The sequence below is a fragment of the Ranitomeya imitator genome, chromosome 2 (assembly GCF_032444005.1).
Source record: "Ranitomeya imitator isolate aRanImi1 chromosome 2, aRanImi1.pri, whole genome shotgun sequence".
NCBI classification, from domain to species: domain Eukaryota; kingdom Metazoa; phylum Chordata; class Amphibia; order Anura; family Dendrobatidae; genus Ranitomeya; species Ranitomeya imitator.
The window spans coordinates 829,639,069-830,792,501 of NC_091283.1; the positions used below are offsets into that span (position 1 = coordinate 829,639,069).

The 1,153,433-nt window shown below is 44.5% G+C and overlaps 11 protein-coding genes across 14 annotated transcripts; 9 read left to right on the forward strand and 2 right to left on the reverse strand.

The window, feature by feature from the left end:
• The first annotated feature begins 19,317 nt into the window (after positions 1-19,317).
• LOC138666010 (uncharacterized) lies at positions 19,318-21,898 on the forward strand. The gene is made up of 2 exons (XM_069754061.1): positions 19,318-20,882; positions 21,358-21,898. Exons 1-2 carry the CDS (start codon positions 20,463-20,465, stop codon positions 21,883-21,885), a joined length of 948 nt encoding a protein of 315 aa, XP_069610162.1. The 5' UTR covers positions 19,318-20,462; the 3' UTR covers positions 21,886-21,898.
• A 5,084-nt stretch (positions 21,899-26,982) lies between these two features.
• LOC138667820 (uncharacterized) lies at positions 26,983-29,127 on the reverse strand. The gene is made up of 3 exons (XM_069755908.1): positions 29,116-29,127; positions 28,408-28,856; positions 26,983-27,928 (listed from the first exon to the last, which is right to left on the reverse strand). Exons 2-3 carry the CDS (start codon positions 28,849-28,851, stop codon positions 27,176-27,178), a joined length of 1,197 nt encoding a protein of 398 aa, XP_069612009.1. The 5' UTR covers positions 28,852-28,856; positions 29,116-29,127; the 3' UTR covers positions 26,983-27,175.
• A 36,704-nt stretch (positions 29,128-65,831) lies between these two features.
• On the forward strand, positions 65,832-560,753 carry KCNIP2 (potassium voltage-gated channel interacting protein 2). Of its 4 annotated transcripts, XM_069754063.1 has the most exons (10): positions 489,204-489,414; positions 508,970-509,001; positions 512,048-512,143; positions 527,821-527,945; positions 542,260-542,329; positions 542,788-542,858; positions 543,722-543,829; positions 549,470-549,574; positions 552,561-552,623; positions 559,940-560,753. In XM_069754063.1, the coding sequence occupies exons 1-10, from the start codon at positions 489,287-489,289 to the stop codon at positions 559,985-559,987; spliced, it is 846 nt and encodes a 281-aa protein (XP_069610164.1). In that variant the 5' UTR covers positions 489,204-489,286; the 3' UTR covers positions 559,988-560,753. The 4 variants fall into 4 exon arrangements, with proteins under 4 accessions (XP_069610165.1, XP_069610163.1, XP_069610164.1 ...); XM_069754064.1 differs by lacking the exons at positions 489,204-489,414; positions 508,970-509,001 and adding an exon at positions 65,832-66,225; XM_069754065.1 differs by lacking the exon at positions 512,048-512,143 and having other exon boundaries at positions 489,205-489,414.
• Positions 560,754-581,300: 20,547 nt separating this feature from the next.
• On the forward strand, positions 581,301-627,786 carry OGA (O-GlcNAcase). Its single transcript, XM_069754066.1, has 16 exons — positions 581,301-581,774; positions 589,655-589,706; positions 591,387-591,484; positions 592,691-592,821; positions 593,124-593,295; positions 593,378-593,476; positions 594,283-594,567; positions 594,779-594,937; positions 595,973-596,583; positions 603,778-603,952; positions 609,508-609,593; positions 610,434-610,538; positions 616,803-616,891; positions 626,105-626,297; positions 626,576-626,735; positions 626,938-627,786. The coding sequence occupies exons 1-16, from the start codon at positions 581,603-581,605 to the stop codon at positions 627,072-627,074; spliced, it is 2,724 nt and encodes a 907-aa protein (XP_069610167.1). The 5' UTR covers positions 581,301-581,602; the 3' UTR covers positions 627,075-627,786.
• Positions 627,787-630,965: 3,179 nt separating this feature from the next.
• Positions 630,966-636,950, forward strand: NPM3 (nucleophosmin/nucleoplasmin 3). The gene is made up of 5 exons (XM_069754067.1): positions 630,966-631,149; positions 632,542-632,633; positions 633,682-633,801; positions 634,912-635,005; positions 635,471-636,950. Exons 1-5 carry the CDS (start codon positions 631,083-631,085, stop codon positions 635,596-635,598), a joined length of 501 nt encoding a protein of 166 aa, XP_069610168.1. The 5' UTR covers positions 630,966-631,082; the 3' UTR covers positions 635,599-636,950.
• An 11,472-nt stretch (positions 636,951-648,422) lies between these two features.
• LOC138666850 (olfactory receptor 8B3-like) lies at positions 648,423-649,416 on the forward strand. Its single transcript, XM_069755028.1, has one exon. The coding sequence runs from the start codon at positions 648,423-648,425 to the stop codon at positions 649,350-649,352; it is 930 nt and encodes a 309-aa protein (XP_069611129.1). The 3' UTR covers positions 649,353-649,416.
• A 7,831-nt stretch (positions 649,417-657,247) lies between these two features.
• Positions 657,248-658,021, forward strand: LOC138666851 (olfactory receptor 6C75-like). The gene has a single exon (XM_069755030.1). It carries the CDS (start codon positions 657,248-657,250, stop codon positions 658,019-658,021), a length of 774 nt encoding a protein of 257 aa, XP_069611131.1.
• Positions 658,022-665,030: 7,009 nt separating this feature from the next.
• LOC138666852 (olfactory receptor 5AR1-like) lies at positions 665,031-665,960 on the forward strand. The gene has a single exon (XM_069755031.1). The coding sequence runs from the start codon at positions 665,031-665,033 to the stop codon at positions 665,958-665,960; it is 930 nt and encodes a 309-aa protein (XP_069611132.1).
• Positions 665,961-817,371: 151,411 nt separating this feature from the next.
• Positions 817,372-818,322, reverse strand: LOC138666853 (olfactory receptor 5AR1-like). Its single transcript, XM_069755032.1, has one exon. The coding sequence runs from the start codon at positions 818,320-818,322 to the stop codon at positions 817,372-817,374; it is 951 nt and encodes a 316-aa protein (XP_069611133.1).
• Positions 818,323-954,741: 136,419 nt separating this feature from the next.
• On the forward strand, positions 954,742-1,070,124 carry LOC138666854 (ovostatin-like). Its single transcript, XM_069755033.1, has 31 exons — positions 954,742-954,809; positions 956,390-956,573; positions 957,829-957,985; positions 958,493-958,545; positions 964,065-964,178; positions 967,698-967,812; positions 976,161-976,276; positions 979,619-979,780; positions 994,192-994,422; positions 995,140-995,197; positions 997,135-997,277; positions 998,668-998,817; positions 999,592-999,759; positions 1,001,133-1,001,214; positions 1,004,396-1,004,525; positions 1,014,158-1,014,389; positions 1,015,863-1,015,986; positions 1,018,772-1,018,890; positions 1,020,519-1,020,570; positions 1,026,281-1,026,457; positions 1,027,415-1,027,496; positions 1,028,014-1,028,167; positions 1,031,816-1,031,893; positions 1,042,471-1,042,639; positions 1,042,783-1,043,006; positions 1,044,916-1,045,116; positions 1,062,264-1,062,388; positions 1,062,464-1,062,554; positions 1,063,196-1,063,264; positions 1,065,175-1,065,277; positions 1,070,078-1,070,124. The coding sequence occupies exons 1-31, from the start codon at positions 954,742-954,744 to the stop codon at positions 1,070,122-1,070,124; spliced, it is 3,978 nt and encodes a 1,325-aa protein (XP_069611134.1).
• Positions 1,070,125-1,122,500: 52,376 nt separating this feature from the next.
• LOC138666014 (ovostatin-like) lies at positions 1,122,501-1,149,194 on the forward strand. Its single transcript, XM_069754068.1, has 36 exons — positions 1,122,501-1,122,639; positions 1,128,537-1,128,720; positions 1,129,495-1,129,651; positions 1,130,818-1,130,870; positions 1,131,878-1,131,898; positions 1,132,256-1,132,424; positions 1,132,783-1,132,867; positions 1,132,949-1,133,075; positions 1,133,892-1,134,003; positions 1,134,134-1,134,249; positions 1,134,646-1,134,804; positions 1,134,894-1,135,124; positions 1,135,636-1,135,693; positions 1,136,247-1,136,389; positions 1,136,677-1,136,826; positions 1,137,354-1,137,521; positions 1,137,640-1,137,739; positions 1,137,823-1,137,955; positions 1,138,175-1,138,406; positions 1,138,492-1,138,615; positions 1,138,700-1,138,818; positions 1,139,612-1,139,663; positions 1,140,263-1,140,346; positions 1,140,469-1,140,645; positions 1,140,946-1,141,024; positions 1,142,717-1,142,870; positions 1,143,069-1,143,146; positions 1,143,707-1,143,869; positions 1,143,962-1,144,182; positions 1,144,261-1,144,476; positions 1,145,099-1,145,223; positions 1,145,568-1,145,658; positions 1,145,929-1,146,000; positions 1,146,115-1,146,220; positions 1,146,577-1,146,627; positions 1,149,036-1,149,194. The coding sequence occupies exons 1-36, from the start codon at positions 1,122,578-1,122,580 to the stop codon at positions 1,149,038-1,149,040; spliced, it is 4,377 nt and encodes a 1,458-aa protein (XP_069610169.1). The 5' UTR covers positions 1,122,501-1,122,577; the 3' UTR covers positions 1,149,041-1,149,194.
• The last annotated feature ends 4,239 nt before the right edge of the window (positions 1,149,195-1,153,433 follow it).

Genomic DNA, 1,153,433 nt, shown 5'->3' on the forward strand with positions numbered 1-1,153,433 from the left:
ACACTTCCACCAGCTTTACAGAAAGGGGTCATCCACCCAGAATTTCCAAAGAAAACATTCCAAACCATTACTGTGCATCCATGAGCTTAATGTCAAAGGTTCATCCATCCACAATTATCATTGGGACCAGGAGGTGCCATGACCACCATTACAAAAGCTCCTCCAACCTGAACTGTTATCTCCTAAGAGGAAGGGTTCATTGTTTCAGGCTGCCAAATTCTGAACCTTCAGCTCAGTACAACCGATATCTGGACTGATTTTACTAGGCAATGTTCTTCCACTGCTCAGCGATCCAACATTTGCTCTGTTTTGCTGAAGGCTTCAGGCAACCGCAGTCTAGGGCACTAGATCACAGGTACAGGCAGGATCCGGCTGGCTTGGAAGCAAGTTCTGAGTCCCCTTTACCAGGTGGAGTTGAAAGCCTTTCTACTAGAGCGGTGATGTAGTCCCTTGCTTCCTGTGGCTTCTGACAAGGTCCTCACAGTCCTCTCCATCCTCCATAAAGGTGGGACACTAACCCATATGACAGGTAGCTCAAGCCTTTTTACAAGGTCTCTATCATGACCAGGGCTCTATGTGCCACTGTGTCTCCTGGGTATTGGGGCAGACAGGTGACGTGAAGTCCAACTGTCCTGCCGGTTTCAGCTGTAAGTGTTGGAGTCCCTCACAACCTCGGTCTTCCAGCTACCGGTGCCTGTGCTCTGCAGGGAGGTAATCGCAGCTGTCCTCCCCAGGTGTCACTCGCTGTGCTTTGTTCTCCTGCACGTTCACTACAAATCTGTTCATATTTCTGTATTATCTCTGTCCAGGAGCTGCAGCTGTTTCTCGTGGCTGCAAGGCCCCTCAGTCCTTTATCACTCTTTCTGCCAGGAGCTGCAGACTCTCACGTTTGCTCAGCTATACTTCATTCTTACCAGCTCTGCCTAGCTGATGTTCCTCGACAAGCTCCCTCCTGGCAATCTCTCTCTAGCTCCCTCTGACAGGGAGCTCCCACTTAGCACATCTTTCTGCTTCATTGTCCTCTCACCAACTGACTTTCCCTCCAGACCAGAATGTATATCTTCGGAAGCTCCCCTTAAACCGGGTTTAGAGCTCCCCCTTCTGGCCTGGAGTGTGAATGTGTTGTATGCTTGTGTTTACCTGGTGAAAGAGATCTTTCGGCGCTTCCAAGCATGACATCCCTCTCCCCGTGAGGAAAGCAATGCCACTGTGACAACCAGGACCCTCATCACATATCCATAAGATGGATAATAACTTGCTGATCGCTGGGGACACCACCTCTGGAAGTTCACTGATTCCAAGATCAGGGCTCCCAAGTGGCTCATTTAAATGGAGAGATGGTCCAAAATGTGTAAAACCACTCCATCTCCATTCATTCTCCATGGGACTACTGGAGAGGGGCGTGCTCTATAACATGAATGAAGTGATGATGTGCATGCGCCATCTTGTGTCATGATCTTATGCCATCTTGCGTCATGTTCTTTACCATGGTCACTTTTATTAAACGTCCAAACCTAAATACCGTAAATCCTGCTTTTTATCCACATATCTCCTGCAGACGTCGGCAACAAAATATGTGTTTTTTTATGCATTTTCCTCTTTATTTGATGCTTTTTTGGATTTGATTTTAATGTTTTTTTTAAATTAGAAAATCTTTGATCTTGCACTTTAACGCAATTGCATTTTTTACATGCCCCTTTTTGGACTTGCCATACAATCCTACAGAGAGAAAAAATGCACCGAAAAACACACCCAGTTCAACAGTGTCTTAAAGTGGTTGTTCCTTAGCACGTAGCATGCTGTGAGGATTCTCTGGTGCCTGTGCTGGTCGCAGCTCAAACGTGACCTCAAATATGTGATTTGTATATATCTGGTCACATGCCGACTAGACGTGTGCTGCCTCGCTCTATGCAAGTGTAGTGAGCTACGCCAGACACGTCTAGTTGGAATGTGGCCAGAAGTCTCCATATTGTATACTTGCAGTCACCTGACAACCCGCTCCTGGTGCTGCGTCTGTAGAATCCTCACAGTGTGCAGTGCGAGCGGTGAGAATTCACAAGTCTGCAGTCACATAGCGTGACTGCAGACTTGTACCCCAAGACAGCGATCAGAGATCACATCCGCTTTATTTGAACAGTTAAATACAGCAGATTTTCTGCACGAAAAAAAAAAATCCGAGGCTTCTACATGGTAACACTTCTATCTTATAACTATCAGTATAAGAAGGGAGACAATATAGAAGCGAAGATTGTTAATAATAATTATTATAATTTTAATATATAATATATAAAATAAATATTAAATATAATATAACATTACAATTATTATAATTATATTGTGTTACAACCCTGGAAACATATCGTCACATACGAGAAACCCTTTTAAATCATGACTGAAGGCGGAGAAGCCGGAGCAAATACGTCTGCTCAATATATCATTTCCAAGTGTGTCATCTTTCATAATAAAAGAATATGCAAGCCGAAATTTCTGAGAAGCAGCATAAAGCATTTCATATCGACGCTCCTAACTCAAACCCCCGACAAGACAAATAATGGAGGAATTCGTTTTTGTATCAGCCCTGGAATTACGCTAAAAAAAAAACTTTTTGTAAACCTTCCCGTCTTTTACAACCAGCTACTCACATATTCAGATGGAAGGTATTGATTCTCATGAGATCCGGGAAGGGGGAGATTTGGTGCAAAAAAAAAAAAAAGACTATGGAAAGTAGTCAAAGTCCCCCCTAAGGGGAAATAATAATAATAATTTTTATTTATATAGCGCCAACATATTCTTTACATTATAGAGGGGAAACTGTTGTGTTGCTCTTTTGGAGCAGTTGTCCCCCTTCTTTAGCTCAGTTCCTCATTGATTGTTGGGAGGTCTTCTTCTTAGACTCGAGGCGATCAGGTATAATTTAATTTGAGCTGTTAATTTCCCCCGCAGTGCCTCCGCAGGCAATATGAAGCATTACAATGTGTCACCCTCAAAAATATAGATAAATAGGCCATGTGTAGAACACAAGGTCCTCCACAATAAGGCTGGCCATACACAATAGATGGCTGCTGGCCGGCAGCTTATCACAGGGAGGACAATGGGATGGACAGTCCGAAATCGAACATATCTGCTCATCATCTCTCCCTGTTAGCTGGTGCTCCCCATACACATAGAGCATCAGCCGACATCAGTCTAATATGTATGGGAACCCCTCTATTAAAGTGGTTATCCTTCTATTAAAGGGGTTATCTCGCCATTAAATATCATTTTCATTTAGGTTATACAAATAAATAAGATCCGCCCTTTACATTCATCCAGTGAAGAGTTATGATAGTTCCTTACATACTATGGCCACACATGTTATTCACAGTGTACAGCAATGAGCTGAGAAGACTCCCTCTGCAGTGAAAGTAGGAAGGGATTATATTGTCAACTGCCAGATGGAGAAGGAGACCAATTCTGTCCAAAACAGTCTCCAGCAGCACCAAGGGGAAGCAAAATATATTTAGACACTTTAAATTACTTTAGAAAAGCTATTATCAGACTTTTGGTATGGAAATGATTCACACGACAAACTGATTAACTGATAGTTACTGAAGCTTGTGGACAGTGACCAAACTCACAGAATTCACATGGATGGGACATAATTCCAATACTAGACACAGCCCAAGGACACGAGTGGTGCTGTTGTGAAGGTAAATGAAAGTCTTTAAAACCTTAAAACTTTTTCTAAAATGTTTCACATTTTTCAAGATTTAGAATCTATCAAGGTCTATTCACACTGTTTGCCCAAATAACAAATGTTTCAACAGCTTCCTATCCAATGCCAGAATATTATAAACAAATGAAACAAATGCACTTTATTACACAAAACCATGCAGTAAATAATTAGATCATGTTGTATATGGTACGGTGCCACTTGTAGGCTTATCCCAACAGATCCCATTGTAAGTCTACAGGATCCATCAGGATTTGTTGGGATCCACTTGATTGCAGACCCAACAAAGCTGTCATTGCTTCATGATGTTGCCACCAGGTTCCATGACTGCTCTCATCACTATTATAAAGTTGTGTGTTGTTGCAATGTCTGTGTAGTGGAGCTGTGAAGAAATCTTGGGCTATATTTTCTGTGAAAAATACACCGATCAGTCAAAGAAATATGATGGGTGTGAAATGTGTCAGAAGCTTCAGGACTAATTTTTGTCAATGATTGATCTCATAAAATATGATAGTTGGAGTGTAGACATATCCCAGAAAGGCAGATTCACATTCATCCGTTTCCGTCGGTGCCAATGGACATGAGGACTTCTTATTCTTGGTATCAGACTCCTACCCATAATTCTTTTTTAGAACTTACCGTAATTATTTTATAGGTCGTAAAAGTTAAAATAGGATTTTTGTGAACACAGCAGGGCAACCGAAATAAGGGTTGGCGTTATCAGCAAAATATCCGAAGTACCTGTGCCAACTACGTCCAAAGTATCTTTATTTATTTTCTATCTGGACCTTTTCATTTTTCTGCTCTGATATAATGATTGTCGCATTGTCAGTGCGCCAGGTCTGTGGTCTCATCTAAGACACGGGGACAATTGAACCAGCTTCTGTTTGTGTTTTATGTGTTGACTTCTCACTGAGATCCTGGGAGAGGAATCCTCAGATTGTAACATTCATGTCTAAAAACGCTTCTTGTAGGCAGCGCCGCACTGATATTGCCGAGGCCGCAAGGCAACAGTAGCGTGTTTCAATGTCTCTTTCATATTATTATTTATTATTTAATGTACTTTGACTTGATTTTGAGCCATGACGACTTGATGGATGAACCCTCTTGTATGAAGATCGATCTTATACAAGCCTAGATAGGTCCACCAGGTCTTCTCCACCATTACCTTGATTGTATCAAGCCATCGGGTTGCCGGTCTTCCTCTTTGCCTTGTTTATTCCATTCTTCCGACCATGATGTCCTTCTCCAGTGATTGCTCTCTTGGTGTGTGTCCACAATAGGCAAATCATAGCTTGGTGATTATTGCTTCCAGTGACATGTCTGGCTTTATTTGTTCTAACATTGGTTTGTTTGTTCTTCTTGCCATCCATGTTATTGATAACATCCTTCTTCAGCTCCACATGTCAAAGACATTGATTGCTCTTCTGCCTTGTTTCATTATCATATAGGTTACGTATCTATAGCTGGGACCTATAGTCTTTCTCCCAATACATCTGTGTTTTGTGGTAGAGGACTGATTAGGTTATCACTGTAATTAGGTCCCTGCTGGGAACCATGGACAGGGCTCCTCTATTTAAAGGGAACCTGTCACCCCGTTTTTTCAGTAGGAGATAAAAATACCGTTAAATAGGGCCTGAGCTGTGCTTTACAATAGGGTATTTTTTGTCCCCTGATTCCCTACCTATGCTGCCGAAATACCTTACAAAAGTGGCCTTATTCGCCTGTCAATCAGGCTCGAATCTCGGCTTCAGGAAAATGGCCGCCGCGATGTCCATCTGCGCACGCGCGGCATCCCGCGGCCATTTTCCTGAAGCCCCGGGAAGCAGGAGACTCCATCTGTGCACGCGTGGCCTCAGGAAGATGGCCGCACCCACCGAGAAACCGCTGAATAGCGGCGAGCGCGCTCTTTTTCTACAGCTGTGCAGTGCATTCGGCACTTGCGCATGCGAGAAGCACTACGCCACCAACGGGAACATAAGCAAAATGTAGGGGAAGAAACAGCACTGTGACCACACCCATCTGACCTGACCAGCCTGATTGACAGGCGAAAAAGGCCACTTTTGTAAGGTATTTCGGCAGCATAGGTAGGGAATCAGGGGACAAAAAATACCCTATTGTAAAGCACAGCTCAGGCCCTATTTAACGGTATTTTTATCTCCTACTGAAAAAACGGGGTGACAGGTTCCCTTTAATGCCCAAGCAGTCAGTCTCTGGCTGTCAGTTATAGGTTATACTTATTCTGGTTCACACCAACATCTTAGCTCAGATTCAGCCTCTTTATTCCCATCCTTGACTACACAACTGTCTCTAAACGTCACCCTTTACCTTGACACCCTGATTCTGACCTGACTCTGTAAGCCAGCATCACTGGCCAGCAGCCACTCCATAGATACAACCCAGGGGGCCCTAAGTGCAGATTCCTGTAGAGCGGTTTAAGGATGAAGCCCAGGGTTCCCCTACGACCTGCAAAAAAGAGAGGTTTTTGCAGAGCCTGCTCGAGGAAACCCTATAAAGAGCTGCCAGCCATCCACAATGCAAATAATACCTGTATTGTAAAAATAAATGCAGTTTAACCCCTTCATGACCCAGCCTATTTTGACCTTAAAGACCTTGCCGTTTTTTGCAATTCTGACCAGTGTCCCTTTATGAGGTAATAACTCAGGAACGCTTCAACGGATCCTAGCGGTTCTGAGATTGTTTTTTCGTGACATATTGGGCTTCATGTTAGTGGTAAATTTAGGTCAATAAATTCTGCGTTTATTTGTGATAAAAACGGAAATTTGGCGAAAATTTGGAAAATTTCGCAATTTTCACATTTTGAATTTTTATTCTGTTAAACCAGAGAGATATGTGACACAAAATAGTTAATAAATAACATTTCCCACATGTTTACTTTACATCAGCACAATTTTGGAGACAAAATTTTTTTTTGTTAGGAAGTTATAAGGGTTAAAATTTGACCAGCGATTTCTCATTTTTACAACGAAATTTACAAAACCATTTTTTTTAGAGACCACCTCACATTTGAAGTCAGTTTGAGGGGTCTATATGGCTGAAAATACCCAAAAGTGACACCATTCTAAAAACTGCACCCCTCAAGGTGCTCAAAACCACATTCCAGAAGTTTATTAACCCTTCAGGTGCTTCACAGCAGCAGAAGCAACATGGAAGGAAAAAATGAACATTTAACTTTTTAGTCACAAAAATTATCTTTTAGCAACAATTTTTTTATTTTCCCAATGGTAAAAGAAGAAACTGAACCACGAAAGTTGTTGTCCAATTTGTCCTGAGTACGCTGATACCTCATATGTGGGGGTAAACCACTGTTTGGGCGCACGGCAGGGCTTGGAAGGGAAGGAGCGCCATTTGACTTTTTGAATCAAAAATTGGCTCCACTCTTTAGCGGACACCATGTCACGTTTGGAGAGCCCCCGTGTGCCTAAAAATTGGAGCTCCCCCACAAGTGACCCCATTTTGGAAACTAGACGCCCCAAGGAACTTATCTAGATGCATAGTGAGCACTTTGAACCCCCAGGTGCTTCACAAATTGATCCGTAAAAATGAAAAAGTACTTTTTTTTCACAAAAAAATTCTTTTTGCCTCAATTTTTTCATTTTCACATGGGCAACAGGATAAAATGGATCCTAAAATGTGTTGGGCAATTTCTCCTGAGTACACCAATACCTCACATGTGGGGGTAAACCACTGTTTGGGCACATGGTAAGGCTCGGAAGGGAAGGAGCGCCATTTGACTTTTTGAATGAAAAATTATTTCCATCGTTAGCGGACACCATGTCGCGTTTGGATAGCTCCTGCGTGCCTAAACATTGGCGCTCCCCCACAAGTGACCCCATTTTGGAAACTAGACCCCCCAAGGAACTTATTTAGATGCCTAGTGAGCACTTTAAACCCTCAGGTGCTTCACAAATTGATCTGTAAAAATGAAAAAGTACTTTTTTTTTCACAAAAAAATTCTTTTCGCCTCAATTTTTTCATTTTCACATGGGCAGTAGGATAAAATGGATCATAAAATTTGTTGGGCAATTTCTCCCGAGTACGTCGATACCTCATATTTGGGGGTAAACCACTGTTTGGGCACTCGGCAGGGCTCGGAAGGGAAGGCGCGCCATTTGACTTTTTGAATGGAAAATTAGCTCCAATTGTTAGCGGACACCATGTCGCATTTGGAGAGCCCCTGTGTGCCTAAACATTGGAGCAACCCCACAAGTGACCCCATTTTGGAAACTAGACCCCCCAAGGAACTTATCTAGATACATATTGAGCACTTTAAATCCCCAGGTGCTTCACAGAAGTTTATAACGCAGAGCCATGAAAATAAAAAATAATTTTTCTTTTCTCAAAAATGATTTTTTAGCCTGGAATTTCCTATTTTGCCAAGGATAATAGGAGAAATTGGACCCCAAATATTGTTGTCCAGTTTGTCCTGAGTACGCTGATACCCCATATGTGGGGGTAAACCACTGTTTGGGCGCACGGCAGGGCTCGGAAGGGATGGCACGCCATTTGGCTTTTTAAATGGAAAATTAGCTCCAATCATTAGCGGACACCATGTCACGTTTGGAGAGCCCCTGTGTGCCTAAACATTGGAGATCCCCCAGAAATGACACCATTTTGGAAACTAGACCCCCAAAGGAACTAATCTAGATGTGTGGTGAGGACTTTGAACCCCCAAGTGCTTCACATAAGTTTATAACGCAGAGCCATGAAAATAAAAAAAAAAAATTATTTTCTCAAAAATGATCTTTTAGCCTGCAATTTTTTATTTTCCCAAGGGTAACAGGAGAAATTTGACCACAAAAGTTGTTGTCCAGTTTCTCCTGAGTACGCTGATACCCCATATGTGGGGGTAAACTACTGTTTGGGCACATGCCGGGGCTTGGAATTGAAGTAGTGACGTTTTGAAATGCAGACTTTGATGGAATGCTCTGCGGGCGTCACGTTGCGTTTGCAGAGCCCCTGATGTGCCTAAACAGTAGAAACCCCCCACAAGTGACCCCATTTTGGAAACTAGACCCCGAAAGGAACTTATCTAGATGTGTGGTGAGCACTTTGAACCCCCAAGTGCTTCATAGAAGTTTATAATGCAGAGCCGTGAAAATAATAAATACGTTTTCTTTCCTCAAAAATAATTATTTACCCCAGAATTTTTTATTTTCCCAAGGGTTACAGGAGAAATTGGATCCCAAAAGTTGTTGTCCAGTTTCTCCTGAGTACGCTGATACCCCATGAGTGGGGGTAAACCACTGTTTGGGCACACGTCGGGGCTCAGAAGGGAAGTAGTGACTTTTGAAATGCAGACTTTGATGGAATGGTCTGCGGGTGTCATGTTGCGTTTGCAGAGCCCCTGATGTGCCTAAACAGTAGAAACCCCCACAAGTGACCCCATTTTAGAAACTAGACCCCCCAAGGAACTTATCTAGATATGTGGTGAGCACTTTGAACCCCCAAGTGCTTCACAGACGTTTACAACGCAGAGCCGTGAAAATAAAAAATCATTTTTCTTTCCTCAAAAATTATGTTTTAGCAAGCATTTTTTTAGATTCACAAGGGTAACAGGAGAAATTGGACCCCAGTAATTGTTGCGCAGTTTGTCCTGAGTATGCTGGTACCCCATATGTGGGGGTAAACCACTGTTTGGGCACACGTCAGGGCTCGGAAGTGAGGGAGCACCATTTGACTTTTTGAATACGAGATTGGCTGGAATCAATGGTGGCGCCATGTTGCGTTTGGAGACCCCTGATGCGCCTAAACAGTGGTAACCCCTCAATTTTAACTCCAACACTAACCCCCCCACACCCCTAACCCTAATCCCAACTGTAGCCACAACCCTAATTCCAACCCTAACCACAACCCTAATTCCAACCCTAACCCTAAGGCTATGTGCCCACGTTGCGGATTCGTGTGAGATATTTCCGCACCATTTTTGAAAAATCCGCGGGTAAAAGGCACTGCGTTTTACCTGCGGATTTACAGCGGATTTCCAGTGTTTTTTGTGCGGATTTCACCTGCGGATTCCTATTGAGGAACAGGTGTAAAACGCTGCGGAATCCGCACAAAGAATTGACATGCTGCGGAAAATACAACGCAGCGTTTCCGCGCGGTATTTTCCGCACCATGGGCACAGCGGATTTGGTTTTTCATATGTTTACATGGTACTGTAAACCTGATGGAACACTGCTGCGAATCCGCAGCGGCCAATCCACTGCGGATCCGCAGCCAAATCCGCACCGTGTGCACATAGCCTAATTCTAAAGGTATGTGCACACGCTGCGGAAAACGCTGCGGATCCGCAGCAGTTTCCCATGAGTTTACAGTTCAATGTAAACCTACGGGAAACAAAAATCGCTGTACACATGCTGCGGAAAAACTGCACGGAAACGCAGCGGTTTACATTCCGCAGCATGTCACTTCTTTGTGCGGATTCCGCAGCGGTTTTACAACTGCTCCAATAGAAAATCGCAGTTGTAAAACCGCAGTGAAATGCGCAGAAAAAACGCGGTAAATCCGCCATAAATCCGCAGCGGTTTAGCACTGCGGATTTATCAAATCCGCAGCGGCAAAATCCGCAGAGGACCAGAATACGTGTGCACATACCGAAACCCTAACCCTAGCCCTAACCCTAGCCCTAACCCTAGCCCTAACCCTAGCCCTAACCCTAACCCTAGCTCTAACCCTAACCCTAACCCTACCCCTAACCCTACCCCTAACCCTACCCCTAACCCTACCCCTAACCCTAACCCTACCCCTAACCCTAACCCTATTCTAACATTAGTGGAAAAAAAAAATTTATTTATTTTTTTATTGTCCCTACCTATGGGGGTGACAAAGGGGGGGGTCATTTATTATTTTTTTTATTTTGATCACTGAGATATAATCTATCTCAGTGATCAAAATGCACTTTGGAACGAATCTGCCGGCCGGCAGATTCGGCGGGCGCACTGCGCATGCGCCCGCCATTTTGGAAGATGGCGGCGCCCAGGGAGAAGACGGACGGGACCCCGGCTGGATCGGTAAGTATGATGGGGTGGGGGGGGACCACGGGGGGGGGGGATCGGAGCACGGGGGGGGAATCGGAGCGCGGGAGGGGTGGAACGGAGCACGGGGGGGCTGGAATGGAGCACGGGGGGGTGGAACGGAGCACCGGGGGGGGGTGGATCGGAGTGCAGGGGGGGTGATTGGAGCACGGGGGGGTGATTGGAGCACGGGGGGAGCGGACAAGAGCACGGGGGGGAGCGGAGCCCTGTACTGAGGGAAGCCGGAGCAGTGTACCGGCCAGATCGAGGGGCTGGGGGGGCGATCGGAGGGGTGGGGTGGGGGCACATTAGTATTTCCAGCCATGGCCGATGATATTGCAGCATCGGCCATGGCTGGATTGTAATATTTCACCCGTTATAATAGGTGAAATATTACAAATCGCTCTGATTGGCAGTTTCACTTTCAACAGCCAATCAGAGCGATCGTAGCCACGAGGGGGTGAAGCCACCCCCCCTGGGCTAAACTACCATTCCCCCTGTCCCTGCAGATCGGGTGAAATGGGAGTTAACCCTTTCACCCGGCCTGCAGGGACGCGATCTTTCCATGACGCCACATAGGCGTCATGGGTCGGATTGGCACCGACTTTCATGACGCCTACGTGGCGTCATGGGTCGGGAAGGGGTTAAAGTTTTCTCCATGACAACTGATTATACAGGAAATACAAGAGCGGATGGTTTTGCTTTTGAATCCATTTTTAGATCTCATTAGGTTGAAAAACAGTGATCAAAGGCTTCATTAAAGAAGATTTGTCACCAGCGTTCACAATATAATCTGCATATATTAATAAATAACTAAATATTTTAGACCTGAGTGATAGATGACGTGATAAATGGACAATGTGCAAATCGCTTTATTTAATAATGATGTCTTACCTCCGAAAGATCCCGCCAGATAGCTGGCCACTTTTCTGTGTAACTCGCTGTCCACTGCCTGATGTCATTTGTAATCCATCTGTAGAGACCCTAAGATAAACTACAGAAAGTAGAGGTCTTTATCTCTCTACAGGAAGTGGGGATGGGCCTTTGTCTCTCTACAGGAAGTAGAGGTCTTTATCTCTCTACAGGAAGTGGGGATGGGCCTTTGTCTCTCTACAGGAAGTAGAGGTCTTTGTCTCTCTACAGGAAGTGGGGATGGGCCTTTGTCTCTCTACAGGAAGTAGAGGTCTTTGTCTCTCTACAGGAAGTGGGGATGGACCTTTGTCTTTCTACTAAAAGTGGGGAATGGCCTTTGTCTTTCCACTAGAAGTGGGGACAGGCCTTTGTCTTTCTACTAAAAGTGGGGACGGGCCTTTGTCTTTCTACTAAAAGTGGGGACGGGCCTTTGTCTTTCTACTAAAAGTGGGGACGGGCCTTTGTCTTTCTTCTAGATGTGGGGATGGGCCTTTGTCTTTCTACTAAAAGTAGGGAATGGCCTTTGTCTTTCGACTAGAAGTGAAGACGGGCCTTTGTCTTTCTTCTAGATGTGGGGATGGGCCTTTGTCTTTCTACTAAAAGTAGGGAATGGCCTTTGTCTTTCGACTAGAAGTAGGGACAGGCCTTTGTCTTTCTACTAGAAGTGGGGATGGGTATTTGTCTCGTTACAGCAAGTGGGGTCATGTATTTGTCTCTCTAGAGGAAATTGGGACACATCTTTATCGCTACAGAACATGGAATGGATCATTGTCTTTTTACAGGAAGCTACAAGAGTCTTTGTCTCTCCACAGGAAGTTGGATGGTTGTTTTTCTCTTTACAGTAAGTAGGGGTGGGTCTTTGTCGCTTTACAGTAAGCAGGGGTGGGTGTTTGTCACTTTACAGTATGCAGGGGAGGGTCTTTGCCTCTTTACAGTAAGCAGGGGAGGGTCTTTGTCGCTTTACAGTAAGCAGGGGTGGGTGTTTGTCACTTTACAGTAAGCAGGGGAGGGTCTTTGTCGCTTTACAGTAAGCAGGGGAGGGTCTTTGTCGCTTTACAGTAAGCAGGGGTGGGTCTTTGTCTCTTTACAGTAAGCAGGGGAAGGTCTTTGTCTCATTACAATAAGCAGGGGAGGGTCTTTGTCTCTTTACAGTAAGCAGGGGTGGATCTTTGTCTTTTTAAAGTAAGCAGGGGAGGGTCTTTTTCTCTTTACAGTAAGCGGGGTGGGTCTTTGTCTCTTTACAGTAAGCAGGGGAGGGTCTTTTTCTTTTTACAGTAAGCAGGGGAGGGTCTTTTTCTCTTTACAGTAAGCCGGGGAGGGTCTTTGTCTTTTTACAGTAAGCAGGGGAGGGTCTTTTTCTCTTTACAGTAAGCGGGGTGGGTCTTTGTCTCTTTACAGTAAGCAGGGGAGGGTCTTTTTCTTTTTACAGTAAGCAGGGGAGGGTCTTTTTCTCTTTACAGTAAGCAGGGGAGGGTCTTTGTCTTTTTACAGTAAGCAGGGGAGGGTCTTTTTCTCTTTACAGTAAGCGGGGTGGGTGTTTGTCACTTTACAGTAAGCAGGGGAGGGTCTTTGTCGCTTTACAGTAAGCAGGGGAGGGTCTTTGTCGCTTTACAGTAAGCAGGGGTGGGTCTTTGTCTCTTTACAGTAAGCAGGGGATGGTCTTTGTCTCATTACAATAAGCAGGGGAGGGTCTTTGTCTCTTTACAGTAAGCAGGGGTGGATCTTTGTCTCTTTACAGTAAGCAGGGGAGGGTCTTTGTCTTTTTACTGTAAGCAGGGGAGGGTCTTTTTCTCTTTACAGTAAGCGGGGTGGGTCTTTGTCTCTTTACAGTAAGCAGGGGAGGGTCATTTTCTTTTTACAGTAAGCAGGGGAGGGTCTTTTTCTCTTTACAGTAAGCAGGGGAGGGTCTTTTTCTCTTTACAGTAAGCAGGGGTGGGTCTTTGTCTCTTTACAGTAAGCAGGGGTGGGTCTTTGTCTCATTACAGTAAGCAGGGGAGGGTCTTTGTTTACAGTAAGCAGGGGTGGGTCTTTGTCTCTTTACAGTAAGCAGGGGAGGGTCTTTGTCTCTTTACAGTAAGCAGGGGAGGGTCTTTTTCTCTTTACAGTATGCAGGGGTGGGTCTTTGTCTTGTTACAGTAAGCAAGGGTGGGTCGTTGTCTCTTTACAGTAAGCAGGGGAGGGTCTTTTTCTCTTTACAGTAAGCAGGGGAGGGTCTTTGTCTCTTTACAGTAAGCAGGAGTGGGTCTTTGTCTCGTTACAGTAAGCAGGGGTGGGTCTTTGTCTCTACATCGGCGGCAGGTTTTTGTCTTTTCTCCTTCTCTCTGGTTTGTCAAACAACATAGAGGCATAACAGAAAGATCGGCTGTCAGTTCATTGTAGGTTAGCTACAGAACAATGATAGATGAAATACTTGTGAAGTAAGAGAAAGAAAGTTTCAGCATTTAGAGTGCCAGCATAATGCTGATGAGGAGAATCTGCCATGTAAGAAAGAGTGGATGGCAAGTTTCAGAGCATGAAGATATAAACACACTGCTCAAAAAAGTAAAGGGAACACTAGAATCCCACATCCTAGATATCGCTGAATGAAATATTCCAGTTGTAAATCTTTATTCATTACATAGTGGAATGTGTTGAGAAAAATAAAACCTAAAAATGATCAACGTAAATCACAACTAATATCCCACTGAGGTCTGGAGTTGGAATGATGCTCAAAATCAAAGTGGAAAATGAAGTTACAGGCTGATCCAACTTCAGTGGAAATGCCTCAAGACAAGGAAATGATGCTCAGTAGTGTGTGTGACTTCCACGGGCCTGTATGATCTCCCTACAAAGCCTGGGCATACTCCTGATGAGGCAGCAGATGATCTACAGAGGGATCTCCTCCCAGACCTGGACTAAAGCATCCGACAACTCCTGGACAGTCTGTGGTGCAACGTGACATTGCTGGATGGAGCGAGACACGATGTCCCAGATGTGCTCAATCAGATTCATGTCTGGGGAACGGGCGTAGCTTCAATGCCTTCATCTTGCAGGAACTGCTGACACACTCCAGCCACATGAGGTCTGGCATTGTCCTGCATTAGGAGGAAACCAGGGCCAACCGCACCAGCATATGGTCTCACAAGGGGTCTGAGGATCTCATCTCGGTACCTAATGGCAGTCAGGCTACCTCTGGCGAGCACATGGAGGGCTGTGCGGCCCTCCAAAAAAAAGCCACCCCACACCATTACTGACCCACTGCCAAACCGGTCATGCTGAAGGATGTTACAGGCAGCAGATTGCTCTCCACAGAATCTCCAGACTCTGTCACATCTGTCACACGTGCTCAGTGTGAACGCGCTTTCATCTGTGAAGAGCACTGGGCGCCAGTGGCGAATTTGCCAATCCTGGTGTTCTGTGGTAAATGCCAAGCGTCTTGCACAGTGTTGGGCTGTGAGCACAACCCCCATCTGTGAATGTCAGGCACTCAGACCATCCTCATGGAGTCGGTTTCTAACTATTTGTGCAGACACATGCGCATTTGTGGCCTGCTGGAGGTCATTTTGCAGGACTCTGGCAGTGCTCCTCCTGTTCCTCCTTTCACAAAGGCTGAGGTAGCGTTCCTGCTGCTGGGTTGTTGCCCTCATACGGCCCCCTCCATGTCTCCTAGTGTACTGGCCTGTCTCCTGGTAGCGTCTCCAGCCTATGGACACTACGCTGACAGAAACAGCAAACCTTCTTGCCACAGCTCGCATTGATGTGCCATCCTTGAGGAGCTGCACTACCTGAGCCACTTGTGTGGGTTCTAGAGTCTGTCTCATGTTACCACGAGTTTGAAAGCACAACCAACATTCAAAAGTGACCAAAACATCAGCCAGAAAACATTGGTACTGAGATGTGGTCTGTGGTCCCCACGTGCAGAACCACTCCTTTATTGAGGGGGTAATTGCCAATAATTTCCATCTGTTGTCTATTCCATTTGCACAACAGCATGTGAAATTGATTGTCAATCAGTGTTGCTTCCTAAGTGGACAGTTTGATTTCACAGAAGTTTGATTTACTTGGCGTTATATTCTCTTGTTTAAGTGTTCCCTTTATTTTTTTGAGCAAGGTAGTTCCTTGATATATTTGATTGGTCTGTGCACCAAAAGCAGATTTACATTGTTGGGAATGAGGGCAGCAATACTGGGCATGTCTATGTGTTTTATCTGTAGGCTGTAGTGACAGCCATGCAGAGTGCGCAGAGACATTTCCCTTTATACATTTCATTACTTGTCGGTGTTCTCCTTATAATACGGAGACGAGGAGAGAAAGAAAATGTAAGGACTTGTGCAGCGAGTGGCGGGACTGAGCCCTCCGGCCGCCGGCTGTGGCTGCACACAATGTTTAGTTCCATGTCAGGAATGAGAATTGAAGGCGGCATGGTTATTTATATCTCACGCCGTCCTGGTCTGCGGGACTCTCACTAACAAGACGAAGAATGGATAGTGGCATGGCGGAATAGTGGTGTGACGGGGAGGATTATTGCCTAATGGGTGCAGGTGGCACAGAGGCTTTCCAATGAGAAATGTTACCTGTTGGCTATACGGAATCTTCAGCTACAGGTTAACGAGACTTGGAAATGACACGTCCATGTATGAAGGTGAAAAACCACAGATGTCACACGAGTGGGAAAGGGTTTTATTATGAGCGGAGACAGCTCAACGCTCGTGGATGGGGGCGCAACAACTTCTGCACGAAAGGTGGAAGGAAATCTGCTCAGCAATCACGGGGAAAATCCTGGGCAGAATATTTCCAGTATATGTGGCATTACATCGGCCGCTGTGTGGTCATGCCCCTGGGGTAGCGATGGCCGCCTGCTGCTCGTGGCCACCCAGTCATTTCATGCGCAGGGTGCATATCGATATAATCAGAGCTTTACGTGCAGAAAATGAATCCGTAGAATCTGCGATGATTGATCATCTTTACTGCTGCACACAAGAACCCGTAAATGATCTCAATTTAGAAATGTTTTCACTCCGGGGATGAATATGAGATTCATTATTGAAATAGCAATCAGCACAAATCAACATGATTGATCACCCAGAATTCCCACTGCAACCGTCAATTCCCATTTCATTGAATGGGAAATGATGCAGGTATATACTATGTATAGCAGATAAATACACCTAGGGGCCAAACAGATGGATCCAGAGAAGGAGGGGGTCTAATAATAATATTCTTTTCATTCACATATTTATTATGAATGTGAAATAAAACAGGCACAGATGAGATTATGGGAGGACAATAAACAGAGATCCACAATTCTGTGCTAAATAATTCCATAATGTATCTTCATACAACGATCAGAGCTTGTTTATATATCAGAGCTCCAAATCCTATGTATAGAGAAAAAAGTCTGGCCACCAGCTGCCACCACTAGAGGGAGCTAATGGCATAAATAATACCAATTATGTGTTAGTTATTTTGTTTTGTTTTTTGTTTTATCACAAATGCTGTGTTTTGAGTGACGAAACGGATTTTAGTGATTTGTGTGCACTTTTTTGTGTGTATTTTACATGTTTTATTTGACCTTTTTTCACTTTTTTTACTTAGTCCCACTGTGGGACATGTATAATTTTTATTTTGATCACTTGTCTCATACATTGCTGTACTCATGTACTCATTTTAGAGGATGAGTGATGTCCTGTATTTGAGCACCTCCTCTACATAACCAGTGGCGTAATGCCAATGGTGGCTGACCAAGCGCCTGTCTTGTGCCCATGATATTGTATGGAATATTATAGAAGGACAATGGCTTTGCAAGGGCTGCAAAGTTGTGAGATATGATCTTCTGTGACCTTGCCAAATACTGAGTTTTTTTTTGGGTGGGGGCAAATTGAACTTCTGCTATGGGGCCCCATGATTTCTATGTATGCCCCTGTACATAACAATATCTATTGCACACAGCCATGGTATCTTTATGGAGAAATAATAAAAAAACCCTCTGTTTTGAGCCCAGTAAATTTTGCGCAATCAAACGATGTCACCTTCCTAACAAGTCAAACAACAAAAGTAGGTGAAAGCCATTGTCACGATACAGTAGCATCATTTCCCCTTGGCAGTTGACTCTTTCCAGGTCGCTCAAGCAAGAGGACCCCAGGCTATCCCTGTACCCGAGATTACTCCAGAAGGTGGTGATGCTGGGGTCCTACCTTGCTATGCTCCTATATGCACGCTCATCTGTTTCCTCCCCAACCCAGGGAGGTATGGAACAGAAGAGTATAAGAAAACAGAAACCTAAGAGACAGGGATAAAAGAAAAGTACAATCATACAAATGCACTCACCAAACAACCGAGTGGAAATCAAGAGAAGTAGGAGAGAAAAAACAGATGAGAGCGGTCTAGGATAAACCCAAAAGACCAAATTCAATCAGATCTCTGCTGTAAGCTACACCAACTGACTGTTACTAATTCAGAACTTTTCTTTAGCATCAAACCAGGAAGTTGTAACTTTCACTGGCAACTCCCAAGTGCCAGTGGAGAGCATAGATACCTGAGAGGAGTGGCCAACACAGAACAGCTGAGACCATTCAGGATGGAGAGCTCAAGGAGCTCAATTGAACCGATTAACCCTTTCAATGACAGAGCAAGAAAATCCTGCACTGTTTAATATGATGGTGAAGCATTTCTAATCACTGCAGAAGTTCGTGTAACCAGACCCCGTGATCTAATGGCCCCTCTCTCGCACGGTATCCCTGTCACAGCCATATAGAGCTTTATGGAGTTTCTGTGGCTTGAAATGGAAACATAAGGATTCAAATCACTGTTTTACTTGTCTTCTAAATAGTCTATGGCTTTATATTACACCTCCATGGAGGCACACAAAAAATGAATTTTTATGAATGATGTAAATTGTGGCATGTACCACCATGTGTCACATTATAGAATCATTCTCCTTCATTCTCGCAACATTGCTTCCAAGGGAGAATACAGTGTAACGTGGAGGTGCCATATGTGAGGAAATAGAATGTCCATGACTTTTTACAGAGCCATAGAGATTCCAAATTGTGACAATGCCCAGTGCCAACAGCGCCCAGTGCCAATCTACTGGAAATGCCGAGCTATCAATGGAAATTCTACTAAAAATTAAAGGTCCTGGAACAATTTTGACTACTGTAATTAAAAGACACTTGTAGTTTGCATTGATCAAGCAGCAGTCAGTAATCAGCTGCAAATTCAGGTCAAAAGAAAATGTCATCACAAAAGGGTTCAACTAACATCCGCAATAAGGGTAGTCTGAGCTCCTGATACAAATGTCGCGGGTGTCCTCTGACCCCTCTCAGCTGCCATGCTGTGATATGTTAATGTCACGCTTCTCTCTCCTCTGATCTGCCTCTTTCTTAGACTGCGGTCACACTACACGATGCACGACGCTGAAGCGATAAATTCATGACGTATTTGCGATGTAGAAGTCGTATGGGACAGTCGTACGGTCGTGTCACACACAACGATTCAGAGCAAATTTTGCATAATCTGTGCGTGACGTTGTTCACAAGGGGCGTGTTGTGCCACTAGTTAGTGTGGTGATAGGCCAAAGGTTCTGTGCACACAATTGGTTGGAAAATTTGTCACCTGAGCGCTATTGTTCCCAATGCCACTTCACTGCTTTCAAAATTTCCTTTCTTCACTTCGTACTTGGACACTTGGTTGACCTGGACATCGGAATTTTGTACCTCGCTGAATATACCACGCTTTGCACCGCTGCTTCGAGGTATGTAAACCGCTTGGGCGTGGTGGATGGAACGCTGTATGGACGGCATGAGTGCTTCGTTCCACCGCTGAAGCGAAGTGGATGGTACACTGTTGTGACTGGAGGGCTACAATGTGGCAGATGGTACGCTGTTGTGCTTGGTTGTGACTGGTGGGCTACAGCGTGGTAGATGGAACTCAGTTTGTTCGGCATGACCGCTTCGTTCCGCCGCTGAAGCGATGCGGATGGTACGCTGGTGTGACTGCTTATGACCGGTTGTGTCTGTTGAGCTAGAGCGTGGCAGATGGCACAATGTATGGTCACCATGAGCGCTTTGTGTGGCTGCTGTAGGGAAGCGGGCGGTAGTGGCCTATGGCGCGGCAGATGGAAGAAGCGATGCGGATGGTACGCTGTTGTGACTGGTCGTGACTGGTCGTGACTGGTGGGCTACAGCGTGGTAGATGGAACTCAGTTTGTTCGGCATGACCGCTTCGTTCCGCCGCTGAAACGATGCGGATGGTACGCTGTTGTGACTGCTTATGACCGGTTGTGTCTGTTGCGCTACAGCGTGGCAGATGGTACAATGTATGGTCACCATGAGCGCTTTGTGTGGCTGCTGTAGGGAAGCGGGCGGTACACTGTTTTGGGTTATGGTGGCCTATGGCGCGGCAGATGGAAGAAGCGATGCGGATGGTACGCTGTTGTGACTGGTCGTGACTGGTCGTGACTGGTGGGCTACAGCGTGGTAGATGGAACTCAGTTTGTTCGGCATGACCGCTTCGTTCCGCCGCTGAAGCGATGCGGATGGTACGCTGTTGTGACTGCTTATGACCGGTTGTGTCTGTTGAGCTAGAGCGTGGCAGATGGTACAATGTATGGTCACCATGAGCGCTTTGTGTGGCTGCTGTAGGGAAGCGGGCGGTACACTGTTTTGGGTTATGGTGGCCTATGGCGTGGCAGATGGAAGAAGCGATGGTAGGCATGAGCGCTTTGTGTGGCTGCTGTTGTTAAGCGTTTGGCACACTGGCAAAAGTATTGTTAATAGGACTCTTTGTCAACCATGTAATTTTTTTTTATAATTACTTTTTAGATGTCAAATCGTGTGGAGTTCATCAGGGATTTCATCGAGATTTATCAGTCTTTTCCCTGCCTCTGGAAAATAAAATCTCCTGAGTATTGTAACAGGGAAAAGAGGAGGGAGGGTTACTTACAGCTCATTGAGCTTTACAATCGTCAGGCACCAGATGAGGCAGCTAACGAAGCAGTTATTAAAAAGAAAATCCAGGCGCTCCGCACGGTGTGGAGGAAGGAGCTGAACAAGGTTCTTCAGACTACAAGGTCCGGAGCTTCCACTGAAGAAGTTTATGTGCCAAAACTGTGGTATTTTGAGCATCTTAATTTTCTGAGGGACCAAGAGGTGCCACGGACTTCCACGTGTCTTCGGTTGTTGTCACCTGTGGAACCAATAGTTTCGGAGAACCACGCCGAGCAGGAGTCACAAGGGCAACAAGTAAGTAGCTCTTTGGACGAAAGTTCACCAATGTGTCCTATAATTACATAATTTTTCTCTGCATTTTAGGTTTTATACTTCTGATTATCACATCAGTTTGAAGTTGTTACAAAAACATGTACACATAAGTAACCCTGTCGCAGTCAAGTATTATATGGGGAACTTAATATGTATGAAATGGCGATATATCTAAACCATACCATCTAAGCAATATAGAAAATAGTATCGCTTCAAGCTGCCGATGTACTCTTGTTGAGACTATTTAGACTATAAAATATTGGTCAGGTTCCCATAGCAGTCAGAACAGTGTAGTTCAAAGTATTCAATAAAAGGGAGGGTTAAAGAATATTACTAAGCATCAAATATATTATAATCTTTTTGTTACCTACTACAAATATATAGTTTGGATGCGGTTATGGTGGTACTACTTTATGTTGCCGGGTTCATAACTTGTTTTTTTTCCCCCCCCCCCCAGGATGACAGTGCGCAGGAGAGTACACTAGACTGTTCACAGGACTGCACAACAACAGATTTAGTGGAGGCTGCACCTGCCAGGACTCAATCGAGGCAAGGTCCAAGAAAACGGAAAGCCACCTCAGACGCCTCAAATGAACTATTGAGCCTGGCAAAGAAGGTGTTGACAAGAAATGTTAGCCCTGCGTTAGAGGGGTTTGGACACTATGTGGTTGACAAACTGGCCAAAATGGACGACAACCAAAGAATACTAGCAGAGCGTCTGATTCTGGAAGCAGTAAACAAGGGTACTGATGGCGATTTGGACAAGAACACTTGTTTGGTCTCTTCCCGGCCAATACAGCGGACAGAGCCATCAAATTTCAATGGTTGGTCACAGGGTCAGACATCGATGCGACACAATCCTCACGTTTCCCACTTCGGCCAGCCACCCCCTAATAACTCCTACACGCCAATACCTTTACATATGGCTTCGCCCATCAGGCACCAAAATTTTCAGCCGGAACAATCGTCGTATCATAATTTGTGATTTCCTAACTACTTTTACATTACTTTTTTTTTATTGTCTTGTTAAAATAATGTTTCAAATAAAAGCTTTTATTAGAAATTCTATCACTACTTTTTGATTGGTGTGTCTCAATCACAGCACTGTATGAGGGAACAAATTAACGTAACAAATTCATGTACAGTTAACTAAAAAAAAAAAATCGAATGAAAGTTTAACAAAATCTTTTAATTGGAACAACAAAAAATGGATTATTGGCCCGCCTACAACTGCTGGCACATGTCCCGCAGCTTCTGCAGCTCCTCCATTGCCACATTGTGCTGCTCCTGAATATGTGCCATAGTGTGGAGTAACTTGTCTATGCCGGCTTCAATATCCTCCTTGTTGACAGTGACGACAGCTGTGGGTCAAAAAACATAACATTAATAACACAGTAGTCTCCCGATGTGTCTTTGCTTCTGTGAATGAAAATAAAAAAAAAAAAGTTAGCAAAACTGACTTGGGGGGGAAGGGGGGGGGGGTGGGGGTTTGGGTTGGGGGTGAAAGAGTGGGCCTGCAACAAAATCAAAATAACTTAATTGTGGGAACCTACTAGGATGTTGAGGCACGGAGGGCACTTCGGGATCTGAGTCGCTGTTGAATGCCTCGTGCTGTCGGCGGCGGCGCTGTCTCTTTGCCTCTGTGAAGGAAAAAAAAAAAACAAGGTCTGTCAGCATATATGGCAACAGTGGCTGCCGGGGGAGGGGGGGGGGTGTTAAGAGGGGACCTGCAACTTAATCCAAATCACATAATTGTGGGAACCTACTAGTATCTGGAGGAGTTGACCCGGAGGGCACAGATCCAGGAGAGGCTGGGCGGGATGCCTCGTGGCGGCGGCGGTGCTGTGTCTTTGACTCTGTGAAGAAAAAAAAAATAAAATTTTTTTAAAAAAGGTCTGTTAGCATATATGGCAACACTGGCTGCCGGGGGGGGAAGGGGACCTGAAACAAAATCCAAATCACATTATTGTGGGAACCTACTAGGATCTGGAGGAGTTGACCCGGAGGGCTCCGGGACATTTGACCCTGAGGGCACAGAGCCAGAAGAGGCTGGGCGGGATGCCTCGTGGCGGCGGCGGTGCTGTGTCTTTGCCTCTGTGAAGAAAAAAAAAAAAAAAAATTTTTTTAAAAAAGGTCTGTTAGCATATATGGCAACACTGGCTGCCGGGGGGGGGGGGGAGGGGACCTGAAACAAAATCCAAATCACATTATTGTGGGAACCTACTAGGATCTGGAGGAGTTGACCCGGAGGGCTCCGGGACATTTGACCCTGAGGGCACAGAGCCAGAAGAGGCTGGGCGGGATGCCTTGTGGCGGCGGCGGTGCTGTGTCTTTGCCTCTGTGAAGGAAAAAAAAAAAAAATAAAAAAAAAAAAAAAAAAAAAGGTTGGTAAGCATATATGGCAACACTGGCTGCCGGGGGGGGAAGGGGACCTGAAACAAAATCCAAATCACATTATTGTGGGAACCTACTAGGATCTGGAGGAGTTGACCCGGAGGGCTCCGGGACATTTGACCCTGAGGGCACAGATCCAGGAGAGGCTGGGCGGGATGCCTCGTGGCAGCGGTGGTGATGTGTCTTTGCCTCTGTGAAGGAAAAAAATTAAAAAAAAAAAAGTTTGTTAAGCATATATGGCAACACTGGCTGCCGGGGCGGGAAGGGAACCTGAAACCAAATCCAAATAACATTATTGTGGGAACCTACTAGGATCTGGAGGAGTTGACCCGGAGGGCTCCGGGACATTTGACCCTGAGGGCACAGAGCCAGAAGAGGCTGGGCGGGATGCCTCGTGGCGGCGGCGGTGCTGTGTCTTTGCCTCTGTGAAGAAAAAAAAAATATATATATTTTTAAAAAAAAGGTCTGTTAGCATATATGGCAACACTGGCTGCCGGGGGGGGGAAGGGGACCTGAAACAAAATCCAAATCACATTATTGTGGGAACCTACTAGGATCTGGAGGAGTTGACCCGGAGGGCTCCGGGACATTTGACCCTGAGGGCCCATAGCTGTGGCACATAGTGGCTCTGCAACGTTCAAACTGTCCCATAGCTGTGGCACATAGTGGCTCTGCAACGTTCAAACTGTCCCATAGCTGTGGCACATAGTGGCTCTGCAACGTTCAAACTGTCCCATAGCTGTGGCACATAGTGGCTCTGCAACGTTCAAACTGTCCCATAGCTGTGGCACATAGTGGCTCTGCAACGTTCAAACTGTCCCATAGCTGTGACACATAGTGGCTCTGCAACGTTGAAACTGTCCCATAGCTGTGGCACATAGTGGCTCTGCAACGTTCAAACTGTCCCATAGCTGTGGCACATAGTGGCTCTGCAACATTCAAACTGTCCCATAGCAGTGGCACATAGTGGCTCTGCAACGTTGAAACTGTCCCATAGCAGTGGCACATAGTGGCTCTGCAACGTAGAAACTGTCCCATAGCTGTGGCACATAGTGGCTCTGCAACGTTCAAACTGTCCCATAGCTGTGGCACATAGTGGCTCTGCAACGTTGAAACTGTCCCATAGCAGTGGCACATAGTGGCTCTGCAACGTTCAAACTGTCCCATAGCTGTCCAACATACTTTTGGGTACCTGAGTACTAACCTCTGCGAATCTCCTGGCGAAGCTCCTGCAGGCGCTCTGGCCTTTTCGACTTGAGATCGCCCCATTTTTTAACAATCTGGGCCTTGGTCCGAGTTATCCCAAACCGCTTCCTGAGGCCCTCAGACACCACACGGACAACTTCCTCCTTGTGCTGGTTGCGGTGCAGCACCATCCCTGTGGTTTCATACTGCATCCTATCCATTGTTCCAATAAGGAACTTGAGCTCTGGGATGCCCATAGGTGGACCACGGCGACTGGCAGCCATTATCACGATGTCAGGGGACAAAAACAAGCTAGGGCAGGCACGCAGGAACGCTGTAACGTCATCACGCCGTCATAGACTACGAGCGTACATTACGTGCCGCTCCGGCGTTATATAACGATACTTCGAACGGCATTTACTATGTGCGTTCCTTTCTTAACGCTCAGTCGTCACAAATGTGACGCTGTTCATAAACGGCAACGCTATTGCGATGCCAATCGCGCGGCAGGACGGCGGAGCGCTGCTCCTCCTCTGGGCGTTGCTCTTCAGGGTCATTCCATCTAAAATGGCGGCGAGAATGCGTTTTGCTCCTCTGGGGCAGCCAGAGCTCCTTTTTTTTATTAGTCAGATGGATGCCCTGGATTATGAGGGTCTGGAGAGCCGCCCTGCCCACCCACACATCCACAAGCGAGAAGTGCTTGGACAAATAACAAGAATGATGGAGAGGAGGTTTGGTGTCTGCCGCAGTCAGCTTCAGCTGCGTAAAAAATGGGCTGACCTCCGCTATAAAACGCCACAAATGTTTGCGGAGTTGCGTGCGGAGGCAAGGCGAGGCAAGTACTAGTATGGGGGGATTGGGAGATGCACGCTGTCAGGAGGGGGGGGGGTTTGGGAGGGAGGCTTGCGCTCATGGTTGCCAACGTGACCTCAAATGCATTAAAACACATGCCCCGTTTTTGTACAATTTAGTTATTCTCCAAGCAGAATATGCGTTGTCCGTGAGAAAACTTGTCGGGTTCCCTAATCTCAACCTCCATCTTGAAATTATTAAGATGTCCATAATTTTTACTTTCTCAATTTCCCATAAATATTAACGGAGGAGGTTGGCCTACAGATGAAATAATACGTTTTCCAAAGACAGGAAGACCATTGAACCCCAGAGCCCACAGACATGTCAGAGTATCGCACCCCTGTAAAGTGTGATCTCGATTTTATGTTTGAGTATATTGTAAGCTTTGATCTGCAGCACTCAACATTTGTGTGTAAACATTGTGATTCTTTACTTTAGGTGTAGAGAGACAGCGGCGGCAAGTCAGACACACCATTGCCACCAGTACCCCATCTTCAGGCACCAGTGGGAGCCCACAGTCCGGGACATCACGTAAGTTCACAATCATTTATTGCATTTTTTTTAACATCACACGGGACATAACAGGGTACCTGAAATATTTGAAGACATTACAGACGCAGTAATGACCCAGCGGCCTAACACGCCTCCACCATCTGTTGCGACCATGCACCCTCGCACCCCTGTGAAGTGTGATATAAATTTTATGTTTCAGTATATTGTTAGCTTTGATCTGCAGCACTCTACATGTGTTTTTAAAGATTGCGTTTGTTAACTTTATGTGTAGAGAGACAGCGGCGGCAACAGGTACCTGCCATTGCCAGCAGCACCACAGCATCCACCACCAGCGGGAGCCCACAGTCCGTGACGTCACGTAAGTTAACAATCATAGATTACAGTTTTTCAACTGCATACGGGACATAAGAGGGTAGCGGAAATATTTGAATACATTACAGACGCAGTAATGACCCAGCGGCCTACCACGCCTCCACCAGACAGCAGACGGCCTCGCACCCCTACACCACCCTCAACACCTCCCTTTCGACACTCCTCTTCCTCCCCCGGGTCCGCGGCATTCTCCCCAGAAGCTAACATACGTAAGTGACCAAAACTGCGAGCGCTTCCCAACGGCGTGTTCCATAGTTAACCAGATCTGTTATTATTTGCTTTTAGGTGCTGCAGCAGTGGCCAGATCGCTGGGATGGGACATTAGCAGCTCTGGTTCTGGCAATGAGGAACCGGCGTCCCTTCTCCGTAAGTATCAACATAATACGAGTGGTTTTCTGCTGGATGTCACCATAGACAACCAAAACTGTAAAATTTAATAAAATTTACATCGCCCTGTGGTGCCAGACCAAATAGAAATTTACAACAGAGAAAATTCGGTCCTGCCCCAGAGGTCGAGATGTATTTTCAGAGGAATCAACGTTGGTTCTCCAACCTCTTCTATCCACAGAAACGGCCACCGTAAGAGAGCTCCTGGCGAGACAATTGCGACTGGAGCGGACAGCAGCGCTCCTGCAGCAGACAGCAGCGCTCCTCCAGAGTCAAGTGGAGCAGCAGGGCGTGACGCTGCGACACCTCTTGGGCAGGAGATAATATTTTTTTTGGTGGGGGGGTTATGTTATATTTTGTTGTAAAATAATTTAAAACCAAGAAAGTGTTACAAAAAAAACCATAAATCTTCGCATTCTTTCTTTAATGTTTACCAAGCTATAAGGGTTAACAGCACCATTGTATAGGCATCACATTTAAAGTTATTTAGAGAGGTTTATATGACAGCAAAGCAAAAAAACTAATTTTTATGTTATACGGCGCGATCCTGCCACGGTACAGCTCCAGAACCATTAAAGTACTGACAGTATTTTTCGCGACAGTCCCTTGCATCGTCTGCCAGATCCAAGAGCTTGAAGAGCTGTAAAATTTTCAGGTTGTGTACGCCATTCCCCGGGCACAATATCTCCGGTTCTTGCGTCCACTGCATCAATAAACGAAGGAGGAGAATAGGAGTTCGTATCATGACGTCTCAGGAAATTATGGAGCACACAGCATGCCAAAACCACAATGTCTATAGACGGCAGCTTCAAGTTGATAGCTGTGTGGAACACTCTAAACCGATTTGCCATTATCCCAAAGGCATTTTCAACCACACGACGGGCCCTCGACAACCGGTAATTAAAGATTCTGCGCTCCGGTGTGAGTGTTCTCTGTGCAAATGGCTTCAGCAAATGTGGATGAAGAGGGAAAGCTTCATCAGCGATGAAGACAAAATTTAGGTTTGCTTTTGTGTCTTCATTTAGTGGCAACAGCAGTTCATTGTTCCTCAAGCTTTCCCCAAATGAAGTGTGTTCAAAAACACCACCGTCGGAGACTCGACCATTCATGCCAACATCCACATCGACAAACTCATAGTTTGCATTGACAAGGGCCATGAGGATCACACTGAAATATCCTTTGTAGTTGAAAAAAAATGATCCAGAGTTGGCTGGTTGCGTGATGCGCACATGCTTTCCATCTAATGCACCACCGCAGTTTGGAAACTGCCACAGCTCATCAAAATCGGAACCAATCCTCTTCCAGTCATCCGCCGTCTTGGGAAACTGCAAGATGAGAAGGAAACATGTACAAATTAGGTCAAATATATTATGCACATACACTCTCATGTGGACATCCTACAGTGATTGAGGCGCAGTATGGATTAGTATAACAAAGTCAACAACCCTGAGTATGCAGGCAGCCATTTTATCAGATGGCTTCGGTGACTCAGAGGGGGTGCTAAACAATATATCTAAATAATAGAATCAATAAAATTACGTTGGGAGCAGCAAATAAAAAAGGGTGGCGCAGGGTTGGAGCAGCACATATCAGAATGGAGCCGCAAAATGGTAGCAGCACATGTCAGAATGGAGGCGCAGGATCACAGCAGCACATGTCTGAATGGGGGCGCAGGATGGGAGCAGCACATGATAGGATGTAGAACATATACCTATAGAAATGCTCGCCATCAGGGCGTAGAACGGGTTCAATAGCTAGTATAATATATCGACATAACACAGCAGCCAAAAAAAAATAGTAGTACCTCCATATAATGCCTTAAGCTGTGCACAATGGCCTCGCATGTCTCCGGAATCACAACGCTCAGGAAAGGTCTGGAAACAGCTGCGGAAAACTGCAAATCCTGAAGAGACCTTCCTGTTGCCAGGAAGCGCAGTGTCACCGCCAACCTTTCCTCCACGGGCACGGCTGCACGCATCGGCGTATCACACCTTTGTATGAGTGGCGTAACAGCAGACAGTATTATTTTGAAGGATTCCTCGGACATCCGAAGGTAGTTTCGGAAATCTTGAGGGTTATTGTCACGTAACTCTCTTATGAGACCCATGTGTGACAATGTGGATCTTTTCTGCAGCCAGCTCCGGGTCCACATGCGACGTTTTCGTTTAGGACGTCTCTCCTCTTGGAGACGTGCTGCCTCAAACACCAGGGCAGCAGCAACAACAGAACTCTCATCGGAAGTGAGCATAGTTCCTAAAAAGAAAACAAACGTACAATAAATACACGTGCTTACAAAACAATGTTCTGACCATTGATCTAATAACTATATATGTTACTACTGGTATTAAATGGGGCAGTCAACCATCTCGATCTGTAAAAGGATTAATTAATTGGGCCACGCTACAGCTGTGTACCTGAGGTTCTCAGGCCTACTCAAAGGAACAATCAACCACACTCCAACGTTTATCCCCGTTGAAGCGCAACATATGCTACGCTGTAGCGTTATACATACCTTTAGCGGTAAAAGTCTGTATAGTAGTTAAAAGTCCAGGGAATCCAGCGAATTTAGTTCTGTTTACAGCACGTGCTAGAGAGAAATGAATAGCGCGCTCGAGAGCTCCGGTTTTATCCGCTGGGAACAATAGTCCTTTGTCGAATGAGCGCACAGTATTGTACCGCCCAATCAGCACACGGGAGGTGGAGAATTCAGCACTCCTACGTAGCCAGCTCCTCCGCCCTTTACATCGTATACAATATCGTGCACACCTTTGTCACACCATGCAATCATGCCGCCACAGCGGGACACTAGACGACGAAAGAAAGTTTCAAACGATGTGCTACGACGTACGATTCACAGCGGGGTCCCTGATCGCAGGAGCGTGTCACACGCTGCGATATCGTACCTATATCGCTCGAACGTCACAAATCGTGCCGTCGTAGCGATCTAAATTGCACTGTGTGACGGTACCTTTACTCATAGAGTGATCTGTTACCTGATGTTCTGTGCTATCACTTTACAATCATGTCAAGACGTCCCATGCAAAATCTTACTTTTCTAGAGTCCACACGTGGAGATCGGGGGGGTTCCTGTGGTCTTATAGGCAAAGCATGCTCATTACCAGAAGAAATATGAAGGCCATGGATGCTGCCTGATGGTGCAGCATTATAGTAGTTATATTCCTGTACATAGGGGGCAGTATTATAGTAGTTATATTCTTGTATATAGGAGCAGTATTATAGTAGTTATATTCTTGTACATAGGAGCAGTATTATAGTAGTTATATTCTTGTACATAGGGGCAGTATTATAGTAGTTATATTCTTGTATATAGGGGCAGTATTATAGTAGTTATATTCTTGTACATAGGGGCAGTATTATAGTAGTTATATTCTTGTACATAGAGGCAGTATTATAGTAGTTATATTCTTGTACATAGGGGCAGTATTATAGTAGTTATATTCTTGTACATAGGGGCAGTATTATAGTAGTTATATTCTTGTACATAGGAGCAGTATTATAGTAGTTATATTCTTGTACATAGGAGCAGTATTATAGTAGTTATATTCTTGTACATAGGGGCAGTATTATAGTAGTTATATTCTTGTACATAGGGGCAGTATTATAGTAGTTATATTCTTGTACATAGGGGCAGTATTATAGTAGTTATATTCTTGTACATAGGGGCAGTATTATAGTAGTTATATTCTTGTATATAGGGGCAGTATTATAGTAGTTATATTCTTGTACATAGGGGACAGTATTATAGTAGTTATATTCTTGTACATAGGAGCAGTATTATAGTAGTTATATTCTTGTATATAGTGGCAGTATTATAGTAGTTATATTCTTGTACATAGGGGCAGTATTATAGTAGTTATATTCTTGTACATAGGGGGCAGTATTAGGCCATGTTCACACAGTGCGTTTTTTACTGCGGAACGCAGCGTTTTTGCCGCTGCGGTTCCGCAGCTGTTTTCCATGCAGGGTACAGTACAATGTACCCTATGGAAAACAGGAACCGCTGTGCACATGTTCCTGAATTTCAAAAAAAAACCGCGCTGAATAGCTGCGGGAAAAAAGAAGTACAATGTCACTTCTTTTTTCGGAGCCGCAGCGGTTCTGTACCCATAGACCTCCATTGTGAGGTCAAACCCGCAGTAAAACCCGCAGATCAAAAATATATCTGCGGGTTTTATTGCGGTTTGTGGTGCCGAACCGCTGCAGCAGGAAGTGCGGGGAAGCGGGCGGAAGTGCGTGGGCGGAGTGTGGCTGCCCCGATCCCACCCCCCCATGCTCCGATGCCCCACCCCCGTGCTCCGATGCCCCGCCCCCGTGCTCCGATGCCCCCCCCCGTGCTCCGATGCCCCCCCCGTGCCCTAATCTCCCCCCCTTATACTTACCCGGCCTCCCGATGTCCGTCCGGCCGTCTTCTCCCTGGGCGCTGCCATCTTGCAAAATGGCGGGCGCATGCGCAGTGCACCCGCCGAATCTGCCGGCCGGCAGATTCGTTCCAAAGTGCATTTTGATCACTGAGATATAACCTATCTCAGTGATCAAAATAAAAAAATAGTAAATGACACCCCCCCCCCTCCTTTGTCACCCCCATAGGTAGGGACAATAAAAAAATTAAGAATTTTTTTTTTTTTCCCACTAAGGTTAGAATAGGGTTAGGGGTAGGGTTAGGGGTAGGGTTAGGGGTAGGGTTAGGGGTAGGGGTAGGGTTAGGGGTAGGGTTAGGGTTAGGGGTAGGGTTAGGGTATTTTCAGCCATTTTAACCCTAAAAAACTTCCTAGAAAACACACAGACTCTGCATAGAAAACTGCATAAAAAAAAGGATCAAAAAACGCATCAAAAAACGCACCAAAAAAAGGACCAAAAAAAGGACCTGCGTTTTCTGCCAAGAGCTGCGGTTTCAGTCCTGAAAAAAAAAGGATGGAAATCAGGAACGTGTGAACATACCCTTATAGTAGTTATATTCTTGAACATACAAGCAGTATTATAGTAGTTATATTCTTGTACATAGGAGCAGCATTATAGTAGTTATATTCTTGTACATAGGAGCAGCATTATAGTAGTTATATTCTTGTACATAGGAGCAGTATTATAGTAGATATATTCTTGTACATAGGAGCAGTATTATAGTAGTTATATTCTTGTACATAGGGAGCAGTATTATAGCAGTTATATTCTTGTACATAGGGACAGCATTATAGTAGTTATATTCTTGTACATAGGGGACAGTATTATAGTAGTTATATTCTTGTACATAGGGGCAGTATTATAGTAGTTATATTCTTGTACATAGGAGCAGTATTATAGTAGTTATATTCTTGAACATACGAGCAGTATTATAGTAGTTATATTCTTGAACATACGAGCAGTATTATAGTAGTTATATTCTTGAACATACGAACAGTATTACAGTAATTATATTCTTGTACATGGGGCAGTATTATAGTAATTATATTCTTGTACATGGGGCAGTATTATAGTAGTTATATTCTTGTACATAGGGGCAGTATTATAGTTGTTATATTCTTGTACACAGGGAGCAGTATTATAATAGTTATAGTCTTGTAAATAGGGGTAGTATTGTAGTAGTTATATTCTTGTACATAGGAGCAGTATTATAGTAGTTATATTCTTGTATATTTAGGTAGTATTATAGTAGTTACAGTATATTATTGTACATATTCAGTAATAAAGTCATTATTGTTTGTCTTTTGGGGTAATATTTGGGTAGGATGACAGTTTTATGTTTTATTTGTACATTTTTGTAGATATTGGATGATCACATAGCATGAGGTATCAAATATAATGGGAAAATATCCTCCCAATATAACATGATTTTGATATATTTTCACTATCTTCTTCACTATATCATATACTGAATATCTTTCCAGTGTATCCTGAATCCCCTTTAGTTTAGCCATCACTGGACTCCTGATCACCTTTTTCAGTCTCTTTCTCTTCATTCTCAATAGCCTTCTGTTCTCTGACAGCGCTTTATAAGTCATTGGACAGGGCATGCAACCAACCAAGAAGCAAATGGATACCAGACAATGCTGTCGCTTGGCTTGTCTCTTGAGCTGCTCACTTGGCTCCGTTTATTTCGGGAGGCCAGATGGCGGAGGTGGTATTAAAATTTAACACAGGTGTCATAACAACTCAAGCAAAATAGAGATCACTACAATGCCAGCGAAATCTGCCCGGGTAATTCAAGCTCCGCATCATCATGTATGGCAAAATAGACTTTCCATCACTTGCTACAAGTGAACCTGAACTATGTGTTCTGCCCGGGCGCAAGGCTTCCTATCCAATGATTGCTGCATGCCAAGATGATGGTTGGCTCAGAAAATTACATAACTTAGTAATGACGGGTCACGCCGGAGAGAAGCCAGAAGAGCAAGGGCAGCAATGGGAATGTCCAGACATGCAAAAAATAAAATTTAAGGGGGATGTCTAGTCTTACATAAATAAAGCATCAATGGGTTGTCTAATGGGATAAAAGAAAAGTCAACCATTGGAAAATAACTTCAGGAGAACTGTAGTATGTGGGGCAGTTACGTATCGTGGGGTGGAGCATTACAGTACAGTCTGTGGATTTGCAAAATGTCACCTCTGGCATCTTCCTCACATTGCATGCACTGTAAAGTCACCGGCATCTGCAAGCACCGCAGTTAGTGCCCGCTGGCGCTGCTTATGAAAACAACAGAAACAAATTGAGTTTGACATCAGCTGCGCTCTGCATAGGCAACAATGTATGGAGGGGAAAAATGTTTCCCAACCTCCCCTTCCCCACATTGCTCTACCTTCTCTAGCTATGCTGGATCTCTGCAGACACAACGGTGTGCTCTACCTCCTCTGTACCCTCTCTAGATATGCTGGGTCCCTGCAGACACGAGGGTGTGTGTTACCTCTGTACCCTCTCCAGCTATGCTGGGTCCTTGCAGACACGATGGTGCGTGCTACCTCTGTATCATCTCTAGCTATGCTGGGTCCCTGCAGACATGAGGGTGCTTGCTACCTCTGTATTATCTCTAGCTATGCTGGGTTGCTGCAGACACGAGAGTGCGTGCTACCTCTGTACCCTCTCTAGCTATGCTGGGTCCCTGCAGACACAAGGGTGTGTGCTAACTCTGTAGCCTCTCTTGCTATGCTGGGCTACTGCAGACAAGAGGGTGTGTACTACCTCTGTAACCTCTCTAGATTAGCTGGGTCCCTGCAGACATGAGGGTGCATTCTCCCTCTGTACCCTCTCTAGCTTAGCTGGGTCCCTGCAGAAACAAAGGTTTGTGCTACCTCCTCTCTACCCTCTCCAGCTATGCTGGGTCCTTGCAGACACGATGGTGCGTGCTACCTCTGTATCATCCCTAGCTATGCTGAGTCCCTGCAGACACGAGGGTGCTTGCTACCTCTGTATTATCTCTAGCTATACAGGGTTCTTGCAGACATGAGGGTGCGTGCTACCTCTGTACCCTCTCTAGCTATGCTGGGTCCCTGCAGACACAAGGGTGCGTGCTACCTCTGTAGCCTCTCTAGCTATGCTGGGCTACTGCAGACAAGAGGGTGTGTGCTACCTCTGTAACCTCTCTAGCTTAGCTGGGTTCCTGCAGACATGAGGGTGCATGCTCCCTCTGTACCTTCTTTAGCTTAGCTGGGTCCCTGCAGACATGAAGGTTTGTGCTACCTACTACCTTCTCTAGCTATGCTGGATCCCTGCAGACACAATGGTGTGTGCTACCTCCTCTGTACCCTCTCTAGCTATGCTGGGTCCCTGCAGACAGGAGGGTGTGTGTTACCTCTCTACCCTCTCTAGCTATGCTGGGTCCTTGCAGACACGATGGTGCATGCTACCTCTGTATCTTCTCTAGCTTTGCTGGGTCCCTGCAGACATGAGGGTGATTGCTACCTCTGTAATATCTCTAGCTATCCTGGGTCCATGCAGATGCGAGGGTGTGTGCTACCTCTGTATCATCTCTAGCTATGCTGGGTCCCTGCAGACATGAGGGTGCATGCTCCCTCTGTATCTTCTCTAGCTTTGCTGGGTCCCTGCAGACACGAGGGTGCTTGCTACCTCTGTAATATCTCTAGCTATTCTGGGTCCCTGCAGACATGAGGGTGTGAGCTACCTCTGTACCCTCTCTAGCTTAGCTGGGTCACTACAGATACGAAGGTTTGTGCTACCTCCTCTCTACCTTCTCTAGCTACGCTGGTTCCCTGCAGACACAATGGTGTGTGCTACCTCCTCTGTTCCCTCTCTATGCTGGGTTCCTGCAGACATGAGGGTGTGTGTTAACTCTGTACCCTCTCTAGCTGTGCTGGGTCCTTGCAGACACGATTGTGCATGCTACCTCTGTACCCTTTCTAGCTATGCTCAGTCCCTGCAGACATGAGGGTGCCTGCTACCTCTGTACCCTCTCTAGCTTTCCTGGGTCTCTGCAGACACAAGGGTGTGTGCTACCTCTGTATCATTTCTAGCTATGCTGGGTTCCTGCAGACATGAGGGTGCATGCTCCCTCTGTACCTTCTCTAGCTTAGCTGGGTCCCTGCAGACACAATGGAGTGTGCTACCTCCTCTGTACCCTCTCTAGCTATGCTGGGTCCTTGCAGATACAATGGTGCGTGCTACATCTGTATCATCTCTAGCTATGCTGGGTCCCTGCAGACACGAGGGTGCTTGCTACCTCTGTACCCTCTCTAGCTATGCTGGGTCCCTGCAGACACGAGGGTGCTTGCTACCTCTGTACCCTCTCTAGCTATGCTGGGTTCCTGCAGACACGAGAGTGTGTGCTACCTCTGTAACCTCTCTAGCTTAGCTGGGTCCCTGCAGACATGAGGGTGCATGCTACCTCTGTATTATCTCTAGCTATGCTTGGTCCCTGCAGACACGAGGGTGCTTGCTACCTTTGTATTATCTCTAGGTATGCTGGGTCCCTGCAGATGGGAGGGTGTGTGCTACCTCTGTATCATCTCTAGCTATGCTGGGTGCCTGCAGACACGAGGGTGGATGCTCCCTCTGTATTTTCTCTATCTTAGCTTGGTCCCTGTGGACACGAGGGTGTGTGCTACCTCTGTAACCTCTCTAGATTATCTGGGTCTCAGCAGACAGGAGGGTGCATGCTCCCTCTGTATCCTCTCTAGCTTAGCTGGGTCCCTGCAGACACGAAGGTACATGCTACTTCCTCTGTACCCTCTCTAGCTATGCTGGGTCCCTGCAGACATGATGGTGTGTGCTACCTTTGTGTCATCTCTAGCTATGCTGGGTCCCTGCAGACACGATGGTGCGTGCTACCTCTGTAACCTCTCTAGATAAGCTGGGTCCCTGCAGACACCAGGGTGCATGCTCCCTCTGTATCCTTTCTAGCTATGCTGGGTACCTGCACAAGAGAGGGTGCATGCTACCTCTGTACCTCTCTAGCTATGCTGAGTCCCTGCAGACAGGAGGGTGCATGCTACCTCTGTAACCTCTCTAGGTATGCTGGGTCCCTGCAGACACGAGGGTGCATGCTACCTCTGTATCCTCTCTAGCTTAGCTGGGTCCCTGCAGGCATGAGGGTGTGTGCCACCTCTGTCCATCTGTAGCTTAGCTGGGTCCCTGCAGACACGAGGGTGCATGCTACCTCTGTATCCTCTCTAGCTTAGCTGGGTCCCTGCAGACATGAGGGTGTGTGCCACCTCTGTCCATCTCTAGTTTAGCTGGGTCCCTGCAGACATGAGGGTGCATGCTACCTCCTCTTTACCCTCTCTAGCTATGCTGGGTCCCTGCAGACACGAGGGTGCATGCTCCCTCTGTACTATCTCTAGCTTAGCTGGGTCCCTGCAGACATGAGGGTGCTGCCACCTCTGTACCCTCTCTTGCTATGCTGGGTCCCTGCAGACACGAGGGTGCGTGCTACCTCTGTACCCTCTCTAGCTATGCTCAGTGGTGGAATCTCATCAGGGCTGGATGGTTATATGCAATTGTAACCTATAAGGGTCCGCATATACCCAGTCTTACAGGTCCTTATTACTTCATGTGCCGCCATATGTTATGTTTTTCTTTCTCTTTGCAGCACAGTGGTTTAGAAATTGACCTTTCTGTATATAAATGACCACAATGGGAAGTTTGTTAATCTCTGAGATTCATTTGTTTCCCACAGATATAAGATTTGGTGGTGCAGGATCTTCACGCTTGAATGGCTAAATGCGCAGATTTCTCTGACGTAGGAAGAACTTGTCAGAAGATCGTTGAGTCTTCACCAGATGTTTCGTGTGACGCCTCACAGCTGCAAGGTACCTTGATTGAACATTCATTAGGATTGTGCATGATCGCACTTCCATCACCGATCACCTCAGGGACCCGAGAGAAAAACAAATTTAGCAGATTTGTGAGGAAATAAAGTTAATTCTAAAAAGAAAACTTAAAGAATTTATGAGTCGAAATAAATACGTGTATGGATCCCCCCTAGTTTTTGTGCCCATGGGGATGAGCCCTACTTTAAGTTGCACAATTGAAAAATTGCATCAGAAGATGCTGTTGGGTCCCAGAAGATTCTCTGCTTGCAAGTAAGAACCAGCAATGGTTGACATAATAGATTTTCTGAATCAGAAAATTCCTTTAAGCAGCTTTTTTGTTATATAATCTGAAAGCATCTGCTGTAGGGGCTGGGATCCTAATTCCAGACGTGTCACTTACCGGGCTTCTTGGTACAGTTTTGATAGACTCCCTGTTTTCTCTGCTGTAGATGCAGCAGTGCTTAGAATTCTGATCTATGTATAACTCCGCCCACTCCACTGATTGGCAGCTTCGTGTGTACACAGTGGAAGCTGCCAATCAGTGGAGAGGGCGGGGTTACACAGATTAGCCTGACCGGTCTGTATGTGAGACCTGGTCCTGTAATAATAATCTCCTGCTAATAAAATACTGATTGTATCAAAATTAAAATACACAGCCCAGAAATGAAGATCTCTTGCTCTATATTATGCTACTCTCAAATTAAATAGCAGAATACTGCTGACAAACTCCCTTTAAATAAAGATAAACCACAAATAAAAACAGTGCAGACAACTCAGATTTTTTTTTTTGCTTGATTTCTTCAATATTTAAGACAGGAGATCAAGCAGTGTGTAATTTCAAGTTTATGGATCCTATCACAGACAGAGAAGTGGGAGAAGCACCTGCTGCAGCCGGTTGCCTTACAGACGCGGGACTATGAGGGGAGCTTTCAACCTCTTCTGGGGTCCAAACTCAACATTTGTAATTTTTTTTCCTTTGTGAATTGTGCTTTTGCTGATGTTTTCGGTACAGTCATGAATTTTGTGTAAAGTCAAACTTTTTTTTTTGTCTGAAATGGTTTGCGACCGCACGTTTTGCAAAATACCACAAAAAAAATAAGCCACAATGACTGGCGTCCATAAAACAACTACAGAGCGCCTGGAGTAGTAGTAGTAGTGTTACACCAAATTTTGTGTTTTTTGTTTGTTTTGCTTTTTAAAGTTGCTTTCTATGAATCTGTCGAAAACTTCTGGAGAAGCCACAAAGAAAAAAAAAAAAATCAGAAAATTAACTAAACTAGAAAAGACAACTTGTAAAAAAAAAAAAAAAGGAGCAAGTCGTTTGATAAAATTGTCCTAAAGTCACTAATTGAGAGGTTTTTACGCCAAAAAACTGGCGGACATGCAATGATGAATCAGGACCGGTGACTTCTTTATATACAGATATTCATTAGTTCTGATGAGTCAAAATAGAATCAAAGAAGAAGAGGAAATAAATGAAGAATTATTGGCATTTTTCATTTTTTTTTCTGTACTTTCTAACACCTTGGCTATGGAATGGTTAATTTTCCAGAACAAAAACTAAGCAGATATGGACAGATCTTTAATGAATGACTTGACTTGATGATCGCGGTAACACATGGGGATCTATTCCAGCTCTCGGCAGTTTGTCTCTATGAGTGATGCACCTTTGATTTGGGAGACGTTCCAATTACTCACTCCGCGGTCACTCACTGCCGCTGACCGGTGATGTTCACAGACCGGGGGTTTTTACATTTCTAGTAAGTTGGCTCTGTCGGGAAGAAATCCCATCAGTAACACTATCTGCGATCCGTGATTCATCATCGCCCTTTATCTTAACTCTGCAGCTGATCACCACAGTGCTAATCAGGTGCACTGTCCCCTGTGAGCTCCACCTGGAAGGGCATGTGCGCCACCCCTCTATTATTTATGTGACGGCCAGTGAAAGCCAAGCACAGCACTCGGGTATCTCCGGTAGACCCGTAGGCATTTTATTGAGAGGTAGTGCACATGAACGGCCAATGCTCCATCTAAGGGAGATAATTCCAAGCTCCATTACCCAGATTGGTCGGACCACCTGCAATCAAGAAATATTTATTACCTTATCCTCCAGATATATAATAATTTACTAAGTTGGGACATCCCCTTTAAGTTGACCATCACCTCAGCGACCATGACTGATTAGCACAATGTGAGTGGGGCTGGATGGCCGGAGCTGCAGTACCAGGCACAGCCATACACGTATGCACATAGCAATGACTGATAAATAATGAAGGGTCCGTGGCTCTTCAGTGTTCTACAGGCACGTTGCTCTTATCACTCCTCCTCCCTTAATTCTTATTGTGACACTAGGATGTCACGCTCCCATGGAAGATCTGGAGCTAGACGGTCACGTCGTCTGGTGCTGAAGAGGTTACTGACCTTTTCTATGCTGGTCAGAATCATGCAGCTCCATTTCAGCTGCTTCTGATCTGGTCATTACCTCTTCCTATATAAACTGGTCAGACCTTCTTGTCCTTGCTGGTGAAAGATTTGTCTTCCTGTGCTGAGTGCTAAAGATAAGTGGTTGGAGAAGAGTTGTAGTAGTGTTCTGTGGTTTGCTGTAGTACATGTGTGTTTGACTCCTGGTCCCTGTTTCCATTTAGTTTATTCCTCCCTGTCCCTATCCTCCTCCCTATTGATGGTTAGTGCTTTTGAATGATAGAGGTTTTCTTATAAGGGTTTGCCTTATTTTTTTTTGTCCCATGCCTCATGGGGTGGAAGAGGGGACAGATCAGGGTTTAACAGGATCACAGTAATGTTGGAGACTCAGGCCTCTCTACTTTGAAGAGTGCTCCCGGGACAGAGATAGTTAAGGTCCCAGTTTCAGGGACAGTTTGAGGCCCCCCTTTCTTACCGGAGACCATCACAGAGTTACATATTACTATAGTTTTTTCTATTTACTTCAGGTCTTTTCATCACTTCACAGGTGCTTCTGCTACTCTACATGTTTTTTTTTTAATTTATTTTTTATCTAATGCTCTTCCTCAACTATTGCTGAATCAGGACACTCCCCATATACATTCAATCAGTGGGTTCGGATGTGTACGAAATCTGTCAGTGGGTTTTTACTATGTAATCTAAGCATGATGTAGGGGCAGAGACGCTGATTCCGGCAATGTGTCACTTACTGGACTGCTTAGTTTTGATAGAATCTCTGTGTTTTCTGATGTCGATGCAGCAGTACTCAGAATGCTGAGCTGTCCAAAACCCCGCCCCCACCTCTGACTGGCAGATTCCAATGTACACTGTCAGCAAGCTGCCAATCAGTGGTGGGGGTGGGGTTACACAGATTAGCTGGACTCGCTGACACATGAGACTTAGTCCTGTAGCGATAATCACCTGCTGATAAAACACTGATTGTATTGAAACTACAGCAAAAAACAGCCTAATAAGTAACAAATCGCTTGAATCAGTCTTTGTCAATACACTGTGCTGCTCTTGGATTACATAGCAAAAACATGCTAACAGATTCCCTTTAACATTTTTGCTAAATAAAGAGATATTTACTGTTGTGGAAAAATATCCAGTATGTTATGAATATTTGGCTAAAAACTGCTACAATGTAGACGCAATACTGTAAACAACTAATAGAGGGGATACAAAACATTACAGTTATCGGGTCGGAACCCACAGTATTATGGACCAGGTCAATCATATTTTCTAAACATTTCCTTTAAATTTTATGATAGGGTGATGCATTGTGTTAAAATTGCCAGAAGAACTGTCATATATATGGCCCGAACCTCGTACTGATCTGCACTTATCTGTTCTCTATTCTTTAATGACTTCGGACAATAGCATAAGAAGGGATGAACTATACATAGTCCTCTTCCTCCCATTACCACTGCATTGACGATGGACACAATCTATCATGTAGAATTTCCTCGGTGACAATGACTTTGCTCTTTTGGAGAAGACAGAAGTTATTTGTCCCATTTTTCAGCATTGGGAAGGCAGTGAGTCCAGATAATGATGGTGGAGTCATGTCTCGTCCTGTCCGTTCAGGAATAATATTGGATTTTTATTATAAAGGAGAATTACTTAAACATTTCTGGGTTTTTAGTTTGCAAGTGAAGTAAGTGAAGGAGGACGAAGATTTTCGGATGGAGACGAGACTTGATGATTCTGGTCCCTGATGGGACCTCGAGCCATTCTGTGGCCTAATAGAACTGTTTGTGAACGGGTGCTACAGGTGCCAAGTTAAGGTGTTTCTCGTTTCCAGGACCTAAGCAATGCCTTTCCTCTCTTAGAATAAAGTCTTCATCTGTATGGGAACATGAATCCTCTCTTAAACTAAAATCTATATCTCTGTGGAGGGGTAGTGGTCTTGCTGGGATTAAAAACACCTGTGGCTAAAAGCCGGAGTGCTCAGTCAGAAGGCTAATGAATACAAATTTCAAAAAAACTGACCGTCACATCCAAAACATAGACTAAGTATGAACAGGTGCTGAACCTACTGTAGGCATCACTGAGTTATTGCCGTGCTTCACTATAGAAGAATGTTTCATTCTAATTTTTCCTCTTCAAGACATACCATTGGTCCATAGGTTTAAAACAGTTGCTGATTTCTGTGGCTTATTTGTGCAGGCTGCCTCATACTTGAGGAGACTTTTTTGGACTTTTGGGTCATTAAAGGTATACATCTTGGAGATCGGCCATTGAGACCTTAAGCGTTTAGAATGTATCTTACTGTGCAAGCTGAAAGCTCAATGCCTGCTGCCACCAAATCTTGCTGCAGGTCTTCTGCGATGGTTTTCTTTCGCCTGCCTCTTCGAGGAACCAAAAGCTTCCATCTAAAAGCTTCCGTCTATGCCATATACTAGTCCTGTAGACATTGTTACATGCGCCATTGTTAATCAGCTTTACCAGTCACAAGCCTCTAGGAATAAAATATGCTTGACAGAAAATGTTCCTGAGGGTCTCTGAGTTTCGGTCTTTATTTTTACGCACCTTATTTAAAGGGTCATCAAGTGTCAGTCTGTTGGGAAACTCATTGGTGGAGCACAAGGGCACCTGTATAGCGAGTGATTTATACCAAGGTGATTACATAGCCAGGAGCGGCGGCCGCAGAGCAGCAGACTCAGCCTGGTTGTGAGGTCCGGACATATATCTTCTGATAAATTATTAACAAAAAAGGGAAGGCTAACCTGAAGCTCCAGAGTAATAGCCGCCAGGACACAGCTTTTTAATACTCCCGTCAAGACCAGTAACATTATGAACTATGTTTTATAGAAATTAATGGACACTTCATGCTGATATATGGCTGCAATACCGTTATGCAACGTCCTTTCCTATTTCTATTGCTACCCTGTTTATTACACTATTATATTCATAGCAGGTAGAGAAGTCAGTAGCTTCTCCATTGATAATTCTTGGCTATGTTCCTCACTACTGCTGACAGGTAAAATCCTGGATGATCAGCAAAATCCTGATCAAAATGTTAATTTTCTCTACAGCACCCCCGCAGGAGAACTGGAGTATAACAGAGTTCCCAATAAAATCAATATGTGGCTCCTATAAAGCAGGATATGTCTGGTCCTCCAGTGCATGCGGGATAGTAGACGATACTAAATTATAGGATATCTTTTTTTTCCCAATTGGCTTTTCAACTTCATCTTTCAATTTATGTGAACTTGCATTATTATAAATGTTACGTAAGTGGTGTATTAGGCCAAATGACAATGTGACTCTTTCCTAACAAGCTGCCTCTGGGGAATTAATCAAGAGCGGATGATTGACAGATGACCTGAGGAAGAGGAATGACACTGAGCGAAGGATAGAGATGTATTATATGGATTCATTAGAGACATATGCCAATAATTCATGTAAATCCTGGCGTCCGGACTAGTTGTACCATTTATGTAACTTTTTAATAAAGAAGGGGGCAAGTGATTGGATCACCGGTAGCCAAAAATATTCACACTGTCGAAAGCAACAACACTGGAGGGAACATGTGATCTAAAATAACTTTTCCAACCTTGTAGACAACCCAATGTGCCCCCCCATTGGTGTCGGCATTTCTGGACTCGGTATCCCAAAACATACTATAACCTGGAGTTAGAAAACATTTCCGAACAGATACATGTCAGGAATCACAGCGTGCTGCCAACAATATGTTACGGATCACGGGGAAAACACCTTTGTCATCCTCACCACTCACACCAATTTGTCATGAACCGGCGTTGTTTGGTTGCCCCTGGTTCCTTCTGAAGGGGATATATCTATATCCCACTTCCCAGTTCCGGTTTGGAACTTGCAGCTCTCTGGTGCCCCCTTTACCCTCAGGTCAGATTAGGTACTGCATCTAGGGTAATTAGTCACCAGAAGGGCTGCCTGCTATGTACTGGCTATTGGGCACGCTATAGCGAGGGTGATATAACTACTCCCACACAGGCGGGCACAATAATTATCAACGCCACCCGTTGCTGCAAAGATGCCGATTGCACAGGACAGTGTATGCTGCCACCAGCTCCGATTAACAGGTCCGGAGCCAACCCAAATCAGTAGTGTAATTCACTTCAGAGGAAGCGACAGTTCATTTATAGAGCAGGGTGAGACAAGCTAGTAAATTATATATTTTACTCCAGAAAAAGGTAGGCAGTGTTTATAAAGTATTAAAAAGATATTATAAAGAAGACAATTCATATGTACATTGCAATTACAAATAAAAAGGGATTAAAATTGAATAGAACACTTACAGGTTGTTCAGATCATTTCATCTCCTGGTCGCCCATGTGCTCAGGAGATACATCAAGATGCATAAAGACAGCTTTGAAGAGCTGTTGCTAGCTTGCTTCCTGGACCAACAACTCAGCAGGGGTAAAGATATGTCCTCCGGTCGTGACATTACTGAGTGGGCTGACATAGTGGATGCTTTCCTGAAACGGAAAGTACTTGCAAGCAGCATAATACAAAGAATAGCAGGTTTACCCAGAATCCTTTGCAGTAGGCGGAGCTATGCAAATCATCTCTTTCCACCCCTGTCTAATCCACAGCGCTTGGAACCGCCAAGCGTGCAATGCTGCGGATTAGTTTCTAAATTTACACAGCCAACCAATTCCTACCTGTGGACACGTGTTTCGGGCTTTAGGCCCTCATCAGCACAGGGCTGGAATTGGTTGGCTGTATGGAGTGGGGCTCGGTGAGCAAGCGATACATATATGCTAGCCACCTTAGGGAGAGACCCAAGTTGGGCTAAATGTAGCGGGATGAAAGAGACCGAAAAGCCCTCTACTTAAAGGAAATACATAGTGGATGCTTTCCTGAAACGGAAAGTACTTGCACGCAGCATAATACAAAGAATAGCAGGTTTACCCAGAATCCTTTGCAGTAGGCGGAGCTATGCAAATCATCTCTTTCCACCCCTGTCTAATCCACAGCGCTTGGAACCGCCAAGCGTGCAATGCTGCGGATTAGTTTCTAAATTTACACAGCCAACCAATTCCTACCTGTGGACACGTGTTTCGGGCTTTAGGCCCTCATCAGCACAGGGCTGGAATTGGTTGGCTGTATGGCTGTATGGTTCCAAACGCTGTGGATTAGACAGGGGTGGAAAGAGATGATTTGCATAGCTCCGCCTACTGCAAAGGATTCTGGGTAAACCTGCTATTCTTTGTATTATGCTGCTTGCAAGTACTTTCCGTTTCAGGAAAGCATCCACTATGTATTTCCTTTAAGTAGAGGGCTTTTCGGTCTCTTTCATCCCGCTACATTTAGCCCAACTTGGGTCTCTCCCTAAGGTGGCTAGCATATATGAGTGGGCTGAGTAATGACTTGCACTCCTCGTTCTATTATTAACGTTTTTGAGTCCCCAAACAAAGACATTCCTTGGGTTGGTAAGGGGAGGGGGAACGGGGGCTTTATGAGATTGGTCTTGTGTAGTTACAAGCCATAAATTGCTCACACATTGGTTCATGCAGCTTTACATGAACACCCGAGCCTTACACTATAGCTGGTCCGAATAACTAAAGCAATTGTTACCATCCACCTCTCGTGTCTCCCCTTTTCCCCATAGTTTGTAAGCTTGCGAGCAGCAGGGCCCTCATTCCTCCTGGTATCTGTTTTGAACTGTATTTCTGTTATGCTGTAATGTCTATTGTCTGTACAAGTCCCCTCTATAATTTGTAAAGCGCTGCGGAATATGTTGGCGCTATATAAATAAAAATTATTATTATTATTATTATAAGTTGCACAGTATCTGCCATAGGGCTTTGTTTGTTGTATGAGCGAATGCAGAGGGGGAAAAAGGGGGTGGTCGAAACAGCAGCGTGTCTGTCTGTGCCATGATACCTTCTAGAACTAATCTCAAATTATGACATTTTTTACATTATCGTGACAATACACAAAAGAAAAATGTGTAACTTCCAAAGGGGAAAAAAATCTCTCGCATGGAGTGTGCCAACCAAATCTTGGGATTGGAAGTATATGGAAGCAGAAGGGTCCTGTAGGCTGAGTGTTGTATTTTGGGGTTGTGCACATGGGTAATTATTATTATTATTATTTATTGTTATAGCGCCATTTATTCCATGGCGCTTTACATGTGAGGAGGGGTATACATAATAAAAACAAGTACAATAATCTTAATACAAGTCATAACTGGTACAGGAGGAGAGAGGACCCTGCCCGCGAGGGCCCACAATCTACAAGGGATGGGTGAGGATATAGTAGGTGAGGATAGGGTTGGTCGTGCAGCGGTTTGGTCGATCGGTGGTTACTGCAGGTTGTAGGCTTGTCGGAAGAGGTAGGTCTTCAGGTTCTTTTTGAAGGTTTCGATGGTAGGCGACAGTCTGATGTGTTGTGGTAGAGGGTTCCAGAGTAGGGGTGATACGCAAGAGAAATCTTGTATACGATTGTGGGAAGAGGAGATAAGAGGGGAGTAGAGTAGGAGATCTTGTGAGGATCAGAGGTTGCATGCAGGAAAGTACCGGGAGACGAGGTCACAGATGTATGGAGGAGACAGGTTGTGGATGGCTTTGTACGTCATGGTTAGGGTTTTGTACTGGAGTCTCTGGGCAATGGGGAGTCAGTGAAGGGAGAGGCCGGGGAATAGCGGGGGGACAGGTGGATTAGTCGGGCAGCAGAGTTTAGAATAGATTGGAGGGGTGCGAGAGTGTTAGAGGGGAGGCCACAGAGCAGGAGGTTGCAGTAGTCAAGGCAAGAGATGATGAGGGCATGGACTAGGGTTTTTGTAGATTCTTGGTTGAGGAATGAACGGATTCGTGAAATATTTTTGAGTTGAAGTCGGCAGGAAGTGGAAAGGGCTTGGATTGCATTGGTAATGCAATGATTATATGAGAGGTGTAGTCCCCCATTTCTCTAAGGACAGGAGGCACCTCATCCCCATCCCACTAAGCAAGATGGCGTCATCCAACCACAAACGGAATGGAAATGTGGTCACCATTGTGCACAGCTATTTCCATTTTCTAGTCTTGGAGTCGGCTTGGGATCTATCAGAGACGTATGGCGTATCTTCTGGCCATAGGAGACTCAAGTGGAAAAATCCACTGAATAAATCATCAGATGAGCGAAGCTATGTTTTATTTTGATGACATATGTGTTAATAACTTTACAGAAAAGTTAAAGTATGGAGCATCACAGTAGCTGACGTCTTCACGAAGATGAGGTTCAAACTTCCGGAGGTCAGACAACAAAAATCGGTCCAGGAACGACCAACTTACAGTTTACGGAGCTGTGGTGTCCCAGCTGAGTACACCCAAAGCATCCTTGGCCATGATACCAGGTGTCCGTGGATGGGTGGGTGTTGGATCCCCACCAATTCGATATGAATGACTTATGTTAAGAATCCCCATCCTGATGATACTTCCAGATGCATGGTCCCCTTGGAATATATCTCTACTGCGTGGGCATGTTCACACATTGCATCTCTTCTCCGTAGACTGGGATAAGATACATTTAGAGAACAAGGATCTAAACGAGTTTAGGGGTCTAATGTGTGATGAATTTAGGGGTCTAGATTCTGAAGGTCTGGGGTCTGTAACTTGGAGGTCTGATGAATTTAGAGGTCGGATTTGGGTTGAAGGCAGCTTCTAGCGTTTTGGTTACGTATTCCTTTTTATGTATTGGTATCCCGTACTACTTCTAACGTTTTAAGAATCCTGAAAATCCCTTTAAGGTCCTTATCACTATATCGGTGTAATTGTGTTAAAGGGACTCTGTCACCTGAATTTGGCGGGACTGGTTTTGGGTCATATGGGCGGAGTTTTCGGGTGTTTGATTCACCCTTTCCTTACCCGCTGGCTGCATGCTGGCTGCAGTATTGGATTGAAGTTCATTCTTTGTCCTCCATAGTACACGCCTGCGCAAAGCAATCTTGCCTTGTGCAGGCATGTACTACAGAGGACAGAGAATGAACTTCAATCCAATATTGCAGCCAGCATGCAGCCAGCGGGTAAGGAAAGGGTGAATCAAACACCCCAAAACTCCGCCCATATGACCCAAAACCAGTCCCGCCAAATTCAGGTGACAGGTTCCCTTTAAATGACAATCTCAGCTCTGCTGCGCATTATGTTTTTGATTCTGTGCCTAATATAATAAATCAAGGGAAGGTTATCAAACACTTCACTTCTCCGACAGCCAGCAAATAAATGGACAGTGCCCTTCTTAACATACAGATTGAAGCCAAGATCGCTTGCGGCAGCTCGGCATTAATCAGCGCTGATATGTTAGGGGGAAGAATACACAGTCATGTGTGACAATTGAAAACTTTGGTGTTTTTTGGCCGCCCAATTGAAGGTGACACGTCTCAAGCAGACGCGGAGCCTGGAAGCGACAAGGTAACATTTGGTGACAAATTCATAAAGTAAAGTTGAAAGCGAGGACAAAAGCGGAGTTAGAAGACGTAATTGACTAATTGCTATGGGAAAGTAGGACGTGGACTAACGAGCCTAATATCACAAGATGTCCCACTGCTGCAATAACCTGCATGAGATAGGCTCAATCATCCTACCATTGTTTGTTGGTTTATATACGGTAGAACCCCTTTTAAAAATATATGAAGGATAAAATGCCCTCTAGAGGGTTTATAGACTTTTAGAAAAGTGGACCCCAAACATTTCCTATCCATAGAGTCTTTGTCGCTGTTTTGGTCTCAGTGTTCTGGCTGCAAATCAACAGCTCTGCAACCAGTCACTGCGCTCAGTGACTCATGCCGTCTACCTAAACCGAGACGCTGTGATTGGCTGCAGCGGTAATGTGCACTGTCGACGTCACGTCACAGCTGCAGGCAAATCATTGAGTGCAGCAGTTTGAAAGGCGGCGCTGCACCCTGAGAGGGTGAGTACTAAAAAATGGAAAACCCCTTTAATTATTTTAAGGTGTGGTGGTCATTTGGTGGCAGAGTGGCTGCCCGTTCAGGCATTGTGGAAGGATGCGGGTGTACAATGGAGTGGAGCATGTGAAGAAGGAAAGGTGAGTTCTTAAATATTTGGGCAGTCAGATTTTCCTTTGCAAATGCTCTACTCCATTGTCTAGGCCATAAACAAGGTGCTGGAATAAAAAAAACATTTGCTATTTCTTTTCTTGGAGTTATTTGTGCTGATGTATTTGCTTGTTTTTTGTCCTAGTTCCTGACACACAGGCACCAAAGGAATTACTCTCCATCACTTTTTGGATTCCTCTCCTGCACACAGTTGGTTATCTGTTTGTCTATATTGTCAGGTGCACTCTTGACATTCTTCACAGACAAGAATACGTCTCCCTGCTCACTTCGAACTCTACTAATGGCAATTTACCTTGTAAAGTTGTTGAACTTGTCTCCTCCATCCAGTAAAGACCTCGCATGCTGCAGTTTCTCACTTGGCTTACTCACCCCCACTAATAGCTAACTAGGATGCTGTCTTTTCTCCAGCAGAACCACAACCCATGGCTGTCACCATTATGAGATTCTGAGCCCTTTTAGTGGGATAGTCTTGGCTTTTGTGTTATCTGACATGGAAGTGAGGACAATGGCTGTACTGATCCAATGCTGAGACATGACCCAGCCGTCTTACCAACAACTCCAGTGCACAATAATATAAAAGGACACAATAAAAAACCTTCATCCTTGCAGTCAGGGCCGGACTGGGCCATTTGGCAATTCTGGCAAATGCCAGAAGGGCTGGTCTGGTTGTGGGATGCCTTGTGTGCTACATTGTTAACAGAATCAATGTTCTCAAGACACCCATGCTGTAACAGTTGTGACGGAGCACTTACCTCAGCATGCCGTGGGCATAATTAGAAATATTGGTCTTGTAGTAAATCTTTCTTTCCTCCATCCAGGGTAATATTAGTAATATATCCCATCTGGTTATTGGGGACGGGAACACCAAGGGCCTGTGTGATTTCAAATGCCAGGACTGAATTTCATCTCCAGTCCGTACCTGCTTGCAGTTTCTACTTGTTATATAATTTAAAGCCCACCATACATATGAGATGGCACTTGGCCATAGATGCTTCAGCAAATCGCCTGTCACGCTGCAGCTATGCAGGTAAATGCAAACTCCACTAGGTGGCAGCAGAGCAGAGAGAGGGCAGAAATCCCGTTCAGAGCAGACCAGCAGAACTGCCATAAGGCTACCACCAGGTGGCAGCAGAATAGTCAAACAAGCTGGGTCGATGCTAAAGAGTAGCGTAGTATCAAAGGAAAAATCATGCACAGAGTCAGAGGAAAGCCAAGAGGTCAGTACCAGTCTGAAGCAGAAATGCTAGAAGGAAAAGACAGTCAGGTCAGAATCAAAGCCGAGTCGAGTAACGGGGAATCCAGACACGAAGGGAAAACACAGTCGGGGCGAGAAGAAAAGAATGAACACACGGGCAAGGTTAGCTAAACACAGCAGGACAAATCAGGGTTTCACCAGAGTCAGCTACTCACGCCGAAGGCAGGAAGTATATGTAGACTGAATTGTTGGTAAAAATGTATCCATACCCTGCTGATTGTGATTGGTCAGGGTAGTATTTTATGCCCCCACCTTATTAAAAAAAAGCTTACTTAATTATCCATCCCAATTGTATCCTCGATAATTAGGCTGTGGCCCTCACTTGCCCTGAATCTCCATTTCACAGACATTCCCATAGATATGATTCACTGCTGTGCAAGAAGAGCGAGAGAAACAGGGAGAAGTACGGGAAGATAAAAATAGCTCTGGACATGTAAAAAGACAGATTTGCTGTGGCAGGAGCTCCTCCAGGAGAGGCTTTGTCTACAATTCTATTATATAAGAGCTGGCGAGAATTAGTAATATCACTGATACAAGAATCGAGGACGCCTGCGACTGTGACCTGCAACAATCCAGCTGCAATAATGACCCCCGATATGTCAGGAGGGTATTTCATGAAGTTAAACAATGGGGGGTTGTGCATCAATGTTGCTGCAAGTCACTAAAGAAGTCACGGCCATAGTCCTGCTACAAAGTAACAGCCAGGACAATTTACAGGGAACCTTGTACCATAAAAACGCAGCCTAATCTGTGATAGAGAAGAAGTAGCTGAGCAGATCGATATATAGGTTTGTGAGAAAAGAATCAGTATAAGCAGAGTTTCATCATTTAATTCTCTGCTCTTTCTGGGATTTTGAGTCCAGTGGGCGGTCCTCATCAGTGACTGACAGCTCTCTGTAACAATGTGCATACGGAAGTAGCTGTCAGTCACTGATAGGACCGCCCACTTTGACCAAAAATCCCCCAAAAGAGCAAAGGTTTAGATGATGAAAGCTCAGGTTATACTGGATCTTTTATTACAAAACTGTATATCAATCTGCTCTGCGTCTCCGGCTCTATAACGTAATGCCTGAGTTTTCATGGTGACAGGTTAACTTTAAATTGGTACATAACCAGAAAGAAGGTCTCTCAGGACCACAGGCTGTGTCTGGTGTTGACCTCATGATCCTCATTTGGTCTGACATGCACTGTGAGCTGTGAGGTCTTATATAGACAGGTGTGCACCTTCCCAAATCAAGTCCTATCAGTTTAATTACACACAGCTGGACTCCAATGAAGAAGAACCATCTCAAGGAGGATCACAAGGAAATGGACAGCGTGTGACTTACATATGAGAGTCTGAGAAAACGGTCTGAATACTTATGACCACGTGATATTTCAGTTTTCCTTTTTTACTAAATTTGCAAAAATTACTACATTGCTGTATTTTTCAGTCAAGATGGGGTGCGGAGTGTACATTATTGAGAAAAAAAATGAACTTATTTGAATTTATCAAATGGCTGCAATGAAACAAAGAGTGAAAAAGTTAAAGGGGTCTGAATACTTCCTGTACGCACTGTATATAATATAACATTATAGCCGGACGAGTCCTGGATAGCAGATGTGTGTCACTGAGGTGGCTAGCATCGGTGATGTAGGACCCTGATAACCTTTTTGTTAATGGTCTCAAATTTTGGGTCCATGCTTTAGGAACGGCCAGACGAGCTGGGTGGGACTGGCTGTTCCCATATCTCCAGTTCCAGGCCTCGGGATGGCCTATTTATCGCAGTTCAGCTGCCTCATTCATTGTGAGTGAAGGTGGAAAGACTTGTGATCCTGTGCAAATTTGTGTCAAGAACTTTGTAAACGGGTAAGCCCATACACCTGTGGGACTGTTTATTTTTGTTATACCTTTGTGCTGGAGAAGCGCTACTTGTTTTTCCTTTATGCTGAAGGCTTATGGACTTTAATAAACCTTCATGTTTGAGCAAGATATTGCTTTAACGCTACTGACTACCAGAGCGAATAAACCCTTAGAAGATATATATGGCGACCACTGACCTGGCAGGTCTTGTGTGCAGGATCTACAAGAAGATGCTGGCCAATGCTAGAGAGGGCTAACATTGGGTGTGCAGGGAATGAACACTATAATAAGTCAGCAGGACTGGATACTGGATATTCCCAGCTAGTTCACTCGCTGTACAGTATGTACCACTGGTTACTCCATAACTCCAGACCACCAGGGATTAGATAAAGCTCACACTACGTTTGTATCAGGGAATGGAAACATTGAATTGTAGCTCAGTACAGTAAACCCCAGGGGTAAATACTGATCACTGATTACTATACACACTGCAGGCAAGATTAAATATGTTCTGAGAAGTGGCAAGGAAGAGAAACACATAAATCACTATATATAGAAGATGTTTCCTACCATTCATACTCGGTGCGCTGACGTCTGTGAGCCATGACAAGAGATCTGCAGGTCACCCTCTTAGATATTTCAGTAGCGGGCATCATTTAATTGGCTCAGCGTGACCCGGCGGGCAACTACACAGAGCCCAATAAGAGTTCATGGAGAAGAACGCTCGCAGGATCCGTCCAGCTATTTTGGGTTCAGCAAACAATAAAATCAATTGACGCGAATCTAATTGATGTTCTGCAGATCTGTGCCGCTCAGCCCCATAATCATTCAGTGCACTTATCACAATCACAGTTCTGCGAAGACCACGAGGTTCTGAATGTACTAACATGTAGCTCATGTACAGCACCGTGGAATTAATGGCGCTATATAAATAATAATAATCATATAATAAACCTTGTAGCAAAAATGAGGATTTTCTATAAAAATCGATTGTCTACAATTCTTTCTATCGTTGTGCCAGTTTAATGCAAATTACTGATCGGATGGAATTTTGGGGAGACAGAATTTTGGGGTGATTAAAATATGTGTACACATCAGCCGCACAGAGATCCAGACGATGCTCACAGGTACTGCAATCTAGGAGACTCACTTGTGGTGATGTAGCAGAACCCAACGATGTAGCAGAACTAGTTTTCAAGGAAAATCACAGAATGGCAGAGTGGAGCAGTATACAGAGCCCAGCAATGTAGCAGAGCTGGGTATGTAAGATGGCCACTGACGCAGGGAAGCAGTCCACAGTAGTGGCATGGATGTCAAACACCTGATTACTCAGGCATTGTCCAGCTGCCTGAGTTCACCTGTAAGACCTAAGAGCGTGACCGCGGAGTTGCATGCACCATGTTAGCTGCAGGAAGAAAGACACTGGAATAGGTAAATAACACTAAAATGCATGGGGTATGTGGTCGGCTCTTCTGGGTATCTTGCAAGTTTAAGGCTCAGCATTCAATGCTTAAGCTTCTCCTGCAATAGCACATGCGCCATCACAGCAAGGCGGAGGAGGATGGAGAGTCTAGAACTGGAGCTGGGACAGCTAAAAATACAATATATCCTGTATGTATCTCATGCATCTTACTAGGGACAGGTGACATCTTCCTTACTTTCCAGAGACCTGCAGTTCCCCTTTTACCTCTCTGTCTCTATATTTTTTAGAAACCTCCTTTAGTCACTAAATAATCCACTTAGACTAAACTGGCTGAGAGAAGGGGAGGAGGGGGATGCAGCTGCAGATTTTCAAAAATTTGTTTCCAGGGAAATCGCATGAATGGTGAGAAGGTAAAAAAGGAAGAATGGGGGGATATCTGTTCAGAGCACAAAGTGCAGCTCTGATATTACGCCAAATAAACCCTCCACTAGGTAATGGATGATTTTTATTTGAGCAGAATACAAATGGTGAAAAAATGGTCCAGCACAATGATGAAAAATAATCCATATTTTTTGCTAAAGCAAAATTGAAAAATAATATGAATAAAGCCTTGAAAATATTATTTTAGTTTGGATGATCCCACAGATGGAACTTGGGAGTAAGGGGTTAATTGCGCTATAGTGCTTCCAATGGGGAGGTAAGGCACTACATGACTATTACAATAAAAGAGCAGCCAATGTACGGCACAGATAGGAAAGGTTTTGAGTCTTCAGGTTACAGGAAATTTTAGAGAATCTCTGGATTTCAAGACGTTCCAATGGATTTCACAAATGTTATGGGAATCCAGGAGGTGTCTCCTTTTTCCAAGAGCTGTCTGGATATTGGGGGAGAATTGATACGTATGCTTTATCTAATCAGTCTGCTTTCATGATAGGGGAATAACGAAGGGCAAGTCAACGATGAAGTCACTGGACAATGTCTTCAAATGGAGGAACATTTCACTGACGATGAAGACACGGCTTTTACGTAGTTTGGTAATTTCTGTGGTAACATACGGATGAGAAACCTGGACGATAAAGAAACAAGACAGCAGAAGAATCGACGCATTCGAAATGTGGAGCTGGAGAAGGATGTTCTCAATACCATGGATGGCAAGAAGAACAAACAAATCAAGCCAGACATGTCACTGGAAGCAAGGATCACCAAGCTACGACTTGTCTACTTTGGACACATCCTACGAAGAGAGCGATCACTGGAGAAGGACATCATGGATGGAATAACAGAAGAAATATGGCGAAGAGAAAGACCAACAACCTGATGGCTTGATACAATTAAGGCAACGGTGGAGAAGACCCTGGTGGACCCATCTAGGCTTGTACAAGATTGATTTTCCTACACATCGTTCATCCACCAAATCGCCATGGCTTGAGATCGAGCAGAAGGATGTTAACTAATAATAATTTCATCATAGTGTCCTTTGTGGAGTGTGATGCCGTTTTTGTTTCATGGACTCCTGTGGAATTCAGGTTTTACGTAAGAACAGGCTTTTTTACATCAATACAGGAAGGCTCATAAAGAAAAATGTTTATATTTGGAAAAGAGACACTAGATAATCCTGGATAATCTGGATCATAAAGTCTGGCTGTATATTTATGTGCGGGAGATAAAATTTTTCCATATGGACAGATAATTCCCTGTATATCCTGGTGGAATCCCTGATGCATGCGCCATTCACTTTTTTGATGACCATGAGATGATCTGATCCATCCGAGAAGAGGTGGTGAGGTGGCTGTGCCTTCATGGGGCTTCCTCTTTGGAAGTCTAAGGGAGTAGTTGGCCCTGTTATTAGGGGCCACATATTTTCTTTATACTCTATGTTGCTACAATAAAGAATCAGATGGTGACCGGGTCACAGAGGTGGAATAAGAGGACCATAGACTTCCGTACCCTTTATTTTGGCTTTGGCTAGTGATGTCATAACATTTGACCAATGATATCACTGGGAAATCCTGCTGATACTTAGACGAGTTAGCAACTCCATTAATTTGTTATAGTGATCATTCCACAATGTAAACCTCAATTGCACATCTGAAAAAAAAAAGAAGGTTTGGTGGATGGATGTTTTCTCCAACAGTGTCTTAGAAATGGAGAGAAATACAGGAACAGGGAGAGATATCTGCATGTTAAGCCTGGGGTCTATACGTTCTTAGGTTTTCTGGTCTGTTGTTGGATTTAAGGGATGGTCTTAGAAGGGTTGTCCAGGTCTGTGATATTGATAACCTTTCTATAGTATAGGTCATCAATATCAGATCAGTGGGGGTTCATCACTTGGCGCCTGACACCCCCCACTGATCGTCTGTTTTCGTCTCTAGTGGTGGAATGTAAACAGTTTATATAGCTATACAGTACAGCGCCGTACACCATATAGTGGCCGAATAGAGAACTGCACCTCAGCCCCTATTCATTTCAATAGAAGCTGAAACAGCAGTATCTGAGAATGGCCGCTCACCAATGAACGGAGCTGCACTATTTCTGCTTCGTTCAACCACCGGGGCTGATCAGATGATCAGTGGGGTGTTGAATGATGAACAACCACCAATTTGATATTGATGACCTATATTAATTAGAAATAATGTGCCTCTATGCACTTTGCCACAAGTCTTACTCCAGTCCCGTGCCACGCAATATAATGCCCCCACACACAGGTATTTTGATGCTCTACAGTCCCCCACACAGTATGATGGCCCAAACATGTATTTTGATGCTCTACACAAAGTATTATGCCCCGAGTACCCCCTACACACAGCATGATGCACTACTGCCCCCGTATTCACTGGAGGACGCCCCCATACAAGAATCTCACCTGACCGTGTGTCCCGCTTCCAGCTGAGCTGCTCTCTTCACCTGCGAAGGTTGTGTGACCCGAAGGTCCTTGCAGGTCATTCAGTTTCTACCCAGATAGACTGGTGTAACAGGAATCCATCCGTTCCTTGCTCCACCATTGTATTTAACCGTGATGTGTCCCAAGCCTACAGATAAATATTCAGATATAGATCCCCAAATTCGGGACTGCAGTACCAGCAATGTGGATGAGATTTTTTTCAAAATGAACATTGCTGTGGATTTTCATTTTATGCCGGTGAATTTTTTTCAGCAGATTTCACCTTTTGTAATGCAGAGAGTAAAATCTGCCCTGTGTCCTGTACACACACTAAGGTGAAAATTCCCATTAGGCACATATAAATAATGTGCACACATTCATTGTGTTCACATGTTCACATTACACACATGTACGGTACATTTTAGCCACTCATATATGTACAGAACAGTGAATACAATCATTTTTTTAAACCAAAAACACAATAATCCCCCATGTCTGGGCCCTCTCAAAGTTTGCAATTTAGAGGTGTTATATGGGACTATTTAATTTTTTTCTTCTGAGTTTAGGAACTTACTGGCAGGTGTTAGTTGCCTGTAGCTGCATAGAGTGGTCACGGACCGCTCCTGACAGCGACTCTGCAGCTTCCGGTGACATCACGTTGTAAAAGCAGAGGCTGGTCTTCCTCTTCCAGGCTGCTCTGTTGATGGGGTGTGAATGCTGCTGACATGCAGGAAATCGGATGTCTATCAACTTGACATTGGCAGTCACGCCCCATCAACAGAGCAGCTTGGAAGAGGAAGTGCTGCTCTGTTGATCTGAAGCAGCAGAATAGCCGGCAGGAGCGGTCAGTGATTGCTCAGAAACAGCGCCGGACAGAACAGGCAGGTAAGCAAAAACTACCAGCCTGTCAGTTCTCGGAACAATATGAAAAAATAAAATAGTCCTGGAAAACCCTTTTGTTCTTTTTCTGATGAAAATATTGAAGATGCACTTGTTTAGCAGGCCAGAAGATGTATTTTTTTATTTGAACTTCACATTCATAGCAATAAGCATTAAAACTTTCACATTTTTACATAAGATTCACATATAATGTCTTGCTGTTTTGTAAAATGAGCTGTAGTTTTTCCATCGCCATTACATTTGTCAGTTACCGATGACAAAATCATTTCACAGCACCTGGTCCAATGGCCACGTCAGTGATCCATGGTCACCGAACAGGAACCACCTCCTACCTACCATAATCCCTGGCATCCTTCTACTTAAAGAGGACCTTTGACCAAATTTTTCATGCTGAACTGGACGCAGGGTATAATAGTGGCTGCAGAGTGAAATAAAGCTTTTTTTTATTTTTGCAATAAAAATACTAATTAGAGGCCAAATACTTTAAATCCAAGTGGGTGTTAGACAGTTTTCAATGGCTGCGTGTACTTTTTCTCTCTGTAGGACATTGACCAATCATAAGGAGGAAGCAACACTCAAAGAAAAGAAGTACAAGCCCCATCGGTGTATAACATCAGGCCCAATTTCTCCCTGGCAGAGGCGTAGTTGGGGGTTCAGCTCAGGGGTGGACAGCTTCTGAGTGGGCCCTTAACCAGGTAAGCATGTGTACAACTATGGTGGTGTAGCCAAATTAGGGGTACAGGGGATCCTCAGCGGATGACCAAGCTGCTACTATAAAAAAGCCCAACACTGACATTACCACCACATAGTGACCATATAGTGGTAGATATCAGTCATGCAGAACATTTAACAGATTACAGTACAGTTATGAATAATTTTGACAACCAGCCAATCTAAAGCAGACTGCGTGTGGCTGTTATTATCAGGCTGATAAGGGGCCCTGGATATTGGTCCTCCCCACCCTAAAAATAACAGCCCAAAGTCAGCCCAGAAAAGGTGCAACTATTAGATACACCAATTCTGGAGCTTTGCCTGACTCTTCCCACTCACTTGTGGGGTTGATGTCGGCCGTTGACAGCAAGCCCACAGGTTAATAATGGAGAGGCAGCTATAAGACATCCCCATTACTAACCCCATAATAAGGTTGTAAAAAAGACATCAAGAAAAAAATCCTTTATTTGAAAGAAAGACACAGACTGCTATATTTGAGATAAAAATTAAAAAAATCACAGCTAGCGCATAAACCAAAGTATGCCAACAAACGATGTAATTCAGACACAAAGCCTCGCTTCATCACCAACTTTAATTCCAACTGGACCCAAACTAAAACATTTTTTCTAGACATTGGCCCATTTTACTAACAGATAAAGAATTGAGACATCAACTTACTCAAGGCCCATTAGTGACATGGCATAGATCATGTAATCTGGGTGATATATAGCAAGAAAGTCTAGCACTCAACTTCAGTAACCGTAGAAACGATTTATTGGTAGCACAAGAAACGTTTCAGTCCCTTGGGACTTTCATCAGTCACTACAATATCATAAATAAAAAAAAGTGAAATAAAAAAAATACATCTGTACAAAAATAACTAAAGTATATACAAAGAAATACAAATAAACAGACAAGGTAATCATGAAGCAGGCCAAAAATAGAGGAAACATATACTTCACTTATAAATCGGAAAAAGAGGAAACAGTAGCAAATAGCCAGGCTAGGTGTCAATATAATAAGAGAACGTGACTCCGCCAGCGGACGGGACAAAGAAAGTAGATTGAAAAAATGGACACACGTACCGTGCCTATGAAGGCCGATATGGCCATGGGAACCTGGTCATAAGTGTCTCAAGAGGAAAATAATATATATTCATTAGTAGAGCGGCCGTGGCCAATCAAACAGCCCGCAATTATGATATTAACCTGAGGGGCCGGTCTAGAAACCTGACCTCAGACCAAAGTTATAAATTTAGGCTGCAGACAGAGAATTGTGTTCACATGATGGGGGCAGCCTGAGAAGCTGGTGTGGTCCAATCTACATTCGTCCTTCCCTCAGGGAGCAGAAAGCAACTACCAGGTAGATAATTTCTGTAAGTTTCTCCTGTTTATTTTGATACTGTTTTGCATAGTTGTATGTCTTTTTATTATATTTCTATACCTTTTCCTTATTGTAAGCATTGAACCTTTTGTTATTAAAGTATAAAACTTTAACAAGTTGAAGCTTGAATGTTCTAAAAGAATCCATAGCCTAAGGTGTGTGAGCCTTATGAGTGATAGACATATTTTTATTAGTATTATTATTATTTTCCGGGACTCATCGCCCGTGTATTCGCTGAGTGGTGGCAGCGTGCATGAACAGGTGTGGGGCCTGGGTCGGTGTGTGATTTATGCTCCCATTACAGCATAGGACAGAGGTTGAATGCTGGACTGAGAGTGGGGAGATAGATTAACCCTTGCAGGCACAACCCCAAGTCACGTGTGAGAGCAGGCACGTGACGAATAAGTGACACCAGGGTAGAGTAGGGATCCGTGACAATTGATATCTGACACTTCATGCTGCTGGAATCATTTGGACTCTCATGGAAAATGGAAGAAGAAGAACTCTGTACCTTATCTAGATGCTATTATCCAGTAGATCTCTATTTTACATAACTTCGTAACTGTTTTTTATTATAAACTGCCTGGTCACATAAGACTAGATTGCCTTAATCTCTATGATATATATTATTTATAAATATGGTAATCACAGTACTTTCTTAAATTTTCTAATATTGCCCTATGTTCTTCATTTTTTATTTACGGATTGGCTCTTATATTCTCCATATGATTATACGAATATCCAGATTGTTCATTAATATGTTTATTATTTAATTGTTCAATTCATTGATTTATTGGTTTGTTACTAATTCAATGGTTTGCTCTGTGATATTTGGATCAACTGTGTGCGGAATGTCTATCCGTGGACAAAGTTTGATGGATCTCCATCATATTATTGAGGATCTTTCAGTTGGGATCTAATATTTAGTGTGAAAAAAAAGACAAGGTACTTGTGGAAAATAGGTGGTCCACAAGTAGGATACCAAATCTGTCATCAATATTGTGAAAACTCTTGACACTCATTTCAATGCATTCAACAGAAATATTTATTAATATTTAACTATTAATCCAGAAAAAATTATATAATGACATTTCGGTCACTACAAGAACTTCATCAGTCTAATAAAAAAAATAATAAACATATATACAATAAGATAAAATCCAGAATAAACACCATTTAACATATGTATCATAAAGTGCAAAGCAAAACATATACAATACAGCACATAGTTATGTATTATTAATATTGTACGCTGCTGGGCGTGCCTCACTATCACACAGGACACGTCACACAGCAAATTACATTTTTGTCTACTTACACAAAACTATTTCAAGAACCAGGTTTTTTTTAATAGGCAACGCTTTCTGATGAAGCCCATAGGGTGAAACGCGCGTCGAGGTGCCGCAGGTCTCCCGTTGTGTTGATTCCTGTCGCAGATACACCCAATAACATGACTTTAGGCATTAATTATTTATTTTAGATACTGCTTTGATTTCTGACACCACAATTGATATGTTGCATTGTTCTTATAATTTCCTATTAAGGTGTAGTATTACTATCAGGCTTATATCATTATTGGTGACTGTCAGTACAATATATTCCCCTTTCATGTTGGTGGTCACGACTATGCGTGGATAGGGAATTTTTTGACGACATTGATACTCTGCTGCTAATACAGTGCAGTTGAATGGTGGCAATTATAATTCTAAGGTCAGCTATTCCAAACCTTCCTAATATGTAGCCCAGTTATTGGACTGTAGTCAAAATCATTTTTTGCTCCCCTTCTTCCCTGAGCCTTTTTTTTTTTTTTTAAATGGCCATGTGAGGGCTTGTTTGTGCTTTTGAATGACACCATTGGTTTTAACATATCTTATACTGGGAAATGGGAAAAAAATCGGTGAAATTGCAAAATAAGTGCAATCCCAAAGTTGTTGTTTTATTTTTTTACCATGTTTACTAAATGCTACAACTGACCTTCCAATATGATTCTCCAGGTCATTACGAGTTCATAGACACCAAACATGTCTAGGTTTTTTTTTTTACTTAAGTGGTGAAAAAAATTCCAAACCAAAATTCCCAAAAATTCCAAACCAAAATTCCAAACTAAAGAAAAAAAAAAATTGCGTCATTTTCCGATACCCGTAGCATCTCCATTTTTCATGACATGATCTGGGGTCGGGTGAGGGCTTATTTTTTGCGTGCCGAGCTGATGTTTTTAATGATAGCATTTTGGTGCAGATATGTTCTTTTGATCGCCCGTTATTGCATCTTAATGCAATGTTGTGGTGACCAAAAAAAACGTAATTCTGGCGTTTTTACTTTTTTTTCTCGTTACGCTGTTTAACTATCAGGTTAATTCTTTTTTTATCTTGATAGATCGGGTGATACCAAATATGTTTATAATTTTTTTTTATTGTTTTATTTTGGCGCAAAAGGGGGGTGATTTGAATTTTGACATATTTTTTATTTTTTAAATATTTTTAAAAACATTTTTTTTACTTTTTGCATGCTTCAATAGTCTCTATGGGAGACTAGAAGCTGTAGTTATCTGATCACGTCCGCTACATACAGGCGATGATTGGATGCTCTCTTGCTATGAGTACTGACGACCGGGCGGCGCTCATAGCAATCCGGCAATGACAACCATAGAGGTCTGCTGGATACCTCTGGTTGTCATGCCAACCCATCGGTGACCCGTGATCACATGACGGGGGCACCGATAGGGCGAGTTAAATGCCGCTGTCAGAGATTGACAGCGGCATTTAACTAGTTAACAGCCACGGGTGGATCATGATTCCACCTGTGGCTGTTGTGGGTAAGTCAGTTGTACAGATCAGGGGGAGTCCAACATCGACAGACAATTATGTTGAAAAGGGGTTAAATCTACTTATTACGGTGTTTTCAGACCACTTGTCTTAAAGGGATATACCACTATTTTCTATCTCATTTTTTATGTAAAGATACAGGTTGCACTGTGACAGGGATAGGTCCAGTGCCTGTTCTATCTGGAGGTTCCGTATAGTGCTTCGTTGGGGACGGCCAAGTCACTAGAGGTGCCTGACTCCTATACGTCCAGTTCAGCCATCAGTGTCGCCCTCTTTTCCACCAGGTCTGCTAGTCGCTGACTTGCTGTGTGCTGGCATCTCCGGAGGGGAGGGGAAGTGGAGGAGCTTGAGAAAGAGGGGGCATAAGAGGGGGTACTATTACACTAATGCTGGCACCCTTGCATGGTACCCCTTCCTCCTCCATGCAGGGACGCCGACATACACACCGCCGTGGCTGCATTGTCACGTACCTGTCTCTCAGCACGTCCTCGGCGGGCTCCCTGCATCTTGCCACTGTGCACGCCATGCTGTGTAATGCGCGCGAGCTCTCCTCTGTTCTTAGAGGGGCAGCACGCACTGTGTAAATGCCCCCAGCCAATATTTCGGAGGCATCAAGTATAAAAGGCTCCCTCTCCAGTAGAGAGGTGCCGAAGCAACGTTAATTCATTAGTCTGTTGGTGTCCTAATAGTCAGTTGTTAGTACCCTGGTCCTTTTGTGGCCTGTACCCTGAACCGAACCCTTGGTCTTTGTGTGGCCAGTGCGTGGACCCGAACCCTTAGTCTTTGTGTGGCCAGTGCCTGGACCCGAACCCTTGGTCTTTTTGTGCCCAGTGCCTGGACCCGAACCCCTGGTCTTTGTGTGGCCAGTGCCTGGACCCGAACCCCTGGTCTTTTTGTGCCCAGTGCCTGGACCCGAACCCCTGGTCTTTGTGTGGCCAGTGCCTGGACCCGAACCCCTGGTCTTTGTGTGCCCAGTGCCTGGACCCGAACCCTTAGTCTTTGTGTGGCCAGTGCCTGGACCCGAACCCTTGGTCTTTGTGTGGCCAGTGCCTGGACCCGAACCCTTGGTCTTTGTGTGGCCAGTGCCTGGACCCGAACCCTTGGTCTTTTTGTGCCCAGTGCCTGGACCCGAACCCCTGGTCTTTGTGTGGCCAGTGCCTGGACCCGAACCCCTGGTCTTTTTGTGCCCAGTGCCTGGACCCGAACCCCTGGTCTTTGTGTGGCCAGTGCCTGGACCCGAAACCGTGGTCTTTGTGTGCCCAGTGCCTGGACCCGAAACCGTGGTCTTTGTGTGGCCAGTGCATGGACCCGAACCCCTGGTCTTTGTGTGGCCAGTGCGTGGACCCGAGCCCCTGGTCTTTGTGTGGCCAGTGCATGGACCCGAACCCCTGGTTCAGGACCTGAATCCTGTAACCGCATCTGGTGATACGTGAATCCGAAACAGCATCGGTGGCACCTGAACCAGTTTTCGAGACCCGTGTGTCTGAACGTGTACCTATCCCTGCAATTCATGTTGTCCGGACTTGTATACCAGTCTCAATGTCCTGCCTAAGGAGTAGTCTGAACAGAGTCCGAGTCCGTGTCTGTGCAGTGGCCACACAGTGCCTAGCAGTGGTACCTGATGGCTACCTGCAGCTCAAGCCTGACTCCGCCATCAGGATCTCCAGTGAGCACCAGGTAGCTGCTACGCCCCTCTAGGTTAGCCCGACACCGTGGCACAGTTGGTCCACGAACCATGTACACCACCCACGTGCATGACACAGAGCTCACTTATACCTGCACTGTCCTGTAACAGGAGCCAAAGGGGGAACAACATTCCTTTCCTCCTAACATTTCCCCCATCAACTGTGAGTGATATTATTGAGAAGTAGAAGGAACTGCAACTAAACGATAGAGTGGAGACCCCGTAATGTTACAGAGGCGGGTCCGAGTGCTTTGGAAGATAGGGCAGATATGTCATCAATGCTCTGGAGACCTTAAGACTGCAGAGTTCAAACCATTCCTGTTATTAATGTCAGCCCAAACACTGCGCCCCGCCGGGAGCTTCATGGCCGAGCAGCTGCATGCAGCCGTACATCACCAAGCACAATGCCGAGCGTCGGATGGAGTGGTGTAAAGCCGCCACCACTGGACTCTGGAGAACACGTGTCCTGTGCAGTGACGGATCGCACTTCTCTGCGTCTGATGGAGGAGTCTGGGTTTGGTGATTCCAGGAGGACGTTACCCCCTGACTGCATTGTGCCCCCTGTACAGATGGTGGAGGATGACGCTATGGGCTGTTATCAGGGGGCGGCCTCGGCCCTTAGTTCTGGGGAAGGGAATCTTAATGCTTCAGCACCAGACATTGTGGACAATTGTAGCTTCCATGGTTGTGGGAACAGTTTGGGGAAGACTCTTTTCTGTTCCTCATGACTGTGTCCAGTACACAAGCTCCATACAGACATGGAGGGGGGAACAGGAGCACAGAGCCCGGACCTCAGCCGCATCCAACACCAAGACCAGAAATTGTGAGCCCGGACCACCCAACATCAGGGTCTGACCCCACAAATGCTCTACTAGATGAAGGGGCAAAAATTCCCTCAGGCATCTCCAAAATGTTGTAGAAATCCTTCCAGAAGAGCGGGAGCCGTTATATCTGTCGAGATGTATAGATAGATAGATAGATAGATAGATAGATAGATAGATAGATAGATAGATAGATAGATAGATAGATAGAGAGAGATAATAAATACCGTAGATAATAGATAGATGATAGAGAGGTAGATAATAGATAGATGATGGATAGATAATAAATAATATATAGATAGATAGATAGATAACAGATAGTTATAGATAATAGATAGATGATAGATATGGCAAACAACATACTTAACTCTGCTACATCTAAAATTAAAGGCAAATACTTTATACTTACATGTATTTCACCCTTTAACATATTTAAATCCTCAGTCTCCAGCAATGAGCTACGGAATAGGCAGAATACAAGCTGGAGCTCCGCTACCGCCTCCCACTGACCGGCCCCCACTGTTCAGGAGCCCCTTCTGCCTCCTGTCACATTACCTATAACATATGTCTGAGCTCCTGGACGCTCCCAATTGGTTTCCTTATAAAATAGAAATGTCCATCCTGCACAATAAATGGAATCTGCTGTTTTATGGGCCTGGTGTGTACTGATAGCACAAAGTATCTATTATATCAGTGTGAGAGAAGGGATTTATCATAGAGCACACGAAGTATACAGCCCCAGAGAGCTAATACAGCTCTGCTACATCTGCAAAAAGGAAACAGATACATTATATATATAGATATTAAACAGATGATAGACAGATACAGAAGACAGAGAGAGGGGTGGACAGTGGATGGATAGATAGATAGATAGATAATAGATAGATAATAGATAGATAGATAGATAGATAGATAGATAATAGATAGATAGATAGATAGATAGATAGATAGATAGATAATAGGCAGATAATAGATTAATAGATAGATGATAGATAATAGATAGATAGATAATAGATAGATAGATAATAGATAGATAGATAATACATAGATAATAAATAGATGATAGATAGAAAATAGATAGATAGATAATAGATAGATACATAGATAATTCATACATAATAGATAGATGATAGATAGATAGATAGATAGATAGATAGATAATAGGATGATAGATAGATGATAGATAATAGATGATAGATAATAGGATGATAGATAGATGATAGATAGATAGATAGATAGATAAATAGATAGATAGATAGATAGATAGATAGATAGATAGTCACTACCTACACATAATCCCTTCCATTCAGCACACAAGCAGTTACTTCTGCCTGCAGCCTTTGGAGCCTTGCTGTCACTGTTGCTGTCACTGTTGCTGTCACTGTTGCTGTCGCTGTCACTGTTGCTGTCGCTGTCGCTGTTGCTGTCGCTGTCACTGTCGCTGTCGCTGTCACTGTTCCTGTCGCTGTCGCCGGTGGTCGCAGGTCCGGGTCTGGCTGCGCAGTGGGGCAGGAGCAGTCGGATGAGGGTCCTCTCTGGGGGGCGCCGCCATCGGTCCTTGGATCTGACTCTGAGCGAAGACAGAAAGAAGGAAGGAAAGTTATTCGGAGACAAAGCAAAGATCATCGGAAGAAGAAGGAGTGAGCGAACTCTCCGTGGAAACCGCGAGCGCCGGGGGTCTGCTGCTCCTCCTCCTCATCATCACAAGGAGAGGAATACGAGAAGGGGCTGACACTGGGGCTGATCAGCAGGAAGGGCTGGAGTGAAGCCCCCCACCCTCCTCCAGCATCTCTCTCCTCCTCCAGCCGCCCTGGACCACAGCAGATCCCGACACCAACCAGCACCGGGCGTCCATGCGATTAACCCCTCGTCTCCTGGAGTCACTTCTTGGTTCCTTTTTTTTGGGGGGGACGAAAGGATTTTTTTATATGTTTTTTCTTCTCTATAACCCAGTTATACATTTTGAGAACCTGAGGATTCCTAAGGGTTTGGGAGGTGAGAGACTTTCTCTGATCCCAGGTGTGCACATTTACCTCTGGTTGAAGATGAGGAGTAAAGGTAGGAAAGATAACCTTTCAGATTCAAGAGATCTGGATGGATCGTACGATCAACTCACTGGTAAGTCAGATCTTCCCCCCTTCGCTCGGTGTGGGGAGATAGGAGCAGCATCCCTTTAAGAGGGCACAGATCACACACACACATCCTGGATACATTGTTGCACTGAGGATGGACTGTGTTTCATTTCTTGGGCATTGGTAAGATTTTATTTTTTTTAGATGACAGTGGTGGCATGGAGAATACTGAGCAATGATGGGCAGAGATGGCAGAAAGTTGGGGAGAGGAGTCAGTGAGAGGAGAGGGTGAAGTTCCAGCCTGAGATTATGTAACAGCAGCTGGTGATCCCTACACATAGGGATTCCTACAAGGAAAGTCTTAGCAGGGTAAGGAATAGACAACTTCATATAATCCAATGGGATTAGGTGAATTATGCTGCACTACAAGTGACAGCATGCCAGTTGCTAATAATAGTGCATGATGGGAGTTGTAGTTCTGCAGCAAGCTGGGCAGCCACCAGCCGCCTGTCACCCATCATCAGCACAGTGGCATCAGGGCTGCTGGGTGCTGTGTGTTCTGTGCATACACCTACAGCCTGGATGGCAGGGCTGGATTATACTCATCATGTGCACCAGATTATTTCTTTGACCTTTTCAGAAAATCATGGAGAAAGTTAATTGTGGCTGAGTCCAGCTAGAAATAATCCTCTTTTTTTTAGCTTCATACTCTCATATATCTTAAAAACCCTGCTACCATCTATATAAAAGCTCAATTACAAAGATGGGGGGCTTCAAATAAACAAGTTTAATGTACAATAATCTCCAGACCGGCCCAGGGATTCACGGTCACTGGATGGGGATGTTCCATTTTATTAGCATATTGTGTAATCCAGATACAAACGTAAATAAATAAATACTCAACATTTAAAGGGGCGGTGCACATTTTAATTCCTAATGTAAAAAAAAAAACAATTTTTGGTAAGGAAATGGATCAAATTAAGTTGATTAGTGATTACAACTGAACTTTGCTTTAACTTGTTGCAATGATGTGGAAACATTTTTAAGGCTACGTTCCCGCGATGAGGTTTTGGTGAGTATTCGGCGCTGTGTACTTTAGAAAAAAAAAAAATGCAAGGAACCTATTTTAGTTAAGGGGTGCCGAAAATCTGCACTATCAAAAATTCACCAAAAGTTTATCGTGGGAACTTGGCCTTACATGGAGGAAGGAATAAGTTATAATAAGAAGTTCCATTGGTAATTATTGTAGGGTGCATTTTTTTTAACGTTTTTTAGATCAGAGTTAAAAGGACTTTTTTTTCCATACCAAAAAAAGGAAATAAGACACCTCATAATAATCATCAGGACTCGTCCGCTTCTATTTACATAACTGGTATAACAGATCACTTATTCCATATGTCTATGCCTAAAACCAGAGAAAAAAAAAACCTGATGATCTGAACAGAGCCGCAGACTGAAGTTACTGCAGACTCTGAATGGACATTACTATAGGGATTAATAATTCCTATGGAAATTAGAGATGCAAATTGCACCTTGGTTGTGTACAGCCTGGCTGCGGGGGATGGGAGTTTTCCCATTCATTTACAACCACATCTGCATGGAGTTTGCATGTTCTCCTGTGTTTATTTGGGTTTTCCTCCAGATTCTCTGGTTTCCTCCCACACTCCGAGAACTTACTGGTAGGTTCATTGGCTTCCTATAAAATTGACCATATAATACAGATATGAGATTGAGATTCCCATTGGTGCAGAGACAGGAAAACTGCGCCCAGTGCCAGGAATATGCAAATATTACCTGTCATTAAGTGGACAGGTGCTAAGTGGAATCCACTAGTAACGATCCAGTAATTCTTGTAACACTTTGAGGCTACATGCGCACGTCCTTGTGAATTCTTACATCCATAAGAAATGTGACGCTTTTTTACTGCTGCCATGATATGGTTGCACAGCATAAAGGGAACCTATTATGTCAGAGAATGCGATTAACCTGCAGAAAAAGGTTAATCTGCAGGTTAATAGCGTTAGAACGGTGCCGCTGTACTGAAAATGCGGCATCTGGGAGAAAATCAACTTTCTTTTTCCCTGCAGCCGCCGGCTTTCAATCACACAGGCGTAGCGGCACACAGCACTGAGAGCAGTAAGCTCGCCCCGGAACAGTGACTGACGGTGGAGGTAACATTCTCTCCAGTGCCACGCTTTCAGTACTAATGTTAATAACCTGCTGATTAAAGGGGTTGTCCACTACTCAGACAACCTCTTCTGAATGCCTATGTTTCCCCCCTGCCCCTGTAAAATAACAGCACCTGTACTCACCTCCAGAGCTTGCGTCGATCCAGTGCTGGACATCACTAGAGCAGCGTTGGTTTCGCTCTCCCCTCCTTCGGACAAATCAAGACATCCAGTCGAAATGAGAGCAGTCAATTTCTCCGGATGTCAAGTCCATAGGACATTGCCCGCAGTGATTGCTTGACATAAGATGTCACGCAATCACTGGGAGGGCAACTTCCGATACTGTTAGAATGGCACCAGTACTGAAAGTGAGTATAGGTGTTATTATTTTACTGGGAGGAAACATAAGGGTTAGGAAGGAGTTGTCTCAGTAGTGGACAACCCCTTTAACGCTATATATGAAGGTTAATAGCAATATCGGGCACGACAAGTTCCCTTTAAAGTTAATACAAATGCATACAATTCTAGATGGGTTATCATATTCTTCGTGATCTTTCAGACACTGACAACCAGTTTGTCTAATGGTATGTGCACACGTTGCGGATTCAATTACGGATTTTTCCGCGCAGATTCTACAGAATCTGTAGATAAAAGGACCTGCGGATTCCCTGCGGGTTTTCTGCAGATTTTGTGCAGATTTCGCCTGTGTTTTTACACCTGCGGATTCCTATAATGGAATAGGTGTAAACCGCTGTGGATTCCGCACAAAGAATTGACATGCTGCAGAAAATAAACCGCTGCGTTACCGAGCGGAATTTTCCGCAGCATGTGCACTGCGGATTTGGTTTTCCATAGGTTTACATGGTACTGTACAATGCATAGAAAACTGCTGCAGATCCACAGTGCCAAATCCGGAACGTGTGCACATACCCTAAATATCTTTCCAACATGCGACCCTCCTGCTGCTAAGTGTGGGTCTGAGCAGTATCCATTAACAAGAACTAGTGGATCGTTACAAGTGGATTCCCATTGGGATCAGATAATATTTGTATAATCCTAGCACTGTTCAGAGTTTACTAATCTCTGTTCCTATGAAACCCACAATCTCATACCTATAACTCTTAATCCAATTTCATAGGAAGCCAATTATCAGTAAATTGTGAAAGTTTGGGAGGAAACAAGAGAATCTGCAGGAAACCCAAATGAACACACGAGCACATGCAAAGTGCGTGCAGATGTGTAACATTTACCTCCCGTTCTGTTTTTCCTCTAATCAATATTCCTGGTTTATTTAAGGTGAGTAGCAAATTAGATAAAATACGGTACATACATTATAGTGAGATGATATCATACCAAATCTGTAGGAGGCAATTACATCTAAATGGTTTCTGCAAGTGTTCAAAAAAAGTTCAATGAATAAAGCCCAAGAAAGCCAGTATATTCTATATAGGATATGAGTTACCGCTTTCTCCAAAGTGCAGAGGACAGATATAGCTGTGTAAGGCGAAAGAAGCTGTATTACTGTAAAGTATGCCTCCTCAAGAATGTAGGTAACTACTGTGATACTGCTCCTTTGTATAGAAATATCAATTAAAATACTGCCCCCTATCTACAGGAATATAACTACAATAATACTACCCCTATGTACAAGAATATAACTACTATAATACTGCTTCTATGTACAAGAATATAACTACTATAATACTGCTCCTATGTACAAGAATATAACTACTATAATACTGCTCCTATGTACAAGAATATAACTACTATAATACTGCTCCTAGGTACAAGAATATAGCTACTATAATACTGCTCCTATGTACAAGAATATAACTACTATAATACTGCCCCTATGTACAAGAATATAACTACTATAATACTGCCCCTATGTACAAGAATATAACTATTATAATACTGCCCCTATGTACAAGAATATAACTACTATAATACTGCCCCTATGTACAAGATTATAACTACTATAATACTGCCCCCTATGTACAAGAATATAACTATTATAATACTGCCCCTATGTACAAGAATATAACTACTATAATACTGCCCCTATGTACAAGATTATAACTACTATAATACTGCCCCCTATGTACAAGAATATAACTATTATAATACTGCCCCTATGTACAAGAATATAACTACTATAATACTGCCCCTATGTACAAGAATATAACTATTATAATACTGCCCCTATGTACAAGAATATAACTACTATAATACTGCTCCTATGTACAAGATTATAACTACTATAATACTGCCCCTATGTACAAGAATATAACTACTATAATACTGCCCCTATGTACAAGAATATAACTACTATAATACTGCCCCCTATGTACAAGAATATAACTACTATAATACTGCTCCTATGTACAAGAATATAACTACTATAATACTGCTCCTATGTACAAGAATATAACTACTATAATACTGCTCCTATGTACAAGAATATAACTACTATAATACTGCCCCTATGTACAAGAATATAACTACTATAATACTGCTCCCTATGTACAAGAATAAAACTACTATAATACTGCCCCCATGTACAAGAATATAACTACTATAATACTGTTCCCCTGTACAAGAATATAACTACTATAATACTGCTCCTATGTACAAGAATATAACTACTATAATACTGCTCCTATGTACAAGAATATAACTACTATAATACTGCTCCTATGTACAAGAATATAACTACTATAATGCTACCTCCTATGTGCAAGAATATAACTACTATAATACTGCCCCCTATGTACAAGAATATAACTACTATAATACTGCTCCTATGTACAAGAATATAACTACTATAATACTGCTCCTATGTACAAGAATATAACTACTATAATACTGACACCTATGTACAAGAATATAACTACTATAATACTGCTCCTATGTACAAGAATATAACTACTATAATACTGCTCCTATGTACAAGAATATAACTACTATAATACTGCTCCTATGTACAAGAATATAACTACTATAATACTGCTCCTATGTACAAGAATATAACTACTATAATACTGCTCCTATGTACAAGAATATAACTACTATAATACTGACACCTATGTACAAGAATATAACTACTATAATACTGCTCCTATGTACAAGAATATAACTACTATAATACTGCTCCTATGTGCAAGAATATAACTACTATAATACTACCTCCTATGTGCAAGAATATAACTACTATAATACTGCCCCTATGTACAAGAATATATCTACTATAATACTGCCCCTATGTACAAGAATATATCTACTATAATACTGCCCCCTATGTACAAGAATATAACTACTATAATACTGCCCCTATGTACAAGAATATAACTACTATAATACTGCTCCTATGTACAAGTATATAACTACTATAATACTGTTCCCCTGTACAAGAATATAACTACTATAATACCGCCCCTATGTACAAGAACATAACTACTATAATACTGCTCCTATGTACAAGAATATAACTGCTATAATACTGCTGCTATGTACAAGAATATAACTACTATAATACTGCTCCTATGTACAAGAATATAACTGCTATAATACTGCCCCTATGTACAAGAATATAACTACTATAATACTACCTCCTATGTGCAAGAATATCTATATATATAATTGTCTAAGGGTTTTTCCGTCTGTCTGTTTGTCTGTCTGTCTGTCCTGGAAATCCTGGCTCTCTGATTGGTCGAGGCCGCCAGGCCTCGACCAATCAGCAACGGGCACAACGACGATGATGTCATAATGGTTGCCATGGTGACGATGATGTCATAAAGGTCGCCTCGACCAATCAGCGACGGGCACAATCTGCCGCGAATTCTGGAATCATCATTGTCCATATACTACTGGGACATGCATATTCTAGATTACCCGATGCGTTAGAATCGGGCCACAATCTAGTAACTACTATAATACTGCCCCTATGTACAAGAATATATCTACTATAATACTGTCCCTATGTACAAGAATATAACTACTATAATACTGCCCCTATGTACAAGAATATAACTACTATAATACTGCCCCTATGTACAAGAATATATCTACTATAATACTGCCCCCTATGTACAAGAATATAACTACTATAATACTGCCCCTATGTACAAGAATATAACTACTATAATACTGCCCCTATGCACAAGAATATATCTACTATAATACTGCCTCCTATGTACAAGAATATAACTACTATATTACTGCCCCTATGTACAAGAATATATCTACTATAATACTGCCCCCTATGTACAAGAATATAACTACTATAATACTGCCCCTATGTACAAGAATATAACTACTATAATACTGCCCTATGTACAAGAATATAACTACTATAATACTGCCCCTATGTACAAGAATATATCTACTATAATACTGCCCCCTATGTACAAGAATATAACTACTATAATACTGCGCCTATGTACAAGAATATAACTACTATAATACTGCCCCTATGTACAAGAATATATCTACTATAATACTGCCCCCTATGTAAAAGAATATAACTACTATAATACTGCCCCTATGTACAAGAATATATCTACTATAATACTGCTCCCTATGTACAAGAATATAACTACTATAATACTGCTCCTATGTACAAGAATATAACTACTATAATACTGCCCCTATGTACAAGAATATAACTACTATAATACTACCCCTATGTACAAGAATATAACTACTATAATACTGCCCCTATGTACAAGAATATAACTACTATAATACTGCCCCTATGTACAAGAATATAGCTACTATAATACTGCTCCTATGTACAAGAATATAACTACTATAATACTGCTCCTATGTACAAGAATATAACTACTATAATACTGCCCCTATGTACAAGAATATAGCTACTATAATACTGCTCCTATGTACAAGAATATAACTACTATAATACTGCCCCTATGTACAAGAATATAACTACTATAATACTGCCCCTATGTACAAGAATATAACTACTATAATACTGCCCCTATGTACAAGAATATATCTACTATAATACTGCCCCCTATGTACAAGAATATAACTACTATAATACTGCTCCTATATATAAGGATATATTACCATGTAATGCTGCACTTCCCCCGGACACTATAGAGAAATTAAACCCTTTTTTGCTGGTTTCCACAGATTAAACCAGTTTGAGTCACAGCAGCAGGACACCTTCTAATCATCTAATATTTGACAGACCCTTGTACCATAAAAGCTGACCCCCATTTATGCTGTAATTATTTATTCCTCTACACTAGAACCTTTATGATAAATCTATATAAGTATACAGCTATAACTGCAGGGTCAGGCTTGGAGAAATTTTGGATTAATAGCAAGAATATGCAGCAAATCTAAAGTCTGTATATGTCTGCCGCCTCCCCTCCCCCACCATGCACGCACCCAGTATGTATACGACGGAGGCAATTTTTTTAAAAACTGAATGGGATAAAACAATACAGTCAATCAAAATCTTTTTCCACCTGCAGTAGGCGGTGAATGGCGGCTTTGTGGATATACAGTCTATTTTAAGAATCATACATTAATCTTTTATTTTTGTATAAAGCAAGCATAGGACAGGATATGGAATCTTCTGTTCTGAAGCCAATGCTTATTAAAGGGGTTGTGCGATATACATTTATCAGCTATCCACGGGATAGAGGATAAATGTGTGATGGCTGAGGACCTGGCTGTGAAGAATGGGGGCAATATCCCCTGTGTGAATGAAGCTGTAATGAGCATGTGTGACCACCACTCCTATACACAGCGAATGGAGCAGCGTTCGCACATGCTCACTACCGCTCCTCTTAGACAAAGGGCTTTCGAGCTATGTTCTCAGCAGCCAGATTGCCCATTCTCAGCTACTAGACCCTCAGTGAGCGCCGTTTATTGGGCAACCCCTTTAACCACTTGATGACACAAGTGGACATACAGTGGGTGAAAAAAGTATTGAACACGTCACGTAGTTTCTACGGAAAACTATTCCTAAAGGTTCTATTGAAATGAAATTCTCACCAGATGTCGGTAATAATAATAATAATTTTTATTTTTATATAGCGCTAACATATTCCGCAGCGCTTTACAGTTTGCACACATTATCATCACTGTCCCCGATGGGGTTCACAATCTAAATTCCCTATCAGTATGTCTTTGGAATGTGGGAGGAAACCGGAGTGCCCGGAGGAAACCCATGCAAACACGGAGAGAACATACAAACTCTTTGCAGATGTTGTCCTGGGTGGGATTAGAACCCAGGACCCCAGCGCTGCAAGGCTGCAGTGCTATCCACCGTCGGTAACAATCCACCCATTCCACACCAGCAAAGAAATCAAACCACAGATGTCCATAAATTAATTTATGTGTAATAGTGGGAGACAACACAGAAAAAAATGCATTGAACACAAGAAGAAAGATGTGAAAAAAAAGCCATGGAAAGTCCTGACACCAGCTGAAATCTATCAGTAATTAGAAAGCAGTCCTGCCACTTAGTGAAAAATATTATTACCTGGTTGAACTGATGGCTTAAAAAAAGGTGACTCATTACCAAGGTGCCACACAAGAAACATCTCATGATGGGTAAAACCAGTGAGCTGTCTCAAGACCTTCACAACCTTATTGTTACAAAATATACTAATGGGATTGGCTACAGAAAAATGTCTAAACTAGTGAGGGCTCTAGTGAGCCCTGATGGAGCCATAATCCAGAAGTGGAAAGAACATAATTTCACCATAAACTGGCCACGACCAGGTGCTCACCGCAAAATTTCAGAGAAAAAGATTTATCAGATGAATTGTCCAACAACTAATGACCCCCTGTGGAGAGCTACAGAAAGACCTGGAATCATCACACCTGAGCAATGCCTGCGACTAGTTTCTCCATACAGAAGGCGTCTTGAAGCTTCATCACCAACAAAGGCTTTTGTATGAAGTGCTAAATACATTTCAGTAAGCGTGTTCAATTCTTTTACCCTGTGTAATTTCTCATTATATCTTAGTTTATGGACAGCTATGGCTTGATATCTTTGCCTGTGTGGATTAGATGGGTTGTTACCAACATCTGGTGAGAATTTCATGTCAACAGTACCTTTAGATATATTTACTTAGACAATTGGTGATGTGTTCAATACTTATTTCACCCGCTGCAACTGTACATCTTGGCTAGGACCCACGTGTATGCAGCAGGCTCCGGAAATGCCAAAATTGCCATTTTTCGATCCCCATGGCTCCCCAAAAAATGCTATACAACATTCAAAACATTCCATGGACCTAATGGCTCACCATGCAAAAACAAGCCCTCACTCGGCAGAAAAATAAAAAAAAAGTAAAGTAAGAGGTCTTAGAAAATGGTGACACTAAGTCAATTTTTTTGTTCTGATTTTTTTTTTTTTACAGCTAAAATAATAAACTATATGAAAAACTAATAAACTAATAAATAATAATAAAAAAAAAGATAAGTTTGGTATCGGCATAATCCTACTGACTTGGAGAGTCACGCTGCCAGATTAGTTTTACTGCACTATTAACGCCATAAACCCCCCCCCCCCAAAACTTTTTTTCTCTATGTCTCCATACTTGTATTTTTTTTTCTTCACAATATTATATGGTAAAATTAATGGTGTCATTCAAAAATGCAACTCGTGGCACAAAACAAAAAGAGTTGAAATGGCTATGCCAACAAAAATCTAAAAAGTTATGGCTCTTGGAAGAAGGGGAGAAAAAAACCCAAAAGCAGTAAAAATGGAAAATGGCCTGAAGAGTTAATGGTAGGAGGTAACGAGCGGCACAGAGAAGGTTTCCTGATCTTCAGGCTCCAAGGATCGGCTAACATAATAGGTGTCAGCAGTCCCGATTCGGCAAATTGGTGGTGTCCTGATCTGAAAAGTTGTGGCGTCTACACAAAAAAGCTCACTCTCATAGGGCATTTTTAGATGTGGATTCTAGATTTCCTTGCAGAATCGGCGAGGACTATGGGGCTCCCGATTTTCCGACACCAATGTGGGTCACCATGTTTCATACCAAGTGGTTGACCCAATGTAATTAAAAAAAAATTACTAAAAGTGACAATTCATCACTTATGTGTTAAAGTATAAGTATCCCAGGAACCTTCCAGGGTGGACCGTCTGTGGTCTGGATGTTGGGCACGGAGTACGTACTGCTCTGGCTTCCAATAGTAAAAAATAGATGTTCTTCAGCACCAATGGAAGGTGGTTAAAACTCAGACTTTAATCATATAGATTTTAAGAAAAGCTTAATTCCAACGCGTTTCGGGTAGAAAAATTCTTGGGTTTTTCTACCCGAAACGCGTAAACATTATGGATTTTGGACGTTCTGTCACTTTTTTTATCCTACACGATTAAAGGCTAAGTTGTAACCACCTTCCTAGAGAACATCCTCTTTCGAGCCATTGAGAAGTTGATGTGATTGGAGCTGTGAGTTTTTTGCTGTGATAGAGGGAGCTGGAGCTGCTTCATTCACAGTCTGGACATGGAACTGTTTAGGAAACGACTGCCAGAAATATTAGTAAACATTGAAGAACAGAAGTCCCAAGAAGGAATCATAGTGCAGGGGAGAACTCGGCAGACGACCCGTGTTATTAATGGCCCTGGATTGGACAGGATTCCATAAAACACGCGGATACTTAGAGGGATCATAAATCAAGGTGCGCGCTGGCTCCGAAGGAAGCGATCGTTTGGCCTATTATTTAAAAATAGAAGACGAAGGAGAATTTTAATTGTAGCGCATTCAGAGCCGGAATTCCCCAGCTGATAGATGAATGCCGCCGTCACAGTTAATTATGACTTTATAACTGGGAGCATAATTCCATTTTCCATGGGGACACTAATTACATCATAATCAATTTACTTTCGGCACCTAAATCTAGCGATGGTAACAGTTTGTGCGTCTCTTCCCCCTCGCTGGTAATAAGCGTTATTACAGGCACTAATGACGGTTCACAGAGCATCGTTCAATAGATTGTGCTGACGGAGCAGAGCCGAGGGCGCCAATATCCTAAGTCACTGCCATGAACTCAATGACAAGGTCAGCTCTGCTGCATGTAGAGTAGGAGGACAGGTCAGATCAGGTCACATGGAAATCTTAACCTTTTATCATTGTGTCCCATGTTCTGCACTGGAAAATTTCTGCATAAATCTTTAATTCCTTAAGGAAGGCCTTTTTTATGACTACATTACTTTCCAGGACTAAGATATTGATGACCTATCCCTAGAATAGTTGATCAATATCAGATCAGTTGTGGTCCGATCCCAGTAACTTCAACGTTAAGCTGTATAGAGTATACCGAGCGGCACAGCTCCATACACCATGTAGTGGCCATTCTCAGTACTGCAACTCTGATCACATTCACTTCAATGGGAGCTGAGCTGCAGTACCTGAAACGACCACTAAACAATATATGGCGCTGTTCTATTCTGGCTATATACACTCTATATAGCCGATCAACGCTGAAGCTGCAAACAGTTCATTGGTGGGTTATTGCAAGTTGTGCCCCCCGCTCATCAATGACCTAAGAATGGGCCATCAATTTCTAAGTCCTATACAACCCAGTTAATGATTCTGTCAATGTAACCATATGAGGGCTGGATTTTTGCAGGATTAGTTGCAATTTTTTTTACTTTTTAAAAGGTACATAAAAAATATTTAAATAATTTCAGTATTTTTTAAGAAGAGGATAAAAGACACTTTTTAGTTTAGTTCCTTGGGTTTCAATTTTACAACATTTTTTGTGCAGTATTAGCCACTTTTTAACTTTTTTTCTGCAGGTCAGTATTATTATGGCCATCCACCATGTATACAGCTTTTTTTACATTTTGCTACTTTCGTACAATAAAAGCCTGTTTTTTTGTGTTGTTACATTCTAAGATACTATTATTTATTAATTTATACTACGTTCAGACTTTTTATATTTTTCTGTCTGCTGAGCCGTTTTGTTTTTTTTTTTTTTTTTACATATTCTTTGTTTTTCTATTTTATTTTATGGGAGGCAAAGTGGCAAAAAAAATGAACTATTATCATAGTTTTATTTATGGCGTCTATAATGCTGAATAAATAATGCATTTGTTAAACAGTGTGGGACATTTTCTATGCAGCATTTCCAATTATTTGTACATTTTTTGGGGTGTTTTCACACTTAATATTTTTTTAAATCTTATTCAATACTTTTTACACTTTTTTGTGTTACACAATACACCACTGCAATTACTACAATTATACAATTGATACCTACTGAGCACCTGAGGATGCTCGATCCTTACACTATGCATTTACATGACATATCATTAACTACCTAGAATCAGGGATGTAAAAGTTCCAAGGGGTTAAACAGTTCAAGCTCCTTTACAAGGCTCCAGATCCACTTCACAGACATAATTTTAGTCACCACTAGGGGGAGCTCACTCTATAGAGTTAAATGGAATAAGTATGCATCTAACTCTAAAGCTCCCCCTAGTGGCGGTAAAAGGAAACAGGTTGCCAGAATGTTATCTTTTCAGGAGATAAGAAGCTGTCTATTTAAAAAACAAAAACAAAAAAAAAAAAACACTGGGTTCTATTCTCAAAAAATGTATATTAGATATTGAAAAAAAATAGAGCAGATTTTTGTTATATCAATAAGTTTACTTTTTGTATGTAGATAGACTTTTCTATCTATCCTCACCGATACATACGTTGTGGCTGGGGAGCTCAGGATCAGAGATTGGGGCGAGAGATAGGAAATCTGATCTGTCGGAAAATCAGAAGTCGGTAGATTTATATTCTATATAACTATGTCAGATTATAACTGGAAATATTATAACATATTAGTAAATAGAGTATATTACATTAGTATAGTTAAAGGGTATGTATATTTTTGCGACCATTTCATTACTCTAAGGGCTCGCGTACATGATCGTATTATCGGTCCGAGTGTGATCCAACAAAACATCGGTTTTCATTCGGACCAATGCTATTCTATGGGACTGTGCACATGTTTGACTTTTCCTCGAATATGCAAGTCAGTGGAAACCATCGGACTGCACTCTGATGACATTTGAGTGCAGTTCCATTTTCATGGACTGACACAGTGGAGAAGATGGAGACTTTTTTTTCCATCTTCTCATCCAAGAGAATCAGATCACACGACAATCACCCTGATCAAACTCTGATCAGTGTGTGTTTGCATATTCGCCCCAGATTATAATATACACTGGCGTGCCACTAGCCTAACACCTAGTTTCTAAACCTGTGTAAGCGGCCACATTTCTTAGAGGGATGTGATCATAGCCTTTAGGGGATTCTGGATTAATTTTAAAATTTATAAAAATTTGAAAAAAAGTCAACTTATTTTTTTAATTATGGAATAGTTTGGGTCACATGACTGACTATATCTGGCAAAAAGTTGATTGGACATGTGAAAGGTGATTGTGATGTGTTCTATCATTGGTGACCCCTGGAAATGCGTGTTATGCTCTACATATCAGTTGGCTCTCTTATAGGAACCTGACCCTCCCAAAGGTGAACTGTCTGTGATGGGGAAAGTCAGACGACCGTATAATTCGGAGGGGATTGCAACATATTGCTGGACTGACCAGTGGCTCTCCCAACCCAAGCGTGACAGCTGCACGGGTCTCCTGTCGGGACAGCCACCAGCCAGGAATCGCAAAGCAATGCTCAGACTGGCTGGCAGCTCTCCCGACAGGAAACCCGTGCAGCTGTCACGCTTAGATCGGGAGAGCCGCCAGCCAGTCCGAGCATTGCTTTACGATTCCCGGCTGGCTGGCGGCTCTCCCGACAGGAAACCCGTGCAGCTGTCACGCTTGGATCGGGAGAGCCGCCAGCCAGTCCGAGCATTGCTTTACGATTCCCGGCTGGCTGGCGGCTCTTCCGACAGGAAACCCGTGCAGCTGTCACGCTTGGATTGGGAGAGCCGCCAGCCAGTCCGAGCATTGCTTTACGTTCCCCGGCTGGCTGGCGGCTCTTCCAACAGGAAACCCGTGCAGCTGTCACGCTTGGATCGGGAGAGCCGCCAGCCAGTCCGAGTATTGCTTTACATTCCCCGGCTGGCTGGCGGCTCTCCTGATAGGAAACCCGTGCAGCTGTCACGCTTGGATCGGGACAGCTGCCAGCCAGTCCGAACATTGCTTTATGATCCCCAGCTGGCTGGTGGCTCTCCCGACAGGAAACCCGTGCAGCTGTCACGCTTGGATTGGGAGAGCCACCAGCCAGTCCGAGCATTGCTTTACGTTCCCCGGCTGGCTGGCGGCTCTTCTGACAGGAAACCCGTGCAGCTGTCACGCTTGGGTCGGGAGAGCCACCAGCCAGTCCAAGCATTGCTTTGCGATCCCCGGCTGGCTGGCGGCTCTCCTGACAGGAAACCCGTGCAGCTGTCATGCTTGGATCTGGAGAGCCACCAGCCATTCCAAGCATTGCTTTGCGATCCCCGGCTGGCTGGCGGCTCTCCTGATAGGAAACCCGTGCAGCTGTCACGCTTGGGTCGGGAGAGCCACTAGCCAGTCCAAGCATTGCTTTGCGATCCCCGGCTGGCTGGCGGCTCTCCTGATAGGAAACCCATGCAGCTGTCACGCTTGGGTCGGGAGAGCCACTAGCCAGTCCAAGCATTGCTTTGCTATCCCTGGCTGGCTGGCGGCTCTCCTGATAGGAAACCCATGCAGCTGTCACGCTTGGGTCGGGAGAGCCACTAGCCAGTCCAAGCATTGCTTTGCGATCCCCGGCTGGCTGGCGGCTCTCCTGATAGGAAACCCATGCAGCTGTCACGCTTGGGTCGGGAGAGCCACTAGCCAGTCCAAGCATTGCTTTGCTATCCCTGGCTGGCTGGCGGCTCTCCTGATAGGAAACCCGTGCAGCTGTCACGCTTGGGTCGGGAGAGCCACTAGCCAGTCCAAGCATTGCTTTGCGATCCCCGGCTGGCTGGCGGCTCTCCTGATAGGAAACCCATGCAGCTGTCACGCTTGGGTCAGGAGAGCCACTAGCCAGTCCCAGCATTGCTTTGCTATCCCTGGCTGGCGGCTCTCCTGACAGGAAACCCGTGCAGCTGTCACGCTTGGGTCAGGAGAGCCACCAGCCATTCCAAGCATTTGTTTGAGATCCCTGTCTGAGTTATACAATGGTCTGACTCTTCCCATATAATGAGATACTGATGGGGTTCATTCTTAATTGTAGACTTTAGCAATTGATTCTCAGATCCGCTATGTTTAGTCAGGTTGAGGCAGAATCATATATATGATATATACTGTAGAATTATCAACATCTGTCCTTACATGAACGATAACCCAAAATTAGTGCTTGTAGGAGTATTAGTTCTACTTGGTGCAGGAAGTCTTACACGCAATGCTTCTTGGGAAAAAAAAGTATGCAAATGATCTCTCCTTAATGAAAAAGAAACGTGTCTCTCTACCTTCCCTGTTATATACACCTCTATGTGCTTGGCGATCATTTCACTGGCGAGTGCTTTAAAATTATATTCTGGGTCATTGACTCCTAAACGCTCCTCGTTTTCACGGATCTCTTTTGCTGCTGCACAGAGAAAAAATGTCTTATCAATGTCCAATAATATGACGACTACGTCCATCTTCTAACCAATTTCCATCTTAAAGGGATGCTGCAAATTATCCATCTTACTAGCATGTCGAATTAACCACAATGCTTTATTAAACGGAAATGCAAATGAGGTTTATAATTTGCTGTCCGGGCTTAATTCTATAATATTGATTGAATCGAGGTCAAGATGAGAAATCCGTGCTCGTCTATTGTTCTTCCGACTCAGATCTTAACATTCCTTGCTCCATTGTGATAGGATACCATGTCTGCTGATAGGGAATTGATGGCCATCTATTTATGCATGCATAGTTGCAGAATTAATTTTCGATGCAGAGCTGAGTTTGTCATTTGCCATGTTTCTGACATCCCAATGTAGCAACAGTGCAGCTGCAAAGAGATTAACGTCAAATCAGCTCTGCTGCATGCGGAGTCATGGTTCGGAACTCGTCTTTTCCTGATATTTAAGTCGCCATGGTAATATTCAGTTAAGTCTTTTGCTATACGGCTTTTTAATATGGTAGCATTGACTTGTCTGAGCTCTTTGGCAGATATTGTCCGGCTTTTGTGACGGTGAAAACAGGTCTTGGAATGATTCGGAGGTCTGCCTAATCCTCTTACTATTGAATGGCAACGTTTAATACGCACATGGATTCAGCGCACAATATTGACAGCAATTTAGTTGATGGCTTTTGACATCACCGCACTGTGGTGCTTCTAGATGGAGACAAACGCTGGGGTTAGCCAGATGATAAAAATAGCCGAGCCTCTGTAGTTTGCTGGTGGAGAATAATGTTTGAGATTTCTGGGGATGGGACCACTGATTTTCCAACATAGGTCATGGACGAAGAACAAAAAGATACATTGTTGTATTTGTAAACATAAGGATACATTGTATTTGTGACATAACGAATCGGATACGTCGTTTCTGTGACAGAAGGAGTCGAATATTTTGCATTGGTGGTGACATAATAAATCGCCACATAGTATTTATGACATAAAAGAATCTGTCGTGGAAACTTTAGGGAGAGCTTTTAGAGGAGACACAAGGGAACTCACACAGGTTGCCAGCGTTGATTAAATCAAGGGTTGATCGATCGGAGACGAGAACATGCACAACAGCATCAGTTGATGCACAGGGCGAGTGAGTTTTAAGATCAAAGGCCATAAATCATGGATTCTGCTAACTCTCCTTAGCTTCGGTTTTAAACAAAGCCAACACCTTCTGTCAATGTTTTTATACAGAAGATTTCTAAAGCTAATACGAACACTCAAGTTATTAATTGTTTAAATGATAATCAAAGCAACATATTTAGTTTTAACCATAACAAGATAAAACGTAAGCCATAGCAAGTCAAATACATTGTATTTGTGACTTCTCATGTAAAACCAGTGCAGGCAAGACGCTGAGGGTTAGTCCATACTGGCCAGCCAGATTACAGCCCAGTAACGCCTAATGGAGAAGGTTTTGGCGGTGTGAGACATGTCCTGTCCTGTGCTAGGAACATTTGGCGACTTCGGACATCCTTGATCATCGGTGGTTTTAAACCGATGTCCAGATATTCCGATATCTTCTTCAAGTTCCTATGTCTTCTTCTCCTTCCTATATCGTCTTTAGTTTCTACCTTTACTATTCCTTTTTCTTCTTATGGTCCACCTGTTATCGTATTTAACGTATGTGTTATCAAGCTTCCCGTTTTTTCTCATGGAACCAACTGTATATGTTCTTAGTTCCTAGATGTTCTCGTGGGTTATAGATGACTTTATAGTTGCTTCCTTGTTCCTATGTCTGAAGATGTGATTAAGATGTCCTAGATGTCCTCTCATCGACTTTTCAAGGTTCTAATGTCTAGCCTGTCATGGTTGATTGTAGACCTTACTGTGTGCAGATGTCATCATGGATCCCATTTGATAAGATATAGAGATAAGCAACATAATCCAGAGAAACATAAAAAAAAATGCTATTGCAAAGTGATCCTGTCCAGTGACAAAGAACTGTAAAGGTCAAAACATAGCATTCACAAGAGGTGAAATAGAACCCCACAATAGGATCATATATGATGGGATCTCATGGTTCTTATGACTTTTGATTGCTATCATTTCTTATGCTACCTAGAAAACCTCATAATTTCTAGACGTCTTCATAATTCCTACAGTTTCATGGTTTTCTGCTATGTTTTGTTCTTCCCTTGTCTTCTCATGTTTCCAAGATGTCCTCCTGAAATCTATATCTCCTCATAGTGGATCAAACTATGACTTCCCATGTCTTTAATGTCTTCTCATGATTGCTGTATGCTTCCTAGTAGTGCCTACACTTTCTACAGTATATGACATCATGGTTCCTATATGGTGCCATTGTTCTTAAGACTTGCTCTTATTTTTATCTTCTAGTTTCTAAACCTTCTATTCATTTCCATCACTCCTCATTATTTTATGGTCCATATGTTGACTGAATGATCTCTTAATGATGACCTATCCTAAGAATGGGCTATCAATTTAAAAGTAGTGGACCACTTTTTTAAGTATTCTCTTAGATTTTTCAAGCTTTCTAGGTCCTCTCAATTTTGCTACATCTCCTCATCGTTTCTGGATGTTCTCAATATCTATAAATTTCCTCTATAGTCTGATTTGCTATGTTTACTATTGCATCATATGTCATCTCATGGATCCTTAGTTTTCTCAAAGACCTCTCATCCCATGCATCCGACATCTCTTTATGGTTACAATGTATTATCTTTCTAGAAATCTCATGGTTCCTAGGTTCCCTTCACAAGTGCCACAAGGTCTCCTTTTTCCGATAACTTTTCATTGTTCCTATGTCTTCTCATGGTTCCTAGATGTCCTCATGCTTTCTAGATGCCTTCATAGTTCCAACATCATTTCATGGTTCCTGTGACTTCTTTTTTTCATATTTGTTTAAATAAGGTAAAAGACGTCTCTGTTTGCTTCCTCTTTGGACTAAACACTTTAGGAGGCACAATTCAAAATTCTGATGGACCATAAAGTCCATATACAGTGCCCGAGATATAGGTTTTGTCGTTAACTCAAGGGACTAAATGAGTTAAAGTGAACTTGTCATCAGGATATTTTCTGAGTCTTAGAGGAGTTCAGACCCATTCCCTTACTGCTCCAAACCTTGAGAGCGCATCTAGATAGATATTTCTCTATTAAGAGATCATGCCCACCCCGTACAACTATTTCATGCTTGCGGTAAAATTGACAGTTTTTATAATTTTCGGGGAGGAACCTTAGTCTTTTCTGAACCCTAAACATTGCTCCAGGTTCCGCTGAATGGACTGGATCAGTACTTGTATCATTTTGCTCTATCATATCCTAATCAGATGTATCATGCGTTTCACAATCAATCCAACATAAAGTGAATGTTTGATGCAGATACATAGTAGACAAGTCTTCTGGATCCCCCTCTAATCCCCCTGTGTGCATTATACCAATGTTTTGCTCCTGAAAGCTGTTTGAGTATTCGCATTGTTTAAGTATTTAGAGCAGAGTTACGTCTGATCTGACTCCTGAATATTTATAGCTGCTGTATATGAGCGACTTATTATATCGTCCTCAGGAGAGCTTTATAACGTTAAATAAGTGTTGTCATTTCGGTTCTTTGCTTTGAAAAACTATTTTTGCGATAAAAGCGTTCATCAAAAAAATACATTGATCACGTGAAATCCGACTGCTGGGACCATCAGTGATTAGCTGCAGGGAAATCTAGCAGTTAGGTCACTGTTCTGCAGCGCCCCCAGAGGCAAAGTGAAGCATTACACAATTCACAAAGGAAACAATTGTGAAATGTACTTGTGTTGGGCACTTGCAATAATCTGAGAATACCTAGAGAAAGATCCAACCAGGTGGAACAATTTCACCTTTAGTGCCTAATATTCCACAAGTCAGGCAGGGACAGTTTTGTTACAGGGGTGAGATGCAATAAGTGAGCAAGGGGTTTGGGTCTGTGAGGCAGTAGAGCCAGGTACAGTAGGTACAGTAGGTACAGTATTGGTAATCAGGAGGGTAGGCAGATAAAACGGGGTTCAACAATGGCGATATAGCAGATGCGGGTATGTGGCCAGTAATGGTAGTCAGGAAGCTAATCAGAGAGGTAGGCTTCAGTAGCAGTGATGTAGCAGAGCCAGATATGCAGTACAGTAATGGTTGTCGAGAGAGTAGTCAGATGAGCCAAGATTTAGCAATAGAGATATAGCAGAGCCATGTTTGCGATCAGTAGTAGTGGTCAGCAGGGTAGTCAGACAGGCAGGTGATGCAGCAGGATCAGCTAGGTGGGACAATAGTGGTTGTCTGGAGGTTGGTCAGATGAGCGATGGCTCAGTAGTGGTCATGTAGCAGAGCTGGCTATGCGTTACAACCAGTAGATAGTACTTGTCAGATGGTTTAGTTTATGTGATGTAACAAAACTGAGCATTCCGTACAATGAGGAAAAAACAAGAATAATCAAAGTAGCGGGAAAATAGAGGATATGGCTCTCTGCTTCATTATTCACCGGGTAGATGCTCATTTTGCGCATGTGCCGCCCCTACTAATTCTCACAGACCCTCTTTAAACCTCATGGTAGTGGCAGTTAGAAGAAAGGAGGATGGTTTTGAAATGATCATGGATGAGTAAATAACAATCCAACAGGGAAATTAGTCGGCCCCATTGGTCAATACTGCAGTAAGGCCCGGTCCCGGCTTTGTGCATCAGTCTGAGGACTAGTAAGGCCCATTGGTCAATACTGCAGTAAGGCCCGGTCCCGGCTTTGTGCATCAGTCTGAGGACTAGTAAGGCCCATTGGTCAATACTGCAGTAAGGCCCGGTCCCAGCTATGTGCATCAGTCTGGGGATTAGTAAGGCCCATTGGTCAATACTGCAGTAAGGCCCGGTCCCGGCTATGTGGGTCAGTCTGAGGACTAGTAAGGCCCATTGGTCAATACTGCAGTAAGGCCCGTTCCCGGCTTTGTGCATCAGTCTGGGGATTAGTAAGGCTCATTGATCAATACTGCAGTAAGGCCTGGTCCCGGCCTTGTGCATCAGTCTGGGGATTAGTAAGGCTCATTGATCAATACTGCAGTAAGGCCCGGTCCCGGCTTTGTGCATCAGTCTGGGGATTAGTAAGGCCCATTGGTCAATACTGCAGTAAGGCCTGGTCCCGGCCTTGTGCATCAGTCTGAGGACTAGTAAGGCCCATTGGTCAATACTGCAGTAAGGCCCAGTCCCGGCTATGTGCATCAGTCTGGGGATTAGAAAGGCCCATTGGTCAATACTGCAGTAAGGCCCGGTCCCGGCTATGTGCATCAGTCTGGGGATTAGAAAGGCCCATTGGTCAATACTGCAGTAAGGCCCAGTCCCGGCTATGTGCATCAGTCTGGGGATTAGTAAGGCCCATTGGTCAATACTGCAGTAAGGCCCGGTCCCGGCTATGTGCATCAGTCTGGGGATTAGTAAGGCCCATTGGTCAATACTGCACTAAGGCCCGGTCCCGGCTATGTGGGTCAGTCTGGGGATTAGTAAGGCCCATTGATCAATACTGCAGTAAGGCCCAGTCCCAGCTATGTGGGTCAGTCTGAGGATTAGTAAGGCCCATTGGTCAATACTGCAGTAAGGCCCGGTCCCGGCTTTGTGCATCAGTCTCGGGATTAGTAAGTCCCATTGGTCAATACTGCAGTAAGGCCCGGTCCCGGCTATGTGGGTCAGTCGGGGGATTAGTAAGGCCCATTGGTCAATACTGCAGTAAGGCCCTATCCCGGCTTTGTGCATCAGTCTGGGGATTAGTAAGGCCAATTGGTCAATACTGCAGTAAGGCCCGATCCCGGCTATGTGCATCAGTCTGGGGATTAGTAAGGCCCATTGGTCAATACTGCAGTAAGGCCCGGTCCCGGCCTTGTGCATCAGTCTGAGGACTAGTAAGGCCCATTGGTCAATACTGCAGTAAGGCCCGGTCCCGGCTATGTGCATCAGTCTGGGGATTAGTAAGGCCCATTGGTCAATACTGCAGTAAGGCCCGGTCCCGGCTATGTGCATCAGTCTGGGGATTAGTAAGGCCCATTGGTCAATACTGCAGTAAGGCCCGGTCCCGGCTATGTGCATCAGTCTGGGGATTAGTAAGGCCCATTGGTCAATACTGCACTAAGGCCCGGTCCCGGGTATGTGGGTCAGTCTGGGGATTAGTAAGTCCCATTGGTCAATACTGCAGTAAGGCCCGGTCCCAGCTATGTGCATCAGTCTGAGGACTAGTAAGGCCCATTGATCAATACTGCAGTAAGGCCCAGTCCCAGCTATGTGGGTCAGTCTGAGGATTAGTAAGGCCCATTGGTCAATACTGCAGTAAGGCCCGGTCCCGGCTTTGTGCATCAGTCGGGGGATTAGTAAGGCCCATTGGTCAATACTGCAGTAAGGCCCGGTCCCGGCTATGTGCATCAGTCTGAGGACTAGTAAGGCCCATTGGTCAATACTGCAGTAAGGCCCGGTCCCAGCTATGTGCATCAGTCTGGGGATTAGTAAGGCCCATTGGTCAGTACTGCAGCAAGGCCCGGTTCCAGCTATGTGGGTCAGTCTGAGGACTAGTAAGGCCCATTGGTCAATACTGCAGTAAGGCCCGGTCCCGGCTTTGTGCATCAGTCTGGGGATTAGTAAGGCTCATTGATCAATACTGCAGTAAGGCCCGGTCCCGGCTTTGTGCATCAGTCTGGGGATTAGTAAGGCCCATTGGTCAATACTGCAGTAAGGCCCGGTCCCGGCTATGTGCATCAGTCTGGGGATTAGTAAGGCCCATTGGTCAATACTGCAGTAAGGCCCGGTCCCGGCTATGTGCATCAGTCTGGGGATTAGTAAGGCCCATTGGTCAGTACTGCACTAAGGCCCGGTCCCGGCTATGTGGGTCAGTCTGGGGATTAGTAAGTCCCATTGGTCAATACTGCAGTAAGGCCCGGTCCCAGCTATGTGCATCAGTCTGAGGACTAGTAAGGCCCATTGATCAATACTGCAGTAAGGCCCAGTCCCAGCTATGTGGGTCAGTCTGAGGATTAGTAAGGCCCATTGGTCAATACTGCAGTAAGGCCCGGTCCCGGCTTTGTGCATCAGTCGGGGGATTAGTAAGGCCCATTGGTCAATACTGCAGTAAGGCCCGGTCCCGGCTTTGTGCATCAGTCGGGGGATTAGTAAGGCCCATTGGTCAATACTGCAGTAAGGCCCGGTCCCGGCTATGTGCATCAGTCTGAGGACTAGTAAGGCCCATTGGTCAATACTGCAGTAAGGCCCGGTCCCAGCTATGTGCATCAGTCTGGGGATTAGTAAGGCCCATTGGTCAGTACTGCAGCAAGGCCCGGTTCCAGCTATGTGGGTCAGTCTGAGGACTAGTAAGGCCCATTGGTCAATACTGCAGTAAGGCCCGGTCCCGGCTTTGTGCATCAGTCTGGGGATTAGTAAGGCTCATTGATCAATACTGCAGTAAGGCCCGGTCCCGGCTTTGTGCATCAGTCTGGGGATTAGTAAGGCCCATTGGTCAATACTGCAGTAAGGCCCGGTCCCGGCCTTGTGCATCAGTCTGAGGACTAGTAAGGCCCATTGGTCAATACTGCAGTAAGGCCCGGTCCCGGCTTTGTGCATCAGTCTGGGGATTAGTAAGGCCCATTGGTCAATACTGCAGTAAGGACCGGTCCCGGCTTTGTGCATCAGTCTGGGGATTAGTAAGGCTCATTGATCAATACTGCAGTAAGGCCCGGTCCCGGCTATGTGCATCAGTCTGGGGATTAGTAAGGCCCATTGGTCAATACTGCAGTAAGGCCCGGTCCCGGCTATGTGCATCAGTCTGGGGATTAGTAAGGCCCATTGGTCAATACTGCAGTAAGGCCCGGTCCCGGCTTTGTGCATCAGTCTGGGGATTAGTAAGGCCCATTGGTCAATACTGCAGTAAGGCCCGGTCCCGGCTATTTGCATCAGTCTGGGGATTAGTAAGGCCCATTGGTCAATACTGCACTAAGGCCCGGTCCCGGCTATGTGCATCAGTCTGGGGATTAGTAAGGCCCATTGGTCAATACTGCAGTAAGGCCCGGTCCCGGCTATGTGGGTCAGTCTGGGGATTAGTAAGTCCCATTGGTCAATACTGCAGTAAGGCCCGGTCCCGGCTATGTGGGTCAGTCTGGGGATTAGTAAGGCCCATTGGTCAATACTGCAGTAAGGCCCGGTCCCAGCTATGTGCATCAGTCTGAGGATTAGTAAGGCCCATTGATCAATACTGCACTAAGGCCCGGTCCCGGCTTTGTGCATCAGTCGGGGGATTAGTAAGGCCCATTGGTCAATACTGCAGTAAGGCCCGGTCCCGGCTATGTGTATCAGTCTGGGGATTAGTAAAGCCCATTGGTCAATACTGCAGTAAGGCCCGGTCCCGGCTATGTGCATCAGTCTGGGGATTAGTAAAGCCTATTGGTCAATACTGCACTAAGGCCCGGTCCCGGCTTTGTGCATCAGTCGGGGGATTAGTAAGGCCCATTGGTCAATACTGCAGTAAGGCCCGGTCCCGGCTATGTGGGTCAGTCTGGGGATTAGTAAAGCCCATTGGTCAATACTGCAGTAAGGCCCGGTCCCGGCTATGTGTATCAGTCTGGGGATTAGTAAAGCCTATTGGTCAGTACTGCAGTAAGGCCCGGTCCCGGCTATGTGTATCAGTCTGGGGATTAGTAAAGCCTATTGGTCAGTACTGCAGTAAGGCCCGGTCCCGGCTATGTGTATCAGTCTGGGGATTAGTAAAGCCCATTGGTCAATACTGCAGTAAGGCCCGGTCCCTGCTATGTACATCAGTCTGAGGACTAGTAAGGCTCATTGGTCAATACTGCAGTAAGGCCCGGTCTCGGCTATGAGCATCAGTCTGAGGACTAGTAAGGCTCATTGATCAATACTGCAGTAAGGCCCGGTCCCGGCTATGTGCATCAGTCTGAGGACTAGTAAGGCTCATTGATCAATACTGCAGTAAGGCCCGGTCCCGGCTATGTGCATCAGTCTGAGGACTAGTAAGGCTCATTGGTCAATACTGCAGTAAGGCCCGGTCCCAGCTATGTGCATCAGTCTGAGGATTAGTAAGGCCCATTGATCAATACTGCACTAAGGCCCGGTCCCGGCTTTGTGCATCAGTCGGGGGATTAGTAAGGCCCATTGGTCAATACTGCAGTAAGGCCCGGTCCCGGCTATGTGTATCAGTCTGGGGATTAGTAAAGCCCATTGGTCAATACTGCAGTAAGGCCCGGTCCCGGCTATGTGCATCAGTCTGGGGATTAGTAAAGCCTATTGGTCAATACTGCACTAAGGCCCGGTCCCGGCTTTGTGCATCAGTCGGGGGATTAGTAAGGCCCATTGGTCAATACTGCAGTAAGGCCCGGTCCCGGCTATGTGGGTCAGTCTGGGGATTAGTAAAGCCCATTGGTCAATACTGCAGTAAGGCCCGGTCCCGGCTATGTGTATCAGTCTGGGGATTAGTAAAGCCTATTGGTCAGTACTGCAGTAAGGCCCGGTCCCGGCTATGTGTATCAGTCTGGGGATTAGTAAAGCCCATTGGTCAATACTGCAGTAAGGCCCGGTCCCGGCTATGTGTATCAGTCTGGGGATTAGTAAAGCCTATTGGTCAGTACTGCAGTAAGGCCCGGTCCCGGCTATGTACATCAGTCTGAGGACTAGTAAGGCTCATTGGTCAATACTGCAGTAAGGCCCGGTCTCGGCTATGAGCATCAGTCTGAGGACTAGTAAGGCTCATTGATCAATACTGCAGTAAGGCCCGGTCCCGGCTATGTGCATCAGTCTGAGGACTAGTAAGGCTCATTGATCAATACTGCAGTAAGGCCCGGTCCCGGCTATGTGCATCAGTCTGAGGACTAGTAAGGCTCATTGGTCAATACTGCAGTAAGGCCCGGTCCCGGCTTTGTGCATCAGTCTGAGGACTAGTAAGGCTCATTGATCAATACTGCAGTAAGGCCCGGTCCCGGCTATGTGCATCAGTCTGAGGACTAGTAAGGCCCATTGGTCAATACTGCAGTAAGGCCCGGTCTCGGCTATGAGCATCAGTCTGAGGACTAGTAAGGCCCATTGGTCAATACTGCAGTAAGGCCCGGTCCCGGCTATGTGCATCAGTCTGAGGACTAGTAAGGCCCATTGGTCAATACTGCAGTAAGGCCCGGTCCCGGCTATGTGCATCAGTCTGAGGACTAGTAAGGCCCATTGGTCAATACTGCAGTAAGGCCCGGTCTCGGCTATGAGCATCAGTCTGAGGACTAGTAAGGCCCATTGGTCAATACTGCAGTAAGGCCCGGTCTCGGCTATGTGCATCAGTCTGAGGACTAGTAAGGCCCATTGGTCAATACTGCAGTAAGGCCCGGTCCCGGCTATGTGCATCAGTCTGGGGATTAGTAGAGCCCATTGGTCAATACTGCACTAAGGCCCGGTCCCGGCTATGTGTATCAGTCTGGGGATTAGTAGAGCCCATTGGTCAATACTGCAGTAAGGCCCGGTCCCGGCTATGTGCATCAGTCTGAGGACTAGTAAGGCTCATTGATCAATACTGCAGTAAGGCCCGGTCCCGGCTATGTGTATCAGTCTGGGGATTAGTAGAGCCCATTGGTCAATACTGCAGTAAGGCCCGGTCCCGGCTATGTGTATCAGTCTGAGGACTAGTAAGGCCCATTGGTCAATACTGCAGTAAGGCCCGGTCCCGGCTTTGTGCATCAGTCTGGGGATTAGTAAGAGGCTATTGGGAAATTTTCTATCTATTACAAGCCTAGTATAGCGGCACTATTAATTCTGAATTAGCAGAAGTCAGTAATGATGGGCGTCTTCTCAATCACAACTTTTAATTCCATTGTATCAGAATTTCTTCTTCTCACCGCCACAATTGCATTCATTTAGGCAATTACATTAATGGGAGCGTCTGTACATCAGGTCGTCGGACTTTAATAGCATTTTACATTGAAGCTGAATTGTATTTGCTCATTTGAAGACAAGCTGCCAATCTTAGATCCATCATTTCTAATGGCCAGTACAGAGTGGAGATGAATATATTCTACGTCTCACGGAATATATGGAATTGTTTCCTTTATTTTATTTCGGCTTCTAGATTAAGCACTCCATGTACAGAAAACCGATGAGGAACCTCTTCTGATAAAAACACAAGTATATATTTTATGTTAACAGCTTGCCCATATATTGTCCTATGCATGCCTAGTAATCCAGAATATTTGGTAATCCAGCATTCTGGATTATATTATTTTATGCCTATTAATTTATATTATTTTGTGCTATGTTAAATTATTCTCCTTTTATTACCTAATATGATATTATAGCTATGTTATATTGTATTGTCACATTATATTACATCGCTTCAAATAAATTGCTATTAGATTATATTGTTACATTATAAATATTATATTATATATTATAAATTATGTCATATTATGTTACAATGATAATATTATGCTATATTACGCTATTATAATATTATATGATATAATTCACTATATCGATAAAAGTACGTGCTCCTTCCACATTTCCACATCTCCAGGAACTTTTCTGACCCCCATCCTACATCCATAGACAGTAATATGGAGTCGCCCCTCTGCAGATATAACGGCTCCTGCTCTTCTGGGAAGGATTTCTACAGGATTTTGGAGGAGTCTGAACATTTTTGCCCCTTGATCCAGAAAAGCATTTGTGGGGTCAGATCTTGATGTTGGGGGTCCGGGCTCACAACCTGTGGTCTAAGTGTTGGATGGGGCTGAGGTCCGGGCTCTGTGCGGCCGCTCATGTTCTTCTCCCTCTATGACTGTATGGAGCTTGGTGCACTGGGTACAGCTATGGGGAACAGAAAAGGGCGAACCCCAGACTGTTCCCACAAAGATAGAAGCTAAAATTGTCCACAATGTTTTGTGCTGAAGGATTAAGATTTCCCTTCACTGGTACCAAGGAGCCGAGGCCGCCCATGATCTCATCCCATACCATTATCCTCCTCCACCATCTGTACGGGGGGCACAATGCAGTCAGGGGGTAACGTCCTCCTGGAATCACCAAACCCAGACTCCTCCATCAGACGCAGATACAGAAGTGTGATCCGTCACTGCACAGAACACGTCTCCTCCAGAATCCAGTGATGGCGGCTTTACACCACTCCATACGACGCTTGTGCTTGGTGATGTACGGCTACATACAGCTGCTCGGCCATGAAGATCTAGGCGGGGGTGCAGTGTTTGTGCTGCTGTTAATAACAGTGGAGGTTTGGACTCTACAGTTATGAGGGTGACTTTTTCTGCCCTCTGCTCCTTAGCACTCGGCCCTCCGCTCTGTAACGTTACGGGGTCTCCACTTTGTGGCGGAGTTGCTGCAGTTCCTTCCACTTTTCAATAATATCATTCACAGGTGATGGGGGAAGATTCAGGAGGAAGAAAAGTCATGATCAGATTTGGCCCCCGGTGGCTCCTATTACAGGACAGCGCTCGTATCAGTGACCTCTGCACCACCGGCCATTCTGTCACATGTTAGTAAAGGCAGACGTTACGGCATCCCCAGATCAACACCTGGTCGTCTAATGGTTAGACGGAGACCTGGAGAGGCGTACAAGCCACAGTGTCTTGCACCCAATGTGAAATTTGGTGGAGGATCAGTGATGATCTGGGGAGGCTTCAGCAAGGCTGGAATTGGGCAGTTTAATCTTTGCGAAGGACGTATGAATCAAGCTACATACCAGGTTATCCTTGAAAAACAGTTGATTCCTTCTGCTCAGGCAATGTTCCCCAACTCTGAGGACTTGTTTTTCCAGCAGGACCATGCGCCATGCCACACAGCTAGGTCAATCAAGGTGTGGATGAAGGACCACCACATCAAATCCCTGTCATGGCGGCCCAATCTCCAGACCTGAACCCCATTGAAAACCTCTGGAATGTAATCAGGAGGATGATGGATAGTCACAAGCCATCAAACAAAGAAGAACTGCTTAAATGTTTGTACCAGGAGAGGCATAAGGTCACCCAAAAAGCAGTGTGAAAGACTGGTGGAAAGAATGCCAAGACGCATGGAAGCTGTGATTAAAAATCATGGTTATTCCACAAAATATTGATTTCTGAACTCATCCTGAGTTAAAACATTAGTATTGTTGTTTCTAAATCATTATGAACTCTTTTTTTTTTTTTGCATTATTTGAGGTCTGCAAGCACTGAATTTTTTGTTATTTTCACCATTTCTCATTTTCAGAAAATAAATACAAAATGTATTGTTTGGAACTTCAGAGACATGTTGTCAGAAGTTTATAGAACAAAAGAACAATTTACATTTTACTCAAAAATATACCTCTAAAGAGAAAAATCAGACTAACTGAACATTTTGCAGTGGTCTCTTTATTTTTGCCAGAGCTGTATGTTCTTGTATTGAGAATGGGTCAAAACTCTGAGATGACTATATATTGATTAGACTGTGATAAATGATTGATTGTCCTCTCCACATCGTAGTGATTAATGCTCCTTGTTCTTACGGAATTAATAACTGGAACATGGAGGTGATAGAATAAGGGAAAGTGCCTCGCTGGCACAATAAGCACCATGGTATAGATTGCTGATAATTATTTTAAGTCCTCACTTGCCGAGATACAACAGCAACACCAAGTTAATTTCATCGATTTATTTTCTAGTAAAATGCATGTTGCAATGTTTAGTAGGAGGAGGAAACTCCTGCATGTTAGTAATATCGATATTTAAAATGTAACAGTCTCTTCAGGAGAACTTGCAGTGGAATGTCTGTGTGTTCCACTAGCTCCTCCCTCCTTCTGTGTGTTCCACTCGCTCCTCCCTCCTTCCGTGTGTTCCACTAGCTCCTCCCTCCTTCCGTGTGTTCCACTAGCTCCTCCCTCCTTGCGTGTGTTCCACTCGCTCCTCCCTCCTTCCGTGTGTTCCACTAGCTCCTCCCTCCTTCCTTGTCTCCTCCTCTTCCTATAGACTTTTAAAAGCTCCAACTGTCATCTCTGATCTCGGTAATGGGAAAATCTGTTTTCTCTGAATTTTACCCCTGAATTAAGAATGTAAGATGAGAATAGAAAGAAGCAGGTTTCTCTGATAAGACACATTACAAAGTTTCCTATCTACATGTTGTGAGGCTGTGGCCTCTGATACAGCTAGGGGGCACTGTTTGTTCTCCCCAGAATGTGCATGCAGACGGATGAAGTCCATAGGTGTGCATGAGAGTCACGGATCTCCGGTCCGGGTTTTCCATGTGGCTGGAGGCCACAGGTTTGTGTGTGTTTAAAAGCCCTGCAGTAAGGGGTATGGGTGTGTCAGGTGTCTGGCCAGGAGAGGCCAGGTGTGTGTCAGTGTCAGTCTGGTGTGTGCTGGTCTGCCGAGTGCATGGAGGCAGAGGCCAGCAGAGCCAGCACCCAGGGCAGCTGAATAGCCTGGCACCCGCAGCGTACACAGAGATGCAAGTCATCCATGTTACTGGTCTCGGATGTGGACAGTCCTGTGCCCGGAGGTGGATGTCCTGTACCCGAAGGAGTCGGATGTGGACAGTCATGTGCCCGGAGGTGGATGTCCTGTACCCAAAAGAGGACTAGCATGTGCAACGATTGCAAACAGGTGAATATGGTGCCCGGCTGCTATCCGGAGGATATCCTGAACTGTGTACGACTGTGTGAGTAAAGAGTCTGTAAAGAGACTGTGATACAGCGATGCAGGACACCCACGAGAACTAGTCAGAGGAGGGCTGGCATGTGTAGTGTCTGCAACATATGAGGCTGTGTGTATGGAGACGTATAGAAACTGTGAGATGGCGTGCGGTCGCCCAGGGAAACTGGACAAGGGAAGTCTGGCCTGTTTAGGGACCGCAAATCTAAAGCCATGTGATATGTATTGCTTTGAACTGGTGTAAACTGGTCACTGATATTATCCACTGAAGTTATATGCATTTATGTGAAGTGGACTTTAATGCTGTGAAGAAACACATTAAAAGAGACTTTTGTGTTTGAAATTGTGGGTCACTGCTTCTTCACTGCGTACGATGCTACTGCAGCTTTACATAGTACACTCTTGATTTATGAAATAAAATTAATCTAACATTTGCACTTTAGCCATACCCCCTGTGTTTTATTCTCTGTATATAAGCTTTTGCTTTTTTGTAGTCTACACTGTTCGTAATCATACATGCAGAAAAGGGGAAAGAACCTACTTGCCAATTTCTAAGACAAGTAACCGAGAAGAGGCACTGTTTGCCGTAAATTTTGTATGTAGCCACACCCATTTACATAAGACACACCCATATTTGATTCCCCTCCTTTCAATTTGAAAAAACTCTTTGTAATTGCTGGTTTCTGGTTTTCCTCCCGACGAGGAATTGTTTTTTTAAATTGATATTAAAGAGGGCGAGGCTTGTGCACATGTTCCTTTAAATGGGCAGTTGGGAGGTCACCTAATGTATTAGGGTCACACTTTATGAAAATGTTTGTTTCTCTACATTCCTCACTCTACCTCAGATAAAAATGGAGAAAAAGTCATACCTGGTCCTGTAGAAATAGGTGTGAGGGGACTTTAATTTTCGGCATGTGTGAACCGTGCGTTTTTCCTTACTCTGGAGTGTTATCTCTGGCAGGTTTTCCTCTGGTCCCGCACGTTGTCCTTGTACGGCCTGTAACTGCATGTGCCTGTCACGTTTACTGGGAAGTTAGATGGATGGCCTGTTGTTTCCACTGGATCAAAGCCAGGAAAAGGTCTCACAAGTTAGCAGCGTGCATCCCAGGAGAAGCACTACTTAGCCTGGGCATCCTTACCAGATAAATAGCCGTACTGGATACAGTGGATTTCAGTATTTGTGAGCGTACAAGTTCCCGCTGTGAGGGAGCGGCGGCTTACCGGCTCCTGCTGGGCAAATGCATGTAAATAAGAGGGAGGCTAAAGAAACGAAGCAGGTAGTAAAAGGACTAACACAGAGTTTATGGCAGGGAACCACTTTCCTTTTTTACCTATAATGAGGCAAAAATGGGAAGATCCTGGGCACCAATGCAAAATCTGTATCAGAGACGCCGCATATGTGCAAGGTGCCCAGGATGGTAGCTATGGGCGAGCTGCTGCTCCATAACGCCCTGGCACTTTACAAATAAATTGTGTCCTCGTCCATTAGCGTCATACTGTGTACATTGCATTGTACTCACTTGCAGACTGTAGGCCTTCGCCGTCTCCATGCCCTCAGTTCCAGGAGCAGCCGCACAGACATTTTAACAAGTTCAACTTTACTTAACAGTTCAAGTACATTAGTCTTTAACAAGCAGTATCGAGCACAGAACCTTCCATTTCTTGTTAAATCAACACAGTACATTTCAAGCTTTTCCTTATGTTCAGCTCAAACTATCCGTACTTTAACAGGTCCTGTTAGCCCTAGGGATTTGCCATCTGGCACCGGAGTATTTCTGAGATCCGCTATGTTTCCCTCACGGTTCTCTGTCCGGTTTCTCCTGTATGAAAGGGATTAAGGCACACTCCTAAGTGCCTAGTTCGGGCCGTAGGCCCTGGACATTGCAAGAAGATTAAGAACTTTGTTCGAAATGCGTTAGGCGTTTAGGGGCTGATGTTTTCTTCTTGACATGAAAATAAAATATTGAAGATTTTTATGAAGAGACGCCTGGGGCTGGAACTTTTTTCTCCTTCTTTTGACATTGCAAGAAGGTCTGCAGTAAATTTGGTACGTCCTCATGCTGCCAAGTGCCTCCAATCCACTACATCTTGAACTTGATCTTCACACTTACTCTCACTAATTAAACCAGGAAGTGTTTACCGTCTTTACTTTACCCTTTACCCTCCCATGCTAGGCTGGTCCCAAACATTTAACAGTATTGTACACTAGTCTTATCACTTAAACACTAACAAGGCCCACCACTACCTACCTTGCTCTATCTATCACTGTTCAGGGCCCTAAATGCTAACCTACTGTATATCTATAGTCACTCTCTCTATCTTAAGCACTAAAATATGTCCTATGCTTTTTGTATACCTGAGTGTACCAGAGTTATCTCACCATTATCTTGTAGGACCCACGCAGCAGCATCAGTACCTACCACATTTTGCATTAGTTACAACAGACTCTATACATTTTACGTGTCATCATAAAACACAATAAAACCGCGTGTCAATTTTCACATTACGTAGAAGCTGGAGAAATAGTGGAGATAAATCAGCGTTGCCAAAGGTATCAAATGCAGATAGAGAACGTAGAAATTGAAATGAGGTTTTATTCAACGCATTTCGAGGCACACCTGCTTCTTCTTCAGGACAAATCACAGAGATAAGAGTACAGCTCACAATATGCCAGTATAAGTAGACAAATTATTTAAAAAAGGCGCTCAAATAACGGCCCTTAACAATCATATGACCGGGTTACCATGTCATCCAGTTAAAACAATGTGTGTAGGAGTATATGAGCTCAAACAAAGGGAAATTCAGTGTATAGGACTAAAAAAGAAAGGGAAGAAGCGAATAAAAGAAATTAAATTTATGAGAAAAGTTTTATTTCTATTAAACATCCATTTCTAAGAAACAGGTGTGTCTCGAAACGCGTTGAATAAAAACCATATTTGAATTTCTTAGTTCTCTATCTGCATTTGATACCGTTGGCAGCGAGGATTTACCCCCACTCTGTCCCATCTTCTACATGATATACCATTGTGGATCTGGATCAGCCTATAACCCATAGAGTTGAATGGGCAATGGCCATCAGATTCTCATGTCTGCTGCAAATTTTTTTCTCGAACCACTCGGCCCAAGAAAAAGTCAAACATGTGCACGGCCCCATAGAATAACATGGGTATGAGTACTATGAAAAAATCACGGATAGCCCTCATCCAATTTATACGGTTTGGTGCCCGAGCCCTATGATTGATGATTTATGATACTGGGTTCTTGCCTGATCTACAATCCCCAAATCAGACCATGAACTAATACAGATCCGAGCAAAGACTCTGATTTTGTGTCATGATCAGTTCCATCTGTTCCCTAATCCCTACTAACATGCATTGGGTGACTGAGTAGGAAGCAGGGGGCAGATCGGAGGCAATGTTACTTCAGCATCAGACTACACATTATTTGTTTGTAGTCTGTAACCATAGAAACACATTAATCTGCATAGGAGCATTACGTACTATGGCAAGGTGTTTCTAGTGCTTCATTTTTCACATTAAAGTTATTGTTATTGAAGACAAAGCGTTGCAATTTTTACTAGTGATGAGTGAATATACTTTTTAGGCCGGCGTCACACTAGACGTAAGTAAATACGGTCTGTTTTTTACGGCCGTACTACGCAGTAATTGTCCAAAAACACTGTTCCGTATTCAATGCGAGGATGCGATTTTTTACGCAGAAATTTATCCGTGTGTCATCCGTATGGCATCCGTATGGCTTCCGTACGGCGATTTTTTTCTCGCAGGCTTGCAAAATGAACATATCATGGATCCATCGGCTCAAATATTCTTAAAAACATATATACAGTCTATATATATACATACTGTATATATATATATATATATGTCAGTGAGATATATATATATATATATATTTATATTTAATGCAGCGCTAGATAGCAGAAATGCCGGTAATTCAATTGCCGGCTTTTCATATCTCCTTCACAAACCTGACAGGATATGAGACATGGTTTACATACAGTAAAAGATCTCATATCCCTTCTTTTATTACATATTCCTCTTTAGTAATGAAAGAAGTGTCTTTGTGTCAAATTTGGGGTCTCTAGCTATTAAATTAAAGGGTTAAATGCTGGAAAAAATTGCCGTGGGCTCCTGCGCAATTTTCTCTGCCAGAGTGGGAAAGCCAGTGACTGAGGGCAGATATTAATAGCCTGGAGAGGGTCCATGGAAATTGGACCCCCCCGGCTAAAAACATCTGCCCCAGCCATCCTAGAAAAGGCACATCTGTAAGATTCCCCTGTAGCAGTGGGATATGGGGTAATAAAGGGTTAATGTCACCTTGCTATTGTAAGGTGACATTAAGCCAGGTTAATAATGGAGAGGCGTCAATTATGACAACTATCCATTATTAATCCAATAGTACGAAATGGTTAATAAAACACACACACATTATTAAAAACTATTTTAATGAAATAAAGACACAGGGTGTTTTAATATTTTATTATACTCTTAATCCACCTGAAGACCCTTGTCACCTGAAACAAAGTTAAAAAAACAAACAACAATATTCCATACCTTCCGTCGTTGCAGTCTTGTCCCACGCTGAAAATCCATCTGAAGGGGTTAAATCGTTTTACACCCAGGAGCTCTGCTAATGCAGCTGTGCTCCTGACTGTAAAACTTGGTGAATGAATGGAATGCAGAGGAATGTACTGTAGTTACCTCGAGTCACGGTGATGCGCCCTCTGCTGGATGAACTCATATGAACTCGAGCGTGGGAAAATATTCTGAAAAGTTCCCAGGCTCGAGTTCGAGCTAGTGAGCCTCCACAGTGGTACCCACTGAGCTACCATACAGTACTAACCACTGAGCCACCATACAGTGCTTACCACTCAGCCACCATACAGTGCTAACCACTGAACCACTATACAGTGCTAACCACTGAGCCACCATACAGTGATAATCACTGAGCCACTATACTATGCTAACCATTCAACCACCATACATTGATAACCACTGAGCCACCAAACAGTGCTAACCACTCAGTGACGCTGCTACCATTAGGCGATTTGAGCTCTTTGACTCAGGCGGCAGAAGAGAGGGGGCGGCAGATTCTGTAGTACCCGGCCCCTAGGGGCCCCCAGCCAGGAGTGGACATACCGCCAATGCCACTGCTCTGGGGCCGAGAGGTGGAGGGTGGCCCCTGCAGGCAGGCCCCGTATCAAAACCACTGACACATACAGTGCTAACTAGGCCTCATTCACACGTTCAGTATTTGGTCAATATTTTTCATCCGTATTTGGTAAGCCAAAACCAGGAGAGGAACAATCACAGGAAAAGTATCATAGAAACACTGGTTTTGGCTTACAAATACTGGTGTAACATACTGAACGTGGCTTTAATGTGATTTCCATATAGATTTTTTTATACGTTGGAGCGATAGCGTGATACTTTCATGTAGACATAATTTAGAGAAAATGGAAAAAGGCCGAAGTGTCGTATATAATATCTGATATGGAATGTCACAGAGGACTGAGTCACAGATTGTTTCTTTATTGAACTGTTTGTCAATGACGAGAAACCATAGAATATTGTGGAATAAGTGATCCGGGACATCGGCTCCTCTGTACAAACAAATGCAAATGCCAACGTTTTTATTTCTATTCCTCTCCGGCTCACAGTTGCTGCGCGGCGCGAGATGCGCGATTTCTGGTAAAATATTGATGAGAGGATAATATTCCAATAATGGCCCCCAGGTTTATTCCAAGCGCCGTCACTTCTCATTTCATCTTCTAAATTATTTCCTATTACCAAGGATATTAAATAAAAATATTGTAATGCACTCGCTTCACACGGAAGCCGGCGCTGTGATAAAAAAAAAAGGATGTGTCTATATCAGTTTCTATGGAAAGTTCGGTGACAGCCGGGATGGCTTAATACGGTTTTCTTATTTATGGCAGAGTTGAAGCTGCTGACTCTGGAAAAGCTGGGTTGATTGCAGTCACATTGGTGGTCACCCAGCTTTCCCAGTATCAGATATACAGTAAGCAGATGGTTAAAATGTAATAAAACGACTTTATATTTGAAAGTTTGGATTTCGCATCAGCTTACCTCCGTATCCCTCATCCATGGGTCAAACGCACCCTACAGGTGTAATCAATGGTCAGAGACCTTCATCAGGCTCAGTGCTTAAGAGCAATTCTTCACAGACCACACACCAACCCCCTAAATAAAATATGGCCCTAGAAACTATGCAGTTAATATAGTCAGATGCTCAGACCCCCTAAATAATTTCAGAGGCCTAACCCCCTACGATTTTGCAAAAAATTTCCTTGAAGTTTATTGCACCAAATTCTTCAAAACGGAGCACGCAAATTCACAAATCTTTTGCACAATTTATTTTTGTCTTTTACCTTATTTTTTGGCATCGTTTAGAGCAGTGTTTTTCAACCAGTGTGCCGCGGCACACTAGTGTGCCGCGACACATGGTCGGGTGTGCCGCGGGGAACGGGAGTCAGCTGTTCTCTGTGCCGACTGTCAAGCTGACAGCCGGCACAGAGAAGCTGCAGCGCGCCGGCTCCCGGAGATCAATTGTACTCGCAGACATCTACCAGCTGCGAGTACAATTGAGGCTCTGACCGCTGGGTCAGAGCGACGCCAGCAGCGTGATCAAGTCATGTGATCACGCTGCTGACGTCACTATCCGGCGCGCAGGAGAAAGAAGAGACTTGGTGGTAAGTGCAAAAACGCTAGTGCATGCCCTTATCATCTCCCGCCTCGACTACTGCAACCTCCTACTCTCTGGACTCCCCTCTAGCACTCTGGCACCACTCCAATCCATCCTACACTCTGCTGCCCGACTAATCCACCTGTCCCCCCGCTATTCCCCAGCCTCTCCCCTGTGTCAAGCCCTTCACTGGCTTCCTATCGCCCAGAGACTCCAGTTCAATACCCTCACACTGACGTACAAAGCCATCCACAACCTGTCTCCTCCATACATCTGTGACATGGTCTCCCGGTACCTACCTACACGCGACCTCCGATCCTCCCAAGATCTCCTTCTCTACTCCCCTCTCATCTCCTCTTCCCATAACCGCATCCAAGACTTCTCCCGTGCTTCCCCCATACTCTGGAACTCTCTACCCCAACACATCAGACTCTCGCCTACCATAGAAACCTTCAAAAAGAACCTGAAGACTCATCTCTTCCGACAAGCCTACAGCCTGCAGTGATCCTGAACCTACTGAACAGCCGCACAGCCAGCTCTTCCCTCTCCTAGTGTATCCTCACCCACCCCCTGCAGACTGTGAGCCCTCGCGGGCAGGGTCCTCCCTCTTTATGTACTCGTGTGCCTTGTTATCTGCTCATGTTTAATGTATTTGTCTATATTTGCCCCGTATTCACATGTAAAGCGCCATGGAATAAATGGCGCTATAAAAATGTATAATAATAAAAAAAATAAAAAGTGCTCCTGTGCTGTGGAGCTGAAGACACCGAAGATTCAGCGTGGGGCGGGTTTATGGGGAGTATGTGAGGGGATTTATTAAGTGTGTGGGGGGATTTATTCAGTGTGTGGGGGGGATTTATTCAGTGTGTGGGGGGATTTATTCAGTGTGTGGGGGGGATTTATTCAGTGTGTGGGGGGATTTATTCAGTGTGTGGGGGGGATTTATTCAGTGTGTGGGGGGGATTTATTCAGTGTGTGGGGGGGATTTATTCAGTGTGTGTGGGGATTTATTCAGTGTGTGGGGGGGATTTATTCAGTGTGTGTGGGGATTTATTCAGTGTGTGGGGGGGATTTATTCAGTGTGTCGGGGGGGTTTATTCAGTGTGTACGTGGGGGGGGGGGCTGGAATTTATTTAGCATGTGTGGGGCAGGGTGCATTTATTCTGTGGAAGGGCAGTGGATATATTCTGTGGGGGTGAGTGGGGAGATGGGGGTGGACACAGTAGCGAGGGGAAAAATGTGTGCTGACAGTACTGGGAGCAACGGTGATGGGATGTGTGAGGACAGTATGGGGAGTCGGGGGAATGTGTGAGGAGGAAATATGGAGAGAGCAAAGGGGTATGTTAGCAGGGGGGGATGTACAGGAGGAGGCTATTAGAAATGTGTGCAGACAGTATGGGGGGATGAAAGTGTGAGTGGACACATAATAGATACTGAGTAGTGTGAGGGTAACAGCCAGGAGGAGACAGTATGCCAAGTAGGAGGAGTGTAATGAAGGGGCACAGTAGAGAGACTGGGCTCTCTATGAGGGACACCGTATGAGAAGGCAGTGTGAAGTATGGAAAAGAGAGAGAGGGCAGTGTGGATGGCATGTACCATAAGAGGGACAGTGAGGGTCATATGTGCTGGGAATAAAGTGAGGGGCAATTATTTACTCAGGGGCTCAGCCTAGGGCAGATATTGTTATTCTGGAGCATTATAATAACACTGCTATCTTTAAGGGTGTTGTGTCGGGATGTGCTGCAGAAGACAGGAGAAGATGGAAGTCTGCAGAAACGAGCTCTGCCGGTGGATGAGAAGAGTCATCATCATGGCATCTGGACAAGGTGAAGATGAAAAGAAAGAGGTGACTCCACAAACAACGTCATCTATCAGGTACCTGGATGTAAATGTGTTTTTTTTGTGATACTAATTCTCATTTTTATTTGTTAGGAACATTAAAGGGGATGTCCAAGGTTGTGATGAGTCTGCAGTCATACTATGTGACTGCAGACTTCTGAATTCTCACAGTGCACACTGCTATCATAATTCTCTGATGTTGGTGATTTACATACATGCGGTCACGTGCTGACTAGACATGTGTGGCCTCATTCAATGAAAATGAATTGACTGAGGCCGGACACGTCTAGTTAGAATGTGGCCAGAAGTATCCAAATCACATACTTGTGCTGTCATGACCGTCCACTCTGGCCACCGGCAAGGGAGAATCCTGAAAGTGTGCAGTGCTTGCGCTGTGAGAATTCAGAAGCCTGCAGTCACATAGAATGACTGCAGACTTTCATCTCAAACCTGGACGCACCATTTTGTGCCATTTTGGTTGGTGGTGTGCCTCGGGATTTATTAAGTATAAAAAGTGTGCCGCGGCTCAAAAAAGGTTGAAAATCACTGGTTTAGAGCAAAAAGTCGCAGGTTTTACTTTAAAGGAAACCTGTCACCTGAATTTGGCGGGACCGGTTTTCGGTCATATGGGCTGAGTTTTCGGGTGTTTGATTCCCCCTTTCCTTACCCGCTGGCTGCATGCTGGCTGCAATATTGGATTGAAGTTCATTCTCTGTCCTCCGTAGTACATGCCTGCGCAAGGCAAGGCACGCGCAGTATGCTTTGCCCAACTGCGGGCAAAGCCAAAAAGTATTAGTGCGCATGCGCCGGCGCACTATGTCTCGGAAGTATTTCGCTGTGTTCTGGTGCATGCGCACTAATGCTTTTCGGTTTTTCCCGCAGTTGGGCAAAGCATACTGCGCGTGCCTTGCCTTGCGCAGGCGTGTACTATGGAGGACAGAGAATGAACTTCAATCCAATATTGCGGCCAGCATGCAGCCAGCGGGTAAGGAAAGGGTGAATCAAACACCGGAAAACTCCGCCCATATGACCGAAAACCGGTCCCGCCAAATTCAGGTGACAGGTTCCCTTTAAGAATTGCAAGATTTGAGCACACAGAAAAAATAAGAACTACAGAAAATCATTCCAGGTTGGGACTGGAGTACTTTTGCGTGACCGATGAGAATTGAGTCACAATTTATGTATGAGAGAAAACATATGGAAACCCCAAACCTTGCCCATAAAGACGAGCATAAAAAACGAACAAACAGGGAACACCTACAAAATAAACTTGTAAAAAGGCGCAAATTTAAAAAAAAGCGCAAATGAGAAACTGTGAAAAAGCATAAAAAACTAGACCAAAAAAAATCATTAAAAAAATGCAAAAATGAATCTGGACCCAAGACTTATAAAAAATTGAGCACTGAAAGTCTCACACATGACAGATGGAGATACTCTGGAGTAGGGGATTGTTGGCTTAGATACTAGCTTAGATACAAGAGCTGAAAACTCAGTACGTCGGTTGACATCACTGAGGATCCAGATCCGGATGGCACTATGTGCTGTATCCCCCATTTTCACTCCCTCCAGTGCTGCTCAGAATATGGGTCACAGGAAAAGATCTCGTTACTACAGGACACAATTACTAAAAATCCGGTCCCAAAACCGATGAAAAGATCTCGTTACTACAGGACACAATTACTAAAAATCCGGTCCCAAAACCGATCCCCCGTATCAATACTGTAATATGAGCTACTCTTCATCCATGGAAATAATTGCTAAGACTCCATGAAATCTATTGATTCTGTAGCACTTGTGGCAATTATTCCGGACGTGCACCGACTTGGCGTCACATCACGTGGCCTCGAAAAGTCTTTACACTGAGATATTAGGAGCTCGGTTATGTCTCCAGAAAGTGGAGCTGTCTTGACCGCAAATGACAGAGGATGGTAATTATTCCATTGTGGGCCTCGTGCCAGCTCTCTCATCTTTACCCAAAGTCTAGGAAGGAGCTCACGCTGTGACTGCCGAAATAATCTCCAGGTTTTGTCTTCTTGCAATTAGTCCTAAAAAGGTAAATAAATAATCAGGAGGCGGCTAACGAGAAGCACATATGCCACTCGTTGTCCCAGGGTCGGTCTAACCATTAATTAACCAAAACAAATCCTTTTAAAATGTATCAAATACAACAAAGGGTATTTACACCCATATTGGGAAATTCGTTTGCTTAAAGGGTCTGTATCTACTAGGGGGCTTAGAGTCTGCTTTTATATATAGGGTATTGTCTGGAGTCTGCATTAGTTTACGGGGCTGATCTAGGTTCTGTATTAGGTTATGACGGTGGTCTGGGGTTTAAATTAGTTTATGGGGGCTGGTCTGGGGTCTGCATTAGTTTAATGAGCTGGTCTAAGATCTGTGTAAGGTTACAGGGTCCGGTGTAGAGTCTATCCTAGTTAAATGGGTCTTTCCTGAATTCTGTATTACTCTACAGGGTATGTATTAGTTGCTCTGGCCTGGAGTCTCTATTAGTGTAGGGGGCTGGTCTCGGATCCGTATTATGTTATAGGGTCAGGGATCTGTATTAGTTTATGAAGCCTATATTACTTTAGGGCCCCAGTTTAGGGTCTGTATTAGTTTAGGGAGTCTAGTCCGGAGTCTGTGTTATTATAAGAGGTTTAGTCTAGAGTCTGTATGTGGGGACTGATCAAGGGTATGTATTAGTTTATGGGGTCTGTTCTGGGGTTGTCTTACATAAGGGGGCTGTTCGTGGGTCTATATTAGTTTGGCGGTCTAGACTGATGACTGTATGAGTTTTCGGAGTGATCTGGGGTCTGTATTAGCTTAGATGGTCAAAGTTGGGGTCTGTATGAGCTTTGGGGGCTGGTCTAAGGTCTGTATTAGTTTAGATGATTTAATCGGGGGTCTTTATGAGTTTTGGGGGCTGGTCTGGGGTCTGTGTTAGTTCAGATGGTCTAAGCTGAGGTCTGCATGAATTTTGGGGTCTGGTCTGGGGTCTGTATTAGTTCAGATAGTCTTACCTGGGGTCTTTATGAGTTTTGGGGGCTGGTCTGGGGTCTGAGTTAGTTCAGATGGTCTAAGCTGGGGTCCGTATGAGTTTTAGGGTCTGGTCTGGGGTCTGTATTAGCTAAAGTGGTCTAGACTGGGGTCTGGGATCTGTATTATTTTGGGATGTGATGATGAATGTCATGTTCCCTATTTGTGCTTCAGATGCCTCCCTTTTCGGACTCTCCCTCTTGTCTCTTCCCGCAGGTATGGGTGATGCATACACAGATTTTGATGTATTGTTTCCCTCCCTTTGGACATATACCGGCTGCACATTTTAGCGGGGCTTTGGCTTGAGCAGCACATAATGCTGAATGCAGGGGGATTACAGATTTAATGGTCTATTCTTGTCGTGTCGCCGCTCTGGAGTCTGTGATTACTTTCCCTTTTGTAATATGGTGATTGGCAGACAGCGCAAGGTCGAGGGCAGATCCATCAGCGCCGCTTTGTTTAGGCCGCCACTGATTGTAGGTACGGTCACTGCCCTGAGATTGTAATTTCCCTGAGAAGAAGGAAAATTCTAATTCTCCAAACCCTGATTCTTATTCGGGGAGATATTGAGCACAGACCGTATCTCTACATGTAATATTCACCGAAAGCAGACGAGCTCTACGAAGCCGCGTAACACAATGGCGTCTGCTTATCACACTAGACAACTTGGCTCATGCCTATGTCAGAATCCAGGGGGCGCTGAGAGGCGCTCACTTATCTGTAAATGAAGTTTATTCTGGTCTTAAAGTCATAAATACTGTATGTTTTAAATTAGTAGTGCATGATTTATTCACTTTGATTTAGTTTTCTGTGCGATAGAGAAACATTTACCAACTTCTAGCTGGAAACCGTCAGCAAGCTGCCTTTGATAGATCCGTGATTTGTATTAGATGCATGAACACAGACATTACTATTTTTTTTTCTGCAAATGTGTCTGCTCATTTCAAAATGACTGTAAGAAATGAAATGTTATGGATGCCCTCCACGGAGGATACTAATTGTGGCTGGCAATCTTTTCTCCACAGCCGCAGCCTCTTTTTCAGCCATGCGCTCTTCCATATCACCTTACGGTGCAATTGGGCGTCGAGGCTTCGTCATCTGCTGGAGCATCCTTAATTCCCGGCTAGTAATCTTCTCTGCCTTTTTAAAGGTTTCCAGAGACTACAGCAACGACTAGAGATTTGCCAATTCTTCTATGTATTCCATTCCATACTTACTCATAAGGATGGTGTGAGATACTTTGTCAAATGCTTTGCTGAAGTCAAGATATACTATATCTACAGCATTTCCCTGATCCACCCAGTCAGTGATTCTGTCATAGAAGGAAATTAAGTTAGTCTGACATGACTTATTAGTTACAAACCCATGCTGACTCTGATTAATTACTTCATTCTTATCCAGGTACTTAAAGCCATGTTGTTTAATAATTTGTTCAAAGATCTTTCCTGGTATAGAAGTCAGACTCACCGGCCCATAGTTCCCTGGGTCCACCTTCTTCCCCTTTTTCCCCCTTATAAAACTGATGCACAACCAAGAAACTACCACTCTAAAATAACAAGATATATCTGTTACATACAATCAACATAACTCCATAAAGTGGCAAGTTATTATTGATATATACCAAACATAATGATATAGTGCCAATATATTACTAATATATTAAGGCAATATAATACCACCAAACAGTGCCAAGATAGTAACATAGTAACATAGTTAGTAAGGCCGAAAAAAGACATTTGTCCATCCAGTTCAGCCTATATTCCATCATAATAAATCCCCAGATCTACGTCCTTCTACAGAACCTAATAATTGTATGATACAATATTGTTCTGCTCCAGGAAGACATCCAGGCCTCTCTTGAACCCCTCGACTGAGTTCGCCATCACCACCTCCTCAGGCAAGCAATTCCAGATTCTCACTGCCCTAACAGTAAAGAATCCTCTTCTATGTTGGTGGAAAAACCTTCTCTCCTCCAGACGCAAAGAATGCCCCCTTGTGCCCGTCACCCGATACCACTGATATAAATACAATATAATATCACCCCACCAAAGAGTGCCAAGATTTTTCTGATATATGCAACCAGCATACTAACTGCATATAGAACCAATATATTACTGATCTATACACCAGCCTTCTTTTCTATTTCTCATTCTATGATCTCCTGTAACATCATCATATTCCTGAAATACTCTGTGCTACTGCGAAGTCTATACTGCCTTTAGGGAGGGTTTGTATGGGTGTATTAAAAAAACATCACCCAAAAACCAATGGCCCCCCAAAAATTTTATCCTCAAAACTGTGCAGTCATTGGGTGCGATTTCGTCTAACCACCGCAGAGTGAAGACCCAGCCTTATTGTAAGCGGGAGATGTCATGGACTCCCTAACTCGCCGCAGCATTACGTTCTGATATATGATTTCTGCCCGTCCATGAGAAACCTTTGTTGAAGGAGAATCTGTCCTTTGTATTTCCTGAATATCGCATTCTAAGGAAGGACCGAGGTCTATTTCCCAGGAGTAGCGATCAATAAATGAACAATGGCGATATAATATTATGGATGCAGCTACACCAGCGCCTACTCTCATCCATCAGAGCTGTAGCACGTGTGGAGCGGTGCAATCTTAGGACTGTGGCTGCTGCAGGACCCTGTATAGGGACAAAATCATTGCATAGCGAGAGGCACTATATGGCGGTAGAATATGATGGCAGGAGAATTGGACACTACAACTATAAAAAGGTCAAGCGGTATAATTATAGGGGTATAGAAGTGGCTGTCTCACCCAGGCACTATCACATTATGTGCCCACTTGTATACAATAAGTTCAAGACTTATCAGAACTGGGAATGTCATCGCTATTAGGTCCGAGCAGATTTTGCATTGGATTCCTGCTAGCGCCATTAAATGAGTCCTCACTGTCTTGACTGGGCTGGTTTTAAACAGTTTTATACAGCTAACATAAGATAGTCCGAAAACATTACAGATACGAGTGCTTCTCACAAAATTAGAAGATCATCAAAAAGTTAATTTACTTCAGTTCTTCAATGCAAAAAGTGAAACTCATATATTATGAAGAGTCATTACACAAAGAGTGATCTACTGTATTTCAAGTGTTTATTTCTGTTAATGTTGATGATTACGGCTTACAGCCAATGAAAACCCAGAAGTCATTAGCTCAGTAAATTAGAATAATTAACAAAAAACATCTGCAAAGGCTTCCTAAGTGTTTAAAAAGGTCCCTTATTTTGTTTCAGTAGCTCCACAATCATGGGGAAGACTGCTGACCTGACAGAAGTCCAGAAGGCGTCACTGACACACTCCACAAGGAGGGGAAGCCACAAAAGGTCATTGCTAAAGAAGCCGGCTGTTCACAGAGTGCTGGATCCAAGCAGATTAATGGAAAGTTGAGTGGAAGGAAAAAGTGTGGTAGAAAAAGGTGCACAAGCAACCGGGATAACTGCAGCCTGGAAAGGATTGTTAAGAAAAGGCCATTCAAAAATTTGGGGGAGATTCACAAGGAGTGGACTGCTGCTGGAGTCATTGCTTCACCACACACAGACGTCTCCAGGACATGGGCTACAAGTGTCACATTCCTTGTGTCAGCCACTCATGACCAATAGACCACGCCAGAAGCATCTTACCTGGACCAAGGAGAAAAAGAACTGGACTGTTCTCAGTGGTCCAAGGTGTTGTTTTCAGATGAAAGTAAATTTTGCATTTCAATTGGAAATCAAGGTCCCAGAGTCTGGAGGAAGAGTGGAGAGGCCACAATCCAAGCTGCTGGAGGTCTAGTGTGAGGTCTCCACAATCATTGATGGTTTCGGGAGCCATGTCATCTGCTGGTGTAGGTCCACTGTGTTTTATCAAGACCAAAGTCAGCACAGCTGTCTACCACGACACTTTACAGAAATACTCTGTGCTGCTGAGAACCCAGTGATTTTCCAGCAATCTTATTGTCTCATTGAAATATTTCTACATGATTTAGATCGGATTCCATCTACTATTTTTGTACCTTTGACAGTTACATAACATGCTCAGTTCTGCTACATCAGTAAACTTTAGCATTGGAACGTTTTCCGGAGGACCCGTGATGTCAGGCGGGCGACTCCGGAGCACGAAAGTGCCCTCATTTTCATTCAGTTATTCTGATTTATTCTCCGTCTGTGTTCTTTCTGGTGATTCTTTGTCCGCCTTCATGAAAGGCTAATGGGGAAGATTATCAAGGCGTACCTAATTCCTGCGCACATCATTTCTGCTATTGTCATCTAGTTTCTTCTTTTGTGGAACAGTCCATTTCCTTACATTTAAATCCGTCTGGAGACAGGGGAAGTAAAGCTTTCAGCGTTCATTACCTCCCACTTGTGTCTGGGACGTCTCAGGAGAAAATAGATGAACAAAATGCTTTGTATTCAAAGTTTTGGAGTCCACAAATAACTCTTATTAACCCCTGACGGGCAGAGACGTAACTTTTCTGTATCGTTCTGTTCACTGGGATATGTGAGGGATTCTGATTTACAGGGTTCTGCACGATTGTGGAGGACAGAGAATTTATTGTTGGACTTTTACTAATTTTCTTGTTTATTGAAAGAACGGGACAGAACAACAATGGCGAATTTATTTTTTTTTTTAATTACGGTATCTTCTTATTTTTTACTACTAATCTGCCTTCTTTTAACTCTTCTCAAGCAAATTCAACACTTGATTCACTAAATACGTGTCAGGAGTGAAACTATGAGGCTAAGTTCCCACAATGAGTTTTTGGTGACCTATTTTATTTCATGGGTGCAGAAATGATGCCTAAAATCTGCAACATCAAAAAGTCATCCAGTTCTCTCTAGATAGGTAGACAGGTACCTATGTCATTTCTTTTTCTTATCTTTATGCAGGGCCAGACTGGCCATCGGGCACTTCTGGCAAATGCCAGAAGGGCCAGTGGCAGTAGTGGGCCGCTTGCCAGCGCCAACTCCCCCCAGCGCCGACTCACCCCTCCGCCAGCACCGCCGCATTCAACTATACCGGCGTCTATGATGCCACTACAGTTGAATGCATTGATGGAGGAGAGAGCGTCCGCTGTCGCTCCCTCTCCCATCATTCCCCGCTCTGCCTCTGACACTGCGGGTGCGCGATGATGTCATATCATCGCCCACCTGCTGTGTGTCGGGCAGGCAGGCTGCAGCTGCTGTGACCGGAGGCGGGAGCAGCGCGGGGCACGAGGAGAGGTGAGGAGAGTGGTTTTTTTTAAAATATATCAATGAGTGATAACTGGATTGTGGGGCTATTGGGGGGGGGGGCTGTATTACATTCTATGGGGGGGATTTATTACATTCTACTGGGGCTAGCTGCATTATATTCTATGGGGGCTGGCTGCATTACATTCTATGGGGGCTGGCTGCATTACATTCTATGGGGGGCTGGCTGCATTACATTCTATGGGGGGCTGGCTGCATTACATTCTATGGGGGCTGGCTGCATTACATTCTATGGGGGGCTGGCTGCATTACATTCTATGGGGGCTGGCTGCATTACATTCTATGGGGGGCTGTATTACATTCTATGGGGGCTGGCTGCATTACATTCTATGGGGGGTTGTATTACATTCTATGGGGGCTGTGCTGTATTACATTCTATGGGAAAGGGCTGTATTACATTCTATGGGGGCTGGCTGCATTACATTCTATGCGGGCTGTGCTGTATTACATTCTATGGGGGCTGTGCTGCATTACATTCTATGGGGCTGTGCTGCATTATATTCTATGGGGCTGGCTGCATTACATTCTATGGGGGCTGTGCTGTGTTACATTCTATGGCGGCTGGCTGCATTACATCCTATGGGGGCTGGCTGCATTACATTCTATGGGGGCTGGCTGCATTACATTCTATGGGGGGCTGGCTGCATTACATTCTATGGGGGCTGGCTGCATTACATTCTATGGGGGCTGGCTGCATTGCATTCTTTGGGGGCTGGCTGTATTGCATTCTATGGGGGCTGGCTGCATTGCATTCTATGGGGGCTGTGCTGCATTACATTCTATGGGGGCTGGCTGCATTGCATTCTATGGGGGCTGGCTGCATTGCATTCTATGGGGGACTGGCTGCATTATATTCTATGAGGGGCTGGCTGCATTACATTCTATGGGGGCTGGCTGCATTACATTCTATGGGGGGCTGTATTACATTCTCTGGGGAGGTTGTATTACATTCTATGGGGGGCTGTATTACATTCTCTGGGGGCTACATTATATTCTATGGGGGACTGTATTATATTCTATGGGGGGTGGGCTGTATTACATTCTATGGGGGCTGTATTACATTCTATGGGGTGCTGTATTATATTCTATGGAGGGGCTACATTATATTCTATGGGGTGCTGCATTATGCTCTATGAGGTGGCTACCATATATTATATATGTAGGGGCTGCATTATACTATATGAGGGGGCTGCATTATATTCTCTGGGGGATTACATTATACTCAGGGGGCTACAATATATTCTGTGGGGTGGCTGCATTATACTCTGGGGTGGCATCATTATACTATATGTGGGCTGCATTATACTGTATCGAGGACTATGGGGAATACATTATACTATATGAAGAACTATGGGGTGCATTATACTATGGAAAGTGAATTGTACTACATGGATGACAATGGCGGGGCATTATACTATATGCAGCACTATGAGGAATGTATTATTCTATTTGGAGGACTGTGGCAGTACATTATACTATATGGAGGACTGAGGAGTCTATTATACTATATGGAGGAATTGCAGTGTATTTTAATATATGGAGGACTATGAGGAATGTATTTACTATATGGAGGACTGAGGAGTGTATTATACTATATGGAGGACTGAGGAGTACATTATACTATATGAAGGACTATGAGGAGTGTATTATACTATATGGAGGACTGAGGAGTGTATTATACTATATGGAGGACTGTGGTGCACATTATAATATATGGAGGACTATGAGGTGTATTATACTAAACAAGCAAAATGCTGCCTATTCATTGAGTGATTGGATTGTTTATGTGGGATCAGAAATCCTTGTTCTCAGCAGCACATCGCCGGTGTAAACTGTAGATGTGCTGCTGCTAACATGATACTGTATGGGGACAGATTGATCTAATTGTGATTGTTCTGTTCCCTTCATTCTTTCTCAGTTGGTGTAAAGAGGTCGGGAAACAAGCGAACGATTTCAGTATTGTCGATCACATTTGTTTAGCGTCCTGAGATCAGCGCATGTAAATACAGCAGAAATGCTTCGCAGGGAGACCAGGCAAGGATGATGACAATTGTAGTTCGCACCCGGCGCCTGGGAATAGCGCTAACTCTACTGCTTTTCCCAGCTGCCAAAGCATTTATTTCTGGTATGTGTAATGATTTTTAGGGTTAATGTCAACTGCTATCAATCCCTGGTGTAAGTAATGGAGAGGTGTTTATCAGACACCCCCACTACTAGCTCAGACCAGGCGAGACACAGCGACTCTGAAGAGCGGTGACTGTAGTAACAATATCGCTCTTCACAGTCGCCGAGCTCAGCGCAAGACCCGGAATATCTGAAGAGCGGTGACGTTACTGAGTTACTGATGTCACCGCTCTTCAGAGTCACCGGGTCTCATGCTGCGCAGCAGAATCAAAAGTGGCTGCAGGCAACGTTTATGGAGCATCAGAATGAGGTTCCATGGCCTTTGGTCATCTCATCCCTTCATTATCTACGAGATGCAGTTATGTAGGTAAAGTAGCGGCTTTTCTTTTTAATGCAACTAAAAGCAATAAATAGGACTGAGCTTCTTGTAACCTACAAGTGTACAAAGATATTTTACAGTCACCATATGACAAGTGGGCCTGTGTAACTTCAAATGCCAGGGCTGAATTTTAGTCCCAGTCCGGCCCTGCTTTTATGCGTCCCAAAGTCCCTAAATCCCAGAGTCCCAAAGTCCCAGAATGTTGTGTAGTGGATAAAACATACTATCACAATCTAAATTTCCTATCATTATGTCTTTGGAATTCGGGAGGAAACTGGAGTACCCAGAGGAAACCCACGCAAACATGGGGAGAACATACAAACTCCTTGCAGATGTTGTCCTTGTTGGGATTTGAACCCAGGACCCCAGCGCTGCAAGGCTGCTGTGCTAACCACTGAGCCACCGTGCTGCCCTGGCATTATGTGAATGGTGGTATAGTAATACTTGCATGTGGCTGAACAATGGGTCCCCAAAGTCAATGTTAATGGTGGGCTCTTGGCACTGGGTAGGGATCTTGATAGAACTAGCCCAGTGGGTGGGGACTAGTGGTAGTGAACAGTGGGCACTTCCTGGTAGTGGGTCAGAAGGGGAAGTACCGTCAAAAGGTCAAGTTCGGGTGCATTGGACTTCTAGGGCCAGCATGTCAATGCAGTGGAAGGACGTACTGAGATCCCTTGTGGACATACTACATGCCACGTCCGAAGCCTAGGGCTTGGTCCAAGTACTAGAGAGAGCACCTGGTCTTCTGACATCTCGAGGTGGGTGGACGTGGAATTGCGTGACCGGACCATTCTATCAGCCTCCTACAATTGATTTCTATCACTTTATCTAACTTTTTTGGACTTCTTCTCAGCTAATTTACAACCACAGACCAAAGTTGAATGTACAGGAGTCTGTAAAAGCCAAAAGGTGCCAAATCTGTAACGAAGCCTAATTGCAAAAATGATTTTTAGCCCAAAATTTGTGCGTTTAAGTGAAAAAAGTTGTCCACAAAATTATGTTTTTTTGGTAATCAACTAATTCCCAGGGCTCAGTTTTTCAGACCTCTGAGTTTGCTTCTCCTGCAGTTTTCTTCAAAGTTCTTCTCTTGGACACTGTCATGTAAAGTCGGGAGAGATTTCTGCAGCTTGAGGAGAACATCGGAAGCCATCAGGGAGGGATCAGCGCTGATGGGGAGATTCTATCTGCTTATTAACACTCATTGATTTTACTGCTGTATTTGCAGGATACAATCCCCTCTGCGCTCTGTGCGCGGGTGACCCGACATCCCGACTGGTAGTTGGTGATTATGGTTCATTTGCAATAGTGATTAAGCAGAAAACCTTAAAGGAAACATACCCAGGGGGCGATTCATCAAACTGCAATAAAAATGACATAATTTTTCATTTGAATAGATTATTGTGTGCAGCGATCCCTGAAGACTGTTACAACTCTACAGTATATACAGCAGGTGCAGCAAAGCTGGAGATCTCGTGGTGTAGAAGATATGGAATAGTAGAGTTGTGTCATATCACACAGCTCTGCTACATCTACACCTACATGGGAGCTCAGCTTTATTTTATAAGCTCAGCTCTACCACATCAAAGACCTTCACAGTCTGATACGTTTCTGAGCCCAACTAAAAAGGACACTTGCTCATATAAGCACAAACGTGATAGCAGGATCCATCAGGCGTTTATCTGAATACCATTGTGTGAGGGAGTGCCAGGGCCGCAGTCATGGCTGAGTATATCTGGTTAAGCGCGCCCTGGCCTCCCGCCACATAAAGACAATGTCCCTTTTCTTGCATACCTTCTGCTGCACCGTCGGCACCATCAGGGTCCCATCGGGGCTGCTGAAGTTCGGCTGCTGGTATTGTTGAGCACAAAGAGACAGACTCCATTTCAAACTTTAAACAAAGAACTTTACTGGATTCTAATTGCAGCACATCCACATCAGTTACAGCATCAGCACAGAGTATGACATCCAATACAGTCCAGAAAGAAAAGAAATGAGCGGCACTGCCCCCACAACTCGGGTCCACACTGGACCAGCTTCAGGTGGTAACACAATATATTGCTCGATGTCACTCTCCACAAACCGTGATAGCATGGGACTTCGGGTGCTCTTCAGAAATAACAGTCTATAGTCCACAAATTCTTAAAAGGAGAAAATGAAGGCACTCACCAGTCTTCCAAAAGATTCCTTTATTAACACCAACTCCAGATAAAATTCATGGCCGGGGAAGAAGGAGCCGAAGCTCGTGTGAGCAGAGGGGGACGACGGCCGTTTCGCGCTGTGCCTGCGCTTCTACGGGTACTGGACCTTGGTGGCCATTCAACTGGCCCATGACGACCAATCCACTTTCCAGGAAACTATTCATGTAGGAATGCTTGGACCTGACACCCATAATGCGGTGGTGCACCATCTTGCTGGAAAAACTCAGGAAATGAGCCATGAACAGTTTCTTGGAAAGTAGATTGGTCGTCGTGGGCCAGTTGAATGGCCACCAAGGTCTCCCGATTTGACCCCCTTAGACTTTTATCTTTGGGGTCATCTGAAGGCAATTTTCTATGCTGTGAACATAGATGTGCAGCATCTGAAACAACGGATACTGGAAGCCTGTGCTAGCATTTATTCTGCGGTGTTGCTATCAGTGTGTCAAGAGTGGGAGAAGAGGGTTGCATTGACAATCCAACACAATGGGCAGCGCTTTGAACACATTTTATAAGTGGTCATAAACTTGTAAATAACTCATGAAAGAATAAAGTTACGTTAAAACCAAGCACACATTGTTTTTATGGTGGAATTCTCAATCATTTTGATGTGTCACATGACCCTCTTCCCATTGGAAAAAATAAAGTTCGATCCAAAATAGCCGACTTCAAAATGGCCGCCATGGTCACCACTCATCTTGAAAAGTTTTCCCCCTCCCACATACTAATGGTCCACAAACAGGAAGTTGATATCACCAACCATTCCCATTATATTTAGGTGCATCCATATAAATGGACCACCCTGTATATTAACAGAAAGATGCTACTTTGTGATAGGGGTGTGGTTGGACCAGGAGGCACGAGACGTCTGTAGTGATAATCTCTTGGTGATAAACACTGGTCTAGTAAGTGACCCATCATTGGAATAATGGTCTCTACCCCTACATCATGCTGCTTTCAGATTACACAATCAAAATCTGCTGACAGATTCTGTTTAATAGGAACAGATTGATAACTGTAGTTTTAGACGGCATTTAAGTGCTTTGAAATAGAGGAGCATCCAGTGTTCGTTTGGGCATCCATCGCCTCCCTTCCCCCAGTGGAGCAATCATAGATTGCTGAAAATCCTGATTTTCTGCAGTCTTGATGCTCTTTTAAAGCCCAACCTGTGGCTTGGCTTCGTAGACGATCATCATTTTTACTATATATTGCAATGCTCAAGCATCACTTTACAAAATACGTGTGATTAAACAATCATAGTCCTCTGAGGGGACAAAAAAAATATTGAAAAAATGCATTTAAATTTGTAAATGATATAAAAAATTTAAATAACAATTTTAATCACTCTTTTAGCTATCTGAAAATAAATTAAACAAATGAACTTCCTTAAAAATAAAATAAAAAATTAATTCACTTACCATAAGAAAAGGAAAAAGAAAAAAGAAAATCCAAACAAAAAAATATTTAGGGTATGTGCACACGTCAGGATTTTTTCCTGACATAATCCTGAGAATTCTGCCAGAAATCCGCGTTCTTTTTTCGCGCGGATTTCTCGCGGAATTTGTGCGTTTTTTGCGCGGATTTTTTGCGGAATTTTTGCGGATTTTTTTTTAATTTTCCGGAATGTCCTTTTTGATAGGAAATCCGCAAAAAATCCGCAAAAAGATAGAGCATGTCCGGATTTTTTGCGGAATGCGTTCTTTTTGCGGAAAAAAACGCTAACATCTGCACAAAAAATGCGGAATGCATTCTAAATGATAGGATGCATAATGTTAGCGTTTTTTTAGCGGATTTATAGCGTTTTTATAGCGAAATTCCGCAAAAAAAACGCTAAAAATCCGGACGTGTGCACATACCCTTAGAATTGAGAGTCCTCAGTGGTTGACACCTTTACCAAGATATATTTCTTTCCTGAAACAAAAAAAATAGCATTTTACATCATTGCACAGAAACTACAGCTCTCTACGTAAAAAAAAGGGCTACACACGAATCCACTCATGAAAAAATAAGAATGTTCTGTTTCACAGAAAAATTTCAACACAAAACAAAGTTTTATGAAAACAAATTCTGAATTTTTAAAAAGCAGTAAAATTAAAATAAACGGTGTATATGCAATGTCACCTTCATCAGGGGCTATTTTATGGTAAAATGAATGACGTCATCCAAAACAGCAACTTATTTAGAAAAAAAAGGTTATGTGGACAGAAAAATAAGAAAAAAAGTTATGGCTCTTGGAAGAAGGGAAAGAAAAAATAAACGAACATTTCGCCATCTGTCCATACACTTACAATGTATTCTAGGCACAACGAGAACAATTAATAATTCCCGATGTGACAACTTCTCTTTTCTCCGGCCTTTCAGATACGATTGATCTTTCAGATTCTGTCACTTTGTATCTCGCAGATGCTAAAACATTTTGATAGGCAAGGAGGCCACATCTCCGGTCTGTGCCGATCTCTCAACCTGCCAGTAATCTCGCCAAATACTGTCTGCCCTTTGTCTGCACTTCTCAGCCTCCATCTATGTCTTGTCTATCACTGAGAAGACGCTGTAGACACCAGGAAGCTCTGAAGAAGCATTTTTTACTTCTACCTTTGAGATGTACATTAATCAAAATATCAATTTTTTTTACTGCTTTTTTACTTTTCTGTTATGTGTATTTTAGATCTTTCAAAACTAAAAAAGCCAAACCTCGCCAACAAAAAAATGGTATAGTATACAATGTATCTTTATTACTTATTAGATTGTTATTTATTAAGTACTTATAACTATTCGCATTCTTTGAACTCTTTTTTGATAGAAATGGCCTCCATTTAAATGTTGAACACAGAGCTCATGGATTGTCCCGCAGATGAGACAATTAGTAATGAGCGAGTATACTCGTTGCTCGGGTTTTCCAGAGCACGCTCGGGTGGTCTCCGAGTATTTGTGACTGCTCGGAGATTGTTTTCTTTGCCGCAGCTGAATGATTTACAGCTACTAGCCAGCTTGAACATGTCAACCAGGCAACCCCCATATGTACTCAGCCTGGCAAGTAGCTGTAAATCATTCAGCTGCTGTGATGAAATCTAAATCTCCGAACACTAACAAATACTCGGAGACCACCTGAGCGTGCTCGGGAAAACCTGAGCAACGAGTATACTCGCTCATCACTTGAGACAACCAATGATCAGCTATGACCTGTGAGAGAACCTAAGAGCAAGACATCATTTCCTGCAGTGCCACCACAAGATAAAATGAAACATTACACTGTTTTCATTATGTACAATAACAAATTGTATTGTGGTACCGTGTTAGCCAGAAAAATCGATGTGAATACTTTTCTGCCCAATTATGACAGAAGTATTCTGGGGGTGATACCTTTATTGGCTAACCAGAAAATAATATGTTTGCAAGCTTTCAGAGCACAGAGGCTCCTTCTTCAGGCAAGATTAAATAATATGTTTGCAAGCTTTCAGAGCACAGAGGCTCCTTCTTCAGGCATGATTAATCTTGCCTGAAGAAGGAGCCTCTGTGCTCTGAAAGCTTGCAAACATATTATTTTCTGGTTAGCCAATAATGGTATCACTCCCAGAATACTTCTGTCATCATTGGGCAGAAAAGTATTCACACTGTTTTCATTAAAATAAGTGTGCAATCCATGTAATGCATGGTCATATTGGGTCCTCCAAAGAAGAGTCACTCTTTAAAGCTCATTTTTATAGGTAATAGATGAAAAAAATTGGAATTTGCTAATAGGATGTTAATTTGATTTTAACTCATGTGAATGTATGAGTTGTGTTCTTCTCAGAACATTCCTTTTATTTTCCTCATTCCTCAGAAGGTAATACTGCTTTTGATACACATACAGGTCTAATATATCCAAGAACTGTCCCGATTTTCCAGCTCTGTAAAATACAATCAACTTTTTCTTTTCTTTTTTTCAATGACCGGTTCCTCTTCACCAGCATTCTGTTAGTACTATAAGCGCTGGAACTTCCTTCCTCTCACTTCCAAGCAGTCATTGTCCCAGTCAAGGTCCGATGGCATGTCTGTCCTGAACTGAAAGCCCACCTATCTTTTATTCCTGTATGCAGTTGGACAGATAGGAGAAAGGTAGCAAAGGTTTGAACTCATTTTCTGCAGCGAGTCAAAGACCCACTCACTTTCTGTACAGAGACAAAGACCTTCTCCCATCTAACAGAGAAACAAAGACCCACCCTATTTCTTTAAAAGAACAAAGACCCGCCCCCACTTTCTCTAGAGAGACAAAGACTGACTTCCACCTCCTGTAGGAAAAAAAGGTTTGCACAACTTCCTTAGATTGACAAAGATTCCTCTCCGCTTCCTATAGAGACACAAAGATCCACCCACACTTCATGTAGAGAAACTAAGACTCACTTCCTGTAAAGACAAAGACCCCCTTCCACTTGCTGTAGAGCAGTGTTCCCCAACTCCGGTCCTCATGAGCCACCAACAGGTCAAGTTTTCAGGATGTCCTTAGTATTGCACAGGTGACGGAATTATTGCCTGTGAAGGTGATGCAATTATCACCTGTGCAATACTAAGGAAATCCTGAAAACATGACCTGTTGGTGGCTCTTGAGGACCAGAGTTGGGGAACACTGCTGTAGAGAGAAAGACACTAACTCCCACCTCCTATAGAAAAACAAAGACCACCCTCACTTCCTGTTGAGAGACAAAGACCCACACTTGCTTACTGTAGAGACAAAGACCCACCCTCACTTCCTGTAGAGAAACAATGACCCACCCACACTTACTGTAGAGAGACAAAGACCCACCCTCACTTCCTGTAGAGAGACAATGACCCACCCACACTTACTGTAGAGAGACAAAGACCCACCCTCACTTCCTGTAGAGAGACAAAGATCCACCCTTGCTTACTGGAGAGAGACAAAGACCCCCTCACTTCCTTTAGAGAAACAAAGACCCACCATCACTTCTTTTAGAGACACAAAGATCTGCCACTACTATCATTAGAGATGCAAAGACCCACCCTCACTTCATTTAGAGAGACAAAGAAGACCCCACCCCACCTCTTTTAGAGAAACAAAGACCTGCACCACTTTGTTGAAGGGACAAAGACCCAACTGCACTTCCTGTAGAAAGACAAAGATCTGCTCTCACTTCCTGTAGAGAAACAAAGACCCACCCTCACTTCCTGTAATGCAAGTCTCTGCTGCTAGATGTGGATTATACTTAACAACAGGCAGTGGACAGAAAATTATACAACCAGTAGACGGCATTTTGAAAGGATCTTTCCGGGATAAGACAAGATTATTTTTAAAGTGATTTGCAGATTATCATTAGATTCCATAATGCAGATTTGTATAAATATATACAGAATTGTTTTAAAGAGACATATCTAGGCATTTTTTAGGTTTTTAGAGAACCTCTTTGTGGACCTGGCACTGTTTGGGCTCAAATGTTTGGAGTATTGCATGTGCAGTTGCATAGGTAAATGACAAGTAATCAGGGCTCATTAGGTATGTATTAACTATAGTAGTTGCAACTACAATTGGTAAACAAACATGAAAGTCGTCATTGCCTGCCAAGAAATCTGTGTAAAATATATGTTATGGGCAAGAGCTGAATGCTAATTTCTTGCCGGAGGTAAAACATTTCCTTCAAAGCTTCATTGTCATCTCTGCCTTAGAAAATTTGAAAGACCGTGTTGTTGACAATTCGTTTTTTTTCCCTAATTATGCAAAAATCTCATTAGAATTTACAGTTTATTTTGCAACTTACAAGCAGCTGGAATGTGTCAGTTTTCCATGTGTGATGCACTCAAATTGTGTAAATAGCTGAGGGAGGCTGCAATATAGTGCATGGCATCTGCTTGTACAACATCGTCAGACCAACTACTGATTCCCTGGTGTTTTTGTGCTTACTTCAGTTACATAATCCACTTCTCAATATATTTTTAGTAAATAAAGTGAGGAAGGGTCTGTCAATCAAAGCAGGTATCTGCACATTACACTGAGTGCTCATTAATTTCAATGAGTAGTGTGCGATACTTTATTTCTCCTGCGGAGGCACTGTAAGAAAATGTAACACCGTCTGCTATACTTTGCCAAAAGTTACTGCTGATCATCTGTGGCAGTTGAACACTGAAACACAGTGATTAGCTTATTTTAAGGGGAACTTTCATATGAAAAGGGTTCAAGGGGAAGAAACCCAAATAGAAAAATGTAACACTTATAGAAAATGTGGACAAATTTACCTTTAAGACACAGTGCATTTTCTGTTAATACACATTTAGGTAAAGGCTAGTAGATCATTTTGTAAAGAGTACACTCCTTGGAAAAAAACATAAAAAAAAGTTCTGTCCAGAAGAAACTACATGCTGCAGAATATGTTGGTGCTATAGAAAAAAAAACATATTATTCTTCTTCTTCTTATTATTATTATTATTACTACTAAGTCTCCAAAATGGCCAAAAGGCCTACAAAAATCTGAAATCTAGGGCTTGTAATTGAAAATGTGCCTAATTATGCTGTCATAAAAGAGAGCGCACCGTAACGCAGTGGGGATAATGTTTGATAACTTTAAAGTACAGTATTGCTCACCCACATTCTACCCAAAGCCAGTGCTCTTGTGTCTCGTCTATCCATGATCCCATCCGCTTTGGATCACTTGATAAAAAATATCCATAGATCGAGGAACACTCTCACATTTTTTATTAGCCATGCATTCTCTCCTGACTAGTGCATGTGCCTAGGCATGCCTCATTGCCACCTTCATCAGCTTTGTTTTGAGCATGCACCAATTTCCCCTCTGGCTTACGTTATATATGCTATCATAAAAGCAAATTAACTTTTATTTATGTCAACAGCACGCCACAGCTGTGAAAAAATGTTACATCTGTGCTGTGCATGTGCTAGGCGAAGGATGCGGTTCGGGAAAGTAGGCAAGAAACCCCAGGATGGAAGCTGGCATAATGTCATAGTTGTGAAGGCCAGATGAACTTTCAGGGCATGGTGGCTCATGGTTAGGAAGCGACGCATGACTAGTAGAGATGAACAAATCGATTCACAGCACCCAGGTTCAGTGGCGTGTCGGTAGTCCATAGTTGCCAGATGAGAGCCCTGCGAACCACCACTCTTCGGGATAGTAGACGAGAACCCAAGGATGAAAGCTGACATAAGGTCATAGTTGTAAAGGCCAGATGAACTTTCAGGGCATGGTTGCTCATGGTTGGGAAGCGATGCATGACTAGTAGAGATGAACAAATCGATTCACATGACCCTGGTCCAGTGGCGTGTCGGTAGTGCATAGTTGCCAGATGAGAGCCCTGCAAACCACCACTCTTTGGGATAGTAGACGAGAACCCAAGGATGAGAGCTGACATAAGGTCATGGTTGTGAAGGCCAGATGAACTTTCCGGGTATAGTGGCTCATGGTTAGGAAGCGATGCATGACTAGTAGAGATGAACAAATCGATTCACATGACCGTGGTCCAGTGGCGTGTTGGTAGTGCATAGTTGCCAGATGAGAGCCCTGCGAACCACCACTCTTCGGGATAGTAGGCAAAAACCCAAGGATGAGAGCTGACATAAGGTCATGATTGTGAAGGCAAATTAACTTTCCGGGTATAGTGGTTCATGGTTAGGAAGCGATGCATGACTAGTAGAGGTGAACAAATCGATTCACATGACCCTGGTTCAGTGGCACGTCGGTAGTCCACAGTTGCCAGATGAGAGCCCTGCGAACCACCACTCTTCGGGATAGTAGGCAAAAACCCAAGGATGAGAGCTGACATAAGGTCATGGTTGTGAAGGCCAGATGAACTTTCAACATGAGTGGCTGCAGACTTATGACTTTGGAATGGACAACGGTTTTAAGGGAGTGTTTCAGTATCCAAAAGGCAGGGAGCGGGACCCTTCTAATGATTGATTATGAAAATAAACCTTGAAATGGTGAAGATTTACTTATAGTGACTGAAGTTTTCATATGGATGACTGAGGCTGTGTTCACACATAGTGTAAATGCTGCGTTTTTCCTGCATGTTTTCTGTAGGTGTCCACACGAAACTACGTAATACCAATCTTGGTTATTGCATTTTTGCTGCATTTTTTAAAAACTTTCCCCCCTAATTTGATGCATTTTTGGTGCAGATTCGAAGCAGCATTATGAATGTGTTTTTTTGTGATGCTGAAAAGCATTGATTCTGCACATAAAATGTCATCCTGTTGGTTTAACATGCATCAGAAATGCACAGTGCAACAGTATCTTTAGGTGCACAATGGGCAGGAGTTTTCATGAAATCTCATCCACTTTGTTAAACACAAAAAACACAATCGATAAAAAAAACAGCATTTACGACTAATGTTGACAGATATATATATTTTTTTAATTTTGTTTAATTTTTATGTATTTTATTTTATTACTTTATGTACTTTATGCCCTATTATACCATCTCAGGGTATAATTAGTGAGCAATGATTTTGGTTTGGACTTGTCGCACTGGGATAATAAATGGAGAGGAAAATGGAGCACAATGTACAGTACGGGCCGATAACAGTAATTCAGGAAGCATTTAATCTTTATGGCCAGCATGTAATGTATCCTATTCATTGTTATTTATCTGATCCTTAAGCAGTCTCATAGCATTGTGCACAATGGGCCCGCCAGAGATGGATTCAATTAGGGCACAGTGATGGCGCTCGGTAAGAGGATTGCTTAGTTAATGAGAGTGGATGTTAATGAGATATTTGCAGACAAATAAGATTCTTTTACTGTTTTTACCCGGAGATTAAAGCAATCATTAAATCTGTGCAATTTCAATATGTTTAGATTGAATGGAGTAAAGGGGAATTGTGGATTCATCTATAAAGCAATTATAGGATTTGTTTTTTTTTTCCTTTTGCATTCTTCTTTTTGTAAATCTTAGGATATAACTGTAGCATTAAAAAACAGGTGAAAGAAAAAATTCAAAATGTTTTTGAAAAAATAAAATCATTCTTATTGTCTTTTTCCACACTAGAGAGAATATGACGAGTTAAACCCGGGCTGCACTTTGACAAATTTTTGGACGATTTTAAACAGCCACCCTATTGAGACCCCAAAGAAAAAAAATGTAAGAAATGATGCAAAATTTAACACACAGCAGTCACTGCATTAAATCCAAGAATATAGGTACAACAGTGTTTTTGTATTTGATACCGGTGACCAAGACCAAAAATGGTTGATTATTAACTATTTGAGACAAAAGACAGCAAAAGAAATGTGACCAGTAACAGCACAGACCCCAAAGCTCAATGTATCTAATGGGAAATTAGATTGCAAGTCTTACTTGAGAAAAAAAATCAATATAAGGCTATGTTCACACTTTACGTTTTTGATGCGTTTTTTTTTTCCCGCAGGTAAAACCTGCTCTCTTGGCAGTAAGAAACTAAGCAGGTTTTTGCTTAGTTTTTGCTGCGTTTTTTTTTTCCTGTCATGCTACATTTGTCTCTTGTGCATAAAAGAAAATCTGACTCGACTTCATCAGGTTTTGGCACCAAAACTGCTACCTGCGTTTTTGCAGTGTTTTTTTTCAGCGTTTTTTTACCCCACTCATTGCTTTCAATGTGTGAAAAATGCTGAAAAAATGCCGAAAAAAGTGCTGCATTTTGCAAAAGCCAAGATATTGCACAAAATGCTGAGGCCAAAAGAAAAACAATGTGTGTGCATGAGAGTTCTGAAATCTCATAGACTTTACTGGTACTGTAAAACGCAGCTGAAAATTTGCATTAAAAAAAGCTGAAAAACGCAACGTGTGATCGTAGCCTAACAGCATCCTACAGAATGGATTGCATCGGTGCCATAAATACAGGTGGAAACAAGTGCAATCTGGCTCCAACACCTAAGGGTCCATATGTGATGCAAACACAGGGGAATATGTAGTAACTCTGTTCAGTATTATTTCACTACACAAATAAATACATTTTGCAATGTTTGGATTCTAAATCCTTAAATACGGTGCCTTGTGCTGTCTGTCATTGGCGACAAGGCGGGTTTACTTTTCCTGCACCAGAAAGTAAGATAAAGTTAGGTGGTTGCAGAGACCAGGCTGCAGCAATAAACAAATCCTACGTCTATTATTCCCACTGTCCTGGTACGCGCACCATGATTACAGTGACTATTACACAGAATATTAGATCTTGCCTCACTTGGCAAACTCTGCTCTGTATGAAAGTTCATCAAAAATCTATTTGATTCCTTTTTGAACAATGCTCTAGAAAAGAGAAGAGGAGGAGGAAGCGCAGCTCCGCGGGTGACTGCAGCATTGTATACTTGGCGGCATCGGAACTTGATTAAAGAACTTAATTTATACAGACACTGCATTAATCTGCTTTATATGAAGAATATAAATAAAATATCCTTGTACTTAGGAAGTAGCATTGCTTATTCTGTATAGGTGTATTGTAATAATTAGAGTACTGATATAGTGCTGAAAGAATGCTGCTATACGGTGCCTATGTGGCGCCCCAGGGTCCTGGTCATCACAGTAATGTCGCTTTCCTCACGGGGAGAGTGATGCTACGTTTGGAGGCAAGAAAGGATAACTGTAACCAGGTAACATATTCACACTCCAGGCCACCAGGGGGAGCTTTTGATCCTATTTACTAGGTGACTCCCCATATATATATAACTGGCAGTAGGTAGGGAGAGTGAGAAAGTTCCAGACATCCGCCTGAGGAGGACAGAGGGTTTACGGAGCTGTGCATGCCCTCAGAGCTGCAGCTCCCAGAAAGAGACATTTTAGAAAGCCGACTTGATTGCAGTGAGCGTGCAGGAGAGGAAGCACAGGAGAGAATACCTTCTGAGGTGCAGAACACCGTTAGCCGGAACACCAAGGTTGTAAGGACCTCCACGCCTTACATTAGAGACCGTCAGGACAGCTAATTTCACGTTACCGGTCTTCATCCACACCCAGGAGGCACGGTGACACCCCACAGAGCCGGGTCATCTAAGAGACCCTATAAACAGGCTCAAGTCACCAGTCATACGGGTTTTGTCCTATCCGAACTGGGGGACAGAGAGAGAGAGATAACATCTGTGAGGACCTTATGTGAAGCTTAGCAGTAAGGGACTATACTACTACAGCGCAAAGGAAGGCTTTTACTTTCCACCTGGATAAGGGGACTCTGGACTTGCCTCCAAACCGGCCAGACCCTACCTGCCCTGTGATCCAGTGCCCTGGACTGTGGCTGCTGAAGTCTTCAGTAAACGAGGTAAAGAGACTGCAAACCTGTGTCTTCATTCCTTACTGCACTTCTCACCATTCTACCATCTACACACTGGGAAGCCCTGGGGATATACTTCACCTGTGGGAAGGTATACCATCTAGCTGCCATAACATCACCCCAGCGGACGCCTTAAAGCAGCGTCGGTCACCTTGACCGAATACCACAGGTGGCGTCATGAACATAAACTTTATTCCTTTTAAAGACCTTTCCCTTTTACATGGGCGCCCTGGGCCACGGACTGGGTCGCCACCGTGACATTCCCCTGTGAACACCGGACCTGGTACCGAGTATCCCACGGCCCTGGCAGGGCAACTCACCTACGTGATGCACAACTGTGGTGTATAATGACAACCTAACACACCACATCCAAATAATAGTACTATATGGTGCCACAATAATAGCACCGGGCAGTTGATGTTACTCATATATTTGTTGTGTACCACATAACAGTACCCAAATAGTGCCGAGATACTGCTGCCATAGAAAGCCGACAATACACAACAATGTGCCATATAGTGAAAAAATAACATATCATGTCCAAATAATAGTACTACAGTGTCCCAAAATACCACTATACAGTTCCTGTCACTTGTATATATAGTATGTTGTATATTAAATAATGAAAGTGTCTTGTAGGTCTACAGGATGGAGAGTGCTGGGGTAGGGAACTGATGGCTCTCTGCTCCACTGGACCCAACTGTATCGGTATCATGGTGACGCCAAAGTGGCGCCTACCTGTAGACCTGGGGCGCATAGATGTGCTCTGCCCCAGATCTTCAGCACTAGTGACACCAATGCTTTTTTTTCTGCTTTGAAAGTTTGCGCCCCTAAGAGTTTTATATCAAGGGCAAGTGCCCTTGTGCCCTCCGCTATACTATACCCCCAGTGCATTTCCTGCCTGATTTGTATAGGACTTCGAAACTAGATTTCTCATGACTGGCACTTTGGATCTCTGCAAAAAAAAAACTAATTTTTTTTGAAGGACAAGACCCTATAGAGCCTTTCCATTACTTCCATATTGTCAATCTTTAAATATTATTAATCTAAACAGGACCACAACTGTGTGCTGATTGTGAAGGGAGTACAGGGCCGGTTACCGTGGGACGGAACTGCGGGTTTCTTTGCCTTAAAATTCCTATTCTAAACAGGAATCATAGTTGAGTGTGAAGTCCGTTGGGGTGCTTTCTTTGCTCAATTGTTATTCGGGAGTCCATGTTACCTCCCCGTCCATAGGACCGGTTACACCTATAAATATAGGTCCGGTTCAACAGGTTTAGCTTTACTGTGCAATTTAGATACTTTTGGTTGCGGCACACAGAGTGAGACAGAACCCCCTCTGGATAATGTTCCCCTTTGTCCAGTGTACTAACAGTCCTTAACTCCATTCTGCCTGACCGTGTCCCCACCTCAACAACTCCTGTTGGCACCAGGGACCTTCTGTGTGGCATAGCAGCTTTCCTGAGGCCCACCATCCTTCTATGTCAGTATCTAGCACTTCCTCAGAAACCCACTCACACACTGACTCTGACTGTCAACCTGACTCCACCCCCCTACAGCATGAAGTGCTTGATTAATAATCACTGACAACCTCTCCCAACTAGTGGGCTAATCCCAAACTGTTAACTGTATACTACCCTGTGTGATGCAAACTATACCCCTATCCTTTGTAATGGTTACCCTGGTGGACAGACCTCCCCAATCCCTGGGAACAGCCTTGAAGCAGACCCTCACTGAGAACCGAGAGACAAAGCGGTCATAAGGAAAAAATGCAGCACTCTTTATCAAATGTATAACATAGCCCATTGTCATATAGCGCTATTCACACTAACTCCTTCTTGACACGACGTCTTCATCTACCCCCCTATAATTGTTAATATGTATAGTTGTCAGTGATCTGCTTTTCTGGTACAAAGCTCCAAATTCCCTGCCGTTTTTATTAATACTTGAAGGGGTTATCCCTGAGGAATTATAACCTATATGATCACTCTGCTGAGACCCAAACTGAGCATATAAACAGGGTTCCCACCCATGCATGGGTGGCGGCACTACTCCATGGGATGGATGGAAATAGGCGCATAGAGCCTTCAGGGGTCTCTGTCAGTCTCACTAACATACATGTTATTGGGGCCAGAAAACTGGTGTAGAGAAATGCTAAATTTCCCCCCACAGGATAATCCCGGTGTTACACTCCGGCCCCTTGAGGCCTACATCAGGCTTTACACACTGTTTAAAAGAAAAACATGTCTTTGTTGCCCATAGCAACCAATCACAGCCCCGCTTTTATTTTTCAAACTGCCTTGGCAAAATGAAAGCTGAGTTCTGATTGGTTACTATGGGTAACAAGGAAATATTTCCTTTTACTCGCGTTGTATAATTGAGGCCTAGTTGTTTCCCAGTTTCGCCTGGAGTGCTCCTTTAAGAACAAACACTTGACTTGATTCCCTGACATTGTTTTATGAGGATACTTAGTGTAATCTATATTTTACTCCTGGCAGCCAAAGCGGGATATAGACATCAAGGAGGATCATTAAAAACACATAAGGAGGATAATTCAATAAAATACATCCGACATTAGAATTTAATGCGAGAAATTCTGTGGCCGTTATTAATTCAATATATAAATCAATGCTCAGCTTTCCATCTGCGATGTACTACTACTCCTAGCATGGCTTGATAACATAATGTTTGTGTTAACCCCCTCTTCGCCTATTGAAAACATTAACATCGCGCTAATTATGAGTTACAGCGCCTCTTTAGTAGGTATGGTGTCTTTCTTCCCTTTGTGTCGGGTTATTAAGTCAATGTTCTGTCACTTCATTAGGTAGAGGAGAGTCCCCACTGAATAATGGCGGAGAGCAGCACTTGATATTATCCCCGGATCTGATCACAGGGAACATTTGCACTGTACACAATCGTTATGTCATTAGAATAAATTAAGAAACATTTTAAGGCTGATTTAGTGTATGCAAATGTTATAATATGTGTTCAGCAGCTGCTACAATTAGTACACCACAAATACAAATTAGCGGGCGGATTTAACCTCGTTACATCTGAAAGCTGCTAAAAGTTTTTTGGAGATACCGTACTTTCTGAGCGAGCTGGAAATTCACATCTGTCTTCAGGATTTATGCCTGGTTGACAGTCAGGTAATTACATATTGATATTTGCTATTTTATGGCTTTCAAAAGAGTACAGGAGAACATTTGTAGAGTTGCAAACAAAATTACTCACCCCTCATTGCAAATTTGGTTAATTTGTAACATTTACAAACTTTCTGCTGTTTTGAATAAACCAATGAATGTAAAAAGCTCAAAACAAATAGAACCAAGGGTTTCTCTAAATTCATCAAAAAGCCCAACTTTATGGACCACTGCAGTCTCAGAATTATTCATGTTCTTTATGACAAGCATCTTTAGTACTTAGTAGAGCACCGATGCCTGTTATGACTTGTTGCACCCCTGGCTGTTATGACTTGCTGCACCCCTGGCTGTTATGACTTGCTGTACCCCTGGCTGTTATGACTTGCTGCAACCCTGACTCTTTCTGACCTGCTGCAGATGTGATACATAATAAGAGACCAGATTCTGCTAGCGTTCCTAAGAAATATTTAGCTCAGTAAACATGGCTAATGGCCTCTATTTCACTAATATTCTTCAGTTTGCACACTGCATCTGCTTTCGTTTTTTTGCGTATGTGCACACGCTGCGGATTTTACTGCAGATCTGCAGCGGATTGGCCGCTGCAGATTCGCAGCAGTTTTCCATGTGTTTACAGTACCATGTAAACCTACAAAACAAAATCCGCAGTGCACGTGCTGCGGAAAAAAAATGAGCGGAAACATAGCGTTGTTTATTCCGCAGCATGTCAATTCTTTGTGCGGATTCCGCAGCGGTTTACACCTGCTCCATAATAGGAATCTGCAGGTGTAAAACCGCATGTGAAATCAGCACAAAAAACACAAAAAACCCTGCGGTAAATCCGTGGTAATTCCGCAGGTAATCCGCAGTGCGGTTTACCTGCGGATTTACCAAAATCAGTCTGGAAAAATCCGCAGGACTTTCCACAACATGTGCACGTAGCCTTAAGATCCCAACAACGATTTCTCTGGGGTTCAGGTCAAGACATGTGATGAAGACTTCTTCTGAAACTACATCTTGGTTCCAGGTGGACTTTGTGATATATTTGAGATGAATGTACTGTTGGAATTTCCAGTATCTCCTAAGTTTCAGCTTGCTCAGAGAAGGCATGATATTTCTTCTAGGATTTCTTGATGCTTAACTGAATCCATCTTGCCCTCCACCTCCACATGTTGCAAATTTTCAGAGCAGGAAGAAGCCAAGTATCTCCAGAGCATCACTGAGCAACTGCAGTGCTTCACTGTAAGCCACATCTTGCTTTACTGTGCTCATCAGCAAGCCACTGCCATACTTCACTGTATGTGTAATAGTATGCAGGTACTGAGTATGTCACCACGGAATAGACAGACCAACAGTTTAGGGGTTTAATAACAGGAATCAGGTTCTCCTCGCAGGGAGGAAGCAATGGAATATAACTAGCAATAAAACAGTGCAAAAATATGGGAGTCAAACACTGTAACAGGAGTAAGCAGGATTTCTTGAGAAAAGAACACTTATAAATCTGATGAGGACTTGCTTGGAGGCTCGTCTTCTCCAACGTAGGCGCCGAGAAACAGCGGCACTTGTCGTCCTTCTGTTGTCCGTTGGCTGAGTAGTCTCAGCGCAAAAATATCGGAGTCAAACCGTGGGTACCAGGGGTCACAGTCTCTGTACTGATACCGCGGGTACCAGGGGGTCGCAGTCTCTACACTGGCCAAAGTCTCTACATGGGTCTCAAAGCGCCCCTCTCCAGTCACAGCTGAGTCCGCTTTCATGTACTCACAAGATGCAGTCTTTCTGGGCAATCTCCCTGTATTTGTCCTCTGATCGGGAGCTCTCTCTCTCTCTCTCTCACCCTGCTCTGACCGCTGCTCACGCTGCTCTGTCCGTGTCCCTTGCTCGTGTGCCTTTCCCGCTCTCTGACCGGCTTCCTTCCTGTCCCAGTCTCTAAGTCTGCCCCCTGGGGAACCTGTAACACAGCTCAATGGTTCCAGGCACAGAGCCGAGAAGGTAACCGCCCCCGGACTCTTCTTGTGCTTCACCTATCCACCACCACGCTTCACTGTTGGCATCCCCAAGCCACCACCATGCTTCACTGTTGGTATCCCCTAGCCACTGCCATGCTTCACTGTATGCATCACCAAGCTACCACCATGCTTCACTGTACTTATCACCAAGTTACTATCATGTTTCACTATATACATCACTAAGCAATCACATTGCTTCAGTGTAACTATCACTGAGGAATAGTGATGAGCGAGTGTACTCATTGCTCGGGTTTTCCCGAGCATGCTCGGGTGACCTCCGAGTATTTATGACTGCTCAGAGATTTCGTTTTCATCGACGAATACACTCGCTCATCACTACTGAGCAACTACCATGCTTCACTGCAGGCAGGGTGTTCTTTTCAGTATACTTTGTAAGAAATCATCATTTTGGTATATAGTTTCAAGCTGATAACTAAGAAGGTTGAGGCAAAAATATTCTACATGATCAATTTTCAGGCAAAGATAATTAATAACAAAATAAGTTGAGATTGATCTGACTACCATGTCTACCTACAAAACCCTCCTACAATTTACAAAAACTTTAATTAATCAATCAATATTAAAAGGGAGGGCTTATATGTAGAAGTTGGTCAAAAAAGATGGGTCGATAGGGATACCAACCCTAATTGAGGTCTGAAGGTTTCCCTATCTGACTGCAGAGGTTGGCACCCTAGAAGACAATATGGCACCCCTGCTCGACGTCGGCTCACCCTCACTGACCCTGTTAAACCCTGTAAGAAAATAGCACCACTGTGAATATTAAACAGCAAGTACACAGACAGACATACATAAGAGCTGTGATGAAGACACAAAAATTGTCAACCAGATCACATAAGTTCTTGATAGAAAGTACACATGCATCTTATCAAATGAATAAACAAAGACATATGTGCTAACATGCTAGTTCCAAAGGAGTATTAGGATAGACAAGCAAGATATATCACATACATGGGCACGAGGGGTCTTGACCCCATTATTGGCCTAGAGGCTTCCCTGCTCGATGTTGGCTACCCCTTAATGACCCGAAGTCTACCTAACAAGAAGCATTAAGGCTCCGTGGCGACTTTTGGTCACACAGTGAAAGGTCACTGAAAAATCACCTAACAATAATCAAAATTATGACCAACATGGAATGATAAACTTCCTTTCCTTATTATTACCAACCAAAGCCAAAGACTCACCCGCACAATATTACAATCTAGGCTAATCCTAGGGTATCCCTGCTAGGTCAGTTTGGGTAGGACAGAGCTACCTAACCTTTGCCAAAAAGAACAAAAAGGCTAATATATTTTCAACAATGTCCAAGTCTTATAACCAAGGAATCCAATTATTTGGAGAATTTATAAAATTTTAGAGCTACATGGTAGGTTTTTCAGGCAGGACAGGTGTCCATTGTAATACTCAGAAGAAATTTTCCTCATCAGAGAAAAAAAACCATGGTTGGTACTCCTAAAGGGAACACAAATTTTGACCAGAAAAAGTAGAAATTCTTGCAATTAGAATGTGGACCACCGAGATTCACTTGCAATGCCTTAGCAACGGTCCAGTCATTTTTTGCGTGATCTTTTGATATCAGTTTAAAACTTCTAGAGTTACATTCCTTGTGTTGATGAGAACCAAAAGGCTGAAATTGAACTGCTCACTGGTGGATGTTCTCTACCAGCAAGGCCCTAGTCCTATGATGTCTAGTAATTGAGATGTTTAAAGGATACTTTCTCTGAAACTCCAGTGTTTCAGAGAAAATTATACACGGCTGCAATCTTATTCATGTTGCCCATGGTTCCGGCACTATGAATCAGTAGACAGGCTCCCTTTAAAGGGGTCAAATGTTTAAGGCCAGAGACCCAAGATGACTTTTGGTCACAGGATTGCTGGTCAATGTAAAATGGTCAGGCAACTTCAGTGCTTCCTCCAGGGTAAAAAGCAAAACAGGCGAACTATAATGAGCAGTAATGTGGGAGTTGCTGATGAGAAGCAAAAGGTACTTGTGAAAATGTTTCTGGGTATGGTAATTTAGATATGTACTAATGAAGTTAATACACGTAAGATTACACTTGGATATAAAATCCTCTGGTGAACCAATATCTTCCTCTTCAGAAGTGTTGTTTTGTTCTTGGAACCTCTGGCATCCATCACTTGGACAGTTAGGAAACTAAAGCTTGTAAAGTCATCTATAATAATTAGAAGTGTTTGTAAGGTCCTGGCCATGAAATAAGGGTCAAACAGCGTTTACTTTAAGTCCCATATTGAAACACATTAGCCCTATAACTAAAGTCTTCATTTTGTAGAGAAGCATAAATATTACTTGGATGCATTATAAAAAATGGAAATTTGCTACAAAGCGTAAGATGAAAAAAGTTGTTTGCCACTATTTACACATGGTGACAACATGGACCCCAACTATGACAGCGTAGGACAATAACATGCGTGGTTCCACTCTACCAAGCATAGATCATAAAAGCGCTTTAGAGTCGTCTGTCACATCTACACCTGGACCTATTCCAGCGACTTCTGCATCTGGAGGCGCTGCCGTTTTCCCTCTGCTGAAGACAAGTGTCTGTAGGCGGTACAGGCGACACACTCCTGCCAGAGATAATGGTGGGGCTGGGACCTGTGGTTCAGCTCAGCCACAGTAAGGGTACGTGCTCATGATCAGAAATAGCAGTGTTCTACATTACAAGCATAGTGAGTGGGATTTATAGAAATCCTAAGCCGACTGGGCTTCTATTTGACACTGCGTAAACTCACCCCTGCTGTGCAAGTTTACGAGCCACAGCATGTCAATTTCTGTTGAGGAGACGCTAATCTCCGCAATAGAAATTTCCACAATAGAAATGTAATGGACGCGGTAAATCCGCTTTGTTCAGTGGACACCTTTGGAGATTTACCTGCGTGATTGAACGCAGCGTTTTGGACACGGCATAAATACATTGCATCCAAAGCGCTGCTATTTCCTAATCATGGACACGCTCCTTAATAGGTGTGTGTGTTGTCCAGCAGCCCAGTATGGCTGATGTCACACTTGTGTGTGCAATGCGGGACCGGAGTGTACGGCTGCATGTATTTCTATGCAGTTGAACGATCCGGTCCGAACCGCCGCCAGCAGTGCCGGGTATTGATTCGAGAGACTTGCGTGAATTTATCGCATTGCACACACAAGTGTGACACCGGCCCCTGTGTAATCATCTCCCAGCTATGACCTATGAGGCAGCACCACACCCTACTTAAACTCCTAGCATTCTGCTGGGAATTGCCAGATATTGTTCCTGTATATCTTTCTGATTGCTCGTGTTATTTGGATTCTAAGTTCCTGATTCTGATCCAGCTAGTGACCTTGACCACTTCTGTTGTGATAACCCATCTGTTTTTTGCTGTGACTTCTCTTACTCAACTCTTGTCTAACCTCCTTGTATTTAACCTTGTTTTTTTCTTTGGCTTTGTTTCTTAAATGTATCCCTGGTTCTGACCAGGCTATTAAGACTGCTTGTGCCTCAGACTCGCTCTCCTGGCCAGGAGCCACTACGTGGATGCAACCCAGTAAGTCCAGATCTCTGTATAGGGGGTTAAATGATGAAGGCCAGTGTTCCTCTAGCATTAGACAGATGGAGTGGCATTATGTCTGTCCAAGGTAACTTTTTACAGTTGACACCATTTGATAGATTTCACATTCTGAAAGTTTGGTTCTTGAAACATGAGTTCCAGGTCTATTGCAATCTAATTTTCTTTTTATTTCACTTTGAGGTCACCTTGTCACTTAGACATCCTCCGGCTAACCACTTTTTTCATCTTTGCTAATTTTTTATAATTAACTTCCTTATCAACAAGAGGCTGGAAAATTCTCAATAACAATTTGTACCATCTGTTCAGTGTTCGATGGGGCGGTGCACTGCGTAAATATAAAGCTTCCCTCCGATGGGACGTAAATTATTCTCTTTCTTTGTTTTTTTTTCTTTAGATTCCTGTCTCGGATTATTTTTGGATCATAGTCACTTTGGGCTATTATCACTTTTCTCCTACAGCCTTTGCTATTGGTATCTGAGAATTTCCGGTTGCTGGGCCCCTATGGGGACCCATTAATGACTATAGAGTAGAGAGGAGACCATGCGTTGACCTCGGGATTGCAGTCTACAGACTGTGGGTATAAAAGCCAGTGAGACTTTGTATTTCCTTTGTGTTTACAAAAAAGCTCAGTCGTTTTTTTTCTGTTCTCTGAATTGTCTCCGGAGCCCCATTTCCACTGATTGCGGAAAGTCACAGACATTATCGCCCTCGAATCATCTGCAGGAAATCAGGAGCGCCCTGTACAATAGACCACCGGTATAGATAAAGAACGTCAGCAGATTCGCAGGTTTATAACTTGTCAGAAGCCGTCCTGATAAAGGATAAAGCCATATTGAATATATATTGAATATATACATATACATATTGAATTTATATTCAGCTGGTGGCATCCGCTTATCTGGAAAGAGCGTTATCTCCTGTAAATAGAGGCGCCATCGCGGCTGATCACTAATGTGCCACTTTGCAAGAAATATATTAGGCTTCTATAGGTGACAGCACCATGTTTGATTTTCTGTAATCTTTATAAATTATCCTTAAAAGGCCAAAAATTATCCTCCCTTGGAATAGATGCAACCGGTCTTATAAGCCCTATTAGCACACATCATAAAAAGTGCATAGCCCTAGATCTGATAGATAACGGGCTGTCTACTAAGTTGACTGTATATGACATATTTTTCTATAACAAGGTGAGGTTTAATCCCTTGGATCGCAGATCTTTCCAATTTTTTTGTGTTTTTTTTTTTACCTCCTCGCCTTCTAAGAGCCATAACTTTTTTTTTCTTATCATCATAACCATATGGCAGCTTGTTGCTTGAAAGGTCTAAATGTAGTATTGGATGATAATATTCATTTTAACATGTAGCGTTTTGTAAAGTGGGCAAAAAAAGATAAATTCCAAATGGGATGGGATTGAAAGCAAAAAAACTCCAAGAAACTCTGCTGTTGTTTTTTTTTTCATGTTTTGCCTTTATAACTGACCTGGTAACCTCATTTTACAGGTTAGTATGATTATCAGAATACCAAATCTGGATAGGGTTCATTTTTTGGTTTTAATTTTAACACATAAAAAGATAAAATAAACTTGTAAAAAAATGATGCTTCAGTCGCCGCATTCTAAGCCATAACTTTTATTTTCTTCCTACAGAGTTGTACAAGTATTGCTTTTTTGCAGGGTGATCTGTGGTTTTTATTGGTTCCATTTTGGGGGCTTGGTCTCCATTATTTTGGGGGAAGTGATGTGACCAAAATAACAGCATTTCAAGCCATATGGGATCAATATCTTTAAATGTTATTCGTTCGGATAATTACGAAAGTGGCAAAGCACTTGGACTGATGAGTTTTCCCGTTCTTTAGCTGGACTAAAAAATGATTATATTTATAGTAGGATTATACAGCTCTACTAACATGGATTTTCAAAGTAAGTACACCAGTCTCGTTAGGTCTAAGAGATCTGTTTATCTGTAAATGAAGGTTGGGCAGATCCGGGCTGTTGGACCTCATTGCCATTCTTAACTATACTGGAAAACATACTTTAGGGCATCAGAAGAGAATTTATTGGGCACTTTGGAAACCACTAACCATCACTTCTCTTGTTTTTAAGACACAGGTTAATGAAAATAGAGTTTTATCTTGAGATATCTTCCTTTTAATGATGTATCATGGACACGGTCTGTTCTGGTAGCCAGATCTATAGCAAATAGTTGAAAAGTCTCACTGCTGCAAACTTTAAAGAAATGTCAGTAATTTTTTTTTCTAAACCCTCCTAATTATGCATGTAATATAGTACAATTGTATGAAAATACATATCCGATCTCCATCTTCCAAAATTTCCAGTGCCACTTCGGTCCTCTACTGCAGAGGACCCCAACTCCAGTCCTCAAGGCCCACCAACAGGTCATGTTTTCAGGATTTCCTTTGCATTGCACAGGTGATGCAATTATTACCTGGGCAAGACTAAGGAAATCCTGAAAACATGACATGTTGGTGGGCCTTGAGGACTGGAGTTGGGGACCCCTGCTCTACTGGACCAACTGACCTGAGCAGGGCTGCCACTAGGAATTTTGGGGCCCCATACTGGTGACATTTTTGGGGCCCCCTTGCGACTCCGCCCAGGCTCCACCCATCGAACTGTCCACAGCCCCACCGCTCTCTCTTGGAAAAACTCCACTTCTCACCAATCACACATTAAGGCCGGGGTCACACTTGCGAGTTCAATGCGGGAAACTCGTGCGAGTCTCTAGCATCAAATCCTGGCACTGCCGCCGGCACTCAGGACCGGAGTGTGCGGCTGCATGTATTTCTATGCACTAAACTCCGGTCCAGAGTGCCAGCGGCAGTGTCGGGACACGAAGTGAGTTTCTCGCATTGAATTCGCAAGTGTGACCCCGGCCTAACAGTTCCCATCACCAGATCAGACACATATAGCCAGCAGCTTTTGTTTAGGCCAAAATATTTTTTAAGCCTCCACCACGACAAGGTAGACTCTTTTGGCCCAGCTCTACTCTACTCTAACCTATTAATCATTTGTTATAATATCCAACACAATTTAGGTATATTTTTATTTATTTTTCAATTTTTAAAATGAACAATAATATCACATACAAGGGACAAATACCACCGCACCATGCCCAGACACCATATTATCACGACATAGTGACCTATAATACCACATACAAGGAACAAATACCACCACACCATGCCCAGACACCATATTAGAACCTCCAAGTGACCTATAATACCACATACAAGGAACAAATACCACCACACCATGCCCAGACACCATACTACCACCACATATTGACCTATAATACCACATACAAGGAACAAATACCACCACACCATGCCCAGACACCATATTACCACCACATAGTGACCTATAATACCACATACAAGTAACCAATATCACCGCACCATGTCCAGTCCACATATTACCACAACATAGTGACCTATAATACCACATACAAGGAACAAATACCTCTGCACCATGTCCAGATCATCTGTCCCATGATCCTCCCCCATCTGTCCCATGACATTGCCCCATTGTATCCATCCTGCCCCATGATTCTGTACCATGTGTCTTCATCCTGCCCCATGATCCTGCACCATCTGTCTCCATTCTTGCCCCCTGTGTCTCCATTCTTGCCCCCTGTGTCTCCATTCTTGCCCGTGTCTCCATTCTTCCCCCTGTGTCTCCATTCTTGCCCCTGTGTCTCCATTCTTGCCCGTGTCTCCATTCTTGCCCCGAGTCTCCATTCTTGCCCCTGTGTCTCCATTCTTGCCCCTGTGTCTCCATTCTTGCCCCCTGGGTCTCCATTCTTGCCCCCTAGGTCTCCATTTTTCCCCCTGTGTCTCCAATCCTGCCCCCCGTACCGCTTTCAATAAAAATTTTAAAAAAACTTTCTCCTTACCTTGCCGTGCTCCTGCGGCAAAGTTCTGTCCTCACAGTTCATCCTAATCAGGATGGAGGATGTGGATGGGGATTACTAATTCTTCTTTAAAGGAGCACTACTCCTCCCATCAAATTTTTTATCCTCTTAATATATTGCAGTCACCATATTATACTGCACTGTGTACTTATAATGACTCATTTATTTTGCCTTTCTACCCGGCTAATTCTTATTTTCTCTGCTCTATGTAGAAACAGGAAGTCTCTTGTCCCTGCAAATTAAGCACCTCCTTACCCAGCTGCCCCCTACTCCCCCTGAAAGGGACTTTTGCAGTGACTCATGACTCACACAGGGAAAATTGTCCTCCTGTTTCTACACAGAGTTTAGAAGGATTCAGCTAGTCATTTAATCATGTGACGTCATAGACCTAATGGAAAACAGAACAAGTAGCTGGATAGAAGAAAAAAAATGAGCAATTGTGAGTACACAATACTATATAATATGATGACTGCAATATATTAAGAGAATGAGGCTTTATAAGACCCCCGCTCCCTTGGGTTGTATATTGCTGCACATTTGTGGTGCGGAAACTGCACTTTTGGGTTATGGTGTGCAATTAACCCCTTCAAACAGGGACAGAACAGGGTCTCTAATGTCATTTATTGAAGCTAGCAAGTCAATATTGACCCTTTAAAGAGCCATGTTATGTCACTTAGGATATCAAGCCAAAACAGAATCTTCTCCATAAGGAAAATAGCTCCATTTGCAGATCCTTGTTTGGAAGTTTATGCCCCTCATCAGTGCAAAGTAGGAGACTACTTGATCTGGAGGCTTTTGATCTGTTTAGTCTCCTACTCCGCACTGAAGAAGCTGCCTACAAATGCGCATCTTTTCATTACGGAGAAGTTTATATTTTAGCTGTATATCCGAAATTATTCGACTAGGCTCTTTAAATGGAACCTGTCAGCAGGATTGTGCTGAGTAACCTACAGGCAGTGTCAGGTTGGCGCCGTTATCCTGCTGACAGGTTCTCTTTAAAGGGTCAATATTGAGTTATAGGATTGCTACTTCCCATAGGGAGCTCTATAGACCCTGTTCTCTTCCTCTGTGAAGAGGTTATATGCATACCTTTTTCCGTGAAGCATTGCATTGCCTATAAGTCTCCATACACTGGCTTGGAACTCTCCTCAAGGAAAGACTTTACCCCTAGACTTGGGTTACAATATTCAATATGTCTCCTAATAATCCCCCAGATATCTGTGCTCCTCTTTGATAAAAGCTTTGAAACAGAGAGCAGCTTGTACTTCCCAAGTCTTTTTTTTTTATTTACATTTCTGATATTTTTTTTAACTTTTATTTATTCCGTAACATAATGTGATTTTACATTACTCATGCTGTTCACACATTAATCTTAGTGACTTAGAGCAGCCATATGCATCTGCTTTCTTTTTGTTCGTTTTATTCGTGTTTTAGTTTATTTTTTTCTTAAAGAGAAATTACACAACTAAATTTTACACAAACTACGAAAAGTGCAATGTAGTCCCAAAGAGTCCGTCCACCTCTGGTGCCGGGCAATTAATTCCCCACTTGGAAGTTTTAATAGGACGCTGGCTGTGTACTAGATCCCTGTGAGCACTAGATCCCTGTGAGTACTAGATCCCTGTGATGGACAGCCTGCCTTTGTCCTTAGCTCTAAGTTGTAATTAGCCATTATGAGCCTCTTGTTGTGTGTGTGGCCCCAGACTTAAAGGGATTGTCCGGGTTTTATATATTGAAGACCTATCCTCAGGATAGCATAATGAGGGTCTGACACTGTGCACCCCCCACTAATCAGCTGTTAGACGCCCCCTCCTCCGCGTCTGGATATACGCCACAGCGCCATTCAATATGTAGTGGCCAATCTGTGGTACTGCAGATCACAATGGAAGCTGAGAGCTACTCACTGTACCGAGCCATGCTCTACATCCAAGTCATCTACAACCCCTTTACAGAAATTTTTACTGTGTGCATTCATCTAATCGATTAAGCGGGAGGAGAAGATTAAGCGCTGCCGTTGTACCCAGCTGTGCCACGATACATGTATACAACAAATGCACCTAACGCTAATGGGATTTGCCCGCACGCTACTTCTCCTTACAGAACAAAACCTCACAATGTCCTCAGGTAAAAACTTCAATAAGTGACAAGCTTTTTACTGGAATGAATAGAAGAATTGTTAAAAATCCCCCCTGAGTGGCATCTGTACATGCAGAACAATGGGCGTCACGTAACGTAATGCTCCTCCGCGCTTTTAATGTATTAACCCTATATGCTGCTGCTTCAATGGCTTCCCCAATCCAGATCCTCTGTCAGTTCACTAGCGGGACTCCGACTATGTCTACGGTTCCATCGGCCGGTCATAAAATGATGGGTAAAAGGGCTCATTAAAGGGTGATTGAAGGAGATGTGCTATGGCGTCACCCTATGGTCTCTGGACACCTGGGACTCCTTCTGACTCTGAAAAGGGGCACACACTGGTGTAGGGGAGTATTTCAAAAGGCTGATAGCTACCCGCCTGGCATGGATTGACAATGTGCCCTATTCAGGTGAATGGGACCACAATACCCTGCACACCCAGATGTGAGAGTGTAAGGATGGACCACCACCCACCATTTTCTATGAGACATCACAGAATCCTGTCCCAGCGGACACAGTAGTCCACGGTGGCTGGACCGTAGCCCTCCAAGCCTCCTCCTACCTGTCGGCACCCGCAGCACTTTTTCTGATTAGTAGGCTCATCATAATGTCATGAAAATTCAAAAAAGCACAGTAAAACAAAAAACACTCTGTTGCAAAAAAAATCACAGTGGACAGCAAGTGCTAGTAAAAAGACCTTGGCGTTTGGTAGAGCGGCTTAATATACATTTTTTGCAAAAATGCTGAAAAAATGCAAAAAGCACTTGCTGTCCACTGTGATTTTTTTGCAACAGTGTGTTTTTGGTTTTACTGTGCTTTTTTGTATTTTCAAGTCTCTTGGTGGTGTGAACATGTCTCTACAGGCTTGTTCACTGTGCGCGCAGCTCATGTGTTCTGGTTTCTCATCATAATGTCATGTTGCAATGATGGCGTCATGTTGGGCGCACTAATCGGAAGAGGCACAGGGGATGCCGGAATGTAGGAAGAGGATCGCGGGGCTGATGTCTTAATTTCCTAGCCAAATGTCATTACTTCAAATGATGGGAATTGGTAAACATTGGATATTCCTACATTTTTGGACACTGTATAGTGTTCATATGGTAGTATTATAATGGCATTGAATGGTGGCATTATGAGGGCTTGATATGGCAATATTAGCCTGGCATTATATAATGGTATTACTTGGGCTTTATATATTTGCAATATACTGGCACTATGTAGTGATATTATGTGGACTTTATATGGCAATATTATCCTAACATTATGTAGTGGTATTATGTGGACATTATATAGCAGTATTAGCCTGACATAATAGAGTGGTAGTACGTGGACTTTATATGGCAGTATTATGCTGGCATTATACAGTGGTATTATATAGACATTATATGGCAGTATTATCCTGGTATTATACATTGGCATCATTTAGACATTATACAAAAGTATTGTGCTGGCATTATGTAGTAGCATTATAAGGACATTTTATGTCACAACGTGACTATAGGATAGCAAGGACTGTGGGCTGTAGTTTAGTCCCTCAAACTAAAGAGACCCTAGGATAGCCGTGTCCCCAAGAATACCCCTGATCGTGGGGATGCCTGTTGTGAATTCTGTTGTCGGGCTCCCTCCTGTGGTCATGAATGGTACTTCGGCTGGTTCTGTCCATGGACTTCCTCTGGTGGGTGTTTTTGAGTTTCCTTCCACAGGTGACGAGGTTAATTCGTTAGCTGGCTGCTCTATTTAACTCCACTTAGATCTTTGCTCCATGCCACCTGTCAATGTTCCAGTATTGGTCTAGTTCACTCCTGGATCGTTCTTGTGACCTGTCTTCCCAGCAGAAGCTAAGTTCCTGCTAGTTTTTCTTTGGTTTGCTATTTTTCTGTCCAGCTTGCTATTTTTATTGTTGTCTTGCTTGCTGGAAGCTCTGGGACGCAGAGGGAGCGCCTCCGCACCGTGAGTCGGTGCGGAGGGTCTTTTTGCGCCCTCTGCGTGGTCTTTTTGTAGGTTTTTGTGCTGACCGCAAAACAACCTTTCCTATCCTCAGTCTGTTCAGTAAGTCGGGCCTCACTTTGCTAAATCTATTTCATCTCTGTGTTTGTATTTTCATCTTTACTCACAGTCATTATATGTGGGGGGCTGCCTTTTCCTTTGGGGAATTTCTCTGAGGCAAGGTAGGCTTTATTTTTCTATCTTCAGGGCTAGCTAGTTCCTTAGGCTGTGCCGAGTTGCATAGGGAGCGTTAGGAGCAATCCACGGCTATTTCTAGTGTGTGATAGGATTAGGGATTGCAGTCAGCAGAGTTCCCACGTCCCAGAGCTCGTCCTTTATTATCAGTAACTATCAGGTCATTCCTTGTGCTCTTAACCACCAGGTCCATTATTGTCCTGACCACCAGGTCATAACAGATGCCTGGGTCTCGTAGCTCCCTATTCTTCTGCAGCAAACTACTCTGATCCTCTGCCCAACCCAGAGAAAAAGGGGCAGAAGTGAGTTAACACAGAAAAGACAGGGAGAAATAGAAGCTCAGTCACACAGGACTCACACCAGAATAAACACTAGGTAACAAGAAGGAAAAGGTTTTCACCAAAAACCACCCACAGCTATCTCAGAGCAACTACCAAAAATGCCTGGACATCTCCACCTCTCCAGACCAGGTTATACAAGCTATGACTGGCACTCCCTGAATAGTCCAGCACACAAATGTAGGGGAAGAAAAGATAATAATAATAATAATAATAATAATAATTTTTATTTATATAGCGCCAACATATTCCGCAGCGCTTTACAAATTATAGAGGGAACTTGTACAGACAATAGACAATACAGCATAACAGAAATACAGTTCAAAACAGATACCAGGAGGAGTGAGGGCCCTGCTCGCAAGCTTACAGACTATGAGGAAAAGGGGAGACACGAGAGGTGGATGGTAACAATTGCTTTTAGTTATTCGGACCAGCCATAGTGTAAGGCTCGGGTGTTCATGTAAAGCTGCATGAACCAGTTAACTGCCTAAGTATGTAGCAGTACAGACACAGAGGGCTAATACTGCATAAAGTGAATTAGAACATGATGCGAGGAACCTGTTTTGTTTTTTTTAATATAAATAGGCCACACAGGGATCGTTAGGTTAATGCATTGAGGCGGTAGGCCAGTCTGAACAAGTGAGTTTTTAGGGTACGCTTAAAACTGTGGGGATTGGGGATTAATCGTATTAACCTAGGTAGTGCATTCCAAAGAATCGGCGCAGCACGTGTAAAGTCTTAGAGACGGGAGTGGGAGGTTCTGATTATTGAGGATGCTAACCTGAGGCCATTAGCGGAGCGGAGGGCACGGGTAGGGTGGTAGACTGAGACCAGAGAGGAGATGTAGGGTGGTGCAGAGCCATGGAGTGCTTTGTGGATGAGGGTAGTAGTTTTGTACTGGATTCTGGAGTGGATGGGTAACCAGTGTAATGACTGGCACAGGGTAGAGGCATCGGTGTAACGGTTGGTGAGGAATATGATCCTGGCAGCAGCATTCAGGACAGATTGGAGTGGGGAAAGTTTGGTAAGAGGGAGGCCGATTAGTAGAGAGTTACAATAGTCCAGATAAGACTGATTCTCCAACAGCATGTGACCAAGATGTATTAACAACCTAGCCCAGCAGAGATTTAACTCTTCGTAACCTGTCTAAGAGCCAGCAGAGTTTGTGTCGACGCCAGAGTCTCCCCGCGCTGATTACAGCTGTTAGTGAAGTTACAGGGAATAGTGCCAGAACCTAGAGATTCCACAGACCCTGACGCCGCCATGACAGTCAGCGATGTTTGCAAAAACCTCCTTGTGACATAATATGGCAGAATGATCCTGGCATCATACAGTGGTGTTACGTGGATGCTATATGGCAGTTTTGTCTTGGCACTCACTATGTGGTGGTATAACATGGACTGACAGTTTAATCCTGTCATTATTTAGTGGTAATACGTGGAATTATTGCTGATCCCAGTTGTACAGAGGCACCTGAAGAAATATTTGGGCCTGAACTTTGCCTACAATATCTTATCACATCACGTGGACACGTGTGGCATTAGGACCAGATGTGACCGGTCTAAACATCGCGGTCCGTACTCTGAAATGTGGTCTCCGTGCCGTTAAATGCATCAATCCTGCCTTACTGAGGTACGCACAATATCCATTTATGTTATATAACCCGCAATTCCTAAACGTCTTATTGCAGGGTTGACGACACGGACCAGACTCTCTGATAAAGGGTTCAGTGAATCCTGCGGAAAATTAGGCAGCAGCCCAGAAACTAAAGCAAAATTCCCCACTTTACTCCTCTCCGCACCTGGAAACGTCTTCCCTTTGAACAGTAATGACCTAATTCTGCCTTTTTTTATATAGCCTGGCCTACTTATACCAGAGCTGTGCAAATGTTTTGGAAAAAAAATCACACATTTTAGCAGGTTTTCTTTGCCGGTAATTCCAAAAATCAATAGTTTTAACAGTGTCCTAACTTTGTGCTTAGAAAGGTACTGCAGGTATTCACTAAGTTGTCCCTGAAAGAGACATCAGTTCTGAACTGGGATATTATAGCCTGCCCATAAAGAGTGGGGGGGTATTAATGATAACCTCCTTAAAATTCTGATTTCCAAAGTACAGAATTTGGAAATCTCCACATGGGTGGAGTCTATTGAGAAAGGGTGTGGCCAGTAAGATTTGCATATATTTTATACCCCACCATCACTATACCCTAAAATATGACTTCAGTTAATTCTGACCCCCTGATCTTCCCAAATTATATTCGGCTGGGGAACGTGAAGCTGAAAGATGTGTTTCAAGCTCAAAATGTTTCCAACTGGCAAACAACTTTAAAAGGGGGATTTTCACTGAGGACAATCCTATGATTCTAAAAAATTCCTACTGTTGTGATCCTCGGCGACCTGCTGGAATCTGCGGGGGAACATTTCAACAAGTAGTACAATTCTCTGCAGCACTACCACAGGCAGACTGAGGCATTACACATTTCTCTTTCAAATTAATGGGCCTTCAGTCCTCCATCAGAAGATGCTCTTTGTGGCTGCTGTCCTCCATGGCCTGGATGAGGGAACCCCGTCTATTAAAGGTGTTTACTGAATCTTCATTATTGCTGGCCTATCTTGAGACCTCCAGTGCGCTTGATGGTTACTTTTGTAAATATCAAGCATTTGAATAGTGTAACCAGCAAGTTTGTTGTCTCTTCGTAACTAAACCAGCGTGAACTGTTACCATGTAACACCATTCGTGAGTGGGAAAAAAAACCCAGAAATTATACAATGTCCATTGTATGCTAAAGAATATTTAAAGATGCACACCGCATCCTAATATAAGAATCTGCTTTATATGTCTTTTCATATGCCTTATTTGGATATGTGAAGGAAGCATCCTCTAGGGTAGAGAGCTACCAAGTAAGAGCAGCTCATATTATGGGGCATGTAATGATTTCCACTGGCCATAGCAGCTCAGTGATTTAGAAAGGGATGTTATAAGGAGACTGCCCCTTTAAGATTGGGACGGTATCTCGAGAATCAGAGCTGAAAGGTTGATCTCCAGTGGGTGAAAAAAGTTTTCAGCATGTCACCAATTTTCTAAGTAAATATATTTCTAAAGCCTTTTTTTTTGGTGATGACATCTTCAAGACACCTCCTGTGTAGAGAAACTAGTTGCAGGCATTGCTCAGGTGTGATTTTGGCCCATTCTTCCGCACAAACAATAAAACCATAGATGTTCATAAATTAAGTTATGTGTAATAATGAGAAATGACACGGAAAAAAATTACTGAACACATGAAGAAAGAGAGATGCAAAAAAGCCATGGAAAGTCACGACACCAGCTGAAATCCATCAGTAATTAGAAAGCAATCCTGCTACTTAGTGAAAAATAATATCAGCTGTTGGCCTATCAAAAGGCATCGCATTGCCAAGGTGCCACGTAACCACACAAGAATAATCTCATGATTGGTAAAACCAGTGAGCTGTCTGAAGACCTTTGCAACCTTATTGCTGCAAAGCATATTAATGGCATTGGTTACAGAAGAATTTCTTGTTCAAATATTTATATTGTTTTTTTAAGTATATTAAGGGAAGAAAAGGTATGAATGAGGAAACATAGGGAAAAAATAGGATAGTGAGGGGTAGCGGCCAATTGTTTACCTGTGTGGATTGTATGGGTTGTTACCGACATCTGGTGAGAATTTCATGTCAATAGCACCTTTAGAAATAGATTAACTTAGAAAATTGGTGATGTCTTCAATAATTTTTTTACCCGCTGTATTTATTACTTCTGCTGATTGGCTGAGAGCACATAAAAGAGAATGTCATACGACAACCCACGTTTTGGCCCCTGATTGGCACTTTTCGGAGGTCTGTTATTCAGTGTATTCAGTATTGCAGAAATATTAGGGAATCTGGAAAATCTGATGATCATTTCTGGGACATTTAAATTTTAACGCCCTGTAGATTTTCTACAATGGAACCGCACACGACTCGGATCTTATTGAGATATACTGCTTATATTTTTTTTTTTTACTTGATTGCCTTTTGTGTTATTCATTTTCAGCACAACTTTGAACATACGCATTTTTTCAGAGATGAAAGGAAAAAGGAAATGAAGATCGTCTGTACGTTTGATGGCAGGGAGGTTGGGGGGGAACATTCACATAAAATCCTTTGGGGAAAAGGTGGTGAAGATAATTAAAGCAGTAGAAGTTAAAGAAAGGATTTTAACGACTTCCTCCAGGATAACGACACAAATTTGTCACTAATTGGACAAGATAAGGCGCATGCGAAGACTAATATTTGCTTTCCTCTTATTATATAATGACTTAGTCTGTTACAGGCTAAGGAGCTGCATAGACCTCTGATGTGGATACAAGATCACTGCATAGGTGATTTTTTTGTCAAGTATAGGAAAAACTACGACTCCAAGCATTCGCACATTATAGCTGGAGCCACCCTGCACCACCTTCTGGAAACCAGAGCATTGGTCCAGAGAACCATCGGGTTCAGAAGAGCTTCTATCTCCAATTTGAATCCTCATCTAAAAGATATTTTAAGCTCCACTTGATTCGCCCAGAAGCGTCCACTTTTGAGAGGGACTAATTTCTCCCTTTTTTGAGGTGTCTTTTGGGAGACAGCCCTACAAACTGCACACTCAACCAGTTGATCTTGTACTAAGCAAAATTCTTCTGTAAATAGTAGAGTTGATCAAAATAAAAGATTTGTAGGAACCTGGTCCAGAGGCCATATCTGTAGTCAATGGCTGCCGAACCGGAACCCTATAACTTTGTGAGCCTCCTTCTACCTGCTGCCATCCCCGATGCTTCTTCTCATAAGTAGAACAATGCAACATCCTCATTTTTGACTGTGACGCTAGTCTCTACTCATGGATCAAGAGATCAAAGGTCAAAAGCCAGGAAGGTACATCAAAGACAGAGGGATAAAACAAACTGGTAACTGAAGTCAGAATACGTCAAAGGCAAAAGGGGTTATAGAAGCGGTTAATCGAAAGGCAAATCAAAGGTCCAGCAAGAAAAGATCAGAATATCAAAATACGGAACACAGAGTAATCACACCACTGAGCTGAAGCTACAATTGGCAATGATTTGACTTTGACAACCAGTTAAATAGCCTGGCAACTATCTGAAAAGGAAAACGCCTGGAGGAAATCCAAACACAACACTGTCAGCCCATCATCCACCTGCCATCCATAGGGCGGCTGAGCTGTCACTCACAGCACTGACTGCTTGACAATCCCCTGCTATTCATAGGGCGGTAAGCTGTCATTCATAGCATCCCTAGGACACAGCGAGTGGTGGAATCATGACAGTGGCATGACGTAGCACTTGGCCAAGTAATCAGAGGATGTCGGCCAGTAGGGTCCAGTGTCCACATACTATTGGAGAAAACTTTCTTATCTACTCTCATAAATAGAATAATTGTGAATGTAGTTTTAGATGTAACTAGAAAAGACAATGTGAAAAGTATGCAGACTGGTATCTCGGACGACACACCGTCTTGTGCGCCAACCAACATGATTAAATAAATGTTAAAGGAATTCATCCAGAGCAGTGCCCTTTATACCAAGGTTGCAAATCTTGACCACCTTGAAAGTTACCATCAAGATGAGTTTTTACGGAGCAATTGTAGGCTTTGCAGTTCAATTATACCCTGCAACTATAGGTCACTGAGGGACAACTCTGTACCACACTGTTTATCTGCCATGCCATGCTGATGCTTGCCATCTACTGCACGCAGCTGTGCCTCAATGAGTTGTAGCTCTCCAAGCAGAGCAATCAAGGGGGCAGCTGGCAGACATATAAGGAGCACCGATAGGCACAAGGACATCAACAGCCTAAATGATATAGCAGTTGGCATCCTCCTTCCTAGAGACCATGCCCATTCCCCCATGACCTCCATGTCCCATTGCCACCTTCCACAATGTGCAAATGGATGCCAGGGCAAAAGAAACTTTCCAAAATGTATGAGTTTACGAGAGGTTTTTGGTGGTTTTGGTAGGACCTTCAAGATTTTCCGACTTTCTTGGAGTCCATTAGGTTTCACATTTTAATGGGAGCATTTCATATATTCTGTCAAGATACAGACTACAAGAAGATAAGCACTACACTTACGAGAAGGTGGCCTGCTTCGCCTTCATACTTGAAGGTCACTTGCCCTTTAACAAGCAAACTAGCTGCAGTACCGAATTTACCTGGACAGTCCTCGAACCTAACTGCAAAAATTGTAGGGTTTATGGAAAACTTCACCAAAAGAGAGCATTTTATGGGCAGTGGTAGGGCTTAAATTTCCCAATTTTGGGCACTAAAATGTTGATAAGGGAGTCACAAGTAACTAAAAAAACTGTACAAGCTTTGAAAAGGAAATGTTTAAATGCAACATCTTGCCAATGCAGGATTGTAAATGCAGCTTTAGAAGTGATTGGAGTATAAAATGTCAGCGGACAGTAAACTAAATGGGGCAGAATATTTACGAAGATATTTAACGCACTATGTAGATTTTAGAATTGTTCAAAAGCAGAAATTGTTTCCTATAACTAGAATCTGTGCATACGACGACAATAGCTTTTTAGATTACCGTGCACTGGAATATAAATGTATAATTCCTTTGGCTGAACTCTCATTATTTAATGCAGTTACAATAGCTTGGAGACAGATGGTTATGCATTTTTGACCAGGGGCCAACACTAGCGGAAAACCACGCGGCCAGTGCTGAAATATTCTGACCGTTATTCCTGTCCCCACAAACCAAAATGTCCCTTATTTATTGCCCCCATTATAATAAAAGTATCAATACCCATGGCTCATAGGCCAGAAAGGCTTTGGAAAGGCACAGTAACAACATCCATATATGCCACTTACCCCATGACCGGGTGAATCCGGGACAGGTGCCAAATACTCAATTTCCCACCAGTTCAACTTTCTGCCAAGTTTAGACTTCAGATAAGACAAAACTGAATGTTAACTTCTCATGCGCTGCGTCCATAAAAGACAACTAAATGGAAAATTTACAAAGGAATTCATTGGCTGATAGTATCAAACCTGAGATAATGAAGAAGAGCTTCAGGGGAATTTGATTTCTGCAAAAATTGGAATTCACCAGGATCAATTTTTTTGTTTGCGAAACACAGAAAAATGCACCCAGATGGATGCCATTTTGCTTGATTCAAGAGGGTTGGGAAGGGGTTCCATTTGCCTGGCACTTGCCTGTCTTTTTCAGTCTGGTTGCTGGTGTGGTCTACATTGGGTCATCTTCTGGCATCAAGCATCTTAGGACATCAGGACATTGCAGGACTAGTCAGTGCAGGAGACGTCAAAGATTCCTGGAGCTGGAAGACCCTAAAGATGTCCTGTTAAAGGCCGTACCGGTGACTAGGATGAAGAAGATGACCAGACCACAGCAGGGCTACATGGCATGCCATGTAAAGGCCATAGATGTAGATGTCAATGTAGCTAAATTTACCCAGTTGTCTTCCAGGACATGGACAGTTTTCCTGGAAATTTTTAGTCACACGCTTGCCCTCTTTAGTGATCATGTCCATCCTGTTCATTCCCCACCATTTATACGTTTTGCTTCATGGCTCCCCGAGACCCTAAGGTACAAGAAACCTTCCTGAATTGCTGATATTACACTGTTTCAGCAGGACTTGGGGAATTTGCTGACTCTTTGAAGAGTCACGTAGTCCTCAACTTCTTACGGGACCCTATAGAGTTGGCAAGTGTAGAAGACGCCAGTATTTTAATATAGTGCATGTTGATTGTGGATCAGGGCCTTGTTATAAATTTTCTATTGGGGGCCAAGTGCCCAGTGGCCCAGCTCACACTTCGTCCATCTTGCTCTTGCAACTCATCAAGGTTAACACAAATGGGCAGCATCGCCTGCGTTGCTTTCAACGAAAGTTGTAATCTGCAGTCCAAATGTCATTACATCAGCGTCATCACATCCCAGCCTCACCATAAACTAGAAAAAAAGAGAATATACACAATATATATAGAATAATAGAACTGATAAAATGTCTCCTCTACATCGAGGCAGAAACAGGTTTGTAAAGCAATGATCTGATCTCAGTTAGTTATTTGTGGAATCAATGGCACATTTGATTCAAGGACCATTAAGTGTAAAGTACGCGCCGACTTCTATAAAAGAGCCGCTAATAGCAGAGAGAAAACTAACGACGGCCAAGATTATCCTGATATGAAATGATTTATCTGGAGCCGCTATGCTCTAATTCCATCAGGCGCCTTAGTGAGCGGCTTCAATGTCACCTACTCTGGGGGAGACGCTGACGTTTATGCAATGAAACCCCTTACGTCTGTTATAATAGAGGCTCAAGGGGGTGAAAGTAGCATATGACGGCCTTTGGGGATAAATGTCTATGTGTATTAACCACTTCAAATAGTGATGGACGCTAATTGTGACAAGTTCACACTGTCAGGATTAAGTTGTATTTCTCTTTGCTGACCACTAGTGGCTGCTGTTTCACTGTGAAGGATTTGAGCTGCACTTTTACACTTGACCACCGGGGTTGCTATTTTACTCACTCTATACTAAGATGGTCAACGTTGCTGGTAGAAGCCATCTTGTTTCCTGTCTGACTGCATGGAAATCCAAGCACTGCTTAAATATTTTGACTTATTCCAGGCCTTTTAAGAAATGTCTCTTCTCCAAAGTATAACTTGGTTTAATTTGAGATTCCATTGGATATAGGTTTTCTACGAAGACACAGGAAGACCAAACTTGAAAGCATTCAGACGAGTTTTTCTGAGAGGTGAGTGATTCCCAATTGAACCATGCTCCCTTTTCGTCTCTAAACCTGGTCCACGGTAGAGACCGTCCAGGATTGCTGCTTTCCTGAGGGTTATGGGAGGAATTAGTATACTTCTAGGAGATTTACCAATGCTTTCAAGAGTCTGGAAGTTCTCCTTTTTGTTTTCTTGGAGCCTTCTGGACATCCTGGGAGAGTAGGAGAGTACGAGTCTTGACCAATTCGGTGGCAAGATCTGAAGTTCATTTTGTTTTTAATAAGGAGAAGGAAATTGGTAGCAATGTATCTCTCGTAAGAACAGTAGATTGACCACATTAGATATCAACATGCTCTATCATCCTTTCTTCTGTTATATGTCATCAGGGAAGAGTTGGGAGGCCCTCATACACATTATATGGGCGATAACTCCAGCTAAACTCATACAGCTGATGTGTATGCCCACCTTTACTGTTGGATATCTCCTGGAAATAGACAACTCGTGGCTCGACAAGGGTCTATAGGTTGTAGATGGTGTTGGTTTGCTTATTAATGTCTACTGATGAGGACATGTACAGTATATGGTGCATGTAAGGGGCAATCATTATTTTCCCCCAAAAAACCTGGTTGGATGAGTTATCATCAATCCACTATAGTTGATTATGGTTTGTAACTAGTGATTAAAGGAGTTGTATATACCGTAGATAAAGTCAAGATGGAAGCGACGATGTGTTGTGTCCATCTTCCATGTGGTCAGTGGATCTCCTGTATCGCTCACTTATCACATTCTTCATGGGATTGTCTAGGGAAAAACCCCAGAGAGGGCCGAGCTTTTGCAAATATACCCCAAAGTGTACTTTTCTGAAAGGCTTTATGAAGCTTCTTCAGTATAGAGGAGTGGATTAAATGTTTGGGGGGAGAAGGGGATGAGGTATTCACAGGAACCAGAGAAAAGTAGGAGAAATCAGAAAGACCTCTGCAAATAAAAGAGCCCCAGACTCATGCTACCAGTATGGTGAGGTGGCATAAAGGGGGTCACGGGAAGGTCTCCTTTGAGTCATATGATGGGCTTTCTCACTTTTTCTCTTTTTTAGTTTTGCCATAGATGATAAGAAACATCGTACAATAGATTGTCTATGTCCGGGACGATATATATAACAGAGCAAAGATGGGTTTTGCAGTAAAAAATAAAACTCCAGGGAAGCAAACAAACATGCCAGAGCGCTCTAAAATAGACCATTTATTATCCCAGCGGGCAGCAGTGACAAGGAGGGCAGCTCCTGTTAGAAATGAAATTCTGTCATTCGAGGAAAGCAGCAGGAGGTCTTCACGAAAGAACAGACGAAGCCAACCAAAGTAAGGGCAAAATCGGTCCTAAACTCCTGAACAAAATCTTCCATTTCAACCTTGAATACCGAAGATTAAATGGACGTCAGATGCAGGGAGCTGGAAATATTCAAAGTGTCCGTTCAGACTGACCCGAATCTCCAGCTTAGTGGACGCTACTGAACTTTTTAGTGGGAAGGTCCTTCATTGTAACTAAAGTTTTAGCGCTCCAATGGATTGAAAAAAAAAAAAACAAATTAAGCAATTTTGCAAATAATCTTGATTAATAATCTCATCATTTTGTGTCTACAGCTACAATACAGAACTGTGGTACAAAAAAGGAGGAAAAACAGCTTGCATCCCAAAAACATAGTGACTCCTAGTTCTGCTAAGGACTGGAGCTGTATGCACAAAATGCTGGGAAAACCTATCCATAAATGTCTGATATCTGGGGTCTAACGGTTGGGACCCCCACCAGTCTTAAGGATAAAGTAAGAATAGGGCACGGTTTATGTTATTAGACCAACAGCTCAGCTAACTCTGGAAAAAGTGAAGACGTCCTGAATGGCTTCACCAATCTCTGTGCTGACCTAATCTTTGCAGTAACCTCCCCTGCCCGATGCCAGGATGCTCCGTCGTTAGGTAGGCTGCCAACTTCCATCATCAGTGGAGGGGAATGTATGGTGTGCAAATAAGGGTGATTCGGGAGATCCTTTGCATCTCACAGAAGCCATCGTGGTTAGCACTGCATGGTGGATCAGTAGTTAGCACTGCATGGTGGCTCAGTGGTTAGCACTGCATGGTGGATCAGTAGTTAGCACTGCATGGTGGCTCAGTGGTTAGCACTGCATGGTGGATCAGTAGTTAGCACTGCATGGTGGTTCAGTGGTTAGCACTGCATGGTGGCTCTGTGGTTAGCACTGCATGGTGGCTCAGTGGTTAACACTGCATGGTGGCTCTGTGGTTAGCACTGCATGGTGGTTCAGTGGTTAGCACTGCATGGTGGCTCAGTGGTTAGCACTGTATGGTGGCTCAGTGGTTAACACTGCATGGTGGCTCTGTGGTTAGCACTGTATGGTGGCTCAGTGGTTAGCACTGTATGATGGCTCAGTGGTTAACACTGCATGGTGGTTCAGTGGTTAGCACTGCATGGTGGCTCAGTGGTTAGCACTGTATGATGGCTCAGTGGTTAGCACTGCATGGTGGTTCAGTGGTTAGCACTGTATGGTGGCTCAGTGGTTAGCACTGCATGGTGGCTCAGTGGTTAGCACTTCATGGTGGCTCAGTGGTTAGCACTGTATGGTGGCTTAGTGGTTAGCACTGTATGGTGGTTCAGTGGTTAGCACTGCATGGTGGCTCAGTGGTTAGCACTGTATGGTGGCTCAGTGGTTAGCACTAGTGATGAGCGAGTGTACTCGTTGCTCGGGTTTTCCCGAGCATGCTCAGGTAGTCTCCGAGTATTTGTTAGTATTCGGAGATTTAGTTTTCATCGCCTGAATGATTTACAGCTACTAGACAGCTTGATTACATGTGGGGATTCCCTAGCAACCAGGCAACCCCCACATGCACTCAGGCTGGCTAGTAGCTGTAAATCATTCAGCTACCGCAATGAAAACTAAATCTCTGAACACTAACAAATACTTGGAGATCACCCGAGCGTGCTCGGGAAGACTGGAGCAATGAGTACATTCGCTCATCACTAATTAGCACTGTATGGTGGCTCAGTGGTTAGCACTGTATGGTGACTCAGTGGTTAGCACTGTATGGTGGCTCAGTGGTTAGCACTGCATGGTGGCTCAGTGGTTAGCACTGTATTGTGACTCAGTGGTTAGCACTGTATGGTGGCTCAGTGGTTAGCACTGTATGGTGGCTCAGTGGTTAGCACTGTATGGTGGCTCAGTGGTTAGCACTGTATGGTGGCTCAGTGGTTAGCACTGTATGGTGGCTCAGTGGTTAGCACTGTATGGTGGCTCAGTGGTTAGCACTGTATGGTGACTCAGTGGTTAGCACTGTATGGTGGCTCAGTGGTTAGCACTGTATGGTGGCTCAGTGGTTAGCACTGTATGGTGGGTCAGTGGTTAGCACTGTATGGTGGCTCAGTGGTTAGCACTGTATGGTGGCTCAGTGGTTAGCACTGTATTGTGACTCAGTGGTTAGCACTGTTACTTTAAAGCGCTAAGGTCCTGGGTTCAAATCCCACCAAAGACAACATCTGTAAGGAGTTTGTATGTTCTCCCAGTGTTTGTGTGGGTTTCCCTGGTTTCCTCCCACATTCCAAATACATACTGATAGAGAATCTAGATTGTGAGCCCCAATGGGGACAGTAATGAGAATGTCTGTAAAGTGCTGCAGAATATGATGGCGCTACTTAAAGAATTCATAATAAATAATGCTGAGCGAACGTGCTTGGATAAGGGGTTATTCGAGCTTGCTTGTGTGCTAACAAAGTGTCTTTGAGATGCTCGGAAAATATGTTCACGTCCCTGCGGCTGCATTTCCGACAAACAGGCCAATCCTTGTATGTTTTTCGGCTGTCGAACAGCCGCGTGACATGCAGCCGCGGGTCAAATAACCATCTCTATTACATTCTTGCTTCCTGACTATATTATGCCATACCCATGGTACATGCCAATGCCAACCATTGCTATTACTTGTCCTCACTTCAGCTCCCATCTATCTGCTGCCCCTTTAGGATAGGACTATTTGGCAACTTTGGTCATACAACATAAGCATCTCAATGCCTCCTTGTGATATTACATCTAAGGGCTCTTTTCCATTTGCGAGAAACACAGCCGAGTCTCGTATGTGAAAACCAAGCTCTGGCGCCGGCACTTGGGAGCGGAGCGTGCGGCTCCATGTGTTGCTATGTGGCCGCTCGCTCCGCTCTGGAGTGCCGGTGCCAAAGCTTGGTTTTCACATGCGAGACACGGACGTGTTTCTCGCAAATGGAAACGAGACCTTATGATTGTCAACGTGTTTGCAGCAAAAAGAGATTGAGGCACAAATGTCAACAGTTGGAGTTTTGGTCACAAGACCATGCCACTTTGCCATCATAGGCCACATTATTAGGCTGCCGTCACACTAGCAGTATTTGGTCAGTATTTTACATCAGTATTTGTAGCCAAAACCAGGAGTGGGTGATAAATACAGAAGTGGTGCAGATGTTTCTATTATACTTTTCCTCTAATTGTTCCACTCCTGGTTTTGGCTACAAATACTGATGTAAAATACTGACCAAATACTGATAGTGTGACGGCAGCCTAACTTGCATGCAAATGCGACTTTTACAGCCTCTCTAATAGTCTGGGATAATGAACAACCAAAGATGCCGTGTGTCCCTAACCTTACATAGATTTTTATTTTTGCTATTTCCAGAAACAACGGTTCAGATCTCCTATCAAGCTGGTACATTGTGTGCACTGACCACAGAAATAGCTGCAGGCACTTAAAGCTACGGACACTTTTGACATAGAACAAAAGTCCTCACCTCTGGTTAATAACATTCCCCTAAGTTTTAGTCTGCAATCTTCATCCCTTCACTCATTTTCAGACCCCACGATGTGCAGTTTGTGTGGGATCCAAGTTTTACATTTTTCTTTTGAGGGAGTGTTTCTCCTTGTAATATAGGCTGGATGTAATCACTGTGTGTCTCCCCCAGTAATATAGGCTGGATGTAATCACTGTGTGTCTCTCCCAGTAATATAGGCTGGATGTAATCACTGTGTTTCTCTTCCAGTAATATAGGCTGGATGTAATCACTGTGTTTCTCTTCCAGTAATATAGGATATATGTTTCTCCCAGTAATACAGTGTAGATATGAGGTCTGCTTATATCCAGTGTGCTGCTTTCTTCATTAGCTCATATATCAGCACAGCTTCTATCCTGCACTTTCTTCCTGCTTTCATCCTTATCTATAACCTGTTTTCTCTGCCCTCCCTAAGACTGTACATGCTTTCTAGTGATGCACCCACAGGGCAGTGGGATGCTTGGTACCGGGTCTGGTTACAAAGGGGGATGTCACGGTGGCTGCAACCCGGTCCGTGGCCCTGGACATCAACGTTAAAGGGGGTTAAATGTTCAAAGTTTGTTGTGACACCACCTGTGGAGTTCAGTCAATAGGGGGACCGATGCTGCATTAGAGGGGTCCCCTGGGGGATGTTCTGGCAGCCCAGATGTTACACTTCTCACAGGTGAAGCGGAGTCCCCAGGGGTCCTATGGTGTGTGGCGTAGATGGTACAGCCGGTGAATAAATGCAGGAGACAGGTTGTAAGTCTTTACATGGTTTACTTGTGGGTGACAGGCCACAGTCCAGGGCACCGGCAACAGGTGAATTAGAAGTCCGGGTAGTCCAGAGACAAGTGGAATCCTCTTAGCAGGTCAGGTAGGAGCCTTCCACTCTGCACATACTGTCTCTGAGGTTCCTGCTGCCACTAAGTATTCCCAGCAAAGTCCTTAATCATTCCCCTGTCCTGAGACAGGTACCTGTATGGTACGCAGCTTGAGCCGTGGCTACTGGAGTCCTTTCACAGTGACTCCAGGCTACAAGGTGTTGTTGTGCCACAGGTAGATACGGGCAAAGTCCATGTAATTCAATGCCCTTCAGTTCTGCTCTGTGTCTTATAGTCCACAAAAGCCTCGCGCTCCCGGTACTCGGCTACTGCGCTCTGACTCCCTGGATGCCTTCCTAGTCCCCTCCTGGAGTCCTGTATTTCCACTGTGCTCCATCCCTGTCTGTCCTCGCACACAGACTGTCTGTAGAGACTAAACTAACTCTGCCTCCAAACCAGGATCTTTATCCAGGGAAGCTGCCCTAAAACAGGGTTTTGAGCTCCCCCTCCTGTCCTGGATTTGGAAGGTGTTGTGTGTGTGATAACCTGCCAAAGGGAATCTCACTTGTCTCCAGGCATAGCACTACCCTATACAAAGAGTAAATGTTCCAGCTCCTTAAAAAAAATTTTTTCTTTATTGTCCAATGGTTAAAATATCATAGTAGGCATAATCCCTTGTGGATAACAGTATGGACAGAGCAGGCACTAATGATCCAGCTACGCGTTTCGATCCTACATGGATCTTTTTCACAGCTGTGTCATTATTTGTGCCTGCTCTGTGCATACTGTTATCCACAAGGGATTGTGCCTACTATGATATTTTAACCATTGGACAATAAAGAAAAATTATTTTAAGGAGCTGGAACATTTACTCTTTGTATGCTGTGGATCACGCCTAGTCCTGACGGAGTTCCAAGCACCTGCGGCGGTCGGTGAGCTGTCTAGGGCTTTATGCCCAAATTTGACTTTTTTGTGATAGCACTACCCTCCCCGAGAGGAAGACAGCACTACTATGCTACCCGAACTCCTGGGGTGCCACATTAGCCTATATACACTATGGAGATCTGTATTCAACCTCCTCCTTGCTACTTATTTTAAGGCTGCTGTCACACTATCAGTATTTCGTCAGTATTTTACATCAGTATTTGTAGCCAAAACCAGGAGTGGGTGATAAATGCAGAAGTGGTGCATATGTTTCTATTATACTTTTCCTCTATTTGTTCCACTCCTGGTTTTGGCTTACAAATACTGATGTAAAATACTGACCAAACACTGCTAGTGTGACGGCAGCCTAATACTGAGAGATGGGGGAGGTAGAGAAAGCAGTCAGGAGCAGGAATTCTGATCTGACAAATTTCAATCAATTTTCCAAAAGCAGTCATCTACATAAAGGGCTTTACTTTTTTTTATAAATACTATTTAGGGCAGTCCCACACGTCCAGATAATTCCGGTACCGGAAAAATCGGTACCGGAATTATCCGTGTCCGTGTGCCCGTACGTTTCTGTGGCACATCAGTGTGGCACACGTGTGCCGCCCGTGTGCTGACTGGGTACCACACGGAGCGTGCAGGAGACAGCGCTAGAGATAAGCGCTGTCCCCTGCATCTGGTGCTGAAGCCGCCATTCCTATCTTCTCTCCAGCAGCGTTTGCTGTAGAGAAGATATGAATAATCATTTTTTTTTTGTTTCTCATGTTTAAAATAAAAATCCCTGTCCCCACCCCCCTCCCACCCCCTGTGCGCCCTCCCGCTCTTATTAAAATACTCACCCGGCTCCCTCGCAGCGTCCTGTCCTCGCCACACCTTCTCCTGTATGCGGTCACGTGGGGCCGCTCATTTACAGTAATGAATATGTGGCTCCACCCCTATGGGAGGTGGAGCCGCATATTCATGACTGTAATGGGCGGCCGCACGTGACCGCTGACAGGAGAAGCTGCGGCAAGGAGAGGACGCTGCGAGGGAGCCGGGTGAGTATTTTAATAACAGCGGGAGATCTTTATTTTAAACACGAGAAAAACAACAAAAAAAAGGATTATTCATATATTCTCTACAGCGAACGCTGCTGGAAAGAAGATATGAATCGCGGCTTCAGCACCATGTGGGGGGGACAGCGCTTACTGTAGCGCTGTCTCCTGCACGGCACATGGACTGCACACAGACAACGTCCGTGTGCGGTACGTGTTTTACACGGACCCATTGACTTTAATGGGTCCGTGTAATACGTGCGCTCCCACGAACACTGACATGTCTCCGTGTTTTGCACACAGACACACGGTCTGTGAAAACACGCTGACATGTGCAGAGACACATTGATTTTAATGTGTCTACGTGAGTCAGTGTCTCCGGTATGTGAGGAAACTGTCACCTCACGTACCGGAGCCACTGACGTGTGAAACCGGCCTTAGAACGTTTTTTAACTTTACATTTAGGAAGCAAATGAAGAATTGAAAAAAAAACTATTTTATTGTGGTGCATGGAATGGGATATGGGACATAGAAAAAGTGACTTATAACTGTACAATAAATGTCTAATTCCTAATAGGAATCTACATTCATCCTGGCGGCCGGACCGGATTTCTTCAGCTCTGATACTTGGTGAGTACAATGTATCCTTTACTTCTTAGCACACTTTTAAGGATAATATACAGCAGCAGGGAAATCACAATGAAGTGGAGACAGGTCAGCAGGACCCACAATCCAATTAAAGCCAAGTGGTGGTGATGGCGACGCGTTGACCTCCTTCACCTCCTGCGGTTTCCTCCATGCTCCATGTAGAATTCTGAGGCTGTGAATTTCTTATCAGGCTTTCTCAGACTATGAGCCATATTCCGTGCGTACGGCTGGCATTACAGCCCGGTATCCTCATTGTTCTAAAACTTCAAGCATTTGCCAGGGAAATCTGTGACCTAGTTCCGCACAGAAGAGCAGAGCCCATTATACCACGAGAAATGGCTGAACCCTGCGCCCCCGATATCAGCGCCATTAGTCACAGGAGTCTAGGGCTTACCCAGTACAGGGAAAGTTTGCAAAACTTTCTCAATTCTATAGTTCACAGCTTGATTTCCAGTGTATATTTTATGTATTTTTTGGGTTATTGCCACCAGTGGAATTATCTCTCCATTGTAGGTACAGGGAGCACATCGCAGCACTCCTGTGTCATGATCCCAATGGCAGGGGATCACAAAAGGACAAGCACAAAAAACAAAACAAGCTCTAGGGTGATGGAAACTGAGCTGACCGCGATCCTGAACCTCAACACACAACTAGCTGTAGCCGGGGAACGTGCCTACGATGATTCTAGACGTCTCGCGCCAGCCGAAGAACTAACTTTCCCTATTAGAAGAAACACAGACCTCTCTTGCCTCCAGAGAAACACCCCACAGAAATAGCAGCCCCCCACATGTAATGACGGTGAAATGAGAGGAAAGCACATACGTAGTTATGAAAACAGATTCAGCAAAATGAGGCCCGCTAAAGCTAGATAGCAGAGGATACAAAAGTGAACTGCGCGGTCAGCGAAAAACCCTACAAAAAACCATCCTGAAATTACTTGAACTCATGTTCCAACTCATGGAACATGAGGAGTATTATCAGCCCACTAGAGCAACCAGCAAAAAGGAATCACATATCTGCAAGCTGGACTAAGACAAAAATTAAGCAAAACGTGGAACAGGAAAATCAAAAACTTAGCTTGTCCTGAAGAATACAGAAGCGGGAAGCAGAGGTAACAAGACACACTGATTACATTGATAGCCGGCGAGGAAATGACAAGAAAGCCAGGTTAAATAGGAAACTCCCATATCCTGATAGAACAGGTGGACACCAGAGACCGCAGAGAACACAAGTCACCCAGTACCATCTGTAACCACCAGAGGGAGCCCAAAAACAGAATCCACAACAGTACCCCCCCCTTGAGGAGGGGTCACCGAACCCTCACGAGAACCACCAGGGTGACCAGGATGAGCCCTATGAAATGCACGGACCAAATCAGCAGCATGAACATCAGAGGCAACCACCCAAGAATTATCCTCCTGACCACAACCCTTCCACTTGACCAAATATTGGAGTTTCCGTCTGGAAACACGAGAATCCAAGATCTTCTCCACAACATACTCCAATTCTCCCTCCACCAGCACCGGAGCAGGAGGCTCAAGCGAAGGAACAACAGGTACCTCATACTTCCGCAACAACGACCGATGGAACACATTATGAATAGCAAACGATGCCGGGAGATCCAAACGAAACAACACAGGGTTAAGAATTTCCAAGATCCTATAGGGACCGATGATCCGAGGCTTGAACTTAGGAGAAGAGACCTTCATAGGAACAAAACGAGAAGACAACCACACCAAGTCCCCAACACGAAGTCGAGGACCCACGCGGCGACGGCGATTAGCAAACTGCTGAGCCCTCTCCTGGGACAACTTCAAATTGTCCACCACATGACTCCAAATCTGATGCAACCTATCCACCACCATGTCCACTCCAGGACAATCAGAAGGCTCCACCTGACCAGAGGAAAAACGAGGATGAAACCCCGAATTACAAAAGAAAGGAGAAACCAAGGTAGCAGAACTAGCCCGATTATTAAGGGCAAATTCGGCAAGCGGCAAAAAGGTAACCCAGTCATCTTGATCAGCAGAAACAAAACACCTTAAATAAGTTTCCAAGGTCTGATTAGTTCGTTCCGTCTGGCCATTCGTCTGAGGATGGAATGCAGACGAAAAGGACAAATCAATGCCCATCTTAGCACAGAACGTCCGCCAAAATCTAGACACAAACTGGGATCCCCTGTCAGAAACGATGTTCTCCGGAATCCCATGCAAACGAACCACGTTCTGAAAAAACAGAGGGACCAACTCAGAGGAGGAAGGCAACTTAGGCAAGGGTACCAGATGAACCATCTTAGAAAAGCGGTCACACACAACCCAGATGACGGACATTTTTTGAGAGACAGGGAGATCCGAAATAAAGTCCATGGAAATGTGCGTCCAAGGCCTCTTCAGAATAGGCAAAGGTGACAACAATCCACTGGCCCGAGAACAGCAAGGCTTAGCCCGAGCGCAAACTTCACAAGACTGCACAAAAGAACGCACATCCCTCGACAAGGAAGGCCACCAAAAAGACCTGGCCACCAAGTCTCTAGTACCAAATATTCCAGGATGACCTGCCAACGCAGAAGAATGGACCTCGGAGATGACTCTACTTGTCCAATTATCCGGAACAAACAGTCTTTCAGGCGGACAACGATCAGGTTTATCCGCCTGAAACTCCTGCAAAGCACGTCGCAAGTCTGGGGAGACAGCCGACAAAATCACCCCATCCCTAAGGATACCAGTGGGCTCAGAATTTCCAGGGGAGTCAGGCACAAAACTCCAAGAAAGAGCATCCGCCTTCACATTCTTTGAACCTGGCAGGTATGAAACCACAAAATCGAAACGGGAGAAAAACAGTGACCAACGAGCCTGTCTAGGATTCAGACGCTTGGCAGACTCAAGGTAAATCAGATTTTTGTGATCAGTCAAGACCACCACACGATGTCTAGCACCCTCAAGCCAATGACGCCACTCCTCAAATGCCCACTTCATGGCCAAAAGCTCCCGATTACCAACATCATAATTCCGCTCAGTGGGCGAAAACTTTCTAGAAAAGAACGCACATGGCTTCATCACTGAGCAATCGGAGCTTCTCTGTGACAAAACCGCCCCCGCTCCAATCTCGGAAGCATCAACCTCAACCTGAAAAGGAAGCGAAACATCTGGCTGACGCAACACAGGAGCAGAAGAAAACCGGCGCTTAAGTTCCTGAAAGGCCTCCACAGCCGCAGGAGACCAATCAGCAACATCAGCACCCTTCTTAGTCAAATCCGTCAAAGGCTTAACAACACTAGAAAAATTAGTTATGAAACGACGATAAAAATTAGCAAAGCCCAAGAACTTCTGTAGACTCTTAAGAGATGTAGGCTGCGTCCAGTCACAAATAGCCTGAACCTTGACGGGATCCATCTCATTAGTAGAAGGGGAAAAAATATACCCCAAAAAAGAAATCTTCTGGACTCCAAAGAGACACTTTGAACCTTTTACAAACAAAGAATTGGCCCGCAGGACCTGAAACACCTTCCTGACCTGCTGAACATGGGACTCCCAGTCATCCGAAAAAACCAAAACATCATCCAAATACACAATCATAAATTTATCCAGATATTCACGGAAAATATCGTGCATAAAGGACTGGAAGACAGAAGGAGCATTAGAAAGTCCAAAAGGCATCACCAAATACTCAAAATGGCCCTCAGGCGTATTAAATGCGGTTTTCCACTCATCACCCTGCTTTCTCCGCACAAGATTATACGCACCCCGAAGATCAATCTTAGTGAACCATTTAGCCCCCTTAATGCGAGCGAACAAATCAGTCAACAATGGCAAAGGATACTGATATTTAACTGTAATCTTATTCAAAAGACGGTAATCTATACAAGGCCTCAAGGAACCATCTTTTTTGGCCACAAAAAAAAAACCTGCTCCCAAAGGGGACGAAGATGGACGGATATGTCCCTTTTCCAAGGACTCCTTAACATAATCCCGCATAGCAGTATGCTCTGGCACTGACAGATTGAACAAACGACCTTTAGGAAATTTACTGCCAGGAATCAAATCTATAGCACAATCGCAATCCCTGTGAGGAGGAAGCGAATTGAGCTTAGGCTCCTCAAAAACATCCCGATAATCAGACAAAAATACCGGAACCTCAGAAGGAGTAGATGAAGCGATAGAAATCGGAGGTGCATCATCATGAACCCCCTGACATCCCCAGCTTAACACAGACATCGATTTCCAGTCCAAGACTGGGTTATGAGTTTGTAACCATGGCAGACCAAGCACTAAGATATCATGTAAATTATACAGTACCAGGAAGCGAATCACCTCCTGATGAACGGGAGTCATACGCATGGTCACTTGTGTCCAGTACTGAGGTTTATTCATAGCCAAAGGTGTAGAGTCAATTCCTTTCAAAGGAATAGGGACTTCCAGAGGCTCCAGACTAAACCCACAGCGGTTGGCAAATGACCAATCCATAAGACTCAGGGCAGCGCCTGAATCCACATAGGCATCGACGGAAATGGCTGATAATGAACAAATCAGAGTCACAGACAGAATGAACTTAGACTGTAAAGTACTAATGGCAACAGACTTATCAACCTTTTTTGTGCGTTTAGAGCATGCTGATATAACATGAGCTGAATCACCACAATAAAAACACAACCCATTTTTCCGCCTATAGTTTTGCCGTTCACTTCTGGACTGAATTCTATCACATTGCATTGTCTCAGGTGCCTGTTCAGAAGACACCGCCAAATGGTGCACAGGTTTGCGCTCCCGTAAACGCCGATCAATCTGAATAGCCATAGTCATAGACTCATTCAGACCTGTAGGCGCAGGGAACCCCACCATGACATCTTTAATGGCCTCAGAAAGGCCATCTCTGAATCTTGCAGCCAGAGCGCACTCATTCCACTGAGTAAGCACCGACCATTTCCGAAATTTCTGACAATATATTTCTGCTTCATCTTGCCCCTGAGAGAGAGCCAATAAAGCTTTTTCAGCCTGAATCTCTAGGTTAGGTTCCTCATAGAGCAAACCCAATGCCAGAAAAAACGCATCCACATTGAGCAACGCAGGATCCCCTGGTGCCAATGCAAATGCCCAATTCTGAGGGTCACCCCGCAGGAAAGATATAACAATCTTGACTTGCTGAGCAGGGTCTCCAGAAGAGCGAGATTTCAAAGAAAGAAACAACTTGCAATTGTTCCTAAAATTCAGAAAACTAGATCTATCTCCAGAAAAAAACTCTGGGATAGGAATTCTAGGTTCAGACATAGGCGTATGTACAACAAAATCTTGTATATTTTGAACCTTAGCAGCAAGATTATTCAGGCTGGAAGCCAAACTCTGGACGTCCATGATAAACAGCTGAGGTCAGAGCCATTCAAGGATTAAGAGGAGGTAAGACGCAGCCAGGCTGCAATTAAGGCTATGCAGCAAACTCTGAGGGGAAAAAAAAAAAAAAAAAAAAAAAAAAAACTTCCTCAGACTACTTTTCCTCCTACTTCAGCCAATATGATTACCACTTTTTGGCCGGCTATACTGTCATGATCCCAATGGCAGGGGACAGTGGCGTAACTACAAAGTTATGGGCCCCGGTGCGAACTTTCAAATGGGGCCCCCCACCATGCCAAAATATTTTCCACCCAAATTCACATTTTCCCTATTAATATTGCACACTATAGCTTTATTGCAAAGTTGTATAGTGTGACCTCAGTTGCATAACTATCCAGTGCCCCATCCTGGCATATATTTGTCCCCCGTACTGCCATTGTTATGTAATGTATAAAAGAAAATAAACCATTATACTCATCAGGGGTTAACATAGAAGTCATGGGGATCCATATGAGAACTATAATGTACTCCTTATAGTATAATACACTCCCCATAGTCCCCCATATAGTATTGTACACTCCTCAGTCCTCCATATAGCATAATACACTCTTCGTAGTGCTCCATATAGTATAATACACTGCTCAGTCCTCCATATAGTATAATACACCCCTCATAGTCTTCCATATAGTATAATACACTCCTCAGTCCTCCATTTAGTATTATACACTCCACATAGTCCTCCACATATTAAAATACACTGCTCAGTCCTCCATATAGTATAATCCACTGCTCATAGTGCTCCATATAGTATAATGCACCCCTCATAGTCCTCCATATAGTATAATACACTCCTCAGTCCCCCATTTAGTATTATACACTCCACATAGTCCTCCATATATTAAAATACACTGCTCAGTCCTCCATATAGTATAATACACTCCTCATAGTGCTCCATATAGTATAATGAACCCCTCATAGTCCTCCATATAGTATAATACACTCCTCAGTCCTCTATTTAGTATTATACACTCCACATAGTCCTCCATATATTAAAATACACTGCTCAGTCCTCCATATAGTATAATATACTCCTCATAGTGCTCCATATAGTATAATGCACCGCCATCGTCATCCATGTTGTACAATTCACTTCCCATAGTATGATGGACCATAGTTCTTCATATAGTATAATATATTCCCCATAGTCCTCGATTCAGTATAATGCAGCCCACATATAGTATAATACAGCCACCCCACAGAGTATACTGCAGCCCGGCCATACAATACAATGTAACCCCCATAGAATATAATGCAGCCCCCCTCACAGTATAATGCAGCCCCTCATACAAGGGCAGTGAGAAAGACATGGGCAAATGGTGACTAGGGGGCAGGGGACAAGGACACAAGGGGAGTAGGGGAGACAGGCACAATAGTAATATAGGGGGGCTAGGGAGCAAGGAAGACAGGCACAAGGGGACACTTGGGGGCTAGGGGGCAGGGGAGAAGGTTAAAAGGGGACTAGTGGGCAAGGGAGACTGACACAAGGGGACAAGGGAGACTGGCACAAGGGGACACACAGGGACTAGTTGGCCATGGAGACTTAGAAGGGGACACACAGGGACTAATGGGCAAGGAAGACTGGCACACGGGGACAAGGGACACAAGCATAAGGGGACAAGGGAGACAGGCGCAAGGCGACACACAGGGACTAGTTGGCAAGGGACACTGACACACGGCTACACACGGGGACAAGGGATAGAAGCACAAGGGGACTCATAAGGACTAAGAGGAAGGGGAGAAGGGCACAATGGGACACACGGGGACTAGGGTGCAATGGAGACAGGCACAAGAGGACACAAGGGGACTCCGAGGGCAGAGGAAGATGGGGGGGGGAAACTTGGGAGGAGGGAAGAAGGGGCACAGGGATTACAAGGACAGGGTAGATGGAGAACACACGGTGAGAAAGGTGACAGGGGAGACTTGAGAGGAGGGCAGACGAGTCACACGGGGACAAGGGGCAGGGAATGCATGGGGGGTGCAGGAGGACTCTGGGCATGGGAGATGAGGAGCATTGGGAGACCAGGGGAGGAGGAACAAGGTGTGTACGGGGAGCCCAGAGGAGCACCATGACCTGAACCTGGGGACCTACTAAGACATGGGGCACGGGACAGCAGGGAGGAAACGGGGCTGGTGTCACAGGGGGCCAGGGACGCTGGGGGCCGAGACGGCGACACACGGGCAGCAGACACACCTCACTTCCGCCGGTCCCGTACACCTCCATGTTCATCCCCGGATCCTCCATATGGCTGAGCCGCTGCGGCATCCCCCTCCTGGGCGGCTTGGTCCACGTGCCCCCCACTAGCTCCGGCACTACCTGTTCCCGGTCCCAGCAGCCGCCTCAGGCTTTGCCAATATGGCGGCCACCATCACCAGAACCTGCAGAGCTGAATCCTGACATTGCAGCTTCTGAATTCTCACAACGCATGCACTGCACACTACTAGGATTCTCCCTTGCCGGTGGACGGTCATGTCAGCACAAGTATGCGATTTATATACCTCTGGCCACATTCCAACTAGACATGCCCGGCCTCGCTCAGTTCATTTTCACTGACGGAGGCTACACATGTCTAGTCAGCATGTGACCGCACGTATGTAAATCGCCAGCACGACAGAATCCTGACAGCGTGCAGGGCGCACTGTGAGAAGTCAGAAGTCTGCAGTCACAAAGAATGACTGCAGACTCATTACAAACCTGGACAACCCCTTTAAAGCTCCTAACATAAATAAAAACATGAGAGTTAGTCAGTATCACAAATAACATTTAGATCCAGGTACCTTATAGATGACGTCGTCTCTGGAGCCATTCTTCTTTTCTTCATCTTGTCCAGATCCCATGATGAGTTTTCTCATCCACAGCCGTCTCTGCAGACTTCCATCTTTTCCGCTCTTTTGCAGAAAGTCTCCACAAGATGCTCTTAAAGATACAAGTGTCATTATAATGCTCTGGAATAAAAAATTGCCCCTCACTATATTGTCTGCACAAAATATGACCCCCACACTGTCCCTCTTATGGTACATACTCTTCACACTGACCTCTCCTTTCTATACCGGCCCCCTCTTCACACTGTCCTCTCACACTGTGTCCCCCCTATAGGGCCCAGTATTTATACTCCATATTTATACTCCATCCTCCCACCCTGTGTGCATGGCTCCCCCATCCTTCTCCCCTGCGTTCACGGCTCCCCCATCCTTCTCCCCTGCGTGCTGGGCTCCCCCATCCTTCTCCCCTGCGTTCACGGCTCCGCCATCCTTCTCCCCTGCGTTCATGGCTCCCCCATCCTCCCCTGCGTTCACGGCTCCCCCATCCTTCTCCCCTGCGTTCACGGCTCCCCCATCCTTCTCCCCTGCATTCATGGCTCCCCCATCCTTCTCCCCTGCGTTCACGGCTCCGCCATCCTTCTCCCCTGCGTTCATGGCTCCCCATCCTTCTCCCCTGCGTTCACGGCTCCCCCATCCTTCTCCCCTGCATTCACGGCTCCCCCATCCTTCTCCCCTGCGTTCACGGCTCCGCCATCCTTCTCCCCTGCGTTCACGGCTCCCCCATCCTTCTCCCCTGCGTTCACGGCTCCCCCATCCTTCTCCCCTGCGTTCACGGCTCCCCCATCCTTCTCCCCTGCGTTAACGGCTCCCCCATCCTTCTCCCCTGCATTCATGGCTCCCCCATCCTTCTCCCCTGTGTGCTGGGCTCCCCCATCCTTCTCCCCTGCGTTCACGGCTCCCCCATCCTTCTCCCCTGCGTTCACGGCTCCCCATCCTTCTCCCCTGCGTGCTGGGCTCCCCCATCCTTCTCCCCTGCGTTCACGGCTCCCCCATCCTTCTCCCCTGTGTTCACGGCTCCCCCATCCTTCTCCCCTGCGTTCACGGCTCCCCCATCATTCTCCCCTGCGTTCACGGCTCCCCCATCCTTCTCCCCTGCGTTCACGGCTCCCCCATCCTTCTCCCCTGCGTTCACGGCTCCCCATCCTTCTCCCCTGCGTGCTGGGCTCCCCCATCCTTCTCCCCTGCGTTCACGGCTCCCCCATCCTTCTCCCCTGCGTTCACGGCTCCCCCATCCTTCTCCCCTGCGTTCACGGCTCCCCCATCATTCTCCCCTGCGTTCACGGCTCCCCCATCCTTCTCCCCTGCGTTCACGGCTCCCCCATCATTCTCCCCTGCGCTCACGGCTCCCCCATCCTTCTCCCCTGCGTTCACGGCTCCCCCATCATTCTCCCCTGCGTTCACGGCTCCCCCATCCTTCTCCCCTGCGTTCACGGCTCCCCCATCCTTCTCCCCTGCATTCATGGCTCCACCATCCTTCTCCCCTGTGTGCTGGGCTCCCCCATCCTTCTCCCCTGCGTTCACGGCTCCCCCATCCTTCTCCCCTGCGTTCACGGCTCCCCCATCCTTCTCCCCTGCGTTCACGGCTCCCCATCCTTCTCCCCTGCGTGCTGGGCTCCCCCATCCTTCTCCCCTGCGTTCACGGCTCCCCCATCCTTCTCCCCTGTGTTCACGGCTCCCCCATCCTTCTCCCCTGCGTTCACGGCTCCCCCATCCTTCTCCCCTGCGTTCACGGCTCCCCCATCATTCTCCCCTGCGTTCACGGCTCCCCCATCCTTCTCCCCTGCGTTCACGGCTCCCCATCCTTCTCCCCTGCGTTCACGGCTCCCCCATCCTTCTCCCCTGCGTTCACGGCTCCCCCATCATTCTCCCCTGCGTTCACGGCTCCCCCATCCTTCTCCCCTGCGTTCATGGCTCCCCATCCTTCTCCCCTGCGTTCACGGCTCCCCCATTCTTCTCCCCTGCGTTCACGGCTCCCCATCCTTCTCCCCTGCGTTCACGGCTCCCCCATTCTTCTCCCCTGCGTTCACGGCTCCCCCATCCTTCTCCCCTGCGTGCATGCCTCCCCTATCCTCCCACCCTGCATGCATGGCTCCCCATCCTTTTTCCTTGTGTGCATGGCTCCCCATCCTTTTTCCCTGTGTGCATGGCTCCCCGTCCTTTTTCCCTGTCATACTTACCTCTTACCGCGCAGCACAGAACAGAACTTCCTTCCTGGCATCTCTTCTGCAGCGTCTTCCTTCCTGTCTTCAGCGGTCACATGATAGCGCTAATTAAGGTCATGAATATGCGCATATTCATGATCTTAAATTAGCGGTACCATGTGACCGCTGAAGACAGGACGCGCTGCCGGCGCTGAGATGCAGTTGCAGCCACCGCTGGAGGAAGGTGAGTATTACGTCTTCAGGGAGGGGGAGCGGGAAGGAGGGAGGAGGGGGGGCGGGAAGGAGGGAGGTGGGAAGGAGGGAGGGAGGAGGGGGGGCGGGCACTTGACCCCAGAGTTTTATAAAAAAAAAAAAAAAAACTAGCAGCGCAAATCCAGTTCTGCCGCCCTCTCTTCTGCCGCTAGTAGCGTCCCTGGCCGCACTGCAGGGGCCCCCCAGAGCTGCACCGGTTGAACCGGCGGTATGTCCGCCCATGAACATGGTGTCGGCCGGTGCCTCTGATCTGCCGGGGGGAGGGCCCCTGACCAGCCCGGGCCCCGTCGCAATGGCGACCGCTGCGACCGCGGTAGTTACGCCACTGGCAGGGGATCACAAAAGGACAAGCACAAAAAACAAAACAAGCTCTAGGGTGATGGAAACTGAGCTGACCGCGATCCTGAACCTCAACACACAACTAGCTGTAGCCGGGGAACGTGCCTACGATGATTCTAGACGTCTCGCGCCAGCCGAAGAACTAACTTTCCCTATTAGAAGAAACACAGACCTCTCTTGCCTCCAGAGAAACACCCCACAGAAATAGCAGCCCCCCACATGTAATGACGGTGAAATGAGAGGAAAGCACATACGTAGTTATGAAAACAGATTCAGCAAAATGAGGCCCGCTAAAGCTAGATAGCAGAGGATACAAAAGTGAACTGCGCGGTCAGCGAAAAACCCTACAAAAAACCATCCTGAAATTACTTGAACTCATGTTCCAACTCATGGAACATGAGGAGTAATATCATCCCACTAGAGCAACCAGCAAAAAGGAATCACATATCTGCAAGCTGGACTAAGACAAAAATTAAGCAAAACGTGGAACAGGAAAATCAAAAACTTAGCTTGTCCTGAAGAATACAGAAGCGGGAAGCAGAGGTAACAAGACACACTGATTACATTGATAGCCGGCGAGGAAATGACAAGAAAGCCAGGTTAAATAGGAAACTCCCATATCCTGATAGAACAGGTGGACACCAGAGACCGCAGAGAACACAAGTCACCCAGTACCATCTGTAACCACCAGAGGGAGCCCAAAAACAGAATCCACAACACTCCTGTGTGAAGCCTTAATGATAATGTTGGCACTTGAACTCCTAAATAAATCTCAAAATCTGTTTATCAATTTCATATTTTATCGCTATGGCGATTAAACTCTGTTTTATAGATACAGAGCTTGAAAACTAGTGCATAAATTTACAGAAAATACATTTTTTTTTATTCACACTGCCACCACTAGAGGGAGCTCAAATGCATACTTCATACCATCATGCACTGAAATTAAAGGGAATTGGCATGTAGGTCATAGGAAGCTAAATAAAGTGATAACTTCATATCTGTGATCTGATGTCTTATTACAGTAAAATACACAGGTGCCATTTTATTCTTTTCTCTATGACCTACATGCTCATACACACGGTTTGGGAGGGTTGATGACACTGACAGATTTGATGACACTGACAGATTCCTTTTAATGACATAACTGTATGTAGTAAGCTCCTACTAATGGTGGCTGCAGGCAGAAAAAAGTTTTATAATTTACCTATTATTTTAGGTGACTTTTCCTGTGTGTATACATGAGTAATAAACCTATTTCAGACCATTTTTGACTTGTATCCTGCATTTGTCACCATTTTTACCATTTGTAGGCTGTATTTCTATATTTCAGTTGTCACAGCTAATGAGTGGAGATTAGCTGCTGTGATGTTGCCCATATACAGCTCACATAAACATGAGGAATTCCTGCTTGTCTGTCACTAAGCAGAACAAGTCCAGAAGCAGCAGCATTGTGGACATTATATAGCAGTACTGAGCAGTGTAGCTGTAAATCCTGCACTCCTGGGTGAGATAAAATATTAGAAAGCAGCAACATGGGGGACATTATACAGTAGTACTGAGCAATATAGCCGGAAATCTTGCTCTGGGGTGAATTGGTCATCTAAAGTAGGGCGAAAGAAATTGTACAGTAGTACTGAGCAGTGTAGCTGTGAATCCAGCTCGGGGATTATATAAAACATTGACTAAGAAGCAGTAGCAGGAATCTGTGTGTCTGAGCTTCTCCCTTTCATGCTGATCATCCTCCTTCCTCCACTAGACTTTAATAAGCAACTAGAATGTCATCTATCTATATATATATAACTAGATTGTGGCCCGATTCTAATGCATCGGGTATTCTAGAATATGCATGTCCACGTAGTATATGAACAATGATGATTCCAGAATTTGCGGCAGACAGTGCCTGTCGCTGATTGTTCAAGGCAACCTTTATGACATAATCGTCGCCATGGCAACCATTATGACATCTACGTCGATACTGTGCCCGTCGCTGATTGGTTGAGGCGAATTCGCGGCAGACTGTGCCCGTCGCTGATTGGTCGAGGCAACCTTTATGACATCATCGTCGCCATGCTGTGCCCGTCGCTGCCTGGCGGCCTCGACCAATCAGAGACGCGGGATTTCCAGGACAGGCAGACAGACAGAAAAACCCTTAGACAATTATATATATAGATTGTCTAAGGGTTTTTCTGTCTGTCTGTCCTGGAAATCCCGCGTCTCTGATTGGTCGAGGCCGCCAGGACTCGAACAATCAGCGACGGGCACAGCATGGCGACGATGATGTCATAAAGGTTGCCTCGACCAATCAGCGACGGGCACAGCCTGCCGCGAATTCGCCTCGACCAATCAGCGACGGGCACAGTATCGACGTAGATGTCATAATGGTTGCCATGGCGATGATGATGTCATAAAGGTTGCCTCCACCAATCAGCGACGGGCACAGTCTGCCGCGAATTCTGGAATCATCATTGTCCATATACTACGGGGACATGCATATTCTAGAATACCCGATGCGTTAGAATCTGGCCACAATCTAGTCTATATATAATTGTCTAAGGGTTTGTCTGTCTGTCCTGGAAATCCCGCGTCGCTGATTGGTCGAGGCCGCCAGGCCTCGACCAATCAGCGACGCGCACAGTCTCTGATTGGCCGAGGCCAGCTGGCCTGTGCGAGTCGATGATTGGTCGAGGCCGCCAGGCCTCGACCAATCAGCGATGGGCACAGTCTGCCGTGAATTCTGGAATCATCATGGTCCTCCACTGCTGTCAAGTGCCGCCATTGTGTTGTCTAAGGGTCTAATTGTCTGTCTGTCTTGGATATCAGCCAATCAGCGATATTAGTGCGGGATTTAAACACCACTGACAGCGCAACATACATACATACATACATACATATTCTAGAATACCCGATGCGTTTGAATTGGGCCACCATCTAGTCCTTTAATAAACTGGCAGTCTGCCTTGTACAGTTTTTTTTATGGTAGGTTTTGGATAAGTTCAGAAGGTGGGAGGAGAAAAGAAGTGGCTCATAGGTGGGGATAGAAGATGTTTCTGAAAAGAAGTATTACAAACCTTCTTATATTCACACTAGCTATTGAACCCGTTCTACGCCCGGGTGGCGAGCATTTATATTGGTATATGGTCTCCATCCTGGTATGTGCTGCTCCATCCTGCACCCTAATCTTGTCATATGCTGCTCCCATCCTGCGTCCCCATCCTGTCATGTGCTGCTCCCATCCTGCGCCCCCGTTCTGTCATGTGCTGCTCCCATCCTGCGCCCCCGTTCTGACATGTGCTGCTCCCATCCTGCGCCCCCATTCTGACATGTGCTGCTCCCATCCTGCGCCCCCATTCTGACATGTGCTGCACCCATCCTGCATCCCCATCCTGTCATGTGCTGCTCCCATCCTGCGTCCCCATCTTGTCATGTGCTGCACCCATCCTGCGTCCCCATCCTGTCATGTGCTGCTCCCATCCTGCGTCCCCATCCTGTCATGTGCTGCTCCCATCCTGCTTCCCCATTCTGACATGTGCTGCTCCCATCCTGCGCCCCCATTCTGACATGTGCTGCTCCCATCCTGTGCCTCCATTCTGTCATGTGCTGCACCCATCCTGCGTCCCCATCCTGTCATGTGCTGCACCCATCCTGCGTCCCCATCCTGTCATGTGCTGCTCCCATCCTGCGTCCCCATTCTGACATGTGCTGCTCCCATCCTGCACCTCCATTCTGTCATGTGCTGCACCCATCCTGCGTCCCCATCCTGTCATGTGCTGCTCCCATCCTGCGCCTCCATTCTGACATGTGCTGCTCCCATCCTGCGACCCCGTTCTGTCATGTGCTGCTTCCATCCTGCGTCCCCATCCTGTCATGTGCTGCACCCATCCTGCGTCCCCATCCTGTCATGTGCTGCTCCCATCCTGCGTCCCCATCCTGTCATGTGCTGCTCCCATCCTGCGTCCCCATCCTGTCATGTGCTGCTCCCATCCTGCGTCCCCATCCTGTCATGTGCTGCTCCCATCCTGCGTCCCCATCCTGTCATGTGCTGCTCCCATCCTGTGCCCCCATTCTGACATGTGCTGCTCCCATCCTGCGCCCCCGTTCTGTCATGTGCTGCTCCCATCCTGCACCCCCGTTCTGTCATGTGCTGCTCCCATCCTGCACCCCCATCCTGTCATGTGCTGCTGCCATCTTGCGCCTCCATTCTGACATGTGCTGCTCCCATCCTGCGCCCCCGTTGTGTCATGTGCTGCTCCCATCCTGCGCCACCGTTCTTTAATTTGCTGCTCCCATCCATATGCCCCATACGCTGCTCCATAAAGGTTTATGGCCCCCATAAAATGCTCCATAGTATATGCCCCCGTACACTGCTCCATTATGGTTTATGGCCCCATAATGCTCCATTGTATATGCCCTGTATGCTGCTGCAATATATATAAAAAAAAATACCATACTCACCTATGGTCGCTGGGCACTGAGTGCTGGGGGGCCTGAGCAGGCGGGGACACTGGCGCGCTGTGGGGGTCAGGTGTCGGTATCGCCGCCAGCTCAGGCCCCCCAGCACTTACTATATTCACCTGGCCCCGTTCCACCGCTGCGCGCCACCATCTTCCCGGTCCTCTGGCTGTGACTGGTCAGTCAGAGGGCGGCGCCGGCGCGCATTAAGCGCGTCATCGTGCCCTCTGAACTGAAGGTCACAGGCCGAGGACCGGGAAGATGGCGGCGCGCAGCGGTGGAACGGGACAGGTGAATATAATACTCACCCTCCTGGCGCGTCCACGGTCCCTGCCTCTCCAGTGGAGATCGCGGTGTGCATTCAGTGCTTACGCATACCGTGATCTCTTGGGAGCGTCACTCTGTGAGGCCCAGACTGCGCCGGCGCTTGCGCTTGCGCAGTCTATAAAGGCTTCGGACAGAGTGACGCTCCCAGCGTTATATTATAGATGTAGGATTGATCTACTCATTATACAATTCTTCCTGCTTTTAGCCACTATTAGCGGAGTTTAGGAGCTTTACTGCTTAATTATCCCCTGGCGGTGGTTTCAAACAGTAAGAATTTTATATTTTAAAGGGATTGTTCATTGAATAATTAAAAAAAATCTTTAAGAAAAAGCTCTGTATGCTAAGGAAAATAATTGATGATCGACCTGACCAATTCCCAGTAGCTCCTGTTCCATGAAAACCCAGGGCAAAATATACCAACAAAACTGACACCACGTTACGCAGGATCGGAGGGAGCAGGGAGTGACACTGGGGCCACATATGCAGGAATAACATTGAAGAATTGCACCATTTTATAATGTGTCATTTTTCATTTGAATTTTTTTTTTAAAAATACAATGAAATATAGACATCGAAATATCATTATACACTCCAAAAAGTGCACTGTAGTAATATAACAAAAAATGTAATTATTCATAAAGTTGCAAAAAATTACACAGTGAAAATCTATTAATTAAAAGTTAATATACAAAATACCCAGAAAGTTTTTAGGTATGAATCTGGTTTTATTTAGTTTGACAAAAATGCAAATTTCCTCACGTTATCTGTATACTCTCACATGTAGGTGATCTAAATATCAAGTACCTAATATCTTAATAAATCTACATAGTTTACTAATTAAGTGTTATTGTGTGTTAATTAGATCCCTTGCACCCTAAGGCCGGCGTCACACTTGCGAGTTTTACGGACGTATGAGCGCAGAAACTACGTCCGTAAAACTCGCAAAACATACGGCACAATTATTCTCTATGCCCCTGCTCCTATCTGCGGTATTAAACTGATCAGTATTATACGGCTTTCTACGGCCGTAGAAAATCGCAGCATGCTGCGTTTGTCACCGTATTGCGCAAATAAAACGTCAATGAAAGTCTATGGAAGCCCCAAAAATACGGATCACACACGGACCAGCAGTGTGACTTGCGAGGAATACGCAGCGGTGTTAGCGAGAAAAGCCGGTAATTCAGTGCGGTGTACAGTAAAATCACACTGACAGGTTACATTAGAATAGGTAGAATAAATGTGTACACATATATATATATATATATATATATATATATATATACCTATTCTATGTCATTAGACACATATATGTATATATATTAATATTTCTTCCAGCGCGATATAGCAGAAAGCCGGTAATTCAATTACCGGCTTTTGCTATCTCCTTCCTAAACCCGACATGATTTGAGACCTGGTTTACATACAGTAAACCATGTCTTCTCCCCATTTTTTTGCATATTCCACACTACTAATGTTAGTAGTGTGTATCTGCAAAATTTGGCCGTTCTAGCTAGTAAATTAAGGGGTTAAATGGCGGAAAAAATTGGCGTGGGCTCCCGCACAATTTTCTCCGCCAGAGTAGTAAAGCCAGTGACTGAGGGCAGATATTAATAGCCTGGAGAGGGTCCATGGTTATTGCGCCCCCCCCCACCCCCCCCCGACTAAAAAAATCTGCCCCCAGCCACCCCAGAAAAGGCACATCTGGAAGATGCGCCTATTCTGGCACTTGGCCACTCTCTTCCCATTCCCGTGTAGCGGTGGGATATGGGGTAATGAAGGGTTAATGTCACCTTGCTATTGTAAGGTGACATTAAGCCTAATTAATAATGGAGAGGCGTCAATTATGACACCTATCCATTATTAATCCAATACTAGGAAAGGGTTAAAAAAAATACACAAACACATTATTAAAAATTATTTTAATGAAATAATAACAAAGATTGTTGTAATATTTTATTGAACGCCCATTCCAATCACTGAAGACCCTCGTTCTGTTACAAAAAAAAAAAAAACAACAATATCCTTACCTTCCGCAGATCTGTAAAGTCCAACGATGTAAATCCATCTGAAGGGGTTAAAATATTTTGCAGCCACGAGCTTTGCTAATGCATTTATGCTGTGGCTGCAAAACCCCAGGGAATGAAGGTAAAGTAGGTCATTGACCTATATTTACCTGCATTTGCGGTGAGGCGCCCTCTGCTGGCTGTTCCTAGATCGTGGGAACTTTCCTAGAAAGCTCCCTGGCTCGAATTCATATGAGGACAACCAGCAGAGGGCGCCCTCTTATGATCTCGAGCCAGCCAGCAGAGGGCGCCTCACCGCAAATGCAGGTAAATATAGGTCAATGACCTACTTTACCTTCATTCCCCGGGGTTTTTGCAGCCATGAGCATCAATGCATTAGCACAGCTCGTGGCTGCAAAATATTTTAACCCCTTCAGATGGATTTACATCGTTGGACTTTACAGATCTGCGGAAGGTAAGGATATTGTTGTTTTTTTTTTTTTTGTAACAGAACGAGGGTCTTCAGTGATTGGAATGGGCGTTCAATAAAATATTACAACAATCTTTGTTATTATTTCATTAAAATAATTTGTAATAATGTGTTTGTGTATTTTTTTAACCCTTTCCTAGTATTGGATTAATAATGGATAGGTGTCATAATTGACGCCTCTCCATTATTAATTTGGCTTAATGTCACCTTACAATAGCAAGGTGGCATTAACCCTTCATTACCCCATATCCCACCGCTACACGGGAATGGGAAGAGAGTGGCCAAGTGCCAGAATAGGCGCATCTTCCAGATGTGCCTTTTCTGGGGTGGCTGGGGGCAGGTGTTTTTAGTCAGGGGGGGGCCAATAACCGTGGACCCTCTCCAGGCTATTAATATCTGCCCTCAGTCACTGGCTTTACTACTCTGGCGGAGAAAATTGTGCGGAGCCCACGCCAATTTTTTCCACCATTTAACCCCTTAATTTACTAGCTAGAATGGCCAAATTTTGCATAGACACACTACTAACATTAGTAGTGTGGGATATGCAAAAACAATGGTGATATGAGATGGTTTACTGTATGTAAACCAGGTCTCATATCATGTCGGGTTTAGGAAGGAGAAAGCAAAAGCTGGTAATTGAATTACCGGCTTTCTGCTATATCGCGCTGGATGAAATATTAATATATATACATATATGTGTCTACTGACATATATATATATAGACAGTATATACAGTATGTTTTTTTTTTTTTTTTTACACATGGATCCCTTGTATAGCCATGTGTTGGTTTTGCAAGCCTGCGATAAAAACACGCAGTACGGATGACATACGGATTACATACGGAGGATGCCATGCGCAAAAAACGCTGACACACCCTGCCTACGGAGGAGCTACGGACCACTATTTTCGGGACTTTTCAGCGTATTACGGTCGTAATATACGGACCGTATTTTCATACGCTGTGTGTGACGCCGGCCTAATAGAAAAAGTATCTGTACCTTTGACACGTTGTAAACGCAATAGCCTTGTTTGTTTAAATCCAAACTAAATTGATACACTTTTTTTTAGAAAATAAGTAAACAAAAAATAGATAATATATATATATATATATATATATATATATATATACACACACACAGACACACATTTTCTTTTTTAGAATGTAGTCATCACAAAAGATGACGTTTATTTTTAGTCGTGGTCATGGACGCGGTAAAAAAAAAAAATAGTGCAGCTGCACAGAAAGTTTCTTAGTTGGATAAAGTTACTATTTCATGATAATTTCAGATTTCGGAACTCATCCAAATAAGAAGGTATCATAGAGATCATCTGACCACCTCTACCCCCAGCTGAAATCTATTAAGGGCTGTGTTTCATTTTGGTGGAAAAGACTCCAGAGTCCCATTATCTCGGAAAATATAGATATCACTGAGAACTTGGTTCCTGTCAATGCATGGAAGAAAATCTAAATTGTGCTTAGAACTGTCGCAGTGTCCTGAGGGCAGTGTCAGAGCATAGAGGGGGGATGGGTGATCTATGTGATGAGACGCTGGAGGAGATCATATGGCCTTTGGATCATTACTGTAAACCACACATGGATTGGTGATGTGACCCCCAAACATCTTCACCACAACACGATAGATATTCTTTTCTAAATATAGTCCTGTACACAAGAATGTTACTTTTTAGTTATTTGTGGGGTGTATTTCACTTTTAGTGTATATTCCATTATAATTAAAATAATGGGAAAAAACTTTTTTGGATACAAAAAATAAAGATTTTTAGTATTATTTTTTTGTATTATTTTTACTTAGATGTTATATCCAATACTGTTATAAACGTTATTTCTACCTTTTTAGATTTAATTGGAGGTATTGAAAAATAAATTTGAAAATAAATATTTGGTTAAATCAGGAATGATACATTTTTTTAAAAATAAAACAAATATGATGCAATTACAATTCTAAAAATCAGTATACGGTGATCATTTTAAATCAAAGTAATTAAAAATTACACATGTTAAAATTAAAATCTAAAACATTCTAAATATAAAATGTGTTGCTAGAATTTAGAACTCTGCTTAAATGACCGTAAAATAAACAAACTGACAAAGTTTCAAGGATCTTTAGAATTTAGTAATAAACCTATATTGAGAGATACATTGAGTGATGCCAAGTTCTCTGCCAGAACTGATGGTAGATGTAAATGGTTAAAAGGGTGTGCGCATTTTCCTCTCATTTTAGAGTCCTCTAATTAATTGTCCTATCATAGCCCACAGAGAATTCACCATTAGCTATATTGCCAACAGAACATAATGATATTATTCCCAATGTGACAGAAGAAAAATAACACGGCACCACTACCTATACTTCCCCGAAATGCCTACTGCTATGTGCCGCTGCAGGGTCCATAAACACCAAAAACGGACATTCGGGTGCACCATAAGAATTCAAATACGAACGACGGCCGTTTCGTGCCGCTGCACTTCTTCGGACCCGTAGAAGTGCAGCGGCACGAAACGGCCGTCGGCCGTTCCTTTTACGTTCTCCCTTAGAATTACCTGCATGTATTTTCAATAAAGGCTCGTAATTCATAAGGACTGGTGAGTGCACTTCTATTTTTTCTGCTTGGATGTTCATAATGATATTATTCCTGGTAGTCTAGGGGAGTCAAATGTAAAAACTTTGCAAATAATTTTCTTTATTAAAGGGACTCTGTCACCTGAATTTGGCGGGACTGGTTTTGGGTCATATGGGCGGAGTTTTCGGGTGTTTGATTCACCCTTTCCTTACCCGCTGGCTGCATGCTGGCTGCAATATTGGATTGAAGTTCATTCTCTGTCCTCCGTAGTAGACGCCTGCGCAAAGCAATCTTGCCTTGTGCAGGCGTGTACTATGGAGGACAGAGAATGAACTTCAATCCAATATTGCAGCCAGCATGCAGCCAGCGGGTAAGGAAAGGGTGAATCAAACACCCGAAAACTCCGCCCATATGACCCAAAACCAGTCCCGCCAAATTCAGGTGACAGGTTCCCTTTAAATAGGTACAAACTCCTGTGTTTGTAATATGTAGCCCCTAATCCCTTACATAGACATAGGTACATTATAACATTCCTGCTACCTGTAGCCACCTGTTATGACCTGGTGGTCAGGACAATAATGGACCTGGTGGTTAAGAGCACACGGAATGACCTGATAGTTACTGATAATAAGGACGAGCTCTGGGACGTGGGAACTCTGCTGACCGCAATCCCTAAACCTATCAAACACACTAGAAATAGCCGTGGATTGCGCCTAACGCTCCCTATGCAACTCGGCACAGCCTAAGGAACTAGCTAGCCCTGAAGATAGAAAAATAAAGCCTACCTTGCCTCAGAGAAATTCCCCAAAGGAAAAGGCAGCCCCCCACATATAATGACTGTGAGTAAAGATGAAAATACAAACACAGAGATGAAATAGATTTAGCAAAGTGAGGCCCGACTTACTGAACAGACCGAGGATAGGAAAGGTTACTTTGCGGTCAGCACAAAAACCTACAAAAAGACCACGCAGAGGGCGCAAAGAGACCCTCCGCACCGACTCACGGTGCGGAGGCGCTCCCTCTGCGTCCCAGAGCTTCCAGCAAGCAAGACAACAAATTAAATAGCAAGCTGGACAGAAAAATAGCAAACCAAAGAAATACAAGCTGGAACTTAGCTTCTGATGGGAAGACAGGTCACAAGAACGATCCAGGAGTGAACAGACCAATACTGGAACATTGACAGGTGGCATGGAGCAAAGATCTAAGTGGAGTTAAATAGAGCAGCAGCTAACGAATTAACCTCGTCACCTGTGAAACTCAGAAACACCCACCAGAGGAAATCCATGGACAGAACCAGCCGAAGTACCATTCATGACCACAGGAGGGAGCCCGACAACAGAATTCACAACAGCCACCACTAGAGGGAGCTCACTGCATAGAGAAGGACTATAACATTGTAATACATGTGTGTTGAGCTCTCTCTAGTGGTAGATGTGGGAATTACTGTTAATTTCTCAGTGACACTGACAAAGACCTCCTGGTTCTACTGCTGAGTTCACTACAATACCAGGTCAAGTTTACACTTTTTCTAGTCCCATCTGTATTAATATCCTACAGGTGTCTATCATTGGACATTCCTTTAACCCCTTGGTGCTGGACATCATACACGTATGATGGCTTTGTTACATAGCTGGCACCCAAGAGCATGGCTGCGACCAGGAATTTCAGGGCCCCATACTGGCAAAGTTTTTGGTCCCCCTTGAGACTCCACCCAGCCTCCACCCCGGCTCTGCCCCAAAACCTTCCACAGTCCCAGCGCCTATTCTTGTAAAAACTCCACTTCTGCACCACGTCCTCACCAATCACACATTCACAGTTCCCATAAATCACCATCACATACCTAGCCAGCAGCTTTTGCTTTGGATGAGGAGGGAGGGGGCACAAAAAGAGTAGCCGGTGGGTGGGCAAATGGGAGGTCGGATGGGGGAATGGGAGGTCAGATGGGTGAGTGGGCAGTTGAGCGTATCTCATCACTTTTGGGTCCTCAACTCCTGCATATAATATGTCGTAAGGATCTGGGTGCGCCGGCAGCTAGGAACAGAGGGTGAGCGTCTGATGTCACTGATTTTGATGCGGCCGGACCCTCTGCTGCAGCCATACAATGTAATCAGCTGTGTCTGTGAGTGACTGGGCCCCAGGGCTTAATTAAGCAAAGTAAAACAATTAGTCCGGGCTCCAGTGTGCCACACATTCTGCCAAGCCGTTTATTCAGTGGCTCAGCAGTGCGGCCTCAACGCAGACTGCGCAGCATCTCTCACACAGTCTGGGCCACTCATCTTTACTTCTGCTCTCCGGGCCCCATACACAAGTACTGGCAGTAATGCCCTGATGGCGGCCCTACCCAAGAGTAACTGATACGTTGAAGAACGGGAGGAGAAAGCTAAAGTGCAAAAATGAAAAGTCTTCAAGTTCTTAAAGAGGACCTTTCACCAGTTTGAGCATGTTAAATTGGTCGCATCATGGAATAGTGGCTGCAGAGCTTAATAAAACATAGCTTTTTGTGTGCTTTTATATTTCTCATCTCCATTTCAAATAATTAGCTTGTAAAGTTTAGAACTGAATTTATAACTCAAGCGGGCGTTAACAGATTTCTCTCCTGGGGTGTGTGCTTTTTCCTCTGTATGATGTTAACCAATCATAAACAAAGTGTCATTCTGGGAAAAAAGAACAAATTCCAGAGAATGTCAAAACAGGCTTTCGACTGTGACACGTGACATGTAATTCTACAAAGTCCGCCTCTCCTCTGTGATCTGCTGGCATCCTCTGTATAAAGAACAGCAGAGCTGTGTGTCATTACAAACACTTCTTTCAGCTTTTATCTCAGGGCAGTCTGTGTGGGGGAAATGGGGAGTAAAGCAGAGCTGTGTGTCATTACAAACACCTCTTCCAGCTTTTATCTCAGTGCAATCTATGTGGGGGAATGGGGAGAAAAGCAGAGCTGTGTGTCATTACAAACATCTCTTGCAGCTTTTATCTCAGTGCAGTCAGTGCGGGGGGGGGGAGGGGAATGGGGAGTAAAACAGAGCTGTGTGTCATTACAAACACCTCTTCCAGCTTTTATCTCAGTGCAGTTGGTGTGGGGGGAATGGGGAGTAAAGCAGAGCTGTGTGTCATTACAAAAACCTCTTCCAGCTTTTATCTCAGTGCAGTCTGTGTGGGGGGAATGGGGAGTAAAGCAGAGCTGTGTGTCATTACAAACACCTCTTCCAGCTTTTATCTCAGTGCAGTCTGTGTGGGGGTGAATGGGGAGTAAAGCAGAGCTGTGTGTCATTACAAACATCTCTTGCAGCTTTAATCTCAGTGCAGTCTATGTGGGGGAAATGGGGAGTAAAGCAGAGCTGTGTGTCATTACAAACACCTCTTCCAGCTTTTATCTCAGTGCAATCTATGTGGGGGGAATGGGGAGAAAAGCAGAGCTGTAGGTCATTGCAAACACCTCTCCCAGCTTTTATCTCAGTGCAGTCTATGTGGGGGAAATGGGGAGTAAAGCAGAGCTGTGTGTCATTACAAACACCTCTTCCAGCTTATATCTCAGTGCAGTCTATGTGGGGGGAATGGGGAGAAAAGCAGAGCTGTAGGTCATTACAAACACCTCTCCCAGCTTTTATCTCAGTGCAGTCTGTGTGGGGGGAATGGGGAGTAAAGCAGAGCTGTGTGTCATTACAAACACCTCTCCCAGTTTTTATCTCAGTGCAGTCGGTGTGGGGGGAATGGCGAGTAAACAAGATCTGTGTATCATTACAAACACATCTTCCAGCTTTTATCTCAGTGCAGTCTATGTGGGGGAAATGGGGAGTAAAGCAGAGCTGTGTGTCATTACAAACACTTCTTCCAGCTTTTATCTCAGTGCAGTTGGTGTGGGGGGAATGGGGAGTAAAGCAGAGCTATAGGTCATTACAAACACCTCTCCCAGCTTTTATCTCAGTGCAGTCGGTGTGGGGGGAATGGGGAGTAAAGCAGAGTTGTGTGTCATTACAAACACCTCTTCCAGCTTTTATCTCAGTGCAGTCGGTGTGGGGGGAATGGGGAGTAAAACAGAGCTGTGTGTCATTACAAACACCTCTTCCAGCTTTTATCTCAGTGCAGTCGGTGTGGGGGGAATGGGGAGTAAAGCAGAGCTGTGTGTCATTACAAACACCTCTTCCAGCTTTTATCCCAGTACAGTATGTGTGGGGGGAATGGGGTGTAAAGCAGAGCTGTGTGTCATTACAAACACCTCTTCCAGTTTTTATCCCAGTGCAGTCTATATGTGGGGGAGAATGGGGAGTAAAGCAGAGCTATGTGTCATTTCAAACACCTCTTCCAGCTTTTATCCCAGTGCAGTCTATGTGGGGGGAATGGGGAGTAAAGCAGAGCTGTAGGTCATTACAAACACCTCTTACAGCTTTTATCTTAGTGCAATTAGTGTAGGTGAGATGAGGAGTAAAGCAGAGCTGTGTGCTATTACAAACACTTTCATGGCAGGCAGTCTGTGTGCGTGGATGGGGAGTAAAGCAGAGCTGTGTGGCATAGCAAACACCTTTTTCATCTCATGACACTTTCTCTTCTGCTCAACCCCCCCCCCCCACACACACACACACTGAATGCTATGAGTGTATGAAGTGTTTGCATTGACACACAGCTCTGCTGTACTACTCTTGGTCTTACCATCAATTACAGTGTAAACATTACAAGCTAACAATTCCACAATACAGAAAGGAATTTAAAACAATTCAAAACTAACTATGTTTTATTCTGCTCTGCAGCCATGATGTCTCCAGTTTAACATGCTACAACTGATGAAAATTTCTTTTTAAGAGGGTTAAATACAAATTTTTGGCATCACCTGCTCACATCCATGGTCAGTTGCATAAATATAGTTTATTTCATAGTTCCAGAAAAATGCAGAACCATTTGCCTTTTGTGAATATTTCTGCACCTGATGCCAACCATTGCAGCCTAATGTTGAGTGCCAAGATGGTAGAACTGGCCCAACTACTGCCATCTGGGACAGCAGCTGGTGACGGCACATGTGAGAATGCTGGAATGCAAATATTACTTAACTTGGAGCTAAACAGACCAACACATCAAGTGCGGAAACATGACCCTGTTATGTCTGATAGGAAATCTAATTAGGTGCTGTAACTTCCCGTCAGCTATCGGTGAAGAGGGAATTCTCAAAACTTGGAATATAAAAAGGCGAATGTGATACATAGAGGTTGTCTAAGATTAAACATTACTGCTTCCTTGCAGAAGCAGCACCACACCTATCCACAGGTTGTATCTGGTATTGCAGCTCAGCTCCTTTGAAGTGAATGGGACGGAGTTCCAATACAACACATATCCAGTGGACAGGTGCAAGGTGCAGGAGGAAGCTATGGGGGAATGGGGAAGTTCAAATTTGCAACAAAGTGAAAAAATTTTATTTCAAAGACTCTGTACAGCTTACCCTCCTGGGATAACAACCTGTTCAATGTGATCGCTGCACACAGTCATAGACTGCAGGAGGCACCTGGGAGGAAACATCTCAGGAGACCGGACAAAAAGACCAGCGCAGGGCCAGGCAGAGGTGGCACCGAAAAACCAAAGTGCCACGAAAGGTCAGTATAGTGTGTTTAGTGTAAATCCTGCTCTATTCCTCAAGAAATATAATACAGGATCAGTAAAGAAAGGCCGTACTGGGGGCCCACGGCACGTAAAGGGAGGCCGCCATGACGGGGTTACGTGGGACCTGGGGAGCTGGAGCAGTTAGAAGGGATACGGTGGTAAGGGGTTAACTGGGAACTTGAGGGGTGGCTTTAGGGGCATTTTTTGAAAATAAGGGGTGGAACTAGGGGACTGTGGGGAGGGGGCACATAAAAAGGGGCACGCTCCTCACGCAGGCATCCATTTTAGGTGCCTGCGTGACAAGTGAGGAATCTCTGTCACACTTACCAGAATGGACGTTGAAGCGATCCTCCAGCGTCTCCGGACGGCAGCCAGCTCCCAGGGGACAGATTGGCTGAATGCATCCGTTAACAGCCTTCTCCAGGGGACATCGGGAGCACCATCGCAGGCACCGCAGGACGGGCGCCGGCCGCGGAGGACTAGGCCTCCGGCGCGCCTAAGCCCGGACATCATCCCCAGGGCCCGGCGCCGAAATAGGAGCCCCTCTGCGGACCCTCCGGTAAGCAGCGCTGTTCCCTCCACCTCACAGCGCGGCGCCGGGAGGAATCCTCCAGTGCGGCGGGGCCTACAACGGGGGGTGGATCCTTCCTCCCCTCCTTCAGTGTCCGGGCGACGTGGGGCGGCAGGAGCAGGAGCCGGTACGGCGGCCGCCAGCATGCCCGCTGGCGCCGCTCAGCGTGGGAGGCAGCGACAGCCGAGGAGACGGGGGTCAGGTGCGGTGGCCCCTCAGCGCCGAGGATTATGCGGGCGGCAGTCGGCTGGCCCTGGCATCAGCGTGCGGCCTTCTGCAGTGCACAGCTCTGGAGTCTTCAACGCAGCAGCGCCCTCTGCTGGTGGTGGCCTGGATATTGCAAGTTCTGCGCCCTCTGCTGGTGTTGGCCGGGATTTTCCTGCAGCTGCGCCCTCTGCTGGTGATGGCCGGGATTTTCCTGGATCTGCGCCCTCTGCTGGTGATGGCCGGAACTTTCCTGGATCTGCGTCCTCTGCTGGTGGTGGCGGAAATTTTCCGGATTCCGGCAGGCGACATTCCGTCGCTTCGGTACGCAGTGCCGGGGACGTATCCGTGGCAAGGAGCCGCACATCTTCCATCGGGCGGCAGGATGCTGGCTTGGCCTTTTCCCTTTCCGCAGCACCAGGGCAGTCGACGGCATCACCGAGTCGCCAGGACACGGATACGGCCGCCAGGAGTTCGGCGGGCAACATCGCGGATCAAGCCGGTCGGGATGCAGGACACCTTCGGCTGGGAGCTGGATCTTCGGCTGCTGGGCTCACAGCACCCAGGCAGCTAGGTGAGAACATTTTCCCTATCTTTAATTTGCCAGGCATAGTTTCCCCTGAAGCTAGGAATAGTGACATTACTTCGGGAGTTGCTAGCGGGGGTATGGGTTTAATCCTTAGAGGTTTAGGTGAGCTAGCGGACTTGTGCGGGTCCGGTCTTAGCAGGGGGTCTTTGCCGTCAGCTGCTTGGTTGGGAAATACGGGGTCGTTTGAGGGGTCTAGACAGTTGTCTGAAGTTACGGGTACATCCAGCAGTGCGGGTCCTGCGGCAGACACGGGGAGCTCATCAAGGGAGAAGGACGGAACAGCACCAGGGCCTGGGTCAGGAATTGATGCACCAGGTGAGGGAGCTTTGCAGGATAAGGAAAAGGAGGATGTACCGCAACTAGACGATGCGGCTAGGGGGGAGGTCTATGTCTGCTTCGAGGGCCCGTTAGGGGCACATTTAAAACAAGAGGTTAGGGAAAAAATCTGGAAAGGGGAGTACATAGAAATATTTTCTCTTTTACCCCTAGAGAGATTTAATTTGGATAGACCTAGAAGGGAGGACTCTAAAAAAGAAGATGAGGAGAAACGGAGATATAGGCTGATTCCCAGATCATTTTCAAATTGGCTGCAAGCTTTCGCTATTATGGCTAGCGTAATCGGGGAGAAGGCCCCGGAAAATTGCTCGGCATTATTTTGTTACTTAGATGCCATAGGGGAGGCTTACAGGACCTATGGGGGACAGGGTTGCTTACGCTATGACGAACAGTTTCGTCAGCGTAAGGCTTTTAGGCCAAGTATCAGGTGGGATCACAAGGACATAGCGTTGTGGATGAGAGTTATGGTCCCGTCCCGTTTAGGTCAGACTAGCCAGCCTTTTCACGGGGGCGCCGGGAGTTCAGGGCAGTCAGGACACTCGGCGGCTTTGCAGAAGGGACTGTGTTTCGCCTTCAATGATGGCATATGCAGATTCGGGAGCAAGTGTAAATATAGGCACGAGTGTTCAACCTGCGGGGGGGTGCATAGCGCTTCAAAATGTTTCAGGGGTAACAGGCAAAAAGTTGGAGATTCAGCTGACAAAAGGGGTGACTCCGGTGCAGTGGGTCGTGATGGAGGCCTTTCTAAGTAGATACCCTTGTAGGTCAGCTGCAGTTTTATTGCGCGACGGTTTTAAGGAGGGTTTCAAAATCCCTTATGTTGAGCAGGATGTTAGTTTAAAAAGAAAAAATTTGAAATCGGCGTTACAATTCCCGGAGGTCGTGTCGGAGAAGTTGAATAAGGAAGTTGCTCTGGGAAGAATGGCAGGCCCGTTTGTCGCCCCTCCGATTGCAAATCTGAGGGTGTCACCTCTTGGCGTGGTCCCTAAGAAAGAACCTAATAAATTTAGGTTAATCCATCACCTGTCATTTCCGAAGGGATCTTCGGTTAATGATGGTATTGATCCCGAGTTGAGTTCGGTGTCGTACTTATCATTCGATTCAGCGATGGAGTGGGTTAGAGCATGTGGAAAGGGGGCTAAGCTGACTAAGACCGACATCGAAGCGGCCTTTCGTTTGTTGCCAGTTCATCCTGACAGTTTGCATTTATTGGGTTGTTTTTGGGATGGCGGCTTCTTTGTTGATCGTTGTCTTCCCATGGGTTGCTCGATTTCATGTGCTTACTTTGAGGCCTTCAGCACGTTCCTAGAATGGGTGGTGAAAGATGTGTCTGGGATACGCTCATGTTCGCACTATCTGGATGACTTTCTGTTTATAGGGCCAGCGGAATCAGCAGATTGTTCGATTTTGTTGCATACAATGGAGAGTGTGACAAAAAACTTCGGGGTGCCTTTGGCGGAGGATAAAACAGTTGGTCCGGTGACAGTGTTGAGCTTCCTAGGCATTGAAATCGACACGGTAGCAATGGAATGTAGGCTACCTGCAGACAAGGTTACCGCGTTGCGCCAAGATGTGGTTAATACGATTGGTTTGAAGAAGATAAATTTGCGCAGTTTGCAATCGTTGTTAGGGAAACTGAACTTTGCATGTAGGATCATGCCGATGGGTCGAGCGTTCTGCCGCCGCCTATCCTTGGCAACAGTAGGGGTAAAGTCCCCTTTGCATTTCATCAGGATAAAGAAAGAGTTTCGGGACGATTTGAAGATGTGGGCGGATTTTCTGGACGAGTACAATGGCAGATCTCTGTGGATTCAGCCGGTGGCAGATGCTACCTCCTTGGGCATTTTGGTGCATGTCGTTGAAATGAGTGGCTTTGGTCTTTTCTTTCATGGTAGCTGGTCAGCAGCGGCTTGGCCGGAAGAATGGAAGGAGGAGGGGTTAACAAACAACCGGCTACTGTTGCATTTGTTCCCCAGGGTAGTTGCGTTGGCCCTGTGCGGTGACAAATTGAGGAATTTGAAGATTTCTTTTCATTGTGAGCATGTTGGAACGGTGACGGCGGTAAACTCGTTGTCAGCGGCTACGCCTGCAGTAGTGAAGGTCTTGCAGCACTTGGTTTTCCTGGGTCTTAAGTTTAACTTATGGATTGTATCTGAAGTTAGCTTGTCAGCGCCTGATCCAATAGTTGCTCTTTCTCAATTTCAGTGGCAGCTTTTCCGGGATTTGGCACCACAGGCGGAGAGCGCGGGCCGGGATTGTCCAGTGGAGTTGTGGAACCTGCCGCGAGGGCCGTAACAGAGTTATTTACCAAATCGCTCGCGGATTCATCTTGGTCTCATTATAATCAGGCTTGGAGCTTGTGGGAATCCTGGATGTCAAGTATGGACCAGGATATGGAGGAGGAGTATGGTTTGTTGTTGTTCTTAGGTCATCATTGGGAGGCAGGTTGGTCTGTGACACGTTTGAATAAGTTTCTGGCGGGGCTAGCCTTCAACCTTAAATGGAGGGGGGGTAAGGATATAACGAAATCCTTCTTGGTTCGGCAAGTTGTTCGGGGTTGGAAGAAAGGCTGGAAGGCTTCGGACGGTCGCCGACCCGTATCTTATGAGGTGCTCTCAGCCATTGAGCGGAAGTTGCAAGAGGTGTGTTTTTCCGAATGGGAAGTGGTTCTGTTCTGTGCAGCCTTTTCTTTGGCCTTCTTTGGGGCATTTCGGTTAGGTGAGTTGGTTAGCCCGTCCGTTAGTAAAAAAGGTATTTTGTTAAGAGAAAACGTGGATGTCGAAGGGAATAAGGTGGTAGTGTTTATTAAGGCTTCCAAAACGGACGTGTATGGGAAAGGGTGCAAAGTGGTGTTGTTCAATGTTGAAGGATCCCCGGTGTGCCCGGTGGCATCCGTGAAGAAGTACATGGCAAAGGGCGGGGTGTTAGACGAGCCATTCTTGGTGCACGAAAATGGGTCTTTCTTGTCCCGTTTTCAGTTTATTTCTGTTTTTAGGAAATGTTTGGCGGCAGCGGGCTTACCTGCAACACAATATAGTGGTCACTCCTTCAGGATCGGGGCAGCGACTGAGGCCGCTAGGTGGGGCCTTGGTGAGGATGTGGTTCGGAGAATTGGGAGGTGGGAATCTTCAAGATTCCAGTCGTATGTTCGCCCAAACCTATTGTGAGTTAGAAGCTGTGTTAAGTTAATTGTTTGTTGCCTTTCTTTCTGTGTTGCAGGGCCTGATCCGATGCTCGTCTGGATCATGGGGCATTCGTATGTTGTATGGGCTGCGTTGCGTGCTGCGGTTCGTCCGGACGGTCGTCAGTTGGGTCTTTCTCGAGAGACAGTGACTTTACGATGGATCGGTAAAAGGGGGATGGTGTGGAAGGAATGGTTACCTGAATTTCATCGTTTTGTTAGACTGGATAGAGTGCCGGAGATCGTGGTGATACATTTAGGGGGGAATGATTTGGCTAAACGGTCTTGTAGGGAGCTGATTAAGGATATCAAATTCGATATCCTGAGGTTCTGGGTCATGTTTCCAAAAGTGTTGTTGGTGTGGTCCGACATCATTCCCCGTAAAAGATGGAGAGGTGCTAGATCACACGAGGGGGTGAACAGGGCCCGGATTAAAATAAACAGGGCCATATCTCGGTTTATGGTGAGGAATGGTGCGTTGGCCGTGAGACATGTGGACTTGGAATCGGGTCAAGGAGCTTACTGGAGAGCTGATGGCGTGCACCTGAACGCGGTGGGTAATGATATGTGGTGTTTGGCTATCCGTAGTGGCATTGAATTAAGCTTGAAGGTGTGGAGGGACATGAATGGCTAAGGTGTCAGGCCATTCGTGTTCGTGGCGGGGGTGGAGGTCCTCGAAGTCGGTGGAAATGGTAAATCGTGGTTCAATGGGGTGGGGATCTTGAGAGGTCCTGGACACCCCATGAGAGAATTTAACAAGGCGCGGTACGGTTATTCCGCGTGAGGTGGATTTATGGACCCCTGGCATGGGGGTGGGTTCGGTGGACCAGGATTGGTTGTTATCTATCCCTGAGCTGGTGCTTTACGGCTGGGGGTAAGACTCATCCTGGGCTGAACATTGTGGAGTTTTTGGGATACTGAGTTTTTTATAACTTTGGGGCTTCGAGGACCGCCCCTCCTATTCTGGGTTGTCATAAAAGTTCTGTTATCTTTTATTTAATAAAATGGCTGCTGTGGCCAATTAAATCCAACATATGTCTCCGTCTGCTGTTTTGAGTACGTTAGAAGTTTATTCTTTAGATTGTTAAGAGATCTGTTTAAGGGGGTTGGGGTAATTTTTTCCAGGTCACGGAACTCACGTATACCCTATGTCATGTAATGTATGTACACAGTGACTGCACCAGCAGAATAGTGAGTGCAGCTCTGGGGTATAATACAGGATGTAACTCAGGATCAGTAATGTAATGTATGTACACAGTAACTGCACCAGCAGAATAGTGAGCGCAGCTCTGGGGTATAATACAGGATGTAACTCAGGATCAGTAATGTAATGTATGTACACAGTGACTGCACCAGCAGAATAGTGAGTGCAGCTCTGGGGTATAATACAGGATGTAAATCAGGATCAGTAATGTAATGTATGTACACAGTGACTGCACCAGCAGAACAGTGAGTGCAGCTCTGGGGTATAATACAGGATGTAACTCAGGATCAGTAATGTAATGTATGTACACAGTAACTGCACCAGCAGAATAGTGAGTGCAGCTCTGGGGTATAATGCAGGATGTAACTCAGGATCAGTAATGTAATGTATGTACACAGTGACTGCACCAGCAGAACAGTGAGTGCAGCTCTGGGGTATAATACAGGAGGTAACTCAGGATCAGTAATGTAATGTATGTACACAGTAACTGCACCAGCAGAATAGTGAGTGCAGCTCTGGAGGATAATACAGGAGGTAACTCAGGATCAGTAATGTAATGTATGTACACAGGGACTGCGCCAGCAGAATAGTGAGTGCAGCTCTGGGGTATAATACAGGATGTAACTCAGGATCAGTAATGTAATGTATGTACACAGTGACTGCACCAGAAGAATAATGAGTGCAGCTCTGGAGTATAATACAGGATGTAACTCAGGATCAGTAATGTAATGTATGTACACAGTGACTGCACCAGCAGAATAGTGAGTGCAGCTCTGGGGTATAATACAGGATGTTAGGCCATGTTCACACCATCCTTTTTTTAATGCGGAATCGCCGCGATTTTCCCGCTGCGGGTCCGCAGCTGTTTTCCATGCAGGGTACATTACAATGTACCCTATGGAAAACAGGAACTGCTGTGCCCACATTGCGGAAAATCGCGAAAAAAGCCGCGCTGAATAGCCGCGGTAAAAAATAAGTACCATGTCACTTCTTTTTGCGGAACTGCAGCGGTTCTGCACCCATAGACCTCCATTGTGAGGTCAAACCCGCAGTAAAACCCGCAGATGAAAAAAATATCTGCGGGTTTTCTGCGGTTTGTGGTGCAGAACCGCTGCAGTGTGGCTGCCCCCCCGTGCCCCAATCCCACCCCCCAATGCTCCGATGCCACCCCCCGTGCTCCGACGCCCCCCCCCCCGTGCCCTCATCTCCCCCCCTTATACTTACCCGGCCTCCCGGTGTCCGTCCGGCCGTCTTCTCCCTGGGCGCCGCCATCTTGCAAAATGGCGGGCGCATGCGCAGTGCGCCCGCCGAATCTGCCGGCCGGCAGATTCGTTCCAAAGTGCATTTTGATCACTGAGATATAACCTATCTCAGTGATCAAAATAAAAAAAATAGTAAATGACCCCCCCCCCCCCCCCTTTGTCACCCCCATAGGTAGGGACAATAAAAAAATTAAGAATTTTTTTTTTTTTCCACTAAGGTTAGAATAGGGTTAGGGGTAGGGTTAGGGGTAGGGTTAGGGGTAGGGTTAGGGTATTTTCAGCCATTTTAACCCTAAAAAACTTCCTAGAAAACACACAGACTCTGCATAGAAAACTGCATAAAAAAACGCATAAAAAAAACGCACCAAAAAAGCACCAAAAAAAGGACCTGCGTTTTCTGCCAAGAGCTGCGGTTTTTAGTCCTGAAAAAAAAGGAGGGAAATCAGGAACGTGTGAACATAGCCTAACTCAGGATCAGTAATGTAATGTATGTACACAGTAACTGCACCAGCAGAATAGTGAGTGCAGCTCTGAAGTATGATACAGGATGTAACTCAGGATCAGTAATGTAATGTATGTACACAGTAACTGCACCAGCAGAATAGTGAGTGCAGCTCTGAAGTATAATACAGGATGTAACTCAGGATCAGTAATGTAATGTATGTACACAGTGACTGCTCAAGCAGAATAGTGAGTGCAGCTCTGGAGTATAATACAGGATGTAACTCAGGATCGGTAATGTAATGTATGTACACAGTGACTGCACCAGCAGAATAGTGAGTGCAGCTCTGGAGTATAATACAGGATGTAACTCAGGATCAGTAATGTAAGGTATGTACACAGTGACTGCACCAGCAGAATAGTGAGTGCAGCTCTGGAGTATAATACAGGACGTAACTCAGGATCAGTAATGTAATGTATGTACACAGTGACTGCACCAGCAGAATAGTGAGTGCAGCTCTGGGGTATAATACAGGATGTAACTCAGGATCAGTAATGTAATGTATGTACACAGTGACTGCACCAGCAGAATAGTGAGTGCAGCTCTGGGGTATAATACAGGATGTAACTCGGGATCAGTAATGTAATGTATGTACACAGTGACTGCACCAGCAGAATAGTGAGTGCAGCTCTGGGGTATAATACAGGATGTAACTCAGGATCAGTAATGTAATGTATGTACACAGTGACTGCACCAGCAGAATAGTGAGTGCAGCTCTGGGGTATAATACAGGATGTAACTCGGGATCAGTAATGTAATGTATGTACACAGTGACTGCACCAGCAGAATAGTGAGTGCAGCTCTGGGGTATAATACAGGATGTAACTCAGGATCAGTAATGTAATGTATGTACACAGTGACTGCACCAGCAGAATAGTGAGTGCAGCTCTGGGGAATAATACAGGATGTAACTCGGGATCAGTAATGTAATGTATGTACACAGTGACTGCACCAGCAAAATAGTGAGTGCAGCTCTGGAGTATAAAACAGGATGTAGCTCAGAATCAGTACAGGATCAGTAGTGTAATGTATGTACACAGTAACTGCACCAGCAGAATAGTGAGTGCAGCTCTGGGGTATAATACAGGATGTAACTCTGGATCAGTAATGTAATGTATGTACACAGTGACTGCACCAGCAGAATAGTGAGTGCAGCTCTGGAGTATAATAGAGGATATACCGTATATACTCGAGTATAAGCCGAGATTTTCAGCCCAAATTTTTGGGCTGAAAGTGCCCCTCTCGGCTTATATTCGAGTCACGGTCAGTGGCAGGGTCGGCGGGTGAGGGGGAGAGAGGGCTGAGGCATACTCACCTAGTCCCGGCGATCCTGGTGCTGTCCCTGCAGTCCCATGGTCTTCGGGTGCTGCAGTTCCTCCCCTGTTCAGCGGTCACGTGGGACCGCTCATTAGAGAAATGAATATGGACTCCACTCCCATAGGGGTGGAGCCGCATATTCATTTCTCTAATGAGCGGTAACGGTGACCGCTGATAGAGGAAGAGGCTGCGGCACCCGAAGACCAGCTGTCCGGGAGAAGGAGCGGGACGCCGGGAGCAGGTAAGTATTACATATTCACCTGTCCGCGTTCCACACGCCGGGCGCCGCTCCATCTTCCCAGCGTCTCTCCGCTCTGACTGTGCAGGTCAGAGGGCGCGATGACGCATATAGTGTGCGCGGCGCCCTCTGCCTAATCAGTCAGAGCGGAGAGACTTCGGGACGAGACGCCGGGAGCTGCAAGCAAGAGAGGTGAGTATGGCATTTTTTTTTATTGCAGCATTATATATACCGGTAGCACAGCTTTATAAGGAGCATCTATGGGGCACAAATGAACGGTGCAGAGCACTATATGGCAGAGCTTTATAAGGAGCATCTATGGGGCACAAATGAACGGTTCAGAGCATTATATGGCAGAGCTTTATAAGGAGCATCTATGGGGCACAAATGAACGGTGCAGAGCACTGTATAGCAGAGCTTTATAAGGAGCATCTATGGGGCAATAATGAACGGTGCAGAGCACTATATGGCAGAGCTTTATAAGGAGCATCTATGGGGCAATAATGAACGGTGCAGAGCACTATATGGCAGAGCTTTATAAGGAGCATCTATGGGGCAATAATGAACGGTGCAGAGCACTATATGGCAGAGCTTTATAAGGAGCATCTATGGGGCAATAATGAACGGTGCAGAGCACTGTATAGCAGAGCTTTATAAGGAGCATCTATGGGGCACAAATGAACGGTGCAGAGCACTGTATAGCAGAGCTTTATAAGGAGCATCTATGGGGCAATAATGAACGGTGCAGAGCACTGTATAGCAGAGCTTTATAAGGAGCATCTATGGGGCAATAATGAACGGTGCAGAGCACTATATGGCAGAGCTTTATAAGGAGCATCTATGGGGCAATAATGAACGGTGCAGAGCACTATATGGCAGAGCTTTATAAGGAGCATCTATGGGGCAATAATGAACGGTGCAGAGCATATATGGCACAGCTTTATGTGGAGCATCTATGGGGCAATAATGAACGGTATGGAGCATCTATTTTTATTCTTGAAATTCACCGGTAGCTGCTGCATTTTCCACCCTAGGCTTATACTCGAGTCAATAAGTTTTCCCAGTTTTTTGTGGCAAAAGTAGGGGGGTCGGCTTATACTCGGGTCTGCTTATACTCGAGTATATACGGTAAGTCAGGATCAGTACAGGATGGATAATTTAATGAGTTAATTAAAATCCTAAAAGGCAACTGTAAAATGTCTTTTTGTCATATGCTCTTCCTGTGTTTTCACATGTAAGCATTTCATTTATCCAGACTTAGTAAAAGCATATTGCAAACTACTGAACATCATTATGAATTTCTCCAGTGTCTCCATCTCTATTATTCACCTATGCATACTGTCGGGCTCCTGTGTAGAACAATCAATGATAACCAATGATAATTATTCCTGGCAGATAATCAAAATGCAATTTCATCTAGATTTTTTTTCCATCTAATAGTCATAATCTGTAGTTCATGGTGTGATCAACTATACAGGAGTTGTGATCCATGTACTCAGTGCCATAGCATAGTTTCTACATTATAGTACCTGATTTATTTGCCATACACATTTTATTCCAAAGCTAGAAAATGTGTCAGCTGTAGGATAAAGATGGGGGCTGGAACAAAGCGCAGCTGGGAGGAGGCCCCCCATGACTGCTTTGAGCCGGCGGTCTTTTTGAATAATGCTCCGGCTGGGGATAGGAGAATGGAAAGGGGGGAGGGGTTTAGAAGGGGGAGGTAGTAGGGAAAGTGCGGGAAAACCGCCATTCCCTACCTTAATCCAGGAGAAGGAAGAAGTGCAGGATGGCGTCAGCGGAGTCCATGCTGGCCCAGCTCCAAGAGATGGCCAGATCCAGAAGAGGGGGCTGGCTTGAGGCACAGCTGGCCTCCATCATTGGTGCCGCAGGAGGATCCGGGCAGAGCTCACGGGGCAGGAGGACCAGGCCCCCGGAGAGACTATCTCCGGATCTCCCGGCGCGTGGCAGGCGCAGGCTCCGGAGCCCCTCCAGGGACCCTGCGGGCGGTGAGTCCAGCGGCGCTTCCCCCCCTGGTCGCTCCCGCTCCGGCAGGAATCCATGCACCCGGCCTGCGCGCGCCGGGCGGCAGACCCAGGACACCGCCGCTGCCGCCGGGAGCGTCGGACCGGAAGTGCGGCCTGCGCGATCCAGGCAGAGCGCGGCCGCAGCTTCCTCCGCTCCTGGCAGGTCCACAGCTAGCGGCGGGCGTGCGGCCGCCGCTACACCGGCTCCATCAGCTGTCCCAGCATCCAGGAGCAGAGCGGCCGTCGCTTCCCCTGTCCCCGCTTCTCCTGCCACCACCAGATCCACAGCCCCCAGGGGGCGCGCGGCGGCAGGACGAGGGAGAACAGCGCCACCAGGAAGACCAGCCCAGCCAGGCAGGGGGACACAGCCAGGAGGAGCAGCAAGAGGAGCAGCAAGTCCAGGAAGAGCAGCACGGCCAGGACGAGCAGCGGCAGCAACACCCAGGAATCCGGCCCCTTTGCCTGCGGCAGGCACCCACAGCCCATCGCCTCCCAGGGTGCCTGCTGGGATGTCCACGAGGAGTACACAGGCGGCGGACGGTCAGCGGTCAGGAGATCTGCTACGTCCTGCCTACACGGAACGGCGCAGCGGAGGGAGAGATGCAGGCAGCAGTGTCGAGCTGCCTGCTAGGGAGCGAAGATCGTTACACGACCGGGCGGGCTCGCCCGAGTTGGAACGCGGGGATCGGTCGCGGTCGCCCAGGAGATCTCCGGAACATAGAGCAGCGTTTACCCGTTGCCCATCGGACGGTGAGGTGGCGGGGAATACTGACGGCGGACGGAGGAGTGGATCGGTACAGCAGCTACAGCACGCTCGGGTCCCCCCTGGTGACGAGGAGGCCAGGGGCGCGGGCCTGGGGCAGAGAGGGCTAGCAGCGCAGCAGTTCCAGCACGCTCGGGTCCCCCCTGGTGACGAGGAGGCCAGGGGCGCGGGCCCAGGGCATCGACGCGGTGAGGAGGTGTCGGAGTCCAGAGGTGATCGACAAGGGAGATCGGAGCGACAGGGATCCGGAGGTCCGGCTGGCGGGGACACAGCACCCGCGCAGCGTTGTGAGTATGATTCTACGTCTGGTTTGTCGCCCGCAGGGGCCGGGTTGCAGGAAGCTAGGGGAAGTCGGGTGGCGGTGTGTGAGGAGCGGCAGAGGAGTGGGCCGATTGTGGCAGAGGTGCCAGGCATGCAGGACTTATTGCAGGGTATGTCGCAAATTTTGCGTAGATTGGAAGGGGGGTCGGCAAATGGGGTTGCTGCATCGCCGGTGGAGGCGTGGCTGGCTGGGCGAGGGGTGGCACCCCCGTCGGGAAGTGGGTTGGTAAGCCCTAGTCGAGTATTGGAGGAAGCATCGGCAGGAGTATCAGTTTCGGTTCAGACAGAGAAGGAAAAAGGCGATTCGGTAAAATTAGATGACAGAGCAAAAGGGGAAGTTTATGTGTGCTTTGAAGGGCCGTTGGGAGCGCATTTAAAAAAGGAGGTGAAGGAGAAGATTTGGAGAGACGAGTATGTGGAAATTTTTTCCTTGCTCCCGTTGGAGAAGTTTAATTTGGATAAAGGGAAAAAAGACGATAGCAAAAAGGAGGAGGAGGAAAAGCGGAGGTGGCGTTTAATTCCGCAGACATTTGTGAATTGGTTACAGGCATTCGCAATATTGGCGAGCGTAGTGGGGGAGAAGGCGCCCGAGAATTGCTCGGGTTTGTTTTGCTATCTAGACTCAATTGGGGAGGCGCATCGTACATACGGCGGTCAAACGTGGCTGCGGTACGATGAACAGTTTAGACAGAGAAAGGCGGTTAGGCCAGAAATTAGGTGGGACCAGAAGGATATAGGCCTTTGGCTGAAGGTTATGGCCCCAGCCAGACATGGGCAGTCCTTTCATGGGTCCGGGGGTGGTGGCAGCCAGCAGGCGGGACACGGAAGCAGTAGTCAGGGTGCACAGGGAGCAAAGGAGAAATCTGGAACCTGCTGGCAGTTTAATGACGGGCAGTGTAAATACGGTAGCACCTGTAAATTTAAACATGTGTGTTCCCACTGTAACGGAAGTTCACACGGGGCTTCAAAGTGTTTCAGGAAGGGAAAAGGAAAGCCAGTTGTGGGTGCCGGTCAAGGGGGAGAGCCCGGTGAGGCTTCACGAGATGGCCCCCTTTCTAAATAGGTACCCTGATCAGGTGAAGGCAGGTATTATTTTTAATGGCTTTGCGGATGGTTTTAGGATTCCTCCTCCGAGTCATGAGGTTCCTTTTTCAATTAAGAATTTGCGGTCGGCAATGTTGCATGCCGAGGTGGTTGATGTTAAAATTAGGAAAGAAGTAGAGTTGGGAAGGATGTCGGGGCCGTTTGCGAACCCGCCGACGGAGGGTATGGTGGTTTCCCCTTTGGGGGTGGTGCCTAAGAAAGAGCCGAATAAGTTTCGGCTGATTCAACATTTGTCGTATCCAAAGGGTCGGTCGGTAAATGATGGCATCGCCCAAGAGCTGTGCTCTGTGGAGTATACATCATTCGATGCAGCGGTGCAGTGGGTGAGAAGGCATGGCCCGGGGGCGCTGTTGGCAAAGACGGATATTGAATCGGCCTTCCGTTTGCTTCCGGTGCATCCGGACAGTGTTCCGTTATTAGGTTGTTTTTGGAATGGTGGTTACTATCTGGACAGATGTTTGCCAATGGGCTGCGCCATTTCTTGTTCGTTGTTTGAGACATTTAGTACGTTTCTGGAGTGGGTGGTTAGGGACGTGGCGGGAGTTCAGTCGGTTATCCATTATTTGGATGATTTTTTGTTTATTGGGCCGCCTGATTCCGCAGTGTGTCGTAATACGCTAACGGCTATGTTTTGGGTCGCAGAGCTTTTTGGAGTTCCATTAGCGGCAGATAAAACAGAAGGTCCCAGCACGGCGTTGAGTTTTTTAGGAATTTTAATTGACTCCGAAAAAATGGAGTGTCGGTTGCCGGAGGATAAGTTGGCCATTCTGCAGCAGGAGGTTGAAAGGGCTAGAAGAAAGCGGAAGTTGACTTTGAAAGAGTTGCAGTCTCTTTTGGGTAGATTGAATTTTGCATGTCGGATCATGCCCATGGGCAGGATATTTTGTCGCAGGTTGTCGGTGGCGACGGCAGGCGTGAAGGAGCCGCACCATTTTATTCGCCTGAACAAAGAGCACAAAGATGACTTGCTAGTGTGGCAACGTTTCCTGGGCAATTACAATGGGCGGTCATTGATTCAGCAGGAGGTCTTGACAAACTTTGATTGCGAGATATTCACGGATGCAGCCGGTTCGGCTGGTTACGGGGCCTATTGTGGTGGTCGTTGGTGTGCCGGACGGTGGCCAAGCCAGTGGAGAGACTTGGGCCTTACAAAAAACCTGGTCCTGTTGGAATTGTTTCCTATTGTGGTAGCGGTTTTCATTTGGGGGGAAATGTTTGCTAATAGAAGGATTCGTTTTCATTGCGATAACATGGGCGTTGTGTCGGTGATTAACAGCTTGTCGGCCTCATCTCCCCCGGTGATTAAGTTGGTGAGGGAGTTGGTTTTTCAGTGCTTGGAGCTGAACGCTTGTATTTCGGCGGTGCATGTGCCGGGTGTGCAAAACTCAATAGCGGATGCATTGTCTCGTTTCCAGTGGGACCGTTTTCGGGAATTAGCGCCGGACGCGGAGATCTCGGGAGAGGAATGCCCTTTGCATCTCTGGAGCGTGATTATGGACGAGCGGGCCGGTTGATTCAGGAGTCTGTGACGAGCCAAACATGGGCATCATATGAAGCATCTTGGCGGGTATGGCAAAGTTGGGTGTCGGTGTGGGGCCAGTTGGTGTCTGAAGAAGACAGGATGTTGGCAGTATTATTCTTGATCGGGAAGGCGGCCGAAGAAGGTTGGTCAGTTTCGAAGGTTAATAAATTTGTTGCTGGATTGGCGTTTGCTTTTAAGTTGCAGGGGTTGGTGGACGTGACAAAACAATTTTTGGTCAGACAGGCACTTAGGGGTTTTAGGAGAGGTAATCACACTATTGATCGTCGCCGCCCCATTTCGTTTAGCCTTTTAGAACGGTTGGGTGGAGTCTTGGAGATTATTTGTGGTTCGGGTTTCGAATTGGCGTTGTTCCGCCTTGCCTTTTCATTAGCATTTTTTGGGGCCATGCGCGTTGGGGAACTGGTGTCTGCGTCCAAAGTTAGAGCCGGGGGTTTATTGGCGGAGGATGTGGAAGTTTGGACAGGGGGTGTTGTTTTTTGGATTCGGCGTTCAAAGACTGACCAAATTGGGAGAGGGAGACGTGTCGTGCTGGGGAGGGTTAACGGGTCTCTGATGTGTCCTAGAGGTTGTCTGGAAGCATACTGGCAGTTATGGTCAGGCAGATCTGGCCCTTTGTTATGTCACGCAGAGGGGTCATTTTTGTCACGCTTTCAGTTCATTGCAGTGTTAAGAAGGGGCTTGCAGGAGTTGGGTCTTTCTCCGGATATGTTTGGGTCGCATTCATTTCGTATCGGGGCGGCATCAGAAGCTGATAGTTTGGGTTTGGGCGCGGAAGACATTCGTAGAATTGGCAGGTGGACTTCAAATCGTTACTTAAGTTACGTCCGTCATTAATTTAACGGTGCGATTATGATTTTGTATTTGACCCCAGTGTTTTTTCTTCATGCATCTTGTTGCAGGTATGTCCCCTTACTTAGCCTGGATCTTCGGACATTCGTTCGTTCATTGGGGGGCGCTGCGGGCCGAGGTCAGGCCGGACGGTAGGCAACTGGGCTTTAGTAGGCGTCAAGTTGTCATTCGGTGGTTGGGATATAGGGGGATGGTGTGGGGCAGGGCCCTTCCTGAATTTTCTAAGGCGGTTCGGTTAGATAGACAACCTGACATTTTAATCGTGCATTTGGGGGGGAATGACTTGGGTGTGCGGCCTGTCAGGGAATTGATTAGGGACATACGGTTCGATTTGTTGAGGTTGCAGGTATCATTTCCTGGGGTGTTGATAGTGTGGTCAGATATTGTGCCCAGAAAACGGTGGAGGGGGGCTAGATCGTTGAAGGGTATTAATAGGGCTAGGGTCAAGTTGAATAGGGCAATAGCGGGTTTTGTTTCCAGGAATGGGGGGATTAGTGTTAGACATTTTGAATTGGAGGCAGGGACTGGTAACTACTGGTTGGAAGACGGAGTTCACTTGAACGCGATTGGGATTGATTTGTGGACTTTAGCATTGCAAGAAGGAGTTGAGCGGGCGTTGGTGGCATTGGGGCACTCACGAGCCTGAGGTGGTCAGGGCTGTTCGTGTGTGGTGGGGGGGTGGGGGTTCTTGGAGTTGACGCTGATTGGTTGGGGGAAGGAATTGGAGCATAATTACAGTTAATTTAAAATTTGTTGGGGTTGGATCTGGCATTTTGGTATGGGCTCTGGACGGGGTTTTTACCCTGGGAGCTGTTGGTGGTTTTTTCTCTTCCCGGAACGGGATGTACGGTGCCCTCGAGCTGGTTTTCACGGCTGAGGGTAATATGGTGGTCGAGCTTATCTTGTGGGGTTTTTGCCAGATCTTTTTAGCTCCAAGAACCCTCCCCTCGAATTTATACTGTTGTATTTATGTTATGTTATTTTGTTAATAAAGTTGGCCGCTGTGGCCAAAATATCCAAAAAGAATAAGTGGTTATGTTTTATTTAAGGAAAGGTGGGTCGGTGGGCAGTAGTTTGGTGGTTAGGCTACATACGTAAGAAAGACCGTACTCGGCATACGCGGTCAAGATGGGGGCTGGAACAAAGCGCAGCTGGGAGGAGGCCCCCCATGACTGCTTTGAGCCGGCGGTCTTTTTGAATAATGCTCCGGCTGGGGATAGGAGAATGGAAAGGGGGGAGGGGTTTAGAAGGGGGAGGTAGTAGGGAAAGTGCGGGAAAACCGCCATTCCCTACCTTAATCCAGGAGAAGGAAGACCCACCCACCCTCCCTTGTTGTTGTGTGCTTGGGGGTTTTTGTTATTGAGGGGGGGAATTGCGGGGCAGAGTTTATATGTGGATATGGCGAGGGAAGTTATTTATATATATATATAAAAAAAAAAAAAAAAAAAGGAGGACATTTGTGGGTTTACACTTTGTATGCGGGTGTTTGGTCATTATTTGCATTTTATTCATGTATTGTCACAGTGGCAGTGGGGGGGTGGGGGTTCTTGGAGTTGACGCTGATTGGTTGGGGGAAGGAATTGGAGCATAATTACAGTTAATTTAAAATTTGTTGGGGTTGGATCTGGCATTTTGGTATGGGCTCTGGACGGGGTTTTTACCCTGGGAGCTGTTGGTGGTTTTTTCTCTTCCCGGAACGGGATGTACGGTGCCCTCGAGCTGGTTTTCACGGCTGAGGGTAATATGGTGGTCGAGCTTATCTTGTGGGGTTTTTGCCAGATCTTTTTAGCTCCAAGAACCCTCCCCTCGAATTTATACTGTTGTATTTATGTTATGTTATTTTGTTAATAAAGTTGGCCGCTGTGGCCAAAATATCCAAAAAGAATAAGTGGTTATGTTTTATTTAAGGAAAGGTGGGTCGGTGGGCAGTAGTTTGGTGGTTAGGCTACATACGTAAGAAAGACCGTACTCGGCATACGCGGTCATGATCTTCTCCTGCACATATAGAGAATAACACAGGCACAGAGACAAAGGCAGGTGAAAATGCTGCATAATGTGCCATAATAATACTAATAAGGCACTTATACGTTTACTGCACATTAGAGTGTTTTCAGGAAGGATCATCACTGGTTCCTAAAGGGGTATTATCGAAGTAGAATTGGCATGAACTTAGAGGATTTTCCTTAAAGATCCAGATTTTATTGTGTTGTAGAATCTTGGAATCTATTTTCTGTTTAGATGCGTAAGATGAATTTATAAAAAATAATTGGACAAATTCTACAATACTACATGCTTTTGACAACAATATAGAAACTAAATATTTCACCCCCTCTCCTTATATACAAGAATATAACTACTAAAATACTGACCCTATGTACAAGAATATAACTACTATAATACTGCTCCTATATACAAGAATATAACTGCTGTAATACTGCTCCTATATACAAGAATATAACTACTATAATACTGCCCCTATGTACAAGAATATAACTACTATAATACTGCCCCTATGTACAAGAATATAACTACTATAATACTGCCCCTATGTACAAGAATATAACTACTATAATACTGCTCCTATGTACCAGAATATAACTACTATAATACTGCTCCTATATACAAGAATATAACTGCTGTAATACTGCTCCTATATACAAGAATATAACTGCTGTAATACTGCTCCTATATACAAGAATATAACTACTATAATACTGCTCCTATATACAAGAATATAACTACTATAATACTGCCCCTATGTACAAGAATATAACTACTATAATACTGCTCCTATATACAAGAATATAACTGCTGTAATACTGCTCCTATATACAAGAATATAACTACTATAACACTGCCCCTATGTACAAGAATATAACTACTATAATACTGCCCCTATGTACAAGAATATAACTACTATAATACTGCCCCTATGTACAAGAATATAACTACTATAATACTGCTCCTATGTACAAGAATATAACTACTATAATACTGCCCCTATGTACAAGAATATAACTACTATAATACTGCCCCTATGTACAAGAATATAACTACTATAATACTGCCCCTATGTACAAGAATATAACTGCTGTAATACTGCTCCTATATACAAGAATATAACTGCTGTAATACTGCTCCTATATACAAGAATATAACTACTATAATACTGCCCCTATGTACAAGAATATAACTACTATAATACTGCCCCTATGTACAAGAATATAACTACTATAATACTGCCCCTATGTACAAGAATATAACTACTATAATACTGCCCCTATGTACAAGAATATAACTACTATAATACTGCTTCTATGTACAAGAATATAACTACTATAATACTGCCCCTATGTACAAGAATATAACTACTATAATACTGCCCCTATGTACAAGAATATAACTACTATAATACTGCCCCTATGTACAAGAATATAACTACTATAATACTGCTTCTATGTACAAGAATATAACTGCTATAATACTGCCCCTATGTACAAGAATATAACTACTATAATACTGCCCCTATGTACAAGAATATAACTACTATAATACTGCCCCTATGTACAAGAATATAACTACTATAATACTGCTCCTATGTACAAGAATATAATTATTATAATACTGCTCCTATGTACAAGAATATAACTACTATAATACTGCCCCTATGTACAATAATATAACTACTATAATACTGCTTCTATGTACAAGAATATAACTACTATAATACTGCCCCTATGTACAAGAATATAACTACTATAATACTGCTCCTATGTACAAGAATATAATTATTATAATACTGCTCCTATGTACAAGAATATCATTATTATAATACTGCTCCTATGTACAAAAATATAACTACTATAATACTGCTCCTATGTACAAGAATATAATTACTATAATACTGCTCCTATGTACAAGAATATAACTACTATAATACTGACACCTATGTACAAGAATATAACTACTATAATACTGCTCCTATGTACAAGAATATAACTACTATAATACTGCTCCTATGTACAAGAATATAACTACTATAATACTGCTCCTATGTGCAAGAATATAACTACTATAATACTACCTCCTATGTGCAAGAATATAACTACTATAATACTGCCCCTATGTACAAGAATATAACTACTATAATACTGCTCCTATGTACAAGAATATAACTACTATAGTACTGCTCCTATGTACAGGAATATAACTACTATAATACTGCTCCTATGTACAAGAATATAACTACTATAGTACTGCTCCTATGTACAAGAATATAACTACTATAGTACTGCTCCTATGTACAAGAATATAAGTACTATAATACTGCTCCTATGTACAAGAATATAACTAGTATAGTACTGCTCCTATGTACAAGAATATAACTACTATAGTACTGCTCCTATGTACAGGAATATAACTACTATAATACTGCCCCTATGTACAAGAATATAACTACTATAATACTGCTCCTATGTACAAGAATATAACTACTATAATACTGCCCCCTATGAAAAAGAATATAACTACTATAATACTGCTCCTATGTACAAGAATATAACTACTATAATACTGCCTCTATGTACAAGAATATAACTACTATAATACTGCTCCTATGAAAAAGAATATAACTACTATAATACTGCTCCTATGTACAAGAATATAACTACTATAATATTGCCCCTATGTACAAGAATATAACTACTATAATACTGCCCCTATGTACAGAATATAACTACTATAATACTACCCCTATGTACAAGAATATAACTACTATAATACTGCCCCTATGTACAAGAATATAACTACTATAATACTGCCCCTATGTACAAGAACATAACTACTATAATACTGCCCCCTATGTACAAGAATATAACTACTATATACTGACCGTATGTAGAGAACCTAATAGCCTTAGTCCCTATATGATCACCGTGTGGCGACACTATATAAACAGTGGCGTAACTACTGCGGTCGCAGCGGTCGCCAGTGCGACCGGGCCCGGCAGGTCAGGGGCCCGGGCCCGGCAGGCAGGCTCGGACTAGCAGTGCCTCCCCCCGCTCCAGGGCCCCCCCGCTGCCTTGAATACTCACCCTGCTCCAGCGATGGTCTCGGCGTCTGCACTGCAGTTCGTTCCTGCTTGAGCGGTCACGTGACACCGCTCATTAAGATCATGAATATGCGCATATTCATGATCTTAATGAACGGTGTCACATGACCGCTCAAGCAGGAAGAAGGTGCTGCGCCGGCGCCGCCGCCTGGAGTCGGGACAGAGCGCGAGGGATGTCGGCACGGCCGTGCAGTGGGAAGACAGGTGAGTATGAGGGCCGGGGGGACGGGGGATGAAGGAGGACATAAGCCGGCGCGCCGAGCAGGAGTGGAGAGATAAGCCTGCATACAGGGGGGAATATAAGCCATGCAGGGGGGAATATAATCCATGCAGGGGGGATATGAGCCATGCAGGGGGGAATATAAGCCATGCAGGGGGGAATATGAGCCATGCAGGGGGGAATATAAGCCATGCAGGGGGGGATATGAGCCATGCAGGGGGGAATATGAGCCATGCAGGGGGGAATATGAGCCATACAGGGGGGAATATAAGCCATGCATACAGGAGGGGGGAATATAAGCCATGCATACAGGAGGGGGGAATATAAGCCATGCATACAGGGGCGGAATATGAGCCATGCATACAGGGGGGGAATATGAGCCATGCATACAGGGGGGGAGATATGAGTCATGCATGCAGGAGGGGTAATATGAGCTATGTATATGGGATAGGAGGGAGATGAGCCATGCATACAGGAGGGGGGTCATTATACAGTATGGAGCATCATGTGTGGCCGTTATACAGTATGGAGCATCATTTGTGGTCATTATACAGTATTGAGCATTATGTGGGATCATTATACAGTATGGAGAACTGTGTGGCCGTTATACAGTATGGAGCAATGTGTGGCCATTATACACTATGGAGCATCATGTGTGGCCATTATACAGTATGGAGCAATGTGTGGCCATTATACACTATGGAGCATCATGTGTGGCCATTATACAGTATGCAGCATCATGTGTGGCCATTATACAGTATGCAGCATCATGTGTGGTGGCCGTTATACAGTATTGAGCATCATGTGTGGCCATTATTCTATGGGGGTTACATTGAGTTGTATGGCAGGGCTGCAGGGGGGGGCCCCATTTGGAAGTTCGCACCGGGGCCCCTAACTTTGTAGTTACTCCACTGTATATAAATCTATAATACACCACACTGCGCTGTTTCTGTTGTCTGTACATATTTTACCCATGGAGATGACAGTGTAACCTGATAACCTTGGCGCAGAATTCGGTTTGCAGGCGCCACCTGATGCTCCGTTGTTTAGTTCACCTTCTTGCTGTCAGTCCACGTGTCGGCACGGTGCGCTGCTGGCAGCTGAGCCTTATCACCGTAACATTGCAGCGAGTCTTGAACGCTCTCAGTGTTTTCATCGCCCTCATTAAAATGCCTCAGCTGGAACATTAGTCAGAGTGGCATCCGCGCTGATTTCCTGCGAATCCGGAGATGCGGAGCGTTACCTATTGTCATGTATCTCGCCGTGAAGCCTTCGCCCCTGAGAGCGCTGGATCCTAACTTCTAATTCATTCCAAATCACCTTGTTACAGAGAATCCTCATCGCTGAATCTCATTCAGTCGTCATCAACTAAACTCCTCATTCAGCCCAACAAAGGCTTCCCGACATACGTTCCTGTAGAAGTGCTGCCACAAGAAATCTAATTTTAGTAAAGATTCATCTTAAGATCTAAAATTAGACCTCAAATAAGAATTGTAGGCTTGTTTTTAATTAAATTGATGTGCAGGTAAAAATACGGTGGACATAAGATAGCAAGAAGTAGCCCCATAGTGAAGATCAACATGTGCGTGTAATAAGGTGCCAGACAGAAGGAGCTGGTGCTTCTTTCCCCAATCACCCCATTCAATGGCTTTACTCTATGTACCAAATATACAACCCCTGACAAAAATTATGGAATCACCGGCCTTGGAGGATGTTCATTCAGTTGCTTAATTTTGTAGAAAAAAAGCAGATCACTGACATGGCACAAAACTAAAGTAATTTCAAATGGCTTTAAGAAACACTAAAAAAAACCAAGAACAAAAAATGTGGTAGTCAGTAATGGTAACTTTTTTTAACCAAGCATAGGGGAAAAATTATGGACTCACTCAATTCTGAGGAAAAAATTATGGAATCACCCCACAGATTTTCATACCCAAAGACAACACCTGCATCAAATTAGATCTGCTCGTTTTCTGCATCTACGAAGGAGTGATCACACCTTGGAGAGCTGTTGCACCAAGTGGACTGACATGAATCATGGCTCCAACACGAGAGATGTCAATTGAAACAAAGGAGAGGATTATCAAACTCTTAAAAGAGGGTAAATCATTAAGCAGTGTTGCATAAGATGTTTGTTGTTAACAGTCACCTGTGTGTAAAATCTGGACCAAACACAAACAACATGGGATGTTAAAGGCAAACATACTGGTAGACCAAGGAAGACATCAAAGCGTCAAGACCAGAAACTTAAAGCAACATGTCTCCAAAACAGGAAATGCACAACAAAACAAATGAGGAACGAATGGGTGGAAACTGGAGTCAACGTCTGTTACCGAACTGTAAGAAACCGCCTAAAGAAAATGGGATTTATATACAGAAAAGTTAAACGAAAGCCATTATTAACACCTAAACAGAAGAAAACAAGGTTACAATGGGCTAAGGAAAAGCAATCGTGGACTGTGGATGACTGGATGAAAGTCATATTCAGTGATGAATCGCGGATCTGCATTGGGCAAGATGATGATACTAGAACTTTTGATTGCTTTCGTTCCAACGAGATTTATAAAGATGACTGCCTGAAGAGAACATGCGAATTTCCACAGGCATTGATGATATGGGCTGGATGTCAGGTAAAGGCACTGGGGAGATGGCTGTCATTACATCTTCAGTAAATGCACAAGTTTATGTTGATATTTTGGTCACTTTTCTTATCCCATCAATTGAAAGGATGTTTGGGGATCATGAAATCATTTTTCAAGATGATAATGCATCCTGCCATAGAGCAAAAACTGTGCAACATTCCTGGAAAAAAGACACATAAGGTCAATGTCATGGCCTGCAAATAGTCCGGATCTCAATCCAATAGAAAATCTTTGGTGGAAGTTGAAGAAAATGGTCCATGACAAGGCTCCAACCTGCAACGCTGATCTGGTCACAGCAATCCGAGAAAGTTGGAGCCAGATTGATGAAGAGACACTCATTAAGTCCATGCCCCAGAGACTGCAAGCTGTAATAAAAGCCAGATGTGGTGCAACAAAATATTAGTGAGGTTTTGGAGGTTTTTTGTTTGCTTGTTTTTCATGATTCCATAATTTTTTCCCCTATGCTTGGTTAAAAAAATTAACCATTACTGACTACCACATTTTTTGGGCCACGCCTCTGACCACACCCATTTCACAACTCATCACACCCATATCCAAGTCCCAACCACACCCATTCAGCACTGCTGATCACACTGTTTCATATACAATAATTAAAACCAAAAAAATATAGCCACGCAGTGCTCCATACTGTATAATGGCTACGCAGTGCTCCACATACTGTATAATGGCCCTACATGATGCTCCATACTGTATAATGACCGCACATGATGCTCAATACTGTATAATGACCACACATGATGCTCAATACTGTATAATGACCGCACATGATGCTCCATACTGTATAATGACCCCACATGATGCTCCATACTGTATAATAGCTACGCAGTGCTCCACATACTGTATAATGGCCCTACATGATGCTCCATACTGTATAATCGCCACACATGATGCTCCATACTGTATAATGGTCCCACATGATGCTCCATACTGTATAATGGTCACACATGCTCCATACTGTATAATGACCACACATGATACTCAATACTGTATAATGGCCATACATGATGCTCCACACTTTATAATGGCCCCACATGATGCTCAATACTGTATAATGACCGCACATGATGCTCCATACTGTATAATGGCCACACATGATGCTCCATACTGTATAATGGCCCCACATGATGCTCTATACTGTATAATGGCCCCACATGATGCTCCATACTGTATAATGGTCACACATGATGCTCCATACTGTATAATGACCACACATGATACTCAGTACTGTATAATGGCCATACATGGTGCTCCACACTTTATAATGGCCCCACATGATGCTCAATACTGTATAATGACCGCACATGATGCTCCATACTGTATAATGGCCACACATGATGCTCCATACTGTATAATGGCCCCACATGATGCTCTATACTGTATAATGGCCCCACATGATGCTCCATACTGTATAATGGTCACACATGATGCTCCATACTGTATAATGGCCATACATGATGCTCAATACTGTATAATGACCACACATGATACTCAATCTATATATATAATTGTCTAAGGGTTTTTCTGTCTGTCTGTCTTTCTGTCTGTCTGTCTGTCTTTCTGTCTGTCTGTCTGTCCTGGAAATCCCGCGTCTCTGATTGGTCGAGGCCTCCAGGCCTCGACCAATCAGCAATGGGCACAGCGACGATGATGTCATAAAGGACGTAGACATCCCGCGTCTCTGATTGGCGGCCTCGACCAATCAGCAACGGGCACAGCGACGATGATGTCATAAAGGACGTAGACATCTCACGTTTCTGATTCAGCGACGGGCACAGTATCGACGTAGATGTCATAATGGTTGCCATGGCGACGATGATGTCATAAAGGTTGCCTCGACCAATCAGCGACGGGCACAGTCTGCCGCGAATTCTGGAATCATCATTGTCCATATACTACGGGGACATGCATATTCTAGAATACCCGATGTGTTAGAATCGGGCCACAATCTAGTACTGTATAATGGCCATACATGATGCTCAATACTGTATAATGACCACACATGATACTCAATACTGTATAATGGCCATACATGATGCTCAATACTGTATAATGACCGCACATGATGCTCCATACTTTATAATGGCCCCACATGATGCTCAATACTTTATAATGACCTCACATGATGCTCAATACTGTACAATGACCTCACATGATGCTCCATACTGTATAATGACTGCACATGATGCTCCATAGTTTATAATGACCGCACATGATGCTCCATACTTTATAATGGCCGCACATGATGCTCAATACTGTATAATGACCTCACATGATGCTCAATACTGTATAATGACCGCACATGATGCTCCATACTTTATAATGGCCGCACATGATGCTCAATACTGTATAATGACCTCACATGATGCTCCATACTTTATAATGGCCGCACATGATGCTCAATACTGTATAATGACCTCACATGATGCTCAATACTGTACAATGACCTCACATGATGCTCCATACTGTATAATGACTGCACATGATGCTCCATAGTTTATAATGGCCGCACATGATGCTCAATACTGTATAATATCTGCACATGATGCTCCATACTGTATAATGACCTCACATGATGCTCCATACTTTATAATGACTGCACATGATGCTCCATACTGTATAATGGCCACACATGATGCTCCATACTGTATAATGGCCCCACATGATGCTCCATATTGTATAATGGCCCCACATGATGCTCCATATTGTATAATGGCCATGGCTCATATCCCCCCCCCCCCTCCTCCTGTATGCATGGCTGATGGCTCATAATTCCCCCCCCCGTATGCATGGCTGATGGCTCATAATTCCCACCTGTATGCATGGCTGATGGCTCATAATTCCCCCCCCTGTATGCATGGCTGATGGCTCACAATTCCCCCCCTCCCTCCCTATGCATGGCTGATGGCGCTCATAATTTCCCCCCCCCCCTATGCATGGCTGATGGCGCTCATAATTCCCCCCTGTATGCATGGCTGATGGCTCATAATTCACCCCCTGTATGCATGGCTGATGGCTCATAAATCCCCCCCCCCCTGTATGCATGGCTGATGGCTCATAATTCCCCCCCCTGTATGCATGGCTGATGGCTCATAATTCCCCCCCCTGTATGCATGGCTGATGGCTCACAATTCCCCCTCCCTCCCTATGCATGGCTGATGGCGCTCATAATTTCCCCCCCTATGCATGGCTGATGGCGCTCATAATTCCCCCCCCCTCCCTATGCATGGCTGATGGCTCACAATTCCCCCCCTCCCTCCCTATGCATGGCTGATGGCGCTCATAATTTCCCCCCCTCCCTATGCATGGCTCATCTCTCCACCCCCTCCCCCGCTCCTTCTCCCGGGCCATCTTGCATGGCGCGGGTGGCTTACCATCCTCCCTATTCTGAATTCTGTTGTCGGGCTCCCTCCTGTGGTCATGAATGGTACTTCGGCTGGTTCTGTCCATGGACTTCCTCTGGTGGGTGTTTCTGAGTTTCCTTCCTCAGGTGACGAGGTTAATTCGTTAGCTGGCTGCTCTATTTAACTCCACTTAGATCTTTGCTCCATTCCACCTGTCAATGTTCCAGTATTGGTCTAGTTCACTCCTGGATCGTTCTTGTGACCTGTCTTCCCAGCAGAAGCTAAGTTCCAGCTTGTATTTCTTTGGTTTGCTATTTTTCTGTCCAGCTCGCTATTTTTATTGTTGTCTTGCTTGCTGGAAGCTCTGGGACGCAGAGGGAGTGCCTCTGCACCGTGAGTCGGTGCGGAGGGTCTCTTTGCGCCCTCTGCGTGGTCTTTTTGTAGGTTTTTGTGCTGACCGCAAAGTAACCTTTCCTATCCTCGGTCTGTTCAGTAAGTCGGGCCTCACTTTGCTAAATCTATTTCATCTCTGTGTTTGTATTTTCATCTTTACTCACAGTCATTATATGTGGGGGGCTGCCTTTTCCTTTGGGGAATTTCTCTGAGGCAAGGTAGGCTTTATTTTTCTATCTTCAGGGCTAGCTAGTTCCTTAGGCTGTGCCGAGTTGCATAGGGAGCGTTAGGCGCAATCCACGGCTATTTCTAGTGTGTTTGATAGGATTAGGGATTGCGGTCAGTAGAGTTCCCACGTCCCAGAGCTCGTCCTTTATTATCAGAAACTATCAGGTCATTCCGTGTGCTCTTAACCACCAGGTCCATTATTGTCCTGACCACCAGGTCATAACACCTCCCCCCGCCCACCCCTCATCCCTCATACTCACCTGTCAGTTGCCTGTCCCACACGCCGCGCCGACATCCCTCCGGCTCCGGCTCTGTCCCGCCGCAGCGCCTTCTTCCTGGGTGAGCGGTCATGTGGTACCGCTAGTTAAGGTAATGAATATGCGCATATTCATGACCTTAATTAGCGGTACCACATGACCGCTCACTCAGAACGCGCTACAGACGCTGAGACCAGGCATCGCTGGAGCAGGTGAGTATCGTCTTCAAGGACGGTGGGTGGGACTCAGAGGCGGGGGGACTCGGAGGTGGGGGGACTCGGAGGCGGGGGGACTCGGAGGCGGGGGGGATGGGGCCGTCGGTCGCGTTTTTGACCCGGGCCGGGACTTATAAAAAAAAAAAAAAACACACCTTGCTCAGGTGCCGCCCCCCGCAATGTCGCCGCCCTAGGCACGTGCCCTCGCGTGCCTAGTGGCAAATATGGCCCTGACTATAATACTGCCCCTATGTACAAGAATATAACTACTATTATACTGCCCCCTATGTACAAGAATATAACTACTATAATACTGCCCCTATGTACAAGAATATAACTACTATAATACTGCCCCTATATACAAGAATATAACTACTATAATACTGCCCCTATGTACAAGAATATAACTACTATAATACTGCCCCTATGTACAAGAATATAACTACTATAATACTGCCCCTATGTACAAGAATATAACTACTATTATACTGCCCCCTATGTACAAGAATATAACTACTATAATACTGCCCCTATGTACAAGAATATAACTACTATAATACTGCCCCTATGTACAAGAATATAACTACTATAATACTGCTCCTATGTACAAGAATATAACTACTATAATACTGCCCCATATACAATAATACAACTACTATAATACTGCCCCTATATACAAGAATATAACTACTATAATATTGTCTCCTATGTACAAGAATATAACTACTATAATACTGCCCCATGTATAAGAATATAACTACTATAATACTGTTCCTATGTACAAGAATATAACTACTATAATACTGCCCCTATGTACAAGAATATAACTACTATAATACTTCCCCATGTACAAGAATATAACTACTATAATACTGCCCCTATATACAAGAATACAACTACTATAATGCTGCCCCTATATACAAGAATATAACTACTATAATATTGTCTCCTATGTACAAGAATATCACTACTATAATACTGCCCCCTATGTACAAGAATATAACTACTATAATACTGCCCCTATGTACAAGAATATAACTACTATAATACTGGCCCTATATACAAGAATATAACTACTATAATACTGCTCCTATGTACAAGAATATAACTACTATAATACTGGTCCTATGTACAAGAATATAACTACTATAATACTGGACCTATATACAAGAATATAACTACTATAATACTGCTCCTATATACAAGCATATAACTACTATAATACTGCCCCTATATACAAGAATATAACTACTATAATACTGCTCCTATGTAAAAGAATATAACTGCTGTAATATTGTCTCCTATGTACAAGAATATAACTACTATAATACTGCCCCTATGTATTAGAATATAACTACTATAATACTGCTCCTATGTACAAGAATATAACTACTATAATACTGCCTCTATATACAAGAATATAACTACTATAATACTGCTTCTATGTACAAGAATATAACTACTATAATACTGCTCCTATGTACAAGAATATAACTACTATAATACTACTCCTATGTACAAGAATATAACTACTATAATACTGTTCATATGTACAAGAATATAACTGCTATAATACTGCCCCTATGTGCAAGAATATAACTACTATAATACTGCTCCTATGTACCAGAATATAACTACTATAATACTGCTCCTATGTACAAGAATATAACTACTATAATACTGCCCCTATGTACAAGAATATAACTACTATAATACTGCTCCTATATACAAGAATATAACTACTATAATACTGCCCCCTATGTACAAGAATATAACTACTATAATACTGCCCCCTATGTACAAGAATATAACTACTATAATACTGCTCCTATGTTCAAGAATATAACTACTATAATACTGTTCCTATGTACAAGAATATAACTACTATAATACTGCTCCTATGTACAAGAATATAACTACTATAATACTGCCCCTATGTACAAGAATATAACTACTATAATACTGCCCCCTATGTACAAGAATACAAACTACTATAATACTGCCCCCTATGTACAAGAATATAACTACTATAATACAGCTCCTATATACAAGAATATAACTACTATAATACTGTCCATATGTACAAGAATATAACTACTATAATACTGCCCCTATGTACAAGAATATAACTACTATAATACTGCCCCTATGTACAAGAATATAACTACTATAATACTGTCCCTATGTACAAGAATATAACTACTATAATACTGCCCCTATGTACAAGAATATAACTACTATAATACTGCCCCCTATGTACAAGAATATAACTACTATAATACTGCTCCTATGTACAAGAATATAACTACTATAATACTGCTCCTATGTACAAGAATATAACTACTATAATACTGCCCTATGTACAAGAATATAACTACTATAATACTGTCCCCTATGTACAAGAATATAACTACTATAATACTGTCCCTATGTACAAGAATATAACTACTATAATACTGCCCCTATGTACAAGAATATAACTACTATAATACTGCCCCCTATGTACAAGAATATAACTACTATAATACTGCTCCTATGTACAAGAATATAACTACTATAATACTGCTCCTATGTACAAGAATGTTGTTAGGCTGGAGTCATAGCTGTGAAGGAAAAATCAACAATATCAGGTTAGCAATACCCAACTGGGAAATTCTGAAAAGGAAGCAATATCTTCGGTTAACCAATAAGACAGGTTAGTGGATTTAGCCCGCACAGTCGCCTCCGTTACAAGCCTGTGAAATGATGATCACATTATCTTTCATGTGCAATGCAAAGGTTTGTTCTCTTCCACAATAGCAGCAGCAATTAATCTGTGCGCTCTGCACATGTCAGGCATTTGTAGCTGAGTGCAAAGACAGGGAGGCCGGCGAATTGTCTTAACGACTCGCCTCTTGTGCGTTTATACTCGTTATCAGCCGGAGAATAGGAACATAGCAGGCACCAGCTAATAAGTAAATTCATTGTGACTGGCACATAGGAAGGCAGTGGAGGAGAAGAGAGATGTTGCTGTAGGGTGTATGCAGAAAGCTTCCATGCCTGCTATAAATAGCGCAGATGTATAAGAGACATCATATCGCGGCACCGCTGGCTTGGTGGCTGCGGATGAGAAATCGCTGCTAAAGTTTGTAAACTGGGATTTAGAGAAGACACAGAATCAAGATGCCGAGGCATAATAAAAATGTATAGGCCATGAAAAGCCTCAAAAAAAAAAAAAAAAAAGACCCATCATCTACATATCTAAAGTTATAAAGGGTCTCTCCTAGGAGGTGCCCTCATAAGCCCAAAATGTAATGTAAAGACTTAAAAAATTTACTATGGAAGGGAAAGATGGAGGCCCGTGGTGAAAAAAAATAGTAGCACCACACAATTCACAAATTAATGCCACCGTAATACATAAACGACTGATGTACTGTGTATAATTCTTCCAAAATATTGCCAAACCGTGGACTAATAATGTGCTATACAATGCAGAAATTAATGCCGCCATAAGACATAAACGACTGATATACTGTGTATAATTCTTCCAAAATATTGCCAAACCGTGGACTAATAATGTGCTATACAATGCAGAAATTAATGCCGCCATAAAACATAAACGACCGATATGATGTGTATAATTCTTCCAAAATATTGCCAGACAATGCACTAATAATGTGCTATACAACAGAAATTACTGCAGCCATAATACATAAGCGATCGATATACTGTGTATAATTCTTCCAAAATATTGCCAAACAGTGGACTAATAATGTGCTATACAATACAAAAATTAATGCCGCCATAATACATAAACGACCGATATACTGTGCATAATTCTTCTAAAATATTGCCAAGCAGTGCACTAATAATGTGCTATACAATGCACCAGCTAATGCCGCCCAATACACATGTATAGAGCATAAAAAAAGAAATATTTGAGCTGAGGGCTTGTGTTTTTAGCCTAGGAGGAGAGGAGGCCAATATCAGTGGCTCCTCCTCAGCTGTTTATTTAGCCTTTGCTGGTTATTGAATAGAGGTGAGGGACCCCACTTCATTTTTTGGGAGGTCCTCCCCATTTTAATAACCATTAAAAACTACACAGACAGCTGTGAGAGTTGATATTAATAGGCTGGGAACCTTTATAGATATTGGCCCCTTCCCAGAATAAAAAACTAGCCTCTAGCTGTCCACTTTCTCTCAGCTGGTTAGTAAAATTAAGGGGGACCCCACGCCACTTTTTATTTTATTTATTAGCTAAATACATGTACAGTAAAATACACAGACAGACGTCGGCTGGTGAATAATCTCAGGAGTCACGGTGTATGCTGATGAGAGTAGAACTCATCAGCTGATGCCTGACTGGCTGTAACCTTTTCACCACCAGCTGCTGGTTCCCACGCTGTCATCTGTGTGACAGCGTGGGAACCGTAGAGTTCGATCGACAGTAACGTGTAAACTTTCTGCTGATCAGAGCCGGTGTTTCCCACGATTTCACACAGATGAAAGTGTGGAAATCGCCTGATGTTCGAGCCCCCAATGGGATCCGGGTTCAGGTTCGGATACCATTATGATAACCAATTTAAAAAAAAAAAAAAAGTTTGGCCTAAGCTGACAGACCCGAATATCCACAGGCCCCCCATCCCTAGTTATGACATTTCCTTGCCAATTGTGGCGCCACCTGGTTGTCAAAGTTTAAGGCAATGTGCAGGTCCATCCAATGAGCTGTTTGCTGCTGGTCAAACATGTTCATTAGCTCTCCTTATTGTCACAGATCAGCCAATAGAAATCATTTATGGGCAAAACCCTGCTTCTATTGGCTGCTTTGCAGTAAACCGTTAGCGACATTTAGCTCATTAGATGGACCTGCACATCGCTGAAGAACTCTTCACAGGGTCAGTATTTTAACACCATGTTAATTGCAAATATTATTAAATTTTTATGGTCTATACAACGGATGTGCTATATTTAATAGTGGATCAACCCCTTTAATAAGGTAAAAGGTCATATGTAAAGTAACTGTTAGGCCGGTGTCACACTTAGCGTAGGGAAATACGGTCAGTTTCTTACAGGCGCAATACGCAGAAATGTTCCTGAACAGTGATCCGTATTCAGTGCGAGGATGCAATTTTTTCTCATAAAATTATCCGTGTGTCATGCGTACGGCGAGCTTGCGTGGGAATTTTTCTGAATATTTTCCCACTACAGTTCATATGACTTTATACCAGCAGGGGGCGCATCACCGCAAGTCTACGATGCTACGTTCCCCTGCATTCCATTCATTCTCCAGTTTTTACAACCAGGAGCAATAGCTGCATTAGCAGTGCTCCTGGCTATAAATGTATTTAACCCTTCAGATGGATTTACAGCGTGGAACGTGACTGCACTGGTGGAGAGGTATGGGATATTGTTGCGTTTTTATGTTTTTTGGTTTTTTTTACAGAATGAGGGTCTTCAGGTGGATTAAGCGTACAATAAAGATTTTAAAACACCATGGGTATTTATTTCATTAAAATACTTTACTCATAATGTGTGTGTTTTATTAACCCTTTACTACTATTAGATTAATAAAGAATAGGTGTCTTATTAACATCTCTCCATTATTCACCAGGCTTAATGTCACCTTACATTAGCAAGGTGACATTAACCCTTTATTACCCCATATCCCACCGCTACACGGAATTTACATGTTTATGATGAAAACTGGCACAAAACAAACATGGTCGTGTATTATTGACCATTTTATAAGCCTCAGGAAAAAAATTGTCAGCTTTTATTTTATTTTACCTGTATAATACAGTATGCTTTTCAAAGCTCCGTGTCCTCCTGACCATAATTATCTCTCTCCTCCCTATTCAAGAAGTCAGTCTGCGCAATCTGCAAACTCCCAGTGACTAACTGGCAACTAAAGGTCACTCAATCAGCTGCATACAACTTAATGTATGTTTTTCTGTGTGATTCTGAAACCAGGAAACTCCCCTCACCATCATCCAAAAATGCAAGCGATTATAAGAGTATACATATTCATGAGGCAGTATCACAGCAGTAATGTTTTTGCACATATGGGCAGTATTATAGTAGTTATATTCTTGTACATATGGGCAGTATTAGGCCACATTCACACGTTGCGTCCTGTCCTGCGGGTTTTCCCGCAGCGGATTTGATAAATCTGCAGGGCAAACCCGCTGCGGTTATCCCTGCAGATTTATCGCGGTTTGTCCTGCGGGTTCCGCTGCAGGATTTTACCCCTACTATTGATGCTGCATATGCAGCAATATGCAGCATCAATAGTAGTGTTAAAAATAATAAAATAATTATATACTTACCCTCTGACGTCCCGATCTCCTCGGTGCTGCAGGCGGCGGTTCGGTTCCAAAGATGCTGTGCGACCAGGACCTTCGTGACGTCACGGTCATGTGACCACGACGTCACCGCAGGTCCTGGTCGCATAGCAAACCTGAGACCGGACGGCCGCCTGCAGCGCTGAGACTTCAGAGGTGAGTATAGCATTATTTTTTATTTTAATTCTTTTTTTTTTACTCAAATATGGTTCCCGGGGCCTGGAGGAGAATCTCCTCTCCTCCACCCCGGGTATAACCCGCACATTATCCCATGCGGGAAGTAAGCGGATCAATGCATTTCTATGGGTGCAGAATCGCTGCGATTCTGCACAAAGAAGTGACATGCTCCTTTTTTCCGCAGCAATTCCGCGCGTTTTTTTCCGTGATTTTCCGCAATGTGGGCACAGCGGTTTTTGTTTTCCATAGGGTAACATTGTACTGTACCCTGCATGGAAAACTGCTGCGGACCCGCAGCGGAAAAATCGCGGCGGTTCCGCGGTAAAAACCGCATAGTGTGAACATACCCTTATAGTAGTTATATTCTTGTACATATGGGCAGTATTATAGAAGTTATATTCTTGTACATAGGAGCAGTATTATAGCAGTTATATTCTTGTACATAGGAGCAGTATTATAGCAGTTATATTCTTGTACATAGGAGCAGTATTATAGTAGTTATATTCTTGTATATAGGGACAGTATTATAGTAGTTATATTCTTGTACATATGGGCAGTATTATAGAAGTTATATTCTTGTACATAGGAGCAGTATTATAGCAGTTATATTCTTGTACACAAGGGACAGTATTATAATAGTTATATTCTTACAAATAGGTGCAGTATTATAGTAGTTATACGAACTCCAACTTTAGCACACCAATTCCAGCAAGCCAGGAAGCAAAACTTTCACAGGTGAGGATGAGAAGGTCTGGCCAGGTTTTATAGAGAGAGTAAATGAGCAGGTCAGGAGCAGTTACAGAATCAGATGGAGCTGCATGTCTCTACGCTCCTTCTCCCATCATCACCCTGTCAGTGCCGGCGTCTGACGTCGCTGACACTGACAGCGGGCGTGATGACGTCACTGCCCGATGCCCGGAGATCAGAGGGAGCAGCGCAGGAACCAGGAAGAAGAGAGGTGAGTATTTATTTATTTATTTTATGGGTGCTGCCTTATTACAGGGTTTGACTGTGGGGTGCTGCCTTATTACAGGGTCTGAGTATGGGGGCTGCCTTATATAAGGGTCTGACTATGGGGGTGCTGCCTTAGTACAGGGTCTGACTAAGGGTGCTGCCTTATTACAGGGTCTGACTATGGGGGTGCTGCCTTATTACAGGGTCTGACTATGGGTATTCTGCCTTATTACAGGGTCTGCCTATATGGGGGTGCTGCCTTATTACAGTGTCTGCCTATGGGGGCTGCCGTATGCTATAGAGTCTGCCTATGGGGAGTGCATTATACTATATTGTGGACTATTTGGTGCATTATGCTACTGTATATGGAGGCTATCTAGGGGGCCATCATACAGTGTGGAGATTACAGTGTGGAGGTCATTATATATTGTTGGAGCCATCAAACAGTTTGGAGGCTACAAAGGGATTAGTATACTGTGTAAAAGAGAGCATCATGCTGTGTATAGGGGAGATGTACAGGGGGAAACTCGGGACATTACATTTAATAAAGTGGGCACTTATTGTTATAGGGGAACTCAGGTTACTGTAGCTATCAAAGGGGCACACAGGGCATGATTACTTTCTAGGGGCAAAATATGGGCACTGTTTTCTAGAGCACTTGCACCCGGCATTACTATATTGTAGAGGGGTGCTTTAGAATTTAGAGGGCACAGAGAACCACACAGCAGGTGCAGTAATAGGGACACATACGGCAGCAGCGGCTCAGTATTGGGGTATCAGGTGCAGTAATAGGGACACATACGGCAGCAGCGGCTCAGTATTGGGGTATCAGGTGCAGTAATAGGGACACATACGGCAGCAGCGGCTCAGTATTGGGGTATCAGGTGCAGTAATAGGGACACATACGGCAGCAGCGGCTCAGTATTGGGGTATCAGGTGCAGTAATAGGGACACATGGCAGCAGAGGCTCAGTATTGGGGTATCAGGTGCAGTAATAGGGTCACATACGGCAGCAGCGGCTCAGTATTGGGGTATCAGGTGCAGTAATAGGGACACATGGCAGCAGAGGCTCAGTATTGGGGTATCAGGTGCAGTAATAGGGACACATACGGCAGCAGCGGCTCAGTATTGGGGTATCAGGTGCAGTAATAGGGTCACATACGGCAGCAGCGGCTCAGTATTGGGGTATCAGGAGCAGTAATAGGGACACATATGGCAGCAGCGGCTCAGTATCGGGGTATCAGGTGCAGTAATAGGGACACATACGGCAGCAGCGGCTCAGTATTGGGGTATCAGGTGCAGTAATAGGGACACATATGGCAGCAGCGGCTCAGTATCGGGGTATCAGGTACAGTAATAGGGACACATACGGCAGCAGAGGTTCAGTATTGGGGTATCAGGTGCAGTAATAAGGACACATACGGCAGCAGTGGCTCAGTATTGGGGTATCAGGTGCAGTAATAGGGACACATGCGGCAGCAGCGGCTCAGTATTGCGGTATCAGGTACAGTAATAGGGACACATACGGCAGCAGCGGCTCAGTATTGGGGTATCAGGTGCAGTAATAGGGACACATACAGCAGCAGCGGCTCAGTATTGGGGTATCAGGTGCAGTAATAGGGACACATATGGCAGCAGCGGCTCAGTATCGGGGTATCAGGTACAGTAATAGGGACACATACGGCAGCAGAGGTTCAGTATTGGGGTATCAGGTGCAGTAATAGGAACACATACGGCAGCAGCGGCTCAGTGTTGGGGTATCAGGGGCAGTAATAGGGACACATACGGCAGCAGCGACTCAGTATTGTGGTATCAGGTGCAGTAATAGGGACACATATGGCAGCAGCGGCTCAGTATCGGGGTATCAGGTACAGTAATAGGGACACATACGGCAGCAGCGGCTCAGTATTGGGGTATCAGGTGCAGTAATAGGGACACATATAGCAGCAGCGGCTCAGTATTGGGGTATCAGGTGCAGTAATAGGGACACATACAGCAGCAGCGGCTCAGTATTGGGGTATCAGGTGCAGTAATAGGGACACATATGGCAGCAGCGGCTCAGTATCGGGGTATCAGGTACAGTAATAGGGACACATACGGCAGCAGAGGTTCAGTATTGGGGTATCAGGTGCAGTAATAGGGACACATATGGCAACAGCGGCTCAGTATTGTGGTATCAGGTGCAGTAATAGGGACACATACGGCAGCAGCGGCTCAGTGTTGGGGTATCAGGGGCAGTAATAGGGACACATACGGCAGCAGCGACTCAGTATTGGGGTATCAGGTGCAGTAATAGGGACACATATGGCAGCAGCGGCTCAGTATTGTGGTATCAGGTGCAGTAATAGGGACACATATGGCAACAGCGGCTCAGTATTGTGGTATCAGGTGCAGTAATAGGGACACATACGGCAGCAGCGGCTCAGTATTGGGGTATCAGGTGCAGTAATAGGGACACATATGGCAGCAGCGGCTCAGTATTGTGGTATCAGGTGCAGTAATAGGGACACATACGGCAGCAGCGGCTCAGTGTTGGGGTATCAGGGGCAGTAATAGGGACACATACGGCAGCAGCGGCTCAGTATTGGGGTATCAGGTGCAGTAATAGGGACACATACGGCAGCAGCGGCTCAGTATTGGGGTATCAGGTGCAGTAATAGGGACACATACGGCAGCAGCGGCTCAGTATTGTGGTATCAGGTGCAGTAATAGGGACACATACGGCAGCAGCGGCTCAGTATTGGGGTATCAGGTGCAGTAATAGGGACACATACGGCAGCAGCGGTTCAGTATTGTGGTATCAGGTGCAGTAATAGGGACACATACGGCAGCAGCGGTTCAGTATTGGGGTATCAGGTGCAGTAATAGGGGCACATACGGCAGCAGCGGCTCAGTATTGGGATATCAGGTGCAGTAATAGGAACACATACGGCAGCAGCGGCTCAGTATTGGGGTATCAGGTGCAGTAATAGGGAAACATACGGCAGCAGCGGCTCAGTATTGGGGTATCAGGTGCAGTAATAGGGACACATACGGCAGCAGCGGCTCAGTATTGGGGTATCAGCAGGATGAGGGGTTTGTGCAGGTTGGGAATAGATGGTGATGGGGCTGGAATGTGAGAAGTGAAACGTGTCTTTGTTGTATTCTCTGCTAGTGAGTCGTTGCTGGAAGAAGTTGTCATGTCGGTCTGGGCCAGATGGAAAAGATGGGAAAAATGAACGATTCCATCATAAAGAACGTCAGCGGTAAGTCATCATCTGTAACTGTGCAGTGATCTGTTATATGTTCTGTAGGGCTGGTATCTACCACTGACCATATGGCGGTAATATCCATGTTGGTCGTTATATAGAGATTATCTTCAGTAACAGCGCGGTCATCTGCTGAGGTTCTCCTACACTATTAGGGCGCGTCACCGAGTTGTAATGAAGGTCACCTGGTTAGGGCCCACTCAGAAGCTTCGCCCCCCCTGACCAAAACCCTAGCTACGCCTCTAAGCAGATGTATAGGTTTTTATGGTCAATTTATAATGTCAAGGAAATGTTAACCAAGGATGGACAATGGTATGGTCCATGGTAGGTTATTACATAATATTACCGTAACTACATTATTAAAAAGCCTCTAGGACTTGGTGATGCATCATGCCAGGGACGGAGACTAGACTGCACTTGGTGGAAACATCTTTAGTATTGATTGTGAACATTTCTGAACATGGTCTTGGATTAATAGGCACCTGAGGACTATCGGCAGGCTCCATGCGTACAACATTTATGAACGTCTGTAAGGTTTATATTCGCATGTTTTATAGAGAAAAAAAATGGGATATGTGACATAAATCTGTCCTGATTGTTCACAGTGGTATGATCTATTTCTATATGGACCATATGTGGCGTGATCCAGATATGATACATGATACATGTTTGTTGAGTGAAGTTATGAAGATTTATTATAGGACTTTTCTTCCGAATATACTTGTAATGGGACATTAGATACAACCTAGTTCTGATGGAGGTCTTGGGAAGCTGGGGAATCTTATAGGCCAGGCAATGCTTCCTATTCAAATTAGCTCTTCACCAGAAGGACACAAGCGATATCTCTAGTGCCATCATTTACAAACAGCTGTTCCTATATTCTTGCCTCTCATCAGTGCAGAACAAGAGACTGTTTGGCTGGTGCTGTTTTCTTCTTTTGGAGACCAACATTATGCATAGGGCGATAATAGGCCAGGCAGTGCTTCCAGGGGAAATTTTACCTCCAGAATTTAGAAAACTGTCTCTTGAGTACTGGCTATAGCTAGCGTACAAGTCAACATTCGACCATTGCAACATAACTAAGGAGATGCCCAAGCAGACTCTCCTCCATATGCGTGGTTCAACATTTCAGATGAGACTTTGGTTTGGCTTCTTACCATACTCTTAACCGAAAAAAAATGAACTGGAGTATAAGTTGTTATGCATGCAGATGTTCACACTGTCCATTAAACAGACAAAACCCAAGACACAACACCAGCGTCAAGGTGTACCACAATTGGGATGGTCCTAACCTCTAGTATGGTACACCTTGACGCTGGTGGAATGGCTTTTAAATTTTTATTTTTTTTTATGAAAAGCAGTGTTTATTAAGTACACTATATTATCTTTATGCTTCTACTTACAGCAGGGTATATGTTCATTTTGTTTCGGTTTTGGGTTTCATCACCATATTCTTTTTGCAAGTCTGATTAAAAGGTCAGACATTGACTTATAGGGTAGCTATGTCCAATAATTGGTACTAAAAATACAATTCTTCCGTCTGGAGGAGAGCGAGCCAAGGGTCGTTGGGTGGTGATGTAGGAGTGACCCTCGGTGTGAGAGCAGTTTCCTTACTCAGGTTGACTGAAAGAGTGCAAACACAGACAGGAAGGGATAAAGGGGGTGATTGGTGGGGATTCTGAGGGTCGGAGTCTCCGATCTGATCTTGATGACCTATACCAAGGACAGGTCATTAAGTCCTGGACAACCTCGTTAAGGGTAAATTTCCTCATGTAATTTGCAATGGCGGACTTTCCTTTTAAGCTAAGCTTTTCTAATTTTTTTGCCATGCAAACTTTCAAGCTTGAGAAATGTAACTGTAAGCAAACGGTGAAATGTCGCTTGGCTCTCACGGTAGAAATGAACTTTATGGAGCCGCTTTCTTGACACAATAAGAATTTAAATAGGAGAAGTGACATTATACCGTCTGAAAAACATTAATCATTGAAGAGCATCGCTCGCATTTCTCCCACTTATCAGCCTTTTAACAGATGGAGAAAGGCTTCTGCTCAAAATGAAACAATTTAGCGGCTCGTCTCATCATGGCAATTGATGATAAATCCCATCATGTCGGTCATTTACAACCCGCTTTTACCAAACGTCACCACTAAGTTCACTTCTGTGATCTTGTAAAGGAGAGGAAGATGACTGGAACCCCTGAAGATGTTGTTATTGCTGTGATGTGTTATATTAATATCTTCTCTCTGTGCTGATCTTTGATTCAACTATTTGCAGTGCTATCTATGCACCTTAGATTAAATAATAGTCAGAAAAAGTAAAGGTGACATTACCGAGACAGGGAACAGAGGGGTTAACAATTTAACAATTAGCCGAGCCCTGTACTTTGGAGAAGTTTAAGAAGCAAAAAGAGAGTTTTGCAAGTTCTAGCAATTGTAGTAGAGACAGAGAGAGTCGGTGAGGTGCGTGAAGTCCGTGTGTGTGAAGTGCATGGAGAATAAGATAGCAAGCCTGCAACGGATACAGTTGTGGTCATTTTGGTCTGGATACAGCAGGCCAGTTCTTAACAGAGTAAAATCGGAGAACTGGGGCACCAGCCAACAATTTGCCACACATATATAACCGTTTCCCTTTATTAGAGCTTTTGCAAACAAGTAAGGCTACTTTCACACTTCTGTCTTTCGCCATCAGGCATAATCCGGCGGCGGGACGGATTTCCAGATCTGGCGAAATTATTGAAAAAACTGATGCGAATCCGACAAGAGAGAGCCCCCAGAATGGCAATTACACATTCTGGGCATGTGCTGTTAAAAAAAAACGGAATCTGTCGCCGGATCAGGCGCTGTCCAGTTTTTCGCCGAATACAAAAAACGTTCCGCTGTCCGTTTTGTGGGGCCGCCGGATCGGCAATTTCTGCCGGATCCGGCGATAACCGGATGAAACATAAGGCCATCCGCCGTAATCCAGCGCTAATACGAGTCGGCGGCATCATTCACCAGATCCGTTTTTTTCAACATACGCTAGATTGTGCCAGACGGCGAAAAACAGATGTGTGAAAGTAGCCTAAGGAAGATGGTTGTGCTAGCTCACAAGCATAATGCAACAGTCATTGGAAGAAACAGAAAGAGCGGCACTCACCACTACTTTTCAAATGGAAAGTCCATTATTTTTCAATGCATCGGGACATTCATAGAGTATGCAGGAGATTGCAGGGTGCAGGAGAGATTGTGGACTATGGCTGTTTCTCACCCATCTGATGCTTTTACGCGTCCAAGTGTGTGAGGAAGGGGGGCCTAAAACTATCCCTGGAACTGGGACCCTAACTATCCCTGTCCCTGGGGTACTCTTCGAGGTAGAGAGGCCCAAGTCTCTGACATTTCTATGCTCCTGTTAAACCCTGATCGGTCTCCTCCCCTGCCCCATGAGGCCTGGGACAGAAGTGTAAGGTAAACAAGACCCAAAGACAAAACAAGGATAACAGAAAACCTCAATCATACAAAAGTACTAACCAACCATAGGGAGGAGGATAGGGACAGGGATGAATAAACTAAATGGGAATAGGGGCCTGAAGATAAACACACACGTACTACAGCAAACTACAGAACACTACTACATCAACTGTAATCCAACCACCTAGATTTAGCACACAGCACAGGAAGACAAATCTTTCACCAGCAGGGACAAGAAGGTCTGACCAGTTTTTGTATGAAGAGGTAATGAACAGATCCCTGGTCTCAGCCTACCACCCTACCCGTGCCCTCCCCTCTGCTAATGACCTGAGGTTAACATCCTCAATAATCAGAACCTCCCATTCCCGTCTCCAAGACTTTTCACGTGCTGCGCCAATTCTTTGGAATGCACTACCCAGGTTAATACGATTAATCCCCAATCCCCACAGTTTTAAGCGTGCCCTAAAAACTCATTTGTTCAGACTGGCCTACCGCCTCAACGCATTAACCTAACTATCCCTGTGTGGCCCATTCAAAAAACAAACCATAATCAGGTTCCTCGCATCATGTTCTCATACACTTTATACAGTTAATAGCCCACTGTACTGTTACATATTTAGGCAAGGGTGGATAAAGGGTAGCCAGGGCCCCGGGCTGTTCAGACACTGTGGGCCCCCCGGTCATGTGATGGGGTCATGTGACGAGGTCATCATATAGCTGAACCAGATTATTCCAGAAAAATAGTTGCTGTGTGAAACTATAACCTGTCAAACATCCATTGATCTAGTCATTTTACCCTTCAGTTAGGAAGAAAAAAAACAAAAAAAACCCCCCACGATACTATTACCATAAGTGCCAGTATTCACAGGAGATCTGTACTTAGTATGCAGTGTCTGTGTAGAGGTAATACAGGGATTACCGGTGACATTATACACAGGAGCTCTGTATATAGTATACAGTGTATAGTGTCAGTGTATAGGTAGCACACTTACTCACCAGTGACGTCTCTAGGTGAAGTCCTTCATCTTTCATCCAGCACAGACCGCCATCACTTCATCCAGCCAGGACTCGTCTCTGCAGGAAATAACACAGTTATCTCGAGCTCCGCTTGCAGAACACATTACTTAATTTTTCCCAACTTCTACATTACACCACATGAAGAAAAAGAGGCGACATAGTGTCACTCTACACCAGTGTTCCCCAACCCCGGTCCTCAAGAGCCACCAACAGGTCAGGTTTTCAGCATTTCCTTAGTATTGCACAGGTGAATGAATGTTTGCCTGTCCAGGTAATGCAATTATCACCTGTGCAATACTAAGGAAATCCTGAAAACATGACCTGTTGGTGGCTCTTGAGGACCGGAGTTGGGGAACACTGCTCTACACAGTAACAGGACCGCCCCCCTCCCCATTTAAAACAGTGTCCTCAAAAAATAAAATAAATACATCACTGCAGTAATAATATCCCTTAATTAGCCCCTATGGTAATAATAATATTCCCCATCCTGGCCCCGTCTATCTCATTCCTGGCATCAGCCATATGTTCTCCCATCCTGCCCTCATGAGTATCCATCCTGCCCCATATGATCTCCCCATCCTGCCCCATCAGTCTCCATCATATCCATCCTGCTCCATGATCCTGCATGATCGGTCTCTAATCCTGTCCCATGTCTCCAATCATGCCCCATCTGTCTCCAGTCCTGCCCCCAGTGTGTCCAGCATCTCTGCCCCCCAGTGTACAGCATCTCTGCCCCCAATGTGTCCAGCATTGTGCCCCAGTGTGTCCAGCATATTGCCTCTAGTGTATCCAGCAATCTGCCCCTAGTGTGTCCAGCAATCTGCCCCCAGTGTGTCCAGCAATCTGCCCCCAGTGTGTCCAGCAATCTGCTCCTAGTGTGTCCAGCAATCTGTCCCAGTGTCTTCAGCATTCTGCCTCCAGTGTGTCCAGCATTCTGCCCCCAGTGTGTCCAGCATTCTGCCCCCATGTGTCCAGCATTCTGCCCCCGTGTGTCCAGCATATTGCCCCCAGTGTGTCCAGCATATTGCCCCCAGTGTGTCCAGCATATTGCCCCCAGTGTGTCCAGCATTCTGCCCCCAGTGTGTCCAGCATTCTGCCCCCAGATGTGTCCAGCATTCTGCCCCCAGTGTGTCCAGCATTCTGCCTCCAGTGTGTCCAGCATTCTGCCCCCAGTGTGTCCAGCATTCTGCCCCTGTGTGTCCAGCATTCTGCCCCCATTGTGTCCAGCATATTGCCCCCAGTGTGTCCAGCAATCTGCCCCAGTGTGTCCAACATATTGCCCCCAGTGTGTCCAACATATTGCCCCCAGTGTGTCCAGCATTCTGCCCCAGTGTGTCCAGCATATTGCCCCCAGTGTGTCCAGCATATTGCCCCCAGTGTGTCCAGCATATTGCCCCCAGTGTGTCCAGCATCTCTGTCCCCAGTGTGTCCAGCATTCTGGCCCGGGCCCCCCGGATTGCCGTTCTCCTCACCTGTCCGGGCTCCTTCGGCGAAGCAGCTCCCTCCAGCAGCGTGCACTCGCCGGCGACTGACAATGACATCAGACGCCGGCAATGTGCGCGCTGCGGCTGATGTCAGCTGCCAGCCTCCGATTGGCTGGCGGCTGTTAACTATTGACGTGCGGGCGCGCGCCTGCACATCAATAGCGTTTAACTGCCGCAGCGCCGGTAGGGGCCCGGTGAGCAGAAGAGACGGGGCCCGATGCAGGCCCCCTCTGCCCACCGAGCCCATACGCCAGTCCGGGCAGTAATGCCCTGATGGCGGCGGGCAATCTGAGCGGTAGCCCAGGTCCCTCCTACACCACTGGGCCCTGGGCTACTGCCCAGATTGACCCTATTGTAATCCGCCCCTGTATTTAGGCTGATAACTGGTTTATGCAGCATTACATGAACACCCGATCCTTACACTATGGCCGGTCCGAACAACGAAAGCAATTGTTACCATCCACCTCTCCTGTCTCCGTTTTTCCTCATAGGCTGTAATCTTGCGAGCAGGGCCCTCATTCCTCTTGGTATCTGTTTTGATCTGTGTTTATTGTTATGCTGTAATGTCTATTATCTGTACAAATCCCCTCTATAAATGTAAAGCACTGTGGAATATGTTGGCGCTATATAAATAAAATTATTATTATTATCAGAAGCAGCTGAAATGGAGCTGCATGTTTATGAACAGCATAGAAAGGGTCATTAACCTTTCCAGCACCAGATAAAACTAAAATCCATTTAATATGGGAGACAAATCACACCATCTTTAAAGATGTCTTGCGATTCATTACCTGACGTAACCCTCTAACTTCAAGTCTTATTGTGACTTATTGTAAAGCGAATGTTCTCTATAGTCAAGTTTGAAAGCTGTCTTTCTTTTGTAATCTAAAATTATGTAATTCCTTTATAAATGTATCTATATTCTTATACAGGGCTCCAAATTCCTCTAATACAGTTAGGTTCATATATATTTGGACAGAGACAACATTTTTCTAATTTTGGTTATAGACATTACCACAATGAATTTTAAACAAAACAATTCAGATGAAGTTGAAGTTCAGACTTTCAGCTTTCATTTGAGGTTATTCACATTAAAATTGGATGAAGGGTTTAGGAGTTCAGATATCCCAACCCAAAAAGATAACTGATATGCGATCGTTAGGCTCACTAATATTCAATTTTCAGTCTCAGTTCAGTTTTACATATCTGGCATTCACAGTCCAAGAATAGACCAGGATATCCAGGATGGGCATGAATCTCTTGACCCGAACGCAAGAGTCTGTCGTGCATATATAAGGATCTGAAGACCTGAAGCCGGACTGGACATCATGGTCCACACTGAGATCATGAATGTTGGATGTGTGACCCTAGCCTTAAAGAGGACCTGTCACCAGGGAGTAATGCCTCTCCTTGTAATGAGTGACTTGCCTGATGTGCTATCATAAGGAGTCTTATAGGCTGTGCAATGCTCCTCTGGGATATTAAATATGAACATAGTCTCTTCATAGAAGAAGAGACCTAGGACTTGAATGCCACCTATTGAAAGTAGCAATGGAAAAGGTCAATATTAACCATTTATGGAGCCTTCAACCATTTATCGAGCCTTGCCACATGATTTTAATTTCCCAGAGGAGCAGTATGGCCTGTAAGACTCCTCACAGCGGTATGTCAGACATGTCACTCAGCAGAAGGAGAACTGATACCCCTCAGATCTCAATCAGAGGCCTCTCATCCAGCCTTCATACCAATACATTTGGCTTTCATACTATGTCATGGGGCAAAGGCTTCTTAAAGGGTCCATATTGACTTTTAGGATTGCTTCTTCCGGTGAGACTATTTCTTCTGGTGAGACTATTTCTTCTGGTGAGACTATTTCTTCTGGTGAGACTATTTGCATATGAGATGAGGTTATATACATTTTCCATGAGCGTGTCTCCTTTTTCAGGTGACATACACTCCATTACCTTTCCCCCCTGAATAGTGTGTTTAATAACCGTCTAATGTCGGAGAATCTGAGTTGCCTGTGCAAGAATCCTTCTGGAAGTTTCCTTGAGGATTTTGTGGCACCTGAGAAATTGGAGAACACTTCCCAGTGTCTGGAAATTCCAGAAAAGTTAACAAGTATATCTTTAAAAATAGTTGGCAGCTGTCTCAGATTTACTGTGGTATCTAGAGTGAAAGGGATGGGATTTATGTAAACTCCATCCAAAAGTGGGTTTCCTGGGGTGGGTCAGAGGCATTAGCGGGATAGGTGAGGGCGTTCCCAGGAAAGCAAAGGAGGGATTGGGGGCAAGAATAAACTACTCCAAAACTGGTATGAGCATGGTGCATCTGGCCAAGTAGTAGATAGATTATGTACCGTACATAGTGGATCCTCCCAGGGGTCAGTATGATGAAGCTCAATGCATAGGCCCACACTAAGAAGGATAGAAAGTAGACCTCACTTATCACAACGGTCTTATCTGAGCTCGGATTGGTCGCTACGGGCAACAGACACACTTTATGTTTTTCATTTTAGCAGAATTGTTTAAAAAATAAACACAGAATTCAAACTGGTTACTATGGGCAACAGTGGCAGTTTTTTGCTTTTCACTTTACCAGAGCGGTTTAAAAATATCTGCGGAGTTCTGATTGGTTGCTAGGGGCAACAATGACAGTTTGTCTCCTAAACAGATTGTTACGCTCGCCGTCTCCTCGGTGACTTTGTTCCTTGCCGTTTTCCAGCATTCACTCCTCAGACATTTCGACAGGATGAGATGTTCTCACATATTTCTCCTTTAATAAATGTCTGTTTTTCCTCTATTTGTTTTTTTTTTTGCTTCGTTCTCTCCTTTCATGTCTGCAGCATAGCATTCTCAGATTATAGTTTGTAAACGGGTTTTTTTTTTTTTTTTAGGTTTTCTTCCCTATCCCTCATAAATATAAAATCTGTTCCGTGACACCTCGCGGAGAAGCTGGCAAGGTCTATGTCAGAAACCAATATTTACATCACCTAACATTCTGAGTGTATTTTATGTCGGAGCAGTGAGGGGACTAATGCAGATTTGGCAGGGAGAATCGTGGCTGATTTGAGATCCCAGCTGTGCTGCTGGCGGGGCCCTCCGAATATAATCTAAACTGTCAGGGGAAGAGAACGTTCACACGTATAAAGGCTGGCATCCAGAATAATTGAATTATTTATGTTTCTTTTCTTCTTCCCGTTACGTTACCTGACTGACGCGTAGAAGGACGGATTCTGCAGAAAGTGGTTCGCAGCCAGGCTTTAAATAAAATTAAATATTTAGTGTAGGTACCATGTTCGGAAGCGACCGGGAGGTATGATAGGAAGCGTGCGGTGTAACACGCCCTATATATTCCAGGTGTCATAATGTGGCGACTGGAGGCTAAACGTGGACTGACAATGTAAAGAAAGGATATGGAAAGTGAATTATGGACGGGGCTGGAACAAAGTGTGAAACGTGTGGGAATGGAAACTAAAGTAAAATGCACAAAACTAATCGCAAATTGCTCCTACAAATTCTATAAGACTTCAACGCGCACATCAAATGGTCTTGCTCTTTTTTCTAGTAGGCATAAAGCATGTGACTCTTGAAAGTCTTAAATAAAAAAACATATAACTGATTTTTCTTTTTATGGGGTCGACTATTTTTCCACCCCTTTGCACAAAGTTTGTCGCACAATAAGGCGCGATCGCCGTCTGATCTCTTGTTACTTGTACACGACTTACGTTAAATCCACAGCATTCATTTACTTTGTGTTTCCCATGAAAGAGTCTCGTTTTCTCTAAACACCGCCTGCTTAATTAGCTACCGACAGAACATTACAAACAAGCGTGCCTACTAATTACTATGTAAATTAGTAAATACAGTATTTTTTTCCTCTCAATTAATTTCTTAATAATTAGGTCTTTTTGAACAAACCGACGATGCACGAGTGCAAATTAATCATTTTGATGGGAAAAAAAAAAATCGAAGTTCTTACCGAGAGAAAACTTTCTTTATAGAGGTAGAAGTTGACTACATGCAACATTCTGATGCAGCTATCCCCATTACTCACGTGTGGATTCTTGCTTTAGCCTTAAGCAAACCTAGAATCAGCTGGCCGATATTTGTATGCATTTACTAAACTGGTGGCTGACATTTTTAGACAAGTGAAATGATAATCACAGAGAGCAACGAGAATGAAAGCTTGCAACATCACAGGACTAGAACTTCACATGATATTAATTACTGTACGTAATTTCAATGCTACATGGTTCAAAAATGATGCTCACGCTCCAGGACGATGGACAGGGGTCAGCATGGCCCTTTGACTAGTCTGCAGTAAAAAAGTAATCCCCACATATTCTGATAACTTTCTATCATAGCTGGGAATATCCAAGCTATGATACTGGGCGCACTCCACAAGACCTGCTATATACTCGGAACATCCCACAAGACCTGACATATACCGAGAACACCCCACAAGACCTGCCGTATACCAAGAATACCACACAAGACCTGCCGTATACCAAGAATACCACACAAGACCTGCCGTATACCAAGAACACCACACAAGATGACCTTATATTGGGAACACCTCAAAATACGTACCGAGAACACCACACAAAACTGGCCATATACTGGGAATAGCCTGCAAGACCTACCGTATACCAGGGACACCCCACAAGACCTGCTATATACTGGTAACCCTTCACAAGGCCTGACACATACTGGCAACACCCTGCAAGACCTGTTGTAGACTATGAACTCCTCACAAGACCTGCCGTATACTGAGAGCACTCCACAAGGCCCGCTGTATAAAGAGAACACCACACAAGACCTGCCATATATTAGGAAAACGCTACAAGGCCTGCCGTATACCGGGAACACCACACACCACTTGTCACATACCGGAAACGCTCAACAAGAGCCGCCTCTAGCAAGGAACACCCTACAAGACTTTCGGTATATTATGAATGCTTCACAAGACCTGCCATTTACAGGGAACACCCCACAAGACCTGCCATATACAGGGAACACCTCACAAAACCTGCTGTATACAGTAAACACCCCACCAGACCTGCCGTATTGTGGGAAAACTTCACAAGACCTCCCGTTTACATGGAACAGCCCACAAGACCTGCCATATATTAAGAACACCCGAGAAGACCTATCATATACAGGGAACACCTCACAAAGCCTTCTGTATACAGTAAACACCCCACAAGATCTGCCGTATAGAGGGAACACCCCACAAGACTTGCCGTATAGAGGGAACACCCCATAAGACCTGCCATATAGAGGGAACACCCCACAAGACTTGCCGTATAGAGGGAACACCCCATAAGACCTGCCATATAGAGGGAACACCCCACAAGACTTGCCGTATAGAGGGAACACCCCATAAGACCTGCCATATGGAGGGAACACCCCACAAGACTTGCCATATACTGGCAACACCCCACAAGACCTGTTGTATAGGGGGAACACCCCACAAGACCTGCCATATACCTGAAACAACCCACAAGGCCTGCCATATACAAAGAACACCCCACAAGACTTGCAATATGCTGGGAACACCCCACAAGACCTACTGTATAGAGGGAACACCTACAAGACCTGCAATATCCTGGGAACATCCCACAAGACTTTCCTTTTTTCGTGAACACCCCACAACACCAGCCGTACATGAGGAACACCCCACAAAATCTGTTGTATACCTGGAACACCCAACAAGACCTATATACCAGTGACACCCCATAAGGACTGCTGTATACCAAGTACACCCATAAGACCTGCCATATATCGGGAACACCCCACAAGACCTGTTGTATACCGGGAACACCCCACAAGACTTGTATATCGGGAACATCCCACAAGACCTGTCGTATAGTGGGACACCCAACAAGACCTGCCGTATACTGGAAACACCCCATAAAACCTGCCGTATACAGGGAACACCCACAAGACCTGCAATATATCTTGAACACCCAAGAGCTGCCGAATAGAAGGAACACCCCATAAGAATTGCCGTATACTGGGAACACATCACTGGTGACATCACACATTATTTGTGAGGCTGATTCGATGTGTGACACATCTGACATCCTTGACACAGAGTGAACATTCCACTATTGGTGTAACACCCCCAGAAAATCCATGTAACAACCCAATATTCTCTCCATATTGGCCCGGCCTGAATCATTAAGTCCACTCATCAGTGAAAAGATTTCTATTGAATCAATTCTCCCCCATACAAAATTCATAAGATTCCTGCACCGGGCGGAGAATCTCCTTACATCCAGAGTAGACGCAGAACATCACAGCCATCCTATTGTCACATCCTATGTATTATACATGCGCATTCCGAGGCGACCGCTCACATCGGAAGAAATTGGGAGTTTTGATGAAGTGCTCCCAGAAAAACAGGAGCCTTCTTGGAGGAGAGCTCTTAAGAGCTGCTAAAATCTCCTCCAAAACTTCCCACAAATCAAAACTTCTGGGAGATTTACTATCGGTGACGTTGAGATTCTTCTTCATTTAATGCTTAGGCCAAAGCACATTAAATGGGTGGGTAAAGAGGTATGGAAATAAGGGAGGTCTATAAAAAAGGGGTGCAGTTTTGCAATGATCTGTCGTTACACTGCAAATTATCCTGCACAGTTTTCCAAAAAGTTGGCAAGTATGACCCGAGCCCCTATTACATAAGAGCTACTAAAGGCCGCCATCATACTATGGACCCATAATACGGCACCGATAGGAGTCTGTGAGTGCGTGCTCTCCAGGATAACACTGGGCACTTGGCGAGGCTCGTCAGATGCCAAATTATGAAACTAAGAAGAAGAAACAACGGAGAGATGGGGAAGATGCCAGTAGATGAAACCAGGAGACCGAGGATATTTCTATGCAGTTTATTGTCAAAGTTAATAAGCTTCTTTATCAGAAAACAAAACTCAAATCAAATGTTTTTTTCCTGATGGAGAAGTTTAACTCTGACGCACGTTGGCAATAAACCGCATGGAAATATCCTTGGTCTCCTGGTTTCATCTACCGGCATATTCCCCATCTCTCCATTGTTTCTTTTCCTCCCATTAAATTGCTGTTTTCCCAATTTTTCGGACTGACAGACCTTTATTTCTTAAAGTAATGATGGCCACTCGTTTTTCTTTACTTAGCTGCTTTTTTCTTGCCATAATACAAATCCTAACAGTCTATTCAGTAGGACTATCAGCTGTGTATCCACCAGACTTCTGCTCAACACAACCGATGGTCCAACACCATTTATAAGGTGAGAAATCCCACTTATTAAACCTGACAGGGCACAGCTGTGAAGTGAAAACCATTCCTCTAGAAGCTCATCAAGAGAATGCCAAGAGTGTGCAAAGCAGTCATCAAAGCAAAAGGTGGCTACTTTGAAGAACCTAGAATATAAGACATATTTTCAGTTGTTTCACACTTTTTTGTTAACTATATAATTCCACATGTGTAAATTCATAGTTTTGATGCCTTCAGTGTGAATGTACAATTTTCATAGTCATGAAAATACAGAAAAATCTTTAAATGAGAAGGTGTGTCCAAACTTTTGGTCTGTACTGTATATTCCAAACGTTGGTCCCGTCCATCATTCGTCAGTCAATTGCGTAATTGTCCTGTCGATTGGAGGCAGGGAGCATTGTCTGTACACATGTAGGGGAGAAGGAGAACAAGACATTTGATGAGAGCACACTGGAAAAATCTTACATCCCCCCAAAAGTGAAAACGAACGTGTATATCAAACATTTAATGCACATTTATGACCATTTGTACAGTCTTACATGAGGGGTCCTATATAGAATATTTCATGAGGAGCATTAGGATATTAAAGCACTTGACTCGCTGTCATGAAGGTAACATTTTTTTTTTATCCAGTAATGATTGTTTGGAGATCTGAGGTCGCTCTATCCGTCCGTAATGCTCGTGACTCCACCGTTATGTGTTCACAGCAATTACTGAACGATCGCCCAGGGATTGGAGCCGAAATTAAGTTACTGACGCCCGCCTGCTCTGAAGCTAAAGGTTATTAAACAGACCTTGACTGAGCGGAGGAATCGCACCCTCCTGGGGCGACGGAGCGCAGAAAATATCTTCTGACACTAGATCCCTTCATCTTCTCACAATGAACAGTTTAAGATGTTTATAAATTTATTTTTCAGGCAGTTTTTGATAACATTGCCAAGAAGCCTATGCACCCACCCCATCCCCCCACTAAAAAAAAAAATAGCCGAAATCACTCGTAAACAGCGCAGAATATAGAAGAGAGGGATCTGATATTGAATCTGAAATTAACCCCCACCCCCCCCAAGTATTTCATTACTGTCCAAGACAGAAGGGCTAAGGTGTTTATCTCTTGCTTTCTCCTGACTCATGGGCTCCAGCTATTGCAATCAAGATCCTCAGGAACAGATCCTTGTACGGGTCGTTACCAAAAAATGGGACCACCTAGGGCGTTGGCCCTCTTTCCAAGGTTCCCCTAACAGTATGACTTTATGGTATCCAGTTTTGGAAGCCTCTTCAATGACATATCTTCCAAATCGATGTAACTATAAATGGATGTTTAGGAACATTTGGTGTTTGGAAAAAAAATTGTGACAACTCATTTTAGGAGCTATAGTGACAGTAATAGTTATCGTTCAGCTTTCCCAGCCACCACTAGAGGGAGCTCCTATTATTGAGATAAATGTAGAAACTGTATGCAATGAGCTAATGGGCTCCCTCTAGTGGTGGTTACATGCTACAAAAAGTCTATTATCTAACACTGCTGTATGTTTTTGGAGACATTTTAGAATTGCTTCATATATAAAACTAGCTATTGAACCCGTTCTACGCCCGGGTGGCTAGCATCTATATTGGTATATGGTCTCCATCCTGGTATTTGCTGCTCCATCCTGCGCCCCCATCCTGTCATGTGTTGCTCCCATCCTCTCATGTGCTGCTCCCATCCTGCGCCCCCGTTCTGACATGTGCTGCTCTCATCCTGCGTCCCCATCCTGTCATGAGCTGCTCCGTCCTGCGTCCCCATCCAGTCATGTGCTGCACCCATCCTGCACCCCCATTCTGACATGTGCTGCTCCCGTCCTGCACCCCCATTCTGACATGTGCTGCTCCATCCTGCGCCCCCATCCTGCCATGTGTTGCACCCATCCTGCGCCACCATTGTGACATGTGCTGCTCCCATCCTGCACCCCCATTCTGACATGTGCTGCTCCCATCCTGCGCCTCCATTCTGACATGTTCTGCTCCCATCCTGCGCCCCCATCCTGTCATGTGCTGCTCCCATCCTGCACCTCCATTCTCCATTCTGACATGTGCTGCTCCCATCCTGCACCCCCATTCTGACATGTGCTGCTCCATCCTGCGCCCCATCCTGCCATGTGTTGCACCCATCTTGCTCCCCCATTCTGTCATGTGTTGCACCCATTCTGCGCCCCCATTCTGTCATGTGCTGCTTCCATCCTGCGCCCCCATTGTGACATGTGCTGCTCCCATCCTGCGCCTCCATTCTGACATGTTCTGCACCCATCCTGCGCCCGTTCTGTCATGTGCTGCTCCCATCCTGCGCCCCCGTTCTGTCATGTGCTGCTGCCATCCTGCGCCCGTTCTGTCATGTGCTGCTGCCATCCTGCGCCCGTTCTGTCATGTGCTGCTGCCATCCTGCGCCCGTTCTGTCATGTGCTGCTGCCATCCTGCGCCACCATTGTATTATATGCCCCCCATAAGATGCTCCATAATATATGCCCCGTATGCTGCTGCCATATATATAAAAAAAAAAAAAAACCATACTCACCTATCGTCGCTGGGCACCGAGTGCTGGGGGCCTGAGCAGGCGGGGACACCGGCGCGCTGTGGGGGTCAGGTGCCGGTATCGCCGCTAGTTCAGGCCCCCAGCACTTACTATATTCACCTGGCCCCGTTCCAGTGCTGCGTGCCGCCATCTTCTGGCTCCTCTGGCTGTGACTGTTCAGTCAGAGGGCGGCGCCGGCGCGCATTAAGCGCGTCATCGCGCCCTCTGAACTGGGAACGTCACAGCAGAGGACCCGGGAGACGGAGCCGCATGCAGCGCTGGAACGGGGGACAGGTGAATATACTCACCCTCCTGGCGGTCCCTGACTCTCCGGTGGAGAGCGCGGTGTGCGTTCAGTGCTTACGCATACCGCGATCTCCTGGGAGCGTCACTCTGTGAGGCCCAGACTGCGTCGGCGCTTGCGCAGTCTATAAAGGCTTCGGACAGAGTGACGCTCCCAGCGTTATAGATACTGGTGTAAATATATGGATTAATCTGCCCTCGTCCGACATCTGCTTACTACCAGCAAATATCTGACTGCTACAACTGCCACCACTATTATCTATCTATCATCTATCTATCTAGTCTGTGCAACCACATGCAGATTACAGTAATCTCCAGAGAACACAGACTTAAATAATAAAATTCTGGAATATTGCAGATTGCATTTGCCGTTTGCTTTGTTGCTGTGGGCTGTTACTATGCAATCAAAATTACACGTTATATATGAAATATTAGATTGTTAGAATAGAATCTACCATGAATGACATCTGATGCAGTAACGAAGACCCCGCTCTAATAGCGGCGGCACATACAGCAGCGCGGGGCGGAGGGAGATCCTGCAATGAGCTCTGGGTTAAAGAGACATTACATTCTTAAAAAAAAAAAAAAAAAAGAAAAACTGCTTTTAGACGTTCTGCATCTTTCACAATGGAAACATTGTGGTTTATAACCACGGAATGCGCAGGTTTACAGCGGTGATAATTCTCATAATTAAGGTTTTGTTACAACTGTATCAGGTTTGAACAACTAAAATGTCTAATCCCAACTGATTCATTTTACCTGTAGACACCTTGTGGAAGAGATCAGGAACGGAAAGACGATTGTATCCAGACTACAGAATCCTCTGCACTCCGACTGTTAGGGCCCCTTTCCATTTGTGAGGAAAACGGACGAGTGCAATCCGATAAAAAATCGGATTGCACTCAGACCAATGTTAATCAATATGTGACACTCCATTTGCGATTTTTTTCCCAGCCGAAATCGGACTAAGAAAAATCTGTGTCGGCTGAGAAAAAAATCGCAGCATGCTGCGTATTGCTGAGATTCTCGGACGAGACTCGCCAATGCAAGTCAATGGGTGCGAGAAAAAAAACGCACAGCACTCACACCATGCGAGTGCTGTCCGATTTTTACGCACCCGTGTCCTTAGAAAAGCCGGCAATTCAGCGCAGAGTACAGTAAAATCACACTGACAGGTTAGATGAGAGTAGATATATACACATAGAATAGGTATATATACATATATATATGTCAGGGAGACACCTATATATATATATTTATATTTAATGCAGCGCTAGATAGCTTTAAAGCTGGTAATTCAATTACCGGCTTTTGCTTTCTCCTTCACAAACCTGACATGATATGAGACATGGTTACATACAGTAAACCATCTCATATCACCATTTTTTTTGCATATTCTACACTACTAATGTTAGTAGTGTGTATCTGCAAAATTTGGGCGTTCTAGCTATTATATTTAAGGGTTAAATGGCGGAAAAAATTGGCGTGGGCTCCCGCACAATTTTCTCCGCCAGAGTAGTAAAGCCAGTGACTGAGGGCAAATATTAATAGCCTGGAGAGGGTCCATGGTTATTGGCCCCCCCCCTGGCTAAAAATATCTGCCCCCAGCCACCCCAGAAAAGGCACATCTGTAAGATGCGCCTATTCTGGCACTTGGCCACTCTCTTCCCATTCCCGTGTAGCGGTGGGATATGGGGTAATGAAGGGTTAATGCCACCTTGCTATTGTAAGGTGACATTAAGCCTAATTAATAATGGAGAGGCGTCAATTATGACACCTATCCATTATTAATCCAATTGAATGAAAGGGTTAAATAAAACACAAACACATTATTTAAAATTATTTTAATGAAATAAAAACAATGGTTGTTGGAGTATTTTATTCTACGCCCAATCCAATCACTGAAGACCCTCGTTCTGTGAAAGAAAAAACATAATAAACCAACAATATACATACCTTCCGCAGATCTGTAACGTCCAACGATGTAAATCCTTCTGAAGGGGTTAAAACATTTTGCGGCAAGGAGGTTTGCTAATGCAATGCTGCTCCTCCTCGCTGCAAAACCCCTGGGAATGAGTCTAAATATAGATCAATGAGCTATATTTAGCTTCATTTGCGGTGAGGCGCCCTCTGCTGGATGTTTATAGATCGTGGGAACTTGCCTAGAAAGCCTGGGAGCTTTCTAGGAAATTTCCCACGATCTATGAACAGCCAGCAGAGGGCGCCTCACCGCAAATGAAGCTAAATATAGCTCATTGATCTATATTTAGACTCATTCCCAGGGGTTTTGCAGCGAGGCGTAGCATTGCATTAGCAAAGCTCCTGGCTGCAAAATGTTTTAACCCCTTCAGAAGGATTTACATCGTTGGACTTTACAGATCTGTGGAAGGTAAGTATATTGTTGGTTTATTATTTTTTTTTTGTCACAGAACGAGGGTCTTCACTGAGTGGATTTGGCGTTAAATAAAAAATTACAACAACCTTTGTTTTTATTTCATTAAAATAATTTTTAACGACACTTTTTATGGATATCTTTGAGAAATGGCTTTCTTCTTGCCACTCTTCCATAAAGGCCAGATTTGTGCAGTGTACGACTGATTGTTGTCCTATATACCAGGATGGGGACATATATACCAGGATGGGGGACATATATACCAGGATAAGGACATATATACCAGGATAAGGACATATATACCAGGATGGGACATACAGTATATACCAGAATGGGGGACATATATACCAGGATAAGGACATATATACCAGGATAAGGACATATATACCAGGATAAGGACATATATACCAGGATGGGACATATATACCAGGATGGGACATACAGTATATACCAGAATGGGGGACATATATACCAGGATAAGGACATATATACCAGGATAAGGACATATATACCAGGATAAGGACATATATACCAGGATGGGACATGTATACCAGGATGGGACATACAGTATATACCAGAATGGGGGACATATATACCAGGATAAGGACATATATACCAGGATGGGGGACATATATACCAGGATAAGGACATATATACCAGGATAAGGACATATATACCAGGATGGGACATATATACCAGGATGGGACATACAGTATATACCAGAATGGGGGACATATATACCAGGATGGGGGACATATATACCAGGATAAGGACATATATACCAGGATAAGGACATATATACCAGGATGGGGGACATATATACCAGGATAAGGACATATATACCAGGATAAGGACATATATACCAGGATAGGACATATATACCAGGATGGGACATACAGTATATACCAGAATGGGGGACATATATACCAGGATAAGGACATATATACCAGGATGGGACATATATACCAGGATGGGACATACAGTATATACCAGAATGGGGGACATGTATACCAGGATGGGGGACATATATACTAGGATGGGGACATATATACCAGGATAAGGACATATATACCAGGATGGGACATATATACCAGGATAAGGACATATATACCAGGATGGGACATACAGTATATACCAGGATGGGGACATATATACCAGGATGGGGGACATATATACCAGGATGGGGGACATATATACCAGGATGAGGACATATATACCAGGATGGGACATACCGTATATACCAGAATGGGGGACATATATACCAGGATGGGGATATATATACCAGGATGAGGGATATATATACCAGGATGGGGATATATATATCAGGATGGGGACATATATACCAGGATGGGGGACATATATACCAGGATGGGGGACATATATACCAGGATGGGACATATATACCAGGATGGGACATACCGTATATACCAGAATGGGGGACATATATACCAGGATGGGGATATATATACCAGGATGAGGGACATATATACCAGGATGGGGATATATATATCAGGATGGGGACATATATACCAGGATGGGACATACCGTATATACCAGAATGGGGGACATATATACCAGGATGGGATCAGGATGGTGGCCGTATATATGTATTTCAGGATGGGGGGGTCCATATCTTGCACTGGGTCCCCTCTAGTTACACCAGTGTGTACGGATGCACAGGGCTGGAGAGATCACTGTATCAGTCCTAAATACTCCACTGTGAGTTGAATTGTGTGGATGAAATCATTGGTCTCTGGTCCATTGCTCAGTAATCTCTGACTGCTGGATGGGAGACTCACGAATCTCTTCTTTTTCGGAATCCCCTGCGCGGCTTTTTATTAGTCCGGTTTGGCGCGATGTCTTCCTTGTGGCAGGACGTACAGATAAGATTGCACCTAAAGTTGTGCTGCGGATCCTGGGAAATAAGAGATTATCGGGAATGCCATCCTGCAGCCATAGACCACTGACCTGGTCAACGGACCGGAATCCCATGAATTGATCCATCCAACTTGAAGGTTTGGTGCAGACGATTATTTTCTCTCCATCTGAGAAATTTGGTCCGATTATGCTAATCTGACTCGGATTAGAGAGGGATCTGATTTTCTAAGAGGTGGAAAGGAAAAAAAAGTTTCTTCACTTTCTCCATTATGTCAGTCTGTGAAAAGCAGACTGCACTCTGATGTCATCCAAGTGCGGTCCAATTTTTCTCACTGACCCAGAAAGTTCATTGGGCGAGTGACATCCAATAATTGTATCCAGAATTCCTTTAATGGATAGTTTTTTGAATATCTGCCATATATACAAAAACTATCCATTAAAGGGAATTTGCCACCAGATTCTACACCCAGTAAACCCAGAGTTTTTCCTCTGCTGTAGACGTGGCGGAGCTCAGAAGGCTAACCCCTCCAACACCACTGATTGGCAGCTTTCTGCGTATATTTTGTACATTGACACGGGGCTGCTAATCCATGGTGGGGGGCTTGGTTGGACTAGGAGGCACTTGGGCATCTAGTCTGGCAGTGATAATCTCCTGCAGATAAAGCACCGATTGTATTGAAATAACATCACACAGCCCAGTAAGTGACACATCGCTGCAATCAGTGTCTCTGCCCCTACATCTTGCTGCCTTCAGATTACATAGCAAAAAACTGCTGACAGTTTCCTTTTAAAGGAATAATAAACCTAATATGATGATACAAGAAGTGCAGCAATGTATAGAGACCAGGGACGTCGCACATGACGTCTGATGTGCATTTCCCGGGCTTGATAACGATCCATGAACAGTTATGATTAGCACCTATAGATAGGGATTATTGATGCACCAGTAATGTCGCATTATATTATGCACTCGCACATTATTTTCTGCTCTCTGGTAAAATGCGGAAGAATCGTATTTACATAATTTAATCATTCGTGAATTCTACCTGTATAAGTAATAGCCACTTGGGGTATATCAGCCCTCGTTTGTGTGTACGCAGGTTTTACTTCTGCTAATCGTCTATTAATTATTTGCTGATCACATGAATGTGTGAGGATGCAGATGACAGTTTTCCATGTGATTATTATTATTACTTTGGGACCGTTGTTTGCTGCTTGTTTTCTTCATCGGTGTGATGAGCAATAATCTCCTGGATCTGATAGAATTTTACTTTAATGATTCTTTTGATAATTCTATTGGTATATTTTATTGGTAATGCGATTGTATCTAGCGCAGACCGTTCTCCGTGAGATGAACTCTCTGCACTTCAGAGTAATAGAGTTACCTGTACTGATACACGGACACTTATCTATAATGGTGAATGATCCTCTGCTGTAAATAAAGAGTAATATGTGTAAATAACCGGAAACAGTCCGACCGTGACACGGTGTAACCAGTCGGGAAAAAGATCAGACGAGTACCGTGTGTTATTTCCATGTATCAGTATAATTCATTGACTGCAGTGCATCTATTCACTGTTCTTGAGGTTCTATACATTACACTTGTTCCATCTTTGTGCTGATCCGTCGGTTTTGCTTTGTTTCTTTGTATATTTTATATATTTTGAGGTCTGCTGCCACATAGTGAGATAAGTCACTAGAATTAGGGACCTTCCTGAGGGTACAGCTTGTCCTGGTGGGACGGCTTTTACGCTTTTTTATTTTAAAATAATGTCAAAGTCCCGTATGTTTTTTACATGTACTACACAGGTAATAATGGTTATAATGGTCGCAGTGTGAACGCGCCCCTAAAGATTACATTTATACTATCACATGTGCCTGTCCATGATTTTTAGGGCAGGAAGTCAATTGTGTCAAGTCTAAAGAATCCTGTGTGAGCTGTCTGCCCTACAAACCATTACATGTAAGGCTACTTTCACACTAGCGTCGGAATCTCCCCGTCGCAATGCGTCGGGCCGAGATTCCGACGCTAGTGTTTGACGCGCCGCACATTGGGTGCAGCGGATGCATTTCTCCAGCACATCCGCTGCCCCATTGTGAGGTGCGGGGAGGTGGGGACGGAGTTCCGGCAGCGAATGTGCAGTCGGAAAAAGCTGTCCGTCGGCAGCAAAAAACTTTACATTTAACGTTTTTTGCTCCCGGCGGTCCGCCACAACATGACGCAACCGTCGCAAGATGGTTGCGACGTGTGTCAATACGTCGCAATGCGTCGGTAATGTAACTCTATGGGGCAAAAACGCATCCTGCAAACAACTTTGCAGGATGCGGTTTTTACCCTAAACGACGCATTGCAACGTATTCAAAAAAACGCCAGTGTGAAAGTAGCCTTATCTACACTGATACATTGTAACAATGGGACAGGAAAGACGACTGTCTCCAGTGTAGGATCTCCTCATTGACCAAAAGACGCCCAAATCTCTGCCCAACACCAAGGCCCCGATTCACGAAGAGCGCTAATTGTCACGCTGGTCTTTATGAAGGAGCGTACTGATGTCAGACGCCTCTGATGAGTGTCGTGCGCCTCCACCAGAAGTATTACTCCGCTCAGGGACTAGAATAAGATTTCTGGCCTCTTATGTTGGAGGAGCCGGGAGAAAGTGGCTTAATAACACCAAAAGCCGCAACACTTTATAAATGGTGCCATTGATACAAAAAAGGAAAACTTTGTGTAAAATGACGTTATCTTTACAGAAAAGCAGCATCACTGAAAACACAACAAATCATAGAGTCAGGAGTGCGGGAAGCGGAGACAGGGGGCTGTGACATGGGGCTGTGACATGGGGCTGACCATTGCGAGTCTGCTTTATCTGCCCTTGTAAAGGGGGCGCTATCACTTATGGAGAGAGCCGTGGGGGTTCACAGCAATCACAGACAGATTTACAAGTTTAATATCTCTCAGTCTTTATATTTTTCTTTCTCTTTCCTGTCCCCTCTCTCTTTCTCTCTCTTTGTCTGTTTCTATCATTCTTTCACTCGCTCTTTCTGTCTCTCTGGTTTTCTCCCTTTTTTTTGTTTTTTTCTCACCTTCTTTCTCTTTCTCTATTTTTGTCTAGTTCTTTCTTCTTTCTATTTTTCTCTTTCTTTCATAATTTCTTTTTCTCCTTTTATCTCTGTTTCTTTTTCTCTCTTTCGTTCTATTTCTTTCTTTCGCTCTCTTTCTATTACTCTTTCTACCTCACTTTCTCTCTCTTTATATCTCTCTTCCTTTTTCTCTCTCGCTTTCTCTCTCTTTCCTGTCTCTTCTCTTTTTCTCTCTCTCTCTCTGTTTCTATCATTCTTTCACTCGCTCTCTGTCTCTCTCTGGTTTTCTCCCTTTTTTTTGTTTTTTTCTCACCTTCTTTCTCTTTCTCTTTATTTCTCTATTTTTGTCTAGTTCTTTCTTTTTTTCTTACTTTCTTTTTCTCTTTCTTTTATCTCTCAGTTTCTTTTTCTCTCTTTCGCTCTATTTCTTTCTTTCGCGCTCTCTCTCTTACTCTTTCTACCTCGCTTTCTCTCTCTTTATATCTCTCTTCCTTTTTCTCTCTTCCTGTCTCGCTGTCTCTCTTTTTCTCTTTTTTTCTCTCTTTCTCACTTTTTTTCTCTCTTGCTCTCTTTCTCTCTCTTCCTTTTTCTTTCTCGCTTTCTCTCTCTCTCTCTTCCTTTTTCTTTCTCGCTTTCTCTCTCTCTCTCTTCCTTTTTCTTTCTCTCTTTCTCTCATTGGCTGTCATGTGAACTTTCCTAATTTATTGAGTCACATCAAAAATACAGATTTGATAACAAAAAGACACAATTTACTCCATCTATACAGTATGAATCCCATTGTAGAAGGGCTGTCACCCAGCTTTCCCAGGCTTCAGAATGACAAACCTGATGTCTCTGGTCTGACAGCCGACCTGATGGACATCACCCAGCTTTTCCAGGACCAGACAGGTGACATGAAATGTACGAACACGTCACGTATTAATAAGAACATGGACCATTTAATCCTTTACTATAGGAGATAATTAATTAACATTCGCCATGTTCTAATCATGCGCCCTGCTCATGTGTCTACCTGTCGCCATGGAAACACATCAGTGCGATCTTCCGCAACCGCTGTACAGTAATGTCTTAAGACGCTGTTATGACAGGATCTTCTCCCCGGGCTCCGTCATGACAGAAATGCTCCATTTGAGCTATAAAATCATTTGGGACAGATCCGAGGTAGCAGAGACGAGTGCGTGCGCCGACAGGGGGCTGATTGTAGCAACAGGCGCAGTCACGATGTACAATGTCTGCCTATAACGCGCATCCAGGCCGCCGGTGGGACGACGTGTCGTGTCTGTCAGGGCTGAGGAGCAGATTGTGGGAGCACAATGCATGTAGCAGAGCTGAGTTTGCCATGTATACATCTGTGCTTGCAAAGTGATGAAACCGCTGCAGATCACTCCACCAAATATCACAGTGGGACACATTAAGTTCTGCTACTTTTTGGCTGAATTATTAAAGTGGTTAAAACCATTTGGAAAACTTTTCTTAAAGTGAATCTGTCCCTGTGTTTTTGCTGTGGAATTTGAGCGCATTATGATGTAGGAACAGAGAGCCTGATTCCAGCGATGTGTCACACATTGCTTTGAGTACTTTTCATACAATCCCTGTTTTCTCTGTGGTAGATGTAGCAGAGCTCAGAATGCTGTATAACCCCGCCCCACAGCACTGATTGGCCGTACATGGTAAACAAGCTACCAATCACTGGTGGGGGCGGGGTTACACAGCTGGATTTGGGAGCACTTGACACCTAGTCCTGCCGCGATCATCTGCCGCTCAGAAAACACTGATTGTATTGAAACTATACCAATAAGGACAACATCTGCAAGGAGTTTGTATGTTCTCCCCGTGTTTGGGTGGGTTTCCTCTGGGTTTTCCAGTTTCCTCCTACACTCCAAAGACATACTGGGGAATCTAGATTGTGAGCCCCAATGGGGACATTGATGATAATGTCTGTAAAGCGCTGTGGTATATGATGGCGCTATATAAGCAAAACTTGATACATAAATATAAAACAAAGCCTAGTAACACATCACAGGAATCAGGGTCTCTGTATTATTAGTAACACATCACAGGAATCAGGGTCTCTGTATTATTCTGTATATATTCTAAAGAAAAATGATCAGGAACTGAAACATGATCCTTAAGATCTCTGCTTGCTGTCAGTGAACATTTCATCCATAGTTTACACCCAGGAGGTGAAAATTTGTATGGACCCAATATCGCTCACAGTCGAGGGTACCAAAACTACCCAATACTCTTGAGACAACAGGCGGACACACGTTACCTGCTGCTGGTGACGGACGACTTATCCGGATGCGTTATTTCTGCACGGTATAAATTGTATCAAATATTGAAAAATAAAGACGGCGATGAAAGGTTCCATTCACAACAGCAAGCAGAGAACTTTACAATAGTGAGCACATTTCCCCTCCTGTTCCCCTTTTCCCCTTCCCCCCTTCTCCCAACCACTTCCTTTTCTTTAATGTAGATGCATACTAATATTTCACAAATGCATTATATTGGTTTTGTTTAAAAAAAAAATAAAAAAAATTGTTAATAAAAATTATTTGAAAACAATAGTGAGCACATAAAGCACAACGTATAATAGAAAGCTGCCAAACTTCTTCTTATACAATAAAAGATAAGTTTTGTTATATAAGATGGGGGAAGATGGAGACATTATTGAAGTTAGTTACATGGTAATAACAAAGGGCCCTTGTATGTAATGCACTGGACGAGTGGCGCCATCTGCTGGATGAATGCGATACTGGCATGAATAATCGAAGATGTCCATGGATCTAAACTTTATCAAGCATTTATCGTCACTCATGGGGTGAAACAAACTGTCCGCCCCTGAGTTTACAGCTTTCCTGCCATAATCTTCTTTCTCGGGGACAGTTTTGGGATATGGGAATCTGGATCATTTCCACTTTTCTAAGCTATTTTTGCAATGGAGAAATGATTTGGAATTGTTGAGATTGGAATTGGAAAATTGGAATTGGAAAATTGGAAAACCATTTTTATTTATTTTTATGGGGGGACATGGCCGTGTTATGCGGTCTCTGTATAGGAGTGACATTTGGCTGCTATTGTCTAATCACTTATTATCGTTAGTATTATTTTTGAACTATTTGGCACTATTCTATGTGTTGAGCATGTCACTACATTTTGGCAATATTATGTGTATTGAAGCCGTGTTCTCATGGCACTAAATGAGGGTTGTGCATAGAAAGCCGTACACTGCAAAAAAAAAAAGTATATTGTAAAAAGATCAAATATAATGCAATAGAGGATAATATGAATAAACCACAACTAAAACAAATCAAATAATAAAAATAGAAAATTTATATACAAAAAGTTTGTTGGGGCCAAAAAACAAAAACAAACAAACAAATACAAAAAGTCTCAAAAAATATGTAAAAGAAAAAAGAAGCGTGAGGGGAGGTTACTGGGACACCATTGTTATTAAGTTAACAAAGTTTTATAAAGTTACTGTAAATAAATAACTTTGAACAAAAATGTATGAATATTATAATGTACACATAATAACATAGTTTGCATTCCCGTAATAAAAAAATAAAGATTTAGAATGTTTGGTGCAATGTAAAAAAAAAAAAAAGAAGACATTATCCTTCTGCAAATTCTGTATAAAAATATAACAAATTATTATGGTTTAAAATGTTGACGCTTTAGATCAGGATAATCTTCATGTACAAATGAATCCGGTTATTATTTTTCTAATTAATTATATATTTGTAACTGGTTTTATATTTTCTTTTTTTGACTATAAATATGAAATTTTGGAAATTGTAATCAAATGTGCGAAGAAAAAAAAAAAATAGGAAAAATAATTTCAATCCTGCAGCTCCATCTAGTGGTAAAGACAGATATGGACGAGCAATAGGTGCCATTTAACTGTTTCTTGTCTGCGGAGTGAACGTGCAGTAGTTTTACTTGCAGTCCTAAGGAAAAAACTTATACAAATATTTTAGTATATCACGGCAAAAGACTATATTGGCACTGCTACATTCGGTTCTTGGGAAAAGTTATAGGACAACTTTTAAGAAATGTTTTCAAGGAAAATCTAGATGTGTTAAACAGAGCTAAGTCCACCGAGGATTAATGGAGAAGCCTCAGTAAGATTATTTTTAAGACCACCAGAGCCCCATACTGATACCTTTATTATAAAGTTCCCTGCCTTGGCTGAGTTATATTAAAGTTCATTATATGCCCATATAGAGTCCTGTATATAAGGAAATATAAAAAAAAAGCAAAGTAGCTTTATTTAACTCATGACATACCAAAAAGAGACAGAAATAAAAAAAACACACTAAAAGAATGCAATAAAAAAACATTAACTTGATTTGCATAAATTGTGCCGAAAATCTGAAACATTAAAAACTCACAAAAAACTCAAAACGAAACCTTAAAGGGGTGGATCGATATCTATAATCTACTATATAATTGTCTAAGGGTCACTTCTGTCCGTCCTTCTGTCTGTCTGTCACGGATATTCATTGGTCGCGGCCTCTGTCTGTCATGGAAATCCAAGTCGCTGATTGGTCGTGGCAAAACGCCCACGACCATTGCCACGACCAATCAGCGACTACGTGACTGGGCAATATACTACAAAGGCACAGATGATTGGCCTCGGGTAGACCAAAACATCCAACACCGCGGAGACACCATCACGTGTTTCTCAACGCAGTGATCCAGAACACTGCCCCCATCCCTTATGGGAAATATGCAGATGCAGGTAAAGAAGCTGCGGAGACACCATCACGTGTTTCTCAACGCAAGCAGTGAATAGCCAGGTCTTTCCCCGGGAAGGGGGAAATATACTATGTCACTAGGCAATATACTACGTGGCTGGGCAATATACTACGTGGCTGGGCAATATACTACGTGGCTGGGCAATATACTACGTGGCTGGGCAATATACTACGTGGCTGGGCAATATACTACGTGACTGGGCAATATACTACGTGGCTGGGCAATATACTACGTGGCTGGGCAATATACTACGTGACTGGGCAATATACTACGTGACTGGGCAATATACTACGTGACTGGGCAATATACTACGTGGCTGGGCAATATACTACGTGGCTGGGCAATATACTACGTGACTGGGCAAAATACTATGTGACTGGGCAAAATACTATGTGACTGGGCAATATACTACGTGGCTGGGCAATATACTACGTGACTGGGCAATATACTACGTGGCTGGGCAATATACTACGTGGCTGGGCAATATACTACGTGACTGGGCAAAATACTATGTGACTGGGCAAAATACTATGTGACTGGGCAATATACTACGTGGCTGGGCAATATACTACATGACTGGGCAATATACTACGTGGCTGGGCAATATACTACGTGACTGGGCAATATACTACGTGGCTGGGCAATATACTACGTGGCTGGGCAATATACTACGTGGCTGGGCAATATACTACGTGACTGGGCAATATACTACGTGGCTGGGCAATATACTACGTGGCTGGGCAATATACTACGTGACTGGGCAATATACTACGTGACTGGGCAATATACTACGTGACTGGGCAATATACTACGTGGCTGGGCAATATACTACGTGGCTGGGCAATATACTACGTGACTGGGCAAAATACTATGTGACTGGGCAAAATACTATGTGACTGGGCAATATACTACGTGGCTGGGCAATATACTACGTGACTGGGCAATATACTACGTGGCTGGGCAATATACTACGTGGCTGGGCAATATACTACGTGACTGGGCAAAATACTATGTGACTGGGCAAAATACTATGTGACTGGGCAATATACTACGTGGCTGGGCAATATACTACATGACTGGGCAATATACTACGTGACTGGGCAATATACTACGTGACTGGGCAATATACTACGTCACTGAGCAATATACTACGTGACTGGGCAATATACTACGTGACTGGCCAATATACTACGTGACTGTGCAATATACTACGTGGCTGGGCAATATACTACGTGACTGGGCAATATACTACGTGACTGGGCAATATACTACGTCACTAGGCAATATACTACGTGACTGGGCAATATACTACGTGGCTGGGCAATATACTACGTCACTAGGCAATATACTACGTGACTGGGCAATATACTACGTAACTGGGCAATATACTACGTGACTGTGCAATATACTACGTGACTGGGCAATATATTACGTAACTGGGCAATATACTACATGTCTGGGCAATATACTACGTGGCTGGGCAATATACTACGTAACTGGGCAATATACTACGTGGCTGGGCAATATACTACGTGGCTGGGCAATATACTACGTGACTGGGCAATATACTACGTGGCTGGGCAATATACTACGTGACTGGGCAATATACTACGTGGCTGGGCAATATACTACGTGACTGGGCAATATACTACATGACTGGGCAATATACTACATGACTGGGCAATATACTACATGACTGGGCAATATACTACATGACTGGGCAATATACTACGTGACTGGGCAATATACTACATGACTAGGCAATATACTACGTGGCTGGGCAATATACTACGTGACTGGGCAATATACTACGTGGCTGGGCAATATACTACGTCACTAGGCAATATACTACGTGGCTGGGCAATATACTACGTGGCTGGGCAATATACTACATGACTGGGCAATATATTACGTAACTGGGCAATATACTACGTAACTGTGCAATATACTACGTGGCTGGGCAATATACTACGTGGCTGGGCAATATACTACGTGGCTGGGCAATATACTACGTGGCTGGGCCACCATCTAGTACCCTTTACAAATATCTTTCTCCAAGCCCTATATATTTTTATCAGTTGCTTTATAATAAAGTTACCTATAATTCTCCGTATCCTGCCATTCTATGTATTTGACTTTTTTTCTTTCATTTCTGTGGCATTTCATTCGAGGAGTCTCATGTGGGAAGTCATGGGAGATTGCAGTCACTTCCCCGCAGCTCTTATCGCTCCTCAGAAGCAAGACGTCATCAGGAAACATGGGGGGGAAAAAACTATTTTTTGCAGACTGAATCAAACCTGCCAATCAAATTGAGAAACAAAACAAATTTAGGGAGATTAAGGCTATGTGCACACATTGCGGATTAGGCTTAGGAATTTCTGGTGCGGATTCTGCATCTCTTGGCAGAAAACGCAGGTGCAAATTTGTGCGGTTTTTGCTGCAGATTTTGTGTGGATTTTTTGCGGATTGACTGCGTTTTTTACCCCTGCATATTTCTATAGTGGAATGGGTACAAAAACGCTGCAGATCTGCAAAAAAAGAAGTGACATGCTCCTTCTTTTAATCCGCAGTGTTTCCGCATGGAATTTTCCGCACCATTAGCACAGCATTTTTTTTTTTTTTTTTGCCATTGATTTACATTGTACTGGAAATCACTTGCGGATCTGCAGCGTTTCTGCACCGCAAAAAACGCTGCGGATCCGCAGGAAATCTGCAACGTGTGCACATACCCTCAGGGTATGTGCACATGTATTTTGAAGCTCTGCGGATTTTTCCGCACTGTTTTTGAGAAATCCGCAGGTAAAACGCACTGCGTTTTACCTGCGGATTTACCGCGGTTTTTATGCGGATTTTGTACGGATTCCACCTGCAGTTTTACACCTGCGGATTCCTATTATGGAGCAGGTGTAAACCGCTGCGGAATCCGCACAAAGGTATGTGTACACAATGCGGATTTTGCTGCAGGTCCGCAGCGTTTCCCATGCGTTTACAGTTCAATGTAAACCTATGGGAAACAAAAAAAGCTGTGCACATGCGGAAAAAAACCGTGCGGAAACACAGCGGTTTACATTCCGCAGCATGTCACTTCTTTCTGCGGACTCCGCAGCGGTTTTACAACTGCTCCAATAGAAATCTGCAGTTGTAAACTGCAGAAAAACCGCGGTAAATCCGCAGCGGTTTTCCACTGCGGATTTATCAAATCTGCTGAAATCCGGTGCAGAAAAATCCACAGTGGACCCAGAATACGTGTGCACATACCCAAACAATTGACATGCTGCGGAATATAACCCGCAGTGTTTCCGCGCGTTTTTTTCCGCAGCGTGGGCACTGCGGATTGCGGTTTCCATTGTACTGTAAACGCATGGAAAGCTGCTGCGTATCCGCAGCAAAAATCCGCAGCGTGTGCACATAGCCGTAATCCTCTCTAATCGGAGGCCATGATCAGCTGTGATCGTCAGGGGAACCTCACGCTTCTCAACCTTTTTTTACTACAGCGGCCACTACAGGGGTATTGTGGTACTGCAGTTTAGCTTTTCAAATTAAAAAGGTTGTTCAGTAGAAAAAAAAAGAATTATGTTCCTATTCTAAAGATATATAACTTGAAATATGCTAATATTTAGACACTGCCCTTGGTATCTACTCTTTTAGCATGATCAGTGCATAAAGCCCCGTGGTTAGTAATGGAGAGGCGTCTATCAGACACCCCCATGACTGATCCAGTTATCAAAAATAAAAACACACACAGAGAACAAAAACCACTTTATTTGAATAAAGACTTCCCAACAAAGCCCCACCGACTCCACCAAAGCTCCGACTTAGTCCAGCGTTCCTCGAATCCGGCTCCTGTGACTGTGAACAGCGGTAAAGTTACCGCTGTTCACAGTCACCGGGTACTGAAGACCAGGATCGTCTGTGTCACCGGCTCACGCTGGGCACTGCAAGACCCAATGACGCTGATGAGAGTGTGAAAAAAAACAAAAAAAGGACATCTTAATGCAGTCTTACCCTGCAAAACCCTTTTACTCATGATTTTTCTTTTCACAGTATTTCTGCCTGCGGACAATGGGATAGTGATGGGCTTATAACATGTGCTGCATGATTTGCCAGGCAATCCTAGTAAATATGTATTAATACGATAATTTATGGCCACATTTGATGGGTGGACGTGTGACCCACTGGTGAGAAAACAACCCCACGTGGCTTTCAGTAGTCACCCTCTTCAGGACTTACGACTTTCCTAACGCACCTCATGTTTTCGGACTCTAAATTTAAGAATTGATGTCACTGTTATAATACCTTATTGCTCTTATGTGTTATTTATAGCGATAATATATTGGTCATATATATCTATAATTATTCTTTAATACCGATGCACAACTTATATTCTGTAATACTTTACTGCCACCATGTGTCCATTTTGGTAACTGCAGGATCTCGAAGGCTTGTTTTTGGATTATATTCACTAAACTCCACAAGATAACATAGTAACATAGTAACATAGTTAGTAAGGCCGAAAAAAGACATTTGTCCATCCAGTTCAGCCTATATTCCATCATAATAAATACCCAGATCTACGTCCTTCTACAGAACCTAATAATTGTATGATACAATATTGTTCTGCTCCAGGAAGACATCCAGGCCTCTCTTGAACCCCTCGACTGAGTTCGCCATCACCACCTCCTCAGGCAAGCAATTCCAGATTCTCACTGCCCTAACAGTAAAGAATCCTCTTCTATGTTGGTGGAAAAACCTTCTCTCCTCCAGACGCAAAGAATGCCCCCTTGTGCCCGTCACCTTCCTTGGTATAAACAGATCCTCAGCGAGATATTTGTAGTGTCCCCTTATATACTTATACATGGTTATTAGATCGCCCCTCAGTCGTCTTTTTTCTAGACTAAATAATCCTAATTTCGCTAATCTATCTGGGTATTGTAGTTCTCCCATCCCCTTTATTAATTTTGTTGCCCTCCTTTGTACTCTCTCTAGTTCCATTATATCCTTCCTGAGCACCGGTGCCCAAAACTGGACACAGTACTCCATGTGCGGTCTAACTAGGGATTTGTACAGAGGCAGTATAATGCTCTCATCATGTGTATCCAGACCTCTTTTAATGCACCCCATGATCCTGTTTGCCTTGGCAGCTGCTGCCTGGCACTGGCTGCTCCAGGTAAGTTTATCATTAACTAGGATCCCCAAGTCCTTCTCCCTGTCAGATTTACCCAGTGGTTTCCCGTTCAGTGTGTAATGGTGATATTGATTCCCTCTTCCCATGTGTATAACCTTACATTTATCATTGTTAAACCTCATCTGCCACCTTTCAGCCCAAGTTTCCAACTTATCCAGATCCATCTGTAGCAGAATACTATCTTCTCTTGTATTAACTGCTTTACATAGTTTTGTATCATCTGCAAATATCGATATTTTACTGTGTAAACCTTCTACCAGATCATTAATGAATATGTTGAAGAGAACAGGTCCCAATACTGACCCCTGCGGTACCCCACTGGTCACAGCGACCCAGTTAGAGACTATACCATTTATAACCACCCTCTGCTTTCTATCACTAAGCCAGTTACTAACCCATTTACACACATTTTCCCCCAGACCAAGCATTCTCATTTTGTGTACCAACCTCTTGTGCGGCACGGTATCAAACGCTTTGGAAAAATCGAGATATACCACGTCCAATGACTCACCGTGGTCCAGTCTATAGCTTACCTCTTCATAAAAACTGATTAGATTGGTTTGACAGGAGCGATTTCTCATAAACCCATGCTGATATGGAGTTAAACAGTTATTCTCATTGAGATAATCCAGAATAACATCCCTCAGAAACCCTTCAAATATTTTACCAACAATAGAGGTTAGACTTACTGGCCTATAATTTCCAGGTTTACTTTTAGAGCCCTTTTTGAATATTGGCACCACATTTGCTATGCGCCAGTCCTGCGGAACAGACCCTGTCGCTATAGAGTCCCTAAAAATAAGAAATAATGGTTTATCTATTACATTACTTAGTTCTCTTAGTACTCGTGGGTGTATGCCATCCGGACCCGGAGATTTATCTATTTTAATCTTATTTAGCCGGTTTCGCACCTCTTCTTGGGTTAGATTGGTGACCCTTAATATAGGGTTTTCATTGTTTCTTGGGATTTCACCTAGCATTTCATTTTCCACCGTGAATACCGTGGAGAAGAAGGTGTTTAATATGTTAGCTTTTTCCTCGTCATCTACAACCATTCTTTCCTTACTATTTTTTAAGGGGCCTACATTTTCAGTTTTTATTCTTTTACTATTGATATAGTTGAAGAACAGTTTGGGATTAGTTTTACTCTCCTTAGCAATGTGCTTCTCTGTTTCCTTTTTGGCAGCTTTAATTAGTTTTTTAGATAAAGTATTTTTCTCCCTATAGTTTTTTAGAGCTTCAATGGTGCCATCCTGCTTTAGTAGTGCAAATGCTTTCTTTTTACTGTTAATTGCCTGTCTTACTTCTTTGTTTAGCCACATTGGGTTTTTCCTATTTCTAGTCCTTTTATTCCCACAAGGTATAAACCGCTTACACTGCCTATTTAGGATGTTCTTAAACATTTCCCATTTATTATCTGTATTCTCATTTCTGAGGATATTGTCCCAGTCTACCAGATTAAGGGCATCTCTAAGCTGGTCAAACTTTGCCTTCCTAAAGTTCAATGTTTTTGTGACTCCCTGACAAGTCCCCCTAGTGAAAGACAGGTGAAACTGCACAATATTGTGGTCGCTATTTCCTAAATGCCCAACCACCTGCAGATTTGTTATTCTGTCAGGTCTATTAGATAGTATTAGGTCTAAAAGTGCTGCTCCTCTGGTTGGATTCTGCACCAATTGTAAAAGATAATTTTTCTTGGTTATTAGCAGAAACCTGTTGCCTTTATGGGTTTCACAGGTTTCTGTTTCCCAGTTAATATCCGGGTAGTTAAAGTCCCCCATAACCAGGACCTCATTATGGGTTGCAGCTTCATCTATCTGCTTTAGAAGTAGACTTTCCATGCTTTCTGTTATATTTGGGGGTTTGTAACAGACCCCAATGAGAATTTTGTTACCATTTTTCCCTCCATGAATTTCAACCCATATGGACTCGACATCCTCATTCCCTTCACTAATATCCTCCCTTAAAGTGGACTTTAGACAAGACTTTACATAGAGACAAACCCCTCCTCCTCTCCGATTTTTACGATCCTTTCTAAACAGACTGTAACCCTGTAAGTTAACTGCCCAGTCATAGCTTTCATCTAACCATGTCTCGGTTATTCCCACTATGTCAAAGTTACCTGTAGATATTTCTGCTTCTAGTTCTTCCATCTTGTTTGTCAGGCTTCTGGCGTTTGCGAGCATGCAGTTTAGAGGATTTTGTTTTGTTCCAATCTCCTCACTGTGGATTGTTTTAGAAATGTTCTTACCTCCCTTCTGAGTATGTTTTCCTGGATCTTCTTTGTTCGAGTCTAATGTTTTTCTTCCCGTCCCCTCTTCTTCTAGTTTAACGCCCTCCTGATGAGTGTAGCGAGTCTTCTGGCGAATGTGTGTTTCCCAGGTTTGTTGAGGTGTAGTCCGTCTCTGGCGAGGAGTCCATCATACCAGTAATTCACACCGTGGTCCAGGAATCCAAATCCAAATCTTCCAACAGAAGTGCTGCAAAATTAATGAAATGTTATATCTGCAAGTATCATCTTTAAGCCCCCCACCCAAAAAAATATTATAGATTAAAATGCTAAATATTTACAGTTTCGATGTCTAGCATAAAAGTAGAAATAAAAATACTAATGCTACTACAGGGGTTCATGGGTGAACACAAAATACACTTACTTATTGGCTGCAAGTCTAATTTGGTGTTTCCAAGGGGTCTCATGCTCCCTAAAATCCCGTGTCAATTGTATCAGTCACAGAAGGCTGACATGACCTCCAGGCGCAGCTGCTTGGGCTCACCCGCTATCACATCACTGATATAGAATAGCCAATCAGGCCCTATAAAAGCCAAGACAGGGAATGAAGCAGCCTAGTAGAGGTTCAGTTGACAGAAGGATAGGGAGATAAAGAGCGGTGCCAGCAGCATTGCTAGACTCCGTGTGTTTGATCAGTGGCATGATGTAGCTGGCAGCTGTCCCGGTGCCTTCGAATTATAACGTAATTTTTTCATGGCATAAAATAAGAAAGCAGCAGCAAGACAGCACAATATTTCTTAGGAAATTAAAATCTAAACTCAGTGTCTGCTAGAGAAAGTATGCTTGTCTCAAGTGAGTTTTTGCAACTTTTTCTCAATCCTTTTGGGGAATAAGAGAATAGTTGTATTTTAAAAAAATGAATACAAATCCAGATATTGAGACTTTCAGCTCTCTACCTCAAAAAGTGTGTGTCCGACAAAATATTGCATTTTTTTTAACTAAAAATACTCAAATTTGCATCCGTATATATCACACCAATACTGCGGCTTGTCGTCATGTTTAGCTTTTCTGATGTATACCTAACATTTTTGGGGGAAATTAGGGGAATAATTGTTGTAAAAATGTATATTTTTTTAAACAAATTCCGACATTCAACATTGACTGAGTATTAGGCCGGGGACACACACAACGTATAAAAAAACGGTCCGTTTTTGACGGAGGAGAATCGCAAAAATTTTTAGAAAACAGTGATCCGAGTGCAGTGCGAGGATGCGATTTTCTCGCATCAAATGATCCGTGTGACATCCGTATGGCATCCGTACTGCGTGTTTTTATCGCAGGCTTGCAAAACCAACATACGCCAATACAAGGGATCCATGTGTCAAAAAAAACAAACATATATACTGTCTATATATATATATATATATATATATATATATATATATATATATATATATATGTCAGTAGACACATATATGTATATATATTAATATTTCATCCAGCGCGATATAGCAGAAAGCCGGTAATTCAATTGCCGGCTTCTGCTTTCTTCTTCCTAAGACCCGACATGATTTGAGACCCCAGGCTTTCTAGGAAAGTTCCCACGATCTATGAACAGCCAGCAGAGGGCGCCCCACCGCAAATGAAGCAAAATATAGATCATTGATCTATATTTAGCCTCATTCCCCGGGGTTTTGCAGCAAGGAGCAGCCTGCATTAGCGGAACTCCTTGCTGCAAAATATTTTAACCCCTTCAGATGGATTTACATCGTTGGACGTTACAGATCTGCGGAGGGTAAGGATATTGGTGGTTTATTATGTTTTTTTACTTACAGAACGAGGGTCTTCAGTGACTGGATTGGGCGTAGAATAAAATACTCCAACAACCATTGTTTTTATTTCATTAAAATAATTTTAAATAAAGGTGTTTGTCTTTTATTTAACCCTTTCATTCAATTGGATTAATAATGGATAGGTGTCATAATTGACGCCTCTCCATTATTAATTAGGCTTAATGTCACCTTACAATAGCAAGGTGGCATTAACCCTTCATTACCCCATATCCCACCGCTACACGGGAATGGGAAGAGAGTGGCCAAGTGCCAGAATAGGCGCATCTTCCAGATGTGCCTTTTCTGGGGTGGCTGTGGGCAGGTGTATTTAGCCAGGGGGGGGCCAATAACCATGGACCCTCTCCAGGCTATTAATATCTGCCCTCAGTCACTGGCTTTACTACTCTGGCGGAGAAAATTGTGCGGGAGCCCACGCCAATTTTTTCCGCCATTTAACCTCTTAATTTAATAGCTAGAACGGCCAAATTTTGCATAGACACACTACTGACATTAGTAGTGTGGAATATGCAAAAAAAATGGGGAGAAGACATGGTTTACTGTATGTAAACCAGGTCTCAAATCATGTCGGGTTTTAGGAAGGAGAAAGAAAAAGCCGGTAATTGAATTACCGGCTTTAAAGCTGTCTAGCGCTGGAAGAAATATTAATATATATATATATATATATATATATATATATATATGTGTCTCACTGACATATATATATATATATATATATATATATATACCTATTCTATGTGTACACATTTATTCGACCTATTCTATTGTAAGCTGTCAGTGTGATTTTACTGTACACCGCACTGAATTGCCGGCTTTTCTCTCTAACAGCGCTGCGTATTCCTCGCAAGTCACACTGCTGGTCCGTATGTGATCCGTATTTTTGGGGCTTCCATAGACTTTCATTGGCGATTCTCGGCCGCGAAACGCTGACAATCGCAGCATGCTGCGATTTCACTCGGATCCTGAATACGGCCGAGAAAATATCGGATGATGGGAGCTGCCCCATAGATTAACATTGGGACGAGTGCTATGCGATTTTTTATCGCATTGCACTCGTCCGTATTACGGTCTAGTGTGACCCAGGCCTTATGTGCATTTTCTTAAGGCTATGTGCGCACGTAGTTGGAAGCTCTGCGGATTTTTCCACACCTGTCTTGAGAAATCTGCAGGTAAAAAGCACTGCGGATTTACTGCAGATTTACTGCGGATTTTATGCGGTTTTTGTACGGATTCCACCTGCGGTTTTACACCTGCGGATTCCTATTATGGAGCAGGTGTAAACCGCTGCGGAATCCGCACAAAGAATGAACATGCTGCGAAATAAACAACGCTACGTTTCCGCGCGGTATTTTCCGCAGCATGTGCACTGTGGATTTTGTTTTCCATAGGTTTACATGGTACTGTAAATGCATGGAAAACCGCTGCGGATCCGCAGCAAAATCCGCAACGTGTGCACATAGCCTTAGAAGTCAAATTTGACACCAGTCCATTCTACACCAATACTCTGGTCTAATGCTGCATTTGGCTCCTACTCACTTGCGAGCAACTCAGATGAGTCTCGCACGGCAATACCCGGCTCTGCTGCCGGCACTCAGATCGGAGCGTGCGGCCGCATAGGAATACATGCAGCTCCGCTCCTCTGTGCCAGGTGCAGTGCCGGGTATTGCCGTGCGAGACTCATCCGAGTCTCGCGCAAGTGAGTAGGAGCCCTAACTAGCAGTTCTTGTCCTTGTTCCTTTTTTGGAAAGGGTGTATTATTTGGATGCAAATAGTGACAAAAGTCAATTATAGTGTAGTAAAAAATGCATTGTAAAAGAAAAAGTGTCAACGGCAACAGATCATGGGACTGTAAAAGAAGAATAAATCTGTACCACGGCCAAGAATGTGGGAGCCACAAGCAGCGGCAAGATCACCTCTGGCACCAGGGCCATTAGTACTACCAAACACAGAACATAACTGGCCTTCTTTGCATCCAGCAACCGTTTTAATAGGGAGGAAGTGAGGGACATTTTGCAATTTATGGCATATCACTCGTCTCAGTTCCAAGCAGATAATGTTACCTCTGACAGAGACACCATCAGTTTGAGTCAGTTTTCTGCACATAATCCTAGCATTGGAAGGGTATGTGCACACGTTGCGGATTCTCTGCGGATCCGCAGCGTTTTTTGCGGTGCAGAAACGCTGCAGATCCGCAATTGATTTAGAGTACAATGTAAATCAATGAGAAAAAAAAAAGCTGTGCACACTTTGCGGAAAATCCTCTGCGGAATCGCTGCGGTTTAAAAGAAATAGCATGTCACTTCTTTTTTGTGAATCTGCAGCGTTTTTGTACCCATTCCATTATAGAAAACCGCAGGGGTAAAAACACAGCAAATCCGCAAGAAAAACGCAGCAAAAACGCACAAAAAACGCTGCGGAACCGCACAAAAAACGCAACAAATCCGCAGGTGCGTTTTCTGCTAGGAGAGGCAGAATCTGCACCAGAAATTCCTAAGCCTAATCTGCAATGTGTGCACATAGCCTGAGAAGATATTTCACAACATTATCTTTTCCAGTTGATTTATTGCATGAGATAAACAGACAGCGTTTGTGTAGAGGTGTGGACTGGAATGTCACGTTCCTACCCCTGAAGACACCAATCGCATCATGTGAATAATAAGGTCACATGGTTTTATATATATATATATATATATATATATATATATATGTAAACCAATTTTGATAACAATGCACAGTCAGCCTACATATAATGCCTGTGCCCATACGGGAAATTACCATTTAGCAAGTCCCATGCAAAAAATATATGATAACCCCTACATAGAAAAAATTGCATAAAAAGGATCAAAATAGAAAATAATTATTTTTATTGAGCATAATCACATAAAAATACATATCATAACACTACTATGGGATTCTATGATGGGTACAACTACAGAGGAGCCACAGGTCAAAGGAAAATGCCATGCAATCTAATCATACTTACACCCTGAGATAACCATAAAACATACACACAACAGGTCCACTATGTAATAGGACACAATATCACTATACTGGTAAATAGTAGCATCCCGCAAAAGAGCATCATAAAGTTTAGAGGGGGAACAACCAAGTAATTTGCAGCATGTTTACCTCAGACCTGCAGCTTCACCACCCCTACGCGCGTTTTGGCATGCGTGCCTTCTTCCGGGGGAGTATATATATATATATATATATATATATGCACACACTGCTCAAAAAAATAAAGAGAACACTTAAACAACAGACTATAACACCAAGTAAATCAAACTTCTGTGAAACCAAACTGTCCACTTAGGAAACAACACTGATTGACAATCAATTTCACATGCTGTTGTGCAAATGGAATAGACAAAAGATGGAAATTATTGACAATTTTCAAGACACCTCAATAACGGAGAGGTTCTGCAGACCACAGTTCGCACTCTCTGTCCCCCATATAGAATAGGACAAAACCCGTATGACTGGTGACTTGAGCCTGATTATAGGGTCTCTTAGATAACCCGGCTCTGTGTGGTGTCACCGTGCCTCCTGGGTGTAGGTGCGGACAGGTAACCTGCAATTAGCTGTTTTGCTGGTCTGTGAAATAAGGCGTAGAGGTCCTTACTCCCTCAGTGTTCCGGCAACCGGGATTCTGCGCCTCAGAAGGAGACAGCCTGTTCGGGGCTGGTCCCCTTCTGGTATCCTCTCCTTTGCTTCAACTTCCTTCATGCTTGCTGCAATACAATTCTGCCTTTCAATGTCTTTCTGGGAGCTGCAGCTCTGAGGGCATGCACAGCTCCGTTGACCCTCTGTCCTCCTCAGACTACTGTCTGGAACTCACTAACTCTCCGTACAGACTACCAGTTATATATATATGGGGAGTGACCTAATATATAGGAGCAGAAGCTCCCCCTGGTGGTCTGGAGTGTGAATGTGTTCGATGTGTGTGATACCTGGATGCAGTTATCCTTTCTTGCCTCCAAACGTAGCATCACTCTCCCCAAGGGGAAAGCAATACCACTGTGATGACCAGGACCCTGGGGCACCACACATACTGTATGGGGTGCTCTGTGAGGAGCATCGTACTGTATGGGGTGCTCTGTGGGGAGAATCATACTGTATGGGGTGCTCTGTGGGGGGCATCATACTGTATGGGGTGCTCTGTAGGTGGGGTCTGTGGGGAGCATCATACTGTATGGGGTACTCTCTGGGTGGGGTCTGTGGGGGGCATAATACTGTATGGGGTACTCTGTGGGGGCATCATACTGTATGGGGTGCTCTCTGGGTGGGGTCTCTGGGGGCATCATACTGTATGGGGTGCTCTGTGGGTGGGGTCATCATACTTTTTGGGGTGTGAGTCACCCTCCAGGGTCGTGGGGTACCCGGTATTGGGTCCGGTATTCACAGGGGGATGCCACAGTGGCGACCCGGTCCGTGGCCCTGGGCGCCCATGTAAAAGGGGAAATTAAATAAAGTTTATGTTCGTGACGCCACCTGTGGTATTTGGTCAGTGGGGACCGACGCTGCTTTAAGGGGTCCTCTGGGATGATGTTATGGCATCTAGATGTTATAACTTCCCACAAGTGAAGTATATCCCCAGGGCTTCCCAGTGTCTAGATGGAAGATGATGAATAGCACACTAAAGAACAAGGACACAGGTTTGCAGTCTCTTTACCTGGTTTACTGAAGACTTCAGGCAGCCACAGTCCAGGTTACCAGATCACAGGGCAGGCAGGGTCCAGCCAGCTTGGAAGCGAATCCAAAGTTCCCCTTTACCAGGTGGAGATGAAAGCCTTCCTCTAGCGCAGTGGTGTTGTAGTCCCTTACTGACTATGGCTTCAGATAAGGTCTTCAAAGTTCTTCTCTCTGTCCCCCATATAGGATAGGACAATACCTGTATGACAGGTAACTCGAGCCTTTTTAAAGGGACTCTATCACGCCCCGGGCTCTATATGTTATTTTGTCTCAGGTGTGTGTGGCGGACAGGTAACTTGCAATTCAGCTGTCCTGCCGGTCTCTGCTGTAATTCGTCCCTTACAACCTCAGTGTTCTGGCTATCGGTTATCTGTGCTTCAGAAGGAGGCAGCCTATTCGCAGCTGGTCTCCCCTGAAATCACTCTCCTGTGCTTCGCTCTCCTGCATGCTCACTGAACGATGTCCTTTCCTTCTGTATATCTCTTTCCAGGGGCTGCAGAACTTTCTCGTGGCTGCACGGCTCCTCATACGTTCTTCCTGCTTCAGACAGCTCCAGTCTGCTTTCTGGCACTATCTGACTAACTTTCCCTCGAGAAATACAATACTGTATATCTGCATATGCAGGGGAGCCACCTAGAAATAGGATCAAAAGCTTCCCCTTGTGGCCTGGAGTGTGAACATGTGTGCATTGTGATTACCTGATGATAGTTATCCTTCATCGCTTCCAAGCGTAACATCACTCTCCCCGTGAGGAAAGCAATGCTACTGTGACAACCAGGACTCTGGGGCGCCACATGTGCTCTATGGGTGGGGTCTGTGGGGAGCATCATACTGTATGGGGTCCTCTGTAGGTGGGGTCTGTGGGGGGCATCATACTGTATGGGGTGCTCTCTGAGTGGGGTCTGTGGGGGGCATCATACTGTATGGGGTGCTCTGTGGGTAGGGTCTCTGGAGGCTTCATACTGTATGGGTTGCTCTGTGGGGTGGGGTATGTTGGGGGCATCATACTGTGTGGCGTGCTCTGTGGGTGGGTTCTGTGGGGGGAATTATACTGTATGGGGTGCTCTGTGGGGGGAATTATACTGTATGGGGTGCTCAGTGGGTGGGGTCTGTGGAGGGCATCATACTGTGTGGGGTGCTGTGTAGGTGGGGTCTGTGTGGAGCATCATACTGTATGGGGTGCTCTGTGGTTGAGGTCTGTGGAGGGCATCATACTGTGTGGTGTGCTCTGTAGGTGGGGTCTGTGTGGGGCATCATACTGTATGGGGTGCTCTGTGGATAGGGTCTCTAGAGGCTTCATTCTGTATGGGTTGCTCTGTGGGTTGGGTATGTTGGGAGCATCATACTGTGTGGGGTGCTCTGTGGCTGGGGTCTGTGGTGGGCATCATACTGTATGGGGTGCTCTGTGAGTGGGGTCTGTGGAGGGCATCATGCTGTATGGGGTGCTCTGTGGGTGGGGTCTGTGGGGAGCATCATTCTGTATGGGGTGCTGTGTAGGTTGGGTCTGTGGGGAGCATCATACTGTATGGGGTGCTCTGTAGGTGGGGTCTGTGGGGGGCATCATACTGTATGGGGTGCTCTGTGGGCAGGGTCTCTGGAGGCTTCATACTGTATGGGTTGCTCTGTGGGTGGGGTTTGTTAGGGGCATCATACTGTATGGGGTGCTCTGTGGTTGGGGTCTGTGGGGAGCATCATACTGTGTGGGGTGCTCTGTAGGAGGGGTCTGTGTGGGGCATCATACTGTATGGGGTGCTCTGTGGGTGGGGTCTGTGAGGGGCATCTTACAGTATTGGGTGCTCTGTGGGTGGAGTATGTGGGGGCATCATACTGTATGGGGTGCTCTGTAGGTGGGGTCTGTGGGGGAGTATCTTTCTGTATGGAGTGCTCTGTGGGTGGGGTCTGTGGGGGGCATCATACTGTATGGGGTGCTCTGTAGGGGCATCATACTGTATGGGGTGCTTTGTGGGTGGGGTCTGTGGGGGGCATCATACTGTATGGGGTGCTCTGTGGTTAGGGTCTGTGCGGGGCATCTTACAGTATTGGGTGCTCTGTGAATGGAGTCTGTAGGGGGCATCATACTGTATGGGGTGCTCTGTGTGTGGGGTATGTGGGGGCATCATACTGTATGGGGTGCTCTGTGGTTAGGGTCTGTGCGGGGCATCTTACAGTATTGGGTGCTCTGTGGATGGAGTCTGTATGGGGCATCATACTGTATGGGGTGCTCTGTAGGTGGGTCTACGGGGAGCATCTTACTGTATGGGGTGCTCTGTAGGTGGGGTCTACGGGGAGCATCTTACTGTATGGGGTGCTCTGTGGGTGGGGTCTGTGGGGAGCATCATTCTGTATGGGGTGCTGTGTAGGTTGGGTCTGTGGGGAGCATCATACTGTATGGGGTGCTCTGTAGGTGGGGTCTCTGGGGGGCATCATACTGTGTTGGGTGCTCTGTAGGGGCATCATATCGTATGGGGTGCTTTGTGGGTGGGGTCTGTGGGGGGCATCTTACAGTATTGGGTGCTCTGTAGGTGGGGTCTGAGGGGAGCATCTTACGGTATGGGGTGCTCTTTGGGTGGGGTCTGAGGGGAGCATCTTACTGTATGGGGTGCTCTGTGGGTGGGGTCTGTGGGGCATCACACTGTATGGGGTGCTCTGTAGGGACATCATACTGTATGGGGTGCTCTGTGGGTGGGGTCTCTGGGGGGCATCATACTGTGTTGGGTGCTCTGTAGGGGCATCATATCGTATGGGGTGCTTTGTGGGTGGGGTCTGTGGGGGGCATCTTACAGTATTGGGTGCTCTGTAGGTGGGGTCTGAGGGGAGCATCTTACGGTATGGGGTGCTCTGTGGGTGGGGTCTGAGGGGAGCATCTTACGGTATGGGGTGCTCTGTGGGTGGGGTCTGTGGGGGCATCAAACTGTATGGGGTGTTCTGCTGGTGGGGTCTGTGGGGGGCATCATACTGTATGGGGTGCTCTGTGGGTGGGGTATGTTGGGGGCATCTTACTGTATGGGGTGCTCTGTGGGTGGGGTATGTGGGGGCATCATACTGTATCGAGTACTCTGTGGGTGGGGTATGTGGGGGGCATCTTGCTGTATGGGGTACTCTGTGGGTGGGGTCTGTGGGGGGCATCATACTGTATGGGGTGCTCTGTGGTTGAGGTCTGTGGAGGGCATCATACTGTGTGGGGTGCTCTGTAGGTGGGGTCTGTGTGGGGCATCATACTGTATGGGGTGCTCTGTGGATAGGGTCTCTAGAGGCTTCACTCTGTATGGGTTGCTCTGTGGGTTGGGTATGTTGGGGGCATCATACTGTGTGGGGTGCTCTGTGGGTGGGGTCTGTGGGGGGCATCATACTGTGTGGGGTACTCTGTGGGTGGGGTCTGTGGGGGGCATCATACTGTGTGGGGTGCTCTGTGGCTGGGGTCTGTGGTGGGCATCATACTGTATGGGGTGCCCTGGGGGTGGGGTCTGTGGGGAGCATCATTCTGTATGGGGTGCTGTGTAGGTTGGGTCTGTGGGGAGCATCATACTGTATGGGGTGCTCTGTAGGTGGGGTCTGTGGGGGGCATCATACTGTATGGGGTGCTCTGTGGGTAGGGTCTCTGGAGGCTTCATACTGTATGGGTTGCTCTGTGGGTGGGGTTTGTTAGGGGCATCATACTGTATGGGGTGCTCTGTGGTTGGGGTCTGTGGGGAGCATCATACTGTGTGGGGTTCTCTGTAGGAGGGGTCTGTGTGGGGCATCATACTGTATGGGGTGCTCTGTGGGTGGGGTCTGTGAGGGGAATTATACTGTATGGGGTGCTCTGTGGGTAGGGTCTCTGGAGGCTTCATACTGAATGGGTTGCTCTGTGGGTGGGGTTTGTTAGGGGCATCATACTGTATGGGGTGCTCTGTGGTTGGGGTCTGTGGGGAGCATCATACTGTATGGGGTCCTCTGTAGGTGGGGTCTGTGGGGGGCATCATACTGTATGGGGTGCTCTCTGAGTGGGGTCTGTGGGGGGCATCATACTGTATGGGGTGCTCTGTGGGTAGGGTCTCTGGAGGCTTCATACTGTATGGGTTGCTCTGTGGGGTGGGGTATGTTGGGGGCATCATACTGTGTGGCGTGCTCTGTGGGTGGGTTCTGTGGGGGGAATTATACTGTATGGGGTGCTCTGTGGGGGGAATTATACTGTATGGGGTGCTCAGTGCGTGGGGTCTGTGGAGGGCATCATACTGTGTGGGGTGCTTTGTAGGTGGGGTCTGTGTGGAGCATCATACTGTATGGGGTGCTCTGTGGTTGAGGTCTGTGGAGGGCATCATACTGTGTGGTGTGCTCTGTAGGTGGGGTCTGTGTGGGGCATCATACTGTATGGGGTGCTCTGTGGATAGGGTCTCTAGAGGCTTCATTCTGTATGGGTTGCTCTGTGGGTTGGGTATGTTGGGAGCATCATACTGTGTGGGGTGCTCTGTGGCTGGGGTCTGTGGAGGGCATCATACTGTATGGGGTGCTCTGTGGGGAGCATCATTCTGTATGGGGTGCTGTGTAGGTTGGGTCTGTGGGGAGCATCATACTGTATGGGGTGCTCTTTAGGTGGGGTCTGTGGGGGGCATCATACTGTATGGGGTGCTCTGTGGGTAGGGTCTCTGGAGGCTTCATACTGTATGGGTTGCTCTGTGGGTGGGGTTTGTTAGGGGCATCATACTGTATGGGGTGCTCTGTGGTTGGGGTCTGTGGGGAGCATCATACTGTGTGGGGTGCTCTGTAGGAGGTGTCTGTGTGGGGCATCATACTGTATGGGGTGTTCTGTGGGTGGGGTCTGTGGGGGGCATCTTACAGTATTGGGTGCTCTGTGGGTGGAGTATGTGGGGGCATCATACTGTATGGGGTGCTCTGTAGGTGGGGTCTGTGGGGGAGTATCTTTCTGTATGGAGTGCTCTGTGGGTGGGGTCTGTGGGGGGCATCATACTGTATGGGGTGCTCTGTAGGGGCATCATACTGTATGGGGTGCTTTGTGGGTGGGGTCTGTGGGGGGCATCATACTGTATGGGGTGCTCTGTGGTTAGGGTCTGTGCGGGGCATCTTACAGTATTGGGTGCCCTGTGGATGGAGTCTGTGGGGGGCATCATACTGTATGGGGTGCTCTGTGGGTGGGGTATGTGGGGGCATCATACTGTATGGGGTGCTCTGTGGTTAGGGTCTGTGCGGGGCATCTTACAGTATTGGGTGCTCTGTGGATGGAGTCTGTAGGGGGCATCATACTGTATGGGGTGCTCTGTAGGTGGGGTCTACGGGGAGCATCTTACTGTATGGGGTGCTCTGTGGGTGGGGTCTGTGGGGCATCACACTGTATGGGGTGCTCTGTAGGGACATCATACTGTATGGGGTGCTCTGTGGGTGTGGTCTTTGGGGGGCATCATACTGTGTTGGGTGCTCTGTAGGGGCATCATATCGTATGGGGTGCTTTGTGGGTGGGGTCTGTGGGGGGCATCTTACAGTATTGGGTGCTCTGTAGGTGGGGTCTGAGGGGAACATCTTACAGTATGGGGTGCTCTGTGGGTGGGGTCTGAGGGGAGCATCTTACGGTATGGGGTGCTCTGTGGGTGGGGTCTGTGGGGGCATCAAACTGTATGGGGTGTTCTGCTGGTGGGGTCTGTGGGGGCATCATACTGTATGGGGTGCTCTGTGGGTGGGGTATGTTGGGGGCATCTTACTGTATGGGGTGCTCTGTGGGTGGGGTATGTGGGGGCATCATACTGTATCGAGTACTCTGTGGGTGGGGTATGTGGGGGGCATCATGCTGTATGGGGTACTCTGTGGGGGGCATCTTGCTGTATGGGGTACTCTGTGGGTGGGGTCTGTGGGGGGCATCATACTGTATGGGGTGCTCTGTGGTTGAGGTCTGTGGAGGGCATCATACTGTGTGGGGTGCTCTGTAGGTGGGGTCTGTGTGGGGCATCATACTGTATGGGGTGCTCTGTGGATAGGGTCTCTAGAGGCTTCATTCTGTATGGGTTGCTCTGTGGGTTGGGTATGTTGGGGGCATCATACTGTGTGGGGTGCTCTGTGGGTGGGGTCTGTGGGGGGCATCATACTGTGTGGGGTACTCTGTGGGTGGGGTCTGTGGGGGGCATCATACTGTGTGGGGTGCTCTGGGGGTGGGGTCTGTGGGGAGCATCATTCTGTATGGGGTGCTGTGTAGGTTGGGTCTGTGGGGAGCATCATACTGTATGGGGTGCTCTGTAGGTGGGGTCTGTGGGGGGCATCATACTGTATGGGGTGCTCTGTGGGTAGGGTCTCTGGAGGCTTCATACTGTATGGGTTGCTCTGTGGGTGGGGTTTGTTAGGGGCATCATACTGTATGGGGTGCTCTGTGGTTGGGGTCTGTGGGGAGCATCATACTGTGTGGGGTTCTCTGTAGGAGGGGTCTGTGTGGGGCATCATACTGTATGGGGTGCTCTGTGGGTGGGGTCTGTGAGGGGAATTATACTGTATAGGGTGTTTTGTGGGTGGGGTCTGTGGGGGGCATCATACTGTATGGGGTGCTCTGTGGGTGGGGTCTGTGGGGGGCATCTTACAGTATTGGGTGCTCTGTGGGTGGAGTATGTGGGGGCATCATACTGTATGGGGTGCTCTGTAGGTGGGGTCTGTGGGGGAGTATCTTTCTGTATGGAGTGCTCTGTGGGTGGGGTCTGTGGGGGGCATCATACTGTATGGGGTGCTCTGTAGGGGCATCATACTGTATAGGGTGCTTTGTGGGTGGGGTCTGTGGGGGGCATCATACTGTATGGGGTGCTCTGTGGTTAGGGTCTGTGCGGGGCATCTTACAGTATTGGGTGCTCTGTGGATGGAGTCTGTGGGGGGCATCATACTGTATGGGGTGCTCTGTGGGTGGGGTATGTGGGGGCATCATACTGTATGGGGTGCTCTGTGGGTGGGGTATGTGGGGGCATCTTACTGTATGGGGTGCTCTGTGGGTGGGGTCTGTGGGGCATCACACTGTATGGGGTGCTCTGTAGGGACATCATACTGTATGGGGTGCTCTGTGGGTGGGGTCTCTGGGGGGCATCATACTGTGTTGGGTGCTCTGTAGGGGCATCATATCGTATGGGGTGCTTTGTGGGTGGGGTCTGTGGGGGGCATCTTACAGTATTGGGTGCTCTGTAGGTGGGGTCTGAGGGGAGCATCTTACGGTATGGGGTGCTCTGTGGGTGGGGTCTGAGGGGAGCATCTTACGGTATGGGGTGCTCTGTGGGTGGGGTCTGTGGGGGCATCAAACTGTATGGGGTGTTCTGCTGGTGGGGTCTGTGGGGGGCATCATACTGTATGGGGTGCTCTGTGGGTGGGGTATGTTGGGGGCATCTTTCTGTATGGGGTGCTCTGTGGGTGGGGTATGTGGGGGCATCATACTGTATCGAGTACTCTGTGGGTGGGGTATGTGGGGGGCATCATGCTGTATGGGGTACTCTGTGGGGGGCATCATGCTGTATGGGGTACTCTGTGGGTGGGGTCTGTGGGGGGCATCATACTGTATGGGGTGCTCTGTGGGTGGAGTCTGTGGGGGGCATCATACTGTATGGGGTGCTCTGTGGGTGGGGTATGTGGTGGCATCATACTGTATCGAGTACTCTGTGGGTGGGGTATGTGGGGGGTATCATGCTGTATGGGGTACTCTGTGGGGGGCATCATGCTGTTTGGGGTGCTCTGTGGGTGGGGTGTGTGGGGGCATCAGACTGTGGAAGGAATGTACTTTGGGGCAGTATAATGTAAGGGGTGCACTGTGGGGACCATGGAGTGAATATTATACTGTATGGGAACACTAATGCACTTCCCTAGGAGAATATTTCTGGGTGGGCACATATAAAGACGGGGCGAAGATAGAAAAGAAAGAAAAATAGCCGTGGCACCGCTAAGTGTGCTGAGCTTTGTCTTCTTCCTTCTTATTACTCAGAGTTGGGATGAATGACTTACAGGCAGCAGCAGAGCGCTGTGCATGAGCAGAAATGACTAAGACATATGTGGACATTTTCTAATCAGTCTGTCAGTGCAGTGTGGAACCAAAGTGAATGTGTGGAAAGTTTTATCAGCAGCAGATTATCACTAGTAGACTAGTAAACCTGCTTCCAGATAGTCAAGCATATTCATGAGCTCTGTGTAACCACACCCCTACCACTGATTGGCAGTTTTCTGCCTATGCACAGCATACATATAAAGCTGCCAATCAGCGGTGTGGGCGGGGTTATAGAGAGCTCTGTATTCAAAGAACTGATAGATCTGCACAGAGAAAACAGGCATTTTAACAAAACAGCAACAATCAGCCCAGTAAGTGACAAATCGCTGAAATCAGGGTCTCTGCTCCTAAATGATGCTTCTCTCAGATGGGTGAGCAAAAACCTTTTGGTTATCATCTGCTTCCATGATGAGGTTACTTTGACATGATCAAAGTTGCGGACTGAGTGGTCAGAGCAAAATCTGGGAGACGCGTCCGATATTGATACGAGATTCGGATGACAATCAGCAATGAAACTTGTTTAGGTCAGTAAAAAAATCAGGCTGCACTCGAATGCCATCTGAGTGCTTCCTGCTTTTCATAGACTGCTGGATAGGAGAAGGTGCAGACATTTTTTTTTCTTTTTGTCATCTGACAAAAACTGATGAAACTCTGACTAAACTTTAATGAAACGTGGGTCGTTTTTCTTGTATGTGAAAAACAGAAGTCTGAATGGGCCCTAAGGAGCCAAACATGAAAACTCCACTGCAGAAAACAGCAGTTACATACAACTCTGACTCAAATAAGAAAACATCAGTAATACAATTTGCACTTGGCTCCAAAAATAGACGGAAATCTTTATAAATACAGATTATACTCTTTGTGCTAAACTGACAACTCTTGGCTGTGAGAACGTGCAAGAAATAATGACCAAACGCTATTGTGCGCCAGATAAATTTGATTCTTCCCACTGCTTCGAACCTCTGTGGAGACAACCTGCAGTTCCTCACTTCAGCCACCAGATGTCCCCCTTTGATTCCAGATAGAAATTTTCCACCTTTATTGCTGGCTTGTTTTTCTATCACAGAGCAACATTTGCTTTCATTGTATAATTCTAGTAATCAGGCTAACTTTTAAAAAGTATTTAGGACAGAATTAATTTTTAGACATGTTAATAAGAAGTCACTCAATGTGTTATAGTCTGGATGTGAGGTCTGTGTGTCTCTCCCAGTAATATAGGCTGCATGTGAGATCTGCGTGTCTCTCCCAGTAATATAGGCTGGATGTGAGGTCTGTGTGTCTCTCCCAGTAATATAGGCTGGATGTGAGGTCTGTGTGTCGCTCCCAGTAATATAGGCTGGATGTGAGGTCTGTGTGTCTCTCCCAGTAATATAGGCTGGATGTGAGGTCTGTGTGTCTCTCCCAGTAATATAGGCTGGATGTGAGGTCTGTGTGTCGCTCCCAGTAATATAGGCTGGATGTGAGGTCTGTGTGTCTCTCCCAGTAATATAGGCTGGATGTGAGGTCTGTGTGTCTCTCCCATTAATATAGGCTGTATGTGAGCTTTGTGTATTTCTCTAATCAATATAGACTGAATGTGAGGTCTGTGTGAATTTCACAGTAATATAGGCTGGATGTGAGGTCTGTGTGTCTATCTCTGTAACATAGGCTGGATGTGAGGTCTGTGTTTCTCTCTTAGTAATATAGGCTGGATGTGAGCTCTGTGTGTCTCTCCCAGTAATATAGGCTGGATGTGAGCTCTGTGTGTCTCTCTCAGTAATATAGGCTGGATGTGAGCTCTGTGTGTCTCTCCCAGTAATATAGGCTGGATGTGAGGTCTGTGTGTCTCTCCCAGTAATATAGGCTGGATGTGTCTCTGTACGTCTCTCCCAGTAATATAGGCTGGATGTGAGCTCTGTGTGTCTCTCCCAGTAATATAGACTGGATGTGAGGTCTGTGTGTCTCTCCCAGTAATATAGGCTGGATGTGAGGTCTGTGTGTCTCCCAGTAATATAGGCTGGATGTGAGCTCTGTGTGTCTCTCCCAGTAATATAGGCTGGATGTGAGCTCTGTGTGTCTCTCCCAGTAATATAGACTGGATGTGAGGTCTGTGTGTCGCTCCCAGTAATATAGGCTGGATATGAGGTCTGTGTGTCTCCCATTAATATAGGCTGTATGTGAGGATTGTGTATTTCTCTGATTAATATAGACTGGATGTGAGGTCTGTGTGAATTTCACAGAAATATAGGCTGGATGTGAGGTCTGTGTGTCTCTCCCAGTAATATAGGCTGGATGTGAAGTCTGTGTGTCTCTCCTAGTAATATAGGCTGGATGTGAGCTCTATGTGTCTCTCCCAGTAATATAGGCTGGATGTGAGCTCTGTGTATCTCTCCCAGTAATATAGGTTGGATGTGAGGTCTGTGTGTCTCTCCCAGTAATATAGACTGGATGTGAGGTCTGTGTGTCTCTCCCAGTAATATAGGCTGGATGTGAGGTCTGTGTGTCTCCCAGTAATATAGGCTGGATGTGAGGTTTGTGTGTCTCTCCCAGTAATATAGGCTGGATGTGAGGTCTGTGTATCTCTCCTAGTAATATAGTTTGGATGTGAGCTCTGTGTGTCTCTCCCAGTAATATAGGCTGGATGTGAGCTCTGTGTATCTCTCCCAGTAATATAGGCTGGATGTGAGGTCTGTGTTTCTCTCTTAGTAATATAGGCGGGATGTGAGCTCTGTGTGTCTCTCCCAGAAATATAAGCTGGATGTGAGGTCTGTGTGTCTCTCACAGTAATATAGGCTGGATGTGAGCTCTGTGTGTCTCTCTCAGTAATATAGGCGGGATGTGAGCTCTGTGTGTCTCTCCCAGAAATATAGGCTGGATGTGAGGTCTGTGTGTCTCTCACAGTAATATAGGCTGGATGTGAGCTCTGTGTGTCTCTCTCAGTAATATAGGCTGGATGTGAGCTCTGTGTGTCTCTCCCAGTAATATAGGCTGGATGTGAGGTCTGTGTGTCTCTCCCAGTAATATAGGCTGGATGTGTCTCTGTACGTCTCTCCCAGTAATATAGGCTGGATGTGAGCTCTGTGTGTCTCTCCCAGTAATATAGGCTGGATGTGAGCTCTGTGTGTCTCTCCCAGTAATATAGGCTGGATGTGAGGTCTATGTGTCTCTCCCAGTAATATAGGCTGGATGTGAGCGCTGTGTGTCTCTCCCAGTAATATAGACTGGATGTGAGGTCTGTGTGTCTCTCCCAGTAATATAGGCTGGATGTGAGGTCTGTGTGTCTCCCAGTAATATAGGCTGGATGTGAGCTCTGTGTGTCTCTCCCAGTAATATAGGCTGGATGTGAGCTCTGTGTGTCTCTCCCAGTAATATAGACTGGATGTGAGGTCTGTGTGTCGCTCCCAGTAATATAGGCTGGATATGAGGTCTGTGTGTCTCCCATTAATATAGGCTGTATGTGAGGATTGTGTATTTCTCTGATTAATATAGACTGGATGTGAGGTCTGTGTGAATTTCACAGAAATATAGGCTGGATGTGAGGTCTGTGTGTCTCTCCCAGTAATATAGGCTGGATGTGAGGTCTGTGTGTCTCTCCTAGTAATATAGGCTGGATGTGAACTCTATGTGTCTCTCCCAGTAATATAGGCTGGATGTGAGCTCTGTGTATCTCTCCCAGTAATATAGGTTGGATGTGAGGTCTGTGTGTCTCTCCCAGTAATATAGACTGGATGTGAGGTCTGTGTGTCTCTCCCAGTAATATAGGCTGGATGTGAGGTCTGTGTGTCTCCCAGTAATATAGGCTGGATGTGAGGTCTGTGTGTCTCTCCCAGTAATATAGGCTGGATGTGAGGTCTGTGTGTCTCTCCTAGTAATATAGTTTGGATGTGAGCTCTGTGTGTCTCTCCCAGTAATATAGGCTGGATGTGAGCTCTGTGTATCTCTCCCAGTAATATAGGCTGGATGTGAGGTCTGTGTCTCTCCCAGTAATATAGGCTGGATGTGAGCTCTGTGTGTCTCCCATTAATATAGGCTGGATGTGAGGTCTGTGTTTCTCTCTTAGTAATATAGGCGGGATGTGAGCTCTGTGTGTCTCTCCCAGAAATATAAGCTGGATGTGAGGTCTGTGTGTCTCTCACAGTAATATAGGCTGGATGTGAGCTCTGTGTGTCTCTCTCAGTAATATAGGCGGGATGTGAGCTCTGTGTGTCTCTCCCAGAAATATAGGCTGGATGTGAGGTCTGTGTGTCTCTCACAGTAATATAGGCTGGATGTGAGCTCTGTGTGTCTCTCTCAGTAATATAGGCTGGATGTGAGCTCTGTGTGTCTCTCCCAGTAATATAGGCTGGATGTGAGGTCTGTGTGTCTCTCCCAGTAATATAGGCTGGATGTGTCTCTGTACGTCTCTCCCAGTAATATAGGCTGGATGTGAGCTCTGTGTGTCTCTCCCAGTAATATAGGCTGGATGTGAGCTCTGTGTGTCTCTCCCAGTAATATAGGCTGGATGTGAGGTCTATGTGTCTCTCCCAGTAATATAGGCTGGATGTGAGCGCTGTGTGTCTCTCCCAGTAATATAGACTGGATGTGAGGTCTGTGTGTCTCTCCCAGTAATATAGGCTGGATGTGAGGTCTGTGTGTCTCCCAGTAATATAGGCTGGATGTGAGCTCTGTGTGTCTCTCCCAGTAATATAGGCTGGATGTGAGCTCTGTGTGTCTCTCCCAGTAATATAGACTGGATGTGAGGTCTGTGTGTCGCTCCCAGTAATATAGGCTGGATATGAGGTCTGTGTGTCTCCCATTAATATAGGCTGTATGTGAGGATTGTGTATTTCTCTGATTAATATAGACTGGATGTGAGGTCTGTGTGAATTTCACAGAAATATAGGCTGGATGTGAGGTCTGTGTGTCTCTCCCAGTAATATAGGCTGGATGTGAGGTCTGTGTGTCTCTCCTAGTAATATAGGCTGGATGTGAACTCTATGTGTCTCTCCCAGTAATATAGGCTGGATGTGAGCTCTGTGTATCTCTCCCAGTAATATAGGTTGGATGTGAGGTCTGTGTGTCTCTCCCAGTAATATAGACTGGATGTGAGGTCTGTGTGTCTCTCCCAGTAATATAGGCTGGATGTGAGGTCTGTGTGTCTCCCAGTAATATAGGCTGGATGTGAGGTCTGTGTGTCTCTCCCAGTAATATAGGCTGGATGTGAGGTCTGTGTGTCTCTCCTAGTAATATAGTTTGGATGTGAGCTCTGTGTGTCTCTCCCAGTAATATAGGCTGGATGTGAGCTCTGTGTATCTCTCCCAGTAATATAGGCTGGATGTGAGGTCTGTGTCTCTCCCAGTAATATAGGCTGGATGTGAGCTCTGTGTGTCTCCCATTAATATAGGCTGGATGTGAGGTCTGTGTGTCTCTCACAGTAATATAGGCTGGATGTGAAGTATGTGTGTCTCTCCCTGTAATATAGGCTGGATGTGAGCTATGTGTGTCTCTCCCTGTAATATAGGCTGGATGTGAGGTATGTGTGTCTCTCCCTGTAATATAGGCTGGATGTGAGCTCTGTGTATCTCTCCCAGTAATATAGGCTGGATGTGAGGTCTGTGTGTCTCTCCCAGTAATATAGGCTGGATGTGAGGTCTGTGTCCCTCCCAGTAATATAGGCTGGATGTGAGCTCTGTGTGTCTCTCCCTGTAATATAGGCTGGATGTGAGGTCTGTGTGTCTCTCCCTATAATATAGGCTGGATGTGAGCTCTGTGTATCTCTCCCAGTAATATAGGCTGGATGTGAGGTCTGTGTGTCTCTCCCAGTAATATAGGCTGGATGTGAGGTCTGTGTGTCTCCCATTAATATAGGCTGGATGTGATGTCTGTGTGTCTCTCCCAGTAATATAGGCTGGATGTGAGGTCTGTGTGTCTCTCCTAGTAATATAGGCTGGATGTGAGCTCTGTGTGTCTCTCCCAGTAATATAGGCTGGATGTGAGCTCTGTGTGTCTCTCCCAGTAATATAGGCTGGATGTGAGGTCTGTGTGTCTCTCCCAGTAATATAGGCTGGATGTGAGGTCTGTGTCTCTCCCAGTAATATAGGCTGGATGTGAGGTCTGTGTGTCTCTCCCAGTAATATAGGCTGGATGTGAGGTATGTGTATCTCTCCCTGTAATATAGGCTGGATGTGAGGTCTGTGTGTCTCTCCCTGTAATATAGGCTGGATATGAGCTCTATGTGTCTCTCCCTGTAATATAGGCTGGATGTGAGGTCTGTGTGTCTCTCCCAGTAATATAGGCTGGATGTGAGTTCTGTGTGTCTCCCAGTAATATAGGCTGGATATGAGGTCAGTGTGTCTCTCCCAGTAATATAGGCTGGATGTGAGGTCTGTGTGTCTCTCCCAGTATTATAGGCTGGATGTGAGGTCTGTGTGTCTCTCCCACTAATATAGATTGAATGTGAGGTCTGTGTGTCTCTCCCAGTAATATATGGGCTGGATGTGAGCTGTGTGTCTCCCAGTAATATAGGCTGGATGCGAGGTCTGTGTCTCTCCCAGTAATATAGACTGGATGTGAGCTCTGTGTGTCTTCCAGTAATATAGGCTGGATGTGAGGTCTGTGTGTCTCTCTTAGTAATATAGGCTGGATGTGAGGTCTGTGTGTCTCTCCCAGTAATATAGGCTGGATGTGAGGTCTGTGTATCTCTCCCAGTAATATAGACTGGATGTGAGGTCTGTGTGTCTCTCCCAGTAATATAGGCTGGATGTGAGCTGTGTGTCTCTCCCAGTAATATAGACTGGATGTGAGGTCTGTGTGTCTTCCAGTAATATAGGCTGGATGTGAGGTCTGTTTGTCTCTCCCAGTAATATAGGTTGGATGTGAGCTGTGTGTCTCTCCCAGTAATATAGGCTGGATGTGAGGTCTGTGTCTCTCCAAGTAATATAGGCTGGATGTGAGGTCTGTGTGTCTCTCCCAGTAATACAGGCTGGATGTGAGCTCTGTGTGTCTCTCCTAGTAATATAGGCTGGATGTGAGCTCTGTGTGTCTCTCCCAGTAATATAGGCTGGATGTGAGCTCTATGTGTCTCCCAGTAATATAGGCTGGATGTGAGGTCTGTGTGTCTCTCCCAGTAATATAGGCTGGATGTGAGCTCTATGTGTCTCCCAGTAATATAGGCTGGATGTGAGGTCTATGTGTCTCCCAGTAATATAGGCTGGATGTGAGGTCTGTGTGTCTCTCCCAGTAATATAGGCTGGATGTAAGCTCTATGTGTCTCCCAGTAATATAGGCTGGATGTGAGCTCTGTGTGTCTCTCCCAGTAATATAGGCTGGATGTGAGCTCTATGTGTCTCCCAGTAATATAGGCTGGTTGTGAGGTCTGTGTGTCTCTCCCAGTAATATAGGCTGGATGTGAGCTCTGTGTGTCTTCCAGTAATATAGGCTGGATGTGAGGTCTGTTTGTCTCTCCCAGTAATATAGGCTGGATGTGAGCTCTGTGTGTCTCCCAGTAATATAGGCTGGATGTGAGGTCTGTGTGTCTCTCCCAGTAATATAGGCTGGATGTGAGCTCTGTGTGTCTTCCAGTAATATAGGTTGGATGTGAGGTCTGTGTGTCTCTCCCAGTAATATAGGCTGGATGTGAGCTCTGTGTGTCTCCCAGTAATATAGGCTGGTTGTGAGGTCTGTGTGTCTCTCCCAGTAATATAGGCTGGATGTGAGCTCTGTGTGTCTTCCAGTAATATAGGCTGGATGTGAGGTCTGTGTGTCTCTCCCAGTAATATAGGCTGGATGTGAGCTCTATGTGTCTCCCAGTAATATAGGCTGGATGTGAGCTCTGTGTGTCTCTCCCAGTAATATAGGCTGGATGTGAGCTCTATGTGTCTCCCAGTAATATAGGCTGGATGTGAGGTCTGTGTGTCTCTCCCAGTAATATAGGCTGGATGTGAGCTCTATGTGTCTCCCAGTAATATAGGCTGGATGTGAGCTCTGTGTGTCTCTCCCAGTAATATAGGCTGGATGTGAGCTCTATGTGTCTCCCAGTAATATAGGCTGGTTGTGAGGTCTGTGTGTCTCTCCCAGTAATATAGGCTGGATGTCAGCTCTGTGTGTCTTCCAGTAATATAGGCTGGATGTGAGGTCTGTGTGTCTCTCCCAGTAATATAGGTTGGATGTGAGCTGTGTGTCTCTCCCAGTAATATAGGCTGGATGTGAGGTCTGTGTCTCTCCAAGTAATATAGGCTGGATGTGAGGTCTGTGTGTCTCTCCCAGTAATACAGGCTGGATGTGAGCTCTGTGTGTCTCTCCTAGTAATATAGGCTGGATGTGAGCTCTGTGTGTCTCTCCCAGTAATATAGGCTGGATGTGAGCTCTATGTGTCTCCCAGTAATATAGGCTGGATGTGAGGTCTGTGTGTCTCTCCCAGTAATATAGGCTGGATGTGAGCTCTATGTGTCTCCCAGTAATATAGGCTGGATGTGAGGTCTATGTGTCTCCCAGTAATATAGGCTGGATGTGAGGTCTGTGTGTCTCTCCCAGTAATATAGGCTGGATGTAAGCTCTATGTGTCTCCCAGTAATATAGGCTGGATGTGAGCTCTGTGTGTCTCTCCCAGTAATATAGGCTGGATGTGAGCTCTATGTGTCTCCCAGTAATATAGGCTGGTTGTGAGGTCTGTGTGTCTCTCCCAGTAATATAGGCTGGATGTGAGCTCTGTGTGTCTTCCAGTAATATAGGCTGGATGTGAGGTCTGTTTGTCTCTCCCAGTAATATAGGCTGGATGTGAGCTCTGTGTGTCTCCCAGTAATATAGACTGGATGTGAGGTCTGTGTGTCTTCCAGTAATATAGGCTGGATGTGAGGTCTGTGTGTCTCTCCCAGTAATATAGGTTGGATGTGAGCTGTGTGTCTCTCCCAGTAATATAGGCTGGATGTGAGGTCTGTGTCTCTCCAAGTAATATAGGCTGGATGTGAGGTCTGTGTGTCTCTCCCAGTAATACAGGCTGGATGTGAGCTCTGTGTGTCTCTCCTAGTAATATAGGCTGGATGTGAGCTCTGTGTGTCTCTCCCAGTAATATAGGCTGGATGTGAGCTCTATGTGTCTCCCAGTAATATAGGCTGGATGTGAGGTCTGTGTGTCTCTCCCAGTAATATAGGCTGGATGTGAGCTCTATGTGTCTCCCAGTAATATAGGCTGGATGTGAGGTCTATGTGTCTCCCAGTAATATAGGCTGGATGTGAGGTCTGTGTGTCTCTCCCAGTAATATAGGCTGGATGTAAGCTCTATGTGTCTCCCAGTAATATAGGCTGGATGTGAGCTCTGTGTGTCTCTCCCAGTAATATAGGCTGGATGTGAGCTCTATGTGTCTCCCAGTAATATAGGCTGGTTATGAGGTCTGTGTGTCTCTCCCAGTAATATAGGCTGGATGTGAGCTCTGTGTGTCTTCCAGTAATATAGGCTGGATGTGAGGTCTGTTTGTCTCTCCCAGTAATATAGGCTGGATGTGAGCTCTGTGTGTCTCCCAGTAATATAGGCTGGATGTGAGGTCTGTGTGTCTCTCCCAGTAATATAGGCTGGATGTGAGCTCTGTGTGTCTTCCAGTAATATAGGTTGGATGTGAGGTCTGTGTGTCTCTCCCAGTAATATAGGCTGGATGTGAGCTCTGTGTGTCTCCCAGTAATATAGGCTGGTTGTGAGGTCTGTGTGTCTCTCCCAGTAATATAGGCTGGATGTGAGCTCTGTGTGTCTTCCAGTAATATAGGCTGGATGTGAGGTCTGTGTGTCTCTCCCAGTAATATAGGCTGGATGTGAGCTCTATGTGTCTCCCAGTAATATAGGCTGGATGTGAGCTCTGTGTGTCTCTCCCAGTACTATAGGCTGGATGTGAGCTCTATGTGTCTCCCAGTAATATAGGCTGGATGTGAGGTCTGTGTGTCTCTCCCAGTAATATAGGCTGGATGTGAGCTCTATGTGTCTCCCAGTAATATAGGCTGGATGTGAGCTCTGTGTGTCTCTCCCAGTAATATAGGCTGGATGTGAGCTCTATGTGTCTCCCAGTAATATAGGCTGGTTGTGAGGTCTGTGTGTCTCTCCCAGTAATATAGGCTGGATGTGAGCTCTGTGTGTCTTCCAGTAATATAGGCTGGATGTGAGGTCTGTGTGTCTCTCCCAGTAATATAGGTTGGATGTGAGCTGTGTGTCTCTCCCAGTAATATAGGCTGGATGTGAGGTCTGTGTCTCTCCAAGTAATATAGGCTGGATGTGAGGTCTGTGTGTCTCTCCCAGTTATACAGGCTGGATGTGAGCTCTGTGTGTCTCTCCTAGTAATATAGGCTGGATGTGAGCTCTGTGTGTCTCTCCCAGTAATATAGGCTGGATGTGAGCTCTATGTGTCTCCCAGTAATATAGGCTGGATGTGAGGTCTGTGTGTCTCTCCCAGTAATATAGGCTGGATGTGAGCTCTATGTGTCTCCCAGTAATATAGGCTGGATGTGAGGTCTATGTGTCTCCCAGTAATATAGGCTGGATGTGAGGTCTGTGTGTCTCTCCCAGTAATATAGGCTGGATGTAAGCTCTATGTGTCTCCCAGTAATATAGGCTGGATGTGAGCTCTGTGTGTCTCTCCCAGTAATATAGGCTGGATGTGAGCTCTATGTGTCTCCCAGTAATATAGGCTGGTTGTGAGGTCTGTGTGTCTCTCCCAGTAATATAGGCTGGATGTGAGCTCTGTGTGTCTTCCAGTAATATAGGCTGGATGTGAGGTCTGTTTGTCTCTCCCAGTAATATAGGCTGGATGTGAGCTCTGTGTGTCTCCCAGTAATATAGGCTGGATGTGAGGTCTGTGTGTCTCTCCCAGTAATATAGGCTGGATGTGAGCTCTGTGTGTCTTCCAGTAATATAGGTTGGATGTGAGGTCTGTGTGTCTCTCCCAGTAATATAGGCTGGATGTGAGCTCTGTGTGTCTCCCAGTAATATAGGCTGGTTGTGAGGTCTGTGTGTCTCTCCCAGTAATATAGGCTGGATGTGAGCTCTGTGTGTCTTCCAGTAATATAGGCTGGATGTGAGGTCTGTGTGTCTCTCCTAGTAATATAGGCTGGATGTGAGCTCTATGTGTCTCTCCCAGTAATATAGGCTGGATGTGAGCTCTGTGTATCTCTCCCAGTAATATAGGTTGGATGTGAGGTCTGTGTGTCTCTCCCAGTAATATAGACTGGATGTGAGGTCTGTGTGTCTCTCCCAGTAATATAGGCTGGATGTGAGGTCTGTGTGTCTCCCAGTAATATAGGCTGGATGTGAGGTCTGTGTGTCTCTCCCAGTAATATAGGCTGGATGTGAGGTCTGTGTATCTCTCCTAGTAATATAGTTTGGATGTGAGCTCTGTGTGTCTCTCCCAGTAATATAGGCTGGATGTGAGCTCTGTGTATCTCTCCCAGTAATATAGGCTGGATGTGAGGTCTGTGTTTCTCTCTTAGTAATATAGGCGGGATGTGAGCTCTGTGTGTCTCTCCCATAAATATAGGCTGGATGTGAGGTCTGTGTGTCTCTCACAGTAATATAGGCTGGATGTGAGCTCTGTGTGTCTCTTTCAGTAATATAGGCGGGATGTGAGCTCTGTGTGTCTCTCCCAGAAATATAGGCTGGATGTGAGGTCTGTGTGTCTCTCACAGTAATATAGGCTGGATGTGAGCTCTGTGTGTCTCTCTCAGTAATATAGGCTGGATGTGAGCTCTGTGTGTCTCTCCCAGTAATATAGGCTGGATGTGAGGTCTGTGTGTCTCTCCCAGTAATATAGGCTGGATGTGTCTCTGTACGTCTCTCCCAGTAATATAGGCTGGATGTGAGCTCTGTGTGTCTCTCCCAGTAATATAGGCTGGATGTGAGCTCTGTGTGTCTCTCCCAGTAATATAGGCTGGATGTGAGGTCTATGTGTCTCTCCCAGTAATATAGGCTGGATGTGAGCGCTGTGTGTCTCTCCCAGTAATATAGACTGGATGTGAGGTCTGTGTGTCTCTCCCAGTAATATAGGCTGGATGTGAGGTCTGTGTGTCTCCCAGTAATATAGGCTGGATGTGAGCTCTGTGTGTCTCTCCCAGTAATATAGGCTGGATGTGAGCTCTGTGTGTCTCTCCCAGTAATATAGACTGGATGTGAGGTCTGTGTGTCGCTCCCAGTAATATAGGCTGGATATGAGGTCTGTGTGTCTCCCATTAATATAGGCTGTATGTGAGGATTGTGTATTTCTCTGATTAATATAGACTGGATGTGAGGTCTGTGTGAATTTCACAGAAATATAGGCTGGATGTGAGGTCTGTGTGTCTCTCCCAGTAATATAGGCTGGATGTGAGGTCTGTGTGTCTCTCCTAGTAATATAGGCTGGATGTGAACTCTATGTGTCTCTCCCAGTAATATAGGCTGGATGTGAGCTCTGTGTATCTCTCCCAGTAATATAGGTTGGATGTGAGGTCTGTGTGTCTCTCCCAGTAATATAGACTGGATGTGAGGTCTGTGTGTCTCTCCCAGTAATATAGGCTGGATGTGAGGTCTGTGTGTCTCCCAGTAATATAGGCTGGATGTGAGGTCTGTGTGTCTCTCCCAGTAATATAGGCTGGATGTGAGGTCTGTGTATCTCTCCTAGTAATATAGTTTGGATGTGAGCTCTGTGTGTCTCTCCCAGTAATATAGGCTGGATGTGAGCTCTGTGTATCTCTCCCAGTAATATAGGCTGGATGTGAGGTCTGTGTCTCTCCCAGTAATATAGGCTGGATGTGAGCTCTGTGTGTCTCCCATTAATATAGGCTGGATGTGAGGTCTGTGTGTCTCTCACAGTAATATAGGCTGGATGTGAAGTATGTGTGTCTCTCCCTGTAATATAGGCTGGATGTGAGGTATGTGTGTCTCTCCCTGTAATATAGGCTGGATGTGAGGTATGTGTGTCTCTCCCTGTAATATAGGCTGGATGTGAGCTCTGTGTATCTCTCCCAGTAATATAGGCTGGATGTGAGGTCTGTGTCCCTCCCAGTAATATAGGCTGGATGTGAGCTCTGTGTGTCTCTCCCTGTAATATAGGCTGGATGTGAGGTCTGTGTGTCTCTCCCTATAATATAGGCTGGATGTGAGCTCTGTGTATCTCTCCCAGTAATATAGGCTGGATGTGAGGTCTGTGTGTCTCTCCCAGTAATATAGGCTGGATGTGAGGTCTGTGTGTCTCCCATTAATATAGGCTGGATGTAATGTCTGTGTGTCTCTCCCAGTAATATAGGCTGGATGTGAGGTCTGTGTGTCTCTCCTAGTAATATAGGCTGGATGTGAGCTCTGTGTGTCTCTCCCAGTAATATAGGCTGGATGTGAGCTCTGTGTGTCTCTCCCAGTAATATAGGCTGGATGTGAGGTCTGTGTGTCTCTCCCAGTAATATAGGCTGGATGTGAGGTCTGTGTCTCTCCCAGTAATATAGGCTGGATGTGAGGTCTGTGTGTCTCTCCCAGTAATATAGGCTGGATGTGAGGTATGTGTATCTCTCCCTGTAATATAGGCTGGATGTGAGGTCTGTGTGTCTCTCCCTGTAATATAGGCTGGATATGAGCTCTATGTGTCTCTCCCTGTAATATAGGCTGGATGTGAGGTCTGTGTGTCTCTCCCAGTAATATAGGCTGGATGTGAGTTCTGTGTGTCTCCCAGTAATATAGGCTGGATATGAGGTCAGTGTGTCTCTCCCAGTAATATAGGCTGGATGTGAGGTCTGTGTGTCTCTCCCAGTATTATAGGCTGGATGTGAGGTCTGTGTGTCTCTCCCACTAATATATAATATATATAGCTTTTTTGCGACATATTCCCAGTCTATGTCTATTGACATCACGGTATATTATTTTATCCTATATATTTTGTTGTGTGATGTTGGTTTTCATAAGGCCTGTTATAATGGATGTGAGGTCTGTGTGTCTCTCCCAGTAATATAGGTTGGATGTGAGCTGTGTGTCTCTCCCAGTAATATAGGCTGGATGTGAGGTCTGTGTCTCTCCAAGTAATATAGGCTGGATGTGAGGTCTGTGTGTCTCTCCCAGTAATACAGGCTGGATGTGAGCTCTGTGTGTCTCTCCTAGTAATATAGGCTGGATGTGAGCTCTGTGTGTCTCTCCCAGTAATATAGGCTGGATGTGAGCTCTATGTGTCTCCCAGTAATATAGGCTGGATGTGAGCTCTATGTGTCTCCCAGTAATATAGGCTGGATGTGAGGTCTGTGTGTCTCTCCCAGTAATATAGGCTGGATGTGAGCTCTATGTGTCTCCCAGTAATATAGGCTGGATGTGAAGTCTATGTGTCTCCCAGTAATATAGGCTGGATGTAAGCTCTATGTGTCTCCCAGTAATATAGGCTGGATGTGAGCTCTGTGTGTCTCTCCCAGTAATATAGGCTGGATGTGAGCTCTGTGTGTCTCTCCCAGTAATATAGGCTGGATGTGAGCTCTATGTGTCTCCCAGTAATATAGGCTGGTTGTGAGGTCTGTGTGTCTCTCCCAGTAATATAGGCTGGATGTGAGCTCTGTGTGTCTTCCAGTAATATAGGCTGGATGTGAGGTCTGTTTGTCTCTCCCAGTAATATAGGCTGGATGTGAGCTCTGTGTGTCTCCCAGTAATATAGGCTGGATGTGAGGTCTGTGTGTCTCTCCCAGTAATATAGGCTGGATGTGAGCTCTGTGTGTCTTCCAGTAATATAGGTTGGATGTGAGGTCTGTGTGTCTCTCCCAGTAATATAGGCTGGATGTGAGCTCTGTGTGTCTCCCAGTAATATAGGCTGGTTGTGAGGTCTGTGTGTCTCTCCCAGTAATATAGGCTGGATGTGAGCTCTGTGTGTCTTCCAGTAATATAGGCTGGATGTGAGGTCTGTGTGTCTCTCCCAGTAATATAGGCTGGATGTGAGCTCTATGTGTCTCCCAGTAATATAGGCTGGATGTGAGCTCTGTGTGTCTCTCCCAGTAATATAGGCTGGATGTGAGCTCTATGTGTCTCCCAGTAATATAGGCTGGATGTGAGGTCTGTGTGTCTCTCCCAGTAATATAGGCTGGATGTGAGCTCTATGTGTCTCCCAGTAATATAGGCTGGATGTGAGCTCTGTGTGTCTCTCCCAGTAATATAGGCTGGATGTGAGCTCTATGTGTCTCCCAGTAATATAGGCTGGTTGTGAGGTCTGTGTGTCTCTCCCAGTAATATAGGCTGGATGTGAGCTCTGTGTGTCTTCCAGTAATATAGGCTGGATGTGAGGTCTGTGTGTCTCTCCCAGTAATATAGGTTGGATGTGAGCTGTGTGTCTCTCCCAGTAATATAGGCTGGATGTGAGGTCTGTGTCTCTCCAAGTAATATAGGCTGGATGTGAGGTCTGTGTGTCTCTCCCAGTAATACAGGCTGGATGTGAGCTCTGTGTGTCTCTCCTAGTAATATAGGCTGGATGTGAGCTCTGTGTGTCTCTCCCAGTAATATAGGCTGGATGTGAGCTCTATGTGTCTCCCAGTAATATAGGCTGGATGTGAGGTCTGTGTGTCTCTCCCAGTAATATAGGCTGGATGTGAGCTCTATGTGTCTCCCAGTAATATAGGCTGGATGTGAGCTCTGTGTGTCTCTCCCAGTAATATAGGCTGGATGTGAGCTCTATGTGTCTCCCAGTAATATAGGCTGGTTGTGAGGTCTGTGTGTCTCTCCCAGTAATATAGGCTGGATGTGAGCTCTGTGTGTCTTCCAGTAATATAGGCTGGATGTGAGGTCTGTGTGTCTCTCCCAGTAATATAGGTTGGATGTGAGCTGTGTGTCTCTCCCAGTAATATAGGCTGGATGTGAGGTCTGTGTCTCTCCAAGTAATATAGGCTGGATGTGAGGTCTGTGTGTCTCTCCCAGTAATACAGGCTGGATGTGAGCTCTGTGTGTCTCTCCTAGTAATATAGGCTGGATGTGAGCTCTGTGTGTCTCTCCCAGTAATATAGGCTGGATGTGAGCTCTATGTGTCTCCCAGTAATATAGGCTGGATGTGAGGTCTGTGTGTCTCTCCCAGTAATATAGGCTGGATGTGAGCTCTATGTGTCTCCCAGTAATATAGGCTGGATGTGAGGTCTATGTGTCTCCCAGTAATATAGGCTGGATGTGAGGTCTGTGTGTCTCTCCCAGTAATATAGGCTGGATGTAAGCTCTATGTGTCTCCCAGTAATATAGGCTGGATGTGAGCTCTGTGTGTCTCTCCCAGTAATATAGGCTGGATGTGAGCTCTATGTGTCTCCCAGTAATATAGGCTGGTTGTGAGGTCTGTGTGTCTCTCCCAGTAATATAGGCTGGATGTGAGCTCTGTGTGTCTTCCAGTAATATAGGCTGGATGTGAGGTCTGTTTGTCTCTCCCAGTAATATAGGCTGGATGTGAGCTCTGTGTGTCTCCCAGTAATATAGACTGGATGTGAGGTCTGTGTGTCTTCCAGTAATATAGGCTGGATGTGAGGTCTGTGTGTCTCTCCCAGTAATATAGGTTGGATGTGAGCTGTGTGTCTCTCCCAGTAATATAGGCTGGATGTGAGGTCTGTGTCTCTCCAAGTAATATAGGCTGGATGTGAGGTCTGTGTGTCTCTCCCAGTAATACAGGCTGGATGTGAGCTCTGTGTGTCTCTCCTAGTAATATAGGCTGGATGTGAGCTCTGTGTGTCTCTCCCAGTAATATAGGCTGGATGTGAGCTCTATGTGTCTCCCAGTAATATAGGCTGGATGTGAGGTCTGTGTGTCTCTCCCAGTAATATAGGCTGGATGTGAGCTCTATGTGTCTCCCAGTAATATAGGCTGGATGTGAGGTCTATGTGTCTCCCAGTAATATAGGCTGGATGTGAGGTCTGTGTGTCTCTCCCAGTAATATAGGCTGGATGTAAGCTCTATGTGTCTCCCAGTAATATAGGCTGGATGTGAGCTCTGTGTGTCTCTCCCAGTAATATAGGCTGGATGTGAGCTCTATGTGTCTCCCAGTAATATAGGCTGGTTATGAGGTCTGTGTGTCTCTCCCAGTAATATAGGCTGGATGTGAGCTCTGTGTGTCTTCCAGTAATATAGGCTGGATGTGAGGTCTGTTTGTCTCTCCCAGTAATATAGGCTGGATGTGAGCTCTGTGTGTCTCCCAGTAATATAGGCTGGATGTGAGGTCTGTGTGTCTCTCCCAGTAATATAGGCTGGATGTGAGCTCTGTGTGTCTTCCAGTAATATAGGTTGGATGTGAGGTCTGTGTGTCTCTCCCAGTAATATAGGCTGGATGTGAGCTCTGTGTGTCTCCCAGTAATATAGGCTGGTTGTGAGGTCTGTGTGTCTCTCCCAGTAATATAGGCTGGATGTGAGCTCTGTGTGTCTTCCAGTAATATAGGCTGGATGTGAGGTCTGTGTGTCTCTCCCAGTAATATAGGCTGGATGTGAGCTCTATGTGTCTCCCAGTAATATAGGCTGGATGTGAGCTCTGTGTGTCTCTCCCAGTACTATAGGCTGGATGTGAGCTCTATGTGTCTCCCAGTAATATAGGCTGGATGTGAGGTCTGTGTGTCTCTCCCAGTAATATAGGCTGGATGTGAGCTCTATGTGTCTCCCAGTAATATAGGCTGGATGTGAGCTCTGTGTGTCTCTCCCAGTAATATAGGCTGGATGTGAGCTCTATGTGTCTCCCAGTAATATAGGCTGGTTGTGAGGTCTGTGTGTCTCTCCCAGTAATATAGGCTGGATGTGAGCTCTGTGTGTCTTCCAGTAATATAGGCTGGATGTGAGGTCTGTGTGTCTCTCCCAGTAATATAGGTTGGATGTGAGCTGTGTGTCTCTCCCAGTAATATAGGCTGGATGTGAGGTCTGTGTCTCTCCAAGTAATATAGGCTGGATGTGAGGTCTGTGTGTCTCTCCCAGTAATACAGGCTGGATGTGAGCTCTGTGTGTCTCTCCTAGTAATATAGGCTGGATGTGAGCTCTGTGTGTCTCTCCCAGTAATATAGGCTGGATGTGAGCTCTATGTGTCTCCCAGTAATATAGGCTGGATGTGAGGTCTGTGTGTCTCTCCCAGTAATATAGGCTGGATGTGAGCTCTATGTGTCTCCCAGTAATATAGGCTGGATGTGAGGTCTATGTGTCTCCCAGTAATATAGGCTGGATGTGAGGTCTGTGTGTCTCTCCCAGTAATATAGGCTGGATGTAAGCTCTATGTGTCTCCCAGTAATATAGGCTGGATGTGAGCTCTGTGTGTCTCCCAGTAATATAGGCTGGATGTGAGGTCTGTGTGTCTCTCCCAGTAATATAGGCTGGATGTGAGCTCTGTGTGTCTTCCAGTAATATAGGTTGGATGTGAGGTCTGTGTGTCTCTCCCAGTAATATAGGCTGGATGTGAGCTCTGTGTGTCTCCCAGTAATATAGGCTGGTTGTGAGGTCTGTGTGTCTCTCCCAGTAATATAGGCTGGATGTGAGCTCTGTGTGTCTTCCAGTAATATAGGCTGGATGTGAGGTCTGTGTGTCTCTCCTAGTAATATAGGCTGGATGTGAGCTCTATGTGTCTCTCCCAGTAATATAGGCTGGATGTGAGCTCTGTGTATCTCTCCCAGTAATATAGGTTGGATGTGAGGTCTGTGTGTCTCTCCCAGTAATATAGACTGGATGTGAGGTCTGTGTGTCTCTCCCAGTAATATAGGCTGGATGTGAGGTCTGTGTGTCTCCCAGTAATATAGGCTGGATGTGAGGTCTGTGTGTCTCTCCCAGTAATATAGGCTGGATGTGAGGTCTGTGTATCTCTCCTAGTAATATAGTTTGGATGTGAGCTCTGTGTGTCTCTCCCAGTAATATAGGCTGGATGTGAGCTCTGTGTATCTCTCCCAGTAATATAGGCTGGATGTGAGGTCTGTGTTTCTCTCTTAGTAATATAGGCGGGATGTGAGCTCTGTGTGTCTCTCCCAGAAATATAGGCTGGATGTGAGGTCTGTGTGTCTCTCACAGTAATATAGGCTGGATGTGAGCTCTGTGTGTCTCTTTCAGTAATATAGGCGGGATGTGAGCTCTGTGTGTCTCTCCCAGAAATATAGGCTGGATGTGAGGTCTGTGTGTCTCTCACAGTAATATAGGCTGGATGTGAGCTCTGTGTGTCTCTCTCAGTAATATAGGCTGGATGTGAGCTCTGTGTGTCTCTCCCAGTAATATAGGCTGGATGTGAGGTCTGTGTGTCTCTCCCAGTAATATAGGCTGGATGTGTCTCTGTACGTCTCTCCCAGTAATATAGGCTGGATGTGAGCTCTGTGTGTCTCTCCCAGTAATATAGGCTGGATGTGAGCTCTGTGTGTCTCTCCCAGTAATATAGGCTGGATGTGAGGTCTATGTGTCTCTCCCAGTAATATAGGCTGGATGTGAGCGCTGTGTGTCTCTCCCAGTAATATAGACTGGATGTGAGGTCTGTGTGTCTCTCCCAGTAATATAGGCTGGATGTGAGCTCTGTGTGTCTCTCCCAGTAATATAGACTGGATGTGAGGTCTGTGTGTCGCTCCCAGTAATATAGGCTGGATATGAGGTCTGTGTGTCTCCCATTAATATAGGCTGTATGTGAGGATTGTGTATTTCTCTGATTAATATAGACTGGATGTGAGGTCTGTGTGAATTTCACAGAAATATAGGCTGGATGTGAGGTCTGTGTGTCTCTCCCAGTAATATAGGCTGGATGTGAGGTCTGTGTGTCTCTCCTAGTAATATAGGCTGGATGTGAACTCTATGTGTCTCTCCCAGTAATATAGGCTGGATGTGAGCTCTGTGTATCTCTCCCAGTAATATAGGTTGGATGTGAGGTCTGTGTGTCTCTCCCAGTAATATAGACTGGATGTGAGGTCTGTGTGTCTCTCCCAGTAATATAGGCTGGATGTGAGGTCTGTGTGTCTCCCAGTAATATAGGCTGGATGTGAGGTCTGTGTGTCTCTCCCAGTAATATAGGCTGGATGTGAGGTCTGTGTATCTCTCCTAGTAATATAGTTTGGATGTGAGCTCTGTGTGTCTCTCCCAGTAATATAGGCTGGATGTGAGCTCTGTGTATCTCTCCCAGTAATATAGGCTGGATGTGAGGTCTGTGTCTCTCCCAGTAATATAGGCTGGATGTGAGCTCTGTGTGTCTCCCATTAATATAGGCTGGATGTGAGGTCTGTGTGTCTCTCACAGTAATATAGGCTGGATGTGAAGTATGTGTGTCTCTCCCTGTAATATAGGCTGGATGTGAGGTATGTGTGTCTCTCCCTGTAATATAGGCTGGATGTGAGGTATGTGTGTCTCTCCCTGTAATATAGGCTGGATGTGAGCTCTGTGTATCTCTCCCAGTAATATAGGCTGGATGTGAGGTCTGTGTCCCTCCCAGTAATATAGGCTGGATGTGAGCTCTGTGTGTCTCTCCCTGTAATATAGGCTGGATGTGAGGTCTGTGTGTCTCTCCCTATAATATAGGCTGGATGTGAGCTCTGTGTATCTCTCCCAGTAATATAGGCTGGATGTGAGGTCTGTGTGTCTCTCCCAGTAATATAGGCTGGATGTGAGGTCTGTGTGTCTCCCATTAATATAGGCTGGATGTAATGTCTGTGTGTCTCTCCCAGTAATATAGGCTGGATGTGAGGTCTGTGTGTCTCTCCTAGTAATATAGGCTGGATGTGAGCTCTGTGTGTCTCTCCCAGTAATATAGGCTGGATGTGAGCTCTGTGTGTCTCTCCCAGTAATATAGGCTGGATGTGAGGTCTGTGTGTCTCTCCCAGTAATATAGGCTGGATGTGAGGTCTGTGTCTCTCCCAGTAATATAGGCTGGATGTGAGGTCTGTGTGTCTCTCCCAGTAATATAGGCTGGATGTGAGGTATGTGTATCTCTCCCTGTAATATAGGCTGGATGTGAGGTCTGTGTGTCTCTCCCTGTAATATAGGCTGGATATGAGCTCTATGTGTCTCTCCCTGTAATATAGGCTGGATGTGAGGTCTGTGTGTCTCTCCCAGTAATATAGGCTGGATGTGAGTTCTGTGTGTCTCCCAGTAATATAGGCTGGATATGAGGTCAGTGTGTCTCTCCCAGTAATATAGGCTGGATGTGAGGTCTGTGTGTCTCTCCCAGTATTATAGGCTGGATGTGAGGTCTGTGTGTCTCTCCCACTAATATAGATTGAATGTGAGGTCTGTGTGTCTCTCCCAGTAATATATGGGCTGGATGTGAGCTGTGTGTCTCCCAGTAATATAGGCTGGATGCGAGGTCTGTGTCTCTCCCAGTAATATAGACTGGATGTGAGCTCTGTGTGTCTTACAGTAATATAGGCTGGATGTGAGGTCTGTGTGTCTCTCTTAGTAATATAGGCTGGATGTGAGGTCTGTGTGTCTCTCCCAGTAATATAGGCTGGATGTGAGGTCTGTGTATCTCTCCCAGTAATATAGACTGGATGTGAGGTCTGTGTGTCTCTCCCAGTAATATAGGCTGGATGTGAGCTGTGTGTCTCTCCCAGTAATATAGACTGGATGTGAGGTCTGTGTGTCTTCCAGTAATATAGGCTGGATGTGAGGTCTGTGTGTCTCTCCCAGTAATATAGGTTGGATGTGAGCTGTGTGTCTCTCCCAGTAATATAGGCTGGATGTGAGGTCTGTGTCTCTCCAAGTAATATAGGCTGGATGTGAGGTCTGTGTGTCTCTCCCAGTAATACAGGCTGGATGTGAGCTCTGTGTGTCTCTCCTAGTAATATAGGCTGGATGTGAGCTCTGTGTGTCTCTCCCAGTAATATAGGCTGGATGTGAGCTCTATGTGTCTCCCAGTAATATAGGCTGGATGTGAGCTCTATGTGTCTCCCAGTAATATAGGCTGGATGTGAGGTCTGTGTGTCTCTCCCAGTAATATAGGCTGGATGTGAGCTCTATGTGTCTCCCAGTAATATAGGCTGGATGTGAAGTCTATGTGTCTCCCAGTAATATAGGCTGGATGTAAGCTCTATGTGTCTCCCAGTAATATAGGCTGGATGTGAGCTCTGTGTGTCTCTCCCAGTAATATAGGCTGGATGTGAGCTCTGTGTGTCTCTCCCAGTAATATAGGCTGGATGTGAGCTCTATGTGTCTCCCAGTAATATAGGCTGGTTGTGAGGTCTGTGTGTCTCTCCCAGTAATATAGGCTGGATGTGAGCTCTGTGTGTCTTCCAGTAATATAGGCTGGATGTGAGGTCTGTTTGTCTCTCCCAGTAATATAGGCTGGATGTGAGCTCTGTGTGTCTCCCAGTAATATAGGCTGGATGTGAGGTCTGTGTGTCTCTCCCAGTAATATAGGCTGGATGTGAGCTCTGTGTGTCTTCCAGTAATATAGGTTGGATGTGAGGTCTGTGTGTCTCTCCCAGTAATATAGGCTGGATGTGAGCTCTGTGTGTCTCCCAGTAATATAGGCTGGTTGTGAGGTCTGTGTGTCTCTCCCAGTAATATAGGCTGGATGTGAGCTCTGTGTGTCTTCCAGTAATATAGGCTGGATGTGAGGTCTGTGTGTCTCTCCCAGTAATATAGGCTGGATGTGAGCTCTATGTGTCTCCCAGTAATATAGGCTGGATGTGAGCTCTGTGTGTCTCTCCCAGTAATATAGGCTGGATGTGAGCTCTATGTGTCTCCCAGTAATATAGGCTGGATGTGAGGTCTGTGTGTCTCTCCCAGTAATATAGGCTGGATGTGAGCTCTATGTGTCTCCCAGTAATATAGGCTGGATGTGAGCTCTGTGTGTCTCTCCCAGTAATATAGGCTGGATGTGAGCTCTATGTGTCTCCCAGTAATATAGGCTGGTTGTGAGGTCTGTGTGTCTCTCCCAGTAATATAGGCTGGATGTGAGCTCTGTGTGTCTTCCAGTAATATAGGCTGGATGTGAGGTCTGTGTGTCTCTCCCAGTAATATAGGTTGGATGTGAGCTGTGTGTCTCTCCCAGTAATATAGGCTGGATGTGAGGTCTGTGTCTCTCCAAGTAATATAGGCTGGATGTGAGGTCTGTGTGTCTCTCCCAGTAATACAGGCTGGATGTGAGCTCTGTGTGTCTCTCCTAGTAATATAGGCTGGATGTGAGCTCTGTGTGTCTCTCCCAGTAATATAGGCTGGATGTGAGCTCTATGTGTCTCCCAGTAATATAGGCTGGATGTGAGGTCTGTGTGTCTCTCCCAGTAATATAGGCTGGATGTGAGCTCTATGTGTCTCCCAGTAATATAGGCTGGATGTGAGGTCTATGTGTCTCCCAGTAATATAGGCTGGATGTGAGGTCTGTGTGTCTCTCCCAGTAATATAGGCTGGATGTGAGCTCTATGTGTCTCCCAGTAATATAGGCTGGTTGTGAGGTCTGTGTGTCTCTCCCAGTAATATAGGCTGGATGTGAGCTCTGTGTGTCTTCCAGTAATATAGGCTGGATGTGAGCTCTGTGTGTCTCTCCCAGTAATATAGGTTGGATGTGAGCTCTGTGTGTCTCTCCCAGTAATATAGGTTGGATGTGAGGTCTGTATGTCTCTCCCAGTAATATAGGCTGGATGTGAGGTCTGTGTGTCTCTCCCAGTAATATAGGCTGGATGTGAGCTCTGTGTGTCTCCCAGTAATATAGGCTGGATGTGAGGTCTGTGTTTCTCTCCCAGTAATATAGGCTGGATGTGAGCTCTGTGTGTCTTCCAGTAATATAGGTTGGATGTGAGGTCTGTGTGTCTCTCCCAGTAATATAGGCTGGATGTGAGCTCTGTGTGTCTTCCAGTAATATAGGCTGGATGTGAGCTCTGTGTGTCTCTCCCAGTAATATAGGCTGGATGTGAGCTCTGTGTGTCTTCCAGTAATATAGGTTGGATGTGAGGTCTGTGTGTCTCTCCCAGTAATATAGGCTGGATGTGAGCTCTGTGTGTCTTCCAGTAATATAGGCTGGATGTGAGCTCTGTGTGTCTCTCCCAGTAATATAGGTTGGATGTGAGCTCTGTGTGTCTCTCCCAGTAATATAGGTTGGATGTGAGGTCTGTATGTCTCTCCCAGTAATATTGGCTGGATGTGAACTCTGTTTGCCTTCTAGAAATATATGCTGGATATCAGGTTTGTGTCTATCCAGATTGTTGTCTTCACTTATTTTCATGTTTCCGCATGGCTCCAACACTGCACTTATTTCCCGCATGTGCATTCCTCCTTGTCTATAGTCTTTTTTTTCCAGTGTATTTCAAGATACATTTCTCCCCTTTCACCTGCAGATCTGGGTACAACCAGTTCCCTCCTGCTATGTGTAACACTGGGAGAATTGGGGGAGCAGAGAGATTCGGCAGGATGAATTTCTAACATTTTTGCAGATCATTAAGTTAAAGAATTTACAGACTCTGCAGTAGAAAATGCTGTTTTGAAAGCTGTTTAATTTCATAATAATAAACAATGCAAACAATTGGGCAGAGGTGTACCTAGACTTTAGAGATTCTAATTTCTCCAATATTCAACACATTACTGTGCCATGCCAACATAACCATTACCAGGCTGCAATTTACACCAAAACCACTAGGAGGCAATATATAGACACATGTAGCATAAGCGTCTCCCAGCAGAGTATCTCTAGATACAGAGATGGAACCCAGGGCATGGGAGTGTGGAGCACAGACAGGGTTGGACTGGGGTGTCTGGGGCCCACCGGGTATTTTACCGGTCTCCCGATGGACCAGTCCGACCCTGAGCACAGATATTGGTTTGCACTCAGCTTTCCCGGATACTTGAGTTTCCCACGTAGAAGGCTGCGGAGCTTTAAGAGCGAGGCTGATAGAATATGTGCATGTAACGTATGGGCGGCTGAGTCGTCTGCACCCCGCGTCCGCCCGGGCGAGAATGCCGCCATTCATCTGTTCCTGACGCTAATCTTGTTTCAATTGCAGTTCATCAGAAAGCGGCAGGCGGGAACCCGAGACAGCGCGGCGATGATTGCCTGTCCGCTCTAGTGTTACCAGAACGTAATTGAAATCCATCTACCCGATGACTGAGCTCATCTGTAGACGGCACGGTCAGTGCAAACCTGAGCCTGGAAAACAGGACGACCGGAGAGGCCAAGCACACCACCGAGACATGAAATCATCCCGACTCACGTCCGCGGGGTTACACGAGACTGGAAACTAGGGTCGGATTTCTTTTTCCTGGAAGCAGCGCCACCTTTATCAAATGGCCATGTCTGGTATTGCAGCATGAGATTAGCTGAGCTGCAATACCTGATACAACCATGAATGAAGGTGGCGCTGTACCTAGAAAAATCTGATGCAAACCCTTTATCATCGCTCTCCTCTTCATTTAAAGACCATGGAGTCTCTACTCTCACAACGTGGGACAATGTCCCCTTTTCTCTCTGCTTGGAATTAAAGGGTTTCAGTGACTGGTTTTATTTGTAGGGGTGTAACTGGTTGTACTATTAGGGCGCCCCATGATGGTTTCATGTGAGCAAACATCATATAGCGGTTGTATCATAGTTACCATGTGGCAGTAATACGTAGGTACTGCCTGCACTGCTATGTATATGTTGTGTAGCAGTATTATGCAAGCACCATGTGGCAGTAATACGTATGTAGGTACTGCATATACCGTATATATTGGATAGCAGTATTATGCAAGCACCACGTGGCAATAATATGTAGGTACTGCATATACCGTATATATTGGATAGCAGTATTATGCAAGCACCACGTGGCAATAATATGTAGGTACTGCATATGCCGTAGATATTGGATAGCAGTATTATACAAGCACCATGTGGCAATAATATGTAGGTACTGCATATACCGTATATATTGGATAGCAGTATTATACAAGCACCATGTGGCAATAATATGTAGGTACTGCATATGCCGTATATATTGGATAGCAGTATTATACAAGCACCATGTGGCAATAATATGTAGGTACTGCATATACTGTATATATTGGATAGCAGTGTTATACAAGCACCATGTGGCAATAATATGTAGGTACTGCATATACCGTATATATTGGATAGCAGTGTTATACAAGCACCATATGGCAATAATATGTAGGTACTGCATATGCCGTAGATATTGGATAGCAGTGTTATACAAGCACCATGTGGCAGTAATATGTAGGTACTGCATATACTGTATATATTGGATAGCAGTATTATACAAGCACCATGTGGCAATAATATGTAGGTACTGCATATACCGTATATATTGGATAGCAGTGTTATACAAGCACCACGTGGCAGTAATATGTAGGTACTGCATATACCGTATATATTGGATAGCAGTGTTATACAAGCACCATGTGGCAGTAATATGTAGGTACTGCATATACTGTATATATTGGATAGCAGTATTATACAAGCACCATGTGGCAATAACATGTAGGTACTGCATATGCCGTATATATTGGATAGCAGTGTTATACAAGCACCATGTGGCAATAATATGTAGGTACTGCATATGCCGTATATATTGGATAGCAGTATTATACAAGCACCATGTGGCAATAATATGTAGGTACTGCATATGCCGTATATATTGGATAGCAGTATTATACAAGCACCATGTGGCAATAACATGTAGGTACTGCATATGCCGTATATATTGGATAGCAGTGTTATACAAGCACCATGTGGCAATAATATGTAGGTACTGCATATGCCGTATATATTGGATAGCAGTATTATACAAGCACCATGTGGCAATAATATGTAGGTACTGCATATGCCGTATATATTGGATAGCAGTATTATACAAGCACCATGTGGCAATAATATGTAGGTACTGCATATGCCGTATATATTGGATAGCAGTATTATACAAGCACCATGTGGCAATAATATGTAGGTACTGCATATGCCGTATATATTGGATAGCAGTGTTATACAAGCACCATGTGGCAATAATATGTAGGTACTGCATATGCCGAAGATATTGGATAGCAGTGTTATACAAGCACCATATGGCAATAATATGTAGGTACTGCATATACTGTATATATTGGATAGCAGTGTTATACAAGCACCATGTGGCAATAATATGTAGGTACTGCATATACCGTATATATTGGATAGCAGTGTTATACAAGCACCATATGGCAATAATATGTAGGTACTGCATATGCCGTAGATATTGGATAGCAGTGTTATACAAGCACCATGTGGCAGTAATATGTAGGTACTGCATATACTGTATATATTGGATAGCAGTATTATACAAGCACCATGTGGCAATAATATGTAGGTACTGCATATACCGTATATATTGGATAGCAGTGTTATACAAGCACCACGTGGCAGTAATATGTAGGTACTGCATATACCGTATATATTGGATAGCAGTGTTATACAAGCACCATGTGGCAGTAATATGTAGGTACTGCATATACTGTATATATTGGATAGCAGTATTATACAAGCACCATGTGGCAATAATATGTAGGTACTACATATACCGTATATATTGGATAGCAGTGTTATACAAGCACCACGTGGCAGTAATATGTAAGTACTGCATATACCGTATATATTGGATAGCAGTGTTATACAAGCACCATGTAGCAGTAATATGTAGGTACTGCATATACCGTAGATATTGGATAGCAGTGTTATACAAGCACCATGTGGCAGTAATACGTAGGTACTGCATATTCCGTATATATTGGATAGTAGTGTTATGCAAGCACCATGTGGCAGTAATATGTATGTACTGCATATACTGTATATATTGGATAGCAGTGTTATACAAGCACCATGTGGCAGTAATACGTAGGTACTGCATATTCCGTATATATTGGATAGCAGTGTTATACAAGCACCATGTGGCAGTAATATGTAGGTACTGCATATACCGTATATATTGGATAGCAGTGTTATACAAGCACCATGTGGCAGTAATATGTAGGTACTGCATATACCGTATATATTGGATAGCAGTGTTATACAAGCACCATGTGGCAGTAATACGTAGGTACTGCATATACCGTATATATTGGATAGCAGTATTATGCAAGCACCATGTTGCAGTAATACGTAGGTACTGCATATACCGTATATATTGGATAGCAGTGTTATACAAGCACCATGTGGCAATAATATGTAGGTACTGCATATACCGTATATATTGGATAGCAGTGCTATACAAGTACCACGTGGCAGTAATATGTAGGTACTGCATATACCGTATATATTGGATAGCAGTGTTATACAAGCACCATGTGGCAGTAATATGTAGGTACTGCATATACTGTATATATTGGATAGCAGTGTTATACAAGCACCATGTGGCAATAATATGTAGGTACTGCATATACCGAATATATTGGTTAGCAGTGTTATACAAGCACCAAGTGGCAGTATTTTGAGGGTATTGCATGGCACTGATATGTCTATGCTGTAACGCTCCGGCATCTTAAATATATTCTATGTAAGCGACTGCTATGTATATTCTGTGTGGAACTACTGTTGCCCTGTGTTATGTGGGCAACGTGTGGTGGTATTACGTGGGCACTGTATGGCAACATTATGCAGGCATTATGTGGCAGTATTATGTAGGCATTGTATGGCAGAATTACATAGACACTTAATGACAGTGCAATCTGGGCTCCGTATGGCAGTATTATTCTGTAAGACTATAGAATGGTTTTGCAATCAAAACATGTCAGAGTAATGTAGACACTACATGGCAGTATTATGTGGGTATTGTTTCACAGTATTGTGTTGGCAACATTACATAGGCAGTGTTATGTAGGCACTGTATTACGTAGGCGCTGTATGGCAGTACTATGTAGTCATTATATGATAGTATGTGGGTACTGAATGGCCTCATTATGTACTGTAGGTATTGTGTCACACCATTATGTGGGCACTGTGTGGTGGCATTATGTAGGCACTGTATAGCAGCATTATGTAGGCATTCTGTCACAGAGTTATGTGGACACCATATGGCAGTATTCTGTAGGCATTGTGTCGCGTTGTTATGTTTGCATTGTAGAACAGCATTATGCAGACACTTATTGACAGTGATATCTGGGCTGTGGGTGTCAGTATTATGTAGGCATTGTATCACGGTGTTGTGTAGGCATCAGGTGACAACATTATGTAGGCAGTGCAATGTGGGCACTGTATGATAGTGATATCTGGGTACTATATGGCAGCATTATGCCATAGTGTTATGTGGGCACCGTGTGGTGGTATTATATAGGCACTGTATTGCATTATATATGTATTGTGTCACAGTGTTATAAAAGCATCATTTGGCAGTAGTATGTAAGCATTTATATGGCAACATTATGTAGACATTGTGTGGGCGCTATATGAGTGTATTATGTAGGTGCTGTATGGCAGTACTACGTAAGCATTGTATGGTAGAATTATGTAGGCACTGTATAGCAGAATTATGTAGGCATTGTGTCACATTGTTATGTGGGCACCATATGGCAGTATTACAGAGGCCTTGTATGGCAGTATTATGTAGACACTTAATGACAGTGCTGACTGGGCTTTGTATGACAGTATTATGTAGTTATTGTGTATCGGTATTATGTAAGCACCATATGCAGTATTATGATACCACTGTATGTCAGTATTATATAGATGTTATGTGAGCACTGTATGACAGTATTATGTAGGCACCATGTGGTGCCATTATATAGACATGTAATGGCAATGCTATGTGGCCACTATATGGCAGTGTTATGGGGGCACTATATGGCGGTGTTATGTGGGCCCTATATGACGATGTTATGTGGGCACTATATGGCGGTGTTATGTGGGCCCTTTATAGCAGTGTTATGGGGGCACTATATGACGGTGTTATGCGGGCACTATATGGTGGTGTTATGTGGGCCCTATATGGCAGTGTTCTGTGGGCACTATATGGCAGTGTTATGTGGGCACTTTATGATGGTGTTATGTGGACACTATATGGCAGTGTCATGGAGCACTATATGGCAGTGTCATGGGGGCACTATATGACGGTGTTATGTTCGCACTATATGGTGGTGTTATGGGAGCACTATATGGCGGTGTTGTGTGGGCACTTTGTGACGGTGTTATGTGGGCACTTTGTCACGGTTTTATGGGGCACTATGTGGCAGTGTTGTGTGGGCACTCTATGGCAGAGTTATGGGGGAACTATACGATGGTGTTATATAGAAGTTATGTGAGCACTGTTTGACAGTATTATGTAGGCACCATGTGGTGCCATTATATAGACATGTAATGGCAATGCAATGTGGCCACTATATGGCAGTGTTATGGGGGCACTATATGGCGGTGTTATGTGGGCCCTATATGACGATGTTATGTGGGCACTATATGGCGGTGTTATGTGGGCCCTATATAGCAGTGTTATGGGGGCACTATATGACGGTGTTATGCGGGCACTATATGGTGGTGTTATGTGGGCCCTACATGGCAGTGTTCTGTGGGCACTATATGGCAGTGTTATGTGGGCACTTTATGATGGTGTTATGTGGACACTATATGGCAGTGTTATGGAGCACTATATGGCAGTGTCATGGGGGCACTATATGACGGTGTTATGTTCGCACTATATGGTGGTGTTATGGGAGCACTATATGGCGGTGTTGTGTGGGCACTTTGTGACGGTGTTATGTGGGCACTTTGTCACGGTTTTATGGGGCACTATGTGGCAGTGTTATGTGGGCACTCTATGGCAGTGTTATGGGGGAACTATACGATGGTGTTATATAGAAGTTATGTGAGCACTGTTTGACAGTATTATGTAGGCACCATGTGGTGCCATTATATAGACATGTAATGGCAATGCTATGTGGCCACTATATGGCAGTGTTATGGGGGCACTATATGGCGGTGTTATGTGGGTCCTATATGACGATGTTATGTGTGCACTATATGGCGGTGTTATGTGGGCCCTATATGGCAGTGTTATGGGGGCACTATATGACAGTGTTATGCGGGCACTATATGGTGGTGTTATGTGGGTCCTATATGGCAGTGTTCTGTGGGCACTATATGGCATTGTTATGTGGGCACTTTATGATGGTGTTATGTGGACACTATATGGCAGTGTTATGGAGCACTATATGGCAGTGTCAAGGGGCACTATATGACGGTGTTATGTTTGCACTATATGGTGGTGTTATGGGAGCACTATATGGCGGTGTTATGTGGGCACTTTGTGACGGTGTTATGGGGCACTATATGGTGGTGTTATGGGAGCACTATATGATGGTGTTATGTGAGCACTATATGGCGGTGTTATGGGGTCACTATATGATGGTGTTATGGGGGCACTATATGGTGGTGTTATGGGAGCACTATATGATGGTGTTATGTGAGCACTAGATGGCGGTGTTATGGGGGCACTATATGATGTTATGTGGGCACTATATGGTGGTGTTATGGGGGCACTATATAATGGTGTTATGTGAGCACTATATGATGGTGTTATGTGAGCACTATATGATGGTGTTATGGGGGCACTATATAATGGTGTTATGTGAGCACTATATGATGGTGTTATGGGGCACTATATGGTGGTGTTTTGGGGCACTATATGATGGTGTTATGTGAGCACTATATGATGGTGTTATGGGGCACTATATGGTGGTGTTATGGGGCACTGTATGGTGGTGTTATGGGGGCACTATATGGCGGTGTTATGGGAGCACTATATAGCGGTGTTATGGGGGCACCGTGTAGTCCTATTATTTGAGCAATGTCACACTGATATTACAGTGTATTTTCCTTATGAATTGCACCCATTATCCTCGGGGCAGGTCACACACAGTCGGCCTGTATCGTTAGACCTCCATTACCCGCTCCTCACCACTACAGCTGTGCACATTTCAGCCCTTTGTGTTCCTTCCTGTTGTTTGCAGCCTCTCGCCCCATCCGCTGCCGCACACGGTGCGCTCCGCCGGGCCGGAGACGTGACTGTTACTGCTGCCGCTTTATAAAGTCCCAGAACATGCATTTTTCATGGATCTCGGCCCAGTCAATGTGTCCTAATCCCTCCCTGGGAGCCGGATAGTCTCCACATTCAGAGAATATGTGAGCTTAGATGTAGCAGAGCCAACATTGCGGAGTTTGTAAACTGGCACAACTCACCCTGATAATGCAATTTGCTACCTGCTTTTCCATGATGAGAAATGACATTGCACAATGTAAGCTCTGCTACATCAGTATATGCCGTTTGCACATTGATAGCAGCATTATAATCACACTTGATGGTTGTCTGTACACATTTCTCAGGGGATTCTGATCAGAACCAATAGTTTCCTCTAAGTCTTGGCAATCCTTACAATGACAGATTGCAAACACATTACCACTAGATCTGCATTGACATTAATGGAGCATGTCACTATGCGGCATACAGAAGCAGAAGTGTAGATCGCCAGCACCCAGCTATGCACCGCTGCAGATTGCAAATCTGTACATCATGTACATCACCATGGAATTAATGGTGCTATATAAATAATAATAATAATAATAGCGTGCAGCATACCCCTTTAATTACATCTGTTTCTGCATGAACAGGAGGAGAAGACCCTCCATCCACAGCTGCAGACGTGCACAGACATTGCCTGCTGCCCTATAATGCGCAGTTCTTCACCTATAGATGGAAACCTCTGTAGGGGTCTCTGCACTGCGCCGGTCATGGGGGGACATTGAGGCTTCTGGACTTTGATTAACCTTTCCATTGAAGAACAGAGCCTGCCTGGTGGCTGATACCATAGAACAGTAGCTTGCACCCTCCAACAGAGCAAACAAAGGTAAGATAGACTCTTGGTTTACAGTATATTAACCATTTAATCACCACTTTTTTTTTTGCACAAGTTATAGTTAAACAGCCCTAAGTTTTTTTTTTCCTTTTTAGGGCTTTTATTAAAGATTTTTTAGTACATTTTACTATTTTCTGTTAGTTTTGTCATGGATAAAATGTACAAGAAAAAGAAAGAAAATAATTAATAAACAAGAAAATGATCAGCCATTAAATAGCTAGATTGTAATACCACACTTGCCCTGCAGTGGCCGCTGCAGGATAAATATATGAGCAGCCACAACTTCCCACTGATTTCCTTAACCAAACCCTGATTTCTACCAGTTGCAACTAAAATGGGTTTTCATGAAAATATAATAAAGTTAATTATAGGTTGTTGTTTTTAGCTGCAGTAGATCAAGTTGTAGCTTATTTTTAACTTCCACCTGTTCTTTCAGGTGACTTTTTAGAATAAGCTGTCCCATATGTATACATGAGGATTACCAATATTTCTGGCCATTATGTGACTTGTATGCTGCACTTTTCAACAGTTTACCCCTATGCAGGCTCGGTCTCTCATTTTAAGCTGTCTCTGAGCTAGTGGATGGAGACTAAAGGATATGTGTCTCCTATACACAGCACACACACACAGGAGGAATTCCTGTCCTGTCTCTATGTAGCACATATTCAGAAGCTGTAGCAGCATGGCTGGCATTATGAAGCAGAACTGAACAGTTTAGCAGGGAATCCAGCTATGTATTGAAAGGAAAGCACTTACTAGAAAACAACAGCAGCATGGATGACACTATAAAGCAGAAGTGAGTAGGGTAGCTGTGAATCCAGCTCTGATGTGAAATAACACAATTACTAGAAAACAGCAGCAGCAGCAGCATGGATGAGACTATACAGCAAAAGTGAGCAGTGTAGCTGTGAATTCAGCTCTGAGGTGACAACACAATTACTAGAAAGCAGCAGCAGCATGGAGGACACTATGCAGCAGCAGTGAGCATGGTAGCTGTAAATCCAGTTCTGAAGTGAAATAAAAGCACTTAATAGAAAGCAGCAGCATGGAGGACACTATACAGCAGAAGTGAGCAGGTTAACTGTAAATCCAGGTCTGGGACTAAATAGCTTACTTACTAGAAAGCAGCAGCAGTATGGAGGACACTATACAGCAGAAGGGAGTAGGGTAGTTGTAAATCCAGTTCTTGGGTGAAATAACACACTGACTAGAAAGCAGCAGCATGGATGACACTATACAGCACAAGTGAGCAGGGCAGCTGTAAATCCAGTTTTGGGGTGAAATAACCAACTTACTAGAAAGCAGAAGCATGGAGGACAATAGACAGCAGAAGTGAGCAGGATAGCTGTAAATCAAATTCTGGGGTCAAATACAAGTACTTACTAAAAAACACCAACAGCATGGAGGACATTATACAGCAGAAGTGAGAAGAGTAGCTGTAAATCCAGTTCTGAGGTGAATTAACCCACTAGAAAGCAGCAGAAGTGAGCAGATTAGCTGTAAACCCAGTTCTGGGGTGAAATAAAAGTACTTACTAGAAAGCAACAGCATCATGAGGGACACTATGTAGCAGAAGTAAGCAGGGTAACTGTAAATCCAGTTCTGGAGTTAAATAACAGGCTTACTAGAAAGCAGCAGCATGAATGACTTTATACAGCAGTACAGAGCTGTGTAGCTCTGTGATGGGATACAACACTTACTAGGAATCACTAGCATAGAGGACATTATAAGCAGCATTGAATAATGTAGCTGTGAGTCTAGCTTTGAAGTTAAATAAAACACTTAGTAAGAAGCTGCAGCATGAAGGACATTAAACACCAGTAGTGAGCAGGGTAGCTGTGAATCTACCTCTGGTTGAGACAAATCACTTACAACGGAGCAATAGCATGGATGACATTATACGCATTATTGAGAAAAGGTAGATGTGAATCCAGATATGGGGTTAATTAAAGCGTTTACTACAAAGCAAGCAGCATGGAGGACAATATACAGCAGTACTGAGCAGTGTATCTGCGAGTCCAGCTTTAGGGTGATATAAAATACTGTAAACCAGCAGCACTGTTAGCCTGTATCTGCTTGCACCACCTTCTCCCTCACCCCTTTGCTTGTACTGTTAATTCAATGTAAACTTTGTTGAAACTACAGTTACTATATTTAGGGGGTCACAAATCCATCTGTAAGCCAGAATACTAAATACCTATATAAAGATACACATCTAAATTTTTTAAAAAATATATAAATTAACAAAATATATATAAAAAAATATAACAACATGAATAAAATCTTGAAGAACACAAAAATAAAATAATAAAATACATAAATTAAAAAAATCTAATTACTATTTTAAAAATATATCATTATATTTAATGCAAAAAGACCATTTTTAAATAAAATATGTAAAAAAAAAATGGATAAATCACTACGGTAAAAAAAAATTAAAAAAAATTGCTTGCAGTCAATGCAGCGGCTCTTCAAGCTCTCACGGGAGATGACTCTATTATTTCCAACAACCGCCAGTACAAGCATTTACCTACATCACTGTCGATCAAGTGCCACTCATTCCTCTGCTGAGATTTTTTTTTTTTTTACGTATTGTATTGCACGTTCGCCTGAGCAATCGCCATGGAGCTTTTGAGGCTTTTGCGTAAGTCTTCACGCCCTCCCTTTTTTTTTTTTTTCCTCTTTCCTTAAAAACTTTGCCCATCCTTCATAATTTGCAAGGGACGAGACACCCTTTCCTGTTTCCCACGGAGCGGCGACGCTATTGGCTAGCCGTGCCCATAGAGTCTGCGGTTGTCAGGACGACCGTAATCACCTCCAGTTCACAGAAGCGGCGGCATGAACTGGTGGTGTTTTTTTTTTTTAGCTCTCAGCCTGTTTGAGCATCACATGTGATGACTTATATTCCGCGCACATTGATCTCCGCTGCTGCGCTTGCAGCTCCAGCAAATTGCAATTTTTTTTTTTTTCCCTTTGGATTTGCTTTTAAAACCCGTTTGCCGCCTTTTTTTTTTATTTCCGGCTACATAACTTTTATTTAAAGAAAAAAAAATCCAACCCTGCAATTGCAACATTTTTTTTTACCCAAGGTGAAAAGTGTGAAGTTGCCTGGAAATAGGTGCGATTTCTCTTTCGAATGAATTTCTGCTGAAACGCGTGGGAGGGCGGACATTGCATTTGGCCAGGACTTGGTATCTTCCTTGGTTCCTTTGAGCTTTCCCTGGGTTCTGATTCCTTCCTCCAGCCCAGGAGATAATTACAGCTCTCGCCAGGGAAACGGAGAACGCTCGCCATTGTCCTCTGCAGTCGCCGCTTACAAGGAGCGAAATGAGTCGGTGCCAGAAGAGGTGCAAGAGGCAGATCGGCAAAGTTGCTCGATATTTTTACCATTTTGTCACCGGGACCCTGCCACAAGGTAGGATGCAGAATCCTAGAAACAAACCTGTGGTGTAGATCTGCTGCATCGGCTCAGCAGATGTAGCAGAGCCGGCTTTGTCATTTGTTTACAATTACTGCTTCCTGTGTTGATACAATATACAATCTGTTACATTGTATCATTTTTTTTTCAATTGCATTAACTAAGTCAACCGAGGGATAAAGGGAAAGCGTGTCGATCTCTGAGCCTTTTTTTTTTTTTGTAAGGAAGCAACCTGTGGCATACTAAATAAGTAGGACTACAAGTACCAGCATTCTCAGAGAGGTTCACTTTAAAAACTAGTGATTGACTTTTTGGTCTAGCGAATGGTTTCCACAGCGGAACCGATCAGTATCTGCGCTGAAATATGGAATTACACGGATGTCACACAGTGTTTGGTTCACGGTTATCGACATAAAACAGATGTAGCAGGGCTGAGTTTGTAAATAATAATAATAATCTTTATTTATATAGCGCCTACATATTCCGCAGCGCTTTACAGTTTAACAGTTTTTTCCAACACAACAGTCGTAAGTAACAACGTTAACAATACAGTAATTAAAGCGAACTAAAACGCCCCTGCTCGTGAGAGCTTACAATCTACAAATGGACTAGTTTACCATTATAGTCTTTAATCGTTGGTTTTACATGGGACTGCAGGAGAGAAAACGATCCTATATATGAAGCAGCTCCCTAGGAAAGTAATGATGAATTCCTTCGTTTTACAAGTGTCTATGTATAGATGTAGCAGAGCTGAATTTGTATTTGTCATATTTTTTTATATTTTTTACCTTTTCTTCCATAGTCATTGAATGGATGTTATTAATGTCTTCTCGGTGGGAGTTTAGTCACCAATATTAAAGGCATTGAGGTTGCAGCAAAAGGACTCTAAATAATTGGCCTGATTTACAGTCAGTGCACCAAGTGACAATCTCAGCTCTGCTACATCTCTACCTGTAGTGAAGGAAAGGCATTGCTGGGATAAAGCAGAAGTCGGCGGATTTACACCGTAGGGTTAAACTTCCAGTGTTACATTTCTTTCTTCATTAAGTACATAAGCAAACACCGCTGACACGGACACTTGGCGCGCGGCGCGGCGAATGATGGACGCGCGGGTTCAAATATTAATTTGCATCAACGTTTTTCAAAAGTGTCTTGTATATTTCTCAGGGGGGTTATGAATTCCACGTGGCGCCATATGCAAAAGTGCTGCTACAGCAAGGTCAAGAGGATAAAATGTATGAAAACACAGTGTGTGTGTGTATATATATATATATATATATTTATATATATATATATATATATGTATGTAGCAGAGCTGAGAATGTCAGAGGATGAGATGTTGCAGAACTGAGAATGTCAGAGGATGAGGTGTAGCAGAGCTGAGAATGTCAGAGGATGAGATGTAGCAGAGCTGAGAATGTCAGGATGAGATACAGAGCTGAGAATATCAGAGGATGAGATGTAGCAGAACTGAGAATGTCAGAGGATGAGGTGTAGCAGTGCTGAGAATGTCAGAGGATGAGATGTAGCAGAGCTGAGAATGTCAGAGGATGAGGTGTAGCAGTGCTGAGAATGTCAGAGGATGAGATGTAGCAGAGCTGAGAATGTCAGGATGAGATACAGAGCTGAGAATATCAGAGGATGAGAGGTAGCAGCGCTGAGAATGTCTGAGGATGAGGTGTAGCAGAGCTGAGAATGTCAGAGGATGAGGTGTAGCAGAGCTGAGAATGTCAGAAGATGAGGTGTAGCAGAGCTGAGAATGTCAGAGGATGAGAGTTAGCAGAGCTGGGAATGTCAGAGGATGAGGTGTAGCAGAGTTGAGAATGTCAGATGATGAGAGGTAGCAGAGCTGAGAATGTCAGAGGATGAGAGGTAGCAGAGCTGAGAATGTCAGAGGATGAGACATACAGAGCTGAGAATATCAGAGGATGAGAGGTAGCAGAGCTGAGAATGTCAGAGGATGAGGTGTAGCTGAGCTGAGAATGTCAGAGGATGAGATGTAGCACAGCTAAGAATGTCAGAGGATAAGGTGTAGCAGAGCTGAGAATGTCAGAGGATGAGATGTAGCAGAGCTGAGAATGTCAGAGGATGAGAGTTAGCAGAGCTGAAATGTCAGAGGATGAGATGTAGCAGAGATGAAATGTTAGAGGATGAGAGACAGCAGAAATGAGAATGTCAGAGGATGAGATGTAGCAGAGCTGAGAATGTCAGAGGATGAGAGACAGCAGAGCTGAGAATGTCAGAGGATGAGATGTAGCAGAGCTGAGAATGTCAGACGATGAGAGTTAGCAGAGCTGAAATGTTAGAGGATGAGGTGTAGCAGAGCTGAGAATATCAGAGGATGAGATGTGGCAGAGCTGAGAATGTCAGAGGATGAGATGTAGCAGAGCTGAGAATGTCAGAGGATGAGATGTAGCAGAGATGAAATGTCAGAGGATGAGTGACAGCAGAGCTGAGAATGTCAGAGGATGAGAGACAGCAGAGCTGAGAATGTCAGAGGATGAGAGATACAGAGCTGAGAATGTCAGAGGATGAGAGGTAGCAGAGCTGAGAATGTCAGAGGATGAGAGGTAGCAGAGCTGAGAATGTCAGAGGATGAGAGGTAGCAGAGCTGAGAATGTCAGAGGATGAGAGGTAGCAGAGCTGAGAATGTCAGAGGATGAGAGGTAGCAGAGCTGAGAATGTCAGAGGATGAGAGGTAGCAGAGCTGAGAATGTCAGAGGATGAGAGGTAGCAGAGCTGAGAATGTCAGAGGATGAGAGGTATCAGAGTTGAAAATGTCAGAGGATGAGGTGTAGCAGAGCTTAGAATGTCTGAGGATGAGAGATACAGAGCTGAGAACGTCAGGATGAGAGGTAGCAGAGCTGAGAATGTCAGAGGATGAGAGGTAGCAGAGCTGAGAATGTCAGAGGATGAGAGGTAGCAGAGCTGAGAATGTCAGAGGATGAGAGGTAGCAGAGCTGAGAATGTCAGAGGATGAGAGGTAGCAGAGCTGAGAATATCAGAGGATGAGATGTAGCAGGGTTGAGAATGTCAGAAGATGATAGGGAGCAGAGCTGAGAATGTCAGAGGATGAGATGTAGCAGACCTGAGAATGTCAGAGGATGAGAGGTAGCAGAGCTGAGAATGTCAGAGGATGAGATGTAGCAGACCTGAGAATGTCAGAGGATGAGGTGTAGCAGAGCTGAGAATGTCAGAGGATGAGAGGTAGCAAAGCTGGGAATGTCAGAGGATGAGATGTAGCAGAGCTGAGGATGTCAGAGGATAAGGTGTAGCAAAGCTGAGAATGTCAGAGGATGAGATGTAGCAGAGCTGAGAATGTCAGAGGATGAGATGTAGTAGAGCTGAGAATGTCAGAGGATGAGAGGTAGCAGAGCTGAGAATGTCAGAGGATGAGGTGTAGCAAAGCTGAGAACGTCAGAGGATGAGAGGTAGCAGAGGTGAGAATGTCAGAGGATGAGAGGTAGCAGAGCTGAGAATGTCTGAGGATGAGAGATACAGAGCTGAGAACGTCAGGATGAGAGGTAGCAGAGCTGAGAATGTCAGAGGATGAGAGGTAGCAGAGCTGAGAATGTCAGAGGATGAGAGGTAGCAGAGCTGAGAATGTCAGAGGATGAGAGGTAGCAGAGCTGAGAATATCAGAGGATGAGATGTAGCGGGGTTGAGAATGTCAGAAGATGATAGGTAGCAGAGCTGAGAATGTCAGAGGATGAGATGTAGCAGAGCTGAGAATGTCAGAGGATGAGAGGTAGCAGAGCTGAGAATGTCAGAGGATGAGAGGTAGCAGAGCTGAGAATATCAGAGGATGAGATGTAGCAGGGTTGAGAATGTCAGAAGATGATAGGTAGCAGAGCTGAGAATGTCAGAGGATGAGATGTAGCAGACCTGAGAATGTCAGAGGATGAGGTGTAGCAGAGCTGAGAATGTCAGAGGATGAGATGTAGCAGAGCTGAGGATGTCAGAGGATGAGGTGTAGCAGAGCTGAGAATGTCAGAGGATGAGATGTAGTAGAGCTGAGAATGTCAGAGGATGAGAGGTAGCAGAGCTGAGAATGTCAGAGGATGAGGTGTAGCAAAGCTGAGAATGTCAGAGGATGAGATGTAGCAGAGCTGAGAATGTCAGAGGATGAGATGTAGTAGAGCTGAGAATGTCAGAGGATGAGAGGTAGGAGAACTGAATGTCATTTGGCACAAGAAACAGAAAACGTAGTAGCGCCATATGCCGATCATACATAGTGCAGCAATGGAGTAATATAGTAGGATATATATATATATATATATATATATATATATATATATATATATACTGTATATACAGTACATGTTATGGGGAAGGTATTGTGCCCCCTCCACATTGTCACATTTCTCCTCGTGGAGCTTTTCTGACCTCCCTCCATCCGTTAATATGGAGTCGCCCTCTGCAGATATCACGGCTCCCGCTCTTCTACATTTTGGAGGCGTCTGTGGGAATTTTTGCCCCTCCATCCAGCAGAGCATTTGTGGGGTCAGACCCTGATGTGGGGGTCCGGGCTCACAATCTCCGGTCTAGGTGTTGGATGGGGCTGAGGTCCGGGCTCTGTGCGGCCGCTCATGTTCCCCCTCCATGTCTGTATGAAGCCTGTGCACAGTCATGGGGAACAGAAAAGGGCGAACCCCAACCTGTTCCCACAAAGCTGAAGATACAATTGTCCATAATGTCTTGCGCTGAAGAAATAGAAGGAATTGATCAGTAGGATGAAGCGACCTCGGCCGTCTATATGAGCATAAAAGTCACAGAATGTTGAATAAAATGACACCTTGATATCGGCAATCCAATGTCTTATTCCCAAAAAATCCATGATTTTAAGAGATGTTAAGATCTCTGGGCCGGACATAGATCTAGCTGAGACTCCGCCTCCAGAGCTTATTTTAAATGAAAGTGGGCGTTACCAGTGTGAGACATGTAATGACTGACAGTCTGCTCTCGTGATCTACATGTCTCACACTGGTAATGCCCCCTTTCATTTAAGATACGCTCTGGAGGCGGAGTCTCAGATCTATGTCCGGCCCACAGATCTTAACAGCTCATTTACATATTAATAAAAATGTTGATTTCTTAAGAAGAAAACATCGGATCACTGACATCAAGATATCGTTTTATTCAACTATCTATGACCTGCATGTCCATATAGATGGCTGACGAGGGTTGATCCTACTGACAAATTCCCTTCACAGTAACTAAGGGGCCGCCACCTGATAACAGCCCAGAGCATTATCCTCCTCCACCATCTGTACGGGGGGCACAATGCAGTCAGGGGGTAACATCCTCCTGGAATCACCAAACCCAGACTCCTCCATCAGACGCAGACAGAGAAGTGCGATCCGTCACTGCACAGAACACGTCTCCTCCAGAGTCCAGTGGTGGCGGCTTTACACCACTCCATCCGACGCTCGGCATTGTGCTTGGTGATGTACGGCTGTGTGCAGCTGCTCGGCCATGAAGCTCCAGGAGGGGGCGCAGTGTTTGTGCTGATGTTATACCAGAGGAGATCTGGACTCTGCGGTTATGGGGTCAGCAGAGCGATGGTGACTTTTCTGCCCTCTGCTCATCGGCTTTCGTCCCCCCGCTCTGTAACATAACGGGGTCTCCACTTTGTCGCTGAGTTGCTGCGGTTTCTTCCACTTCTCAATAATATCACTCAGGTAATGGGGGAAGAAATGTCATGGACGGACTTGTTACCCCGGAGGTTCCTATTAGAGGATCGCGCTGCTATCAGGGAGCTCTGCACCATGTTAATAACAGCATGGCGGGGGCCATTGATTATACAGCGGGGGGCTGGATGTTATACATCGGGGAGTGAAGGGACGAATGTTATGTACTGGGGAATGAACTGGATGTTATACACCGGGGGGGCGGGATGTTATACACTGGGGGGCTGGATGTTATACACTGGGGGGCTGGATGTTATACACTGGGGGGCTGGATGTTATACACTGGGGGGCTGGATGTTATACACTGGGGAGCTGGATGTTATACACCGAACAGCACACGGTGTCTGCGGCCCCCATACACTGCAGATAGTGCTGTATTGTGCGCACAGAACGGGCACACGGTGTCTGCGGCCCCCATACACTGCAGATAGTGCTGTATTGTGCGCACAGAACAGCACACGGTGTCTGCGGCCCTCATACACTGCAGATAGTGCCGTATGGTGCGCACAGAACAGTACACGGTGTCTGCCGCCCCCATACACTGCATATAGTGCCGTATGGTGCGCACAGAACAGCACACGGTGTCTGCGGCCCCCATACACTGCAGATAGTGCCGTATTGTGCGCACAGAACAGCACACGGTGTCTGCGGCCCCCATACACTGCAGATAGTGCCGTATTGTGCGCACAGAACAGCACACGGTGTCTGCGGCCCCCATACACTGCAGATAGTGCCGTATGGTGCGCACAGAACAGCACACGGTGTCTGCGGCCCCCATACACTGCAGATAGTGCCGTATGGTGCGCACAGAACAGCACACGGTGTCTGCGGCCCCCATACACTGCAGATAGTGCCGTATTGTGCGCACAGAACAGCACACGGTGTCTGCGGCCCCCATACACTGCAGATAGTGCACACAGAACAGCACACGGTGTCTGCGGCCCCCATACACGGCAGATAGTGCACACAGAACAGCACACGGTGTCTGCCGCCCCCATACACTGCAGATAGTGGTGTATGGTGCGCACAGAACAGCACACGGTGTCTGCGGCCCCCATACACTGCAGATAGTGCCGTATAGTGCACACAGAACAGCACACGGTGTCTGCGGCCCCCATACACTGCAGATAGTGCACACAGAACAGCACACGGTGTCTGCGGCCCCCATACACTGCAGATAGTGCCGTATAGTGCACACAGAACAGCACACGGTGTCTGCGGCCCCCATACACTGCAGATAGTGGCGTATGGTGCACACAGAACAGCACACGGTGTCTGCCGCCCCCATACACTGCAGATAGTGGTGTATGGTGTGCACAGAACAGCACACGGTGTCTGCGGCCCCCATACACTGCAGATAGTGCCGTATAGTGCACACAGAACAGCACACGGTGTCTGTGGCCCCCATACACTGCAGATAGTGCCGTATAGTGCACACAGAACAGCACACGGTGTCTGCGGCCCGCATACACTGCAGATAGTGCCGTATAGTGCACACAGAACAGCACACGGTGTCTGCGGCCCGCATACACTGCAGATAGTGCCGTATAGTGCACACAGAACAGCATACGGTGTCTGCGGCCCCCATACACTGCAGATAGTGCCGTATAGTGCACACAGAACAGCACACGGTGTCTGCGGCCCCCATACACTGCAGATAGTGCCGTATGGTGCACACAGAACAGCACACGGTGTCTGCCGCCCCCATACACTGCAGATAGTGGTGTATGGTGTGCACAGAACAGCACACGGTGTCTGTGGCCCGCATACACTGCAGATAGTGCCGTATAGTGCACACAGAACAGCACACGGTGTCTGCGGCCCGCATACACTGCAGATAGTGCCGTATAGTGCACACAAAACAGCACACGGTGTCTGCGGCCCCCATACACTGCAGATAGTGCCGTATGGTGCACACAGAACAGCACACGGTGTCTGCGGCCCCCATACACTGCAGATAGTGCCGTATGGTGCACACAGAACAGCACACGGTGTCTGCGGCCCCCATACACTGCAGATAGTGCCGTATGGTGCACACAGAACAGCACACGGTGTCTGCCGCCCCCATACACTGCAGATAGTGCCGTATGGTGCACACAGAACAGCACACGGTGTCTGCGGCCCGCATACACTGCAGATAGTGCCGTATAGTGCACACAGAACAGCACACGGTGTCTGCGGCCCGCATACACTGCAGATAGTGCCGTATAGTGCACACAGAACAGCATACGGTGTCTGCGGCCCCCATACACTGCAGATAGTGCCGTATAGTGCACACAGAACAGCACACGGTGTCTGTGGCCCCCATACACTGCAGATAGTGCCGTATGGTGCACACAGAACAGCACACGGTGTCTGTGGCCCCCATACACTGCAGATAGTGCCGTATAGTGCACACAGAACAGCACACGGTGTCTGCGGCCCGCATACACTGCAGATAGTGCCGTATAGTGCACACAGAACAGCATACGGTGTCTGCGGCCCCCATACACTGCAGATAGTGCCGTATAGTGCACACAGAACAGCACACGGTGTCTGTGGCCCCCATACACTGCAGATAGTGCCGTATAGTGCACACAGAACAGCACACGGTGTCTGCGGCCCGTATACACTGCAGATAGTGCCGTATAGTGCACACAGAACAGCACACGGTGTCTGCGGCCCGCATACACTGCAGATAGTGCCGTATAGTGCACACAGAACAGCATACGGTGTCTGCGGCCCCCATACACTGCAGATAGTGGCGTATGGTGCACACAGAACAGCACACGGTGTCTGCGGCCCCCATACACTGCAGATAGTGCCGTATAGTGCACACAGAACAGCACACGGTGTCTGCGGCCCCCATACACTGCAGATAGTGCCGTATGGTGCACACAGAACAGCACACGGTGTCTGCCGCCCCCATACACTGCAGATAGTGCCGTATGGTGCACACAGAACAGCACACGCTGTCTGCGGCCCCCATACACTGCAGATAGTGGCGTATGGTGTGCACAGAACAGCACACGGTGTCTGCGGCCCCCATACACTGCAGATAGTGCTGTATGGTGTGCACAGAACAGCACACGGTGTCTGCGGCTCTCATACACTGCAGATAGTGCCGTATGGTGTGCACAGAACAGCACACGGTGTCTGCGGCCCCCATACACTGCAGATAGTGCCGTATGGTGTGCACAGAACAGCACACGGTGTCTGCGGCTCTCATACACTGCAGATAGTGCCGTATGGTGCACACAGAACAGCACACGGTGTCTGCGGCCCCCATACACTGCAGATAGTGCCGTATGGTGTGCACAGAACAGCACACGGTGTCTGCGGCTCTCATACACTGCAGATAGTGCCGTATGGTGTGCACAGAACAGCACACGGTGTCTGCGGCCCCCATACACTGCAGATAGTGCTGTATGGTGTGCACAGAACAGCACACGGTGTCTGCGGCTCTCATACACTGCAGATAGTGCCGTATGGTGTGCACAGAACAGCACACGGTGTCTGCGGCCCCCATACACTGCAGATAGTGCCGTATGGTGTGCACAGAACAGCACACGGTGTCTGCGGCCCCCATACACTGCAGTGCACTACTTCAGTAGTGCCATATTCTACCCTTGTGCTCTCTCTGAGCGGTCTGGCAATGGAGGTACGTTGTGGTCTGTGCCCACCGCCGGCATCGTTCGTGCACAGATGTCACAGATATCGGCGGCGGGGCAGAGACCATGAACAGATTTGTGGCTCCGGCGGTTGTGCCCCAAGCCAACAACGAGCAGCATCGCTGATAGCAGGACGCTCCGGAGCGACATCGGTTTTATTCTGCGCCCAGATGACAAATATATTAGAAGTCGAGATAAATAGCGCCATACGGTGCTCAGACGAGGCGCTGATCGCGGGCTCAGAGTGCCGCACATTGCGGAGGTAGCTCCATATACTGCACAGATAAATAGCGCATACGTCACCCACATCGTCATACAGAATCAGTCAGGCTGTCTACATTGTATCCAGATGCATAGAGCAGACAGTGACAAATCATAAATGCTATATCGCTGTGTGTGTGTATTTTTACATGGGACTGCAGCTTAATCTCCTCCACAGTCTATCACTATGATCCAGGCCACAGTTTCAGCTCTGCTACATCTAGATGCCGTCAGTCCATTTCTCGTTTATGTTCCTCGTTGGCAGGATTTCATCTGTCGCCATTTTCACCTCCTTCTCATCTTGGCACTAAATGTAAATTATCTGCTCTCCAGCATGGCAGCCAGTTTACATAGCGAGCTGGCATAGGGGTGGCAGGGACCTGGCAAAAGCCAATTTTCACTCTATGAATTTGCCAGCACAGCTCTCTGTATAGATTTGTGCTTTTTATAGCCCCGTTTCGATGGCAGGGACGTGGGGGGGGGGAGTAGTTGACCGTTCTTATTTACATTAGAATTGATATAAAGTCTTAATAATGTATCAGCATTTATTCCCTATTTCTTAAAGGGCCAGTCCTGGAGCGTCCCATTTAAATTGCAGACACAGAAAGTGTTAGAAAATATATTCATTTCACCATTTCACCATTCACAGTCACTATGTAAGTACATTTGCTCATCCTGAGCTGTCTGTTTCATCAATACTTAACCAGAGTTTCAATGTGATGTTCTCAGTGTCCTCACACAATTCAATGTGTGGGTGGGACTTGAGACAGTTACCATTATATCCATCTTATATGGCCCACCCATTTCACCCTATGGGTGGGCCATATGTCACTGTTCATCCTGTGCTACCTGGTTCATGAATTAAATGCTAGAAGCAGTGAAGACCGACTCATAGCAGAGCTGTAGATGGCAATGAACAGAGAGGGGTGGTAAACCTCAAACAAAATTCAATTGTGTTCATTGCAAAGCGGACGGACAAGTTCTAATAGCTGCGTACAGTACAATTCATGGGCTCCCCTTTAAAGAGCCCCTTTTAAAACTTTGGAGAATTGATAATTAGGTGGATATACAGTGGGGCAAAAAAGTATTTAGTCAGTCAGCAATAGTGCAAGTTCCACCACTTAAAAAGATGAGAGGCGTCTGTAATTTACATCATAGGTAGACCTCAACTATGGGAGACAAACTGAGAAAAAAAATCCAGAAAATCACATTGTCTGTTTTTTTAACATTTTATTTGCATATTATGGTGGAAAATAAGTATTTGGTCAGAAACAAAATTTCATCTCAATACTTTGTAATATATCCTTTGTTGGCAATGACAGAGGTCAAACGTTTTCTGTAAGTCTTCACAAGGTTGCCACACACTGTTGTTGGTATGTTGGCCCATTCCTCCATGCAGATCTCCTCTAGAGCAGTGATGTTTTTGGCTTTTCGCTTGGCAACACGGATTTTCAACTCCCTCCAAAGGTTTTCTATAGGGTTGAGATCTGGAGACTGGCTAGGCCACTCCAGGACCTTGAAATGCTTCTTACGAAGCCACTCCTTCGTTGCCCTGGCGGTGTGCTTTGGATCATTGTCATGTTGAAAGACCCAGCCACGTTTCATCTTCAATGCCCTTGCTGATGGAAGGAGGTTTGCACTCAAAATCTCACGATACATGCCCCCATTCATTCTTTCATGTACCCGGATCAGTCGTCCTGGCCCCTTTGCAGAGAAACAGCCCCAAAGCATGATGTTTCCACCACCATGCTTTACAGTAGGTATGGTGTTTGATGGATGCAACTCAGTATTCTTTTTCCTCCAAACACGACAAGTTGTGTTTCTACCAAACAGTTCCAGTTTGGTTTCATCAGACCATAGGACATTCTCCCAAAACTCCTCTGGATCATCCAAATGCTCTCTAGCAAACTTCAGACGGGACCGGACATGTACTGGCTTAAGCAGTGGGACACGTCTGGCACTGCAGGATCTGAGTCCATGGTGGCGTAGTATGTTACTCATGGTAGGCCTTGTTACATTGGTCCCAGCTCTCTGCAGTTCATTCACTAGGTCCCCCTGCGTGGTTCTGGGATTTTTGCTCACCGTTCTTGTGATCATTCTGACCCCACGGGGTGGGATTTTGCGTGGAGCCCCAGATCGAGGGAGATTATCAGTGGTCTTGTATGTCTTCCATTTTCTAATTATTGCTCCCACTGTTGATTTCTTCACTCCAAGCTGGTTGGCTATTGCAGATTCAGTCTTCCCAGCCTGGTGCAGGGCTACAATTTTGTTTCTGGTGTCCTTTGACAGCTCTTTGGTCTTCACCATAGTGGAATTTGGAGTCAGACTGTTTGAGGGTGTGCACAGGTGTCTTTTTATACTGATAACAAGTTTAAACAGGTGCCATTACTACAGGTAATGAGTGGAGGAAAGAGGAGACTCTTAAAGAAGAAGTTACAGGTCTGAGAGCCAGAAATCTTGATTGTTTGTTTCTGACCAAATACTTATTTTCCACCACAAAATGCAAAAAAAATGATAAAAAAACAGACAATGTGATTTTCTGGATTTTTTTTTCTCAGTTTGTCTCCCATAGTTGAGGTCTACCTATGATGTAAATTACAGACGCCTCTCATCTTTTTAAGTGGTGGAACTTGCACTATTGCTGACTGACTAAATACTTTTTTGCCCCACTGTATACAGTGGTATGAAAAGGTGTTTGCCCCTTCCTGAATTCCGATTCTTTTGTCACACTTAAATGCTTCAGACCAGCAAAAAAAATGTAAATATTGGACAAAGATAACAGAAGGAATGACAAAAACTAGGGAAAAAGAAATCCAAACCTACAGGGTCCTGTGTGAAAAAGTGATTGTCCTTGAAAACAGAAATTAACTGTGGTTTATCACATCTTTGGGAAGCGGAGTTCAAATTCTCTAGCCACACCCAGGCCTGATTGCCTGTTCTCAATCAAGAAATCACTTAAATAGGACATTCCTGACATTCCTGACAAAGTGCAGTAGACCAAAAGTTCCTCAAAAACAAGACATCTTGTCATGATCCAAAGAGATTCTGGAGCAAATCAGAAACCAAGTAATTGACATCTATCAGTGTGGAAAAGGTTATAAAGCCATTTCTAAAGCTTTGGGACTCCACTAAACCACAGTGAGAGCCATTATCCACAAATGGTGAAAACATTGAACAGTGGTGAACCTTCCCAGGATTGGCCGGCCTACCAAAATTACCTCAAGAGCAGAGCAACAACTTATCCAAGAGGTCACAAAAGACCCCACAACAACATCCAGAGAAGTGCCTCACTTGCTTCAGTTAAGGTCAGTGTTCATGACTCCACCATAAGAAAGAGACTGAGCAAAAATGGCCTGCACGGCAGAGTTCCAAGACGAAAACCACTGCTGCGCAATAAGAACATAAAGGCTCATCTCGGTTTTGCAAGAAAACATCTTGATGATCCTCAAGACTTTTGGGAGAATACTCAGTGGTCTGACGAGACAAAAGTTGAACTTCTTGGAAGGTGAATGTCCTATTAGATCTGATGTAGAAGTAACACAGCATTTCAGAAATGGAACATCATACCAACAGTAAAATATGGTGGTGGTAGTGTGATGGTCTGGGGCTGTTTGCTGCTTCAGGACCTGGAAGACTTGCTGTAGTAAATGGAACCCTGAAGTCTGCTGTCTGCCAAAATATCCTGAAGGAGAATGTCCGGCCATCTGTTCGTGACCTCAAGCTGAAGTAGACTTGGGTTATGCATCAGGGTAATGATCCAAACACACCAGCAAGCCCACCTCTGCATGGCTTAAGAAAAACAAAAGTAAGACTTTGGAGTGGCCTAGTCAAAATCCCGACCTTAATCCAATTGAGATGCTGTGATATGACCTTACACATGCGATTCATGCTTGGAAACCCTCCAATGTGGCTGAATTACACCAATTCTGCAAAGATGAGTGGTCAATATCCCTCCAGAGCGTTGTAAAAGACTCATTACCAGTTATTGCAAACGCTTGATTGCAATTGTTGCTGCTAAGGGCGGCCCAACCAGTTATTAGGTTTAGGAGGCAATCACTTTTTCAAACAGGAAGTTGTAGGTTTGGATTTCTTTTTTCCTGAATAATAAAGACCTTCATTTATAAACATTTTGTGATTACTTGTGTCATCTTTGTCTAATCTGTTTGGTGATCTGAAAAAGTGTGACAAACATGCTAAAGAATAGGAAATCAGGAAGGGGGAAAATACTTTTTACTCCACTGAGTTTTCTGGTTTAGATATAATTGTTTTGTATGAATCTGTAATAAAGGTAGATACAAGAAACTTAAATTATATTGGGTGTGGGGAGGGAGAAACATGTAAGAACCACCCACATCTTTCAGCAGCCTGTGGTTCCCCCTTGATATTCCAAAACCTCACCTATCACCAAAAATTCAATCTAGTGTAAAAACTGCAAATGCAAGAGATGGAGGAGGGGGATGCAGCTGCAGCAGAATTTTTCACTGGGTGTCTATGTGAGACTTAAGGTGTAAAAAGGAAGAACTGGAAGAGAGCAATCATCTTAGTATCACTGTTCTTCAGCCGATTTGTGAGAGTCATGCTGTGAGAATGGAGAGGGGGAAGTGTTATCAAGTTAAACAGGACCTTTCAGCAGGTCAGAAGCGTCCAGTTTTCACTTTTATCCCCGCTGTCCCCTTAGCACTCTAATTTTTTTCTAAAATACACCATACGGACTTTCGTTTAGTTCTATGATCTTTACAAGTGGATGATGCTCATAGGATCCTCTGGGGCGTGTCTCTAGATCCTCTGGGGCGTGTCTCTAGATCCTCTGGTGCGTGTCTCTGGATCCTCTGGGGCGTGTCTCTAGATAATTTTGCATAATTGCTCAGTGTGCCACGCCCTCTTAGTAAAGACCACAAAAGTAGGACTAAGCATATAAAGCTCATATCTCTGGAACCGTATGACAAATTTTTAAAAAGCAAAAAAAACACATGTTCAAGGGGAACAGGGGGGCTAAAATAAGAGCACAATCTGGCCACTTTTGACCTGGAGACAGGTCCTATTTAAAGTACGGTATCTCTTAGGCTATGTCTATGTTCAGATAGGTTTGGGGATTTTTTTTTTGTTTCTTTTAAAACTACAAGTTTTCCAGTGGAAGCCGCATCCTGAAACTCCTATTTGGGGACGTTTTTGGACAAGGTTTTATTTTCCTGAAGGGTTTTCGAGGAGTTTTTCATTTCGTGAAACATTTTTTTGCAGCTTTCTGATTGGACAGGGAGGGTTTAGATCAGATTCCTTATTAAAGAAGAAACATGCACTTTATATTTTGTCACCAGGAATCTTTCAAAGTTACTACAAAAAACTCCTCAGAAGAACATCAAAGAGGATTGACATCAAAGGGAATAGGATGAGTTTTTTGGTGATTTTTGCAGCTTTTTTTTTGGAATGGATCTGTGAAAGCCAAACTGTAAAACCTCTGTCTGCACATAGCCTTATTTACCATGTGTGCTGTTTAAATGGGGGGCACGTGATTGCTCGGGGGACATTGCACAGCTCTGACCTCACAACTGCAAGACCATCTATATTCCACTAATGTGAAAAAATATGGAAACCAATGGGGAATATAAAGACCCAAATTAGGCACAGCATTATACTTATAATACATTTACAGCAAGCTGGGGAAGGATTGGATTTTTTTCTTATTTTGTGGGGTCTGTCTCTTTAAATAAATCCTGAGTGCATTCCTGCATTATGCAAACATTCTATTTCACCACAATTGAATTCCGATCTCCTTTATGACGAATACAAATGAAATAAATATCCAGTTATAAATGGCCGACCCGATGACCCGGCCCCACAGCGCTACAGGGGAACATGTCCGATCCACTGCTCGTAGGAATTTTTCCCACTGAGTCCTGTGACTGTCAGTCGTCTGCGGCAATGACATTGTCCAAGGTCACCGCTCCGTCTCTTCCTGGTGTTTTGTACATTGATGTTTTTCATTTAAATAAGATTATGGCCATTTACCAAACACAAGTGAAAGACCAGACGTGCACCATTAGGCGGAATATCATGGAGGGAGCTGACGTGCCGCACATATATGAGGTACACGGGAGCCACAGCGCAGATACAGATCCGCCAGACCTCGGATTGTGAAACTCAGTAGAAAAAAAGATTATTTTATCAGAAGCCGACAACAGATATCACAGGAGGCAGCGGTTTAATGATGCTGCGTTCCTGATCCGTGACAAAACCAAATCCTGCTGTCAAAATAGTCTGCGAAATGCTAGACTAATTTCATAAAGTTTTTGAGAAACTGGCAAATTAAAGAACATTGTCACCATTTACATATAGATTATACAGAAAACAGAGGGGAATATATTATGTTACTTGTCCTGCACTTATCCTGAGATACATACTCCATTATACTCCAGAGCTGCACTCACTATTCTGCTGGTGCAGTCACTGTGTGCATACATTACATTACTGATCCTAAGTTACCTCCTGTATTATACCCCAGAGCTGCACTCACTATTCTGCTGGTGCAGTCACTGTGTACATACATTACATTACTGATCCTGAGTTACATCCTGTACTATACCCCAGAGCTGCACTCACTATTCTGCTGGTGCAGTCACTGTGTACATACATTACATTACTGACCCTGAGTTACCTCCTGTATTATACCCCCACAGCTGCACTCACTATTCTGCTGGTGCAGTCACCGTGTACATACATTACATTACTGATCCTGAGTTACATCCTGTATTATACCCCCACAGCTGCACTCACTATTTTGCTGGTGCAGTCACTGTGTACATACATTACTGATCCTGTACTGATCCTGAGTTACCTCCTGTATTATACTCCAGAGCTGCACTCACTATTCTGCTGGTGCAGTCACTGTGTACATACATTACATTACTGATCCGGAGTTACATCCTGTATTATACCCCAGAGCTGCACTCACTATTCTGCTGGTGCAGTTACTGAGGATCAGTAATGTAATGTATGTACAGAGTTACACCCTGTATTATACCCCAGAGCTGCACTCACTATTCTGCTGCTGCAGTCACTGTGTACATACATTACATCACTGATCCTGAGTTACCTCCTGTATTATACTCCAGAGCTGCACTCACTATTCTGCTGGTGCAGTCACTGTGTGCATACATTACATTACTGATCCTGAGTTACATCCTGTATTATACCCCAGAGCTGCACTCACTATTCTGCTGGTGCAGTTACTGTGTACATACATTACTGATCCTGAGTTACATCCTGTATTATACTCCAGAGCTGCACTCACTTTTCTGCTGGTGGAGTCACTGTGTACATACATTACATTACTGATCCTGAGTTACATCTTGTATTATACTCCAGAGCTGCACTCACTATTCTGCTGGTGCAGTCACTGTGTACATACATTACATTACTGATCCTGAGTTACATCCTGTATTATACTCCAGAGCTGCACTCACTATTCTGCTGGTGCAGTCACTGTGTACATACATTACATTACTGATCCTGAGTTACATCTTGTATTATACTCCAGAGCTGCACTCACTATTCTGCTGGTGCAGTCACTGTGTACATACATTACATTACTGATCCTGAGTTACATCTTGTATTATACTCCAGAGCTGCACTCACTATTCTGCTGGTGCAGTCACTGTGTACATACATTACATTACTGATCCTGAGTTACATCCTGTATTATACTCCAGAGCTGCACTCACTATTCTGCTGGTGCAGTCACTGTGTACATACATTACATTACTGATCCTGAGTTACATCTTGTATTATACTCCAGAGCTGCACTCACTATTCTGCTGGTGCAGTCACTGTGTACATACATTACATTACTAATCCTGAGTTACATCCTGTATTATACTCCAGAGCTGCACTCACTTTTCTGCTGGTGCAGTCACTGAGGATCAGTAATGTAATGTATGTACAGAGTTACACCCTGTATTATACCCCAGAGCTGCACTCACTATTCTGCTGCTGCAGTCACTGTGTACATACATTACATCACTGATCCTGAGTTACCTCCTGTATTATACTCCAGAGCTGCGCTCACTATTCTGCTGGTGCAGTCACTGTGTACATACATTACATTACTGATCCTGAGTTACATCCTGTATTATACTTCAGAGCTGCACTCACTTTTCTGCTGGTGGAGTCACTGTGTACATACATTACATTACTGATCCTGAGTTACCTCCTGTATTATACTCCAGAGCTGCACTCACTATTCTGCTGGTGCAGTCACTGTGTACATACATTACATTACTGATCCTGAGTTACATCCTGTATTATACCCCAGAGCTGCACTCACTATTCTGCTGGTGCAGTCACTGTGTACATACATTACATTACTGATCCTGAGTTACATCCTGTATTATACCCCAGAGCTGCACTCACTATTCTGCTGGTGCAGTCACTGTGTACATTTGCCCTCCCCCCACCTCGCAGTCACATGTTCACAGCAGAATACGACTCCAACTTCATCTTAATTCTTTGTAATATCGCCTTTATTCCAAGGAAAACATTATCTGTTGCCATGGAGAGGGTGCGTGTGATAAATAGAAGCAGTACATTGAAGCATTGTCTCCTGACACCGCGGCGGCCTTATATAGAGAGAAAAAACGAAACATCCCGATAATGTATATTGTGTAGTAAGCAAATATCGTGCGACCGTCACACACATGAAACTGTTCATTTACCAACCGCAAAAGGTGCACATGTGCGCCAGACTGTATGCTCCTGCACTCCAGGGAGGACACATGCGACCATAGGGGTGAAGTCAGGGGTGAGCTATAAACTTAATTTATTATTATAGTACTTAGAATTTTGTTAGGGAGCAGTATTATAGTAGTTATATTCTTGTACATAGGGGCAGTATTATAGTAGTTATATTCTTGTACCTAGGGGGCAGTATTATAGTAGTTATATTCTTGTATATAGGGGCAGTATTATAGTAGTTATATTCTTGTACTTAGGGGGCAGTATTATAGTAGTTATATTCTTGTACATTGGAGCAGTATTATAGTAGTTATATTCTTGTACATAGGGGCAGTATTATAGTAGTTATATTCTTGTACCTAGGGGGCAGTATTATAGTAGTTATATTCTTGTACATAGGGGCAGTATTATAGTAGTTATATTCTTGTACATAGGAGCAGTGTTATAGTAGTTATATTCTTGTACTTAGGGGGCAGTATTATAGTAGTTATATTCTTGTACATAGGGGCAGTATTATAGTAGTTATATTCTTGTACATAGGAGCAGTGTTATAGTAGTTATATTCTTGTACATAGGGGCAGTATTATAGTAGATATATTCTTGTACCTAGGGGGCAGTATTATAGTAGTTATATTCTTGTACATTGGAGCAGTATTATAGTAGTTATATTCTTGTACATATGAGCAGTATTATAGTAGTTATATTCTTGTACCTAGGGGGCAGTATTATAGTAGTTATATTCTTGTACATAGGGGCAGTATTATAGTAGTTATATTCTTGTACATAGGAGCAGTGTTATAGTAGTTATATTCTTGTACATAGGGGCAGTATTATAGTAGTTATATTCTTATACATAGGGGCAGTATTATAGTAGATATATTCTTGTACCTAGGGGGCAGTATTATAGTAGTTATATTCTTGTACATAGGGGCAGTATTATAGTAGTTATATTCTTGTACATAGGAGCAGTGTTATAGTAGTTATATTCTTGTACATAGGGGCAGTATTATAGTAGTTATATTCTTGTACATAGGGGCAGTATTATAGTAGTTATATTCTTGTACATAGGGGCAGTATTATAATAGTTATATTCTTGTACATAGGGGCAGTATTATAGTAGTTATATTCTTGTACATAGGAGCAGTATTATAGTAGTTATATTCTTGTACATAGGGGGCAGTATTATAGTAGATATATTCTTGTACATAGGAGCAGTATTATAGTAGTTATATTCTTGTACATAGGAGCAGTGTTATAGTAGTTATATTCTTGTACATAGGGGCAGTATTATAGTAGTTATATTCTTGTACATAGGGGCAGTATTATAGTAGTTATATTCTTGTACATGGGGAGCAGTATTATAGTAGTTATATTATTGTACATAGGGGCAGTATTATAGCAGTTATATTCTTGTACATAGGGGCAGTATTATAGTAGTTATATTCTTGTACATAGCAGCAGTGTTATAGTAGTTATATTCTTGTACATAGGGGCAGTATTATAGTAGTTATATTCTTGTACATAGGGGCAGTATTATAATAGTTATATTCTTGTACATATGTGCAGTATTATAGTAGTTATATTCTTGTACATAGGAGAAGTATTATAGTAGTTATATTCTTGTACATAGGGCAGTATTATAGTAGTTATAGTCTTGTACATAGGGGCAGTATTATAGTAGTTATATTCTTGTACAAAGGGGCAGTATTATAGTAGTTATATTCTTGTACATAGGGGCAGTATTATAGTAGTTATATTCTTGTACATAGGAGCAGTATTATAGTAGTTATATTCTTGTACATAGGGGCAGTATTATAGTAGTTATATTCTTGTACATAGGGGCAGTATTATAGTAGTTATATTCTTGTACATAGGGGCAGTATTATAGTAGTTATATTCTTGTACAATAGGGCAGTATTATAGTAGTTATATTCTTGTACATGGGGAGCAGTATTATAGTAGTTATATTCTTGTACATAGGGGCAGTATTATAGTAGTTATATTCTTGTACATAGGGGCAGTATTATAGTAGTTATATTCTTGTACATGGGGAGCAGTATTATAGTAGTTATATTCTTGTACATAGGGGCAGTATTATAGTAGTTATATTCTTGTACATAGGGGCAGTATTATAGTATTTATATTCTTGTACATAGCGGGCAGTATTATAGTAGTTATATTCTTGTACATAGGAGCAGTATTATAATAGTTATATTCTTGTACATAGGGGCAGTATTATAGTAGTTATATTCTTGTACATAGGAGCAGTATTATAGTAGTTATATTCTTGTACATAGGAGCAGTATTATAGTAGTTATATTCTTGTACATAGAAGCAGTATTATAGTAGTTATATTCTTGTACATAGGAGCAGTATTATAGTAGTTATATTCTTGTACATAGGAGCAGTATTATAGTAGTTATATTCTTGTACATAGGGGCAGTATTATAGTAGTTATATTCTTGTACACAGGGGCAGTATTATAGTAGTTATATTCTTGTACATAGGAGCAGTATTATAGTAGTTATATTCTTGTACATAGGAGCAGTATTATAGTAGTTATATTCTTGTACATAGGAGCAGTATTATAGTAGTTATATTCTTGTACATAGGAGCAGTATTATAGTAGTTATATTCTTGTACATAGGGGCAGTATTATAATAGTTATATTCTTGTACATATGTGCAGTATTATGGTAGTTATATTCTTGTACATAGGAGAAGTATTATAGTAGTTATATTCTTGTACATAGGGCAGTATTATAGTAGTTATAGTCTTGTACATAGGGTCAGTATTATAGTAGTTATATTCTTGTACATAGGGGCAGTATTATAGTAGTTATATTCTTGTACATAGGGGCAGTATTATAGTAGTTATATTCTTGTACATAGGAGCAGTATTATAGTAGTTATATTCTTGTACATAGGGGCAGTATTATAGTAGTTATATTCTTGTACATAGGGGCAGTATTATAGTAGTTATATTCTTGTACATAGGGGCAGTATTATAGTAGTTATATTCATGTACATAGGGGCAGTATTATAGTAGTTATATTCTTGTACATGGGGAGCAGTATTATAGTAGTTATATTCTTGTACATAGGGGCAGTATTATAGTAGTTATATTCTTGTACATAGGGGCAGTATTATAGTAGTTATATTCTTGTACATGGGGAGCAGTATTATAGTAGTTATATTCTTGTACATAGGGGCAGTATTATAGTAGTTATATTCTTGTACATAGCGGGCAGTATTATAGTAGTTATATTCTTGTACATAGGAGCAGTATTATAATAGTTATATTCTTGTACATAGGGGCAGTATTATAGTAGTTATATTCTTGTACATAGGAGCAGTATTATAGTAGTTATATTCTTGTACATAGGAGCAGTATTATAGTAGTTATATTCTTGTACATAGAAGCAGTATTATAGTAGTTATATTCTTGTACATAGGAGCAGTATTATAGTAGTTATATTCTTGTACATAGGAGCAGTATTATAGTAGTTATATTCTTGTACATAGGGGCAGTATTATAGTAGTTATATTCTTGTACACAGGGGCAGTATTATAGTAGTTATATTCTTGTACATAGGAGCAGTATTATAGTAGTTATATTCTTTTACATAGGAGCAGTATTATAGTAGTTATATTCTTGTACATAGGAGCAGTATTATAGTAGTTATATTCTTGTACATAGGAGCAGTATTATAGTAGTTATATTCTTGTACATAGGAGCAGTATTATAGTAGTTATATTCTTGTACATAGGAGCAGTATTATAGTAGTTATATTCTTGTACATAGGAGCAGTATTATAGTAGTTATATTCTTGTACATAGGGGCAGTATTATAGTAGTTATATTCTTGTACATAGGAGCAGTATTATAGTAGTTATATTCTTGTAGATAGGAGCAGTGTATAGGAGAAGCGTTAGAATTGTTATATGGTTACTTCAGAGAAGTATTAAGGGGGTGTTTTGAAGTTGTCTGTTGAGCAGCTTAGAGCTATACAGTCTCCTTACAGTTCCCATACTTCCTGCATTCTAGCAGCCTCCTATGATGAGTTTTAGAACTGTGGGATTAGTAGAACTATAAAGCTCAGCACAAGTGCTTCTGTAATACATTCACATGTCAATTGTTTGTTCTGGAGTGTAGACTGTTACCATTGTATATACACAAAGATATAAAAGGGGATTTGAGCAAGCACACAGCTGCGGGACAGGTACAAAAGGACAGGAAGAACAGAGAGCTAAGGCATCTCTTCAGAAGATGAGAGGGAAAGGTTAGCAGCTAACTGCTGTACTGCTGTAAGTGACTGGGATGTTAAGAGTTAACTTCCTTCAGGAATGAAACTACCTGGCACTCTTGCCAGGGTCTGTAGTCGGGATCCTTGGATCCAGCTGTGCACTATCAAAGATAAAAGCTCTCATTGAATGGGAATGATGGCAGATAGAAAAAGCAAGTCAATTGCAAACTTGCTTGTTTTTATGCTGTTGAATGTGAGAATATCCCTTTAAATGAGACATTCATTTTCATATAGAGTCAATTATTTGAGGTATGTTGTTTGTGAAAAGCAATTACTAAATGTGTTACTGTGAGGCGATAAATCACTTTATGCCATCACACTTATTGTCAGCTGTCCACTCTGATGCCAACATGTCTTGAGCGCAGTAGACCATCCCATGTATTATAGGACTACAGGACTCTCCTGAAAACCACAAAGTCTCACTTCAGAGTTCAGCTTCCTGTAATAGCTCCACTTTCTTTATTCATTTATGTGTTTCTGTTTTTCCAGAAGCTATGCATGGTTTAACCTCATTATGTCATACATTAATAATAAGCAACGGATGAGCAAACGAGAACTGTTCCTCCCCGTAAAAGGCCAACTAAGGTGTAAAATGTGTCTCCTTGAAAATAGGGGATAAGGCAAGATCCATTCCACTTTTGGGACAGGGGGGAGACAAACCCCTTTGAGTATTCTTTATGAGTCTCAGTAAAGCAGCTGTCAAGTATCTTATCTAAGGGTGACATGGGACAGAGACAGATTTTTATTCAGTATTTTGATATAAAAATCTGTGTAGAGAAAGCCTGTCAGTCCTGCGCTCAGTCACTCCTCGAGAAAGCCTGTGAGTCCTGCTTCTCCCACCCACTCATAGAGAAAGCCTGTGAGTCCTGATTCTCCCACCCACTCATAGAGAAAGCCTGTGAGTCCTGATTCTCCGGCCCATTTATAGAGAAAGCCTGTGAGTCCTGCTTCTCCCACCCACTAATAGAGAAAGCCTGTGAGTCCTGATTCTCCCACCCACTCATAGAGAAAGCCTGTGAGTCCTGATTCTCCGGCCCATTTATAGAGAAAGCCTGTGAGTCCTGCTTCTCCCACCCACTAATAGAGAAAGCCTGTGAGTCCTGTTTCTCCCACCCACTAATAGAGAAAGCCTGTGAGTCCTGATTCTCCCACCCACTCATAGAGAAAGCTTGTGAGTCCTGATTCTCCCGCCCACTCATAGAGAAAGCTTGTCAGTCCTGATTCTCCCGCCCACTCATAGAGAAAGCATGTGAGTCCTGATTCTCCCGCCCACTCATAGAGAAAGCCTGCGAGTCCTGATTCTCCGGCCCACTCATAGAGAAAGCCTATGAGTCCTGATTCTCCCGCCCACTCATAGAGAAAGCATGTGAGTCCTGATTCTCCCGCCCACTCATAGAGAAAGCTTGTGAGTCCTGATTCTCCCGCCCACTCATAGAGAAAGCTTGTGAGTCCTGATTCTCCCGCCCACTCATAGAGAAAGCCTGTGAGTCCTGATTCTCCCGCCCACTCATAGAGAAAGCTTGTCAGTCCTGATTCTCCCGCCCGCTCATAGAGAAAGCCTGTGAGTCCTGATTCTCCCGCCCACTCATAGAGAAAGCCTGTGAGTCCTGATTCTCCCGCCCACTCATAGAGAAAGCATGTGAGTCCTGATTCTCCCGCCCACTCATAGAGAAAGCTTGTGAGTCCTGATTCTCCCGCCCACTCATAGAGAAAGCCTGTGAGTCCTGATTCTCCCGCCCACTCATAGAGAAAGCCTGTGAGTCCTGATTCTCCCGCCCACTCATAGAGAAAGCCTGTGAGTCCTGATTCTCCCGCCCACTCATAGAGAAAGCCTGTGAGTCCTGATTCTCCCGCCCACTCATAGAGAAAGCCTGTGAGTCCTGATTCTCCCGCCCACTCATAGAGAAAACCTGTGAGTCCTGATTCTCCCGCCCACTCATAGAGAAAGCCTGTGAGTCCTGATTCTCCCGCCCACTCATAGAGAAAACCTGTGAGTCCTGATTCTCCCGCCCACTCATAGAGAAAACCTGCAAGTCCTGCTTATCCCACTCACTCATAAAGACAGTCTATGAGTCCAAGACTCTTATCTTGCCTCATGGCAGAGGCGACCCTGGACTATTATTACCATCTAGAAAGAAAGAAACAAGGAACAAAGCAGCACAATACCAAGGAAATTGTGACTGGAAGACTCCAACTTTCAAACTTCAAACCAGCATTATCCATTTCCAAAAAAGAGATACAGCCTTCCACAGCCGCTTTTCAAGGGTATGGAGACCTTCCGCAATTGTCATTACAAAGTTTGCGCCGTTTGACTTTTAAGACTGTTTTCCTGCTCATTGTTACCTGCAGAATTAGATTACCTGATACTTTATCAGTGAGCCATAAGTTGTGAGGCTTATCTGCCTTTTTTTCTGGGTGCTTCACAGCTGACTTATGACCATCAACCACCACAACGTTGAGCTGAGCGTTCATGTAACCAGCTGAAAGGAGTTTAGGAAAAAGAAACAGATAAAAGAGTAACAACTCTGTCTGAAGGAGCTCACTTATGGATTCTCTTTTAACTCACTCTGCAGCCAGCAATAGACAGTGCAACTGTCACAAAATGCCATGGGACTATGGGCGCTAACAAGTGGCACCCATCTATCCCTGTCCCCCAAATTACTCCTAAAGGTGGAGAAGCCGGGTCCACATACCTGGCTATGCTCCTAAATCAACCCTCCAACCAAAGAGGTGGGAAGCAGAAATGTATAGGATAACACTAACCAGATAAACAAAGGAAGACAGACAGGGATAAATAAAAATGCCAACCATGCAAAATACACACATCAAACAACAAAGTGGAACATAGGGGAGTTGAAGGAGAAACCAAATAGGAGAGGATGAGGATGTGTACACAAACAAAACTCCAAGCAGCAATCTCCTGAACAATCTCCAAGCGCCTATTCCCACCATAAACTACACCTCCAACTCCAGGACCAGGCAGTAAGAACTAACACTGGCAATTCCTAAATGCCAGAGGCCAGCATATATTGCAAAGGGGAGTGGCCAGGAAGCTTCAACTGAACAGATGAACCCTTGCATTGCCAGCTATGAAAAATGCACTGTTTAATAAGATTGTGACGTATTTATAAGCAGTCCAGGAGTTTGTGATACTGGAAGCTGCGATCTTCTGGCTGCTCTCTGTTGCGGTTTCCCAGTGACAGCAGCATATTGGCTATAGGAGGCAAACGATGCAAAAATTTTAATGATACCCTATTACAAAAGTTATTTTTGCCTCCCCCAATATGGTGCATTTTTTTTTTAACTTAAATATACTATGGAGAGTTACTTCCTTTTAGAGAATGTATCTACAGTGAGGAAAATAAGTATTTAATAAACGGTAATTTGTATCGGAGGTAAACTTGAACTGTGAGAGACAAAATCTTTAAAAAAATCCAGGAAATCACATTGTATGATTTTTACATAATTCATTTTAATATTATTGCATGAAATAAGTGTTTGATACAATAGAAAAACAGAACTTAATATTTGGAACATAAACCTTTATTTGTAATTACAGAGGTCATACGTTTCCTGTAGCTCTTGACCAAGTTTGCAGACACTGCAGCAGGGATTTTGGCCCCCTCCTCCATACAGATCTTCTCCAGATCTTTTAGATTTCGGGGCTGTCGCTGGGCAACATTGAGTTAAAGCTCCTTCAAAAGATTTTCTATTGGGCTGAGGTCTGGAGACTGGCTAGGACACTCCGGGACCCTGAAATGCTTCTTATGGAGCCCCTTCTTAGTTGTCCTGGCTGCTTGTTTCTGGTCATTGTCATGTTGGAAGACCCCGCCACGACCCATCTCCAATGCTCTTACTGAGTGAAGGAGGTTGTTGGCCAAAATCTCGGGATATATGACCCCATCCATCCTGCCTTCAATATGGTGCAGTCGTCCTGTGTCCTTTGCAGAAAAGCACCCCAAAGTATGATGTTTCCCCCACCATGCTTCACAGTTGGCACGTGTTCTTGGGGTTTCACTAATCCATTTTATTCCTCCAAATACGGCTAGTGGAATTGATACCAAAATTTTTTAAATTGGTCTCATCTGACCACATGACCTTCTCCCATGCCTCCTCTGGATTATCTAGATGGTCATTGGCGAACTTCAAACGGGCCTGGACATGTGCTGGTGTGAGCAGGGGACCTTGCGTGCTCTGCAGAATTGTAATCAATGATGGCGTAGTATGCTACTAACGGTAATGTTTGAGACTGTGGTCCCAGCTCTCTTTAGGACATTGACCAGGTCCTCCCACGTAGTTCTGGGCTGATTCCTGACCTTTGTCAGAATCATCCCAGGAGAAGAGATCTTGCATGGAGCCCCAGAATGAGGAAGATTGACCGTCATCTTGTGTTTCTTCCATTTTCTTATAATTGTGCCAACAGTTGTTGCCTTCTCACCAAGCTGCTTTCCTATTGTCCTGTAGCCCATCCCAGCCTTCTGCAGGTCTACAATTTTGCCCCTGATGTCCTTAGACAGTTCTTTGGTCTTGGCCATGGTGGAGAGGTTGGCCTGTGATTGATTGAGTGTGTAGATGGTGTCTTTTATACAGGTAATCAGATGCAATTAATACAGGTAATGAGTGCAGAGTAGGAGGCTTCTTACAGAAAAACTAACAGGTCTGTGAGAGCCAGAATTCTTACTGGTTGGTCGGTGATCAAATATTTATTTCATGCAATAAAATGCAAATTAATTATGTAAAAATCATAGAATGTGATTTTCTGGATTTTATTATCATATTCGGTCCCTCACAGGTGAAGTACAATAAAAATTACAGACCCTCCATTCTGTGTAGGTGGGAAAACTTGCAAAATCAGCAGTGTATCAAATACTTATTTTCCCCTATGTATTATCTATCTATCTATCTATCTATCTATCTATCTATCTATCTATCTATCTATTATCTATCTATTATCTATCTATCTATCTATCTATCTATCTAGTATATATTATCTATTATCCATCTATCTATTATCTACCTATTATCTATCTATCTATCTATCTATCTATTATCTATCTATTTATCTATCTATCTATCTATCTATCTATCTAGTATATATTATCTATTATCCATCTATCTATTATCTACCTATTATCTATCTATCTATATATCTATTATCTATCATCTATCTGTTATCTATCTATTTTCTATCTCTCTATTATCTACCTATTATCTATCTATTATATCGATCTATCATCTATCTATTTATTTTCTATCTACCTATTATCTATTATCTACCTATTATCTATCTATCTTCTATCTAATATATAAAGCTGAATGTATGTGTGTATGTATGTATGTCCGGGATTGGCATCTGCACAGTCGCAGCTACAGCCACAATATTTTGCACAGTCACACGTCTGGACCCCGAGAGCGTCATAGGCTATATTGTGAGGTGAAATTTTAACCCCGCACTTTCCAATTCACCAAACAATTTTGCCCCTATCTACATAATGGGGAAAAAGTGAAAGGAAAAGTGTTGGAGGCAAATTGACAGCTGCCAGATGTGAACAAGGGGGACTTAAAGAATGAGAGCGATGGCGCCAAAGAGTATATACCGTACAGTTGCTAAGGTGGGGCCTCGACATGGGATACTCACCACACACGGGGATATGAACACACACAAAATGCGCCACAAACTACCACGTGCTTGAACACATATACCACCCTCAGCACACATTTCACCACACATACACCAACCTCACCACATAAAAGTCGAAACACAAAAGTCACCGCTCAAAACTCGCCACGCGCAAAACTCGCTACATGCAAAACTAGGCTCACGCAAAACTGGCCACACGTTCAAAACTCACCTCATGGAAAACTCGCCACACGCAAAACTTGCACACGCGGAAAAATTGCCACATGCACAAAAGTTGCAACACATGCAAAAGTTGGCTCACACAAAACTTGCACATACTCAAAACGCACCACACAAAACTCGCCATGCGCAAAACTCGCCATGCGCAAAACTTGCTGCATACAACTTTGTACACTAACCTGTCACATGCAACTCGACACACAAAAAATTGCTACACGCATGTCGCCACACACAACTCAACACACACAACTTGACAAACAAAACTTGCCCTAAAACACACACAAGTCTGGTATTATCCTTCAAAAATAAAAATCTGATTATTAAGCAGACAAACTACAAGAGCAACAAATGTACCATATGGTAAATACGGCAGCTGTCAGTCACATGAACTGTATATTATGTGTATGTGTGAGCTAATATATACTGCCAGGGGGAGGGCTTCCTGTTGGCTGGGGATTTATCAGGCTGCCAATTTAGCTTACAAATACTGAGGTAAAAATACTGAGCAAATAACATGTGAACGAGGTCTAATACAGGAGGAGATGACACACAGGTATATACTATATACAGGGGAGATGACACACAGGTATATACTATATACAGGAAGAGATGACACACAGATACAGTATATACTATATACAGGAGAGATGACACACAGGTATATACTATATACAGGAGGAGATGACACACAGGTATATACTATATACAGGAGCAGATGACACACAGGTATATACTATATACAGGGGGAGATGACACAGACATATATACTATATACAGGGGAGATGACACACAGGTATATACTATATACAGGGGAGATGACACACAGGTAACTATATACAGGAGGAAATTACACACAGGTATATACTATATACAGGAGGAGAAGACACACAGGTATATACTATATACAGGGGGAGATGACACAGACATATATACTATATACAGGGGAGATGACACACAGGTATATACTATATACAGGGGAGATGACACACATATATACTATATACAGTGGAGAGGACACTCAGGTATATACTATATACAGGAGATGACATACAGGTATACACTATATACAGGGGAGATGACACACACATATATACTATATACAGGGGAGATGACACACACATATATACTATATACAGGGGAGATGACACACAGGTATATAATATATACAGGAGGAGATGACATACAGGTATATACTATATACAGGAGGAGATGACACACACATATATACTATATACAGGGGAGATGACACACAGGTATATACTATATACAGGAGGAGATGACACACTGGTATATACTATATACAGGGGAGATGACACACAGGTATATACTATATACAGGAGGAGATGACACACTGGTATATACTATATACAGGGGAGATGACATACAGCAGTTATATACTATTTACAGGGGAGATGACATACAGGCATATACTATATACAGGAGATGACATACAGGTATATACTATATACAGGAGATGACATACAGGTGTATACTATATATAAGGGAGATGATAAACATGTATATACTGAGGGGAAAATGAGGGGTGTAAGGTGAAAATGAAAAGGTGTGAGTGCAAAATGAGAGGAGTCAGGGAAAATAGTGGAGTGATCGGAAAATGACAGATGTGAGGTCGAAATGACAAGTGTTAGGGGGGAATGAGAGGCATGATGGGAAAATAAGAGAAGTGACGTGCTATAACTAACCACAGATATTTACTATGCCCAGGCAACGCCAGGCTCTTCAGCTAGTCTATTATATATCTATCTATTATCTATTAATCTATCTATTATCTATCTATTATCTATCTATCTATTATCTATCTATCTATAATTATCTATCTATCTATAATTATCTATCTATTATCTATTAATCTATCTATTATCTATCTATTATCTATCTATTATCTATCTATCTATCTATAATTATCTATCTATCTATCTATCTATCTATCTATCTATCTATTATCTATCTATTATCTATTTATCTATCTATTTATCTATTATCTATCTATCTATCTATCTATCTATCTATTATTTATCTATTATCTATCTATCTATTATCTATGTATTATCTATCTATCTATCTATCTATCTATCTATCTATCTATCTATCTATCTATCTATCTATCTGTTATCTATCTATTATCTATCTATTTATCTATTATCTATCTATCTATCTATCTATTATCTATCTATCTATCTATCTATAATTATCTATCTTTCTATCTATAATTATCTATCTATTATCTATTAATCTATCTATTATCTATCTATTATCTATCTATCTATCTATAATTATCTATCTATCTATCTATCTATCTATCTATCTATTATCTATCTATTATCTATTTATCTATCTATTTATCTATTATCTATCTATCTATCTATCTATCTATCTATCTATCTATTATTTATCTATTATCTATCTATCTATCTATTATCTATGTATTATCTATCTATCTATCTATCTATCTATCTATCTGTTATCTATCTATTATCTATCTATTTATCTATTATCTATCTATCTATCTATCTATCTATTATCTATCTATCTATCTATCTATCTATCTATAATTATCTATCTATCTATCTATAATTATCTATCTATCTATCTATTATCTATCTATTATCTATCTATCTATTAATCTATCTATCTATCTATCTATGTATCCATCTTTCTTGTTACAAGCTTTCTAGATTCCCTTCACCCCATGGGTCGGACTCTTTGTACAACTGTAATGATTTGTTCTCCAGGACTTAACGTCTAATAACAGTTACGAGGAAATTGATTAAAAAAGCGCTGACAAAGAAAAAGAGCAAAGCAAAGTCTCCATTGTAAACATATTATCCCGGGGCTGATGGGAGTAGTTGTATTACCAAATCCCTGTATAATCAGCACTATTCCGGGGATGTGCAGATACCTGGCCGCCGCCGCTGCTGCTGAACACGTGTAATTCAGGACCCGATGCAGTTCTAACTTATAGTCACAGCGGGACCCGAGTTTGTGTTTCTTAAAGGAGAACTCTGCCCTAATTATTGCCAGCATTGGTAGAATATGCCGTCAGTTCTAGTCTGTGTGACTGCTGATCCCTCACAAGCCTCAGAATGAAGGATGAAGTGTGTGTACATCTCCTAGGTCGGGTGAAAATCAGTGGACATTGCTTTATTATATTTCATTTTGTGTTTCCTAAAATGCTTTTGTCACATAGTTTCCTAAGTTGCCCCCGGCCCCGGCAGCTGCTCAGCAGTGATAGATACATGGGTCGTATTGTGTCGCTGGAGGCGTAAAACATTCAAACATGAGGATTCTGTAAAGTAGCAACATAGGGCCGGTCACAGGGACCTCATGGAAGAAGCCATTATTCAGCAAAGTGACAGCACTGATTTCTATACACAGGAGTAGTGCCATAGATGCCAAATTGTGGGAAACATTGCAGGTTGGCGGAAAGATGGGGTCCTGTTATACAGGGTGGGAATTGATGGGTCATCTCAGGCGCTAATTACAAAACACAACTATGCCAAAGTAAAGAGATGAAAAACACAGTGATGTCACAGTACAGGAATAATGCACACAGTGATGTCATGGTACAGGGATAATACACACAGTGATGTCACAGTACAGAGATAATAAACACAGTGATGTCACAGTACAGAGATAATACACACAGTGATGTCACAGTACAGGGATAATACACACAGTGATGTCACAGTACAGGGATAATACACACAGTGATGTCACAGTACAGAGATAATACACACAGTGATGTCACAGTACAGGGATAATACACACAGTGATGTCACAGTACAGAGATAATACACACAGTGATGTCACAGTACAGAGATAATACACACAGTGATGTCACAGTACAGGGATAATACACACAGTGATGTCACAGTACAGGGATAATACACACAGTGATGTCACAGTACAGAGATAATAAACACAGTGATGTCACAGTACAGCAATAATACACACAGGGATGTCACAGTACAGGGATAATACACACAATGATGTCACAGTACAGGGATAATACACACAGTGATGTCACAGTACAGAGATAATACACACAGTGATGTCACAGTACAGAGATAATAAACACAGTGATGTCACAGTACAGCAATAATACACAGTGATGTCACAGTACAGGGATAATGCACACAGTGATGTCACAGTACAGGGATAATGCACACAGTGATGTCACAGTACAGGGATAATACACAGTGATGTCACAGTACAGAGATAATAAACACAGTGATGTCACAGTACAGCAATAATACACAGTGATGTCACAGTACAGGGATAATGCACACAGTGATGTCACAGTACAGGGATAATGCACACAGTGATGTCACAGTACAGGGATAATAAACACAGCGATGTCACAGTACAGGGGTAATACACACAGCAATGTCACAGTACAGATATAATATACACAGTGATGTCACAGTACAGCAATAATACACACAGTGATGTCACTGTACAGGGATAATGCACACAGTGATGTCACAGTACAGGGATAATGCACACAGTGATGTCACAGTACAGGGATAATACACACAGTGATGTCACAGTACAGGGATAATACACACAGTGATGTCACAGTACAGATATAATATACACAGTGATGTCACAGTACAGCAATAATACACACAGTGATGTCACAGTACAGGGATAATGCACACAGTGATGTCACAGTACAGGGATAATGCACACAGTGATGTCACAGTACAGGGATAATAAACACAGCGATGTCACAGTACAGGGATAATACACACAGTGATGTCACAGTACAGGGATAATACACACAGTGATGTCACAGTACAGGGATAATACACACAGTGATGTCACAGTACAGGGATAATAAACACAGCGATGTCACGGTAAAGGGATAATACACACAGTGATGTCACAGTACAGAGATAATACACACAGTGATGTCACAGTACAGAAGTAATAAACACAGTGATGTCACAGTACAGAGATAATACACACAGTGATGTCACAGTACAGAGGTAATAAACACAGTGATGTCACAGTACAGGGATAATACACACAGTGATGTCACAGTACAGGGATAATACACACAGTGATGTCACAGTACAGAGGTAATACACACAGTGATGTCACAGTACAGGGATAATACACACAGTGATGTCACAGTAAAGGGATAATACACACAGTGATGTCACAGTACAGGGATAATACACACAGTGATGTCACAGTACAGAGGTAATAAACACAGTGATGTCACAGTACAGGGATAATACACACAGTGATGTCACAGTACAGGGATAATAAACACAGTGATGACACAGTACAGGGATAATACACACAGTGATGTCACAGTACAGGGATAATACACACAGTGATGTCACAGTACAGGGATAATACACAGTGATGTCACAGTACAGGGATAATACACACAGTGATGTCACAGTACAGGGATAATACACACAGTGATGTCACAGTACAGGGATAGTATACACAGTGATGTCACAGTACAGGGATAATGCACAGTAATGTCAAAGTACAGGGATAATACACAGTGATGTCACAGTACAGGGATAATACACAGTGATGTCACAGTACAGGGATAATGCACACAGTGATGTCACAGTACAGGGATAATACACACAGTGATGTCACAGTACAGGGATAATACACACAGTGATGTCACAGTACAGGGATAATACACACAGTGATGTCACAGTACAGATATAATATACACAGTGATGTCAAAGTACAACAATAATACACACAGTGATGTCACAGTACAGGGATAATGCACACAGTGATGTCACAGTACAGGGATAATGCACACAGTGATGTCACAGTACAGATATAATATACACAGTGATGTCACAGTACAGGGATAATACAGTGATGTCACAGTACAGATATAATATACACAGTGATGTCACAGTACAGCAATAATACACAGTGATGTCACAGTACAGGGATAATGCACACAGTGATGTCACAGTACAGGGATAATGCACACAGTGATGTCACAGTACAGGGATAATAAACAGCGATGTCACAGTACAGGGATAATACACACAGCGATGTCACAGTACAGGGATAATACAGTGATGTCACAGTACAGGGATAATACACACAGTGATGTCACAGTACAGGGATAATACACAGTGATGTCACAGTACAGGGATAATGCACACAGTGATGTCACGGTACAGAGGTAATAAACACAGTGATGTCACAGTACAGAGATAATACACACAGTGATGTCACAGTACAGGGATGATACACACAGTGATGTCACAGTACAGGGATAATACACACAGTGATGTCACAGTACAGGGATAATAAACACAGTGATGACACAGTACAGGGATAATACACACAGTGATGTCACAGTACAGGGATGATACACACAGTGATGTCACAGTACAGGGATAATACACACAGTGATGTCACAGTACAGGGATAATAAACACAGTGATGACACAGTACAGGGATAATACACACAGTGATGTCACAGTACAGGGATAATACACACAGTGATGTCACAGTACAGGGATAATACACAGTGATGTCACAGTACAGGGATAATACACACAGTGATGTCACAGTACAGGGATAATACACACAGTGATGTCACAGTACAGGGATAGTATACACAGTGATGTCACAGTACAGGGATAATGCACAGTAATGTCAAAGTACAGGGATAATACACAGTGATGTCACAGTACAGGGATAATACACAGTGATGTCACAGTACAGGGATAATGCACACAGTGATGTCACAGTACAGGGATAATACACACAGTGATGTCACAGTACAGGGATAATACACACAGTGATGTCACAGTACAGGGATAATACACACAGTGATGTCACAGTACAGATATAATATACACAGTGATGTCAAAGTACAGCAATAATACACACAGTGATGTCACAGTACAGGGATAATGCACACAGTGATGTCACAGTACAGGGATAATGCACACAGTGATGTCACAGTACAGATATAATATACACAGTGATGTCACAGTACAGGGATAATACAGTGATGTCACAGTACAGATATAATATACACAGTGATGTCACAGTACAGCAATAATACACAGTGATGTCACAGTACAGGGATAATGCACACAGTGATGTCACAGTACAGGGATAATGCACACAGTGATGTCACAGTACAGGGATAATAAACAGCGATGTCACAGTACAGGGATAATACACACAGCGATGTCACAGTACAGGGATAATACAGTGATGTCACAGTACAGGGATAATACACACAGTGATGTCACAGTACAGGGATAATACACACAGTGATGTCACAGTACAGGGATAATAAACACAGCGATGTCACGGTACAGAGGTAATAAACACAGTGATGTCACAGTACAGAGATAATACACACAGTGATGTCACAGTACAGGGATGATACACACAGTGATGTCACAGTACAGGGATAATACACACAGTGATGTCACAGTACAGAGGTAATAAACACAGTGATGTCACAGTAAAGGGATAATACACACAGTGATGTCACAGTACAGGGATAATACACACAGTGATGTCACAGTACAGAGGTAATAAACACAGTGATGTCACAGTAAAGGGATAATACACACAGTGATGTCACAGTACAGGGATAATACACACAGTGATGTCACAGTACAGGGATACACACAGAGATGTCACAGTACAGGGATAATACACACAGTGATGTCACAGTACAGGGATAATACACACAGTGATGTCACAGTACAGGGATAATACACACAGTGATGTCACAGTACAGGGATAATAAACACAGTGATGTCACAGTACAGGGATAATACACACAGTGATGTCACAGTACAGGGATAATACACACAGTGATGTCACAGTACAGGGATAATACACACAGGGATGTCACAGTACAGGGATAATAAACACAGTGATGTCACAGTACAGGGATAATACACACAGTGATGTCACAGTACAGGGATAATACACACAGTGATGTCACAGTACAGGGATAATACACACAGTGATGTCACAGTACAGGGATAATAAACACAGTGATGTCACAGTACAGGGATAATACACACAGTGATGTCACAGTACAGGGATAATACACACAGTGATGTCACAGTACAGGGATAATACACACAGTGATATCACAGTACAGGGATAATACACACAGTGATGTCACAGTACAGGGATAATAAACACAGTGATGTCACAGTACAGGGATAATACACACAGTGATGTCACAGTACAGGGATAATACACACAGTGATGTCACAGTACAGGGATAATACACACAGTGATGTCACAGTACAGGGATAATACACACAGGGATTACTTTCTCCAAGTGGCGGCTGTTATGAATATCCTCTACATTCCACACTTGTGCCTTTATCCTGCATTATCTCTATGTGTCCGTTTTCCCTGCAGCCATTTATTATATTCACGAGCACATTCTCGGTGTTTGATATGTGTCCATAATCTAATCTCTTATACTTCAATCTACGGGGACCTTTAGAATTGACGAAGAATTAGATTTTCAGGAAAATCAATCCTGCTACTTTCCAGCGTTCATAGCCCGGCATTAGAATAAAGTGAAGGTCGCACAGTGAAGAGTTTACAGAAGAGGAGGCTTGGAAGCCACAATAGTGTGAAGCCCGTCTATTAATACACCTGGGAGCAGCGCTCGCCCGGATGGGATTCGATTTTAGCTGAATGTGTCGTGTTAATAGCATCAGTGCGGAGCGGCGTGATGGCGGCATCTTTACAAAGCATGGCGAGAAAATGAAAACTGGGACATAAGCCGCTGATTAGCCTCTGTAGGACGGAGGCCCACCGGATCAGGAGAGTATATACAGTTAGGGCCAGAAATATTTGGACAGTGACACAAGTTTTGTTATTTTAGCTGTTTACAAAAACATGTTCAGAAATACAATTATATATATAATATGGGCTGAAAGTGCACACTCCCAGCTGCAATATGATAGTTTCCACATCCAAATCGGAGAAAGGGTTTAGGAATCATAGCTCTGTAATGCATAGCGTCCTCTTTTTCAAGGGACCAAAAGTAATTGGACAATGGACTCTAAGGGCTGCAATTAACTCTGAAGGCGTCTCCCTCGTTAACCTGTAATCAATGAAGTAGTTAAAAGGTCAGGGGTGGATTCCAGGTGTGTGGTTTTGCATTTGGAAGCTGTTGCTGTGAGCAGACAACATGCGGTCAAAGGAACTCTCAATTGAGGTGAAGCAGAACATCCTGAGGCTGAAAAAAAAGAAAAAATCCATCAGAGAGATAGCAGACATGCTTGGAGTAGCAAAATCAACAGTTGGGTACATTCTGAGAAAAAAGGAATTGACTGATGAGCTTGGGAACTCAAAAAGGCCTGGGCGTCCACGGATGACAACAGTGGTGGATGATCGCCGCATACTTAATTTGGTGAAGAAGAACCCGTTCACAACATCAACTGAAGTCCAGAACACTCTCAGTGAAGTAGGTGTATCTGTCTCTAAGTCAACAGTAAAGAGAAGACTCCATGACAGTAAATACAAAGGGTTCACATCTAGATGCAAACCATTCATCAATACCAAAAATAGACAGAAAAACACCTCAAGAAGCCAGCTCAGTTCTGGAAAAGTATTCTATGGACAGATGAGACAAAGATCAACCTGTACCAGAATGATGGGAAGAAAAAAGTTTGGAGAAGAAAGGGAACGGCACATGATCCAAGGCACACCACATCCTCTGTAAAACATGGTGGAGGCAACGTGATGGCATGGGCATGCATGGCTTTCAATGGCACTGGGTCACTTGTGTTTATTGATGACATAAGAGCAGACAAGAGTAGCCGGATGAATTCTGAAGTGTACCGGGATATACTTTCAGCCCAGATTCAGCCAAATGCTGCAAAGTTGATTGGACGGCGCTTCATAGTACAGATGGACAATGACCCCAAGCATACAGCCAAAGCTACCAAGGAGTTCATGAGTGCCAAAAAGTGGAACATTCTGCAATGGCCAAGTCAATCTCCAGATCTAAACCCAATTGAGCATGCATTTCACTTGCTCAAATCCAGACTTAAGACGGAAAGACTCACAAACAAGCAAGACCTGAAGGCTGCGGCTGTAAAGGCCTGGCAAAGCATTAAGAAGGAGGAAACCCAGCGTTTGGTGATGTCCATGGGTTCCAGACTTAAGGCAGTGATTGCCTCCAAAGGATTTGCAACAAAATATTGAAAATAAAAATATTTTGTTTGGGTTATGTTTATTTGTCCAATTACTTTTGACCTCCTAAAATGTGGAGTGTTTGTAAAGAAATGTGTACAATTCCTACATTTTCTATCAGATATTTTTGTTCAACCCTTCAAATTAAACGTTACAATCTGCACTTGAATTCTGTTGTAGAGGTTTCATTTCAAATCCAATGTGGTGGCATGCAGAGCCCAACTCGCGAAAATTGTGTCACTGTCCAAATATTTCTGGCCCTAACTGCATATATATATATACAGTGCAGAGCAAAAGTTTGGACACACCTTCTCATTTAAAGATTTTTCTGTATTTTTATGACTATACAAATTGTACATTCACCCTGAAGGCATCAAAACTATGAATTAACACATGTGGAATTATAAACTTAACAAAAAAGTGTGAAAACTGAAATATGTCTTATATTCTAGGTTCTTCAAAGTAGCCACCTTTTGCTTTGATGACTGCTTTGCACACTCTTGGCATTCTCTTGATGAGCTTCAAGAGGTAGTCACTGGGAATGGTTTTCACTTCACAGGTGTGCCCTGTCAGGTTTAATAAGTGGGATTTCTTGCCTTATAAATGGGATTGGGACCATCAGTTGTGTTGTGCAGAAGTCTGGTGGATGCACAGCTGATAGTCCTACTGAATAGACTGTTAGAATTTGCATCATGGCAAGAAAAAAGCAGCTAAGTAAAGAAAAACGAGTGGCCATCATTACTTTAAGAAATGAAGGTCTGTCAGTCCGAAAAATTGGGAAAACTTTGAAAGTGTCCCCAAGTGCAGTGGCAAAAACCATCAAGCGCTACAAAGAAACTGGTTCACATGAGGACCGCCCCAGGAAAGAAAGACCAAGAGTCACCTCTGCTTCTGAGGATTAGTTTATCGAGTCACCAGCCTCAGAAATCGCAGGTTAACAGCAGCTCAGATTAGAGACCAGGTCAATGCCACACTGAGTTCTAGCAGCAGACACATCTCTACAACAACTGTTAAGAGGAGACTTTGTGCAGCAGGCCTTCATGGTAAAATAGCTGCTAGGAAACCACTGCTAAGGACAGGCAACAAGCAGAAGAGACTTGTTTGGGACAAAGAACACAAGGGATGGACATTAGACCAGGGGAAATCTGTGCTTTGGTCTGATGAGTCCAAATTTGAGATCTTTGGTTCCAACCACCGTGTCTTTGTGCGACGCAGAATAGGTGAAGGGATGGACACTACATGCCTGGTTCCCACCGTGAAGCATGGAGGAGGAGGTGTGATGGTGTGGGGGGGCTTTGCTGGTGACACTGTTGGGGATTTATTCAAAATTGAAGGCATACTGAACCAGCATGGCTACCACAGCATCTTGCAGCGGCATGCTATTCCATCCGGTTTGCGTTTAGTTGGACCATCATTTATTTTTCAACAGGACAATGACCCCAAACACACCTCCAGGCTGTCTAAGGGCTATTTGACCAAGAAGGAGAGTGATGGGGTGCTACGCCAGATGACCTGGCCTCCACAGTCACCAGACCTGAACCCAATCGAGATGGTTTGGGGTGAGCTGTGTTGTGAATTCTGTGGCAGCGTTCACTCCTGTGGTCACAAGTGGTACTTCGGCTGATTCTCTCTGGGAGCTTCCGTTTGTGGAGAAAGGTGGTACTGCAGCTTCTGAGTTTCCTCCCTCAGGTGATCTGGTGAGGTCGTTAGCTGCTTCTCTACTTAACTCCACCTGATGCTTTGATCTATGCTTCCTGTCAATGTTCCAGTGTTGGACTTGTGTTTCTCTGGATCATTCCTGTGGCCTGCTGCTCTGCATAGCTAAGTGCTTCTTTGCTATTTGTTGCTATTTTTTCTGTCCAGCTTGTCTATTTGTTTTGCTGGAAGCTCTGGGACGCAAAGGGTGTACCTCCGTGCCGTTAGTTCGGTACGGAGGGTCTTTTTGCCCCCTTTGCGTGGTTTTCTTTAGGGTTTTGTGTAGACCGCAAAGTTATCTTTCCTATCCTCGTTCTGTCTAGAATATCGGGCCTCACTTTGCTGAATCTATTTCATCCCTACGTTTGTCTTTTCATCTTACTCACAGTCATTATATGTGGGGGGCTGCCTTTTCCTTTGGGGTATTTCTCTGAGGCAAGGTAGGCTTATTTTTCTATCTTCAGGCTAGTTAGTTTCTCAAGCTGTGCCGAGTTGCATAGGGAGCGTTAGGCGCAATCCACAGCTGCCTCTAGTTGTGTTTGGAGAGGATCAGGAATTGCGGTCTACAGAGTTCCCACGTCTCAGAGCTCGTTCTATTATTTTGGGTTATTGTCAGATCACTGTATGTGCTCTGATCCCTATGTACATTGTGTTACTGAATTGCCTAGCATAACAGTACAGGAAGCCAAAAGTACTAATGATTCTCAATAGAGGGAAAAAAGAAGTTCTGAGACCATTTTTTTTCCTTTGCACTGTGATTTGCCTTTTTTTTCCCCTAGACATTTGGGTGGTTCAGGACACAGGTGTAGCAATGGACATTAAAGGTCTGTCTTCATGTGTAGATCAGCTCACGGCAAGAGTTCAAGATATTCAAAATTTTGTGGTTCAGAATTCTTTGTTAGAACCGAGAATTCCTATTCCAGATTTGTTTTTTGGAGATAGAACTAAATTTCTGAGTTTCAAGAATAATTGTAAACTGTTTCTGGCTTTGAAACCTCGTTCCTCTGGTGACCCAGCGCAACAGGTTTTGATCATTATTTCTTTTTTGCGTGGCGACCCTCAGGACTGGGCATTTTCTCTTGCGTCAGGAGATCCTGCATTGAGTGATATCGATGCGTTTTTCCTGGCGCTTGGATTGCTGTACGATGAGCCTAATTCAGTAGATCAGGCAGAAAAAAATTTGCTGGCTCTTTGTCAGGCTCAGGATGAGATAGAGCTATATTGCCAGAAATTTAGAAAATGGTCCGTGCTCACTCAATGGAATGAATCTGCGCTGGCAGCTATGTTCAGAAAAGGTCTCTCTGAAGCCCTTAAGGATGTCATGGTGGGATTTCCTATGCCTGCTGGTCTGAATGAGTCTATGTCTTTGGCCATTCAGATCGGTCGACGCTTGCGTGAGCGTAAATCTGTGTACCATTTGGCGGTATTACCTGAGATTAAACCAGAGCCTATGCAGTGCGATAGGACTATGACCAGAGTTGAATGGCAAGAACACAGACGTCTGAATGGGCTGTGTTTCTACTGTGGTGATTCCACTCATGCTATCTCTGATTGTCCTAAGCGCACTAAGCGGTTCGCTAGGTCTGCCACCATTGGTACTGTACAGTCAAAATTTCTTCTGTCCGTTACCTTGATCTGCTCTTTGTCATCGTATTCTGTCATGGCATTTGTGGATTCAGGCGCTGCCCTGAATTTGATGGACTTGGAATATGCTAAGCGTTGTGGGTTTTTCTTGGAGCCCTTGCAGTGTCCTATTCCATTGAGAGGAATTGATGCTACGCCTTTGGCCAAGAATAAACCTCAGTACTGGACCCAGCTGACCATGTGCATGACTCCTGCACATCAGGAGGTTATTCGCTTTCTGGTGTTGCATAATCTGCATGATGTGGTCGTGTTGGGGTTGCCATGGCTACAAGCCCATAATCCAGTATTGGATTGGAATTCCATGTCGGTGTCCAGCTGGGGTTGTCAGGGGGTACATGGTGATGTTCCATTTCTGTCAATTTCGTCATCCACCCCTTCTGAGGTCCCAGAGTTCTTGTCTGATTACCGGGATGTATTTGATGAGCCCAAGTCCGATACCCTACCTCCGCATAGGGATTGTGATTGTGCTATCAATTTGATTCCTGGTAGTAAATTCCCAAAAGGTCGACTGTTTAATTTATCCGTGCCTGAGCACACCGCTATGCGCAGTTATGTGAAGGAATCCCTGGAGAAGGGGCATATTCGCCCGTCGTCGTCGCCATTGGGAGCAGGGTTCTTTTTTGTGGCCAAGAAGGATGGTTCGCTGAGACCTTGTATAGATTACCGCCTTCTTAATAAGATCACGGTTAAATTTCAGTACCCCTTGCCATTGTTATCTGATTTGTTTGCTCGGATTAAGGGGGCTAGTTGGTTCACTAAGATAGATCTTCGTGGTGCGTATAATCTGGTGAGAATCAGGCAAGGCGATGAATGGAAAACTGCATTTAATACGCCCGAGGGTCATTTTGAGTATCTAGTGATGCCGTTCGGACTTGCCAATGCTCCATCAATGCTTTATGCATGACATCTTCCGTGAGTACCTGGATAAATTCCTGATTGTGTACTTGGATGACATTTTGATCTTCTCGGATGATTGGGAGTCTCATGTGAAGCAGGTCAGAACGGTTTTTCAGGTCCTGCATGCTAATTCTTTGTTTGTGAAGGGATCAAAGTGTCTCTTTGGTGTGCAGAAGGTTTCATTTTTGGGGTTCATCTTTTCCCCTTCTACTATCGAGATGGATCCGGTTAAGGTCCAAGCCATCCATGATTGGACTCAGCCGACATCTCTGAAAAGTCTGCAAAAGTTCCTGGGCTTTGCTAATTTTTATCGTCGCTTCATCTGCAATTTTTCTAGTGTTGCCAAACCATTGACCGATTTGACCAAGAAGGGTGCTGATTTGGTCAATTGGTCTTCTGCTGCTGTGGAAGCTTTTCAAGAGTTGAAGCGTCGTTTTTCTTCTGCCCCTGTGTTGTGTCAACCAGATGTTTCTCTTCCGTTCCAGGTCGAGGTTGATGCTTCTGAGATTGGAGCAGGGGCTGTTTTGTCGCAGAGAGGTTCTGATTGCTCAGTGATGAAACCATGCGCTTTCTTTTCCAGGAAGTTTTCGCCTGCTGAGCGAAATTATGATGTGGGCAACCGAGAGTTGCTGGCCATGAAGTGGGCATTCGAGGAGTGGCGTCATTGGCTTGAAGGAGCTAAGCATCGCGTGGTGGTATTGACTGATCATAAGAACTTGACTTATCTCGAGTCTGCCAAGCGCTTGAATCCTAGACAAGCTCGTTGGTCGTTTTTTTTTTGCCCGTTTTGACTTTGTGATTTCGTACCTTCCGGGCTCTAAAAATGTGAAGGCGGATGCTCTGTCTAGGAGTTTTGTGGCCGACTCTCCGGGTTTGTCTGAGCCGGCGGGTATCCTCAAGGAAGGAGTAATTGTGTCTGCCATCTCCCCTGATTTGCGGCAGGTGCTGCAAAAATTTCAGGCTAATAAACCTGATCGTTGCCCAGTGGAGAAACTGTTTGTCCCTGATAGGTGGACGAATAAAGTTATCTCTGAACTTCATTGTTCGGTGTTGGCTGGTCATCCTGGAATCTTTGATACCAGAGAGTTAGTGGCTAGATCCTTTTGGTGGCCCTCTCTGTCGCGGGATGTGCGTACTTTTGTGCAGTCCTGTGGGATTTGTGCTCGGGCTAAGCCCTGCTGTTCTCGTGCCAGTGGGTTGCTTTTGCCCTTGCCGGTCCCGAAGAGGCCTTGGACACATATCTCTATGGATTTTATTTCTGACCTTCCCGTTTCTCAAAGGATGTCAGTCATTTGGGTGGTCTGTGATCGCTTTTCTAAGATGGTCCATCTGGTACCCTTGTCTAAATTGCCTTCCTCTTCTGATTTGGTGCCTTTATTCTTCCAGCATGTGGTTCGTTTGCATGGCATTCCAGAGAATATTGTTTCTGACAGAGGTTCCCAGTTTGTTTCGAGGTTTTGGCGAGCCTTTTGTGGTAGGATGGGCATTGACCTATCCTTTTCCTCGGCTTTCCATCCTCAGACTAATGGCCAGACCGAACGAACCAATCAGACCTTGGAAACATATCTGAGATGCTTTGTTTCTGCTGATCAGGATGACTGGGTGTCCTTTTTGCCTTTGGCTGAGTTCGCCCTTAATAATCGGGCCAGCTCGGCTACCTTGGTTTCGCCATTTTTCTGCAATTCTGGGTTCCATCCTCATTTCTCTTCAGGACAGGTTGAGTCTTCGGACTGTCCTGGTGTGGATACTGTGGTGGACAGGTTGCAGCAGATTTGGACTCAGGTAGTGGACAATTTGACCTTGTCCCAGGAGAAGGCTCAACTTTTCGCTAATCGCAGACGCCGTGTGGGTCCCCGACTTCGTGTTGGGGATCTGGTTTGGTTAACTTCTCGTCATATTCCTATGAAGGTTTCCTCTCCTAAGTTTAAACCTCGTTTTATTGGTCCGTATAGGATTTCTGAGGTTCTTAATCCTGTGTCTTTTCATCTGACCCTTCCAGATTCTTTTTCCATACATAACGTATTCCATAGGTCATTGTTGCGGAGATACGTGGCACCTATGGTCCCATCTGTTGAGCCTCCTGCCCCGGTTTTGGTGGAGGGGGAATTGGAGTATATTGTGGAGAAGATTTTGGATTCTCGTGTCTCTAGACGGAAACTTCAGTATCTGGTTAAATGGAAGGGTTATGCTCAGGAAGATAATTCCTGGGTTTTTGCCTCTGATGTCCATGCTCCCGATCTTGTTTGTGCCTTTCATGTGGCTCATCCTGGTCGGCCTGGGGGCTCTGGTGAGGGTTCGGTGACCCCTCCTCAAGGGGGGGGGGTACTGTTGTGAATTCTGTGGCAGAGTTCACTCCTGTGGTCACAAGTGGTACTTCGGCTGATTCTCTCTGGGAGCTTCCGTTTGTGGAGAAAGGTGGTACTGCAGCTTCTGAGTTTCCTCCCTCAGGTGATCTGGTGAGGTCGTTAGCTGCTTCTCTACTTAACTCCAGCTGATGCTTTGATCCATGCTTCCTGTCAATGTTCCAGTGTTGGACTTGTGTTTCTCTGGATCATTCCTGTGGCCTGCTGCTCTGCATAGCTAAGTGCTTCTTTGCTATTTGTTGCTATTTTTTCTGTCCAGCTTGTCTATTTGTTTTGCTGGAAGCTCTGGGACGCAAAGGGTGTACCTCCGTGCCGTTAGTTCGGTACGGAGGGTCTTTTTGCCCCCTTTGCGTGGTTTTCTTTAGGGTTTTGTGTAGACCGCAAAGTTATCTTTCCTATCCTCGTTCTGTCTAGAATATCGGGCCTCACTTTGCTGAATCTATTTCATCCCTATGTTTGTCTTTTCATCTTACTCACAGTCATTATATGTGGGGGGCTGCCTTTTCCTTTGGGGTATTTCTCTGAGGCAAGGTAGGCTTATTTTTCTATTTTCAGGCTAGTTAGTTTCTCAGGCTGTGCCGAGTTGCATAGGGAGCTTTAGGCGCAATCCACAGCTGCCTCTAGTTGTGTTTGGAGAGGATCAGGAATTGCGGTCTACAGAGTTTCCACGTCTCAGAGCTCGTTCTATTATTTTGGGTTATTGTCAGATCACTGTATGTGCTCTGATCGCTATGTACAGTGGGGCAAAAAAGTATTTAGTCAGTCAGCAATAGTGCAAGTTCCACCACTTAAAAAGATGAGAGGCGTCTGTAATTTACATCATAGGTAGACCTCAACTATGGGAGACAAACTGAGAAAAAAATTCCAGAAAATCACATTGTCTGTTTTTTTAACATTTTATTTGCATATTATGGTGGAAAATAAGTATTTGGTCAGAAACAAAATTTCATCTCAATACTTTGTAATATATCCTTTGTTGGCAATGACAGAGGTCAAACGTTTTCTGTAAGTCTTCACAAGGTTGCCACACACTGTTGTTGCTATGTTGGCCCATTCCTCCATGCAGATCTCCTCTAGAGCAGTGATGTTTTTGGCTTTTCGCTTGGCAACACGGACTTTCAACTCCCTCCAAAGGTTTTCTATAGGGTTGAGATCTGGAGACTGGCTAGGCCACTCCAGGACCTTGAAATGCTTCTTACGAAGCCACTCCTTCGTTGCCCTGGCGGTGTGCTTTGGATCATTGTCATGTTGAAAGACCCAGCCACGTTTCATCTTCAATGCCCTTGCTGATGGAAGGAGGTTTGCACTCAAAATCTCACGATACATGGCCCCATTCATTCTTTCATGTACCCGGATCAGTCGTCCTGGCCCCTTTGTAGAGAAACAGCCCCAAAGCATGATGTTTCCACCACCATGCTTTACAGTAGGTATGGTGTTTGATGGATGCAACTCAGTATTCTTTTTCCTCCAAACACGACAAGTTGTGTTTCTACCAAACAGTTCCAGTTTGGTTTCATCAGACCATAGGACATTCTCCCAAAACTCCTCTGGATCATCCAAATGCTCTCTAGCAAACTTCAGACGGGCCCGGACATGTAGTGGCTTAAGCAGTGGGACACGTCTGGCACTGCAGGATCTGAGTCCATGGTGGCGTAGTGTGTTACTTATGGTAGGCCTTGTTACATTGGTCCCAGCTCTCTGCAGTTCATTCACTAGGTCCCCCCGCGTGGTTCTGGGATTTTTGCTCACCGTTCTTGTGATCATTCTGACCCCGCAGGGTGGGATTTTGCGTGGAGCCCCAGATCGAGGGAGATTATCAGTGGTCTTGTATGTCTTCCGTTTTCTAATTATTGCTCCCACTTTTGATTTCTTCAGTCCAAGCTGGTTGACTATTGCAGATTCAGTCTTCCCAGCCTGGTGCAGGGCTACAATTTTGTTTCTGGTGTCCTTTGACAGCTCTTTGGTCTTCACCATAGTGGAGTTTGGAGTCAGACTGTTTGAGGGTGTGCACAGGTGTCTTTTTATACTGATAACAAGTTTAAACAGGTGCCATTACTACAGGTAATGAGTGGAGGAAAGAGGAGACTCTTAAAGAAGAAGTTACAGGTCTGTGAGAGCCAGAAATCTTGATTGTTTCTGACCAAATACTTATTTTCCACCATAATATGCAAATAAAATGTTAAAAAAACAGACAATGTGATTTTCTGGATTTTTTTTTCTCAGTTTGTCTCCCATAGTTGAGGTCTACCTATGATGTAAATTACAGACGCCTCTCATCTTTTTAAGTGGTGGAACTTGCACTATTGCTGACTGACTAAATACTTTTTTGCCCCACTGTACATTGTGTTACTGAATTGCCTAGCATAACAGAGCTGGACCGCAGAGTGAAGGCAAAAGGGCCAACAAGTGCTAAGCATCTCTGGGAACTCCTTCAAGATTGTTGGAAGACCATTCCCGGTGACTACCTCTTGAAGCTCATCAAGAGAATGCCAAGAGTGTGCAAAGCAGTCATCAAAGCAAAAGGTGGCTACTTTGAAGAACCTAGAATATAAGACATATTTTCAGTTGTTTCACACTTTTTTGTTAAGTGTATAATTCCACATGTGTTAATTCATAGTTTTGATGCCTTCAGTGTGAATGTACAATTTTCATAGTCATGAAAACACAGAAAAATCTTTAAATGAGAAGGTGTTTCCAAACTTTTGCTCTGTACTGTATACATGTATATACTCTGTCTGTGTGTCTCCAGGGGAGCCTGGACTGACAGACGCCGAACCTCGTAAGAAGATTTCTTTTCAATTACCTCTAACAGGTTTCTTATTCCCCAGAGATGTGATAGTCCAGAAGTAAAAATAGTCATGTCAGTCCGACAGTCACCAACCGGAGCGCCTCCGCCGAGCGAGGACACGTCTCATCTTCTATATAGGGACATCGAAAACTTTACCGCTAGGACACGAGTTATAAGAGGGACACACATTAATATATTTTCTGCTTCAAGACCTCTGCTTGCTGTCACTGAATGGAATTTGGTCATGCAGTGATCACGCCAGTGTGTGATTTGATATAGTTATCAGAGCCTCTAGCAGATGCTTGTGGCTTCATGATGATCTCATGACCGGGGCTGAATTTTATCCCATGCCAGCCATATTCAATGACTGCAAGCTATTGATCAAAATTAGGAATTTATACACAAAAAAATTAAATAAATTAAATAATCAAGTATTTTTTTTTGTCCAGAAGGGTCACATGGGAGTGTGAAACCAAGTAGAAAAAAATAAAATAATAATAAAAATAATAATAATAATAATAATAAAAGTAGGTTCTTTTATAAAAAAAATTTAAATTATATTATTTATGTAAATACATGTGTATATATATATATATATATATAATATAATTTTTCTACATTAAAAAAACCTATATATATATATACACATCTATATATACATACTCATATATGGGGTTTTTCACTAAAAAAATAAAAATATAATATTTATACATTGTGATATATATATATATATATATATATATATAAATAATGTAATTTTTATTTTTTTAATGAAAAAAGATATGTACAGTATATATAAACATATATATTTTTTGTCATTAAAAAAATAAAAAAATATATATATATATCCGTATATAATGTATATATATTTTTTTTATATGAAATAAAAATCCTATACATATAATTTTTCTTTGTCATTTGAGATTCAGCAATTTCTACACAGGGGGTAACCAGGAAAGATGCTGTGCAAGAGAAATACATATATCCCAAGACATCTGTTCCCAGAATTAGATGGGTCCAATCAATCAGACTTTGGTGTGATAAGTCAATACATTTATTGGATTTTTTTAAACACAGCGTTCACAAAATGGCCATTAAAGAAACTTTAGGGAAGGGAATGGAAGGCTGTGTTTTTCTGACTCGATAAATAAGACAATTCTGGATGCCTACAGCCACCACTAGAGGGAGCCCACGACATAGGAAAGTGTATGGGAATTGTATACATCTGTATACAGTGGGCTCCCCCTAGTAGTGGCCACAAGTGGTTGTTATATTTCCCAATAAGCAGGTGAAAGCTATTCATGGCTGATGAATCCTATCTATGCCTCTATGGAAGAGATGTCACGCAGTCTCATATACTCTGGCAGGAATGAATGCATAATGAAATGTTATATTGCGTATTATAATATATTATCTCCCGCAGTGTTGCAGTCCTCTAACGTGACGTCAGGGTCTATAGATTCCCCCCAGGGATGTAAAAGTCCAGTTACAACCACTTATGCATCCCCTATAGTTACAGCCCTCACTCCCCCTATACACTGGTGTCCCTAGACCGCTGCCTAGCTTGCCCTGCAGGGACAAACCTTACCCTAGAAAGCGTTCTGAGAAACGAAAAGCAGAATGAGCCTCCTCCGCGGCGTATTTCTAGATAAACTGCTTGGTTCTGAGACGCTGAGAATCCAGAGGTTCGTGTAGCGGGTGCGCTATCCATTACACCGCCTGAAGGTTTACTACGAAAGAGAGAAGTAGGTCAGTCCTGCTGATTATTGTGCGGAGAGGAGCAGCGGCTCTGGCTTTCCATAGAGGGACATTCGTGTGAGCATCATCCTGCAACACCGAGAGGCTCGGCATGAATTGTACATTTAGTGCGAATATTTGCACAGCAGCACAGAGTATTTCAGACGGGAGTATCATGATTACGTCATGTACAACCATGAGTTGGTTGCACAAGATGTCGACGCGTGATGTAAAGGCGAAAATGGTGACTGTATCAGGATTAGGGGGTGAGAATGGGGGCAAATTGGGGAGAGAGGTGTCAATTCTATATGTCTGCCAGCAGCACAAAGTATTTAAGGGTAAGTGGTAGTTTGTGAGCGGACGTATTGGGTGACATCAGCTAGGATCAGTCCTAACATTTATTAAAGGGATAGTCTGGGCTTTCCTGATCCCGCGGCCTCTCTTGGCTTCTTGTTACACTCTTGTAAATATTACTTCCTAAAAACGTGATGTTTTATTGATCCGCGGCCCCTGAGGACCCAACAGTAAAATAAAACCGCCCCGTGGCGTCTGAGCGTACAGGAGGACTGCGGACCCTGCGAGGAATAATGCATGAGCCGCCGATGCATAATAAATACCGCACTAGTGTGCTTACGCCACTTCGGAGCGCACTATTGTGTCCCCGCAGCTTGTGTTGAAACGGATCCCCGCAGGATGAATATTTCATACACAGGCCTAGTTAAAGGTGAGGTCGCCTTTATGTGCGGCGCTCACCGATTAGGCCGTGTTTACGCTCGCCCTTTGTCTATAGGCGGTGAGGCATCGCCGCTGTTTTCATTGCCTGTCCGCTTTCACTCAGCAGATAGTCTATAGCAAGTGCTCTCCAAACAAAGCGCCATATAGCGGAAATGTATACACAGGTGCGCGCTCCGGCATCGTACGGCCATACACTGTAATGAGGAGAAGGGATTAAGGGATTTCGGAGGATTTCAGTGCAGCAACCCCCAATTATCTGTTACGGGACATCACATCATCTGCTCATTAATCTACCCTTTATGTTCTCTTAAAGGGAATGTCATGTGCGGACGGCTACTTTTTTTTTTGACAGGTCCCAGCTGAAGAAGCGTTACATTGTCTCTCATTCAAGTCAATGGTGCCCTATATTCTACTTTCTATTAGTGTCGGACCTCCATACCATCTAATGTACTGTCATATGGTATAAAAAATAGTCATACAATACATTGCCTATCTACAAGCGCCATGCAGTATAGTGCATAAATAATAGCGCCATACATTGGCCAAATAGTATTCTTATACCAAATAAGACTGCCATACTGTGCTGCCACTGACATACACTGCAAAGAAGTATAACCATGCATTAGTGAATACCACCATAGAGTGCTCAATAAATACCATCATACAGTGTCCACATAATCATGCCAAGTAGCACTCTTATACTAAATAAGACTGCCATACAGTGCTGCATATGACATACACTGCAAAAAAAAAAAAGTATAACAGTGCTTATATTAAGTAAGAATGCCATTGGAGCCTTTGGGAAGCACTGTATGGCAGCATTAATTCATCACTATATCGTAGTACCCGGCACTGTGTGGCTGCATGCATTGAGCACTGTATTGTCATGTTTAGTGGGTACTGTATGGCAGCATTAATTCATCACTATATCGTAGTACCTGGCACTGTGTGGCTGCATGCATTGAGCACTGTATTGTCATGTTTAGTAGGTACTGTATGGCAGCATTGATTCCTCATTTAATTGTAGCCCTCGGGACGCTGTGGCGGTATTAATTGAGCGTAGTGTTGGAGTTCTCAGCAGACACTGCGTGGCGGTATGAATTGAGCATTGTATTGGAGCCTATGGTAGGCACTATATGGCAGCATTCATTGAACACTGGGATGTAGTCCTCAGTAGTCACTGTGCGGCACTATTACTTGAGCATTATATGGCGATATTCATTATGCACTTTATTGTATTCCTCAGCAGACAATCTGTGACAATATTAGCTGAGCCCTGTTTTGAGAGACTAAGAGTGAACTATCTGGCAGTATTTTTTTTTTTTAGAAAATTTCTTACTTACAGGGTGATTGTCCGTAAGAAAATAACCAGTGTTCGCAATGTCAGTGCGTGTACTAACAAAAATTTTTGTTTTTTCACACATTTTGCTTCTTCGGTGTTTTAGATCTTTAAGTCAAATGTTTCTCCAGATGGTGAAAGTCTATAAACTTTTATTGACAAATACATGAAGTTTATGTAAACACTCCACATTCTCAGCGCCGATCCTTATGGCTACTTTCACACTAGCGTTTTTTTAAATCCATCACAATGCGTCGTTTTGCAGAAAAAACGCATCCTGCAAAAGTGCTTGCAGGATGCGTTTTTTCCCCATACACTTCTATTGACGACGCATTTGCGACGGATTTGCACACTTCGCATCCGTCTTGCGACGAATGCGTCGTGCTTTGGCGGACCGTCGGGAGACAAAAATATTTCTCCAGACGTCTTCTCTCCTCTCAGGCTGCTGGGTTTCATCTTCTGGGTAAAATCTTGACTGATGACCGTCCGTTCTTGACTCATCAGTGCTCGGAGTTTTTCCTAAATTCTCTGTTTTTGTTTCTCCAGTCACTTTTTTGAGACTCGACCACAGGTTCCCAATGGGATTGTGATCTGGGGAATATCCTGACCATGGACCCAGGTTTTACCACATTGCTCCGGGATCCTTGGGAGAAGTTGATCTTGGAGGAGGTTTAGATCCCGTTCTTTTATTCATTGCCGTGTTCTTAGAGAAGAAACTTGTGAGTGAGACCCTTCCGTAGATGAGAAGACCCCAAACATGCATGATCTCAGGAGGCTTTACTGTTGGATGTCTCAGGACTCATGTTAGCGCTCACCTATTTTCACCGGACAGTCATTCTTCAAGAGGTCCCAGTCTATGGGGGCTTCATCAGAGAAATTAACTCTACCCAATCCAATCCTTGTACCTCCAGCAAAGTTGTTTTTTCTGATGAAGCCCACTGTAGACTCTTTTGGACTTCATTGTTCGGAGAAGACAAGGTAACGCTGCCACCAGTCCTGCGTCCTGAGATCATTCATGTTTGGGGCTTTTCCTCCAAAATTTCTGTTGAAAGCCCATGCCAAACCGAGTGTCTGTGTGTGTGGCCAGGAGTAAGGGGCTAGGTCCCCTTAAAGATCTGAAGCCTATTTATTGGAGATGAATTCATTGATTTGATACAAATAAAATTTGTGTTGAATTCTTTAGAATTCATTGAACTTGGCAAAATTGAAAAATGTGAAAATTCGCTTTGTCCTAAAATGGCCAACGTCATATTACACATTGCAGACAATTGCATCAGCCACAATAGGTTAACGTGACCTCTGGTGGCTTCCCCATAACACCTTGGTGTATCACATCACATGGCATAGAACAGCCAATCAGGAGGGACTATCATAGCCTGTATTAAAGCCGAGGCAGGGAATGCAGCGTCCATTGTGGGGTGAATCAGGATAATGAGCGGACGTCACAGGTCACAGCTTAGCTATAACGATAGGACCATAAAACTCTATAGATAGTGTATGACAGCACAGAAGATAGGTCTGCGAGGACTAGAGAATAGCGTTATACCTATTTTCCTTTAAGTAGTATTGATTTGCTGCAAAGATAATACCATTTAAAAATTCTGCAAATTTGAAATGTAAAAGAGCGTCTCATCTCAATATGTGCAGTCTGATGAAAGGGGGCCCCACCTATGGGGAGAGCGAGCCACAGAGCGGGGCGGCTCACAGCAGCTGCATCCAAGTATTGGAGAAAGCCGGACCCCATGCACATCCTCCCCTCTATTCAGTCTGTCCGGAGGCTGCTCCCCCATTTTGCAGGCTGGGGGTCTCCTTTTTTTCCTAACCCGTGGGGATATCCATTTATTAGACGTCAGTGGTATATTTAGGGGGCGACATAGGAAACCCCCTTTAAGGGTTGTGAGTATGGTTGTCCCCTATGGGAGGTCTGAGGATGTCTTTATAGGGGGCGCTCAGATTAGCTGTATTTTATTTATGTACTTATGATTCTAAAGAGCAAAACATGAGTGGGCACATCCTGCAGTCATTATGGGCGCCCTTTGGGAGCCATCGGACCCTATGAAATGACTAGGTCATTTTGGCCTTGCCCCCTGGGCAGTGTGAAGGCCACCCCGATGTCCCCCCATATACACTCACTGGCTGACCCAAGGGTTATGGCACCCTACAGGGTGATGGGGTCAGGTTGCACATTATACAGTAAATTAACCTCCTTCCCCCCAGGACCGCTCCTGTAAGACGTGAGCGGTGTTCAGTAATTTGTGCCTAATTATAGCCCCAATCTGCAGCCTAAATATACCCCGGCGCCATCCTCAGGTGTTATTACCAGGTGTGATATAAATGCTCTGCTTGGCAAACACAGGTGCTGCTGTCAGATGGTGTCTAGCGGGCGTCATCCGGGAGGCAGCGCCCCATGATTGAACGCTCTCATCCATTCTCCTAAATTGCGCACTCGGATGCTTATCTTTCAGATGTCAGGAAACATCTATAAATAGTGAGGAGCCGCACGAGGTACTCAGGAGCATTGCTGATTTATGGCGGCTTCGCAGGTCTGAGCCGCTGTCAGCCGCGCACATTTCACATGATGTTATGTAATTATTAACATGAAATTGGACGGAAGAGAAGCCGGAGAATAAATCCTTAAAGTAACAAATTTTTGCACATATAATGGTAAATCATCTGCAAAATTCCCAGGTCTGTTCCTTCTGTATATTCCCACTCCTCCTTTATTATGGGCAGCTGTGTCATGTGACTTCGTGTGTGACCACCAGATCAGTACGTGCTCTCCTCTGGAAACAGGAAGTCAGTTCCTAACTTCCTGTAAACTACAGAATTGCATCATGGCCTATGTGGAGACACGAGGGTCAGTGGGTGCTCTCATTAGAAAAACCACTCATCCCACTAAATGCTCCTACTCCTTCCCTGTGGGTAGAATACTACTCAGACAACAGGGTGAGGATACTACAATCCAGTAAGACTTTTTGGGGGTCACCAATAGTTATAAACATATATTACATTCCCAATAAGGATACAAAATGGTGTATGTGACAGTCTCACCCTTACGCTAGCTCGCCAGGGATTAGAACCTCTGTGACTTTGGGGCATCCAAGGCCAACTACCCCAGCCAGCGGCACCCCGATTGTGGTGGGCCTCCACTGAGAGGAGGTAGTGGCAAGCTTAGGAAGCTGACCGAAGTTTGTGGTCAGGTGATTGTCCCAACCTGGGTTATCCAAATGAATTCATGAGTTCAGTGTTGGCCAGTGAAGCAGTTCTGTAATCCCTCAAATGGAGCCATGGTCCCTGGGCTGAAGTCCCATAGAATCACCCCAGTAACGTGAGCAGGCCCCTTTTATATCCAATAGATCCCATCTGGAGTGAGATAATCATGGTTGTTCCCTCATTGTTCTCTAGTTCAATTAGGCTACATAATTGTCCTCCAAGTGATGCAGACTAGTACACTGTAGTAGGCTGAATTGATCCATAATTAGGAAGCATTCCACATATTTGCATACAAAAAGGGGCATCAGACAGTCTCACATGAAACAACGCCTCAAGTCCGTACTAATACGTCTGACATAATTAAAAATAATTCAACCCCGCACAAGTGGCCAGATTGATGCTGACTCATTGTAGCCTATCAATCCCTATAGACAGCTGCCAGACCTTTTCCAACCAAGCTTTGCTCTCCTTGCTCTTCTGTATGTCCATCCATGTAGCTGAAGATATACGGTAGTTTCCGTTCTAAGAGAGCAGTGATATAATAGTACATTCAATAATTAAAGGGGCTTTCCACTAAACTGATACCGATGACCTATACTTAGGAGGAGTTTTCAGTATTACATCTGTGGGGGTCCTATTTGAATTAATAGAAGCTGATCTGCAATGACCTGGCACCGCTCTTGAGTGCTGCATATAAGCTTTTATTTCTTTTTATAGGTCCTTCTTGACAGCGTGACGGAGTGAGGGTGAACCGCTGCACACACTGCTTTTATCCAATAGATGCATCATCAGTATTTGGCCGGTGTCACACTTGCATGTGCAATGTGAGAAACTCGCACGAGTATTTCGCCTCAATACCCAGCACTGCCGCCGGCACTCGGGACCAGAGCATTCAGCTGCATGTATTTCTATGCAGCCGCACGCTCAGGTCCCGAGTTCCAGGAGCAGCAGTGCCGGGTATTGATGCTAGAGACTCGTGCGAGTTTCTCGCACTGCACACACACGTGTGACCCCGGCCTTAGTGCAATGGCCAAACCCTTTTATCTTCAGTTATAAAACTCCCTTGGCTAAACTGCCATTCTACACTACGTGTATTTTTATAGTATATCCTACGCAATGCGGCTTTTACCTACAGTATCTCCCCTGCCATCTGCTTGTAAGAGCTGACATGGTGAAACCTATCACATGCAGGAGGCAGTGAATGCAGACTGAAACTGCCCTGCACAGGGGTTAAAAGACAGCAGTTTTATCCATGTCAATGATCTGTTATTGCTGCAGTAGTATCAGAATGAGAACAGGGCAAAATCAGTGTGATGAGACTCCATCAAATAATAGCATATGCTGCACTATAAAACAATAAATAAATACCTGGTTGGAATGCAAATGTAAAATTCCTACTCCAAAATCTAATATTTGTCACCCAGTTTTTTATATGCTCAGGAATGGTATATTACAATAGATGGAATCAGGATCTTGGGAAAGCTGGATGTCAAATGGATGTCAGCTTTCTCTGGAACATTACTAGGAAACTTCTCAAACATCAAGTTTCTGTTATTGAATCCTGCAGAGGAGGGACATTAATAAAATGTGACATTCAGCATAAAACTCTTCTCTGCAGATTTCCGGGATCTGGGAAAGCTGGATATCAGAGATTTAGTAATGACTATATTGTTTGTCACTAAACTTTTCTGAGACATAAGATAATCAAAAAACAGCTGGAGAAGGTTTAAAGGGGTATTCACACCATGATCACCCGGATCAGGTTAGTGAACAGCCATATAATTACAACCATATCATTTATTAATTAGTTTGGACACTGACTTATGCGGTTTTCTTCCATCCCTGAAATCTAATGGGAACAAATCCCCTTTGAACATCTTGTACAAGGAAAAGATTTTGATACATTTATGTCATGTCCTCTTTTATTTCCATCCGTATACACTTCGCCCCCTCTCTATGCCTTTAGGGGGTCTCCTAATAATATCACCTGCCTAGAAATGTATCAATATCTGATTAAATAGAATTCCACGTCTCTAAGAATAGAACCCTGTGATACATTGTTGCGATCGACACTACACAGGGAATAAGGTTGGCTCTCATCAGCCCACATGGTGTGCACTGATTGGCACGCTTGGCGCTCCGGCTTCTACTTGTCACAGGTAACGAACGCTCGTCATTTGTCTCTCTTTGTGGCCGATGATTTCACGGCTGATAGAAATTCTCCTGCGCGTCCGGCCGCTATGTAATCTCTTCTCATTCTCTGATGGTCGGTGACTTTTATTAGCGATGATGACTTTGCCGCCGCATTGTTCCCGGTTTTTCGTCGGGGAGGTGACAGCTGTTACTCGCAGCCGCCAAAGGAACCGTTAGACGAATGGCGGCCGTGAAGGACAGGGCACATCAGGATCTGTGTCGGGGACATCTGGGCGCCGACATTCACCAAATTGGAATTCAAATGAGGTGACATTGGAATAATCGCGCCTGTAGGACCATCAAGTCCTCACATCTACCGGTGCCCCAAATGATGCCGATACCGACCCTGATCCTTCACGTTTAATGAAGAAGAATATCACAAAAGTTGTGTCTTTTAATGATAGCACCTGGCAGACTGTTACCATGCGAACAGCTCCCTCTCCCTAAGATACAGTTTAATTTTATCCCCCCCTTGTGCAGGTTGTGAGCCGCAATTTATCCTTGTCAAGCCTTCCCTTTGTCTGCTGGAAGCTCCTGGTCTCCGTCTTATTCAATAATTCCCCAACTTTCTGTTTGTTTGCGCTTATCTAGTTGAGCAGCGCTCCATCCGCCCGGCGCGTCCGCCATCATTAATTCTTTCAGTGCAGAAGGTATGGAGACCAACGATAACATAGAAGCACCATTGATGAATGGAGATGTAGCAGAAGACTCTCATCTTACCGTGCGCTCGTTCGTCACCCTGCGCTACATCTGATGTGTATGTTATCCCTATGAAAGGCAACATTTCCAAGTATCAGACGCACGACACCATCTCTGTATTTGGGGTTGGTTTCGGGTACCAAACAGTTTGGTACCCGACACCAACCCCCAATACAGAGATGGTGTCGTGCGTCGATGATATTTGGAAATGTTGCCTTCCATAGGGATAACATACACATCACATGTAGCGCAGGGTGACCTAAACCTCAATCCAAGAAGGTGACGTGGTAGATCCAGCCACAATGCCTTCTGAAGTCACCACCTAGTTGATCACAAGAGGTCCAGGATTACTAACCCACAAAGCCCACAACACAAGTGTCTTATAAAATGTGATCTCGTCCTATTGATCACAAGTGAAGATCGGCAGCATCGACCTTCCAGACTACGGGACGTCAGCGATACAGAAGTCATGGCATTACTGGGTGGGTACGCCATGCAGACGTCTGCCTACCAATGTATAGGATCTCCTGGAGCAATGAACCCAAGAGGTTGTGTTCTTTTACCTCTGGAACGTCCATGATACTCATCAATTATCCCTTCATCTCTTTTGTCAATGCGCCAATATTCTCCTTTCATCTGCAAGAATTCTGAATTACAGATTCACAGTGAAAAAAGACTGGGAGATTATTCAGGAAAAAAACTCTTCATATTCCCATTCACTTTCCAAATGATGGCAGTATTATAGTAGTTATATTCTTGTACATAGGATCAGTATTATAGTAGTTATATTCTTGTACATAGGAGCAGTATTATAGTAGTTATATTATTGTACATAGGGGCAGTATTATAGTAGTTATATTCTTGTACATAGGGGCAGTATTATAGTAGTTATATTCTTGTACATAGGAGCAGTATTATAGTAGTTATATTCTTGTACATAGGAGCAGTATTATAGTAGATATATTCTTGTACATAGGAGCAGTATTATAGTAGTTATATTCTTGTACATAGGAGCAGTATTATAGTAGTTATATTCTTGTACATAGGAGCAGTATTATAGTAGTTATATTCTTGTACATAGGAGCAGTATTATAGTAGTTATATTCTTGTACATAGGATCAGTATTATAGTAGTTATATTCTTGTACATAGGAGCAGTATTATAGTAGTTATATTCTTGTACATAGGAGCAGTATTATAGTAGTTATATTCTTGTACATAGGATCAGTATTATAGTAGTTATATTCTTGTACATAGGAGCAGTATTATAGTAGTTATATTCTTGTACATAGGGACAGTATTATAGTAGTTATATTCTTGTACATAGGAGCAGTATTATAGTAGTTATATTCTTGTACATAGGAGCAGTATTATAGTAGTTATATTCTTGTACATAGGAGCAGTATTATAGTAGTTATATTCTTGTACATAGGAGCAGTATTATAGTAGTTATATTCTTGTACATAGGAGCAGTACTATAGTAGTTATATTCTTGTACATAGGGGCAGTATTATAGTAGTTATATTCTTGTATATATGGACAGTATTATAGTAGTTATATTCTTGTACATAGGAGCAGTACTATAGTAGTTATATTCTTGTACATAGGGGCAGTATTATAGTAGTTATATTCGTGTACATAGGGGGCAGTATTATAGTAGTTCTATTCTTGTACATAGGGGGCAGTATTATAGTAGTTATATTCTTGTACATAGGAGCAGTATTATAGTAGTTATATTCTTGTATATAGGAGCAGTATTATGGTAGTTATATTCTTGTACATAGGAGCAGTATTATAGTAGTTATATTCTTGTACATAGGAGCAGTATTATAGTAGTTATATTCTTGTACATAGGAGCAGTATTATAGTAGTTATATTCTTGTACATAGGAGCAGTATTATAGTCGTTATATTCTTGTACATAGGGGCAGTATTATAGTCGTTATATTCTTGTACATAGGGGCAGTATTATAGTCGTTATATTCTTGTACATAGGGGGCAGTATTATAAATGTGCATGCCCCATTATGGCATCACTGACTATTCTATACCTGTGTATTCGTCCTTGGTATATGACATTGTGTATTTTATAGCCATATATTCCGCATGTTGCGTTTACAGACCACTCATTAAATGCTAAGTGTGTCCATTTAGACGAGCTCAGATTAATGATACTACCAGTATTTTCAATTCACTTCTTGCCTCCCGCTGCCGCCCTCATTTATTACATTAACAGAGCAGTCAGATCACGGAGTATTACAGTGATGTAGATGTGAGTCATTGGGCGCTCATATTTATGCACTCCAGGTACCACATTTCATAATTGATGCTGCAGCTTGGAAGATGTTTTTTATAATTGCTCCGGTCTCATTGCTCCCTTTCTTAATTGTTTTGGATGGAGATTGGTACAATAAAATCTCATATGATTCACATCTAATTGAGAACTCAGTAATTTAATTTAATTATTCCAATAGGTAAAATTATTATCTTTTCATTGCATGGGAGTTCTTTTCAATATCCATTAATGTATCTACATCTTTGCCTGTTTTCTTGATATGAACGGCTCACCTTGTTCATCCTGAGCCTGCTAGTTCATGAATATACTGCCAGAGATAAACTTGCCTAAAAGAGGAATGCAGAGTTATATACCATCCAAGAAAGCTGTATGACAACCTATAAAACTTTGTGCTTCACCGAAATTACTCAATGAGTTCAGTAATGCAAAACCTCGCGCTACCAGATCTCACAGACATTACATGTAGGGATAGCCACCGTACCTAAGATTTGCTCCTAGGCAGACATTGCACATTACATGAGATCTAGTCATGTGTTGCAAGTTTTATTCTTCACTGCATAAATCTTATATCACGTAATGATGACAATTAATTAATAAGTGTAGTAATGAGATTTTTCCACTGGAGGGCGCAGTGGCTGCAGCAAGTTATACAAAGACCTGCAGAATTAAAAAAAAAAAACCTTGTAATATATGGGAAAGTTATTTGCTGGTAATATTACTTATGGCAGAGGTCACCAACAATTTGAACTTTGATCCATGTTTAAGTAAATACATATTATTATTGATGTTATTATTTTATTTATTATTATTATTATTATTATCATTATTTAAAGAAATCATGATATTGTAAACAGATGCAGATACTTTACCAAATAAACACTTTTAGGAAATTTGCAAATACATCAGTGTGGATGGTACTTTACAACCAATCCATATGGCTAAAATCCACTCAGGGACAATTCATTGTTGCATTTGTGCCTTTTTTTCCTTCTTTTTTTGGTGTTTTTCTCCTTTTTTTTTCTTATTTGCGTCACAGTCTTCTTATGTTTCGCGCTTTTTTGCTTCTTTTTTGGCGTTTTTCTCCTTTTTTTTTCCTATTTGCGTCATAGTAGTTTTTTATTTTGCGTCTTTTTTAAAGTCTGTTTTATGTAGTGCTTTGCGAAAGTATTCGGCCCCCCCTGGAACTTTTCCACCTTTTCTCACATATCATGCTTCAAACATAAAGGCACCAAATGTAAATTTTTGGTGACGAATCAACAACAAGTGGAACACAATTGTGAAGTTGAACGAAATCTATTGGTTATTTTAAATTTTTGTGGAAATTCAAAAACTGAAAAGTGGGGCGTGCAATATTATTCGGCCCCTTTACGTTCAGTGCAGAAGTTCATTGTGGATCTCTGAATGATCCAATGTTGTCCTAAATGATTAATGATGATAAATATAATCCACCTGTGTGTGATCAAGTCTCCGTATAAATGCACCTGCTCTGTGATAGTCTCAGGGTTCTGTTTGAAGCACAGAGAGTATCATGAAGACCAAGGGACACAACAGGCAGGTCCGTGATACTGTTGTGGAGACGTTTAAAGCCGGATTTGGATACAAAATGATTTCCAAAACTTTAAACATCCCAAGGAGCACTGTGCAAGCGATCATATTGAAATGGAAGGAGTATCATACCACTGCAAATCTACCAAGACCCGGCCGTCCTCTAAACTTTCATCTCAAACAAGGAGAAGACTGATCAGAGATGCAGCCAAGAGGTCCATGATCACTCTGGATGAACTGCAGAGATCTACAGCTGAGGTGGGACAGTCTGTCCATAGGAAAACAATCAGTCGTACACTGCACCAATCTGGCCTTTATGGAAGAGGGGCAAGAAGAAAGCCATTTCTCAAAGATATCCATAAAAAGTGTTGTTTAAAGTTTGCAACAAGCCACCTGGGAGACATCAAACATGTGGAAGAAGCTGCTCTGGTCAGATGAAACCAAAATCGAACTTGTTGGCAACAATGCCAAATGATATGTTTGGCGTAAAGGCAACACAGCCCATCACCCCGAACACACCATCCCCACTGTCAAACATGGTGGTGGCAGCATCATGGTTTGGGCCTGCTTTTCTTCAGCCGGGACAGTGAAGAAGGTTAAAATTGATGGGAAGATGGATGGAGCCAAATACAGGACCATTCTTGAAGAAAACCTGTTGGAGTCTGCAAAAAACCTGAGACTGGGACGGAGATTTGTTTTAGCAGAATATTCAACTTTTGTTTGCTAAAAACTTGCTCAAAAGCTAAAATAAAAAGTCTGATTTATTTATTTTTTGTCTCTTTTTATTTTGTGGTTCGCACTGACTTTTTTTTGCTCCCAATTAAAGTTGAGCAAATTTTTCAAAATTTGGTCCCCATTATGATCGGCGTTAAATATTATTTTTGCAATATTCGCTGAACACAGCCGAACGTCATTGGAGTCAATGGGAGTAGAAATGAACTAATATGTTCAGGAACCGATCATCATACATAAATTTGGCAGGAATAGGGAACCAATATGGCAAATTCAGATTTGGCGACCGATTCCGAACCTATTCGCTCAACTCTACTCTCAATTCATCAAAATGATGTCTGTGGTTCATGAATTTTGTGCAAAATAAAAAATGCTTTTTAGTTTCGTCTTTAACTTTTTTTTTTTTTTACTTTACGAAATCGCAAAAAATGTTGCACAGTTTGCGCCAAAATATCTGTCATATATAAAATCATTCCATGGGGGAGGTGGACTGGAATGTATTTGCACCAAAATGTTTTTTCAGCTTTTTGAAACGTTGCAAATAAGGAATTGGCCAAAAATATCACGAATTCCTGATCAGCGTTCACAATGGTGAAGAAAATCCAGGAGAACACATAAAAGAGACTTTTAAAAAAGGCGCAAATTAAAATAATAATGTGGAAATTTAAAGACAGGCGAAAAACACAAAAAAAAAAACGAGACATAAAATGCAATAATGAATCGGATACAAAGAACATTTTTAATTTAATGGAACATTTGATTATTCACTCCAAGAATTTGGTGCAAAAAAACATCAACTATCACAAGACAAAAAAAAAATAACATTACATATAAAAAATAAAAATGATGAATCAGACCTTTATGTATTGACTTTGCCTTACCTCCCTGCAAACTGCCTGTTGTCAAGTGTAATCTGTCTCCAGCAGCACGGCTGTGATTGCAGAAAGTGAGAGAACGTCGTTGTGTCTCTTTCTAGGAAGTTAGGGCAATGCTTTGATTTTGTTTTTTTCTGCTTCTGTGAGGGAATGGAAGTTCCAGCACCTTTAGTGCTGGTAGAATGTTGTTAAAGAGAAACAGATCACCGGGATAAAAAGTGCATGGCAGAATATGAAAATCAGGACAGTTCCTAGAGATATTGGACTGATATTAGCAAATGAGGGCTGCAAGACCACAGATTACTTGGGAAAGAACAGGTAGTGCTCATAGAACAAGACAAAAAAAATGGAGGCTTCCGACCCTTTAGCCACTGATTTACGTCCTGTGCAGAGATCCTCCCTGACTTTTTAGATGGCCAAACACGGACACTTATGGTTCATTGTATGACAATGTGACTTTTTTCTTGCACCCTTGGGTGGTTTGTTGGTGCCCGTAGGCGACGCGCGGATTACAGTCATATCCTGATGGTGGCGCTATATGACTGCATTGCAATTAGTTTACACGCATGCGTGCAGTGTTTACCATCCAGGCATGCAGCATACATGTATACTAATGGCAGTGCGGTGTAATTCACAATCACAGGCTGGAGGTTGGGCGCGGGGGGCGAACGGCTCCCACCTAAAAATCCACTAAAGTCTCCAAACCCCAAATCTCCGGTGGCTCCACATCAAGACTCCGGATCGGAGCAGAGCGTGGTCACTGCGCCAACGTCTAGGTGTCATCGCTCACACTTGTGTTCCTAGCGTTACGATTTAACCCTTTCACGTAAGGGAACTTATATAGACGTCCTGCGTCCTGACGCCGGCCACCCGCGTGGCCACGAGCATCCATTACTGAAGGCCAAGTGTAAGTAGGGAGAAAGCAGAGAACGAGTCGCGGCTCCTTCGTTAGTGGAAGGGCGCGGATCTACTTTACCTTTTCACAAGAGACGATCACGTGATTTAAGGGTACGTTCACACAGGACTTTTTGGTGCGTTTTTTTGCTGCATTTTTTTTCATGCTGATTTTCAGCTGCTTTTTACAGTACCAGCAAAGCCTATGAGAATTCAGAAATCTCATGCACACACTTTGGTTTTTTGTGTGATCAGTATTTTGTGCTTTGCTGCGTGTTTTTTTTTGGACACAGAGCATGTCACTTTTTCAGCGTTTTTTCACCCATTGACTTGAATGGGTGTTGAAAAAAATACAGCAAAAACGCAGGTATTATTATTTGCTGCGCTTTTGCTGCTGAAAATCCAAGGACATTAGCCTGGAAAAAGAGAAAAAAAAAACGCAGCAAAAATATGCAGCAAAAAAAAACGCACCAAAAACGCACCTAAATTAGCATTAAAAACGCAGCAAAAATGTGCAGCAAAAAATTCCTGTGTGAACTTACCCTAATACTGAGCAAATCTGACACGTTACCTGCACTGATACATTGTAACAAACTATCCGCTTCGGCTCTATCCTTAACCCAACCTCTCCAAGAAGCCCCATGTAAACACATTTTCCTAAACCCTGCCCCAGTTTTTGAATAATTCACTCTTCCTCTTGTTTCTGCTCTGTCCGTGGTGCTGAAAACCAGAACTCAGAATTAAGAGTTACATTGTTATTATTATTATACATTTTCATAGCGTCATTTATTCCATGGCGCTTTACAAATGTTACATAAAGTTATATAGTTGGGTTTTTGTTTTTTTTTTGTTTCAAACAGCGCCACCCGCATCCATGGCTGTGTCTGGTATTGCATGTCAGCCAGATTCGCTCCTGGGCCCTAATACAAAAGCTACAATGGGGCCACATTCTTCCTACTGACATCTGCAAAATTGGATTATGGCTAAATCTACACCCCCCCCTAAAGCGAGCACCATTGAAATAAATCCTGCAATGCCAGACGCAACCTATAAACAAAAGTGGCGCTGTTTGTTTTTGTCTTTTTTATCTTTTCCCCTACACCTTCAATCTTAGCCGTCCATGTGTTGGGAAACCACAATGCCCAGCATGCCCTGACATGGTTGGGGAGCCCAGACGGAAGGTTCTCCTCCACCCCCATGTATTGGGGACCCCTCTATTCCGGCAGCTCCTGCCTCCCTCGTCCTGTTACGGAGGGGGATGACTTGTTCTGCCGTCATTTCCTGATGCTGATTTGGACTCCAGTTAATATTTTATGTCGGGTGAATCGATAGGAGGAGAGAGCGGATGAAAGTCTCCGTTATCTCCACCAGCTAAAAACACAGAAGGAAAAGCTGGAGAAATCGGATGAGACCAATGTTCCTCTTGGGCGTCTGCGTCCGACGCTCGTTACTGGTCTGTGATTAATAAGTGAATGGCGGAAACATTTATCATAAGGAATGTAACGCCAGGTGCGGCGGACGCGGAGCGCCATCACCAGCGAGTCCTGCCCGTGATCGCCGCGGAGTCCGGCTCCTGTGGCCACGATTAATGGACATGTCCATCTGAAGCTACACAAGACCTCAGCAGAAACCCAACATCACCGCTGTCCTCAGTTATATCTGGGCAAAAAAAGAAAAAATATGCAGCACTCACCCGTCTTTATGCTGAGCATTCGTGTTCTTTATTGGGATAAAGTAGTAGAATAATTATACATCCATTAAAACATCAGGTACATGTGAGGGTGCGGTATTGGAGAAAGGACGACGGCCGTTTCGCACACTGCTTCAACGGGTCCAGGTGAAGCACTCAGTGTGTGAAACGGCCGTCGTCCTTTCTCCAATACCGCACCCTCACATGTACCTGATGTTTTAATGGATGTATAATTATTCTACTACTTTATCCCAATAAAGAACACGAATGCTCAGCATAAAGACGGGTGAGTGCCGCATATTTTTCCTTTTTTTGCTTGGATTTATACTCAGCTATATGCTTGCTATGCATAGCACCTTATACCCATCAGCTTCGTGACACCTGCAGTTCGGATTTTCATTAGAGTCTTATTCCATGAGAACTAGTTTGTCTCTAGTGCCGTTCATTTCATTCTTCGTTTATCTGCATCAGTTATATCTGGGTCTAGGAAAGCTGAGTGACAACCAGTATGGAAGTTCTAAAGGAAGGGGCGAGGGGGGGATCCAGAGCTATTGATACAATTACACATATAATAAATATGCAGCATTGTCATAAATAATAATCTTTATATAGCGCTAACATTCCGTAGCGCTTTACGGTTTGCACACATCATCATCACAATGTAGAATCCCTATCAGGATGTTTTTGGAATGTGGGAGGAAACCGGAGAACCCCCACGCAAACACGGAGAGAATATACAAACTCCTTGCAGATGTTGTCCTTGGTGGGATTTGAACCCAGGACCCCAGCGCTGCAAGGCTACAGTGCTAACCACCGAGCCACCGTGCTGCCCGTCATCTGCGTAATTCATTACCTGCTTGTTATTCTGTTTCATGGGAAAATTGGGACTTTCCTTCTTTTTTCCCGCCATTATTGTTTTTTCAATGTTTTACTTTTTTCTCTTCTAACTTACGTTCCTTCTCCACTTTCCTTCCCCCACTTATCCATCTTCTTTTCTCACTTCTGCCTTTATTTCCTTGCTTCTTTTTTTATCCTCCTCTCATTTCCTACATTTATTTACTTTACATTCCTCCTTAATATTTTCCTTCTTTATTACTTCCTTCTAATCTTCCTTTCTTTTTCAATTTTGATTTTTTTTTATCTTTTCTTTCTCTCTTTCTTTCTCCATGTTATTCCATCCTTCATTCCTTCTTTCCTTCCTACTTACATCACATCCTTCCTTACTTACCTTTTTCCTTCCTCCCTCACTATCCTCCTTTCCTTCTTCCTTCCTTTCTCCTTTCTTATTGCCTTCCTTCCTTCATACTTTACTCCTCCCTTACTTCCTTCCCTTCTTATTTTTTTCCTTTCTTCCTCCCTCCTACCTTATTCTCTTCTTGCTTCCTTTCTCCCTCACTTCCTTCCCTTCTTGCTTCCTTTCTTCATCCCTCCATTCTTCACGCCTTCACTTCCTTCCTCCTTCCTTCTTTCCTCCCTCATGTTCTTCCTTCCTCCCTCACTTAATTCCTTCCCTTCTTCCTTTCTTCCTCCTTTTTTCCTCCTTATTGCTCTCTTTCTTGTTCTATTTCCCTATTTCTATCTATTAGGTGAGGAGCAGTCGAGCCGCCCTTACAGTTCTCACCCTGCTTTTCCAGACTCCTGAATGGCTGAGATATGAAGGATATGAGGTTTTGCCATTTTGGGGGTTCCGCCATACTAATATTTGGCAGAATACATGTTCTGGTCCCCCGCCCCCTGATAAAGTATTATAAGTGATGAGATGATGGGAAATCGTTCTGGGAGTTCTAATATCGCTCGTTACTTTCTAATATCGCTCGTTACAACGCTGCGTCTGACAAATATTGATGTGAATGAGTTTTTCATGAAGTGACATGGCCTCCAATCATCCGCTGTGCCAGCCATCATTTAATATGCTAATAGTCCCCACCCCCAGTGTCACCGTCAGTGACCCCCATCATGTATTTCTGGTGGGTCAGGTGACGGACAGACAACTTTACATGTTTCTATTAAATACCCAATTGGTTAGTAATGGAGAGAACTGTGTCAGCAGAAACAAGTGAGGAAGAGGAGGAGGAGGAGGAATGGCGGTGAGTTCAGGGCGACGTATCTCCAGATATCGCATCATCACAATATTGTATGGAATAAGGATGGTGCATCGTTATCCGGTCATACCTGCCATATTACATGTGCACCATTGTATAAGTAATGATCAGTCACATTTGTAGAATAATCACATACAAAGATCAATACCCCAAAATACAAAGATAGGTAAGATACTGAGCTTTCTACAGACCCTGAATGGCATATAGTCTGTACCTGGAATATGCAACGAGCTGAGAAAAATGTCCCAGCTCCATGTAGGAGAAGGGAGGGAGGGAGGAAGAAAAGGAGGAAGGGAGGGAGGGAGGGAGGAAGAAAAGGAGGAAGGGAGGGAGGGAGGAAGAAAAGGAGGAAGGGAGGGAGGAAGGGAGGGGAGGGAGGAAGAAAGGGAGGAAGGGAGGGAGGGAGGGAGGAAGAAAAGGAGGAAGGGAGGAGGAAGGGAGGAAGAAAAGGAGGAAGGGAGGGAGGGAGGAAAAAAAGGAGGAAGGGAGGGAGGGAGGAAGAAAAGGAGGAAGGGAGGGAGGGAGGGAGGAAGAAAAGGAGGAAGGGAGGGAGGGAGGAAGAAAAGGAGGAAGGGAGGGAGGGAGGAAGAAAAGGAGGAAGGGAGGGAGGGAGGGAGGAAGAAAAGGAGGAAGGGAGGGAGGGAGGAAGAAAAGAAGGAAGGGAGGGAGGGAGGAAGAAAAGGAGGAAGGGAGGGAGGGAGGAAGAAAAGGAGGAAGGGAGGGAGGGAGGAAGAAAAGGAGGAAGGGAGGGAGGGAGGAAGGAAGTGAGGAAGGGAAGAGAGGAAGGATCGGAGGGAGGAAGGAAGGGAAGGGAGGAAGAAAAGGAGGAAGGGAGGAGGGAAGGAGGAAGGGAGGGAGGGAGGAAGGAAGTGAGGAAGGGAAGAGAGGAAAGGAGGGAGGAAGGGAGGAAGAAAAGGAGGAAGGGAGGAGGAAGGGAGGGAGGAAGGGAAGGAGGGAGGAAGGCAAGGAGGAAGGAAGGGAGGAAAGAAGGAAGGGAGGAAGAAAAAGAGGAAGGGAGGAGGGAGGAAGGAAGGGAAGGAGGAAGGGAGGGAGGAAGGAAGGGAAGGAGGAAGGGATGAAGGAAGCGAAGGAAGGGATTAAGGGAGGAAGGGAGGAAGGAAGGAAGGGAAGGAAGGAGGAAGGAAGGAAGGGAGGGAGTAAGGAAGGAAGGGAGAAAGGAAAGAAGGGAAGGGAGGAAGGGAGATAGAAAAGAAGGTAGGAAGGTAGGAAGGAAGGGAGAAAGGTAGGAAGGAAGGGAGGGAGGAAGGAAGGAAAGAAGGGAGGAAGGAAGGAAGGAGAGAAGGGAGGGAGGGAGGAAGGAAGGGAGGTGAGAGAATAGGTGTCAGTGGGAGCTCTGTAGAGAGCTGTGAAAAATGCCCTAGAATCCTAGATGCATGAACTCTGGGAAAGGGAGGATGATAAAAAGTAGGTGATGGAGCAAAAAAGGAAGTAGAAAGGAAAAGGCACAGAAGAGAAATTAGTAGGTAAAGAAAAACAGATTGAAGGAGCTAAGGAAAGGAAAGAGGAAAGAAGTGGATAAAAAAGGGAAAGAAGAAAAAAACAGAAGATAGTAAAAACGGAAGGAAGGACGATAACAAAATCACAAAATAAAAGGAATACATGAGAAAGGAGGTAAGAAGAAATGAAGAATGGAAAATAGAAAGGAAGAAAGAAAGGAAAACGAGGGAAGGAAAAAAGAAAGGAAAATGAGGGAAGGAAAAAGGAAGTAATGGAAAAAAGGAATGGAAGAGAAAGGAGGCAAGAAGGTGGAAAAGTAGAATAAAAAAGTGGTCAGAGGAAGGAAATTAGAAGAGGGAAGGAAAGAAACAGGTGGGAAAAATGAATGGAGAATTGTAGAAACTGAAATAAGGAAAATGGGAAATGGGAAATTGCAGGAAGGAAAAAAGAAGAGAAGGAAAGTAAAAAAAGGAAGGAATAAAATGTGATGCAGAGAAATAGAAAGAAGAAACGTCTGAGGCTGCTGGGCGATGGCTGATGTGGGAGCTGTGAGGATGGTGGTCGTCACGCAGCTTTCCCGGGGGGACGGTTGCTTGCATTGTGCGCTGTGTTACATTGTATCACTCATCTTCTACATTCTACTTTCCGCTTTAGTTGCTTCCTGCCCTTGAATCTCCTCCTCTGCACTTTACGGCTTCGCTTCCAGTCTCTCTCGTAGGGTGAATGGGGCGATTTATAAATAACACTTTCTGTCTCCCGGGATTTGTCAGACTGTTTTATATCAGATGTCCAGATATCTCTTATATCAGAGGATGAAATGCAGCAGTTTTCATGCAGCTTTTCAGAACAGGTTTTGATCGGCCCCTCATTGTGTGAAGGCCTCACAGCCGCTGGGCGACCACCACTAGAGGGCGCTCTTCCCGTCCTCACACTGACGGCTCTCTGGTCTGCACCTCTACACAGTATTGGACAGAAATGGATGAACAGGTCTTCACATGGTTACCTAAGATTAGAAGAAGACAGCGCCATCCCTCTCCACAGGTGGTGTCTGGTATTACAACTTGGCCACATTCACTTTAACGGAGCTGCAATACCAGACACATCCTATAGACATCTGTGGCGCTGTGTCTGAAGGACAATTCCTCCAAAGTCACTATCATAGAAGTCAGTGTCGCAGTGCTGGGATCTCTAGGGTCTCTGGGGTCTCATTTCTTTGACCATTAGTGTCGTATTCAGACAGGAGGAGTAAAATGCCTGGACTTAGCGCAATAGGAAATATCGGCTGGTCATTCTCAAATTTGAGCGCCACCTCTGTCTACAGGTTGCGTGCGGTATTGCAGCCCAGTTCTTTCCACTTCCATGGAGCTGAGCTACATTTCCAGACACAAATTGTTGAGCTATTTTGGCGAGAAGCTGTTTTTCTATCCCTCAAAGGGGTTTTCTGGTTTTGGAAATCCTTTCTTCCCCATTTGTGGTTTGTTTTTTTAAATAATCAAAATAAGCTTTACTCACCCTCCCCAGGTCCAGTGCCGAGTCTGCCCATGGTGACAGCACTGCAGCCAATCAGCGATATCAGTGACTGTGGAGAAGCTGCTAATTGGCTGTAAGGTAACATCACTGCTGCAGACAATAACAGACACCAGGAGGAGCAGCGGTGTCTCGGTGCTGGACCTGGGGAGGGTGAATAAAGCTCTTAAAAACTTCAGCCTGAGAAGAGTCTGAAAAAACCTTTTAAAGAGAGAAGGGTATCATGCCGCCCTCCTGAAATGGGTTCACGAGTGGGACAGCCGCTCTCTATTCGCCCCTGCATGGGGGGAGTTAATCCGCTCGTACCCCCCTGGTTTCATTTTTCTCCTCCTTCATGTGTTTCTGTGTCTTTAATGGAATCTCCGGAGTTACATTGTTACTGTTCACAATAATATTGAACGCCTCCGACTATTCCAAGGCTGCAGTGTTTAATTTTACTCCGTTCTTCTTCTGGGGGCGGCATTGCGGCATCTCCAGTCTAACGTCGCGGTGTTATTCAGCCGCTCCAATCAATCTTAAGTTACCTCCGGCAAAGCAGCAGGCGCCTCCGATCTGCAGCAAATGTATTTCTAATGGGCTTGTGGTCTGCCGGTCGCTGCGCCGCCGGGTGCTGGAACCGAACAATACACCGCTGCCTCTGCAGAGCACGCGCCGTCTGGGGGCGAATTATTACACGTCGGGTGCCCCGACATCGGACCTCCATGTAGACCCCGCAGGGGCTTCTACAGTTTTCTGTCCATAATGTTTTTCAAAGTAAACATCAGGGTCAACGGATCGTAGAACGGCATCTTTTCCTTTAGTGATTTCCTCTTTTTTTTTTTTTTTTTTTGCTATTATTTCTTTTGCGCCTTTTGCTCCTTAATCTTTCCCCCCTTTTAATCTTTCCCCCCTTTTTTTAAATCTTTGCTGTGAGCGCGGATCGACAACTCCAGATGTTTTCTCTTAATTCATCATTTGCTACTTTTCGAAAAGTCGCGCAGTTAAAATCCCACTTAGCTCCCATAGCGGATTATTTGTCGTGTGATTTAAAAAGGCGCAAAAGAGCAATAAAAAAAAAAAGGCCGGTGGATCATCGCGTTTACTCGTTTTGTTTAGTTTTGCAAACGGTTTGAAGATAGAAATGAAAGAACATTTTTGATTTTGTGCAAAGTTCATGAATGATGATGACCTTGGCACGAAGCTTCTTCTCGCTGTCAGTGAATGGAAACATTCTAGTATCGGATGTGGGCATTATATAATATAGAAATATAAACCCGTCCTAATGACCCGAGTGTACGCCTCCTGTAGGAAGTCATGCACCTGCCGTAGAACAGCTCATGTCTTCGTTCGCTGACTGCAAGCAGAGATTTTAAAAGTGGTGAAGAATTAATTTAAATAAAAATGAGGAACAAAGGAAACAAGTGAAAAAGCCAACAGAGTCCTAAAAAGGCAGCAATCTTAGCGGGTGGTAGCGGTAGCGTAACTAAAATCTGATGGGCCCGGCGCAAAATTTTGACCTGGGCCAATACTTGCATGCTAATCTGTAGCCCTTGTAGCATTCTAGATCCTATAAAGACATACGTGTTTCTATAATTTTCCCATCCTGGCACCTTCCTGGTATAATGTCCCTCATCCTCGACCCCCTTCCTGTAATAATATCCCACATCCTGTGTTACTTCCATTAATAATGTCAGCATCCTGGTGTAATTTTTCCATATTGTCTCCTTCCAGAAATATATGTCCCCCATACTGGGCCCCTTCATACTATAATATTCACCATCCTGAGCCCCTTCAGGGTATAATGTCCCTCATGCTCGACCCCTTCCTGTAATAATGTGCCACATCCTGGGTCACTTCCATTAATAATGTCAGCATCCTGGTGTCATTTTCCATATTGCCTCCTTCCAGGAATATATGTCCCCCATACGGGGCCCCTTCATACTATAATATTCCCCATCCTGGCCCCTTCCTGGTATAATGTCCCTCATCCTCGACCCCTTCCTATAATAATGCCCCACATCCTGGGTCACTTCCATTAATAATGTCAGCATCTTGGTGTAATTTTTCCATATTCTCTCCTTTCAGTAATATATGTTTCCCATACTGGGCCCCTTCCTACTATAATATTCTCCATCCTGAGCCCCTTCCTGGTATAATGTCCCTCATGCTCGACCCCTTCCTGTAATAATGTGCCACATCCTGGGTCACTCAAATTAATAATGTCAGCATCCTGGTGTAATTTTTCCATATTCTCTCCTTCCAGTAATATATGTTTCCCATACTGGGCCCCTTCCTACTATAATATTCTCCATCCTGAGCCCCTTCCTGGTATAATGTCCCTCATACTCGACCCCTTCCTGTAATAATATCCCACATCCTGTGTCACTACCATTAATAATGTCAGCATCCTGGTGTAATTTTTCCATATTGTCTCCTTCTAGAAATATATGTCCCCCATACTGGGCCCCTTCATACTATAATATTCACCATCCTGAGCCCCTTCAGGGTATAATGTCCCTCATGCTCGACCCCTTCCTGTAATAATGTGCCACATCCTGGGTCACTCAAATTAATAATGTCAGCATCTTGGTGTCATTTTTCCATATTGCCTCCTTCCAGGAATATATGTCCCCCATACGGGGCCCCTTCATACTATAATATTCTCCATCCTGAGCCCCTTCCTGGTATAATGTCCCTCATACTCGACCCCTTCCTGTAATAATGTCCCACATCCTGGGTCACTTCCATTAATAATGTCAGCATCCTGGTGTAATTTTTCCATATTCTCTCCTTCCAGTAATATATGTTTCCCATACTGGGCCCCTTCCTACTATAATATTCTCCATCCTGAGCCCCTTCCTGGTATAATGTCCCTCATGCTCGACCCCTTCCTGTAATAATGTCCCACATCCTGGGTCACTTCCATTAATAATGTCAGCATCCTGGTGTAAATTCTTTCATATCATATTCATATTTTTTCATATATCTAATATCCTCCATCCAGTCTCCTTCCAGTAATATACGTCCCCCCTCCCGGGCCCCTTAATAATATAATGTTGTCCATCCTCGACTCCTTCCTGTAATAATGTCCCCATCCTGGGCTCATCCTGTTCTGCCGCTGTTCTCCAATACTATTAAAATATATATATATATATATTCTTCTCACCGTCTCCCGCGACGTGCGGCTTCCTCTTCTATAGCCGGCGCAGCATGCAGCATCCTCAGACGCACATCACGCTGAAATAGGCATTGTCGGCGGCGGGACCTTCTACCTCACCGGCCCAGTTGCGGTCGCACCTTCTTGAGCCACTGTCGTTACACCCGTGGGCGATACCTATGTAACTGCTCTTAAATTTTTTTATTGGTTTTATTGGTAACCCCCCCAACCCTCCACTCTTTTGAAGTACTGTCCCTTTAAATGTATTTCTAGCTTCATGCATTTTGTGACTTTTGAGTAAAATTATAATAATGCACATTTTTTTCCTGACTTGGTGCAGAAATATTCACGTCCTATCAGCTCAGGGACAATCACTTATACATGCGCTCTCCGGGGTTCGCCGATAAATCTGTACAATTGCCGGCGGCATTACGCACCGCTGATTAGGAAGTGGTGGCGCTCCTGGATTCCTGCTTCCTGCAGAAGATTATTAAAATGTTTCTTATCCGTAATTATTGAGTAAATACGTTCGCGTTATCATTAACGTCCTGTCTGATCCCCTGTACTGAGCAGCAGTCATTCCATGGCATTAATTAGTAATAGGTTCCATATGTGAACATTCTAGAGTCTACTGTATCATCTCCGTCGTCTCCGCTCGTGGACCTGCCACCGGGATCAAACGCTGTCTATTAAAATGACTTATTTATGTTACATTTATTACAGTTGGCTCAGATGGGAATCCGGACTCGATCTGTGGTAGAGGATGGAGTGAGGACATGTGTTATGGTCACTTATCACTGTTTTAGCCTTTATTTGATTTTTTATTGTCGTTCCGATGGGGACTGTCAGGGCACGAGGATGGTGCAGGCACAGGCGCCGAGAATGGTGCAGGCACAGGCGCCGAGGATGGTGCAGGCACAGGCGCCGAGGATGGTGCAGGCACAGGCGCCGAGGATGGTGCAGGCACAGGCGTTGAGGATGGTGCAGGCACAGGTGCAGAGGATGGTGCAGGCACAGACGCCGAGGATGGTGCAGGCACAGGCGCCGAGGATGGTGCAGGCACAGGCGCCGAGGATGGTGCAGGCACAGGCGGTGAGGATGGTGCAGGCACAGGTGCAGAGGATGGTGCAGGCACAGACGCCGAGGATGGTGCATGCACAGGCGCCGAGGATGGTGCAGGCACAGGCGCCGAGGATGGTGCAGGCACAGGCGGTGAGGATGGTGCAGGCACAGGTGCAGAGGATGGTGCAGGCACAGGCGCCGAGGATGGTGCAGGCACAGGCGCAGAGGATGGTGCAGGCACAGGCGCAGAGGATGGTGCAGGCACAGGCGCAGAGGATGGTGCAGGCACAGGCGCAGAGGATGGTGCAGGCACAGGCGCAGAGGATGGTGCAGGCACAGGCGCCGAGGATGGTGCAGGCACAGGTGAAGAGGATGGTGCAGGCACAGGCGCCGAGGATGGTGCAGGCACAGGCGAAGAGGATGGTGCAGGCACAGGCACCAAGGATGGTGCAGGCACAGGCACCGAGGATGGTGCAGGCAGAGGCATTGAGGATGGTGCAGGCACAGGTGCAGAGGATGGTGCAGGCACAGGCGCCGAGGATGGTGCAGGCACAGGCGCAGAGGATGGTGCAGGCACAGGCGCAGAGGATGGTGCATGCACAGGCGCCGAGGATGGTGCATGCACAGGCGCAGAGGATGGTGCAGGCACAAGCGCCGAGGATGGTGCAGGCACAGGCGCAGAGGATGGTGCAGGCACAGGCGCAGAGGATGGTGCAGGCACAGGCGCAGAGGATGGTGCAGGCACAGGCGCCGAGGATGGTGCAGGCACAGGTGAAGAGGATGGTGCAGGCACAGGCGCCGAGGATGGTGCAGGCACAGGCGAAGAGGATGGTGCAGGCACAGGCACCGAGGATGGTGCAGGCACAGGCACCGAGGAGGGTGCAGGCACAGGCGAAAAGGATGGTGCAGGCACAGGTGCCGAGGATGGTGCAGGCACAGGCGAAAAGGATGATGCAGGCACAGGCGCTGAGGATGGTGCAGGCACAGGCACTGGGGATGGTGCAAGCACAGGCGCTGAGGATGGTGCAGGCTCAGGCTCCGAGGATGGTGCAGGCACAGGCGCCGAGGATGGTGCAGGCACAGGCGCCGAGGATGGTGCAGGCACAGGCACCGAGGAGGGTGCAGGCTCAGGCGAAAAGGATGGTGCAGGCACAGGCGCCGAGGATGGTGCAGGCACAGGCGAAAAGGATGGTGCAGGCACAGGCGCCGAGGATGGTGCACGCACAGGTGCCGAGGATGGTGCAGGCACAGGCGCCAAGGATGGTGCAGGCACAAGCGCCAAGGATTGTGCAGGTACAGGCGCTGAGGATGGTGCAGGCACAGATGCCGAGGATCGTGCAGGCACAGACGCCGAGGATGGTGCAGTCACAGGAGCTGAGGATGGTGCAGGCACAGGCGCCGAGGATGGTGCAGGCACAGACGCCGAGGATGGTGTAGGCACAGGCGCCGAGGATGGTGCAGGCACAGGTGCCGAAGATGGTGCAAGCACAGGCGAAGAGGATGGTGCAGGCACAGGCGCCGAGGATGGTGCAGGCACAGGCAAAGAGGATGGTGCAGGCACAGGCGCCGAGGATGGTGCAGGCACAGGCAAAGAGGATGGTGCAGGCACAGGCAAAGAGGATGGTGCAGGCACAGGCGCTGAGGATGGTGCAGGCACAGGCGCCGAGGATGGTGCAGGCACAGGCGCCGAGGATGGTGCAGGCACAGGCAAAGAGGATGGTGCAGGCACAGGCAAAGAGGATGGTGCAGGCACAGGCGCCGAGGATGGTGCAGGCACAGGCGCCGAGGATGGTGCAGGCACAGGCAAAGAGGATGGTGCAGGCACAGGCGCCGAGGATGGTGCAGGCACAGGCGCCGAGGATGGTGCAGGCACAGGCGCCGAGGATGGTGCAGGCACAGGCGCCGAGGATGGTGCAGGCACAGGCGCCGAGGATGGTGCAGGCACAGGCGCCGAGGATGGTGTAGGCACAGGTGCTGAGGATGGTGCAGGCACATGCGCTGAGGATGGTGCAGGCACAGGCGAAGAGGATGGTGCAGGCACAGGCGCCGAGGATGGTGCAGGCACATGCAGAGAGGATGGTGCAGGCACAGGCGCCGAGGATGGTGCAGGCACAGGTGCCGTGGATGGTGCAGGCACAGGCGCCGAGGATGGTGCAAGCACAGGCGCTGAGGATGGTGCAGGCACAGGCGCCGAGGATGGTGCAGGCACAGGCGCCGAGGATGGTGTAGGCACAGGTGCTGAGGATGGTGCAGGCACATGCGCTGAGTCTGCGGCTTCCTTGGCAGTTGCCAGCCTTATATTACAGCTTTCTCTTATTTGTAATCACTGGGATCAGTGATAACGTCAATATTTGAGGCATACCTGTCATTCCAGGTGACTTCAGAATAAGATGTCTCTTGTGTAAATGAAGAATAACTCTATTTCTGGCCATTATATGACTGGTATCCTGGATTTTTTTCACCAGTTTTCCCATCAGCAGACTCTATGTCTAATTTCCAATTGACTCTGAGCTAGTGGATGGAGATTAGCTGCTATGATGTCTCCAATACAAAGACATGAGAGATTCCTGCTCTTCTGTCTCTATTTAGCACATGCCTACACACAGAATTAGCATGGAAGACTTTAGGCAGCAGTACTGAGCAGTGCAGCTGTAAATCCAGGGCTGCAGATAAAAAAAAAATTACTAGAAAGCTGCAGCATATGGAAATGACATAGCAGTATTGAGCAGTGCAGCTGTGAATCCATGGCAGGGATCAGATAAAACACTAACTAGAAAGCAGCCCCAACTATGTGTTTCTCTCTCTGCTCTCTTTATAATGCTAAGAGAGTCATGGCCAAGGTTAGAACTCTCTGAAAGCGGCAATGTAAGATTTTTTTCTTTCTGTTATACTCTTACTGTGCATATGTAGACAAATATAATACAATTGATATATCTGGTATGGGTATAACTAAGGCTACGTTCAGACTAGCGTTGTGCTAGTGTGCGTCGGGTTAGCGTCGGGCGACGCAGCGGTGACGCACGCGTCATGCGCCCCTATGTTTAACATGGGGGACGCATGCGTTTTTGTTTGTTGCGTTTTGCGACGCGTCTTTTTTGCCGCAAGCGTCGGACCAAGAAAACGCAACAAGTTGCATTTTTCTTGCGTCCGATTTTCGGCAAAAAACGATGCACGCGTCGCAAAACGCAGCGTTTTTGCGTGCGTTTTGCCGCGTTTTTGCGTGCGTTGTGCGTTGCGTCGCCGACGCAGCGGCGCACAACGCTAGTCTGCACGTAGCTAGCCTTAGTGATCTTTAGGTTACATTTGAGTGGCCGCTGTGGTTTAACTAACATGTCAAAGTCAATAGAACAAGTGAGCAACTTTGTAATATATCTTATCAGAGAAATCTGCTTTTTTCTCAATTTATTGGCCAGTTTTTTTTCTCCCTCATTCATCTCCTGAACTCATAATTAACTCTGAAATACAACTAAAATCAAAGACTGCCAGCTCACTGAGAGATCAGATTATAATTGCCCATTGAATTCTATGGGAAAAGGTGGAAGGAGCAGCCGCATAATAGTAGCTTTTTAGTAAGTGTTTATCTCACCCAGATCTGGAGTCACAGCTACACTGCTCAATACTGCTGTATAATATCTTCCATACTGTTGTTGCTTCTGAACATGTGCTGCATAATGACCGGAGTGTGGGAGTCTATTATGTCTATGATTGCAGTTTATGGGAGACATCATAGCAGCTAGTCTACATCCACTAGCTCAGGGACAACTGAAAATTATAACTAGAGTATACAGATAAGAAAAATTCAGAAAAAAAAAGTCATATATTTGCCTGGAATAGTGTTTTTCATCATACAAAGAAAGAGTATGTGTGTGGAGGGGGAGCTGAGTCTTGGAGGCCAAAATAGGTTCAAAGGGGTTAAAGTCTGGAATTGATATGATTATTTGTATTTTTCTGTGTATATAGAAATGGTGGCGGCCGTTCTGTCTCTTACTGTATATTTCGTTCTCCTCTCTGCTAGATGACTTCATGTCCTCACAAGGTTATCTGATCTCAGTGACTACATAGATCTCAGTGCTATTGACCTTCCTCTTGTGTCCTTCTGTGTCTGCACATGCAGTCCCACATGCTGCCATTCCTCAGCTCAATTCCCCTTTAAGTACAAATCAGATCTTAGACTATACAGATAAAAATTAATTCATAGACTGTTTGGAAAAGGGCTTATTCTGATGAAGACTTTACATTTTAATTCTAAGTGCCCTTTATGTAAATATTAGGCATGCAGAATTAAAGCTAAGTTACTGTTCCTTTAAATATGTTGGCTTTTCCCTTTAATTAAGGTAAGCAGGCAGCTCACATCAATCAAGGCTAAACTATTGGACATTTGGGAATGGTCCCCTTTAAATTTTATTGAAATAAAAAAAATATTTTCACTTGCAATACCAGCTTTCACCATTTTCATGGCATTCATTTTCCATAGACCATAATGCAACAGCGCCCCCTTCAACACGTTTCGTTAATCTTTATTAGTTTTAGAACGAAGCATCCTATCGAAATTAGAACAATTCTACTTTTTTATGAGAATGAGATAAAAAACAGCATACTGAAAGGCTTATGTAGTAGTTGTATGAGAAGTTGGCATTTTCATTTCACAGAAACAGCGCCGTTCTTGTACAGTGGCTATGTTTGGTATTGCAACTCAACTTTTTCACTTTAATGGGATAAACCTACGAAAACCCAGCACAACTTGTACTTATAAATGTGCAGCATTCTGATGTGTAAAGTATTAAAAGCTGGAGCTCTCGCCCCAGCACAATAGCCCGTAGAAACAGCGGAGACCCTGACCAATGTAGTGTTAATGGCTATCCTGAAAAATGGCTATCCATTTACATTTACTAACATTCTACTCGGCTTTTGATGGTGGATTTGTACTTGTACAGAGCAGCTTAACTGCATAAGAAGAGCTGCAGTATAAAGTACGGAGGAGAGACTTATGGATCAAGAAGCAATCAGAGCTTAAAATAACGTAAGAACTTAAACAAGGATCAGTACCTAAAATGGCATAAATGGGAGGCACCACTGTGGGATGTAATGATTCAGGTGACTTGACCCATGAATATAGAGCTAGGCCACATCAGGACCAGCCATCGGGGTGTGCCACCTCAGTGGTTGGACAATATATTTGCCATCAGTCCTGATTTTACTGGGGTGATCCATAGTTGCCAACTGTCCTGATTTTCTCTAGTCTCCTAGGCTCTAAGAAGGGAGGATTTACATAAACAAACCCAAAAGTGATAATTCTATAGAAGCCGGGGCATTTCCAGGAGGCTCCGGGTTGGAGGTGTCTTAACCATGCCCGGAAATGTTGGTAAGTATGGTGATCCCTTGAAACAGAGCAAAGATGGTTGGATTTAAATGTTCTGGGTCTCAATTTTGACTCTTAGAAAGTTGCTAGGGGGGTATCTAATGAACACACCCCTGAAGCCACATTTTTGCCTAAGGGTGTGGCGAAACTGCTGCATTGATTTGGTACTGCTATTTAGGTAACTGTCTGGCGGTATTATTTTTCCACCTTTCCGTAATGTTATTTCGATGACACATGGGGAACTTTATTCTAAACCATGTGGGTGGGGATCGTTGGTAGACACTGGCTAACCCTGAGCAGGCCATACCTACCAGTCTTTTTCGGGAGATGGAGGATTGCAGTGTTTGAAATGTTCCACTATTCTATTTGTGTAACAGGACACGGCCCCTTGAACGTGCCGCTCAACAACGTGGCCAATCTCAGCAAAGAAAACAATGGAAAGGTCTTTCCCGGAAATTTGCTAACACTTCCAGGAGTCCAGAACATCTCCTTTTTTATGTTTAGAGAAGTTGGCAAATATGGCAGTCCCACAAAACTTACCATAAAGGTTTAGCATTCCCATTTTTAACAGGTCACGGCCCCCTGGATTCTCCTCTGGACAACGTTGACTGTCTCAAAAAAGATATTTGTGAAGGTTTCTCCAGGAAATTTGCCAACTCTTCCAGGAGTCCTCTTGCTTTTCAACAGTTGTCAAGTACACAGTGGATCCACACTTTTTACATATGGATACAATGTATCTGCACGTAACACGCAGACACACACAACACATGCCTCATCAGACCCCATGCTTCCATAGGATGGTCCCGTTAACCTAAAAAATTTAGAATCACTGATTTTTTTTTTCCAAACACCCCAATGTAAAAAAAAAGAACCTAGAACTTGATGTCACCAAACGTGGAGAGAGGACACCTAATATCTATCATTAGTATCCATAGTAACTGCATTAAGCAAATCAATGTTGATGATGGTGTCACCGGCATGGGAGGGTACACCTCCCTTCACTCTATCCCACTCTCGCTTTGTTTCTTCCTCGGCTTCTTCTATTTTATTTTTTCACTCTTCTCCTCCTTACTTTTTCTGTTCCCATTGATTTCCCTTCACCTTATTTTTTTCCCTTTCCCTTTGTCCCTCTTCTCGACCCACAAGGTGAACTCTAGACGTTGACTCCATTTACGGTACCTCCGGACCATCAACTGTAGCTTTTTAAGTGCGTGGTTTTGGCAAACGACCTTTCTTTTCTCTTGCCAGAGTCAATTTTTTTCTTTAATCTCTGATGGAGCAGGACATGAGCAGAAGAGAAGACTTTTATGAAGGCTTCTCCGTGCTTCCTTCCTTCTCTTCGCAACGTACTTCATGGGGGATTCCACAGGACAAGATGTGATTGCCTCCAGCTGAAGATGTTCGGATAACCTCTCGAAGGGGCTTGGAGGAGGATTTGAGGGACGGAGGAAGGAAGGCGCTACTTTGTGTTTGGGGCTACTTGTAGGTGCGTGCCATGCTACCGGACCACCATGAATCTGGATGGACTTGAGATGATAGCAGTCCTGGTGGTCTTAGCCTTGTTTGTGAAAGTTCTGGAGCAGTTTGGCCTTTTCGAACCGGTTGGAGCCGAAGGTAAAGTATAAAATACACTTTATTCTTCAGATCTTTTCAGATTGATTCCCGGTAAATGATCCCTGATCGGATCAGCTGCTACGGAAAAGGTTAAGTGATTCTATTTTACAATTTGATTTAATGAGTAAATTAAATTAAAATTGATTGTAGGAAAGTTACGGATTGGAGAAGTGGATGAATCTGCAGATGCAGCAGGGTTGGGTTTGTCAGATGTAGCAGAGCTGATTGCAGCATTTGACTTAACCCGTGATGATATTGAGAATTTCATAAATTATAAATGAACCAACCTTTGTAATATTCTAAATTCTTTTAATGTTTTTTTTGCCACATTTGTGTAAATCCCAACTAATTCCAGGACTAGAGCTACTTGATTGTTTGCGCTTACTGTGGCTTAGGGGATAAAGTTATGGTCAATTCGTGACGATAGACAAAATTTGGACCATAGGAGACCCCTGGAAATTAGACTACACATGATTTGTTGGAAAAAAAATTACAAGATGTAGATCTGGAAATTCCACGTGGGGAGGCAAGTTTTGAGTAACCGTCTGACCCTCAGTGATAACTTTTTTTTTTCTCGTAGGAAACAAAGTTACTAACATTGGAAGTTGGCAACTTAGTGCCGCTTTAGTTCCTCCCCTAGGACTTTGAGGGGCGGTTCAGTCCAGCCCAGATATGCCCACTGGTGGGCAGGGGTTGACTAAAGTTTGATGCTTTTCCCTGCAAAATTTTGAGGATTATTTCGCAAAAAATCGACACAATCGGAAATTATTAAGAAACAGCGAAGTTGCGTCATTGTTGTTTGTTTTCTCTGTTTTTACCAAGGGACGTAAAGTTTCCACGTAGCCTTAGTTTATATGGAGGCTCTCGGTGTACTGCTCAGTGTTAAACACTCTGTGTGCCGCCATATGGTGCCATAAGAGAATAGCGTAAAAACATGTTCATCCAATGGATTTTATTCTGTCCTTGAATTGCATATAACGGTACAGTCGGACCCCGGAGAGGTCTATCGACGACATTTTTTTGAACCCATGATCACAGAAACATACATTACATATGTTTATAAATGGCCATCATACCGTAATGCCAATGCCAGTAGATCCACCGTAAAGGCTGTGAGTGAAATATCTTACACTTATGGGAGAGAATGTTGAAGGATTACATGATACGACGCGTTTCGGTGCGAGGAGCATCCACTCTTATCTTCTCTCCCTTACTTCTTAAGTATTAATGACCAGAGAGGCCACAAACAGAATAGATTACACAGAGAGAGAGGCCAGGAGACTCACTGCTGTCTGAACGAGAGTAAGCATTGATTTTCTAACCTTTTTTTATACATTACATTCTTGCCTCATTTTTACACTGCGGCAATCCGTATAATTTTTTAACTTAAGTCAGTAGAACACGTGACTACAGGAATCTTTCAAATATGTCATTAGAGAGCAATGTCATTTTCCTGCCTATAGACCCATTTGCCTAACTGGTAGACTCTGTATATGTTAAGAAATCTCCTCAGTCCCTAAAAAAGACAACTTCTGGGGTAAAACAGTGAAGAGAAAACTGAAAGGGGGATAGGAGGGAGATGCAGCTGCAGGATGTCAGTTAGTGTCTCAGCATGACATGCAGAGCTGATGCAGATTTCTGCTTAAAGGAACAGAAGCAAAATGGAGAAAGAGATTTCTTAGAAACCTACCAGGAATGTAATTCAAGTGTACTACTTTTAGATTACGTCAGTCCTCTTTAAAGTTTATATATGCCATGTGATTTGCATCTTTCAGTTCATAGTGATGTGGATCATGTTGGTATAACTTGGGCATCCTCATTATAAATACACAGTGCCTTGAAAAAGTATTCATACCCCGTGAACCTTTCCACATTTTTTCACATTTTATTGAATTTTTTTTTTTTTAATTGAAATTTTTGTGATATACTGACATAAATTTGAAAGAATTTGTGAAGGGTAAAGGAAACAATGCATGATTTTCTAATTATTTAAAATTAATAAATCTGAAAATTGGGAGGTGGATGTCTTTCTTCTTGCCACTCTTCAATAAAGGCCAGATCTGTGGAGTATACGATTAGTTGTCCTGTGGATAGATTCTCCCACCTGAGCTGTGGGTCTCTGCAGATCCTCCAGAGTGACCATGGACCTTTTGGCTGCTTCTCTGATTAGTGCTCACCTTGCTTGGGATGTCAGTTTAGGTGGACGGCCATGTCTTGGTAGGTTTGCAGTTGTACCATACTCCTTCCATTTTTGGATGATGGATTGAACGGTGCTCCGTGAGATGTTCAGAGCTTGAACTATTTTTTTTAATAACCTAACCCTGCTTTACTCTTCTCCACAACTTTATCCCTGACCTGTCTGGTGAGCTCCTTCATTCTCATCATGCTATTTGATCCCTAATGTTCTTGAATAAACCTCTGAGGCCTTCACAGAAAAGCTATAGGTATACAGAGAAGAAATCACACACCCACAATGTACTAATTATGTGACTTCTGCAGGCAACTGGCCACTCAGGATTTTATTTAGGGGCATCAGACTACAGGGGGCGGAATATAAATGCAGCTCACAATTTTCAGATTTAGATTTTTTAAATAATTAGAAAAACCTGTATAATTTACTTTGCACTGTACAATTACTTGTTGGTTTGTGTTGGTATCACATAAAACATAAATGAAATACATTTAAGTTTGTGGGTGCAACGTGATAAAATGTGGAAAGGTTCGCGGGATATGAATTCTTTTTCAAGGCACTGTATATCTACACATAGTGTTGTTTTCTATGCTGCTGTGGAGCTTGGCAGCAGAACCTAAACCTGAGTATACTATTCTTTTTTCTTTGTCCAGTGTTTGTCTGTATCCATATGTTTTACCATCTGCAGTGGTGAGGCTAGCGTCCTTGCCGGCCAGTGCACTCGCCAGGGTACATTGAGAAGAAAATCTTGGACTAGGCATGTGACGGCGTTGGGGGGAAGGACCCGCATAGGGCGTTAGGAGAGTTTAGGGACAAGCACAGGTTGGTGTCAGGAGATGTCCAACATCTCGCTCCCTACCTTTAGGTCCTTCTTCTCCCTTGTTCCATCCCTTCGTTATTGTATGCTGTGTGAGCCACGGGACTTACCCATGTCTGAGCGTGACACATGAGCTGGGCACAATATACTGGTCACTACAATGTACTGGTCACAACAATGTACTGGTCACAACAATGGCAGTTTGCAATGTTCACTCAGCAACATCCAATGCTGTTTGTTTCTGGAAAACATCCATGGAATAAAAATCATCAATAAACCTGTGGATATATTCTCAAAGGGGTATAATTTCCAAAATGTTGTCACTTGAAGGGAACGTCTGCTCTTCTAGCAATTAGGGGCTCTGTATATGGAGTCTGAAAACGTCTAGAAAAATCTGCTCTCCTAGAGGCAAATAGCGTTCCGTCCCTCCCGAGTCTCGCCATGTAGCTGAGCAGTACTATACAGCCACATATGGGGTATGTTCGCATTCAGCAGAAATTGTGGGACAAATTTTGGCGCCATTTTTACTCATTTTCCAGTATAAAATCTGGGGTTGAAACAAAATTTTGGTGATAAAAAAGTTATTTTTTTTTATTCACAGGCCAATCATATAAATTTCTATGACCCACCTGTGGTGTTGATGATTTCAGTACCCCTAGATGAAATCATTGAGAGGTGTAGTTTGTAAAATGGGGGCCACTTATGGGGGTTTCTGCTTTTTTGGCACTTTAGGGGCTCTGCCAATGTGACATGGCACCCGCAAACCAGTACAGCAAAATCTGAACTCCAATATGACCATTCTTACTTTCTGAGCTGTGCACTGTGCTGCAAAAGTATTTTTCGACCACATATGGGGTATCGGCGTACTCAGGAGAAATTTCGCAACAAGTTTTTGGGTCCATCTTCTCCTGCTATCCTTGTGAAAATTGAAAACTTTGGGGCCAAAACAAAAATTTGGGGTGAAATTTTATCTTCATTTCCACATATCAACGTTGTAAACTTCTGTGAAGCACTTGTGGGTTCAAGGTGCTCACAATACATCTAGATAGATTCCTTGAGGGGTCTAGTTTCCAAAATGGGGTCACTTGCGGGGGTTTTCCACTGTTTAGGCACATAAGCGGCTCTCCAAATGCGACATAACAAGGCAGGCGATACCATCAAAGTTTACATTCAAAACATCACTCCTTTTTTTAGCCCTTTCATGCACCCAAACAGTAATTTCCGTCTACATATAGGGTATCTGCATACTCAGGAGAAATTGCACAACAAAATGTGCGTTGCATTTTCTCCTGTTACCTTGTGAAAATAAAAAATTTGGAACTAAAAGAAAATTTTTGCGGTAAAAATTCGATTTTTTTTTTAGCGGCTCTACGTTATAAACATCTGTGAAGAACCTGGAGGATCGAGGTGCTCAGCACACATCTAGATAAGTTCCCTGAGGGGTCTAGTTTCCAAAATGGTGTCACTTTTGAGGGGTTCTACTATTTAGGTACATCAGGGGCTCTCCAAACATAACATGGCGTTATCTAGTTATTCTAGCAAATTTTGCTTTCAGAAAGCTAAATGGCGCTCCTTCCCTTCCAAACCCTGCCGTGCACCCAAAGATTAGTTTTTCTCCACATATTGGGTATCGGTGTACAAATTGTATGGTTCAATTTGTCCTGTTACCTTTATTAAACATACAAACTTTGGGGATACAAAACATTTTTGTGGGAAAAATTTGATTTTTTTATTTTCACGGCTCAATGTTTTAAACTTCTGAGAAGTATCTGGGGGTTCAAGGTGCTCATCAAACATCTAGATGCTTTCAATGAGGGGTTTAGTTTCAAAAATGGTGAACGCATGTGGGGGGTTTCCACTGTTTAGGCACATCAGGGGCTCTCCAAATGCGACATGGCATCTGCTAATTATTCCTGCAAAATTTACATTCAAAAAAGTCAAATGGCGCTCCTTCCCTTCCAAGCTTTGCTGTGCACCCAAACAGTAGTTTTCCTCCACATATTGGTGATCAGCATACTCAGGAGACATTCCACAACAAAGTGTATGGCACAGTTTTTCCTGTTATCTTGTGAAAATGCTAAATTTGGGGAGAAAAAACATTTTTGTAGGAAAAATGTGATTTTTAAAATTTTCTCGGCTCAATATTATAAACTTCTGTGAACCACCTAGGGGTTAAGTGTGCTCAATACACATCTAGATAAGTTCCATGTAGATCTACTTTCCAAAATGGTGAACACATGTGGGAGGTTTCTACTGTTTAGGCATATCAGGGGCTCTCCAAATTTGACATGGCATCTGCTAATTATTCCTGCAAAATTTGCATTCAAAAAGTCAAATGGTGCTCCTTTCCTACTGAGCCCTGCCATGTCCCCAAACAGTTGTTTCCCCCCACATATGGGTTATTTGCATGTTCAGGAGAAATTGCACAACGAATTTAGGGGTCCAGTTTTTCCTGTTACTCTTGTAAAAATAAAAAAATTGTGTCTAAAGTAAAATTTTTGAGAAAAAAAATTAAATCTTAATTTTTTTCCTTCCACATTCTAAAAATTCCTGAGAAGCATCTGAAGGGTTAATAAACTTCTTGAATGTGGTTTTGAGCACCTTGGGTGGTGCAGTTTTTAGACTGGTGTCACTTTGGGGCATTTTCTGTCATATAGACCCCTCAAAGTGACTTCAAATGTAATATGGTCCCTACAAAAAATGGTTTTGTTGAAAAAGTGAGAAATTGCTGGTCAACTTTTAACCCTAACAAAAAAGATTTGTTTCAGTAACTGTGCTGATGTAAAGTAGATATGTGGGAAATGTTATTTAAAAATTAAGTTTGAAAATTGCAAAATTTTAAAACTTTTCACCAAATTTCCATTTTCTTCCATAAATAAACGCAAGTCATATTGAAGACATTTACCATTATCATAAAGTACAATATGTCATGAAATCCATAATCATCAACATTAACAGAAATACATATGTGAAATAGATCACTATGTTTGTAACGACTCTATATAATATATTAGATTCACTTTTTTGTATTGAAAAACTGAAATAAATGAACTTTTTGATGATCTTGTAATTTAATGAGAAGCACTTGTACATCACGCATACAGATACTGTTCATCTTAAGTATAAATACATCAGGGCCGGCGTCAGCACCCGGCGCACCTGGGCAAATGCCGGGGCCCTGGGGAGAGAGGGGGGCCCACTCATGCTGTCATAGATACAGCTGGGAGAGCAGAGCAGGAGAACTCTCCGCCCGCAAAGTCACTGCTGGCTGTGTTCTCTTAACTCCTATGTGCCAGCTCTGACACAAGCATCTTCTCACTCAGTCAGTGCAGCCAGGCAGGCGCACATAGGGGTTAAGAGAAGGCAGCCAGTGTGACATTGTTTGTGGGCGGAGAGAGCACATTCTCTGCTCTGATCTCCGCCCCTGGCTGGTTGCAATGCTGCTGAAGTTATGAGGCAGATTCAGGAGGAGCTCCTAGTCCTACCAGTGCCTGAGTGAGTGGCGCTGCTATATACTACGTGGGCTGCGCTGCTATATACTACGTGGGCTGCGCTGCTATATACTTCGTGGGCAGTGTTATATACTACACGGCTGTGTTTATATGCGATCATGAATCGGGGTATGTGTTAAAGGGGGGGCCCACTGAGACTCTTTCGCCCGGGGCCCTCAAAAACCTGGAGCCGGCCCTGAAATACATCATACATACACATCATTTATAAACATACTGTACAATACATCATACATCATATGTACTCATACATCCCAAATGGACATACATACATTATACATCATACATATGCATTCATAATATGTATACATATATCACAAATAGATATAATGAACATCACACAAACACATACATCATACATACACTTCTGATGTACACAAGCATCATGCATAGACATACATTATACCTACACATCACATATACACATACATCACACATACGTAGGGGCTTATACACACTTGCATAAAAATGGGCAGAACTAAGCATTTTGGGGTCTTTTCTGTGCAAAACTACTGGGGTTTAATGTTTGGAGGCATTCACACATGTGTGCACATGGGATACTTGCCCTAAACACTGGGAGGCCAAGGAAAGATTTACAGTAAGAAAGTTGACACAGTTCCTACATTATTGATAAGGAACCGCACATCTCTTTGAAGCTTTCAGAGGATAATTTCATAGCAGCTCTGGAGCCTTTTCAAATGCCGATATTTCATGTCTGTTCACTTCATCGATCAATCTCTTGGCCGTCTGAATAAATGGCTGATCTGAGGAAGCGATATAACTATTGGGATCTTGGGATGGAACTGACCTGTTATCTGTAAATAAGGACCTTAAGAGAAAAATAAAAAACATGTAGACGGTACATGGAATGAGAGGACAATGAGGAATCCAAAGCGGAGGGCTCTGTCATCTTGCTTTATTTATATCTTTATAAACTAAGTATAACTACTATAATACTGCCCCTATGTACAAGAATATAACGACTATAATATTGCCCCTATATACAAGAATATAACTACTATAATACTGCTCCTCTGTACAATAATATAACTACTATAATACTGCCCCTATGTACAAGAATATAACTATTATAATACTGCTCCTATGTACAAGAATATAACTACTATAATACTGACCCTATGTAAAAGAATATAACTACTATAATACTGCCCCTATGTACAAGAATATAACTACTATAATACTGCTCCTATGTACAAGAATATAACTACTATAATACTGCCCCTATGTACAAGAATATATCTACTATAATACTGCTCCTATGTACAAGAATATAACTACTATAATACTGCCCCTATGTAAAAGAATATAACTACTATAATACTGCCCCTATGTACAAGAATATAACTACTATAATACTGCTCCTATGTACAAGAATATAACTACTATAATACTGCCCCTATGTACAAGAATATAACTACTATAATACTGCCTCTATGTACAAGAATATAACTACTATAATACTGCCCCTATGTACAAGAATATAACTACTATAATACTGCTCCTATGTACAAGAATATAACTACTATAATACTGCCCCTATGTACAAGAATATATCTACTATAATACTGCTCCTATGTACAAGAATATAACTACTATAATACTGCCCCTATGTAAAAGAATATAACTACTATAATACTGCCCCTATGTACAAGAATATAACTACTATAATACTGCTCCTATGTACAAGAATATAACTACTATAATACTGCTCCTATGTACAAGAATATAACTACTATAATACTGCCCCTATGTAAAAGAATATAACTACTATAATACTGCCCCTATGTACAAGAATATAACTACTATAATACTGCTCCTATGTACAAGAATATAACTACTATAATACTGCCCCTATGTACAAGAATATAACTACTATAATACTGCCTCTATGTACAAGAATATAACTACTATAATACTGCCCCTATGTACAAGAATATAACTACTATAATACTGCTCCTATGTACAAGAATATAACTACTATAATACTGCCCCTATGTACAAGAATATAACTACTATAATACTGCTCCTATATACAAGAATATAACTACTATAATACTGTCCCCTATGTACAAGAATATAACTACTATAATACTGCCCCCTATGTACAAGAATAAAACTGCTAAAACTGCTATAATACTGCTCCCATGTACAAGAATATAACTACTATAATACTGCCCCTATGTACAAGAATATAACTACTATAATACTGCCCCCTATGTACAAGAATATAACTACTATAATACTGCTCCTATGTACAAGAATATAACTACTATAATACTGCCCCTATGTACAAGAATATAACTGCTATAATACTGCCATATATACAAGAATATAACTACTATAATACTGCTCCAATGTACAAGAATATAACTACTATAATACTGCCATATATGTTGTGAATTCTGCTTTTGGGCTCCCTCCGGTGGTTGTAAATGGTAATACAGTTGTACCTGGGCTGCAGTCTTGTACAGGTGTATCTGCTGATTGCAGTTCTGACTGGGATATTTAGGTTTGCAGGACTCTTTACTCCTTGCCAGTTGTCAATGTTTCTAGGGAAGTGTTGGATCTCTCCTGGCCTCTCCTGCTTAGCTGCCAATTCAGCAAAGATAAGTGTATGTTTCTTTTTCTGTGGCACACATGCAGTGTGCTTATTTTCAGTGCTGTTCGTTTGTTTTTCTATTGTCCAGCTTAGACTGTGTCAGTGTTTTCTCAGTCTGGTTGGATTCTCTGGAGTTGCAGATATACGCTCCACATCTTTAGTTAGGTGGTGGAGTTTATTTTTGTATTTTCTGCTGTGGATATTTTGGAAGGATTTTAATGCTGACCGCTTAGTGTCCTGTCCTGTCCTTTCCTATTTAGCTAGAAGTGGCCTCTTTTGCTAATCCTGTTTTCTGCCTGAGTGTGTCTTTTCCTCTACTACTCACAGTCATTATTTGTGGGGGGCTGCCTATCCTTTGGGGTTCTGCTCTGAGGCAAGATAGTATTCCTGTTTCCATCTTTAGGGGTATTTAGTTCTCTGGCTGTGTCAAGGTGTCTAGGTTTTGTTAGGCACACCCCTAACGGCTACTTCTAGTTGCGGTATTAAGATCAGGGTTTGCGGTCAGTATAGTTACCACCTTCTCCAGAGAAAGTTCCATGCGGCTCCAAGGCCACCAGAACATAACACATATATACAAGAATATAACTACTATAATACTGCTCCTATGTACAAGAATATAACTGCTATAATACTGCCCCTATATACAAGAATATAACTACTATAATACTGCTCCTATGTACAAGAATATAACTACTATAATGCTGCTCCTATGTACAAGAATATAACTGCTATAATGCTGCTCCTATGTACAAGAATATAACTGCTATAATACTGCTCCTATGTACAAGAATATAACTACTATAATACTGCCCCCTATGTACAAGAATATAACTACTATAATACTGCTCCTATGTACAAGAATATAACTACTATAATACTGCCCCTATATACAAGAATATAACTACTATAATGCTGCCCCTATGTACAAGAATATAACTACTATAATACTGCTCCTATGTACAAGAATATAACTACTATAATACTGCCCCTATATACAAGAATATAACTACTATAATGCTGCTCCTATGTACAAGAATATAACTGCTATAATACTGCCATATATACAAGAATATAACTACTATAATACTGCCCCTATGTACAAGAATATAACTACTATAATACTGCTCCTATGTACAAGAATATAACTACTATAATACTGCCCCTATGTACAAGAATATAACTACTATAATACTGCCCCTATGTACAAGAATATAACTACTATAATACTGCTCCTATGTACAAGAATATAACTACTATAATACTGCCCCTATGTACAAGAATATAACTACTATAATACTGCCCCTATGTACAAGAATATAACTGCTATAATACTGCCATATATACAAGAATATAACTGCTATAATACTGCTCCTATACTCAAGCATTCAGTACAGTGACTATATCTGGAATTGGCAGGAACATTTTGAAGAATGGATATCAGGGCTGAATATTTATCTTGTGATTCTCCCATCGGACAGTCGCTTACTTCGGAATTGCTGCCAAATGCGTCTGTCGGTAAGTAAACCCTCACAGTGTGATGTGAGCCGTGTGGATTTTATGCTGCTCCGGCATCTTTTTTCGGTGAGTTTCCTTCCCCGCTCGCTCCGGGGCAGTTCACGATCTGTTCTCCAAGCCCATGTGGGGATCTCAGTTTTAGTCCATACATAATTGATGGGCGCAGCCTGACCCAGATCTGCTTACTGCTTGGTCTGAGGGGACGGTGTAGACGAAACATTAGTCTTCTCAGTGACCCTCCGGTGGAGGCTGACGTGGGGGTGGAAACAGCATCAAAGACCGGTGAAAAATTAACAAAATAAGGCAAGGCCATCATTAAGTGTCCTGGGGCCGGGGCCAAGTTTATTGGAATCACCCAATAGAGCAATGGCTTCTGGCTAATTCATAGCCCAAACGACCATCCGCCATCTATCGTACCTGCAGCATTATCCTCCAGCGCGAACCTGTCCCATGGAGTCACCTGGATTGTTCAATACTTGGCCAACATTGTCAAGAGAAACGAGTCCATGGTGGCGCTATTAATGGCGGTGCGCATTTATGTGATGTCTCCCGGAGGATAAACCTCTTATATGCAGAGACTGAGATAAATGTGAGCTGTCTTTAGTGTAGCTGCGGGCGAGCGGCGGCGGCGGTATTCTTATATCATCTGATGTGTCCAGGAGAAGAGATGAACTCCGGGATGTGCAATTAACCTCATCGAAACCAACGCTCCCTTCATCACCAACTGGGGCCTTATCTAATGTAAAAAGTGCACCGCCCCACCACACACTTGCCCAATTAGTTTTCTTCATCATTTTAATACTATCACATATGTCATATAGTGTCAAAATAAATCTGCCATGTACGACCGTCATAATACCGCTCTATATTTCCCAAATAATGCACAGCTTCTAAGTATTGCTCCCATGGAGAGAACACTGCCATATAGTTTTCATATAGAAGTAATACTACAATTCAGTGCTATATAATATGACCATAATGTGCTAAATAATACCACCGTTATGTGCTAAATAGAACCACTATAAAGGGCAAAATAATACTAATGCATAGTACTAAATACTACCATATAGCGCTAAATAATATTACTGTACGGAGCTAAATATTACCACCATACACTGCTAAATAATGCCATTGAACAGTGCTAAATATTATTGCTGTCAAATAATATTACTGTGCAGTTATAAATAATACCGCCATACAGTGTTAAATATTTATACTGTACTGTTTGGAATAATATTAATATGCAGTGCAAAATAATACCATCAGAGTGCTCAATGTCACCGCTATACACTGTTAAATAATATTATTGTGCAGTGATAAATAATACCACCATATATTGCTAAGTAGAACCATCGTACAGTGCTAAATATTACTTCTGTACAGTGTTAAATAATGTTACTGTGGAGTGATAAATTATACTACCGTCTGGTGATAAAGGACACTACCGTATATAGCTGTAATACTGCATATAAATAATACTGTGCAGATTTTGCTCCTCCTTGGAAATAGCGGCAAAATGAAGCACAGGTTTTATATTTGCTGTTCCTCAGGGGAGGAGCTTTCTCCACAGCTCAACGTCGCCCCCTGCTGTCATATCTCACATATTTTTCAAGTCGAATTAATTCCCTTACTATTGGGCGGTTCTGTCATTTTGAGTTTTCCAGAAATACAAATAAATGGTTAATCACCGCTGGTCTGTCCCCTGGGACACCTGCCACGCAAGTGAGTGCAGCCTCACCAGGCTCGTAAAAACACACTGATGGACTTGGTAAAACAATCTGAGCTCGGTCACTATCCCATCCCTTCCCCTGCTGCTCCGGTGGTCCTCACACCTCTTTATACATCCACATTGCTGCTGCCAATCATTGGCTTCAGTGGCCATTAGCTGTACATGGTGACATCACTGCGGAGGCGAGTGATTGGCTGCAGTGGTCATGAGGATGTTTGTGATATCATCACTGCAGTAAACTCAAGATCGGCAGGGACTACTGGGAATAATGGCTACTTAATGTCACGTTTATTTTTGCACATGCGTCCTGCGTCAAGGACCTCTCAGGGTGCGATGCGTCCTGCGTCAAGGACCTCTCAGGGTGCAATGTGTCCTGCGTCAAGGACCTCTCAGGGTGCGATGCGTCCTGCGTCAAGGACCTCTAAGGGTGCGATGCGTCCTGCGTCAAGGACCTCTAAGGGTGCGATGCGTCCTGCGTCAAGGACCTCTAAGGGTGCGATGCGTCCTGCGTCAAGGACCTCTAAGGGTGCGATGCGTCCTGCGTCAATGACCTCTCAGGGTGCGATGCGTCCTGTGTCAAGGACCTCTAAGGGTGCGATGCGTCCTGCGTCAAGGACCTCTAAGGGTGCGATGCGTCCTGCGTCAATGACCTCTCAGGGTGCGATGCGTCCTGTGTCAAGGACCTCTAAGGGTGCGATGCGTCCTGCGTCAATGACCTCTCAGGGTGCGATGCGTCCTGTGTCAAGGACCTCTAAGGGTGCGATGCGTCCTGCGTCAAGGACCTCTCAGGGTGCGATGCGTCCTGCGTCAAGGACCTCTAAGGGTGCGATGCGTCCTGCGTCAATGACCTCTCAGGGTGCGATGCGTCCTGTGTCAAGGACCTCTAAGGGTGCGATGCGTCCTGCGTCAATGACCTCTCAGGGTGCGATGCGTCCTGTGTCAAGGACCTCTAAGGGTGCGATGCGTCCTGCGTCAATGACCTCTCAGGGTGCGATGCGTCCTGCGTCAAGGACCTCTCAGGGTGTGGATCCCTCCTGAATGGTCTAGGGTAGGGGGGAGCATGCGGCCTTCAGGTTCCGCTCTTCCATGCACAACCTTCGAGAGAGGAGGCCGGCTAAATTGCCTCCTGGCTTCGCTTGGATGCCGGAAGCAAAATTTGGGCTTTCCATGATCTTCGACAAAAGGGAACCATTAGTCCCTATCCCTCGGTGGCTTGGAGTGATAGAGAATTATTTTGGGCGGGTCCTCCTCTTTTCTAATGACCTGTCCCAAGGGGATGGACCCTTGTATCGCCCGCCCTGTACAGGTCCTGAGTGTTATGACCACACAAGTTCTGAAGAAGGAACCGCAGATCACATCAGTCTTCACCAGGCGAGAAGTTAAGCGTGTCTCTAATCAATAATAGCTTTCAGGCGAGGCTGCCTCCGCTCTCGTTAGCCTCCTCGTCAGACGCTTACACAGCGTACTCACCGCAAGTCACTTTCTCTGATTGTCAGAGCGTTGGCCATGGAAATCTGAAGGTCGTCTGCATTCTGGTTCTGAGCATGTTTTTCAATAAAAGACGGTTAATAAGCAACATGGCTGCTCTCTCATCCACCACAAGTCACACGTTTGGACAATAGATTATTCCTGTAGACCCAGGCTGAGCTTCCGTGTAGAAAAGGGGGAATAAAGCTGCAGCCGGACACCGCCAGAGGCGGCTTATTTCTCTTGAGAATTAAAGTTTTGGACATTTTGAGATGCAACAACGTTCACGCTTATCCGTTTGATGTCCCCAGTTTACCGATAAAGTCTCCTCTTGTGCTGCACCTGTCATGGTTTCTACTTAGGATCATCCTTGAAGTTACTTTTTGCATTCATAGTTTAATAAAGTCTTTCTGAAACTCAACTGCCATTTGCATTTTTTCCAACTTTTACATTTAATACGAGGCAAAAAGGTCTTTTTGATCTCATGCAGACTTCGAAATTATTGCATATGTAGTGGGAATGTGGGACTAAACCAGGGGATGAAAAAAATATCTGCATAGATTAATAATTGGGCCATTATACCATCTGTGCTGCCATCGGGTACCAACTGATGGTTCTTTGGACCTTTGGATAAGGGTCGGTGATATCATCCACATCATCGGTATTTATTGCCATCAGGTGTCAACTAATGGGTCTTTGGACCTTGGATAAGGGTCGGTGATGTCATTCAACATCATCGATATTTATTGCCATAAGGTACCGACTGATGAGTCTTTGGACCTTTGGATAAGGGTCGGTGATGTCATCCTCATCATTGATATTTATTGCCATCATGTACCAACTGATAAGTCTTTAGACCTTGGATAAAGGTCAGTGATGTCATTCAACATCATCGATATTTATTGCCATAAGGTACCGACTGATGGGTCTTTGGACCGTGGATAAAGGTCGGTGATATCATCCACATCATCAGTATTTATTGCCATCATGTACCAACTGATGAATCTTTAGACCTTGGAAAAGGGTCAATGATGTCATTCAACAGCATTGATATTTATTGCCATAAGGTACCGACTGATGGGTCTTTGGACCTTGGATAAGGGTCAGTGATATAATTCATATCATCAGTATTTAATGCCATCAACTACTGACTGATGGGTCTTTGGACCTTGGATAAGGGTCGGTGACGTCATTCAATACCATCGATATTTATTGCCATCAGGTGCCGACTGATGGGTCTTTGGACCTTGGAGAAGATTTGGTGATGTCATTCAACAGCATTGATATTTATTGCCATAAGGTACCGACTGATGGGTCTTTGGACCTTGGATAAGGGTCGGTGACGTCATTCAATACCATCGATATTTATTGCCATCAGGTGCTGACTGATGGGTCTTTGGACCTTGGAGAAGATTTGGTGATGTCATTCAACAGCATTGATATTTATTGCCATAAGGTACCGACTGATGGGTCTTTGGACCTTGGATAAGGGTCGGTGACGTCATTCAATACCATCGATATTTATTGCCATCAGGTGCCGACTGATGGGTCTTTGGACCTTGGAGAAGATTTGGTGATGTCATTCAATACCATCGATATTTATTGCCATAAGGTACCGACTGATGGGTCTTTGGACCTTGGAGAAGATTTGGTGATGTCATTCAACAGCATTGATATTTATTGCCATAAGGTACCGACTGATGGGTCTTTGGACCTTGGATAAGGGTCGGTGACGTCATTCAATACCATCGATATTTATTGCCATCAGGTGCCGACTGATGGGTCTTTGGACCTTGGAGAAGATTTGGTGATGTCATCCACAACCATAGTGACATCATACGTATTTATTGTGACTAGTTTATGTTCTTCTTTGTACAGGTTTAAAACATGAATTGAGTGTTGGGTGACATAACCAGTGTCAGGTAATAGTAGGTCTTGTAGGACGCCCAAGTTACCAGCTGATTGCCCAAACCTTCCGTCCTCCTCTGCTGGCAACAGAATGGAGGACTGAAACAATGTGCAAAGTTGTGAAACCTTTGTAATTGACTAAGTCAGGGAAATATACATTTTGGAAGAACCTTTTTGATGAGTGTCTGAACTGTTTCTTCATTTTGGCCACAAATGGACAAATTATAGTTGGTGAGAAATCCCTTCAGCTGATGGGCAGCACGAGTCTGTCAAAAAATGTGAATTTAGAACACTAGATGGATTGCAAAAGTTTTTAAAAAGTTTAAAAAATGTGACATCATATGAATATAGACTCCTACCCAGAAGGTTTTTGTAACTCTCATTCACTTCAATGCACTAAGGACCATTTTTCCGCTGCTTCCTAGAACCAGTCTGTGCTCGGTCCCATCAATCACACATTTATGACAAAGTGATTTCCAATAGCGAAGAAATGAAACGCTAAATATAACCTTGCGTTCCCCTTCAGATGCCCTTTCTCCTCACTTATTTGCTTTTGGTAAGTCGATTATCATTGGAGATCAGCTTTCGAGGGAAAGAGCGCAGTCAGCTTCTATGAATTCTAGTGACGGGAACTAGAAACCTTGTATCCTGTAAGACAGAAGATAAATGGACGACACAGAATAATTTATCGATGGATCTTTAGTATCTTTATGCAGTGGTTATACAAACACAAGGACATATATTGGTACAAGATGTAATTTATGGACAAAAGTAGGTTTTTATTTTATTATTTAACAGCCTTCGACTCTGTCTCTAACCATGGCGACTTGATGGATGAATGTTCTCTAGGAAGATCGATCTTATACAAGCCTAGATCTCTCCACCAGGGTCTTCTCCACCGTTATCTTCATTGTATCAAGCCATCGGGTTGCAGGTCTTCCTCTTCGCCTTGCTCCTTCTATTCTTCCGACCATCATGTCCTTCTCCAGTGATTTCTTTCTCCGTATGATGTGCACAAACTAGGCAAGTCGTAGCCTGATGATAGACTCCCCAAATTTACGAGTAATGCCAGATTTGCCATGAACTGGTAGATGACAGAAATCTCAGAGAAACTATGAAATATTGAAGAACTTGAGCCATTAAAAGTGTCCATAAAAATGTATGAATCACCGCTCACTATCACTCGGCTGTCCAGATAGCACTGCCTACTGTAAAACATGGTGGAGGAGCAAAGGTATTTTAGACAACGGTTAGGGAAGATCCTTAAGTATTAAAGTGTGACTCTGCTAAACTCAAGGTCCATAAGGACATGAGTGGCTCCACACAGCCCAGACCTCAACTCCATCCAACACCTTAGGTATGAATGGGACCTCACAAATGTAGCACAAATTCACGCACATATTCCAAAATTTCCCGGAAGAGCAAAGGCTGGTCTATCTGCAAAAGTGGAGACCAACTCCATGTTAATGACGTCCAACAAGGTGATAAAGGTGATGGTCAGGCGTCCACGTACGTTTGGCCATATAATGTATCTCTCCAAATTCTCAGCCATCTAAATGTTTGTATTCAGCTCATTCAATGAAAACGGAGGAGCCAAAATGGTCTCATGCTCTGATTTGATGATACGGTGGCCATGCCCAAAGTTGTACTTCCTGACAATGCTGTAAACCCTCTGTGCACTTGATAAAGGGGCTGCAGACGCAGGGGTCCCCCTTTCTGTGTGGGGGCCCTAGGCATTCGCATTGTTTGCCTGCCCCTAACGGCACTTCTGCCTCCTGTCCTTATCACATTGTCAGGGGAAACTTCCATATATGCTCATGATGTAATGCCACAGTCTTTACTCCTTACAGTCTGTTGATCTGTTGATTTGATCTTGGGAACCAGCTTTATCAACATATGCATCCATGGCCAATTGAGCTTACAATCTAGCTTCCCTTCCTGCAGAAGTGTTCTTCCTCGCCTTTCCTCGTGGCTTGAGATATATGTGCTGTAAAGATACAAATCCATTAGAGCTCCTGCTCATTGTTCTGATGGCTTTCTGTGCTCTTACTGTCCCTTTTCTAAGTGTTAGAGATAACAGGAGGGATGGTGTAGTACACAGACCTCTACAGTCCAGCGAAGGGAGAAAGCATCTACAGTCTCAGGGAGTGCAGAGAAAACAGACTACCGGATAAGCAGGAAAGCAGATGGACAGGAAATAATGCAGTATAGAAACTGTGCTAATAAAGAAGATAAAATAGACAGCAGCACTCTGGTTACATCCAGCATGTATTACTGGGAGAGATCACACAGAGGTCACATTCAGCCTGTATTACTGGAAGAGGCACTCCCAAAAGCGAAATATTTGCAACTGGGATCATGCTGTAAATGTAAACTTTTGTTAACTAAATTTCATTAAAGGTAACTACTAATATATACAAAAAATGTTTTGTAATGTGTATGTCTTTAAAATTTTCAGAGTGGAGAATAAGACAAAAAGAAGACAAAAACCAAGTGCAAGTAAATGTTAATTGGATTCTGGAACTGACTTGAGGGTTATTAGAGTTGTACAGGCACCCTATGTGATACCATGGGGTGACTATGGGTACCATGATCCCTATATGCTTCCATAGAATCAATGATGTGATGCCCCCTAGATAATATGCCTTATTTATATTGCTGTATGCAATAAGTGCCCACAAGACTTTGGTTCGTGTATTTTGATCTATGAAGTCTGGGGTTCTCCTCCTCTTTAACCCCTTCCCGACCCATGACGCCACGTAGGCGTCATGAAAGTCGGTGCCATTCCGACCCATGACGCCTATGCGGCGTCATGGAAAGATCGCGTCCCTGCAGATCGGGTGAAAGGGTTAACTCCCATTTCACCCGATCTGCAGGGACAGGGGGAGTGGTAGTTTAGCCCAGGGGGGGTGGCTTCACCCCCTCGTGGCTACGATCGCTCTGATTGGCTGTTGAAAGTGAAACTGCCAATCAGAGCGATTTGTAATATTTCATCTATTATAACGGGTGAAATATTACAATCCAGCCATGGCCGATGCTGAAATATCATCGGCCATGGCTGGAAATACTAGTGTGCCCCCACCCCTCCGATCTGGCCGGTACACTGCTCCGTCTCCCCTCCGTCCAGTGCTCCGCTCCCCCCGTGCTCCAATCACCCCCCCGTGCTCCAATCACCCCCCCTGCACTCCGATCCACCCCCCCCGGTGCTCCGTTCCACCCCCCCGTGCTCCATTCCAGCCCCCCCGTGCTCCGTTCCACGCCCCCGTGCTCCGTTCCACCCCTCCCGCACTCCGATTCCCCCCCCCCCGTGCTCCGATCCCCCCCCTCGTGGTCCCCCCCCACCCCCATCATACTTACCGATCCAGCCGGGGTCCCGTCCGTCTTCTCCCTGGGCGCCGCCATCTTCCAAAATGGCGGGCGCATGCGCAGTGCGCCCGCCGAATCTGCCGGCCGGCAGATTCGTTCCAAAGTGCATTTTGATCACTGAGATAGATTATATCTCAGTGATCAAAATAAAAAAAATAATAAATGACCCCCCCCCTTTGTCACCCCCATAGGTAGGGACAATAAAAAAATAAAGAAATTTTTTTTTTCCACTAATGTTAGAATAGGGTTAGGGTTAGGGTTAGGGGTAGGGGTAGGGGTAGGGTTAGGGCTAGGGGTAGGGGTAGGGTTAGGGCTAGGGTTAGGGTTTCGGTATGTGCACACGTATTCTGGTCCTCTGCGGATTTTTCCGCTGCGGATTTGATAAATCCGCAGTGCTAAACCGCTGCGGATTTATGGCGGATTTACCGCGGTTTTTCTGCGCATTTCACTGCGGTTTTACAACTGCGATTTTCTATTTGAGCAGTTGTAAAACCGCTGCGGAATCCACACAAAGAAGTGACATGCTGCGGAATGTAAACCGCTGCGTTTCCGTGCAGTTTTTCTGCAGCATGGGCACAACGATTTTTGTTTCCCGTAGGTTTACATTGAACTGTAAACTCATGGGAAACTGCTGCGGATCCGCAGCGTTTTCCGCAGCGTGTGCACATACCTTTAGAATTAGGCTATGTGCACACGGTGCGGATTTGGCTGCGGATCCGCAGCAGTGTTCAATCAGGTTTACAGTACCATGTAAACATATGAAAAACCAAATCCGCTGTGCCCATGGTGCAGAAAATACCGCGCGGAAACGCTGCGTTGTATTTTCCGCAGCATGTCAATTCTTTGTGCGGATTCCGCAGCGAATTACACCTGTTCCTCAATAGGAATCCGCAGGTGAAATCCGCACAAAAAACACTGGAAATCCGTGGAAAATCCGCAGGTAAAACGCAGTGCCTTTTACCCGCGGATTTTTCAAAAATGGTGCGAAAATATCTCACACGAATCCGCAACGTGGGCACATAGCCTTAGGGTTAGGGTTGGAATTAGGGTTGTGGTTAGGGGTGTGTTGGGGTTAGGGTTGTGGTTAGGGTTATGGCTACAGTTGGGATTAGGGTTAGGGGTGTGTTGGGGTTAGGGTTGTGGTTAGGGGTGTGTTGGGGTTAGGGTTGTGATTAGGGTTAAGGCTACAGTTGGGATTAGGGTTAGGGGTGTGTTGGGGTTAGTGTTGGAGGTAGAATTGAGGGGTTACCACTGTTTAGGCACATCAGGGGTCTCCAAACGCAACATGGCGCCACCATTGATTCCAGCCAATCTCGTATTCAAAAAGTCAAATGGTGCTCCCTCACTTCCGAGCCCCGACGTGTGCCCAAACAGTGGTTTACCCCCACATATGGGGTACCAGCATACTCAGGACAAACTGCGCAACAATTACTGGGGTCCAATTTCTCCTGTTACCCTTGTGAATCTAAAAAAATGCTTGCTAAAACATCATTTTTGAGGAAAGAAAAATGATTTTTTATTTTCACGGCTCTGCGTTGTAAACGTCTGTGAAGCACTTGGGGGTTCAAAGTGCTCACCACATATCTAGATAAGTTCCTTGGGGGGTCTAATTTCTAAAATGGGGTCACTTGTGGGGGTTTCTACTGTTCAGGCACACCAGGGGCTCTGCAAACGCAACGTGACACCCGCAGACCATTCCATCAAAGTCTGCATTTCAAAAGTCACTACTTCCCTTCTGAGCCCCGACGTGTGCCCAAACAGTGGTTTACCCCCACTCATGGGGTATCAGCGTACTCAGGAGAAACTGGACAACAACTTTTGGGGTCCAATTTCTCCTGTAACCCTTGGGAAAATAAAAAATTCTGGGCTAAATAATTATTTTTGAGGAAAGAAAACGTATTTATTATTTTCACGGCTCTGCATTATAAACTTCTATGAAGCACTTGGGGGTTCAAAGTGCTCACCACACATCTAGATAAGTTCCTTTCGGGGTCTAGTTTCCAAAATGGGGTCACTTGTGGGGGGTTTCTACTGTTTAGGCACATCAGGGGCTCTGCAAACGCAACGTGACGCCCGCAGAGCATTCCATCAAAGTCTGCATTTCAAAAGTCACTACTTCAATTCCATGCCCCGGCATGTGCCCAAACAGTGGTTTACCCCCACATATGGGGTATCAGCGTACTCAGGAGAAACTGGACAACAACTTTTGGGGTCAAATTTCTCCTGTTACCCTTGGGAAAATAAAAAATTGCAGGCTAAAAGATCATTTTTGAGAAAATAATTTTTTTTTTTTTTTCATGGCTCTGCGTTATAAACTTCTGTGAAGCACTTGGGGGTTCAAAGTGCTCACCACACATCTAGATTAGTTCCTTTGGGGGTCTAGTTTCCAAAATGGTGTCATTTCTGGGGGATCTCCAATGTTTAGGCACACAGGGGCTCTCCAAACGTGACATGGTGTCCGCTAATGATTGGAGCTAATTTTCCATTTAAAAAGCCAAATGGCGTGCCATCCCTTCCGAGCCCTGCCGTGCGCCCAAACAGTGGTTTACCCCCACATATGGGGTATCTGCGTACTCAGGACAAACAGGACAACAATATTTGGGGTCCAATTTCTCCTATTATCCTTGGCAAAATAGGAAATTCCAGGCTAAAAAATCATTTTTGAGGAAAGAAAAATTATTTTTTATTTTCATGGCTCTGCGTTATAAACTTCTGTGAAGCACTTGGGGGTTTAAAGTGCTCAATATGCATCTAGATAAGTTCCTTGGGGGGTCTAGTTTCCAAAATGGGGTCATTTGTGGGGGAGCTCCAATGTTTAGGCACACAGGGGCTCTCCAAACGCGACATGGTGTCCGCTAACAATTGGAGCTAATTTTCCATTCAAAAAGTCAAATGGCGCGCCTTCCCTTCCGAGCCCTGCCGAGTGCCCAAACAGTGGTTTACCCCCACATATGAGGTATCGACGTACTCGGGAGAAATTGCCCAACAAATTTTATGATCCATTTTACCCTACTGCCCATGTAAAAATGAAAAAATTGAGGCGAAAAGAATTTTTTTGTGAAAAAAAAGTACTTTTTCATTTTTACAGATCAATTTGTGAAGCACCTGAGGGTTTAAAGTGCTCACTAGGCATCTAAATAAGTTCCTTGGGGGGTCTAGTTTCCAAAATGGGGTCACTTGTGGGGGAGCTCCAATTTTTAGGCACACGGGGGCTCTCCAAACGTGACATGGTGTCCGCTAAAGAGTGGAGCCAATTTTTGATTCAAAAAGTCAAATGGCGCTCCTTCCCTTCCAAGCCCTGCCGTGCGCCCAAACAGTGGTTTACCCCCACATATGAGGTATCAGCGTACTCAGGACAAATTGGACAACAACTTTCGTGGTTCAGTTTCTCCTTTTACCATTGGGAAAATAAAAAAATTGTTGCTAAAAGATAATTTTTGTGACTAAAAAGTTAAATGTTCATTTTTTCCTTCCATGTTGCTTCTGCTGCTGTGAAGCACCTGAAGGGTTAATAAACTTCTTGAATGTGGTTTTGAGTACCTTGAGGGGTGCAGTTTTTAGAATGGTGTCACTTTTGGGTATTTTCAGCCATATAGACCCCTCAAACTGACTTCAAATGTGAGGTGGTCCCTAAAAAAAATGGTTTTGTAAATTTCGTTGTAAAAATGAGAAATCGCTGGTCAAATTTTAACCCTTATAACTTCCTAACAAAAAAAAATTTTGTTTCCAAAATTGTGCTGATGTAAAGTAAACATGTGGGAAATGTTATTTATTAACTATTTTGTGTCACATAACTCTCTGGTTTAACAGAATAAAAATTCAAAATGTGAAAATTGCGAAATTTTCAAAATTTTCGCCAAATTTCCGTTTTTATCACAAATAAACGCAGAATTTATTGACCTAAATTTACCACTAACATGAAGCCCAATATGTCACGAAAAAACAATCTCAGAACCGCTAGGATCCGTTGAAGCGTTCCTGAGTTATTACCTCATAAAGGGACACTGGTCAGAATTGCAAAAAATGGCCAGGTCTTTAAGGTCAAAATAGGCTGGGTCATGAAGGGGTTAATTAAAGGGATGAATGGATAGACCATTCTTCTTCCTCTAGATCATTGCACTAGACCATTTTACACCTAAGCAAATTGTTTTCTTCTGATTTACTTGTTTTCCATCGTTCACGATGGCGGCATTCAATAAAATCCTGGTTCTATGGAGGAAACATAAAGAGATGTGAAAATCCATAGAACTGTTACACCCCCTCCAGGAATGTCAGAGCTCAATGCTAAAACCAGCGCTGGAAACCTGATCCTGAATGATCTGTTATTGATTGGGGGAGCGGGGCTGTGTATCGGGGGGGGAGAGGTCCATTGGGATCCATTGACCCAATACATGCTGAGAAGCATAATCCTGGCTTGTGTTGGGGAGGTAATGTGTGTATACGTGTACTTTACTGTATGGAATAACATAGTACAGTCATGGCCAAAATTTTTGAGAATGACACCAAAATTATATTTTCACATGATCTGCTGCCCTCTGGTTTTTATTAGTGTTTGTCTGATGTTTATATCACATACAGAAATATAATTGCAATCATATTATGAGTACCAATAGGTTATATTGACAGTTAGAATGAGTTAATGCAGCAAGTCAATATTTGCAGTGTTGACTAGTGTTGAGCGATACCGTCCGATACTTGAAAGTATCGGTATCGGATAGTATCGGCCGATACCCGAAAAATATCGGATATCGCCGATACCGATATCCGATACCAATACAAGTCAATGGGACATCAAGTATCGGAATGTATCCTCATGGATCCCAGGGTCTGAAGGAGAGGAAACTCTCCTTCAGGCCCTGGGATCCATATTAAAGTGTAAAATAAAGAATTAAAATAAAAAATATTGTTATATTCACCTCTCCGGCGGCCCCTGGACATCAGCGGGAGGATCCGGCGTCCGGCACGGCTTCTTTCTTCAAAATGCGCGCCTTCAGGACCTGTGGAATGACGTCCCGGCTTCTGATTGGTCGCGTGCCGCCCATGTGACCGCCACGCGACCAATCAGAAGCCGCGACGTCATTCCTCAGGTCCTAGAAGGCGCTCATTCTAGGACTTTAGCTGAGGAATGACGTCGCGGCTTCTGATTGGTCGCGTGGCGGTCACATGGGCGGCACGCGACCAATCAGAAGCCGGGACGTCATTCCACAGGTCCTGAAGGCGCGCATTTTGAAGAAAGAAGCCGTGCCGGACGCCGGATCCTCCCGCTGATGTCCAGGGGCCGCCGGAGAGGTGAATATAACAATATTTTTTATTTTAATTCTTTATTTTACACTTCCGATACCGATACCCGATATCACAAAAATATCGGATCTCGGTATCGGAATTCCGATACCGCAAGTATCGGCCGATACCCGATACTTGCGGTATCGGAATGCTCAACACTAGTGTTGACCCTTCTTCTTCAAGACCTCTGCAATTCTCCCTGGCATGCTCTCAATCAACTTCTAGACCAAATCCTGACTGATAGCAGTCCATTCTTGCATAATCAATGCTTGCATTTTGCCAGAATTTGTTGGTTTTTGCTTGTCCACCCGTCTCTTGATGATTGACCACAAGTTCTCAATGGGATTAAGATCTGGGGAGTTTCCAGGCCATGGACCCAAAATCTCTATGTTTTGTTCCATGAGCCATTTAGTTATCACCTTTGCTTCATGGCAAGGTGCTCCATCATGCTGGAAAAGGCATTGTTGGGAGCCAAACTGCTCTTGGACGGTTGGGAGAAGTTGCTCTTGGGGGACATTCTGGTACCATTCTTTATTCATGGCTGTGTTTTTAGGCAAGACTGTGAGTGAGCCGATTCCCTTGGCTGAGAAGCAACCCCACACATGAATGGTTTCAGGATGCTTTACAGTTGGCATGAGACAAGACTGGTGGTAGCGCTCACCTCTTCTTCTCCAAATAAGCTGTTTTCCAGATGTCCCAAACAATCGAAAAGGGGATTCATCAGAGAAAATGACTTTGCCCCAGTCCTCAGCAGTCCACTCCCTGTACCTTTTGCAGAATATCAGTCGGTCCCTGATGTTTTTTCTGGAGAGAAGTGGCTTCTTTGCTGCCCTCCTTGAAACCAGGCCTTGCTCAAAGAGTCTCCGCAGTCTCACAGTGCGTGCAGAAGCACTCACACCAGCCTGCTGCCATTCCTGAGCAAGCTCGGCACTGCTGCTAGTCCGATCCCGCAGCTGAAACAGTTTTAAGATACGGTCCTGGCGCTTGCTGGTCTTTCTTGGGCGCCCTGGAGCCTTTTTGACAACAATGGAAGCTCTCTCCTTGAAGTTCTTGATGATGCGATAGATTGTTGACTGAGGTGCAATCTTTGTAGCTGCGATACTCTTCCCTGTTAGGCCATTTTTGTGCAGTGCAATGATGGCTGCACGTGTTTCTTTAGAGATAACCATGGTTAACTGAAGAGAAACAATGATACCAAGCACCAGCCTCCTTTTAAAGTGTCCAGTGATGTCATTCTTACTTAATCATGACTGATTGATCGCCAGCCCTGTCCTCATCAACACCCACACCTGTGTTAATGGATCAATCACTAAAACGATGTTAGCTGCTCCTTTTAAGGCAGGACTGCAATGATGTTGAAATGTGTTTTGGGGGTTAAAGTTCATTTTCTGGGCAAATATTGACTTTGCAAGTACAGTAATTGCTGTTAAGCTGATCACTCTGACATTCAGGAGTATATGCAAATTGCCATTAGAAAAAATGAAGCAGTAGACTTTGGAAAAATTAATATTTGTCTCATTCTCAAAACTTTTGTCCATGACTGTAGACTGCGCCATGCCGTACAGAGACATGGACTAGTCATAGGATGGAAACGCTGATGTGTTGGGGGTCAGGTCTACGCCGGTGATGTCCAAATTGTTGGGTGGTCTAAGGCAGGGGTCCCCAACTCCAGTCCTCAAGGCCCACCAACAGGTCATGTTTTCAGGATTTCCTTAGTATTGCCCAGGTGATAATTGCATTACCTGTGCAAAACAAAGGAAAACCTGAAAACATGATCTGTTGGTGGGCCTTGAGGACTGGAGTTGGGGAACACTGGTCTAAGGCAGCACTGAAAGGGTTAATGTTAATATATCTGGTGTTTTATGGCAGTGAAGAGTTAATGTCAGAATCCTTGGTGATCTAGAGAACCCCGGTGTTCTACTGCAGTGAAGGGGTTAATTTTATTAATTCTTTTGTGGTCTAAGACAATGAAAAAGTTAACGTCAGGATCCCTGGTGGTCTATGGAAGTGAAGGGGTTAATTTCAGTATCCCTGGTGGTCTGTGGAAGTGAATGGTTAATTTCAGGATCCTTGGTGATCTATGGAAGTGAATGGTTAATTTCAGGTTCCCTGGTGGTCTATGCAACTGAATACTTAATTTCAGGATCCTTGGTGATCTATAGAACTAAATGGTTAATTTCAGGATCCCTGGTGGTCTATAGAACTAAATAGTTAATTTCAGGATCCCTGGTGGTCTGTGGAAGTGAATGGTTAATTTCAGGCTCCTTCGTGGTCTATGGAAATAATGGTTAATTTCAGGATCCCTGGTGGTCTATGGAAGTGAATGATAATTTCAGGATCCCTGGTGGTGTAGGACCGTGATGAAATTGATGGCAGGATCCCCAGTGGTCTATAACAGTGATCAGGATTAATTTTTGGATTTACGGTGTTCAGGGGAAGAGAAGAGTTAATGTCAGAATGTCAGAATAGTGGTGAAAGGAAGTGAAGTGGTTAATTTTATGATCCCTGATGTTCTAGAGAAGAGAAGGGTTAATGTCAGAATTCCTGGTGATCAAACAAATGATTAGGTTATTTTCAGGAAAGAGTTAATGTCAGAATTTCTACTGGAATAAGGCAGTGATGGGGTTAATTTTGGGATCCTTTGTGAAGGGAAGGAAAGCGTTACTACTTTATTTCATTCCTGGGTCCCAGTGGTTGACTACAAAGAGCTTCTCTCTTTTGAGGACCTGACACATTCATGATTTTAAAGGTCTCTTTCCAAAAACAGCGCCACGCCTAGGTTGTATCTGGTATTGCAGTCTAGCCCCAATAACGTAATTAGGGCTGAGTTGCATTTCTACCTATAACCTCTGGGTCGGATTGTCCAAACTCAACCGCGCACGTTGTAGGGGCATAGTAGGGGGGCATTTGGGGGTCAAAATAATTTTATTAGATCATATTTATCGTATCTTATCCTGATGTGTAGATTCTAGTGTAATATTGTAAGTCAAGTCTGGGATCGTAAACCTTGACATTAGATTTCACCATGAGAATAAATAATACCGCCATCAAGTCATGTCAATATATACCACAATACAAGGTAAAATCAGGCGTGGATCCACTTTGATCACATCGGATCACTAAATGGATAATGGATGGGGGAGGGGTTGTCATAATTATAGGAATGTGGTTTATAGGGTGTAGCTGCTGGGAGTAGTAGTTCTTGTGATACTTGATGTGTATAGGGAACAGTAGGGATTGCAACGGAACCAGAATGCGATGCCGGCATGTACTGATGTAGCAGTGCCGAGGTTGCTGTTCAGCACAGTTAGTTGCAGTTTGGACCTTTCTGGGTGAATTCTGCCACGTTTCGCCGTCTTTGCTGCGGGTTGAATATTTATAAGTGAAGCAGAATTATCTGGAAGTAATAAAATGCCAGAAATTTTCCCGCTGGGGGCGGCTTTAATGGGGAAGAGCCAACCTTTCAGCCGGATTATAATGGGGAATGTCAATTAGATTACTGTGAATAATAGATTTCGTGGTGCTGGTAATTATAACACTCCGTCACTTTACAGGCTCATTAGTATCGGAGTGCATTTTAATTGTTATATGGAAATTATACGGTGGCGTGTCAAACAAACATCTCTTAAAGGGCCAGCATCCTATTAACTCAACCCAGCGCGTTTCTGTTGTTTAAATTACCAGTAGTCTCCAACTGTTGCAAAACTGCAATCCCGGCATTTCCTGAGGCTGACAAAGCATGGCCAGAGTTGTAGTTTTGCAACATCTGCAAAGCCATAGTCCATAGAACAAATGAAATTCAGTTGTCCGTGGCAGGATGGGGTGTTAAAGGGTCACTATTGGTTGATTTCCACTAATGCATTTGCTATATTACGTCAAGATGCTAAAAGTGCAATATCCCTTTAAGACTGGAGCAGAGGAGGGTATTGTACAGTAATCACTGAGTGCAACATTGTATCTACAAACAAAATGAACACAAATCTTTATTGCGTGTTCAAAAGTATCGGTTTATGCCAAAATATAGCAAAGCTGAATTTGCCACTTGACACAACTGTTTGTGCTTTTACATAGGACTGCATGTATAGATACTGTGTTATTTAACAGAGTCTACTTTTTGGAAAAGGGAACTCAGAGATACAAAAAAATGAATGCAAAACAACGAGTTAAAGGGTTTGTCCACGATTAGAAAAACATGACTTCCTGTTTCCAGCCAAAACCAGCGCCACCCCTGTCTACAGGTCGTGTGTGGTATTGCAGCTTAGCTCCATTGAAGTGAATGGTGCAGGGCTACAACCTTTGGACGGGTGGTGCTGGTTTTGGATGAAAACTGCCATTTTTTTTTCCAATGCTAGACAATCCCTTTAAATAATTAACTATGTGGTTTATGTTGTTTGGGGAAAGGGAAGTAGATGGAGGAAAAACACCCGGAGAAACGTCCCCGTCAGCCTTGTTTTCCCATGACTCATGCAGGGCAAAGCAGTTGACAACTAAATGGTTTTTGCAGAAAATATTTCTTTTTTCTAAACATTTCCCCCGAGACGTGATGATGAGGGAAATCCAAACGTTATGGAACATTAAGAAAAACTTCCAGTCCATTACATCTCATTCAAATCACTGCAGAGATAAAAGCCCTATTACTTCCTAACAACCTTTTACCTCCCCCGTAGACGGTGCAGCGCGCTCAGATCTGGAGGAGGGCGATGCCATCAGGAGCGCAGCACTCCATAGTCACACATGTAGAAAAGAAAGCACAAGCATCTGCAGGTCAGCTCCTCTGGGGCATAATGTTCTCAACAAGACAACCAGACCTGGGGGTTTCCTCCGTGGGAGGCTCATAGCCGTCACTGGATCTGCCCCTCTGTAAAGTATGACCTTATTCCATTACTATGGTTTAAAAATGTGCCATATGTATTCAGTCTCCAGCCTTGCCTTATTATAGTGATCTCCAAACTTATCCTAGGGCTATGACACCCAACCTTATCCTAAGCAGTGATCTCCAACCTTGTCCTAAGCAGTGATCTCCAACCGTGTCCTAAGCAGTGATCTCCAACCTTGTCCTAAGCATTGATCTTCAACCTTGTCCTAAGCAGTGATCTTCAATGTTGTTCTAAGCAGTGATCTTCAGCTTTGTTCTAAGCAGTGATCTTCAACCTTGTTCTAAGCAGTGATCTCCAATCTTTCCCTAAGCAGTGATCTTCAGCCTTGTTCTAAGCACTGATCTCCAACCTTGTCCTAAGCAGTGATCTTCAACCTTGTTGTAAGCAGTGATCTCCAACGTTCAACGTTATCCTGAGCAGTGATCCCCAACCTTGTCCTAAACAGTGATCTTCAACCTGTCCAATGCCAGTGACCTCCAATTTTGACCTATGACAGAGGCCTCCTCCCCCCTCCCCCCATGGCACTAGTGTCCAACCTTGCCCCATTTCAGTGGTCTCTAGCCTTTCTCTACAATAGTGATCTCTAACCTTTCCCTTTTACAGTGATCTCTATCTTTCTCCTAGGGCAGTGCCCTTTCACCATTCCATTTGGCAGTAGTGTCTAACTTTGGCCTGATCCAGTAACCTCCAGCTTTCCTCTACAATTGTGGTCTCCAGCCTTGCCCTAGCACTATGGTTTTCAATATTGTTTTATACCAGTGATCTCCAAACTTGTTATAGTGCAGCGGTCACCAATTCGTTGCCAGGACTCTTGTCTTCAAGCTTGCCCTAGTGCAGTGGTCTCAAATTGTTCCCCAGGGCTTCAGATCCCAACCTGGCTTGTGTCCATGTCTCTGTGCCTTGCCTCGTTCCTGACTCTGTCTTAGTCTAGTCCTGTTCCTATGTTCATATATATCCCTGTCTTGGTTTGTTTTCTCTGCTGAGTGTACTCTGTGTCTTGCTCTGCTCTGCACTCTGTGTCTTGCTTTGCTCCTTGCTCTGCACTCTGTAGCTTTGCTCTACTTTCAGCTCTGCACTCTGTGTCTTGCTTTTATCTGCTTTCGGCTCTGCTCTCTGCGACCTTGCTTTGCTCCTTGCTCTGCATTCTGTGACCTTGCTCTGCACTCTATGGTTTTGCACTCAGCTCTGAACTCTGACTTTGCTCAGCATTAAGCCCTGCAATCTGTGGCTTTGCTCTCGGCTCTGCTCTCTGTAGCTTTGCTCTGTACTCTGACTTTGCTCTGCTCTGAGCACTGCTCTGTGGCTCCGCTCCTTGCAGTTCTACCTTGCTCCGCTTCTTGCGGTTCTTCCCTGCTCCGCCTCCTGCGTTTCTGCACTTGGCTCCGCCTCCTGCTCTTGGCTCCGACCTCCTGCGTTTCCGCACTTGGCTCCTGCTTTTGGCTCTGCCTCCTGCGCTCTTGTTTATTCACCTCAATTTTTCTCTGACCCGGTGGAGGTGTTGTTCTCCACACTCATCTCCAATGACTTTTCCTGTGTTCAGTATCCAAGAACTTCTCTGCAACCTTTGGGCAAAAGTTGAACCTCGTGGGAGGGTTTCCAGTTTCCAAGTGTCCGGCTGGTGAAGATGTTAAGACAGCAGCATTCAAGTCCCTGTTACCTATCTACCTGGAGGAGGTGGTCCAGCTCATTGTGGAAGCTAACCCTGTTGAGCACAAAGAGACTTTGCTTTCTGTGACTCCTGATAAATCGCCTGCCCTATTCTACCCTGAAGATGTCTTGCTGGCCTGGTCTTTGTGTGGACCTATTCTTCTTCTGCAAATCATCCTGGTGAGCTTGAAGAAGAGGGGCCGTAAAAAGGGGGGGGGGTACTGTAACAACCCTGCTGGCATCACTGCATGGCCTCCCATCCCCCACCTGCATTACACTCAAACTCACTCACTTCTCTGGGCCATGTTGTGACTTCTCTCTGCCAGCTCCATGCTGTGTGCCTCATGTCTGCTGCTTGCCTCATACAATATAAAGTGACTAGCACACTTCAGGGTGTTGTGATGCAAAAAAAGTGGGGATTTATTACATACAGTAAATCACAAACGTTTCGGTCGATACTGGACCTTCATCAGTGTGCTAGGTATAATTGTATACTTGTATGGCCCCAAAAACAATAGAATACTCGGATTTGCATCAATCAGACATGCTGGAAAAAAAAGGGCAACAAGCCGGGAGGAAACAGAACCAGGCTGGTCAACTGATGGTGAGTCAGAATAATAGGTGGCGCTGAGGCTTAAAAGAGCTGTCAGTACGCCGGGACACTAGGGATAAATGCGGTATCCACCGCTAATAGAGTGACACGTTTGTGATTTACTGTATGTAATAAATCCCCACTTTTTTTGCATCACAACACCCTGAAGTGTGCTAGTCACTTTATATTGTATACATTCAGGTTTGGGCACCTATGACTGTGCACCTCCCCTATTTAGGCTGTGCTTAGCATCTTCTATATCACTGCTGCTTGCCTCATGTCTGCTGCTTGCTCTGTGCATGCTCTGTCTGTGTGCATAAGGGGGACGGCGCCGGCAACTTCTGTGTCTTATTGAGACTGTGTGCACCTTGCTAAGGTTTCCTTGGCCAATTGCCATGAGGCTTCCTGTATTTAACACTTCGGGCCTGTGCAACTTACTCCCTCAGTCAGTCCTTAGCTGCTAAAGTGCCAGGCCCTGTCTGTGTGACTCTTGTGTCTGCCACCCAGGGGGGCGTTGTACCCTGGTCTGTGTCCTGTGTAGCCACCCAGTGGGGCGTCGTACCCTGGCCTGTGTCCTGTGTAGCCACCCAGTGGGGCGTAGTACCCTGGCTTGTGTCCGTGTCTCTGTGCCTTGTCTCGTTCCTGACTCTGTCTTAGTCTAGTCCTGTTCCTGTGTTCTGTTTATATCCCTGTCTTGGTTTGCTTTCTCTGCTGAGCGTACTCTGTGTCTTGCTTTGCTCTGCTTTCGGCTCTGCGACCTTGCTTTGCTCCTTGCTCTGCACTCTGTGGCTTTGCTCTGCTTTCAGCTCTGCACTCTGTCCTGCTTTGCTCTGCTTTCAGCTCTGCTCTCTGCGACCTTGCTTTGCTCCTTGCTCTGCATTCTGTGACCTTGCTCTGCACTCTGTGGTTTTGCACTCACCTCTGCACTCTGTGGTTTTGCACTCACCTCTGCACTCTGTGGTTTTGCACTCGGCTCTGCTCTCTGTAGCTTTGCTTTGCACTCTGACTTTGCTCTGCTCTCAGCTCTGCACTCTGTCGCTTTGCTCTGTGGCTCCGCTCCTTGCGGTTCTACCTGGCTCCGCTTCCTGCGGTTCTTCCCTGCTCCGCCTGTGTTTCTGCACTTGGCTCCGCCTCCTGCATTTCCACACTTGGCCCCGCCTTCTGCTCTTGGCTCTGCCTCCTGCATTTCCGCTCTTGGCTCCTCCTCCTGCTATTGGCTCTGCCTCCTGCATTTCTGTTCTTGGCTCTAGCTCCTGTGCTTCCGCTTTGCATCTGCTCTTGCGGTCTTTCTCTACCTTTTCATAAGTCCTCCTGTCTGAACAGGTGCTTACCTGTTTTTCATACCTGCCTGCAGACCGGTCCCTACCGGTTCTTCCAGTGTACCAGCCTTGTCCGCCAGGTGTTTCTCGACGCAAGCAGTGAATAGCCAGGCCTTTCCCCGGGAAGGAACAACCACGGGAAGGGCAGCATCCTATGAAGGAAAGCCACCTATGCCAAGCATGGTATCCATCCACAGACAGCTGTTTCGGGGTTTTTGCCCCTCATCAGTGTGGAGTAGGAATCTGGCTATTAGGAGTAGTGCCTAGTAAAAAGGCTATAAAGGCACAGATGATTGGCCTCGGGGAGACCAAAACATCCAACACCGCGGAGACACCATCACGTGTTTCTCAACGCAGTGATTCCAGAACACTGCCCCCATCCCTTATGGGAAATATGCAGATGCAGGTAAAGAAGCTGCGGAGACACCATCACGTGTTTCTCGACGCAAGCAGTGAATAGCCAGGCCTTTCCCCGGGAAGGAACAACCACGGGAAGGGCAGCATCCTATGAAGGAAAGCCACCTATGCCAAGCATGGTATCCATCCACAGACAGCTGTTTCGGGGTTTTTGCCCCTCATCAGTGTGGAGTAGGAATCTGGCTATTAGGAGTAGTGCCTAGTAAAAAGGCTATAAAGGCACAGATGATTGGCCTCGGGGAGACCAAAACATCCAACACCGCGGAGACACCATCACGTGTTTCTCAACGCAGTGATTCCAGAACACTGCCCCCATCCCTTATGGGAAATATGCAGATGCAGGTAAAGAAGCTGCGGAGACACCATCACGTGTTTCTCGACGCAAGCAGTGAATAGCCAGGCCTTTCCCCGGGAAGGAACAACCACGGGAAGGGCAGCATCCTATGAAGGAAAGCCACCTATGCCAAGCATGGTATCCATCCACAGACAGCTGTTTCGGGGTTTTTGCCCCTCATCAGTGTGGAGTAGGAATCTGGCTATTAGGAGCAGTGCCTAGTAAAAAGGCTATAAAGGCACAGATGATTGGCCTCGGGGAGACCAAAACATCCAACACCGCGGAGACACCATCACGTGTTTCTCAGCGCAGTGATTCCAGAACACTGCCCCCATCCCTTATGGGAAATATGCAGATGCAGGTAAAGAAGCTGCGGAGACACCATCACGTGTTTCTCGACGCAAGCAGTGAATAGCCAGGCCTTTCCCCGGGAAGGAACAACCACGGGAAGGGCAGCATCCTATGAAGGAAAGCCACCTATGCCAAGCATGGTATCCATCCACAGACAGCTGTTTCGGGGTTTATGCCCCTCATCAGTGTGGAGTAGGAATCTGGCTATTAGGAGCAGTGCCTAGTAAAAAGGCTATAAAGGCACAGATGATTGGCCTCGGGGAGACCAAAACATCCAACACCGCGGAGACACCATCACGTGTTTCTCAACGCAGTGATTCCAGAACACTGCCCCCATCCCTTATGGGAAATATGCAGATGCAGGTAAAGAAGCTGCGGAGACACCATCACGTGTTTCTTGACGCAAGCAGTGAATAGCCAGGCCTTTCCCCGGGAAGGAACAACCACGGGAAGGGCAGCATCCTATGAAGGAAAGCCACCTATGCCAAGCATGGTATCCATCCACAGACAGCTGTTTCTGTTCCTTCCCGGGGAAAGGCCTGGCTATTCACTGCTTGCGTCGAGAAACACGTGATGGTGTCTCCGCAGCTTCTTTACCTGCATCTGCATATTTCCCATAAGGGATGGGGGCAGTGTTCTGGAATCACTGCGTTGAGAAACACGTGATGGTGTCTCCGCGGTGTTGGATGTTTTGGTCTCCCCGAGGCCAATCATCTGTGCCTTTATAGCCTTGTCCGCCAGTCCTGCTAGAGCCAGCCGTACCTGCCTGCCAATCAGAGAGCCAGCCGTGCCCGCCTGCCAGTGTCTCTGTTGTACCTGTCCACCTGCCTGTGTCCCAGCCGTGCCCGCCTGTCAGCCAGAGTGCCAGCCGTGCCCGCTTGCCTATGTTCCACCCTGGAGTGGTACCTGGTAGCTTCCTGCCGCACAAGTCTGACCTCACCATCAGAGGCTCCAGCGAAGACCAAGGAAGCTACTTAGTTACGTCCCTTCCAGGGTAGTCTGGTCTGTGGCCCAGTGGGCCCACACCCCCGCACGCCAGCACCAACCAGTCTGGCGAGCGTGACACCAATCTTGTGCTAGCTCAGGGGTCTCAAACTTTGCTGGAGGACAGAAGTTTTCAACCTTGACCTATGGTAGTGGTCTCCAAACCTGTCCTGGTGCAGTGCTGTGGTCTCCATCATTTCCATAGGAATGTGGTCTCCAAGCTTACCTTAGTGCAGTGGTCTCCAATATTGCCCGAGGACTGTGGACTCCGACCTTCCCATGGGACAGTGGTTTCCAAACCTGCACTTGGGAAGAGGTTTCTAATTCTGCCCTAGTGCAGTAGTCTCCAAACTTGCCCAGTGCAGTGTTCTTTAAACTTGCCCCGTTTCCAATCATGATCTTACCCTAGCACAGTGGTCTCCTACCTTTCCCTAGAGCTGTGGTTTTCATTTTTGTCTTATAGCAGTGGTCTCCAATCTTGCCGTAGCTCAATGGTCTCCAACTTTGTCAGAGGACAGTATTGTCGAACCTTGACCTATGGCCATGGTCTCCAGACTTGTCTCAGTGTAAAAGTCTTCAACCTTGCCATATTGTTGTGGTCTCCAATCTTGCGCTAGCGCAGTGGTCTCCAGCTTTGTCGGAGTATAGTAATCTCCAAACTTGACCTATGGCCGTTGTCTCCAAACTTGGACAGGGGCAGTGGTCTCCACCCTTGCCATAAAGATGTAGTCTCCAGTCTTTGGATATAGGTGGTTATAGGTATCAGGCCAGACGTATGTGCTAAAACCTCACCCAGCTGGTCTTCCATATGCAACACTGACTGTATGACGCAACTGAAGGAACTTGTCTTCCTGGTCTGGGGAGTCATTGCTAAGTGTAGACTCTTCATCCAACCAAGAGGTTAATCTTCAGGTCATCGAGAACGGAAATCCGCCATAACAGATACAACTGAGAAGCATGAAATTGCGATAGATACAATTAAAGGTAAAAGGAATCATTAATCATCCCATTGTCTTGTCTTGGAAACACTTGACCCTCGCGATCCATTTATAGGTAAATGCACAATGGCGGCGCCTTAGCCGTGGGCTTAGGAGCTGCGGGTGTTCTGCTCCGATAGACACCCCTGATATAAGCGATTTATGTACTTGACAGTGTCACTGGTTCGTTAGGGGTCTGTGAACATTCATTTTGAGTTAAATTGCTGTTCATTACTCGCCATTGTAGCATGTAATTAGATGCCAATAATGCAGGTTCATGTGCTGCATACATTATACAGGTCTGCAAAACATTCATCGTAGGACACCAGGCCCCCAACGAAAGCAATGTGATCACTGTGCACCCCCCCTGAACTTCGCGCTTCAGTCTTGGTTATGGATATGCATTTGACAACATGAAGAACGTCACATCTCATTACGAGTCTCCGTGTGATCGCCATATAGCGCAATATAAGCAAAAGATTTCCATATGATCGATGGAAGGAACAGTGAGGTCCACATTATAGGATGTCACACTGGATTACTGCCCTGAGATCCCGCTTCCTACGGGGCCTCCGAAAAGAGGATGGCCAGGAGCACAGTATTATTAAGAGGTGAATGGTAGATAATGCTATAAATCAATTTCTAAATATTGTCATGTTCTACAGTATATAGCAGTAATATGGGCCCCATGAGGCAGTATGATTTAATTACGGTACTACATATTAATTATGCATTACATGGTAATATGTATACGTGCAAGGCAGTATTACTGTGGAGCTATATGGTGGTACTATTTGAGCTTTCTAAGGCAGAATTATTTGGCCACTACATGGTGGTATTATTTGTACTGTAAGTGGCAGTATTACATTGGTACTGTATGATGGTATAATTTGGGCTGTATATGGCAGAATTACCTTGCCTCTTTGACGGTATTATTTGGGCTGTACATGGCAGAATTACCTTGCCACTATTTGACAGTATTATTTGGACTGTATATGGCAGTATTATGTTGGCACTATGACACTATTATTTGGACTATATATGGAAGTATTACATCCACACTATATGGTGGTATTATTTGGGCTGTATATATCTGAATTATCTTGCCATTATGTGGCAATATTATTGTCACTGTATATGGCAGTATGACATTCACACAATAAGTTGGTATTATTTGGGCTTTTTATGACTTAATTATCTTGCCACGTTATGCTTTTATTAAAATACTAGCTGAAGAGCCCGGCGTTGCCCGAGCATAGTAACTAGCTGTGGTTAGTTATAGCAAATTATAATGATGATATTGCACATAAAAACATTTCACATCATACATTCAACACTACAGATTTGGAGCACAAAATTAACTAATTGATTACCCAAGTATTGAGAGTGTTTTATTTTCAACTCATTCAAGAGCCTTTTGATAAACAACATTTTTGGCTTTTCCTTCCGATGCAATGATGAACAGATTTTTGGTATTTCCATTAGAAAAGCGTGGAGATCGCAAATCGATTCCAACCTTGTGGGAGTGTAATACCGTTTAGTTAGAAATTTTAAAGAAGGACTAATCTAGAGTGGCATTAGTTGTAGCTGTCTAAATAATTTTAAAGGGAACCTGTCATCAGGATTTTGCTAAGTAAACTACAGGCATTGTTAGGGTTGGAGAAATCCGTCTTATGTTTCTTTTTTTAATCTGTGTTTGAAGTGTTAAGTTAATGAGATGCTGGTGCTCCGGGGCGTGCCGGTATGTGGATCTTTTTTTGGTGCTCTGGCCTCATCATGATCATTCTGGGCTTAAATGACCGGTCACTGAACCTTTGACTCTTCAGTGACGTGCCTCCTATTTTAAATATTGTGCCTTCGCATTTAATATTGTGGTCTTCAAAAAAAAGAAAAATTTTGCTACAGCAAAACGGTGCTGGCGCATGCGCAATAGCATCTATCTGCAAGCAATGCTCTCAATCTGCACATGCGTATATACATGGTAGGCCTCTTTTCCACTTACTTACAAATACTGAGGTAAAATACTGACCAAATACTCAACGTATGAATGTGGCCTTATAGACAGCCTCCACCTGCAGCGCCTCACTCTTCTCTATACACAACCTCATACTGCAGCAGTGTAAGACCCCAGGTTCCTGGTTGTTACAGTGGCATTGCTTTCCTCACAGGGAGAGGGATGTCATGCTTGGAAGCGAGGAAGGATCCCTCTATCAGGTATTCAGCACATGCAACACTGTTCTGACTCCAGGCCAGAAGGGGGAGCTCGAGACCCGGATTCAGGGTGGCTTCCCTATATATTCTGACTGGAGGAGGAAGTTAGTTAGTCTGTCAGAAGAATCTGTCAGAGGAGAGTGGAGTGAGAGGAAGCAGACAGAGAGGTCTGAGAGGAAAGCTGGGGCCGTGCAGCTACGCGAGGTGCTGCAGCTCCTGGAAGGAAAGAACAGCAGAGCAGTCTGTAAAGAGACTGAGTTGGGAAGTGGAGCACAGGAGAGTGAAGAGCTGGAGAGGGAACCTGTGACTGAGCTTCCTCCACGCTGAGCGCAGATTCCGGTAACCGAAAGACTGAGGTTGTGCAGTATTTTATGTCTCACAGCAGAAACCGGCGGACAGCTGGACTTCAAGCCACCTGTCCACCATTGACACCCGAGGACACAGTAGCAGATAGAGCCCGGGTCGTGATAGAGATCCTGTAAAAAGGCTTGAGTTACCTGTTGTACGGGTAGTGTCCTACCGACAAGTGGTACAGAGAGAACGTGAGGACCTTGTGTGAGGCCAAAGGCAGCAAGGGACTACATCACTGCGCTAGAAGGAAGGCTTCCAACCCCACCTGGTTAGGGGGATTCCAGATTCGCTTCCAAGCCGGCCGGACCACCACCAGTACCTGTGATCCGTTACCCTCGACTGTGGCTGCCTGAACTCTACAGTAAAGAGGTAAAGAGACTACAACCCTGTGTCCTCCGTTTATTTCTGGCACCACACCATCCTTACCAAACACACCGGGAGCCCTAGGGCCCCAGCTTCACCCGTGGGAAGCCATACCAGCCCTGCTGCCATAACATCACCCCAGAGTACCCCTTTAAGCATCGTCAGTCACCCCTGACCGAATACCACAGGTGGCTTCACAAACTTTTATGGCTTGACAAACCCCTTTAAAGACCTTCCCTTTAACATGGGCGCCCACGGCCACGGATCAGGTCACTGCCGCTGTGACACATCCCTTTAAGTACCGGACCCGGTACTGAGTACCCCACGGTCTTGGCGGGCGTTCCAGCAGCACCTCACTTCTCTCATTTTCTCATCACGCCACTCATTTTCCCCCTCACATCTCTCATTTTCAGCCTCACACCTCTCACTTTCCCCCTCACACCTGTCATTTTGACCTCACACCTCTTATTTTCCAACAACTCCAATATTTTCCCCTCACTCCACTCATTTCATCCTCACTGACACCTCTCATTTTTACCTCACACCTCTCATTTTCCTCTCATTTCATCCTCACTGACACCTCTTAATTTTCACCTCACACCTCTCATTTTCACCTCACTCCTCTCATTTTCCCCTCACTCCACTATTTTCCCCTCACTCCTCTCATTTTCACCTCACACCTCTCATTTTCTTCTCATTTCATCCTCACTGACACCTCTTCATTTTCACCTCACTCCACTATTTTCCCCTCACTCCTCTCATTTTCACCTCATTCCTCTCATTTTTCCTTCATTCCTCTCTTCCCCTCACACATTGACAGCAATTTCCTGTTATGAGCACAGCGGTGTAATCCGTGAGTCTCCTCCCTTTTCCGTGCCTCACAGGAGCAACTCCATTCTAGACACGACGGAGCTAGATGTGGCCTGTGCCTGCCGCGCACTGATACTCTGAAGGTGGCGGCCCTGATTGTAGCTTGCAGCAGCTGGAACGTCACAGCCGGTGAGTTTTGCAGGGTAGCTTTCGAGGTGAATGTGTCTCCACCCGTGTGCGCTAACAACGTGGGCCGTGTGGGTGGGGCTTTGCATGTGGTGTGAGTGTGGCTATGCCGAGTGGGTGGGGCTATGTGGAGTGGGCGTGGCTTGATACATACACACACACATACACACACTCAGCTTTCTATATAAATATAGATTAGGTTCTGTTCACCTCTTGCCTCCATTTAATGTACAGTTTCCCATACAGTCAAATAATTTCATTTTTTAAGGGGAAAAAATCTGTTTATTAGGCATATATTGGCATCACTTGGGATTTGCATTGCAGTTTTATGTTTGTAGTAGATGGCAGTATAATGTGGCTCTTTATGAGAGCTTTAATTGGATGCAGCATAAAATTTGAGCACTACATGGTGGTATTGTGTTGCCTAAAATGATAAGAGAAAACTATCTAAAAGTGGAAAGCAGATGGGTTACAATAAGACTGAACCTACAGATAGTTGCATCAGGGTCTCTATTGCTTCCGGGGCCAATCATCATCACGTCTAACCTCTATAACCCTCCTGTACCATCATATGTTCGAGGCATGGTGTTATGTATAGGCACTGTATAGCAGCTTTATCTGGGCTCAATATATTATTATTTGGCTAATGTTTGTTCTCTGTATGCCACTGTTACATGTTTTCTGTAAGGTAGTATTATATAAGCCCTGTATAGTGGTGTTATATAAGCTGTGTATGGTCGTTTTATATAAGCCCTGTATGGTGGTGTTATATACAGTTGTGATCAAAAGTTTACATACCCCAGCAGAATTTTTGCTTTCTTGGCCTTTTTCAGAGAATATGAATGATAACACCAAAACAGTTTCTCCACTCATGGTTAGTGGTTGGGTGAAGCCATTTATTGTCAAACTACCGTGCTTTCTCTTTTTAAACCATAATGAGAATCCAAAACATCCAAATGTCCCTGATCAAATGTTCACACACCCCATTTCTTAATACCGTGTATTGCCACCTCTAACATCAATGACAGCTTGAAGTCTTTTTGTGGCAGTTGTGGATGAGGTTCTTTATTTTCTCAGATGGTGAAGCTGCCCACTCTTCTTAGCAAAAAGCCTCCAGTTCCTGTAAATTCCTGGGCTGTCTAGCATGAACTGCGCGCTTGAGATCTCCCCAGAGTGGCTCAATGATATTGAGGTCAGGAGACTGAGATGGCCACTCTAGAACCTTAGCTGTGTTTTGCTGTAACTAATGACAGGTCGACTTGGCCTTGTGTTTTGGATTGTTGTCATGTTGGAACGTTAGCCCTGTATGGCGGTGTTACATAAGCTCTGTATAATAATGTTATATAAGCCCTGTATGGTGGTGTTATATAAGCCCTGTATGGCAGTGTTATATAAGCTCTGTATAATGATGTTATACAAGCCCTGTATGGAGGTGTTATACAGTATAAGCCCTGTATAGCGGTGTTATGTAAGCCCTGTATAATGATGTTATATAAGCCCTGTATGGTGGTGTTATATAAGCCCTGATGGTGGTGTTATATAATCCTTGTATGGTGGTGTTATATAATCCCTGTATGGTGGTGTTATAATCCTTGTATGGTGGTGTTATATAATCCCTGTATGGTGGTGTTATAATCCTTGTATGGTGGTGTTATATAAACCCTGTATGGTGGTGTTATATGAACCCTGTATAGCGATGTTATATAAGCCTTGTATGGAGATGTTATGTAAGTCCTGTATGGGGATCTACTATATAATTGTCTAAGGGTCACTTCCGTCTTTCTGTCTGTCTGTCTGTCACAGATATTCATTGGTCGCGGCCTCTGTCTGTCATGGAAATCCAAGTCGCTGATTGGTTGCGGCAAAACAGCCACGACCAATCAGCGATGGGCACAGTCCGGAAGAAAATGGACACTCCCTACTGCCCTGCAGTCAGTGCCCGGCGCCCGCATACTCCCCTCCAGTCACCGCTCACACAGGGTTAATGCCGGCGGTTACGGACCGCGTTATGCCGCGGGTAAGGCACTCCGTAACCGCTGCTATTAACCCTGTGTGACCAACGTTTTAGTATTGATGCTGCCTATGCGGCAATATACTACGTTGGCTGTGCAATATACTACGTGGGCTGTGCAATATACTACATGGGCTGCGCAATGTACTGCGTGGGCTGCGCAATGTACTGCGTGGGCTGCACAATGTACTACGTGGGCTGCGCAATGTACTACGTGGGCTGCACAATGTACTACCGTGGGCTGGGTAATATACTACGTGGGCTGTGCAATATACTATGTGGGCTGTGCAATAAACTACGTGGGCTGTGCAATGTACTACGTGGCTGTGCTATATACTACATGGGCTGTGCAATACATTACGTGGGCTGTGCAATATACTATGTGGGCTGTGCAATAAACTATGTGGGCTGTGCAATGTACTACGTGGCTGTGCTATATACTACATGGGCTGTGCAATACACTACGTGGGCTGTGCAATATACTACGTGGGCTGCGCAATATACTACGTGGGCTGTGCAATATACTACGTGGCTGTGCAATATACTACGTGGGCTTTTACACACTACGCATACATATTCTAGAATACCCAATGCATTAGAATCGGGCTACCATCTAGTATTATATAAGCCCGGTATAGTGGTTATATAGGCCTTGTATGGGGATGTTATATATCCCTGTATAGTGGTCTTATATTAGCCATGTATGGTGGTGTTATATAAGCCCTGTATGGCGGTGGTTTAGAAGCAATGTATGGCACTCTTATATCTTGTCTGTATGCTACTTTTATAGTTTCTGTCTAGGAGTGTTATAGAAGCTGTGCATGGTTCGGTTATGTGCCGTCCATACACTACTATGCGTGTTTTCTGTATGGTAGTGTTGTGTGCTCTTCTCATGTTATTGTTGCATGGTTTTATATTATGGTGTATGGTAAACGTATACAGTATGTTCTCTGTTGTTCCTTTTCTGTATGGTAGTGTTGTTTGAGCGCTGCATGGCGCTGTTGTGTGTTCTCTGCAGGCTGCTACGCTGTTATTCAGGTTCTTCACACAAAACTAGAATATGAAAAAGTTAATTTATTTCAGTTCTTCAATACAAAAAGTGAATCTAATATATTCTATAGAGTCATTAGATCAGAGATGAGCGAATCTGATCGGGTCGGGGCTTATTCGGCACCCTATAGTGCTTACCGAGTAAACTGCAGGGGGAACCCGGATACCTGGAGCGCTCCAGCTGTTCGGCTCCGCAGGTGCGTGTGTCTCGGCCCAACACACAGGCTGTACCAGTGCCATTTAGGAGTGTCGTGTGAGCGTTTCTGGCACTACTATGTGTTCTCCATGTGTTACTATGTGTTTTCTGTAAGATAATTGTCATGATTTCATTGTATGAGATTGTTTTTTTCTGTACGTCACTGTGATTAGGACACCATATAGCACTACAATGTGTGTTGTGTGAGCACTGCATGGTACTGCCATGTGCTCTCTGTTTAGTAGTAGTATGTATACACTGCATGGCACTGTTATGATGGCACTGCATGGAACTACCTGTCCTCTGTACTCTAAGGCTATGTGCCCACGTTGCGGATTTGTGTGCGGATTTTTCCCCACCGTTTTTGCAAAATCCTTAGGTAAAATGCACTGCGTTTTACCTGTGGTTTTACCGCGGATTTCCTGCGGTTTTTGTGCGGAATCCACCTGCGGTTTTACACCTGCGGATTCCTATTATGGAGCAGGTGTAAACTTCTGCGGAATCCGCACAAAAGATTGACATGCTGCGGAAAATACAACGCAGCGTTTCCGCACGGTACTGTACAACGCATGGAAAACTGCTGAGGATCCGCAGCGTCCAATCCACAGCAAAATCCGCAACGTGTGCACATACCCTAAGGCCATGTTCACACGATCCTTTTTTTCATGCGGAATTGCCGCGATTTTCCCGCTGCGGGTCCGCAGCTGTTTTCCATGCAGGGTACATTACATTGTACCCTATGGAAAACAGGAACTGCTGTGCCCACAATGCGGAAAATAAAAAAAAAAACCGCGCTGAATAGCTGCGGGAAAAAAGAAGTACCATGTCACTTATTTTTTCGGAGCCGCAGCGGTTCTGCACCCATTGACCTCCATTGTGAGGTCAAACCCGCAGTAAAACCCGCAGATGAAAAAAATATCTGCGGGTTTTACTGCGGTTTGTGGTGCAGAACCGCTGCAGCAGGAAGTGCGGGGAAGCGGGCGGAAGTGCGTGGGCGGAGTGTGGCTGCCCCCCCGTGCTCCGATCCCGCCCCCCCCGTGCTCCAATCCCACCGCCCCGTGCTCCGATGCCCCCCCCAGTGCTCCGATGCCCCCCCCGTGCCCTAATCTTCCCCCCTTATACTTACCCGGCGTCCCGGTGTCCGTCCGGCCGTCTTCTCCCTGGGCGCCGCCATCTTGCAAAATGGCGGGCGCATGCGCAGTGCGCCCGCCGAATCTGCCGGCCGGCAGATTCGTTCCAAAGTGCATTTTGATCACTGAGATAGGTTATATCTCAGTGATCAAAATAAAAAAAAATAGTAAATGACACCCCCCCCTTTGTCACCCCCCCCCCCCCCCACCACCTTTGTCACCCCCATAGGTAGGGGCAATAAAAAAAAAATAAGAATTTTTTTTTTTTTCCACTAAGGTTAGAATAGGGTTAGGGGTAGGGTTAGGGGTAGGGTTAGGGTTAGGGTTAGGGGTAGGGTTAGGGGTAGGGCTAGGGTTAGGGGTACGGTTAGGGGTAGGGTTAGGGTATTTTCAGCCATTTTAACTGCATAGAAAACTGCATAAAAAAAAGGATCAAAAAAAGGATCAAAAAAAGGATCAAAAAAAGGACAAAAAAAGGACCAAAAAAAGGACCTGCGTTTTCTGCCAAGAGCTGCAGTTTTTTAAAAAACAGTCCTGAAAAAAAAAGGATGGAAATCAGGAACGTGTGAACATACCCTAACTGTAATGGCTTTTCCATATGGCACTGCTGTGTCTTTTTGTAAAGTAGTGTAATGACATCGCTGTTATGCATTTTCTTTATGGCTCTGTGATTTTGACACCATATGGTGCTATAATGTGTTTTCTGAATTTGACTGTTTGAGCACTATATGGTACTGTTATATGTTATCATTATAGTATTATTATATGTCCATTATATGGCACTATTCTGTTTTCTCATTATAGTAGTATTATATCTACATTATATGGCATTGTTGTGTTCTCTCATTATAGTATTATTACATGTCCATTATATGGCACTATTCTGTTTTCTCATTATAGCAATATTATATGTCCATTATATGGCACTGTTGTGTTTTCTCATTATAGCAGTATTATATGTCCATTATATGGCACTATTCTGTTTTCTCATTATAGCAATATTATAGTGCCATTATATGGCACTATTCTGTTTTCTCATTATAGCAGTATTATATGTACATTATATGGCACTATTCTGTTTTCTCATTATAGCAGTATTATATGTCCATTATATGGCACTATTCTGTTTTCTCATGATAGTAGTATTATATGTCCATTGTATGGCACTGTTGTGTTTTCTCATTATAGTAGTATTATATGGCACTGGTTGATGCACTGTTTGGCAGTTGTCACTGTTATTTGTAACTAGTGTAGTCTTGTGATTTGACACTCTATGTCGGTATTATTTGTAGGCGCTGACACCCTCCGCCTCGTGCCATCACAGGATAATCTCCTCGTCTACCTTGATTTTGCTGCTGCACATTCAGACTTCAGAATTATTTCTGTTTATCTCCATAAAACAGACGGTGGCTTCACTCAAATCCCGTCTTGTTTACACTGGTTAATAGGCATCCGCAGCCGCATGTGGGCAAATGACAAAAAGGAAGGGATAAAAGCCGGCGGCTGCTGATTACACAGAGCTAAAGTAACTAGGCAAAGCTGGATGGCATCAACAGTCAGAGCAGAGGTGTGAGCTGGAGGTTTCTACACCCCAATGCCGCACAGGGGCCCATCTCTTATACCGCAGCCTTCTTCTGTAGCAGAGAGGCCTTTGTCCTAAGCCTGTCCCACACCTCAAGTACACAACTGCCTCTGCACATCTGCCTCCAGAGAAGAGGAGCCTTTGTCCTCTGCCTGCCCCAGACCTCAGGTGCACAACTGCCTCTGCACATCTGCCTCCAGAGAAGAGGAGCCTTTGTCCTCTGCCTGCCCTAGACCTCAGGTGCACAACTGCCTCTGCACATCTGCCTCCAGAGAAGAGGAGCCTTTGTCCTCTGCCTGCCCTAGACCTCAGGTGCACAACTGCCTCTGCACATCTGCCTCCAGAGAAGAGGAGCCTTTGTCCTCTGCCTGCCCTAGACCTCAGGTGCATTACTACCTCTGCACATCTGCCTCCAGAGAAGAGGAGCCTTTGTCCTCTGCTTCCCTCAGACCTCAGGTACACAACTGCCTCTGCACATCTGCCTCCAGAGAAGAGGAGCCTTTGTCCTCTGCCTGCCCCAGACCTCAGGTGCACAACTGCCTCTGCACATCTGCCTCCAGAGAAGAGGAGCCTTTGTCCTCTGCCTGCCCTAGACCTCAGGTGCATAACTACCTCTGCACATCTGCCTCCAGAGAAGAGGAGCCTTTGTCCTCTGCTTCCCTCAGACCTCAGGTACACAACTACCTCAGCATATCTGCCCCCAGAGAAGAGGAGCCTTTGTCCTCTGCCTGCTCTAGACCTCAGGTGCACCATTATCTCTGCACATCTGCGACCCAAAAAGACAAAACTTTGTTCTCCGCTTAAGCGAGGCCTCAGATGCTCCACTACCTCTGCACCTCTGCTACCTCCATCTCCCTCCGGCCTCAGGTGCACCGTTACTTCTGTACCTGTGCTACCAGACAAGAGGTCTCTGCTTGCCCTGTGCCCAATGTGCACCACTAACTTTGATCCTCTGCTATCTGACCAGAGGAGCCTTTGACCTCTGCCTCCCCAGGCATCAGTTACACTGCTACCTCTGCACCTTTGCTACCCAAGAAAAGGAGCCTTAGTCCTCCACCTCACCCAGGCCCCAGATATATCACTACATCTGCAGCTCTGCTATCAGACCAGAGGAAACTTTTTCCTCCACTTTTTAGTTTTTAGTGGTTCACCACTACCTCTGCACCTCTGCTACCTGAGAAGAGTAGCCTTTGTCCTCCGCTTGCCCCATGTACACTGCTACCTCTGCACCTCTGCTACCAGACAAGTAGAGTCTTCTTTCTCTGCCGGCCCTGTGCCCTATGTGTACCACTACATCTACTTCCTGAGCAGTTGAAGCTTTGTCCTCCGCCTGTCCCACGTATACTACTACCTCTCCTACTTGAGCAGAAGAGCTTTTGTCCTCCGCCTGCCCTATGTGCACCACTACTTCTGCACCTCTACTTCCAGACAAGTAGAGTCTTCTTTCTCTGCCGGCCCCGTGCCTTATGTGTTCCACTACATCTGCACCTCTGCTGCCTGAGCAGAGGAGCCTTTGTTCTCCACCTTCTCCAGTCCTCAGGTGCCCACTACCTTTGCACCTTTGCTACCCAAGCAGAGGAGCCTTAGTCGTCCGCCTCACCCATGTCTCAGATACACCGCTATTTCAGTAGCTCAGCAGATACTTTTCCCTCTACCTGCTCCAAGTCTCAGGTTCACCACTACCTCTGAGAAGAACCTTTGTCCTCCGCCTGCCCCAGATGTCACCGTTACCTCTGCACCTTGTATATATACCCAGGTTTCTCAATAGATATGGTGCCAGGCATTTGGCATTTCAGACCCAACATAAAATTGTTATAGTTTTTTTTAAAGTTATGCAACTTTTTTACCTCCCATGGAAGTCATTAAAAAGTTATGCCACGGCGGCGCCAATACTATAACTGTACTTGATTGTGTGATGGCGCCGCTCTGCATGTGTCACCACATGTAAAGTAACCTGTGCCGCTTGCTCCAATCCCTGCTACGGTACGGCGCGCCCTGCTCACTAGGTGCGCCCCATCGGATTTAGGCTGTGCCGCCATTCTCCTGTCTCGTATTCCTCCGTCTGTCCAGAGAATGGCGCTCACGATGACACGCGAAGGTCAGATACAGAGACGGTAATATCATTTCCCCCCCACCCTCTCGGTTCTCATAGCAACAGTGTTTGACATTCCTGCGTCAGGGGGGGTAAATGATAGTTAACCCTTTAAGTGCCATACTTGGGCAGAGGATGCGGTGGGATATGAAGAGCGACGCATTTTTTGTGCAGGTTGTTACTGATGACGCCCGGAACCAAAAAAGTTTAAAAAAAATGGCTTCTAGTTGGGTTCTAGAGACAGGACGCAACTGTAACAAACCCTCAGCTGCGAACATCGGACCAGGTTTTCAGGTTATGCAGGCAAAAATTATTATTATTTTTTTTTATTTACCGACAACAAGCAGAGATCTTGAAATGTTGAGAAATTGACCAAGGGAACTTTATCTAGAAAGAAATGCAACAAAATGACTTTGTTGGAAAGGCGGTAATGTGGGAATGTATCATAGGGGTGCCGACCGAGCTAGTGGCGCCCCCTTTAGTCGAGGCAGATGATGCGCTACGAACAATTTCGGCTACTCACTAACATTTATTAAACACCAGACGCAGGATGGCGGCCGCAGGCTACCGGTTATGATGTTAGCGGCTCATCATATGGCGTGATGGCTCGGTCATGGCTTGGGGGAGGGGTAGAATCCAGCGGTTAATTACCAGTAACCATTGGAAGCGGATATGTCATCATGTTATAAATAAGCGCTAATATTTATAGTTTGGGCTCCGCTATGAGTGCAGATTTAGATCAGGTCTGATCCCTGTGCAGGTGCTGCCCTCTAGTGCTCAGAAGAGGGAACTGTTTGTGGAGAGTTCTGCCACATTTAAAACAAGTTTTTATTATTATTATTATTATTATTATTATTATTATTATTATTATTATTATGTAACCATTTAAGAACTTGTCCTAGTTTAGCTCCTCAAAGGGATGTTCTTGTCTTAGACATTTATTGCATATCCATATGTCTACTTGGACATGTAACATATATACAGGGGTCAGAAGACCGATCGTTTCTGAGAACTCCCATAAACTCAATGGAAAGAGTTAGGCATGGGTGGAACCCTGGGATCTTGCTCATTCAGGTTCCAGAAGTTGGACCCAAATTTCCTAGACTTTTATGGAATATCCAATGGATACAATAAAGTAGCAGCACCGACTGAACGCCAGCAGACGTATGAAGAAAACAATGTATCAAAAAAAGAAAGTCACGTACATATAAAGAAGGCGGCACATCCACTTATATGTAACAAAGGATCAACACTTTATTATCCAAACACACAAAATAGGAGTCAGATACAAGTATAAAAGTACTAAGAAGTTCAGGTCCAGAGGCGTCACAAGATCACAGAAAGGTCCATGAGGACGGAGTGTGAATATGACGAGTGTGAATATGACGAGCGTGAATATGACGAGTGTGAATATGACGAGCGTGAATATGACGAGTGTGAATATGACATGCTGCCTGCAAACGTCTCCTAATCCAATAATATACGGCATATAATGCGCAAAACAATATCTGCAGATAAACAGACACAACGGCTCCCTCAGGGTGAACAGTTTGGGACCGACTGAAGCCCTTCTGTTTACACAAATGGAAACATCCCAGAGGCAAAAAATAATAAAAATATAATTTATTTAAACAATCAATTGTTATTATTATTTATTGTTATATCACAAAGTAAATATAATATGGTGGAAAACCCACGGACCTATACGCTGCCCTACCACATTTTGGTCTCTGTATATCTCAGACTTTTTTCAATTGTGACCAACAGGCTTTATGGTAACGTAACTTATCCAAAGCATGGCGGCTTTTTTTTTTAGATCTGAGCACGATCCTCGCATTAATGTTCCGTCACCTGCTCTTCTGATTCCTACAGAGGCTGGGCAGTGTACAGTACAGACCAAAGATTGGACACCTTCTCATTTACAGATTTTTCTGTATTTTCATGACTATGATATTGTACATTCACACTGAAGGCATCAAAACTATGAATTAACACATGTGGAATTATATACTTAACAAAAAAGTGTGAAACAACTGAAATTATGTCTTATATTCTAGGTTCTTCAAAGTAGCCACCTTTTGTTTGATGACTGTTTTGCACACTCTTGGCATTCTCTTGATGAGCTTTAAGAGGTAGTCACCGGGAATGGTCTTCCAACAATCTTGAAGGAGTTCCCAGAGATGCTTAGCACTTGTTGGCCCTTTTGCCTTCACTCTGCGGTCCAGCTCACCCCAAACCATCTCGATTGGGCTCAGGTCTGGTGACTGTGGAGGCCAGGTCATCTGGCGTAGCACCCCATCACTCTCCTTCTTGGTCAAATAGCCCTTACACAGCCTGGAGGGGTGTTTGGGGTCATTGTCCTGTTGAAAAACAAATGATGGTCCAACTAAACGCAAACTGGATGGAATAGCATGCCGCTGCAAGATGCTGTGGTATCCATGCTGGTTCAGTATGCCTTCAATTTTGAATAAATCCCCAACAGTGTCACCAGCAAAGCACCCCCACACCATCACACCTCCTCCTCCATGCTTCACGGTGGGAACCAGGCATGTAGCGTCCATCCGTTCACCTTTTCTGCGTCGCACAAAGACACGATGGTTGGAACCAAAGATCTCAAATTTGGACTCATCAGACCAAAGCACAGATTTCCACTGGTCTAATGTCCATTCCTTGTGTTCTTTAGCCCAAACAAGTCTCTCCTGCTTGTTGCCGGTCCTTAGCAGTGGTTTCCTAGCAGCTATTTTACCATGAAGGCCTGCTGCACAAAGTCTCCTCTTAACAGTTGTTGGAGAGATGTGTCTGCTGCTAGAACTCTGTGTGGCATTGACCTGGTCTCTAATCTGAGCTGCTGTTAACCTGCGATTTCTGAGGCTGGTGACTCGGATAAACTTATCCTCAGAAGCAGAGGTGACTCTTGGTCTTCCTTTCCTGGGGCGGTCCTCATCTGAGCCAGTTTCTTTGTAGCGCTTGATGGTTTTTGCCACTGCACTTGGGGACACTTTCAAAGTTTTCCCAATTTTTCGGACTGACTGACCTTCATTTCTTAAAGTAATGATGGCCACTCGTTTTTCTTTATTTAGCTGCTTTTTTCTTGCCATAATATAAATTCTAACAGTCTATTCAGTAGGACTATCAGCTGTGTATCCACCAGACTTCTGCACAACACAACTGATGGTCCCAACCCTATTTATAAGGCAAGAAATCCCACTTATTAAACCTGACAGGGCACACCTGTGAAGTGAAAACCATTCCCGGTGACTACCTCTTGAAGCTCATCAAGAGAATGCCAAGAGTGTGCAAAGCAGCCATCAAAGCAAAAGGTGGCTACTTTAATGAACCTATAATATAAGACATATTCTTAGTTGTTTCACACTTTTTTGTTAAGTATATAATTCCACATGTGTTATTTTTGCCTTTGGGTTCTTTCATATAGGTTTGCACATTATTCCCTGGGGGGCTTTGAACATATGTTTTACTTTTAACAATTTGTCTAAAGTGAGAATAACTCATTGTTTACTTTTTTTCAGAGGAAATATTTTATTTATTTATTTATTCAACAATTTACACATACAGTGATGTGAAAAAGGGTTTCCCCCTTCCTGATTTCCTATTCTTTTGCACGTTTGTCACACATAAGTGTTTCACATCACCAGACAAATGTAAATATTAGACAAAGATAACACAAGTAATCACAAAATACAGTTTATAAATGAAGGTCTTTATTATTAGGAGAAAAAGAAATCCAAACCTACAGGGCCCTGTGTGAAAAAGTGATTGATTCCCCGTTAAAACATAAATTAATAATTCATCACATCTTTTGGAAGCGGAGTTCAAATTCCTTAGCCACACCCAGGCCTAATTACTGCCATACCTGGTCTCAATCAAGAAATCACTTGAATAGGACCTGCCTGACAAAGTGGTGTAGACCAAAAGATCCTCAAAAGCTAGACATCATGTCGTGATTCCAAGAAAGTCTGAAACAAATGAGAAACAAAGTAAATTAGATATATCAGTCTGGACAAGGTTATAAAGCCATTTCACGAGCTTTTGGACTCCATCAAACCACAGGGAGCGCCATTATCCACAAATGGTGAAAAAATGAAACAGTGGTGAACTTTCCCAGAAATGGCCGGCCGACCAACATTACCCCAAGAGGGTACTGACGACTCATCCAAGAGGTCGCAAAAGACCACACAACAACATCCAAAGAACCGCAGGCCTCACTTGCCTCAGTTAAGGTCTGTGTTCATGACTCCACCATCAGAAAGAGGCTGGGCACAAATGGCCTGCATGTCAGAGTTCCAAGATGAAACCCACTTGTGAGCATTAAGAACATAAAGGCTCGTCTCAGGTTTTTCCAGAAAATTTATTGTTGATTCTCAAGACTTTTGGGAGAATACTCCGTATACTGACGAGACAAAAGTTGAACCTTTTGGAAGGCGTGTGTCCCATTACATCTGGTGTGGAAGTAACACAGCATTTCAGACAAGGAACATCATACCAACAGTAAAATATGGTGGTGGTATTGTGATTATCTGAGACTGTTTTGCTGCCTCATGACCTGGAAGGCTTGCTGTGGTAAATGGAACCATGAATTCTGAGGTCTACTAAAAAATCCTGAATGAGAATGTCCGGCCATCTGTTCGTGACCTCAAGCTGAAGAGCACTTGGGTTATGCAGCGGGACAATGGTCCATAACACACAAGCAAGTCCTCCTCTGAATGGCTTAAGGCAAAGTTAAAACTTTGGTGTGGTGTCCTGACCTTAATCTGATTAAAATGCTGTGGCATAATCTTATAAAGGCGGTTCACGCTCGGAAACCCTCCATTGTGGCTGATTTACAACAATTCTGCAAAGATGAGTGGCCAAAATTCCTCCAGACGTTGTAAAAGACTCGTTTCCAGTTATCACAAAAACTTGATTGCAGTTGTTGCTGCTAAGGGCGACCCGACCAGTTATTAGTTTTAGGGGGCAATCACTTTTTCACACAGGGCCCTGTAGGTTTAGATTTCTTTTTCCCTTAATAATAAAGACCTTCGTGATCTATTTCATGTGTTTGTTTCTGTTAATGTTGATGATTATGGCTTACAGCCAATGAATTGATGATATTGTGAGCAGCACTTGTTTATATATTGATTTCCGCTCTTATTTTGCGCCATTATTTTTTTCACCTGATCACAAGTTGTAGAGACTTTCCGTCTTCTCGCACTTCTGCGCGTTCTCACCATTATTAGGACTCGCGGGGCCGCGGACAATGAAGGATGTAGATATACGCTGGATCGGGCAGGATGATACTAATTATATGGAAGCCATTATTTCATTATAAGGCTTGGGATAATCACTGTGACCGACCCCGGAGGAGGAAAATCTGATTAATTTCTCTTCTCCTCTTTTATCGGAGGATAATCTTCGCTATGTAAATTCCAGTATGAGGAGATCCATTAATCACTGATCTCCCATCTGTCTCCATTGTATCTGCTCGGCTCATTGTCTTAGGTAGTCGGCTGACTCACGTCAGTATGACGGGGGCCGCACCAGCCCATTATTTGTATCCAGTACATGCAGACGACGTGGAACTAAAGGCTCCTGGACCCCAATGTAAAACCTGTGACAAGGGGCCCCCCGCTGTCATGTGCTTTCTATAGTGTCTTCTCATAGTAGGGCGGCCCCTCTAAGGCAAAAACTGCACCCCCTATAACTACACCCTTGGATTGCAGCTCACTTCCGGGGCATGGAGTGCATAAATAGCACTTGCATAATATAATATTCTTCTTTTCCCCATGTGCCCACTCCCAGAATACCCTATAATACACTATCAGGGCTCCTATATTTAAAGGGGCGTAATATCAATATTGAAGAACTATACTTAGGATTGTTAAGGACCCGACAATAAGGACCCCCCTTCCAATCACCCACAATGCACTAGAAATAGCACAGCACCATAATTATGCAGTGGCCATGAGTGGTACTGCAAGCTCTGCCCCATCCAAATGAATAGAAGACTACTTGCAGTCCACTGCGTAATAGAGGGTGCTGTGCCATTTTGGTGACATTTGATCCCTTCAATGAGCTGATCTTGGAGTTGTCAGGATTCGGACACTCAGTAATAATTGATGGCTAATCATGAGGACAGATAATCAATTTTTCAAAGAACAGAGCCACACCTGTCTACAGGTTGTGAGTGGTATTGCAGCTACAGGGTCATAACGCACAGCTTTTGTTTGTTGTCTGTTACCATAGAGACACATAAGTTTGCATCGGAGCTGTGTACACAAAACGATTGCCATATTTATTTTTTTAATTAAAACCTGCTGCAAAGTTGCTTTATGTTAAAGTTTACATACAGTGAGAGGTCTCCGTCCCCTTGTCCTGCACATGACCCAGCACCGCCAATTAATGAAGATTAAATGCAGATTTAATGCGACAGGGTGCTCGGGACGGCCCACACTGCACCGAATACCTAATTAACATATTCTATGAAGAGTAGGTTTTTTTGGATCTAGCCCAATGGCTTTATGGGCATCATAACGAGTTTAGCCCATAAAGTCATTTTTGCCCCCAACAAACTCCCTTTAAGCTAATGCCAGAACTGATTTGATTGGCTGCAGGGGTCGGGGGTTGCCACATTTTATTGCACCATTTGATTTAATAATCGCCGATCCAGATGATTATTGCTCCATTATTGCTGCAGGGTCTTGATCACATTAGAGACCCCCAGGACTATTTAGGGAAACGCAATGGTAAATATGTTTTTGCAGCATTTCCATTTATCCTGCACTCCCCGGTGTGGTCACCGCTCACATCTGGGTGCGTCTCACGGTTCTGAATATGCAGCAAAAAGCAATTTATTGCCCAAATCAATCGAGAGACAAAATCAGCAGATTTATCATTTACATTATAGGAGTCTATGTAACGGCACACAGGGTGGGATATATTAATACTGGAAAAATGCTGCTCGGATTGGGGTTTAATTAATAACTTATGCTCTAGTCACCACCAGAGCTGCATTCATAGTCCTGTTACATCAGGCTCTGCTGCTTCTTGGTAGATGTCGATTTTATACCAACATGCATAAACTACATCTCTCACAATGCCATAAAGGCAGAGCGCGGCCGCGGTGGTTAATATTAGATCAGGTAGGACACGATTGAACTGATGAAACACAGAAGAATTGTGATTGCAGCTCTGGATATGAAATGAAAATTTGGCCTTTATTGAATGAAACAGGAAAAAAGTTATAAAAGTTCTAAGAGACTTGAAAAAGTTGTGGAAGGTGCCACCTAGTGTTTGCCAAGAGCACTGCAGGTGGAAAAAATGTAAAACACCTTTTCGCCCCCCCACCTCAAATTCCACAATACATAGGAGGATAAGAAGTGGTGCCCAAAAATGAAAGAGGGGAAGCCAGGATTTGTAATGTTTTTTTTTTTTTATGTGGTCTGTATTAAAGGGGCTCATCCTGTATACATTTAGGGGGGTCTGCATTTTTCTATGGGGTCTGGTCTGAGGTCTACCTTTATTTTGGTGGTCTGCTGTATGGTTGATATGTGGAGGTCTTAACTGGATTTATTTAGGGGGGTTGTATGGAATCATATTTTCCTATTGGGTCTGATCTGGGGTCTTCATAAAATGGGTCTTACATGGGGGGGGGGGTCTACATTTATTTCAAAGGTCTAGTATCTATTCAGAGGGTCTCGGGAGGGGTCTCTAACTTGAGGTCAATAAGACCCCTGTCCATTTATTGCCCACCTTCCCAATGTTCCTGTTTTCATGGCCGATCTCTAGAGAACCCGGACTCCATGATCTCATATATTCAGTAATAGACTCCAAAACAATCCGGCAGGAAATGAAGGCTTCCATTATTCTAATGATTCCCCGCATCCCCCTCATGTCGCTGCATTCATCACCATCTTCTCCGCTCAGACACTCAGACAACTGGAAGATGGGGCTTTTTTCCTGTGGCAAAATGCATTAAGGATTTTTACGGTCAAAACATGTTTTTTCAATTATTCCATTTTAAGACTGTAATCAGCCAGCAGGCAATTGTGGGCTACAATGATGACATCTCCTGCTGACGCGGGTCCTGGAAACGCAAATCATCTGCTTTCTAGCAATACATTTGAAGACAATTGGTAAAGAGATATCATATAGGGGGGTCCTGGTCAATGAAGCTCACCTATTATCATATAGGGGGGTCCTGGTCAATGAAGCTCACCTATTATCATATAGGGGGGTCCTGGTCAATGAAGCTCACCTATTATCATATAGGGGGGTCCTGGTCAATGAAGCTCACCTATTATCATATAGGGGGGTCCTGGTCAATGAAGCTCACCTATTATCATATAGGGGGGTCCTGGTCAATGAAGCTCACCTATTATCATATAGGGGGGTCCTGGTCAATGAAGCTCACCTCTGAGCCAGAGTGGAGAACTTTCCTTCTGCTGGGCCAAACGCATCCATATATTACATGGTTCTCAATTATTGTCTATAATTGTACATCACCATGGAATTAATGATGCTATATGAATAAATAATAATAATGGGCATGTAATACCACACTTTACCTATAGAGGCTGCTGCAGAATAAATGTTTGGCTGAATGAACCTTTCTTTTGGCGATCACTAGTGGTCACAAGGGATTTCAGGAGTCAGGCTGATAATTAATAAGTCCAGTTTCCAGATATAGGTTTGCCCTTGCAAGAAAACTCTTTCAAATAGAATGATTCCCCCCCATATTTATGTCATTACTCCCAACATTTAGGAGGAGTCACAGTGGTTGATGTTTATGTTTAAGAAGCACTGAGTTGAGCAGCTAAGTAAAGGAAAACGAGTGGCCATCATTACTTTAACCCCTTAAGCCCCAAGGGTGGTTTGCACGTAAATGACCGGGCCAATTTTTACAATTCTGACCACTGTCCCTTTATGAGGTTATAACTCTGGAACGCTTCAACGGATCTTGGCGTTTCTGACATTGTTTTCTCGTGACATATTTTACTTCTTGATAGTGGTAAAATTTCTTTGATATAACTTGCGCTTATTTGTGAAAAAAATGAACATTTGGCGAAAATTTTAGCAATTTTCCAACTTTGAATTTTTATGCCCTTAAATCACAGAGATATGCCACACAAAATAATTAATAAGTAACATTTTCCACATGTCTATTTTACATCAGCACAATTTTGGAACCAACATTTTTTTTGGGGGGGAGTTATAAGGGTTAAAAGTTGACCAGCAATTTCTCATTTTTACAACACCAGGGACTATATGATAGAAAATGAGGGGTCTATATGATAGAAAATAACCAAGTGTGACACCATTCTAAAAACTGCACCCCTCAAGGTGCTCAAAACGACATTCAAGAAATTTATTAACCCTTCAGGTGTTTTACAGGAATGTTTGGAATGTTTAAAAATAAAATTAACATTTAACTTTTTTTCACAAAAAATTTAATTCAGCTCCATTTTGTTTTATTTTCCCAAGGGTAACAGGAGAAATTGGACCACAAAAGTTGTTGTACAATTTTTTCTGAGTACACCCATACCCCATATGTGGGGGTAAACTACTGTTTGGACGCATGGCAGAGCTTGGAAGGGAAGGAGTGCCATTTGACCTTTCAATGCAAAATTGACAGGAATTGAGATGGGACGCCATGTTGCGTTTGGAGAGCCACTGATGTGCCTAAACATTGAAACCCCCCACAAGTGACACCATTTTGGAAAGTAGACCCCCTGAGGAACTTATCTAGATGTGTTTTGACAGCTTTGAACCCCCAAGTGTTTCACTACAGTTTATAATGCAGAGCAGTGAAAATAAAAATTATTTTTGTTTTTCAGAAAAATTATGTTTTAGCCCCCAGTTTTGTATTTTGCCAAGGGTAACAGGAGAAATTCGACCCCAAAAGTTGTTATCCAATTTGTCCTGAGTACCCTCATACCCCATATGTGGGGGGAAACCACTGTTTGGGCGCATGGCAGAGCTCGGAATGGAAGGAGCGCCATTTGGAATGCAGACTTAGATGGATTGGTCTGCGGGCGTCACTTTGGATTTGCAGAGCCCCTGATGCACCTAGACAGTAGAAACCCCCCATAAGTGACACCATTTTGGAAACTAGACCCCCCAAGGAACATATCTAGATGTGTTTTGACAGCTTTGAACCCCCAAGTGTTTCACAACAGTTTATAACGCAGAGTCGTGAAAATAAAAATTATTTTCCCACAAAAATGTTTTTTTAGCTCCCCAAATTTTTATTTTCCCAAGGGTAACAAGAGAAACTGGACCCCGATAGTTGTTGTCCAATTTGTCCTGAGTACGCTGATACCCCATATTTTGGGGTAAACCCCTGTTTGGGCGCACGGGAGAGCTCGGAAGGGAAGGAGCACTGTTTTACTTATTCAACGCAAAATTGGCTGGAATTGAGATCGGACGCCATGTCGCGTTTGGAGAGCCCTGATGTGCCTAAACAGTGGAAACCCCCAATTCTAACTGAAACCCTTTCCCAAACACACCCCTAACCCTAATCCCAACCATAACCCTAACAACACCCCTAACCCTGACACACCCCTAACCCTAATCCCAACCATAAATGTAATCCAAACCCTAACCCTAACTTTAGCCCCCAACCCTAACCCTAACTTTAGCCCCAACCCTAAACCTAACTTTAGCCCCAACCCTAACCTTAACTTTAGCCCCAACCCTAACTTTAGCCCCAACCCTAACTCTAGCCCTAACCTTACCTTTAGCCCCAGCCCTAACTTTAGCCCTAACCCTAACTGTAGCCCTAGCCCCAACCCTAACCCTAGCCCCAACCCTAACCCTAGCCCCAACCCTAGCCGTAACCCCAACCCTAACCCTAACCCTAACCCCAACCCTAGCCCTAACCCTAACCCTAGCCCTAACGGGAAAATGGAAATAAATACATTTTTTTAATTTTTTTATGTTTCCCTAACTAAGGGGGTGATGAAAGGGGGTTTGATTTACTTTTATAGCGGGTTTTTTAGTGGATTTTTATGATTGGCAGCTGTCACACACTAGAAGATGCTTTTTATTACAAAAAATATTTTTTGCGTTACCACATTTTGAGACCTATAATTTTTCAATATTTTGGTCCACAGAGTCATGTGAGGTCTTGTTTTTGCGGGACGAGTTGGCGTTTTTATTGGTAACATTTTTGGGCATGTGACATTTTTTGATCGCTTTCTATTCTGATTTTTGTGAGGCAGAGTGACCAAAAACCAGCTATTCATGAATTTCTCTTGTGGGGGGGCGTTTATACTGTTCCACGTTTGGTAAAATTGATAAAGCAGTTTTATTTTTCGGGTCAGTATGATTACAGCGATACCTCATTTACATCATTTTTTATGTTTTGGCGCTTTTATACGATAAAAACTATTTTATAGAAAAAATAATTGTTTTTTGCATCGCTTTATTCTGAGGACTGTAACTTTTTTATTTTGTCGCTGATGATGCTGTATGGCGGCTCGTTTTTTGCGGGACAAGATGACGTTTTCAGCGGTACCAGGTATATTTATATCTGTCTTTTTGATTGCGTGTTATTTCACTTTTTGTTCGGCGGTATGATAATAAAGCGTTGTTTTTTGCCTCGTTTTTTTTTTTTTACGGTGGGACAGTTTTATAGGTCGGGTCGTTACGGACGCGGCGATACTAAATATGTGTACTTTTATTTTTTTATTATTTAGATAAAGAAATGTATTTATGGGAACAATATATATATTTTTTCTTTATTTAGGATTTTTTTTTTTTTTTACACATCTACAAATTTTTGTTTTCTACTATTTTACTTTGTCCCAGGGGGGACATCACTGTATAGTGACCAGCAATCTGACACTTTGCAGAGCACTGTGTCAGATCAGTGATCTAACGTGCCCTGCTCCTGGCTTACCAGCGCCGGCTCTGAGCACGCGCTTGGTAAGCCACCTCCCTGCAGGAACCTGATGCAGCCCCGCGGCCATTTTGGATCCGGGGCCTGCAGGGAGGAGACGCTCGGTACAAGGTGAGCATATTCGCCTTGTACCGATCGTCTCAGGGAGGCACGCAGGGAGCCCCCTCCCTGCGCGATGCTGCCTTATGCCCCCGGAACACTGCGATCATGTTTGATCGCAGTGTGCCGGGGGTTAATGTGCCAGGTGCGGTCCATGACCGCTCCTGGCACATAGTGCCGGCTGTCAGCTGCGATAGTCAGCTGACACTCGGCCACGCTCCCCCCGTGAGCGCGGCCGATCACATATGACGTACTATCCCGTCCCTGGAAATTAAGTCTCAGGTCACCTTGACGGGATAGTACGTCATATGGGATTAAGGGGTTAAGAAATGAAGGTCAGTCAGTCCAAAAAATTGGGAAAACTTTGAAAGTGTCTCCAAGTGCAGTGGCAAAAACCATCAAGCGCTACAAAGAAACTGGTTCACAAGAGGACTGCCCCAGGAAAGGAAGACCAAGAGTCACCTCTGCTTCTGAGGATAAGTTTATCCGAGTCACCAACCTCAGAAATCGCAGGTTAACAGCAGCTCAGATTAGAGACCAGGTCAATGCCACACAGAGTTCTAGCAGCAGACACATCTCTACAACAACTGTAAAGAGGAGACTTTGTGCAGCAGACCTTCGTGGTAAAATTGCTGCTAGGAAACCACTGCTAAGGACAGGCAACAAGCAGAAGAGACTTGTTTGGGCTAAAGAACACAAGGAATGGACATTAAACCAGTGGAAATCTGTGCTTTGGCCTGATGAGTCCAAATTTGAGATCTTTGGTTCCAACCACCGTGTCTTTGTGTGACACAGAAAAGGTGAATGGATGGACTCTACATGCCTGGTTTCCACCGTGAAGCATGGAGGAGGAGGTGTGATGGTGTGGGGGGGCTTTACTGGTGACACTGTTGGGGATTTATTCAAAAATTGAAGGCATACTGAACCAGCATGGCTACCACAGCATCTTGCAGCGGCATGCTATTCCATCCGGTTTGCGTTTAGTTGGACCATAATTTATTTTTCAACAGGACAATGACCCCAAACACATCTCCAGGCTGTGTAAGGGCTATTTGACCAAGAAGGAGAGTGATGGGGGGCTACGCCAGATGACCTGGCCTCCACAGTCACCAGACCTGAACCCAATCGAGATGGTTTGGGGTGAGCTGGACCGCAGAGTGAAGGCAAAAGGGCCAACAAGTGCTAAGCATCTCTGGGAACTCCTTCAAGATTGTTGGAAGATCATTCCCGGTGACTACCTCTTGAAGCTCATCAAGAGAATGCCAAGAGTGAGCAAAACCGTCATCAAAGCAAAAGGTGGCTACTTTGAAGAACCTAGAATATAAGACATAATTTCAGTTGTTTCACACTTTTTTGTTAAGTATATAATTCCACATGTGTTAATCCATAGTTTTGATGCTTTCAGTGTGAATGTACAATTTTCATAGTCATGAAAATACAGGAAAAACTTTAAATGAGAAGGTGTGTCCAAGCTTTTGGTCTGTACTGTGTATATATATATATATATATATATATATATATATATATATTATATACACACACGCACACACAATGTGAATTCCATATGCTACAGGGCTTTTAAAATGAACTAAGAATTGTAGCAACTTTTCCAGTGTTGTGAAAATATCGCGATTAGTAAACTGGTCCTCTTAGATCCTAGTAGAGAAGCTCAGCGCTCTGGACAGGGACCTTGACTTATAGATATTACATTTAAAGGGGTTGCCCAAGCCTTTTACATTGATGGTCTGTCTGATTGATGGGGGTGCGCTGATCAGTTGTTCCCTGTGCTGGCGGTGGCCCGATGAGCTGCACAGCACAGCGCCACCAACTGTGCAGCCAGGTACTGCACATCTGTCCCCTATTGATCCGTGGTCATTCTATATATTGATGGGGCTCTCACTGGGGACAGCTGATCATCAGGGCTACTGGATGTCAGACCCCCACAGATCAGATGATGATCAATATAAAAGTTCTTTACCACTCCTTTATTCCGGAATTTATCATGAAGGACACATTTAAAGTCATTATTCCGGCTGCAAATTTGTTAAAGTTCCGGACAATGTTTTATAACTTTTGTGCATCTGCAGATATCGCATTTTATCTAAAGTTGCTTTTTTTTCATACTTCTTCCCCCCCCCCCAACGGAGTGAGAATCACAACTTTTATGTGTTTTGGCAGATATAGTGACCTTCCTAATTATTCCATTATGTTAATGAGGACTGGGTGTCACACTTATTGGATTTATGTGTCAGAATAGATAACCTTATATCGAATGTGATTGTGAGATTAAGGATGAGCCGAGGATAAGTGTTCTGATTTTGTGGGGTGGAAGTGCCCTGTCCACCATGACTATATTAATTACTTGATAGCATAATAATTTTAGAAGCGGAATAGAGCCGAGACTCGTATGAAATAGTATAATTGGTAACAATTCCCAGAAGAATTTCAGTACTTTGGGAGATTAACATGTTGATCTTGAGGGAGACAGTGACCGGTCCTCTTGCGTGGTGATATGTTATGGCATGGTTGTGGGTTGGCCGATTTATCTCCATTGATTCCCACATCATCACTTACACACTGAATATTATTGAACAGCGCATGGTACCTCGGGAGATGGATGTTCTGACCTTTTGGAGGACAGTGACCTGTCCACCTATGGTATATTGGTTCTGAGTACAGGGTTGAACATGATATAACCACTGTCATACAGTTGCCTCATTAGGAAATCCGGTACCAAAACAAATCATGAAAACCATAGCTTCATGACAATGAGAGTAGGTTGATTTTGTAAGAGAAAGTGACCTGTCCACTGATTAGTATCAAAAAGTCTTATAAGAGAAATTCTTCCCCAAATTAGATACTGGGACTAAGTATAGCAGCACAAGAAGAGTATGTTCATCTCATGGGGGAAAGTAACCAATTAATGTGAGTAAAGTGTTGAAAACCAGACTGAAAATGTCAAAGATAGCATCATAAAACTGAGACCAAATGAGACTGTAAATTCACACAGCAGCAGAAGAAGAGTATGTTGGTTGAATTATAGAAAGTGATCTAAATATTTGTGAGATTATGGAGGTCAAAGCTTCACATGTCAGGTAGCATCATGAACAGGTCTTTATAAACCACACTGCAGCAAATCATACTATGAGAGTGATGACAGCAGCACAAGAATAGTATGTTAATCTTACGGGGGAAAGTGACCAACTCCTGTGCTTAAGATATTAAAAATCGAACTGCCCATGTGAGCGATTACAACATAAAACTGAGAACTTTGCACCAAACCAGACTGTGTAAAATGAAAGAGCAGCAGAAGACAAGTATGTTGATCTAATTACAGAAAGTGACTTGACCATTTGTGAGATTATGGAGGCAGAGCTTCTTACTACAAGAATAATGGTATGAAGAAGCCTTTATATACCACCCTATAGAGCATCATACCACAAGAGTGAGGCCGGCGTCACACTTGCGAGTTTTACGGACGTAAGAGCGCAGAAACTACGTCCGTAAAACTCGCAAAAAATACAGCACAATTATTCTCTATGCCCCTGCTCCTATCTGCCGTATTTTACTGATCCGTATTATACGGCTTTCTACGGCCGTAGAAAATCGCAGCATGCTGCGTTTGTCACCGTATTGCGCAAATAAAACGCCAATGAAAGTCGATGGAAGCCCCAAAAATACGGATTACACACGGACCAGCAGTGTGACTTGCGATAAATACGCAGCGGTGTTAGAGAGAAAAGCCGGCAATTCAGTGCGGTGTACAGTAAAATCACACTGACAGCTTACAATAGAATAGGTAGAATAAATATGTACACATAGAATAGGTATATATATATATATATATATATATGTCAGTAGACACATATATGTATATATATTATTCCTTCATACAGCCGCGATATAGCAAAAAGCCGGTAATTCAATTACCGGCTTTTGCTTTCTCCTTCCTAAAACCCGACATGATATGAGACATGGTTTACATACAGTAAACCATGTCTTCTCTCCATTTTTTTTGCAGATTCCACACTACTAATGTCAGTAGTGTGTATCTGCAAAATTTGGCCGTTCTAGCTCTTAAAATAAAGGGTTAAATGGCGGAAAAAATTGGCGTGGGCTCCCGCGCAATTTTCTCCGCCAGAGTAGTAAAGCCAGTGACTGAGGGCAGATATTAATAGCCTGGAGAGGGTCCATGGTTATTGGCCCCCCCCTGGCTAAAAACATCTGCCCCCAGCCACCCCAGAAAAGGCACATCTGGAAGATGCGCCTATTCTGGCACTTGGCCACTCTCTTCCCATTCCCGTGTAGCGGTGGGATATGGGGTAATGAAGGGTTAATGCCACCTTGCTATTGTAAGGTGACATTAAGCCAAATTAATAATGGAGAGGCGTCAATTATGACACCTATCCATTATTAATCCAATTGAATGAAAGGGTTAAAAAAAACACACACACATTATTAAAAATTATTTTAATGAAATAAAACCAAAGGTTGTTGTAATATTTTATTTAACGCCCAATCCAATCACTGAAGACCCTCGTTCTGTGAAAGAAAAAACATAATAAACCAACAATATACTTACCCTCCGCAGATCTGTAAAGTCCAACGATGTAATATGTAAAGTCCTATTAATATCTGCCCTCAGTCACTGGCTTTACTACTCTGGCGGAGAAAATTGCGCGGGAGCCCACGCCAATTTTTTCCGCCATTTAACTCTTTATTTTAAGAGCTAGAACGGCCAAATTTTGCAGATACACTCTACTGATATTAGTAGTGTGGAATCTGCAAAAAAAATGGAGAGAAGACATGGTTTACTGTATGTAAACCATGTCTCAAATCATGTCGGGTTTAGGAAGGAGAAAGCAAAAGCTGGTAATTGAATTACCGGCTTTTTGCTATCTCGCGCTGTATGAAGGAATTATATATATATATATATATATATATATATATATATATATATATATACAGTATATATGTTTTTTGTTTTTTTTAACACATGGATCCCTTGTATATCCGTATGTCGGTTTGGCAAGCCTGCGATAAAAACACGCAGTACGGATGCCATACGGATTACATACGGAGGATGCCATGCGCAAAAAACGCTGACACACCCTGCCTACTGAGGAGCTACGGACCACTATTTTCGGGACTTTTCAGCGTATTACAGCCATAATATACGGACCGTATTTGCATACGCTGAGTGTGACGCCGGCCTGATGAGGAGCAGTACAAGAAGAGCGTGTTGATAATACGGGAGAAAGTGACCTCTATTTTTTTTTTTTAGATGTTACAATATAATTTAGGTGTGTGGGTTTGGAGCGGATATTTTTTTTTTTTTAGAAATCACAAGCAGACAATGAGTATTTGATTTGTGCAGAAGCAGAATAGTCATTTTACCCTCTAAAATACTAATATTTACTAGGCTATTTTTTGGGGAACGGGGAAATGGTAATTTTTTTTCAGCATTGCTCCCCTAAGACCCAACAGAAAATAAATAGTTTTTATAGAAGTGCAGACACGTCCAAGAAAAAAATGTAAATGAATACCCCGCTGATTTCCACCTATGGCTTTTGCTTTGAAAGCATAATACAAATACCCCCTGGGCTTCAGACAGATTGTATGTGGGAACGCAGCTCCGAGTCCTGAAAATCTCTGCGGCCACAGATCTGTTTGCAGCCCTGTTTTACTTTAGACCTTGTTTCTCCATTTAGAGCCTCTTTACACAGTAATGGCCTCTCAATGAACTCATTAACGTAACCCTTCAAAGGCAGAAACGTTTGCTCCTAGGATGGTTTACCTTGTTATATTATCGTTCCGTTCATCATGTGCATTTATTATCCCCGTAATGGGAAGACAAAGGAAACTAATTCATTATTCTCCATTTAGATGGAATATGGAGCTCCGTCCTGGTGGAGGCTGGAGGAGATGTCTTGTTAAGAGGCCATTTGATCCTGATGAGTTTTGCTTGGATCTGTCATTACCTTATTAGATGTCTGGGGTTGCGAGGGAAGTCTCCGTATACAGCAGACGAGACCTGCTTATGTTCTATCTATGACACAGACTCGTGGACTGCTGGTGGACCAGAGTTGCCAACCGTTTAGAACTTCAAGGACAAGCTGTAAAAAAAAATTGATGGCGTCCGTGTTTTTTTTTGTTAAACTGAAGAAACTTATATAGATAATTTTGACTGTAATTATGCCAGGTTTTGATGGTCTTCGGTAAGGAACTGTCCCTGGAACTCTATCTATGTTGTGAATTCCGCTCTTGGGCTCCCTCCGGTGGCTGTAAGTGGCACTTTTGTGAGTTCTGCTCTTGGGCTCCCTCTTGTGGTTTCAAGTGGTATGGCTGCTCCTTGGAGTTAGCTGTCATCAGCTGCCTCCACTTATCTTCTCTTCTGCTCGGCTATTTAGGTCTGGCTGTTCCTTCAGCCAGTGCCACTTGTAAATGGTTTCTGGTTGGATTCACATCTCTTTGGATTTCCCTGTTTTCCTGACCAGTTCAGCAAAGCTAAGTTCTTACTTGCTCTGTTCTGTTCACAGATTGTGGACTTATCCGTTCAGTGTTTTCTATGTTTGTCCAGCTTATCAGTATGAATTAATTCTGTCTTGCTGGAAGCTCTGGGATGCAGATTTACCCTCCACACCTTTAGTCAGGTGTGGAGATTTTTAGTAAACTCTGCGTGGATTTTTGTAGTGTTTTATACTGACCGCACAGTATTCCATCCTGTCCTATCTATCAAGCTAGACTGGCCTCCTGTGCTCATCCTGGTTTCATTCTGTGTATGTCTTTTCCCTCTCCACTCACAGTCATTATTTGTGGGGGGCTAATCTATCCTTTGGGGATTTTCTCTGAGGCAAGATAGTTTTCCTGCTTCTGTCTTTAGGGGTAGTTAGCTCTTAGGCTGTGACGAGATGCATAGGGAGAGTTAGGAGCATTCCACGGCTGCTTCTAGTGTTGTGTTGAGCTTAGGGACTGCGGTCAGTACAGGTACCATCTCCTTCAGAGCTCGTTCCATGTTGCTTCTAGACCACCGCATCATAACAATCTATCCCTGTCCCGGAGGTACTCTTGATGGTAGAGACGCCTGAGTCTCTGACCTTACTATGCTCCTGTTAATGTCCTAAGCTGTCCTCTCCTCGAGGAAGCCTGGGACAGATATGTTAGTGTATAAACATGCAAGATAAACAGGGATAACAAAATGTAACTTACATACAAAAACACTCAGGAAGGGTAGAGAGGAATAAAGGGAAGGATAGGGAGGAACAAACCAAATGGGAATAGGATAATGGAGAAAGCATACACCCAAAATCAGCATACAACAATCACCAGCAGCAACTACAAACTCCAACTCCAGCACACCAAGCTAGGAAGTATACTTTCACAGATGGGCATGAGTAGATCAGGCCAGGTTTTATAGAGAGAGGAAATGAGCAGGTCAGGAGCAGCTGTGAGGAGCTGCATGTCTCTATTCAGCATGCAAAAAGTCGTTAACCTCTTCAGGGCCAAAGGAAACAAAGTCTAATTAATATGAGGAACAAACCATACAGCTAAATGGAAGATCTGCGATTCACGTTACTTAAATATCGCCTAAGCCCAAATCTCCCAGGAGGACGTGACACACTCATGACAAATTATCATCATTTTGCAATTTACAATAAATACAGCTAATGTCCACATATCAGAATTATGGTTTGTAGACATGGATCGTATAGTATAATCATAATGATTTCATATCGTTTTCCAATGTGTCCATCAAAAATATTGTTTGTGATTTTTTGATAAGCTGTCGAGAAAAAATAACAAGTCAAGTTAACAAACCTTGGTGGGACTGACCAGTGAGGGTCTACCAACTGGTCCATTGGGTGCAATGTAGACCATCAGGTCACATTTAGAACTTCCGAAGAGGCCCACCTCTGCTCCCGTGAGCCACACCGTCCAGACTGTACACCCTACAGACCTGATGTCACCGCTGAAGGTTTGCTGCAATTTTATCCAATCTGTGAAATTGTCTATGTCAAGAGTGTTGGTAGAATCTGAAGATACCGGGGGCCATTAGGGTAGGAGAGGAAGCAGACGCAATTCAACAAGGTGCTAAGAAACCCAATAATTTGCTACAGGGTGTAAGTGTGAGCAAAATATATCAACCTGGAGTTTAAAGGGGTTTGTCCGGGACTTTAACATTGATGGCCTATCTTTAGGACAGGTGATGAATATCTGATCGGTGGGGGATACAACACCCAGCAACCCCCGCCGATCAGCTGCTCCCGGTATCGGGGGCCGGAACTGCTCAGTTACCTGTCAACGGAATAGTGGCTGCGGCCGGGTACTGCACATTCGCCCTCTGTTGATTTCAAGCAGACAGATGTGTAGTACAGGCCTTGGCCACAGCTATGCAGCTCCGTAACTGAGCAGTTCTGGCCGGCGGCGGCATTGGGGACAACTGACCTGCGGGGGTGCCGGGTGTTGCATCCCCACCACTCAGACGTCAATGACCTATCCTAAGGATAGCCCATCAATGTTAAAGTCCTGGACAATGCTTTCATTTTTTTTTTTTCAGCTTATAGAGGGTTGTTTACACTGGATGCAATTGTAACAAACCCAAACTAAAGCGCGAAACATTTAAGAAAGTTGTAAAATGAAGTGGTTAAGATTTAGGCTAGGATTGACGAATTATCCGGCAGTTCGGTCTATTGGTTCTATCTGACCGATTTCTCCTGCTCGTTTAGGGTTGCGTTTGTGACCTTTCCTTCGGGGCCTTCGCTCTTCTACGTATACTGCCATACATTAATATATGGTCATCTATATCATTCCTGGATACACTTAAGGCATTTAATTTAGACAAACCCTCAACACCAAAAGTAGGATGAGCTCCGGGAATAAAAGGGGTGAAAGCGTCAGTCTTTATCTAAATTTAGCAATTCTACTCAAAACTTACCCAATTGTGCAGAATTTTCTTTAAGTAAATGGCTCTTCTAATGGCCAATCATAAAAAGAGAACTTATCCCTGACTCCTTAGACCTAAAAAAAAGTGTCCTGGAGGCAGGGCTACAGATCGACTTGTCATGTGACCACTGTCGGCTCTGCTGATTGGTGAAGAAGTTTTAAAGAAACAATGGAATTTGAATATGTAACAAGTTGTGAAATAATGACTGCACTTTCCAAATACTTTTGACATGTCAGAATTTTGGATGGGTGGTGGTCCTCATGCTGAAACCCCCACAGATTGCTGAAGTGAAGGTATGGCAGCACTCCGCTGATATATGATCTCCGGGTGGGCTCTTCTTCAGCTAAGGGAGGACCACCCGACACTTCACTTCAGTAATCGGTGGTGGTCTCAGTACTGTGACTGCACCCATCCAAATTTTTTACATGGTACCATAACTAGTTTTTAAACAATATAAATCACCTATTTATAGATGATAACACATTTATGCTATCTGGGTGTCAAACGGTTGATGACGAGAACGAGGGTCCCGGGTGAGTATGGTAGGTGGTGAACATGTGCGACCACTGCTCCATTCACTATTTATTATGGTGGTGGTCGCACATGCCCTGTACTCCTCCACCCACACAGACTACTTTATAAATCTGCGTGGATCGTAGAAGACCCCTAGCAATCAATCCTTTATCCTGTGGATAGGTGATAACTTCTATGAGACAATTCCTTAAATACTTAAGTACTTTTTGCCTTAGGTATAAAAAAAAGTCATAGTTCCATTAAAAAGAAGCTTTGCCTTTTTTTTCCCCAGAAATGGCATCATCCCTGTCTGGGGATGATTCCTAGAAGGAAAATTGGGTGAACTGCAGTACCAGACACGGCCACAGACGAGAGTGGCGCTGTTTCTAATAAGAAAAATGTTGATGCTTTTTCTATTCATGTTTGCTGTACATCTACACTTGTACAAGGGTGGACAACAAGTGCTTAGCTTTGTGATCCTCCCTATGGTGCTCATGCAGAAGACTCCTTAGTCTTTATTTAGAAGGGCAATTAGCACCGCATCTCTTTACGCTCCTTGCTAGAGTGCAGGTGTGATGTCGAACAATTGCATGCACAGTTAGCTTGTGCATGGTGTGAAAAAAGCTAAATAAGCAGTGAGTGAGGGAGCTGTGAGGAAGAAGAAGGAGAAGACTGGAATTAAAGGGACTACTAGGTTTGCATATCAGTTACAGCAGAAAGCCGGCACTAAGAGGAGGGAGGAGAGGCTGGGCGCTCTCCACAGGCTGACTGACTAGCAACCTACATAAAGTGATGTACCAGGAATTACCTAGTCCTCTCCTACCTTAAGTCTCCGCATGGAAGAGAAGGAATAGCTAAGGAAGCCGGCTACTGTGAAGAGCACTCAATGGGTTGACCTGTAACCTGGTGATCCCACCAGTTAAGACTTATCGTAGAGAAAAGGAAGAACCTTGGGAGAAAAGTTGGATATACTCTATACACAGGGCTATATCAGACTTGGAGTTAACTTTGAAAGAACAAAGAGGACCCCAAAGACCTTGGAGAGCATGGAAAGTTCTTCCATAATGATCTGGAGACACCTACTTGGCCATCTAAACTGTTGATTTTCACCTTGGTGACCTCCTAGGCTGGAATCCGAGTCTATGGCGTCAGAAGCCTCAAAGACCCCAGAGGAAGGCGATCCCTTCATTGTGAGTGTCAGTAAGGTGGGGAACAGATAATTGCTTACTTGTGGACATTGGATGGTGAGGGTATCTGTATCCACCCTCCACCCTCTTTGTCATGGTGCTACCCAGGATGTTTCTCGAAGAGGAGTGGCAGTCAGAAGGACTACAGACATTGGGCATTGTCTTCTTACTCTTCAGTTCCCTAAAATTATTGCATTTTTTGGGGGTCATTGACTTTTCTGAAGAAGGTAAGAGAAGACCTGGGTGATGATTTGGGTGTGGGATTCATTGTGTACAGTAAGTGATCTCAATAGTCCCTCAAGTTCTTAGTTATATCGGTTTCTAGGAAAGCTGAATCACAAAAGATTCACTTAATTACTCAATTATCCTAGTCCCGGCCACCATATTGGTCCATAATTTGGCAGATGTGCTGTTCAGATGCCTAGACAAGTTGAGTGACAGCTGTGAAATTGGCCATATTAGCAATCACCCAACCATGATACATTAAGACCTTACATTTGCTGTTTTTATGGATTCTTTATGGGATTTCTGTGTTTTTGTTTGTAATGTAAACCGAAGAAATGCTGAAACTTTAGAAGAGACAGGTGTCAGCTGAAGTTCTGTGCTAAAACTCCGGTAGAGTAATGCTCGCTTGGAGTGATTATCTTTTCATGAGTCAGGAGGATGGTGCTCACCTCCAGTGACCACTCCCAAATACGTATTATTATGAAAGCAAGTGATGCTTCCTCATTATTATTCCCCATTATTCACAGAAAGAACCATGAAGCCAGTGCCACAGTTCATCCACATCCCCAGCGCTGCTCTAAATAATTAATTCTTAGCCATGTTTGCTGTACATCTAAGTGCTACAAATGCATGTTTGACAATGCTACACGTAATGGGGGGTTACCTCACGCTGAGCCTAGAAGATAAGCAAAACTGATGGCTGCTGTGTTAATGTGTCAGTGGTGTTACAGTGAGAAAAGTTATAGTTAAGATACAGCACCTCAAGGTCTTGACTAGCATATCCCATCCTGGATCTTGGGACCAGTAGCCACCAAACATCTTGAAGGGCTGAAAGTCCATCAGGCACCTCGGTTGCCTTTAGTCCACACAGCACCTTGCAGCTCACCCATAATGTTGGAGGACCATAGTCCTTCTAGCACCTTGAGAAACTTCATTCAACACTTTGAGGGTCTATAGTCCACTCAGCCTCTTCAGAACCTTGGTTATTATCCATCACCTTGCAGGTCCACAGTGCATCTAACACTCTGCAGTTCCATAGTTGACTGAGCACATTGAAGGTTCATAGCGCACCAAGAACTTAGGGAGTCCATAGTCAGTTCGGTATATTGGTGGTATACAATCCATCCAGTAACCTGCAGGTTTAGATTCTACCCAGCATCTTGTGGCTCCATAGTTTACTCAGTACTTTGAGGTTTTAGAGAACCTTGGAAATCCATATTTCATCAAGTACCTTTCAGGCCAAAAATTAATCCAGTCTAATCCTAGTACCCAGGGGATCCATTGTCCACATAGGACCTACAGATTCTTATTACATTAACTCTACCATTGCACTTTTGGGGGCTGTAGTCCACCATGATGCTCAAAGTCCACTCAACTAATCTAATAAATTTAAGTTGAACTCTATCAAGTTCTTTTTAAGAACGTTTATGGACCTCCTTGGGGGGAGGAGTATTGACTTGTTAAAACAAGGAACCTTTCCCACGCTTTTCTTTATGAAAGAGTGCAAAACTGCCCAATATTTCCACCAAACTTCACACCTGGCAATATACAGTCAGTCTCAACATGTCCTAGAAAATGCCAAACAAACAGGTGTATACTCCTCCAGATGGTGGAATATGATGTTACTACATTTTCAGAGAACAATAGCTGTGTCCTGTCCACCACTCCTACCAACATTTCACATTATACATGTTGGTGGTGACTTCAGGCTTTTGAGTTTCTACTTGACCATAGAGATCCAATCCATAAAGCTTCTGATGTTCTTGTGTTGATGTGGCCTGGTCCGTCTTTCCATTGACCTAATTTGTTGAAGGAAGAGTTAGGAGGCTCCCATATACATAAGAGGTCCGGGCCATCAAACTAAAGTCAGCAGCTTTAGAAGACTTTTCTATAAAGTTCATTGTGGCTTTTACAACTCTTATTGGAAAGATAGCCTCCTATTGTTTATTGAAATTTATTGTACTCTTTATGCCTGTCTCGGGCTTAGGGATGGCTCCATACTTGATTTTAAGAAATTGGTGTGGCTGAGATGGCCAAATTCACTAATAAGGAAAGGTGCACATACTTTGTGTATTTTAGGACTTGAGACTCAATGGTGCAACAATGGTCAACTTGAAGCTTGTGGGCACCGATGAAAAATCTCCAACAGGGTCCCCCCAACAATCAAGGGTTGTTAATAAAATTGGTCTTCTTATATGGGCTAAAGGGACCTTCATGGCCGGGATACAACTACCATCTCTGTGCCCACCACCATAGTTACTCCATTGGTCTCCAACTTGTGGCTTGTAGGTGATGCAAAACTACAACTCCCAGCGTGCTCTGATGAACCAGCATGAGTACTGCTTACACTGAAGAAACGATCATCCCCTCTTCTCCTCGTCCTGTGATTCCTCGTTGCGAATTCTCAGCCTTTGTGGTTTATGAATTATTTACAAGAAACTCAAAATTGCTTTTGTCCTTGTAACTCCATCTGTGAATGGAGGATCATGTAGTGAACACGTCTTCCGTCACTGGCCATAAAAAGAAAAAAAAAAATCTTCTTGAGGATCCAAATGTAACCTTTTGTGAAGATGATCATCTCCATCCAATGTCCACGAGGGTTATCAGTATATATGGACACCTGTAGCCAGACCTGTAGGGGTTTGAGGTTTCACTGCATTTTGAATTATGAAATTTGGGACCATAACACACTGAGGTGGGGCACTGCGTTATTTGTGTCGGGGAGGGGAAGTGACAACCACTTGGTACAATAGATTTGTATTTTCTATGTCTTATGTAGCAGCTTCATATGGACCATACCAAGCGGTAGAACAGGGGGAGGTCTGATTTAATGCTGATGAGCCGTGTTCTTCAGCTTGGTGCTATCATACTTTTTATAGATTCCTATAACATAAAACAGAAAGGAAAAAAAAGCAGTTTTGCAAACATTTCTCTTGACATTTCCGTTTTTTTAATGCCAATGTCATAACATTCAACCTATTAATACTCTCAGACATTTGACATCTACTATATAAAGCTGAATGTGTGTGTGTGTGTATGTCCGGGATTGGCATCTGCACCGTCGCAGCTACAGCCACAAAATTTTGCACAGTCACACGTCTGGACCCTGAGAGCGTCATAGGCTACGTTGTGAGGTGAAATTTTAACCCCGCACGTTCCAATTCACCAAACAATTTTGCCCCTATCTACATAATGGGGAAAAAGTGAAAGGAAAAGTGTTGGAGGCGTCGCAGCTACAGCAACAAAATTTTGCACAGTCACACGTCTGGACCCTGAGAGCGTCATAGGCTATGTTGTGAGGCGAAATTTTAACCCCGCGCTTTCCAATTCACCAATTTTGCCCCTATCTACATAATGGGAAAAAATGAAAGGAAAAGTGTAGGAGGCAAATTGACAACTGCCAGATGTGAACAAGGAGGACTTAAAGAATGAGAGCGATGGCGCCAAAGAGTATATACCGTACAGTTGCTAAGGTGGGGCCTCGACATGGGATACTCACCACACACGGGGATATGAACACACACAAAATGCGCCACACACTACCACGTGCTTGAACACATATACCACCCTCAGCACACATTTCACCACACATACACCAACCTCACCACATAAAAGTCTAAACACAAAAGTCGCCACTCAAAACTCGCCACGCGCAGAACTCGCCACATGCAAAAACTAGGCTCTTGCAAAACTCGCCACAAGTGCAAAATTCTCCTCATGAAAAACTCGCCACACGCAAAACTTGCACACGCGGAAAAATTGCCACATGCACAAAAGTTGCAACACATGCAAAAGTTGCCTCACACAAAACTTGCACATACTCAAAAGGCACCACACATAATACTCGCAACGCGCAAAACTCGCCATGCGCAAAACTTGCTGCACACAACTTGCTACACTAACCTGTCACATGCAACTCGACACACAAAAAGTTGCTACACGCATGTTGCTACACAAAACTCATCTCACAAAAGTCGCTACATGCATGTCGCCACACGCAACTCAACACACACAACTTGACAAACGAAACTCGCCCTAAAACACACACAAGTCTGGTATTATCCTTCAAAAATAAAAATCTGATTAATAAGCAGACAAACTACAACAATTGCACCATATAGGAAATACGGCAGCTGTCAGTCACATGACCTGTCTATTATGTGTATGTGTGAGCTAATATATACTGCCAGGGGGAGGGCTTTCTGTTGGCTGGGGATTTATCAGGCTGACAATTTAGCTTACAAATACTGAGGTAAAAATACTGAGCAAATAACGTGTGAACGAGGTCTAATACAGGAGGAGATGACACACAGGTATATACTATATACAGGGGAGATGACACACAGATATATACTATATACAGGAGAGATGACACACAGGTATATACTATATAGAGGAGGAGATGACATATAGGTACATATATATACAGGAGGAGATGACATACAGGTATATACTATATACAGGAGGAGATGACATACAGGTATATGCTATATATAGAAGATGACATGCAGGTATATACTATATGCAGGAGGAGATGACACTCAGATATATACTATATACAGGGGAGATGACACACAGGTATATACTATATACAGGAGGAGATGACATACAGGTATATGCTATATATAGAAGATGACATGCAGGTATATACTATATGCAGGAGGAGATGACACTCAGATATATACTATATACAGGGGAGATGACACACAGGTATATACTATATACAGGAGGAGATGACATACAGGTATATACTATATATAGAAGGAGATGACATTCAGGTATATACTATATATAGGGGAGATGACACACAGCAGGTATATACTATATACAGGGGAGATGACATACAGGTATATACTATATACAGGAGATGACATACAGATGTATTCTATATATAAGGGAGATGACAAACATGTATATACTGAGGTGATGAAGTGAAAATGAAAGGTGTGAGGTGAAAATGAAAAGGTGTGAGTGCAAAATGAGAGGAGTGAGGAAAAATAGTGGAGTGATCAGAAAATGACAGATGTGAGGTTAAAATGACAAGTGTTAGGGGGGAATGAGAGGAGTGAGGGAGAAAATGAGAGGCATGATGGGAAAATAAGAGAAGTGAGGTGCTATAACTAACCACAGATATTTACTATGCCCAGGCAACGCCGGGCTCTTCAGCTAGTCTAATCTATAAAGCTGACTGTCTGTGTGTGTGTGTATGTATGTATGTATGTATGTCCGGGATTGGCATCTGCACTGTCGCAGCTACAGCCACAACATTTTGCACAGTCACACGTCTGGACTCCGAGAGCGTCATAGACTATGTTGTGAGGCGAAATTTTAACCCTGCGCTTTCCAATTCACCAAACAATTTTGCCCCTATCTACATAATGGGGAAAATGTGAAAGGAAAAGTGTTGGAGGCAAATTGACAGCTGCCAGATGTGAACAAGGGGGACTTAAAGAATGAGAGCGATGGCGCCAAAGAGTATATACCGTACAGCTGCTAAGGTGGGGCCCAGACATGGGATACTCACCACACTCGGGAATATGAACACACACACAAAATGCGCCACACACTACCACGTGCTTGAACACATATACCACCCTCAGCACACATTTCACCACACATACACCAACCTCGCCACATAAAAGTCGAAACACAAAAGTCGCCACTCAAAACTCACAACGGCCAAAATTCGCCACATGCAAAACTAGGCTCACGCAAAACTCGCCACAAGTGCAAAACTCACCTCATGGTAAACTCGCCACACGCAAAACTTGCACACGCGGAAAAATTGCCACATGCACAAAAGTTGCAACACATGCAAAAGTTGCCTCACACAAAACTTGCACATACTCAAAACGTACCACACATAAAACTCGCCATGCGCAAAACTCGCCATGCGCAAAACTTGCTGCACACAACTTGGTACACTAACCTGTCACATGCAACTCGACACATAAAAAGTTGCTACACGCATGTCGTCACACAAAACTCATCTCACAAAAGTCGCTACATGCATGTCGCCACACGCAACTCAACACACACAACTTGACACATGAAACTCGCCCTAAAACACACACAAGTCTGGTATTATCCTTCAAAAATAAAAATCTGATTAATAAGCAGACAAACTACAAGAGCAACAACTGTACCATATAGGAAATACGGCAGCTGTCAGTCACATGACCTGTCTATTATGTGTATGTGTCAGCTAATATATACTGCCAGGGGGAGGGCTTCCTGTTGGCTGGGGATTTATCAGGCTGCCAATTTAGCTTACAAATACTGAGGTAAAAATACTGAGCAAATAACGTGTGAAGAAGGTCTAATACAGGGGAGATGACACACAGATATATACTATATACAGGGGAGATGACACACAGGTATATACTATATACAGGAGCAGATGACACACATGTATATACTATACACAGGAGGAGATGACACACAGGTATATACTATATAAAGGAGCAGATGACACACAGGTATATACTATATACAAGAGGAGATGACTTACAGGTATGTACAATATACAGGAGGAGATGACATACAGGTATATACTATATACAGGAGGAGATGACACACAGGTATATACTATATACAGGAGGAGATGACACACATGTATATACTATATACAGGAGCAGATGACACACAGGTATATACTATATACAGGAGGAGATGACTTACAGGTATATAGAATATGCAGGAGGAGATGACATACAGATATATACTATATACAGGAGGAGATGACTTACAGGTATATACAATATACAGGAGGAGTTGACACACGTATATACTATATACAGGAGGAGATGACATACAGGTATATACTATATAAAAGAGGAGATGACACATAGGTATATAGAGGAGAAGATGACATACAGCAGGTATATACTATATACAGGGGAGATGACATACAGGTATATGCTATATACAGGAGATGACATACAGGTATATACTATATGTAGGAGGAGATGACATACAGGTATATACTATATACAGAAGAGATGACATACAGGTATATAGAATATACAGGAGGAGATGACATACAGCAGGTATATGCTATATACAGGAAATGACATACAGATATATACTATATATAGGAGGAGATGACATACAGGTATATCCTATATACAGGGGAGATGACACACAAGTATATCCTATATACAGGAGATGACATACAGGTATATGCTATATATAGGAGGAGATGGCATACAGGTATATACTATATACAGAAGAGATGACATACAGGTATATACTATTTACAGGGGAGATGGCATACAGGTATATACTATATACAGGGGAGATGGCATACAGGTATATACTATATACAGGAGATGACATACAGGTGTATACTATATATAAGGGAGATGACAAACATGTATATACTGAGGGGAAAATGAGAGGTGTGAGGTGAAAATGAAAAGGTGTGAGTGCAAAATAAGAGGAGTGAGGGAAAATAGTGGAGTGATCGGAAAATGACAGATGTGAGGTCGAAATGACAAGTGTTAGTGGGGAATGAGAAGAGTGAGGGGGGAATGAGAGGAGTGAGGGGGAAATAAGAGGAGTGAGGGGGAAAATGAGAGGTGTGAGGGAGAAAATTAGAGATGTGAGGGGGAAAATGAAAGATGTGAGGGGGAAAATGAAAGATGTAAGGGGGAAAAAGAGAGGCGTGATAGGAAATTAAGAGGAGTCAGGGGGAAAATGAGAGATGTGAGGGGGAAAATGAGAGGCGTGATGGGAAAATAAGAGAAGTGAGGTGCTATAGCTAACCACAGATATTAACTATGCCCAGGCAACGCCGGGCTCTTCAGCTTGTACCATATAAAAATGGGAAATTAAAAATGCAGCTTAGCAGGCATCGCATCACTACATTTGTTGCTGTATTAACCAGATTTTTCTTAAATAGCTGTAAAGTGTAACTGTCATTTCTGGAGAGCTTGCAGCAGAATGTGTCACCAGTATGTCGCGCCCTCCTAGGAAATCTCGGGTTAGAAGATCACTATGTGAAACACAGATCTTCCATTTAGCCTGAGTGTTTGTGTCCCTTATTAAATTGAGTTGGTTTCGTTTGGCGCTGAAGATCCTTTCTATGCTTGTCAGAAACTTGCAGCTCCATTTTCAGCTGCTTCTGATCTGGTCATTACCTCTCCCTATAAAACCTGGCCAGACCTTCTCTTCCTTGCCAGTGAAAGCTTTGCTTCCTAGCTGCTTGGAAACACTGTGCTAAATAGGAGACCGTAGTTGCTACTGGAGATTGTGGTGCTCTGTTTTGGGGTGTATGCTTTCCTCATTGTCCTATTCCCATTTGGTTGGTGCATTCCTATCCTTCCCTATATACCTCTCTACATTTTGGTGTTTGTATGTTTGTTGCTTTCTGTTATCCTTGTTTTGTCTTTGTGTCTTGTTTACTGTATATTTCTGTCCCAGGCCTCATGGACAGATCAGGGTTTTACAGGAGTGATCTAAAGATCGTATCTACACCAAAATGGTATCAATAAAAACGTCAGCTCAGCACACAAAAAATAAGACTGCACCCAGCCCCATATCATGAAAAATGGAGACTCTAAGGGTCTCAGAAAATGACAATCTTCTTTTTTTTAAAGAAATTTAGATTTGTTTTTTCACCACTTAAATAAAAAAGAACCTAGACATGTTTGGGGACTACGAACTCGTAATGACCTAGAGAATCATAATGGCAGGTCAGTTATAGCATTTAGTAAACATGGTAAAATAGCAAAGCAAAAAAAAACAATTGTGGAATTGCACTTTTTTGCAATTTCACAGCACTTTGATTTTTTTTCTCATTTTTCAGTACACGATATGGCAAAACCAATGATGTCGTTCAAAAGTATAACTCATCCTGCAAAAAACAAGCCCTCACATGGCCATATTGACGTAAAAATAAGAGTTATGGCTCTGGGAAGAAGGGGAGCAAAAAACGAAAACTCAAAAATGGAATGGAAAGTTCGCGAAGTGGTTAAAATGTACCTATTAACATTTTAGAAGACAATATTATAGCCCTCAGCATAATTTTATGCACTAGATATTCTACATACTATATGATATTTTGCAGCATGCAATCTCAGGACACAGAGGGAGAAGCTGTCACCTGCAACTGCATCCCCCTCCTCCCCTCCTATCTACTCTTTTCTGTATGAGAAACTTTCTCAATATTTGCAGGGGTCCCGAAGTTAGGAAAATGGTAATTTACAGGCTACTTCAAGGTGAAAAACATAAAATATATTACAAAGTTTTACATATTTAGGTTCCCCAATGGCAGTGAAGAGAGTTGCAGAAAAGGTCAGCGACTGAGACTGTGGTAGGATTGGGGTCCTCCGGCAGAACTTTTTCTTTTTAGTTGCGAGGGGCTATTGCTTTTTTCATAGACTATTAGAGCAGAGGATTCCTGTAATCAAATTTTCCTTTGTTCTCTGCAAGTACAGCGCAATATCCCCGATGCAGCGAAGCATGACGGCAGCGTGGCGGCAGAAAAGGCTGAGATTGTGGAACTGATACCTGGTGCACATTTATCACCTTCCAGGGAATGGACAGAACCTCTTAATTCTAGTATGTTACTGACAATCCTTAATATGTAAGATCCCGGATTGGTCATTTCTCGTTCACCTTTATAACCCACATTTGTTTTTAGTTTTTTTTCTTTTTTAGCGCTTGCAGATTTCTTGATCATTATCGACTTTTATGTCTCTGGTGTCTCCACTTTCGGGTTTGTGCTTCCTCCTGAACTCTGTTACACACTTTGACGGATTCCTCTACCTTTGTTAAAATGCGGCGCAACTGGGTTTGTGGCACCGCCTGCACCGGGCCATCTTTGTCACACCAATCTTAGTGAGGCCAAATTCTCTCATAAATTGTATCTTCAGTGGCCACTACTGCTCTCCGTCCCACAGGCCCACCATAGTGTTGGTTCCTCCAGGACAAATCCAACAGATGTCGATCCACTCTTCCCAGCTGTATCCTTGCTTCTCTAGCCTCAATAATAAGCCTGGAACGTTTATCTTGCTGCACCCTTTAGCTCTATACATCATCCATAGCTCTGCAATTAATATCACTTTCTGCCATGCGGCGGGCTAGCACTCAACAAGCTTTGGCTATGATAGCTATTTCAGGTGGCACACATTTGCCCTCCCTCTTGTTGTGCTCTGCGTCACCAGACTGGCTGTTACAGCTACTTCAGGCTGCTGCATGCATTTGCATTCCTTCACTTGCTCCTATCTCCTCTTAACGGGACACTATCAGGGTGGTCTCTTACTACTCTGGTTTACAGGTAGACGGTACCCGGTGTCCAAAACAGTCAGAGAGGCAGCTCAACTTGGTAAACTGGTGCAGCACATAGTTCAGGATGCTTCCACTATTCATCTACTACTGCTATGCACTACTCAGTAAATAGATGTGTACTCACTATACAGGCAACTGACACAGACCCTCTACAACTGACGTAGACCCTCTACAACTGATGCAGGCCCTCTGCAACTGATGCAGGCCCTCTGCAACTGATGCAGGCTCTCTGCAACTGATACAGGCCCTCTACAACTGACGCAGACCTTCAACAACTGACGCAGACCCTCTACAACTGATACAGGCCCTCTGCAATTGACAGACCCTCTACAACTGACGTAGACCCTCTACAACTGATGCAGGCCCTCTGCAACTGATGCAGGCTCTCTGCAACTGATACAGGCCCTCTACAACGGACGCAGACCTTCTACAACTGATACAGGCCCTCTGCAACTGACGCAGACCCTCTACAACTGATGCAGGCCCTCTGCAACTGATGCAGGCTCTCTGCAACTGATACAGGCCCTCTACAACGGACGCAGACCTTCTACAACTGATACAGGCCCTCTGCAACTGACGCAGACCCTCTACAACTGATGCAGGCCCTCTGCAACTGACGCAGACCCTCTACAACTGATGCAGGCCCTCTTCAACTGACGCAGACCCTCTACAACTGATGCAGGCCCTCTTCAACTGACGTAGACCCTCTACAACTGATGCAGGCCCTCTTCAGCTGACACAGACCCTCTACAACTGACGTAGACCCTCTACAACTGATGCAGGCCCTCTGCAACTGATGCAGGCTCTCTGCAACTGATACAGGCCCTCTACAACTGACGCAGACCTTCAACAACTGACGCAGACCCTGTACAACTGATACAGGCCCTCTGCAATTGACAGACCCTCTACAACTGACGTAGACCCTCTACAACTGATGCAGGCCCTCTGCAACTGATGCAGGCTCTCTGCAACTGATACAGGCCCTCTATAACGGACGCAGACCCTCTACAACTGATACAGGCCCTCTGCAACTGACACAGACCCTCTACAACTGATGCAGGCCCTCTGCAACTGACGCAGACCTTCTACAACTGATGCAGGCCCTCTTCAACTGACGCAGACCCTCTACAACTGATGCAGGCCCTCTTCAACTGACGTAGACCCTCTATAACTGATGCAGGCCCTCTTCAACTGACACAGGCCCTCCGCAACTGACAGACCCTCTACAACTGACATGCATTCTGCAAATGACACAGTCCCATTACAAATGACAGGCGCCTCCTTCAACTGACATGGGCCTTCTACAATTGACACAGGCCCACTGCACCTGATACAGCCCTTCGGCTATAGATACATCTGATGCATCTGTAGTTACATCGAGTTATTCGGCCACTTCTGGGGAAAGGGTGTGAGCAGGTTGCGAGACGCAGTGACGGACAGGAGGCAGAGCAAGGGTTAACAATTTTACTTTCACAGGGAGATATTCCACACAGGGAGGCAAACAGTTAAACGGGGAAATAAACAGTTAAATGGCAGAATGAACGGGTCAATGGCAAAAAGATATACAGGGTTGAAAAACAGTAGATTCAGTAACGGCAGTTCCTTTGTACACTTGTGTCAGAAGTTTCACTGACTGTAGATGCTGCTTGAAAGTCAGTATCGCCGACAACAGCTGGCGCGGTGCTTGTCCAAGAAGGTCCTGCTGATAACGGCGGTCTGTCTTCTGGCGGCAGTGGTCGGTGTCCGGTACCTTCCACTGAGCCCCTAGTCCATATACTGCAGTGGCTGACAAGGGTGCGGCCCACGGTGCTATACGAGCCCAACGTGGCTCGGCGAATATACACTGGCAGAATCACTCTCTGCCAGCTACCGGGCGCGCTGCACTTTTCTCTCTATGCTGCGCGCTGCCTGTTCCCGCCAAGACTGAAGCGCCGACAACCACTGGCGCGCTGCTTCTCCGGCGGGGTCCTGCAGACCACGGTCCGACAACAAGGGCAGCAGCGAACACTCCTGAACTCTGCCCTGGCTCTCATGCTGGCGTGCGGCACTTAGGTGAACAGGGCTCCCAGCTCTTTCCTTATTAGGCTACGTTCACATTTGCGTTGTGCGGTGCGCAAACCAAAACGCATGCAAAACGCATTGTTTTGTGACGCATGCGTCCTTTTTTGGCATGATTTTGGATGCAAAAACAATGCAACTTGAGGCGACCTCTGCACCCTGACGCGTGCGCCAAAAAAGACGCATGCGTCACAAAACGCAATGAAACGCATGTCCATGCGCCCCCATGTTAAATATAGGGGCGCATGACGCATGCGTCGCCGCGGCTGCGCCCGACGCAGCCCGGCAGAACGCAAATGTGAACGTAGCCTTACTGTGGGGAGCTCCAGCAGCGTCCCGGCATTGGATCGGCCCCGTTTCACTGCGGCCCTTGGATCTCCCTGCCTCTGTCACCGCTGGCGGGAAACCGTCCAACGCTGTGCGCGCTTTCACTTGTAACCGCTCCCCCCACCTTCCAGGTCAGAGCCCCGGTCCGGCACTTTTTGCCTTCCCCCGGGAAATAGGGATGCAGCCTCAGCAGTTTCGGACCTGGCTCAATGCAGGTACTTGCAGCCTGGTCTTCCTCCTTACATGGGCACTAAGCAGTTTGGGCCCAGGACCTGATAATTACTCTTCTGCTGCCGCCTTCTGCTTCATTACTGATGTGTGAACAGACATGTATGAAATTCCGTTTGCAGATTTGTAGTTTATTAATTTCACTAACGAGGTTTAACTCCACAATTCCCAAAGCCAGAATCTGGTATTAAGCCTTGGATAGACACTTTTATCTAGCGGATTTCATTAGAAAGGATGCTCGATGCGCACATTGTGGATACACAGTCTTCTGCTTGTGGTCTTCAGTGATGAACTATAAGACTTTCTGGACTATTGGATGCCAGATTAAAGGAGGAGTAAAGTTTACTGCGTTTCCTATGTCCTCAAGGTTTAGTCTGGTTCCTCAGGGGAGGGGAATCCTGTACATGATCCCACCCCTTATTATCAATGGACCAATCACAGCTTGGGCTGTCACTATGAATGTGCTTCATGCTTTGATGACCTGGAGGAAGAATAGAGGAAAGTGCTTTCCTGGCCGCCTCTCTCCGCTCACCCCCATTACATCCTGGTCCTGACCGTAATCTAATGACAGCTGCCCCCCAGTCGTTTCGTTGAATCTCCATTCTAGGAACAGCGACTGCTGTCTTCTGATTACAGGGATACGTTTTCTTCCTGTATTATTTACCGACATTGACAAGAGCATCTGCTGTGAACAACACGACTTCTACTGTTTCCAGATGTAAATGAAACATTTAACTAGAGAGCGGGTGGCGGGCCGAGCTCCGGTGTCTGCGCTGCCTGGCGCACGAAGATGTATTGCTGCAGTCATCCAAGTCATTGAGGAACACATGAGGCTAATAAATGAGGATTACCAAAAGATTTACATTTATGACAGTTTTAAAATGTAATTTTTGTTTAAATATCCCTATGACAACACTTCCGGATGAATAAAGCAGTAGTGCACATATTGACCACTACTCCGTTCACCTATCTGGATCCATAGGAGAGAAGGTGTACCTGCTTGATTTAAACAGAATATACAGCAAAAGCCAGCTCACCGATCATTGCAAGAAGCCCGGAACTTCGTCCTGACAAGACGCAGTAGGATTCCATAAACGAAAAGAAAATGGTTCCAGCTTCAGTAAAATCATGAACATTTATTCCAACTTTTAAAATGGAGAAACAACTCCTGGGACAGCACCATAGCACATGCGAGGTAGGCTATGCGTTTCGACCGACACAGTGGTCTTTATCACAGCTGTGTCGGTCGAAACGCGTAGCCTACCTCGCATGTGCTATGGTGCTGTCCCAGGAGTTGTTTCTCCATTTTAAAAGTTGGAATAAATGTTCATGATTTTACTGAAGCTGGAACCATTTTCTTTTCATTTATGGTACCTGCTTGATTACTGCTCCATGTACATCTATGGGTCCCTAGGTTTGGTAAGGCACACATGTGATTACTGCTCCATTCACCTTTATGTGTCTGCAGGAGAGGTAGTGTGCATACATGATTACCGCTCCATACACTTCTATGGATCTGCAGGAGAGGTAGTGTGCAAACATGATTACCGCTCCATACACTTCTATGGATCTGCAGGAGAGGTAGTGTGCATACATGATTACCGCTCCATACACTTCTATGGATCTGCAGGAGAGGTAGTGTGCATACATGATTACCGCTCCATACACTTCTATGGATCTGCAGGAGAGGTAGTGTGCATACATGATTACCGCTCCATACACTTCTATGGATCTGCAGGAGAGGTAGTGTGCATACATGATTACCGCTCCATACACTTCTATGGATCTGCAGGAGAGGTAGTGTGCATACATGATTACCGCTCCATACACTTCTATGGATCTGCAGGAGAGGTAGTGTGCATACATGATTACCGCTCCATACACTTCTATGGATCTGCAGGAGAGGTAGTGTGCAAACATGATTACCGCTCCATACACTTCTATGGATCTGCAGGAGAGGTAGTGTGCATACATGATTACCGCTCCATACACTTCTATGGATCTGCAGGAGAGGTAGTGTGCAAACATGATTACTGCTCCATTCACTTCTATGGGTCTCTAGGTGAGGAAAGGTGCATGTGTGATTACTGCTTCGTTAACTTCTATAGGTCTGAAGGAGAGGTAGTGTGTGTAAATGATTATTGCACCTTTCACTTCTATGGGTCTGTAGGACAAGTAGTGTGCATATATGATAACTGCTCTATTCACTTCTATGGATCAGTAGAGGAGAAGTATGTGTATATGATAACTGCTCTATTCACTTCTATGGATCAGTAGAGGAGAAGTATGTGTATGTGATTACTGCTCTATTCACTTCTATGGATCTGTAAGAGATGATGTGTGCTTATGTGTATATTGCTCCATTCACTTCTATGGATTTGTAAAGGAGATAGTATGCACGTTATTACTGCTCCATTCACTTCTATGGGGCTGTAGGAGAGGTTGTGTGGACTTTTTTTGTTGCTCCATTCACTTCTCAGGGTCTAAAATATACTGTAGGTTGTGAACCTACATGATAACTTCTCCATTCACTTCTAAGGGTCTGAAGTAGAGGATATGTGCATATGTGATAACTGCTCCGGGATTCACCACTTCCATAGACACGCATGTGCACCAACGCTTCACACAGAGGACACAGGACCCTCCTTCTCAGCATTGGTGGTGGTCCCAGTAGTGAGCCTGCCCCCGCTGTTTGTGAGGAGACCCTTTTATAGTAAGGCTCCGTTTCATTACTACACTGTGTTACGCTTAGTGCGGGGCTGGAGGAGGTGGACAGCATACAGAAGTAAATCCCTGTGTTATGTGCGGCCCCCTCCTGCTCGGCACTAAGTGCCTATGTAATCCAGGAGGTATCTCACTTTTCACACTGGAAACTGAGCCCTCACTATAGTCTAACCTTTCCTGACAGTTTTTGGCTGCGCACATGGGGGTGCAGGGTCGGCCCTCAATATCATCAAAGGGAAAAAGAAAATTGTAACAACTGTATTACAAACCTGGAAGCAGATCCAGCCGGATCCCAGAAGATGGGGCAGCTCCTCCGCACTCCTCCCTCTCACAGCAGAGCAATCACAGCAGATACAGGGGTTTCTCACAAAATTAGAATATCATCAAAAAGTTCATTTATTTCCTTTTAATACAAAAAGTGAATCTCATATATTCTATAGAGTCATTACACACAGAGTGATCTATTTCACGTGTTTATTTCTGTTAATGTTGATAATTATGGCTTACAGCCAATGAAAACCAAAAGTCATTATCTCAGTAAATTAGAATACTTTAGAACACCAGCTTGAAAAATGATTTTAACCCCTTCATGACCTCGGGATTTTTCGTTTTTCCGTGTTCGTTTTTCACTCCCCTCCTTCCCAGAGCCATAACTTTTTTATTTTTCCGTCAATTTGGCCATGTGAGGGCTTATTTTTTGCGGGACGAGTTGTACTTTTGAACGACATCATTGGTTTTAGCATGTCGTGTACTAGAAAACGGGAAAAAAATTCCAAGTGCGGTGAAATTGCAAAAAAAGTGCAATCCCACACTTGTTTTTTGTTTGGCTTTTCTGCTAGGTTCACTAAATGCTAAAAATGACCTGCCATTATGATTCTCCAGGTCAGTACGAGTTCATAGACACCTAACATGACTAGGTTATTTTTTATCTAAGTGGTGAAAAAAAATTCCAAACTTTGCTAAAAAAAAAAAAAAAAAATTGTGCCATTTTCCGATACCCGTAGCGTCTCCATTTTTCGTGATCTGGGGTCGGTTGAGGGCTTATTTTTTGCGTGCCGAGATGACGTTTTTAATGATAGCATTTCGGTGCAGATACGTTCTTTTGATCGCCCGTTATTGCATTTTAATGCAATGTTGCGGCGACCAAAAAAACGTAATTCTGGCGTTTTGAATTTTTTTCCCGCTACGCTGTTTAGCGATCAGGTTAATGCTTTTTTTTAGTTGATAGATCGGGCGACTCTGAGCGCGGAGATACCAAATATGCGTAGATTTTATATTTTTTTTATTGATTTATTTTGATTGGGGCGAAAGGGGGGTGATTTAAACTTTTATATTTTTTTTATTTTTTTAACATTTTTTTCAACTTTTTTTTTTAACTTTTGCCATGCTTCAATAGCCTCCATGGGAGGCTAGAAGCAGGCACAACGCGATCGCCTCTGCTACATAGCAGCGATCTGCTGATCGCTGCTATGTAGCAGAAATGGAGGTGTGCTGTGAGCGCCGACCACAGGGTGGCGCTCACAGCCACCGGTGATCAGTAACCATAGAGGTCTCAAGGACCTCTATGGTTACAATGGAGACGCATCGCCGACCCCCGATCATGTGACGGGGGTCGGCGATAACGTAATTTCCGGCCGCCCGGCCGGATGCGGTAGTTAAATGCCGCTGTCTGCGTTTGACAGCGGCATTTAACTAGTTAATAGGTGCGGGCAGATCGCGATTCTGCCCGCGCCTATTACGGGCACATGTCAGCTGTTCAAAACAGCTGACATGTCCCGGCTTTGGTGCGGGCTCACCGCGGAGCCCTGCATCAAAGCAGGGGATCTGACCTCGGACGTACTATCCCGTCCGAGGTCAGATAGGGGTTAAGATCCGAAATATTGGCCTACTGAAATGTATGTTCAGCAAATGCACCCAATACTTGGTCGGGCTCCTTTTGCATCAATTATTGCATCAATGCAGAGTGGCATGGAGGCGATCAGCCTGTGGCACTGCTGAGGGGTTATGGAAGCCCAGGTTGCTTTGATAGCAGCCTTCAGCTCCTCTGCATTGTTGGGTCTGGTGTCTCATCTTCCTCTTGACAATACTCTATAGATTCCCAATGGGGTTAAGGTCAGGCGAGTTTGCTGCCAATCAAGCCCAGTGATACTGTTGTGTGTAAACCAGGTATTGGTACTTTTGACAGTGTGGACAGGGGCCAAGCCCTTCTGGAGAATGACATTTCCATCTCCATAAAGCTTGTCGGCAGAGGGAACCATAAAGTGCTCTAAAATTTCCTGGTAGACGGCTGCGCTGACTTTGGTCTTGATAAAACACAGTGGACCTACACCAGCAGATGACATGGCTCCCCAAACCATCAATGATTGTGGAGACTTCACACTAGACCTCCAGCAGCTTGGATTGTGGCCTCTCCACTCTTCCTCCAGACTCTGACTCTGGGATCTTGGTTTCCAAATGAAATGCAAAATTTACTTTCATCTGAACACAACACCTTGGACCACTGACCACAGTCCAGTTCTTTTTCTCCGTGGCCCAGGTAAGACACTTCTGGCGTTGTCTAATGGTCATGAGTGGCTTGACACAAGGAATGTGACACTTGTAGCCCATGTCCTGGATACGTCTGTGTGTGGTGAAGCAATGACTCCAGCAGCAGTCCACTCCTTGTAAATCTCACCCACATTTTCTGAATGGCCTTTTCTTAACAATCCTTTCCAGGCTGCGGTTATCCCGGTTGCTTGTGCTCCTTTTTCTACCACACATTTTCCTTCCACTCAACGTTCCATTAATATTCTTGGATACAGCACTAGGTGAACAGCCGGCTTCTTTAGCAATGACCTTTTGTGGCTTCCCCTCCTTGTGGAGTGTGTCAGTGACGCCTTCTGGACATCTGTCAGGTCAGCAGTCTTCCCCATGATTGTGGAGCTACTGAAACAGACTAATGGACCTTTTTAGGCCGGTTTCACACGTCAGTGGCTCCGGTACGTGAGGTGACAGTTTCCTCAATTACCGGCTTTTGCTTTCTCCTTCCTAAACCCGACATGATATGAGACATGGTTACATACAGTAAACCATCTCATATCCCCATTTTTTTTTGCATATTCCACACTACTAATGTTAGTAGTGTGTATATGAAAAATTTGGGCTCTGTAGCTATTGAATTAAAGGGTTAAATCGCGAAAAAAATTGGCGTTGGCTCCCGTGCAATTTTCTCCGCCAGAGCAGTAAAGCCAGTGACTGAGGGCAGATAATAACAGCCTGGAGAGGGTCCACGGTTATTGCCCCCCCCCCTGGCTAAAAACACCTGCCCCCAGCCACCCCAGAAAAGGCACATCTGGAAGATGCGCCTATTCTGGCACTTGGCCACTCTCTTCCTATTCCCGTGTAGAGGTGGGATATGGGGTAATGAAGGGTTAATGCCACCTTGCTATTGTAAGGTGACATTAAGCCAGATTAATAATGGAGAGGCGTCAATTGTGACACCTATCCATTATTAATCCAATAGTCTGAAATGGTTAAAAAAAACACACACACATTATTACAAAGCATTTTAATGAAATAAATACACAGGTTGTTGTAATATTTTATTATAATGGTAATCCACCTGAAGACCCTTGTCACCTGGAACAAATGTAAAAAAAGCAAACAACAATATTCCATACCTTCCGACGATCAGTCACGTCCCACGCTGTAAATCCATCTGAAAGGGTTAACTAATTTTACAAGCAGAAGCCTGCTAATGCAGGCGCCCCTGCCTGTAAAAACCCGGCGAATGCATGGAATGTAGGTGAATGACCTGCAGTTACCTCGAGTTGTGGTGATGCGCCCTCTGCTGGATGTCCTCATATGAACTCGAGCCTGGGAAAATATTGGGAAATACGGTGACAAATGCAGCATGCTGCGATTTTCTACGGCCGTAGAAGACCGTATAATACGGATCAGTAAAATACAGCTGATAGGAGCTGGGCCATAGAGAATCATTGTACCGTATGCAATCCGTATTTTCAGCACCTGTCATACGTCCGTAAAACTCGCTAGTGTGAGGCCGGCCTAAATCAGACAAGCACAAACATCATGTGCACAATTATCCCTGTACAACCACATCATGAACAAGTCAGTCCCACTACTAGGAATACTTGCACCCTCCCGGGCTCATCTCCAATGAGCGCAATTTAGAAGTTCCCATGCTCGGACCATCAGTTATACTCTGCCCACGAGCAACACTAAGCTCTGTCCGCGTTCAACCCACACTGCAAGATTGTGTTTCCTTTCCTGGGACAAATACATGTGGGACACAGGTCAGGGCCCTAATATAGATGTGGGCCCCCTTATTCCCTTCTGGGCCCCTGTGCAGTTGCACCACCAGTTCATCAACACCTGTTTCGTAACGTCAAAAAGTTTCAAATTTCAAATAAAGGTGTAATTGTGCGGTGCTTTGGCGCAAAACTGCAGCTGTGCAGCCACGAGCAAAACCGACCCCAAAAATCCCTCCTGTTATGAATCTCTTCCCTTGTATCAAAGTAAAAGTTTAATGGGAAACTGTTCAGAGAGATTTACAAAGCAAAAAATACGGCAAAATTCTGGATCGAATTGCACCAAGAAAAAAAAAGAGGCATTATAAAATGTGGCAGATTTATTTAGTGCATGTGCTGGACAAAATATCGGTGCAAAGTCATCCAGCAAATAGAAGTGACAAGATCCGTCAGATCTACAGCGTGCGCCCCTGTTATATACTTATTGCAGATCCCACCGTCTCATCGACTTTAGGGTAAGTTCACACTGGGAGTTTTTGCAGCGTTTTTTTTTTTTCTGCAGCAAAACCTGATCTCTTGGCAGGAAAGAAGCTGCAGAAAAAAAGCAAGTTTTCCTTGGTTTTTCTTGCGTTTTTTTATGCGTTTTTTGCTATAGTTTTGGCATGCTAGATGTTTCTCTTGTGCATACTGATAAAGTTTAGCGTTGACACAGTGGCGTAGGAAGGGGAGTGCGGGGGGGGGGGGGGCGGGCCGCCCCGGGCGGCACAATGTGGGGGCGGCTATCAGCACGGCTGCGCGCACTCATTCTCTGCTCCTTCCTCCCAGCATTATGAGGACTGGAGCAGAGCGCTGGCTGCAGTGTAGCAGGGGCACACAGTCACACACACTGCCTGCAGTCAGCAGCAGAAGCTCCGATCCCGCCCCTCCAGCAGCGTCACAGCTCTCACAATGTGAAGAGCCATGGAGGGGCGGGGCTAAATGTCGGGGGCGGAGCCACGGACAAGCAGGAAGAAGAGGCAGAAGGAATTAGGAAATATGAAAATCAGAGCGGGAGACAGAAAAGATGTGAGAACAGAGACAGAAAACAACAGAGAGGCAAGACACAGGTGAGAAGTATATATGTATATATATATATATATATATATATATATATATATTACATCATTGTCTAAGGGTCACACTTCCGTCTTTCTGTCTGTCCTTCTGTCTTTCTTTCTTTCACGGATATTCATTGGTCGCGGCCTCTGTCTGTCGTCGCTGATTGGTCTCGGCAGCTGCCTGTCATGGCTGCTGTGACCAATCAGCGACTGGCACAGTCCGATTAGTCCCTCCGCTGCAGTCAGTGCCCAGCGCCTGCTCTATACTCCCCACAATCAGCGCCCGCTCCATAATCCCCTCCAGTCACCACTCACACAGGGTTAATAGCAGCGGTAACGGGCCGCGGTGTAACGCACTCCGTTACCGCTGCTATTAACCCTGTGTGTCCCCAACTATTTACTATTGATGCTGCCTATGCAGCATCAATAGTAAAAATATGTCATGTTAAAAACAATAAAAAAATGAAAAAACCTGCTATACTCACCCTCCATCGCCTTTCCCGCTCCTCGCAACGCTCCAGTGCCCGCTCCATGCAAGCGGCAGCTTCCGGTGCCAAGAATGGTATGTGAGAAGGACCTGACATGACGTCACGGTCATGTGACCGCAACGTCATCACAGGTCCTGCGCTCATACCAACCCTGGGACTGGAAGCTGCCTCATGCGATACAGGGCCAGAATTCATCGGAGGGTGAGTATATGTTTATTTTTTATTTTAAGTCTGTATACTACGTGGCTCTGTGCTGTATACTCCATCACTGGGCAATATACTACGTGGCTGGGCAATATGCTACGTGGGCTGTGCAATATACTACATGGCTGTGTTATATACTACGTGGCTGGGCAATATGCTACGTGGGCTGTGCAATATACTACATGGCTGTGTTATATACTACGTGGCTGTGTTATATACTACGTGGCTGTGCTATACGCTATGTGGGCTGTGCTATATACTGCGTGGGCTGTGTTATACACTACGTGGCTGTGCTATATGCTACGTGGGCTGTGTTATATGCTATGTGGCTATGCTATATTTCTCTGCTGTATCTGCATCATGAATCATGCTATGTGTTAAAGGGGGGGCCCACTGAGACTCTTTCGCCCGGGGCCCTCTAAAACCGCGGCCGGCGCTGCAGCTGTTTAACGCTATTGACGTGCGGGCCCGCGCCCGTACGTCAATAGTTAACAACAGCCACCAGCCATTTGGAGGCTGGCAGCTGAAGTCGGCCGCAGCGCACACGTCGACGGCTTCTGACCTCATTGTCAGTCGCCGGCGAGTGCACGCTTCAGCTGCGTGGAGAGAGCAGGAGCGCGGTCAGGTAAGCAGAACTTTTTTTTTTTTTTTTGCAGACCCTATCATGTGTGCTGCCCTATTTTTGGTAACCTTTGTGTGTATTCAGCTTTTTTTTTTTCACCTCCCATTTAAGTCAATGGGTGAAAAAAGCTGTAAAAACGCTGGAAGAAGCGACATTCTCCTTTGTGCAAAAAAAAAAAACCATGCAAAGCACAAAATCCTGATAACAAAAAAAAAACTGTGTTCTGAAATCTCATAGACTTTGCTGGTACTGTAAAACGCAGCTGAAAATTTGCATAAAAAAGCCGCCTAGTGTGAATTTAGTCTGAAGGTCTGGATTTAGGAGAATATTAACGACTGCCCCCCCGTTGTGTCACGGTGATGCCGGTGAGAGCCTTTGTGGTCGACCCCCTGATTTACAATGAAGGTCTCTGCGTCTACAACATCTGCAGTGATTAAAAAAAAAACAAACCAGCGTCCATTACCTCCACCGTCCCTGCCGCAGCGAGCGCCGGAGCCGTCTGTGACTTGACTGCAGGATTCGCTGCTGCTGTAGGACAGATCCGTCTGCATAAATCCCAACACACAGTCCGCTGAAATCCCCAGAATCGCTCCTCCGGAATGGCGTTCATCCCTCAGACGGCCGGCTGCATGCTGAAGTCAGTGAAAGTGCTGATTCCCATAACATTCAGGAGGAAGAAGAGTAAGTTTACCGTCTCTGATCAATTCTTATATCATCAGCTCAGAAATAACCACTTACTACCGACACTGCACAGATGTAGCAGAGCTGGAGTTGTCAGATGCAACAAAGCTAGGGTTGTCAGATGGCTTTGATCTGAAGTTGTTATAAATATTAACCCCTTCCTGTTGCGGCCCTTTTTCATTTTTGCGTTTTCGTTTTTCGCCCCCCCCCCCCCTTCCTTCCCAGAGCCATAACTTTTTTTTTTATTTTTCCGTCAATATGGCCATGTGAGGGCTTATTTTTTGCGGGACGAGTTGTACTTTTGAACGACACCGTTGGTTTTACCATGTCTTGTACTAGAAAACGGGAAAAAATTCCAAGTGTGGTGAAATTGTAAAAAAAAGTGCAATCCCACACTTGTTTTTTGTTTGGATTTTTTTTGTAGCTTCACTAAATGCTAATACCGACCTGATATTATGATTCTCCAGGTCATTACGAGTTCATAGACACCAAACATGTCTAGGTTCTTTTTTATCTAAGTGGTGAAAAAAATTTCAAAACTTTGTTAAAAAAAACAAAGCGCCATTTTCCGATACCCGTAGCGTCTCCATTTTTCGTGATCTGGGGTCGGGTGAGGGCTTATATTTTGCGTGCCGAGCTGACGTTTTTAATGATGCCACATTTGTGCAGATACGTTCTTTTGATCGTCCGTTATTGCATTTTAATGCGATGTCACGGCGACCAAAAAAAACATAATTCTGGCGTTTTGAATTTTTTTTCTCTCTAGCGATCAGGTTAATGCTTTTTTTGATTGATAGATCGGGCGATTCTGAATGCGGCGATACCAAATACGTGTAGGTTTTTTTTTTTTAATTGTTTTATTTAGGATGGGGCGAAAGGGGGGTGATTTAAACGTTTATATTTTTTTTAATTTTTTTCATATTTTTAAAAACATTTTTTTTTAAACTTGTGCCATGCTTCAATAGCCTCCATGGGAGACTAGACGCTGGCACCACTCGGATCGGCTCAGCTACATAGCAGCGATCATCAGATCGCTGCTATGTAGCTGAAATGCAGGTGTGCTATGAGCGCTGACCACAGGGGGGCGCTCACAGCAGGCCTGCATCAGTAACCATAGAGGTCTCAAAGACCTCTATGGTTACTGTCCTGACACATCGCCGACCCAAGATCATGTGACGGGGGCGGTGATGCGCTCATTTCCGGCCGCGCGGCCGGAAGCGGTAGTTAAATGCCGCTGTCAACGTTTGATAGCAGCATTTAACAGGTTAATAGCGGCGGGTGAATCGCGATTTCACCCGTCGCTATTGCGCGCACATGTCAGCTGTACAAAACAGCTGACATGTCGCGACTGATGTGGGCTCAGCGCGGAGCCCACATCAAAGGGGGAGACACGGCATGCGCCGTACTAGTACGGCGCATGTCGTGAAGGGGTTAAATGTAGGATGTCAGATGTAACAGAGGAAGGAAAGCTGAGGTTGTCAGAGCAAAGGTGAGGTTGTCAGAAGTAGTTAAGCTCAGGTTATCGTATGTGGATGGGGTTGTCAGAAGCAGTAAGGAAGTCGGATGTAGCAGAGCTGAGGTTGTCAGATATTGTCCTCCTAACACTGTCAGAGCAAAGGTGAGGTTGTCAGAAGTAGGTAAGTTTAGGTTATCATATGCGGAGGATGAACTGCGGTTGTCAGATCTAGAAGCAGTAAGGTAGTCGGATGTAGCAGAGCTGAGGTTGTCAGATATGTCCTCCTAAGACTGTGAGGTTGTCAGATGTAGCAGAGCTGCGGTTATCATGTACCGATGAGCTGGAGTTTCAGATATAAAGGGGAGCGATAGTAGTGACAGAGGGTGTCAGACAGAGCAGAATGGTGTCAAGTAAAAAAAAAAGGGGTTGTTAAATCTCGCAGAGCTGAGGATGTGAAATTTAGATGTGAGGCTTGTAAGCTGCAGAGCTGAAGGTGTAAAATGCAGCAGAGCTCAGGCTGTCACCTGCAATGACCCCATAATGTAGATCAAATCTTCACTGTTTTTTTAAGGTGGCCAGATACCAGTGGCGTAACTAGAGCCTGATGGGCCCCGGTGCAAGATTGGGCCTGAGTCCACCCTGAATTATATGTATATATGTCCCTCATCCTGGCTCCATCCTGGTATATATATATCCCCTGTTCTGACGTTGTTCTTTAATGTAAACCCCCCCCCCAAAAAAAAATGGTATATTAACCAGGGGCGCACATATAAGTCATGGGGCTCTATAAAAGAAATATAATGCACAGCCCATAGTCCTCCCTATAACATAATGCACCCTATAGTCCTTCATACAGTATAATGCACCCCCCATAGTCCTCCATACAGTATAATGCACTCCTCATAATACTCCAATTAGTATAATGCACCCCCATAGTCCCTCATACAGTATAGTGCACCCCCATAGTCCTCCATATAGTATAAAGCACCCCATAGTCCTCTATATAATGCACCCCATAGTCCTCCATATATAATGCACAACTCATAGCCCTCCATATAGTATAATGCATCACAGTCCTCCATATAATAAAATGTACCGTTCCATAGTCCTCCATAATGCACTCCCATATTCCTCTATATAGTATAATGCACCTCTATATATACTGAACCCCCCATAGGTCTCCATATTAGTATAATACACAGCCTGTATCCTCCATATATTATAATGCAAAGCCGATAGTCTTCCATATAGTATAATGCACCTCTGTATTAGTATAATACACAGCCCATAGTCCTCCACACACAATATAATGCTTCACCATAGTCCTCCATACATTATAATGCACTCCCCATAGTCCTCCATACAGTATAATGCACTCCCCATAGTACTTCATATGATATAATGCACAGCCCATAGTCCTCCATACAGTATAATGCACTCCACATAGTCCTTCATATGATATAATGCACTCCCCATAGTCCTCCATACAGTATAATGCACAGCCCATAGTACTTCATATGATATAATGCACCCCATAGTCCTCCATACAGTATTTGTGCACAGCCCATAGTCCTCCATACAGTATAATGCACAGCCCATAGTCCTTCATATGATATAATGCACCCCATAGTCCTCCATACAGCATAATGCACAGCCCATAGTACTTCATATGATATAATGCACCCCATAGTCCTCCATACACTATTTGTGCACAGCCCATAGTCCTCCATACAGTATAATGCACAGCCCATAGTCCTTCATATGATATAATGCACCCCATAGTCCTCCATACAGCATAATGTACAGCCCATAGTACTTCATATGATATAATGCACCCCATAGTCCTCCATACAGTATTTGTGCACAGCCCACAGTCCTCCATACAGTATAATGCACCCCACAGTCCTCCATACAGTATAATGCACTCCCCATAGTCCTTCATATGATATGATGCACTCCCCACAGTCCTCCATACAGTATAATGCACAGCCCATAGTACTTCATACGATATAATGCACCCCACAGTCCTCCATACAGTATAATGCACCCCATAGTCCTCCATACAGTATAATGCACCCCCATAGTCCTCCATACAGTATTTGTGCACAGCCCATAGTCCTCCATACAGTATAAAGCACTCCCATAGTCCTCCATACAGTATTTGTGCACAGCCCACAGTCCTCCATACAGTATAATGCACCCCCATAGTCCTCCATACAGTATTTGTGCACAGCCCACAGTCCTCCATACAGTATAATGCACTCCCAATAGTCAACCATGTAGTAGTATGTCCACCATGTACCCTCTAATTTTCCCATTCGCTCCTTCACCGGGCAGCATCCTCTGACTTCAGCATGCAAGTGGCGGGAGCGCGTAATGTCACTGCCTTGCGCCCCCAGTTACGTGCACACCAGCATCAGCTACTTGCCGATTGTCCAGCAGCGTGTTCTGCTGCACAACGACCTGAAAGGTCTGAGCACAAATCTAGCTGAAGTATTTGCTGGTGGCGGCCGGCCCCTCACCCTCCGGGCACGGCTGTATTGGCGACAGCAGTTGTAGTTGGTGGTCACTTAATAGCCCGTTTAGATTGGAATAATCGCGCTATCCGTGCGCACAGAACACTCTTGGCAGCACATGTTCTCGGCAGCACGTGTTCAGTTTGCACAGGGCAATGAACCATTCTATACAAACGGTAGAAGAGATTGATTTACCGCTCATTGAAATTCTGCTCGGCAGGTCACTATACGCTGCAGATTTTCTCCGCAGTGTGAGGATGAGATTTTGTAAAACTGCAGTCTTCCCTACGGGACGTTACCCGTAATCATTTCACTGCACAATATAGACGTAGTGTAACCTAGGATGTCAGATGTAGCAGAGCTGAGGTTGTCAGAAGAACTGACTGTCGCTTTTAGCATAGAATTACAGATTCATATATTATAACAGTTAAGTTCTAATTTACATTACTTGTTTTGGTAAATTATAGTAGGACCTTTTAGGTGTGTTTGTGTCTCCAGAGGTGCTGATAACAGAGAACAATTGCTTTTATTCTCCTGCAGAGCCAATACTTTGGGTTTAATCTCTAGCGCCTATCTTCTATTCTGATGTAATAACATTACTGCAAATAACTATATTAATCTAGGAGAACTTGTCAGAGCATGCTGAGAGTTGTAGTTTCCCAGGCGATCAATGTCTTGCAGTACTTCATTCTGTATCAAGCGTCTGTGCAGGAAGTCCCTCCCCCGAAGAGCTGAACTGTAGGGGGTGAGATTTTTGATAAGGTTCGTGGTAAAGGTGGAGGGGAAAACAAACAGTTAGTGCTTTGCTTTGGGGATTTCTGCCACTGATTAGATATTACAAAAAAAAACCCCAGTGAATATTGACATAATTTATATCAAAACCGGACATTGCTACACTTCAGATGCTGTATTTTGTGTATTTTCTTGTATGCTATAGTCCTACATCCTACAAATCAGTCAGCGCTCTGACATCTCTCCCTCTCTGCATTCCCCCTATATTCTCTATAGAGGTAACAGCAGAGAAAGGAGAGAGGGGGCAAAGCATTCAAGGTATTAGAGATGGCAGCTTACTCAAGCCATAGGTAGGGAGGCAAGCACATGAGTTTTTGTGATCTGTAGGAGGGTAAATCATTCCAAAAATGGAGCTGTGCTTATGCATGAGCGCTAGTGGAGACAACAGCATCCCGGACACACAGATCACTGGTGGGTTCTCGCTTAGAAGGGTTTTCCATAACCAATGGGTTCCGGGCCGATTTTTTTTTTGAGGAGTGATGAGGAGGATTTAGTGGTGGGACTCATCACTCCCACTCCCTCTTCAGTACAAGTAGCACTGGGAGCTTAACCAGCCCAGCTGAGAGAGGTCGCCTCATTACAGACAGGGACACAGCCTCCGGACTGATGGGGTGGATTTCTGAGACGGATATGCACAGTGGTTAAATATGCTAAACGCTGAGTTGCTGGACAGCCGTGACCTGGACATCCCTGGTAGCGCGAGTCAGAGGTATGGTGTATTAGTAAGCGCCTAGCCGGGCAAGTCTGTTGTTTATCCGTTTATTTATTGCTTTCTGCATTTTGGGTGAAAATAAATGCACCATGTTTCCGTCTGGGTCATGGCTATGCCGCCCTACAACGTTATCATATATATCTAGGGGTTCCTCCCTGTCTAACCCTTTTAATTAAAGTAACAGTTTGGCAGATTCCAACTCCTATTAGGACACAATGTAAAAGATGATCAAGGATCATTATCTATTTTGCTGTGAACTTAAGAGATTTTTTTTTTTCAGCTCATCTAATTCTAACATGTAATTAAAAAATTCAATTACATTTCTATAAAGCAAAATGTACCATAATTTTATTGGAAAAAGCCCGGACAGCAAATGTGACCTCTCACCTGTGTATTCTGTGCTGCTGACCTGTTTCCATTGTTGACGTTGCATGATAATGTGTGTTCTCTATGTATCAATATGGAAAGAGCTGTGTAATAGAAGACAACATGCAATTTATTAATCCGTGCTCCATGTCTGTTCCGATGTCACGTTCTCTCCTCTGTGCGTATCGTCCTCTGATTCCTACTTTGTGTCTTTCCGCATATTTGTGTCCTGCCGATTCTGTGCTATTATTTTCCTGTCATTTTTCATCACCTTTTTCAAGTGCTATAAAGTTAGAATTTTAAATTTTAGAATGAAGGAAACACAATATTTTAAGAGGACTATTAAAACAGCCCTCCCCCCTAAAAAAAAAAAAAATAAAAAAAATAATTCTTAAGTGTAATTTACTGTTGAATCAATACCTATTTCATATGTCCTTATGATAGGCTCCCTATTCTTGATTCAGAACTCCCAATTTCCCTACATTGACATAGAACATTTTTCTGGCTGCCTGCAACCACCACTAGAGGGAGCTAAGTGCATACTGCGTTACTATTGAGTTCAATGGCTACGTTGTATGCAAGCAAGCTCACAAGCTCCCTCTAGTGGTAGCTGTGTGCAAACAAAATGTTATCATCTAACTCTATGCAGGGGATTTGGAGCTCTGTATCAGGGTAACAAAGCTTCAACTGCTATAAATATTTATTTAAAAAATGATCAGTACAAATTTTTGGTTGTTTTTAGATTAAACAATAATGGTCTCTAGCAATGGACTTTCCGTTCTAAGTGGATTATGTGATCATTTAGGATAGGTCCAACTCCCAGCACTCAGATACTTAAAGGGAATGTGGTGCACAACCGTTAAAAAAAAAAAAAGGCAATGGAGCCACTGGATCTCATATTGATGATCTATCCTATGGATAACATAAGTCCTGGAAAATATTTTAAAATTGAAGAAGGCTAATGTGATAAGTGGGTTTTCAGCAAAGACTTTTAGATTATGAACATATGACACAGAAGATTTTTTGGGGTCTGGCCCCTGAGAGATATAGGAACATTCAAGGTAAAAGACACTAAGAAGACAGGAATTTCTGTAGATATTCTCCTGTGTTCTACTGACCATGGATTCCTGCCTATCTAGTCTCCAGCAATAGTTGTCTTTAAGTCGTCCACTCCACTTCTAGCCCTAATATTGGGACCACCCTTGTCATATATTCCATATTCAATTTGCTCCCCCTAGTGGTAGTCTGCAGAAATGCGTATAGAAACAATGGACTCCACAATCTAAGGGTATGCGCACACTGAGTGTTTGCAGAAAATGTTTCTACACAAACATCCCGAGTGTTAACAGGAAAAATGCAGCGTAAAATATGTAAGTTTTTTGTTTGCATTTTTTTTCTCATTCATATGAATGGGTGAAAATGCTGCAAAAATGCTGAAAGAATTGACGTGAGGCTTTAAAAAAAAAAAATGCGTTGTGCAAATCTGCAAGAGAACAATAAGCAGCGTGTGCGGGAGATTTCAGAAATCTGTCACTTTGCTGTTAATGTAAAGTGCAAAAAAAAAGTGACAAAAACGCAGCATGTGAACAAACCATTTTTGTGAAACTACAAATACCAACATGCCCAGCAGCCACTTAGGATGGACACACTTACTGTCTTCACATGCTGGGAGTTGTTGTTTCACAATAGTTGTAGTGCAAAACTCAGTGAGGAAGAATTATCACTGACTTTATTAAATTGAGTATGTGAATGTTTTGACAATTGACAAAAATCAATTTCATACAATTATAGCAACGCTGCCCGAGGACAGGAGAATAAACACTACCATACTATAACACTGTCCACTATATACACCAAATTATAACTACAATAATGATGCCATAAATGAGCAATCATATAACTGATCTAACATTACTCTAATGTACAGGAATTTAACTACTATAATACTGCCACTATGTACAGGAATTTAACTACTATAATACTGCCACTATGTACAGGAATTTAACTACTATAATACTGCCACTATGTACAAGAATATAACAACTATAATACTGCTCCTATGTACAAGAATATAATTACTATAATACTGCCCCTATGTACAAGAATATAATTACTATAATACTGCCCCTATGTACAAGAATATAATTACTATAATACTGCCCCTATGTACAAGAATATAATTACTATAATACTGCCCCTATGTACAAGAATATAACTACTATAATACTGTCCCTATGTACAAGAATATAACTACTATAATACTGCTCCTATATACAAGAATATAACTACTATAACACTGCTCCTATGTACAAGAATATAACTACTATAATACTGCCCCTATGTACAAGAATATAACTACTATAATACTGCTCCTATGTACAAGAATATAACTACTATAATACTGCCCCTATGTACAAGAATATAACAACTATAATACTGCCCCTATGTACAAGAATATAATTACTATAATACTGCCCCTATGTACAAGAATATAATTACTATAATACTGCCCCTATGTACAAGAATATAACTACTATAATACTGTCCCTATGTACAGGAATATAACTACTATAATACTGCTCCTATATACAAGAATATAACTACTATAACACTGCTCCTATGTACAAGAATATAACTACTATAATACTGCCCCTATGTACAAGAATATAACTACTATAATACTGCTCCTATGTACAAGAATGTAACTACTATAATACTGCTCCTATGTACAAGAATATAACTACTATAATACTGCCACTATGTACAAGAATATAACAACTATAATACTGCCCCTATGTACAAGAATATAATTACTATAATACTGCCCCTATGTACAAGAATATAATTACTATAATACTGCTCCTATGTATAAGAATATAACTACTATAATACTGCCCCCTATGTACAGGAATATAACTACTATAATACTGCTCCTATGTACAAGAATATAACTACTATAATACTGCCCCCTATGTACAAGAATATAACTGCTATAATACTGCTCCTATGTACAGGAATATAACTACTATAATACTGCTCCTATGTACAGGAATATAACTACTATAATACTGCCCCCTATGTACAAGAATATAACTACTATAATACTGCTCCTATGTACAGGAATATAACTACTATAATACTGCTCCTATGTACAGGAATATAACTACTATAATACTGCCCCCTATGTACAAGAATATAACTACTATAATACTGCCCCTATGTACAAGAATATAACTACTATAATACTGCTCCTATATACAAGAATATAACTACTATAATACTGCCCCTATGTACAAGAATATATCTACTATAATACTGCTCCTATGTACAAGAATATAACTGGTATAATACCGCTCCTATGTACAATAAATAATTTTCACATCTGACAGGCGTTTCCCCCTAATTTTAGAATAGTGTCACTGTTGTGCTGGTGATAGATCCTTCCGTACATAGGTGCCAATGTAAAGATGCCGTTATAATGCCTGTACAGAGCTTCAGACGATTTCCTTGCTGTGCACATTTCTAAGATGCTGACCCTTAGCAAATATGAAAAGCTGAGAATTTATCCGTCTGATCGCAGTTTATCACCAGATGCTACATTGTGGATGAGCTCATTGTGTTTGGGAATATTTATCACAAATATGTCTAAAAATAAAAGCGTTTTGCTATTGAAAGTAACAATAAAATTCACAGCGGCCATAACTAGTTATATATTGCTACAGGCACAAAGAACATAAGACACTTGGATGTATCGGCGCGAGCTCAGATCAGAAAGTCATTAGGGAGAAAAGCAATAAATAAGTGAGAATGCAATATATAATAAATAACAGGAAATGGAGCTGCCGAGGATCAGATGCGGCCCCTAAGAGCTTACACTTTATGAATACGGAAGTATAGGGGGATCATTAGGGCGCAATGACTCCCTCAAAAATGGAATATAGCTGCAGTCAGGGGCCACGAGGGTTAAAATGTGGGTTCTACTAAAAGCGCCCCCTTCCCCCCCCCCCCTGGAAAGAGGAGATGGACTTTCTTGCTCAGCCCTTATACCCCATATCTGAACCCTTGACACTAAGGGAGACCAAAAACCCGTTTGCCATGTAAGAAGACGCTCATATTACTAATGGAGGATAGTTGCTTGGGCCGTTACCTATGTTGTACGGGGACTTGGGCTCAGATTAGGCTTTCGCCAGCCTATTAAAGGGATAGTGACAATCTTAGTTTGGCCCCTCGTCTAATGCGTCTTTAACATCATCTTTTGCATACTGTAATTCTCTATGGATTTTATAGCTCGTTTACAAACTAATAAATCAATCTAAGCATAGATAGAATAAATAGGATAGCTGTCCTGTAGGTATTTAATGTCACAAGCCCTCCCCCCCCCCCTACATATAATAAACTAGCACCCTTTCGAGCGGCACTAAAGGGTGTTTAGCCCTATTTAACCTAGTAAATAAATAATTTAAAAAAGGGTGTTGGTTTCTTCTTATTTTTAATAACCAGCTGAGGGAAAGCTGGGGGCTTGTGTTATTATTTTGGGAAGGGGACAATATCTATGCACCTTACCAGTCTTTTAATAACAGCTCGCAGCTGTCTGCGTAGCATTTACTGGTTATTATAAAGGGGGACCCCAAAACAAACAAAAAAAATAACGTGTGGTCTCTCCTATTTTTAAATAACCAGCAAAGGCTAAGCAGACAGCTCGGGGCTGATATTAATAGTTTAGGAAAGGCCACAGATATTGGCCCCTTCCTAGACTTAATAATCAGCTGTCTGCTTTCCCTCAGCTGCGACACACGAGACCCTCACTTATCCGTAGGTCAGTGACCTGAATCCAAAAGACAAAATAAAATCTATTCCCATAAAACATCATCATATGTCAGGGTTAAAGTGGTGGTGCGGTCATTTACATTCAAGCTACGGCACTCCAGCTCTTGGAAACCACAATTCCCAGCATTTCTTGACAGCGCGCTGGGAGTGGAGTGCTCCATGATGGCGACTCCCGATTTATCACATCTCCTCATGATCGGAATTGAATGCATGACATATACGGAGACCATCACTGTGACCCGTAACTTTCTGAAGGCCAGGCACCCGTCATGGTCGTACATGCGCAGCTCTGTTTCCAAATATTGCGGAACAAGCAGTGAGATCTTCTATTCTACTGTGGATATGGCACAAATGGACGAGATAAGAATGTGGAGATGAGCACTGGGAGTTTTTTAAAGTTTTTTTTTTTTTAGATCCTTTTCAAAACCCTCCTCTAAAACGGCTTCCAAAATTCGTAGAAATCTTTTCCAATGAATTTCTATGGAAATATATTTTGCTCATTGTACGCGGATTTTTTTTGGATTTTATTTTTTTTTTTTTTAGAAAAATAAAAGTGCGTGTCACTTCTTTGCTTGGGTACCTAATGGAAACCTCCAAAGTAGGCACTGTCCAATCACTGGCATCTTTTTCTGCCAAATTCCGCTAAAAAGCGCCATAAAATGATCATGGAGCATGGCAATGTCAAAGCAATACAACTGCACATGTTCAGCCTAATGTCACTTCTTGTATTCACTTCAGGGTTCTGAAATTAAACAAGTGACATTCTCATTTTTCAGCTGCCGACTCTATACTTAGGCTGTGTGCACACGTTCCGGATTTTTCACTTTTTTTTTTGCTATAAAAACACGATAAAACCGCATCTATTAAGCATCCTATTTAATAGAATGCAATCCGCAGTTTTTGTGCACATGTTGCATTTATTTCACGAAAAAAACGTATCGCAGTAAAAAATGCAGCATGTTCATTAATTTTGCAGATTTTTCACGGATTTCCAGATATTTAATGCATTGGGAAGCTCCGGAAAAAAAAACGCGAAAAATCCGCACAAAAAAACACGCAAAAACCGCAAGTAAAACGCGAGGAAAACTCATGCAGATTTTCTGCAGAAAATCTCCGGTTTTGTTCAGAAAATTTCTGCATAAAATCCTGACGTGTGCACATAGCCTTAGGCCATAGAAAATTCCTGTGGAAATCCGGACATTTCTGCCAGATTTCCGCATGAAATCCGCATGCGTTTTTTTTGCGTGGTTTTGACACGGTTTTTGCGCGTTTTTCCCCAGACACTTCCCAATGCATTAGACAGTGGGAAAACCGCGAAAAAAACGCAAAAATAATGAGCAGGTCATTATTTTTCCGCAATGCGTTTTTCATGCAGAAAAACGCACATCATATGCACAGAAATTGCGGATTTCATTAAAAATGATAGGATGCTTAATGTATGCAGATTATTTGCGGTTTTATAGCGCAAAAACGCTAAAAAACTGCAAATAATCTGCAACGTGTGCACATAGCCTTAAAGTATAGAGTAAAAGATGCTGTTCCCCTGAAGCAGCTTCACCTGGGGAAACTTGGTGTCTTCGCTTTTTGATGCACAAACTCTCAAAATCCGCCTCAAACTCAAACCTCTTCAAAAACATTGGAGTTTGTGCTCTGATAACTCTGCAAAAAAGACTTTGTGCGCACAAAATTAAAAGATGTATGCGTACAGTATCCCTTGGATGCCGTCAGTACTGCAGAAATTTTAAAGGTGAAAATGCTGAAGTGGTTAAAAGAAGTGACATAAGACGGAACATTATGCTCCTTTTTAGAATACAGGTCCTTCTCAAAAAATTTGCATATAGTGTTAAATTTCATTATTTACCATAATGTAATGATTACAATTAAACTTTCATATATTATAGATTCATTATCCACCAACTGAAATTTGTCAGGTCTTTTATTGTTTTAATACTGATGATTTTGGCATACAACTCCTGATAACCCAAAAAACCTGTCTCAATAAATTAGCATATCAAGAAAAGGTTCTCTAAACGACCTATTACCCTAATCTTCTGAATCAACTAATTAACTCTAAACACATGCAAAAGATACCTGAGGCTTTTATAAACTCCCTGCCGGGTTCATTACTCAAAACCCCCATCATGGGTAAGACTAGCGACCTGACAGATGTCAAGAAGGCCATCATTGACACCCTCAAGCAAGAGGGTAAGACCCAGAAAGAAATTTCTCAACAAATAGGCTGTTCCCAGAGTGCTGTATCAAGGCACCTCAATGGTAAGTCTGTTGGAAGGAAACAATGTGGCAGAAAACGCTGTACAACGAGAAGAGGAGACCGGACCCTGAGGAAGATTGTGGAGAAGGACCGATTCCAAACCTTGGGGAACCTGAGGAAGCAGTGGACTGAGTCTGGTGTGGAAACATCCAGAGCCACCGTGCACAGGCGTGTGCAGGAAATGGGCTACAGGTGCCGCATTCCCCAGGTAAAGCCACTTTTGAACCATAAACAGCGGCAGAGGCGCCTGACCTGGGCTACAGAGAAGCAGCACTGGACTGGTGCTAAGTGGTCCCAAGTACTTTTTTCTGATGAAAGCAAATTTTGCATGTCATTCGGAAATCAAGGTGCCAGAGTCTGGAGGAAGACTGGGGAGAAGGAAATGCCAAAATGCCTGAAGTCCAGTGTCAAGTACCCACAGTCAGTGATGGTGTGGGGTGCCATGTCAGCTGCTGGTGTTGGTCCACTGTATTTCATCAAGGGCAGGGTCAATGTTTTATGGTGATGAAGATTTCATTTTTTCAGCACGACCTGGCACCTGCTCACAGTGCCAAAACCACTGGTAAATGGTTTACTGACCATGGTATTACTGTGCTCAATTGGCCTGCCAACTCTCCTGACCTGAACCCCATAGAGAATCTGTGGGATATTGTGAAGAGAAAGTTGAGAGACGCAAGACCCAACACTCTGGTTGAGCTTAAGGCCGCTATTGAAGCATCCTGGGCCTCCATAACATCTCAGCAGTGTCACAGGCTGATTGCCTCCATGCCACGCCGCATTGAAGCAGTCATTTCTGCCAAAGGATTCCCGACCAAGTATTGAGTGCATAACTGAACATTATTATTTGATGGTTTTTTTGTTTGTTATTAAAAAACACTTTTATTTGATTGGATGGGTGAAATATGCTAATTTATTGAGACAGCTTTTTTGGGTTATCAGGAGTTGTATGCCAAAATCATCAGTATTAAAACAATAAAAGACCTGACAAATTTCAGTTGGTGGATAATGAATCTATAATATATGAAAGTTTAATTGTAATCATTACATTATGGTAAATAATGAAATTTAACACTATATGCTAATTTTTTGAGAAGGACCTGTATGTGCACACAACGTATTTTTCAGGTGGATTCCGCCTGCAATCCACCTGAAAAAGCATGGCGAAACGCCCCCCAAAAATGAACATAATGCACAGCAAATAATGTAAAAACGATATCGCCGTGCTCATGCTCAGTCTTTTATTACTTCTTTTAAAACTGTTTAATTAAGTAGCATGTTTCTTTTTTGGGCAACGTCCTAGTGGATATGACCAATATAGTGGAGAGTGCAGAGAAATGATGCCTGCGAAAAAGCCACCAGCGAAGCGGTTTCAGGAACAGACCACCGGTGTTATACTGAAGTGGTTTCATCTAGAAAAGCTCGGTGACTAAAGCCTCGATAAAGTGGTCAAAAAAGTGCACCTTGCCCTCAGGGAATGTAAACACCGAGTCTTTTCGCTAAGTTTTTGCTGCAGAATCTGAGCAGAACTTCTAAGTTTTTGAGTTTTTTCAGGAGGATTGAGACTTTTTGCTCCAAAATTTCAAAAAAAACAACAAAAAACCTCAGTGTGCACCTAGCCTCATCTGTCAACGCTTTGGGAGTATTTACCCCTCCTGGTATATTGTTGGGGAACGCCTTGCAATTGAGTTGGTGTTAGAAGGCTGGAAAGTTCATTTACAATCGGGTGTTTTTGCTTGAGGATCAACATCCGAAATTGGGTAGTCCAAAGCAAATGGGTCCTCAAAGGGTTTGGGAAACTTCTGACATCCTCAATATACAGCTTATAATCTTCGGTCCTATGTTGTTCCCTCTAATTCTATGACTGTCCCATCCTTGTGGAATAACTGCTTCTTCTTGCCTAATGAGCCAATGTCTTCTTCACCACCATGGCCGCTTTGTTCGCTCTTTCCCTTTGTCGTCTGCCCCCCCGTCTGTCTTTGTATTAATAAATTGCATGTTGGACTTGATTTGCCTGCTGACCATTTTGCTTCTTTTTTTTTTTTTGCCTCCGCTTCTCACATTTTTATTATTTTAGTCTTCGAGTTCGTGGAAGAGGAACACAACACAACTTGTCATGAGCGCCCGTCCATCCATACCTTTCATTAGATCCCCCAATGCCTCACCTGCGCTGTAAAACGAGACATATCTGGGCCACATAAATGGAATAAATCTGAAAATTTTATGTAAAAGGTCATTGGTTGTTCAATATTTAGAAAATAATAAGACAGGTCTAAAAATACAGGAAGCGGGGTTCACCGGGGGTCTACAGAGAGAAAACTCCAGGACTTTTTTTTTTTTTACAGAATATCCATCTGATCTCATTCTGTTCTTCCCGTAGCAACAGTTTATTTTTGAGATTCTGTAGGGAAATCATCCTTTCCTTTCTCGTGACCATTCGAGACGGTCACAATAAGTAAAAGCCCCCTGTGGGAAGTACGTAAAGAGAATTCTCTACCAGCCCAAAGCTGCTAATTGCAAGGGAACGCCGCCATTCGCTTCTCTTCTACATCCGCTTTGAGGGTAATTCTACCAGGAAAACACAGGACCGAAAGCGGAAACTTCATGTCTCGATTTTCCAAAAATATATAAATAAATTTGTAGACGTTTTGATACTTTCAAAATACATGTAAAAGGTGGCAAAAGTTGAGTTGATCCAGAAATGTGTCAATGATTGTGCTGGTTTGTTGCAGTGAAAAAGTAAACAAGTGCAACAAAGTTTCACGTACTCATCAAGGGCAAGTGAGTAAATAAAAACAGTGATGTGATTAGAAAAAAATTTAAATGGTAAGAGAAAATATGAAAAAAAGTAAATAAACACAGCTTTAGGCCGGTTTCACACGTCCGTGGCTCTGGTACGTGAGGTGACAGTTTCCTCACGTACCGGAGACACTGACTCACGTAGACACATTGAAATCATTGTGTCACTGCACATGTCAGCGTGTTTTCACGGACCGTGTGTCCGTTTGAAAAACACGGAGACATGTCAGTGTTCGTGGGAGCGCACGGATTACACGGACCCATTAAAGTCAATGGGTCCGTGTAAAACACGTACCGCACACGGATGCTGTGCAGTCCGTGTGCCATGCAGGAGACAGCGCTACAGTAAGCGCTGTCCCCCCAGCGTGGTGCTGAAGCCGCCATTAATTTCTTCTCTCCAGCAGCGTTCGCTGGAAAGAAGATATGAAAAATCTATTTTTTTTTTTTTGGTGTTTAAAAAAAAAGATCCCTATCCCCAACCCCCTCCCACCCCTGTGCGCCCCCCACTGTTAATAAAATACCTACCCGGCTCCCTCGCTGCTTCCTCTCCATAGGGGTGGAGCCACATATTCATCACTGTAATGAGTGGTACCACGTGACCGCTCATACAGGAGAAGCTGCGGCAAGGAGAGGAAGCAGTGAGGGAGCCGGGTAAGTATTTTATTAACGGGGGGGGGGGGGGGGGGGGGCAGGAGTGGGTGATAAATGCAGAAGTGGTGCATATGTTTCTATTATACTTTTCCTCTATTTGTTCCACTCCTGGTTTTGGCTACAAATACTGATGTAAAATACTGACCAAATACTGATAGTGTGACAGCAGCCATAGGCTATATTCCCACAATGAGTTTTTGATACGTTTTTTTTCTATTTTTGAACCTGCATGGTTTTTAAAAAAGTGCAGATAACCCATAGTAATTAATTGGTGCAGAAGAAAATCTGCAACATCAAAAACTCACCAAAAAACTCATTGTGGGAACGTAGCCTTACCCTCTGAGTTCTCTCCAGACCAAATAATCAGAAGGGATGGAAGGGGTTAAAAAAAATAAAGAACAGATTATACTGACCCCTCCTCAGTCCTCACATCTCCTTATATCCTTACTCCGCCACCACAGCGCCCCAATCCTCCATGCCGGTCTTTGGTACTTCCAGCGATGAGGCCCGTGCGATCACATGGGGGGGTGCGTTGCCCCCCACATGAAGTTGTGAGTTTTGGCAGTGGGAGAACTGGAGACCGGCACAGAGGATCAAGCAAGTGGCGGAGGTGGTGTGAAGAATCAGCTGAAGACCTAGTACAGGTGAGTTTAGTTTTTTAACCCCTTTCTGGCCTTCAAAAGAATTCAGCAAAATTGCAGCCAGGATGGACAAGATTTGCCTGATTTGTAATAAATTAAATTGTGAAAATTTGAGATTTGCCAGAATCCAAAATTTTGGGGAGATTTATAATCTATTCTATTCATTCATCTAAAATTGGATTTTTTTGCACGGATTGTCACTGTCTTGGTTGTTTATCTGACCCCATTCTCTGCAATGAGACATGGTGCCAAAATCAGCAACTGGCCAACTGCAGGATTCCATAGCCGCCATTTACATGTACAGGTGAGAGAATAATGCATGGTCGAGGCAAGCCCACCGGAGGGTGAGGGGACCCCACTATCTGCCGTCCTTACGCCCTAATAGCGCACCTACTGCCCATTATTATTCCCCAGCTATAAACTCTTACAATCAAAAGAACAACAAATCACATTCTTCGCTCATGACAAGTTGTTTTGTGTGTGTTTGTTTTTTTCTTTCATGTGTTTTTCTTTTCTTTTTCTTCGCATGATCCGCTGAAGATGGCGCTTGTCGAGAAGCATGATGGTTATTTGTGAGTAAATACAAGCTGTTTCCATGTAGAAGAAAATGAAAAGTTGAAAAATGAATTAACGTGAATCTCCACGACCGCTCTCTGGCTCTGTGCAATCCAGTATTTTTCTAATAGATTCATTACTTCTTATGTTTTTTTTATGCAATTTCTATTTAAACTGATGCTTATTTGGTAGGATAATATATATTGCCACCTGGAGCCCATCAGCAAGTAGGCTAGCTGCTAATGTAAAATTTGATTCAATGTCTTTATCTGTTGTGGGTTTATCCCTTGTTTAGAATTTTTTTTTTTACTTAACTGCATTTCTTTTGGGCTAAAAATCGTTTTTGCACTTTGGCTTCATTAATAATTTTGCATGGTTCGTCTTCTATAGCCTCCATGTCGCTGGCTGCAGAATGAGTAAACTAATAATCCGTCAGCGAGCTCCTTCTGAAAAAAGTTTATAACTTTTATCTGTGTTTTACGGAGTTTTTCTTAGGCCGGTTTCACACGTCAGTGGCTCCGGTACGTGAGGTGACAGTTTTCTCACGCACCGGAGACACTGACTCACGTAGACACATTGAAATCAATGTGTTTCTGCACATGTCAGCGTGTTTTCACGGACTGTGTGTCCATGTGCAAAACACGGAGACATGTCAGTGTTCGTCGGAGCGCACGGATTACACGGACCGATTAAAGTCAATGGGTCCGTGTAAAACACATACCGCACACGGACGCTGTCCGTGTGCAGTCCGTGTGCCGTGCAGGAGACCGCTCTAAGCGCTGTCCCCCCACGTGGTGCTGAAGCTGCCATTCATATCATCTTTCCAGCAGCGTTCGCTGGAAAGAAGATATGAAAAATCCTTTTTTTTTGTCCTCGTGTTTAAAATAAAGATCCCTTGTCACTGCTCATCAGGCACAGCCCTGCAGATTTTTTAGGAGTCCCTTTCAGTTTAATAGTGAAACAGCCGCAGTACCAGGAACGGCCACTAGTAAATGGATGGCGCCACTTATCAGAGAGTGACCATAAGCTATTATTTCTAACGTCTAATAAAAGTTGTAATTTTTCACTTAGGGAAAAAAAATGTAATGAAGATAAATTAAAAAAGTGCTGGATTTGTTTACTATAGAGACGCGGAGCCACATATTTAAATGCGTGGAAACAGCTTATATGCTCTTATATGTTGTGGATTATCTAATAAATTGGAGAGAAAAAAACACCACATTTGGAATCCTCTAATGGAAACATCAAAATTGTTCCGTTTTGAATGGCCGTACAGGACTGGTACGGAGATTACCATTCTGAAAGGCAGTTCCAAAAAAATTCCTTTAATCCGGCATAAGTGTAATGATTTCAGATGTTCTGGATTATCGGACAGCTGAAGAATGGAACATAAATGATCCCCTCCAACTACCTAAAGGGGTATTCCCAACACTGACAGTTATCGCCTATTTTTGATCGGTGGGGGTCCGACGGTGGAACCAGTCCCAATGAGCCCCTCTATGGGATAAATATTATGATATATTACTAGTTTTGGACAGTTACACTCCTGGTGGTACCAAATAGTTATACCCTAGGACTAATAGAAAAAAATATCTATCTATCTATCTATCTATCTATCTATCTATCTATCTATCTATCTATCTATCTATCTATCTATCCATTATGTATTTATCATCTATCTATCTATCTATCTATTATGTATTTATCATCTATCTATTATCTATCTATCTATCTATTATGTATTTATCATCTATCTATCTATCTATCTATCTATTATGTATTTATCATCTATCTATCTATCTATTATGTATTTATCATCTATCTATCTATTATGTATTTATCATCTATCTATCTATCTATCTATCTATCTATCTATCTATCTATCTATCTATCTATCTATCATGTATTTATCATCTATCTATCTATCTATCTATTATGTATTTATCATCTATCTATCTATCTATCTATCTATCTATCTATCTATCTATCTATCATGTATTTATCATCTATCTATCTATCTATTATGTATTTATCATCTATCTAGCTTTCTATACATATATTTTTTTTTTCTCCCATTGTTTTCTTACATGCTCTCTTTTATTCTCTTAGCCCTCCGTAGGGTATACATATTTGGTGCAGCCTCGAGCGTAACTGTTATGTTTGTATAGATGCCGTAGATATCAGCTACATAGATTTAACAAAATAGTCTAAAAGGAAAACCATCTTTGTTTCCCCTAGCAACCAATCACAGCACAGCATTCATTTTACCACAGCAGTTTATAAATTGTAAGCTGTGCTGTGATTGGTTGCTATGGGCAACAAGGCCGGTTTTTCTCTCTGACACTTTTGATAAATGAGGCCTGTAGTTTTCTTACCCCCCATTGTTTTTTTTTGTTTTTTTTTAACCTTTTTTCATTAGCCCTCTCATGTACAATGCAAATTAATTCTACAGAATTACTGGGCTTCATAGGCATACAGACACAGGGGCCTCGTGTCGGCCATTGGCAACCTGTTTCCAATCTTGTAAACGCCGTGGTCACGATTGCCTGCGGTATCTATGGAGTTGAGCCGCTGAGATCGGAGTTAGTTCCAATCCCGGCCGTTAGACTCGGGTGCCGGTGGTGCGAGCAGATGGCGCCTCGCTGTATAGAACAGGCTCATGTAATGTGCACGGGGAAGAGACGACCCCACCGATCCTGACAGGAAACAATTCCCCATTACTTTCGGACCGTTGCCTTTTCCTTCCCCCCCATAAACAATGAATGGAGGGGTCGCATGCGCAGCCACTGCTCGATTCCCATGCGGGTTCTTGGGATCGTTGGGGGTCTCAGCGGTTGAACTCCACCAATCAGAGAGGAGTCCTGTGATAGACGATCACTCTCCCCATTGGGAATACCCCTTCACCCCATTACACTGCGGTGTCAGAGGAGCAGGAGGACGCTGAGTTTCCGGAACTTTCATTAGATAATCCCTGCCGTTCCCCAGCGTTCCTTGTCCCGCTCTTCCGTCCCATGCTGTGCTATGTCCTCATTTAACACTTTGCTTTGTTCTGGTGACTTTCAGGGAATGTTCCCAACCAAAATAAAAAAGCTTTTAAGCAGCGAATCCTCAAACTGTTACCCTGCTGCGGTCCCACGGACACCCCCTCAGTCAGTGAAAGCAAGTGACCACTTTCTCATTTATTTTGTGTGTTTGTGACTCGTGTTACGCGCCGGGGTTTTGTGAGAAATTTGCAAAACTGCGTCTTAAAGGGAAATTTCTCTGACTGGTGATATTAATGTCTGTGAATCTACAGCCGTCCCTGAGACACATGGGAAAGACATTTTGAAAATAATCACTACGAAAAATATCATAAATTAAATCTGAAGTTTGCGCCAATCTACTGTTAAGCAGGGCAGGAGCTTCCTACTGAGCTCACTGCTGCCCCCTGCTGACTGCGAAGAGGGAACGTCACAATGGCTCTCGGCACACTTCTGGTGATAAATGAAAGGGTCTTTTGCAGCTTGAGATGGATGGATGATAAATAGATAATAAATAGATAATAGATATATAGATAATAGATATATAGATAATAGAGTGCTGCTGTTTTTTTCAGGTAATACATAGGAGGATAAGGAGTCGGTAAGCTGAGGCTTGATCCCTGTTTGCACCTTTCTAATAACAGTGCTGCTTTCTTTTCTTCATAGCTACATACACTATATGGAGAAAAGTAATGGACCCCACATCTTAATCATTGAATTTAAGTTTTTCATCTAGCCCCGTTGCCCCCATTGTATAACACCTGTCTCAGTGTCCAAGTAGTAAACATCTGTCCCCATTGCCCCCGTGTATAACATTTAGATCTATCGCCCCCGGTGTATAACATTCAGCCCCCCTCTCCTGGTGTTATATCCGGCCTCTCGCCCCCCCCCCCCCCCCCGGTGTATAACATCTAGCCTCATTTCCCCCACTGTATAGCATCTAGCCCCTCAACCTCAGTGTATAACATCCAATTCCAATGCCTCTCACCTCCGGCCCCCCGCCGTGCTGTCTGATATTGCAAACATATGACAGAACGGCTGGCGGTGCAGAGCTCCTGATACCAGCACGGTCCTGTAATTGGAACCACCGGGGTAACAAGTCCGTCCATGACATTTCCTCCTAAATCTTCCCCATCACCTGTGAGTGATATTATTAAGAAGTGGAAGGAATTGCAGCAACTCAGCCGTGTCATGGAGACCCTGTAATGTTTCAGAGCGGGGGGCCAAGTGCTGAGGAGCAGAAGGCAGAAAAGCCCGAACACTCTGCGGACCCCATAACTGCAAAGTCCAAACCTCCTCTGGTATAACATCAGCATAAAAACTGCGCCCCGCCAGGAGCTTCATGGCCGAGCAGCTGCATGCAGCCGTACATCACCAAGCACAATGCCGACTGTGTCTGTTGTGCCCTTGCTTAGCTCATCCCCCTTGGGTTAGTCTTAACTATTAACTCCACCTATTCCTGACAACTACCTAGTGCTGGGTAGAGAACAACTCTATTCAAATTGTTATGTCCCAGGGTATTAGAAAAAATCATAAAGAAAAAAACCCATTAAAAAGATATAACTTATTCCACTAAAAACACCTAAGGCCTGTCCCACACATCCAGATAATTCCGGTACCGGAATTATCCGTGTTCATGTGCTCACGTGGCACATCAGTGTGGCACACGTGCGGCAGCCGCAGCCATGTACCGTCCGTGTGCCGACTGGGTACCACACGCACCATGCAAGAGACAGCGCTACAGTTAAGCGCTGTCCCCTGCTTTGGGTGCTGAATCCAGAATTCATTCCTTCTTCCCAGCAGCGTTCGCTGGAGAGAAGGAATGAAATTTTTGTTTCTCTTGTTAAAATAAAGTTCCCGGTAATCTCCCCCCTCTCTCCCCCTGTGCGCCCGCCCGCTGGCATTAAAATACTTACCCAGCTCCCGCGGCGCTTCCTCTCAGCGTCGCAACTCTTCCTGTATGAGGGGTCACGTGGTGCCGCTTATTACAGTGATGAATATGCGGCTCCACCCCTATGGGAGGTGGAGCCGCATATTCATCACTGTAATGTGCGGCACCACGTGACTGCTCATACAGGACAAGCAGCGACGCTGAGTGGAAGCATCGAGGGAGCTGGGTAAGTATTTTAATGCCGCTTTTCAGCAGCAGAGAGATTCTTTTTCTTTCCCATGTTACTTGAAACCTGTGGCCTGCTTAATAATGTGGAACATCATTTGTAAGTAGTTTTCCTTTAATTAGAATCACCTGGAAAACTAATTATCACGTGTTTAACCCCTTTACCCCCAAGGGTGGTTTGCACGTTAATGACCGGGCCAATTTTTACAATTCTGACCACTGTCCCTTTGTGAGGTTATAACTCTGGAACGCTTCAACGGATCCCAGTGATTCTGACATTGTTTTCTCGTGACATATTGTACTTCATGACAATGGTAAAATTTCTTTGATATTACCTGCGTTTATTTGTGAAAAAAAGGAAATATGACGAAAACTTCGCAATTTTCCAACTTTGAATTTTTATGCAATTAAATCACAGAGATATGTCACACAAAATACTTAATAAGTAACATTTCCCACATGTCTACTTTACATCAGCACAATTTTGGAACCAAAATTTTTTTTTGTTAGGGAGTTATAAGGGTTAAAAGTTGACCAGCAATTTCTCATTTCTACAACACCATTTTATTTTAGGGACCACATCTCATTTGAAGTCATTTTGAGGGGTCTATATGATAGAAAATACCCAAGTGTGACACCATTCTAAAAACTACACCCCTCAAGGTGCTCAAAACCATATTCAAGCAGTTTATTAACCCTTCTGGTGCTTCACAGGAATTTTTTGAATGTTTAAATAAAAATGAACATTTAACTTTTTTTCACAAAAAATTTAATTCAGCTCCAATTTGTTTAATTTTACCAAGGGTAACAGGAGAAAATAGACCCCAAACATTGTTGTACAATTTGTCCTGAGCACGACAATACCCCACATGTGGGGGTAAACCACTGTTTGGGCGCATGGCAGAGCTCGGAAGCGAAGGAGCGCCATTTGACTTTTCAATGCAAACTTGACTGGAATTGAGATGGGACGCCATGTTTCGTTTGGAGAGCCCCTGATGTGCCTAAACATTGAAACCCCCCACAAGTGACACCATTTTGGAAAGTAGACCCCTTAAGGAACTTATCTAGATGTGTGGTGAGCACTTTGACTCACCAAGTGCTTCACAGAAGTTTATAATGTAGAACTGTAAAAATAAAAAATCATATTTTTTCACAAAAATTAACTTTCCGCCCCCAATTTTTTATTTTCCCAAGGGTAAGAGAAGAAATTGGACCCCAAAAGTTGTTATACAATTTGTCCTGAGTACGCTGATACCCCATATGTGGGGGTAAACCACTGTTTGGGCGGATGGGAGAGCTCGGAAGGGAAGGAGCGCCGTTTGACTTTTCAATGCAAAATTGACAGGAATTGAGATGGGACGCCATGTTGCGTTTGGAGAGCCACTGATGTGCCTAAACATTGAAACCCCCCACAAGTGACACCATTTTGGAAAGTAGACCCCCTAAGGAACTTATCTAGATGTGTGGTGAGCACTTTGACCCACCAAGTGCTTCACAGAAGTTTATAATGCAGAGCCGTAAAAATAAAACAAAAATTTTTTCCCACAAAAATTATTTTTTTAGCCCCCAGTTTTGTATTTTCCCGAGGGTAACAGGAGAAAGTGGACCCCAAAATTTGTTGCCCAATTTGTCCTGAGTGCGATGATACACCATATGTGGGGGGAACCACTGTTTGGGCGCATGGGAGGGTTCGGAAGGGAAGGAGCGCCATTTGAATGCAGACTTAGATGGAATGGTCTGCAGGCGTCACATTGCATTTGCAGAACCCCTAATGTACCTAAACAGTAGATATCCCCCACAAGTGACCCCATATTGGAAACTAGACCCCCATGGAACTAATCTAGATGTGTTGTGAGAACTTTGAACCCCCAAGTGTTTCACTACAGTTTATAACGCAGAGCCATGAAAATAAAAAAATCTTTTTTTTTTCCCACAAAAATTATTTTTTAGCCCCCAGTTTTGTATTTTCCCAAGGGTAACAGGAGAAATTGGACCCCAAAAGTTGTTGTCCTATTTGTCCTGAGTACGCTGATACCCCATATGTTGGGGTAAACCCCTGTTTGGGCACACAGGAGAGCTCGGAAGGGAAGGAGCACTGTTTTACTTTTTCAACGCAGAATTGGCTGGAATTGAGATCGGACACCATGTCGCGTTTGGAGAGCCCCTGATGTGCTGTGATTGGAAATCCCCAATTATAACTGAAACCCTAATCCAAACACACCCCTAACCCTAATCCCAACAGTAACCCTAACCACACCTCTAACCCTGACACACACCTAACCCTAATCCCAACCCTATTCCCAACTGTAAATGTAATCTAAACCCTAACCGTAACTTTAGCCCCAACCCTAACCCTAGCCCTAGCCCTAACCCTAGCCCTAACCCTAGCCCTAACCCTAGCCCTAACCCAAACTGTAGCCCTAGCCCCAACCCAAACTGTAGCCCTAACCCTAGCCCTAACCATAGCCCTAACCCTAACTTTAGCCCCAACCCTAACTGTAGCCTTAACCCTAGCCTTAACCCTAGCCCTAACCCTAACCCTAGCCCTAACCCTAGCCCTAATGGAAAAATGGAAATAAATACATTTTTTTTAATTTTTCCCTAACTAAGGGGGTGATGAAGGGGGGTTTGAGTTACTTTTATAGCGAGTTTTTTAGCGGATTTTTATGATTGGCAGCCGTCACACACTGAAAGACGCTTTTTATTGCAAAAAATATTTTTTGCGTTACCACATTTTGAGAGCTATAATTTTTCCATATTTTGGTTCACAGAGTCATGTGAGGTCTTGTTTTTTGCGGGACGAGTTGACGTTTTTATTGGTATCATTTTCGGGCACGTTACATTTTTTGATCGCTTTTTATTCCGATTTTTGCGAGGCAGAATGACCAAAAACCAGCTATTCATGAATTTCTTTTGGGGGAGGCGTTTATACCGTTCCGCGTTTGGTAAAATTGATAAAGCAGTTTTATTCTTCGGGTCAGTACGATTAGAGCGATACCTCATTTATATCATTTTTTTATGTTTTGGCGCTTTTATACGATAAAAACTATTTTATAGAAAAAATAATTATTTTTGCATCGCTTTATTCTCAGGACTATAACTTTTTTATTTTTTTGCTGATGATGCTGTATGGCGGCTCGTTTTTTGCGGGACAAGATGACGCTTTCAGCGGTATCATGGTTATTTATATCTGTCTTTTTGATCGCGTGTTATTCCACTTTTTGTTCGGCGGTATGATAATAAAGCGTTGTTTTTTGCCTCGTTTTTTTTTCTTTTCTTACGGTGTTTACTGAAGGGGTTAACTAGTGGGCCAGTTTTATAGGTCGGGCCGTTACGGACGCGGCGATACTAAATATGTGTACTTTTATTGTTTTTTTTTTTATTTAGATAAAGAAATGTATTTAGGGGAATAATTTTTTTTTTTTTTCATTATTTAGGAATATTTTTTTTTATATATTTTTTTTTTTTTACACATTTTGAAAATTTTTTTTTTACTTTTTTACATTGTCCCAGGGGGGGACATCACAGATCAGTGATCTGACAGTGTGCACAGCACTCTGTCAGATCACTGATCTGACATGCAGCGCTGCAGCCTTCACAGTGCCTGCTCTGAGCAGGCTCTGTGAAGCCACCTCCCTCCCTGCAGGACCCGGATCCGCGGCCATCTTGGATCCGGGGCTGGAGGAAGCAGGGAGGGAGGTGAGACCCTCGCAGCAACGTGATCACATCGCGTTGCTGCGGGGGGCTCAGGGAAGCCCGCAGGGAGCCCCCTCCCTGCGGGAAGCTTCCCTATACCGCCGGCACATCGCGATCATCTTTGATCGCGGTGTGCCAGGGGTTAATGTGCTGGGGGCGGTCCGTGACCGCTCCTGGCACATAGTGCCGGATGTCAGCTGCGATAAGCAGCTGACACCCGGCCGCGATCGGCGGCGCTCCCCCCGTGAGCGCCGCCGATCGCGCTGGACGTACTATCCCGTCCGTGGTCATGGGGGCCCACCCCACCTCGACGGGATAGTACGTCCCATGTCAGAAAGGGGTTAAGATTGATTTCAGTGATCCACTGAGCCCTGAGACACAATACCATCCATGAGTTTATTTGAAAAACAAAACAATCAAATCTTTGACACTTAAATCCAATGTGCATAATAATTTGGAACACGATGTACAGAGCTCACTCCTATTGATAAGTGGAGCCTATAGCCAAAAAACCCATAAAAAAACAAATTGAGGCTTTTTTTTTGGCTTACAGAGAGTAAGTTATTTGATAATAACAATTATCACTTTATTATTATTATTATTATTATTATTATACATTTTTATAGCGCCATTTATTCCATGGCGCTTTACATGTGAATACGGGGCAAATATAGACAAATACATTAAACATGAGCAGATAACAAGGCACATGAGTACATAAGGAGGGAGGACCCTGCCCGCGAGGGCTCACAGTCTGCAGGGGGTGGGTGAGGATACACTAGGAGAGGGAAGAGCTGGCTGTGCGGCTGTTCAGTAGGTTGAGGATCACTGCAGGCTGTAGGCTTGTCGGAAGAGGTGGGTCTTCAGGTTCTTTTTGAAGGTTTCTATGTTAGGCGAGAGTCTGATGTGTTGGGGTAGAGAGTTCCAGAGTATGGGGGAAGCACGGGAGAAGTCTTGGATGCGGTTACTTTAGAGCCACAATACTGATAGAGCCCTTATACATATAGTTCCATTTACTTTGATAGGTCCCTAAGGCTGCCGTCACACTATCAGTATTTGGTCAGTATTTTACATCAGTATTTGTAGCCAAAACCAGGAGTGGGTAATAAATACAGAAGTGGTGCATATGTTTCTATTATACTTTTCCTCTAATTGTTTCTCTCCTGGTTTTGGCTACAAATACTGATGTAAAATACTGACCAAACACTGAACGTGTGACGGCAGCCTGAGACTGCATGTGCTGAATCCTATTACCAACAGCAATCAGGTGCATCTCTGATACATAGTCAATGCACAACCGGCTGACCAATTTAAGGCTACTCATGGGACAGATGAGTAGATATATCTAATATCTTTCCTCATTGCTTTCCAACGCAATGAGATTCATGATTGACCCACAATCTTTAAATTGGTCAGCCGGTTGTGCATTGACTATGTATCAGAGATGCACCTGATTGCTGCTGGTAATAGGATTCAGCACATGCAGTCTTAGGGACCTATCAAAGTAAAGGACTGAGTCATAATAGAGCCCTTATACATATAATTCCATCAGTATTGTGGCTCTAAAGTGATAATTGTTATTATCAAATAACTTACTCTCTGTAAGCTAACAACCCGCCTCAATTGTTTTTTTTTATGGGTTTTTCGACTATAGGGTCCCCTTAGCAATAGGAGTGAGCTCTGTATAGCTATAGTGGTCCCCTATTGAGGGTACTTTTTTTTTTTTGTAGTATTAGGGTGCATCTAGAGATTATCAGGGGCAGCCGTCGGTGAGCAGGAGCACCACAACGCTACTCCCCTGGGGGCCAACCTCCGCAGTCAGGCAGGGCATCGCATAGGAACAAATAGGGGCCTGTAGTTTTTTTTTTTTTTTAAGGGTGTTTTTGGTGTGTTTATTATGTTTGGTGTGCACTTATCACCTCCTCAGGTGTTTTTAGTGGAATAAAATAAAAGTTATATCTTTTTAATGGGTTTTTTCTTAATGATTTTTTCAGAGAACAACTCTGTCACTAAACTATATACAGGTTCTGGACGGCCATCGGTAAAGAAGGGGAAAATGGAAGGAAGTAGAAGTGCTGCTCCGTGTAACTCATTAAACATTTCAAACACCATAATGCATTACATCATTTTACATATTTTCCAGGGGGAATGTAGGCAACATTTCCACTTCCTTACATTTTCCCCTTCTTTACAGATGGTCGTCCTCGACCATCCAGAACCTGTAAAACGCCAAACAATTTCACCACCATGCACATATAACACATTTTAAACAACTCTGGGTCTTTTTTTTTTCCTGTAGAACAGCATCGACCCGATCCTTCTCAGTAAGGACCCCGGAGCGATAGCAACCAAGTCCTCTGATCTGGAGTCATCCACTTCCTCACAAGGTCCACACAGACATGGCAGGTGGAATGTGGAGGCATCTCAGCACTTTTCTCCATATAGTGTAGATACAAGATACATATCATATGTTTCCGCTCGTTCTTTCTCTGCTATTGTTCATTCATGATATCTACGTTGTTTTTCTTGATTGATCTGGATTTTGCTTTGAGCCGGTTACGCTACAAATTAGCCGACATGAATTAGAGCGGCTTCAATCCCATTTAATGAGAGATTAATCCTCTATCAGCGGCAGGAGCGGTGTAATGTTCTGGGTCAGACCGCTCGAGTTACCGTGTAGCTTGTTCATATCACACTCTCTGGCACAGAATTCAGAAGGTTCAGGCTGGTGTTATGTTCTCCGCACATAGAAATGGTTCTTACACCAGGAGGATCACAATATATCAAAAAGTGATTGAATAAATAGACTTTTTAATGCTTTTTTTATATAAGAATATTGCTGCATTTTTTTTTTTTTACAATTTAATATATCTCTTTTTAATTACAGATTCTAATATTACACAGGTCATTTCTACTTTTTTTGTAAAAAAAAAAAGTGCGCATTTATACCTGTATAATTCCATACATCTCTACACTGAAAATATGGCACAAATAGCAGCTGATAGGGCCAATAGCAGAGAATCTCTATTATACAGTACTGAATAGAGACATTACTGAGCCATACTTCCCACTAGACATCATAGGCAAGAACCTAGGGTGGCAGAAATTAGATGGCAGCATTTCAATTTTTTTTAGATTAGCAGAAATTTGTCACATTTCTTTTATATTTGAAGAGAGGGGTCCTAGGCAGAGGAAGCTTGCACCAAGTTCTGGGTGGACAATCTATACCGCAAATCTGAGCCAGAAATTGGTGGGCAAAAGCATTGTGTGTCACAGCCAGACAAGTCATACTAGTGTAGTATGTTATGCTGCCACCTAGTGACCTGCACTCGCATAAATAAACTGTTGGCTATACCACATGCTACCAGTATGGATCCACACAGAGTACCTAATGTAAGAAAGTGCTTAGTGTACGTTGTCTAAAAGACTCAGCCCAGAAAGAGCTAAGCAACAAAAAAGGCTGAAAAGGTGCTCTTCTGAGGAGGGAGTAGGGAAAGAAAATCCAACAAAACACCATACACTAAATAGATATCTTAAATGTGTACAAATAGCTCAATCAGCCTGCTGCTACCAGGTCCGGACATCCTAATCAGGTGCCATATTGTAAGACAGCTGAAAAAAACAAACAAAAAAAGGAGCGCCTGCCGAAGAGCACAGCATACCTCCCAACTGTCCCGCATCCAGCGGGACTGTCCCGATTTTGACAGTCAGCCCCGCGATCCCGGGCGGGACATTAGTTGTCCCGCAGTGGTTGGGAGGTGTGCTGCAATATCAGGCGGTCAGCCTCATCCCGCACCCGCAGAGCAGCCTGAGCACAGCGCACCACATATTTGGCTGCTCTGTGCGCACAGGACTTGTGAGAAGGTCACAGGGGGGAGGAGTCGGGGGTCACATGATCGGGACCTCCGTGGATTGCAGGACTCGGCTGTGCTGGTTGCCAACTTGCCATGGTGCTGCTGGATGAGGTAAGTAAGCTGCCTTATGTGTGGGGTCAGGAGGTGTTTACAGTGTGGATGTAGCAGAGCCGTGTGTACGAGGTGTATGGAGCGGAGCCGTGTGTGTACGAGGTGTATTGAGCAGAGCCGTGTGTGTACAAGGTGTATGGAGCGAAGCCGATTGTGTACGAGGTGTTTGGAGCGGAGCCGAGTGTGTATGGAGCGGAGCCGAATGTGTACGAGGTGTATAGAGCGGAGCGCTTGTCTACGGATCGGAGCCGTGTGTGCAAAGTGTACGGAGCGCAGCCTCGTGTGTAGGAGTAGCTATGTGTGGCCATTATACGGTACGCAGTATCATGTGCGGCCAATATACAGTATGGAGCATCATGTGCGGCCATTATACAGTATGGAGCATCATGCGTGGTCTTTGTACAGTATGGAGCATCATGTATGGTCTTTGTACAGTATGGAGCATCATGTGTGGTCATTATACAGTATGGAGCATCATGTGCGGTCATTATACAGTATGGAGCATCATGCGTGGTCTTTGTACAGTATGGAGCATCATGTGCGGCCAATATACAGTATGGAGCATCATGTGCGGCCATTATACAGTATGGAGCATCATGCGTGGTCTTTGTACAGTATGGAGCATCATGTGCGGTCATTATACAGTATGGAGCATCATGTGCGGTCATTATACAGTATTGAGCATCATGTGCGGCCATTATACAGTATGGAGCATCATGTGCGGTCATTATACAGTATGGAGCATCATGTGCGGTCATTATACAGTATGGAGCATCATGTGCGGTCATTATACAGTATGGAGCATCATGTGCGGTCATTATACAGTATGGAGCATCATGTGCGGTCATTATACAGTATGGAGCATCATGTGAGGTCATTATACAGTATGGAGCATCATGTGCGGTCATTATACAGTATGGAGCATCATGTGTGGTCATTATACAGTATGGAGCATCATGTGCGGTCATTATACAGTATGGAGCATCATGTGCGGTCATTATACAGTATGGAGCATCATGTGCGGCCATTATACAGTATGGAGCATCATGTGCGGTCATTATACAGTATTGAGCATCATGTGCGGCCATTATACAGTATGGAGCATCATGTGCGGTCATTATACAGTATGGAGCATCATGTGCGGTCATTATACAGTATGGAGCATCATGTGCGGTCATTATACAGTATGGAGCATCATGTGCGGTCATTATACAGTATGGAGCATCATGTGCGGTCATTATACAGTATGGAGCATCATGTGAGGTCATTATACAGTATGGAGCATCATGTGCGGTCATTATACAGTATGGAGCATCATGTGTGGTCATTATACAGTATGGAGCATCATGTGCGGTCATTATACAGTATGGAGCATCATGTGCGGTCATTATACAGTATGGAGCATCATGTGCGGCCATTATACAGTATGGAGCATCATGTGTGGTCATTATACAGTATGGAGCATCATGTGCGGTCATTATACAGTATGGAGCATCATGTGCGGTCATTATACAGTATGGAGCATCATGTGCGGTCATTATACAGTATGGAGCATCATGTGAGGTCATTATACAGTATGGAGCATCATGTGCGGTCATTATACAGTATGGAGCATCATGTGTGGTCATTATACAGTATGGAGCATCATGTGCGGTCATTATACAGTATGGAGCATCATGTGGGATCATTATACAGTATGGAGCATCATGTGCGGCCATTATACAGTATGGAGCATCATGTGTGGCCATTATACAGTATGGAGCATCATGTGGGATCATTATACAGTATGGAGCATCATGTGCGGCCATTATACAGTATGGAGCATCATGTGTGGCCATTATACAGTATGGAGCATCATGTGTGGTCATTATACAGTATGGAGCATCATGTGCTGTCATTATACAGTATGGATTATGATAACATACCAGAATGGATAATATAAAATGACCATATTTTTGAGGAACAGTCAGAGCTATAGAAAACACATAAAAGAAACAAGAGCTTTTAAATTCCTAAATGTAACCAAGTAAAGATGAAATAATCACTAATGTCAAGCCGATAGCCGTAGAAAATACATATAGCTTTATTAATATTTCAAAATACAAGCCAGACAAACAAGTGCACATGATAAAATCAGAAAAGAACTGGATAGGTCTAATGAGCAATAATGCAACCTGGCAGAGGTAGGCAATCCATATGAAAAAGGCACTCAAAAGTATATACCCAGTACAAAATTTGTTAGGCTGGGTGACATGACATCACATGCATATACAGTAAGAAAAAGAGTAGCCTAGTACAAACCTACTGTTTTAGATGGTTAACAAATATACCGCATGTCACAGGAACATACTCACTATGAGGTATAGCATATAGCAAAATTACCATGTTCCCATGGAACTAAGGATAAAGTGCCAAAAGTGCATAAGTATCAAAATATAGGTATATCTTACCCATGGATGCCAAGGACCCACTGCATAGATGCCCCAACGTACATTTCGCTGTTGCTTCTTCGGGGGGCAATATTAGGCCGGCGTCACACTAGGCGTAAGTAAATACGGTCCGTTTTTTTATGGCCGTAATACGCAGGAATTGTCCCAAAACACTGCTCCGTATTCAATGCGAGGATGCGATTTTTACACACAAATTTATCCGTGTGCCATCCGTATGGCTTCCGTACGGCGATTTTTATTTTTTATTTTTTTTCTCGCAGGCTTGCAAAATGGACATATCATGGATCCATCGGCTCAAATATTCTTAAAAACATATGTACAGTGTGTGTGTGTGTATATATATATATATATATATATATATATATACATACATACAGTTAGGGCCAGAAATATTTGGACAGTGACACAATTTTCGCGAGTTGGGCTCTGCATGCCACCACATTGGATTTGAAATGAAACCTCTACAACAGAATTCAAGTGCAGATTGTAACGTTTAATTTGAAGGGTTGAACAAAAATATCTGATAGAAAATGTAGGAATTGTACACATTTCTTTACAAACACTCCACATTTTAGGAGGTCAAAAGTAATTGGACAAATAAACATAACCCAAACAAAATATTTTTATTTTCAATATTTTGTTGCAAATCCTTTGGAGGCAATCACTGCCTTAAGTCTGGAACCCATGGACATCACCAAACGCTGGGTTTCCTCCTTCTTAATGCTTTGCCAGACCTTTACAGCCGCAGCCTTCAGGTCTTGCTTGTTTGTGGGTCTTTCCGTCTTAAGTCTGGATTTGAGCAAGTGAAATGCATGCTCAATTGGGTTTAGATCTGGAGATTGACTTGGCCATTGCAGAATGTTCCACTTTTTGGCACTCATGAACTCCTGGGTAGCTTTGGCTGTATGCTTGGGGTCATTGTCCATCTGTACTATGAAGCGCCGTCCAATCAACTTTGCAGCATTTGGCTGAATCTGGGCTGAAAGTATATCCCGGTCCACTTCAGAATTCATCCGGCTACTCTTGTCTGCTCTTATGTCATCAATAAACACAAGTGACCCAGTGCCATTGAAAGCCATGCATGCCCATGCCATCACGTTGCCTCCACCATGTTTTACAGAGGATGTGGTGTGCCTTGGATCATGTGCCGTTCCCTTTCTTCTCCAAACTTTTTTCTTCCCATCATTCTGGTACAGGTTGATCTTTGTCTCATCTGTCCATAGAATACTTTTCCAGAACTGAGCTGGCTTCTTGAGGTGTTTTTCTGTCTATTTTTGGTATTGATGAATGGTTTGCATCTAGATGTGAACCCTTTGTATTTACTGTCATGGAGTCTTCTCTTTACTGTTGACTTAGAGACAGATACACCTACTTCACTGAGAGTGTTCTGGACTTCAGTTGATGTTGTGAACGGGTTCTTCTTCACCAAATTAAGTATGCGGCGATCATCCACCACTGTTGTCATCCGTGGACGCCCAGGCCTTTTTGAGTTCCCAAGCTCACCAGTCAATTCCTTTTTTCTCAGAATGTACCCAACTGTTGATTTTGCTACTCCAAGCATGTCTGCTATCTCTCTGATGGATTTTTTCTTTTTTTTTTCAGCCTCAGGATGTTCTGCTTCACCTCAATTGAGAGTTCCTTTGACCGCATGTTGTCTGCTCACAGCAACAGCTTCCAAATGCAAAACCACACACCTGGAATCCACCCCTGACCTTTTAACTACTTCATTGATTACAGGTTAACGAGGGAGACGCCTTCAGAGTTAATTGCAGCCCTTAGAGTCCATTGTCCAATTACTTTTGGTCCCTTGAAAAAGAGGACGCTATGCATTACAGAGCTATGATTCCTAAACCCTTTCTCCGATTTGGATGTGGAAACTATCATATTGCAGCTGGGAGTGTGCACTTTCAGCCCATATTATATATATAATTGTATTTCTGAACATGTTTTTGTAAACAGCTAAAATAACAAAACTTGTGTCACTGTCCAAATATTTCTGGCCCTAACTGTGTATATATATATATGTGTTAGTGCGACACACATGTATATATAATTTATTTAATTCAGCGCTAGATAGCAGAAAAGCTGGTAATTCAATTGCCGGCTTTTCCTTTCTCCTTCACAAACCCGACATGATATGAGACATGATTACATACAGTAAACCATCTAATATCCCTTCTTTTATTACATATTCCTCTTTAGTAATGTAAGAAGTGTCTTTGTGTCAAACTTGGGGTCTCTAGCTATCAAAGGGTTAAATCCTCGAAAAAATTGGCGTGGGCTCCCGCGCAATTTTATCCACCAGAGTGGGAAAGCCAGTGACTGAGGGCAGATATTAATAGCCTAGAGAGGGACCATGGTTATTGGCCCCCCCTGGCTAAAAACATCTGCCCCCAGCCACCCCAGAAAAGGCACATCTGGAAGATGCGCCTATTCTGGCACTTGGCCACTCTCTTCCCAATCCTGTGTAGCGGTGGGATATGGGGTAACGAAGGGTTAATGCCACCTTGCTATTGTAAGGTGACATTAAGCCAGGTTAATAATGGAGAGGCGTAAATTATGACACCTATCCATTATTAATACAGTAGCATGAAAGGGTTAAAAAACACACATTATTAAAACGTATTTTAATGAAATAAAAACACAGGGTGTTTTAATATTTTATTATACTCTTAATCCACCTGAAGACCCTTGTCACCTGAAACAAAGTAAAAAAAAAAAAACAACAATATCCCATACCTTCCATCGTTACAGTCTTGTCCCACGCTGTAAATCCATCTGGAGGGGTTAAATCATTTTACACCCAGGAGCTCTGCTAATGCAGCTGTGCTCCTGAGTGTAAAACTTAGTGAATGAATGGAATGCAGGGGAATGTACTGTAGTTACCTCGAGTCGCGGAGATGCGCCCTCTGCTGGATGAACTCATATGAACTTCGAGCCTGGGAACTTTTCTGAATATTTTCCCACGCTCGAGTTCATATGAGTGGCCATATTTTTTTGTTTAGAATTATTCTTTATGAAACAGTTTAATCAGCAGTGCTAAATGGGTGTGGTTTGGATGTGGATATGGGTGTGACTAGTTATGAATGGGTGTGGTCAGAGGCGTGGCCTAAAATTTGCGGCGCCACAAACTTTGTCCCTCTTTCCCATCTTCAAAAGTTGGGAGGTATGGAGCACAGTGAGTCCACACGGCGAGATGGGGAGTTGGATTGAAGCTGCACTTGCTTCGTAGAGGGGAGAGGGATTCCTTCTTTCATCTCTCCATGTCGACTCGTTGTGCTCTTCGGCTGGCGCTCCTTTTTTTGTTTGCTTTTTCAGCTGTCATCCCAGAAAGTAGAAATGTATGCCAAAGTGATGGGTGTTTCTGTGATGTCTTCTGGCCGTTCCTGGGGAGTCCCTAAATGTCCGGCGCATGGGATTTGACTCGTCGTGCAGCTGCAGGGAGTTCATAATTTATGTAAATGTGTTTACGGATCAGGACTGGTTAAGCGGGATTCTGTGGAAGCGGAATTCGACATAATGTAGATGTAAGTCATGTCCGGCCTCGTCCGCATCTTCTAATGTCTCGTGTCTTCTCTGTGTCCTGCAGACAGTGTGGAGGATGACTTTGAGTTGTCCACCGTGTGTCATCGCCCGGAGGGACTGGAGCAGCTACAAGAACAATCCAAATTTACCAAAAAAGAACTTCAGGTTCTGTACAGAGGCTTTAAAAATGTGAGTATGTGACCGAGGGGTCCGCAGTGTACGACCAATCATGTAATGCCCAGCGACAGTCTGTCTTGTGTGATACTGTCTGCTGAGCCATTGTTCTGTATCTAAGCCTAGTGTGTGTGATACTGTCTGCTGAGCCATTGTGATGTATCTAAGCCTAGTGTGTGTGATACTGTCTGCTGAGCCATTGTGATGTATCTAAGCCTAATGTGTGTGATACTGTCTGCTGAGCCATTGTACTGTATCTAAGCCTAGTGTGTGTGATACTGTCTGCTGAGCCATTGTACTGTATCTAAGCCTAGTATGTGTGATACTGTCTGCTGAGCCATTGTGATGTATCTAAGCCTAGTGTGTGATACTGTCTGCTGAGCCATTGTGATGTATCTAAGCCTAATGTGTGTGATACTGTCTGCTGAGCCATTGTACTGTATCTAAGCCTAGTGTGTGTGATACTGTCTGCTGAGCCATTGTGCTGTATCTAAGCCTAATGTGTGTGATACTGTCTGCTGAGCCATTGGTCTGTATCTAAGCTTAGTGTGTGTGTGACACTGCCACTGAGCTATTTGTTCTGTCCCCACATGAGGCGAATGAAGGTGTCACAGACTAATAAGTGTTGTGAGAGAGATAATCGTACCTTCGCATTTCCTCGATATGAGGCAGACAGGACCAATGCTGCTCAGCGTCCAGAGAGATGATGCACTCCAGGGATTGTGTAATCCAGACTTGTTTATTTTGTAGATCTGGACATACAGCGTATAACTGGTAATACAGAACTTCTCCAGAAATGCAGGGTAGACAGGGTACAGTAAGATGTAGCACCAAATGTGTCTGCAAGTGTGAGCAGCATGAGAGAGTGGTCGAAAGACTGATGCCTTCCTAAGCCCAGTTCAAAAGCACGTCCTCTCACAACAGAAAGTAAACTGGAAATGGCTGCCAGAGGAAGAGAAGATTTGACCCCTGAACCGGATGTAAGACATGCCCACAAGAAATACATGAAAAACAAGCTGCCATACAGAAAAAGGCCATTGGGTGGCAGCAGAGTAAAATATAACAACATACATGGAAACTGAGGAATATACATGGAACAGCACACTCCCCGTCTGAAATTCCGAAAGGGATTTCACTATATTAATGTCCTTAAAAAGTCCAACAACCTAGAAAATGAAACCAAACATGCATGTAATGCAATAATAACTTTAAACAAGACATTAAGTCAGTTCCTGAGATAGTCCAAAGGAAAACCCATCTTCGGATCAGAGAAGCCGCACTGGGCCAAACTATCTCTGACCCACTGTAATCCAATGGGTAAAGTACTAGTGCAGTGTTCTGTTAGTAGTTTATCCTACCGGAATGTCCTCGATAGTGAGTATTTTTTGGCAGACGTGCCAACCATGACAGTCTTTGTCTCCATGTGGCTTGTGATAAGATCTCGCAATGTGGACTAACCTTGCAATAGTCTTAATGAGTTTCATCCAATTGGAGAAGCGTTTGAAGCACTGACAACCGAGGGTGGAGGTTCGTTTAGCGTTCGTGGCCAGAGCACTGACCTCGGAGCGGACTTCTGGATCATCGTCCGGATCCTGGATGCTGAAGACTTCCTGAACACATTCACTTCCCTTCTGTTCCAGCAGAAACTTTGGACCTGAAAGCCAAGAAGAGTTAGCAAAGGAATTTATAGACATAGGTCTAGTGGCATGGTCGGCTGGATTAAGTTCAGATGGGATATAGTGCCACTGTTCAGGTTTGGAAGACCTTCTTATTCTCTCAATACGGTTACTGACGTACACGTAGAAGCGCCTTGTTTGGTTGTAGATGTAACCTAAGACAACTTTACTGTCACTGTAGTATTGTACGTCATCTATGTGAGTGTCCAGCTCATGCTGAATAAAGTCTGCGAGTTCTACTGCAAGCACAGCCCCACAGAGTTCCAGCCTGGGAATAGTGTGGTCGGGCTTGGGAGCCAACTTAGCTTTGCCGAAAACGAACCCAACATGATCTTGATTGTCAGATCCCGTTACCTTCAGGTAGACAACAGCTGCAATGGCCTCCGTGGATGCATCCGAGAACACATGGAGTTCCGTCCTAGTGCTAGCAGCAAGTGAGATTCCAGCGTAGCATCTCGTTATATGGATTTTATCCAAGGCACACAAAGACTGCTTCCAGGTTTCCCATTTTGGTTCCTTATCAGGAGGTAGAGGGGTATCCCAGTCCTTGACAGTTTCGGACAGCTGTCTCAGAAGGGATTTACCTTGTATGGTAATTGGTGCTACGAATCCCAGTGGGTCATACAGGCTATTTACCACTGACAGGACACCACGTTTAGTGAATGGTTTGTCTGCACAGTTGATTTGGAATCCGAAGGTGTCGGCTGACAGGTTCCACCTCAGGCCTAAGCTTCTCTGCACAGGCGGACGGTCTGGTCCCAGGTCTATGTCCTTGAATTCAGGTGCGTGGTCGCTTGACTCAAAGGCTCTCATGACAGCTGGGCTGTTTGAAGCAATTTTGTGCAGTCTAAGCTTAGCTCGGTACAGCATATGTTGGGTCCTTTTGAGTAGGTCGATTGCAGCTTCTTCTGTAGGTAGAGATTTTAGTCCATCATCTACGTAGAAGTCTTTCTCTACAAAGTCTCTGGCGTCTGTTCCATACTCGGACTCTCCTTCTTGTGCGGTTCTCCGCAGGCCATATGTTGCCACAGCGGGTGAAGGGCTGTTCCCGAATACGTGCACCCGCATGCGATACTCCACCATCTCTTTGCTGGGGTCATTGTCCTTGTACCACAGGAACCTGAGGAAATTCCTGTGGTCCTCTCGGACTATGAAACAGTGGAACATCTGTTCAATGTCGGCGGTGATGGCAATGGGCTCTTTCCTGAACCTCATCAACACTCCTACTAAGTTCTTTGTCAGATTAGGACCTGTGAGGAGGACATCATTGAGAGATACGCCTTGATGTTTGGCGCTTGAATCAAAGACAACTCTAATTTGTTTAGGTTTCTTCGGGTGATATACTCCAAATGAGGGTAGGTACCAGCACTCCTCATTTTCCTTTAAGGGAGACGCTGGCTCCGCATGGTTGTTATGGAATATTTTGCCCATAAAGGTGACAATGTGTTCTTTCATCTCCGGTTTATTGCTTAGCGTGCGCTGGAGAGAGTTAAATCTGGACAAGGCTTGTTCACGATTGTTCGGGAGCCTTACCCTGGTAGCTCGGAAGGGTAAGGGGAAAACCCAGTGATTGGTTTCGTCCTTAAGGAACTCATTGTCCATTATCCTGACAAATTCCTTGTCTTCCATAGATGGGGCTACTTTGTTGTCATCCTTAGTGGTATGAAACACCAATTTTCCCAAGTCGTCTGCATAGGGAGAAGGGATAACATCAGGCAGCTGTACAGAATCTGGAAGCTTTTCCTTCACCTCATAGTGATGAGGACATGGTTTGCAGAAGGTAGTGCGCCCGTCTCGGCGTACGTACGTCTTAAAGGAATGGACTCCTGTTTGGTCCAAGCATACATTTCCTATGACTACCCACCCCAAGTCAAGTCTCTGGGCGTAGGGGGCGTAGTCAGGACCATTACACTGTTGGCGGACCTTATGTATCCTCAAATTGTCTCTGCCGAGCAGAAGTAGGATTTCAGCATCTGTGTCCAAAGGTGGGATAACGCTGGCTAGGTGCCTTAAGTGTGGTTGGTGGAAAGCAGCTTCCGGGGTAGGGATCTCATCCCTTTGGTCTGGTATTTGATCGCATTCAATTAGCGTAGGTAGGGGTATTTCTACGTCTTCATTGACAGGAGAAGCGATGAAACCTTGTGCTCTTCTGCCGCTAGTCTCTATGCGCCCCGAGCAAGTATTCAGAGTGTAGGGCGTTGCTGGTCCCTTGATTCTAAAGGCTTCAAAGAACTTAGGTCCAGCTAGGGATCGATTGCTCTGATCGTCAATGATGGCATACATTTTTACAGCCTTCTCTGGTTGCCCTTCTGGATAGACTCTGATTAGGCATATCCTGGCACAGCATTTAGCACTTTGATTCTCCCCACATACCTCTGAGCATGAGCAGGACACAGCTGTGGTGGACTTGGCGTGATTCTGTGGCTCCCCGCCATGGTTTGTAGCGGGACCAGAGGTAACTGCGACTGCTGGATCGCTGGTGACTGAGCCTGGGTGCAAGGCTGATGGGTGTCTGTCGCTATGACACTCTTCACACTTAATGGCAGATTTACAGTCCTTGGCCATGTGTTCTGATGAAGCGCAGCATTTGAAACATATCCCAAGTTCGCTGAGGATTTTCTTGCGCTCCTGCATGGTTTTGGACCTGAAGCCTCTACATTTGTTCAGTGAGTGTGGTCTTTTATGAATGGGACACTCACGATTGAAAGACTTATCCCTCGACGGAATAGTGTACTGCTTGTCGGCAGGTACTGCAGGCGATGGCAGGTTAGTCTTTCTGACGCTTACACTGTTCCTTGAGTCCTTGCGTCTATGTGCGACGCTTTCATACCTTGATGAAGGTGTTGCTGGAGCTGCAGTGTTAGACTCCAGGAAGTCGAGGCTAGGGTCGTTCCTCATTTGGGCTTGTTCGTCAATGAACTTGCAGAACTGAATGAACGGAGGAAAGGTGACGTCATGTGACCTTTTATACCTGGAGACGCACACTGCCCAGTTCTCTTGCAGACTGTGTGGCAGCTTTGAGATGATCGGGTTCACCCCTTGGGCAGTGTCCAGGTAGCACAGTCCAGACAGACGAGGGTCTCTTTTAGCAAGTTCCAGCTCCATAAGCAGGTCACTTAAATCCAGAAGCTTGTGGACTTCCTTAAGGTTGATCCTTGGAACGTTCTGCAGTCTCTTGAATAGGGACTTTTCTATGGCTTCAGCGCTGCCGTAGGTTCTTTCAAGTCTCTGCCAGGCCGCAGCGAGACCTGCTTCAGCTTGCCCCACATAGACGGTCCTAAGACTCTTGATACGGTTTGTGGATTCAGGACCCAACCATTTTACCATGAGGTCGAGCTCCTGCTCCGCGGATAGGTTGAGATCAGCAATGGCGGCCTTGAAGGTTGCTTTCCAGGCTCTGTAGTTCTCTGCACGGTCGTCGAATTTTGAGAGGCTAGTGCTGATTAGCTCCCTGCTCACCATGAACCTGGCAAACTCGGACATGTCTGATCCTTCACTCCTTGTTACCATATTAGCTTGTGGTGCCCCTCGGGCGTATAAGCTGTGTGGCGTGGAAGGGTGAATTGTTCCCGGGTAGAATGATGTCGCTGCAGGGTTGAGCTGTGGTTTAACCTCTAGAGATTCCGATGACCGCTGCTTGAACTGTGGAGGCGGGCTGGAGTGTGCCTTGTGGTCGTCTTGCGATGATGATTGCTCCTGAGGGGGTACATCACGGCGTTGGTCTTGGGTCTCTGTAGGGGCTGTGGGCGATACTGGCACCATAGGTTGGGCTGACTTGGACGTTTCCGCAATGTTGGGTTGAACGTCACTGGAGAAGGTGTGCGCTGCAGGTATCTGTTTCTGCACGTAATCTCTGGTACGAACAGCTGGGTCGTCTTCTTCCTGTGGTGGCAGGCAAATTGGGTCGAGGTTTTGCTTCAATGCTTGCTCGAGTATTTTTACTTCGGCTAATGCAATTTCTTCCTCCATTTCTGTTTGAAGAATCTTTGCTCTAGCCTCTGCTTCTGCTCTCTTCGCTTCTGCTTGAAGAATCTTTGCTCGAGCCTCTGCTTCTGCTTTCTTTTCGGTGTATGAACGTCTTAGTTTGGACCGCTCTGCATTTAAACGGGCCTCTAGGATTCTGTCGCTGAGGGCTGAAGTTCTTGAGCAGGATGATTTTTTGTATGACCGAGCAGAGTGTTTAGACGAGGCTGACCTGTGCGATCTAGTTTCTTGCAGATGGGTGATACGAAGCTCCGCTTTATCTTTGGCGTCTTGCACGGCGGCGTCCCTTTCTCTGTCTGTGGAATCTGCCTTGCTTAACTCTGATAGGGCTTCGTCGATTTTAGATTCTTTTAGGAAGGCAGCATACTTCGCGGACAGTCTCTTGTATCTGCCGTGGGCCACGTCTAGCTGTCTTATAGTGTCCTGTAAACCCGCTGCATCATTTTTATGGCGTTGGACGCTTGACATAAGGGAGGCGACTCGTTCCCATAGGTCGTCCAAGTTGTCATTGAACTCATCCCTTGTGGAACAGTAATTCTCGAGGACCTTTAATGTTGGCTTGATGGAACGTACTGGTCGTGCATCTGGGTCTGCTGTGGAAGCGGGCTCCGCTTCCTGGTCTTCATAATGGACAGTATCAGGTTGTATTTGCTCTGTTTCAGCATTGGGGAACTGTGGAAGGTCCTTTTCGGCCATTTTGATTTAAGGTGCGCTGTCCCTTTAAGAAACTGAACCTTTGAATTGGGGGCTGGAAATTGCGGTGCAGCTTAGTTGCGACCCCCTGATAAGATTCCCAAGGTGTTGTTGGAGAATTGTGGGGTTCTGCGGTCCGACGATCTGCAGCAGTGTGGTATAATACACAGAGAGTCTTTATGTACAATGCAGTCTGAGGTGATGCTGCAGGAGATTTCTTAGCAGAGCAGGGCTGCAGTATGTGAGCGGGCAGAGAGCGGGCACGTGAATAGTGATATAAGGGTGATTCTGGCCGGGCTTCAAGGCAGTCTTTCGACTGTTCTGTCCCCACATGAGGCGAATGAAGGTGTCGCAGACTAATAAGTGTTGTGAGAGAGATAATCGTACCTTCGTATTTCCTCGATATGAGGCAGACAGGACCAATGCTGCTCAGCGTCCGAAGAGATGATGCACTCCAGGGATTGTGTAATCCAGACTTGTTTATTTTGTAGATCTGGACATACAGCGTATAACTGGTAATACAGAACTTCTCCAGAAATGCAGGGTAGACAGGGTACAGTAAGATGTAGCACCAAGTGTGTCTGCAAGTGTGAGCAGCATGAGAGAGTGGTCGAAAGACTGCTGCCTTCCTAAGCCCAGTTCAAAAGCACGTCCTCTCACAACAGAAAGTAAACTGGAAATGGCTGCCAGAGGAAGAGAAGATTTGACCCCTGAACCGGATGTAAGACATGCCCACAAGAAATACATGAAAAACAAGCTGCCATACAGAAAAAGGCCATTGGGTGGCAGCAGAGTAAAATATAACAACATACATGGAAACTGAGGAATATACATGGAACAGCACACTATTGCCGCGGTCACGCAGGCTGAGGGTACTCGGTAGCCAGGCAGGCAGTCTATCAGGGATGTCTCAGTAGCGATGTCCAGCACCATGGCCCTGACTGGGCAAATGGAATATTGAGGGGGATAATAGTTTATGGTTGTATGGTGACGCCAGCTGAGGTGTCTGGCCAGGGATGGCCAGCCTGTAAGTGGGGTTCCCAGGGGATTGATGGTAATGCAGCAAGATGGATCACTCCTCTCAGCAGGAGCGTGTCCCTGGGGCAATGATGGGAGTTGTAGTGAGCAGTGCAGCAGAAAGAAGGAGGAGAAGGAATTCAGTCTTTACCTTTACTGATGGATGCAGGTTGAATCCAGGGGTACTGGTCACTAACTACAAGCTCCGGCCTGCTGGAAGCCACTGGAGACGTCCACTCCACCAAGTGGGTAGAATGAGCCTTCCGTCCTGTGTCTGTCTGGAGATTCAGCAGCTTATGAGCTTGTGTCCTCCCTGCTTGTGTCCTGTAGCAGCTACAGCCAGCAGACATTGCCTCTTCAGACAAGCCTACAACCTGCAGTAACCACCGATCGACCAAACCGCTGCATGACCAGCTCTATCCTCACCTACTGTATCTTCACCCATCCCTTGTAGATTGTGAGCCTTCGCGGGCAGGGTCCTCTCTCCTCCTGTATTCTCACCCATCCCTTGTAGATTGTGAGCCCTCGCGGGTAGGGTCCTCTCTCCTCCTGTATTCTCACCTATCCCTTGTAGATTGTGAGCCCTCGCGGGTAGGGTCCTCTCTCCTCCTGTATTCTCACCTATCCCTTGTAGATTGTGAGCCCTCGCGGGCAGGGTCCTCTCTCCTCCTGTATTCTCACCCATCCCTTGTAGATTGTGAGCCCTCGCGGGCAGGATCCTCTCTCCTCCTGTATTCTTACCCATCCCTTGTAGATTGTGGGCCCTCGCGGGCAGGATCCTCTCTCCTCCTGTATTCTCACCCATCCCTTGTAGATTGTGAGCCTTCGCGGGCAGGGTCCTCTCTCCTCCTGTATTCTCACCCATCCCTTGTAGATTGTGAGCCTTCGCGGGCAGGGTCCTCTCTCCTCCTGTATTCTTACCCATCCCTTGTAGATTGTGAGCCCTCGCGGGCAGGGTCCTCTCTCCTCCTGTATTCTCACCCATCCCTTGTAGATTGTGAGCCCTCGCGGGCAGGGTCCTCTCTCCTCCTGTATCCTCACCCATCCCTTGTAGATTGTAAGCCCTCGCGGGCAGGGTCCTCTCTCCTCCTGTATTCTCACCCATCCCTTGTAGATTGTGAGCCCTCGCGGGCAGGGTCCTCTCTCCTCCTGTATCCTCACCCATCCCTTGTAGATTGTGAGCCTTCGCGGGCAGGGTCCTCTCTCCTCCTGTATTCTCACCCATCCCTTGTAGATTGTGAGCCCTCGCGGGCAGGGTCCTCTCTCCTCCTGTATCCTCACCCATCCCTTGTAGATTGTGAGCCCTCGCGGGTAGGGTCCTCTCTCCTCCTGTATTCTCACCCATCCCTTGTAGATTGTGAGCCCTCGCGGGCAGGGTCCTCTCTCCTCCTGTATCCTCACCCATCCCTTGTAGATTGTGAGCCTTCGCGGGCAGGGTCCTCACTCCTGCTGTATTCTCACCCATCCCTTGTAGATTGTGAGCCCTCGCGGGCAGGGTCCTCTCTCCTCCTGTATCCTCACCCATCCCTTGTAGATTGTGAGCCCTCGCGGGCAGGGTCCTCTCTCCTCCTGTATCCTCACCCATCCCTTGTAGATTGTGAGCCCTCGCGGGCAGGGTCCTCACTCCTCCTGTATCCTCACCCATCCCTTGTAGATTGTGAGCCCTCGCGGGCAGGGTCCTCTCTCCTCCTGTATCCTCACCCATCCCTTGTAGATTGTGAGCCCTCGCGGGCAGGGTCCTCACTCCTCCTGTATCCTCACCCATCCCTTGTAGATTGTGAGCCCTCGCGGGCAGGGTCCTCTCTCCTCCTGTATTCTCACCCATCCCTTGTAGATTGTCAGCCCTCGCGGGCAGGATCCTCTCTCCTCCTGTACCAGTTATGACTTGTATTGTTTAAGATTATTGTACCTGTTGTTATTATGTATACCCCTCCTCACATGTAAAGCGCCATGGAATAAATGGCGCTATAACAATAAATAATAATAATAATAATAATTGCGAGCCCCTTTTGGAAGCTGTCCTCTCAGTCCCAGCTCTGAACTCTCTATAATGTGGTGCTTCTGGTGCTGCAGGGGTGGCCAGAGATCCTGCAGTCCCCCAGTCTCCAGATTCCGCTCCCAGGATTTGCAATCTCTGGTAGCCAAGGACTCTGGTGCCCTGTTCTCTTCTTATCCTAGGGTGAGCCTTCCATAGCTCCAAACCTGGGAAACTCCCCGTGCTTCTTCTTCCCTTCCTCACACTACACTGCACTACTCTGCCAGAAAGGTCAGTCTCCCTACAATCTAGGGGCTTGTGCTCCCCCTTCTGGTCAGGAATCAGACTTGTGTGTGAATGTGTGGTTTACTGAGTGTAGGGAGCTCCATTTACTTCCAGACATGATACCACCGCCAGTTAGGGAGGCGATACCATTGTGGCAACCAAACCGCAGGGGTTCCACACTAGTGTACTGTATCTAAGTCTGATACTGTCTGCAGAGCCATTGTGCTGTATCTAAGCCTGTCATGCATGATGATGTCTACTGAGTCTCTGTATCTAAGCCTGGGCTGCCTTCTGAGTTTGTGTATAATGAGTGGTCCTGTGTTGCTGAGCGGATGTTTGTAAGCATATTGTGTGTGATACTGTGTGCTGAGCTACTGCATCTAATCCTATGATGTCTAATCCTATTAAGATTAAATTAACTTTTATAGTACTGTGTTACTGAGCTGTGTATCTAAGTCGATTGTGCACGATACTGTCTATGCAGTTAAGTGATACTGTTCTGCTGACCAGTATTACTATACTTATCAAGTTTGATAGGCTTAGATACAACTCATCAATATCATGTTTAATACTGCCTACTTAGCTTTGTATCTAAACCTGTCATGTGGGATTCTATCTGCTGAGCCATGTATCTAAGCCTGTCATGTGTGATACTTTCTGCTGTCATGTATCTCAGATTATCATGTGTGATACTCTTTGTTGAGCATTGTAGCTAAGCTTTTAATGTGTCATACTCTGCCGAGTCATCCATCCAAGCCATTTATGTGTGAAACTGTCTGTTGTCATGAATCTAAGCCTGCCATTTGTGATACCGCTTGCTGAGTTATGTATCTAAACCTGTCATGTGTGATGCTGTCTGCTGAGTTATGTATCTAAACCTGTCATGTGTGATGCTGTCTGCTGAATCATGCATCTAAGCCTGTCATGTGTAATACTGAGCTGGTGTATCTAAGCCTATGATGTATCCCACTTTGTGCATGTAAACCTCTTAGGTTCTGCTTAGCTCGTCCTCCATATTGTCCCTGGATGTAACAAGCAGAAAAGCAGCTTAGATACAGTGACGGAACGTGGAGCCGGAGTATTGTGCAGCAGCGCAGCGTCCACATCTGTTTTTTTCCTAGGAAAGCTGCAGATAACGAGTCCTGAGCGAAACAGAGCGGACGTTAATATTAATCAGCTAATCTACTAATGGGGAGGGGGATAAACGGCGGAGCAGCGCGGCGCCATCTATTGGGACATACAGGAGCTGCAGCGTGACATAATGCGGCTGACAAAGATACATCCATCAAATACAACCGAGTGATGAGAAAGAATAAAGGGAAGGGGCACAACCACAAGCCTTGGGCCAACCTGCCCTATGTCTTCCCCTCCTGATCCCCAGTGTCGATCGACCGGATCAACATCTACAAGAACTTTACACATTTACATAATTATTTGTAATTTTTCTAAAAAGAAAAGCATCTAAACCTTTTTGATACCAAAGAAGGTTCTCTCTGTTATCGGCGCCTGAGGTCGACTATTCCATGGATTTACTGCTCTTTCAGACATCTGTAATCATCGGTCCGATCTCGGATCACAATGCATGGACTGAACGCATCCCCTGAATGTTTCAGCCTCATAGAAATATATGCGGTTGGGAGACGCTAGGACAGTCCGTGCCTGGCAATCTGAGATCGGACCGATGATCGCAGACATCTGAAAGAGCCATGATAGTCCTCATGGTAAAGAAGCCTCGTATCCTCTGGAGATTGAACTTCTTTCTCCAGCAGGAGGGAATGCATCATTGTATTTTACGTGATCCAGCTCTTCACTATACTTTTTGTATGCGCCATTTATGTTAAATTTATCCTGTCGCCCCTTAGACGTCTCTTCTCAAGGCTAAATCAATGTAATTCTTTTTATCGTTCCTCACAACCAAGATCCCCCAGGCCTCTTATCAGTTTTGTAGCTCTTATTTGTAATTTTTCTAGCTCCAAGGAATCTTTTCTATGAACTAGTCGACAAAACTGAACTGGACATTCCACTAACACTTTGTAAAGTGGTCATATTACATCCCTGTCTGGCAAGTCCATACCTCTTCTATTACATGACAATTTCCTGCTCGCCGTAGAAGCTGCTGATTGACTTTACACGTTATTATTTAGTCTGTGATCTACAGGTGCACCCCAATCCTTCTCTACAAGTGACTCTCCTAGTTTTACTCCCCCTAGAACATATGATGCCCTCAGTTTATTACACCCAGATCCTTCTCTACAAGTGACTCTCCTAGTTTTACTCCCCCTAGAACATATGATGCCCTCAGTTTATTACACCCAGATCCTTCTCTACAAGTGACTCTCCTAGTTTTACTCCCCCTAGAACATATGATGCCCTCAGTTTATTACACCCAGATCCTTCTCTACAAGTGACTCTCCTAGTTTTACTCCCCCTAGAACATATGTTGCACTCAGGTTATTACACCCAGATCCTTCTCTACAAGTGACTCTCCTAGTTTTACTCCCCCTAGAACATATGTTGCACTCAGGTTATTACACCCAGATCCTTCTCTACAAGTCACTCTCCTAGTTTTACTCCCCCTGGAACATATGATGCCCTCAGGATATTACACCCCAATCCTTCTCTACAAGTGACTCTCCTAGTTTTACTCCCCCTAGAACATGTGATGCCCTCAGGATATTACACCCAGATCCTTCTCTACAAGTGACTCTCCTAATTTTGCTCCCCTATTAACATATAATTCTCTCAGGTTATTACACCCAGATCCTTCTGGAGTGCCCCCATGGGCAGCGGAGTATTCGGTACCGGGTCTTTCGGTTCTCAAGGGGGATGTCATGGTGGCTGACCTGGTCCGTGGCCCTCGGGAGGCCCATGTAAAAGGGAAAGGTCTTTAAAGGGGAAATGTTCGTGACGCCACCTTTGGTATTCGGTCAGAGTGACTGACGCTGCTTTAAAGGGTCCGCTGGGGTGATGTTATGGCAGCTAGATGGTATACCTTCCCACAGGTGAAGTATGTCCTCAGGGCTTCCCAGTGTGTAGATGGTGGATGGTGTGAGGCGCAGTGAAGAATGAAGACACAAGGTTGCAGTCTCTTTACCTTTACTGAAGGCTTCAGCGTCCACAGTCCAGGGGACCAGACCACAGGGCAGGCAGAGTCCGGCCGGTCTGAAGGCAAATCCAAAGTCTCCTTATCCAGGTAGAAATCAGTAGCCTTCCTCTAGCGCCGTGGAGTTGTAGCACCTCACTGCTAAGCGTCTCATAAGGTCCTCACAACTGTTGAAGATGTTATATCTCTCTCTTTCCCCCAGATGGATAGGACAAACCCGTATGACCGGTGGCTTGAGGCGTTTTACAGGGACTCTGTCATGCCCCAGCCTGTAAGCGGTGCCACCTTGCCTCCTGGGTGTAGGGGAGGACAGATAACGTGAAATGAGCTGTCCTGCCAGTCTCTGGAGCAAGGCATAAAGGACTGTTGCTCCCTCGATGTTCCGGCTACCGGGATCCTGCACCTCAGAAGGAGGCAGCCTGTGTAGGGCAGAACTCCTCTGATATCCACTCCTTTGCTACGACTTCTTCACCCTCTCTACAATATAGTTCTCCTTCAGTGTCTCTTTCTAGAAGCTGCCACACTCAGGGCAGGCGCAGCTCCGTGTCCTTCTGTCTCGGGCTCTGACAGGATCCCACCCCTGTCAGAGACCAACTAACTGAGTGAAGTTCAGCCAGAAACTAACTAACTTCCTATCCAGGCAACCAGTTTTTCCTAAGTGTGAGGAGTGCCCTAATAAATAGGAACATAGCTCCCCCTGGTGGCCTGGAGTGCGAAATGTGTTGCATGTTTGTGATACCTGGATTCAGTTGTCCTTCTTTGCCTCCAAACGTAACATCACTTTTCCCTAGAGGAGAATGATATTACTGCAACGACCAGGACCTTGGGGCGCTGCACTTCCCTTACGGCCGGAGTCACACTTGTGAGTGTGATGCGATAAACTTGCACGAGTCTCTCGCATCAATACCCGGCACTGCCGCTGGCACTCGGACCGGAGCGAGCAGCTGCATAGAAATACTCCGATCTGAGTGCTGGCGGCAGTGCCGGGTAATGATGCGAGAGACTCGTGTGAGTTTCTCACATCACACTTACAGTGTGACTCTCCTAGTTTTACTCCCCCTAGTATCATGCTGCCTGCAAGTTACTGGTGCCCATGTGCATAACTTTACATTTCTTTACATGGAACCTCATCTACCACTTTGATGCCCAAACATTCAGTTTGTCCCAATCATCCTGTAACTTATGAACATCCTCCATAGACTGCACTATACATAGTGTGGTGACATCTGCAAAAATAGAAACACTAATTTTCCCATCTTCTATATCATTAAAGCACCATTGTATCGTTTTGTCATTTTTCACTGCTGGAGTGGTGATTTAAGCGCGAGTCCACTGCCCCCGGCCAAATACAGGGCATGAACTAGATCACATTACACTGTGGAAATAATATTGCCATACAGTGCTCAAATAAAACCGCCCTGAATAAATTACATAGAATTTTAGGAAAATGTAGAAATACATGGGGCACATATGAAATTGCCAAGGTTTTTAGGGAAACACTAACGACAGCCGGGTGTGTGGATTTATGGGGGGTCAGGGGAAACGTGGGTGACGTGACCGGTCTGAGATTGTGATGTGATCTCGTCTCACCCCCAGGAATGTCCGAGCGGCATCGTCAATGAAGAAAATTTCAAGCAGATTTACTCCCAGTTTTTCCCCCAAGGAGGTGAGTTATATAATGAAGAGAGCATGAGCCTTACGATGGCGCATGATCCTAGTGCAGAGGGGGCACGCAGCCAATCACGGTATATATAAAAAAAAAAAGTTTTCCACATTTTAGACTCAGGTTTATCATTTCCGATTTTTCACCTTTTGCAATATCTCTGCTTGATGTCAGTCAATGGAAACCCATCCTGATCATTAACCCGTTCACAGCATTGCTTCCATGTATGTATAAGTCAGGTTAAGATATTTTCAAAATGTTTCCATTCACTGACATCAAGCAGTTTTATCTGAAGGAAAAACCACCTGAACCTGGAATGTCTTCTCGGCATGCGGATCTGTTGTGGAGTGGCAGCCATGCGTACCCCTGATTGGCGCAGCCAGGAGCGAAGATTCTTCTGCATCTCGGCCCCCCAGTGTCGGGGGGGCTTCGGTGTCACTTATTGTTCTCTTCTGTTCCAGATTCCAGCATGTACGCACATTTTCTATTCAACGCTTTTGACACCGATCACAACGGTTCCGTCAGCTTTGAGGTGAGTAGAAGCCACATTAGATTCTCCGTTCTGCCAGCAGACGACCAATGACGGCATTTAAAGGGATATTCCCATCAATAATAATAAGCTCATGCATGACTCCGAAAAGTGTGTGGGTACAATACTCCTTAAAATGGGCATTCCAGCTGCCGAAAATTACTGTTCGTCTTTGAAAAATAAAAATGTCCTTGTGTTTTCTCCAGATCTCTGCTTGCTGTCATTCAGTAGGAGCCTTAAAGGAATTGTCCACTTATTACTATTTCAAAAAATATCCCCATAATGGTCTTAAGATTACAAAAAAAAAGCGTACTCCTCTTTCAGACTCCCTGCTGTTCCTACCTGTTGCTGCTTGTGTTCCTTGCCGCTGCCATAGCTGCTTCTTCAGGTATCATCAGTAGTGATGAGCGAGTGTACTCATTGCTCGGGTGACCTCTGAGTATTTAGGACTGCTCGGAGATTTAGTTTTCATCACGGCAGCTGAATGATTTACAGCTATTAGCCAGCTTGATTACATGTTGGGGTTCCCTAGCAACCAGACAACCCCCACGTGTACTCAGGCTGGCTAGTAGCTGTAAACTTAATCTCCGAACACTAACAAATACTCGGAGGTCACCCGAGCGGGCACGGGAAAACCCGAGCAATGAGTATATTCGCTCTCCCTGTAGATGAGTGTATGCGCTGGTCATGAGATGGCCACACTGGCTGCCATACTGTTGTCAGAGCCCCTTTTGTGGCCAGATTTACCAATGGCAATCCTCTCCGATAAGCCGCTGTCCATCCCCTCCCACTTCTCATAAAATTGATAAATCTGCCTGCTAATTATTTTCTAAACGTTCCCTGTGAAACTTACTTCTCTTCCATAGGATTTTGTAGCCGGATTGTCTATTATCCTAAGAGGGACCATAGACGACAAACTCAACTGGGCCTTTAACTTGTACGACTTAAACAAAGATGGCTGTATCACTAAAGAGGTAATGCTACCAAAAACTGTCCCACACCTTTAATTTTGTATTTTATTTTTTTTACTAATTTTGGCGTGTATGTAAAGTTGGAAAACTTTGGAAATCATTTTATTAAGGGATTTGTCTTAACTCCTCTAAAAAATTAATATATATACTCATTTGGAGTACAGATGCTGGCAGTAAAAGAGTCAGCACCTCCGTCTCACTAACTGATAAATATATATCCTACATGAGAAAGGGGAGCTCCAGACCCATAGAACAACTGAGATCTAATAACCACATATAGAGTGAGATCAGATCAAACATAATTTTATTACATCTATCACAAAACTCAGGTACACTCAATGTACAGAAAATAACGGTTGGACGAGTATGCAAATTGGAGAGAGAGAGCAAAAAGGCAAAATACACGGTGAATGTATACAGATCATCCCTACAAAGGCAGGTCAGGAAAAATCTTGGCCACTTGAGTGCGTTGGCCCAGAACCTGTCACACCAAACCAAGAGGCAGAGGTCAAACTAATGTCACAGGCCGGGACAAATAGATCCGGATACCTGCAGACCCCAAGCCACTGCTGCTTATACACCACGTATATCATACGGATCAAAAAAGGTGCCAGTGCAAAAAAAGTGCAAAAAGGCAGCGATGGGTTCGGATCGTAACTTACCCATGTGGGGAGGTAATGACGCTGTCACCGTGTATCCGCACTGCCCCGACGCGCGTTTCGCGTTGCGGGCTTCTTCGGGGGGGACGTGTGGATCCACATAGTTTCCAATAGTTTTTGGGACCCTTTAACTCTAAGTTTTTCTGACCAATGTTATTTAATGCATGGCAAACAGCGAATCACGTTAATAATAGAACGACTTGTCAATTTCGCTTTAGTTTGACGTTCCTTGCAGAGGGCTCTGGCTCCTCAGGGTACAATGAATGAGTGATGTGTCTGGGGTAATGCACGCTCATTATTTCATTACACAATAACCGCTGACCACACAACTTGTCAGCAAATATGTAATAGCACTCAGTGCTCAAAATTACTTCTGATGTTTAAAAGGAACTGCAAAATTTCTTGTATTGTATTTTTTTCATTTATGGATGTTAACATATTTATCACATAGGCTAGGTTCCTAGGCTTTTAATATCAGCCCATAGGTGTCTGCATAGCCTTTGCTGGTTATTAATTATAGAGGGACCCTACGTCATTTTTTTATTTTTTAAGGGTCCCCCATTTTAAGTATACAGTTGTGACCTGATATTAATATCCTGGGAAGCTCCATGGGTATTACCCCTTCCCATGCTATAAACATCTGCCTCCAGCCGTCGGCTTTCCCTCTGCTGGTAAAGAAAATTTATGCAGGAGCCCACGCCATACACTACGAGGCGGATGAGTTACCGGCTTTACTTCTATCTATCAATGCTATATATATATATATATATATATATATATATATATATATATATATATATATATATGTGTGTGTCACTGACATCCATATATCTATGTGTATATATCCTAACCTGTCAGTGTGATTTCACTGTATGCGGCACATGAACTGCCAGCTTTTCAAAGGACATCGGTGCGTAAAAATCAAACAGCACTCGCATGGTCCAAGTGCTGTGCTTGGCAGTCTGAAACCCAGCACTCCCATTAATCAGTTGTTGGAGGTAAACAGTATATGGAGTGAAACAGCACAGCGCCGTACACTGTATAGTGGTCAGTCTCTTGTACTGCGACTAAGATCACATTTACATCAATAGGAGCTGAGCTGCAGTACTGAGAACGGCCACTGCGCAGTGTTCGGCGCTGCGCTCTTCTGGCTCTATATGCTGTTAACATCCAGTGGGAGCTACAAAAATCAGCTGAGTGGCAGTGACGAGCGAACGGCAGCACAGATTTGAGCTTTAGGACATATCCTAAAATAATGGATAATTGCCTTAATATTAACAGGACTAGCTATATACATATATTATTATTTATTTTTTTTATTAGTGCTCACATTTTGATTTTTGCAGCATTTTTTCTATACTCCAAATACTTGAGTTTTTTTTCTGAAAAGAAATGATGCGTTTTCATGCATTCATTTTAATGGGTGAAATGAAAAATGCTGAAAAAATGCAAATGCTGCAGATTTGAAAAAAAAAAAAAAAATCCATTGATGGTTAAAATAATAACCTCATCCATTTTACTAGTATTGTAAAATGCGGAGGTTTTTTTTACATAAAGAAAAAAACAGTGGAAAAAATGCAGCATGTGAACATGCCCGAAATCACAAAAAGTAACTCCCCAAAAAATGTATCCACCAGACTTTTTTCTTTTCAGTCATTAACTGAATATCAGAACCATAATTTTTTATTTAATGGGTTTTTATGTCCATCATTATAAGATTATCTAATATATAAAGCTGTATGTGTGTGTGTATGTATGTCCGGGATTGGCATCTGCACCGTCGCAGCTACAGCCACAAAATTTTGCACAGTCACACGTCTGGACCCCGAGAGCGTCATAGGCTATGTTGTGAGGCGAAATTTTAACCCCGTGCGTTCCAATTCACCAAACAATTTTGCCCCTATCTACATAATGGGGAAAAAAGTGAAAGGAAAAGTGTTGGAGGCGTCGCAGCTACAGCCACAACATTTTGCACAGTCACACGTCTGGACCCCGAGAGCGTCATAGTCTATGTTGTGAGGCGAAATTTTATCCCCGCGCTTTCCAATTCACCAAACAATTTTGCCCCCATCTACATAATGGAGAAAAAGTGAAAGGAAAAGTGTTGGAGGCAAATTGACAGCTGCCAGATGTGAACAAGGGGGACTTAAAGAATGAGAGCGATGGCGCCAAAGAGTATATACCGTACAGTTGCTAAGGTGGGGCCCCGACATGGGATACTCACCACACACGGGGATATGAACACACACAATATGCGCCACACACTACCACGTGCTTGAACACATATACCACCCTCAGCACACATTTCACCACACATACACCAACCTCGCCACATAAAAGTCGAAACACAAAAGTCGCCGCTCAAAACTCGCCACGCGCAAAACTTGCCACATGCAAAACTAGGCTCACGCAAAACTCACCTCATGGAAAACTCGCCACACGCAAAACTTGCACACGCAGAATAATTGCCACATGCACAAAAGTTGCAACACATGCAAAAGTTGCCTCACACAAAACTTGCACATACTCAAAAGGCACCACACATAAAACTCGCCACGCGCAAAACTCACCATGTGCAAAACTTTCTGCACACAACTTGCTACACTAACCTGTCACATGCAACTCGACACACAAAACTCATCTCACAAAAGTCGCTACATGCATGTCGCCACACGCAACTCAACACACACAACTTGACACCTGAAACTCGCCCTAAAACACACACAATTCTGGTATTATCCTTCAAAAATAAAAATCTGATTAATAAGCAGACAAACTACAAGAGCAACAAATGTACCATATAGGAAATACGGCAGCTGTCAGTCACATGACCTGTCTATTATGTGTATGTGTGAGCTAATATATACTGCCAGGGGGAGGGCTTCCTGTTGGCTGGGGATTTATCAGGCTGCCAATTTAGCTTACAAATACTGAGGTAAAAATACTGAGCAAATAACGTGTGAACGAGGTCTAATACAGGAGGAGATGACACACAGATATATACTATATACAGGAGAAGATGACACATATACACTATATACAGGAGAGATGACACACAGATATATACTATACACAGGGGAGATGACGCACAGGTATATGCTATATACAGGAGGAGGTGACACACACATATATACTATACACAGGGGAGATGACACACAGGTATATACTATATACAGGAGATGACACACAAGTATATACTATATGCAGGAGGAGATGACACACAGGTATATACTATATACAGGGTAGATGACACAGAGGTATATACTATATACAGGAGGAGATGACACACAGGTATATACTATATACAGGGGAGATGACGCACAGGTATATACTATATAGGGAGATGACACACACGTATATACTATATTCAGGAGGAGATGACACCGGTATATACTATATGACACACAGGTATATTCAGGGGAGATGACATTCAAGTATATACTATATACAGGGGAGATGACACAGGTATATACTATATACAGGAGGAGATGACACACAGGTATATACTATATACAGGAGGAGATGACACACAGGTATATACTATATACAGGGGAGATGACATACAGGTATATACTATATACAGGAGGAGATGACACACAGGTATATACTATATACAGGAGATGACACAGGTATATACTATATAGAGGAGCAGATGACACACAGGTATATACTATATATGAAGACCTCTATGGTTGTTGATGACTGATTGCTATGAGCGCCACCCTGTGGTCAGCGGTCATAGCAAGCCTGTAATTCAGCTACATAGAGGCGATCTGTGCATCATGTAGCAGAGACGATCGAGTCGCGCATACTTCTAGCCTCCCATGGAAGCTATTGAAGCATGCCAAAATTAAAAAAAATTGTGTTTAAAAATATAACAAAAATGATAAAAGTTCAAATCACCCCCTTTCACCCCTTTCAAAATAAAACAATAAAAAAAAAAATCAAACCTACACATATTTGGTATCGCCGAGTTCAGAATCGCCCGATCTATGAATAAAAAAAAAAAGGATTAACCTGATCGCTAAATGGTGTAGCGAGGAAAAAAATGAAAATGCCAAAATTACATTTTTTTGGTCTCTGCGACATTGCATTAAAATGCAATAACGGGTGGTCAAAAGAACGTATCCGTACAGAAGTGATATAATTAAAAACGTCAGCTAGGCGAGCAAAAAATAACCTTAGATCACGAAAAATGGAGACACTATCGGTATTGGAAAATTGTGCAAATTTTTTTTTTTTTTACGTTTTTTTTTTTTACCACTTAGATAAGAGAACCTTTGGTGTCTATGAACTTGTACTGACCTGGAGAATCATAATGGCAGCTCAGCATTAGCATTTAATGAACCTAGAAAAAAAACCAAACAAAAAATAACTGTGGGATTGCACTTTTTTTGCAGTTTCATCGCACTTGGAATTTTTTTCCCATCTTCTGTTACACGACATGGTAAAACCAATGGTATCGTTCAATAGTACAACCTGTCCCGCAAAAAGTAAGCCATCATATGGCCATATTGACGGAAAAATAAAAAAGTTATGGCTCTGGAAAGAAGGGGAGCGAAAAACGAAAAAAGCTTCGGGGGTTAATTGGAGTGTTGAAACCTTTAAAAAATAACTCTTACTATAGACACACGAACAAAAATAAATAAAGATGAACGATTTGTTTAAATTTAATGAAGAAATTTGATTTGCATTAAAATTAATCAATGCATCCATTTAAGAGATGTTTGTTATACCATGAGATTTCTCCAGGCCCCAGAAAATAATAAACGTAGGGTTAAAAGTGATATAATATACCCCTCTCTTCGGCCCTCAGCTGTTTCGCCGCACGGCTCCCTCCAGCTCTGCTCACTCTTCAGGGCTCTTTGGAATGTTGAGCGCGACTATGTGTTTTACATTGAAAAACGTTATGTTTTATTAAAAAAAAAGAAAAAAAAAAAGAATTTTGGATTATTTCACGTTTCTCTTCTTGCTGTTTCCACAGGAAATGATGGACATCATGAAATCTATATATGACATGATGGGCAAGTATACATATCCAAACATGAGAGAGGAGGCTCCGAGGGAACACGTGGAGAATTTTTTTCAGGTGAAATCCTAAACTTTGTCCCCATTCCTGTACAGTCTTGCATACATTCTTCAAAAGTGTGATAACTCTGCAAAAAAAAATCTATCCTTTTTGGTCTACATCTCCTAGCTAGATCAATGTGTTTCCATGGTTACAGACTACAAACAAATGCTGTGTAGTCTGATCGTTTCCTTCATGTTATCGCTCTTCCATTTAAAACTTAGCAAGAAGTAGAAGGGAGCAGAAGGAAGCGGCCTCCGGTAGGCGGCAGATTTAGCCTCTTCTGGACATCCGGCGCGCATGTACAGCATGCCCGCTCTATACATAGCAGGCTCTGATTGTGCTATACAGCCGGCACCGGGCTCTCCCAGCAGTAACCAGAGCTAGTTTCAGTTGCTCCTATTTCACCACTTTTGTGCCTATTAAAATAAATGGAGAGCCAGTGCGCATGATCGACCACCACTCCATTCACATGGGGTTCCTCAGAGCCCTGGTTCAGGGAAACACTGGTGGACCAAGAAGGCAGACCCCAAACAATCAGAAAATCACCTCCTATCCCGTGAATAGGTGATAACCTTCATACTTGAAAATACCCCTTTAAGCATCGTGATCTGGTGAAAGGTCCCATTGCAGCACCCACGGTAGTGGCGGGCCCACTGAACACCCCTTTCGCTGCCATCTTGGCCTTACTATGCAGCACAGTCCATGAACGTGTATGAGAAGTCATTATTTTCAGTGCACACCGTTATTATTGGGGTTTTATATTATGTAGTGTAAGAGATCAAACAAGCACAGGTTCAAGTCTCCTACAGGGTGTAAAAAGTAAGTGAAAAAGTCATTTTAAAAAGTAAAAAAATAAATAAAATAATATACACTACCGTTCAAAAGTTTCGGGTCACCAAGACAATTTTGTGTTTTCCATGAAGACTCATACTTCTATTAATCAAATGAGTTGCCAAATGAATGTAAAATCTAGTCCAGACATTAACAAGGATCGGAAATTTTTTATTTTTTATTTGAAATAATAATTTTCTCCTTCAAACTTTGCTCCCTTTGCAGCAGTTACAGCATTGCAGACCTGTGGCATTCTAGCAGTTAATTTGCAGAGGTAATCTGGAGAAGTTTCCCCCCATGCTTCCAGAAGCCCCTTCACAAGTTGGTTTGGCTTGATGGGCCCTTTTCGCACCATACGGTCAAGCTGCTCCCACAACAGCTCAATGGGGCTGAGATCTGGTGACTGTGCTGGCCGCTCCATTACAGATAGATACCAGCTGCTGACTTATTCCCTAAATAGTTCTTGTGTAATTTGGAGACGCTTTGGGTCATTGTCCTGTTGTAGGATGAAATTGGCTCCAATCAAGCGCAGTCCACAGGGTACGGCATGGCTCCGCAACATGGAGTGATAGCCTTCCTTATTCAAAATCCCTTTTACCTTGTACAAATCTCCCACTTTACCAGCACCAAAGCAACCCCAGACCATCACATTACCTCCACCATGCTTGACAGATGGCGTCACACTCTTCCAGCATCTTTCCAGTTGTTCTACGTCTCACAAATCTTCTTCTGTGTGATCCAAACACCTCAAAGTTGGATTCGTCTGTCCAAAACACTTTTTTCCAATCTTCCTCTGTCCAATGTCTGTGTTCTTTTTCCCATATTAATCTTTTCCTTTTATTAGCCAGTCTCAGATATGGTTTTTTCTTTGCCTTTCTGCCCTGAAGGCCAGCATCCCGGAGTCGCCTCTTCACTGTAGATGTTGACACCGGCGTTTTGCGTGTACTATGTAATGAAGCTGCCAGTTGAGGACCTGTGAGGCCTCGATTTCTCAAACTACAGACTCTAATGTACTTGTCTTGTTGCTCAGTTGTGCAGCGCGGCCTCCCACTTCTCCTTCTACTCTGGTTAGAGCCTGTTTGTGCTCTCCTCTGAAGGGAGTAGTACACACTGTTGTAAGAAATCTTTAGTTTCTTGGCAATTTCTCACATGGAATAGCCTTCATTTCTAAGAACAAGAATAGACTGTCGAGCTTCACATGAAAGTTCTTTTTTTCTGGCCATTTTGAGAGTTTAATGGAACCAACAAATGTAATGCTCCATATTCTCAACTAGCTCAAAGGAAGGTCAGGTTTGTAGGTTCTCTAATCAGCCAAACTGTTTTCAGCTGTGCTAACATACTTGCATAAGGGTTTTCAAGGGTATTCTAACCATCCATTAGCCTTCTTACACAGTTGGCAAACACAAAGTACCATAAGAACACTGGAGTGATGGTTGTTGGAAATGGGCCTCTATACACCTATGAAGATATTGTATTACAAACCAGACGTTTGCAGCTAGAATAGTCATTTACCACATTAACACATTAACAATGTATAGAGTGTATTTCTGAATCATTTAATGTTGGCTTCATTGGAAAAAACTGTTTTTCTTTCAAAAATAAGGAAATTTCTAAGTAACCCTAAACTTTGGAACGGTAGTGTGTGTGTATATATATATATATATATATATATATATATATATATATATCTCAAAATAGTAAATGGAACTCACTGAAACTACAACTTGTCCTGCAAACAACAGGAATCCATTATTTGCGTATATCAATAGAAAATGGATCTTTGGGCCAATTTTTCTTTTTGCATTCATTTCTTATCCTGTTATTCAAACAGGAGGAAGACTGAATATTAAGTGGTATACATTCTGAATGCAGCTCTGAGTGTGAACAGTGTATAGAATATAATGGAACTCACAGTCTAACTCCTATTTTTCTGAAGGGAAAAAAAACAGCAACGTACAAGTCACCACTAGAGGGAGCTCACTACAGGCCATTGTATGCAGTAAGCTCTTAGGCTCCCTCTGGTGGTGGCTGCAGGCAGTCCAAATGTCCTCATTCCATCATTTAGATTTGGAGCTCTGCATCAGAAAAGCCGAATTCAGCCAACTAAAATAATATAGTAAGAAAACCTTCACTGCAGTGTTTTTATACAGTCGTATTTTTTTTTTGCCTTTAGAAAATGGATAGAAATAAGGACGGCGTCGTTACCATTGATGAATTCATTGAGTCGTGTCAGAAGGTAAGAGCAGCTGAGGACGAAGGATCTATATGGATGCAGCAGGAACCTGTCATGACTCTGTATTGCAGGCAGTAACCCTTGAAGCAGATTATACAAGTACATTGTATACGGCAATGTGTTTCTTTGTATCTGTATACTTAAGTGAATAAATCGGTCAGATTTTTTTGTCCCTATAAAAATAAGAAGCAATTACAAAAATGTCATCACATGACAGGCCGAAGCTAAAGCTGCTGAGCCACAGGCTCTGGTGATGTAATGGGGAGAATTATGTGCACTTGATCTGTATTGCAGGCCCTGGCTCCACAGGCAGATTGTACTGATACATTGTACACAGCAGTGGATTTCTATGTCCCTGGATTCTAGGGGGAGAATAAAAGATTTTTTTTTTCTTCCTATAAAATTACTAAAAAAATAATGAAAAACACTTAAATTATTTTTTTTTAATACCACAGAAAAGCTTTGATTCTGCACTTAAAAATTATTTTTTTCATGCGTTTTTTTTTTTTTCAGAAGAGGCCTATAAAGAAAAAAAAATAAACAAAAATCGCAGAGTACAGCAGCGTTTTTAGACACACACAGAGAGCGAAGATTTCATGAAATCGCATCCACTTTCTTTAGACATTTGGACCATGTTCACATGTAAAGTAAATGCTGTTTTTTTTTCTGCTGTTTTTTTTTTTTTACATAGAAATTCAACTGCGCCTCCCGTGGTCTAAAGACGCTGCCGGACTGTGTAGTTTTGGTGTTTTTTTTTCTTCTTTACTCTGGAGGCATTTATGTGGAGCCTTAAAAAAAAAAAAAAAAAAAAACGTGTGTAAAATACTGCAGATACTTTATTAAGCGCTGAATCAAAACTTGTCTGTACTATAAAAAGCACATTAAAAATGCGGCTTCGTATCTGCACCAGAAAGGCATCAAATAAGGGGGAAAAGGCCTAGAAATGCAGCAATAACCGGAGAAGATTATTGATATTGTGTAGTTTGGTGCAGAAAACAAAAAACACAATTTTTATGCTGTGTGTGAACACGGCCTTAGGCCGGTTTCACACGTCAGTGGCTCCGGTACGTGAGGTGACAGTTTCCTCACGTACCGGAGACACTGACTCACGTAGACACATTGAAATCAATGTGTCTCTGCACATGTCAGCGTGTTTTCACGGACCGTGTGTCCGTGTGCAAAACACGGAGACATGTCAGTGTTCGTGGGAGTGCACATATTACATGGACCCATTAAAGTCAATGGGTCCGTGTAAAACACGTACCGCACATGGATGTTGTCCGTGTACAGTCCGTGTGCCGTGCAGGAGACAGCGCTACTGTAAGCACTGTCCCCCCCACGTGGTGCTGAAGCCGCCATTCATATCTTCTCTCCAGCAGCGTTCGCTGGATAGAAGATATGATAAATCCTTTTTTTTTTTTTTTTTTGTTTCTCTTGTTTAAAATAAAGATCCCTGTCCCCAACCCCCTCCGACCCCCTGTGTGCCCCCCCGCTGTTATTTAAATACTCACCCAGCTCCCTCGCAGCGTCCTGTCCTCGCCGCAGCTTCTCCTGTATGAGCGGTCACGTGGTGCCGCCCATTATAGTCATGAATATGTGGCTCCACCCCTATGGGAGGTGGAGCCGCATATTCATGACTGTAATGGGTGGCACCACGTGACCGCTCATACAGGAGAAGCTGCGGCGAGGACAGGACTCTGCGAGGGAGCCGGGTGAGAATTTTATTAACAGTGGCCGGGCGCACAGGGGTGGGGACAGGGATCTTTATTTTAAACACGAAAAAAAAAGGATTTTTCATATCTTCTATCCAGCAAACGCTGCTGGAGAGAAGATATGAATGGCGGCTTCAGCACCAGATGCAGGGGACAGCGCTTATCTCTAGCGCTGTCTCCTGCACGCTCCGTGTGGTACCCAGTCGGCACACGGGCGGCACATGTGTGGCCTACGTGAGCTCACGGACACGGATAATTCCGGTACCGGAATTATCTGGACGTGTGAGACTGGCCTTACAGACACAAACGCCCGGATGTCGTATAGTGACGCTACATAAAGATGAGAAAGTTCTGGAGGCTCCGACTGTGAATGAAGGAACAAAAAATAAATCCCCAGGTCCCAACTAGAGATGGGCGGGACGCACAGATGACGTCGCCCCGGCCCTGGGTGATCAAACGCCACAAAGGGGATGGTTAGAGATTCGCGCCCTCCCGTCCAGCCGCCGATGGTACCGATCAGGACACTGGACCGTGAATCGATCCGCTCATCTCTAGTCTCAGCCGGTCCGGATACAGCGGACAGTCCTTAACCCCTTTCTGCCATTAGACGTACTATTGCGTCCATGTGGGGTGGGCTTTACTTCCCAAGGACGCAATAGTACGTCATATGCGATCGGCAGCGCTCACGGGGGGAGCGCCGCCGATCGCGGCCGGGTGTCAGCTGTTTATCGCAGCTGACATCCGGCACTATGTGCCAGGAGCGGTCACGGACCGCCCCCGGCACATTAACCCCCGGCACACCGCGATCAAAGATGATCGCGATGTGCCGGCGGTACAGGGAAGCACCGCGCAGGGAGGGGGTTCCCTGCAGGCTTCCCTGAGCCCCCCGCAGCAACGCGATGTGATCGCGTTGCTGCGAGGGTCTCACCTCCCTCCCTGCTCCCTCCAGCCCCGGATCCAAGATGGCCACGGATCCCGGTCCTGCAGGGAGGGAGGTGGCTTCACAGAGCCTGCTCAGAGCAGGCACTGTGAAGGCTGCAGCGCTGCATGTCAGATCAGTGATCTGACAGAGTGCTGTGCAAACTGTCAGATCACTGATCTGTGATGTCCCCCCCTGGGACAAAGTAAAAAAGTTAAAAAAAAAAAATTTCAAATGTGTAAAAAAAAAAAAATATTCCAAAATAATGAAAAAAAAAATAAAAATATTATTCCCATAAATACATTTCTTTATCTAAATAAAAAAAAACAAACAATAAAAGTACACATATTTAGTATCGCCGCGTCCGTAACGGCCCGACCTATAAAACTGGCCCACTAGTTAACCCCTTCAGTAAACACCGTAAGAAAAAAAAAAAAAACGAGGCAAAAAACAACGCTTTATTATCATACCGCCGAACAAAAAGTGGAATAACACGCGATCAAAAAGACAGATATAACTAACCATGGTACCACTGAAAACGTAATCTTGTCCCGCAAAAAACGAGCCGCCATACAGCATCATCAGCAAAAAAATAAAAAAGTTATAGTCCTGAGAATAAAGCGATGCAAAAATAATTATTTTTTCTATAAAATAGTTTTTATCGTATAAAAGCGCCAAAACATAAAAAAATGATATAAATGAGGTGTCGCTGTAATCGTACTGACCCGAAGAATAAAACTGCTTCATCAATTTTACCAAACGCGGAACGGTATAAACGCCTCCCCCAAAAGAAATTCATGAATAGCTGGTTTTTGGTCATTCTGCCTCACAAAAATCGGAATAAAAAGCGATCACAAAATGTCACGTGGCCGAAAATGTTACCAATAAAAACATCAACTCGTCCCGCAAAAAACAAGACCTCACATGACTCTGTGGACCAAAATATAGAAAAATTATAGCTCTCAAAATGTGGTAATGCAAAAAATATTTTTTGCAATAAAAAGCGTCTTTCAGTGTGTGACGGCTGCCAATCATAAAAATCCGCTAAAAAACCCGCTATAAAAGTAAATCAAACCCCCCTTCATCACCCCCTTAGTTAGGGAAAAATAAAAAAATGTATTTATTTCCATTTTCCCGTTAGGGCTAGGGTTAGGGCTAGGGTTAGGGCTAGGGTTAGGGCTAGGGCTAGGGCTAGGGCTAGGGCTAGGGCTAGGGTTAGGGCTAGGGTTAGGGCTAGGGTTAGGGCTAGGGTTAGGGCTAGGGTTAGGATTAGGGTTAGGGCTAGGGCTAGGGTTAAGGCTACAGTTAGGGTTGGGGCTAAAGTTACGGTTAGGGTTTAGATTACATTTACGGTTGGGAATAGGGTTGGGATTAGGGTTAGGGGTGTGTCAGGGTTAGAGGTGTGGTTAGGGTTACTGTTGGGATTAGGGTTAGGGATGTGTTTGGATTAGGGTTTCAGTTATAATTGGGGGGTTTCCACTGTTTAGGCACATCAGGGGCTCTCCAAACGCGACATGGCGTCCGATCTCAATTCCAGCCAATTCTGCGTTGAAAAAGTAAAACAGTGCTTCTTCCCTTCCGAGCTCTCCCGTGTGCCCAAACAGGGGTTTACCCCAACATATGGGGTATCGGCGTACTCAGGACAAATAGGACAACAACTTTTGGGGTCCAATTTCTCCTGCTACCCTTGGGAAAATACAAAACTCGGGGCTAAAACATATTTTTTGTGGGAAAAAAAAAGATTTTTTATTTTCACGGCTCTGCGTTATAAACTGTAGTGAAACACTTGGGGGTTCAAAGTTCTCACAACACATCTAGATTAGTTCCCTGGGGGGTCTAGTTTCCAATATGGGGTCACTTGTGGGGGGTTTCTACTGTTTAGGTACATTAGGGGTTCTGCAAACGCAATGTGACGTCTGCAGACCATTCCATCTAAGTCTGCATTCCAAATGGCGCTCCTTCCCTTCCGAGCTCTGCCATGCGCTCAAACAGTGGTTTCCCCCAACATACGGGGTATCAGCGTACTCAGGACAAATTGGACAACAACTTTTGGGGTCGAATTTCTCCTCTTACCCTCGGGAAAATACAAAACTGGGGGCTAAAAAATATTTTTGGGGGGAAAGATTTTTTTTTTTAATTTTCACGGCTCTGCGTTACAAACTGTAGTGAAACACTTGGGGGTTCAAAGCTATCACAACACATCTAGATGAGTTCCTTAGGGGGTCTAGTTTCCAAAATGGTGTCACTTGTGGGAGGTTTCTACTGTTTAGGTATATTAGGGGCTCTGCAAATGCAATGTGACACCTGCAGACCATTCCATCTAAGTCCTCATTCCAAATGGAGCTCCTTCCCTTCCGAGCCCTCCCATGCGCCCAAACAGTGGTTCCCCCCCACATATGGGGTATCAGCGCACTCAGGACAAATTGGACAACAAATTGTGGGGTCGAATTTCTCCTGTTACCCTCGGGAAAATACAAAACTGGGGGCTAAAAAATAATTTTTGTGGGAAAAAAATTTTGTTTTATTTTTACGGCTCTCCATTATAAACTTCTGTGAAGCCCTTGGTGGGTCAAAGCGCTCAGCACACATCTAGATAAGTTCCTAAGGGGGTCTACTTTCCAAAATGGTGTCACTTGTGGGGGGTTTCTACTGTTTAGGTACATTAGGGGCTCTGCAAACGCAATGTGACACCTGCAGACCATTCCATCTAAGTTTGCATTCAAATGGCACTCCTTCCCTTCTGAGCCCTCCCATGTGCCCAAACAGTGGTTCCCCCCACATATGGTGTATCATCGCACTCAGGACAAATTGGGCAACAAATTTTGGGGTCCAATTTCTCCTGTTACCCTCAGGAAAATACAAAACTGGGGGCTAAAAAAATAATTTTTGTGGGAAAAAAATTTTGTTTTATTTTTACGGCTCTGCATTATAAACTTCTGTGAAGCACTTGGTGGGTCAAAGTGCTCACCACACCTCTAGATAAGTTCCTTAGGGGGTCTACTTTCCAAAATGGTGTAATTTGTGGGGGGTTTCAATGTTTAGGCACATCAGTGGCTCTTCAAACGCAACATGACGTCCCATCTCAATTCCTGTCAATTTTGCATTGAAAAGTCAAACGGCGCTCCTTCCCTTCCGAGCTCTCCCATCCGCCCAAACAGTGGTTTACCCCCACATATGGGCTATCAGCGTACTCAGGACAAATTGTACAACAACTTTTGGGGTCCAATTTCTTCTCTTACCCTTGGGGAAAATAAAAAATTGGGGGCGAAAAGATAATTTTTGTGAAAAAATATGATTTTTTATTTTTACAGTTCTACATTATAAACTTCTGTGAAGCACTTGTTGGGTCAAAGTGCTCACCACACCTCTAGATAAGTTCCTTAGGGGGTCTACTTTCCAAAATGGTGTCACTTGTGGGGGGTTTCAATGTTTAGCCACATCAGGGGCTCTCCAAACGAAACATGGCGTCCCATCTCAATTCCAGTCAATTTTGCATTGAAAAGTCAAATGGCACTCCTTCGCTTCCGAGCTCTGCCATGCGCCCAAACAGTGGTTTACCCCCACATGTGGGGTATTGGCATACTCAGGACAAATTGTACAACAATGTTTGGGGTCCATTTTCTCCTGTTACCCTTGGTAAAATAAAACAAATTGGAGCTGAATTAAATTTTTTGTGAAAAAAAGTTAAATGTTCATTTTTATTTAAACATTCAAAAAATTCCTGTGAAGCACCAGAAGGGTTAATAAACTTCTTGAATATGGTTTTGAGCACCTTGAGGGGTGTAGTTTTTAGAATGGTGTCACACTTGGGTATTTTCTATCATATAGACCCCTCAAAATGACTTCAAATGAGATGTGGTCCCTAAAATAAAATGGTGTTGTAGAAATGAGAAATTGCTGGTCAACTTTTAACCCTTATAACTCCCTAACAAAAAAAAATTTTGGTTCCAAAATTGTGCTGATGTAAAGTAGACATGTGGGAAATGTTACTTATTAAGTATTTTGTGTGACATATCTCTGTGATTTAATTGCATAAAAATTCAAAGTTGGAAAATTGCGAAATTTTCATAATTTTCGCCAAATTTCCGTTTTTTTCACAAATAAACGCAGGTACTATCAAATAATTTTTACCATTGTCATGAAGTACAATATGTCACGAGAAAACAATGTCAGAATCACCAGGATCCATTGAAGCGTTCCAGAGTTATAACCTCATAAAGGGACAGTGGTCAGAATTGTAAAAATTGGCCCGGTCATTAACGTGCAAACCACCCTTGGGGGTAAAGGGGTTAATTTGGGTCTAGGCCCCGCAATCTCGGGCGTCCGCTGAATGTTCCTCACTGCCAGCGCCCCTCTGACAACTCCTCCTGCCAGGGAAGAAGGAAATGGTAAATGGGTGTGGTTTGGGGTGTGGCCAAAATTTGCCGCGGCGCGCTATGCCTCTTTCTATTCTTCAAAAGGTGGGAGGTATGTAATTAAGTTTATTAATTAATACTAACGATGATGTAAGACACATTTTGGAGGCAGTTAGTCATTGGCATGGAGTCTCCGTACTGTGGGGTGGGCACTCGGGGCCTCCTGATTTTCAAGGTCTTTGTTAAAAAATCTTTTGGAAAGTTTTTTTCTTTTTTTATGACCAACTAAATGTGACAATGAGACGACCTCTGTGACCTCTTTTTCTTCCGCAGGATGAAAACATCATGAGATCGATGCAACTCTTCGACAACGTCATTTAACGAGACCCACGACCTTCAAGATTTCCTTTTTTCTTTCTTTTTTTTTTTTTTTTTTTTTTTGTTTCTCCCAAGGTCACAGTTTTTACATAGACTATGTGGACGCACGACCACTGGAGAAGTAAAAAAAAATGCAAAAAGTCATCTCGGTACTCTGTCCTGGCTGTTAACACAGGAGCCCAGGCCTCTGCTGAGGATCCAAAGGTGTCGCCCAATATCGCTCCCCTCCACGATGGGAGTAGTAGTCTCCAGGGAGGACGTTTGTGGAGATCTTGAACGGTCTTAAGTAACTTCCGAAAAACCAGGAAAACCTTAGTAACTTCTTCCGGATGATGATAGTAGTAGCGGATGGCATCGATGGTCACTTATCACACGATCCTTAAAGGGGAAGTGACATAATCCAGCCCTAGTTTCTTATCAATTTATGAGAACTGATCACATCACGAGCTCCTCCCCTGTAGTAATAGAGCGTAATTACCCAGGTCAGAATCGTAATTAATGATTCATTTTAGGGACAGAAACTTTTTGGGGGCAAATATGCTATAGTAATGTTCTTTTAGCCACCTGCTGCTATTGGGGTACTACAAATTTCAGCATGCTCATGTAACTTTTTTTATTTGAATTTTTAAACGGGGGTATCCACCTTGAGTCATCTGATCTGTCTTATAAATCCCCCAAATGAAGATGAGCCCCTACATAGAAAATCCCAGACACAAACTTTTCAAACTTCGCACAGCCCCCCATTAAAGCTAGATAATTAAAGGGTTAATCTCATCTTCTACATTTCTGGTAAATTCACAGAGTATTCCATAACTGATGCGGTTCCCACCTCGTCTTGAAAACTGGGATCCCTGACCCCCATCTTGGGAAGGTGCGAATCATGCACAAGTTTTCTCCATTCACTTCTATGGGGGTTTATCAGTCAGGCAAATGTGCATGCACAGCCTCCTCCCTGTCCATAGAGGTCAGGGACCCCCACACTCACAATATAGGGGGCCTGCAACTGTTAAAAATGTATGCAACATCATATTGTCCAAGATAGGAATGCCCCTTTAAGAGGTTAAAATAAAAACCCTTAAAGGGTCCCTATGGCTGTACTGACTGATACCCTGGTAGGAGAAAAAAAATCTACGCTGTCCTGATCCAGTCCTCCATGGCAGCCGGTCTTCACCAAGGAGGAGCAGATAGAGGACGCCGAGCGCAGGAGTGAAGACCGTCGCCTCTACATTAAAGGGGCTTCATGGAGATCGTTACATGAAATAAGTTCTACCAGTTTTTATATATAATTTCTCAGCATTTTCAAGATCTCTGCATGCAGGCAGTGAATGGAAACATCCAGGTAAAACCATCTCACCCTGAGAGAAAAAGGACCAGCACATCTAGACTAGTGTGAACAGACGCCAACCAAAAAACAGCTCACCCTGATCGCCTCCGATTGCACATTTTGTTAGGCCAGTCTCACACGTCCAGATAATTCCGGTACTGGAAAAATCGGTACCGGAATTATCCGTGTCCATGTTCTTACGTTGAACATCAGTGTGGCACACGTGCGGCAGCCGTGTGCCACCCGTGTGCCGACTGAGGACCACACTGACCGTGCAGGAGACATCGCTAGAGTTAAGTGCTGTCCCCTGCGTGCGGTGCTGAAGCTGGTATTCATCCCTTCTTCCCAGCAGCGTTCGCTGGAAAGAAGGAATGAATAAACTTTTTTTTTTTTTTTTTTTTTTTTTTTTTTAAAATAAAGTTGCCGGTAATCTGCATCCTCCTACCCCCTGTGCGCCCCCCCGCTGGCATTAAAATACTTACCCAGCTCCCTCGGCGCTTACATCCTTTCAGCATCGCTGCTTGTCCTGTATGAGCGGTCACGTGGTGCCGCACATTACAGTGATGAATATGCGGCTCCACCCCTATGGGAGGTGGAGCCGCATATTCATCACTGTAATGTGCAGCACCACGTGACCGCTCATACAGGACAAGCAGCGACGCTGAAAGGATGTAAGCGCCGAGGGAGCAGGGGACAGCGCTTAACTCTAGCGCTGTCTCCTGCACGGCACACAGACTGCGCACGGACAACATCCGTGTGCGGTTCGTGTTTTACACGGACCCATTGACTTTAATGGGTCCGTGTAATCCGTGCGCTCCCCCGAACACTGACATGTCTCCGTGTTTTCCAAACGGACACACGGTCCGTGAAAACACGCTGACATATGCAGAGACACATTGATTTTAATGTGTCTACGTGAGTCATTGTCTCCGGTACGTGAGGAAACTGTCACCTCACGTACCGGAGACACTGACGTGTGAAACCGGCCTTACAGTGTATCACGCTCCAAGTTGTATCCATATGACATGATTAGTAGATTGTCTTTATTCACTAATGGCACAAATCATGAATCTCCAAGAATTATATTAGAAAGTTTCAGAACTTTTTCTTTTTATTAGACTCTGGAGTTATGATTGGCATCTACAATGCACCAAAGAAGATTGAGCGCTGAAAAGAGCCTGAACCGCAAGGGGGCGGCAATATGAAGCCTGCAGAATTTAGAATGTAGTTAGAAGAGCTTAAAGGGGTTGTCTGGAACTTTAATATCAATGGACTAGCCTTGGGATAGGTCATTCATGTCTGATCGGTGGAGGGGCGACACACGGTGCCCCCGCTGATCAGCTGTTCCCGGTGTCAACGGCGGCCAGAACTGTTCTGTTACGGAGCTGCACTGCTGTTACGGTGCTGTACTGCTCTGCTACGGTGCTGCACTGCTCTGCTATGGAGCTGCACTGCTCTGCTACGGTGCTGCACTGCTCTGCTATGGAGCTGAACTGCTCTGCTACGGTGCTGCACTGCTCTGCTATGGAGCTGCACTGCTCTGCTATGGAGCTGCACTGCTCTGTTACGGAGCTGCACTGCTCTGCTATGGAGCTGCACTGCTCTGTTACGGAGCTGCACTGCTCTGCTATGGAGCTGCACTGCTCTGCTATGGAGCTGCACTGCTCTGCTACGGTGCTGCACTGCTCTGTTACGGAGCTGCACTGCTCTGCTATGGATCTGCACTGCTCTGTTACGGTGCTGCACTGCTCTGCTACGGTGCTGCACTGCTCTGCTATGGAGCTGCACTGCTCTGCTATGGAGCTGCACTGCTCTGTTACGGTGCTGCACTGCTCTGCTACGGTGCTGCACTGCTCTGCTACAGTGCTGCACTGCTCTGCTATGGAGCTGCACTGCTCTGTTACGGTGCTGCACTGCTCTGCTAGGGTGTTGCACTGCTCTGTTACGGTGCTGCACTGCTCTGCTATGGAGCTGCACTGCTCTGTTACGGTGCTGCACTGCTCTGCTACGGTGCTGCACTGCTCTGTTACGGTGCTGCACTGCTCTGCTACGGTGCTGCACTGCTCTGTTACGGTGCTGCACTGCTCTGTTACGGTGCTGCACTGCTCTGCTACGGTGCTGCACTGCTCTGTTATGGTGCTGCACTGCTCTGCTACGGTGCTGCACTGCTCTGCTACGGGGCTGAACTGCTCTGCTACGGGGCTGAACTCTGTTACGGTGCTGCACTGGTCTGCTTCGGAGCTGCACTGCTCTGTTACGGGCTGCTCTGCTCTGCTCTGGAGCTGCACTGCTCCATTGACTGTATAGTGGCCGTGTACTGCACTATTCTAATCATTAGGGGCGGATGTGCAGCACTCGGTCACAACTGCTATCCTGTTCACAGAACTGTGCTGTGCAGCTCCATATCTAAGCAGTATCGGCCACCACCAACCCCGGGATTAGCAGTGGGGTGCCAGGTTAAGTTTTCCCACCGATCAGACATTGATGACCTATCCTAAGGAAAGTAAAAAAAACCACATGGCTGGTTTCTTTCACCTGAACACAGGTAGTGTCTGTTACTGCAATCAGCCCAATTGACGTGAATAGCGCTGAACTGCAATACTACACACAACCCATGGTCAGGGGTGGTGTTCTTTCTGCAATAAAGTTAAAGTGTGTTGTTCTTTTTTATTATTATTATTTAATCCAGGACATCCCCTTTAAAATATACCATGGTTGCTACCATGAGCCACCACTAGAGGGAGCTCAAGCTCATACTGCATATGCAATAACCTCCAGCGCTCCCCCTAGTGGTGGCTTCATGTTCTATTTTTATTATGCTTCAATGCAGGGGATTTGGTGCTTTGTATCAGAAATACAAAGCTCTGAAAATGATAAGAATAAAGAAGCGAAGAGGTTTGGACATTTGGAAATTCACTGTAAGATCTATACGATCACTTAAAAACCTTTAATTGTCTACATAAATATGAGATAACTTAATATGGAACCAGATGACAAATATAAGAGTCCAGCAAGCTACAATTTATTATAAGCATCCATATACAGCCCACATCATATACTTTATGCTCCTATATGACCCAAAGCTTCATTACCCCAGGGGTAGTGATGTATGCCCTAACCGCATGTCCATAGATAACACTGTATGGACTTATGATCAGATGTAGCAGAGCTGACTTGGCCATTTATTACCCATTTGATATTATGTTGTGCCAAATGACATACCCATCTGGACGACATCTGTACAAACATGAAGTGCATCTAAACACCCGTACTCTGGATGTCCTGTCATTTCCCATTAAAGGGTAATGGCCCCATCTTCACGGATGGATATTATCGGATAGAGTTTGTAAAAACGAGCACTTTTGCAATTTGCTGCTTATTAAAATTTGCAGCCGTTCTTGAGATATTAACACTTTGCTTTTGTTTATAGCTCGTTTCCTAGGAAACCGACCACCGCTGATGTCTAGCCTGAAGCTGGCCGGGATTAGGAGGTAACAGCGCACTCCAGAGATCCTGGCCAGCTTTAGAGCAGTGCTTACAAGCTCAATAGATAAAAGCTTGTAAGCGCTGAGTATATTCTGCTGTGTAGCAGCGGTGGTCGGTCTCCAAGGAAAAACAAAAGTAATAATATCTCAAAAACGGCTGAACACTTTAATAATCAGCAAATTGCAAAATTGTTCGTTTTTACAAGACCTATCTGACAATATCCATACATGAAGATGGGAATAGCTCTTTAAATGTTGCCGTAATGGCCATGCATGGGGTGAGCATTAGGGAATTGTCTTCCTAGCATTCATAGCAGACATTGGTCCCTTATAGACGGAACATATAAATCTCAGTATTCTCTATTTTTGGATTCCCTGCCTATAAACTGATCACAAAGTGATCACCTGTACAATGACTTGGCAGCAAGCGTTCAGTTCTCCTGCAGCACCCCCGCAGGGGAGGTAAGGCATTGCAGTTCTATTGAAATCAATGCAGGACAAGCTGAGTCCTCCAGTGTTGGAAGCCATCTTGCTTTTTGGCTAAACAGATGAGAGTCCTGACAACCCAAATACAGGGGATGTTTTTCCTTAAAGGGAAAGTTTGCCTAAATATAGGACATCATCAGTGAGACGTTATGAACTTGGTCTTCTGCCAGTGTCATACATGAAGGAGTAACAGGAGACAATTGCCTCAACATAGAGACTGACAAGGACCTGTCTGAGGATGTCCACTGTTGGCTGCTACTTATATAGCACCAACATATTGTGCGGCGTTGTACAGAGATTGTCGTGGCTCATGTGGTCTGATCCTTAAAGGGGTTGTACGGCCTTGGGCTACGAGTCTGTAGTCACTCTATGGGGGAAATACGTGGTGTGAGGATTCTTCAATCCCACCGCCGGGATTGAGCTGTCGTGTGACGTCAAGTAGGTGATTTGCCACATTCCTACTAGACGTGTCCGGCATAGAGTGACTGTAGGATTGTACCCTAAGGCTGGACAACCCCTTTAACGACGCTCACAATTTGATTTCCAAATGAACCTCTTAGGCCCTCATTTATCAAAACAGTCTGGGTTGCCCGTAGCAACCAATCAGAGCTCGGCTTTCATTTTTAAATCAGCTCTCTTAGAATGAAAGCTGCGCTATGATTGGTTGCTATGGGCAACACCGACAGCAGCCTCTGAACTCGATGGGATCTGTAGGCGTCCACATGTGTGAGCGCCCCCAGGTGGTCGACATTTTGCAGAGGATTGTAAGGAGCCCCCGACTCTTTTTGCCCGGGGCCCATGCAGTTCTCAGTCCACATGTGACCCCTGATGTATGCGCCTGAGCGGGAGGACTCCGAGGGTCCTTGTGCCAGTGTTTTTCCCGTGGAATGTTCTCTATTTCAGCCTGGCTTCCTGTGATTATGGGCACAGCTGGCATCGCCCTTTGGTTTTTCTACTGTAAATACATTGATTTTCTAGTTTCAAAGAGAAGGACACAGGGAGTGTTTAAAAGAGGTAGACAAAATGTATTGAAGACTAGAAAAATCAATAAAAAACATGAGTATAAGATGCAAAATAAGGACACCATGTACTATGCCAATGACAATCACACATAAATAATATGGAAAAGAGGGTCTGCCGCCTCAATCCCTAGAACCATGTTGCCTGTTAGTTTAACCCTATAATACTCATGCCTATTCTGGCTACTCTAAAGGGCCTGGCTTAAGTTCACAATAAGGTTTGGACCAACCCATGGAAAATCCCATGTAAAGCATCAAAATTGTGGCCTCTAAGACCCACATAGGAATATCACAGTGATCCTCTTACCCAGTACTGGAATCCAATGAACTGAGAAATGCCACCCCGACGCGCGTTTCGCTGCAATACTGCACGCTTTCTCAAGGGGAAAGTATAGTCATGGCAGTATCAGCCTCTTCTTTATTGCTCTGTTTTACAGTTCAGGTTACATTTTTGGGTTTTGTTTTATGGATTAATATAAAATATGACCTCAGAACGAGTCCTGTAGGCTTCCATATTGTCTAATAATAAATCACTTAAAGGGGCTCTCCGGGACCATTAATATTTAATATTTATTCTCCCGTTACCATGGCTACTCAGCACAATAAAAAAGCTGCGGCGCTCCTGCATCATCACCTTCATTGTAGGGGCAGCATTGCTTGCTTCTCCCGCTTGTCCCCTCGCTGATGAGTGTGAGGATCCATAGTTCCCCTCCCTCCAAACATTGTTCCCCAATCCTAAAAATGATAATTATCAAATAATGAGATAGACAAATTACATTGCTGGGAGCTGTAGTTTATTGACCGGTAGTAAACCAACACTCAGTCATTTACTTATATAAATCCTATCCTAATTAATTTCTTAACATATCTTGATAGCAATCAAGGACTGTTTTTCTAATGCAGAGCTCTAAATCCTCTGCATAAACCTAGAATTAAATTATTGTGACTACCTACATCCACCACTAGAGGGAGTGCACTGTAGACAATTTATATATTGAACTCAATGATAAAAATGTATGCAGTGAGCTCCCTCTAGTGGTGATAATACAATTGTGACTAACTGCATCCACCACTAGAGGGAACACACTATATACAATTTATATAGTGAACTCAATGATAAAAATGTATGCAGTGAGCTCCCTCTAGTGGTGATAATACAATTTTTACTATCTACAGCCACCACTAGAGGGAACACACTATATACAATTTATATATTGAACTCAATGATAAAACTGCATGCAGTGAGCTCCCTCTAGTGGTGATAATACAATTGTGACTACCTACAGCCACCACTAGAGGGAGCACACTATATACAATTTATATATTGAACTCAATGATAAAACTGCATGCAGTGAGCTCCCTCTAGTGGTGATAATACAATTGTGACTACCTACATCCACCACTAGAGGGAACACACTATATACAATTTATATAGTGAACTCAATGATAAAAATGTATGCAGTGAGCTCCCTCTAGTGGTGATAATACAATTGTTACTATCTACAGCCACCACTAGAGGGAACACACTATATACAATTTATATATTGAACTCAATGATAAAACTGCATGCAGTGAGCTCCCTCTAGTGGTGATAATACAATTGTGACTACCTACAGCCACCACTAGAGGGAGCACACTATATACAATTTATATATTGAACTCAATGATAAAACTGCATGCAGTGAGCTCCCTCTAGTGGTGATAATACAATTGTGACTATCTACAGCCACCACTAGAGGGAACACACTATGTAGAGGGCAGCACGGTGGCTCAGTGGTTAGCACAGCAGCCTTGCTGCACTGGAGACCTGGGTTCAAACCCCACGAAGGACAACATCTGCAAAGAGTTTGTATGTTCTCCCCATGTTTGCGTGGGTTTCCTTCGGGTTCTCCGGTTTCCTTCCACATTCCAAAGACATACTGATAGGGAATTTAGATTGTGAGCCCCATTGGGGACAGTGATGATAATGTGTGCAAAACTGTAAAGCGCTGCGGAATATGTTAGCGCTATATAAAAATTATTATTATATACAATTTATATATTGAACACAATGATAAAATTATATGCAGTGAGCTCCCTCTAGTGGTGATAATACAATTGTGACTAACTACATCCACCACTAGAGGGAGCACACTGTATACAATTTATATACGGAACTCAATGATAAAAATATATGCAGTGAGCTCCCTCTAGTGGTGACATTCAGAACTGTATGATTTAACTATGCAGAGGATTTGGAGCTTTATTGGGGGAATAATTCTACTTTAATTAAAATACATTCACAAATTTATCAGTCAGGATTTACTTTTAGACCACGCTGGATGTGATGCATTTATCAAAGGGTGCAGCGGGGCTACTAGGTGGCAACACTTTTCACCCATTGAGCAGCAATGTAACTTTAGACCTTTGTATCTGAGAATGTATGCAATGTGTAATAATAACCTCGGACGTTAGGATGATAGATGAGCATTAATAGAAATTCTATGCACATTATTTTGTTTTTGGAAAGTGCAATAATCTTCCAATAAGTGAGAATTTTGAGGGACACCCTTTGTGCTTTTTTTTATATGGTGGGTTGGTGGGGGGAAGGAAAAAGAATATTATAAAGAAAATTAAAAAAAAAATAAAGTATTTAATAGCATGCTCTAGGTATACAGAGATTATGTATTGGCTGCTTCGACCTCAGCCGGCGTATAGAAGCTGAGAAACACAATTAGCAATATCCTGCAGCTGGAACTGAGAAGAATCCCTCCAGCTTCTCCGCTGGCGCCAATGACTGGACATAAGAACCCGTCTCTCCGGAATGTCAAGTCTCCCAGCATGACAGTGATGGACTGAAAGTTTGTATTAATCCCATATTTCTACAAGACTCGGAGGAACGCTTCATCGGCGCGTTCTTCCTCGTGTTTCGTTGACTGGATGCCTGTTTCATCTTAATGATTGGGGAGGGAGGGGTTAAAAAGCACTGATTTCTACACTAGGGATTTGCGATGAACCTCACATATTGACGCATGAGCTGTGTATATAGGTAACTCACCCGCTGTATTCAGACGTGTCCGGTTTGGTAGCCGACTATAGCTGCTTTGCAATTCAGAAATGTATATTTTGTATAAAAATAAAAATCAAGACTGCTATGCACAGGACGCGCTCTCCGGGGCTTCTTATTTGGAATCAGTGACTTTTTCAGCTTTATTTACAGATTACGGACCACCCATAGTAAGAACACTTCGTCCGGGGCTGAGTCGACATGCGGCGGTCGCAATGATGTTGCGGTGGCTCAGTAGTGTGTCTGTATGCACTTCTAACATTGTATGAGTATGCTACCGACGAGACGACAAAGGGGGTCCTGGGGGTCCCCTTCCCAGTCCTGTGTAAGGAAGTGAAGGTGCCGCTCACATCCCCCCACAGATATGTGCTGCGATATAATGCATTGTACTGTTTTAAATATGATTTTATCTGTTTAGTAATTAACATGTTGGTCATAAAGTTAATAGTTGGGGCAAACCCAGAATGGGAGGGGACTTCCTGATAGTGAGCGAGTGAGAGTCCAGTGTTCAGTAGCGACAGACCTTAAGGTCTGACAGTTGGCAGCCTGACATGTTATAGTGTGTTGTGTGTGAAGAGGGGAAACCAACGGACATCAGATAATACATCCTAAGGACAAAAGAAACGTGAAGAGATATCTGGCAGATTGGATCTCAGGCCAGAAAGGCCACCTAAACGGTACAGGACTTAACCCAGGGGTGGTAGAAAGCCCACTTAAGGCTACTTTCACACATCAGGTTTTCGCCATCAGGCTCAATCCGGCTAATTTTGCCACCGAATCCGTTTTTTTCCCCATAGACTTGTATTAGTGCCGGATTGCTCTGGACGACCTTGCGTTTTGTCCGGTTTTCACCAGATCCGGCAAATCTGCTGTTTCAAGTTTCTGGAAAAAACGTCCATAGCAATGTTTTTTTGTCTCCGGCGCTTCCGGCTGTTTGCTAGAATGGAATCCTATAGGAGGCAGAAGGTGTCGGATCTGGAAAATGATGGATTCCGGCGCTGGATTCCGTTTTTTTTAGACTGAGCATGCTCCAAATTTTTTTAATCCAATTATCTGGATATGCTAGTCGGATCCGTCGTATCAGTTTTCCATAGTCTGCGCCGGATCCTTTTTTTCCAACATTCGCCAGATTGTGCCTGATGCAAAAAACCTGATGTGTCAAAGTAGCCCAAAGGAGATTAAATGTGAAGGGATTGTACCAGCAAGATGTTACCAGTTGTCTACAGTGCAAGGAAGCTCGAGAAGTGTCCATGTCTGCTCAAAGCAAGAAAAACCTTTTGTGAAGAAACGTGCCTATTATCTGACGTATAGGTTTTTTTATCAAGTTCATGCTCAGTAAAAATTAGTTTAATGTTGGACTTTGGTCTACCTCCATTCGTCCCCTAACATCTGGTCTTGGCCTGCCCAGTATAGCGGCACCATGCATTCTGCAGAGCCGTTTCGCCCCGGTCACAAGAGCACACGCAGCCAGGACCCCATTTTCATGTAGCCCGTTGGGACGTGAAACACGAGTACCTCTCCCAGAGCTAGCGCCCTGCGCCACGTTACCCCTGGATAAGGGAATCAGCGGCCTCTGGACAGTCTGGGATGGTGTCAGATGCACAGTCTGAGGAACGTAAGGTACAGTCTGAGGAACGTAAGGTACAGTCTGAGGAACATAAGGTACACTCTGAGGAACGTACGGTACAGTCTGAGGAACGTAAGGTACAGTCGAGATGATTTTGCATGGCTCTGCCAGTGATCCTCCTCAGGTTCCCCTTTGCAAATCGGAGCAGACACCGGTCCTAAGTCTTGGTTCATAAAATAATAATAATAGTAACGTACTATAATAATAATGAAGTACAGCAGAATTACCGTTTTTTTATGTTAATTTGAATCCCCTAAAAGCGAAAGAAGTAATCAAAAAAATCGCCTCTACAGAACATCAACTCATTCTGCCCAAGAAAAAACCTCACAAGATCTCACCTAACTTTATCAACGACAAAAAATATAAATAAAAGTCATAATGGGTCATTCAGGACCTGAACAGGCGGTAACGAATTACACCGTTCAACACAAGTTTTCTAACGTAGACTTGATTAAATCAGTTCTCCAGCTTTTAAAGGAAAGGTGCCATAAAAAAACATTTTTTAACAATTGATAAAAATGTAAAGTATTAATGTTTTATTTATTTATTATCATTTGTTTCTAATAATGTAAAAAGGTTTGGTATTTCCACTTTGAAACACTAGGGGGAGCAGCTACTGAAATTTGCCATGAAAACTTAGCGCACAACCAGCTCACATTACGACTGCAGTAAATGTGGGCGGGGTCTGGTCACATGTGTGTGATGTCACCCCCTCTCCTCCCCTTCTAGGCGTTTGTAAAAAGATGACAGAGGATGAAGTTTAGGATCACAGCGAGGAGACATTTTGTTGGTGACTGCCGGTGATACTGACAAGTAGACAATGTCACCAAGGACGGCCGCAGCGCTGATTTTGTTAGTTGGTGCTGTTCGCTGTATCATAAGCTGGAGTTAGATGCGCAGAGTGTATCACGAGCGCTATTAGATACGCTTTGAGTGACAGGCTGGGATTAGATACGGGGCTAAGTGTAGTTTATCACATGATGCCCCTGTAACGGGGACCAGGGCTGTAGTCGTCGCTTTCAATGGTGGCTGCTTCAGCGCCCCCTGGCCCTCCGCCACGTGCACACAATGTCCCAGCAGTAGCGCACCTTTTTGTTCGCTTTCCTGTCCATCTGGATCCTCCCTGATTCAATGGGGGTTTCTTTCTTGAGATTCCACATAAAGAGAGACAGAGTCAAGTTGCAACTTAAAACAAACGATTTTACTCAGTTCCTTTCTCGGCTCGTCCAGTTCACATTTAGGTACAGCACAAGATTCTTCACAAGACTTGACATTTTCTGTCCCTGTGCTGTCTGTTGTGAATTCTGTGGCAGAGCTCCCTCCTGTGGTCACAAGTGGTACTTCGGCTGATTCTCTCTGGGAGCTTCCGTTTGTGGAGGAAACTGGTACTGCGGCTTCTGAGTTTCCTCCCTCAGGTGATCTGGTGAGGTCGTTAGCTGCTTCTCTACTTAACTCCACCTGATGCTTTGATCCATGCTTCCTGTCAGTGTTCCAGTGTTGGACTTGTGTTTCTCTGGATCATTCCTGTGGCCTGCTGCTCTGCATAGCTAAGTGCTTCTTTGCTATTTGTTGCTATTTTTTCTGTCCAGCTTGTCTATTTGTTTTGCTGGAAGCTCTGGGACGCAAAGGGTGTACCTCCGTGCCGTTAGTTCGGTACGGAGGGTCTTTTTGCCCCTTTGCGTGGTTTTCTTTAGGGTTTTGTGTAGACCGCAAAGTTATCTTTCCTATCCTCGTTCTGTCTAGAATATCGGGCCTCACTTTGCTGAATCTATTTCATCCCTACGTTTGTCTTTTCATCTTACTCACAGTCATTATATGTGGGGGACTGCCTTTTCCTTTGGGGTAGTTCTCTGAGGCAAGGTAGGCTTATTTTTCTATCTTCAGGCTAGTTAGTTTCTCAGGCTGTGCCGAGTTGCATAGGGAGCGTTAGGCGCAATCCACGGCTGCCTCTAGTTGTGTTTGGAGAGGATCAGGGATTGCGGTCTGCAGAGTTTCCACATCTCAGAGCTCGTTCTGTTATTTTGGGTTATTGTCAGATCACTGTGTGTGCTCTGACCTCCATGTCCATTGTGATACTGAATTGCCTTTCATAACAGTCATAACAGTACAGGAAGCCAAAAGTACTAATGATTCTCAATAGAGGGAAAAAAGAAGTTCTGAGACCATTTTTTTTTCTCTGCACTGTGTTTTGCCTTTTTTTTCCCCTAGACATTTGGGTGGTTCAGTACACAGGTGTAGCGATCGACATTAAAGGTCTGTCTTCATGTCTCGGCAAGAGTACAAAAGATTCAAGACACTATTGATCAGAAATCTATGTTAGAACCGAGAATTCCTATTCCTGATTTGTTTTTTGGAGATAGAACTAAGTTTCTGAGTTTCAAAAATAATTGTAAGTTATTTCTGGCCTTGAAACCTCGTTCCTCTGGTGATCCAGTTCAACAGGTTTTGATTATTATTTCTTTTTTGCGTAGCGACCCTCAGGACTGGGCATTTTCTCTTGCGCCAGGAGATCCTGCATTAAGTAATATCAATGCGTTTTTCCTGGCGCTCGGATTGCTGTACGATGAGCCTAATTCAGTGGATCAGGCAGAAAAGAATTTGCTGGCTCTTTGTCAGGGTCAGGATGAGATAGAGGTATATTGCCAGAAATTTAGAAAATGGTCCGTGCTCACTCAATGGAATGAATCTGCGCTGGCAGCAATGTTCAGAAAGGGTCTCTCTGAAGCCCTTAAGGATGTCATGGTGGGATTTCCTATGCCTGCTGGTCTGAATGAGTCTATGTCTTTGGCTATTCAGATTGGTCGACGCTTGCGTGAGCGTAAATCTGTGCACCATTTGGCGGTATAACCTGAGCTTAAACCTGAGCCTATGCAGTGCGATAGGACTTTGACCAGAGTTGAACGGCAAGAACATAGACGTCTGAATGGTCTGTGTTTCTACTGTGGTGATTCCACTCATGCTATTTCTGATTGTCCTAAGCGCACTAAGCGGTCCGCTAGGTCTGCCGTCATTGGTACTGTACAGTCCAAATTCCTTCTGTCCATTACCTTGATATGCTCTTTGTCGTCGTATTCTGTCATGGCGTTTGTGGATTCAGGCGCTGCCCTGAATTTGATGGACTTGGAGTATGCTAGGCGTTGTGGGTTTCTCTTAGAGCCCTTGCAGTGTCCTATTCCATTGAGAGGAATTGATGCCACGCCTTTGGCCAAGAATAAGCCTCAATACTGGACCCAGCTGACCATGTGCATGGCTCCTGCACATCAGGAGGTTATTCGCTTTCTGGTGTTGCATAATCTGCATGATGTGGTCGTGTTGGGGTTGCCATGGCTACAAGCCCATAATCCAGTATTGGATTGGAAATCCATGTCGGTATCCAGCTGGGGTTGTCAGGGGGTACATGGTGATGTTCCATTTTTGTCAATTTCGTCATCCACCCCTTCTGAGGTTCCAGAGTTCTTGTCTGATTACCGGGATGTATTTGATGAGCCCAAGTCCGATGCCCTACCTCCGCATAGGGATTGTGATTGTGCTATCAATTTGATTCCTGGTGGTAAATTCCCAAAAGGTCGACTGTTTAATTTATCCGTGCCTGAGCACACCGCTATGCAGAGTTATGTGAAGGAATCCCTGGAGAAGGGGCATATTCGCCCGTCATCGTCGCCATTAGGAGCAGGGTTCTTTTTTGTAGCCAAAAATGATGGTTCGCTGAGACCTTGTATAGATTATCGCCTTCTTAATAAGATCACTGTTAAATTTCAGTACCCCTTGCCTTTGTTGTCTAATTTGTTTGCTCGGATTAAGGGGGCTAGTTGGTTCACCAAGATAGATCTTCGTGGTGCGTATAATCTGGTGCGAATCAGGCGAGGCGATGAATGGAAAACTGCATTTAATATGCCCGAGGGCCATTTTGAGTATCTAGTGATGCCATTCGGACTTGCCAACGCTCCATCAGTGTTTCAGTCCTTTATGCATGACATCTTCCGAGAGTACCTGGATAAATTCCTGATTGTGTACTTGGATGACATTTTGATCTTCTCGGATGATTGGGAGTTTCATGTGAAGCAGGTCAGAACGGTGTTTCAGGTCCTGCGTGCTAATTCTTTGTTTGTGAAGGGATCAAAGTGTCTCTTTGGTGTGCAGAAGGTTTCATTTTTGGGGTTCATCTTTTCCCCTTCTACTATCGAGATGGATCCTGTTAAGGTCCAAGCCATCCATGATTGGACTCAGCCGACATCTCTGAAAAGTCTGCAAAAGTTCCTGGGCTTTGCTAATTTTTATCGTCGCTTCATCTGCAATTTTTCTAGTATTGCCAAACCATTGACCGATTTGACCAAGAAGGGTGCTGATTTGGTCAATTGGTCTTCTGCTGCTGTGGAAGCTTTTCAAGAGTTGAAGCGTCGTTTTTCTTCTGCCCCTGTGTTGTGTCAACCAGATGTTTCTCTTCCGTTCCAGGTCGAGGTTGATGCTTCTGAGATTGGAGCAGGGGCGGTTTTGTCGCAGAGAGGTTCTGATTGTTCAGTGATGAAACCATGTGCTTTTTTTTCCAGGAAGTTTTCGCCTGCTGAGCGGAATTATGATGTGGGCAACCGAGAGTTGCTGGCCATGAAGTGGGCATTCGAGGAGTGGCGTCATTGGCTTGAAGGAGCTAAGCATCGCGTGGTGGTATTGACTGATCATAAGAACCTGACTTATCTCGAGTCTGCTAAGCGTTTGAATCCTAGACAGGCTCGTTGGTCGCTGTTTTTCGCCCGTTTTGACTTTGATTTCGTACCTTCCGGGCTCTAAAAATGTGAAGGCGGATGCCCTGTCTAGGAGTTTTGTGCCCGACTCTCCGGGTTTATCTGAGCCGGCGGGTATCCTCAAAGAGGGAGTAATTGTGTCTGCCATCTCCCCTGATTTGTGGCGGGTGCTGCAAAAATTTCAGGCTAATAAACCTGATCGTTGTCCAGCGGAGAAACTGTTTGTCCCGGATAGGTGGACAAATAAAGTGATCTCTGAGGTTCATTGTTCGGTGTTGGCTGGTCATCCTGGAATCTTTGGTACCAGAGAGTTAGTGGCTAGATCCTTTTGGTGGCCATCTCTGTCGCGGGATGTGCGTGCTTTTGTGCAGTCCTGTGGGATTTGTGCTTGGGCTAAGCCCTGCTGTTCTCGTGTCAGTGGGTTGCTTTTGCCCTTGCCGGTCCTGAAGAGGCCTTGGACACATATCTCTATGGATTTTATTTCTGATCTTCCCGTCTCTCAAAAAATGTCAGTCATTTGGGTGGTCTGTGATCGCTTTTCTAAGATGGTCCATCTGGTACCCTTGTCCAAGTTGCCTTCCTCCTCTGATTTGGTGCCGTTGTTCTTCCAGCATGTGGTTCGTTTACATGGCATTCCAGAGAATATCGTTTCTGACAGAGGTTCCCAGTTTGTTTCGAGGTTTTGGCGAGCCTTTTGTGGTAGGATGGGCATTGACTTGTCTTTTTCCTTGGCTTTTCATCCTCAGACTAATGGCCAGACCGAACGAACCAATCAGACCTTGGAAACCTATCTGAGATGCTTTGTTTCTGCCGATCAGGATGACTGGGTGTCCTTTTTGCCTTTGGCTGAGTTCGCCCTTAATAATCGGGCCAGCTCGGCTACCTTGGTTTCGCCATTTTTCTGCAATTCTGGGTTCCATCCTCGTTTCTCTTCAGGACAGGTTGAGTCTTCGGACTGTCCTGGTGTGGATACTGTGGTGGACAGGTTGCAGCAGATTTGGACTCATGTGGTGGACAATTTGACTTTGTCCCAGGAGAAGGCTCAACGTTTCGCTAATTGCAGACGCTGTGTGGGTCCCCGACTTCGTGTTGGGGATCTGGTTTGGTTATCTTCTCGTCATATTCCTATGAAGGTTTACTCTCCGAAGTTTAAACCTCGTTTCATTGGTCCTTATAGGATTTCTGAGGTTATTAATCCTGTGTCTTTTCGTCTGACCCTCCCAGATTCTTTTTTCATACATAACGTCTTCCATAGGTCATTGTTGCGGAGATACGTGGCACCTATGGTTCCATCTGTTGACCCTCCTGCCCCGGTTTTGGTGGAGGGGGAATTGGAGTATATTGTGGAGAAGATTTTGGATTCTCGTGTTTCAAGACGGAAACTCCAGTATCTGGTTAAATGGAAGGGTTATGCTCAGGAAGATAATTCCTGGGTTTTTGCCTCTGATGTCCATGCTCCCGATCTTGTTCGTGCCTTTCATGTGGCTCATCCTGGTCGGCCTGGGGGCTCTGGTGAGGGTTCGGTGACCCCTCCTCAAGGGGGGGGTACTGTTGTGAATTCTGTGGCAGAGCTCCCTCCTGTGGTCACAAGTGGTACTTCGGCTGATTCTCTCTGGGAGCTTCCGTTTGTGGAGGAAACTGGTACTGCTGCTTCTGAGTTTCCTCCCTCAGGTGATCTGGTGAGGTCGTTAGGTGCTTCTCTACTTAAAGGGAACCTGTCACCTGAATTTGGAGGGACTGGTTTTGGGTCATATGGGCGGAGTTTTCGGGTGTTTGATTTACCCTTTCCTTACCTGCTGGCTGCATGCTGGCTGCAATATTGGATTGAAGTTCATTCTCTGTCCTCCGTAGTACACACCTGCGCAAAGTAATCTTACCTTGCACAGGCGTGTACTATGGAGGACAGAGAATGAACTTCAATCCAATATTTCGGCCAGCATGCAGCCAGCAGGTAAGGAAAGGGTGAATCAAACACCCGAAAACTCCGCCCATATGACCCAAAACTGGTCCCGCCAAATTCAGGTGACAGGTTCCCTTTAACCCCACCTAATGCTTTGATTCATGCTTCCTGTCAATGTTCCAGTGTTGGACTTGTGTTTCTCTGGATCATTCCTGTGGCCTGCTGCTCTGCATAGCTAAGTGCTTCTTTGCTATTTGTTGCTATTTTTTCTGTCCAGCTTGTCTATTTGTTTTGCTGGAAGCTCTGGGACGCAAAGGGTGTACCTCCGTGCCGTTAGTTCGGTACGGAGGGTCTTTTTGCCCCTTTGCGTGGTTTTCTTTAGGGTTTTGTGTAGACCGCAAAGTTATCTTTCCTATCCTCGTTCTGTCTAGAATATCGGGCCTCACTTTGCTGAATCTATTTCATCCCTACGTTTGTCTTTTCATCTTACTCACAGTCATTATATGTGGGGGGCTGCCTTTTCCTTTGGGGTATTTCTCTGAGGCAAGGTAGGCTTATTTTTCTATCTTCAGGCTAGTTAGTTTCTCAGGCTGTGCCGAGTTGCATAGGGAGCGTTAGGCGCAATCCACGGCTGCCTCTAGTTGTGTTTGGAGAGGATCAGGGATTGCGGTCTGCAGAGTTTCCACATCTCAGAGCTCGTTCTGTTATTTTGGGTTATTGTCAGATCACTGTGTGTGCTCTGACCTCCATGTCCATTGTTATACTGAATTGCCTTTCATAACAGTCATAACAGCTGTCCCTCTCTTCTTCAGGAATATCCCCGGGTCGCACCGTTGTCCCCGGTACCGCAGCATTCTGTCTGACCAGTCTGACTAAGGCCGGGATCACACATGCGAGAAATACGTCCGAGTCTCGCATGGTAATACCCGGAATTGCCGCCGTCTCTCTGGAGCGGAGCGTGAGGCTGCATGCTCTGCTCCTGAGTGACGGCGGCAATGCCGGGTATTACCATGCGAGACTCGGACGTATTTCTCGCATGTGTGATCCCGGCCTAACTGTAGGAGTTCCCGATCCGTTCCGACCCAGGCATCTTCCTAAGTAGCGGATCACCATCACGACAAAGCAGTCGTTACTCCTAGGCCCTGGACAAGCTCGGCTACTTGTCTTGAAAAAACGTTACTTTGCTATCTTATACTATTGTGCCCTCCCCCAGTGGGTTAATCTGAACACTACAATTTCCCTACACAATTATATTTGACAGTCATATACAATATTGCAGCATTATACAGTTCACAGCATAACGTACTAAATATACCAGCTTGTCAGGGATGTAAATACACGGGCGAGTGCGCACAACTAGTCCTTGTACCCCCTTAACCCCTCCATCCTGGTATATGTCACACCATCCTGGAATATGGCCTCATTCTCGTATATGCCCCCTTCCTGGTTATTGGCCCCCTCCATCCCCATACTGGTACATTTTATTTATTCATTTATGTTACTCATTTATATAGCGCCATTAATTCCACAGCACTTTACAGACATTATTGACACTTTCCCCGATGGGGCTCACAATCTAGATTCCCTATCCGTATGTCTTTGGAATGTGGGAGGAAACCGGAGAACCCGGAGGAAACCCACGCAAACACGGGGAGAACATACAAACTCCTTGCAGATGTTGTCCTTGGTGGGATTTGAACCCAGGACCCCAACACTGCAAGGCTGCTGTGCTAACCACTGTGCCACCGTACAGTGCTAACGACTGAGCCATGTATGCCCCCCTTCTTAGTTATGGGCCTCCTCCATCCTGGTACATGGCCCCATCCTGGTACATGCCTCATTCCTGGTATATGGCCTATCCATTCTAGTATATGACCCCTCCATCCTGGCATATGGCCCTCCATCCTGGTCCCTTCATACTGGTATATGCCCCCATCTTGGTATATGCCCCCCATCCTGGTTATTCGCCCCATCCATCCTGGTATTTGCCCCCCTTCCTGGTTATTGGCCCCCTCCATCCTGATATATGCCTCCCTTCCTGGTTATTGGCCCCCTCCATCCTGGTATATGCCCCCTTCCTGGTTATTGGCCCCCTCCATCCTGGTATATGCCTCCCTTCCAGGTTATTGGCCCCCTCCATCCTGGTATATGCCTCCCTTCCAGGTTATTGGCCCCCTCCATCCTGGTATATGCCTCCCTTCCAGGTTATTGGCCCCCTCCATCCTGGTATATGCCTCCCTTCCAGGTTATTGGCCCCCTCCATCCTGGTATATGCCTCCCTTCCTGGTTATTGGCCCCCTCCATCCTGGTATATGCCTCCCTTCCAGGTTATTGGCCCCCTCCATCCTGGTATATGCCCCCCTTCCTGGTTATTGGCCCCCTCCTTCCTGGTTTATGGCCCCCATCCATTCAGTGCATAGAGAAAATAACCCAATAACCGCTTGAACTCACCTTCCCTGCGCTCCCACACAGGATTGTCTGATTTATAATAAAAGGATGAGGTTTTAGTTCAAGATTAAACACTTTGTCTCTGATTTATTAAAGCTTTTATGGCAGAATTCTTTGAAAAGCCGCAACATTGTCTTTGCTATTTTCTTCCAGCTCCGACGAACCTTACTGATGCCTGTGGCTCAGCACAACTCGTAATCAGTCACTATGACCCCCATGAATCAGCGGGGCCTTTATGTTAACTCCTTAGTGAACTAAAACAAAAATCTGACGTTACGAGGATTCTGAAATAGATTTTTTTGTGTGTTTTTTTTTTTTTACACATTGCACTTTATGTTGGTGGTAAATTTAGGCCGATCTGTGTAACATTTGTTGGTGAAAAGATCTGAAATGCGACAATTTTTTGGGCAGCTTTGAATGTCGACACAAGATTGTTGCACGGCGCACAAAAGGTTAAAAGATTCCCATTCCTTTTTGTTTCCTTTAAGTGGTTTTTCAATTCTAGCAGTGATTTTTCTTTTTTTTTTTTTTTCCCCCAAGGAAATTTGCAAAACTTTTTTTTCTCATCTTATTCTTTGTTAAAAGTGAGGTTGAGCTTCTCTATCAGTTGGAAACCCCCCAAAAGTGACAACAAAGAAAAGCTGCACCCCCCTCCCTCCAAAAAATATTCAAAACTGCAGTCGGGTAGTTTGTTAACCCTTCGGTGACTTTACACGTGAATCAAAAGGAATGGCATCAGACTGTGGCCGAGTAGAACAGTGTATCACATATATGTATATATATATATATATATATATATATATATTATCCTTTACATATAATGTATAGAGAAAAAATAGAAAAAGTAAAAAAACAAATGAGAGAGAGAAGTGACTGACATCCCCAACATTCTGTAACTTTCCAACTCTAGTCTCACTTATGACCTCTTTCATGGCCGCCATGTTTCCGGAGCCCCAGGCAGGCGGACCAAACCGCCCCACCCTGTCTATTTACCGCTCCCAAGCACTTTTGTTTAGATCTTTAAGCCACGCCTCTTTAACCCTTCCCCAGGCAGGATTCCTCCGTCCCCGCAGACCCGTCTCCTGCGGCAGAATGTTCTATTCCAGCCCGCAGACAGTTAACAGTCACACCGCCCTTCGACGCGAGGCCGCTGTGATTGGCTAAAGCAATGAAGACGTCGCGATGAGACCCCGCCCATTGACGTCACGCCGCAATGCCTGGCGCAGTCCTGCGCTTTAGGCGGCCCCGCCCTCTGACGGCACGTCGCAGAGTCGGGCGCATGCGCGAGATGAAGTAAACAGACTACGGGGTGCAGACGGTCGGCGGCCCGGTAATTCGTTATCGCTGTTGTGTGTTAGAGAAGAAAACCGAGAGTTCTGAACGGGAGAAAGAAGACTGATAACCGGCTGCAGAACCGCGGTGTTCACCCTGAGCGCTGTGTTTTTTTTTTTCTTTCTGCGTGTTGCTTTCCCCGTCTCTGAGGCGACTGGTTCCATCCAGTTCCTGCGCCTGCGCACTGTGTCCCTGGCAGGAAGCTTGACAGGATGGTGCAGAAAGACGGGCAAGCAGCGGCGGCCGCCAGCTCCGAACCGGACAAAGAGGCCAATCCCACCCCCCTGGTGCCCGACCTGGCGCCCCCCGTGCCCGCAGAGGAGGACACCGACACTGAGACCGAGACCTCCGCGGGCAGGAGGTTCCTGTGCGGCGTCGTGGAGGGTACGTGTCCCTGCGGGGAGTGTGGGAGGCCCCGTACAGCGGCTCAGAGTACAGGGGGCGCACTGGGAAGCGGCACACCTTGTGTCCGTGTAGCACTACAAGTGCCAGCATGCCCCGGTCTATGAGGGCAGCTGATCCTGCAGAGATGGGGAGGGGTGCTGGTTATTTACAGAACAGCTCAGGGTGACAGGACTCCCCTCCTCCGCTCATTGGTACGGTCCAGGACATTCAACCTCTCACCTGTGCCGGGACTACAAGTCCCAGCAAGCTATGTGTCAGTTCACAGCAGATTATTGGATTTATGTTTCTTAAAGGGTTGTCCAAGTCTGTTAAAGGGGCGTTTACATTTTCTAGCTGGCTGCAGGGAGACGATGTGCTCTTGAAGATTGACCTTTCGGGCCTGCAGCATGGCCGACCTGTGCGCTATTCCCCTCCACAGGCAGAGGCCACATCATCGGAGCGCAGGGGACTGAGGCCCGGGAGATCCGGCTTGAATCCGGCCACTTCTGATGGATTTTCAGAGGCGGCCATAGAGAACCTATAGAAATAAAAATCAGTCTATTGAGACTGGAGAAATATTATTATTTAGAGGTAAATTGCAGAGTTATTTGGTTTTCCAATTGGTCCACATTGACTATAATCAGGTGACCGCTGCATCCAGTCACTGGCCTCAGCTATGATGGTAGTCGGTGATTGACTGCAGAGGTCACTGCAGCCGATTATTAAGGGTTCCAATCTCTAAAAATTACATCATAGTTTCTCCATCCTCTGCACTGTGCAAATATTGTACTTCAGATATTCGCGTTTCTTAGTCTAGAACACCTCGTTGTAGTGGATGCTGCGTCCAGAATTGCGCTGCAGAGGGAAGGGCACCCGAGCCAGGAAGTTGCCGAATCAGATACCTGCCTCCCATACTTGCAGAAATACTATTAATATTATTATGCATTTTTATAGCGCCATTTATTCCTTGGTGCTTTACATGTGGAAAGGGGGCAAATGTAGACAAATACAATAAATGAGCAAAAAACAAGGCACTAACCGGTACATAAGGAGAGAGGACCCTGCCCGCGAGGGCTCCCAGTCTGCAGGGGATGGGTGAGGATGCACTAGGAGAGGGTAGAGCTGGTTCAGTAGGTTGAGGATCACTGTCGGAAGAGGTGAAATAAGACAACAAATTCGCTTGGGGGCCAATAGATCTCACTAAGGGTTAAATACGGACTTGTACGAGCCCCTACTGCAGCTCGCTATTCCATAGGAGGAATGTGTGGGTGCCATTGTGGTGTAATGTGCAGCTGTATGTGGCGGTACACAGATGGCCGCGTCCTACACACAGACGTGTGGGTGAGGGATTGTGCTGATGGGACACTACTGCACATGGAGAGATCTTCTAGTCCATGTGTGCAGGGGAGGCAGAAAGATCTACTCTAAGAAACCCCCAAATTATCCAGTGCGAGTCTGTGTCTGGAGTCTTGGGCCCCTTAATATCTGCATGTTCGTGGCAGCTGCTCCATCGCCTTCAGTATGTACGGCTCCTTGTAGACTTGTCATAGAGGCCAGAGTCATGATTGCCCCAGTACCTACTATGAAACCATACTTGGGACCCCCTGTGCTGCTCTGGGCGCATGTGAGCCCGGGCTGCAGTCAGTGATTGATTGCGGCTGATAAATCACGCTCAGTCGTCATACTGCCAGTCTGGAAGGCAGCGCCCGGCAGTGGTGTCTGTGCATTAGGGAAATATTGTGAAGCTGCTGCAGTATGTTTTGATGCAGCGAGGTCTGGAGACGTCAGAAACAATCACGCCCTGGATATGGTCATTTTTACACTTTTTTTTACTTTTCATCTTTTAGGATATATTTTGGAGATAGATATTGGGTTCGTTCCTTTTATCAGTACCATAAACAATAGCAATGCTGTTTGTTATGCCCAAAAATATTTAAAAGGGTAATTCAGTATCTAAAAAAAACTAAATAAATACACTGCTCCAAAAAATAAAGGTAACATTTAAACAACAGAATATAACTTCGAGTAAATCAAACTTCTGTGAAATCAAACTGTCCACTTAGGAAGCAACACTGATTGACAATAAATTTCACATGCTGTTGTGCAAATAGAATAGACAACAGATGGGGAATTTTTGGCAATTATCAAGACACACTCAATAAAGGAGTGGTTCTGCAGGTGGGGACCACAGACCACATCTCAGTACCAATGCTTTCTGGTTGATGTTTTGGTCACTTTTGAATGTTGGTTGTGCTTTCACACTCGTGGTAGCATGAGACGGACTCTACAACTCACACAAGTGGCTCACGTAGTGCAGCTCATCCAGGATGGCACATCAATGCGAGCTGTGGCAAGAAGGTTTGCTGTGTCTGTCAGCGTAGTGTCGAGAGGCTGGAGGCGCTACCAGGAGACGCTACCAGGAGACATGGATGGGGCCATAGGAGGGCAACAACCTGGCAGCAGGAACGCTACCTCAGCCTTTGTGCAAGGAGAAACAGGAGGAGCACTGCCAGAGCCCTGCAAAATGACCTCCAGCAGGCCACAAATGTGTATGTGTCTGCACAAACGGTTAGAAACCGACTCCATGATGTTGGTCTGAGTGCCAGACGTCCAGAGATGGGGGTTGTGCTCACAACCCAACACCGCGCAGGATGCTTGGCATTTGCCACAGAATACCAGGATTGGCAAATTCGCCACTGGCACACTGTGCTCTTCACAGATGAAAGCAGGTTCACACTGAAAGCATATGACAGACGTGACAGTCTGGAGACGCCGTGGAGAGCGATCTGCTGCCTGCAACACCCTTCAGCATGACCGGTTTGGCAGTGGGTCAGTAATGGTGTGGAGTGGCATTTCTTTGGAGGGCCGCACAGCCCTCCATGTGCTTGCCAGAGGTAGCCTGACTGCCATTAGGTACCGAGATGAGATCCTCAGACCCCTTGTGAGACAATATTCTGGTGCGGTTGGCCCTGGGTTCCTCCTAATGCAGGACAATGCCAGACCTCATGTGGCTGGAGTGTGTCAGCAGTTCCTGCAAGAAGAAGGCATTGAAGCTATGGACTGGCCCGCCCGTTCCCCAGACCTGAATCCGATTGAGCACATCTGGGACATCATGTCTCGCTCCATCCACCTACGTCACGTTGCACCACAGACTGTCCAGGAGTTGGCAGATGCTTTAGTCCAGGTCTGAGAGGAGATCCCTCAGGACACCATCCGCCTCCTCATCAGGACCATGCCCAAGCATTGTAGGGAGGTCATACAGGCACTTGGAGGCCACACGCACTAGTGAGCATCATTTCCTTGTCTTGAGGCATTTCTACTGAAGTTGGATCAGCCTGTAACTTCATTTTCCACTTTGATTTTGAGCATCATTCCAACTCCAGACCTCAGTGGGATATTATTTGTGATTTACGTTGATAATTTTTAGGTTTTATTGTTCTCAACACATTCCACTATATAATGAATAAAGATTTATAACTGGAATATTTCATTCAGTGATATCTAGGATGCGGGATTTTAGTGTTTCCTTTATTTTTTTGCGCAGTGTATATAATCTGCATACTTACAAAAACAGCAACACATCTGGCCAAAGGTTGTATGTGATACTTTAGTTTCGTTATTTATTATACTTTTATTATACAGCGCTATTATTCCACAGCGCTTTACAGACATCATCACTCCTGTCCCCATTGGGGCTCACAATCTACATTCCCTATCAGTATGTCTTTGGAGTGTGGGAAACCAATGCAAACACGGGGAGAACATACAATCTCCTTGCAGATGTTATCCTTGGTGGGATTTGGACCCAAGTGCTGCAAAGCAGCAGTGCTAACGACCGAGCCACCATAGAGTGCTAACGACTGAGCCACCGTGCTACCCATAAGTTCTGTTTTTTGCAGTGGAGCTGAGCTGTGAAACTCACCACATCCCATAGACAGATGTAGTGCTGCTTTTTGGAAGAAAGCAGCCAGATTTTTCAAATCCTGAGTAATTCCGATGATAGGTTATAACCTACGTATGGGATATGTAATGACTTCTAGACCGGTTGCTGAGGGGGATTGAGTGCTGAGATGTCCAACCCCATTGATCTTCTGAGCAGGCACACCGCCATTCCATTTAAACGGGAGAGTAGTAGTCAGGCCCCCCACTTTATATTGAAGTAATCTATGGCATAACGTCTTACTGGAATGACCCTTTAAAGTCCACGTAATAAGAGGTGAGCAGTTTTTACAAGTAGGAATCTGCCCGCGAGTTGCCATTCTTTGCATTACATGTTGTACACAGCACAGTGATCGAGGACTGGGCTTCTCTAGGTTTTGGTTCGTGTTGTATAATCTCCACTGCTGCTGGGTAATGCTACTGTGTATCAGCATTATATAGGTTAGCTTTCCAGGCAGAGCACTTCCATCAGGCATGAGAATATAATCCCACGGGGTTGGTAATCTCAGCCATTGATCCTGTGAAGCATTGACAAGTGAGTCCAATATGTATAATTGTTCCTCGCCGCTGAGGCCTTTGGCCATGATCCACAGTCCTGTCGCTCCTTCTCTGGCAATGATTGACACTAATAGATTTCAGGGACACATTACCGGAGGAGAGAAGCTGTCAGCGAGCAGCGGCTGCCACTGACGAGGTGCAGATATATTTTATAATTTGTGACTGGTTATCTCATGGATCTTTGTGTGCTTTTACTTAATGTAAAACTTACTCCTGATTTTGCAAGCTACAGGTTTTTTGTCCTCCACCAGACAGATGGCAGTATGGCATTAGCTAGGGGAGGCTCAGCATGTCTGACCGAGCAATGGGGTGAGAGGCTCAGCCTGTCTGACCGAGCAGTGGGGTGGGAGGCTCAGCATGTATGGCCAAGCAATGGGGTGGGAGGCTCAGCATGTCTGACCGAGCAATGGGGTGAGAGGCTCAGCATGTCTGACCGAGCAGTGGGGTGGGAGGCTCAGCATGTCTGACCGAGCAGTGGGTTGGGAGGCTCAGCCTGTCTAACCGAGCAGTGGGGTGGGAGGCTCAGCGTGTCTGACCGAGCAATGGGGTGGGAGGCTCAGCGTGTCTGACCGAGCAATGGGGTGGGAGGCTCAGCGTGTCTGACCGAGCAATGGGGTGGGAGGCTCAGCGTGTCTGACCGAGCAGTGGGGTGGGAGGCTCAGCCTGTCTGACCGAGCAGTGGGTTGGGAGGCTCAGCCTGTCTAACCGAGCAGTGGGGTGGGAGGCTCAGCGTGTCTGACCGAGCAATGGGGTGGGAGGCTCAGCGTGTCTGACCGAGCAATGGGGTGGGAGGCTCAGCCTGTCTGACCGAGCAATGGGGTGGGAGGCTCAGCCTGTCTGACCGAGCAATGGGGTGGGAGGCTCAGCGTGTCTGACCGAGCAATGGGGTGGGAGGCTCAGCCTGTCTGACCGAGCAATGGGAATAGGCTTCTGCTGCAGCAAGTTACATTACAGCCAGCAATAAATCTGAGCTAAACTTTGAGAGAGGGGAAGGAATAACTGGTCCTTTCCTGCAGAATAAACATATATATAATTAGTTTATACCGATCAGTCGTTTTTCTTGAAGGTGGGGGTCTTCCCCCCCCCCTCCTCCAAAATTGGCTAAATAGGCCCAATCATTCTCCATTTGGTTGTGCTTCCATTGACTCCATGTTACAGGAGTAGATGCATATTTTTCAGGAGGGCCTAAGTGGATGTGAAGTAAACTTATCTCTTCTACGCTATATACACATTTAGCTCAAAAATGGACCTACAGAGCTGTTGTCAATAATAGACCAAAGTGTGGATTTTCCCCGTTGAGTTTAAAGTGAAGCCAGAATTTGCAGCAAACCCCCATTGTGTTGATGTTGCTGCAGAATACCCACGGATCTGCAGCAAAACGCGCTAGTGCACAAGAACCCTCTGTTTAACAAAAATCGCCATACGCACCTCCCCTGGCACTCCAGTATTAGTGCTGAGGTGGTCTTCCACCATTTTCTCTACACCCGGCCTTTAGCTGTCTTTCCTCTCCCCGAGACCTCCACTGAAAGCAGCAGCTGCATATGACGGCACAACATCGCCGGAGGTCGCGGACAGCACAGAATCCAATGGGGGCCAAAGATAACATCACCATAATAAACTCATTCCCAAAAATCTGCATGATTTTGTTCTTTTTCTTCCCCCTTGGCTTTCTCCAGATTTTCGCAGAATATCCAGTTTGTGTGACCATTCCCTGCTGGTGAGGATCCTTTATAAATCCCCCCCCCCCCACTTTAAGATATAAAATATTCAAATATATAAGGGGTATTTTACTTTGGCCATTATTAATCCTCCACCCTCCACAGCCAATTGAATGTGCGGAGAGGGACCACTTTAGTAATTTACCCCAGTATAGACTGGAATGAGTCCATAGTGGTCCTGGAGTTTCATTCTGCTGGGACCATACTGCTGATGCATGGCCGTAGTCTGTGCCCCTGGTCCTGCTGAATAACCAGGCAGATTTTGCGTTCAGGCACCTGGTAAATCTGAGAGACCCCCGCTGTCGTCACTTTAGGCCTGATTATAAGGCAGGATGGACCGTATTAGACTTATATTTCGGGAGGTGCTCTTTAATCCCCCGTCTGCTGTCTGTCTGAGAAACCTTTGTATTGCGGATGATGGGAGATAATTACACTGGTGAATCTTGGCAGCTGAATGGTGACTTGCGTTGTTGGCAGCTGGTGCGCCCCCTTTCTGAGTGGTGTTGGCTGCCCCCGGGGCATTCCTGCTACGGATTAACATTCCTGTAGTTGTAGGGGTTTATTATTTATTTTTTAGGTCGTTTTTTTTCAGTGGTTAACAATAGATATAATGATTACAGTAACTGCTGGATGGCTGCACAGTTCTCCATGCGTGGTGTCATGGTGGAGGGAATGGGTGGAGAAGCCAGGGGCAAAAAAAGATTATATATTTATACACAATATATACATTCTTTCCAATAGCACCTGCCCATCGGACGAAGTCACAGAACGCAAAAAAGACCCCTTATTTTAATTTTATTTTTTTTATATAGGACTGTGGAGCTCGATTTTGATGCATATGCCTCCATGTCACTTTTTCAGTGCAGCAGACTTCCTTGTCTTGTATAAGGGCTACAGCAAAAAAAAAAAAAACACCTTAACCCTGCTGTTCTGTTTGGTCTGGGGAGACCGATTTTGAACTTTTGTATTTTTTGGGGTGTTCAAGATGTGGTTCTGAAACTTGTGGTTGATTGACTTAAATGAGGATGGGTCGGTCGGCCACGGGTTTCAGAGCCGCATCTTGAATATTTTAAAGAATATTGAAGTTCAAGGTCGGTCGTTTTTGACCAACAGAACAGCAGGGTTAAACATTAGGTCTGTATTGAGGCCGAATTCATGCATTATAAGCTTTTATATCTGGTGATTAGTGTCTGAACACCATTTTTAGCAAATTACAATAATTAATGACCCCTTCGTTGAATATTGGGCATAGCCAGGTGCAGAGACCGCTGTCCACCAGCTGCCATCGCCATGTGTATGTCCAAGAGAGGACATGGCGTTCATATAAATAGGCGACCATATAGTACAACACAAAGATGCGCTGCAGCAGCTCTGGCTAAATATATGGATAGGGAGGTACAGTATGGTTTTGTGTATACCGGAAAGAAGCGTTCTAAGCCTTTTCCATGTCTTCTTTGCAGATTAATGAGGGTCTGGCTAAATGGAATAGGGTCAGTTTCAGAATTCAGTAGGCGGCCTTGCCCCTATAAGTTTTCCGAATTGTCTCTTTGCTTGTGGACCCCCCTGCACAGAAGGTCTCCTTCATGAGGCAATTTGTGAAACCTTTGTGGCATCTTTTGTAGTTGAGTGGATTTCTTTTAATTCAGCTGGTTTTTAATCTTGCAGGTTTCTATGGGCGGCCATGGACAATGGAACAAAGAAAAGAGCTGTTCAGAAGGTGGGTGACCATAGCCAGCAGTCTGCCCCTAGCCTGCATCCGTATTAGTGTAGCCAAGCCTGCAGCCTAACTCACCCCGATCTGGCTCCTGACACCCTACAGAGCGTCACAGATCCCCGTGATCCAACATAATGACTCGTTCTTGAACAAGTTTTTTCTTAGCGATTGCAGAGAGCAGTCACGAAGCAAGGAGGGTTCTCAGGTGTAGGACACTTCTGCAGCGGGAGGTGATCGGCGCTGATGACATTACGTCTACTCGCACCTGCCAGGAAGCATTCATGATCGTCAGACATCGTGCACTTCTCCTTTTTGTTAGAGTTGGTCCGGATAAGTTACTAATAATAAAATCTCTGTGGCTGATTAATAATTTAAGTCATTATTCGTGTATGCCCAAGTGATAATTTGCAGCTAGACTGCACAATAAAATAAACTCCCATGTTTTGATTTTTTTTTTTTTTTTGTGATTTCAACCAATCTTGAAGGGGTTGTTTGGTCTTGCGATGAAAGTCTGCAGTCCCTCTATGTGACTGCAGACTTGTGAATTCTCACAGCGCACATCACACGCTGTCAGGATGCTATATGGTCGCTACTGAAACTGGGCGGTATGCAATTTACAAGCTTCCAGCCTCATTCCTACTAGATGGCAAGTGACTAGTGATGAGCGAGTATACTCGTTGCTCTGGTTTTCCCAAGCATGCTCTAGTGATCTCCGAGTATTTGGATGTGCTCAGGTATGTAGTTTTCGTCACCTCAGCTGCATGATTTACGGCTGCTAGACAGGCTGAATGCATATAAATAATCTTTATTTTTATATAGCGCTGGCATATTCCGCAGCGCTTTACAGTTTACACACATTATCATCGCTGTCCCTGAAGGGGCTCACAATCTAAATTCCCTATGAGTATGTCTTTCGAAAGTGGGAGGAAACCCACGCAAACACGGGGAGAACATACAAACGCCTTGCAGATGTTCTCCTTGGTGGGATTTGAACTCAGGACTCCAGCCTCAAGGCCGCAGCGCTAACCACTTAACCACCGTGCTGCCCCATGGCTGTTTGTTAGGGAATTCCCACATGTATTCAGGCTGTCCAGCAGCCATAAATCATGCAGCTGAGGCTACAAAAACTACGAGTCTTGTGGCCCCCAGTCTAGGCAGCGACTGCGGGTTAGGATTCAGGTGTCTGCATTCACAAAAAGTGACTGCAGACTTTCACGACAGTAGGGAACAGTATGTGAAGTCATTGGTGACTGCACAATAAGGAGTGCATTTAACGCCACATTTACAGGTCATTAATCTATCGCGAAGGTTCTCACATTTGATAAAACGTCAGACACCTGTCAGGTGTGTTGGTCGATGGACGGTCTGGGTGCTGAGACTTCCACCGTTTGCTGAAATGATGGAGCATAAGTGTTCTGTTTGGTTCTTCTTAGAAATTAGCTTGCAGGAAACTGTGATTCTGTGCCCCCCTAACTACTCTTCTCTGAGGAGGGCACAGCAGACCCTTCGTTTCAGTCTAGTCAGAGCGGCTCGGGCTCCTAGCACATAAGAACTTTTTATGTTACTATGAAGTGTCAAGAAATGTTGTAAAACAGTTATCGCTCTTTAAATCCTCATCTAAGCATTCCCTTCCTTGCCCAGGACTGCTTGCTAAGCTTGTAATATGTGTGTTCTCTCCCATAGACTTCAGAATTGGAGTCTGAACACGTACTTGTACGCGCCGAAAGATGACTATAAGCATCGGATGTTCTGGAGAGAGATGTACTCGGTGGAAGAAGCGGGTAACTATTCCATCTCATAATTTATTGGGGGTGCACTTGTTCAGCGATCCCTGCAGATTTCCTCTCATACTTATGTAATCTAGCGGTGACTTATATTACTGGTACAGCCCGCAACTCTGTCCTTCATCCCAGTTCTATCTAGTCTGTAGTGGTTTTTCCATAAATTGACAGCAAGGGCCGCCCCAGACTGGGGCAAGCTGGGGTCTATTAGGCTTTCCAGCTGATTGTTGTGCTCACAGATTCCTATAGGTGGTGACACATAGGACAGAGCTGTATACATTTCCCTGCGTTCTTGTATTGCATGCTCTCCCACATTACTAATGATTTCCAGGCTGCACGTCTTGGGATTTAGACTCCACATCTAGTCATGCTCACATACAGAGGAATTGTAGATTGCAGTAATCCGTTGCACATAGGCTTAATCTGCATCTGCAAGTCGTGAAACTTCAAGCACAAGAGAAAGGAGCCATGAATCACGTCCGGGCTTCCTTGTCTTCTGCCTGTTGTTCCACTTGAACCAAAACATGGTCAGACCTGTTATTCTGCTATTTATTAACGTCATTAAGTCACGAGTTCACCTTTGTACAGTATATACCAAATGGCCTTGTAAATAAAGCATTATTTATTTTATGTACTAAACTCCAGAGCTGCACCCACAATTCTGTTGGTTGCTTAGGCTACTTTCACACATCAGGTTTTTTGTATCAGGCACAATCCGGCGAATGTTGGAAAAAAACGGATGCGGCGCAGATTGTGAAAAACTGATGTGATGGATCCGTTTTTTTCTACGGATCCGACTAGCATATCCAGATAATTGGATTAAAAAAAAACTTTGGAGCATGCTCAGTTTTAAAACACGGAATCCGGCGCCGGAATCCATCATTTTCCGGATCCGGCTCCCATAGGCTTCCATTTTAGCAAACAGTCTGAAGCGCCTGATCCGGCGCTTCAGGCTTTTTCGCCGGTGACATAAAACGTTGCTATGGACGTTTTTTTTCCAGAAACCGGAAACGGTAGATTTGCCGGATCCAGTGAAAACCGGACAAAACGCAAGGTCATCCAGCACTAATACAAGTCTGTGGGGAAAAAAAACCATCCGACGGCAACATTCGCCGGATCCGGTTTTTTAAAAATTCTTTTTTATTTTCTCGCTGTTTCTTAGTGCTCATTTTAACCAGCTCGTATAATACCTTTCTGTTTTCTCAGATCAGCTCATGACCTTGATCGCCGCCGCCAAGGAATTTGGAATTGAGTTTGTCTACGCCATCTCTCCCGGGCTCGATATAACTTTTTCTAACCAAAAGGAAGTGTCCACGCTGAAGCGCAAGTTAGATCAGGTCGGTAAATGATACATTTTCCAGTACTTCCAATTTTCTAGTACACAATGATATGACTGGTGATTCTCCCCTGGGGTCGCAGCATGACTCGTGGCTTTGAAGCTCTGTCGCTCCACTCCCAAGAGAATAATTATTTTTGCTTTGGGTGGGGGGGGGGGGGGAGGGAATTCTTCATCCATCATCTGAGCGTGTATATGATGGTTGTTCCTGTAGATATACTGTCGGCTGAGTTGCTGTTCTGCTCCTTATTGGTATTGAGGGTCTCCTGATTGTGTGCTTTCTCCACTTTTTTTCATTCCCAGGTCACTCAGTTTGGATGCAAATCATTTGCTCTTCTGTTTGATGACATCGACCACAACATGTGCCCAGCAGATAAGGAGGTCTTCAGCTCTTTCGCCCATGCACAAGTATCGATAACTAATGAAATTTTTCAGTATTTAGGTGAACCGGAAACTTTTTTATTTTGTCCTACTGGTAAGTAACGTTTTATAGTGGTTGCCAAAGCGACACCTTGTGTGAAATTACATTGCCTCATGACCAGAGGTTGTTTTTATAGAATACTGTGGGACGTTCTGTTATCCAAATGTTGCTCAGTCGCCCTATCTGAAAACAGTGGGTGAAAAACTGCTCCCTGGCATAGAGGTCCTTTGGACAGGTAATTAACTGTCATTTTTCTTTGGTCAGTCTTTACAACTGGTGATCTAAGCTAACACATTTCTTGCGCCAAGATATGGGGGTTAATATGCAGGTTCATAGCGTTCTGAATCTGCCTGGTGCCCACACTGAGAGCCCCGCAGGAAATTAACTTTATTCCTCCTGGCAGCCTCTGACTTTTAGTTATAGGGGTGGGACGGTGTGGGTTCAGTCAACGCTCACTCAGTCCATAGCGATTGACTGATGGTACAGCTCCACGTTAGAGCCCACTATCAGTCAGTGTCGGGGTGCGGTTGCAAACTATGCTTTCTATCATACTCATTTTCACCTGACTCCCTTAGGGTAGGTGCGCACGATCAGGAATTGGCAGTGCTTTGGACGCAGCGCATACCTGCTCTGTCCAAAGCGCTGCCAGCTATTGAATGTAGGTAAATCCACATGTGATCACTGAACCGTGTGGATTCACTGTGTCCCATTAAGTTGTACGGGTGACTTTCATCTTGCGGAGACATGCGTCGATAAATGGACATGCTGCGGTCTGGAGAGACGCGCCGCATGCGCAGGTGAGCTGCGGGCATATGTGCCCGCATAGTGGGCATGGGATTTCTTGAAATCCTATCCACTTTGCTGCAACATCTGGACGCTGCGGGTTGGATGCTGCTCAAGTATGCAGCGTCAATCCCGCAGCAACTCCGGATTGTGGACACATACCCTTACTGATTTTTGGAGCTTTTACCAGGGTAAACACCATCTATCCGCCTTAAATGTGTTGTGTATAAAGCCTAAGACGTTTTCTGTTTCTTTCAGGCCCCAAGGTTGTTTCTAAAGACATTCCCGTGGAAACCATAGAAGAAGTTTCCAAAATTCTCAAGAGGTCCCCCGTGATCTGGGACAACATCCACGCTAACGATTATGATCAGAAAAGACTGTTCCTTGGGCCCTACAAGGGCCGCTCCACCGAACTTATTCCACGGCTCCAGGGAGTTTTAACCAATCCGAACTGTGAATTTGAGTCCAACTACATCGCAATCCACTCGTTGGCGACCTGGTATAAATCCAACATGAACGGAGTGAGGAAAGATGTCGTCATGCGTAAGTATAGGGCTTTATCATGACAGAAGTGTGGTCAGATAATGGAACAGTCCAGGAATAGCCCAGCCGAATCACGCTGCTCTGAACTTACATGTTTTGCCTCTATATTGTATTTTTTGTTTTAGGACTTTGGTGTGAAAATCAGGAAATTTTTCTAGTTCTAGCAGGTAAACACATTTCATTTCTCCTCATTTCCTCTCTTCTTTTGCAGCTGACAGTGAGGAAAGCACTGTTTCTATACAGATCAAATTAGAGAATGAAGGCAGCGATGAAGATCTACAAACCGATGTCCTGTACAGTCCACAAATGGCTCTGAAATTGGCGCTGGCAGACTGGCTGCAGGAGTTTGGCGTGCCCCTTCAGTACAGCAGTAAGTTTCAGCTTTTTGTAACGTCTTTCCTTTCTTTCCGTCCTGTCACGTCCTTCCGTCACATCCTTCCTTCCTTTCTTTCCGTCACGTCCTTCTTCCATTCTTTCCGTCACGGCCTTCCTTCCTTTCTTTCCGTCCCGTCATGGCCTTCCTTCCTTTCTTTCCGTCCCGTCATGGCCTTCCTTCCTTTCTTTCTGTCCCGTCATGGCCTTCCTTCCTTTCTTTCCGTCCCGTCATGGCCTTCCTTCCTTTCTTTCCGTCCCGTCATGGCCTTCCTTCCTTTCTTTCTGTCCCGTCATGGCCTTCCTTCCTTTCTTTCCGTCCCGTCATGGCCTTCCTTCCTTTCTTTCCCTCCCTTCACTTTTTTCCTTCCTTCCTTCCTTCCTTCCTTCCTTCCTTCCTTCCTTCCTTCCTTCCTTCCTTCCTTCCTTCCTTCCTTCCTTCCTTCCTTCCTTCCTTCCTTTATTTTCGTCCCGTCACATCAGTCCTTCCTTTCCACCCCGTCACGTCCTTTCTTTCCGTTCCGTCACTGCCGTCCTTCCTTTCTTTCCATCCCTTCACGGCCGATCTTCTTTTCTTTCCATCCTGTCACGTCCGTCCTTACTTTCATGCCACACCTCCACCTGAGAAAAAAAGAACAAATCCAAATATAAAAATTGGGCCTTGTGAAAAAGGCAAAAATTGTTTAAATGAACAAGAAAAAACTTTATAGCTAAAAATAAACCCCTGGAATAATGGATGATGATCTGGTCAGGTACTTGATTTAAAAAAAACAAACACAAAAAACCATAACAGGCGGCAAAAGGGAGATAGTGGGCCTCCGTCTTTTTAGTTGGGCCCATAGACACCCTACACTGTTGCAGGGGGGTGTTGCCTTTTTTTCTCCTTTTACTCACCCAGTATCCGTGTTTATGGTGCAGATGGCTGACTGATACTGTACCTTCATGGTCGGCTACAGAGAAAATTCTCTTGAGAAGCCTTTGTACATTATCAATGTGTGTAAGAATGTTTTATTTATCTTCTCCTCTTTACCAGACCGTCAACTGGCGCACAGCGGAGCAAAATCCACAGTTATTGGAATGGCGCCTTTAATTTCGACCCCATCACTCAATGCTGCAACCACCGTCACAACAGTGTACCAACAGCCCATCATGAGCCAAGGGACGGGACTAAGCAACGAGCCGCCAATGCTCTCCAAAGAGGAGGAGAAAAAGCAGCTGGACGAGGAGCCCATGGAGATGGTGGTGGAAAAGGTAGAAGACGTCAATAAGAACGTTAACCAAGTATTAACTGACATTGTGGAGGGTAAAATGTCAGAGGAGCTGAAGCCGATGGACACTGATAAAGAGAGCGTGGGCGAGGTGAAGTCCTCCGAGTCCTGTATGCAGGAGGACGTGTGTAATGACATTGCCCCAATGCAGACTGACGAGCAGGTCCACAAGGATCAGTTTATCCCTGGCCCTAATGAGAAGCCGCTGTACACCGCCGACGCCGTCAACCTAGACGACTTGCAGTTACTTGCTGACCTATTTTACTTGCCTTATGAGCATGGACCAAAAGGTGCCCAGATGTTAAAGGAATTTCAGTGGTTGCGTGCCAACAGCAGCGTGGTCAGCGTGAACTGCGAGGGACAAGACTCAGACAAAGTGAGTGCAAGAAAGGACCTGTAGATATTACAGCAATATCTATAATGACTATCATGAACCCTACTATCTGTATTCACAACTAATCTGACCCTTCTTTTTAACCTCTTAAAGGGGTTGTCAGTCTGCTCACTTCTGCATGTGTACCTGAGCTGCTCTCATGTCGTTATGTCTGCACATATCTGCCAGGACGTGTTCACGATTCTGGTTAACGGGTATGTGCAGATGCAACATCATCAGTACTGGTCACCTCCTGATCTGGAAAGGAGTAAAAAGACAATTCAAAAGTGTCGAAGGTGAGTGCCAGACAACACAAGGGAATGTTTGTAAAATAATTTTTTTATTTTTTTTTTTGTTTTTTTTTTTGTTTCTGGCTTACTGATCACTTTAAAAAGCAATGTCTATGGAAAGCAGTGCGGCTTCCATTGGTCCCAGAGATCACAGGATCATCGGTCACATAACCTAAAGGTACCGTCACACTAGACGATATCGCTAGCGATCCGTGACGTTGCAGCGTCCTCGCTAGCGATATCGTCCAGTGTGACAGGCAGCAGCGATCAGGCCCCTGCTGTGCTGTCGCTGGTCGGGGAAGAAAGTCCAGAACTTTATTTGGTCGCTGGACTCCCCGTAGACATCGCTGAATCGGCGTGTGTGACACCGATTCAGCGATGTCTTCACTGGTAACCAGGGTAAACATCGGGTAACTAAGCGCAGGGCCGCGCTTAGTAATCCGATGTTTACCCTGGTTACCATCCTAAAAGTAAAAAAAACAAACACTACATACTTACCTACAGCCGTCTGTCCTCCAGCGCTGTGCTCTGCACTCCTCCTGCTCTGGCTGTGAGCGTCGGTCAGCCGGAAAGCAGAGCGGTGACGTCACCGCTCTGCTTTCCGGCCGCTGTGCTCACAGACAGTACAGGAGGAGAGCAGAGCACAGCGCTGGAGGACAGACGGCTGTAGGTAAGTATGTAGTGTTTGTTTTTTTTACTGTTAGGATGGTAACTAGGGTAAACATCGGATTACTAAGCGCGGCCCTGCGCTTAGTTACCCGATGTTTACCCTGGTTACCGGCATTGTTGGTCGCTGGAGAGCGGTCTGTGTGACAGCTCTCCAGCGACCAAACAGCGACGCTGCAGCGATCCGGATCGTTGTCGGTATCGCTGCAGCATCGCTAAGTGTGACGGTACCTTAACTGGGACCAGCAGAGCCATGACAGTGATTTGTTAGGGCTGCATTACCTTACAGTTGCAAATGCTTAAAGGGGTTGTCCGGGACTTCTAAAGGATGGGCCACGAGTGTTAAAGTCCCAAACAACCCCTTTAACCTCCAGTTATTGGAAAAATAAGCATTAGTAAAAAAAATTTTTAAATCTATGCAATGTCCCTTTGAAGGTCTTCAACCCTTTGCAGTGGGGGGATAGCTCGTAGTAATAATATATACATACTTGCCAATCCTAGATATTGTTTCCATTTTGCTGCATTAAAGAAAAATATAGTGTTTGAATGTTAAAAAAAAGAAAAAAAAAAGTGTATGCTGCTGACATTAGGCAAAAAAAAAAAAAATAATTAGCTCCTCCTCAGCAGTAGACACCCACCGACCAGAACAAAGAAACAAAGTTTGTCAGTTATAGCTAAGTGTCAGTAGGAGGCAGACCTGGATCTGATCCCTGATCCGTCTTTTTTCCCTTAGGTCACCTTGTTGTGTTTTATTAATTCCCTTTTACTTTTCATTTTCTTCTCTTTAGGCTAATAGGGTGTAACGTCTCTCCCTGTATTCCCAAAATAAGCGACCGAGAGAGCAGTGTGGTGCCGTCCACATCCTAACATCTCTGGTCTGTGGGACAGAACCTTGCCCCTAGACACTTCAAACGTGTCTTAGTGCGCTTCATGGTAGCCAATCCTTGCCTGTTGCCCACCCCAGCCCTCTTCTCGGCGTGGTGTTGGGAAGAAGACGATGGTCATTCCTCAGTCACCCTCCCCTGTCAGGGTCGACACAGTCTTCTGCACCGTCTGGGACCACGACGGTGGAGAAAGGAAGATGCCTTTTTCAAGTGACACCCTCCTCACATAGGGGCTCCTGATGTCATCCTCAGGATGGAGAAGATGGAGTCGGGACCTTGACCAGACACTGTACTGTCCTTTTTTTCCCCAGAGTCCCTCTCTATGGCGGTGGGGCTATCAGCATAGATAGAGATCCCAGCTCTTCTTCTTCCAGAGCGCACTTCCATCTCACCAAAATATATTCAAATTTAGACCCTGGCTTTCTGACCTTGGAGTGGGCTGTTTCTATCTCAATCAGTAATTGACCTAACCAAGGTATCCCAGTCCCATAGTGCCGGTCCTTGTACGTTTACCTAATTTGTCAGCCGCTACCAGTAACATAGTAACATAGTAACATAGTTAGTAAGGCCGAAAAAAGACATTTGTCCATCCAGTTCAGCCTATATTCCATCATAATAAATACCCAGATCTATGTCCTTCTACAGAACCTAATAATTGTATGATACAATATTGTTCTGCTCCAGGAAGACATCCAGGCCTCTCTTGAACCCCTCGACTGAGTTCGCCATCACCACCTCTTCAGGCAAGCAATTCCAGATTCTCACTGCCCTAACAGTAAAGAATCCTCTTCTATGTTGGTGGAAAAACCTTCTCTCCTCCAGACGCAAAGAATGTACTCTGATCGTTCCTCAGGATGAATCGCAGGCACCCATCCATCACACTCAACATGGCAGATCAAGTATTAGATATAAGAAGTGGGCTCACACCAGTTCCTCATCTGGTTCCCATTCCCCCTCTACGTTCTTCAGGACCCTCGGTATCCCACTACTCCTTTCCTGAGGTGGCCACGGGGTCCGACCTTGATTTACAGTCAGAATTTGAAGCCGACACGGATCAGTCATCCAAACTCCAGGTTATGGTCAGCAGACTCATATCTGCCTTCAATTAGACCCTCAATATTAAGGAGGAGGAGGGTCCTACCCCGGACTGATGTCTCATTTAAATTCATAAGGAATTTGAGTGAATCTTTACAAAACAGTGGGAACACCCGGAAAAATGATTTAAATGTAGAAGGCAGTTGGATATATTGTATCTTTTTGGGCCCTATTTCCTCAATAAATGGTCAGAATCCCCCACTGTGGACCTTTTAGTCTCACGCTTGTTTAAGACTGTCCTGCCACTCCCGGATGGCGCCTCCCTCAAGAACTCCACTGACAAAGATCGAGGCCCTAGCCAAGTACGCCTTTCAGGCTGCTGGCGTCTCTCTCTACCCCACCTTCAACTTCCTCATGGGTAGCTGTCAGTTTCCGACTGCGTAAAGCTCCTTCGTCAGGGCATCTTATCAGCAGCCTTGCAGGATCAACTGGCTGATGTTGCGGATCAGATTGCCGACGCAGCAAAATATGTACTCGCCACGTCTTTTGACTCCGCCGGCTGTTCCGTCCGTGTTAACAGCAATATTGTCGCTATACATAAAATTCTGTCTCAAGGCCTGGAATGTGCATCCCACTTCCAAAAAGTCCCTTCGCAATCTCCCCTTCAAGGGATCACAATGGGTCTAAGCTGGATCACCTCACCTTGGACACCACCGGCGGTAAGATTATCTCTCTTCCCCAGTCTAAGCCTAAACATCCATTCACCAGGAGACGTTCTTTTCAGGTTCGCCCCTTTCGTCATTTCTCTTCCCTTGAAAACTCCCCCCTTCTTTCCAAAGGGATTGTAGTCATTCCCTACCTGGACGACCTCCTGATAATGGGTCTGTCCTTCCGAGACTGTTTTGAAAGTCTTCAGGTCGCCCTGGGCATTTGCCTGTCTAGGATGGGTAGTCCACACAGCAAAATCGTCTCTGATCCCGGGCAAGCTTCTAGTTCTCCTAGGCATGCTATTCGATACCGCTCGTTGAAGAGTCCTTCTTTCAGAGGAAAAGATCTCCACACTCCACCTGGGGACTCGTTCTCGAAGACACCCATTTCTATGTCTCTGCATGAAAGTTCTAGAGAAGATCACCGCGATGGAAGCCGTTCCTTTCGCACAGTTCGACCCCATCCAGCTAGCCCTCCCATTCAGCTTGAGAAAAAAGGATCTAGTCTCTGGATCGTTCCATTCTTCTGCCTCTTTGAGACAGTCGTTGGCATGGTGGAGTCTCTCCCCCTCTGTTCGGGATTGGAGATCATTCCTTCACCTTCACTGGCAAGTTGTCACGACAGACGCCAGTCTCCTCGGATGGAGGGGCGTTCTTTTTTTCATCACACATGTCCAGGGTCGCTGGAACTCTCGGGAGTCCTCTGTCCCCATCAACCTTCTGGAAATCGGGGCCATTTACTGATCTCTTCGCCACTATCAGGTCCTTCTAGGTGACCAACCAGTACGCATTCAATGAGACAATGCCGTGGCATACATAAACTACCAGGGCGGGTCACGCAGACAGTACATCATGCTAGAGGTCTCACGGATTCTAACCTGGGCCAAGTGGCATGTGCCAGCAATATCAGCAGTACACATTCCATGCGTGGACAACTGGGCTGACTTCCTAAGCCGTCTGGGTCTCCCCTCGGGCGAGTGGTCTCTACCCCTCTGTGTTCGATCAGATCTGTCATAGGTGGGGCAATCCTGAATGTCGATCTAATGGCATCATCTCGGATGAATCACAGTGTCCCTAGGTTTGTGGCCAGGTCTCACGACCCCCTGGCTGTCAGTTATGACGCCCTTGTCATTCCCTGGTCTCAGTTTCTACTTCCGTAACTTTTTCCACCTCTTCCGCTGATACCCAGACTCTTCAAGAAGATCGAGGTGGAAGGAGTTCCAGTCATCCTAGTGGCTCCATACTGCCATAGATGAGCCTGCCACATAATTGGTCAAACTATACATGGATGTACTTTAGAAACTCCCAGACCGACCGGACTTACTCTCTCAGGGTCCCCGCTTCCACCAGAATTCTTGGTCTCTCAATTTAATGGCATGCCCGTCAAGACTGCCGTCTTTAGAGAGGCAGGCTTCTCTTCTCAGGTCATACAGACCATGATCAAGGCAAGGAAACCTGTTTCCTTTTATCTTTAGATCTGGAATGCCTTCCTTCGCTAGTGTGAGAATAGCAACACAACACCCATGTCTTTTTTTTCACTTTTCATCCTGGCTTTCTTGCAATCAGGACAGGGGTCCGGTTTATCCCTTAGTGCTCTCATGGGTCACATATAAGCTCTTTCAGCTCTTTTTCAATGGAATTTGGCACCTTGTCACCAGGTCAAGACCTTCCTTCAAGGAGGTGCTCGCTCAGTTCCACCATATTGTACCCATGTGGACCCATGGGATCTTAACCTAGTTTTGAGCTTTCTTCAGGCCCCCCCCCCCTCCCCCTTTGAACCCATTCAGGACATCGCGTCCTCCCTTCTCACCTGGAAGGTGGTCTTTGTGGTTGCAATCACTGTCAGAAGGGTCTCATACCTATGCTTCGGCTGACGCAACACCTTTCTACCTAGGCTGGCAAGTGGCTGTTGCCCTACCTGATTTGAGCATGATAGTCTGTCCCCTGTTTTGGGACTGCTTTAGGATGTCTTGAGGCTACCTGTTTGCCCCAATGAAGCAGTAAAGAAAGGGGGATTTTTGGTACTGGCCATAAAATCTTTCTTGGAGCCTTCATTGGAGCACACAGCACCCACCCTTATTTTGTTGTGCCTATGTTGGTCCTGTGGGCCTTAGTTGGGCCTGTATATAGTTATTTGTTGTTGCTTCTCCTACTGCTTTTTCACTACCTAGCAAACTGTGTGCCAGTTGGTGAATGTATCCTGCTGAGGAGGAGCTAAATCTTTTTTGCCTAGTGTTAGCCTCGTAGCGACAGCAGCATACACCCCATGGATACCTGTGTCCCCCAATAAAGGCTCCCAAGAGATTTTACGGTGAGTATCAAAAATCCTTCTTTTAAGCACAGTGTTGCAAAAAACACTGTTTAAAAAGAAAAAAGGTGAAAAGTTAGTGTCTACACTTTTGACAAACTCAACATCAGAAAATTTGTTCGGCTCTCTGGCATTAATCACTGAAACAAAGGGCACACGCATTCAGCCAAGCATGGCTCGTTTTAGCTGTGTGTCTGTCTTCTCCGTCCATATCGTTGTCATGTTTGACTTATAGAATGTTGGAAGGGACCTCCAGGGTCATCGTGTCCAACCCCCTGCTCAATGCAGGATTCACTAAACCATCTCAAACTGATATCTGTCCAGTCTCTGTTTTGAAGACTGCCATTTGAAGGAGAGCGTGCCACCTCTCGTGGCAGCCTGTTCCACTCATTGATCACCCTCACTGTCAAAAAGTTTTAGCTAATCTGTATCTTCTCCCTTTCAGTTTCATTCCATTGCTTCTCCTGTTTCAATGAGCAAATGAGAATAAGGATGATCCCTCTACACTGTGACAGCCCTTCAGATATTTGTAGACCGCTATTAAGTCTCCTCTTTGCCTTCTTTTTTGCAATCAAAACATTGCCAGATTCTTTAACCGTTCCTTGTAGGACACACTTTGCAGTCCGCTCACCATCCTGGTAGCTCTTCTCTGATCTTGCTCCAGTTTTTCAATGTCCTTTTTTTTTTTTTTTTTTTAAATGTTGTGCCCAGAACTGGACACAGTGTTCCAGATGAGGCCTGACCAAGGAGAAGTAGAGGGGGATAATTACTTCAGGTGGTCTAGACTTTACGCTTCTTTTAATAGATCCCAGAACTGTTTGCTTTTTTGCTGCTGCATCACACTGTTGACTCATTTACAGTCTGTGATCTATTAGTATACCCAAGTCTCTTTACACATGCTGTTGCTTAGTTCTAGTCCTCCCATTCTGTAGTTGTAATTTTTGTTTTTCTTGTCCGCATGTAGAATATTGCATTTCTCCCAGTTAAATACCATTCTATTAGTCTCTGGCTATTGGTCAAGCTTATCTAAGATCCTTCTGAATCTTTTCTCTGTCTTCTAGGAGGGATAGTTAACACTAGAGCTTCTGTATCGACTGCAGATTTGATGAATTTACCTTTGGTTCCCTTATCTAGATCATTTATAAAAATGTTTAACAGCACTGGGGCCAGGACAGAGCCTTGTGGTACCCCACTTAAAACACTCTTCCGATTAGATGTGCAACCATTTCTGACCACTCTTTGAGTACAATCACTGAGCCAGTTATGAATCCACCTAACCTTAGGCTTCTGTCTTCTGTGTCTTGCAGATCACTGAATGGAGAGAGAGAGCATCCAAATTCGATGAGATGTGCAGTGTTGTGTTGAGCATGTTCACCCGACTTTCTAACTCTCCGAATCGGACCATCCTGTACGACTTGTACCCTTACGTCTGGGATATTAAGAGTATCATTTCTATGGTGAAGTCATTTGTCCAGTGGCTAGGTACGTGACCTAAGAATCCTTTCTGCTACCCTCGCGCTTGATCACACCGTTGCTTGCTCCGGGGTGAACAAAACTTGGGCTAATGATGAATTTAGACTTTTTTTTTTTTCCCCGAGTGAAGCCTCTTTCTTCCTCTTTTTTTTTTTTTCCTATTGTACAGCATGTTTTATTCCCCCTGTGGGCCTATGCAATCATGAAATGTGTAATCTCTGATATTTTGTGTTACTGTGGACCGGTCTGAAAACAATTGGGCTCTGCTCCATACCAAGTGTATCATGGACCCAGTAGCCCGCTGCTTGCTGTGTACCCATAACGCGATTGCTATTTTTGACAGAATTATGCGAGAGCAACAATTGACACCCTGGAAAAAGAGCAAGGTGACATCCCACCCCTCCCCCATTCCCATCAGCGCACGCGAGCTTTGCGCAAGGCTATTCTGGTGCAGAGGGGCTTTTACATCACAGATCCGGGGTGGGCTTCAATTTGAATTGACTCTGGGCAAACCAAATGTTGTGCAGTCGTGGAGATGTCCGCACCGTATTGCGTTTGCAGGTACATTTTCACATTTTTTTTGCTAGTAAACTCTTTGCGTGCACCAGCATGGCCTAGGACTACTTGCGTAGCCTCATTTTATTTTCAGGTTTCAAAGTCGCTTAAAGGAGCAGTGTGGAAATCTTGCTTTTACACGACACAGCAGGCAGCGATGCTGGGGTACTTCGAGGAGCGTCCTCCCTGAAAACGGGGACAACTTGCCACCTATGTGGCTCCAAATTACAAACCTAAATTATAGAAACCAAAACCTGAGTAAATACTCGGGACATATTTTTCTTTTGTCTGAAGGAGCTTTGGATTCCTTGGATACAGACGGAGAATCAAATCTTTAGTTTGCAGAAATCTCGTGCTCACGTGGCGCCTCGGAGCCGCAATTGCTTCCAGACCATAAGCAGATGGTGTGTGTCCTATTCTCTCGTTTACTAACGATTGTATTGTGTCTTCCTCATTGTGCACAGATGGGAGAGACCTGAGCACAAGTGTCTGCTGCTAATGGATGGAGAAAGAAAGACGCATACCGCGCTCTGCCGCCATATTATATAGCACCGCTGTAGACCAGGCAGCGTAGGGAGTCTAGGGCTAACGGATACACTAAAGTCACATTTCTTCAGCCATTTCCACTCTTTGTACAGTTGGAATCACATTACATTTTCAGTTTTTAAAGCCAAAGACAGAAGTGGATGGAGAAATGTAAAGGAAGGACTTATATATTCTTCACCTTCCTACAAGATCCACTTCTGACTTTGGTTCAAAAAGACCTGAATGTGTGATTCCAGCCTTACTGTTACCACCTATAGCCTTAAACGGGTATTCCCGTCTCCAGGATGCTATCCCAATATGTAGTAAGTGTAATAATATTAGCAAATACCTCAAATTAAAAATTGAGTATAGTTCTTCTGGTTAGCTATGTCGCTTACCCCACGTGCAGGGCATTCCAGTAGCTTCGGTATCCATGGATACAATCACTCATATAGTGACAGTTGAACAGCTCTTACTGGTTGAAACCAAGCTACTGCAATGCCCTGCCCATGGGGTAAGCGACAAAGCGAGTCGGATCTATACCAAATTGGTTATTTAAGATATTTGCTATTATTATTATTACACCTATTATATATTGGTATAGGATCTTGGACATTTATGGTATATGCCCTAAATGTGTAATGTGAGACCACCGCATCTATCTCAAGAATAAGTCCCATTGTTAAAAATAAATAAATTAAAAAAAAAAATTAGGTATTAGATCTAGGACCCTCGCCTAGCCTAACATTTATGGCATATGCATTTTTTAGTCCATTTATTAAAAAAAAATTGTTTTATTATGGCCCAAGTCCAATCCTGAAAACTATTTCAAGGAACATAGAAAATACACTAAAAATGTTCTTTGCATTTCTTCCCATAATATATCTGGCTGTTCACTATATTCCAGGAGATCAGCAATGTAACCCTTATTGACTGTAAGACAATTGTGTCTGCAGCAGGAGCCTCCCCCCAAACCTCCTCTGCAATGTCAGTAGCTGAAGAGAGAGAATGTTGAGCTCCGCCCCTTAGCCAAGCCCCACCCTTTTGGAGATCTGCCAGAGATTAAAAGGAAAAAAATATATACCTGAGTGGTTCCATAATCTTCTCTGTTACTTTGATCTTATTTCAACTAAGTATCTATAAAGATATCTGAAGAGCTCAGATGACTGACTGTAGCGAGAGCCTCCCCCATTCTCCATATGTCTGGCAGGAGATCATTGAGTAACCAAGTCCTTTGGATAAATCCAACTTCTCTGCTGGTAGCAAATAGAGCGGGTTATCAGGAGACTGACCTCTGTGTTTCCTGCTGACTGACAACCAGTAAGGGTAGCATCATCTCCTGCTTACGTATCACTTCTAGATTTTGTTATCCTTTAATCCAGTCTTCATTTTTTCAACCTGTCTTGTCCCATATTACAATTAAAACAAAGAAATACGCTGCTCAAAAAATAAAGGAAACCTGAAAATCCCACATCCTATATATCACTGAATGAAATATGCCAGTTGCAAATCTTTATTCATTACATAGTGGTCTGCATTGGGAAAAATAAAACCTAAAAATGATCGATGCAAGTCAAAATGAATATCCCATGGAGGTCTGGATTTGGAATGATGCTCAAAATCAAAGTGGAAAATCAAATTGCAGGCTGATCCAACTTCAGTGGAAATGCCTCAAGACAAGGAAATAATGCTCAGTAGTGTGTGTTGCCTCCACGTGCCTGTATGATCTCCCTACAACGCCTGGGCATGCTCCTGATGAGGCGGCGAATGGTCTCCTGAGGGATCTCCTCCCAGACCTGGACTAAAGCATCCGCCAACTCCTGGACAGTCTGGTGTAACGTGACGTTGCTGGATGGAGCGAGACATGACCCAGATGTGCTCAATTGGATTCAGGTGTGGGGAACGGGCGGGCCAGTCCATAGCTTCAATGCCTTCATCTTGCAGGAACTGCTGACACACTCCGGCCACATGACGTCTGGCATTGTCCTGCATTAGGAGGAACCCAGGGCCAACCGCACCAGCCTATGGTCTCACAAGGGGTCTGAGGATCTCATCCCAATGCATAATTGCAGCCAGCGTGTCTCTGGCAAGCACATGGAGGGCTGTGCGGCCCTTCAAAGAAATGGCACCCCACACCATTACTGACCCACTGCCAAACCGGTCATACTGAAGGATGTTGCAGACAACAGAACATTCTCTACAGCGTCTCCAGACTCTCACATCTGCCACATGTGCTCAGTGTGAACCTGCTCTCATCTGTGAAGAGCACAGGGCGCGAATGTCGAATCTGCCAGTCTCCCTGCACGGTGTTGGGCTGTAAGACACATGGATGTTAGTGGCTGCTGGAGGTCATTTTGCACGGCTCTCGCACCGCTCTTCCTGTTCCTCCCTGCACAAAGGCGGAGGTAGCGGTCCTGCTGCTGGGTGTTTGCCCTCCTACAGCCCCCTCCACGTCTCCTGGTGTACTGGCCTGTCTCCTGGTATCTACTTCATGCTCTGGACACTGTGGTGACAGTCACAGCTACTCTTCCTGCCACAGCTCACATTGATGTGCCATCCTGGATGAGCTGCACTACCTGAGCAACTTCTGTGGATTGTAGACACCGCCGGGTGCTACTATACAGTATCTCTAGGGGTGAGAGCAATGACACAATGTAAAAGTGACCAAAACAGCCAAAAAGTATGAGAACAGAAATGGTCTGTGGTCACCCCCTGTCCCCTGTAGAACCACTCCTTTATATAGGGGCTGTTTTCCTAACTGCCTATCATTTCTACCTGTTTCCTGTTCCATTTCCACAACAGCAGGAGTAATTGATTCACAATCAATGTTGCTTCATAACTGGACAGGTTGATTTCACAGAAGTGTGATGGGCTTGGAGGTGTTTAAGTGTTCCCTTTATTTTTTTGAGCAGTGTATGTAAAGACATATTCTCTGTGTCTTATGAAATCGGCTGTATCCTCCATCCCTTCTCTGTAGAAGACAACTGGCTGCAGCAGGAGCCTCCCCCCTCCAAATACATATAATGATCAGCTACATCCAGTAGTTTACCGATCCTTTTTTTTTTTCTAGTTCTGGAGCACATTTTGCTTTACAACAATTCTTTGATTTAATGAAGTTACTCCAGATTGAAGCTTTGCTTTCAGTAACCTGCAGCTCACTGGAAAGCCAATAGTAATTACTCTCTGCCCTGTAGTACATGGCAATACAGTACCTTTTTTCCTCTCCGCTATACTATCAGCTGCCAGAAGGGGAAGAAGACTGATTCTGTCTTGAGCTTTTACCATTAAGAGTGGAAGGGGAACACTTGGAGGCAAAAAATGTTAGAAACACTGCAGATTACTTTCCCTTCCTAATACTACATGAAACATTAATGCTCACTGACTAATGATGGGGCTGGCTCCTCTGTTTTTTTTTCTAAGTGCCTTATTATAGCACGGGCAGAATATATATATATATATATATATATATATATATATATATATATATATATATATATATATATATATATATATATATATATATATATTCTGAGCTGTGTATGATTGGCCTTAATTGTAAGATGTGGAAATGGGAATAAGTTACTTCCGTTAATGCTTTATTAGAAGACGTACATTATAAAGATTGCTGCCAGCTGCAATGACTGATATCAACGCTTTATACAGTAGATAACACAGGATCCACCATTCACAATAGGTGATATCACAGCTCACCTCCTCCTCCTGTGTAATGATGTAATGTAATGACTGATAACACCTCTATATACAGTAAATAACACAGGATCCACTATTCACAATAGGTGATATCACAGCTCACCTCCTCCTCCTGTGCAATGACTGATAACACCGCTATATACAGTAGATATTATAGGATCCACCATTCACATTAGATGATGTCACAGCTCACCTCCTCCTCCTCCTGTACAGTGTTATGATGGATGAATTCCCTTTAGATGCCTGGTTTGCACTCTTGTATACACTAGATAGTTCCTGCTGACGAGGGAGGATTCACACTTGCACTCGGGCCCTAGGTCTCGCTGTATAGTCCTCTGTAGTAACCTGTGGAGTATAGATCAGAGTCGGCTGTCGGCCGCCTGCACCTGTTGTGTATCTGACCACCTCGGAGGCTTTGGATCCACCTTGCATTAGGCTGAGGCAATGATGGTAGGGTTGGTCACCCATTGCAGTTTCCTATTTGCAGTCCTCTTATCTGCAGATCCTTGTGGTTACGTTTTTATTATAAGGTGGCAGCAGAGTAAATGATGGATAAATGTGACTTGAGTACTAGGAATAGGGCTGTCATATTACTTGCTGCCACTAGATGTCAGCGCGGCAGGTCTTTGTCTGTTCTGCAGCAGGGGGAGGAGGCTGGAGCATTATTGAAGTTAGGGAGTCCTCAGGTATTTTGCTGAAAATGCAGACAAAAAAAATAAAAACCCTAAAAACCCCTACATATAATGTTCTCCGCTTGGATCTGATTTCAACAGGGTGTCGTAGTCAATCTTCAGCACAGTTCTTAAGTGGAGACCAAGAGCCCATGGCCTTTAGAGGAGGTCTAGCAGGAGAGTTCCAGGTATCAATATGAATTCAAAACTCAATGACTTTATTTATGTTCACACGTTAATTTTGGACAATCCGTTTCTGTGCCTCCCGAGGGGATGAAAGGCTTGGTCTGCTGAAGGCTTAGACTGTAACAACCTCATATCCACAAACTCATTTATTACTTTCTTTTAACCATCCTGTTTTTCAGGTGGAGGAGACGTTGCGGTCCCAAGCGCCGGCAGCGAAATAGCATAGCACGTTGTCGCGTTTCACACTATTCCTTTGCAGGTCGCATTGCGCTCGCCCCTTTCGCGCACACGCGCAGCAAGCGCAAGCTTGGCGCTCCTACACTGAAACTCCATGAACAAAGGTGAAGCGGTAGATTTAATTCTTGAAGTACTTTACCATACTGGGGGTGATCGATACCAATTTGCTCATGAACTTTCCGGCGCAGCTGATCTTTTTCCCTCTCACAGGTGTCCTGGCGCGCGCTGCATGTGGTGGCATAGTACTGTGCAGGACGGCGCGCCTCCTCTTGTCACAGTCAACCCTCTTCAGACCAATCCTATTCACGTGCCATTCGCGTTATGGCGCTATACTGCACCTGCAAAGGTAGCCAAGATGTTACCCTGCGGGGCACACTGATGTGAATTGACCTCGGTGTGCATTTTTTTTTTATAGTTTTTTTATTTATTTTATTTTTTTTGGGCTCTGCTGAGATATTCCTGCAGTAGCATGTTTATTTATTTTTTTTTTTTTAACAGTGCCGTTCAGATATTTTTTTTATACATTTTTTTTTTATTTTATAATTTTGCTTTCATTCTGATACTTCCAGCTCTGACTTACCTTTTGTTCTTCTTATTTTTCCTAGCGTTTGCTTCCAATTGAGGGAGCAAATGACCTGTTTTTTCAGCCTCCTCCCCTGACGCCGACTTCTAAAGTCTACTCCATAAGACCTTATTATCCAAAGGATGAGGTGAGTCTCTCATGTCCCTAGTAATTTACCTCCCCCCTCCACCTGTACAATAACTGCTAAGTCAGGATCCACCATTCACAATAGATGATGCCACAGCTCACCTCCTCCTCCTGTACAATGACTGATAACACCTCTATATGCAGTAGATAATACAGGATCCACCATTCACAATAGGTGATGTCACAGCTCACCTCCTCCTCCTGTACAGTGACTGATAACACCTCTATATACAGTAGATAACACAGAATCCACCACTCACAATAGCTGATGTCACAGCTCACCTCCTCCTCCTGTACAGTGACTGATAACACCTCTATATACAGTAGATAACACAGGAGCCACCATTCACAATAGGTGATGTCACAGCTCACCTCCTCCTCCTGTACAATGACTGATAACACCTCTATATACAGTAGATAACACAGGAGCCACCATTCACAATAGGTGATGTCACAGCTCTCCTCCTCCTCCTGTACAATGATAGGAAACACCATTATATATAGTTGTAACATTTTTGCAGATTTCTCAGAGATAAATACTTAGAAACACTGCATCATCAAAATAGTAAAAGTTTTAAGAAAGACTATTTTTTTTTTTTAAACATAAATTTTTATTTACAAATTTTAAGAAAGACTATTTTTTTTTTTTAAACATAAATTTTTATTTACAAATTGTGTCAAGCATTACATCTTATTGACATTAAATTCTTAATAATTAACACAACGTTATGGGGATTAGGGAAGGGAAGAGGATAGGGGAAATGGTGACATTACAATAACTATCCAATCACATTCTCTATATGCAAATCTGCAAAGTCATTTAAGAACGGTATTTAAACGGAAAGATAACCAATTGTTCCATTTTTTCTGAAATTGAGCTATATTATTATTAGATGTAGCGATTATTTTTTCTGATAGGCAATTTTCGTTGATCAGTGATACGACCTCGGGCAGTGAGGGGCACCTGGAGTTTTTCCAGTAACTAGCAATTTTGAGTCTTGTTGCTACAATAATATGTACAATCACTGTACGGAACTCATAGGGAAACGAGTCCAAATCAATAGCGAGTAACGCCTGCTGTGCATTAAGAGTCACCGGTATACCACAAATCTGGAACATCAGATGATCTATGGCTGCCCACAGACGTCTAATTCTGTCACAACTCCACCATATATGTAGCATGTCTGCACAGGGGTCTCCACACCTCCAGCACGTGTCTGGGGAACTGCAGAACATCCTGGACAATCTACTGGGAGTGAAATACCACCGATATAACAATTTCCTGGCGTTTTCTATGTGGTTAGTACATTTAGATTGGCTTCCAATAATTAAGAAGGATGCCCTCCACTGATCGGGTGTGAATGTGCAGTTTAGGTCTTTTTCCCACTTTTGCAGGTATGTAGTTAGAGAGGGCAGAGTATTCTCCAACATACAGTCGTAGCTTGTGGACAGCGCTCTAATCTGTGATGTCGGGTTCATCAGCATAGAGTAAAGTTTAGATGGCGGTGCAGGCATCTGTTTTTTCCTTTCAGTTAGGAAATGCCGGATCTGCAAATATTTGTAAAAATCCCTTTGAGGAACATTGTATTTATCTCTCAATGATGTAAAAGTAATTAATTCCTCCCCCTCATACAAGTTCCCAATTGAGGTGGTTTTGGGTAAATTCCAATTTTTAAGTTTGAGGTCCGGGATACAATGCTCCAGTGTCTCTATAGGAGCTTTAAGGAATTTGGTTTGTATAAGGCCTAATTTATTAGTCAACACACTCCATAGCTCCAGAGCCGCGTCTATTGTTGGGGACATTTTTAGGTTTCTATTAGGGACTTTAGTTTGATGTGCATGGTAAAAAGCTGAGACATTGGAGGTTCTCATCAAATGTTTTTCAATTGCTATCCAGTGCCGATCATCATCATTATTCCACATGAATCGTAACTGTTCGAATAATGCGGCCCTGTAGTACCGGACCACTGAGGGGCACCCCAGGCCACCCTTACTCATAGGGATGTAAAGCGTGTCCGCTTGGACTCTGGGTTTTCTCTCCTGCCAAATGTATTTTAAAATCATTGCTTGAATCTCTTTTAATATTTTCATTGGGAATATGATGGGGAGATTGCGGAACAAATACAGTATTTGTGGGAGAATGAACATTTTTACCGATGCAATCCTGCCCAGCCATGATAGTTCGTGTTTCTTCATACGTAACATGTCAGTTTGGATTTTCTTCCTTAGAGACTCATAATTCAGTGATAGCATTTTATCTGCCGAGAGTGTCAGCCGAATACCCAAATACTCAATGTGGTCATTTTCCCACTTAAAAGGGTACTTATTCTCAAAGCTTTTGGGGTGTTTTGTGAGAGGGGTCAGGTTTAATACCTGGCATTTAGACACGTTCAGCTTATAATATGATATTTTAGTATATGAATCGATTACTTGCATTGCTGCCGGTAATGATTCTGTCGGGTTTGTTAACGCTAGAATGATGTCGTCAGCAAATAAGCCTATTTTGTGTTCCGTTTTATTCACCTGAATTCCTGATATCATCGAGTGTGATCTAATTTTCTGCGCTAGAGGCTCAATCACCAAAGCGAATATAAGGGGTGATAGCGGACACCCCTGTCTCGTCCCGTTAGTAATAGTAAACCTGTCCGACATCATTCCAGAGACAGAAACCGATGCTGATGGGTGAGAATATAGCAGAGTGATTGCTTTAGCAATATTACCCGTAAATCCGAATCTGGCCAGAACCTCAAACAGGTATCCCCAATGCACCCGATCGAACGCCTTCTCCGCGTCCAGGGATAGGAGCAGAGAAGGCGTCCGGTCGCTCCCCGCCACATGGATGAGGTCAATCATTCGTCTGGTGCCGTCCAATGTCTGTCTAGATTTGATAAATCCAACCTGGTCTCTGTGCACCAGGGAAGGGATTACATCGGAGAGTCTATTTGCTAAGATTTTTGAGTACAGTTTGAGGTCAGTATTTAGTAGGGATATTGGCCTGAAATTACTTGGATGATCGGGAGTTTTTCCTGGCTTGGGAAGAGGGACTATAGTCGCTTGTAACATTTCTTCTCGTATTTTGCCTGTTTCAAATATATTTTGGAAGACTAATAATAGATGTGGGGACAATATTTGGTTGAATAACTTCAAGTATTCATTAGTTATACCATCCGGTCCTGGGGATTTATTATTTTTTGTTGCCTGAATGGTTTGTTGGATTTCTTTTTGGCTTATAGGTTGATTTATTGCCATCAATTTATCCTCTGGGATTTGGGGTAAAGATATGCTATTCAGGAAATTATTAATTAGCTCAGCGTTGGGTTGTGGGATAAGGTTGTCGGTCTTGAGATTATAGAGTGAGGAGTAATATCTTGCGAAAGTATTCGCAATTTCTTTAGGGTTGTATATTTTGTTCTTTTGATCATCTTGTATGTGAGCTATTTTTTGCTTTGTTAATCTCGCTTTAATCTTATTGGCAAGTATTTTACTCGCCTTATTCCCCTGCCAATAATATTTAGCTTTATTCCTCCTCAAATTATGCTCATATTTATATTGGAATAGCTGATATAGTTCGTATCTTGCCTTTTGTAGTTTCCTATATACCGTGGGTGATGGGCTATGTTTATGGATGTTTTCCATTGTTGCTATATTTTTATTGAGCTCTTCTATTTGTCGCATTCTCAATTTTTTGTGTTGCGCTGCTATCTGTATTAGCCGCCCTCTTATATAGGCCTTGTGGGCGCACCACACTGTGGTCGGGGATATGTCAGGGGTACTATTGATATCAAAAAATTCCTGGAGAAGGTCGTTAAGTTGGGATTTAATATTATCTGAGGCTATTAAGAAGTTATTAATTCTCCACGGAGAATAAGTTAAATTATTGTACGTCTCTTTAATTTGGCATGTTACAGGAGCGTGGTCCGACCAGGTTATGTTCCCAATTTTTGCTGATTGTATATTTTGTAGGAGCCATTTATCCACTACTATTAGATCTATTCTTGAATATACTTTATGTGGGTGGGAGTAATATGTATAATCCCTTTCAGAAGCATGAAGGACCCTCCACGTGTCATACAATTCTTCTGATATAAGACACTGGGACAGCGCATGGGATTGGGACTTTTTCTTTGAGCACCAAGATTTGTCTATGTTGGGGATCGGGACGAGGTTAAAATCTCCACAGATTAGCAGGGATCCTTGTTTTATTTTGGATAATTTAGTTATGAGGTCTTTAATAAAAGTGATTTGACCTGTATTGGGTGCATATATAGATGCAATTGTATACACCTTGTTATTGATGCTACATATCAATATTACATATCTGCCTTCATCATCCAGAACGCTATCAACAAGCTGGAACGCTACAGTGTCTTTTATTGCAATCGCTACCCCTCTCTTCTTTTTCGCCGCATATGACACATAGATATGGGGGTAATTTTTATGTTGTAGTCTATGGGTATCATCACGATTTAAATGAGTTTCTTGGACACATAGTATGTCCGCTTTGAGTGCCTGGGCTTCCTTCCATAATAACGATCTCTTGAAAGGGCTGTTTAGGCCTTTCACATTAATGCTAGATATTTGAAATACCATCAGTTACAAAAAAGAAAAAAAAATTCAATCAGTCACCAGATACAGGATAATAATAAGGGAAACAAAGGGGTTAAAGTAATTAACAACAACCAGAACAAGTACAACTTGTACAACTCAGAGTCCGGTTCTATGTGAACCAACTGGATAGTCGTTCCTATCCAGTATTAAAGGGGGGGAGAGAATAGAAAAAACGAAAGCAATATTCTCATGCCCCTTCAACCTGCCAGCCAGGCAAAAAAATAACAGTGTGGTGTCCTGGCATAGGCACACAGGGGATACATATGGTAACAGAGTACTTGCGTGAGAATCAGGTCCATTCTTTGTTCAGTGTCGGGGGTCTTTTCTTTAGTGGGGAGCTGGTATCTTCATCCACTGATGTCAGGGACCATTCCTGGAGCAGGGTCATGGCCTCTCTGGGAGACGCAAGGACGTGTGAAGTTCCGTTTTTCGTCACGATGAGCTTTACTGGATATCCCCACTTGTAGACAATACTGTTGTCCCGTAGAATCTTGGTTGCGGATGAGAATTCTCGCCTCCTGTTCAGGGTTGTCGCAGACAAGTCGGTGAACACCAGAATGTTCCGGAATCTTTCTGGAAGTTCTTGCTTTGCTGACGCTGACTTGGTCACTGCCTCCTTGAAATGGTAGAAGTGCAGCCTGGCTATCACGTCTCGCGGTGCGGAGCTGGGAGCAGACTTTGGTTTGGGGATCCGATGTGCCCTGTCAATCAGCAGGTCCCTCTGTTCTGCTGACGGCACCAGAATTGTGAAGAAGTCCATTAGAAACTCCTTTAGTGTATCCGCTGACACACTCTCAGGGATTCCTCTGAAACGTAGGTTATTGCGCCTGGATCGGTCTTCTAGGTCTGCAAGCTTCAGTTTTAGGGCCATGATTTCTTCGTCCGCTTCATTATGCGCGTCTACTAGTTGGTTGTGCGCCGTAGTATATTCCTCCAGTTTGCCCTCTATGTGTGAGGTTCTGTCGCCAATCTGCGTTATTTCTTTATGTAGCTCAGTGAAAGCCGTTGTGATATCAGTATGAATGGCTTGCTTCAGGTCTCCCAGCAGGGATTTGAGTGTGGCTACAGTGACAGGGGCAGAATTGGAGTCTGTAATAGGAGAGTCTGAGGAGACGGTCAGGGCTGTGTTTAGTGGCTGTAAATCTTCAGGCTCTGAACCTTCAGCATTCCTAGCAGGGGGGAAAAGCAGGGACTGCAGCGTTGGTGAATAGCTCTGTGTGCTCAGGGATCTTTCAGTTTTGCTGGGAGTTTGGGGCTGGTAGAGTGATTCACTGTGCAGCTCTGACCTTTGCTTCACACTGCCATCACTCCTGCTGCTGCCGGCGGCCGCGTGGTGAGAGTTGCGGTCGCCATCTTGGATCCAACTACCCATCGCTTCAAAGACCTGGACCCTGCTGGGCGCCTGCCCCCTCCTTCTCCCTCGCTTCATTCCTGGAGTGCACCACCGCCTGGCTTATCTTATCTTCAGATCTGACCTCCTCCGGTCACCTCACTGTGCTTTGGGCCGCTTATGATAGCTGGTGGTTAGGGAGCTCGAGCCTCGCACGTCCGCTCAGCTCCACATCCGGTCACGCCCCCAAGAAAGACTATTTAGAAAATTGCTTAATAATAAAAAGAAATCTGGTGATATGTAATTTTCTATATATTTCATTTCTAGGTGTCTGTTTACAAGATTTGTAGAGAAATGTATGACGATGCAATGGACGATCTGCCATTTGAGAGCCAACCTGACTTGATAGGAGACAAGTAAGTGTCATTTATTATTTTTGGAGATGTCTCTGTTCTTTTATGTCATAATGTGCAGCTGAGCGGCGGATCTACTCGGTATATGCAGCGGTGGAGTCCCTCAAACGCTGCCTGCTGACGGACTTCAAGTATGTGATGCTCGGTCAAACTTGCCTGTGGCAAGTAACAGGTGTGGGTAATATGAAAATCACACCTGAAACCAGATAAAAAGGGGAGAAGTTGACTCAATCTTTCGTATATGTGTCACACTAAGCATGGAGACCAGAAAGAGGAGCAGAGAACTGTATGAAGACTTGAGAACCAAAATTGATGAAAAATATCAACAATCTCAAGGTTACAAGGCCATCTCCAGAGAACTTGATATTCCTTTGTCCACGGTGCGCAGCATAATCAAGAAATTTACAACCCATGGCCCTGTAGCTAATGTCACTGGATATGAATGGCAGAGAAAAATTGATAAAATTCCAGCTATCCTGCAGGCTCAGGGTGCATCAGTGTCAGTGCAAATTATCCATCAACATTTGAATGAAATGGTATGGCAGGAGACCCAGGAGGACTCCACTGCTGACAGACATAAAAAAGCTAGACTGCAGTTTGCCAAAATATACGTGAGTAAGCCAAAATCCTTCTGGGAAAGAGTCTTGTGGACAGATGAGACCAAGATAGAGCATTTTGGTAAAGCACATCATTCTACTGTTTACTGAAAACTGAATGTGGCCTACAAAGAAAAAAAACAAAGTACCTACAGTCAAATATGGTGGAGGTTCACAGATATTTTGGGGGTTTTCTGCCTCTGGCACTGAATGCCTTGACTGTGTGCAAGGCATCATGAAATATGAAGATTACCAAAGGATTTTGGGTGGCAATGTAGTGCCCAGAGTCAGAAAGCTGGGTTTGGGTCCTAGGTCGTGGGTTTTCCAGCAAGACAAAGACCCCAAACATACTTCAAGAAAGACCAAGAAATGGATGAAACACAGCGCTGGAGAGTTCTGAAGTGGCAGCAATGAGTCAAGATCTAAATCCCATTGATCACCTGTGGAGAGATCTTAAAATTGCTGTTGTGAGAAGGCGCCTTCACATATGAGCGACCTGGAGCAGTCTGCAAATGAAGAGTGCTCCAAAATTCCAACTATGAGGTGTAAAAAGCTTGTTGATGGTTATAGGAAGCGATTGATTAGTTATTTATTCCAAAGGATGTGCAACCAAATAGAGTTGAGAGTGCCGACAATTTTGTCCGGCCCATTTTGGGGGTTTTATGTGAAATTATGTCCAATTAGCCTTTTTTTTTTTCTCCGTGTTTTTTTTGTTTTGTTTTTTTGTGCTGTTCCAATACACACAAATGAAGTAAACATGTGAATAACAAAACAAGTTTAATTGAAATAATTTTCTGGAAGTAATACTTCATTTTCTGGAACAATTTACAGGGTGCCAACACTTTCGGCCACAAGAAAGGAAAAGATAGTTGAACCCAAATTGAGGAAAGTAAAATATTATACATTAAATGACCCTTTTTTGGGGTTTCGATTTTTTTTTTTTTTTTTTTTTTACTCCCCACTTTTCAGACCAAATAACCAGATGAATTAATTCTCCAGACAGTTTTGGTGGATACCTAATATGGGTATTTTCTTTTCTACATAATTTTGTCTACCAATAGATTATAACAGACCTCTGGGGTACAGCTGCTTTTTTTCACTGCTAATGGGGGAAACATGTCACTGGCAGTCCTAACGTGAGTCTAAGAACTCAGCTGTGCTATGCCGGCCAGGCGTTTGGCAATCTGGGTCCTGCAGAAGCATCGACGGCACAAATGCTTCCTACACTGTATAGCGCCCACTGAGTACTATTCAGCCAGCACAATACAAAAAAGAAATGGCTATAAACTGCTTGTCTTCCTCCCAGGTCCTGAATGTGTCTGACCGCCAGAGACCCGACCTGCTGCTGCTAGATTGCAGGAGCTTTAATCCTGTGCTGTAAATTTACAATAGCGCAGAGTTAAAGCCCAGGACCACGCACTGTAAATCTTCAGCACTCTGTCATTTCAAGTGTAAGTCCCTACATAGCCCTTGTTAGGGTTTTTTTTTTTTTTAAATCAGATATTTTTAATTAAACCATAAATATTGCACATAAACAATAAAAGGAATACTTTGTTATCAGCAATATACCAGTGTACAATACTTGTTTTTTTTTTTAAAAAAAGGAAAACATATTTAGTCCCAAACCAAACTCCCACCGCCCTTCCCCCCCCCCTCTAGAGACCTGTCAAGAGTCGACCCCCCCCTACTTTGTCATATATAAAAGTACAAGAAAAGGAAGATGATTTGTCAATAAACCTCCCAATGGAGCACAAGGTCTTTTAAATCACATTGATTCAAGCCACGGGTTCCACAGCCTGTCAAAGAGGTCCGCCTTGCTCCTCCTAACGTAGATACTCCTCTCCAAAGCAATGATATGGTCCACTTGCTTCATAAAGTCTCTCCTTGTTGGTGGCTCTTCTCTAATCCAGAATTTGGCGATCAACTTTCGCGCGATAAATAACAGTCTGGCAATAACCACTTTATACATCTTATCAGTTATGATCTCCTCAACATAGCCCAAAACGCATAGCAGGGGATCACGCGGCACAGTGCAACCATATGCCAGTCCCACTTTATTCAGCACCACCACCCAGAAGGAGGACAACCTGGGGCACTGCCATAACATATGAAGGATGCCCGCATCGGACTGCGAGCATCTGGGGCATTCTGAACTAGATCTCAATCCGGCTTTGAATAACATATCCGGAGTTCTATATGCCCTATGAATAACAAATAATTGTGATAGCCTCCCAGGCTCGCTCATTGATATTTTGGGCACATAGTCCAGTACTGATTCCCAATGATCATTATCAATTGCCCCAAGGTCCGCCTCCCATTTCGCCCTTGCTCTAATAGGGTGTTCCTCCAAGAAAGAGAACAAAAGGAATTCATATATTCCCGAGATCACCCCCTTCGTGCCACCCCCTACAAGGATAAAATCTAGCATTAGGTCCACCTGTATTTCAACGGGTCCTCTCCTACACTGTGCCCGATGCGCATGTGAAAGACGGCGGTATTGAAACAACTCAGAGTCCGGTAGTAAAAACTCCTCCTGCAATGCCTCAAAATCTCTAATTCTGCCCTGATGTAGAATCTGGCCCATCCGAGAGATGCCTGCCTCCCTCCAATTATGAAATCCCTCCATCTGTCTAAACTCCTGTAGGACAGAGTTATTCCAAATGGGTGAGAATCTAGTGAGTGCGTGCACACCCCTAATCCCCTTAACTTTGTCCCTTGTTAGGGTTTGACCAGTTTATAGACCATTTTCTATAATGCTCCCAACTTATATATTCTGACCTAAGCAGTCATAACTCCCCCATTGTTTATCCCTTTGCAGCAGTTTACGTCCCCTCTTCCCACCTACAGCTTGGATTTATATGTGTGACTTTTCACTTTCTCCTACGCCTCATTGGGGGACACAAGACCATGGGTGTTATGCTGCTGCCACTAGGAGGACACTAAGTAAACAAAAAAATTAACTCCTCTGCAGTGTACATCCCTTCACTGGCTACAATTTCACCAGTTCTTGCTTAGTGTCTGTAGGAGGCACTTGGGTCTGATCAGACCCCAACTTTATTGTTTTAATTTTTATTTTTTATTTTATTTTTTACTCAACGGAGTGAAGGGGGCGACGGGTTCCTTTTTTATAGGGCCCGTTCTCCCCCGAACCAGCAACAGGCGAGCACGGCGAGTATACCTCCCCGTCCCTCTCCTGCAACGCTGGAACACGCCAATCTTTACTGGGGCGACGGTTTCCATATGGCCCCGATCTCCCTTCCCCCCTGCTGGACGGCGAGCACACAGAGCCCGCTCTGATGTGCCTCTCCGCGGGCCCTACAGACTAGGCCCACTCTATGGCGTTATATAAAGGCTATTCCAGCGCCCTGCATCCGACAGGCAAGAGGCTCTGAGGCCGCACCAGCGTTACCTGAAGAGGCTCCAGACTGTGAGTGGAACGCAGGTGACAGGGGGACCGCCGACCGGAGGGCACTGTAAGTACAGCATCCCTCCTGCCCCCCGAAGCTCTAGAAAGGCACCGGCGATAATGCGGGAGTCCCTGGGGAGAGGCGCCGGTGGTCGGTGGTCTGCGGTGTTAGCGAAGGCAAGGCTCCTTGCGGCCGCAGCACATCGCCGGGCAGGCCAAAAATTTAGTCCCCAGCTTTTCAGCTGGGGTAGACCGCATGTGGGCAGATCCCTCCCACGGCCGTAACTCCACCCCCTATATCGGCGCTTCTCGTCTGGGACAAGAGGCGCCCTGCAGATCTCGGGGGCCATATTGTTTTCACTCTCTGCAAGGAGCCCACGCGTCCACCGGCACTCCTGCAACTGCCTCGGCTAATTCCTCCCCGGGGACACAGACACAGGACCGTGGGTAAGCTGCTTAAGAAAGCTTAACCCCTTCCCTGCGTATACTGCCCGCTCTGTCTTTAAGGACACTATGTCTCAATCCAAGGAGACAAAAAATGGTAACAAGAAATGTTTTTCACTGTATGTGCCACTTGCAATACGGCCCTGCCCCGAGCTCACACTAACTCTTTGTGTGCGGATTGTGTCCCGGCCTCCGTGCAGCCGCCTTCCGCCGATACCGATGCCGCCGACCCTGTGGTGCCTAGTCTCCCTCAGTGGGCAGCCTCTCTGTCACGTTCTATGGATTCTCTAGTCAGGGCGGTTGACTCCCTTCGGGGCCCTCCTTCAGGTCAGTCCGCGGTGGATTCGGGCGACGGTACGGATCCGCCCACCAGCAGGGGGCGTACTCTTCCTTCTCCTTCTCGGGGTTCCAGAAAACGGGTCCATGTTTCACCCCCTGTCCATGGGCCAGTTGGTTTTTCTTCGTCGACAGCCTCCGCCTCCCGATCCCCTTCTCCAGACAACGATTCTGAATATGAGTCCGACGACCCCTGCGTTCAGGATTTCTCCCCCTCCCAAGAGACGCTCGACTCTCTCATCGAGGCGGTCAACCAGACCCTGAAGGTGACCGAGGAATCCGCATCCGCGCCTGAACACGTGGTGTCGTTCAAAAAGACAAAACGTGTACAGAAGGTTTTTGTCACTCATCCTGAGTTCAAGGAAATTGTACAAAAACATAGAGATCGTCCTGATAAACGCTTCATGGGTCAAAAGCCCATAGAGGCCAAATATCCTTTTTCTCAGGAGCTAATCAAGGACTGGCTGCAGTCCCCCTCAGTCGACCCTGCTGTGTCACATCTCGCTTCTAAAACCATCCTGTCCCTGTCAGACGGCTCCTCGGTTAAGAACCCCTCTGACCACCAGATTGATTATCTGGCTCGCTCCGTCTTCGAGGCCACAGGAGCCTCTCTTCCCTTCCTTCGCTGCCTCCTGGGTGGCTAAGGCTATGGTCGCTTGGGCCGAGACTCTTTCCACGACCATGCAAGCTAGCGACTTACCCCCAGAAGCGATCAACCTAGCTAACCAGATAGCCAAGGCCGGGGACTTCGTAGTCAACGCCTCAATAGACGCGGCCAATTGCGCTGCACAGGCAGCCGCGAATGCAATCTCCATTAGAAGAGCCCTGTGGCTCAGGGATTGGCGAGCAGATTCGGCCTCCAAGCGCTCTTTGACATCTCTGCCCTACCAGACTGGTCGTTTGGAGAAAAACTAGACCAAATGATCTCGGATGCCACCGGGGGAAAAAGTAAATTTCTTCCCCAACAAAAGCCTAACCGGCCGTTTCGGTATCAACAACAATCCCGATTTTGGCCTTTTCGTAACAATACCAACTGGTCCTCCTCTCCCTCTACCTCCGCATCAGGGCAAGGCCCGCGCGGTGGCTGTAATTGGAAACCCAGACCGAGACCACCCGGGTCTAAGGGATCCACATCTCATAAATCCTCCACGCAATGACTCCTTGCGTCTTCCGGGGAGTACCAACAGGGTAGGAGGGCGTTTACTTTTCTTCCGCCAGGCCTGGCTCTCAGTCGTTTCCGACAAGTGGGTCAGGGAACTGGTGTCCACCGGATGCAATATAGAATTTTCTCTACCCCCCCAGCAGCTCTTCTTCAGGCCATATGGGCACTTCAAGGGGACGGAGTCATCATTCCGGTTCCCCTAGACCAAAGGTTCAAAGGGTTCTACTCGAACCTATTCGTGGTCCCAAAGAAGGACGGATCGTTCCGTCCGATCCTGGACCTGAAACTGCTAAACAAATTTGTAAAAATCCGTCACTTCAGGATGGAATCCCTCCGATCTGTGGTCGCGTCCATGGAAAAAGGAGAATTCCTGGCGTCCATAGACATCAAGGATGCTTACCTCCACATCCCAATTTTTCCTCCGCATCAACAGTTCCTTGCCTTTCGGTCTCGCCACCGCCCCCAGAGTCTTCACGAAGGTCATGGCGGCTGCCATGGCCATTCTTCATTCCAGGGGAGTGGTGGTACTTCCGTACCTGGATGACCTACTGATAAAAGGTCCTTCTTTCCCAGCCTGCGCAGAGTCCGTCGCTCTCACGGTGGATATTCTTTCTCGCCTGGGTTGGAAGTTAAACTTCGAAAAATCCTCTCCAATTCCGTCCCAGCGGATCTCTTTTCTTGGGATGACTCTAGACACTTCTCGCGGTCTGGTCATCCTCCCTCAAGACAAGGCCTTGGCCTTGCAGCAGGGAGCTCAGAGTCTTTCCCGTCCAGTCTCCCATTCCATCCGATTCAGCATGCGCATCCTCGGGCAGATGGTAGCAGCCATGGAAGCGGTTCCATTTGCGCAATTTCACCTCCGTCCCCTTCAGCATGCGCTTCTGTCGGCGTGGGACGGCAACCCGTCCTCCCTCGACCGCCGCTTCTTCCTGCCCCCACGGGTCAGAAAGACCCTCAGGTGGTGGACGTTGAAGTCCTCCCTAACTCAGGGAAGATCTTTTCTTCTTGTGTGGTGGCTGGTGGTGACCACCGATGCCAGCCTCATAGGCTGGGGGGCGGTTTTCAACCATCACACAGCTCAGGGGCGGTGGTCCTCTCGAGAGTCTCGCCTTCCCATCAATCTCCTGGAGATACGAGCTATCAGACTTGCATTGTTCCAGTTCCACCACCTTCTGGCGGGTCAGCCAGTCAGAATCCAATCCGACAACGCCACTGCCGTGGCGTACATCAACCGTCAAGGGGGAACCCGCAGCAAGACGGCTATGCTCGAGGTGTCCCACATCCTGCACTGGGCGGAATCCAATCATTCTCCCATCTCAGCGATCCACATTCCATGTGTGGAGAATTGGGCGGTGGACTTCCTCAGCTTCCAGGGTCTCGCCTCGGGCGAGTGGTCTTTTCACCCAGAGGTTTTCCAGCAGATCTGTCGTCGCTGGGGGACCCCGGATGTGGATCTCATGGCATCCAGGTTGAACAACAAGGTTCCACAGTTCCTTGCACGGTCTCTCGACCCACAGGCCATCGGAGTAGACGCCCTGGTCCTGCCTTTGCACCAATTCCGCCTCCCGTACATTTTTTCCCCCTCTTCCCCTGCTGCTGAGGGTCATCAAGAAGATCAGGGCAGAGGGGGTACCAGTGATTCTCGTCGCTCCGGACTGGCCTCGCCGGGCATGGTACGCGGAACTGGTTCAGCTGGTCGCCGACTTCCCCTGGCGTCTTCCAGATCGCGTGGATCTTCTCTCTCAGGGCCCGATTTACCACCAGAACTCAGGAGTCCTGTCTTTGACGGCCTGGCCGTTGAATCCTGTATTCTAGGCCAAGCGGGTTTCACTCCCAAGGTGTCTTCCACCATGATCAGGGCTAGGAAACCTGTTTCCATGCGCAGTTACCACCGTACTTGGCGAATTTTCTTCTCATGGTGCGACACACAGGGACAATCTCCTCTGGTATTTTCTATCCCTGCCATATTGGATTTTCTTCAGTCTGGACTAGAGTCGGGTCTTGCCCTTAGTTCTCTAAAAGGTCAGGTTTCGGCTTTGTCAGTCTTTTTCCAGCGAAAGATTGCCAATAGATTGCCGGTGAAGACTTTGTTCCAGGGAGTCTCCCATGTGGCGCCTCCCTACAAGATGCCCTTGGATCCGTGGGATCTCAATTTAGTTCTCGGAGCTCTCCAAGAGTCTCCCTTCGAACCGCTACAGGACGTTTCCCTGACCTTCCTCTCCTGGAAGGTAGTTTTCCTAGTGGCCATTACGTCCATCAGACGGGTTCGTTTCTAATTTTTCATCTGGACAAGGCAGTATTGAGGACCTCTCCCGCTTTTCTGCCAAAGGTCATTTCTTCTTTTCACCTCAATGAGGAGATTGTTCTGCCTTCGTTCTGTCCGGCGCCAGTCCATCGCATTGAAAAAGCTCTGCACACTCTTGATGGGGTAAGGGCTCTTCGTCGGTACGTCTCGTGGACGGCTCCTTTCCACACGTCGGATGTCCTGTTTGTACTCCCAGAGGGACCACGGAGGGGTTCTCCCGCTTCCAAAGCTACTCTAGCCAAATGGAGTCGGTCGGCTATTCAAGAATCCTATCGTGCCAAGGGTGTTCCTATCCCAGCAGGGATCAAGGCCCATTCTACTCAGTCGGTGGGCGCCTCGTGGGCCATTCGGCACCAGGCGTCTGCACAGCAGGTCTGCAAGGCTGCGACATGGTCCAGTTTGCACACTTTTACCAAACATTACCACATTCATTCTCTCTCTTCTGCAGACGCCGCCCTTGGCAGGCGCATTCTGCAAGCGGCAGTTCCTTAGCTGTCAGCCAGTGGTACATGGGGTATTGTCATATTGCTTCCCACCCAGGGACTGCTTTTGTACGTCCCATGGTCCTGTGTGCCCCAATGAGGCGTAGGAGAAAAGGAGATTTTTGTGTACTCACCGTAAAATCCTTTTCTCTGAGCCACTCATTGGGGGACACAGCACCCACCCTGTTAGCCTGTTGGCTTGTTGTTACTTCTTGGTTTTTGACATAGTAGGAGCATGAACAAATGACAAACTGCTTTACTACCGAACTGGTGAAATTGTAGCCAGTGAAGGGGTGTATACTGCAGAGGAGGAGTTAATTTTTTTGTTTACTTAGTGTCCTCCTAGTGGCAGCAGCATAACACCCATGGTCCTGTGTCCCCCAATGAGTGGCTCGGAGAAAAGGATTTTACGGTGAGTACACAAAAATCTCCATTTCCAACTCTAGCTCTGATCCCTTTCTGACGCTTCTCGTTTTGTCTTCTAGGCTTGTCGGAGGACTTCTGTCTCACAGCCTCGACTACTGTTTTGTTCTGGAAGACGAGGACGGGATATGCGGCTATGCTGTGGGCACAGCGGACGTGACGCCATATCTGACAAAATGCAAACATTCCTGGATACCTTTCATGCAGGAGAAATATACCAAACCCAAAGCGGACAAAGAGCTTTCTGCGGCGGAGGTACAGCGCCCCGATATCAGCCCTATAGATGTAGAGACCACGTGTGTGACAGTGCAGGGGGTGGGGACACCTAGCCTAGTGATTGATGAGACCCCCGGTATCTACCATCTAACCAAGGTCTTCATGTTTTTCTGCTGTATTCATTATCCTTAGAATAAATGAGCGAAGATAGGACCAAAGCTGGGGAGGAAGGGGCAATTTTCTTTTACAGATTTATCTTGGTGCCGACAGTCTTTTATCTTATTTTTCCTATTTTTTTTTTCCCCTCTTTCATTTAGAAAATAATGCTCAGTTTTCACGAGGAGCAAGACATCTTACCCGATACATTCCTTGCTAATTTCCCTTCTTTAATAAAAGTGGATATTCACAAGAAAGTGACGGATCCCAGCGTAGCGAAGGGCATGATGGCGTGTCTGCTGTCTTCTCTGAAAGCCAATGGTAAGTAGTCTGTGGACGGGAGGCCGTACTGCGCTGCGAGGCTTTGATAACTGGCCCCCATCATACCTGACAAAGCAAAATATTAGAAAACCTGCAAGTTTCTGTTTTGTTTTTTCTTTGTTTGTTTTTTTTGTAGGGTGACGGTGTCCATATCCTAGCACTATGGTGCAGGGCTGATGTTTCTTCTTTTTCCAATTCTTAGGTTCACGCGGCGCTTTCTGCGAGGTGAGACCAGACGATAAACGCATCCTGGATTTCTACAGTAAGCTCGGCTGCTTCGAAATTGCCAAAATGGAAGGATTCCCTAAGGATTTAGTTATTCTGGGAAGAACCCTATAGAGACTATTCCTGTGGAAAGAAAAATAAGCTACCAGATCAGATTGCATCATGGTTAATCGTGCAAGATGGCGGCCGGTTTGCCGACAGGTCGCCTGGACTCTTCCTATGCATAAAACAACGTGACGAGTGGACGGCTTTAAAAAAAAAAAAAAAAAATTAGAAAAAAAGTTTTCACGGGAAATGTCTGTAAATTTTCTGTTGGTCGTTTGCATGGGCGCTCACCCTCGGGGCGGCACGGCCTCCATGACGCGCCTGGTTTGTTTTTGTCATTCTGATTTCATGTCCTGATATTTGGTTGCCTTCTCCCGATTGTTGGCGGATGTCACTGGATCTCTTTTTTTCTTCCTCCCTGGAGAAATCCACGTTGCCAATACTTTTTTTTTAAATTTGCTTTCTGTAAGCCGGAGTGAAGGTGACGATATTGATAGCACTTGGTATATGGGAGGGTAGGACACAAGTGCCCAGCATGTGAATACGACGGAGCCTCCACATTTCAGAGGAAGAAGGGGGCCTAAGACGAGCTAAGGAGGCTTACAACGCGGAGAAGCGGAGCCTTTCTGTAAATGTTCCTGTAGAGATCTGTATGTACAGTCTGTGATTACCACGTTATGTCTTTTGTACATTATACTTTTTTGTTTCTTTTTACAAGTTCTGATCCGGCATGGTTCACGAAATACGATATGGTAAAACACGCATAAGTGCTTCAACTGCACCGTCTTGTTTTTTTTTTTCCCCCTCTTTCCACGGCTCATCCTGGTTTTCACATTTCAGTTTAGGATTCTGAAAATTTTAGGCATGGGGACACATGCTATAATGGTGCCATTTGCTTATCCCATTCATTCCTGCTTTTACACCCTGGGCCGCTCACAGACTGATATGTAAAGAGTTAGAAAAGCACTTGCGATACTTTCTGTACATTAACATTGTCTCTACGCATGCAAGGCAATGAGGACACACCGGGGGAAGAAGTAATGTCGGTAAATCACCTGACCCTCCGACTTTAGATGTGACATCTGTGGGCGATCATAGGCAGCAGGGGCTCAGAGCCGGGATGCTGCAGTCATCACGCTGGTCGGTCTTTAGACAGATTTCCCAGGAGAAGTGGCTGACGTGAGCGCTTACATTCATGCCGACTTTCATCAATGGGGAGTGGTGTTTTTTTGTTGGTGCTTTTATAGCGTATTTTTTGGACGCACATTATATTACCAAACACTTTTTCAAAAGTTCAAAGTGAATTCAAGAGGCACAGTAAACAATCGGCTCTACTTTTAAAGGGACAATCTGGGCTTTTTAATGTATGGTCTGTCGTTAGGATAACAAATGGTGCCCGTTTCTGGTACGGCAGATCGTTCCTGTTCAGGCCATAATCTACAAATCCCTTTGATAATCTGCACACTGTAGTGATGTACGGTAGAGTCATGACTCCTTTCATTTTCTAGCAGGGAAGCCTTGCATGAGTCCTTTCACCATTCATAGCCACGCAGGTCCTTAGTCCGTGGCTGCTGGAGAAGACCACCGAAAGCTTCAATCTGAAGGAGCTTCTTTTGATTAGTCAGCCCCTCGCTATGTCATAAGGACGTCACGGGACGTACTAAGGGGAAGCAGGTCGGAGGATAATCGCAGGGCCGGCAGTGGCTTCTGACCCAGGGTCCTGCGAGTCTTTTTGCCCACCTCTATTTGCGACCTATTGGTATGGGGAGGTCTGAGCACAAATTTCTATCCTCCGTCTGTGCTTATGAAGTAGGTGCTGAGTTTTGTCTCCATTAGCGTGTCTGTTCCTTATGCTCATATTGCCTTTATTTTGGATTTTTTTCCTCCCCCTTTGCATGCTGTTGGCTGGTAGCGCTGTTAGGCCATCTGTGGACTCTGGGTGTGAGGGCTATGACCACGTTTGTGACCAGGCATGTATAATTACTGCGAATGCTGTGTCTATAATATGAACCTTTATTATAAAGAACAAACATTTTCTCTTACATCGACCTCAGACCTTGGAGTGGTTTTTATTTTTTCTGAACAGGTGTGATCCAGTGCGATAAAACTGAGAGTAGCGGCAGGTTCAACCAAAACGCAGCCATGATCCTAGGTCTCGAGAAGGCTTCACTTAACCCTCAGATGTCCACAGAGCTTTTAAATGGTTACCGTCATTTTAGCAAACTTGCATCAGTCAGTAGTACTTTTGTTATCTATCTTATCATCAGGGAAATCTTCTGCTTTCCCCATGTATGAGCCATTTCTTCTCCCCTTGCCTATTTCTCATCGTTCCCTATGAAACTCAGCTAAAATCTGTCTTGGTCGAAACAAGATGGACTGTTAGTTTAGGGAGGGATTGGATTACAGCTGCCGATAGAAGTCTTTCAAGAGGGAAGAAAAGAGGAGGCGCACAGATTGGTGCTACTTTCTAATTAAGATTTTAGCTCACCTCCCAGAGCTGGAGTCACAGCCACAAAGCTCAGTACTGCTGTTATAACATCCTTTATGCTGTCTCTGCTACAAAGACAGGTGCGCAGGAACAGTTTGTGTCTGTGTATGGGAGATGACATGGCAGATAGTCCCCATCCACCTTCTCAGACAACTGGAAATTGCAGAATACAAGTCATATATTGGCCTCCAGAAATGGGGACGCATGGTCACCAGTGGAAGCAGTGAAGAAATGGTTTCCAAATTTTGGGTCTATAAAAGCCTTTTTTTTTTTTTATGCGGGCAGCCAACCTGACCGAACTAAAATACCGGTCTGCGTCTGAAACTAGATTTCCCATGGTCATCTCCCCAGCTCAATCGCTTTTGATACAAGACGTACAGATTTTGGCCGGACCAGTTGACTAATGCATCTGATGGACCAAGAACAAAAGGGACATTTTGGATTTTAATATTCTTGATCCTGTGGCTCCAGACGTCTGGCAGTGGCTCATTCCCTTCTACTCCTTCAGTGAGACGTGCCTCTCCGAGTCTATGGGGGGGATGAGGAGGAATAGCGGTCAGTCCAATGTGTATAACCTCCCCATAAAAGACTATAAACACTATAGCGCTAAAATCGTAAAGTGTCGGGGAATATATAGGCGCTATAGAAATGAACAAAAATACTAATAAAATTGCTCATTTGCTCCATTAATGCAAAGTAAGGCTTTTTTTTTTTAAACCAGTTTTCATTAAAAACCTCTTACAATAAAGTCTGTAATGTGCGTCCATCGCCGGCTGCGCTGCTGCTTTCGATCTCCCTGCACACTGCTGCTGCTGCTGCTGCCCACTTTGGGCCGGGTTAATCACTTTGGGTTTTTTTGTTTTTTTTGAGACACTTTAGCTAGAATTGCATTTTCGGCTAAAACATCACAAAATTCTGTGCATAAAATGTCAGGTTATAAAAACGGACATTAGTGCAAAAAGTAGCAAAAACAGTTACAGACCAAAATAATAACGTAAATTCGCCGCCGCCGTTCACCCCTAAGCTGGAGCTGTCACCAATGCGCGTGTGCGGCAGCTCCCGTCAGGCCCCAGCGCCGTGATCACCCCCCACACTCATCGCTGCGCCCGCAAACGTCCAATCTATTGAAGTGTGAAATTAACCTGTTCCAAAAACAGAAAAAAAAAATATTCAAAGTGTTTGTTTTCCCATCGCTGCAGCTGCATAAAAAAAAAAACAAAAAAAAAACCAAGAAGTTTAATTAGCCCAAGATGGCATAAAAAAAAGTTACAGGATGTTGAGAGAGGAAAATAAGAAAGTGCAAGAATAGGAGGGGTTAATATTTACGTCACGGGTGCGCAGCGCTGAAATCCTCCTCCTGTGATCTGACGTCACGAGGTGTCCGGCCGTCGTGTGAGGTGCAAGTGACGTCACTCCTATCCGTCTCAGGGCGACGTCGCGACGCCTAGCTGCTACGTTCAGGGCGCGTGCTGCGCGTGACGTCAGGGGGGCAGCTGGCTCCTCCTTTTCCGGTCCTGTACAGGAAGTGCTTTTCGTGCGTCCCCACGTGTGTGTGATCATTCCCGGGACGCGGCGGCAGCAGCAGCATCATGACCACCTACCTGTCCGAGGCGCAGGAGGACCGGCTGAGCGCCGCCATGGAGAGCTACATGTTCGGTGAGTATGAGGAGGGGATGGACCCGATCTGCACTGGGAGTGGAGAGGAAAGAGCGATCACGGCTGTGCAGCACTACAAGTCCCAGCACATCAGGCCATGCGCTGGGTCTCACTCTTTACTCTCCGCTTTATATTTCTCCTCCTCACATTCCAGGTTTATTTGTCTTGTTTATGGTACTGCACCAGGGCTTGGGGGTTTTTTTTGTGTTTTTTTTTTGTTCCCCCGAATAGGGACACTTTGCTACTGATGAGATGGATTTATTTATTTTTTTATTTATATACAGTAAGTGTTACAGAGAACCCTATAATAATAATACACTGGTTTTGTTTTTTTTACCTATTTAGACACAATAGGATTTCTGCTCATTTTGTTTCTTTAAGGTTTTGTCTGTGTAATGGCCGTACTCTCAGTTTGTGTGTAATCCTAGAATGTTAGACCTATAAGGGTCCTCTGGGGTCTTCAGGTCCAACCCCCTGCTCAACGCAGGATTCACTAAACCATTGCAGATGTCTGTCCAGCCTCTGTGTGAAGACCTCCATTGAAGGAGAACTCACCACCTCTTATGGCCGCCTGTTCCACTCATTGATCGTCCTCACTGTCAAAAAGTTTTTCTACTATCTAATCTGTATCTTCTCCCTTTCAGTTTCGTTCCGTTGCTTCTCGTGTTTCCATGTGCTAATGAGACTAATGATCCTTCACTAGACATTATTAGTCGCTGCCCACACTTCCTGTGTTAGATCCTTCTGTATCCTCTCTAGTATCACCTATCCCTCCTAGCTTTGTGTTATCAGCAGATGTAATCAGTGAACCCTCAATTCCTTCATCGAAATCATTGATAAAAGTATTGATCAGCACTGGGGCCAGGACAGAGCCCTGTGGTGCCCCACGTGAGACATTCTTCCAACTCCAACCATTTATGACCACTTTTTGGGTTTGTTCACTGAGCCAGTTAGAAATCCAACTAATAGATGCCTCGTCCATCCATGCTTAGCCATTCTTAAAATAATATATATATATATGTTTTGTTCAAATTTAGAGCTAGAAAACAAACCTTTTTAAAATAGTAAATCTTTATTAAATTGGTAAGAGTTATGCAGTACAAAGTTCACGGTGATCGGAACGGACACTTCCCCCTATTTTCAACTTGTCGAATGCTGCTGACAGGAGTGATGACGCCGTCTCTGAGGATGAACTGCTAGGATAGGAGTTGGCTCTGACCACAGCAGTCAGACTCTGGTGTCGGCTGTACAGCTCAGCTCCTGAGCCCCCTCCGAACATGTGGGCCCCAGCACTTGCCCAGGTTCCCTGGCTGTGTGACTGCTAATCTGACCAGTAACCGCCTTCCCAGGCTGAGCTCTGCAGGCCTCATACATCTCCTCTGTATCCCACAGGCTGTGAGCTGTCATCTAAGACCTCCTACTACACCTTCAAGGTGGATGATGATGAAGACGACGACTACGAGCCCAACCTGTCCCTGAGCACCGTAAGTCCTTTATGTAACCTCCACCAGTAGGGGGCAGCCTGAGGTCTTACACCAACCTGCTAGACGTGGTCGGGGCACGGGTCCATCATGACAAAAAAAAAAGTATGGAAACCGAGTGCTTTTGTTTTTGCGTAAAATTCTTGAACCTCTTGCACAAAAACGGTCACAAAATACAAGACAAAGAAAAACAAGTGATAAATGGGGTATATAATATAATAACAATTACGGTAATCTTGTTTTATGCACGCCACAGAGGCGTTTTTGTGACATAGGAAAACTAAAATGCTCTCCAAGCCACTAGCAACCAATCACAGCTCTGCTTTCATTTCTTCTACTGCCCTGGTAAAATGAAAGCTGAGCTGTGATTGGTTGCTATGGGCCGTATAACCAGTTTCTTTTAGGTTGTGTGCACACGCTGCGGATCCGCAGCGGATTTGACTGCTGCGGATCCGCAGCAGTTTTCCCAAAGTTTACAGTACCATGTAAACCTATGGGGGGAAAAAACCCGCTGTGCACATGCTGCGGAAAAAGCCGCGTGGAAACGCTGCGGATTATTTTCCGCAGCATGTCAATTGTTTGTGCGGATTCCGCAGCAGTTTACAACCAGCACCAATAGGAAAGTGCTGGTGAAAAACCGCAGAAGAAGCCGCAAGATAATCCACAGTGAAAACCGCAGTGGTTTTGCACTGCAGATTTTCCAAATCTGCTGCGGAAAAATCCGCAGCATGGGCACATACCGTTAGACAAAGTTGCCTGCTCTTGACAACCAATCAGAGCTGAGCTTTCAGTTTACCATAGCAGGTTAACAATTGAAAGCTGAGCTCTGATTGGTTGCTTCGGGCAGCAGTGTTTTTCTTTGTAAACAGTGTTGATAAATGAGGAAGCGTTGGCCATAAGAATGATAGAACGGAAGTGAGTGGCACTTGTGTGTGGCCCTCAGGTTTATACCTCTTGGTGGCATTACTTTCATCTTTGTGTTCCTTACATCTCATAATTTGGTGCCATTTTGTAAATAGGAAGATCCTATGTGACTTCTTGTTTCTCATAGATCTGCCTTGGGGAAGGCGCCAAAGATGAATATAACATGGTGGAGGTCACGGCCCGTAATCAGAACGACGAGGAAATCACGGTGCCGATCGCTACCCTGAAACTGTCCTGTCAGACCATGGTGAGTGCAGGTATGGAGGGTGGTTCTGCCTGGCTTTACAGGTGTGTTTACTTCTGCACCTAAAAGGCCTGCCTATAACAAGCCCCACAGAGCTCCATTGACTGAAAAAAAAAAAAAAATAATAAGTCTCAGAAAATGGCAACAAAATCAAAGTTAAAAAAATCTTATTAAAAATATATTTTTATTGATATTTAGTAAATTTGCTGTCATCCTACAGACTTATACATTTTTTTTTCTTTTCCGATGTACTCTGTAAAACAACAAAAAAAATCCATGTATTTACTACTTCACCTCACTTGGATTTTTTTTCCATTTTTTTTTTTCACTACAGTTTAATGATAGTGAATGATAATAATAATCTTTATATATAGCGCTAACATATTCCGCAGCGCTTTACAGTTTTCACACATTATCATCACTGTCCCCGATGGGGCTCACAATCTAGAATTCCTATCAGTATGTCTTTGGAATGTGGGAGGAAACCGGAGAACCCGGAGGAAACCCACGCAAACACGGAGAGAACATACAAACTCTTTTCAGATGTTGTCCTTGGTGGGATTTGAACCCAGGACTCCAGCGCTGTAAGGCTGCTGTGCTATCCACTGCACCACCGTGCTGCTATAAGTCTACAACTCATTCCGTCAAAAAAAAAAAATAATCCCTCACACGTCTATGTGGATGGGAAAATAATAATGACCCTTGGAGGACGGGGAAGTAAAAGTGCAAAACAAGGAAAATCCTTTGATTTAGGGTCAAACGTGAGGGTGATTGTAAAATAAAGAAATGTGCTACTGTAATTGGGTTGGTGCTGATCGGTTTGGAGGACCCGGGCCGTTGCCCACGTAGGTAATCTGTGGCCTCTGGACAGGGGGCCTGAGGACCACCTCTTGTGTGATGGCTTAGCCGGCCTGGCACAAGGTCGTCATTGCACACGTGATGTCACGACAGGCTAAGCAACACTTCTGGCTAAATCTGATCCTTTTTTTTTTTTTTGCTTGTACTGTAACATGCTGTAATATCTTGTGTGAATTCACCCTCCGATAAGACATTTGACCTCCTGCATTTCCCTTAACATGCTTTTTTTTTTCTTTTTTTTTTTTTTTTGCACAGATCAATCTGGATAACTTTGTGCTTCAGCCTCCAGTAACATTTCGACTCAGGTCTGGCTCTGGCCCCGTTCAGCTCTCCGGACAAGTCATAGTCGGTAATAGCAAATTTTATTATTGTGCAGAATAACAGGTGACAAAATTCAATGAAATCCTCAATAGTGCGGCCCGAAAATGTAGGTGAAGTGAGCTGGGAATGGATCGTATGGTACGAGACGTTCCCGCTATATGTGTTGGCTCACTTGAAGCCTACATACATGCCCATATAACGTTGGTGACTCCGGGGTGGTGCCAGCCCCAATGTTTTGCGTTTGAACTTTTGTTTGTAAAATAAAGCGGATCCATAAATCTTCAGCGCCGAATTGAGATGTCTCTGCTCTTCCTGTTCCAGTCAATACAGCAAAGCTGACAAGTGAAGTGCAGATATCAGGAAATTTTCAGCTCAAGTGAAAACTGCAATATATCAAGATTTGTTTAAGACGCGTAGTCGCATCAAATGAAGAAAAATGTATTAACGTGATTATCGGCTGCTTTTAATTGTTCTTTATGTATTTTCTTTGCAGCATCCACAGACTTAGATTATGATGAAGAGGATGATGATGAGGATGATGAAGATGAGGACGACGACGAGGATGATGAGGAAGAGTTGGCTCCCATTAAACCGGCAAACAAAAAAATGAGACACTGCTGAAATGTTTTCAGCTCCCTGGAAGTTGTGCCTGTTCCATTTTGGGACGTCTCGTACATATTGCGTGTAGTTAGACCCCCCAGGTGATTTTAGGTTTTGCCCACCCGGTTTCTGAAATTTATCCAATCTGGGTTAAGGGTTTTATAAATTCACTATTTTCTTATCCTCTGTGTCCTAAAAGTCACATTAGTGGAAGACCCCCAGCGATCTGCAGAAAGGGCCAGTCCTGCTGGTTGCCCCCACTGGTGATGTCCTTTTGTTGGCTTCACTACTGATGGGACTTTTTATGACGTCTGCAGGACAGTTTTCAGATGAACATATTTCCCTTCTGGCTGACGTGGAGCATTTCACACGAGACAAAACCGTGCTTTTTACAATCAATAGGTTTATTTTTGTATCGGAGATTTGATGTTGGAGACCGTTTATTTTTTTGTAGTTTACTGGGAAGGAAAGTGTTAAGGGTGAAGTTGAAATGCTAAATAAAAAAAAAAAAATTAAACCTTTTTTTTTAGTTGATCCTGGAGAAGCAAAAACATGAGATTTGTTCTTTTGTGGCCGTATCCTTGGCGTAGGTCATCAATATCGGTAGGCTCGGACTTCCAGTACCCCCACCATAAACTTTTACTCTCTAGTAGTGGCCAAATGTGAACAGCGGTCAACAGCACAACTTTTTCACCATGTAGTATTCGCTCTGTGGCGCTGCAGTTTTTGTTGGAAGTGAATAGGGGCTGAGCTGCTGTACCCAGAAACGACCACTAGATGGCGAACAGAGCTGCACTTTGTGCCGTTCATTCATCCGCTGGTGCGGAGAACTTCTGATCGGCAGGTGTACAACGCATCGGACCCCCCCGCCTATCTGATATTGATGACCATTCCGAAGAATAAGTCATCAATATCATAAGTCTGGAGAACCCCTTTCATGACCCGTTCAAAGCTGCCCACTTTGTATCAAGGCACTTGGAAGTATATTCTGTTTTCCTGTGCGGTCAGGACCCTGTTCAAGCTGTTTGTTTAGCCCTTGTTACTCTGGACATTACCATCGATTCTGGTGCTTGGCTCTGTTTTTATGGAGAAACCAATATGTTTAAAAAAAATAAAAAATGGTGATGCAACTATTTTTGAATTTTTTATTCTCCCCCCCCCCCCCCCGTACCAAATTAATAATAATTGATTGCGAAGGGGCATTATTTGCATTGAGCAGCGTCCGATGTTGCAGACGCTTCGGTCAGCAGAGGAGCTGGATCCAGAAAACTGTTTCAAAATTCTATTTTTTTTAAGATAATTTTTTTTAATATTGGCAAAATTGTTCAATGCAATAAAGAATTGAATAAAAAGAATAAAGTGTTTTGACGGCTGCTGTGACTTTGTCTGCTCTTTAAACTTCCTCTTAAGTCCTCTTTCCATTCCATGTTAGGACTTGATAATATTTGGAGTAATGGTATACCGTATATTGCAGCTCTGGCTCAGTTTGTCATTTTTGGTCTAGGAAACCTAAAAACTATACAATAAATGGATCCAAGTTTTAAACAGAATCTGTCTCTAACAATTATTCTGTAGATATGGGGGTGTAATGGTGCATGGCTGCGGTACTGAAAGCGGCTTCTGGGAGAAAATTCACTTTATTCGTCCTAGGGATCGACCCTTACCATATGCGCCGTACACTGTATAGTGGCCGACCCTGGTATTGCAGTTTAGGTCCTATTCACTTTTCATACATGGCAACTTCGGTAGGTGGAGGTGTGGCCGTAGGACCCAAAAGTGTTATCCAACCTGTTTAAAAAAAAAAAAAAAAATGCTCCATAATTATTTCATGAAAAGGTTTTGTTTTTTTTTGCTCTTTGTTTTCTACTTTGTGTGCACAGTACTAGGATGACAATTGTAGGTCTCTAGAGATCAAAGTTTCGATTGAGAGAATCTGCAGGAAAGCTGCAATGTACTAGATGGAGAAAAGTATGTGTCCCCCCCCCACCCCCTTGTATTCTGCTTGCAGGAGCTTTTCTGACCCCCCCCCCCCCCCCCCCCATTCTACATCCATAGACGTACATGCATGCATCCATAGACGTACGTGTAGGCGTGCATGCATCTACAGACATGCGTGCATCCATAGATGTACGTACGTGCATGCATCCATAGATGTACGTGCATCCATAGACATACGTGCAGGCATGCATCCATAGACGTGCAGGCATGCATGCATCCATCCATAGACGTGCAGGCATGCATCCATAGACGTACGTGCATGCATGCGTCCATAGACGTACGTGCATGCATGCGTCCATAGACGTACGTGCATGCATGCATCCATAGACGTACGTGCATGCATGCATCCATAGACGTACGTACGTGCAGGCATGCATCCATAGACGTACGTGCAGGCATGCATCCATAGACGTACGTGCAGGCATGCATCCATAGACGTACGTGCATGCATGCATCCATAGACGTACGTGCATGCATGCATCCATAGACGTACGTGCATGCATCCATCCATAGACGTACGTGCATGCATCCATCCATAGACGTACGTGCATGCATCCATCCATAGACGTGCATGCATGCATCCATAGACGTACGTGCATGCATGCATCCATAGACGTACGTGCATGCATGCATCCATCCATAGACGTGCAGGCATGCATCCATAGACGTACGTGCAGGCATGCATCTATAGACGTACGTGCAGGCATGCATCTATAGACGTACGTGCAGGCATGCGTCCATAGACGTACGTGCAGGCATGCGTCCATAGACGTACGTGCAGGCATGCGTCCATAGACGTACGTGCAGGCATGCATCCATAGACGCACGTACGTGCATGCGTCCATAGACGCACGTACGTGCATGCGTCCATAGACGTACATGCATGCATCCATCCATAGACGTACGTGCAGGCATGCATCTATAGACGTACGTACGTGCAGGCATGCATCTATAGACGTACGTGCAGGCATGCGTCCATAGACGTACGTGCAGGCATGCGTCCATAGACGTACGTGCAGGCATGCGTCCATAGACGTACGTGCAGGCATGCATCCATAGACGCACGTACGTGCATGCGTCCATAGACGTACATGCATGCATCCATCCATAGACGTGCAGGCATGCATCCATAGACGTACGTGCAGGCATGCGTCCATAGACGTACGTGCAGGCATGCGTCCATAGACGTACGTGCAGGCATGCGTCCATAGACGTACGTGCAGGCATGCGTCCATAGACGTACGTGCAGGCATGCGTCCATAGACGTACGTGCAGGCATGCGTCCATAGACGTACGTGCAGGCATGCATCTATAGACGTACGTGCAGGCATGCATCCATAGAAGTACGTGCAGGCATGCGTCCATAGACGTACGTGCAGGCATGCGTCCATAGACGTACGTGCAGGCATGCATCCATAGACGCACGTACGTGCATGCGTCCATAGACGTACATGCATGCATCCATCCATAGACGTACGTGCAGGCATGCATCTATAGACGTACGTGCAGGCATGCGTCTATAGACGTACGTGCAGGCATGCGTCCATAGACGTACGTGCAGGCATGCGTCCATAGACGTTCGTGCAGGCATGCGTCCATAGACGTACGTGCAGGCATGCATCCATAGACGCACGTACGTGCATGCGTCCATAGACGTACGTGCATGCATCCATCCATAGACGTGCATGCATCTGCAGAGTGGTGACTGCATATTCAATGGCTCCAGCTCTTCTGGGAAGGATTTATACAAGATTTTTGAGGTGTCTGAATTTTTGACCCTTCATCCAGAAGAGCTTTTGTGGGGTCAGATCCTGATGTTGGGGGTCCGGGCTCACAATCTCCGGTCTGGGTGTTGGATGGGGCTGAGGTCCGGGCTCTGTGCGGCCGCTCATGTTCCCCCTCCATGTCTGTATGGAGCTTGTGCACTGGGCGCTGTCCTGGGGAACAGAAAAGGGCGAACCCCAAACTGTTCCCACAACCATGGAAGCTACAATTGTCCACAAAGTCTGGTGCTGAAGAACTGAGATTTCCCTTCACTGGAGCTGAGCGGCCAAGCTGCCCCCTGATAACCGCCCATAGCATTATCCTCCTCCACCATCAGCATATTGCATCGGATGTGTTAAACTATCGTGCTTTGTCAGTTTCTCCAATGAAAACTAGACCTCGTCCTGCAAAAAAACAAAAGCAACCCCCTGTATAGCTATATCAAAGGAGAATAATAAAGGTTGTGAAAAGCTCTGGATCCCCAGATCCTCATCTCTCTCCCCTGTGATCATCTGTCTGGGAGAGTGCAGAGACCCCCACACATATCAATCTTTATGTGAGTGGGTCTGGCAGAGATTAGTCTATTGTGTATGGAGGTTTTATCGGTCAATACCATTGTATCCAGCCCAGACAATTCTGTGTCTCTTCTCTCCGTCACTTTGCTACAATGTATCAGTCTGCACCTCACAGATACAATTGTTGCAAGCCCCCAAAAGAAATGGAGAAGTTCTCTAAGTATATTAGGAAGTCAATGAACTTTTCTCATTACTTACAGAATTTTACTTCCGCAATGATCCTCCTGAAGGATTTTGGTTCATCTTAGGAATTTTGACCAAGTAAAATTAGAATTTACTCAGGATGTCGGAGTCTCTGTAGGAACAACGCTCCCGAGAATCCATTAATGAGCTCTAGAGATCGGTTTTGTTAACGAGCTTCATAATTGACGTAGCCAAGAAATCGGTCTCCGCGGGTCAGATCTGGAGAAGAAAATAATCTAATTGTTTCCTCATTAAAACTTTGTATCGTGGAACCTGAAGAAAAGCTCGTACACGGCAGCTTCGGAGAATCGCGTCTGCAGTCTCTCCTTGATGGATACGGAGACCTTTGAAGACGTTATTTTAGACTTAATAGAATGTATTTTTGTTATTGAGTTTTATTAAAAATGTACAACCATTCGGCTTTTACGGTCTCCGTTTTCCTTCACGTTACTGGCTGCAGAATGAGTAAACTTGTAAACCATTAGTGAGCTCTTTCTGACAAGCTCCGTCCTCACTGCTGATTTATGACCACCTCAAGGTGGAGCTGAACTTTGAAGACAATTTTCTTTTACTAATGCATTTTGGGCTAAAAATAATTTTTGCAAATGGGTTTCATTAAAAAAAAATTCCACTGTTTTAGTTTCTGTTTTCGCAGCAGAATGAGTTAACTGAGGATCTGTCGGCAAGCTTCCTGGGATAGGAAGTTTATCAATCTTTTATCTGTCTTTTCCTGATCTCCTTTCTTCTTATTTATGATCAAAGTTGATCTGACCTTTGTTGCGGTCATTAATCATCACAGATAAGCTCAGTAAAAGACAAGTGAAAGAGTTACAAACTTTTCCTTCCATACTAGATCACTGATAGATTCTTAGTTAACTCATTCTTCAGCCAGCAATGTGCAGGGAAACAAAGAGTCTAAAAGTACCAAATGTATGCAAAGTTTTAAAAGAAACCCTAATGCAAAAATTATTTTTAGACGAAAAATTAAAAAAAGAAATGAAAAATATCTATTGATGCATTTCTCAAAGTCACCTGACCACTGCAGCCAATCACAGGCCATAGTGGTCCGATGGCTCCAAAACCGCTCTGGAAAAAGATGGAGACACAAACGCACAGAGATCTTCTGATTTCTAGTAAGTGTTATGTCTCGCCTGAAAGTGAGTAAATTAAATGTTTTTCTCTCACTCGAAATCTACACTCCTCAGTATGGCTGTACATTGTCCTCCTCCGAGACAGGAGAGCAGGAATCCCTACTGTGTGTGTGCTGTGTATGAGAGGCATCATGGCAGCCAGCCTCTACCCACTAACTCAGGGAAAACTGAAAACTAGAGTTGGAACTTACAGAGGGCAAAACTAGTGAAAGATGCAAAAATAAATCCTAGAATGTTAGAGTTGGAAGGGACCTCCAGGGTCATCGTGTCCGACCCCCTGCTCAATGCAGGATTCACTAAACCATCTCAAACTGATGTCTGTCCAGCCTCTGAAGACTTCCATTGAAGGAGAACTCACCACCTCTCGCGTCCGCCTGTTCCACTCATTGATCACCCTCACTGTCAAAAAGTTTTTTCTAGTATCCAATCTGTATTTTGACCCTTTCAGTTTCATTCCATTGCTTCTCGTGTTTCCATGTGCAACTGTGAATAATGATACATGGTCCCTGTCAGCTTGTGTTCTTCCCACAGTGCCCCCCTAATGCCATCTGGCCAAACCGGCCGCCCACATGATTTATGATGCATTAGATGAGACCACCTTATTCCATTGCTTCATGGTCCAATTCTGATTCTTAGAAACCTGACCTTCTGTCACTGAGTGACTCTTTGGTTCCCTAGTACTTGACCCATTGTGTTTTCCTTGAGTCCTTGGAGCTTGTCTCCTTGAGCAGACTTTCATTTGACTTAAAGGACTTGTACACCTTCTCACAATTTTTCCTAAATTCAAAGCTAAGCAACTTTATAAATAGTCTTCATTAAACATTTTCCACCATTTTGCTGCTTCAGAGTGTCTGTTTTATCCAGCTGAGCACTTTACAAAACTTCCTCCTTCGCCTCATTGGGGGACACTGCCCGTGGTGTATGCTGCTGCAGTATACACCCTCCTGCTGGCTCTCGGCTCCTCCCCTGCAGTATACACCTGCTGGCTCTCGGCTCCTCCCCTGCAGTGTACACCCTCCTGCTGGCTCTCGGCTCCTCCCCTGCAGTATACACCCTCCTGCTGGCTCTCGGCTCCTCCCCTGCAGTATACACCCTCCTGCTGGCTCTCGGCTCCTCCCCTGCAGTATACACCCTCCTGCTGGCTCTCGGCTCCTCCCCTGCAGTATACTCCCTCCTGCTGGCTCTCAGCTCCTCCCCTGCAGTATACACCCTCCTGCTGGCTCTCCGCTCCTCCCCTGCAGTATACACCCTCCTGCTGGCTCTCAGCTCCTCCCCTGCAGTATACACCCTCCTGCTGGCTCTCAGCTAACCAGTTCTTGCTTAGTGTCTGTAGGAGTCACTGTGTCTATGGCGCCCTACGGCAGCTCCGCCCACCTTTTCTGGCACGAGAGCGCTCAGTTTTCTCGGCCACTACAACGCCCCTCACTTCTACCGCTGGTATCGCTCCCGCCGGCTGCAGAAAATTAGGCCCCGGTTTGGGCCTATTCATGGAAGTCTCGAGGCTCTGCCCACATCGTGCATGTCGCTCCGGCCCCGAATTGGCGCTTCTCGCTCTCTGCGAGATTTTATCACATGTGCAACTCCCGGTGGCCATCTTGGTCCACCCGGCCGGCTCACACAGGGACGACGATTTTGCACTAAAGGGGCACAACGACTCTGCAACAATAACCAGTATTCCCTGGTCTTAAAGGCACATGACCAGTATTCCCTGGTCTAAAAGGCACATGGCCAGTATTCCCTTGTCTAAAAGGCACATGACCAGTATTCCCTGGTCTAAAAGGCACATTACCAGTATTCCCTGGTCTTAAAAGCACATGACCAATCCGAAGCCGGTCACCCTTAATGAGCTCTGGAGCCCTCCGCCGCTGATCCCAGTTTATCCCAGAGTACATAGTTCCCTCAGTGGACTTCGTCATTGACCGCAATCCATGGTTTCTTTGACCAAGAGATTGAATCCCTCCGTGATCCCTCTGTGGCTCGGGGTGCTCGCAAGACCGATATACATGGTCCCTTTTCTACATGGGAGCTGTCGGCTAGCAGGGGCCGCAAGTGTTCTAGAAATGTACAGCCATCTAGAAAACGGAAGTTTTCATTTCCTGATTTCTCTCCCCAATGATTTGCTGAGAACAAGACTCTGAATATGGATCGGATATTGCTTTGGACCTGGACTTGCCAGAGCTTCAGAAAAGGATGAACTCGCCTATTTATATAATCTCTGTGCACTGACGAGGACTCTGGTTCTGCTCTAGACTACGCAGTGTCCCTCATAAGGAGACTAAACTCCCTCATAGAGCATTTGCCATTCAGTCCGGATATGCCAGTCACTGGACAGAAGCCTCTACGTGGGATGCCATGCCTGGACTGATTTTTAAAGGCGACTGGTCCTTTAAAGGGCACCGATCTCCCCACACCATCAACAGACGGGCACACGGAGTGTCGTCTCCATGTTTCCTCTTCTACATCCAGGCCTAACGCCAGACAACCTGTCCTGTCCACCCGGGGACCTGAACTCTGTGGATGTACAGAGGCACCCTTTTTGGGGTCCGAGCACCCCCCTCTGCATTACCACTATTTAGCAGATGATGCAAGAAGGCGGACGATCCCTCTCCACTTCCCTGTTAAGAGGATGGTGGATCGAGGGTTCTTAATTTTTAACTCCGTCAAAAGAGAGCGGCGATGGCAAGAGACGATGACCTGCTGGGTGCAGCCGCGCATTCTGCCACTTTGCAGATTAACCGTGTAGATTCTCCTGTGGCATACCTACCAGTATCCCTGCCCGATGTATCATCAATTAAAAATACCACGGACTGTCAGATAGCAAATATGGTTTGTTCCGTCTTGCTGCTTCGGGTTCAGCGCTCTACCCTCCCTAGCCACCGCATGGATTGCTAGAGCAATGGTCTTCTGGTCGGAGACCTTAACTACTTTGATTCACACCAGTAGCCTTTTCCCGAAGACAGTACAACTGGCCAATCAAATCTTTTGAGCTGGAGACTAACAAAGGATCGTATGTTTCCTACAGACCCAACCAGCAGTGGAAGAGTTATCCAGGACAGTCTAGATCTAAGGAATCTTGGTTCCAAAAAGGGGAACGAAAAGTAAGACCGATCCTGGACCTCAAACTTCTAACAACCTTTGGCAAGGTCCTCCTTCTTCGGATGGAGTTCCTCCGCTCAGCCTTTACTTCAACAGAAAAAGGTGGAGTTTCTGGCATCCATCGACATTCGGGATGCTTACCCTCACATTCCTATTTTTCCCCTCTTCAAAAATTCCTTCGCTTTTCCATTCGCGAACAGCATTTTCAAGTCACGACCTTGTCCTTTGGCCTTGCTACCGCACCCAGAGTGTTCGCTAGTGTCATGGGGGCTGTCATGTTCCTCTTGCACCCTAGAGGCGTGGTCGTCCTGCCCTACCTGGTCGACTTTCTAGCCGCTCTTCCACGGCTACGCTGAGTCGTCTATATCACTTTCGATACCCTCTCACCTGGGCTGGCAGCTAAACTTAGACAAGTTCTCCTCATTTCCAGCCCAGCAGATATCCTTTTTGACTATGATCCTGCACACTTCTAGAAGGATGGTAATTCTCCCTCGAGACAAGGTCATGGCCCTTCAACAGAGAGCTCCGGCACGTGATCACTCATCCCCTCATTTCATTCGATTTGCTAGGAGGGTTCTGAGGAAAAATGGTGACAACAATGGAAGCAGTTTCCTTCGCTCTGCTCGTTTTCAGCAAGTCAAACAGACTTTCAGACGGTAGTCTCTGAGCTCCTTCTTCATCCAGGGCCTTTGTCCCAATTCAATGGTTATTAGTAACTACCAATGCAAGTCTTCTTCTCCCGATCATTGCTCTGGAGATCAGATCGGTCTAGTCCTACAGCAGGTCCACTGCCTTCTGGCATGTCACCCCATCCAAATTCAATTGGATAATGCCACGGCTGTGCCATAAGTCAATCATCTAGCAGGTACCCACGGTCAGGCGCCATGGCCGAGGTACCTCACATTCTCTGATGGGCCGAGATTTATCATTCGGTGATCTCGGCAGTACATATGCCAGGAGTAGAACTCTGGGCGGCAAATATATTCAGCCATCAGGGTTCCGCCTCAAGTGAGTAGGAACTTCACCCGGAAGTCTTCCATCAGATCTGCCTTCACTGGAGCTCTCCAGTTATAGATAGGATGGTATCCAGACTGAACGCCAATGTACTCGAGTTCATGATTCGGCCTCGAGATCCAAGAGCCATCGCACTGCATGCTCTGGTTCTTTGGTGGTACCAGTTTCCATAACTTCCCTTCCACTACTTCCGAAAGCCTTTCGGAAGCAGAAAGGGCCCCAGTGATCCTCGGAGATCCGCACTGACCACATCAGTTATTTGTTTGCGGAGCTAGTATCTTTCCACCTTATTGCAACAAAACTGCAAGTAGGGACTTTCTCGCAGGAAGTTTTTACATGTAGTTCTTCCCTATCGCATACCGTTAGATCATTGGGACCTTAATGGTCCTACGAGTCTTACAGTAGACTCCTTTTCATCCGGACAGACTTTACTATCAGGGAAGGTCGCCCTTTTTTCTCTGCGATATCCTCATCCTGACGAGTCTTCGGAGCTAGCTGCTCTGTTCTTTCAGACTTTTTCCCCTTATTACCTTCAAGTCAAGGTTGTCCTCAGGCCATCCCCGTCCCTTGTTACCAAGGTGATATTGCATTACCACTGTTATGAGGGCATCGTTCTTCCCTCATCTCTTTTGGCACCAGTTCACAAAATGGAATGAGTTCCCCATATTCTGGACGAAGTGAGTGATGTGAGTAGATAAGTCTCGAGGACGGCGTCCTTCCGAAGGTTGGACACTTTATTTGGGCTTTCTGACGGTAAGAGGAAGGCTTCCTGATGTTTACAGGAAGGGTTTAGCCGTTTCATTGGCCATGTTAGCCTGGTGGATTCGTTTCACCATCCAGGAGTCCTTCTGTGTTAAATATCAGCCTATCTCCCTGTCTATCGAGGGTTCTAGGCACCAGGCATTGGCAAAGCACACCTGCAAGCTTGTGGATTCGTCCAGTCTGCATGCATTCTTGAAGAACTGTAATTCCCAGACTTCCACAGATGTGAGTCTGGGCAGGCGGACTCTGCAGGTTGAGGTGGCGCACTTGTAAGTAGCGGTTACACAGGGCCTGATCTGATGTTGTCTCCACAAAGGGACTGCTTTGGGACGTCCCACGGTCTGTGTCCCCCAATGAGGCGAAGGAGAAATAGGGATTTTTGTGTACTCACCGTAAAATCCTTTTCGCCGAGCCAATCATTGGGGGACACAGCTCCCACCACGTTATTATCTTATGCTTGTTTTATAATTTGACATGCTATACTCTCATATATAATATGACATGCTATACGCTCATATGTTGTTATTGATCTACTGCTTTTGCCCCGAACTGGTTAGCTGAGAGCCAGCAGGAGGGTGTATACTGCAGAGGAGGAGCTAACTTTCTTTGTATCAGTTAGTGTCAGCCTCCCAGTGGCAGCAGCATACACCCACGGTCTGTGTCCCCCAATGAATGGCTCGGAGAAAAGGATTTTACGGTGAGTACACAAAAATCCCTATTTTACATATCTACAGAGCTCCTGCTCAGTTCTGACGGCTCGCTGTGCTCTCCTCTCTCTTCTGTTAGTGATAGCAGGAGCGAATGGGTTGTACACATACCTTCTATGGATAGAGGGGAAAGTATCTACAGTCTCAGGGAAGGAAGAGACAACAGGCTATAGAAGATAAAGAAAGCAAATGAAGAGGAAATCACTGCAGTCTGAAAGCAAATGAAGACAGCAGTACCCTCGATACCCAAAAGATCACATCCAGCCTGTATTACTGAGACGCTCCCTCAGAAGAAAAATTTGAAACTTGGATCCGCCTACAAACTGCATAACTGGAAATCTAAAAATGAATGAAATGATAGGTAGCCAGTAACAAATGTAAAAATCATTTTCCATAGCTTTTAAGACAATATTTACCCATCTTCTGCAGATCAAAATAACAAAAATACTTGCAGGATGTTTTAATGGCTTTTTTTGCTTTTGGAGAATTTTATTTGGTTAGCAAAGTTTCCAACTTCTCAGATCTCTAGCGATCACCAATTTTCAGGGAGAACCTCTCTGCTTGTGTTCCATTGCAGCACTACCACAGTTTTTAGGTTTAAGCCTCTCCTAGGTTTAAGCCTCTCCTAATGATCTACTAATTCAGGTTAAACTATAGATTGTATTAAGTGATGGAAATATTTCAAGATTTTTGTGCTATTGTAGTTGTACTAACCCTGTGTGAATATATACCTTGTCCAGCTATAAATGAGCATGGGTGGAATTCTCGTGACATCTTTATCATTTACAGTCCTTCTTACGTTGTCCATGCACATGAGAAGACTGTCAGCTTCTTCGGTTGACATCTATTTCCTCTCAACATTTAGCATGCAACTTTATTTAAATGGAAATCCTTCTTCCCCGCCAACATCTTCCATTATGGCGCAGTAGGGCGACTCCGATATCTGATAAATTATCTTTTTATTTTACTAAAATTGACCAGCTGAGTGAAATCTTGGCAAATTTCCTACGATAATGTCAATGATGTGATATTATTGTGTGAAAAAAAATAAACAGATTGTTGACCTTATTTTCTCCTTCTAATTATATGTAATTACATGAGATTTCTTCATCGTTATCAGATTCCCAATGGTTGTGACTCCCAGGTGATTGGCAATACACAACCTCAAACCCCTAAAGTGAACGCTCACATTGTATAAATCCATGTTGGATGCCTTCTGTTCTCGATAAAATGATCTGCATATCTTCAGAAGTTACTGATTTCTTATTCCTGTGTTGCATTTCATGTAAGTCTCCCTTCTCCAGCTGGATATCTGCAAAGCTAGTACCTTCCAAGAGTCATGTCAAGTTCATCTTACCACACCAATCTAAACTGTACTTTATGCTGATGAGGAGCAAAAAGTCAGAAACAGCATTAACTACAGACAAGTGTCTCTGGTCTGGTGACATCCCTAGTCATGTTTCAAGATTCTCTATAGGGTAACTATAGGTGGCCGCTCTCCTCCTTCTGGAGGACAGCAAATTAGAATTTTTCCCATTGACCATTTCCTGTAAGACTTTTTGTCCCAGCTGGATCGCTAGTCTCATCAGAGGGAAATGGAGTGGTCAAACCTCACCGTCACTGACTTCGTTCTCCTCGGCTTCCATGAGCTTCCAGACTTCCAGTTGGTTTTCTTTTTCATATTTCTGGTCACTTATGTCGCAACGTTGGTTGGAAATTTATTAACAACTGGTCTATTTTGCATTGACCCTCATTTCCACAGTCCCATGTATATACTCCTGTGTAACATGTCAGTACTGGATATGTCCTTCACCTCAATGGTTCTACCCAAGTTATTGGACATCTTTCTAACTGGGAACAATGTCATCTCCTACCATGGTTGTATGGCTCAGGTTTTCTTTTTCGTGGTGCTCATAGTGTCGGAATACTTCATCCTGGCTGCCATGGCTTATGATCGTTACGTGGCCATCTGTCATCCCCTTCGTTACTCTTATTTCATGAGCCTGCAGGTCTGTTTCTGGATGACATGGACATCTTGGAGCATAGGAGTCCTTGAGGGCATTCTTTATGTGATTCTAATATCATCTTGTACATTTTGTAGGTCAAATAAAGTAGACCATCTTTTCTGTGACTTAAAGCCTCTAATGAAGCTTTCTTGTAGCAGCACACAGACAATAGAGACAATAATACTTGTACTTGGGTCCATCATTGGCTTTATTCCCTCGGTCATGACCTTGGTGTCCTACATCTATATCATCTCTGCAATCTTGAAGATTAACTCTAAAGAAGGAAGACACAAAACCTTCTCCACCTGCTCCTCACACCTCACAGTCATCCTCTTGTTTTACGGAACGGTCCTCGGCATGTACATGAGGCCAAAGTCCAGTTATTCCATGGACCAAGACAAGGTGTTTGCCATCTTGTATTCCGGAGTCATTCCAATGCTCAACCCTCTCATTTACAGCTTGAAAAATCAGGAGGTGAAGAAAGCTCTGTGCAGAATAAAGAAACAATTGTTTTTTTAACTGAAGACTATATCAAACATAATATATACAGTACTGTGCAAAAGTTTTAGGCAGGTGTAGAAAAATGCTGCACAGTATGAAGAACGGTTTCAAAAAAAGAAGTGTTAATATATTTTTTTAATCAACTAACAAAATGTAAAGTGAATTAAGTAAAAAAAGAGAAAAATCACATCAATATTTGATGTGACCGCTGTTACGATTCCACCTCTCACTGTGTCTGGGATGCAGTTACTGACAGCTCGGCCTTCCAATATGGTACATGGGTGTGCTGAAGCTGTCAGTACTTTGATTGGCAGCTCAGTCATCCAGTCTGGTGCAGGGGCGTGCTGAGCTGTCAAGTGTTTTGATTGCCAGCTCGACCATCCAATCTGAGACTGGGAGGTAGCGGCTGTCTCCAGATGTTCATTATCCCAGGCGATTGCCAGGCTACTTAACTGAGCTATTACTCTCAGATCTCTGTCAGCTGTACATTTAGCTACTGTGTGGTTTGTCTCTGTGGCTGGCATTCTGCTACAGATTTTTTTTGTTGCCTGTCCTTGGACCTTGTTCTGACTATCCATCTGTTTAACCTCTTCTGCTCTGATCCACTATCCTCCAGATGTTCATTATCCCAGGTGCTTGCCAGGCTACTTAACTGAGCTATTACTCCCAGATCTCTGCCAGCTGTACATTTAGCTACTGTGTGGTTTGTCTTTTGTGGCTTGCATTCAGTCATAGATCTTTCATTGCCTGACCTTGGACCTTGTTCTGACTATCCATCTGTTTAACCCCTTCTGCTCTGATCCTCTATCCTCCTGGTATTCTGACCTCGGAACGTTACCCGACAACACTTTTGTCTCTTCCTTCTGTTTATGACCTACCCTCCTGGCCTCAGACTCCTTGACTACCCTGACTCATGTCTTGGCTGTGACAAGTGACTCAGTGTCACAACTGCCCTTTGCCTTCAAAACAGCATCAATTCTTCTAAGTAGAGATGCACCAAGTCAGGTATTTTGTAGCATTATAGTCAGGAGTATGAGTAAGTAGTTATACCAAGCAGGTGATAGCATCATTTTCAAATGTTGGTTGAAATAAAATGCATTAAATGAAATGGAAACAGCTGTGTAAGAGACTTAAAACTGGGTGAGGAACAGACAAACTCTGCTACAAAGGTGAGGTTGTGAAAGACAGTTTCATGTCTCAGCTCAAGCACCATGGCAGGACTGAGCCCAGCAACAAGACACAAGGTAGTTAATATATACTGTATATGTATATATACATATACTGTATATTCAGTCCTGTGCAAAAGTTTTAGCTAGTTGCAGAAAATAAGCTGCACAGTAAGAAGATTCAAAATATAGAAGTGTTCATAGTTTAACTTTTTATCAACTAACAAAAGGCAAAGTGAATGAAAAAAGGAAAATCTAAATCCCATCAGTATTTGGGAAACAGCATAAATGTATCAAATCAAGGCGGATACTTATCCATCATGTCACATCATCAGGGAGGCGTCTGATTGGTTCCAAATATATTCTGCAGCCGGACAACGACCCCAAACATCCAGCCAATGTAATTAAAGGGGGTAATTCCTATCTCCAAGATCCTATTCCAATATGTACAGTAATATTACAAATTTTGCTATAGGTTACATACAGCGTTAGTTTTGTACAGGTCTCATCAACTGTATTTCAAACTATTATTGTTTTTATGTAGACTTCTTGTTATGTTTTGGATCATTATTGTTTTTTTTATAACCTTCATAGTAGGGGATGCATTGAAATTAATGATATATATTATATGTTCTGGATTACTGGAAAAGGGACATTCATCTAGATATTGTTCCTGATAAGAATTTGGGGTTGTGAGAGAATTTTTCTAATTTTGCACTCATGTCCGGGACTAGCATATTGATGATCTATCCTCTTGTACAGGAAATAAGTTGCAGTGCCAATAGAAAGGTCGGCAATTTGTTGGTCCCGAACCACCCATTTTAACTCCACAGTATAGGAGTTAGTTTCAGGAAATGTAAAAATTAATCGACATTCTCTTAAAAAATATATCTGGTAAATTAATGACTAAGTAATTCATAATAAATTTCTAGGTAGATGATCTTTCACACGGCCCCCACCATGTTTAACTGTAGGTATGATGTTTGACTTGTGGAATGTTGTAATAGCTTTGTGCGGGTCAAAATGGGACTCATACCTTCCAAATAATTCTTCTCAACCTATCTTTCTATAGAAAATTATCTAAAATGGTTTGAATGTCATCCAGAAGTTTAAGTTTCAAACAGAAGAAGATCAATTGCGGACTGCAGTGTTTTCCAGGATGCTGCTCCCACCCTTTTGTGTCATTTCTTTCTTAGGATATATGAAGATGGCATCTCTTAGATCTCGGCGTACCCACCTCATTTTTGAAGCAGAAGATGTTTCAGGAAAATGCTGGCAATGATTTCCGTGAAGAGCCTTTTCTGCTGTCTGAATAGACATCTCTTGCTGTTGTTATTTTTTTTATAATGTCATACACTATATAACATAGTGGCAGCTGCCAGAAGAATGGACGGTCACTTATTTTAGCCATGTCATGACTTTCTGAGCCTGAAATGTTTAAAAGAAGCAACAAAAAACGGACCATATGCACAACACATCGTATTGACATGAAAAAGACGTCACGTGCACAATACTCTGAGAGTTCAGACCAGTGACTTAGTGTGAGGGGTCCATATGAGTGATTGTCCTGGGCACCAAGGTCTATGTTTGCCCCCTGTCAAACATTCAGTGCCGGCAAACACCACTTCTTGAAGCGATGGAGTGGGAGCAGGGTCAAAGGATATAAAATAATTATATAAAAATTGTAATAAAAATTTAAAAAAAAACAACAATGCATAAATTTTTATTGTTAAAATATCATGTCTGCTTTAAAGCGGTTGTCCAGGCTCAGGAACAAGTTTTCAATCACTCTACAGTATGTGACTGGAGATTTGTGAATCCTAACAGTGTGCACAGTGCGCACTGTCAGGATTCTCCGGTGTCAGCACTGGTCACATGACTACAAGTATGTGATTTGCTTACTCGCAGCCACATTCCAACTAGTTGTTTCCGGCCTCACTCAATTCATGTCTAGTTGGCATGTGACGGCATCTATGCAAATCGCATACTTGTGGTCAGGCTCCTGCCTGTTATTGGTATAAGAGGATCCTGACAGCGCGCACAAGCATTCCCAAGATCCATCACTTCAGGAACCTTTTCATTTATTGCTCAGTGACCAGACATCTTTTTCTGTCATGCGGTGTCAGCTGCACAGTAATTGCCGCAGCTTTTTATATCATCTTCTCTTAGTTCAGTATCTCTCAATATTGTAGGCTTACATTAAATGCATTGGATTACATATGAATAGAACTAATAACACAATACACAACATATATGTGACCTATACACATACAGTGGGGAAAAAAGTGTTTACTCAGCCACCAATTGTGGATGTTCTCCCACTTAAAAAGATGAGAGAGGCCTGTAATTGACATCATAGGTAGACCACAACCATACATATTAGAGTGGAGGATTATTTTTACAACGTTTCCTTTTTAGGAACAAAAAAAAAGACATATTTTATCAACTAAGTGTCTATGACCAACTTCAGATCCACTTTTATGAGAATATAAAGTTATTCGAACCATAGCACGGATTTCTTACCCACACCTCAGAATACCATAAAAAAAGTTGTACGGCCATATGTCCAGCAAAGTCCAGTCATTACGTAGCGCTAAGGCTGGTTTCACATTGGCGTTTTTTGGGGTGCGTTTTTGCGGTAAAAAACGCAAAAAAACGCATGGTGAAAAAACGCATGTAAACGCGTGTAAACGCTGCGTTTTTTTGACGCATGCGTTTTTGCATGTGGTAAAAAAAACGCGGCGTTTTGACGCGTTTACATGCGTTTTTACATGCGTTTGCGTTTTTTAAATGCATGCTGAGAAATGTGTGACAGCTGCCAATCATCAAAAAAAAGTAAAAAACCCACTATAAACAGAAACAGTTAGGGTTAGGGTTAGGGGTAGGGATCATAACCCTAACCCTACCCCTAACCCTAAGGGATCCTAACCCTAACCCTACCCCTAACCCTAACCCTAAGGGATCCTAACCCTAACCCTAACCCTAACCCTACCCCTAACCCTAACCCTAAGGGATCCTAACCCTAACCCTACCCCTAACCCTACCCCTAACCCTAACCATAAAGGGATTAGGGGTAGGGTTAGGGGTAGGTTTAGGGTTAGGGGTAGGGTTAGGGGTAGGGTTAGGTTCCCTTTATCACCTTTATGTTGGGGGGTGGCATATCAGTGTGTTTTCTGGTTTTTTAATAAAAAAACGCATGCGTTTTTTACCGCAAAAAACGCATGCACCAAAAAACGCATGCGTCCCCATTGACTCCAATGTATTTTTTGACCCCAAAAAAACGCATGAAAACGCATGCGTTTTTTTTTGGTCCAAAAAACGCTTCTAAAAATACTACAAGTAGCATTTCAGAAAATGAACGCATGCAGTAAAAAAACGCATGCGTCAAAAAACGCGACTAAACGCGTACACAAAAAAACGCATGCGTTTTCAATGTTAAAGATAGGGAAAAAAAACGCATGCGTTTTTTTGAAAAAAAACGCTGCAGACAAAAACGCAAGTGTGAAACCACCCTAAGTCTGTTTACCCTAGCGTTTTTAAGGGATCATTAAATTCTAGTAGTCATATTTTTGGCCATGTCTTTTTTTTTATTTTGTCCCTTACATTGATTCAACCTTAAACACAATTATATTTTTGAACCTTTTCCATTGTCATAGATTTCCTTGAAACATACAACTCTGCCCTTCACCTCTCCAAACAAGCCTATTTCACCGCATTCATCACTGCACTATCCAACAATCCAAAATGACATTTTTCATTCCCTCCTCAGTCCAAGAGTGCAGGCCCCCACTATCGACCTCAGAGCTGGCAATCTGGACAATTATTGCAATGAAAAAATTGACCATATCCGACAGGAAATTTTCTCTCAATCCCCTAGCATCATGCATTCTCCTTTCTCCTACACTCCATGTAGCTCACTTTCTGTCTTTGAACTGGCCACGGAAGAAGAGGTTACCTGGATCCTCAAATCTTCTCTCCCTACTACCTGCACCAATGACCCTATTCCCTCACATCTCCTTCAATCCCTTTCCCCACCTGTGACCACTCACCTAACTAAAATATTTAATCTCTCTAATCAGGTAACTTTTCTTCCTCCTTTAAACATGCCAACATACATCCATTACTTAAAAGACCATCTCTCGACCAGAACTGTGCTGCTAAATGCAGACCTGTCTTTAATCTTCCTTTCATCTCTAAACACCTGGAACGCCTGGTCCACTCCCGTCTAATCCACTATCTCTCAGACCACTCTCTTTTTGACCCATTAAAATATGGCTTCCACTCTTTACATTCTATTAAAACTGCCCTTACTAAAATCTCTAACAATCAACTGATGGCTAAATCCAAAGGTCACTGCTCCCTGGTGATCTCCTGGATCTCTGCAGCATTCGACACTGTGGATCACCAGCTCCTCACTATGCTCCATGCTATCGTCCTCAAGGGCAGCATTCTCTCCTGGTTCTCCTCTGACCGATCCTTCACTGTATCTTTTGCTGGTTCCTCTTCCTTTCATCTTCCCCTTACTGTCGGGGTTCCTCGAGGATCAGTCCTAGGTCCCCTCCTCTTCTCCTTGTATACTGCCCCTATTAGGAAAACAATATGTAGATTAGATTTTCAGTACTATTTCTATGCTGATGACACCTAATTATACACCTTCATATAAAATACCAGTGATTGTTTTTCCTCTGTCTCTAACATTATGTCCTCCCTCTAAAACTGAATCTCTCAAATACTGAACTCCTGTGTTTCCTTCCTCCACTAGCTTTCCCAAACCCAATATTGCCATTTCCTTGTGTGATTCCACCATTACTCCCCAGCAACATGCTCGCTGCCTTGGTGTCATACTTGATTAATATTGTTCATACACTCCCCACATCCGATCACTTGCTCATGTCCATCTACACCTCAAAAACACCTTTAGAATTCCACCTTTTCTTAACTTTGACTCTGCAAAAACTCTTACTGTGGCTCTTATTCATTCCCATTTAGACTATTGCACTGTCTACTAATCGGTCTCCCTGTTACTAAACCCTCCCCTCTCCAATCGATCCTGAATGCAGCAAACAGGATCATAATCTTTTCCAACCGCTGCACCGATGCCTCTGCCCTGTGCCAGTCGTTGCACTGGTTGCCCATCCAATATAGATGTTAATATAAAGTTATCACTCTCACCCATAAAGCGCTCCATGGTTCAGCACCACCCTACATCTCCTCCCTCTTCTCAGTCTACCACCTAACCTGTGCCTCTGGTTCTGCTAATGACCTAAGATTAACATCCTCAATAATCTGAACCTCCCACTCTCCTCTCAAAGACTTCTCAAGAGCTGCGTCAGTTCTCTGGAATGCAATGCCCAAGAAAATTCGATCAATACCCAAAACCTATAGTTCTAAGCATGGTCAAAAAATTGCACTTCTTTAGACTGGCCTATCGCATCCCCTCACTTATGTAGCTAGCTATTCCTGTTTTACCCTTACAAAATTTTCCTCCAAATCAGGTTCCTCCATGCACTTAATAGCCCTGTGTGTCTGTACTGTACATGCACTGGGTGGTTCATGCTGAGTTATTTGAATCCCCTATTTATTATAATAATGGCTGGACCATACAAGCATTTTTGTTACCATTTCTTCATAGATTGTAGCTTGTGAGCACCAGGGCCCTCACTCCTTGGGGAATCTGTTGAATTATGTGTTGCTCCGTTAAGTCTTTATTGTCTGTACAAGTCCCCTATGAAATATAAAGAGTTGTGGAATATATTGGAGCTATAGAAATAAAACTGATTATTCTCGTTATCATTGGACAACGCCAGCATCTCATCTCCTCTAGGAACAAAAGTCTGGGCATGTTGAAATTAAACTTGCACGATCCTTCTTTACCCAATATTTGTCATCAGGAGGCAGTAGGGAGGCCTTCATACACACCTGACAGATAAATCAGAAGGTCTGGAAAAATTTTGGCTAAAGTGTAGAAGTGAAGCGCTTACAAGTCCACTTTCAATATCAATAACTTGATGATTACCCTGCACAAACAGAAAAAAAGATTGAACAAAAAAAGTTCTTACAGAGCACTTCCAACCACACTCCAGCAGAAGTATATTATCATCTAATGTAGATGTTTTTATTTTCTTTATTCATATTTTTCTATATTATTTTACTATATTATATTATTTTCTAAATTATTATTTGTTGCTATTAAATAAATTGAAGATTTCCTGAAACGCGTCAACTCAAATCTTATTTTTTTAATTGACATTTAAAAAAAAAAAATGTATTTACTAAATAATGCAAGAAGATTGGAGAGAAATGATGCTTATATTCTATAAACTTTATATCATTATTGGAGACCTGAGGTCGGATTCAAATAAAGCTCTTGGCGAGATGGGGGGCACTATTCTGGTTCCCCCCTTTAACAAGTGCATACCTTTTTTACAAGCGCACATTGTTGGTGGATATCATGATTGTTTGGCTGGTTTTTTTTTTGTATTTTGTGATAATCACATATTTTCTCCTTACTAATAATAATTGTGTGAAATTCTCTAATTATTTTTATTATACATAATTACATTTAGTTGATAATTGCCTTATGGTTCCCAGGAGCTTTACAAATCAACATCTCGAATCTCCAAAGTGAACTCTCCTTAGATACACATTGTATAAATCCACCATAGAGACCCTCTGCTCTCCATAAGACATCCATGCATCTTCGCGAATCACCGATCGTACAAAAGATGTTTGTCTCATCAGAGGGTAATGGAGACAATAAACCTCACCGTCACTGACTTCGTTCTCCTCGGCTTCCATGAGCTTCCAGACTTCCAGTTGGTTTTCTTTTTCATATTTCTGGTCATCTATGTCGCAACGTTGGTTGGAAATTCATTAACAACTGGTCTATTTTGCATTGACCCTCATTTCCACACTCTCATGTATATACTCCTGTGTAACATGTCAGTATTGGATATGTCCTTCACCTCAATGATTCTACCAAAGTTATTGAACATCTTTCTAACTGGGAACAATGTCATCTCCTACCATGGTCGTATCGCTCAGGTTTTCTTTTTTGTGGTGCTCATAGTGTCGGAATACTTCATTCTGGCTGCCATGGCTTACGATCGTTACGTGGCCATCTGTCATCCCCTTCATTACTCTTATTTCATGAGCCTGCAGATCTGTTTCTGGATGGCATGGACATCTTGGAGCATAGGAGTCCTTGAGGGCATTTTCTTCATCATTCTGATATCATCTTGTACATTTTGTAGGTCAAATGAAGTAGACCATCTCTTCTGTGATATGAAGCCTCTAATGATACTTTCTTGTAGCGACACACAGACTATAGAAATGGTAATATTTGTTCTTGGTGTCATCATTGGCTTTGTCCCCTCAAACATGACCTTGGTGTCCTACATCTATATCATCTCTACAATCTTGAAGATTAACAGGAAGGAAGACACAAAACCTTCTCCACCTGCTCCTCACACCTCACAGTCATCCTCTTGTTTTACGGAACGGTCCTCGGCATGTACATGAGGCCAAAGTCCAGCTATTCCATGGACCAGGACAAGGTGTTTGCCATCTTGTATGCCGGAGTCATTCCAATGCTCAACCCTCTCATTTACAGCTTGAAAAATCAGGAGGTGAAGAAAGCTCTATGCAGAATAAAGAAAAAAACTATATTTTGCCAGGCTACGCTAAATATAAAACTAGAAATCAAAGCCATGTTTTCCAACATTTAAGAAGATTTTTCCAACCTACACAGAAGAGAATCCAAAGTCTTTGTGAAACTTGATGGCCGCGAGATGGTTTCACTGGAGATCCCAAAGGCAGAGCTCTGAAGAACTTTGTTAGTCCAGTACAGCCATATCTTCAGTTGTCCTAAAGATAATAAATGGAGAGGAGGTGTGAATGTGCAGCCATTGCTCTATTTGAACAGGTCACATCATAGTCCTGTTGTGGGACCCGATGATCAATTGTGGATAGATGACTCTTTGCAAAGTTGGGACAACAGCTTTAATGCATGTTTCATATACAGACCGTTTATAATTGATCTACAATTAGCTAAATGTCTTTCGTGAAATATATAACTATAGTTCTGTGTATTAGATAAATTACTATACTATACCGTTGTAATCAGAATTTGTTAAGTCCCACTGTAAATTCGGGTTTATTAGCAAAACGTAAAACTTTGTTTTTTGTAGTAAAGGAATGTAAATAGCAAATCACAATAAAACGATTTTTTTTCTCCAAATTTAGCATAAAATTCCACGTTGACTAACTACTGCAGTGTAAGAATAATTTATCCCCCTAAATATGAACCCTCATAACAGCGCGCATTTCCAAACAACTCTAGCATACCAGACGTAATAATAAGCAAGGGCTTCATTAGTTGCACCTGATGTGCCTGAGAAAATACACATCAAATACCTAGACTGGCTGTGAAATTATGGGCATTTGATTGCATGCAGGGTCAGACTAGGGTGTCTGGGGCCCACAGGAGGAATTGTCTGTAGGGGCTCACCCTACAGCTGTATACAAATATCTGTAATCCATTATCCCCATTATAGTGGGACATCGACTGTCAACAGGCGGCTCCTGCACATCTACTGTGCGCCACCATAACTGGGATGTACAATTATGGTAGTTTGCATTAAAGGGCTTCTTTATTTAAAACAAGTTATAATAATAGCAAATACAAGGGAGAAATACTGCCACACCATGACCAGACCACATAGTAACCGAATAATGCTACATAGAGGGGAGAAATACCAACACATTGTGACCAAACCACATAGTAACCGAATAATACTGCATACAGGGTATAAATACTGCTACATCATGACCACACCACATATTACCACCACGTAGTGACTATATACTGCAATACTGATCATGAGTAAAAACCACAATACTACCAACACTGTTATTACCACCAGTGACATTATACACAGGTGCTCTGTATATAGTATAGCATATAGTGTCAGTGTACAGGTAATGCAGTGATCACCAGTGACATTACACACAGGAGCTCTGTACACAGTGTCAGTGTACAGGTAATACAGGGATCACCAGTGACATTATACACAGGAGCTCTGTATATAGTGTCAGTGTACAGGTAATACAGAGATCACCAGTGACACTATACACAGGAGCTTGTATATAGTGTCAGCTTACAGGTAATACAGTGATCACCAGTGACATTATACACAGGCGCTCTGCATACAGCTTATAATGTGCAGTTAATACAGGGATCACTGGAGACATTATACCCAGTAACTCTGTATATAGTGTATAATGTACAGGTAATACAGGGATCACCAGTGGCATTATACACAGTAGCTCAGTATATAGTGTCAGTGTACAGATAATACAGTGATCACATGTGACATTATACACAGGAGCTCTGTACACAGCTTATAATGTGCAGGTAATACAGGGATAACTGGAGACATTATACCCAGTAACTCTATATATAGTGTATTATGTACAGGTAATACAGGGATCACCAGTGACATTATACACAGGAGCTCTGTATACAGTATCAGTGTACAGGTAATATAGTGATCACCAGTGACATTATACACAGGAGCTCTGTATATAGTGTCAGTGTACAGGTAATACATAGATCACCAGTTACATTATACACAGGAACTCTGTATATAGTGTCAGTGTACAGGTAATACAGGGATCACCAGTGATATTATACACACTAGCTCTGTATATAGTGTCAGTGTACATGTAATACAGTGACATTATACACAGGAGCTCTGTATATAGTGTTCAGAGACACCTGCACAAATATGGACCATTAAAAAAGTAAAGCATATTACAGCAGTAAATGCTCTAATTGCCCCCTACAGTAATTATGTCCCCCACTTGCCACAATAAACTAATAATGTATGTTCCTCATTCCTGCTCCAATATAGTAATTAAGTCCCTCATTCTGGTCCACTTTATTTAATAATGTTCCGCATCTTGGGCATTTATGTCACTTTCCTTGGCTGGCTCATACGTCCCTTGGCCTGGCTGAAGTCCTATTATGTCCCTTGGTTTGACTGCCCCCCTTATGTCCCTTAGCCTGAATGGCCCCCTTTATATCCCTCAGCCTGGCTGGCCCCTCCATATGTCTATTGGCCTGGTTGGCCCTCCCATATGTCCTTTGGCCTGGCTGGCCCTCCATAAGTCCCTTGGCCTGGATGGCCCCACAAATGTCCCTTGGCCTGCCTGGCCTTGCATGTGTCTTGCCTGCCTGGCCCCCCTATATCCCTTGGTCTGGCTGGGTCACCAATATGTCCCTTGACCTTGCTAGCCCCTCATATGTCCCTTGGCATGGCTGCTTCCACAAATATCCATTGGCTTGGCTGGCCCCCATATGTCCCTTGACTTAGCTGTTCTCCCATATGTCCATTGGTCTGGCTGGCCCCCCATATGTCCCTTGGCTTGGCTGGCACCCCATTATGTCCTTTGGCCTGGCTGGCTCCCATTATGTCTCTTGGCCTGGCTGTCTCCCATTATGTTCCTTGGCCTGGCTGCCCCCCATGTCCCTGACACTTGACGCTATTTTTCTCTTAATGTATTTTTGGGGTTTTGAATGACTAAAAAGTAAAAAAAAAGTAAACTAAAGTCATACATATATTCATTTTCTTTATCAGACGACTTATAAATGATGATCTACATGGCACAGAGCCATCAGATTTCCACCATCTGATTTATTGAATTGAGAATTTATTGGACCCTCTTAATCATTTCTCTTCAGTGTTGGTTTTTCTAGGCTGTAGCATATTTTGAAACTGTTGGCTGAGAACGTAAATGTTCGGATAAATCCAAAGGAGACATTTTATTTCAAAAATGGAAATGAATATTCCCATTGAATATGATTTCCGTGGTTGTAGAAACTGTAGCCCTTTACCAGTGAATGTCCTGATTAGGAATTATAGCTATTTGTATAGAACAATTGTGGCCATACACAGTAGACTTACATCAACCAACACCCCGATTTCTGCCAACCATCTCATTATTCATTCACCGACTGGACCTTAAAGAAATAAAAGCTGGATGTATAAAAAATGACAAACTTATTACTCACCTACCGTCACCCATCTGGATCCTTTGCTCTGCTCCGTGATCTGTGCTGTCATTGGGACTGAAGACATCAACACTCAACCCCCGGGATTGTGCACTGATCAAAGTCACCTGACTGCTGCAGCCAATCACAATCCTCAGCAGTCTAGCGGCTGGTTGAATGTTGATGTCTCTTGTCTTGGTGTAGATCTCGGAGCAGACAACTCCTTCAACTTTCCGTCCAAGCCAGAAGATAGACTATTTATTCAGTCTTGGATGGAACATCACGGCTACAGCCAACCACTGGCAAGTTGCATCCGCCATTAAAAGGAATGAGCAAGAGACTGTCAGGGAACACAGACAACAATGCAAAGGAGCAGAGCCGCTCTGGTGGGTGAGAATCTTCTCCTTTCTTTGTCTCTAGACCTCCATGGGCCCATAAGTAACATATCAATACTTGGCTGCCATCTTGGTCCACCTATGAAGCCGAGCGACAGCCATAGGAGATATCCACTATGAACTGTAATAAGCACATAGAAGAAGAGATCAGACATTCACAAGTTAAAGTACCCAACGGAGGATACAAAATAAAGCAAGAGTAAATTAAAAGAATTAAAAAACATAAAAATGATTAAAAAAAAGAAAAGAAAAAAATCAAACATAAAAACTGAAATAACCCCCCTTAATTAAAATAATGACAAAAAAATAATATCTGGAAAATTCAGATCTATTAAAATGCAATTACAGGCATTATATGTGCCCCAAAAATACCAACAATAACTGCGGCTCAACTCTCATAAAATCAACCAGCATACAGTTCCATCGATTGAAAAATGACGGGTCTCAGAGAATGGTGACACAAACCAGTTTTGTTTCTTTTCTTTTTTTTTAACAGATTTCTACATTTTTTCATCACTTAAATAAAAGCGCTACAAGTTTGATACAGCTGTAATTTTAATAAAACAAAACCTAAAAAACAACGTCAGAATTGTGCGTTTTTGTCACCAATTCACCGCACTTGGATTTTTTTTTTCTGTTTTCCAGTACATTATATGAAAAAAAAAAACTGAGGAAGAAACTAAGGCTATATAACCTTTGAAAATTACTTGCTTGAGGACTTGTTTACACATTGTGGCTTTGCTGCTTTTTTTCTGTGAAAAAAAACAAACAAAACTTTTTTAAAATTATTTTTCTCTTGGGGATTTAAGGGATCCAAGCATTTTTTCATATCTGCAACGTCATTTCTTTCGGAGTTTTTGCAGCGTTTTTCCACCCATTCAAATGAATGGGAAAAAAGCACATAAAAACGCATAAAAAACAACCAAATCTGCTGCAAATACTCAACGTTTGCACATACACTTAGAAGGTCCTGATTTTGATGTAAGTCACTCGCAGAACTCACCGATACATAAAACTGTATATAATGCAACATCTTACAAATATTAAAGGAAACTTGTCACTTGATTCATACTGCCCAAACCACGGGCAGCATGAATCAGATCCTGGCTGCATGATTGTAGCCAGGTATATTTTTCTTGGAAACGCTCCTTTAATATCCGGCAAGGAACCATGGAAGGAGACAAGACTAGTGCAGCTCTTCCCAGCACCGCTAGAGGTGATTGTCAGGCAGTGGCATAGATAAACTCTGTGTAAAATTGTGACCTGGGCCCCATCTGTATGTTGGTCAGGGGTATAGGCACTTGTAGATCTTATAAAGACATATTTGTTGGCCCCCCATGTACAGTGGTATGTAAAGGTTTGGGCACCCCTGGTCAAAATCACTGTTATTGTACAGTTAAGCAAGCTGAAGATAAAAAATTCCCTAAAATGGCTAAAGTTAAAGATGACACATTTCCTTCAGATTTTAGGCCAAAATATATATTTTCAACATTTATGTTGTAAAATTACAAAAAAGGAAAATGGGCACCCTGCATGGTTAGTACCTAGAAGCACCCCTTATTGCAAGTATCACAGCTTGTAAACAAGAGGCTTCCAATTCTTTTATTTTGGGGGATTTTCATCCATTTTTCCTTGGATAATTCTCCCAGTTCTGTGAGATTCCTGGGCCGTCTTGCATCCTCTACTATTTTGAGGTCTAGCCACAGATTTTCAATGATGTTCAGACCAGGGGACTGTGAGGAGCATTGTAAAACTTCATTTTGCACCTTTTGAGGTCATCTATTACAGATTTTGCCATGTGTTTAGGTTCATTATAAATTTGTAGAAGCCATCCTCTTCCTCTTTTCACCTTTAGTTTTTTTTTTTTACAGATGGTGTTATGTTTGCATCAAGAATTTGTTGACATTTCATTGAATCCATTCTTCCCTCTACCATTGTGTAATTGGCTGCAACACAACCCCAAACCATGATTGATCCACCCCAATGCTTAATGGTTGGTGAGATGTTCTTTTTCTGAAATTCTGTGCTCTTTATTTCTCCACACATTCAGTGCCTTTGATCATTGTGGACACGGAGTTCTATTTTAACCTCATCTGTCCACAGAACTTGTTTCCAAAATGCATCAGGCTTGTTTAGATGTTCTTTTGCATACTTCTGATACAGAATTTTATGGTGAGGACACAGGAGAGGTTTTCTTCTGATGAATCTTCCATGAAGGCCATATTTGTGCAGGTGTTTCTGAACAGTAGAACAAAGTACCACAACTCCTGAGTCTGCTACATCTTTATGAAGGTCATTTTGCAGTTAAGCAGGGTTTCTGATATGCCTTTCTAGCAATCATGTAAGCAGCTCTCACTGAAATTTTGCTTGGTCTTCCAGACCTTATCTTGACCTCCACTGTTCTTGTTAACTGCAACTTCTTAATTACATTTAGAACTGAGGTATTGCTGTCAATTATGTTAAATAATAGTCACCCTGGTTGGGTGTTTGCTTGTATTTTAATACTTTTTGTGAGACTACCTTCTAGTAGTTTTCCTGATATGGTTTTCTCCTGCGTTTTTGTGCCTGATATTAATTGCATTTTAGAATAAGTAAAGCTTAATGTGATTGTGAGATTTGGTCTAACACTTCGTAGTGGTGGAATATTCAGAAATTATTGACCATACATCATAGAGTTAAAAATAAAAGTGTAGTACTAGTGATTCTACCAAATATAGTTTCGATCTACTGAACTCTTCCAACTTGTCAGTTTCGATGAATTCTAGCCTTGACATCGCTTGATTTTTTTTTTTGAAATGCTATAAATAGTTATTCACTTTTTGGAGAGTTAAAATTATTTGCTATATCACTTTGTGGAATGTAATGATTAAGACATCTTAATTATTAAATTTCTTGTCCTTCCCGGGAGTCGTTGTTTTAATTGCTAGTAAATTCAAACCTCTGGTGCATATTTCAATGGGATAAAGGTTCTATATATTCCTTGTATTTTTCCATTGTCATTAAATAGAAACAACCATTTCTGCCATGTGTGAGATTACACGACTCAATTCTCGAAAGGAAATTATTCCTTTCATGTTGCTAAATGGAGGTACAAAATTTCAGCCTTACTGAATTTGTTCTCCTCGGCTTCCATGAGCTTCCAGACTTCCAGTTGGTTTTCTTTTTCATATTTCTGGTCATCTATGTTGCAACGTTGGTTGGAAATTTATTAACAACTGGTCTATTTTGCTTTGTTCCTCACTTCCACACTCCCATGTATATATTCCTGTGTAACATGTCTGTATTGGATATGTCCTTCACCTCAATGGTTCTACCAAAGTTATTGGATATCTTTCTAACTGGGAACAATGTCATCTCCTACCATGGTTGTATCGCTCAGGTTTTCTTTTTCGTGGTCCTCATGGTGTCGGAATACTTCATCCTGGCTTCCATGGCTTATGATCGTTACGTGGCCATCTGTCACCCCCTTCGTTACTCTTATTTCATGAGCCTGCAGGTCTGTTTCTGGATGACATTGGCGTCTTGGAGTATAGGAGTCCTTGAGGGCATTATGTACGCCAGTATAATATCATCTTGTACATTTTGTGAATCAAATGAAATTGACCATTTATTCTGTGATATAAAGCCTCTTGTAAAGCTTTCATGTAGTGATACACGGACCATAGAAACAGTGATACTTGGACCGAGTGCCATCATTGGCTTTTTTCTTTCAATTATGACCTTGGTGTCCTACATCTATATCATTTCTACAATTTTGAAGATTAACTCTAAAGAAGGAAGACAAAAAACCTTCTCCACCTGCTCCTCACACCTCACAGTCATCCTCTTGTTTTACGGAACGGTCCTCGGCATGTACATGAGGCCAAAGTCCAGCTATTCCATGGACCAGGACAAGGTGTTTGCCATTTTGTATGCAGGAGTCATTCCAATGCTCAACCCTCTCATTTACAGCTTGAAAAATCAGGAGGTGAAGAAAGCTCTGTGCAGAATAAAGAAACAATTGTTTTGTTAGGTCATTGTTCACATGTCTGTTTGGCGTCCATGTATATTTGACTCCAGTAGAAAAAAAGACAAATGTGTAGAAAAATAGATACAAACACATTCCAAACTGAACTCAGAGTTTACACTTTTAACTGATTAAGTCTGAAAAGGAAATGTAATGTTGCTGTTTAAATAAGTAAAATAAATAAGTGCTTATATAGGTGGAACTGTCAAATGGATACAATTAAAAATACAATCTTTGGCGTCAATCGGCATCTGATTTTACACCTTTAGTGTTCCATTGGTGCACAGTGCTAAAAATGAATTTATTAAACAGATGACAAAATAAATGATCCATTTGCAATCGACTTTAAAGGGAACCTGTCACCTAAAAAAAAAATGCTATGACCCTGCAGATATGAGGATAACCTGCAGGTTAATAGCATTCTGAACCTGCCTGGTGCCTGCATTTAGACCTATGCTGCCAGGAGAAAATTAACTTCAGTCCCTCCGACAGCGTTCAGGATCCAGTCATTAGGGCAACGCCAGTGGGTTCAGTCACGACTCTGTGTATGGAAAATGGGGGTGGAACCGCGTCCCCAGCACTGACTGACATCTGGCCCTAATGCTGAGCCCGGTCCTGCACCCTCTGATGACCTCCCCCTGATGCAGGGCAGGCGAGGATCGGACAGCGGGTTATGCCCGGCAGCGTCTCCTCCACCTGGGCAGCTTATTGGTCCACTCCCTTCTACGGCTCCATCCTCCACAGGCACACTGCGGGCTTATGGGTCCCATGGACAGGAAGACAATCCTCCCATCACTGGCAGGTTCCCTATCCACTGAAGCTTCTGCTAGAAGAAGTAACAGCACCAACTTCGAGGTTCGTCATCGGGAGTCTGGATATCCAGCTGGTGGGATGACAGCTCCCACGCAGCCTGGTGAGTATTACTCCATGTCTTGTCCATTTCCTCCTATTTTAATGTCAAAAAGTTTAGAGGGCAGCCAGGTAGTAAGGTTATCAGCAGAGGCGTAGCTAGGGGTTCAGCTCAGGGGGGGGGCGAGACATCTGAGTGGGCCCCCAACCCCTGATTACAACTACGGTGTGGCACTGTAATTGCGTGTATAAGAACCTCAGCCGATGATCCCCATGTAAATAAAAAAACTCCACAAAGACCATCACTACCAGTCCTACGGAACATAGATCACTGCACAGTTACAGATGGTGACTTACCACTGACGTTCTTTCTGATGGAGTCATCACTTTTCCCGTCTTTTCCATCTGACCCAGACCGACATGACAACTTCTTCCAGCAATGACTCGGCTACAGGGAATACAACAAAGACACATTTCACTTCTCATATTCCAGCCCCATCACCATCTACTGAGCCGCTGCTGCCGTATGTGACCCTATTACTGCCCCTGATACCCCAATACTGAGCCGCTGCTGCCGTATGTGACCCTATTACTGCCCCTGATACCCCAATACTGAGCCGCTGCTGCCGTATGTGACCCTATTACTGCCCCTGATACCCCAATACTGAGCCGCTGCTGCCGTATGTGTCCCTATTACTGCACCTGATACCCCAATACTGAGCTGCTGCTGCAGTATGTGACCCTATTACTGCACCTGATACCCCAATACTGAGCCTCTGCTGCCGTATGTGTCCCTATTACTGCACCTGATACCCCAATACTGAGCCGCTGCTGCCGTATGTGACCCTATTACTGCACCTGATACCCCAATACTGAGCCGCTGCTGCCGTATGTGTCCCTATTACTGCACCTGATACCCCAATACTGAGCCGCTGCTGCCGTATGTGTCCCTATTACTGCCCCTGATACCCCAATACTGACCCGCTGCTGCCGTATGTGTCCCTATTACTGCACCTGATACCCCAATACTGAGCCGCTGCTGCCGTATGTGTCCCTATTACTGCACCTGATACCCCAATACTGAGCCGCTGCTGCCGTATGTGTCCCTATTACTGCACCTGATACCCCAATACTGAGCCGCTGCTGCCGTATGTGTCCCTATTACTGCACCTGATACCCCAATACTGAGCCGCTGCTGCCGTATGTGTCCCTATTACTGCACCTGATACCCTAATACTGAGCCGCTGCTGCCGTATGTGTCCCTATTACTGCACCTGATACCCCAATACTGAGCCTCTGCTGCCGTATGTGTCCCTATTACTGCACCTGATACCTCAATACTGAGCCGCTGCTGCCGTATGTGTCCCTATTACTGCACCTGATACCCCAATACTGAGCCTCTACTGCCGTATGTGTCCCTATTACTGCACCTGATACCCCAATACTGAGCCGCTGCTGCCGTATGTGTCCCTATTACTGCCCCTGATACCCCAATACTGAGCCGCTGCTGCCGTATGTGTCCCTATTACTGCACCTGACACCACAATACTGAGCCGCTGCTGCCGTATGTGTCCCTATTACTGCACCTGATACCCCAATACTGAGCCTCTGCTGCCGTATGTGTCCCTATTACTGCACCTGATACCCCAATACTGACCCGCTGCTGCCGTATGTGTCCCTATTACTGCCCCTGATACCTAAAATACTGAGCCGCTGCTGCCGTATGTGTCCCTATTACTGCACCTGATACCCCAATACTGACCCGCTGCTGCCGTATGTGTCCCTATTACTGCCCCTGATACCCCAATACTGAGCCGCTGCTGCCGTATGTGTCCCTATTACTGCACCTGATACCCCAATACTGAGCCGCTGCTGCCGTATGTGTCCCTATTACTGCACCTGATACCCCAATACTGAGCCGCTGCTGCCGTATGTGTCCCTATTACTGCACCTGATACCCCAATACTGACCCGCTGCTGCCGTATGTGTCCCTATTACTGCACCTGACACCGCAATACTGAGCCTCTGCTGCCGTATGTGTCCCTATTACTGCACCTGATACCCCAATACTGAGCCTCTGCTGCCGTATGTGTCCCTATTACTGCACCTGATACCCCAATACTGAGCCGCTGCTGCCGTATGTGTCCCTATTACTGCACCTGATACCCCAATACTGACCCGCTGCTGCCGTATGTGTCCCTATTACTGCCCCTGATACCCCAATACTGAGCCGCTGCTGCCGTATGTGTCCCTATTACTGCCCCTGATACCCCAATACTGAGCCTCTGCTGCCGTATGTGTCCCTATTACTGCACCTGATACCCCAATACTGAGCCTCTGCTGCCGTATGTGTCCCTATTACTGCACCTGATACCCCAATACTGAGCCGCTGCTGCCGTATGTGTCCCTATTACTGCCCCTGATACCCCAATACTGAGCCGCTGCTGCCGTATGTGTCCCTATTACTGCCCCTGATACCCCAATACTGAGCCTCTGCTGCCGTATGTGTCCCTATTACTGCACCTGATACCCCAATACTGAGCCGCTGCTGCCGTATGTGTCCCTATTACTGCACCTGATACCCCAATACTGACCCGCTGCTGCCGTATGTGTCCTTATTACTGCCCCTGATACCCCAATACTGAGCCGCTGCTGCCGTATGTGTCCCTATTACTGCCCCTGATACCCCAATACTGAGCCGCTGCTGCCGTATGTGTCCCTATTACTGCACCTGACACCGCAATACTGAGCCACTGCTGCCGTATGTGTCCATATTACTGCCCCTGATACCCCAATACTGAGCCGCTGCTGCCGTATGTGTCCCTATTACTGCACCTAATATCCCAATACTGAGCCGCTGCTGCCGTATGTGTCCCTATTACTACACCTAATACCCCAATACTGAGCCGCTGCTGCCGTATGTGTCCCTATTACTGCACCTGATACCCCAATACTGAGCCGCTGCTGCCGTATGTGTCCCTATTACTGCACCTGATACCCCAATACTGAGCTGCTGCTGCCGTATGTGTCCCTATTACTGCCCCTGATACCCCAATACTGAGCTGCTGCTGCCGTATGTGTCCCTATTACTGCCCCTGATACCCCAATACTGAGCCGCTGCTGCCGTATGTGTCCCTATTACTGCACCTGATACCCCAATACTGAGCTGCTGCTGCCGTATGTGTCCCTATTACTGCCCCTGATACCCCAATACTGAGCCGCTGCTGCCGTATGTGTCCCTATTACTGCACCTGACACCACAATACTGAGCCTCTGCTGCCGTATGTGTCCCTATTACTGCACCTGATACCCCAATACTGAGCCTCTGCTGCCGTATGTGTCCCTTTTACTGCCCCTGATACCCCAATACTGAGCCGCTGCTGCCGTATGTGACCCTATTACTGCACCTGATACCCCAATACTGAGCCGCTGCTGCCGTATGTGTCCCTATTACTGCCCCTAATGCCCCAATACTGAGCCGCTGCCGCCGTATGTGTCCCTATTACTGCACCTAATACCCCAATACTGAGCCACTGCTGCCGTATGTGTCCCTATTACTGCCCCTGATACCCCAATACTGAGCCACTGCTGCCGTATGTGTCCCTATTACTGCACCTAATACCCCAATACTGAGCCATTGCTGCCGTATGTGTCCCTATTACTGCACCTAATACCCCAATACTGAGCCGCTGCCGCCGTATGTGTCCCTATTACTGCCCCTAATGCCCCAATACTGAGCCACTGCTGCCGTATGTGTCCCTATTACTGCACCTAATACCCCAATACTGAGCCACTGCTGCCGTATGTGTCCCTATTACTGCACCTAATACCCCAATACTGAGCCGCTGCTGCCGTATGTGTCCCTATTACTGCCCCTAATGCCCCAATACTGAGCAGCTGCTGCCGTATGTGTCCCTATTACTGCCCCTGATACCCCAATACTGAGCCGCTGCTGCCGTATGTGTCCCTATTACTGCACCTAATACCCCAATACTGAGCCGCTGCTGCCGTATGTGACCCTATTACTGCACCTGACACCACAATACTGAACCGCTGCTGCCGTATGTGTCCCTATTACTGCCCCTAATGCCCCAATACTGAGCCGCTGCCGCCGTATGTGTCCCTATTACTGCACCTAATACCCCAATACTGAGCCACTGCTGCCGTATGTGTCCCTATTACTGCCCCTAATGCCCCAATACTGAGCCGCTGCCGCCGTATGTGTCCCTATTACTGCACCTAATACCCCAATACTGAGCCACTGCTGCCGTATGTGTCCCTATTACTGCCCCTGATACCCCAATACTGAGCCGCTGCTGCCGTATGTGTCCCTATTACTGCCCCTAATGCCCCAATACTGAGCCACTGCTGCCGTATGTGTCCCTATTACTGCACCTAATACCCCAATACTGAGCCACTGCTGCCGTATGTGTCCCTATTACTGCACCTAATACTCCAATACTGAGCCGCTGCTGCCGTATGTGTCCCTATTACTGCCCCTAATGCCCCAATACTGAGCAGCTGCTGCCGTATGTGACCCTATTACTGCACCTGACACCACAATACTGAACCGCTGCTGCCGTATGTGTCCCTATTACTGCCCCTGATACCCCAATACTGAGCCGCTGCTGCCGTATGTGACCCTATTACTGCACCTGACACCACAATACTGAACCGCTGCTGCCGTATGTGTCCCTATTACTGCCCCTGATACCCCAATACTGAGCCGCTGCTGCCGTATGTGTCCCTATTACTGCACCTAATACCCCAATACTGAGCCTCTGCTGCCGTATGTGTCCCTATTACTGCACCTGATATCCCAATACTGAGCCGCTGCTGCCGTATGTGTCCCTATTACTGCACCTAATACCCCAATACTGAGCCTCTGCTGCCGTATGTGTCCCTATTACTGCACCTGATACCCCAATACTGAGCCGCTGCTGCCGTATGTGTCCCTATTACTGCACCTGATACCCCAATACTCAGCCTCTGCTGCCGTATGTGTCCTTATTACTGCACCTAATACCCCAATACTGAGCCGCTGCTGCCGTATGTGTCCCTATTACTGCACCTGATGCCCCAATACTGAGCCGCTGCTGCCGTATGTGTCCCTATTACTGCACCTGATATCCCAATACTGAGCCGCTGCTGCCATATGTGTCCCTATTACTGCACCTGATACCCCAATACTGAGCCGCTGCTGCCGTATGTGTCCCTATTACTGCACCTGATACCCCAATACTGAGCCGCTGCTGCCGTATGTGTCCCTATTACTGCCCCTGATACCCCAATACTGAGCCGCTGCTGCCGTATGTGTCCCTATTACTGCACCTGCTGTGTGGTACAAAAGCATTGTTCCTCATACTGCTTCACATAGTAATGCCACCATTGTGCTCTTAAATACTAAAATGTCTATGTGCTCTCACAGTAGCCCCAAACCCTTTACAGCCCCCACAGTGGTCCCAACACTGTATATACGCCCCTACACTGTATGATGGCCCGACAGCAGCTTCCAAACTGTATAACGGCCCTTGCATTACCTCTCACACTGTATAATGACCCCCGCAGTAGCTCCCATGCTGTATAATGGAACTTGCAATAGCTCCCACTCTTTAGAATCTGGTCACTGTCTGTCCCTGTCTGTGGGCTGCTACTTTTACATGCCTGATATACTTAACAAAGAGCTAAATAGAAGAAAATAGAAACAGCCAGTGGGTGCGTATAGAGGCCAGTGTATTGGTATAGCTTCCAGAATTTATCCAGGTAAGGCTGCTTTCACACTTCTATCGGTACGGGGCCATCGCCATGCGTCAGCCCGATGTACCGCTGGACAGTGTGTTAAATATACATATAGGAGGACAACGGGAGTTTTTAGAAAAAGATACATATTTATTAGAAAACTAGTAAAAAAATTAACACACAATTAAAAAACTCAAATGAAACATACCAGAGGGACATACATGTAGATATATATAAAGTGTGGACCAAATGTAACCATACTCAAAATATGACACAAATAAGATCCTAAATCTCCTAAGTGACCCCCAGGAGCGGAGAAAAATACCTCCTAATGGCAAAACAACCTACACACCCCACGTCCTGCAAGTATAGCCACTGTGGCTGTGTGCATGTGGGAAGGTAATGAATGCAATAAAGGGAGACACATCCTACCGCAAACAAGGGTGAAGATAAAGTGTGTCCCAGGGAACCATATGTGTCTAACACCAAAAATCACTGTAGAAATCTCTCCTGGGACCCCACATAAACCAAGGATCTTACCACCCGGATGACTCACCCGGTCACATGATTAGCATGTGACCTGGGAATTATGGGATATAAGGTCCTACAGCCCACAGAAACAACACATCCCCTTGAGAAAGCAGTATAACGGCAGCGAAACGTGCGTTGGGGGTAGCGCCCAATCCAGGGGGCATCTTCATGTGGTAAGATCCTTGGTTTATGTGGGGTCCCAGGAGAGATTTCTACAGTGATTTTGATTGTGTGTTAATTTTTTTACTAGTTTTCTAATAAATATGTATCTTTTTCTAAAAACTCCCGTTGTCCTCCTATATGTATATCGTTATATGGGGAGTAGCTTGTGAAGTGAGCCGAGATATGTTCTCTGGCCACTGTTCTATTATGAGTCTGGGTTTATTTGGTGTGACAGTGTGTTAAATGTAGCACAACGTGGGCAGCGGATGCAGTTTTACAACGCATCCGCTGCCCATTGCGATTAGCGGGAAGGAGGGGGCAGAGTTTCGGCTGCGCATGCGCGGTCGAAAATGGTGGTCACGACGCACAAAAAAAGTTACATTGAACTTTTTTTGTGCGTCGCGTCCGCCAAAAACACTACGCATCCGTCGCACGACGGATGCGACGTGTGGCCATACGTCGCAATGTGTTGCTAATGCAAGTCAATGGAGAAAAAACACATCCTGCGGGCAACTTTGCAGGATGCGTTCTTTCTCCAAAACGACGCATTGCGACATACGCCTAATAACGCAAGTGTGAAAGTAGCCTAACCCTAAAAAAAATACTGTTGTCTGGACAAGATCCCAAAGAGGGAAAAGGAAAGGAGCCAACCAGAAGAAAGAGGGGGAGGTAGAATATTACTTCTAAAGAAGAAAGTACACCCCCTGGCTCGTCTACTCCCCTCTTTTTCCCTTCTTCCCCTTTGGGGTCTTGTTGTCTAGACTGAGTATATGTTCAGGGGCCCGCACCCATATGTGATTTTTCTATACACACTTACTTCTGATGCTTTTTTTTTCTTCTGTCTGGCTATTTATCACACTGTATAAAGTCATTGAAACTTTTTTTTTTTTAATAGAAGGTTTTATAATGGGGGTTTTGTGTTTACAACCTTGGATTTACTGATATGAGATCATACAGACACTGGACTGATAGATCCTGACCCCGGCTATAGGACTGCATTACATTATACATACATCTCCTATAGCCGGGGTCAGGATCTATCAGTCCAGTGTCTGTATGATCTCATATCAGTAAATCCAAGGTATATATACTGACAAGACTGGTCAGTGATAGACGTGACCCCGGCTGCAGGACCCACATACAGTATGAGGATATATGTTTCTTTCCTATATATAAAAAGGCGACGTGTATCCTCATCTGTGGGGTCCTGCAGCCGGGGTCACGTCTATCAGTGCACATTACTGACCAGTCTTGTCTGAGGAACCATTAGATTCAGATTAGTCTCACAGAGTGCAGATACAGCATGTGGCTGGGTCTTCTGGAGAGGAGCAGCGTCCTGTCGCCTCCTCCCTGCACAGTGCAGACACCTCCAGCTGTACAGGCAGAAGTGTGAGCTGTTACTTACAGCACTGTGTCCCCTGTCGTGCTCCTCTCTGGAGGGAAGCCCCAGCGCCATGGTCCTGACTTCTCTGCCACAGACACATTCACTGAGCCTGCAATGTGGGCATGTCTGCTGGACACACGGACAGTGTCAGCACTGGGGGGAGGGGCGAAGCTTCACTGCCTGTCTCCAGCCCCTTTCCAAGGTAGAGCAGGGAGATCGTATCTCCCTGCTCTACCACTAAGCTAATTATAAGTGTAGTGTAGCTCCGGGTGGGCCCCTGTGAGCGGTGGGCCCGGGGCGGCCGCACCCTCTGCCCCCCTGGTAGCTACGCTACTGGTATCAGGTGTGTAATTTAAGATTGTTGGGGAGACGAGACGATGAGATTAAAGATTGTTGGGGAGACGAGACGATGAGATTAAAGATTGTTGGGGAGTGTCAGAGATTTTTTGGCCTATCTGATTTTGGACACTTAAGGTACAGTCACACTAAGCGACGCTGCAGCGATACCGACAACGATCCGGATCGCTGCAGCGTCTCTGTTTGGTCGCTGGAGAGCTGTCACACAGACCGCTCTCCAGCGACCAACTATGCCGGTAACCAGGGTAAACATCGGGTTACTAAGCGCAGGGCCGCACTTAGTAACCCGATGTTTACCCTGGTTACCATCGTTAAAGTAAAAAAAAACAACCACTACATACTTACCTACCGCTGTCTGTCCCCGGCGCTCTGCTTCTCTGCACTGACTGTGAGCACAGCGGCCGGAAAGCAGAGCGGTGACGTCACCGCTCTGCTTTCCGGCTGCCTGGCGCTCACAGCCAGAGCAGAGAAGCAGAGCGCCGGGGACAGACAGCGGTAGGTAAGTATGTAGTGGTTGTTTTTTTTTACTTTAACGATGGTAACCAGGGTAAACATCGGGTTACTAAGCGCGGCCCTGCGCTTAGTAACCCGATGTTTACCCTGGTTACCAGCGAAGACATCGCTGAATCGGTGTCACACGCCGATTCAGCGATGTCAGCGGGAGATCCAGCGACGAAATAAAGTTCTGGACTTTCTTCCCCGACCAGCGATATCACAGCAGGGGCCTGATCGCTGCTGCCTGTCACACTGGACGATATCGCTATCCAGGACGCTGCAACGTCACGGATCGCTAGCGATATCGTCCAGTGTGACGGTACCTTTAATCTTTAATATTGGGCACTTGGCTGCATGAGTCCGTTCTGGCAGAGTGAGGGGCCAAGTAGTCTAGCGAGGGTGTCACAGGCTAGGGCACTGGTGTCAGTATCGGTACATATGGAGAAAGAAAAGAAGGATAGGATTCGCAATGGCCCCAACTAGATTTGGCCATTCCTTTCAAGGGAGGGGCGATCCTGCCGACCAGTTAAGAAGTCAGAGAGCTGGTAGTCAATCAGGTGAAGTTAACCACGATGCTCCCTTATCTAGATAGGTTTATCGATCAGGAGAATGCGGATTTGTTGATAACGAGTTTCGATGTGGGTTTTAGGATTTTTTTTCCCCCCCTCATTTAAAATTTATTGTCTTGTTAAGAACTTAAAATCCGCGTACAAGGATTCAGCACTGGTATGGGAGAAGCTGGCAAAATAGGTTGCCCTGGGTTGGATAGCTAGTCCATTTGATACTCCTCCGCTCCTGGATTTAGTAATTTGCCCATTAGCATTTGCTCCTAAAAAGGATCTGAACAAGTTTCGACTGATTCATCATATTTCCTATTCTTGGGGTTTGTCAGCAAATGATGGTATTGACCCATAGCATTGTTCTGTGGTATACATGTCCTTTGAGGAAGCTTCAAGGTGGGTTAGGAGGTTTGGAATGGCTAAGGCAGATGTGGAATAGACCTTTAGTTTGTTGCCAGTTCATCTTGACAGAGCGTGATTTTTGGGCTGTTTTTTTGGGATGGGGATATTTTGTTGATTGTTGTTTAACGATGGTATGCTCGCTCTCTTGTTAGTTATTTGAAGCTTTTAGTTCCTTTTTTGAGTGGATGGTTTGTGATGTTTCAGGTTCTGAATCCATTATATACTATCTAGATGCTTTTTTGTGTACCGGCCCTTAAGACTTCCCCCTGTGTGGATCAATTCTTGGTCCATGGAATGGGTTGCTAGTAGTGATGAGCGAATTTGTTCAGAAGACGATCTCCAAACAAAAATTTGGCGCAAATATGGCACATTTGGATTCGTGATTGGAAACATGAGCAAAATTTAATAAAATTTAAAATAGTTTGTAGCATCTAAGTGTTATAGAGGCCTGATCCAGAGGCCACCAAAAAATTCTTGCATTCCTGACATCATACAGTAGGGAACCCGACTTTAAAATAATTTTTAGCATGTAGTGTGTTATAGAGGCCTGATCCATAGGCCAGAAAAATTTTCTTCTGTTTCTAGTGTCATACAGTAGGGGACCTGACTTTAAAATAGCTTGTAGTATCTAGTGTGTTATAGAGGCCTGATCCAGAGACCACAAAAAGTTATTGTGTTCCTAACGTCATACAGTAAGGGACCTGACTTTAAAATAGTTTGTAGCATCTAGTGTGTTATAGAAGCCTAATCCAAAGGCCACCAAAAAATTATTGTATTCCTAACTAGAGATGAACAAATATTTCAATGTTTGGTTCGGATTACGATCGCCGAATTTGCAATATTCTCCAATTAATTCATTAAATATTCGCTGAACATAACCGAACACCATTCAAGTCAATGGGAGGCAAAAGCAAACACCTTATAACGGCCTCAAATGCTGCCAAAACACATCAAATTAGGGCCAGACTCCAGGAAGGTGGCCTCAATTCACCCACAGTACTAATTGTAGTGAGTCACCCATCAGGGCAGTGGGGTACTTGGTGCCGGGTCCGGTCTTAAAGGGGATGTCACAGTGGCTGCGATCCAATCCTTGACCCTGGGCGCCCAATTAAAGGGAACGGTATTTTAAGGGAAAAGTGTTTATAAGCCTGTCATGGCGCCACCTGTGGTTTTTGGTCAGTAGTGGGACCGATTCTTCATTAAAGGGGTCCTCTGGGGGAATGTTATTGCAGCACTGATGGTACACTTCCCACAGGTGAAGCGGGGCCCCCAGGGGTCCTAAGGTGTATGGTGGTGATGACGGTTGCCGGTAAATGAGTAAAGGACACAAGTTGTAAGTCTTTACCTGGTTTACTGTAGTTGGCAGGCCACAGTCCAGGGCACTGGCAACAGGTACATAGGAGTCCTGGCAGCCCGGAAACACGTGGAATCCCCTTGGCAAGTCAGGTTAGGAGCCTTCCACTCTGCGCTTGCTAAAGTCCCTTGCTGCCTGAAGTGTTCCAAACAAGGTCCTAATTCTTTCAGATCTTTCTCATGTCCTGGGACAGGTACCTGTATGGCAGGCAGCTTGAGCCGTACTTTCTGGGGTCTCTACACGGTGACCCCAGGCTCCAGGATGCTGCTGTGCCACAGGCGTAATTTGGGCAATATCCATGTAATCCTATGCCCTCCGGTTCTGCTGAGTGTCCTACAGTTTCACTCTAGCCTCGGGCCCCCGGTACTCGGTTTCTGCATTTCGGCTCTGAGGGTGCCCAATCACAGTTCCCCTCTGAGCCCTGTTCCTCTCCTCTGCTCCTTTACTGTCTGTCCTCGCTCACACACTGTCTGCTCCAGACTGAACTAGCTCCTCCTCCAAACCAGGATCTTTATTCAGGGAAGCTGCCCTAAAACAGGGTTTTGAGCTCCCCTCTCCTGGCCTGGATTCAGAAGATGTTGTGTGTGTGATTTACCTGCCAAAGAGATCCCTCTTGTTTCCAGACATAGCACTACCCTCCGAAAAAGGAAGGAAGCACTACTGTGGTACCCGAACTCCTGGGGTGCCACAGTAGCATGGCACTGCAGAAATCAGCCAGGCATAAGGTATCGGGGTCTGGGACAGCATTTACAGCTTTCAATTGAACATCACAGTAAGACGAGGTGGGTGAGGGATCGGTGTAGGACACCTTTGCTAGAAGCCCTAATACCAAATGCAACACCTCTACTTGCTTTCATGCTGAGCCACACTCAGGTGGCACAAATATCAGATTTGTAGACTACCATTGTCAGAAAAATGTAAGGATAGTAACACGGGTAGTAGAGTCCAAGGAAGTGGAGGCCTGATGGTCTCGGAGGCCTACTGCTACAGGCAACACAACCAGGAGTGTTTAGATTTCCAAAAATTATTGGTAGGCACCACAAAAGTAGCATCAATTTCACCACAGTATAGATAGTATAATAGGGACTGACAGGTCTACCACTACACCCAATCCAACAGATGGACACCCAACCAGGAGTGGCACCAATTTCACGAGAGTAAAAATAGTATAATAGGGACCAATAGGTCTTCCACTAAACCAAATCCAACACCCAACCAGTAATGTTCACGTTTCCAAAAATTACTGGCAGCCACCACAAAAGTGCCATCAATTTCACCACAGTAGAAATAGTATAATAGGGACCGATAGGTCTTCCACTACACCCAATCCAACAGATGGACACCCAATCAGGAGTGTTCACATTTAAACAAATGAAGGCCTTACACCGCAGAAGAGGCATCAATTTCATGAGACTAGAAACAGTATTAGGATATGTTTCCACGCTCAGGAAACGCTGCGTGTTTGATGCTGCGTTGAGTCGCAGCGTCAAACACGCAGCGTCCAGATGTTACAGCATGTTTATGAAATCCCGTCTCCACTATGCGTGGTAACACGCATCCGGCGGCCCTGAGACTCCGGACATGCGGCGCGTCTTTTTAGATCGCAGCATGTCTGTCTACTTTGCGGCGATGCTGCGCCGCCGCAAGGTAAAACACAGGGCCCTATGTGTGGGGTGCGATGATTCCGGATGTGTGCAATGAACACATCCGGCATCATTGCGTCTACGAAGGGGGTGGAGCTTTGGGCGGAGCGACTTTTCCGCTCCGTCCAAAGCGCCGGCCATCCTGAATGTGGACACGTACCCTTATAGGGACCGATAGGTATTCCACTAAACCAAATCCAGCAGATGGACACCCAACCAGGAGTGTTCACATTTCCAAAAATTACTGTCAGACACCACAAAAGTGGCATCAACTTCACCACAGTAGAAATGGTGTAATAGAGATTGACAGGTCTACCACTACACCCAATCAGGAGTGTTCACATTTAAACAAATGAGGGCCTGACACCACTGAAGTGGAATAACTGTCACGAGAATAGAAATAGTATAATATGGGACCAAGAGATCTTCCACTACAGCTAACACAGCAGATGTAGACCAACCATGACTATTCACATTTCCACAAATTTGTGTTAACATCAGCAGCAGCCACAGCAGGCACAGAAGCCACACTAAAGATATCACAGAGTGCAGTTACGTGACATTAATCATCACACTAAAAATGCAACATCACCTAGTCTGTACAGTCTGTGATTGGGGTGCAAAAGGCTTTGAATATCCTTGACTTGTTCACCTTGATGAAAGTTAGGCGGTCTACACTTTCAGGGGACAGCTGGCTGCACTTATCCATCCGGACACCACTTGCAGTCCTGAAGACATGTTCTGAGAGAACGCTGGCTGCCGGGCAAGATAAAACCTCCAAGGCATGTGAGGCAAGCTCAGGTCACTCATCCATTTTGGGAGACCAAATTGTGAAAGGGTCTAAACCCTCCCTGATGGCATTTATTGATATTCAGTTCTAGATACTCCTGCACCATCCTCTCTATTCATTCACCACGTGTAAAACTTGGACTGTGTTGTGCTGGTGCACAAGTTGGTCTAAAAAAAAAGTGTCAAAGTAGTCACAGAAATTGCTTCTTCCACTTCCACCACTGCTGCTTCTAATGTTTTGGCGTTGACGAATTGAGGTGCTGGAGGTTGTAAGTCTAGAGCTGCGATGGGAACTGTGTGCTTCACTTCTGTCTTGGGGAAAAGCTCTCTTAAGGTTGCGTAAAAGCGTGTTTCGATACTCCAGCATTTGCCGGTCCCTTTCCAGGGCAGGAATCATCTGGAAAAATTTGGTTTTATAACGTGGATCTAACAGAGTGTCAACCCAATAGTCAGCATTATTCCTGATCATAACTATACGGGGACCATGTTGCAGATAGTGAAGCAAGAAGGCACTGATATGTCAGGCTCTACCATGAGGTCCAAGCTCATGCTGTGTTGGTGGCTGGGTAACACTGATGCTTGTTTCCTCCATCCCCTCCCGACAACCACGAACAACAGAGAGGAGAGGATTAGCCTCTTCATCTGACAGTTACTCGCCCATCATCTCTTCCTCCTCCATTGGTTCCTCGGATCTTGCACCTTCTATAACAGTTTGTCTGTTATCACCAACCTCCTTGATCGCAGTAATCCACCCTCTCTTGGCACCCGCCTGTGTGATGAAAGTCTTGAACTTAGAGACAATGTTATCCCTTCCGCATCCTCCTCTGCTTCCTCCTCTTTTTCTGGGACCATTTCCTCCCGGAGTCTTTTCAAAGTCTGAATAGTGATGCTGATGACGGCATATGTGACACCCCAGGAGTCCTGTTGCCACAGTCCACAGTGGCATTGCCTACCACACAGGGGATGATGTCATGCCTGTAAGCAAGGAGGGGTCCCCTTACCAGGCAACACTAGCATCCAGCACATTTAATAATCCAGACCAGAAGGTGGAGCTCTAACACCCGGGTTCAGGGGAGCTTCCCTATAAGTTCTGGCCTGGAGGTGGAGTTAGTGAGTCTGAGTCTAGTCTGTGAGAAGAGAGGAGAGAAGTCGAGGAGAACCTGGAGAGTGGCGCTGTGACCAAGCTCACCGCAGGACAGCGCGCTGACAAAGAGGACGCCAGAGTCCTTGGCTTTGTGGGCGCTGTACACCCCGACAGCCATATCTGGAGGGCAGGGAACTGCAAGCTCTCTGGCCACACCAAACACCCAGAGGCACCACAGCAGGCCAAGAGTCCGGAGCTGCCAGTGAAAAGTCCGTGCCCATGATAGGCTCACGCTGTCTGCCACACAGGTTAGAAGCAACATGCAGGAGAGGAACTTGAGCAGAGATTAAAGCAGCAAGGACCTAAGAGAATAGCGTAGAAAGAAGGCCTCCAAACCCACCTGGCTAGGTGGATCCTAAGTTGCTTACAGGCTGCCCTCACCCCATCATCACTTGTTACCCGTGCCCTGGACAGCACCTGCAACTAACAAGTAAAGGTAAATCAAACTGAAATCCTTGTGTCCTCCAGTCATTTCCTGCACCCTCAGTCCTGCACCCCATCGTCTACGATCCCTTACCAACTGTACTGGTAGCCCTGGGGCCCTGCTCCACCTCTGGGGAGCAGAACCATACCAGCTGCGTTACCATTGGCCCTAGTGGTCTTCTTAAGCAGCGTCAGTCATCCATTGCCGAACACCACAAGTGGCGTCACAAACTAACTCCCTATAGACTTTATTTCCCCTTCACTTCACTAACTTTATTGGAGACCCAGGGCCACGGACCGGGTCACTGCTGCCATGAGAACCCCCTAAAGAACCTTCGGACCCGACCTGAGTACCCCACGGTCCTAGTGGGCGCTCCACATACACATTAGACTTACATCAGCCAACAGACCGATTTCATCTGGATCGGCTAACCATCTCATTATTCATTCATTGGCCGCCAAATACAGAAATAAAAGATGATGTATAAAAGATAACAAACTTAACAATACTCACCTACTGGCAAACATCTGGATCCGGTGCCATCATGGGAACTGAAGACATCAACAACACTCAACCACAAGACCGCTGGGGTTCTTTCTGACTGTGCACTGATCAAAGTCACCTGACTGCTGCAGCCAATCACGAGACTCAACAGACTGGCGGCTGGTTGAATGTTGATGTCTCCTGTCTTGGTGTAGACCTTGGAGCAGACAACTCCTTTAACTTTCCATCCAAGCCAGAGGATGGATTATATATTCAGTCTTGGATGGAACATCACAGCTATAGCCAACTGACAAGTTGCATCTGCCATTTAAAGGAAAGAGGGGGGGCTGTAGGAACGGAGTTAACGAAAGCCCCCCCATGACTGCGTTGCCAAGGGAACGCAGGGGAGCAATTTTTAAATAATAATGCAGGGAGAGGTGATTGGTTTAGGGGATGGGGGAGGAGTAGGGGGGTGGCCCAGAGTTATGGGGCGGGTTATGGGGAAAAGTGCGGGAAAGGGGGCCATTACTGTTAGACTTCCGACCTGTGAAGACGTGCAGGATGTCCTCCGTCGATGACATCCTCGGGCAGCTGAGGGACATGGCGAGGTCGCGGCGCGGAGGCTGGCTGGAGCACCAGCTGGCATCATTGCTGGGCAGTCCGGGTGCCCAGGGGACCAGATCCAGGAGGACCCGTCCACCGGAGCGCCTGTCACCGGAGCTTGGAGGGCGGTCACCTACCCTCCCCGGCCCGTCCTCCGGCAGGAATCTACAGGCCGGCGCTGCTGGCGCTGGACGTCGGACGGGAGCAGCGGCGGCGCAGGCCCAGAGGGACGCACACGCCGCACCGGAAGTGACTGCAGGAGTTCCGGGTCGCGGCTCCAACATGGCGGTGCCCAGCAGGAGCGGTACCCGGCGGGCAGCGGCGGTGTCTGCGGCGCCGGCGACGTCACCGGCGACAAGAAGCAGAGCGCAAGGAGCGGCGGCGGGGCAAGTGAGGACCAGCGGAGCGGCGGCGGGCACCTCGGGGTTGGAATCACCCCGGGGGCCTGGCAGGGGTGGCGCGACAAGAGGCAGAGCAACGGGCAGGCGCACCTCAACACCACAGCCTGGCCCAGCATGGCGGGGGCGAACATTGGCAGCGGCTGGGGCTCGTGGCAGAGCCCAGCAAGAAGACAGGTCAGGAGTCGGGCTGGCGGCCGCCAGGTCCAGGTCACCCAGAAAGTCCAGAGAGAGTTCCAGTTCGCCTGCTCCGGTCACCCCTGGTGACGAGGAGGCCAGGGGCGCGGGCCTGGAGCAACACAGCGGCGCAGAGGATTCCGGTTCCAGGAGCGACTCGTGGGAGTTCGGTGATCGCACGGCTGGCGGGGACACCGCACCTGCGCAGCTTAGTGAGTATGAGAATAATTCTTTTGCGGGGTGGGATAGTGGTGCTCGGGCTGGGGATAGTTGGTATGGGGGGGTTGATTTGGCAGGGAGTGGGGGCCCAGCACCGGGGGGGTCCCGGGGGTCAGGGAACTCTTGGCGGGTATGTCCCAGATTTTGAGGAGATTGGATGGGGAGGGCCGGGATAGTGTGCGGTCGTCCCCGTTAGGTGCTTGGTTGCCGGCTTCAGGTACGGGTTCGGGAGTGGTAGTTGGATCTGGTAGGGATAATGAGCAGGCGTCGACGGCAGGGGTGTCGGTGTCGGTACAGACCGACAAGGATAAAGGGGACAGGATTAAGTTGGACGATAGGGCTAAGGGGGAGGTTTACGTGTGTTTTGAGGGGCCATTGGGGGCCCATTTAAAGAAAGAGGTTAAAGAGAAAATATGGAAAGATGAATATGTAGAGATTTTCTCCCTGTTGCCCCTGGAGAAGTTTAATCTGGATAAGGGTAAGAAGGAGGATAGTAAGAAGGAGGAGGAGAAGAGGCGTTGGCGATTGATACCGCAGACGTTTGCGAATTGGCAGCAGGCGTTTTTCATTTTGGCAGGCGTTATAGGCGAAAAGTTTCCGGAGAATTGTGCAGGTTTGTTCTGCTATGTTGATGCGATAGGGGAAGCATACAGGGCGTACGGGGGCCAGGCGTGGTTACGCTATGACGAGCAGTTTCGGCAAAGGAAGGCGATTAGACCCGAGATAAAATGGGAGCAGAAAGACATAGGTTTGTGGTTAAAGGTGATGGCTCCGACGCGGTTTGGGCAGTCCTTTCATGGGGGTGGAGGGAGTAGCGGTCAGCAGTCAGGGCAAGGAAGTGGGGGACAGGGGTCACAAGGGGTTAAGGACAAAACAGGGACGTGTTGGCAGTTTAACGACGGCCAATGCAAGTACGGCAGTACATGCAAGTTCAAGCATGTCTGTTCCCACTGTGGAGGGGCCTCACATGGAGTGGCCAAGTGTTTTAAAAAAGCGAGGGGTAAACCAGGAGTGGGAGGCGGTCATGGGGGTGACACCGGTGAAGGTTCTAAAGATGGCCCCTTATCTAAGTAGGTATCCGGATAGAGAAAAGGCTAAGTTGTTGTGGGATGGTTTTTCGGATGGTTTTAGGATTCCTCATCCGGCTCATGCTATCCCCTTTTCAAAAAAGAATTTGAGGTCGGCTAACCTCCAGGCAGATGTGGTTACGGCTAAATTGGCGAAGGAAGTTGAGTTAGGGCGCATGGCGGGTCCATTTAGCGATTTACCTGTGGAGGGGGTGGTTGTTTCGCCTCTTGGGGTTGTTCCAAAAAAAGAGCCTAATAAGTTTCGCCTTATTCAGCATCTGTCGTATCCAAAGGGCCAGTCAGTTAATGACGGGATAGCGGAGGAGCTTTGCTCTGTGGTTTATACCTCCTTCGATGCTGCGGTGCAGTGGGTTCGGAGGTATGGCAAGGGTGCACTAATGGCTAAGACAGATGTTGAATCGGCTTTCCGTCTACTTCCGGTTCACCCCGATAGTATCCCGCTGCTAGGGTGTTTTTGGAACGGGGGGTTTTATTTGGATAGGTGTTTACCTATGGGTTGTTCAATTTCTTGCTCGCTGTTTGAAGCTTTTAGTACTTTTTTGGAGTGGGTTGTTCGGGATGTTTCTCAGGTTCCGTCTGTTATTCATTACTTAGACGATTTTTTTGTTTGTGGGCCCCTCGGATTCTTTGTTGTGTGGTAATCTGTTGGCTGCGATGGAGTGGGTGGCTGGACAGTTCGGTGTCCCCTTAGCGCGTGATAAAACAGAGGGACCTGTCACAGTGTTGAGTTTTTTAGGCATTCTCATTGATTCGGAGAAGATGGAGTGTCGCTTGCCTGAGGAGAAGCTGTTGGCGTTAAGGCAAGAGGTGTTGAGATGCGAGAAGCTGCGCAAGGTTACGTTGAAAGAGCTTCAGTCACTGTTGGGGCGGTTGAACTTTGCGTGCCGTATTATGCCGATGGGCAGGATATTTTGCAGGAGATTATCAAGGGCTACGGCTGGAGTGCGTTCAGCACATCATTTTGTACGCTTGAACAAGGAGCACAGAGAGGATTTGGCGGTATGGAGGCGTTTTCTGGATAACTACAACGGTAGGGCCCTGATCCAACTGGAGGATTTGAACGATTTTGTGAAATTTTTACGGATGCAGCTGGTAGTGTCAGATACAGGGCTTATTGTGCCGGAAAGTGGAGTGTTGGGGGATGGCCTGATTGGTGGCGCGAAGCAGGTTTTACAAAAAATTTGGCGTTGTTGGAGCTGTTTCCAATTGTTGTTTCGGTGTTCATCTGGGGCAGTATTTTTAAGGACAGGCGGATACGTTTTCATTGCGACAATTCGAGTGTGGTGTCAGTGATAAATAGTCTGTCGTCATCATCTCCTCCAGTAATCAAATTGGTTCGGGAGTTAGTTTTGCGGTGCCTGGAGTTGAATGCATGGATTTCGGCGGTACATGTTCCCGGCGTTCAAAATTCTATAGCCGATGCTCTGTCTCGTTTACAGTGGGAACGTTTCCGGGAGTTGGCTCCAGAGGCGGAAGACGCAGGAACGACATGCCCTTTTCATTTGTGGCAGATTGTTGCGGACGAGGAGGTCAGCTGATACAGTCTTCAGTGTCCGGAAGGACGTGGTCAGGTTATGAGGCGTCTTGGCATTTGTGGCAAGGGTGGTTGGAACAGTTGGGTTCAGTTGAATCGGATGGTGACAGGGTTATGGCGATTTTGCTTTTGATCGGATCGGCGGAGGAATGGGGTTGGTCCGTGTCAAAATTGAACAAATTTATAGCTGGTGTTGCTTTTGGTTTTAAGCTCCAGGGTTCCGTCGATGTCACTAAGGATTTCTTGATTCGGCAGGCATTAAAAGGTTTTAGGAAGGGTTTTTCAACTTGCGACACTCGACGGCCCATATCTTTCGGGATGTTGGAGCGTCTGGGAGTAGCATTGGGGGAAGTTTGCAGTTCTGACTATGAGGCCGTCCTGTTTCGACTGGCGTTTTCGTTGGCCTTTTTTGGGGCGTTGAGAATAGGGGAGTTGGTTTCCCCTAGCAGGTTTACAGCCGGGGGTTTGTTGGCGGAGGATATTGAATTTTGGTCAGGTGGCGTTGCCTTTTGGATTCGGCGGTCAAAGACCGATCAGTTTGGGAAAGGAAGACGTGTGGTGTTAGGGGCACATCGCCCCCCCCAATCACTTTTCCTATCGGTGTTTGGAAGATTATTGGGGATTGGGTCCAGATAGGTCTGGCCCACTTTTGCGGCACCGTCAGGGTGAATTTTTATCGCGGTTCCAGTTTACGCAAGTTTTGAGACCAGCGTTGACAATTTTAGGTCTGGATCCCTTGTCATTTGGGACACATTCATTTCGAATTGGGGCCGCATCTGAGGCGGCTGGTTTGGGGCTGGGACCGGAGGTTATTCGTCGAATCGTTATTTATCCCATGTGCGTAATTGATTTTGTGGGGGTATTAATTATCGTTGTATTTTGCAGGTCGGACCCCACTTCTGGCGTGGATTTTCGGACATTCTTTTGTGCATTGGGGGGCGATTCGTGCCGATGTTAGACAAGATGGTAGGCAATTGGGATTTCAGAGGGAGGTGGTGGTGGTCCGATGGTTGGGTTTTCGGGGCATGTCGTGGCGAGGGTTTTTGACCGAGTTTTCCAGATCGGTTAGTTTGGATCGTTCCCCGGATATTGTAGTGGTACACTTGGGTGGTAATGATTTGGGTTCTAAGCCGGTGAGAGAATTAATTCGGGATATACGGTATGATTTTTTACGATTGTGGGTATCCTTCCCAGGGATGGTTACGGTGTGGTCTGATATAGTGCCCAGGAAAACGTGGAGGGCGGTACGCTCCATGAAGGGTATCAATAGGGCCCGGGTTAAGCTAAACAGGGCTGTGGCGAGTTTTGTTTCTCGTAATGGGGGGGTGGCGGTTCGCCACTTTGAGTTGGAAGCTGGTGTTGGAAATTATTGGAGGAGTGATGGTGTTCATTTGAACGATATTGGTCTGGATTTGTGGATGTTGTCAATTCAAGAAGGGGTAGAGAGGGCCATGGCGGTGGTGGGGCACTCGCGAGCCTGAGGTGTTCAGTGCTGCTCATGGTTGGCGGGGGGCGGGGTTCTTGGAGTTGGTTTCATGGGGTTGATCTGGCTTTGGTTTACTGGCTCTGGACGGGGATTTTACCTCGGGAGCTTTGGGGTTGGTTTGCCCGGTAAACGGGTTACATGGTGCCCTCGAGCTGGTGGTTACGGCTGAGGGTAAAGAAGGGTTTTCATGTTGGTTTTTTGGGCTTTTGCCTATTAGGTGCCAGATTTATTAGCTCCAAGAACCCTCCCCTCAAGTTTTTATACAAATGTATAAATGGTTGTTTATGTTTGTTATTAATAAAATGGCCGCTGTGGCCAAATTATCCAAAAGAAATAATTGTTGTGTTTTAATTTAGGGGTATTAATAGTTAAGGGGTATAAGGATCGAGGGGTAGGTGAGGCCTGGTATCTCGGAGGTCGTATCTTGGAATGCGCAGTCAAAAGGGGGGGGGGGCTGTAGGAATGGAGTTAACGAAAGCCCCCCCATGACTGCGTTGCCAAGGGAACGCAGGGGAGCAATTTTTAAATAATAATGCAGGGAGAGGTGATTGGTTTAGGGGATGGGGGAGGAGTAGGGGGGTGGCCCAGAGTTATGGGGCGGGTTATGGGGAAAAGTGCGGGAAAGGGGGCCATTACTGTTAGACTTCCGACCTGTGAAGCCCACCCACCCTCCCTTGTTTTGGTCCTTGCTTGGGCGCTTTGTAAGGGTAACGGGGAAATAATTGGGGGAATTAAGGGCTAATTTTGTGTTTTGTAGGGGATTATGTTATATTGTTGTCACAGTGGCTGGTTGGCGGGGTTCTTGGAGTTGGTTTCATGGGGTTGATCTGGCTTTGGTTTACTGGCTCTGGACGGGGATTTTACCTCGGGAGCTTTGGGGTTGGTTTGCCGGGTAAACGGGTTACATTGTGCCCTCGAGCTGGTGGTTACGGCTGCGGGTAAAGAAGGGTTTTCATGTTGGTTTTTTGGGCTTTTGCCTATTAGGTGCCAGACTTATTAGCTCCAAGAACCCTCCCCTCAAGTTTTTATACAAATGTATAAATGGTTGTTTATGTTTGTTATTAATAAAATGGCCGCTGTGGCCAAATTATCCAAAAGAAATAATTGTTGTGTTTTAATTTAGGGGTATTAATAGTTAAGGGGTATAAGGATCGAGGGGTAGGTGAGGCCTGGTATCTCGGAGGTCCCATCTTGGAATGCGCAGTCATGAGCAAGAGACTGTCAGGGACCACAGACAGCAGTGCAAATGAGCAGAGCCGCTCTGGGTGGGTGAGAATCCTCTCCTTTTTTTGTCTCTAGACCTCCATGGGCCCTTAAGTAACATAACAATACTTCGCTGCCATCCTGGTTCACCTATGAAGCTGAGCAACAGCCATAGGAGATATTTGCTATGAACTGCAATAAGCACATAGAACAAGAGAACAGACACTCACAGGTTAAAGTCCCCAATGGAGGATGTAAAATAAAGCAAAAAAAAATTAAAAGAATGAAAAAACATAAAAATGATTAAAAGAAAAAGCAAATAAACATAAAAACTAAAATAACCCCCTTTAATTAAAATAATGAAAAAAATAATAATATTGTCACATTTGGAAAAGTCAGCTCTATTAAAATGCAATTACAAGCATTATGTTTGCCCCAAAAATACCAATAATAACTGCAGCTCAACTCTCATAAAATCAACCCTCATGCATTTCTGTGACACCCCAGGTTCCTGGTTGTTACAGTGGCATTGCTTTCCTCACAGGGAGTGTGATGTCATGTTTGGAAGCGAGGAAGGATCTTTTTTATCAGGTACACACAAGCATGCAATATGTTCACACTCCAGGCCAGAAGGGAGAGCTCTCATCTGGCTTATCGTGGTCTATTTAAGTGATTTTTTTTTTCCCCCTGGACTAGTGGGTACCTAAGAGAAAAGAAAACATTTTATTTTAATTTCTGTGTGCAATAGAAATAACCGATTATCATTACTTTTGGATCGCCCCTCGTAGAAGGTCCTGATTTTGATGTAAGTCACTCGCAGAACTCACCGATACATAAAACTGTATATAATGCAACATCTTACAAATATTAAACGAAACTTGTCACCTGATTCATACTGCCCAAACCACAGGCAACATGAATCAGATCCTGGCTGCATGATTGTAGCCAGGTATATTTTTCTTGGAAACGCTCCTTCAATATCCGGCCAGGAACCATAGAAGGAGACAAGACTAGTGCAGCTCTTCCCAGCACTGCTAAAGGTGATTGTCAGGCAGTGGCGTAGCTAAACCCTGTGTAAAATTGTGACCTGGGCCCCACCTGTATGTTGGTCAGGGTTATAGGCGCTTGTAGATCTTATAAAGACATATTTGTTGGCCCCCTCATGTACAGTGGTATGTAAAGGTATGGGCACCCCCTGGTCAAAATCACTGTTAAAAGGCCTAAAGTTAAAGATGACCCATTTCCTTTAGGGCAAAAATATAATATATACATATATATATATATATATATATATATATATATATATATATATACATATACATATATATATAAGATATATATATATATTATTTTTTTTTTTTTTTTTTTTTCATCTTTTATGTTGTAAAATTACAAAAAGTAAAATGGGCTCTCCACATGGTTAGTACCTAGTAGCACCCCCTTTTGCAAGTATCACAGCTTGTAAACACATTTTGTAGCCAGCCAAGAGTCTTTCAATTCTTGTTTGAGGGATTTTCATCCATTCTTCCTTGGATAATTCTTCCAGTTCTGTGAGATTTCTGGGTTGTCTTGCATCCTCTGCTATTTTGAAGTCTAGCTACAGATTTTCGATGATGTTCAGGTCAGGGGACTGTGAGGGCCATTTTAAAACCTTCAGCTTGCGCCTTTTGAGGTCATCTGTTGTGGATTTTGACTTGTGTTTAGGATCATTATTTGTAGAAGCCATCTATTCACCTTCTTTTTTACAGATGGTGTTATGTTTGCATCAATAATTTGTTGAAATTTCATTGACTCTATTCATGACCTCCATTCGAGGGCAGCTGATCCATCTCACTAGCTGCATAGTTTTCTTACAAAGACTATCAACACTCTATGGGCCTCTATAGTGTCAGCCGGAACCCAACTGTTACGTAGCCCTTCCCCTGCCCACACTCATGCGGGTGACAGCCCTTCCCACACATCTTCTTTGCTCACTGGCCCAGACTGGAGTCTCTCGACAGGTATTCCCAGGACATCTTTGGTGCTTAACCTCTTCGGTCCGTATAGGTGGAGTCAGGTCCTTGACTGTTGACCGGCATTTTCTAGGTCGGGAAACAACTAGCGTCATTCAGGTCTTCGGTGCTTGACTGTCGTCGAGTGCAGTCTGGACCTTGGCCGCCATAGCTCTGGTGTTCGGTGCTTGACTGTAGTCATCTAGATCCAAGCGTAGCTGGAACCTGAGGCTGTGGCCTACTATCTCGGCTGCTGGAGCTGCAGCAGTGGAGTCTGTCACCTCTCTTGGTGCCAAATCTCCTCCCATTTTGGCAAGCTGACCTTTTATATCAAAGGCTGGTTATATCACTGTCACCTGATCTAGGTCACTGACTAATTCTGTCCCCTCTGCAACACTTCTCCTTGGGAATAGTTCTGCAAGATTTTGCTCAAGTCTGGAGACCACATGGCTTTGGAACACTTTGTCGCCTATGCTCTGTTCTCCTACAATTCTTTTTACTGTCCCCCACTCTCTTGATGCACAGTATACTCCTCTATAGCTGGCGCAGAGGCAGGCAGCTAACTTTATGTACCTTACCAGTGACGAGAATTGCATGATGTCCGTGCCATGTACCGCCTCTATGACAGGCACACTGTTGCTGGATACCGGCCTCGGATAGACTGGCCGGCATGTATTGCAATGCAAGGATATGGTGGGTCTTTGCACCCTGATACATTACAGCAGAATGTGTATAACAGGATGCACATACAACCAAAATAGGCGCTGGTGTCGGAGGGCCCCCTTCCTGCATGGACCCGTTCACAATCGCACCATCTGCGACCATGATAATTATGACCCTATTGACAAAACGGTGGGGGAAAAAGCTGACCGGGCCAGCGACAGACTAGTCTCATCTCCGGCTGTGCTACATAATGTCTGAAATACCAATGCGTGCAGTCAGGCTGATTCATGCTGCCACGTTTTTGGCAGCATGAATCAACTTACTATTTTCCTTTAAAGGATTTATGCCGCCATATAACTATATATCTAAATAATGTGCACTGTATAGAAATTGCCAAATATCTGCTCAGAACATCCACATTATATAACATACCTTATGTCATCAGGAAAGACATGTATTCCTAAGAAATTTACATCATATAAGGTGCAAAAGATCTGATCAAAAACTGCTTGAAAAAGAGTCCAAGGAGAAGTGAATTGCCATAAATCACAGACTTACAGTATAGATCAAAAGTTTGGACACACCTTCTCATTTAAAGATTTTTCTGTATTTTCATGACTATGAAAATTGTACATTTACACTGAAGGCATCAAAACTATGAATTAACACATGTGGAATTATATACTTAACAAAAAAGTGTGAAACAACTGAAATTAGGTCTTATATTCTAGGTTCTTCAAAGTAGCCACCTTTTGCTTTGATGACTGCTTTGCACACTCTTGGATTTCTCTTGATGAGCTTCAAGAGGTAGTCACCGGGAATGGTTTTCCAACAATCTTGAAGGAGTTCCCAGAGATGCTTAGCACTTGTTGGCCCTTTTGCCTTCAGAATAAACTAAAAGTGTAGTACTAGTGATTCTACCAAATCTGGTACGATCTACTGAAATGTTGCAATTTGTCAGTTTCGATCAATTCTAGCCTTGACATTGTTTGACTTTTTTTTTTTTTTAGAAAAGTTAGAAATAGTTATTCACTTTTTGAAGAGTTAGAACTATTTGTTATATCACTTTGTGGAATGTAATGATTAAGACATCCTAATTATTAAACTTCTAGCCCTTCCCGGGAGTCGTTGTTTTAATTGATAGTAAACTCAAATCTCTGGTGCATATTTCTATGGGATAAAGGTTCTATATATTCCTTGTATTTTTTCATTGTCATTAAAATGAAGCAACCATTTCTGCCTTGTATGAGATCAGACGACTCAATTCTCGATTAATTAATTCTTCTATGTTGCTAAATGAAGGTACAAAATTTCAGCCTTACTGAATTTGTTCTCCTCGGCTTCCATGAGCTTCCAGACTTCCAGTTGGTTTTCTTTTTCATATTTCTGGTCATCTATGTTGCAACGTTGATTGGAAATTTATTAACAACTGGTCTATTTTGCTTTGTTCCTCACTTCCACACTCCCATGTATATATTCCTGTGTAACATGTCTGTATTGGATATGTCCTTCACCTCAATGGTTCTACCAAAGTTATTGGATATCTTTCTAACTGGGAACAATGTCATCTCCTACCATGGTTGTATCGCTCAGGTTTTCTTTTTCGTGGTCCTCATGGTGTCGGAATACTTCATCCTGGCTTCCATGGCTTATGATCGTTACGTGGCCATCTGTCATCCCCTTCGTTACTCTTATTTCATGAGCCTGCAGGTCTGTTTCTGGATGACATTGGCATCTTGGAGTATAGGAGTCCTTGAGGGCATTATGTACGCCAGTCTAATATCATCTTGTACATTTTGTGAATCAAATGAAATTGACCATTTATTCTGTGATATAAAGCCTATTATAAAACTTTCATGTAGTGATACACGGACCATAGAAACAGTGATACTTGGACCGAGTGCCATCATTGGCTTTTTTCCTTCACTTATGACCTTGGTGTCCTACATCTATATCATCTCCACAATCTTGAAGATGAACTCTAAAGAAGGAAGACACAAAACCTTCTCCACCTGCTCCTCACACCTCACAGTCATCCTCTTGTTTTACGGAACGGTCCTCGGCATGTACATGAGGCCAAAGTCCAGCTATTCCATGGACCAGGACAAGGTGTTTGCCATCTTGTATGCAGGAGTCATTCCAATGCTCAACCCTCTCATTTACAGCTTGAAAAATCAGGAGGTGAAGAAAGCTCTGTGCAGAATAAAGAAACAATTGTTTTGTTAGGTCATTGTTCACATGTCTGTTTGGCGTCCATGTATATTTGACTCCAGTAGAAAAAAAAACAAATGTGTAGAAAAATAGATACAAACACATTCTAAACTGAACTCAGAGTTTACACTTTTAACTGATTATGTCTGCAAAGGAAATGTAATGTTGCTGTTTAAATAAGTAAAATAAATAAGTGCTTATATAGGTGGAACTGTCAAATGGATACAATTAAAAATACAATCTTTGGCGTCAATCGGCATCTGATTTTACACCTTTAGTGTTCCATTGGTGCATAGTGCTAAAAATGAATTTATTAAACAGATGACAAAATGAATTATCCATTTTCAATCGACTTTAAAGGGAACCTGTCACCTAAAAAAAAAATGCTGTTACCCTGCAGATATGAGGATAACCTGCAGGTTAATAGCATTCTGAACCTGCCCGGCGCCTGCATTTAGACCTACGCTGCCAGGAGAAAATTAACTTCAGTCCCTCCGGCAGCGTTCAGGATCCAGTCATTAGGGCAACGCCAGTGGGTTCAGTCACGACTCTGTGTATGGAAAATGGGGGTGGAACCGCGTCCCCAGCACTGACTGACATCTGGCCCTAATGCTGAGCCCGGTCCTGCACCCTCTGATGACCTCCCCCTGATGCAGGGCAGGCGAGGATCGGACAGCGGGTTATGCCCGGCAGCGTCTCCTCCACCTGGGCAGCTTATTGGTCCACTCCCTTCTACGGCTCCATCCTCCACAGGCACACTGCGGGCTTATGGGTCCCATGGACAGGAAGACAATCCTCCCATCACTGGCAGGTTCCCTATCCACTGAAGCTTCTGCTAGAAGAAGTAACAGCACCAACTTCGAGGTTCGTCATCGGGAGTCTGGATATCCAGCTGGTGGGATGACAGCTCCCACGCAGCCTGGTGAGTATTACTCCATGTCTTGTCCATTTCCTCCTATTTTAATGTCAATAAGTTTAGAGGGCAGCTAGGTAGCAAGGTTATCAGCTGTGTTATCGGTTGTCGAGAATATGAAGGATGAAGATAATGTAGCAGGTGATAAGATTATGATTGCTGGGGAGTGTCAGAGATTTTTTGGCCCGTCTGATTTTGAGCACTTAATGTCTAATATTGGGCACTTGGCTGCATGAGTCCCTTCTGGCATGGGTATGCAGAGTGAGGGGCCAAGTAGTCTAGCGAGGGTGTCACAGGTTAGGGCACCAGTGTCGGTATCGGTACAGATGGAGAAAGAAAATGAGGATAGGATTCGCGATGGCCCTAAATTTGTCCATTCCTTTCAAGGTAGGGGTGATTCTGCAGACCCTTCATGAAGTCATAGAGATGGTAGTCTATCTGTGCAAGCGGTTCTGCAGAAGCCGAGACTGTACACATGAGAAAAAGAAGACCACATGAAGTCTCAAATAAAAATATATTATAGTTTATTCAGAAAATATATAAAACATAACATTCAAAATAGTAATAATCAAGTTAAAGACAAAGATGAATAGTAGAAATTACAGGTGTAAGACACCGGGTCTGCCTCTATTTAAGGAAGGGAATGAGCAAAATATAGCAGAACGTAATGTAAAGTGCAACTGCAAAAAACAATTTCCCCAAATAAGTGCAGTTTTCACAAAGGGATAAACCAATCACTGTGATTACTATGTGACTAGTCAAAAAATACCCAAACATTTTGTTAAATGTAGAACATTGAGACAGCGAGTGGTATAATAGACTCTAGAAAATCATACTTACACCATGTTCCAAATTATGATGCAAATTATATTTTTTTCAGATTTTCCTAAATGGTCGGTGCAAATGACAGTCAGTCTAATAAAAGTCATCACCCGTTAGAGTATACAATTTTATTGAAGAAACCTCCCAATGATAACAGTATAATCTCCAAAATGAATAAAACCTCACAATGCACTGTTCCAAATTATTAGGCACAGTAGAATTTCTAAACATTTGATCTGTTTTAAAGAACTGAAAATGCTCATTTGTGTAATTTGCAGCATTAGGAGGTCACATTCACTGAACTAAAAAGCTATTTAGCTCCAAAACCTCCTAACAGGCCAAGTTACATGTTAACATAGGAACCCTTCTTTGATACCAGCTTCACAATTCATGCATCCATTGAACTTGAGTTTTTGGAGAATTTCTGCTTGTATTTCTTTGCATGAAGTCAGAATAGCCTTCCAGAGCTGCTGTTTTGATGTGAACTGCCTCCCACCCTCATAGATCTTTTGCTTGATGATACTCAAAGGTTTTCTATAGGGTTGAGGTCAGGGGAAGATGGTGGCCGCACCATGAGTTTATCTCCTTCTATGCCCATAGCAGCCAATGACTCAGAGGTATTATTTGCAGTATGAGATGGGGCATTGTCAGCATGAAGATGATTTTGCTCCTGAAGGCACGTTTCTGCTTTTTAGACCAGAAACTCTATATACTTTGCAGAGGTAATTTTCATACCTTCAGGAACCTTAAAGGGCCCTACCAGCTGTTTCTCCATGATTCCGGTCCAAAACATGACTCCTCCACCTCCTTGCTGACGTCGCAGCCTTGTTGGGACATGGTGGCCATCCACCAACCATCCACTACTCCATCCATCTGGACCATCCAGGGTTGCTCGACACTCATCAGTAAAAAAGACTGTTTGAAAATTAGTTTTCATGTATGTCTGGGCCCACTGCAACCGTTTCTACTTGTGAACACTGTTCAGAGGTGGCCGAATAGTAGGTTTATGCACCACAGCAAGCCTTTGCAGGATCCTACACCTTGAGGTTTGAGGGACTCTAGAGGCACCAGCAGCTTCAGATAACTGTTTGCTGCTTTGTAATGATATTTTGGCAGCTGCTCTCTTAATCCAATGAATTTGTCCGGCAGAAACCTTCCTCATTATGCCTTTATCTGCACTCTGTCTGTACTCTGTTTCAGTCACAAATCTCTTCACAGTATGATGATCACTCTTAAGTTTTCGTGAAATATCTGATATTTTCATACCTTGTCCAAGGCATTGCACTATTTAATGCTTTTCAGCAGCAGAGAGATCCTTTTTATTTCCCATATTGCTTGAAACCTGTGGTCTGCTTAATAATGTGGAACATAATTTTTAAGTAGTTTTCCTTTAATTAGAATCACCTGGAAAACTAATTATCACATGTGTTTAAGATTGATTTCAGTGATCCAGTGAGCGATGAGACACAATACCATCCACGAGTTTATTTGAAAAACAAAACAATTAAATCTTTATGACACTTAAATCCAATTTGCATAATAATTTGGAACACGGTGTAATCAGTACCCAGAAACAAGAGGTATATACCGCTTTAAGAGAATAAAAAAGAAACCCGACATATGCTACAAGCTGCCCTTACCCATGATCTCCACTCTGAAACCCAGTGTGCGCAGCCCCAACGCGCGTTTAGCATGGGATTCTTCCGGGGGCTGCGCGCTTCCTTCAGCATATCGCAAAGCGATCGGGATGTCCTTCCATGTTAGTGCTATATAAAAATAAAGATTATTATTATTAATTTCCATTGTTCCAAACATGACATGGCATCCGCTAATTATTCCATCAAATGTTGCATTCCAAAAATCAAATGACGCTTCTTCCCTTCCAAGCCAAGCCGTGCGCCCAAACAGTTGTTTTCCTCCACATATTGGCTATCGGCAGGCTCAGGAGAAATAGCACAACAAATTGTATGGCACAAGTTCTATTTTTACCCTTATGTTAATGCAAAAATTTGGAGCAAAATAGATTTATTTGGGAAAAGTGTGATTTTTTTTTTTTTTTTTTTTTTAAATTTCCACGGCCCAACGTTATAAACTACTGTGAAGCACCTGTGGGTTCAAGGTGCTCAATACACATCTAGATAAGTTCTCTAAGAGCTCTAGTTTCCAAAATGGTGTCACCTGTCAGGTGTTTCCACTGTTTCGCCACATCAGGGGCTCTCCAAACGCGACATGGCGTCTGCTAATTATTCCAGCATATTTTACATTGAAAAGGAAAATGGCGCTCCTTCCCTTCTGAGCCCTGCCGTGTGCTCAAAGAGTAGATTTCCCCCCCATATATGGGGTATCGCCATGCTCTGGAGAAATTACAAAACAAAATGTATGGTCCATTTTCTCCTGTTACCCTTGAGAAAGTAAAAAAAATTAGGCCTAAAGGAAAATTTTTGTGAAAGAAAAGTAAATGTTTATTTTTTTCTTCCACATTCCAAAAATTAATATGAAGCACCTGAAGGTTTAATAAACTTATTGAATGTGGTTTTGAGTATCTTGAGGGGTGCAGTTTTTAGAATGGTGTCACTTTTGGATATTTTCTGCCATATAGGCCCTCAAAGTGACTTCAGATGTGATGTGGTCCCTAAAAAAAAAAAATGGTTTTGTAAAATTTGTTGAAAAATGAAAAATCGCTGGGCCAACTTTTAACCCTTATAACTTCCTAGAAAAAAAAATTTGTTTCCAAAATTGTGCTGATGTAAAGTAGTCATGAACGGGGGGAATCTCGGGCCATCTCCGCTGTGGTCTCCCATTCTTCTCCTGCCGCAGTGGAGCCTGCTCAGCGGAGATGTCGATCCCAGTGTCTTGCTCAGTCTCACTCTGTGCAAAGGGTTACTGCTGCTTTTCCAGCTTCTGCCATTGAAGCTAGTGCTGGGCAGCGATGAGCAGACGCTTTTGGGACTAAGTCCAGCTTTTCCCCTTCTGAGCATGCCCGGGGTAAGATCTATCATTGGAGATTGAGGGTCACATGCTTAGATACTGCAGCAAACGCATTGGTTCTCCAGGAAGGTCCTGAAGTTGCTCAGGCTCTGTGGCAACCTCTCATTGGTCCTTCTAGGAAGGTCCTGTACTTGCTGCAGCTATAAAAGGTTCACATGGCTGCACGGCCATGCGCTAGTATCAAATCTAAGTGATGTGCTTTGCGCCAGTGTGATTACATGTGTATGTGTTCAGGGACCCAGCTGAAATAAGCCCCTAGAATACCGGCACCTCTGGTGAGGAGATTGTGTGTATGGATTCAGGGCCCCGGCTGAAATAAGCCCCTAGAATACCGGCACCTCCGGTGAGGAGATTGTGTGTATGGATTCAGGGCCCCAGCTGAAATAAGCCCCTAGAATACCGGCTCCTCTGGTGAGGAGATTGTATGATTGCATAACCACAAACTGCTATCTGCTGTGAGTTAAACAGGACACAGTGCTTTCTTTAGGCTACTCTGTGAAGTAACAGAGTTCGCTTCTACCGCCATATAGGGCCGCCATTTGCCAGCAGCAGGTTCTCTCCTGCACGGTGGACCCCGGGCTGCGAACGCACCAAATAACATCTCTCTAATTACTCGGTGCGTTCCGCCAGCCCTAACATTTTATTTATTAACTAAATTGTGTGATATGACTCCCTGATTTAAGGGCGTAAAAATTAAAAGCTTGAAAATTGCTACATTTTCAAAATATTCGCCAAATTTCCATTTTTCCACAAATAATCGCAAGTTATATACTGTAGAAGAACTTTTACTGCTATCAAAAAGTACAATATGTCATGAGAAAACAGTCTCAGAATCACCAGGATCCGTTGAAGCGTTCCAGAGGTATAACCTCATAAAGTGACAGTGGTCAGAATTGTAAAAATTGGCCCGGTCATTAAGGAGAAAATGCCTGCTGACAGTTTACATTTATTGCCTTGTATTAAGAAATATTTCTTTACGTTTGCAAATATAAACGCAACAATTTTAAAATTATCCTAAAGGGAATTTTGTCTTCAACAAGACTCTAGAGTCAGAAGAGAAAGAAGAAGAAGAAGACGGTGAAATCCTCAGAGGTAATTCTCGGAGGTCTGTGTGGAAATCTATATAGAATAAGTAAATTGCTGTGATTCTGAATGTTTTCCTTCCAGTTTGTGCCAGAGGCCATGCCTCAACATTGGATTTGGGCACTATAACATTTAGAAAAATATTACATTGTATTTATTTTTTGCTTCAGACATTGGAAATTTTACTAATTACTTTTATATTAAAGGAAGCTTTGTCAAGGTATTCAATGACTACTGCACCTGAATGTCAGTGTGACTGCTGTTTACATGACAATAACATCTATTGAAGTGATACATTAAAGAGGTTGTCCAGAGAAACAAGTGATCACCTCTCCATAGGATACAGGAAAATGTACTAATCGGTGATGGACCGCTCGCTGGGAACTGCACCAATCATCAGGACAGGGAGCTTTTGACCTCATTATTTTGGGAGCGGCAGTGTGTGTTTTCTACCAACGCTCCATTCAACCGCTGTAACCGAATATAGAATGAATGGAGCAGTGGTCGGGTGTCTTGACGCTTCATTTTGTCATAGGGATAAAGTTGTCTGTTGTGATTAAAAATTACCCGTTCAGTCGATCGGTGCAAGACCCAGCGGTTGGACCGTCAATGATCCTGTGGACAGTTGATCACTTGTTTTTACACGACAATCCTTCAATTCAAGAAAGGTCATGGCTGCCACCATCGAGATGCCATAGAGGTTTATCTTGTCAGATTCTGTACAAATCCATCAGAAAAATAATTGCAGCATGCTCCATTGGTCTACTTTTATACAGAGGTATTCTCAGTGTTATTGTTCTTGGAGAATATCTTAGGGTTACCAGCACAGGATTTATTGAGGGCAGCAGGAACATGTGCAGAAGCTGAGGATGGTCTGTGGTTTTCCAGTTCTCTGTATAAGGGGTTTTCCTTGGTGTAGAATATTGACATCCTCCAGTTAGATAGGCCGTCAGTGTCAGGTTGCTTGGGGGCCGGCTCTCAGTTCCTTTTTGCAATTAGCTTCTGGAAAGGACGGGGTCCCTCACATGAGCGCTGCAGCCTCTTCAATGTTGGCATTGTGCGCTGTCCACTTGCACACTGTCCTAGTTGGCTAAGAGGCTACGATTCTTGGCTTTCGAAGTTGGGACAATCTTTTTAAGTTCCGGTAATCCAAAGTAATAAAGCTTAGGTTTTGTTACAGATGTGAGGACGATAGAGATTATAACTTGGGAATTTAGGAATCTGGAGGCTCTCTGATTGGGATGTGAAGTGTCGATGTAATTAGTCATAAATCCACTTGTTAAATTGTGTACTTGAGTTCTTTACAAAGACTGGAAATATCTGTTTTTACTTGAAAAATGTTTTTATTCCAAAAATGTTCCAAATCATTTTGTACTTTAAAGTGAAAACTTCTCACACTTTGCCAAGGTTTTTGCTTTGCCTCCTTCTTCTTCTCTTTAGTTTAGCTGCCTCCACATTTTCTCCTAAGCCTGCTTGGACTCGTGCAGGTGCCATTGGCTAAAGGGAGAGCTCCATGACCTTGGCTTGATGCTAAGAAAAGTTGGTGTTTTGGGGGAAGTTGTAGACCTATAAAAAGTGTAGATATTGAAGAAGGGGAGGAAAAGTGCAGCCGGGATTAAATATTGGTGACCAAAGAGAACTTTGGGGACCACTCATTGGTGGACTAGTGAGTGTCCCATACACATTTCTTTTTATATCAGTTCTAAATGGACATGGATGTGGCTGATTCTTCATCCTGATCAGCGGAATTTTCACGAAAACCGGTAGCAATGGGGTCTTTGAACATACCTTCTACACCTTGAACGAGGCAGCCATTGATGTCCCCAAAGTAAATTTGGTGATGTGAGTTTACAACTACCGTATATACTCGAGTATAAGCCGACCCGAGTATAAGCCGACCCCCCTAATTTTGCCACAAAAAACTGGGAAAACTTATTGACTCGAGTATAAGCCTAGGGTAGAAATGCAGCATTTACCGGTGAATTTCAAAAATAAAAATAGATCATTATTTCCCCATAGCTGTGCCATATAGTGCTCTGCACCGTTCATATTTCCCCATAGGTGTGAACCATATAGTGCTCTGCACCGTTCACTGTGCCCCATAGCTGTGCCATATACGGTGCTCTGCACCGTTCACTGTGCCCCATACATAGCTGTGCTGTGCCATATACGGTGCTCTGCACCGTTCACTGTGCCCCATAGCTGTGCTGTGCCATATACGGTGCTCTGCACCGTTCACTGTGCCCCATAGCTGTGCTGTGTCATATACGGTGATCTGCACCGTTCACTGTGCCCCATAGCTGTGCTGTGCCATATACGGTGCTCTGCACCGTTCACTGTGCCCCATAGCTGTGCTGTGCCATATACGGTGCTCTGCACCGTTCACTGTGCCCCATACATAGCTGTGCTGTGCCATATACGGTGCTCTGCACCGTTCACTGTGCCCCATAGATGTGCTCCATATACGGTGCTCTGCACCGTTCACTGTGCCCCATAGCTGTGCTGTGCCATATACGGTGCTCTGCACCGTTCACTGTGCCCCATAGCTGTGCTGTGCCATATACGGTGCTCTGCACCGTTCACTGTGCCCCATACATAGCTGTGCTGTGCCATATACGGTGCTCTGCACCGTTCACTGTGCCCCATACATAGCTGTGCTGTGCCATATACGGTGCTCTGCACCGTTCACTGTGCCCCATAGCTGTGCTGTGCCATATACGGTGCTCTGCACCGTTCACTGTGCCCCATAGATGTTCCACATAAATTTGTGCCGCCGCTGCCGCAATAAAGAAAAAAAAACACATACTCACCTCCCTTGATTGCAGCTCCCGGCGTCTCGTTCCGGCGCCTCCATCTTCCCGGCGTCTCTGCGCTGACTGATCAGGCAGAGGGCGCCGCGCACACTATATGCGTCATCGCGCCCTCTGCCTGAACAGTCAGAGAGCAGAGACGCCGGGAAGATGGAGGCGCCGGCCGGGAAGATGGAGCGGCGCCCGGCGGCTGGAACGAGGACAGGTGAATATGCTATACTCACCTAGTCCTGGCGATCCTCGCGCTGTCCCCTCCTGTCTTCGGCGCTGCAGCTTCTTTCTCTATCAGCGGTCACCGGCACCGCTGATTAGAGAAATGAATAAGCGGCTCCGCCCCTATGGGAGGTGGAGCCGCTTATTCATTTCTGTAATGAGCGGTCCCACGTGACCGCTGAAGAGAGGAAGAAACTGCAGCGCCGAAGCCCGTGGGACGGCAGGGACAGCGCGAGGATCGCTGGGACTAGGTAAGTATACCTCAGCGCCCTCACCCCCTCACCTGCCGACCCCACCGCTACCGTGACTCGAGTATAAGCCGAGGGGGGCACTTTCAGCCCAAAAATTTGGGCTGAAAATCTCGGCTTATACTCGAGTATATACGGTAGTTGTTTTTGTTTATTGATTTTGGTGCAATGTAAATTTTAAAAAATTACTGTGGCCATACATCCAAGTCACACTGTTTTCCTCGTTAAGTTGGGTAAACTGGGTTTTCAATTAGCCAAATTAAGGTCAAGCATAGTCAGGTATTCCAAAATCAAAAGGAAGTGTAGGAATATGCAAGAGGAAGCAATAGGACCTGTCTATGCTACACATATTGCATTTCCCTTCTTTGGTTGTGCTAGATAATAACTCTTCCCGAGCTTCGTTTCTGCTGCAGAAGGTCTGGCCGGTTGGTGATTTCCTTGAGCTGTACCTTTCAGACGAGCTAGAAGAGAAACCTGGAACACTCAGAACTAGTGATGAGCGAGTGTGCTCGTTACCTGGATTTTCTGATCATGCTCGGGTGGTCTCAACGAGTATTTTGGGTGTGCTCAGAGATTATGTTTTAGCCTGAATACATGTGGGGATTCCCTAACAAACAGGCAATCCCTGCATGTGTTCAGGTTGTCTAAGAGCCACAAATCATGCAGGGGGGGAATGAAACATAATCTCCGAGCATGCCATAAATACTCGTAGACCACCCGAGCATGCTCGGAACGAGCACATTCGCTCATCACTTCTCAGAACCCAGCTACAGTAGTTCCTTCTTCAGTTATGTTACAGCTTTACAGTCCAGGTCCCAAATCAGTTTTTTGTGCTACGCAAATAAAAAAAATTAAAATGAAGAAGGTTAATATAATCAAATCTCTTTTCTGGAATCAACTTGAAAGCCCCAAATTTGATTATCTTGATTCTCTAAACTTGAGCCCCGATACAGCCTTACCTTTGTGCCTATTTTTATCTAGTTTTATGCATTTGCACCTTTAATTTTTTTATACAATATTGAAGAAAAAAGATGTGGCACTCACTAGTTCGAATTAATGTGAAAAAGTCTTTTATTCCATTCCTTGGGATTAGGACTAAAGCATGATGTGCAGGTTACAGAGGCATGCAGGGAGAGGCAGAGTGGATGACGGCAGTTTCGTGAAACAACGCTTCAATGGGTTCAGGTGTCTTTTTTTTTTTTTCTTTGAACATTACCTTTATTTTTTTGTTTGCACGCAATTCATTGTTTTATTTGCACCATTTTAACTCTATTTTATATATTTTGATTTTTTCTTCTTTGTACGCAGAGTTCAGCAATTCCAGATGTTTTCGTCAGATTCATCAATTGCAACTTTAAAAAAAAAATCAAAAATTTTTGCGTAACTTCACTCCAGCACCCCCTTACTCTAGTGTATTTGTAAGTACAACAGTATTTTGGCACAATTTTTGCATCATTTTGCGAAACATTTGAACGTTTGCTCTAAAAGGTTATAAAAACATGCAAGACAGAAGAAAAATACATTTTTGACTTTATACCAAATGCATGAATAATGTGTGCTCTTTTGATGAATTTGGCACAAAAATGGTAACTAATGCCACAAGACTATGAAGAAAAATGACTTTAAAAAAATGGGCCCATGGACTTATCCATGTTTGTGCGTAATATGAACTCGAAACTTTTTCTAATTCTTAAGGTTGTAGTCATCAGTAATATTCATTGTTCTATGACCATTCAGGATGATTTTGGAAAATAAAACCGAAGACGAGTTTCTTATATTGGGTTTTTATGAATATCCAGATCTACAACCTTTAATATTTCTTCTTTTCCTATTTATATATTTTCTCTGCCTTTTGGAGAACACATTACTTACAGTCATCATTTACTTGGACACAAATCTTCATACCCCCATGTATTTCTTCCTGTGTAACTTGTCCTTTCTGGATATTTGCTTTACCACTGTAATTTTCCCTAAATTTCTCTTGACATTTTTGGGCTGGAGATCAATTTCTTTCTTGCAGTGTTTAGTACAATTGCATCTTTACTCTGGACTCCAGAGCTTAGATTGCATCTTGTTGACGGCAATGAGTTATGATCGCTACGTGGCCATCTGCAATCCTCTTCGTTATAGTCTTGTCTTGAATAAGAAGGTCTGTGTCCTCTTAGCTGGGGTTAGTTGGCTTCTCGGCATTATAGACCCTCTTCCAATTATTGTTGTGCTCTCTCGCTTACCGTTCTGCTCATCGAGGGAGATCGACCACTTCTTTTGTGACTTTATGCCTTTGTTAACAGTCTCCTGCGGTGATGTCTCTAAAGTCATGACCATTATTTGCGCTGAAGGCGCACTGATCGGCATAACATCTTTTGTATTAATATTATCTTATAGTTACATCATAACCGCTGTAACAAGAATGAAGACTGGACTGGCAAGGCGCAAAGCCTTCTCCACCTGCTCGGCCCATCTTACAGTCATCCTGATGCTGTATCTCAGTCTGATCTGTGTCTATGTCATACCTACCCCAGACGATAACGCTCATAGTAAAAAGTCCGTTGCTCTTGTAAACACAGTGCTGGTTCCAATTTTAAATCCAATTTTGTACAGTCTTCGAAATAAAGATGTCACATTTGCGATTCAAAAACTTTTTTCAGGGAAACTACAACTACTTAAAATGAAACAATAGAGCAAGAGCAAAATTGAGGTGCACAAGTTTCCTTGACTTCTCAGATGCACACAACGGAGATGGGAATGTTGTAGCCATAATGGAAAACATGGACTGAAAAACTGCAAAAATCAAGATGATTTCAGGAAAATATGGCGGTTTCATAAATCATATTTTCAAGGCATAAAGGGATGTGAGGGCACAATTAACTTGACAGTCCACAACAAACTTTTGGACTCAAAAGAATAGTCCACAACTTTATGCACAGCCCCGTAGAGCCTCTATAAGGTCATGGGTTGTCCAGCCCAATACTTCCATGGTGGACTGAAAATGTAAATGACATAGAAAAGCTCTACAACTAGATGGAACAGAAATGAATGATGATTACTTCCTACATATAATTGGGTAGTATACTGTCCTCCTCTAGGCATAATTTAGTCATGTTAAGTACTGAGTTTGCAGCAACCTCAAAAGGTGTCAAACGTATTGTGAGAACTAACAGATAAACAGAGGTAACTTTTCAGGGACATTCTCGGTCAACGTAGCTACCTACAAGTTCACTGCACTGAGACAAAGACTCTGGACCATAGATTTATAGCCACAGTGTGATGGAGACATCTAAGGTACATTTATGGTGAATCTCCAGTCGGAGATATATGTTTCAGAACCCCCCCAGCACCAAGAATATGTTATGCAGTATATGTATGTATAATAGTTTCCATGTGAAATGCATCAGTCCACAGGCTGCGCCCCTGGACAAGATATTCTCTTTCTGACCTCCCCCACCTTTGTAATTCCCACAGTAAATATTGGCAGGCTCCGGCCCCCTGCGGCTATTGTAATATATGTCTGGCCTGCTGTTTTCCTATTCAATATAAAGTGACTAGCACACTCCAGGGTGTTGTGATGCAAAAAAGTGGGGATTTATCGCTAATAGAGTGTGTCAAAAGAGCTGTCAGTACGCCGGGACACTAGGGATAAATGCGGTATCCACCGCTAATAGAGTGTGTGACACACTCTATTAGCGGTGGATACCGCATTTATCCCTAGTGTCCCGGCGTACTGACAGCTCTTTTAAGCCTCAGCGCCACCTATTATTCTGACTCACAGTCAGTTGACCAGCCTGGTTCTGTTTCCTCCCGGCTTTTTGCCTTTTTTTCCAGCATGTCTGATTGATGCAAATCCGAGTATTCTATTGTTTTTGGGGCCATACAAGTATACAATTATACCTAGCACACTGATGAAGGTCCAGTATCGACCGAAACGTTTGTGATTTACTGTATGTAATAAATCCCCACTTTTTTGCATCACAACACCCTGGAGTATGCTAGTCACTTTATATTGTATACGTTCAGGTTTGGGCACCTATGACTGTGCACCTCCCCTATTTAGGCTGTGCTTAGCATCTTCTATATTGCTGTTTTCCTATTGGCCTGCATTGTATATCTGTGTTATATATTCTGTGTGCTGTGAATAAAGGGTGTTCTTTAGACTGGAAATACGTGGAGAAGCAGTCAGCTTTTATATGCTCTCATGTAATCAAGAAATTCCTGCCAGCGTCATTCATTCAGAATCTAGCAAAAGCAGAGTGGACCTCCTAAAACACGGGGGGTGCTGAAAGAGGTACTACAGCACAGTAGACCCCGTTACACTGGTGGCAGCAGTGGGATTTGATACCCCTTCTACAGGAGGAAAGGAATGAATGGAAAACAACTACCAGAAGTTAAAGAGGGCTACATTAAAAGATCTGGTGGAAGCCCAAGGGTTAATCGCCAGCAACAACACAAAAGCGGATTTGATAGCAGCCATTATGGAACACGACAGTGCAGCGCCCCCAATGTGAACGTGGAGGAGACTGAATTCCAGAGGGAGGTAAAGAACAGACTGGCGTTCTATGGCCCAAACCCTGCAGTAGAGATCATACGAGAGGTGATGGCTGATGTGCGTACTGATCTGAAGGAACAGATGGCTGAGCAGACAAGGATAGAGCTAACCAAGATGGAGTTGGCAGAGCGGACCAAAGTGGAGCTGGCCAAGATGGAGATGGCAGAGCGGAGAGAGGAGAGTCAGCGAGCAAGGGGAGCTCTGGCCTCCGCCCAGGTACCTTCAACAGTAAGCCACAAAAAGATCCAGTATAATGCCTTCCGACAGTTGGGGGAGGCAGAGGAAGACATTGATGGCTTTCTGCAGTACTTTGAGCAGCAGCGTGCCCTTCATCAAGTGAAGCCGGAGGAACGGGTTCAGATTCTGGCCAGCAAGCTGACAGGCCGGGCAGAGGACACCTATCACACGGTACCTGATGAGGACTGTATGGACTATGAGCGGATCAAAGAAGTGATCGTGGCCCGGTATGCGCTGACACCAGAGGCATAACGCCAAAAGTTCCGCGGACTTATAAACAGAGTAACCGATACCCACGCTGAATGGGCCTGTAAATTACGGCGGTCACTGCTACAGTGGGTACAAGGGAGCCAAGCAACCACTAAGGAGGACGTCCTCCAGCTCTTCTTGTTAGAACAATTCTTTAATGGACTAAACACCGAGACACAGGAATGGCTTCGGGACAGGCGGCCAATGACTCTTGAGGAAGCCGCTCGTCTGGCCGATGAACATCATGACGCCAGGAGGCCTCAGTTGTCCGGATCAAAGATGGTCACTAGGGGTCCGCCCATGGACCTGGAGGGCCCCAAACCACCAAAGATTGTAAGGGGACCAGCTAGAAACCCGGCCTACCACAGTTTCCCTGGGGTGCGATGCCACACCTGCTGTCAGCTGGGCCACCTGCAAAGACAATGTCCCAACCGGACTCAGCATACCCAGTGGCCAAAGGCGGGAACAGCTACATCCCGCCGGGCCGCTGTACACTGCTACCAAGGCGAAGCTGACCCGGCATTGGGGGCTACAACTAACCAAGGGGTGGAAGACATGGAGGAAGTGCTGCATGAAGTAGACCCCATGCAGGCAGCCCGGGCAGATAATCGACAACAGCATCGACAGGTCGTGTGGGTTAATGGGAAACGCATGCAGGGACTAAGAGATTCCGGAGCAACTTTGACCCTTGTGAAGCCTCACCTCGTCCGGGATGAAGAGAAGACGGACCGGACAGAGGCAGTCAGTGTAGCAGGGGGAGCCATACATCGACTGCCCACTGCCAGGATTCACCTGAACTGGGGAGTTGGGGATGGCCTTGTTGAGGTCGGCTTGATGGAGGATTTGCCTGCAGACATTTTGCTGGGAAATGACTTGGGGCCCATGTTGTCTGCCTTCTCGGTTGCCCTTCTGGCTGAGACATATCCTATGACCACCCGGAGACAAGCTCGAGCTGCGGAGGCGGAATCACACTCAGAGGAGGCCCAGGTAAGACATCCCAGCCCTACACGTATTCCCATAGCCAGACACATTTCTTGGGCCACCCCAGATGAATTTAAGAGGGAGTTACTTGAGGATCCTTCATTGGAGGGAGATCGTGGGAAGGCACAGGAGGGGAGAGGGGTACTGGAAGGGGAACAGTTTATATGGAAGCAGGGACTCCTCTACCGGATCACAGAGCAGCAACACACAGGGACGAGCCCCACTATAAAACGACAGCTGTTAGTTCCCAAGAAGTATAGGCAGGAGTTACTGCGAGTCCCTCATGACATACCCTTGGCCGGGCACTTCGGCGTCAGTGGCACAAGGCATCGTCTGACACAAAACTTCTTTTGTCTGGGGGTAACCTATGATGTTCGTCAATACTGCCAGACCTGTGACAGTTGCCAGCGCATTGGCAAAAAGGGAGATCGATGCAAGGCCAAATTACGCCCCCTCCCCATTGTGGAGGAACCATTTAGCCGAGTAGCGGTCGATCTGATAGGGCCGTTAGCCAAACCCAGTCTGTCAGGGAAAAGGTATATATTGACAGTGGTAGATTATGCCACACAGTATCCAGAGGCGGTTGCGTTACCTAACATACTGGCAGAGACAGTGGCGGCTGCCCTGCTCCAGGTTTTCTCACGGGTTGGATTTCCCCGGGAGATTATCTCAGACCAGGGTACCCAGTTTACAGCAGAGGTGACCAACCAACTGTGGAAGCTGTGCGGCGTAAAGTCCATTAGAAGCGCCCCGTACCACCCGCAAACCAATGGGTTGTGTGAACGCTTTAATGAGACGTTAAAACAACTCATTGGGACTTTTACCAGGACCTACAGGGACTGGGAGAAATTCTTGCCTCAGCTCCTGTTTGCCTATCCAGAGGTGCCCCAAGAATCCACGGGGTTCTCCCCATTCGAACTGGTATACGGGAGACGGGTAAGGGGACCCCTAGACTTAGTGCTAGAACACTGGGAAGGGGAGGGCATCATAGAAGGGGTACCTATTGTACCCTATGTTCTGGAATTCCGGGACCGCCTACAGGAGCTGACCCAGGCTGTACGTGGGAACATGCAGGTGGCCCAGCGGCGCCAGCGCGTATGGTACGATCGTAGGGCCAGAGAGCGCACCTTGGAAATAGGGCAGAAGGTTCTGGTGTTAGAGCCCACTAGGCAGAACAAGTTCCAAGCTGCATGGCAGGGGCCCTACCAGGTAGTGGGGAAATTAGCTGACACCACCTATAATGTCGCCGATTGTGACGACCCCAGGGTTATCCGCATGTTCCACGTGAATATGCTGAAGCCCTACCGGGAGCGCCCTGAAGAGGTAGTGGCCATCTGTGCACCTAAAGCAGAGGATTTAGCCGGACTTCCCTTGCCTGATGTCTTAGGGGAGAGGAGTCAGTCTAAAACATGGGACCAGGTACACTGGGGTGAAGACTTAGGTCCCTGGGAGAGACAGCAGGCGGAGGAGTTGTTGAGGCAGCGACAGAGGATGTTTTCGGGAAAACCCGGGTACACTCAGCTGGTACAACACAAGGTTGAGACCCAGGATCAGACCCCCCTGCGACAACCCCCCTTCCGCGTCCCTGAGTCTGTACGAGAGGGGATGCGACAAGAGATACAAGAGATGTTGCGTTTAGGGGTCATTGAAGAGTCAGATAGTCCCTTTGCATCCCCCGTAGTGTTAGTGCCCAAGAAGGATGGGACTACACGGTTTTGTGTAGACTATCGTAAGCTCAATGAGAAAACAGTGACGGATGCGTATCCCATGCCGCGTGTGGATGACTTGTTAGACCGGCTGGCAGGGGCAAAGTATTTGACCACCATCGATCTATGCAAAGGCTACTGGCACATTCCCCTTAGTCCTGATGCTATTCCCAAGTCGGCATTTGTCACCCCGTTTGGCTTATTCCAGTTTCGAGTTATGCCATTTGGGATGAAGACTGCCCCGGCGACCTTCCAGAGGCTGGCTGACCGGCTTCTGGATGGTCTCCAGGACTATGCGTGTGCCTACCTGGATGACATCGCCATCTACAGCACGACATGGGAATAGCATCTAAATCACCTAGAGACAGTGTAAGACAGGATCCACAAGGCCGGAATCACCCTGAACCCAAACAAGTGTCACGTGGGCAAGGCAGAGGTTCAGTATTTAGGGCATTGGGTGGGAAGTGGGAAACAGAGACAAGAACCAGCCAAGATTGAGGCCATAGCCAAATGGTCCACCCCACGCAATAAAACCCAGGTCATGGCGTTTCTAGGGACAGCGGGGTATTACAGGAAATTCGTTCCCAATTACAGCAGCGTAGTCAAGCCTCTCACTGATCTGACCCGTAAGAACCAACCCAGCCAGGTAACCTGGACCCCAGAGTGTGAGGAAGCCTTCCGCCAGCTAAAGGACGCCCTCACCAATACCCCTGTATTGGCCGCACCCGATCCAACTAAACATTTCCTGGTTCACACAGACGCTTCTATGTTTGGATTGGGGGCAGTACTAAGCCAAGTCGGGCCGGACGGCCAAGAACACCCAGTAGCTTACCTGAGTCGGAAACTACTGCCCCGTGAAGCGAGCTATGCGGCCATCGAGAAGGAGTGCCTGGCAATAGTATGGACACTCAAAAAGTTACAACCATATTTGTATGGATGACAGTTTTCCCTCCTAACGGACCATAATCCCCTAGTCTGGCTTAATCGGGTCTCCGGAGACAACGCCAGATTACTGCGGTGGAGTTTAGCCCTACAACCCTACATCCACTACAGACCCGGCAAACAACACGGTAACGCCGATAGACTAAGTCGACAAACGGAACTCGTACCAACCCCATAAACTTCGGTCATCCCCAAACCGATCCGTTAAGGATCAGACTGTATATGCCGATCGTGTTGCTGAAAAGGGGAGCCGTGTTATAGAACCCCCCAGCACCAAGAATATGTTATGCAGTATATGTATGTATAATAGTTTCCATGTGAAATGCATCAGTCCACAGGCTGCGCCCCTGGACAAGATATTCTCTTTCTGACCAACCCCACCTTTGTAATTCCCACAGTAAATATGGGCAGGCTCCGGCCCCCTGCGGCTATTGTAATGTATGTCTGGCCTGCTGTTTTCCTATTGGCCTGCCCTGTGTATCTGTGTTATATATTCTGTTTGCTGTGAATAAAGGGTGTTCTTTAGACTGGAAATACGTGGAGAAGCAGTCAGCTTTTATATGCTCTCATGTAATCAAGGAATTCCAGCCAGCGTCATTCATTCAGAATCTAGCAAAAGCAGAGTGGACCTCATGAAACATGGGGGGTGCTGAAAGAGGTACTACAGCACAGTAGACCCCGTTACAATATATATTCCAGCTGCCAATGTTTCTGTTACCTACGTGATACATTAACTGCTGTCTTCTTTTGCCTACTGTCTTCTTTTGGGCTTTAGTAGGTCATTATAACATGGCAAATAAGGGTCTATTAAATAAATAATCTTAATTTTTATATAGCGCTAACATGTTCCGCAACGCTTTACATACATTATCATCGCTGTCCCCGATGGGGCTGACAATCTAAATTCCCTATCAGATTCACATCAGGTCTGAGCCGGTCGTCAGACATTAGTTGAATAATGTAGACCTCAGATAGAAGAGTCTGATGTGTGCCAGTCTACAGACATAATACTACCGTAAAAAACTTGCAGCCAACCTTATACATTTTTTCCTGGATGATTCCTCATCTGGTATAACAGACTAATAATAATAATAATCATTTTTATTTATATAGCGCCAACAAATTCCGCAGCACTTTACAATTAAGCGGTGACATGTACAGACAATACAGACAATAAATTCAGTACAAGTTAAGACAATTTAAACAGTGACATTAGGGGTGAGGTCCCTGCTCGCAAGCTTACAATCTACAAGGAAATGGGGGGGACACAATAGGTGAAAAGTGCTTGTTATTTCAGGTCTGGCAATTATAACAAATAGGGATTTTCATATAAAGCTGCATGATCCGGTCATCAGCCTGTGTGTTTAAGTGCAATAGTCAAGTATCAAGTGCAGTTATCATGTACATGGAGGGTGTGGAGACAGATGAATAGTAGGGTGCAGATTCACATGCAGATAATATTTGGAAGGAGGGAACAGGACAAAGTTAGTTTACTGAGTAGTTGATTTACAGACTAGGCTTTTCTGTACAGCAAAAATAAGTGTCTGCAATGCTGCCTGCCTGCAATGCTTTGAACACATGTGAGTGTTATCTTTTCTCCTGTAATCCCTTTATGTTATAATTACCTTGTACATATTTGCAATTGTCTCTTTTGTAACATCTTTGTAAAATATTTTGATAAAACACTGCCTAACTTTTGTGGGGTATAATATTTAATACTAGTTCTTTCTCCATGCTCTAAAACGTACCCTGTCTCCTGAAGGGAATTACGCTACTGTGTTGGGTTAGCTTCGAACCCGTTTAATCGGAGCTGGTGGCAGCAATACCGTGCAGGCTTTTGGGTGATGTTGTAGCGACTGCGGCGTTAATAATTATTGTTCCTGCCTGAGTGAGAGTAGTTTATTGCATCGCTGCAGCGTGCCAAATATTCAGTACATAGCAGGCAGCCTGTCTGGCGACTAATTACCCAGGGTGCAGTACCCAATCTGACCTGAGAGTAAAGGGGGGCGCCAGAGAGCTGCAAGTGTTAAGTGGAACTGTAAGCGGGATATACATAAATCCCTGCAGTTTGTGGTATATTGAAGAGCAGTGGGATACCTAGAATAAGCCCCTGCTGTAAACTAAGAGGTCAATAGCCTTGTGTGTGTTTTTCATCACATTGTGGAGTGGAGGGATAACTAAGATAAGCCCCCCTGCACATGTGATAGCCGTCTGTTGGCCTAAAGTCACCCTGACCCGTGACGTAGGGGTGACGGTCACGGTGTGAATCGTGACAAATTGGCAGGCAGCAAAACAGGCAGCAAAAATAAAAGTATAGCAGATTATACCAACCTGACAGATACCCAAACCTGTCAGGCATATGTTGCCCTATAGAATAGATTTGATGCAATGTATTTCATTTTCATAATTAACGGTGCGTGCTGAAAATATATTACTTCTGTACACTGTCTCAAGCCACTTGGCGGGAAGATAGAAAGTAGCATAACGGCCAAATGCAGTGGTTAAGAGTCGCCTGTCTCGTGCTTCGTAATCCATGCCACTCGGATGATGTGATGTCATGGGCATGACGTGATGGTGTTTTACTTTGCACAGGTAGAAATCAAAGCAGAGATCTCCGAAAGGTGTGCGCTCAGATGGCTAAAATGTTTTTGGAACTGTTGCTGTCCTACGTGAGTGGGAATGTGATCTGTGCAGCTTCTTCATATGCAGCTTCCATACTGGACGTGTGCAAATCTTAGGAGTGCAAATCTCCCAAAATTCGATTCAAGCAGATTCGGCCAATTCAGGGGGAAAATTAGATTTGCGTTGAATAAATTCTATAGGAATTGAGCTGGCAAGAGGTTAAAAAAATTCTTATACTCACCTCTTCTCTGTCCCATCCCACCATTCCAGTACCACCGATAGTCCTCTGATCAGTTCTTTCTTCTTCTTCCTTCTGTCCAGGTCTTTTGTCTACTGACAGCTCTATGTCATCATGTGGGGCTCAATGCATGTCATATTCACGTGTCACTCCTTTTGCGATCATCAATGTGTCATGACCCATGTGATGACATAGAATCGATAAACAGATGACCCGGACACATTAAAGATAGAAAGAAAAAAGAAGATAGAAGATTATTTTTGTATATTTTAAAAAAAAATGCTTATCTCTATCTAGTTTGTGATCTAACAGGGTGAAGCTTTCCAATCGATAACAGATCTCACGTTGGATCAAAACAGGTATCTACTCAGTATCTACCAACGTCATCTGACTGGAGATTCTTTGGCCTATGAGGCTGCAGCCGAACAAGTCTTGGATGATGTGTATGTGTCACCTAAGTGCCTAGTTTCAGTGATGTGAAACCCAAAGGGCAGGCTCCAGTATTGATAGTGATGGAGGTTTTTAATGGGCCTAGATTTTGGGTCCAGGTTTTAAGAATGACCAATAGAGTTGGGTGGGGCTGGCCATTCCTATATCTCCAGTTATAGACCTAGAAGTGGCCTATGTAAGGCAGTCCAGCTACCTCACTCATTGTCTGTGAGCGGAGGTAAAAAAACCCACTGCTGCTGTTTTGTCTCTTCCAGAGACTAAGAGTTGTACACTTATCTGAATGGGTGAGCCCGTGCTATCATAAGAACTGTTTATTTTCTGTTTATTTTTGGTTTTCTTTCATGCTGAAGGAAAGAATGATCGTTTGCTTTAGGCTGGAGTCACACATAACTTATGAAAATTGGTCTGTTTTTCACAGCCGAGAATCGCATCAATGTTCCCTGGACAGTGATCCGTATGTCCTCCATGTGCAATGCGAGGATGCGATTTTCTCGCATCTAAGCATCCATGTGACATCCATATGGCTAAAATGGATCCCGGCCCAGAAAATCATAAATAAATAATGTGGAAGCCTATTTATTGGCACCACAAGTTCCATCCTACAAGCGAACAAAATAGCGTGGCGTGGCCTCCCACACAATTTTCTTCACCAGAGATGGAAAGCCAACGGCCGTGGCTAAAATTTTAGCCTGAGAAGGGGTTAATAACCATGGATCTTCCCAGGCTATGAATATCAGCCTGCAGCTGTTTATTTAGCCCTTACTGGCTATTCTAATAGGGGTACCCCCCAAAAAATAAAATGGGGTCCCCTATAATTAATAGCCAGAAAGGCTATGCAGACAGCTGCGGGCTGATATTCATAGCCTAGGAAGGGGCCATGGATATTGACCCCCCTCTGGCTAAAAATACCAGCTCCCAGTCGCCCCAGAAAAGGCGCATCTATAAGATGCGCCAATTCTAGCACTTAGCCTCTCTTTTCCCATTGCCCTGTAGCGGTGGCATATGGGGTAATAATGGGTTAATGTCACCTATCTTGTCATACCCGGGTATTAATGCTGCAGGGAAAACTGCACCCAGCAGCAACGGAGCTGGACCAGACACCAGGTAACTAACCTGATTACTAACGGGACCTTCCACATGAGACAGAGTGATCAGGTAAAGCAAAAGGACCTAAGATCATGTGACAGAGTGGGAGGCGGTCAGGGGGTGGAGCCAGACGCCAGGGAAACAGAAAAGGAATAAGCATAAAAGAATAGTGAAAAAAGCAGAGGTCGTAGCCAGGAGATTACAAGATACCAACAGGGAGAGTCAGGGAATAGTCAGAAGCCAAGCCAGAAGTCAGTAATCAAGGAAAACAAATAAAGCAGGTGACAGCAAGACACAAAGCAAGCCAGCACACACTTCAGAGGTCAAGCATACAGACTGCAGAAAAACCTATAGCTGACAAGGATACCAGGTTAGGTTAGGAGTGAGTATAAATAGCCCTCCCATCTTGAAAGAGAGGCTAACAACATTAACCCTGAGAGCACAGGACATTAACCTTGTCCTAACCATGACATATTCATTATTAATCCAATAGTATGAAAGGGTTAAAAATATACACACATATTAAGAATCAAGTCTTTTAATGAAATAATTAAACACACAGGCTTAACATCTTTATTACACTCTCAATCCAAGCGAAGCTCTCGTTCTTCTGGAAAACATGAAAAATAAAAAAGCAACAATATCTACAGTCAAGTCCAACACCGCAATCCATCTCAATGGGTTAAATAGTTTACAACTGGGACCGATGCTGATGCTACCGCCCTGGCTGTAAACCACTGTGCAATGAAAGAATGAAAAGCTGCCTGCACAGACTCCCCGCCTGACCGGTCATGAACTCTGTAGCGTGGGAAAGTTTCTGAACTTTTTCCCACTTGGCCGAGTGCACTAACAATGGTCTCTTTCTAGGCTATTAATATCTGCCCTCAGTCACTGGCTTTCCCTCTCTGGCGAAGAAAATTGCGTGGGAGCCCACGCAATTTTTTTCCATGAATAAATTTGTTAATTTAACACGTACATCTCCAAAATTTAACACAAACATAGTACTATCATTATTAGTCGAGGACATATATAAATCTAACTGATATGCAATGGTTGACTGTATGTAACCCATGTGTCATATCTTGTCGGCTTCTGCAATGATTTTACAGAAGCCGACAATTGAATTATTGGCTATTCTGCTACCTAGCTCTCTATGAAATATATATATATATATATATATATATATATATATATATATATATATATATATATATATATATACCGTATATTCTCGAGTATAAGACAGAATTTTTAGCCCATTTTTTGGGGCTGAAAGTGCCCCTCTCAGCTTATACTCGAGTCATTGTCCCAGAGGTCAGTGGGGGAGGGGGCGACAGCTGTCACATCATACTCACCCTTGCGGCGCTGTCTCTGCAAGTCTCTGATTCTCAGATTGTCTCCGGCACTGGCAGCTCTTCCTGTGTTCAATGGTCATGTGGTACCTCTCATTAAAGTATTGAATATGGATGTGACTCCACTCCCATAGGCGTGGCGCGCATATTCATTACTTTAATGAGCGGTACCATGTGGCCGCTGAACACAGGAACAGGCTGCCGGAGAAGCAGGAGCTTGCAGAGAGACCACTCCAGGAAGGGGTGAGTATAACGGGGAGGTTGAGCCATGCAATATTCACTTGTCCACGTTCCACCGCCGCCCTGTGTCTTCTGTGTCCTCTGGCTGTGACGTTCAGGTCAAAGGGCGCGATAACATGGTTAGTGCTCGCCCTCTGCCTGAATAGTCACTGCACAGACCCGGAAGACACAGCGTCACGCAGTGGTGGAACAGGGACATGTGAATGTCACAAGTGCCGGTGTCCTGAGTCAGCGATGACTCTGGCATCTGGCCCCCAGAGCACGCCGGTGTCCCTGCCTGCTCATGACTCTGGCACTCGGGGCCCAGCGATGAGAGGTGAGTATGTCACTTTTTTTAATCGCAGCAGCAGCATATGGGGCATATTATGCTATGGAGCATCTTATGGGGACCATCAACCTTTATGGAGCAGCATATGGGGCATTTAATGCTAGGGAGCATCTTATGGGGCCATCAACCTTTATGGAGTAGCATATGGGGCATATTATGCTATGGAGCATCTTATGGAACCATCAACCTTTATGGAGCAGCATATGGGGCATATTATGCTATGGAGCATCTTATAGGGCCATCAACCCTTATGGAGCAGCATATGGGGCATATTATGTTATGGAGCATCTTATAGGGCCATCAACCTTTATGGAGCACCATATGGGGCATATTATTCTATGGCACATCTTATGGGGCAATCAACTTTTATGGAGCATTATATGGGGCATATTATTCTATGGAGCATCTTATGGGGCCATCAACCTTTATAGAGCATGATAAGGGGCATATCATTCTATGGAGCATCTTATGGGGCCATCATTAACCATTGTGCAGCATTATATGGGGTGTATTTTAATATGGAGCATCTTATGTGGGCCATTATTGACCTTTGTGCAGCATTATATGGGGCATATTTTTGTATGGAGCATCTAATGGGGCCCATCATGAACTTTATGGAGCATTATATGGGGCTCCTGATTCAATATGGATATTCAAAACCTTTAACCTACTGATGTCTCAATAAATTTTACTTTTATTGGTATCTATTTTTATTTTTTAAAATTACCAGTAGCTGCTGCATTTCCCACACTAGGCTTATACTCGAGTCGGCTTATAGTCGAGTACATACGGTATATATACCTATACTATGTGTATACATTTATTTTATCTATTCTATTTTAACCTGTCAGTGTGATTTTTCATTACAGTGCCCTGAATTGCTGGCTTTTCTAAAGGACACTGGTACGTATTTCTCGCAAGTCACACGCATGATCCGTGTGTAATCCGTTTTTTTCTCGCACCCATAGACTTGCATTGGCGAGTCTCGGGCGTAATACGATGCAAATTGTAGCATGGTTTGGTGGGCAGGTCTGACCATAACTGCAGACTGAAAAGGTGTCCATGCTTTATAGATCAAAGTGTGCCTCAGATATCTGAGTCTCATCAGCATCACCTCCCTCAGGGGTTAACGTCTGACCATGACATAGAACTATGACCATGGCATTGAATGTGTGAACAGCTCTTCAGACTCACCCATCTGTGGTTCTGTGGGGGAGATTTGAGTGCCACTTCTGTGGACTGTACTTGGTGAGATGTTGTGGTGGAGGAAGAGGAGGAGAGGCCACTTCAAGCTACGCATGCCATGCTCTCGAACACATGCTCTTTCTGGGCCTCATCAGCAAGGCATACCACTATGCGTCTGCCAAAGAAAGGTAATGGAGTAGCCAATCCAGTAACAGACGTTGTCAGTTGTCTTTGCATAGGATGTGACGTTGGTTCACTACTAAGTGCTTTCAGAAACATTACCACCTACCCCACGTACACCTTAAACACCAAGCCTAATTTCCCTTCCACCACGGCCTCGCTTTTTCCCAGTCATGTTGCTCAGATAGTGTGGTAGGAGCACAGTATTATCAACAAAAAATTAAATTTTAAACTCTGCACCACCTATGCAATCAGCTGAACTTCAGCGACAGTAAATTGCAAGGTAAAATATGGCGTGCTGTATCGTGTTAGTCACAGAAAAAAGAATTGTTTGAGTGTGGATGAGGCCTGTATGACAAAGAAGATATTCTACAAACAATTTGACAGTCAGATGTGCCCTACTGTATGACGTTAGGAACACAATAATATTTTGGTGACCTCAGGATCAGGCCTCTATATTACACTAGATGCTGCAAACTATTTGAAAGTCAGGTCCCTACTGTATGACACAAGGAACAGAAGGATTTTTGGTGGCCTCTGGAACAGGCCTCTATTACAGACTACATGCCTCAAATTTTTGAAAGTCAGGTCCCCTACTGTATGACACTAGGAACAAAATAATTTTTTGTGGCCTCTGGATCAGGCCTCTATAACACCCTTTATATTCGTCCGGCCTGCACCTGCCAGTGTTTATCTATCTAACACCTGGTACAGTCTGCACCTGCCAGTGCTCTTCTGTTTCTCAGCCGGTTAAGCCCACACCTGCCAGTGCTGATTTGTCTAACAGCCAGTCCGCACCTGCCAGTGGTTTTCTGTTACTTTGCCTTTCCATTGTTCGTCCCTCCTTTGCGCCGTACCAGCCTATCCATTCTAGGGGGTCAGCTGCCACCCTCTAGGGAGTAAACCACGTAGCAGCACCTGGTGCCACCTCCTTGTCCCTTCTTGGGTTGCAGTGTCACTTAGTTACGCCCCTCCAGGCTTTCCGAGGGCTACGGCACAGTGATACCACCACCTTGCCCGTTACAGTCTCCATATACTGTACTGAGTTGGCTGTAGAGGAAGAGGTGTCAGTCCATATTATACTAGTTCTACTCTAGTGACATTGATGCCACTTTGGTGGTGTCTGCCACTAATTGTTGGAAATGTGTGACTCCTGGTTGGGTTTCCTTCATGTGTTTGTCCTGTAGTAATAGGCCTATGAGAATGGCAGGCCTCCACTTACTATTAGCAACTACCCGTGTTACTATCTTTACATTTTTCTGACAATAGTAGTCTTCAAAACTGATATTTGTGCCACCTGACTGTGGCTGAGCATGAAAGCAGGATAAGCTGTTGCATGTGGTATCAGGGCTCCCAGCACAGCGGACCTGCACCGATGCCTCACCCACCTCATCTTAATTTGAAGTTCAATTCAAAGCTGTAAATGCTGGCCCAGACCCTGATACCTCAGGCATGGCTGATTGCTACCGTGCCATTCTAAAATTTGTACTGTGGTCAATTGAGGCCACTTTCCTGGTGTCTGCTCCTAATTTGATGCGTTTTGGCAACTTTTTGGCCGCTTGAAGGTGCTGTGTGTGTGTTTGTTTTTGCCTCCCATTGACTCCAATGGCATTCGTTTATGTTCAACGAATATTCGACGAATAAATCAGCTCATATTGCAAAATTAGCGATCATAATCCAAACTGAATATTTAAATATTTGCTCATCTCTAGATATGTGCACTACCACATTGAATAATACTGGCCAAGTGCAATTTTTCAACAGATTGCACACGAGCCGAAAATACAGATGTTAAAATGTTATGTGTTACCTGAGTCAAAGGTTACATTTTCTTCACTAACACTTTTTCCCAATACGCTGTCACAGTTAGAGTAGCCCTAATCTTATTGCATACTTTTTCCACAATTTTCAGGGTTGGCCTTCCCAGAGGTTCTGGTGCACAATGTTCTGTTGAAAACAGCATGCAGATTTTTCTGGACTGTAAACCAAACACCACTATTACCCACAATCTGATTGAGAATTCAGACAACAAGCCCGTTCTAAATACGTTGCACCCCGGCATCAGACACATGAAAACATCTACAAGTTTTTAGAGAGGTTTCAGCAACAACTCAGAGATTTCCAAACTTTTTCTTGAGTGCCTTATTGATGGAGCTTCCTGACTTTCCTCAACCAAAAACAAAAATTACAACAGTTCTGGATTTAAAAAAAGTTGTCACTGACTCTTAAATTGTTCTGATTTTTTTAATATAAATTTTTCATTCCTATTTTATTGAAGCCTTAAAGTTAATCTGTCATCAGTTTTTGCTATATAATCTGTCAGCAGCACGTTGTAGGGGGTGAGACTTCGATTCTAGCAATATATATCACTTAATTGACTGAGTACGTCTGTTGTGATAGAATCCCAATTCTCTTTGCTATAGATCTAGCAGAGCTCAAATGCTGAGATGTATATAACCCCGCCCACATTACTGATTGGCTGCTTTCTGTGTACACTGTGCTTAGACAGAAAGCTGCCAATCAGTGGTGGGGGCGTGCTTGGACTAGGAGACACGAGACACTTAGTCCTGTAGTGATAATATCCTGCTGACAAAAAACACTGATTGTATTGAAACAGCAAAACATAGTCTAGTAAGTGACAAATCACTGGAATCAGGGTTTCTGCTCCTACATCATGATGGTCTCAGATTATATAGAAAACACCTGCTGACAGTTTACATTTATTGTCTTGTATTAAGAAATAATTTTTTTCTTTACGTTTGCAAATATAAAAGCAACAACTTTAAAATTATACTAAAGGGAATTGTTCTTAAACAAGACTCTAGAGTCAGAAGAGAAAGAAGTAGACGATGAAATCCTCAGAGGTAATTCTCGGAGGTCTATGTGGAAATCTATATAGAATAAGTAAACTGCTGTGATTCTTAATGTTTTCCTTCCAGTTTGTGCCAGAGGCCATGTCTCAACATTGGATTTGAGCTCAATGACATTTAGAAAAATATGACATTTTTTTTTTCTGCTTGAGACATTAGGAATTTTACTAATTACTTTTATATTTAAGGAAGATTTGTCAAGGTATTCAATAATTACGGCACCTGAATGTCAGTGTGACTGCTGTTTACATGACGATAACATCTATTGAAGTGATACATTAAAAAGGTTGTCCAGAGAAAACAATTGATCACATCTCCATATGATAGAGGAAAATGTACTAATCATGGCGGATCGCTCGCTGGGAACTGCACCAATCATCAGGACGGGGAGCTTTTGACCTCATTATTTTGGGAGCGGCAGTGTGTGTTTTCTACCAACTCTCCATTCAACCACTGCAGCCGAATATAGAATGAATGGAGCAGTGGTCGGGTGTCCGAGTTGAGGCTTCATTTTGTCATAGGGATAAAGTTGCCTGTTGTGAATAAAAATTCCTCGTTCAGTCGATCGGTGCAAGACCCAGCGGTTGGACCGTCAATGATCCTGTGGACAGCTGATCACTTGATTTTACACGACAATCCTTTAAATACTGCAGAAAAAATTTGGAGGCACATGGTATAGGAATTCAAGAAGGACCATGACTGCCACCATCGAGATGCCATAGAGGATTATTTTGTCAGATTCTGTACAAATCCATCAGAAAAATAATTGTAGCATGCTCCATTGTTCTACTTTTATACAGAGGTATTCTCAGTGTTATTGTTCTTGGAGAATATCTTAGGGTCACCAGCACAGGATTTATTGATTGAACAGTCGCAGAAGCTGTGATTTTCCAGTTCTCTGTATAGGGGGTTTCCTTGGTGTAGAATATTGACATCCTCCAGTTAAGGTACCGTCACACTAGACGATATCGCTAGCGATCCGTGACGTTGCAGCGTCCTCGCTAGTGATATCGTCCAGTGTGACAGGCAGCAGCGATCAGGCCCCTACTGTGCGGTCGCTGGTCGGGGAAGAAAGTCCAGAACTTTATTTCGTCGCTGGACTCCCCGTAGACATCGCTGAATCGGCGTGTGTGACACCGATTCAGCGATGTCTTCGCTGGTAACCAGGGTAAACATCGGGTTACTAAGCGCAGGGCCGCGCTTAGTAACCCGATGTTTACCCTGGTTACCATCGTTAAAGTAAAAAAAAACAAACGCTACATACTTACCTACCGCTGTCTGTCCTCGGCGCTCTGCTTCTCTGGTCTGGCTGTGAGCGCCGGGCAGCCGGAAAGCAGAGCGGTGACGTCACTGCTGTGCTTTCCGGCCGCTGTGCTCACAGCCAGACCAGAGAAGCAGAGCGCCGAGGACAGACAGCGGTAGGTAAGTATGTAGTGTTTTTTTTTTTTATTTTAACGATGGTAACCAGGGTAAACATCGGGTTACTAAGCGCGGCCCTGCACTTAGTTACCCGATGTTTACCCTGGTTACCGGGGACCTCGGGATCGTTGATCGCTGGAGAGCTGTCTGTGTGACAGCTCTCCAGCGACCAAACAGCGACGCTGCAGCGATCCGGATCGTTGTCGGTATCGCTGCAGCGTCGCTTAGTGTGACGGTACCTTTAGATAGGCCGTCAGTGTCAGGTTGCTTGGGGCCGTCAGTGTCAGGTTCCTTTTCCAATTAGCTGTTGGAAAGGACGGGGTCCCTCACATGAGCGCTGCAGCCTCTTCAATGTTGGCATTGTGCGCCATCCACTTGCACACTGTCCTAGTTGGCTAAGAGGCTACGATTCTTGGCTATCGAAGTTGGGACAATCTTTTTAAGTTTCTGTAATCCAAAGTAATAAAGCTTAGGTTTTGTTACAGATGTGAGGACAATAGAGATGATAACTTGGGAATTTAGGAATCTGGAGTCTCTCTGATTAGGATGTGAAGTGTCGATGTAATTGAAAATCCACTTGTTAAATTGTGTCCTTGAGTTCTTTACAAAGACTGGAAATATCTTTTTTGACTTGAAAAATATTTTTATTCCAAAAATGTCCCAAATGATATTGTAAGTTAAAGTGAAAAGTTCTCACACTTTGCTAAGGTTTTTACATTGCTTCCTTCTACTTCCCTTTAGTTTAGCTGCCTCCACATTTTCTCCTAAGTCTGATTGGGCTTGTATAGGTGCCATTGGCTAAAGGGAGAGCTCCATGACCTTGGCTTGATGCTAAGAAAAGTTGGTGTTTTGGGGGAAGTTGTAGACCTATAAAAAGTGTAGATATTGTAGAAGAGCCAGGGGAGGAAAAGTTCAGCCGGTAGTAAATATTGGTGACCAAGGAGAACTTTGGGGACCGGTCATAGGTGGAGTAGTGAGTGTCCCATCCACTTATTTCTTTTTTACATCAGTTCTGAATGCACGTGGCTGATTCTTAATCTAATAATCTTTATTTTTTATATAGCGCTAACATATTCCGCAGCGCTTTACAGTTTGCACACATTATCAGCGCTGTCCCCGATGGGGCTCACAATCTAAATTCCCTATCAGTATGTCTTTGGAATGTGGGAGGAAACCGGAGTGCCCGGAGGAAACCCACGCAAACACGGAGAGAACATACAAACTCTTTGCAGATGTTGTCCAAGGTGGGATTAGAACCCAGGACTCCAGCGCTGCAAGGCTGCTGTGCTAACCACTGCGCCACCGTGCTGCCCATTATGATCAACGGAATTTTCACAAAAACCGGTAGCAATGAGGTCTTTGAACATACCTTCTACATCTTAAACACTCGGGCCATTGATCTCCCCAAAGTAAATTTGGTGATGTGAGTTTACTATTAGTTGTATATGTTTATAAGTTTATTGATATTGTTGCAACGTAAATTTTAAAAAACTGCTGTGGCCATACAGTATGTCCAAGTCACACTGTATTGCTTGTTAATTTGGGTAAGTGGAAACTTGGTTTTCAGATAGGGGAATTAAGGTCAAGCTTAGTCAGGCATTCCAAAAGCAAGAGAAAGTAATAGGGCCTGTCTATGCTAAACATATTGTACTTCCCTTCTTTGGTTGTGCTAGATAATAACTCTCCCCGAGGTTTGTTTCTGCTGCAGAAGGTCTAGCCGGCTGGTGATTTCCTTGAGCTGTACTTTTCAGGCGAGCTGGAGGAGAAACCTGGACCGTTCACAACCCAACTACAGTAGTTCCTTCTTCAGTTACGTTACTTAAGCACAAATTGAGAAACTTTACAGTCCAGGTCTTAAATCAGTTTTTTATGCCACACAAATAAAAAATTTAAATAAAGAAGGTTGTTATAACCAAATCTCTATTCTGGAATCGTTTTGAGAGCCCCAAATTTGATGATTTAGATTCTCTAATCTTGAGCTCCGATACAGTATTGCCTTTGAGCCTGTTTTTGTCTAGTTTTATGTATTTGCACCTTTTGTTTTTTTGTTTGTGCCCAATTCATTGTTCTATATGTACCTTTTAAAATCTATTTTATATATTTTCACCTGATTTTTTTCTGTTTTCTACTCAGAGTTTAGCAATTCCACATGTTTTCATCTGATTCATCAATTGCATCTTTTTAAAAAAATCACAAAATTTAGCGTAACTTCACTCCGACACCCCCTTACTCTTTTATATTTGTAAGATCAACAGTATTTTGGCGCAATTTTTGCATCATTTTGCAAACATTTGAATGTTTTCTCTAAAAGGCTATAAAAACATTCATGACAGAAAAAAAATCCATTTTTTACTTCATACCAAATGCATGAATCATGTGTGCCAGTTTGAAGAATTTGGGTTAAAAAAATAGTAGCTAATGTCACAAGACTAAAAAGAAAAATGACTTTCAAAAAAAGGATCCATGGACTTATCCATGTATGTGTATAATCTGAACTCGAAACATTTCATAATTCATAAGGTTGTAGTCATCAGTAATATATTCATTATTCTAGGACCATTCCCGATGATTTTGGAGAATAAAACAGAAGACGGGTTTCTCTTATTGGGTTTTTATGAATATCCAGATCTACAAGCTTTAATATTTCTTCTTTTCCTACTGATATACTTCCTCTGCCTTTTGGAGAACACATTGCTTATAGTCATCATTTACTTGGACAGAAATCTTCATACCCCCATGTATTTCTTCCTGTGTAACTTGTCCTTTCTGGATATTTCCTTTACCACTGTAATTTTCCCTAAATTTCTCTTGACATTTTTGGGCTGGAGATCAATTTCTTTCTTGCAGTGTTTCGTACAAATGCATCTTTACACTGGACTCCAGAGCTTAGATTGCATCTTGTTGACGGCAATGAGTTATGATCGCTACGTGGCCATTTGCAATCCTCTTCGTTATAGTCTTGTCTTGAATAAGAAGGTCTGTGTCCTCTTAGCTGGGGTTAGTTGGCTTCTCGGCATTATAGACCCTCTTCCAATTATTGTTGTGCTCTCTCGCTTACCGTTCTGCTCATCGAGGGAGATCGACCACTTCTTTTGTGACCTGATGCCTTTGATGAAAGTCTCCTGTGGTGATGTCTCTAAAGGCATGACCATTATTTGCGTTCAAGGCGTTGTGATCGGCGTAACATCTTTTATATTAATATTAACTTCCTATAGTTACATCATGACCGCTGTAACAAGCATGAAGACGGCACTGGCAAGGCGCAAAGCCTTCTCCACCTGCTCGGCCCATCTTACAGTCCTCCTGATGCTGTATCTCAGTCTGATCTGTGTCTATGTCATACCTACCCCAGACAATAACGCTCATAGTAAAAAGTCCATTGCTCTTCTTAACACAGTGCTAGTTCCAATTTTGAATCCAATTTTGTACAGTCTTCGAAATAAAGATGTCAAATTTGCGATTCAAAAACTTTTTTCAGGGTAACTACAACTACTTAAAATGAAACAATAGAACAAGAGCAAAATTGAGGTGCACAAGTTTCCTTGCCCTAGATGACTTCTCAGATGCACACAACGGAGATGGGAATGTTGTAGCCATAATGGAAAACATGGACTTAAAAGCTGCAAAAATCAAGATGATTTCAGGAAAATATGACAGTTTCATAAATCATATTTTCAAAGCATAAAGGGATGTGAGGGCACAATTAACTTGACAGTCCACAACAAACTTTTGGACTCAAAAGAATAGTCCACAACTTTATGCACAGCCCCATATAAGCCTCTATAAGGTCATGGGTTGTCCAGCCCAATACTTCCATGGTGTGCTGAAAATGTAAATGACATAGAAAAGCTCTACAACTAGATGGAACAGAAATGAATGATGATTACTTCCTACATATAATTGGGTAGTATACTGTCCTCCTCTAGGCATAATTTGGTCGTGTTAAGTACTGAGTTTGCAGCAACCTACCCTGCGAAGCAAAAGGTGTCAAACGTATTGTGAGAACTAACAGATGAACAGAGGTAACTTTTCAGGGACATTCTCAGTCAACGAAGCTACCTACAAGTTCACTGCACTGAGACAAAGACTCTGGACCATAGGTTTATAGCCACAGTGTGATGGAGACATCTAAGGGACATTTATGGTGAATCTCCAGTCGGAAGATATTTGTTTCAGAACCCCCCAGCACCAAGAATATGTTATGCAGTATATGTATGTATAATAGTTTCCATGTGAAATGCATCAGTCCACAGGCTGCACCCCTGGACAAGATATTCTCTTTCTGACCTCCCCCACCTTTGTAATTCCCACAGTATATATTGGCAGGCTCCGGCCCCCTGTGGCTATTGTAATGTATGTCTGGCCTGCTGTTTTCCTATTGGCCTGCCCTGTGTATCTGTGTTATATATTCTGTGTGCTGTGAATAAAGGGTGTTCTTTAGACTGGAAATACGTGGAGAAGCAGTCAGCTTTTATATGCTCTCATGTAATCAAGGAATTCCAGAGAGCGTCATTCATTCAGAATCTAGCAAAATCAGAGTGGACCTCCTGAAACACGGGGGGGGCTGAAAGAGGTACTACAGCACAGTAGACCCCGTTACAATATATATTCCAGCTGCCAATGTTTCTGTTACCTAAGTGATACATTAACTGCTGTCTTCTTTTGCCTACTTTCTTCTTTTGGGCTTTAGCAGGTCATTATAACATGGCAAATAAGGGTCTATTAAATAAATAATCTTCATTTTTGTATAGCACTAACATGTTCCGCAACGCTTTACATACATTATCATCGCTGTCCCCGATGGGGCTGACAATCTAAATTCCCTATCAGATACACATCAGGTCTGAGACGGTCGTCAGACATTAGGAGAGTTGAATAATGTAGACCTCAGATAGAAGAGTCTGATGTGTGCCAGTCTACAGACATAATACTACCGTAAAAAACTTGCAGCCAACCTTATACATTTTTTCCTGGATGATTCCTCATCTGGTATAACAGACTAATAATAATAATAATAATAATTTTTATTTATGCAGCACCAACAAATTCCGCAGCACCTTACAATTAAGCGGTGACATATACAGACAATAAATTCAGTACAAGTTAAGACAATTTAAACAGTGACATTAGGGGTGAGGTCCCTGCTCGCAAGCTTACAATCTACAAGGAAATGGGGGGGACACAATAGGTGAAAAGTGCTTGTTATTTCAGGTCTGGCAATTATAACAAATAGGGATTTTCATATAAAGCTGCATGATCCGGTCATCAGCCCGTGTGTTTTAGTGCAATAGTCAAGTATCAAGTGCAGTTATCATGTGCATGGAGGGTGTGGAGACAGATGAATAGTAGGGTGCAGATTCACATGCAGATAATATTTGGAAGGAGGGAACAGGACAAAGTTAGTTTACTGAGTAGTTGATTTACAGACTAGGCGTTTCTGTACAGCAAAAATAAGTGTCTGCAATGCTGCCTGCCTGCAATGCTTTGAACACATGTGAGTGTTATCTTTTCTCCTGTATTCCCTTTATGTTATAATTACTTTGTACATATTTGCAATTGTCTCTTTTGTAACATCCTTGTAAAATATTTTGATAAAACACTGCCTAACTTTTGTGGGGTATAATATTTAATACTAGTTCTTTCTCCATGCTCTAAAACGTACCCTGTCTCCTGAAGGGAATTATGCTACTGTGTTGGGTTAGCTTCGGACCCGTTTAATCGGAGCTGGTGACAGCAATACCGTGCAGGCTTTTGGGTGATGTTGTAGCGACTGCGGCGTTAATAATTATTGTTCCTGCCTGAGTGGGAGTAGTTTATCGCGTCGCTGCAACGTGCCCAATATTCAGTACATAGCAGGCAGCCTGTCTGGCGACTAATTACCCAGGGTGCAGTACCTAATCTGACCTGAAAGTAAAGGGGGGCGCCAGAGAGCTGCAAGTGTTAAGTGGAACTGTAAGCGGGATATACATAAATCCCTGCAGTTCGTGGTATATTGAAGAGCAGTGGGATACCTAGAATAAGCCCCTGCTGTAAACTAAGAGGTCAATAGCCTTGTGTGTGTTTTTCATCACATTGTGGAGTGGAGGGATAACTAAGATAAGCCCCCCTGCACATGTGATAGCCGTCTGTTGGCCTAAAGTCACCCCAACTCGTGACGTAGGGGTGACGGTCACGGTGTGAATCGTGACAAATTGGCAGGCAGCAAAACAGGCAGCAAAAATAAAAGTATAGCAAATTATACCAACCTGACAGATACCCAAACCTGTCAGGCATATGTTGCCCTATAGAATAGATTTGATGCAATGTTACTATAATACAAACACTGGCGCTCACCCAAAGAAACTACCTAGTGATATTATAGCTGCTGGCATCAGTCAGGGTAGTGCCCCCCTGTGTAACAATATAGATCAAATACAAACAGATAGATGCCGCACTTGCAAATGTGGAAAACAATATCACTTTTGTGTTATAGCACAAGATAAACAACTAAAAACAATGAACAAAAGACAGAAAGCAAACAAACAAAGCTCCCCGTGGATTCACGTCAATGAAAAGCCCCTGACCCAGAAACAGATACTCCCCCCACCACTATAGTACCGCACCAGCAGCACAGTCTATCCTGCAATGAGTTAAGTGCCAATATCTCTAGCTTACCACTTGTATGACTGACACAACTAAGTGCGGGTCCGCGCTGCGTGAGGGTGGATGTACCTCTGTCCGGTGTAGACCGCCAAGGGTTCCGGCGTGGTGCGCGTCAGATGACGCTATGCAGCGTACCTCAGGGATGCCCCGGCTGGTAGCATTCCCCGGATACCGCAAAGAAAAACAGCAATGGCCGATATGCTCCTCCTACCTAGTGACGTCACCTGCAGTAAGGAGCGCTGGATCGCTCAAAAAAGGGGGGAGAGGATTAAACCAACGCGTTTCAAAGAGCAGCGCTCTTCTTCCTCAGGGTTACCGCTCCCCTATCTCAACCTATCTTATATATTGTCTGGCCATTACTGCGCACCGCCCCCTTCTTAACCCCAGGTTTACCGGCTCTCATAGAAACAGCCACACCAATGTTATGCACCCACAGCATACGGCGCAGTGTATTAAAACCCCTTTGCCTGTATTGAAATGGGCTACAAATAACTACCTCTATATGCTGCATGACCCAAATTACCTAAATATATATATCTTAAAATTTTTTAACTTTATTACCAAACACAAAATATCTAAAAGAACCGCATTAAAGCGTATTTAGAATTATTGCAGTGACACTGACATACATAAAACCAATTTAAAAAACTCTCAGTGTTACCTGAGTAATAAATATACTACAGTAAATACACTACATTAAAAATAACATATATTAAAATTTCCCACATAATATATATATAAAAAATCCCATCTAAGGAGGAACCTTCTCTTAAAATCTATATTATTAGCCATTATATGAGGCTACCAGTAATATCTACTGGCGCCTCCCCGATACCCTATTTTCCAGTATTCCATCTGGTTAACGGTTCACTAAAAGGCAAATATTTCCACCTCATGGTTCAAGCCCTTTGGGGCCAGGCTGTCCAAGGTGAATATCCATTTTGTTTCTACCCTGGACATGCTCCTAATGTAGTCACCACCCCTAGGGTTCTGATGGACACGTTGAATGCCAGCAAAGGATATTCCCTTAGTGGATTTATTATGTTTAATTAAAAAATGCCGGGATAGGGGATGTCCAACGTGACCTTTCTGAATATTCTTCATATGCTCTTTCAGTCAGGTCATGAGACTGAAAGAGCATATGAAGAATATTCAGAAAGGTCACGTTGGACATCCCCTATCCCGGCATTTTTTAATTAAACATAATAAATCCACTAAGGGAATATCCTTTGCTGGCATTCAACGTGTCCATCAGAACCCTAGGGGCGGTGACTACATTAGGAGCATGTCCAGGGTGGAAACTGTTGTGAATTCTGTGATCAAGCTCCCTCCTGTGGTCACGAGTGGTACTGCGGCTTCTGAGTTTCCTTCCTCAGGTGATGAGGTTAAGTCGTTAGGTGCTGCTCTATTTAACTCCACCTAGTGCTTTGATCCGGGCCTCCAGTCAATGTTCTAGTTTTGGTCTTGCTTCCTCCTGGATCGTTCCTGTGGCCTGTCTGCTCAGCATAAGCTAAGTTCTGCTTGTGTTACTTTTGTTGCTATATTTTCTGTACAGCTTGCTTTTTTGGTTTTGCTTGCTTGCTGGAAGCTCTGAGACGCAGAGGGAGCACCTCCGTACCGTTAGTCGGTGCGGAGGGTCTTTTTGCCCCTTTGCGTGGTTGTTTGTAGGGTTTTGTGTTGACCGCAAAGCTATCTTTCCTATCCTCGGTCTATTCAGTAAGTCGGGCCTCACTTTGCTAAATCTATTTCATCTCTGTGTTTGTATTTTCATCTTAACTCACTGTCATTATATGTGGGGGGCTGCCTTTTCCTTTGGGGAATTTCTCTGAGGCAAGGTAGGCTTATTTTTCTATCTTCAGGCTAGCTAGTTTCTCAGGCTGTGCCGAGTTGCATTGGGAGCGTTAGGCGCAATCCACGGCTACCTCTAGTGTGGTTTGATAGGTTTAGGGATTGCGGTCAGCAGAGTTCCCACGTCTCAGAGCTCGTCCTATGTTTTGTGGTTTTTGTCAGGTCACTTGTGTGCTCTGAACTTCAAGGTCCATTGTGGTTCTGAATTACCTAATCATAACAGTACTGGAGGCCCAAAGTACTATGCTTCTCAATAGAGGAAAAAAAGAAGTTCTGAGACCACTTTTTTTTCTTTGCACTGTGTTTTGCCTTTTTTTTCCCCTAGACATTTGGGTGGTTCAGGACACAGGTGTGGTGATGGACATTAAAGGTCTGTCTTCATGTGTGGATCTTCTCACTGCAAGAGTACAAAATATTCAAGACTTTGTGGCTCAGAATTCTATGTTAGAACCAAGAATTCCTATTCCTGATTTGTTTTCTGGAGATAGAGCTAAATTTCTGAGTTTCAAAAATAATTGCAAACTGTTTCTGGCGTTGAAACCTCGCTCCTCTGGTGACCCAGTTCAACAAGTTAAGATCATTATTTCTTTATTACGTGGCGACCCTCAAGACTGGGCATTTTCCCTTGCGCCAGGAGATCCTGCATTATGTAATATTGATGCGTTTTTTCTGGCGCTCGGATTACTGTACGATGAACCTAATTCAGTGGATCAGGCAGAGAAAAATTTGCTGGCTCTGTGTCAGGGTCAGGATGAGATAGAGATTTATTGTCAGAAGTTTAGAAAGTGGTCCGTACTCACTCAATGGAATGAATATGCTTTGGCAGCAATCTTCAGAAAGGGTCTCTCTGAAGCCCTTAAGGATGTCATGGTGGGATTTCCTATGCCTGCTGGTCTGAATGAGTCTATGTCTTTGGCCATTCAGATCGGTCGACGCTTGCGTGAGCGTAAATCTGTGCACCATTTGGCGGTATTATCTGAGCATAAACCTGAGCCTATGCAGTGCGATAGGACTTTGACCAGAGCTGAAAGGCAAGAACACAGACGTCAGAATGGGCTGTGTTTCTACTGTGGTGATTCCACTCATGCTATCTCCGATTGTCCTAAGCACACTAAGCGGTTCGCTAAGTCTGCCACCATTGGTACGGTACAGTCAAAATTTCTTTTGTCCGTTACTTTGATCTGCTCTTTGTCTTCCTATTCTGTCATGGCATTTGTGGATTCAGGCGCTGCCCTGAATTTGATGGACTTGGAGTTTGCTAGGCGCTGTGGGTTTGTCTTGGAGCCCTTGCAGTGTCTTATTCCATTGAGAGGAATTGATGCTACGCCTTTGGCCAAGAATAAGCCTCAGTATTGGACCCAGCTGACCATGTGCATGGCTCCTGCGCACCAGGAGGATATTCGCTTTCTGGTGTTGCAAAATCTGCATGATGTGGTCGTGTTGGGGTTGCCATGGCTACAAGTCCATAACCCAGTATTAGATTGGAAATCAATGTCTGTGTCCAGCTGGGGTTGTCAGGGGGTACATGGTGATGTTCCATTTCTGTCTATCTCATCATCCACCCCTTCTGAGGTCCCAGAGTTCTTGTCTGATTACCGGGATGTATTCGATGAGCCCAAGTCCAATGCCCTACCTCCGCATAGGGATTGTGATTGTGCTATCGAGTTGATTCCTGGTAGTAAGTTTCCTAAGGGTCGACTGTTTAATTTATCTGTACCTGAGCATGCCACTATGCGGAGTTACGTAAAAGAATCCTTGGAGAAGGGTCATATTCGGCCGTCGTCATCGCCATTGGGAGCAGGGTTCTTTTTTGTGGCCAAGAAGGATGGTTCGCTGAGACCTTGTATTGATTACCGCCTTCTAAATAAGATCACTGTTAAATTTCAGTATCCCTTGCCGCTGCTATCTGATTTGTTTGCTCGGATTAACCCCTTCATGACCCAGGCTATTTTGACCTTAAAGACCTTGCCGTTTTTAGCAAATCTGACCAGTGTCCCTTTATGAGGTAATAACTCAGGAACGCTTCAACGGATCCTAGCGGTTCTGAGAATGTTTTTTCGTGACATATTGGGCTTCATGTTAGTGGTAAATTTAGGTCAATAAATTCTGCGTTTATTTGTGATAAAAACGGAAATTTGGCGAAAATTTTGAAAATTTCGCAATTTTCACATTTTGAATTTTTATTCTGTTAAACCAGAGAGATATGTGACACAAAATAGTTAATAAATAACATTTTCCACATGTTTACTTTACATCAGCACAATTTTGGAAACAAAATTTTTTTTTGTTAGGAAGTTATAAGGGTTAAAATTTGACCAGCGATTTCTCATTTTTACAACGAAATTTACAAAACCATTTTTTTTAGAGACCACCTCACATTTGAAGTCAGTTTGAGGGGTCTATATGGCTGAAAATACCCAAAAGTGACACCATTCTAAAAACTGCACCCCTCAAGGTGCACAAAACCACATTCAAGAAGTTTATTAACCCTTCAGGTGCTTCACAGCAGCAGAAGCAACATGGAAGGAAAAAATGAACATTTAAATTTTTAGTCACAAAAATTATCTTTTAGCAACAATTTTTTTATTTTCCCAATGGTAAAAGGAGAAACTGAACCACGAAAGTTGTTGTCCAATTTGTCCTGAGTACGCTGATACCTCATATGTGGGGGTAAACCACTGTTTGGGCGCACGGCAGGGCTTGGAAGGGAAGGAGCGCCATTTGACTTTTTGAATCAAAAATTGGCTCCACTCTTTAGCGGACACCATGTCACGTTTGGAGAGCCCCCGTGTGCCTAAAAATTGGAGCTCCCCCACAAGTGACCCCATTTTGGAAACTAGACACCCCAAGGAACTTATCTAGATGCATAGTGAGCACTTTGAACCCCCAGGTGCTTCACAAATTGATCCGTAAAAATGAAAAAGTACTTTTTTTTCACAAAAAAATTCTTTTTGCCTCAATTTTTTCATTTTCACATGGGCAACAGGATTAAATGGATCCTAAAATGTGTTGGGCAATTTCTCCTGAGTACACCAATACCTCACATGTGGGGGTAAACCACTGTTTGGGCACATGGTAAGGCTCGGAAGGGAAGGAGCGTCATTTGACTTTTTGAATGAAAAATTATTTCCATCGTTAGCGGACACCATGTCGCGTTTGGATAGCTCCTGCGTGCCTAAACATTGGCGCTCCCCCACAAGTGACCCCATTTTGGAAACTAGACCCCCCAAGGAACTTATTTAGATGCCTAGTGAGCACTTTAAACCCTCAGGTGCTTCACAAATTGATCTGTAAAAATGAAAAAGTACTTTTTTTTCACAAAAAAATTCTTTTCGCCTCAATTTTTTCATTTTCACATGGGCAGTAGGATAAAATGGATCATAAAATTTGTTGGGCAATTTCTCCCGAGTACGTCGATACCTCATATGTGGGGGTAAACCACTGTTTGGAAAAAAATTAACATTTTACTTTTTTCACAAAAAATGTATTTTGAAACCATTTTGTTTTATTTTCACAAGAGTATCAGGAGAATATGAAACACAAAATTTGCTGTGCAATTTCTCCTGAGTACACCAAACCCCCCCACCCCTATGTGGGGGAAAGCCACTGTTTGGGCACATGGCAGGGCTCGGAAGGGAAGGCGCGCCATTTGACTTTTTGAATGGAAAATTAGCTCCAATTGTTAGCGGACACCATGTCGCGTTTGGAGAGCCCCTGTGTGCCTAAACATTGGAGCAACCCCACAAAGTGACCCCATTTTGGAAACTAGACCCCCCAAGGAACTTATCTAGATACATATTGAGCACTTTAAACCCCCAGGTGCTTCACAGAAGTTTATAACGCAGAGCCATGAAAATAAAAAATAATTTTTCTTTCCTCAAAAATGATTTTTTAGCCTGGAATTTCCTATTTTGCCAAGGATAATAGGAGAAATTGGACCCCAAATATTGTTGTACAGTTTGTCCTGAGTACGCTGATACCCCATATGTGGGGGTAAACCACTGTTTTGGCGCACGGCAGGGCTCGGAAGGGATGGCACGCCATTTGGCTTTTTAAATGGAAAATTAGCTCCAATCATTAGCAGACACCATGTCACGTTTGGAGAGCCCCTGTGTGCCTAAACATTGGAGATCCCCCAGAAATGACACCATTTTGGAAACTAGACCCCCAAAGGAACTAATCTAGATGTGTGGTGAGGACTTTGAACCCCCAAGTGCTTCACAGAAGTTTATAACGCAGAGCCATGAAAATAAAAATAAAAAATTATTTTCTCAAAAATGATCTTTTAGCCTGCAATTTTTTATTTTCCCAAGGGTAACAGGAGAAATTTGACCACAAAAGTTGTTGTCCAGTTTCTCCTGAGTACGCTGATATCCCATATGTGGGGGTAAATCACTGTTTGGGCACATGACGGGGCTCGGAAGTGAAGTAGTGACGTTTTGAAATGCAGACTTTGATGGAATGCTCTGTGGGCGTCACGTTGCGTTTGCAGAGCCCCTGATGTGGCTTAACAGTAGAAACCCCCCACAAGTGACCCCATTTTGGAAACTAGACCCCGAAAGGAACTTATCTAGATGTGTGGTGAGCACTTTGAACCCCCAAGCGCTTCATAGAAGTTTATAATGCAGAGCCGTGAAAATAATAAATACGTTTTCTTTCCTCAAAAATAATTATTTAGCCCAGAATTTTTTAATTTTCCCAAGGGTAACAGGTGAAATTTGACCCCAATATTTGTTGTCCAGTTTCTCCTGAGTACGGTGATACCCCATATGTGGGGGTAAACTACTGTTTGGGCACATGCCGGGGCTTGGAATTGAAGTAGTGACGTTTTGAAATGCCGACTTTGATGGAATGCTCTGCGGGCGTCACGTTGCGTTTGCAGAGCCCCTGATGTGCCTAAACAGTAGAAACCCCCCCACAAGTGACCCCATTTTGGAAACTAGACCCCGAAAGGAACTTATCTAGATGTGTGGTGAGCACTTTGAACCCCCAAGTGCTTCATAGAAGTTTATAATGCAGAGCCGTGAAAATAATAAATACGTTTTCTTTCCTCAAAAATAATTATTTAGCCCAGAATTTTTTATTTTCCCAAGGGTTACAGGAGAAATTGGATCCCAAAAGTTGTTGTCCAGTTTCTCCTGAGTACGCTGATACCCCATGAGTGGGGGTAAATCACTGTTTGGGCACACGTCGGGGCTCAGAAGGGAAGTAGTGACTTTTGAAATGCAGACTTTGATGGAATGGTCTGCGGGTGTCACGTTGCGTTTGCAGAGCCCCTGATGTGCCTAAACAGTAGAAACCCCCACAAGTGACCCCATTTTAGAAACTAGACCCCCCAAGGAACTTTTTTATACATATTAGTCCAAAGAAGTGAATATAGAACACATTCACAATAGCAATACCTCAAAAACCTAGTAGATATATACACCAGGCTACAGAATGTTTATGTTCAAAAGTAGAAAATTTTATTAACATAAATAAAATATGCATACACAATGATAAAAACAGGATGCCTCCAATCCAAAACACCGGCACCATGGGTGCTTGACAGGTATGTAGCCCATAAAGATATCACTTTGGAACAAAATATACAAGGATCATTTCCATTATAATCATTATGACTGATATTTTGTGGCTACATAACAATATGTCTATGATCTAGTAGAGTGCTGGGGGGGAGATTACTATACTCCGGTACTGTAGCTGTATAGAATTGCTAAATAGGCCTATTATATGTGTATATGTTGTATATAAATAATACTAACAATTATGCCTTGTATACAGTGGGGCAAAAAAGTATTTAGTCAGTCAGCAATAGTGCAAGTTCCACCACTTAAAAAGATGAGAGGCGTCTGTAATTTACATCATAGGTAGACCTCAACTATGGGAGACAAACTGAGGAAAAAAAATCCAGAAAATCACATTGTCTGTTTTTTTAACAATTTATTTGCATATTATGGTGGAAAATAAGTATTTGGTCAGAAACAAACAATCAAGATTTCTGGCTCTCAGAGACCTGTAACTTCTTCTTTAAGAGTCTCCTCTTTCCTCCACTCATTACCTGTAGTAATGGCACCTGTTTAAACTTGTTATCAGTATAAAAAGACACCTGTGCACACCCTCAAACAGTCTGACTCCAAACTCCACTATGGTGAAGACCAAAGAGCTGTCAAAGGACACCAGAAACAAAATTGTAGCCCTGCACCAGGCTGGGAAGACTGAATCTGCAATAGCCAACAAGCTTGGAGTGAAGAAATCAACAGTGGGAGCAATAATTAGAAAATGGAAGACATACAAGACCACTGATAATCTCCCTCGATCTGGGGCTCCACGCAAAATCCCACCCCGTGGGGTCAGAATGATCACAAGAACGGTGAGCAAAACTCCCAGTGTTTCCCACTGTATATATATATTGCCAGAGCATATACACCTCACGACCAGGTTATAAATGTATATAGATACATAAAGTGCAACATCATGGAAATAGATAGTCAAAATACCATAACCAAAGTGGTCTCAATATCTAACCCTGATATGTGAAGGCAATATGCACTCCAAAACCCCAGCAGCAACCTAATCAAGAGACATAGTTACCTCCAAACACTCACTGGGCCGGGAAATACCCCTACGCGCGTTTCGATAAGCTTCTTCTTCCGGGGGCGTGTCTAGATATGTGGTGAGCACTTTGAACCCCCAAGTGCTTCACAGACGTTTACAACGCAGAGCCGTGAAAATAAAAAATCATTTTTCTTTCCTCAAAAATTATGTTTTAGCAAGCATTTTTTTAGATTCACAAGGGTAACAGGAGAAATTGGACCCCAGTAATTGTTGCGCAGTTTGTCCTGAGTATGCTGGTACCCCATATGTGGGGGTAAACCACTGTTTGGGCACACGTCAGGGCTCGGAAGTGAGGGAGCACCATTTGACTTTTTGAATACGAGATTGGCTGGAATCAATGGTGGCGCCATGTTGCGTTTGGAGACCCCTGATGTGCCTAAACAGTGGTAACCCCTCAATTCTAACTCCAACACTAACCCTCCCACACCCCTAACCCTAATCCCAACTGTAGCCACAACCCTAATTCCAACCCTAACCACAACCCTAATTCCAACCCTAACCCTAAGGCTATGTGCCCACGTTGCGGATTCGTGTGAGATATTTCCGCAACATTTTTGAAAAATCCGCGGGTAAAAGGCACTGCGTTTTACCTGCGGATTTTCCGCGGATTTCCAGTATTTTTTGTGCGGATTTCACCTGCGGATTCCTATTGAGGAACAGGTGTAAAACGCTGCGGAATCCGCACAAAGAATTGACATGCTGCGGAAAATACAACGCAGCGTTTCCGCGCGGTATTTTCCGCACCATGGGCACAGCGGATTTGGTTTTTCATATGTTTACATGGTACTGTAAACCTGATGGAACACTGCTGCGAATCCGCAGCGGCCAATCCACTGCGGATCCGCAGCCAAATCCGCACCGTGTGCACATAGCCTAATTCTAAAGGTATGTGCACACGCTGCGGAAAACGCTGCGGATCCGCAGCAGTTTCCCATGAGTTTACAGTTCAATGTAAACCTACGGGAAACAAAAATCGCTGTACACATGCTGCGGAAAAACTGCACGGAAACGCAGCGGTTTACATTCCGCAGCATGTCACTTCTTTGTGCGGATTCCACAGCGGTTTTACAACTGCTCCAATAGAAAATTGCAGTTGTAAAACCGCAGTGAAATGCGCAGAAAAAACGCGGTAAATCCGCCATAAATCCGCAGCGGTTTAGCACTGCGGATTTATCAAATCCGCAGCGGAAAAATCCGCAGAGGACCAGAATACGTGTGCACATACCGAAACCCTAACCCTAGCCCTAACCCTACCCCTAACCCTAGCCCTAACCCTAGCCCTAACCCTAACCCTACCCCTAACCCTAGCTCTAACCCTAACCCTAGCCCTGACCCTACCCCTAACCCTACCCCTAACCCTACCCCTAACCCTACCCCTAACTCTAACCTTATTCTATCATTAGTGGAAAAAAAAAATTTCTTTATTTTTTTATTGTCCCTACCTATGGGGGTGACAAAGGGGGGGGGTCATTTATTATTTTTTTTATTTTGATCACTGAGATATAATCTATCTCAGTGATCAAAATGCACTTTGGAACGAATCTGCCGGCCGGCAGATTCGGCGGGCGCACTGCGCATGCGCCCGCCATTTTGGAAGATGGCGGCGCCCAGGGAGAAGACGGACGGGACCCCGGCTGGATCGGTAAGTATGATGGGGTGGGGGGGGACCACGGGGGGGGGGATCGGAGCACGGGGGGGGAATCGGAGCGCAGGAGGGGTGGAACGGAGCACGGGGGGCGTGGAACGGAGCACGGGGGGGCTGGAATGGAGCACGGGGGGGGGGGGGAACGGAGCACCGGGGGGGTGGATCGGAGTGCAGGGGGGGTGATTGGAGCACGGGGGGGTGATTGGAGCACGGGGGGAGCGGACAAGAGCACGGGGGGGAGCGGAGCCCTGTACTGAGGGAAGCCGGAGCAGTGTACTGGCCAGATCGGGGGGCTGGGGGGGCGATCGGAGGGGTGGGGTGGGGGCACATTAGTATTTCCAGCCATGGCCGATGATATTGCAGCATCGGCCATGGCTGGATTGTAATATTTCACCCGTTATAATAGGTGAAATATTACAAATCGCTCTGATTGGCAGTTTCACTTTCAACAGCCAATCAGAGCGATCGTAGCCACGAGGGGGTGAAGCCACCCCCCCTGGGCTAAACTACCACTCCCCCTGTCCCTGCAGATCGGGTGAAATGGGAGTTAACCCTTTCACCCGGCCTGCAGGGACGCGATCTTTCCATGACGCCACATAGGCGTCATGGGTCGGATTGGCACCGACTTTCACGACGCCTACGTGGCGTCATGGGTCGGGAAGGGGTTAAGGGGGCTAGTTGGTTCACCAAGATAGATCTTTGTGGTGCATATTATCTTGTGCGTATTAAACGGGGCGATGAATGGAAAACTGCTTTTAATACGCCCGAGGGCCATTTTGAGTACCTAGTTATGCCATTCGGACTTGCCAATGCTCCATCAGTATTTCAGTCCTTTATGCATGACATCTTCCGAGAGTACCTGGATAAATTCCTGATTGTATACTTGGATGATATTTTGGTCTTCTCGGATGATTGGGAGTCTCATGTGAAGCAGGTCAGAATGGTGTTCCAGGTCCTGCGTGCTAATTCTTTGTTTGTGAAGGGATCAAAGTGTCTCTTTGGTGTTCAGAAGGTTTCATTTTTGGGGTTCATTTTTTCCCCTTCTACCATCGAGATGGACCCTGTTAAGGTCCAAGCCATTTATGATTAGACTCAGCCGACATCTCTGAAGAGTCTGCAAAAGTTCCTTGGCTTTGCTAATTTTTATCGTCGCTTCATCTGCAATTTTTCTAGCATTGCTAAACCATTGACCGATTTGACCAAGAAGGGTGCTGATGTGGTCAGTTGGTCTTCTGCTGCTGTGGAAGCTTTTCAAGAGTTAAAGCGTCGTTTTTCTTCTGCCCCTGTGTTGTGTCAACCAGATGTTTCGCTTCCGTTCCAGGTTGAGGTTGATGCTTCTGAAATTGGAGCGGGGGCTGTTTTGTCGCAAAGAGGTGCTGATTGCTCGGTGATGAAGCCATGCGCCTTCTTTTCCAGGAAGTTTTCGCCTGCTGAGCGAAATTATGATATTGGCAATCGAGAGTTGCTGGCCATGAAGTGGGCATTCGAGGAGTGGCGTCATTGGCTTGAAGGAGCTAAGCATCGCGTGGTGGTCTTGACTGATCACAAGAACTTGACTTATCTCGAGTCTGCCAAACGGTTGAATCCTAGACAGGCTCGTTGGTCGCTGTTTTTCTCCCGTTTTGACTTTGTGGTTTCGTACCTTCCGGGCTCTAAAAATGTGAAGGCGGATGCCCTGTCTAGGAGTTTTGTGCCCGACTCTCCGGGTTTGCCTGAGCCGGCGGGTATTCTCAAAGAGGGAGTAATTGTGTCTGCCATCTCCCCTGATTTGCGGCGGGTGCTGCAAAAATTTCAGGCTAATAAACCTGATCGTTGCCCAGCAGAGAAACTGTTTGTCCCTGATAGGTGGACGAATAAAGTTATCTCTGAGGTTCATTGTTCGGTGTTGGCTGGTCATCCTGGAATCTTTGGTACCAGAGATTTGGTGGCTAGATCCTTTTGGTGGCCGTCTCTGTCGCGGGATGTGCGTTCTTTTGTGCAGTCCTGTGGGATTTGTGCTCGGGCTAAGCCCTGCTGTTCTCGTGCCAGTGGGTTGCTTTTGCCCTTGCCGATCCCGAAGAGGCCTTGGACACATATCTCTATGGATTTTATTTCGGATCTCCCCGTCTCTCAAAAAATGTCGGTCATTTGGGTAGTTTGTGATCGCTTCTCTAAGATGATCCATTTGGTACCCTTGTCTAAATTACCTTCCTCCTCTGATTTGGTGCCATTGTTCTTCCAGCATGTGGTTCGTTTACATGGCATTCCAGAGAACATCGTTTCTGACAGAGGTTCCCAGTTTGTTTCAAGGTTTTGGCGAGCCTTTTGTGCTAGGATGGGCATTGATTTGTCTTTTTCCTCGGCTTTCCATCCTCAGACAAATGGCCAGACTGAACGAACCAATCAGACCTTGGAAACATATCTGAGATGTTTTGTTTCTGCTGATCAGGATGATTGGGTGTCCTTTTTGCCATTGGCTGAGTTCGCTCTTAATAATCGGGCCAGCTCGGCTACCTTGGTTTCACCGTTTTTCTGCAATTCTGGGTTCCATCCTCGTTTCTCTTCAGGGCAGGTTGAGTCTTCGGACTGTCCTGGTGTGGATACTGTGGTTGACAGGTTGCAGCGGATTTGGACTCATGTAGTGGACAATTTGACCTTGTCCCAGGAGAAGGCTCAACGTTTCACTAATCGCAGACGCTGTGTGGGTCCCCGACTTCGTGTTGGGGATTTGGTTTGGTTGTCATCTCGTTATATTCCTATGAAGGTTTCCTCTCCTAAGTTTAAGCCTCGTTTCATTGGTCCGTATAGGATTTCTGAGGTTCTTAATCCTGTGTCTTTTCGTTTGACCCTTCCAGATTCTTTTTCCATCCATAACGTATTCCATAGGTCATTGTTGCGGAGATACGTGGCGCCTGTGGTTCCATCTGTTGATCCTCCTGCCCCGGTTTTGGTGGAGGGGGAGTTGGAGTATATAGTGGAGAAGATTTTGGATTCTCGTGTTTCGAGACGGAAACTCCAGTATCTGGTTAAGTGGAAGGGTTATGGTCAGGAAGATAATTCCTGGGTCTTTGCCTCTGATGTCCATGCTGCCGATCTTGTTCGTGCCTTTCATATGGCTCATCCTGGTCGGCCTGGGGGCTCTGGTGAGGGTTCGGTGACCCCTCCTCAAGGGGGGGGTACTGTTGTGAATTCTGTGATCAAGCTCCCTCCTGTGGTCACGAGTGGTACTGCGGCTTCTGAGTTTCCTTCCTCAGGTGATGAGGTTAAGTCGTTAGGTGCTGCTCTATTTAACTCCACCTAGTGCTTTGATCCTGGCCTCCAGTCAATGTTCTAGTTTTGGTCTTGCTTCCTCCTGGATCGTTCCTGTGGCCTGTCTGCTCAGCATAAGCTAAGTTCTGCTTGTGTTACTTTTGTTGCTATATTTTCTGTCCAGCTTGCTTTTTTGGTTTTGCTTGCTTGCTGGAAGCTCTGAGACGCAGAGGGAGCACCTCCGTACCGTTAGTCGGTGCGGAGGGTCTTTTTGCCCCTCTGCGTGGTTGTTTGTAGGGTTTTGTGTTGACCGCAAAGCTATCTTTCCTATCCTCGGTCTATTCAGTAAGTCGGGCCTCACTTTGCTAAATCTATTTCATCTCTGTGTTTGTATTTTCATCTTAACTCACTGTCATTATATGTGGGGGGCTGCCTTTTCCTTTGGGGAATTTCTCTGAGGCAAGGTAGGCTTATTTTTCTATCTTCAGGCTAGCTAGTTTCTCAGGCTGTGCCGAGTTGCATAGGGAGCGTTAGGCGCAATCCACGGCTACCTCTAGTGTGGTTTGATAGGTTTAGGGATTGCGGTCAGCAGAGTTCCCACGTCTCAGAGCTCGTCCTATGTTTTGTGGTTTTTGTCAGGTCACTTGTGTGCTCTGAACTTCAAGGTCCATTGTGGTTCTGAATTACCTAATCATAACAGGAAACACAATAGATATTCACCTTGGACAGCCTGGCCCCAAAGGGCTTGAACCATGAGGTGGAAATATTTGCCTTTTAGTGAACCGTTAACCAGATGGAATACTGGAAAATAGGGTATCGGGGAGGCGCCAGTAGATATTACTGGTAGCCTCATATAATGGCTAATAATATAGATTTTAAGAGAAGGTTCCTCCTTAGATGGGATTTTTTATATATATATTATGTGGGAAATTTTAATATATGTTATTTTTAATGTAGTGTATTTACTGTAGTATATTTATTACTCAGGTAACACTGAGAGTTTTTTAAATTGGTTTTATGTATGTCAGTGTCACTGCAATAATTCTAAATACGCTTTAATGCGGTTCTTTTAGATATTTTGTGTTTGGTAAAGTTAAAATTTTTTAATATATATATTTAGGTAATTTGGGTCATGCAGCATATAGAGGTAGTTATTTGTAGCCCATTTCAATACAGGCAAAGGGGTTCTAATACACTGCGCCGTATGCTGTGGGTGCATAACATTGGTGTGGCTGTTTCTATGAGAGCCGGTAAACTTGGGGTTAAGAAGGGGGCGGTGCGCAGTAATGGCCAGACAATATATAAGATAGGGTGAGCTAGGGGAGCGGTAACCCTGAGGAAGAAGAGCGCTGCTCTTTGAAACGCGTTGGTTTAATCCTCTCCCCCCTTTTTTGAGCGATCCAGCGCTCCTTACTGCAGGTGACGTCACTAGGTAGGAGGAGCCTATCGGCCATTGCTGTTTTTCTTTGCGGTATCCGGGGAATGCTACCAGCCGGGGCATCCCTGAGGTACGCTGCATAGCGTCATCTGACGCGCACCACGCCGGAACCCTTGGCGGTCTACACCGGACAGAGGTACATCCACCCTCACGCAGCGCGGACCCGCACTTAGCTGTGTCAGTCATACAAGTGGTAAGCTAGAGATATTGGCACTTAACTCATTGCAGGATAGACTGTGCTGCTGGTGCGGTACTATACTGGTGGGGGGAGTATCTGTTTCTGGGTCAGGGGGTTTTCATTGACGTGAATCCACGGGGAGCTTTGTTTGTTTGCTTTCTGTCTTTTGTTCATTGTTTTTAGTTGTTTATCTTGTGCTATAACACAAAAGTGATATTGTTTTCCACATTTGCAAGCGCGGCATCTATCTGTTTGTATTAGATTTGATGCAATGTATTTCATTTTCATAATTAACGGTGCGTGCTGAAAATATATTACTTCTGTACAGTGTCTCAAGCCACTTGGCGGGAAGATAGAAAGTAGCATAACTGCCAAATGCAGTGGTTAAGAGTCGCCTGTCTCGTGCTTCGTAATCCATGCCACTCGGATGATGTGATGTCATGGACATGACGTGATGGTGTTTTACTTTGCACAGGTAGAAATCAAAGCGGAGATCTCCGAAAGGTCTGCGCTCAGATGGTTAAAATGTTTTTGGAACTGTTGCTGTCCTACGTGAGTGGGGATGTGATCTGTGCAGCTTCTTCATATGCAGCTTCCATACTGGACGTGCGCAAATCTTAGGAGTGCAAATCTCCCGAAATTCGATTCAAGCAGATTCGGCCAATTCAGGGGGAAAATTAGATTTGCGTTGAATAAATTCTATAGGAATTGAGCTGGCAAGAGGTTAAAAAAATTCTTATACTCACCTCCTCTCTGCCTCCATCCCACCATTCCAGTACCACTGATAGTACTCTGATCAGTTCTTTGTTCTTCTTCCTTCTGTCCAGGTCTTTCGTCTACTGACAGCTCTATGTCATCATGTGGGGCTCAATGCATGTCATATTCACGTGTCACTCCTTTTGCGATCATCAATGTGTCATGACCCATATGATGACATAGAATCGATGAACAGATGACCCGGACACATTAAAGATAGAAAGAAAAAAGAAGATAGAAGATTATTTTTGTATATTTTAAAAAAAAAATGCTTATCTCTATCTAGTTTGTGATCTAACAGGGTGAAGCTTTCCAATCGATAACAGATCTCACGTTGGATCAAAACAGGTATCTGCTCAGTATCTACCAACATCATCTGACTGGAGATTCTTTGGCATGTGAGGCTGCAGCCGAACAAGTCTTGGATTATTATTATTTATTTATATAGCACCATTGATTCCATGGTGCTGTACATGAGAAGGGGTTACATACAAGTTACAGATATCACATACAGTAAACAAACTAACAATGACGGACTGATACAGAGGGGCGAGGACCCTGCCCTTGCGGCTTACATTCTACAGGATTATGGGGGAGGAGACAGTAGGTTGAGGGTTGCAGGAGCTCCGGTGTTGGTGAGGCGGTAGCTCCGGTGTTGGTGAGGCGGTAGCTCCGGTGTTGTTGAGGCGGTAGCTTCGATAGTGATGAGGCGGCAGCGGTGTCAGTGCAGGCTGTAGGCTTTCCTGAAGAGATGAGTTTTCAGGTTCCGTCTGAAGGATCCGACTGTGGTTGATAGTCGGACGTGTTGGGGCAGAGTTCCAGAGGATGGGGGATATTCGGGAGAAGTCTTGGAGGTGATTGGATGAGGAGCGAATAAGTGTGGAGGAGAGAAGGAGGTCTTGGGAGGACCGGAGATCACGTGAGGGAAGATATCGGGAGATTAGTTCAGAGATATATGGAGGAGACAGGTTGTGGATGGCTTTGTAGGTCAGTATTAGTAATTTGAACTGGATACGCTGAGGGAATGGGAGCCAGTGAAGAGATTTGCAGAGGGGGGAAGCGGAGGAGTAGCGAGGAGAGAGATGGATTAGCCGGGCAGCAGAGTTAAGGATGGACTGGAGAGGTGCAAGGGTGTTAGCAGGGATGCCACAGAAAAGGATGTTGCAGTAGTCAAGGCGGGAGATGATGAGGGCGTGCACAAGCATTTTAGTAGATTGGGGGTTGAGGAAAGGACGGATCCTGGAGATATTTTTGAGCTGGAGGCGACAGGAGGTGGAAAGAGCTTGGATGTGTGGTTTGAAGGACAGGGCAGAGTCGAAGGTTACTCCGAGGCAGCGGACTTCGGGTACGGGGGAAAGCACGATGTCATTGACTGCGATAGATAGGTCAGGTAAGGAAGATTTGTGGGATGGAGGAAAGATGATGAGTTCAGATTTGTCCACATTGAGTTTGAGGAAGCGAGAGGAGAAGAAGGAGGATATGGCTGATAGGCACTCTGGGATTCTGGACAGCAGAGCGGTGATGTCTGGGCCAGAGAGGTAGATCTGAGTGTCATCAGCATAGAGGTGGTACTGGAATCCATGGGACTTTATGAGTTGTCCCAAGCCAAGTGTATAGATTGAGAAGAGTAGGGGTCCTAGAACAGAGCCTTGGGGGACTCCAACAGAGAGAGGGTGGGATGAGGAGGTAGTATGGGAGTGGGAGACGCTGAATGTGCGGTTGGAAAGGTACGAGGCGATCCAGGATAGGGCGAGGTCTTTGATGCCAAAGGAGGAGAGGATCTGTAGTAGGAGGCAGTGGTCAACTGTGTCGAAAGCAGAGGACAGGTCTAGAAGGAGGAGTACAGAGTATTGTCCAGTAGCTTTGGCGGTAAGTAGGTCGTTAGTGATTTTGGTCAGGGCAGTCTCAGTTGAGTGATGGGGGCGGAAACCAGATTGTAGATTGTCGAACAACAAGTTAGATGAGAGGTGGGTGGAGAGTTCAGCATGGATGTGCTGCTCCAGGAGTTTGGAAGCGAATGGGAGCAGCGATATTGGGCGATAGCTGGACATAGCAGTTGGATCGAGGGTTGGCTTTTTAAGGATAGGCGTGATTGTGGCATGTTTGAACGCAGAGGGGAAGGTGCCAGAAGTTAGTGATAGGTTGAAGAGGTGGGTTAGGGATGGGATAAGTGTGGTGGTGAGGTTGGGGAGGAGGTGGGATGGGATGGGGTCGAGCGCACAGGTGGTGAGGTGCGATTTGGAGAGGAGACAATTAAGCCCCCCTTCAGTGATGTTGGAAAGGAAGGTTATGGGGTTTGGGCATTGGTCTGGTATACAAAGGGGTTGTGGTGGTTGAACAATAAAGACTTGCCTTGTCTGGTCGATCTTATTTTTAAAGTGTGTGGCAAAGTCCTCAGCAGAGATGAGGGAGGTTGGAAGGGGCAGTGGGGGGCGGAGGAGGGAGTTAAAGGTTTTGAATAACTGTTTGGGGTGGTAGGATAGTTGGATGAAGTATATGTGTCACCTAAGTGCCTAGTTTCAGTGATGTGAAACCCAAAGGGCAGGCTCCAGCATTGATAGTGATGGAGGTTTTTAATGGGCCTAGATTTTGGGTCCAGGTTTTAAGAATGACCAATAGAGTTGGGTGGGGCTGGCCGTTCCCATATCTCCAGTTATAGGCCTAGAAATGGCCTATGTAAGGCAGTCCAGCTACCTCACTCATTGTCTGTGAATGGAGGTAAAAAACCCACTGCTGCTGTTTTGTCTCTTCCAGAGGCTAAGGGCCAAAATTTTAGCCTGAGAAGGGGTTAATAACCATGGATCTTCCCAGGCTATGAATATCAGCCCGCAGCTGTTTATTTAGCCCTTACTGGCTATTCTAATAGGGGTACCCCCCAAAAAATAAAATGGGGTCCCCTATAATTAATAGCCAGAAAGGCTATGCAGACAGCTGCGGGCTGATATTCATAGCCTAGGAAGAGGCCATGGATATTGACCCCCCTCTGGCTAAAAATACCAGCTCCCAGTCGCCCCAGAAAAGGCGCATCTATAAGATGCGCCAATTCTAGCACTAAGCCTCTCTTTTCCCATTGCTCTGTAGCGGTGGCATATGGGGTAATAATGGGTTAATGTCACCTATCTTGTCATACCCGGGTATTAATGCTGCAGGGAAAACTGCACCCAGCAGCAACTGAGCTGGACCAGACACCGGGTAACTAACCTGATTACCAACGGGACCTTCCACATGAGACCGAGTGATCAGGTAAAGCAAAAGGACCTAAGATCATGTGACAGAGTGGGAGGCGGTCAGGGGGTGGAGCCAGATGCCAGGGATACAGAAAAGGAATAAGCATAAAAGAATAGTGAAACAAGCAGAGGTCGTAGCCAGGAGATTACAAGATACCAACAGGTAGAGTCAAGGAATAGTCAGAGGCCAAGCCAGAAGTCAGTAATCAAGGAAAACAAATAAAGCAGGTGACAGCAAGACACAAAGCAAGCCAGCACACACTTCAGAGGTCAAGCATACAGACTGCAGAAAAACCTATAGCTGACAAGGATACCAGGTTAGGAGTGAGTATAAATAGCCCTCCCATCTTGAAAGAGAGGCTAACAACATTAACCCTGAGAGCACAGGACATTAACCTTGTCCTAACCATGACATATTCATTATTAATCCAATAGTATGAAAGGGTTAAAAATATACACACATATTAAGAATCAAGTCTTTTAATGAAATAATTAAACACACAGGCTTAACATCTTTATTACACTCTCAATCCAAGCAAAGCTCTCGTTCTTCTGGAAAAAATGAAAAATAAAAAAGCAACAATATCTCATACCTGTCCGCCGTACAGTCAAGTCCAACACCACAATCCATCTCAATGGGTTAAATAGTTTACAACTGGGACCGATGCTGATGCTACCGCCCTGCTGTAAACCACTGTGTAATGAAAGAATGAAAAGCTGCCTGCACAGCCTCCCCGCCTGACCGGTCATGAACTCTGTAGCGTGGGAAAGTTTCTGAACTTTTTCCCACTTGGCCGAGTGCACTAACAATGGTCTCTTTCTAGGCTATTAATATCTGCCCTCAGTCACTGGCTTTCCCTCTCTGGCGAAGAAAATTGCGTGGGAGCCCACGCAATTTTTTTCCATGAATAAATTTGTTAATTTAACACGTACATCTCCAAAATTTAACACAAACATAGTACTATCATTATTAGTCGAGGACATACAGTATATAAATCTAACTGATATGCAATGGTTGACTGTATGTAACCCATGTGTCCTATCCTGTCGGCTTCTGCAATGATTTTACAGAAGCCGACAATTGAATTATTGGCTATTCTGCAACCTAGCTCTCTATGAAATATATATATACAGTATATACAGTATATATATATATATATATATATATATATATATCGTATATTCTCGAGTATAAGACAGAATTTTTTGCCCATTTTTGGGGGCTGAAAGCGCCCCTCTCAGCTTATACTCGAGTCATTGTCCCAGAGGTCAGTGGGGGAGGGGGCGACAGCTGTCACATCATACTCACCCTTCCGGCGCTTTTTCTGCAAGTGTCTGATTCTCAGATTGTCTCCGGCACTGGCAGCTCTTCCTGTGTTCAATGGTCATGTGGTACCGCTCATTAAAGTATTGAATATGGATACGACTCCACTCCCATATTCATTACTTTAATGAGCGGTACCATGTGGCCGCTGAACACAGGAACAGGCTGCCGGAGAAGCAGGAGCTTGCAGAGAGACTGCTCCAGGAAGGGGTGAGTATAACGGGTAGGGTGAGCCATGCGATATTCACCTGTCCACGTTCCACCGCCGCCCTGTGTCTTCTGTGTCCTCTGGCTGTGACGTTCAGGTCAAAGGGCGCAATAGCATGGTTAGTGCTCGCCCTCTGCCTGAATAGTCACTGCACAGACCCGGAAGACACAGCATCACGCAGTGGTGGAACAGGGACATGTGAATATCACAAGTGCCGGTGTCCTGAGTCAGCGATGACTCTGGCATCTGGCCCCCATAGCACGACGGTGTCCCTGCCTGCTCATGACTCTGGCACTCGGGGCCCAGCGATGAGAGGTGAGTATGTCACTTTTTTTTAATCGCAGCAGCAGCATATGGGGCATATTATGCTATGGAGCATCTTATGGGGACCATCAACCTTTATGGAGCAGCATATGGGGCATATTATGCTATGAAGCATCTTATAGGGCCATCAACCTTTATGGAGCAGCATATGGGGCATTTAATGCTAGGGAGCATCTTATGGGGCCATCAACCTTTATGGAGTAGCATATGGGGCATATTATGCTATGGAGCATCTTATGGAACCATCAACCTTTATGGAGCAGCATATGGGGCATATTATGCTATGGAGCATCTTATAGGGCCATCAACCTTTATGGAGCAGCATATGGGGCATATTATTCTATGGAGCATCTTATAGGGCCATCAACCTTTATGGAGCACCATATGGGGCATATTATTCTATGGCACATCTTATGGGGCCATCAACCTTTATAGAGCATGATAAGGGGCATATCATTCTATGGAGCATCTTATGGGGCCATCATTAACCATTGTGCAGCATTATATGGGGCGTATTTTAATATGGAGCATCTTATGTGGGCCATTATTGACCTTTGTGCAGCATTATATGGGGCATATTTTTGTATGGAGCATCTAATGGGGCCCATCATGAAGTTTATGGAGCATTATATGGGGCTCCTGATTCAATATGGATATTCAAAACCTTTAACCTACTGATGTCTCAATAAATTTTACTTTTATTGGTATCTATTTTTATTTTTTTAAATTACCAGTAGCTGCTGCATTTCCCACACTAGGCTTATACTCGAGTCGGCTTATAGTCGAGTACATACGGAATATATACCTATACTATGTGTATACATTTATTTTATCTATTCTATTTTAACCTGTCAGTGTGATTTTTCATTACAGTGCCCTAAATTGCTGGCTTTTCTAAAGGACACTGGTACGTATTTCTCGCAAGTCACACGCATGATCCGTGTGTAATCCGTTTTTTTCTCGCACCCATAGACTTGCATTGGCGAGTCTCGGGCGTAATACGATGCAAATTGTAGCATGGTTTGGTGGGCAGGTCTGACCATAACTGCAGACTGAAAAGGTGTCCATGCTTTATAGATCAAAGTGTGCCTCAGATATCTGAGTCTCATCAGCATCACCTCCCTCAGGGGTTAACGTCTGACCATGACATAGAACTATGACCATGGCATTGAATGTGTGAACAGCTCTTCAGACTCAGCCATCTGGGGTTCTGTGGGGGAGATTTGAGTGCCACTTCTGTGGACTGTACTTGGTGTGATGTTGTGGTGGAGGAGGAGGAGAAGAGGCCACTTCAAGCTACGCATGCCATGCTCTCGAGCACATGCTCTTTCTGGGCCTCATCAGCAAGGCATACCACTATGCGTCTGCCAAAGAAAGGTAGTGGAGTAGCCAATCCAGTAACAGACGTTGTCACTTGTCTTTGCATAGGACGTGACGTTGGTTCACTACTAAGTGCTTTCAGAAACATTACCACCTACCCCACGTACACCTTAAACACCAAGCGTAATATCCCTTCCACCACGGCCTCGCTTTTTCCCAGTCATGTTGCTCAGATAGTGTGGTAGGAGCACAGTATTATCAACAAAAAATTAAATTTTAAACTCTGCACCACCTATGCAATCAGCTGAACTTCAGTGACAGTAAATTCCAAGGTAAAATATGGCGTGCTGTATCGTGTTAGTCACAGAAAAAAGAATTGTTTGAGTGTGGATGAGGCCTGTATGACAAAGAAGATATTCTACAAACAATTTGACAGTCAGATGTGCCCTACTGTATGACGTTAGGAACACAATAATATTTTGGTGACCTCAGGATCAGGCTTCTATATTACACTAGATGCTGCAAAGTATTTGAAAGTCAGGTCCCTACTGTTTGACACAAGGAACAGAAGGATTTTTGGTGGCCTCTGGAACAGGCCTCTATTGCAGACTACATGCCTCAAATTTTTGAAAGTCAGGTCCCCTACTGTATGACTCTAGGAACAGAAGAATTTCTTGTGGCCTCTAGATCAGGCCTCTACAGAATACTAGATACTACAAACTATTTCAAAGTCTGGTCCTCTATTATATGACAATAGGAACATAAGGATTTTTGGTGGCCTCTGCATCAGGCCTCTATATACCTCATGCATGGCTGATTGCTACCGTGCCATTCTAAAATTTGTACTGTGGTCAATTGAGGCCACTTTCCTGGTGTCTGCTCCTAATTTGATGTGTTTTGGCAACTTTTTGGCCCTTGAAGGTGCTGTGTGTGTGTTTGTTTTTGCCTCCCATTGACTCCAATGACATTCGTTTATGTTCAACGAATATTCGACGAATAAATCAGCTCATATTGCAAAATTAGCGATAATAATCCAAACTGAATATTTAAATATTTGCTCATCTCTAGATACGTGCACTACCACATTGAATAATACTGGCCAAGTGCAATTTTTCAACAGATTGCACATGAGCCGAAAATACAGATGTTAAAATGTTATGTGTTACCTGAGTCAAAGGTTACATTTTCTTCACTAACACTTTTTCACAAAAAAATTCTTTTCGCCTCAATTTTTTCATTTTCTCATGGGCAGTAGGATAAAATGGATCATAAAATTTGTTGGGAAATTTCTCCCGAGTACGCCGATACCTCATATGTGGGGGTAAACCACTGTTTGGGCACTCGGCAGGGCTCGGAAGGGAAGGCGCGCCATTTGACTTTTTGAATGGAAAATTAGCTCCAATTGTTAGCGGACACCATGTCGCGTTTGGAGAGCCCCTGTGTGCCTAAGCATTGGAGCTCCCCCACAAGTGACCCCATTTTGGAAACTAGACCACCCAAGGAACTTATCTAGATGCACATTGAGCACTTTAAACCCCCAGGTGCTTCACAGAAGTTTATAACGCAGAGCCATGAAAATAAAAAATAATTTTTCTTTCCTCAAAAATGATTTTTTAGCCTGGAATTTCCTATTTTGCCAAGGATAATAGGAGAAATTGGACCCCAAATATTGTTGTCCAGTTTGTCCTGAGTACGCTGATACCCCATATGTGGTAGTAAACCACTGTTTGGGCACACGGCAGGGCTCGGAAGGGATGGCATGCCATTTGGCTTTTTAAATGGAAAATTAGCTCCAATCATTAGCGGACACCATGTCACGTTTGGAGAGCCCCTGTGTGCCTAAACATTGGAGATCCCCCAGAAATGACCCAATTTTGGAAACTAGACCCCCAAAGGAACTAATCTAGATGTGTGGTGAGGACTTTGAACCCCCAAGTGCTTCACAGAAGTTTATAACGCAGAGCCATGAAAATAAAAAAAAAAATTATTTTCTCAAAAATGATCTTTTAGCCTGCAATTTTTTATTTTCCCAAGGGTAACAGGAGAAATTTGACCCCAAAAGTTGTTGTCCAGTTTCTCCTGAGGACAAACGAAAAGAGAAAGGGTAGACTAAAAATAGTATGCACAACCCAAAATATAGAGACAATCGGTAGTACTATAAAGCAAAGCACCTTTATTAAACACCTCAAAAAACATGTTAAAAACATTTAAAAACAAATGTACAAATCCCTATACCCATCATATCCCATAATAAATGACAATCCCATAATACAATAGGAAAACAGTAATATCCTACCCTAGATGCACCTAGTCACATATGCTCTCCTGCAAAAATGTGCCTATACAGGCCGCAAAGGACTCGACCACAATATGTCAGTATCCACTGCTAATAACCAAAAAATGAAACATCCATGCAATACATGGTCCCCTGACGAAGCTGCGGAGGCAGCGATACGCGTGGGGTGCGCTCCCATCTTATCCTTCTCCTACCTCAGGGCCATTTTGGGGCTGTTATGTTCCCTGGCTCTATGTGGATTTAACCCTTGTGGTGCTCTGTGCCCTTTGACATTGCTGCATCTCCATATACCAGAATTGACGCAGGACAGGTTGTATCCACAGCTGTTATATAGCATGCTATCACATTCCAATCTCAGGACCATGTATTGCATGGATGTTTCATTTTTTGGTTATTAGCAGTGGATACTGACATATTGTGGTCGAGTCCTTTGCGGCCTGTATAGGCACATTTTTGCAGGAGAGCATATGTGACTAGGTGCATCTAGGGTAGGATATTACTGTTTTCCTATTGTATTATGGGATTGTCATTTATTATGGGATATGATGGGTATAGGGATTTGTACATTTGTTTTTAAATGTTTTTAACATGTTTTTTGAGGTGTTTAATAAAGGTGCTTTGCTTTATAGTACTACCGATTGTCTCTATATTTTGGGTTGTGCATACTATTTTTAGTCTACCCTTTCTCTTTTCGTTTGTCCTGTTCTATTTATAGACTAAGTATTGCACCCCTTGATGGTGACTGTGACATTATATATTGGTGCGCCCCTTTCTATCTTTACTCAGTTTCTCCTGAGTACGCTGATACCCCATATGTGGGGGTAAATCACTGTTTGGGCACATGCCGGGGCTCGGAAGTGAAGTAGTGATGTTTTGAAATGCAGACTTTGATGGAATGCTCTGTGGGCGTCACGTTGCGTTTGCAGAGCCCCTGATGTGGCTTAACAGTAGAAACCCCCCACAAGTGACCTCATTTTGGAAACTAGACCCCCAAAGGAACTTATCTAGATGTGTGGTGAGCACTTTGAACCCCCAAGTGCTTCATAGAAGTTTATAATGCAGAGCCGTGAAAATAATAAATACGTTTTCTTTCCTCAAAAATAATTATTTAGCCCAGAATTTTTTATTTTCCCAAGGGTAACAGGAGAAATTGGACCCCAATAGTTGTTGTCCAGTTTCTCCTGAGTACGCTGATACCCCATGTGTGGGGGTAAACCACTGTTTGGGCACACGTCGGGGCTCAGAAGGCAAGTAGTGACTTTTGAAATGCAGACTTTGATGGAATGGTCTGTGGGCGTCACATTGCGTTTGCAGAGCCCCTGGTGTGCCTAAACAGTAGAAACCCCCCACAAGTGACCCCATTTTAGAAACTAGACCCCCCAAGGAACTTATCTAGATATGTGGTGAGCACTTTGAACCCCCAAGTGCTTCACAGACGTTTACAACGCAGAGCCGTGAAAATAAAAAATCATTTTTCTTTCCTCAAAAATGATGTTTTAGCAAGCATTTTTTTAGATTCACAAGGGTAACAGGAGAAATTGGACCCCAGTAATTGTTGCGCAGTTTATCCTGAGTACACTGATACCCCATATGTGGGGGTAAACCACTGTTTGGGCACACTTCAGGGCTCAGAAGTGAGGGAGCACCATTTGACTTTTTGAATACGAGATTGGCTGGAATCAATGGTGGCGCCATGTTGCGTTTGGAGACCCCCTGATGTGCCTAAACAGTGGTAACCCCTCAATTCTACCTCCAACACTAACCCCCCCACACCCCTAACCCTAATCCCAACTGTAGCCATAACCCTAATCACAACCCTAACCACAACCCTAATTCCAACCCTAACCCTAAAGCTATGTGCCCACGTTGCGGATTCGTGTGAGATATTTCCGCACCATTTTTGAAAAATCCGCGGGTAAAAGGCACTGCGTTTTACCTGCGGATTTTCCGCGGATTTCCAGTGTTTTTTGTGTGGATTTCACCTGCGGATTCCTATTGAGGAACAGGTGTAAAAAGCCGCGGAATCCGCACAAAGAATTGACATGCTGCGGAAAATACAACGCAGCGTTTCCGCGCGGTATTTTCTGCACCATGGGCACAGCGGATTTGGTTTTTTATATGTTTACATGGTACTGTAAACCTGATGGAATACTGCTGCGAATCCGCAGCGGCCAATCCGCAGCCAAATCCGCACCGTGTGCACATAGCCTAATTCTAAAGGTATGTGCACACGCTGCGGAAAACGCTGCAGATCCGCAGCAGTTTCCCATGAGTTTACAGTTCAATGTAAACCTACGGGAAACAAAAATCGCTGTACACATGCTGCGGAAAAACTGCACGGAAACGCAGCGGTTTACATTCCGCAGCATGTCACTTCTTTGTGCGGATTCCGCAGCGGTTTTACAACTGCTCAAATAGAAAATCGCAATTGTAAAACCGCAGTGAAATGCGCAGAAAAAAACGCGGTAAATCCGCCATAAATCCGCAGCGGTTTAGCACTGCGGATTTATCAAACCGCAGCGGAAAAATCCGCAGAGGACCAGAATACGTGTGCACATACCGAAACCCTAACCCTAGCCCTAACCCTACCCCTAACCCTAGCCCTACCCCTAACCCTAGCCCTACCCCTAACCCTAGCCCTAACCCTAACCCTAACCCTAGCCCTAACCCTAGCCCTACCCCTAACCCTACCCCTAGCCCTAACCCTAGCCCTAACCCTAGCCCTAACCCTAACCCTAACCCTAGCCCTAACCCTAACCCTACCCCTAACCCTAACCCTACCCCTAACCCTAACCCTATTCTAACATTAGTGGAAAAAAAAATTTTCTTTATTTTTTTATTGTCCCTACCTATGGGGGTGACAAAGGGGGGGGGGTCATGTATTATTTTTTTTATTTTGATCACTGAGATATAATCTATCTTAGTGATCGAAATGCACTTTGGAACGAATCTGCCGGCCGGCAGATTCGGCGGGCGCACTGCGCATGCGCCCGCCATTTTGGAAGATGGCGGCGCCCAGGGAGAAGACGGACGGGACCCCGGCTGGATCGGTAAGTATGATGGGGTGGGGGGGGACCACATTGGGGGGATCGGAGCACGGGGGGGGATCGGAGCACGGGGGGGGGATCGGAGCACGGGGGGAGGGAATCGGAGCGCGGCAGGCGTGGAACGGAGCACGGGGGGCGTGGAACGGAGCACGGGGGGGCTGGAACGGAGCATGGGGGGGTGGAACGGAGCACGGGGGGGTGGATCTGAATGCAGGGGGGGTGATTGGAGCACGGGGGGGTGATTGGAGCACGGGGGGAGCGGACAAGAGCACGGGGGGGAGCGGAGCACTGGATGGAGGGGAGCCGGAGCAGTGTACCGGCCAGATCGGGGGGCTGGGGGGGCGATCGGTGGGGTGGGGTGGGGGCACACTAGTATTTCCAGCCATGGCCGATGATATTGCAGCATCGGCCATGGCTGGATTGTAATATTTCACCCGTTATAATGGGTGAAATATTACAAATCGCTCTGATTGGCAGTTTCACTTTCAACAGCCAATCAGAGCGATCGTAGCCACGAGGGGGTGAAGCCACCCCCCCTGGGCTAAACTACCACTACCCCTGTCCCTGCAGATCGGGTGAAATGGGAGTTAACCCTTTCACCCGATCTGCAGGGACGCGATCTTTCTGTGACACAGCATATGCGTCACAGGTCGGATTGGCACCGACTTTCATGACGCATACGCTGTGTCACAGGTCGGGAAGGGGTTAATATAAATTTTTCATTCCTATTTTATTGAAGCCTTAAAGTTAATCTGTCATCAGTTTTTGCTATATAATCTGTCAGCAGCACGTTGTAGGGGGTGAGACTTCGATTCTAGCAATATATATCACTTAATTGACTGAGTACGTCTGTTGTGATAGAATCCCAATTCTCTTTGCTATAGATCTAGCAGAGCTCAAATGCTGAGATGTATATAACCCCGCCCACATTACTGATTGGCTGCTTTCTGTGTACACTGTGCTTAGACAGAAAGCTGCCAATCAGTGGTGGGGGCGTGCTTGGACTAGGAGACACGAGACACTTAGTCCTGTAGTGATAATATCCTGCTGACAAAAAACACTGATTGTATTGAAACAGCAAAACATAGTCTAGTAAGTGACAAATCACTGGAATCAGGGTTTCTGCTCCTACATCATGATGGTCTCAGATTATATAGAAAACACCTGCTGACAGTTTACATTTATTGTCTTGTATTAAGAAATAATTTTTTTCTTTACGTTTGCAAATATAAAAGCAACAACTTTAAAATTATACTAAAGGGAATTGTTCTTAAACAAGACTCTAGAGTCAGAAGAGAAAGAAGAAGACGGTGAAATGCTCAGAGGTAATTCTCGGAGGTCTATGTGGAAATCTATATAGAATAAGTAAACTGCTGTGATTCTTAATGTTTTCCTTCCAGTTTGTGCCAGAGGCCATGTCTCAACATTAGATTTGGGCTCAATGACATTTAGAAAAATATTACATAGTATTTTTCCTGCTTGAGACATTGGGAATTTTACTAATTACTTTTATATTTAAGGAAAATTAGTCAAGGTATTCAATAATTACGGCACCTGAATGTCAGCGTGACTGCTGTTTACATGACGATAACATCTATTGAAGTGATACATTAAAAAGGTTGTCCAGAGAAACAAGTGATCACCTCTCCATATGATAGAGGAAAATGTACTAATCGTGGCCGATCGCTCGCTGGGAACTGCACCAATCAAAAGTATTGACACCCCTGCAATTCTGTCAGATTATACTCAGTTTCTTCCTGAAAATGATTGCAAACACAATTTCTTTGTTATTATTATCTTCATTTAATTTGTCTTAAATGAAAAAACACAAAAGAGAATGAAGCAAAAAGCAAAACATTGATCATTTCACACAAAACTCCAAAAATGGGCTAGACAAAAGTATTGGCACCCTCAGCCTAATACTTGGTTGCACAACCTTTAGCCAAAATAACTGCGACCAACCACTTCCAGTAACCATCAATGAGTTTCTTACAAAGCTCTGCTGGAATTTTAGACCATTCTTCTTTGGCGAACCGCTCCAGGTCCCTGATATTTGAAGGGTGCCTTCTCCAAACTGCCATTTTTAGATCTCTCCACAGGTGTTCTATGGGATTCAGGTATGGACTCATTGCTGGCCACCTTAGAAGTCTCCAGTGCTTTCTCTCAAACCATTTTCTAGCGCTTTTTGAAGTGTGTTTTGGGTCATTGTCCTGCTGGAAGACCCATGACCTCTGAGGGAGACCCAGCTTTCTCACACTGGGCTCTACATTATGCTGCAAAATTTGTTGGTAGTCTTCAGACTTCATAATGCCATGCACACGGTCAAGCAGTCCAGTGCCAGAGGCAGCAAAGCAACCCCAAAACATCAGGGAACCTCCGCCATGTTTGAATGTAGGGACCATGTTCTTTTCTTTGAATGCCTCTTTTTTTCTCCTGTAAACTCTATGTTGATGCCTTTGCCCAAAAATCTCTACTTTTGTCTCATCTGACCAGAGAACATTCTTCCAAAACATTTTAGGCTTTTTCAGGTAAGTTTTGGCAAACTCCAGCCTGGCTTTTATATGTCTCGGGGTAAGAAGTGGGGTCTTCCTGGGTCTCCTACCATACAGTCCCTTTACATTCAGACGTCGACGGATAGTACGGGTTGACACTGTTGTACCCTCGGACTGCAGGGCAGCTTGAACTTGTTTGGATGTTAGTCGAGGTCCTTTATCCAACATCCGCACAATCTTGCGTTGAAATCTCTTGTCAATTTTTCTTTTCCGTCCACATCTAGGGACGTTAGCCACAGTACCATGGGCTTTAAACTTCTTGATGACACTCCGCACGGTAGACACGGGAACATTCAGGTCTTTGGAGATGGACTTGTAGCCTTGAGATTGCTCATACTTCCTCACAATTTGGTTTCTCAAGTCCTCAGACAGTTCTTTGGTCTTCTTTCTTTTCTCCATGCTCAATGTGGTACACACAAGGACACAGGACAGAGGTTGAGTCAACTTTAATCCATGTCAACTGGCTGCAAGTGTGATTTAGTTATTGCCAACACCAGTTAGGTGCCACAGGTAAGTTACAGGTGCTGTTAATTACACTAATTAGAGAAGCATCACATGATTTTTCGAACAGTGCCAATACTTTTGTCTACCCCCTTTTTTATGTTTGGTGTGGAATTATATCCAATTTGGCTTTAGGACAATTCTTTTTGTGTTTTTTCATTTAAGACAAATTAAATGAAGATAATAATACCAAATAATTTGTGTTTGCAATCATTTTCAGGAAGAAACTGAGTATTATCTGACAGAATTGCAGGGGTGTCAATACTTTTGGCCATGACTGTATGTGTATAATCTGAACTCGAAACATTTCATAATTCATAAGGTTGTAGTCATCAGTAATATATTCATTATTCTAGGACCATTCAGGATGATTTTGGAGAATAAAACAGAAGACGAGTTTCTCTTATTGGGTTTTTATGAATATCCAGATCTTCAAGTTTTAATATTTCTTCTTTTCCTACTGATATACTTCCTCTGCCTTTTGGAGAACACATTGCTTATAGTCATCATTTACTTGGACACAAATCTTCATACCCCCATGTATTTCTTCCTGTGCAACTTGTCCTTTCTGGATATTTCCCTTATCACTGTAATTTTCCCTAAATTTCTCTTAACATTTTTGGGCTGGAGATCAATCTCTTTCTTGCAGTGTTTTGTACAAATGCATCTTTACACTGGACTCCAGAGCTTAGATTGCATCTTGTTGACGGCAATGAGTTATGATCGCTACGTGGCCATCTGCAATCCTCTTCGTTATAGTCTTGTCTTGAATAAGAAGATCTGTGTCCTCTTAGCTGGGGTTAGTTGGCTTCTCGGCATTATAGACCCTCTTCCATATATTGTTGTGCTCTCTCGTTTCCCGTTCTACTCATCGAGGGAGATCGACCACTTCTTTTGTGACCTGATGCCTTTGATAAAAGTCTCCTGCGGTGATGTCTCTAAATTCATGACCATTATTTGCGTTGAAGGCGCTCTTATCGGCATAACATCTTTTGTATTAATATTAACTTCCTATAGTTACATCATGACCGCTGTAACAAGCATGAAGACGGCACTGGCAAGGAGCAAAGCCTTCTCCACCTGCTCGGCCCATCTTACAGTAATCCTGATGCTGTATCTCAGTCTGATCTGTGTCTATATCATACCTTCCCCAGACTATAACACTCATAGTAAAAAGTGTGTTGCTCTTGTAAACACAGTGCTGGTTCCAATTTTAAATCCAATTTTGTACAGTCTTCGAAATAAAGATGTCAAATTTGCGATTCAAAAACTTTTTTTCAGGGAAACTACAACTACTTAAAATGAAACAATAGAACAAGAGCAAAACTGAGGTGCACAAGTTTTCTTGCCCTAGATGACTTCTCAGATGCACACAACGGAGATGGGAATGTTGTAGCCATAATGGAAAACATGGACTGAAACAGTGCAAAAATCAAGATGATTTCAGGAAAATATGGCGGTTTCATAAATCATATTTTCAAGGCATAAAGGGATGTGAGGGCACAATTACCTTGACAGTCCACAACAAACTTTTGGACTCAAAAGAATAGTCCACAACTTTATGCACAGCCCCGTAGAGCCTCTATAAGGTCATGGGTTGTCCAGCCCAATACTTCCATGGTGGACTGAAAATGTAAATGACATAGAAAGGTTCTACAACTAGATGGAACAGAAATGAATGATGATTATGCAGCGCCCCAGAGTCATGGTCGTTGCAGTAATGTCGCTCTTCCACCAGGGGGAGTGATGTTACGTCTGATGGCACCGAAGGAGTTCACCCTGCCAGGTATTACAGCCACACACACACTTCACACGCCGGTCCACCAGGGGGAGCTAATGGTTCTATTCACTAGGCCACTCCTCACATAGGGTAAAACTGGTGGGTTGGTTAGGAGGTCAGAGAGTTGGAGTCAGGAGTTCAGTGGAGGAGAGGAGAGCTCCTGGCCGGGGACCGACGAGGAAAGGTCTCCAGGTCTAGCTGGCTGGGGTGATCCCTGGTCAGATCCAGACTGTAGTCTGATGAGGAAGGAAAGAAGGACACGGAGCTGCGCCTGCAACCCATGCGGCAGCCTCCTGAGAAAGGACACAAAAGGAATTGTGTTGTCGTGAGTGAGCACAGAAGTCGTAGCAACAGGAGTGAAACATCAGTGAGAGACCAGCTAAGAGCAGGCTGCCTCCTTCTGAAGCGCAGAGCCGGTGGCCGGAACACCAAGGGAGTAATAATCTCTACGCTTTACTTCAGAGACCGCCAGGGCAGTCGATTCCAAGTTGGCTGTCTGACCTAAACACCTAAGCAGACAAGGTGGCAATGCGGAGGAGGGGCGACACTAGGGTCCCTATAAAATAGCCTCAGGCCACCACCGTCATACGGGTATGTGTTGTGAATTCTGTGGTCGAACTCCCTCCTGTGGTCATGAATGGTACTTCGGCGAGTTCTGTCCATGGACTCCCTCTGGTGGCTGTGAGTGGAGCTGCTGCTTCTGAGGTTCCTTCCACAGGTGACGTAGTTTATTCTTTGGCTAGCTGCTCTATTTAACTCCACTCAGATCATTACTCCATGCCAGCTGTCAATGTTCTTGTACTGGTTCAGGTGCTCTTGGATCTTTCTGGTGACCTGTCTACTCCAGCAGAAGCTAAGTCCCGCTAGTTAATTATTTGTTCTTTGTTTCCTTGTCCAGCTTTCAATTATGATTTTGCCTTGCTAGCTGGAAGCTCTGGGATGCAGAGTGGCACCTCCGCACCGTGAGTCGGTGCGGAGGTCTTTTTGCACACTCTGCGTGGTCTTTTGTAGTTTTTTGTGCTGACCGCAAAGATACCTTTCCTATCCTCAGTCTGTTTAGTAAGTCTGGCCTCCCTTTGCTGAAACCTGTTTCATTTCTGTGTTTGTGACTTTCATCTTACTCACAGTCAATATATGTGGGGGCTGCCTTTTCCTTTGGGGAATTTCTCTGAGGCAAGGTAGGCTTTATTTTCTATCTTTAGGGCTAGTTAGCTCTTAGGCTGTGAAGAGGCGTCTAGGCAGTGTTAGGTACGCTCCACGGCTATTTCTAGTTGTGTGATAGGATTAGGGGTTGCGGTCAGCAGAGCTCCCACTTCCCAGAGATTGTCCTGTGTGAGTTTAACCATCAGGTCGTTCCGGGTGCTCCTAACCACCAGGTCCATACCAGTACAGCTGGCCCAAAGTATTAATGCATCTCAATAGAGGGATAAGAGAAGTTCTGAGACCATTTTTTTTTCTCTGCAGTGTGTTTTGTCTTTCTTTTCCCCTAAACCTCTGGGTGGTTCAGGACACAGGTGTAGCTATGGACATACAAGGTCTGTCCTCGTGTGTGGATCGTCTCACTGCAAGGGTACAAAACATTCAAGATTTTGTGGTTCAGAATCCGATGTTAGAGCCTAGAAATCCAATTCCTGATTTGTTTTCTGGGGATAGATCTAAGTTCCTGAATTTCAAAAATAATTGTAAACTGTTTCTAGCTTTGAAACCCCGCTCCTCTGGTGACCCCGTTCAACAAGTAAAAATCATTATTTCTTTGTTGCGTGGTGACCCTCAGGACTGGGCATTTTCCCTTGCGCCAGGAGATCCTGCATTGCGTGATGTAGATGCGTTTTTTCTGGCGCTTGGATTGCTTTATGATGAACCAAATTCAGTGGATCAGGCAGAGAAAATATTGCTGGCTTTGTGTCAGGGTCAGGATGAAGCGGAGGTGTATTGTCAGAAGTTTAGAAAGTGGTCTGTGCTTACTCAGTGGAATGACTGTGCCCTGGTGGCAATTTTCAAAAAGGGTCTTTCTGAAGCCCTTAAGGATGTCATGGTGGGATTTCCCACGCCTGCTGGTCTGAATGAGTCTATGTCCTTGGCCATTCAGCTCGATCGGCGCTTGCGTGAGCGCAAAGCTGTGCACCATTTGGCGGTATTCTCTGAGCATAGGCCTGAGACTATGCAATGTGATAGGACTTTGACCAGAGCTGAACGGCAAGAACACAGACGTCGGAATTGGCTAAGTTTTTACTGTGGTGATTCCACTCATGCTATCTCCGATTGTCCTAAGCGCACTAAGCGGTTCGCTAGATCTGCCACCATTGGTACGGTACAGTCTAAATTTCTTTTGTCCGTTTCTCTGATTTGCTCTTTGTCGTCCTATTCTGTTATGGGATTTGTGGATTCAGGCGCTGCCCTGAATTTGATGGACTTGGAGTTTGCCAGGCGCTGTGGTTTTTTCTTGGAGCCCTTGCAGTATCCTATTCCATTGAGAGGAATTGATGCTACGCCTTTGGCGAAGAATAAGCCTCAGTACTGGACTCAATTGACCATGTGCATGGCTCCTGCACATCAGGAGGATATTCGCTTTTTGGTGTTGCATAATCTGCATGATGTGGTCGTTTTGGGGTTGCCATGGCTACAGGTCCATAATCCAGTATTGGATTGGAAATCTATGTCTGTGTCCGGCTGGGGTTGTCAGGGGGTACATGGTGATGTTCCATTGCTGTCAATTTCGCCTTCCACTCCTTCTGTAGTTCCTGAGTTTTTGTCAGATTACCGGGATGTATTTGATGAGCCCAAATCCAGTGCCCTACCTCCTCATAGGGATTGCGATTGTGCTATTAATTTGATTCCTGGTAGTAAGTTTCCTAAGGGCCGACTGTTTAATTTATCTGTGCCAGAGCATGCCGCTATGCGGAGTTATATAAAGGAATCCTTGGAGAAAGGTTATATTCGCCCGTCGTCATCACCGTTGGGAGCAGGGTTCTTTTTTGTGGCCAAGAAGGATGGTTCTTTAAGACCTTGTATTGATTACCGCCTTCTTAATAAGATCACAGTCAAATTTCAGTACCCTTTGCCACTGCTGTCTGATTTGTTTGCTCGGATTAAGGGGGCTAGTTGGTTCACCAAGATAGATCTTCGAGGGGCGTATAATCTTGTGCGAATTAAATAGGGCGATGAATGGAAAACAGCATTTAATACGCCCGAGGGCCATTTTGAGTACCTGGTTATGCCATTCGGGCTTTCTAATGCTCCATTTGTGTTTCAGTCCTTTATGCATGACATCTTCCGAGAGTACCTGGATAGATTCATGATTGTATATTTGGATGATATTTTGGTCTTTTCGGATGATTGGGAGTCTCATGTGAAGCAGGTCAGAATGGTGTTTCAGGTCCTTCGTGCGAATTCCTTGTTTGTGAAGGGGTCAAAGTGTCTCTTTGGAGTTCAGAAGGTTTCATTTTTGGGTTTCATTTTTTCCCCTTCTACTATTGAGATGGACCCTGTTAAAGTTCAGGCCATTTATGATTGGACTCAGCCGACATCTGTGAAGAGCCTGCAGAAGTTCCTGGGCTTTGCTAATTTTTACCATCGCTTCATCGCTAATTTTTCTAGTATTGCTAAACCGTTGACTGATTTGACCAAGAAAGGTGCTGATGTGGTCAATTGGTCCTCTGCGGCTGTAGAGGCTTTTCAAGAATTGAAGCGTCGTTTTTCTTCTGCCCCTGTGTTGTGCCAGCCAGATGTTTCGCTCCCGTTTCAGGTCGAGGTTGATGCTTCTGAGATTGGAGAAGGGGCTGTTTTGTCGCAAAGAAGTTCTGATGGCTCGGTGATGAAACCATGTGCCTTCTTTTCTAGAAAATTCTCGCCTGCAGAGCGCAATTATGATGTTGGCAATCGAGAGTTGTTGGCCATGAAGTGGGCATTCGAGGAGTGGCGACATTGGCTTGAAGGAGCCAAGCATCGCGTGGTGGTCTTGACGGATCACAAGAATTTGACTTATCTCGAGTCTGCCAAATGGTTAAATCCTAGACAGGCTTGATGGTCGCTCTTTTTCTCCCGTTTTGGTTTTGTGGTTTCATACCTTCCGGGATCTAAGAATGTGAAGGCTGATGCCCTGTCAAGGAGTTTTGTGTCTGACTCTCCGGGTGTTCCGGAGCCGGCGGGTATTCTTAAAGAGGGGGTAATTTTGTCTGCCATCTCCCCTGATTTGCGGCACGTGCTGCAGATGTTTCAGGCTGATAGACCTGACTGTTGTCCAGCGGAGAGACTGTTTGTCCCTGATAGATGGACTAGTAGAGTTATCTCTGAGGTTCATTGTTCGGTGTTGGCTGGTCATCCTGGAATCTTTGGTACCAGAGATCTGGTGGCTAGATCCTTTTGGTGGCCTTCTTTGTCACGGGATGTGCGTTCTTTTGTGCAGTCCTGTGGGACTTGTGCTCGGGCTAAGCCCTGCTGATCTCGTGCCAGTGGGTTGCTTTTGCCCTTGCTGGTCCTGAAGAGGCCCTGGACGCATATTTCCATGGATTTTATTTCTGATCTCCCTGTTTCTCAAAGGATGTCGGTCATTTGGGTGGTTTGTGATCGCTTCTCTAAGATGGTCCATTTGGTACCCTTGTCTAAATTGCCTTCCTCCTCTGATTTGGTGCCATTGTTTTTCCAGCATGTGGTTCGTTTGCATGGCATTCCAGAGAACATCGTCTCGGACAGAGGTTCCCAGTTTGTTTCGAGGTTTTGGCGGTCCTTTTGTGCTAAGATGGGCATTGATTTGTCTTTTTCTTCGGCTTTCCATCCTCAGACTAATGGCCAAACCGAACGAACTAATCAGACTTTGGAAACATATCTGAGATGCTTTGTTTCTGCTGATCAGGATGATTGGGTGTCCTTCTTGCCTTTGGCTGAGTTCGCCCTTAATAATCGGGCCAGCTCGGCTACTTTAGTTTCTCTGTTTTCTGTAATTCTGGTTTCCATCCTCATTTCTCTTCAGGGCAGGTTGAGCCTTCGGACTGTCCTGGTGTGGATACGGTGGTGGACAGGTTGCAGCAGATTTGGACTCATGTGGTGGACAATTTGACATTGTCCCAGGAGAAGGCTCAATGTTTCGCTAATCGCCGGCGCTGTGTTGGTCCCCGACTTCGTGTTGGGGATTTGGTTTGGTTGTCATCTCGTCATGTTCCTATGAAGGTTTCCTCTCCTAAGTTTAAGCCTCGTTTCATTGGGCCATATAAGCTCTCTGAGGTTCTTAATCCTGTGTCATTTCGTTTGGACCTTTCAGCTTCTTTTGCCATCCATAATGTGTTCCATAGGTCGTTGTTGCGGAGATACATGGCGCCTATGGTTCCCTCCGTTGATCCTCCTGCCCCGGTGTTGGTCGAGGGGGAGTTGGAGTATGTGGTGGAGAAGATTTTGGATTCTCGTGTTTCGAGATGGAAACTTACTGAACAGACCGAGGATAGGAAAGGTTACTTTGCGGTCAGCACAAAAACCTACAAAAAGACCACGCAGAGGGCGCAAAAAGACCCTCCGCACCGACTCACGGTGCGGAGGCGCTCCCTCTGCGTCCCAGAGCTTCCAGCAAGCAAGACAACAAATTAAATAGCAAGCTGGACAGAAAAATAGCAAACCAAAGAAATACAAGCTGGAACTTAGCTTCTGATGGGAAGACAGGTCACAAGAACGATCCAGGAGTGAACTAGACCAATACTGAAACATTGACAGGTGGCGTGGAGCAAAGATCTAAGTGGAGTTAATTAGAGCAGCAGCTAACGAATTAACCTCGTCACCTGTGAAAGGAAACTCAGAAACACCCACCAGAGGAAGTCCATGGACAGAACCAGCCGAAGTACCATTCATGACCACAGGAGGGAGCCCGACAACAGAATTCACAACAGGCTGCCTTTTCCTTTGGGGAATCTTCTCTGAGGCAAGGTAGGCTTTATTTTCTTCTCTAGGGCTAGCTAGTTCTTAAGGCTGTCCCGAGGCGTCTAGGCCTGTTAGGTACGCTCCACGGCTATTTCTAGTGTGTGTGATAGGATTAGGGATTGCGGTCAGCAAAGTTCCCACTTCCCAGAGCTTGTTCTGTGAGTTTAACCATTAGGTCATTCCGGGTGCTCCTAACCACCAGGTCATAACAGGTTTGGTGGGCAGGTCTGACCATAACTGCAGACTGAAAAGGTGTCCATGCTTCATGGATCAAAGTGTGCCTCAGATATTATTATTATTATTCTAAAAACAGGAACCGCGCTAGGGAGATACAGATGATTAACCCCTACTGGCAGGGGTGAAATAAACCTGAGTACAGCAATAGAATGCAACAACCAAAATCGTCCCCTATGGACAGTGTATAGGATACACCGCAGGACAACAAACTGTCCCCCTGACGATAGCACTACAACGCACTACGCTAGTGAGACACCCACTCCTACAGTAGGAGTAATATCAACAGGCACGGCGGCCGTAAAAACAATAATATAATATAATACGCCTCTTACCATATGCTGCATTAGGCAGGACGCCCGGCTATTCTTGGTGGATGTCGGGGGGATGTGCGGTACTGAACGTGTAGCAGTGGCGGTAAGGAAAGCACAATGCATGTGCTGTTGGTGACCGGAGGGTAGGCGCCGCTGGATGCTCAGGCTAAACCGATGTTGCCTGCCACTGGTAAGTGCAGAGCCAGGGAACGTCCCGGCCGGAGGCGTCCCTGGTTGCACTTAGAAACAAAGATGGCCGCCGCTGTATAACAGCGTGTGACGTCACAGGCCTATGGAGCCTCGCTGGGACCAAAAGACTAACCAACACATTTCGGAGGGTAAGCGCCCTTCTTCCTCAGGGAACCCCCGACATCCACCCCTGCCAGTAGGGGTTAATCATCTGTATCTCCGTAGCGCGGTTCCTGTTTTTAGAATATTTACTTTGTTCTCGCAGAATTGGCACATATTCTGAGGTTACCAGCAGCTAGGGGATTCCGTAGGGTCTCCCTCACATATAGTGTCATCAGTGTCGAGCGCCAGTGTTATTATATTATGTTGTATTATTATTATTATTATTCATTTTTATAGCGCCATTTATTCCATGGCCCTTTACATGTGAATGGGGCAAATATAGACAAGTAAAGACATAGACAATAAACATGAGTAAAACAAGGCACACACAAGTACAGGAGGAGAGAGGACCCTGCCCGCGAGGGTTCACAGTCTACAGGGGATGGGTGAGGATACACTAGGTGAGGGTAGAGCTGGTCATGTGGCGGTTCAGTAGACTGGGGATCACTGCAGGTTGTAGGCTTGTCGGAAGAGGTGGGTCTTCAGGTTCCTTTTGAAGGTTTCCGTGGTAGGTGAGAGCCTGATGTGTTGGGGTAGAGAGATATCTGAGTCTCATCAGCATCACCTCCCCCAGGGGTTAATGTCTGACCATGACATAGGACTATGACCATGGCATTGAATGTGTGGACAGCTCTTCAGACTCACCCATCTGTGGTACTGTGGGGGACATTTGAGTGCCTCTTCTGTGGACTGTACTTGGTGTGATGGTGGAGGAAGAAGAGGAGAGGCCACTTCAAGCTACGCATGCCATGCACTCGAGCAAATGCTCTTTCTGGGCCTCATCAACAAGGCATACCACTATGCGTCTGCCAAAGAAAGGTAATGGAGTAGCCAATCCAGTAACAGACATTGTCAATTGTCTTTGCATAGGACGTGACGTTGGTTCACTACTAAGTGCTTTCAGAAACATTACCACCTACCCCACGTACACCTTAAATACTAAGTCTAATTTCCCTTCCACCACGGCCTCGCGTTTTTCCCAGTCATGTTGCTCAGATAGTGTGGTAGGAGCACAATATTATCAACCAAAAATTAATTTTTAAACTCTGCACCACCTATGCAAACAGCTGAACTTCAGCGACAGTAAATTCCAAGGTAAAATATGGCGCGTTGTATCATGTTAGTCACAGAAGAAAAAATTGTTTGAGCGTGGATGAGGCCTGTATGACAAAGAAGAAGATATGCTACAAACAATTTGAAAGTCAGATGTCCCCTACTGTATGACGTTAGGAAAACAATAATTTTTTGGTGGCCTCTGGATCAGGCCTCTATAATACACTAGATGCTGCAAACAATTTTAAAGCCAGGTCCCCTACTGTATGACACTAGGAACAGAAGAATTTTTTGTGGCCTCTAGATCAGGCTTCTACAGCACAATAGATACTACAAACTATTTCAAAGTCAGGTCCTCTACTGTATGACAATAGGATCATAAGGATTTTTGGTGGCCTCTGGATCAGGCCTCTATAACACACTAGATACTACAAACTGTTTGAAAGTTACGTCTACTACTGTATGACACTAGGAACAAAATAATTTTTTGTTGGCTCTGGATCAGGCCTCTATAACACACTAGATGCTACAAACTATTTGAAAGTCAGGTCTCCTAATGTATGAGACTAGAAACAGAAGAGTTTTTGTGGACTCTGGATGAGGCCTCTTCAGCTTAATTTCGACCCAAAAAAATGATAAAGTGTATTACTGCGGGTTGTCTAACTTTTTGCAACTGAAAAATTATAATTTTTTTAAAGGGAACCTGTCACCTGAATTTGGCGGGACTGGTTTTGGGTCATATGGGCGGAGTTTTCGGATGTTTGATTCACCCTTTCCTTACCCACTGGCTGCATGCAGGCCGAAATATTGGATTGAAGTTCATTCTCTGTCCTCCGTAGTACACGCCTGCGCAAGGCAAGATTGCCTTGCGCAGGCGTGTACTACGGAGGACAGAGAATGAACCTCAATCTAATATTGCGGCCAGCATGCAGCTAGCAAGTAAGAAAAGGGTGTATCAAACACCCGAAAACTCCGCCCATATGACCCAAAACCAGTCCCACCAAATTCAGGTGACAGGTTCCCTTTAAAGGGAATCTGTCACCCCCCAAATCGCGGCTGAGTTGAGCCCACCGGCATCGGTGGCTTATCTACAGCATCCTGGAATGCTGTAGATAAGCCCCCGATGTATCCTAAAAGATGAGAAAAAGACGTTAGAATGCTGTAGATAAGCCCCTGATGCCGGTGGGCTTACCTCACCGGCAATTTTTGGGGCTGACAGATTCCCTTTAAATGTGCCTTTGGTCTGCAGACAGTTTCATATCACCACCGCACAATTTGACAAGATGGGATACAGCAGGCTGTTTCACATTTAGCTAGTGAAAAAATACTAATTAGAATGCATTACTCGTGCATGGAGCACAATATAAGCAGTGCACAACACATGCGTAGGACATGTGCCCTGCTGGCTTTTTCTGTAGACCTCAGCAATGGCAAAAAAAAAAATGCTGGAAGGTAATTTTTACAGCCACACTGGACATTAGCTCGCTACACTATCTGACTGATATACAACCGCCTAGCTAACTAGCTAAAATCTTGCTGCTAATAGTGCCAGTATCAGGAGCAGCCTCTCTGTGCTGTTACAGTGTCAAAAATGAGCTAAAACAAGATGTCACTATTTATATGGAGAGGGGCATGCGATTTCAGCAGCCAATTACACAAGCCGCTGTGTCAGGACATTGTGGGTGTTTCCTGCGGCCTGATTGGCTAGCCGCAATGTGCACACATAAAGTTAGGGAAAAAAATGACTGTTTGCAAGAATGCCGCACCTCTGAGCTCTGCAAAACCCCTGCCCTCATCAAACACACGCCAAACGCTCATGATGCACCACCATTATCGTTGATAAAGTGCTGAAAATACTTTTGTGGCAACACAAATATTTTCCGACAGTTTTTACCTAATCTTACAGATTTTTTTCAATTTTTTGCTCATGTCTCCGATCACGAATCCGAATGTGCCATATTCGTGTTGAGTTTATGTTTCGCGATCGTTTGCTGAACAAATTCGCTCATCACTGATAGAAACCTGATCCAGTGGCCACAAAAAAAATCTTCTATTCCTAGTGTAATACAGTAGGGGACCTGACTTTAAAATAGTTTGTAGCATCTAGTGTATTATGGAGGCCTGATCTATAGGCCACAAAATTATTGTGTTCCTAAAATCATACAGTAGGGTACCTGACTTTTAGATAGTTTGTAGCATCTAGTGTGTTATAGAGGCCTGATGTTCAACAGCCTGTCCAGCCTGCACCTGCCAGTGCTCATCTGTCTAACACCTGGTACAGTCTGCACCTGTCAGTGCTCTTGTTTCTCAGCCGGTCAAGCCCACACCTGCCAGAGCTCATCTGTCTAACTGCCGGTCCAGCCCGCACCTGCCAGTGCTGATCTGTCTAACAGCCAGTCCAGTGTGCACCTGCCAGTGGTTTTCTGTTACTTTGCCTTTCCATCTCTACCCATGGTTCCAGAGTCACTACAGTTCCTGCCTGCATTGTTCGTCCCTCCTTTGGGCCGTACCAGCCTATCCATTCTAGGGGTCAGCTGCCACCCTCTAGGAAGTCAGCCATGTAGCAGCACCTGGTGCCACCTCCTTGTCCCTCCTTGGGTCGCAGTGTCACCTGCTGCTACTTTTTCGAGGCAGGATTTGGTAGGCCACCTAGTTACACCCCTCCAGGCTTTCCGAGGGCTACAGCACAGTGATACCACCACCTTGCCCGCTACAGTCTCCATATACTGTACTGAGTTGGCTGTAGAGGAAGAGGTGTCAGTCCACATTATACTAGTTCTACTCTAGTGACATTGATGCCACTTTAGTGGTGTCTGCCACTAATTGTTGGAAATGTGTGACTCCTGGTTGGGTTTCCTTCATGTGTGTTGCCTGTAATAAAAGGCCTATGAGAATGGCAGGCCTCCACTTACTATTAGCAACTACCCGTGTTACTATCTTTACATTTTTCTGACAATAGTAGTCTTCGAAACTGATATTTGTGCCACCTGAGTGTGGCTGAGCATGAAAGCAGGTTGAGCTGTTGCATGTGGTATCAGGGCTCCCAGCACAGCGGACCTGCACCGATGCCTCACCCACCTCATCTTAATTTGAAGTTCAATTCAAAGCTGTAAATGCTGGCCCAGACCCCGATACCTCAGGCATGGCTGATTGCTACCGTGCCATTCTAAAATTTGTACTGTGGTCAATTGAGGCCACTTTCCTGGTGTCTGCTCCTAATTTGATGTGTTTTGGCAACTTTTTGGCCGCTTGAAGGTGCTGTGTATGTGTTTGTTTTTGCCTCCCATTGACTCCAATGGCATTCGTTTATGTTCAACGAATATTCGATGAATAAATCAGCTCATATTGCAAAATTAGCGATAATAATCCAAGCTGAATATTGAAATATTTGCTCATCTCTAGATACGTGCACTACCACATTGAATAATTCTGGTCCGAGTGCAATTTTTCAACGGATTGCACACGAGCCGAAAATACAGATGTTAAAATGTTATGTGTTACCTGAGTCAAAGGTTACATTTTCTTCACTAACACTTTTTCCCAATACACTGTCACAGTAAAAGTAGCCCTAATCTTATTGCATACTTTTTCCACAATTTTCAGGGTTGGCCTTCCCAGAGGTTCTGGTGCACAATGTTCTGTTGAAAACAGCATGCAGATTTTTCTGGACTGTAAACCAAACACCACTATTACCTACAATCTGATTGAGAATTCAGACAACAAGCCCTTTCTAAATACGTTGCACCCCGGCATCAGACAGAGAGGTTTCAGCAACAACTCAGAGATTTCCAAACTTGTTCTTGAGTGCCTTATTCATGGAGCTTCCTGACTTTCCTCATCCAAAAAAAAAATTACAACAGTTCTGGATTTTAAAAAAGTTGTCACTGACTGCTCCTACATCATGATGGTCTCAGATTATATAGAAAACACCTGGTGACAGATTACATTTAGAGTCTTGTATTAAGAAATATTTCTTTACATTTGCAATTATGAAAGCAACAACTTTAAAATTATCCTAAAGGGAATTGTTCTTAAACAAGACTCTAGAGTCAGAAGGGAAAGAAGTAGACGGTGAAATCCTCAGAGGTAATTCTCGGAGGTCTATGTGGAAATCTATATAAAATACATAAATTGCTGTGATTCTTAATGTTTTCCCTCCAGTTTGTGCAAGAGGCCATGACTCAACATTGGATTTGGGCTCAATGACATTTAGAAAACTATTACATAATATTTTCTTCTGCTTCAGACATTGGGAATTTTACTAATTACTTTTATATTTAAGGAAAAATTGTCAAGGTATTCAATAATTACGGCACCTGAATGTCAGCGTGACTGCTTTTTACATGACGATAACATCTATTGAAGTGATACATTAAAAAGGTTGTCCAGAGAAACAAGTGATCACCTATACATAGGAAAGAGGAAAATTTACTAATCATGGCGGATCGCTCGCTGGGAACTGCACCAATCATCAGGACATGTGTGTTTTCTACCAACGCCAACCACTGCAGCCGAATATAGAATGAATGGAGCAGTGGTCGGGTGTCCGACTTGACGCTTCATTTTGTCATAGGGATACAGTTGCCTGTTATGAATAAAAATTCCTCGTTCAGTCGATCGGTGCAAGACCCAGCAGTTGGACCGTCAATGATCCTGTGGACAGCTGATCACTTGATTTTCCACGACAATCCTTTAAATACTGCAGGAAAAATTTGGAGGCACATGGTATAGGAATTCAAGAAGGACCATGACTGCCACAATCGAGATGACATAGAGAATTATTTTGTCAGATTCTGTACAAATCCATCAGAAAAATAATTGTAGCATGCTCCATTGGTCTACTTTTATACAGAGGTATTCTCAGTGTTATTGTTCTTGGAGAATATCTTAGGGTCACCAGCACAGGATTTATTGAGGACAGCGGGAGCTGAGAAGAACAGTTGCAGAAGCTGCGATTTTCCAGTTCTCTGAATAGGGGGTTTCCTTTGTGTAGAATATTGACATCCTCAAGTTAGATAGGCCGTCAGTGTCAGGTTGATTGGGGGGCGGCTCTCAGTACCCTTTCCAGTTAGCTGTTGGAAAGGACGGGGTCCCTCATAAGAGAGCTGCAGCTTCATCAATGTTGGCATTGTGCGCCGTCCACTTGCACACTGTCCTAGTTGGCAAAGAGGCTACGATTCTTGGCTATCGAAGTTGGGACAATCTTTTTAAGTTTCTGTAATCCAAATTAATAAAGCTTAGGTTTTGTTACAGACGGGAGGACAATAATATTTTTTATTCCAAAAATGTCCCAAATGATATTGTACTTTAAAGTAAAAATTTCTCACACTTTGCCAAGGTTTTCACTTTGCCTCCTTCTTCATCTCTTTAGTTTGGCTGCCTCCACATTTTCTCCTAAGTCTGATTGGGCTTGTATAGGTGCCATTGGCTAAAATGAGAGCTCCATGACCTTGGCTTGATGCTAAGAAAAGTTGGTGTTTTGGGGGGAAGTTGTAGACCTATAAAAAGTGTAGATATTGTAGAAGAGCCAGGGGAGAAAAAGTGCAGCCGGTAGTAAATATTGGTAACCAAGGAGAACTTTGGGGACCGGTCATTGGTGGACTAGTGAGTGTCCCATCCACTTATTTCTTTTTCACATCAGTTGTGAATGCACGTGGCTGATTCTTCATTATGATCAGCGGAATTTTCACAAAAAACGGTCGCAATGAGGTCTTTGAACATACCTTCTACATCTTGAACGAGGGGGCCATTCATCTCCCCAAAAGTAAATTTGATGATGTGAGTTTACTATTAGTTGTATATGTTTATATGTTTATTGATATTGTTGCAATGTAAATTTTAAAAAACTGCTGTGGCCATATGTTCAATTCACACTGTATTGCTTGTTAATTTGGGTAAGTGGAAACTTGGTTTTCAGATAGGGGAATTAAGGTCAAGCTTAGTCAGGCATTCCAAAAGCAAGAGAAAGTAATAGGGCCTGTCTATGCTAAACATATTGTATTGTACTTCCCTTCTTTGGTTGTGCTAGATAATAACTCTCCCCGAGCTTCGTTTTTGCTGCAGAAGGTTTAGCCAGCTGGTGATTTCCTTGAGCTGTACTTTTCAGGCGAGCTGGAGGAGAAACCTGGACCGTTCACAACCCAGCTACAGCAGTTTCTTCATCAGTTATTGTTACGCCCGCTACTCACCTTTGCTGCTCCGTCCCTGGCTCTCGGCGCGCTGCTCCTTCGGCCGGTGCTGCGGTTTCCGTACACCTCGGTCCCTCTTCTTCCGGGTTCCGGCGCGCTTCCTCCTTAGCGTTGCGAACTCCTGCCTTCACTGCGCGCTCCCGCTGTCCTGCTTCTGGTAGGCGGCGCGCTCGTTCCCGGCACCTCGTTTAGCTTCTGCGCAGGCGCGCAGGGGTCTGCAGCTGACGCGGCCGTTCCAGCATTGATCCTCTGTTTCCGGATATTTTTTGCCTCAGCCAATCCTGGGTAGGTTCGGGGTATTTCAGGCCACCTCCTCTGCTAGGAGGTGCCTGAGTATCATTTGCTATTTGCTTCTGTCTCCGGCCCTTCTGCTCTGTGCTTCTGTGCTTCTGCCACCTCCGAGTACTACTCCTTTGCTCTCGCCTTTTTGCCCGCCATTTACCCGTCTCTTTCTGTGCTCTCTCCCCCACAGTCTCGCTCCTGTTCCAGTTTTCCTTCAGCTCAAGCCTGACGTCCTCTTCCCGTTCTTCGTTGCCGTTGGTTTCTCCGTCCTCGTTCCAGTATTCCTGTTTTTGTTTTTTCTTTGTCTTTTTCCTTCTCCTTCTGAGCCGTCCCTCTTGGTATTTGCTACCGTGGATTAGCGACCTCTGGGCCTGCTCCTGACAGTCCCTGTATAGGGGTTGGTTAACCTTAGGTCTGCTCGCCCGGGGGTAGGTCTCTTCCACGGTCCAGAGGGTCCACTCTCTTTCTTAACACCGAGAACGTAATAGTTATGTTACTTAAGCATAAATTGAGAAACTTTACAGTCCAGGTCTTAAATCAGTTTTTTATGCCACACAAATAAAAAATTTAAATAAAGAAGGTTGTTATAACTAAATCTCTTTTCTGGAATCATTTTGAGAGCCCCAAATTTGATGATTTAGATTCTCTAATCTTGAGCTCCGATACAGTATTGCCTTTGAGCCTGTTTTTGTCTAGTTTTATGTATTTGCACCTTTTGTTTTTTTGTTTGCGCCCAATTCATTGTTCTATAAGTACCTTTTAAAATCTATTTTATATATTTTCACCTGATTTTTTTTTCTGTTTTCTACTCAGAGTTTAGCAATTCCACATGTTTTCATCTGATTCATCAATTGCATCTTTTTAAAAAATCACAAAATTTAGCGTAACTTCACTACAACACCCCCTTACTCTAGTATATTTGTAAGTACAACAGTATTTTGGCGCAATTTTTGCATCATTTAGCAAACATTTGAATGTTTGCTCTAAAAGGCTATAAAAACATTCATGACAGAAAAAAATCCATTTATTACTTCATACCAAATGCATGAATCATGTGTGCCAGTTTGAAGAATTTGGGTTAAAAAATTAGTAACTAATGTCACAAAACTAAAAAGAAAAGACTTTAAAAAAATGGGCCCATGGACTTATCCATGTATGTGTATAATCTGAACTCGAAACATTTCATAATTCGTAAGGTTGTAGTCATCAGTAATATATTCATTATTCTAGGACCATTCAGGATGATTTTGGAGAATAAAACAGAAGACGAGTTTCTCTTATTGGGTTTTTATGAATATCCAGATCTTCAAGTTTTAATATTTCTTCTTTTCCTACTGATATACTTCCTCTGCCTTTTGGAGAACACATTGCTTATAGTCATCATTTACTTGGACACAAATCTTCATACCCCCATGTATTTCTTCCTGTGTAACTTGTCCTTTCTAGATATTTGCTTTACCACTGTAATTTTCCCTAAATTTCTCTTAACATTTTTGGGCTGGAGATCAATCTCTTTCTTGCAGTGTTTCGTACAAATGCACCTTTACACTGGACTCCAGAGCTTAGATTGCATCTTGTTGACGGCAATGGGTTATGACCGCTACGTGGCCATCTGCAATCCTCTTCATTACAGTCTTGTCTTGAATAAGAAGGTCTGTGTCCTCTTAGCTGGGGTTAGTTGGCTTCTGGGCATTATAGATCCTCTTCCAATTATTGTTGTGCTCTCTCGTTTACCATTCTGCTCATCGAGGGAGATTGACCACTTCATTTGTGACCTGATGCCTTTGATAAAAGTCTCCTGCGGTGATGTCTCTAAAATCATGACCATTATTTGCGTTGAAGGCACACTTATCGGCATTACATCTTTTGTATTAATATTATCTTCTTATAGTTACATCATAACCGCTGTAGCAAGCATGAAGACGGCACTGGCAAGGCGCAAAGCCTTCTCCACCTGCTCGGCCCATCTTACAGTAATCCTGATGCTGTATCTCAGTCTGATCTGTGTCTATATCATACCTTCCCCTGACTATAACGCTCATAGTAAAAAGTCCGTTGCTCTTGTAAACACAGTGCTGGTTCCAATTTTGAATCCAATTTTGTACAGTCTTCGAAATAAAGATGTCAAATTTGCGATTCAAAAACTTTTTTTCAAGGAAACTACAACTACTTAAAATGAAACAATAGAACAAGAACAAAATTGAGGTGCACAAGTTTTCCTGCCCTAGATGACTTCTCAGATGCACACAACGGAGATGGGAATGTTGTAGCCATAATGGAAAACATGGACTGAAAAACTGGAAAAATCAAGATGATCTCAGGAAACTATGGGGGTTTCATATATCATATTTTCAAGGCATAAAGGGATCTGAGGGCACAATTAACTTGACAGTCCACAACAAACTTTTGGACTCAAAAGAATAGTCCACAACTTTATGCACAGCCCCATAGAGCATCTATAAGGTCATGGGTTGTCCAGCCCAATACTTCCATGGTGGGCTGAAAATGTAAATGACATAGAAAGGCTCTACAACTAGATGGAACAGAAATGAATGATGATTACTTCCTACATATAATTGGGTAGTATACTATCCTCCTCTAGGCATAATTTGGTCGTGTTAAGTACTGAGTTTGCAGCAACCTAGACTGAACCTAGACTGAAGATCAGTAGAATACGTGCATAGACCGATGCCAACCTGACCTAGAACAGGTCATTAGGGTGATAACGGTACAGAATAAGCAACAAACAATATAATCAATCAAATGACTTGTGATAATTATTAAGTTGGAAAGAACAATGATGTAATGTGCTGAGACCGCCTGATTTCTCTTATAAAAGAGCGGTCCGACCAATAAAAGCAGGAATCTTTTAAGAGACAATTGCTTGCATTTGTGTCCTGATTTCCATCCTAAAAGTAAAAAAAAACAAACACTACATACTTACCTACAGCTGTCTGTCCTCCAGCGCTGTGCTCTGCACTCCTCCTGTACTGGCTGTGAGCACAGCGGCCGGAAAGCAGAGCGGTGACGTCACCGCTCTGCTTTCTGGCTGACCGACGCTCACAGCCAGTACAGGAGGAGTGCAGAGCACAGCGCTGGAGGACAGACAGCTGTAGGTAAGTATGTAGTGTTTGTTTTTTTTTACTTTTAGGATGGTAACCAGGGTAAACATCGGGTTACTAAGCGCGGCCCTGCGCTTAGTTACCCGATGTTTACCCTGGTTACCAGTGAAGACATCGCTGGATCGGTGTCACACACGCCGATCCAGCGATGTCAGCAGGAGTCCAGCGAGGAAATAAAGTTCTGGACTTTATTCAGCGACCAACGATCTCCCAGCAGGGGCCTGATCGTTGGTCGCTGTCACACATAACGATTTCATTAACGATATCGTTGCTACGTCACAAAAAGCAACGATATCGTTAACAATATCGTTATGTGTGAAGGTACCTTCAGAGAGCACTAGAAAATACAGATGTGATAACAGGCAGCAAGGAGGGGCAGGTCATAGTGAACAGATAAGGAAAGATGGTGAGAGCCAGGTAGCTGTAAAAAGGTTTAGCGTTATCTGAGTGAATAAATGTGTGTGAAAGAAGATGATTGATATATGAGACTCCTTGCTCGGACTCTGCATGCTGTGTGAATGCATGCAAAGGATTTAAGAATAAAAATCCTGCTTGTATAAGGGAGTCCAATTAGGTGTGATCCTTGGTCAACTGGTACCAGGAAAAAACAGAGGAATGCTAATAAGTAAAAACACATAGTCACACATGTGTGAATGAGATAAGCTGAAACCAAGTATTTTTTACCCTTCTAACTGATATTTGGGGAGGCTGCAAGTAAAACAACTGTGCTAAATTCTCATCTAAACCACTCTCCACAAGACCTGAAAGACAATCCTGAATATATCTGGAGCGCCCCCAGACGCAGGGCCATGGGGTTCATCGGTACCGGTCCTCTCTGTCTCGGTTCTAGGGTTGTCACGGTGGCTGGACCCGGTCCGAGACCCTGCTAAGGGACGTCCAATGAAAGGTGATGCAAATTTGTCAAGGTTTCGTGACGCCACCTGTGGTATTCGGTCAGGATAACCAACGCTGCTTGGGGCCCACTGGGGTGGTGTTATGGCAGCTAGATGGTATACCTTCCCACAGGTGAAGTGCTTCCCCAGGGCTTCCCAATAGTGTGGGTGGTGATGATGTGAGGTGCGGTTAATAACGAGGACACAGGGTTGCAGTCTCTTTACCTTTTACTGAAGGCTTTGGGATCCGCAATCCAGAGCACTGTTAACAGGGCTGGCTGAGACTGGCCAGTCCGAAGGCACATCCAGAGTTCCCTTTGCAGGTGGAAATCGTTGCCTACCAACTAGCGCCTGTGTGTTGTAGTCCTTCCCTGCTCGTATCAGTTCTTTCCCTTCTCCATCCCCCAAGTTTATCTGGCTAGGACGCACCCCTATGATGGGTAGGCTCGGAGCTATTCTGGGACCCTAGAGACGCCCTTCTCCACGTTTGCCCCCTATGTCTGCTGAGGTGATTTAAGGTAGACAGCCAACCTGTAATCAACTGTCCTGCCGCTGTTTGAAGTAATGCTTGGAGTCAGTTACTTCCTCGGCGTTTCGGCCACCGGCTACGCGCCTCAGTAGGATGTTGCCGTTCTCGGGGCACGACTCCTACTGGTTCTATCTCCTTGTGCTGTGATCTCATTTCTCACTTCTCCACAATATACTTCGCTTCGTGTCCTTTCTTAGGATGCCACCGCAAGTTAGTGCAGGCGCGGCTCCGTCACATTCTGTCCTTTCTGCTAGGTACCTGCCAGGAACCCACCCCTGACAGGTCCTCCCTGGAGCTCTCCCAGGCTGCTTTCTGACTAACTTCCTATCCAACCCCCAGTTTTACCAGAGTGTGAGGAGTGGCCTAATACATAGTGCCTTTTGCGTCCCCTGGTGGCCGGAGTGTGAAGTGTAATGTGTGACTGTGATACCTGGTCAGGTGAACTCCTTTAGTGCAATCAGACATAACATCACTCCCCTTAGTGGCAGAGCGACATTACTGCAACGACCAGGACTCTGGGGCGCTGCATATCCGTCAGAGTCCAGACGGTCAGGTTTTTCACACTGGGTTTGGACCTGTCAGGAAGATTTCCTGAGTTAAAGTGTTCCGACTTAACGTTCACGGGACCATTCTGTGGACCCCTGGAACATTGTTGAGGCAGATAGAGGACAATAATCTCTGGTATCCCAGTAACATACCATTCAGGTGTCCCCTGAACAACGGGAAACCAGATTATATCCAAATTGCAAAACATTTTGCTCTCCTCTGTTGGTTTAGAATGTAGAACTGTTTGTCTCTGTCACACGGACAAATGAGTAGAGAGTAATGTCATGTCGATTCAGAATGTATAAAGTATGTTGATAGGTGGAATCAAATGTATGGTTTTAAAGAATGCTCACTGTGAATTGGTAAAAAGATATTGTTGAAGGAAGCTGAAAGTGCTATTGTTGAATTGAAAGCAAGAACTCCGAGAGTAATGAAAATCTATCTAAAATAAGACGCCCAGTAAGGTACGGAAACTTGGCAGTTTGCCAACTGTCAAAAATTTGCACATAGCTTCTATGTCCCAAGTATATGTTGCCCCATAAACAACATTTTTTGTTTTTGCTTAGTTAAAAAGTTATTGAAGTTTCAACTTTTTGGCTATGTGCCAGTAAAATTTTCTTTTTCTTGGTTTTTGAATCCAGCTACTCTCCAGCACTGAGGTAGTGGTTTCAAAAGGGCAGAGGAGTACTAGTAAACCACTGTGTTTTTGCAAATTGTACAGTCCTTATGGCTCAAGAAACTGCAGATTTCTCACATGTCTCTCGTATACCTCTCATTAATCCAGATGTTGAGCTTTTTGTAGATGGTGCAAGAAGCATTGGAAAGGATGGACGGCTCTACACTGGGTATGCAGTGGTCACACAACATGAGGTAATAAAAGCAGAACCACTCCCTCCTCACATGTCCACAAAAGAGGTGGAGTTGACGGCTTAGAAGGGCTGAAGGGAAATGATATAACATTAATGTGACGTCAAGATATCTTTCGGATTCTACTCAGGCATGTTGCACATTGCACAACACAGATAGTATAGGCAATGCACAATAGACACATGCCCAAGCCTCTCTACCCGTTTCAATGACTGCAAACTGACTTCATACAACTACCTCCAGGTAGGAATGTATGTGCTCGTGTGTGTTGATCTCTTCCCAGGGTGACCAGAAGCCTTCCAGATGCCAAAAAAGCTACGACAGCAGGGAGGTAATACAAAATGTTATACAACTGAGGTCACACAGGAAAATGTCCCCTTCCAGGCAACCTCATAGCCGTGTCCAGAGTCCTGGGAGAGACAGTTGTCTCTATGAGGCTAAATTTATTGTTAAGTTTAATAAGACATGTGACTAAATTTGTTCTCAAATTACATCCATCCCAGATCCTGAGAACCTAGAAGGTGCCCACCAGATCCTGCCCGATGACTGACTCCTCATCACCAAGAGGTTCAACAGACGTACCCTCGAACCTAGAAATTACAGCCCGTTCCAAGTCTGGTCTACTACCACAGCAGTCCATGGGTCCATGCTTCCCACTGCAAGGAGATGCCAGATCCAGAGTCCAGTGGCGGCTGCCACTCTTCATCCATCTGACACTTATCCTTCACCTAGCCCAAGGGGTAGCCAGTCTCCAAGGGGTAGTGACTCATGAGGAGGGTATAGTGACAACATTTTGGTATAATATCTTTACCCCAAAAGTAACATATTAATTTGACTATTGCCTCATAGTAAAATGCCCAGGCCTCATGGCACAGTTTGACATTTGGCTAAACACACATTTTATCTGTGTCACCACTGCTGAAACAGTGGTGACACAAGTGAGGATTGGTCACTTGTTGGATGGCACACTGGTGAAAGTGGATATCATCCAGTCCAGGCCCTGCAACACAGAGACAAATGGGGAATCAGCCTATTAACCCGCATGACCCTATCCAAAGCCCCATTTAAAGGCCAGAGGGGCCTTCCAGATACAATACTCAACTTCCCTGCTACCCATTGCCCCAAGGAGGGATGCATAGTCCTGTACCTCACCATTGACAACCCCTCAGAGAATGACCAAGGGTTATATATACTAGGTTCAAGTACTAAACTTGGGAGGGAGAATGGTGGCAAAAAAGGTAAATCTTAGCTAAGAAGCATAGATACCAGTGGGGGCACACAGGGGGTACCTGATAGATTCAAAGCCAGGAACCAGACAGCAGTTGGGCTTAAACCCACCATTCCCATATATAAAAACATTCAGAGGATAAACTTCCTATACTATAATCAACAATGGTTTATAGAATACACTGGGGATGCCATAAAGGCACTTATTGACCCATTAAGTTTTCAATAACTATTCTATCAGTTTTAACTGTATTAGCCTTAATTCTCTACCCGCATAGCTACATGCCTTAAGAAAATGATGATGAGTACCATGGAAACCAAAGTGATGATGACCATACATGCTGATTTCAAAGATCCCCTAGATGAAAGATGCTGCTGTGAAACCATGAGAGGATTGTCATATCCACTCGCTACACTCATCAGGAGGGCGTTAAACTAGAAGAAGAGGGGACGGGAAGAAAAACATTAGACTCGATCAAAGACGACCCAGGAAAACATACTCAGAAGGGAGGTAAGAACATTTCTAAAACAATCCACAGTGAGGAGATTGGAACAAAACAAAATCCTCTAAACTGCATGCTCGCAAACGCCAGAAGCCTGACAAACAAGATGGAAGAACTAGAAGCAGAAATATCTACAGGTAACTTTGACATAGTGGGAATAACCGAGACATGGTTAGATGAAAGCTATGACTGGGCAGTTAACTTACAGGGTTACAGTCTGTTTAGAAAGGATCGTAAAAATCGGAGAGGAGGAGGGGTTTGTCTCTATGTAAAGTCTTGTCTAAAGTCCACTTTAAGGGAGGATATTAGCGAAGGGAATGAGGATGTCGAGTCCATATGGGTTGAAATTCATGGAGGGAAAAATGGTAACAAAATTCTCATTGGGGTCTGTTACAAACCCCCAAATATAACAGAAAGCATGGAAAGTCTACTTCTAAAGCAGATAGATGAAGCTGCAACCCATAATGAGGTCCTGGTTATGGGGGACTTTAACTACCCGGATATTAACTGGGAAACAGAAACCTGTGAAACCCATAAAGGCAACAGGTTTCTGCTAATAACCAAGAAAAATTATCTTTCACAATTGGTGCAGAATCCAACCAGAGGAGCAGCACTTTTAGACCTAATACTATCTAATAGACCTGACAGAATAACAAATCTGCAGGTGGTCGGGCATTTAGGAAATAGCGACCACAATATTGTGCAGTTTCACCTGTCTTTCACTAGGGGGACTTGTCAGGGAGTCACAAAAACATTGAACTTTAGGAAGGCAAAGTTTGAACAGCTTAGAGATGCCCTTAATCTGGTAGACTGGGACAATATCCTCAGAAATAAGAATACAGATAATAAATGGGAAATGTTTAAGAACATCCTAAATAGGCAGTGTAAGCGGTTTATACCTTGTGGGAATAAAAGGACTAGAAATAGGAAAAACCCAATGTGGCTAAACAAAGAAGTAAGACAGGCAATTAACAGTAAAAAGAAAGCATTTGCACTACTAAAGCAGGATGGCACCATTGAAGCTCTAAAAAACTATAGGGAGAAAAATACTTTATCTAAAAAACTAATTAAAGCTGCCAAAAAGGAAACAGAGAAGCACATTGCTAAGGAGAGTAAAACTAATCCCAAACTGTTCTTCAACTATATCAATAGTAAAAGAATAAAAACTGAAAATGTAGGCCCCTTAAAAAATAGTGAGGAAAGAATGGTTGTAGATGACGAGGAAAAAGCTAACATATTAAACACCTTCTTCTCCACGGTATTCACGGTGGAAAATGAAATGCTAGGTGAAATCCCAAGAAACAATGAAAACCCTATATTAAGGGTCACCAATCTAACCCAAGAAGAGGTGCGAAATCGGCTAAATAAGATTAAAATAGATAAATCTCCGGGTCCGGATGGCATACACCCACGAGTACTAAGAGAACTAAGTAATGTAATAGATAAACCATTATTTCTTATTTTTAGTGACTCTATAGCGACAGGGTCTGTTCCGCAGGACTGGCGCATAGCAAATGTGGTGCCAATATTCAAAAAGGGCTCTAAAAGTGAACCTGGAAATTATAGGCCAGTAAGTCTAACCTCTATTGTTGGTAAAATATTTGAAGGGTTTCTGAGGGATGTTATTCTGGATTATCTCAATGAGAATAACTGTTTAACTCCATATCAGCATGGGTTTATGAGAAATCGCTCCTGTCAAACCAATCTAATCAGTTTTTATGAAGAGGTAAGCTATAGGCTGGACCACGGTGAGTCATTGGACGTGGTATATCTCGATTTTTCCAAAGCGTTTGATACCGTGCCGCACAAGAGGTTGGTACACAAAATGAGAATGCTTGGTCTGGGGGAACATGTGTGTAAATGGGTTAGTAACTGGCTTAGTGATAGAAAGCAGAGGGTGGTTATAAATGGTATAGTCTCTAACTGGGTCGCTGTGACCAGTGGGGTACCGCAGGGGTCAGTATTGGGACCTGTTCTCTTCAACATATTCATTAATGATCTGGTAAAAACAGTAAAATATCGATATTTGCAGATGATACAAAACTATGTAAAGCAGTTAATACAAGAGAAGATAGTATTCTGCTACAGATGGATCTGGATAAGTTGGAAACTTGGGCTGAAAGGTGGCAGATGAGGTTTAACAATGATAAATGTAAGGTTATACACATGGGAAGAGGGAATCAATATCACCATTACACACTGAACGGGAAACCACTGGGTAAATCTGACAGGGAGAAGGACTTGGGGATCCTAGTTAATGATAAACTTACCTGGAGCAGCCAGTGCCAGGCAGCAGCTGCCAAGGCAAACAGGATCATGGGGTGCATTAAAAGAGGTCTGGATACACATGATGAGAGCATTATACTGCCTCTGTACAAATCCCTAGTTAGACCGCACATGGAGTACTGTGTCCAGTTTTGGGCACCGGTGCTCAGGAAGGATATAATGGAACTAGAGAGAGTACAAAGGAGGGCAACAAAATTAATAAAGGGGATGGGAGAACTACAATACCCAGATAGATTAGCGAAATTAGGATTATTTAGTCTAGAAAAAAGACGACTGAGGGGCGATCTAATAACCATGTATAAGTATATAAGGGGACAATACAAATATCTCGCTGAGGATCTGTTTATACCAAGGAAGGTGACGGGCACAAGGGGGCATTCTTTGCGTCTGGAGGAGAGAAGGTTTTTCCACCAACATAGAAGAGGATTCTTTACTGTTAGGGCAGTGAGAATCTGGAATTGCTTGCCTGAGGAGGTGGTGATGGCGAACTCAGTCGAGGGGTTCAAGAGAGGCCTGGATGTCTTCCTGGAGCAGAACAATATTGTATCATACAATTATTAGGTTCTGTAGAAGGACGTAGATCTGGGTATTTATTATGATGGAATATAGGCTGAACTGGATGGACAAATGTCTTTTTTCGGCCTTACTAACTATGTTACTATGTTACTATGTTACATCCCCCGGAATATGTCTGCCTGAAGCACACCTTGAGGGAGAGACCAGGATCTGACTTCCTCCTGTGCAAAGTCTGTTAGGAGGGGGACCATCTACTAGAGATGGACCGTCTCGTGTATACGGTGAAGATTAGTTAGTTAGATTACAGCTTTTTTGAGTCAGGTAGGTCGGGAGGACAGATCGATAGGCTCGACGAGATCAAAGTTTTGATTTTGCATATCTCCAAAGGGGGGACTGTTAAGGAGAGGATGTACGGCATATGAAGATATACTGAAATAAAACGTATGTGGACGCTTTGCTTAATATTAGATTCATGTCACTTTAAGGTTTTCTGAATCACTTAATTATGTTTATTATTCCATCCCAGGATGTGCCAAGATATGCCAATGTCTAGATGGACTTTGTAATTCCACTAGTGTTATCAAGAGTAAATACACCTGTACATAGGGAGATCAATTCCCAATAGACTGAAGATCAGTAGAATACGTGCATAGACAGATGCCAACCTGACCTAGAACAGGTCATTAGGGTGATAACGGTACAGAATAAGCAACAAACAATATAATCAATCAAATGACTTGTGATAATTATTAAGTTGGAAAGATCAATGATGTAATGTGCTGAGACCGCCTGATTTCATCTTCTTTGCCAGATATGAAAAGCCAATGGTCGTGGCCAAAATTTTAGCCTGAGAAGGGGTTAATAATCATGGATCTTCCCAGGCTATGAATATCAGCCCGCAGCTGTATATTTATCCCTTACTGGCTATTCTAATAAGGGTATCCCCCCAAAAAATGACATGGGGTCCCCTATAATTAATAGCCAGAAAGACTACGCAGACAGCTGGGGGCTGATATTCATAGCCTAGGAATTGGCCGTGGATATTGACCCCCCTCTGGCTAAAAATACCAGCTCCCAGCCGCCCCAGAAAAGGCTCATCTATAAGATGCGCCAATTCTAGCACTTAGCCTCTCTTTTCCCATTGCCCTGTAGTGTTAGCATATGGGGTAATAATGGGTTAATGTCACCTATCCTGTCACGATACCCGGGTATTAATGCTGCAGGGAAAACTGCACCCAGCAGCAACGGAGCTGGGCCAGACACCGGGTAACTAACCTGATTACGAACGGGACCTTCCACATGAGACTGAGTGATCAGGTAAAGCAAAAGGACCTAAGATCATGTGACAGAGTGGGAGGCGGTCAGGGGGCGGAGCCAGACGCCAGGGAAACAGAGAAGGAACAAGCATAAAAGAATAGTGAAACAAGCAGAGGTCGTAGCAAGGAGATTACAAGATACCAACAGGGAGAGTCAGGGAATAGTCAGAAGCCAAGCCAGAAGTCAGTAGTCCAGAAAAACAAATAAAGCAGGTGACAGCAAGACACAAAGCAAGCCAGCACACACTTCAGAGGTCAAGCATACAGACTGCAGAAAAACCTTTAGCTGACAAGGATACCAGCTTAGGAGCAAGTATAAATAGTCCTCCAATCTTGAAAGAGAGGCTAACAACATTAACCCTGAGAGCACAGGACATTAACCCTGTCCTAACCATGACATATCCATTATTAATCCAATAGTATGAAAGGGTTAAAAATATACACACATATTAGGAATCAAGACTTTTAATGAAATAATAAAACACACAGGTTTAACATCTTTATTAGACTCTCAATGCAAGCGAAGCTCTCGTTCTTCTGGAAAAAAATGTAAAATAAAAAAGCAACAATATCCCATACCTGTCCGCCATACAGTCAAGTCCCACGCTGCAATCCATCTCAATGGGTTAAATAGTTTACAACTGAGACCGGTGCTGATGCTACCGCCCTGGCTGTAAACCACTGTGTAATGAAAGAATGAAAAGCTGCGCAGCCTCCCTGCCTGACCTGTAAGGAACTCTGTAGTGTGGGAAAGTTTCTGAACTTTTTCCCACGCTGCCGAGTGCACTAACAATGGTCCCTTTCAAGGCTATTAATATCTGCCCTTAGTCACTGACTTTCCCTCTCTGGTGAAGAAAATTGCGTGGGTGCCCACGCAATTTTTTTTTCCATGAATAAATTTGTTAATTTAACAAGTACATCTCCAAAATTTAACAGAAACATAGTATTATCATTAGTAGTCGAGGACATATATAAATCTAACTGATATGCAATGGTTGACTATATGTAACCCATGTGTCATATCCTATCGGCTTCTGCAATGATTTTACAGAAGCCGACAATTGAATTATTGGCTATTCTGCTACCTAGCTCTCTATGATATATATATATATATATATATACCGTATATTCTCGAGTATAAGCCGAGATTTTCAGCCCATTTTTTGGGACTGAAAGTGCCCCTCTCAGCTTATACTCGAGTCATTGTCCCAGAGGTCAGTGGGTGAGGGGGGCGACAGCTGTCACATCATACTCACCCTTCCGGCGCGGTCTCTGCAAGTCCCAGATTCTCAGATTGTCTCCGGCACTGGCAGCTTTTCCTGTGTTCAACGGTCATGTGGTACCGCTCATTAACGTAATGAATATGGACGTGACTCCACTCCCATAGGCGTGACGCGCATATTCATTACTTTAATGAGCAGTACCATGTGACCGCTGAACACAGGAACAAGCTGCCGGAGAAGCAGGGGCTTGTAGAGAGACCGCTCCAGGAAGGGGTGAGTATGACGGGGGAGGGTGAGCCATGCAATATTCACCTGTCCACGTTCCACCACCACCCTGTGTCCTCTGGCTGTGACCTTCAGGTCAAAGGGCGCGATGACATGGTTAGTGCGTGCCCTCTGCCTGAACAGTCACTGCACAGACCGGAAGACACAGCGGCACGCAGCGGTGGAACAGGGACAGGTGAATATCACAAGTAGCCAGCGATGACTCCGGCACCTGGCCTCCATAGCACGCCGGTGTCCCCGCCTGCTCAGGACCCTGGCACTCGGGGCCACAAAACACTTCATGTGTTCCTAACGTCATACAGTAGGGGACCTGACTTTCAAATAGTATGTCACATTTAGTGTGCTATAAAAGCCTGATCCAGAGGCCACCACAAAAACTCTTCTGCTCCTAACGTCATACAGTAGGGTACCTGACTTTAAAATAGTTTGTAGCATCTAGTGTGTTATAGAGGCCTGATGTCCAACAGCCCATCCAACCTGCACCTGCCAGTGCTTATCTGTCTAACACCTGGTACAGTCTGCACCTGCCAGTGCTCTTCTATTTCTCAGCTGGTCAAGCCCACACCTGCCAGTGCTCATCTGTCTAACAGCCAGTCCAGTCCGCACCTGCCAGTGGTTTTGTTACTTTGCCTTTCCCATCTCTACCCATGGTTCCAGAGTCACTACAGTGCCTGCCTGCATTGTTCGTCCCTCCTTTGGGCCATACCAGCCTATCCATTCTAGGGGGTCAGCTGCCACCCTCTGTAAGTCAGCCACGTAGTAGCACCTGGTGCCACCTCCTTGTCCCTCCTCGGGTCGCAGTGTCACTTGCTGCTACTTATTCGAGGTCGGATTTGGTAGGCCACCTAGTTACGCCCCTCCAGGCTTTCCGAGGGCTACAGCACAGTGATACCACCACCTTGCCCGTTACAGTCTCCATATACTGTACTGAGTTGGTTGTAGTGGAAGAGGTGTCAGTCCACATTATACTAGTTCTACTCAAGAGAAATTGATGCCACTTTGGTGGTGTCTGCCACTAATTGTTGGAAATGTGTGACTCCTGGTTGGGTTTCCTTCATGTGTGTGTCCTGTAGTAATAGGCCTATGAGAATGGCAGGCCTCCACTTACTATTAGCAAATACCCGTGTTACTATCTTTACATTTTTCTGACAATAGTAGTCTTCGAAACTGATATTTGTGCCACCTGAGTGTGGCTGAGCATGAAAGCAGGATAAGCTGTTGCATGTGGTATCAGGGCTCCCAGCACAGCGGACCTGCACCGATGCCTCACCCACCTCGTCTTAATTTGAAGTTCAATTCAAAGCTGTAAATGCTGGCCCAGACCCCGATACCTCAGGCATGGCTGATTGCTGCCGTGCCATTCTAAAATTTGTACTGTGGTCAATTGAGGCCACTTTCCTGGTGTCTGCTCCTAATTTGATGTGTTTTGGCAACTTTTTGGCCGCTTGAAGGTGCTGTGTATGTGTTTGTTTTTGCCTCCCATTGACTCCAATGGCATTCGTTTATGTTCAACGAATATTTGACGGATAAATCAGCTCATATTGCAAAATTAGCGATCATAATCCAAACTGAATATTGAAATATTTGCTCATCTCTAGATATGTGCACTACCACATTGAATAATACTGGTCCGAGTGCAATTTTTCAACGGATTGCACACGAGCCGAAAATACAGACGTTAAAATATTATATGTTACCTGAGTCAAAGATGACATTTTCTTCACTAACACTTTTCCCAATACACTGTCACAGTTAGAGTAGCCCTAACCTTATCGCATACTTTTGCCATAATTTTCAGGGTTGGCCTTCCCAGAGGTTCTGGTGCACAATGTTCTGTAGAAAATTTTTCAAATGAGCATGCAGATTTTTCTGGACTGTAAACCAAGCACCACTATTACCCACAATCTGACAACAAGCCCGTTCTAAATACGTTGTATCCCGGCATCAGACACATGAAAACATCTACAAGTTTTTTCGAGAGGTTTCAGCAACAACTCAGAGATTTCCAAACTTTTTCTTGAGTGCCTTATTGATGGAGCTTTCTGACTTTCCTCAACCAAAAACGAAAATTACAACAGTTCTGGATTTTAAAAAAGTTGTCACTGACTGCTCCTACATCATGATGGTCTCAGATTATATAGAAAGCACCTGGTGACAGATTACATTTAGAGTCTTGTATTAAGAAATATTTATTTACATTTGCAATTATGAAAGCAACAACTTTAAAATTATCCTAAAGGGAATTGTTCTTAAACAAGACTCTAGAGTCAGAAGAGAAAGAAGAAGACGGTGAAATCCTCAGAGGTAATTCTCAGAGGTCTATGTGGAAATCTATATAAAATACGTAGATTGCTGTGATTCTTAATGTTTTCCTTCCGGTTTGTGCAAGAGGCCATGTCTCAACATTAGATTTGGGCTCAATGACATTTAGAAAACTATTACATTGTATTTTTTTCTGCTTCAGACATTGAGAATTTTACTAATTACTTTTATATTTAAGGAAAATTTGTCAAGGTATTCAATAATTATGGCACCTGAATGTCAGTGTGACTGCTGTTTACATGACGATAACATCTATTGAAGTGATACATTAAAGAGGTTGTCCAGAGAAACAAGTGATCACCTCTCTATAGGATAGAGGAAAATTTACTAATCGTGGCCGATCACTCGCTGGGAACTGCACCAATCATCAGGACAGGGAGCTTTTGAAATTCCTCGTTCAGTCGATTGGTACAAAACCCAGCGGTTGGACCGTCACCGATCCTGTGGACAGCTGATCACTTGATTTTCCACGACAATCCTTTAAATACTGCAGAAACAATTTGTAGGCACATGGTATAGGAATTCAAGAAGGACCATGACTGCCACCATCGAGATGACATAGAGAATTATTTTGTTAGATTCTGTACAAATCCATCAGAAAAATAATTGTAGCATGCTCCATTGGTCTACTTTTATACAGAGGTATTCTCAGTGCTATTGTTCTTGGAGAATATCTTAGGGTTACCAGTACAGGATTTATTGAGGGCAGCGGGAGCTGAGAAGAACATGTGCAGAAGCTGAGGATGGTCTGCGATTTTCCAGTTCTCTGTGTAGGGGGTTTCCTTGGTGTAGAATATTGACATCCTCCAGTTAGATAGGCCGTCAGTGTCAGGTTGCTTGGGGGGCGGCTCTCAGTACCCTTTCCAATTAGCTGTTGGAAAGGACGGGGTCCCTCACATGAGCGCTGCAGCCTCTTCAATGTTGGCATTGTACGCTGTCCACTTGCACACTGTCCTAGTTGGCTAAGAGGCTATGATTCTTGGCTATCGAAGTTGGGACAATCTTTTTAAGTTTCTGTAATCCAAATTAATAAAGCTTAGGTTTTGTTACAGATGTGAGGACAATAGAGATGATAACTTGGGAATTTAGGAATCTGGAGTCACTCTGATTGGGATGTGAAGTGTCTATGTAATTGAAAATCCACTTGTTAAATTGTGTCCTTGAGTTCTTTACAAAGACTGGAAATATCTTTTTTGACTTGAAAAATATTTTTATTCCAAAAATGTCCCAAATGATATTATACTTTAAAGTGAAAAGTTCTCACACTTTGCCAAGGTTTTTACATTGCTTCCTTCTACTTCCCTTTAGTTTAGCTGCCTCCACATTTTCTCCTAAGTCTGATTGGGCTTGTATAGGTGCCATTGGCTAAAGGGAGAGCTCCATGACCTTGGCTTGATGCTAAGAAAAGTTGGTGTTTTGGGGGGAAGTTGTAGACCTATAAAAAGTGTAGATATTATAGAAGAGCCAGGGGAGGAAAAGTTCAGCTGGTAGTAAATATTGGTGACCAAGGAGAACTTTGGGGACCGGTCATTGGTGGACTAGTGAGTGTCCCATCCACTTATTTCTTTTTTACATCAGTTGTGAATGCACGTGGCTGATTCTTCATTATGATCAGCGGAATTTTCACAAAAAACGGTAGCAATGAGGTCTTTGAACATACCTTCTACATCTTGAACGAGGGGGCCATTGATCGCCCCAAAGTAAATTTGATGATGCGAGTTTACTGTTAGTTGTATATGTTTATATGGCGAGCTGGAGGAGAAACTTGGACCGTTCACAACCCAACTACAGTAGTTCCTTCTTCAGTTACGTTACTTAAGCACAAATTGAGAAACATTGCAGTCCAGGTCTTAAATCAGGTTTTTGTGCTACACAAATAAAAAATTTAAATAAAGAAGGTTGTTATAACCAATCTCTTTTCTGGAATCGTTTTGAGATCCCCAAATTTCATGATTTAGATTCTCTAATCTTGAGCTCCGATACAGTATTGCCTTTGAGCCTGTTTTTGTCTAGTTTTATGTATTTGCACCTTTTGTTTTTTTGTTTGCGCCCAATTCATTGTTCTATTTTTGGCTTTTAAAGTCTGTTTTATATATTTTCACCTGATTTTTTGTGTGTTTTCTACTCAGAGTTTAGCAATTCCACATGTTTTCATCTGATTCATCAATTGCATCTTTTTAAAAAATCACAAAATTTAGCGTAACTTCACTCCGACACCCCCTTACTCTAGTATATTTGTAAGATCAACAGTATTTTGGCGCAATTTTTGCATCATTTTGCAAACATTTGAATGTTTGCTCTAAAAGGCTATAAAAACATTCATGACAGAAAAAAAATCCATTTTTTACTTCATACCAAATGCATGAATCATGTGTGCCAGTTTGAAGAATTTGGGTTAAAAAAATAGTAACTAATGTCACAAGACTAAAAAGAAAAATGACTTTCAAAAAAAGGATCCATGGACTTATCCATGTATGTGTATCATCTGAACTTGAAACATTTCATAATTCGTAAGGTTGTAGTCATCAGTAATATATTCATTATTCTAGGACCATTCCCGATGATTTTGGAGAATAAAACAGAAGACGAGTTTCTCTTATTGGGTTTTTATGAATATCCAGATCTACAAGTTTTAATATTTCTTCTTTTCCTACTGATATACTTCCTCTGCCTTTTGGAGAACACATTGCTTATAGTCATCATTTACTTGGACAGAAATCTTCATACCCCCATGTATTTTTTCCTGTGTAACTTGTCATTTCTGGATATTTCCTTTACCACTGTAATTTTCCCTAAATTTCTCTTGACATTTTTGGGCTGGAGATCAATTTCTTTCTTGCAGTGTTTCGTACAATTGCATCTTTACTCTGGACTCCAGAGCTTAGATTGCATCTTGTTGACGGCAATGAGTTATGACCGCTACGTGGCCATCTGCAATCCTCTTCGTTATAGTCTTGTCTTGAATAAGAAGATCTGTGTCCTCTTAGCTGGGGTTAGTTGGCTTCTCGGCATTATAGACCCTCTTCCAATTATTGTTGTGCTCTCTCGCTTACCATTCTGCTCATCGAGGGAGATCGACCACTTCTTTTGTGACCTGATGCCTTTGATAAAAGTCTCCTGCGGTGATGTCTCTAAAGTCATGACCATTATTTGCGTTCAAGGCGTTCTTATCGGCGTAACATCTTTTATATTAATATTATCTTCCTATAGTTACATCATGACCGCTGTAACAAGCATGAAGACGGCACTGGCAAGGCGCAAAGCCTTCTCCACCTGCTCGGCCCATCTTACAGTCCTCCTGATGCTGTATCTGAGTCTGATCTGTGTCTATATCATACCTTCCCCAGACGATAACGCTCATAGTAAAAAGTCCGTTGCTCTTCTTAACACAGTGCTGGTTCCAATTTTGAATCCAATTTTGTACAGTCTTCGAAATAAAGATGTCAAATTTGCGATTCAAAAACTATTTTCAGGGAAACTACAACTACTTAAAATTAAACAATAGAAGAAGAGCAAAATTGAGGTGCACAAGTTTTCTTGACCTAGATGACTTCTAAGATGCACACAACGGAGATGGGAATGTTGTAGCCATAATTGAAAACATGGACTGAAACACTGCAAAAATCAAGATGATTTCATTGCAACTATGTCGGTTTCATAAAGCATATTTTCAAGGCATAAAGGGATGTGAGGGCACAATTAACTTGAGAGTCCACAACAAACTTTTGTACTGAAAAGAACAGTCCACAACTTTATGCATAGTCAGGTCATGGGTTGTCCAGCCCAATATCTTCCATGTTGGGCTGAAAATGTAAATGACATAGAAAGGGTCTAGTGCTAGATGGAACAGAAATAAATGATGATTACTTCCTACATATAATTGAGTAGTATACTATCCTTCTCTAGGCATAATTTGGTTGTGTTAAGTACTGAGTTTGCAACAATCTACCCTGCGGAGCAATACGATGTCAAATGTATGGTGAGAAGTAACAGATGAACAGAGGTAACTTTTCAAGGACATACTCAAAGTCAACGGAAGCTACCTACAAGTTCACTGCACTGAGACAAAGGCTCTGGACCATAGATTTATAGCCAGAGTGTTATGGAGACATCTAAGGGACGTTTATGGTGAATCTCCAGACGGAAGATATATATTCCAGCTCCCAATGTTTCTGATACCTAAGTGAGACATTATCTGCTGTCATCTTTTGCCTACTGCCTTCTTTTAGGCTTTAGCTGAGGCTTATGTAGGTCTTTATAACATGTCAAATAAGGGTCTATTCACTTCAGGTCTGAGCCAGTCATCAGACATTAGGAGTGTTGAATAATGTAGACCTCAGAGAGAAGACTGATGTGTGCCAGTCTACAGGCATAATACTACCATAAAAAACTTGCAGCCAACCTTACACAATTTTTCTGGATGATGCCTCACCTGGTATAACAGACTAGGCTTTTCTGTACAGCAAAAATAAAATGTATAGCAAATTATACCAACCTGACAGATACGCAAACCTGTCAGGCAATTGTTGCCCTATAGAGTAGATTTGATGCAATGGAATACATTTGGCACATAATTAACGGTGCGTGCTGAAAATATATTACTTCTGTACACTGTCTCAAGCCACTTGGCAGGAAGATAAAAAGTAGCATAACTGCCAAATGCAGTGGTTAAGAGTCGCCTACCTCGTGGTTCGTAAACCACGCCGCCTGGGTGCAGTGATGTCATGCACATGATGTCATGGTGTTTTGCTCTGGACAGGTAGAGGTCAAAGAATAGATCTCCGAAAGGAGTGCGCTCAGATAATTAAAATGTTTTTGGAAATGTTGCTGTCCTACGTGAGTGGGGATGTGATCTGTGCAGCTTCTTCATGTGCAGCTTCCATACTGGACGTGCGCAAATGTTAGTTGTGCAAATCTCCAAAAATTCAATTCAAGCAGATTTGCTCAATTCAGGGGGAAAATTAGATTTGCATTGAAAAAATTCTATGTGAATTGAGATGGGAAGAGGTTTAAAAGAACTTATACTCACCTGTCCTCTGCCCCCCATCCCATCACACCTGTACCACCACCGCTGGCCCTCTGATCGGATCTTCTATTTTCTTTCTTCTTCTTCCTTTTGGCCAGGTCTCTCGTCTACTGACAGCTCTATGTCATCATGTGGGGCTCGATGCTTGTCATTATCACGTGTCACTCCTTTTGCGATCACCAATATGTGTCATGACCCATGTGACGACATACAATCAATGAACAGATGACCCGGCCACATTAAAGATAGAAGAAGGGAAAAGGAGATAGAAGATTTTTTTTTGTATAATATTTAAAAAAAATTGCTCATCTCTATCTAGTTTGTGATCTAACAGGGTGAAGGTACAAAACACATGTCACATTGGATCAAAACAGGTATCTGCTTGGTATCTACCAACATCATCTGACTAGTGATTCTTTGGCCTGTGAGGTTGCAGCCAGGCAAGTCTTCGATGAAGTGTATGTGTCACCAAGGTGCCTAGTTTCAGAGATGTGAAACCCAGAGAGCAGGCACTGATAGTGATGGAGGTTATTAATGGACCTAGATTTTGGGTCCAGGTTTTAAAAATGACCAATAGAGTTGGGTGGGGCTGGCCGTTCCCATACCTCCAGTTATAGGCCTAGAAATGGCCTATGTAAGGCAGTCCAGCTACCTAACTCATTGTCTGTGAGTGGAGGTAACAAGACTCCTGGTTTTGTTTTGTCTCTTCCAGACACTAAGAGTTGTACACTTTTTTTTAGAATGGGTGAGCCCGTGCTATCATATGAACTGTTTATTTTCTGTTTGTTTCTGGTTTTCCTTCATGCTGAAGGAAAAGCCGTTTGTTTCCTTCATTAAGAAGATTTGTGCCTTTGCAGTCCTGGCAAGTACAAAAGAGTTAAACCCTACAGGCTCAACAGAGAGAAGTATTCTGAATGAATGCTGTCGCCTTCTCTTTACAGAACATGTTCATGTAAACTTCGCTATCACTGCCGCAGCTGAATGATTTACATCTGTTAGCCAGCATAAGTACATGTGGGGGGTTGCCTGGTTGCTAGGGAATCCCCACATGTAATCAAGCAGGCTAAGAGATGTAAATCATTCAGCTGCGGCAAGAAAATTCATTATGAATTGATTTTCTCATCTCTAACACTTAATCATGTTATTGCATGTGTGATGACATGTACCAGAATTTATGACACATCTGCGGTCTTTACTCTTTAGCTATAGCGGACGTGTCTGTTTACAATGAACTTAGTGCAGCATATTTACAATGGTTCTATACTGCTGTTCTCGCTACTATGTTGTAGGAAGGATTGTATACCGTGGTGGTACTGGCTTTATTTAATGTGTACTGTCTCTTTAAAAATGACCGCCATACTTGTTCATATGTGGCTGCTGTAAAAGACATTGGCAGAGCTCAGGAGAAAGAGTGGCCAGGTGTTATTTCATTCCTGCTGATCCCCTGTTTATGACATTTTTATTTTCAATCCCCATTACGGTTCCCGAGATGTGGTCCTATTTATTTAGCACTAATTTTTATGTCCTTCACCAAAGGGACATGACTCAGGCTAGTTTCACACTAGCGTTTCCTTGATGTGCGGAGGGCTGCGGACTTCCTCCGTGAAGCCCCGCCCTCAGCCGCACCTCCGCTTGTAGCTCCGCCTACATCTGCATGCGGCCCGCATGCGGCCTGCGTACCTATATTTAACATTAGGTACGCAGGTCGTGCGGCTGTATGCGGATGGTGCCGCATGCGTCATTTTGATGATGCGGGAAAAAAAATGCTACGTGGCTGCGTCTCCGCTGGTCGCCGCATTGTCAAAACGACGCATGTGGCACCATCCGCATACAGCCGCACGACCTGCGTACCTAATGTTAAATATAGGTTCGCAGGCCGCATGCAGATGTAGGCGGAGCTACAAGCGGAGGTGTGGCTGAGGGCGGGGCTTCACAGAGGAAGTCCGCAGCCCTCCGCACATCAAGGAAACGGGAATGTGAAACCGGCCTCACAGGATCCTCTGGGGCGTGTCTTTAGACCATACTGAATTATTACCCTGTGTGCTACACCCCCTTAGTAAAGATGAGTGATGGGCAAATTTGTTCGGAAAACGATGGCCAAACATAAATGATCACCAAACATTTTTATTTTCAATCCCAATGATGGTTACAGAGATATGGTCCTTTTTATTTAGTATTCATTTGTATGTCTTTTACCAAAGGGACATGGTTCACAGGATCCTCTGGGGCGTGTCTTTAGGCCACACTGAATTATTACCCTGTGAGCCACACCCTCTTAGTAAAGATGAGTGATGAGCGAATTTGTTCGTAAAACGATCGCAAACAAATTCGGCTCGAATTTGGCACATTCGGATTCATGATCGGAAACTCGAGCAAAGTTTTATAAAATCGGTAAAAATCGGTATCCTTTGTTAAAAAGTGCGTGAAAATGTTTACGTTACCAAAAAAGTATTTTCAGCACTTTTGCAAAGATAAATGGTGTATCATGAGCGTTTGTTACATGTTTGATGAGGGGAGGGGGTTTGCAGAGCTCAGAGGTGCGGCGTTCTTGTAAACTTTTTTCTTTTCCTAACTTTATGTGTGCACATTGTGGCTAGCCAATCAGGGTGCAGAAAACACCCACAATGTCCTGACACAACGGCTTGTGTCATTGGCTGCTGAAATCACATGTCCCTCTCCATATAAAGAGCAGACATCTTATTTTAGCGCCATTTTGACATTGTAACAGCACAGAGAGGCTGCTGTTGACTCTGGCACCGTTCGCAGCAAGATTTTAGCTAGTTAGATAGGCGGTTGTATATTAGTCAGGTAGTGTAGTGAGCTAATGTCCAGTGTGGCTGTTAAATTTAACTTCCAGCATGTTTTTTTTGTCATTACTGAGGTCCACAGACAAAGCCAGCAGGGCACATGTCCTAAAAGTGTGCTGTGTATTGTACTCCATACACGAGTATAGTGGTCTAAATAATGTTTTTTCACTAGCTAAATGTGAAACAGCCTGCTGTATCCCACCTTGTCATTTAGTGCTGTGGTGATATGAAACTGTCTGCGGACCCTAACGCACATTAAGAAAAATTCTAATTTTTCAGTTACAAAATGTTAGACAGCCCGCCGTATCACACTTTGTCATTTTGTTGGGTTGAAATTAAGCTGTCTGCAGATCTCACACACATAACAAAAAAAATATATCTGTTGCTAAACGTCATACAGTAAGGGACCTGACTTTAAAATAGTTTGTAGCATCTAGTGTGTTATAGAAGCCTGATGTCTAACAGCCCATCCAGCCTGCACGTGCCAGTGCTCATCTGTCTAACACCCGGTACAGTTCGCACCTGCCAGTGCTCTCCTGTTCCTCAGCCGGTCTTGCCCGCACCTGCCAGTGCTTTTCTGTCTAACTGCTGGTCTGTCCTGCACCTGCCAGTGCTGATCTGTCTAAAAGTCGGTCCAGTCAGAACCTGTCAGTGGTTTTCTGCTCCTCAGCTGGTCCCATCTGCACCCATGGTTCCAATGTTCCTACAGTGCCTGTCAGCATTCTTCGTCCCTTCTTCGGGCCTTTCCAGCCTTCCCACTCTATGCAGTCAGCTGCCACCTTCTGTAGATCAGCCCTGTAGCAGCACCTGGTGCTTCCTCCTTTTCCCTACTTGGGTTCCAGTGTCCAGGGCCGGCTCCAGGTTTTTGTGGGCCCCGGGCGAAAGAGCCTCAGTGGGCCCCCCTCTTTAACACATACCACGATTCATGATGCACAGATACAGCAGAGAAATATACCACAGCCAGGTAGCATATAACACAGCCCACGTAGCATATAACACAGCCCACGTAGCATATAGCACAGCCATGTAGCATATAACAGCCACGTAGCATATAGCACAGCCATGTAGTATATAGCACAGCCACGTAGTATATAACACAGCCCACATAGTATATAGCACAGCCCACGCAGTGTATAACACAGCCCACGTAGTATATAGCACAGCCCACGCACTGTATAACACAGCCCACGTATTATATAGTACAGCCCACGCAGTGTATAGCACAGCCCACCCAGTGTATAGCCCAGCCCACGCAGTATATAGCCCAGCCCACGTATTATATAACACAGGCCACGTAGTATATAACACAGCCCACATAGTATATAACAGAGCCACGTAGTATATTGCCAAGCCACGTAGTATATAGCACATCCATGTAGTATATAGGACAGCCACATAGTATATAGCACAGCCACGTAGTATATTGCACAGCTACGTAGTATATTGCACAGCTACGTAGTATATAGCACATCCCACGTAGTATATAGCACAGCTCAATAGTATATAGCACAGCTCACGCAGTATATAACGAAGCCACGTAGTATATTGCCCAGCCACGTAATATATTGCTCAGCTACGTAGTATATAGCACAGCTCACGTAGTGTATAGCACAGCCCACGCAGACGCAGTATATAGCACAACCCACGTAGTATATAGCGCACAGACTGCCAGCCATTTAGTATAGACAGTCTAGGCTAGGACTAGTCAACCAGGCCTGGCTCACAGCAGGCTGCCATAAAGACCCCCCCATCCCCGCAATGCATTGGGACCAGGTCCATGAACTTGGAGGAAGACTCACTCACTCGCCGTTGTTTCCATTGGGGACACAGCCTGCGCCTGGGACCGGGTGCACCGTCCGTGCACCTGACTGCTGCTCCTGCCTCCTGCTCCGCTCGTCTTTCTTCTTGGCGCTGCCACTGCACCTGCGCTGCCGCTGGACTCCTGGATGGTGGACGCGTGGATTACAGCAGCCGGAAGTGTCAGGACAGAGTGACCGCCGCCGCCGGCCCGGAAGTGACTCGTATCCATGGTGATGGCGGCGCCGGCGGTGACTGGTGAGTATTGCAGGCAGCTGTGTGAAACTCAGTCCCAGCAGCAGGCACGGCCCGGAAGTGACTCTGGCTGCGTATCCATGGTGACAGACGGTCCCGACTCCCAGAGGTGAGTATTCCGGCTGCAGCTGCGCACCGTAAATGGGCCCCCCCATCTCGCCAGGGCCCCGGCATTTGCCCGGGTACGCCGGGTGCTGACGCCGGCCCTGCCAGTGTCACCTGCTACTATTTATCCAAGGTCGGATTTGGTAGGCCACCTAGTTACGTCCCTCCAGGCCTTCCAAGGGCTATGGCACAGTGATTCCACCACCTTGCCCATTGCAGTCTTCATCTACTGGGTTGGTTGTAGTGGAAGAGGTGTCAGTCCCCATTATACTAGTTCTACTTTAGTGAAATTGATGCCACTTTGGTAGTGTCTGCCACTAATTTTTGTAAATGTGTGACTCCTTTTTGGTTCTCCTTCATGTGTGCTGCCTGTAGCAGTAGGCCTCCGAGACCGGCAGGCCTTCACTTACTTTTAGTTAACTACCTGTGTTATTATTCTTACATTTTTTCTCACAATAATAATCTACGAAACTGATATTTGTGCCACCTGAGTGTGGCTGAGCATCAAAGCAGGTTGAGCTACTGCATGTGGTATCAGGGCTCCCAGCACAGCAGGCCTACACCGATGCCTTACCCACCTCATCTTAGTTAATCCCGCATTGCTGAAGCATTAGAGAACAAGCAAATGTCATTTTGCGTGGCTGCGCAGGCTCCCTCATAATGTCATGCAGCTATGACATCTTACGGATTATCAGACCCTGTACAGTAATGGTCAGTATTTCTGGGCCATCACAGATCAGCAGTTCCCAGTGGGGCAAAGTCTAATGGCAGAGTCGTTTTCCATCTCCAGAGTCACTGGGTAAGTCTCTCTCTCTTCTGTAGCATGTAGGCTCTTATGTGGATCCTCTCTCTCGCCTATAGAGTGTAAGCTCTTATGGTCAGCGGGGTCCTCTCTCTCCTGTAGAGTGTAAGCTCTTACGGTGAGGGGGTCCTCTCTCTCCTGTAGAGTGTAAGCTCTTATGGATAGCAGGGTCCTCTCTCTCTCCTGTGGAGTGTAAGCTCTTATGGTCAGCAGGTCCCCTCTCTCTCTCTCTCCTGTAGAATGTAAGCTCTTATGGTCAGTGAGGTCCTCTCTCTCCTGTAGAGTGTAAGCTCTAATGGTCAGCAGGTCCCCTGTTATGATAAGGTAATTCAGTACCACAATGGACATAGAGGTCAGAGCACATACAGTGACCTGACAATAACCCAAAAACATTGAACGAGCTCTGAGACGTGGGAACTCTGCTGACCGCAATCCCTAATCCTCTCCAACCACACTAGAGGCAGCCGTGGATTGCGCCTAACGCTCCCTATGCAACTCGGCACAGCCTGAGAAACTAGCTAGCCTGAAGATAGAAAATAAGCCTACCTTGCCTCAGAGAAATACCCCAAAGGAAAAGGCAGACCCCACATATAATGACTGTGAGTTAAGATGAAAAGACAAACGTAGAGATGAAATAGATTTAGCAAAGTGAGGCCCGACTTTCTGAACAGAGCGAGGATAGGAAAGATAACTTTGCGGTCAACACAAAACCCTACAAAAACCACACAAAGGGGCAAAAAGACCCTCCGTACCGAACTAACGGCACGGAGGTACACCCTCTGCGTCCCAGAGCTTCCAGCAAGCAGGAAAAAACAAATATACAAGCTGGACAGAAAAAACAGCAAACAAAATAGCAAAGCGGAACTTAGCTATGCAGAGCAGCAGGCCACAGGAACGATCCAGGAGGAAACAGGTCCAATACTAGAACATTGACTGGAGGCCAGGATCAAAGCACTAGGTGGAGTTAAATAGAGCAGCACCTAACGACTTCACCACATCACCTGTGGAAGGAAGCTCAGAAGCCACAGTACCACTTTCCTCCACCAACAGAAGCTCACAGAGAGAATCAGCCGAAGTACCACTTGTGACCACAGGAGGGAGCTCTGCCACAGAATTCACAACAGTACCCCCCCCTTGAGGAGGGGTCACCGAACCCTCACCAGAGCCCCCAGGACGACCAGGATGAGCCATATGAAAGGCACGAACAAGATCGGGAGCATGGACATCAGAGGCAAAGACCCAGGAATTATCTTCCTGAGCATAACCCTTCCACTTAACCAGATACTGGAGTTTCCGTCTTGAAACACGAGAATCCAAAATCTTCTCCACAATATACTCCAACTCCCCCTCCACCAAAACCGGGGCAGGAGGATCAACAGATGGAACCATAGGTGCCACGTATCTCCGCAACAATGACCTATGGAATACGTTATGTATGGAAAAAGAATCTGGAAGGGTCAGACGAAAAGACACAGGATTAAGAACCTCAGAAATCCTATACGGACCAATGAAACGAGGTTTAAACTTAGGAGAGGAAACCTTCATAGGAATATGACAAGAAGATAACCAAACCAAATCCCCAACACGAAGTCGGGGACCCACACAGCGTCTGCGATTAGCGAAACGTTGAGCCTTCTCCTGGGACAAGGTCAAATTGTCCACTACATGAGTCCAAATCTGCTGCAACCTGTCCACCACAGTATCCACACCAGGACAGTCCGAAGTCTCAACCTGCCCTGAAGAGAAACGAGGATGGAACCCTGAGTTGCAGAAAAACGGCGAAACCAAGGTAGCCGAGCTGGCCCGATTATTAAGGGCGAACTCAGCCAAAGGCAAAAAGGACACCCAGTCATCCTGATCAGCAGAAACAAAGCATCTCAGATATGTTTCCAAGGTCTGATTGGTTCGTTCGGTCTGGCCATTAGTCTGAGGATGGAAAGCCGAGGAAAAAGACAAGTCAATGCCCATCCTACCACAAAAGGCTCGCCAAAACCTCGAAACAAACTGGGAACCTCTGTCAGAAATGATATTCTCCGGAATGCCATGTAAACGAACCACATGCTGGAAGAACAATGGCACCAAATCAGAGGAGGAAGGTAATTTAGACAAAGGTACCAAATGGACCATCTTAGAGAAGCGATCACAGACCACCCAAATGACTGACATCTTTTGAGAGACGGGAAGATCTGAAATAAAATCCATAGAGATATGTGTCCAAGGCCTCTTCGGGACTGGCAAGGGCAAAAGCAACCCACTGGCACGAGAACAGCAGGGCTTAGCCCGAGCACAAATCCCACAGGACTGCACAAAAGAACGCACATCCCGCGACAGAGATGGCCACCAAAAGGATCTAGCCACTAACTCTCTGGTACCAAAGATTCCAGGATGACCAGCCAACACCGAACAATGAACCTCAGAGATAATTTTATTCGTCCACCTATCAGGGACAAAGTTTCTCCGCTGGGCAACGATCAGGTTTATTAGCCTGAAATTTTTGCAGCACCCGCCGCAAATCAGGGGAGATGGCAGAAACAATTACTCCCTCTTTGAGGATACCCGCCGGCTCAGATAAACCCGGAGAGTCGGGCACAAAACTCCTAGACAGAGCATCCGCCTTCACATTTTTAGAGCCCGGAAGGTACGAAATCACAAAGTCAAAACGGGCAAAAAACAGCGACCAACGAGCCTGTCTAGGATTCAACCGCTTGGCAGACTCGAGATAAGTCAAGTTCTTATGATCAGTCAAGACCACCACGCGATGCTTAGCTCCTTCAAGCCAATGACGCCACTCCTCGAATGCCCACTTCATGGCCAGCAACTCTCGATTGCCCACATCATAATTTCGCTCAGCAGGCGAAAACTTCCTGGAAAAGAAGGCGCATGGTTTCATCACCGAGCAATCAGAACTTCTCTGCGACAAAACAGCCCCTGCTCCAATCTCAGAAGCATCAACCTCGACCTGGAATGGAAGCGAAACATCTGGTTGACACAACACAGGGGCAGAAGAAAAACGACGCTTCAACTCTTGAAAAGCTTCCACAGCAGCAGAAGACCAATTGACCACATCAGCACCCTTCTTGGTCAAATCGGTCAATGGTTTAGCAATACTAGAAAAATTGCAGATGAAGCGACGATAAAAATTAGCAAAGCCCAGGAACTTTTGCAGACTTTTCAGAGATGTCGGCTGAGTCCAATCATGGATGGCTTGGACCTTAACAGGGTCCATCTCGATAGTAGAAGGGGAAAAGATGAACCCCAAAAATGAAACCTTCTGAACACCAAAGAGACATTTTGATCCCTTCACAAACAAAGAATTAGCACGCAGGACCTGAAACAACGTTCTGACCTGCTTCACATGAGACTCCCAATCATCCGAGAAGATCAAAATGTCATCCAAGTACAAAATCAGGAATTTATCCAGGTACTCTCGGAAGATGTCATGCATAAAGGACTGAAACACTGATGGAGCATTGGCAAGTCTGAATGGCATTACTAGATACTCAAAATGGCCCTCGGGCGTATTAAATGCAGTTTTCCATTCATCGCCTCGCTTAATACGCACAAGATTATACGCACCACGAAGATCTATCTTGGTGAACCAACTAGCCCCCTTAATCCGAGCAAACAAATCAGATAACAACGGCAAGGGGTACTGAAATTTAACCGTGATCTTATTTAGAAGGCGGTAATCTATACAAGGTCTCAGCGAACCATCCTTCTTGGCTACAAAAAAGAACCCTGCTCCTAATGGCGACGATGACGGGCGAATATGCCCCTTCTCCAAGGACTCCTTCACATAACTCCGCATAGCGGCGTGCTCAGGCACAGATAAATTAAACAGTCGACCTTTTGGGAATTTACTACCAGGAATCAAATCGATAGCACAATCACAATCCCTATGCGGAGGTAGGGCATCGGACCTGGGCTCATCAAATACATCCCTGTAATCAGACAAGAACTCTGGAACCTCAGAAGGGGTGGATGACGAAATAGTCAGAAATGGGACATCACCATGTACCCCCTGACAACCCCAGCTGGACACAGACATGGATTTCCAATCTAACACTGGATTATGGACTTGTAGCCATGGCAACCCCAACACGACCACATCATGCAGATTATGCAACACCAGAAAGCGAATAACCTCCTGATGTGCAGGAGCCATGCACATGGTCAGCTGGGTCCAATACTGAGGCTTATTTTTGGCCAAAGGCGTAGCATCAATTCCTCTCAATGGAATAGGACACTGCAAGGGCTCCAAGAAAAACCCACAACGCCTAGCATACTCCAAGTCCATCAAATTCAGGGCAGCGCCTGAATCCACAAATGCCATGACAGAATACGACGACAAAGAGCAGATCAAGGTAACGGACAGAAGAAATTTTGACTGTACCGTACCAATGGTGGCAGACCTAGCGAACCGCTTAGTGCGCTTAGGACAATCAGAGATAGCATGAGTGGAATCACCACAGTAGAAACACAGCCCATTCAGACGTCTGTGTTCTTGCCGTTCAACTCTGGTCAAAGTCCTATCGCACTGCATAGGCTCAGGTTTTAGCTCAGGTAATACCGCCAAATGGTGCACAGATTTACGCTCACGCAAGCGTCGACCGATCTGAATGGCCAAAGACATAGACTCATTCAGACCAGCAGGCATAGGAAATCCCACCATGACATCCTTAAGGGCTTCAGAGAGACCCTTTCTGAAAATAGCTGCGAGCGCACCTTCATTCCATTGAGTGAGTACGGACCACTTTCTAAATTTCTGACAATATACCTCTATCTCATCCTGACCCTGACACAGAGCCAGCAAATTTTTCTCTGCCTGATCCACTGAATTAGGTTCATCGTACAGCAATCCGAGAGCCAGGAAAAATGCATCGATATTACTTAATGCAGGATCTCCTAACGCAAGAGAAAATGCCCAGTCCTGAGGGTCGCCACGTAAAAAAGAAATAATGATCCTAACTTGCTGAACTGGGTCACCAGAGGAGCGAGGTTTCAAAGCCAGAAATAGTTTACAATTATTTTTGAAACTCAGAAATTTAGTTCTATCTCCAAAAAACAAATCAGGAATAGGAATTCTCGGTTCTAACATAGAATTCTGAACCACAAAGTCTTGAATATTTTGTACTCTTGCCGTGAGCTGATCCACACATGAAGACAGACCTTTAATGTCCATCGCTACACCTGTGTCCTGAACCACCCAAATGTCTAGGGGAAAAAAAAGGCAAAACACAGTGCAGAGAAAAAAAAATGGTCTCAGAAATTCTTTTTTCCCTCTATTGAGAATCATTAGTACTTTGGGCCTCCAGTATTGTTATGATAAGGTAATTCAGTACCACAATGGACATGGAGGTCAGAGCACATACAGTGACCTGACAATAACCCAAAAACATTGAACGAGCTCTGAGACGTGGGAACTCTGCTGACCGCAATCCCTAATCCTCTCCAACCACACTAGAGGCAGCCGTGGATTGCGCCTAACGCTCCCTATGCAACTCGGCACAGCCTGAGAAACTAGCTAGCCTGAAGATAGAAAATAAGCCTACCTTGCCTCAGAGAAATACCCCAAAGGAAAAGGCAGCCCCCACATATAATGACTGTGAGTTAAGATGAAAAGACAAACGTAGAGATGAAATAGATTTAGCAAAGTGAGGCTCGACTTTCTGAACAGAGCGAGGATAGGAAAGATAACTTTGCGGTCAACACAAAACCCTACAAAAACCACGCAAAGGGGGCAAAAAGACCCTCCGTACCGAACTAACGGCACGGAGGTACACCCTCTGCGTCCCAGAGCTTCCAGCAAGCAGGAAAAAACAAATATACAAGCTGGACAGAAAAAACAGCAAACAAAATAGCAAAGCAGAACTTAGCTATGCAGAGCAGCAGGCCACAGGAACGATCCAGGAGGAAACAGGTCCAATACTAGAACATTGACTGGAGGCCAGGATCAAAGCACTAGGTGGAGTTAAATAGAGCAGCACCTAACGACTTCACCACATCACCTGAGGAAGGAAACTCAGAAGCCACAGTACCACTTTCCTCCACCAACGGAAGCTCACAGAGAGAATCAGCCGAAGTACCACTTGTGACCACAAGAGGGAGCTCTGCCACAGAATTCACAACAGTCCCCTCTCTCCTGTGGAGTGTAAGCTCTTATGGTCAGCAGGTCCCCTCTCTCTCTCTCCTGTAGAGTGTAGGTATAACACCCCAGGTAACCGGTTATTACAGTGGCATTGCTTTCCTCACGGGGAGAGTGATGTCATGCTTGGAAGTGTGGAAGGATCCCTTTAACAGGTATTCAGCACATATAACACCGGAGATTTAGACAGTTGGTGAGAGGAGAGCAAGGAGTGAGGAAGGAAAGCTGGGTGTGATGTTCATGTTCGACACTTGGACCATGCAGACGAGCAGAGATGAGAGGGGGCGGCAGATTCTGTCGGTGTAGTAACTGGATTTGCGTCGGAGACGCAGGTTCAGTTACTACGCTATTGAGTCTATTCAGGGCTCTGTCCTGGATCTCCTCATCCAGCCCTCCCCAACTCACGTGACATCATCACAGGTCCTGACGCTGAAGTCGCTCTTCTCCATGCATCTCCTCGGGTTGCTCATGGATGACTGCTCTGTTCACACAGGACCTGTGATGAGGTCACAGGAGGGGGAGGAGTCAGCGGTCACATGATCGTGTATGCCGGACTCTGCTGTGGTGATTGTCATGGTGCTGGATGAGGGGAAGTTGAGGTGTGGGGTCAGGAGGGGTTTGCAGGATGGATGTAGCAGAGCCATGTGTGTACAAGGTATATGGAGCGGAGCCGTGTGTGTACAAGGTGTGCGGAGCAGAGCCGGGTATGTACGGTGCAGAGCCGTGTGTGTACGAGGTGTACAGAGTGGAGCCATGTGTGTATGATTTGTGCGGAGCAGAGACGCGTGTGTACTTGGTGTATGGAGCGGAGCCGTGTGTGTACTTGGTGTATGGAGCAGAGCCGTGTGTACTTGGTGTACAGAGAGGAGACGTGTGTGTACAAGATGTATGGAGCAGAGCCGTGTGTGTATGAGGTGTGTGGAGCGGAGCCATGTGTGTACGAGCTGTATGGAGCGGAGCCGTGTGTGTACTTGGTGTACAGAGTGGAGCCGTGTGTGTACGAGGTGTATCGAGTGGAGCCGTGTGTGTATTTGGTGTATGGAGCGGAGCCATGTGTGTACGAGGTGTATGGAGCGGAGCCATGTGTGTATGTGGTGTACAGAGTGGAGCCGTGTGTGTATGTGGTGTACGGAGTGGAGCCTTGTGTGTACGAGGTGTATGGAGCGGAGCCATGTGTGTATGTGGTGTACGGAGCGGAGCCGTGTGTGTGTACGAGGTGTATGGAGCGGAGCCGTGTGTGTATGTGGTGTATGGAGTGGAGCCGTGTGTGTACAAGGTGTATGGAGTGGAGCCGTGTGTGTACGAGGTGTATGGAGTGGAGCCATGTGTGTACGAGGTGTATGGAGCGGAGCCGTGTGTGTACGAGGTGTATGGAGCGGAGCCTTGTGTGTACGAGGTGTATGGAGCAGAGCCGTGTGTGTACGAGGTGTATGGAGCGGAGCCATGTGTGTAGGAGGTATATGGAGCGGAGCCGTGTGTGTACGAGGTGTATGGAGCGGAGCCTTGTGTGTACGAGGTGTATGGAGCGGAGCCGTGTGTGTACGAGGTGTATGGAGTGGAGCCGTGTGTTTATTTGGTGTACAGAGTGGAGCCGTGTGTGTACGAGGTGTATGGAGTGGAGCCATGTGTGTACGAGGTGTACGGAATGGAGCCGTGTGTCTGTACGAGGTGTATGGAGCGGAGCCGTGTGTGTACGAGGTGTATGGAGTGGAGCCGTGTGTGTACGAGGTGTATGGAGTGGAGCCGTGTGTTTATTTGGTGTACAGAGTGGAGCCGTGTGTGTACGAGGTGTATGGAGTGGAGCCGTGTGTGTACGAGGTGTATGGAGTGGAGCCGTGTGTTTATTTGGTGTACAGAGTGGAGCCGTGTGTGTACGAGGTGTATGGAGTGGAGCCGTGTGTGTACGAGGTGTATGGAGCAGAGCCGTGTGTGTACGAGGTGTATGGAGTGGAGCCATGTGTGTACGAGGTGTATGGAGTGGAGCCGTGTGTGTACGAGGTGTATGGAGCGGAGCCGTGTGTGTACGAGGTGTATGGAGTGGAGCCGTGTGTTTATTTGGTGTACAGAGTGGAGCCGTGTGTATGTGGTGTACGGAGTGGAGCCGTGTGTGTACTTGATGTATGGAGCGGAGCCGTGTGTGTACGAGGTGTATGGAGTGGAGCCGTGTGTATGTGGTGTACGGAGTGGAGCCGTGTGTGTACTTGATGTATGGAGTGGAGCCGTGTGTGTACGAGGTGTATGGAGTGGAGCCGTGTGTTTATTTGGTGTACAGAGTGGAGCCGTGTGTGTACGAGGTGTATGGAGTGGAGCCGTGTGTGTACGATTTGTGCAGAACGGAGCCGCGTGTGTGCAAGGTGTACAGAGTGGAGCCGTGTGTATACTTTGTGTATGGAGCGGAGCCATGTGTGTACTTGTTGTACGGAGTGGAGCCGTGTGTGTATGGGATGTACGGAGCGGAGCAGCATGAGTACGAGGTGTATGGATCAGAGCCGCATGTGTACAAGGTTTACGGAGTGGAGCCATGTGTGTAGGAGATGTACGTAGCGTGGTCGCGTGTGTACAAGGTGCAGAGAGCAGAGCCGCATGTGTACAAGGCTTACGGAGTGGAGCCATGAGTGTACTGAGTGGAGCCGTGTGTGCGCGAGGTGTATGGAGCGGAGCCGTAGCTGCATTGACACCTTCTCTATATTTTTCATATAACCATAAAGTACCTGTAATGCTAATTACTTCCATTCCATGATAAGTCCGTGTCTCCGTTGACTTGGAATCCATCTACACACTCTTATGTAAATGAGCTTACAACTGCTGGGGCTTGGCGGAGTTCCCTTATAGCTCCTCAGCCTCTCTACCTCTTTCTTCTCCAGGTACCAGTGATTGACAGGTCATGCTTCCTAGTCTAATATCTTGAACTGGTCCCATTATTTCAGGAGTGGGCACAGTAGCGTCCTGATGATGCTGCGAGAGTCAGACTAACCTTTTACGCATGCGATGCACTCAGGAATGACAGTGCCTGCTTAAGGGAAAGAGCAGGTCACAGAGAAGAGTGACCTGTCAATCACTGGCAGGAAGTCAGTGCTGGGAGGAGAAAAAGGGAGAGAGACATAAGTGTAAGCCGAGCCCCTGGCGCCAGTTTTTGGTGCAAAATACTGGTCGAAAGAGACTAAAGTACTGTGAACATGAGTTGTAAAGGCAGCAAAAAGTGTCATATATTGTTGTACTCGTTAGGGTGACTTCTTCCATCAAACTGCGATCATGATTGTTTCTGATCACATATTATGGCCTGACCTTTGACTCCAACTGTGGGGATTGTCTAAGATGAGCCAATATATCACTGTATCTATCACACAGCATCCAACGCTGTGATAAATTTTGCACCTCTTCCAGTCTCTATGTTTGCTGTGTATTTATTATAGACATTATAAGTAAAAACTACCCCATGTAGTTTAGGTCACCTGTGCATGAGAATGACCTAGTAGAGATTGAGGGCATTTAAAAGCAGGCAACTAAATTAATAAGTGTAATGCAATCACAGCCTTTTTCATTTCCAACTGAACCTATCTGTTTAGTTGTAAATGAATTGTAAGCAGTGGAAACTAGCAGCTGCAGTATGATCCAGAAATGATCCAGAAATTGTCCCTTTCTTGGGGAGCTGTTGCTTGTGCAGCGCCCCAGAGACCTGGTCGTTGCAGTAATGTCGCTCTGCCGCTAAGGGGAGTGATGGTACGTCTGATGGCACTAAAGGAGTTCATCTGACCAGGTATCACCAGCACACATTATACTTCACACTCTCCGGCCACTAGGGGGAGCAAAGGGTTTTATTTATTAGGCCACTCCTCACACTGGTAAAACTAGGGGTTGGATAGGAAGTTAGTCAGAAGCTGACTGGGTTTTGTCCAGGCAACATCCCGTGGCAGGGGGTGTTGTGGGGAAGATTCAGGGGGGTCCCTGTCAGGCGTGGGAACTTGGCAGGCACCTAGCGACAAGGATAGAACGTTACAGAGCCTCACCGGCGCTACCCTGCGGCGGCATCTAAAGAAAGGACACGAAGCGAAGGATATTGTGGACAGTGAGAAACGAGATCAAAGCACAAAGGAGAGCCAGTAGGAGTCGTGCCCCGAGAATGGCAACATCCTACTGAGGCGCGTAGCCGGTGACCGGAACACCGAGGAAGTAACTGACTTTATGTATTGGAAACAGAACGGCACTAGAGCGATACAAATTCAACACAGTTGGACCAATAATGGACAAACTACTGTCAGGTGTCACGAAAGCTGTGGGTCTCCGGTGCTCTGCATAAACGTGTCAGAAAGTCCATATGAAATAAACGAACAGGAAAGTATGCGGCACTCACCCAAGGATAGCTGTAGAATTCGTGAACTTTATTGGAGAAGAAATATTACATACGTCCGTCAGGACATCAGGTTTACAGGAGGGTGCGGTGTTGGAGTACGACGGCCGTTTCGCACACTAAGTGCTTCGACAGGTCCATCTGGTCTTACAAGAATCTAGAAAAATGGATTCCAGGTGACAACTATTTTGCTGGAGTTCTGTGAATTGAATGTGGAAAATTTTGATTCTGGCAAATCCAATTTTTTTTATTGAATTTATGCCAAAAATAATTACTTACAAATCAAGTCGCTTCTCACGACTTTTGATCTAATAAGGACACCCTGCGTGGCAAATTAATATATGTGGCAGGCGGGTTTTTTACTGGCCATTCAGGGTATCAAAGGAGCATTGTGATCTTCATGTCTTGTGACCTTTAGCCTTACTTTACCTTAACCGGTCAACCCAAGTGTTCATGTGACAAATATAGTGGTATTGTGTGTGTCTGACACATTGTAATGAATATTCTCTTTAGTTTTCTAGGATTTATGAATTTATGAATTTTGTGCAAATATAATGCAGCTTTGGCAAAGCACATTATACAAAGAAATTAGAAAGAAATTAATCTAGGGACTCAAAGGAAGACAAAGGCCCCGATTGATGACTGGCATTTGCGCTTTTTTTTGTGTGAAGCTTTTGGAATTTAATTGAAAAGTTGCACAAATAAAAAAAAATTGACTTTGTACCAAATTTATGAAACATGTGCGCCATTGACGAATTTGGTGTAAAATATACAGCAAGACAAAAAGGAAACGTGACTTAAAGGGAACCTGTCAGCAGGATTGTGCTCAGTAACCTGCAGACAGTGTCAGGTCAGCTCCGTTACACTGATTACAATTATCCTGCCGACAGGTTCCCTATAAAACTGCAAATGATGAATTGAGGCCAAAGAGTCTATTCCATAACAAATTAAAGCAGCTCACCAATACGCTTATGCCGGTAATGCCGGTTGTGTTTATTACAACTATTTCCATTTCATTAATGGGTTTTCCAATTGACAAATACAAGTCAGTGATTAATCATGTAATCACACGAAAAGGAAGCTTAGAATCAGAAGAATAGAACGTGCACCCTAATAACGATGTTATCAGCACTGACATTTGGACATAAAATAAAATGACAGATAATTAGCTCAGCTTTCGAAAACTGACAAATTGTTGTGTTATCCTAGAAATGGCAAAAGTCTGTTTCCAAAATGATCACAATGTATGGATGTACGTGTCCTCAGTCATTGGATGGCATGAAGGGGTTGCTGTGACTTTCTTTGTTTTACATCAACCGAACAAAAGTTTACATGTACTAGAACTAATTCCCTATTCGGAACCACAACCTGACCTCATGCCTGCAGGTAGGAGAGCGCTTAGGCCAATTGAAACCAATGATTAACCCCTTCGGTTTTGCGTTTTCGTTTTTCGCTCCCCTTCTTTCCAGAGCCATAACTTTTATATTTTTCCGTCAATATGGTCATCTGAAGGCTTATTTTTTGCGGAACGAGTTGTACTGGAATGACACCATTGGTTTTACCATGTCGTGTACTAGAAAACAGGAAAAAAAAATCCAAGTGCGGTGAAATTGCAAAAAAGTTCAATCCCACACTTGTTTTTTGTTTGGCTTTTTTGCTAGGTTCACTAAATGCTAAACCTGACCTGTCATTATGATTCTACAGGTAATTAAGAGTTCATAGACACCAAACATGTCTAGGTTCTTTTTTATCTAAGTGATGAAAAAAATTCCAAAGTTTGCTAAACAAAAAATAATAAAAATTGCGCTCTTTTCCGATACCTGTAGCATCTCCATTGTTCGTGATCTGAGGTTGGGTGAGGGCTTATTTTTTGCTTGCCCATCTGACGTTTAGCAATCTGGAATGAACAACAATAGAGGTCTCAAGGAGACCTCTGGTTGTCATGCCGACGCACTGTTGACCTCCGATCACGTGATGGGGGTCGTCAGTGCGCGTATTTCCGGCCTGATGGCTGGAAGCGCGCGTTAAATGCCGCTGTCAGAGTTTGACAGCAGCATTTAACTAGTTAATAGGCGCCGGCGGATCACGATTCCACCCGCGACTATTGCGGGCACATGTCAGCTGTTGAAAACACTTGACTTGTCGCGGCTTTGAGGTTCTTACCGCCGGAGCCCACCTTAAAGCAGGGCTTTTGACATCGAACGTACTATCCCGTCCGACGTCAGAAAGGAGATAAAGACCAGACGGTCTGAAACATATTTGCCTACCATCTTCCCCAGTAGGGGCTGTGACCATTGTGCTGCTGTTCTATCTACTTTTTTAATTATCACAATAAATTTGTACCTTTTATATTGGAGTTCTGAAGCTGGATTCACAATTTTCGGTTATCGATTAGGCCAATTGAGACCAGAAGGTGACAGTCATAGGTAGTCGTACAAGCAACAAGTTTATTCAGGATGCTTGTTGAGGAGGCTTGAATTATTACGTGAAGAGATTATCCAACAAAAAATTTTCTTTGCAAAGGTAAAAAAAGCCAGCCCACCATAGATGTGTACTCAGGGCTCAGAAACTCACCTCTGAACTGGAGTGCCTTGTAAATCCAAAGAAAGAACAGTCTAACTCAACAGATGTATATTCAGATGTCTTCACTGCTTTATTCCAAAATGTTTAACACAGGTAAAGCAGTTTTGGTCAGAGGTATTGCCTCAATGTTTGATTGCACTATTTCCTCTGACCTAATTACTTGCCTACTAGGTTTTATTGGAGAATCGCCAGCTAAGAAAAACTATCAGATATCTTTCATAACTAAGATTGCACGATCAAGCTAGAAAATGAATTTGCCTTACATTGAGGTCTAATGAGTAACATTTCTCCTTCTGGAGAGTGGCAAGCCAAGCCTGGCATGTCAGAGTGAGGAGACTTATAAGCCATAGATGCTCCTCTGCACAATTAAATATTCAAATTTCCTCTTCACAGAGAAAGTGGACTAGAACTTCAGCTTTTAATAGTTGGCACTGGAGTTCTAGTCTTCTTCGTCTCTCTGACGAGACAATTTGCATTACATTGCAAAAGATTAAACACCTCCTACAGTAAATGAAGTAATTATCAAAATTGACTCTATACTCTGTCTTGAAAGATTTGTTTTTCAAATGAGAGGTATTCCACATAAATGTGAGGCTTTATGGACCTCATGGCTAGATTCGCCTGGCCTTGATCCATTAACTTTGACATGGTCTCAATTAATATTAGGTAATGTCATTAGATCATTATCTTCTTTAGGTGATAAAAAAAATATTTCTAGATGGAAAGTCAAGAAGATTTTGGACCTTTATTTGCTAACAGTGGACCCTTGTTTGCTTGGAAACAGTCTCATAGACATGAAATGGAGAGTCAGACCTGGCCACTGCTGCAATTTCATGTCATTTTACGGCATGACCACAGATCTAGTCATAGGGGTGCCACCGGTGAGTCTCCGAGCGTTCAGACATGTATTACCTATTCAATGGATACATACATGATAAATGTTTTTGGCTTTTTCCAACCATCAAATGAAAATTCTGAAGTATGTTCTAGTAGACTGCACTAGAGGAAAGTAAAACACAAAGGTGACTTTGCCTCTGTAGTACTATGGCAGCTGCTCCATCACTAAAAGCTTCTGGATTCTAGATATCTAAGCAATTGTTTCTTTATTCTGCACAGAGCTTTCTTCACCTCCTGATTTTTCAAGCTGTAAATGAGAGGGTTGAGCATTGGAATGACTCCGGCATACAAGATGGCAAACACCTTGTCCTGGTCCATGGAATAGCTGGACTTTGGCCTCATGTACATGCCGAGGACCGTTCCGTAAAACAAGAGGATGACTGTGAGGTGTGAGGAGCAGGTGGAGAAGGTTTTGTGTCTTCTTTCTTTAGAGTTAATCTTCAAGATTGTAGAGATGATATGGATGTAGGACACCAAGGTCATGACTGAGGGAACAAAGCCAATGATGGCACTCGGGCCAAATATTACCATCTCTATAGTTTTGGTCTCACTACAAGAAAGCATCATTAGAGGCTTCATATCACAGAAGAGATGGTCTACTTCATTTGACTTACAAAAGTTACAGGATGAAATAAGAAAGGCGTAAAGAATGCCATCAAGAACTCCTATACTCCAAGATGTACATACCAGCCTGAGGCAAAATGATAGACTCATGAAATAATAGTAACGTAAGGGATGACAGATGGCCACGTAACGATCGTAAGCCATGGCAGCCAAGATTAGGTATTCTGACACCATTAGCAACACAAAAAAGAAAACCTGAGCGATACAACCATGGTAAGAGATGACATTGTTCCCAGTTAGAAAGATGACTAATAACTTTGGTAGAACCATTGAGGTGAAGGACATATCCAATACTGACATGTTACACAGAAGTATATACATAGGAGTGTGAAAATGCCGATCAAAGCACAATAGACCAATCGTTAATAAATTTCCAACCAATGTTGCAGCATAGATGACCAGAAATATGAAAAAGAAAACCAGCTGGAAGTCTGGAAGCTCATGGAAGCCGAGGAGAACAAACTCAGTGACGGTAAAGTTTACTGTGTCCATTTAACAATACTGAAATTGATAGTCTTTCATCAAGAAGAAAAGCGATGAAATGTCATATGTGTCTTAAATTATTGTTTAGCTTAATGACAATGAGAAAAAATAAGGAATATATGGAATATTTATGCAATAGAAATATGCCCCAGAGATTTGAGTTTACTACTAATTGTACGACTCCCGGGATTGAAAACAAGCAAGATACCGTGAACTTTTATGGTTTTAATGATCATAAAGTCTTATCAATTACATTTCATGATAAAACTTATACAACTTATACCAAGTTCTAAAAATGTACAAAATAACTGATGCAGCAGTTAATATTAATAGCAATAATATTATATGTATATACTGACAACCAAGGCAAGTCAAAGCTAAATTTTATCGAAGGGGGAGAATTTATGTTTGTTTCCTTCAGGCATTACATATAAAACAATTCAGTTGGGATCAAAAGATTTGAGACAGACACAATTTTTTGTTTTCACAGTTTGCTGCTTCATTGTTTTTAGATCTTTTAGTCGAATGTTTCTATTGTAACTGAAATATCAGCCATTCATATGTTTTTAAAGAAGAGACAGGATAGGACCTGGCAACTCAGAAGCTGAAAGCAGACCGAGAGAGTTTGTTGCTCAGGCATCTCCCTATGGGTGGTGATGCCTTCAGTACCCGATACCTCTTGGAAATAAGCTGGGATCAGATTAGGAGTGTGCACACTGTCTCTATAAAACTCAGGAAATGCCAGGGCCGCTGCCCCAAGCATACAGCCAGGAAGTATGGAGCAAGCAAGGACATGAGGCTCACAGCAAGTTGCCGGCAGAGGACAGAACTCACAACATGGCCCGGAGTGGTGAGTAAGATGGGAGATGGGAAGCCATGCAGTGATGCTGGATCACCCCACCAGGGCAGCGGGGTACTCAGTACCGGGTCCGGTCTTAAAGGGGATGTCATGGTGGCTGCGACCCGGGCCGTGGCCCTAGGTGTCCAATTAAAGGAAAAGGTCTTTAAGGGGATTTGTAATGTCTATGTTCGTGAAGCCACCTGTGGTGTTCGGTCAGTGAGGACCAACACTGCTTAAAGGGGTCCTCTCGGGTGATGTTGTTGCAGCAAGATGGTAACGCTTCCCACAGATGAAGCGGGGTCTCCAGGGCTTCCCAGGTGTATGGCAAGATGGTGTAAGCCGATAAATGTACAAAGAATGAGGACACAGGTTTGCAAATCTTCACCTGGTTTACTGATGGTAGCAGTAGTCCTCAGTCCAGGGTACCAAGTACAGGGTAGCTATGGTCCGGCCGGCTTGGAGGCAATAAGAGATCCCTTTACCAGGTAAGGTCTAAGCCTTTCCTGCTAGTGCCGTTTAGTTAATTAGGTCCCTGCTGCTTGAAGCTCAGTGCAAGTCCCCTCTCTCCTGTCCTAAGACAGATGTCTGTACGATAGGCAGTTTCTTTATAGGATCTCTTAGATGACCCTGCTCTCATGGTCACTGCTTCACCTCAGACTTGTTATGGGTAATTGACATACAGTGCTTTGCCCTCCGGTTCTGTCGCGCGTCCTGGAGAACAACATGACCTCGGGCTCCCGGTACCCAGCTTCTGCGCTTTGACTCTGAGGCTGTCCTTCCACTGTTCCCCTCCTGAGCCCTTTCCTCCTCTACGCTTCTTTCCTCTAAGCTCCTCCACAATTCAACTCTCTTTCTGCTTCTCTTTCCAGGGGTAGCAGCTCCCTCGTGGCTGCCTGGCCCCCACTTCTGCTCCTGACATCTTTTAGCTACTGGAGACCAACTGTCCCCCTCCACTGTCTCTCTCAGACTCCCTGAGACTGACTGGCTCCTCCTCCAGACCAGGATACATAAAGTGAATCCGGGTCCTGAGCTCCCCCTCCTGGCCTAGATTCAGATTGTGTTGAATGAGAGTGCCTTTCCTGATAGATAGGATCCCTGCCTCCAAGCGTGACATCACCCTCCTCGAAGGGAAGGCAACATCACTACAGCAACCAGTTACCTGGGGGTGCTGCAATGCCAGCAGGGATGTTACAAGATTGCTCCTAGATGATAAGAGAAGTCTTGGAGGCGGCTTACATCCCATTCTTTTTTCATGACAGGGTTTTAGGCAAAATTTTGAGTGAGCCCTCCCCATGGATGAAAAGCCCAACACATGAATGGTCTCAGGATACCACAAGGCAACATGACTGCAGCCACCGGTTATCTGAGGGTGCTGCACCCCCCCCCCCTGTTAACTCCAGTACTCCTGGACTGGGAAAGGAAAACATAAACAAACAGGCATTAAAAGACATGCAGTACATTTTTGAATGCTTAACAGGAATAAAACAAATTAATAGTAACTGTGGCTTCCCTATTCGGGAGGAATGAATATTTGAACGTTGCAAACATTTTTGAACCAATAAATTAACTTTCAGAAATATAAATATACTATCATGGACTATACAATGCAATTACCCTCTAGGGGTATACTATCGACTCAACTAAAGTGCTCCACTTCACATTTCCATCTACTACCTTTTCAGGTATTCTATCTCACATATATATATATTTTATTCAAAAGTGCAGTACTTTAACTGGTCAAACAGTGCATAATGTAATCTACAAAACTCTCTAGCACATCAAAAGCAATTCTAACTTTCTAACTTTTCCCAACTCTGAGGTAGTGCAATTTTATTATTCAACCCCTTCACAACGCGGCCCTTTTTCATTTTTGCGTTTTCGTTTTTCGCTCCCCTCCTTCCCTGAGCCATAACTTTTTTATTTTTCCATCAATATGGTCATGTGAGGGCTTATTTTTTGCGGGGTGCGTTGTACTTTTGAACAACATCATTGGTTTTACTATGTCTTGTACTAGAAAACGGGAAAAAAATTCCAAGTGTGGTGAAATTACAAAAAAATGTGCAATCCCACACTTGTTTTTTGTTTGGCTTTTTTGCTAGGTTCACTAAATGCTAAAACTAATAGCAAGAGACCTAGCACTCAACTTTAGGTAAGATGCAGCAGGAAAACATTTATTGTAGTAAATACAGGAAAACGTTTCGGTCAATTGTGACCTTCATCAGTTACAGGAGGTTATTAAATAAAAGCCGGTAACGGGAATTATAATCGCTGCACGATCATATATCAAAATTAGTTCAGCGTGGTTGTTGTAGGCAAACCTGCTATGAGCAAATAGGAAGATTCCTGGGGCTAAAGTGCTCTCCGAAACGGCATCCACCGCTTGGCTTGAGACAAGGTACCGGAAATATCAGGATGTGTGAAACCAGCCTATAGCCACATTCGCACATTCAGTATTTGGTCAGAATTTTACCTCAGTATTTGCAAGTCAAATCGGGAGTGGGTGATAAATACAGAAGTGGTGACGTGTTTCTTTATACTTTTCCTCTGATTGTTACTCTCCTGGTTTTGGCTTACAAATGGTGAGGTAACATACTGAACATGTGAATGTGGCCTGATAGCGTGTTTCTGTTACTTCTGACTTCCCGCAAACAGCTGGAGCTGCAGCCGACCCGACGCCCATCTGACCCGTAACGGACCGGGACCGCCCCTGGGTGAGTATAATATAACCTTTATTTCCCATCTTTCAGGTTACATCGGGGGCTTATCTACAGCATTACAGAATGTCAAAGATAAGCCCTTGATGCAGGTGGCCGCAGCTCATATACGATTTTTGGGGTGACAGACGCCCGTTAAAAAGGTGCTACTGGCCTCTCAGATCCTCAATAGTAATCTGACCTGATAGCAAAATGACTATAGTTGCCCATAGGATATGTCCTCCACTTGCCCAAGTAAGTCACAATAACATGTATGGGTATAACATCCTTTTCTTATCAGCACCACTTATTTGTACCATATAATTGAGATCATGTATATACTATTCATCCTATGGGCAAATATAGTCATTTTGCTATCAGGTCAGATTAATATTGAGGATCTGAGAGGCCAGTAGTACCTTTTTAACACCCCCGCCACCTTTTTCTGATCGTTAGTTATAGGGAAAGGAAGAACAGAGAGAGAGAAAGAAAGAAAGAAAGAGAAAGAAAGAAAGAAAGAAAGAAAGAAAGAAAGAAAGAAAGAAAGAAAGAAAGAAAGAAAGAAAGAAAGAAAGAAAGAAAGAAAGAAAGAATGGAGAGAGAAAGAAGGAGGGGAAAGAAAACAGAAAGAAAGAGGGGAAAGTAAAGAAAGAAAGAAAGAAAGAAAGAAAGAAAGAAAGAAAGAAAGGAAGAAAGAGAAAGAAAAAGAAAGAAGGGATAGAAAGAACAGAGAGAGAAAGAAAGAAAAAACAGAGAGAGAAAGAGAAAGAAAGAGGGGAAAGAAAGAGGGGAATGAAAGAAAGAACAGAGAGAGAAAGAAAGAACAGACAGAGAAAAAGAAAGAACAGAGAAAAAAGAAAGGAAAGAGAAAAAAGATTAGAAATAAAGAACACAGAGAAAGAAAGAACAGAGAGAAAGAAAAAAAGATTAGAGAGGGAAAGAAAGAACAGAGAGATAAAGAAAAAAGATTAGGGAGGGAAAGAAAGAACGAACAGAGAGAGAGAGATAAACAAAGAGAGAGCGAAAAAAAGATTCGATAAAGATACTATAGCGGCCCGGCTCCCATTGTAATGTCCACCTGAGCATCCCGCTGCAGGACATATCATGATCCGCTCACATGGTCGGCATCCCCGATTCCAAGGCGATCCCGCTATCAGAGGAGGACACGGTGATGGATCTAAAGCATTCCCTGAAGTGCCTCCATGGTTCCATTACAATCCCCTCCCGAAATTACATCATTTACGGTCAGCTTCCAGCACGTCACTTCCGGTGGAACGTCACGTGCGAGTTTTAAAGTGCTCCTCGGGGCTCCGCCGTGTACTCCTTGTGTCCGCAAGAAAGTAAGCTCCCAGCCGGGACAGCCTCTCAAAATCGGGACTGTCCCGCTGGATCCGGGACGGTTGGGAGGTATGAAATTTGCTCCCCACCATACACCGACATCGTACACGCACGGCTGCACACACCTCATACACACACGGTTCCGCTAGAGATAAGTATCGTAGGAACCTTTCCAGGGTGGACAGTCTGTGGTCTGAGTGTAGTGCACGGAGAATGCAATCGTCTGGCTTTCAGGCCAAATAGTTCTCAAACAGGTCCAAACAAGGGATGTTCTCCATCACCAAAGGAAGGTAGTTAAAACTTATCCTTTAACCCCTTAAGCCCTGAGGGTGGTTTGACCGAGCCAATTTTTACCATTCTGACCACTGTCCCTTTATGAGGTTATAACTCTGGAACGTTTCAACGGATCCCGGTGATTCTGACACAGTTTTCTCGAGACATATTGTACTTCATAATAGTGGTAAAATTTCTTTGATATTACCAGTGTTTATTTGTGAAAAAAATGGAAATTTGGCAAAAATGTTGAAAATTTCGCAATTTTCCAACTGTGAATTTTTATGCCCTTAAATCACAGAGATATGTCACACAAAATACTTAATAAGTAATATTTCCCACATGTCTACTTTACATCAGCACAATTTTGGAAACAAATTTTTTTGGTTGTTAGGGAGTTATAAGGGTTAAAAGTTGACCAGCAATTTCTCATTTTTACAACACCACAGGGACCACATCACATTTGAAGTCATTTTGAGGGGCCTATATGATAGAAAATAACCAAGTGTGACATCATTGTAAAAACTTCACCCCTCAAGGTGCTCAAAACCACATTCAAGAAGTTTATTAACCCTTCTGGTGCTTCACAGGAATTTTTGGAATGTTTAACAGAAAATTAACATTTAATTTGTTTTCACAAAAAATTTACTTCAGCTCCAATTTGTTTTGTTTACCAAGGGTAACAGGAAAAAATGGACCCCAAAAGTTGTTGTACAATTTGTTCTGAGTACCCAGATACCCCATATGTGGTTGGTAAACCACTGTTGGGGCGCATGGCAGAGCTCGGAAGGGAAGGAGCGCCATTTGACTTTTCAATGCAAAATTGGCTGGTATTGAGATGGGACGCCATGTTGCGTTTGGAGAGCCACTAATGTGCCTAAACATTGAAACCCCCCACAAGTGACATTATATTGGAAAGTAGACCCCCTAAGGAACTTATCTAGATGTGTGGTGAGCACTTTGACCCACCAAGTGCTTCACAGAAGTTTATAATGTAGAGGCGTAAAAATAAAAAATAATATCTTTTCACAAAAATGAATTTTTAGCCCCCAATTTTTTATTTTACCAAGGTTACCAGAAAAAAATTGCACCCCAAACGTTGTTGGGCAATTTGTCCTGAGTATGCTGATACCCCATATGTGGGGGTAAACCACTGTTTGGGTGCATGGCAGAGCTCGGAAGGGAAGGAGCGCCGTTTGACTTTTCAATGCAAAATTGGCTGGAATTGAGATGGGATGCCATGGTGTGTTGGGGAGCTCCTGATGTGCCTAAACATTGAAACACCCCACAAGTGACACCATTTTGGAAAGTAGACCCCCTAAGGATCTTATCTAGATATGTTGTGAGAGCTTTGAACCCCCAAGTGTTTCACTACAGTTTATGACACAGGGCTGTGAAAATAAAAAATATTTTTTTTCCACAAAAATGATTTTTTAGCCCCCAGTTTTGTATTTTCCCAAGAGTAACAGGAGAAATTGGGCCCCAAAAGTTGTTGTGCAATTTGTCCTGAGTACGCTGATATCCCATATGTGGGGGGGAACAACCGCTTGGGCGCATGGCAGATCTCAAGGGAAGGAGCGCCATTTGGAATGCAGACTTAGATGGAATGGACTGCAGGCGTCACATTGCGCTTACAGAGCCACTAATGTACCTAAACAGTAGAAACCCCCCACAAGTGACCCCATATTGAAACCTTGACCCCCAAGGAACTTATTTAGAAGTGTTGTGAGAACTTTGAACCCTCAAGTATTTCAGTACACTTTATGACGCAGAGCCGTGAAAATAAAAAATCTTTTTTTTCCTACAAAAATGTTTTTTTAGCCCCCCAAATTTTTTATTTTCTCAAGGGTAACAAGAGAAATTTGACCCCAGGATTGTTGTCCAATTTGTCCTGAGTATGCTGATACCCCATATGTAGGGGTAAACCCCTGTTAAGGCGCACGGGAGAGCTCGGAAGGGAAAGAGCACTGTTTTACTTGTTCAACGCAGAATTGGCTGGAATTGAGATCGGACGCCATGTCGCGTTTGGAGAACCCTGATGTGCCTAAACAATGGAAACCCCCAATTATAACTGAAACCCAAACACACCCCTAACCCTAATCCCAACCACACCCCTAACCCCAACTCCAACAACACACCCCTAACCAGGGCCGGACTGGCCATTGGGCAATTCTGGCAAATGCCAGAAGGGCCTGTCTGGTTGTGGGCTGCATTGTCTGCTATGTTGTTAACAGAATCTGTGTTCTCAAGACACCCATACTGTTAAGAGGTGTGACAAAGCACAAAGTGCCAGCAGGCCATAGGGAACATTAGAAATATTGGTCTTGTAGTAGATCTTGATTCCTCCACCCAGGGTAATCTTACTAATATATCTCATCTGGTGGTTGGGGACCGCATGGGCCTGTGTGATTTGAAATGCCAGGGCTGAATTTCAGCCCCAGTCCGTACCTGCCCCTAACTATAATCCCAACCATAACCCTAACCACACCCCTAACCCTGACACACCCCTAACCCTATTCCCAACCATAAATGTAATCCAAACCCTAACCCTAGCCCCAACCCTAACCCTAGCCCCAACCATAGCCCTAACCCTAGCCCTAACCCTAGCCCTAACCCTAATGGGAAAATGGAAATAAATACATTTTCTTAATGTTTTAATTCTTCCCTAACTAAGGGTGTGATGAAGGGGGGTTTGATTTACTTTTATAGCGGGTTTTTTAGCAGATTTTTATGATTGGCAGCCGTCACACACTAAAAGACGCTTTTTATTTCCAAAAATATTTTTTTGCGTTACCACATTTTGAGAGCTATAATTTTTCCATATTTTGGTCCACAGAGTCATGTGAGGTCTTATTTTTTGCAGAACGAGTTGACGTTGTTTTTGGTACCATTTTTGGGCACGGGACAGTTTTTGATCGCTTTTTATTCCGATTTTTGTGCGGCAGTATGACCAAAAAACAGCTATTCATGAATTTCTTTGGGGGGGGGATCATGTTACAAGGTCAGATCAAACTTTAGGGTCAAAAAACCTGCCAACAGGTTCCCTTTAAAAAATATACTTGTCAAATATTTCTAGTATCTGTCAGGTGTGAATGAATAGTGTAGAGGCCATGTTTTTTTTAGTGAGCAACACCATCACCTAAAAGGATTGAATCGTAGTGATTAGTGATGAGCGAGTATACTCGTTGCTCGGGTTTTCAAGAGCACGCTCGGGTGATCTCCGAGTGTTTGTTAGTGTTCGAAGAGTTAATTTTCATCGCTGCAGCTGAAAGATTTAAGGCTACTAGCCAGCTTAAGTACATGTGGGGTTGCCTGGTTGTTAGGGAATCCCCACATGTATTCAAGCTGGCTAGTAGCTGTAAATCATTCAGCTGCCGCAATGAAAACTAAATCTCCTAGCAGTCATAAATACTTGGAGACCACCCAAGCGTGCTCGGGAAAACTAGTAGTGATCACTGTGATCCCTAAATTTTACATAAAGAAACTCTATAGTAAGAACATCCAATATAAGTTCTTCCAGTGCCGCTTACAAGTAATCATCAGATCAACTTTGGTCATAGAAACTTCTTAGGTGAAAGATCCTGTCGACAGCATCACAATCAATATTACTAACTTCTAGCATGTTCCATAAACAGTTTAATCAATTTCATCCTACCATCAACTTGATACTCAACTACTCCTGCACTGAAATTAACTTTTTGGACACCATCATTAAGCTGCAGAACAATAAAATAGAGACATCCCTGTATCAGAAGCCAATCGACCTTCCAACATACTTAAATGGAACAGTTTCCATCCAAAACACATAAAAAACTCCGTTGTCTACAGCCAAGCCATCAGATACAATCGTACATGTTCCAACCCAATGGATAGGGATGAACACCTTGGTAGCCTCAGAAAGACCTTTTTGAATTAAGGCTACCATCCAAGAACAATTGAAAACCAGATAAAAAGAGCCACCAGAATATCAAGGAATCACCTGCTACACTACAAAGCTAAAGAAGAAAATAGCCGGGTGCCTCTAGTAGTTACCTACAATCCAAATCTGGAGGTGCTAAGGGGAGCTGCACGGAAATTACAACCTTTACTACAAAAAGATGCCCGCTTACAATCCATTTTTCCAGACCCCCCACTACTGTGTTTTAGGCAGCCCCCAAATCTAAGAAGCATCATTGTCAGAAGCTCCCTGTTCTCTCCAACAGCTGCAGGTAAAAAATGTAAAACCTGTCCATTTATAATGACCACGGACAAGATAAAGATCTCCAATTCACATCAGGACTACAAGATACCAGATACTTTCAGCTGCGTCACTTCTAATGTGGTGTAGCTAATTATTTGTACTAAATGTCCAACTGGGGGTCTGTATGTGGGGGAGACAGGGCAAAAGCTTAGAACAAGAATGAACTCTCACCACCACACAATAAGAGGAAAAAGAATGGATCTACCTGTGGCAATACATTTCTGTCTCCCAAATCATAACATTATGGACATGAAATTACTTGTTTAAAAAGGAAGCTTGAAATCTGAGACAGAAGAGTCTGGGAATATAAACTGATGATGACCTTTGACAGTCTTAGTGCAGGAATGAATGTGTCGCATGGATTTATATCTTTTTACATCAACTAAGGAACTTGCCCCTCAGATCATGTGGGGTCATCACAACAGAACCAGACCCCAATCAGAGGACAATAAAACAATCCTTATCTAAGAACTGGTCCAATATTTATGGACATAACTGTTTATCACTCATGGTAATTCTGCCTCATGTCACCTGTCTTATCCATGGTTTTTTTTTTCTGTGCTATGTTGTGCATAAATATGTGATTCTTCAGAATTTCTTTTAGTCTTTGCCTGATGAAGAGACCTGAGTAGTCTCGAAAGCTTGCAATTTGTTACCATCTTTTCAGTAAGCCATTAAAAGGTATCAACCACTGAGGACTCTCAATTCTAAATATTTTTCTAAGTTCTAACATTAAATGATGGATGGTCTTTGAATTGTTGAACCTAGGAGGCCAGGAACCACAACGATCTGGAGTTCTCAGAAGGACATTCAAAAGAAGAAGGCAATTTTTTTTACTCTTGGAATATTTCATGTTTTCCAGTAAGAAGTTTTCTGACTGCGAATTTGACATCTTTATTTCGAAGACTGTACAAAACTGGATTGAGGATTGGAATCAGCACTGTGTTAAGAAGACCTACGGCTTTCTTATTTTGAGAGCTACCATCCGGGGAAGGTATGATATAGACACAGACCAGACTTAGATACAGCATCAAGATGACTGTAAGATGGGCTGAGCAGGTGGAGAAGGCTTTGCGCCTGGCCTGTGCCGTCTTCATCCTTATTATGATTAAAACGATGGAACTGTAAGAATATAATATTAAAACAAAGGACATCATACCAAGAATTACACCTTCACTGAAAATAATAGACATCACTTTTGAGTTGTCACCGCAGGAAATTTTTAAGAGTGGCATCAAGTCACAGAAGAAGTGGTCGATCTCCCTAGATGAGCAGAACGGAAAAATTGAAATCACGCAAGAAACCGGAATGGGGTCTATAATGCTGATAAACCAACTAACTCCAGCCAAGAGGACACAGATCTTTTTGTTTAGGATGAGACTGTAACGAAGAGGATTGCAGATGGCCATGTAGCGATCATAAGACATGACTGTCAAGAGAAAATAGTCTAAGCATTGGAGGGCAATGTACAGATGCACTTGTATCAAACACTGCAAAAAAGAGATTGATTTCAGGCCCAGACACGTCAGGAGAAACTTAGGGAGGATGAGAGAAGTCAAACAAATGTCTAGAAAGGACAAGTTGCACAAGAAGAAATACATGGGGGTGTGAAGATTTGTATCGGAGTATACAATAACTATAAGAAACATGTTCTCCAAGAGGCAAAGGAAATATATCAACAGGAAAATAAAAAAGATGAACATTTTTAGATCGGGATATTCATAAAAACCCAACAAGAGAAAGCCATATTCTGTTGTATTCTCGGACGTCATCCTAAGCGGACATGAAAATGAAAAAGAGGTTAACAATGACAACAAGACTAAAACAAAAGTCAGAAGGATGGGCCTGAATATGGTGGTACTTTCTGAGTATTTAGTGGAGTTTACCAGGGAGGCAACATTTACGTCACCTTCTGCTCTTTACTGAGGGTGCGTCAGGGGCTTCCATCTGAATTGCCGAAAAACTTTATTGGATTTCCCCCCCGAAGTAGCCATTCACTTGAGTGGGGTAAGTAAAGTCTAAAATCTGGAACTTTGGTCTCAATTTGAAACTTTGAGAAGGTCTGAATACTGTTGTTTGGTGTTGAGACAGAAGTCCTGGATGGAGAGCTCAGCCTGGAGCAGAACATGATGCGAATGTGGCCTTACCAAAACAGGAATAGAGGAAATATGAATAAAAGGCTTGTTCCGAATGTTGATCCAGTCAATCGTCACTCCGAATCAAGTGGAAAAATTATTCATTTAGAGCAGATTGCTTCATACGTTATGGCTGTACCCTCCCTACACCCCTTCCCTTTAACCTCTTTCGTCCCTCGGTTCAACTTGTTGATGTCATTTTTTTTAAACCCTTCATGATATCCAGCGTACATGTATGGCACAAGTTGGAAGTGACAGTATGGCGCGGGCTCACAGTGTGAGACCTGCAATACCTGGCAGGGAATGGTTTTGTGTTATAGCCAGGATGTGCCTCTAACAATCGTGAGTGGTGCAAACAATGACAGCGGCATTAACAGTGTGCCAGCATGGGTGCACGTAATTATAAGCGCTCATTGACACCCTTGTGACGTCATCCCGAGTCACTGATGGGTTGTTATAACAGCAGCAGGTCCGTTGAAGACCTCTGAGCTTGTTATTACAGAGCTCCCAGAAAAACCTCGCCTGTGGCCAAGTGTCAAAGGAGACCATGTTTTTACTGTATGCATCAATTCTGTGGCATTGCTGTATACAGCAAAAGCGATCAGACAATCGCAACTTCAAGTCCCCTAAGGGGACTAACAAGAAGAGTGAAAAGTAAAAAAAAAGTTTAAAAAAAAATATGAAAAAACATTAAAGTTCAAATCATCCCCCTAAAAATAAAGATAATGCAAAATAAAAAAAACTATACATATGTGGTATTGTCACATTCAGAAAAGACTGATTTATCAAAATATAAAAGTAATTAACCCGATCAGTAAACACTGCAAGCGAAAAATATTCAAGAACGTCAAAATACGTTCAAAATGTCACATCTATCCCAAAATGGTTATGATAAAAATGTCTCGTCCTGCAAAGAATAAGCTGTCACACAGGTCCATGTGCGGAATAAAAAAACGTCACACTCTTAGAAAATGGCAACGCAACCCCCCAAATTTTTTCTCTCACACTTCTGATTTCTTTTACCAATAAAATAATTAAAAAATACTTGACATATTTGGTATCACCGTAATCATACTGATGAGGAGAAATATATTTTGAGGTCATTTTTACCACAAAATATGTCATGTAAAAATAATTCCCCCAAAAATAATGTCAGAATTTCATTTTTTCCACGATTTCTCTTCACGTTTATTCTTATTTTCCAGTATATTGTGTGCTAAAATGAATGGTGTCATTCAAAACTACAACTCATTCTGCTAAAAAACAAACTCTCATACGTCTATGTGGTCAGAAGAATAAAACATTATGTTTATTTTAATATCCAATGCTACAAACTATACTAAATTTTTGTTGATATCGGTGTTTTCATGGCAACCCATTGAATTCTCCATTGGTCTCCATAAGAAAAAAAAAGCAGCAAAAAAACAAATTTAGAATTGCTGTTTCTTTTACACTTCTTACCCGCCCCAAACCCCCCCCCCCCAAAATATACGTATACATTATGAAAGCTAATGAATGAATTATATGTACATCAAAATATTTTCACAAAAAATACTACTTATTTAGCAAAAAAAAAAACATCTTAATATCAACAGATCAATAAACAAAAATTACGACGTGGGAAAAAAATTACGGTATTTTGTTCTATCTGGGTTTATTGTAACAATAAAAAAATCCAAAGTTCTAAATTCAAAAACTGTTGCAATTCAATATCGTGACGCAGTTCTATTTCCAGAATTATTTCTAAACCTTGATACAAGTAAAATTTGATGGAAGTGAAGTTGACTCTTTTCAAACCTTATGTCTGAAGAAGTGTAGCCCCAATAATGAATATGGCCTCTGATGGGTATTGTGGAGAACAAAGACTCTTCGAAAATCTCAGTCAATATGTAGAGGAGTAGACTGACCCCAGAGAATTACAGGCTTTTCATTTTACCAGTCTACCTTCCCCTGAGTATAAGAAACCCACAAGGTAAAACCTTATGAGCATAAATATTTTGAATATAAGTCATCACTGACATTTATTCAATATCCACAACATAAGCTAAAAATGTTGGGGACCGAAACACTTTCTGCTGGGGAAAAAAATGTGGTCCTTTGCGAGAATTTAAAAAATAGCAGGACAAGAGAGGTTGAATATTTTCAAGACCCTTATAGAGTTTAAAGGAGATGGCCGGACATGAATTTAAAGTAATTTGCATAGTAACAACGTAGGAGCTTTGCCAATGCTTCATTTTAAATTTATTTTTCTTTAATACAAAATGAGTGATTCTAATATATATATAAATTTGTGAAGGGAATCATACAATATGGGGGACATTGCGGTGCACAGTGGGTTTGGATTTATGGGGTGAAGCAGTGGTGGGGACTGGTGGCTTGCTCTCTGACACTCCAAGAGTTAAATGCTTTTGATGTTTACGTATGTTATAAAAGGAGTCACCCCAACTGCAAACTGTGGTGGTTGGCTGAGTGTCCTCCCCCATGAGTTTACTGGAGCAATGGAAGTTGATAGACCTGTTCCTGCGGGGGTGGCTCGAAGGGTCTAACACAGGTCGGACGAGAATAAGTTGAGGTGTTCCAGACCCATTGATGAGTTGTCAAGTTCGACATCAGTAGGGGGTATGTATTCCTTAAGGAGGATTGGACTGGGGACGAGGTCTACGTCAGCCGTGACTTGATGATGAGAAAGTATTTACCCTCACTGTTACACAATCTACGTTCAGGGGAGATCGTGGAATTTGTGAAATGCGGGTGTCAACAGAGCTGGTATGCATCAGCCTTGGTGAGCCTGAGAAGACATCTTAGAGCGGGACCAGGAGAGCTGGGAGAGAGGCCTGCTAAGGGGGAGCTGAAACAGTTCCCGCAGAAATGGTACAGGTGCCTGAGCCCGGGCACCCTAGTGGGGGGAAGATAACCCTCAAAGGGTCTCCTGAAAAGCTGGAGGTTGTTGATCAAAATCCCTCAAGGGGCCGTGAACCGGCTGAATCTCCCAAAGGGACACCGCCATCCAGCTTGCAAGAAATGCGGCTGGGTAGGTAAACCCCACAAGACCAGGATTTGGTGAAGACATCTCGGCCGCAGCAGGTCAGGTGGTTCAAAGAGTTAGGATCACCAGCTATAGCCCTACCAAGGCCCGGTTAAATTTCCTGACCAGGCTTGGAGATGGACGAGGCCACCCACTGCTTGGGCTTCCTTCATGGAGGAGAGAAGGAAGGTCCGGGCAAGGCCTTGAAAGAAGTTTAGAACTCAACATCCATTGTTTCTGAAGTACCATGAGTGTGACTTTCATTGCTGCTGACATTGCCAAGAGGAAGTTGTTATGGACTGTTGACTGTTTTCCCTTCGGGGGCCAAAAAGGGCTGAAGCAGCAGAGTCTGTTTGTTCCAGTTTTTGTTTGTTTTTCTTTTTTGTTGCGCTTGTTGCACCTTTTCCTGCTGGAATAGCAGACGCTGGTATTCTCAGAGGGTTTTTGAGATCCTCCACCACAGAGACCACATTTCTGGACTGTGTTTCCATGGAAGACTATTGCTGTGTTGGCCTATGGGCCCTATTGATAAAATGGACATGGACACTTTTTTTCCAGGGTGCTTACCGAGAAGAACAGGTACTACTGAAAAGTTTTATCATTATGGACCAGTAGCATAGTTACCGGGGGGGCAGGGGGTGCGGGCACCCCGGTGCTCTGAGGGGGCCCACCCAGAGCTATGCTACTGTAACTGTATCGGCGAGCGCAGCGCGAAGATACAGTTACATTCTGCGGCAGAGCAGGGAGATCTCCCTGCTCTGCCGCTATGGGGCACCTGAGCAGGCGGGGGGGCCCGGTGCCAGCAGTGGGCCCCCCGCCTGTGATCGCAGGGTCAGCTGTACTGGCATTTAGCCAATACAGCTGACCGCAATGATGAGGAAAGGAGCACTGCGCTGCGCTCCTTCCCCCATCATTCCCCTGTCAGCGTCTGACATCGGCGACGCTGACCGGGGATGCGATGAGTCACTGCCCTGCGCCGAGGTGAGCGGGAGCTCAGAGCAGCGCAGGAAACAGGAAGAAGAGGTGAGCATTTATTTATTTTTTAAGGGGTGCTGCCTTATAGTACACAATCTGCCTATGGGGTGTCTGCCTAATACTACTGGGTCTGTCTATGGGGGGGGTCTGCCTATAGGGGGGTCTGCCTAATACTACAGGGTCTGCCTATGGGGGAGGGTCTGCCTAATACTACAGGGTCTGCCTATGAGAGGGGACACATACGGCAGCAGCGGCTTAGTATTGGGGTATCAGGTGCAGTAATAGCGACACATACGGCAGCAGCGGCTCAGTATTGCGGTATCAGGTACAGTAATAGGGACACATTCGGCAGCAGCGGCTCAGTATTGGGATATCAGGGGCAGTAATAGGGACACATACGGTAGCAGCGGCTCAGTATTGGGGTATCAGGGGCAGTAATAGGGACACATTCGGCAGCAGCGGCTCAGTATTGGGGTATCAGGGGCAGTAATAGGGACACATTCGGCAGCAGCGGCTCAGTATTGGGGTATCAGGTGCAGTACTAGGGACACATACGGCAGCAGCGGCTCAGTATTGGGGTATCAGGTGCAGTACTAGGGACACATACGGCAGCAGCGGCTCAGTATTGGGGTATCAGGTGCAGTAATAGGGACACATACGGCAGCAGCGGCTCAGTATTTGGGTATCAGGTGCAGTAATAGCGACACATATGGCAGCAGCGGCTCAGTATTGCGGTATCAGGTACAGTAATAGGGACACATACGGCAGCAGCAGCTCAGTATTGGGGTATCAGGTGCAGTAATATGGACACATACGGCAGCAGCGGCTCAGTATTGGGATATCAGGGGCGGTAATAGGGACACATACGGTAGCAGCGGCTCAGTATTGGGGTATCAGGTGCAGTACTAGGGACACATACGGCAGCAGCGGCTCAGTATTGGGGTATCAGGTGCAGTGATAGGGTCACATACGGCAGCAGCGGCTCAGTATTGGGGTATCAGGTGCAGTGATAGGGACACATACGGCAGCAGCGGCTCAGTATTGGGGTATCAGGTGCAGTAATAGGGACACATACGGCAGCAGCGGCTCAGTATTGGGGTATCAGGTGCAGTGATAGGGACACATACGGCAGCAGCGGCTCAGTATTGGGGTATCAGGTGCAGTAATAGGGACACATACGGCAGCAGCAGCTCAGTATTGGGGTATCAGGTGCAGTAATAGGGACACATACGGCAGCAGCGGCTCAGTATTGGGGTATCAGGTGCAGTAATAGGGACACATACGGCAGCAGCAGCTCAGTATTGGGGTATCAGCAGGATGAGGAGTTTGTGCAGGTTGGGAATAGATGGTGATGGGGCTGGAATGTGAGAAGTGAAACGTGTCTTTGTTGTAATCTCTGCAGCCGAGTCATTGCTGGAAGAAGTTGTCATGTCGGTCTGGGCCAGATGGAAAAGACGGGAAAAGTGAACGATTCCATCATAGAGAACGTCAGCGGTAAGACATCATCTGTAACTGTGCTGTGATCTCTTATATGTTCTGTAGGGCTGGTATCTACCACTGACGATATGGCGGTAATATCCATGTTGGTCGTTATATAGAGATTATCTTCAGTAACAGCGCGGTCATCTGCTGAGGTTCTTCTCCACTATTAGGGCGCGTCACCGAGTTGTAATCAAGGTTACCTGGTTAGGGGCCACTCAGAAGCTTCGCCCCCCTTGGGAAACCAGATCTGCCACAGATCCAAACATGGATCGTGACAATAGGAGGTCAAAAAAATATATATTTTTTTTTTATTCAAATAAATTTTTATTAAGAATAGCAAGATAAATGACATGTTACATTCTTATTTTCAATACAAAGCTTTTTTCCCCCCTTCAAACATTCCCCTTCAATCCCACCACCCCCCAACCCCACCCAACAAAGCAGCTCACCTTGCTTAGCACTTCCATCATTAGACCAATATACTATCTAATCCCTCGGCCAATAATATAAGCCACATTTAACATTACCATTAATTAGGAACCTTAATTAACTCTCCCTCTATAATACCCCTATCCCATAGCAATCCACGGAGACCACATTTTATTGAACATTTCGATTTTCCCTCTTTTTTTATAAAACCCCTTTTCCAGTGTCAGGCCCTGCTTCACATACTGGAGGAACTCTCCTCTTGACGGCGGCTCTTCCCTAATCCAATTTCGAGCTATTACCTTCCTAGCCATGTATAACAATCTGGCAATAGCTATCTTTAGGTTGTTATCCACTCCAATCTCATCCACACATCCCAACAAGCACACTATAGGATCCCTTGGCACCTTACATCCATACGCACCTTCCATACGACTCAAAACTACCACCCAAATAGCAGCCAGTCTCGGACACGTCCACATCATATGGAGTATATCAGCATCTGCAGTTTTACACCTCGGGCATTCAGAATCATCACACAAACCAGCCTTATATAGCACCATTGGAGACTTATAAACCCTGTGTATCACATAGAGCTGTGACAGTCTATACGGTTCGCTCAGTGACAATCGTGGGACCCATTCTAGCACCGACTCCCAAGTCTCATTCTCCATTGGACCCAGATCCCTCTCCCACTTAGCTCTCGCCATTATTGGAAACCCCAATAGGAAAGTGTGCAATAGATCTTTATACAAAGTAGATATGACTCCCCCAGTAGTCCCTTCATTACACACATACTCCAGTACTATATCCCTCTGAATTCCAATACCTCCGTTTCTACTCTGAGCTCCAAAAGCATGCCTCATCCGCAAATACTGAAATTCCCCCACAGTCCCAAGACCAAATTCCGCCTGTAATTGGGAAAATGATTTCAATTCACCTCGCTCAATTATTTGATATGCGTACTGAATCCCTTTGCCCAGCCATTCTGTCAGTACCCCCAGTGCCTCAAACTCCTGTAAGTTGCTGTTATGCCATAGCAGCGAGAATCTAGTCAAATCCGTGACCCCCCGTATATGTCTCAGCCTACCCCACAGCCTGCGTATCAACAACACAGTCGGGTATAATTTCCCCAGAGCCCCCAGGGATCCATCCTCCAAACATTGTACCACTGGCCTTCTTTTTGTCACCACTTCCATCAGCCGCTGTACCGCCCCAGATGACCCTTCATGCGCCCAGCCTTTTAAATGCTGACTCTGGGCTGCAAGAAAATATATTTCAGGGTTAGGCAATGCCAATCCCCCATCTTCCTTGGGTCGCTGAAGTGTCTCCAGTTTGATACGCGGATGCTGTCTCCCCCATATCAAATTCCTGAACAGAGAGTTAATCTGCCTAAATTTCCCATGTGGTATCCAAACCGGCGCATTGTGGAGAATATACAGTATTTTTGGCATCAAAATCATTTTAATAAGATTCACCCTACCTACCACAGATAAATGCAGTTTAAGCCAAGCATCCGCTTTCGCTTTAAGAACACCTAAGATTGGAGTCAGATTTCTATGTATATAGTCAGTAACAGGCATAGATACCCATATTCCAAGGTACTTAAATTGGCTCGTCACCTGCAGTCGCCCATCCTCCAGTGGCTCCCCACCATCATCATCCACCTTAAACAAGACAGACTTACTCCAGTTTATCCTAAAGGTACCGTCACACATAGCGACGCTGCAGCGATACCGACAACGATCCGGATCGCTGCAGCGTCGCTGTTTGGTCGCTGGAGAGCTGTCACACAGACCGCTCTCCAGTGACCAACGATCCCGAGGTCCCCAGTAACCAGGGTAAACATCGGGTAACTAAGCGCAGGGCCGCGCTTAGTAACCCGATGTTTACCCTGGTTACCATCCTAAAAAGTAAAAAAACAAACGCTACATACTTACCTACCGCTGTCTGTCCTCGGCGCTCTGCTTCTCTGGTCTGGCTGTGAGCGCCGGGCAGCCAGAAAGCAGAGCGGTGACGTCACCGCTCTGCTTTCCGGCTGACTGACGCTCACAGCCAGAGCAGGAGGAGAGCAGAGCACAGCGCTGGAGGACAGACGGGTGTAGGTAAGTATGTAGTGTTTGTTTTTTTACTTTTAGGATGGTAACCAGGGTAAACATCGGGTTACTAAGCGCGGCCCTGCGCTTAGTTACCCGATGTTTACCCTGGTTACCAGCAAAGACATCGCTGAATCGGTGTCACACACGCCGATTCAGCGATGTCTACGGGGAGTCCAGCGACGAAATAAAGTTCTGGACTTTCTTCCCCGACCAGCGATCTCCCAGCAGGGGCCTGATCGCTGCTGCCTGTCACACTGGACGATATCGCTAGCGAGGACGCTGCAACGTCACGGATCGCTAGCGATATCGTCTAGTGTGACAGTACCTTAAGTCCCGACACCGATCCGAAACGCTCAATAATCCCAATGGCTCCCTCCAAGGACGTACCCGGGTCAGCCAGAAATAGCAGAATGTCATCCGCATACAACGCCACCCTTTCTTCAATCATCCCATATTTAAACCCAGTCACCTCATCAGACCGTCGAAGCTTAGCAGCCAGTGGTTCCACAGCCAGAGCAAACAAAAGAGGAGAGAGCGGACACCCCTGTCTCGTCCCTCTAGCCAGTTGTATGGTCCGTGATAACTCCCCATTTACCCTAACCCTAGCCATCGGCATCGAGTACATCAGTCGAATCCAGGATATGAACTGCGGTCCAAACCCCATACTCCGGAGCACCTGCCAGAGATACCCTCCACACTATCGAACGCCGTATGAGCGTCTAAAGATGCAATAACTCTCTGGCCACAGTTGTCGGATCTGAGTTGCAAATTCATATACAGCCTTCGTAAGTTGATCGCAGTGGACCGATCAGGCATAAAGCCGGACTGGTCTGAGTGCACCAGGCCGGAAATAACACTTGTCAACCTCATCGCCAACACCTTAGCCAGAAGTTTAACGTCTGTAGTAAGCAAGGAGATTGGCCGATATGAATCCGGCTGTGTCGGGTCCTTCCCCTCCTTAGGAATCACCACTATTATGGCCTCCCGCATAGATGCCGGTAGACGACCGCCACTCCTAGCCTCCTCCAGAAGTACCCTTAATTTAGGGATCAGCACTTCCCCAAAGTTTTTATAAATTTCAGCAGGAAATCCATCTACGCCAGGTGCCTTCCCACTAGCCATAGACTGCAGTGCCCGACCCAACTCCTCCTCCGTGATGGGAGCTTCCAAATCTTCTCTATCTATGTCACTCAGCCTTGGGAGCTCCAATTCCTCAAGGAACGCCACCGTGTCCTCCACCGACCCATCTACCTGAGAGGAATATAGGTCCGCATAAAAATCCGCAAAAATGTCCAAAATCTCTGAAGTCTCAGAGACAGCCACACCGCTCCCCGATACCAAAGAATGAACAAAGGAAGTGTTTCTCTGGGCAGAAGCCACCATCGATAGCAAATGACCCACAGATTCGCCCTCCTGGTAAAAAGCCAGATTTATGAATTCCCTCTTCCTTTCAGCCTTACCGAGCAATACCTCCTCCAACTGACTCTGAGCTGCCTTTAGCCTCCTCCCAGCTTCCGGAGTACCCGCTATTACCATCTCATCCTCGGCTATCCTCAGCCCTTCAACCGCCAACCTCTCTGTCTCTCTCGATTTCCTCTTACACCTGCTAATATCCCTGAACAGCAGTCCCCTCAAGTACGCTTTCATGGCTTCCCACACAGTAAGAACATCTACACTTCCCTCGTTGATCTAAAAAAATTCCACCAACTCCTTCTTTATCTTTTCCAAGTCCATACTGTGTAGCCAATTAGGGTGAATCTTCCACTCCTTCCTGCTCCCGGTCCGTGTCCCCACCGGCCGAAATTCCACCTCAACTGGACTATGGTCTGAAAGAGCCCTAGGCAAATATCTCACCTCCCCTACCATCGTGTCCAGTAAACAGTTACCCAGCGCCAAGTCAATCCTAGACAAAGTACCATGAGCTGGCGAGTAGCATGAGTACGTCCTTTCCCCAATATGTCTAACTCTCCATAAATCAATCATACCTACTTCCCGGACATAGGTCCCAAACGTAGTGATATGTCCCCCTGTTCTATTCTGGGGATTTTTGTTTTTGTCCCAAAAGTCATCACAGATATTATTAAGATCGCCAATAATTAGAGATGGTAACGGTCCCCAACGCACTACCCTCTCCAGCACCTCTCTTATCTTCTTACTTGAGTATGGGGGCGGAATATACATTGCCGCTATACACATCAACACTCCATTTATTTTACATTTCACCACCACATACTGACCATCCACATCTTCTTTTACCATTACCTCCTCATACTGCACCCCTGCAGGTATTAACACAGACACACCCCTAGAGTACGTCGAGAAAGTAGAGTGATACGCCCTCTGTATCCAGCACCTATTCAATACATTCACCCTCTTCCGCACTAAATGTGTCTCCAGCAGACATATCATTGAGACCTTCTGTTCTCGGACATACTGCAGACTTGCCGCCCGCCGTGTTTTATCCGCCAGACCTCTCACATTCCAACTCAATATTTTAATACAATCTCCCATAATGTGGCTCATCATTTCTTAAAGTATCCAATTTCCCAAGTATGAGCTGCCCCAACCCTCCCACCCCCCTGCCCCCTCCCAACTTACCCCCCTAACCCCCCCAATATAACGCATTCTTCCTCTCATCAAGAGTGGGGCTCCACTGCCCACTGCGATCACTCTCCCTTACTTAACCCTCTCCATTCGCGTCCCGCTGCCATAGCAATCACAATTTCCCCCCCAACTTTCACTTTATTGTATCTTAACATTTCAACTTATATTAACATATAGAAAAAGTACCAAACCAGTTCACAGTACCCAGCATAACCCTCCTCCCCCGTACTTAGTAGTTGGTACTGTCCCCTCCGGCCATTCCTTCAATATGGCCCAGCAAAACCCCCAACAGTTGCTCAACTCTTTAACCATTGCTAACGAGCGCAGAACTCTCCTCTATCGACAGAGAAAACAAATCCCAACTGGATCTCGCCAAAATGTCAGTCGCCCATTCCCTTAAGTTTTTTCTCATGAGTATCAAGCCACTGGGTAGCGTCCTCCGGTGTCTCAGCTTGGCGGGAAACATCACTGAATACTGCACTCCCAGCTCCCTCAGTCGCCGCTTGACTCCAGTAAACTTCATCCGCTGTTTCTGAACCGCAGCGGAATAATCCGGATAAATGGCGATTTTTTGACCTCCAGCCGTCAGATCCTCCATCTCTCTAGCCTTTCTGAGGATAATGTCTCTGTCCCTGTAGTTCAGTATTTTAGCAAGCATGGTACGGGGATTTGCTCCTGGGGCAGGGGGCTGCGGCGGGACCCTATGAGCACGTTCAACAGCAAAAACTTTTGTCAACACTGTGCTCCCAATCTTCTCCAGCAGCCAATTTTCAACAAATTCTGTGGGATTTCTCCCCTCAGTCTTTTCAGGCAGCCCCACTATACGTATATTATTTCTTCTGGGTCTATTTTCCAGATCCTCATTTTTGGCAGCGAGCTCGGCTATTGCTTGGGCGAACTTCTTTTCAGCTTTTTGTAGCTTAACTATGTGATCTTCTGCCGTGCTCACCCTCTCCTCCACCACTCCTATACGTTTGTCCATTTTCTGCAGAGCCGCATTAATCTGTGCCGTGTCCCCTTTAACTTCCTGCATCTGCTGGGCAAAGGAGTTCAGGGATTGCTGACATGAAGAGATCAGTGTGATAACATCTCTAAGAGTCGGCTCCTCTCCCTGTGGTATGCCTCCAGGTCCCCCACTAGCCCCAGCCATGCTGCCTCTCTCCTTCCCCCTCTGTACCTCATGCTGCTCAGCCTTGCTTGCTTCCTCCTCCTCCTGGTCAGCTCCAGCTCCTGGTTCTGCCTCCTCAGCAGCCTCCACTCTGGCATACTGCTGCAGCTTTGCGGCCACCTCCATGCGCCGCTGACATGCGGCGTTCTCCTTCTCGGCGTCCTCCCTAGCATCGGCACCATCTTGGCCGGCTCCTGCATCGCTGGTGCCAGCGTCTTTCTGCCGCCTCCTGGTCATCGCTGCCGACTCCGGACCCGCCGCTCCGCACCGCTGCACTCTCCGGACCTTCAGCCAGCCGGATTTAGGTGAGTTTACCCAAAAATCGGGGTTAAAGCAGGATTTTTGTCCTTCTGGCAGCAGGAGCACTCTTCCCTGCTTCCACTCACATGGCCAGCTAGGACATGCCCCTCAAAAAAATATTTTGACAAGAAAAGAAGGGAGGCGTTGTTTGCAGTTGGGGAATATGGTCTGGTTGTCCTCCAGGAATCTGCATTTGAAGATCCCTTCTAAAAAACTGGGACATAAGTTTGTAGGACCTTTCAAAGTGGTTCAGGTCGTCAACTCAACAGCGGTTAGATTAGACATTCCCTCATCCTGGAGAATTAATTCAGTTTTTCATGTATGTTTACTGAAGAAAGTTGACACACCAGACAAGGAGCCTATGCCGACTGTTCCTCCAGTTGATGAGGACGGCGAGTTTGAGATTTCATGCATTTTAGATTCCAGGTGGCACAGAGGAAGTTTGCAGTATCTCATGTCCTGGAAGGGTTTCGGTCCCGAGGATAATTCCTGGGTGAAAGCTGAGGAAGTTTCAGCCTCAAGGCTTTCAAGGTTTTTCATATGGGATTTCCGAATAAGGCTCGGCCAAGAGGATCCGGAGGATCCTCGTAAAAGGGTACTGTTAGAATCTGTTTTGTTTTGACCATCCGCCATCTTGTTGTGGTTTTCTGGCTGCTGGTCTTTTTCCCCTGGTGCTGGGTTGTCTTGGTCAGGTGATTATAGAACCAGAAACACATGGGCTACTTGCACATTGAACAAGTCTGTGGGAACCTGTTCACACACCACCAATAAACTTGAAGACACAAAAGAGCACAGTGAGGTCAAAAATACTCTGTTGTAAAAAAAAAATCACAGTAATAAGCAAGTGCTAATCAAAAGATGGAAAAAACAGGGTATTTATTTGATACTTTTTTTGCAAAAAAATGTACACTAAGCTGCTCCACCAATCGTCAAGGTATACCCAGTAGGAACAGAAGCTCGCCCACGACTACCTCACTTGGTCATCTTACAGGGGCATCATGCTGTGTGGGAAGCACTGGGTGCATCATTTTCTGCATTGCACTGTTGAGATATTATATTTTGTGGAGGACATAATACTGTGTTTGGGGGGCATCATAATCTGTGTATGGGATATCATACTGTCCAGGGGGCAACACACTGCGAGGGGGCACTCTGAGGGCATCATACCATGAAGGTAGCTATGGAGACATCATATTGAGTCTGGGGCACAATGGGAGTATCATACTGTGTAGGCAGCTGTGGGGGACATCATACTGTGTTTTGGGAGCATCATACTGAGTGTGTGAGACATCATATTGTCTAGGGGGCATCACTTTGCATGGAAAGGCACTCTGAGGGCATCATACTGTGTAAGCTGCTGAGGGGGAATCATATTGAGTGTGGGACATTCTAGGGGCATAATGCTGTTTAGGCAGATGTCAGGGACATCATTGTTGTGAATTCTGCTCTTGGGCTCCCTCCGGTGGTTGTTGAGCAGCAGTCTTGGACAGGTGTTTCTGCTAATTGCAATTCGGACTGGGGTATTTAGCTGCCAGTCCTTGCCAGTAGTCAATGTTCCTTTGGAAGTGTTGGTCCTCTGCCTGGCCTCTCCTGCTTGCTGCCAATTCAGCTAAGATAAGTGTTTGCTTCATTTTTTTAGACACACTGCTGTGTGTTTATTTTCTGTGCTTATCTTGTTTCTATTTTGTTCCTGCTAGCCTGTGCCTGATGTTTTTCTCAGTCTAGTTGGACTCGCTGGAGTCGCAGATATACTCTCCACATCTTTAGTTAGGTGGTGGAGTTTTTGTATTTTTCTGCTGTGGATATTTTGTAGTTTTTTATGCTGACCGCATAGTATCCTGTACTATCCTTTACTATCTAGGTAGAAGTGGCCTCCTTTGCTTATCCCTATTTTCTGTCTGCGTGTGTCTTTTCCTCTCCTACTCACAGTCATTATTTGTGGGGGGCTACCTATCCTTTGGGGATCTACTCTGAGGCAAGAGAGTTTTCCTATTTCCATCTTTAGGGATATTTAGTTCTCCGGCTGTGTCGAGGTGTCTAGGTCTGGTTAGGCACACCCCACGGCTACTTCTAGTTGCGGTGATAGGATCAGGGTTTGCGGTCAGTAAAGTTACCACTGCTCCAGCGAAGGTCATTTCATGCTGCTCCAAGGCCACCTGATCATAACACATCATACTATGTATGTTGGGTGGGCACGGTGAGGGTATCATAGTTTGTGTAGGAGATATTGCAAGGGACAGGAAACTGAGTCACTGTGGCAGCATTATACTGCGTGGGTGGTTCTGTGGTGGCATTATACTAAGTGGTGGTGGCTGTGGGGTCATCTTACTGTGTTGGGGGCACTGTGCTGGTATCATACTGTGTGATAGGCATGGTAAAAGCCATAAATTGGGTACTTTAGTGGGTGCGAACATTAATGGGGTTCAATAGGGGCTCTTTCTCTGTGAATAAGTACAGAATAGACAAGGTGTGGTTAGGGATGTGGTTCAGCATAAAAAATTAGCTGTGCATCGCAACTCGTGTCCCTCTTTCCTGTCTTTAAAGCTTTGTAGGTAACAGAAAGTCAGACCCTGCGAAGCAGAGGGATAGCTGCATAACTACAAGTCCCAGCATGATTAAAAGGTTCAGCAGTAATAGCCTGTGGTAAAGAGTTACTCAGAGCTGTTCACAGGACCTTATCGGGGTCCCAGCACTAATAATGGCTGCTTTATTAATCTGCGGAGTCTCCTGCCTTGGAAGTCCTCTGCCTCACACTACAGGCCCAGAATCATACTCAAATCTCCTTACAGGTAGTCATGATTTTTAACAGTATTTTTTGTTAATCCCCAATATGCTTCCAGCGATAAAGGCATCTTTAATTAATGGTATTTTTGATGACACAGGGTAATAATTCAGTGTGGCCAAAAGGCACGCCCCAGAGGATCCTGTGAGCCATGATCCTTTAGTAAAACATAAAAATTTGTATTAAAAAAAAGGACCATATCTATGAAGCCATGTTGGGGATTGAAAATAAAAATGTCATACTCAGCAGTAATGAAATAACACCTCTACATTTTTTTCTCTTGAAGCAAACCTGAGCTCTGCCAGTGTCTTTTACAGCAGCCACACATTTAACAAGTATGGCGGTCATTTTTAACGAGACGATGCACATAAAATAAAGTCAATACCACCACGGCATATAATCCTTCCTACAACATAGTAGTGCGAACTGCAGCACAGAACCATTGTAAATATGCTGCACTAAATTCAATGTAAACAGGCACGTCCGCTAAAGAGAAAGACCACAGATGTCTCATAAATTCTGACACATATCACACATGAAATAACATAATTAAGGGTTAGAGATGAGCAAATCAACTCATAATGGATTAGATTTATCACAAATTTTGACAGCCGCCTTATCAGGTGAGGTCCAGTCAGTGCCGATAGATCCAAAGATTGGAGGGAACGAGTTGAGGATTGGGTGGGGCGCTTTTATCATTTTTTAACTGCTCCATTTACAGTCATGGCCAAAATTTTTGAGAAGGACACCAAAATTATATTTTCACATGATCTGCTGCCCTCTGGTTTTTATTAGTATTTGTCTGATGTGTATATCACATACAGAAATATAATTGCAATCATATTATGAGTACCAATAGGTTATATTGACAGTTAGAATGAGTTAATGCAGCAAGTCAATATTTGCAGTGTTGACCCTTCTTCTTCAAGACCTCTGCAATTCTCCCTGGCATGCTCTCAATCAACTTCTGGACCAAATCCTGACTGATAGCAGTCCATTCTTGCATAATCAATGCTTGCATTTTGCCAGAATTTGTTGGTTTTTGTTTGTCCACCCGTCTCTTGATGATTGACCACAAGTTCTCAATGGGATTAAGATCTGGGGAGTTTCCAGGCCATGGAACCAAAATCTCTATGTTTTGTTCCATGAGCCATTTAGTTATCACCTTTAATTTATGGCAAGGTGCTCCATCATGCTGGAAAAGGCATTGTTGGGAGCCAAACTGCTCTTGGACGGTTGGGAGAAGTTGCTCTTGGAGGACATTCTGGTACCATTCTTTATTCATGGCTGTGTTTTTAGGCAAGACTGTGAGTGAGCCGATTCCTGGGCTGAGAAGCAACCCCACACATGAATGGTTTCAGGATGCTTTACAGTTGGCATGAGACAAGACTGGTGGGAGCGCTCACTTCTTCTCCGAATAAGCTGTTTTCCAGATGTCCCAAACAATCGAAAAGGGGATTCATCAGAGAAATTGACTTTGTCCCAGTCCTCAGCAGTCCACTCCCTGTACCTTTTGCAGAATATCAGTCGGTCCCTGATGTTTTTTCTGGAGAGAAGTGGCTTCTTTGCTGCCCTCCTTGAAACCAGGCCTTACTCAAAGAGTCTCTGCCTCACAGTGCGTGCAGAAGCACTCCCACCAGCCTGCTGCCATTCCTGAGCAAGCTCGGCACTGCTGGTAGTCCGATCCCACAGCTGAAACAGTTTTAAGATACGGTCCTGGCGCTTGCTGGTCTTTCTTGGGTGCCCTGGAGCCTTTTTGACAACAATGGAAGCTCTCTCCTTGAAGTTCTTGATGATGCGATAGATTGTTGACTGAGGTGCAATCTTTGTAGCTGCGATACTCTTCCCTGTTGGGCCATTTTTGTGCAGTGCAATGATGGCTGCACGTGTTTCTTTAGAGATAACCATGGTTAACTGAAGAGAAACAATGATACCAAGCACCAGCCTCCTTTTAAAGTGTCCAGTGATGTCATTCTTACTTAATCATGACTGATTGATCGCCAGCCCTGTCCTCATCAACACCCACACCTGTGTTAATGGATCAATCACTAAAACGATGTTAGCTGCTCCTTTTAAGGCAGGACTGCAGTGATGTTGAAATGTGTTTTGGGGGTTAAAGTTCATTTTCTGGGCAAATATTGACTTTGCAAGTACAGTAATTGCTGTTAAGCTGATAACTCTGACATTCAGGAGTATATGCAAATTGCCATTAGAAAAAATGAAGCAGTAGACTTTGGAAAAATTAATATTTGTCTCATTCTCAAAATTGTTGTCCATGACTGTATTATTCTTTTGGGATTTGGAGAGACCTCAGAACATAATAAACACATCTTCAGGGTACTTTTGATCAACTTTATTCAGCCTGAATCGAATCTGCTGGCCAAACAGAAGGAAAGAGCCTGATACTAGTTTTGTCAGATTGGTTCATCTTTAAATAACATTCACGTGGTCTAAAACGTGTATGGCTGCATTGGCACAAAAATCAATGCAGATAATCCTTTATTTAACAGTTGTTCAACCATTAGCACACTTTGATCTATGATGTATGGCCACCTTTTAAGTCTGCAGTTATGGTCAGACTGGCCCATCAAAGAATGCTCTGTACCCTTACCATTATGTCTACTCTTTATTGTTGATTTTCAATTATTGTTGTGCAGTGATAACGAAGTTTGCATGAACATGTTCTGTACAGAGAAGGTGGAGCGCCCCCATGGGCAAGGGGTACTCGGTACCGGGTCCTTCAGTTCTCAAGGGGGATGTCACGGTGGCTGACCCGGTCTGTGGCCCTGAGACGTCCATATTAAAAGGGAAAGGTCTTTAAAGGGTAAATGTTCGTGATGCCACCTGTGGTATTCGGTCAGGGTGACCGAAGCTGCTTTAAGGGGTCCGCTGGGGTGATGTTATGACAGCTAGATGGTATACCTTCCCACAGGTGAAGTATGTCCCCAGGGATTCCCAGTGTGTAGATGATGGATGGTGAGAGGCGCAGTGAAGAACGAGGACACAAGGTTGCAGTCTCTTTACCTTTTACTCAAGGCTTCAGCATCCACAGTCCAGAGCACCAGACCACAGGGCAGGCAGAATCTGGCCTGTTTGGAGGCAAATCCAGATTCCCCTTGTCCAGGTAGAAATCAGTAGCTTTCCTCTAGCGCTGCGGTGTTGTAGTACCTTACTGCTAAGCGTCTCATAAGGTCCTCACAGATGTTGTAGAGGTTATGTCTCTCTCTCTGTCCCCCAGATGGATAGGACAAACCCGTATGACCGGTGGCTTGAGGCGTTTTACAGGGACTCTACCATGCCCCAGCCTCTAAGCGGTGCCACCTTGCCTCCTGGGTATAGGGTGGGCAGGTAACGTGAAATTATCTGTCCTGCCGGTCTCTGGAGCAAGGCATAAAGGACTGTTGCTCCCTCGGTGGTCCGGCTACCGGGATCCTGCGCCTCACAAGGTGGCAGCCTGTGTAGGGCAGAACTCCTCTGATATCCACTCCTTTGCTATGACTTCTTCACCCTCTTTACAATACAGTTCTCCTTCAGTGTCTCTTTCTAGAAGCTGCCGCACTCAGGGCAGGCACAGCTCCATGTCCTTCTGTCTCGATCTCTGACAGGATCCCACCCCTGTCAGGGACCACCTACCTGAGCAAAGCTCAGCCAGCAACTAACTAACTTCCTCCCCAGGCAACCAGTTTTACCTAAGTGTGAGGAGTGCCTTAATAAATAGAAGCATGTGCGAAATGTGCAAAATGTGTTGCAAGTTTGTGATACCTGGATTCAGTTGTGTTTCATTGCCTCCAAACGTAATATCACTCCCCCTAGAGGAGAACGATATTACTGCAATGACCAGGACCCTGGGGAGCTGCAGAAGGCGACAGCATTCATTCAGAATACTTTTCTCTGTTGGGTCTGTAGGGTTTTACTATTTTGTACTCGCAAGGACCACAAAGGCACAAATCTTCTTAATGCAAAGAGAAAAGATTAATTCCAGTACTCCCGGATTGGGAAAAGAAAACAACAATACATTAGCAAAAGACATACAAATTTTTTGAAATGCTGTAAAACAAATTGATATAACTGTGCTTCCCTTTATGGCAGGTGAGGACTCTTGAACGTTGCATAACAATAACATATTTACTTTATGGGCCCATTTTAATAAAAGTAGAAAACAGTTACTAGCTATGAAATACAATTACCCATAGGGGTATACTATCTCTTAAGTGCAAATCAACATTTTATTACTCTTATTCAAGTAGAAATCACTATTTGACTATTTTTATTTTTTTCTAAGTGTGAATTATCAACCAACCCCCACGGGTTTACTTTATTCAGCTGCAGAACAATCTATCAACCCCCATGGGCTTACTGCATTTTTCCTTCAGTTTATTCAAAAGTGCATCATTAAACAGTTCCTATAATTTGTCTCAATCTCAATTTTATTCAAAGTGTTCTATATTTTCAGCTACATACTATCGACTATGTAAACACAATTCTATCTGGATTTAAATTTCTAACTTTATCTGCTATATTAACCCTGTAATATATTAACCTTCTAGCAAAGTGCAACAATTAAACATTGAACCCTTTATGGGTTCGAATAACTCAATGAGGTAGTGCAATATCAATCACATCAATATTCAAGTCAGTTTAGGAACATAAGTGATGTGATGCGAGGGACCCGTGACGAACCCCCAACGTTGGGCTTCAGCAGGCCACAAGGCGTATATCCTGACCCGGAATTCTGCCACACCAACGGGTTTTTCTTCAGGTCTGAAAAACAAAACACTTTCTAACAATATTAGAAACAGTCTCTGTCAGAAGCAGTCTCTATAAAAGCTCCTTTTTGTAAAACCAGTAGGAAGCACCTTTAAGAAGGTCCAAACTATATACAAGACAGTTTGTGAATCATTCACTGTCCATGATTCAAATGTTCTTGAAGCAAAAACGAAACTCTGTAAACAGAGGATCCCTTTAAACATGGGACCCCTTTAAGAAATAACCCTGGATGGATTTAAAGCAGCAAAAGAGTTAAAGAACTATGTACAATCAGTTCAAGTTTTGTATGGTCTATTTAGATAGTTTCCCTGGTGGCACTTGGCATTGGATTCTTCCTGGCCTGGGAAGAGTTGGATCCAGTATCACACGTAGTGCTGGATAGACGCCATGAGTTTGTCGATCATGAATAGTCAAGTCGTGCGCAGCGTCAATAGTTTGCGTATGTGCGTTAACCGCAGCGGGGGTGGTAGCTGTTGTCCCAATAGGAGCAATGATGCACACAGTGGGGGTTGCGGGGGTCTGTGGGTTCACTAGTAATTTAACCCCTGTAGCAGCGGGGACAGTTCCCTGAACACTAGGTGACGATGTGAGTAGGGCGCATCTTGGGTACACCAACCGTCTTCAGTCCAGTAACGAGTGTAAACTACAACATCCCCTGGGTATAGATCTTGGTCTGCGTATCCCTCTCTGAGGTGAGGTTCCACTTCGTCCCTTGTAACATGGATCTTCACTGGTAGTCCTATTTCCTGAATAAAGCCCTTCCCTTTTTGAAGATGGAGACCACTACTACACCCCACCTCATTGGGAGGCGGTCCGGCACTTCACCTCGGACCCTTTGTTCCTTTCCCTCTTCCACTGCGATATCAAGCCCAGCCTATATTCCTCCCAGGGGAGGATTCCGACATGGGACCCGTTTGGTCTAGCTCTCGGGCATATTCTGGGAAAAGGACTGTCAGGGTTTTGCCAGCGATAGCAGGCGCTGAAGCATGGTCGGTGGCTGGGGAAGGAGCAGTCGCCGGAGGGGTTACTTTCGGTACCTGCACTTGATACGCTCCCGTCTATGCCGGTCCGCGCTGCCGACAAGGATACCGAGGTCAGCTGTTGTCCGGACCGCAGCTTTTCCAGGGCGTTCTGTCTGCATAGGGCCGGATACCTTGTCTCCGCTGTCGCCACCCCGTTGCCCTGGGACTAGTGGTTCAGCTCTCCCACTGACGTCTCCGAGGAGTCCACATCCTCTAGCGGCGGTAGGTCTTGGTACCCCTCTGGTGGAGGGGAATTGCGTTGGATCGGGCTGTTCTCTTTCGGATTCCCGTTGGTCGCCATCTCTGCTCCTACCCCATGGTCTGGTTCTGGGCGGCTGGCGATGGCGTCGTCCTCGTGGCTGGCTCCTTCCTGGTCTTTTTCCTGCCCTCTCCTCTGGGGGCGGTTTCTTTTTCTATGTCTCCTCCCTCCATTGAGAATCAAGAGGCAGATCTCGGCTGCTGACGGACACGTCCTCAAGGTACAGAGGAATTTGGACTGGGCGGGCTATTACTTTTCACGCTCTCAGTTAGTTCACGCCCACAATGGCACGCCCTTCTTTTTCTCCTGCGCTCCTCGTGGCGCTGTAATGTCAGCGGTTTTGGCAGGAATTTTGGCAATACCTAGTCCTTTAGTAAATCACAGTTCAAGCACAATTCTGGCACAGTTCTTAGGTGCATATGACCTGATTTTCAGGCTTAAGTAGATCCTGTTTGTGACGCCAAAACATGGAGCGCCCCCATGGGCAAGGGGTACTCGGTACCGGGACCTTCGGTTCTCAAGGGGGATGTCACGGTGACTGACCCGGTCTCTGGCCGTGAGACGTCCGTATTAAAAGGGAAAGGTCTTTAAAGGGGAAATGTTCATAACACCACCTGTGGTATTTGGTCAGGGTGACCGACGCTTCTTTAAGGGGTCCGCTGGGGTGATGTTATGACAGCTAGATGGTATACCTTCCCACAGTTGAAGTATGTCCCCAGGGCTTCCCAGTGTGTAGATGATGGATGGTGAGAGGCGCAGTGAAGAAAGAGGACACAAGGTTGCAGTCTCTTTACCTTTTACTGAAGGCTTCAGCATCCACAGTCCAAAGTACCAGACCACAGGGCAGGCAGAGTCCGGCCTGTTTGGAGGCAAATCCAGAGTCCCCTTGTCCAGGTAGAAATCAGTAACCTTTCTCTAGCGCTGCGGTGTTGTAGTACCTTACTGCTAAGTGTCTCATAAGGTCCTCACAGATGTTATAGATGTTATGTCTCTCTCTCTGTCCCCCAGATGGATAGGACAAACCCGTATGACCGGTGGCTTGAGGCGTTTTACAGGGACTCTATCATGCCCAAGCCTCTAAGCGGTGCCACCTTGCCTCCTGGGTATAGGGCGGGCAGGTAAAGTGAAATTAGCTGTCCTGCCGGTCTCTGGTGCAAGGCATAAAGGACTGTTGATCCCTCGGTTCCGGCTAACGGGATCCTGAGCCTCAGAAGGAGGCAGCCTGTGTAGGGCAGAACTCCTCTGATAGCCACTCCTTTGCTACGACTTCTTCACCCTCTCTACAATATAGTTCTCCTTCAGTGTCTCTTTCTAGAAGCTGCCGCACTCAGGGCAGGCACGGCTCCATGTCCTTCTGTCTCGATCTCTGACAGGATCCCACCCCTATCAGGGACCACCTACCTGAGCAAAGCTCAGCCAGCAACTAACTAACTTCCTCCCCAGGCAACCAGTTTTACCTATGTGTGAGAAGTGCCCTAATAAATAGGAGCATAGCTCCCCCTGGTGGCCTGGAGTGCGAAATGTGTTGCATGTTTGTGATACCTAGATTCCGTTGTCTTTCATTGCCTCCAAACGTAATATCACTCCCCCTAGAGGAGAATGACATTACTGCAACAACCAGGACCCTGGGGCACTGCAGAAGGCGACAGCATTCATTCAGAATACTTTTCTCTGTTGGGTCTGTAGGGTTTTACTATTTTGTACTTGCCAGGACCGCAAAGGCACAAATCTTCTTAATGCAAAGAGAAAAGTTTATTAAACTTCATAAACTTTCAGCATAAAGAAAACAAATGGCCTTTCCTTTGACATAAAGTAAAACCAAAAAACAAACAGAAAATAAAAAGTTCATGTGGTAGCACGGGCTCACCTATACAGATAAGTGTCCAACTCTGGAAGAGACCAAACAACACAAGAGTTGTTTCTGCCTCCACTCGCAGACAATGAGTGAGGTAGCTAGACCTCCTCCTTACATAGGCTATTCCTAAACCTGGAAGTGGAGGTATGGGAACGACGAGTCCCACCCAACTCTATTGGTCGTTCTTAAAACCTGGACCAAAAATCTTGTCCCATTAAAAACTTCCAATATTATAAGTGCTGGAGCCTGCTCTCTGGGTTTCACATCACTTAAACTAGATAGAGATGAGCAATTTTTTTTTAAATATTATGCAAAAAAAAATCTATCACCTTTTCCCTTCTTCTATCTCTAATGTGGCCGGGTCATCTGTTCATTGATTCTATGTTGTCACATGGGTCATGACACATATTGGTGATCGCAAAAGGAATGACATGTGAATATCACATGCATCGAGCCCCACATGATGACATAGAGCTGTCAGTAGATGAGAGACCTGGACGGAAGGAAGAAGAAGAAGGAAAATAGAAAGTAGAAGAACTGATTAGAGGACCAGCGGTGGTGGTACAGGTGTGGTAGGATGAGGGGGCAGAGGACAGGTGCGTATAAGAATTTTTTAAAATCTATTCCCAGCTCAATTCACATAGAATTTATTCAACGCAAATCAAATTTTCCCCCTGAATTGAGCACATCTGCATAAATCGAATTTTGGGAGATTTACACTCCTAAGATTTGCGCACGTCCAGTATGGAAGCTGCATATGAAGAAGCTACACAGATCACATCCCCACTCACACAACAACATTTCCCAAAACATTTTAATCATCTGAGTGCACTCCTTTCAGAGATCTCTTCTCTGACCTCTACCTGTCCAGAGCAAAACACCATGACATCACTGCACCTGAGCGGCGTGGATTACAAGGCACGAGGCAGGCGACTCTTAACCACTGCATTTGGCAGTTATGCTACTTTCTATCTTCCTGCCAAGTGGCTTGAGACAGTGTACAGAAGTAATATATTTTCAGCATGCACCATGAACTAGATGCCAAATGTATTGCATTGCATCGAATCTATTCTACAGGGCATTTGTCTGACAGGTTTTGGTATCTGTCAGGTTGGTATAATTTGCTATACATTCTATTTTTTTCTGTACAGAAAAGCCTAGTCTGTTATACCAGGTGAGGTAGCATCAAGGAAAAAATGTATAAGGTGCGCTGCAAGTTTTTTACAGTAGTCTTATGCCTTTAGACTGACACACATCAGAGTCTTCTATCTGAGGTCTACATTATTCAACACTCGTAATGTCTGATGACCAGCTCAGACCTGATGTGAATATACCCTTATTTTCCATGTTATAATGACCTGCATAAGCCTCAGCTAAAGCCTAGAAGAAGACAGTAGGCAAAAGAAGACTGCAGGTAATGTCTCACTTAGGTAAGTGCAGCATTGGGAAGATATAGAACTCGTTTAGACAAAGAAGAGAAGGAATATAAATCTTCCGACTGGAGTTTCACCATAAACATCCCTTAGATGTCTCCGTAACTCTCTGGCTATAAATCTATGGTCCAGAGCCTTTGTCTCAGCGTAGTGAACTTGTTGGTAGCTACGTTTCTATTATGTGTGGGTCTAGAGCCTTTCTATGTCATTTACATTTTCAGTCCACAATGGAAGTATTGGGCTGGACAACCCATGACCTTATAGAGGCTCTATGGGGCTGTGCATAAAGTTGTGGACTGTTCTTTTGAGTCCAAAAGTTTGTTGTGGACTGTCAAGTTAATTTATTTTTTATTCAAATAGATTTTTATTAAGAATAGCAAGATAATTGACATGTTGCATTCTTATTATCAATACAAAGTTTGCCCTTCAAACAACCCCCTTCAATCCCAACGTCCCCCGCCCCCACCCAACAAGACAGCTCACCTTGTGTTAGGGTTGGCGGAACGCACCAAATATATTGTTTATTAAATGGAATTGGTGCGTTCGCAACCCGGGATCCACCGTGCAGGAAAGTACCTGCTGCTAAATAATGGCGGCTCTATATGGCGGTATATACTAACTCTGTTAGCCTCACAGAGTAACCGCGAGAGGCAGGCTCTGTGCCCTGTTAGACTTTCACAGAGGCACAGGCCATCTACCCAGATGTGAGCAGTGAGTGGTCATGCATGCATACACAATCTCCTCGCCGGAGGAGCCAGCATTCTAGGGGCTTATTTCAGCCGGGTCCCTGAACACACTTATACACAATCTCCTCGCCGGAGGTGCCAGGATTCTAGGGGCTTATTTCAGCCGGGTCCCTGAACACATACAAACGCATGACCACATTGGCGCAAAGCATATGACAAAAGACAATACTAGCGCATGGCCGTGCGGTCATGCGCAGTTTATATAGTTACAGCACAGGAAGCTGCTACCAAAGTTTTGCCCTTTCAGGACCTTCCTGGAGGACCAATGGGATGCGCTGCAGTACCTGAACATGCGACCGAACATGTGACCCTCGACCTCCAATGGGAGACCTTGCCCTGGGCATGCTCAGTATGTGTAAATAAGGACTTAGTCCCAGAGAGGCCCGCTCGCCGCAGATCAGTGCAGGGTACCATAGGAAAGCCAGAAAAGGCAGTAGTGACCCTATGCACCGAATCAGCCTCAGCGAGACGCTGGGAGCGACGTCTCCGCTGAGCAGACCCCACTGCAGCCGATGCTGAATGGGAGACCGCAGCAGACACGGATCGAGATTCCCCCTGTGCAGCAGAGGAAACTCGACTCCTAACATTACCCCCCCCTCCTAGGGCCCCCCCCTCCTTGAGCCTCACTACGCTCAAAAGCTGCAATAAGCAGCGGAGCCCGAATGTGCTCCACAGGCTCCCAGGTTCTATCCTCTGGGCCGTGACCCTTCCAGTCCACCAGATAAAATTTCTTGCCACGTACCACCTTGCACCCCACAATAGCATTCACCTCAAACTCATCCGTGGATGAACCTGATGTCCCAGCAGATAACTCAGAAAACCGGGACAAATGAACGGGCTTTAAGAGGGAAACGTGAAAAGTATCGGTGATACCAAGGCGTGGAGGAATAGCCAAACGGTAGACCACAGGGTTGACCTGTTCCAGAACCTTAAACGGGCCAATGCAGCGAGGAGCAAACTTAGTGGACTCAACTCGCAGCCTGATGTTACGGGCGGAGAGCCACACTAAGTCGCCAGGAGCAAAAACCGGAGCGGGGCGCCGGTGTGTATCAGCCGAAACCCTCATTCTCTCCTTGGAGGCCCGGATGTCATCCTGTTTGTGGTCCCAGATGTCACGTGCCTCCACCGCCCAGTCTGCCACCCTAGAATCGGTGGATGACAGGGGCATGGGCACAGGGACACGCGGATGCTGGCCGAAATTAAGGAGAAAAGGAGTTTGACCAGTGGAATCGGCTACGGCGTTGTTCAAGGCAAATTCCGCCCAAGGTAGCAAAGATGCCCAGTCATCCTGCCTAGCAGAGACGAAATGTCGCAAATATGTCACCAGAGTCTGGTTGGTTCTCTCCACCAACCCATTCGTCTCGGGATGGTATGCAGAGGAGAGGTTTAACTCTATGCTGAGTAAACGGCAGAGCTCTCTCCAAAACCGAGACGCGAACTGGGGACCCCGATCGCTGACAATCTTATCAGGCATACCATGCAATCGGAAAACGTGCTTAATGAACAACACCGCCAAGGCCCGTGCTGAGGGTAACCGAGGAAGCGGCACCAAATGCACCATCTTAGAGAAATGGTCGGTGACAACCCAAATAATGGAGCAGCCACGCGACTTGGGTAGGCCCACCACAAAGTCCATCCCGACCATCTCCCAGGGCCTGTCTGCCACCGGTAGAGAGTAAAGCAACCCAGCAGGCCGTTGCCGAGGAGACAGATTCTGGGCGCAAGAAATGAATATAGTCCCTGACATCTCGGGCCATATGCGGCCACCAGTATGTTCTCGCCAAAAGCTCAGATGTCCTCTTGGTCCCAAAATGCCCACCCACTCTGGAGGAGTGAGCCCAAGAAAGAACCTCCGGTCGCAAGTTAGCTGGTACGAAAGTCTTGCCTGGGGGCAAAGACTCAAGCGAAACTGGAGCTACAGTTCTCAGGCTCTCAGAAGGGACAATAAGCCGAGGCTCCTCCTCCTCCGATGACACTACGGAGCGGGAGAGAGCGTCAGCACGAACGTTCTTCTCCCCGGAGAGGAAATGGAGAGTAAAATGGAACCGGGAGAAGAACATGGACCATCTAGCTTGGCGAGAATTCAGCCGCTGGGCCGTTTGTAGATATACCAAGTTCTTGTGGTCAGTGAAGACTTGGAAGGGAAAGCGAGCTCCCTCCAAGAGATGTCTCCACTCTGAAAAAGCCAACTTCATGGCTAGCAACTCCCTGTCCCCGATGGAATAATTCCTCTCCGCTGGTGTGAAGGTCTTGGAGAAGAAGAAGCAAGGATGCTTCCGACCTTGAGCATCCTTTTGGAAAAGGACTGCTCCAGCACCAACGGATGAGGCATCCACCTCCAAGATAAATGGTTTATCAACATCGGGGCGATGTAGGATGGGAGCGCTAGCGAAGTGTGACTTGATCGAGAGAAAGGCTTTGGAGACCTCCTCTGACCACAACTTGGGATTTGCTCCCTTTTTGGTGAGGGCAACCAAGGGAGCTACCAAAGTTGAGAAGTGTGGAATGAACTGGCGATAGTAATTAATGAACCCCATAAAGCGCTGCACCGCTTTAAGAGAATGGGGTTCCTGCCAGTCCATTACAGCCTGTAGCTTGGCAGGATCCATAGCCAAACCCTGGGCAGAGATGATGTAACCAAGGAAAGGCAGGGACTCCTGCTCAAACACACACTTCTCCAACTTGGCGTAGAGGGAGTTTGCCCGTAAGAGGTCAAAGACTTTGCGAACATCTCTCCGATGGGAGTCAATATCTGGAGAGAAGATGAGAATATCATCCAGATAGACTACGACCGAGGTGGTGAGCATATCCCGGAAGATGTCGTTCACAAAGTCTTGGAAAACGGCTGGGGCATTACAGAGCCCAAAGGGCATCACCAGATATTCATAGTGCCCATCCCTGGTGTTAAAAGCCGTCTTCCATTCATCCCCCTCACGGATGCGAATCAGGTTGTAAGCACCCAGCAGATCTAACTTCGTAAATACCCTCGCTCCCCGTAGCCTATCAAACAGCTCAGATATCAGGGGTAATGGGTACTTGTTCTTAACGGTGATGGCGTTAAGACCCCTGTAGTCTATGCACGGACGTAAGTCTCCAGTCTTCTTCTGTACGAAGAAGAACCCAGCCCCTGCCGGTGACACTGACTTCCTAATGAATCCTCTTGGATGTACTGAGACATTGCCTCCGTCTCCGGGAGAGATAACGGATAGACTCGACCCCGGGGAGGCTCAGCACCAGGCAAGAGGTCAATAGGACAGTCATAGGGGCGGTGAGGTGGAAGGGTTTCCGCAGCTCTTTTGGAGAACACGTCTGCATAGGGCCAATAGTGCTTGGGGAGAGAGGAAAGATCTGCGGGTACCTGTGTAGTAGCAACCTGAACGCACTCCCTCTGACATCTACCCTCGCTGGATTTACTCCATCCCAAAATTCTCCCAGAGGACCACTCAATATGAGGAGAATGGTAGCGAAGCCATGGTATCCCCAACAGGACCTCATCAATTCCCTCAGGAATGACTAATAGGGAGATTATCTCCTGATGTGATGAAGACACAGAAAGCGTGAAAGGAATGGTTTGGTGGGTAATCTGTGAGGGTAGTGTTGACCCATTTACCACTCGAATGGTTACAGGCTTGGCGAGCATCACCAAGGGTATTGCGTGACGCTGGGCAAAAGAGGAAGACATAAAATTACCCTCTGCCCCAGAATCCACGCATTGCTCGACCATAAGAGTGGATGGGCCTATGGTAATTGTCCCCTTGAAGGACAACTTTGAGGCAAACGTCGCCATGTCTAGTGTACCTCCTCCAACTGTCACTAGACGCTGACGTTTCCCCGACCGCTGAGGACCCTTGGAGGCAAAATGTCCTGACTGCCGGCAAACATGAGGAACCTTATGTGCACGGGCGGACTGAGACTTGGATTCCGCTCGTGTCACCTCTAAGGCCTCATGTGACTCGGACGCCTGGACTGGAGATTCCAAAGGTTTGGCGAAGGTGGGAGCCAGCTGAAACCTCTGCCTACACTGGGCTCGCTCCAACCTTCGCTCGTGAAAACGAAGGTCTATGCGAGTAGATATGGCTATGAGCTCCTCCAGTGTGGCGGGAATCTCCCTAGTGGCCAAAGCGTCCTTCACATGGTCAGCCAGCCCCCTCCAAAATACGGGAATGAGGGTTTTATCTGGCCATTCCAACTCAGACGCTAATGTCCGGAAGAGAACAGCAAAATGGCTGACCATGGTTGAACCCTGAGTCAAAGCCAGCAGTTGGAGCGCTGTATCATGGGTGACTTGAGGTCCTAAAAAGACCTGTTTCAGAGAGTCCAGAAACCGAGGAACACTCCGCACCACATGATCGTTGCGCTCCCACAGCGGCGTAGCCCACTTCATCGCTCTGTCCGACAAGAGGGAGATTATGAATCCCACCTTTGCCCGCTCAGTAGGGAAACATGCAGCCAGGAGCTCGAGGTGTATACCACATTGGCTCACGAAACCCCTACAGGACTTACTGTCCCCAGAGTATCTATCAGGCAAAGGAAGGTGAGATAGGGTCGGAACAGAGGTGGCAGTGGGTAAAGCTGCTGCAGCCACGCTAGCAGCCTGAACAGCTATTGCGGTAACATCCACCGCCGAGGTTGCACGCTCAAGAGACGCCAACCGGCCCTCCAGCAGCTGGATGTACCCCTGCAATCGCTGTTCATCCGCCATTACTTAGCCAGATCCTGGCGCTAGTATACTGTTAGGGTTGGCGGAACGCACCAAATATATTGTTTATTAAATGGAATTGGTGCGTTCGCAACCCGGGATCCACCGTGCAGGAAAGTACCTGCTGCTAAATAATGGCGGCTCTATATGGCGGTATGTACCAACTCTGTTAGCTTCACAGAGTAACCGCGAGAGGCAGGCTCTGTGCCCTGTTAGACTTTCACAGAGGCACAGGCCAACTACCCAGATGTGAGCAGTGAGTGGTCATGCATGCATACACAATCTCCTCGCCGGAGGAGCCAGCATTCTAGGGGCTTATTTCAACCAGGTCCCTGAACACACTTATACACAATCTCCTCGCCGGAGGTGCCAGCATTCTAGGGGCTTATTTCAGCCGGGTCCCTGAACACATACAAACGCATGACCACATTGGCGCAAAGCATATGACAAAAGACAATACTAGCGCATGGCCGTGCGGTCATGCGCAGTTTATATAGTTACAGCACAGGAAGCTGCTACCAAAGTTTTGCCCTTTCAGGACCTTCCTGGAGGACCAATGGGATGCGCTGCAGTACCTGAACATGTGACCGAACATGTGACCCTCGACCTCCAATGGGAGACCTTGCCCTGGGCATGCTCAGAATGTGTAAATAAGGACTTAGTCCCAGAGAGGCCTGCTCGCCGCAGATCAGTGCAGGGTACCATAGGAAAGCCAGAAAAGGCAGTAGTGACACTATGCACCGAATCAGCCTCAGCGAGACGCTGGGAGTGACGTCTCCGCTGAGCAGACCCCACTGCGGCCGATGCTGAATGGGAGACCGCAGCAGACACGGATCGAGATTCCCCCTGTGCAGCAGAGGAAACTCGACTCCTAACACCTTGCTTAACAACTCCATCATTAAAACTATAGAGTAACTAATCCCTCAGCCAAGAATGTAAGCCACATGTCACATTGCCATCAATTTGGGACCCTAATTCACTCAATTTCTATAATACCCCTATCCCATGGCAATCCACGGAGACCATAATTTATTGAACATTTCAATTTTCCCTCTTTTCTTATAAACCCCTTTTCCAGTGTCAGGCCTTGCTTCACATACTGAAGGAATTCTCTTCTTGAAGTTGGTTCTTCCCTGATCCAATTTCGAGCTATTACCTTCCTAGCCATGTACAGCAATCTAGCAATAGCCATCTTCAGGTTGTTATCCACTCCAATTTCATCCACGCACCCCAGCAAGCACACCACCGGGTCCTTTGGCACCGTGCATCCATATGCACCTTCCATATGACTCATCTCTCTCTCTGGTTCGGTTCTGAGGCTGTCACGGTGGCTAGACCCGGTCCGCGACCCTGCTAAGGGGCGTCCAATAAAGGTGTTACAGTCTGTCAGGGGTTCGTGACGCCACCTGTGGTGTTCGGTCAGGGTGACCGACGCTGCTGTGGGGTCCGCTGGGGTGATGGAATGGCAGCTGGATGGTATACCTTCCCACAGGTGAAGTATATCCCCAGGGCTTCCCAGTAAGGTAGATGGTAATGGTGTAGGGTGCAGTCAATAACGAGGACACAGGGTTGCACTCTCTTTACCTCTTTACTGAAGACTTCAGGATCCTCAATCCAGAGCACGTTTAACAGGGCTATCAGAGACCGGCCGGTCTGATGGGCACATCCAGAGTTTCCTTCACAGATGGAAATCGTTGCCTACCACTAGCGCCTGTGTGTTGTAGTCCTACCCTGCTGAGCATTCGGAATAGTCCTCACAACTGCTGTTCTCGTTCATTCTCTACAGCTCTCTCTCTCTCTCTTTTGGTTCCAGATGTTACTAGTTTCTCGTCCCCCAGGAATGTTATGGCTAGGACGCACCCGTATGACGGGAAGGCTCGGAGCTCTTCCGGGACCCTAGAGACGCCCCTCTCCACGCGTTGCCCCTATGTCTTCGTAGGTGTAGTAAGGTAGACAGCCAACCTATGATTAACTGTCCTGTGGAGTTTGAAGTAAGGCCTAGAGTCAGTTACTCCTGCGGTGTTCCGGCCACCGGCTACGTGCCTCAGTAGGATGTTGCCTTGGTCTCACGGCACGACTCCTACTGGTACTCCTTTGTGCTTGATCTTGTTTACACTGTTCCACAATATCCTTCCCTTCATGTCTCTCTCTTGGATACCGCCGCGGGGTGTGAAGGTGCGGTTCCGTTACGTTCTGCTCTGTTCGCTAAGCACCTGCCAGGTTCCCACGCCTGACAGGGACCCCCCTGTGTCTTCTCCCTGCAACACCCCCTGCCACGGGATGTTGCCTGAATCCAACCCAATCAGCTTCTGACTAACTTCCTCCCCAACCCCTAGTTTTACCAGTGTGAGGAGTGGCCCAATAAATAAAGCCTTTTGCTCCCCCTAGTGGCCGGAGTGTGAAGTGTAATGTGTTCTGGTGATACCTGGTCAGGAGAACTCCTTTAGTGCCATCAGATGTACCATCACTCCCCTTAGTGGCAGAGCGTCATATTGCAATGACCAGGTCTCTGGGGCGCTGCACACACACATTCTCTAGCACTATATCCCTTTGAATTCTAATACCTCCATCCCTATTCTGAGCTCCAAAAGCATGCCTCATCCTCAAATACTGATATTCCCTCGCCGGCCCGAGACCAAATTCCACCTGCACTTGGGAAAAGGATTTCAACTCATCTCGCTCAATTATCTGATACACGTACTGAATCCCTTTGACCTGCCATTCTGTTAATACCCCCACTGCCTCAAACTCCTGTAAATTATTGTTATGCCATAGCGGTGAGAATCTAGTCAAGTCCGTAATCCCACGTATATGATTCAGCCTACCCCACAGCTTACATATCAACAACACAGTTGGGTATAATTTCCCCAGAGCCCCCAGGGATCCATCTTCTAAACATTGTACCACTGGCCTTCTTTTGTCACCGCTTCCATCAACTGCCGTACCACTCCAGATGACCCTTCATGCGCCCAGCCCTTTAGATGCTGACTTTGGGCTGCAAGAAAATATATTTCAGGGTTAGGCAGTGCCAGGCCCCCATCTTCCTTGGGTCGCTGAAGTGTCTCCAGTTTGATACGCGGATGTTGTCTCCCCCATATCAAATTCCTAAACAGAGAGTTAATCTGCCTAAATTTCCCGCGCGGTATCCAAACTGGCGCATTATGAAGAATATATAGTATTTTCGGCATCAGAATCATTTTGATAAGATTCACCCTACCTACCACAGATAAATGCAGCTTAAGCCAAGCATCCACTTTTGCCTTAAGAACGCCTAAGATCGGAGTCAGGTTCCTATGTATGTAATCGGTGACAGGCATAGATACCCATATCCCCAGATACTTAAATTGGCTCACCACCTTCAGTTGCCCATCCTCCAGTGGCTCCCCCCAGCGTCATCTACCTTAAACAAGATAGACTTACTCCAGTTTATCTTTAGTCCCGACACCGAGCTGAATCGTTCAATAATCCCAATGGCTCCCTCCAAGGAAGTAACCGGGTCAGCCAGAAGACTGTCAAGTTAAGTGTGTCATCACATCCCGTTATGACTTGAGAATATGCTTTATGAAACCACTATATTTGCCTGAAATCATCTTGATTTTTGCAATTTTTCAGTCCATGTTTTCCATTATGGCTACAATATTCCCATCTCCCGTGTGTGCATCTTAGAAGTCATTTAGGGCAAAAAAAACGTGTGCACCTCAGTTTTTCTTGTTCTATTGTTTCTATTGTTAAGTAGTTGTAGTTTCCCTGAAAAAAGTTTTTGAATCGCAAATTTGACATCTTTATTTCGAAGACTGTACAAAATTGAATTCAAAATTGGAACCAGCACTGTGTTAAGAAGAGCAATGGACTTTTTACTATGAGCGTTATCGTCTGGGGTAGGTATGAGATAGACACAGATCAGACTGAGGTACAGCATCAGGATGACTGAAAGATGGGCCGAGCAGGTGGAGAAGGCTTTGCGCCTTGCCAGTGCCGTCTTCATGCTTGCTACAGCGGTTATGATGTAACTATAGGAAGATGATATTAATACAAAAGTTATTAAATCCAAAAAAGTGCCTTCAATGCAAATAATGGTCATGACTTTGGAGACATCACCGCAGGAGACTTTTAACAAAGGTATCAGATCACAAAAGAAGTGGTCGATCTCCCTAGATGAGCAGAAAGGGAAACGAGAGAGCACAACAATAAATGGAAGAGGGTCTATAATGCCGAGAAGCCAACTAAAGCCGGCTAAGAGGACACAGACCTTCTTATTCAAGACAAGACTATAATGAAGAGGATTGCAGATGGCTACGTAGCGATCATAACACATTGCCGTCAACAAGATGTAATCTAAGCTCTGGAGTCCAGTGTAAAGATGCATTTGTACAAAACACTGAAAGAAAGAAATTGATCTCCATCCCAGAAATGTCAGGAGAAACTTAGGGAAAATTACAGTGGTAAAGCAAATATCCAGAAAGGACAAGTTACACAGGAAGAAATACATGGGGGTATGAAGATTTGTGTCCAAGTAAATGATGACTATAAGTAGCGTGTTCTCCAAAAGGCAGAAGAAGTATATAAATAGGAAAAGAAGAAATATTAAAGCTTGTAGATCTGGATATTCATAAAAACCCAATAAGAGAAACCCGTCTTCTGTTTCATTCTCTGAAATCATCCTGAATGGTCATAGAACAATGAATAGATTACTAATGACTACAACCTTAACAATTATAAAATGTTTTGAGCTCACATTATGCGCATACATGGATAAGTCCATGGGCCCATTTTTAAAGACATTTTTGTTTTTGGTCTTGTGGCATTAGTTACCATTTTTTATGCCAAATTCTTCAAAATGGCACATATGATTCATGCATTTGGTATGAAGTCAAAAACTGATTTTTTTTCAGTCCTGAATATTTTTATAGCCTTTCAGAGCAAACCTTCAAATGTTTTGCAAAATGATGCAAAAATTGCACCAAAATACTTTTGTGCTTACAAATACACTAGAGTACAGGGGTGATGGAGTGAAGTTACGCTAAATGTTGTGATTTTTTAAACAAAGTTGCAATTGATCAATCAGACAAAAACTTGTGGAATTGCTAAACTCTGCGTACAAAGCAGAAAAAAATCAGGTGAAAACATATAAAAAAAGACTTTAAAAAGGCACAAATAGAACAATAAATTGGGTTCAAACAAAAAAATATTGGTGCATATACATAAAACTAGACAAAAAACAGGCATAAAGGTAATGATGTACTGGGGCTTAAGTTTAGAGAATTGGTCATCAAATTTGGGGCTTTCAAATTGGTTCCAGAAAAGAGATTTGGCTATAACAACCTTCTTTATTTCATTATTTTTATTTGTGTGGCATAAAAAAATGCTTTGAGACCTGGACTGTAAAGTTTCTCAATTTGTGCTTAAGTAACATAACTGAAGAAAGAACTACTGTAGTTAGGTTATGAGTGGTCCAGGTTTCTCTTCTATCTTGTCTGAAAGGTACAGCTCAAGGAAATCACCAACCGGCCAGACCTTCTTCAGCAGAAATGAATCTCGAGTAGAGTTATTATCTTGCACAAACAAAGGAGGGAAATACAATATCTTTAGCATAGACAGGCCCTAATGCTTTCTCTTGCTTATTCCTTCACTTCTTGATTTTGGAATGTCTGACTAAGCCTGACCTTAATTCTCCTAACTGAAAACTCAGTTTACTCTTACCGAAGTTAGCGAGCAATACAGTGTGACTTGGATGTATGGCCACAGCAGTTACTTAAAATTTACATTGCAACAAAATCAATAAACATATAAACATATACAACTAATAGTAAACTCACATCACCAAATTTACCTTGAGGAGATCTATGCCCCCTTCGTTCAAGATGTAGGATGTATATTCAAAGTCCCCATTCCTATCGGTTGCCGTGAAAATTCCACTGATCACGATGAAGAATCAACCACATTATTATTATTTATTATTTTAGCTCCATTTATTCCATGGCGCTTTACATGTGAGGAGGGGTATACAAAATAAAAACAAGTTCAGTAATCTTAAACAGTACAATTCACAGCTTGTACAGGAGGAGAGAGGACCCTGCCCGCGAGTGTTCACAATCTTCAAGTGGTGAGTGAGAATATAGAAGGTGAGGATAGAGCTGGTGGTGTAGGGGTTTGGTCACTCAGTGGTTACTGCAGGTTGTAGGCTTGTCAGAAGAGGTTGGTCTTCAGGTTCTTTTTGAAGGTTTCCGTGGTAGGCGAGAGTCTGATATGTTGTGGTAGAGAGTTCAAGAGTAGGGGTGATGCGCGAGAGAAATCTTGTATGCGATTGTGGGAAGAGGAGATAAGAGGAGAGTAGAGAAGGAGATCTTGTGAGGATCGGAGGTAAGTACCGGGAGATGAGGTCACAGATGTATGGAGGACACAGGATGTGGATGGCTTTGTATGCCATTGTTAGGGTTTTGAACTGGAGCCTTTGGGTAATGGGGAGCCAGTGCTGGAATTGACAGAGAGAAGAGGCCGGGGAATAGCGGGGGGACAGGTGGATTAGTCGGGCAGCTGAGTTTAGAATAGATTGGAGGGGTGTGAGAGTGTTCGAGGGGAGGACACAGTGCAGGAGGCTGCAGTAGTCAAGGCGGGAGATGATGAGGGCATGGACTAGAGTTTTTGCAGATTCTTGGTTGAGGAATGTATGGATCGAGGAAATATTTTTGAGATTAAGTCGGCAGGAAGTGGAAAGGGCTTAGATATGTGGTTTGAAGGAGAGATCAGCGTCAAGGATTACCCCAAGGCAGCAAGCTTGTGGGACTGGGGAGAGTGAGCAGCCATTTTCTTTAATGGATAGGTCCATTGGGGGGTCGAATGAGATTGGAAAGATGATGAATTCTGTTTTGTCCATATTAAGTTTTAGAAATCTAGTGGAGAAGGATGAAATAGTGAACAGACATTGAGGGATTCTGGTTAGTAGGGAGGTGATATCTGGTCGAGACATGTAGATCTGTGTGTCATCAGCTTATAGGTGATTCTGAAAGCTGTGAGCTGTCCGAGGCCGAAGGTGTGAAATAGAAGAGCAGGGCCCTAGGACACGTACATTAAAAACTGATAAAAAAGGAATAAGTGGATGGAGCACTCATTAGACCATCAATGACCGGTCCCCAAAGTTCTCCTTGGCCACCAATATTTACTCCTGGCTGTACTTCTCCCCCACCCCCCGGCTCTCCTTCAATATCTACACTTTTCATAGGTCTACAAATTCCCCCAAAGACCAAATTTTCTTAGCATCATGCCAATGAGAATGACTCCAGATTCCTAAATTAAGATATCATCTCTATTGTCCTCACATCTGTAACAAAACCTAAGCTTTATTACTTTGGATTACATAAACGTAAAAAGATTGTCCCAACTTCAATAGCCGAGCGTTGTAGCAGGACGCTTACCAAACTAGGACAGTGTGCAAGTGCACTGCGCACAATGCCAACATTGAAGAGGCTGCAGCGCTCTTATGAGGGACCCCGTCCTTTCCAACAGCTAATTTGAAAGGGTACTGAGAGCCGGCCCCCAAGCAACCTGACACTGACGGCCTATCCAACTGGAGGATGTCAATATTCTACACCAAGAAAACCCCCTATACAGAGAACTGGAAAACCTGCAGCTTCTGCACATGTTGCTCTCAGCTCCCGCTGCCCTCATTAAATCCTGTGCTGGTAACCCTAAGATATTCTCCAAGAACAATAATACTGAGAATACCTCTGTATAAAAGTAGACCAATGGAGCATGCTACAATTATTTTTCGGATGGATTTGTACAGAATCTGACAAGATAATCCTCTATGGCATCTCGATGGTGGCGGTCATGGTCCTTCTTGAATTCTTATACCATGTGCCTCCAAATTTTTTAAGGGCTGTCCTGTAAAAACAAGTGATCAGCTGTTCACAGGACCGGTGACGGTCCAACCGCTGGGTCTTGCACTGATCGACTGAACGAGGAATTTTTATTCACAACAGGAAACTTTATCCATATGACAAAATATGACAATCGCAACTTCAAGTCCACTAAGGGGCTAACAAGAACAGTAAAAAGTAACACCACAATTTTTTTTCTGTCAAACTTCTGATTTTTTTTCCCCCAATCAAATAATTAAAAAAACATGACATATTTGGTATCGCCGTAATCTTACTGATGTGGTGAATTATATTTCGAGGTCATTTTTACCACAAAATATGTATTGTAAAAATAATTCCCCAAAAAACAATGTCAGAATTGTGTTTTTTTTCACAGTTTCTCTCCACTTTTATTCTCGTTTTCCAGTACATTATGTGCTAAAATGAAAGGTGCAATTCAAAAGTACATCTCATCCAGCAAAAAAACAAGCCCTCATACATCTATGTGGACAGAAGAATGAAACATTATATTTCTGTAAAGAAGGGGAGGAAAATCCAGAAATGTAAAAACGGATATTGGCCCCGTAGTAATGGGATAACATTATAATGTAACTATCTAAGGATGTAATCTACTTATTGAATAAATTATTAGAAACTATCATGGCTGGATTACCGTATTTTTCGGACTACAAGACGCACTTTTTCCCCCCCAAAAAAGGGGGGAAAATGGGGAGTGCGTCTAATAGTCGCAATGCAGGCTTACCGTGGCGGTAGAGGTGCGGTGGCAGAGGTGCAGCGGCAGAGGTGCGGCGGCAGAGGTGTGGCGGCAGAGGAGGCGCAGTAAGCGTGGTCCCTTTCTTCGGTGAGGTGATGCAGCAGCCCGGTATGCAGCAGAGCCGGGTGAATCCTGTTGTTATCGGTGGTGGCGGCCATTTTCCTGAGGCCGCGCGTGCGCAGATGGAGCGCTCTGCTTCCCGGGGCTTCAGGAAAATGGCCGCCGCGATCTCCATCTGCGCACACGCGGCCTCCCACGGCCATTTTCCTGAAGCCCCGGTGTAACAGGCCAGATTATACCCCCAGGCCAGACTATACCCGGGGTTAAAGTGGCCTAGGCTAGATTATACCCCGGGTATACTTTGGCCTAGGCCAAACTATACCCCGGGGTATAAAATAGCCTAGGCCAAAGTATACCCCTCCAGGCCAGATTATACCCCCCAGGGTAAGCTGAGGGAAAGCTGCTCATTATTCTAGGTAACAGCTCCCCCTCCCATCGGGCACTGCTCCTTTTCAAGCTCCTCCACCTCTGGTGACGCCAGGGATCTCCCTTTCTAAGCCCCACCCCCTCCCTATAGTCACATGTGACATGAAATCTTCAGCCCTGCTCGGGCCAGCTCGTTGTCTTGGCGCCTTGGATATGCTTGGAAAAGGGCTTTGTATACCTAGGGGGCACTGACGAGCACTGAGGGGTGGGTGGGGAACCCCTTTACTGGTTGCTATGGGATATAGCATGATCACTCTATCCTAGCAACACCTTGGATACGCTTGGAAAAGGGGTTTATCTATCTTGGGGGCACCATTGCAGCACTGCGGGTGGGTGGGGAAACCTTTTACTGGTTGCTATGGGATTTTACATGACCAATTTATCCTAGCAACGCCTTGTATACGCTTGGAAAAGGGGTTAATCTACCTTGGGGGCACTCTCGCAGCACTTAAGGATAGGTGGTTAACCCCTTAGGTGGTTGCTATGGGATTTTACATGACCACTTTATCCTAGCAACGGCTTGTATACGCTTGGAAAAGGGGTTTATCTACCTTGGGGGCACCCTTGCAGCACTGCGGGTGGGTGGGGAAACCTTTTACTGGTTGCTATGGGATTTTACATGATCACTCTATCCTAGCAACGCCTTGAATACGCTTGAAAAAGGGGTTAATCTACCTTGGGGGCACTCTCGCAGCACTTAAGGATAGGTGGTTAACCCCTTAGGTGGTTGCTATGGGATTTTACATGACCACTTTATCCTAGCAACGGCTTGTATACGCTTGGAAAAGGGGTTTATCTACCTTGGGGGCACCCTTGCAGCACTGCGGGTGGGTGGGGAAACCTTTTACTGGTTGCTATGGGATTTTACATGATCACTCTATCCTAGCAACGCCTTGAATACGCTTGAAAAAGGGGTTTATCTACCTTGGGGGCACTCTCGCAGCACTTAAGGATAGGTGGTTAACCCCTTAGGTGGTTGCTATGGGATTTTACATGACCACTTTATCCTAGCAACGGCTTGTATACGCTTGGAAAAGGGGTTTATCTACCTTGGGGGCACCCTTGCAGCACTGCGGGTGGGTGGGGAAACCTTTTACTGGTTGCTATGGGATTTTACATGATCACTCTATCCTAGCAACGCCTTGAATACGCTTGAAAAAGGGGTTTATCTACCTTGGGGGCACTCTCGCAGCACTTAAGGATAGGTGGTTAACCCCTTAGGTGGTTGCTATGGGATTTTACATGACCACTTTATCCTAGCAACGGCTTGTATACGCTTGGAAAAGGGGTTTATCTACCTTGGGGGCACCCTTGCAGCACTGTGGGGAAGCCGGGGAACCCTTTTACTGAGGAAGGAAACAGCACAAAAATTCAAAAGCTGACTTAGGCCATAGTATACCCCCGGGGGATAAACTTTATACCAGGGGGTATAAAATAGTTTTTATAGTATTTCTCTAGGCCATAATGTTATCACTTCACTGTTTTTCTCACCCTATTGCTTATTTGTTGAAAAGTGTGCAGATCTGAACTGACAGTAGATGGCGCTGTCCTGTCAGTGCATAGTTAATGATAACTTGTTTTGTATGTTCTCTATGACACCTCTCTGCTCTCTATGACACCAAATCTTTTCCAATTTTGACAACCATGGAAGATCAATTGTATGACCAGCTTTTGAGATTCTACACTGCAACAGAACAAAGGTACCCTCAGTATACCTACGATCTACCTCCTGAGAAACGTGCAAATGCCAAGTCCCAGTTTAGACAAACAGCAAAGCCATATCGAACCCAAGGAGGAATTGTTTATCATAGGGAAAAGGAGGTTCTTACTAAAAGTCGACTGCCAAATATCCTGAAGGCCTGTCATGACAACCCAATATCTGGGGGCCATTTTGGCAGAGATAAAACTTTAGCCAAAATCTCTGACCGGTTTTACTGGAAGGGAATGAAAAATGACGTTCACCAGTATGTGAAAGCCTGTCAAAAATGTTTTGTTATAAATCCCAAAATCACAAAGGAAGCTCCACCACTCAACAGTATATCAGTGCCTGGAAAAGTATGGAGCTTAGTTGGGATTGATATGATTGGCCCTCTTCAGGAAACATCAAATGGCAACAAATATATAGTTGCTGCCACTGATCATTTCTCCAAATGGACTGAAGCAACAGCTGTCCCAGATAAGAGTGCCAAGTCAGTGGCAAATTTTTTGTACTCCGTTATCTGTCGCCTTGGCTGTATGGAGACTCTGATTAGCGACCAGGGACGAGAGTTTGTAAACTCGATCATTGACAACCTGATGGAACATTTTCAAACAGATCACCGTATTTCATCTGCATACCACCCACAAACAAATGGCCAGCGGGAACGTGATAATCGGACACTTAAAGAAGCTCTTAGTAAGCTTGTCAATGACCAAGGAAACAACTGGGATCAATTCATCCCTGGTGTTCTGTTTGCCTATCACACATCTGTGCATGCTTCAACCAAGGTTACTCCATTTGAGGTCATGTATGGACGGAAGGCCAAGCTTCCCATGGACCTTAATCCCTCAAAAGATGATACGGTGGATCCCATGCCCATTTCAGATCATGCCACCCCTGATGTGCTAAATACACTGTCAAGCATTCTTAAAAAGCTGCACTCAGACGTCAGTACCAACATCCACTCTGCTCAAGAACACCAGAAGTGTGCCTTTGATCGCCGACACAAAAGTAACAAAGAAATCACTGCTGGTACCATAGTTTATATCAAGAATCAGCGCCGTATTCAACGCATAGGTTCAAAGATGGAACCACGCTGGATTGGACCTTATTTAGTTGTGGAATCCTTGACCAAGGGACGAGTAAAACTTAAGAACAACAAAACTGGCAAGATATTAAGCAACACATACCACACCAGCAACCTAAAGATTTACCAGGATAAAGAGGCTTCTCCACCATCCGATGATGATTATTCCAGTGACTCTGCCACACAGAAAAATAAGCAAACTAAGGCTTTCAACCTACTACCAAGTTCAAGAAGGAAGTATCTTAGCACCACTCTTGGCCTTACGTTTAGTAAGGTTGTATACTGTGGATGCAGACGAGACCTTGAACAACCACGGCGTACATATAAAACCAAAGGTGATGGAAACTGCTTCTTCCGGGCCATCAGCTACATCTTGACAGGAACAGAGGACAACCATTCCCTTCTCAGAGATAAAGTCATCCACCATATGAAAACTGACTTGACAAAAAAACTACAGGACTACTTGAACCAAAATGTGAATGAATATGTGAACATCTCTGGAATCTCTCGTGATGGAGTCTGGGCAACTGATGCAGAGATCATGACCACGGCGAATCTGTTGAGTTGCGACATAATAATCTACACAAACGTCGGTGACTCCATGGATTGGTTGACATATCCTGCAAGCTTCAATCTGCAGTCAACAACTGAACATGCACTGTATCTTGAAAATAAGCACGATCATTTCAATGTTGTTATCAGTGTTTAGCTTTAAACATTAATTTGGTAGCAAGGACATGCTAGACTAAATGTCATAATACACAGAATGACTGTTGGGCGATTTGTTGCCCCAGATAATTGCATTGCATGATAAGTGACTTATAGCTAATGAGAAATTATTGCCCCCCCTCCCAAAAGTTTTGTATAGTGGGAGGTACTCTTTAAGAATTGTCAGTTTGGTTTCTCAATAAAATGTTGAAGCATTAAGTAATTCTTGTGTATATCACTCAATGCAAATGATTTCATTGGGGTATAATATGAGCTGAGAGGTATAAATTGGGCTAGGCAACTTTAACCCCAGATTAGTTACATAATCTGGCCTGGAGGGGTATAGTTTTTTTTCCAAGCGTATACAAGGCGTTGCTAGGATAAATTGGTCATGTAAAATCCCATAGCAACCAGTAAAAGGGTTCCCCGGCTTCCCCACAGTGCTGCAAGGGTGCCCCCAAGGTAGATAAACCCCTTTTCCAAGCGTATACAAGCCGTTGCTAGGATAAAGTGGTCATGTAAAATCCCATAGCAACCACCTAAGGGGTTAACCACCTATCCTTAAGTGCTGCGAGAGTGCCCCCAAGGTAGATAAACCCCTTTTTCAAGCGTATTCAAGGCGTTGCTAGGATAGAGTGATCATGTAAAATCCCATAGCAACCAGTAAAAGGTTTCCCCACCCACCCGCAGTGCTGCAAGGGTGCCCCCAAGGTAGATAAACCCCTTTTCCAAGCGTATACAAGCCGTTGCTAGGATAAAGTGGTCATGTAAAATCCCATAGCAACCACCTAAGGGGTTAACCACCTATCCTTAAGTGCTGCGAGAGTGCCCCCAAGGTAGATTAACCCCTTTTTCAAGCGTATTCAAGGCGTTGCTAGGATAGAGTGATCATGTAAAATCCCATAGCAACCAGTAAAAGGTTTCCCCACCCACCCGCAGTGCTGCAAGGGTGCCCCCAAGGTAGATAAACCCCTTTTCCAAGCGTATACAAGCCGTTGCTAGGATAAAGTGGTCATGTAAAATCCCATAGCAACCACCTAAGGGGTTAACCACCTATCCTTAAGTGCTGCGAGAGTGCCCCCAAGGTAGATTAACCCCTTTTCCAAGCGTATACAAGGCGTTGCTAGGATAAATTGGTCATGTAAAATCCCATAGCAACCAGTAAAAGGTTTCCCCACCCACCCGCAGTGCTGCAATGGGGCCCCCAAGATAGATAAACCCCTTTTCCAAGCGTATCCAAGGTGTTGCTAGGATAGAGTGATCATGCTATATCCCATAGCAACCAGTAAAGGGGTTCCCCACCCACCCCTCAGTGCTCGTCAGTGCCCCCTAGGTATACAAAGCCCTTTTCCAAGCATATCCAAGGCGCCAAGACAACGAGCTGGCCCGAGCAGGGCTGAAGATTTCATGTCACATGTGACTATAGGGAGGGGGTGGGGCTTAGAAAGGGAGATCCCTGGCGTCACCAGAGGTGGAGGAGCTTGAAAAGGAGCAGTGCCCGATGGGAGGGGGAGCTGTGACCTAGAAGAATGAGCAGCTTTCCCTCAGCTTACCCTGGGGGGTATAATCTGGCCTGGAGGGGTATACTTTGGCCTAGGCTATTTTACACCCCGGGGTATAGTTTGGCCTAGGCCATTTTATGCCCGGGTATAGTTTGGCCTAGGCCAGTTTATACCCCGGGGTATACTCTGGCCTAGGCCAAATTATACCCGGGGTTAATCTGGGACGGGGTTACTTTGGCCTGTTACACCGGGAAGCAGAGCGCTTCATCTGCACACGCGCGGCCTCAGGAAGATGGCCGCGCCCACCGATAACAACAGGATTCACCCGGCTCTGCTGCTTACCGGGCTGCTGCATCACCATACCGGGGAAAGGGACCCCGTTTACTGCGCCTCCTCTGCCGCTGCACCTCTGCCACCGCACCTCTGCCACCGCACCTCTGCCACCGCACCTCTGCCACCACGGTAAGCCTGCATTGCCTGCACGGTAAGCCTGGGACCCCTCTCACGCCATACCTGTCACTGCACCTCCTGATCCCAGCACCTCCTGATCCCAGCACCTCCTTATCCCAGCACCTCCTGATCCCAGCACCTCCTGTTCCCAGCACCTCCTCATCCCAGCACCTCCTGATCCCAGCACCTTCTCATCCCAGCACCTCCTCATCCCAGCACCTTCTCATCCCAGCATCTCCTCATCCCAGCACCTCCTCATCCCAGCACCTCCTCATCCCAGCACCTCCCCATCCCAGCACCTCCTCATCCCAGCACCTCCTGATCCCAGCACCTCCTCATCCCAGCACCTTCTCATCCCAGCACCTCCTCATCCCAGCATCACCCCACCTCTGCCGACACCTTGCCTCCTGTGACCCTGCTTTGCCACCGCCAGCCCTCAGGTAAGATACTGTAAATTCGGACAATAAGACGGACCCCCATCTTATAAAAAATCTTTTTTTCTGCAATTTTCACCCCAAATTTGGGGTGCGTCTTATGGTCCGGTGCGTCTTATAGTCCGAAAAATATGGACTATATTGTGGGTGAATTGCCTGTTTTATTGTTGTGTGTATATTATTATTATTATTATTATTATACATTTTTATAGCGCCATTTATTCCATGGCGCTTTACATGTGAATACGAGGCAAATATAGACAAATACATTAAACATGAGCAGATAACAGGCACACGGGTACATAAGGAGGGAGGATATATGTAAATATGTATATATTATTTTTTTCATTCTATCCCAAACAAAACTATAAAAATTATTCATTAAATTACTTGTACCCCAAGAAAGTATCAATAAAATCTTAAACCTGTCCCACAATAAATAAGCTAAGCCCTCCTATATCTATAGCAAATGCAAAAGGAACAGCCAGACAGCACCACTGCCAGGAAGAACAAAGTGGGAACCGCTCACCTGTGTAAAGCCAGGATATCTGATCTTGGGTGCATAGCTCCGCTGGAGAAAAGTCCATATGAAATAATGAATGTATAAGGAAATAGAGCGCACTCGCCGATCATCCAGTGCAGGAATCTTTATTCAAACATCGTGCTGTACATCTTCACGACCGGGGGTGCTGTACAGAGAGTGCGGCAAAGCGGGACGACGGCCGTTTCACGCCTGGCTGGCGCTTCAACGCGTGAAACGGCCGTCGTCCCGCTTTGCCGCACTCTCTGTACAGCACCCCCGGTCGTGAAGATGTACAGCACGATGTTTGAATAAAGATTCCTGCACTGGATGATCGGCGAGTGCGCTCTATTTCCTTATACATTCACTACCTCCTATATCTATGTTGACAAAGAAAACAAAATGTTTCCGATCTTCCCATAAAACATGGTTTTACTGTGCAAATATCCAATGCTACAAACTATACTAAACTGTTTTCATATCGGCGTTTTCATGAGAATAAGATTAAATTCTCCATTGGTTTCCACTATGAGAACCATATGAAAAAAGCAGCAAAAAACTAATTTAGAATTGTCGTTTCTTTTGCACTATGTACCCCCCCCCCCAAAAAAAAAAAAAAGAAAAAAAAACTAAATATATGTATACATGATGAAACCTAATGAATAAATTATATGTACATCAAACTGTTTTCACAAAAAATAGTACTTATTTAGCAAAAAATATACATCTTAATATCAACAGATCAATAAGCAAAAATTACAATGGGGAAAAATTATTATTTTGTTCTATCTTGGTTTATTGCAACAATAAAGAAAATCCAAAGTTCCAAATTCAAAAATTGTGACAATTCAATAACGTGACATAGTTCTATTTCCTGAATCGTTTTTAAACCTTGATACGAGTAGGATTTGATGGAAGTGAATTTGACTCTTTTCAAACCTTGTATGTGAAGTAATGTATCCCCAATAATGAATACGGCCTCTGATGGGTATTGTGGAGAACAAAGACTCCTGGAAAATCTCAGTCAATATGTAGAGGAGTAGACTGACCCTAGGGAATTGCAGGCTTTTCATTTTACCAGTCTACCTTCCCCTGAGTATAAGGAAACCCATAAGGACGTTTCACCAGCACTTACCATTAAACACTACATTTTACACCTTGGAAGTGACGAGAAAACACATTTTTTTACTTGAAAATGGGTAAAACCTTACAAGCATAAATATTTTGAATATAAGTCATCACTGACATTTATTCAATATACACAATATAATCTATAAATGTCGAGGACTGGAACACTTTCTTCTGGGGAAAATATGTGGGCAAGAGAGGTTGACTATTTTCAAGACCCTTATAGAGTTGAAAGGAGATGGACGGACATGAATGTAAAGAAATTTGGATAGCAACAAAGTAGGAGCTTTGTCAATTCTTCATTTTAAATTTATTTTTCTTTAATGCAAAATGAGTGATTCTAATATGTATACAATTGTGAGGGAATCATACAATGTGGAGGACATTGTGGTGCATAGTGGGTTTGGATTTATGGGGTGTAGCAGTCGTGGGGACTGGTGGTTTGTTCCCTGACACTCCAAGAGTTAAATGCATTTGATGTTTATGTATGTTATAAAAGGAGTCACCCCAACTGCAAACCGTGGTGGTTGGCTGAGCGTCCTCCCCCATGAGTTTATTGGAGCTATGGAAGTGGATAGACCTGTTCCTGCCGGGGTGGCTCGAAGGGTCTAACACAGGTAGGTGAGAATCAGTTGAGGCGTCCCAAATCCATGGATGACTTGTCAAGTTTGACATCAGGAGGGGGTATGTATTCCTTGAGGAGGAATGGACTGGGGACGAGGTCTACGTCAGCCGTGACATGGTGAAGAGAAAGTATTTAGCCTCACGGTTGCAAAATCTAAGTTCAGGGGAGATCGTGAAATTTGTGAAATGCAGGTGTCAAAGGGGCTAGTATGCAGCAGCCTTGGTGTGCCCGCACACCTGGGAAATGGTACAGGTGACTGGGACCGGGCATCTTAGTGGAGGGAAAATAACCCTCAAAGGGTCTCCTTAAGAACTGGAGGTTGCTGATCAAAATCCCTCAGGGGGCTGTGGACTGCAGGCTGGGTAGGTAAACCCCAACAAGACCAGGATTCAGTGAAGACATCTGGGCCGCAGCAGATCAGGTGTTTCAAAGAGTTAGGGTCACCTGATATGGCCCTACCCAGTCCCGGTTAAATTTCCTGACCAGCCTTTGAGATGAAGGAGGCCACCCACTGCTTGGGCTGCCTTTATGAAGAAAAGAAGGAGGGCCCGGACAAGGCCTTGAGAGAAGTTCAGGACTCAATGTCCATTTTTCTGAAGTACCATGAGTGTAACTTTCATTGCTGCTGACTATGCCCAGTGTTTGTTTTTATCTTTTGCAATTGTTACCATCCACCTCTCGTGTCTCCCGTTTTCCTCATAGTTTGTAAGCTTGCGAGCAGGGCCCTCATTCCTCTTGGTATCTATTTTGAACTGTGATTTCTGTTATGCTGTAATTTCTATTGTCTGTACAAGTCCCTTCTATAATTTGTAAAATGCTGCAGAATATGTTGGCGCTATATAAATAAAATTATTATTATAAATAAATATAAATAAAATTATTATTATTTTTTATTGCGCCTGTGTCATGGTTTGGACTGGATTAATGCCCTGCCCTCTCAGGCTTAATTGTAGTGGCCCCCTTCTGGATCTGGGAGGGATATTTATACCCATGCTGGACTAGGATTCTCTGCCAGTTACAATGATAATAATAACAATCTTTATTTATATAGCTCCAATATATTCCTCATCACTTTACAGTTTAACAGTTTCAAACACAACAGCCATAAGTAACAACGTTAACAATACAATAATTAAAGCAAAATAAGCCGCCCCTGCTCGTGAGAGCTTACAATCTACAATGAGATGGGGAAATACAAAGCACAGGTGTGTATTTACAATGATGTGTTTACAATGATGGTCTAGCCATCTTCAAGGGGTGGAGGATAGATGGAGATAGTGAATGGGCTACACACACACACAAACATAAAATGACTAGTGTTGAGCATTCCGATACTGCAAATATCGGGTATCGGCCGAAATTTGCGGTATCAGAATTCCGATTCTGAGTTGCGATACTTTCACAATATCGGATACCGGAATCGGAAGTTCCCATAATGAGCCAGTTTGATTTAATTCAGCCAATGAGGAATCCTAAGAAGTGTGGGCACATCCTGTTATGCATGTTAGTCATGTAACTACTGGCATGGCTGTGATTGGCTGCTGAAATGATGTCATAATGCACTATAAAAGTCGCTGCCGCCATTTTGGGTTCACTCTGCTGTTAATTCAGTTAGGGACAGGACGCTGTGTTCTGACTGAGGGCCAATTTGAGATAGCGATTTGCTTCATTGTGCTTTACCCAGGCTAATTTAGCAACCGCTGTATGAGAACCTTGTTTTTGCCTTGCAGCCCTGTTCACGGCTGTCTGCAAGGTCTCTGTGTGAGTGCAGCTCACTCTGTAGTCTGTTCTGCAGCCACAGCTGGTTGTAGTCAGCTCAGCGTGCGTCACTGCCTCATACTGTTCCATTGTCCTTTTTTCAATTAGTGCTGCCTGCTGCACATTTTTCCAGATTTATCCTATTAGTGGGTTTCCATCCGTATCCTGCTAGATCGTGGAAAAACACTATATAGGAGTACATAGAGGAGCTTTTTTGGCCTTGCAGTGCCGTTCACGGCTGTCTGCAAGGTCTCTGTGTGAGTGCAGCTCACTCTGTAGTCTGTTCTGCAGCCACAGCTGGTTGCAGTCAGCTACTCAGCGTGCGTCACTGCCTCATACTGATCCATTGCCCTTTTTTCAATTAGTGCTGCCTGCTGCACATTTTTCCAGATTTATCCTATTAGTGGGTTTCCATCTGTATCCTGTTAGATTGTGGAAAAACACTATATAGGAGTACATAGTGGAGCTTTTTTTGGCCTTACAGTGCAGTTCACGGCTGTCTGCAAGGTCTCTGTGTGAGTGCAGCTCACTCTGTAGTCTGTTCTGCAGCCACGGCTGGTTGTAGTCAGCTCAGCATGCGTCACTGCCTCATACTGATCCATTGTCCTTTTTTCAATTAGTGCTGCCTCCTGCACATTTTTCCAGATCTATCCTATTAGTGGGTTTCCATCCGTACCCTGCTAGATTGTGGGAAAACACTATATAGGAGTACATAGAGGAGCTTTTTTTTAGCCTTGCAGCTGGTTCGGCTTCCTCACAGGATCACCATGGAAGAACCTCTGGCACTGTTGTACAGAGACCCAGTGTAATTCCACCCACAGCACCATGTTCCCGTCATCTTTACACTCCCAGCCCAGTCTACAGCCATTGGTAGCACAGGCATGGGAGAAAAGGCGGCCATTCTCGGCAAACCACCCCCGAGCACAGGCTCTGAATGCTAGCATTGCAAAACTACTGTCCCTTGAAATGCTTTCATTCAGGCTGGTGGAGACTGACACCTTCCGTAACTTCATGGCATTGGCAGTCCCACAATACAACGTGCCCAGCGGTTTTATTTCAGCAGGCAAGCCGTCCCTGCCCTGCAAAAGCATGTAGAGGGAAACATTAAACATGCGCTACTAAACACTGTCAGTAGCAAGATCCACCTCACCACCGAAGCGTGGGCCAGTCACCATTGACAGGGACGATACCTTTCCCTCACTGCCCATTGGGTAAATGTTGTGGAGCCGGGTACAGATTTGAGAGTGACGCTGTACGTGTTCTGCCAACTCCAAGGATTGCAGGAATCCAGTCTGTACACATCGACTCCTCCTCATACTTCCATTCCTCTGAATCAGCGCTGCAGGAGCCATCACAGTCTACCTCCACATGGACCCGTGAACGCTTACCTGTTACGACCGATATGAGCACAGCCATGGCCAAACATCGACAGGCCGTATTGAAATTAATTTCTTTGGGGAATCGAAGCCACACAGCTCAGGAGCTCTGGAATTCCATCAAGCAGGAGAGAGACGTGTGGTCTGTGCCAGCGAATCTCCAGCCAGGCATGGTAGTGTGTGACAATGGCCAAAATCTGGTGGCAGCTCTGGGCCTAGGCAACCTCACTCACATCCCATGTCTGGTACATGTGCTCAACTTGGTTTTGCAGAGTTTTTTGAGGGACTACCCGGATCTTGATGCACTGCTGCACAAGGTCTGCCTAGAGTGTGCTCAGCATGGCAAGATCGCACATTGCAGCTCTGCAGCACCGATTCCGCCTTCCAGAACATCGCATCATATGACCCACCAGGTGGAATTCAACGTTACATATGTTGGAGCAGTTGTGTGAGCAGCAGGCAGCAGTACCAGGAGTACCTGGAATACCAGCTGCATCAGGCGCAAAAAGTCGCACTGCGCACCGTTCAGACTTCACAACCACCGAGTGGGCCACTATGAAGGGCATCTGCCAGGTTTTGTGTGCCTTCAATGATTCCACGTGGATGGCGAGTGCAGATGATGAACTAGTCAACATGACTATCCCCCTTATCTGCCTGCTTGAAAAACACTGCAAGCGCTAAGGGAGGAGGTTGTGGAAGAGGTGGAGGATAAGGAGTCACAAATGCCATCTGCTTCTGGACAGTTTGCGCAACATGGATCCTCACAAAGGCCTAGGCAGGGGACACTTTGTGAGGAGGATGAGGAGGAGTCAATGGAGGAGGAAGACATCTGTCCAGAGGAGGGAGTTACACAATGCTCTAGTAGTCAGTATGTAGAGCGAGGGTCTGGTGATGGAGAGCAGGCAGAGATCACGCCTCAAGCAGAAGACAGCGTTTCTTGGCCAGTTGGCAGTCTGCAGCACATGGTTGATTTCATGATGCAGTGCCTGAGAAATGACCGCCGCATCGCCTACATTCTCAACACGGCTGATTATTGGGTGTACACCCTCCTAGATCCTCGCTACCGGGACAACTTACAAAGCCTCAAAATGCAGGAGTACCAAGACACACTGGTGCATTCCATCATGTTCTCCATTCCAACCGAGAGCAGTGCTGCTAGTGCTTTGCAAAGCAACTCAGTGCGTCAAGGCAGTGGAGGAAGCTCTGCACAAAGAGGGAGCAGAAGCAGTGCCTCAGCACAAGGCAAGACCAGTTTGACCCAAATGTGGCAAAGTTTTGTGTGCCCGCCACAAATATCTACACCATCACAGACAGCTCCAGTCAGCAGGAGGCAACGTTTCTGTCACTTGGTGACAGACTACATGTCTTGCCCTCTCAGTGTACTCCCAGACGGCTCTTCCCCTTCCACGTTTTGGGTCTCTAAGCTCGATACATGGCCAGAGCTTAGCCAGTATGCATTGGAGGTGCTGGCTTGCCCTGCTGCTAGTGTATTACCGGAACGCGTCTTTAGCGCCGCAGGTGGTGTACTAACAGACCATCGTATGCTACTATCCTCCGATAACATTGACCGGCTTACTTTTCTGAAAATGAACAAGGCCTGGATCTCGCAGGAATTTGCCACTCCTCTTCCCGATTAAATAATTGGTTGGCAACACAACAGAATCCAGGTCTCCTGTTGTGTTCATGTTTCTACCACCTGAAGTGTAATCCCTGGGCTCCAACACCGCCAGTTGCTGCTCAGAAGTGCCGTCTGCACAGTAAACAGTTGCTCCTCTGTTATTGGGGTTCAGTAACGTCAGCTGATCCCCAGCTGTGCATCCGTCAATTTCTCCTGCTCCATCCACACTCACGCTAGAATAGATATTAAACTTGCTCCAATTAGGCCTCGGCCTACACTCTGCTTCTCCTGGATTCCCTGGGTTCCAACACCGCCAGTTGCTGCCCAGAAGTGCCATCTGCACAGTCAACAGTTGCTCTTCTGTTATTGGGTTTCAGTAACGTCAGCTGATCCCCTGCTTTGTATCCGGCAATTTTTTCTGCTCCATCCACACTCACACTACAACAGATTTTAAACTTTCTCCAATTAGGCCTCAGCCTACACTCTGCTTCTCCTGGATTCCCTGGGCTCCAACACCGCCACTGGCTGCTCAGAAGTGCCGTCTGCACAGTAAACAGTTGTTCCTCTGTTATTGGGGTTCAGTAACGCCAGCTGCTCCCCTGCTGTGTGTGCGGCAATTTCTCCCGCTCCCACCACACTATAACTACAACAGATATTAAACTAGCTCCAATAAGGCCTCGGCCTACAATCTGCTTCAAGCATTGACCCTGGGCTCCAACACCGCCAGTTGCTGCTTGGAAGTGCCGTCTGCACAGTCAACACATGCTCCAGTGTTTTGGGGTTCAGTAACGTCACCTGATCCCCAGCTGTGTGTGCGGCAACTTCTCCTGCTGCCTCTACATTGACACCACTATTTTAAACTTGCTTCAATTAGGCCTCAGCCTACACTCTGTTTCTCCTGTAATTCCTGGGCTCCAACACCGCCAGTTGCTGCTCAGAAGTGTCTTTGGCACGGGTACTCCCTCCTGCCAGCCTGGTTTCAGCATGCCAGCTGTTTCCGGGTAGTGTCAAGGTCACTTTGCCTCCAATATGTTGTCCTGTCTGGTTGCAGTCGGGTTAGCCAACTCTATGGTGCCTGCAGTTTAGGTGCTTCCTATGTGGGCTGCGGGAACTGACAATCAAGGCTGGTTCCGTAGTGCCAATAGGACAAGCTCCCCCTGTAGAACTGTGGGTTTTCGGTAACTCCGGCTGGCTCACGGCCTAGCAATTTTTTTTTCATGTGGACCTTCTGCTGCCTATCTGAGTTCCAGCACCATTAGCTGGTTCTTTGGAAGTCAATCTTGAATAGGTCCCCCTGGGTTCCAGTACCGTCAGCTGGTTCCAGGCAGAGCCTTTAGCTTAGGTGCCTCCTTCTCGGTATCCGAGTTCCACCAACGTCTGCTGGTCCTTGGTAGTGCTTTCTGGCACAGGTACCTCCTGCTTAGTAACTGGGTTCCAGTACCATCAGCATGTCCTTGGTAGTTCCATTGGCTCTTGTACCTTCTGCTACCCATCCAGGTTTCAGTACCGTCAGCTGGTTCTCGGCAGTGTTTTTGGCTCTTGTACCGTCTGCTACCCATCCGGGTTCCAGTACCGTCAGCTGGTTCCAGGCAGAGCCTTTGGCTTAGGTGCCTCCTTCTCAGTGTCCGAGTTCCAGCAATGTCTGCTGGTCCTTGGTAGTGCTTTCTGGCACAGGTACCTCCTGCTTAGTAACTGGGTTCCAGTACCATCAGCAGGTCCTCGGTAGTTCCATTGGCTCTTGTACCTTCTGCTACCCATCTAGGTTTCAGTACCATCAGCTGGTTCTCGGCAGTGTTTTTGGCTCTTGTACCTTCTACTACCCATCCGGGTTCCAGTACCGTCAGCTGGTTCCAGGCAGAGCCTTTGGCTTAGGTGCCTCCTTCTCGGTATCCAAGTTCCAGCAACGTCTGCTGGTCCTTGGTAGTGCTTTCTGGCACAGGTACCTCCTGCTTAGTAACTGGGTTCCAGTACCATCAGCTGGTCCTCGGTAGTTCCATTGGCTCATGTACCTTCTGCTACCCAGCCGGGTTCCAGTACCATCAGCTGGTTCTCGGCACTGTCTTTGGCTCTTGTACCTTCTGCTACCCATTCGGGTTCCAGTAACGTCAGCTGGTTCCAGGCAGAGCCTTTGGCTTAGGTGCCTCCTTCTCGGTATCCGAGTTCCAGCAACGTCTGCTGGTCCTTGGTAGTGCTTTTTGGCACAGGTACCTCCTGCTTAGTAACTGGGTTCCAGTACCATCAGCTGGTCCACTGTAGTTCCATTGGCTCTTGTACCTTCTGCTACCCACCCGGGTTCCAGTACCGTCAGCTGGTTCTCGGCAGTTCCTCAGAATTCTTGTACCTTCTGCTACATTTTCAAGTTCAAGCTTTTTGAAATGGTTTTTGGTAATCGCTCTGGATCTCCCTGATGACGACTCTGAAGGCAACGACCCTGAAGACCACCCCGAAGAAGACAAAGACTCCGAAGACGACAACCCTGTAGACGACGACCTTGAAGACCACACCGAAGAAGACCAAGAAGATGACCCTGAAGAAGATGACCAAGATGACAAAGAACAGGAAGACAACCACCACGATACAGAAGAACAAGAGACAGAAGACCAAGAAGCAGAAGAACAAGAAGCTGCAGAACAAAAAGCAGAAGTACATTAAGCATAAGACCAAAAATCAGATCAAAAGATATTATCAAAATTATAAGCAGAAGAAGACTAAGCAGTGTAAGGGGGTGAGTCCATTCCTCCTCATGATGCCCCTGGAAAAAACCTGCTGCTGCAGGCCAAACTGAACATGGACAAATCCTGTTGTAAATCTTTTGTGACAGGCGGAATGGAAGGTGTAATCTTCAAACTTTTATAGATAACAACTACAGGAATGCCTGTCACAAATAAGAATATGATGAAGAAGAAGAATATGACGAAGATGAAGAAGTAGAATATGAGGAACAATAATAGTTTAATAAGAAGAATATGAAGAATGTAAAAAAAAGAATAATAGGAAGAAGGTGAAGAAGAAGAAGGTGAATAAGGTTAAGAAGAAGTTGATGAAAAAGATGCTGCTGCTGAGGATGATGAAGAAGAAAGTGTGGGAGAAGTAAAAAATAAGGTGAAAAGCATGGAAGAAGTGAAAGATAAATATCTGACAAAATATAAAAAATCTAAACATAGTCAATATCTTTGTAACTCCGAACATCTTAAAAAAAAAATTAATTCCTGCTATTCCATTTGATTGGGCTAAACCTCTATGCCTTTAATGTCTCCTCCACCTCCCCCAATACATTCTACATTATTCTTAGTTGTTTTCCTTCATGTAGAATTAACCTGCAAGGAAAGAAAGGGTTTATTTTAATTCCGATATTTTTGTCCCATTGACTTGCATTGGTTTCTGGAATCAGTATCGGCGATATCCGATATTTTTTGGATATCGGCCGATCCAATCCGATACCGATATTTTTGGATATCGGAAGGTATCGCTCAACACTAAAAATGACTTTGATTAGTGAATGTGATAGGCCACTTTGAACAAATGTGTTTTGAGGGAGCCCCTAAAACTATGCAAATTTGGATAGTCCTAATATCTTGGGGTAGAGCATTCCAGAGGATTAGCTCAGCACGGGAGAAGTCTTGGAGTCGGGAATGGGAGGTACGGATTGGTGCAGAGGTTAGTCGAAAGTCATTTGCAGAGCGCAGAGGTCGGTTAGGCCGATAGACCGACATGAGAGGGAAGATGTAAGGGGGTGCTGCACTGTGGAGAGCTTTGTGTGTGAAAACAAGTACTTTGAATTGAATCCTATAATGAATGGGCAGCCAGTGTAATGGCAGAGCAGACACATCTAAATACCGATTAGCTAGATGGACAACCCTGGCTGCTGCATTAAGGATAGACTCAGCATAAAGAAAACAAATGTCCTTTCCTTTGACCTAAAGTAAAACCAAAAACAAACAGAAGATAAACAGTTCATGTGGTAGCATGGGCTCACCCATTCAGATAAGTGTCCAACTCTAAAAGCACCGTCACACTCAGCAACTTTACAACGAGAACGACGACGATCCGTGACGTTGCAGCGTCCTGGATAGCGATCTCGTTGTGTTTGACACGCAGCAGCGATCTGGATCCCGCTGTGCCATTGCTGGTCGTAGCTAGAAGTCCAGAACTTTATTTGGTCGTCAGGTCGGCGTGTATCGTCATGTTTGACAGCAAAAGCAACGATGCCAGCAATGTTTTTACATGGAGCGAGAATGATAAGTGAGTCGCTGTTACGTCACTGGATCGCTCCTGCATCGTTCTGGTGTTGCCGTGTTTGACGTCTCTACAGCGACCTAAACAGCGACGCTGCAGCGATCGTCTCGTTGTCTATATCGCTGCAGCGTCGCTTAGTGTAACGGTACCTTTAGTCTCTGTAAGAGACCAAACAACACAAGAAGTGTTTCTGCCTCCACTCGCAGACAATGAGTGAGGTAGCTAGACCTCCTCCTTACATGGGCTATTCCTAAGCCTGGAAGTGGACATATGGGAACGACCAGCCCCACACAACTCTATTGGCCGTTCTTAAAACCTGGACCAAAAATCTTGGCCCATTAAAAACTTTCAGTAGTATCAGTGCTGGAGCCTGCACTCTGGGTTTCACATCACTGAAACTAGGCACCTTGGTGACACATACACTTCATCCAAGACTTGTTCGGCTGCAACCTCACAGGCCAAAGAATATCCAGCTTCGCCCTGTTAGATTACAAACTAGATAGAGATGAGCAGTTTTTTAAAAAAATATTATGCAAAAAAAAGTCTTCTATCACCTTTTCCCTTCTTCTATCTTTAATGTGGCCGGGTCATCTGTTCATTGATTCTATGACATCACATGGATCATGGCACATATTGGTGATCGCAAAAGGAGTGACACGTGTCAGTGACTTGCATCGAGCCCCACATGATGACATAGAGCTGTCAGTAGACGAGAGACCTGGACTGAAGGAAGAAGAAGAAAGAACCGATCAGAGGACCAGCGGTGGTGGTACAGGTGTGGTGGGATGAGCGGGCAGAGGACAGGTGAGTATAAGAATTTTTTTAAACCTCTTCCCAGCTCCATTCACATAGAATTTATTCAATTCAAATCAATTTTCCCCCTGAATTGAGCACATGTGCATAAATCGAATTTTGGGAGATTTACACTCCTAAGATTTGCGCTCGTCCAGTATGGAAGCTGCACATGAAGAAGCTACACAGATCACATCCCCACTCACACAACAACATTTTCCAAAACATTTTAATCATCTGGGCGCACTCCTTTCATAGATCTCTTCTTTGACCTCTACCTGTCCAGAGCAAAACACCATAACATCATGTGCATGACATCACTGCACCCGAGCGGCGTGGATTACAAGGCACGAGGTAGGCGACTCTTAACCACTGCATTTGGCAGTTATGCTACTTTCTATCTTCCCGCCAAGTGGCTTGAGACAGTGTACAGAAGTAATATATTTTCAGCACGCACCGTTAATTATGAGAATGAAATACATTGCATCAAATCTATTCTATAGGGCAACATATGCCTGACTGGTTTGGTATTTGTCAGGTTGGTATAATTTGATATACTTTTATTTTTGCTGTACAGAAAAGCCTAGTCTGTTATACCAGGTGAGGTAGCATCCAGGAAAAAATGTATAAGGTGCGCTGCAAGTTTTTTACAGTAGTATTATGCCTGTAGACTGGCACACATCAGAGTTTTCTATCTGAGGTCTACATTATTCAACACTCGTAATGTCTGACGACCGGATCATAGATGATGTGAATAGACCCTTATTTTCCATGTTATAATGACCTGCATAAGCCTCAGCTAAAGCCCAAAAGAAGACAGTAGGCAAAAGAAGACTGCAGGCAATGGCTCACTAAGGTAAGTGCAGCATTGGGAAGATATAGAACTCGTTTAGACAAAGAAGAGATGGAATATAAATCTTTCAACTGGAGTTTCACCATAAGCTTCCCTTAGATGTCTCCATAACACTCTGGCTATAAATCTATGGTCAAGAGTAGAGTTGAGCGACCTTGACCTTTTTAGAGTCGAGCCGGGTTTTGCGAAACCCGACTATGTCCAAAGTCGGGTCGAGTGAAATGGGCCGATTATGACGTAAAGTCGGGATCGACCGAAACACGAAACCCAATGCAAGTCAATGGGGCAGCATAGTCGGCAGTGAGTGGGGGCCAGGAAAACACCTAGAGTGCCCATTTTAATGTCAAAACCATCCATTCTTCTTAATGAAGCTTGTCAAGCGTAATTTACCTTATAATAATTGGAAGGCATTTGAAATTGGGGGTCATTTGGCTAAAGTTGTGGGGGGTAGGGCTGGTTCAAGTAATTAGTGGGCCCAGGAAATCTGGACCACGTCACGGCAGTGGAGCAGGGAGAGGTAAGTATTTCAACTTTGCAAGTGCTGTGAACCTGAGCAAGCAGGGGGGGCCCACTCGTTGGCATTGGCACTGGCACAGGGCCCCTCAAAGTACAGCGGTGTGTTTGCACGGCGGGGGCGCCTCCCACCGGCAGCAACACTTTTGCGTACTATGAGAGGCCCTGTGCCAGTGACGTCGCCAACTAGTATTCCTCCCCCCACCTGATGAAGGAACCTGCACTTTCATCTGCACCTTCCTCTTTGTCCCCGTGTAAGGTGGTATGGTATGCGGGAAGAGCAACCTGACTTTCAGCAGGGTCACAATGTTGTTGTGTAGCGTGCACGGGGAATGTTGCGTTATGGGTCAATGTACCAGCAGACTCATCTATCACTGGCTGGGCAATGGGCACGATGAAGTGGAAACACAGATATAGGCCCAAAGAAGAAAGTGGGCTAAATGCAGTTCAAAATTGGTAACACAGGAATAACCAGGGGGCATTGCAGTGGAGGACAACTGGAATGAGAGGCTGACACAGAGAGTAGGGCCAAATCAGTAAGTAGTCGAAATGCAGTTCAAAATTGGCAACCGTAGTAAACAGGCGGCACAGCTTTGTTCAGTGGAGGAGAACAGCAAGGAGTGGCAGACACCGATAGTAGGCCCCAACCCAACTAGTAGGCCAAATGCAGTTTAACATTAACAACTACTTAACGAGAGGCTGAAAATGGAATTTCAGGACAGGAAACCAGGAGAACAGCAAGGAGCGGCAGACACCGATAGTAGGCCCCAAACCAACTAGTACGCCAAATGCAGTTGTTCCATTTAACCACAATTTAATGAGAGCCTGAAGATAGAAGCTCAGGAAAGGCAACCTGGTGAAAACCTTGGAGTGTAACACAACCTGTCTCTACACCCCATACCAAATTTGTAGGCCTAATGCAGCGTGGTTTCCACCAACTACTAAACGAGAGCCGGAAGATCGAAGCTCATGAAAGGCAACCCGGGGAACACCTTGGAGTGTAACACAACCTCTCTCTACACCACGAAAGGGCTGATTCTTAGGAAGGAAGGCTGTTGTAAATAAGCATTGCGCGTCCGAGGGTGATTATATTCTTATTCGGTATCTACTCACCCTCGGACGCGCCATGCTTCTTGATTTGTAATTAATGTTTATTTGCAATGTGCTTTTGACTTACTCAATTATTTTTTTAATTATTGATTTTATTAAATTAATAGTTTAACATCTTATTGGAAATAATTTAAAGGAGACGCGACAGGACAACACTCGGTGGATGCCATATCTGTGTTAACAACTCCAAAAAACTTTCAGTTAACTTCTTGCAGGAGAAAGAAATTGTAGCTGTTGGACCTTTGTAGTACAGTTCCAGATATTTGTTGTGTGTTTGTTTTGATTGTTAAAATGTCTGCATTTGAGATCTCAACACGATCTTATTTTTTATAATCAAATTAATTTTTTAAATATTTTATTAGGTTGGTTCAAGGGGTACACGGGCCGCAGTAGACAGGTCACTGGAGGCCTAGTGGAAGGAGGGACCGCAGATGCGCCACTGTTTCACCCATACACAATTAGTAGGCCTAATGCAGCGTAGTTTCCAACAGCTACTAAACGAGAGCCGGAAGATCGAAGCTCAGGAAAGGCAACCTGGGGAACACCTTGGAGTGTAACACAACCTCTCTCTACACCACGGAAGGGCTGATTCTTAGGAAGGAAGGCTGTTGTAAATAAGCATTGCGCGTCCGAGGGTGATTATATTCTTATTCGGTATCTACTCACCCTCGGACGCGCCATGCTTCTTGATTTGTAATTAATGTTTATTTGCAATGTGCTTTTGACTTACTCAATTATTTTTTTAATTATTGATTTTATTAAATTAATAGTTTAACATCTTATTGGAAATAATTTAAAGGAGACGCGACAGGACAACACTCGGTGGATGCCATATCTGTGTTAACAACTCCAAAAAACTTTCAGTTAACTTCTTGCAGGAGAAAGAAATTGTAGCTGTTGGACCTTTGTAGTACAGTTCCAGATATTTGTTGTGTGTTTGTTTTGATTGTTAAAATGTCTGCATTTGAGATCTCAACACGATCTTATTTTTTATAATCAAATTAATTTTTTAAATATTTTATTAGGTTGGTTCAAGGGGTACACGGGCAGCAATAGACAGGTCAGTGGAGGCCTAGTGGAAGGAGTGACGGCAGACAGGCATCAAAGGCCTAACATTGGGCTGGCTGTAGGCAAGTTAAAATTGGTTCCAGGGGAACACGGCCATCAGTGGCCTGGTCAGTGTAGTTGTAGTTGAAAGAACGGGACGCAGACAGGCTTCGAAGGCCTAACATAATAACATAGGGCTGGCTGTAGGCAAGTTAAAATTGGTTCCAGGGGAACACGGCCATCAGTGGCCTGGTCAGTGTAGTTGTAGTTGAAAGAACGGGACGCAGACAGGCTTCGAAGGCCTAACATAACAAACTTGGGCTGGCTGTAGGCACTTTTAAATTTGTTCCAGGGGTACATGGGCAGCAGTGTATGGTCAGTGGAAGTCTAGTGGAAGGAGTGACCGCAGACAGGCTTCCAAGGCCTAACATAACAAACTTGGGCTGGCTGTAGGCACTTTTAAATTGGTTCCAGGGGTACACGGGCAGCAGTGGTCTGGTCTGTGGAAGTCTAGTGGAAGGAGTGACCGCAGACAGGCTTCGAAGGCCTAACATAACAAACTTGGGCTGGCTGTAGGCACTTTTAAATTGGTTCCAGGGGTACACGGGCAGCAGTGGTCTGGTCAGTGGAAGTCTAGTGGAAGGAGTGACCGCAGACAGGCTTCCAAGGCCTAACATAACAAACTTGGGCTGGCTGTAGGCACTTTTAAATTGGTTCCAGGGGTACACGGGCAGCAGTGGTCTGGTCAGTGGAAGTCTAGTGGAAGGAGTGACCGCAGACAGGCTTCCAAGGCCTAACATAACAAACTTGGGCTGGCTGTAGGCACTTTTAAATTGGTTCCAGGGGTACACGGGCAGCAGTGGTCTGGTCTGTAGAAGTCTAGTGGAAGGAGTGACCGCAGACAGGCTTCGAAGGCCTAACATAACAAACTTGGGCTGGCTGTAGGCACTTTTAAATTGGTTCCAGGGGTACACGGGCAGCAGTGGTCTGGTCAGTGGAAGTCTAGTGGAAGGAGTGACCGCAGACAGGCTTCGAAGGCCTAACATAACAAACTTGGGCTGGCTGTAGGCACTTTTAAATTGGTTCCAGGGGTACACGGGCAGCAGTGGTCTTGTCTGTGGAAGTCTAGTGGAAGGAGTGACCGCAGACAGGCTTCGAAGGCCTAACATAACAAACTTGGGCTGGCTGTAGGCACTTTTAAATTGGTTCCAGGGGTACACGGGCAGCAGTGGTCTGGTCTGTGGAAGTCTAGTGGAAGGAGTGACCGCAGACAGGCTTCGAAGGCCTAACATAACAAACTTGGGCTGGCTGTAGGCACTTTTAAATTGGTTCCAGGGGTACATGGGCAGCAGTGTATGGTCAGTGGAAGTCTAGTGGAAGGAGTGACCGCAGACAGGCTTCCAAGGCCTAACATAACAAAATTGGGCTGACTGTAGGCACTTTTAAATTGGTTCCAGGGTAACACGGCCAGCAGTGGCCTGGTCAGTGTAGTAGTTGTAGAAAGAAGGGACCGCAGACAGGCTTCGAAGGCCTAACATAACAAAAATGTCAAAACAATGGTATTGTCAGTGCCAGGCATTGAAGGATGTCAGCGCCTAGACTACACATTGGTGAAGCTGTGAGAGATAATTTTGCTAGTGGTAGAGCACTGTTTGAGCTGGGGGGGGGAACTGTCTTGTGGCCGGCGGTACAGGCACAGGGCCCCTCATATTACAACGGTGTGTCTGACGTTGGGTGCGCACCACCACCGCCAGAGACACTTTATTGTACTATGAGGGACCCAGTGGCAGTGCCGTCGACCAAAAGCGGCCACACCCACCTCTTCAGACAAACAGCACTCTCAAGGGTCCAAGCGCAAAGTGGCGATAGCACGGCCCCGTGTGGGGAGTTTGGCCATTTCGTGAGGTGGAAACATGTCGTATGCTGGACAATCAGGTGAAGAAAATTACGAGATTGGAAAAGTCATTCAGAATAGTCCACAGGCAAGACCTTTTCATAGGAAAGCTAGGTGTCAGCCGGGCAGGGTGGGGCAAAAGATTTTGAAATCCAGTTGTGGTTCATTTTAATGAAGGTTAGATCATCTACATTTTGGGTAGCCAGACGAGTCCTTTTTTCTGTTAGTATTGAACCTGCAGCACTGAATACTCTTTCTGATAGGACACTAGCTGCCGGGCAAGCAAGCTCCTGCAATGCATATTCTGCCAATTCTGGCCAGGTGTCTAATTTGGATGCCCAGTAATCAAATGGGAATGACGGTTGAGGGAGAACGTCGATAAGGGATGAAAAATAGTTTGTAACCATACTGGACAAATGTTGTCTCCTGTCACTTTGAATTGATGCTGCAGTACCTGTCCTGTCTGCGGTCATAGAAAAATCACTCCACAACCTGGTCAGAAAACCCCTCTGGCCAACGCCACTTCTGATTTCTGCCCCTCTAACACCTCTGGTCTGCTGGCCCCTGGAGCTCGTGTGAGAACGATCACGGGCGCTGTGTGCAGGGAATGCCAGAAGCAAACGGTCAACAAGAGTTGATTGTTTTGTTGCTAATATTAGTTCCAAGTTCTCATGTGGCATAATATTTTGCAATTTGCCTTTATAGCGAGGATCAAGGAGGCAGGCCAACCAGTAATCGTCATCGTTCATCATTTTTGTAATGCATGTGTCCCTTTTGAGGATACGCAAGGCATAATCCGCCATGTGGGCCAAAGTTCCCGTTGTCAAATCTGCGGTTGTGCTTGGTTGAGGGGCAGTTGCAGGCAAATCTACGTCACTTGTGTCCCTCAAAAAACCAGAACCCGGCCTTGCCACGCCACCAATTTCCCGTGCCCCCGGGAAAGCTTCCTCATTAAAAATATACTCATCCCCATCATCCTCCTCATCCTCCACCTCCTCTTCGCCCGGTACCTCGTCATGTACACTGCCCTGACCAGACAATCGCTGACTGTCATCAAGGCTTTCCTCTTCCTCTGGTGCAGACGCCTGATCCTTTATGTGCGTCAAACTTTGCATCAGCAGACGCATTAGGGGGATGCTCATGCTTATTATGGCGTTGTCTGCACTAACCAGCCGTGTGCATTCCTCAAAACACTGAAGGACTTGACACATGTCTTGAATCTTCGACCACTGCACACCTGACAACTCCATGTCTGCCATCCTACTGCCTGCCCGTGTATGTGTATCCTCCCACAAAAACATAACAGCCCGCCTCTGTTCGCACAGTCTCTGAAGCATGTGCAGTGTTGAGTTCCACCTTGTTGCAACGTCTATGATTAGGCGATGCTGGGGAAGGTTCAAAGAACGCTGATAGGTCTGCATACGGCTGGAGTGTACAGGCGAACGGCGGATATGTGCGCAAAGTCCACGCACTTTGAGGAGCAGGTCGGATAACCCCGGATAACTTTTCAGGAAGCACTGCACCACCAGGTTTAAGGTGTGAGCCAGGCAAGGAATGTGTTTCAGTTGGGAAAGGGAGATGGCAGCCATGAAATTCCTTCCGTTATCACTCACTACCTTGCCTGCCTCAAGATCTACAGTGCCCAGCCACGACTGCGTTTCTTGCTGCAAGAACTCGGACAGAACTTCCGCGGTGTGTCTATTGTCGCCCAAACACTTCATAGCCAATACAGCCTGCTGACGTTTGCCAGTAGCTGCCCCATAATGGGAGACCTGGTGTGCAACAGTGGCAGGTGCGGATGGAGTGTTTGTGCGACTGCGGTCTGTGGACGAGCTCTTGCTTCTGCAGGAGGACGAGGAGGAGGAGGAGGAGGAGGGGGTGCGAACGGCTACAGACAACTGTTTACTAGACCGTGGGCTAGGCAGAACTGTCCCAAACTTGCTGTCCCCTGTGGACCCTGAATCCACCACATTTACCCAGTGTGCCGTGATGGACACGTAACGTCCCTGGCCATGCCTACTGGTCCATGCATCTGTTGTCAGGTGCACCTTTGTGCTCACAGATTGCCTGAGTGCATGGACGATGCGCTCTTTAACATGCTGGTGGAGGGCTGGGATGGCTTTTCTGGAAAAAAAGTGTCGACTGGGTAGCTCGTAGCGTGGTACAGCGTAGTCCATCAGGTCTTTGAAAGCTTCGCTTTCAACTAACCGGTAGGGCATCATCTCTAACGAGATTAGTCTAGCTATGTGGGCGTTCAAACCCTGTGTACGCGGATGCGAGGCTAAGTATTTCCTTTTTCTAACCATAGTCTCATGTAGGGTGAGCTGGACTGGAGAGCTGGAGATCGTGGAACTAGCGGGGGTGCCGGTGGACATGGCAGACTGAGAGACGGTGGGAGATGGTATTGTTGCCGCCGGTGCCCTAGATGCAGTGTTTCCTACTACGAAACTGGTGATTCCCTGACCCTGACTGCTTTGGCCTGGCAAAGATACCTGCACAGATACAGCAGGTGGTGCGCTAAATGGTGGTCCTACACTGCCGGAAGGGATGTTGCGTTGATGACTAGCTTCATTGGCCGAGGGTGCAACAACCTTAAGGGACGTTTGGTAGTTAGTCCAAGCTTTCAAATGCATGGTGGTTAAATGTCTATGCATGCAACTAGTATTGAGACTTTTCAGATTCTGACCTCTGCTTAAGGAAGTAGAACATTTTTGACAGATGACTTTGCGCTGATCAATTGGATGTTCTTTAAAAAAATGCCAGACTGCACTCTTTCTAGCATCGGATACCTTTTCAGGCATTGCAGACTGAGCTTTAACCGGATGGCCACGCTGTCCTCCACCAGGTTTTGGCTTTGCCACGCGTTTTGGGCAAGATACGGGCCCGGCAGATGGAACCTGTGGCGATGTTGATGCCTGCTGCGGCCCCTCCTCCTCCTCTGCTTCAGAACTGCTGCCGCCTGCACCCTGTTCCCCCAATGGCTGCCAATCGGGGTCAAGAACTGGGTCATCTAATAACTCTTCTTGTACCTCCTGCGCAACTTCGTCTGTGTCACCGTGTCGTTTGGTGGTATAGCGTTCATGATGGGGCAACATAGTCTCATCAGGGTCTGATTCTTGATCAGCACCCTGCGAGGGCAATGTTGTGGTCTGAGTCAAAGGACCAGCATAGTAGTCTGGCTGTGGCTGTGCGTCAGTGCACTCCATGTCAGATTCAACTTGTAATGGGCATGGACTGTTAACTGCTTCACTTTCTAAGCCAGGGACGGTATGTGTAAAGAGCTCCATGGAGTAACCCGTTGTGTCGCCTGCTGCATTCTTCTCTGTTGTTGTTTTTGCTGAAGAGGACAAGGAAGTGACTTGTCCCTGACCGTGAACATCCACTAACGACGCGCTGCTTTTACTTTTACCAGTTTCACGAGAGGAGGCAAAAGAGCTAGAGGCTGAGTCAGCAAGATAAGCCAAAACTTGCTCTTGCTGCTCCGGCTTTAAAAGCGGTTTTCCTAATCCCAGAAAAGGGAGCGTTCGAGGCCTTGTGTAGCCGGACGACGAACCTGGCTCCACAGCTCCAGACTTAGGTGCAATATTTTTTCCCCCACGACCACCTGATGCTCCACCACTACCACTACCCTCATTACCAGCTGACAATGAACGCCCCCGGCCACGACCTCTTCCACTAGACTTCCTCATTGTTTTAAAAACGTAACCAAACTAACGTTATTTGTTGCAGTCACACAACTTACACGGTGAGCTATAACTTCAGTATGATTTAGCTACCCCTTTACAGGTTGGTGAGACCACAGCGAAAATCAGGCCCAATGTTACACACTCTGTTTTTGGTGGCTGCAAATTAGAGAGATGCCCCACACGCAGGACTGTCACTGAAGCACAAATGTTAATATTAATGTCACACTATTATTTTTTTTTTATTTTTATTTTTTTCAGGAACACTTTAGAAACACCAAAAAAAAAAAAAAAAAATAGATTTTTGCTGGGAGAATTTAGAAAACAAATGTAACAAACTATATGCTTTCTATGGGCCACTGAGTGAGAGATGACGCACACAGGAATCAGGAGTGGCACACAAGCCCAGAGGCCAATATTTTTCTACCAATGATTGATGGAGTTATTTTCTCTGGTAGATTTTGGAACCCAAATCAAGGAAAAAAAATATAGGCTTTCTATGGACCACAATTGGAGAGAGAGAGAGAGAGAGAGAGAGAGAGATGGCACACCCAGGAGTCAAGACTGGCACACAAGCAGAAAGGCCAATATTAATCTCCCACTGTTTTTTTTGGTTGTTTTTTTTTTTTTTTTTCAGGGAGACTTTAGAAAAAAAAATAATAAAAAAAATATGATTTTATCAGGAAGAATTTAGAAACCAAATAAAATAAAATGATTTTTTCAGGGAGAATTTATAAAACAAATAAAAACAAAAATAGGCGTTCTATGGCCCACTGACTGAGAGATGACGCACACAGGAGTCAGGAGTGGCACACAAGCCCAGAGGCCAATATTTTTCTACCAATGATTGATGTAGTTATTTTCTCTGGTAGATTTTGGAACCCAAATCAAGGAAAAAAAATATAGGCTTTCTATGGACCACAATTGGAGAGAGAGAGAGAGAGAGAGAGAGAGAGATGGCACACCCAGGAGTCAAGACTGGCACACAAGCAGAAAGGCCAATATTAATCTCCCACTGTTTTTTTTGGTTGTTTTTTTTTTTTTTTTTCAGGGAGACTTTAGAAAAAAAAATAATAAAAAAAATATGATTTTATCAGGAAGAATTTAGAAACCAAATAAAATAAAATGATTTTTTCAGGAAGAATTTATAAAACAAATAAAACCAAAAATAGGCGTTCTATGGCCCACTGACTGAGAGATGACGCACACAGGAGTCAAGACTGGCACACAAGCAGAAAGGCCAATATTAATCTCCCACTGTTTTTTTTTTTTTTTTTTCAGGGAGACTTTAGAAAAAAAAATAATAAAAAAAATATGATTTTATCAGGAAGAATTTAGAAACCAAATAAAATAAAATGATTTTTTCAGGGAGAATTTATAAAACAAATAAAAACAAAAATAGGCGTTCTATGGCCCACTGACTGAGAGATGACGCACACAGGAGTCAGGAGTGGCACACAAGCCCAGAGGCCAATATTTTTCTACCAATGATTGATGTAGTTATTTTCTCTGGTAGATTTTGGAACCCAAATCAAGGAAAAAAAATATAGGCTTTCTATGGACCACAATTGGAGAGAGAGAGAGAGAGAGAGAGAGAGAGATGGCACACCCAGGAGTCAAGACTGGCACACAAGCAGAAAGGCCAATATTAATCTCCCACTGTTTTTTTTGGTTGTTTTTTTTTTTTTTTTTCAGGGAGACTTTAGAAAAAAAAATAATAAAAAAAATATGATTTTATCAGGAAGAATTTAGAAACCAAATAAAATAAAATGATTTTTTCAGGAAGAATTTATAAAACAAATAAAACCAAAAATAGGCGTTCTATGGCCCACTGACTGAGAGATGACGCACACAGGAGTCAAGACTGGCACACAAGCAGAAAGGCCAATATTAATCTCCCACTGTTTTTTTTTTTTTTTTTTCAGGGAGACTTTAGAAAAAAAAATAATAAAAAAAATATGATTTTATCAGGAAGAATTTAGAAACCAAATAAAATAAAATGATTTTTTCAGGGAGAATTTATAAAACTAATAAAACAAAAAATAGGCGTTCTATGGCCCACTGAGTGAGAGATGACGCACACAGGAGTCAAGACTGGCACACAAGCAGAAAGGCCAATATTAATCCCCCACTGTTTTTTTTGTTTGTTTTTTTTTTTGTTTTGTTTTTTTCAGGGAGACTTTAGAAAAAAAATAATAAAAAAAATATGATTTTATCAGGAAGAATTTAGAAACCAAATAAAATATAATGATTTTTTCAGGGAGAATTTAGAAAACAAATAAAACCAAAAATAGGCGTTCTATGGCCCACTGACTGAGAGAGAGAGAGAGAGAGAGATGGCACGCTTAGTACTGGCACACAAGCCCAAAGGGCAATATTAATCTCCCTTTTTTTTTCAGGGAGAATTTCTAAAACCCCCCAAAAAAAAAAAATAGGCTTTCTATGGCCCACTATTTGTGAGAGAGATGGGACGCTCAGGACTGGCACAGATGGCACGCTCAGGACTGGCACAGAAGCCCAGAGGCCAATATTAATCTCCCTTTTTTTCTGGGAGAATTTATAAAACCAAAAAAATATTTAAATAGGCTTTCTATGGCCCACTATTTGTGAGAGAGATGGCACGCTCAGGACTGGCACAGATGGCACGCTCACAACTGGCACACAAGCCCAGAGGCCAATATTAATCTCCCTTTTTTTCAGGGAGAATTTATAAAACCAAAAAAAAATTAAATAGGCTTTCTATGGCCCACTATTTGTGAGAGAGATGGCACGCTCAGGACTGGCACAGATGGCACGCTCACAACTGGCACACAAGCCCAGAGGCCAATATTAATCTCCCTTTTTTTCTGGGAGAATTTATAAAACCAAAAAAATATTTAAATAGGCTTTCTATGGCCCACTATTTGTGAGAGAGATGGCACGCTCAGGACTGGCACAGATGGCACGCTCAGGACTGGCACAGAAGCCCAGAGGCCAATATTAATCTCCCTTTTTTTCTGGGAGAATTTATAAAACCAAAAAAATATTTAAATAGGCTTTCTATGGCCCACTATTTGTGAGAGAGATGGCACGCTCAGGACTGGCACAGATGGCACGCTCACAACTGGCACACAAGCCCAGAGGCCAATATTAATCTCCCTTTTTTTCAGGGAGAATTTATAAAACCAAAAAAAAAATTAAATAGGCTTTCTATGGCCCACTATTTGTGAGAGAGATGGCACGCTCAGGACTGGCACAGATGGCACGCTCACAACTGGCACACAAGCCCAGAGGCCAATATTAATCTCCCTTTTTTCAGGGAAAATTTATAAAACCAAAAAAAAAATTAAATAGGCTTTCTATGGCCCACTATTTGTGAGAGAGATGGCACGCTCACAACTGGCACAGATGGCACGCTCACAACTGGCACACAAGCCCAGAGGCCAATATTAATCTCCCTTTTTTCAGGGAAAATTTATAAAACCAAAAAAAAAATTAAATAGGCTTTCTATGGCCCACTATTTGTGAGAGAGATGGCACGCTCAGGACTGGCACAGATGGCACGCTCACAACTGGCACACAACCCCAGAGGCCAATATTAATCTCCCTTTTTTTCAGGGAGAATTTATAAAACCAAAAAAAAAAATTAAATAGGCTTTCTATGGCCCACTATTTGTGAGAGAGATGGCACGCTCAGGGCTGGCACAGATGGCACGCTCACAACTGGCACACAAGCCCAGAGGCCAATATTAATCTCCCTTTTTTCAGGGAAAATTTATAAAACCCAAAAAAAAATTAAATAGGCTTTCTATGGCCCACTATTTGTGAGAGAGATGGCACACTCAGGACTGGCACACAAGCCCAAAGGCTAATATTAACCTCCCACTGTATTTTTATCAGGGAGAATTTATACACCCCACAAAAAAAAATACAGAAAAATGAAAAGGCTTTCTATGGCCCACTATGTGAGAGAGATGGCACACACAGGGATGGCACTCTAGCAGAAATGCCAAATTGCCAATCTTAATCTCCCACCAAAAAAAAAAAAAAACAGGGAATGTCCTACAATTACTATCTCCCTGCCTGCAGTAATCTCAGCCAGGTATGGCAGGCAGCAATAAGGAGTGGACTGATGCACAAATCAAATAAAAAGTGTGGACAAACAAAAAAGATAGCTGTGCAGAAAGGAAGGAACAAGAGGATTTGTGCTTTGAAAAAAGCAGTTGGTTTGCACAGCGGCGTACACACAGCAATGCAGCTATCAGGGAGCCTTCTAGGGCAGCCCAATGAGCTACAGCGCTGAGGGGGAAAAAAAAAAAAAAACTTCCACTGTCCCTGCACACCGAGGGTGGTGTTGGACAGTGCAAATCGCTGCAGCACAAGCGGTTTTGTGGTTAATGGACCCTGCCTAACGCTATCCCTGCTTCTGACAAAGCGGCAGCAACCTCTCCCTAAGCTCAGATCAGCAGCAGTAAGATGGCGGTCGGCGGGAACGCCTCTTTATAGCCCCTGTGACGTCGCAGACAGCAAGCCAATCACTGCAATGCCCTTCTCAAAGATGGTGGGGACCAGGACCTATGTCATCACGCTGCCCACACTCTGCGTTTACCTTCATTGGCTGAGAAATGGCGCTTTTCGCGTCATTGAAACGCGACTTTGGCGCGAAAGTCGCGTACCGCATGGCCGACCCCGCACAGGGGTCGGATCGGGTTTCATGAAACCCCGACTTAGCCAAAAGTCGGCGACTTTTGAAAATGTTCGACCCGTTTCGCTCAACCCTAGTCAAGAGCCTTTGTCTCATTGCAGTGAACTTGGAGGTAGCTACGTTGACCTTGAGCATGCCCTTGAAAAGTTACCTCTATTTGTCTGTTACTTCTCACCATACGTTTGACACCGTATTGCTCCGCTGGTGTAGGTTGTTGCAGACTCAGTAGTTCACACTAGCACATTATGCCTAGAGGAGGATAGTATACTACTCAATTAATTTAATTTCTATTCTGTGTTGCTCTAGAGCCTTTCTATGTCATTTACATTTTCAGTCCAACATGGAAGATATTGGGCTTGACCCATGACCTGACTATGCACAAAGTTATGGACTGTTCTTTTGAGTCCAAAAGTTTGTTGTGGACTGTCAAGTTAATTGTGTCATCACATCGCTTTATGCCTTGAAAATATGATTTAAGAAACCGCCATATTTGCCAGAAATCATCTTGATTTTTGCAGCTTTTAAGTCCATGTTTTCCATTATGGCTACAACTTTCCCATCTCCCGTGTGTGCATCTGAGAAGTCATCTAGGGCAAGAAAACTTGTGCACCTCAGTTTTGTTCCTGTTCTATTGTTTCATTTTAAGTAGCTGTAGTTTCCCTGAAAAAAATTTTTGAATCGCAAATTTGACATCTTTATTTCGAAGACTGTACAAAATTGGATTAAAAATTGGAACCAGCACTGTGTTAAGAAGAGAAATTGACTTTTTACTATGAGCGTTATCGTCTAGGGTAGGTATGATATAGACACAGATCAGACTGAGATACAGCATCAGGATGACCGAAAGATGGGCCGAGCAGGTGGAGAAGGCTTTGCGCCTTGCCAGTGCCGTCTTCATGCTTGCTACAGCGGTTATGATGTAACTATAGGAAGATAATATTAATACAAAATTTATTAAAACCAAAAAAGTGCCTACAATGCAAATAATGGTCATGACTTTGGAGACATCACCGCAGGAGATTTTCATCAAAGGCATCAGGTCACAAAAGAAGTGGTCGATCTCCCTCGATGAGCAGAACGGTAAACGAGAGAGCAGAAGAATAAATGGAAGAGGGCCTATAATGCCGAGAAGCCAACTAACCCCAGCTAAGAGGACACAGACCTTCTTATTCAAGACAAGACTATAACGAAGAGGATTGCAGATGGCCACGTAGCGGTCATAACTCATTGCCGTCAACAAGACGTAATCTAAGCTCTGGAGTCCAGAGTAAAGATACATTTGCACGAAACACTGCAAGAAAGAAATTGATCTCCAGCCCAAAAATGTCAGGAGAAACTTAGGGAAAATTACAGTGGTAAAGCAAATATCCAGAAAGGACAAGTTACACAGGAAGAAATACATGGGGGTATGAAGATTTGTGTCCAAGTAAATGATGACTGTAAGTAGCGTGTTCTCCAAAAGGCAGAGGAAATATATCAATAGGAAAAGAAGAAATATTAAAGCTTGTAGATCTGGATATTCATAAAAACCCAATAAGAGAAACCCGTCTTCTGTTTTATTCTCTGAAATCATCCTGAATGGTCATAGAACAATGAATATATTACTAATGACTACAACCTTAACAAATATAAAATTATTTTTAGCCTTGTGTCATTAATTACCTTTTTTACACCAAATTCTTCAAAATGGCACATATGATTCCTCCATTTTGGTATGAAGTAAAAAAATGGATTTTTTTCTATCTTGAATGTTTTCATAACCTTTCAGAGCAAACCTTCAAATACTTTGCAAAGTGATGAAAAAACTGCACCAAAATACTGTTGTACTTACAAATACACTAGAGTAAGGGGGTGCTGGAGTGAATTTATGCTAAATTTTGTGATTTATTTTTAGAAACAATTTGCAATTGATAAATCAGACGAAAACATGTGGAATTGCTAAACTCTGCGTAAAAAAACAGAAAAAAAATCAGGCAATACAGTGTGACTTGGATGTATGGCCACAGCAATTTCTTAAAATTTACATTGCAACAAAATCAATAAACATATAAACATATACAACTAATAGTAAACTCACATCACAAAATTTACCTTGAGGATATCAATGGCTGCCTCGTTCAAGATCTAGGATGTATATTCAAAGACCCCATTCCTATCCGTTGTTGTGAAAATTCCGCTGATCAGGATGAAGAATCAACCACATCCACGTGCTTTTAAAGGGAACCTGTCACCAGGTTTGGCTGATATAAGATACGGCCACCGCCTTTCAGGGCTTATCTACAGAATTCTGTAATGCTATAGATAAGCCCCCAATCTGACCTGCAAGATAACAAAAATAAGTTTTAATATACTCACCTGCAGGGCCGTCCAGTCTGATGGGTGTCACAGGTCCGGCACCTTCCATCTTCTTATGATCCCCGCCCTCCTGCTTGCTTCACAGGCTCCCCGGCATCATGCTCCGGCGCAGGCGTACTTATCTGACCTGTTGAGGGCAGTCAAAAGTACTGCAATGTGCAGGCGCTGGGCCTCTCTGACCTTTGCCTGTGCCTGTGCATTTCGGTACTTTGGACTGCCCTCAACAGGTCAGATAAGTACGCCTGCGCATGAGCCATGAAGTAAGCAGGAGGGCGGCGATCATAAGAAGATTGGAGGTGCCGGACCTGGACCTGCAATACCCATCGGACCGGACCGCCTTGCAGGTGAGTATAATAAAACTTATTTTTCTTAGGTTCACTTTAAAACTGATAAAAAAAAGAAATAAATGTATGGGACACTCACTAATCTACCAATGACCAGTTCCCAAAGTTCTCCTTTGTCACCAATATTTACTACCGACTGCACTTTTCCTCCCCTGGTTCTTTTTCAATATCTACACTTTTTATAGCTCTGCAACTTCCCTCAAAGACCAAGTTTTTCTTAGCATTATGCCAAGGTCATGGAGCTCTCCCTTTAGCCAATGGCACCTGTACGAGTCCAAGGAGACTTAGGAGAAAATGTGGAGGCAGCTAAACTAAAGAGAAGAAGAAGGAGGCAAAGTAAAAACCTTGGCAAAGTGTGAGAACTTTTCAATTTAAAGTACAAAATGATTTGGGACATTTTTGGAATATAAACATTTTTCAAGCTCAAAAAAGATATTTCCAGTCTTTGTAAAGAACTCAAGGACACAATTTAACAAGTGGATTTATGACCAATTACATCGACATTTCACATCCCAATCAGAGTAACTCCATGTTCCTAAATTTAAAAGTTATCATCTCTATTGTCCTCACATCTGTATCAAAACCTAAGCTTTATTAATTCGGATTACAAAAACTTAAAAAGATTGTCCCAACTTCGATAGCCGAGCGTCGTAGCCAGTCACTTACCCAACTAGAACAGTGTGCAAGTGGACAGCGCACAATGCCAACATTGATGAGGCTGCAGCGCTCATGTGAGGGACCCCGTCCTTTCCAACAGCTAATTGGAAAGGGTACTGAGAGCTGCCCCCAAGCAACCTGACACTGACGGCCTATCTAACTGGAGGATGTCAATATTCTACACCAAGGAAACCCCCTATACATAGAACTGGAAAATCGCAGACCATCCTCAGCTTCTGCACATGTTGCTCTCAGCTCCCGCTGCCCTCAATAAATCCTGTGCTGGTAACCCTAAGATATTCTCCATGAACAATAGCACTGAGAATACCTCTGTATAAAAGTAGAACAATGGAGCATGCTACAATTATTCTTCTGATGGATTTGTACAGAATCTGACAAGATAAACCTTTATGGCATCTCGATGGTGGCAGCCATGACCCTTCTTGAATTCCTATACCATGTGCCTCCAACTGTTTTCTGCAGTATTTAAAAGATTCTCCTGTGAAATCAAGTGATCAGCTGTCCACAGGATCGGTGACGGTCCAACCGCTGGGTCTTGCACCGATTGACTGAACGAGGAATTTTTATTCACAACAGGCAACTTTATCCCTATGACAAAATGAAGCCTCAACTCGGACGCCCGACCACTGCTCCATTCATTCTGTATTCGGCTGCAGTGGTTGAATGGAGCGTTGGTAGAAAACACACACTGCCGCTCCCAAAATAATGAGGTCAAAAGCTCCCTGTCCTGATGATTGGTGCAGTTCCCGGGAAGCGATCCGCCACGATTAGTAAATTTTCCTCTATCCTATGGAGAGGTGATCACTTGTTTTCTCTGGACAACCTTTTTAATGTATCACTTCAATAAATATTATTGTCATGTAAACAGCAGTCACACTGACATTCAGGTGCCGTAATTATTGAATACCTTGACAAATCTTCTTTAATATAAATGTAATTAGTAAAATTCTCAGTGTCTCAAGCAAAAGCAAATACTATGTAATAGTTTTCTAAATGTCATTGAGCCCAAATCCAATGTTTAGACATGTCCTCTGGCACAAACTGGAGGGAAAACATTAAGAATCACAGCAATTTATTTATTCTATATAGATTTCCACATAGACCTCCGAGAATTACCTCTGAGGATTTCACCGTCTTCTTCTTTCTCTTCTGACTCTAGAGTCTTGTTTAAGAAGAATTCCCTTTAGGATAATTTTGTTGCTTTTATATTTGCAAATGTAAAGAAATATTTCTTAATACAAGACAATAAATGAACATACTGACCAACGATACAGTTATTAAACTGTGCTGAATCAAAGAAGTGCTGTTTCTTTTTGATTTAAAAAGTTATAACTTTATTAACATAAACACAGACATAATACATACAATTAAAATAGTGCCTTTGAACCCGAAGAATCACAATAATGCGCTAACAACCACGCAATTCAAGTAAAATTACAATTTTGTCAGTTTCCAAATAGCAGCAAAATGGTATTAATTCATTAATGGGGATATATAGGATGAAGGACAATATTGTGCCAAAAAAGTCTTAAAGCTTGCTGAGAAAGCACCTCAATCATTATACCCAGTAAGCTATTTGGGGTTTCATACACAACATTTAATTATTAATATTTGTTGATTACTGCCAGAAATATATCAATAACAAGTATCAAAGAATGCCGGTACCCATAGATATTTCATAGGGTATACCAAAAGCAGCAACCAACATACCGATTTTGGCAATAATGATGTCTCCCTCTAAACAGTCCTAAAAGCCCTTATCCAGTAAAAAATCAACAGTAATTAGTGCTGACTAAACTGTGTGCATATGGAAATGATAAATGCTAATTCACCCCGACCGGCATCAAAATATGCAGGTTTAATAGCGATAATATATCAACTTTGCAAGGCTCATACAATACAAATGTTTCCCCAAACACTAATTATCAGACCACAGCAATGCTTATTCACCCAGACCGGCATCAAAATATGCCGCTTTAGTAGCGACAATATATCAGCTATACAAGGCTCATGCAATACACCGTTACTGATAATAAAGTTTGTCAAACACATAACTCAAGCTACGGAAACTTATCAATACTTATTACCTGAATGCGTGGTGCTTCCTGTTTATGGCTGCGTGGCACGCTGCACCTTGCCAAACCCCGACGCGCGTTTCACGACAGCTTCCTCCTGGGGGCGTGTCCATAGTGAGGCGTCATAGAGCTTTTAACCACCCATAAGCCAATCAGATTATAATGGGGCGGGATTACTGCTCATGAGTCACCTAGCACCGCCCATTGGTCTCCAACGCAACGCTAGGAACTAGCGCTGCGTAGCAATATGTGGACACAGACTTCTCACATTGGGGATAAGCTCCCTTGCTTTCCTGTCAGCGTGCCTGCTCAGCGACATATCCGCTGCTGACCTCAACATGAACCGCTACTCAAAAAAACAAACAAACAAACAATTGTACCTATCCATGAGTGCCGCTACATCATTCTTTCTATGTATATAATAACCGCAATTTCATGCAGCTATCTCACCAATCAAGGCTATATATATCGAGTTGAATCCTAAATCGGTATAGATCATAAAGCCACGGTATCCAGCACACAATTTTGAAGCATATGCAAGACACATTACAAGCTATTTTTTAAGTGTGTGTATATTGCCTCTTAAAAGAAATCCCTCTATATTCTCCTAAATCAAATACGATTGCACATAACAATATAAATACATATGTAGAACAACTATACATGCAGGCCAACTCTTTTGACATAAAAAAATATATAGATAAGCGAAAAACTGCAAGCCAGTATAAAAAACCTACCCCTATAAATATAGAAAATGATACTAATCAGCAATTGTCACTCTTAATTGGTGTAAGTCTAAAATAGGATAGAAAGGAAAAGAAGTAAGAAGAACTCTCATGTGCGAAGTGCAAAGACATATATTAGAACTGCATATAAATAAGATAACTAATCTATTGATGCCATAACAAGGATAGTAAGAAATAACTGGATCCTCCCCTGCAGGATGGGGTCACCAATCAAAACCATTACTCCCTGCTGGCAGAGTGAAACAAATAAAGATGGACATTAGATCCAGAAAGAAAAAAAGGGAGATGGTGATAAGTGTGACGGCTAACACGAGCAGACCATATAAAATATAAAAACAGTCATATAATAGAGACGAAGAAATAAAAGGGTAGGAGTCAAATTTACAAGATCACAGCACGAGTAGTGAGGAGGACCGACTGCGGCCTCCCCTGCAGAATGGGGTCCCCAGTCGATACCATCGCCCTCGGCATACTTAATTATTGAATAAATTGTAACTGTTCACCCACAAAAGATGATCAATTAACATTATTCACACTTCACCATACAGATCACCCCCAATCCAGCATAAAATGACCCCCATACCAAAAGAGTACAATTTAACAAAAACCTAATCCTTAGGTAATATTATTTAGTTTCCTTTTGCTGGCTTGTAAGAACAACATACCCCATTTTATATTAATCCAAATCCAACCAGAAGAGCATTGGATTTATAGAGATCAACTCAGGTGACTTCCGTATTAGATAATCCAGTCTGTATATCCACTTATTTAATATAGCTTGGGATCCTTTTTAGATAGTCGATCCACCAGAACAGTCACTTAAATGGATTCTCAAATTCCAATAGTGTTCCAATGTTTTGATGGAGATGGTCCACTCTATATATGTAGATCCCAATAGACAATTAGAAACCGGTTCATAGTAACTGATGCAATGTTCCGATACAAAGTTATCCACGAATCAGGTACACACAAGGATCCCACGAAGTGGTAAAAGATACCAGATCCACAATTGAAGATGGAATATTCATTTTGCCTCGAATTCATCACCAGACACCAGCCAGAATCCTAATTATAAGCAGATAGACGCATGGCATGCATCACCCCATGGTTTGGATGGAACAAAGAACTCCAGGCGGTAGATCCACCAATTAAGAGTGACAACTGCTGATTAATATAATTTTATATATTTACTAGATTGTGGCCCGATTCAAACGCATCGGGTATTCTAGAATATGCATGTCCCCGTAGTATATGGACAATGATGATTCCAGAATTCGCGGCAGACAGCCCGTCGCTGATTGGTCGAGGCAACCTTTATGACATCATCGTCGCCATGGCAACCATTATGACATCTACGTCGATACTGTGCCCGTCGCTGAATCAGAAACGTGGGATTTCTACGTCCTTTATGACATCATCGTCGCTGTACCCGTTGCTGATTGGTCGAGGTCTGGCGGCCTCGACCAATCAGAGACGCAGGATATCTACGTCCTTTATGACATCATCGTCGCTGTGCTCGTCGCTGATTGGTCGAGGCCTGGTGGCCTCGACCAATCAGAGAGGCGGGATTTCCAGGACAGACAGACAGACAGACAGAAAGACAGACAGACAAACAGAAAGACAGACAGACGGAAAAACCCTTAGACAATTATATATATAGATAGGCGTAGTTTTTTATGCTGGCTTGCAGTTTTTCGATTATCTATATATTTTTTTTATGTCAAAAGAGTTGGCCTGCATGTATAGTTGTTCTACATATGAATTTATATTGTTATGTGCAATCGTATTTGATTTAGGAGAATATAGAGGGATTTCTTTTAAGAGGCAATATACACACACTTAAAAAATAGCTTGTAATGTGTCTTGCATATGCTTCAAAATTGTGTACTGGATACCATGGCTTTATGATCTATACCGATTTAGGATTCAGCTCGATATATATATAGCTTTGATTGGCGAGATAGCTGCATGAAATTGCGGTTATTATATATATAAAAACAATGATGTAGGGGCACTCATGGATAGGTACAATTGTTTGTTTGTTTTTTTGAGTTTCGGTTCATGTTGAGGTCAGCAGCGGAATGTCAGGAATATGCATCCTAGAATGCCGACATTATACCTCATTCCGAAAATACACAAAGACCCCATTGATCCTCCTGGCAGACCTATAGTGTCAGGCAACGGTGGTCTGTGTGAGGTAGTCACACAAGTCCTTGATTTTTATTTAAAACCTCTGGTTAGTCAGTTGCCATCGTTTATAAAGAACACTACTGCTGCTTTGCACAGGTTAGACAATCTTCAATTGGGTCCGAATAGTATAATTGTCACCGCAGATGTAGAAGCACTCTACACCTCAATCAGACATGTGGATGGGATGGAGGCAGTGGCTTGGTATTTAAAATCAAGCAATCTGGGATAAGAAACTGGTCTTGCTGTTATTGGAACTGTTGGAATTTGTGCTATCGCACAATGTCTTTGTGTTTGGGCAGGGCACGTATCTGCAATTACAGGGTACCGCGATGGGGGCTTGCTGTGCCCCTTCCTATGCAAACCTCTTTCTGGGGGCTTGGGAGAGGGAGATCTTCATGAGCAATCCCATCCCCCAGAGTCATCTCATCCAGGAATGGATGAGATATAATGATGACATTTGGTTTGTATGGGAGGGGAGCATTGAGAATCTCGATGCCCTCATATCTGCTCTCAATCGCTATGATTTAAACATCAAATTGACCTTCAAATATGGTAGGTCTGTAGATTTTCTTGACTTGCAGATACGTGCCCTGCCTGAAGGTGGCATAGTCACCAATGTATTCCGCAAGTCTACAGCTACCAATTCGTTGCTTCATGCAGAATCGGCACATTTGCCATCTACAATTAGAGGGATACCTATCGGGCAATTTTTACGGGTTAGACGCATATGCTCGAGGGATGATGACTTTGAGACCCAACCGGGTGATTGCCCAGTCACGTAGTATATTGCCCAGTGACGTAATATATTGCCCAGTGACGTAGTATATTGCCCAGTGACGTAGTATATTGCCCAGCCACGTAGTATATTGTAGGGTTAGTAGGGTAGGGTTAGTAGGATTGAGCGACTTTAACTTTTTTAGGATCGAGTTGGGTTTTGCGAAACCCGACTTTGTCAAAAGTCGGGTCGGGGGAAATCGGCCGATTATTGCGAAAAGTCGGGGATAAACCGAAACACGAAACCCAATGCAAGTCAATGGGGAATCAAAGTCAGCAGTGAGTGGAGGACAGGAAAACACCTACCGTGCCCATTTTAATGTCAAAAACATCAATTCTTGTTACTTAAGCTTAATTTACCTTATAATAATACTTAGGCATTAAAAATTGGGGGTCATTTGGCTAAAGTTGTGGGGGGGGGGTAGGGCTGGTTCAATTTTTTCGTGGGCCCAGGAAACGCGGACTACGTCAAGGCGGTGGAGCAGGGAGAGGTAAGTATTAAAACTTTGCAAGTACTGTGATCCCGAGCAAGCAGGGGTGGCCCAATTGTTCGCATTGGCATTGGCACAGGGCCCCTCAAAGTACGGTGGTGTGTTTGACGGCGGGGGCGCCTCCCACCGACAGAGAAACTTTTGCGTACTATGCGGGGCCCTGTGCCAGTGACGTCGCCAACGAGTATGCCCCCCACCTGATGAAGGAACCAGCATTTTGATCTGCACATTCCTCTTTGTCCCCGTGTTAGGTGGTATAGTATGCGGGAAGGGGAACCTGACTTTCAGCAGGGTCAGATTCTGGCTGTGTAGAGTGAAAGGGGAATGTAGTGGTCTGGGTCAATGTTCCAGCAGACTCATGTAGCAGTGGCTGGCCAATGGACAGGATGAGGAGGAAACACAGATATAGTCCCAAAGAATAAAGTATGCTAAATGCAGTTCAAAATTGGTAACAGGACTAAACAGGCGGCATAGCTTTGTTCAGTGGAGGAAAATTGTAATGACTGGCAGACACAGTTAGTAGGCCCAAGTAATTTAGTGGGCCAAATGAAGTTCAAAATTGATAACAGGAGTAAACAGGCGGCACTGCTTTGTTCAGTGGAGGAGAACACCAAGCAGCGGCAGACACTGTTAGTAGGCCCAACCAAACCAGTAGCCCAAATGCAGTTTAATATCTGATATAGGCCGAAAGCCTGAAGATTGAAGCTCGTCTTTGCTCAGTGAAGGCAAACAACAAGCAGTGGCAGACACCATTAGTACGCCCAACCAAACCAGTAGCCGAAATGCAGTTTAATATCTGATATAGCCCGAAAGCCTGAAGATTGAAGCTCAGATTTGTTCAGTTGAGAAAAGCAAGCAGCCGAAGACACCATTAGTAGGCCCAACCAAACTAGTAGCCCAAATGCAGTTTAGTATCTGATATAGCCCGAAAGCCTTAAGATTGAAGCTCAGATTTGAAAAGTGGAGGAGAACACCAAGCAACGGCAGACACCGTTAGTACGCCCAACCAAACCAGTAGCCCAAATGCAATTTAATATCTGATATAGCCCGAAAGCCTTAAGATTGAAGCTCAGATTTGTAAAGTGGAGGAGAACACCAAGCAGCGGCAGACACCATTAGTACGCCCAACCAAACCAGTAGCCCAAATGCAGTTTAATATCTGATATAGGCCGAAAGCCTGAAGATTGAAGCTCATCTTTGTAAAGTGGAGGAGAACACCAAGCAGGGGCAGACACCGTTAGTACGACCAACCAAACCAGTAGCCCAAATGCAGTTTAATATCTGATATAGCCCGAAAGCCTGAAGATTGAAGCTCAGATTTGTTCAGTTGAGAAAAGCAAGCAGCCGAAGACACCATTAGTAGGCCCAACCAAACTAGTAGCCCAAATGCAGTTTAGTATCTGATATAGCCCGAAAGCCTTAAGATTGAAGCTCAGATTTGAAAAGTGGAGGAGAACACCAAGCAACGGCAGACACCGTTAGTACGCCCAACCAAACCAGTAGCCCAAATGCAATTTAATGTCTGATATAGCCCGAAAGCCTTAAGATTGAAGCTCAGATTTGTAAAGTGGAGGAGAACACCAAGCAGCGGCAGACACCATTAGTACGCCCAACCAAACCAGTAGCCCAAATGCAGTTTAATATCTGATATAGGCCGAAAGCCTGAAGATTGAAGCTCATCTTTGTAAAGTGGAGGAGAACACCAAGCAGGAGCAGACACCGTTAGTACGACCAACCAAACCAGTAGCCCAAATGCAGTTTAATATCTGATATAGCCCGAAAGCCTTAAGATAGAAGCTCAGATTTGTCAAGTGGAGGAGAACACCAAGCAGCGGCAGACACCGTTAGTACGCCCGACCAAACCAGTAGCCCAAATGCAGTTTAATATCTGATATAGGCCGAAAGCCTGAAGATTGAAGCTCAGCTTTGTAAAGTGGAGGAGAACACCAAGCAGCGGCAGACACCGTTAGTACGCCCAACCAAACAAGTAGCCCAAATGCAGTTTAATATCTGATATAGGCCGAAAGCCTGAAGACTGAAGCTCGTCTTTGTAAAGTGGAGAACAACAAGCAGCGGCAGACACCGTTAGTACGCCCAACCAAACAAGTAGCCCAAATGCAGTTTAATATCTGATATAGGCTGAAAGCCTGAAGACTGAAGCTCGTCTTTGTAAAGTTGAGAACAACAAGCAGCGGCAGACACCGTTAGTACGCCCAACCAAACCAGTAGCCCAAATGCAGTTTAATATCTGATATAGGCCGAAAGCCTGAAGATTGAAGCTCGTCTTTGTAAAGTGGAGAACACCAAGCAGGAGCAGACACCGTTAGTACGCCCAACCAAACCAGTAGCCCAAATGCAGTTTATTATCTGATATAGGCCGAAAGCCTGAAGATTGACGCTCATCTTTGCTCAGTGAAGGCAAACAACAAGCAGCGGCAGACACCATTAGTACGCCCAACCAAACCAGTAGCCCAAATGCAGTTTAATATCTGATATAGCCCGAAAGCCTTAAGATTTAAGCTAAGCTTTGTAAAGTGGAGGAGAACACCAAGCCGTGGCAGACACCGTTAGTACGCCCAACCAAACCAGTAGCCCAAATGCAGTTTAATATCTGATATAGCCCGAAAGCCTGAAGATTGAAGCTCAGCTTTGTAAAGTGGAGGAGAACACCAAGCAGCGGCAGACACCGTTAGTATGCCCAACCAAACCAGTAGCCCAAATGCAGTTTAATATCTGATATAGCCCGAAAGCCTGAAGATTGAAGCTCAGCCTTGCAAAGTGTAGGAGAACACCAAGCAGTGGCAGACACCGTTAGTACGCCCAACCAAGCAAGTAGCCCAAATGCAGTGTAATATCTGATATAGGCCGAAAGCCTGAAGAATGAAGCTCAGATTTGTTCAGTCGAGAACACCAAGCAGCCGTAGACACCCTTATTAGGCCCAACCAACCTAGAAGTTCAAATGCAGTTTAATATCTGATATAGGCCGAAAGCCTGAAGATTGAAGCTCAGATTTGTTCAGTGGAGGAGAACAAGTACCGGTAGACACTGTTATTACGCCCAACCAAACCAGCAGCCGAAATGCAGTTTAATCTCTGATATAGGCCGAAAGCCTGAAGATTGAAGCTCAGATTTCTTATGTTGAGAAAAGCAAGCAGCTGAAGACACCGTTAGTAGGCCCAACCAAACAAGTAGCCGAAATGCAGTTTAATATCTGACATCGGATGAAAACTGAAGCTCAGCTTTGTTCAGTGAAGGACAACCGTAATGGGAGGCAGACACAGTTAGTAGGCATAAATAAGAAAGTAGGCAAAATGCAGATGAAAATCGGTTAATGGAGTACACAGGCGGCATAGCTTTGTTCAGCGGAGGTCAACTGTAATATGTGGCTCAGACAGACAGAGTAGGCCTACAATTAAAAAGGGTGGCTAATTGCAGTTCAAAATTTGTAAGAGGAGTACACGGGCGACACAGCGTGGTTCAGCGGAGGAGGACAAGTGTAATTAGTGCCTCTGACACACTGAGTAGGCCTAAAATAAAAAAGAAGGCTATATTCAGTTCACACTTGGTAAGAGGAGTACACAGGCGGCCTTGCTGGGTTCAGCAGTGGGGGACAACTCTTGTGAGAGTCTGACACAGTTACTAGTCCAAAATAACTAAGTTGCCTAAATGCTTTTATAGATTGGTAAGAGGAGTACACAGGCGGCATAGCTTTGGTTCAGCGGAGGACTACTGTAATAAGTGGCTCAGACAGGCTGACAAGCAGACAGACAGAGGTGTAACCTAAAAAAAGGTGGCTAATTGCAGTCGAAAACTGCAGGACTAACCAGGCGGCCTAGCTTGTTTCAGGGGGGGACAGTTGTAATGTGTGGCACAGACAGACAGGCAGACAGAGGCCTAACATAAAAAAGGTGGCTAATTGCAGTTCAAAACAGCTATCAGGACTAACCAGGCGGCCTAGCTTGTTTCAGGGGGGGACAGTTGTAATGTGTGGCAAAGACAGACAGACAGACAGAGGCCTAACATAAAAAAGGTGGCTAATTGCAGTTCAAAATTTGTAAGAGGAGTACACAGGTTGCATAGCTTTGTTCAGCGGAGGTCAACTGTTAGAAGTGGCTGACACAGTTAGTAGGCCAAAATACTAAAGTGGGCTAAATATCAGCCAAGGAAGTGGTCATAAATAAACTGGTGGCATAGCTAGGTACAGGGGTGGGCTCCTCTGCAGAGTTGCAGACAGGGGTAGTTGGCGCAAAGTATTAAGGGGTGTAAATGGAGGCCGGGGCCCCTGTATATTTTTACAATCATCTCTCATTGCAACAAATTTGTAATGGCAGTGGCATTTAAGGAGTTAACAGCACAGACTACACAGTGGTGGGGCAGGGAGAGGTAAGTTTTGCAAGTGGTAGAGCACAGTTCGAGCTGGGGGGGAACACTCTCTTGTAGGCGGCGGTACTGGCACAGGGCCCCTCATATTATGACGGTGTGTCTGACTTTGGTTGTGCACCACCACCGTCAGAGACACTTCATTGTATTATGTAGGACCCTGTGCCAGTGCCGTCGCCCAAGAGTGGGCACACCCACCTGTCCAGGCAAATGGCACTCGCACGGGTGCTTGAACCAGATGGTGACCACGGCCCTGGGGGGGGGGGCGGGCAGCCCATTTAGGGAGGCATAAAAATGGCCTATGGTGGACATTCAGCAGCTGCAAATGGAGGAATTGGAGAAGTCAGTAAGAGGACAGCAAAAGCAAGACATTTTTCAGGCAAGCTACGTGTCAGCAGGGGAAGGTGGGGCAAAATAATTTGAAATCAATGATTGGTCCATTTTAATGAAGGTTAGATCATCAACATTTCGTGGAGCCAGACGTGTCCTTTTTTCGGTCATTATTGAACCAGCAGCACTGAAGACTCTTTCTGAGAGCACACTAGCAGCTGGGCAAGCGAGCTCCTGTAATGCATATTCTGCCAATTCAGGCCAGGTGTCTAGTTTAGATGCCCAGTAATCAAAGGGGAATAACCTGTGAGGGAGAACATCGATAGTGCCGGAAAAATAGTTGGTAACCATACTGGACAAATGCTGTCTCCTGTCACTTTGAATCGATGCAGCAGTACCTGTCGTGTCTGCGGTCATTGCGAAATCACTCCACAACCTGGTCATAAAACCCCTCTGGCCAATGCCACTTCGGCTTTGTGCACCTCTAACACCTCTGCCATGTTGCCCCCTACAGCTCGTGTGAGAACCATCAGCGCCGCTGTGTGCTGGGAATGCCTGAACCAAACGGTCTACAAGAGTTGCTTGTTTGGTAGCCAATATTTGCTCTAGGTTCCGTTTATCACTCTTGTAATACTATGCATTGTAACGATCCACACTGTATGTCATAATGGATAAGGATAGAAACAAATGCCAATGTGTGTATTGTATGATTTATTCTGCAATTAATAAACGAATTTAAAAAATATTTGCTCTAGGTTCTCATGTGGCATGATATTTTGTAATTTTCCTTTGTATCGTGGATCCAGGAGGCAGGCCAACCAGTAATCGTCATCGGTCATCATTTTGATAATGCGTGGGTCCCGTTTTAGTATACGCAAGGCATACCCTGCCATGTGGGCCAATGTTTCAGGTGTCAATTCACTGCTTGTGCTGGGTTGAGGAGCACTTTCTTGAAAATCTACATCACTTGTGGCCCGCAAAAACCCTGTACCTAACCTTGCAATGCCACCAGTTTCTATTGCCTCCTGAGAAGCATCCTCCTCCCATAAATATTCAGCCCCATCATCCTCCTCCTCCTCCTCTTCATCCGCCACCTCGTCCCTGAGACTTCCCTGACTAGACAATGGCTGACTGTCATCAAGGCTTCCCTCCTCCTCGGCCGCAGACGCCTGCTCCTTGATGTGCGTCAAACTTTGCATCAGCAGACGCATTAGTGGGATGCTCATGCTTATGATGGCATCGTCCGCACTGATCAGCCGTGTTCATTCCTCAAAACACTGAAGGACTTGACAAAGGTCTTGGAGCTTCAACCACTGCACACCAGACAACTCCATATCTGCCATCCAACTGCCTGCCCGTGTATGTGTATCCTCCCACAAATACATGACAGCACGCCTCTGTTCGCACAGCCTCTGAAGCATGTGCAGAGTAGAGTTCCACCTTGTTGCAACGTTGATTATTAGGCAGTGCTGGGGAAGATTCAGCAATCGCTGATGGTTAAGCATACGGCTGGAGTGTATGGGCGACCGGCGAATGTGCAAGTAAAGTCTGCGCACCTTCAGGAGCAGGGCTGGTATATCAGGGTAATTCTTGAGGAAGCACTGCACCACCTGGTTCAAGGTGTGAGCCAGGCAAGGTATATGTTTCATTTCGGAAAGGGCTACGGCAGCCATAAAATTCCTTCCTTCATCACTGACTACCTTGCCTGCCTCAAGATGTACAGTGCCCAGCCATAACTGAGTTTCTTGCTGCAAGTACTCGGCCAGTACTTCCGCAGTGTGTCTGTTGTCGCCCAAACACTTCATTTGCAGCACAGCCTGCTGCCGCTTACCACTAGCTGTTCCATAATGGAACACCACGGGTGCAACACAGGCAGTTGCGGATGGAGTGGTCGTGCGACTGCGCTCTGTGGATGAGCTTTCGCTTCTGGAGGAGAAGGAGGAGGAGGAGGTGCAAACGCCTGCAGCTAACTGTTTCCTAGACCGTGGGCTAGGCAGAACTGTGGCACTATGGCTGTCCCCTGTGGACCCTGCATCCACCACATTAACCCAGTGTGCCGTGATTGACACGTAACGTCCCCGGCCATGCCTACTGGTCCATGCATCAGTTGTGAGGTGCGCCTTTCTACTGACCGATTGCCTCAGTGCATGGGCAATGCGTTCTTTGACATGTTGGTGGAGTGCTGGGATGGCTTTTCTCGCAAAGAAGTGTCGACTGGGTAGGTCATAGCGTGGTACTGCATAGGCTTCGCTTTCAACCAACCGGTAGGGCATCATCTCTAAAGAGATTAGTCGAGCAATGTAGCCATTCAAACCCTGTGTACACGGATGAGAGGAAGAGTATTTTCTTTTCCTATCGAGAGTCTCTTGTAGGCTGAGCTGGACTGGAGAGCTGCATATGGTGGAACTAGCGGGGGTGGTGGTAGACATAGCAGATTGAGAGAGGCTTGGTGATGGTATTCTTGATGTGGCCCTACCTACAGTGTTTCCAACCAAAAACTTTGTGATTCCCTGACCCTGACTGCTTTGGCCTTGCGACAATACCTCCACATTTGTTACTGGTGGTGTCATAACCGGTGGGCTTCCAGTGAGGGAAGCAATGTTGCGTTGCTGACTAACTTCAATATGACCAGGAGCATCAGCAGTACGGGAAGTTTGGTAGTTAGTCCATGCTTCCAAGTGCCTGCTGGTTAGATGTCTACGCATGCTCGTTGTATTTAAACTTTGTAGATTCTTCCCTCTGCTAAAGGTCTTGGAGCACTTCTTACAGATAACTTTGCACTGATCATTCGGATCTTGGTTAAAAAATTGCCACACTGCACTCGTCCTACTATGGAATACCTTTTCAGGCTTTGCACGTCGTGCTACTGTCACCAGATTGCAACGCTGTCCTACACCTGTTGTGGTTTTTGACACACGTTTTGGGCCTGATGCGGGCCTGCCAGATGACAGCTTTTGCGATGTAGATGGCTGCTGCTGAACATCCTCCTCCGCTTCTGAGCTACAAGCAGCAGCATCCTCTTCCCCCAATGGCTGCCAATCAGGGTCAACAACTGGGTCATCTATCACCTCCTCTTCAATGTCATGTGCTTTGTCCTCTGTGTCACCGTGTAAGGTGCTATAGCTTTCAGGACTGGGCACCATAGTCTCATCAGGGTCAGATTCGGGCTCAGTGCACTGTGAGGGCAAAGTAGTGATCTGAGTCAATGGAACAGCACAATAATCAAGCTGTGGCTGTGCATCTGTGCACTCCATGTCCGATTCATCCTGTAATGGGCTTTTAACCATTTCCCTATCTAACCCAGGCACGGTATGTGTAAAGAGCTCCATGGAGTAAAGTGTAGTGTTGCCTGCCGCATCCTTCACTTTTGGTTTGGGTGAAGGACACAAGGAAGCAATTTTTTGCGGACCTGGAGCAGCCACTGACGACTCGCTTGTTTTAGATTTTGAAGCTTCTGAAGAGGAGGTGAAAGAGCTAGAGGCTGAGTCAGCAAGGAAAGCCAAAACTTGTTACTGCTGCTCCAGCTTTAAAAGCTGTTTTCCAACTCCTAGATAAGGGAGCCTTCGAGGCCTTGTGTAGCCAGACGATGACGCTGCCTCAACACCTCGAGCCTTTGGTGCTATCTTGCTTTTCCCTGTACCACCAGATGCTCCACTACCACCACCACCATCAGTACCAGCTGGCAACGACCGCCCACGGCCTCTTCCACCAGACTTCCTCATTTTTGTGGGAAAGTAATCAAAATAACAACCGTTATATGCTACTGTTAAACAAGGTAGAAGGTGTATATTAACTTTAGGATAATTTATAACTCCCTTTTTTTGGCGGGAAGACAACTGGAAAAAACAGGCCCTGTGTATAACACAACACAATGTACAAGGCAGAACGTGGCTGGCAGATATACGCCAAACAGAACTCACGTAGATCAACTTAGTGACAATTTAAAGCTCCTTTTTTTTGTGGGAGACAGCAGGAAAAAACAGGACCTGTGTATTACACCACACAATGTACAAGGCAGAACGTGGCTGGCAGATATACGCGAAACAGAACTCACGTAGATCAACTTAGTGGCAATTTAAAGCTCTCTTTTTTTGTGGGAGACAGCAGGAAAAAACAGGCCCAGGGTATTACACCACACAATGTACAAGGCAGAACGTGGCTGGCAGATATATAAAAAAATACAAGGGCGGTAGTAGAATTTCAATCTCCCTACAATGATCAAAGGACAAGTATGGCAGCAATAAAAAGGACTGCTGCACACAATAGAGTGTGGACAAACAAACAAGAGAACTGTGCAGAAAAAAGCAACAGGATCTTTGCTTTTAAAAAAGCAGTTGGTTTGCACAGCGGTGTACACACAGCTATCAGGGAGCCTTATAAGGCAGCCTAATAAGCTACAGAGCTAATGCACAAAAATATAGCCTCCACTGTCCCTGCAAAGAAAAGGTGGTGTTGGACAGTGGAAATCGCTACAGCACAAGCAGTTTCGGGGTTAATATTCCCTCCCTAAGTATATCCCTGCTTCTGACGAAGCTGCAGCAACCTCTCCCTATGCTCAGATCAGCAGAAGTAAGATGGCGGTCGGCGTGCACGCCTCTTTATAGCCCCTGTGACGCCACAGAAAGCAAGCCAATCACTGCCATGTCCTTCTCTAAGATGGTGGGGACCGAGACCTATGTCATCACGCTGCCCACACTCTGCGTGCTCCTTCATTGGCTGAGAAATGGCGCTGAAAACGTCATATGGAACGCGACTTTGGCTCGCAGATCGCTGACCTCATGGCCGATCCCACAGTGGGATCGGGTCGGGTTTCACGAAACCCGACTTTGCCAAAAGTCGGCGACTTTTGAAATTGTCCGATCCGTTTCGCTCAACCCTAGTTGTTAGCCCTTGCCTGCCATTGTGATTCTTCGGGTTCAGAGGCACTATTTTAATTGTATGTATTATGTTTGTGTTTATGTTAATAAAGTTATAACTTTTTAAATCAAAAAGAAACAACACTTCTTTGATTCAGCACAGTTTAATAACTGTATCGTTGGTCAGTATGTTCATATATTTATTAGAGTGTTACCCATCCCAAGTGTGAGGAAATGGGTCTGGGTTATATGTTTGCAAGACAATAAATTAGAGTTGAGCGACTTTTCCTTTTTTAGGATCAAGTTGGGTTTCGCGAACCCGACTTTGTCAAAAGTTGGGTCGGGTGAAATCGGCCGATTATTGCAAAAGTCGGGGGCCGATAGAAGCACGAAACCCAAGGCAAGTCAATGGGGAATCAAAGTCGGCAGTGAGTGGAGGACAGGAAAACACCTACAGTGCCCATTTTAATGCGAAAAACATCAATTCTTATTACTTTAGCTTGTCAATCTTAATTTACTTTATAATAATAGTTATGCATTGAAAAGTGGTGGTCATTTGGCTAAAGTTGTGGGGGGGTAGGGCTGGCTCAAGATTTTCGGGGGCCCAGGAAACGCGGAATACGTCACTTCCATGGAGCAGGGAGAGGCAAGTATTTCAACTTTGCAAGTGCTGTGATCCTGAGCAAGCGGGGGGGAAGCACTCTTTGGCATTGGCACTGGCACAGGTTCCCTCATAGTACGGTGGTGTGTTTGACGGCGAGTGGCGCCTCCCACTGCCTGAGACACTTTTGCGTACTATGAGGGGCCCTGTGGCAGTGACGTCGCCAACAAGTATGTCCCCCCACCTGCACTTTCATCTGCACCTTCCTCTTTGTCCCCGTGTAAGGTGGTATAGTATGCGGGAAGGGGAAGCTGACTTTCAGCAGGGTCAGATTCTGGCTGTGTAGAGTGCAAGGGGAATGTAGTGGTCTGGGTCAATGTACCAGCAGACTCATCTAGCAGTGGCTGGGCAATGGGCAGGATGAGGAGGAAACACAGATATAGGCCCAAATACTAAAGTAGGCTAAATGCAGTTCAAAATTGGTAACAGGAATCAACATTGCTTTGTTCAGTGGAGGAAAACTGTAATGAGTGGCCGACACAGTTAGTAGGCCCAAATAATAAAGTAGGCTACATGCAGTTCAAAATTGGTAACAGGACTAAACAGGCAGCATTGCTTTGTTCAGTGGAGGACAACTGTAATGAGTGGCAAACACAGTTACTAGGCCCAAAAAAGAAAGTGGGCTAAATGCAGTTCAAAACTGGTAACAGGACTAAACAGGCGGCATTGCTTTGTTCAGTGGAAGACAACTGTAATGACTGGCAGATGCAGTTACTAGGCCCAAATAAGAAAGTAGGCTAAATGCAGTTCAAAACTGGTAACAGGACTAAACAGGTGGCATTGCTTTGTTCAGTGGAGGACAACTGTAATGACTGGCGGACTGTTATGATAAGATAATTCAGTACCACAATGGACATAGAGGTCAGAGCACATACAGTGACCTGACAATAACCCAAAAACATAGAACGAGCTCTGAGACGTGGGAACTCTGCTGACCGCAATCCCTAATCCTCTCCAACAACACTAGAGGCAGCCGTGGATTGCGCCTAACGCTCCCTATGCAACTCGGCACAGCCTGAGAAACTAGCTAGCCTGAAGATAGAAAATAAGCCTACCTTGCCTCAGAGAAATACCCCAAAGGAAAAGGCAGCCCCCACATATAATGACTGTGAGTTAAGATGAAAAGACAAACGTAGAGATGAAATAGATTTAGCAAAGTGAGGCCCGACTTTCTGAACAGAGCGAGGATAGGAAAGGTAACTTTGCGGTCAACACAAAACCCTACAAAAACCACGCAAAGGGGGCAAAAAGACCCTCCGTACCGAACTAACGGCACGGAGGTACACCCTCTGCGTCCCAGAGCTTCCAGCAAGCAGGAAAAAAACAAATAGACAAGCTGGAACAAAAAAACAGCAAACAAAATAGCAAAGCAGAACTTAGCTATGCAGAGCAGCAGGCCACAGGAACGATCCAGGAGGAAACAGGTCCAATACTAGAACATTGACTGGAGGCCAGGATCAAAGCACTAGGTGGAGTTAAATAGAGCAGCACCTAACGACTTCACCACATCACCTGAGGAAGGAAACTCAGAAGCCGCAGTACCACTTTCCTCCACCAACGGAAGCTCACAGAGAGAATCAGCCGAAGTACCACTTGTGACCACAGGAGGGAGCTCTGCCACAGAATTCACAACAGTACCCCCCCCTTGAGGAGGGGTCACCGAACCCTCACCAGAGCTCCCAGGACGACCAGGATGAGCCATATGAAAGGCACGAACAAGATCAGGAGCATGGACATCAGAGGCAAAGACCCAGGAATTATCTTCCTGAGCATAACCCTTCCACTTAACCAGATACTGGAGTTTCCGTCTTGAAACACGAGAATCCAAAATCTTCTCCACAATATACTCCAACTCCCCCTCCACCAAAACCGGGGCAGGAGGATCAACAGATGGAACCATAGGTGCCACGTATCTCCGCAACAATGACCTATGGAATACGTTATGTATTGAAAAAGAATCTGGAAGGGTCAGACGAAAAGACACAGGATTAAGAACCTCAGAAATCCTATACGGACCAATGAAACGAGGTTTAAACTTAGGAGAGGAAACCTTCATAGGAATATGACGAGAAGATAACCAAACCAAATCCCCAACACGAAGTCGGGGACCCACACAGCGTCTGCGATTAGCGAAACGTTGAGCCTTCTCCTGGGACAAGGTCAAATTGTCCACTAGATGAGTCCAAATCTGCTGCAACCTGTCCACCACAGTATCCACACCAGGACAGTCCGAAGACTCAACCTGCCCTGAAGAGAAACGAGGATGGAACCCAGAGTTGCAGAAAAACGGCGAAACCAAGGTAGCCGAGCTGGCCCGATTATTAAGGGCGAACTCAGCCAAAGGCAAAAAGGGCACCCAGTCATCCTGATCAGCAGAAACAAAGCATCTCAGATATGTTTCCAAGGTCTGATTGGTTCGTTCGGTCTGGCCATTAGTCTGAGGATGGAAAGCCGAGGAAAAAGACAAGTCAATGCCCATCCTACCACAAAAGGCTCGCCAAAACCTCGAAACAAACTGGGAACCTCTGTCAGACACGATATTCTCTGGAATGCCATGTAAACGAACCACATGCTGGAAGAACAATGGCACAAAATCAGAGGAGGAAGATAATTTAGACAAGGGTACCAAATGGACCATCTTAGAGAAGCGATCACAGACCACCCAAATGACTGACATCTTTTGAGAGACGGGAAGATCTGAAATAAAATCCATAGAGATATGTGTCCAAGGCCTCTTCGGGACCGGCAAGGGCAAAAGCAACCCACTGGCACGAGAACAGCAGGGCTTAGCCCGAGCACAAATCCCACAGGACTGCACAAAAGTACGCACATCCCGCGACAGAGATGGCCACCAAAAGGATCTAGCCACTAACTCTCTGGTACCAAAGATTCCAGGATGACCAGCCAATACCGAACAATGAACCTCAGAGATAACTTTATTTGTCCACCTATCAGGGACAAACAGTTTCTCCGCTGGGCAACGATCAGGTTTATTAGCCTGAAATTTTTGCAGCACCCGCCGCAAATCAGGGGAGATGGCAGACACAATTACTCCCTCTTTGAGGATACCCGCCGGCTCAGATAAACCCGGAGAGTCGGGCACAAAACTCCTAGACAGAGCATCCGCCTTCACATTTTTAGAGCCTGGAAGGTACAAAATCACAAAGTCAAAACGGGCAAAAAACAGCGACCAACGAGCCTGTCTAGGATTCAACCGCTTGGCAGACTCAAGATAAGTCAAGTTCTTATGATCAGTCAAGACCACCACGCGATGCTTAGCACCTTCAAGCCAATGACGCCACTCCTCGAATGCCCACTTCATGGCCAGCAACTCTCGATTGCCCACATCATAATTTCGCTCAGCAGGCGAAAACTTCCTGGAAAAGAAGGCGCATGGTTTCATCACCGAGCAATCAGAACTTCTCTGCGACAAAACAGCCCCTGCTCCAATCTCAGAAGCATCAACCTCGACCTGGAACGGAAGCGAAACATCTGGTTGACACAACACAGGGGCAGAAGAAAAACGACGCTTCAACTCTTGAAAAGCTTCCACATCAGCAGAAGACCAATTGACCACATCAGCACCCTTCTTGGTCAAATCGGTCAATGGTTTAGCAATACTAGAAAAATTGCAGATGAAGCGACGATAAAAATTAGCAAAGCCCAGGAACTTTTGCAGACTTTTCAGAGATGTCGGCTGAGTCCAATCATGGATGGCTTGTACCTTAACAGGGTCCATCTCGATAGTAGAAGGGGAAAAGATGAACCCCAAAAATGAAACCTTCTGAACACCAAAGAGACACTTTGATCCCTTCACAAACAAAGAATTAGCACGCTGGACCTGAAACACCGTTCTGACCTGCTTCACATGAGACTCCCAATCATCCGAGAAGATCAAAATGTCATCCAAGTACACAATCAGGAATTTATCCAGGTACTCTCGGAAGATGTCATGCATAAAGGACTGAAACACTGATGGAGCATTGGCAAGTCTGAATGGCATTACTAGATACTCAAAATGGCCCTCGGGCGTATTAAATGCAGTTTTCCATTCATCGCCTCGCTTAATACGCACAAGATTATACGCACCACGAAGATCTATCTTGGTGAACCAACTAGCCCCCTTAATCCGAGCAAACAAATCAGATAACAACGGCAAGGGGTACTGAAATTTAACCGTGATCTTATTTAGAAGGCGGTAATCTATACAAGGTCTCAGTGAACCATCCTTCTTGGCTACAAAATAGAACCCTGCTCCTAATGGCGACGATGATGGGCGAATATGCCTCTTCTCCAAGGACTCCTTCACATAACTCCGCATAGCGGCGTGCTCAGGCACAGATAAATTAAACAGTCGACCTTTTGGGAATTTACTACCAGGAATCAAATCGATAGCACAATCACAATCCCTATGCGGAGGTAGGGTATCGGACTTGGGCTCATCAAATACATCCCGGTAATCAGACAAGAACTCTGGAACCTCAGAAGGGGTGGATGACGAAATAGTCAGAAATGGGACATCACCATGTACCCCCTGACAACCCCAGCTGGACACAGACATGGATTTCCAATCTAATACTGGATTATGGACTTGTAGCCATGGCAACCCCAACACGACCACATCATGCAGATTATGCAACACCAGAAAGCGAATAACCTCCTGATGTGCAGGAGCCATGCACATGGTCAGCTGGGTCCAGTACTGAGGCTTATTCTTGGCCAAAGGCGTAGCATCAATTCCTCTCAATGGAATAGGACACTGTAAGGGCTCCATGAAAAACCCACAACGCCTAGCATACTCCAAGTCCATCAAATTCAGGGCAGCGCCTGAATCCACAAATGCCATGACAGAATATGATGACAAAGAGCAGATCAAGGTAACGGACAGAAGAAATTTTGACTGTACCGTACCAATGGTGGCAGACCTAGCGAACCGCTTAGTGCGCTTAGGACAATCAGAGATAGCATGAGTGGAATCACCACAGTAGAAACACAGCCCATTCAGACGTCTGTGTTCTTGCCGTTCAACTCTGGTCAAAGTCCTATCGCACTGCATAGGCTCAGGTTTAAGCTCAGGTAATACCGCCAAATGGTGCACAGATTTACGCTCACGCAAGCGTCAACCGATCTGAATGGCCAAAGATATAGACTCATTCAGACCAGCAGGCATAGGAAATCCCACCATGACATCCTTAAGGGCTTCAGAGAGACCTTTTCTGAAAATAGCTGCAAGCGCACCTTCATTCCATTGAGTGAGTACGGACCACTTTCTAAATTTCTGACAATATACCTCTATCTCATCCTGACCCTGACACAGAGCCAGCAAATTTTTCTCTGCCTGATCCACTGAATTAGGTTCATCGTACAGCAATCCGAGCGCCAGGAAAAACGCATCGATATTACTTAATGCAGGATCTCCTGACGCAAGAGAAAATGCCCAGTCCTGAGGGTCGCCACGTAAAAAAGAAATGATGATCCTAACTTGTTGAACTGGGTCACCAGAGGAGCGAGGTTTCAAAGCCAGAAATAGTTTACAATTATTTTTGAAACTCAGAAATTTAGTTCTATCTCCAAAAAACAAATCAGGAATAGGAATTCTCGGTTCTAACATAGAATTCTGAACCACAAAGTCTTGAATACTTTGTACTCTTGCCGTGAGCTGATCCACACATGAAGACAGACCTTTAATGCCCATCGCTACACCTGTGTCCTGAACCACCCAAATGTCTAGGGGAAAAAAAAGGCAAAACACAGTGCAGAGAAAAAAAAATGGTCTCAGAACTTCTTTTTTCCCTCTATTGAGAATCATTAGTACTTTGGCCTCCAGTACTGTTATGATAAGATAATTCAGTACCACAATGGACATAGAGGTCAGAGCACATACAGTGACCTGACAATAACCCAAAAACATAGAACGAGCTCTGAGACGTGGGAACTCTGCTGACCGCAATCCCTAATCCTCTCCAACAACACTAGAGGCAGCCGTGGATTGCGCCTAACGCTCCCTATGCAACTCGGCACAGCCTGAGAAACTAGCTAGCCTAAAGATAGAAAATAAGCCTACCTTGCCTCAGAGAAATACCCCAAAGGAAAAGGCAGCCCCCACATATAATGACTGTGAGTTAAGATGAAAAGACAAACGTAGAGATGAAATAGATTTAGCAAAGTGAGGCCCGACTTTCTGAACAGAGCAAGGATAGGAAAGGTAACTTTGCGGTCAACACAAAACCCTACAAAAACCACGCAAAGGGGGCAAAAAGACCCTGCATACCGAACTAACGGCACGGAGGTACACCCTCTGCGTCCCAGAGCTTCCAGCAAGCAGGAAAAAAACAAATAGACAAGCTGGAATGAAAAAACAGCAAACAAAATAGCAAAGCAGAACTTAGCTATGCAGAGCAGCAGGCCACAGGAACGATCCAGGAGGAAACAGGTCCAATACTAGAACATTGACTGGAGGCCAGGATCAAAGCACTAGGTGGAGTTAAATAGAGCAGCACCTAATGACTTCATCACATCACCTGAGGAAGGAAACTCAGAAGCCGCAGTACCACTTTCCTCCACCAACGGAAGCTCACAGAGAGAATCAGCCGAAGTACCACTTGTGACCACAGGAGGGAGCTCTGCCACAGAATTCACAACAGCAGACACAGTTACTAGGCCCAAATAAGAAAGTAGGCTAAATGCAGTTCACAACTGGTAACAGGACTAAACAGGCGGCATTGCTTTGTTCAGTGGAGGACAACTGTAATGACTGGCAGACACAGTTACTAGGCCCAAATAAGAAAGTGGGCTAAATGCAGTTCAAAACTGGTAACAGGACTAAACAGGCGGCATTGCTTTGTTCAGTGGAGGAAAACTGTAATGACTGGCAGATACAGTTACTAGGCCCAAATAAGAAAGTAGGCTAAATGCAGTTCAAAACTGGTAACAGGACTAAACAGGCGGCATTGCTTTGTTCAGTGAAGGACAACTGTAATGACTGGCAGACACAGTTACTAGGCCCAAATAAGAAAGTAGGTTAAATGCAGTTCACAACTGGTAACAGGACTAAACAGGCGGCATTGCTTTGTTCAGTGGAGGAGGACAACTGTAATGACTGGCAGACACAGTTACTAGGCCCAAATAAGAAAGTAGGCTAAATGCAGTTAAAAACTGGTAACAGGACCAAACAGGCGGCATTGCTTTGTTCAGTGGAGGACATCTGTAATGATTGGCAGACACAGTTACTAGGCCCAAATAAGAAAGTGGGCGAAATGTCTGCCAAAAAATTGTTCATAAATAAACAGGTTGCATAACTAGGTACAGGGGTGGGCTCCTCTGCTGAGTAGCAGACAGTGGTAGTAGGCGCAAAGTATTAACAGGTCTAAATGGAGGTGATGGCCCCTGTATATTTTAGCTATCATCTATCATTTCAACAAATTTGTATTGGCAGTGCCATTGAAGGATTTAACAGCACAGACTACACAGTCGTGGAGCAGGGAGAGGTAAGCATTGCAAGTGGTAGAGCACTGTTCGAGCTGGGGGGGAACACTCTCTCGTGGGCGGCGGTACTGGCACAGGGCCCCTCATATTACGACGGTGTGTCTGACGTTGGTTGTGCACCACCACCGTCAGAGACACTTCATTGTACTATGAGGGACCCTGTGCCAGTGCTGTCGCCCAAGAGTGGGCCCACCCACCTGTCCAGGCAAACGGCACTCACACGGGTGCTTGCGCCAGGTGGTGACCACGGCCCTGTGGGGGGAGTCAGCCCATTTAGGGAGGTATAAAAATGGCCTATGGTGGACATTCAGCAGCTGCAAATGGAGGAATTGGAGAAGTAAGAGGAGGCCAAAAGCAAGACATTTTTCAGGCAAGCTACATGTCAGCAGGGGAAGGTGGGGCAAAATAATTTGAAATCCGTGATTGGTTCATTTTAATGAATGTTAGATCATCAACATTCAGGGTAGCCAGACGTGTCCTTTTTTCGGTCAGTATTGAACCAGCAGCACTGAAGACTCTTTCTGATAGCACACTAGCAGCAGGGCAAGCGAGCTCCTGTAATGCATATTCTGCTAATTCAGGCCAGGTGTCTATTTTAGATATCCAGTATTCAAAGGGGAATGACCTGTGAGGGAGAACATCGATAAGGGAGGAAAAGTAGTTCGTAACCATACTGGACAAATGCTGTCTCCTGTCATTTTGAATCAATGCAGCAGTACCTGTCGTGTCAGTGGTCATTGCGAAATCACTCCACAACCTGGTCATAAAACCCCTCTGTCCAACCCCACTTTGGATTTGTGCACCTCTGCCATGTTGCCCCCTACGGCTCGTGTGAAAACTATCACCGCCGCTGTGTGCTGGGAATGCCTGAACCAAACGGTCTACAAGATTTGCTCGTTTGGTAGCCTATATTTACTCTAGGTTCTCATGTGGCATGATATTTTGTAATTTTCCTTTATATCGTGAATCCAGGAGGCAGGCCAACCAGTAATCGTCATCGGTCATCATTTTGATAATGCGGGGGTCCCTTTTTAGGATACGCAAGGCATGCTCAGCCATGTGGGCCAATGTTCCAGGTGTCAATTCACTGCTTGTGCTGGGGTGAGGAGCACTTTCTTGCAAATCAACATCACTTGTGTCCCGCAAAAACCCTGTACCTGACCTTGCAATGCCACCAGTTTCTATTGCCCCCTGAGAAGCATCCTCCTCCCATAAATATTCAGCCCCATCATCCTCCTCCTCTTCGTCCACCACCTCGTCCTGGAGAGTTCCCTGAGCAGACAATGGCTGACTGTCATCAAGGCCTCCCTCTTCCTCGGCTGCAGACGCCTGCTCCTTAATGTGCATCAAACTTTGCATCAGCAGACGCATTAGTGGGATGCTCATGCTTATGATGGCGTCATCTGCACTTACCAGCCGTGTGCATTCCTCAAAACACTAAAGGATTTGACAGAGGTCTTGTAGCTTCGACCACTGCACACCAGACAACTCCATGTCTGCCATCCAAGTGCCTGCCCGTGTATGTGTATCCTCCCACAAATTAATTACAGCATGCCTCTGTTTGCACAGCCTCTGAATCATGTGCAGTGTGGAGTTCCACCTTGTTGCAATGTCGATTATTAGGCGGTGCTGGGGAAGCTTCAGCGATCGCTGATGGTTCAGCATACGGCTGGAGTGTACGGGCGACCGGCGGATGTGCGAGCAAAGTCTTCGCACCTTCAGGAGCAGGGCTGGTAACTCCGGATAATTTTTGAAGAAGCACTGCACCACCAGGTTCAAGGCGTGAGCCAGGCAAGGTATGTCTTTCAGTTCTGAAAGGGCTATGGCAGCCATAAAGTTCCTTCCGTTATCACTGACTACCTTGCCTGCCTCAATATGTACACTGCCCAGCCATGACTGAGTTTGTTGCTGCAAGTACTTGACCAGTACTTCCGCGGTGTGTCTTTTGTCACCCAAACACTTCATTTGTAACACAGCCTGCTGACACTTACCACTAGCTGTTCGATAATGGGACACCTCATGTGCAACACTGGCAGCTGCGGATGGAGTGGTCGTGCGACTGCGCTCTGTGGACGAGCTTTCGCTTCTGGAGGAGGAGGAGGAGAGGTGGCGAAAGCCTACAGCCAACTGTTTCCTAGACCGTGGGCTAGGCAGAACTGTCCCACTATGGCTGTCCCCTGTGGACCCTGCATCCACCACATTAACCCAGTGCGCCGTGATGGACACGTAACGTCCCTGGTCATGCCTACTGGTCCATGCATCTGTTGTGAGGTGGCTTTTCTCACAAAGAAGTGCCGAATGGGTAGGTCATAGCGTGGTACTGCGTAGGCCATCAGGTCTTTGAAAGCTTCGCTTTCAACCAACCGGTAGGGCATCATCTCTAACAAGATTAGTATAGCAATGTGGGCGTTCAATCCCTGTGTATGCGGATGAGAGGATGAGTACTTTCTTGTCCTAATGAGAGTCTCTTGTAGGGTGAGCTGGACTGGATAGCTGCATATGGTGGGACTAGCGGTGGTGGTGGTGGATATGGCGGATTGAGAGAGGGTTGGTGATGGTAATCTTGATGTTGGCTTACATACAGTGTTTCCTATCAATAACCTTGTGATTCCCTGACTGCTTTGGCATTGCGACGATACCTCCACATTTGCTGCTGGTGGTGTCCTAACCGGTGAGCTTACATTGAGGGAAGCAATGTAGCGTTGCTGACTACCTTCATTCTGAGCAGGTGCACCAACGGTACGGGACGTTTGGTAGTTAGTCCAGGCTTGCAAGTGCATGCTGGTTAAATGTCTAAGCATGCACGTTGTATTTAAATTTTGAAGATTCTTCCCTCTGTTAAAGGTCTTTGAGCATTTCTTAAAGATAACTTTTGATTGATCATTCGGATCTTGGTTAAAAAATTGCCACACTACACTCTACCTACTATGAAATACCTTTTCAGGCATTGCACGCTGTGCTATTTTCACTGGATGGCCACGCTGTCCTAAAACTGTTTTTGTTTTTGACAAACGTTTTTGGCCTGATACGGGCCTGCCAGATGACAGCTGTTGCGATGTAGATGGCTGCTGCGGATCATCCTCCTCCGCTTCTGAACTACTGGCAGTGGCATCCTCTTCCCCCAATGGCTGCCAATCAGGGTCAACAACTGGGTCATCTATCACCTCCTCTTCAATGTCATGTGCACCTTCCTCTGTGTCACTGTGTAAGGTGCTATAGCGTTCGGGACGGGGCACGATAGTCTCATCAGGGTCAGATTCTGGCTTAGTACACTGCGAGGGCAATGTAGTGATCTGAGTCAATGGAACAGCATAATAATCTAGCTGTGGCTGTGCATCAGTGCACTCCATGTCCGATTCATCTTGTAATGGGCAGTTAACAATTTTCCGTTCTAACCCAGGCACGGTATGTGTAAAGAGCTCCATGGAGTAACCTGTAGTGTCGCCTGACGCATCCTTCACTTTTGGTTTGGGTGAAGGACACAAGGAAACGTCTTGTTCCTGACCGGGAGTATCCACTGATGACTCGCTGCTTTTATATTTGAAGAGGAGGCGAAAGAGCTAGAGGCTGAGTCAGCAAGGAAAGCCAAAACTTTTTACTGCTGCTCCGGCTTTAAAAGCTGTTTTCCTACTCCCAAATAAGGGAGCCTTCGAGGCCTTATGTAGCCAGACGATGAAGCTGGCTCAACACCTCCAGCCTTAGGTGCTATTGTGCTTTTGCCACTACCAACAGACGCACCACCACGACCACCACCATCAGTACCAGCTGGACCACCACCGTCCACGAACTCTTCCACCAGACTTCCTCATTTTTTGGAAAAGCTAACCAAAATAACAACCGTTATATGGTACTGTAAAACAAGGTAGAAGGTGTATATAAACTTGTTGAGAATTTAAATCTCCCTTTCTTTGGGAGACTGAACCAAAACCCAGGCCCTGTGCATAAAACAACACAACGTAAGTGGCAGAAAGTGGCTGGCTGATATACAACAAACTAACAGGACTGACGTATATCCACTTTGTGAGACTTTGAATCTCACTTTTTTTGGGGGAGACTGAACCAAAACTCAGGCCCAGTGTATAAAACAACACAATGTAAGTGGCAGAAAGTGGCTGGCTGATATACGACAAACTAACAGGACTGAAGTATATCCACTTTGTGAGAATTTGAATCTCACTTTTTTTGGGGGGAGACTGAACCAAAACTCAGGCCCTGTGCATAAAACAACACAATGTAAGTGGCAGAAAGTGGCTGGCTGATATACGACAAACTAACTGCACTGAAGTCTATCCACTTTGTGAGAATTTGAATCTCACTTTTTTTTTGGAAGACTGAACCAAAACTCAGGCACCGGGCATAAAACAATACAATGTAAGTGGCAGAAAGTGGCTGGCTGATATACGACAAACTAACAAGACTGAAGTCTATCCACTTTGTGAGAATTTGAATCTCACTTTTTTTTGGGGGAGACTGAACCAAAACTCAGGCCCTGTGCATAAAACAACACAATGTAAGTGGCAGAAAGTGGCTGGAAGATACTGTATATGAAAAAATACAAGGAATGTAGTACAATTTCAATCTCCCTACAATGATCTCAAGACAAGTATGGCAGCAATAAAAAGGACTGCTGCACACAAAAGTGTGGACAAATAAACAAGATAACTGTGCAGAAAGGAGCAACAGGATTTTTGCTTTTAAAAAAGCAGTTGGTTTGCACAGCAGCGTACAAACAGCAATGCAGCTATCAGGAGCCTTATAAGGCAGCCCAATAATCTACAGAGCTGATGCACAAAAATATAAACTCCACTGTCCCTGCAAATAAATTGTGGTGTTGGACAGTGGAAATCGCTACAGCACATGCAGTTTGGGGGTTAATCTTTCCTCCCTAACTATATCCCCTCTTCTAAGATGGCGGTCGGCGTGCATACCCCTTTATAGCCCCTGTGACGCCACAGAAAGCAAGCCAATCACTGTCATGCCCTTCTCTAAGATGGTGGGGACCGAGACCTATCTCATCACGCTGCCCACACTCTGCGTTCTCCTTCATTGGCTGAAAAATGGCGCTGAAAGCGTCATACGAAACGCGACTTTTGTGCGCAGATCGCCGACCTCATGGCCCATCCCACACTAGGATCGGGACGGGTTTCATGAAACCCGACTTTGCCGAAAGTCAGCGATTTTTGAATTTGTCCGATCTGTTTCGCTCAACCCTACTCAGAACATAATAAACATATTTTCACTGCACTTTACATTTTGATCAAGTTTATTCTGCCTGAATCGAATAAGCTGGCCAAACAGAAGGAAAGAGCCTGATAATAAATTCCGTCAGATTGGTTCATCTTTACATAACATTCACGTGGTCTAAAATGTGTATGACTGCATTGGCACAAAAATCAACGCAGATAATCCTTTATTTAACAGTTGTTTAACCATTAGCACACTTTGATCAGTGCTGGAGCCTGCTCTCTGGGTTTCACATCACTGAAACTAGGCACCTTGGTGACACATACACTCCATCCAAGACTTGTTCGGCTGCAACCTCACAGGCCAAAGAATCTCCAGCTTCACCCTGTTAGATCACAAACTAGATAGAGATGAGCAATTTTTTTAAAAAATATTATTAAAAAAAAAACTTCTATCACCTTTTCCCTTCTTCTATCTTTAATGTGGCCGGGTCATCTGTTCATTGATTCTATGTTGTCACATGGGTCATGGCACATATTGGTGATCGCAAAAGGAGTGACACGTGTCAGTGACTTGCATCGAGCCCCACATGATGACATAGAGCTGTCAGTAGATGAGAGACCTGGACTGAAGGAAGAAGAAGAAGGAAAATAGAAAATAGAAGAACTGATTAGAGGACCAGCGGTGGTGGTACAGGTGTGGTGGGATGAGCAGGCAGAGGACAGGTGAGTATAAGAATTGTTTTAAACCTCTTCCCAGCTCAATTGACGTAGAATTTATTCAATTCAAATCAATTTTCAACCTGAATTGAGAGAATCTGCATAAATCGAATTTTGGGAGATTTGCACTCCTAAGATTTGCGCTCGTCCAGTATGGAAGCTGCACATGAAGAAGCTACACAGATCACATCCCCACTCACACAACATTTCCCAAAACATTTGAATCATCTGGGCGCACTCTTTTCATAGATCTCTTCTTTGACCTCTACCTGTCCAGAGCAAAACACCATAACATCATGTGCATGACATCACTGCACCCGAGCGGCGTGGATTACAAGGCACAAGGTTGGCGACTCTTAACCACTGCATTTGGCAGTTATGCTTCTTTCTATCTTCCTGCCAAGTGGCTTGAGACAGTGTACAGAAGTAATATATTTTCAGCATGCACCATGAACTATATGCCCAATGTATTCCATTGCATCGAATCTATTCAACAGGGCAACATATGCCTGACAGGTTTTGGTATCTGTCAGGTTGGTATAGTTTGCTATACATTTTTTTTTGCTGTACTGAAAAGCCTAGTCAGTACTGGCCGGAGCTGAGCCGCCCCTCCCCCCACGGTATAGGAGAAGGCCAGCATGACGATGGTATGGAGGGAGGGGTTAGGGTGAGGGAGGTGGGTGGTTTCGTTTGAAAGAAAACAGGGTATGTGAAGGGGAGGGGAGTGGCTTATTCACTTCCCGCTCTGAAAGCAACGTGTGTCCACTCACCATGGTGGCCGTGGATCGCGTTCTGGAGACCTTGTAGGCAACAGCGGCTTTGCAGCCCCAGGGCTGGTTAGAAGAGGAGGTGGCGGCCATCATCGGTGGGAGCTCGGTTTCAGCGCCGGCGGCTGCGGCATCGCCGATGAGGCGCTCGAGGCGGACTAGGCCACCGGAAAGCCTGTCTCCAGACTCAGCTCCCAGGGCCCCCCGCAGGCGCAGGAGCCCCTCCAGGGAGGAATCCTACAGCTCGGCGGGGTCTGGCGGCGGCTGCTAGGCCTTCGCCCCGCCGCGCTCGTGGGGCTGTGCCAGCGCGCACCAGGCACCTATGAGGCGGTTCCATTTCGGGGGGCCGTGGTGGTGATGTTCCTGCCGCGCGGCATGCCTCTGCAGCATCATCCGGCGGGAGAAGCAGTGCGGCGCGGTCGGTTGTGGGCGGTCCCAGACAAGGAGTGGGGCCTGCTCTTCATGCGGTGGCAGGGTGCTCACCTGCGCGGGTGGATGCGGCTAAGTCACAGGAGTCGTCCCTGGATGATGGGGGCCCGTACGCTGTTGCAGCAGGATTTCAGGCGCGGCAGCCTTTCCGGAGCCAGCTACCTGGTCCTTCTACAGCTACGACTGAAGCGGTTTTTCTGGGGTCTCGCTCTACTTCAAGCCAAGGGGCCCACCAGCAAGCTTCCGCTGATGGAACGGGCACGGATCTAACAGGACATAGGCAACAGGAGCCCGGCATTCTGGCTGGAGGGATCACAGCTCCCTCGCAGCCTGGTGAGTAAGCATCTTTGTCTTTACTGTCTTTTCAGCTTTCTTCTTCTCCTGCTATTGGGGGGCGGCAGGGGGAATTGTTTTCCGCGGGCGTGGCAGGGGTCCCGGGCAGTGTTGACGGGACGGGTGTGGGCGCAGTGCTAGCCAACGTACGGGATTTGCTGGTGAGGCTGGAGAGGGGAATGGATGAGCAAAGGCATTTGGCGGCGTGGGTAGGTCCGCATGGAGGGGCTGTCGGTTTAAGGAAGGAGGTGGTGCCGACTGCGGTACCTGTCTCTGTATCGGTCCAGACTGAGAAGGAAAAAGAGCGTAGGATTCATCTGGATGATAGGGCTCATGGGGACGTCTATGTATGTTTTGAGGGCCCTCTGGGGCACACCTTAAAAAAGAGGTTAGGGAGAAGATTTTAAAAGATGAATATGTGGAAATTTTTTCGCTTCTCCCTTTAGAGAAATTCAATTTGGATAAGGGAAAGAAGGAAGACAGCAAAAAAGAGGAGGAAGAGAAGCGTAGGTGGCAGTTAATACCGCAGACTTTTATAAACTGGCTTCAGGCCTTTGCAATATTGGCGAGCGTAATCGGGGAACGAGCGCCAGATAATTGTTCTGGCCTTTTTTGCTACATGGATTCTATTGGGGAGGCTCATAGAGTTTACGGAGGGAGGCCTGGCTCAGATATGATGAGCAATTTCGGCAGAGAAAAGCCATCTGTCCGGCTCTGAGATGGGACCAAAAGGACATTGGACTATGGCTGCGTGTTATGGCGCAGTATAAGTTCGGTCACTCCTTTCCAGGAGCATCCGGAGGTTCCGGTCAAAATAGTCAGTCCGTTTCGGCAGGACAATCTGGGCAATCAGGGGGGCACAAATCGGGTCTATGCTGGCAGTACAATCATGGCCAGTGTAAGTTCGGGATCAATTGTAAGTTCAAACATCTTTGTTCCCACTGCAGTGCTTCCAGTCACGGAGCCTCAAAATGCTTCAAGAAAGCTAAGTTAAAGTCGGGGGCCACTAATACCCATGGGGGAGACTCCGGTGAAACTGGAAAGGAAGGCCCCTTATCTAAGTAGATATCCTGCTAGAGAGGCGGCGGAGCTGTTGTTTCAAGGTTTTCAGGAAGGCTTTTGTTATTCCTTCCCCTCTGTTTGAGGTCCCTCGAGTTCTAAAAAATTTGCGGTCCGCAGTAGTTTACAAGGAGGTGGTTTCGGAGAAGTTAAGAAAAGTGGTGGCTTTGGGGCGAATGTCCGGCCCCTTTGGGTCTCCTCCATTTGAGGATTTGGTTGTTTCTCCGTTGGGGGTAGTTCCCAAGAAGGAGGTTGGCAAATTCCGCTTGATTCACCACCTGTCATACCCGCGTGGGTCGTCCATTAATGATGGTATTGCGCTGGAACTTTGCTCGGTGGTATATGCGTCGTTTGATGAGGTGATTACGTGGGTTCATAGGTCCGGGAAAGGGGCCCTGTTGGCCAAAACGGATATCGAGGCAGTGTTTAGGTTATTGCCTGCTCATCCGGATAGCGCTAAGCTTTTGGGTTGTTTTTGGGAGGGTTGTTTCCTTGTGGATAGATGCTTGCCCATGGGTTGTTCCATATCCTGCGCATTGTTTGAAACCTTTAGTTCATTTTTGGAATGGGTAGTGAAGGACGTTTCGGATTGTGATTCTGTTATTCACTATCTGGATGATTTTCTGTGTATCGGCCCTGCGGAGTCAGATCGTTGTTGGAGGCTTTTGAAGGCTGTGGAATGGGTGGCTGATCGTTTTGGTGTTCCCTTGGCTCCGGGGAAGACGGAAGGTCCGAGTACATGTTTGAGTTTTTTGGGCATTGTTATAGACACAGTTAAGTGGGAGTTCAGATTGCCTATTGAGAAGATTGAAGGGTTGCGCAAGGACTTGTCCCGGGTGCAGCGGTTGAAGAAAGTGACGTTGCGGGATCTTCAGTCCTTGCTTGGCAAGCTTAACTTTGCCTGTCGGGTTATGGCCATGGGGAGAGTGTTTTACAGGAAACTGGCGAGGGCCACGGCTGGTGTTCGTGCCCTGCATCATTTCATCTGATTGCCGGCGGAGTTGAAGGAGCACTTGGCTGTTTGGAGTACGTTTTTGGAGACTTATAACTGTCGTTCGTTGCATATGGACGAGGATATTGACAGCGATTTGTTGGAATTGTTTACGGACGCGGCTGGAGGTATTGGCTTTGGGGCATACTTCAAGGGGCAGTGGTGTGCAGTGCCTTGGCCGGCAGAGTAGTTTTCGTCGGGTCTGGTTCGGAACATTGCATTATTGGAACTTTTTCCTATTTTGGTGTCAGTGCATTTGTGGCAACAGGAATTTTGTAATAGACGTATTTGTTTCAACTGTGATAACATGGGGGTGGTTTGCGTGGTAAACGGTCTTACGGCATCGTCACGGCCTGTGGTGCGGGTGCTCCGGCAGTTGGTGTTATCTTGTTTGGCCCTGAACTCTCATGTTACGGCGTCTCATGTGCCTGGTATTCGTAACTCCATTGCCGACTCTCTTTCTCGATTTCAGTTTGAGCGCTTTTGGTCGTTGGCTCCCGAGGCAGAGGTCATCGGTTTGGAATGCCCGGCGGACCTTTGGCTTGTGGCATCAGGGATGCAGAAGAGTTGATCAAGTCGTCGCTGGCTCCAAAAACATGGGAGGCTTATCAGGCGGTCTGGGCATCTTGGGAAGGGTTTTTTGGTGGCTTGCCCTTGTGGGGGAGGCACTGATGAACAAGTAGGGGTACTGTTGTCTTGGTTAAGTCGTGGGGCTTCTGAGGGTTGGTCTTGTACGAAAGTGTCTCGCATTATGGCTGCGCTGGCTTTCGGTTTCAAATTGCAGGGGCAACAGGATTTGTCCAAGAATTTTATGGTGAAACAGGCCATGAAGGGCTATCGTAGAGGGAAGGGTCATTTGGATTTGAGGCGTCCGGTGTCTTATTCTTTGTTGGAAAGATTGGGGGAGGTGTTGTTTTCCTGTTGTGGGTCCGATTTTGAATGTCGGCTTTTTGGTTTGGCTTTTTCGCTCGCATTCTTTGGTGCGATGAGAATCGGGGAACTGGTATCTCCCACCAAAAAGCTGATGGGGGCATTTTAGCACAAGATGTCTTATTGTCTCAAGGGCAGGTGGAGTTTTGGTTATGCCGTTCTAAGACAGACCCTGAAGGACGAGGTAAGAAGATTGTATTTGGTGCTGTCGCCGGGTCGGGTATGTGTCCGGTTGGCTGTTTGGTACATTTTTGGGAGCTCATGCCTCGCAGGGTTGGACCTCTACTCTGCCACAAGGATGGTTCCTTCCTTTCCAGATATCAGTTTAATATGGTTTTCAGGAAGGCGCTTAGAGTTTTGGGTTTGGATGATGATCGTTTCGCACCTCACTCGTTTCGAATTGGTGCGGCAACTGAGGCGGCTGTTGGGGGTTGAGGTCATTAAGCGTATTGGGAGATGGAAATCTGATAGGTATCGCAGTTATGTGAGGACATAGAAGGTGGTTGGTTGCCACCAATCCAAATTGTGGATTTTGTGTACTTTCAAAACAAAAAAAAAAATGGCAGGAGCATGTTTTGAGTGACTTGTGCTTGTATTTTGCAGGTCCGTTACCGCTCTTGGTGTGGATTTTCAGCCATTCTTATGTGCACTGGGGAGCACTGCGAGCTGATGTGCGGTCGGAGGGTAGTCAGCTGGGATTCGATCGAAAGATGGCTGTGGTCAGATGAATTGGTTTTAGGGGGATGGCTTGGAGCAGGGTTTTGTGGGAAATACATAATGCTGTCAGTTTGGATAAGGCCCCTGATATTTTGGTGCTGCATGTTGGGGGTAATGATTTGGGGGTGTGGCCTTTTCAGGAATTGGTCAGGGACATAAAGCAAGATTTGTTGCGTTTATGGCTTTTGTATCCTGGGTTATCTGTTGTCTGGTCTGATATTGTGCCGCGGAAACGCTGGAGGAATATGCGGTCATTGGAGAGGCCAGAATAAAAGTTAACAGGGCTGTGTCAGCTTTTGTGGTCAGGAACGGTGGGGTTGCTGTTAGGCATTTTGAGTTAGAGAGGGGGGATGGTGCCTTCTGGTTGGCCGATGGAGTACACTTGAATACGGTTGGTATGGATTTTTGGGCTCTTGGTTTGGAGAAGGCCATAGCATTTCGTTGTGTTGGGGTCTCGGGCCTTTGAGGTATTCAAAGACCCTCGTTGTGGTGGCTGGGTGGAGTCCTTGGAGTTGGTGGAAATTGGCTTGGGGGGTCCATTGGATTACGGCTCCTCTGTCTTTGGAATTCAAATCATTTGTTGGATCTGGTTAATTGTGGAAGGGAGTTCCAGCAGGTGGTCGGTTCCCCTTGAATTTTAGCGTGAACAGTGAACCCGCTGGGTTTTTGGTGCTCCTGAGCCAGTGTGGTAGTGGCTGGGAGTAATTTGGTTTGATGTGCGTTCACGCTATGCAGTGTTAATCACCAGATTCCTCGGAGCTCCAAGGACTCCTCCTAGTTTTTAAATTGTTAATGTTTATTGTAATGTATTTTGTTTTATGTTAAATAAAATGGCTGCTGTGGCCTATAATTTCCAAAGAAAAAGACTTATGTTTTTATTTGGAGTTGACGACAATGTTATGGTTTTAGAAGGTGTGGTGAGTTTGTCCTTTCATACCCCGGATACTCGACATTACCAGGGTCATGTTATACCAGGTGAGGCATCATCCAGGAAAAAATGTATAGGGTGCACTGCAAGTTTTTTACAGTAGTATTATGCCTGCAGACTGGCACACATCAGAGTTTTCTATCTGAGGTCTACATTATTCAACACTCGTAATGTCTGATGACAGTATCATAGATGATGTGAATAGACCCATATTTGTCATGTTATAATGACCTGCATAAGCCTCAGCTAAAGCCCAAAAGAAGACAGTAGGCAAAAGAAGACAGCAGGCAATGGCTCACTTAGGTAAGTGCAGCATTGGGAAGATATAGAACTCGGTTAGACAAAGAAGAGATGGAACATAAATCTTTCAACTGGAGTTTCACCATAAGCTTCCATTAGATGTCTCTGTAACACTGTGGCTATAAATCTATGGTCCAGCTTCTTTGTCTCAGTGCAGTGAACTTGGAGGTAGCTATGTTAACTTTGAGTATGTCCTTGAAAAGTTACCTCTATTTGTCTGTTAGTTCTCACCACCATACGTTTGAAACTGCACTGCTCCGCTGAGAAGGTTGTTTCATACTCAGAAGCTAACACTACCTAAGTAGGCCTAAAGGAAAATAGCATACTACTCAATTAATTTCATTTCTATTCTGTGTCGCTCTAGAGCCTTTCTATGTCATTTACATTTTCAGTCCAACATGGAAGATATTGGGCTGGACAACCCATGACCTGACTATGCATAAAGTTGTGGACTGTTCTTTTGAGTACAAAAATTTGTTGTGGACTGTCAAGTTAATTGTGTCATCACATCCCTTTATGTCTTGAAAATATGATTCATGAAACCACCATATTTGCCTGAAATCATCTTGATTTTTGCAGCTTTTCGATCCATGTTTTCCATTATGACTACAACTTTCCCATCTCCCGTGTGTGCATCTTAGAAGTCATCTAGGTCAAGAAAACTTGTGCACCTCAGTTTTGTTCCTGTTCTATTGTTTCATTTTAAGTAGTTGTAGTTTCCCCTGAAAAAAAATTTTGAATCGCAAATTTGACATCTTTATTTCGAAGACTGTACAAAATTGGATTAAAAATTGGAACCAGCGCTGTGTTGAGAAGAGCAATGGACTTTTTACTATGAGCATTATCGTCTGGGGTAGGTATGATATAGACACAGATCAGACTGAGATACAGCATCAGGAGGACTGTAAGATGGGCCGAGCAGGTGGAGAAGGCTTTGTGCCTTGCCAGTGCCGTCTTCATGCTTGCTACAGCGGTTATGATGTAACTATAGGAAGATAATATTAATACAAAAGTTATTAAAACCAAAAAACTGCCTTCAATGCAAATAATGGTCATGACTTTGGAGGACATCACCGCAGGAGACTTTTATCAAAGGTATCAGATCACAAAAGAAGTGGTCGATCTCCCTAGATGAGCAGAAAGGGAAACGAGAGAGCACAACAATAAACGGAAGAGGGTCTATAATGCCGAGAAGCCAACTAAAGCCGGCTAAGAGGACACAGACCTTCTTATTCAAGACAAGACTATAACGAAGAGGATTGCAGATGGCCACGTAGCGGTCATAACTCATTGCCGTCAACAAGATGTAATCTAAGCTCTGGAGTCCAGTGTAAAGATACATTTGCACGAAACACTGCAAGAAAGAAATTGATCTCCAGCCCAGAAATGTCAGGAGAAACTTAGGGAAAATTACAGTGGTAAAGGAAACATCCAGAAAGGACAAGTTACACAGGAAGAAATACATGGGGGTATGAAGATTTGTGTCCACGTAAATGATGACTATAAGCAATGTGTTCTCCAAAAGGCAGAGGAAGTATATCAATAGGAAAAGAAGAAATATTAAAGCTTGTAGATCTGGATATTCATAAAAACCCAATAAGAGAAACCCGTCTTCTGTTTTATTCTCTGAAATCATCCTGAATGGTCATAGAACAATGAATATTACTGATGACTACAACCTTAACAATTATAAAATTGTTCACATTATGCGCATACATGGATAAGTTCATGAGCCCATTTTTAAAGACATTTTTCTTTTTGGCCTTGTGTCATTAATTACCTTTTTTTTACGCCAAATTCTTCAAAATGGCACATATGATTCCTGCATTTGGTATGAAGTAAAAATGGATTTTTTTTTCTGTCTTGAATGTTTTTATAACCTTTCAGAGCAAACCTTCAAATACTTTGCAAAGTGATGAAAAAACTGCACCAAAATACTGTTGTACTTAAAATACACTAGAGTAAGGGGGTGCTGGAGTGAATTTATGCTTAATTTTGTGATTTATTTTTAGAAACAATTTTCAATTGATAAATCAGATGAAAACATGTGGAATTGCTTCTGCGCAGGCGTACACTTATCTGACCTGTTGAGGGCAGTCTAAAGTACTGCAGTGCGCAGGGGCTGGGCCTCTCTGACCTTTGCCAATGCCTGCGCATTTCAGTACTTTGGACTGTCCTCAACAGGTCAAATGAGGCATGAAGTAAGCAGGAGGGCAGCGATCATAAGAAGATTGGAGGTGCCGGACCCAGACCTGCAATACCCATCGGACCGGACCGCCTTGCAGGTGAGTATAATAAAACTTATTTTTCTTAGGTTCAATTTAAAACTGATAAAAAAGAAATAAATGTATGGGACACTCACTAATCTACCAATGACCAGTTCCCAAAGTTCTTCCCTCAAAGACCAAGTTTTTCTTAGCATTATGCCAAGGTCATGGAGCTCTCCCTTTAGCCAATGGCACCTGTACAAGTCCAAGCAGACTTAGGAGAAAATGTGGAGGAAGCTAAACTAAAGAGTAGAAGAAGGAGGCAAAGTAAAAACCTTGGCAAAGTGTGAGAACTTTTCAATTTAAAGTACAAAGTGATTTGGGACATTTTTGGAATATAAACATTTTTCAAGCTCAAAACAGATATTTCCAGTCTTTGTAAAGAACTCAAGGACACAATTTAACAAGTGGATTTATGACCAATTACATCGACATTTCACATCCCAATCAGAGTAACTCCAGGTTCCTAAATTTAAACGTTATCATCTCTATTGTCCTCACATCTGTATCAAAACCTAAGCTATATTAATTTGGATTACAAAAACTTAAAAAGATTGTCCCAACTTCGATAGCCGAGCGTCATAGCCAGACACTTACCCAACTAGGACAGTGTGCAAGTGGAAGGTGTACGATGCCAACATTGAAGAGGCTGCAGCGCTCATGTGAGGGACCCCGTCCTTTCCAACAGCTAATTGGAAAGGGGACTGAGAGCCGCCCCCCAAGCAACCTGACACTGACGGCCTATCTAACTGGAGGATGTCAATATTCTACACCAAGAAAACCCCCTACACAGAGAACTGGAAAATCGCAGACCATCCTCAGCTTCTGCACATGTTCTTCTCAGCTCCCGCTGCCCTCAAGAAATCCTGTGCTGGTGACCCTAAGATATTCTCCAAGATCAATAACACTGAGAATACCTCTGTATAAAAGTAGAACAATGGAGCATGCTACAATTATTTTTCTGATGGATTTGTACAGAATCTGACAAGATAAACCTCTGTGGCATCTCGATGGCAGTCATGATCCTTTTTGAATTCCTATACCATGTGCCTCCAACTGTTTTGTGCAGTATTTAAAAGATTCTCCTGTGAAAACAAGTGATCCACTGTGCACAGGATCGGTGACGGTCCAACCGTTGGGTCTTGCACCGATCGACTGAACGAGGAATTTTTATTCACAACAGGCAACTTTATCCCTATGACAAAATGAAGCGTCAAGTCGGACACCCGACCACTGCTCCATTCATTCTATATTCGGCTGCAGTGGTTGAATGGAGCGTTGGTAGAAAACACACACTGCCGCTCCCAAAATAATGAGGTCAAAAGCTCCCTGTCCTGATGATTGGTGCAGTTCCCAGCGATCGGTCCATCACCGATTAGTAAATTTTCCTCTATCCTATGGAGAGGTGATCACTTGTTTTCTCTGGACAACCTCTTTAATGTATCACTTCAATAAATATTATCGTCATGTAAACAGCAGTCACACTGACATTCAGGTGCCGTAATTATTGAATACCTTGACAAATCTTGGCTTAGTGATAGAAAGCAGAGGGTGGTTATAAATGGTATAGTCTCTAACTGGGTCGCTGTGACCAGTGGGGTACCGCAGGGGTCGGTATTGGGACCTGTTCTCTTCAACATATTCATTAATGATCTGGTAGAAGGTTTACACAGTAAAATATCGATATTTGCAGATGATACAAAACTATGTAAAGCAGTTAATACAAGAGAAGATAGTATTCTGCTACAGATGGATCTGGATAAGTTGGAAACTTGGGCTGAAAGGTGGCAGATGAGGTTTAACAATGATAAATGTAAGGTTATACACATGGGAAGAAGGAATCAATATCACCATTACACACTGAATGGGAAACCACTGGGTAAATCTGACAGGGAGAAGGACTTGGGGATCCTAGTTAATGATAAACTTACCTGGAGCAGCCAGTGCCAGGCAGCAGCTGCCAAGGCAAACAGGATCATGGGGTGCATTAAAAGAGGTCTGGATACACATGATGAGAGCATTATACTGCCTCTGTACAAATCCCTAGTTAGACCGCACATGGAGTACTGTGTCCAGTTTTGGGCACCGGTGCTCAGGAAGGATATAATGGAACTAGAGAGAGTACAAAGGAGGGCAACAAAATTAATAAAGGGGATGGGAGAACTACAATACCCAGATAGATTAGCGAAATTAGGATTATTTAGTCTAGAAAAAAGACGACTGAGGGGCGATCTAATAACCATGTATAAGTATATAAGGGGACAATACAAATATCTCGCTGAGGATCTGTTTATACCAAGGAAGGTGACGGGCACAAGGGGGCATTCTTTGCGTCTGGAGGAGAGAAGGTTTTTCCACCAACATAGAAGAGGATTCTTTACTGTTAGGGCAGTGAGAATCTGGAATTGCTTGCCTGAGGAGGTGGTGATGGCGAACTCAGTCGAGGGGTTCAAGAGAGGCCTGGATGTCTTCCTGGAGCAGAACAATATTGTATCATACAATTATTAGGTTCTGTAGAAGGACGTAGATCTGGGGATTTATTATGATGGAATATAGGCTGAACTGGATGGACAAATGTCTTTTTTCGGCCTTACTAACTATGTTACTATGTTACTATGTAAATCTTCTTTAATATAAATCTAATTAGTAAAATTCTCAGTGTCTCAAGCAAAAGCAAATACTATGTAATAGTTTTCTAAATGTTATAGTGCACAAATCCAATGTTGAGACATGTCCTCTGGCACAAACTGGAGGGAAAACATTAAGAATCACAGCAATTTACTTATTCTATATAGATTTCCACACAGACCTCCGAGAATTACCTCTGAGGATTTCACCGTCTACTTCTATCTCTTCTGACTCTAGAGTCTTGTTTAAGAAGAATTCCCTTTAGGATAATTTTAAAGTTGTTGCTTTTATATTTGCCAATGTAAAAAAATATTTCATAATACAAGACAATAAATGTAAACCGTCAGCAAGTTATTACTGTATAATCTGAGACCATCATGATGTAGGAGCAGAAACCCTGATTCCAGTGATTTGTCACTTACTAGACTATGCTTTGCTGTTTCAGTACAATCAGTGTTTTATGAGAAGGATATTATCACTACAGGACTAAGCGTCTTGTGCCTCCTAGTCCAACCACGCCCCCACCACTGATTGGCAGCTTTCTGTCTAACCACAGTGTACACAGAAAGCAGCCAATCAGTGATGTGGGCGGGGTTATATACATCTCAGCATTTCAACTCTGAAAGATCTGCAGCAAAGAGAATTGGGATTCTATCACAAGTGCTGTACTTAGTAAATTAAGTGATATATTGCTGGAATTAGAGTCTCACCCTCAACAATGTGCTGCGGACAGATTATATAGCAAAAACTGCTGACAAACTAACTTTAAGGCTTACATAAAATAGAAATGAAAAATCATTAAAAAAAATTGAAAAATGTAAGAGACAGGACTTTGACAACTTTTTTAAAATCCAGAACTGTTGTAATTGTTGTTTTTGGTTGAGTAAAGTCAGGAAGCTCCATCATTAAGGCACTCAAGAAAAAGTTTGGAAATCTCTGAGTTGTTGCTGAAACCTCTGTCCGAACTTGTAGATGCTTTCATGTGTCTGATGCCGGGGTGCAACATATTTAGAAAGGGCTTGTTGTCTGAATTCTCACTCAGATTGTGGGTTATAGTGGTGTTTGGTTTACAGTCCTGAAAAATCTGCATGCTCATTTGAAAAATTTTCAACAGAACATTGTGCACCAGAACCTCTGGGAAGGCCAACCCTGAAAATGATGGATAAAGTATGCGATAAGATTAGGGCTACTGTAACTGTGACAGCGTATTGGGAAAAGTGTTAGTGAAGAAAATGTAATCTTTGACACAGGTAACATATAACATATTAACGTCTGTGGACGAGAATCTACTTAAGGACTCGTGCAGACGACCGTATTTTTGGCCTGTGTGCGATCCGTTGAAAAATTGCACTCGGACGAATATTATTCAATATGGCAGTGCACATATCTAGAGATGAGCAAATATTTCAATATTCGGCTCTGATTACGATCGCCGATTTTGCAGTATGAGCTGATTTATTTGTCGAATATTCGTTAAACATAGCCGACCGCCATTGGAATCAATGAAAGGCAATAACAAATGCATACACAACACCTTCAAACTGCCAAAAAGCTACCAAAACACATCAAATTAGGAGCAGACACCAGGAAATTTGCCTCAATTGACCACAGTACAAATTTTAGAATGGCACGGCAGCAATCAGCCATGCATGAGGGCCAGCATTTACAGCTTTGAATTGAACTTCAAATTAAGATGTGGTAGGTGAGGGATCGGTGTAGGCCTGCTGTGCTGGGAGCCCTGATACCACATGCAACAGCTCAACCTGCTTTCATGCTCAGGTGGCACAAATATCAGTTTCGTAGACTACTATCGTCAGAAAAATGTAAGGATTGTAATATGGGTAGTTGACTGAAAGTAAGTGGAGGCCTGATGGTCTTGGAGGCCTACTGCTACAGTCAACACACATGAAGGAGACCCAACCAGGAGCCTACATATTTCCAAAAGTTAGTAGCAGACATCACCAAAGTGGCATCAATTTCACTAGAGTAGAACTAGTATAATGGGGACCGACACCTCTTTCACTACAGCCAACCCAGCAGATGGAGACTGTAAAGGGCAAGGTAGTGGAACCACTGTGCCGTAGCCCTTGGAAAGCCTGGAGGGGCATAACTAGGTGGCCTAACAAATCTGACCTTGGATAAGCAGCAGCAGGCCACACCGTGAATCAAGGAGAGACAAGGAGGTGGCATGAGGTCCTACTCCAGGACTAACCTACAGAGGGTGGCAGCTGAACCCCTAGAGTGGGTAGGCTGGTAAGGCCCAAAGGAGGGATGAAGAATGCAGGCAGGCACTGTAGAGACATTGGAACCACTGGTACAAATGGGACTCGCTGAGGAACAGAAAAGCACTGGCAGGTGCGGGCTGGACAGGCAGTTAGACAGATGAGAACTGGAAGGTACAAGCTGGACTGGCTTAGGAACAGGAGAGTGCTGGCAAGTGTAGACTGGACCAGGTGTTAGACAGATGGGCACTGGCATGTGCATGCTGGACCAGGTGTTGAACAGATGGGCACTGGTAGTTGCGGGTTGGACCGGGTTTTAGACAGAGGAGCTCTGGCAGATGCGGGCTGGATCAGCATTTAGACAAATAAGCACTGGCAGGTGCGGGTTGCTGGACCGGCTGAGCAACAGAAGAGCTCTGGTAGGTGCGGACGGGACTGCGTATTAGACAGATGGGCACTGGCAGGTGCAGACTGGATCAGGTGTTGAACAGATGGCTCTGGTAGGTGCGGGCTGGACCAGGTGTTAGACAGAGGAGCACTGGAAGGTGTAGGCTGGACCGGGTATTAGACAGAGGACTGGCAGGTGTGGGCTGGACCAGCTGAGGAATAGGAGAGCACTGGCAGGTGCATACTAGGTCAAGTGTTAGACAGATGGGCACTGGCAGACACAAGCTGGACTGGCAGTTAGATAGATGAGGGCTGGCAGGTGCGGGATGGACCGGCAGTTAGACAGATAAGGACTGGAAAATTTGGGTGACTGGGCTGCCTGAGGAACAGAAAAGCACTGGTAGGTGTGGACTGGACAGGGTTTTAGACAGATGGGCATTGGCAGGTGCAGACTCAACCAGGTGTTGAACAGATAGGCTCTGGTAGGTGCAGGCTGGATCAGGTGTTAGACAGAGGAGCATTGGAAGGTGCAGACTGGACTGGGATTTAGACAGAGGAGCACTGGCTGGTGTTGGCTGGACCAGCAGTTGGGTGAGAACTGGCAGGTGTGGGATGGACCAGCTGAAGAACAGGAGAGAACTGGCAGGTGCGGGTGGGACCGGGTTTTATAGAGTGGAGAGCTGGCAGGTGCAGACTGGACTGGGTGTTGAACAGATGGGCACTGGCAGGTGCTGGCTGGACCGGGTGTTAAACAGATGAGCATGGGCAGGTTCAGGCTGGAACAGAAGTTGAACAGATGGGCACTGGCAGGTACGGGCTGGACTGGCAGTTAGACAGATGAGCACTGGCAGATGAGGGCTGGACCAGCAGTTAGACAGATGAGCACTGGCAGGTGCGGGCTGGACCAGCTGAGGAATAGGAGAGCGCTGACAGACTGGATTAAGTGTTAGACAGATGGACACTGGCAGGTGCGAGCTGGACTGGCAGTTAGACAAATAAGGACTGGCAGATTTGGGCGACTGCACTGCCTAAGAAACAGAAGAGCACTGGTAGGTGTGGCCTGGACTGGGTATTAGACAGATGGGCATTGACAGGTTCAGATTGGACTGGGTGTTGAACAGATTGGCTCTGGTAGGTGCAGGCTGGACCAGATATTAGACAAAGGAGCCCTGGAAGGTGCAGGCTGGACTGGGTTTTAGACAGAGGAGCACTGGCAGGTGCAGACTTGACTGGGTGTTGAACATATAGGTGCTGGCAGGTGCAGGCTGGACCAGGTGTTAGAATGAGGAGAATGGGCAGGTGCAGGCTAGAACTGGTGTTGAACAGATGGGCACTGGCAGGTGCAGGCTGGACTGGCAGTTAGACAGATGAGCACTGGCAGATGTGGGCAGGACCAAAAGTTAAACAGATGTGCACTGGCAGGTGCAGGCTGGACCAGCTGTGAAACAGGAGAACACAGGCAGGCGCAGACAGGATTAAGTGTTAAACAGATGGGCACTGGCAGGTGTGGGCTGGACCGGCTGAGAAACAGGAGAGCGCTGGTAGGTGTGGACTGGACCGGGTGTTGAACAGATGGGCTTTTGGCAGGTGCGGCCTGTACCAGGTTTTAGACAAAGGAGCACTGGCAGGTGCAGGCTGGACTGGGTGTTAGACAGAGGAGCACTGGCAGGTGCAGGATGGACCGGCGGATGGACAGAAGAGCGCAGACAGGTACAAGCAGATGGGTACAAGGTAGACAAGCAGATGAGAAGACCTGGGTAACCTGACAACTAACAAGCATGCAAGGGAAACTAACAACATTGCTCAGGCACCTCCATATTGGAGGAGCCTTAAATAGAAGGTGTTGCGCGGTCCCTTTAAGAGGGAGGTAGCATGCGCACCCTGATCATAGTGCCTGGGGACCTGCGAGTGGTGCATGCACCACAGGCCTGGGCAAACGTGGAGGAAAAAGTAGGTGCGAGACAGAGGCTGCAGTGGTGATAAAGTCGGCATCTCTACCTGGAAAATGACACAGAAGGCAGAGGCTACAGACACTCAATCAGGAGTCTCCACTTTTCATAAAATTGGGGCCTGAGACCACCAAAGTGGCATCAATTTCAGCAGAGTAGAAAAAATATAATGGGGATCAACACCTCTTCCACTACAGCCAACCCAGCAGATGGAGACACCCAATCAGGAGTCTCCACATTTCCAAAAATTAAGGCCTGACACCACCAAAGTGGCATCAATTTCACCAGAGTCAAAATAGTATAATATGGACCAACCCAGCAGATGGAGAGACCCAACCAGGAGTGTTTACATTTCCAAAAATTTGTGGCAGATATCTTGCAGCAGCAACAGCAGGCACAGAAGCCACACTAAAAATGACAGACTGTCATTACGCAAGATCAATGCAGCACACTAAATCTACAACATCTGCGATTGGCATGCAAAAGTCCTTGAAGATACATGACTTGTTAATCTTGATGAAAGTTAGACAGTCTACACTTTCTTGGGACAGTAGGCTATGCTTATCTGTTAGGACACCACCAGCAATGCTGAAGACACGTTCTGAGAGAACTCTGGCTGCCAGGCATGATAAAACCTCCAAAGCATGAGAGGAGAGCTCAGGGCACTCATCCATTTGTGAAGACCAAAATGTAAAAAGGTATAAACCTTCCCTGATGGTATTGCTATTGAGTTCTTGATACTCCTGCACCATCCTCTCCAGTCATTCACGACATGTCAGACTTGGACTCTGTTGTGCTGTGTACAAGCTGGTCTAAAAAATGTGTCAAAGGACTCACAGAAATTGATTTTCCCGGAAACGTGATATGCCCCACATCTGTACTGCATTGTCCCAGGCTGTACGACATGACGTGCTGCATCAGGACTCGTTGCTGCTGCCACAGGTGCTGCAACATATGCAGAGTGAAATTCCACCGTGTCGGCATATCGCATTTCAACTTGTTAATTAGCATGGAAAAAGACCCCTGTATCGATGCAAGTCTATGACCTGTGGGGTGCGAATGGCGAAAGTGAGCAGAGAGTTTCCGTGCTTTCTGCAGCAGCTCACCCAGGCCAGGATAGTAGTGGAGAAATTATTATATCACCAGGCTGAGGAATTGAGCCCTCTGGCTGTTCCAGTCCAGCCCGTGGACAACCAAGGAGCTGAACACAGTGGCCCATGGGCCGCACCATGCCCGCCCACCAGCTCCTTGTCTCCGCCCACTCGCTGTCTCCGCAGTTGCTCTCCATCCATGCTGACTTCATTGGTGGAGGAGGGACCTCTGGGTCCTTCCTCTACCACAGGGGTGGGGAATCTTTTTTATTGCGAAGGGCCATTTGGATATTTATACCATCCTTCAGGGGCCATAAAAACTCTTCCTATAAAGTACATGCTGACTCTGGCACTGGCTTCAGGATGTAATCTTTCATTGCATGCCCTTCAGTGTTCAGTAGTGAACACTGCATGTGTGTGCTAACAGAGCAAGAAGAAATTAATGAGCTGGTTGTAATCAAAATACACCTCCCTGCCCAAGAATGTGGTCCCTGAGAATCTGCACAGGGGCCTGATAAAAGGTCATCGAGGGCCGTACATGGCCCTGGGGCCTGAGGTTTCCCACCCCTGCTCTACCAATCAGCTTGTGAAACAGCTGACACGATGACGTCATGTCATCGCGTCAACTGTGTACTGCTGTGAGTCAGCGTATCAGAGACAGAAGCAGACCAGAGCGCCTTGGGTATGGGAGAAAGGTGAGTATGTGTTGCTTTTTTCAAATTTATTTATATGTATGGGATGTTTGGCTGCACATGGGGAGGCTATAGGGTCTTATCATGGACATGGGGAGGATATATGGGTCTTATCATGGACATGGGGAGGCTAAATGGGTCTTATTGACATGGGGAGGCTATACAGATCTTATCATGGACAAGGGGAAGCTGTGTGGGCCTCAGATGCTGGACATGGGAAGGCGGTGTGGATCTCATATGGTGGCCATGGGGAGGCTGTGTGGGACTCATATTGTGGCCATGTGTTGTGAATTCTGTGGCAGGGCTCCCTCCTGTGGTCGCAGGTGGTACTTCGGCTGATTCTCTCTGTGAGCTTCTGTTGGTGGAGGGAAGTGGTACTGCGGCTTCTGAGTTTCCTCCCTCAGGTGATCTGGTGAGGTCGTTAGGTGCTTCTCTACTTAACTCCACCTAATGCTTTGATCCTGGCTTCCTGTCAATGTTCCAGTGTTGGACTTGCTTTTCCCTGGATCATTCCTGTGGCCTGCTGCTCTGCATAGCTAAGTTCTTCTTTGCTATTTGTTTGCTATTTTTTCTGTCCAGCTTGTCTAATTTGTTGCTGGAAGCTCTGGGACGCAAAGGGTGTACCTCCGTGCCGTTAGTTCGGTACGGAGGGTCTTTTTGTCCCCTTTGCGTGGTTTTCTTTAGGGTTTTGTGTAGACCGCAAAGTTACCTTTTCTATCCTCGATCTGTTAAGATAGTCGGGCCTCACTTTGCTGAATCTATTTCATCTCTACGTTTGTCTTTTCATCTTAACTCACAGTCATTATATGTGGGGGGCTGCCTTTTCCTTTGGGGTATTTCTCTGAGGCAAGGTAGGCTTATTTTCTATCTTCAGGCTAGTTAGTTTCTCAGGCTGTGTCGAGTTGCATAGGCAGAGTTAGGCGCAATCCACGGCTGCCTCTAGTGTTGTTTGGAGAGGATTAGGGATTGCGGTCTGCAGAGTTCCCACGTCTCAGAGCTCGTTCTATGATTTCGGGTTATTGTCAGATCACTGTATGTGCTCTGACCGCTATGTCCATTGTAGTACTGAATTGCCTTTCATAACAGCCATGTGGAGGCTGTGTGGGGCTCATATGGTGGCCATGGGGGGGCTGTGTGAAACTCATATGGTGGCCATGTGGAGGCTGTGTGGGGCTCATATGGTGGCCATGAGGAGGCTGTGTGGGGCTCATATAGTGGCCATGGGGAGGCTGTGTGGCCCTCATATGCTGGCCATGGGGAGGCTGTGTGGGCCTCAAATAATGGCCATGGGGAGGCTGTGTGGGCCTCAGATGATGGCCATGGGGAGGCTGTGTGGGCCTCAGATTCTGACTATGCGGAGGCTGTGTGGGCCTCAAACTATATATTAAAGGGACTGTATTCGGGTTCAAACAGAATCTAAAGGGATGTTAGCATACTTAATTCCACTTATTAAGTGATATAAATAATATAATTATTAATATAATAATTATGATTAATATATTGATATTCATATTGAGTATAATTAGTTTCATTGGTTCGGACCTTCACGGTCACAGTCTCTCATTTGGCCCCTCAGGAAAATTAATTGCTCACCTTTGACATAGAAGATATGCTCCAAACAAGTTAGTAACAGAAGAAAGTATTTTTTTGTGTGGATGAGGCCTGTATAACATAGAAGATCAAAATAATTTCAAACTGACATCTAGCCTGCTGTATGACGTTACTGCAGCTGCTGTGCACACAGATGAATTTCACCGCCACTAAATGAAAAGGTGAGATATGGCATGCTAAATCACGTAAGCAACAGATATGGCGTGCTGTGTCACATTTGTGGCAGGAAAAAATATTTTTTTTCACTCTGCAACAGCTTTGCACACAGATGAATTTCACCGCCACTAAATGAAAAGGTGAGATATGGCATGCTAAATCATGTAAGCAACAGATATGGCATGCTGTGTCACGTTTGTACCAGGAAATAATATTTTTTTTCACTCTTCAACAGCTTTGCACGCAGGTGAATTTCACTGCCACTAAATGACAAGGTGAGATATGGTGTGCTGAATCATGTTAGCAACTGAAAAAAATATTTTTTTTTACCCTACAACAGTTCTGCACACAGATGAAATTGAGGGGCTCAAAATGACAAGGTGACATATGCCTTTCTGAATCAAGTTAGCAACAGAGAAAACTAGTTTTTTTACTCTGCAACAGCTCTCCATACAGATGAATTTCACCACCACTAAATGACAAGGTGAGATATGGCATGCTGAATCATGTTAGCAACTGAAAAAAATAGATTTAGAAAGGTCTTCTTGTTCATGGAACACAGTAGAAGCAGTGAACAACACACTTGTATGACATGTGCCCTGCTGGCTTTGTCTGTGGGCCTCAGTAATGGCATAACAAAAATCTGCTGGAATGTTGATTTCACAGCAACACAGGACATTCGCTATCCAAACAATATGACTTAAAGACAACCGCCTAGCTAACTATCTATCAGGACCCAGGACCAGTGGCAAGAGCAGCCTCTCTGTGCTGTTCTACTGAGGAAATGGCGCTAAAACAAGATGTCCTCTATTTGGAGGTGATTTCAGCAGCCACGGGCACAAGCTGTTGTGTCTGGACATTGTGGATGGTTCCTGTGCTCTGATTGGCTAGCCGCAATGTGCGTACATAAAGTTAGGAAAAAAAATTACAAGCATGCCCCTCCTCTAGGCTCAACCCACCCACTCCCCTCATCAAACACATGTCCCCCACTTATCATACACCACGACTATCCTAGCCAAAGTGCTCAAAATACTTTAGTGGCAACGCAATTATCTCCCCACACTTTTACCAAATTTTACAGTTTTTTTCCAATTTTAAGAAAATCTGCTTGTGTTTCCGATCACGAATCCGAATGTGCCATATTCGTGCCGAATTTTTGTTTGCTGATGGTCTTCCGAACATATTTGCTCATCTCTACACATATCCCATATTTTCCTCAGACTGAGTGGTCGAAGGAAAAAATTCACAGCATGCATATTTAAGTCTATGGATCCGTGAAAAAAATCGGACCGGACTTAGATGCCAACCCGAGCAACGAGTATACTCACTCATCACTAGTCATCTTTAATGTGTGAAGCCCTGACGTGTAGGAGGAAGTTCTTAGGGCAATAATGGAGACCTGACGTGGCCGCTGGACCAGGGTCCTGCAAATACAATTAGGAATTTAGTTGCAAAAATAAAAAATGTCTAAAATTCAGACATTTACCAAAAAAAAAAAATCAAATTTTTTTTTGCTTTCATATGAGATGGAAAAATAATGAGACTCAATAATTTTTTCATTTCGCGTTTCAGGACAGGGAGGATGCGACGCTCTGCAAATGTGCCACAACCAACGAGGTGGAAGAGAACAATGAGCAGTGAAGCATTGTACGCCAGGTGTATATAATCCAGGAGGATTGTGCCTCCCGACCAGTCAGTGAGCCGACATGACTCCGAAGAACCTTCTCCTGACTGTTCTCCTCCCGTGTCTCCTCTCTGCAGGCACATCGGAACCGTAAGTTCTTGGGACCAGGGTCACTCATCACAATACTTTATCTAAACTATATCTTTATTTAAAGATGCGATACCCCGAGCGTCCGAGTGGTTACAGTACTAGTTATTCCCTCAGTATCTAATGGTCTCTCTGCCAAGATCTCCTTTTTAGAACTTCAGTATATAAAACATATCAGTAAATGTTACACCTTTGCAACATATTTTAGTGAAATAACACTTCATTTTATTTAACTGGGTGTCAGATTGTAAATCTATTATTATCTTCAAGATATAACACATATCATTGCAATGACTAATATTATGAATGCAGGACATTTTAAAATTTTGATCTATCTATCATCTATCTATCTATTATCTATATATCTATTATCTACTTATTATCTATCTATCTCTATCTATCTATTATCTATCTATTATCTATCTATTATCTACCTATTATCTACCTATCTATCTATTTATCTATCTAGTATCTATCTAACTATCTATCTATCTATTATCTATCTATCTATTATCTATATCTATCTATCTATCTATCTATCTATTATCTATGTATTATCTATCTATTTATCTATCTATCTATCTATCTATTAACTATCTATATATGTATCTATCTATCTATCTATCTATCTATCTATCTATCTATCTATCTATCTATCTATCTATCTATCTATCTATCTATAAGTGGGACCTACCATCTATAGTTTCCTGGCCAGTCCATGAATACAGGGGATATTTTTTTGCCAGTATTTTTTAAATAATATGCAAATTGCCTCTTCAGAGAAAAAGAAGACTTTAACTCTATAGCGCCACCTGTTGGAAGTAGCGATCCTACAAGTCGCAATCACCCCTTTAACGAGTCTTGCAATATGACTTAGGTTAAGAGCCAAAGCAGACACATCTGCGATTTTTCCTTCTCCAGGCAATTCATAGTTGTTGCATGATTTTCCTTTATAGTGTTTGTTTTTTTTGGGGGGGTCTCAACATTTGCTGCAACTATTTAAAATATAAAGAACATTCTTAAGGAGATTAGAGAAATTAATAAAACATGAAGATCGGAGTGCAAAATTTAATTGGATAGAATGTTTCAGAAAGTAAGAGCATTTAAAGGGGACCTGTCACTGGGTCAAAAGTGAATTCTTTTTTTTTTTCGTACACTGCACCCCTGAGTATTTCACTTTAAAAGAAAAAAAAATCTGCCATACTGTTCCAGAAATATGATTTTTAGTTTTTTTTAACTTAGTGCAAATTTTTCTGTGGGATTCTGTGGGATTGTGGGTCACTAGATCCTCTGGGGCGTGTCTTTAGGGTGCTCTGCATAATTAGCCACGCCTCCTTAGTAAAGACCATAACAAATTGTATTAAAAGTAAAGAAAAATATCTCTGGATCCATATGGCGGAATTTAAAAAAAGAAGAAAGTGGAATAGACCGGAGAATAGGAGAATATAAAGCAGAAGCAAAACCAGGAAACTTTTGATGCGGTGAAAGGTTCCAACCATAGGAGTTTTGGTAGCAGTATTTGGAGGAACGTCTTAGGGGGGTTGTTCGGAGCTCTTCTAAGTCTTTGCTTTGTGTCCCTGTAGCCAGTATGCACTATCCATTCCAGTAAAGCTGAACAGCGGGGAGACTGGAAAAGCCTGTGTGAACCTCCAGTGCTTTAATGACACGCTGGACCTCAAGGTCGTCCTCCAGTACAGCGGGATTAACACCACCATATTCAGTGACTGCGTCTCCCCTCCTGCGTACTTCCAGTGTAATATCTTCACAGTAAGTGTCATGTGCTAGATTTGGGAGGCAGATGCAGGACCTTTAATTCTCCTTTCTCCTATTTCTTTAAATTAGGGCTTTATTAATGACATCCTGCACCTGTCCCTTCTTAAATAAGATCCAAGACAGTATTTCCTGTGCCTAGATACGGTCCCACCATTAACGTTGGGAAAGGATCTGTGGAAGCAGCATTTCTCTTGCTCAGCTTCTTCTCTAGTGCACTCCCAGTCATTACATACGGAACAATATTAACATATACAAAGTAACTAAAAACTCTTGCAGACTACTGTCATTATTGGACGAACAGTAGCTAAAACAAAGCAGTAGCATGGGACGTATGCATAGCCACCAATGTTTTACTGCCACCGATTAAATACTAACACTGACGGCTTTATTTCCAGTAATTTACTGCTATGCTCGTGAAATCGGAAATATTCGTAAGGCCTCCTGAAGCATTTACAATAAGCAGGAGACATGCATACGTCCAGAAAACGGGTCTATATGGATAAAATATAATCTTTTTTTGTACATACAGTATATATAAAATCACTGACACACGTCACTTAATAAAAAATTTAGACACGTTTTATGAATTAAGTATGGATTTCCGAAACGCGTCTGCAGTTCTTATTAAGTGACATGTATCTGATATATATATATATATATATATATATATATATATATACACTGTATATATATATTTATTATATTGTATATTAATATATTTTATTATATATATATTATATTATTATTATATTGTATATTAATATATTTTATTATATATATATATATTATATTTTATTATATTGTATATTAATATATTTTATTATATATATATTTATTTATTATTATTATTTATATGTATATATACTGTATAATAATAATACGTTTATCCAAGTGGACCTGCTTGCTGGAATTACACCTTTCTCCTCAGTCTTCTGTGATGTTTCATTGGAGCATTTTCAGACTATGGTGACGTTGGAGGAGGAAAAGAAACTGCTTTGTGCAGCATGAAATAACTTCTATCCATATGAACACGACTCTCAGTTATCTTGCCCCCAAGTTCGTGCCTGCTGGACTGTTCCCCTTAGCATTATGACTGCCATTGACATCCACAATACTGGGTCTGCTGCCCCCGATCGCTCGCCTCGTCAGCTCACGCCATCCAACCGACTGCTCACTCGTCACTTACTGCTTCCACAATTGATGAAAATGTTGAAGGTTCCTCTAGACCAGACTTTCTCTTATCTCTCAGGTCCCTGTAGTCCGAAAGGACGTCCCCGTCCTTGTATGGCTTTCTGTCTCCGGAAAAGACGTGGACATATTGCGGAGATACACCGTGGTCATCACCGTGCTCAGCAACATCTATCTGGTGCAAATGGACAAACCCATCTACAAGCCAGGACAGATAGGTATCCAACTCTTGCTTCAAGTACAGGTCCCTCATCAGATCCAAAAATCCAGACATTTGGTCCCGAGTTGTGGGACGTTTTATGTTACCAGTGAGTGCACTGGCAAGCTGACCTTTTTAAATGCTGCTGCCAGTGATTGACAGCAGCATATAAACAGTTAACAGCAGCAATCATTGATGTGCTCCACACTGGAAATAGATCACTCTGTAACGACTCTATACAATATATGAACTTCACTTTTTGTATTGAAGAATGAAATAAATTCACTTTTTGACGATATTCTTATTTTGTAAGAAGCCCCTGTATATAGCACAGCCGACAGCTGCCCGGTATGAAGCTCCATACACTCCATGATGAAAATGTACATGACAGCCTGCTATGGGGTTGACCTGTTGGGTGCAACAAAGCCAGGTTTTCATTTGGACAGGACTGATAAATCTGAACCTTTATATTTGATTATTTACTAACACTATAAAGTGATACCGATAGCCTCATTTCTCTCCATAGTGCGGTTTAATCTGGTTTCTCTAAATCAACAGCTGCTTCCCGTTAATGAAAAGGTGAGTCTCCTGTATGGGGTTCACTGGGGAATGGGAACTTTCACAAAAAGGTCCTTGACTCTAAAGAAAAAAAAATCATTATTTTATGTGCCAACATTATCAGGTAGCCCTCAACTCTATTCCCCGCCTCCTGCTTGACTGATGGCTCATTTGTCCCAAGCGACACAGCGTGGAGATTGTCAGTCAAGCAGGAGGAGGAGGCGACGTTAGGTATGAAATAGAGCTGGAGTGACCGGGGCTTCAGATCTATCATAGCTGTTCAGCCTCATTTGCATATCAATTCAAACCCTGATTTCTCAGTAACAAAGGAACGGATTGGTCATAGAAAAGTATTGCTGGACTTGTTTATAAAAGAGCTACATGCACCTAAAAATATTGTATACAAACAAAAAATTAAGAGTACCAAAATCCAAAACAAGAAGTAAAATCAAGATAATTTTATTTACTAATAAATATAAAGCACAAAAATAACATAAAACATGTCAAAACATAACGCCTTTGGCTGAGATCAGCCCCCTGACGAAGCCCACGCGAAACGCGCGTACGGGTCACAAGTGCGACGAGCACCACAGCTATGGGTAAGAATTATTGAACTTATGTGATTTTTAGTGGATGCCGTGTGGTAATATGATCATCTTTACATGATTACTATATGTCACACTGACCACACTATGTTTTGACATGGCTACCCCTATCATCACTATTTAATTTTGGAGATACTTGAAGCTCTGTCACTTTACTTAAAGGGGTATATCTTCTTAAATGATCTTGCATGGTTGTGCTGTTTGTTTGCATGTGTTCTGCTGTATCTTAATATTTGTCTTGTTAAAAACTCAGTTAATGATATGATCATGTTTTATGTTATTTTGGTGCATTAAATTTATTAGTAAATACAATTATCTTGATTTTACTTCTTGGTTTGGATTTTGGTGCTCTAATTTTTTGTTTGTATACAATATTGTTGGGGGTATTTCCATGGCTATTGCATGTGGTGGTTGGGTTACGCACCCATATGAATATGTATGCTGTCCTAAAGATTTTGTTTGCTATGCACCTATAAATAGTCTTGGGGTGGAATCTTGCTGATAGATTTCCTTTAAATATTAAAAATAAAAAAATATACTAAATTTTTTTTTTTTTTCAGTATTCTGAGGTTTATCTGACGGTAAGAAATCCAGTATATCATATCTTCTACTATGTATGAAATGTAATATTGTCTGCACCTAGAAAAAATGACATTGTCGAGAAAGGGGTCATCTTGACTAATTATAAAACTATTAGGGGCCCAGTTATATGGGGTAGAAAAGTGATTGGTGGATAATGGGACCTAATTAGGATCTTGGAACATATTTCCCACTGGGATCCAATTTCTTCTTCCAAAGGTTCATTATTACTTCTTAATTCTTTTTTTTTAGCTCAGAGCAGGAGACCCCATGGTCAGCAGGTTATTGTGATCTCATCATGTTCCCTATTTCATGAATGTCTGAAACCAGCCTCATAATGGGCTTGGCCAGTATGTCAAATATCCTAATGTTCCCCTAAATTAACTGTTCAAAGGTCTCAGACAGGTTAAAAATAAAAAATAAACTATACTCAATGCATGTTGATCAGATGTGTGGGCCCTTATAGCATTCTAGATCCTATAAAGAAATACGTGTTCGTCCTCCATGTTATAATGTCCCTATACTGACCTCTTCTTGTAATAATGTCCCCATACTGGCCTCTTATTGTAATAATGTCCCCATACTGGCCTCTTCTTGTAATACTGTCCCAATACTGGCTTCTTCTTGTAATAATGTCCACATACTGGCCTCTTCTTGTAATAATGTCCCCATACTGGCCTCTTCTTGTAATAATGTCCCCATACTGACCTCTTCTTGTAATAATGCCCCCATACTGACCTCTTCTTGTAATAATGCCCCCATACTGACCTCTTCTTGTAATAATGTCCCCATACTGACCTTTTCTTGAAATAATGTCCCCATACTGACCTCTTCTTGTAATAATGTCCCCATACTGACCTCTTCTTGTAATAATGTCCCCATACTGGCCTCTTCTTGTAATAATGTCCCCATACTGGCCTCTTCTTGTAATAATGTCCCCATACTGACCTCTTCTTGTAATAATGTCCCCATACTGGCCTCTTCTTGTAATAATGTCCCCATACTGACCTCTTCTTATAATAATGTCCCCATACTGGCCTCTTCTTATAATAATGTCCCCATACTGACCTTTTCTTGAAATAATGTCCCCATACTGACCTCTTCTTGTAATAATGTCCCCATACTGACCTCTTCTTGTAATAATGTCCCCATACTGGCCTCTTCTTGTAATAATGTCCCCATACTGACCTCTTCTTATAATAATGTCCCCATACTGGCCTCTTCTTATAATAATGTCCCCATACTGGCCTCTTCTTGTAATAATGTCCCCATACTGACCTTTTCTTGAAATAATGTCCCCATACTGACCTCTTCTTGTAATAATGTCCCCATACTGACCTCTTCTTGTAGTAATGTCCTCATACTGACCTCTTCTTGTAATAATGTCCCCATACTGACCTCTTCTTGTAATAATGTCCCCATACTGGCCTCTTCTTGTAATAATGTCCTCATACTGGCCTCTTCTTGTAATAATGCACCCATCATGTCCCCTTCTTGTAATAGCGTGCTTCTTCCTATTTCCTGTCTGTAATAATGCCCCCTGTCCTGGTCCCTTTTTGTAATAATGTCCCTCATCGTGGTCCTTCCTGGTATAATGTGCACCATTCTGTGCCCCTTCCTGTTATAATGTCCCCATGTCCTGGGCCACTTCATGTTATAATTTCCCACTTGCTGTTATATGTCCTCATCATGGACCCCTTCTTGGTATAATGTCTCCGATCCTTGCCCTTTCCTATAAGGCCGGCGTCACACACAGCGTATGAAAATACGGTCCGTATATTACGGCCGTAATACGCTGAAAAGTCCCGAAAATAGTGGTCCATAGCTCCTCCGTAGGGTGTCTACTGACATATATATATATATATATATACCTATTCTATGTGTACACATTTATTCTACCTATTGGACTGTAAACTGTCAATGTGATTTTACTGTACACCGCACTGAATTACCGGCTTTCTGCTATATCGCGCTGGATGAAATATTAATATATATACATATATGTGTCTCACTGACCCTTATATACAGTGGGGCAAAAAAGTATTTAGTCAGTCAGCAATAGTGCAAGTTCCACCATTTAAAAAGATGAGAGGCGTCTGTAATTTACATCATAGGTAGACCTCAACTATGGGAGACAAACTGAGAAAAAAAAATCCAGAAAATCACATTGTCTGTTTTTTTAACATTTTATTTGCATATTATGGTGGAAAATAAGTATTTGGTCAGAAACAAACAATCAAGATTTCTGGCTCTCACAGACCTGTAACTTCTTCTTTAAGAGTCTCCTCTTTCCTCCACTCATTACCTGTAGTAATGGCACCTGTTTAAACTTGTTATCAGTATAAAAAGACACCTGTGCACACCCTCAAACAGTCTGACTCCAAACTCCACTATGGTGAAGACCAAAGAGCTGTCAAAGGACACCAGAAACAAAATTGTAGCCCTGCACCAGGCTGGGAAGACTGAATCTGCAATAGCCAACCAGCTTGGAGTGAAGAAATCAACAGTGGGAGCAATAATTAGAAAATGGAAGACATACAAGACCACTGATAATCTCCCTCGATCTGGGGCTCCACGCAAAATCCCACCCCGTGGGGTCAGAATGATCACAAGAACGGTAAGCAAAAATCCCAGAACCACGCGGGGGGACCTAGTGAATGAACTGCAGAGAGCTGGGACCAATGTGACAAGGCCTACCATAAGTAACACACTACGCCACCATGGACTCAGATCCTGCAGTGCCAGACGTGTCCCACTGCTTAAGCCAGTACATGTCCGGGCCCGTCTGAAGTTTGCTAGAGAGCATTTGGATGATCCAGAGGAGTTTTGGGAGAATGTCCTATGGTCTGATGAAACCAAACTGGAACTGTTTGGTAGAAACACAACTTGTCGTGTTTGGAGGAAAAAGAATACTGAGTTGCATCCATCAAACACCATACCTACTGTAAAGCATGGTGGTGGAAACATCATGCTTTGGGGCTGTTTCTCTGCAAAGGGGCCAGGACGACTGATCCGGGTACATGAAAGAATGAATGGGGCCATGTATCGTGAGATTTTGAGTGCAAACCTCCTTCCATCAGCAAGGGCATTGAAGATGAAACGTGGTTGGGTCTTTCAACATGACAATGATCCAAAGCACACAGCCAGGGCAACGAAGGAGTGGCTTCGTAAAAAGCATTTCAAGGTCCTGGAGTGGCCTAGCCAGTCTCCAGATCTCAACCCTATAGAAAACCTTTGGAGGGAGTTGAAAGTCCGTGTTGCCAAGCAAAAAGCCAAAAACATCACTGCTCTAGAGGAGATCTGCATGGAGGAATGGGCCAACATACCAACAACAGTGTGTGGCAACCTTGTGAAGACTTACAGAAAACGTTTGACCTCTGTCATTGCCAACAAAGGATATATTACAAAGTATTGAGATGAAATTTTGTTTCTGACCAAATACTTATTTTCCACCATAATATGCAAATAAATTGTTAAAAAAACAGACAATGTGATTTTCTGGATTTTTTTTTCTCAGTTTGTCTCCCATAGTTGAGGTCTACCTATGATGTAAATTACAGACGCCTCTCATCTTTTTAAGTGGTGGAACTTGCACTATTGCTGACTGACTAAATACTTTTTTGCCCCACTGTATATATATACCTATTCTATGTGTAGACATTTATTCTACCTATTCTACTGTAAGCTGTCAGTGTGATTTTACTGTACACCGCACTGAATTGCCGGCTTTTCTCTCTAACACCGCTGCGTATTCCTCGCAAGTCACACTGCTGGTCCGTGTGTAATCCGTATTTTTGGGGCTTCCATAGACTTTCATTGGCGTTTTATTTGCGCAATATGGTGACAAACGCAGCATGCTGCGATTTTCTATGGCCGTAGAAATCCGTATAATACTGATCAGTAAAATACGGCAGATAGGAGCAGGGACATAGAGAATAATTGTGCCGTATGTTATGCGAGTTTTATGGACGTAGTTTCTGCGCTCTTACGTCCGTAAAACTCGCAAGTGTGACACCGGCCTAAGAATGTCCCCCATCCTGGTATTAACCCCCATCAATGCCCCCCAAAACTATAACAATGTCCTCCATCCTGGTATAATGGCCACCATCCTGGGTTCCAGGCGCGTCTCTCGGCGCTGCAATACCCTTTAGGAGAATGTGCTTCCTCGGTCGCACATGCAGCTGAGATAGGCACAGGTGTTGATGGGTCTCCTTGCCGTACCTCTGCGACCTTGATCGCTACACACCTGAGTAAGGAGACAATAAATCTTGAAGATATTTCTCCCGTGCCTGCCCTACTTGTATGATCTGGAATATTTCACCTTATGACTGTATCTGTATGTTACCTTTACTGCAGGATCCTTCCGGCAGCCGCATTGCCCAATGGTTGAATTTGCTAGGTGAAGATGGATTTGTATCTTTACAATACCCTCTGGTGGATGATGCCAGTCCAGGATATTACTATGTAACGGCTATGAGGGCTTCTGACCAGGTGGTGATGGAATGGTTTACAGTGGAAGAATTTGGTATGTATCAGTCATCCTAATCGATATTTATAACTTTCTTTCCAAAAAAAAAATTCATTTTTAAAAGTTAATTTTTTTTCACGAACATTGATGAAATTATAGCACAATCAATTCAATAACCGACTTGAAGTTTGAAGTTATTCCTTAACTATAGGATTGGAAGTAACTTAATTATTTCTGGGTGGGCAACCACTAATATCATTACCAAAGAACAGAAACCCCCTTCTGAATGCAGCAGAGGCTGAGCATGTGCAGCACCACCGCTCAATTCATTCTCTATGGGGCAATAAGGAAAATCCAAATACATAGACGAAGAATCAATGGAGTGGAGATGTGCATTGCAGGATCAATATATTCTCCTTTCAGGCAGAGACTTGTCCTCAAGATTGGTGGGGGGGTCCCAGTGATTGGACCCCTGATGATTGGAACGTTATCTACTATCCTATAGATAGAGGATAACATAAAAACTTAGTGCAAACACTTGAAAGTCCTTTTATGTGGGGCTTCAGTGCACATCATTATCCCCAGTAGAGTTCTTTAATTGCATGAAAAGTTGTCATTTTAGATGTTTTTTTAATTTTTTTCTTTCTTTTTTAATGTTTCAGTGCCACCTAGATTTGAAATGACTTTGGAAGCTCCGTCCATTTTATCCGTTTTGGACAAAGCCGTATATTTTAATATCTCTGCGAAGTGTGTGAGATGGAATCATTTAGCATTTAAGTACCAGATATGTACATTAGTCTATGGAATATGTACAATTTTGTCTATCATTTTAGGTACACGTACGGACAGCCAGTGCCTGGAGCCGTAGCAATAAGATGGTGCAGGGAACCGACCTACGGCCTATTGAATAATTGCTTCAGGGACAAAAATGGAGTTTGCTTTTATAAAACGGCACAAGTAAGAGAGACCTTTCCTGATTAGGGATGTGACTGGGGCACAAGCAACTCGGGACATGTGCCTGGGGCACTGAGCACTGCGGGTGTGCCAATGAGGACCCCAAACTGAACCTCTGTTTCAAATAAAAGCCCACTTTTTTTTACTTTTTTTCATTTTACTTAAATGCATTTACTTTTTTTTTTTCCTTTATTTTACTTATATGCATTTACTTTTTTATTATTTTACTTACGGTATATGTATTTATTTTTTATTTTACTTAAATGAATTTACTTTTTTGTGTTTATTTTACTTATATGCATTTACATTTTTTATTTTACTTGTATGCATTTATTTTTTAATTTATTTTATTTTACTTATATGCATTTATTTTGGCTAAAAATCATTGCCCTTGGATTTAATTAAAAAAAAAATGTTGCACTATTTGGCTTTAATGGGCATTTTGTTTCATGGCATTTTCAGCTTTGATTTGGTCTATGATCATAAATCAGCTGACAGGAGCTCAAAAATAGACAGATAAAGATGTGTGATGGTATGAGCGAGCTCACTGACAAATTTTCAGTTCACTCATTATGGCCACACGTCGCATCCGTCGTGACGAAAAAACGTTCAATGTAACGTTTTTTCGTCCGTCGGAACCGCCATTTACGACCGCGCATGCGCAGCCGGAACTCCGCCCCCTCCTCCCCGGAACTCATAATGGGCTGCGGATGCCTCTGAAAACTGCATCCGCACAACGTCCGTCGGTACGTCAGGCCGACGGTTTGCGACAGCCTCGTACCAACGGAAATGTGAAAGAGGCCTATAGAAGGCAAACACTGCAAAATTTTTATTGAAACCCATTTACAAAAAAATTAATTTTATGCCCAAAATGCACGCATTTAACAAAAAAAAGTCAATAAAAGTAGACAGACTTTAACTTATAGCTCTTCTACAGATGCTGATCTATGTTTTTAACCCCTTCACTATTGGTTGATTTTTCGTTCCTGGAATTTTTTTCCTACTATCCAACTCATCTTTCAAAAGCCCTAACATTTTTTTTAAATTTTGCGTAGACATAGACGTACAATAGCTTCTTTTTTTTTTTTGCAGGATGAGCTGTAGTTTGCAATCACACCATTCTTTTTACCATATAAAATACTAAAAAACTGAAAAGAAAAAAATTCAGGTTGTGGTGGAATTAAAAATTCACAGTAATTTTGCCTTAATTTTGGGGGTTTGTTTTGACAACGTTCATTTTATATTATAAACGATTAGGTAACTGTTTTATGAATCAGTATGGTTATTATAATGCCAAATTTTTGTAGTTTTCCCCCCTGTTTTTCTACTTAAAAATAAACCAAAAAACTTAAATTTTAATAAAATTGAAAAAAAAAAAAACATAACATTTTTTATGGTTTTTTTTTAATTATTAGTCAGTGAACATGTAATCGTACCTACTGCAGTCTATTGTTTAATTACCGGTCTTGTATAAAGGCCAGACACAGGAATAACAGAATGGCCGACATGTAGGTCTCTAGTTAAACTTTTGCAATCGTAGCAAGCACTGGTCACAGCAGTTACTCACGGGTGTTGGCAATAACTTTATGTACCTCCATTCAGCCTAGACCCCCGCCTCCACCACATACATATTAGGTGGTCATCACCAAGGAGTTAAAGCATACCGATTTTTAGGATTATTCTGCATAAATCAGTAGTACATTTAAATATATAAAACATTTGAAAACATCTAAAAGGGATCTACAATCTTCATCACTTTCGAGTAACCCTGAAGTTCATCTTCTCCTACTTATAAATGTTCAGAAATCTTCACAATTACCCAAAAGACAGCCTTGAACAATAGAGGTAATAGAAGAGAGGGAGGAGGGGGATGCAGCTGCAGTGTTTTCTCCTAGCTGTGTGTGAGATGCTGTGAGAGGGGAGAGGGAGCAACATGGGAAGACTGAGTTGATATGAATAAGTAAATGAAGGAGTTAAGCAATATTTTGTTACTTTTGCCCCAAGCCACATATGATATAGTCTCACCAGTATTACCGGTGTTGGGTCATCTTGAAGGTTTTTTGAGCAGTTGGGTAGAACCTAGTTGACTTCAGAGAGGTTTCCCAAAATGTTACAATCTGCACCACTTTGTAAATTCAAACTTGTCTTTAAGAGAAGTTGGTCCTTTTTAAGAAATATATGTAATATTCGAAGACCAAGGTAAACGCCTAAAACTTTGTTCGCATCAATGAATCCAACTAGAATGAAATTTTGGCCCAATAGATTTTTCCTTTGTTGGGATAAGTTATTTTTTCGGCAAAACGCTGCCCCAATACTTTGTGTTTGCCCTTGGCAGCGTCAGACAAATGAAGCCCAGGTGCTTGATGCTCTTGGAATATTGCAGATGTTTGCTGAACATAATAGTTTATAGCTCAGGATTTTTAAGAACTCTGTGAGCCATGAAAACTTAATTCTCATAAATATCAGTTTATCCAACAAGATGTCAGCGCTCTATTGTGTGCGTCCGGCTGAGCAAGTGTCGTGATGACCTTGTTCATCCTCTTTGTGCTTTATATCAAATATTACAGTTGGCTTCAGATGGTACTTACCATGGAGAAATCGACCTGACGTCCATTCAGATGGATATCTCCGGATTTGAAACCACCCTCAATTTATCTGTAACGGTTACAGAGCATGGAACAGGTAACAGAAGGCATCACTTCGATTTTACATTTGTTTTATATATATATATATATATATTATACTAGCTGAAGAGCCCGGTGTTGTCTGGGCATAGAAAATATCTGTGGTTAGTTATAGCACCTCACTTCTCTTATTTTCCCATCACAACTCTCATTTTCCCCCTCACTCCTCTTATTTTCCCCCTCACTCCTCTCATTCCCCCCTAACACTTGTCATTTCGATCTCACATCTGTCATTTTCCGATCACTCCACTATTTTCCATCACTCTTCTAATTTTGCACTCACACCTTTTCATTTTCACCTCACATCTCTCATTTTTCCCTCAGTATATACATGTTTGTCATCTCCCTTATATATAGTATACACCTGTATGTCATCTCCTGTATACAGTATATACCTGTATGTCATCTCCCCTGTAAATAGTATATACCTGCTGTATGTCATCTCCTCCTGTATCTATAATATAACGCTGGGAGCGTCACTCTGTCCGAAGCCTTTATAGACTGCGCAGGCGCGACGCTCCTAGCGTTACATTAGTGTCAGGAAAAAAAATGGCGCCGGAAGGCGCGGACTGCCGGGAGCAGGGGGTCGGGAGCAGGGGGACACCTTGCACATATTTGCGCCCTGATTATGCTGTGGCACTTCATGCCACAGCAATTTGTTACTTACGGCATTCCTTTGCCATTTTCTTGGTCCTCCTGCTGCCGGAATCGGCGCCTGCGCAGTCCGTGCTTTCTGGCGCCATTTTCTTGAAGACACACTGCAGTGTAGCACGTGCACAGGATCATTAGCGATTTCTTAATTTTAGGCCCCCTGACTCCGGGCCATGAATTTCTCCCTGCTCCCGCAATCGGCGCATGCGCAGTCCGCGCTTTCCGGTGCCATTTGGTTGGAAACCTCAGTGTGTCGTCAAGAAAATGGCGCCGGAAAGCGCAGACTACGCAGGCGCCGATTCCTGAAGCAGCAGCAGTGTACGGGGCATATAATATGGAGCATCTTATGGGGGCCATAAACCTTTATGGAGCAGTGTATGGGGTATATACTATGGAGCATCTTATGGGGGCCATAAACCTTTATGGAGCAGCGTATGGGGCATATGGATGGGAGCAGCAAATTAAAGAACGGTGGCGCAGGATGGGAGCAGCACATGACAGAATGGGGGTGCAGGATGGAGGCAGCACATGACAGAATGGGGGCGCAGGATGGGAGCAGCACATGACAGAACGGGGCACAGGATGGCAGCAGCACATGACAGAACGGGGGTACAGGATGGAAGCAGCACATGACAGAATGGCGGCGCAGGATGGGAGCAGCACATGACAGAACGGGGGCGCAGGATGACAGCAGCACATGACAGAATGGGGGTGCAGGATGGAAGCAGCACATGACAGAACGGGGGTGCAGGATGGGAGCAGCACATGAGAGGATGGGGGCGCAGGATGGGAGCAGCACATGACAGAATGGAGGCGCAGGATGGGTGCAGCACATGTCAGAATGGAGGTGCAGGATGGGTGCAGCACATGACAGAATGGGGGCGCAGGATGGGAGCAGCACATGACAGGATGGGGGCGCAGGATGGGTGCAGCACATGACAGGATGGGGGCGCAGGATGGAGCAGCTCATGACAGGATGGGGATGCAGGATGGAGCAGCACATATCAGGATGGAGACCATATACCAATATAAATGCTCACCACCCAGGCATAGAACGGGTTCAGTAGCTAGTATTATATATACCTATGTGTCATCTCCTCCTGTATATAGTATATACCTGTATGTCATCTCCCCTGTATATAGTATATACCTGTATGTCATCTCTTCTGTATATACTATATACCTGTATGCCATCTCCTCCTATATATAGTATATAACTGTATGTCATCTCCTGTACATAGTATATACCTTTGTGTCATCTCCTCCTGTATATAGTATATACCTGTGTGTCATCTCCTCCTGTATAGTATATACCTGTATGTCATCTCCCCTGTATATAGTATATACCTTTGTGTCATCTCCTCCTGTATATAGTATATACCTGAATGTCATCTCCTCCTTTATATAGTATATACCAGTGTGTCATCTCCTCCTGTATATAGTATGTACCTGTATGTCATCTCCTCCTGTATATAGTATATACCTGTGTGTCATCTCCCCTGTATATAGTATATACCTGTGTGTCATCTCTCCTGTATATATAATATACCTGTGTGTCATCTGCTCCTGTATATAGTATATACCCGTGTGTCATCTCTTCTGTATATACTATATACCTGTATGCCATCTCCTCCTATATATAGTATATAACTGTATGTCATCTCCTGTATATAGTATATACCTGTGTGTCATCTCCTCCTGTATATAGTATATACCTGTGTGTCATCTCCTCCTGTATAGTATATACCTGTATGTCATCTCCCCTGTATATAGTATATACCTGTGTGCCATCTCCTCCTGTATATAGTATATATCTGTATGTCATCTCCTCCTGTATATAGTATATACCAGTGTGTCATCTCCTCCTGTATATAGTATGTACCTGTATGTCATCTCCTCCTGTATATAGTATATACCTGTGTGTCATCTCCCCTGTATATAGTATATACCTGTGTGTCATCTCCTCCTGTATATAGTATATACCTGTGTGTCATCTGCTCCTGTATATAGTATATACCCGTGTGTCATCTCTCCTGTATATAGTATATATCTGTGTGTCATCTCCCCTGTATATAGTATATACCCGTGTGTCATCTCTCCTGTATATAGTATATACCCGTGTGTCATCTCTCCTGTATATAGTATATATCTGTGTGTCATCTCCTCCTGTATATAGTATACATCTGTGTGTCATCTCCCCTGTATATAGTATATACCTGTGTGTCATCTCCTCCTGTATATAGTATATACCTGTATGTCATCTCCTCCTGTGTATAGTATGTGCCTGTATGTCCTCTCCTCCTCTACAGTGGGGCAAAAAAGTATTTAGTCAGTCAGCAATAGTGCAAGTTCCACCACTTAAAAAGATGAGAGGCGTCTGTAATTTACATCATAGGTAGACCTCAACTATGGGAGACAAACTGAGAAAAAAAAATCCAGAAAATCACATTGTCTGTTTTTTTAACAATTTATTTGCATATTATGGTGGAAAATAAGTATTTGGTCAGAAACAAAATTTCATCTCAATACTTTGTAATATATCCTTTGTTGGCAATGACAGAGGTCAAACGTTTTCTGTAAGTCTTCACAAGGTTGCCACACACTGTTGTTGGTATGTTGGCCCATTCCTCCATGCAGATCTCCTCTAGAGCAGTGATGTTTTTGGCTTTTCGCTTGGCAACACGGACTTTCAACTCCCTCCAAAGGTTTTCTATAGGGTTGAGATCTGGAGACTGGCTAGGCCACTCCAGGACCTTGAAATGCTTCTTACGAAGCCACTCCTTCGTTGCCCTGGCGGTGTGCTTTGGATCATTGTCATGTTGAAAGACCCAGCCACGTTTCATCTTCAATGCCCTTGCTGATGGAAGGAGGTTTGCACTCAAAATCTCACGATACATGGCCCCATTCATTCTTTCATGTACCCGGATCAGTCGTCCTGGCCCCTTTGCAGAGAAACAGCCCCAAAGCATGATGTTTCCACCACCATGCTTTACAGTAGGTATGGTGTTTTGATGGATGCAACTCAGTATTCTTTTTCCTCCAAACACGACAAGTTGTGTTTCTACCAAACAGTTCCAGTTTGGTTTCATCAGACCATAGGACATTCTCCCAAAACTCCTCTGGATCATCCAAATGCTCTCTAGCAAACTTCAGACGGGCCCGGACATGTACTGGCTTAAGCAGTGGGACACGTCTGGCACTGCAGGATCTGAGTCCATGGTGGTGTAGTGTGTTACTTATGGTAGGCCTTGTTACATTGGTCCCAGCTCTCTGCAGTTCATTCACTAGGTCCCCCCCGCGTGGTTCTGGGATTTTTGCTCACCGTTCTTGTGATCATTCTGACCCCACGGGGTGGGATTTTGCGTGGAGCCCCAGATCGAGGGAGATTATCAGTGGTCTTGTATGTCTTCCATTTTCTAATTATTGCTCCCACTGTTGATTTCTTCACTCCAAGCTGGTTGGCTATTGCAGATTCAGTCTTCCCAGCCTGGTGCAGGGCTACAATTTTGTTTCTGGTGTCCTTTGACAGCTCTTTGGTCTTCACCATAGTGGAGTTTGGAGTCAGACTGTTTGAGGGTGTGCACAGGTGTCTTTTTATACTGATAACAAGTTTAAACAGGTGCCATTACTACAGGTAATGAGTGGAGGAAAGAGGAGACTCTTAAAGAAGAAGTTACAGGTCTGTGGGAGCCAGAAATCTTGATTGTTTGTTTCTGACCAAATACTTATTTTCCACCATATTATGCAAATAAATTGTTAAAAAAACAGACAATGTGATTTTCTGGATTTTTTTTTCTCAGTTTGTCTCCAAAGTTGAGGTCTACCTATGATGTAAATTACAGACGCCTCTCATCTTTTTAAGTGGTGGAACTTGCACTATTGCTGACTGACTAAATACTTTTTTTCCCCACTGTATATAGTATATACCTGTGTGTCATCTCCCCTGTATATAGTATATACCTGTGTGTCATCTCCTCCTGTATTAGACCTCGTTCACACGTTATTTGCTCAGTATTTTTACCTCAGTATTTGTGAGCTAAATTGGCAACCTGATAAATCCTCAGCCAACAGGAAGCCCTCCCCCCTGGCAGTATATATAAGCTCACACATACACATGATAGACAGGTCATGTGACTGACAGCTGCTGTCTTTCCTATATGGTACATTTGTTGCTCTTGTAGTTTGTCTGCTTATTAATCAGATTTTTATTTTTGAAGGATAATACCAGACTTGTGTGTGTTTTAGGGCGAGTTTCATGTGTCAAGTTGTGTGTGTTGAGTTGCGTGTGGTGACATGCATGTAGCGACTTTTGTGAGATGAGTTTTGTGTGGCGACATGCGTGTAGCAATTTTTTGTGTGTCGAGTTGCATGTGACAGGTTAGTGTAGCAAGTTGTGTGCAGCAAGTTTTGCTCATGGTGAGTTTTGCGCGTGGCGAGTTTTATGTGTGGTGCGTTTTGAGTATGTGCAAGTTTTGTGTGAGGCAACTTTTGCATTTGTTGCAACTTTTGTACATGTGGCATTTTTTCCGCGTGTGCAAGTTTTGCATGTGGCGAGTTTTCCATGAGGTGAGTTTTGCACGTGTGGCGAGTTTTGCATGTGGCGAGTTTTGCATGTGGCGAGTTTTGCGCGGTGACTTTTGTGTTTCGACTTTTGTGGCGAGGTTGGTGTATGTGTGGTGAAATGTGTGCTGAGCGTGGTATATGTGTTCAAGCACGTGGTAGTGTGTGACGCATTTTGTGTGTGTGTTCATATCCCCGTGTGTGGTGAGTATCCCATGTCGGGGCCCCACCTTAGTAACTGTACGGTATATACTCTTTGGCGCCATCGCTCTCACTCTTTAAGTTCCCCTTGTTCACATCTGGCAACTGTCAATTTGCCTCCAACACTTTTCCTTTCCCTTTTTCCCCATTATGTAGATAGGGGCAAAATTGTTTGGTGAATTGGAACGCGCGGGGTTAAAATTTCGCCTCACAACATAGCCTATGACGCTCTCGGGGTCCAGACGTGTGACTGTGCAAAATTTTGTGGCTGTAGCTGCGACAGTGCAGATGCCAATCCCGGACATACACACATACACACACACATTCAGCTTTATATATTAGATTATTTTTTTGTTTCCAAATACAGATTCAAAAGTGACAAAAAAGTCATATGTGGCCCAAAATAATAGCAATGGTAAAGGCCTTTCCCAGAAACCTCATTAGCTGTCATGTCTCTCAAAAAATGATGACAGAAAAACATGTTTTTTTTAATTTCAGTATATTTATTATACGCAAGTAGTAAAAGAAAAAAACTACATAAGGTTTATATTGTCATAACTGTAGTGACTAGCGAAGGAGAAAGTGATGAACAATGTTTATCTTCTCTGGCTGTTTTTGACAGTTGGCTCCTTGCGCCCCACAGCTGCACAATCTCATACAAGATGCCTACTCTGCATTGAGGTTTTAGAACGTCAGTGCAAAGTAAAGTGTGGACTGCCCGGCTATTTCTAGTCTACGGCAGTCCAGAAGTATTTAATTATTAATCAGCCTTTGTAAAGTTATGAAACTTTGTAAAATTTTAAAATTTTCCATTACCTTGGGAAGCTTAGACCCATGAGTAGAAGATTTCGAGGCTTTCCTCCTGATAGACAGAACTTGTGGCTATCCATGTTAATTTTCTCATAAGCTTCATTCTTATCATTAAAAAAAACAGGATAGATCATCCTTAAGATCTAATAGGTTGTATATCAATCATCACAAAATAAATTGACGATAGTGACAGGAAGTTTTGTCAACTCCTAGCCTCGTTGTCTTCTTTTAGAACTTCTGTTGGACCTTCTATCCTCTGTTGAACCTTTTATGAAAAAGAGGCACGGATCTCCCACCAAACCAAATTATGAAATTGACCCACTCTTGACCTTCATGACCACAACTGATTGACAGTGCTGCAATTATTAGGTTCTGTAGAAGGACGTAGATCTGGGGATTTATTATGATGGAATATAGGCTGAACTGGATGGACAAATGTCTTTTTTCGGCCTCACTAACTATGTAACATGATATAGGACCGAATCCTGCCATACCCAAGGAATAACCAACCAGATGGCACAATTTCACCGATTGCAGCCCTTTTTCTCATGACTCTCATTAGTGTCAAGGTATTTGGCTAGCCTGAAAACGTAGGTGCCGATAGCTGGTACAGTAGTTTATTCCATGGATTTAGAAGGTGGAGAATGGCAACAAGTATAAGGCAGATTCAGGTGTGATACCATAGTCACATAAGCCAAGGGTAAGTAACAGTAGTCAAGAAGATCCGTATATGTTGTATAAATGAGGACAGAGCAACAGATGAGTGAAAAAGGAGTCAAAATATTCAAAGAAGAGTAAAAAAAAACACTGAAGCCCAGCTAAGGATTGGGGAACCTATAGCCCCCCGTGCACTTTATACAGTTGTCGAACTTGAAATGGAAAGAAGGTGAGCACCACTTAATAAAATACAAATACACCATACAGCCAGGTGATACTCAATGCGCAACCAGAGTTATAAATAGTAAAGAAAAAGAGCGCAAAATATAGTGCACACAAGGCAATAATAAATAGAAAGAGGCTTTATTATAACAACAATGCCAAGACAGACAAAAAATGCAATTAAAAACAATTAAAATCATGATGGAGCGACATGCAAGGCAATGAAAGGCAAGTGAAATAGGAAATGTGCAAAATTACAAAAATCTTCAAAAGTTATTATAAAGGCAGTCAATATTGTGAATACATGATAGATCTGGTATAAAAGAGGCAATGAAAGGATTTCCAGGGAGAATGATATCAAATGTCCATGGCTGGAAAAAAGAAAAACCAAAATATTGGGTGTCTAACAGACTATGTGATATGATAATGAAATGTTCAAATAACTGTAGTAAGCCACCTGATCAATCTCCCCGAGAATCAAATCATATATAAATACCCACCTGACAATTGTCATATGTACAAAATATAAACAAGCATGAATCAATGTATAAAGTCATAGATCACCAGAGTGTAGACCGTCCATCAGAGGCTCAAACACTCAGAATGTGTTTGTAACAAAATGCTAAGGCAAAAATAAGCCAAATAGGGATCACGTGTGTGAACAAGCCCCCATGGTGAACTGACAGTCACCAAGTTTCTCAACAAAGACCGCACAAATACCTAAACATACTTAGTAAGTCAGCATGCCCTAGCTCTTCCCAACGCGTTTCGCTGCCTCAAAGCAGCTTCATCAGGGGTGGTTCATATAGTTGTCGGCAAAACGATTCCACGGCCGCGGAAGCTTGTCTCTCAGAGAACGAAAGGTCTGAAATTGGACGTACTGGATACTTATCTCTGCCTACATCATCTGTTGGGGACAAATACACATTAGACCGTTCACCAAAAACGTCAAAATTATCAGTTCGCTAGAGTTAATCTAAGATGTGTGGGGGTCTTACAACTGGATCTAAACTTAGTGGGCAGAGATTTCAGACAGTCTTGGGTTCAATTTAAATTGCCAAGAATCAATGCATTCTGTCAATGGTTTGCCAGTCCAACCTCAGGACTCAATATGGCAGCAGCTTAGTGCCGTGCAGACATGAACCAAGTATCCAACAGCTAAAATCAGTTAAAAAAAAAAAAACAATTGGCGCATGCTTTTAATTTCTTTAATAAGAAGCTAATTTCTCATATCTTTATCTCCAGAGATCCAAGTCACAAAGACCCAGTATTTGTGGGTGACCAGCCAACTTGCCAGGATCTTCTTTAATTATGAACGCATGAACCAATATTATAAAAGAGGACTGCCATATACTGTTACGGTAAATGTCTATGATTATTGGACGTGGTGGGGGGCACGTGACAAGGATGATATAAGGATATTCCTCCACTTTGTGAAGCAAAATATTGGCTTATGCATAGTACAAAGAGTCAGGTGCCCTAACAATAGTATACAAATTTCACCATTTAGATATGTTTGATGGAACTTGTGTGATAAAGCATCTTTCAACAAAAATGAGAAATCCCCAGCTTGCTCAGACTGATTGTTTTCTCCATGAATTACTGTCATTTGAAGGTAGGGATGAGGGAACCCAAACGGTAACGTTCGAGATCCGTATTGTACACCTAGTGTCTGGTAACCAACCCTGAACATGGACTTTTTACTGGACATTTGGTTTCCTGTTCAGGTTCACCAGTCTAATAAAGCTTGTTGAAAGGCTGTAGCGCAGTCACTTGAGCCCAGCAGCTTCCAAGAGACTTGTACATGTGGAAGTGTGGCCCCTATCAGGGTCACAAAACACCCTGAGTCCAGAAGTTCTGTCACTAGGACACTGTTCACAGTCATCTGGCATGAGGCTTCTCGACAGTATGCGGAACAGCACTGCAGGCAGGGTAGGTGAAGTAGGAGCAGCGCCGACCCATGCTGCAGTTCAATGGCTACGTGGTCAAGGGACGATTGTCTGATATATGACCTGGGGCACTACACCTTCAATAGACAATGAGATGAGAAGTACCCCTTGAAACCAGCTCTGACCCCTCCTGAGACCTTAGGAGTCTCTCTGAGGTGATCTTGAGCCCTTTCTTCTGGGTATCCCTAACATGAGAACTCAGGTTTCATTAACTGCTCAGGGACTTCTCTGCAGCCACATATTCCTCTACAAGACTCAATAGGTCATCTGCATTCTGGAGATCTCCCTGGGCAACCCAGCTTTGCACAGATTTTGGAAGTGAGTGTATAAATATGTCCACTACCACTGTTTCCACCATCTGTGCCAGAGAGCAGGTCTCAGTCTGCAGCCATTTTTGCATCAAGTGTAACAGGTTGAACATCTAGGACTGGGGAGGTTTGTCATTTTGGTAGAGCCAGAGTTGCGCCCAGACTACAAGGGGTTATGTCCGAATGTGTCATAAACTCTGCCTTCAGCTTATCGCACTCCTTGGCGACCTGCAGGGCAAGGTCATCATAATACGCCTTCTGTGGTTCCTCAGTAATATACAGCTCCAGATTCTCCACCCATTGCTCTGGGGGCCGTTTCTCCCTTTCTGCCACTCTTCCAAAGACAGTCAGAAGAGCCTCAACGTTGTCCTCCACAATCATTTTCTGTAAGGCCTCCCGTACTGTTCACCTCACGCAGCTACCTTCACTTTAGCTGGTGGGAGGTATAGTCTCCCGGCCTGGACAGTTTCTGCCATGATAGCCATCTGCTGCTGATGTTGCTGCTGAACCTGCTGTAACAGCTGCTGTAGAAGCTGCTGTTTTACCTCCTGCTGCTGTTGAAACTGCTGGATGAGGAGTTTATTAGAGCAGCAGCAGACCCAACAGGAGACTATCTGCTGCTGCTGCATCTGGACTAGTTGCTTAACAATCTCCTCCATGCTTTCATACCGTGTTCGCAATGCTGTAGCTGCCTTTATCCAGTACAATCAATCTTTACACTGCAATCGCTTATACTTTCTGGAACTTCACACCTGCATTTCATCCACCAATTGTAGGTATTTAGATCGTTGGTAGTTGGCATTGTTCACACAGGCACACAGTTTCTTGTCCAAACAGGAAGGTTTACTGTTGTCATAAACTTCCTACAGAAAGTAATAATCCAAAGAGTCCATACAGCAGTATGAGAAACCGAGCGGTTCGCCTGCTCAATATTCAAAGTCAAATACTCAGTAACTTACAGAGTCTAAGCAACTTACACAGGTCCGCCACCTTGCATACTCAGATCCAAATACCAGAGGTGTTTGCACCTCTACTGCCAGACAAGGAATGAACAGCTCAGCTGCACCTCCTGGATTAGAGGGTGAAAATGACTAGTCCCGCTCATCTCATCTAATCATTCCTAGCAAACCTGGACCCATGTATTGGTCCTATTGCCCCTCTCAGCTCCTCTCATCCAGGATCCTGCCAGCTTCCTATCTATAATATATGGCTTCGGTATATTTATACTGGATGTGTGCCGAATGGGTGCTTAACATTAGGCGCATATTTACTATGTTTCTATATTGTACTCTGAGCCCTAAATGGGTAATACGTATTAATACCGTGTGTGCTAAATGAGTATTGTATATATGATACTACACAGTATATGTGTACTAGTGATGTGGATTTGTTAATAGAGTGCTGTGTGTGAGTACTACGTGTTTTGTATTGATACTGTATGCATTCTCTATTGGTACAGTACCATTAGTTCTGTCTGTGCTAATTGGGCACTGTATATGGGTACTGTTCAATATATATCCTTATGGGTTCTGTATGTTTGTAATGTGCTTCTGATGAATGCGTAGAGTAAATTGGTACTGTATGCATGCTGTGTGGGTATTGTACATTAATATGGGCGTGCTGAATATTGGTACAGTATATTGGTACTAAAGGAATGCTGTATGGATACTGTACTTTACTAGTGTGTCGGTGCTGCCTAGACATCGTATATTGGTACAATGTGTGTGCTGAATGGGTACTGTATATTGGTATAGTACGTGTACTGGAGGGAATTGTGCATTGACACTATGTCTGTGCTGTATTAGCATCTTATTTTGCTACTTTTTGTGAGCTGAATTAGTTTTTCACTTGTACTATATATGTATTATACATTGGCACTATGTGTGTGCGGAATGGGTAATGTATGTTAGTTCTGTGAAAGTACTGACTGTTATTACTATATTTTGCACTATATGCTTATTGTATAACTAGATGTTGGCCCGATTCAAACGCATCGGGTATTCTAGAATAGAATAGACAATTAGACCCTTAGACTACACAATGGCGGCACTTGACAGCAGTGGAGGACAATGATGAGTCCAGAATTCGCGGCAGACTGTGCCCGTCGCTGATTGGTCGAGGCCACGCGACGCGCACAGGCCAGCCGGCCTCGACCAATCAGAGACTGTGCCCGTCGCTGATTGGTCGAGGCCTGGCAGCCTCGACCAATCAGCGACGCAGGATTTCCAGGACAGACAGACATTCCCTTAGACAATTATATATATAGATGTGCAGGTACTGTGTGTGCTAAATGGTTGTACTGTGCACTCAGGCGACACTTCCCACACCTGGCGTCAGCAGGATTAGTATTATTGTATTATTTATAGTATTAATTTACAGAATATTGCATACTTTTGGACAATAACAATTTACATTCTTTCGTCTTGTGATGTTGTCGATCTTTCAGGTTTTTCTGCGCGATGAGAATGACCTTCCTATAGTAGGTGAAGAGGTGGAACTTGAGTATGATGGAAGTTTGGAAATTCAGAAAATAATAACCGACAGCAACGGAGCAGCAAATTATGACATAGACACATCTAATTTCTTTGTACCAAATTTTACAATCAGAGTATGTATCAAAAGTGAACTGTTAGTGAATACAACAGGAAAGTGCGAATGAATTGGACAGCTGGTTCTGAATCTGTAAAGCACATCTGCCATGCTCAGCATAACTGTGATGTGTGGAGATGGGGAATAACACTTTGTGATCATTCTATGACTTTTATCTTGCAGCTTTCCACTCTGCAATATCTATCTGTAATTTGCAGTTTTCTCTGAGCTAGTGGGTAACTGCAATAAAGACTTCCAATCACAGCACACACAAGGGATTCCTACTCCCCTGTTTCTCTGTACCATTTGCTCACAAGCAGCAGCAAAATCTTTGGACCACTCCATATTTAACCCCCGAGTAATTGGAGAGGAACTGAAGGATTCATTTTCTGGTCCTAAATTGGAGTAGGTAGAGTAGACACTGCTGCTTAGGGTGCCGCAGGTCAAATACTTAATATTTAAAGGGAATGTGTCATTAGAAAATTATCTATGGTTCCTTCTGTTAATTTTTTTTTTTTTTTTAGCAGGGACTGGGGAGCAAAGAGAGCACAAAATAGGGTTGCAAAAATCTTGCAAACCACGCTGCTGCAAACCATGGGTCATCAGACCAAGAGATAAACTGTGCGAAAATCAGATGTTTTTCTTGTGCTGCTGGTAGGATCCTATGAATGAACTCGGGAGAGGAAGAAGATTGACATGCAGCATTTATTTAGCGGTTTTAATGTCTACGAGTTTTGAAGTTAGCCAAATTCTCCATTAGTCTGGTGGCAGTAGGGGGTGTCCGCTCTGACCTTGTAAGATCCGACTAGACACCCCCTGCTGCCACCGGACTAGTGCAGAAGCTGGATAACTTTGAAATAAGATCAGAGCAGACATTGTTTTCCGCCAGTGCAGAATTTGGATAACTTCAATACGCGTAGACTTTGAAAATGCTAAATAAATGCTGCTGCATCTTCTTCATCCCCCGCATCCATTCATGAAATCCAGCAGCAGCGAAAGGAAAACCGCCGGATTTCCACACAGTTTAAACATTTTTAAAGACTTTTCATCAGTCTCATCACCACAGTCAGGATAAAAATGAATGGTAACAGTTCTATTTATAGTAGATTCCATTGGTCTAGTGTGACTCCCCCACATTGTATAATTAGGTAGCTTAGGCTTCCTTGCATTCGGACCAATGCTTGTAATGAAACTGCTTTACCCTTAAAATTGTTACTGTGAATTGTTTCACTTGCATACTACATACTACATTGTTGCACATGTATACTATATTCTACATAAGTGGGCATGCATATATTTTTCTACTTGCATATTACTGGAAAAAGGAAGGCAAGAAATTATATACAGTGGAATGTAAAATTTTGAGCCAAACTTTTACATGTCACTGTATATATACATATACATATACAGTTGTGCTCAGAAGTTTACATACCCCAGCAGAATTTTTGCTTTCTTGGCCTTTTTTCAGAAAATATTTGATAAAACCAAAACTTTATTTCCACTCATGGTTAGTAATTGGGTGAAGCCATTTATTGTCAAACTACCGTGTTTTCTCTTTGTAAATCATAATGATAACCCAAAACATCCAAATGACCCTGATCTAAAGTTCACATCCCCTGGTGATTTTGGGCTGATAACATGCACAGACGTTGACGCACATGGGTTGAATGGCTACTAAAGGTAACATCCTCACCTGTGACCTGTTTTCTTGTAATCAGTGTGTGTACATAAAAGCAGAGTGAGTTTCTGGGATCCAGACAGACTCTTGCATCTCTCATCCAGACACTGACGTTTCTGTATTGTGAGTCATGGGGAAAGCAAAAGAATTGTCAATGGATCTACGGGAAAAGGTAGATGAACTGTATAAAACAGGAAAGGGATACAAAAATATATCCAAGGAATTGATAATGCCAGTCAGCAGCTGTTATGACCTGGTGGTCAGGACAATAATGGACCTGGTGGTTAAGAGCACACGGAATGACCTGATAGTTACTGATAATAAGGACGAGCTCTGGGACGTGGGAACTCTGCTGACCGCAATCCCTAATCCTATCACGCACACTAGAAATAGCCGTGGATTGCTCCTAACGCTCCCTATGCAACTCGGCACAGGCTAAGGAACTAGCTAGCCCTGAAGATAGAAAAATAAAGCCTACCTTGCCTCAGAGAAATTCCCCAAAGGAAAAGGCAGCCCCCCACATATAATGACTGTGAGTAAAGATGAAAATACAAACACAGAAATGAAATAGATTTAGCAAAGTGAGGCCCGACTAACTGAACAGAATGAGGATAGGAAAGGTTGCTTTGCGGTCAGCACAAAAACCTACAAAAAGACCACGCAGAGGGCGCAAAAAGACCCTCCGCACCGACTCACGGTGCGGAGGCGCTCCCTCTGCGTCCCAGAGCTTCCAGCAAGCAAGACAACAATAAAAATAGCAAGCTGGACAGGAAAATAGCAAACCAAAGAAAAACAAGCAGGAACTTAACTTCTGCTAGGAAGACAGGTCACAAGAACGATCCAGGAGTGAACTAGACCAATACTGGAACATTGACAGGTGGCATGGAGCAAAGATCCAAGTGGAGCTAAATAGGACAGCCAGCTAACGAATTAACCTCATCACCTGTGGAAGGAAACTCAGAAACACCCACCAGAGGAAGTCCATGGACAGAACCAGCCGAAGTACCATTCATGACCACAGGAGGGAGCCCGACAACAGAATTCACAACAGTACCCCCCCCTTGAGGAGGGGTCACCGAACCCTCACTAGAGCCCCCAGGCCGACCAGGATAAGCCAAATGAAAGGCACGAACCAGATCGGCAGCATGAACATCAGAGGCAAAAACCCAGGAATTATCTTCCTGACCATAACCCTTCCACTTGACCAGGTACTGGAGTTTCCGTCTCGAAATACGAGAATCCAAAATCTTCTCCACCACATACTCCAACTCCCCCTCAACCAACACCGGGGCAGGAGGATCAACGGATGGAACCACAGGCGCCACGTATCTCCGCAACAACGACCTATGGAACACATTATGGATGGCAAAAGAAGCAGGAAGGGCCAAACGAAATGACACAGGATTGATAACCTCAGAAATCTTATACGGACCAATGAAACGAGGCTTAAACTTAGGAAAGGAAACCTTCATAGGAACATAATGAGACGACAACCAAACCAAATCCCCAACACGAAGTCGGGGACCCACACAGCGCCGGCGGTTAGCGAAACGTTGAGCCTTCTCCTGGGACAATGTCAAATTGTCCACCACATGAGTCCAAATCTGCTGCAACCTATCCACCACAGTATCTACACCAAGACAGTCCGAAGACTCAACCTGCCCTGAAGAGAAACGAGGATGGAAACCAGAATTGCAGAAAAACGGTGAAACCAAAGTAGCCGAGCTGGCCCGATTATTAAGGGCGAACTCAGCCAACGGCAAAAAGGACACCCAATCATCCTGATCAGCAGAAACAAAGCATCTCAGATATGTTTCTAAAGTTTGATTAGTTCGTTCGGTTTGGCCATTTGTCTGAGGATGGAAAGCCTAGGAAAAAGACAAATCAATGCCCATCCTTGCACAAAAGGATCGCCAAAACCTCGAAACAAACTGGGAACCTCTGTCAGAAACGATGTTCTCCGGGATGCCATGTAAACGAACCACATGCTGGAAAAATAATGGCACCAAATCAGAGGAGGAAGGCAAGTTAGACAAAGGTACCAAATGGACCATCTTAGAAAAGCGATCACAAACCACCCAAATGACCGACATCTTTTGAGAGACGGGGAGATCCGAAATAAAATCCATAGAAATATGCATCCAGGGCCTCTTCGGGACCGGCAAGGGCAAAAGCAACCCACTGGCATGAGAACAGCAGGGCTTAGCCCGAGCACAAGTCCCACAGGACTGCACAAAAGAACGTACATCCCGTGACAAAGACGGCCACCAAAAGGATCTAGACACCAAATCTCTGGTACCAAAGATTCCAGGATGCCCAGCCAACACTGAACAATGAATCTCAGAGATAACTCTACTAGTCCATATATCAGGGACAAACAGTTTCTCCGCTGGGCAACGGTCAGGTCTATCAGCCTGAAATTTTTGCAGCACCCGCCGCAAATCAGGGGAGATGGCAGACAAAATTACCCCCTCTTTGAGAATACCCGCCGGCTCAGGAACACCCGGAGAGTCAGGCACAAAACTCCTTGACAGGGCATCAGCCTTCACATTCTTAGAGCCCGGAAGGTATGAAACCACAAAATCAAAACGGGAGAAAAATAATGACCATCGAGCCTGTCTCGGATTCAACCGTTTGGCAGACTCAAGATAAGTCAAATTCTTGTGATCTGTCAAGACCACCACGCGATGCTTGGCTCCTTCAAGCCAATGATGCCACTCCTCGAATGCCCACTTCATGGCCAACAACTCTCGATTACCAACATCATAATTACGCTCAGCAGGTGAAAACTTTCTAGAAAAGAAAGCACATGGCTTCATCACCGAGCCATCAGAACTTCTTTGCGACAAAGCAGCCCCTGCTCCAATCTCAGAAGCATCAACCTCAACCTGAAACGGGAGCGAAACATCTGGCTGGCACAACACAGGGGCAGAAGAAAAATGACGCTTCAACTCCTGAAAAGCCTCTACAGCTGCAGAAGACCAATTGACCACATCAGCACTCTTCTTGGTCAAATCAGTCAACGGTTTAGCAACACTAGAAAAATTTGCGATGAAGCGCCGATAAAAATTAGCAAAGCCCAGGAACTTTTGCAGGCTCTTTACAGATGTCGGCTAAGTCCAATCGTAAATGGCCTGGACTTTAACAGGGTCCATCTCGATAGTAGAAGGGGAAAAAATGAACCCCAAAAATGAAACCTTCTGAACTCCAAAGAGACACTTTGACCCCTTCACAAACAAGGAATTCGCACGAAGGACCTGGAACACCATTCGGACCTGCTTCACATGAGACTCCCAATCATCCGAAAAGACCAAAATATCATCCAAATACACAATCAGGAATTTATCCAGGTACTCTCGGAAGATGTCATGCATAAAGGACTGAAATACTGATGGAGCGTTGGAAAGCCCGAATGGCATAACCAGGTACTCAAAATGGCCCTCGGGCATATTAAATGCTGTTTTCCATTCATCGCCTTGTTTAATACGCACAAGATTATACGCCCCTCGAAGATCTATCTTGGTGAACCAACTAGCCCCTTTAATACGAGCAAACAAATCAGACAGCAACGGCAAAGGATACTGAAATTTGACTGTAATTTTATTAAGAAGGCGGTAATCAATACAAGGTGTCAAAGAACCATCCTTCTTGGCCACAAAAAAGAACCCTGCTCCTAACGGTGATGACGACGGGCGAATATGGCCTTTCTCCAAGGATTCCTTTATATAACTCCGCATAGCAGCGTGTTCTGGCACAGATAAATTGAACAATCGGCCCTTAGGAAACTTACTACCAGGAATCAAATTAATTGCACAATCGCAATCCCTATGAGGAGGTAGGGCACTGGCTTTGGGCTCATCAAATACATCCCGGTAATCCGACAAAAACTCCGGAACCTCAGAAGGAGTAGAAGACGAAATAGACAAAAATGGAACATCAACATGTACCCCCTGGCAACCCCAGCTGGACACAGACATAGATTTCCAGTCCAATACTGGATTATGAACCTGTAGCCATGGCAACCCCAAAACGACCACATCATGCAGATTATGCAACACCAGAAAGCGGATATCCTCCTGATGTGCAGGAGCCATGCACATGGTCAATTGGGTCCAGTACTGAGGCTTATTCTTGGCCAAAGGCGTAACATCAATTCCTCTCAATGGAATAGGATACTGCAAGGGCTCCAAGAAAAAACCACAGCGCCTAGCATACTCCAAGTCCATCAAATTCAGGGCAGCGCCTGAATCCACAAATGCCATAACAGAATAGGATGACAAAGAGCAAATCAGAGTAACGGACAATAGAAATTTAGACTGTACCGTACCAATGGTGGCAGACCTAGCGAACCGCTTAGTGCGCTTAGGACAATCGGAGATAGCATGAGTGGAATCACCACAGTAAAAACATAGCCCATTCCGACGTCTGTGTTCTTGCCGTTCAGCCCTGGTCAAAGTCCTATCACATTGCATAGGCTCAGGCCCATGCTCAGGTAGTACCGCCAAATGGTGCACAGCTTTACGCTCACGCAAGCGTCGATCGATCTGAATGGCCAAAGACATAGACTCATTCAGACCAGCAGGCATAGGAAATCCCACCATGACATCCTTAAGGGCTTCAGAGAGACCCTTTCTGAAGATTGCTGCCAGGGCACATTCATTCCACTGAGTGAGCACAGACCACTTTCTAAACTTCTGACAATATATCTCCACTTCATCCTGACCCTGACACAGAGCCAGCAAGATTTTCTCTGCCTGATCCACTGAATTAGGTTCGTCATAAAGCAATCCAAGTGCCAGAAAAAACGCATCAACATCACGCAATGCCGGATCTCCTGGCGCAAGGGAAAATGCCCAGTCATGAGGGTCACCACTTAACAGAGAAATAATGATCTTTACTTGTTGAACAGGGTCACCTGAGGAGCGAGGTTTCAAGGCAAGAAACAATTTACAATTATTTTTGAAATTCAAGAACTTAGATCTATCACCAAAAAACAAATCAGGAATTGGAATCCTAGGCTCTGACATCGGATTCTGAACCACAAAATCTTGAATGTTTTGTACCCTTGTAGTGAGATTATCCATCCAAGAGGACAGACCTTGAATGTCCATGTTTACACCTGTGTCCTGAACCACCCAGAGGTAAAGGGGAAAAGAGAGACAAAACACACTGCAAAGAAAAAAAAAATGGTCTCAGAACTTCTCTTATCCCTCTATTGAGATGCATTAGTACTTTCGGCCACCTGTACTGTTATGACCTTGTGGTCAGGACAATAATGGACCTGGTGGTTAAAAGCACACGGAATGACCTGATAGTTACTGATAATAAGGACGTGGGAACTCTGCTGACCGCAATCCCTAATCCTATCACGCACACTAGAAATAGCCGTGGATTGCTCCTAACGCTCCCTATGCAACTCGGCACAGCCTAAGGAACTAGCTAGCCCTGAAGATAGAAAAATAAAGCCTACCTTGCCTCAGAGAAATTCCCCAAAGGAAAAGGCAGCCCCCCACATATAATGACTGTGAGTAAAGATGAAAATACAAACACAGAGATGAAATAGATTTAGCAAAGTGAGGCCCGACTAACTGAACAGACTGAGGATAGGAAAGTTTGCCTTGTGGTCAGCACAAAAACCTACAAAAAGACCACGCAGAGGGCGCAAAAAGACCCTCCACACCGACTCACGGTGCGGAGGCGCTCCCTCTGCGACCCAGAGCTTCCAGCAAGCAAGACAACAATAAAAATAGCAAGCTGGACAGGAAAATAGCAAACCAAAGAAAAACAAGCAGGAACTTAACTTCTGCTAGGAAGACAGGTCACAAGAACGATCCAGGAGTGAACTAGACCAATACTGGAACATTGACAGGTGGCATGGAGCAAAGATCCAAGTGGAGCTAAATAGAGCAGCCAGCTAACGAATTAACCTCGTTACCTGTGGAAAGAAACACAGAAACACCCACCAGAGGAAGTCCATGGACAGAACCAGCCGAAGTACCATTCATGACCACAGGAGGGAGCCCGACAACAGAATTCACAACAGCAGCATCCAAACTGTGATTAACCAATGGAAAATCAGGAGCTCTTTAAAAACAAAGCCATGGTCAGGTAGACCAACAAAAATGTCATCCATGATTGCCGGCAAAATTGTTCGGGATGCAAAGAAAAACCCACAAATAACATCAGCTGAAATACAAGACTCTCTGAAAACTAGCCGTGTGGCTGTTTCAAGATGCACAATAAGGAGGCACTTGAAGAAAAATGGGCTGCATGGTCGAGTCGTCGGAAGAAAGCCATTACAGCGCAAATGACACAAAGTATCTCACCTCCAATACACAAAACAGCACAGAGACAAGCCTCTACTGGTTGACCTTTGGAACTATTAGGGTGCATTCAAATTGTGTTCTGTGTCCCCGTGGGGATATACGTGAGAAATCCCCCACAAAACAAGGTCTGGACGCATGCGCTGATGGGGCCAATAGACTGTAATGGTGACGGTAGTGCGAACATGAGCTCAGCCTACTACATCTGAGTGTCCTCTAGGCGTACACTTCTGTTATGGCTGGCAATCAGGCAACACAGCGTGCAGTAATCAGCGCACATACAGAGATCTGGCAATAACCAAAAACAATAGGACGAGCTCTGAGACGTGGAATCTCTGTAGACTGCAGTACCTGATCTATCCTCACACAACTATAAGCAGCAGTGGATTGCGCCTATCACTACCTATGCAACTCGGCACTGCCTGAGGAGCTGACTAGCCTGAAGATAGAAATACAAGCCTGACTTACCTCAGAGAAATACCCCAAAGGAATAGGCAGCCCCCCACATATAATGACTGTTAGCAAGATGAAAAGACAAACGTAGGAATGAAATAGATTCAGCAAAGTGAGGCCCGATATTCTAGACAGAGCGAGGATAGCAAAGAGAACTATGTAGTCTACAAAAAACCCTAAAACGAAAACCACGCAAAGGGGCAAAAAGACCCACCGTGCCGAACTAACAGCACGGCGGTGCACCCCTTTGCTTCTCAGAGCTTCCAGCAAAAGTTAATAGCAAGCTGGACAGAAAAAACAGAAAACAAACTAGAAGCACTTATCTAGCAGAGCAGCAGGCCCAAGGAAAGATGCAGTAGCTCAGATCCAACACTGGAACATTGACAAGGAGCAAGGAAGACAGACTCAGGTGGAGCTAAATAGCAAGGCAGCCAACGAGCTCACCAAAACACCTGAGGGAGTAAGCCCAGAGACTGCAATACCACTTGTGACCACAGAAGTGAACTCAGCCACAGAATTCACAACAGTACCCCCCCCTTGAGGAGGGGTCACCGAACCCTCACCAGAACCCCCAGGCCGACCAGGATGAGCCACATGAAAGGCACGAACAAGATCTGGGGCATGGACATCAGAGGCAAAAACCCAGGAATTATCTTCCTGAGCATAACCCTTCCATTTGACCAGATACTGGAGTTTCCGTCTAGAGACACGAGAATCCAAAATCTTCTCCACAATATACTCCAATTCCCCCTCCACCAAAACAGGGGCAGGAGGCTCCACAGATGGAACCATAGGTGCCACGTATCTCCTCAACAACGACCTATGGAATACATTATGTATGGAAAAGGAGTCTGGGAGGGTCAGACGAAAAGACACCGGATTGAGAATCTCAGAAATCCTATACGGACCAATAAAACGAGGTTTAAATTTAGGAGAGGAAACCTTCATAGGAATATGACGAGAAGATAACCAAACCAGATCCCCAACACGAAGTCGGGGTCCCACACGGCGTCTGCGATTAGCGAAAAGCTGAGCCTTCTCCTGGGACAAGGTCAAATTGTCCACTACCTGAGTCCAGATCTGCTGCAACCTGTCCACCACATAATCCACACCAGGACAGTCCGAAGACTCAACCTGTCCTGAAGAGAAACGAGGATGGAACCCAGAATTGCAGAAAAATGGAGAGACCAAGGTAGCCGAGCTGGCCCGATTATTAAGGGCGAACTCAGCCAACGGCAAAAATGACACCCAATCATCCTGGTCAGCGGAAACAAAACATCTTAGATATGTTTCCAAGATCTGATTGGTTCGTTCGGTCTGGCCATTAGTCTGAGGATGGAAGGCCGAGGAAAAAGATAGGTCAATGCCCATCCTACCACAAAAGGCTCGCCAGAACCTCGAGACAAACTGGGAACCTCTGTCAGAAACAATATTCTCAGGAATGCCATGTAAACGAACCACATGCTGGAAGAACAAAGGCACCAAATCAGAGGAGGAAGGCAATTTAACCAAGGGCACCAGATGGACCATTTTAGAAAAGCGATCACAGACCACCCAAATGACCGACATTTTTTGAGAAACGGGAAGGTCAGAAATGAAATCCATCGAAATATGTGTCCAAGGCCTCTTCGGGACCGGCAAGGGCAAAAGCAACCCACTGGCACGTGAACAGCCGGGCTTAGCCCTAGCACAAATTCCACAGGACTGCACAAAAGCACGCACATCCCGTGACAGAGATGGCCACCAGAAGGATCTAGCAACCAACTCCCTGGTACCAAAGATTCCTGGATGACCGGCCAGCACCGAACAATGAAGTTCAGAGATAACTTTACTAGTCCACCTATCAGGGACGAACAGTTTCTCGGCCGGACAACGATCAGGTTTATTAGCCTGAAATTTCTGCAACACTCTCCGCAAATCAGGGGAGATGGCAGACACAATGACTCCTTCCTTGAGGATACTCGCCGGCTCAGATAACCCCGGAGAGTCGGGCACAAAACTCCTAGACAGAGCATCCGCCTTCACATTTTTAGAGCCCGGAAGGTATGAAATCACAAAATCAAAACGAGCAAAAAATAACGACCAACGGGCCTGTCTAGGATTCAAGCGCTTGGCAGACTCAAGATAAGTAAGGTTCTTATGATCAGTCAAAACCACCACGCGATGCTTAGCACCCTCAAGCCAATGACGCCACTCCTCGAATGCCCACTTCATGGCCAGCAACTCTCGGTTGCCCACATCATAATTACGCTCAGCAGCAGAAAACTTCCTGGAAAAGAAAGCACATGGTTTGAACACTGAGCAACCAGAACCTCTCTGTGACAAAACCGCCCCTGCACCAATCTCAGAAGCATCAACCTCGACCTGGAACGGAAGAGAAACATCAGGTTGACACAACACAGGGGCACAGCAAAAACGACGCTTCAACTCCTGAAAAGCTTCCACGGCAGCAGAAGACCAATTAACCAAATCAGCACCCTTCTTGGTCAAATCGGTCAATGGTCTGGCAATGCTAGAAAAATTACAGATGAAGCGACGATAAAAATTAGCAAAGCCCAGGAATTTCTGCAGACTTTTTAGAGATGTCGGCTGAGTCCAATCCTGGATGGCCTGAACCTTAACCGGATCCATCTCGATAGTAGAAGGGGAAAAGATGAACCCCAAAAATGAAACTTTCTGCACACCGAAGAGACACTTAGATCCCTTCACGAACAAGGAATTAGCACGCAGTACCTGGAAAACCATTCTGACTTGCTTCACATGAGACTCCCAATCATCTGAGAAGATCAAAATGTCATCCAAGTAAACAATCAAGAATTTATCCAGATACTCACGGAAAATGTCATGCATAAAAGACTGAAAAACAGATGGAGCATTGGCAAGTCCGAACGGCATCACCAGATACTCAAAATGACCCTCGGGCGTATTAAATGCCGTTTTCCATTCATCTCCCTGCCTGATTCTCACCAGATTATACGCACCACGAAGATCAATCTTAGTAAACCAACTAGCCCCCTTAATCCGAGCAAACAAGTCAGAAATCAATGGCAAGGGATACTGAAACTTAACAGTGATCTTATTAAGAAGGCGGTAATCAATACACGGTCTTAGCGAACCATCCTTCTTGGCTACAAAAAAGAACCCTGCTCCCAATGGTGACGACGATGGGCGAATATGTCCCTTCTCCAGGGATTCCTTCACATAACTGCGCATAGCGGTGTGTTCAGGTACGGACAAATTAAATAAACAACCCTTAGGGAATTTACTACCAGGAATCAAATCGATAGCACAATCACAATTCCTATGCGGAGGTAGGGCATCAGACTTGGACTCTTCAAATACATCCTGAAAGTCAGACAAGAACTCTGGGATGTCAGAAGGAATGGATGACGAAATAGACAAAAATGGAACATCACCATGTACTCCCTGACAACCCCAGCTGGTTACCGACATAGAGTTCCAATCCAATACTGGATTATGGGTTTGTAGCCATGGCAACCCCAACACGACCACATCATGCAAATTATGCAGTACCAAAAAGCGAATAACTTCCTGATGTGCAGGAGCCATGCACATGGTCAGCTGGGCCCAGTACTGAGGCTTATTCTTGGCCAAAGGTGTAGCATCAATTCCTCTCAACGGAATAGGACACCGCAAAGACTCCAAGAAAAATCCACAACGTTTAGCATAATCCAAATCCATCAGATTCAGGGCAGCGCCTGAATCCACAAACGCCATGACAGAATATGATGACAAAGAGCACATTAAGGTAATGGACAAAAGGAATTTGGACTGTACAGTACCAATAACGGCAGAGCTATCGAACCGCCTAGTGCGTTTAGGACAATTAGAAATAGCATGAGTAGAATCACCACAATAGAAACACAGTCTGTTCAGACGTCTGTGTTCGTGCCGTTCTACTTTAGTCATAGTCCTGTCGCACTGCATAGGCTCAGGCTTACTCTCAGACAATACCGCCAGATGGTGCACAGATTTACGCTCGCGCAAGCGACGACCGATCTGAATGGCCAAGGACATAGACTCATTCAAACCAGCAGGCATAGGAAATCCCACCATTACATCCTTAAGAGCTTCAGAGAGACCCTTTCTGAACAAAGCCGCTAGTGCAGATTCATTCCACAGAGTGAGTACTGACCATTTCCTAAATTTCTGGCAATATACTTCTACATCATCCTGACCCTGGCATAAAAAGCCAGCAGATTTTTCTCAGCTTGATCCACTGAATTAGGCTCATCGTAAAGCAATCCCAGCGCCTGGAAAAATGCATCAACATTACTCAATGCAGAATCTCCTGGTGCAAGAGAAAACGCCCAGTCCTGTGGGTCGCCGCGCAAAAAAGAAATAATAATCAAAACCTGTTGAATAGGATTACCAGAAGAATGAGGTTTCAAGGCCAAAAATAGCTTACAATTATTTCTGAAGCTCAGGAACTTAGTTCTGTCACCAAAAAACAAATCAGGAATCGGAATTCTTGGTTCTAGCATCGATTTCTGATCAATAGTATCTTGAATCTTTTGTACATTTACAACGAGATTATCCATTGAGGAGCACAGAGCCTGAATATCCATGTCCACAGCTGTGTCCTGAAGCACTCTAATGTCTAGGGGAAAAAAAAGACTGAAGACAGAGCTAAGAAAAAAAAATGATGTCAGGATTTCTTTTTTCCCTCTATTGGAAATCATTGGAGGGCTCCTTGTACTGTTATGGCTGGCAATCAGGCAACACAGCGTGCAGTAATCAGCGCACATACAGAGATCTGGCAATAACCAAAAACAATAGGACGAGCTCTGAGACGTGGAATCTCTGTAGACTGCAGTACCTGATCTATCCTCACACAACTATAAGCAGCAGTGGATTGCGCCTATCACTACCTATGCAACTCGGCACTGCCTGAGGAGCTGACTAGCCTGAAGATAGAAATACAAGCCTGACTTACCTCAGAGAAATACCCCAAAGGAATAGGCAGCCCCCCACATATAATGACTGTTAGCAAGATGAAAAGACAAACGTAGGAATGAAATAGATTCAGCAAAGTGAGGCCCGATATTCTAGACAGAGCGAGGATAGCAAAGAGAACTATGTAGTCTACAAAAAACCCTAAAACGAAAACCACGCAAAGGGGCAAAAAGACCCACCGTGCCGAACTAACAGCACGGCGGTGCACCCCTTTGCTTCTCAGAGCTTCCAGCAAAAGTTAATAGCAAGCTGGACAGAAAAAACAGAAAACAAACTAGAAGCACTTATCTAGCAGAGCAGCAGGCCCAAGGAAAGATGCAGTAGCTCAGATCCAACACTGGAACATTGACAAGGAGCAAGGAAGACAGACTCAGGTGGAGCTAAATAGCAAGGCAGCCAACGAGCTCACCAAAACAAAGGGAGTAAGCCCAGAGACTGCAATACCACTTGTGACCACAGAAGTGAACTCAGCCACAGAATTCACAACACACTTCCAAAAAAAAGTGCACAGCAGCGCTCGTGTTTGCTCTACTGTCACCATTACTGTCTATTAACCTCGTCGGCGCATGTCTCTGGACCCCATCTGGGGGGATTTCGGCCGGGACGCAGAATGCAATGTGAAAGGCACCCTTACTCATATATAAGGTCAGATTTAATCTTAATGTTTAACCCCATGTGACTTGCTGGGGAGGTCAGAATTCTGTTTATTTGAGGTTTACTTCTATTTTTACGCTACTGAAAACCTACATGTTATCCATGTCTATGATGGAATGATAAACATAAGGATGAATCAACGGGGAGATCAACACGTTGCTTGCGTTGAGAAACACGTGATGGTGTCTCCGCGGCTTTTCTTACATGCATTATGATAGAATGATGACATTATAATCTCCAGAACTAAAGGGCTATCACAGTCTTCTAAGAACCCAAAAGTCCTAGACAAATAAACATTTTTAAATAATATTGATCCTTTCGGTAACTTTACTATATGATTGACAGGCCAGTTACCCAAATACGGAGCAGTGCTACCATGGAGGCTGGCAATATCCTTACTATCCCACCGCTGAGTTCTTGGTCTTTCGGTTCTATTCGGTGACTGGGAGCTTCCTGCAGATCATTCCTCCCGAAGGGACACTGAGATGTGGTCATAATCAGAGCATTCAGGTCCAGTTTCTTCTAAGCACCGCAGGAATATGTGATGGAGCTACTAATGCCACGTTCTACTACCTTGTGAGTATCTGGATATTGTAACTAAGGAAATGGTGAAATATAATATGGGTGGTAGAAGACAAAAAATATGCAATGAATGAAAAGATTGACGGTTGGAGGAGAGTTGTGAGTGAAAGTGAACCCCTTCTCTAACATTCATATGCTCTATGGACATGTTCAACTCTTTTAAGCTTCAACCTAAAGGTGGTCATACACTTTCAAAAGCGGACACTCGCACTACTGATCCTCCTTACCTTCCTTCCACATGCAGGCTTGGTGCACATGCAGAGGAATAGCTTGGCCAAGCATGCGTGTGTCCTCCTGAATTAGGAACTTGGGTAAAGCTTCTTCCTGACACCTCAGTAGGGGAGATATTTCCTCCAACAGCCAAAGGATTGAGCGTTGTATTATGTATGTAATATGTCCAGTTTTTATCATCTCTTGGGGGTAAATCAGAAGCCCCACGTACACATAAAATAGTCAACTGCATAGGCATCTCCAAGGTCCATGCACACAGCAGTAGTCTGACTCAATAAATCACAGGTTGTACTGATAATACAGCCCCCACAGATGTCTATGAAGCCATGCTATACCTTCTTACGCACCTAAACATATTTTGTAGAAAAGCTCTGTGCACACATCTTTGCTTTGTTCATAGGTGATAAAAATGATTTTAAGGTTTATGGGATCTGAATATTAAACTATAATCCGCATGTTATATACTTCATTCCTTTACAGGCTATGTCAAGATCACAGATCATTTACTATGGACAGAAGGACGTTAGCCTAACTTATGGTGAGTTATTTTTACTTTTTTACGCGTCTTGGATTCATTGTGCTCACACAAGAGAACTCTATGACAGATCGCAGACTCGAGCTTGTTATGATGTCAACTTCACTAAGCGCTGGGTTGGCACATCTTTAAGTGTTACTCATTCCCACTTGCATGCTAGCTAAGGTGCAGGTGTTCTTTTGTGTTACAAAGTTTAATTTCCTCTATCCGTCTGCACGAGTCATTTTTTGACCATTCACTTATCTCCCGTATAATGGCTAGTTCACTTACTGATATATCTCATGCGCTGTAGCACTTATGAATGTCGAAAATTTGTCACATCATGTACATAACGCAGTATTATAATTAAACATCAGTGTGGCATTACCTAAAATAACTTACTGGTAGCTATAATGCTACCTGGCATTAACATTTGCTGGTAGTAGGTAGCACAAACAACATTATATATCATAAGGTATGGCATATAACAGCACATACATGGTAACAGAATGATATTTGCGTTGAATGGAAGCTACTTAGGTAGCCAGAAGCTATCTCCACCCCAACAGGATTAATGATAGCCAAAAGCCACCAGTAAAGGATATGGCAAGACTAAGTTTTCAACCTTTTTGCATGCTGGCATAAGTGTTAAATGGAAGCATTCTGCAAGCTAGAATAGCATAATAGCAGGCAAGACTTTATATCTATTAAGGCTAGCGGAACGCACCGAGTAAATATAGATGTTTTTTATTGTTATTGGTGCGTTCGCAGCCCGGGGTCCACCGTGCAGGAGAACCTGCTGCTAGCAAACGGCGGCACTATATGGCGGTATGGACTAACTCAGTTAATTCACCGAGTAGCCGTGAAAGCAAAGCACTGTGCCCTGTTAGACTTCACAGAGGCACAGGCTACCTGCCCAAACAGAGAGCAGTCAGTGGTCACGCATGCACACAAAACTCCTCGCATTCTAGGGGCTTATTTCAGTCAGGTCCTTGAATACATACAAACACAATCTCCTCGCCGGAGGTGCCAGCATTCTAGGGGCTTATTTCAGCCGGGTCCCTGAACACACTCTTACGTGACCACACTGGCGCAAAGCACATAACGTAGAACAATACTAGCGCATGGCCATGCGGCCATGCGAGCCTTAAATAGTTGCAGCACGTACAGGACCTTCCTAGAAGGACCAATGAGAGGCTGCCACAGAGCGTGAGCACCTACAGGACCTTCCTAAAGGACCAATGGCCTTAGCTGCAGTATCTGATCATGTGACCCTCGATCTCCACTGAGAGATCTTACTCTGGGCATGCTCAGAACGAGAAAAGCAGGACTTAGTCCCAGAAGCGTCTGCTCGCCGCTGCCCAGCACTGAGTCCAATGGCAGAAGCAGGAAAAGCAGCAGTAACTCTTTGTACAGAGTCAGACTGAGCAAGACGCTGGGACCGACGTCTCTGCTGAGCAGGCTCCACTGCGGCAGGAGAAGAATGGGAGACCGCAGTGGAGACAGCCCGAGATTCCCCCTGTGCAGAGGCGGGAACTCAACCCCTAACAATATCTTTATAAATGCTACCCTCGTGTTAAAGTATTACCATTGGCAAAGCTGATATCTCAGCTCATAAATTGTGCACCCCTCTGTATATCTACTTGAGAAATGACACCTAGTTTGTAGAATCAGCAAATCTAGGGCTCTGCCGAGAGTCAAGAACCTCCTGAAAATTAAGAATCTTAGCAGGTTTCTTGAGTCCTGGAGCCCAAGAGAAGAGTGAACCAAGACATTGAGGGGTGCGTAGAATAGGTATAGTGAGGGCATGACTGCTAACCGTGGACTTGGCCAGGTTAGAAAATTTCTAAGGGCGTATGCAGCAAAGTTGACCCATGTCGATAAACCATTAGTAAAGTTGACATGTATGGACAGCCGTCAAGTGATTTTGTGTTTCTAAAGTATCTATTCTGGCTTTACAGCTATGAACGGTACATTCTTTTTTGAACTTCCAATAACTTCAGAAATGGCCTTCAAAACAGACCTCATTGTGTACTGCATTCTACAAAATGAGATAATCTCAGACACAAAGTCATTCAATGTTGAAAACTGCTTCAAAAATGAGGTATGTTGGACTGGATGATGCTACAAACTCTGGTGACTGGTGAGATCCATTCTTGGCTCTTTTTGTATAGAGGTTGTATGTTTTTTATGGTGGATAATTGGTTCAACACTTTCATTTGGCTCCCCCAACAATCAACAAATCTTAGATATCTCTTCAGCGCCACCACGGGTGAAATGAAGCATTACACCTTTCTCATTAAAATGATTGTGATGTATGCTAAAGCCACGGATGTTCAGTTCTTCCAGAGCCAAAGACGGTCTGTGTAGTTGTCACTAAATATGACGTGGATTTAAGAGCCAAGTGTAACCTATTCTGACTCCATAACTAACCTGCAAGTGTAGGCCGCTTGAGATACCAGTTCTAGGCTATCTCCTTCAACCGTTGCTCCCACAGTGATGTCCTAAGGCTACGTTCACATTTGCGTTGTTGTGTGTTGCGTCGGCGACGCAACGCACAACGCATGCACAACGCATGCAAAAACGCATTGTTTTGTGACGCATGCGTCCATTTTTGGCTTGATTTTGGACGCAAAAAAAATGCAACTTGCTGCGTCCTCTGCGCCCTGACGCTTGCTCCAAAAATGCCGCATGCCTCACAAAACGCAAGACAACGCATGACCATGCGCCCCCATGTTAAATATAGGGGCGCATGATGCATGCGTCGCTATGCGTCGCCGAACCTGCGCCCGACGCAACGCAAATGTGAACGTAGCCTTAGATAGCTTAAACTTGACTGTAGGAGGCACGAATGAAGATCCCAAAAGAAGGTTTATTTTCCAGCTGAATTTTTGTAAATATGCATACAAGTAAAAAAAACTTTTTGTTGCAACATGAGCCTCATGTGTTGCAACATGAGCCTCATGTGTTGCAACATGAGCTTCTAAGATGGCTGATATAGTGAATAATGAGGAAGAAGGGAGGAGTTACTGACATCAGAGGTACATCAGAGAGAGATGGGGAGAGAGGAAGGACAAACTTCTAAAGAACCTTATTACATTGCAACGCAACAATACAATATAACAACATAATGATAATACAATACCGTCTGTATGATTCCCAAATCATGGGACATGACACCGCCTGTAAACAGTATAAACAAATCATAGCCTAAATGTAAAATGTATCAGATAACAAAATATTACCAGGTATGGAACCAGTTAATACAAGGAAGAGAACCAGGGATCCACCACTCCTCGCGTATGTTTCGCAAAGAAATGCTCCATCCAGGGTTCAAGGATAAAATGCATCCCCAATAATAAGTCAGAATTCTCTAATAGAGTATTTGAAAATGGGTTTTCTAAAACACTTTACTTGTCTCTTATGTTGTAGTGGACAATCTATTATTCTGATTTCATTGATATCGTGAACATGACGTATTTACTTTTTTTTAGGTATCGCTAAGTTTCTCTACCGAGATTGGACCTCCGGCCTCCAATGTCAGCCTACAGATATCAGCATCTCCAGGTTCTCTATGTGCAGTCAGTGTGATCGACTCCAGCATACTTCTTCTTAATCCATACATAAGGTTGACACCTGAAACAGTACGTCTTCAGCTCTATTCTAGCTATAAAAAGTACTGAAATCCTTGGTCAAGACCAGTTGGATTCAGGGCTGATGATTCCATTATCGTCTGCTAATTACAAGTTTTTTTGCTGTTAAAATCTCACAATAATCAGCTATGATTTGTGGGGAAAACCTGAAAACGTGTTCAATTTCCCTGCAGGACAAATTGGACATTGCACATTGTCCATGGCCTTATCTAGTTATTCGGGACCAGAAACAATGTGTAGCTGTCCTCTATAGTAGATCCGAAATTGAAGACCTGCTTTAATGAATTCCCTAAGGTTTGATTCCAGAATTGGTTTTCTATACCCAAGAATCCCTTGTAGCTACACCACTATTACCCTGAAGTATATGTGGGAAGTACTGAAGTATAAAAAGGACACTCAAATCTGGCTCCTTCTAGGTACTTATTCCTCAATCAAATCCACCCTTCTTCAGGACTAGAGGGTCATTTCCTCCTCCTTCTGCTGTGTTTCCTTCTAACACCTGGAAAGATGGTAATCTGGCCAGAGTTGGGGACCAGAAATTAACTCCTGGTATGACATAATGACAGTTTATGTATATATTACAGCATTCGGACACGTTGGGTTGGCAATCAGAATTATTCCTAGTAATCCCTAAAGTACCGAAGGCCTACACTGAAGGTCCTCCAAGATTTGGTTGAGGTCACGAAGTCATAGAGTACTAGAGTTTTTTCCTCCTTTTATTTGTCTTTATGTTACCACCAGGGTGATTATTTCTTTCTCCATCAGGTATATTTCTCCCTGCAATATTGGTTCTATGGCTATAATGTTGGAGGCTTCAATGTTGAGGAGCCAGGTCCCCCCTGTGATGACCCTAACAAACAGATATTTTGTAATGGAAAATATTATGTTCCTGTGAGTACCGATAATGAAGGAGACACCTATAATAACCTCAAGGTGAGACGCTTTTTATTATGAGTTCTCTACGGGCCTGGAATGGAGTCGATGGATTTGTTGGTAGGATTCATGGGCTAGAAGCAAACACTGTCATCTCCTATCTCAGGAATGGAAAATCTATCTTGTCTGATTTCAGATTTTACTTGCGAATTCAGAATTTTGTCAATTAATGATCCATCCTGGGGTAGAAAGAAGCAGATTTATTGCAAAGTTTCTTATTTGCACTTGTCTTATTGATTTATAGAAGAAAATAAAGGAAACGATGGTTACTTTTGAACGTTTCAGTGGCTAAAGAGAATATCAAAAGTTATATTGACCATTATCTTTGCAATCTTAATTGCAATGTTATTTTATAGAAATATCATATACTGAACAAAGCGATTCAATGTAAATTTTTAGGAATTTGTTGAGTCTGGTGAATTCGAACAACTCTCTGCATGTATTGACTAAAAGATTGGATCAGCTAGAGAAGGATCATATAATTGTGGGTGGGCTTCGCCATAGGGTCTTGCAGATCTCGTTTCACGTATTATAGCTCAGCCAATCAGGGGGACTGTCATAGCCTATATAAAAACCAAGGCAGGGAATGCAGCAGCAATTTTAGGGTGAATCTGGATAGTTGGAGGACGTCACAGCTTAGCTATAGACTTTGAGAAAAAAAAAGTCATAAAATACTAAAGTAATTGTACGGACAGTGTGTGTCACAGCACGGCAGAGAAGAAAATTAGTGTGTGATGAGAAGAGAATAGATTCATACACATTTTGTAGTTTTGAAGCTTGCAAATTCCAATTTAGAAAGATCAGCTCATCCCTAGTAATTAACTTTTTAAAGGGGTTGTTTCATGAAGACAACGGCCGTGCATATGTCTATAAGGCTACAATGACAATCATACAAGAAGACCCCCAACTCTTTGATCCTGAACGCACAGCTGATCTGTAGGAGTGATTCGTTCAAACCATCCATTTATACATGGATGATCGTTTATATTAAAGGCCACAATGTAATATTTTACTTTCCCCTGAAAAATCCACTGTACATCTCGGCCCTTTTTTGATATGGGAAGTCTCTGATGACACATCCCCCTTAACAAGATCAAAAGGATTTTCACTCCATAGTGTCATAAGACGGTGATCAGTAAACCCTGGAAATCCAGAGAACGGACTGGTTTAGTTTCCAGTTGTCGGCAGACATCATGAAAATGATCAAAATTGAATTGTTAACTCTTTGAATGTAGTGAAAAAACAGTCCTGCATGAACTCAGCCACCACTGGGGATCAAAATTAGTTTCATGACATTTTCTTAGATAGAGAGAATAAAAATAAAAAAATGTTTGCTCAATGGATTTACTTTATCAATTCCTCCTGTTGTCTAGAGCATAGGCTTAATTGTGGGGACGGATCTCACTGTGAGAAAGCCTGAAGTCTGCCGTCCGAGTGTACAAACCTATCCAAAACGTAAATACAGATCTCTTTATATTATTGTGGGTTTATTCTTTGTTTTGCATGGCGACTTTATACAAAATTTATATGGTGGTGTTATCTCCACATAATGTGGGATGGTCTGAGATGTTATGCCTGTTCCAAATTAAATTGTAAAATCCGAGTGCGTGCACAGAAAAGCCACGCTGATACACTGAGCATCAAGGCAGATCTCTCTTTATTGCATCATGACATCATATACAGGCATTTCTTGGTCAATCATTGTAGCAATATAATTGGCTCAGCTTATCTCTTAATATGTGCTGGTATTAGCATACATACATCTCATTGGCTAAAGGTAATACTGTCTACACCCAGCTGAAGAGGTTAGGTGTGTCTTTCACTTTGATTTCTTTTCTCTAAAGGTACCTTCACACTGAACGATATCGCTAGCGATCCTTGACATTGCAGCGTCCTGGCTAACGATATCGTTCAGTTTGACAGGCAGCAGCGATCAGGATCCTGCTGTGCCATTGTTGGTCGGCGCAGAAAATCCAGAACTTTATTTCGTCGCTGGACCTCCCGCAGACATCGCTGAATCAGCGTGTGTGACGCCGATTCAGCGATGTCTTCACTGGTAACCAGGGTAAACATCGGGTTACTAAGCGCAGGGCCGCGCTTAGTAACCCGATGTTTACCCTGGTTACCAGCGTAAATGTAAAAAAAACAAAACACTACATACTTACATTCCGGTGTCTGTCCTCCGGCGCTCTGCTTCTCTGCACTGTGTAAGCGCAGCGGCCGGAAAGCACAGCGGTGACAGTGCAGAGAAGCACAGCGCCGGAGAGGACAGACGCCGGAATGTAAGTATGTAGTGTTTGTTTTTTTACGTTTACGCTGGTAACCAATGTAAACATCAGGTTACTAAGCGCGGCCCTGCGCTTAGTAACCCGATGTTTACCCTGGTTACCAGGGAACTTCGGCATCGTTGGTCGCTGGAGAGCTGTCTGTGTGACAGCTCTCCAGCAACCACACAGCAACGCTGCAGCGATCGGGATCGTTGTCTAGATCGCTGCAGCGTCGTGTGACGGTACCTTAAAGGTACCGTCACATTAAGCAGGGCCGCGCTTAGTAACCCGATGTTTACCCTGGTTACCAGCATAAACGTTAAAAAAACAAACACTACATACTTACATTCCGGTGTCTGTCCTCCGGCGCTGTGCTTTCCTGCACTGTCAGCGCCGGCCAGCCGTAAAGCAGAGCGGTGACGTCACCGCTGTGCTTTACGGCTGGCCGGCGCTCACAGCCAGTGCAGGAAAGCACAGCGCTGGGGGAACAGACACCGGAATGTGAGTATGTAGTGTTTGGTTTTTTTACGTTTACGCTGGTAACCAGGGTAAACATCGGGTTACTAAGCGCGGCCCTGCGCTTAGGCTACGTTCACATTAGCGTTGCACGCCACTGCGTCGGCGACGCAACGCACGACGCACAAAAAAACGCGCGCAAACGCATGCAAAAACGCTGCGTTTTGTGACGCGTGCGTCGTTTTTTGACGAAAATCGGACGCACGAAAAATGCAACTTGTTGCATTTTCTTGCGTCTGACGCTAGCGTCGGAAACGACGCACGTGTCGGAAAACGCAACAAAAAAAACGCACGCGTCCCCCATGTTAAACATAGGGGCGCATCGCCGCTGCGTCGCCGACGCAACAGCGACGCACATTAGCGGAACGCTAATGTGAACGTAGCCTTAGTAACCCGATGTTTACCCTGGTTACCAGTGAAGACATCGCTGAATCGGCGTCACACACGCCGATTCCGCGATGTCTGCGGGAGTCCAGCGACGAAATAAAGTTCTGGACTTTCTGCTCCGACCAACGATGGCACAGCAGGATCCTGATCACTGCTGCCTGTCAAACTGAACGATATCGCTAGCCAGGACGCTGCAACGTCACGGATCGCTAGCGATATCGTTCAGTGTGACGGTACGACAAAGACATTCATAAAACACCCAGACTGACACGATTTCGGAAAGCAGGAGATGCATGTAGAATATCCAACATGAAGTCAGGATACCTAAATAAATCCTGCTCTCACAGTGGGATCATGTAAGGCTACATGGTTGCAATATTTATAATCTATTTGGCCATTGTATTGCGTGCGGTTGTATTACTTGAAAAACATGTGGCGGTATTATTTACGGACTTAAAAAATGGGTTTTGAATATACCATAAAAGAAAACAAAAGCTTATTGGATTTCAGTGTGAAGCCATTGTTCCCCATTTTCCTCGGAGTATTAGACCACTCCTATATTTTGTCTTTCAACATTCACAGCTGCATTCAGAATTCTGCTTAAAGCTGACAAATCTAGATATTTTCACATTTACGTGCACTTTTTCAGCAGTAGTAATGAAAGATATTTTTAAATTTAAGGGATTATCCACCTCCGAGAATATATATATATATTTTTTTTACTTTAATGGATGTAGTCGGAGGCTAAAAATCATTTTAATTAAACATTCAACTTCGATGTGGTTTACGGTCACAAATCAGGTGGGAGCATCTAGAAGAAGACATTGGATCGTCAGAACGAGCTCACTGAACGGATTGTCAGTAAACTCATTCTGCAGCAAGCAATAGACACACAGCGCAACGCGGTACAGTGTAAAAGTTTTAACGAAGCCCAATTGTGAAAATGATTTGCATCCAATGATACATGCATTTAAGTAAGGAAAAAAAAATGGTCCCTTCCAGCTGTAATTTTTAGCAATTGTTGGCATTAATTTTAGATAATTTCTCGGGATGTGAAGACCATTCCCCTCTCCTAAGACCTCTCGCGTTTTTCAAAAAGTTGCTCATTTTTGAAGCAAAACAAAATCTCTCAATCTTGGACTTTTTTTTGGACAAAATTTTGGAAAAAGTCACATAATAAATGTCCACCTCAGTGTCCTTACCTACAAAACAGCAGCTAACAGCTCAGCTAATCTTTTTGGGGAACGTCTGTCAATGAGCTCCGATACTTGTTTCCAATAGGAGCCAGCAGAATTGTGAAAGCAGCTCTGACCTAGAGAAAAGAAATATTATGATTTATCAACTGTACAAATAGGACCATTTCCCCCAAACTCCGGCTCCGTGATGCTCTGCATTCACATTTCTCTATGTATATTCTCATGTGCTGAATTTTGTATTTCTTTTTTATTATTATGTTTCGGGAAAAGCAATTATAAATGAAGTGGGGGAAACTACCCCTTCTGATTCTGCAACCGAAAAGATGACATTACCTGCGAGTGAGGAAACAATTAGAAGAAACTTTACAGACACCTGGGTGTGGACAAAGGTGTCTACTAAGTAAGTAGGCAATCGCTCTTCAATACACTTCATTTGAGCAGGATATTAGGACATACAGTTGCATGTAAAAGTTTGGGCATCCCTGGTCAAAATTGCTGTTATTGTGAACAGTAACATATTGAGTTGAAGATGAAATGATCTCTAAAAGGCCTAAGTTAAAGATGACACATTTCCTTTGTATTGTAAGCAAAAAAAAATGTAATTTTTTTCATCTTCTACATTTTAAAAATTACAAAAAAGAAAAATGGGCCAATGCAAAAGTTTGGGCACTTTGCCCAAATTTCAGGCCTTAATTAGTCTATTAGGGTTATGTCTTGTTCACTATTGTCGTTAGGAAAGGCCAGGTGATGCAAATTTCCCGGCTTTATTAAAACCCAGCCTCCTCTAACCTTATGCCAAAAAAACAGCAGCCATGGGTTCTTCTAAGCAGTTGCCTAGCACTCTGAAAATGAAACCGGTGGAGGGCCACAAAACAGGAGAAGGCTATAAGAAGATAGCAAAGTGTTATCAAGTTGCCCTTTTCTCAGTTGGAAATGTAATGAAGAAATGGCAGCTAACAAGAAAAGTTGAGGTCAAGATAAGGCCTTGAAGACCAAGCAAGATTTCAGTGAGAGCCGCTCGTAGGATTGCTAGAGAGGCAAATCAGAACCCCTGCTTGACCGCAAAAGACCTTCAGAAATGGTGCAAGAAACTCTGGGGTTGTGGTACATTGTTCTACTGTTCAGAGACACCGGCACAAATATGGCCTTCATGGAAGAGTAATCAGAAAAAAAGCTCTCCTGCATCCTCACCATAATGTTCAGAATTAGAAGTATGCAAGAGAACATCTAAACAAGCCTGATGCATTTTGGGAACAAGCCCTGTGGACTGATGAGGTTAAAATAGAACTTTTTGGCCACAATAATCAAAGGTACAGTATGTGTGGAGAAAAAAGGGAACAGAATTTCCAGAAAAGAACATCTTGCCAACCATTAATCATGGGGGTGGATCAATCATGCTTTGGAGTTGTCTTGCAGCCAATGGCATGGTCAACATTTCACTGGTAGAGGGAAGAATGGATTCAATGAACTTTCAACAAATTCTTGATGCAAACATAACTCCATCTGTAAAAAGCTGAAGTTGAGAAGAGGATGGCTTCTACAAATGTATAATGATCTTAAACACACGTCAAAATTCCCAGTAGACCTCAAAAGGTGCAAGCTGAAGGTTTTACAATGGCCCTCACAGTCCCTTGATCTGGACATCATTGAAAATCTGTGACTAGACCTCAAAATAGCAGAGGAAGCAAGGTGACCCAGGAATCTCACAGAACTGAGGGAATTTCCAACGAAGAATGGATGAAAATCCCTCAAGCAAGAATTGACAAGCTGTGGTACTTTCAAAAAAAGGGTGCTACTAGATATTAACCATGCAGGATGCCCAACTTTTGCATTGTCCCATTTTCCCTTTTGCAATTTCTAAAATGTAAAAGATGAATATATATACAGTACAGACCAAAAGTTTGGACACACCTTCTCATTTAAAGATTGTTCTATATTTTCATGACTATGAAAATTGTAAATTCACACTGAAGGCATCAAAACTATGAATTAACACATGTGGAATTATATACTTAACAAAAAAGAGTGAAACAACTGAAATTATGTCTTATATTCTGGGTTCTTTAAAGTAGCCACCTTTTGCTTTGATGACTGCTTTGTACACTCTTGGCATTCTCTTGATGAGCTTCAAGAGGTAGTCACCGGGAATGGTCTTCCAACAATCTTGAAGGAGTTCCCAGAGATGCTTAGCACTTGTTGGCTCTTTTGCCTTCACTCTGCGATCCAGCTCACTACAAACCATCTCAATTGGGTTCAGGTCTGGTGACTGTGGAGGCCAGGCCATCTGGCGTAGCACCCCATCACTCTCCTTCTTGGTCAAATAGCCCTTACACAGCCTGGAGGCATGTTTGGGGTCATTGTCCTGTTGAAAAATAAATGATGGTCCAACTAAACGCAAACCGGATGGAATAGCCAGCCACTGCAAGATGCTGTGGTAGCCATGCTGGTTCAGTATGCCTTCAATTTTGAATAAATCCTCTGCAGTGTCACCAGCAAAGCACCACCACACCATCACACCTCCTCCTCCATGCTTCACGGTGGGAACCAGGCATGTAGAGTCCATCCGTTCACCTTTTCTGCATCACACAAAGACACGGTGGTTGGAACCAAAGATCTCAAATTTGGACTCATCAGACCAAAGCACAGATTTCCACTGGTCTAATGTCCATTCCTTGTGTTCTTTAGCCCAAACAAGTCTCTTCTGCTTGTTACCTGTCCTTAGTGGTTTCCTAGCAGCTATTTTACCATGAAGGCCTGCTGCACAAAGTCTCCTCTTAACAGTTGTTGTAGAGATGTGTCTGCTGCTAGAACTCTGTATGGCATTGACCTGGTCTCTAATCTGAGCTGCTGTTAACCTGCGATTTCTGTGGCTGGTGACTCGGATAAACTTATCCTCAGAAGCAGAGGTGACTCTTGGTCTTCCTTTCCTGGGGCGGTCCTCATATGAGCCAGATTCTTTGTAGCGCTTGATGGTTTTTGCCACTGCACTTGGGGACACTTTCAAAGTTTGCCCAATTTTTCGGACTGACTGACCTTCAATTCTTAAAGTAATGATGGCCACTCGTTTTTCTTTACTTAACTGCTTTTTTCTTGTCATAATACAAATTCTAACAGTCGATTCAGTAGGACTATCAGGACTTCTGCACAACACAACTGATGGTACCAATCCCATTTATAAGGCAAGAAATCCCACTTATTAAACCTGACAGGGCACACCTGTGAATTGAAAACCCGGTGACTACCTCTTGAAGCTCATCAAGAGATTGCCAAGAGTGTGCAAAGCAGTCATCAAAGCAAAAGGTGGCTACTTTGAAGAACCTAGAATATAAGACATAATTTCAGTTGTTTCACACTTTTTTGTTAAGTATATAATTACATATGTGTTAATTCATAGTTTTGATGCCTTCAGTGTGAATGTACAATTTTCATAGTCATGAAAATACAGAAAAATCTTTAAATGAGAAGGTGTGTCCAAACTTTTGGTCTGTACTATATATATATATATATATATATATATATATACATATATATATATATATATATATATATATACATATACATATATATATATGTATATATATATATATATATATATACTCAAAATCAAAGTGGAAAATTAAGTTACAGGCTGATCCAACTTCAGTGGAAATGCCTCAATACAAGGAAATGATGCTCAGTAGTGTGTGTGGCCTCCACATGCCTGTATGACCTCCCTACAATGCCTGGGCATGCTCCTGATGAGGCGGCAGATGATCTCCTGAGGGATCTCCTCCCAGACCTGGACTAAAGCATCCGCCAACTCCTGGACAGTCTGTGGTGCAACGTGACGTTCGTGGATGGTGCGAGACATGACGTCTCAGATATGTTCAATCAGATTCAGGTCTGGGGAACGGGTGGACCAGTCCATAGCTTCAATGCCTTCATCTTGCAGGAACTGCTGACACACTCCATCTACATGAGGTCTGGCATTGTCCTGCATTAGGAGGAACCCAGGCCCAACCGCACTAGCATATGGTCTGAGGATCTCATCTTGGTACGTAATGGCAGTCAGCCTACCTCTGGCAAACACATGGAGGGCTGGGCGGCCCTCCAAAGAAATACCACCCCTCACCATTACTGACCCACTGCCAAATTGGTCATGCTGAAGGATGGTGGAGGCAGCAGATGGCTCTTCACGGCATCTCCAGACTCTGTCACATCTGTCACATGTGTTCAGTGTGAACCTGCTTTCATCTGTGAAGAGCACAGGGCGCCAGTGGCGAATTTGCCAATCCTGGTGTTCTGTGGCAAATGCCAAGTGTCCTGCATGGTGTTGGGCTGTGAGCACAACCCCCCTCTATGGACCTCGGGCACTCAGACCATCCTCATGGAGTCGGTTTCTAACCGTTTGTGCAGACACATGCACATTTGTGGCCTGCTGGAGGTAATTTTGCCGGGCTCTGGCAGTGCTCCTCCTGTTCCTCCTTGCACAAAGGCTGAGGTAGCGGTTCTGCTGCTGGGTTGTTGCCCTTTTACGGCCCCTTCCATGTCTCCTGGTGTACTGGCCTGTCTCCTGGTTGGTAGCGCCTCCAGCCTCTGGACACTACGCTTCCAGACACAGCAAACCTTCTTGCCACAGCTCGCATTGATGTGCCATCCTGGATGAGCTACACTACCTGAGCCACTTGTGTGGCTTGCAGAGTCCGTCTCATGCTACCACGAGTGTGAAAGCACAATGAACATTCAAAAGTGACCAAAAGATCAGCCAGAAAGCATTGGTACTGAGATGTGGTCTGTAGTCCCCACCTGCAGAACCACTCCTTTCTTGAGTGTGTCTTGATAATTGGCAATAATTTCCATCTGTTGTCTTTTCCATTTGCACAACAGCATGTTAAATTGATTATCAAACAGTTTTGCTTCGTAAGTGGACATTTTGATTTCACAGAGGTTTGATTTACTTGAAGTTACATTCTGTTGCTTAAGTGTTCCCTTTATTTTTTGAGCAGTGTGTATTTATATATACTGTATATATACTGTATATATATATATATATATATATATATATATATATATATATATATCAAATGCAAAAGGAACAGCCAGACAGCACCACTGGCAGGAAGAACAAAGTGGGAACTGCTCACCTGTGTAAAGCCAGGATATCTGATCTTGGTTGCGAGCTCCGCTGGAAAAAAGTCCATATGACATAGTGAATGTATAAGAAAATAGAGCGCACTCGCCGATCATCCAGTGCAGGAATCTTTATTCAAACATCGTGCTGTACATCTTCACGACCGGGGGTGCTGTACAGAGAGTGCGGCAAAGCGGGACGACGGCCGTTTCACGCCTAGCTGGCGCTTCAACGGGTCAGACTGACCCGTTGAAGCGCCAGCCAGGCGTGAAACGGCCGTCGTCCCGCTTTGCCGCACTCCCTGTACAGCACCCCCGGTCGTGAAGATGTACAGCACGATGTTTGAATAAAGATTCCTGCACTGGATGATCGGCGAGTGCGCTCTATTTTCTTATACATTCACTTTATATATATATATATATATATATATATATATATATTTTTTTTTTTTTCACTAAAATAAAAATTAAATGTGTCATCTTTACTTTAAACATTTTAAAGATCATTTGATCTACAACTTGCTTAACTGTTCAATAGACTTTCCATAAAATGTCAATATCTAGGATCCTATTACACTGAGAAAATGAAGAAAAATGTGTGGTTAAAACGACATAATATCCTAAAAAATATTATTTTGTATTCACTGTCCAGTTAGAATATATTCTATGAATCCCCTGTAAGATGATGAATTTCTTGAAAGGTTCGCTTTCCAAAGTCAAAATCAGGTCTTTTGGGAGTTGATTTTTATGTTTTGGCATCTCGGAAGTTACCTCTGTAAACTTGACATTTTTTGTAAAATTTCCTAATAAAAAGGGAGGCTCGAAAAACCACAAGATGCTCCTTTATTAAGGCGGAGGACTGTGTTTGAATCTCTTAGGATAAATGACCGGTGGGGTTAAAGTCCTGACACGCCTGCCTATGGGATTGCAAGAAGATCGAAAATGGACATTGGGCCTTCACTCACAAAGAGATGACCCTTTAATTGTCAAATGAAAGCCCCTCCACCACTTATATTTATGAACTTATGACTTATTGTTTGCATTATTGTTTCTCAAGCAGTTGGTCCCAAGCATTAGCCATGCAATAGAGTATAGTGCCTGTTGTGCATGTGACTGTGCATGTATCACTGCAGGGTGAGGGATGCCATGTCCTATCGGTACCAGGGAATAAGAAATTAAGGTGAGGTTTTACATTGTGTCAGACTAGGTGGAGAGTATGGTGGCCAGGTTGCATAGGTAGAGATGAACAAGGTTTTTTAGGGACAGAGGTTCCCCTCACTCGATGTCAGTTGCAGAAGGCTTGTGGAGCTGGTAGGAGCCACTCATCTGTTATCAGGCCACAAGTTGTGAGTGGGGAACAGACACCGTGTGCCACTTGAGGTTACTTAATTGAGGCAAGATTTCCAATGTGATTGTTCTGGTCAGAGGAAGCTGGGTCTGACCATAAGGAGTGAAGGAGAAAACCACCCTGTGGAGAGAATTGCTCCCCGTAGCAAGTGAGAGATAAGGTTTGTCTAGAGGACTTCCATAGTGTTGAGATAGGAGAGAAAGAGCCACTGGGAAGGTCATGGAGAGCCTGACGTCTAAAAACAAGTGATGAGTTGTTGCCAATAGCATGGCAAGGGGCTGACGAGCCAAAAGTCCAAGCGATCTGAGTCACTACCCAGGAGCGACCATAATGTGAGTACTGAAGCATGCCACTGTAGCAGATAAGTTCCTCCTGAAGTGAGAATGAGGAAAAGCATTGCTAAGAGGTTGACTCTAGTAAGCTTCGACCGGACAAAGCTGATTGTCACCTGAAGCAAGGACTTGGTCATAAGGTGGTCCTTTGTGGTGAGTCCTCAGAATGCATGCGCACATGGCGTAAGACATTGTCCTGTAAAGAAGTTTTTAATATGGTTATAAACCTTTAAAGTGAATGCGCCTCAACATCATGTAACGTTTGCCAATTGACAAAGAGTTTTTCCCGAGTTGTACTTCTGTGCCAATGAGTGTTGAATCTGAATTTCTTGAGCCCTAGAATAAAGGGGCCATGCTGGTCATGACACAGCTCTAAACACTTTGATGTGGGTGTACCTGGTTCTGCAGCCTTGGACTAATTTGTTGTGAGCTGGGGCCCATCCATTCCTCAGGGGTGCCAGAAGTTGGACAAGATAAGATATTGATTGACATAGTTATAAAAAAGCTATCCAAATAAAATTCCTGGAAAACTTTTTCTGGATCGCCCTCAAGGGAAGTGGGGTACTCGGCACCGGGTCCTTCGGTTCTCAAGGGGGATGTCACGGTGGCTGACCCAGTCTGTGGCCCTGGGACGTCTGTGTAAAAGGGGGGAAAGGTCTTTAAAGGGATAATGTTCGTGACGCCACCTATGGTATTCGGTCAGGATGACCGACGCTGCCTTAAGAGGTCCGCTGGGGTGATGTTATGGCAGCTAGATGGTATACCTTCCCACAGGTGAAGTATGTCCCCAGGGCTTCCCAGTATGTAGATGGTGGATTGTGAATGGTGTAAGGCGCAGTGAAGAACGAGGACACAAGGTTGCAGTCTCTTTACCTTTTTACTGAAGGTTTCAGCATCCACAGTCCAGAGCACCAGATCACAGGGCAGGCAGAGTCCGGCCGGTTTGAAGGCAAATCCAGAGTCCCCCTATCCAGGTGGAAATCAGTAGCTTTCCTTCCTCTAGCGCCTGGGTGTTGTAGTACCTTATTGCTGAGCCTCTCATAAGGTCCTCACAACTGTTGTAGATGTTCTAGATGTTATGTCTCTCTCTGTCCCCAGATGGATAGGACAAACCCGTATGACCGGTGGCTTGAGGCTTTTTACAGGTACTTTAGCACGCCCCGGCCTCTCGTGGGTGCCACCGTGCCTCCTGGGTATAGGGCGGATCAGTAACTTGCAACTAGCTGTCCTGCCGGTCTCTGGAGCAAGGCATAAAGGACTGTTGCTCCCTCGGTGTTCCAGCTACTGGACCCTGCGCCTCAGAAGGAGGCAGCCTGTGCAGGGCAGAACTCCTTCTGGTTTCCACTCCTTTTGCTATGACTTCTTCTCACTCTTTACAATACAGTTCTCTGTTCATGTCCTTTCTTAGGAACTGCCGCACGTGGGGCAGGCGCAGCTCCGTGCCCTTCGGTCTTGGCCTCTGACAGGCTCCCACTCCTGCCAGGGACCAACTGCTTGAGTGAAGCTCAGCCAGCATCTGCCTAACTTCCTATCCAGGCCACCAGTTTTACCTAATTGTGAAGAGTGCCCTAATAAATAGGAGCATAGCTCCCCCTGGTGGACTGGAGTATGAAGTGTGTTGTATGTTTGTGTTACCTGGTAAAGAGATCTCCTTTATTGCCTCCAAACGTAACATCACTCCCCACTAGAGGAGAGTGACATTACTGCAACGACCAGGACCCTGGGGCGCTGCATTTCAATGTCTAAGAAAGCATTTCTCCTGGACTTGTCTTCTGCCTTTGACACTGTAGACCACTCCCTTTTGCTACAAATCCTCTCATCCCTTGGCATCACAGACTTGGCCCTTTCCTGGATCTCGTCATATCTGACAGACCGAACATTCAGTGTCTCCCTCCCCCACACCACCTCCTCACTTCGCCCCTTGTCAGTCGGTGTTCCTCAAGGCTCTGTTCTAGGACCCCTACTCTTCTCCATCTACACTTTCGGCCTGGGACAGCTCATAGAATCCCACGGTATGCAGTACCATCTCTACGCTGACGACACGCAGATCTACCTCTCCGGACCTGACCTCTCCTCCTTGCTTACCAAAATCCCGCACTGTCTGTCTGCCATTTCAGCCTTCTTTTCTGCTCGCTTTCTACAACTGAACATGGACAAAACAGAATTCATCATCTTTCCCCCACCTCACTCTACCCCTCCACCAGACCTATCCATCAATGTCAATGGCTGCTCACTATCCCCAGTCCCACACGCCCGGTGCCTCGGGGTGATCCTCGACTCTGCCCTCTCTTTCAAGCCACATATCCAAGCCCTTGCCTCCTCCTGTCGTCTCAAACTCAAAAATATTTCCCGGATCCGTGCTTTCCTTGACCGCAACACTGCAAAAACGCTAGTGCATGCCCTTATCATCTCCCGCCTCGACTACTGCAACCTCCTACTCTCTGGACTCCCCTCTAGCACTCTGGCACCACTCCAATCCATCCTACACTCTGCTGCCCGACTAATCCACCTGTCCCCCCGCTATTCCCCAGCCTCTCCCCTGTGTCAAGCCCTTCACTGGCTTCCTATCGCCCAGAGACTCCAGTTCAAATCCCTCACACTGACATACAAAGCCATCCACAACCTGTCTCCTCCATACATCTGTGACATGGTCTCCCGGTACCTACCTACACGCGACCTCCGATCCTCCCAAGACCTCCTTCTCTACTCCCCTCTCATCTCTTCTTCCCATAACCGCATCCAAGACTTCTCCCGTGCTTCCCCCATACTCTGGAACTCTCTACCCCAACACATCAGACTTGCACCTACCATAGAAACCTTCAAAAAGAACCTGAAGACTCATCTCTTCCGACAAGCCTACAGCCTGCAGTGATCCTCAACCTACTGAACAGCCGCACAGCCAGCTCTTCCCTCTCCTAGTGTATCCTCACCCACCCCCTGCAGACTGTGAGTCCTCGCGGGCAGGGTCCTCCCTCCTTATGTACTCGTGTGCCTTGTTATCTGCTCATGTTTAATGTATTTGTCTATATTTGCCCCGTATTCACATGTAAAGCGCCATGGAATAAATGGCGCTATAAAAATGTATAATAATAATAATTTCAAGAACCCGTCATGAAAAGCATATTTTCTTTAGCTATCCTGTTATAATATTGTAAGTCATGTATCTAAATTTCAGGATGCATTTCGTTCCTTTTTCTCACAGCTTACAATTAGTCAGTAGATTTCTCTGTCTATGCTCTTTAGTGTTAATGGAAATGGCACGATATTTCAGACGGCTCCTCACACCATCACTGAGTGGAAGGGCTCCATGATCTGCACATCTAAAGATGACGGGTTTGGGATGACGAAGGATTTTGCAAATTTCACCACGTTTCTCCCATTCTTCGTAGAGATGTCTCTGCCTTATTCTTTTAAGAAAGGAGAAATTCTTGTTCTCATCGCCTCCGTGTCCAACTACCTGGGCCAATGTGTAAAGGTAGTGAAATACTAATGTATGAAGTGAAATTTGGTTGGTCATTACTCTTTTACTATAGTTTGATGTCTAGAAAATTTTATACCTACAGTTGTGGCAAAAATTAAGAGACCACTGCAAAATGTTCAGTTTCTCTGATTTTTCCCTTTATAGGTATATTTTTGAGTAAAATCTAAATTGTTCTTTTATTCTATAAACTACTGACAACATGTCTCCGAAGTTCCAAGGAATAAATTTTGTATTTATTTTCTGAAAATGAGAAATAGTCAAAATAACAAAAAAATGCAAATGCAAGTTCATAATCATTTAGAAACAACAATACTAATGTTTTAACTCAGGAAGAGTTCAGAAATCAATATTTTGTGGAGTAACCATGATTTCTAAACACTGCCTTCATGCTTCTTGGCAGCTTTCCACCAGTCTTTCACAGAGCTTTTGGGTGACCTTAGGCCACTCCGGGTACAAATGTCAGCAGTTCTTCTTTGTTTGATGACTTGTGACTATCCATCATCCTCCTGATTACATTCCAGAGGTTTTCAATGGGGTTCAGGTCTGGAGATTGGGCGGCCATGACAGGGATATGATGTGGTGGTCCTTCATCCACACCTTGATTGACCTAGCTGTGTGGCATGGCGCAGTGTCCTGCTGGAAAAACCAGTCCTTAGAGTTGGGGAACATTGCCTGGACATTGGGGTCCACATGTATGGACCACAGTGCCTGGACTGATCGTAGGTTTCTGGACACATTGACACATATGAGACAGCATGTTCAAGTGGGGAGACCTGCCACAACACTGGGAGTTGCGGTCTGTACATGTACTGTAAAATATACTCATATGAACCTGATCTTAGCAGCAGGGAGAGAAGGGGGGTTGTAAATCGCAGATCACAGTGTGGAAAGGGAGGAAAGCATCTACAGGAAAACAAACTGTAGATAGGGAGGAAAGCAAATGAAAGCGAAATTCACTTCAGAAATGTAGCTGTGCTGATACATGAGTGCTAGTGAAGACAGCAGCATCCAGGATATAGAGACCTGCCATCCAGCAAGCATTACAGGGAAAGACACATTCACACAAGAAAAGGAGCAGGCTGAAAATTGTATATCATGGTATTAAAAATACATGAAAAAAATGAGGATTACAGCTGAAATTTAAAGAAACTTGTTGCATAACATATAATTTTAATGAAAATGTATACCTGATCCCTAAAATTCATTTCTACAGGCACCACTAGAGGGAACTTGACACATACTTTGTTCATAGTCAGTTCAATATATTCAGTATGCAGAAAGCTCCTGAGCTCCCTCTAGTGGTGGCTGCTGGACAACTCCTTCAAACCTTAGGTAGAATTGTTATTTCTGCTATAGGAATTTTTTGGATTTATGTAGTCAAGCAAAAGGGGTTGAAGTTAAACTTGTCACTTACCTCTCTTATACTAGTTCCACTACTTTTCTATATGACACGTATTCTTGATTCAGGTCCGTGTTTATTTATGGGACTGTGATGATTATACAGCTACAGTCCAAGAAGGAGAACAGGATACATGCATCTGCACAAAGCAAAAGGCCTACTATAGATGGAACATAAATGCAAAAATCTTAGGTAAGAACTCTTGATGCTCCTTTTATTTCTATTCATTTTATTTATAGAGGAATGTGACAAATTGGCAAGTTAACATTAAGAGGATAGATGATAATAACCTGCGGATCGCTAGGGGTCCCACCACTGGGTCTTCCACCAATCCCAAGAATGAGGGTCTGAAATTTTATGTCTGTTAGTGCCATAGACAATGGTTGGAGCAATGATGCGCATGTGCGATCACTCCTCTTGGGATTGGTGTGGTTAAGTAATAAACTACCAATTTAGGACAACCCTTTAACTCTCCCTGTTCCCTCTAAAGGAACAGGCTGAATTAGTTACCTAGACTTCTTACTAGGATTGTCCTGGGTCATACATGGGTCCAGTTTCCGGAGGATCTAAAGGGCAGAAATGTCCAAGAAGGATGGGAGATTTTGCTAAATGAAATTCTCACTGCACAATCAGTAACAATTCCGAAAAGAAGGAACAATTGGAAGCATGTAAAGAGACCACGATGGATGAACACAGAACTTAATCACTTGTTAAAAAGGAAAAAAAGAAATGTATATTAAAATGGAAAGAAGGGGCATATCTAAAGACTATAAACTGTCTGCAGGGAATTCAGGGCAAGAGTTAGAAGAGCTAAAGACAGTAGTGAAGTAAGGCTTGCAAGGGACACCTAAAGCAATAAAAAAAGGATTTTGAGGGTATGTCAAAATAAAAAGAAAAGTCAAAGATGCTCTAGGATTTTTACAGGATGAAAAGGGTGCAGTGGTCAAAAATGATGTTGAGAAGCTGAACTTTAAAATTCCTATTTTGCATCTGTGTTCTCTAAGAAAGCAAATGTAACATCAATTGATCTTCACTGTGCCATCGAAGGAATAGAAAAATACACACTATCTATAAACAGAGAGATGGTGAGGGAACACTTAGCTAATTACATACATTTTAATCTCCTGGTCCAGATGAACTGAAAGAGATAGCAGAGGAAACTGCCGAACCACTAGCCATAATCTTTTAAAAATCCTGGAGAACAGAACTCCCAGAAGATTGGAGAAGAGCAAATGTTCCTATCTTCAAAAAAGGAAAGAAGATGGAGCCAGGAAATTACAGGCCAGTGAGCCTTACTTCTATACTGTGAGGCAGTAACCGGTGTCATATGCGAGGGTCGCTATGTATCCCCCAGGATGTGCTTAAAAGCATATTAGATCCGCTGGAGTGCCCTGTGCTCACAGCAGGTTGTCTGTGAGACACAGGGAAGAATAAAAGTGAATGTGAACTGGGTCAAGTTATTTGACCCAGAAATTATTCAGGAAAACCCGGTATGGGCTTTTATTTTTGAAACGGACTGCAGGAAGGTAGTGGGGCCGGTCCGTTTCCTCCAGCCCAGATCTTATAGTGGCCCATGGCCATAGAATCTGGAGGAAAGAAAAAAAAAACCCTGCAAGAAAGTTTGGGTGTGTCAGTATTGGTCTGGGAGTCAGACCGAGCAGGAGGCTTATGAGGAGCTCTTTCCGTGTGGAGCAACACGGGCCAGGCAGAGCCTAAAAAGCCTGACACCCCAGCGTACACAGTGGGGTAATACGTTCACGGCAACGGATTGTGGACTGTCTTTGTTTTTCCCGGCTGCATACCAAAGGACTTGTTTGCTTATGTTTTTGGTTTGTGAGTATGCTATAAAATAAACAAGACTTTTTTTGAACTTTATATGGGTCACTGCCTTGTCACTGCACAGCAAGGACATCGCTGCATCACAATACCAAGAAAGATCTTTCAACAAATTATTAAACAGCATGTATGTAAGTACTTGGATAAGAATACAGTAGTTAACCAGAGCCAGCTTGAGTTTGTAGCAAACAAGTCATGCCAGATTAATCTAATTTCTTTCTGTGATGGAATCACTGACTGGGTGGATCAGGGAAATGCAGTAGTAAAGTATATTGGAATGCTTAGCTTGCAAAAAAGAAGGCTAAGAGGAGACTTAATATCTGTTTACAAATATCTGAAGGGATGTCACAGTGTAGAGGGATCATCATTATTCTCATATGCACGTGGAAGCAATGGAAGGAAACCGAAAGGGAGAAGATACAGATTACATTTGAGAAAAACTTTCTGACAGTGAGAGTGATCAACAGGCTGACCCGAGAGGTGGTGAGTTCTCCTTCAATGGAAGTCTTCAAACAGAGGCTGGACAGACATCTGTCTGAGATGGTTTAGTGAACCCTGGATTGAGCAGGGGGTTGGACACGATGACCCTGGAGGTCCCTTCCAACTTTAACATTCTATGATTCTATGAAATATGGAGTTTCTGCTCTTTTAATTCCGAGGAATTTGTAGAAAGCAGAAACAATTGATTTTAAAAGTCTTAGCAATTCTAAAACGTTTGATAGGATGATATTCTGAATTAGAAATAGTTAAAGGATATGTAGACTTTTGCAACTGTTCTTTCATTGCACCCCCAATGTGTCCAAAATAAAACATAGAAGCCTCTTTGTAATTAGTCTGCAAGTAGAATCTCCTACTGTTTAATGTATAAAGCTCTTATGTAACCTACACATTATGTACCAAAAATGGCTGATGACTGAGGGTCCCACCAAATAGGATCCTCAACTATCAGGACAACAGGAAATTCAATGAATTTAATGCTGGTGATGTGCAATAGATCCCAAAAGCTCTTGAAATATCCAGGATAGTGAAGGATCTACCCCAAAAAACATGCTTGTTCAACTCTTTTTTTTTTATAGTTGCATGAATCATGTTTCTTTTGCATTATGTCCACTTTAACACTTGTTTTATTTCCTTCTACTAGGAGTCACCAATTTTACCATTACGGCTCAGACTACTTACATCAATCAAACTTGTGGCGGAGAAAATAACATTTCTCATCCTGTCTATAAGGATACTGTATCACAAAGTATTATCATTGAGGTGAACAGTCTGGATTTTGTTACATCACATTACTTGATGATATGTCATCTCCTGGTTCAGATCATCATCTACATCAATGTCCACACCTATAGCCACATAATTACCAATCTTCTGTCCAACCAGGATCTTGAGCGAGAGATGGAAGGAGATTTAACCCACACATTTATATGTAAATGTAAACAAAAATAATTCTATAATTCTTCTAACATACTTCTTGCAGAGAGTGTCTTATTTGTCCATTTGAAAAAAAAATGTAGTCAATATAGTAATGAATGAACCCGTAGAAGTTCGGGTTCATTGGGTTCGGCCAAATTTGAGTTTGGTTTGGGTACAAGAACTTGACCCGAACTTGACCCCAGACCCAAAGTCAATGGGTACCAAACTTTAGTCCTGTAAAATGGTTGTAGTAAGAGCTAAGGGGCTGCAAAAGGAAGGAAAATGGTGGTAAGAGAAAGACAATTGCCCTGCAAACAAATGTGGATAGTGAAATTACTTAAAATAACAGAATTAAAAAAATTATAAAAATAATCTTGAACCAGGAGGCGGAAATCCAAGTGGAGGAGTGGAGCAGTGCTGTGCATGTGTATTTTACCGTACTCGTTAATAAATAAATTCATGAAAAAAATTATGCTGGGAAGGGCTAAAATCCATGGATCTTCCCAGCCTATTAATATCAGCCCCCAGCTGTCTGCTTTGCATTTGCTGGTTATTGAAAATGTGGGGACCCTAAAAAAAAAACAAGTGGGGTCCCCGCCATTTTTAATAACCAACTAAGGCACAGCAGACATGTGGGACTGATATAATAGATTAGGAAGGGCCATGGATATTGTTTTCTTCCCAGCATAGTAATACCAGCCCACAGCTGTCTGCTTTCCCTTGAATGATTATTAAAAATATGGGGACTGCAAGTCGTTTTTTAAATTTATTTAATTTACATTGTCAGGTTGGGTGACATGATGCGCCGGCCAATCACTGCCATGCCATTACTTGGCATGGCTGTGATGATGTTGGAAGTGCCCACAGTTTTAAAGCTTGCTGATTGGCCTGTCAACAAGCTTTATTACAGTAACAGCAACACGGACGTCCAGTAAGAAGTTCATGTTCGGGGTTCGGCACCGGACAACTAGGTGTCTGGTATGAATCTTGAACTTTACCATTCGGGTTCGCTCATCCCTAATAGTCAACAGATTGTGAGCCTGTCAACAGCCCTCTCTCATAGAAGTTAATAGATTTTGAGTATACATAAAGAACTCTTCTACAGAATCCAATAGATTGTAAGCATGCCCACAATACACTCCGACATAGAAGGTATTCCATTGTGAGCATGCCCACAGGACTCTCCCACATATAAGTTAATAGATTGTGAGCATTCCCACAGTACATTCTACCAAGAGCATGTCTACAATGATTTTTTTACGGAAGTCAACAGATCGTGTTTTTTAGACCTTCACTATATATATATATATATATATATATATATATATATATATATATATATACATACTGTATATACACATATAAGATATATATATATATATATATATATATATATATATATATATATATATATATATATATATATATATGGTACAATAAACTCACAATTCCTTTTTTTTCTGCTTTCTTAGCCTGAAGGGATACAGAAAGAAGTGACATCTAGCTGTCTCGTTTGTCTCCAAGGTAATAAAAAATATCTCAAACGTATAAAACTAGCACTTTCATTCAATGCTCCTACTATTCGTAAACCGACTCTCAGCTTTAGACTGTGTCTTTTTTATGATGAATTAAGGTCGTCATATATGTAAGAAAATAATCAGCCGCAATGAAAGGTTATTTATGACCATTTGACGCAACAATCATTCAAAATGATACACAAACGGACCAATGACTGATGGTAACTTACTGTCTGCCGAAAACAGTTATCCGTCATGTTGGTAAAATAACGGCATTATGCTGCTGTACAGGCTAAGTATTAGTACACATAAAGGATGTAGAGGTTAAATGATGCAAACTTTTAAACAAAACCATTTGGAGAAAAATGTTTTTTTAGCCACATATACATGCATTTTTGCAGAAATAAAAAATTATGCTCTCAACAATGTCCACGTCCTATTAATTCTAATGTAAAAACTGTATACAGTAAACTTCAGAGCTCCCCCTAGTGGTGACTGTAATTTGGCAGAGATTTATGGTTTACCTCTATAATGTGGCAATTTGAAGCTCTGTAATGAATTTCTGAATTTTCTAGAAAAAAAAATTATTGATATTTCGGGTTGTTATTAGTGAGAGACCAGATAGTTTAAGATTTTCTGTAATATTTTCTGTGACCTGTAAATAAAAAATTCCATTTTATTTTTATTGAAAATAGCTTCTGAAATTAAAAACAGCACACGTAAAGAAATATTCATTTATTTGTTCATAGGGAATTCATATCAAAACTATAATATTCAATTGAAATTATCTCCACCACCCGGTATGGTCCCCGGTTCGGCAATAGCATTTCTTAGAGTCATGGGTGAGTTCTGGTCGACGAAGGCTAAATCATTGCTTCCTCGATTGCCGTATAATGTAGTAACTCTTCTAAAAGTGTCTGAACATCTATTCTCACTGCTGACACATCTACTAGCACAACTGTGTCCAAAGGTCAATGATGTTCTACCTTCTGCAAATCTATCTCAATGGAAAGATATTTATTATTAATAATAATAATAATCTTTATATAGCGCCAACATATTCCGCAGCACTTTACAGCTTAACAGTTTCAAACATAACAGTCATAAGTAACAACGTTAACAATACAATAATTAAAGCGAAATAAGACGACCCTGCTCGTGAGAGCTTACAATCTACAATGAGGTGAGGGAGATACAAAGTACAGGTGTGTATTTACAATGATGTATTTACAATGAGGGTCCAGCCATCTTCAGGGGGTGGGGGGTAGATGGAGATAGTGAATGGGCTACACACACACAAACCTAAAATGACTTTGATTAGGGGACGCGATAGGCCGCTCTGAACAAATGTGTTTTGAGGGAGCGCCTAAAACTATGTAAATTGTGGATGGTCCTAATATCTTGGGGTAGAACATTCCAGAGGATTGGCGCAACACAGGAGAAGTCTTGGAGTCGGGAGTGGGAGGTACAGATTAGTGCAGAGGTTAGTTGAAAGTCATTTGCAGAGCGCAGCGGTCGGCTAGGCCGATAGACCGAAGTGAGGGAGGAGATGTAAGGGGGTGCCGCACTGTGGAGAGCTTTGTGGGTGAGAACAAGTACTTTGAATGGTATCCTGTAATGAATGGGCAGCCAGTGTAATGACTGGCAAAGAGCGGATGCGTCCGAGTAATGATTAGCCAGATGGACGACCCTGGCTGCTGCATTAAGGATGGACTGGAGAGGGGAAAGTCGTGTGAGGGGGAGGCCAATTAATAGAGCATTGCAGTAGTCCAGGCGGGAGTGGATCAGGGCGACAGTGAGGTTTTTTTTGTTTCCATGGTGAGAAAAGGACGGATTCTAGAGATGTTCTTTAGCGGGCAAGAGCTTCTATATATGGGATGTGAAGGAGAGATTGGAGTCAAACATAACACCCAGACAGCGCGCCTGCTGCCGGGGTGTTATTATGGTGCCACCCACGGAGAGGGGAATGTCAGATTTAGGGAGGTTAGTAGATGGCGGGTGCAGAAGAAGTTCAGTTTTGGAGAGGTTGAGTTTCAGATAGAGTGCGGACATGATGTTGGAGACTGCGGACAGACAGTCAGTGGTGTTCTGTAGTACAGCGGGAGTAAGGTCAGGGGTGTTGTGAATTCTGTTGTCGGGCTCCCTCCTGTGGTCATGAATGGTACTTCGGCTGGTTCTGTCCATGGACTTCCTCTGGTGGGTGTTTCTCAGTTTCCTTCCACAGGTGACGAGGTTAATTCGTTAGCTGGCTGCTCTATTTAACTCCACTTAGATCTCTGCTCCATGCCACCTGTCAATGTTCCAGTATTGGTCTAGTTCACTCCTGGATAATTCTTGTGACCTGTCTTCCCAGCAGTAGCTAAGTTCCAGCTTGTATTTCTTTGGTTTGCTATTTTTCTGTCCAGCTTGCAATTTTTATTGTTGTCTTGCTTGCTGGAAGCTCTGGGACGCAGAGGGAGCGCCTCCGCACCGTGAGTCGGTGCGGAGGGTCTTTTTGCGCCCTCTGCGTGGTCTTTTTGTAGTTTTTTTTGCTGACCGCAAAGTAACCTTTCCTATCCTCGGTCTGTTCAGTAAGTCGGGCCTCACTTTGCTAAATCTATTTCATCTCTGTGTTTGTATTTTCATCTTACTCACAGTCATTATATGTGGGGGGCTGCCTTTTCCTTTGGGGAATTTCTCTGAGGCAAGGTAGGCTTTATTTTTCTATCTTCAGGGCTAGCTAGTTTCTTAGGCTGTGCCGAGTTGCATAGGGAGCGTTAGGCGCAATCCACGGCTATTTCTAGTGTGTTTGATAGGATTAGGGATTGCGGTCAGCAGAGTTCCCACGTCCCAGAGCTCGTCCTTTATTATCAGTAACTATCAGGTCATTCCGTGTGCTCTTAACCACCAGGTCCATTATTGTCCTGACCACCAGGTCATAACACAGGGGATGACGTGTATAGTTGTGTGTCATCAGCATAAAGATGGTATTGAAGGCCAAATCTGCTGATGGTCTGACCAATTGGGGCCATGTAGAGAGAGAAGAGAAGGGGGCCAAGGACTGAGCCCTGAGGTACCCCGACAGCGAGAGGAAAAGGAGATGAAGTGGAGCCAGGGAACAGAACGCTGAAGGAGCGGTCAGAAAGATAGGAGGATAACCAGGAGAGAGCAGTGTCCTTAATGCCTAGTGACTGGAGCCTAAAGAGTAGGAGAGGGTGGTCAACAGTGTTGAAAGCAGCAGAAAGGTCGAGAAGAATGAGCAGAGAGTGGTCACTGTTACATTTTGCTGTCAGAAGGTCATTGGTCACCTTGATGAGTGCCGTTTCTGTCGAATGTAGAGGGCAGAAACCGGACTGTGAAGGGTCTAGGAGGGAATGAGTGAAGAGGTAACGGTTAAGGCGGGAGTAGACCAGGTGCTCCAAGAGTTTAGAGATAAAGGGGAGATTGGAAACTGGTCTGTAGTTGTTTGTGCAGGATGGCTCGAGGGCGGGTTTCTTTAGTAATGAAGTAATGATAGTGTGTTTGAAGGAGGAGGGGAAAATGCCAGAGGAGAGGGAGAAATTAAAGATTGTAGTTAGGTGAGTTGTGACGACTGGAGAGAGGAGAGAGAATGGAGGAGATGTGAGGGAATGGGTTCGGTGGTGCATGTAGTCGGACGAGAAGAAGAGAGGAGCCTGGAGACTTCTTCTTCTGTGATGGGATTGAATGTGGAGAGTTAGCCAGGGGAAATGCAGGGAGGGATGGGAGTCACTGCACTTGGTGATTGGGAGTGGATTTCCTGACGGATATTGTCTATTTTCTCTATAAAGTGGGAGGCCATGTCATAAGCACAAATGCCTGTGATAGGGGCTTGTGCTTTTGGCCTCAGGAGGGGGTGAAAGGTCTCAAAAAGTTTCTTGGGGTTGTTGGATAGTGAGGAGATCAGGGTGGTGTAGCAGTTCTGTTTGGCGAGTTGAAGGGCAGAGTTATAGGCTTTTAACATAAATTTGAAGTGTATGAAGTCTTCTGGTGTGCAAGTTTTCCTCCATAAGCGTTCAGCACTCCTAGAGCATCGCTGGAGAAATCGGGTTTGCGATGTGAGCCAGGGCTGTTTTACTGTGTGCTTGGAGGTTCTGAGGGTGAGGGGCGCTACTTGGTCCAGGGTGCTTCTAAGAGTGTCATTGTAGTGATGTACAGCCAGATTAGAACAGGAAAAAGAGGAGATTAGGGACAATGATGAGTGTAGGGAGTCAGAAAGTGTGTGAGAGTTGATAGCGTGTAGATTTCTGAATGTGTGGCAGGTAGGAGGGGGCTGGGGTTGGGCGAGGATTTGTGAGTGTGAAGGAGAGACTGTTGTGGTCAGAGAGGGGAAGTGGTGAGTTATCTAGGTAGGAGATTGAACAGAGCCGGATGAAGACCAGGTCAAGGGTGTTACAGTCTTTGTGTGTTTCAGAGGTTGAGAGGTGTGAGGCCTAGAGAAGTGGTTAGTGAAAGAAGCTGGGATGCAGATGTGGAAGTGGGGCTGTTTATGGGGATGTTGAAGTCTCCCAGGATAAGGGTTGGTAGTTCTGAGGACATGAAGTGCGGCAGCCAGGCAGAGAAATGGTCCAGGAAGTGGGTGGGTGAGCCTGGGGGCCGGAATATGACCGCTACTCTGACGGAGAGGGGACTAAAGAGCCTGATGGTGTGGACCTCAAAAGAAGGGAATGAGAGTGATGAAGCTAGGGGGTGACCTGGAAAGTGCATTGTGGGGACAAGAGTATGCCGACTCCACCACCATGTCTGTTTGTGGGTCTCGGGGAATGTGAGAATTGTAAGCCACCATGGGAAATGACAGCAGGAGAGACCGTGTCAGAATCCTGAATAAAGGTTTCCGTGAGGGCCAACAGAGTAAGAGAATTTTTCAGAAAGTAATTGTGTACGAAAGGAAGCTTGTTACATACAGACCGTGGATTCCAAAGGGCACAATTAAAAAGAGATGAAGGAGTGCAATTAATATTAGTAAGATTATTAAGGTTTCAATGTGAGGTAGGGTAGGGGTTGAGGTTGGGGGATGGTGGACCAGGGTTGGGGGAGATGTCCCCTGAAATCAGTAGGAGTAGGAAGATAAAGAGCAAGTAGTTTTTGGAATTGTCTGAAGTTTTTTGTGCAGTGTGTTTGGGCAAGATAGGCTTAGGTTTTTCAAGAAGGTGAGAAGTGCATGGGAGCTGTACATGGGAGAGGGAAGGAGTGGGGAGCTGATGTATATGAGTTGTGATGGAGGGGGTGTTGGGCGGTGAATGTGGACTGCAAGGGAACATAGGAGGATAGGAATAAAGCACATGGATAGATGGGAGTGCAGAGTGTGGGTTACCTGACTCCTGCCCTGACTAACTGCCAAGGAATAACTGCTGTATCACGACGCTTATTTTCGTGATGCTTTTCTTCGGGATGCTTGCGTGCACCCCCACATGCGTGCACCCCTAAGGATGTTTCTTAATTTATAGTCCAGAATGCTGGGTCAGAAAAGATTGATTGTGGGCACTGGTTGGGGATAATTTGGCAGCTGGGGCCAGCACCCCAGGGGGTGATTAAATGATCAAAACAAAATGATCAACAAAACAAAAAACAAACAAAATCAGAATAAAAAAAAATTAATTTGCATTCTTTGGACAAGTTCTAAAAAGCTGGTAACGACTCTGGCGCTTTGTGTGAATGATACATAAGCCACTCGCTGAGATTTGAGAAGATCCTTATAACTCTTTATTCTTGTCTACCAGGAGATATTCTATGTCTTCCACTTCAAAATCTTCAGAACTTAGTCCAGATGCCTTTTGGCTGCGGAGAACAGAATCTTGCCCGGATTGCGCCCATTCCGTTTATTATGGTTTATCTCTGTAACACAGATCAACTTACAGATGAGTTTCTCCAGCACGGAGTTCAGCTCATGAACATCGGTAAGAATGTACGATAGTAATGTCTCAACAACTCATCCTCTCGTGTAGACTTTACCGCTACGTCTACAAACACGTTCTACCTTTCACCATGTTCAACCTCCAAATACTTAATATACAGGTGTAACTGAGCTGAATTTGTTCTGTATCTGTAAGTTGGTCATTTTTAGTTGAGCAGTCCCATGATTTACTACCACACATACGCATGGCACGGTAAGTTGCATGGAAAAAGCAGAATTAAATCTTACCGACATACTTTCAGCATGAAGCAACAAGCTTAGAGGTTTTAGTCTGTCAACAAGGGCACAATCTTGACAATTTCAGAATTTAAACTAAATTCGTACAGCAGAATTAAGGCATGGAGCTTAGTGGTTACACATCAAGGTTGAGGCACAGAGCTTTGCCATTACTCACCAGAATTGTGACAAAACTTGGCAGTTGCACATCAGAGGTGGTTACAAATTTAGGTTGAACCACAGAACTGGGCATTTATACATCAGAGTTGAGACACAGAGCTTGATGGTTGCTCATCATAGTTGAGGCACAAAGCTTGGTGGTTACACATCAGAGTCAAGGCACCATATGTGGAGGTTGCATTTGAGAAATGAGTAATGAGTTGGTTCTGCTCATCTCTAGTGCTCGCTACTGACCAGTGTCACTATTCTCTGCAGGATCCCCTATATCCGTTAACCCACTGCCTGGCTGCTATTGATCACTGGTTCTTCTACACTATAGCAATCCCTATGCTCAGGGTGATGAAAATCTCACCCATTTAGATATTTGTATTTTTCAATATTTTATTCTCTGAGAAATCTTGAGAAAATGTTATAACCTTGCTAATAGGACCACACAACTCCTACCCAGTACAACCTCTCCACCATTACATGCATGCTTTTAGGAAATCAATCCAAACCTCTCCAAATTTTAAGTCTGATGCTGGTAATTTTTGTTTTATTTCAGGTTATGCTCGTCAGCTCAAATACAGGCTTTGGTCAGGCGCTTACAGCTTATTTAGCGGAGTAAATAAGGAACCAAATTCATGGTAAGTCCCGTTTGGCTCTTCTGTTGTGGGGAGCTAAATTTTTGGTTGTTATTTTTATGAATGGGTATGATAGACATTATGTAATGTCTGATTTAGAAAACCCATTCATCAACACCTTATTTGGAGCTCCCGTTCAGGATTTACACCTAAGGGCTGAGTTTTTTAAGGAGTTTTGCAGTAGAAGCGGAGTGGATTTTGGATTTTTAGATTGGGGGTTATTTCAACTTTTACATTTTAGAAATTTTTAAATGTTTTTGTTTGAATTTATTTTTTGCCCAAGATGACTTGAGCATATACTGTACAGTATAGCAATGTTTTAATGTTGTAGTATATGGTGCAATTAATAATCACCTATGAAGCCAAGCTATTGTGTATTCATACAGTATGTTTGTCTTTTCATGCCTTTGTTATAAAGCAAATAATGCTTTATCTAAAGTACCATCGAACTCGGCGGTTTTACAGGGGACCTAATGCATAACAACAAGTGTGTGACCGGGTCACATCTTCTTCATTGCAGGTTGACCGTTAATGTCTTCAAGACGTTCGCAGAATGCAAGAAATACATTTACATAGATGACACAATCCAACAACAAACACTCATCTGGCTGTCAAACCTACAGCAACTTCACAGCGGCTGCTTTAGAGCCATCGGCGATCCCGTTATGACATGGGTACGAGTTCCAGTTGACTTCCATATTTAGAGGATAAATTGAGCGTGCACTTTCCATTCACTTGAGGTGTGCTCAGAAGTAACGACAAACGTCAATGCTATAATATACTATAATTCAACACGAGGAGAATGATTTCTTAGGCAAAAAATAATATTTCACACTTAGATATATCGGCCCAGCCAACGTTTCGACCTTACCAGTCTTTATCAAGGGAATCTGAATATTAAACAGAAAATGCTGAATTCGAGAAGACAAAGTATAAATTTATAGTATGTACATGAAAAGTGGTCAACATTTATAAAGATATCTTGGCAAATAGTTAGTGATGAGTGAGTGTACTCGTCTCTCGGGTTTTCCGGAGCACGCTCAAGTGATCTCTGAGTATTTGTTAGTGTTCGGAGATTAAGTTTTCATCGCGGCAGCTGAATGATTTACAGCTTGATGCATATGGGGATTTATTAGCCAGCTTGATTACATGTGGGGATTCCCTAGCAACCAGGCAACCCCCACATGTACTCAGCCTGGCTAATAGCTGTAAATTATTCAGCTGAGGCAATGAAAACTTAATCTTCGAACACTAACAAATACTCGGACATCACCCGAGTGTGCTCGGGAAAACCCGAGCAACGAGTACACTCGCTCATCACTACAAATAGTTAATACATGAACGTTACACTGAAGAAAGATCATGCTAAGACATTTATAAAAATGTCAATAAATTATCACAACATCATTTATCGTCCCAAGTATTTGCTGGGATGGAGGGAACTTGAGGGAGGGGTATCGCAAAGGGACCCTAAGGGAAAAGGTTATAGGTTACTGAATGAGTCATGGTTATAGATTAGGCTACTTTCACACATCAGGTTTTTGCCGTCAGGCTTAATCTGGCGAATTTTGAAAAAAAACTGATCCGGCAAAAGTTGCTGCTGGATCCGTTTTTTTGTCATAGACTTGTATTAGCTCTGGATTGTGACAGATGGCCTCATGTTTCATCTGTTTTTCACCGGATCTGTCGAAAATTTGTTTTCCAGCGGCCGGAGAAAATGGACATAGGAACGTTTTTTTGTCCATCGAAAAAACGAACAGCGACGACTCTGGCGGCGTCCGGAGTTTGCTATAATAAAAGCCTATGACGCCGTACCCGTGAAATGATGAATCCGGCAACAGATTCCGTTTTTTTTTCAATTGAGCATGCCCCGTAGCAGCATTTTCCATTCTGAGGTCTCGCTCTCTCTCTCCCCAGACCAGCTAGTGCCCGGATATCAGCTAGTCAGATCCGGCAAAAAACAGATCCGTCGCATCATTTTTTCAAACGGATCCGTTTTTTTTTCAAAAGTAGCCGGATCCAGCCTGACGACAAAAACCTGATGTGTGAAAGTAGCCTTAAAATGAGTGAAGGCAGGACAAAACCATTCAATAAAATTAAAATGGAAAAATAAAAAGAAAGATAGTAAGCAGAAGCAGAAGAGCTTGGCAGTCTTTTTCAAGTATAATGCAGTAGAGACTCCCATAGTTTGAATAAGAGCCAAGGATAAAACAGAGAAGTGCACTGATGTCATTGCCCGTGAGACATGACAGCGAGTAACCTATGGAGCGTCATTCTCAGAATGACATTCCATAGGTTGCAGTAGAGAATTGGTGGACGCTGTTCAAACGCCATAGATTACGTCTGACCTGGGGGAATTCTTTTTTAATAATAAATGGGTGAACCAGGAATGTATTGGGGAGTCTTTATTCAAATAAACTTTTTTTTCCTGTGTGTCTTTTTATTTTTAAATACGGGATTAGTAATGGGGTGTCTGATAGACGCCTCTCCTTTCCTAACCCCAGGGGTTGATGTCAGCATCAGCTGCTGACATCAACCCCATAATCCCATTATCCCGGTTGCCACCGCACCAAGACAATAGGTAAGAGCCGAAGCTAAGTGCCAGAATTGGTGTATCTAAAAAATTTAACTTTTTGGCCACCAAGGTAAATGCTATTTGTGGTGCAAAACCAACACAGCTCATCACTCCAAGAACATCATCCCCACATTGAAACATGTTGGTTGCAGCTTCAAGCTGAGTATGTTTTTCGGTACCAGGGAAAATGGTCGAGGAGAAGATGGATGATGCGAAATACAGCGATATTTTTTAGCAAAACCTGTTTCAGTCTGTCAGAGATTTGAAACTGGGACAGGGGTTCACCTTCTAGCAAGACAATGACTCAAAGCATACTACTCAAGCAACATTAGAGTGGTTTAGGGGAAACTTGTACATGTTTTGGAGTGGCCTAGTCAAAGCCCCGACCTTAATCTTATAGAGAATCTTTGGTTAGACTTGAAGATTGCTATTCACCAGTGGAAACCATCTAACTTGAAGGACCTGGAGCAGTTTTGCCTTCAGCAATGGGTAAAAATCCCAGTTCCAAGATGTGGAAAGCTCATAGAGACTTATCCAAAGTGACTTGCAGCTATAATTGCAGAAAAAGGAGGCTCTGCAAAGTACTGACTTTAGGGGCTGAATAGTTATGCACACTAAAGTTTTCAGTTATTCTGCACCATTTGAGGTTTGCTTCACAATCAAAAGAAAACCAAATGTCCACAGTGGTAGGCATGTTTTTTTTTACATGAAATGATGTAAACCCACTAAAAAAACCCGACAGGTTTTAAGATAGCTAAACATGAAAAATGACAGGGGGAGTAAATACTTTCGCAAGCCACTGTATACCAAATGCTGAGCTCGTCGCACCAGGCGTTAATTTCCGGATAGGGAGTGATGTCCTAAATAGGGCAGGACTGCTGTGATGTGGCCAGAGTGCATTGGTGGGTAGTGCGCCTGTGTGAGACCTGGGAGAATCCGAAGGCTTCCAGCAGATGCCGAAGAGAGGAAAATATAGCGCATGTGCACCAGTGAGATCGCGTGGTTAAAATGAATGCAATGTGTTGAATTAAGATAAGACTGGGAGCCAAGAAAAATTATGGGAATGACTGTTAAAGAATATAACAGATTACTGTATATCCAAACAAGGAACGGAAAATGTTTAAATAACAAAAATAAAGAAAAAAAATAAAAAACAAAGAAAAAATTAAAAAATAAAAAATAGGAAAGTTAGGGGAAAAAAATGAAAACAATAAGAATAAAAATTAAGGAAAAAAAAAAGAAAAAATAATTAAAAATAAGAATAAGAAAAATAATGAAAAAATAAGGGAAAAATATATGACTGCCATATTTATTTTGCCACGTCTGGGACATAGATTACAGTGATTGAGACAAGTCCTAGAATGTTCCTTTTATTTAATTCAGCCTTTTGACCAGTAATTAGTAGATTTACTGCTCAGGATCCCAGGACCAAGGTGTATGTACCAAAGCGACAACCCTTGCGGCTGCAATAAGGCTGCATTGGGGACTGGTGGCTCAGTCATGGTTAATCCTATCACTTTTGAGTTTAGGTGGCAAATTCACCCAAATGGTTGGTGAATTGGATGAAAACATGCATGGAAGTGGTGGGGGAGGCCCAACACCCTGCACCACAATAGAGGACCACATTTGATATCAATGAATTATTCCTATGTCCACCTTCGTCCGAAGTGAATAATCAGTCGTTGATTATACAGAACACGTATCATTGTGTATCTAATAAAACTCTTCTTTCTTTTATATTGCACAGGGAGAAGTATCGGATAATGATGTCACCTTTACAGCCATCTTTTCCATCGCTTGCCTGGAGTCTAATTACAGTCTTGGGGTAAAATATTTATTTTTATAGTTTACGTTCACTTTATGACATACAGTACAGACCAAAAGTTTGGACACACCTTCTCATTTAAATATTTTTCTGTATTTTCATGACTATGAAAATTGTACATTCACACTGAAGACATCAAAACTATGAATTAACACATGTGGAATTATATACTTAACAAAAAAGTGTGAAACAACTGAAATTATGTCTTATATTCTAGGTTCTTCAAACTAGCCACCTTTTGCTTTGATGACTGCTTTGCACACTCTTGGCATTCTCTTGATTAGCTTCAAGAGGTAGTCACCGGGAATGGTTTTCACTTCACAGGTGTGCCCTGTCAGGTTTAATAAGTGGGATTTCTTGCCTTATAAATGGGGTTGGGACCATCAGTTGTGTTGTGCAGAAGTCTGGTGGATACACAGCTGATAGTCCTACTGAATAGACTGTTAGAATTTGTATTATGGCAAGAAAAAAGCAGCTAAGTAAAGAAAAACGAGTGGCCATCTGTTATGTTTGCTAATGACAGGTGTTATGAAGGCAATCCAGAGACACAGTGTGCTTAGCGATCAGAGCGCACACAGTGGTCTGACAAATTTCCAAAATACAAGAACGAGCTCTGAGACGTGGAAACTCTGTAGACTGCACACCTGATCCTATCCTAAACACAACTAAAAGCGGCTGTGGATTGCGCCTAACAACTACCTAGGCAACTCGGCACAGCCTAAGAAATTAGCTAGCCTGAAGATAGAAAAACAAGCCTGACTTGCCCCAGAGAAATTCCCCAAAGGAAAAGGCAGCCCCCCACATATAATGACTGTGAGTAAGATGAAAAGACAAAACGTAGGGATGAAATAGATTCAGCAAAGTGGGGCCCGATATTCTAGGACAGAGCGAGGACAGAAAAGCGAACTTTGCAGTCTACAAAAAACCCTAAAGCAAAAACCACGCAAAGGGGGCAAAAAAAAACCCACCGTGCCGAACTAACGGCACGGCGGTACACCCTTTGCGTCTCAGAGCTACCAGCAAAACAAAAGACAAGCTGGACAGAAAAAAAGCAACAAAATAGCAAAAAGCACTTAGCTATACAGAGCAGCAGGTCACAGGAACAATCAGGAGAAGCTCAGATCCAACACTGAAACATTGAAAAGGAGCAAGGATAGCAGCATCAGGCGGAGTTAAGTAATGAAGCAGTTAACGAGCTCACCAGAACACCCGAGGGAGGAAGCTCAGAAGCCGCAGTACCACTTGCGACCACAGGAGTGAATTCAGCCACAGAATTCACAACAGTACCCCCCCCTTGAGGAGGGGTCACCGAACCCTCACCAGAGCCCCCAGGCCGACCAGGATGAGCCGCATGAAAGGCACGAACAAGATCGGAAGCATGAACATCAGAGGCAAAAACCCAGGAATTATCTTCCTGAGCATAACCCTTCCATTTAACCAGATACTGGAGTTTCCGTCTAGAAACACGAGAATCCAAAATCTTCTCCACAATATACTCCAATTCCCCCTCCACCAAAACCGGGGCAGGAGGCTCAACAGATGGAACCATAGGTGCCACGTATCTCCACAACAACGACCTATGGAATACATTATGTATGGAAAAGGAGTCTGGGAGGGTCAAACGAAAAGACACAGGATTGAGAACCTCAGAAATCCTATACGGACCAATAAAACGAGGTTTAAATTTAGGAGAGGAAACCTTCATAGGAATATGACGAGAAGTAACCAAACCAGATCCCCAACACGAAGTCGGGGACCCACACGGCGTCTGCGATTAGCGAAAAGTTGAGCCTTCTCCTGGGACAAGGTCAAATTGTCCACTACCTGAGTCCAGATCTGCTGCAACCTGTCCACCACAGAATCCACACCAGGACAGTCCGAAGACTCAACCTGTCCTGAAGAGAAACGAGGATGGAACCCAGAATTGCAAAAAAATGGAGAAACCAAGGTAGCCGAGCTGGCCCGATTATTAAGGGCGAACTCAGCCAACGGCAAAAAGGACACCCAATCATCCTGGTCTGCAGAAACAAAACATCTCAGATATGTTTCCAAGGTCTGATTGGTTCGTTCGGTCTGGCCATTAGTCTGAGGATGGAAAGCCGAGGAAAAGGATAGGTCAATGCCCATCCTACCACAAAAGGCTCGCCAAAACCTTGAAACAAACTGGGAACCTCTGTCAGAAACAATATTCTCAGGAATGCCATGCAACCGAACCACATGCTGAAAGAACAAAGGTACCAAATCAGAGGAGGAAGGCAATTTAGCCAAGGGCACCAGATGGACCATTTTAGAAAAGCGATCACAGACCACCCAAATGACTGACATCTTTTGAGAAACGGGAAGGTCAGAAATGAAATCCATCGAAATATGTGTCCAAGGCCTCTTTGGGACCGGCAAGGGCAAAAGCAACCCACTGGCACGAGAACAGCAGGGCTTAGCCCTAGCACAAATCCCACAGGACTGCACAAAAGTACGTACATCCCGTGACAGAGATGGCCACCAGAAGGATCTAGCCACTAACTCTCTGGTACCAAAGATTCCAGGATGACCAGCCAACACCGAACAATGAAGTTCAGAGATAAGTTTATTAGTCCACCTATCAGGGACGAACAGTTTCTCCGCTGGACAACGATCAGGTTTATTCGCCTGAAATTTTTGCAGCACCCGCCGCAAATCAGGGGAGATGGCAGACACAATGACTCCTTCCTTGAGGATACCCGCTGGATCAGATAAACCCGGAGAGTCGGGCACAAAACTCCTAGACAGAGCATCCACCTTCACATTTTTAGAGCCCGGAAGGTACGAAATCACAAAGTCGAAGCGGGCAAAAAATAACGACCAACGGGCCTGTCTAGGATTTAAGCGCTTGGCAGACTCGAGATAAGTCAAGTTCTTATGATCAGTCAATACCACCACGCGATGCTTAGCTCCTTCAAGCCAATGACGCCACTCCTCGAATGCCCACTTCATGGCCAGCAACTCTCGATTGCCCACATCATAATTACGCTCAGCGGGCGAAAACTTCCTGGAAAAGAAAGCACATGGTTTCATCACTGAGCAATCAAAACCTCTCTGTGACAAAACCGCCCCTGCTCCAATCTCAGAAGCATCTACCTCGACCTGGAACAGAAGAGAAACATCTAGCTGACACAACACAGGGGCAGAACAAAAACGACGCTTCAACTCCTGAAAAGCTTCCACAGCAGCAGAAGACCAATTAACCAAATCAGCACCCTTCTTGGTCAAATCGGTCAATGGTTTGGCAATGCTAGAAAAATTACAGATGAAGCGACGATAAAAATTAGCAAAGCCCAGGAACTTTTGCAGACTTTTCAGAGATGTCGGCTGAATCCAATCCTGGATGGCTTGGACCTTAACTGAATCCATCTCGATAGTAGAAGGGGTAAAGATGAACCCCAAAAATGAAACTTTCTGCACACCGAAGAGACACTTTGATCCCTTCACAAACAAAGAGTTAGCACGCAGGACCTGAAAAACCATTCTGACCTGCTTCACATGAGACTCCCAATCATCTGAGAAGATCAAAATGTCATCCAAGTAAACAATCAGGAATTTATCCAGATACTCACGGAAGATGTCATGCATAAAAGACTGAAACACAGATGGAGCATTGGCAAGTCCGAACGGCATCACTAGATACTCAAAATGACCCTCGGGCGTATTGAATGCAGTTTTCCATTCATCTCCTTGCCTGATTCTCACCAGATCATACGCACCACGAAGATCTATCTTAGTGAACCAACTAGCCCCCTTAATCCGAGCAAACAAGTCAGATAACAATGGCAAGGGATACTGAAATTTAACAGTGATCTTATTAAGAAGGCGGTAATCAATACACGGTCTCAGCGAACCATCCTTCTTGGCTACAAAGAAGAACCCTGCTCCCAGTGGTGATGACGATGGGCGAATATGTCCCTTCTCCAGGGATTCCTTCACATAACTGCGCATAGCGGCGTGTTCGGGCACGGATAAATTAAATAATCGACCTTTAGGGAATTTACTACCAGGAATCAAATTGATAGCACAATCACAATCCCTATGCGGAGGTAGGGCATCGGACTTGGGCTCTTCAAATACATCCTGATAATCAGACAAGAACTCTGGGACCTCAGAAGGGGTGGATGACGAAATCGACAAAAATGGAACATCACCATGTACCCCCTGACAACCCCAGCTGGATACCGACATGGAATTCCAATCCAATACTGGATTATGGGTTTGTAGCCATGGCAACCCCAACACGACCACATCATGCAGATTATGCAACACCAGAAAGCAAATAACTTCCTGATGTGCAGGAGCCATGCACATGGTCAGCTGGGCCCAGTACTGAGGTTTATTCTTGGCCAAAGGTGTAGCATCAATTCCTCTCAATGGAATAGGACACCGCAAAGGCTCCAAGAAAAACCCACAACGTTTAGCATAATCCAAATCCATCAGATTCAGGGCAGCGCCCGAATCCACAAACGCCATGACAGAAAACGACGACAAAGAGCATATCAAGGTAATGGACAGAAGGAATTTGGACTGTACAGTACCAATGACGGCAGACCTAGCGGACCGCCTAGTGCGCCTAGGACAATCAGAAATAGCATGAGTGGAATCACCACAGTAGAAACACAGACCATTCAGACGTCTGTATTCCTGCCGTTCAACTCTAGTCATAGTCCTATCGCACTGCATAGGCTCAGGTTTAACCTCAGGCAATACCGCCAAATGGTGCACAGATTTACGCTCGCGCAAGCGTCGACCGATCTGAATGGCCAAAGACAAAAACTCATTCAAACCAGCAGGCATAGGAAATCCCACCATGACATCCTTAAGAGCCTCAGAGAGACCCTTTCTGAACAAAGCTGCCAGCGCAGATTCATTCCACTGAGTGAGTACTGACCATTTCCTAAATTTCTGACAATATACTTCTATATCATCCTGACCCTGGCACAAAGCCAGCAAATTTTTCTCAGCCTGATCCACTGAATTAGGCTCATCGTACAGCAATCCGAGCGCCAGGAAAAACGCATCGACACTACTAAATGCAGGGTCTCCTGGCGCAAGAGAAAATGCCCAGTCTTGAGGGTCGCCGCGCAAAAAAGAAATAATAATCAAAACCTGTTGAATAGGATTACCAGAAGAATGAGGTTTCAAGGCCAGAAATAGCTTACAATTATTTTTGAAACTTCGTTCTATCTCCAAAAAACAAATCAGGAATAGGAATTCTTGGTTCTAACATAGATATCTGATCAATAGTATCTTGAATTTTTTGTACATTTATAACGAGATTATCCATTGAAGAGCACAGACCCTGAATATCCATGTCCACACCTGTGTCCAGAATCACCCAAATGTCTAGGGGGAAAAAAAAAAGTGAACACAGAGCAGAAAAAAAAAAAAAAATGATGTCAGAACTTTTTCTTTCCCTCTATTGAGAATAATTAGTTTGGCTCCTTGTACTGTTATGTTTGCTAATGACAGGTGTTATGAAGGCAATCCAGAGACACAGTGTGCTTAGCGATCAGAGCGCACACAGTGATCTGACAAATACCCAAAAATACAAGAACGAGCTCTGAGACGTGGAAACTCTGTAGACTGCACACCTGATCCTATCCTAAACACAACTAAAAGCGGCTAACAGCCTAAGAAACCAGCTAGCCTGAAGATAGAAAAACAAGCCTGACTTGCCCCAGAGAAATTCCCCAAAGGAAAAGGCAGCCCCCCACATATAATGACTGTGAGTAAGATGAAAAGACAAAACGTAGGGATGAAATAGATTCAGCAAAGTGGGGCCCGATATTCTAGGACAGAGCGAGGACAGAAAAGCGAACTTTGCAGTCTACAAAAAACCCTAAAGCAAAAACCACGCAAAGGGGGCAAAAAAAAACCCACCGTACCGAACTAACGGCACGGCGGTACACCCTTTGCGTCTCAGAGCTACCAGCAAAACAAAAGACAAGCTGGACAGAAAAAAAGCAACAAAATAGCAAAAAGCACTTAGCTATACAGAGCAGCAGGTCACAGGAACAATCAGGAGAAGCTCAGATCCAAAACTGAAACATTGACAAGGAGCAAGGATAGCAGCATCAGGCGGAGTTAAGTAATGAAGCAGTTAACGAGCTCACCAGAACACCCGAGGGAGGAAGCTCAGAAGCCGCAGTACCACTTGCGACCACAGGAGTGAATTCAGCCACAGAATTCACAACAGCCATCATTACTTTAAGAAATGAAGGTCAGTCAATCCGAAAAATTGGGAAACTTTGAAAGTGTCCCCAAGTGCAGTGCTGTTGTGAATTCTGTGGTCGAGCTCCCTCCTGTGGTCACAAGTGGTACTTCGGCTGATTCTGTCTATGAGCTTCCGTTGGTGGAGGTGAGTGGTACTGCGGCTTCTAAGTTTCCTTCCTCAGGTGATGTGGTGAAGTCGTTAGGTGCTGCTCTATTTAACTCCACCTAGTGCTTTGCTCCTGGCCTCCAGTCAATGTTCTAGTGTGGATCTTGCTTTCTCCTGGATCGTTCCTGTGGCCTGTCTTTCCTGCATAAGCTAAGTTTTGCTGGTGTTACTTTTGTTGCTATATTTTCTGTCCAGCTTGCGCTATTGGTTTTTCTTGCTTGCTGGAAGCTCTGGGACGCAGAGGGGGTACCTCCGTACCGTTAGTCGGTGCGGAGGGTCTTTTTGCACCCTCTGCGTGGTTGTTTGTAGGGTTTTGTGTTGACCGCAAAGTAATCTTTCCTATCTTCGGTCTGTTCAGTCAGTCGGGCCTCACTTTGCTAAAATCTATTTCATCTCTGTGTTTGTACTTTCATCTCTACTCACAGTCATTATATGTGGGGGGCTGCCTTTTCCTTTGGGGAATTTCTCTGAGGCAAGGTAGGCTTATTTTCCTCTCTTAGGGCTAGCTAGTTTCTCAGGCTGTGATCGAGGCGCCTAGGCCTGGACAGGAGCGCTCCACGGCTACCTTTAGTGTGGTATGATAGGATTAGGGATTGCGGTCAGCAGAGTTCCCACGTCTCAGAGCTTGTCCTTGTTATTGGTAACTGTCAGGTCACCTTGTGTGCTCTTAACCACTAGACCCATTGTGGTTCTGAATTACCTGTTCATAACACAGTGCCAAAACCATCAACCGCTACAAAGAAACTGGCTCACATGAGGACCGCCCCAGGGAAAGGAAGACCAAGAGTCACCTCTTCTTCTGAGGATAAGTTTATCCGAGTCACCAGCCTCAGAAATCGCAGGTTAACAGCAGCTCAGATTAGAGACCAGGTCAATGCCACACAGAGTTCTAGCAGCAGACACATCTCTACAACAACTGTTAAGAGGAGACTTTGTGCAGCAGGCCTTCATGGTAAAATAGCTGCTAGGAAACCACTGCTAAGGACAGGCAACAAGCAGAAGAGACTTGTTTGGGCTAAAGAACACAAGGAATGGACATTAGACCAGTGGAAATCTGTGCTTTGGTCTGATGAGTCCAAATTTGAGATCTTTGGTTCCAACCACCGTGTCTTTGTGCGATGCAGAAAAGGTGAACGGATGGACTCTACATGCCTGGTTCCCACCGTGAAGCATGGAGGAGGAGGTGTGATGGTGTGTGTGTGTGGGGGGGGGCTTTGCTGGTGACACTGTTGGGGATTTATTCAAAATTGAAGGCATACTGAGCCAGCATGGCTACCACAGCATCTCGCAGCGGCATGCTATTCCATCCGGTTTGCGTTTAGTTGGACCATCATTTATTTTTCAACAGGACAATGACCCCAAACACACCTACAGGCTGTGTAAGGGCTATTTGACCAAGAAGGAGAGTGATGGGGTGCTACGCCAGATGACCTGGCCTCCACAGTCACCAGGCCTGAACCCAATCGAGATGGTTTGGGGTGAGCTGGACCGCAGAGTGAAGGCAAAAGGGCCAACAAGTGCTAAGCATCTCTGGGAACTCCTTCAAGATTGTTGGACGATCATTCTCGGTGACTACCTCTTAATGCTCATCAAGAGAATGCCAAGAGTGTGCAAAGCAGTCATCAAAGCAAAAGGTGGCAACTTTAAAGAACCAAGAATATAAGACATATTTCCAGTTGTTTCACTCTTTTTTGTTAAGTATATAATTCCACATGTGTTAATTCATAGTTTTGATGCCTTCAGTGTGAATGTACAATTTTCATAGTCATGAAAATGCAGAAAAATCTTTAAATGAGAAGGTGTGTCCAAACTTTTGCTCTGTACTGTATGCCAACTTTAAAAAGCACTATTACCTCCTGGGAAATCTTATGACATAAACGAAAATTAAATAAAAAAATCTTAATAAAGACTGTTACCCTTTAAGAGAGGTGCATCATCAATCTTACATCATACTGAATAATGTAATAACATGATAAAAAATATAATGAAGATAATAAAATGTAGGAAGCAATTAAAGATGGATTCCTGTGTAATACGCTGGTAAAATCGAAATAAAACTTGCATCCTGGGAATAATTTAAAAAATAATTTAATTTGATAATGACATATTTGAGAAAAGGCTTAGATCTTGATACACCAAAATCGGCGTTAGACAAGCTGAAGTCAAAAGCGTCTCTTCATTCATTCCTCTGAATCAGGCGCGTCTGAAAAGAGGTATGTGCCTCGGTGAGCCTCGCCATAAATCATCAGGCCCTTGCTTCCAACCTGTCCCAAAATGGGCATAGATTGGAGAAATTAGAGTAAAAACGTCAAAAGTGACACGTTTGAGCAGCTCTGCTTCACGAAGTAATTGTCACAGTGTGACTGTGGCAAATGGGCTCCTACACAGTTCCTCAGTCTACGGATCTCTAGCTATCCCTGTACCCAGGAATACCCCTGATGGTGGGAACGCATGGGTCTCGTTCCTCACGATGCTACTGAGTAGCACTAATCTTAAGTGTATGGGGAGAACACAAACAATACAAACAGGACAAAACAAACAGTCACACAGTAAAAAACACTAAGGAACAAAAGTTCTGCTCATCGGTGACCTCGTCACTTGATTGCGGGTCACCTATAGGCTGGTATGACAACCAAAGATCTCCAGCAAACCTCTATGGTTGTCAGTGCCGGATTGCTTTGAGCGCCACAGCAAGTGAGCAATTCTGCTACATACAGTCGATCTGATCATCGCCTATATGTAGCAGAGCCGATCCGAATATTGCAGCTTCTAGTCTCCCATGGAGACTATTAGAGCATGCCAAAAGTAAAAAAAAAAAGTGTTTTTAAAAATATTAAAAAAATAAATATAAAAGTTCAAATCGCCCCTCTTTCCCCCATTCAATATAAAATCCAACATTCACAGATTTGGTCGTATTCAGAATCGCCCGATCTATCAACATAAAAAAAAATTAACCTCATCGCTAAAAGGCGTAGCGAGAAAAAAAAGTCAAAATATCAGAATTACATTTTTTGGGTCGCTGCAACATTGCATTAAAATGCAATAATGGGCGATCAAAAGAACATATCTGCACAAAGTTTGGATTTTTTTTTCACCACTTAGATAAAAAAGAACCTAGACATGTTTGGTGTCTATAAAGTCGTAATGACCTGGAGAATCATAATGGCAGGTCAGTTTTAGCATTTAGTGAATATGGTAACTAAAAAAATAAAATAAAATAACAACTGTGGGATTGCACTTTTTTTGCAACTCGTTCCGCAAAAAACAAGCCCTCACATGGCCATGTTGATGGAAAAATGAAAAAAGAATATGGCTCTGGGAAGGAGGGGAGCAAAAAATGATAATGCAAAAACGAAAATACCTCCAGGGGTTAAGGCACATTTTGGGGGATACACTGAGCTATACCGAGTGCAAGGGCAAAGGGAAAGTCCATGTGTTGTCCTACAGTCTCTTAGGACAAAACTGATACATTATTGCAGGACTAATGTCTGAGTGTGACATTATAGTGATACTATACTTCAAAACTCAAGGTCCTAAAACAGTAAAAAAAAAAACAAATTACACAAAATTCCCTAACTAGCTCATTATGGATGGCAACTTGGGCAATTGTCTACGGCTTAGCTTTGTCTGCGGACAAAGCAGCTGGAGAAGGTTTCTATTACAGCAAGCTGCCTCCCAAAGAGGAAAGAAGGAGACAACATCAGAGTCACCATGGTGGGAATAAACTTTTAAAACTTTTTCTTTTTAACCTGGACCTTCCTTTTGAGAAGAGTAAGAGGAAATGTGATAAAAAATAAATAATAACTCATCTATTAAATCTACCAGCACTCCAGTGTCACCATTGGGCAAAGACATCATGTACATCCATGTGACCGCTGCTGCCAATCACTGGCCTTAGTCAGGTTAGCACTGTACATTTTGATATCAGCTGAGGCTAGTGATTGGCTGCAGTGGTCACGTAGATATACGTTACCACATACTGAGGAGTGTAATGTCTATTAGACATTCATGGTATATCTTATGGATACGTCGTAAATATTCGAGATGGGAATAAACCCTTTAAGAGTTGAGTTTTTTTTATTTTATCACATTTCTCTCTCTTTTATAGTTTTTAAAAAAAATCCTAGACATGTCTTTTATTTGACTGTAGAGCATTGTCTTGTATTTTCCTCAGATGACGTTGTTGAGCGGTGCATTGACCTGTCTGCAAAACGTTGTTGACACCAACCACAGCCTCAGTGTGTACCAACAGGCCATCATGGCCTACGTCTTCACACTGGCTCAGGATTGGGACAGGAGGGAATGTCTTCTCACATCACTAATGTCCAAGGCCATCATGGAAGGTAAGACGATACGGCAGATCTATACAGCACGTTACATACGATGGCGCTAAAGGGTAATGTGCAAAGATATTTCTAAGCGGCTTCTACCGATACGGGAAACCTAGGTATCCGTTGAGTAACATGTAAAACCTTCTGGTCATCAGGGGGCACGATCCACTGGGAACGTGATGACAAACCTACAGCACGACCGGTTGACTTTTTTTATCCTCCAAGTTCTCCTGCTGAGGTTATAATTGCTGCGTATGTGTTACTGAGCCTCGCTCTGGGCCCCAATGCTACAGCAACAGGAGAGCTGACGACCATGGGGAAGATCTCTGTCTGGCTGATCAGGCAACAAAATCCATATGGAGGATTTCAGTCTACAGAGGTAAGTACTCTATCTATCTATCTATCTATCTATCTATCTATCTATAGTTGTGTTCAAAAGTTTACATACCCCGGCAACATTTTTCCTTTCTTGGCCTTTTTTCCAGAGAATATGAATGATAACACCAAAACTTTTTCTCCATTCGTGGTTAGTGGTTGGGTGAAGCCATTTATCGTCAAGCTACTGTGTCACCCACACAGTGTGACACACTGCTCAGACACCGCTGTGTCTGCTACCCACACTGCGCCACCAATGATCCCTTGGGAAACCACCAGGACAGCGGCTTCCTGGGAATTTAATGCGCACATTGGACAGCCAACTATACTGGACATTGCGCTATATGAAATATTGCATAGCAGTGACTCTACCTACTCGGTGACACTAAACTCAAAAGGCGTCCATATGATAAAGGCCGTTTTACCGGTTGAAACGTCTAGCTGTCGCTTTTCTCATCACCATTAATAAATATTCACTTGAAGCATACTTTTCCCATTTCATGAGTGCAGTGATTCTACATTGAACTTGTATCTTCGGGGTCAATGGTCCCTTTTCACTAGCACCTTATACTCATAGTAATTTGTCGAGTGCTAACCATCGATATTATATACCTGATCAAAACTTCACATATCCCATTTCTTAATACCGTCTTTTGTCTCCTCTAACATCAATGACAGCTTGAAGTTTTTTGTGGTAGTTGTGGATGAGGTTCTTTATTTTCTCAGATGGTAAAGCTGCCCACTCTTCTTGGCAAAAAGCCTCCAGTTCCTATAAATTCCTGGGCTGTCTAGCATGAACTGCGCGCTTGAGATCTCCCCAGAGTGGCTCAATGATATTGAGGTCAGGAGACTGAGATGGCCACTCCAGAACCTTCACTTTGTTCTCCTGTATCAATGACAGGTCGACTTGGCCTTGTGTTTTGGATTGTAGCCATGTTGGAACGTCCAAGTACGTCCCATGCACAGCTTTCGGGCTGATGAGTGCAAATTTGCCTCCAGTATTTGCTGATAATGTGCTCCATTCATATTTCCTTCAACTTTGACCAAGTTTCCTGGGCCTTTGTAGCTCACACATCCCCAAAACATCAGCGATCCACCTCCGTGCTTTACAGTAGGAATGGTGTTCCTTTCATCATAGGCCTTGTTGACCTCTTTCCAAATGCAATGTTTATGGATGTGACCAAAAAGTTCAATTTTGGTCTCATCACTCCAAATTACCTTGTTCCAGAAGTTTTGAGGCTTGTCTCTGTGCTGTTTTGTGTATTGTAGGAGAGATACTTTGTGGCATTGCACAGTAATGGTTTTCTTCTGGTGACTCAACCATGGAGCCAATTTTTCTTCATGTGCCTCCTTATTGTGCATTTTAAAACAGCCACACCGCTAGTTTTCAGAGAGTCCAGTATTTCAGATTATGCTATTTGTGGGTTTTTCTTTGCATCCTGAACAATTTTCCTAGCAGTTGTGGACGACATTTTTGTTGGTCTACCTGACCGTGGTTTTGTTTTTACAGAGCCCCTGATTTTCTATTTATTAATCACAGTTTTAATGCTGCTGACTGACATGATCACTTCCTTGGATATCTTTTACATATGATTATGAGCGGCCGAACAATATTGCACGCCACACTTTTCAGTTTTTGAATTTCCACAAAAATTTAAAATAACCAATAAATTTTGTTCAATTTCACAAGTGTGTTCCACTTGTTATTGATTCTTCACCAAAAATTTACATTTGGCATCTTTATGTTTGAAGCATAATATGTGGGAAAAAGTCGAAAAGCTCAAGGGAGCCGAATACTTTCGCAAGGCACATATATATATATATATATATATATATATATATATATATATATATATATATATATCTCCATTGTCTGTCTATCGTCTTTCTTCCTTGTCTTTTGTCTCTTCCAGGACACCGTGGTTACTCTTCAGGCTCTTTCTGCTTTTGCCAAAATTGTTTTTACTCCCAATGCTCATCACACTATAAAAGTGACAGGACAAAATAAGATAACAGTGAATAAGTCGAACAGTTTTCTAGTCCAGAGGCGACCACTCAGCATTCCTGGGAATTACACTGTCAGCATCAAGGGGACAGGCTGCTGCCTTGTACAGGTAATGAAAAAAAAACAAGCATTATTTCTATCTTGTCCTGAGATCAGGCATACAAATTTGACTATGAGTGATTAGGATTTCCTGATTCTATTCCAATTGCACTAATACATTACAACACATAGCATCACTTATCCTGTACTGATCCTGAGTTACATCCTGTATTATACTTCAGAGCTCCACTCACTATTCTGCTGGTGCAGTCAGTGGGTACATATGGATCGCCCCCATGTAAGGGCAATGGGGTACTCGGTACCAGGTCCTTCAGTTCCCTCAGCGAGGATGTCACGGTGGCCCGACCTGGACCGTGGCCCTATGAGGGGCGCCCAATAAAAGGCAAAGTTTGTAAATAACGGTAGTGTTCGTGACGCCACCTGTGGTATTCGGTCAGGGTGACCAACGCTGCTTAGGGGTCCGCTGGGGTGATGGAATGGCAGCTAGATGGTATACCTTCCCACAGGTGAAGTGTGTCCCCAGGGCTTCCCGAAAGTGTAGATGGTGATGGTGAATGGTGCAAGGCGCGGTGAATAACGAGGACACAATGGGTGCAGTCTCTTTACCTTTACTGAAGGCTTCAGCATCCACAGTCCATAGTGCCGAATGACAGGGTAGACAGAGTCCGGCCGGTCTGATGGCAATTCCAGAGTCCCCTTATCCAGGTGGAAATCAGTAGCCTTCTCCTTGCGCACAGTAACGTAGTAGGACCCTACTTGCATTAGCTACCATAAGGTCCTCACTCTTGTTACTTCTCTCTCTTTGTCCCCCAGATGGATAAGACAAACCCATATGACGGTGGTGGCCTGAGGCTATTTTATAGGGACCCTAGTGTCTCCCCTCCTCCGCGATTGCCACCTTGTCTGCTTAGGTGTTTAGGTCGGACAGCCAACTTGGAATCGACTACCCTGCCGGTCTCTGAAGTAAAGCGTAGAGTCTATTACTCCCTCGGTGTTCCGTCTACCGGATCTGCGCTCAGTGGGAGGCAGTCTGCGTCTAGCTGGTCTCCCAATGGTGTTTCACTCCTGTTGCTACGACTTCTGTGCTCACTCACTACAGCACACTTCCTTTCGTGTCCTTTCTTAGGATGCTGCCGCATGGGGTTGCAGGGGCAGCTCCGTGTCCTTCTTTCCTTCCTCCTCAGACTTCAGTCTGGATCTGACCAGGGATCACCCCAGCCAGGAGCTCTCCTCTCCTCCGACTCCCTCTGACTCTGCCTTCAACTGGCTGACTTCCTAACCCACTAGTTTTACCCTATGTGAGGAGTGGCCTAGTGATTAGAACCCTTAACTCCCCCTGGTGGACTGGCGTGTGAAGTGTGTGTGTGGCTGTCATACCTGACAGGGTGAACTCTTTTGGTGCCATCAGATGTAACATCACTCCCCCTGGTGGAAGAACGACATTACTGCAACGACCAGGACTCTGGGGCGCTGCACATACATTACTGATCCTGAGTTACATCCTATATTATACTCCAGAGCTGCACTCACTATTCTGCTGGTGCAGTCACTGTGTACATACATTACATTACTGATCCTGAGTTACATCCTGTATTATACCCCAGAGCTGCACTCACTATTCTGCTGGTGCAGTCACTGAGTACATACATTACATTGCTGATCCTGAGTTACATCCTGTATTATACTCCACAGCTGCGCTCACTATTCTGCTGGTGCAGTCACTGTGTACATACATTACATTACTGATCCTGAGTTCCATCCTGTATTATACTCTGGAGCTGCACTCACTTTTCTGCTGGTGCAGTCACAGTGTACATACATTACTGATCCTGAGTGACATCCTGTATTATACTCCAGAGCTGCACTCACTATTCTGCTGGTGCAGTTACTGTGTACATACATTACGTTACTGATCCTGAGTTACATCCTGTATCATATTCCAGAGCTGCACTCACTATTCTGCTGGTGCAGTCACTGTGTACATACATTACATTACTGATCCTGAGTTACATCCTGTATTATACTCCAGAGCTGCACTCACTATTCTGCTGATGGAGTCATTGTGCACATACATTGCATTACTGATCCTTTACTGATCCTGAGTTACATCCTGTATTATACCCCAGAGCTGCACTCACTATTCTGCTGGTGCAGTCACTGTGTACATACATTAGATTACTGATTCTGTGTTATCTCCTGTATTATCCTCCAGAGCTGCACTCACTATTCTGCTGGTGCAGTCACTGTGTACATATAGAGCGCCCCCAAGGGCGGCGGGGTACTCGGAACTGGGCCCTTCGATTCTCAAGGGGGATGTCACGGTGGCTGACCCGGTCTGTGGCCCTTGGGAGGTCCGTTGTAAATGGGGGGAAAGGTCTTTAAAGGGATAATGTTCATGACGCCACCTGTGGTATTCGGTCAGGGTGACCGGCGCTGCTTTAAGGGGTTCGCTGGGGTGATGTTATGGCAGCTAGATGGTATACCTTCCCACAGGTGAAGTGTATCCCCAGGGCTTCCCAGTGTGTGGATGGTGAGAGGCGCAGTAAAGAACGAAGACACAAGTTTGCAGTCTCTTTACCTTTTACTGAAGACTTCAGCATCCACAGTCCAGAGCACCAGATCACAGGGCAGGCAGAGTCCCCCTATCCGGGTGGAAATCAGTAGCCTTCCTCTAGCGCCTGGATGTTGTAGTACCTCCCTGCTGAGCCTCTCATAAAGTCCTCACAACTATGTTGGTGTTCTAGATGTTAAGTAGTGTTGAGCGATACCTTCCGATATCCAGAAGTACCGGTATTGGATTAGATCGGCCGATATCCAAAAAGGATACTTTGGGTCCTATAGAGCAGTGACATCACCCGAGATCGTCGTGGGACACTCGTTATTAATTGGACTACGGCGGACAGGTAGTACACGGTTTATTACTTTACGTTTTTTGCAGGCGCTGAAGTATGGTAAGTATGGTTAAATGAAGAATATTAAAATACTTTTTTCCTAATGTGTGTGTTTTATTAACCCTTTATTACTATTGGATTAATAATGGATAGGCGTCTTATTGACGCCTCTTCGTTATTAACCCGGCTTAATGTCACCTTACAATAGCAAGGTGATATTAACCCCTTATTACCCCATATCCCACCGCTACACGGGAGTGGGAAGAGAGATGCTAAGTGCTGGAATTGGCGCATCTTACAGTTGTGCCATTTCTGGGGCGGCTGCGGACTGGTATTTGTAGCCGGGGAAGGGGAGTGGGGGGTGGGAGGGTCTGCGACAATATCCATGGCCCCTCTCTAGGCTATGAATATCAGCCCGCAGCTGTCTGTGTAACCTTTCTGGCTATAAAATATAGGGGGACCCCACGTCATTTTTTTTTGCGTCCCCCTATTTTAATAGGGCTGATATTCATAGCAGGCTACAGATATTGGTCCCTGGCCATCGGCTTTCCCCCTCTGGCACAGAAAATTGCGCGGGAGCCCATGCCGTTTTTTTTAGTTTTTTTTTTAAAATTCAACGCTCATTAAGGCCTCTTTCACACTTATGTCGGTACAAGTCCGTCGCAATGTGTCGGGCCGACGTACCGACGCACGTTGTGAAATTTGTGCACTACGTGGGCAGCGGATGCAGTTTTTCAACGCATCCACTGCCCATTCTGAAGTCCAGGGAGGAGGGGGCGGAGTTTCGGCCGCGCATGCGCGGTAGAAAATGGCTGACGCGACGGACAAAAAAACCTTCACTTGAATGTTTTTTCGTGCCGAATATCCGCCAAAACACGACGGATCCGTTGCACGATGGACGTGACGTGTGGCCATCCGTCGCTAATACAAGTCTATGGGTAAAAAACTCCGGTAAGTTTTGAAAAAAAAGGATCTGGCGGAAAAGAACGGACCCGGAAGAAAAAACGGATACGGCAGGTAAAAACGGATTTGTAAGAAAAAAACGGATCTGGCGGAAAAAAACAGATCCGGAAGAAAAAATGGATCCGGCGGAAAAAAAACGGATCTGGGGGGAAAAACTGATCCAGAAGAAAAAAAAATGGATCCGGCGGAAAAAACGGATCCGGAAGAAAAAATGGATCCGGCGGAAAAAAACAGATCCTGTTGAAAAACGGATCGGTGGAAAAAACGGGACGGCTGAAAAAAAAAAGGATCTGGTGGAAAAAAACGGATCAGGCGGAAAAAAATGGATAATTCGGAAAAAACGGATCCGTTTTTTTCAAAACTCGCCGGATTGTGCCTGACGGCAAAAACCTGATGTGTGAAAGCAGCGAGATATATGGATAGATACATCTATGTATCTATAGATATATCTATCTAGAAATACATCTATAGATAGATATATCCATAGATATAAAATAGAAAGGCCGATGTTTCTAAGGCTACTTTCACACTTGCGTTTTTAGCAATCTGTCGCAATCCGTCGTTTTGGGAAAAAAATGGATCCTGCAAATGTGTTCGCAGGATGCGTTTTTTACCCATAGACTTGTATTGTTGACTTGTATGGTCAACGTCGCATCTGTCGTGCAACGGATTTGTCATGTTTTTGCGAACCGTCGGCACGAAAAAACGTTCAAATGAAGGTTTTTTTGTCCATCGCGTCCGCCCCCTCCTCCCCGGACTTCAGAATAGGCAGCGGATGCGTTAAAAAACTGCATCCGCTGCCCATGTCGTGCACAAATTTCACAACGTGTGTCGGTACGTCGGCCCGACGTATAGCGACGGACACGTACCGACGCAAGTGTGAAAGAGGCCTTAATGAGCGTTGAATTTTAAAAAAAAATGGAAAAAAACAGCGTGGGCTCCCGCGCAATTTTCTACGCCAGAGGGGGAAAGCCAACGGCCAGGGGCCAATATTTGTAGCCTGCTATGAATATCAGCTGCGGGCTGATATTCATAGCCTAGAGAAGGCCACGGATATTGCCTCCCCCCCCCCCCCGGCTACAAATGCCAGTCCGCAGCCGCCCCAGAAATGGCGCATCTATCAGATGCGCCAATTCCGGCACTTAGTCCCTCTCCTCCCACTCCCGTGTAGCGGTGGGATATGGGGTATGAGGTAATAAGGGGTTAATGTCACCTTGCTATTGTAAGGTGATATTAGGCCGGGTTAGTAACGGAGAGGCGTCAATAAGACACCTATCCATTATTAATCCAATAGTAATAAAGGGTTGACAAAACACACACATTAGGAAAAAAGTATTTTAATTTTCTTCATTTAACCATACTTACCATACTTCAACACCTGCAAAAAACGTAAAATAATAAACCGTGTACTATCTGTCCACCGTAGTCCAATTAATAACGAGTGTCCCATGACGATCTCCCCTATAGAACAGTGACATCGGGTGATGTCACTGCTCTATAGGACCCTCAGTGACACACTGACAGGAAACAATGGCTCCTGCAGTGCATCACTGAGAGGTTACCTTAGGACAAAGTCTCACTTTATGGCAATTGCTGCATGGGAAAATTTCTCATACAGCAATGCGAAAAGTGAGACTAGGGACTATTTTTTTTTACAGCGGCGGAGGAATGCAGTGTGGAAGGATACCTTCCTCCCGTCATTATGTTCCTGGAGCCCCTAGATAGCGGTCGCATCAGCTGATGCTGCTGTTCTCCACGGGAGATCGTCGTGGGACACTCGTGGATTTCTGCGGACAGGGAGTATTTTGGTTGTTGGTTATTTTCAGATTTTTTTAACAGATGACACTGGCTTCGGGGAACAAAGTGACAAGTAATGGTGAGTATGTACTCTATGTTTAATGTACTGTATGTCTGTATGTACTGTATGTATTGAATGTAATGTATGAATGTAATGTATGAATGTACTGTATGTAGTATGTATGTAGTATGTATGTAGTATGCATGTATGTATGTATGTATGTATGTAGCATGTATGTAGTATGTTTGTTTGTTTTTTCATTCAACACATTAGCCGGATGATGGGACTACTACTGTCCCATCATTGGCTAATGTGTCAATCACTGTCACTGTAGTAGGCATCGTCCGATGGGACTTGTAGTCCCATCGGACGATGCCTGCACACAGGCACAGAGCCCCGGCAGCCCGCACAGAGCCCCGGCAGCCCACACAGAGCCCCGCACGCCACACAGATCCCCGGCACGCTGCACAGAGCCCCGCAACGCCGCACAGAGCCCTGACACGCCGCACAGAGCCCCGGCACACACGCACAGAGCCCCGCATGCCGCACAGAGCCCCGGAGCACCGCACAGAGCTCGGACACGCCGCACAGAGCCCCGGCACACACGCACAGAGCCCCGCATGCCGCACAGAGCCCCGGAACACCGCACAGAGCTCGGACACGCCGCACAGAGCCCCGGCACACATGCACAGAGCCCCGCACGCCGCACAGAGCCCCGGCAGGCCCGCACAGAGCCCTGGCAGGCCCGCACAGAGCCCCAGCACACACACACAGAGCCCCGGCAGGCACGCACAGACCCCGCCCTCACACACACATGCAGTCTCTGCCCACACACCACCCACACTCCATTATAGTGCATCATTGCACTATAGGAACTTCTGATTCCGGTATCGCAAAAGTATCGGAACTTGATATCGGAATTCCGATACAGCGAATATCGGCCGATACCCGATATTTGCAGTATCGGAATGATCAACACTAATGTTAAGTCTTTCTCTCTGTCCCCCAGATGGATAGGAACAACCCATATGACTGATGGCCGGAGGCTTTTTACAGGGACTCTCGCATGCCCCGGCCCCCACAGTTGCCACCGAGCCTCCTGGGTAAAGGGTCGGGCAACTAATATGGAATTAGCTGTCCTGCCTGTCTCTGGAGCAAGGCTTGGAGACGATGACTCCCTCGGTGTCCCGGCTACCGGGTCCTGCGCCTCAGAAAGGAGGCAGCCTTTTACAGGGCAGAACTTTTTCTGGTTTCCTCTCCTTTTGCTATGACTTCGTTTCTCACTCTCAGCAACGCAATTCTCCTTCAATGTCTCTTTCTTAGGATGCTGCCGCATGTCGGGCCGACGCAGCTCCGTGGCCTTCTGTCTAGGCCTCTGACAGGATCCCACCCCTGTCAGGGACCCACTACCTGAGTGGAGCTCAGATAGCAGCTCACTGGGTGAAGCCCAGCTCGCTTCTGCCTAACTTCCTATCCAGGCCACCAGTTTTAGTCTAATTGTGAAGAGTGCCCTACTAAATAGGAGCATAGCTCCCCCTGGTGGACTGGAGTGTGAAGTGTGTTGTGTGGTTTGTGATACCTGGTAAAGAGATCTCCTTTATTGCCTTCAGATGTAACATCACTCTCCCTGGTGGAAGAATGACATTACTGCAACGACCAGGACCCTGGGGCGCTGCACATACATTACATTACTGATCCTGAGTTACATCCTGTATTATACTCCAGAGCTGTACTCACTATTCTGCTGGTGCAGTCACTGTGTACATACATTACATTACTGATCCTGAGTTACATCCTGTATTATACCCCAGAGCTGCACTCACTATTCTGCTGGTGCAGTCACTGTGTACATACATTACATTACTGATCCTGAGTTACATCCTGTATTATACTCCAGAGCTGCACTCACTATTCTGCTGGTGCAGTCACTATGTACATACATTACATTACTGATCCTGAGTTACATCCTGTATTATACTCCAGAGCTGCACTCACTATTCTGCTGGTGCAGTCACCATGTACATACATTACATTACTGATCCTGAGTTACATCCTGTATTATACTCCAGAGCTGCACTCACTATTCTGCTGGTGCAGTCACTATGTACATACATTACATTACTGATCCTGAGTTACATCCTGTATTATACTCCAGAGCTGCACTCACTATTCTGCTGGTGCAGTCACTATGTACATACATTACATTACTGATCCTGAGTTACATCCTGTATTATACTCCAGAGCTGCACTCACTATTCTGCTGGTGCAGTCACAGTGTACATACATTACATTACTGATCCTGAGTTACATCCTGTATTATACCCCAGAGCTGCACTCACTATTCTGCTGGTGCAGTCACTGTGTACATACATTACATTACTGATCCTGAGTTACATCCTGTATTATACTCCAGAGCTGCACTCACTATTCTGCTGGTGCAGTCACTATGTACATACATTACATTACTGATCCTGAGTTACATCCTGTATTATACTCCAGAGCTGCACTCACTATTCTGCTGGTGCAGTCACCATGTACATACATTACATTACTGATCCTGAGTTACATCCTGTATTATACTCCAGAGCTGCACTCACTATTCTGCTGGTGCAGTCACTATGTACATACATTACATTACTGATCCTGAGTTACATCCTGTATTATACTCCAGAGCTGCACTCACTATTCTGCTGGTGCAGTCACTATGTACATACATTACATTACTGATCCTGAGTTACATCCTGTATTATACTCCAGAGCTGCACTCACTATTCTGCTGGTGCAGTCACAGTGTACATACATTACATTACTGATCCTGAGTTACATCCTGTATTATACTCCAGAGCTGCAATTTCAATTTAAAGGGCTTCAGAGCTGCTCTAGCACTTTTTCATTCTGAAACTTATCATCTTTATCTTATGTGTTGCACCCTAATATGATGCAGGAAACATGCACAAGGTTGTTGACTGTTTCCAGTAGCTACTAGCAGAATTGTGACTGCAGCTCTGGATAATATTACAGGCTTTAAAAATATTTCAATAAACAAAAAACAAGTTGCACTCTATCATGCTAAAGCATGTCAATGTGAAATATATGAAATATAATTAACAATATGGCTTCTGAATACTAGGAAAAAATGAGACGCTTAGCACATAATTTGGCCAATTCATGCCTGCCTCTCAACCAACGACAAGGTGGTCTCAAAACTGATGGGTCCTTACGTGTCTAATGTGAATACCTCTCAAAAACTGAAGTCTGAATTCCTGGGTAGACGTAGACATGTTAGGACCCATTAATTTTGAGACCACCTTGTCGTTGGTTGATAGGCAGGCATGAATTGGCCAAATTATGTACTATCAACCAAAGACAAGGTGGTCTCAAAACTAATGGGTCCTAACATGTCTACGTCTACCCAGGGATTCAGACTTCAGTTTTAGAGAGGTATTCACATTAGACACGTAAGGACCCATCAGTTTTGAGACCACCTTATCGTTGGTTGATGGGCAGGCATGAATTGGCCAAATTATGTGCTAAGCATCTCACTTTTTCCTCGCATCCAGAAGCAGTATTGCTATTCATATTTCACATTAACATGCTTTAGCACTACAGAGTGCAACTTTTTTTGTTTCTTTGTACATGGAGGTAGCTGCTCTGTTGTGAATTCTGTGGCAGAGCTCCCTCCTGTGGTCACAAGTGGTACTTCGGCTGATTCTCTCTGTGAGCTTCCGTTGGTGGAGGAAAGTGGTACTGCGGCTTCTGAGTTTCCTTCCTCAGGTGATGTGGTGAAGTCGTTAGGTGCTGCTCTATTTAACTCCACCTAGTGCTTTGATCCTGGCCTCCAGTCAATGTTCTAGTTTTGGACCTGTTTCCTCCTGGATCGTTCCTGTGGCCTGCTGCTCTGCATAGCTAAGTTCTGCTTTGCTATTTTGTTTGCTGTTTTTTCGTTCCAGCTTGTCTATTTGTTTTTTTCCTGCTTGCTGGAAGCTCTGGGACGCAGAGGGTGTACCTCCGTGCCGTTAGTTCGGTACGGAGGGTCTTTTTGCCCCCTAAGCGTGGTTTTTGTAGGGTTTTGTGTTGACCGCAAAGTTACCTTTCCTATCCTCGCTCTGTTCAGAAAGTCGGGCCTCACTTTGCTAAATCTATTTCATCTCTACGTTTGTCTTTTCATCTTAACTCACAGTCATTATATGTGGGGGGCTGCCTTTTCCTTTGGGGTATTTCTCTGAGGCAAGGTAGGCTTATTTTCTATCTTCAGGCTAGCTAGTTTCTCAGGCTGTGCCGAGTTGCATAGGGAGCGTTAGGCGCAATCCACGGCTGCCTCTAGTGTGGTTGGAGAGGATTAGGGATTGCGGTCAGCAGAGTTCCCACGTCTCAGAGCTCGTTCTATGTTTTTGGGTTATTGTCAGGTCACTGTATGTGCTCTGACCTCTATGTCCATTGTGGTACTGAATTATCATAACAGTACTGGAGGCCCAAAGTACTAATGATTCTCAATAGAGGGAAAAAAGAAGTTCTGAGAAGATTTTTTTTTCTCTGCACTGTGTTTTGCCTTTTTTTTCCCCTAGACATTTGGGTGGCTCAGGATACAGGTGTAGCGATGGACATTAAAGGTCTGTCTTCATGTGTGGATCAGCTCACGGCAAGAGTACAAAATATTCAAGACTTTGTGGTTCAGAATTCTATGTTAGAACCGAGAATTCCTATTCCTGATTTGTTTTTTGAAGGTAGAACTAAATTTCTGAGTTTCAAAAATAATTGTAAACTATTTCTGGCTTTGAAACCTCGCTCCTCTGGTGACCCAGTTCAACAAGTTAGGATCATTATTTCTTTTTTACGTGGCGACCCTCAGGACTGGGCATTTTCTCTTGCGTCAGGAGATCCTGCATTAAGTAATATCAATGAGTTTTTCCTGGCGCTCGGATTGCTGTACGATGAACCTAATTCAGTGGATCAGGCAGAGAAAAACTTGCTGGCTCTGTGTCAGGGTCAGGATGAGATAGAGGTATATTGTCAGAAATTTAGAAAGTGGTCCGTACTCACTCAATGGAATGAAGGTGCGCTCGCAGCTATTTTCAGAAAAGGTCTCTCTGAAGCCCTTAAGGATGTCATGGTGGGATTTCCTATGCCTGCTGGTCTGAATGAGTCTATGTCTTTGGCCATTCAGATCGGTCGACGCTTGCGTGAGCGTAAATCTGTGCACCATTTGGCGGTATTACCGGAGCATAAACCTGAGCCTATGCAGTGCGATAGGACTTTGACCAGAGTTGAACGGCAAGAACACAGACGTCTGAATGGGCTGTGTTTCTACTGTGGTGATTCCACTCATGCTATCTCTGATTGTCCTAAGCGCACTAAGCGGTTCGCTAGGTCTGCCACCATTGGTACAGTACAGTCAAAATTTCTTCTGTCCGTTACCTTGATCTGCTCTTTGTCATCGTATTCTGTCATGGCATTTGTGGATTCAGGCGCTGCCCTGAATTTGATGGACTTGGAGTATGCTAGGCGTTGTGGGTTTTTCTTGGAGCCCTTGCAGTGTCCTACTCCATGGAGAGGAATTGATGCTACGCCTTTGGCCAAGAATAAGCCTCAGTACTGGACCCAGCTGACCATGTGCATGGCTCCTGCACATCAGGTGGTTATTCGCTTTCTGGTGTTGCATAATCTGCATGATGTGGTCGTGTTGGGGTTGCCATGGCTACAAGTCCATAATCCAGTATTAGATTGGAAATCCATGTCTGTGTCCAGCTGGGGTTGTCAGGGGGTACATGGTGATGTCCCATTTCTGACTATTTCGTCATCCACCCCTTCTGAGGTTCCAGAGTTCTTGTCTGATTACCGGGATGTGTTTGATGAGCCCAAGTCCGATACCCTACCTCCGCATAGGGATTGTGATTGTGCTATCGATTTGATTCCTGGTAGTAAATTCCCAAAAGGTCGACTGTTTAATTTATCTGTGCCTGAGCACGCCGCTATGCGGAGTTATGTGAAGGAGTCCTTGGAGAAGGGGCATATTCGCCCGTCATCGTCGCCATTAGGAGCAGGGTTCTTTTTTGTAGCCAAGAAGGATGGTTCACTGAGACCTTGTATAGATTACCGCCTTCTAAATAAGATCACGGTTAAATTTCAATACCCCTTGCCGTTGTTATCTGATTTGTTTGCTCGGATTAAGGGGGCCAGTTGGTTCACCAAGATAGATCTTCGTGGTGCGTATAATCTTGTGCATATTAAGCGAGGCGATGAATGGAAAACTGCATTTAATACACCCGAGGGCCATTTTGAGTATCTAGTAATGCCATTCGGACTTGCCAATGCTCCATCAGTGTTTCAGTCCTTTATGCATGACATTTTCCGAGAGTACCTGGATAAATTCCTGATTGTGTACTTGGATGACATTTTGATCTTCCCGGATGATTGGGAGTCTCATGTGAAGCAGGTCAGAACGGTGTTTCAGGTCCTGCGTGCTAATTCTTTGTTTGTGAAGGGATCAAAGTGTCTCTTTGGTGTTCAGAAGGTTTCATTTTTGGGGTTCATCTTTTCCCCTTCTACTATCGAGATGGACCCTGTTAAGGTCCAAGCCATCCATGATTGGACTCAGCCGACATCTCTGAAAAGTCTGCAAAAGTTCCTGGGCTTTGCTAATTTTTATCGTCGCTTCATCTGCAATTTTTCTAGTATTGCTAAACCATTGACCGATTTGACCAAGAAGGGTGCTGATGTGGTCAATTGGTCTTCTGCTGCTGTGGAAGCTTTTCAAGAGTTGAAGCGTCGTTTTTCTTCTGCCCCTGTGTTGTGTCAACCAGATGTTTCGCTTCCGTTCCAGGTCGAGGTTGATGCTTCTGAGATTGGAGCAGGGGCTGTTTTGTCACAGAGAAGTTCTGATTGCTCGGTGATGAAACCATGCGCCTTCTTTTCCAGGAAGTTTTCGCCTGCTGAGCGAAATTATGATGTGGGCAATCGAGAGTTGCTGGCCATGAAGTGGGCATTCGAGGAGTGGCGTCATTGGCTTGAAGGAGCTAAGCATCGCGTGGTGGTCTTGACTGATCATAAGAACTTGACTTATCTCGAGTCTGCCAAGCGGTTGAATCCTAGACAGGCTTGTTGGTCGCTGTTTTTTGCCCGTTTTGACTTTGTGATTTCGAACCTTCCGGGCTCTAAAAATGTGAAGGCGGATGCTCTGTCTAGGAGTTTTGTGCCCGACTCTCCGGGTTTATCTGAGCCGGCGGGTATCCTCAAAGAGGGAGTAATTGTGTCTGCCATCTCCCCTGATTTGCGGCGGGTGCTGCAAAAATTTCAGGCTAATAAACCTGATCGTTGCCCAGCGGAGAAACTGTTTGTCCCTGATAGGTGGACGAATAAAGTTATCTCTGAGGTTCATTGTTCGGTGTTGGCCGGTCATCCTGGAATCTTTGGTACCAGAGAGTTAGTGGCTAGATCCTTTTGGTGGCCATCTCTGTCGCGGGATGTGCGTTCTTTTGTGCAGTCCTGTGGGATTTGTGCTTGGGCTAAGCCCTGCTGTTCTCGTGCCAGTGGGTTGCTTTTGCCCTTGCCGGTCCCGAAGAGGCCTTGGACACATATCTCTATGGATTTTATTTCAAATCTTCCCGTCTCTCAAAAGATGTCAGTCATTTGGGTGGTCTGTGATCGCTTCTCTAAGATGGTCCATTTGGTACCCTTGTCTAAATTACCTTCCTCCTCTGATTTGGTGCCATTGTTCTTCCAGCATGTGGTTCGTTTACATGGCATTCCAGAGAATATCGTTTCTGACAGAGGTTCCCAGTTTGTTTCGAGGTTTTGGCGAGCCTTTTGTGGTAGGATGGGCATTGACTTGTCTTTTTCCTCGGCTTTCCATCCTCAGACTAATGGCCAGACCGAACGAACCAATCAGACCTTGGAAACATATCTGAGATGCTTTGTTTCTGCTGATCAGGATGACTGGGTGTCCTTTTTGCCTTTGGCTGAGTTCGCCCTTAATAATCGGGCCAGCTCGGCTACCTTGGTTTCGCCGTTTTTCTGCAACTCTGGGTTCCATCCTCGTTTCTCTTCAGGGCAGGTTGAGTCTTCGGACTGTCCTGGTGTGGATACTGTGGTGGACAGGTTGCAGCAGATTTGGACTCATGTAGTGGACAATTTGACCTTGTCCCAGGAGAAGGCTCAACGTTTCGCTAATCGCAGATGCTGTGTGGGTCCCCGACTTCGTGTTGGGGATTTGGTTTGGTTATCTTCTCATCATATTCCTATGAAGGTTTCCTCTCATAGTAACATAGTAACATAGTTAGTAAGGCCGAAAAAAGACATTTGTCCATCCAGTTCAGCCTATATTCCATCATAATAAATCCCCAGATCTACGTCCTTCTACAGAACCTAATTGTATGATACAATATTGTTCTGCTCCAGGAAGACATCCAGGCCTCTCTTGAACCCCTCGACTGAGTTCGCCATCACCACCTCCTCAGGCAAGCAATTCCAGATTCTCACTGCCCTAACAGTAAAGAATCCTCTTCTATGTTGGTGGAAAAACCTTCTCTCGTCCAGACGCAAAGAATGCCCCCTTGTGCCCGTCACCTTCCTTGGTATAAACAGATCCTCAGCGAGATATTTGTATTGTCCCCTTATATACTTATACATGGTTATTAGATCGCCCCTCAGTCGTCTTTTTTCTAGACTAAATAATCCTAATTTCGCTAATCTATCTGGGTATTGTAGTTCTCCCATCCCCTTTATTAATTTTGTTGCCCTCCTTTGTACTCTCTCTAGTTCAATTATATCCTTCCTGAGCACCGGTGCCCAAAACTGGACACAGTACTCCATGTGTGGTCTAACTAGGGATTTGTACAGAGGCAGTATAATGCTCTCATCATGTGTATCCAGACCTCTTTTAATGCACCCCATGATCCTGTTTGCCTTGGCAGCTGCTGCCTGGCACTGGCTGCTCTAGGTAAGTTTATCATTAACTAGGATCCCCAAGTCCTTCTCCCTGTCAGATTTACCCAGTGGTTTCCCACTCAGTGTGTAATGGTGATATTGATTCCTTCTTCCCATGTGTATAACCTTACATTTATCATTGTTAAACCTCATCTGCCACCTTTCAGCCCAAGTTTCCAACTTATCCAGATCCATCTGTAGCAGAATGCTATCTTCTCTTGTATTAACTGCTTTACATAGTTTTGTATCATCTGCAAATATCGATATTTTACTGTGTAAACCTTCTACCAGATCATTAATGAATATGTTGAAGAGAACAGGTCCCAATACTGACCCCTGCGGTACCCCACTGGTCACAGCGACCCAGTTAGAGACTATACCATTTATAACCACCCTCTGCTTTCTATCACTAAGCCAGTTACTAACCCATTTACACACATTTTCCCCCAGACCAAGCATTCTCATTTTGTGTACCAACCTCTTGTGCGGCACGGTATCAAACGCTTTGGAAAAATCGAGATATACCACGTCCAATGACTCACCGTGGTCCAGTCTATAGCTTACCTCTTCATAAAAACTGATTAGATTGGTTTGACAGGAGCGATTTCTCATAAACCCATGCTGATATGGAGTTAAACAGTTATTCTCATTGAGATAATCCAGAATAACATCCCTCAGAAACCCTTCAAATATTTTACCAACAATAGAGGTTAGACTTACTGGCCTATAATTTCCAGGTTCACTTTTAGAGCCCTTTTTGAATATTGGCACCACATTTGCTATGCGCCAATCCTGTGGAACAGACCCCGTCACTATAGAGTCCCTAAAAATAAGAAATAATGGTTTATCTATTACATTACTTAGTTCTCTTAGTACTCGTGGGTGTATGCCATCCGGACCCAGAGATTTATCTATTTTAATCTTATTTAGCCGGTTTCGCACCTCTTCTTGGGTTAGATTGGTGACCCTTAATATAGGGTTTTCATTGTTTCTTGGGATTTCACCTAGCATTTCATTTTCCACCGTGAATACCGTGGAGAAGAAGGTGTTTAATATGTTAGCTTTTTCCTCGTCATCTACAACCATTCTTTCCTCACTATTTTTTAAGGGGCCTACATTTTCAGTTTTTATTCTTTTACTATTGATATAGTTGAAGAACAGTTTGGGATTAGTTTTACTCTCCTTAGCAATGTGCTTCTCTGTTTCCTTTTTGGCAGCTTTAATTAGTTTTTTAGATAAAGTATTTTTCTCCCTAAGTTTCTCTCCTAAGTTTAAACCTCGTTTCATTGGTCCGTACAGAATTTCTGAGGTTCTTAATCCTGTGTCTTTTCGTCTGACCCTTCCAGATTCTTTTTCCATACATAACGTATTCCATAGGTCATTGTTGCGGAGATACGTGGCACCTATGGTTCCATCTGTTGATCCTCCTGCCCCGGTTTTGGTGGAGGGGGAGTTGGAGTATATTGTGGAGAAGATTTTGGATTCTCGTGTTTCAAGACGGAAACTCCAGTATCTGGTTAAGTGGAAGGGTTATGCTCAGGAAGATAATTCCTGGGTCTTTGCCTCTGATGTCCATGCTCCCGATCTTGTTCGTGCCTTTCATATGGCTCATCCTGGTCGTCCTGGGGGCTCTGGTGAGGGTTCGGTGACCCCTCCTCAAGGGGGGGGTACTGTTGTGAATTCTGTGGCAGAGCTCCCTCCTGTGGTCACAAGTGGTACTTCGGCTGAGTCTCTCTGTGAGCTTCCGTTGGTGGAGGAAACTGGTACTGCGGCTTCTGAGTTTCCTTCCTCAGGTGATGTGGTGAAGTCGTTAGGTGCTGCTCTATTTAACTCCACCTAGTGCTTTGATCCTGGCCTCCAGTCAATGTTCTAGTATTGGATCTGTTTCCTCCTGGATCGTTCCTGTGGCCTGCTGCTCTGCATAGCTAAGTTCCGCTTTGCTATTTTGTTTGCTGTTTTTTTCTGTCCAGCTTGTCTATTTGTTTTTTCCTGCTTGCTGGAAGCTCTGGGACGCAGAGGGTGTACCTCCGTGCCATTAGTTCGGTACGGAGGGTCTTTTTGCCCCCTTTGCGTGGTTTTTGTAGGGTTTTGTGTTGACTGCAAAGTTACCTTTCCTATCCTCGCTCTGTTCAGAAAGTCGGGCCTCACTTTGCTAAATCTATTTCATCTCTACGTTTGTCTTTTCATCTTAACTCACAGTCATTATATGTGGGGGCTGCCTTTTCCTTTGGGGTATTTCTCTGAGGCAAGGTAGGCTTATTTTCTATCTTCAGGCTAGCTAGTTTCTCAGGCTGTGCCGAGTTGCATAGGGAGCGTTAGGCGCAATCCACGGCTGCCTCTAGTGTGGTTGGAGAGGATTAGGGATTGCGGTCAGCAGAGTTCCCACGTCTCAGAGCTTGTTCTATGTTTTTGGGTTATTGTCAGGTCACTGTATGTGCTCTGACCTCTATGTCCATTGTGGTACTGAATTACCTTATCATAACACTGCTCCTAGTTGGCACCTGTTCACATTATCTTGGAAGTGCCAGTCAGTCTTTTTGTCATTAAAAATAGTTCTCATCGCGTCACCGTTTTACACCACAAGAGGACACTAGTTTCATCTCCCTCCATTCTTCCTTGCAGAGCACTGTTCGGTACAACGTCCCGGTTCCTCAGGAGAACTCCACTTTCCTATTGTCAGCAAACACTTCTTCTACGAGCTGTGTGAACGGAGTGGCGTACACCTTTGCTATTACTATCAGCGTCAGGTAAAATCGACCTCATCAGAATACCTGGCTTTCGGACAGTTTCACCCTCACTCTTACACATCTTTTATGTTACAGCTATAGAGGAAACCGATCTCAAACCAACATGGTGATCATCGATATCACCATGCTCTCCGGATACCAGGAAGACTACTGGTCTCTACAAGAGGTATATTTCATTAGTCACTGACTAACGTTGCAACACTTGACTCTTGGGTCTAATGTGAACTCACTTATATTTTCATCTTGACTTCAAGGGTAGAACAAGGGAAGAGCGAATCTCCAAATATTCTAATATGGCATGTGGTCGCACATGCTCACTACCACTCCAGTCACACAGGGGGCCTCCTGTGCTTGGTGGGGTCCTGTACAAATCAAACATTAATAGTCTATCCTGTGCATAGGTGATATACATTGCTCTCTTTTAAAAGGAATCAATTAGCAGGTTTTTACTACCTAATATGAGAGCAGCATTATGTAGGGGCCGAAACCCTGATTGCAACGATGTGTCATTTACTTAGCTGCTTGCTGTATTTTGGATAAAATCCCAGTTTTATCTGCTGTAGATATACAAGTTCTTTGCATGCTGAGCTCTGTATAACCTCACCCACATCACTGATTTGCCGCTTTGTGTGTGCACTGTGCATAGGCAGAAATCTGCAAATCAGTGGCATTGGAGGAGTTATAAAGAGCTCATGAATATGGAGAACTACCTGGCAGCAGGAGTTCTAGTCCTCTGTGCTAGTAATTAACTTTAATGGGACTATTGTGAAAATTAATAGGCCTGTTTTTTTTGTTTTTTTTTTACAGCTGGTGAACAGCAGAGTGATCTCCAACTTTGAAACTAAGAACAATCATCTGTACTTGTATCTGAAATCTGTGAGTAGACTTTTACTTCTTATTGCCCCCATATACCACAGTCCCTGTACCAAAGGGGATTTATTATCTGATTTTCCTATCCCAGACACCTGATAATGTGAATTTACCTACTTTGATGTTGTTATGAGCTCATCTGGTAAGATGGACTACCTAAGCCATTCGTAAGAGCAAGTAGCAGAGGCCAGAGACGATAATGCAGCAGAGCTGGACTTGCCAGACAGCATATGGATCAGTGAGGTCTGGTACAGCAGGGTATGCTGGTCAGCAGATTGACAAACAGAGCTGGAAGCACTAGATGCAGCTGAGCTAGGTGTGTGGATAGTACAGGAACAGCAGAGCTGTGTAGGCAACTCGATCTTTTCTGCAGAAGTGCAGATACACACAGGAATACCGGAAAAGCATAGACCGTCTGGTATCTTGCTTGCAGAAGTGCGGTTACACACAGGAATACCGGAAAAGCATAGACCGTCTGGTATCTTGCTTGCAGAAGTGCGGTTACACACAGGAATACCGGAAAAGCATAGACCGTCTGGTATCTTGCTTGCAGAAGTGAGGTTACACACAGGAATACCGGAAAAGCATAAACCGTCTGGTATCTTGCTTGCAGAAGTGCGGTTACACACAGGAATACCGGAAAAGCATAGACCGTCTGGTATCTTGCTTGCAGAAGTGCGGTTACACACAGGAATACCGGAAAAGCATAGACCGACTGGTATCTTGCTTGCAGAAGTGAGGTTACACACAGGAATACCGGAAAAGCATAGACCGTCTGGTATCTTGCTTGCAGAAGTGCGGTTACACACAGGAATACCGGAAAAGCATAGACCGTCTGGTATCTTGCTGTCAGAAGTGCAGATACACACAGGAATACCGGAAAAGCATAGACTGTCTGGTATCTTGCTTGCAGAAGTGCGGTTACACACAGGAATTGCGAAGGTGTAAAACTGGTAACTTGCTTGCAGAAGTGCAGTTACCTTAATAGCAGAGTAATTATTGTGTGCAGACTCAGAATGGCAGAGACTCATTTGTGAACATAACTTGACACAGCATAACTGAGATTGCAATTGCACCAGGAATTGCTGGACAGAGCTTGGATGTAGTAAATGGCTGCTGGATTGAAGACAGGAGTAACTGGGAAAATAATTAGACACTTGGCTGGAACAGAATGATGGTACCTTCAGGGTGGTAGCACGGTGCTGTACTTCCTGAATGCTAAGGCGGTGGGTTGGCATCAATCGTGCTTGCCAGGCTTCCACAGAAACCAGCGCGAACCATCACAGAAGGAGCCAGCCATATGGGAAGGAAGCAAAACTTGACATTCGAGCCAGAACAGGTGAGAAACAAAGGTTTATGGATTGCAGTAGAAAAACAGAGGACCTTGAGAGACCCACCAAACATGGGGAGGACTTAAAAACTTCCTGTAAATGTTATCATTGGTCAGATCCAAAGTCATTATCAAGCAGGTGATTGTACTTTCCACTGAGCCACCACTCTGCCGACATCATCCAAATCCTAGGAGATGTTAGGATGTTAGGATGTTTCTGCTTATACAATGATTGATGCATCAGATCCAATGTGGCAGAGTCCCATATGGTATATGGTTTTTTTAAGCCACCCCTAAATTGTTAGAAATTACTTAGGGGTGCGGGTCTCATTCCTCAGAATTGTCATCAATTGGTGGTTGTACATCTGATTTAGTAGTAGCTTAATCAGGAACAAAGAGCAGAGTTGTGACTAGGAGTTATGTGAAGGTCTACCAGAGCCATGGCCAACCGAAAAACCCAAGAACGGAAGTGAGGAGGAGTCAACGGAGGCGAGGCCAAAGTTCCTGGGTTCATTGATTGCGGACCATCTCTACGTGTGTCTATGGTTATTTGTTGAGTGTTTTCTTCTATCTTGAACTCCTCTAGGTTTCTCATGAAACAATCTACCTCTCGGTCAACGTTATAATGGGCAACAGGGTGCTAAATGTGAAGCGTGCTTCCATCTATGTGTACGATTACTATGAAACAGGTAATTTAGAGCTGTAGACTCGTCTCAGCAGAAGTAGAGGTCCTTGATCGAAATGAATGCGTCCTCAAAATCCGTCATACAGTAGATATGTACACAGTATGTCTTCTAGGTACACTGTTAGTATCCCTGAAATAATATTAGGTTCACCATGTAAAGTATGTCCTAACATTAAGCAAAAGACACAAAAATAATAAAACTGAACTTGTAGAGTTGCCAGTAGATGATTAATGACTACTGCTGTTTGGTTTTAGACAAAAATCAGAATATCTATTGATTAATTAAAAATTTGATTCATCTATCCCCACCTTGACAGGGCTTACATGACATTAATTAGACTATGAATGGGGGCTCTGATGCTTTAACTAGAAAGTTCCTATCCTTTCCTACTGCTTGTTTGATAATGTTTTGTTTGAGAAACCCCAGTGCATGCTGGGATACTCAAACAAAGCATTGTCAGGGGGCAGTGACCTCCATTTCAGAGGCTGGACTAATCCCATCTAAGCTGAGCATATGTCGGTTGTCAATTCCAACGGAGACTCACTAGATTCTTATCACTGTACGATGTGCACAATGACAGTGCACTCTCTCACCAGGTTTGATCAGAATTAATGGGCAGGCAACAGAGCACACTGGCATTGTGCAGTTTATAAGAAGAATAATCCCCATGCAGAGACCAGTGCCATCCCCACAAATAACGCCACTTGCAGTGTGTGGCCTTAGTTTCTGCAAGCCAGGTATGCTTCTTACAACGCGCACAAATGCACTCTTATTGGCTAGTTACTACTGATCACAGCCTGCGTTAGAGTGCGCTTGGATCGCCCCCAAAGGGCAGTGGGGAACTCGGTACCGGGTCCTTCGGTTCACAAGGGGGATGTCACGGTGGCTGACCCGGTCCGTGGCCCTCAGGACGTCCGTGTAAATGGGGAAAGGTCTTTAAAGGGATATGTTCGTGACGCCACCTGTAGTATTCGGTCAGGGTGACCAACGCTGCTTTAAGGGGTCCGCTGAGGTGATGTGATGACAGCTAGATGGTATACCTTCCCACAGGTGAAGTATGTCCCCAGGGCTTCCCAATGTGTAGATGGTGGATGGTGTGAGGTGCAGTGAAGAACGAGGACACAAGGTTGCAGTCTCTTTACCTTTTACTGAAGATTTCAGCATCCACAGTCCAGAGCACCAGATCACAGGGTAGGCAGAGTCCGGCCGGTTTGGAGGCAAATCCAGAGTCCCCTTATCCAGGTGGAAATCAGTAGCCTTGCTTCCTCTAGCGCCCTGGTGTTGTAGTACCTCACTGCTAAGCTGCTCATAAGGTCCTCACAGATGTTGTAGATTTTATCGATTTTTCTCTCTGTCCCCCAGATGGATAGGACAAACCCATATGACCGGTGGCGTGAGGCTTATTACAGGGACTCTAGCACGGCCTCTCGTGGGTGCCACCGTGCCTCCTGGGTATAGGGCGGATCAGTAACTTGCAATTAGCTGTCCTGCCAGTCTCTGGAGCAATGCATAAAGGACTGTTGCTTCCTCGGTGTTCCAGCTACCGGGATCCTGCGCCTCAGAAGGAGGCAGCCTGTGCTGGGCAGAACTCCTTCTGGTATCCACTCCTTTGCTATGACTTCTTCACCCTCTCTACAATACAGTTCTCTTTTCGTGGCCTTTCTTAGGAACTGCCGCACTTAGGGCAGGCGCATCTCTGTGGCCTTCTGTCTGGATCTCGGACAGGCTCCCACCCCTCTCAGGGACCAACTACCTGAGTAAAGCTCAGCCAGCAACTGCCTAACTTCCTCTCCATGCCATCAGTTTTTCCTAAGTGTGAAGAGTGCCCTAATAAATAGGAGCACCCCCTGGTGGACTGGAGTATGAAGTGTGTTGCATGTTTTGTGATACCTGGTAAAGAGATATCCTTCATTGCCTTCAAACGTAATATCACTCCCCCTACAGGAAAATAGTACTGCAACGACCAGGACCCTGGGGCGCTGCACGCTGTCATTGTGCACATTACACAGTGACAATCTGCTGAGTCTCCATTGGAATTGACAACCGATGCATGCTCAGTGAAGCAGGGAACAGCCCAGCCCCTGAAAGGTAGGTCACTGATGACATTTCGTTTCTGGAAGGGGGCAGAGGCTACAGCAGTGACTGACTCCTCTGGCCACCTGATAACACTTTGTTTGATTATCGCAGCATGCACTGGGGATTCTCAAACAAAACATTATCATATAGGAAGTAGTAAAAAAAAAAGAAAAATCAGGTATTTAGAATTAAAATTAATTTGTGTTTTGGACTACCCCTTTAACTGCTTTCTGACATAGTATGAACAACAAAGTAGAGGCAGGCACCGCCGCCCGGGATCACCTTCAACATGCTACAGGAACATAGTATAACCAACAAGAAAAGAATAGCATGCACAAAAGAAGGGATCACCGCAAATAGTAGCAAAACATAACAATTTTATTATAACACCACACATAAACACTACAAAAATCATAAAAACAGTTAAAATTGCACAACAAAGTACAAAGATGAATGAAAACCAGACCCAAAATAAGGTCAACCACGGTGCCCCCCTATATATATATATGCAAGAAGCTGCCTAATCTATCGATGCATGCAAGGGATACAAAAAAAGGGATGGTGACTCCCTCATACAACCAGACCCCTATGGAGCCCTATGGAGAACAACCTGAACAAGGTGAGGTAACCCATACAACCTGATAGAATAAGGCAGGTGTCCAAGGCAGCATTCCTGGCAATAATAACAGGGTGATAATGGCAGATGGCAATAGAGAAGGGGGAATGACACCGGGCACAGAAGCCCAACGCGTGTCGCCAGTAAAAGTGGCTTCTTCAGGGGCAGTACTATTAGTGAGTATAGTGTGTGGTTAAATACCTTCATGTAAATGAGCAGAGTCGTGACAGCTGGAGACCAGGGGTGATCAGGAGAACTGCACATGCCGCCCGGCCGGAAGTAACCAGGACGCCGGCGGCTGCGCAGTGCGGGGGCTCCAACAGCGCTGCGCCCGCACAAGGCAAGTGCGCACGCGCCGAACCGACGCGCGCACAACGAGCACAGCAGGCCCAGCACAGCAGGGGACACCTCGCATAAAGCCCCGCCCACCGCTACCTACGTAGTAAGCTCAAGGGAGAGGGAACCTCCCGTCCCAAGGAGACCGCCCGTGGCCCAACGCGCATGCCCAGGCCGGCAACATGGGCCAGGGGCGGACGCCGAGAAGACAGGAGAGACAGTATACAACAAGTGGAAGCAGGGGGAGGCTGGGCACTAAAAGGACAGGGGAACTGCACACACTTGTTGTATACTGTCTCTCCTGTCTTCTCGGCGTCCGCCCCTGGCCCATGTTGCCGGCCTGGGCATGCGCGTTGGGCCACGGGCGGTCTCCTTGGGACGGGAGGTTCCCTCTCCCTTGAGCTTACTACGTAGGTAGCGGTGGGCGGGGCTTTATGCGAGGTGTCCCCTGCTGTGCTGGGCCTGCTGTGCTCGTTGTGCGCGCGTCGGTTCGGCGCGTGCGCACTTGCCTTGTGCGGGCGCAGCGCTGTTGGAGCCCCCGCACTGCGCAGCCGCCGGCGTCCTGGTTACTTCCGGCCGGGCGGCATGTGCAGTTCTCCTGATCACCCCTGGTCTCCAGCTGTCACGACTCTGCTCATTTACATGAAGGTATTTAACCACACACTATACTCACTAATAGTACTGCCCCTGAAGAAGCCACTTTTACTGGCGACACGCGTTGGGCTTCTGTGCCCGGTGTCATTCCCCCTTCTCTATTGCCATCTGCCATTATCACCCTGTTATTATTGCCAGGAATGCTGCCTTGGACACCTGCCTTATTCTATCAGGTTGTATGGGTTACCTCACCTTGTTCAGGTTGTTCTCCATAGGGCTCCATAGGGGTCTGGTTGTATGAGGGAGTCACCATCCCTTTTTTTGTATCCCTTGCATGCATCGATAGATTAGGCAGCTTCTTGCATATATATATATAGGGGGGCACCGTGGTTGACCTTATTTTGGGTCTGGTTTTCATTCATCTTTGTACTTTGTTGTGCAATTTTAACTGTTTTTATGATTTTTGTAGTGTTTATGTGTGGTGTTATAATAAAATTGTTATGTTTTGCTACTATTTGCGGTGATCCCTTCTTTTGTGCATGCTATTCTTTTCTTGTTGGTTATGCTTTCTGACATAGGACGTAATACTACTTCCAATGTTTGGTCACTATGCATGGAGCGGCCTCAGCAGATGTCACTAGGGCGAGCATACACTTGCTTGTTTTGACCCCCTGCAACACGATTGTAGGTTGACGATAGATTTTAATCAAAGCCGGGGGTCTAATAAAAAACCCCTGTGGATGCAATCTTAGTCCTCTTATGAATCCCTGTCATTTTGACAATATGCTGATCGCAAGTTCAAGTACCTTAAATGATTAAATAATGTCTGTTCTCAGTCACCACTAGAGGGAGCTGAAGGGTTAACTGTGTATACTGTGTATGCATTGATTTCTAGTAAGCTCCCCCTAGTGGTGGCTGCCGGAAGCCATTATTTTATCCTTTTACTGTGCATTTGGAGATGTGTATAAGAAAAATCAAGTTATAAAAGTACATTAAAATAGGAAGCAACGCAGAAGCTTGGACCTAAAATTTTCTGATAATAAAAGGTAGACTTTCTCTAAAAAATATGAATATATATGAATATATGTCCAGTCAGATGTTTGAAAGCAAATACATTATTCCTATTATATGCTTACTATGAGATGAGATTATCCAGTAACTCTGCTGTTTTCTTTCTACAGCTGAAAATGGTTATGCATCATATCGCCACCCCTGTGCCCCACCGTAAGAGGAAAGACCCCAGACATTCAGAAATATCACAAGAACTTATTTATGACCGGCTAAATCATGTTTAAGCAGTACAGTATGAAACTATATGGAATATATGTAAAATTGCATTATAGAATTGTATTTAAGGGAACCTGTTGTAACGATTTTACTACTAAAATTAGTGGTATGGATGCGTAGGTCATAGCTTATAAAACCATCCTAACACCACAAGATATTGGCATGTTTCCATCCACCTTAGTTATTTGGTGATCCTTGATTTTATTTTTAATTACCGTATTTTTCGGACTATAAGATGCACTTTTTCCCAAAAAAAATTGTGAGGAAAAAGGGGGGTGCATCTTATAGTTCGAATGCAGGCTTATCGGCAGTGGTGTGGTGGCGGCAGAGGTGCAGGGATGATGAGGCGCGGTGAGCGGTATGGAGTGAGCAGGGTCCCTTCCACAGGTGAGGTGACACCGCTGCCCGGTATCCAAGGAGAGCAGCAGAATCGGGTGAATCACGGCTTTCACGGTGGAGGCGGCCATCTTCTTGAGGCTGCGCGTGCACAGATTGAGTTCTCTGCTTCCCGGGGCTTCAGGAAAATGGCCGCGGGAGGCCGCGGGTGCGCAGATTGAGATCGCGGTGGCCATTTTCCTGAAGCCAAGTTCGCAGAGTGAGATCTCAGCTTCAGGAAAATGTCCGCCGCGATCCCCATCTGCACACGCGCGGCCTTCCGTTGCCATTTTCCTGAAGCACCGGGAAGCAGAGCACTCAATGTGCGCACGCGCGGTCTCAGGAACATGGCCACCGCCACCGAGAAACCGATGATTAACACAGCTCTGCTGCTCACCTTGGATACCGGGCCGCGGCGTCACCTCACCTGAGGGGGTGACCGCACGTCTGCCGCCGCCACAGCACTGCCTTAACCCCCCAATGGACACCAGGTCGTGGCATCACCCACCTAAGCAGGAAGGGACACTGCTCAGGTGCACGCCGTACCGCCCACCGCGACTCGGCGTCACCGCACCTCTACCGACACCATGCCTCCTGTGACCCTGCTCTGCCACCGCCAGCCCTCAGGTAAGATACCGTACCTTAAATTCGGACAATAAGACGGACCCCCATCTTATAAAAAAATATTTTTTCTGCAATTTTCACCCCAAATTTGGGGTGCGTCTTATGGTCCGGTGCGTCTTATAGTCCGAAAAATGCGGTATACTCTTCTTTGTATTAGAGTAAACCTTATATGATGGAAATATTGCCAACATTTGACAGTAGAATGGTCACATAAACATTCTCGGCACGCATTCAGAGCCTGAATCATTATTGCACCTGCATTTTCTGGAGTTTTTATTCGTTTTTTGTTCCTTTTTTGTTTGCATCAAATTCATCTTGACATTTGTGCTTCTTTTGAAGTTTATTTTATGTCTTCCCTTTTTTTTCTTTATTAGCAATTGAGAACACGGTTAATGGTTTCCAAATGGTTTTTTGCCAGATTCAACATTTGCAACAAATGTATTTCAGTCCCCAGACTGGAATGATTTTAGACAAATCAGAAATTTTGCAGCAATTTTTGTGACATATTGAAAAAAAGTGCAACTTTTTGCTTGTAAAAAAAAAAATGGTTAAACACGGAAAAAAATAATATTTTTGACTGCGTGCGCCACTTTGATGAATTTTATGCAAAAAAAAAGTCAATGAATAGAAGTGAGAAAAAGTGACTTAAAAAAATAAAATGCAAACGATGAATACGGTGCTCCTGCTTATAATTAATTGTGATTTATATTTCAGAATCCTATGGCTGTTGTTGTGTTTTCCAACTTTAATTAAAACCTTTGAACATTTCAGTTGTCGGTAAATTGTGGTCAAGAAGGTTCATGGCATAAAGGGGACACAGGGGTCCTTCAGACTCATCGACACACAGAGATACAGTATAGATACACAGAAATCTGTAAAAGCACCTTCAAAATATTAGAGATGTTCCTCTGTGATCCTCCTTTTCCACACACATTGTAGGAGCCATACGTAGGGCTTTATGGACCAGACCTCCAACGGTGGCAGTAGGAGACTGAGAATTTGTGTTCGAGAGGGGAAAAATGTTGACTTCTGTGGTTGGGGCATCTTGGGCGGCTGCTTTTTAAAAGAGGTCCGGATGGATGATTCATCAATCCAGTTACAATCCTCACCATCCCTTTCTCAAACCAGCTGAAAACGAGACATCTACATAAGAAGGTCTGGTCTTCCAGATGAGCAGAATATATCATAGCCCCGGAGTCCTAGTGCATAGTTTGCGCTCCAGCTCTGCCTGCTTGGTGCCATATTGAGGCCTAAGGATCATAGCAAGTCAGTGTTTCCAGAAACATCTCTGGCACTCTTGACCCATCTCAGTTGCAGCCAAGCGCACTACACATTGAGAATTACGTGCCTGGTGCTTCCTTCTGACGGCTGGGACTAAGACTGATGTTAGGTTTCACAAGCAGGGGCGTGACAATTGCGGTTATAGATGATGTAATCATGACCGTGGAGGCGAAGGGCCCTTCGACGCACATTTATCTGAAGTGTATTGCGGCACAGAGACCCGCTGGGTCCGTGCGCTGCAATGGACGTGACCGGGGTCACATGGCAGTGATGTCACGCGCTCCCGTCTCTTGCAAGCTGAAGTCAGCTGCTGGATTCAGAATAGGACGACGCCCGATGGGGGAGCGCAGGGAAGGTGAGTAGAATCATTTTTTGTTCTTTGCATTAAAGAACAGCAGCAGAACATGAATCATGTGAGATTCATCAGAACATGTGAGACAGGGTAACGGGAATCCCCGATGGGCCCCTGTGTAGATCTGGGCCCCCAACCCCACTGTATAGGCAGTACTTGGCATAATTCACTCTCTCCGGAAAGGAGAAGCATCTCATTCATTAACCACACTACCCAGTTTATTATTATCAAAATGGGAGAACCAAGAGTCAAAACTGGCCACAACAATTCACAAAAAGTAATATTTATTAAATAAATAATAAACACAAATACAATAGATAATAATCAATAGTATATAAAGTGCATAGCAACTATATCCATAGATACATCCGTGTCATCCAGGTACATAGGACAGGACCAAGGTAAGTATACGAAAACAGTATATTTAATCATAAGAATCAAAATTAGGTACTACCCACACATGAGCTGTACTACCTGTACTAACCAGGGATTCAAGCTTCAGGAGGCTAATTTGCATATTCCAGGTGCCTTCTGGGAGAAGCGAAGTCTCCCTAAGCTAGAAGATCGTTGGGTACAGCCGGGACCAGCTGCTTCGAAAGCATCACCAAACCAGGGATTCAAGCTTCAGGAGGATAATTTGCATATTCCAGGTGCCTTCTGGGAGAAGCGAAGTCTCCCTAAGCTAGAAGATCGTTGGGTACAGCCGGGACCAGCTGCTTCGAAAGCATCACCAAACCAGGGATTCAAGCTTCAGGAGGCTAATTTGCATATTCCAGGTGCCTTCTGGGAGAAGCGAAGTCTCCCTAAGCTAGAAGATCGTTGGGTACAGCCGGGACCAGCTGCTTCGAAAGCATCACCAAACCAGGGATTCAAGCTTCAGGAGGCTAATTTGCATATTCCAGGTGCCTTCTGGGAGAAGCGAAGTCTCCCTAAGCTAGAAGATCGTTGGGTACAGCCGGGACCAGCTGCTTCGAAAGCATCACCAAACCAGGGATTCAAGCTTCAGGAGGCTAATTTGCATATTCCAGGTGCCTTCTGGGAGAAGCGAAGTCTCCCTAAGCTAGAAGATCGTTGGGTACAGCCGGGACCAGCTGCTTCGAAAGCATCACCAAACCGCGCGCCGCGAGTAGATTACACAAGAAGGAAAACACACAGCAAGTCAGCAGGATCTAGGAGCAACATGGCAGATGTGACAACCTACATGGTGAGCTGCAGCATGTGCTACATGTTCACAGATCGACCAGAAGAAGAATCCAATTTCACCTGTCAGAAGTGTAGACTAGTGGCCCTTTTAGAAGAAAAGGTGCGGGGTCTGGAAGAAAGAATAGCAACTTTGAAACTCATCAAAGAGAATGAAGACCTTCTAGACAGAACAGAAGCATCTCTACTGGTCACAGAAGGTGCAAAAAGTGTCAGAGAACCTCCAAAAGCAGATGAGTGGAAGCATGTGACCAAAAGAAGCAAGAAGACCATGGAGAAATCACCAACCACACAACTGAAGAACCGATATCAAATCTTTGTAGAGGATGAAGATGGCACACCTAAGAATGAAGCAATACCAGCAAGCAAAAAAGAAAAGGGCACACAGCAACAAGTGACAGCAAAAAGTACAGCCAAGAAGCAACGAAGAGTGGTGGTGGTGGGAGACTCACTACTGAGAGGCACAGAAGCAGCCATCTGCAGACCGGACATAACTGCAAGAGAAGTATGCTGCCTTCCAGGTGCGATGATCAAGGATGTGACCGATAGGATACCAAAGCTCTTCAGCTCCAAGGACGTCCACCCATTTCTTCTGATACATGTTGGCACCAATGACACGGCAAGGAAGGACCTACCGACAATCTGCAAGGACTTTGAAGAGTTGGGGAAGAAAGTAAAGGAACTGGATGCACAGGTAGTTTTTTCTTCTATCCTTCCAGTAGACGGGCATGGCACCAGGAGATGGAACAGGATCCTTGATGCAAACAACTGGCTAAGACGATGGTGCAGACAACAAGGATTTGGATTCCTGGACCACGGTGTGAATTACTGGTATGATGGACTCCTCGCCAGAGACGGACTACACCTCAACAAACCTGGGAAACACACATTCGCCAGAAGACTCGCTACACTCATCAGGAGGGCGTTAAACTAGAAGAAGAGGGGACGGGAAGAAAAACATTAGACTCGAACAAAGACGACCCAGGAAAACATACTCAGAAGGGAGGTAAGAACATTTCTAAAACAATCCACAGTGAGGAGATTGGAACAAAACAAAATCCTCTGAACTGCATGCTCGCAAACGCCAGAAGCCTGACAAACAAGATGGAAGAACTAGAAGCAGAAATATCTACAGGTAACTTTGACATAGTGGGAATAACCGAGACATGGTTAGATGAAAGCTATGACTGGGCAGTTAACTTACAGGGTTACAGTCTGTTTAGAAAGGATCGTAAAATTCGGAGAGGAGGAGGGGTTTGTCTCTATGTAAAGTCTTGTCTAAAGTCCACTTTAAGGGAGGATATTAGCGAAGGGAATGAGGATGTCGAGTCCATATGGGTTGAAATTCATGGAGGGAAAAATGGTAACAAAATTCTCATTGGGGTCTGTTACAAACCCCCAAATATAACAGAAAGCATGGAAAGTCTACTTCTAAAGCAGATAGATGAAGCTGCAACCCATAATGAGGTCCTGGTTATGGGGGACTTTAACTACCCGGATATTAACTGGGAAACAGAAACCTGTGAAACCCATAAAGGCAACAGGTTTCTGCTAATAACCAAGAAAAATTATCTTTCACAATTGGTGCAGAATCCAACCAGAGGAGCAGCACTTTTAGACCTAATACTATCTAATAGACCTGACAGAATAACAAATCTGCAGGTGGTTGGGCATTTAGGAAATAGCGACCACAATATTGTGCAGTTTCACCTGTCTTTCACTAGGGGGACTTGTCAGGGAGTCACAAAAACATTGAACTTTAGGAAGGCAAAGTTTGAACAGCTTAGAGATGCCCTTAATCTGGTAGACTGGGACAATATCCTCAGAAATGAGAATACAGATAATAAATGGGAAATGTTTAAGAACATCCTAAATAGGCAGTGTAAGCGGTTTATACCTTGTGGGAATAAAAGGACTAGAAATAGGAAAAACCCAATGTGGCTAAACAAAGAAGTAAGACAGGCAATTAACAGTAAAAAGAAAGCATTTGCACTACTAAAGCAGGATGGCACCATTGAAGCTCTAAAAAACTATAGGGAGAAAAATACTTTATCTAAAAAACTAATTAAAGCTGCCAAAAAGGAAACAGAGAAGCACATTGCTAAGGAGAGTAAAACTAATCCCAAACTGTTCTTCAACTATATCAATAGTAAAAGAATAAAAACTGAAAATGTAGGCCCCTTAAAAAATAGTGAGGAAAGAATGGTTGTAGATGACGAGGAAAAAGCTAACATATTAAACACCTTCTTCTCCACGGTATTCACGGTGGAAAATGAAATGCTAGGTGAAATCCCAAGAAACAATGAAAACCCTATATTAAGGGTCACCAATCTAACCCAAGAAGAGGTGCGAAACCGGCTAAATAAGATTAAAATAGATAAATCTCCGGGTCCGGATGGCATACACCCACGAGTACTAAGAGAACTAAGTAATGTAATAGATAAACCATTATTTCTTATTTTTAGTGACTCTATAGCGACAGGGTCTGTTCCGCAGGACTGGCGCATAGCAAATGTGGTGCCAATATTGAAAAAGGGCTCTAAAAGTGAACCTGGAAATTATAGGCCAGTAAGTCTAACCTCTATTGTTGGTAAAATATTTGAAGGGTTTCTGAGGGATGTTATTCTGGATTATCTCAATGAGAATAACTGTTTAACTCCATATCAGCATGGGTTTATGAGAAATCGCTCCTGTCAAACCAATCTAATCAGTTTTTATGAAGAGGTAAGCTATAGGCTGGACCACGGTGAGTCATTGGACGTGGTATATCTCGATTTTTCCAAAGCGTTTGATACCGTGCCGCACAAGAGGTTGGTACACAAAATGAGAATGCTTGGTCTGGGGGAAAATGTGTGTAAATGGGTTAGTAACTGGCTTAGTGATAGAAAGCAGAGGGTGGTTATAAATGGTATAGTCTCTAACTGGGTCGCTGTGACCAGTGGGGTACCGCAGGGGTCAGTATTGGGACCTGTTCTCTTCAACATATTCATTAATGATCTGGTAGAAGGTTTACACAGTAAAATATCGATATTTGCAGATGATACAAAACTATGTAAAGCAGTTAATACAAGAGAAGATAGTATTCTGCTACAGATGGATCTGGATAAGTTGGAAACTTGGGCTGAAAGGTGGCAGATGAGGTTTAACAATGATAAATGTAAGGTTATACACATGGGAAGAGGGAATCAATATCACCATTACACACTGAATGGGAAACCACTGGGTAAATCTGACAGGGAGAAGGACTTGGGGATCCTAGTTAATGATAAACTTACCTGGAGCAGCCAGTGCCAGGCAGCAGCTGCCAAGGCAAACAGGATCATGGGGTGCATTAAAAGAGGTCTGGATACACATGATGAGAGCATTATACTGCCTCTGTACAAATCCCTAGTTAGACCGCACATGGAGTACTGTGTCCAGTTTTGGGCACCGGTGCTCAGGAAGGATATAATGGAACTAGAGAGAGTACAAAGGAGGGCAACAAAATTAATAAAGGGGATGGGAGAACTACAATACCCAGATAGATTAGCGAAATTAGGATTATTTAGTCTAGAAAAAAGACGACTGAGGGGCGATCTAATAACCATGTATAAGTATATAAGGGGACAATACAAATATCTCGCTGAGGATCTGTTTATACCAAGGAAGGTGACGGGCACAAGGGGGCATTCTTTGCGTCTGGAGGAGAGAAGGTTTTTCCACCAACATAGAAGAGGATTCTTTACTGTTAGGGCAGTGAGAATCTGGAATTGCTTGCCTGAGGAGGTGGTGATGGCGAACTCAGTCGAGGGGTTCAAGAGAGGCCTGGATGTCTTCCTGGAGCAGAACAATATTGTATCATACAATTATTAGGTTCTGTAGAAGGACGTAGATCTGGGTATTTATTATAATGGAATATAGGCTGAACTGGATGGACAAATGTCTTTTTTCGGCCTTACTAACTATGTTACTATGTTACTATGTTACCTCAGACATGTGGTGATCAAATAGGTGGCATACTCCCAGTGGCCATACTCCAAAGATCACCACATGAGCTAAGTGTACCGATAATCACATTTAGAAGAAGTTCAGATAGATAAATTACCCATGTGTGCAGAGGAGTCCTGTCAGGGTCCTGGATCACGTACCCCAACGCGCGTTTCACGTTCTATTGTTACCCCTATCTCGGGGCGTGGTTTAATACGGATCTCTATCCGGTTTAAATAGTGTGTGCGTCCGATCACGTGATCTAATAATAGTAAGGTGCGCAAGCGTGAAACGCCGGAGTTTCCCCGCACTGCGCTCCAAGCCTCAGTCCCGGCCAACAGATCCCAGTCACGTGAGCGGGCAAGCGCCACGCCCACATCACGCGACCCAGGACCGCTACCAGTATGGAAAGGAGAAGCAGGACCGCCTGCTGTACGGAAAGGAGAAGCATCTCATTCATTAACCACGCTACCCAGTTTATTAATATATAGAGATATAGGTAAATTTGTGAACGAAGGTAGTGTAATATTTGCATGCAAGTGAAAAGTGTCCCCCCCCCAAAGCCCAAACTCAGTGTTATTGGTGGGCCCTCGTCACCCCAGTCCGACACTGCATATTGGTATATGTCCCTCATTCGGCTGCTGTTCTTTAATGCAAAGAAAAAAAAATGGGGTTGGGGGACTTATATACCAGGATAAGGTACAAATACTAGGATGGGGGATATATACCAGGATAAGGCACATATAACAGGATGGGGGATATATACCAGGATAAGGCACATATAACAGGATGGGGGATATATACCAGGATAAGGTACATATAACAGGATGGGGAATATATACCAGGATAAGGTACATATAACAGGATGGGGGATATATACCAGGATATAGCACATATACCAGGATGGGGAATATATACCAGGATAAGGCACATATAACAGGATGGGGAATATATACCAGGATAAGGCACATATAACAGGATGGGGGATATATACCAGGATATAGCACATATACCAGGATGGGGAATATATACCAGGATAAGGCACATATAACAGGATGGGGAATATATACCAGGATAAGGCACATATAACAGGATGGGGGATATATACCAGGATAAGGCACATATAACAGGATGGGGAATATATACCAGGATAAGGTACATATAACAGGATGGGGAATATATACCAGGATAAGGTACATATAACAGGATGGGGGATATATACCAGGATATAGCACATATACCAGGATGGGGAATATATACCAGGATAAGGCACATATAACAGGATGGGGAATATATACCAGGATAAGGCACATATAACAGGATGGGGGATATATACCAGGATAAGGCACATATAACAGGATGGGGAATATATACCAGGATAAGGTACATATAACAGGATGGGGGATATATACCAGGATATAGCACATATACCAGGATGGGGAATATATACCAGGATAAGGCACATATAACAGGATGGGGAATATATACCAGGATAAGGCACATATAACAGGATGGGGGATATATACCAGGATAAGGTACATATAACAGGATGGGGGATATATACCAGGATATAGCACATACACCAGGATGGGGAATATATACCAGGATAAGGCACATATAACAGGATGGGGGATATATACCAGGATAAGGTACATATAACAGGATGGGGAATATATACCAGGATAAGGCACATATAACAGGATGGGGGATATATACCAGGATAAAGCACATATACCAGGATGGGGGATATATACCAGGATAAGGCACATATAACAGGATGGGGAATATATATACCAGGATAAGGTACATATACTAGGATGGGGAATATATACCAGGATAAGGCACATATAACAGGATGGGGGATATATACCAGGATAAGGCACATATAACAGGATGGGGGATATATACCAGGATGGAGGATATATACCAGGATGGAGGATATATATACCAGGATGGAGGATATATATACCAGGATGGAGGATATATATACCAGGATATATACCAGGATGGAGGATATATATACCAGGATGGAGGATATATATACCAGGATATATACCAGGATGGGGGATTTATATACCAGGATGGGGCCCAGGGTGAGGGACATATTTACCAAGACGGAACCCAAGATGTGGGACATTATTTCATAATAGGGAATGGGGTGCAACTTGTATGTCCTTATAGGATTTAGAATGCTACAGGGGCCCATAGACCTGACCGCCCTGACATGTTAGTGCTTTGTCCTGCCTTCTAATACCTCTCGCTCTGTAGCTCCTCGCTCTGTAACAAGTTGGAGGACCTATAAAACAGAGAGAAGTGGAATAATCTCATACGTGTACCAGAAAATATTTTTGGAGATAATTTAATCACCTTTCTCACTCCTGATGTAATACAAGCCTTGCAGCCTCCTATCACTCTGGGCTCAGTGGTTGAGAGCCCATGGCATAGGACCTCCTAGGGAGCAAGGAGGAGGTTGTCCACATCCGGGCACGGCTAGATTCCTAAACCGGTCCTTAGAAGAACAAATCTTCAGAGCGTGCCGTCAGATGAACTCACTAACAATCACAAACAACCGTATCTTCATCTTTCACTACTTTTTTTCTACAGTAATCAAACTCCATTGCCTTCCGTATTATAGGAATATTCCCAAATCATTAAATACAAAGTAGTAGAACCATTTTATAATTTACTTTTGCGCGAAATCGTAATTTAGTCAGCTATGGCCAAATACACCACAAGATGGCAATATAGGCGTAATAAAAAAAACTTAAAGTTCGAGACTAGATTTTTTAACAATCTATGATTTATTCCATTTGAGGGGTGCATTTATTTTTGCAATCCAACATTTTATATTTACACAAATCAATCTAAGTTATGGTATTATGTTTAGGATTCAACTTTGAATAGAGTTAAATCTTTCTTTCGGGATCTACTTCAACTATCTTTTCCGTCTCTCTGGAGGACCCAACATGTGTTAATTAGACATGTCATTGATTAACCCCTTTACCACTCGAGATGTATCCATAAGTCCCTGTCACCTGGGACTTATAGACCTGGGACTTATTCTCCTGGCCTGTGAGGTATAGATACGTCCCAGCAATTTTGCGTGCACAGGGGCTGTGAGTGTGTGATTGCCGCTGGGTGTCAGCTGATTCTGACAACTGTCACTTGACACTCAGTGCCAGGAGTGGTCCCGCACCGCACACGGCACTTTAACCCGCTAAATGCTGCAATTGAACTCGATCGCTGCATTTTGGCAGCAAAGAAAGGCCCTTTGCCCTTGGATCGGAGACACCGTGACATCATCACGGGTCCCAATCGTTGCCAGGGTGACCCGATGTCATCATGGATCACCAGCGCATGATAAAGCAACTTTGTCTGTCCATGGAGCGCTGACTTTTTGCATAACATAGGGATTCTCCTGCATCTCTATCCTATACAAGAGATCACCCGGCAAAAAATGAAAGTCCAAAAAATTGTAAACATATATAAAAAAAATATAAAAATTATATAAAAAAATAAATATATTGTACCCATAAATAAATATTTTCATGAAAATAAATAAAAAAAACAATAAAAGTACACATTTTTGGTTTTGCAACTCCAGAACGACCCGACCTATAAAACTGTCCTACTAGTTAGCCCCTTTAGTGAACCCCATAAAAAAAGGAAAAAAACAATGCTTTATCATCATACCGCCAAACAAAAAGTGGAATGAAATGCAATAAAAAATATGAATATGAATAAACATGATACTGCTGAAAATGTCATCTTGTCCTGCAAAAACCAAGCTACCATAAAGCTCCATCAGCAGAAAAATAAAAAAGTTTTAGCTCTCAGAATAAAGCGATGCAAAAATAATTATTTCTATACAATATTTTTTATTGTGTAGAAGCACCAAAACATAAAAAATCTATAAATGAGGTATCGATGTAATCGTACTGACCTGAAGAGTATAACTGCCTTAACAATTTTATCACATGTGGAACAACATTAAAAAAATCAAAAAAAATAATTCCTTAATTGCTGATTTTTGTTCATTCTGCCTCCCAAAAATCGGAATAGAAAGCCAATAAAAACGTCAACTCGTCCTGCAAAACACAAGCCTTCACGTGACTCTGTGGACCGAAATATGGACAAATTATAGCTCTCAAAATATGGTGATTCAAAAACTAGTTTTTGCAATAAGAAACGTTTTTTAGTGTGTGACAGCAGCCAAACATAAAAACCCGCTATAAATCTGGTATCGCTGAAATCGCATCGACCTGAAGAAAAAGGCGTCATATCACTTGTACCGCATGAGGAATGTCGTAAAAAAATAAAAACAATTCTTCACCTGCTGATGATTTGCTCATCCTGCCTCCCACAGATCGCAGTAAGGCCCGGCTCACATTTATCCTGCACTCTGCGCTGAGTGCTTACACTGGGGTTTCCATGTAAATCTCTGAAATACATGACTCAGATGGAACCCCCAGTGGAAGATTCCCTATAATGAGGCAGATGGAAGAACTGTGGAAGGAATAGGACCTGTGATCCGGTGTTGTCCGTCTTATCAGGGTTGCATTAAAGTGCCATCTGAAAAAGTTTTGTGCACTTCTGAACAGAAGGATACCACTTGAACAGAGGCCAGAGGGAGTCTAGAGCAGCTCTGCTGCCTCATTATGGTGAATAGATCCTTCGGGGGGTTTATCTGAATCACCTCACTGAAAGATAAAGATGGAAACCCTTATGTAAGTGCTCAGCGTGGAGCGCCGGATAAATGTGATCCTAAATGTTATGTAAAATGTTCCCAATTACAGCTTCAACTCAATCCACAAAAAAAGCAAGACCCCACTCAGGTCTGTCATCTGTTAATGGAAATATAGGGGGCATCCACGGTGCTGGGTGCATGTCTCCAGAAGCATGAGCTTAGCATAACGAACTGGTCAGTGTAAGGTATTTGTCACTACAATGTACTGGTCACTAAAGCATACTGGTCACTACAAAGGCAGTTTGCAGCTTTCACTTGGCAACATTCATTGTTGCTTGGTTCTGGAAACATCTATGGAGTCAAAATCGTCACTACACCTGTAGATAAATTCCCAGAGTGATATAATTTCCAAAATGGGGTCACTTGAGGGAGAGATTCTGCTCTTCTAGCACTTAGTGGCTCTGTATATGGAGTCTGTAAACTATTCTAGTACTCTGTATTCTGGAGTCTGTCCCTCCAGACGCTCTCTGTATGGATAAGTAATACTGTACAGCCACATATGGGGTATTGCCACATTAAGTAGAAATTGTGGGACAAATTATGGTGCCATTTTATTATTATTATTATTATACATTTTTATAGCGCCATTTATTCCACGGAGCTTTACTTGTGAACGGGGCAAATATAGACAAGTACAATATTTGCCCAGTTCTTGTGTGAGACTGTAACATTTGGGGCTAAAGCTAAATGTTGGTGGTAAAAATTTAATTATTTTTTCTTCACTGCCCAATAGCATAAAATTCTGTCACACACCCGTAGTGTCAATATGTCTACTACACCCCTAAATGAATTTGATGAGAGGTGGAGTTTGCAAAATGGGGTCACTTATGGGGGTTTCTACTGTTCTGACACCTCATGGGCTCTCCCAGTAGGTCATGGAACCTGCAAAGCATAGCAGTAAAATCTGGTGCCCCTTCCCTTCTAAGCTTTGCATTGTGCCTCAGAAGTAGTATTCCCCCACATATGGGGTATCGGCGTACTCAAGAGAAGTTGCACAACAAATTGTATGGTGCAATTTCTCCTGTTGCCCTTGTGAAAATAAAAAAAAATGACATTTTTGTGTGGAAAATATGATTTTTTTATTTTCACGGCTCAAAATTATAAACTTCTGTGAAGCACCTGTGGGTTCAAGGTGCTCACCACACATCTAAATACATTCCTTGAGGGGTCTAGTTTCTAAAATGGGGTCACTTGTGGGGGGGTTCCATTGTTTAGGAACATCAGGGGCTCTCCAAACGCGACATGGCAAACGTTAATGATTCCAACAAATTTTACATTCAAAAAGTTAAATGACGCTCCCTCCCTTCTGAGCCCTGCCGTGCACCCAAACAGTAGTTTTCTCCCACATGTGAGGTATCGACGTACTCAGGAGAAATTGCAATACATTAGCAAAAACTAAGAATTACCACTAAATAATACCTCCAATAATGGCATTAGGATTCTGAGAATATTAGTGTTCAAAAGGGGAAAAATGGTGACTCATATTAAAGTAACTGAGTACCATTGCCTTCGGTATTATAGGAATACTCCCAGGTATTAAATAAATAGAACAGAAGAACCACATTAATTATAGTATTTTATATCGCTGGAACTGTATGGTAGATTAAAAAAATCATAGGGGAGAAGCAAAAATAAAATAACAGCAAAAACTGGCCTCTTTTGATCTGGTGGAAGGTTCTTTTTAATAAAAGCTTTGCAATTCTTTATTTCTCCAGTGGTGGCGCTGCAGAGAAATTGAACACTTGCTGCTAGATTCCCAGAGCTGATTGCTGAGTACTTACCAGTAAAACAACCTGTAATCATCTTTATTTTGTGAGGTCTCTAACAAAGGGATAGTAAAAAGCGAACAATCCCTTAAATAAATAATTTCAGACTTTCCTTAGTTTTTATTACAGAGTATGTAATTTGTATAAATCGCTTACTCAGCATAATGCAGTGTAATACCAGGCTGACATGTACTGCATGGATGCAGGCCAAGCAGGCAGGGAGTGTAGCTAGGTGGATATTTTTTTCTGCCCAGATCGGGTGCAGATGACTGTTGTAATATTACGTTGATTGAGGGTTTGGTCTGTAATATCCCATTGTATGTATATAGTTCTGGGTGAAACACGGTGATGAGGTGGTGCAGGCTGCCGCTGCGTACGATGGCTCATGGGTGGAGTAGGGATTACACAAGGTATTTCTGACTGATGATACTTTGAATAAACCTATAAATCCACCCAGAAGTCATCACAATGGTGGGCACTACAGGGCACCCATCCTTCACAGTATATGTGGTCCCACAAAATATATTTTGGTAACGTAATTTCATGGTACAGAATAATATTTCGTGATGCAGATTGCACAGCTGTAATATTCTAAGGCACAGCCGACATAAAATGTTTTGCGTCTTATACCTAAGTTTATTTCCAAAATTACAGAAGTGCAAACTGTCGGAAAACTTGTAATTTTGTCTCTCAAAAGTTAATTTTGTACCATTTTGTGTTCTGTGTCACAGATTATTATACAGTAGGTATCTGTGACAGAATGCTCATAATAATACACTGATGTGAAAAGGAATAGACGTCTGTAATTTTGGGGTACGGAATGCAATTTTGTGAAAATAATAAAAATTTTGTATTATTACTACTAATAATAATACCATTATGATGCGATGCTTATGTCTGTACGTGGAGAATATTGAATGTACCATAAATACATTAAGAAATACAAAATCCATATGTAACCAAACAGCACCCTGCAAGGTAACATGGTATATAGATGGTCACTGTCTTTTCAACAAACTTTGCGTAAGTCAATTAGTACAAGTGAGTAAAAGCGACATTGTAATATATCTTATTAAATTATATTATATCTTATTAAAAATATAAGTTTTTCTCCACTTATTAGCCATTTCTGCTCATACTGCTTCCAGAAATAATTCAATTGGGAAATGTGCTGGATTCGCATATGGCATTTTTCGGACTATAAGACGCACTGGACCAAAAGACTCATCTAGATTTTAAAGGAAGAAAATCGAAAAAAAAAAATTGAAGCAAAAAACGTGGTCAATCCTGTACTAAAATCACCTATCCTGGTACTGTATATATATATATATATATATATATATATATATGTCCCCAATCCCCAGGTATACATGGTCTCGTCATCCTTATCCTGGCATGCATGGCCCCCTCATTCCTATCCTGGCATGTATGGTCACCTCATCCCTATACTGGTATGCATGGCCCCCTCATCCCTATCCTGGTATGCATGGCCCCCTCATCCCTATCCTGTTATGCATGGTCCCTTCATCACCATATTGGTATGCATGGCCTCCTCATCCCCATCCTGGTATGCATGGCCCCTTCATCACCATATTGGTATGCATGGCCTCCTCATCCGCATTCTGGTGTGCTGGGCCTCCTCATCCCCATCCTGGTAGGCATGGCCCCTTCATCCCCATCCTGGTGTGCATGTGTGGCACCCCAGGGTCCTGGTCGTCACAGTAGCATTGCTTTCCTCACGGGGAGAGTGATGTTATGCTTGAAGGCAAGAAGGGATAACTGGAACCAGGTAACCACAAGCATGCAACTCATTCACACTCCAGGCCACCAGGGGGAGCTTTTGATCCTATTTACTAGGCGACTTCCCATATATGAGGTACTTTTGGAGGGAAAGGTCAGAAACAGTTCTTGTCAGGAAACAGACTGGATCAGTCTGAGGCAGAAGAGGGTTTACGGAGCTGTGTAGCTGCAGTGCAGCAGTTCCTGGAAAGAGATTATACAGAAAGCCGAATTGATTGCAGAGAGCGTGCAGGAGAGCAAAGCACAGATGAGGATACCAGGGAGAGACCAGCCACGAGCAGGCTGCCTCCTTCTGAGGTGCAGAAATTGGTAGCCGGAACACCGAGGTTGTAAGGAGCTCTACGACTTACAGCAGAGAGCGGCAGGACAGCTGAACTTCACGTTACCTGTCTGCCTTAATACCCAGGAGACACGGTGACACCTTTAAAGCCCGGGGCGTGCTAGAGTCCCTATAAACAGACTCAAGTCACCAGTCATACGGGTTATGTCCTATCCTATATGGGGGACAGAGAGAGAGAGAACATCTGTGAGGACCTTATCTGAAGCCTTAGGCAGTAAGGGACGACAACACCACTGCGCTAGAGGAAGGCTTTGATTTCCACCAGGATAAGGGGACTCCTAACTTGCCTCCAAGCCGGCCAGACCTTGCCCGCCCTGTGATCTGGTGCCCTGGACTGTGGCTGACTGAAGTCATCAGTAAACCAGGTAAGGAGACTGCAAACCTGTGTCCTTATTCTTTACTGCGCCATTCACCATCTTCCATCTACACACCGGGAGCCCTGGGGATACACTTTACCTGTGGCAAGTTATACAATCTAGCTGCCATAACATCACCCCAGAGGACCCCATAAAGCAGCGTCGGTCCCCACTGACTGAATACCACAGGTGGCGTCACGAACATAAACTTTATTCCCTTTAAAGACCTTTCCCCTTTTACATGAGCGCCCTGGGCCATGGACCGGGTCGCCACCGTGACATCCCCCTGTGAACTCAGGACTCGGTACCGAGTACCTCACGTCCCTGGCGGGGCAACTCACATGGCCCCCTCATCCCCATCCTGGCATGCATGTCCCCCTCATCCCTATCCTGGTATGCATGGCCCTCATCATCATCCTGGTATGCATGGCCCTCATCACCATCCTGGTATGGTCCCCGAAACTCCATTCTGGTATACATAGCCCCCTCATCTCCATCCTGGTATGCATGGCCTCCTCATCCCCATCCTGGTATACATGACCCCCTCATCCCCATCCTGGTATGCATTGCCCCCTCATTCCTATCCTGGTTGGCATGGCCCCCTCATACCTATCCTGGTATGCAAGGCCTCCTCATAATTATCCTGATATGCATGGCCCCCTCAACCCCATCTTGGTAGGTATGTCACCCTCATTCCTATCCTGGTTGGCATGGCCCTCTCAAACCTATCCTGGTATGCAAGGCACCCTCATCCCTATCCTGGTATGCATGGCCCCCATTAAAAAAAATAAAAAAACATAAACCTTTCTACTTACCTTCCCTGCACTCCCTCACAATGTCTTGTTTTGATGCCAGCAGCTGATTTATGCTTGTAAGTAGTGCTTGGCAGTTACGTCATGCGCTGGTTACAAGCCAAGGACATCTGCCAGAATACTCACTGCTGGGACTATGGGCATGTGGAGCAGTGATTATTTATTGATCTTTAATAGTGGAAATGCTGTTGCCGCATCCACTGGTTTTCTGCATCAGCTGCTACTACTGTGCCCGCTATTTAAGCTCATGAATAATTACTGCTCTCCACATCCATGGGAGTGGGAGCAGTGAATATTTATTCTCCTAAGTAGCGGGCACACTATAGAGCCCAGCCATGGCTGGAAGCCGGCGGCAGCAGCTAACGTGGTGTCCGCTGTTAAATAGAAATTAATATTCACTGCTCGCCACTCCCATGGGCGTGGAGAGCAGTGAATATTCATTGATCTTTAGCAGCAGGCACAGCAGTTAGCCGCCACCATAGTACATGCACAGGTTGTCATAATACCATTGCTCTCGTACTTGTACAGAGAGTTTGACTTGCTCTGCAAGCATCAGCTCTATAGCAGGAGGTGGAGCTTATGGCAGCAAGGGGTACTGGAAGGTTGGGATCGACCTATGAGGTTACCCATCAAGAGAAAACTATTGAGTCTGTTCCAGAGCATGCTCATGGAAACAGAGATCAATCCTAGCAACGAGGTATAAAAGGCAATCCAGAGTGGATGGTATATCTCTGCTTTACAACTCATCCTTAAAAGAACAGGACGGACCCTGCCAGAAGATTGCCACCAGGGCTTCTTCATTCCAGGACATCACTGCCGCCAGGGTGCAGAAGCGTAAGGCATACTGGGCCACAGTACAGGAAAACTAACATATTTGCAAAGTGAGACAACCAGCAGAACAGCAAATGCAACTCTGGGGTATAATACAGAATGTATGTCATGATTCTGTTGTCAGATAACGTAGGGCCAGGGGCTCCTTCCCTGCCACTAATGCTAGGGGCGTCCTAGCTGTTCCTGCTCTCCAGGTTACTTCTATTCGTGAAGATGCTGGGGCCACATACTTTGCTGAACTCCTGAATCAGCCCTTATCTGTCCCTTCCCCCACCCAGGAAAATGGGGAGGAATAGTGTATGTAAATACACAAACAAGGAAGGACATACAGGGATAAATGAAAATGCCAAACATACAAAATATGCACTCACAGACAACAGAGGGAAACACCGGAGAGATAAGAAAATTAAACGAAATAGGACCGGGTAGTCAAAATGCCAAGCAACAGTCACAGAACAATTCTCCAAAACACCTCTACCAACAACCGACTCTTCCACTCCACACCAGGCAGTACAAGGCTTAACACTGGCAATCCAGATTAACAGAGGCGAGAAAATATAGGAGAGGGGAGTGGCTAATACTGCACAGCTGAGATCATCCAAGCAAGAGGCTTCAGAGACTCCAAGCTGAAGAGTTTAAACTCTGCACTGCTGACAGAAACCAACACAGTTTAATATGAGGGAGAAATGCTTCTAATCAGTGCAGGAATACATGTAATCAAACGCTGCGGTCTTCTGGCTTCTCTCTGTCGCGGAAAACCAGTGACAATGTAACTCAGGATCAATCATATAATATATGCAAACAGTGATGCCACCAGCAGAATAAAGAATGCAGCTCTGGAGTAAAATACAGGATGTAACTTAGGATCAATAAAGGATTGTAATGTATGCACAAAATGATTTCACCAACAGAATTGTGGGATCAGCTCTGTGGTATAATACAGGATGTAAATCAGGATCAGTAATGTAATGTACGTACACAGTGACTGCACCAGCAGAATAGTGAGTGCAGCTCTGGAGTATAATACAGGATGTAAATCAGGATCAGTAATGTAATGTACGTACACAGTGACTGCACCAGCAGAATAGTGAGTGCAGCTCTGGAGTATAATACAGGATGTAATTCAGGATCAGTAATGTAATGTATGTACACAGTGACTGCACCAGCAGAATAGTGAGTGCCGCTCTGGGGTATAATACAGGATGTAACTCAGGATCAGTAATGTAATGTATATACACAGTGACTGCACCAGCAGAATAGTGAGTGCAGCTCTGGGGTATAATACAGGATGTAACTCAGGATCAGTAATGTAATGTATGTGCACAGTGACTGCACCAGCAGAATAGTGAGTGCAGCTCTGGAGTATAATACAGGATGTAACTCAGGATCAGTAATGTAATGTATGTACACAGTGACTGCACCAGCAGAATAGTGAGTGCAGCTCTGGGGTATAATACAGGATGTAACTCAGGATCAGTAATGTAATGTATGTACACAGTGACTGCACCAGCAGAATAGTGAGTGCAGCTCTGGAGTATAATACAGGATGTAACTCAGGATCAGTAATGTAATGTATGTACACAGTGACTGCACCAGCAGAATAGTGAGTGCAGCTCTGGAGTATAATACAGGATGTAACTCAGGATCAGTAATGTAATGTATGTACACAGTGACTGCACCAGCAGAACAGTGAGTGCTGCTCTGGAGTATAATACAGGATGTAACTCAGGATCAGTAATGTAATGTATGTACATAGTGACTGCACCAGCAGAATAGTGAGTGCAGCTATGGGGTATAATACAGGATGTAACTCAGGATCAGTAATGTAATGTATGTACACAGTGACTGCACCAGCAGAATAGTGAGTGCAGCTCTGGAGTATAATACAGGATGTAACTCAGGATCAGTAATGTAATGTATGTACACAGTGACTGCACCAGCAGAACAGTGAGTGCTGCTCTGGAGTATAATACAGGAAGTAAAGGTACCTTCACATTAAGCGACGCTGCAGCGATACCGACAACGATGTCGATCGCTGCAGCGTCGCTGTTTGGTCGCTGGAGAGCTGTCACACAGACAGCTCTCCAGCGACCAACGATCCCGAGGTCCCTGGTAACCAGGGTAAACATCGGGTTACTAAGCGCAGGGCCGCGCTTAGTAACCCGATGTTTACCCTGGTTACCATCGTAAAAGTAAAAAAAAACAAACACTACATACTTATCTTCAGCTGTCTGTCCCCGGCGCTCTGCTTTCCTCTGCACTGTGTGAGCACAGCGGCCGGAAAACAGAGTGGTGACGTCACCGCTCTGCTTTCCGGCTGACCGGCGCTCACAGCCAGTGCAGGAAGCAGAGCGCCGGAGGACAGACAGCTGAAGGTAAGTATGTAGTGTTTGTTTTTTTTACTTTTACGATGGTAACCAGGGTAAACATCGGGTTACTAAGTGCGGCCCTGCGCTTAGGAACCCGATGTTTACCCTGGTTACCAGTGAAGACATCGCTGAATCGGTGTCACACACGCCGATTCAGCGATGTCAGTGGGAGATCCAGCGACCAAAGAAAGTGCTGGCCTTCTAGCTCCGACTAACGACATCACAGCAGGATCCTGATCGCTGCTGCGTGTCAAACACAACGATATCGCTAGCCAGGACGCTGCAACGTCACAGATCGCTAGCGATATCGTTGTGAAGTTGTTTAGTGTGAAGGTACCATTACTCAGGATCAGTAATATAATGTATGTACATAGTGACCACACCAGCAGAATAGTGACTGCAGCTCTGGGGTATAATACAGGATGTAACTCAGGATCAGTAATGTAATGTATGTACACAGTGACTGCACCAGCAGAATAGTGAGTGCAGCTCTGGAGTATAATACAGGATGTAACTCATGACATAGGGTATACGTGAGTTCCGTGACCTGGAAAAAATTACCCCAACCCCCTTAAACAGATCTCTTAACAATCTAAAGAATAAACTTCTAACGTACTCAAAACAGCAGACGGAGACATATGTTGGATTTAATTGGCCACAGCAGCCATTTTATTAAATAAAAGATAACAGAACTTTTATGACAACCCAGAATAGGAGGGGCGGTCCTCGAAGCCCCAAAGTTATAAAAAACTCAGTATCCCAAAAACTCCACAATGTTCAGCCCAGGATGAGTCTTACCCCCAGCCGTAAAGCACCAGCTCAGGGATAGATAACAACCAATCCTGGTCCACCGAACCCACCCCCATGCCAGGGGTCCATAAATCCACCTCACGCGGAATAACCGTACCGCGCCTTGTTAAATTCTCTCATGGGGTGTCCAGGACCTCTCAAGATCCCCACCCCATTGAACCACGATTTACCATTTCCACCGACTTCGAGGACCTCCACCCCCGCCAACTGCCGTGACAATACCCTGACAGCATTCACATAACAAAATAAATACATTTAGACGCCTCTTAAAACAATACTCCAAAAGCCCACATATGCCGACTTCACCCCCCCCATTACCCTAACCAAAAAAGGGAGGGTGGGCGGGAGATTCCTCACTTGTCACGCAGGCACCTAAAATGGATGCCTGCGTGAGGAGCGTGCCCCTTTTTATGTGCCCCCTCCCCACAGTCCCCTAGTTCCACCCCTTATTTTCAAAAAATGCCCCTAAAGCCACCCCTCAAGTTCCCAGTTAACCCCTTACCACCGTATCCCTTCTAACTGCTCCAGCTCCCCAGGTCCCACGTAACCCCGTCATGGCGGCCTCCCTTTACGTGCCGTGGGCCCCCAGTACGGCCTTTCTTGACATAGGGTATACGTGAGTTCCGTGACCTGGAAAAAATTACCCCAACCCCCTTAAACAGATCTCTTAACAATCTAAAGAATAAACTTCTAACGTACTCAAAACAGCAGACGGAGACATATGTTGGATTTAATTGGCCACAGCAGCCATTTTATTAAATAAAAGATAACAGAACTTTTATGACAACCCAGAATAGGAGGGGCGGTCCTCGAAGCCCCAAAGTTATAAAAAACTCAGTATCCCAAAAACTCCACAATGTTCAGCCCAGGATGAGTCTTACCCCCAGCCGTAAAGCACCAGCTCAGGGATAGATAACAACCAATCCTGGTCCACCGAACCCACCCCCATGCCAGGGGTCCATAAATCCACCTCACGCGGAATAACCGTACCGCGCCTTGTTAAATTCTCTCATGGGGTGTCCAGGACCTCTCAAGATCCCCACCCCATTGAACCACGATTTACCATTTCCACCGACTTCGAGGACCTCCACCCCCGCCAACTGCCGTGACAATACCCTGACAGCATTCACATAACAAAATAAATACATTTAGACGCCTCTTAAAACAATACTCCAAAAGCCCACATATGCCGACTTCACCCCCCCCATTACCCTAACCAAAAAAGGGAGGGTGGGCGGGAGATTCCTCACTTGTCACGCAGGCACCTAAAATGGATGCCTGCGTGAGGAGCGTGCCCCTTTTTATGTGCCCCCTCCCCACAGTCCCCTAGTTCCACCCCTTATTTTCAAAAAATGCCCCTAAAGCCACCCCTCAAGTTCCCAGTTAACCCCTTACCACCGTATCCCTTCTAACTGCTCCAGCTCCCCAGGTCCCACGTAACCCCGTCATGGCGGCCTCCCTTTACGTGCCGTGGGCCCCCAGTACGGCCTTTCTTGACATAGGGTATACGTGAGTTCCGTGACCTGGAAAAAATTACCCCAACCCCCTTAAACAGATCTCTTAACAATCTAAAGAATAAACTTCTAACGTACTCAAAACAGCAGACGGAGACATATGTTGGATTTAATTGGCCACAGCAGCCATTTTATTAAATAAAAGATAACAGAACTTTTATGACAACCCAGAATAGGAGGGGCGGTCCTCGAAGCCCCAAAGTTATAAAAAACTCAGTATCCCAAAAACTCCACAATGTTCAGCCCAGGATGAGTCTTACCCCCAGCCGTAAAGCACCAGCTCAGGGATAGATAACAACCAATCCTGGTCCACCGAACCCACCCCCATGCCAGGGGTCCATAAATCCACCTCACGCGGAATAACCGTACCGCGCCTTGTTAAATTCTCTCATGGGGTGTCCAGGACCTCTCAAGATCCCCACCCCATTGAACCACGATTTACCATTTCCACCGACTTCGAGGACCTCCACCCCCGCCACGAACACGAATGGCCTGACACCTTAGCCATTCATGTCCCTCCACACCTTCAAGCTTAATTCAATGCCACTACGGATAGCCAAACACCACATATCATTACCCACCGCATTCAGGTGCACGCCATCAGCTCTCCAGTAAGCTCCTTGACCCGATTCCAAGTCCACATGTCTCACGGCCAACGCGCCATTCCTCACCATAAACCGAGATATGGCCCTGTTTATTTTAATCCGGGCCCTGTTCACCCCCTCGTGTGATCTAGCACCTCTCCATCTTTTACGGGGAATGATGTCGGACCACACCAACAACACTTTTGGAAACATGACCCAGAACCTCAGGATATCGAATTTGATATCCTTAATCAGCTCCCTACAAGACCGTTTAGCCAAATCATTCCCCCCTAAATGTATCACCACGATCTCCGGCACTCTATCCAGTCTAACAAAACGATGAAATTCAGGTAACCATTCCTTCCACACCATCCCCCTTTTACCGATCCATCGTAAAGTCACTGTCTCTCGAGAAAGACCCAACTGACGACCGTCCGGACGAACCGCAGCACGCAACGCAGCCCATACAACATACGAATGCCCCATGATCCAGACGAGCATCGGATCAGGCCCTGCAACACAGAAAGAAAGGCAACAAACAATTAACTTAACACAGCTTCTAACTCACAATAGGTTTGGGCGAACATACGACTGGAATCTTGAAGATTCCCACCTCCCAATTCTCCGAACCACATCCTCACCAAGGCCCCACCTAGCGGCCTCAGTCGCTGCCCCGATCCTGAAGGAGTGACCACTATATTGTGTTGCAGGTAAGCCCGCTGCCGCCAAACATTTCCTAAAAACAGAAATAAACTGAAAACGGGACAAGAAAGACCCATTTTCGTGCACCAAGAATGGCTCGTCTAACACCCCGCCCTTTGCCATGTACTTCTTCACGGATGCCACCGGGCACACCGGGGATCCTTCAACATTGAACAACACCACTTTGCACCCTTTCCCATACACGTCCGTTTTGGAAGCCTTAATAAACACTACCACCTTATTCCCTTCGACATCCACGTTTTCTCTTAACAAAATACCTTTTTTACTAACGGACGGGCTAACCAACTCACCTAACCGAAATGCCCCAAAGAAGGCCAAAGAAAAGGCTGCACAGAACAGAACCACTTCCCATTCGGAAAAACACACCTCTTGCAACTTCCGCTCAATGGCTGAGAGCACCTCATAAGATACGGGTCGGCGACCGTCCGAAGCCTTCCAGCCTTTCTTCCAACCCCGAACAACTTGCCGAACCAAGAAGGATTTCGTTATATCCTTACCCCCCCTCCATTTAAGGTTGAAGGCTAGCCCCGCCAGAAACTTATTCAAACGTGTCACAGACCAACCTGCCTCCCAATGATGACCTAAGAACAACAACAAACCATACTCCTCCTCCATATCCTGGTCCATACTTGACATCCAGGATTCCCACAAGCTCCAAGCCTGATTATAATGAGACCAAGATGAATCCGCGAGCGATTTGGTAAATAACTCTGTTACGGCCCTCGCGGCAGGTTCCACAACTCCACTGGACAATCCCGGCCCGCGCTCTCCGCCTGTGGTGCCAAATCCCGGAAAAGCTGCCACTGAAATTGAGAAAGAGCAACAACTATTGGATCAGGCGCTGACAAGCTAACTTCAGATACAATCCATAAGTTAAACTTAAGACCCAGGAAAACCAAGTGCTGCAAGACCTTCACTACTGCAGGCGTAGCCGCTGACAACGAGTTTACCGCCGTCACCGTTCCAACATGCTCACAATGAAAAGAAATCTTCAAATTCCTCAATTTGTCACCCCACAGGGCCAACGCAACTACCCTGGGGAACAAATGCAACAGTATCCGGTTGTTTGTTAACCCCTCCTCCTTCCATTCTTCCGGCCAAGCCGCTGCTGACCAGCTACCATGAAAGAAAAGACCAAAGCCACTCATTTCAACGACATGCACCAAAATGCCCAAGGAGGTAGCATCTGCCACCGGCTGAATCCACAGAGATCTGCCATTGTACTCGTCCAGAAAATCCGCCCACATCTTCAAATCGTCCCGAAACTCTTTCTTTATCCTGATGAAATGCAAAGGGGACTTTACCCCTACTGTTGCCAAGGATAGGCGGCGGCAGAACGCTCGACCCATCGGCATGATCCTACATGCAAAGTTCAGTTTCCCTAACAACGATTGCAAACTGCGCAAATTTATCTTCTTCAAACCAATCGTATTAACCACATCTTGGCGCAACGCGGTAACCTTGTCTGCAGGTAGCCTACATTCCATTGCTACCGTGTCGATTTCAATGCCTAGGAAGCTCAACACTGTCACCGGACCAACTGTTTTATCCTCCGCCAAAGGCACCCCGAAGTTTTTTGTCACACTCTCCATTGTATGCAACAAAATCGAACAATCTGCTGATTCCGCTGGCCCTATAAACAGAAAGTCATCCAGATAGTGCGAACATGAGCGTATCCCAGACACATCTTTCACCACCCATTCTAGGAACGTGCTGAAGGCCTCAAAGTAAGCACATGAAATCGAGCAACCCATGGGAAGACAACGATCAACAAAGAAGCCGCCATCCCAAAAACAACCCAATAAATGCAAACTGTCAGGATGAACTGGCAACAAACGAAAGGCCGCTTCGATGTCGGTCTTAGCCAGCTTAGCCCCCTTTCCACATGCTCTAACCCACTCCATCGCTGAATCGAATGATAAGTACGACACCGAACTCAACTCGGGATCAATACCATCATTAACCGAAGATCCCTTCGGAAATGACAGGTGATGGATTAACCTAAATTTATTAGGTTCTTTCTTAGGGACCACGCCAAGAGGTGACACCCTCAGATTTGCAATCGGAGGGGCGACAAACGGGCCTGCCATTCTTCCCAGAGCAACTTCCTTATTCAACTTCTCCGACACGACCTCCGGGAATTGTAAATTTTTTCTTTTTAAACTAACATCCTGCTCAACATAAGGGATTTTGAAACCCTCCTTAAAACCGTCGCGCAATAAAACTGCAGCTGACCTATCAGGGTATCTACTTAGAAAGGCCTCCATCACGACCCACTGCACCGGAGTCACCCCTTTTGTCAGCTGAATCTCCAACTTTTTGCCTGTTACCCCTGAAACATTTTGAAGCGCTATGCACCCCCCCGCAGGTTGAACACTCGTGCCTATATTTACACTTGCTCCCGAATCTGCATATGCCATCATTGAAGGCGAAACACAGTCCCTTCTGCAAAGCCGCCGAGTGTCCTGACTGCCCTGAACTCCCGGCGCCCCCGTGAAAAGGCTGGCTAGTCTGACCTAAACGGGACGGGACCATAACTCTCATCCACAACGCTATGTCCTTGTGATCCCACCTGATACTTGGCCTAAAAGCCTTACGCTGACGAAACTGTTCGTCATAGCGTAACCAACCCTGTCCCCCATAGGTCCTGTAAGCCTCCCCTATGGCATCTAAGTAACAAAATAATGCCGAGCAATTTTCCGGGGCCTTCTCCCCGATTACGCTAGCCATAATAGCGAAAGCTTGCAGCCAATTTGAAAATGATCTGGGAATCAGCCTATATCTCCGTTTCTCCTCATCTCCTCATCTTCTTTTTTAGAGTCCTCCCTTCTAGGTCTATCCAAATTAAATCTCTCTAGGGGTAAAAGAGAAAATATTTCTATGTACTCCCCTTTCCAGATTTTTTCCCTAACCTCTTGTTTTAAATGTGCCCCTAACGGGCCCTCGAAGCAGACATAGACCTCCCCCCTAGCCGCATCGTCTAGTTGCGGTACATCCTCCTTTTCCTTATCCTGCAAAGCTCCCTCACCTGGTGCATCAATTCCTGACCCAGGCCCTGGTGCTGTTCCGTCCTTCTCCCTTGATGAGCTCCCCGTGTCTGCCGCAGGACCCGCACTGCTGGATGTACCCGTAACTTCAGACAACTGTCTAGACCCCTCAAACGACCCCGTATTTCCCAACCAAGCAGCTGACGGCAAAGACCCCCTGCTAAAACCGGACCCCCACAAGCCCGCTAGCTCCCCTAAACCTCTAAGGATTAAACCCATACCCCCGCTAGCAACTCCCGAAGTAATGTCACTATTCCTAGCTTCAGGGGAAACTATGCCTGGCAAATTAAAGATAGGGAAAATGTTCTCACCTAGCTGCCTGGGTGCTGTGAGCCCAGCAGCCGAAGATCCAGCTCCCAGCCGAAGGTGTCCTGCATCCCGACCGGCTTGATCCGCGATGTTGCCCGCCGAACTCCTGGCGGCCGTATCCGTGTCCTGGCGACTCGGTGATGCCGTCGACTGCCCTGGTGCTGCGGAAAGGGAAAAGGCCGAGCCAGCATCCTGCCGCCCGATGGAAGATGTGCGGCTCCTTGCCACGGATACGTCCCCGGCACTGCGTACCGAAGCGACGGAATGTCGCCTGCCGGAATCTGGAAAATTTCCGCCACCACCAGCAGAGGACGCAGATCCAGGAAAGTTCCGGCCATCACCAGCAGAGGGCGCAGATCCAGGAAAATCCCGGCCATCACCAGCAGAGGGCGCAGCTGCAGGAAAATCCCGGCCAACACCAGCAGAGGGCGCAGAACTTGCAATATCCAGGCCACCACCAGCAGAGGGCGCTGCTGCGTTGAAGACTCCAGAGCTGTGCACTGCAGAAGGCCGCACGCTGATGCCAGGGCCAGCCGACTGCCGCCCGCATAATCCTCGGCGCTGAGGGGCCACCGCACCTGACCCCCGTCTCCTCGGCTGTCGCTGCCTCCCACGCTGAGCGGCGCCAGCGGGCATGCTGGCGGCTGCCGTACCGGCTCCTGCTCCTGCCGCCCCACGTCGCCCGGACACTGAAGGAGGGGAGGAAGGATCCACCCCCCGTTGTAGGCCCCGCCGCACTGGAGGATTCCTCCCGGCGCCGCGCTGTGAGGTGGAGGGAACAGCGCTGCTTACCGGAGGGTCCGCAGAGGGGCTCCTATTTCGGCGCCGGGCCCTGGGGATGATGTCCGGGCTTAGGCGCGCCGGAGGCCTAGTCCTCCGCGGCCGGCGCCCGTCCTGCGGTGCCTGCGATGGTGCTCCCGATGTCCCCTGGAGAAGGCTGTTAACGGATGCATTCAGCCAATCTGTCCCCTGGGAGCTGGCTGCCGTCCGGAGACGCTGGAGGATCGCTTCAACGTCCATTCTGGTAAGTGTGACAGAGATTCCTCACTTGTCACGCAGGCACCTAAAATGGATGCCTGCGTGAGGAGCGTGCCCCTTTTTATGTGCCCCCTCCCCACAGTCCCCTAGTTCCACCCCTTATTTTCAAAAAATGCCCCTAAAGCCACCCCTCAAGTTCCCAGTTAACCCCTTACCACCGTATCCCTTCTAACTGCTCCAGCTCCCCAGGTCCCACGTAACGTATGTACATAGTGACCGCACCAGCAGAATAGTGAGTGCAGCTCCGGATTATTACACAGAATGTAATGCAGAATTAAAGTATTAATAACGTCACTTAACATTTTATATACGCACATGCTCTACATATACAGTTATGTGAACATATACTTAAATGTGGGAAAGGGCTTGACCTTATGGAATGCACATAGATCCATTAATTGTAGTGTCCCCTTCATTGTTTGATAAGTATAATTGCTGGATTGTATAAGCCCTAACGCTGGACACTGCACACTGGAGACGTTTGAAAGGTGGAAACGGCTCTGTAATGCAGCGTTTACATGCTGCAGCTTTGCTGTTTGTATTTTTGCTCCAGATTGGGACAATGTGTTTTTGCCACTACAGCATTTTTTACGGAGAGAAAAAATCCAGAAAGAAACTACATGTGAACATACGCTTTAACGCTTATACTATGTAATCAAATTGACAGAAACAATGATCAATTATCCAGGATGCTTGGTAATGTCATACATGTTTGGTCATGTTCAGGTTCTCGGTGTTAGTTAAGTTTCTTCATCAACCTTGTTCTCTTCATTTGCCAAACTCTCCGGCAGATAATATATGTTGGTAGCTCATGTACATATCAATGCCCTCTAGACAAAAAATTGGGCGAGGTAAACCTGGAGAGCAACCAGTTATGCTAAACTAAAAGTTGGTGCAGGGTAAACTATCCATTGTGACAAATTTGCTAGAAGAGACATTTAGGGAGCACATACTATTGATATACAGTGAGAACATATATCTGGTTTTATTAATGCAAGATATTGACGTCATATATACTTGTCTGTTGTCCGGTCAGACTTGGGCTCTATACTTTATTATAGGTCCTATTATAGGTCCTGGCCATGGTCTCTGGCTGCAAGTCCTTCTGACAGAGTCAAGCAATATTCTCTGGGCTTTTCTCACACTGGCCGGTCCCTGTCCCGTCTGCTGCACTACCCCAGACTGCACCATGTACCATACATCAGTGCTTAAAGTGACGGACTGGCTCACTCACGTCTCCGAGTTACCACAACAGATGTCCACTTCCGGGTCACTGTCCCCACCGGATCCTCAATACTTGACCTTTGATGGTCATCTATCGGGCCTGAACAAAAGAGGGCTGGGTTTCGGGTTTTTGGATCTTGATGGTCTGGTTCATGGATCTTGCCTGGTGTCATCTGGATCCTGCTCATGGGCATACCATGACACACTAGTTCAGGCCTCTTGGCATGGTCCAGGATCTTGGCCTCAGCGTCGCCCTGCACACACATCCTGCTTGTCTCACTAGTTGCTGCAAATCCTTTCCCACCTTTATATTCTGACCTCTTTTATCAGTGAACTGCGTCATCATGGCCAAATGACCCGGTGCTCTGTCTAGACCCTTCCTCCCAGAAACTCTTCCCCTTCCTGTTATTTCCGCAGGGTTCTGATCAAGCAGTAGATGGCAGTCTCCGGCCATAAATGCTGTATAGCGCTGGGAAATGTCATCCTTTTGCTGCATACCATCTTACAAATGCTATAAAACGCTTTGCGAATGTCCTGACCCCTTAGTCACAGAGACTGTTTGATACCCCAAGCACGTCTTGTTTAAACAATGCTAAATGTTGCTAATAGTATATGTTTTAATACCTTATGCTGCGGCTCGGTCGACACCCTATTCTATGCACGCTGCCCAGTCAAACACTTCCCCTGCCGTGCCCTGGCAATCAATGACATCTGCGGCTGCAGAGTAATCAGCCCCAACTCAGACCTGGAGCTTAAAAGCCGACGAGACGGCACGGGATGCATGCCGTTGAACTGATATTGCTGATTAAAGGAAGTTGTGCTAGCTGCACCATTCTGTTTGAATGGGACTGTCCACATCCTGGCGGGCAAAGGAGCCCTGGACCACCCCCAGAGTCGGGAGTAATGCGGCTGGTACGGCCTGGAGTGAATATTGTTTTCTTTGTTAATGTTTTTGTTGCGCCTTTTCTGCTGGAAAGCATGAATGTTCCCTGGAACTGTGTCATGGACTGTGTGCGGCTGCAGCAACAGACTGTACTCCAGAAACAGGCAGTGCAAATGCAAAGAGAGGGCAGCTCTGTGGACAAAGGAAGGGGGGAAAACCCCCTCTAAAGACCTGACGGACAGGCCGTGTTAATAAGGAACTGTGTAAAAAGTTATTGATGGACAGCTTATCTGCTCGGGTCCTGTGGACAGATGGGACCAGGGCCTAATGGACTGCAGGTGTCACCCAGGGGACTGTGTGCCAGGCACTTATGTTTTATTAAAGGCAAAACAGGCTTTGTTGTGGAAAAAGAGACTTGCTTTGGCCGCTAGGAGTTTTTCTTCTTTTCTCCGTTTTGGCAAAGTACTACCTCATAAGAGCGGTTGCCTCCATGCATAGAGTATTACGTTGTAAATAATAAAGTTTCACATGGCATGGTCGGGGACGACCATCATAAACGAAGGGAGAATGTAAGGGGTCACAGAAACTGTTTAATACCCCAAGCACATTCCGTTTAAACGTTGTTAAATGTTGCTAATAGTATACGTTTTAATATCTTATGCTGCTTTGTATAGACATGATGTGTAAATACTGTTATATACTGCATACTGTAAGATGTGCATTATGTTGCAGCTTAGGGAGAGTGCAGTTTGTAGTTAGGACACTAGATGGAGATACTTTAGTACTATAGTTTTTATAGGAACAGTAACAGTTAACATAGGAGGGGCCACTGTGTGATAAGATAGAGAGCATTTCCTGTATTGAGTCAGTAGAGCCAGGGAGCTCAGACAGGCCAGGAGGGTGAGATAGCCCAGGCAGTCCCGAAGGGCCCTAGAGCCTAGGGCAACACAGTCGCCCCATAATGTTGAAGCAAGGGACCCAGCCATCCAGGGCCCTGTAGGCCAGAAGTACAGCCTAGCAGCAGAGTTACAAAAGTGGTGGAACAGAGGCTACAGTGAAGGCCAAGACAGTATGGGGATGCAGGTGGCTCTTTAATGTGGCAGCTCACTGCATGGGCTGATGCCCTCAGATCTGTAGCGAAACGGATGAGGGAACACCTGAGCGTGGTGAGTCTGAACAGGGAGGACGCTGCGTTACCGCAAGAGGCGGTAGGACCTGGGCTCGTACTGAAGGCCATAGGAAGAAGTGTAGGGAAAGAGGAGAATGTGAACTGTGTGGAACCCTATGCTGATGTTGTATCTAATGAGGATGTGCTGCGTAAAGGAAAAAGTAAAGTTCTATGTTTAAAGTTACAACTGGACTGTGTCTCTGTGTGCGCAACCGTATGGAGAAGGCCCACAGCAACTAAGAGGAGATTCAGAAGGTGCGGAGGCAATAGAGGCAAGTACTCTGACAAAGGAACATTGTTTTCATGTGACGGGAGACCAGGCCGCGTGTAAAAAGATTTTCTCAGGCAGGACTACGGCCCTGTTCCTCCCTCACATGAACACTGCGGTACGAGAAGCCGCTTCATGAATACGCTAGCGGTTCCTTCTCCTGAAGTGGCTTTGACATTTTTATTTTGTACCATCTTTTCCCTGTAGTTTGATCTATAACATTTTGAAATGAACATGTCATTTCTTTTAACAATTTAAATTGCGGTGCATGTTTTCATAAGTGATGTTTTTTCGAGGAGGATATCAGGTGGAATCCGCCTGTAAAACCATTGCGTGCACATGGCCCTTTCTGGAATCTGGGAAATGTATAAACAGTATTAGAATCTGCTGCTGTAAGAGAACCAAGATGAAGGATCGTCTCCTCCCCACCCTTACCTTACAATATACCCAGGCACCTCTCTGTCCACCTGTCTCAACACGCAGCACAAAATGATCTGGTATTAGCAAGAATAGAAAGATGATCTGTTTGCTGGATGTAATTTGTTGCATTCTGTTTGCCAAATTTCTGGAGAAGTTGCATAACCTCATCGCTATCTGAATAAAAAAATAAAAACTTTGAGAATACGTTTATGCGCGGCATATATTTTGTGTAGATTTTCTGTGCATGTAATGAAACTCTCAATGTGGAAATTTGCATGAGTTGTGGATTTTAAAATCTGCAGCGTGTCATTTTTGCGGAAGAATTTCGATGAAGATTTGTAAAGGATGTCGTGGAATCCGTGGCAAATAATCAACGAGATCAGCGTGAAACAAAGATACATTTTGCTGCAGATAAGCTAAGGAAAAATCCGCACCAAATCCACAATGTGTGAACTTAGCCACATGGAATATATCAGGCTAATACTGCTAATTGTAGCAGTAAAATCCTGTCCATACAAGTTCTCCGCTCAGCCCTTGGGAACCATTGCCCACCAGTCTACAAGCCCATGTTCTTTACAGAGGGCTGTCGTCACTAAGAGCACCACTACTTTTACCATGAGACAGTAATAATACAACACAGTGATAAGTACCCGCTGTGCTTGTAAGATACCACTCGTACCCACTCTGAGAGCATTAATGTATTGGTTCTATGTAATCTGAGAGTAGAGGCGGAGACCCTGATTTCAGTGATGTGTCACTTAATGGGACTGATTGCTAGCGTTACAGTAAGATAAGTGTTATATCAGCAGCCGATTATCACTACAGGACAAGGTGCCTAGTGCCACCCAGTCCTCATGCTCTGTGTAACCCCGCACCTATCACTGATTACTGAGCGGTCTGAAGCCTCTCTATAACAGCAGTCTGGAGCCACCTATAACAGTGATCTGGAGCCCCCTATAACAGTGATCTGGAGCCCCCTATATCAGCAGTCTGGAGCCCCCTATAACAGTGATCTGGAGCCCCTTATATCAGCAGTCTGGAGCCACCTATAACAGTGATCTGGAGCCCCCTATAACAGCAGTCTGGAGCCCCCTATAACAGTGATCTGGAGCCCCCTATAACAGCGATCTGTAGCCCCCTTATAACCGCAGTCTAGAGGCCCCATATAACAGCAGACTAGAGCCCCCTATAACAATGATCTGGAGCCCCCTTATAACAGCCGTCTAGAGGCCCCCTATAACAGCAGTCTGGAGCCCCCTATAACAATGATCTGGAGCCCCCTTATAACAGCAGTCTAGAGGCCCCCTATAACAGCAGTCTGGAGCCCCCTATAACAATGATCTGGATCCCCCTATAACAGCAGTCTGGAGCCCCCTATAACAGTGATCTGGATCCCCCTATAACAGCACTCTGGAGCCCCCTATAACAATGATCTGGAGCCCCCTTATAACAGCAGTCTAGAGGCCCCCTATAACAGCAGACTGGATAAGTACGGTACTAAAAGTAATTTAAAATCCAACCTTAATAAGATGTCATTAGATTTGTTCCCTTGCGTGATGAATTAATAGTCTGGGTGACGTCTCGGTGCTCGTCCCTCTCAGGTGAGGAAAGGTTTGCTCTCAGGATCTGGGTCACAACATGTTGTAATAGTCATGACAGGTGGAGAAACGATTGTGCTTCATATGTCTTCCATGGAAGACTCATATTTTTGTGCCCCAGGCGTAACATAGGGATGAGTCAATAGTCGTTGACGAAATTACATAATAATCATGGGTTTATACTGATACTGAGAAATGTCAGGTCATTTACAGAGTGCTGTATCCGTAGAGCCCCCAATACACCAATGTTTTCGTTGTCAGTGTGTTCGACTGGAAGTTATGGAGTCTCACTGTTTATGATAACCAGCCAAGGTAAAGCAGACAGATGGGGGGCTGATATTATCAGGCTAGGAAGGTCCATGGTTATTGGTCCTTTCCAGTCTAACAATACCACAACGCAGCCGCTCCAGAAGTGGCGCATCACATTAGATGTGCCAATTCTGGCGCTTTGCCCGGCTCTTCCCAATTGTGCTGGGGTGGTAGCAATCGGGGTAATGGTAGTTGGGGTTGATGTCAGCTGGGATTTGTCAAAAAATAGAATCCCTGACAGAGTCGCAGAGTCTCATAGATGGTAGTGTGACCCAGCGACTGATGAGAGGTATCGTTTTCGTCACCGCTGTTCAGAACCACCGAGTCTCGCGGAGAAGAGCGGGACCGAGTGGCTGCTGCTAAAACCTGTGGAACTTGGTTCTCTGAACGAGGCTCCATAGCCTTTGGACATCGTATTCGGGGATCGTCGTGAGAATGCCAAGGACTATGTTGGACATGCGTGACATGTTTTTCAGGTTTCCAGTTTTGGACTACAGCAGATCGGTTTACTACGGCGGAATCCCTGGACTACAGTGGAAAACAGGGATGTATTTTCATAATAAAATATTTTTTGTGTGTGTTTTTGTATTTTTTTTATTACTGGAATAGTAATGGGAGTGTATGCTTGACACCTTTCCATTACTAAAACCAAGGCTTGATGCCAGCTGTGATTTTTGTCAAAGCACAGCTGACATCAACCCCAGCTAGCATTTCCCCGATTGCCGCCGCACCAGGGATCTCCTTTATTTAGGCCATCATATTTATAATCTCCTGCTGCAAAAAAAATTGTAATAGAAAATAATTGGAGCGATAGAGAAGTTGTGATGATCACAACTGAACATGTTGCTATCAATATTCCTTTCTTTTGTTACATTGCTTTTTTGCACAGTTTATTGTAATTCCCCTTTTTTCACCAGCATCATACATTTTTTGTGGTGGTCACTTCACCTCCACTTTTTTGCTGGCTATCAATATTCATTGCAAAAATAGCAATCACACACGAGACCTGGTTACTGGGGCAGACCCAATGGTCTTCCACAAGACGGCTGTTTAAAAGAACACATAGCTAATGGAGGAAGACTGAACAGATTTTGCGCTGGGCTCCTGAGGGTTATTTCATGCCTCTGGGGTTGGGTATAATATATAATTATATTATTTTATTTTATTTATTATAATATACAGACATCATACAATGGAACCCCTTCCTAGGTCAGGCTGAAGGCCAGGCTACACTGCGTTTTTTTGTAGCGCTACTGATACATTTTAACTATGTAAAATAAACCTTATCCCTTTTAGCCCAGTTGCCAACCATGAGTTTCAAATGACCATATAATATTACAAAAAATAGATACGCATTATATCTAAATGTACATTTTTTTCTAAAAGGTCAGATCTTTGCGCAAGACATTTAGCAATAGAAAAAAAAGGAAGTAACCTTGTCCATGTGAATCTGTGCAATGACTAAACAGGGAGGGGGAGAATGCTGTGACTTCGATGTTATGATACTGAATCTGAAGGTGTCATTAGAGTTTTCCAAGTTGTATTCACAATGTTGTTGAAAAACATTCAGATAAACTGATCACATATCTTTTCAGGGCGCAAACAATATCTCTTAAAGGAGACTTACTTCCACTGTTTAAAACTATCTGTAATAGTAGATTAGCAGCAGAGGACACTGATAAACTAGGTAACAATTGTCCAAGGTTTAATAGAATAACAATTCTGAAATGGCGCCCCCTGTCTTTAGGACCGGTTTCTGTTGTGTGTATCGATATGAGGTGGTCATCCATGCAGTGTCGGACTGGGGTGCGAAGGGCCCACCAGTAACCAGCTCCAGGGCCCCACTTTTCAGCTTCATGCAAATATGACAATATCCTCAATCACAAATTTATATAAGGCTAAGTTCACACTGCGTTAGTGCAGTCCATTCAACACATCCGTTAAACGGACTGCACTAACGCAAGTGCCGACGTTTGCACAGCGCTAGCGCAGATGGAGCATCTGCTAGCTCCATCTGCGCTAGCAGTGCGCTAGCAGTGACGGACCTGGAAACGCTGCAGCCCGCGTCTCGGGTCCGTCACTCAATGACGGCACATCGCTAGCGCACGCCCATTGTGGGCATGCGCTAGCGATGCGTCCGCCATTGAAAGTAATGGCGGCGTTAACGGACTAGGTTATGCCGCGGTGTAACGTAGTCCGTTAAACGGGTCACACTAACGCAGTGTGAACACAGCCTAACAATGAGCCGGGTAGATTGTTACATGAATAAGATGCTGCCTCTGTCTGTACATAGTGATTCCAGTATATTGTGCCAAGAACTGCTCATATAAAAGGGTTGTGGCCCACTTTTGCACAGGGGCCCTCCGGAGGATTCTCCTGATCTCTTATGACCCAATCCAAGGCTGCGTAAATGTGCAGTATTTCTCGCAATTACATGCTGATCTTCTCTACTCTTTCTTTATAGGCTGCAAATCTGCTTGTTACACACAAGACCGTAGTTACTCAGTATGGCAAAACTGGGATTATCAGTAAGGCTAGGTTCACATTGCGTTAATGGGTTAACACTAACGAACAGCGTTGCACGGCGAAAATGTCGCAATTAACGCCGTGCAATGGGTCCGTTAGCGCACCCATTGACAGCAATGTTATTTCTGCCTGTAGCGCATCGCTAGCGTCTGCCATTTTCGGCACGCGCTAGCGATGTGCCGTTCTTTTGTGACGGACCTCAGACGCTGCTTGCAGCGTCCGATCCACGTCCGAGGTCCATCCCTCGCTACCGCAGATCGGGGATCTGCGCTAGCGGGGACGGCGAACGTGGACCAAAAAGAAACATTGCATTAGCGCAATCCGCTAGCGCTATGCGCGTAACGGATTGCCCTAACGCAATGTGAACCTAGCCTTACTGAGTGTGGTAGACCTGGGATTATCAATTAGTCACCGTGGCAAATCTGGGATTATCAGTTACTGAGTGTCGCAGACCTGGGATTAACAATTACTCAGTATGAGAGTCCTGGGATTATCAATTACTGAGAGTGGCAGACCTTGGATTATCAATTACTCAGAGTGGCAGACCTGGGATTATCAGTTACTCAGTGTGGCAGACCTGGGATTATCAGTTACTCAGTGTGGCAGACATGTGATGATTAGTTACACAGTATGGCAGACCTTGGATTATCAGTTACTCAGTGTGGCAGACCTTTGATTATCAGTTACTGAGTGTGGCAGACCTTTCATTATCAGTTACTTAGTTACTCAGAGTGGCAGATCTGGTATTATCAGTAACTCAGTATGGGAGACCTTGGAATATCAGTTAATGAGTGTGGCAGATCTTTGATTATCAGTTACTCAGTGTGGCAGACCTTGGATTATCAGTTACTCAGTATGGCAGACCTTGGATTATCAGTTACTCAGTGTGGCAGACCTTGGATCAGTTACTCATTGTGGCAGACCTTGGCTTATCAGTTACTCAGTATGGCAGATCTTGGATTATCAGCTACTCAGTGTGGCAGACTTTGGATTATCAGTTACTCAGTGTGGCAGACATGTGATTATCAGTTACTCAGTATGGCAGACCTTGGCTTATCAGTTACTCAGTGTGGCAGACATGTGATTATCAGTTACTCAGTATGGCAGACCTTGGATTATCAGCTACTAAGTGTGGCAGACCTTGGATTATCAGTTACTCAGTGTGGCAGACCTTTGATTATCAGTTACTCAGTGTGGCAGACCTTGGATTATCAGTTATTCATTGTGGCAGACCTTTGATGATCAGTTACTCAGTGTGGCAGACCTTTGATTATCAGTTACTCAGTGTGGCAGACATGTGATTATCAGTTACTCAGTATGGCAGACCTTGGTTTATCAGTTACTCAGTGTGGCAGACATGTGATTATCAGTTATTCAGTGTGGCAGACCTTGGATTATCAGTTACTTAGTGTGGCAGACATGTGATTATCAGTTACTCAGTGTGGCAGACCTTGGATTATCAGTTACTCAGTGTGGCAGACATGTGATTTATCAGTTACTCAGTGTGGCAGACTTGGATTATCAGTTTCTCAGTGTGGCAGACCTGGGATTATCAGTTACTCAGTGTTGCAGACCTTGGTTTATCAGTTACTCAGTATGGCAGACCTTGGATTATCAGCTACTCAGTGTGGCAGACCTTGGATTATCAGTTACTCAGTGTGGCAGACATGTGATTATCAGTTACTCAGTATGGCAGACCTCGGATTATCAGTTACTCAGTGTTGCAGACCTTGGCTTATCAGTTACTCAGTATGGAAGACCTTGGCTTATCAGCTACTCAGTGTGGCAGACCTCGTATTATCAGTTACTCAGTGTGGCAGACCTTTGATTATCAGTTACTCAGTGTGGCAGACATGTGATTATCAGTTACTCAGTGTAGCAGACCTTTGATTATCAGTTACGGAGTGTGGCAGACCTTTGATTATCAGTTACGGAGTGTGGCAGACCTTTGATTATCAGTTACGCAGTGTGGCAGACCTTGGAATATCAGTTACTCAGTATGGCAGACCTTTGATTATCAGTTACTCAGTGTGGCAAACCTTTGATTATCAGTTACTCAGTGTGTAGACCTTTGATTATCAGTTACTCACTGTGGCAGACATGTGATTATCAGTTACTCAGTGTAGCAGACCTTTGATTATCAGTTACGGAGTGTGGCAGACCTTTGATTATCAGTTACGGAGTGTGGCAGACCTTTGATTATCAGTTACGCAGTGTGGCAGACCTTGGATTATCAGTTACTCAATGTGGCAGACCTTGGAATATCAGTTACTCAGTGTGGCAGACATGTGATTATTAGTTACTCTGCATGGCAGATATGTGATTATTAGTTGCTCAGTATAACAGACCTTTGATTATCTAGACCGCAAGAAGTCTGGTAAATGTCTGGAGCGGGATAACAATGGTCATGGGATTCGGGGATGCCCTGGCATGCATATTTATTGGCGATGTGGGTGAATATTGCTGTTGACCAAACTTGCCTACAGGTATCTGAACACCTTGGCTAGCTGTCAGACCAGTGCTCTTTTTTACTCTTTTTGACGACAGTTCTCCCATTTCCCCATACACATTTATGCTCAGCTTTCTTAGCATTCATGCGTTTACAATGGAGGAGGATAGTAGTTTTATCTCCAGGGAAAACAATTACTGGGCATTTAACCTAAAACAACCCCATTCTTCACGAGGCCACCATACGCATTGGATAGTTAGGGGATTTCATGTAAATTGATGGTGGATGCCTTTTATTTGCATGGTGAATATAAGGAGTCAGTATCTATCCATATATATATATATATATATATATATATATATATATAATTGTCTAAGTGTCTGTTTATCTGTAACCGAAATGCCACGTCGCTGATTGGACGCACACGAGAATAACATGAAGGACAGTCTGTGAGGGAGAGAATAACATGGAGAACAGTCTGTGAGGGAGAGAATAACACGGAGGACAGTCTGTGAGGGAGAGAATAACACGGAGGACAGTCTGTGAGGGAGAGAATAATATGGAGGACAGTGTGTGAGGGAGAGAATAACATGGAGGACAGTGTGTTAGGGAGAGAATAACATGGAGGACAGTGTGTTAGGGAGAGAATAACTTGGAGGACAGTCTGTGAGGGAGAGAATAACATGGAGGACAGTCTGTGAGGGAGAGAATAACATGGAGGACAGTCTGTGAGGGAGAGAATAACATAAAGGACAGTCTGTGAGGGAGAGAATGACATGGAGGTCAGTCTTTGAGGGCGAGAATAACATGAAGGACAGTCTGTGAGGGAGAGAATAACATGGAGGACAGTGTGTGAGGGAGTGAATAACATGGAGGACAGTGTGTGAGGGAGAGAATAACATGGAGGACAGTCTATAAGGGAGAGAATAACATGGAGGACAGTGTGTGAGGGAGAAAATAACATGGAGGACAGTCTGTGAGGGAGAGAATAACATGGAGGACAGTCTGTGAGGGAGAGAACAACATGGAAAACAGTCTGTGAGGGAGAAAATAACATGGAAGACAGTGTGTGAGGGAGAGAATAACATGGAGGACAGTCTGTGAGGGAGAGAATAACATGGAGGACAGTCTGTGAGGGAGAGAACAACATGGAGGACAGTCTGTAAGGGCGAGAATAACATGAAGGACAGTCTGTGAGGAAGAGAATAACATGGAGGACAGTGTGTGAGGGAGAGAATAACATGGAGGACAGTCTGTGAGGGAGAGAATAACAAGGAGAACAGTCTGTGAGGGAGAGAATAACATGGAGGACAGTCTGTGAGGGAGAGAATAACAAGGAGAACAGTCTGTGAGGGAGAGAATAACATGGAGGACAGTCTGTGAGGGAGAGAATAACATGGAGGACAGTGTGTGAGGGTGAGAATAACATGGAGGACAGTCTGTGAGGGCGAGAATAACATGGAGGACAGTGGGTGAGGGAGAGAATAACATGGAGGACAGTCTGTGAGGGAGAGAATAACAAGAAGAACAGTCTGTGAGGGAGAGAATAACATGGAGGACAGTCTGTGAGGGAGAGAATAACATGGAGGACAGTGTTTGAGGGAGAGAATAACATGGAGGACAGTGTGAGGGCGAGAACAACATGGAGGACAGTCGGTGAGGTAGAGAATAATATGGAGGACAGTGGGTGAGGAAGAGAATAACATGGAGGACAGTCTGTGAGGGAGAGAATAACAAGGAGAACAGTCTGTGAGGGAGAGAATAACATGGAGGACAGTCTGTGAGGGAGAGAATAACACGGAGGACAGTGTTTGAGGGAGAGAATAACATGGAGGACAGTGTGTGAGGGTGAGAATAACATGGAGGACAGTCTGTGAGGGCGAGAATAACAAGGAGAACAGTCTGTGATGGAGAGAATAACATGGAGGACAGTCTGTGAGGGAGAGAATAACACAGAGGACAGTGTTTGAGGGAGAGAATAACATGGAGGACAGTGTGAGGGTGAGAATAACATGGAGGACATTCGGTGAGGCAGAGAATAATATGGATGACAGTCTGTGAAGGAGAGAACAACATGGAGGACAGTCTGTGAGAGAGAGAATAACATGGAGGACAGTGTGTAAGGGAGAGAATAAAAATTTTCCCCATTTTTAAGTTTATCATATGGTAAAATAAATGGTGTCTTTGAAAACTATAAGTCATCCTGTAGAAAACAAGCTGTCATACAGCGATAGATGACTAATAAATTTTGACTCTTAAAATAAAGACAGGAGATAAACAATGACAGTGTGTCTAATGGGTTAAAACATTAATGTAAGCACCAATGTTTATATGAATACTAGATAGTGGCCTGATTCTAACGCATCGGGTATCTACTATATAATTGTCTAATTCTGTCTGTTTGTCTGTAACAGAAATCTCGCGTCGCTGATTGGTCTCTCCAGCTGCCCGCGATCAATCAGTGACAGGCGCAGTCTGGCTGTGAATTGGCACGGGATTTGAACCATGCTTCGCTGATTGGTCACGGCTAACCGCGACCCAGTCCGAGTGTGCTCCATTAATAACCACCCTTTGTTTCCTATCCCTGAGCCAGCTCTTAACCCACTTACACATATTTTCCCCTATCCCCATTATTCTCATTTTATGTATCAACCTTTTGTGTTGCACCGTATCAAAAGCTTTTGAAAAGTCCATATACACTACGTCCACTGGGTTCCCTTGGTCCAGTCCGAAACTTACCTCTCCATAGAAATTGATCAGATTAGTCTGACAAGAACGGTCCTTAGTAAACCCATGCTGATAATGGGTCATGAGGTTATTCCTCTTCAGATACTCCAGCATAGCATCCCTTAAAATGCCCTCCAGGATTTTACCCACAGTAGAGGTTAAGCTTACTGGCCTATAATTTCCGAGTTCAGTTTTTGTCCCCTTTTTGAATATTGGCACCACATTTGCTATACGCCAGTCCTGTGGTACAGACCCTGTTATTATGGAGTCTTTGAAGATTAAAAATAATGGTCTATCAATGACCGCACTTAATTCCTACAGTTCCATCCGGGCCCAGAGATTTGTCAATTTTAGTGATTTTTAGATGCCGCCGTACTTCCTGCTGGGTTAAGCAGGTGACACTTAATGTGGAATTTTTGTTGTCACTGATCATATTGTCTGCCTTGGGATTTTCTTGTGTAAATACTGATGAAAAAATGTCATTTAGCATATTGGCTTTTTCCTCATCCTCATCCACCATTTCACCCAGGCTATTTTTAAGGGGCCAACACTATCATTTTTTAGTTTCTTGTAGTTAAAGACTATTTTGGGATTATTTTTACTCTCTCTGGCAATGAGTCTCTCTGTCTCAATCTTTGCTGCCTTGATTTGCTTTTTACAGAATTTATTTAATTTTCTGTATTTATTTAATGCCTCATCACTACCTGCTTCCTTTATTTCTCTAAATGCTTTCTTTTTTGTCACTTATTGCACCCCTTGCAGCTCTATTTAGCCATATTGGTTTTCTCCTATTTCTAGTATGTTTATTCCCATATTATTATATACTGTGCACAGGTCCTATCCAGGATGCTAATAAGCGTCTCCCATTTTCTTTTTGTATTTTTATGTCTCAGGATATCGTCCCAGTTAATTGCACCAAGATCATCTCTCATCCGTTGGAAATTTGCCATCCTGAAGTTTAGTGTCCATGTAACCCCTCTACTACACATCTTATTAAAGGATACATGAAAACTTATTATTTTGTGATCACTATTCCCCAAGTGACTCCCAACCCTTATATTTGCTATGCGGTCTGGCCTGTTGGTTAATATTAGGTCTAGCAGTGCCCCCCTTCTTGTTGGGTCCTGAACCAGTTGTGAAAGGTAATTGTCTCTCATAGTTGTCAAAAACCGATTACCTTTGCTGGAACTGCAGGTTTCTGTTCCCCAATCTATTTCAGGGTAGTTGAGGTCCCCCATAATAATGACTTCTCCTTGAGTCGCAGCTTCATCTATTTGCTTTATGAGGATATTCTCCATTGTTCCATTATTTTTGGAGACTTATAACAAACCCCTATCAGTAATTTATTATTTTTTCCCCCTCCCCTTATCTCCACCCACAGGGACTCTACATTTTCATTAGATTCACCTATATTATCACGCAGGATGGGTTTTACGGACATTTAGATTCATAATCTGGGCTTCCAAATGCACAACATGCTCACATCTCACACAGCATTATGCACCCTCGACCGGCTGCTCAAGGACTGCATACATGTGGCAAGATGTGCACTGGATGGCATTAGCAATAGTGGAGCACATTTCCTAATGGCTATTACACCAGACAGAAAAGTTAACTAAAAAATGAATGCAAAGTATTAATAAAATACAGACAGCAATTCAGTAATTCCTCCCTTGGAAACTCCCTGAATCCAAAGTCACTGAATCACAAGCACACACTTACCGCCGTTCACACTTACGCTCAGGTCACACTCAGCTCGTTCACATTCGCTAAGCTGAAGATTTAAAGAGATTTTTTTTTCTTTTTCCCTACAGCAGCAATCCACCTTGCTGTTCAATGCACTTCAAAAAAGTGCTAGACTTTGATTCTTGATTATCTGTACTAATGATGCTTTATAGACTATAGAATCAGAACTGTAAGTAATATTGGTTATCATGTCTCCACGGGCCATTGTAGATTCCATGTAGACGTTACATGCAATGGAACGTTTCATAAAAGGCTTTGTCACCAATTATGGTCACCTAGAAGAAAAAAGATCAAAGAAAATAAAAGAAAATACCAAATGACAACCAAGTCTTAAACTTACCATACACATTACGTGTCAATATGAACTTAAAATTTGGGAGATTTAAGTCCCACCTCTAGGAAAACGCTCACATACCCAGAAATGCCTTCAAATATCCACCTTAGGTTAGCTAAGACCAACATCACTGCAATCCAGTTGTCACGACTCTTTTGTCGGGTGACACGGGACCAGGGTCTCCTTCCCGGTCTCTAATGCTAGGGGACGCCCTAGCTCGCCCTATTACCCGGTTACTTCTGAAGGTGAAGATGCTGGAGCCATGTACCTTGCCTTATCTTCCAAATCCGCCTCCATCTGTACCTTTCCCCCCACCCATGGAAAAGGGGAGTAGTTGTGCACCGCAGTACACCAACCAGACGAACATGGTAACACGAACAGGGGAAAAAGAAAATACCAAGCATACAAATATTCACTCACATATAACAGAAAAATGCACGGGATAGTGGAAGATGGGGAAAAAAACAAAATAGAAGGAAAGGGAAGTTTCACAATTAAACCAAGCAACAGTCACAGATAAATCCACCAAACGCCTCCTCTTATAACCTCCAACTGTTATCCTCCCTGTCAAGCAGCATAAGCTACTATGACGATGTGTGTCAGTCAGGACCCAGATTATATAGAGGATAGATGTGGCTAACCGTGCTCAGCTGACATCCCTAGCTCTCAGAGTTTTCTAAACATGCCCGATTAATCCCTGAACTGCCAAAATAAATTTACACCATTTAAAAAGGAGAAGTGCTTCTTTTCAGCGCTGGAGTAGGAGCAATTGGATGCTGCGGTCTTCTGACTCCTCTCTGTCTCAGTAGCCCCGTGACATCAGTTCTCAAGACTGTCCTAGCAAAAGTTGTACTGTTGGTAAGTATTTATGGGCAAGGATATTGCTTTTTGCGATGCAGAGTAACAATTATTACTGGGCACTGGTGCCTAAGGGGATCAATATTATAAATGGTACATAGATGGTCCTATGTCACGGCGCCACTTTGTGCTGCTGCACCTGCTGCCGCACCTGCCGCCGTGCCTGCCGCTCACTCCTCTGCTCGCCGACATACTTACCCATCCCGGTGCGCTCCTGCGGTGTGCGCGCACCTTCCGGTCTCTTCTTCTCCAGACTCGCTGCCGGTCCTTGTGTGCGCACCTATCTCTCCAACTCCTTCTGCGCATGCGCACTTCCTCTCTCTGGTCTGCAGATGCTCCATTCCTCCACTCTATGACTCTGGAGGATCCTGACCCGGAAGTCCTGCAGCACTCGGTCTATTTAAGGTGACTCCTTCCTCTGCTCCATGCCTGATTGTCATTTGCATTTTCATGTGACCCAGGTCCCTCCTTGCTCTGTGCCTCCACCATAGCCAGTCTGCCCTGTGTCTCCACCATAGCCAGTCTGTCCTGTGTCTCTGCCATAGCCAGTCTGCTCTGTCTCTGCCATAGCCAGTCTGCCCTGTGCCCCCGCCTTAGTCTGCCTGTCCTGTGTCCCCGCCGTACCCAGCTTGCTCTGTGTCCTCTCTTTATCCAGCCGGTCCAGCTTCTTTCCCGCTCCTACTTTCTGTCCCTGGATATCAGCTTCTGCGGCAATAGTCTCCCTTGGGCCTGCCCCTAACGCTTCCTGTATTGGGGGTGGCCCACCAGGTCAGCTCACCCTTGGGAGGTTCGTTGTCGTGGATCTGAGGGTTCACTTTAGGAGTTCCAAAAGATCTTACATCCTACAGGTTGACATTGAGTACAGGATGTCCAATGACGTCTCTATGTATTGGGGCCTTTGAATTATCCCCTTAAGGAAGATGTCACAGGGATGGAGGATCGGCATGCTGCATTCACATGCTCAATACTTTGCTCCCATAGTAGACCCCTCTGCTTTTTCCGTCTCCACAGTGAAATGCTCGCCCAGCCAAGACAGGTCAGAAGACCTAGCCGAGAGCTGAATGAGCATTTGGCCAACACCCATATCACATAAATGGCTGACTTCAGCTTGGCCCAGTTGTGCCAGTTACAATTAGGACTGGTTCATCTCAATGGGATGTTCTCTGTGTTGCAATGTGAACTACGTTAACTTCCTTATCTGATGTAGTTCCTTATGTCAGATGGGTTGGTGATATTTGCCTTTTTTTTCACATTAATGACTAAACGTGTGTTGAAATTTTGCTGATGACATTGTATAGCATCGATGTACTAATGAGTAACACAAGTCCTTAACTGCAATTATACACTTAATTGTTTCTCTATTTATAGTCTGTTTGACGTGCTAGGGGTAAATCCCAGTCTAATAAGCGACCCTTGGTCGTGAGAAGGATGTCCACGACTAGTATATTGAATATTCCAAGGGATGGTATCAGATGATCATCTCCAATCTGGCTCCTGAAACTCTCAGGAAATGTAGTATTCCATTCAATAAAATGGTCATCCTAGCAATATATGGTTGAGCTTGGCCTGATGGAGACCATTCTGTAGTATCATTGGAAACATTTTAGGAGTTGAATATGCACTTAGGAGTCTATGAACCCAATGTACTTCGAAAGAGTGTCATCTACGCATATGTTTAGGGAGAATGTGTTGACTCTTTGCTTTACCCTACTATCGAAGGGCTCGTTCAAATGAACGTGTTTTCGGGCTACATGCTGTTTGAGTGTATGATGGACCTTACACGGACCCATTCAGGCCAATTGTGGCAAATGGGCTAGTGCAGATAGGTATTTTTTCCCTTGGTTCAAGAGTAAAAAAAAAACCAAACACTCTTCTGCATGCAATAGAAGGCGATGCGTGCAGCGGTCTGTGATACAGATGGACACACATACCTGCACACGGAGCCAATTTTGTAAGAAATTTGCAGACATGATTGGGCAGATGTTTAATGTGACCGTCCGAACCTGACGTATGGCCTCCTTTAGATATCCATACGTTTTACTTAAAGAGTGTAATTAACTCTAGGTTCAAAAGAGGAATCTTCGCAGAAGAATCCCCACTTTATGATGTCCATAGGCACTATAGGTTAAAAGTGCCCTCGAATAGCGATAGGTCAATTACATCTATAATTAATAAGGCTCTGAAACCATCCTCTCTACACTTAGTACAAACCCTAAGGGTAAATTTATAGTGAAGCAAGAAGACCTGATAAAACATGGATTTCATCAGATGCTTATTATTCTGGATGACACTCCTCATTGAGGTGCCAGAATCACACGACCACTAGACACGATGAGCAAGTTTCAGAAATTATAGACATGGAACGTTTGTTAGGAGACACTTTTATGGAAAAAAAAAGTTCAAAAGGTTGCAAGACTTATTTACTATAAAGTTTTATAAGGTTAAAATCAAAAAGGTCAATCAAGTCTGACTTGTAGGAGATAATTGCATTTCCTTAGGTCACAGTTGCGCGGTCACTTAAAGTTGACTATGAGTTGTCCAGAAGTTGCAGCCAGGTATCGCGTAATTTCTATGACAAACCTTGCACAATGTCCTTTACAAAAATTCCATTATTTCATGGACGGTTAAAAAATCACAAGTGTGAATAAGGACTCGTGCAATTTCAAAGATAAAGCCGTGTGCACTACTACTAGTGGTGCCCAGGTAGGTTCCCACACCATGTGATACTAAAAGAAAGAACCTGGCACTCAACTTAATGCTCGTGAGATTTTAATGGTAGTAGCCAAAAAAACGTTTCGGTCCTATATCTGGACCTTCATCAGTTACGTACTATGATGAAAAAGTGAATGACTAGTGTCATATAAGGCACAGCATGGTCTGCGTCTGGTATTTGCGCAGATAGGTTTAGGCACACAGATTGGACTTATTAACGCTGATAGGTGCTGTGCTTGGGTCCAGACACGGAATCCCCGCTTGTCTCTTATATGACACTAGTCATTCACTTTTTCATCATAGTACGTAACTGATGAAGGTCCAGATATAGGACCGAAACGTTTTTTTGGCTACTACCATTAAAATCTCACGAGCATTAAGTTGAGTGCCAGGTTCTTTCTTTTATTAAGGACTCGTGCAGTCATCATCGGTGAAACTTGGGTATTGACCACAATGCATGGATTATCCAAGGTTCTCAGAACCTGGCTGTGGCAGCCTCATAGACTGTCGAGTTTGGGTCAAAGGACACAAGGACAGTCCATACTTTGCAGTCCATGTTCAGGCTGAGTTTCACGAACAACTGCATGAGGTATGAAGATGTGTTCACACGTTGCGATCACAAATCTTGGCCCAAAGTGTGGCCATGATGTGCCTGATAAAAAGCAATGGCTTGCAGCTAAATGGACTTTCATTGTGTCACTGTTGGTCAGGCAGTGATCTTCTGTTTCCCCAACTATTTTGATCAGCATGATCGCTTTGAGCCCCATCTTGGTCGTACCTCGGCCCCAATATATAAATGTAATCGAAGTCCTTATGCACAAGGATGTGAAGACATTAAACCATACACCGCTTCTTTACCCTATTGAAGGGCTCGTTCATGTTTTCGGCCTATGTGCTGTTCGAGTGTAGGATGGACCTTTCACGAACCCATTCAGGCCAATGGTTGCAAATTTGCTAGTGCAGATGGGTGTTTTGGTTCCAATGTAAAAAAAAAACCCCAAACACTCTTCTGCATGCAGTAGAACGTGAGCCTGCACCCGTCTGTGATACAGATGGACACACATACCTGCACACGGAGCCAATTTTGTAAGCAATTTGCAGAAGTGATCAGACCGATGTTTCATATGGCCGTCTAAGGCTACGTTCACATTTGCGTTGTGCGATGTTGCGTCGGCGACGCAACACACAGCGCAAACAAAAACGCACCAAAACGCACGCTAAAACGCATAGTTTTGCGACGCATGCGTCGTTTTTTGCCGAATTTTGGATGCAAAAAAATGCATCTTGCTGCGTCCTCTGCGCCCTAAAGCTTGCGGCAAAAAAACGCATGCATCGCAAAACGCATGCAAACGCATGTCCATGCACCCCCATGTTAAATATAGGGGCGCATGCCGCATGCGTTGCCGCGGCTGCGCCCGACGCAGCCTGGCAGAACGCAAATGTGAACGTAGCCTAAACCTGACATATGGCCTCCTTTAGATATCTGCATTTTTGTCATGAAGGAGAAAAATGGTCAGATTTTCATCAGTGTTTTGGATTCGATTTTCATCAGTATTTGGTCAGTGTCTGTTTTTACCATCAGTGTCTCATCAGTAATGTCCTTCTAAAAGTGCAAAAAAATGGTTACCCATTACATTGTTATAAAAGGATAGGACACAAATGTAATCTGTGTACTTTCTGTGATTTTCACAGAGCCTTCGACTTGTATAAGTGATTTTGATCCACGAATAAGAACAAAAATGGACTCGTCTCGCTGATATTTTTGTGGATATGAAAAAACACTGATATGTGAAAGCTCCATAGGCTATAATTTTAATGTGTTGTTTCCGAGCAAAAACTAGGAGAGAAATCGCAATCATTTTTAAACCTGCGTTTTTATAGTGTGCTTTTTACTGACTTCATTGGGTGAAAAAACACTGCAAAAACGCAGATTTCATACAGATCTCCTGCCCACTGTGCTTCTTTTTAACGCTGCGTAAACTGACCTCTGATGCGTTTTTTAAATCCGCAGCATGTCAAGTTCTCTCTCTGGTATGCTGAGCTTTCTATGTGGATTTTCCCCATATACTTGCATTAGGTACAAAAATTATGCAGGTAAAAAAAAAAAAAAAATCACATTTGCATTTTTACTGTGTGCAGAAACGCATGTAATCCGCACCTAAAGGTACCTTCACACATAACGATTTCGTTAACGATATCGTTGCTTTTTGTGACGTAGCAACGATATCGTTAACAAAATCGTTATGCGTGACAGCGATCAGGCCCCTGCTGTGAGATTGTTGGTCGCTGGGAGTGATCAGGACCTTTTTTTGGTCGCTGATCACCCGCTGACATCGCTGAATCGGTGTGTGTGACGCCGATCCAGCGATGTGTTCACTGGTAACCAGGGTAAATATCGGGTTACTAAGTGCAGGGCCGCGCTTAGTAACCCGATATTTACCCTGGTTACCATTGTAAAAGTTAAAAAAAAACAAACACTACATACTCACATTCCGATGTCTGTCACGTCCCCCGGCGTCAGCTTCCCTGCACTGTGTCAGTGCCGGCCGTAAAGCAGAGCACAGCGGTGACGTCACCGCTCTGCTTTACGGCCGGCGCTTACACAGTGCAGGGAAGCTGACGCCGGGGGACGTGACAGGAATGTGAGTATGTAGTGGTTTTTTTTTTTACTTTTACAACGGTAACCAGGGCAAATATCGGGTTACTAAGCGCGGCCCTGCACTTAGTAACCCGATGTTTACCCTGGTTACCCGGGGACTTCGGCATCGTTGAAGACAGTTTCAATGATACCGAAGTCGTTCCCTTGATCGTTGGTCGCTGGAGAGAGCGGTCTGTGTGACAGCTCCCCAGCGACCACACAACGGCTTACCAACGATCACGGCCAGGTCGTATCGCTGGTCGTGATCGTTGGTAAATCGTTTAGTGTAACGGTACTTTAAGTATGCCAAAAAAATTTTTGTCAAAGTAAAAAAACAGGAACAATCAAAAACAATGCAGCTTTCTTTACAGCATGACACACCAAAAAGAGACAAAAAAGCAAAGTCAAAAACGCGATAAAAACGCATGTTAAAAAACGCAAGTAACCTAATTGAAATAATAAGTGCTTCTGCTCATAAACCTCTTAATAAAACTCAGGGTGATCATGGCTGAAGGCTGGGGTCAAATAAGCGGATAAATAATCTGATTTTTCCTCCAAAAAACTGGGATGGTTTTTCCTCCCTTGTCATCCGTTTTGCACTCAGCAGCTGTTAATCATTTACTGTTTCCTATGCGCCAGAGTTACAATGTATCCGTAAAAATCGGATGCTGTTCTGATGATCAGATGTGTTTCTCGCACTCATCCGATTTTGGAGCCAAATCACAGCGTTCTGCTATTTTTTGCTCACGCTGAATACAGCTGAAAAAATAGATCCAGATGTGCACGGCCTTATGGGATAACATTGATCTGAGTGTAATCCCATTTTTTCCCCGGGGTCCCACTAGCGCATCACATCCAGTGCGATATACTAATGACATTCGGCTCCTGCTCCTCTGCGAGCGTGCTCCCAGCGTCAGGCATCAGCGGGAATCGCGCTGCACTCGGGTGATATCTGAGTGCACTGTGATGTTTCACAGGCACCCATAGACTTATATGGGAGCGTGCGATCCGATTCACTGGTGCAATCGCAGCATGCCGAATCAGCATGAGAAACTAATCGCGGATGTGAGCTGCCCCACAGAGAAACATTGGGGCCAGTGCAATGCAGTTTTTTTTTAATCAGATTGCACTTGTCCGATTTTTGCTCCTGTCGGAGTGAACCCTTTGGGTATGTGGCCGTGATGTGGAACTAGCAGCGCTTTGGATGTCACTGTGTCCAAAGCGCTGCTGAAATCCGCATGTGACCACTGAACCGTTCGGATTCACTGCATTAAATACATTCTAGTGATTCAATGTCTGTTGTGGAGACTCGCATCTCCAGAAGATAAACTGACAGGCTGCAGTCTGGAAAGACGCGCCGTATGTCTGTCTCCGCGTGTGATCCACAGGCTCTGTGGACGCACAGTGGGCATGGGATTTCATCCACTATGCTGTAACATCTGGACGCTGCAGGTTTGACAATGCACAGGTACGCAGCAGCTCTATACCTGTGCACGGACCCTCACTGTCTATCTCCTTCAGTAGAGGACTGAGCCCCCTGGATTTCTGCCGCACTCCTCCCTTCCTCCTCCTCTGCTTCCTATCTGAACTACTTATTACTATGATGAGGAAATGATGCAAATGAGGGCGCTCCTGCCTATGTGTCAGCCTATAAAGGGCGAGCAGCGGGAGGCTGTCAGCTGTCTGCACTATGGGGCGGTTGCTGCTGTGTGCTGCTCTCCTGAGCCTGCTGATCGGGGCCAGAGCTGACCCGTAAGTTCCCTGGAGCAGGAGGCTTCTACACATGGCTCCTGCATGTCTGACTGTTTACAGCTCCTATTGCATTAACCTGTGAGCTGCTGGTGGAGGATGGGGGGGTAGTTCTGGTAGTTCAGATTCCTAGGTGACAGTCTCCACCTGGGAGCAATATTCCCACTTATTAAGATGTAGTGGTGCACAGATCATATTATATTCTGATGGCCGCTGTTATGAAACATTATCACAACTTTTAGAGATTGTTAAAGGGTCAGATCTGTGGACTCTACAGCTTGTGGAGGAGTCTGGAGTGAGTGCTGGGGGGGCTTCACACCAAGTGATGTAGGGGGTCTGGTGAGCAAAGTATAGTTAGAGTTTAGATTAATGGATGTGCTTGAGATCTATCTGTGACGGGGGGCACTAGTCTGTGGCTGCCGTAGTGGCGGGGGGCACTAGTCTGTGGCTGCCGTAGTGGCGGGGGGCACTAGTCTTTGGCTGCCGTAGTGGCGGGGGGCACTAGTCTGTGGCTGCCGTAGTGGCGGGGGACACTAGTCTGTGGCTGCCGTAGTGGCGGGGGACACTAGTCTGTGGCTGCCGTAGTGGCGGGGGGCACTAGTCTGTGGCTGCCGTAGTGGCGGGGGGCACTAGTCTGTGGCTGCCGTAGTGGCGGGGGGCACTAGTCTGTGGCTGCCGTAGTGGCGGGGGACACTAGTCTGTGGCTGCCGTAGTGGCGGGGGGCACTAGTCTGTGGCTGCCTTAGTGATCTGGATTATTTGGCTCGGCTCACAAAAAAACTGTCTCTTTTGGATCCATAAAATCTTCCTTCTTGCCTGGTAACCTCGCATGTAGGACTCGCTCACACTACCATATAGCACGACAGTTAGGTTCTATCAGGTAACACTCAGCCCAACATTATACTATGGGGCATTGCAGATCAGCAATTTTTCTCCTGCCTATTCAGCATGCTGCTAGTGCATCTGATGCACACACCCATGTAAACCTATAGGGGTGTGTGTGAAACATTTAGCTGCACTCTGATGTAATCTGAATGCAGTCCAATTGGCAGCAATGGAGAAATTGCCTTCTCCGTCTCCTCTTCATGCAAGACAATCGGAGCACTGACCTTTGGCTCAAACTCTAAGGTCAGGTGCCCACGATCTGGCAGCACTTTGGACACAACAGTTTGCTGTATCTAAAGCACTGCCGTCTATTGAACCCGCATGTGTTCACTGAATGTGCAGATTCACCGCGTCCTATACACTGTACAGGTGGAATTTCTTGGGCTACGTTCACATTTGCGTTGTGCGATGTTGCGTCAGAGATGCAATGCACAACGCAAACAAAAACGCATGCTAAAACGCAGCGTTTTGCGAAGCATGCGTCCTTTTTTTGCCAAATTTTATGGATGCAAAAAAAAGCAACTCGCTGCGTCCTCTGCGCACTACGCTTGCGGCAAAAAAACGCATGCGTCGCAAAACGCAGCACAACGCATGTCCATGCGCCCCCCCATGTTAAATATAGGGGTGCATGACTCATGCGTTGCAGCGGTTGTGCCCGACGTAACGCAAATGTGAACGTAGCCTTAGAGACGTGCGTCTCCGCCTGTACAATGTATTGGACGCGGTGAATCTGCACAGTAGAAATTGACATGCTGCGGTCTGGATAGAGGTGCTGCGTGTCAAGTTGTGCCATGGGTATTTTGACAGCATGTGATTCCTAAAATCTCATCCTGTGAAACCTAGTGGTTTGTTAGTGAGATTGGAAAGTCTGTGGGAACCAAGCCTAAAAACGTGTACATGTAACAATAGGGCAAATAATCGATGACATGCAGGTAATTGTACAAGAAAATATGCATTAATCTATAGGGGTCTGAATGGGCCTTTAGATTAGAAAATTGGATAATGCACCCTGATCAAAATTGGTCTGCTGTTCACACTTGCACAAAAAATCCCTGACGTGAATGGGGCCTTGTTCATATGTTTTATTCCTCTTTACTAAAGAGGATGTTTTTGTTCTGCTCAACAAAAGAAAGGAAGAAGGTTTGTAAAGCTACTGTTATATTAAGCTCTAAATCCTGTGCCGTCATCAAACTCTCCTATTCATCAAGATTTAGGTGTTAAACAGACCTGTCACTAGATTTCACAATCTAAACTCAATACATTACATAGCTCTTAGACCTGATGACACTTGTGTACTTGCTTTGAAAAAGCATATCTTAATGGCTTTATAACCTTGTAATACTGAGCATTTTGGCTCTGGTAAAATGTACACTTTGACTGGGATTATACAGCCCTTCTGATGCTTAGTTTCACAGTAAGTACACCAGTCTCATTAGGTCTAAAATCTAATTAATAATGTATTCAGTTTGACAGATGCCAAAACTGTCCTTTTGGCCTCTACCTGCTGGTTGCGTATCTGCATACTGTATATGTAAGGGAAGACTGAACACTCCTATCGAGGGTCACTGGCAATAGGCATTTTCTATGTAATTTATCTGCACATATTACATTTATGATGATCAATCTTGTGCATGACTATTGAGCCTTGGCCTAAAGCTAAAAAAACTTGCACATTAAGCTGAAGGGCGGGTCACATAAGACCACCATATAGTGTCAAGTTGATACTGCTGAAATAATAGAAGTTGCAAAATACTGACTTTTAGTTACTCTTTGGGCACATGTCAGTTTGCCACTCCCAAGACCTGTGAAATCCCTTTTATTACATAGTTGGACAGTTGCAACATCCACGTCATGTTCCAGCCCGGCCATGGCTCTGCAGTTTGTGTAATACCAGGAATATTAGTCGTCCCAGCAGATGACTATTCTGGACCCAGCCCAGTGTCGTGCCCGTTCACACCCTCCTCCACCCAGTGTTCCTGTTCTGCAGGTCTGTACTCCTATGAATTATAGGGTGCAGAATCCCCAAATCTGCTGTGCACAGACTAGAAATCACATAAGGAGACCACCAGAGCCCAAATCACTAGGGGTATAAATGCAAGAAGCCATGTCTGATCCAGCCAGGAGCACGATCACCACAATGGGAGTTTTGGGCTCTTCAGTGGCACGGACTCGTAAACAGGAGGCGAGATTACGGTTCTAATGGTATAATTACAGCACTTTTTATGAACAGGGTAATTGCTTATAAAGATGTATTTTACACTATGCTTAGTGGTAACTTAACTTTGATTATGAGGGTTTTTACAGATAAAAAAACATATTTTTTTTTTCTCTCCCCCACTCCCATAATCGCTTTAAGGACACATTCAGGTTGGCTTACAAATACTGATGTAAAATTGTGAACGTGACCTGAAAAGAACAGCATCACTGCCAATGGCTGCCGGCTGTGCAACTTCTGTGGTCCATAAGCTGGGGAGACCTGGCGGCAAATGTTCCCCCCTCACACTGGGAGCACTTGTATGGAGCGGGTTTACAAGCTCAGGTTCCTCCATATCAAGCAGATGCCCAGTATCTGCCTGGACTAGGGTTTAACCCCTTAAATGCTATAGTGAACAGCTGCCATGACACCTTATGGTTACACAGGGGGGGCTGTCTGAGCCCAATAGATTGCCAAGGTCAAAATTATACAAACAATGGGGAGTCTGGGGACCCTCAGACTCTTATATATGCTCCTAACACCACTCATGTGTTTTTAGTACTGATATTTGGTTGCATAACAAATTGAGGTTGATCTGCAATAGCTAATACAGTAGGCCTCATTTAGAGGAACTAGTTGTTGCCCATAGCAACCAATCACAGTTCTGCTTTCAGTTCTGAAACTGCTCTGGTAAAATGACAGCTGTTCTGTGATTGGCTGTCTTGGACAGTTTTGACAGCCTTGCTAAAGCATCAGCAATTTAAAGCTGATATAAGATGGCAGGGGTCAGAGGCATGGATTCTGATCCTTGCAGCCCCATGTGTGGGGGATATATATATATTTTTTTTTTTTGGGGGGGGGGGGGAGGAAAAACTTTAGTTTTCAATTCAAAGATTCATTAAGACTGGCATAGCTCATGCTATGCCATATGCATGAAGAAGCGCACGCCACTTAATGAGTTTGGCGCCTGTAACTTAAGAGGGTGACTACCCAGAAAATCGCTATGGACTCATCAAAATGGTGTCTGGACCACTTAGACTCCCACAGCCTACACTGTCTTGGTATCTCTTGTGAGGCTTCACCAGCCACTTTCCTAGGATTCTGCAACTCCCCCCTATGAATGTCTGGCTTATTTCCTTCAAGAAATTCTTTCCTGACAGCCTGTGGTTATGTGTAGAAACTCGTACAACCAGGGAGGCTCCTGAATCCTAAACATAGGTGGCCGACACAATTCAAGCCCGTTCTTATGAGCTATGTCTTTAAGAACCTTGGCTGGATTATTCAAGATTGAGAAATTTCAGTTTTGCTTGACCATTTCACAACTAGATGTGTTAAGACATACAGCTCTTATTTCATAACTGCACTTGGCACCACTTGTGCCGTCTTGGCTTGTAGGAGGAGGGTTCCTCGCAATGGTCTTGTTTACTAAGGCACGAGCAAGTTTATACCAGAAAATTACTGAAATATCAAACTTTTTGCTGAACAAACATTGACTACTGACATTTTTAGACCAGTCCCAGTCTGCTACATCAACTTTTAAAATCTGCACATGGCAACTAAAAGATGTTCCTGCTTCATTAATGGGGCACTTCATGAGCTTTGTACATCTTACTCCAGCTCACAATTCTTCAAGACTGGTGTGAGAATTCCAAGTCTTGATAAATTTGTGCCCAGTGTCGGTTTCTTTGTCCAGATGCCTTGGGCTTCTGGCCAGAAAATCGGCATGACCTGCTGATCCCTCTCGGCTAGCTCCTCTTCAGCATACACCATTTCTGCTGCATCTTCCAAATTCCAGACAAAAGTCCTGACCTGACTACGATCCCTTGATGAGTCAGGTCACGCTGTATCTGGAAGCCTTAATATAGATAAGTACAGGATTATGAATTGGGTGTCAACTGTCTTGGATTTCTGTGGACACCATGTTGAAGATGAAGGAAGCACCACTCGAATATGGGTATTACTGGAAAGGTGGGTGGTGGTGGTCCCATGAGGGTCAGCTTTGGGAGCTTGACAAATATCCCCACAACTGTTATAAATGGCCTTAATTATGCAGTCTCTTCTGGCCCATTGGAACCAAGAGTTCCACCACTAATTTGCTCTTGTAGAGAAGATCCCTCTGCAAAGCTTTCCCAGGTTGTCGGTTGTGTTCTTTCTCTTGGTCCACCAGCTTGCACCTTAGCACCTGGAACATGGGCCTGCTTCTCTGCACACTTCCAGAGCAGGTGTACAATTAAATGTATAAGATACAAAAAGCCAAATGAAATGTACGTGATATTTCATACATCATGCAAACAGTCACTTGGATGAAGGTACGCTGGGGATTTAGGACCAACACCCCTCCCGAACAAGCACTTCTGCATCCATGATCTAGTCTAATACTGACAGGCAATTACTAATAGGCTGGAATGTACTTGGAGGATTAATGGTAAACTTCAGACTAAATTGTACATTTACTCACCATTGTAAAACCAATGACATCAGGTCAGCAGTCTGGATTTTGTGTTCTCTATTATGTTTTGTTGTGGACTATACAATCCCCAAAAGATTACACCTACTTAATATTGAGGAGAAAGATCCCTACTTGTTCTTGACAATCCTTGTGTGATCATAAAACAAGAGGCTTGGGGCAAAATTGGGAGACTGGCTAGTAAGGACAGGTCATGTTTCTGCTACATTGTTGGGATGCCTGTACACTAGGCAATGATCGATGAACTTCAATATGTACACCAATGAATGTTGGATTTTAAGGGGAAGGTGGTAATGAAGAAATACATTGTGTATGTATATATTTAATTTTTTTTTTTTTTTTTTTTCCATTTTAGCCAATATGTTCTCAGCACGCCTGCACTGCTGGTCAGTGGAGATACTGGAAGAGCCTGCATAAACCTTGTGGGGAGTCAAGAACGCATGGATGTGTCTGCTGTATTGGAACACAATGGAAGGAATACCACCATCATTGAAGAAGACGTTTCCTCTGCTAATTATTTCCAGTGCGGTGACTTTAAGGTAAGGCTTTTACTCCACTGCCAACTCCTTATTCTTGGGAGTTTTGTCTTCAATTAAAATTCAGCCCATAATGACTTTAAAATAAGTTGAGCTGCAGTTCCAAACATAGCCATAGACAAGTGTGGTGCTGCTTATAAATGGGCCATTTTGATGAGCTGGCTTCTTCTTCTACCTTCCGGAACTCACAACAATGCCACTGCTATGGACAGATACAGCGAGGAGGTCCAGCTCAAATGGAAGTAAAAAATCTTGGCCAATTTTATAAAATCATTACATCCAAGGGTTGTCCTTTAGGTCACCAGATGGAGCCTTCACAGCATTTGTAAGACACCAGAAGTTAGGGCGCTGTACAGCCCAGAAATACACTGGTGACCTTTCTTATGGACAACCCTTGAATATAACATGATTTTATTATTCCTCAAAAGTTCAAGGTTTGGCTCCTATTGCACTAGACCTTTTCTATCCTGCACTGTTTAATTCGATTTTGGCACTATGTATATGTCAAGGTCTTAAAGATTTAACGCTTCCAAACCCTTGTGTTGGTATATTGATGACGTGACTAAATTATTATCATCAGAATTTGACATGGACACGGCATTTCATAATGTTAATCTGCTAAACAAACGCGATTATTGACTTGGCTCACATGCATGATGGCACAGTATATAAGCCTTTTGTTTCTGGATTACAAGTCTAGCTGGATGCAAATCTCTAATTATATGTACATTGCCTTGTGAAATGAAACTAAATCAATTGTCTTGTTCCTTGTCTCAGGTTCCCACTGTCCTCAATGCTGTTCCTGTGGCAATCATTTTTTCAGCAACCGGGACAAAGACTGACCTAAGGGAACGGAAATCGGTGGTAATTAACCCTGCTAAAACGAGCTGCATGTTTCAGATGGACAAACCTACATACAAACCTGGCCAAAAGGGTGAGCAGCATTGGTGGATATGTCACTAGATATTTAGTTTGTCTCTAAAATGTGTCCCAACGAGTTTATTTTTGGGGGGAGGTATCCTGTTATATTGAAGTGGGTTGGGTTTAAAGATCTAGCTTTAAGACTAATAAAAGGGTGTGCCATCGAAGACACTCCCCCCAAAAAAGTGGCTGAGAATTCTTGGTCTGGTGGACCCCATATAACAATAGATTAGAGCACCAATTAATACCTCTTCCATTTGAGGTGATGGCCCTCTAATGCCAAAGATTTTCTTGGTTAATGGTAAAGAGAACATTGCACTGCAACATGGGATCAGTTCAGATTTGGAGGAATGGACTCTCTACCAATTGGCAAAATGAGGAATCTGTAGGGTATAGGGTTTTTCTCTGAACTCATCCATTTTGAATCAGCAGATTGGTGCAGGTGGTAATCCAGCTCATCATGAGTAGATGGACGTACAAGCTAATTCATATTGGATGAATGGGCATCTAGCTAATGAGACCAGAATGTGGTATAGATCAGCTATTCTAATAAAGGGACAGATTAATACTCGCAAAAGGAGATTAAACAGTGCTTGTAAAATGTACAGAACAAAGCTTCCTCAAGGCAAACACTGTGTAGCCCAACACTGCTGAAGCCGTCCCTAGATTAGTGACATTTTCTGGATCCTAGCAAATGGACACCAACTTCTAATGGAAAGTGCTGATCTAATAAAATGGCTTATCCAAAGTAAAACTGTTTTCATCTAGTGTTTCTAGTTTTATTTGGTCTCTACCCACCCCCTTGAGTATTTCAGAGACCACCACAGTGATGTTGGTTCCCGATTTGTCAGCTCTTGTAAACTTGCCAGTGATCTGTCACTTGTTGGCCAACTGAATTGAGTCTGATGGCATAATCATCCCTGTGAGCAGTGATTTACCCTGTGTGTAGTCCATCAACGCTTGTAATGGGGCTGAAATCCATCCATATGAAGACTAATACTTAGGAGATGGCTGCCGATCCAATTTCACTACTGAACTCTAGCAGTTATCTGACACTCATTATAAAATTGTGTAAACTTCTAGTTTGGCCACATCAGCTCATGGTGACGCTTGTTGCGATGCCATTAATGTAGGCATTAAATTTGACATTCTTTAATAATGGCTTCCATTTCCTTGCAGTGCTGTTCCGCTTGATCTGTCTAGATGCTCAGCTGAAGCCGGTGGATCAGAAGGTGAGTGACTGCACTATAAAACCATAAATATGGTAGTACATAATGCATGGAACCAATTGACCAACATATGCTACCATTTTAGGTGAAGTTTATGGCACATGACCAATAAAAATTAAAAAAAAAAGCAAACAAAACCCTATTTATTATAGTGCCATTTATTCCATGGCGCTTTACATGTGAGGAGGGGTATACATAATAAAAACAAGTACAATAATCTTAAACAATACAAGTCATAACTGGTACAGGAGGAGTGAGGACCCTGCCCGCGAGGGCTCACAATCTACAAGGGATGGGTGAGGATACAGTAGGTGAGGGTAGAGATGGTCATGCAGCGGTTTGGTCGGTCGGTGGTTACTGCAGGTTGTAGGCTTGTCGGAAGAGGTGGGTCTTCAGGTTCTTTTTTTGAAGGTTTCGATGGTAGGCGAGAGTCTGATGTGTTGTGGTAGAGGGTTCCAGAGTAGGGGTGATACGCGAGAGAAATCTTGTATACGAATGTGGGAAGAGGGGAGTAGAGAAGGAGATCTTGTGAGGATCGGCGGTTGCGTGCAGGAAAGTACCGGGAGACGAGGTCACAGATGTATGGAGGAGACAGGTTGTGGATGGCTTTGTACGTCATGGTTAGGGTTTTGTAGTGGAGTCTCTGTGCAATGGGGAGCCAGTGAAGGGATTGACAGAGGGGAGAGTCCGGGGAATAGCGGGGGGCAGGTGGATTAGTCGGGCAGCAGCGTTTAGAATAGATTGGAGGGGTGTTAGAGGGGAGGCCACAGAGCAGGAGGTTGCAGTAGTCAAGGCGAGAGATGAGGGCATGGACTAGGGTTTTGGGTCCATTGTTATATAAAAATGTATCGCATGGGGTCATAGAATATGCAGTCACTTTCTAAAGTGTTCTGGCTAAAGGTTGGATTAATCGAAGTCATCTCAACAATAAACAATGCTCTATTCCTTTTTTCATCCCTTATTTTTGTGCTTTACCTAATGTGCCTTTTTTTTTTTTTTTTCCCCTCCAGTTCTCATCAGTCTACCTGCAGGTAAGCGCATGTGTTGGGTCATCTTTAGTGATAGTGAGTACGGCTCAAGTACCTCACATAGTGGAGATCTTCTCTTTCCGGCCACTAGACGGAGGTACCATGTATCTTTCTTCATGGGTGCTTAGGTTCTTGCCCATATTGTCTTGCTTGATTTGCTGACCATAAAGGTCCTGACACTCCCATAAAGCACCCCCTAAGGCACACTCACACATCCATTCCTGGTTGCAAATGGTATACTCCATAGTTAAAAGAAAACTGTCCTCACTATGGCAGTCATATTCGTGTGCTTCTGGATTCACTAGGGTGTTATCTTCAGATGACTAGCAATTATTGAGAATGTTTGGATGTCAATTACAGGATCCCTCAAGAACCAAGATTGTCCAGTGGCTGCTTCCACAGTTAAACCATGGAGTGCTTTCCTTGGAATTCAACCTGATTTCTGATGCCCCTCTGGGTTCCTATGTAATAACAGCCGAAAGAGAATCTGACTATCCTTTAAGTCAGTGGATCACAGTGGAGCAATATGGTAACTTAATTTTTTTGATGGTCCCAAGCTTTTACACGGTCTATAATGACATATATTATATAATTTTGGGTGGTGGAAAGCAAAGTCCTTAGAGTGCGACAGGGTGGAGATTTGTGGATGGCCTAACTGGGTAATGAGGTAGGAAATTAATCTATCCTCATCCAGCTGATGGCTTCATTCCTAAACACATGAACAATCAACTTTGTTCCCATCCCAAATTCACCTTTTCCTTTTTGACCTTGAGGTTGCACCACATGGATGGTTGCTGCTAATAAAATGACCTGGTTTGCTCAACTTTATGAATATATTGCCAACTATGTTGCAGCTCGCAGGCTTCATCTTTTATTCTGTCTTCCAGTGTTGCCCAGATTCAAGGTCGACGTGGTTTCACCACGAACCGTATCGGTGATGGAGAAGACTGTGACATTCAACGTTTCTGCCATGTATGTAAAGCTCTTGGTACTTATTTAGGTGTGCAGAATTTTGCTCCCTTTATTTTACTAATGAAATTGCTTTTTCTCTAGTTACACCTACGGAGAGCCCGTGGCCGGCTCTGTCACGGTTCGTTATTGTACGCAACCACAATATTATGGCAGACAACAAAACTGCTTCGGTGAGAAAGGTGAAACTTGTTCCAACATGATCGGAGAGGTGAGTCATAGTAAAATGGGGGAGAGTTGCCTCACTGTAAAGAAACCCCCTTATGGTGTCTACTCAGGATTAGAAAAATGGCTGCTTTCTGACACGGCACCACCCCAGACCATAGGCTGTGGGTGATGTTACAGCTCATGGAGCACACTATTGAAGGCACAGCAATCTGCTGCAATTAACTGATCATTGTCATGTCTTTCTCTACTGAGACACCAACAAACTACTAAAAGATAAAGGTGGATGGGGCCAATAACAGTCTTGACTTGACTCTGATGCTGATTGGGATTTAGTCACCAAAGCAGGTGCTGAAATATACCCAAATTGCTTGTGAAATTTGTACCCAAATATGCCCCTGGGCTGCATTCAATACCATCTTGCTTTCCCAGCAGCTGACTGACATTAGTTGTCAGTTGCATTGCTTGAAGCTCGTGGACCAAAAAATGATAAATCTCCAACAAAAACTGCTGATCATGGGGGGGCCCTAACAGGAAGTTCTTGTATATGGCACCCACTTGGCTCCGGGGCACAAGGGCAGCTATTATAGCTGCCCCACCTGCTAGCTGCCACTTTTTGGCTTGTCCTACAAAGCACAATGCTTTCCTAGGTTTAAAATAGTCTGTGCAAGGCAACTGGCCTGAAATCCCCACCGCTTTCAGATAAGTGTGCAGTCTGACTTGTCATGGACTGATAGAATACTGAGATCATTCTAATTTCTCAACGTATGAGAAAATCTGACAGAATAAACTGAGTTTTCTCTTATGGGGGGAAAAAATCAAAGTCTGGGCCTTAAATAATATCCATTAATTTCCCCGGCAGCTTGGTCCAGATGGCTCATACAGTGGTGTGATTGACCTGTACTCATCAGTAATGAAGTCAACAAGAGGACGTTCCTTCAACTTGGAAGTCACTCTGACTGAAGCGGGAACAGGTAACCAGCTAACAAGATGGAATATCTAAAACTGGTGGTAGACTGGGAGGATTGTGTGTGTGTGTGTGTGTGTGTAACACACACTTGTTGGACACTTCAGATGAATGATACCAACTTCTCGTATTTTTAGGAATTCAAACCACAGAATCTCGTTACATTTGGGTTACGGGTCAACCAGCTAGTATCCGCTTGGACTATGAATCCATGAACCAGTATTATAAGAGAGGCCTAGCCTACCCTGTTGTTGTGAGTATCTGTATGACTGGCAGCCAAAAAAGATTCTTATGGCAATGAGTATAATTCATAGACTATCCCAAAACTGATGTCTAGACCCAAGGTACATGCTAATGAGATATTTAATTGTTTATAGAAGTGTGCATTTATATTAATGGCGAGTTATATGGAGGTCTATATAATTGTGTACAAATCCATCGTGCTCAGAGTTGCTCTACACTTGTTGTTTTATGGCCGTTTTCCTGAGGCCTTACAACTGGTGGTTGGTAGGCATCCATACTTGCCAACATTTACTTCTCCGTTCATTGACTACAATCTAGCTACATGACCAAGGCATTAAATATACTTTGATTATTGCATATGGGAATTCTGTTTTGTTTTATTTTTTTATTTATTTTTTTTCATTAGGCCCAGCTAGTAGATGAGAGTGATCAGCCAATGGCAGGTCAAGAAATTGAGATCCAGGTTGAGAACGGTGAACCCGCAAAGGCCATCACTGACTCTGACGGCAGAGTGGTCTATGGGATAGATACCTCCAAAATGGTTGAAGCAAACTTTACTGTCAGGGTGAGTAAACTAAAAATGATGCCAGGATGTGGGATTTTTTATTTTCTCTCAATTGGAATTTAATAACATGTTTCCTCTGTGCCTCATAGGTCAGTTACACAAACCCCGATCAGTGCTACTTTTCAGAGTGGTCAGACAGGGAATACCCCTCCGTTGAATACACGGTCTACCGGTTTTACTCCTATTCTGGTAGCTTCCTACAAATGACCCGTCCTAAAGGTGAAATTCCCTGCAGACAGAGCCACAGTATTGATGTGTCCTACATCGTAAGCCCGGAAGGAACTGGAGCTGGAGTGAACACAGCCACCGTCTATTATCTGGTGAGTGTCTATGTAATCGATTACATGATTGCTCGAATAACTCAACTACTCATCTCTATTCACATGCTGAGCTACATGGGCATGGCCTAAAATGTCTCCAAAATGCATAGAGCTAACTTTATTTTTTTTTTTGCAAACGCAGTAGTAAAGCCCTGTGTACAGCAGAACCTAATGCAACCACATACTAGGGAGCCATAGGCACTTCATGTGCTGCCATATGGTACCGAAGTATGTGGTTCTCTAATAGCAATGGTATGTTCACACTATAGTATACCCCATAATGGCAGCAAACCAGTCCAGTCTGAGACCTGGACTTTAAGAGCTTTTGTTTGTTGTCAATAGGAATGGGACACATCTACTCCATGTTGACGTTGTAACATGGGCTCCAGCTTAATATCTAGTTTTGTACACTACTGAGCAAACAAGAATGGCTTTCACAAGGTTTTCACTCCCATATTTGAGGTTGTAAATGGTGACTAAATCTGTATTTTATACTTTTTGCCCTTTTTAGGTGATGTCAAAGTCAGTCATCGTCCAGAGTGGTCAGAAGGACATTGATCTGAGCAATGGTGAGTTGTGTATGTTTGTGTAATATTATACTGCAACTTTAGGGAAAAATGTAACCCCCTGTTCCACTCTGGACAATCCATATTTGTTAAGATGGCATCTTGACATAAAGCAGAGTAACCAGCTGTAACTTTGTCCTATTTCTCTGCAATGCCATCAAAGTGGGCATCACACAATGGCCGTTCAAATTCATGGGCTGTTTGTATGAGGAGACCAGATATGCCCTCCAGAGATTACGGTAATACCGGCCCCCCAACTTCTGTGGGCTCGGTTCTATGATCTGGTAGACAATAGATTTGTCATACTTAATATTTTGATATGATTTTGTGGATTCGTGTTTCTCACTCCAAAAAAAACCCCTTTTATACCAATACATTAACTGGCTTCCTATGAACTTTACCCATGTGGGGCTGAAAGGGGTAAACTGGCTTATTTCTATTCAGATACATACTTAGTTTATCTGTGACGCTGCATATTCCAGAATCGGCACAAATTGTCAATTTCTCCATAGTGCATTATAGAAATTAGAAATAATTTAACTTTTCTCCTTTGCAGAAAGAAATGGTTCCTTCTCGTTGGATGTCATGGTGTCTCCTGACATGGCCCCCAATGCTGATTTGATTGTGTACAGCATTTTGCAGAATGAAATGATTGCTGATACGATCAGTCTCGACATTGAAAAATGCTTCAAAAATCAGGTAGATGGCTTTGTCATAACTTGGTTGTGACTAGTCTAGAATGGACTGGTGTAGTCATATTGAACTACGTAAAAGTGGGCGCCTACAGCAGAAGCCAATTTGTAGAGGGTTGACTAAGTCATGTCATTGGCCAAAAAATCAGCAATAGTGCAATCTCTCCAGTCATGTCCTAGAGGAGCCTTTAGATCTCCTTGGATGTGAAGACCTAGGTTTTGACCTTGCCACTCTTCTGGTCTATTTTACAATCATCCTTTATGCAACTTTTTAATTTTTTTTTTTTTTCTTAGGTTTCTATGACTTTCTCAGCAGAAGGAGGCACTCCTGGATCCACAGTTGATGTACAGCTTTCTGCAGATCCAAACTCATTTTGTGCCCTACGTGTGATCGATTCCAGCCTCTTAATTCTTAATCCCTATGAGCAGTTTTCAGCTGACAGAGTAAGTTGTGGGCAAACTATCTTTAAATGTTAGTAATTTTGGTTAAAAAAGACGACTGAGGGGCGATCTAATAACCATGTATAAGTATATAAGGGGACAATACAAATATCTCGCTGAGGATCTGTTTATACCAAGGAAGGTGACGGGCACAAGGGGGCATTCTTTGCGTCTGGAGGAGAGAAGGTTTTTCCACCAACATAGAAGAGGATTCTTTACTGTTAGGGCAGTGAGAATCTAGAATTGCTTGCCTGAGGAGGTGGTGATGGCGAACTCAGTCGAGGGGTTCAAGAGAGGCCTGGATGTCTTCCTGGAGCAGAACAATATTGTATCATACAATTATTAGGTTCTGTAGAAGGACGTAGATCTGGGGATTTATTATGATGGAATATAGGCTGAACTGGATGGACAAATGTCTTTTTTCGGCCTTACTAACTATGTTACTATGTTACTATGTTATTTTATGGGTTCCACCTGTGCAGGAATGGTGGTTTTGAACAATGGCTAATTTTTTTTTGTTTCAACTTTAGGTCTACAACTCTCGTCGGTACTACTACTATGGCTACAATGTGGCTGGATTTGATGTTGAAGACCCAGCACCCCCTTGTGAGGACCCAGACAAGCTAGTCTTCTACAACGGAAGATACTATCTGCCTGTGAGCAGCTCCTCAGAAGGTGATACCTACGGTAAATTTAAGGTTAGTAATTCCTTTTCTGCAGAGACTTATTAGCATAACTATGGGATGGCTCTCTTGGATGTAGATAGTTTAATTATATATATATAAAAATTTTTTTTTTTTTTTTTCCATCTTCTAGTCACTTGGCCTGGTCATTGGCACAAGTCTCAGACTAAGAAAACCTGAAGTCTGTGATAAAAATCCATCTCCACAACGTATTGTTCCACTGGCAAAAGAAAGTACGTGTCTTGGTAACTTTTATTTATCTTTTTAACCTTAATCCTTGTGTAAGTTTTACACTGACGACCTTCTCTTGTCACAGTGGTCGGTGGTGAGGTCAATGCTAAATTTGCCAGTTTAGATGCAAGTCCAGGAGGTGCAGGTGGAGCTGCACCAATTGAATCTGTTAGAACAAACTTCGCTGAAACTTTCATGTGGGTTATGCTTCCTCTCGAGTAAGTATATCTCTATTATAATTGCTTAACTAGCTGGTAACACTTGCTGGAATTTTTTTTTTTTTTTTTAATGCTATATTGGGCACTTTCTTGCAGTACTTGGCTGGTTCTGTTCAGGAATCCTTAACTGTCTAACTCAGTTCAAGTGCCAACAATGGTCCCTGTAGGAAGAAATGTACCCCCTTCATGGTTTTTTTTTTTTTTTGTTTTTTTTTTTAGCACTGAAGGCCATGCCACTCTATCGGAGACTGTACCCGACACAATCACAAAATGGCAAGGAACAGCTTTCTGTACCTCTGAAGAAACCGGTTTTGGAATGACTAAATACTCCGCTAACTATACCACTTTCCTTCCATTCTTCATGGAACTCTCTTTACCATATTCTTTTATTCGAGGAGAAACCTTGGTCCTCATCGGAGTTGTACGCAATTACATGGAAAAATGTGTAAAAGTAAGAAAATTCGTTGTTTCTTCTTTTCTACACTAACCCTTAGAGAACCTAATAACACTGGAGATTTACATTGCTGCCACTTTAGGTCCAAGTGACTTTAGAAAACACCAATGCATTTAATGCTGAACTGAAGGACGGCCAGCAGGGTGCCTGCATTTGTACCGATGGTAGAGCCTCCTTCACCTGGGAAGTACAAGCCAATATTATTGGTAAGCATCATGTTCGTGTACATGTGCCAACATGCATACATTTCTGTAGCTAATTATGTATTCCTGGCTTGTTCCTCGCTACAGGTGAGCTCAGTTTTACCGTGTCTGCTGAAACAACTCAAATTAGCGACACTTGTGATGGACCAAATGACCCTGGCCAATCTCCCCGCAAGGACACCGTTGTGCAAACTGTGATTGTGGAGGTGAGATATTTGATAGCTTAAGACCATTACACCGTGGGGTAATAGTCCAAAGCTATGATACCAAGAAAGTGAATGGGGTTTATTTGGAGTCGAGCAAAAAACTGCAGCACTCTCATCAAGTGCCCACATCGGTTGTCCATCACTGCCAAAGCAGATCATTAAGAACCTCTTACATGGTGCCTCCTCTTCTTACTAAGGCTACTTTCACACTAGCGTCGGATTCGGCCCATCGCAATGCGTCAGGCTCAGATTCCGACGCTAGCGTTTGATGCGCTGCACAATGGAGGCAGTGGATGCATTTCTCCGGCGCATCCACTGCCCCATTGTGAGGTGGGGGGCGGAGTTCCGGCCGCGCATGCGCAGTTGGAAAAAGTGGTCCGTCGGCAGCAAAAACATTAAACGTTTTTTGCTCCCAGCGGTCCGCCACAACACAACCGTCGCACAACAGTTGCGACATTTGTCAATACATCGCAATGCGTCGGTAATGTTACTCTATGGGGGCAAAAAACGCATCCTGCAAACAATTTTGTAGGATGCATTTTTTCCCCCCTAAACGACGCATTGCGACATATTGAAAACAACGCTAGTGTGAAAGTAGCCTAAGCCATCATCATGTTGTAGGCACTCGTGCATTGTTGTGGTGGCTTATTTGAAAGGATGTCACAAGCAGTAGGATCTCTGATGGCAACTGATAATTTTGGCAGCTAAACAAGTGTCCTGTAAAAAATGATTTGTTTGATCATTGTGGAAATGCCCTTATTAAGAGTACATTTTCCATCTTTTTGCTTTCCAGCCTGAAGGAATCTATCAGGAATACACTTCAAGCAATCTAGTTTTTGTGAATAGTAAGTGACTTCCCACGCCTCCTCCAAACTAATTACCATAGAGCACAGGTGGGCAATTTTCCTGAGGGGCTGGTGTGGTGGGGCCACATGAGACCATGAATGTTCTGTAGGGCTAAAATAACTTTGTTCAATATTGGCATATGTGCAACACAGAGCAGAAAGTCTGCGGACACCCTCCTGGATACTTTGAGTCCCCACATGGCCCTCCTGTATACGGACATGCCTGAACACACTCTGGACTTTGCAGTGTGCGCTGACTCTTCACGTAGCGGACATAAAGTAGTGGCGTCATCACGTCTGTCGTACATGTTGAATGGTGGCAGAAGGAGCAGGCAGCTCCCTCCTCCACCATTGTATTTACTGCTATTTGTTTTCTGAGGATGCAGATGGCAGTGATATTGGGACGCAGGGGGAGCAGCTGCATGTTGTGGACCAGTGTTTAAAACCTCTCCATTCACAGGCTGGATTATAGCAGCCAGATTTGGCCTACGGGCCACTCTTCCCAGGTCCTATCGTAGGACATTATTTATAAAAAGTCTACTTTTTTGCGCACATCTTCATTACTTTTTAATTTTTATATTTTTATTTTTTTTATATAGACGACAATGTCCAGCTGCCTATCCATATTGCTCTTCCGGAGAACGTGGTTCCTGACTCTGCCAAAGCTTATGTGACTGCTGTCGGTAAGTATTTCTTTTCCTACTAATCGCATTACTTCTCAAGCTCCTGACTGTCTTCCAAGGAATGGATCTGGTTCTGAAGCTTCATCTATGAATAAACACAATGCTCACAATCTTCCCTACAGGTGATCTTTTTGGAGTCTCGTTAAGAAGCCTTCAGGATTTGGTCCAGAAACCTTATGGTTGTGGAGAACAGAATCTCGCTCGAATGGCCCCTATTCCACCAGTATTGGATTATCTAAATAACACCGGACAACTAACTGAAGAAATGTACCAAGAAGCAAAAGCTTACATGACCGAAGGTGAGTGTCATTGCTTTAGGCTGCTGTCACACTATCAGTATTTGGTCAGTATTTTACATCCGTATTTGTAGCCAAAACCAGGAGTGGGTGATAAATACAGAAGTGATGCATATGTGTCTATTATACTTTTCCTCTATTTGTTCGACTCCTGGTTTTGGCTACAAATACTGATGTAAAATACTGACCAAATACTGCAAGTGTGACGGCAGCCTAATACTATGAGGGGGAAAAATAAATGGTTTCTCATAAAATGGCTTGTTATAGTCTACTAGTATCTATTTTTTTCTTTTTTTTTTTAAGGATACTACCGCCAGCTTTCTTTTGCTTCTGGTGGAGCTTACCGACTATTTCAGAACTCCATAGAAAACGTTAACTCTATGTAAGTAACATTGTTGCTGTTAATGAACAGCCACTTAAATATTAAAGGGTAATTCCAAGGTGTGTACAATAAATATATATTCAGATTCCCTTTTAAAGAGCCTGTTCATATTGGCTGAGTACACATTGCCAAGCTACTTTCCTAAGTGCAGACAAAACATCGGCTTGCACTCAGACTAGTGTTTGGGGCCGTGGGCCAAACGCCTCCTATATTAACCTTCACGACCAATGGCTATGAATTATATATAATCTCTTATGTCCCTGCCTTTGATGCCGGCTCCAGCATCTTTCCCGGTACTTGATGGCTAATTTAATCGGCCATCAAGTACCTCAAACACCTGCAGGTAGATCCAAGATCCTCCCATGGCTAACAAGTTAAAATCCGCTGACAATCACTGACAATGGCTTTTGGCACGCACCAACCTGAAGCTCATCACAGTTCCACACATCAGCATCCCAGTCATGTGATCGTGGGGCACCATTGGGTTTTCATGACGGTTGGGGGTCTGCAGAAAACCCCTGCACCTGTCATTATGATCACCAGCGTTCATAGATCTTTATTTTTGCTATACACAGCAGGGCTGACTGCCCCCCTGCTTCACATCTCCTAGGGCAGGGGTGGGGAACCTCGGGCCCATGGACCTTTTATGGCTCTTGATTACTTATTATCCAGCCCCCTGGCAGATTTTCAGGGACCATGGGATTTACAGGGCAGCTGTACTTTGATGGCCACCAGCCCATTAATTTCTTCTTGCTCTGGGAAGTGCTTTACAGTGTTCATTACTGAATGTGGCAGCGCGTGCAATGGAAGATGTGCCAGCATCAGGACGTACTTTGTGGGTGCAGTTAGAACTTGATTTGTATGGTCCCTGAAGGACGGTATAGATGTCCAAATGGCCCTTGGCAGGAAGGTTCTCCACCCCTTTAAATACCTAAGAGGACTATTAAAGTAAATGAGATTTAAATAAACAAGCTCCAATCATCCCCCCCTGTAAAATAAAACGAAAAAATATACTTTATATCCTCACATTCAGAAATGTCTAATTATCAAAATGCCAGAATTGGGGCTTGTTGGTCGACGCAACATTGCAGTAACAGGTGATGAAAATATCTTATCTACCCCAAAATGGAATAAAGTTGCAAAAAATAAGCCCTCACCGAGCTCCAGAAAATGGCGACATACAAACCATTTATACAAATTTGAGTTGTGTGGTTTTTTTTTTTCTTTTTGTTTTTTTTTTTTGTTACCACTTCAAACTAAGCTCTGCATGTTTGGTATGTGCATTCGTACAAACCTGGAAAATCCTAACAGATCAGTTTTACCATATAGTGAACATTTTATGTGTAATATATATATATATATATATATATATATATATATATATATATATATATATATATAGCAACATCAACCCACTTGGATTTCCCCCCCCCCCCTCCCAAGCACACTATATGGTGTCATTCAAAAATTGGCCCATCCTACAAAAAAAGCCCTCGTGCAGTCATATTGATGGAAAAATAAGTTATGGATCTTGGGAGAAGGGTGATTGATAACTGTCTAGGGGTTAATCTAACCTTCTCCAAATCCAAGAAAACCTGATCACGTTGATCAGCATGTTATTGGCATAATCTGCCCAATTATCTCAGATGAAGACATGATCCCCGGCCTTACAACTTGCTACTTAATCCACAGGCTGACGGCTTACAGCTTTAAGACATTTGAGAAAGCCAAAAAATACATCTACGTCGATGAGGGCCGTCAACAGCAAACCTTAATCTGGCTGGAAAATGCCCAAAGACTGGATAATGGCTGCTTTAAGTCCCAGGGAAGACTCTTCACAGTCCAGGTGAGGATCTTTAAACCCTTCATGACAAATCTTTATTTTGTCCTACTACTGTTGGTAAAAATCAGTCTCCCATGAAACACATGCTGGTTTATACAGGGACCCCCTATGAAGGCATGAGTCAGTCAGTGTTAATTGGGGGAGGTTACCAGTTAAAAAAAAAAAAATATGTTCTGTACTTTTTATTTTTTTATTTTTCAGGAATCTGAAACAGATCGTGATCTTTACTATACAGCTTATCTTGCCATTGCGCTTTTGGAATCCGACTACAGCTTGGGGGTATGTAAAGTGTGAAAAATATATAATTCTGCCAAGAGGTTTGGCAATTAAGGGGCCTTCAACACTGAGGAACAAAATTCAACCTAGGTGTCTCCTGACAAAGCAGGAGCTAGACCTATAAATGGTCATAGGAGCCACTGATGCCGACACTAATGTTTGTCTCAGTTGTCGAAATTGATTGTTCGTGGCTGATATGAAGGAATGCTCTTTTGACTTTGGTTCCCAGATTTTACAGTAAAACTAAATTTTCACATGTTAATTAAAATCTTATATTAATTGGAAGTGAACTGACTGTAATGGCATAAAGCTAATTAAACTTGTACCTAGGTGTCAATCAGATGTTCTGTTTTGAAAAAATTGATCATTTTGATTTGTAACTAGTTGGATGAGAAACGGGCAAGTCTGATAAAGATGTATTGATGAGACTTGCCAGTTTCTGATCCAACTAGTTACAGATAAACTGTTCTTTAAAAAAAAAAAAAAAAATAACCTAAAAATCACTGAAATCTGAGGTGGTATGAAAAAAATGCTAACTGGTGCTTCCACCACTTAATCTCCAGAATACTCTGCTGACTGGTGCTTTGGAATGTCTGAAAAACGCATCCAAGAGCGAGCAGAAAATCTACGATCAAGCCATCATGCTCTACGCCTTCACACTGGCCAAACTCCCAGAATATAGCCAACCCTTGCTTCAGAGTCTGATGAGCAAGGCCAAAGTTGAAGGTAGCACTGCTCAAGCGTTGTAGAAATTTCTTGTTACACTTATCTGTCCTGTACTTTAACTTTTTTAATCTTTGCCTTATTTGTAAATGCAGGCGGCACAATTCACTGGGAACGTGAAGATGCTCCCGCGAGAAAAGCTGTTCCGTTCTTCTTGCCTCCGTATCGCTCACCAGAGTTGGAGATTACCTCGTACGTTTTGCTAAGCATGGCAGCGGACCCCGATGTAACTCAAGGAAGCCTTACAAAGATGGCCCAGGTCTCCATGTGGCTTGCTCGCCAGCAAAACTCACACGGTGGATTTGTCTCTACCTGGGTAACTATTAGTTAGGACTCTTCCTCCAAGTTCACTCTCATTGACTCGAGATTAACCATTTTTTGTTCTGTTTTGTAGGACACTGTTGTGGCCATTCAGGCTCTGGCTGCCTTTGCTAAGCTACTATACACTCCCAATTCTCAGCAAACTGTAGTAGTCCGAAAGGACAACGGTGACGTGGCCACATTTGATCTGAATAAGGACAACAGATTAGTGGTCCACAGAGAGGCCCTGCCAGAAGCTAATGGAAACTATGTCATTGATGTCAGTGGGAACGGCTGGAGCATGATACAGGTGACTGGTCTTGGCTTTGGTGAAACCATTTAGTACCTGAGGCAGGGGTGCAACAAGGTGTACAAGACTAGGTATGATGAATCTCCTGAAGACACAAGCACCCTAATTATATCCTTGCCAACAGTCCTGACTCTGCTGGGACAAACCACTAAAGGGCATGACTTGTGCAAATCCCACCCAAACGTGGACTCTTTTGGGGCTTTTTAAGGTGGCACTGGGAGGTACAGTACAAGGAGGAGGCTGCTACAGATGTTGCCTTAGTGCATAAGAGACCCAGGATATGCCTCCTCTCCAAATGTGACCTGGCTAGGTTTCCCCCCCACTACCCATATCCTGTACTTATCAATGGGCCTCCACCCTATCCCTTTACCAGAAGTGCACACAGGTAGCGGAGTTTCGCTCCAAGGCCACCTCAAGTGTTGCCACAAAGCTTTACACAGTCAACATAGAAATCAATGGCCGGTCTGCATAACGCATGGACTTGAGTCCTTTGTCTTTCCACTTTGAAATATGGAGCAGCTACCACAACACCCCACCCAACCTCCTCTTACACCATCACGTTTATTGCAAAACATGGTTGAGGGGAAAACTTATAATTTTATTTACTTTTTTTTCTTTGCAGACTACAGTTGGCTATAACATCCCTGTGCCCAAAGAAAACGCTGCTTTCTCACTGTCCATATTGGCCTCTTCAGACAACTGTGTCAATGGAGTGGCTTACAGCTATAATCTCAACTTCAAACTCGGGTACATTAATGGCTTTGGCGCTAAAAATTCATATGGATATGCTGGGTCCTAAATCACAACAGTCCAAACGTTAATGGAGTTGTTGCATTTTGCCATATTTGCATTACTTTAGAACATTTTAGATATTTCTGGAAGCTTAAAGTGTAACTTGACAATTATCAAATATATAATCTATGTAACATCTGCCATCGTACATAATTTAAAAACTCGGCAAAACCTTGTGTGAACCCACCAGTTATGCCATTAACCCATACTGGTGTGGAACAAAATGCAGATTGCAAGTAAATAGGACAAATATCACACGACTCCTGGGATCAAGAGGCTTAGAATGTTTTTATTTCCAGTTATAATGGAGCGCACAATGAATCCAACATGGCAATTGTGAAGGCAAGAATGTTATCCGGCTACAGCGCCGACTGCTCATCTCTTAACAAGGTTGGTGTTTTGTTTTTCACTTAATTGTATTAAAATAAATGAATAAATGAAGTCTTTAAAATACATTGTGTTACACCAAAACGCAGTACTAGAATACCCAAATTTTTGTGGCTCTATGGTGGTATACTGTCAAGTCTCTAGTGCAAGGAGTTCACTACTCAGAATAGCAGAAGCCTAGTATAGTATATTGTAATGTGAGTGGATATCCCTGAGGTTAACCAATACTTGCCTCCACTGACTAACTGTATATAAATTGTCATTTTCTTACAGCTGGTGGAAGATAAAACTATTTCTAAATTTGAGCTGAGCCCTAAAGGAGAAGTCGTCATGTACATGGAAAATGTAAGTGAGCCAAATGTTCTTCTCTAGATTTGTCCTAAGAGCCCATTCTAGGAATATATTAATGCTAGTCACTAGTCGTTGATTGTTCTTAACCGATCCCCACTTTTCTCTTAGCTTCAAAAGGATCTGCCTGTTGAATTCAACATGAAAGTCTTGATGGGCCAGCGTGTCCTGAACGTGAAGAGCAGCTCCGCAATTGTGTATAGATATTACGAAGAAGGTAACTTTTTTTTTTTTGTGTACATTTTAAGACTTTATACAGATGTAGCAGAGGTAAATGGGTTCAAGAGAGGCCTGGATGTCTTCCTGGAGCAGAACAATATTGTATCATACAATTATTAGGTTCTGTAGAAGGACGTAGATCTGGGGATTTATTATAATGGAATTTAGGCTGAACTGGATGGACAAATGTCTTTTTTCGGCCTTACTAACTATGTTACTATATATCAGACCGCAAACACTTGATGTTTCATTGAGAATATTTACCATAGACATTACTGTAGTTGCCCAACACTTGGTTGCGTGGTCATAAACTCTACCATCAAGTTTGTAACTTTTTCTTTTTTTTTTTTCCAGTGGAGAATGGATATGCATCCTATCAGTTAAATTGTGCAGAATCTAAGAAAGGTAAGGAGAAATTCTGACCTAATGGGTCAATCTTCATAAATCAGTTTGCTATGCCCAGACACTGAGCTGATCGTTGGTGATCGCCTTGAACCCATGCTGAATGTCTGTGTTTAAGAAGAATATGGATGCATTGTTCTGAGGGGCCAGTGGCCTGGATGGACAACCTCGGGGATGCTGTTAGTCTTGGTTTTGTACTTGCATTTGAGGTTGAAATAGACTAGTTTCACATTCATATAATGGCTTGTAGTCTAGGGATGTCTTATTTGGAAAAACGTTTATTGATTTGTGATCCAGTTGTTTAAAATTTGTCATTGCGAAACTCTAATAGGCTCATGTTTTGGATGATCACTCACGTAGAGAGAAAACAATTCAGCTTTTAGTCAAAGTATGACAATTTCCAGAACATTCTAGTAGGAGGATCTCTAATCTTAAGGATTCAGCTTTTTAGTACCAGGAAACTCTTTTCCTTTACAAAAGCATGGCTTCTTAAAGGAGGTATGATGGCAGAATCCTCACTTGCAATGTACTGGGTCAACGTGACCTCCATAGTAACAGAAAAGTCTTTGGGTGCAAGCAGGGCTGCCACTAGAAATTTCAGGGCTCCATATTGGCAAAATTTTCGGGGCCCCCTTGAGACTCCGCCCAGGCTCCACCCCTGCCCCACCTCCACGCTCCACACCTCAAACTGTCCAGTCCCACCGCTCTCTTGAAAAAACTCCACTTCTCACCTAACAGTTCCCATCACCAGATCAAATACATAGCCGGCAGCTTTTGTTTTGGCAAAAAAAATTTTTTAAGCTGCCACCATAACACGGTAGACACTTTTGGCCGGGCCCTACTCTACTGTAACCTATTAAATATTTGTTAAAATATGCAATACAATTTGTGTATTTTTATTTTTCAATTTTTAAAATGACCAATAATATCACATACAAAGAACAAATACCGCTACACCATGTCCAGACCACATATTACCACCACATAGTGACTGAATACTACAATTCTGATCAGTAATTAAAAAAAAAAGCACCATACTATCACCATATGTGCCATTATACACAGGAGATCTGTACTTGGTATGCAGTGTCTGTGTACAGGTAATACAGTGATCACTAGTGAAATTATACACAGGAGCTCTGTATACAGTGTCAGTATATAGGTAACACACTGACTCACCAGTGACGTCTCTAGGTGAAGTCTTTCATCCAGCACAGACCGCCATCATTTCATCCCGCCAGGACTTCTCTCTGCAGGAAATAACAGTTATCTCGAGCTCCACTTGTAGAATAAATTACTTAATTTTTCCCAACTTCTACATTACACCACATGAAGAAAGGAGCGACAGTGTCACTCTACAGTAACAGGATTGCCCCCCCCCTCATTTAAAACCGTGCCCTCAAAAAAAAAAAAATAAATGCATCACTGCAGTAATAATATCCCTAAATTAGCCCCTATGGTAATAATAATCCCCATCCTGGCCACCATGTGTCTCATTCCTCCCTCCAGCCATATGTTCTCCCATCCTGCCCTCAGGAGTATCCATTCTGCCCCATATGATCTCCCCATCCTGCCCCATGTGATCGCCCCATGTGATCTATCCATCCTGCCCCATGATCCTGCACGATCTCTCCAATTCTTGCCCCATGTCTCCATTCTGCCCCCTATGTCTCCAACCATGCCCCCATGTCTGCAATCTGCCACTTGTCTCCAATCATGCCCCCTGTGTCTCCATTCTCCCCCATCTGTCTCCAGTCATGCCCCATGTCTTGCATTCTGCCAGTGTCCAGCATTCTGCCCCTGGGTCTGTCTGCCCCTGTCACTGTGTCCAGCATTCAGCCCCCCTGGATCGCCGTTCTCAAAGCAAAAAAACAAGAGTTCTTACCTGGCCATGCTCCTGCGCCGGGCAAAGCTCCCTCCAGGCTCCACGCAGACTTATTCGCCGGGCCCAGCGGCTGAGAATGACGTCAGACACCGGCGAGTGCGCACTGCGGCCCTATTCAGCTGCCAGCCTCAGACTGGCTGGCGGCTGTTAACTATTGACGTGCGGGCCCGCACGTCAATGGTGTGCCGCAGCGCCTGGTGAGCAGATGAGACAGGGCCCGATGCGGGCCCCCTCTGCTCACCAGGCCCCATACACCAGTCACAGCTGTAATGCCGTGATGGCGGCCCTGGGTGCAAGCTTCAACATCATGATCAATTTAACATTTATTGGCTGACTTTAAAGCAAAATATTTCTGCCACTAAAATCTAGCGGGGGGAAAAAATGGATCATTCGTTTTAGATCATATTAAGAAGTCCTGGTGGGGAAAAAAAACAGATTCAGGATTGTCTCTTCTGTAGGATCCACTAAACCCCTGTCTAATACCTCGGCATGTGGTGGTTAAACTATAACAATTTTTATTTTGTAGGTTAAGAAGATGACAAAATGCTTGGAAGAAAGATGCAGTGTTGGCTTAATTTCTATAAGCTCACAACTTTTCTGGGGCGAGGAGAGGGTGGGAAACATCATCAAAATGGAAGATGCTAAAATGTATGTCGTGACACTATTAAATGTTTCAATTTCTAAATCTGCATGTTTAATTGCCTTTTTTGTGAGTTGATAAAACAAAAAAACTCCTCACGAGAACCATAGTAGGTTTAGTTTTCCTTGAGTTGTCTATGTATCACATGGTAATTGACCACTAGTCTCCAGCCTGTGACCCTCGAGCTTCTACAAAACTACAACTGCTAGGTGAAATATTGTGCAGGTGCAGTTGTTGCTGAGGCTGCACATGCGCAGATTGCGTGTTCTGCTCAATTGCCTCATTTAGGTCAACGCCTAACATTCTTTTAGGTTGCGTTCCCATGATCTTATAGTGAATTTTTGACTCTGCTTCTCTTACTAAATGGGTGCAGAACAAAAGCTCATGGGAAAGTAGCCTAAGCTTCCACCACCCCCTCCATTTTTCTTAGAGCCTGAATCCTGGCCTTGGTGCCTACTTATCCTGAGCACCTGATGGGAGATCTGATATGTTGCTCTTGCCCACTGAACTAATTGCATAGCCTTGGGTGAGCCATTAGTCCTGAGAAGTAGGGTGTGAGAAACGCAAGCTTGCATCAAGTTTTATACTGAATGTCCGGCCTTACTAGTGAGGTGTCATCCCCAATTTTGGGGGACTGTCAATCGGTTATCTGATAATTCCTGGTGCACCGTTCCTTATGTCAGTGCAGATGCATATGTAAAGCTGCAAAAGTGTATTTCTCTATCACACAAGAGTAAGGAGACTTGTAGGCCATGCATGTGCCTCTGGGAAATTATAAGTATGCAAATTCTCTTCTGCAAGGAAGAACACAGGAACTCTAGGAAACTGCAATCCTAAGTCAATCTACCTTAACGAGCCTTGCCACATGACTTGAGCTAAAAGCCAAGCCAGAATCTGTTTGCATAAACTGTACTTTGGGGTTTTGAAACAGTCTGTAGCACAGTACACAAAAAGCAACCCTTGCTTTCAAGGACGATAGGACATTTTTTTTTTTTTTTTTTTACCTCTCTACACTTTTACAGGGAGTGTATTTCTCTGTTTTCCATCCATTGTTGCTAGTTGCAAAATCTTGTTTAATGCAAAAAAAAAAGTTTAAACGGGAGAAAAACGTGTCACAAATCAGGATTGTACACTGCTGCAATCAGTGTCAGACTGGGGTGACAAGGGTCCACCAGTAACTGACTTTGGGGGAGCCCATTTTTCACCTGCATGCAAATATTATACTAGCCTGTATACCTATAGAATAAACTGGGTAGCATGGTAATGAATGAGATGCTGTTTTTTTTTTTTTTTTTTTTTCTGTACAGAGTGAATTATGCCAAGTACTGCCTATACAGTGGGGTCGGGGGGGCCCAGATCTACACAGGGGCCCACCGGGGGATTCCCGCTACCATGTGAGAGTCTTGAGTCTGTTACATGTTGAGGGAAGACAATTATGGCATCTAAATTAGGAAAGGGTTCTTTACAGTAAGAGCAATCAGACTGGAAGGCCGACCACAAGAGCTAGTAATGGCAGTTACTATAACCTTTAAATAAGGTCTAAAAGCTTTTTAAACAAAACATGACGTGAGTTATTAATCTAGCAATAAAAAATATATAACTTGGGTTGAGAAAAGACCTAGGACTATCAAGATAAACCTATGTAATTATGTGAACTGTACATTAGGAAAATGCTTGAAATGTAATTCCCTATAATACTATTTTACAAGTAATTTCCTCTTATTTTTTGTGTAAAGTGCTAGCTATAAATCCAATCTCTGGATTTAAAACGTGCAAAACACTCCTGAAACACTTGCACGTTTATCTGTATTTGTTATGGTGCCCAAGGGAAGCCATAATGATAGGCGCCTGCTTGGTAACAAGTGCAGTTATTTGCCTCTGTAATGAAGTGAACTACCAATGATGAATATTTAAGTCCTGCATCAGTAATGGCCCCTGCAGTAACCATGACAACTGAGGTAAACGTGATAAAGAAGATTCCATAATAGAAGTCTGCATTGCCACGATCAGCACCATTACTGATGCGCTTGAGGACGTTGAGCTTGACCCCCCCCCCCCCCCCCCCACGTAATGTGTTGACCTTGGAGAAATTTGGAGGCTCTAGCAGGGAAAGGGTTTGTCTGATTTAGACACCCCCAGGGCATGGGAAGGTAACCGGGGGGGGGGGGGGGGGGGTCCCCCAGCACAGGATCCTTCTGTTACCCTCTACAAAGAGCTGCTCTCCTTTGGGAGTTCAGGGAAGCACCCTATGACTTTAATGGGTGATAAATTGGGATGGGGGAGGGGGTATTTCTCCTATTAGGGGTTATCAATTATGAACAATCCCTGTAACTAAATGTCTAAATTCATGAGGTGGATCTGTAAGGAAGAAATGGTTCATCCATCTGGGCAATTAGATCTAACAATCAATGTGGTGACCGATATCGCATCCAGATTGCTCCCGCATCCGGTTTATCACATTTATAGTCTAGATTGTCGTTCTCTGTAAACCTGGTAAAATGTACAAATGTAACACCGTTATATATCGGCACTAACTCTCTAAGCCCAAGGGAAGGGCGATCCTCCAGCCATGGTTTCCTAGAGGTTTCCACCACAAGGGGGTTTTTCCTCTCCTCAGTGCTGGAGAGTGACTCTTCATGAGTTGAGGGTTGTTATTTTTGTTAAGTGAATATAAATAAAATTGAGAATGTTTGACACCTAACTACAATGCTTTGTGTATTCTGTGATTCATTTTGTTTGGGAGTCGGGGGTCAATCACATGTCAGTGTCATAGGGCCGGACATCTGCTGGCCAGTTTTGCCCCTGGTGTTGCTCCTGCTCTGATGAATATCATGGAGTAATCATGCACTAATCATTGGAATAAGGACTTGTACTACAGCAGGATTACAAGCGGCTTCCTCACCTCATTCACACAGTATTTTGGCCAGTATTTTACATCAGTATTTGTCAGCTAAAAAGACAGGAGCAAACACTGAAAAATAACTGAATGACTTTCACCTCTTGTGTTTTGGATCCACTCCTGGTGTCTAACAAATACTGATGCAAAATATTGCAATATAAAAGTGCTGTAAATCCTTACTGACTTCATCATTCCATCTGACAGCGCTGCAGTCTGTAACTTGGCTCAGTGACTCTGAGTTGACATCATAAGCTGCTGAGCTCGCTAATTGTCTGCAGCGCTGTCTGTGAAGCCAGTGCTGCAGACAATAACAGATACCATGGTTGGCACCAGAGATTCAGCCCTGGAACAGGGGAGAGTGTGTACAGGGGACAGATTTCACTTTCTAAATTCCCTTCATGAAAACCAACGCATTTCTAACCAGGAATAAGAACATTGGTCCTTATATAAGTGTTTACTTCAACCTTTTGCAAAAAATTTTTTTTCCCACTTTTTTTTTTAATGCATTAAATTATTCTGGAAGCAGAGGATCCTTTACCGTTCTTGGACTTATTACATTTTTTTTTTTTACTACAAAAATCTGTGTTGAATTTTTGAAATCTTGTGAACTATGAGTTTTATTTGTGCAACTTCCCCATACACTTTACTGAGATGCCAAATATTCACATATAAACAAAATTCACATGGGTTTTTATTACATTTCAGCAGCAAAAAAAAATTGTAATGCACATGCACACACATATAACATTATCAATGAAACATTATTGAAGTTCACTGCAAGACGCTTACAAAGCAAAGTAATTTTAATTGAAGAACTATATTCAAAAAGAGCGAAACTGAAAAAATGCAATAAAAACATGTAAAAAAAAAAAAAAAGCACTCCAACAAAAACACAAATAACCTAATGTGGCTATTTGAAGAATGAAATTCTGCAAGAAATCTAGTGTCAAAATCTCACCAGATACTCATTGTAGAAACATAGCCTTAGAGGGTAATTTCACTGATTGTGAGACAGAAGATGAGACAATCCATAACAAAGAAGAAGACAGCGCCACACCGGTCAGTGAAAAATGACTTACAGATTTAATCTGCGGCGACGTTTCGGTACAATGACCTTTATCAAGCACAGTCTGACACATGTTCCAACCACCATTATATACTACTAGCACCACCCCTCATTACATAATCCACCAATAGGAGTATAGCACCATAAAGGTAAACACAAATGAATACACATAAATACATTTACATATAGAAAATACATTACAAACACATAGAAACAATGCTGCATCATCTAACAAAGACATACTAGCCCTGATTGCCAAAAATCCAAAGAACCAGCCCGCTACAATGTAATCCAGATCCCCCACATGGTGATATAAACA

Coding starts and splice junctions, on each gene's coding strand:
- LOC138666851 (XM_069755030.1), top strand. CDS start 657,248: ATGGAGACAATAAACCTCACCGTCACTGACTTCGTTCTCCTCGGCTTC.
- LOC138666852 (XM_069755031.1), top strand. CDS start 665,031: ATGGAGGTACAAAATTTCAGCCTTACTGAATTTGTTCTCCTCGGCTTC.
- NPM3 (XM_069754067.1), top strand. CDS start 631,083: ATGACCACCTACCTGTCCGAGGCGCAGGAGGACCGGCTGAGCGCCGCC. Junction 631,150..632,541: donor CATGGAGAGCTACATGTTCG/GTGAGTATGAGG, acceptor TGTATCCCACAG/GCTGTGAGCTGTCATCTAAG. Junction 632,634..633,681: donor CCAACCTGTCCCTGAGCACC/GTAAGTCCTTTA, acceptor TGTTTCTCATAG/ATCTGCCTTGGGGAAGGCGC.
- LOC138666854 (XM_069755033.1), top strand. CDS start 954,742: ATGACTCCGAAGAACCTTCTCCTGACTGTTCTCCTCCCGTGTCTCCTC. Junction 1,018,891..1,020,518: donor CACAAAGTATTATCATTGAG/GTGAACAGTCTG, acceptor CTGCTTTCTTAG/CCTGAAGGGATACAGAAAGA. Junction 1,062,389..1,062,463: donor GCTATTACTATCAGCGTCAG/GTAAAATCGACC, acceptor TTTATGTTACAG/CTATAGAGGAAACCGATCTC.
- LOC138667820 (XM_069755908.1), bottom strand. CDS start 28,851: ATGCTCACTTCCGATGAGAGTTCTGTTGTTGCTGCTGCCCTGGTGTTT. Junction 27,929..28,407: donor GCTTAAGGCATTATATGGAG/GTACTACTATTT, acceptor CTCATCTTGCAG/TTTCCCAAGACGGCGGATGA.
- LOC138666010 (XM_069754061.1), top strand. CDS start 20,463: ATGTCAAATCGTGTGGAGTTCATCAGGGATTTCATCGAGATTTATCAG. Junction 20,883..21,357: donor AGGAGTCACAAGGGCAACAA/GTAAGTAGCTCT, acceptor CCCCCCCCCCAG/GATGACAGTGCGCAGGAGAG.
- OGA (XM_069754066.1), top strand. CDS start 581,603: ATGGTGCAGAAAGACGGGCAAGCAGCGGCGGCCGCCAGCTCCGAACCG. Junction 589,707..591,386: donor AGAAAAGAGCTGTTCAGAAG/GTGGGTGACCAT, acceptor TCTCTCCCATAG/ACTTCAGAATTGGAGTCTGA. Junction 626,298..626,575: donor AAGAGCTTTCTGCGGCGGAG/GTACAGCGCCCC, acceptor TCTTTCATTTAG/AAAATAATGCTCAGTTTTCA.
- LOC138666850 (XM_069755028.1), top strand. CDS start 648,423: ATGGAGTGGTCAAACCTCACCGTCACTGACTTCGTTCTCCTCGGCTTC.
- KCNIP2 (XM_069754064.1), top strand. CDS start 65,961: ATGCGATTAACCCCTCGTCTCCTGGAGTCACTTCTTGGTTCCTTTTTT. Junction 66,226..512,047: donor ATCGTACGATCAACTCACTG/GTAAGTCAGATC, acceptor GGTGACTTTCAG/GGAATGTTCCCAACCAAAAT. Junction 552,624..559,939: donor TCATTGAGTCGTGTCAGAAG/GTAAGAGCAGCT, acceptor TTTCTTCCGCAG/GATGAAAACATCATGAGATC.
- LOC138666853 (XM_069755032.1), bottom strand. CDS start 818,322: ATGGACACAGTAAACTTTACCGTCACTGAGTTTGTTCTCCTCGGCTTC.
- LOC138666014 (XM_069754068.1), top strand. CDS start 1,122,578: ATGGGGCGGTTGCTGCTGTGTGCTGCTCTCCTGAGCCTGCTGATCGGG. Junction 1,131,899..1,132,255: donor TCTCATCAGTCTACCTGCAG/GTAAGCGCATGT, acceptor TGTCAATTACAG/GATCCCTCAAGAACCAAGAT. Junction 1,133,076..1,133,891: donor GTTCCAACATGATCGGAGAG/GTGAGTCATAGT, acceptor TTTCCCCGGCAG/CTTGGTCCAGATGGCTCATA.